Source organism: Ascaphus truei, chromosome 3 (genome assembly GCF_040206685.1).
Source record: "Ascaphus truei isolate aAscTru1 chromosome 3, aAscTru1.hap1, whole genome shotgun sequence".
In the NCBI taxonomy this organism is placed as follows: Eukaryota; Metazoa; Chordata; class Amphibia; order Anura; family Ascaphidae; genus Ascaphus; species Ascaphus truei.
The window spans coordinates 76,087,471-77,007,470 of record NC_134485.1 but is presented as its reverse complement, the minus strand read 5'-3'; the positions used below and the strand labels follow the sequence as shown (position 1 = coordinate 77,007,470).

Here is a 920,000-nt window from a genome sequence, read left to right as displayed (position 1 = left end):
TTCATAGCTATGAATGTCTATTCTATTACACTGAGATAAGTTGATTTTGGCAAATTTCTGGAAATTAACTTTTGATTCATGTTTAGTGAAGTCGTTGATACTAGAATGTAATCACTATAACTGATATTGTGTCATAATTACAGAAATAGTAATTGTGGAAACTTGTGCTACAAACCAGTTTGGTTGGATTGTCACGTATATTAGGGTCATTAGTTTGTAGCCGCGGTGTATCCAGTAATCTAATTATAGAGATGGGAGTAGAACACTGCAAAGTTTCTGCCTGACGAAATGAGATTGCTTTAAATTATATTATTTCCGTCCATCTTAAACTCTATTTTCACACAACTTTTCCATCCAACATGCACGTATATTATTATACCTTAGCTGTTATCAAGAGGTAGCAGCTACCACAATTAATGATCCCCCTTGGTGTTCTTGTGAATGAAGAGAGGGTGTCAACTTTGAAAAACACATGGAGACCAAGATACAAAAATAAATACCGTACCAATAACCAAAGTGTAATAGAAATATGTATTCATCACATATCATTAAACCAATAGCTCTTAGTAAACAATGGTCTGCTGGCTTTACTGATATACATACTGTAAATAATATAAATACACAAAATAGTGTTTTCCAATATTGAAGGCCCTATCATGTTGTCTAGTTTACAGTCTTTTAACTATTCCAGAATATTAAGCACTGTGCAATCCAGAATAATACTGGCACGATAGATTCATTGATCCAGTCTACTGTCTTACAAATGCTTACAATGTTGTTACATGACTCATGAAGCAAATATGCATATGTTTAGAAATGGTGATTTATGTTATCATACACACATACAGTACATACAGCTCTATGAAATCCTCAGGAGGAATAATTCTTGGCTGTGGCTGAGCAATTTGTCAGAAATGTTGTTAGCTCCGCCTATGTGATACAAGTCCCTACCTACAGCATTTTGTACATGGGTTGTGGGTCCTTAATTTGAAGCAGTGTTAAACATATCGTTAATTATGGAAAGGAAGTTAGAATGTTAGATAAGGTGATAGATGGCGTCACCTTACTGTAAATTGAGGGGCCTCTGCTGCTTAGTTAAATATAACTAAAACTATATATTTTTAAAAAAAATTGTGCATCAGAATTTCAGTGCTAAAAAGTAATACAAACCTTTATAAAATGTGGGTTTAATGCATGAAGACTTTGTACTGTTAAAAGGGAATACAGTATTCTGTTATAGCAGCTACAAGGTTTAAACATGCACATTTTATTTCCGGGCCATTATTTTTGATTTATAATAATATTCATGTAAACGTTTCCTTTTGCTCACTCTTTCTGTTTCATTTGTATTGTCCCAAGCACTACGAAGTATTAGAACTGAGTTTTCATAGGGTGATGATAACATTCCAGTTTTTTTTTTCTTCTGGTGATTGCAATGATAAAAAAAAACCAAGTAGGAATGAGACAGTGTTCATAGTCCCACCTGTGCTACTGAGTCAACAGGCTGGGTACAGAGACTGGACTCTTTGACAGCTACAGCATCTTGTGTCCTACTCTGTACAGGGATATGGAAACTTCCAACCTAACTGAGGGCTACATTTGAAAAGAAATAACAAAGATAATTTTCCTCTTAGATTTCCAAATATTTGCAAGTGTTGCCACTCTAAAAAGTATAAATTACGACAAGACAATGGAGTAGATTAATGAAGCATTTTCGACCACTCATCATGGAAACTTACGAGTTGTCATTATATTTTTTTAGGAGGACAAGTTAAAGGGTATTGTTCTTCTGCATCAACTGAACTATTGCTTCCTTATTCCTGCAACTGATTGATTCACCAGGGAAATCATTTTCAAAGCGTCCACTGACTTGGCAGCTTGAGAGAAAAAAAATTAAGGTGGGTCATTAGTGACTTGATATCTTCCTCTGGCTAGGGTGGGCTTTTTAGGTTCTTTCCAGAAGCAATGCACTGTTATTCAGTCTGGATATCTTATTGTAATTAATTATATTAATGGAATGTAAGCAGTTAAGTTGTCTTAGCTGGAGTAAAGGGCGTAGCATATTGCAAATATGGTTTTAGAAAATTATGAACAAAGAAAGGGGTTTGAAGATTTGATACAGAAAAAAAACTACATTTTGGGCTCAATTTAGATATTTTCAACCAAAATGAATAATACCTTTCCTTAACATGCATATTACTTATACAATATACTTAATGTTAGGTATACAAAGGTTCGAATTTCCACAGGTATTACATATTATGTAGTTTCATAGTCCCTTATTCTGAAATTTCCCCCCAAAAGCAAGTTTCTGATTGTATTATTAGATCACTCTTATAACCTGAGGTGTTATTATATTGTAGCAGGATTTTTCTGAACCTCACACGTACTTTACAGTATATACTGTAGCTAAAATAACATGATAGGTGTTTAGAATTATTCCAGAGGGTCTGTTATAAAAATGCTGCATACTAATCCTGCAGTTCTTAAGCTAGTTATTAAAATAGAAATGAAACCAACAATAAGTCTGTATAGATTGCTGTGCATAGGGGGATACAGTACATTGAAGTTGAATTGATTAAAATTTCATTGGAGGCATTTTTAGGGACTGGAAAACAATGAATGCACAAACTTTCCCCTCTCACTAAATACACTTATGTAGGGGCTAAGATTTCTCTCAAACTGTTGTCTTATTTAACATGATAATGTTTAATTCTATTTTACAAATAATTGTGGCATAACAGAACTGGGGGGACAGTTTTTCAATACCAAAATGTACGAAGGCCATTTTTTATGTGGAGCCAGTTAAAATATTTTTCTTGAACACGTATAAGATTTAGAACTAACAATTGATTGTCTATAGTAAGATTGTCCCCAGTTTGCAGATGTCTTCAACATTCCAGGCAGCACATCAAACGCTGAACTCTTGCAGTCAAGTTAGAAACACTGGCCCCTATTTACTGAGTGCTGTTCTATGAAACACCTTCCAGTACCAAAACAAACCTTAAGGTGTCCTCAGGCACAAGAAAGTGCTGTGAGCAATAGTACCACTAAAGAAATATGGGCCATTTTTTCACAATGCATATAAGTATCTGTCAAGCTTCTTAAAGTATGCTATCCTGGTGACCTAAGAATGACAATTGAATGAAATGGGCTCACTGTAGTCTCTGAAATGACAAATGCTGGGAAAGAACAACTGATTCACTATACCTGAGACCCCATCCAAATGAGGGAAACCTGAGGCTGTACTGCTTTTGGTTTGTTAGTGCATTAAGAAGCAGTGGGGGGTTGGTTACTAAAGTGTCCCAGCTGCAAAAGAAATGCACCAGATTATCAAACAAAATCTCCTCATGGCTTTTAATTGGATTACTTTGTATATGATGAATATGGTGGTATATGCCCAAGCTTTGCAGCTCACAGACTTTATGAAATAGACTCCAGTGTGTTCATTTCCACTGCAAGATGACGAGCTTCATCAGCTGCTTTTAATAGTATGATATAACACTACAAATTGTCAGACCAGACTCTACCGGAGGTCGTGTGCACTATTTTAAGTAAACACAGAGAGGATGTTTCTCTGCTAATAATGTGAGAACCAACCTTTTCCTGAACTAAACCCAGAGCGGGCGTTGGTTTTTATATATTCTCAGCTACGCTCATCACTGACCAGGGTTTATTTTTATCCAGTAGGCCAGCCCTTTCGAAGATTATCATTGCACCTACAGTCTCAGAAAAGAAAACACTTGAAAAATGATCTGCCCATGGAAGATGTTCATGAAATCGACAACCTTCAAAGACAAATCTTTTCACAATGAAATGGACCTAAACAATAACCTGCCCATGGAGAAGGAAGACACATACAGGTAATACGATGCACCTGTACTGTCGTGCCTCTTGTACTGTGTTCATGGAGTTTTCTTTCCAGGGGCGGGTCTAGGTATAAGCAATGTAATAAAATACATGTCCTATTCCCAGATATTTTATACTATTCATTACGATTGATCATACTTTTTTTTACATTTCTCTATTTATTTATTTATTGAAACAGTTTATTTACATGTAATGATAATCATTGCCAATTTTTTTAAATTTTTTTATTATAAACTCAAATTTGACTTTCTATGGGAAAAAGTTGAATCAAATCATTCACATGACTATAGAGGACACTGTCCTTTTTCTTTACGTGTACAATAAATGAAAACATACATATTTAATCACACAGGCCTCACTTTTATGATGTATTAATTCAATATTCTGTGAAGCCATCTTCCAGTTGTCTAGAAGGATTTCAGATTTTAATGAATGGAGCTATAATCTTTTTGATTGAGGAAGGAGGTTTTAGAGCATATAAACATGTTAGGCTTCTTTCAGAGAAAAAAAAGCATAGGTAACAACTTAAAAGTTAGCAAGAAAAAGATTGCTACAGTAGGTCTTTTTTAGAACACGTGTGAATGACTGAGCAATAAGCAAACATATTCACTGGCATTTCATTAGAATCAGATATAACTTGGTAAACATAAATGGGAGCAAAAAACTACAGTATCATTGCTGCCTTTTTCATATACATAGTGGCCTTTGTAACTGATTAGTTTGAGAAATACTATTATGGGGAAGATGTATTAACATAAAGAAAGTGATACGTCACACTATGTTCATGGGGGCAATAGGATCAGCTACATCTGTAAGTGATGTAAAGTAGGAAATGAGAGACACAACATATGGTGGGAGATGTTTCAAGCTCAATTCTGCTCTAAAATTGACTATGAGAGATGCACTTTAAATGTGTCTCTTAGCACAGGTGCAATATCGTTCCCCCCTCAGTTCCAGAGGTGTATTGAAAGCATGAACTCCAATCCTTTAGATTTAAAATGAAGTCTTAGATTTCAGTGAAATATCCCCAGACATTGAGTGAAACACGGGGTACTGTATCTGCCCAATTTATAGTCTCGGCATTAAGCTAATCTATTTATTCTTTGGTGAATCAATTGCGAACTCTGACTAGGCCGTAAAATGTTTCTCAAGGAAAAAACAAGAGTTACAGTACACAAGACATTGTCCCCAAACATATTTATTTAGAAAAATATATATTTTGTACAATGATAATTTTGGCAATGTTGTGAATTACAACTAAAGGATAGAAAAATTCAATGCATAGTTTTTTCGACTATGTGATCATAGTTTGGCCTTAGCCTCTTCGGTTAATGATAATAATAATAATAATATTTGTTCTTAGTTAATATAATGCTAATAATGTACGCAATGCAGAACATAAAATTTCTCAGGCACATTGTGTCCAAGCACGATAGATCTTACAATCTGATTATTTTTGGTGCCTGGAGCACATAGAGGTGAAATGAGGTTTCCAAGGTCACAAAGAGTTGGCACTGAGATTTCACCCGAGTCACCACCTTCAAAAACAGTGATGTCACCACTATTCCAGCCCTACTCCTCCCTGAGAAGTAAAAGAGTCATTAGCTGTATCTTATATTGTGAAACAAATGGGAAAATTGAAGATTAGAGTAGAGTGAGTCAGTGCTTTCTCTTTACTTTTTATATTTCAGATTAACACAACATCAACATCAACAAAAAGACATGTCTTACAAGTGGGCCGGTACAACACAAGTTGCACTGTCTTCTTGAATCTGAATGTATCAACTTTCAGACATAAATTGACATACAGTAATAAATATCTACACTCCTCTGTTTGTGTTCATGTTTAACACAGGAAATTAGTAAGAAATTGCTTTGGTACATAACTCAGTTCAATACATTTTATTCATCATGTTTAGCTCAGTTCTTAATAGCACGGCCTGACTTTATCTTAGGTGTCTGTCGTTATTTGCTGATGCTGTTGGAGCTTTTTGCTCTATTAGTATTTGTTAAAAGTCTCTGGCAACCACAGAAAATATTTATATACCGTATAGCAGGGGTTCTGAACTCCAGTCCTCAAGACCCCCAAACAGGTCAGGCTTTCAGGATATCCCTGCATCTGGAAGACACCTTGGGGCTCATTTACCAGTATTGGCTTTAAGGCATCTTTTGGCACTGGAAGGTGTCTTAGGGAATAGCACTGCTTAGTAAATATGGCCCAAAGTGTCACAATAAGAGATGCAAATGGAAGATGCAGATGCAAATTTGCATGCTGTACAGTAAGTCTAATCTGATATCACTTTACCAATAAAATTGCATTTTTGGACATACTGTATAGACTCCACTGAGTATGTAGTATATTTAGTTGAAAACTTTCCAGCATACAGTTTATCAAAGAATTTACCCGTTTGTCTCCCTTGTTTTTTTTAAAGGTCCTTAAAACCAGAACTCACCAAGTTCAATGGCAAGAAAGAGGGGGCCACTGAAAAGGTCACTGAAATGGCTAAGATTAAAACAACCTCTGAGGTGAGTGAATCAAAAGCAGGAGACCACAACCTGTAGCAGTAAGTTATTTACAAGACTGGATAACACATCTAGAATTTGATGATCAAGATATTCAAGAAGAGTCAAAGAAAAAGAGCCATCAGTAATCCAATTGCTTCTTGGAGTTATTTTCTTTCTGCATTCAATGTTAGATTGACTTTTTGGTGTTGTTGTTGTTCCCCTTAGGTTATTCCAGAAAATCCCAAAACTGTATATAAAGCTCCAGCTTGCCCAAAGTATTTGAAGCTGAAGAACTATGAAAATGGACATATCTTACAAGACACTTTACACCAGCAAGCAACTAAGGTTAGAATTTATTACGTAATAATACAAATACACTGAATACCTCTCAGTGTACCATCTTTATACCAATGTTAATGTTGAGTTTCCATTTGCTTATAGTTTAAAGTGTGTCCTTTCTAATTTTATCAGGGAGAGGGAGGCTAATTTGCTAACATGTCCTTGTAGGTTGGCCCATATCAATTCACCAACCAGTATTCTTTTTATTGAATTCACAATCATGTTTTATATCACTATATATTATATCCTAAAATAATTGCGTTCTATTGTAGATCTTAAAGTTAAGGTGTTGAAACACAGCTCCTGGGACTTTCCCACAATTGCAAGCTAAGGTTTCATTATCAGTGCTGCCAAATAACCAAACTACAAAGGTCTATATCAGGCACAGTTTATCAATAACCACAATAACATTGTTTCATGCATGTAACCAATTGTTCAACATTTCTGTTAATGTCCTGTCTACGTATACTTTTCAGAACCTCAGCTGCAAAGCCAAATTGTGTCAAGGATCAATCATGAACCCCAAAAGTTTGCTGAGAGGTCCCAGGGAGGAACCATTACCAATGGATGAAGTTTTACCCTTAGCGATTGACTTCCTAAACCAATACCATAATTCCCTAAAAGAGTAAGTTTAAGTTACTTTCATCTTTATGCACCCCCCCCCCCCCCCCCCGGCATTTGTTATGCGGTTACAGCCTCAGTTGTTAGGTTTTAGTATCATGGATAAATGAAAAGAAGCTTGAAGTTACAACAGGTTTGCAATTCTCTTAATACCTCATTTGTTATGTAGAATACTGATTGTTTAAAGCAACAGTACTTGATCATGTTCATAATACTGTATATTGGTTGCTTGACCTACAGTCAGCCACATAATTCTCATTCACATTATTATTAGAATTGTTATTGTTATTTATATTGCCCTGTTACCACAGCAAAGTTTAATGGGTGTGAAAGATAAAATAACAATATTTTATTAATATGTACTGGCATGTTTAGACAAGTCTCAACCCCCAAGCTTGCAAATCTAAAAGTTACAATACTCCACTACAGAAAAGCATTATCACTCATGCAATTTGGACAGATAATATAACAGATAACATGTACAGTACTATAGGTCAACGGGAGTGAATTACATTTTTGTGACTAGGCCTCTGGAGTTTTCTGACCTTGTTTTTACAATTGTTTCAGACCACAAATAGAGACCCACCTTAACAGGTTGGAGACAATAACCAAAGAGATTGAATCTACTGGAACTTATCAACTAACTCTAGAGGAACTCACCTACGCAGCCAAGCAGGCGTGGAGGAATGCTCCAAGATGCATAGGAAGAATACAATGGTCTAATTTACAGGTGAGAACTCCATAACACTTTGTTCTATAATAAACAATTGTGGTGACCGTACTGCTCAGCCTAATACTTAGGTAAGTATGAAATCTATACAACAGGGTGCAATAGGAAACAAATAGATCATTTTTAACAAGGTAGGTTCCAGACGGAACCTGAAAAAAGGTGTGTTCCATCTATGATTTTTAATGCCATGCTTTAATAGTCTTTCCTTTGCACATACACCTTTGTATTAGATCTAACCAAGCAGTCCTTATATACTGACCCCTTGCTAGGCAGTTATATTAATATTCCTATTGCCCTACTGTGACTGTCTATGGTGTATATGTGAGAGATATTCACTGTAGTTTCATTCACATTATTTATGGATACTATGGTGATATGTGTATGTGTATTGTGGACATATGCATTCATTTAGATGAATTAATGACTGTATATAATATATATTTGACTATTGAGCCTGCGGGTTACCTACTGCACTGCTGCACCAATTAGATATGTATGTGTGTTATCCTATATTATATCATATACCTCCTATCATATATACCTTATCAGGTGACCTTCTTATATGGTATTGAGGTATATGCAAGTTTCCATCAATTATATACACACCTAGGCGTTGGCCTCTTTTTGAGGAATTTTAATTACACTGTGGATTATATGTTCACTTGTTTATTCATTTACTATAATAAAAATGTTATTATTTTGTTGACCTTTTAGTCCTATATGGACATATATTTTATATATGACAGTTTCTGGCTAGCCTTTGGTCTAACGACCCCCTTGCGGAGACATTTGGTATCTCACGGACTATGAGTCCACGTATCTCTTTCCACAGCGAGTGCTAGATATAGGATCTTTTCAGATTCCGTCTGGAACCTACCTTGTTAAAGATGACACATTGTTTTATATAAAGACCTACAGTATCTGTAGGCCCTCAAATCTCACTATTACATCATCTTACTGTTACCTTTATAAAGGTTACTTTACATTAATTACAAAAATAACATATGTTTTGCATTCCAGATGTTTGATGCCCGTAACTGTAAGACAACTAAAGAAATGTTTGATCTCATGTGTCGTCACCTCAAGTACGCCACCAATGGTGGAAATATAAGGTAATTGAATTGAGATGGTTCCTGGTAAATGTATTGCATGCAAAATGAGCTATGGTCAAAAAGGCAAATGAAAATACACATAATACCATATTTCTGTGCAACAAATGCCCTCTTGGGTGTATGAATGATCTCATACAATTGCTGCTATGGGCTATTGTTAATGGTCGCAGAGCCACCACATTTGGAGGAAGCCCTGCATTTCTTACCTCGGTTTATCGCGTTCATTTTCATTTAGTAATGTAAGACCTGAAGCCCTACACCAGAACATTTTCCAAGGCTCACGAAACTCAACCACATTCTAACAGAGATTATAACAATGAAACAGGTTGTATTCATGTTCAGACTGATAAGGCAATCAATTAACAAATACCCATTAACTGTAAAACAATGGCCAGTTTCTCAGCAGTGCCTACAAATGAATGTGACTGATGATCATACTTGCAAAAGATTCATAAAAGCAAAGAACGAGATTGACTCAAGCCTTTGATCACAATAGTGTGCGGTTGTTCATACAATATGTTGTGCTGGGCCAGCATTCTGGAATCACCATGGTGTACAGTGTTAAAAATGTTTGTGTTCAGCCAGTGATGTTTAGTGATCTAAACTAATTATTCACTGACTAACTTAAATCAGGAGAGTTCTGACACATACAGTAGCAGTCACCAACCCCTGCTTATAATGTTCCCAATATGGAAAGATGTTCAGTACAAGCTATTTTGAATGTTAAAATCACAACAACAAAAAACCTAACTCTAAAATCCCCAGAAAATCAGTACATATCTAAAAGTTATTGGGACAAGTCCATTGTTGCCATATGTGATTTTATTTCCAATTTTCCAATTTATGCCAACAAATCTTCAAAAACCTTTGTTGTCCCTGGAGCCTCCAATGTCTCATCAGATTTGTTTAGTGTTCTTCAGATCAATTTTTATTGTGCTTAAGAATAAATAGAATTTCAAAGAGAAACAATTGCATCCCTTTTTGCTTTCAGATGTGTATTGAGTCTTCTGTATTGTTCTGTTCTCAGGTCTGCAATTACAATATTTCCCCAGCGGACTGACGGGAAACATGATTTCAGAGTGTGGAACAGTCAGCTGATTCGTTATGCTGGTTTCCAAATGGCAGATGGATCAATCCTTGGAGACCCGTCCGGTGTGGAGTTTACAGAGGTATATCTACAATGATGGCTTTCTAAAATTGGGATATCACTTAATGTGCCTGATTTAATTATTGTGACATAAAGTTAACAGTAAGCAGCAGTTCTGGGGAAAAAAAGGACTTTTTTTTTTTTTTTTAACATAATTGAAACCAGGTGCTAAACTTTGATATATTTAGCACCAGTGTCCCCGCAATTCCAGAGATAATTACCATTTTTAGTTCCGGGGCTCTTCTTGAGAATCCAACATAGGCACCAGTGTCGACCAATAGGAAGCCACACTTGTGATGTTGCAGGTCCCTATTGACCTGCAAAAATGTGTCAGTCATATTGTTTCCCCAGGAGGGAGTACTGCCACTGGTGAGTGCACCGGTAATGATCTTGGGAATCGTTAGGTCCCCTGCGCTGACAATAGCAAGGTTCAGCATGGGAGGACACCCAGGATTGCTGCCTTAAAATACAAAATAAAAATAGCACACGAGATTCCTATTACCAGCATACCACTGACTTTCAGTAGCCACAAGTTCTAGCACACAGAACTGTTTGTAAATAAATAAGACAGTAGGCAGCACTACATTTCCAGTACATTTTCCAATAACACTATTCATTGTTTAAGAAAGCTTCAGCATTTCAAAAGTAATTCATTTATATCATGGGGGGATTGTGTGTGCTTTCCTTATATGTCATTACACACTGATTGGAGGTAAGAAAGGTTTTTTGTTTTTGTAAAGAGGTTAGTGGCAAGCTTTAAAATAAACATATCATTTCAGTTGTGCATGCAGCTTGGATGGAAGCCAAGATATGAGCGTTTTGAAACCGTTCCTTGGGTGCTACAAGCAAATGGTCAGGACCCAGAATTGTTTGAAATACCACCGGAACTGATCGCAGAAGTGTCATTCGAACATCCCAAGTAAGTAGGGAGCAAGTTTGTATAATCTGTGAGTCAGGAGGAGAAGGGTATATCTTCTGATAATTCCTGATATACGCCTTTTATTTAGGCTGGGGGAGTGATGGCATTGAAACATCCATACATTGTACAATCCTTACATTCATTTTGGTAGTATACCTCTATAATACTTTCTGCTGCTGAATTTGCTCAATCTTACCTACAGGTCCCCAAACAATACATGGGATGTAATAAACCTGAGGGGCGGGAATCATGCACAATCCGAATCATGGAAGTAACAATTCCCCTGTACAAAGCATTAGATAACAATGCATTGTACAGAAGTCAATTCCATTCATACAGTATGTACTATAGCTGCAAACACTGTACAATCAGAAAACTTCTTTCTAACTCCAAAGTACTCAATGTTTTACAGTTCCCCTGAAGAACATGCATTAGGCATTATTATGAGAAGACTTCCATGTCTTAAAATAAAATGTAGTAGTTATTCAGAAAAATGGTGCTATTCAACTAAAGAACACCTACAGTTTGTGAAAGGTTTAGAAGACCAGTTCTAAGATTTTATCTGGTTGTGTTTTAAAGGTACGAGTGGTTTAAAGAACTCAATCTGAAGTGGTATACAGTGCCTGCAGTTGCCAATATGCTTCTTGAAGTCGGAGGTATTGAGTTCTGTGCATGTCCATTCAATGGCTGGTACATGGGCACAGAGATTGGAGTTCGGGATTTTTGTGATGTTCAGCGCTACAACGTGCTTGAGGTAAGTTCTTTGTAGATACATTTGGCATTCATTTGTAACTTTCCATGGCCTCGTCAGGATTCCAGGTTTCATTGCGTCCCTTTATAAATAAGCCAAATTAGCTCTACAATCCTTTGTATCAATTGTGGAAGCTATAAAAGAACTTTAATCTGCTTTTGTCAATGACAATGAGCGATTTGGTGTGTGGTTACAATAGCAATTAGGGGAGGAGTTCCTCAGAGGTATATATATGGGCTTCATGTTTGTACAATATATGTAACTAGCACTGTTTTCATTTTTTGTTTTCTTGAATCAATGAAATCAGCCATCAGAGGTTGTATTAACCTCTGTGCCCAAGTAATTTGTGTCAGATGTAAGAAATGTAAATAATAAGTTTGCCAGCGCAAATTGATGCAAAGAAAAATCTTGCTTTGTATCAGGGAGGGAACGCAACCATCTCGCATCTTGATACATCTCCCTTTTAATGTATTAATGTTGTTTATGTTGTGCTCAACAGGAAGTAGGAAAAAGAATGGGGTTGGAAACAACCAAACTCGCATCACTGTGGAAAGACCAAGCCGTTGTTGAAATAAATGTGGCAGTTCTATATAGTTTTCAGGTAGGTGATACTGTAATCTCTGACTCATGCTAAAAACGATATAATAATGCTTCAGAACAAATATTATGATTGTATAAAGAGTAGTACTATGGCACTACTAATCAACTAAGTACAGCATACAGTATTGTATTTATTCATATATATATTTTTTTTTTTAAATGACCATGTCTTCATGGTCAGTTGAATTTACCTGTCCAATACATGACTGTGTCCTGCATCCGAATACATACTACTTGCTTTACAGAACATAGGGGGAGATTCAGTGTAGAGTGTCACACTGCAATGCTGCTTTAGCTGCCATTCAAGTCAATGGCAGTTCATGCAGGATCACAGTGTCATACTCCACATTAGTGCTTAGTGAATCCCGGCACAAGATCTATATAGTGTCATTAATAACTTACTATTTCCTGCTATTACCTTTCCCTACACAACAAAGCATCTTGCTGGCTTTCCCCCTTCCTTTGTTACATTATTTTCCTGTGTTTAAATTATTACTACAGTAGCTGGCAGCTGCCACTTTATGTGATAAAATAAATTAGTACTCGAACTATAGATGTCATTTCACATGGGGTTTATGTTACCAATACAAGCTCGGTAGAATTACGACTTGCATTTATTTATTAATTTCCTTTTTTAATTTATGATGTATCTTTAATAAAAGCAACATTGCATAACATACAAAGATTATCGACATCAAAGGTATCTTTTTTGACAATTACTTTTATTGTTGTTCAGAAACAAAATGTGACCATCATGGATCACCATTCGGCAGCAGAGTCCTTCATGAAGCATTTGCAGAACGAATACCGGCTGAGAGGAGGCTGTCCAGCGGATTGGGTTTGGCTCGTCCCTCCAATCTCAGGCAGCATCACCCCAGTGTATCATCAGGAAATGCTGAATTATATTCTCAGCCCTTTTTACTATTATCAGGTGAGATGATGTTACAATACCTCCAACTTTTCCTCCTGCGTATGTTGAATGAAACATAGGACAACTGTTCCTACTTTAAGATATATAGGCCCATATTTACTAAGTAGGGCTATTCCATGAGACACCTTATGGAGAAACGTGAAGGGGGCTATAAGCTGTTTTCCATTGCTGGAAGGTGTCCTATGGCAGTACACCTCTTAGTAAATAGAAGCTAAAATGTAAAAGATTCTGGGTAGTCACAAGTGAATAAACTGTATGTAATGTAATAATCTTTTCCCATGAAGAATCAATATTCAATAATTAGCACAAGCATGGAACATGCTGTATTAATACTTCCAGTGTTTTTAGATGTTAAATTATTCCAATGCATCATACTGTACATCAACATATATCCTGCTAAATGCTCTTAATTGTTCTTGAAAATAAAAATGAACACGCATGTTTTGTAGAAATATAGAGAAAATATATTTCACTTCATTATGGATTGTAACGGCATTTTTAACTAACACACCATCTCCTAGAAAAAGGCGTAAAAATGAAGCACAACCTGTTTCTCTCTTAGGTCTTTCTGAAGCTTTGAGGAAGAAACATGTTTTGTATTGTGGATTTATTTCTGGGTTTGGTTTTGCATTACACTTTTTCCTTTTCTTTGATATATATTATATATATATATATATATATATATATATATTTTTCCTTATGAAAAATGCTCTGTGTTTTGCCCATTTTGCATTGGTGGTGACACTCTGTAAACCTTATGTTTTAGCTGGATGCCTGGAAAACTCACGTCTGGCAGGATGAGAATCGTAGACCGAAGAAGAAGGAGTTGGTGAAGTTTAGTGTTCTGGCAAAGTAAGAGACAACTATTTTTCAAATTCTTTTCATTCTGAATATTCCCAATGGAGTCAAAGTTTTCTGCATTTCACACTTGTTACATTTGATAGACCATTAGGAATGCTTAGGGAGTTTGTTGACATAACGATAAAGGAAAAAGTGGACTGTTGTATTAGATATATAGTATCTCAATATCCACTTTGCTGCCAAAGAGGCATTGTGGAGGATTGCATTGCTGTACCCTCATGGAACACAAGGGGTAAAAAAATTGCAAAATTACAGCTTTTTTACTTTATACTTTTTCAGTGTCTGGCAAGTTTAACGTAAATATTTACTATTTCAGGGCTGTTCTTTTTGCTTCAACACTTATGGTGAAATCCATGGCAGCCAGAACCAAGGCAACCATCCTCTATGCCACAGAAACAGGAAAATCTGAAACCTTTGCAAAAAAACTGCACACTCTGTTTAATTGTGCCTTCAACACTAAGGTAAGATGGTCTTTATCAGGCTGGCAGCAGAGGGCTTTAATCCACATATTATGGATGCAAGCAATAGCGCCCTCGTAGCAGTCAGGAACAAGAATCGTTCAGTCAAACTGACATAATAAAAATCCTTTTATTGCAGAAACAATGCATTCTATCTGCAATACAAAGTGTTTTGTAATGTCAGTTTGACTATTGCAGCCTGTCTTTCTACTACTGTATGTAGTACTGACATATTTGATCAACTTCCCTCTTCACTAGTTCTCGAAACTGATATATTAATATTGCAGGTTCTCTGTATGGATGAATATAACATCAGCAAAGTGGAGGAAGAAACCCTTCTGTTGGTGGTGACAAGCACCTTTGGAAATGGAGATTGTCCTGGCAATGGAGAGGTACAGTGGGGTTTCTTATTTCATTGTTTGGAAACTATTCTGAGAGAGTCATCAATAAGAGAACAACCCCAACACACTTGAGCATTTGCAAGGCACTAACATTGCGTGGGCACTGCATGCTTTGAGAAACACTAAGGTTAAAGGAATATGACTGTTTACTAATTGAGGGAAGAAACTCTGGCCATTCGTTTGTCCTTTCATCTCCTGAGCTTGCAGTGCAGTTACACCCAGAGATGTTCCCACTCTCGGCTGCTATTGTAATGTAGTCGAAATTGTCAGTTGTGAGTTATGACTGCGAAACTTGTATGCAAATCAAAGAGAAATAGCTAGTTATGCCTTCAACCCCTTAAGCCTGTTGCACGTGCTGTAGAGTACGATACTAACAGGATGTAACATGCTAACCTAGTTTATCACCTATACATATTAATAAGTAAAGCAGTTCAATCAGATTGTAGTGATTATGACTTGTTTGGATCTATTTACATATAAGTTAACATTAGTGATGTATGAGGGTATTTAATAGCAAATTGGATTGTGTTAATGCTTTGTATTAACAAACGGATATATTTTCTCTCTACCATAGAAATTCAAAAGATCCCTGTTTACCCTGAAACAACTGAAACACCAACTGAGGTAACTATGACTGCATTTATCAGAAGGGAATGTTTGTGTGGTTATAAATATCTTCTGAAATTGATGAAAACATGGAACAGTTCTGGAGCTGAAGTAATTGAATGCTAACCGCACGGATTCTAAGAATTGTAATTAGAGTTCTGAATGTTTTAGTTATTAGCATTCCCATCCTTTAAATACATTATTTATGGATCTTGTCATTCATTTTCAAACAATATAACCTCTGGGAATCTGTATATGATAGAAGCTTAAACTTTTTAGTGAACAATAAATGTTGTAGGACTACAATACTTATTATTATTATTATTATTATTATTATTATTATTATTATATTTTACTTGTATGACACCAAGGTATTCTGCAGCGCAGTGCAATGTAATAGGGAGGACAATGACATTGTATACCAAAAAAAGTACATACTGTACAAGTTAAGACAAACTGTGACAAGAGGAAGGAGGTCCCACTCCCTGCTTATAACATATCCTTATTAAAAATGTGTCTAATTTCATGTAAAAACATCCCAGGAACCATTGGCACATCAAAATGAACCTTTCAGGGCTTCCTAATTCATTCTTCCTATGGTTTACCTTATCTAATAATGATCTGTTTAATCCTGTTATTACACATTTTGTTGAGTACTTTTGAGGTGAAAGGTACACTTACCTTCAGGCTGCAGGGAAGGTATTAGTGGACATGTCCCTTGTTTGTATTTTATATATTTATACTTCTTATCACTTCATCCCATTTTTGCACTGTATTATTGGTTGATTTGGGCAGGGTTTCCAAATAGAACGAGCCTTGCTCCGGGAAGCGCTGTTTCCATATATGTAGTTCATAAGATGTACCAAGAATATTCGCAAGTTTTCCTTCGTCGGTATCATCATTCTTTTGTGTGTGATGGTACAGTATGTCTCACAGTGCCTCTTCTTTTTACTATAGGTATGCTGTTTTTGGTCTTGGGTCCACTATGTACCCACAGTTCTGTGCATTTGCTCACACGATTGACCAGAAGTTGGCACAACTTGGTGCCTCACAGATCAGCCTAACAGGTGAAGGTGATGAACTCAATGGACAGGAAGAAGCTTTTCTAACTTGGGCAGTTCATACATTTAAGGTAAATATTCCATATTCCTAACAAATAATATATTGTTACATACACAGATACAGTCATCGCAATAGTCCACAGACATATTATAGGAGGGGTGGGGTGGGGGGAGGGGTGGGGTGAGGGGAGGGGGTCTAACAGCGTGGAGCGGAGATGTTCACTTTGATTCACCCTCATACAAAAGTCAAATCACTTTGATTTTAAAGCAGATACAGGTCAGCTTGCTGTGTATATTGTAGTTTCTTGTAGTCTGTGATAACTCAGTTCTGTAATGTTACCAACAATCTTCTAAGAGTTAAAAGTATTTACAAACAGCCAGCAAACTTAACAGTTATGTTATATTTTGATATGAATCTTTTACATACATACAGTATGAAGCAAACTTTATTTTACCAACTGAAAATGCAGAATATGACAGAGTCTTCATTGGAATGAATGGCAGTGTTAACACAGAATATCACAACTTACTGTAGGCCACCCTAACTGTAACTCATCATTGGAAGCAATAACCCTTACAACATCCTTACATATGAATTATTCAATCACAAACATGCTGTACTCTGGCATATGTCATAGAAATGCATGATTAGCACAAGTGGAACGGAATCCAGAGCAACTTATAAATATCCAAGTTTCTTGTTAGAGTGTAATTAATTTCTTCCAAAATTGGGTGGCGCAGTCTCAACTCAGTTTATGAAACAAACAATAAAGAACATACATAGTGTAATATATCTTAGAAATGTAAAGATCTCAAAGTTACAAGTGTTTCTTGTAAGAAATATTGAGCAATGTCTGAGTCATCTGTGCAGAATTTCATGGAACTTTGGGTTCTTCACATTTCTGAGAATATATTACACTGTATATGCTATTTACTGTTTGTTTCATGAACTTGAGACTGTGCTCCCCAATTTTGAAAGAAGCAATCTACTAAGAACTAAACACATAGACCATAGTTTGGTTGGAGCAGCAACAATCCTGAGAAGTGCAACCTTCTTTTTATAAATGTATTCACTTTATTTATTGATTCTATTCTTACAATTCACACCGTTCATGTATTCACTGGTGATAGCACCTCTAAACCTATTCATATCTAGAGTGTATCTACAACACAACCGTAAACGAGTTATGATATAAGATTACAAAACATTCTTCCTATTTCTTTTCTAGGCTGCATGTCAAACATTTAAAATTCGGGATCGGAAAGAGATTGTACTGCCAAAAGGCTACACCTTAATGGAAACCTGGGATCCTAGCAATTACCGCCTTGTGGTCGAAGCGCAACCATTTGACCATATCAAAGGTATCTTGAATATTTTAATAAGTAGAACCAAGATAAATATTCCCAGGAAATGTATTTGCCATGATAATTTCCCACATGACTCCGCAGATTATATAGGGGATATGTAGTGAACCCCAAAACAGAAGATTTCATTTTGTGGGGCAACTCAATGCATCCAGCTAGTAATAACAGGAAAGGGGAAGAGCATACAAAGTATACTGGGCCCTTTCCTTTAATAAGTCACAGCCACCAGGACCACTCGTTCTTCATTAAAGTGAAGCAGTAGAGAAAGAGAAATGTGATAAGGATTATTGGCAGCTCATATTTCTTAAGGTGTTGCACCTGCTGGGTTAACATTCAAATTCACCATTAGCCCTAATTCTTTAAGTGACAGGCCTGCCACACTATGGGGGAATAGCAGAACTCTGATGAGATGATTCTAGGAAAACTAGCTTTGATGTGTTGCAAAGTTTCCAATTAGCACAACTTCCCCAGTTACTACACCGCTTGCATCAAACCTTCCTCATTGTCACGTACAGCTGTCTAATTGTGAAAATCAGGAAAAGGTGTAGGCTCTATGTACCAAGGAAGTTGGAGAATAACATGATGTGCCCATGAAAGGAAGCACTTAATGCCCATTCACGGAATGTCTGTAAGGTTTCTTCTGGCATTGGAAGATGTCTTATGTAGTTAAAAGCTAAGATGTCAAAATGTGGCATTTAACCTAACACTGTAAAAACAACAAAAATATAGTATTTTAATCGATGTCAATTTTGCAGGGAATTAGTTATCATCAAAGCAAAGGAATGTACTTAAAGCTCTCGTACGAGTAGATTAAGTAAAACACATTACGTAACTGTTTGAGTTATATTTTCATACGTTCTGTTTATTTCTTACAGCACTCGCCAAACTGCACTCTAAGAATATCCTTCCAATGAAACTAACATCCAAACAGAATCTGCTGAATCCAAAATCCAGGTAATTCACCCACAATAGCAATACATGTTTTCAATTAGCAGAAGGTATTGTCTAAAACAAGATTTATGGCTTCACTGTGTATCTCAAACAGTCACATAAAGAGTAGCATGCTACAAAGTTGTTTGTATGAAAGGCGTAGTCACATGTCAACTTCCTTTGTAGTCCATGATTTTACTTTTCATGCAAATAGTCTATTTTATGAGGCTGGCAAAATGTAATAATACCTCAGATTTGGATGTGCCGTTCAACTCCTCGCTAACTCCTCCTGTTGACACTTGCAAATTTGCAAGACACACGAAGCAGCAATCGGTGCAAAGTATCTTGTTAAATTGACACAAACAGACGCAAGATGACAATGATGAAACTGTATTTGGATCAATTTTGCTCCGCAATTGTCATGATACTTCACCGAATGCTTCAACATAACAGTGTCAGAGTACAGTAAATCTGGCTGCAAGTTGTTTCAATTATTTTGTTTGCTTCTTCTATCTTGAAGGCTTTGCTAAATGATCATGTTTCATTCGGTGAACTGTTTCAGTTTGAGCTACAGTACTTCGATCTTGGTCTTAATTGTCCAACTACTAATAGTTTAAGACAAAGATAAATACATTACTAAGTATCTTTGTCCCTGAAAATCTTCAAGTCCCTTCTTACGCCGTTGTTTATTCTGTTCAGAAACGGGAAATCCTGTCTACGTAATTAAGCCTATAATGGGGTTTTTCTTTTTTGTTTTTCAGCCGTGCCACTCTGCTAGTCAAACTGTCCTGCGAGAATAGCAAGGAAGTGCAGTATCTGCCAGGGGAACATGTTGGTGTGTTTCCTGGGAATCAGCCACAGTTAGTTGCGAGCATAATTAAACATCTGAAGGACGCCCCTCCCAGCAATCAGGACATCCGACTGGAGACTCGCAGTGAACAATGTAAGAATCTGTTCTATTTTTTTTTTTTCTCCGGTTAACGCCTTTACTTCCCTGCGACTATAGCCATAGCGCTCTTGCGTTAGTGCAGTCAAATGTAACTGGATATTAGAGAGTTTAGAATTAAAAGTTCATGTTTTTACTCAAAAAAACGACAGCATAATTCAGCACGCCATTTCTATGGACCCCGGCAAAGTCTAATTACTAAAGTGTTCTGGCTGTAAAACTGAGGCAAGAGCAGAGTAAAAAAAAAAAACCAGCTCCGTATTTACCAAAGAGAAGGAATCCCATTGAAAGCAACTGGAGTTTTTTCTTTGACAAATCTCGTGCAAATCTTTTTCACCAATTTTGCTCAAGTTTTGCAGGTGGGAGACTCTAGTAACTAACTCCATTAGTTGGATTAATGCCTTTAAAATGTAATTGGAGTATGGTTGGTTATTTTTCATCTTGACCATGACAATTGTGGGTCTATAGTCAGTAAAGGGCATGGCTGCTATATGGCAATAAGGTGTAAGAAACACAGCCACTGCTTGTACAGTGAAAAGGGTGTCATTAACTCAGCATTAACATACTGTATGTAAGAGTATAATGCAAACATTAATTACCTGTTCAGGAATCCAAATGTCATTGAACAATGGGATCTAAAAAGAAATGGAAGCCATTTATTAAGTAGCAATAAATATTGCCATGCATTATCAGCAAATCAAATAATTATTTTAAAACAGACTTTTCCATGCACCTTGCACTATCATAGCTAAAAATCAGGTCAAATAAGTAGTCTGGTAAGCTCCTGTGTAGCTCTTAAGATTACATTGACTCATCAAGTGGTCATAATACCTAGAGCAGTGGAAACTGCAAGAACAGGTGACATGAGTGGCTCAGTGAGTAAAGACACTGACTGGCACTGAGAGTTTGAAGCAGGGGAGTCTGGTTCAATTCCCGGTGTCGGCTCCTTGTGACCTTGGGCAAGTCACTTTATCTCCCTGTGCCTCAGGTACCAAAAATATAGATTGTAAGCTCCACGGGGCAGGGACCTGTGCCTGCAAAATGTCTCTGTAAAGCGCTACGTAAAACTAGCAGCGCTATACAAGAACATGCTGTTATTATTATTATATATTATTAAATGCTGCAGGCAGCATGCAGGGCTGTAGCTGTAAGACAAATTGCAATTCATTTCAAAAGACTTATTTCTATGATATTTTTTGAAACTGAGAATGACTTTTTAATTATCTGCAAAATAGAATACTGCATGTCAATTACATAGCACATATGGTCCAATGTCTTTTACCTATAGAAAATGCTGTATGGACCCAATATATTACATCTTACATCCAAATATCACAGAATACGTTTGTTATGAATATAAAAATGTCCATGCACATTTAAAGGGCGCTGCACAGCAAAGCAGGATCTATAAGAAGTGAAAGGAAAACAAGCTCTTACCCTGCATCATGCCAGTAACTAGAACTATCAGAACCTATTTATTCCCTTTTAAAAAAAATCCCAAACACACTGCAAGAACCAGTAAAGAAGTAAGGCGCTATTACAGGAACACTTTGGAACATATTCTGACAGATTTCCTCTTCTTCCTGTATTTTCAGGTAACTACTGGACAATCAGCGAGAAAATCCCCTCCTGTTCTCTGACACAAGCGCTGACATACTTCCTAGACATAACTACACCGCCTACACAGCTGCTTCTGAAAAAATTGTCTCTGCTGGCGACTGATGCTGGAGATAAAGACACGTTAGAAGGCTTGTGCAATGTACGCATTACAATAATTCATTCTGTACCTGGCATTGTTAACCTGTTTCTAACAAAAGGTCATCCTTTTGAGCACTGCTGCATATACTTCCTAACTGCTTCTTTTTAAATGTATTGGGTTTCTCCTGAACTGTATGTGGGTTAGAGTTAAATGAAATCAGCATACCAAAAACCCTTAGTCTAAGCTCACTTATACTTGCCCGTTAACATTACATATGTAGAGCCCATGCATTTTCATGTAACCTCTCAAAAAATCTTTAATTTGAAAGATCGAATTTCTGCATTCAAATGTGCAGTGAAAGTGAGCATCCAACCCTAAGTTACATCAATATTGTGCAGATTAAGGCACTATTGCTTAAAATCTAATATTAATTTGAATGGGAGTTCAAGTGCAATAGTGCCCCGAACGGCACTATTGCAGTTTAGTTACTAACCCTCAATGTCTGTAAATGAACTTTAGGACATATGGGTTGGGACAGAGCAGGGAATGTGTGTGCTGGTCTTTAGAGCTGCATTGGTCCCTATACTATTCTGTAGTGGTCCCTGAAAATAGTCTTGCTCTAATTCAATTTCTCTGGGGGATATAATTCTACTCCTGAAATGTTATTATGTGACTCAATACTAGGAATTAGGGGTGTTTTTCCAAACGGTGAATTCTTTCATTCATTGAGTCAATTACTTTCCAGAGTGCAGACAAATACAAAGCCTGGAAGGCCTACAACTATCCAACATTGCTTGAGGTGCTGGAAGAGTTTTCATCGCTGCAAGTGCCAACTACATTTCTGCTAACTCAGCTGCCACCTCTTAAAGCAAGATACTACTCCATCAGCTCCTCAATGGACATGGCACCTGGAGAGATCCACCTGACGCTTGCTGTTGTGAACTTCAAGACAAAAGGTATCTATTGGTCATTCGGTTCCACTGACAACTTTTTACTTGAATGTTAGTTAACATTGATGGAGCCATTGACTTGAATGGCAGTTAACACTGATCGAGGTACGATATCCATTATCTGAGCTTTTCACCCCCCTTTAGTTGACTGCAGTTTTCAGAATATGAAATGTCATTTTTTTATAGCCTACATTGAGCATGTTTTGATAAAATGAGTATGGCTTCCAACCAATAACAAGTAGTGCTAGTGCATTGCAATGAGTTGCAGGACAGTCATAGAAGCAAAGGATATGCCTTGTAGCACTGGTTGAAATACACAAATACTGTATGTACATGACTAATGTACAACCAGCTATCTATGAGCCATTGGAAAGGTTGTTGAGTCAACGCTTGGCATCTTGTAAGAACATATTTATAGACTTGATTTCCTCACTTGAAGTGGATTTGTGTGTTATTTTGTACTGACCTGTGCTGGTATCACCAACATAATACTTTTTTTTAAAGCACATATTTCACAACTACGTTGCAATTACCAAGATTCTCCTTTATTGCCATTGTGTATCGATGTGTTTGTATTTATGTTATAACATTTTAATGAAGGTTTTTCTTCTTACCAGATGGCCTGGGTACATTACATCACGGGGTGTGCACCACATGGCTGAACAATATGAATCTCAATGATACAGTCCCCTGCTTTATACGGAGGTGAGTACAGAAATGCCACAGCTAAGAACTGCTCAGTGTCTAACACCTCATAGCACAGTTGTTAGTATTTTGTAGCCTATGTACTAAGTTCATGAGAAATACAATTTTCCTTAGTATACCGTATACTGTTATATATATATATATATATGCTTAAGATGCACATTTAGAAAAATAAGTTTAGTACATAGGTGCACACAATTACATTTGAGATTTCTGTGCATCAATTTTAAGCCGAAAGGCCATGTGCAACATTTACTACATAAGCCCTTTGTGTTTGTTGTACTTCCTAGTTCATTACAATATAAAGCCCTATTCGGAATGGTGTAACTGATAAGAAACGTGTAGGGAAATAGTCAAGTAAAGTTAGAGGGTGAAAATAATGTGACAGAAAACACAAGGAACGATGGAGAAGGGAGGTGGTAAAAGTGATTATACTGTTGTTCACAGCAATGGCCCTCATTACATGTAAATATCATTATTTTCTGTAGCACCAACACCTTCCACCTCCCAGAGAACGCATCAACGCCATGCATGCTGATTGGCCCAGGAACTGGAATTTCTCCATTCAGAGGATTTTGGCAACAGCGACTCCATGACCTAGAAAAGAAAGGTATTGAGGCTAGAAATCTGAATGAACATAAAAAGCCTAATTTTTAATGGTGATGACGAGGGAAATAAGTGGGTCTTTCTCTTATTTATATGAAAATACCAAAGAAGATTTGGGTGACAACAGAACCATGGGACATTAGTGTATGTGTATTTTGTAATATGTCTGGAAGAGTATCCAGAAGATAAAAATGAATCAAACAAAAACACATTCTTATTAACAAACATTCTGTTAATTCCAGGAATAAAGGCTCGTGCTATGACATTATTGTCTGGTTGCCAGCAATCGGGACTGGATGACATCTATAAAGAAGAGACAGCATACATGAAGAGCAAAGGAGTTCTGAAAGAGGTGTACACTGCGTATTCCAGGCAGCCTGGCCAACCAAAGGTAAGAAGTATATCCATGTATTGCAATTTTTCACATCAATCCTCTGCACTAGCTTTTTTTTGCTGAAATTATTGCCAAGATAAGGTAACAAGCATATTAACACACCCTCTTGTGACACAACTAGACTTACATTTCCAAATGCCAAGTAGCAAAGCGCAGCCAGCGATTCAGATGGAAATCTAACATAATTATTCTTTGTTTTCCCCCCCCCAAGACCTATGTTCAAGACCTTCTACAAAACAGACTTGAGGATGAAGTGTGCAAAATAATGCTTGAAGAGGAAGGCCACCTGTATGTGTGTGGGAACATCGAAATGGCAAGAGATGTGGCCAAGACACTGAAATCTATGATTGCGAAGAAAATGGGACTGAGTGAAGAGGAGACAGAGACTTATTTCTCTCAGCTAAAGGTACATATTTTAACAGAAATGCTACCTGTATAATTATTTAGTCTTTTTGTGCTTCGGAGACCAGCAATATGCTGCTTTTTAGGTCCAACAAGTACTCTAGTAAAATGGTTTACTGTTAGTATTGTACTAGCAAATGGGGGGGGGGGGGGTGGGATAGGCTTACGGTAGAGAAAACACTTGGTCATCAAGCACAGTTCTACAGTATATAGAGTTCCTGTTAAGAAGCCAGAAAGAGTTAAATGTTACCCTTTAGAATGAATACATTTGTTTAAGGAAGCCCATTACACATCACAGAAAAAAAGAGGGCATGTCTGTACAGCATTCTCATTGTTTCCTTTGTGTTTCAGAGTCAAATGAGGTACCATGAAGATATCTTTGGAGCTGTCTATAAATCTCTCTAGTCTACAGATGGCCTCGGCCACCCAACAGACAGAGTCCCTTTGAACTGCTAACAAGTGTTTGGATCTGTTGACAGCATGTTCCAAGAAAACCATTGTAGACTTTTTTAAGCCGTTTCCATGTGCAATCAGATAGTATGTCTCTTAATAGTCAAACGGTACCACAAGAGGGAAGTAATAGAATGCAACACAAATCCTCCTAAAGTCACTTACCGTATGTTATAATTATAAGTGTGGTGGAAGGATAGAGCATTTACATTAATCCTTTCTATCTACGTTTAATGAAGTTTACAAAGTATTAATAATACGATTTCAGATGACCATACCCGAGTACCACATTAAAACTGTTGTATACATGTAGAGATATGTCATATAAATATTTTAGCGAGAAGGCACAGTTTAAATGATGGCTTTTATGTTCCTGCTTTATTTATATAAGTTAGATTTTAGTAGAATTGTTAGAAAATAATGTACATATTATTATGCAATGTATTTTTGTTATGTAGATTCACTTCAGAGGTGTCTTGTGAAAGGCAATATGTTTGCATTCAGTATATATGTATAAGGACATAACCCAAATGACATTACTGATATCCTTGAGTGCTGTCGACCAGTGTAACATGCCAGCATGCTTTTCCATGTAGGTAACATCACAGTACAATATACTGGCCATCAAAAAGGTTATTTGTCAATGAGCACTGTAAGTTGGAAAACCAAAATGAGTGCGGTGCTTCTGCTCCTTATTTACACCCAGTATTGTAGGACCAGACTCATGCATTTGTAATGTAGCAAACAATTCTAATTTACTCAGATGAAAAATATTTATTTGCCATTTATTTGCATACACCCAAAATGTTCTTTTTCAGTTTGGTGTGAAGCTGTTTCACAGTGCTGAAAAAGATTGAAAAAAACCCCCAAACATTCAGGTCCATTCAAATAAATGGGATTACCGAGTACAGGCCCAGAGTTTAGTTCAGTATCTAATACTATGCATAAGCAAGTTGCTCTTACAGTAAGTGCATTTTTTGGTGGAGGATTTGTGAAATGTATTTAATGGCCATCTTAAGTGAAAAATATTGCTTCTCTCTCTCTGTATATATATATAAAAAAATTTTTTTATATATATATATATATCAAATAAAAAGATCACTTGTGAGCACATTCACGTCTTAGACAGGTCTGCAACCTGCTTTTCACCATTATCCCCAGCATACAGTGGGGGATTCTGGGAAATGACATGACATGTGTATATATATATATATATATATATATATATATATATATATATATATATATATATATATATATAAATAAAAAACTTCAAATGTAATTTTTATTCATTCTAATAACAACAATGACGTGATACTATTAGTAATACGTTATACCAATTTTGATACCTTTGATTATAAAAGACTGAACAAGTGCAATACTATGTTATTTATTTGTAACTGCAATAACAGCTGTGCATATTTATTGGTGTTCAGGATAACAGCACACGTTACTTCTCTCCCCTGCTTCTATGACCACAGAGAAAAGACTAGGTGCAGTCATTTAACCCATTGGTATTTAATACTGTAGGAGTGAGGTGGACTTCCGTAAATTAATATTATTTATTCACTGCTGGAAGAATGATAAAGCATTGCAGACATTTTCCACATTATTTAATGTATGTCCCTACCCCCATTTACCTAGCTACAGTTATGTCGGAAAACAACCATACATACAAATAAGAAAACAATGTATTGGTGTCCATGTACTCTTCAAAAGAGAAACTGCTGATTTAGAAATGGGTGTAACTATGTTAATATTTTATTAGATTTAGTAAGGCTTAATATTTAATAACTATAATGTTTCATATTTTCTGTATACTGTAGAGTCACATTCCTAATGGTAGAGCTCTGGCTGGACTCCAGGTGCCCTGCTGCTAACCCTGTAAATGACTGTTCGTAAAATAGAAGGATATCTTTGTTATTTGATACAATTCTATTCAATGATGTAACTGAATTTCCTCAGACTATATTATTTGTATATTATTAGAATATGAATGCTGGAATTCTAGTCTAAATATATGTCAATAAATACTCTTAACAAATGATCTTTGCATTGGATATTATTATTATTATTATTATTATCATCATCGTATATTTGTAAAGCGCCAACATATTCCACAGGGCGGCACAATGGGGAGGTACAGAGTGACATTACCGACATAAACAGAATGACATAAAAATAAGGACAGAGAAGCACAAACAGATACACAATGTAATGGGGGCCCTGCTCCTGAGAGCTTACAATCTAGAGGGAATAAGGGGCAACGTTAAAATAAACTGCAGAATAGCTGCTCATTGTGGGATGGAGTGTGCCTCAAGATGGGGTATGTTTCAATATGCTATGTTAAATCACATAACATTTTACTTTCACCCTAAATTAGACTTTAAATAAATAAACAACAAACGTGTCGACTGGAATTCAACTTTCTTTCATTTTGGCCAGATCAAAGCTCTCAACAGTTAGATTAAAAAGCATTGAAGTTTATTTCTTTTATAAACTAGTTTACCATGAAAAAATACATTGAAAGTTTGCTCTCAAGTACGTCCTGGGTACAAAATAATAAGTTGACAACATTATAACAAGTGTTATGTTTAATGACCTTGTCTAATTGTACACATATTCTGAAATGAAACTTCATTCCGAGTCAAACATGTTTCTAATTCAGAGTTCGATGTAACCCATGGATGTGGTACCCACCACTGCTTGTAGCTCAAATGCTGAAATGCAGATATGGCCAGTGGTTGATGGTGTGTGATAGTACCAGTGGGTATGGAGTATTTACAGTACAACCTCAGGGTATCATTACTTTTCTACCGACTAAACTTCTAGATCCACTTTTTATGTGCAGCATGCCTCTCTTTTAACTTCCCCAGCAAAAATAATGTGTCCTAAAATATGGTTAAAATAGCTTTTTCACAATATTAAATAAAAAAATGGTTGAAGACAAATACATAGATTCACCAGAGAATAGAATGGCAATGCTAGCACAGTGTTGCTATTGGCTCACCTTGCATCTGTAACTGTACTTACATAGTAAATCAATATCAGATTGACAGGTATCTTTGAAGCTTGTCACCAGCCATGCATGTGGGGGGGAGGGGGGGAGGGCGGGGTGTTGAGTTCATAACCTACAGTATTTATAGTCCTCATAAACATCGACTAGTTTCATAATAAATATATATTTTTACATTTTCTTCCCGATATAGTGTAGCAAAATGGCTGCAGGTAGTCTCCCCCATAAAAAAAAAACACCTACAAGGAAATATTTCACATACCTTCTAGCTAATGAAATGTGATGAATTAGACATAGATACACAACAGTATATTGGAAAGCTTGTACTCTCTGATGTCTCCAGACGGCTGCATATTTGCACCTGGCCACATATTGTGCACCTGTGACTTGCTGGCACTTCTACTTTTTCTAAGATTCTTGAAAGCTAGTTTTGTGCCTTCCTATTCAGATTTAATTTTTCTTCCCCCTTCAAATATTTGTCTAGCAATACAGTACATTCCCAAACCCTGGCATAATAAATCTGCGATGCACTTTGGGTCCACTGCTTTGAAGAGGTTAATTATGTCATTTCCACTTCCATTCCCTTAATCCTTTTGAATCTCACTACTTAACGGCTCAGGCTATTATCTAGTCTATTTAGTAGGGAACTCACACTGCTAATGTGACAGTTGATATCATATTAATGCTAAAACGCCTAAATTATGGGGCGATCAAAATTACTGTGAAATGCACCTACAGTATTTGGGAGGTTTAATTCAGCACCCTAGCAGGCCAACACTGTTACTTTGATGTAAAACAAGATCTAGGGGCACATGAAAGACACATCCCAAAATATTTTGAACTTTACATGACTTGTTGGTGTATGAAACACTGGGTCACTGCTGTTAATGAAGATTTAAAGAAGCCAACAGCATTTACATCCCATCTCCCATGAGGTTAAAATTGGGGAATGATCCCTGCCAATGTCCCTGACAGGGAGTACAACCACTTATGCCAGTGGTGCTCAACTCCAGTCCTCAAGACCCTCCAACAGGTCAACTTTTAAGGATATCTCTGCTTCAGCACAGGTGGATCAGTCGATTGAGCCACCTGTGCTGAAGCTGGTATATCCTTAAACCCTGATCTGTTGGGGGGGGGGGGTGTCTTGAGGACTGGAGTCGAGCGCTACTGACTTATGCTATGTCAGGCTGTGTCCCTAGCCACCTGTACAAGATGTAATCAGGGACACGGTAACAGCAAGGTGGATCTCCTGTGTTATAAATGCAACTACTGCCATGGCTTACAGACTCCATTTTGACCCATCAAAGCAATTTCACGAATTAACTTTTCAAGTTAAACAGACTATCCTTTCACATCATAGTATCTTTCATATACTTTTATTTCACTTGTTGTGTAAACACACACTTTATTGTTTTAAAAATACACCTGAAAGACAGAAACTGAATCGTTCTTTGGGTAATCCTGGTTACAACATCCAGCTATTGAAGGCAACATGTAGGGGGGGACATTGCTCAGTGTTCAATTTCCTCCATCTCCTGCATTATAATAATGCTATTAATCTACTTCTCCTTTGCCCATCCTCTTATCCACATCTCCCGTTCACTCACTTTCTTCTTATTACCTCCCTTCTGCATTGTGACATCTCCACCCTAAGGCATGAGGGCACTTAAAGAGCTGAAAAAGGTTGAACAGGGGGAGGACTGTTACATAAGGAGACCTTGTGGGGCTGGAGCCTGCTGCCAAATATTTAAGAAAAGATAAGTTGTCTGTGTGCTTGCAGGTGTACAAATGGAAACAATGTATGTATTAGTGAAGATTGCTTTGGCACTACTCAGATAGTGACTTCGTATCTAGAAAGTAAGGCTCCGTCCCAGGCAAGGTGCCTGAGGAGGCAGTACCACAAAAAAGTAGCCTTGAGCCCTAAACGGCATGACCGCCAGGACTAGGATCCCCTTCCTCCCTCTTACCGGCAGGCTATGCTCTTAGGGGGGGAAGTGGGGCGACCTCAGGAAAGATATAACAGGCATGTGCAGGGGCGGGAAATGTTTCCATGCCCTGACAAAAGTTATGTTGGTCCCCGTAGTGCAGGTATTGATTCGAGGCTGCAAACTGAGGCACTCTCGCATGATGAAGGACAAGTCCAACTGTCCAACACTGGCTTGGATTCATCCAATATTAATGCTTACTCATGAGCCGATAAGCACTGAAGTATTGTACTATATGTTGTGTCATTTTGTATGATTCGCTGGCCTTTCTTTTTTTGTTTGTAATTTTTGCCACGCTCAGAAGCACTGTTTTTTGACACTAATATATATGCTGTATATATGATTTGATGGTGGGTTTTGGGGTTCTGGAGCTTGATGGGTTATGCAGCTGTTGTTGCTTGGAGGTGTGGCCCCTCCTCCCCATGGTTTAAAGCTCACCCCACCCCACTTCCAATTAGCAGTTTTTATCATGATCCTGTGTATCACAGACCCAGTATGGTCTTTCTCCCTCCAGCAGAAAAGAGAGGTACATGAGAGTTGTGCCAGGTAGTGTTAGGACCTGCAGATTGGTCATGCCGTGACGTGGCTGCAGGCTTATAACCTTTTGGCCAAAGGGTATAACTAAATGACCCTTTTTCATGAGCAGATAAGCACTGAGGTATTGCACTATATGTTGTGTCATTTTGTATGTTGTGCTGGCCTGTTTTTGTTCATCCAATATTAATATTCAGGACGGGGCTCTGTGGTGCGGTAGGTTGAAGCACAGTGGCAGATTTCATTGATGAGTGGGCAAGGCTCATTGTGCTTGGGTTCCTGGGGCCAATTCTCAAAACTGACAATGAATACTTTAAGCGTCCAGCCTGTGTGGTGTCTGGCTTGGTGGGTTTTGCGGACCGTGGTGGAATATCATTGTCTTACCCTTGGTTAGAGCACTCTGGCAGGGTTGGCACTAATCATGTTCTGTTGTATTCAATAAAAGTCGTGGCCTTTGAACCTCCACACTTTGTGTGTCTTTGTAATACAGGTATTTGCAGGGGTCAGGGAGCATTATCGCAGGCTCTAAGTTCAGGAAAAAGAGCAGGTACTGTAAGAAGAGTCTCATGAGTAAAACGTGGGAGGTAGATCCTGCTCACAGATCCAAAATTGTGGGGTTTAGCCCAGAAAATTGGATCACTATGCCCAAAGATGTGGGTAATGGAAGGCAAGCAGCTTATTCCAAGTATGTGTAAAGGGGATCCAGGTTGTCCAAAGGATGTTGGTTAAGCAGCAATGCACACAACGAAGTAAATAATCTACTGCAGCGTTCTCTAGGATTATTCTCTTACTCAGGGCACCATTCACAAACTAGCAATAGCCCATGCCATAGAGATATCGTTACTGTAACTTTGTGAAATACCCCTAAAGATTTCTTCCATCTAAATGTAAAATGTAATTTCTCTCCAGAAGGACTTGGAGAGACTGGAAAGGTGGGCAGGTAAATGGTAGATGAGGTTTAATACAGATAAATGAAAGGTTATGCATTTGGAAAGCAAGAATAAACAGGCGACTTACAAATGAAATGGGGATAAATTAGGGGAATCCTTGATGGAGAAGGATTTAGGAGTGCTTGTAGCAATAGTGCCCAAAGTCATGCAATAGCTGCAAAGCCAAACAAGATCTCATCTTGCATTAAACAAGAATGGATGGAAGGGAAGTAAACATAATTATGTCCCTTTATACAGCATTAGTAAGACCACTACTTGAATATGGAGTATAATTTGGGGCACCACCCTTAGAAAATACATTATGGAACTAGAGAGAGTGCAGAGAAGAGCCACCAAATTAATAAAGGGGATGGACAATCTAACTTATGAGGAGAGGCTAGCTAAATTAGATTTATTTACATAAGAAAAGAGGCGTTTAAGAGGGGATATGATAACTATATACAAATATATTCGGGGACAGTACAAGGAGCTTTCAAAAGAACTATTCATCCCACGGGCAGTACAAAGGACTCAGGGCCATCCCTTAAGGTTGGAGGCAAGGAGATTTCCCCAGCAACAAAGGAAAGGGGTTATTTACAGTAAGGGCAGTTAAAATGTGGAATTCATTACCCATGGAGACTGTGATGGCAGGTACAATAGATTTGTTAAAAAAAAAAAAAAGGTTGGACATCTTTTTAGAGGGAACGGTATACACGTTTATACAAAATAAGTAAACATGGGAAGGATGTTGAACCAGGGAGTAATCCGATTGCCAATTCTTGGAGTCAGGAAGGAATTAATTTTTCCCCTTAAGCGATATCGTTGGATGATATTTCACTGGTGTTTTAGTTTGGCTTCCTTTGGATCAATACACTGCAAGTACAGATATAGGACAAATAATCTGTCGTCTAAATTTAGCATAGGTTGAACTTGATGGACGCATGCCTTTTTTCAACCTCATCTACTATGTAACGATGTAAATGCAAAAGCAGCATCACGCACCACGGGATACCATAGGCCAGGGAAAGCTCTTTATACTCTTTAAAGTCTTTGAGCTTTTGCAGAAGCAAAGACTTCTCTTTTTAAATCCATTACAATGTAGATTCACCCTGGCTTGCGATACCTCTTGGGCAACAATTCTCCACTGACATACTGTATGCACTTTCAAAACTTCAGAAATTTCCTCTTCAATTGTATGGACGTGTAAAGTCTCACAAATACATATTCAATTTGTATACGTAATGAAACTACACTTCGCCAACATACATACTGTACAAGAACTCTGCAGTGTCTAATACTCTGGATGTGTTGGGTCTCCATACTTAATCATATCAGTTAATCAGTCTTTAAGACTAATTTAAAGGAACTCTGATTTTCTTCCAGATTCAAGGAAATTATTGCAATCAAATATAAAAATAAATGCAGCTCACCAGTGCTCGTTACAAATGAGTTCAAACATTCACCTAGTCCTGAGTGATAAATAAAATTGTTAGTATGACATGCATACTGTATGACAAAACACATTAGGGACAGTGCATATTTTGGAATCTGTTGTTGCTGATCTGCCATAGAAAGTAACTAAAATGGCTACTGCTAATATTAAGAATTACATATTAGATCAAAAGTGGAGCAAAATACCTGCACCATTGGTATCGAAGAAATAAAAGTTTTAAATAAAAATAGGTTTTTTTTCTGTGATACATATTGTGTAGTATTTGTTTGCCCCAGAACTGATGCACTTTCGCATTGATACATACAGGTACGCCTCATTAGATCCTCTGATGTCAAATTCTGTAGCTTGTCTGTTTCTCAGTACATGGGTCTGAAACACAACGAGACATTTATTAAATGGTATTAAAAAAAACATTTAATAATGTGTCTTTTGGCATTGGAAGATGTCTTACGAATAACACTATTTAGTGAACATGGCGCAACAGGTTGTAGAAGCCTGCTGGTAGTGAGGCTGTTTTTTCCCAATTACAATTAGTTTTTAAATGTTTAAAACGTTTATAGAATGAGTCTCATGTTTCACTCATTAAGACTGTGCACATATACTTTATTTTAATGAATGCAAGATTATCTACAGTACGCCTGGTGAGGAGAGGTTAGCACCTAAAAGCTTGCCAGTAGTAAAGGTTGGTAGAAAGAAGGTTATCTTTTGAATTGGCTCTGTATAAACATTTATACATTTATTCGAATGCAATAAAACATACAAGATAAGTAGTAAGTAATGTTTCTTTTATTAAAAACATAGCATCACAAATATATTAACATTGAGCTTCATATGCTACCGTTTTACTGTAAAATAGTCATTTTTAAATATTTCTATGTCAAAAACACATGAAAACATTAATATTTTTGTAAAATATAGTGCTTGTTCTGAAATGGTTTTTAACAGCTTGTCTGTTCTTTAAGTCATTTGCACCAGAAATGTAACTAAACCACCTGTTCAATTTGAAGTGGTCTCCCCCTTGCTCCGGAAGATTTCAGTAGCATTAAAAAGAATGGAGCTGAAATCTTTAACAGTAAGGGTACGATGGCTCCACAGCATATTGAATAGGGAGCCCAAGAACCAAATGCATGTCATTCATTAAAAAAAAGGTTATTCAGTCATTTAGTATTATTTATACTGACCAACAACCTCTGATATGCATGTTCTTAACAATTGACCACTGTTTTTGTAACAGAAAACATTTGTTGTTTATAAGCCAAGGGATCACAAATGCTCTAATACAGGCCTGCACAACATACGGCCCGCCTGGCCTCTCTGTGCGGCCCGCGATGACTCTGGCCGGGCGCCAGTTAATTAATTAAATAAATAAATAAAAAGTTTTAAAAAATGGCGGCGATTCATCCCCCCCTCCTCCTCTTCCCTCCCTAATCCCCGCCCCCGGGTTTTGCGGTGCGCGGGGGCAGCAGCAGCATGAGGAGGATGCGGCAGCTGTGAGTAATTTTTTTTTCAATAGCAGGATGCCGGGGGGGCGGGTTGGAGGTCAGAGCATGCCGGGGGCGGGGCTTAGTACCGGGGAGAGGATGTGCTGATCTAAGGTGTGTGTGTGTGTGAGAAAAACAGGCTGGTGGGGGGGTGCCTGTGAAAAACGGGCTGGTGGGGGGGGGTGTGAAAAACGGGCTGGTGGGGTGGTGGGCTGCTGACATGTGAGGGGGGGGGTGCTGATATGTGAGGGGGGGTGCTGACATGTGAGGGGGGGTGCTGACATGTGAGGGGGGGGGTGCTGACATGTGAGGGGGGGGGTGCTGACATGTGAGGGGGGGTGCTGCTGACATGTGAGGGGGTGCTGCTGACATGTGAGGGGGGTGCTGACATGTGAGGGGGGGCTGCTAGCATGTGAGGCGGGTGGGCTGCTGACATGCGAGGGGGGGGCTGCTGACATGTGAGGTGCAGGGTGGGGGAAGTGATGTGAGGTGCAGGGGGGGAGAGTGATGTGAGTTGCAGGGGGACGGTGTGATGTGAGTTGCAGGGGGGGAGAGAGTGTCATATTGAGGGGAGGGGGAAAGAGTGTCATATTGAGAGGAGGGGGAGAGTGTCATATTGAGGGGAGGGGGAAAGAGTGTTATATTGAGAGGAGGGGGAGAGTGTCATATTGAGGGGAGGGGGAGAGCGTGTCATTTAGGGGAGGGGGAGAGTATCATATTGAGGGGAGGGAGAGAGTGTCATATTGAGGGGAGGGAGCGAGAGTGTAATATTTAGGGGAGGGAGCGAGAGTGTCATATTGAGGGGAGGGGGAGAGTGTGTCATATTGAGGGGAGGGGGATAGTCATATTGAGGGGAGGGAGCGAGAGTATCATATTGAGGGGAGGGAGTGTCATATTGAGGGGAGGGAGAGGGAGTGTCATATTGAGGGGAGGCAGAGAGTGTGTCATATTGAGGGGAGGGGGAGTGTGTGTCATATTGAGGGGAGGGGAAGAGTGTCATATTGAGGGGAGGGTCAGAGAGTGTCATATTGAGGGGAGGGGAGAGTGTCATTTAGGGGAGGGGGAGTGTCATATTGATGGGAGGGAGAGAGTGTCATATTGAGGGGAGTGGGAGAGTGTGTCATATTGAGGGGAGGGGGAGAGTGTGTCATATTGAGGGGAGGGAGAGGGAGTGTCATATTGAGGGGAGGGTGTGTCATATTGAGGGGAGGCGGAGAGTGTGTCATATTGAGGGGAGGGGGAGTGTGTCATATTGAGGGGAGGGGGAGAGTGTCATATTGAGGGGAGGGGGAGAGAGTGTCATATTGAGGGGAGGGGGAGAGAGTGTCATATTGAGGGGAGGGGGAGAGAGTGTCATATTGAGGGGAGGGGGAGTGTCATTTAGGGGAGGGGGAGAGTGTCATATTGAGGGGAGGGAGAGAGAGTGTCATATTGAGGGGAGGGAGACAGTGTCATATTGAGGGGAGGGAGAGAGAGTCATATTGAGGGGAGGGGGAGAGTGTGTCATATTGAGGGGAGGGGCAGAGTGTGTCATATTGAGAGGAGGGGAGAGAGTGTCATATTGAGGGGAGGGGGAGAGCGTGTCATTTAGGGGAGGGGGAGAGTGTCATATTGAGGGGAGGGAGAGTGTCATATTGAGGGGAGGGAGCGAGAGTGTAATATTTAGGGGAGGGAGCGAGAGTGTCATATCGAGGGGAGGGGGAAGAGTGTGTCATATTGAGGGGAGGGGGATAGTCATATTGAGAGGAGGGGGAGAGAGTGTCATTTAGGGGAGGGGGACAGAGTGTCATATTGAAGGAAGAGAGACATGGGGGGGATGCTGACTTGTGGGTGGGGATGCTGACATGGGATGCTGACTTGGGGGGGCTGCTGACATGGAATGGGCTGGGGGGATGTGGAGGGGGTATTGTGTGGGTGAGGGGGAGAGATGGGGGTATGAGAGATAGATGGGGAGTATCGTAAAGGTTGATAGTGAGGGGTTCTGGGGGAGATATGAGGATGATGATGATTTAACCCGTGCGGCCCAATTTTTTTTTCCTTGGAGCAGTTTGGCCCTTCTCACTTTACGAGTTGGGCAGGCCTGCTCTAAAATATCTATTGCATTACACAACGATCTGGATTGTAGATTACAGCAAGCTAAGCAGTTATTTCCTTTTTGTTTTTAACCTTGACTTTTTTTTGGGTGGCCATCAAAAACATGTCATGTAAATAGTACAATAGTATTCTTCCTTACAATCAATGTACACCTTGAATCCTTAAGTCCAGGTTTGGGAGTGGGGAAAAGGAACTCACAACCACAAGGCATAAACAACTCATTGCATAGCTTAGCATTTGTGTGATTTTATATGATAAAAGACATCTCCTCCCGGTCTCTGCTCTCAGACAGCAAGTTCACTATGCCTCGGAGGTACTTTGTAAATTCCATCTTAACATCCTCAGGGTCTTCTTCTAGATTGGAATGTACGAGCGGCAGCTTAGCTAGTGCAGGGGCTGTAAAACAAAGCAGAGAAATAGGGGGAGATGATATTGATGTTAATTTTAGATGTAAGGGGAGCCAGCAAAAAATTGCAGCACAATGTTTTGGGGGAACTTCTAGAAGCAAAAGGTTTGATATTCTTGGATTGTTATTATACCTTTGAAGAATGTTATCTTTATAGCACAAGTTATCACTTGGCAAGAATTAGTGTGCCAAATGAAAGACGATAAACTCTTTATCGGAAGTTCCAGGAGTTAATTGGGTTTACATATTTATTTTCAGCACCAACATTTATTGTGATTTTTAAATGTTTGTTTGGAGAACATGATAAACCTCTAACAGAGAAAAAGTCTACCCTTGCATGGTGATCTTACCCATGGTGAACTGGAGTTTTCGTAACCTTTTTTTTGGTTACGGAACCCTAAAATTATATTGTAAAATTCTGCGGAACCCCAACCCTCTCTAATAGCGTGTCTGAGATTAGATGCATAGTAAAGGAACACCAACCCTCTCTAATTGCGTGTCTGAGATCAGATGCATGGTAAATTCTTCTGTATTTGGGACAATTTTCAAATGACCTGAAAATTGCAGCAAACGCTTTAGGGATGCTCGTGGGATCCCGGTTGAAAAACACTGAGTTAGCCAGTGAGTAGCAGATTAAGAGGTTAAATCTATATTGACTGAAGCGGGCGTTCAGGTCCTATTTGGATGAAAATCCCCATTTATTTAAACCTCTAAGTCAACAAACAGGATGTGAAAGAATATGCTTGACGTGCTGCACCTTACTTTCGTGCTGTGATGTAGTTTCAAACTTATTAACAAGTGCCATGTAATGGATAAGAGTACCACAAAACGAGTACTATTTTATACTTATAACAACACCATGCTTTGGATGTTGTACATTTGAGATTTTACATATAAATTCATTTTTTACAGCTAAAAACAAAATACAAATACTTTGAGATACAGTAGTTTCCAGAGAATACGGCTACCTACCCTTCTATGCCCAGTAGTTTCCAGAGAAAACACTGCTGGAGTTTAACAAATAGTTATGTTATACTTCCACCTAGTGGTAATATAATAAATCATATAGATGTAAAATGCACTTGAGGAAGAGGGTGTGTAACTGTACCAAAATCTTTATTTAGTTGGAGTATGCGGCGATATATGTTTGTTGATCAAATGAAGGCAATTCATTCCTTTAATAACATATGAATTTATCATCATGTATATATTAAAAGCCACTTCGGTACTGAAGTGGGTAAAATATCAGTGTTGATTTGCTACATGAGTGTAATCTGGTTTAGAATTTTGCATGCAGAGTAGGGAAAGCTCATTTTGATGGGTTGCATGTGATGGTGATCTGAAGGTTACTCCAAGCTGAGATTTACAGATTAGTCAACTAAAGTGGCTTCAGAAAGGCAAATTTATCTGCTAATAAAATCTGCTATTGTGTCAAGTTTTACTCTTCAGAGACAGAAATCTAGACAACTGGAACATTTGACTCCAACTCAAATGGGTGTATTTATCAAAGTCTCATTGCTGCAATAGTTGGGCATGGTGAGTACAAAAAAAACTGCACCTGTTTTATAGAAAACAAATACCATTGCTTTTCATTACTTACATAAATCTGGACGCTCTCGATCATCCCCTGACCCGGGCTTGTGATGTGCAATTAGAAGACACCGATTCTCCTGTAATCTCTGCTGCTGGATAAAGCTGCTATGCCACATTTCTATTTCTTTTAGGTGACTTGGAATGTCCAGGTTAAAAACAATTATAACCCCATGCGAGTCTTTAATCATGGCTGGCCAGCAACTTTCAAACCTTTCCAAAGGACAGAGTATAAAGTGTGGTCAGAAAGAGAGGAACATATTTTTTTATGCATGACAAGGTCAAAACACAAGAAAAAACAAACTAACTAAGGGACAAGATTATAGGTCAGAAATTGGAAATTAGTATGACTGAGCCACTAATTGAGCCAGCTGTGCTGAAGTAGGGATATCCTGAAAACCTGGCCTGGTTGCGGCCCTCGAGGACTGGAGTTGGACAGGCCTGCCCTAGCACATCTAAACTTGCATACTGTATAAACCTAACGTATAGCACTAATCATATCCTTGTTGTAGAATATCAAAGCTCTGTATGATGTAGATGTATCTTATAGAGCTCAATGTTAAAATGGATTTGAAGCAAAAGGTTACCGTGTGTGCCCATTTGAAAGTAATTTCCCAGAATCTCTGGCTGCAGTGGAAGAACTGTATGCTAAGAGATAATGGTGAAGAGCAACGTTGCAGACCTGTCTGACATGTGAATGTGCTCACAAGTGATATTTTTATTTTTGCTGTATGATAAAAACAAATCTTAATAGCAATCTTCCCTTGCAGTTGCATAAAGTAGAGTCCGGTACGGAGGTTCTCACTATGTGCAAAATAGCAGACATTCTTGCTAGCCTAATATTTGCAACACATTTTATAGAGTTGCATGAAATTCAAACCAAGAAGGATTTTATCCCCCAAAACTGCACAACTTTTGCCTTGACACATGTAAGCCAAAGTTTGGGCAAACTTAGGCGCAAATTATCCATTATTCTGCACAATGCAAAAGTTTTATTATGCAACTCAAATGTGTGATCGTTTGTCTGCATAAAAGATATATTAAATTTAAGTTTAATTGATTTATTTACTAAATGTAACGTACTTTTATATTAGCTGCATTGATCATTTCTACTTCTTATTCTAAATGGGGAGAGATGCGCTGTGTTGTGAGCCACGTCCTTTCCCTAACTCTGTACTGACGTCAGTAACAGGCAAAGCACACTGACGTACGTGTCACGTAAGTAAACACTTCTTCATGGGTGGCCACAACGTCGCGCGTCTCGCCCCGTTTAGAACAGTAACTAGATTAACTTTACAACAGTAGTATCAATACAGTAATGAGTTCATGTTTATATTGTATCTACTGGTAACAAATTGTTTGGTTAAGGGTTCGGTATTGGGGCTGGTATACTAACTACCAAGTACAATTATGACATCCATCCTCTACAGCCACCCGGCAGCTCTTCTGTGTCTAGCCAGACAAAAAGCGGTTACTAAATCTGCTGCTCTCAATTAACAGTTGAACTTCGATTAACTACTTCTTAAAGCTGCAATTCAAGCAATATCCTACATGTGTTTTTTTTTAAATAAATTAGTTCTGTTCTATGAAAAAAATTTTTTTAAAAAGGAATTTTTTTTTATGTATTCTAATGTAACTAGCATTTTTTGTTACTTAAGTTATTAATCATTTTTCAAAATTTGGGGAAGGGGATACATAAAAAAAAAAAAAGGGGGGGGGGGGAATACATTGATACATATAATCTGGTAAAATGACAATTGAGGAATTAGGAGAAAAGGGAAGGATACAGCATTTGTACATATAGAATATAATGAAAATAAGTTTAGATACAGCATAAATCACAATGTTCAGAATGTTTTAATCTAAATATGGCGATATACCTGCATGTCGGAACCAAGGGGGCCAAATCTAATTAAATATGCATATTAAGGATAACTTACTCATATTAAAGAAAGTAAAATACTCTACAGTGAATAGCAGATAGCACGTAGATGAAAATAAAACATATTCAAATTATACATATACACATTATGTGTAACTATCACAATCACACATAGCAGTTCACCCACTTTAATAATCATTTATGTATTGTATTCACATTAATATTATAATTCATCACATTTATCACTATTCAGCATTTAAAATATGCAACTATTCATTTCATTAATGTTTTTTTCCCCTCACCAGTTTATTCACTTTCACATTATAATTGGTAGTAATTGCTATTTTATCTATGTATTTTTAAAATGTTTACATATATGTACTCATACTGTATATAATGGATGTATAACATGTATTATTGTTATCATCGTATTTGCTATTCACTGTATAGTAATTTCCTTTCATTAAGAGGAGTAGGTTATCCTTAATATGCATATTTAATTAGAAGCTATTTATTCCTTATATTGTTTTGCTTCATTTATTGCCAGCTGTTGTATGTTATCCCCTGTATGTGAGCAGTGTCCTCTCTTGTAGCCATATGCAATCAACTTATTCCACTCACTTTGGGTACTAATAGATCAATTTGGACTATATAAAAAGGTATGAGTATGTACTCATCCCTTTCCTCTGATGAAGTTGCCGGTATATTTGCGACGAAATACGAAAGGGCTCTACTGACTACACCAAGTATCCAGCTCACTGAGCTTTTGCTGAATTTGAAGGGAACTGTTGTGCTGCGGAACCAAAGAAGCGTGTGCTATTCAGCCGGGGGGCCATTGAGTGGACGCACAATACGGAGGTACCCGGCTGTAGGAAGAAATTCACATGAATGCAGCTACAAGATCAAAGCTCCTGACCGACAGAGAAACCACGGATGACGGGTGATTTTGTTCGATGTGCATATCCTACCTCATTGCTGTGAGTGTACTGATTTTGGCTTGTGATAATTAAACCTTAACTATTTACACTATGGAGCCTGCACTGTCCCTTTTTATTAATATATATCCCCAGGATCCCATATATTAGGGCAAACACTTTCCTCCATAGTGGTTAGATTTTAGGGCATGACCAAATACGTGCAGTATATTCCCCATTTCACCACAATTACGCCAACATAATGGTGAGATACCTGGGGGGGGGGGGGTAGGGGGAGAAAGTGTAACCTAGTAGGAGTCATGAACCATCTGAATATTAGTTTGTAGATATTCTCCTTGATAACAATGAACAATGGATGTTTGGAGGTGGCCTCCGATATATCTTTCCATATATCGAGATCTAAATTGGTATTTAAATCCTACCAGGAGATCAGATATTTATCAGGAGTTTGGTTACTTTCAATGGGAGTCAGGTTATGTCGGGGGCGTGGCCTGGAGCCTGAACAAGATGGACGTATGAGGCTGCAGCTCCATAAAAAAAGGAACATCAATCCAGACTAATCCAGGCTCATACCTATTCACAGCAAACAATACTATTCAAATCCGAAAAGCCAATAAAGAAGAGTATTTAGAGGCCAAAAACTTGAATTTTGGACATAATCTGGATATAATATTAATACAATTGAGATTTGGGGCCTAGCTGGTGAAACCACATTTTGCAGGCCTGGGAAGAGAACATATCCAGGATCTGGGGCCGCTGATCCCCCCCCCCCCCCCCTTGTTTGCCCTGGCGGGTTCACTTGGGCAAAATACTATAAGGGTGAGCCCACAAAAAGAAAAAAAAAGTGAATAACGGCTTCCCTACAACATAAACCTTGCCCCAACTAAATTGGGCCCAATAGTCTGCCAGAAAGGCCATCTTGAAATAATTCTCAGTCCCTGGCCAACTATCTAGCAATGGAAACTTATATACATACACTTATCATAAAACTATTGTAATCCTGTTTCCCCCCCACCCAATCTCACATAGTGTCTCCTAGGGGGAAATGCTACTCTGGTTACATGGCTTTGTGTTGTGCATACCAGCTGGTAACAGGGGGGCCTGGGTCTCCCTCGCATGATGGTAAAGGGGAATAACAGGACAGGCTTCTGGGGTCTTGCCCAAATTCTACTCACAGGTGCAGCGCCTCCATCTCGTGCAGCCCCCAGCTGTATGGGGTGAAGTCTCTGCAAAATAATTCTCGTCCCCCTCCTCCTAATAGACTTCAGTCTTAGGCCAGGAAGGTATAGGTAAAAACACAGGATCTTTATTTGGTCTTCTGTATTCAGCAGCAGTTGATAGATAACAGCAATAGAAGGGTCTTCACCCTCAGGATGTCCCTGGATCCTACTCCCAACCAAAAGGGCACAGAGAGTGGTCCTTGCTCTTCCCCTATCCCCTTGTGGGATAGGAGGTATGGTTCCCCACCTCTCCCTGGAGGGAGGGCCTCAAGCCTGCCAGAGCCCTGACAGCTTAGTACGGGTGAACCTGCCTCTCTTAAAAGGTAGAGACCAACTGGCTAAATCAGGAAGTGCAACACACTAAAACAGTTCCAGTGAGAACCAGCCCTCTGTCACTGATTGGACAGAAGGCCTGATTGCCCACCTTCTCTGACCCACTGAGCTGCATGTGTGGGAAAAACCCATGAATACTCCTGGCAAACCTACCCTTACTAGGCTTTACTGCCAGGAGGACAGAATAATAGCCCCAAAACTACCCAGGGCTACACTATTAAAGTGCCGGAGTCTGAGAGGCATCCCGAGGATATCTCTTCCCGCCTAAAAACATATATACCTGAGTGAGGACGGAATAGGGGAACAGCCATTTTGCCGTGGCGCGCCGTAGTTTACCTGCCCCATCAGTCCAGTGACCACATCCTCCAAGGTCCCCGGCCGCCGCAAGTGAGCAGTACCGGCGAGGGCTCACCCGACTTGAGCCTCGACGCTGCAGCAGGAGGTCCGCCGCCACTGGTAGACAGGAGGAAAGAGGAGTGGCGGCCATTTCAGTTCGGCGCTCCGCTGTATTACTGCCGGAGCGCTTGTGTCTAACCCGACCCCATAGACTGCCAGTCTGAGCCTCCCGCAGGTGCCAGATTGCCAAGTCTTGCCTGCCCCGTTGGTCTGGCGATCGCCGGTGGCTGGCTGAGGTAGGCGGGGACCTCACCTGTCGGAGTATCAACGCGTGAGACCAGGGCGGCAACTTCCGACTCAAGACCCAGCACTGCAGAGAGGTCAGCCGGTGGGGCTGCATCGAGGAGAGCGGCAGCCATCTTTGTTCAGCGCTCCGCTGTAGTGCTGCTGGAGCGCGCAGCCTTGCGTCTTCTCCTTCCCCAAGACTGCCGATTGGGGCCCCCCACGGGTAGAGGGGAACCTGCGGCGACCTCCCCTGTCGGTGGGAACTGTTGCTTGCGGGCAGTGGCGGTGTGTAATCGGATCGCCCGACTTTCCCCTCTTCTCCAAAATGGCTGTGGTGGGCCTGTGAAGCAGTGAGAGGGAGGTGGGGTGCAGCTACAGGCCGGGGAGGAGAGAATTCCAGAGCAGGCAACAGCCTTGTCCCCATGCAACCACCCGAAGATTGCTAGGGCTCAGATCTTGATCTGTCCGATCCTGCTGCGGGAAGGTCTGCAAAGAAAAGTGGCGGAAGGAAGCAAGCCCCAAAACAGCTGTCCTGCTCCTGAGTGCCCCATCAGAGGAGAGAGCTGGTAAGCTTTGATCGGGGGAAGGTGGTACGCACACAGAGCAGGGGAAACTGGTCCCTGGAGTCTATCTGTAGAGAGGAGATTAGCTGCAGGATCGGTTCAACATAGAGAGGAGAGACACTGACAACAAAGAACACCCCCTAAGTGGGCAAAAAAAAAAACCCACTCTTCCTCCCCTCACAGACTTTCCTGTACCTTTCCCTGAGCCCCAACATCTATTTAACACAGGTTATTGGGCTTCGTGCATTCCCTAAGATAGTCCTGCAGGGAGGAGGGGGGTTGGAGACACCAGGGAGTCAAAAGCTCAATCAAAAAAACAAGTGAATAATTGTAAGCAATGTGTGAATGAGCGAGATACCTCGGTAATGAGGGGGCTTAACTCAACTTAAAGTATACTGTACATCATCTAAATAAGTTCAACTCTCACTATAAATAAAAACTTGCCAATCAACAACACCCATGCAAAAAAAAAAAAAAACCTACAGTACGCAGGAGGCCTCCCTTTTCTTTAAAAAAAAGCCGCACTATTAGGGCTAAAGATCAAGAAGCGTCTGTCGCAGGCGAAGATGCAGATCCAGAACGAAATTCTGAGGACGAAGTATATTCCGCACTCACTCGGAAATAAATGTTGATATTTGTTCAAGACATGAAAAATTCTTTTCATTCTGAAATACAGAGTATCCATCACAGCCTCAAAGACAAGATAGCATCTATTGGGGACCATATTGCTGACTTGGAGGAAAGGGTGGATACCATTGCCCTTGCTCAGGAGTCCCAGACCCAAGAAAGTCACAAATTAAAGACAAGTTAAAATAATTTCTGAAAATTGGAGGATACGAGAACAGGTCAAGATGTAATAATCTGCGGATTAGAGGAATACCGGAAGAAGTTGACAACGCCCAACTTGACATATCTTACCCGGCTTTTTAACGTCACTCCTACAAGAAACAAATCGGGAGATAAAATCCAGATGGACAGAGCACACAGGCTCCCTTGACCTAAAAATCTTGATCTCCCCCTTGAAATTCCCCATTCCCCTGGCAAAACTGCGAGATGTGATCACACGTCTACATTATTTCCGTACTAAAGAGGAGATATTGAGAGCTGCTAGATCCATCCAAAAGATTGAACAAGATAACGTCCAACTTATCTTCCCTGATTTGGCCCGAATCACGCTGAATAAGCGGAAAATGTAAGCGCAGATTACCAATATTTTGCGAAACAATAAAATTCACTATCTCTAGGGATTTCCGTGCAAGCTGCTGTTCACTTACCATGAAACAATGCATGCTCTTCTTTCACCAGAAGAAGGTGAAGAAAAATTGAAATCACTAGGTTTACTGTACTTGAACCAGAAGACCTGGAGGCCCCCCCAGCAGGCCTGTCTTCTACCTAAACCACAGCGCCCGGCATGGGTGAAGGCTTTAATTCCAAGACGAGCGAAAATTAAGCCTATTTAAAAAAAATCAGGGCTGATTGCACCTTAAGCATCAACCTAAGACAATATCTCAAGATGAGATATGTTCTGGACATAAGTTACAGGTTGATAATAAATTGTAAACTCCAGAAACGTTTTTCAAAGTCCAGTGGCTGACTTAATATTATATATTAAAGGTTATTTTCTATATATGTTTTTTATTCTGTTCCCCCCCCCCCCCCCCACAGGTTGAATATAGGTTTTGCGATATCTGGAGAGGGACTGTCAGCTTGAACTACCGTACTTAATATTTTTTTAAAAAGTGATGTCAATAATTACAATGTTTATTTTCCCTCCTCCTACCCCTTGTTCTGATGTGTATGACTACCCATACAATGCACCCCCCCCCCCCATGCTTATTTATCCTGTGAATGGTTGGTCCCCTTAAAGTTTGGAAACTGGGGTCCTCTGTTTATCCCACCCTACCTTGTCTACACTTTCCCCATGTCCTGTCCCACAAGCATTTGTCATCATTGTGCTCTAACTTGTGTATTTTTTGGTACATATGTTCTTGCACCAAAATGTTTATAAAGTTTGATGAACTGATTTTTCTAATATGTACAGGCAGTCCTCGTTTTACAACGCTTCGCTTTACAACGAATGGCTTATCCAACGCTATGCAATGCATACCTATATTCATTTTTACAACGCCAAAATGGCTTATCCAACGCTCTTACGACGCTTTGCAACGTTGTGTATGTGTGTATATATATACAAATTCACATAAACAACGTTGCAAAGCATCGTAAGAGCGTATATATATAATATTATACTATATAATATTATATTATACTATATAATATATTATTTATTATGTTATATTATATATATAATACAGTATATACACTATATAATTTATGTGTGTGCTGCATATCTTATTGCCGGCATAAAATATTTGGTGTATTTTAGTGTTAAAAATGTCTTCAGGAACGGAACCTTTCATTTAAACAGTGTTCCTATGGGAAAACGTGTTTCGCTTTACAACGCCATTTTGAGTAACGCATTGTGTCGGATAACCGAGGACTGCCTGTATATGCTATCACTGTTCATCCACATTATATACCATTGGCATATTATCTTGCCAATTAATATAATTTTAATACAATTTCTCAAAAAACCAAGGGCCTAAACACCCCCCGAAAAAGACAAATAGCTCCGTCAGAGGCCAAAAGACTAGGGGGAGATAAAATGTATGTTACAAGAAACCCATTAGAAAAAAAGGAGACCAGTCATTGCTATTGAGTAATGATTATCCGTTAATCTACCATTACATCCCCTATGAAACAAAATGGAGTGGCTACACTCTTCCATAAAAACTTAAATGTCAAAGTAGATAAAATCAAAACTGATCTCGCTGGAAGAATTCCGTGGGTCCCCGTGGGTCTCCGCCGGCCTCTAGTATCAATCATGTGCAGTAAAACGAAAAGAAAATGCTTTTATCCATCTTGCAATATCTTTAGCTGGCGCCAAAATATTGCAAGTTCTTAAAGTACGATATGCTTATCACTGCTTAGTGAATAGTAGTTTCTGGCTAGAAAATTCGATTTGGGGCATTTTCTGGCTAATCGTACGGCTTTTTTTGCCAAAGTTTTATAGTACAATAAAAAGTTGTTTCAATGCGATATTGCCCCGTTATCGGAGCTTTGTGAATAGCAACACAGGCAATATCGCACTATATGGGCATTTATAGTTCTAAAAGCCACTTATTGAAGTTTAGTAAATGAGACAGACACACGATGGCTGACCCGTGGTGTCGGATCCAAAGCACCCCAAGTCCTGCGTGGGGATGTCGCCGGGTCTCCTGATTGCGGCAGCCATTTTTTTCTCTGTGATCCCTGTTATAACACGGACGGATTATGTGGACCCCAAGCACCGCGTTATAACGGGGTCCAGCTGTATTGTTTACAGAAATTATACATAGATTAACTTAAAGGAGCAATCCAAGCAATATCCTACATGTGGTTGTTGGGTTTTTTTGTTTTTGTTTTGAAATAAGTCAGTTTGGTAGCATTAGATAATACTTACAACTTTTTTTATTTAAAAATTCAACACTTAATGCCATTCTTAATGCATTTTAATACACTGAGCATCTTTTGATTTCAATAGCAGGTTTTAGCTACTCCCCAACAAGTTCAAGTCTTTGTAACACTTTCCTGTTTGTAATCATTTGTTGCCAATATTCCCAGTAGTTTGGATGTAATTGTAACAATAGATAATGCTACCTCCGTAATATAAGAATACATTGTAGCTGCTGAGTTACACTAACTAAAGCATTGATTTGAAACTGAAAGGCAGCCATTTAATGAACCCTGGGAAGACGGATTTTGACGATTGATCACTGGAGAACTAAAATCGATCGCCATCTTAGGTAATTAAAGGTAACTAAAGGCAGTATAGATTAAAACAATAAAATATATTATTTTTTATTTGTTTTAAGCTGCTTGGATTGCCTCTTTAAGGATTTACTTGAGGTTGCCACATTTAAGTTTTTATATTACGGAACGCCGAAATCCAGAATGAAAGTGGTGACGTCATAACGAGCGATTAATAATTTGCTCTCGGCAGGGCAGAGAAAGGTGTAGTAGCAGTGGGAGAAAAGTACCGCACATAGGGGTGGGTGTCATGGTATTATGAGATGATCAGGCAGTGTCCCAACTTTATTATTTTAATAAGTTAGCAAGGAGACATCTATCACAAAGGGTAACTATTACACAAGAAGAAAGGTATTACGTTTTTAGGACTGATTTTATTACAGTAATGTTACGTTCAGGCATTTCATGTCAAGGCACTAAAATACAGGACAATTATGCGTCCCAACAGACCTTTCCATGACAACGGAAGACATCAATGAAATAAGGGACAATCCTGTATATATGGGATGTCTGGCAACCCTAAATGTACTTTTAAATGTGTTCATTGAAAGCAATCTGTAGATATATTTCTTTAAAGACAGTACTAATCCTTCACCACTAGAGGGATATGAATGACACTTCTGGCAGAGCTGTTAGCAGCTGTTGTGAACATAAAACAATTTCCTTCCATCTAATGGATGTGAATAAGCCGTGCAGTGCTTGGCACTGCTTAGTAAATGTCGTCATGTGTTTTAGAAACAGTATCACTCATTCTCAGACTATTTCAACTTCCAATATTTTACTTACTTATTATCTCCTCCACAGTCCCAAAGCTCAACTTCACATGCAGAACCTTTATTGCCATTCACATTTGGGCCCTCAAATTCTAGGATCCTATGAATACAAAATAACTGTTATCCTACTGTATGTATCAAAGCAAATTCATATCAATGATTCAAGGTAATTGCTCCAAGTTTAGAGCACTTGTGTCAGCTTGTGATTTAGGGAATGTCAGTACGAGGAGTTACATAACGCACAGATTCTAGTGAGACGTATCAAATCCTGCATCTCTCATTGTCTTGTATTTGCGTCCAAAAAGTCTGAGGTGGCGTAAACTTTATTTCGCTAACGATTTGCGTCTCAATTAGGAAACCCTTTCTTACAATTGACACACACAAGCAGAACATGGAACAATGCATGAAAACAGACCCGTGTTAATACATCTCCGTTCATGTATTTTTTCTAAATGTTTTCTATACAAATCCATAAGAGATCAAACACAGATTTGCGTAAACAAACCTCTTTAAACAGAATGAATATGGTTACCTTGGATTTGGGGTGCTGGTCAACCAGAAATCAATACCCACCTAATGTTGTTGTAAAAAAAATGCTATATATATATATATATATATTAACTGTGTGACTGAATATTATAAGATGATTTGATAGGTAAAATTCTAAATGGATATGTTATTTCTTCTGTCTTTATTTTTTGTACCCTTTCCCCCCTCCCCCCCCCCACATCTTTTATTTTCTTCATTTCCCCCTCTCCCTAAAAATGTTAATAAAAATTAAATTAAAAAAAACAAAAAACAAAAACAGAATGAAGAGATATTTCCCTTATCTTTGTGTATACAGCACCTTGTTGTACATTTATATTTGCCCTCCTGACTAACTCTTTTGCTGCCAGAAGGGTATAAATATTAATTCAAATAATCGCCATGGCTGTTTTTCAAATCATAAAAAGACATGCCAAATGTTTCTATTTTCTGTGTTTTTCTCCAAATCTGCTACACACCTCCATATACTGGAATAAGGACCTGGATGAGACTGTGCTAAGAAACTGTGACTGCAGAGATGTTGCTATGGCGTTTATTTATTTGATGTTGTTGTTGTTGCAGGAATTAGCTGGCTTGTTGCACCTTGAGTCTTGTAAGAACTGGAGTGAGCGGATGACTTCATATCTAAAATAGTTTTAGATATATGAAAGAGGTTGCCACAGCACTCCCATCCAGGTTTCCAAACATACTTTTTTCTAAGTAGTGTAAAAATAGAAGTTCAATAAGATCTTATTTTTCTTAATCCTGTGTAGACTTTTTTTTTTTTTTTTTTTTTTAAACCATGTAAAAAAAGAAAGTATATTTTTGGAAAACCTGGATAGCGCTGTGGCCACCCTCTTTCATATCAACATTCCTGGGTCGTATTGTCTGTAGAGCACAGGCACCCTGATCCCAGGACTTCTAAAAACCATATTAGATATTAGCGCTAAGTAATAACACTCGAAGTCTATTTATATCTCCATATAAAGAATAATACACAACAAATGGTGGATGAGTAACTTAATGCAATACCAAGGAGTGAGGTGAGACATAAACCCTGAAGGTGAAAAAGTCACACGGCGGGTATTATTTACTAAAGTCTCCCAGCAGCAAATCTGGGGTAAAAGCAGCGCAAGAAAATTGCACCTGATTTATCAAAGAAAAAAACCAATTGCTTTCAATAAGATTAAATCTCCTTAGATAAATATGGTGCTATTATTTGCACTCGTTTTGCAGCAAGGAAACTTTAGTAAATAGACCATAAAGGTGCAGAATTTTTCCTTTCCTGTATTTGCATTTAACAGTCATGTTTTGTCTGGATAATTGCTGGGAAACAATGACATAACATTAGAGGACACCAATGCTGTCTTCTATACCGGCTCTAAAGTATCTTGTTCCTAGCGCCATTATTACCCAAAATTCCCTCATTCATCTGCTTCGCTTTCCACTTGGCGAGTCAACGTTCAATGGCCACACCAACAAGATCGTAAGAGATCCCCAAATAAATCCTGCGTTAACAATACATTACCACAGAGAATTACAAACCGGATTTGAATAGAGAAGTATTAGTCTGTTTATCAAATCTTTTTTTATAATATTGGCAATAAGACACACACACATTAAATTATGCCATTATGGTGACTGTGAAGCATTCACCAGTTGATAAAAATAGAAAATGGCCTTCCAAAGTAAAACCGGACAATAGTTCTTTAAAACATGAGGATAGAAGGAAAAAAAAAAAAAGGAGAAATAGGGAGGCAAAACGACTCCAAAAAGATTATGATTTGACGTGTTTAGGACATTACCTCACACCCTGAGTTGGGTTGTATTCTCCACCTACAGGCTCGGTGGTATCTGACAAAAAATTGGCTAAAACGGTTTTTCCACACTGCAAAAAACAAAGAAACGTTATAACTTACAGTGCACTGAAAAAGGGAAATGTACAGATGTTCACATCAAAGAAAACCATTACAAAAATTGCATTAAAAAATGTTAACATAAATATTAATAAAAACATTTTTCAACTGTACCATATTTTACAATAATTTTTATAAAGCACTAAGTTCACCAAATCAATTAACTTAAAAAATTAATTGAATAAAGGCCAGCCTAAGGACAGTGTTGATTTCTTTTGTATGCTGCATGCAATGGATGGTGCTATGCAAAATAAAATAATAATTGGTTACATTATTATATTGGAGGATCGCCTAAGCAGGACATATCTATGTACTGTATTAGATTAGAATATGTGTCATATCACCATCTATTTTACTGCTCTGTGGGATATGTCTCACAAATAAGTTATAATGAAAATATGTCAGCCAAGTCCATACCTCGCTGGGTCCAACAATTAGCACTTTCGCCTTGAACATTTTGGGAGTGCAGTAAAAACCTTTTGGATTTAAAAATGTAGAAATCTAAATGTATGGCGTTTGGGGATCTCTCATACAGAGGATGATATACAGGGTCTCTTCCAGAGGCGACGAGATTAAAAAGAAACTCGGCTAAATTGGGTGAGATTGAGGATCTCTGTTAAAAAGGGTGAGCTAGAGCGAGTGAGGGTCTCTCCCGGAGGGGGTGAGATTGAGGGTCTATCCGGAGGGGGTGAGATAGAGGGTCTATCCCGGAGGGGGTGAGATTGAGGGTCTATCCCGGAGGGGGTGAGATTGAGGGTCAATCCCGGAGGGGGTGAGATTGAGGGTCTATCCCGGAGGGGGTGAGATTGGGGGTCGATCCCGGAGGGGGTGGGATTGAGGGTCTCTCCGGAAGACGGTGGGTTGGGGGTCTCTCCTGACCTATACGATCCCTATCTGCTGACTGAGCGTCTCTGCTGTGAGAGCCGTCACTCTGTTGTTCCTAACGCTGCTTTAACATTTGATCCCGGGTCTCCTATGCCCGTCGCTCCGCCCGTGAACTCCAGGCCGTGTGCTTCTCTGCGGCCTCTAACTGCGTCTCCAGTGTTACCATGGCAAATACATTCCGGTATGCTGATTGGTTGCAGCCGTTTCCAGAGGTGAGTAGACTTCACTTTCAGACCTCCCTCGCACTTTCGACAAATTGTCCCGCTTAGACCTACATTCCCTGAAGAGTTTTGGACAATATGCTGTATAAAACCTACAGTGGCTCAAAATATACGAGTTCATTAGTAAAATTAATAATTAATGGGTATATATCTTTATTTATAATGACCAATACACAGCACTTTACATTGATCAAGGGGATTGGTCCAAGCCACCAACAGGCCATGTTTTCTAAAGTTCACCATTTAATACATAATTAATCCAGTGTTTGTAGTGAGCGGTATTAAAGATTTGGTTTACCACTACTTTTTCATTTTCACCCTCGGGGTACCCCTACTTTTTTGTATTTACGATCTAAGGCCGAGGTCATGGTGGGCGCAATGCTATGTGCGCGCACTTTCGGGACACTTACCTGATTTGCTATTGCAGTTCCTCAAGTGCCACGGCGCTGCACGCGCCGACGCTGCTTCATTTTGCAGAGACAAGTTCATTTGAGATTTGGGGCTGCAGTCGCGTGACGTCAGCGTCACTTGAGCTGGTTCAGCCAATGTGGGCGAACCAGTTCCGTGACGCGTTCGCTACGCCCACGATCGCCTCTCCAGTCTCCTGCAGCCTAGTGCACACATCACTGGGGCTGCAGGAGTGCGCGCGGTTAAGGTTGCCAGGTGTCTGGTATTGAACCGGACAGTTACTTGGTTACTCTGTCCAGTAAAAAATGAGAGATAATACTGTATGTGTATGCCGGTGTAGCCCTTGGTCCCCTGTGGCTCCACGCTTCTCTCCCCCCCCCCCTCACCTCCGTGCCGTGGGGAATGTTGCAGGTGGCGGCAGACTCGCCGGCAGCGCTCTGTGCCATGTTGGAGTGCGCGCGCACGCGCAGAGGGTTGCGCATGCGCAGGACAAGTTCCGGCGGCCATTACCCAGTCAAGCATGCGCAGAAGGTTCTCCGCGATGGCCATTACAGTGGCGCATGCGCAGTATGCTAGGCGAATGCGGTGTCTGATAGGGATAGGCTCCGCAGGGACTACATGCCCCAAGGTGCATAGGGGCAAAGCACCACTTGACCCACAGCAGCCAATAGGGCTCGAGGATTCCCCTGCAGGGATAGATACATTTGGCGCGGTCAGCCCAGATAGTCAGTCGGAGCTGGGACACAGATAGGGGAGGGTGTATGTGTGCAGGGGTCAGTGACCCTCTGCACTAGGCCAGATTCCCCCTAGGCCACGACTCACTTGGTAAGCTTGTATCAGCTATAGAGACAGGCCCTTAGGTACGGACCCTACCCCATTAGCTGTTTGATGAGTTCAGGGACACAGCTGCAATGCTGCGCAGCCCTGATAATTGCGGTCTGGGACCAGACCACCCTACAAGATACAGAGACTATCTTCACGGTGGGACACTCCAACGGGATACCAACCCACATGGAGGTCGGACTCGTCGCGGATGACATCGCTGGATCGGCGGATTCCCTCTGTCTTCCAATCGGTGCGCCCGGGTGCTGGAGCACCCGGCCGGTACCTATACACCAAGTGCACCAACAAGTACACCTCACCTAGTGGGCAGCGCTGTCTCACACATTGGGGTTTGGACACCCTGTGGACACGGTGTGGGAGAACACGGTGGTAGGTTATGGCCGTGCCAAGCTTGGTGGGTAGTTGTACCTATTAGTGACCATTAGAGTGTTAAGAGTTATTCCTGTGCCAGTAAATGTTATTGTTTTATACACAGTGTGTGCTTATGTTATTGGGTCCTGTGAGGGGCTCCTCCCACTACGCTGGGATCCCTCACAGGTGGAGGCGCTGCACCGAGAGTATTGTATTATATCACCCCCGGCTCCCCGTGGCAGAGGCTTAGGCTAAGGCCCCGGTAACGCCGCTGTAACGCTCGCCCGCGAGATTGGCGGCGCGTTCAGCAGATTCCCCGGTCTGCAGCTCACTGCAGGCAGAGAGACCGGGGGGTCGTGGCGGGGGAGTGACGGGGGTGCGGCCATGACGTCACCCGGCAGGTTCGCCATCATTGGCTGAACCGCCAGGGGGCGTGCCTAATCGCTCGAAGCGAGTCCTGCTCTCAATTGTATTGAGAGCAGGAGCAACTCTCGCCCGAGCGCTGCGGTCCCCCCTCGCAGAGGGCCCGGCGCCATTGAGGGGAGGGCTCTCGTCCGTGCTGTAGTAGGCAGCGGGGGCAGGCCTTAGGCCCCAGTGTGTAAACAGGTAAAGGCAGTACCAGTAGCATCCTTACAGTATACCCCAATCTCACTTAGGGGGGCGGGGGGGGGGGGGTACATGGGCTACACCGGTATTACCTCTCCGGGCTTAGTAACCAATCGCTGGATTTCCCCTGAGAAAGGAGAGAGCTGGGCTGCTGCTAGGGGACTGGGAAGCTTCCTCCATCCTAATTGGCTGCTGCTATTTAATGCAGCCAATCAGGAGGAGGTGGCAGGAGCCTGGGGGTGGGGCCAAAGAGTAGAGGAAAAGCACGAAGCAGAGAGAGGTGAGGCTGTGTCCTGTATCTATTTCGTTGTGTGTGTGTGTATTTGTACTTGTATTGTTTTGTGTGCGTGTGTGTGTGTGTTTTCTCTGGCTGTCCTATGAGGGGGATAATGAGAGGGATGGAGTGAGAGAGGATTAAAGGAGGGGGGATGAGAGAGGATGAAGGGGGGGTGAGAGGATTAAAGGAGGGGGGACGAGAGAGGATGAAGGGAGGGGGGACGAGAGAGGATGAAGGGAGGGGGGACGAGAGAGAGTGAAGGGAGGGGGGGACGAGAGAGGGTGAAGGGAGGCGAGATGAGAGAGGATGAAGGGAGGGGGGGATGAGAGAGGATGAAGGGAGGGGGGATGAGAGAGGATGAAGGGAGGGGCGTGAGAGGATTAAAGGAGGGGATGAGTGAGGATGAAGGGAGGGGGGTGAGAGAGGATGAGGGGGGATGAATGGACGAGGGGGTGGGAGGGTGAGAGAATAAGGGGAGAGAGAGAGAGGATATGGAGTGGTGCAACAATCTTGGAATTATGGGAGGAGGATTAAGATTAGTATTGCTAACCATGTACAGTATGACTGCAGGTCAGTTATTTATAAATTATCTGATCATTAAGTCATTTGTTATAAATTTCACTCCAAGCATGCACCAATTTGCACTATTTCATATTCTATTTCCGAAAACAAATCCTGGGAAGGGCGCTCCCTCCCAAGACCCCTCCCCAGATTTTTTACGAAACAGAAAATAAATTGGTGCAAATTGGTGAATACTTGGCGTGAAATGTAGAAAAAATGACGTAACAGACAGGTCATTTATAAATAACATTCTTCCTCACCAACGATTCTCGTCCGCGTCGCACCTTTTCACCATTATGTCCAGTATTTTTGGACAAGCCACTTGGCAACCGGCGCCCACACCGCCACCATGAGCTCGGCCTTAGGATTCACCTTGTGAAAAAAGGGTGTGTTTTGAAAAGCTCCCTCCCTTTCAATTTGTCAGACAAACATAACTTCCTTGTCCTAAAATACTAAGCTTAATGTAAAGCAGCAGTCCTGGCTGCTCGTTTATTTTTTTGGGGGGGGGCTTTTTTTCTACAATTTAATATTTGAACAGGATTCAAACCAGGGGGCTTATGATTATTTTCAGCTCCAGCCTGGGACCCCCCAGTTCCCGACATATATACAGTTTTTCTCTTTAATCCTGTTAAACAGTGTTTTCATGTTTGGGTGGATTGCGGCTCTAAAGGAGCCGTTTCCCCTACCAGGGCCCTCTTCTTCTTTTTTTTTTTACCAGGTTGGGAAAATGTATAATAGTGTAACCCCTGTTTAGGATTACCATGGCCTAAAGGGGTTTACAGTGTGTGCACCCACACAGACTAACTCCCCATTCCCATTACATGGTACTGGGGTGACTTGGCAGATGTTAAGCTCCGCCCACTTCTGGCTTGAAACAGTGACATCACGATATATACCGTATTGGCCTGAATATAGTGCTATGTTTATTTCCTAAAAATGTCCTTTCGAAAACTGTACTCGTATTATATGCGCAGCCTAACACCTTTTATTTTTCATGTAGAACACCTTCAAAACTTTAGGGACGTTTTATGTGCGAGGCCATACTATATTCAGGCCAATACCGTATACAGGGAGAAGCTTCTGGCAGCCAGATCCCTGGAGAAGGGGAAGTAGTCGGATCTCACTTTGAAAAGTGTAAGTACGTTTGTATGATAGTATAGGGTAAGGATCCCTTGTTATTCCTTTATAGAGAGGGACAGGACCCCGGTTAGGTAGCATCCCATAGAGATTGCTCCCTTCATCGTTGGGGGTTCATGGACAGCCAGCCTAGGCCCAGAGGGGACTCAACAGACCGTAGTCCCGATGCATTGTTGGACCAACCCATCAGAGGGTTCATAGCTGCCCTCACTCAAAGCTCGCTTGAGGGCAAGTAGTGCTCAGCAGAGAGAGAGATAAGCACCAGGACCATCAGGGGCCCATATGGAATAGAGTTCTACCGAAGTCACCCTGATGTGGGCTTCCGTAGGTAATGAATGGGATCAAGCCTCAGTACCTCCCTAGTGGGACGAGATAGGGGCAGCTAGGGAAGTAGGTTCAGACTGCACAAGGGAGAATGCAGTTATGTCTATCACAAGTTCCCAATGTACGTATATGTCTGTAACCAATAAAGCTGCTGTTGAATGGATAAAGTTCCTCGTGCCCATCATTGCTATATCATAGCCCAGTCACACTAATCCAGCACCATAAAAATGTAATCCCATCTGAGATAGCCAATATAAGAGACATTGATGTTAACTCTAGGAGCTGGACAGGGAGGGTTACAATAGAAAGTTAAATATGTAATAACAAGTTCTTGGGGTTTATTATAGAACACTCAAGCACCATACTGTGTATTGTTTTGTGATACTTGTCATTGTGATTTCTACTGTTGGGCTCTCTGGTTTAAATTTCACAGCTACTGACATGTTGACTGCTACACCCCCCGATTTAAACACCTTCAATTATGAAATTGTTTTTAAAATGGTAGACTGAACGATGCCTTGCATTATGCCTGCTTTCTACCTAAACGATAATGTGGATGTAGTTTGTTCGACATGTTTTTACATGATTAGTAATTTCATTTAATATTCTCTCCATTTTTTTATCAGCTCATTTGCCCGATTATCGGGCGACCCTGACTATAAGGCGACCCCCTCAATTCCAGCCTCTGATAACTTTAACTAGGTAATGCCAGCTGATGTGTTGCTGCCTTCGGTCCTATGTAAGCTATGAACACGTAGCCGTCTGCGCATGTGCAAATTCTCGTGCCTGCGCAGATGGCTAGAGTGTTAATAGCTTACACAGAACTGAAAGGACCTTTTTGGTCCTGTGTAAGCTATGAACACAGTATGCGCAGACCGTCAGCAGCAGAGCCGGAATTATAAGGAAAATATGGACTTTTCAATCTACTGTAACTTTATTTTAAAAAACCTCACCCTATAATCGGGAAAAAACGGTGCTTTTTGTAAACTTTTTCTATTCTTCCATAATTGTATTCTATGCATTCATACTTGTTAGATTTTGTATATTATAATCCATAAATTGCTTTCGATACATATTTATAAACTGTATTAGATTTGTTTATTTATAATGATGTATATATTTGAGTTTCTATTAGTTAGAACCATTATGGGACTGGCTATTTGGATTTTGAGCTTTATAGCTCTATTTTTTATGTTTCTCCCACTGATGGGGTTGTTGATGTTTCAGCTTATTTCTATTGCTTAGCAACTAATCAACTGTCCTCCGGTGGCGTGGTCGACATCTGTGTGCCACTGAGAGGGTTTTTCCGCCACAACGCTTGATGATGTCACGTGCCCTCAGGAGACACCACCACTGATGTTTTGTAGTTAGTATGCCTTGATGAAGGTCTGACTTGTGGACCGAAACATCGGTGTTATGGCTGTCTTCTATTGACATTGCATTTATTTATAGAGTGCCCAGCCTCGTTGCAGGTTCTATTCTTTAAAATAGTAGAGACAGTGTTGGAAGATTTGATTTTAATTGTAGCCTTTGTAGCCCTTGTAGCCCTTGTACCCTTGTACCCCCATACCCCCCCCCCCCCCGACCCCCCCCCCGCAGTGAGATTGGGGTCATCTGTTTCTCTGCTAGTCCATTTAGGTTATGTGCTGTACCTGTTTGGCAACAGGAGGGCTGAGTCCTCCGCGGTGTTGTGGGGAGAACCGGACAGATTTACAGGTTACCTTAGTTCTTTGGTGCAGCGCCTCCAGTCAGCATGGATCCTCTGGATAGCAGTAGGATGGCCCATACTGACACCTTTCTTTCAGCAGCAAGACATAGAAACACACTGATGAGGGTTCCATGGTATTTATTGCAATCAGAGCAGATGTACAAAGCAGGTGCATTCTTCTCCCAGCTTCCCCTATTGAAAGTACACTGGTTAAGGCTTGAGGCCCAGACCAGGCCTTCTGGACTTCTCCTCACATCCCCTAGTGAGATGGAGGGTAGATGGTGCTCACTCCACATGAGGAGGAAAGAGAGACACCCACTTTAGGAAAGTGCCAGTATTTATAGCCTGGGTTGTGACTGTAACTGACTCATAACAAATCAGATCTGGATACTGATTGGACCACAAACTGGATGTGAGGGCCTATCAATACCCACCCCTCAGGCTTGCACTCTCTGGCTCTTGCTAAGGTCCGGCCTTGGATACATCTAATGAATCCAAGGCTGCAAAAGCACATAGAGCCTTTAAGAAGGAATTATCTGGTAGGGCCCAGGAAAAGAAGTAGGGACCGGAAGCTAGGCTACGTCATGTATTGCAACTTCTGTTTGTAGACTGCTGCTTTACCTGAGTTTTTAAGCCAATGGGGGAAGACTGAGGAAAGTACAATGCTGAACTTTGAGTTGTGGACCAGGGAATGGTTATCTTCCTGTGGCCCAGATGCCCAAAAGGGTGCTATGTTTTAGCACACCTCTACGAATGGTAGTAGAGGCGTGCTAAAGCTTCGCACCATTTTATAGATCTGGACCTTTGTCTTAGCTCTCAACGCACCTGATTAATCATCCCCTTTGTTGTGCTACTCAGGGGAGTAACAGACTTAGGGGGATATTCTAGTAACTGTGAGTTATGTCCGTCTGTGTCAAAAGAGCCCTTTCTGATCAGATTGGCATAGTGTGCTATTCTGTCAGCCCTTCTCGCATGTCCAAATCATGCAGAAAATGATTTTTTAGCAGCGGTTTCTGGCTGTGCAAATCCGGGCAGAATTACCTGAGGTGGTGCTAACTCCATCCAAATGCTGACATATGGGCTTTGCTGAGATATGGGTTTTGCTCTCTCTTAGCGAAACCCATATTTCAGGCGCGCAATGGAACTCTCAAAACCAATCTCGCCACTTTGAAGGAGGTGAGAATGAAATGCAAGTTATTAGAAGCGTTTTACATTTTGCACTTAATGGCACTACTAGAATTCAGCTAGTTGACTAAAAATGCGACTTTGAGACTTTTTGCTCATTCCGATTCAAAAGTAAGTACAATTAGGGCGTTTTTTCATTTTTTTTTTCTACCTGTTGCTTTTTATAGACGTGGTTTAAACTGTGCGAGTTGCAATACAGAATATAGATTTTTGGTTAGTTTTAATCTGCTACTTATGACCATATCAAATCGTGCGGTTTGGCAATGACAAATTCGCAGTTACAATAATATCCCCCAAAGAGGCTTAGGAACCTCTATCTTATCGACCATGGTCATGACCACAATAGGGCACCAAATTGATGACATTGAACATACTGTAGGCATCCAAGTGTGGATACTATAATGTTGATAAACTTGTCGGACATCATCACTTAGATTCTTAAATACCACTCACTGCTATAGTCCTTGCTTCAGATCAGGTTTTCTTGGGCTTTTTCTCTCCTAAGAAAAAACCCATATGTAACCCCCCTCTGGGGATACTATATGGGTTCAAAGGGTTAACAAGGACTTTAGGAGTTAACTGAGTGATGTCCCATCTGACAGTGTGTTGAGTAATAACCAGACAGGGGCCTGGTTACACCCTGTATCTAGAACATACTATGTTGGTCACCTGGTCTAGGGTAACTCAGCAGGGTTTTAGCTCCGCCCTTTTTCTGCCTGGAGACTGGGAGTTAGAGACAGGTTATAAATAAGAGGGGAGAAGAGCTTCACCCTCAGATCTCCGGAGGAGAGAAGCAGAGGGGTGTTACAATGTATATAGCAATTTAAATAGTTAGGAAAAGGGAAGATGGCCCTGTTCTTATTTTCTTATATAGGAAAGTACCCTTATAGTTAGTCTCCCTAGAAGTATGTGGAAGAGATATGAGCCTCCCTGTAGGGAGGCCTGTGTTCCCTAGGGCAGGGATGCGCAATCATTCACCCCCCCTGCCTGCTTCCCTCCTTGCTCGCGCCCCCCCTCCCTTACGTTGTCTCCAGCTTTCCAGGGTCACGCGACCCCGAGGCGTCATTTGATGCTGCGTGCCGAAGACAAGATAAGGATAGTTGCAGAGGCCTCACGCAATCCCCTGGCATTTAATTTAAATGCAATGCAACAGATGATAAGATAGCAACAGTTGTTCAAATTTATCAGTATTTTATCGGAAACTATGACTTTTACAAATTTTCACCAGATGCTCATGTGTGGAAGCGTGCAATAAGGAAAAAGTTATGTATCGATCCGTGTTTTTTTCGTATTGATCCCGGTGTTATTGGAGGGTATTGGTGTGTATCACCGGATTTCTCCCGTATCTATGATCATGGAGACGTCAAAAGGCGAAAGGTCATGTTAAAACTAACTAAGAAACGTCAGTCGCAGGCAAGCAATGCGCCAGCACCGGCACCGGCTTCCAATAACGGTCCGACCGACAGTGAAAACCTGGTGACCGACAACCCTTGCTGTCTGTCCCCGCCCGGATACCTGCAGCCAGAGACGGATTTCGCGTACACATTCCAGCAAGCTTGCATGTACCTAAGCGATTTCCAGCCTTATCAGCTGTCTACAGGTGTAGTAGTCTCGCTGTCACCTGTCAACTACGTGTATAATGAAGAATACGGGACTGGCAGTGGCTCGGCGCCGGCTGATTGGCAAAGTCTATGGTGAGTAATGTTGCCGTATTTTATTCTGTTTTTGAAATATCAATTCAATGCACAGTCAAGCGATTCTCCTGTAAGCAATATCTCCTGTAAGCAATATCATTGGCTGAGCAGCTTCTACAGTAGATAATGAACAATTGGTGGAACGCTAGGCACAAGCGCATTGGAACCTTCTTGAAACGCATATGCGTGTCATCACATCGACAGTAGGCGCATGTGCATGTGAACAGGAGACGCCCCCCAAGAAAATTACTGGTGTGACTGACTGTGGGAACTTAGGGGACTGACTGACCATTACAGTAAAACTTGTACTTTTGTTTTTCCTCAGAAAAGAAAACTTTGTCATCTCATGCGGAAAACGGCAAATGGAGGGATTTCGATGGATAATATCGCTTTGTGTTACAATGCTTGCACATTGCTGAATCGGATTTAAAAAACCACGTACCGGAGTCTACAGTTTAGTGGCCGTTGTTATTGATTAGGATAGAATACTCTAACTGAGAGCTTCATAGAAAACCTGAAACAGTGTGCTGTTTTCAGACCGTATACAATACTTTTTGATAATAAATCCGAAAAATAAAAAGCATGCATTTATTCTACATGTATTCCAGTACATATGTGTATTCTATACCCGTACAGCATGTATTGTTTTAATAGTCTTGTGATGTACAGTACTGAGCATGCCTACAGTATACAGTACAGTACTGTACAGTATGCCTGGACAGTACTGTATGTTCTAGAAACACTGTATTTTGTTACAGTATTAAAGGAGACAATGGAACAATTTAAAACAAATCAACATTTTCTTTTATTGGTGGAGTAAGTACAAAAACATTTATTTACAAATACAATTTAAAAATATTTAAAGTTTACAGCAATTCAAAACATTTACAGGTGTATTGTATACTGCTAGTAAAAATATTTATGTACAGAAAGTCAAAACATTTACAGGTGTACTGTATGTTGTACTGCTAGTAAAAACATTTATGTACAGAAAGTCAAAACATTTACAGTAGGATGGTGTACAGAACAGTCAGTCAGGCCTGCACAACTCCAGTCAGTCCTCGAGGGCCGCAAACAGGCCCATCCTGAAAACCGGGCCTGTTTGCGGCCCTAGAGGACTGGAATTGTGCAGGTCTTGTGTAAGTAAAAACATTTCTTTATTAATACAAGTTAAAACATGCAACATCTCCTTTATTAAAGTACAGAAAGTCAAGACATTTACAGCACAACAGTACAGTATGGTGTTAGTAAAAAAATTATTTATTCATAAAATTTAAAACACGCAACATCTCCTTTATTAAAGTACAGAAAGTCAAAACATTTACAGTAGGATGGTGTACAGTACAGTAAGTCAGGCCTGCACAACTCAGTCCTCGAGGGCCGCAAATAGGCCCGGTTTTCAGGATAACCTTGAAAAACGGGCATGTTGTGGCCCTCGAGGACTGGAATTGTGCAGGTCTTGTTTAAGTAAAAACATTTCTTTATTAATACGAGTTAAAACAAGCAACAAGTCAAAAAATAAACAACAGTCGAACAGTCACACAAATTCGATCCCCACCAGATTGTCCTTCCAGGGCCGATGCCTTGTATGGCGCAAAATGCCATTAATGGAGTCTCGAACGATTTTCATTAAAGGATCTGTAATTCCTCCACAATAGTCCTCCTTAAATTTTCAGGAAGCGCCCTTTTTTCGCGATTTCCTTCGTAGTTTACATTTTTGGCCCACCCGCAGTACACCAAGTAGGACACGTGGTGCTTAAAAATTAACATGCCATACTTCTGGGGTAAACCAGCACTCATCACCCTTTACTTCTCCCTGAGTGCCGGTGGCAGCTCGCGCAGGATGATGTCGGGCACCGTATCGATGCAAGCGTATGTAGGTTGGGTTCTGGGAGCGGGTGTGCTTGTGGCGGCGGGCGAGGGTAGGTTTTCTGGGAGGAAGCTTTCCTCCTGTCTTGGTCGCCGTGTTGTTTCCTGGCGTGGTCTTGACGGGGTTGTCATGTTATCCTCCTCCTCAACGGCATACATGTACACAAATTCTTCTGGTAGAGGTGGTGTGCTTGGTGTTGGAAGGCGGTCGAAGGTCCCATTCATCCCATCCATGCCACCCTCCTCCTGCTCCGGCGTCGGGGATACAGGGGCATGAACACTGAGCAAATTATGTATCCCCACTATGTCAGTCTCTATCTTCTCCATCCGTCGATCCATCTTCTCCATCTGTTGATCCATCATCTCCATCCGTTGATCCATATTTAGCATGGTCTCTAAAAGCAGATCTATCTTTACCAGCATAGTAGAGTTCCCGGGGATATCCACACTTAACCCATTCAGCATGCGGTCTAACGAGCTGGTTCTTGTGCATGGTGTGCTGTGGACTTCTGGGTGGATGTGTGCTATGGAGGATGTGATGGGGGTTCCCTGGAGAGAAGCGGCAGCGTCATCGAAGAAGGATGGAGATAGCGACCTGTGGATTTCCGGGCGAGATGTGGCAGAGTCGTCTAAGCATAATGGAGAAAGTGACCCGTGGATTTCCGGGAGACTAGCAGCAGCGTCGTCGAAGAGCAGTGGAGAAGATGGGCTGTGGATTTCCGGGAGAGAAGCGGCAGTGTCGTTGAAGAGGGATGGAGATAGCGACCTGTGGATTTCCGGGCGAGCTGCGGCAGAGTCGTCTAAGCATAATGGAGAAAGTGACCCGTGGATTTCCGGGAGACTAGCAGCAGCATCGTCGAAGAGCAGTGGAGAAGATGGGCTGTGGATTTCAGGGAGAGCAGCGGCAGAGTCGTTGAAGCGTAATTGAGGAAGTGGCCTGCGGGTTCGATGGGTTGGCTGCCATTTGTTTTGCCTTGAGTGTACATCACTGAATTTCTTCTGTACATAATAAGGCTTACGTGTATTAAAACCCTTAGCCTTTGGGGTCAGCAGAAGGTTTTTTCTTTATTAGCCTTAGCCTGTCGCTTTGGCCTTGGCCTGAAAACGGCTGCTGTCTTTTGCTTTTTCTCTGTGATAGGCACGGCAGAGGCGAGTGGCTTCTTGCGTCCGTAGAATCGGGGTTGATCCATGGAAGCAGATGGCACAATGCAGTATCTGGACAAGGGCAAGTTCAGATACAGATCATCGAGTGGGAGGCTATGCAAAGTGTGTAACCTTTTATGCATGGCGACGAGGTACAGGTGTTAAAAGTGGGCGTACTCTAATGTGAGTCTGAGAAAACAATACAGACCGGCGCCTTAAAGTCCAAATGGGAGATATAAAAGTTCAATGGATGATTGGGATATCCAATGGATGTTGATCTGGTCCAGTGGACAGCAAGTTCCTCAGCAGCACAAATGATATGACATGCAGGGGAGACAAGAGGACAAGATCATAGTGTAACACAGTATGGTTATGACAAAAAACACATAGACACACAGACACACACAACACTAAACAGTAGGCTGACTAATATAAAGATGATTTAATAAACACAATAAAATGCAGCTGGCTGGTGATGAGCAGGTCTAGGATCCGGTGTGTAAAAACCGGAATCCTACTTACAGCAAGTCCCTAGGACAGGCGCAGGTGAGGGTAGTATAAGTTGTCCGACGGATGGTGTTGGTGGACGCGTGCCACGTGTAGATGCCTACAGGAGCTTCCTTGGATGGCTGCCGATGATGGCGACGCTTCCTTCTGCTACACGTGACGTCCTCCGTTGGCGCCCGGAAATGCGTCACAACGGGCGGGACGACACACCAGATCTCACTGCCGATACCAGCTCCTATACACTGCGACTCCAGGGACTGCTTCAAGGGTCTGCTCTTCTACCAGTACAGCTGATGAATGAATCTCAATGGCCCAACGCGTTTCGTGCGCATGCGCACTTCTTCAGGGGTCTCCTAGGGACTTGCTGTAAGTAGGATTCCGGTTTTTACACACCGGATCCTAGACCTGCTCGTCACCAGCCAGCTGCATTTTATTGTGTTTATTAAATCATCTTTATATTAGTCAGCCTACTGTTTAGTGTTGTGTGTGTCTGTGTGTCTATGTCTATGTGTTTTTTGTCATAACCATACTGTGTTACACTATGATCTTGTCCTCTTGTCTCCCCTGCATGTCATATCATTTGTGCTGCTGAGGAACTTGCTGTCCACTGGACCAGATCAACATCCATTGGATATCCCAATCATCCATTGAACTTTTATATCTCCCATTTGGACTTTAAGGCGCCGGTCTGTATTGTTTTCTTTGTCTATCACTAACTGTGTTTGGGTTAGTTTTTCCTGGCGGCCTTGCCTTATTGTATTATCTTATTATTCACCACGTTGTTGTCAAATTTTGCATTGCATTTGTATACACTTTTATTTTTATTTTTAGCGCTAAACACACCATCCTTTTTTCCGTCTAATGTGAGTCTGTGACAGGGTAAATAAAAGCCACCAGCTATATGCCTGGCAGACATATGTTTAGTCTGCAGTGCAGCAGTGATGAGGTTAACTTCAGCTGGGAAGCTCATGGCAATTAGTTGAATCCCAGCTGCCTAATCAAGATGTGTTAAAAACCCCAGGATGTGCACACATGCCTGGCTGCTCAGGAGAGGAGTGAATTACTGAAGAGATTACTGCTAGAATGTCTGTCTTTTTGTATGCTGTCTGAAGCAGGGAAACCCCTGAAACTCTGGAGAGAGAACAGCTTGATTTAAGGTCTGTTTTGCAAAGTACATGTTTTATGGACTGTTGTGTTTACCATGCTGAAGCGAAGCTATTATGTTTGTCATGCTGAAGACAAGGAATTTTGTTTTATCTGCTGAAGAAAAGCTATTTTTATTTTGTGTGCTGTATAATTTAAGGCTAAATAAATAAGCCTTATCAAGAAAACCCTGCGTGTGTAGTTGCATGTACCTGCAACAGAGTCATTAACGTATAAATACACCATCCATTTTGTGGATTCACTGCACATTGAATACACATCGACTAAACATCGAATATACATTCTAGTGCTTGTATTTCTTTCTACTCGCTGCAATGCCAGTTAAAAAGATTTCAAAGGCTCTCAGCATGAGAATTAAGGAGATGTAAACGAGCGGACAACGAATTGCAGATAGAAGGGGGTAGGATGGTCCGTGGTTCACAGCAACTTCAGCAGCCAACGCATGGATGTCTAAAAAAACTTTATTGATCGCTAGCAGCAAACATCAGGCAACCACTCTAACATGTTTCGTCCAGGCTATGGACTTTTTCAAAGAGTGCTGATAGTGTATGGCAGCCAAATAGATATAGGGAGTGGTGAGTGTATGCCACCAATAGAAACAGGGAACGTATTTAAACCTCACCTGTGGTAGATTACTCATTAAAGTGGATAACTATCTCCACAACAATCCCCATAGCAATGGCTGCACAACAAGGTTTTTACAACATACACATGAAAAATCTTAAAAACAAAACAGAACATATAATGGATAAATTTAAAAACACAACTACTGATGTTTTAAGTTACCAGCATCATTATTATTATATAAAGCTATATCAATTAATGGAAGTATACAGATGTATAACAAAGGATTTCATATATCTAGTACTTATAAAATCTTTTCAGTACTTATAAAGCATTTTCAGTATCAAGATTCACTTTAAAGGGATATAAACATTTTATCAATTTATTCACATAATTCATATCCATGAATACAGTGGCAACCGCATGACAGACAGTAACTTAATATGTCACCTCCCAGATCACAATGTAATTGGGTGAACACTGTGAACCTACCCCAAAACTTAGCCATTACCCCATCAGGAAGTGTTTCAGTTCCCACTCCTGATTGATGCCGGCCGGATGGAGTGTGTTCAGAGTGTACACCCAATACATTTCCTGTTTATTTAATACCCCCTCTCTATGGCCTCCTCTAGCGTTACAAGGGATATGTTCAATTGCCATATAGGAAAAGTTGGCTATTCCCCCTTTAGGGCATCTGGAGAAGTGTCTGGGAACTGGATGAGATACATCATTCTTTTTAATAAGCCTGACATGCTCGGCAATGCGGGTCTTGACTGGCCGAATGGTTCGTCCCATATACAATTTTTTGCAACCACATCTCAAAAGATAAATGGTGTAGGATGTATTACAATTCAAAAATTCTTTAATAAAATATTTTTTTCCATTGATGTCAGTTTGGACAAATTTTGTACTATGAACATATTTACACATGGAACAATTTCCACATGCATAAAAACCTTTAGGAATACTACCAATTCTTTTAAGATCAGTTTTAGTTTGAAAGTGACTTGGCGAGAGGTGTGATGCTAGTGTCTTAGCCCTACGGAATGAAAATTTTGGTCCCTTCAAGGTAAACTCAGCAATATCCTTATCAAGGCACAGGGTGTGCCAATGTTTATGCACAATGTCGCATATAAGCTTGGATTGGCGACTATAAGTCGTGATGAATAATGGACTCATATCACTATACTTGCTCTTAGATTGTATGTACCCCTTATGATGTTTGTCTTTTTTCTTTTTATCGAGGATTCCAGGGCGATCCAAAGTCATAGCGTACTCGTATGCTGTCTGGATATCTGTATATTTGTAACCCCTGACTTGGAATCTCTCAAATAGTGCTTGTGACTGCAAAGAGAAATTCTCGTCATCAGAACATATCCGTCTCAACCTTACAAATTGGGCCCTCGGAATACTTTGATTAAAGATTGTGGATGACAACTTTTGGCTGACAGTAGTGTGTTTCGGGAGTTTGGCTTGCGAAATATGTCAGTTTGGATTAGCATGTCATGGTCTATGTAAAGGAGCAGGTCCAGATAATTGATGCAATTTATATTTTGTTCATAAGTGAATTTGATATTAACATTATTGATATTAAGTGTGTTTATAAATGCTACAAGTGATGATTCATCGCCGTCCCATATAATAATGAGATCGTCGATGAATCTTTTATAGTAAATAATTTGTGAACGATAAGAATTATTACTGTGATATATATATTGTGCTTCCCATAACCCCATGAATAAGTTTGCATATGATGGTGCAAAACTTGTGCCCATTGCAGTGCCTAATAATTGTAAATAAAAACGTGAATCAAATAAGAAATAATTGTGAGTTAATAAAAATTTAATAGATTCTAATAGAAAAGTGCAAAGTGAAGTGGACAGATGTGATAAATTTAAAAAGTGCGTGATAGCTAATAACCCGTGATCGTGATTAATGATGGAATACAGAGAGATCACGTCAAGGGTGACCCATCTGTATTCTTTTTTCCAGACCAGATCCTTTACATCTACCATGAGGTCCGTGGAATCCTTAATGAATGACAGTAATGCCAGTACCAATGGTTTGAGATAAGAGTCCACATACCGCGATAACCCATCTCCCAAAGATCCAATACCTGCCACTATAGGACGACCAGGAGGGTTGACCAGTGACTTATGGATCTTTGGGAGATGGTGGAATACCGGAATCACGGGATGTGGACTTCTCAAAAATTCAATCTCATGTTTGTCTAATGTACAAAGTATCTTTCCAAATTCAATAATTTCATCTAGTTGACTAATAAAGTCCTGTGTTGGATCCTTTTTAAGAAGTTTATACTGATCCGGATTCCCTAGCTGCCGTAATGCCTCCTGTTTGTATTGTAGGGTGGATAAAACCACAAGGGCTCCACCTTTATCAGCATTTCTAAACATGATGTCTTTGTTATGTTTCAAGGTGTCTAGTTCATGAATCTCCGTGTATGTCAGGTTATTGGCATGCATAGATGAGCAGGAGAAACCTTTAGATAAAATTTGAAGGTCTCTTTCTACCAACCTTTCAAATGCCGTAATGAAAGGCCCCCTATTGGCATTGGGGCAGAAGATAGACTTCTTTTTAAATCCTGAGGAGTGGGTGCCAAAGAAAGGTTGGGAGAAAGCATTGATTTCTTCGCCTTGCTGCTCAAGTAATGCGTCCAAGTCTGATAATACACAGGTTTCCTGAAAGGTATCAAGAGAAATATTAGTTAATGCATCATTAGTAACAATATTAGGTAGTTCATCATCAATATTGGGTAATACAACATCATTATCAGAGTCAGACAAGTTATTAGTTTGAAAATGTCCTCTTGATATAAAAAACTTTTTTAAGGATAATTTGCGAGTAAACCTTTGGAGGTCAATCACAGTCTGGAACAAGTGGAAGTCCTGAACCGGGGCAAAACCCAATCCCAAACGCAGCTTCGGTATACTGGGTAATTCCATATTCTCTAACGAATTGCAGATATCCAACGCTGGTTAGCTGCTTCTGGCCTCGTTGTGCCATAAATCATCGTGTGCTATCATGCACATAGAAAAACCAAACAACGTACGAGGACAGCAATGGTAACTAACGCGTAAGTATATTTATATAACATTTTTTATTTATATAACTATAACTATATAAAACTATATAATAGTATATAACTATATAATACAGTATATCTATTATTGTTTATATTGCTGCATATTAATAGAACTATATAGTATAGATGTATCTAATTTTATAGTTATTTCGGTATATTTATATAACTTTTTTTATTTATATAACTATTACTATATAAAACGATATAATACTATATAATACAGTATATCTATTATTGTTTATATTGCTATATTGCTATTGCTATATAGTATAGATGTATCTAATTTTATACTATTTTTACTGTAAATGATGTGCTGTACTTGTGGCCTACTGCACTGTAACTTACCGGATTGTTGTTTTTCTGTATACTGTAGGGAGACAACTCTTCTGGTCAACAAAATAAGTGAAGAGAATGATGAGAAGAGTGTCTTAAGGGTCAAATACACTCTGCAGCAAAATCACAATCTCACTGTATCCGCATAAAGAAGATGAGACGCAGAATTGGATGGAAATATGGAAGTGTGAGGTTAGTACTGGACAGTACAGGAGGTTAAAGTGTTGTTTAAGAAACTGTACTGTACCTATAAAATTATTCCTTGGCATTACAGAGCGTACCCTATGATAAGGGATGTTAACAAGATTAAGAGAGTGGTCCAGGCCCAGGCATGGATTGACAGTGGAGAAACTTTCCAGGATTGCATCTTCACTGACGAGTCTACTGTATCGCTGGATAGATTTGCCACCTTTGCATTCCACAAATAAGGTTGCATATCTATGAAGCCGCGTCCAAAACACCCAGTGAAGATGCATGTGTGGGGTGCCATCTCTAGGCGTGGACCAGGATGCATTGTCATCTTTGAAGGTAAAATAAGTCATACGCTTTTGCCTTATGCACTGTACTGTACTAGTGTGCAGTTTTTTGAGCTTTTTTCTTTTCTTGTTATAGGAATCATGAATAAAGCTTTTTTCCAAGAGCAAATTGTGCCTGAGATTGTGGAATACATCACACATGAGTTCCAAGATGGTCACTGTTTCTACCAGGACAACGATCCGAAGCACACCACGTAAACAGCGCATATTCTTGAGCGCGGTATCAACTGGGTGAAGACGCCAGCAGAGTAAGTGCGGTAACCGTGTCTCAATTTTTCCCATTAATTTTACTGTGTACTGTATCTCTTTAACTAATTGTCCTTTTTTTCCCCCTCCAATGACAGATCGCCAGACTTCAATCCTATCAAAATGGTCTGGCATCAGCTGAAGGACCATATCCGAAAAGTCATGAAACCCTCCAAAAAGGATGAGTTGGCGCAAGGCATAATGAGTTTTTGGAACGATGTACTCACCGTGGAACGATGCAATAAATATATTGACCATATTGCGACTGTGTTACCCATTGTGATCGCGCGTAATGGGCAAGCATTAGGAAGGTAGTATGGTATGGTATGGTGTACTGTAGTATTGTAAGTACAGTATGATACGGGTAAGTATGGCACAGATTTTTTCTTTCCTGAGAGAGCAGCACTAGCCATCAGGTTACAAAGTATGTAACAGTAGTCACAGTATAGACTAGTAGTTCCAGTATAGACTAGTTTGACAGTACTAACTGCATACTGTAGTCCAATCTGGAGTAGCTATACAGTGCACAATGCCATAATATGCACCTAACTGCACAATTTTTTTCTTTCCTGGGAGAGCAGCACGAGCCATCTGGTTGCAAACTACTTAACAGAAGTTACAGTATACAGTAGTTCCAGTATTGACTAGTTTGACAGTACTATACAGCACACAATGCCATAATACTGTACAGTATGCACATAACTGCACTAATTTTTTGTTTTCTTGTCTTTTCAGAAAAAAAGGATGAACTGGGGGAGAGGGGGGTATCATGTGTACAGTTTGTGAACTGTTTGTACAGTTAAGTGTATCTAAACTGCAGTCTTGATGTACACAAAACCTCCCCTCTCTCAATGAACTACTGTACACAGAACGAGGAAGAAGATAAAGAAGGAAAAATGTATATTATTATATATATATTATTATATATTATATATTATTAATTAATATTATTATCAATGTGCATTATTCATGATTATCCACCGGCCCTCAATTTTCAACTGACAGAAGAACTGAATTAAGACTGCATTTTGTATTATTCATGATTATTTGTATATTTGTATTTTTTGTTCCTGATAAAATAAAATAAATATTTCTTTACATTCAGGCTAATCATAATCATTGACCCCCCCCCTACACCAAAGAAAAAGAAAGAATGACAAAAAGTGGTAATTTACTGCATCAAATTTTAATTCTCAATTTCACAGTGCTGTGCAAATCAGATTTACATATCAAATTCAAGTAGGGATTATCACAAGCGTTACCGTAAACAAAGCCTCAAAGGGTTGTGGGGGTGGATGGTTGAGTCATGCACAGTAATCATCAGCTATCTCCCTTCCCAAAGAGGATTACAGAGACTCAAAGCCAACAATAGGACAATTAATGAATGGTAGACACGCAGGCGCAGAGAGGTGATGCTCGGCTAGGGACGGACGATTAAAAACACAATGACAAGCTTTAGAAACGGAATGGCTCTGTAGAGGTGTGGATAAGAAAGAGGTTCAAATCCTTGAGCGAGCCTTGTGTGTGCGCGTGGGGGAGGGGGGTACAGGGTACAGCTGCATGAAGGATTAGCTCTACTGTAGTTGAAAGACATGACATATTTTCAACAGACAGGTCATCATAATAATTTGATCTCCACATCCCCAAATACATAAAAACCAACCATGTGCAGTCAAACACACAGTGTTGTAGTAAAAAGCTACAGAACAGATTGAATATCGTAATGTCAAGATGGTTTAGGCAGGCTTGTGGAGAAAATAAAAATAAAAAATGAGGAGAAAAAAAAAATATTTTTTTTTGGTCACTCACTTTTGAACTTCGCAAGCAAGCAGTGGTGAAGTTATAGACGCATGCATAGTAATCATCAGCTATGCACTGTAGCTCCCATCCCAAAGAGGATTACACGCAGGCGCAGAGAGGTGATGCTCGGCTAGGGACGGACGATTAAAAACACAATGACAACCTTTAGAAACGGAATGGCTCTGTAGAGGTGTGGATAACAAAGAGGTTCAAATCCTTGAGCGAGCTTTGTGTGTGTGTGGGGCGGGGAGGGGGGTACAGGGTACAGCTGCATGAAGGATTAGCTGTACTGTAGTTGAAAGACATGACATATTTTCAACAGACAGGCCATCATAATAATTTGATCCCCACACCCCCAAATACATAAAAACCAACCATGTGCAGTCAAACTCACAGTGTCGCAGTCAAAAGCTACAGCACAGATTGAATATCGTAATGTCAAGATGGTTTAGGCAGGCTTGTGGAGAAAATAAAAATAAAAAATGAAGAGAAAAAAAAAAATATATTTTTTTTGGTCACTCACTCTTGAACTTCGCAAGCAAGCAGTGGTGAAGTTATAGACGCATGCGCAGTAATCATCAGCTAGCAAGCAGGAATGTGATTGAAACCAGAAAGACACACATTCAAAGGAATGGTGTGGGAGAGGTGTACTGTAGATAAGATAAGAAGTTGAAATGTATAAATATGCAAATTTACAATTACTGCGCGCGCACACGCAGACTGACGTACTGTAGGTTGAACTGCTAAAGTATTAGACTTTGAAGACAACAACTCGCAAACGCCCCTCTGAGTTTTTAGACGGCATTGCAGTATTGCAGACAGCGTTAATAAAATGCTAATATTACGAGCGCTAAAATACCGCAACATATTCCGGAAAAAAAAAACATACTGCACCTGCCCGCTGTTATCAGAGTTGCGCCGATGCGGCCACACTAGGGTAAAGGCGGCCGCCACTGTAAGGTCTCTGACCAAAGATATAAAGGGGTAGCCCAAGCAGCGACCCAAAAGGTATTATGAGAGTAGGTACCATGAGGAATGAGCTATCTCATATGTCTAAGCCACTACTGCACATGTTCCAAGATTGTGCCTCTCCAGGACTGCAGTGATGCAGCTGGAAAAGTTGTGTTTCTAACGACATGCAAATAAATTTAAATCTTGATCAAAACTATAAAGTTCCTTGCACCCATCCTTTCTCCATCACCACTCAGCTGCACGGACCCAGCACCCTGATAAGTTAATACACTGAGTAAGCCAAATTCAAAGACTATCTGATGTAAATTCGATAGGAGCCGGGCAGGGAGTGTTACACATCTTTAACTGATCCAAATATTGAGGGATAACAACAATAGTTAAGTTAATTAAGGTTAACATTAAACTGGCTATAAATTGAAAATGTCATATTTAAATCATGACAAAATCTTACATTTGCAGTGTTTGTAAATTTACTTGTAAAATCCTATTTTTTTTCCCGGCTATTTTAAATATAAAGCATAATCTTTTATGAACAATAAACTAAAAAAAACTAAATCATTTGTTTTCTATTGGGGAACCCTTCAGTTTAGCTTGAGACAGTTGTTGATTAGGCAGTGATACACACTTTTAGTTCCCCAATTCTAGAACACATCAGTACGGTGTTAGTAAACTACAGTACTGTACAATGCAAAGTGAAATGTCAACTCTCACTGATTGTTAATGAGTCTCTCTGATTTGTAATGTCTCATTGATTTTTTTTTTTAGCATCAGCAGTCTCTCTTCAGTGGAGTTGCACTGATAAAATCAGCATTTTGTCATTAAAATGCTTTTTTTTGTCCAGTAAGACCAAATGTCCCTAATTCTGCTCCTCGTGGTAGACAATGCTTCATGTCTGATACAGCAGGGTGAGAGAGTAAAGCACAAGAATGTAGTATAACTTGACAAGGTGGAGAAGAGTGATCATAATTTCCTTATGTTTGGAACAGAGTCAACACAACAGCTAACTAAACAGTGGGAATTTAGGGATGGTACTGTATATGTGTGAGACATACTAAGCAAAATCAGATGTGGGAGGCAAATAAAGAAAGAGAGAGGAGCTAAATGTTGCACAGCATGTGCTAAAAGCGAGTCAGGTAATAAATATGTTAAGGTAATAAAACAGCTGAACGTTCAGAGCGATAAATCATGTGTGTATTTCAAACAATTGTTTGGAAGGAGGATGGCAACACAAGTTTTAAGGTTGAAGCACATAAAAAAGGGCAGAACAATAAAGTTATAACTAGATAATATTTACCATGCAATGTTAAATAGGATTACAAACATTGCATTCCTTTACTAAGAGCACCCGTGGGACCAGCAGCGAGAAAAATGCTTTATTCAGCAGAAGGCTTGTATAGAAATTGTTTCCATAAGTAAGTCTGTAGACATGGTTTCTAAGTGTTTTGTGACCCGCAACACTGAACCCAGACTAGCGGTGGCTAAAAGAATACATGAATTATGTATCATACAGTAAATGAATGGGAAGAAACAAATCTCAATAAGTGCACACAAACCCAATAATGAAAAAAAACACCATAACCTTTATTAATTGTAATAATAGCACACAATGGAAATTAAAATGTCCCTGTGAACTACTGTATAAATGTGAACAGTCTGTAACTGTTACATACGCGCATAATCATATTTTATCTCTAACTGTCCAAGAAAAGCGGTAAATTGAATGTATGATCTCTGTTCATTTAATGTAACCATGTAGTATCATCATAACTCTGTGCCCAGGAAATACTTGAAAACGAGAGGTAACTCTCAATGTACTATCTCCTTGTAAATAAATTACGGGGGACTACCAGTTTACTAGGTGCTGGGCGGTGCCAAGACTAGCTTACCGAGAATGTCTGAACAATCCGTCCATCCCAGAATATCCCTGTGACTCGGGATAATCGCCTCTCGGTTCTTTGTCCGTATTTCTGGATAGTCTCTGACACGAGACTAACCATGAAAAACTATGGGGCTTCCATAGTTTCCTGGCCTCCATCTGAAAACATGAAAAAATGGTGGCCGCCAATCAGCGAAAAGATTGGTTCAGCAAAGGTAATGAGAGGCAGAGGGGTCGTCCGAGACGGAACAATCTGGGCTGTGGGTAGTGACAATGCTTTAGGACAGCCCACCGGAGTGGGAAATTAAAACTGACTAATGGGAATTGCGCTGACGAGGCTAGGACCCAGGCTTCAGTTCCCAGTTTTAGCTTGATACCTGCCGCACTCTTGGAGTATGTGCTCCCCGACGAGTCTACGCTGTTCCCCAGTGTTCCCAAGCACTGCACCTATATCCGAACAAAAGACTAGCCCAAGGATTCACTGTCTGCTGGCCTTGCTAAGTGAATTACGCACCCAACACTTAAAGAAGCCTACTGAAATACACACAGTAAAACATACATGGAAAAAAACGGTTTTCACAGGAGGGACAAAGAACAACGTGATGGGCAGCCATTTTGGCTACATGAGATGGCCAACTTGACCAGTACCTTGGTCACCATTTTTGAAAGTTAGGTGCAACCAGCAGGTTTAACCTTTTTTATAAACTGCCGGGCTGCCCCTACCGTCAGAGTGGGAAGCGGGATAATGCACAGCTAACAGTTGTTTTTAATGTGTACACGGGAACGGGCATTGCCAGTTTGTTAACTGTGTGTTAACTCGCTTCTTACTATATTACATTGTGGGGATAGAGTCGGTTGGAAAAAAATTCCCTCTGCATCAATGTACACTGGCGTCACAGTTTATTCTAACGTTGCCCGCATGGCTGGATGCGTGCGGGCCGCGTGGTGTGCCCGGCTTCCCCGGCTTCCCCGGCTTCCTCGACACCCCTGAAGTTGAAGTGAGGTAAGCGGGGGTGCGGGGAAGCAGAGGGGCAAAGGCAGGAGCAGCTAGGGGGTCGGGAAGGGGAAAAAAATGCGCGCGGAGTGGAGGGGGCGCACGGAGGGGATGCGGCTGGCGCGCTGTTTAGTCACGGCGCCAGCCGGAGTAAACCCCCCCGGCCAATTAGTGGCAAATGTTAGAATAAAGGCTGCCGCAGCAGTATCACATTATTTTGTTCCCATTTTGAAAGGGATTAAGAGAATGCTTAGAGACAGCAATAGGAAGAGTCATAGGCAGCTAAAGCAGCACTACACACTGTTTGCAACTTTTTTTATCTGTCCTTAATTTGGAGCTGATTTATGGGCTCCTGAATTCCTGCCCCCCCTATGGTTCCCGGCCGCCGAGCATGTTTGTCCACCAGAAAGAATATTTGCCTGGTGAACACAAAATGGCTGTAAGGTCTGGGCTCATTCTGGTGACCAATAGAAAGTCACGGTATCATAGGGAGATGATGTTGAGATTTTCTCTCCATGACCCTGTGGCCATACAGTAGTTGTCGTGTTTTTTAAATAGAAAGTACAGTACAACAGGAGACTATAATGTTGTTTATGTTGCAGAAACTTCCATGTACAGATGTTACAAGACTTACTGTCCTCGGTGTCGCGATTAACACTGTCCAAGTGTGTCTGCACCCAAGAATACAGCAGTAAGCGGTCCAGGAGGATTAATCATGCGGGGTTCCACATTTCTGAATGCGACCTCACAGCGTTAATCCTTTTGGGCAATCTGCAGGGAGAGAAAGACCGATACTCACCTGCCAGATGAGCTGCGCGGTCATCTGCAGCCATCTACAGCTGGGTCCCCGCCTCTCTGCCTGGATATGTGTGTCCGCAGTGCAGGTAATATGCAGAGGAAGTTCCCAAATGGAGAGAAAAATGGAGCACAGCAAATGCCAAATAGTCTGGGGCTAAGCAGAGGTGGTAATAGAATTGAGTTTTTATTGACAGTGAACAGCATGGAGGAGTATGGATATACCTCTATAGTGAATAATTCAACTATTAAAATAACAAGTGGTGGTGCTGCTGTCTCAATGATTATCTGCTGGGAGAGATACATCTCTAATAGGGTGATTGAAAGATGGTGCCTACCCTAAAACCTTACTCAGGTGGGGTAGTGTTTGTATTCCCATCTTCCCCATACTTTACTGGTATATGATATAAACATTAATTGACAATTGTCATACTAATGTGAAGCGTATCACAAATCACAATCAATTATGGCTAAACATTTGTTTCTCCATTAATCTACTGGGAGCTCAACATTTGGGCAATAATAAAGCTGCACATGTATAATAAACTCTTGTAAAGCGTATAGACAAGGATGGCTGTGCAGGGTAGTCCTCACTATCCAACGTTTCACTTTACAACGAATTGCATATCCAACGCTTTACAATGCCTCCCTACGGGCCGTTTTTCGATGCCGGAATGCGTTATCCGACACCGGAATGCATTATCCGACACCGGAATGCCTTATCCAACACTCACCGCCACTGATTAACATGGGACTCACTTTACAACGGTTTCACTATCCAACCCTACTTCCAGAACAGATTCTGTTGGATAACTGAGGACTGCCTGTATAATATCAGCTGCAGCAAACTGCCTGCAAATAAGCCCACTCACTAGGATGCAAATGGTATTTGCTTTCCTTCCTACAATAGTACTAACACATGTGTGGATGGGATTAAATATATGGCTGTTGCCCCAGATGTAAGTGGGTGTGGGATAACAGTTTGGTAGCTAAACTGCTTTATAAATGCTATGTTCTAAACAGCGCAGCTCTATCAGGCAGCATCATTTTACCATGACCCTCAACAAGCTATCCCCAAATTGTTAACATGAGTCTCCTATGAGTTACTGTCAGAACAGCAGTATACTTAGCTACAATGTAGCTTCTGGCGATTTTCAGCAGTGAAGTCTTCATCCATCAGCAGACTGGATCAGCATGCACAACATAATGTGACGTCACCACGTCACTACACCCTACTCCTCCAGAGATCATGTAGTGGCAATCCATACACATCTAAATAATTAAAAACAATATTTTCTTGTTTGTTTTCCTTTTTAAGCATTTTAAAGCCTGCATTCCTCTTGATTGTGATTCTTGCACTGACTGAAGATACCTATCCAATACAGAGAGACCCAACTACATACTACTATGTCTGATACTATATTGAAAATAAATAAAGAGCACTTTTGTTGGTATAACATAATTAGTTTTTCCATATAATGACTAAAGGCATTAGATATTTGAAAAGAGCAACTCATAATGTATGATGACACGACATGATATAAAGTGATGAAATGATAGCCACTGGATCTTGGTCAAAGTAATGCTCAGAGGGGAATTATAAGTATAAAATGTTTGGATGGAATTAAAGCCCTCATTGAAGGGGAGCCTCACGTGAGTATTCACTGCATCCTTCCTTATTGTCTGTCAATGTATCCTGTGTTTGTCTTGTGTCTGTCCCTGTCCTGGTGTATATTTGTGTGAGTGAGTCCCAACCTCATCCCCCCTCTAACTTCTTTCCCATTTTCCACTACTCCCCCCATCCCACCCTGGTCTATACTCCTCCCCCTCTGTCACCATAATACCCCAGTTCCCCGGGCCATAAGTGCCTAATCTGTGGCCCTGTAGGGCCCTCTGCGTCAGCCCTCTGTATTATTTTAGTAGGGCCCCTCCATGGAACTCCACAGGCCCACGACCCCCTCCAGGCCCATACCAACCCCCCCCCCATATATGTTCCCCCTCTCCCCCTCCGGAACCATACATTTTCTCCCCCTCCAGACCCATACTCACTTCCCACCTCTCCAAGACCAACCATAGGAGATCCCGGGGGTCCATGCTCCTTACATTTGTGCTGGGCCCAATGATTTCTGTTTGTGTCATGCATAGTTATCAAGGTTCTGATGTTTTCCCCCTCAAGTGAATCAATAACTGTAACGATGCGTGGAACACGCCCCCTGCGGCATGTTCCTTCCTTACCTGTTTACTTCTGATCGCCGCCCTCTAGCTGCGAGTCAAGATCCTGTGTCTTTAAGGATTCTGAAGCAAGCAACGCCATCTTGCTTCCTGGAAAACCCTGCCCTCTTCCTCCTGACAGGAAGTAAGCCTCTTTTTGACTTTCTCTTTGCTATTTAGTCAGTGCTGCCTGCCCTGGTGCCTGCTAGTACCATCATTGCATGCTGTTCCTGCCTGGACCGCCTTGGGATCTTTACTCTTCTCCTTTGGATTCCGGAAGACTGGGACAGCCACTCATATACTGTACTACTGAGGTTAGTTTACTGTTGGATAGTGTAGGTACCTGCTTAGTAGGGTTCACCTTGACGTGGTAGCAGGCTTATAATTCCTTGGCCAATGGACTAGACTAAGAACCCTTATGTTATATTTAGTTTCGCTGCACCTTGCTGTTTCTTGCACTATGCCTTTAAGGAGGCTGGACGTCCTCCATGAAGCAATTCCCTTGTGGATGTTACCTTATGCTCTGGACTCTACCTCCCCGGCTCCTTCCATGTTCCTGTTCATGTTCCTAGTTCCATGTTCATGGTTCCCGTTCCAGACTCCCGTGCTGAAGCGTTGGCTTCCCTCTACCCCCGCGTTGGTGCCTGAAAGCGCGCCCACCCCCGCTCTACTGTCAGAGCATGTGCGCACGTGCAGCTGAATCACACGTGTCTCTGAGCCAGGCACCGCACCTCCAGACGCGTCGCGCATTATCCTGCACGTGGCACAGTCACGTGACTACGTGCGCCGATCCCCAGCTGCACGGCAACTTACTCCCTTCGTATCCCCTGCGGATTCTCCACCTCGCTAACGGGTCCTTTCCTTCCCCTGCGCTTGTTTGGGGAGCACAAGCGTGACAATAACCTTTTTTAAGGTCTATGGGGCTTTTTAAAAATAAAATATGAAAGTGCAGATTCGACACTACTGCACCAAAACTCCTATTGACTTGAATGTGAGTTTCTGTGTGGTAATGTCAAAAAAGTATGAGGTGGTATGGCACCAGACAGAGCAGCAGCAGAAGACTAAGCTCTGTGAAGGCTCCGCCAGATCGCAGCCTAAAAGGCAATAATCTGCACACACAAAAAAAAATGCACCAGAGGAGAAGGGAAAGCTAGTGGAGAGGCTCCTTAGCATTTTAAAGTCAAATTACCCGTAAAATTACCTGTAAAAGTAAGATAACATACATTTAATTTATATCCTTACCTTTAGATGACTTCACCCTCCGAATCCCGGGAACACCGCCTGCTCCCAAACCAATCCACGCACAGGAACCAGGTAAAAAAAAATCCCAAGTCCTTATCTTCTTCTGTAAATTTGTAATTCTATTTGTCAGTCTTCTGGGGTCTTTGCAGTCTTTATCTGTATCGTCTTCTTCATCTGTATCTTCTTCCAGCATGCTCTGGTCCTTTTCTTGCTGGAGGAGGTCCGTCCTCCTCGGCTTCTTGGTCTAAAATGAGGCGACATAGGCTTTTATAGGCCTTTGATGTCACATTTCCATCAAATGGTTCCCACGGCCTTTATTGGGCAGTGAAAATCATGTGATTTTTTTTTAATTTAATTTTTTTTTTGGTGACGTCATAAAAAGGACATGAATCCAGCCAATCAGAATGGCTGTGCTTCCTTTTGCTTTGACATGATGTCATCAAAAGCAAGATGGCCGCCGTCACTTGCTACTTGAGCCAATCAGATCGTGGGAATTATATCCCCAATCTGATTGGCTGTAGTAGACCATAATGTTACAATGGTAAAGGATATACCCCCTCTAATGGAGATGCTAAACAAATATCTAACACAATTAATCATGTTAGATAAAATGGAAGCCGAAACCAATAAAGAGCTAAAAACTGAAACACTATTTAAAAAATGGGATCCCTTTATTGAAATTTTACCAGACAGGGACAATGAGGTTGTAATGCTGCCTTTGACCAAATGTCATGTTATTTACTAAGAAGTCTGGTACGTGAGAGGCACAGAAGGTGATGAGGGGGGAAATAATAAAATATTTAATGTCTGTTATCCCTAGATAAGGTTAGGACCTATAGCAAAGAAACAACAAAAGGAACTGTGGGTGAGGAGGGAAAAGGTACAGAGGGAAATGATGCAATGCAGATAGAACTGACTCATCGATTTAAAATTTAATTTAATTTTTTGTTTGTCATTGTCTAATGTATATGTAATGTTAATATGTTGTTTACTGGTTTAGTGCACTGTTAAATGTAAAGGAATATTGTAATCACTGTAAACTGGAATTTTGTGGAAATGTATTATGTTTGTTATGGAAAATGCAATTAAAACAACGATAAAACAAAAAGTATGAGGGAGTGAGGAGTTTAAACTGTTCCAGCCATAGGAGACCACACTCTAAGCTCCATGTCTGCTAGGTTCTTCCAATCAACTCCTGATTGGAAATTGGAGTTTAATAGACAGGCAGCAGACTCCTTGTTCAGTGCTACACAGGCCAGCAAGGTAGCAGGTTCCCAGAGTGCTTGCCTGGGAATACCTGGGACACTTACCTGGCAAGTAAACTAGAGAGCTTCACTACCTGCAAGTGAGCAGGTCCCCAGAGATTCCCAAGCCTGCAAGGAAGTTGGGCTTCATTACTAGCAGCTCCCCTAGCCGCCAAGGCCATGACCAGGGGCAAGGCCTTCCTCACCACTGGGGGTGGACTCTGGTTGCGGACGCGGCGGGGGTGGGAGGGGGAGGAGCCAGGGGAGGGGCGAGAGGAATTTCTCATTCTGCTCCTGGCTGTTGCGAGTTTTCCACCCACACATCCCTTATGGATGAGAGTATAGCATGTAATCAGTGTTTGGACACTCGTATAGACAACGAGTAGAGGTGAATGTTATCATAGTAGCTACTGAACTATATTGCCTGTGAATATTGTTAACATGTATCTGTTATTTTTTACAGTGTGAAGTCGACATACTTTCCAAAGAAATGAAAAGGACTGAAGTTCCTAAAGGAAGGGTCAGTTTGACCAGTTTTCCTCTGTCGCGGCGGCAGTTGGGGGGTAAGTGCTTGTCCTTGCCAGATGGGGCTCTGGGCTGATAAAGCCCGGGGATAGAAGCGAATGGGAGGGGTCACTGGACGTGACTTCTGGGAGCCCACTCGTGACAATGGCCGGCTCATGTGGGCATGGCTATGGTTTACGGGGGCAGCGGGTCAAGGCCGAGCTGACCCTTCACCTAACCCAGGGGTGAGCAAACTTTTTATGCCGAGCCCCCGTTTTCATCCATAAAATGTCTCGGGCCCCCCCTGCCTGATGTAATCAAAATCACATGAAAAAAAAAAAAACCTTTATTAAACGGTATACAATATAAATCTAAATATGTTTAAATACATATTTCAACAGCTCGCGCTTGCAAAATTAGGCTGCGTCCACGCTGCCACTGAGAGCGGTGACATCACCAACTCTCCAAGCATGAGCACAGGGTGTCCTGCATAATTTTGCAAGCGTGGATCGGGGCTATTTGTGTGTGTCTGTGGGTGGCAGTGTGTGTGTGTGTGTGTATTGACTGCTGCTTAGCGCACATCTAAGTCAATTTTGTTTGTCTCCCCAAGCGCCAAGCTTGGGAGAGCGTACGTGCACAAAGGCAATCCTTTGGGGGGGCATTCATCCACCTCTTTGCTACCCCCTCCCCCCCTTTTTTTTTCTTCCTTCCCCTCCATGCTTTTTGTCTTGCTATCCCCATTGTCATCCAAACTCCTACCTACAGTATTATTTTTTTTTTTCCGTTTTCAATTTTGTGTTTTCACTTTCTTTTTTATTATTTCTGTACATTCATAGTATGATTGATATAGTGCAGCCTACCCTCTCACTTGCAGAGGATCGCAGCAAAGCAGGTTGCCAGCGGAGGAGAGCAGGAACACAGCGCTATTGCAGGGCAGACACCGAAGGAGGGGCGTTTGACTTCACCGTGCTCGGGCGTGCTCCTCCCCGTACCTCCGAAGCCCCTGCGCGTGCGCTCACACACCATCACGTTGCCGCCACCTGCACTATCCTGTTCAGCCACCCGCACACATCTTCGGCTGCCTGCCCGTGTACATCTTCTTGGCCGCCCCTCGCGCACAGCGTCTGCCGGCCCACGCACCCAGTTTTTGTCGCACGCCGCCTGTGCCCCCCTAAATAATCTTGCGCTTCATTGCCCCCCCAGTTTGTGCACCACTGCATTACAACACACTCAATCTATCACCACACACACACACACACTCAATCCCCACACACACACTCAATCCCCCCCCCACACACACACACTCAATCCCCCCCCCCACACACACACACACTCAATCCCCCCCCCACACACACACCACACACTCAATCCCCACACACTCACACACTCAATCCCCCCCCCCCCACACACACACACACACACACTCAATCCCCCCCCACACACACACACAATTCCCCCCCCACACACACACACAATCAATCCCCCCCCACACACACACACACAATCAATCCCCCCACACACACACACACTCAATCCCCCCACACACACTCAATCCCCCCACACACACACTCAATCCCCCCCCCACACACACACACACTCAATCCCCCCCTCACACACACACACACACACACACTCAATCCCCACACACACACACTCAATCCCCCCCCCCACACACACACACACTCAATCCCCCCCCACACACACACTCCCCACACACACACACACACACACTCCCCCCCCCTACACACACACACACACAATCCCCCCACACACACACAATCCCCCCACACACACACACAATCCCCCCCCCACACACACACAATCCCCCCCCACACACACACACACACACAATCCCCCCCCCACACACACAATCCCCCCCCACACACACACACAATCCCCCCACACACACACAATCCCCCCCCACACACACACAATCCCCCCCCACACACACACAATCCCCCCACACACACACATTCCCCACACACACACACAATCCCCCCACACACACACAATCCCCCCCACACACACACAATCCCCCCCCACACAGACACACAATCCCCACACACACACTCAATCCCCCCCCCCCCCACACACACACACACTCAATCCCCCCCACACACACACTCAATCCCACCCCACACACACACACACACACACACTCAATCCCCACACACACACACTCCCCACACACACACACACTCCCCCCCCCCCACACACACACACACACAATCCCCCCACACACACACACAATCCCCCCACACACACACACAATCCCCCCCCCACACACACACAATCCCCACACACACACTCAATCCCCACACACACACACACACTCAATCCCCCGCACACACACACTCAATCCCCACACACTCAATCCCCACACACACTCAATCCCCCCCCACACACACACACACACACAATCCCCACACACACACACAACCCCCCCCCACACACAATCCCCCCCCCCACACACACACAAACTCAATACACACACACACACACACACACTCAATCCCCACACACACACAATCCCCCCCCACACACACAATCCCCCGCACACACACACACACACACACACACACACACACACACACACACACACACACACACACACACACACACACACACACACACACACACACACACACACTCAATCCCCACACACACACACACAATCCCCCCCCCCCCGCACACACACACACACAAACTCAATCCCCCCCCCACACACACACAAACTCAATCCCCCCCCCCACACACACACAATCCCCACACACACACAAACTCAATCCCCACACACAATCCCCCCCCCACACACACAAATCCCCCCCCACACACAAACTCAATCCCCCCCCCCCCACACACAAACTCAATACACACACACACTTTCTCCCGGGGGGGGTGACATGCTCCGATCCCCCAACCCCCAATGCTGATAAACTGGTGCGGGAAGCAGACAGGAAGAGAAGGAGGGTCTGTCTGTGTGCAGAGAGAAGCCCCGCCCCCTCTGCAAGACACAGACACATAGAAGCAGCAGCACGGGGCTTCTGGCCGCCCGTGCACAGCTCTGCCCGCCCCCAGGTTTCCCTGCAAGCAGCCCGCGCCCCCCCTACATAATCATGCGCCCCCCCAAGGGGGCGCGCCCCACAGTTTGCGCACCGCTGACCTAACCTATTAAGCAAGCATTATGGCAGGGTCTAGCATTCCGCTATTATTATTTAATAAACAAAGCTGCTGCCTTTTATACCTCCAGACTGAGTTTGTCGTTATTTGTATGTGTTTATGTTGGTAATAGTTAACAAGGGGTGGTGGGCTCCCTCTCAGCCCCTGGTCAAGCAAGTGAGTTCCCAAGCCTGCAAGGAAGCAGGGCTTCACTACCTGCAAGTGTACGGGTTCCCAGAGGGCTGATCTGGGGAATAGCTGAGACTCTCCCCCTGTGTCAAAGCTAAGAATGTTTTGTGTTCTTTCCAGATGTATGCTGTTTTTGTTTGATCTTTTGCACTATTGACCTAAAGTGTATTGTAACTTGTTTTAAAAATCTGGGAAATAAACGACTTGGTTTTGGACAGAAACTGTTGTGTGGACTCCTCACTCAAGACCAATCTGTCACACAGTGCTATAAAAACTTTATTGAATAAGCACCATGGCCTAATTCAGTGAATTTGTAAATCACGGGTTTTCATGCTTGATGTACATCTTTCACACAACTTCAAATCTGGTTGTGTTAATAAATGCATGAAAAAGGAACAAAAGTGGGCAATAAATAAATAAAGTCTGCTCAGAAAAATAGATTCACTTAAAATGTAAAACTGTACTATATCTGCCAACTAACTAATCCTTGTTTTCTATTCCCATTTGCTGGTCTGTTAGCAACTGATAATATAGGTATGGTCAGCACCACCAACAGCTTTCTTGGGCCACGGGACTAGAGTTTTCACATGAGCCCGCCATGTTGGCAGCTCTGTGAGTCCCCCCTCTCTTTATCTCTTGTATACCCCCTCACACACACCCCCTTCTCTTTCTTCCTCTCCCTCTATTTCTCACCCCCTTCTCTCTCACACCCTGTGACGGTTCAGGGGATTCGTGCTTCCCAATGTCTCCCCGTCACCCCTGCTCCCTCTGCCTCTGACCTTCCTCCCTCGCCTCCTCGTCCTTCTGTCCCTTCTTCCTCCCGCACCCATTCCTATGCGGCGTGCCCGGACGCGCGTCCAGCTGTCACGCGCTTTCCCTGCGAGGTGCGCACACCTCTCCAGGCACCCGATCCCCTCCGCGGCACTCACAGCTCGCGGCGTCCCTCTATTTCCCCACCTGCCACATTACCTCCTTCTTTTGTCTCTTCTCTTGCTTTCTCGCCTTCCTTGACGAGCACCCCCGCGGCGCTACGCTCCTCGCGCTCCCTGGCACACACTGTGCGCGCGCATCCAACCTTTACAGAGGGCGCGCGCACACGCTTCAGGTATAGGCCTTCCCAGAGCCCTGGCTCCGCCTCCCATAGCGTACAAGCCATATCCCTGTGTGATTCACCTGTCTCCTCCCTTGCTCCTTCTGACCTATCCCTGCAACCACTCACTCAACCCTCAACCCTGCTCCTCCTTCCTCTCCCATTGGTGCTCCCTCCTTTATAATCCCCGTCTGTCCTCTAGCTCATTGCTCTGCATAGCTTCTTGTGACCCCTGTGTGCAGTCTCTATGCTTGGCTCTTCTGTCTCTTTCAGTGCTGGTTCCTGTCCCTGCTTACCTTTGGATTTCCCTGGCTTGATCTCTGCTTTGAATTGGATTACCCTGCTTTCTCCTGCCCTTGAACCCTGCATTCGGATATTACTACGCTGCCTTCTCCAATCCTTGAACACTGGCTTACGGACATCACCACGCTGCTCTCTATAACCCCTGAACTCTGGCACACGGACATTACTATCCAAACTCTGGCATCCTGGACGTTGCAAGTATATGTTAACCTTTTCTCAACAGGCCCGGCAACGCATTACCACACTCCGGGCACGCCCTCACTGCTGTGGGTGTGTGTTATAATATTACCCACCTCAGTACTGGGGACTGGCCAGGTCTGCGGGCATACGGGCGTTACACACCCCCTTCCACCTCTCTCTCGTTCTCACTCTCCTCCCTCTATCTCTCGTCCTCTCTTCCCCCATCTCTCTCACACTCCCTCTTTCTACTCAATCTCCCTCCTCCCTTATCACTCCCCCTCCTCCTCTCTCCTCTTTCACTCCCTCTTCTCTCTCACTGAGTGTATTGCACTGTTGTCTTAGCATTCTTTTTTGCAATACATTCTTTGAATTATTTTCTGGTTTGACAGATTTGCTATATATCCACATGGAGGCACACTTTCTGAAATCCTGTATCTTTTTGCCACACATGCATGCTGCATTCCTGCACTTATTCCTCTGAATGCCTCTGGAAGAAATCTCATATTCTCGCAGACTTCCTTAACTACAAATGTATCCTATCCTGTTTCAACTCTGCCCTCTCCCAGGCTAGACAAACCTATTTTTCTTCACTAATCAACACGCAGAAGTGTAACCCATCCGACTCTTCTCTGTCTTTTACATTCTTCCCAGACCACCATCTGCTACCAGTTTTTCTTCCTCCATTTCACCTCAGGACTTTGCTGTCTATTTCAAGAAAAAGGTAGAATCCATATGTCAAGACATCCCCCTCTGTATCCTCCTCCTATCCTTCACCTCTTCCTAACTCTCCTCCTGCCTTCTGCCATTCTTTTTCCTCTGTCACAGAGGAGTATGTATCACTACGGATCTCCTCTTCTCCCTCTACCACTTGCCCTCTTGACCTCATTCCCTCCCATCTCCTAAAACCTCCTGCACCTACTCTAATCCTTACACACACATTTTTAACTCCTCCCTCTACTATGGTACCTTTCCCTCCTACTTAAAAAATGCAACAGTTATACCATTACTCAAAAACAGGAAGTTTGACCCTACCTGTCTCCCTCCTGCCTTTTGCCTTGAAACTCCTTGAACACCTTGTATTCTCTCGCTTGCTCCATTTTCTCACCACCTATTCTCTCCTAAAACCTGACTTCTGCACAGCTCACTCCACTGAAACAGCCCTCACTAAAATAACTATTGACCTCCATGCTGCCAAAGACAAAGGTCACTACACTCTGCTCATAGTGCTAGACCTCTCTGCAGCCTTTGATACTGTGGACCAGCCTCTTCAACTTCACATTCTCCATACTCTTGGTATCCATAACAAAGCTCTATCCTAGATTTCCTCGTGCTTCTCCCATCGTACTTTCAGTGTCTCGATTGCTAGCACCTCCTCCTCTATTGAACTCTGTGGGGGTACCCCAGGGCTCTGTACTGGGACCTCTTCTCTTTTCTCGTTACACTCTCTCTCTAGGTGCTCTTAACACTTCCCAAAGATGGTCCTACTATCTCCTTCATTAGTGTTGGAAGTACTATCATACACCCAGTATCACAAGCACGCTGCCTAGGGGTCACATTTGATTCCTCCCTCAAATTCTCCTCTAACATTCAAAAGGTAGCTAAAATCAGTCATTTTTTTCCTCCACAATATTGCAAAGATATTCCTTTTCCTCAGTTACTCTACTGCTTAAACTCTAATGCAGGCCCTCATACTCTCCCATCTCGACTACTGTAACCTTCTGCTGCCTGGTCTTCCTGCCTCTCACTTGTTTTCCCTTCAATGTATTCTTAAAGCTGTTGCTAGAATCACTTTATTCTCTCCTAAATCTGTCTCCACATCTCCCCTGCTGGAACCCCTCTCCTGGCTTCCTATCAAATCCCATATCACACACTCAATTCTCCTCCTCACTTTTAAAGCTTTTCACTTCTGCCCCTCCTTACATCTCATCCCTAATTTTTCGCTGTACACCATCCCGACTCTTGCGTTCTGCTCAATGATGTATTCTCTCTACCCCATTTGTATCTAAAGCCCTCTCCCGCCTTAAACCTTTTCTCACTGACTGTCCCACACATCTGGAATGCCCTTTCCCTCAATATCCGACCAGCACCATTTCTATTCACCTTTAAGACCTATCTTAAAACCCACCTCCTTAGCGAAGCATATGAGTAGCTCCATGGCTGATATTATACACTTCACTTGAGCCATTTGCACTGACTAGCTGCAGACTCCTGATTATATTCTTTGAAATTTACATTTTTATCCAAATACACTTCACTTGTGTCATATCTTTGACATTATTTCTGACACAATCTTTATATGTATGTTGTCACATTGTATCTAGTGATTATCACGTTATTAGTATTTTAATATATATCAGTTGATAGTAATCAACCAATTGTTTGAATTAATATTGTATCACAATATAGTGTGCGGATATATTCTTATATTGTCACTATCTTAAAACCCACCTCCTTAATGAAGCATATGAGTAGCTCCGTGGCTGATATTATACACTTCACACATCGACCTTGGCCCCTTGCAGATGCACTTACCAGAACACCTTCCTACTTCCTCTGTACGTTCTTCCTACTTTCCAATTAGATTGTGTGCTCTTCGGGGCACCGACTCCTTTTCCTAATGTTACTTTTATGTCTGAATCACTTATTCCTGTTATGTGTTGTTTTTATTATTTGTTATTTATATTATTATGTTACTTGTATTACTGCTGGGAAGTGCTATGTACAGGAATGGCGCTATATAAGTAAAGATATACATATATATATATATATATATTTTTTTTTGGGTACAGTAGTTCTGCTAAAACGAGGCAGAAAAAGGAGTCTCATACAGGTGACAATATGTATTCCACATCTTGCACTTTTAAACATATTTTCAGCTGTGGTGGGAATATAACGTTGCTGACTGCAAAACAGAATACAAGGTAGGGAGTAGTACACTGACCTTGGCCTTGGATCAGAGGCCTGGGATGCAGGGGTAGTCAGGTCCAGTTCCGTCGTCAAGGCAGGTGGCAGGTAGGGGTAGAAAGGTCCAAGCAGAAATTCAAACACAGACAGGCAATCACAGGAGCAAAGGCAGAGCTCAAGCAGGAACAAGTAACAGATTACTTTGCACGAGCAGAGACAGAGAGCAACTGCTTGCTATTTAAAGGCCAGAACCAGCTGCAGGCAATATATGACATGGTCCATCTGCCATCTTGGTATCCAGACAGATCTCTTATACTGACTTCCTGTCAGCAGCCATCCTAGGTGACGCAAAATATGACATGGTCCATTTGCCATCTTGGTATCCAGACAGATCCCTTATAGAATAGACTTGTAATTTATTGCTGTAAATAATTTATTTTCCATGTACTGTATGTTAACTTAGCTCCTTCACTCCTAGAAGTGCTTCACAATGCATTTCTGGCACCTTTTGACAGCAAAAACATTAACTAAGACATACTATTCAGTTGGGAAGCACAGAGCACACCGGGTATTCCCTAAAGTGTGTTAGTGCCAATGGAGCACTAATGTATGGAAACTCCCATTCAAGCAAAATGGAGTTTCCATGCCTTAGTGCAGGGGAGCACAATCTTTTTCCCCTGCTGGCTTTCCCCCTCTCCTCACACCCCTCCACCCCCTCTTACCTTGATTCAGACATTACATAGAAAACATCCAGAGATGATAAATCCAATATTAACTCCACAGGCACTTCATTTGTGACACTTAAGATATCGTTTCCAATGGTTTCTAGGCCTCTAGAGTTGTCTAAACAATACATCAATATTCTTTTAAGCATAAAGCTGCTTGAAGTTTGTTACTCATCTGTTCAATTAAGTACATTAATAACATTATTAAATTCACATATAATCTCATACAGTACATAGTAGAAGCTCTTGTTCTGTAATATACCAGGACATACATAATCTTTTTGATGAGTTCAGAACTTCCGGTGTAAGGTCTGAGTGAGTGCTAATGTACAATGCCACATTGTGCTTCAACAAAATATTACACATTCCAAACCTTCTACACAATTTCTGCATTTGAACTGACACCTCTCACTTTCAAAAACCACCAGAGGAGAATGCAGATGCTTACATATACAGTATAAGTTAGATAGATTAAAGGATCTCTGCACATATAAATATCCCCATGGCTCAAAAATTCTCTTGATGTTCTGTCTTAAACTTGTTTTTCTATGTAGCGTCTAGTCATATTTAACATAAAATCCTTATATGACCATCATATTTTATTAAATCGAGGCCAATGTTTATGTTCCTTTCTTTCTTGGTTGATGCCTCTGTTTTCTCTTCAGATATTGAGGCAGTAAAGAAAGTTGAAGCATAACATTGTTTATTTTTTATCTTCCTTGTTGGCTTAAAGGGATGGAGTGCTTTTTCTGTCCTCCTTAGTGTGTGTCTGGGTGGGCTCTGCCCTTTCTGGCCTATCTGGGGTTCTTTCTCTGAGAATTCAGATTTTGTACAAAGTATTTCAACTCTTAAAGGGAGAATGAGACATCTTGCTCTTGGTAGGCTGCCCTAAACAGATACATACACACATACATATTAGAATGTTAACAGCTCCGTTTGGAATAATAATAATAATAATAATAATAATAATAATAATAAAAAATAATTGTTTAGTAACACTGCCAAAAAATTTCAAGATACTGTTAGGATTGTCTTTATTGCAGGCAGTTTTATGTTACAGGCGGCCTGCCATGGGAATCTTTGTGAAATTACTGGCTAAGCCAATCCACAGGAGTTTACCTGATAACTGTATGGCAATGAACCTAATAATTCATGCTTCATTTTCACAATTCATTCGTCCTTCATGCTCTGTTAGTTGTGTGGAAACAAGCAAGTTACACAAGAACAGAGCAGTAGCAGCAAAAAACAAATAGAACTTCGGGCTGCTCATAAATTGAGTATATACATTCATCAAATATACAGTCCTACAAAAATCAAAGAACTGAAAAATGAAGGCCCATATTTACTAAGTAGTCTTATTGCCATAAGACATCTTCCTGTGTCGGAAGGCACCTCTCAGACCATTCAAGTGAATAGGCTGTAAGGTGTCTTCCAACATTTAGAAAAAATAAATAAGTGCGCACTAAAATATATACTTAATACAAAGTGTTAATTGTGATGTCAATTTAAATTAAAAAAACACACCCCACCATGTGGAAAAGGTAAATAAATATATACCAATGTAGATGAGCGTCTGCTGCTGTGTAAAGGGTAGCCCAAGACCCTAGAATCTAGTAACAAAAAAACAAACAAAGCGCACAACACTCATCGTGAAAAATGTAATAAACTATGTTTAGATATAAGGTGTTTCAAGGTTCTGCGTACATCAAGGTAGATTAATCAAGCATAGAGCCACAGAGTGGCAGTTACCAGCGTCTGTAACCAGGAACCACCAGAGCTTCACTCTCCTTTCCACCTACAGGTAGGTGAAATGCCAGATAATTGATGACTCTGCCACAGTCTCAATGTCCTGTAAATAGCGTCAATACGCTTAGTGGATCCTGGGGAGTGGTTGTCCTTTGCTCGCAAGTAGTACACAGGTTCCTCTGCAGACCTCACTGTGTTTCCCGATCAGTCAGGCAGCGTGACGGCGTGGTCCCGCAGGCCCTTTTGTGACGTCAGAGCGCCCGCTCTGCTTTGAGTAACAGCGTCTGCCAGTAATGATTCAGACCTCGCTTGGCAACCACAGAGGCAGGCAACAGCGCGGCACATGCGCAGAAGAGGAAATCAACTCGATGTTCAGCAAACCGTTTGACAATAAAATACACCTTGGAATATGAATAATAAAAGTATATAGGTTGAATGGTATCTCTCCTACGCGGCGTTTCGTAGCTCAACAGGCCACTTCTTCAGGGAATAAACGGTGAAGCTCTGGTGGTTCCTGGTTGCAGACGCTGGTAACTGCCACTCTGTGGCTCTATGCTTGATTAATCTACCTTGATGTACGCATAACCTTGAAACACCTTATATATAAACATAGTTTATTACATTTTTCACGATGAGTGTTGTGCGCTTTGTTTGTTTTTTTGTCTTCCAGCATTGTAGGGTGCCTTATGGCAGAAGACTGCTTAGTAAATATGTCTCTATGGGGCACATACATCAAGGCAATACAAAGATACCTGACCGCTCACCTTAAGTTTTAAGCAATATATGATATAAAGAATTTACATTGAGGGGCATATAGGGAAAACATGATATATGTACATAATATTGATCCCCAATGGGGTCAAGCAAAGTTTCCTAATAATCTGCACACTCTGAGGAGTGGGAATACGACTCTATTTGTGAAGGAGTACAGTATGAATGTCCCCTATAAAAAGCCCAGTAGAAAAGCCCAGTAGCAAAGTCTCCACAGTGACCAATAAGAAAAAATTAAAAAGTTTATTACATCAGAAAAAACATATACATGACTGTAAGAGATGTGTGCAGAGGTATGCAATGGAGACCGTTTTTAAGGTGAAATTAAAATAAGGCTTTATTGCGCCTGTCCCTTTTAACACAGCAAAACATATGAAAACAACAAACGCCTATCCCTGTTTAAGGGCTAACTTACTTCCCCAGTCCCTTTTTCCAGGGCTGGAGGAATAATCCCATTACCACCCTATTCCCCAAAGTCTCAAGAGATACCTTATAGCAGGTGGCCCTTCATGTCAGTCTCTGGTAGGTTCCTGGGTCCCCTGTGGCTAGGAATATAGGTATTTGGGTGTCTTGATCTCAGCAGAGCCTTTCTGCTCAAGACCTCTTTCCTCTTGTCAGCACCCTTGTGTACTGAGGAAAATCTCTCTTCCTGTCTCAGAGGCAGGCTTTTTGACACCTGTAATCAGCCAGGTGGTGTTGTTTAATTGTCCACCAGCAGTTAACCATCACACTGCTGGATTAGAGGCAAATTTTTGAGCAGGGATAAGTCCCCTGTTACAATGACTATATACAATGAAGGATAGTCCCATAAAATCTCCATTGGTAAGGTGGCGTGTGGACTCAATCTGGAGCGTAACTATAATATTCCACATACAAATAAGGTTAAATGACTGCCTCAATGTATGGCTATGGATATCGCCATGCTATATGATGAACATACCAGAGGAGAGTATAACCCAAATAAAGATCTCTAAAGCATCCTTCTTACACACACACACATACATATATATATATATATATATATATATATATATATATATATATATATATATATATATAATCCACAAAAGCAGCCTGCACTCCACTTGCAAGTAGAAAAAATTGGGTGCTTGTCCCATAAAGCAATAATAAACCACACGATACCGTTTGAAGCACGAGATCAGGAGACAGCACTCTGGTACATTTGATCACAAGTTTTTGTATTGAAAAAGACACATAAACCATATATATATATATATATATATATATATATATATATATATAGATATAGACATGTAATGACCAGGGGATCCTGCTAACAAAAGACAGCACACCGCGGTGTGCGGTCTTTTGTTATCAGGATCCCCTGGTCACTACATGTCTATATGCTCATTATGGGATAAGCATCTGCCTTCTGACTAAACGTGAGTGCAATCTCCATACCAATGACTATATATATATATATATATATATTTTTTTTAGCCTATGTATAAATTGGTGAATATGGTTCCCATGCAGCGTTACATCTATAGGAGGGTAGCAGTCGAATATGTGGACTGAAGGAAACCACACACAAAATATAGTCTGTATCCGCACATACATCAAGAACTGGTTATCACATCTGTTCTGGTGTTTAATCCCATTGACTTGAATTGGAGTTAACGCCGGAACAGGTGCGATAGCTCGTATCGGCACTATATGTCTTTGCAATATGAGTATGAAGCTTTCATTGAAAATGTATGTTGAACATGTGGCACACCTAAACCGTTATAAACTATTTAATTATATTCAAAAGGAATAAGAACTTTGTTTTTATTATATGGCTGGGTTAATCTCCCTTCTCATTCTCCTCCGCATGCTCCATTTGATATATTCCTGTTTCACTAAATCCTGATTCTTTCTTTACTCACATTACTCTACACACTAAACATTTAACTTTGTATTGTTTCTGCCATCTGACCTGTGAGAGGGAAATGAAAGCAAATAATTCTTCTGTGCTTCATCTTTACCTAGTCTCCTCCTGATTTACAAGGAGGTAATATACAGTACAGTACAGACATGCTGACTCCAAAAGACTGTTCATGGTCCCAAGGTTCAACAAAGTATCCGGCCGCTTCTCCTTCTCTTTCCGTGCACCACACAACTGGAACAGTCTACCGGAGACTCTCACTTCCACCACTTGTCAAAGTTCTTTCAAAACTAAAGCTGTATCACATTTTAATCTGGTCTGTAACTGTTATATACGTCTATAATATATATTATCTTTAACTGTGCATACAATGTATTGTATATTAAGTATTGTATAACCCATTTCACTCATTGTAACCATGTATTTGTCATTATAACTCTGTGCCCAGGACATACTTGAAAACGAGAGGTAACTTTCAATGTATTACTTCCTGGTAAAACATTTTTATAAATAAATAAATAAATACATGTAAGTCTCCCAGAAATTGCAGGAGACATTAGTTGTATTCTGTCAGAAGTTGACTCTTTATATTTAACTAAAAAAAAAACAATGGCAGCCACATGTTACAGATAATGTAACACAGATAAACATTTCTTCAGAGTGCAAAAACATTCCAGTCTAATAACCACATGAACTTTTTCATTTTCCTTGTCCTCCTTGGCTACTCAAAAGTAAAGTTGACTCCATCAGCTGAACATGTTTCTCTACGTAATTTTGTAGAGAAACTTTCCCTTCCAAAACGACATGAAAATACTAACCAACTTTATGAAGTGAAATTCTGACATTGGATGCAATGCAAATTAGGAGATGGTACACTGGCGACACACTTTATTCGAGCTCGGCTAGTCCCACGAATTCGGGTATACCCGGGTGTATTGAGGTTTGTGACTGTTTTCTGCCCGAGTGCATTGAGTTATTTTCCAGGCAGGGATTGAAGCATTTTATTCCCGCTGGCTGCAATACTGCACAGTATATATATATATACTGCATTACAATTCATGAATTTATGCCATCTGGTAGACACGCGAAGCATTGCAGCCTATTAAATCCTAATCATTATCATTTAACAGATCAGCCGCCCATCAGCCAGGCATGAACCCAGGCTGGGAAGGCAAATGCAACGGGGCTTGTCAGAGGTGAGGAGCGGCGCATTCCAGGTATCTGCCAGGTACATACCGGGTATTTGCTCGAATAAAGTGTGTCGGTGCAGTAGTTTGCATAATTTTAAGTGTCTTACTGCATTACCTTTTTGAAAGGGCATTCCTTCTTTGGCATGGGTCTGCAGTCCATCTTTTACTCTGGAATTGGTTACTATAGCTACCTTTGTTGTAACTTATGCACCCTGCAGCTTCCTGCTACTCTCTGCATGCGGCTTTTCAGCGCATGACAGCAGCTGCGCAGCATCTCTGGATTGCTTCCTGTCCTATCATGTGTCTTCCAAAATGTACATAAATTGAATTAGCATAAGTTACAGCAAAGTTTGTATGTTGATTCAATCCCTGATGAGACTACGATTGTGGTAGACGTGGTCAGTATATTGGGAGCCCGGGGGACTACCCACTGCCCGGAGGCCATTTTGGAGGTCTCCCAGCCATTCCGGTATGACGTAACCTTTTTGCTATCGATGTGGTATGGAGGAAAGATGAAGCACAGCAGTAAGAAAAATAGAGGGCTGGAGGCAGGTATAAAAATAAAACTATTTAATGGGCATAATAGCCAAAAAACACAAATGACAGGGGTCCTCTGATGCGTTTCTCCCCGTGGAGAGAAACGCGTCAGAAGACCCCTGTCTTTTTTTTATGTGTGGCTATTATGCCCATTAAATAGTTTTATTATTATACCTGCATCCAGCCCTCTATTTTTCTTACTGCTGTGCTTCTTCTTTCCTTTATATCACATCGATTTACTTACCTCAAGACGGAAGCACGCTCAATGGAACCAGCGGGAGCAACTCACTGTGAGTACAGCTGCTTTCATTATATATAGCTGACTTATACATCTTGCAGCCAGTGTGCTCATGGCACCTCCTTCACATCACAGAGCAGGGGGGAGAGTGTTCTGTCACTCACCGGAGGAGTCTCCCCTACACATGGGGATAACTCAAGAGGTCACTGAACCAGCATTTCCTCCCTCCGTAAGTTATACATACTCCGTAGTTCATATCTGTTCAGCAGGTTGCCCCATCATCCCACACTCACTCGACTGATATATACTCTACCTCCTACCACCTGATTACTCAAGGTTCCTTCATTTTCTTATTATTATTGGACTTTATTGCTACATATATATGATTGCTGTTATGCATTAATTATTGTATCCACAATTTTTTTTGTAGCACCACTGGGGACCCGTGTCCCATTTTTTTCTAACCTTTTTGTTAATTTAGAAACAAAAGTCTCCTTTTTGATTTCCTCCTCTTAAAACTCTTGTACGTGTCCTTAATCGTTTCAACTCCTGTAACATCCAACAAATTGGACTACATTCTTCTGAACTGATACTTCTAATTTATTCCACACAGCTATTGTACTTAAAGGAAAATATTTAATTATTTTCCTGAATAATGACCTTTGCCAATTTACATCTAAATCCTGCAATTTATTTTCCAGGTTCTTCTATTCTTCAGTGAATTATTAATCCAATCCCCCTTTCTGTATCGTACAGTATGTCCAATCTCTTCCTATACAGTACCAATACTCATCTCTACCCCAGGATGCCTCCTCTCTACTGTATAACACATTTGAAACTGAAGTGGAACACCCTCTACTTCAATTTACGTAAGGGGGTTGTGGCGGTGATGTGATTGCAGATGAAGCGATGAATGACCTCAAATGGTGAAATGCCTCTGGACCTTCAACACTTAAAAGGTCTTTACTTAGTCTGAGTGTAGTGTGTTGGTCTGTCTGACTAAGAGCAGTTTCCTAAAATGCCTCATAACAACAGATCTGTGAACAACATTGATTTCCTGAGAGTTACCCGAATTTCTCCCCTCTCCATGCCTAGTCACAGGCAGTCCTACATCTCTAATAGAGAATTGGAGCAACAGAGGTCGTCAGCTTCTCTCTGACCCTCCATCCAAGCACACTGTGGACCAGATCCACAGAGCTCTGTTATTGATTTAATGAGGCATTAATTTAAGGAGGTGACCTTCCTTCAGGACCCACCTGCCATGGCACCCCAGGTTCAGGGGGGCAGTTTTCACCCCAGATTTTCAATCCAACTCAATGTTGCCTCTTGGCCAATATGGCTGAGTCCTGGGCCCTGGAACCCCTCTTCCCCTCTACTCAATAACTCATAGGGACCCTGAACCAGGAAACGGGTGTTATTGAATTGGTAATATCAAACAATGTAGAAGTAATAACAAATATTCAAGTTAGAGAATATTTGTGAAACAGTGATCATAACATGGTCTCATTTGAAATATATTTTCTAAAACTATATTATACGGGTTCAACAAAACCTTTACATTTTACAAAGGCAGATTTTAACAAACTGAGGAATAATTTACAAATAATTAACTGGGATGAGATTTGTGCAGGAAAAATATGAAAGATAAATGGGTTGTCTTTAAAACACTGTTAGATAAGTATACTTACTAATGTATACCCCTGTGTAATAAATATAAAATAAACAAGTCCAAACTCATGTGGCTAAAAAAACAGGCAGGGGAGTAAATGGAAAGGAAGAGGCTGGCATTTAGATTGTTAAAGTCAGAAGGGATGGAGGCATCATATCAGATATATAAGGAATCTAACAAAAATTGCAAAAGGGCAATCAGATTAGCAAAAATTGAAAACGAAAAAAGGATTGCAATAGAAAGTAAGATCAACCCTAAAAAATTCTTCAAGCACCTTAATAACAAAATTATTAGAAAAAGAAAATATACAGTAGGACACTTTCAGTGTGAGATGGACAGGCAAATCATTGGAGATAAGGAAAAAGTGGAGGTATTAAATACATTATTTGCCTCTGTATTTACCAAGGAGGAGCAATAGGGGAGCCCCTGCTACTGCCACTGACAAGTGACTAGTGAATGGTGCTTTGGGTATATGCACAGTCATTTGACGCCGCAATGCTGCAGGAGGAGGCAACCTAGGCGGAAAAAGGTAAGTGTCTATGGGCAGCAACATTTTTAATCCGCCACTGAGTGCCACATAAGAGATTAGTGTACAAAATAAAGGCAATTGTCCTCGATAAAAATATTTGCACCTGGATTGAAAACTGGTTGAAGGCTAAACAACAACGAGTTGTCATAAATAGAATCTTTTAGGTTGGCCTAAATTTGTAAGTGGAGTACCTCCAGGTTTGGTACTAGGGCCACTGCTTTTTAACTTGTTTATTAATGTCCTTGAGGTTGACATAGAGAGAAAAGTTTCCATCTTTGCTAATCACATTAATTTGTGTAAGGTAGTAAAATCAGAGCAGAATGTAATTTCTCTCCAGAAGGACTTTGATAGACTATAAACTTGGACAGGTAAATGGCAGATGAGGTTTAATACATATAAGTGTAAGATTATGCATTTAGGAAACAAGAATAAAGAGGCTACTTACAAATGAAATGGAGAAAAATAGGTGAATTCTTGATGGAGAAGGATTTAGGAGTGCTTGTAGACAACAGGCTTAGCAATAGTGCCCAATGTCTGGTAGTAGCTGCAAAGCAAATAAGATCTAATCTTGCATTAAACAGGGTATGGATGGAAGGGAAGTAAACATAATGATGCCTCTGTATAAAGCATTAGTAAGACCACACCTTGAATATGGAGTACAGTTTTGGGCACCACTATAAAAAATACATTATGGAACTAGAAAGAGTCCAGAGAAAAGCCACCGAATTAATACAGGGTATGTCAAATCTGACTTATGAGGAGAGGCCAGCTAAATTAGATTGGTTTACATTAGAAAAGATGCATGTAAGAGGGGATATGATAACTATAAATATATGTGGGTCAATAAAAGGAGCTTTCAAAATACATATTCATCCCAGGGGCTCAGGAGTGGCTCACTGAGTAAAGACACTAACTCTGTTAACAATGACACTGAGTCTGAATCAAGGGAACCTGGTTCAATTCTCATTGTCATCTCCTTGTGACCTTGGGCAAGTCACCTTATTCCTCTGTGGCACCAAAAAATAGATTGTAAGCTCATCAGGACAGGGGCTGAATCTGTAAAAATTCCTGTGTGCTGCATTCCGCGCACTGTACTTTAATTGTAAAGCACTTTTTTGGGCTGATGGAGCGGCTCAGTGAGTAAAAACACTGACTCTGAAAAACAATGACACTGAGTTTGAAGTAGGGAAGCCTGGTTCATTTCCTGGTATCAGCTCCTTTGACCATGTCACAAGGTAAGTCACTTTATCTCCATGTGCCGCATATTGTAAGCTCTACAGGGCAGGGACCCGTGTCTGCAAAAATTCTATGGACAGTTCTGCATACACTTTCAGCGCTATACAAGAAAAACATTATTATATTATTAAGGTACAATAAAAGTGAATACAGCATTCTATTTATAGTCCCAGAACCCAAGTGCAGTTAAAAAGGTGACCCATGTTGTCTGTGATCAGTGCAGTGCCATGAAACAATCAAACAATTAAAAGACTTTGCCTGAGTCTATATGCAATGAAACAATAATTAGTCATATGAACGTGTGTTACAAACCAAGCAAAGTATGTAATTTAGCTAGCACAGTCAGGTCAGTTATGCAATAAAAGACTAAAGTAAATATGAGCAATACATGTCCCTCTATAATGCTGGGATCCTCCTGTTTAAACAAGAGTGCAGTCATGCTGTCCTACAGGGAGTAGCCCCATATACTGTATGGTAAGGTACGTAATAGATTCAGTCCAAACAAGGGCATATGCATCATAGGGTTTTAGTCATGTATCCATATATGGGCATCAGCATCAGCAAAGTGTCTACAGTCGTCAGGAGACAACGATGTGGCAAGTAGAAGAAAACTAGTTTAGCAAGATGTAGCCACCACCAGGCTGCAATGTTTCACTCAGACACAGTCTTTTAATTGTTTGTTTTATTGCACTGCACTATTCAGACAACACTGGTCACCTGTTTTACTTGGGTTCTGGGGCTATAAATAGAATGCTGAATTCACTAGTATTATATCATGACACGGGGACCGAAACGTTGATCACCGTCTAAATAAATTACAGTTATTGAGAAAGTCCAAGTGTGCGAGATCAGTTAGCTCTTATACAGTAGATATGTACAAAAATGAGAAGTGCACTCTCCATAGTGTGATAAAGTTCAAAGATGTAATTTTAATTAAAAAAAAGGTTAGACAAATGCCACTCACATGGTCGACAATAAAAACTTGCATTCTGTAGTATGTTGAACAGGCAGATGTTACCGGACATCAGTCTCGTGTATAGCGGTCTCTGGTCTCAGCAATGTGTGGGAACAAAAGTTTGAAATAGGAATCGTTGGTATCAATGGAGATAATCCAATTTCTGTGCGAAAAGAAATTCTGATTAGTAGCCAGATCACACTTATATACAAACGATTAACTGCTGACCAAGGTGCATAGGGACATAAATGATATATATAGACAAGTAAGTAGGAAAGAATCCCTAAAAAAGAGCCCCTTTCACTTGCACTCAAAGTACATATTTCAGATATGAAGATGTTCAAGTTATCTTGCAAAATACCAATATTTTAACCAGAGAATGTATATTATGATATAAATATCCTCTTTATGTACCACTAATCCAAAATAATAAAATTTTATTAACATATGATGTTGACGCCTCGTTTAAGTACAAATGCAGCAACGAGTATCCGAACACTTGCCTTTGAAAATCTGGGGCAATCTCCCAGTAATGCTGCAACATTTCTGTGACATTTCTGCAAACAGACTAATGGCCCAAAGGATTAACACAGCGGGGGGTCCTTGGCAGTATCATTCAGTTTAATGCTGTTGGTGGCACTGTTGATGTTTGCCTTGCTCCTCCTCATGTACAGGGTCCCCATCCAGAAGTAGAAGGATGTGCTGTGTCCTTCATAGCTAATTCCAGAGATTCTGAAGTCATTGGGGTTAACCTCTTCTTGCCTGCATGGAGCTGCTCTACTAAAATGCTGCACATCTCACTTAAAGTGGCAGCAGTTTTTCCTGTTGCTGAGGTCTGTCTCTCCTGTGCGGTCAGCTGTTTAAAAAAAAAATCTTCATTGATCAAATATAGGGCACCATTGGTGTTATGTTAACTTTGTCGTTAACAATGCATGAGAGGCAGCTTGAGTGTAGCACACTTGACTCAAGAACCACCCTGTTAGAAAGTCAACTTTGTTATCTGAAGTATGTTTGCATGGTCATTCTTCATATGTAGACAAGTCTTAATTGGTACTTGAGTTAAGATTCTGAAAACAATCACTGATGTGTCATGGGTTAATACTGCAATAAATAACTAGAATGTGTAATGCACCTTAATTGACAATTTATTTTTGGTCTTTGATAGAATAGAAACCATGTGGCTCCTGAAAAGTGATGCACTACAGTATTTACTAATAATTAATAATAATTGTTTGTTCTTGTATAGCGCAGCTAGTTTTTATGCAGCGCTTTACAGAGACATTTTTTGCAGATATATTCCCTGCCCCATAGAGCTCACAATCTATGTTTTTAGTGCATGAGGCACAGGGAGATAAAGTGACTTGCCCTAGGTCACAAGGAGGCAACACCGGGAATTGAACCAGGTTCCCCTGCTTCAAACTCAGTGCCAGAGTCAGTGTCTTTACTCACTGAGCCTCTCCTTCTGTCACAGAGTGCTCACCACAAACAAGGCGGGACTGTGGGGCCGAGGTGAGGATTAGATAAACACCAACCCACAGTCACGTGGGCACGTCTGGAGTGTAGATTGGTCGAGGTAGCCGGATCGGGGTTAGAGAGTTACAGATAGTCAAGGTACTTGCCGTGGTCTGGGTTGGAGAGGAACGGATCGTTGCAGGTACTATTAACCGAGGTCAGGATTGGAGAGATGAGAATAGTCATGGTACGTATGCCGAGGTCTGGGTTGGAGAGATGCGGATCGTTGATGGTAGCCGGGGTCAGAAGTACGAAAGAGCGGAGTCCAAGGAATAGCCGGGTCAGGAACAGAGATCTAGGAACAAGAACACTAGGCAAGACAATAGGAACAAGGAGAGCGGTGAACACTTTGAAGGACAAAGGTTTATGCTCAGCCGATGAGCCAGTGGGCCGGCTGAGCATATAACAGGGAGAAGAACCAATGAGTGTGGAGCAGAGCGGAGGCGCGCTGTCAGTGCAGGCTGTGGTTGGTTGCAGTCATGCAGGAGACAGGTGAGAGCCGTATAGCAGCTGCGGGTTGATGACACAGAGCGGGAGTTTGTTGAGGGCACATCACGTGCGCGTGTGGCGCACCGATGACACCCCCGCACGGCCGCAACCTAGAGGCGGGACCAGGGGGTCGGTCCTGATAATGCACTGCAGGGGGAGGGGGCAGCGGAGACCCCGATCGCGAGGCGGGCGGGAGACGCGCCGAGGGTGGTGAGTTTCATGGATCCTCACACCTTCACCTCTTGGAATTGGAATACAGACATGAATAAATTATTAAAAAGAGGGGCCATCATGATGTGATATGTAACTGCTCCTGACATACGACATGATAGTGTATAATATCTACTGACAGGACATCACTTTAATTGCACGATTGAAGTTTTTATTAATTTTATTTTTATGAGAGTCTTGGGTCATCCACATTATAATTTAATAAAGATGTATTATTTTCTAGAAAATTTTGGCTTAAAGTAGCATCTGTCCTACCACAGTGATGGGAGCAGTTGCTAATCGTGATTGATGCCATATGGTCACCTACAATTTGTGTATTTGGGTATTTACACCGCACCAATAAGGTGGATATATACTGAGTGCAGTAAGTAGGGTACTTGGGGAGTTGTCAGCTTTTGACCCCTCCCTTTTCACATATTAGATAATAAACTGTGCATTATTTGGTTTTGTACTCATTGAGCACCACAGCATCATCCTCCAGCCTTTGCGTAGCATTTTTTTTAACATTCTTTATTCCTTACGCTTCAAACTAAAACAAAGTACAATCCACATTGACTGGAAGTTTATCCGCTTGTATTCTGAATCTTAATAGATGCGATGTAAACATTGCGATTTGTGTTACAGAATAAGGCATGTTGTCAAATTACATTCCGCGACTTATGACCATGTCAAATCGCACAATTAAGAGAATACCCACCTTAGTCTTGTAATATCATTGATACACAGTTTTAACAAGTGTTGCACTTCACTGAGGACAATTCTTACTGTGTTAGCACGTTATAAGAATAAACAATATGAATTATTTGCTGATGACTCCTTTAGAATGTGGGTTTGCGAAATGCGTTTCTCAAAAGTGGCAGGAGAGGTGGTCCTTGAATTTCAAAGGGGCCCCGGAGACCATCAGGGAAAATTTGTTGTGCTTTTGTTTGCAACAGTTCATACAACAGCTTGAGCAACAGCAGTAAAAGCAGAAGAACCACGTGCAGAGGTGATAAAGGACTACAGATCAAGGCAGAAAAAAACTACACTGGCCTTTATAAAGCCACAAATGCCACAGTTTGACTCGGGGGGGGGGGCTGCTATAGATGGTGGCCCACACAAGGTACTGATCCTGTGACCAAAGTCTACTCCATCACGTGTCCCCCCCTCCCCTAAAAAAACTGTTTTTAAAATGACCCTTCAGCAAAAATAAAAAAATGAAAAGTCTACAGAGCTCCAAACTGTGCAAGTTAAGTCTGCCCCACCTTTATGACTACCAATGGTGGTTCTAGCATATACAGATAATATTGATGCAATAGCGCCTTCTGAGGTCAGTGTGAAGATTACACCTGAAAGTGCCAAAATGGAGGGCAAAATGTTTTTGGCCTGCAATGAACCTGGCCACATGAATGAGTGTCGCTTCAGGCCTTTTGATAGTGATGAGGATGTCTCTTATGTGGTCCCAGAAACGAGACGTACCAGAGAATCACCCCTAGAATGTTGGAGAGGCCTGTACCCTAGGCACACAGAAGAGTAATATCCTTACTGCTGCGGCAGCTTTTATTCTTACTAATCACCGGCTTTTACCTGGCATGTTCCTGGAATGCCACGCTGTTCACCTGGAGCATGCCGGGCTCCTTTTGCCTTCCCAGCCAGGCGCATGCCCGGCTGACGCGCGGTTGATGTGTTAATTGATAATGGTTCAGGATTTACTAGGCTGCAATGCTTCGCGTGTCCGCCAGATGGCATAAATTCATGACTTGTAATGCGCCGAATCAGTAATGTGTTGGCTTGCAGGTGTTTCGTTTAAAAAAGATACTGTACCTACCACAGAGTGCCATTGTAACTTGGCCTTGGCCTTGAGACTGAAAGAAGAGTTGCCAAAATGTATCAATTTAGGCTTTTCATATTAAAGAAAGACAAAGACCAGTTTCAGTTTGTGTTACACTATTCTGCAGAGACCCACCATGAGTGTTCAAGTGCAGCCTGCTTTCCAAAAACCTGACAGAAGTTACGCGTATTTGATATGGGCCGCGATTAATGCAAAAGAGGATAAGATATCAACAGTTGCTCAAATTTATCAGTATTTTATCGAAAAATATTACTTTTACAAATTTTCGCCAACTTCTCATACGTGGAAGCGTGCAGTAAGGAAAAGGTTATGTAGTGACCCCTGTTTTCACCGTATTGAGCCCCAATTTGTTGGAGGATATTGGTGTGTGTCACCGGATTTTTCCCGTATCTATGATCATGGAGGCGGCAAAAGGCGAAGGGTCGTGTTAAAACCAAACTAAGAAGCAACAGTCGCTGCCAAGCAATGCACCAGCAACAGAGCCAGCACCGGCTTCCAATGACGGTCCCACTGTCAGTGACAACCCTGAGCCTGAGCCTGAGGCTGAGCTGGATTTGGCGTGCAGTTTTGATGAAGCTTGCATGTACCTAAGCGATTTCCAGCCTCACCTGCTGACTACAGGTGGACAAGTCCCGCTGCCAACTATCGACGTGGATGATGAAGAAAGCTGGACTGGCAGTGGACCGGCGCCGGCGCAAGCTGAATGGGAAATTCAATGGTAATACTGTCTTGTTGCCGTATTATTTTGGTGGGGCTGGCTGGGTACTTCTTTAGGGGGCTGACCATTACTGTACTGTACATTAAAACTTTTCTTTTTGTTTTTTCTCAGAAAAGAAAACGGCTAATGGGGGGATTTCGATGGATAATATTGTACTGTATGCTGATGTTTTCCGGCCGTACAGTATACTGTGTAATAAACCCCGAATAAATAAAACTATGCATTTATTCTACATATTCAGTATCGTTTCATTATGTGTCTTCCACAGTATACTGTACAGTGGTATACAGTGCCTAACATCTATGGGCAAAAAGAATTTTATTCCTAGGTGCCCTAGAACAGAAGTTCCCACGCCAATTGCGTGACCAGCCAGTTAAAAAACAGTGCAGCAAGCCTCTACAGTACATTTGTTATACTGGCAAAGGAGCAAATGGAAACAATGTGAGGCAATTCAACATGGTCTTTTATTGGTGGAGTCAGTACAAAAACATTTATTTACAATATTGAAACATTTAAAGTGCACAGCAATTCTAACCATCAACACACAATAATACATTCTGCAGCCTTTATTAAATTCTTCTGCCACAAAACATTTTTGGTGCATGGGGCAAAGGGAGTTAAAGTGACTTGCTTTTTATGTACTGTATTTGGGGGTTGTCTTTGGGGGTTTATTCATCCAATTATTATGATGAACTGCCTTTTGAAATGACACTGCTGTTAACTATTTCAGCCACACACCTCCAGAGTTTTTAATCCCTCCCTAGCCAAGCGTCAATCGGCTGAGTCACCCTAGCCTACAGTACCATCCCCCTCTCTCCACTGGGTCGTTGATCTTCTGCATATTGCCATTGTGTTCTTAATCCGCCCATAGCCGAGCTACAAACACTCAACTCAGCACACCTGCATCTAATCACACCATCCCCCTCCCCCAACCCTTAGAGGCCTGTTGTTTGAACGGTAATGCTTTGAAAAATCCCCTCTCGAATTTGAAATGTAAATCTGATGTGCACAGCACTGTGAGAATTGAGAGTACACTGATACAGTATTTCATCAGGGTGTGAAAATATTTGTCAGTCACTATGGTTTACAGTTACATGTTTTTAATACAATACAGTACATTCTTTAATATCTTTAAAATAAAAATATATAAATCCTGTAAATCCTGTATATATTATCCAATTTCAAGCTGCCAAAATAACTTAATAAAGACTGCATTATTCCTGATTATTTTTATATTTGTATTTTTTGGTTCCTGATAAAATAAAATAAATATTTATTCACTTTCCTGCGAATCATAATCATTGACAGCCACCCCTACAGTGCACCAATGAATATTTTATTTATTTATTTATAAAATATTTTACCAGGATTTATATATTTTTATTTTAAAGATATTAAAGAATGTATTGTATTGTATTAAAAACATGTGACTGTAAACCATAGTGACTGACAAATATTTTCACACCCTGATGAAATACTGTATCAGTGTACTCTCAATTCTCACAGTGCTGTGCACATCAGATTTACATTTCAAATTCGAGAGGGGATTTTTCAAAGCATTACCGTTCAAACAACAGGCCTCTAAGGGTTGGGGGAGGGGGATGGTGTGATTAGACGCAGGCGTGCTGAGTTGAGTGTTTGTAGCTCGGCTATGGGCGGATTAAGAACACAATGGCAATATGCAGAAGATCAACGACCCAGTGGAGAGAGGGGGATGGTACTGTAGGCTAGGGTGACTCAGCCGATTGACGCTTGGCTAGGGAGGGATTAAAAACTCTGGAGGTGTGTGGCTGAAATAGTTAACAGCAGTGTCATTTCAAAAGGCAGTTCATCATAATAATTGGATGAATAAACCCCCAAAGACAACCCCCAAATACAGTACATAAAAATCAAGTCACTTTAACTCCCTTTGCCTCATGCACCAAAAATGTTTTGTGGCAGAAGAATTTAATCAAGGCTGCAGAATGTATTATTGTGTGTTGATGGTTAGAATTGCTGTGCACTTTAAATGTTTCAATATTGTAAATAAATGTTTTTGTACTGACTCCACCAATAAAAGACCATGTTGAATTGCCTCACATTGTTTCCATTTGCTCCTTTGCCAGTGTAACAAATGTACTGTAGAGGCTTGCTGCACTGTTTTTTAACTGGCTGGACACGCAATAGGTGTAGGAACTAGGTCAATTGGCGTGGGAACTAGGTCAATTGGCATGGGAACTTCTGTTCTAGGGCACCTAGAAATAAAATTCATTTTGCCGCTAGATGTTAGGAACCCCCTCACTTGACCCCAACAGTGTCCGAGCAGTAATGGTGGCGAGAAAGGGTCACGCCGGTGAGGAGGGTCCTACCATTGAGCGCAAATGGCGGAGAAAGCTTTGAACCGGCTAAGTTAGAATGAGCAGAAACCTGGAACCCACAACTCCGGTTCTGTTCGACCTAGAGGGCTCATATTCGGTGACCATGTAGTCCTAGTTGCGGCAGGATTGCATGGCAAATTGCGACCCTCTCGTGGCAACAGAACGGAGTCAGGGTGATGTCAAAGTTCAGGTTTCTGCCATTGACTTGCATGGCAGAAAAAAAGCCACTTTGGTAATGTGCTTTTAAACTGTCTTTTTGTATCTCCGGTTCCGGGGGTCGTGCAAGGCTGATATTTTGCTACTGTGGCAAGGGTCCTCCCGCATGAGGACCAGGTAAATTTCAACCCGCTCAGACCCACACAACGGGTAATTTTACATTATATTCGCGCAATTGGCGTGGGAACTACTTAGGGCCGCGGTCAAGTTCACGGGCAATTGGCGTGGGAACTTCTGTTCTAGGGCACCTAGGAATAAAATTATTTTTGCCCCCAGATGTTAGGCACTGTATACCACTGTACAGTATACTGTAGAAGACAAATAATGAAACGATACTGAACATGTAGAATAAATGCATAGTTTTATTTATTCGGGTTTATTACACAGTATACTGTACGGCCGGAAAACATCAGCATACAGTACAATATTATCAATCGAAATCCCCCCATTAGCCATTTTCTTTTCTGAGAAAAAACAAAAAGAAAAGTTTTAATGTACAGTAATGGTCAGCCCCCTAAAGAAGTACCCAGCCAGGCCCACCAAAATAATACGGCAACAAAACAGTACTCACCATAGAATTAAAATTCATTTTCCCCCAGATGTTAGGAACCTCCTCACTTCACCCCAACAGGGTCCGAGCATGTACAGTACTGTACTTTAAAATAAATTAAATATGCAATTTTACTATTACTGCGCGCGCACGCACAGACTGTGTACTGTAGGTTGAACCGTGAAGGTATTGTATTAGACATCAGAGACAACAGCTCGCAAACGCCCCCATGCGTTTTTACACGGCATTGCAGTATTGCAGACAGCGGGAATAAAATGCTAAATCACAGCCGCGAAAATAACGCTATACACCTCGGGAGAAAACTACACAAAACCGCACATCACCGGGATCTTCTGAAATTCGCGGAGCTACCCTAGTAAGAATAAAGTTGGTCGCCAGTGTACATCCTTGAACAGGAACATCGGTAGCAAGGGCAGGACCCGCTGAACACCTGTAACAGATCGGGGGACTCGCAGTTCCCAGCGTGTCCCCGTCACCCCAGGTTCCACAGTGCCTAGTCCCTCCGCTCCCCTACGTCCCCAATCTCTACCTTCCTCCCTCAGCCGTTCCTCCATGGCACGGTCCGCACGCCCTGGCTCACACTCTGTGCACGCGCGCGGTCCCCTCACCCAGCGTGCGCGTTCACGATCGCGGGTTCCCTATCGTGGGTCACGCGCTCCTCGGCGTGCCTCTGTCATCCCTGTCTGTTCCCTACCTGGTTCCTCCATTCCTCCTTCCCCTCTGTCTCCTCTCCTGTGCACCTCCTCCGCTGGTCTTCCCCCACGCTCTGGTGCATGCGCAGTGCGCGCGCATAGCAGGGTTACAGAGGGCACGCGCACCCGCTCCAGTTACTTGCCGACCCCATGCTCTGGCTCCGCCCCCCGTCGGTTGCAAGCTATAACTCTTGATTACCTCCCTGTTTCCTCCCCTGATCTCTCTGACCTATCCCTGCAAGTACCCACTCAAACCTCTGTTCCTCCCTGCATCCCTATTGGCCTTCCTTCCCATATAACCCCACTCTGTCCTCTCAGTCCTTGCTCTGCATAGTTTTCCTGTGTGTGCAGTGTCTATGCCTAGCTCCCTTGTCTGTTTCAGCTCTGGTTCCTTTCCCTGCCCATGTTTGGAGTCCTTTGGCTTGAACTTGAACTCTGCTTTGGACTTGACTACGCTGCTTTCTCCTGCCCTTGAACCCTGGCTTTCGGACATCACTACGCTGCTCTCTCCAACCCCTGAACTTTGGCACTTGGACATTACCCTCCGACCTCTCTACCATGGACTCAGCAAGTATTACGTTAACCCTTACTCTCCAGGCCCGGCAACGCTACTACCACACTCCGTGCATGCCCTCATTGCTGTGGGTGCGTGTTATACCCTTACCCACCTCAGTACTGGGGACTGGCCAGGTCTGCGAGCATACAGGCGTTACAACACCGAATATGTCCGTCTGCTACTGAAATTGCAAGAAACGCATGGTGAGTGCAGTGAAACTATAGAAGTTTCAAGCAAAGAAGGGGACCTCAGTATCCCTGATGCACCAGAGTCTTCCAAAATAAAGAAGAGAAAGATAAAGAATAGAGTCTGTCAGCTTACCATGAAAGTTGTAGACATGTCCGCAGAAGACCCTGTGACATAAAAAGGGGGCCGGCATGACCTACAGCCTAGAGTAACTGGCGGATTCGTGCCGGGAATGACTGAATCTCCAGAGGGCCCGAGGCAGAAGTCGTGTCCCCCGAAGAAGTGTCTGTCCGGTTCGGACAGTGAGAAACCCTCAAACAGTACCAGGGAAGTGGAGCTGGAACAAATAAGTGACAATCCCTGGACCATCCCTGAAGAGGCACTGCAAACTGCCAGGCATGATTGTGATCTCTTCCGTGAACAATTGAAAAAGAACTGAGAAACTAACGCCAAGCTACATATTACAATAAAGCAACATGCTCACCACAAAAAAGGCATGACCGCGGGGCCGAGGGGGGATTTGGTAAATGCTAACCCACAGCCACGAGGGCACGTCTGGAGTGTAGATTGGTCAGGATAGGAGAGGTCAGGATGGTCAGTGATACTTGCCGAGGTCTCAATAGGAGAGGTACGGATCGTTGCAGGTACTTTGCCAAGGTCGGGATTGGAGAGGTGCGGATCATCGTGGGTAAGCTGGGGTCAGGTGCGGAGAGGTGCGGATGATCGATGGTAAGCCGGGTCAGGAGCAGAGAAGAGCGGAATCCAAAAACAGGCATCAGAGATCAAGACATGCTAGGCTCAGACAGGGGGCAAAACTGTGATGAATACAACGCACATAAACCAAGTTTATGCTCAGCCAAAAAGTGAATGGAGAGCAGGGTACAAGTAGGAGAGTAGCACCAATGAGAAGGCTGCAGGTAGGGGAGTTACCAGTAAGGTGTGTTGTGAGTGGTGGAGGAGGAGTCCAGTGCAGGTGTAGAATGCATAGTAGAAGCCAGGTTAAGAGAAGAAGTGTGCGCGTGCCCCGCGCCTGTGACATCACATCGTGGGCGGAGTCTGAGGACAGAACCAGTGGAGCTGGTTCTAAAGTCAGCGTGGGGCTGATGCGCATGTCTGGGCTGGCAGGTGGAGTTCTCACCGCCACGAGTTTGTGCGCGCCGTGTCTCCGCGACGCTACACTGTGGGTGGAACCTGGGAAAGGGAGCAGTGGGACCGTCACCCATGTCAGCGCTGGATCTGAGCGCGTTCCTGGGCGGATGAATGGCATCAGCACCACCATGAGAGGTGGAGCGGGCCGAGACTCCCTGGGTGGGAACTGGTGAGTAGTTGCGCCGGCGATTGTCACGGATCCTCACAGGAGGATTATGAGGACAGCGGACCCAGGAAAAAAGCATCAACAACTCACCGGGTAAGTGAAAATATAAAAAAGGTTTATTAAGCTACATGTTAAAAAAACCTAGAATATACTGGGGACAAAACAAAAATCTCCTCCCACGCGTTTCATGCTAAAAGCGCTTTTTCAAGGAGTATCATATATATACCACACTACAGGACTTTGTTTGTTCCAGTATTATTGTGCAGTTCCTCGAGCTAAGGGTGGCTTTTTCTGTTCAACAGCCAAGCTGCAGATGTCTCTTTTCCCAGCCCTCCTGGAGTATGCAAATTGTGAAATAACAGAGTGTCATTTGCGTAGTGACTTGGACATCCTAATGACTGAGCTGAAGATGCAAACGCTGCTATTACGACCAAGGATAAGAAATAGAGCCGCTCTAACGAAGTAATTGCTGACTGGAACGGTACAGTATGAAGAAGCTCAGGCAGAGCTGAAAGTCTCTTGGAAGAAGACCCTCAGTCTTAGTATAGAGCTTGTACTCTCTCAGAAGGAGTCTCGCAGTCTCAACACAGAACTACACTGGCGACACACTTTATTCGAGCTCGGCTAGTCCCACGAATTCGGGTATACTCGGGTGTATTGAGGTTTGTGACTGTTTTTTGCCCGAGTGCATTGCGTTATTTTCCAGGCAGGGATTGAAGCATTTTATTCCCGCTGGCTGCAATACTGCACAGTATATATATATACTGCATTACAATTCATGAATTTATGCCATATTTATGCCATCTGGTAGACACGCGAAGCATTGCAGCCTATTAAATCCTAATCATTATCATTTAACAGATCAGCCGCCCGTCAGCCAGGCATGAACCATGCCTGGGAAGGCAAACGCAACGGGGCTTGTCTGAGGTGAGGAGCGGCGCATTCCAGGTATCTGCCAGGTACATACTGGGTATTTGCTCGAATAAAGTGTGTTGCAGCAGTAGAAATCTCTAAAAAGCAATTTCACAGCCTCTGTGGAAAGCTCGGAGTCTCTCAAAAAGAGATTTGCAGTTTCGGTACAGAGCTGTAAGTGTCTCAAACAGAGGTTTGTAGTCTGAGTACTGATCTGGAAGTCTCTCAGAAGGAGCTTCACACTCTCAACACAGAGCTTGAAGTCTTGAACCAGGAAATCCAAAGTCTCAACACAGAAGTGTGTAAATGGAAGGATGACTACGAAAGGGTCCTGAGTGTAAAAAGAGAGAACAGAAATCTGAAAGAGGAGGTTTCATATCTGACTGAGTAAGTCAGTGAAGGAAATGAGAAGCTGCACGGAGAAAAAAGGTGGAGAAACAAATCCAACAAGACAAGTTGGAAGTGCAGTTGGCGCTGAAATAAGCAGAGGGCGCTTTTACACTGGAAAAGAACAAATCCCTAAGTCTTCAATTAGAACTTTCTCAGATCAGAGCAGACTCTGAAACAAAAAAGAGAAGCATTCTAACACTTCAGAAATATTGCAGAGCTCTTATCCAAGGAATATTGGAGAGAGAAAGTTATCTGCACAACCACTCTTCAGTGGTCGTCATACAGGCAGCCTATTGAGGAACAAAAGCTTGCCAGCTTCATCATCAGAATAAAGTATCCTGCCTTCTCCAGTCAATATGGAGAATGCAACGACAATAAAAGAAATATGAACATTTGAAACAATGTGTAATTGTGATCCAGTCAAATGTTAGGAAGTATCTGCAGCAAAGATGCTGCAGGAAAATGAAGGAAGTGGCTATATGATTCAGTACAGATATACTGTAGGTCCTACGTTACAACCAAGCAAGCTGTGTATTGCTATAAGCACACCTGCAATGTATGTTTGTCTTTATGTCTTTAATGCCGCCTCAGTGCTACAATTGACTTTCCATAAAATTTAGAAAAGAAGAACCGAATTACAACTGAGAAGCGCAATACAAATCCAGGCATACTACCATTTCCACATGGCCCGAACCAGATTCCTTATGATGAAAGTGTCACGCCTGTATGCCCGCAGACCAAGCTAGACCCCAGTACTGAGGTGGGAACGGTATGATACCACACACCCACAGCAGTGGGAGCAAGCCCGGAGTGTGGTATAGCGTTGCTGGGCCTGTTGGAAGAGTTGTTAGTGTATACTTGCAATGCTTGGGGAATGTCCGTGAGAATAGTCGTGTCCGTTTGCCAATGTTCAGGGATCCGGAGGGTAGAGTCGTCAGAGGGCAAGCCAGGTCTTAGGAAGCCAGAGGTCAGCGGAGTCGTATGTGTAGCAGGGTTCAAAGGGATACCAGAGAGCAGAGTAGTCCAGGGTAAGCAGGGGTCAAAGCCAGGGAAATCCAAAGTAACGCAGGAGCAGGTAATCACAGGAGCACAGAGGGAGCACAGCATAGGTCAGGTACTGTTACGCCGGTGCTGCTCGCAGACCAGACCCGTCCCTTCTACTGAGGTGAGGAACGTATATGGGCACGCACCCGCAGCAAAAGGAGCGTGTCCGGAGTGTGGTATTTAGGCGTTACCAGGCCAGGTGATGTTTGCTACCAATACTTGCCGGTACCGGTGAAGAAGTGCCGTCGTCGTTGCCGTTTTAGCCAAGGTCAGGGATTGGAGAATTCTGGAAGGTCGTTGTCCAAGCAGGGGTCGGGAGCCAGAGAAGGACGTCTGCCAAGCCAAGTCGTAACCTGAGAGAATGAGAGAGAGAATGCCAGAGAAGTAATCCAAGTGGAAACTATGTCGAGCAATGAGTGAGTGGGAGGACAGGCATTATAAAGTGCGGCTGACCAATCAGAGGTGGAGGCAGGCCTGGAGGAGTGCGTGGAGCTATCCTGGATAGGTCCACTTGATTGGCAGGCAGGTGAGGACTCTTATTCTGGCAGGAGGTCCTACTAGTCTGCTGGGGGCGTGGTTTCACTGCTAGAGCAGTGAATAAATTATCTTCACCCGGCGCACGCTGTAAACGCGCGCGGCCGGGACACATGGCAGCTGCATGGGAGAGAGAAGAGCCAGCCGGAATGGGAGACCGCCGGGGACGGCGAGGAACCTCCAGGACAGCAGGAGGTAAGTGGCGCCATCGAGGGGCACGCACCACGGCAGCAGGGGTTAAAGAAGGTGAGGAGTGGCAAGGGCACGGGCGCCGGGATCCCAAACTTCTCACAGTACCCCCCTCTCTCAGGATCGGCCTCAGGACGATCCTTCCATGGTTTTGATGGAAACTTCTTCGAGAAACGTTTGAGGAGTCCGGGGGCATGAATGTCTTTAAGGGGTACCCACGACCTCTCTTCGGGTCCAAAACCCTTCCAATGGACCAAGAAGTGGACCTTACCTCTCGAAAGACGGGAATCTAGTAAACCTGGATCTCCTACTCTTCGTTACCCTGTACCATCACAGGGTCTGGTTTAGAAGTGTGATCCGGAAAGAGGCTACTGGAGATGAAGGGCTTGAGAAGCGAGGTGTGAAAGACATTCGGGATTCTCATGCTTTGAGGTAGTTGAAGTCGGAAGGAAACCGGGTTTACCTGCTCCATGATGGAAAAGGGACCCAGAAACCTCGGTGCCAATTTGGGGGAAGGACTCTTGAGATGGATGTTCTTGGAAGATAGCCAAACCTTGTCCCCAGGTTTGTAGTTGGGTGCCGGATGGCGGTGACGATCGGCCTGGGTTTTAGATGTCAAGGAGGCTTTTTGCAGTGCAGATTGAATTCTGGACCAAGAGTCCTGTAAGAGGGCGATATGCTTGTCCACGGCTGGTACTCCAGAGGAGTTTTTTAGAAATGGGTAGGCGAGCCGGATGGAATCCGTAGTTGATAAAGAAGGGAGTCTCACGGGTTGACTCATTCCTAGAGGAATTAAAGGCATACAGTACTCAGCCCAGATAAGTAATTTTGCCCAGTCATCCTGAGAGTTAGAAACGAAGCACCTTAAGTATTTCTAGAGGGATTGATTAACCCTCTCGGTCTGTCCGTTAGATTGAGGATGATATCCAGAAGAAAAGGAAGATGAGATGCCCAGTCTCTTGGTGAAATTCCTCCAGAACTTGGAGACGAATTGAGATCCCCGATCAGATACGATGAATGTGGGAATCCCATGGATACGGAAAATCTCTTTGGAGAAAATATCAGCTAGGGCGGGTGAGGAGGGTAATCCTTTGAGAGGGATAAAGTGTGCCATCTTGGAAAACCGGTCAACTACTACAAGAATGGTGTTCATGCCATTCAACCTAGGTAACTCCACAATAAAATCCATCGATATGTGTGACCAGGGATGCTCCGGAATAGGTAAGGGTAAGAGAAGAATAAAACAAAAATTGTGAGGCGCTTCCGATAAAGGTGTGATAAAAATATAATGATATTAATATATATAAATATAAATATATAGTGATAATTAAATATAAATATATAACCAGTGTTCAAAATTATAATAGTAAAATTCGCTGCTCAACCCTCCTAGGAGAAGATCCAGTTCCTCCTCTCTTGACTGTTTGGAAGAAGCTTGTGGGGAGCGTAGAGTTTCACCATGTAAATGGAATGAAATATACAATAGTGTAATATATCCTAAACACCTATAACAATGTGCATGGGGATCGAGATAAAGAACTCACATTCTCCCAGACAAATAACAGCATTGGAAAACAGTGTGTAGACTCTGTAGTTTGCAGGGGGGGGTCTTGCTTAGAATCCTCTCCCTGGTATCAGTGGAACTGAACCCTCGATGAAAACAGAAACAACTCTAGTGCAACATTGTATGTTCACTAATGATGTATTCAATAAAAACAGTGGTAATCCACACTTACATAAGCACCATGTGCATAGACACGTAACAATCAAAGCGCAGCAGCAGTATACACCATCTACCCCACTCCCAGGATCGCGTCGCGTCACTTCCGGTCCGGCCCGTCGCGTCACTTCCGGTTTCGCGATCGATCTTGAAATGGATCAACACTGGTTCAGGGGCATGGGGGGCACACTCTGGGTTGCTGCTAGTCCACTCTACGCGTTTCGTACTCACAGTGATAGGATATCTCAGAACCCCTGTGACCATTACAGTTGAATGGGGGTAAAGGCAGTTGAATGTATTTGTCTTCTGCGGTGCCCCTGTGGTAAAGAATACATTGGGAGAACAACAGGATATCCTCACGGAAGAAAACGGAGCACAGCAATGCAGCAATAAGGGGTCTAGATACCGGTATAAAAGTCCTTTATTCCATGGTAGACATCATGGCATGGGATAGGTTAAAAATCTCGAACGCGTTTCGTTGACAAAGGGCGACGGCCCGAAACGCGTTCGAGATTTTTAACCGCGTAGAGTGGACTAGCAGCAAACCAGAGTGTGCCCCCCATGCCCCTGAACCAGTGTTGATCCATTTCAAGATCGATCGCGAAACCGGAAGTGACGCGACGGGCCGGACCGGAAGTGACGCGACGCGATCCTGGGAGTGGGGTAGATGGTGTATACTGCTGCTGCGCTTTGATTGTTACGTGTCTATGCACATGGTGCTTATGTAAGTGTGGATTACCACTGTTTTTATTAAATACATCATTAGTGAACATACAATGTTGCACTAGAGTTGTTTCTGTTTTCATCGAGGGTTCAGTTCCACTGATACCAGGGAGAGGATTCTAAGCAAGACCCCCCCTGCAAACTAGAGTCTACACACTGTTTTCCAATGCTGTTATTTGTCTGGGAGAATGTGAGTTCTTTATCTCGATCCCCATGCACATTGTTATAGGTGTTTAGGATATATTACACTATTGTATATTTCATTCCATTTACATGGTGAAACTCTGCGCTCCCCACAAGCTTCTTCCAAACAGGGTAAGAGAAGACCCTGAGGTTTCTGACGAGGAATCTTGTTACGTGCACATACCGGACAGGACCGTGTAAATTTGAGAATGGTTTTGGCCATATTGGGCCACCAGAAAGTGCGACGGATGAGATCCAATGTCTTCTTGAATCCTGGATGCCCTGCTGAACGGGCAGCATGTCCCCAGTCCAGTATCTCAGGAACGAATTTGGGTTCTACGTACAAGGTGTTTTTCGGAACCATAAGACCGGTCGGAAGATGTTTTTGTGATTTGATGATCTTCTCAAGATTCTTGAACGCCGCAGCCGCTATGATCCTTTGTTTAGGAAGGATGGACTCGGTGGTCTTCTCCGGTCTCTCTTCAGAAGAGTATTGCCTGGAGAGGGCATCCGCCTTCACGTTTTTTGTGCTGGGAATATAAGAAAGAACAAAATTAAATCTGGAGAAAAATAACGACCAGCGGGCTTGGCGATGACCTAAACGACGGGCATTCTCAATGTACGTGTGTAGGTGGTCAGCGCAAAATTGTTGAACTCAAGAGATAATAAAAGATAATAGAATACACAATATTAGTGCATGTGAGGTGTTTGTGCAAGGAAGGGAGAGGGGAAGGGGGAGGGGGAAGGGAGAAGGTGTCAAAATAAACAAATGAATATACAATTGATGTCACTGAATAAACAAAATATGAAACATAAAGCATAAGTTTCAACGACTCACACGGGCATGTGTGAGACTTCACCCTCAGAGAAGAATGCAGTGGGTAAATCAAACCCCCAAAATCAGAGGATGGGTGGTAGAAAGAAAAAAAAACTCACACGGCCATGTGTGAGCCCCTTCCCTCAGTGGTTGTTGTCATCAGTCTCAAATGGAGCAGATGCGTCTTTATATTCTGTCCCAATGGGTGTAGTGCATGAGTAGCTCCTCTCCCAGGTGCCCATGTGCCAAGAAATGGGCAAAGCCTGGATTAGTCGCTAATAAAGTTTATTTAACACAGTAAAATAAAAGCAGTAGAATAACTCACACACAAGTAAAACTGCCCAGCGTCAGCCGTGAGGCTATCCGGCAGACCCTCTTCTTCCGCTGGTGCTCCCGCTAACGCGTCCGACAGCGGGACCGGGAGGGAGGATCTGAACCGGAAGTCCGGCGGCTGCCCAGGTCCTTCTCACAATGAGCTCCGGCAGGGAACTACGCGTTTCGCAGGTTCCTGACGAAGCATCACTAAGTATTCGTAGTGCCCACTACGGGTGTTGAAGGCAGTTTTCCATTCATCGCCCTCTCGGATACGGATGAGGTTGTATGCCCCACAGAGGTCAAGTTTGGTAAAGAGGTTGGCCCCCTGAAGTCTGTTGAAGAGTTCGGAGATGAGTGGGAGTGGATAACGATTTTTCACCGTAATATGGTTCAGACCCCGGTAATCAATACACGGTCTGAGAGTACCATCCTTCTTCTTGACGAAGAAGAATCCGGCCCCCGTGGGAGAGTTGGAATGACGTATAAAGCCCCGCTTTAGGTTCTCACGAATATATTCATCCATGTCTTCCGTCTCGGGCAATGAGAGAGGATAAGATTTGACCTTTGGCAAGGTGTATCCAGGTACCAGGTCAATCGGACAGTCGTACTGCTGCGGCCGAGTTTATTCGAGCATTTGCCCGGTCTCGGCCGCAGCAGTAACCAGGCGCGCGCCGGGATCTGCCTGGCGCACGCCGAAGCCGCTCAGGAGCGCCCTCCGATCGGGGCTTTCTCCCTCCCGCTGCCGGGTCCGCCGGGTCCCCCGGAACCCCCTGCCGCCGTCCCCCACATCGCGGGACACCAGGGCTCCCTCAGGGAGCCCTGGACGCGCGTGCAGGGGGCGCAGGCACCCGATGACGCGTGACCGCGCATCGATGATGCGCGGCACGCCGAGGGAGTGCGGCTAGCATGCTGGGGCATCCCCAGGCTTGCGGAGCTAGCCGCACTCAAATAAATCTGGTCACCTCTGTAGGAACGATGATGCGGTAAGAGCTCAGATAGCGTCTTGCTAAAAACATCCAAAAATTCTGCGTAAGGGAAGGTAACTTCCTCTGAGGATTGGATGTGTTAGCTAGTAAATGGGACGGACGTTCCGTAGACAAAGAACATTCTTCTGACCTTGACCTCCAGTCAATGGGATTAGAGGATATCCAATCGATGCGCGGATTGTGCTTCTGCAACCAGGGCAAGCCAAGCGTGACCGGTGTACCTGGGGCATGAATCACGTCAAAGCCCAGGGTCTCTTTGTGAGAGTGGGAAGAAAGGGTGATCGGTACGGTCTCCAAGGAGATATATGCCGGAGTGAGGGGCCGATTATCAATCCCGACCAAGGCAACGGGGGACTTCTTCTTGGAAAGTAGAATCTGATTTTGTTCAGAAAAGGTCTGATCCATGAAGTTCCCTCCTGCGCCGGAATCGATAAATACTGCTGTTGAGGTGCGGAAGGTAGGGCCAGACAACGAAACGGGAATGGTCAATTTTTTAGGGAGTTACCTTCTGGATATGGGGCAAGGAGTTTTAGCACCCAGAAAGCACCCCTGCGTACTCACTGGGTTTGGTCGTTTCCCGGAGATGGTGGATTGTCATGGGTACGCTGCTGAGAAGATCCGCAATGATGGCACGACTCTCCGGATGAGCGAAATTGTCGGAAGGGTGCCTGAGGTTGCTGGAGTCCGAGTTGCATCGGCTCTGGGGCTTCCAGCGCAGGCAGCGGGGAGAAGACAGGTCTCGAGGTCATAGAGAACCTGGAGAAGGGAGCACGGAAAGGCGTAGACCGGGGTTGCTGATGCTGAGCGCGGCGTACCTGAAGACGCTGGTCCATTCGAGTGGCCAGGGTGATGAGGTCCTCCAGCAGTCCTGGCCTGGGTTGAGAAGCAAGTTCATCCTTCAGGGTGTCCGATAGGCCTTTCCAGAAGATGGAGACTAAGGCCTCCTGACCCCAACGAGTCTCAGCTGCTATGGTCCTGAATTCCAAGGCGTATTGGGTCACAGGCCGACGTCCCTGTGTAAGCTGCAGCAGGGAATCAGAAGCAGTCTCTTGTCGTGCGGGGGTATCGAAGACCTGTCGAAAGTCTCGTCTGAAGGCTGCGTAATCTCGGGTAATATCAGGACGCAGTTACCAGATCGGGGAGGCCCATGCCACAGCATTACCTGTGAGCAGACTATATACATAAGCTACCTTTTTCCAACCAGTAGAATACAGCTGCGGAGCCATCTCGAACTGGATCTCACACTGGTTGAGAAAGCCACGACAAGCGTGGGGGTCCCCTGCGTAGGGCTTCGGAGCCGGAATCTTAGGAGCTGAGGATAAAGTGGATGTTGAATCGGACTGCGCTGGCGGCGCAGGTGCAGGTGGTGCCTGTAGAGAAAGGTCCTGTACCTGTTGAGAGAGGAGAGCCACTTGATCCGTTAAGGCCTGGATTTGTTGGTACATGGCTGTCATCACCTCAGTCTGCGGGCAGCACTGGCGTAACATTATGTCGAGCCCACAAGATGCAGACCAGACCCGTCCCTTCTACTGAGGTGAGGAACGTATATGGGCACGCACCCGCAGCAAAAGGAGCGTGTCCGGAGTGTGGTATTTAGGCGTTACCAGGCCAGGTGATGTTTGCTACCAATACTTTCCGGTACCGGTGAAGAAGTGCCGTCGTTGTTGCCGTTTTAGCCAAGGTCAGGGATTGGAGAATTCCGGAAGGTCGTTGTCCAAGCAGGGGTCGAGAGCCAGAGAAGGACGTCCGCCAAGCCAAGTCGTAACCTGAGAGAATGAGAGAGAGAATGCCAGAGAATTAATCCAAGTGGAAACTATGTGGAGCAATGAATGAGTGGGAGGACAGGCATTATAAAGTGCGGTTGACCAATCAGAGGTGGAGGCAGGCCTGGAGGAGTGCGTGGAGCTATCCTGGATAGGTCCACTTGATTGGCAGGCAGGTGAGGACTCTTATTCTGGCAGGAGGTCCTATTAGTCTGCTGGGGGCGTGGTTTCACTGCTAGAGCAGTGAATAAATTATTTTCACCCGGCGCGCGCTGTACACGCGCGCGGCCGGGACACATGGCAGCCGCATGGGAGAGAGAAGAGCCAGCCGGAACGGGAGACCGCGAGGGATGGCGAGGAACCTCCAGGACAGCAGGAGGTAAGTGGCGCCATCGAGGGGCACGCACCACGGCAGCGGGGGTTGAAGAAGGTGAGGAGGGGCCAGGGCACGGGCGCCGGGATCCCAAACTCCTCACAGGTACGCACAGGAACTATGCAGAGTGAGGAAGAGGTGGACAGACAGGGATTATAAAGGAAGGTGCACCAATGACAGAGAGGGGAGGAGTAGAGAGAGAAGTGGGAGAAGCAGGAGATAGGTCAGGGGAGAAGAGGAGGAGACAGAAGGGGCAGTCAGGGGAATGACTAGATAAGAAAAGTCTGATAATAAAAGTCTGTGCGTGTGCCCCCTGTAAGCTGGGGATGCGCGCGCACAGGTTGCAACACAGGCGCGGCCCACACGGAGCAGGGGAAGACCGCAGGAGGGGGACGGAGCCAAGAGGAGGGGAACGCACGCGAGGCCTGTGCCCGCGCGATGGCCAGCAAAGGCAGGGAGGAGTACGCACGTGCGTCCTCCGTAGGCTAAGGAGGTGCACGCACCGGACGCGTCACCAGGCACGCGGAACGCCGCTGGCACCACGCGAGGAGGAGGCAACGGAACGGATGGCACCACAGGGGAAGTTAAAGGAGCTACCGCGGGGGAGAGGGAGCGGGGAGGATCAAGGCAGGGGTTAAGGGAGCGCGTGGGTATGCGGGACCTGCGGGGAACGCGCTGCGGCAAGGGGAGAGAGGTAGAAGGTGAAGGAGAGGAGTGGGAAGGCGTAGAAAGGGTGACAGGAGATGGGAGAGAGGGACAAGGAGAGGAAGGAATCTCCTGAGTCGTCACAGAAAGTAACTATTATAAAGATTCAGTCTTTGGCTAGAATGAGACAGAACGGTATCTCTGATCACTCTCCTAAAGATGCAACTCTAGTTGGCCACTCGTTTTTGAAAAGGGAAAAGGCACAAGAATACAGGTTTGCCAACTGCAAAAAAGAGAGGCCACAGTTATTGGTTATGTGTGAGAAGAACTACAACAAGATTAAAGTACTGGAGTTTTGGGATCCCGGACCAAGCGCAAATTACCTATGTACTGAAAAGGGGGTTGTGCTTTTTGCGGGGTAAGCCTGTGTTGGATAAGGTAGCTGTAGGCCAGGATTCCCTGGTATTGAATGAGCTTCAAGACAGTGCTACTGTAGTAGAGATTCTCTACCCTTTGGGCAGCTCAATAGTTAATTGACTGGCTGAGCCAGACAAGGGTTATCACCCTAGTGACAACGAAGCGTGAAACTTGTTGCCAAGGGAGTCAAAGAAGAGTTGGCAAAATGGAAAAAAAGAGCTTAAGCAAGAAGTCCTCCATGGGGTTGAAGAAGCTAAGCACATTGTGGAAAAGCTGTGCTTTGGAAAAGTTCTCCATGAACGACTAAAGCATACTGAATTAAAGTGCCTACTTAAGGAGACACTGTTTATGTACACCGGCTAGAAGGACTTTGTTATCGGTGTCCTTTTTAACAGCGGTCACGTATCTTGGTCATTAACCGATGGAGAGGTAGCAAGCCTCTTGCTGCCTCATCTCCTAACTACCAAATAACAGGCCCAAAGGCAAAAAGCAAGGTTGTTGGTAGGAGTGAGGATCGTCTAAAGAGAAGACTTTGCCCTGGGGAAAATCCAACACTAAATATGTGGTCACTCTTTCTTAGCCATTCTCCCTCGACCTAGGGCAAGGGCTCAAGAAAGAGTAGAGGGGCAGTGCTTCCACCGTTGTTAGGCCTAGCTACACACAAACAGGGGAGTAATGGAACAGGGTGCCTTCCCTGTTTAAGCAGCTGTACAGGAAAAGCTATGTAGCGAACTGGAGTCCAGCACTGAGCAGGTTCATTCAGAGTAGACGGTGCTAATTAACTGACTCAGCTAGCTGCTCTTTTAAAAGCCCTGCAGCATTGACTGCAGGGAGATCTCTAGTCCAGGGAAAAACCCTGTACTATTTGAGAGATCAGAGGGAAACTGGGTCTCTCTGGTTCCAGACACACACTGGACCACTGTGGAGAGAAGCCTGCTTAAGGTTTTCCAGACCCCTACCCCAGCCAAAGGTAACTGACCTCCACTCTGTGATGTATTTTTGTTGTTGGTAAGGGGCCTAGCCCCCCAACCTGTAGACAGAGACAATGCTGTCTAGTCAGCGCTCCCGATAGGAGATAGGTTGTTCGGTTTCCCTGTATCACTGTTTTTGTTGGTAAATGCAATTTTATGTTCTGTAAATTGTGACAAATAAAAGGCTATTTTATTTTCCTTTTAAAAACATCTCCTGTTCTAAAAACATCTGCACATCTCCTACAAGGGGGATATGTCATCTTATTTTAATATTGTACTGTACATGGATTCTTTTTTGTATAAGTCCAGTCTGTCCTTCCCCTTCAGGATGTAGCTGCCTCAATCTGGGTATCTATGTCATGAGGAGGAATACTATAGAACCACATTAACATGATTTAAATGGCCCGATCAATCCCCTTGATGACGTAGATAACCGAATATGGTCCTAGAGTATACCATCTCATGACGTATATATTCGGGCAGCTACATCATCAAGAGGCAGGACAGGCCGGACTGACTGCTTCTCACCTTCTGAGCTGCTCAGGGAGACACGGAGAGAGACTGCTTCTGTCCCTCTGCGCACCTCTTCCAGACTGGTGGTTGGTCCGGGAGGATTAACGATGCGTGGGTTCCATTCAGAAGATTACTAGCTTATATGGTCATAGACCACTTACTGGGACCTTGCCTTGATCACGTGCGGCTGCAGTGCAGTCCGGTGGCCGCATGTGATAGATGCACCGAGAACAGTATGTCTTACTACATTTGTATTCAAGGAACCTCAATTTTCCTTCGTGCCTTATATGCACTAAATTACTATACATAGATTATCCACTAGATGGTGCTGGTAATATACTGTGTTTTTAACATACAGGCTACAGCCCCCTTTTCAATGACTGGAACAAACCTCACCAAATTTAAAGGGCTTTAGTGCAGAATTACTTGAGCAACCAGTTTCTGTCTGCTCAGTTCAACTCTGCAGTGTGTTTGGGCTCCTGCATTTTAGGACCCTTTAACTTGTAACTGGATTTGTTCATTGGTCTTCACATCTGCATTGTTTCTCCATTCATCAACATGAAAATTCCTTTTGTCTTGCTCTGGTACTTCAGTTTCTTTGGATTTACCTGTGGAACTGGGTTCATGTATCAATTCCCAGCATCCAACCTGCAGCACAACTACCCTGATCAGAATTCAGCATCTGCCAGTGGCAGCTTCTCAAATCGCCGGTGAGTAAAACCATTATTAAATCATTTGGATGTTAACAAGCGTTATGCTTTTAAACTAATTTAGAGGGTTACTTATCAAACTCTTTATATATATATATATATATATATATATATATATATATATATAATAAAAAAATAAATAGATGATACCGTTCTGTGGCTAACGAAATGCTTTTATTTGTGCGAGCTTTCGAGATACACTGATCTCTTCTTCCGGCGATGTTACAACATGTTGTAACATCGCCGGAAGAAGAGATCAGTGTATCTCGAAAGCACGCACAAATAAAAGCATTTCGTTAGCCACAGAACGGTATCATCTATTTATTTTTAGATTATTGAAGCTCGGCTAACACGGTACTGATACCTCTACATGTGTATATATATATATATATATATATATATATATATATATATATATATATATATATATATATATATATATATTTTTTTTACAATTGACCCTGTGATTGTGCACCAGAATTGTCCCCTTAGTGACGATCTCTTGGCCTCTGGAATTGGAACAGTTAAAGGATTATATACATTTTTGTTCATAAAGCCTGCTGCATCTTCATTTTTTTTGATTGCATAGAAATGGGATTACAATGAGCAATAATCATATCATTTATTGTTTGCAGAAATGTTTTTCATTTAACACTATTATTTGTTCTTAGCTCATTAACGTGCAATAGTAAAATCTGCCTTTTGCTGCTGTATTAAATATGACGGCTTTTTGTAGTTTAAATATTTTTTTGCTCTTTAGCTCTGTACCTTTAAAAGTGTTCTTTTTACCTTTATGATTGCATGCAAGACTAGAAAGCAATGGTAAGAAACCCAATGGGGATTCCTACATGAAACAGAAAGCTACAAGCAACATCTATGGGCTGGCTCAGTCAGGGTGCTACGTCTGCTTGCTAGCGTTCGCGCCCCCGCTGCTTGCTCCTGCAGCCCAGCGATCTCTGCTCAAACTGCAGGAGTCAGGTCGCAGAATTTGGGGGCGTGGGGGGAGCGTGTAACGAACGCGTCACGGAGCTGGTTCGCCTTTATTGGCTGAACCAGCTCGCATCATGCGACTGTAGCCCCAAATTTCAATTTGGGTTGTGCCGGCAAAATGTCGCAGCAACAACACTGCACTTTGATGCCGGTGGAGTTTTCAGTTTGAAAACTCCCACCGCACAACCCAAATTTGCGACAGAAGTGTCGCATCACGTTCTGTCTGAGCTCAGCCGGATACAGAGTTAACTAATCACCCAGCTTTAGATTATATTATCTTTCTCATTGTATTGCGTGCAGAGATGCTTCCTACATTGGGCCAGATATGCTAAGCTACATCCAATCAGGGTAAAAAAAAGTCAGGTTACTTACATGGGTAACGGACATTATTGCCATGAGTTTAACGGGTATCCACTAAGCTAATTATATGCAAAAGCAATGGCCGTTGTTTAACTCATTAGCATAGGGTAAACGTTAGGTTATTTGCTTTAGTGGATAGGTGTTATGAGTAACCTAGCATTAATTTAGCTTAACCTTATCTTAAAATAGACTAATGGAGCTTAATGTATTTGGCACATTGTGGGTTATGCTGATGCAGAACAACTCAAAATACACCAGTACCAGCAACTGGAGGCAGCAGACAATGTGGGACATGGGTGAGGACAGGAGCCCATGTGAACTTCATTGTCCAAAAATCCCTTGTTGATATTTCTGAGAAGACAGCACTCACCAGCTGGTTAATTTACTGGTTCACTTATGTGAAATCTTAAAAACTCCCTGTAGAGGGCAGCCTTGGTCCAGAGTGGGCCACTGGCTTATCTTATACTTGACATCATGCACTAATTAATGTTTAGGTCCATATCTTTTTCTTGATTAGAGGGTTCATTGACATTAGTGTGTAGGTCATTTAATGTACGCAGTAGTCTTTTTTTTTTTAAATACATAACGCCAATATATATTATTACAAAAATGTAAGGTAACTTTTGATTTCGCAGGTAATCGCAGTAAAAGTCTGGAAATAACCAGGTTTTAGTTTGGTTAGGTGTACTTTGCAGATATGTGCAGAGGTGTCAACCTAGACGTACTAAAATAAGTGAGACAGAGTGACGCGGGGTAATGGGAAAGTTCCTTACTGGGGCTGTCTATGGAAGGATATTTGCGGAAAGGGCAGCTAAAAAGGAGTTGGGGAGGCATGGAGAGCTGTAGAGGGGGGGGGGCGCAATGGAAGAGGGACGGGGAGCAGCAGAGAGGGGCGGGGAGCAGCAGAGAGGGGCGGGGAGCAGCAGAGGGGGGTGGGGAGCAGCAGAGGAGGGATGGAGAACAGCGGAGGGAGGATGGGCAGCAGTGGAGAGGGGTTGGGCAGCAGCGGAGGGGGAATGGGAAGCAGCAGAGGGGGGGATGGGAAGCAGCAGAGGGGGATGGGAAGCAGCAGGGAGGGGGAGATGGGAGCAGCAGAGGGGGGGGGAGCAGCAGAGGGTGGGGAGCAGCAGAGGGGGGGGGGAGCAGCAGAGGGGGGGGGGAAGCAGCAGAGGGATGTGGAGAACACCGGAGAGGGGATGGGGAGCAGCAGAGGGGGGGTGGGGAGCAGCAGAGGGGGGGTGGGGAGCAGCAGAGGGGAGGGTGGAGAACAGCAGAGGGGGGATGGAGAGGGGAGATGGAGAACAGCAGAGGGGGGATGGGAAGCAGCAGGGGGGGGATGGGCAGCAGCAGAGTGAGGATGGGCAGCAGCAGAGGGGAGGATGGAGAACAGCAGAGGGGGGATCGAGAAGGGGGTGGTGGTGGAGAAGAGCAGAGGGGTATGGGGAGCTGCAGAGGGGTATGGAGAACAGCGGAGGAGGGATGGGGAGCAGCGGAGGATAAGAGGAAGACGCAGCAGAGGATCGATAACAGGGTATGAGAAGGTAGAGGATGACGTGGGGACAGGCGGGGGTGGATGGGCAGAGCAGGGGGGGGCCTTACTTCAACCAGGGCCCTAATTATGCTCAGCCTCTCCCCCGCATACTGCACTGTGCACTGCCCACGGCTCTACGCTGAGTGACAGGTGCCAAGCCCTGCCGGCGAGGGGGTGCGCTGCCGGTGAGGGTGTGTGGGAGGGGGTGCGCTGCCGGTGAGGGTGTGTGGGAGGGGGTGCGCTGCCGGTGAGGGAGTGCCCTCCCGTGAGAGGTTGTGCTGCCGGTGAGGGTATGTGGAAGGGGGTGCGCTGTCGGTGAGGGTGTGTGGGAGGGGGTGCGCTGCCGGTGAGGGTGTGTGGGAGGGGGTGCGCTGCCGGTGAGGGTGTGTGGGAGGGGGTGCGCTGCCGGTGAGGGAGTGCCCTCCCGTGAGAGGTTGTGCTGCCGGTGAGGGTATGTGGAAGGGGGTGCGCTGTCGGTGAGGGTGTGTGGGAGGGGGTGCGCTGCCGGTGAGGGTGTGTGGGAGGGGGTGCGCTGCCGGTGAGGGAGTGCCCTCCCGGTGAGAGGTTGTGCTGCCGGTGAGGGTATGTGGAAGGGGGTGCGCTGCCGGTGAGGGGGTGCGCTGCCGGTGAGGGGGTGCGCTGCCGCTGAGGGGGTGCGCTGCCTGCATGACAGGTATAGCTCTCCCCCCTGAGGCTGCAAATCCACGTGCTCGTGTAAAATCCGTGATAGTTGACGGGTCTGTATTTTGTATAGAATATCATCTATTGATTAAGCAAAAGCACCAACACGCTGAATCTGATTATCAAAGTGTTTTTTTGGCTACAGTAGACCTCAATTCTGTGAATGTTGTGTTTACTAAGCCGTATTTGGGTAAGGGCATGAGTTCCTATGGGATACTTTGAGATATTCACATGGATTGCACCCACTGATTATTTTTCTGTTCAGTTTCGTCTTCTCTTTCCTCATTTCCCCCTTTCTTTGGAGTGTTTACATATAGCCAGCACCATGGGGGGTTAATAGGGTCAGGTTTCCAATGGCAACGCGTAAACAGCAGTAATGGAATAATAACACATACGTAGTGACGCAGTCACGCCGGTCTGACGTTACGCTGGGAACGCGCAGCTTTTTTAAGTGGCGTGACAGCCAACGTACCGCGTGCCTGACAAAGTGGCAAGAGGCCTCAAAATGTAGCTGCACGTCTGGAATGTGATGTGTGCAATATTACTGAAATTATATCAGTGTTTGAATAAAGCTGGATAACTTTTTGCACTAACAAGGGAGTTTCCTCAAAGTTGTGTGTGCCAGTCACTATGAACTTCTTTAATTACCAGTTTTGATGCATTTACCCCCAGTTCTCGGACCGATGACTACAGAACCTTTTTTTTTCTTTGCAGATTACATCACAAATACTGTAACTTTACACAGTAATGGGTTAGGTTGTAGTCATTGTAGTAACAATATTAATAATAATCACAGACTAACTAGGAAAGTCAATATGATGCTGCGATAAAGCAGAAGGGTTAAGCTTGTTGGATCTATGTTACCATTTCCAGTAGCAGTTACCTTTGAGTGAGTGAGTCAAGATTACATGTGGCTCACTGATGCAATATCTCCTTTTGATTCCATAACAAATAATACTATATTAAGACAAAAAGAGAGAAGAGACCTAGTATGGACACTCATCTGATTGGTGTAAATAAGTTAGTTTAAAATAAATTTTATTATGTCAACAAGGATAAAATATTGGGTTTTAAAACAACTATGATGCAGCTGTGATCCTAGTGGGAGTTTTGAATCGAATTCTGGATCCAGTACCGATATGTATGTTGGCCTGAGTATATCAAAAGAAAAAGTGGATCCAGCGCTGTACGGATTTCATAATAAAGATATTTTATTCGCGCCACACAACGTTTCAACCAAAACAGATCTTTATCAAGTGACTAGGCATGACTATATCAGTCACCACAGATTGGTATAATAAAAAAGGAGATCAAGGGTGATCAATCTGTTCCCAACACGTATTGGGGAACATATAGTAGGCTCACCGGGTATCTAGAGAGCCGTTCTCTAGAATCATATGTAACGGGTGTTCCACCCCACCCAATCGCATATATATATATATGAATGTAAGGGGGAACATATATGTTACCAGGTGTGGTGCGTTATACCTGTCAGGCTCACAGGAGGGCTGAGCCTCCGCCAGTGAGAGCCTGGGGTGAATCTTCTGGGTCGTTCTTGATTTCAGCGCCTCCACCTGTGTAGGGTTCTAGGGATATATAGAAGTTTGTCTACACAGGACCCACATATACAATAACCACGTACTCAGGAATATATATAACCAGTTTACTGTAACGCAGAACATATATATGCAAGCAATAACACACTCTTATTGCGTACACTAATAACACTCCCCCTCTAGGGGTTATCTCCCCCCAGGTAACTCAGTCCTCTCAATGTCTCTTACTCCACTAGGAGTATACCCGCCCACCACCGTGTATCCCCACACCGTGTCCACAGCCTACCCCCCTTTTGTCCCGTGGTCAGCGCTGCCACTATGTGAATAGGTAATGTGAGAATGGTATAGGTTGGTGCACTTATGAAGGTACCTGCCGAGCGCTCCTGCACTCAGGCCAGCAAATAACTTCGCAAAGGATCAGTCGCTCCCTGATGATTCTTTCTGATCTGGAATCTCCTTGCACGGGGTCTGCCAGGGGCGATCCCACCCTGGAGATAGTCTCTGTCTCTGGGTGTAGGCCTGAGCCCAAGCCTCCGTTCAGGGAGCGCAGCGTCCGCTGTGTCCCTATCTATCTTTAATACTAATGGGATAGTCCCTAACTTAGGGCCAGTCCCTAAGCACCACAAGCTGGAGGAGTTCAGGACCTATCTGGGGCCTAAGGGTGTTCTGGCCTATTGCAGTGGGTCACTGACCCCTGCACTCACCTCCTTCCCCTAGCTCTCCCGGTCCTGCACTGCCTTGCTCCTCGCGCGCGAAATGTATCTAATTCCCTGCAAGCAGGGAGCTCCTGCAGCCTTATTGGCTCCCTGGCGTCACATGGGGTCCCCTAAGGCTCATGGGATCTGTAGTCCCTGGCTATTACCTTCCCTGGTAGGCTAGGGCTTTGCGCGCTTATCCTGCGCATGCGCGAACTCTGCCGGGCCTCCGGGACTTACTGCACATGCTCGATATATCACAAGATGGCGGCGCCCTGCTCGGGAGCCGCCGGGAACCGCCGGAACGCTAACCCGCTCCCTGCGCTGGCCCTCACCCTCCAGAAATGCCGGCGGGTCTATCGAGTGATCCCCGGCAGCGGAGAAAACGAGGGGAAGGTCGCGGGGCAGCAACACGCAGAGGGGACCTGGCTCCACATACAAATAATAATATCAGGTAATACTGGTAGTATGAAACTCAAAATCCACCGTTATCAGTCACCTTATACAGCGACTAGCTAGTGCCAAACACTTTGTAGCTAGTGGTGTATACAGTACGTGATAGCACAAAGGACAATTGTGGGTGATCTGTTTCCCACTTTGCTGGAGCAGTCCAATTGTCCGTGAGACAGGCTTTAATAAGGCATAGGTGAGTAAAGCAGAACACCACAGGTAGTGATGGTATAATGCAGCGATTCCCAAACTTTTTTTCCCGTGGCCCGGTTATTTTTACACTTCTTCTTCGTGACCCACTAAAATTTTTATCGCCTATAGGTAAAATAAAACAGATATGAATGTCCATACAGTTTTCAGATATTATAATAAAAAAGCATTTACTCTTACAAAAATGCAAGCAGTAAGTGAGACCAGAAATGAAAAGATTACAGCTCCGTTTGCGTAACCAGTTGTACAAGTGTCTAGACTCAGTTTTTGGGATAGTGAGCGCCCGTCCCACGCGCTGCTACACACTGACACCACAACGCGACTGCGTGACTTCCGGGTGTTGCGTGTTCTCGCGATACCCGGATCCTACAGTCTCCCACGTCACCGCACCTCAGAATGTTTCCCAATGAAACTGACTGAATGTACAGTACTACTACAGAGCTTCAACTGGCAACCAGATCGCAAGTCGCGTGTCTCTCCCGCCGCCGCGCAGCCTCACCGTTGGTTGGGCTACTTTGCCGCGAACGAGACTCTGAAATGGCGTAGTGAGACGCGGACGGAGTGCGTCGTTCGTCTCGATTAATTGAATTATTTATTCAATAGTCCCGATTCAACGTTATTTACTCGGATTTTAGAGTTTTGTGAAAAAACGAAAACCCAAGAACGAAACACCTAGGTTTTCGAGAGTTTTTTTAGGCGACCCGGCATTTTGCTTTCATGGCCCGGTGTCGTGTCGCGACCCACCATCTGGGAAACGCTGGTATAATGGATAAAACGGTTGGATACTAGATCCTTGACTGGGAGTTCTACAGAGAACTGACAGCTAGGTGCAGAAGAAGTCACCTCGGGTCATAACCTGCTAGTGGTAGTGGCAACGACCCGGATTGACCAGTAATTAGGTAATAAGTCAACACAGTGTCCCCGAGTGAGTTCAAAAAAGAGAACTGACTGCGAAGGTCATAGAATAATGGTCAGGGATAGTACCCATTGTGTAGGATAGACCAGGGAAGCGCAATCTTTTTCCCCTGCGCCCCCTGCTGGCTTTCCCCTCTCCTCGTGCCCCCCCCCCCCTTTCCCTTACCTTGATTCAGACATCCTGGCATCATGACGTCACGTTGTCATGGCAACGTGATGTCAAATGACCCCGCCGCGTTGCCATGGCGACGCGTCACCAGGAGCATCTGAATCAAGGTAAGTAAGGTGTGCAGAGGACCTGCAGCTCCCCTGGCATTAATTTAAATGCCTTCGGGAAGCGCGCAGGGCCTCTGTAAGCCCTGCACCCCCGCAGCGAATCTCGCGCCCCCAACTTTGCGCACCACTGGGATAGACCAATGAGATTATTTGTAAGAATTGTAACAAAAATATTGAGTCAGCCACAAAGTCCCCACATGAATTCTCAATATGAACTGCCAGAGCGGTAGCTGCTCTAAGTGTACCAAATAATACTATATCAGGATAAGGTAAAGCACTGCTGTAAAAAAATGTCCAGAATAGAAAGGAAAGCGGAGAAATCAATTTGTATAATGGTGTTGTATATTTATCCTTCCCCCACTCTATTTTCCTTTTCCAATTTATTCTTAGGCAATAGTGGTTGATAGCTCTGGTCACATAATTGCACTACCACATAGAAACCTGGATTGTAAATTAGGAGGTGTCAATAAATGTAGATTGTATGTATGTGTGTGTATATATATATGTGTGTGTGTATGTGTCCTACTTCCAGGACATCGTCTGCTATGTGGAGAGGTCTCTGCGGGCATCATCCTCCACCCTGAGGACCACTTCCTGTTCCGCAGAGACTCTGGTTAGACCGTTACTTTCTTCTCCCGGTGTGAGTATGTCGTCTGGGCAGCCGCCCACAATGAGAAGAAGCTCCGGTGGGCTTCAGCTGCGACATCAAAGGCGACCCGCCTGAGCGGAGGGAATCTGCGGCTGCGGCGGGAATCTGCGGCTGCGGAGGAACTTTGCCAGAAGACGGTGATGCCTTCTCCTGGCCGGGGGGTCATTGTGGGTGCATCAGCCCAGCAGCTCACCGAGGGTGCATCAGCCCACCTGCTCACTGAGGGTGCCTCAGCCCAGAAGAGCGTCCCGGGTGCATCAACTTCAGAGGAACAGGCCGGTACCTCCTTTCACTGCCGCTACCACGACTCCTTTGGCGCTGCCGGTGGGAGTTACAAGAGATTCATCCACCAGGGTGGATCCGAGGATCGGTGCTCTGGTGAGCACTGACCCAGTCAACCAGTTTCTACTGCGGTGTCGAGAGCGGGAGATAGCCAGGGAGGTTATGATGGCTGATGCAGTAGAAGAGGTTCCTGAGCTCAATGGCCTTCCTGAGCACGAGATGGCCTATGTGATGGCGGTGATTGGCTGCGGTCGGCGCAAGGTAAATGGGGAAACCGGGGTAAACCTATGGACATGTCACTAAGGCGAGACTTACTCGGACACTCTAATTGCCCCAGAGACTGAAATAAAAGTTCTTCCCCAAAGAGGGACAATGTAGTGCCGAGCCATCCTTGTAAAGATATCTTTTAATAATGATGAGCCTGGAATATTGCTGTTTAGTTCTATTTCACCTTTAGAAGGTGGGGGTTGCCGGCCGTTAACGCCCAAACCACCCTCTCCTATAGGACTGTGAAAACTAAATGTACTGATATAATGCCTAGTTCTGATGCGGGGAAAATTGTACACTGGTGGGATCCTATGTTCTAGGAGTATGTTCCGCACATGAATAGAACCAGGTTTGTGCTAGTACAAAAAGATGCGGTAGATCAGTGGTTGGAAGAGGGAGAGTTCACACCAGAAACAGGCCACAGAAATTATCAGGAACTGCAGCAAGGATATACTGTAGCTATGGGGCTAATTTAACCTTCAGGCCAAGAGGTGGTTAAGTATGAGGCCATATCGGAGGAGCCTTTATTCTGGGTATTGCCAAAGCAGGCTTGCAGGCAAAAACCTCATAAAAAACAGTATAGCTGGCAGAATAGTGATCCAGTATTACCGGAAATCCCATGGGCATGACTACCTCTATGTACCTGAGCCTCTAATGAGGAAAGTAGAGGACCGTAGGGAGGAATGGGTCAGGGATGCAGTCCTGGACTATGTCTTCCCGCTGCAGCAGCCGGGCTCATTACTATGAGGACAGGGTCTCTTATCTCAAAGTGTGGAAAGTAGGTAGAAACATCTACATAGACTGTGTAGAGTATATATCTGAAAAGGGTCAGAAGGGATGCTATTCGGTCACAGTACTGGACAGGGATGGCAAATTGGTTTGCAAACCTGATCCCACTCACTACTACTGAAGAGTATTATTATAGAGCAGGAACTGTACTGCAAATTGATAATGTGTGATGATTACAGAGCAGGATATGTGCTGCAAGGGTTATGGGTTCTCCTGTATAGGAGTGCCCGGTTATCCAATTATACACTTTGATGTTAATGTTATGTTGTGTTTCACACATTTATCAGTGGTACATAAATTGTGTGCCACATGCGCGGCATGAGGGATTTCACCATGTGGAGCGTGTAACCTAGTGCCCCTGACTTTGTGTTTCCTGGCCCTAGCATTGTAAGTCCTGGTAAGGTGCAGGCAGTGTTAAATCCCTGTCACATGGGCCAGCATGTGAGCTCCTTTAGTCAGGAGTTAATTTGTGCTAGTGCTAGTCTGGAAGCCGTTGGAGCATGTGCCGGCAGGGGGGTGGGGGGGTTCCAGTCTAACCTGCTCCTTAGAGAGTTGGGCAATATTTCTACCTTGCTTCATCAGGGGGTAAGGGGGTTGAGACTAGCTTCAGGGGCCTCAAGCCCCAGGGGGGCCCAGTCAGGGGAACTGTGAGAGAAGTGTTTCATGTATACTGTGTGTAAAGTGCCTCTCTGGCATGAGAAGGAAGGATCAGGACTGGCCTGCCAATAAATGGTGAACTGTTCCTTGCCTTGTATTACTGGAAGGGGTTCCTGTAGGGACTACTCCCTGCCTCTGGAGGCACTGTACCAACGAACCCAAAAGTCTGTCCTGTTGCTGCTTCCTCTACCATCTGCGGACACTCAGGCCTCCTGGATGACCACAGGTGAGCTACACAGCACCACAACCATACTATGTAGCTCCAGATCTCTCTTAGGGGGTGGGTGGGGGGGGGGGGAGAGAAGAGTGTATTACACTAGTTATGGGCCTATATCCCTTCTTAACACACACATTACGTTGTATGCCAATTTAAATGTAATAGATAATCCATCTTGACCAGGTAGACTTAGATAATACTAAGTGTTAGGTGTATCATCAATTTTATTCATATGGCAAAACACTTGAAAATCCGTTATTTTCTGTTGCCCTGTTTAATTAGACATAATCGAAATATCTCTGGTATTCAAATGGGAAAACAAAATCTGAAAATTGCCCTTTTTTCTTATGTGATTCTATCAATTTCCAAACCAGTAACCTCCCACACTTAATTCAAACTTTAGATACATTTGGTTGTCTATCTGGCTACAAAATAAACAATTCTAAATCAGTTGCCTTTATTGTAATAAATCTAACTACACCCCACTCGAAACAAATTTCTAAAGGCTTTGCCAAATGTGATCCAGATGCAAATTCCTGTTTTGGCAGAATAATATCAGTTAATTATAAAGGATTACCTCATCGCTTTACCAAGCTTCGACGTCCGATTCTGCTGATGTTAAAAAAGATACTTGCATGATATCACACCTGTTTGGACGCCGACGGCTGGTAAAATGTCTGAGAGTGGGTGGGTCATAATTAAAGTCCACGGGTCATTAGTAAAGAAAATATTTGTTTAATTATGCATACAGTAGGTGGCATGTTACCCCTGTCAAACTGTATGCTATGTTTCCTGAAGCTTACCCTCTTTGTTGACTGTTGTGTAATATCTTGGGCTCCATTTTACACATCTGGTGGAATTATCCCAAAATGTAGCCTTTATGGCAGGGTGTGTAAACCCCCAGGGGGACCGGGAGATTTTGCTGGGTTCCTATAGTATATGCACTTTTTTTTATCTGTGACTGAAACCTAACACCACCCCGTGTAGTGTCGATTTATGACGTGAGGTGTTAAATAGTCCCTGAATGTTCGTAATGTAAGAGTGTGTGTGTGTGTGTGTGTGTGTGTGTGTGTGTGTGTGTGTGTGTGTGTGTGTGTGTGTGTGTATGTATGTATGTAAATATAAATTGGTAAAGAGCCCACAGTGTATACAGCGCTTTACAAAAGGTGTGTGTGTGGAGTGGGAGTGTATATCAATAGTGTGGGTAGGTGTGGAAATGTAAGTGGCTGTATTACTAGAAGTGTGTGTAGATATTATGTGGTACCTATTGGTATACAGGGATGGAATTACATAGAGTATTTGTATGTGTAAGAGACAGCTGTGTGTGCGTATATATATATTTAGCGCAGTATGTATCGACATGGCCTTTAGCACTCATGGGAAGAGAGTTCTCTCATGTCAGAGTAGTGACTCATAAAACTTCGGTCTCGGTTTAGGCCATGGCTAAGTGTCCCGAGCAGTTGCATATATGTGTATTCATGCAACCGTTTCTCGGTGTTCTAAGATTACCTTTGAGTATGGCCACCTTAAGATCGTTCATTTTGTGGCCAGAGTCAGAGAAATGTTCGCCGACAGGACTGTCTCTTGTTCCGCATGTGATGCAGATTCATTCTCTTGTTTAGCCCCTGTTCCATCTCACCTATGTAGTAGCAGCCCCCTGGGCATTTCATGCATATGATGAGGTTCACGACATTGCTGGAGGAACAGGTGAACTTTCCTCTGCTTTTATACTCCAGATTCCTATGTGGTGTGTATATATGTGAAAAAAATGGCATAAGTGCAAACAACAAAGAGAAAAATATACTACCTAAATCGACTATGAAAGGGAAGACAATAATCTACAAAATTCCTGTTGGGTTAAATCGATAAAAGTCCAGTTCCATAGGTAGGAATGAAAAAGAAAAACAGATATGAAAATGAATGAAAGCACAATATGGTGACGTACTGTAAAAAAGGGTTTACTGCGCAAAAATTAAATGCCACTTACAATCTGGCGCAGTTAAAGCGCATTTTGGGAAACATCCCGGTTCAGCAATGGACTTGATGTGCTGTGTCTGTGGTTGTAGCCGGATACTCAGCCTCGCCTGTCTTAGTGTTCAATCTTCACAGAGCTCAGCAGGGAACACAACATTAACCCTACACATTTCGCTTTAAAAAGCTTCCTCAGGGGTATGTATGTCTTTATTTATATAGTGCCATTAAAGTACATAGCGCTTCACAGCAGTAATACACGTGACAATCATAAATAACAAAAAGTACAAATAACACATAATGGGAAGAACTGCTTCAGACATAAAAGTAACATGAAGGAAAAGTAGCCCCTGCTCTGAAGAGCTTACAATCTAATTGGTAGATAGGAAGAACGTACAAAGACAGTAGGAGGGCGTTCTGGTAAGTGCGTCTGCAAGGGACCAAGGTATATGTATGAGGTGTAAAATATCAGCCATGGAGCTACTCATATGCTTCCTTAAGCAGGTGTGTTTTAAGGTGGGTCTTAAAGGTGGATAGAGAGGGTGTTAGTCAGATATTGAGGGGGAGGGCATTCCAGAGGTGTGGGGCAGTCAGTGATAAAGGTTTAAGGCAGGAGAGGGCTTTAGGTACAAAAGAGGTAGAGAGGACATCCTTGGGCACAATGCAAGAGTCGGGATGGTGTACAGCGAGAAATTAGGGCTGAGATGTAAGGAGGAGCAGAAGAGTGTAAAGCTTTAGAAGTGAGGAGGAGAATTGAGTATATGATACAGGATTTGATAGGAAGCCAGGAAAGGTATTTCAGCAGATGAGACGCCAAGACAGATTTAGGAAAGAGTAGAGGGATTCTGGCATCAGCGTTTAGGATAGATTGTAGGGGAGACAGGTGAGAGGCAGGAAGGCCGAACAGTAGGAGGTCACAGTACTCTGTGACGAGAGAGAATGAGGGTCAGAGGGGTGATCACGACTCCCCACATTTTTCTCTGCAGATACAAGGACAGTTAGTCTTGCCACATCTGTAGGTAAGAACCCCGAGCAGCTGAGCAGCCAGGCGAAGGAGAGCACAGCTCACGAAAATATGGGAACCAGAATGAAGTTAAAAAAAATAGGTAAGATAAAAAATGGTAAGGTTTGATCTTTTCAGGAATTCATCAACGGCACAGGCATAGATCAGGAGTGATTCTCTTACGCGTTTTGCGCTGTTCAAGCTCTTGAACAGCGCAAAACGTATAAGAGGATCACTCCTGGTCTATGCCTGTGCAGTTGATGAATTCCTGAAAAGAATAAATCTTACCTTTTTTTATTGGCACTTCATTCTGGTTCCCTGTTTTTCGTGAGCTGTGGTCTCCTTCGCCTGGCTGCTCGGCTGCTCGGGGTTCTTACCTGCTTCGTATACCAAAACGGAGACGCGCGCATCTTTCTGGTACTTTGGATCGTTCATAGTGCTGTGAGTAGTGACTTTCTTCAATGCTGTTGTTATCATCATCTAACTACACACAGAGGGGGCTGTACAAACATGCCTGTGAGTGGGTTTACTGGCTTTGCATCTCATCCCAGCCTCTGTCTAAAAGCTGTGTTTAAAGCAGTATGCATTGGCTTAAAGATTTGCTTGTGTAATACGAGCTTGAGACAAAAGGTGGCAGTGTGTGCTCATTTGCATGTCATTTCCCAGAATCCCTTGCTGCAGTGGAAGCGCTGTGTGCTGGGCGATAATGGTGAAAGACAGGGTTGCAGTCCTGTCTAAGACATGCAAATGAACATACAGTAATATTTACAGTTGCTATATGCTTTACTGTGGAGGGTTTTTGTCACTTTTTTTTACCCACCATAACCTTAATAATTGTGATATATATATATATATATATATATTAGCATTGCAAACAATAATGTCATTAACAATTATCATAACAAAGTTTTATTTACTATACGAGTCCATCAAAACAATGTTTGGCTTTACAATTTCCATTAGGGCCCTATAATACTGATGTTTTATGTCATTGTGTTCCAGCAAATCCCCCTATAACTTATTCCATGTTAGTTTCAGAAAGTGTCACTGGTAGGCTATAAAACCTCACTGTAATCTTCTTTATTCTGGAATAAATATGTCCAGTCACTAACCATTGTAGATAAATCTTAAAATATACTGGACACCTAACAAGCTCCTATTGAACCCCCAAAATAACCACAACATATATATAAGCATATGAGTGTCACAGAGGAGTGCTACTGAGCATGGTAATATATATTTAAAACCAGAGACAGCACATAAAACACAGACAAAGCTCAGTTTTAGCACATCCAGTGAAAATCATACACGGTACAGTGCCTAAATATATATGTATAATTATCTATTAAGTAAAATGGTCTTTTAGTTTGACATTTTTGGCCAAAATTGTTGTAAGCCCCTGAGCCAACGTCAAATGGAGACTGTTATGAGAAAAATGTGTCAAGCAAACACATAACCGTATCACTTCACCTCAGACGCTTTAAGAAACAACACTCGAGTCGCAGCAAAGGCAGCCCTGTAAGAAAGCTTCCCCAATATGCATCACCTTCACTGCTCCTGTCCACTAAGCCAGTGTGGACAGGGTTAACTTCATGAGGAAACGACAGACGCAACTTCAAAGACCTGGATATCATCAGCACTTCCCCCCCTAGAATCTTTACTATGGGAGTCTGTTTGCTGCTCAGCTGTTTTCACTTCACCTCGGACACTCTTAGGCCGTACTTATTGTCCCGGCTACGGCAAAGCGACACGACTGCATGATATCATCCGTCACTGTTGTAGTAACGATTTCAGCTTAGTGCAGGAGACAAGAGATAGTGACCGGGGGGCGTGGTGGGGGCATGGCCGTGAGCGATTCGCCCTCATTGGCTGAACTGCTCACGTGCTGCTGACGTCACACGGTGGTCGCCGAAAAAAAAAAAAATTCATTGACTTCAGCGATTTAGGTCTCTGTGTTTTGCCGTCGCATCCATTATAGGCGCACACGACAGATTAAATCAACTTTGTTTTGGCACGACGTTGCCTTGCCATCGCCGTAGCCAGGACTATAAGCACGGCCTTAGAAACAACACCCACGTCACAGCAAATGAGGCTGTAACGCTCGGCCTGCCCACAAGCCAGACGAGACCCTGGGACTGAGGTGGAAAGGGATAATACCACACACCTAACAGTAAACGGGGGCGCAGCCGGAGTGTGGAAGTAGCGTAGATGGTCCGGGTAACAACAATAGAAAGAGTACCGTACTTGCCAACTCCAGCGGTGGTAGGTATAGTCCATAAGCCAATGGTCGTGGAGTGGAGAAAGCAGCGAAGTACATTGTCCGTAAGCCGTGTCCAAGGGATATAGAAGTCTGCAAGGTAAAGAGTCCAACGCCAAGTCCAAGGGTACCAGGGAGCAGCATAAACGAAGTCCAAAGCCAAAGGTCAATATCCAGGGAGGTCAGCAGAATATCCAGGAACAGGGACTGAAAGACAAAAGGGGCCAGGCAAAAGCAGACAGCACCAAGGTACATAAGCTATGCAGAGCAAGGAGGTAATGGTGAGGGGAGACTAAATAGGGGGGTTGGGACCTATCAGAGGAAGGGGAGGAACGGAGGAGTGGTCTGAGGAAAGACCTGATAGGAGGGAAGTGTTTGGGAAGCTGGGGCCTATCAGAGCAAGGGGAGGAATGGAGGAGCGGCTCGGGGGAGGACCTGATAGGGGAAAGGTGTCTGGGTAGCTGGGGCCTGTCACAGCGAGGGGAGGAGCGGCCCGGGGAAGAGTCTGATGGGAGAGAAGGGCCTGGGGGGCAGACCAGACGGGGAAGAGGCAGGGAAGTGAGTGGAGTGTGCGCCGCGTCATCGGGGGCGGAGTCAGGCGCCCGGCGCCCGTAAATGGCAGCCTGGGTCCGCGCGCGCGCCCCGGAAGTGTGGGGGCAGCGGGAGAGGGAGCCGCAAGGAGCGAAGTATGTTGCCGGGGAGCCTGGGCGGCATGTAGGAGAGGTAAGGAGGCGCTGGCAGCGGGTATGCCCGCAGCGCGGATCCTTACAGCAGCAGTCTTTGGTGGCAGCCAAAGGGTGTCAGCCATTTGCTGCCGATATTACAGCTGCTCTTTTATTTGTCTTCGGTAAAATATTTCTGATGTATATTAAAGCATTTCCATCTTCAAACTATATCCTGCTTTCACAGTTCTACCTCTGCACAATCCCACTTACTTCTTCCCCAACACCAACTCCTTCAATTAAAAAGGAGCAGCTATCTGAAACACATCCACATTCTTATCCCCCTGTATCTTATGTTTCCACTTAGCCTTCCTTTATAGATTGTAAGCTCCTTGGGGCAAGGACCTCCTTACCTTCTTCCATACTCTAGCAATGTATGTTAATGTTTGATATGTTATTGTTTTCGTCCTACAACCCTATTGTACTGCGCTACAGAATACCTTGGTGCGTTATAAATACAGTAAATGATCATAATAATAACAATGACAGTTACTATAATAAAACAGTGACCTTTTGTGTACTTATTGTAAATAGATACTTTGCATAAGAACTGGAAGTCTTTGACATCATTAGGAAATGACCCTGTCAGGAATGTTTGCTTTCCTTTTTCTTCTTACATTATCAGGAATACATTCAAGATGCAAGAAGTGCACAGTTTCTGTAAACTGTGTGTGATAAGAAGCAAACATGAGTGGTTTGTGAAGACAATGATCCAGCTGTACCTCTAGCACAGTTATTTCTCCTCTTTAGTCCTGAAAGATTCATTTGTACTGTGATATGGGTGTCTACCATTATGGAGTGAGCTGTAGCAGCACTTGGGTACACCATATATTGAAAACTGCACCCCGTGTAATTTCAATTTCAATGCCTCAGTGGCCTAATCCACAAAGCAGTTGCATAATTATTGCTGAAAGAGTAGTGGAATAGAGAGGGGGGAAAAGTCTACATAATTTGGTTACAAGATTGATTCTGCTCTCTTGCCAATTCATTTTATATTTCATATTTGATAGCTCCTTGGGATAGGCATTCACAGTCCTTTGTGCAGGTGCTTGTGAAATGCATCTGTTTTGAATCCTTTGTTAAAAACAGTGGCAGCGTTTGATTTTAATGGACATATTCTAAGAACTACAATAGTGCCCATCTGGTGCTACAGCATGGAAAGCCCCTATGAAGTGAATGGGGCTTTACGCGCGGTAGGGTCGAATCAGCGCTAATGCACTTGATAGAATGAGAATGTAGTAAATGGAAATATACTTTATTTTATCTTGTACCGTGGTATTGGGTAAGCTATGTGAGAATCTATGGGGTGATTCAATAAGGTTTGTTGCAGGATAACACACCCCATCCAGCTTTAACAGCCATTGACTTGAATTACAGTTAACAGTGGATCTGGTACGTTAACCAGCAACAGACCTTGGTAAATCTCCCCCTAAGTACGCAGTTACCAACCTTTTTTTTTTTAATATCATTACGGCAAAAAAATTCCAAAAATCAGCAAGCCTTCTACAAGAGTATGACATGATATACAGTGTACCTACAGTATATTTCTGCTTCTGTCTATTTTTTCCCTTTGTTTTAATTAATTAAGTATTGCATTTTAACTCTAAAATGTCTTAAGTGTTAATATTGTACTTGTTTTCATTTTGTATCGGTTTTCCTCTCCCCAACAGTATAATATTTAATAATTTTATATATGTATATACACATATATATATATAGATACATTTATCTATACAGTACTATAAACAAATGTGTTTTGAGTCTGACTGCAGACGTGGTGCAAAAGTGTTACATAAAACAGCAACAGATGTACGAAAGAAACAAAAACCATTTGGACGTATAACATTCTTTCTTCTTTGATAAATCTGGCAGTTTCTTTTTTTTTTTGCATCACTACTGCAGCTGGGATTACACCATTAAACAACCACATCAGAGAACTCATTGGGCTATCACTTTATAGACTCTTGTCCACTATTAGTTATACTCATATCACACGTTAGGAACCTCTGATCTTGGTAAGTTCTAATTGACGCTTTTATTGTTCATTTACATCAAATCACAAAGGCACAGTAATAAATTGGGCTATATTTCACCACGTTAAGTATAGATATGGGGGCAGTTGCCTGGATAATTGCCCACATGTGGACGCTGGCTTTCAGCCTCCTCTCTCTTTTTTTAATCTTTTTTTTCATGTTCAATCACCAAAATAGGAATATTTTATTACACCGTTTCTCATCTGGAAAGCACTTCCGTAGTGATATACTGTACTGTAAGTGCAATTACTGTAGGATGATAGAGAGTATCTACACTATGGCTCTTTTTCCTCTAGTGTTCTGACGTGACGGGTTGATGAACTCCCAGCATGACCATAAAGCAGCTTTCCATGCTTTCCCAATACTTATGTGTTTTTGTTTTTACTACATTTATCTTTGAAAAGATTAGACATGTTCTTGAATTTATAGAACATGATTTTTATGACTAACTTTGTTTCCTAAAGTAAATGCGGCCAAATGTGATTCAAGGACCTCTCCATCAATATATTAAAAGGGCTGCTTGGTGCATAGGCACAACTGGAGGTTGGGGGAAATTTCCTCTATGGGTTTTTATAATGTCGTAATCTCCACATATAGGACTGAGACTATTACCTATGTTTAATGTGGCTTGACATTAAGAAGTAGTGTCAGGGGCTTAAGACATTAAAGTAGCAAAAAAGGATGTTTAGGGTTGATAGAATGGAATGACAGATGGTGTTAAAGAGAGAAGTAGTGAGTGGACTCATTAACTTCAGGCAATGCAGTAAAATGTATATGATCTCTTTACCCAATAAGAAGTTTCGAATCTGTGTTCAAATATCTAAACTTGTATTATAGCAACATTTTATCACACTGTTGCCTGACTAATTCAAACTGATTACACATTGTATTTGTACCTATCACATATATTGTCTTTTCTTTCATATTTTTGGTGAATATAGATTGATAAAATTGATACTTTAGGTATACAGTATGTGAGGTGCTCAACAAAGATAGTAAATAAAAATATGGTAGATTTTGTGCACTAGTATTATATGATGTTTTCCAAAAGAGTGGGACTTTGTGTGCCGTTTTATAAAATAATAATAATAATAATCTTTTAATTCCTAATACAATAAAAATAGAAAACTCACGTAATTTGACATTTTCAGTTATTTTCTAAGATATTGTGAATGAAAGGATGCCATTAAGTGCCAGAGATATATAAAAATTGGCATATCCTACAGTAACTTAACTGGCCACTGTAACAAATCTTGAGACGTTGTTATTATGATGCATTCTAAGCTGGTGTTTCTCTACACTAGAGATTTTCTTCAGGTACAGAAAAGTCACGTTGTTTGTGACTAAGTGGTCGAAAGTTTAATCTAAAGATGCATAAGGTGTTGGAGATGTCGGAACAAATATACGGTGTTAATTGGGTGTATTAGATAAACTCAGAGTAGGCCAGCAGCCAAGGGTTTAAAAAGACAAAAAAATAGAAGGTTGGATCTTATAACTTTTAAGATCCAACCTTCTATTTTTTTTTTTTTTGTCCTTTTAAAATCCTTGGCTGCTGGCCTACTCTGAGTTATAAGTTATAATCAATACGCCTTATGTGATGTTTTTGTATTTTTAGAAAGCATGCTACATACAAATAGCTCTGACAAATCTCATTCCATGTCTCCTTTTAACACTGCCATGAACATTTGAACTCTTCAGAAATGGCTACTCTTATGTGAACTTTCACCCAAATATTACTTTACATTTTCAACAATTTCTGTTCCGCGGCATAGAAAATACGTTCCTTTGACAGCTTTACTATTTCCGTTTTGGTTTTACTGGAATAAGAAGCTGTTCTTCCCTCTTAGGCAAACATTTGTGTACAATGGAAGAGTGGTCACATTTTTTTTTCTGCTGTTATGTCCTGTCTCATCTGGATTCCAGCCTAGCTCCCCTGGGGCAACAGAGATTATTTTTTTTTTTTGGTCTAAAAGTATGACTTGAAGAATCTTTAGACTGCTTTTCAATCACACATGAAACGACACACAGCCTTCAATTATGTATATATTTCTTTTAAACCAGTGTTGCTTACATACGGTACATTTTCCTTCATTTAAAAAAAATTGGTTACAGAGCAAAAACACCTTGGCCTGTGACACAATAGGTAATCCGATTAGTTATTAGTAAAACGAACACACATTTTCTTAATGTATTGTGGAAACATTGACATTTACATTATAACACCTTAGAGGAAAAGTGTCGCTGGCAGTATCGCACAGAAATTTCCCATTAAGAATATATCCGATAAAACGTGGAGGGAATTTATGTTCTGAAAAATAAGCTATTTACTGTAAATTTGAAGCTCAATAAGATCTCAATAATCCCATCATCTAGTAACATCTCTACTTCCTTTGGATATTTCAAATACTATTTTTTGTCATACTTTTTGCCAGTTTTCTGCAACAAAAAACCCCATATTTTTTTAGAGTGTACGCTCTCCGGGGCAGAGATTTCTTTTACAATTGTCTGATTTTGTTTGTTTCACTTATTGTATACAGGCATACCCCGGTTTAAGGAGACTCACTTTAAGTACACTCTCGAGTAAGCACATATCGCCCAATAGGCAAACAGCAGCTCACGCATGCGCCTGTCAGCACGTCCTGAACAGCAGTACCGGCTCCCTACCTGTACCGTAGCTGTGCGCAAGCGGGGAGATTATAGAGCCTGTTACACATGCGTTATTTACATCAGTTATGCACGTATATGATGATTGCAGTGCAGTACATGCATCAATAAGTGGAAGAAAGGCAGTGCTTCACTTTAAGTACATTTTCACTTTACATACATGCTCCGGTCCCATTGAGTACGTTAATGCGGGGTATGCCTGTATAATGTATTGTCTATGGTGTATTGTGCTGTGTTCATTGTGCTGCTATGCACTGTAAATAACAACACACATACAGTACTGTACAGGTACATATTTTCCTCTAAACAAGAGACTGTATGAAATACCTTTTTAGTGTATATTTTCAAACTCAATGGGTAATGTGGCATACTGTACATGTTTTCATTGACGTTCTACAAGCCTAGAGCAGTCCAAGCTAGAACTTGTATTCTTTCACTTAGCAATATCACAGTTACTGTAGTTAATTGCTTTGGCATAGATTTTTTTTATTTTCTCTATCAAAAGGCAGCTGGCTGAGACAAAGGTTCAAATTCAGCCTAACTAACACACCTCTAAAATCCATAGTGCATTGATTATTCATCTGTGGTCCTCAAAGATTTAGTAAATATATAACTACATTTTGAAAATTCCGGATCTTTAGCAGTGATATAAAATGCACAGACTAGAAGAGAGACTGATGTGAATAAAAGCCTTAGGGTAGAGAATGGAAGCAGGCACACGGTCTTATGCAAAAAGAATATTTAATGTGCCACCAAAAGGTCCAACGTTTCGGCAGGGAACTGCCTTTATCAAGGAGAGAGCTACAATAACTGATCAAGGCAGTTCCCTGCCGAAACATTGGACCTTTTGGTGGCACATTAAATATTCTTTTTGCATAAGACCGTGTGCCTGCTTCCATTCTCTACCCTCTTCTCATCCGGACCTCCCTGGATCGTGTGCACCGGCAAATAAGTACCCCCCTCCAGCACCATTTTGCAGAGTGCATGTACTTTCCTCTATGACAACAAAAGCCTTAGCCCTGAAGCCTTTTAAAATTCACATCAGTCTCTCTTCTAGTCTGTGCATTTTATATCACTGCTAAAAATTCAGAATTTTTTAAATATATGTTATACTTTATATTTTTGGGGGGACTCAAATGTTATTAACATGTTTCGTAGAATAAACAACATAAAATCAGGACGGTAGATACAGAAAAGAAAACGGGCTGGGAAAGGTGAGGGGGGCACGTTCAAGTACATACAGCATGGATACAGAGTTACATAAAGAGTAACTAAAGTTTCATCCTGTTACACACCTAAATATGGAGCGATGTCATCAGGAACACCCAGAAAAAAACACATAAGATATCATAGTGCAGTAGGTTGAATAAACGTGATTATAAATAGGATAACTTGGCTCTTATAGATGACCTACTTACAAAAAGTATGGTAAAAAACAGCAAGTGGTTTAAAGATGGATCTTTGGACACTTCAGCTTGTAGTGGCAGATGGATGTGACCGCAGCACGCAACAGTGAACACTGGTAGCAGGCTGGATGGTGTATTCAGGAAGACTTCAGCTCCCAGTCACATTCACGCAGTCATACAGGAATAGAGGGAAACCATAGTGTTTTACCAGATAACACCAAACTTTATAAATGAAAAGTATAAGACATGTACTCACAATGTGATATACGGACACAATCACTTAAGGTTTTTCTTGAGGCAGTAGGTATGGTGAATCGGCAGATGGAAAACTCCACTCTTTTCAGTATCCCTCCTCGAGGGTGCCCCCTCGTCCGGTCTCGAATGGGAAGCGTCTGTCGTCACGTCCGGGCCTGGGGGTGACGACTTCCGGTTGGAGCGGATGGATGAAGGGATGATGGGATCGCCGCATTGCAACTGTGCCTCCGGGGATGAAACAGGTAGCCAGACTGCCAGACTGCAATTCAGCTGTACTCTGCTAACTCTGCTTACTCGGCTCAACGCGTTTCGCTGCGTACCACAGCTTCCTCAGGAGCAATAATTACATACCCAGTGGGTGTTGTTTAAGTAGTATACACAATCAGGTGGATAATTAAAAAACACTCAAATAATTAAATAATTAATTACACACAGGTTCTCCCCATAAAGGGTACATAATCTCTGTGGTCCAAAAATACGGCGCATAAAATACATTACATAAATTTATTTATTAACTCCATTAAGAAATATATAATAAAATGATAAAAATATAAAAATATTCTTTTTATAAAACTCAGTTGATGAGGGGGTATCGACGGAGAGAGATTTGGGGATTGAAGGGGGAGAAAGAGAAAACATGGATTAGTGAAGGGGATATGGATCAGGAATCACAAACTTGGAACAGCATATAAACTTAAAATATATAAAATTTATAAATATATAAAATATTAGTATAAAGCTGACATATACTTAGACAGAAAGTGCAATTACAGTGACTAAAGGAATGGTGTAATTTCAAAGTCTACATTCAGACCATTAGGCATTAGAGTATTGAGTCTATGTACCCAATACATCTCTCTTTTGCTCAAGTCTAAGGCTCTATCCCGCCCTCTCCAATGCTGTGCTACATGCTCTATAGCAGTAAATTTCAGCCCTTCTGTGTTGGAGTTATGGAAATTAGAAAAGTGCTTAGAAACATTATGTGTCTGGACACCGCGTCTAATATTACTTAGATGTTCTAAGATGCGTGTCTTGATAGCTCTTGTTGTCTTTCCCACATATTGTAGCCCACACGGGCATTCTAGAAGATAAATTATATAATTAGAGTTACAATTCATATATTGTTTTATTTTGTATTCCTCATTTCTATTATTGCACTTAAATCCCTTTTTATCTTGTTGTTTATATTCACAGGCTTTGCAAGAAGCGCAGCCATAGAATCCTTCCAGTTTCTGGAGCCATCCATTCTTTTTTGTTTCTAGTTTTTTTATTGCACTGGGGGCTATCATACCTTTCAAGTTTCTCGCTTTTTTGAAAATCACCTTAGGGTGTTTTGGGATTTTGTCCTTTAGAATTGGGTCATTCAGCAGAACATGCCAGTGTTTATTTATTATTTTACTAATATTGTTTGATTCTTTATTAAAAGACGTTAAAAATGCTGTATCAAAGTTTGTGTTTGTATTTTTATCTTTATTCCTAGGCACTATTAGATCCTTTCTATTCAAACTATTGGCTTTTTCAAGTGCTGTATCCAGAAGGTCTGTCTTATAATGTTTTTCTTTAAAGCGTTCCTTTAGGATATCACACTGGTCATTGAAAACTGCTTCATCAGTACAGTTTCTACGCATCCTTCTAAATTGATTATAAGGAACGTTATCCATCCATAAGTGATGGTGACAGCTAGTGCGTAGGATGTAATTATTGCTGTCAACTTCCTTAAAATAGGACCTTGTTTTTAGAGTGCCATTCTCTATATATATATTTAGATCTAAATAGTTTAGAGAGGTTTTGCTTGTTATTGAGGTGAATTGTAAATTATACGTGTTAATATTCATACTTGATAGAAATGAATCTAAATTCTCCTGGCTGCCTTGCCAAATTAAAATAATATCGTCGATGTAGCGCCGCCATAGGACAAAGTCCGCCCCCAGAACGCCACCGGGCCAAATGTGTTGTTCCTCCCAGAGTCCCATAAAGAGATTGGCGTATCTCTTTATGGGACTCTGGGAGGAACAACACATTTGGCCCGGTGGCGTTCTGGGGGCGGACTTTGTCCTATGGCGGCGCTACATCGACGATATTATTTTAATTTGGCAAGGCAGCCAGGAGAATTTAGATTCATTTCTATCAAGTATGAATATTAACACGTATAATTTACAATTCACCTCAATAACAAGCAAAACCTCTCTAAACTATTTAGATCTAAATATATATATAGAGAATGGCACTCTAAAAACAAGGTCCTATTTTAAGGAAGTTGACAGCAATAATTACATCCTACGCACTAGCTGTCACCATCACTTATGGATGGATAACGTTCCTTATAATCAATTTAGAAGGATGCGTAGAAACTGTACTGATGAAGCAGTTTTCAATGACCAGTGTGATATCCTAAAGGAACGCTTTAAAGAAAAACATTATAAGACAGACCTTCTGGATACAGCACTTGAAAAAGCCAATAGTTTGAATAGAAAGGATCTAATAGTGCCTAGGAATAAAGATAAAAATACAAACACAAACTTTGATACAGCATTTTTAACGTCTTTTAATAAAGAATCAAACAATATTAGTAAAATAATAAATAAACACTGGCATGTTCTGCTGAATGACCCAATTCTAAAGGACAAAATCCCAAAACACCCTAAGGTGATTTTCAAAAAAGCGAGAAACTTGAAAGGTATGATAGCCCCCAGTGCAATAAAAAAACTAGAAACAAAAAAGAATGGATGGCTCCAGAAACTGGAAGGATTCTATGGCTGCGCTTCTTGCAAAGCCTGTGAATATAAACAACAAGATAAAAAGGGATTTAAGTGCAATAATAGAAATGAGGAATACAAAATAAAACAATATATGAATTGTAACTCTAATTATATAATTTATCTTCTAGAATGCCCGTGTGGGCTACAATATGTGGGAAAGACAACAAGAGCTATCAAGACACGCATCTTAGAACATCTAAGTAATATTAGACGCGGTGTCCAGACACATAATGTTTCTAAGCACTTTTCTAATTTCCATAACTCCAACACAGAAGGGCTGAAATTTACTGCTATAGAGCATGTAGCACAGCATTGGAGAGGGCGGGATAGAGACTTAGACTTGAGCAAAAGAGAGATGTATTGGGTACATAGACTCAATACTCTAATGCCTAATGGTCTGAATGTAGACTTTGAAATTACACCATTCCTTTAGTCACTGTAATTGCACTTTCTGTCTAAGTATATGTCAGCTTTATACTAATATTTTATATATTTATAAATTTTATATATTTTAAGTTTATATGCTGTTCCAAGTTTGTGATTCCTGATCCATATCCCCTTCACTAATCCATGTTTTCTCTTTCTCCCCCTTCAATCCCCAAATCTCTCTCCGTCGATACCCCCTCATCAACTGAGTTTTATAAAAAGAATATTTTTATATTTTTATCATTTTATTATATATTTCTTAATGGAGTTAATAAATAAATTTATGTAATGTATTTTATGCGCCGTATTTTTGGACCACAGAGATTATGTACCCTTTATGGGGAGAACCTGTGTGTAATTAATTATTTAATTATTTGAGTGTTTTTTAATTATCCACCTGATTGTGTATACTACTTAAACAACACCCACTGGGTATGTAATTATTGCTCCTGAGGAAGCTGTGGTACGCAGCGAAACGCGTTGAGCCGAGTAAGCAGAGTTAGCAGAGTACAGCTGAATTGCAGTCTGGCAGTCTGGCTACCTGTTTCATCCCCGGAGGCACAGTTGCGGTGCGGCGATTCCATCATCCCTTCATCCATCCGCTCCAACCGGAAGTCGTCACCCCAGGCCCGGACGTGACGACAGACGCTTCCCATCCGAGACCGGACGAGGGGGCACCCTCGAGGAGGGATACTGAAGGGAGTGGAGTTTTCCATCTGCCGATTCACCATACCTACTGCCTCAAGAAAAACCTTAAGTGATTGTGTCCGTATATCACATTGTGAGTACATGTCTTATACTTTTCATTTATAAAGTTTGGTGTTATCTGGTAAAACACTATGGTTTCCCTCTATTCCTGTATGATTGCGTGTATCTGACTGGGAGCTGAAGTCTTCCTGAATACACCATCCAGCCTGCTATCAGTGTTCACTGTTGCGTGCTGCGGTCACATCCATCTGCCACTACAAGCTGAAGTGTCCAAAGATCCATCTTTAAATCACTTGCTGTTTTTTACCTTACTTTTTGTAAGTAGGTCATCTATAAGAGCCAAGTTATCCTATTTTATAATCACGTTTATTCAACCTACTGCACTATGATATCTTATGTGTTTTTTTCTGGGTGTTCCTGATGACATCGCTCCCTTCCTGCCCTGGATCCTAACTACTTGTAAGGGAATCAGTGCATATTCCCTGGAAGGTTGAGAATATTTCAGCAACACCTTATAATTTATTCTTATTTATTTGTTCACATTAACTGTTGTTTTAGCGCCGTTCCAAGTCACTGGGTTTCACACACCTAAATAGACAAGTATTGTAAGCAATTTGGAGTGGGGGGATTCAACAAATAGGGGTGTCTCAGATAAAACCTAGGGAACAACTCAACACACTTGGAAGGGTGGACATACTTCACGATTAGGTAGAGCACACGTGTCTGTTATGGTCCTGACATAAGGCCTCATGGGGTGACATGAGTGGGCAGAGACTTGGGAGCTGTAGAGTGGTGGAGTTCAGGCCAGGGATGCCCATGTACAGTAAGTGAGAAAGGGCTGCCCGACCCTCTTGACTTTATGGCATGAGTCATTCAAGAAACTTGTCATCTTTTCTATTTGGCATATAAACCATATTTTATGACTAAAGCTGGGAAGGGATGGGATCTTCCTCTGTTTCCAGAGGGGCAGCTAATTCACATCAAGTTGCTGTGGCAATATGTGTGAGTAATTTGCTCTCAGCTCTGGTTGAGCCTTGTATGGGTCTGTTAGGAAGAAATAGCCAGGGATCAAATGGGAGATCCACATTCGGTATCAGCTGTGCCCAGGCCTTTATCTTTTTCCAAAGGTGAGATATCATTGGACAGGACCACTACATGTGTATAAAGGAAGCTCTCTTTGCACAATCTTTGGAGTACAGCCGTGAGCAGCCAGGGATATACTTGGACATTGCCAAGGGGGTTTTATACCTCCTCAACATGACTTTGTACACATTCTCTTTCATAGTTGTGCAAATAGAGCTGCTAGCTACCACCTCAAATATTTCCTTTCAATCATCCTCGTCTAGGTCCTTGTTGAACTCTTCTTCCCATTGCCTTATGGAGCCTAGCTTATCCTGGGAGTCTATTTGTGGGCATTAGAAGTAACAATAGAGTTGCAATTAGGTATTAGTCCTTGATATCCAGATTAAAAAGTTCAAGTCCCAATTATGCAATCTTATAATCAAGGGATGACCAGATGTGATATTCTCCATTTGATATGGAACATGGAATGAAAAAAACAGAATTTAGTGCAACACAGCTAACAAAAAATCACAGACATAGATTCACAAATCAGCACAGACAAGACTCACAAACGCAAAGCTGAAAATAAAAATTGTTTAATACAACTATAAAATAATAAAATGTGGGATGATGCAACATTAATCGAGCCAATCCGGTAGAGTAAAACTGGAAAGCTACTCACAAGACGGCTCTAGAACACAGGCAATGAGCGCCGAATAGGCGAATGTAATCTGTCCTTCCTGGGCTGAGAAGTTTAATTAACCGCAACGTTCCTCCAAACGCCGTGCTCCTCGAAACCGGAAGTGACGTCACCTGATGCCAAATACCGGATACTCCGTCACAGGTAGGCGGGACTCTCGGCGGGATTTTCGAGCGGAGGTTCTTCTTAATTCTGCTCCAGGGAATCAGCACTCAGCTCTCTCTGCTCTCTTCACGTACAAACGTCCAACAGTAATGCAAAAACCCTACGCATTTCGTGCGCTTGCGCACACTTCCTCATATCCCCTGAGGAAGTGTGCGCAAGCGCACGAAACGCGTTTTTATGTGTAAAATTTTGGGTAAAGCTTCCTGCTTTGCAATTTGAGCTGAGTTATGAAGCCATAGACACCTATCCAATCCTACTGGATGTGTTTAGGAGGCCTCCGGGGCTACCCACCTGCTTTGGTCGAGCCTCGCATGCCAGTCTACTAATTGGTTCATCTGGGCTGCCGTGTAGTAGGAGAATAGGCAAGGAAGGACCAACCAACCAGCTCTCTTGTGGGAAGAGTGAGCATATGTCTGTAAATTCTAGGCCTCTTGTTCCATTCACATGTTTTAATTAGAGATTATGAATGTCTTTATTTTTAGTTTACCCAAGAACAAGAACCCGGCTGATAGAGCACTCGGATACCCCTAGATCAAGTATGTAAATGATGTGTAAATTAAAAATAAATTTTTTATTGGTAATCTTAGTTAAAATAAAAGTGGTATACAGTATAGGTGAACGACGAATATTATACTAAAGAATAAAAAGTTGCCAGGGTCTGTAAAGTGTCAAGGTAGCTGACAATTATTATGATCGAGGGTAATTACCTCAGTAAATGTGTGCTATTATATATATATATAGGGATATATCTGTCTTTATTTTTAATTGGAATGGGAAGGGTTTTAAATAGATAGAGTAGGCATGGCAGCAGATTCATCTATACAGATTGATTCTTCCTGTCCAGGAGATGTTGAAACTCATCCAGATCGGTAAATCACCTTGGATAGTCTTCAACAGTTTTGGATAATTAGTTTGGTAACGTGTGTTATATTCTGTGGTAAGGAAGACACCTAAATACTTAATGGCCTTGGGCTGCCACTTAAAGTTAAAGTTTAGCTGTAATGGGCCTCTATCACATGTACGTGCACCAGAGATAAAGACAGTACGGCTATGAATTGACATGATTTATTTTAAGGATAACATAATCAGAATCGTTGATATTACAATGTATTTTTGATGTTATGATTATGATCTCCTAATAATGCATAAATAATTGTAACAGCTGTGTGCGTTTTAAGTAATTACAGTTTTAGTATGTTGTTAAAGACATCCTATGCAATAAGAGTATGTATGTATCTATGTATATATATATACATTTTAAGTTATGGTGGGTGAAAAAGGCGACAGAAAACCTCCACCGTTAGCATATAGCCAATAAAGAATATCACTTGTGAATATCACCTGTCTTAGATCATTATCACTACATCACGTTGCCATGGCAACGTGGCGTCACATGACCTCGCCACGTTGCCATGGCGACGCATGTAAAAAGCTGCCGGAGCCAAGGTAAGTGCAGTTTAGAGAGGCCTTTGCCGTTCTCCCGGCACTTAATTTAAGTGCCTTCGGGAAGCGCGCGGGGCCTCCGTAAACCTCGCGCCCCCGCAGACAGTCTCCCCAGTTTGCGCACTGCTGTAATAAGGGACAATCCCGTATATACAGTACGGGACGTTTGGCAACCCTACTATAGTATGATCACAAATTACTTCTCTTCACTTTTTTTATTGATAGTTGTGGCGAGGGGAAAAGCCACTTGAAAGTAAAATTATTTTGAGATCCTATTCCTTTACGAAATAGCATGTTATTCTACTTTGTGAGCCTCATTTTTTATATCTACCTCATGTCAGGCAATATTTATTATCATTTAGACATGTGTCCTTTCTTTATCTCAGAAATTGGGCAGTAGCGAGATATACAGGTTAGCAACAATACATGCAAAATATAATTATGCTGTATTATGTTCCTGTGTACACAAACAAGTTACTTACCAGATGTTGAAAACTCGCTTCATGTGTTATACTCTATCCCGATTCTCAACATGAAAAGTGAAGTAGATTTAGTAGAGCAGGAAGGAAGTAGTTTGGAGAAGAAGAGGTAACATGTGTACAGTGATATATTGCCAATCTAAAAATAGTTTTGTATAACATCAAGCACATTTCTCCCGATGGTACAAAAAAAACCCAAACAAATATGAGTGTATATCATTTAAAGATACAGTAACAAGCAGAAATTACACAACCTTGGATTCTGTTTTGTTTTTTTTTGCTTGCGCTACCACTAACTTTTTGTTGTTTAAGTTTCTATTAAATGAAATGAAACTGTATTGTCTTGTTGACAGCATAATGCTTCTTTTACCAGAAAAACTGACACGTTTAGTGTAAATATATACAGTATATGTTTTGTGCCACAAATTAAAATAGTAAGTGTAATGGTACATTAACAAACAGTGGCCTGTCGCTCTTGGTAATGTAGTTATTGCATCACTAAATCTGTATTATGTGGATTTATATTTGAGTGCATATGGTTTTTTGCTCTGGTACTATTGATGTCAAGTGTGAATGAAATAGTTTTTTTTTTTGTCTCAAATGCTCTATGCATGTTTATGTTTTCTATCTGCTCTGATTGTCTTTTGCGTTCTAATGACCAGCTGTCTTAACCTCATTCTTAATGGTTCAGTAAACAAAATACATGAACGATTCCATGTTTGGTCTAAGAAGCAAAATACAGCAAGCTTTAATGAAACATGCAAAGTAGATGATGCGCATGATATACTGTAGAAGGAAAAAATAAACTAATTAATTTGCCATAGCCAAGAAAGTTAAAAAAAAAAAATGTTTTAGTAGTTTTGCTTTAACCCCTTTGCTGTAAGAGTAGTTTGCATCTCTGACTGGCTGAAATATCTACAGCACATTGCAACATAGCATATCGTGTCAGTGTTTTCTGTCCCTACCCAGAATGCTAATTTATTTTACACACAATAATTGCTATTTCTGACCAATTCCTCCTGGAGAATTCAGGAGGTCGCAGAAGGTCAGGATTCCGCAGGTGTGGCCACATTTTCAGTCCTCGCCTTATGGCCACAGACAGTTGGCAACTATCTATTTAAACCACAGTGGCTGGTCAGTGTCTTTACTATATAATGTTCAAGATTGGGGTTAAGTACAAACAGGCAAATGTGATTTTACCACTTTATAGATGTCAATCAATAGACAGCATTAGCCATTCGTGCTTGTTAATGGGCAATTACCACAAGTGGAATTAAAAAGTGTTAATGGCTTAGACGTCAGTAAATTACTTTCATAAAAGTGCTCAAATATTATTGCAATTTGTGCATCTAGATCTTGAAAATTCTGTACAGCAGAAAGGGGGGTTGACCGCCAATGTACTTGGTTTAACTTCTTTTTTCGTTTGCAAACCCTCTATTTTTACAACATGTTAAACATCCCCCCTGCCCCCTTCAGTAAACTAATATGCCAAGTTTCCCTCACCTTCGTGGTGGCATCACATTAAGAACTCACCAGCTCTCTGCCTAGAGCTCATTTTGCTCTTTTGCTTTTCTGGTCGTTGAACAAGTATAGGTGATACTATTGATGCTGTACAGAAATAGGTCCCCTCATGACACCACCAGATGTGTCCTGGAAAGCAGCCAGGATGACGTTTGTTTAATGTCTGGCAGTGGCGGAGGGCCTGTAGAGAGGAGTGGAGGTCTGTTCCTGTCTGACACTTACAAAACACTTGGCACTTAGTGCAGGAAAGTAAACAAAAACAAAAAATTCCTGCAGAGTGCTGGCCACATGCTGCTGTCTTCCAATCATATGGATATATCTTAGCTGGGTGGGTGCATTCCCACTTAGGTCCAAAGTGAAGTGATATATCTAGCTAATGGGTTAAATCGTAGACTTCTATTCATTATGCTGTGAAGCCATTTTCTCATTGCTAGGGAAGATTCAAATGAATGGTGCTTAAATTATCCCTAGCAAGGAAAAGTCAGCTTTAAACATGTTAAATAGATGCCTTAGGGATTCATTCTTTAAGATATTAGACAAGAACACCAATTTTAGATACATTTTAGAAGGTATCATTTACACAGTGTAATCATATTTGTGGATGTCCCATGCCTCTCACATTAAGAGAGGAGAAGGCGAACATTAGGATACTGAAAGAGAATCAATAGGCCGAGAATAAAGGTACCAAAACAACTCCTAAATCTCAATGGGCCTTGTTTCCAAAAACTGCTATAACATATCATGTCAAAATACAGTCAGTGTTTTATTGTGTTCAATGCTTTAATCATGCAGATTTAACTCACTACTACGTATATAATGTGCATTATATCAATGCATTGCCAATGCTATACTGATTTCTGATGGGCTACCATTTTTGGCAGCATGTACAAATGCAGCGGCTATTAATCGAACATTTCACGGCGGCGTATTCGTGTGCTCGGCTGTATTCCACGTGGCATTAACGCCGCCAATCACACCTGGCACATGTGTTTTTCTCGGTTGCTTTGTTTGAATTTCATGGATTCTGTTTCTTTGGGTGCAATTCTTCGCGTATTCATGGAAGAAATGAATGAATTGTAATATGTACAGTACTGTGCTACTGTGTCAATTTCAGGTGTTTAAAAACCAGAACACTAAAATGCCATTTTATGCACTCGCGTCTTAAGGCGGGAAGGTTGGAAGAAATCATGCGCCATGACGTCGGTATTCCGAGGTATACAACGCGTGAAGTGTTCGAATAACAGCCACTGCGTCTGTATAGTGGTTTCCAGAGAGAGAGAGCTGCTTCTTCTACTGTAAAAGGAACTTGTTTTATTCAGGTACAAGATAAAACGTTTAAGTATGTGGTTGTTTATCAAAGATACATATTAGTTTGATTGAAAGCGCTTGAGGACAGGGACTTGTTTCCTCAAATGCTTACTTTTATGTATTATGCTCGTATTCCTTTGTAAGGCACAGCATACATTGGCTGGCGTTATATAGATACTTTACAAATCCACTATGATACAGCATAATACAATAATACAATACTCACTATGTGAAGACCTATTTAGCGACATAGAGGGTGGTTCTAAGATAATTCTGCTTTTGTCTTGTTTCAGCATTGGTTATTCTTAGTTTATTCATATTTCTTACATTTGATGTCCTGCACTAGCCTTGGCTAATCAAAATGCTTATTAATATAATATTCTCTGTATCTTCATACATGTACAAATATTGAGAAATGTCACCACTTCCTTTCATTCTTTCAGGCACATGCTTTATACCAAGTTACATAATAGAGGAGGTTGAAAAAAAGACATGTCCATCGAGTTCAACCAATGTTAAATTCAGATGACCGGATACTCCTAAGGGGAAAAATAAATACCGTGTACACCCTGTATACCTTTCCTTTAAAAAAAAGAGAGGTCTATCCTTTTTTCTTAAAGATAGCTTTCGTATTTGCCACCAGCCTTTCAAAAGAGCAAAAATAAAAACTGTGATGTACTGTAAGATTTAAGGTTAAATGAATAGGCTATTAACCTATCAGTTTTGAGAGGAGGAGCTCTGAATATATCCAGTAATATGTGGAATGAAAGAAAACAAGATAGTGCAGATGGTATATGCCAATAGTTAAATAAATAATAAGGCTTTGATGAGGTTGCACTCACAAAACATATATAATATATATACTAATATAATACCAAATATATTCAAAGGTTTGTATCGGCGGTTCTCTCCAATGAATTTTATATTATGGAAAATGTGAGTTTGCTACTTTTTATCTTAAACCTTTAAATATATTTGGTGAAACATTACACACTATTGTGGCATCTTTCTCTCATTGTATATTTGATGACTACAAACCATACATATTGAGGGATATCCTGTGACTACACTATCTCTCTACAAAAGGGCTCCAGTCAGAGAGAGAAGAATCTCTGACATAAATTTTATACCTGGAAGTTTTGTGAGTGCAACCTCATCAGAGCCTTATTATTTATTTAACTATTGGCATATACCATCTGCACTATCTTGTTTTCTTTCATTCCACATATTATTGGATATATTCAGCGCTCCTCCTCACAAAGAAAAAAACTGTTACCATTGGGACAAAGAACAGTCCCACCTGGATGTTGAGCAGCTTCATTTCACATTGTATATATTGTTTCATTATTATTCTTCACTATGGGCTGGTGAAAGATATTGGTTGATCACATATCTAAAGTTTATTCACTTTGCACTTTGTATTTCATTACATTTATCTATTATCACTATAATATCACTTTTGAAGCGCCCAGTCCACTCCCCCCCTTCTTTGTGCATATTAACCCATCAAGCATATGCTTTAGGCTACGCTTATAGTGCCGGCAACGGCGACGCGACCGTCAGGCGATGGTTGCTGGAAAATCAAATAGAGGTGACTTCCAGCGATCGCGACCGCTCCGTCGCTCCGTCGCTCCGTCGCGCTAACTATAAGCGCAGGCGACGGCAACAATGCATTTGTTTTGCCGCGACATCGCGTCGCTGTCGCCGGCACTATAAGTGCTGCCTTAGATAGCAAGATAAGTGCCACTTGTAGTTTGTCAGGGTAGTGTTACTGCTTTAAACTGCAACAGGATGGTCACAGTAATAGAGGCAATGAGGTTGATTTAATAGGCTAACTAGCCTGTATTTGGCTTTGAAAAAGCTTGTAAGGTGCCACTTTAGCTGCTATAATAGAAACAAACAAGGCTTAGGCTGCGCTTATAGTGACGGCGACATCAGGCTGCGGTCGCTGGAAAAATCAAATAGAGATGACTTCCAGAGATCGCGACCAAGCCGTCACCGCCGTCGCGTGCGCTTACTATAAGTGCACGCGACGGCGGCAATGCATTTGTTTTGATGCGATGTCGCATCGCTGTCGCCATCGCCGGCACTATAAGCACAGCCTTAGTAAGCAATGTATCAACTTGGATTGTAGGCACTCCATATATTTGCCACCAAATAGCCTATTTAGTGAGTACTGCCAATAGTAACTGAATAGTAGCTAATGTAACTACTCAACTAAACGAGGTGCTATCAAAGATAGTAGGATGCAGCAGACACCTGCAAAGTGCAATTGTGATTGAAATCATAATTGCAAATAGGTGTACTTGGGGCAATTAAGACTGTATCTGTATCACAGTAGTTCTACCTCCATTAGAATACACTTGTTGGACAGAGTGCAGTTATTTCACTCTAAGAAACCACTTATTGGCCCTGTTTTTACCTTCTAATGCATATGGCGGTGAGATGGAGTAGGAGAGACGCAAATTGATGTAGCTGGGGCGAGGACCGGCTAATTGATGGAGGTGCCGGCGTGTAAAACAGCTAGGTGGATATTGAACCTCTGGGCCTCTGTAACCACTCACCGCTCTTTGATTGAGCCACCTGTATGGCAGCTGGGATTTCCTGAAAACCTGACCTATTGGGGGTGGGGTTGGGCCTTGAAGACTGGAGTTGAGCCCCCCTGGCCTAGATCAACACTAAAATCCTCAAAAATAAAGCACCCTGGGGTGCAGGTGAGCACAAGCAGGATCCTAACATTAATGTAAAATATGATTAGCAGGGAAAGCCACTGGCAGATGGCCGACTGGGGGAAAGACGCCAAGCAGTGATGTCAGAAAAACCCGACATACGTTTCGCTGTCTAAAATAGCTTGTTCCGGGGTTGGGCGTGATAAGTCTCTGGCTGCCCCTTTGTAGTGTTTAATTTCCTTGATAACCGGAGACGCTAGGTTAGAAGTGACTAAATTAGCAAAGCTAAAAGCATGTACCAAGTCAAAGTAGAATAGATACATCTATGTAGTCGAGTTTGACTATAAAGGTCCTGATACTGTATTTTCAAGTCTTTGGTTCAGGAAACTTTAATAGATATTCCATTTTTTTTCTTTGTGTTGCCCCGCAGTACATTGAAATACTGTTGTTATTATTATTAGAACCCTAACAAATTTAAGGAGAGTAAACCAATAATAAAAATGTGTCAGGGACTGAGAATAAAATGAGATGAAATGAAATAAAAAAAATGTATATATGTATGTATAACTTTATTTATATAGCGCTATTCATGTATATACATAGCTCTTCACAACAGTAATATATGTGATAATCATATAAATGTAACACATGTTCTCCCCCCCGGGAGATTTCACTGCTACATTGTGTGGTGTGGTGCATAGCTGCTCGCTCACAGTAGATCTGAGTCTCCTGCGGTGTTGTGGAGGAGATCAGAACAGGCTTCTGGGGTAATAACTGATTCGTACTCATGGTGGCAGCGCCTCCATCTCTTGCAGACCCCAGGGATATGGGGGACAATCCCTGCAGGAGAACTTCTTTACCCTTCCCCTGATAGATTGCAGTCTCAGGCAGGATGGTACAGTAAAACACTGGAACACTTTATTAACACACTGCAGATCTTACAGCTTCACGACAGCAGGCAATTCTTAGGGCCTTCAACCTCAGGATGTACCCTGGACCATGGGCGTCCGCAGAAATGTTTTCAGGGGGGGGGGGGCATAATGTTAACTAGACAGAGAGAGAGAGTGGTTGTGGGGGGGGGGACTGACACTTTGACTGACTGACTCGTGTGTGACTGACACTTGGGTGACTGACTGACTGTGGGTTGGTGTCTGTATTCATTCACAGACAGACAGACACAAACACACACCCTCCCTCTCTCAGACTCTCCCCCTCTCAGACTCTCCCCCTCTCAAACTCTCCCCCTCTCAGACTCTCCCCCTCTCAGACTCTCCCCCTCTCAGACTCTCCCTCTCAGACTCTCCCTCTCAGACTCTCCCTCTCCCCCTCTCCCTCTCAGACTCTCCCTCTCAGACTCTCTCTCTCCGACTCTCCCTCTCCCACTCTCCCTCTCCCTCTCAGACTCTCCCTCTCAGACTCTCCCTCTCAGACTCTCCCTCTCAAACTCTCCCTCTCCCTTTCAGACTCTCCCTCTCAGACTCTCCCTCTCACTCTCACTCTCCCTCTCAGACTCTCTCTCCCTCTCAGACACTCCCTCTCCCTCTCAGACTCTCACTCTCCCTCTCAGACTCTCACTCTCCCTCAGACTCTCCCTCTCAGACTCTCACTCTCCCTCTCAGACTCTCCCTCTCAGACTCTCACTCTCCCTCTCAGACTCTCACTCTCCCTCTCAGACTCTCACTCTCCCTCTCAGACTCTCACTCTCCCTCTCAGACTCTCTCTCTCCCCCTCAGACTCTCTCTCTCCCCCTCAGACTCTCTCCCCCTCAGACTCTCTCAGACTCCCCCCCTCAGACTCCCTCCCCTTCAGAATCCCTCGCTCACTCAGACTCTCTCTCTCTCACTCAGACTCTCTCTCTCACTCAGACTCAGACACACACACACCCCACACACCACACACCCCACTCTAATGCAGATAGTCCCAAGGTGTAGCCCCATCTCTTTCTTACCCCCTCTCTTCTTCATTCACTCTCTCCCCTCACCCCTCTCTTCCTCACTTCCTCTATTACACCCCCTGTCTCCTCACTCTCCCCCCTCCATCAATTATGCCCCTCTGACTCAAACCCACTCCCTGAATCCGTCCTCCTCACATTCATTCCCTCCCCCCCTGATCTCACACACACACAGACACACACTCAGACACAAACTCAGACACTCGCAACAAGGGGGAATCGGAGCAGGGGGGGGGGAATCGGAACGGGAAGGGGGGACCCGGAGCAGGGGGGGAATCGGAACGGGAAGGGGGGACCGGAGCAGGGGGGGGGGGGGAAATCAGAGCAGGAGGACAAGGGGGAAGCGAGAGTGGCATGGAGCAGTAGTCACCTGACTTGCTCCATGCAGGAAAGGGCGGGCCTCGCTATGCAAGGTCAGATAGACTCGCAGGGGTGAGCAAACTTTTTATGCCGAGCCCCCCTTTTCATCCATTTAATTTCTCGGGCCCCCCCTGCCTGACGTAATCAAAATCACATGAACCCCCCCCCCCTTTATTAAACGATATACAATGTAAATACAAATATGTTTCAACAGCTCGCGCTTGCAAAATTAGGCTGCGTCTACGCTGCCGCCGAGAGTGGTGACATCACCAACTCTCCAAGCATGAGCACAGGGTGTCCTGCATAATTTTGCAAGCACGAGTGGGGGGTATGGATCAGGGCTATTTCTGTGTTTGTGTGTGGGTGTGGGGTTGTGCGCATTGACTGCTGCTGAGCATGCTTCAATGTCAATTTTGTTTGTCTCGCCAAGCACACAATCAATCACAACACAAACAACACCCCCCACACCACACACAATCACAGCACACATTCAATCACAAAACACACACATCACTACACATTATATATATATATATATATATATATATATATATATATATATATATATATATATATACATACACACACACACACACACACACACACACACACACACACACACACACACATCACTATACATATATATACACACACACACACACACACACATCACTATACATATACACACACACACATCACTACACATATATATATACACACACACACACACACATCATTATACATATATATATACACACACACACATCACTATACATATATACACACACACACACACACACATCACTATACATATATACACACACATAAACACATCACTATACATATATATATACACACACACACACACACACACACACCACTATACATATACACACACACACACACACACAGTGACATCACTATACATATATATATACACACACAGTGACATCACTATACATATATATATACACACACACACACACACATCACCACACACACACACACACACACACACAGTGACATCACTATACATATATATACACACACACACACACACACAGTGACATCACTATACATATATATACACACACACAGACACACACACAGACACACACACAGACACACACACACACACACACACACACACACACACACACACACACACACACACACACACACACACACACCTGTACTGCTTACTCGGCTCCCCACTCAAGTAAAGCTAGGAAGAGAAGGGCTTGTGTCTGTGTGCAGAGGGACGCCCCGCCCCCTCTCCAAGCACAGGGAAACACAGCACGGATCTTCTGCTCTGCCCCTGCTCTGCCCCCAGGTTTCGCCGCACAGGCTGCGCCCCCCCCTAAATAATTTGGCGCCCCCCCAGTTTTGCGCACCGCTGAGATAGAGCTTGCGAGGGACAAAAAAATAAATAATCCTGGCAGCGTGCCAACACGCGCCAGCCAATCAGGAGACAAGGGAGGTTTTTGTTTTTTTGCAGAAGAGCGCGCTAAATCCTGTCACGCCAGTGCCCTCTGTTCCCCGCTGTTGGCGGCCCAGGATCCAGGGGGGGGCAAGCGCCCCCCCTTGCCCCCCCCTGCGGACGCCCATGCCCTGGACCTTCACTCCAAGCCAAGGGCACCTGAAGCAGTCCTAACTCTTCCTTTACTCCCTGGTGAAGTAAGAGGTATAGTCTCCCACTCCCCTACAGAGCCCTGCACAGTTGTTGGGGTAGACCAGCCACTCTCAAGGGTAGAGGTAACTTTGAATAACTTTGGTAATGCAGCCCCTTAAGTACAGGAAAAGCAGGAACCAGTCCTGAGTACCTGATTTGATACACAGGCCTAGTTGCACCACCTCCCCTGTGACTCACTGAAGCTGCTGGGGGTGGGGAAAACCCAAGATTAGTCCTGACAGGCCTGCTCTTACCAGGGCTTACTGCCAGGAGAAGGGCAGACTGGTAGCCAGAAACCAGCCATGGCTACATAAATAACAAACAACACAAATAACATATGTAACGGGTATTCCACCCCACCCAATCGCATATATATAGTGTGGGTGAGTAGAACATGCGATGTTACCGGTGTGGTGCGTATACCTGCAGGCTCACAGGAGGTCTGAGCCTCCGCTAGTGAGAGCCTGGGGTGAATCCTCTGGAACGAATCTTCTTTCAGCGCCTCCACCTGTGTAGGATTCTATGGAAGTGTAGAATGACCCTACATAGGAACCCAATCAGAAACCACACACACAGTGATTATATAACTAAGGACTTTACTAACGAATAATAATGATAACCTGTGTCTCTCTCACGGTGAGACACTAACAGTGACGTCTCGCAGGACGATTCCCAAACACTAGGTGATCCCACCCAGTGTCCCAAGAACCCCACCCAATGTCCCGTACTCCTACAGAGATAGTCAATGGGTGACTGCGCAGTCACTAAGAACCTCTAGGCCTGTTGGTGCACATGTGATGGTATAATACCTGCCGAGCACTCCGGTGCTCGGGTCAGCAACAATCTTCTCAAAGGGTCAGACGTGTGATGAGTCCGTCTGATCCTCCAACCGAACTCCTTGCACGTGCGGACCGCTAGGGCGGTCCCACTCTGGAATCGTCTCTGTGGACCCCAACGTGGGTCCAACCGCTTCCACAGGAACAGCAGCAGCCGCTGTGTCCCTATCTATATAAATGGTACTAACGTGACAGGAACCCTAACCTAGGGCCTGTCCCTGTAGTACAGCAACCTGTAGTGGCTTGGGGAACTCCTAGGGCCTGCAGGGGTAATGACCTGTCCCACTCCCCCAACTACCCAAGTCCCTTCGGTAAGTGATCTGGAATGGACTAGAGTACTCTTCCATGCAGTACTTGGGCGTCTACCTACTGTTGGCTAGCCTAGTGCAGATCCTCTCCAGAATTCCTGACCTCGTTAACAGGCTATCCCTTCAGGCATCCTACCCCTAGCGCTACCTCAAGGTGACTAGAACAGCTATAGCCCTTCTCCAGACCCACTACTCTCTGACTAGTCCCAGCGCCTACCGCAGCAAGCTGTAACTCACTGGAGGCTGCAGCCAACGTGCTGCGCAACAAGGTGCCTGCCTATCAGACCTCACAGCAGTGCTCGCTGTGACCCTGACAAGGCAGCACTCTAACAACACTAAGGGCAGCGTCCCTATCTTGGGCCTCCCTCAGTACTTAACCCACTACACTAGTGGGGGGTTGGGGCCTACCTGGGGTGTGGGTACCTATGGGGTGCAGAAGCTGCACTCGCTCCCTACACCCTACTTCCCTAACAGCTCCCTGACTCCAACTCTCTAACTGCAGACTTCCTTCTCTCAGCTCCCACTAATGTAAGTGGCAGGGTCCCTAACCTGAGGGCTGCCCCTGGCAACACTCACCTTACTGGGGAGCTGAACTATCCTGGACCAAGGGGGTGCTGGCCTAATACAGGGGAGTCCCTCTCTCCTGTACCCTACCTCCTTCCTCCACAGGGTCCCTCCGCTGACTGACTAGCGTGGTGCAAGCCCGCGAAATGTATCCTTTCCTCCAGGGCAGTCCTGCAGCCCTATTGGCTCCTATGAAGCACCTGATGTGCTTGGCCCTAAGCCTCATGGGAATTGTAGTCCCGTGGAGGCTGTACTTACATTGGGGCCGCGTGCGCGCCTTTCCTGCACCTACACTAACCCCTAATGGCCGCCACAACCTCTCACTATCTATCCCTACTCTCGCGCGACTCTCCTGCGCCTTCCCTGCCCTCACGCAACTGTTCCCTGCCCTCGCGCGATCTTCTGCGCATGCGCGACTATCTCGGCTTACTCCTACACTCGCGCGATCACTGCGCATGCGCGAGTGGTTGCGTAATGGCGGCGCTCTCCTCGCCGGCCGCCGGGACCTTAGAGACGCGACCGCGGCCTTAGCAACGGCCCGATCGCGTCCCCGGCAACCGGCCTGCTCGCGGAGACAGCGCACCGCTCCCTGCAACGGCCCCCACCCTTGGGATGGCCGTCGGGTCTGCCGCTGGCCTCCGGCAGTACCCGGAATCGCTTGTGCCCACGGAGGCTCCCGAGGGGGTCGCAGGGGGCAAAGGGTGACCTGGCTACACATATAATTTGAAGAAGTGCTTTCAGACATAGAGGTGACATTTAGGAAAAGGAGTCCCTGCCCCGAAGAGCTTACAATCGAATTGGTAAGTAGGAGGAACGTACAGAGACAGTAGGAGGGTATTCTGGCAAGTGCGTCTGCAAGGGGCCAAGGTTGATGAATGAGGTGTATACTGTAGTATCAGCCATGGAGCTACTCATATGCTTTGTTAAGGAGGTGTGTTATTTAGGGGGGCGCAGGCTGCGTGCGGAGAAACCTGGGGGCGGGCAGAGCTGTGCACGGGCGGCCAAGAAGCTCAGGCTCCGAGCTGCTGCTGCTTCTTGCTGCGGGGGCAGGGGGCCTTGTTGCAGGAGCGGGGCTTCTCTCTGCACACAGATATCCCCTCTCCCTCCAGTGTTACCCACCCCAGTTTTCAGCAGCACGAGGGACCGGAGCATGCTTAAAGTAGTACTTCCTCCCCCGGGTGAAAGTCTGTGACTTATGATTGTGTGTTATGTCTGTGTTGTGCTTGTGATTTGTGTGTGTTGTGATTTGTGTGTGTTGTGATAAGAGTGTGTGGTGTGTGTTGTGATTGAGTGTGTGTGTTGTCTGTGCTGGTTGTGATTGTGTGTGTGTGTGTTGTGATTGCATGTGTGTTGTCTGTTGGTAGTGATTGAGTGTGTGTTGTGTGTGTTGTGATTGATTGAGTGTGTGTGTTGTGTGTGTGTGTTGTGTCTGTGTTGGTTGTGATTGCTTCAGGTTGTTTGTATTGTGTGTGTTGTGAGTGTGTGTGTGTTGTGTGTGTGTGCTGGTTGTGATTGAGTGTGTGTTGTCTGTGTGTGTTGTGATTGAGTATGTGTGCTGTGTCTGTGTTGTGATTGTGTGTTGTGATTGAATGCAGCGGTGCGCAAACTGGGGGGCCTACGCTCTCTCAAGCTTGGCGCTTGGGGAAACAAACAAAATTGACTTTGAAGGTGCTCAGCAGCAGTCAATGCACACACACTCAGCCACACAAACACACACAAAAAAGCCCCTATCCATGACCCTCCTCCCCCCCCCCCCCCCGCTCGTGCTTACAAAATTATGCAGGACACCCTGTGCTCATGCATGGAGAGTTGGTGATGTCACCGCTCTCAGCGGCAGCGTGGACGCAGCCTAATTTTGCAAGCGGGAGCTGGTTAAATAATAAGTATTTAGACATATTTGTATTTACATTGTATACCTTTTAATAAAGGTTTTTTTTTTCTCATGTGATTGAATACATCAGACAGGGGGGGCCCGAGAAATTTCATAGATGAAAAGGGGGGCTCGGCATAAAAAGTTTGCTCACCACTGCAGTAAGTAATGGTTCTAAGGTATCTGTCTTGTGATTCAGAGATAGTTAGGTCAAAAATATTGATGGATGTGTCACTGATACTGTATCTATAGTTCATTTCAAATTCTAGCTGTTTGAATTAAGGATCTGTGTAAAGGCGTTAAGTACTTGCCTGCTACCCTTCCAGAAAAGCAGACTATAATCGATATAGCAGATCCAACCATCAATATGTTGTGTGTATTGCTGCGTAGCTTCTGAAAGTCCATTTATTTCCTCCCACCAGCCTAAATAGAGGTTGGCATAGTTGGGGGCACATGGCTGTCCCCTGGATCTGGTAAAATAATGTGTTATTGAATAGGAAATAGTTACATTTTAAAATGAAGCTGAGTTTGCAAATCAATTTATTCTTTTTATTGTACTGCAGGCTTCTAGATTATAAAAAGTGTTTAACTACTAGTATACCTACTGTATATCATGTTGGATACTTGTGTACAGGGATTCCACGTCAAAACTGACTAGGATGTAGTTTCCTAAATGATAATGTCATCTATGCATTTAAGGACGACTTGGCATCTTTGACGTATGAGGGTAGAGAGGCAACAAAGCCTCTGAGAACTTTATCTACATAAACACTATCCTTCTCGGTTAGGCTACAATTTCCTAATACAATTGGTCTTCCTTGTGGTTTTAAAGGGTTTTTGTGTATTTTTGGGATACTGTATAAAGTTGCTAGAGTAGGAATTTTAACACCAATAAACTTCAGTTCTTGTTTAGATATTACTCTGTTCTCCAGGCTTTTTTTTTAGTATTGTATTTAGATCAGAGCTGAAAATTGGGATCCATACGGGTGTTAAGGTTTTCTAATTCTTGGGGGTCCACTTCATTCATGTGATTCATATGATTCATACTGTAGTTGTCCTGAAGGTTCCTTGTATTGACCCCTCATATATTTATAAATAGTTATCATATCCCCTCTTGGTCGCCTCTTTTCTAGTAAACAATTCTAATTTTACTGCAACAGAAACAATTCTATGGCTTGAGCAACCATTTTATCATCTGTTCTGTATTGTTCCTCCCAAATACAGTACTATAACAGTTTACTCTAGCATATACTGAATAAAGAATATACTTTATTTGTAAATCAGTTATTATACAAACAACTATAGGCCATTGTAGGAGATGTGCGCAGAGGGTAAAACACCGGAGACGTTTTTAGGAGAAATAAACATAGGCTTTATTAGACAGGAGCTTTAAACAGAAAACAGCTTCATATCAGCAAACAAAGTTAGAGCAGCAAATAACAACCAGGCCTAACCCTATGTTGGAGACTGACTAACACTTCAGCAGTCCCTGTCTTAGAGTTGGAAGGCTAAGCCTCTTGCCAACCTTTGACACAAGTCTAAAGACAGGTACCTGTAGGGAGGGTGCTCTCCAAATCCGTCAAGGGTCTATAGTGGTGTCTGTGGGGTCATCACTCTTGCAGGTTGCAGGGACCGATGCTGCCTAGACCAGAGAGTCTCTCTTCCCCTGGGATCTCTCTAGCAGCACAAGCTTTTAAGCATGCTTGATGTGCCAAGTGGAGACTGGTTAATTAACTTTTGCTGAAATTAACCAGATCCCTGCTGGACTCATCAGCTAAAAACAGGCTTTATTATTCAAGCCTTTTAGATGGGGAAAGGCCCTGTCACAGCCATATTTACAATGCACTTTAATAGTCCACATGGGGCTTGATGGCTGGGCACTGCTTAGTAAATATGGGCCTATATGTGTTAGAAATATAGGAATAAAAGTTATCATATAAACCAAAAAAAATGCAATTGTTTTGAGAACTTGTGATATTACCTTTTAGTAGCATAAAATATCAGTGAAGCATGTAGGGCCAGATACACTACGCTCCATTAAATCAGTGTAAATAACATCAAGTTACTTACATACGGTAGGTAACAGACATCATTTGCCTTGGTTTTAACGGATATCCACTAAGATAATTATATGAAAAAACAATGGCCATCATTTCACTCATTAGCATCGGGTTAACGTTAGGTTAATTTAGCACTTCCTTGAAACAACTCGTGGAAAGACACCTGTGCTCTAAAAGAAGCACGACTGAGACACCTGGGAGAAATGATATCAGTCTTTAAAATATACTTTGCATATCCGATTAGCATATATCCCTGGTATTTCAGGTGTTCTCAATTTTGAGGGCAGCTGTCACTTCACAAGTCGTTTTAAGGTGAGTATGAGCTCCCTCTCTCTCTCTTTCTCTCGTTCTCGTTCTCTCTCTTGTTCTCTCTCTCTCTCGTTCTCTCTCTCATTCTCTCTCTCTCTCGTTCTCTCATTATGATTAACCAAACGTTAATTTAGGTAAAATAGCCTAACAGGGCTTAGTGTGTCTGGCCCATAATGCAGCGGTGCGCAAACTGTGGGGCGCGCCCCCTTGGGGGGGAGCAAGATTATGTAGGGGGGGCGCGAGCTGCTTGCAGGGAAACCTGGGGGTGGGCAGAGCTGTGCACGGGCGGCCAGAAGCTCCGTGCTGCTGCTTCTATGAGTCTGTGTCTTGCAGAGGGGCGGGGCCAGAAGCTCCGTGCTGCTGCTTTTATGTGTCTTGCAGAGGGGACGGGGCTTCTCTCTGCACACAGACAGCCCCTCCTTCTCTTCCTGTCTGCTTCCCGCACCAGATTTCAGCAGCATGGGGGGTTGGGGGATCGGAGCATGTCGCCCCCCCAGGAGAAAGTGTGTGTGTGTGTGTATTGAGTTTGTGTGTGTGTGGGGGGGGGATTGTGTGTGTGTGTGTGTGGGGGGATTGTGTGTGTGTGTGGGGGGGGATTGTGTGTGTGGGGGGGATTGAGTGTGTGTGGGGGGGGATTGTGTGTGTGTGTGGGGGGGGGGTTGTGTGTGTGTGGGGATTGAGTGTGTGTGTGTGGGGGGGATTGTGTGTGTGGGGGGGATTGAGTGTGTGGGGGGGGTTGTGTGTGTGTGTGTGGGGATTGAGTGTGTGTGTGGTGATTTGAGTGTGTGTGGGGATTGAGTTTGTGTGTGGGGGGGGTGGTGTGAATGTGGGGGATTGAGTGTGTGTGGGGGGGATGTGTGTGTGTGTGTGGGGGGGGGGGAGGGGATTGAGTGTGTATGGGGATTGAGTGTGTGTGGGGATTGAGTGTGTGTGTGTGGGGGGGGGGATTGTGTGTGTGTGTGTGTGTGTGTGTGTGTGGAAAGGGGATTGAGTGTGTGTGTGTGTGTGGGGGGGGGGGGGATTGTGTGTGTGTGTGTGTGTGGGGGACTGAGTGTGTGAGTGTGTGGGGATTGAGTGTGTGGTGTGTGTGTGTGTGTGTGTGGGGGGGGAATTGAGTGTGTGTGTGTGTGGGGGGGATTGAGTGTGTGTGTGTGTGGTGATTGATTGAGTGTATGTGGTGAGTGTGTGTATGTGGTGATTGATTGAGAGAGTGTGTGTTGTAATGCAGTGGTGTGCAAACTGGGGGGGCAATGAGGAGCAAGATTATTTAGGGGGTGTAGGCGGCGTGAGCCGAAAACTGGGTGCGCGGGCCGGCAGATGCTGTGCGCGAGGGGCGGCCAAGAAGATGTGCACGGGCGGGCAGCCGAAGATGTGTGCGGGTGGCTGAACAGGATAGTGCAGGTGGCGGCAACGTAATGGTGTGTGAGCGCACGCGCAGGGGCTTCGGAGGTACGGGGAGGAGCACGCCCGAGCACGGTGAAGTCAAACGCCCCTCCTTCGGTGTCTGCCCTGCAATAGCGCTGTGTTCCTGCTCTCCTCCGCTGGCAACCTGCTTCGCTGCGATCCTCTGCAAGTGAAAGGGTAGGCTTCTACTATATCACTCATACTATGAATGGACAGAAATAATGTAAAAAAAAAAGTGAAAATACAACATTGAAAACGGGAAAAAATAAATAATACTGTAGGTAGGAGTTTGGATGACAATGGGGATAGCAAGACAAAAAGCATGGAGGGGAAGGAAGAAAAAAAAGAGGGGGGAGAGGGAAGGGAGGTAGCAAAGAGGTGGATGAATGCCCCCCCAAAGGATTGCCTTTGTGCACATACGCTCATACGCTCTCCCAAGCTTGGCGCTTGGGGAGACAAACAAATGTGCGCTCAGCAGCAGATGTGCGCTCAGCAGCAGTCAATACACACACACACACAGCCACACACACAAATAGCCCCGATCCACGCTTGCAAAATTATGCAGGACACCCTGTGCTCATGCTTGGAGAGTTGGTGATGTCACCGCTCTCAGCGGCAGCGTGGACGCAGCCTAATTTTGCAAGCGCGAGCTGTTGAAATATGTAAGTATTTAAACATATTTGGATTTATATTGTATACCGTTTAATAAAGGTTTTTTTTTTTTTTTCATGTGATTTTGATTACATCAGGCAGGGGGGGCCCGAGAAATTTTATGGATGAAAAGGGGGGCTCGGCATAAAAAGTTTGCTCACCCCTGCAATGTGTTCTTTTGCAGTACAGTAAGTCAACGGTGCGCAAACTTTGGGGCGGGAGAATTTCTAGGGGGGGTGCGGGCGATTACAGAGACCCGCACTCTTCCCAACGGCATTTAAATTAAATGCATGAGGCCTCTGTAATCACTTAACTGTTGCCAGCCGGGTCTTCAGCGACGTGTTGCCATGGCAACGCGCGTCAAATGACGCGGTGGAGTCACGTGACGTGACATGACCCGAGACATCATTTGACGCCCAGCCATTCGGAGAGGGGGGGGGGGGGGGCGCGAACGCTGCGGTTCCCAGGAAGGGGGCAGGAGCTCAAAAAATTTGCGCACTGCTGCAGTAAGTCACAGGGAGATGCAATTCACAGATTGTTTAGTTACCCCGAGTCATGTTTTAAATCAACATGCTGTAACTATGTGTTGTGCACTTTGCATGTTTGAACCATTAAATTATTATAACAGATAGTTAGAAATCACCAAATGTGACTCCATTCTCTGAGCAAACTGACTTCTGTGCTTCCATGAAGCACGTTATTGTAATGTATCTAAAAGAAAGTCGTTGTCAATAACCTGAAAAAAACTACACAGATAAACTCTTTGAGGAGCAACTTGGGCTGTGAAACAAGCTGGAGCGCATTCTTTGAGAAGACAAGCAAAGAAGTTGACAAGAGCAGACGTGTGGTTTGGAATGATGCATATCAGTTTCTTTTTCATTATAAAGTTTGACAGGCAGATGTTTGGAGATAGAAAATCAAGTGAATAATGACACATGGAAGAGACGTATAGAGAACTGGAGCAGTTTAGTTGGTTATGGATTATATATTACACGTAGATAAGAGGATATCCAAGCATCCCATTGCACAATGAAAGCTTTCAGCCCATGATGCACTGGGAATGAGATCCTTGATGGACCATCAGATTGTCTTGTATTACATGTTTTCATGGGCGTGATTCGTAAAAGGGGGGGGGGGAAATCATTTTATTGAATTACATTTATAATGCTTTAGTTATTATAATGCAGTCTGTGTGCAAAAATATATTAAATACTAAGTTTAGTATTTTTTTTTGCTAAGCTGTTATGTTCAACGAACCTGTCAATTTAAACTATGAACTAGCATGAGTAAATTAGTTACACTAAACAGAGCTAACCTAAACAAACAACCATTTTTCTATTTAAATTATTAGTAGTTTTCTAATGTACAAATATCTTCCCAACAATATTATGTAGAAATGGACTATATCAGTTGTAGTCTTTAAAAACAATTGTGTGGTCTTGTTTATACAAGTTTGTTACTTTGTAACCCAATGATTCCCAACCTTTTTTGTTTGGAGGAACCCCTGAAGTGTTTTGAAAAATCTCGGGGGAACCCCTACATATTAGGTTAATTTCACACCTCACAAGCCCCCTCTATTTCCCACCCTCTACCCATGTATTTCTCTCCCCTCCATCTCACTCACTCTCCCCCATCCCGCCTCACATGTATTTCTCCCCTGCTTCTCACTCTTACTCCCTCTTTTCCTCACTCCCTCCCCCTCTCTCCTCTCACTCGCCCCTACCTTTCGTCAATTACCCCACTCTCACTCAATCCCCCCCAGAAAATACATATCAAAAAAAACCACCCCCCCTAAATACATATAACCCCACATGCAATACATAATAAAAATACCCCACCCCCACCAATACATAATAAAAAGGCCCCAGCCAATACATTTTAAAAAGACTCCCACCGCCCCAATACATATTTAAAAAATCAGGCTTCATGGGTAAAATCATCATCCTCATATCTCTCCCAGCACCCCCCATCATCATCATCCCCATATCTCCCTCAGCCCTCCTCATCAACATCATCCTCATATCTCCCCCAGCACTCCTCATCATCATCAACATCCTCATCTCCCCCAGCACCCTCATCATCATCATTCTCATATACCCACCCCCCTGCATCTCACATCCCCCTTTTTTTTGTCCGCTGTGCTGGGGACAGTAAGTTTTGCTACATCTGTATATGTAAATGGTATGACTGTACAATCACGTTTGGTTCAGATATAGAAGCTCAATAGATAGATATTTGATTCCATGTACACAAAATCTGATTCTCCTGACTTTTCAGGACTTAAGTGAAGGGACTCCCAAATGGGTTTTCCACCTTCTCTTTGGTTTAGAGAAAAAAGAAATGTCACACAAAACATTGATATGTGCATGGCAGATTTCTTAATTGCTCTTTTGCCTTATGGTTCAAAGCGAGGGAAGCAAAAAACGGCACTTCAGAAGACTTTGTTAAAAAATCAAAAGTGTAGCTTTGTTGCAAGATTGAGATTTCGGTCCTGCCTTGGACCTTTGCCAAGATGGCCGTATCTCCCAATGTTTCATTGCTACACACAAAACACCAAGACTTAATTGTGGATGGAAACTGCCACAGCATTTTATTCATAATCTTATACATAATATAAGAGGACCCTGACAGCATCACATACATGTAGAATTTCAAACGCACATGTACACCAGCCACTAGCTGTACCTACAGATGCAGCCACCAGTATTAGATCACTTGCCTTGGAAAATTTGCCGCAATCTCACTGTTAAAATCTCAACATGCCTCAACATTTCTGTGAGATTCCTAATGGCCCATCGGATTAACACAACGGGCGGTCCCTGCAATCCCATTCAAACTGAATAGGACTGCAGGGACCCCTGCTGTGTTAATCTGATTGGCCATTAGGAATTTCACAGAAATGTTGAGGCACTTACTGTGAGATACCTTAGTTTTTACCCAGGCAAGTGATCGGATACTGGTGGCTGCATCTGTAGGCACAGACTGGCCCCAGCAGTTAATCCAGGACATTTTTGGTGGTCCCACAGCCGTCCAGCTCCCCATGTGGAGAAATTTGTCCCTGTCTCTGATTTTTAGGTCTGCCTGGCCAGGCCTCCTATGAACCACAAGGCTCTCTCTGCCTCCCCCCCTCCTTTCAACAACCATGGGGCATCACTTCCTCAATAACTGCAGGTTCTCAACCCCTATCGCCACGCTCGACAACCTCAAACCCTCCCCACTTGATCCGCCAGTTGGACCTAAATGCCCCATTCCGACACTGACTGTACCAGCCAAGATGGCTGGCCAAATTCCATAACCAATATTCTATGAGAGAACATCACCATGCTCTGCTGTTCACCATTGAGTATTAGTGCTGCCTTGTCTTGTTTATCTAATTGAGTTATTGTGACCTGAAGGAGTCTACTCTCTTCAAGGAACAACTTGATTTATCTGCGGGTGCTTTCCTGTTTCGGAGTTTTATTGCCATCAGAGTTTAGAGTAAATTATGGAATTTCTCTTGTGTGCTTGGAGTTGTGTTATGATACGATGGTCTAATTTAAGTGCATGAATATGAGTCATATTTTATCTACTCCTAAATTTGTTTGCTAGTAGGGTGCCAGGCTTGTGGCCTTTCTCATAAAATGTTTGCCCTGTCCAGCACAGAGCTTTCTCCGTTTGTTCGGCTAGGCATAAGGAGGGTATTATTTTTAACATTTACAAAAAAAACCAGCACTTTTCCAGATGAACATACAGTAGGTTCAGAGGCAAAAAGCTATTAAGAAATCCAATTATTTTGAAGTAGAAAAAAATGTATCCACCGCAGTGGTGGCCCTCGTACAGTGTGATTGACCGCCTTACAGTCATACTGTATGGTACCTGCTCAGACTAGCCTCATGTATATCTGACACCTTATAATGCATTGCACTGATGGAATGCCACCTCAAAATCACAAGTAGGAAATAGTAATGCTAATGAGTCATGGCTTGTCGCTCTGGGAACACCTCTTCCAAATTAAATGTTTAGCTTTCCAATAAGTTTTATAGCTTTAAACTGCTGCCCATGACTCCACGTCACCTAAGAATTCAAATAGAACCCCGTTTCTTTAAATTAAAAGCTGAATCATTGGCCTGGCTACACTACTGTATGTCCATATCCTGTCCAACCATGAGCTTGGGTGGGAAACTGAACAGACTGTCAACAGTTTCACAGTTGCTCAGTTCATGGTAGAAAACACTGGCAAAAAAAGGATATTTACTTTTACAGTTAACATCTTTGCACAGTGTACACAAGTCATAGAATTACTTTGTCGAGAAAGGTGTTGTACATAAAGTCTGCATCTCGAGCGGCGGGAGTTTTGAATCCAAGGAGAAAACCAAGCAATGTAAAATTAAAAAGACTGACATATTTATATTCAGTTCCCTTTAAACAAGAAGCAGCCATCTTTTTATTGCTAATATTATTTAAGATACTGGAAATATCAGTAAGATAGAAGTGGACAGTAATGTATTTCTAATATTCTTAACTCCTAGAACCCCACTAAAACACCAAGTACAAAAGGAGGATGTATAGGTTTGTGTTATGTTGTGTTCCAGAGGCAATAGGGATTAGAAATTACCATAATGTCAATTATCTACCTCCTACAACCATATTAAATCACAAATTGAAGATGCTGCCTATAAATAAGGACATCTTGTAACGACGAACTCACCACAAACAAGGCGTGACCGCGTGGCCAATGTGGGGATTTGATAAACGCCAACCCGCAGCCGCAAGGGCGCGTCTGTAGTGTAGATAGGTTGAAGTAGCCGGGTCGGGGTAGGAGAGGTAAACTATGGTCACTGATACTTGCCGAGGTCTGGATTGGAGAGGTATGGATCATTGCAGGTACTTTTGCCAAGGTCGGGATTGGAGAGGTGCGGATCATTGCAGGTACTTTTGCCAAGGTCGGGATTGGAGAGGTGCGGATCATCGTTGGTAAGCCAGGGTCAGGAACGGAGAGATATGGATCGTCGTTGGTAAGCCGGGTCAGGAGCGGAGAAGTGCAGAATCCAGAAAGCAAACAAGGTCAGGCAACACAGGACAAAACAGGCAAGGCTCGGACAGGAGGCAGGACTGCAGTGAACAAAGTGCACATAAACAAGGTTATGCTCAGCCAATGTGCCAGAGGGCAGGCTGAGCATATATAGGAAGGACAGACCAATGAGGAGGAAGACTACTCCCTAGTATGCATGGCTGTGGTTGGCTGATGGAGACAAGGCAGGTGAATCCTATTACACAGGAGTGAGGAAGCTTCTGCGCGCGTGCGCTGGTGCTGCGCATAGCGGGTGCGCGCTGCGTGGCAATGACATCACTGCACAAGCGAATCCTAGAGGCGGGACCAGCGGGGACGGCAATTAGTGCCGAGTGCGGTCCGCACGCAGCGCTAGAAGGAACGCTGGCATCCGCGGGCCCGCGAGATGCGTTGCAGAAGGCAGAAGAGACAGGAGTCCCGATCCCAGGTAGGGAGCACGCCGGGGAAATCGCGAATGACAGATCCTTACACATCTGTTATTTTGTTCCAGATTTCCTTTTGTAAAATATTTTTTTTTAACATTTTGATGGTACAGTATATAAGAAAGAGTTAAGAGAGTTAACATAATATAGTTTAGAAAGGAGAAAGGAGATAAGAAGTACAGAGTTAAAAGAAACAGGTAAGAGAACCACTTGTACATTTTCACGTACATTTCAGCACTGATATTCATTTAAAATAAGTTTTAACACAATGAAAAAAAAAAAATTATGATCAAGTGTCCAAACTATACACACAACAAAATCACACACACACACAACATATCCTTACATCCGACGCGCATTTGAGAGGAACTAGGCTGTTGCACTTGATATGTATTGTACACAACATGACTCTCAAATGGATTACAGCTAAACATTAACGTTCCTTCCAAAGTAAACAGCTAAAAGTGAAGAGAAACATTTACCTGTCCCTGTTTAGATCTGGGGCACAGCTGTGCTGGCATCACTTGCAGACACCCTAGAGCCTCAAAGGAGAAATGCTGTCAACATGCGTTTTATATTTATTAAATAACCCCTTTGCTATTGAAGCATGCACTGCAGCACCAGAAAAGTTTATATGGCTTTACGTTGTGTTTGTACAAATGGAAATTCAAAAAATTGCAAATGCTTAAAAAAAAATTGCTTTCTGTCATTAAGAGCAAAAATAAAATGTTCACTGTTTAACAAATTAACAGTTCTTATTGTTACAGTAATTTAAAAAAATATTAATTTGTTCCTAATTTTAAATGCCTACTGTATGTATGACTTACAGGCATTATTCAGTACTTATTTCTGTATTTTTTTTTTTTTTTAAATATTGGTACAGTTTTATTTTGTAAAGAAAGATCACACTGTATATTTGATGCGAACATACTGTATTTCTATGCAGAATTTTACTTTTGTAACAGTATATGACCCTTGTACCCTCAAATCTTGCCCAATCCATTAGAGATGGGTGAACCAGTCCAAATCCGTTTCCTGCAATTCCGTGGATTGTTTTGACCAAATCCGTCCCCCCTCACCAAAATCCGCCTGCGGATTGGGTACTAAAAAAAACAAGCGGATTCACACAAAGACACAACAAAGGGATAGGCACACCAAAAATATGCAAAAAAAATGTATTTTATTTGCCCAACATTTTGGCTACCATCTGGAGCCTTTATAAAGAAATGTTAGGCCAATAATTGTTTTTTTTGCATGCCTATCTGTAAGAAATCCAATTCAGCTCTAATAATTATATTGTAATGTGTGAATTCGTTATCAAGACAGAATGTCAAGTTATACAGTAAATTGTCTGACGGTTCTTTCTTTCATACATATCTCTGATTTGCAAAGGTTCTTTCTTCATTTGGTATATATTCTGATTGTATATGCAGTTACATTGGAGAGTTATAATGAGGATGCAGCTGGTCTGCAATCTCTATAGAGAAACTCTGTTTAAGTTGACACGAGTGATTATTGACAACTGTGGCTTTAGTTGAGGGAAGAGGCTATGACGGAAGCTCTGAGAATCTTCCAGTACATATGCCATATATGCTTAGTCTCTGTATGGAGGTGTGGGCAGTTTCTTATAATTAGATATAGCAAGAGCTGACCCAAGGAATAAATATGTAACACAGAGTGTGCTCAGAGAAGCACAGTGCTGTCATGTTGTTTGAATACAATCTTTTTGCTATATACCACCGAGTGCTGTTTCTTTGCTTTCCCTGCTGGGAAGGCAATCTGTTGCACATATATATTGTGATGCCCACATCACGTTGCAGTATCTTTAAGTCCCAGTATAAGGCGGGAAACATCATATTTCTCTACACATGGTTTATTTACAGGGTTAAATTATACACCAACAGGCTCACCGTTCCTTTAAGTCAAAACAAAACATAAAAATAACACCTATTCCCTTTAGGGGGAATTAACTATACCGAAGCTCTAGCCCTTTCTAATGACTGGTCAACTAAACTGGTCCCCAGCTTAAAACGTGCCCTATCATATGCACAGTCTTAGGTACATTAATGTTTTACTTAGCTATCGGTCTGTTACTGTTGGGGCTCCAGGTAATTCCCTCTGGACCCTGCGAGAGTTCAGAGAATCCCTCCTGTGTAGTTCCAAGGTTATGGACCGGATGTCCCTGCTTCAGTGCGGTCTCGTGTCCTTCATTCTTAGGAGAGATCAGCCCCACGAGAGCTCAGAGAATCTCTCCTCTGTAGTTCCATTACTATGGACAAGACATTCCCACTTCAGCGCAGTGTCGCGTCCTTCATTCTTCTTTCTCTGGGATTAAGACCCAGTCAGTCCCAGAAGACTCCACGACCACCGTCCAGTGGGTCTAGGGGACTGTCCAAGCTTCCTTAGCTGGGGAGATCTTTCTCTCTCTCCCCTTCCTCTGGGGAAAAGCAGTATCTCTCAGAATGGCAGCTCTTTGTGTCTGCCTTAAAACACTTATTCAGGAGTCCAGCCTGATTAGCTGCAGCTGAAACTAGTTTCTCAAGGGGAGATTATCTCCCTGTAGGCTGGAAAACACGCTAGCTGCAACACTCCAGCCTATACAGTGACAGTGATTGTATCACAATATATATTTAGGGGCTAAACAAGAGAATGAACCTGCACCGCCACAGCATCACACGCAGAACAAGAGACAGTCCTGTTGGCGAACATTTCTCTGACTCTGTCCATAAGATGAACGATCTGAGGGTTGCCATACTCAAAGGTAATCTTAAAACACCGAAAGAGAGACGGTTGCATGAATACAAATTTATGCAATTGTTCGGGACACTTAGCAGTGGCCTAAACAGAGATCGAAATTTTATGAGTCATTACTGACACAAGTGAACTCTCTTCCCATGAGCGCTACAGGCCATGTCTGTACATAGTGTGCTATATGTATGCACACACAGCTGTCTCTCACACATAGTTATACTCCTTGTTTTTCCATCCCCATACACCAATAGGGACCACATAGTATCCACACACACTTTTAGTTATGCTACTAACTCTCACATTTCCACACCCACCCACACCATTTATATCCGCTCCCACTCCACACACACCTTTTGTAAAGCACTGTATATACTGTGGGCTCTACATTCATGTTAATTCACACTGATACACATACACACTCTTTCATCACTTGCTTTCAGCAACCTTTTGACACCTCCAGCCATAAAACACATCCACACCGGGGGAAGGACCAGCACAGATAACATTCCAATAGACACTATAGTATAGCTTTTGCTTGCTTCATTCATTGTAACATCGCCGGAAGAAGAGATCAGTGTATCTCGAAAGCTCGCACAAATAAAAGCATTTCGTTAGCCACAGAACGGTATCATCTATTTATTTATTTTTTGATTATTGAAGCTCGGCTAACACGGTACTGATACCTCTAAATGTATATATATTTGCATGTCATTTCCCAGAATCCCCTGCTGCAGTGGACGTGCTGTATGCTGGGTGATGATGGGGAAAGGCGGGATTGCAGACCTGCCTAAGACATGCAGATGAGCATACAGTTATATTTGCATGTGATGGTGATATTAAGCTAAACTAAAACATATACTAAAGCGCTCAACCTATTAACCTAACTTAACTACCTACTTGTGATATATAAGTCTCTAATTATTAATTCCTCTATAAATGAATTTATAATGAATATGAACTGAATCCTGCAATCTAATTATTAAACTGAGGAAGTGGCTGCCTATGGACGAGAATGGCACACCTATCCACAAGGAATGCACAATCAATACTGAACAAACACTACAAAACATACAATAAACATAAATGTCCTTGGCGCACTATCTGGTGAATAACCTGACAGTTAGGGAAGTCCAATTGGTCCTTGATGATAGGGATATTAAATCCGGAATCCAATCTTTTCTGGAGGTCCTTAGAGGTAGTTGAATCAAATCTGTATTGATATAAAAGACAGAACAACCATTGCGCAGTACTTCTGGTCAAACTTCAACTCCCCCACCGTTGCCAGCTACTTACATAAAAATGATTATAAAAGGGCCTCAAAAGGTATCTTTCACTTCTTCCCCGTCACCTTAATTCTGCTATGTTGCCAGGTGGGATGACTCCTCTGTTAAGAGGGAGGCCTCTCTCCAGCGTGATACCGGAAAATAAGGGAATAGGGCCTGTGGCTCGCTTGGTCTGACTTTTTTCTCTTTCCTCCTTCCTCCTCTTTTTCCTCTGAATCCTCTATTCTTTTGCGTCTCGCAGTTCGTGGGGTATCTTTTCTCCCTGTTGGATTGTCTGTCTCGCTGTTTCTCCTCGGGGGGAAGTCGTAATCCCTGTCGTGATCTAAAGGGCTGCAGACAGCTGTGGAGCGGCCTTCACAAGTCACGTGGGGTCCTTGGACGGCTTTGGTACCACCAGCCCTGCAAGAGAGGCTACTCCAAGGAAGAAGCGGCCGGCAGTGGAGAGTGTCACGGGAGACCAATGCTTTTAACACCTTAATTACCCGGATCCTTGGCCCACCGGAGCATGTGAGCTCTCCACAGAGTGACACGCACCTTGCTTGGTTGCTTCTGCCTCTATGATCTCTCTCAGAGGAGTCATCCCACCTGGCAACATAGCAGAATTAAGGTGACGGGGAAGAAGTGAAAGATACCTTTTGAGGCCCTTTTATAATCATTTTTATGTAAGTAGCTGGCAACGGTGGGGGAGTTGAAGTTTGACCAGAAGTACTGCGCAATGGTTGTTCTGTCTTTTATATCAATACAGATTTGATTCAACTACCTCTAAGGACCTCCAGAAAAGATTGGATTCCGGATTTAATATCCCTATCATCAAGGACCAATTGGACTTCCCTAACTGTCAGGTTATTCACCAGATAGTGCGCCAAGGACATTTATGTTTATTGTATGTTTTGTAGTGTTTGTTCAGTTATATTTGCATATTTGCTTTCCTGTGGAGGGTTTTTGTCACTTTTTTTCTCACCATAACTTAACTCAGTATTATGGTTTAGCCTATCCCATAGCCTCTCTTGCATTCCCAGTAAAATCAACCCCACACTGATGAGACCCATCAAGGTCGAAACAGCTGTCTGTGGGTGGTTTTCTGGGTATGCACCTTAACCCTGGCTGTGCTCAAAGCTGTGACCATGCAGCAAGCTTAAGCCTATAGGGAACCATGTTAAAAATGGTTATTGAGGCAAAAAGTGACACTGTGTGCTCATTTGCATGTCATTTCCCAGAATCCCCTGCTGCAGTGGAAGTGCTGTATGCTGGGTGATGATGGGGAAAGGCGGGGTTGCAGACCTGCCTAAGACATGCAGATGAGCATACAGTTATATTTGCATATATATATATATATATATATATATATATATATATATATATATATATATATATATATATATATATGTATGTATGTATGTGCACTTTGCCTGGAGGGCTAATCTAGTTGTTTGCTGCCAAACTTGTCACTATTGCCTGGTGGAGATCAATAATATTACCATAACCATGAATTCCATTTTAAAATAAATCTGTGTGAATTGGTGTTGATGAACATGTGACATTCACAATCTTCTTTCAATTTGCAAACATTATGTTGAATGTCATTGTGACAGTAGGGGCAGCCTGGCAACATATATTAAGGTTAAGCCCATTGGCTGCCACTACCCATCAAGATCGTGACCCATGTATAGGCTCAGAATGGCCATCTGAGTACAGCCAAAATGTCTGTCAGCCCTGTTAAAATGTGGCATTCAGTTAGCCATGTGTAACAACAAATGTATTCATGTTTGTGCTTACTATGTGTATTCTGTGGGATTCATTGTGTGCCGAGTCCATGATTCACTTAGCGAGGCTAGCATACAATGAATTCAAGCACTATCCATTGTAGAGGCCCAGGTGCAGTGTTGTGAGACAAATGGGAGCTGGGCTGAGACGTGCCCACCTGCTGGGAGAGTACACACTCCAAGGCCAGAGTATTGTTCTCTCCCTGGCAGTGAGGTGTCTCACCCGGTGAGAGGTATGGAACTGGAACCGAGGAGTGATGCTTGTGACCTAACCCCATCAGCCCGTTCCCTATTAGCCAGTTTATATTTCCCTTTCCCTGAGGCTGTCCTACAGCTCTGTACCAGTACCCAGTCTTGATTGATCCATCTGTTTGGCTCAACGAAGACAATCTCTTGATTGGTCGGCACCCGGTTTTCCATGCTTTCAGATAGAGGCTGGTGTTTTATGTAAGCCGATGATCATCAAAGTTCCACAATTATTTCTGGACAGTCTCGGTGACTAGAAACTGACTGGAAATACAAACTGTAACCCAAGAGGTGTTGATCCCAGGTTACTGGGATATCCTGAGATGGGTGGATTGGGGAGGCATCCTGGGTGAGTTAATTCTGGCAGCGCCCAGCACCTAGTGTGCTTGGAGTCCTCGGTAACCTACTGTCTTGGTAAGTTGAACCGTATTTCTGCATTTGTGTTGCTCCCTGTGGGCTTTGGCCAGATTAAACCTTGTTTATTTAACATTCTCCTTCCATCTGGTGTTTGCGATCGATCAGTGTGGTAGTCTGGTCTCCCGTGACACTCATTATTCAGATAATTATGCACATGAGTTCATTCAAAACTTACAGTAGTATGAAACCTGAAAAGATTTCATATTGGTATTAGATTTTGTATTCATGCTAAATTTGTTATTACTCAATTATTTCCATTGTTTAAATAAACAGAATATACCTAAAAATAGTTGTGAATGCACAGGTACTGTATTTATAGACCGACCTTTTAATGTAGCATGTTCATTGTTAGGCCGCGGGCATGGTCAGTGCTTAGCCACTGACCCGCGCTCACGCTTGCCAGTGAGCCCCTGCAGCCGCAATGAGAGCAGCTTTAGCAGGGGCGTAGCAGTCCAATTTTTTTTAGTTTGCGTGCTGAGGGAAGCGGAGGGCCGGTCACGTGAGCGGTTCACCCAATGAGGGCGAACCAGCTCCGTGACGTCACTGGCCCGCCCATAGACGCCCCCGGACGGCGCTCATAGTAAGGCCAGGGAAAGCACCCGCTCTCCCTCAGCCTCCGCGCGCCTCCGCGCGGAAGAAAGGTCTATGGACTCAGCCTTTGAGTCGTTACTGAGCATGAACTTGATCTTTAAATGCCAATACTTTTGAACGCTACCTGTAAGTTTCTATGAGGAATTGAAATGGTAATATTTCATCTGATCATAGACCCCATGATCATTAGTGCAAAGTTCCTCATTCAACCAGATTTTAACAGATGTGTGCTACAGTTTATTTTCTGTCAATCCCTAATTATGAACAACACCTCCCCAGTTTCCTTTACTCCAGACTGAACATGTGTAGCCCTGTTAAGCCTCCCTCAAAGCTACCACACTACAACTCATCTATCATGTTGACTGGTCCATGCTGAACAGTTCTTATTTCCTCAATAGAAAACATAATTCTACAAATAGAACCTGACAAGGCTTTGTATAAACACAATAATCATTTCCTGTGACTGATTTTCCATTCCACACGACTCTAGTACATTATATTTTTCCTGACAGCTTCAAAATAGTATTGTGGTTCCTTTTGTATGAATGTTTATCTTTATTTATATAGCGCCCACAATGGTACTTGGTGTTTTACAGGACACGAAGTGCAACAAACAAGATTAGACAATAGGAAATTAAATCCCTGCCCTGGAGATCTTCCAATCTAAGTGGTATGCTGGGAGATTTACAGAGATAGCAGGTGAAGGAATAAGTGCAGTAGATAGCGTTGCTTTGCCACAATGGTTGGTAGATTGTAGGCCCTCACAAGCAGGGCCCTCATTACATTTATGTATCTGTATGTCCGAATTCATTTGTATGTTGCTGTTTAGGTAATATACATAACTCTGTAGCCCACTGTACCGGCCCCCGAATGTTGGTGCTTTACAAATAAACAATAATAATAATAGGAGAGACTGTGGGTGTGGGACAGTAGCCATGAGCCTATGCCAGTGATTCCCAACTTTTTCTGTTTGGAGGAACCCTTTAAGAATTTCGTAAAATCTTGGGGAACCCCTATCTGTCTGACACATTTTAGATTCGACAGTGGTAAATCACAAAATCGGGGTGCTGGGAGTCAAGACCGTGCGGCTGTTGACCTGTCAGCTGGAGCACGCACCACAGGGGACTACCCATCAATTTGATTCATTCGGTGGATAACTCCGGAGGTTTTCCAGGAATGTGCATTATATTGGTTTATGTGTTATATATCTTACACATCTCCGGGAACCCACAGGCTAGTGGGAGAGTTTCAGGACTTTGGAGTGGTCAAAGGGGGGTTTGTTCTGCTTGCAATTGGGCTCACAAGCGGGGTTTTAGCAGTGTGTCTTCCCCCCTCATTCCGTACCCCTCCCAACCGATTGCCTTTACAGGAAGCGGATACTTTAGTTCTCCTTATTCATTCCTCCTACTGTACAGCACTTTCATTGTTACAAGTCTTTATCAGCAGTCCTATCTCTGTACCTGATTGGAGCATCGGCTCCGGGCTCATACCCCCTTTTCACTGCAGTTCCAGCTACAGATCTGGGGCAATAATTGCCAGAGAAATTCACACAATAAGGGCATTTCCTAAGTGTACATTAGTACACCTTTTAAATATTTGTGCAGATTGGATTAGCAATCTTTTTATTGTATCCATATGGAATATTACATTGTATACTGTACCTCTGCCAAGTTATCCCTGATCATTAGCAGAGTTCTTTCATAAATTTTAGACATTGGATGTGGAAATATATAAAGAGATCTCGTGTATCTGGAGAAGATGAAGAGAAGAGTGCCAGTAATAATGTTGAAAGTGAGGTTACTAAGAATATTGATAAGCCAAGTTCAAGTACTGAAGGACGGGAAATGACAAATACAAAGAAATATCGTCTCTACAGGGAAAGTTATTTAGCGATGGGTTTTACATGGACTGGAGAAGAACACTATCCAACTCTGTTGTGCATTGTTAGCGGGAAAAAGCTAACAAATACTGCTATGGTCCAGGCTAAATTAAATCGACATTTTTCTACTAATCACAGTAATTTGGCAAATAAATCTGCTGACTACTTTAAACGGCTTTTGGAGTACATTTTTTAAGAAAAAAGTAACTTTTAGTGAGAAGCTCAAGAAGTCAACTACTTATTAGCTAAGTTTGTTGCACAAAAAATGAAAAGTCACACTACCATTGAGAATCTAATCATGCCTGCCTGTAAAATCATAGCAGAAACAATGTTAGTCAAAGAAGCTGAAATTGAAGTAGAGAAGATTCCCGTATCTAATAATACTATTAGTAGGCGTGTAGATGATCCCACGATAAACCCAGAGACTCTAAATAAGAAGACAACAGGTTGCACACATCTTGCCCACGACAAGTTTGTTCTAGTTCCTTGCAATGAAGAAAGTTCATAATACATTGGCCTCCACAACGCCAGTTGCCTAAAATGGGTTTATGAGTAATATTATCTGCAGTGTGTGTCAGCTTTTTTAGCCTAGATGGTGCTAGTGAATTTTTAACGGTATTCGCACGTCTAAATCCTATTTTAGTCTTAGTGCATACATTTTTAGCTAAAAGAGGATCACACTGCAACACATTCCAGTGTTTGTTAATAATTTGGCTAATTTGTCTCGACGCAGTATTAAACTGGGTAATAAATAGAACCTCCTCCATGTTCTTAAACAGATTTCTAGTACTTCCTTTGAGAGTACACTGGCGACACACTTTATTCGAGCTCGGCTAGTCCCACGAATTCGGGTATACCCGGGTGTATTGAGGTTTGTGACTGTTTTCTGCCCGAGTGCATTGAGTTATTTTCCGGCAGGGATTGAAGCATTTTATTCCCACTGGCTGCAATACTGCACAGTACATATATATATACTGCATTACAATTCATGAATTTATGCCATCTGGTAGACACGCGAAGCATTGCAGCCTATTAAATCCTAATCATTATCATTTAACAGATCAGCCGCCCGTCAGCCAGGCATGAACCCAGGCTGGGAAGGCAAATGCAACGGGGCTTGTCAGAGGTGAGGAGCGGCGCATTCCAGGTATCTGCCAGGTACATACCGGGTATTTGCTCGAATAAAGTGTGTCGGTGCAGTAACCTCCCTTTCCATATTAAGGGCCTTATTAAACGCTTTATTAATGTTGTTAATGTTATGTCCTTTATTAATTAATTTCTCTTTTAATACTTTAGATTGGCTACAAAAATCCACCTCGTCAGTACAATTACGTATTAATCTAAGAAACTGGCTAAAAGCAATTTTGGACACCCACCTGGGGTGGTGATTGCTTCTTGCATCAAGGAACTTGTTACAGTCCAACTCCTTATAGTGTGTTTTAGTCACAATTGTATTACTATTATTAATCGAAATCGCTAAATCTAAAAAAGTAATACTGGCTTGACTATACACATGGGTAAATTTACGGTTAAAAGGATTAAGATTAATATAATCAATAAAATCCATGCGTTCACTTACGTCACCATCCCATATTATTAAAATATCATCAATAAATCTCTTGTAAAATTAAATTTTTAAAAGATGTGGGTTATTGTTCCATATATAAAAAAATTCCCAATAGCCCATCATAAGGTTAGCGTAACTAGGGGCAAAGGTTGTACCCATAGCGGTTCCCCTCTTCTGCAAATAAAAAACTTCTTGGAATCTAAAATAGTTGTAACAAATCTACGTAAGTACCAGCACTCACTGTCTAATGGCTAAATGATGAAAACAGTTGTAATGCAAAATAAACATTTAATAATAAAACAAACCAGAAATAAATCAAATGTGTTTGCAGAAACCAGTATCACAAATGGGCATGTCACAAAGTGAGGGGTGGGGGGGGGGGGGGGGAAGGAAAAGGGGGAAAAAACATGAAACACAAGGAATATACACAAAAAACGGAGAACGGCAAGTATGTTAGGGGGGCAACGTTTCGAGGGACTACCTCTTCATCTGGCCCATTCCCTCTGGTCCAAAAAGGTCCCAGAGGTACTTCCCTAAGCCTCCCCCTATAACTGGTCAAATCAGACACCCCTCAAAATAGATAGCAAACATACAGTGTAGGCTAAATACAGCTAAACAGCTAATAGCAGGGCAGCAAGAATCCACTACAGTCAATGCCAGTAGTTCAAGTACTACAAGAAACTGTGGGCAATGGTACAGTAAAGGCTGAACACAGCTTGCAAGAAAGCAGCTTGCAAAGAAGCACCAGGAGTCCACAACAGTCAATGGCAATAGCAAATGCAGACAGTAATCAAAACCTGTATGAAGACATCAAACCCTGTGGCTCTGCTCCTTGTGCTCGTGTGGAGTGCTGAGGAGTGAGATAGCAGTCTCAGCTGTTATATGTAGTAGCTCTGGCCGCCGCTCCGCAGTGTCCCGTGGATGACGTCACGTAATGGAACTTTTCTTGCAGGCTAGCATCTGCCAGCGTGGCATTTCCTAACTGCGCGTGCGTCAGCTGTTATCCCCTCTGATCGTGAGGGGACTTTTTTTGTGTATATTCCTTGTGTTTCATGTTTTTTTCCCCTTTTCCTTTCCCCCCCCCCCCAACCCCTCACTTTGTGACATGCCCATTTGTGATACTAGTTTCTGCAAACACATTTGATTTATTTCTGGTTTGTTTTATTATTAAATGTTTATTTTGCATTACAACTGTTTTCATCATTTAGCCATTAGACAGTGAGTGCTGGTACTTACGTAGATTTGTTAGTACTATACAGGGGAATAAGGGTCCCCTTTGGTTCCGTGCACCCTGCAATTGCATTAATTTAACATCATCAGAGTGCTGTCTATCGTCCCCCTTTTACCCTAAAATAGTTGTGTATCAAAATAAAATGAACACAATTTAAAATAAATTCCCTCTGTTGAGATGTCATATTAATATCTTTTTGAAGATAATACTCAATCACTCTTAGCCCTTCTGTGTGCATAATGTTAGTGAATAATGACTCTACGTCACAAGATACACAGATGTATCCTTCCTTCCACTGAGTATCTTAAAGTAAATTAAGCACATGAGTAGTATCCTTCAGATGAGAGGGGAGTACCACCACATATTTTTGAAGGAATATATCCATATATTTAGATAAATTAGCAGTTAAACTATCTATGCCCGCAAAATGGGTCTGCCGGAAGGATTAACAATATATTTGTGTATTTTGGGGAGGTGATAGATATGGAGAATTAGTGGGTGTTGTACATCTAAGAAACTAAACTCTTTCTGATTTAAAATCCCAATACTTAATGCCTCAGTTAATATATCATGTAAGTCTATTTTAAAATCACCTGTCGGTCCCTTCTTAAAGTTTCATATGAACATTCATCATTGACTAAACGTAGACCCTCTTTAATGTAGTCCTCTCTGCTTTGAACTACTATACCTCCACCCTTATCGGCCTGTTTAATAACTATTGATGAGTCTTGTTGAAGATCTTTGACTGCATTGGTTTCCGAACATTCTAAATTATTAGTACTATTTTGAAATTTTTTATAACCTGCACATAATAGTTTAAAATCACGATAAACCAAAGCGTAAAAAGTATCAATAAAAGTTCCCTTAGATTGTGCAGGATAACAGACTGACTTAGGTTTAAAATGAGTATGAACAATATTGGCTTCTGTGTTCTCTGAAGATTTATTCACCCTAGGCTCTAAACTATGGTCATGTATAGTAAGATCCACAGCATTGATTGATACATTACCCTCATCGTTTTCATTTAATAGAGAGATCATATTATTTAAAAGATCTGGATCGATCATAGATACTACCTCATCATTGCCACTAATAAATTCAGTTGTAATTTTCGTAGAATGCCTTTTGAGGGTCATCTTCCTAACAAATTTGTTAAGATCTATAAAGAGATCGAATAATTTGGGCCCACTATTAGGGGTAAATGAGAGTCCTTTGTTGAGGATGCACATATGCTGATTGTGTAATTTTTTCGTAGATAAATTAAATATCCCTACTTTTTTTAAAGATTCGTTGGTGGGAAACCATTTGCCTATTTTCTTTTTGTATTTCGTGCCCCCTCTCTTTCCTCTTCGGGTCACCCGTCTGGCATTCTGTTCTGGCGTGGTTGGAAAAATCCAACCTTCTTAGATCTTGTTCTATTCTCTCTTTTTCTTTTCTCTGATAGGTATTTTTTGTTTTTAATCTTGTAGCTCTTTCTAAAAATGATTCCTTAGGGGTTGAGGCTTTGTGGATATTGCTCATTGTGGTATTTGGTTTCAAGTGATTATCTTTAGGTCTCAGCCCCAACCCTAAACTTTTATTGGACCCTAGTTCTCTTCTAGGTGCAGGTGATCTTACATCCTTAATTGGGGAATATCTATGATTTAGGGGAATTACCTCTATATTAGGTGCCCTAAAATTCCCCTGAGTAGGTAATCCCACAGGATCTTTTCTTATTAGAGGCCTAGGGCTATCAACTCTAGAACCCCTTGGTGTCTGTCCACTAAGGTGAAGTGAAGGGACATGTGTGTCTGGCTGAATAAGTTTGTTGCTAATAAAATTCATGTTTCTATCAGGAGGTCTATCATTGGTTTTCTTAAGGTTTTTATTACTATTATCCTTACCCCAATTACGTTGCTTGTTGTCCTTATAATCCTTTTTATCTCTAAGAATTTTTTTGTGTTTAGTATCCTTAATGTCATTTTCAAAATGCTCTATTCCTTTATTTAAAATAACACAAAAAGTAGAAAATGTATCATCCTCCTCATATTTAGCATTTCTTTGATGAGTGTCTGAATTTGGTTTTCAAAATTAGTAACTTGATTATCCCTATATGAAATAAGTAATTTCATTAGAGCAAAAGAACTTTTATCCAAAATCTCATTCCAGTTATCAGAAAAATGCTTATCCTCAAATGTGGGAACTTTAAGTATCCGTAACCCATGAGGAATTCTTTGATTCTCAATATACTGGATTAGACTAGTCATATCCCAAAAAGCAAAGATCTCATTTTTGAGCAATTGCTCTAATGACCTAAAATCACTTTTAATGTCACTAGTTGTATTCTCATTTATTATTCCCTTTTCGGTGTCTAAAAAAAAATGGTGTTAATATTTTTACGTCTAGATTGTCTTTCATCTAAAATATTGGTTTTGATTGTAACAGTGTGACTGGTAGTGGCCTCCATAATGGATAGTGCAGCTGTAAAGAAGGGGTTCAAAATGGGAATAATCTAAGATTATTTCCACTTGAAAAAATATCTAAACAAAAAAAATCACAAAATAAGAGAAAACAGCAATTTTTTATTTAAAATGCCTTCGAAGTATCGATACCTTTACTGTAAATATCGGAAAAAAAGTATCGGTGCCAAATATCGCTAGTATCGAAAGAAACAAGCAAACGATGAAATTAGCATAAAAATGAGTACAAATATCGGACACACAGGCCTCTAGAAATAAAAGTGCCTAGGGTCTACGAAGGTCTTAAAACGGCCCTGGGTAGAATGCAGGAGACGAGCAGGAGCATAGTGAGAGATGAGTCTCGTCCTCCTTTTACTGTGTACTGTATGTATGTATATCTTTATTTATATAGCGTCATCCAGGTACACAGCTCTTTATAATACATCTACCATAATATTATAATACAGTTGGAATAAGTGGTTCAGACATAAAACAATAGGAAAAGGAGTCCCTGCCCCGAAGAGCTTACAATCTAAGTAGTAAGAACTTACAGAGACAGAAGAAGGGTGTTCTGGTAAGTGCGTCTGCAAATGGCCAAGGTCAGTACACTTAGAGTGTATGCTCTTCAGAGGAGACTCTTTCCTATTGTTACTTTCATGTATGAAGCGCTTATTCCCATTATGTGTTATAATGTTTTGTCACGTGTATTACTGCTGTGAGGCGCTATATACCTGGATGGCACCATATAAATAAAGATATACATACATATATACATATGAAATGTATAATAGCCAGTGGAGCTACCCATATGCTTTTTTAAAGATGTGTGTTTTAAGAAATGTCCTAAAGGTGGATAGATAGGGTGCTAGTCGGGTATTGAGGGGAAGGGCATTCAAGAGGTGTGGGGGCAGTGAGTGAGAGGTTTTAGGTGGGAGAGGGCTTTAGATACAAAAGGGGTAGAGAAAAGACATCCTTGAGCAGAACGCAAGAGTTGTGCAGTGTATAAACGAGATGTAAGGAGGGGCAGAAGAGGGTACAGCTTTTAAAGAGAGGAGGAGAATTTTGTGAGTAATACAGGATTTAATAGGAAGCCAGGAGGGGGATTTCAGCTGGAGAAATGCTGAGACAGATTTAGGAGAGAGTGAAGTGATTCTAGCAGCAGCATTTAGGATAGATTGTAGGGGTTACAGGTGAGAGGCAGAAAGGCCAGACTGTAGAAGGTTACAATAGTTGAGATGGGAGAGAATGAGGGCCGGCATTAGTGTTTAAGCAGTAGAGCACCAGAGGAAAGGACATATGTTTGCAATGTTACGGAGGGAAAAAACGACAGGTTTTAGCTAGATTCTGAATGTGAGAGGAGAATGCAAGGGAGGAGTCAAATGTGACACCTACAGTAGGCAAGGTGCCTGTGATACTGGGTATATGATAGTGCTGCCAACAGTAATGTAGAAGGGGCAGTAGGGCCAGGCTTGGGAGGAAGTATGAGGGGCTCCATTTTTGACATGTTAAATTTGTTAAGTACTATATGTAACGGTGTTTGTGAACCGGTCTGACCCACCCAATCTCACATTGGCCCCTGTGGTCTAACCGGTCCCCATTACAGTGTGGTAGTGTCTGGTGGTGCACCTGTTGGCAACAGGACTCCTGAGTCTCCCCCATGATGGTGTGTGGGGAGGACCCGTCCAGACAGGCAGCTGAGGTAGTGTGCTGAGTCCTACCTAGTTCCAGTGCAGCGCCTCCACCTCATCAGGGTCCCTTCGGTCACTTGGGGATGGTCCTGGCGAGGAACTCCTCTGTGGTGCTCCTCTCTGTACATTCACTCCACACATGTACACGAGAGGGTTTGTGATTAAGAGCATCTTTATTGGTTGAGGTGGGCTAGCTGCCCCTCGCAGTAGCTTCTCTAGCCACTCATTGTCCCTCAGTGCTTCCCTTTGAAAGGTGTAATTCTCCTTTAATAAGGATTCCCTATCCCAGTTGGGATGTCTTTACCCTGTGCCAGGTCCCTGGACACAGTCTTCCTGTTCAGCTACTAGAACATAACTCTTGCAGACTATTCAGAACTCCTGCAGAACTCAGGACTCAGATAGAACTCACTTTTAGACACAGTGCTGTGCCTTATGTACACTCTGGAACTGACACACCTCTGACATCACTAACCATGGAGTCAGAGCATGTGACCACTCCCATCCATACACAGGGCACCCCACCAGGGTGTGAGGGCAAACCTCCATAATTACTGCTGGCATGCCCACAACTTACCAGGCCTTACTGTCAGCAGGAGAGATGACTGTAGCCATTTTACATGACCGCTACATATATATTTACTGAACACTTTTTCATGAAGCATAATGTAGCTAAAATCTTTATATACAATAATGAAAAATAATAATACATACGCATTTTCTCTTATTTCTGTCCGTCACCCTCTTCAGTAGAGGGTGAAGTTCAGACTGATACTGTGTATTACACCTTTTTGCTAATTGGAGAATTGGCAAGGAACTCAAAACCTGGAAACCTCAAAACCTGAAAGGAGGGGCCAGACACCCCCGAGAAACGATTTAACAAAGCAGAATTAGGTTGGTTGAGACATACCGGAATGTACAGTACCACGTTAAACATGGCAGATATTTGACCCACAGAAGGACATAATATAATACACTGGCGACACACTTTATTCGAGCTCGGCTAGTCCCACGAATTCGGGTATACCCGGGTGTATTGAGGTTTGTGACTGTTTTCTGCCCGAGTGCATTGAGGTATTTTCCAAGCAGGGATTGAAGCATTTTATTCCCGCTGGCTGCAATACTGCACAGTATATATATATATACTGCATTACAATTCATGAATTTATGCCATCTGGTAGACACGCGAAGCATTGCAGCCTATTAAATCCTAATCATTATCATTTAACAGATCAGCCGCCCGTCAGCCAGGCATGAACCCAGGCTGGGAAGGCAAACACAACGGGGCTTGTTAGAGGTGAGGAGCGGCGCATTCCAGGTATCTGCCAGGTACATACTGGGTATTTGCTCGAATAAAGTGTGTCGGTGCAGTACATCTCTTTATAATCTGTGCATCATTGACACTCCCCAAATGGGAACCGACACAAGTGGATCAAAATTTTGTACAAAGAGCTTTATACATGGAGGTGGGGGATTCCCAAATCTCAAATAATGGGTACTAGAGCTCGATCGATGTTAACTGCCTTTCAAATCAATGTCCGTTAATGCTGATCAAGCTTTGATAATAGTTATCAGAGCTTCATGAATCTCATTGACACAAAGACCCACAAGCGATTCTGCTGCATTTTTGTATATTTTAAAATGTAGGGAGTTAAGTAAATATTTTCTTTTTATCTTCAGAACTGTCCCTTACAGGAAATAATTATCGATTCAATCACTTTTTTGTTTTCACTTGAAATGTGATCATGTGGCTCTGCTGGTTGTTGGCCAAATTATTGTCTGGTTGCAGGATTTTTATTGTCCTATAGTAATCCTATTAAACTTGACCCGATCTTGAAAGAAAGTCTGGTTACATATGCTCCAGACGGTTTGTAGTTTGCCAGTAAAACTTCCGTCACCCCCCAAAAAAACCATACCCACTGTCCGTGCAAGCTCAAAACCCGCTACATGACATATTATATAAAATGGAGGGAAGTCAGAATAAAAAGCCCTACTTTTTAATTATAAGGTAGGATTCAACACGAGGTGTGTTTTCGGATCAGACACGTGAGTTCTCATCTTTCTTACACCAATGACCTTTCTGGGAAAAGCCTATGGCATGGTAAAGTATAAGAATTTCTATGTATGTTTTATTTTTTTATTTAAAAAAACTGTTCTGCATTTATTGTAATTGTATGTTCTTGTAATAAACTTTTTCTGTAATCTAAAGCGCTGTATTGTTATATACAGTATATTAAAACAATTTTTAATAAGTGATGCTTTGGGGCTCTGAATGAACTGCTGGCACGCTTTGTAGAGAGTATTTACATTTTTGGATACATTTTGCTACAACAGATTTTTGTGTGTTAAGTGCATAGTTATTTCTATAATAAACAGGGACCTGAGACCCTGGCAGATATTAATGACATTTTTGCATATTGCTTACGTGGTAACATTGGATAGATATGATTGCAATTGAGTAACAGATTAATATTAAGTCATTAGTACCATGCGCAGGAGAAAGGTAAGGCCTCGGCAATAGTGGAACAACCTTGCTTCTGCGCTCATCTGTGCAGCGCACGCTCGCCTGCAGCAGGAAATATTTCCTGTCCTGCAGGCAGAGGCGACAGGGAGGCGTGTTGTGGGGCCGCGGCCGTGACATCATGGAGCTGGTTCACCTTCGTTGGGCGAACTGCTCATGTGACCCGGCCATCGGGTCTACTTGTTTGTAGCGCAAAGCGCCGTTCTCCCCGTAGCACATGTGCACGTGCTAGAGCGCGCGCACTATGCACAAATACATTGTCGTCCTAGTGTTGGTTTTCGGCACGAGTAACATAGCTCGCGCCATCTCCTGCACTATGGACTTAGCCTAAGTTGTGTGTATTAACCCTGGTTGCATATCTAAATCACGTGCTGACTTGTGTGCTGTCCGTGGCAGATGGTATATTGGAACGGATTGAAGGGAGATATTATTGATTTGAGGAACCTTTGCTGAAGTGAAAAGTGGGCCAGCTAGTTTATTAACTGTGTATTAACTCTTGTCCCATATGCAGGTCACGTGCTCACAGGTGTGCTGTACGTGACAATACCCAGGATTGGGTGGCTACTACACCACTGGCACCAACTCACACCCGCACAGCACTATTTGAGGATTGTGTTGAAAGTGTGTACAATGTGTAGTGATCGTATGCTGATTATCACATGGTGCCCGAGCTATTAAGTGTGTAGTAAACTAGTTGAATTACCCATACTGTAGTTGTATTTTTCCTGCCACCTGACCATAGGTCACATGTGGCCCAGTAAGTGACAAGGGACTAAGGACCCAGCCTCCGCGATAGTTGTAATACAGAGAGCTAACAGTAGAGGGGTTACACCCGTATAATGGAATGGAGCCTGCACTAAAGGGGTACTATCAGGGCTAATAACTGAATCAATCTATATACACAAGATCCATAATGATGAACTCAAAGAAGCCTCTAACAAAAATAAAACAACGTTTAATGAATGAGCATCTAAAATATGAAAGGAAATAAGCTGAAGAATTATTTAATAGATACTGTATCTATATATCGCTTATATATTTGTTGAGTTGGTTTCCTTTACTACTTTAGATGCTCATTCATTAAATGTTAGGTTTTTGTATTTTATTGTATGTCTTTATTTATATAGCGCCATTAATGTTCATAGCGCTTCACAGTAGTAATACACGTGGTAATCAAATAAATAACAGATAATATAAATAACAGATCATGGGAATAAGTGCTTTAGACATAAAAGTAACATTAAGTAAGAGGAGTCCCTGCCCCGAGGAGCTTACTGTCTAATTGGTAGGTAGGGAGAACGTACAGAGACAGTAGGAGGGAGTTCTGGTAAGTGCGTCTGCAGGCGGCCAAACTTTGTATCATGTGTTCAGAATATCCACAGTGCTATTCATATGCTTCTTTAAGCAAGTGTGTCTTAAGTTGGGTCTTAAAGGTAGATAGAGAGGGTGCTAGTCGGGTACTGAGGGGAAGGGCATTCCAGAGGTGTGGGGCAGTCAGTGAAAAAGGTTTAAGGCAGGAGAGGGCTTTAGATACAAAGGGGGTAGAAAGAAGACATCCATGAGAAGAACTCAAGAGTCTGGATGGTGCATAACGAGTTTTACTTTTGTTAGATGCTTGTTTGAGTTCATCAATGGGGATCTTGTGTATATAGATTATTCCAAGAAAAGCCACCATACAACAACTGTCTTGGTTCGATATAATTGATATCGTTTCATTTTTTACTAGCTATTTTCTTGCATTAGAGGTAGAATTGAGGCCTTGCGTCAACTATTCTGCAACTACTCTACAGAAAGAAAGCAAAAATGATGAGCAGTGAAAGGGGAAGCAGGAACTAGATAGGGATAGAAGTGGGTCATAGGTTCAGGATGTTATGACAATATGGACGAGAAGCCACACTTACGGTACTGTAAAATACTTCAGCCACTAGTAATGGCTAGATAGCTTCAACACCTTTTTATTTGTGAGGAACATATAGAGAGCATATGCAGTGTTTCGGGCTCCACCAAGCCTTTTCTCAAGCATTTCTGACTGAACTATTTACGGCATTGTAGGTGTTGGTACTTGTCCATGTTGTCATATTATGATTGCAGCATCTGGGAACACCCTGGAAGACTTAAGCTAAAGTTTTTTTTAGAAAAATTTGCAGTATATCAATTGACTTCTTCCTATGTTTTCTCTTTTGGTTCAAGATATAGTTATGTGAAGTACTACACACTAGGGGTGATATATCAAAACAAATGTGGGGCAAAATGATAGCAAATGCCATTTATTTGAATTTTGCATCTATTTGCAGCAATGTATCTTTGCTCCAAAGTTTATTAGGAACGTCCGGGTACACCCCCCTTTTTCTGCAGGTTTGAGGTGATGAAAACTTTTCTGACTCACAATTTGCATCAAATGTAAAAGATGACACGTTGTGCTCATTTGCATGTCATTTCCCAGAGTCCCTGGTTGCAGTGGAAGCATTCTATGCTATGCAATACTGGTGAAAAGCAGGTTACAGACCTGTCTGAGACATGTGAATGTGCTCACAAGTGATATTTTTATTTGCTGCATCAAATGTAATAAACGTTTTTATGCTGTGTAATACGGCAGGCATAAGCTTATAGGGCTCGATGTTAAAGTGGATAAGAAGCAAAAGATGACACTGTGCTCATTTGCATGTCATATCCCAGAATCCCTGGCTGCAGTGGAAGCAGCTAAGAGATAACGGTGAACGGCATGTTTGAGACGTGAATGTGCTCACAAGTGATCTTTTTATTTACTGTATGGTGGATTGTTTTTATTACTTTTTTACCACCATAACTTATTTAAAGCTGCAAAACGTGTAAAATCCTATTTTTTTTTTTTTTTTTAAATAAAGCAGTTCTGTGGTACTAGATAATACTATCTGCAGTCTTTTTTTTAACTCCTGGCATTTAACTCCTGGCATTTAACTCCTGCAATGGCATTTTTAATGATTTTTTATAAATGTACTGATCATTCTTTGGTAGCTACTGTACAGCAACCATTTAGAAAGTCATATCCACTTACTCTTTTCAAACAGGCTCTGACGCACACCTTTTTGATCTCTGCCCTTTGTCAAGGTCCCACGGGATGAAACGCGTTGGTGCGTTTGTTTCTTTCATTCTTTGTGAGCTGAAGCTGATGAATTAAATTCCTTTTATTTTTATCCTGGAGTTGCCATCTATTTTTTGTTGCTGTGTTCCTTTGCTCTACATTGTCTGCTGTTACCTCTACTCTATAGGACTGCATGTGAATACGGAACACTGCAAAATTGGATTCTATCCGGATACCCCCAGGGACAGGTAACGGGCCCTAGCCCTCATATGTTTACCTTGTGTCCTGTTATAGGGGATGTTTTATGCTTAGGAGGGGTTTATATACAAAGACCACTGGTTGTGGTAGTCTCTGGGACACCAGTAGGTAATTTTGTCCCCCTGCATATACTTATGGACATTAACGTTTCATGGATGGATGCAGTGTACTAATCGTTGTTTAAAGGACATTATGAATAATACTATTGGCAGTGCACACACATATCTGAGCACCATTGTTTCTCATATTTGTCTACTGTTTCTATATCAAAACATGTTTGCTATAATACAACTGAGTTTTGTTCAGTTGCACATCATTCAAAGGAGGTGTCATATTATAATATGGTTGTACTCCTGAGATATGCACCATTTTAAAACTCAAATACCTGGGCAGCGACACGAAACCATCATATATGCCATATAACCGAGATAAAATACTTTAAAATGAGTTTTTCCAAGATAATAAATATAGCTATGATACTTTGACATTTTGAATGTACACGAACTGGCAAGAGAAGAGAAAGCTATTTATATAGCAGGGGGCACGGTTCATTTTGCTAGAGAGACAGATCAGAATCTTTTCCCACTAGAATTTGGTGACCTTTTGAGTCTGAAATTCCTCCACACTATAACATGGAAACTGATAGCCCCAGCTGAAGAGCACTTATTGGGAAACTCAGGGAAATCCATCTGCCTATCAAAACAGTCCTACTGTTTCCAGTGCCCTAAATGCTGATCTCAACTAACTATAACATACAATCCATTATCCTTGTGAAAACAAAAAGATAATTTGGTACAGTTGTTTACACAGCTAAAAGGTTTAGGGCTAGAAAGAAATGCCATCCTGGGAAGGAAGGCTTTATATTATTCCCTGTGGTGAAATACAATTTGTCTAAATTCCCCCAGGCAGGTGCTGCTAATAGTCACACTAATAAGCTAGAGAGAATTCAGGGTAAAATTGCTCTTTTCCTGGGGGAGATTTTTAGTTGCAAGAGGGAAATGGAGGCTGAAGGTGCTGTAGGGTAAGAAAGGGGTCTTGTTGCAAAGAATGCTTCCCCCAAACATTTATTTTCCTGTCACTTGAGAATATATTTATTTCCAGGGTATTTAAAAGTAATGGAATAAAGATACTTGTTAGATTCTGTTGGTCTTTTATTTGAAAGCATCACGACCATGTTAAGTTCATTATTCAGTGGCTGAATGCTCGGTGTGTGTACAGTGAGCTTTCTTAAACTAAATTCATTCTCGTGTCCTCCAGTTACCACAAAATCTTCACATGGAGGATTTAACTCGGAGACTATAATTGCTTGTGTCCTTTGAGAAATGAGTTGCCCCAACTTAAATTTGCAATCCTGTCTGGTGAACCCCATCCCTGTTTGGTGAGTGTCGGGAGCCAGGGGATGCAACTGGGCGGTGCAATGCCTACCTTTATTTATGTATAAAATGTTTTACCAGGAAGTAATTCTGTACATTGAGAGTTACCTCTAGTTTTCAAGTACAGCAGGGCCCCGGGTATACGGTGGGTTCCGTTCCAGAGGCCCTCAGTATAGTGAAAATCGCCGGAAAGCGGATCCGGCAATTTTCAGTGCTGCGCATGCGCAAACCAGCATTTTTGCCATTCTGCGCATGTGCGACCTGCGGTCTGCGCGCGCAACCTGCGGTCGGCGCATGCGCGTCGGGCACAACCGCCCGTTTTGCACATGCGCGATTACAAATTCAACATGGCGGCCCCCTTCTCGGTGCCGCCGTATCAACGGATTGCCGAAAAGCGGAGCGCCGAGAAGCGGGGCCCTGCTGTATGTCCTGGGCACAGAGTTATGATGACAAATATATGGTTACAAATACATAGTTACATTAAGTGAACCTGGTTATACTTTATATAAAAGACATTGCATGCTTAATATATGTTATAGATGTATATAACAGCTACAGACCAGATTAAAATGTGAGACAGCTTTACTTTTGAAAGAAATTAGACTGGTGGCGGCTGTGAGAGTCTCCGGTAGATTGTTCCAGTTGTGGGGTGCACGGTGAGAGAAGCGTGGGAGCGGCCCTATGGTTCCAGAGATATTTAATTACAGTATGCACATGTAGTGCGTTTGCACTTATACAATATGGCAGCTGGGCAGCATCCTACTGCAGAGTCAGAAGGAGTGGCCTCAAAGATCACATTACTGATTGATTCACTGACATTTTTTATTCTGCAGATATTTAAAAAATGGTGGGTTGTCAGAGGTTAATATTACATAAACTGTGATGGTCTCTGGAGGTAAGACAGCTCTGGATGTCCCTTGGTTCAAACAAATTAAAAAAAAGATGGATTGGCACAGATTTGATGTTTTATTTATGTGCTTAAACATCCATTCTACAGCAGACGGATTTAATGTGGCAATTTAACGTTTCCAGAACAAGTACAGGATTTAGGAATATACATATGAAATTTAAAGTATGCCCTATATTCACAGAAACATAGTAAAAAAAAAATGATACGCACAGGTCGTTTAATTCAATTTTAATGAGAGGTAGAAAACAACAAGTGACCACTTTGTGAAATTCTATTTTCACAGTATCAGCTGCTGCTGTTTTAATTGAGTTTACTTCTATTTATATTCCCAAATGAATTAACTTTTAAATATGGAATGGCACAGTTCCACATCTGTCCGCAACCGTCATCCAATGTGTCCTCTAAAGACCTTTCTTGGGTATTGGATGATTAGTAAAACTTGTATATAAATGAGAGCTTTTGAGTGACAGCAGCGCTATGAGAAACTGATATATATATATATATATATATATATATATATATATATATATATATATAAAAAAAAAGAAAAGAAGCGCCCGATCCTTGTGTAAAATCAGATAACAATTTTAATACATCACGGACAAGACAAATGCACACTTACAATTTGTCTGATAAAATCAAGCATATTATGGGACCAGCCCATGCACCAACAGAAGACTCCACGATCACCTCCGTGCGTACTGCAATCCTTCAGAATGCTGGATCCTGTGTCTGCTTCTGCCGTTGTCCCAGAGAGTAAGGGGATCTAATTGCCTTTTCGACTGCTTAGTTGTAACCTGCAGCCGCCGTTCACCTCTCTCGTGGAGCACTGGGACCCGGAAGGGACTTGGCACACGTCACCACGTCTTCACGTTGGTAGCTGGGAGCTGCTCGACCACCGTAGGTTTCACTGCCACATATCCCTACGCGTTTCTTCCGTCCTTGCGGATTTTCATATATGAAAAACAAATAAAGTAGCGCCAAAGTATTGGTAAATATGAACCCTAATGGTGTCTAAAGTATAAAATAGTGAAGTTATACTACTGCTGCGGCAGAGTTTATTCGAGCATTTGCCCGTTCTCTGCCGCAGCAGTAGCCTGGCGCGCGCCCGAGAGTGACGGGCGCGCGCCGAAGCAGCGGAAGAGCGCCCTCCGATCGGGGCGCTCTCCCTACCGCTGCCGGGTCCGCCGGGTCCCCCGGAACCCCCTGCCGCTGTCCCGCGATCGCGGGACACCAGGGCTCCCTCGGGGAGCCCCTGGACGCGCGTGCAGGGGGCGCACGCTCCCGAAGACGCGTGACCGCGCGTCTATGACGCGCGGCACGCCGAGGGGCGGCCACTAGCAAGCCGGGAGATTTCCCGGCTTGCGGTACCGACCACACTCGAATAAAGTGTGTCGGTACTGTATGTTAAATGCATATAAAAATATACAGGTTTTAAATAATGTGCAATAATAAAGTAATATATAAACATACAACACAGTGAATTCCACAAAAGTATGTGCACTAATGTGAGAAAAATGTGCATAAGAAAAAGAATAAAGTCCAACCAGTCCTTTTAGATCAGTCCATAAATAGTAGACAATTGGTGCTGATATGGGGGTCTCCGGCTGCTCTCAAAATGGATGAACCACATCCAAAAGAAATCTAAAAGAAAAAAAGAGGAGAGAGCGCACGCCCCATAGCGTAAAATGGTACATTTAATTGTAAAAAGGAGGGAGGGGGGGGGAAGAATTACACTCACAAAAGTAAAAACAATTAAGGCAATTTGTGATTAAATCACCACTATCCGGTTTTTCTGCAACAGGAGTCCACCGATCGAAGCTCCCTCAGCGCTGTAGGGCGGCTACCAGGAAACCGGAGATGTCATCACAGGAAAAATTCATCTGTATAAGTCCCAGAGATTGCCTCCAACACTTCAATGGCCGCAATACTGACTCGCGCTCAAAGCGGCCTCCTCGTGCGCATGCGTAGAGTCGTAATGACGCAATGACGCGATGACGTTCCCTGACGCGTTTCGTCACCAGACGGCGACTTTCTCAAAGGGCTAGTCATATATATAGCATACATCTGTGCTGATTTATTTAATATCACATAAAAGGTATAAAAAGTATCACACACAAGTTTAGCAAGAACATGTGCATTTGAAATAGATTATCGTAAATGTGGTTCATCCCTCCAGACGCTGCGGATCCGTCACAGTATACTATATACTTTATGCACTATTAATTGGAACTTTATCACATGGACTTTTTTCATATTAGTTTTACATATATTCACTTTATTGAATGGTTTATCACACTGCACTAAGTTACTTTGTCTAAATCACGATCAATGTTTTGAGTGTGTATGTGGTCATTCACTTGCACATCTTTTTAATTTTGTATTGTTCACTTATAATTAATTTGTCACTATTGGGTATATCTTAGCAAGCGCTAATTTTGTGTGTTATAGTAAAAGCTGTGTTTCTTGCTGCCTTTTTCACCCACCATAACTTAAAATGTGATGGTAAATCCTACATCCTACAGCCTTGAAAAATGCAAAGCCAGCAGTACATCCAACCTCACACTGATGAGACCCATTAAGGTCGAAACATGTCTGTGAGTGCTTTCTCTGGCTTTGCATCTGATTCCCATGCTGTGTTTAAAAGCTGTATTAACAGCGAGCATTAGCTTATAAGGGTTCCATGTAAAAATGGATTTCAAGCAAAAGGTTACCCGTGTGCTCATTTGCATGTAATTTCACCAAATCCTTTGCTGCAGTGGAAGCACTGTATGCTAGGTGATAATGGTGAAAGGTAGGGTTGCAGACCTGTCTAAGATATGTGAATGTGCTCACAAGTGATCTTTTTATTATCTTTATCTCGCAATATTACCTGTAGGCAATGAAGAGACAGCACTCAAGGTAAGTGAAAAAACATGTATTAATTATATAGATACACAGATCCTACTTTCCTCAGGGAAGTGTAGACAGACAATGGTGTTGGCAGACAACTACCACAATCCCATAAATCCCATGTGCACCCAATCTGTAAAATCAATCAAACAATTAAAAATCACGAGTCAAGGACTGTAGGGAGTTTCTGATGACGTCCTACGGCCATTAGAGATCACGGAGAGAGGTCGACCATCTTACTTGAAACCCTGCGCATGGGCAGTGAGAAGCTTTCCCCGTAATAAACGAAATCAAACGTCCTCCATTGCTATGCAACCCCAGAGGGGGTACTGAGGACGTGATGCGCATGCGTTTAAAGCAGGGAGCCAAAGCCTTATCTGGCATAAGACATTGCGCATGCGCAGTGAGAACACCTCTGTAGTGCACAGAGTAAAGTGTCCTCTGTTGCTGAGCAACCCAACGGAAGGTACTGAGGGCATAATGCGCGTGTGTGCTGAGCAGGGAACCAAAGCCTCTACTTGCATAAAGCCCAGCGCATGAGCAGAGAGACATATTCCCATAGTACACAAAATAAAGTGTCCTCCGTTGCTAAGCAACCCCCCAGAGGGCACTGAGGACGTGACGCGAATGCATGTGAAACAGGGAGCCGAACCCTTCAATGGCATAGCGATCAGGAACACAAATGACAAGTGTTAACAATACAAACATGAACCATAGTGAGGGGGCAAGTGCAAATACAATAAAAGTGCACACATGAGGTTACGGGCAAAATTGAAGCAAAGCACCAGGAGAATAATACCCCCTGATGCAAAGTGGCAGCAGCAAAAATAATGAATACACAAAGGTTATAAATGGCACACAGTTTCAAGTAAAGCGTTATTACCATTTTTAAACAGGTATAGCATGCCAGATCAAGCAGATTTATAAAAAACAACTGAATGAAAAGTCCTCATTGAGTCCCTTGGGAGATAATGTATTAAGGATGAAGGTCATCTTGCCCTCCATCTGCAGGAGTAACTTATTTCTGTCACCACTCCTTGCTGGGGGATGCACTTGCAGGATAGGCATACAACGAAATGTTGCCAAACTGTGTTTATGACTCTTGAAGTGTCTATCCACAGGCTGATGTCTGAAGTCATCGCTGTTGCTACTGTCCAAAAGTGCCTTCCTGATGGTGGACCTATGAAGACACATACGCTCCTTAAATATGTGAGTGGTCTTGCCCACATAGTAAAGTCCACAAGGACAGCAAATAAAGTAGACCGTAAATTTGGATTCCCAATTAAAATAATCTCTAATCGTTATCCGGTTTCCATTGTGTGGATGGGCTAATGTCTTGCCTAATAAAAGATGCTGGCAATTTATGCAGCCATGGCATTTATGTACAGTACACCCGGTGGCCTGGACAGCCAGGAAGTGCCAGAAGCATATTTAGACACGGGGTCTGCTTGAGTCAATGAGTCACCAAGCTTCCTAGCCCTATATAGCAATATAGAGGCGGTGCACTGAAAAATCGGCCAATTTGACTGTAATTGGCTAATATACTGTATGCCAGTGTCTTAGGATACTAGTTTTGATAAGACCGGATGACGTGCTGTATGAACTGCTAAGGTTGCAGCAGGTATCCTTTCTGGTGCTAGAGGTGGATTTAAGAGTTAAAATTTTCATTCTTGTTGGTATCTTAGCTCTAGTGAGGGCCGTTTGGACTTTTGTGGGGTTATAGCCTCTGTCCCAGAAGTGTACTGCCATACTGTGCAGAGCTTGGTCTATCTCATCAGGGTTACTAGTAACTCTCCAAATCCTCAAAAATTGGGAGTATGGTAGACTGATGAAAGTGATCCCTGATGAAACCACATTAAGTGGGGAAACATGTAGGAGGAAGTTGCGTTTTGTGTTATGTTTTATTTATATGATAATGATTTTATAATAATTAATAATAATAATTGTTTGTTCTTGTATAGCGCTGCTAGTTTTACGTAGCGCTTTACAGAGATATTTTCCAGTCACAGTCCCTGCCTCGTAGAGCTTAAAACCTATGTTTTTGGTGCCTGAGGCACAAGGAGCTAAAGTGACTTGCCCAAGGTCACAAGGAGCCGACCCCGGGAAGGGAACCAGGTGTCAAACTCCGTGCCAGTCAGTGTCTTTACTCACTGAGCCGCTCCTTCTCCCTTTTGCATGTATGAATGAAAATGAGATATTAATACATATTTTTCACCCAGGTGATTTGATACTGTGATGAATAAGGAATTTGATCTTATAACTATGAGGACTTATATGATGACCAAATGCAGAATTAATTCAAAACAGATGACATACTCTACACTTGGCACAATATTACCTGGGTTTTTTTTGTAAAGCACTCAATGTGCTGGTAAGAAAAATATCATCATTACTAATCTAACAATCACATAATCATAGATGCAAATTGAACATATTTTGGTATAGTTATAAAATACCTTTAAAGTCCCGAGAGTAGAGTTGTAAAGCCTTGTGAGAGCACTGTCTATAAATCCATTGATTAAGGCATCAAGGAGTAATAGAAACTATTTAGTTTACTATAATATATTTTACAAAATATGAACCAGCGCTATTTTTAGCTCCAGGGTTTCTTTTTAGTTGCCAGCGACGCTGGGGTCAGCCAATAGTAATCTGCAACACCATCCCTCAACAATGTTGCAGCTTGTCTTGGCCCCTGGAACCAAGGCCGATTTGGCAGCCATTTTGATTTCCCTAATGGGAAGCAGATTTCTTGTAACTATTTTTTAAAATATCTGTTGACCCAGGGCATCCCCAGAGCAACAAATAGTCCGGTTCAGAGAACCCCTGGTAGACTGTTAAAAATAAATAATAATAAATTGGGGTGGGGTGGGAAGTACAGTTGATTGTAGTCTTATTAGAATATACTGATGTAACAGTATTAAGATTGCTAAAAAGTTTTTAGCAAGGAAGTGATTATTGAAACAAAATTGAAGCATGATTTAATTTGCTCCCAGTGTGTGTCAGCTCCCAGTTTGTGAGTGTCTGAAGGAGTTAACTAGAAGATGGTGCAGGTATTGTAAAGCAATGTATTAAATCTTGTGTGCTTCTCTGTCTCAATATTTCCGTGTTAAATTATCTGCCAAAGCTGAGTTGGTGTAAACCTCCTTATTTATGAATCTGAACCCGATGTATAAATCTTCAACAAATTTGTTACAGTACCTGTGACACAGATTGGTGCCAAACATGGGGCAGTGTCACAACAAACTTGGGCACATACTGTATAGTAAGATTATATTTTACATTTGTTTGTGTATCAACATTTCAGTGCTACAAAGTGTGTGCTCACAAACCTTCACAAAATGTGCATCATATGTATGAAGACTTCTTACATGTGACACACATGTTGTTGTTTTCAATGATTATTGATCCATCCGGTCATGTTGAATATCATTTTAATTAAAACAGAAGGGTGTGTATTTTTAAAATGTATGACTAGTATTCGTAAATATAAACTACTAGACTAATATTATTTATAATAGCCATACTGTAAAAAGCACACATTTTTACCTACATAATAAAACATCCATGCAGCGTCAAATAATTTTTGGCGTCAATCCATTGCAACTCTAATCTGCGCTAACACCATTACCAGTTTTTTTTAGAGTTTATGTCAAACTGAACTTGGTGGACAGTTTTGTCACACTATCACCTTCTGTTTATGCACAGAAACATTATTTAATAGAACATACCATTAACTATAAACCCAGCACAGTCTATTTATATCCACCGAATTTTTTTTTTGATAATTCCGGTGTCAAATTGAGAAATGTGAGGTTAGTACATAGACACACATAAGTGTAATTACTAATTAAATTTCTGTGCGCCAATTTTTGCAACACATAGGGAGAGGCCTTTAGCCACACATACCTCAAAACTACTTTTTCAATTCTCTATCTTTTTTTCTCTTCTCCACAATGTTGTGTCCATGGGGAGCCAAGATCTCTGGGTGAGCATTGAATACCTTATTTTTTATTTCCATATAAAATATCATACCACACAGATTTGCACAGGCACAGCCAAATCATGGCCTAAAATGCCATGTTAAATGGTGTCGACATGCAATAACTGTTTAATTAATACAGTGGGATGTGTTTTGTTCAAAATTATGTGTATTTACAGGGAAGCACCATTCTCACAGTTTAATATATAGACCCAATAGAGTCCATCATTTTGACAAAACTGCAGAATTCTATCAATGCAATATGTGTGAATAGTCAATATGTAAGTTCTAGGGTTGCCAGGAGTCCAGTATTGAACCGGACTGTACTGTATTTTGACACTTTGTCCAGTAACAAGTGAGAGATAATACTGGACATGTATGTGTATACCGGTTTTACTGAACCTCTCTGGACATGTATGTGTATACCGGTATTAACTCTATGGATATATTGACCTGACTGGCTTGGGGCTGTGGGATTTCCCGAAGCAGGGGGAGAGCATGGCTGTGCTAAGGGGTTGGGCAGCTTCCTCTCTCCTGATTGGCTGCATTAACCAGCAGCAGCCAATCAGGAGGAGGTGTCAGTAGCCTGGGGGTGGGGCTAAGGTGAGGAGGAAACAGCATGGAGCGCGTCACACTTTCCACTATTGTGTCCAGTATTTTTGGAGAAGCCACCTGGCAACCCTATATATAACCTCATATAAAGTCTACTAAAGGGTGAAACAGATTTAGAAATTGTGTTCTTTAATTGCTGAAAGGAGAATATTATAATTGGTAGATCCTTGATGTGTGAAATTCTAGATACAATTGTAAAAATAAAATAAAAAATGCAGTTTTCAGGCATGAGTGTTAAAGAGCTTGGGTAAGTGATTCAGTTCATGGTGATTTTCATATGGAATAATGAAGAAACGTTGAGAGGTCAAGGACACTCACATTTCTGCTAAAACATTTTTAAAGAATTGCTTCTTTTGTGTTTGTTTTGAGGCGTATTCTCAGAGTTAGTACAAACATTACAGTACAGAGGCCTAGGAATGGTAATAGTTGTTGAAATGTACAGGTTTGTTTCAGGTTTTGATGTTTACCTTTCAAAGGACCAACATAATAGTTCTTGTGACCTTATAATTCTCTTGTACAGATGTACTGTAAAATGTTTCTATTTATACCATATGTGATATTGCTATCCGAGTGTTGTCTGGATGAGCCATATTACACATTGTGTAGATAATTGCATTGTCTATTTTTATAAAAAAAACAAATCTTTTATCTTTCTCATAAACACCAATCTGCACTGCTCATTTTATTTTAAATATCCTAAGCTGAACCAAGCGCTTTTTGCCAGCAGTATTCTTACATGATGGAGATGACATTGTGGCTTTGTATTGGTGATCTTACAGCCATATTTGTAGTTTTTTGGGGTTCTTGGAATCTAACCCATCCCAATGGATTTACCCGATTGTGAAGATATTGGGGGTGACAAGGTGATAGTGTAAAGAAGGCGCTGAAACAATACTAGTGTTCACCAATAAGTGAATAATTAATAAAGTGTAAAAATACTTATAATAACTTACAGTAAGTGCATAAAATATATAAGTGACTGATAATAGTGAAAAACCGTATATAAATGGTTGTAACCCCTGCTCAAACCCTCTGGAAGGGACTGTCTTCACTGGTCCCAGATGATCGATATATGTTCTCACAACCCAGGGGGAGCATAAAGGAAAAAACAACGAAAAACACAAACTAAGTGCAGACTGTATACTTCAATATAGCAGTATGTGAGGAAACTTGGCTCTTCTGTAAAGCCTACTCACAGGATGGCAGATGAATAAGGGCAATAACTGGATCTGTTGAATCTGTGATGTCGTCTGGATAGAAAGGACAGCTCTCACACATATGCATCAGGTAGATAGGAACATGGAAGAATAAAAAGAAATCTCCATGGTGCAGATCAGTATAAAAAGGATAACTTTATGGTGTAGTTTAAAAATGTGCACTTACAATAACAAAGACAATATCAAGCATTTAGCACTTATACCAAGTGACTCAGGAGTGTCTGGATGTGGCCACCGCTCACCGCTCACCGCACCGCAGCTGCTTGTCCTCTCCACGCAGCAGTGATACTGGAATTGCCTCCAGGAACAGGCGTGACCGCCACACCTCTAAGGTATCCCCTCTGTGCCCCGAGAAGGCAGGCTCGATCACCGCGCTGCTGTATCTGTCCCCTGGATGCCGGGTGAATCACCTCCCTTGGGGGTGTCAGGGCACGAATGGCAAGGCTGGGGGAGACTCATTCTTCTAGCAACCAGAGAATAGTTGCTCCGGCACAGAGGGGACTCAGGTTACACAGAGACCAAGAATGGTTGTGCTGGTAGGGGTCTCCATTATTAGGAGGGTACAAAAGACAATATATTGCTGTGGCCGCATAAACCTTAGTTTGTTATCTCCGGTTGTTCAGGTTTGGCACATTGCAGATTGTGTAGACAGATTGTTGGGTGGAGTTGGGACTGAACCAGTGGTCTTGGTACAAGCCCACCATCTTTTGAAATCCTAGTTGGCAAAATCTGCCTACCCTTTTCTAAGCCCGTCCTGATTGCTGGCATCTACCACCCCCCTAAAGTCCCTCTACAGTCCCTGACTGATATTACCCAGTTTCTTGGCTCCATTTCCTCTCTGAATGAGAAGAGTGAGCTGCTAGTTCTTGGGGATTTCAACTTCAGTTGGTTCGACCCTAAAAACCACAAAATCCAGATACAACTCAAGTCACTTAACCTAACGCAACTCATTTCCCAACCCACACGGACAAACCTGAAATCTCACAACCATTCCTTGCTAGACTGGATTCTCTCTTCAAATGCCAGCATAATTCAATCCTCTGGCATCCTTCCAGACATTTTCAGTGACCATACAATAGTGTACTGTGAAAGGAAAATTAAACCACACCAATCAAGCCCTAAAATTCTCCTCATTAGAACATTTAGAAACTTTAACCCACAACAGTTTCTGGCTGACCTTACCAACTGCCCGTGGTACATAATCGGCTTAATTCCCGACTCTGATTCTGCGCTCGACTATTTCTAATCCGAGTTCTCAAAACTCTATGATACCCATGCAACACTACGCAGAATAAGAGTATGGTGGGCCCACCTTCCTTGGGTTACAACTCACCTTATAGCACTCTACCATTTCAGGGATGCCGTGTGGAAAAGCTACAAAGTAACTGGCACTACCAAGGATTTTAATCACTACAGATGCCTGCGGAATAGCCGCACAAGGCAAACAAGCACAATATTACTCTGTCAATATTCATCAGAATACATCAAATCAAGCTAACTTCTGGAAGGTTATCAACAATATATTCCAGCTTTCTAGCCATCAACAACCAAGTAATATCACTAAGGAGGATATTCCTCTCACAAACCCCACTGACATTGCAAATGCATTCAATGATTACTTTGTGGGGTGTGCTACTAAATTATTAGCGAAACGCAACCCTAACCACAAACATGAACCTCATTCTGTGAGTACCCCTACAGCCCACTCTCTCCCAACACTGCTCACAATTTTCAAATTGTCCCAGTATCCGAAAAGGAGATTACACAAGCGCTACTCAAATTAAAACTAAGCAGCCAATGTGGACCTGATTTACAGCAATCTAAGTTCCTAAGACTTGGTGCCCAAGCCATTGCCAATCCAATTGCTTCCATAGTCAACTCTATTCTGTCTGCAGGCCATATCCCTAAGACCTGAAAAACTGCCAGAGTTGTCCCAATCTTCAAAAGTGGGGACAAAAACACTGTCTCAAACTACAGGCCAATCTCACTTCTCCCAATTCTATCCAAAGTAATGGAAAAATGTATCCACTCCCAATTAAGCGATTACTACTGTATGCCAAGACAAATTTCCCTAGCCATTTCCAATCTGGCTTTTGCCCCAAACACTCCACGGTAACTACCCTGCTAAAAGTTTGCAATGAAATCCAGTGTGGAATGGAACGTGGACAACTCACTGGTGCAATATTCCTAGATTTTGCAAAGGCTTTTGATACTGTTGATCATGTTATCTTTCTTAACAAACTCCAGAGCTCTGGAATAGGAAAGTATGCTTTAAACTGGTTTCATTCCAATCTATCAGGTAGATCCCAACATGTGTCCATCTCAGGCTCTAACTCCAACCCCTTGGATATCACTTGTGGTTTCCCGCAAGGCTCTGTTCTGGGGCCCCTACTCTTTTCAGTGTTCATCAATGATCTTCCTACAGCTTGTAAGTGTGACGGTGCTCGTCTCGAATCAGGAGGTGGACCTGCAGGGCTGAGGTAGGAATGCAGAATAACCAACCAGAGCTCGGTGACAGAGTCCTGTAAGAGTATTCGTAGTCGGTAAGCAGGCAGGGGTCAGGGCTGGCGGCAGTGGTGCAGAGTCCTGGCGGAAGGCAAAGGTCAGGGCAGACAGAAGGCATGGGAGGTCGGGGGCATGGTCCAGGGTCAGCAACAGGAATTCCAAATAGGCAAAAAGGTAATGCGTGACAGCGAAGATCAAACGGAGCTGCAGCAAACAGAACTTTGCTCGGCGACTCCCACCAGGAACTGCAGCCTTATAAAGCAGACTGCCAGTACCCAAAATGGCCACAGTGAGCAGAAAGGGCAGGAGAGACAGAAAACCTGGACCGTAGTGAAAATCCGGCACGGATCGAGTAGAATCCTTAAAGTAAAGGAGCTACACATGTATGCAGATGACACAATCTTATATGCACACAGCCCTAGCCTCTCCGACCTTGAACACATACTTCAATCTGACTTTTTGAGACTTGAAAATTGGATTTTACAAAACAAATTGTTTTTAAACATTGACAAGACTGTAAAAATGGTATTTGGTACCAAGGCTACATTTTTAAAGCTTCCAATGACTGAGCTCGAGATCAGAACCAACGCTAAAATCACCCTAACTCCTGTTAATAGTTTTAAATACTTGGGCATCTGGTTTGACTCCCATTTAACATTCGAGGTGCACATTAATACCCGGACATCCAAAACCTTTGCCAAAATAGGTGTACTTTACAGGAACAAATCCTCCCTAAGTCTGCTGGTCAGAAAGCGAATTGCACAGCAGATGCTGATGCCAATTATAGACTATGGGGACATAGTATACGGCGTGCCACCCCAAACCCACCTTAGAAATCTTGACACCCTCTACAATTCAATAGGCCATTTTGTTCTCCAATGCAACTACAACACACATCACTGCAAAATGCTCAAAGAACTAGACTGGTCATTACTTGAGTCTAGGCGCAAAGTTCATCTTTCCTGTCGTGCCATCAAATATTTTCTGGGCAAGCTACCCATCTATCTGAACAAGCTCCTTACCTCTACCACATGCAGCACTTATCATCTGAGATCTGACTCCAAAAGACTGTTCATGGTCCCAAGGTTCAGCAAAGTCTCCGGCCGCTCTCCTTCTCTTACTGTGCACCCCAAAACTGGAACAATCTACCGGAGACTCTCACATTTTAATCTGGTCTGTAACTGTTACATAGGCCTATAATATATATTATCTCTAACAGGGTTACTTGGAAGAGACTATGCCATGCCCACTTTCTGCCTGTTGATATAGTAGTAAAATCACAATAGTGTATATATACTAAGGAGAAGATTCACAAACTCAGGTTCCTAGAAGAGTAATAGGTGGAGGAGCCTTAATGTATATATGGTATATATGTTTGCGAGGTATATAAGTGAAGAGGGATCTGTCCCCATTTGGGTTGTAGCTAGGGCAATGACCCCTTCATATAGAGCCCCTAAAGATGGCCAAGGTGAACGCAGTTGTTTACCTCAGTGGTGCATATACCATACAGATGTTCCCAAGAGAGGTTTATTCATATCGGCCTCAATACCAGTCTGCCTAGTAGTGGCAGTTAGGATACAAAACCGGGACATGGATCACTGGATAGTCATGAGTTGGCCAGAGCCCGCAAGGGGCACCTTAGTGACAGAGCATAATAGACGTAATGTAGAACTGGGACGGGCCAACTAAATCAAGTCAAATGTCAGTTCCTTCCTGGGGTATTAAGCTAAGGGCACATAGGGAAGCAGAAGGTAATAGTACAAGCAATGCAACAGTGTGAAGCAATCTGTAAATAAGCTGTATGTGACAGAAGAGAAGAGCAGTGTCAAAGGATGTTAATAAAATCTCATAGTTTGTACTAATAAAGTTCCTGGCGCCCATCATTATTCCACCCGAAAACATGCCCAGCCTATGCGGATTGAGCACCCTGAAAGGTAACAGAGACTGAGCTAAGATATGTAAATAGTCAGTTCATGTAATCTCCTTTAGAGCTGGGTAAGAAGGATTATACTTATTTATTTTTTGTTTCAAATATTTTTATTGGGTGAACATAAGATACACACCATCTCAAAACATTGATTGAAAACAGAACACCAATTTTTTTTCAGTAAATATAGAGAAATAGAGAAAACAGTGAATAATATTAAATAACACCTGATCAACATCCTAGTTTTGTTTGTCAAAGGATGAGTTACGTGCCCTGAAGAAGCGTTCCTACGTGAAACGCGCGCATTGGCCATACTCCCACACACACGCGGGATGCTATCATTGTGACCGCAACACTCACTGACACTGATTCAAAGTTGCGGAGTCCCAGCGTTCTATATCATTACAATACGATCCTGCGTGCAGCAATATAGTATCGCAGGATCTCTTCATACAAGGGACCTCTATTCATTACTGCTGTCACTATTTAGGCATGCCCTCGAGCACATCAGCATTGATATATTATGATCAGTGCTGATGTAGGGGACAGTGCATGTAAGAGATAGTGTTTAACAACATAATATGGTTATCTACCCTGTTGTTTCTGGATGCGCCCGAGAAACACTTTACCCAGTGATTCCCTTATGCCACCTATGCATATTTTATCTATTCCCTCTGTAAATATCTTGGGTGGTTGTTGCGGGAAGCCGTTAAGTGTATACATTCACTCTACGGATCCATTCACGGCACTATCTATCTGCCGTGGATCCGCTTCAACTGCCAGCTGGGATTTGTCGGGAGATTGGATGTAATCCTCAGTTACCTTCCAGCACAGCCGCTCACTTACATTGGGCTACTGTGCTGCTGTTACATGCAGCAGGCATTTAACCTATCCTACATACAAGGACATTATTCTCTGTTAGACACCTTTTGCCTCCCTGATTCCTACATATGATTTTTACATTACTTTCATATGTAAATTACTGCCTCCTCATACTTACCCTCCGCAGCAGTGATTATATTTCAATCCCTGCTGACGGTATAGCAGCGGTGTGCTCCCACGGAGGGAGACATTCTCTGCTCGGCAGTGCCCAAATACTATTTGGACACTGCACATCTGCCGGTCTTATATCTTCTTACACTTTGAGGTATATCTGCATTTACCATATAGTTGTAGCAGGTTAGCTGTGGTATTGTAGCCCATACCCATTTAGCTACATTTACCTTAATTACATGAATTGATACCACTGGCTGTTGAGGCAGTTACCATACAGCAGTTTCAATACTGGCCCCTTAACTCTATTTCACAATAGGCTGTTAATTTACAGCATGAGATTCTGACTACTTGTCATGAATCTCCCATATGTATAATCAACAGAGCTGTTACAGCAATGTTACTTTGATTACAGTCACAGTCTATGCTGTTTGATTTGATTTTAAACCCCTATATTTTATATTCGTTGATGACAATAAAGAATATTTTTAATATTACCACATTACAGGCATACCCCGCATTAACGTACGCAATGGGACCGGAGCATGTATGTAAAGCGAAAATGTACTTAAAGTGAAGCACTACCTTTTCCCCACTTATCGATGCACGTACTGTACTGCAATCGTCATATACGTGCATAACTGATGTAAATAACGCATTTGTAACAGGCTCTATAGTCTCCCCGCTTGTGCACAGCTTCGGTACAGGTAGGGAGCCGGTATTGCTGTTCAGGACGTGATGACAGGCGCATGCGTGAGCTGCCGTTTGACTATTGGGCGATATGTACTTACTCGCGAGTGTACTTAAAGTGAGTGTCCTTAAAGCGGGGTATGCCTGTACTCTTAATGTGATTGAGTGCTCATCTACTAGGTTTCCTTTTTCTTCTAGTGTATGCCTCCCAGGCAACAAACATCGGAAGCTATCACTTCCAGTCAGACCGCTGGGACAGGCTCCGCCCTCTCCATCCTCCTCAGCAGCCAGCCGCCCGCTGCCCTACCTTCTACCACCATCACCCTACACCACTCAAATCCTTCTGTGCTCGCACTGCTCTACCTTCCACTGCCATCACCTTACGTCGCTACCCAAAATGCTCTGCCCTTGATGACGGCTTAGTTTGCCTAGGCCTAGCATCAGCCCTAGGCCTGTGGGCTGTTGCCACCGTGATCTCCATTATCAAAGACATAGGGCTCTATGCAGTAAGCGCCGAAAAAGTCCTCTCGCCAAGTGTTCCTTATCAGCATGATTGTACCAATTTTCCCTCGCCGTATGCAATAAGTGCCGAATCCCTTCCGAATCAAGCCAAAAACATTTGTTCCCACTCTGCCGATGATTTGCCGATCACACACGTGTAACGGCGTGCATGGCGAGGTGGTGTTAGGTTCGCCAATGAAACTTCTTGCTGAATCTGCCGAAGCAAGCATGTTTTTGATTGAGCGGCCCATTTAAAGGCAGCGTGTATTTTTATTCATTCTCTGTGTTGTTGGGAGAGACAGAGAGAGAGAGAGACACACACAGAGCTGGGCAATTTACATATTTCATATTGACAGAGAGTTGTTGTGTATTGTGAGAGGTTTGTCTTGTGTTGTTTTGTTAACATCTTTGTCTTGTTTTCACTTTGTAAGTGTTCAGTGCGATTGTCTTTAAATTTCTTTTCAGTTCTTTGTGAGTGCTATAGGTATGGGAGGAGTGATTCTGGTGTGAGTGGTACTGGTAGTCATGGTGGTTGGTGGTGGGCCGCTTTTGGAGTCTCTTCCATTGGAAGAAGGAGAGTCCAGTCAGCCAAGCTCTGTGGCTGCATGTGGTCGGAGGAAACGTGTGGAGCGGCCACGTAATCCTCGTTTCAATGAAGAGGAAAACAGAGTTCTTGTCACAGGGATTTTGGAGCACTATGACTCTCTGTATGGGCATTTACTAGGTAAGTCTATCTTTGCATTGATTGTTCAAAGACATGTTATCCTATCTCATGTGAGATGTCTTAATATCAAACTATTATTCTCTAATATCTATCAATTAAAGTTAATTGTTACACACATAATCCTTCATGCTTTATAACGACCATAACAATCAGTCTAAAAAGGTTGCCAAAGGTCATACAATATTCATGCAAGCTTCCTTAGATTTGTATGTTTACACGTAAATGCTCATGTGGTACACATATTCAACCTAAACCAGCATGTTTGGTATCTCTTGGAACAGGTAGCACTTTCGAAAACTGCTCGTTTTTCTAATAATATTTACCGTCATATATTTTGTATGTATTTCAAGGACGGACAAGTTCAGCCTCCAGAAAAGAAATGTGGGATCAAATAACATTGGCTGTGTCTGCGTGTGGGAATCATGTCAGGGACCGGGCGAATTGTCGGAAGAGATTCGATGATATCAGGGCAAACTTAAAGAAAAAAATCCAAGCACAACGGATGCATGCTTCTGGCACTGGAGGTGGGCCGCCAGCACAAGCTCTAATGTTAACTCCATTGAAGGAGCAGATGCAGGAAAAATGTCTTCCTGTCGTCGTGGAGGGTTTGCCAGGGGACAGAGATATCGGAATTTATTTGGCTCAATTTCCACCAGGTGACAAATGTTACTGTACTACGCGTGTCGTATGTTACAGTTCTTATCTATGTTTCCGCTGAAACTTATAGTTTCTTCCCAATATAAGCATACCTACATATATATCTGTATATATGTCTCTCTCTCTCTCTCTATCTATCTATCTATCTATCTATCTATCTATCTATCTATCTATCTATCTATCTATATATATATATATAATACATGAAGCGTAAAAAGAGCTTTAATAAAACATAACGAAATTTGGTTGTGCAAATTATTTATGTTCGCCTTTGAATGCTCAATATTCCATGCAAGACTTGATTAAGCAGTAATGGCCTGTTTATAGGTGTAACATAGATTATCATTAATATATATTTATATATATATATATATATATATATATATGTATATATATATATATATATGTATATATGTATCGACACATACATGAAATAGGGAATTATGCATTTGTGTGGACAGACAGTATAACGAAGTTATACATTACTGTGACAAAGAATGAGTGCGGGTGTGCTTTGTGGTTATGCATGTTAACCCATTGTAGGGTCAAGTCTTGTGGGACGGCTTACAGGTGGTAGAAGCACATAAAAGATCAGGGTGGTGTCACGTCTTGGGGGAGGGACTACAGTTGTTAGAAGCTGACAAGGTGAACAGAAGTTCATCACATTCATTTGAAATGGTAATTATCTGAATACTTTTACCCACCAGTCCACTATATATTAAAACGTACGTTAATCATTCGTTCACTCATATATTCTTTTAACGTTATAGATACGCCACCTTATCACACCAGTATCATCTGTGAGCGACACACTGCATGTGTTGCTGAGTGTCAGCCACATTGAGCGCTACACCTGCTTCTCTTAAATGTTCGGACAGATCTCTAAACACATTCATACACATTTCCACAATTAGGTGCTGAATTCTAAGCAGTCAACTTTGCTTTCATGGTAGTGATTTACATTATTCTAGTTAGATTACTACACAACATATGCAGTGTATGTACAACAGAACACTTAATTTTACAACGCATTCCTGCATGAACATTGTATGTTGTATGGTGTTTAAAATAAATGTGCCGATTAGGTTCACATGTACATTTATGTTAAGATGGATAATATACAGATTGCCCCAACCATATCATTGTGATTTCGTTATGTGATGCTGATATTTAGCCATAACTACTCACACTACAGATACTTCATGTTAATAATGTACACATGACAATTACATTCTGATGTTATTCTTCTATATAGTTGCTCCTGCAGCTCCTGTGTCACTTGTGTCACGTGACACTGAACATGTCTCATCACCTGTCATCAAGGTCATCATCAAGAATGGAAGGTGAGTGTATGAGGTGCAGCCCATATAATGTGTACATTTGAAGAATTTCATTTGCCTTGCAAAATAAATGCCTTTCACATGTAATGAACTTCACATCAGTTATTGTCACAGGAGATGTAGTGTTTCCTGACAACATGTATTGTGTGTGTTTTAAAGTATCAGCTAGGAGTTGTGATGTTACAGCAACCTTTAATTCATTCTTCTTTCACACTGAGTCGAAACATCATTGTTACTTCAAGCATCATCTTTTAATTGAACACAAATAAAAAATGATGGAAACATGTTATGTGTTCCACTATGAGAACAACTATCATTATAGTGAAAACAAAGTGAAAGTTCCATGGCAGTTCATAATGTCTTTCTTTATTTGTATAACCAGATGTTGCCGCTCAAGGACAAATTCACTCAAGTGACCATGAAGATGTTGACACTCCTGGATTAGCACAGCATTCAAGTCCTCCTGCTCGTGACACATACTCAGCTATTGCAGCTTCTAAAGAACGAATCTTGGGTGAAGAAAATCGTCGCCATTCAGAAATGATGTCAATGCTTGAAAGGATGATGTCACTGCATGAAAGGATGCATGAAAGGTCAATATCAGAAATGTCACAAATTAAAAAAGTCATCATCCAAGTTCCTAAAGAAATCCAAAATGTAAACAGGACATTACAAGCACTAGTTCTGAATGTAAGCCAAGCAAATCAGTTTCGGAGTACAGCAAGAGAACAACAATTCCACTTTACCCCATCAGAGGATGGATCTTTACATGCTGCTACTTTTTCTCCAGAGTCATCAGTTCTTCATTCCCCAGTTCTGGATGATACCGGTACACTAGGTGCACGTTCTGTGCAGGTCCCTGTCAACATCCAACTGCTTACATCTGTTCAAAATATGGAACCGACACCTACAAATGAGACACGCAAAAGAAAGTTAGGGCAACAATTACTAATAACTAGCTTTTGGAAGAAGATTAAAACACAAAAACAAGAAAGTGCTCCACCATCACTCTTGCAATGTTTATCAAGTGTTTCACAACTGCCACAGACCACACCCAGTGCCCCTGAACTGCCACAGCCCACACCCAGTGCCCCTGAACTGCCACAGCCCACACCCAGTGCCCCTGAACTGCCACAGCCCACACCCAGTGCCCCTGAACTGCCACAGCCCACACTTAGTGCCCCTGAAGTGCAGCAGCCCACACCCAGTGCCACTGAACTGCCACAGGCCAGTACAAGTGGTACAGTTAAGGCCAGAGTACTTGGCAGAGGGAAAAGGCAAACACAACAGCCAACAAGCAGGCCTGTGACTCGCTCTCAAAAGGATAAAAAAAAAAATAATCACATTCACTAAATGTTTTCGTGTACTGGTGTTGTTTACTGCGGACTATTTCATGCATAGTGTATGTATGATCATGTACAGATGCTTGATAACATTCAAGTATATCCTTTTACACATGAATGTTTATAAATGCTCACTGACTGAATGAAGGCATATTTTATAACATATGAATATCTATTAATCATCAGTTGATTCATGGTATAACATTATTACACACTTGCCATGTTAATGGAAGATGACATTCACTTAGCTCTTGTTCAAGATGAGATGTATCTGGGTTATTTTTGTAATGTGCATAGTCATTTCATGCTAATATTATTGACATACAACTTTAAGTAAGTACCCATATAACAGCATACATTTGAATGTTATGTTTTCTTGTGTCTTAACTCTGTAAGACATTATTTACCTTAATCTTCTTTCATAGTTCATAATGTTGGCATGTGGTCATGTATGATTTTTGGTTACAATAACAGATCTGTAAGGCTGTATGAATATATCTGTAGTTTCTCTGTTTCTCTATCTATATATGTATACACACACACACACACACACACACACACACACACACACACACACACACACACACACACACACACACACACACACACACACACACACACACACACACACACACACACACACACACATTGTGTGTGTGTGTGTGTGTGTGTGTGTGTGTATATATATATATATATATATATATATATACCATGTTAAAAATGGTTATTGAGGCAAAAAGTGACACTGTGTGCTCATTTGCATGTCATTTCCCAGAATCCCTTGCTGCAGTGGAAGTGCTGTATGCTGGGTGATAATGGGGAAAGGCGGGGTTGCAGACCTGCCTAAGACATGCAGATGAGCATACAGCTATATTTATTTATATATATATATATATATATATATATATATATATATATATATATTAACTGATATATAGATATATATATATCTGCCAGTGTTGTCAGCAAACAGGCCTTGTGTTAATGAGATATAAATGTTAGGACACTTGCTACAATTATGGTATCAGTATGAGTGAGCCCCTAATTCACTCAGCTGTATTTAACTTTGAATATGATTACAACAAGGCCTGCTTACACACATCTATGCCTTTAGTTTTGCACTCTATATATAATATATATATAATCAGAATGAACAGTACAGGCCTTCATGGCTGTAAAGAGGCCTTGTTTGCTGTTAAATACAACTTCTACACAGCTGACTCAATTAGGCCCTCAAACATACTCACCCAGTAATGTTAAAAACTTTAATGAACTGTTAAGATAATTACAACAAGGCCTGTTTGCACACAACAAGGCCTTCAATGTAGCAAAATATATATATATATATATATATATATATATATATATATATATATATATCTAGCAACTGTAAATATTACTGTATGTTCATTTGCATGTCTTATACACACACACACACACACACACACACACACACATATATACACATACACATATATATACATACTATATATATACACACAATATATAGTTAAATATATATAGATATTTAAATATATATATATATAATTATATATATATATATATATATATATATATATATATATATTTATTTATATATCTATATATATCTATATATCAAGAGAGACAAACAGAGAGAGTCAAAGAGAGAGAGAGAGAGAAACAGAGAGAGAAACAGAGAGAGAAAGAGAGAGAGAGAAAAACAGAAAAAGAGACAAAAAGAGAGATGTGTGTGTACTGCTGCGGCCAAGTTTATTCGAGCATTTGCCCGTTCTTGGCCGCAGCAGTATCCTGGCGCGCACCGGAGGGTGACGGGCGCGCGCCGAAGCAGCGGAAGAGCGCCCTCCGATCGGGGCGCTCTCCCTACCGCTGCCGGGTCCGCCGGGTCCCCCGGAACCCCCTGCCGCCGTCCCGCGATCGCGGGACACCAGGGCTCCCTCGGGGAGCCCTGGACGCGCGTGCAGGGGGCGCAGGCTCCCGATGACGCGTGACCGCGCGTCGGTGACGCGCGGCACGCCGAGGGGCGGCCACTAGCAAGCCGGGAAATCTCCCGGCTTGCGGTACCGGCCACACTTTAATAAAGTGTGTCGGTAGTGTATGGTTAATTTTAGCTAAGTGTAAGTAGAAATCTGTTCATCATAGCACTGTAGATGATTTCACACACATTGTTATTGTAATTAAAAGAGTAAACTTGTTTTGCACATTTTGATTGGCTAAGCCGAAAGTAAAGTTTCGATTCCTGTGAAAAGAGGGTATCTTAGACAAAGAATCTCAGCCAATTATTGTAACAAATTTCTTGTGGGAGAAAACCTAGGCGTATAACTGTTAGGTTGTATTATAACCTTGGAACAAACCGCGAAGATAACATGCAACTATTCACACATTCAGCAGACATCCGTATGCATCCAACTTAGACACTGTACACTTGAAGAGAGAAGAAATGGCAGTAGCTTCCACATTGCACAGCCATCCACGTAAATCATACAAATTTTTGATTTATGAAGCAATCGAGTCAACGCCACAGAAAAAGGCAACCGTGGGGAAATCTATGACTTGATCCAAAACAAATATCCATACTACCAAGAACCAGCCAAACAAAGACATTTTAAAACTTCTGTACTTTTCACTTTATCCGCAAATGAATGTTTTGAGCGTGTCCATGATTGTCAAGATCAACGATATGGATGCTGGCATGTTGCTTCATCATTTAAACTTACCATGGAACATGGAACATATCTTCTGTTAAATAGCATATTTTTGCCGAATACCAGTTACATTGAAGCCGCACAGACTGTCGCGTCTGCTGATATACCTGCACCGTCCATTCATCAAGACCAGATGCAAGATGGACATAACTACTCTATGTATCCAAACTTATATGGCCAATACCAATGTGGATGTGAAAACAACCAACAACTGTACGTACCTCCGGACGTCTTGTTTGAAGAAACCACTGCAGATCCATATGACAGCCTCACGGAGATGTGTCTGATTCATGATTCAACGGTTACCTCAACCATGGATGATACTGTTGTGCCTTCCTGGAGCGAGTTGTTGCAGCCAAATCAGTTTTGACTTCTACAAGAATAGTAAATACAAATTTCGTTATGCCTTTACTCAAATTATATATGTGTACATTAATAATATACACAATTTTTTAGCCAAATGAGTGGATACAGCTTAACATTGCAGACAGCTTTACATGTAGCGTGCACAAAGACATTATTTCCTATAACAATATACTACATGACGAACCATTAGTACACATTGGTGACGGAGTCCTAAATCATAGATTATTATCGCTTTTAAAGTATCATTTCAACATGTTACACTAACTGTAACACACACACACACCTCATTGTTTAGCATTCAACATATAAAAACAATGTGTCGCCCACATATGACGTGGGAACGTGGTCATGTCCCAAGGCGTCCTTAAAAAGGTTACCAATGCAAGGCCCACCCCCAACCGACGTGTGCGCGTGAAACAGTATTGACTGTGCCCGTAGCTTATTGTTACGGTCAGTGCAGTGTGTCATGCGCGCGCGTCGGTGGGGCGTTGCGTGCGCAGTGCTGGAGGCCAATGTTCATTCAGTGGGAGGGGTGTTTGCGTGCATTTCACGGTGCCTTAACATGACGTCACACGTATTTTGTTTGCTCATTGGCTGATCGTCCGTTTTGGCCGTGGGCACACGTCCGTTTACAAAGTTTAGATATGTACGTATGTAGAAGTGAATTTGTTTCGCTTCCATATCATAACTTTCAGCCATGATATGCGTACTGCTAGCAGCACCATGGAGGGACATGTATAGAACGCACAGCGTACACATCGTTTTGCGCATGCGCTAAGACTTAGTCCACACATTCGTGACGTGCGCGCCCAACAGACGTTGTGCGCGCACATTATTATGTATGCAGGCACCGGAACAAACATATCAGTGGTAATGCCAGCAACGCCATTTGAAAAATGAGATAGTTCTGTATCTTTAGTTTTATCCTTGCAGTTTAAATATCTACGTAACTTATGCGTGAATATCCACAATCATATAGAGATGTGTTAAGCGTTGTCATGCTGAAACATAGATAAATGTGCCATCTTTGAACATCATGTGTTTGCTATATTTCACAGATGTCGAGGATGAATACATGGGACCAATGTATGATTTCAGATGGGACAATCGTTATATTCGATGATTGTGACGACTAGCGAACAACTATTATAATAAATATATAACAATGCTTTCAATGATTGGTGAACAGATTAACAATCACTACATAATGTTATCCTATTGTGCAAATATTTACTATGCACTTAATTATCATAATGATGTTGCTAAGCACTGAAGTTAGATCTTATATTCATAAATTTTAAATTTCTACTAACATTATATGTATTGTCATGTGATATATGCTACCCACATTATTACTCAGCAAACACATTAATCTACTATATATTATATTCTCACGTGTGACTTGTCAAAGAATGTAAATGCTACATAACAACTTGTAGACATTGTATCTGAACGTACACAATAACAATAGGGAGGTGATAGAAACTTTTTAGTCATGTGAATGTTATATTATCACCTAGGTTGTAGTGGTAACCTAACATGCATGAGCTAATGAATGTTAGGTACAGATTATTACACCATGAACATTTGTGTGTACATTTAATTCACACGAGTAACTATAGTTTAGTGTTATTAGTAAACGTTCAACACATACATAGCTAAGTGACGCCGATGATAAAAACAACATTATTATGTAGGTTTATATTATTTCTGGTAGAAATACATGCATCACACAAAAACTAAAACACACACACACACACTATGTTGCTGAAATGTGTGCGTATGTAAATGTCTAATTCATTTATGTTCATATGTTGACAGTAGTTATAAAGGATCATGATCATTATGAATAACTAATGTGAATGAAATAAATTTTTTATTAACTACTTTGTCATTATGTTGAAGGATTTAGGAAAAGTTGAGAATCCAAAGAACTATACTTTGGAATGGTGTTAACATTTTGACAAATGTTAGATGTACGTCAAATCAACACACATCTTTCACTTATACATACACATGTGACAATGTAGTAATCAACATGAACATGAAGTGAGAGAATAAATAATCACATACATTGCAATGTTAATGATGTTTACCACATTTGGGTCATTTCATACAAACATGCATTGAGTGTTAACATCGCTCGTGTGCATGAATGGATGTTGTTACGTTGTCAAAATTACATGTTATATAATGTACGTAATGATTTGAAAACACACTGTACAATAACCACCAAGTGTAGATAAACGCACGGACACAATTCAGAAACGACATTTTTCAATTGTCACATCTTTTTCATTATGTTCTCTTTATACATCCTTTAACTATACCTGTATCGAGGTTTTCACATCTTATTACAGATGTGAATTCAAATACATACCATGAGCAGTCCTTGGAGTGATATACCTTGAAAAAGAAAACATGAATGATTATAAATCATTGTTATGACATTTTCATTAAGGTAAGCAACACACATAAGTGACACTTTTGTATGTGATATGAAACAAAATCTAGAATACGTCAAATATGATCTTAAATACACAATAGTCTACACATCATTGTGACACACATGTCACACTCCAAAAGAAAAATTGTATGTAACCATATGGCACTAGCTATTGGCTATCGACATAATAGGTTTATTGTGTATGCATAACCAAAAAGAGCATGTACAGAAAATATAGATTTAGTACACATTATTTCCTCACGTACACCCAACACCTTTTAGTGGTAAGAAGTATAATACAACCTGTTGATGAATGACCTACCGGTGCCACATGCAATTGTCCACACAGCAGAGAACAGAAAGGTGGGAGAACCATATTCATCTGTTTCCTAAGTGAATGGTATTTGGACACATGTATTTATCATTACAATGAATTAATACATCTATGTAGTACTATGAACATATATGTATTTGCTTACATGAAAATTTGTGTTTATGACATTCCGACGTGTCTCCACACCACAAGCTGTTTGCTCAGTGTCAGCTGGTAAATTTATGGGATGCTCCTCCTCCAAGCCCTGACATATGTCGGTTTCTAAATTATTGCGGAGTGCCAGATTGTGCAAAATGCAACATGCAATTATAATATCTGACACTTTAGCAGGCTTATATTGAAGTGCCCCACCAGTTCTATCTAAACACCTGAATCGTGTTTTCAGAAGCCCAAATGACCTCTCTATGACGGATCGTGTAGATATATGTGCCACATACCTCTCCTCTGCTTCACATTGAGGGTTTGCCACCGGGGTCAACAGCCATGGCCTAATTCCATATCCTGAGTCACCTATAATCCATCGTGCACAAATATGAAACAATTAGTGTTAACATTATTACATTCAACAGTTCATAGAAAACCAAGAGTTGTTTGTTAACACATCATAATATGTACTCACCCAAAAGCCAACTAGGTCCAAAATAGCCTTCTTCGAAAGCATGGAAGACTGATGAGTTTCTCAGGATAGAGGAATCGTGACTGGAACCAGGGAATTTGGCTACCACATGCATAATCTTCATCGTGGCATCGCATACCACCCGTACATTCAGGGAATGGTAGTGCTTACGATTGCTGTAAGCATGCTCACTCTGACTAGGCGGGATCAAAGCAACATGGGTGCAATCTATTGCACCCATCACACATGGTATCCCGGCTATGGCATAAAAGCCATACCTCACTTCCAGCCACTCTGTGTGCTCTGTAGGAAAATGAATATAATTCCTAGCGCGTCTATTCAGTGCACATAGAAACTGGGTAAAGGCCCGCAAGAATGTAGATTGCGAGACCCCGCCCACTATACCCACAGTTGTCTGGAATGACGCGGAAGCAAGATAATGTAATGAGCATAGCATTTTAACAAGCCCAGGGACTGCACGACCTCTGGCTGTCACAAAATCTAAATCTCCCTGTATCTCTTCATAAAGAGCTAAGATTGCTGCTGAACTCAAACGATACTGACTTATAATCTCCTCCTCACTCATCCCATCTAACATGGTTCTCTCCCTGTACAAACGAGGACGAGGCACAACTTCTCTCCTCTCTCTTCTCCTCTCATCTCCTTTCCCTCGCCCTCTCCTCTCCCTGTCTCTGTCCCTGTCCCTTCCTTGGCCTGTGACATCCTGTCCCTCAGCTAGCCTCTCCTCCAATAGAATCTTCCTCCGTCTCATGAACATTCGTATCATTTTCAGGTCTGTACTGCACCGACACACTTTATTCGAGCAAATACCCAGTATGTACCTGGCAGATACCTGGAATGCGCCGCTCCTCACCTCTGACAAGCCCCGTTGCGTTTGCCTTCCCAGCCTGGGTTCATGCCTGGCTGACGGGCGGCTGATCTGTTAAATGATAATGATTAGGATTTAATAGGCTGCAATGCTTCGCGTGTCTACCAGATGGCATAAATTCATGAATTGTAATGCAGTATATATATATATACTGTGCAGTATTGCAGCCAGGGGGAATAAAATGCTTCAATCCCTGCCTGGAAAATACCTCAATGCACTCGGGCAGAAAACAGTCACAAACCTCAATACACCCGGGTATACCCGAATTCGTGGGACTAGCCGAGCTCGAATAAAGTGTGTCACCAGTGTAGCTGTCAATGCGCAGGTAATTGGCCTCCTTTAAATACCTATGTGATGATGTCAGGTGACTTGATGAAGTGCAAGGTGTTACATTAACATATCCAAGTAGTTAACTCCATACGTGTATCTAGTACGAATTAAAAGGATTATTTTTGTGTGTTCACCAGGCAATCATGATATTTGACAATGATGTAACGTTAAGCTTTGTACAACAATTTATTCGCAAGTATTTATGGAATGTGTAATGCATGTACCACTTCTGAACGCAACACTCAGTCATCTCATTAGGATACAACCATGACATTGACGTTGAAAAACTAAGTTGCAACATGTCTAATTTCGCATGTTATTGTCACATGTTCACATGAACTAATTGTAATGTGCATATGCATAATTTAATGCCATCAGGATACTTGCTAATGATTATGTTTCAGTCGTGTAAAAATGAGTAACTATTATAGATCTGTGTATACAGTAACTTAACATGAAGTGATTCTAATGCATCGTGTACAATGTAAACATGCAATGTTATTGAGTGTCCAATTGCGGACGTCATCAAAAGAGGGAGGTCACAAAGTACATGTAAACATGAAAACAAACAGCTACATTTACATTTGATCACGCGTTACACATTCAAAGCATTCTCTAATGTATACCAACATTACTATAGGCTGGATCTGTTAGATGTGTGAAATCTGTTACATCATATAATAATTTAAAGCACACTTAAGTAACATGTTTCATATTATGTGACCTCTTCCTTTAAAAGTTTACTATAGGAGTTTACCTTGACACATCATAACATTAAGACTAATGTGACACGCAAATCATCATAACATAGAAAAGTACAATGTTCTGCCAATAATAAATGTAATCGGTGACACGATGAAGTGAATCACATCGACACTGTAATGCCAAGCACATTTTTATTATGAGCAATAGAACATAAACACTCCTATAAAGTTATAAGTCCCCGCTCCATTGACTCCATTGATGTAGAGATGAGCTATTTTTTCTAAGTGCCGTCCCGGCAACCTTGCCGATCCTTCTCCCCTCCAACTTGCCAACTTTAGTTGGCGGGACAAATTGCCGTAGAAATCTCAATTTTTGAGTGCCGAACAGCACCGATAAGCTGATCGGGGCTACTAGAATACAGCCGATTTTAAAAAGTGCCGATAAGTGGGTTATCGGTAGCCACATGCTGATAAATTTTGATCGGGAAGAAAAAATGCCGATTTTGACCACTTATCGGCGCTTACTGAATCTCAAATGCAATTTTGGCGGCAAAATGCCGATAAAAGCCTTATCGCCGCTTACTGCATGAGGCCCATAGAGATATAACATTTTAAATTACTTTGTGTGCTTTGAAAATATCAGATAACATGAAAAAACTTTCATATGAAGAGGTAAAAGTAAAAATAACCATGCCAGCTGTACAACAGAGGGTGATTAAATTCCTGTGATAATAAAAGGATTAGTATATAATTACTATATGCATTAAATATGCACAATTAGAGTCCAAAATGCCATGCACAGTATTAATGTTGAGCTAAAGTTCACCTTTCTAAAGGTTTTACCACATTGCTATTCCTTCCAATATAAAAATTACGTTTTTAGTTCTTTATCCTAATATGCTGTACAGTACCATAGAAAATCCATAACAAACCAATTCACTTCAATTGTCTAATAGCTGTGTAACTGAAAAACAGGCTTTGCTCAGTACATGATCTTTACTTATATAGCGCCATTTATGTACATAAATATACATTTATGTATAGCGCTTCACAGCAGTACACGTAACATACTGTAATAGAACACATAATGGAAATAAGCGCTCCAGATATAAAATTAACATTAGGAAAAGGAGTCCTTGCCCCAAAGAGCTTACAATCCAAGTGGTAAGTAGGAAGAACGTACAGAGACAGTAGGAGGGGGTTCTGGTAAGTGTGTCTGCAGGGGGCCGAGGTCGATGTATGAAATGTATAGTATTAGTCAAGGAGCTACTCATATGCTTGGTTAGGGAGGTGTGTTTTAAGATGGATCTTAAAGGTGGATGGAGAGGGTGCTAGTTGATTATGATCAACAAACAAGAAATGTTTTGGATTTTTAGCTTAGACACATTAGACCCCTTAAGCATTAATATAGATTGGGAGTTGAAACATTTCCTAAGAATATCCTGCATAAATATGTTTTTTCCTTAGGGATCAACAGATGTATGCGAGTCTCCGTCGCCACTCACCTGGTCTCAGATAATCAGTGGGGACAGGTGTTGCTGGTGGGAACTTCCTTTCCTCGTAGAGACTGCTATTTAAGGATCGGTTAGTCAAAGCACAGGTAACTCTCTGAAATAGCGCCTTCACAGTGAGAAGCGCCTCAGAGGACCTATTTTGTTTTGTTTGGCGATTATGTCCATTAAATAATTCTATTTTTAACTGCCTCCAGCCCTCCATCTTATTTGCTGTGCTCATTATTTTGTCCCAACGTCATACTTTTAAATGTGTGGCTATAGAACATGTTTGGCCACCATTTCAGGTGGAGGGAGGTTGGATAAAGCCAATTTATTATATCACAGAGACGCTTTCTGGATATTCACATTGGACACTAATTAATACCAATGGAGTTAAACACTGAATGGAACCTGAAATACTGTCTGAGATTAGTTATGGTACTTTTTAATATCTTTGAGCTCTGTTTTTGGTTACAGGGGTCTCTTATAGAAGTGATGGGCTGAGCTCTTTATATGGCATTAGTATACAATGTTCCAGTGAAACAATGCGGTTAGCTTGGGCCAAAGACAGTAGATGAAAGTTATAGAATTGATACTTTGAGTACCTATGTTACCTTTTATAATATTAAGCACACCATGGATGTTGGACGTATAATATTATTTTTTAATGGGAGATCTTCAGTGTATGAAAAACAAATACAGTATGTCCTCATAGTTGTATTTGGAAATTAATTGTTACTATAGCAGTACATTTTCCACTCAATATCTCTACAACAGTAGTTATGTACCACAGGGGTTGGGATGTTGGTTTGGCAAATGCATCACTATGACATTGTTTATTGTACTGTTGATTGTACTGTAGATACGTCATACATTTATGTGTCTAGAAAATTGTAATATGAGCTATTGGTGGATACATTCTATATAATATATATATATGCATTTATAATTTGTGTGATAATGTATGGTATTCTAATAAAACATTTTAACACATTATTTGTTACACTATACTATTACATGCAGTTATATTATGCAACAAGAATGACTATATCCATATGATGTTTCATATATATGTTGATATAGACCTTTTCAGACATTTATATGTTCCAATAGAAGGGATCATTACTTAATATTTAATTCGCTGAGCAGTTTCTAATTATGATATCATGAGTTTGAGGTATATAATATGGCCTCTGAATAAATCTCAGTACTCTTTAAGAAAGTGCTTTATTGGTGTGAACCGTTTGGAAGTTTTTTCCTGGACCTTTTTATTTTTTGTATGTGATCCAATAAACAAACGTTATATTTATTTAAATAATCGGGTTCCCGTGCTATTTCCGGCGTGCCATGCCTGTGGAGTGGAACAGTGGAGGAGTTTAATAACTTCGTGAGAGTTATGAACCAGAATGATCATAATCTGCAACTCACCAGCGAAATTAACCAGGACAGAATTACATTTCTAGACTTGGAAATTTTCAAAGATGAACAGGGTATGCTGCAATCTACGGTTCACACCAAAGCCACTGGTACCAACAATTTACTACTCTTCACAAGCCACCATCCAAAACCACAAGTTGAGGGAATACCTGTGGGACAATTTTTAAGGGTAAAAAGAAATTGTTCTACCACAAAAGATTTTGAGAAACAATCTGAGGTAATGAGCAAACAATTCCTGAATAGGGGCTATAGTAAAAGCTGCATAAACAAGGCATATAAACGTGCAAAGAAGTCTGACAGAAACGAGTTACTGTATGCTAAAAAGGAAATCAATGAGAACCAACCAAGTCCAACTAGAATTATTGGCACATACAGTAAACAACGGAGGGAAATCAGACGAGTGATTAACAAGCACTGGCATATCCTCTTAGAGGATGAAGTATATAGGAAAGTGCTTTCAGATACTCCCTCAATCACTTATAGAACACCAAAAAATCTCTCAGATTCTTTGGTTCACAGCCAATATAAAACACCGACAATGACAACATTGCTGACCAACACGACGGTAGGCACCTTTAAATGTGGGGCCTGTAAAGCTTGCAGATTTATTAGCCCCAATAAAACTTTTCAAAATGTAAACCGTACCAAAACATATACAATTAAAGATTTCTTTGATTGCAAAAAAAGGGGAGTTGTCTATCTAGCTACTTGCCAACGCGGTATGATGTATGTTGGCAAAACGTCACGCCAACTGCACCGCTGCATTTTAGAGCACACCAGCACTATTAGGAACAGTGTAGATACACTTCTAGCACGACATGTAAATCTGTTACATCAAGGCGAGATTACATGTGTTCAATTTCAGGGTATTGAACATGTCACCTTAGGACTCTGTGGAGGTGACCTAGACAATGCCTTATTGAAAAAGTAGGCAAGGTGGATCTTCAACCTGGGAACACAATCCCCAAATGGTCTAAATGAAGATTTCAACTACTCGGCATTCCTATAGTAATGTCACCAGTGTCATTATTTTGTGACTTTAGAACACTATATTTACCCTCTACATAATGGTATTGGTGTCCTATATATGTGTTATATAACAATATGGTATTTTGATCATATGCTCTGTCAGTATAACCTGTGATCTAGCACTGACATTGCGTTATCATACCCAACACCACATAAGATGCCAATATGTTCTATTGTCGAACACAGCAATAGCTATAAATGATATCAAGATGAGTCATTAGCTGTTTTATAAATTTTATTTTTACACTTACCTTATTTTTAGATTCAAAAACATACAGGACACCTACAAGCTCATAGTGAACCCCCAAAATAATCACCCTTGAGATGTGGTCTGCTGTGCAGTGGCTCAGGGGCTTAAAATTGTTAGGGACCCTTGAGATGTGGTCTGCCGTGGAGTGGCTCAGGGGCTTATACATGTATATTTAGGCACTGTACCGTGTATAAGTTTTACTGGATGTGCACTGAGCTCTGTCTGTGTTTTATGTTATGTCTCTGGTTTTAAATACCTTATTTTTGGATTAACAGGTTTCCCTTTTCTAGGAGGCAATGCAAGCATTGTATAAGCCTGGGTAGCCTGACAGTCTCGCGCCGGGTGAAAGACACACTCCCACTACCATGACAACCGCAGGCAATAAAAGGCAGCCCTCTGCAGGGAACCTCCCACCCCCGAAGAAGTTCCACTTCCCAGGAACAAAACGCGCGTCGGGATGACGTCAGAGTGACGTCTGGTGAGCGACCAACACACAGGTGTTTGGTCCTTGTCTGCAGGAGTACAGCAGTTCTAGCAAAGATTTAACAAAGATGTGGGCCACATATGTGGATCCCACTAGCTAGAGAGAGGGTTATGAGAGTTCAACATATTCTGCTGAGACTGTTCAGTGACCGCGAGTGAACGTGGGTTTGCATATACTGTATTGCCCATGTATTGCTCTGTAAGTAGATCCTTTAAGATATATTCTAGATAAGGATTCCACTGATATATGACTACTACCCTTTATAATTGGGATATCACTGATATTGATACCAGTCACAGTCAATCAGTTTACAATGGGGTGTTTCTAACTACATCCTTTGTCAACTGCTTATTTGGAAGATCTCTTATGCAGTGATACACTTAATATGTATGATATCACACAGTACAACTGAGTACAACGGCTATACCAAGCAGGAATACCCTCTATCCACCTCTAGACGTTAGCCCCATTGGGGTTTATTTTTGCTATACATTTAAACTGTACTCACGCTTGGATATTTTTGTAAGATTCGCCCAGCATACTTGGCTTTCTGGGGTTAATAGACCCAAGCCATTTGACAATAGAGATACCTTGTATTTGATCTCTCACAGCGCACTCCTTTAGGTTTTAATCTATTCATATGTTTACTTATTTTGAATAAAGATTTATTATTTTGATTAGTAGAATAGAGTGCATCACTTAGGGATTTTCCCTGATTTAACTGAGCTTCGTGCATCTGGGCCTAAGTATTTTTACATTGAAGTACTGTTTTGTCCGATAGTTCACATTACAGGGAAAAATGTGGGACATGTTTCTTTATTTTATCTTATTGATCACTGTCATTTGATAGGTGTATCTGAAAGTTGAGGTGGGTAGGATTGTACCTTAACTATTACTGTATATTCAGACTCAATGTACGATATATCCTATTGTAGCACTTGTAGCCCCACCCTCTAGGAGATACGTGTTGCGGCTACAGGTGTTGTGGTGTGGCGTACCTGTGAGGGTTCAGGAGACCTGAGTTGTCTGCGGTGACATGGAGACCAGGACAGGCTTATGATGTCATCTGAGATTCCTTGGTTGTTCAGCACTTCTAGTTGTGGTGGGCTCCAGAGCCCAGAGTCAGCCCCCACCAAAACACAGATCTCCCCCCCTGCTCAAATGGACTGAACACTCAAGCAGGAGTATATAAAAGCAAAAGGGTTTATTGTTGCGGCAGTCACTGCAGTTGATCTTCTACAGCGGTGCATGATGGACAGAGGATCCAAGGCCTCTGGATGGTGTGTGCTCACTGAGTCTGGAGCCTAAGATCTTTCATGGCCAGTCAGCTATGAGGGCTGACTGGCCTCTCCCACTCCCAGTTAGGAGGAGAGGGCATTCACATCCACTCCTTAGAAGGAGTGAAACAGACTGACTAACCAATTTGCACTTCCTCCCTGAGGACCAGAAGGGGAGTGCACAGGATCCGTACCATGATAGGCTACACACAGATTCCTATGTCACCACCACCTCCGTCACTCAGGGTGCCAGAATGAGGGGGTCAAAAGCCCACAGGATTGCTTGCCACAGCCTGTAGCTATTAGGCTTACATGACAGGAGGCGGAGGGGCAACCTGGACCAGCCCTGTTACACTATTAATAGCTCTCTGTGACAAATACTTTGTAGAATACATTTATTCCACAAGGCCCATTATCAGCATGCCACAAATCCTGGTCCATGAAAAATTATGCCGGTTCTGAAATAACCCATTTAATGCCTGTTCGATATGTTTCAAGACTGCCTGTGTAAAATGTGCATCTTGTGCATGGGTAGCATATGCTTTCATTTAATGCCTTCAGTGCCATATGACAGGGTTTCGCAAACCTCTTGAGCTGTGCCCCCTGCCCAGGAGCCACAGCATTCGAGTCCCCCCTCTCCAATAACTCGGCGTCAAATGACGTTGCGGGTCATGTGACGTCACGTGACCCCGGCGCGTAATTTGATGTCATGTTGCCATGGCGACGTGTCGCCGGAGACCCGGCAGGGAGCAGATAAGTGAGTTACAGAAGCCTCACGCCTCCCGCGGCATTTAATTTAAATACTGTGGGGTAGAGCGCAGGGCCTCTGTAACCGCCCGCGCCCATCCTGCCCTATGACATAGTGACGATCCCCCATCACGAAATGCATAGGGAGGAGCCAAAGGAGGTGCCGGACTGGTGATCCGCCTGACACAGGGACAGTGACGTCATCGCTGTGCGCCAGAACAACGTGGGATGCACGCGGAGTATCCGGTACACCAGAGACTGTCAAAGACTGTGCAGTGGCATCAAGCCTGTTGAGGCACTTCTATTCATTGCTTTTAACTTACAGAAACATTGTGAGTACGTTTCTGTTCATGTGAGGTTGTGTTATTAAAGTTTAGACGATATTGCGCATTCCCCCCTTTCTTTTTATCCCATGTTATAGTGATCTACATATAGGAGCACTGAAGCAGATCCTGAAAACACTCTATCTGTGAAAGATGGCCTTTCTTGATATCCATCTGAACCAGGGTACCACGTGGGGTTCGTGTCACCCTGGAAAAGATTGGATTCAGAGGGCTCACCAAACAGTTTCTCTCCACTGCACGCTATCTTCCTATTTCTAGTAAGTAGGCAATCTTTTGGGACATCCACATAGGAGGGCTTCATTGCTAAAACGTTACTGCGCGATGTTTTGTCCCCGTTTTTTGTCTCATTGAATAGGATAGCTGTTGCTGCAAAGAAGAACTTACATTACATATTGAGGACTGAGACTATTTCAGCTCTGTCATCACTAAGAAGAAAGGACATTTTTCCTTCAACAACCACCATTGATATATCCTTTGAGGACATATTGTTTATCAGTTGTATATTTTTGTATATTCACTTAACACATGCGCCAGGGTTTCTTCCTATTATTTGTATCCGCTATATGCTATTTGATAGTTTTCTAGGGGAGATCACATTTTGCTGTGCTGTGCTGTGCAATCTGGCCGGCTGAAGAACAGAAGAGGAGGACTCTCCTTTCTATGATCAGTGCACCATGATCACAGAGTGCTGGGGCACTATAAAGCCATGGCCCCTGCAGCACTCAAAAGGTTAATATGTCACATGGGCTATGTTGTCAATTTTATTACTATACTGTATATAATATCATTCATCTACAGTATGTGCTATACACGTATTACATTGTTTGTGAACTATTCACATTTTTAGGTCAAATAGAAAATCTTGGCAACATCACTGAGCATGGGGAAAGGTTCTACTGCTTCATTTCTGTCTAATATAAAAGCAGCAACGGAAACATAATCTGACAAGACATTTTTCTGGTCAGGATTCTGATCTTTTAACATTGTGCTTTATAGCAGCGTAGAGAACTTTTTTTTAATGTGAATTTTTTTTTTTAAATCTAGATTAGAAAATCACTGTGGAAACATCTGTCTCCCTTTTGTGCTTTTTGGTTCTAAAATTATTTTCGTGTTTTGGTACTAAAAATATTTTTCATTTTGCCAAAACTTGATTTGTTTGGTTTTGGGTCTTTACGAAATTACGAATGTTAAAAAAAAAAAGATAAGCAAGAAAAGCAGCATAGTTAATGCTTAAAATAAGCATAAACTCACAAAAACAATACAGTAAACCAAACACAAAATTAAAATATAACTGAAAAACTTAAAATAATAATAAAAAAAAGAGATGGCTATTTTGTTTCTAAACAATTTAGTTTTTTTTGTTTGGGTTCTACAAAGATAAGGATTTTGTATTTGGAATGTAAGGTTCTGATTTCACATTACCGGTTTTGCTCATGTATTCTAAGAATGCATGTAAAACAACAGACATGAGTGGAGAATACTTACAGACCATAACATGTAGTGCACTTACATTTGCCTACTGCATGTTTCATAGGTAATAAATCATTTGGAGTTCTGAGATATGGTTAATAACTCCGCTTGGGGGCAATGACTGGGGCATCCCTTAAGGTTGGAGGAAAGGAGATTTCACCAGCAACAAAGGAAAGGGTTCTTTACAGTAAGGACAGTTAAATTGTGGAATTCATTACCCATGACTGTGACGGCAGATACAATAGATTTGTTCAAAAAAAGGTTGGACATCTTTTTAGAAAGGAATGGTATACAGGGATATACCAAATAAGTATACATGGGAAGGATGTTGATCCAGGGATTAATCCGATTGCTAATTCTTGGAGTCAGGAAAAAAGGAGACCAAAAGCGCACCAGCACAAACGGAGCAGGAAGGACCCAAACGAAAAATAATTAAAAGGGCACTTTAATGTGACAAAAGACCCATCCAATGCATTTCGAACGTCACAGCGTTCTTTTTCAAGGAAAAAAACACAATGTGATAACATCCATTATATACCGTCTTACCTGTGGGCCGTTTCGCGCCAAAAATCGGAACCTGATGACGTCATGACGCTGCGCGCGTCATCGCGCATGCGCAGAGCGACTCAGTGCCGATCTAAGGGCAAAAGGAAGTCCCACAAGCAGTGTGGCCATTTTGGATAAGGGCAGTATGAGTATTTGGATCAATATACCTGCATTTGAGCGCTTCAGCTATTTTTCTAATTCTTGGTGTCAGGAAGGAATTTATTTTTCCCCTTATGAGATATCATTGGATGATATGACTCTGGGGTTTTTTGTTTGCCTTCCTCTGGATCAATAAGTAAGTATAGATATAGGATAAAGTATCTGCTGTCTAAATTTAGCATAGGTTGAACTTGATAGACGTACGATTTTTTCAACCTCATCTACTATGTAACTATCTAACTATGTAGCTGGGGTTACCCAGTAATAAAAAGCTGTAATTTCCAATGCTTTGTATTGTGTTGATGTTTCAATCCAAACGTGGATCACTATTAAGACTGGACACAAAAAACTAATTTGTACTGTGAAAACTACCTTTCATTACTATGATTAAAGGAGAACCGTGGAAAGGATCCTGTTATCCGACCAAACAAAGCAGCAATCATTAGGTCACAGGTTAATCAGCAAATGCTGGGTTAATCTCAAAAACTTAAATAATAGGATGGGAGACGCAAAAGTGCATAAAACATTGTTGTTGATAATGCCAAAAGAATCCCATTAGTCATGTCATTAGTATCTTCTTTTTCGGACTCTGGTCATAAAATGCGGTGCATGATTTCTCACAAATTCTGAACACAAAATAGTCCCTTTGCCTTGTTGGAAACTCGTCAAAAATAATTGCGTCCGCTTCAACAGTCTCTGAGGTTGACATGCACTTAAGCACTAAGTAATTGGAGCTATTCCTGTTGAAATCAGCTGTGCAATAAATATGAGCACATTATTTTGCGATCTTTAACCAAAACGTGTCTTTAATTTCACCCGGAGGAAATACACCATTATAGATCTTACCATGTTAATAGATAATGAAGTAAATAAATGAAGGCAAAAGTGGAGCAAATCTATGGGCAATTTTTTTTCCGCAAGATGTATCCAAGAGAAAAATCCTATTGCTTTCCATTGGATTTTGTCTTTGATACATTTGGAGTAATATTTTTGCCTTGCTCTATGAATATGCAGCAGACCCATTGCCACTGTTATCATGCAGTTATCGCTCAATGTTCTAACTCACGGCTCTGTTTAAACACAGAGCCGTGAGATTCAACACTACGGCAAATAACACAATAACACTTGCAGCTGTGATAATGTGTTATCGTGAGATAATGGAAGCAATAACGTTGTCCCTAGGCTGTAAGTAGGTAGGTCACCGAATTGGGGCGGCAGGACTCAGGGAGCGGCAAGAGGGAAAGTGTATCAGCACTGCTGCCTTCATTTTTATTTTTTACTCAGCTGAGGTTTAAAGCCCCCGGTCGTGTGGGTTAATAGGAAGCCGCCTATGACATCACTGCTTCCTATTGGCCCACGTGATGGGACAGCTAAACCTGAGCTGAGATACCGGCACCCCCTAAGGAGGTAAGTATCTCAGGAAGCAAGTGGTCCCGGAGATGAAATTATGCAGTTTAGCTCTGGAGACCCCAGCTTCCTACCTGGGGGGGCAGGGGTTCGAAGATTTTTTTTTGGGGGGGGGGAGAGTCTTCACATGAGCAGCAAGAATGCATTTGCAAGAAGGGTTGACAAATTGTTGTCAGTCTAGAAATACAGCTTAACCCCGTTATAACGCGATCCGTTACAACGCGGATTCCCTTATAAAGCGATGCAAGCGTGGCTCCCAATTTGCGTATTTATGAAAACTTTACAACACGATTATTGGTATCTTAAATACTTTATTGTACAATGCATACAATTGTACATTATTTCTAACGCGATCTGCTTATATCGCGATATGATTCTTTGGAGCCCAAGTACAGTGTTATAAGGGGGTTGAGCTGTACCTTTTTTTTTTTAAGTTAACTGGTACGTGGTTATAATGTGGACAAATAATGGTTATGCGTGTATGTCAGACGTTATTGCACTCGCTGGCGCATTGCTGCAGGACATACACAATGCCCCGGAACTTAAGTCGCCATTCACTTGAATTAGCCGCCTGCAAAAAAGAGTCGTGGCCAACACTACTTCACCTGCGGGAGAACACCAACGGATGCAATAATGTCTGCTACATTACCTCTGTATATAAAGAAAGGTAAGTGACTCGTTGATTAGATTCAAGCACATTTAATGTTTAGTGAAGTCAGTATGTGTACATTATTAGTCTTATACACAGTCTTTGAATGTTTACCATGCCATTATAAGTTAAAGTCTCTTGTTTCTCTTTTTATTGTCTTTATTAATTTTCTGTTTAACGTCACATTGTAACCAAATTAAAAGCTAATCAGTGGAGTACAGTACTTAAAATAAGAGGACAGCATAGTGCTACAAATACTATTAAAAAAGGTACAGTAATTTGCAAAGATTCTACCTTTCTTTGTTTATCGTTGCACACATGATTTGTGAACCACATAGAAGCAAAAGCATTTGGTGTGTAACCACTTACATCCTCTCACTATCTTCCTTACAGATTAAACTACTGTACCTAGACTTTTCACTGTGATAAAGTTCAGAACATCTAATTGGCTGAGTGTACGTTCTGTAGACATATTGTAGAGTCAAGCTTCCTACTGTATCAGAAACCTCCCATTGCTATTCATTATCACTCAGTTATCAAATGGCATTTGATTGCAGTTGAGTGGAAAGATGGCATTCATGATCTGGCACAGTTGTTTTTGTCTTCCTTATCTGTTTTTTCCTTTTTAATGCTCATTACGTCCACTACATTGTCACTTCAGCTTTCCTTTTTTATAAATGGTCTTAATTTTTTATTAAACGTTATATTTGTTCCTTAATCTTGCCACCAGATTTTTTTTGCCCCAAAAAATATTATTATCACATCGGGGTTTTTTTTTGCCACCATCCATGTACTGTAGCATTTGAAGAAGAGTTTGAATGTGAGCTAAACTACATGCAGTTTAGACTTATGTGCAGTACAGTGCCTTCATTGAGGGTTTTACTTTAAAAATGAATTATACTGAAAAGTTATGACTAACTAAATTATTTACAATGTGTTTGTTTAAAATAAAATAGTTTAGTGTTTCATAACCACGAGATTCCTATGGTCTAATTCTTGGGCAAACAGTTTGGCACATATACATTAATTGGATCTAATTTCTCTCTTTTATTGTGTTGCATTAAAGCACTCTTTCCTGACTTCTTTGAACCTTTCTAAATAAAAGAGTACTTGAAATGACAGGCAGTTTGCAAGTACATTTAATTACAACTCAAAAAGGTCCATGCTGCTTGCATACTGTATATATGAAGTGTACTTTTCTAGGAAATTCATGGGTGAGCAGATGTTTTGTAAAGCATCAGGATTTTAACTTTATCTGGGAAAACCCCACATTGCACTTTTGATAAATGAACAAAGGTCGGTCAATTCAGCTCCTTTCTTTAAAAGGAACACATGAAGTGGTGAGTAACTGGTTTATCACATGCAGATGCTAGGGTTTCTTAGCCTTTCATTCTTCTTCCTGCTCTCTTTTTTAACTTGTCCCTTTCATCCCAGTTCTTCCACTCCCATGGTCTTCCTGGCAACCGAGACAACAACTGGGGGTCCATGACTTTAATATTCATCATAATGTTTCCCACAGTGGATTACTGGAGATGCAGCCATAACCCAGTGTCTAGCAGGAGCGCAATGGGATGAGGTCACATGAAGAGCCGTTTTTATTAAACCTTAAGGCTGTGCATATGCTGTGAAAGAGTGTTACCCTACAAATACAGTCGTCTTGAAGCTCTCTCTCCTTTAGAGCTTTTATATTGTTTCATTAAATATCTAATTTGCAAAGGGCTATGGTTATTCTTTACATCCGGAACATTACAGCCTTCATTTTAATCATTGAAAAGATAACAGAGTAGTAGACGTTATTACATTAAATGACTCCATTGCAGTATATCTTAATTACGGACGTGTAAATACTGTATTCATGTCAAACATTAGAAAGAGGAGTCACTTTTAGAAAGAAGTTAGGGAAATAATATTAATTTTGCTGATCACTCCCCTGACATTTTTGTGCACAGGAATTCTATAATAGAATAAAAGGTGCACAGAAGACCAGTTGGTTGATGGAGATATCTTGGTGCTCCTTGTCTTCTCTTACAAGGGGCGATGAATGGGGTATCATGTGCACCGTTGAGGCCTGTTTATGAGTTGAGTAATAAGTTCATGTTTTGTTGCCCATATAATTTGTACACGTCCTCCCAGACGACCATCAAGTGACCCTATGCAGATTAGTATATGTTTTATTACTACCAATGCTCACTAGAGCATGTCGTTACATCAGCGTTTCCCAAATGGGGTTCTGCGGAACCCTGCGGTTCCGTGGAGCAGTCCCAGGGGTTCCGCCGATGGATGGGCTACCCGCACTTACTGTGCCGGATTTCCCCCTCAAAAAAGCAGTCTGTCTGTAGCTGCAATTTCTCCTTCAGACATTAGGTGGCGCTGTGCTGCACAGCTCATGCAGCACCTCGTTTGCCTTGCTGCACGCATGCGTGATAAGGAAAGTGTGAGAGTGTATCATGGGGAAGGGGGTGAAAGAGACATGGAGAGGTGGGAGGTGGGTGAAAGAGACATGGTGAGGTGGGGAGGGAGTGAAAGAGACATGGAGAGGTGGGGTGGGGGTGAAAGAGAGACGTGGGGAAGGGGGTGAAAGTGACATGGGAAGGGAAGGGTGAAAGAGACATGGGGAAGGGAGGGTGAAAGACATGGGGAAGGGAGGGTGAAATAGATACATGGGGAAGGGAGGGTGAAATAGAGACATGGGGAAGGGAGGGTGAAATAGAGACATGGGGAAGGGAGGGTGAAATAGAGACATGGGGAAGGGAGGATGAAATAGAGACATGGGGAAGGGAGGGTGAAATAGAGACATGGGGGTGTGATACATATTTGGGTGGAGGGGAAGAGATACACTGGGTGGAAGGGGAGACACTGTTAGAAGGTGAGAGAGACACTGGAGGGAAGGGAGAAACACACATTGGCTGGAGGGAGGGAGAGAGAGAGACACTGGGGAGGGAGATTGAGAGAGACTGGGGAGGGAGATAGAGACACTATGGGGAGAAAGTGATACACTGGCTGGAGGGAGAGAGAGACATTGCGGTGAGGGAGAGACACTGGCTGGAGGGAGAGACACTGGGGGAGGGAGAGAGACACTGGGGGGAGGGGGTCTTTTAAAAATGTATTGGGGCGGTGGGGGTCTTTTAAAAATAATTTTGGACCAAGAAAATGTTTCGTCTGCGGCGCATTTCTTTTTTTTTCCATGTGGTACGCTAACATTTTTTAAGGGGTTCCATTCTTTTTTACAAAATATAAAAGGGTTCCACGACAAAATTTAATTGGGAAACATTGCGTTACATGATCACATGTTTGAATAAGGAGGACATATTTTTCCTACCACAGAGAAATCAGATTAACATCCAGCTGTACTGTACTGTAAAGGTTGAAGCAGAATCAAGTGGCAGCAGTCCTTGTTAGCACACCATATGGGTTTTTCTAAAGAAGTGGTTCCCAACCCTTTTTAGACTGTGCACCCCCTGTTAGCAAATATTTGTTCTGCGAACCCCTAATTAATACATCTTATACTTATAACAGGATGTGTCCCCCCCCCCCCCCCCGGCTCCCCGGTTCCCTCACTTACCTCCGCTGCTGCGGGGAAACGTGTAGAGTGCGTGGCAGGCTAGCGCATCGCCGGAGACTACCGGCAGCTCCCTTCGCAGGGCATTGCCATTTTGAATATGTCCGCGCATGCGGAGTACAGTAGCACATGCTCAGAGAGTTGCTGCAGGCGGCCAGGACACAAGATGCTCCGCATAGGGAACTACAGTCCCCAGAAGGCTATGGGGCAAGGCACCTCATGATCCACGGCAGCCAATAGGGTGCGCAGAATCTCCCACAGGGAGATGGACACATTGTGCATGTTAGGAAGCACGCCAGTCGGAGCTGGGACATCAGAGGGTGAGGGTGTAGGTGCAGGGAGTCAGTAGGTCCCTGTACTAGGCCAGAGACCCCAATTAGGCCCCAGCTAGGCACTGAATCACCATAGTTTGTGGTTGCTTCAGGGAAGGCCCCTTAGATAGAGACACTTCCCCTATTACTGTCTGGTCTCCCCTAGGTGATAATGGTTGAAAGGCAGGGTTGCAGACGTGTCTAAGACGTGAATGTGCTTACAAGGGATATTCTTTATTGCACATATACAGTTAGGTCCGGAAATAATTGGACACTGATACAAGTTTTGTTATTTCGGCTGTGTACCAAAATAAATTCAAGTTACAGTTAAATAATGAATATGGGCTTAAAGTCTATCAGCTTTAATTTGGGAGTATTCACATCCAAATTGGAGGAAGGGTTTAGGAATTACCTCTCTTTAATATGTAGCCCCTTCTTTTTCAAGGGACCAAAAGTAATTTGACAATTGACTCAAAAGCTGTTTCATGGATAGGTGTGGGCTATTCCTTCGTTATTTCATCATCAATTAAGCAGGTAAAAGGTCTGGAGTTGATTCCAGGTGTGGCATTCGCATTTGGAAGCTGTTGCTGTGAACCACAACATGCGGTCAAATGAGCTCTCAATGCAAGTGAAACAGGGCATCCTTAGGCTGCAAAAAAAAAAGAAAATCCATCAGAGATATAGCAGGAACATTAGGAGTGGCAAAATCAACAGTTTGCTACATTCTGAGAAAAAAAAGTATCGCACTGGTGAGCTCTGCACCACAAAAAGGCCTGGACGTCCACGGAAGACAACAGTGGTGGATGATCATAGGATCCTTTCCATGGTAAAGAAAAACCCCTTCACAACATCCAGCCAAGTGAAGAACACTCTCCAGGAGGTAGGCATATCATTATCCAAGTCTACCATAAAGAGAAGACTTCACGAGAGCAAATACAGAGGGTTCACCACAAACAAATATCTAAAAAGCTCACACAGCGGATGTGACGTCAGACGCCATCTTCCACCCGGTCTGCTGTGAGCCAAGGAGAAGATCACCTGTGAGCTGTTCCACACTGGGCCGGCACTCCTTTTGCCTCAAGTAAAAACTTACGTGAACATTGAATATGTACCTATTGTGAGTACGATTCCTAAAGTTCTTTGTTGTTTTTTATATATAAATTGTATGTGTGATCTGCACCATGGTCTGCCTTTGTTTTGCATGCCTTTGATTCTACTACATCTCCTGACGTTTGAGCTGATTTGCCTACATCCCATGCTGTAAACCACGGCTGTTATTGAAGATCCTGACACCTTTCTACCAGTTGTGTAGATCAATGCGATTTATTATCTGACCTGCTGTAAGTAGGCACTGCTACAGAGCCAAGATTCATATGCTCTATCCAGATTGTGTAAATTTGCTGCACTATTATATGTTCTTTATTTTTTATGGTGTATCCCTGCTATCTTCGCTCCCTTCCCACCCCGGACAAGCTACCATTAAGAAGATAAATTAACATGAAGCTTGTTAGTAGCAAATTACGTTTGCTGTAATTTTGTGCATTTTGTTTATGTAGAAGTATTGTTTATTTAGAAAACGAATAAGTGTACAAATATTGTGAAAATGTTTTTGTAAATATTTGTAAATATTTATATTATTGCTCAACATTTCAAAGATATAAGCAAAATTGTTTGTAATGCATATGCCTGCTCTTTGGGTCTACACTATGCTGTGTAGATGAATTCACAGGCATGCGATTTTCAGATGTATCTAAACAATGCATGTTTAAAATATAATTTAGATATTAGAAAATGTTTTTTAAATTAATTGCAGGACTGCCTTGTTCTGGAAAATAAGATCTGATGCTGTGACTGAGACATCACAATTGGTGCAGAATGCAGGCAGTCCAAAAAGGCACTGAGAAGCGGAAACTGTGGGTTTGAAAATAAATGCAGGGATTTAATATGGCCGCCCAACTGAAGTGAAAAAACTAATTCTGCAAGTAAAGTCTGTCCCACTGTGTATGACTAGTTGTGCTAACAGGATACACAGGGAAACATATGAAGAATTGAGGAAATACCGCCCCCAAGAGGACAAGATGAAGAATACGCCTGGAAGGAAAAATGGCGGATATAATGTGTTTTCTGTATAATATGCCTGCCCACATGAAGCAGTGCCCCTTTGAGGAAGGAGCAACCCTGCGTTGTCCCGCAAAAGAAACCGCAGATGTGTTCATGGTGTAAAGCAGCAGTGCGTAAAGTGGGGGGCGCAAGATATTTTGTGGGGGGTGTGGGCAGTTGCAAATAACCGCGCTCTACCCCGAGACATTTAAATTAAATGTTGGGGGATCATATGAGGCCTCTGCAACTCCCTTACCGGGGTTCAGATGTGTTGCTGTGACGTGTCACCATGACGCTGCGGTGTCATGCCGAGCGATGTCACATGTCCGTCCCCATGGCAATGGAGTCATGGGATATCACGTCACGTGACCCGTGGCATCATTTGACGCAGCCAAACCAGGTAGGGGAGCGCGAGAGTGAGGGGGAGCAGGCAGGGGGGCGTGGGCACCAAATGTTTGCGCTCCCCTGGTGTAAAGAGCTTGGTCACACCAAACACTGCCCCTTCAGGTCGTGTGATGACCTGAGGAGGTGGAGGACTCATATGGGGCACGAAAAGGACAGCATCCATTTGCAGCAGAAGCTGCAGAAATTTTTTACCCTGTGTGGTCAGGAAGACGGGGATTAGAAAAGACCAGAGTGTCTGTTGCAATCTTCACGGGAATGACAACTAGCCTTGGGATGACAAAAGCCACAGTTACTGTCATGAATGGAAATCCGAGCGAGTCCGAGAAAACGAGTAATGACTGGAAATGTACTATGAGATATCCCAGAAACAAATTTAAAACTTCCGCACTGAGGTCTGTGAATTAAAAGATGCTGAGGAAAGGATCCTAATTCGTTTAGAGACTATATAAAGAGCAAATACAAGTCTGAGACAGAAAAATTCAGACTTGACTGACCAGGTCAGTGAAGGAAATAAGAAGCTTCACTAAGCAGAAAAAGTGAAGAAGCAATTGGCCCAGGAAAAGTTAGAAGTGCAGGAAGCACTACAGAATGCAGAGATAGGGCTGCAAGAAGAACGTGTCTTCCTGGAGCAGCGCACACGAGCAGCACATCTACTGCAGAGCCAGGTGCAAGTGCTGCATGTGTCTGCAGGAGGCCAGGGTGAAACAAGCGGATGTTGAGGAGATGTGGTGAGTGCTACAGAATTGGTCAAGGCTGCTAACCAAGTACAAGTGCTAGGACCATGTACAGGACCGGCTCAGTACCCAGTATGTCCCCACAGAGCAGCATGAGGAGCTGAAGGCCACGCTGAGCGTCAGCAGAACATCACTAGAGGCGGAGCTTAGATGCAGGTGACTCTGTATGAGAGGGAGCGGGAGAAGGTCCAGAAACTGGAGCAAGAGTTGGAGAAGTGGAGAGGCTGCTCCATCGCCAGGTGTCAATGCACCCAGGAGAAAGAGGCATGGAAAACAGGAGCAGCGGCAATCCTAGCAACAAAAACTGCAGCGCTCCAAAATATGAAGGAGGCGGTGATGCAAACCAAGAGCAAGCACCAGGAAGAGATGAAGGCCCTGAGAGGAGATTGCAGGCTCAATTTGCTCTGCTCAAGATACAGCTCACCAAAATGGAAGAGCGGGAGGAGGTGTCCATCAGGTGACCTGCCTGACACTGCACTATGAGACCGAGATTGCCGATACCCGCAAGCTTCTGGACTACACAGCCAATGAGAGGGCCTGGCTGCCGCGGGAGTTGGTCAAGGTCCGGGAGGAGCACCGGCAGCTGCAGGTCAGAAATAAAGAAGAGGAAATAGAGTTAAGCCTTGCTCTGAATCAGCTGACAGATGTGGAATGCAACTCAACACCAAAGAAGCTGAACTAGCAGCTGTACTGAGTGGAAAAAGAAATACAAAAGGGCAGCTTCAAGGCCTGAGGAAGGACGTGGAGTCTGAGTGTGCTGGCCGCAAGATGGCAGAGAAACAAAAGCGTGACCTGGGTGAGGAGCTCGAGGTTCTGAAGACTGAGCATTGGACTCTACTGCTGCAGAGCAGGAGGTTTCTCAGATGAAGGTGGAGAAAAAGGTTACAAACCTAAACCAGACAGAGGTCACAGAAGCAGCCCATGGTAAAGATGGCGGTAGAGTTAAAACAGAATGAGGCTCCACAGAACAGTAATGCACAGGTGTCTCCACTACAGGATAAGGTTTTGGCCTGGCCCAAACGTCTATATCCCACAGAAACTAATGCCTGTGAAGACAAGGGTATAGTGAGAGCTGGGGACACCGCTCAACTGCAAAACAAAAATGCAAAGTTTGAAGCGCCTGAGCAAAGTTGTATGCGCTGATAAGTGTGACTGCAATGCCTTTGCACTACCACAGTCTACTTTCCACAAGGCATGAAATGGAAGGACCAAGTTGCGATGGAGTAGCACAGTAAGAATCCAATTGTACTGCTGTGCCCATGGGGTTCAAAGTGGATTCTTTGCCATAAGGGCAGCTGCTCAGATGAGAATGGGAAAGAAGTGTGTCCGTGAATGTAAAATGAGAAAGACCTCACAGATTATCCAGCACCACTTCCACCAGAGTAAGTTAAGGAATCAAGAAAGAAAGGCCCAAGCCTACGTCTGCCGACTGTAATAGAGAGGCGCCATGGGATGCACTTTCAAGTTGAAGTACTGAAGCTAAATGGTGTGGAACCAAACACAGAACTTGTGGTGAATGACCCGTCTCTAGTCTAGTCTCAAACGCTGAAGGTACATTGATGGAGAAAGGTCAAAAAGCCATCACCACTAAAGCGGAGTTACCATCTTCACAAGAGAAAGCCAAACAGTCACTGGTGAATGAATGCAATGGGCTGACCAATGAGGTCAAGGCTCTTCTGCCATGTGTGGGAGACTCTGAGGACAAGAGGAAAAAGATGGTGATGCATCTTCAGGATAGGCAGACCAAGGTCACAGAGCGGGATAAAGTCTGGGCTGAACTGGCAGAGAGAGCCAACAGACTGCAGGATGCTCAGGAAATGTTCCAAAAAGTAACACGCCAAAAGCTGAGCTTCAACGCTAAAATCAAATAACTGAAAGACAAAAAAGTAGCGAAGTACCAGTCTGCAGGCCCAAAAGGCCTAGTACTTCCCCAGAAGGAAAAACTGGAAGGCAATGTAAAAGAAGAGATGGATGTCAGGTGTCTTTGAGAAAGGACAATGTTATGTTGGGGAGGCGGATATGTGATACCATCACTGTCCTCTGGGTACTGGGATAGGGCAACTATGGGACTTTCCAACACACAGAGAGTTAATCTCCCTAGAGAAGCCAGTAGCAGCTGCTGGCTAATTGAGCAGGTTGAACTCCTGATTGCTCATGGAGTTTTAAAAGTCAGGAAGTGACTATACACAATGAGAGACTGCTTTCCCTCAGAGAAGGGAGGAAAGAGTGACTGCTGTTCCCAGAGAAGGGGGACATAGAAGAGTTCTCCCCAGCAAGGAAAGCTTGCATAGTCCCCTAGGCCCACTGGCCGCGGAGCCTGCTGGGACTGACTGGGTTGTTAATCCCAGGAAGAAGGAAGGATGCGAGACCATGCCAAAGCGGGGATGTTCTGTCTTTAACATTGGACTTACAAAGGAGAGATTCTTTGAGCTTTTGTGGGGCTGAGCTCCCCTGGGAAGGAAAGACGGGATGCAGCGCTGAAGCGGGACATCTGCTCCAAACTCTGGAATAACAGATAAGAGAACCACTATATTGTTGTGTGCAGAGACTGTATATGGTTAGCTATAATAGTACCTGTTTTGGGGTGGTAACCAGCTTAGCGGTCCAGCTAGGTAGTAAGGGTTGAAGCTCAATGTGTAGTTAGTCTCCTAAGAGAAATAGGAGTTTATTTTATGATTTTGTTTGGACTTAAAGGGACGGTGGGCCTGAGTGTATTATTTATCCATGTAAATAAACCCCATAAAGAGAAATACTAAATTTCCTGCTTTAATCTGGGACATAAGATCCGACGCTGTGACTGAGACATCACAATATATATACTGTATAAACTTTTCAATTGATAGAGAGAAGTTTGGAGGCTTTTGGTGCTTTCATGGCGGGAAAACATAATTGTATATTTTAATCTATGGGAATTATTTATCTTAAATTGTGTTGGTTTAGTGTGGGTTTGCGTTTATATTTATATACTTGAGTTGTATATTAACTTAATATCTGCTTTTCATTTATGAACTACTCAGATCATTAGCCAGCATTTCCCCTGTGAATTCACAATATTAGTTTTTATAATCAGCTTTCTATAGGACAGAGACATATGAAAAACAGTTTTGACCTTACTTCTTAGTTCTGAGCAGTAGGAATGACTCATTTGGATTCAAATGAAACTTCAAGTGTTTAGACCATTATAAATAATGCTAATTCTTCAACACTGCTCCTTACACAATGAAATAAAGAAAAGTCCATACATACTGTAAGTATTTGTGGCTGGGAATTAAAAGATTTTGAATGTGAGCCCAGTGATCCTCACAGAATCACACAGCATCTCCCCAGTCTGGTTTGGAAACAAATGAAAAGATTATCTATGCTACTAGTCTCCCCTTCTTAGCAATACATGCACAGTATATCCACAATGTGGGGTAGCCAGAAATCAGTATTTGAAGAGGTGTTAGAAAAGGGTTGGGGAATTTTGGCATACAGAACTTGTAGGAAATGTGGTATGTGATTATCACAAGCTTCACATACATATAGCACATTCTATATATGCAGTTTGTCAATAATTGTACTTCTAGTCTGAAAATAAAAAACAGACCATAGAAGTAAGGATACTTATTACTTTATGTACTTATTGTGTTTCCTGGAACCAGGGTCACGAATGATGTGTGAATGATTCCAGTAAGCTCAACTCATGTCCTCCCTCTTCCAAAGCATGACAAGTCCTTAATGTCTTTCTTAATTTTATTGCTGGATTAGAAAACACAGGAACTTGTGGGTGTAGTGTAGGCAGAGAGTGCTTCTCTATGTGGGGTGCTTCTATGGGGTTAGACTATGGTAAGAGAGAAAGGCCTTACCAGGGGTGGATGCAGACAGGTCTGTACTCACTGTAATCTAGGGTGGAAAAGAAAGTGAGGGGCAGGGTTCACACTAAAGGTTGAGTGGGACTGCACTAACTGTCAGCAAAAGACAGGGGAGAACATGGGAAAGTCCATTAACTGGGAGGACTGGAGAAGCTGCAGTAGCAGTTCACTGATTATGTGCTCAGAGGCAAAAAATGCAACGTTGTTGCATGTTACACAGGCACAGTGTGTGTATGTGGAGCCAATGCCTGCAGCTGAACTTAAGGAGCTGACAAGCAGAAGGGGGGTCGGGCAGGAATGTGATTCTTGTTCCATGACACTCCCCGTCTGGTATCTGGAGATACCACTATATAATTGGAATATGTGGAACATATGTGCAATGCATGACAAAGATAACATCACATTCTCAAACAATGCAAGAGTCCATGTCCACATAGCGATGTGACACCGGCCGGTATCACTGGTATCAAGGTCCCTTGGCCAAGGTTCTTTGGCAAAGGATGCAGGGTGGATGCACAGCTCCAGGTTTGCTGGTTGCACCACAATGTCTTTGTATAAAAGTCTCTGGCACTGTTTCCTTTTAGTCTTGTGAGAGAACAGTCCTTTTGTCTCTGTAGTTTCACCCACAGAGTGTATCCCCTTGTAGGTATACCAGCCGTGGTAGCCTGTCGCTCTATCACCTGGCGTTTGGCAGAAGGAGAGGGCTTTTGGCTCCTTGTGGGAGCGGATTACTGTCCCTGGAAAACTGGTTGTCGAATGTAATCCAATAAAGGGGGCGTCGTTCAGGGAGACTCCCTGAAGCTGAGCGCTGGGGTTGAACATTACCCGGATTTGATCGGGTTCCTGAGGGTGGTAGGCCCCAGGTGATTGGAGGTACCGACATTCTTTGCCTTCCTCCATTAGAGGTGCTGGCTTTGCGTGGCCGGTAAAGAATATCTTCTGGATGAAGACCACAAAGTTGTTTTTGGTCTCTGGTTCCCTTTGTGGGCCGCAGAGGTGCGAGGTGAACCTAGAGATGGCATGTTCTCCATTGTTTGGGAAGCGCCTCCTTGGTGAACGGAATGGTAGCGGAGTCACCCGACTGCTTAGTCCGTCTTTAGAGAGCTCCTTGACAGTTAACCTCGGGAATCCTCTATCTTCCCTCGAGGGTGTTTGTTTGTCATCGTTCCTTGTTGTCTGGAACGCTGTGCACCGTAGTTCATCGGTACATTTCTCTTGCACGAGAACATCTCCGCGTAGTTTGGTGAAACGCTTTTGTGTTTCTTTGTTGACTGCCATCGGGAGGTTGTTTTCTCCCTGGACATAACGAAGAACAGTCTCTTTTGTCCTTGTAAACCCTTTTGGGAAATGTCTCTGCAACTGTCCCCTCTTGTGTGTTTGAACGAACAGTCTTTTTGACACTGTGGCTTCGCCTGTGGGGCGCAATCTTTTGCGGCTATGCCAGCCGTGGCAATTGGTTGCTCTGTTGCTTGATACTCTGTGGAGAGGAACAACTGTACGTCTTAATTGTGCCCTTGCTCGCGGGAGTATTGTCTGATTGTTTGTTGTTTTTAGGACGATCCTTTTGTCGGTCACCTTTGGGAGGTTACTCTCTTCCTTCGGTGGAGTCGACTCATCATCCTTGGCTGTCTGGACTGCTGAGCATCCTAAGCCATTGTCGCATCCCATCGGCGTGGGGATGTCTTTGTTGGTCTCAGGGGTATGACCTTGTCTTTTCTCTTCACTTGGCCCTTCGGTCACTTGGAAATGGCCAAGACATGGTTCGGAGAAGGATGTGTGTCCACATTCTGTCACCTCCGTCCTGCGGGCATCGACGTAGTCTTGCCCGTGCTCTTTGTTAGTGCACGAGTTGCCCACTATCACCCATCCTAGGTCGAGTCTTTGGGCGTATGGCGCGTTGTGGGGTCCGTTGTGCTGTTTACGGACTTTATGTACTCTCATGATGTCCCTACCGAGCAGCAGCAGGATCTTGGCGTCTTGTTCCACCGGCCGGATGTGGTTGGCTATTCCTTTGAGGTGGGGGTAATGGAGTGCCACGTCTGGTGTGGGTATCTCGTCCCTGTTTGTGGCCATGTGGTTGCACTCGATGAGTGTGGGAAGGGGCATGTTCACTTTGCCGTCTATTGAGCATATGGTGTAGCCATTCACTCTTCTCCCTGTGGTCTCCATTTGCCCTGCGCACGTTCTGAGAGTGTAAGGAGAAGCACCATCTTGTATGTTAAACATGTCGAAGAACTCTGACCTGACCAGTGATCGGTTGCTCTGGAAAAGAAAGTGAGGGGCAGGGTTCACACTAAAGGTTGAGTGGGACTGCACTAACTGTCAGCAAAAGACAGGGGAGAACATGGGAAAGTCCATTAACTGGGAGGACTGGAGAAGCTGCAGTAGCAGTTCACTGATTATGTGCTCAGAGGCAAAAAATGCAACGTTGTTGCATGTTACACAGGCACAGTGTGTGTATGTGGAGCCAATGCCTGCAGCTGAACTTAAGGAGCTGACAAGCAGAAGGGGGGTCGGGCAGGAATGTGATTCTTTTTCCATGACATTGTGTACTTAATGAAAATTGCATTATTTGCCATCCATTATGAAATCCTTTATACTACTATGTGTGATTTGATAACTCTACAGGGTTTCCTGGTGCAGCTGAGCATGGTATTGTGAAAGAGAAGCATATGGGGGCACCCGTGTGCCTTTGCGGGTTGTTTCATTAGCCCCATATTGATGCAATGAGCATCAGAGGAGCAGGGCAGGAAGGTTGGCAGCTGAAAGAAGGCTGGAGGCGGCCCAACTCCACAATAAGATGAATGTTGGACACTGAACTTTGCTGTTCATGGTTTTCTTGAAAGATATACCAAACATAGAGCGACTTGTATTAGTAAGAAGCAATATGCTGCAAATCACAGAGCAATAATTTTAATTGGAGCCAATTTGTGCCAGCACCATATGGTTGAGGTTTGTTAATCATCCTACATTTTACACAGGTATCATTAATGATTTTTTTCTGACCGAGCAAAATGATAAATGGACCTGTATGTGGCTTCTATCCATGTTTTCATGGAGAATGGCTGAGAAATGTAACTTCTATAACACTTATGACATAATGGGCCATATTTACTAAGCAGTTCTGTTCCATAATAGAACTTTCAGCATCGGAAGACACCTTGGAGTATGCACCGACATAGCACCGCTTAGTAAACATGGTCCAATATATTCCCAACATTAACTTTTAGCCATGTACTATTGAAAATGCTATGTGTTTCTTACGACTTGTTTTTAAGACAAATGCAGGACTCCGTGCTTAGCATTTGTTTTTGAAAAATGTGAAATGTTTTTTGGATATACGGTATGGGCTGGTATTACCCTTGGCAATGATGTGGCTAAACCAAAGTGCATGTCATTAGTTAAACACTTATTATGGGCCAATGCGAAGAAGAAATACTACTCCAGTTCCCCTTACGGCTCTATTCTTGTGAATGGGTTATAGAAGGTCCTATTTACTATGCAGTATTACTTTACTCCATACGACACTTGAATAGTGAATGGGCTCTAAAGGGACATATTGAATAAGTTGTGCTGGAAGGTGTCTTATGGAGTAGCACTGCTTAATAACTATGGGTCATTGTCTAGTATTTCCTTACCAACAAGACATGAATGAAGTGTCTGGGCTGCAAAACTAATGTAAAGCAAGTGTGAAATCATTAAATTAATATAAATAAAAAGTCAATTTGTGTTTAGTGGGATTCTTTTTTCCCCATATAAATCCGGTGCTTTTTGCAGTGATCTTGCCTTATTTTTGCAACATGGAGACATTAGTAAATAGATCCCCTAGTAAATATTAAAGCGGCAGTTCCAACCCAAATGCATTCAGCTCTAAATTCATATTAAGATTTAGATTTGTTTTCCAAGCATACACACCTTATTTATCTTATCTTCTTAAAGGAAAAATCCCACCCATTTTGTATACAGATTTATTTTACAGAACCTTAACCAGAAAGTCCTTTGGAGCTGGGTCGCATGGACAACGCAAGGATACATGGGTTATCTGAATAGTTTGTTTATTCAGCCACCATAACGTGGAACACAAAAAGAACTTCATTCAGCATATGTGAAAAGTAACAAAAACAGCTTAGAACAGTCCAGTTAAATAGTCCAGGACAGGGGTATTCCCTTTTCCCATAAAGGGGAGATTCAAGTCCAAGAAAAACTCATAGAACAAGGGTATGTGTCCCAATGTAACAAACCTTGCTGTGAAGGCTTGTCTCCCTCAAGCGTTTCAGAATGTGTCTGTTTGCTTTAGACAGGAAACAGAAACAAGAGGGAACTATGGGTTTCTAAAGCCCCTTAATGTGACAGCTGGGACCTGGTTAATTAACTCAGCCTTTTCTCAAGCTGGGATTAACTAGGTCACTGCTGGACTCCAGGCCTATAAATTGGTCTCCCAGGCACCGTATAGGATAGTGAATTCACACTGTAATAAGCTGCTTATCTTTAACTGTTGGATACTCTGGTTCCCGAGAAATGTACTGGTTTAGTTGCCGGTGTCCTTCCTGGACATTTAAAGATGGCTGCTACTGTCATCCAATAGGAAGCTGCAATGCCATCCTACTGATGACATTGTGGCGTCGTATTGGCCCATGAGATTTGGCAGACATTTTTTGATTTCTGTAAAGGGAGAGAAAACACCTGCAACTAAACCAATAAGTATTTTGGGAACTGTTGGGGAGGGGAGGGTCCATAGCTAGAAATAGTGTGGTACAGCTCTTGAAGGCCCCCAGTTTCGGATTTAAAGTGCTACTTTAAAAACTGTAACTTTGACGCCTACTTTTGGGTCAAGGAAAAAAGTACTGGTAAAGATCTTACATCCTTATTATTGTTTTAGATTGGTTGTTGCCTAATGCACATTTGAAACACATACTGGGAACATATGAAAGATCCTATCAGGTAAATGTGGAATGGTATTGGGAAGATTTTGTATTTTTAGGGATACAGTAAAAAAAAATCATAATTATTGGGAAGAGAGAAATGTTAGCAGCCCGACATGAGTAACAAAATGAATTATACACTACTGTACTGTATATAGACATCTATATCTAGATGAAGGTCCTCCTGGGGACCGAAACGCCGGGTTTGGGTATGATTCATGTAGTAATAAAGTAACTATTTTTTGTTCTACTTTTTGATCTGGTGCTGGTAATCATTTCATGAATGTGATGAATCATTTGCTGTATCTATCTATATACCATCCACAGACTGGTCCTTAGGGCACTGCTTTGTATCTGTTGTGAGGTGTGTATGTATATTATAATATATATATATATATATATATATATATATATATATATATATATATATATATATATATATATATATATATATATATATATATATATATATATATATATATTGTGTGTACATTATATTTTATTGGATTGTTGAAAACACTTACTCTTGTTTTATAGTTCAGATTTCAGAACATGTACTTTAATACATTTCTGTTCTTTCTTTACCAGAAACTGGTGTCAATTCACAGTAACAAGAACAGTTTCCTGCCAAGTACAAAATGGATCTGAGACAGTGGTCCAGAGGGTTTATCAGAGCTGCCGATGGCCAGGACCTTGTGCAAATCTTGTGAGGTAAACATTTGATAGTTTTACATGATTTCGTCCACACAATTTGATAACTGTATTTTCATATATGTACAGTATGTATATAATGAACGTCTTGTATTCTCTCGCTTGCTCCATTTTCTCAACACCTATTCTCTCCTAGACCTTCTACAATCTGGCTCCCGCACTGCTCACTCGACTGAAACAGCCCTCACTAAAATAACTAATGACCTCCATGCTGACAAAGACAGAGGTCATTACACTCTGCTCATATTACTCAACCTCTCTGCAGCATTTGACACCGTGGACCACCTTCTTCTCCTTCATATTCTCCATACTCTTGGTATTCGTAACAAAGCTCTATCCTGGATCTCTTCTTACCTCTCCCATCGTACTTTCAGTGTCTCTTCTGCTAACATCTCTTCTATCAATCTCTCTGTGGGGGTACCCCAGGGCTCTGTCCTGGGACCTCTTCTCTTTTCTCTGTACACACTTTCTCTAGGTGACCTAATCACATCCCTTGGGTTTAAATATCACCTCTATGCTGATAACACACAAATCTACTTTTCAACCCCCGACCTTACACCTGCTGTACAAACGAAACTTTCTTAATGTCTCTCTGTGATATCATCCTGGATGGCCCTCCGCCGCCTTAAACTTGACATGGCAAAAACAAAGCTCATCATACTTCCTCCCAAACCTAGCCCTACTACCTCCATCCACATTACTTTTGGACGTACGATCATTCACCCAGTAGCCCAAGAACGCTGCCGAGGGGTCACACTCAACTCCTCTCTCACATTCAAAATGTTTCTAAAACCTGTTGCTTTTTCCTCCGCAATATTACAAAGATACACCCTTTCCTCTGTTGCTCGACTGCTAAAACTCTGACTCAGGCTCTTATTCTCTCCCGTCTTGATAACTGTAACCGCCTGCTGTCCGGCCTTCCTGCCTCTCACCTGTCTCCCCTACAATCTATCCTAAACGCTGCTACCAGAATCACTCTACTCTTTCCTAAATCTGTCTCAGCACCTCACCTGCTGAAAACTCTCTCCTGGCTTCCGATCAAATCCCGCATCTCGCACTCAATACACCTCCTCACTTTTAAAGCTGTAAACTCTTCTGCTCCTCCTTACATCTCAGCCCTAATTTCTCGCTATGCACCATCCAGACTCTTGCGTTCTTCTCAAGGCTGTCTTCACTCTACCCCCTTGTATCTAAAGCCGCCATAATCCATTCTCACTGACTGCCCCGCACCTCTGTAATGCCCTTCCCCTCAATACCCGACTAGCACCCTCTCTATCCACCTTTAAGACCCACCTTAAGAAACACTTGCTTAAAGAAGCATATGAGTAGCACCGTGGTTAATACTATACGCATGATACATCAAGCTTGGTCACCTGCAGATGCACTTACCAGAACACCCTCTTACTGTCTCTGTATGTTCTTCCTACCTACCTATTAGATTATTAGCTACCCGGAGCAGGGACTCCGCTTCCTAAATTTTAGTTTTATGTCTGAAGTACTTATTCCCATGACCTGTTATTTATATTATTTGTTATTTATTATTGTCGCGTATTACTACTGTTAAGTGCTATGTATATTAATGGCGCTATATAAATAAAGACATACAATACGAAGTAATTACGTCTTAAAAATTGTCCTACTCGGTGCTGTCCTTCCTTTATTCAGTACACAGTACAAAAATTGAAAATAGAAGAAAAACAGTGTATAGTATCATACAGTATAATTATTCAATGACATTTCCGTGGATAGATTTCCCAATGAATTAACAAGGGGATACACAGTGGATGATGGATGTGAGTCAGACAATCACTGTTAATGACACCATATATTGTGACATAAACCGTTGGTATAAGATTTAGCTGATAGCCCTTAGTATATGGGGATTTGATTTCCACCTTAACCCTTCATGCGGTGCAATGTAATACACAATTGGGATGTAATAATTGAACTCATAGAGCCCTTTTGAGGTTTCTGAGAAAGAAAAAGTTCCTTTTTTGAAGATGGGGTGTACTCCAATGTTGAAGGAGTCACCTCATTAAAGTGGGATACATAGAAAAATGCCAATAGTGCAATACGTTTTTTAAATTTTAATAAAATATACAACACAAACTTGTGAAATAAAACTCATGGATTCCTCCGTTCTTTAAGCGCCTTAATTGAACAAAGGGGTGATATTCAGCTCTTATCTCTGTCTGCTGGGTCGACCGGTGTCCATCTGCTGCTGTATAGCAGCCTGTCTGCAGCTCCTTGTGTGGCTGGTACTTCCAGGTTCCTGCCCCAGCAGTTGATCTGTGCCTTCTGTGCTGTAGTGCAGGCACCGCTACGGATCTCCCGGCCGTTGTTAGTTCCCTCTCTGCAGTGGCTTACCGCGTAGAGTGACTGTTTTTATGAAGCGCTGAAGGCGAGGAGGTGATTTGAGCACTACAGCTACTTGGAGGAAGTCCACAGACCGAACTGGAGTGGCAGAGTACAACTGCATCAGAGAGGGAACTAACAACGGCTGGGAGATCCGCAGCGGTGTCTGCACTATAGCACAGAAGGCACAATATATTGAGTCATCTGTGCTGAAGCTGGGATATCTGTAAAACCTGACCAGTTGGGGTGTCTTCAGGACTGGAGTTGAGCAACCTTGCTCTAAGGCAGGCCTGCACAACACGCGGCCCCCGGCACTCACTGTGCGGCCTGAGGCGGCGGCAGCGGCTTTCCCCCCCTCCTCCTCCCGAGTCCGCTCTCCCTCCCCCGAGTCCGCTCTCCCTCCCCCGAGCCCCCTCACCCGAACTCCCTCTGCCTCCCCCCGCGAGCCTAGCCCCCTCTCCCTCCCCCCGCGAGTTGAGCCCCCTCTCCCTCCCCCTGCGAGCCGAGCCCCCTCTCCCCTTCCTCCCCCCAAGCCCGCTCTCAAGACTGCACGCTCTTGCAGTGCAGCACTTCCGGTGCCCGCTGCTTGCGATCGCGCGCAGTGCCGCCGTGATCTGATGTGAGGGGAGGTGTAGGGGAGGTGGGGAGGTGAGGAGGTGCAGAGGGTGATGTGAGGTGCAGGGGGATATGTGCAGGGGGGATATGTGCAGGGGGGATATGTGCAGGAGGGGATATGTGCAGGGGGGGTGAGGTGAGGTACAGGGGGTTGATGTGCAAGGGGTGATGTGCAGGGGGGTGATGTGCAGGGGGGGTGATGTGAAGAGGTGGTGATGTGAAGGGGGGGGGTGATGTGAAGGGGGGGTGATGTGAAGGGGGGGGTGATGTGAAGGGGGGGTGATGTGATGGGGGGGGTGATGTGAAGAGGGGGGTGTTGTGAAGGGGGGGTGATGTGAAGGGGGAGGTGATGTGAAGGGGGAGGTGATGTGCAGGGGAGGTGATGTGCAGGGGAGGTGATGTGCAGGAGGAGTGATGTGAGGTGCAGGGGATGATGTGAGGTGCAGGGGAGTGAGGTGCAGGGGGTGAGGTGCAGCGGAGTTTATGTGCAGGGGGGGTTGTGAAGGGGGGGTGATGTTAAGGGGGGGTGATGTGAAGGGGGGGTGATGTGAAGGGGGGGTGTGATGTGCAGGGGAGGTGATGTGAAGTGCATGGGGTGATGTGAGGTGCAGGGGGTGAGGTGCAGGGGGGTGATTGGAGGTACAGGGGGGGTGATTGGAGGTGCAGGAGGGGTGATTGGAGGTGCAGGGGGGTGATTGGAGGTGCAGGGGGGTGATTGGAGGTGCAGAGGGGGGTGATTGGAGGTGCGGGGGGGGTCATTGGAGGTGCAGAGGAGGGTCATTGGAGGTGTAGGGGGGGGAATTGGAGGTGTAGGGGGGTGATTGGAGGTGCAGGGGGGGTGATTGGAGGTGCAAGGGGGGAGAATGATGTGAGGTGCAGGGGGGGAGAGTGATGTGAGGTGCAGGGGGGAGAGTGATGTGAGGTGCAGGGGGTTGATGTGCAAGGGGTGATGTGCAGGGGGGTGATGTGCAGGGGGGGTGATGTGAAGAGGTGGTGATGTGAAGGGGGGGGTGATGTGAAGGGGGGGTGATGTGAAGGGGGGGTGATGTGATGGGGGGGTGATGTGAAGAGGGGGGTGTTGTGAAGGGGGGTGATGTGAAGGGGGAGGTGATGTGAAGGGGGAGGTGATGTGCAGGGGAGGTGATGTGCAGGGGAGGTGATGTGCAGGAGGAGTGATGTGAGGTGCAGGGGATGATGTGAGGTGCAGGGGAGTGAGGTGCAGGGGGTGAGGTGCAGCGGAGTTTATGTGCAGGGGGGGTTGTGAAGGGGGGGTGATGTTAAGGGGGGGTGATGTGAAGGGGGGGTGATGTGAAGGGGGGGTGTGATGTGCAGGGGAGGTGATGTGAAGTGCATGGGGTGATGTGAGGTGCAGGGGGTGAGGTGCAGGGGGGTGATTGGAGGTACAGGGGGGGTGATTGGAGGTGCAGGAGGGGTGATTGGAGGTGCAGGGGGTGATTGGAGGTGCAGGGGGGTGATTGGAGGTGCAGAGGGGGGTCATTGGAGGTGCGGGGGGGGTCATTGGAGGTGCAGAGGAGGGTCATTGGAGGTGTAGGGGGGGAATTGGAGGTGTAGGGGGGTGATTGGAGGTGCAGGGGGGGTGATTGGAGGTGCAAGGGGGGAGAATGATGTGAGGTGCAGGGGGGGAGAGTGATGTGAGGTGCAGGGGGGAGAGTGATGTGAGGTGCAGGGGGGGAGAATTATGTGAGGTGCAGGGGGGAGAATGATGTGAGGTGCACGGGGGGAGAAGGATGTGAGGTGCAGTGGGGGTGGGATGTGTGTGGTGTGCAGGGGGGTATTGTGTGTTTGATGTGGAGGGGTAGTATTATGTGTGTGGGTGAGGGGGAGAGATGGGGGAATGAGAGATACATGGGGAGTATCGCAAAGGTTGATAGTGAGGGGTTCTGGGGGAGATATGAGGATGATGATGAGGGGTGCTGGGGGAGATATATGAGGATGATGATGATGAGAGGTGCTGGACGAGAGATGATGATGATGATGATGATGATGATGATGATGATGATGATGATGATGATGATGATGATGATGATGATGATGATGATGATGATTTTACCCATGCGGTCCAATTTTTTTTTCCTTGGAGCAGTTCGGCCCTTCTCGCTTTACGAGATGTGCAGGCCTGCTCTAAGGGCTCATCCTCCATAAAGGTTAATAGATTTGTTTTTTTTAGTTCTGATAGTGTACACTGCTATATACTTAATATAATTATACAGCCACTATAGAGCAAGCAATCTACAGTATGTTTAAGTTTACAGAAGTATAAGGAGGAATTTTTCAGATACCAGTTTTATAAAATAATAGTCTTTAACTAGGACCTACTATTTCCATTTTGTTTGTATGGGGACATTCTGTACCAAACATACAGATGTGGCTATTTTAACTGTTCCCTTTTATGGGGTATGCCTAGGCATACTGCAGTATTCTGGGGCAACATTAGCATTGAATACAATGGAAACTGGGATATGTTGAGGCATGCCTTGATATCTTGAGGTATCTGGGGGAGCACTGGGGCTTGCTACATTTGTACATATTATGCATTCATGTTCCTTTTTGTCTTCCACAAGACTGCTTAGCAGAGCTGGTTTTAGGCAGGAACAGGGGCGAAAGAATATATACAGGGCTAGAGGGACTCATAACCATATACTGTATACATGTACTGTATTATATATATACTCATGTGTGAGGCAAGGACTCAGATTCATGGGCCTATTCTTCCAATTGGACTTGATTGTCAGCATAATCACCTTCAAGACTCCTTTCTTTGGCCCTAGATATTCAGCTGCATGCCCCAGGCCCGAGAGATTTATTTTGGTGGTTAAGCATTATTGTGTTCATATAAAAGATGTCATAAACTCAGACCTGCCTCCCAAACTCCTTGAAATGTGTCTTACTCACAGGAATGCAGCCCTTACTTAGTCTCAACTTCACCATGTCACAGAATGCAATGTACAATAGTGTCACTAAATGAAATCACAATTCTTTCATTGAAAAGGCAATTTTCTTATGCAAACTCTGTTCATCTCACTCATTTGGATCAGAAGATATTCCTAAAATATTTTAACCCATTCAGTGCTAAAAAGGCTAGTAATCGCTATGAACATAAATTTACCCAAACCCCTGGAGAAGCTGATCACCCTCAACTTCAATTTCAACTGGCAGCAGAAGCAAATCAAATACCTATGCGTTAATGTAACCAAGGTGTCCAAATTGCTGTATCAAGCAAACTACCCCAAATTGATGCATACCCTGAGAGGGGACATTAGGGGATGGGCCACTTACAAAATTTCTTGAATAGGGAAGATCCACTGCGTCAAGATGAATCTGCTCCCGTGCCTTCTCTACCTTTACCAAACCCTCCCGGTGCCTTTAAGGTTGAAGGAAACCCTCTCGCTCCAATCTGAGATAGATACATTTATCTGGGGAGGGAAGAAGGCGAAAGTGGGAAAACAGATAATGCGCAGGCAGACAGGGGCAGGTGGGCTAGCGGTACCTTGCTTGTTGTCCTATTACAAGGCGGCCCAATTATGCCAAATTGTGCAATGGCACACTAATCCGGACTCGAAAAGATGGGTCGCTTTGGAAGGGGATCTATGCTCCCCTGTAGAGCTGGAACATTTAATTTGGCTCCCCAAAAAGGTGTGGTTAGGCGCCAAAATGCCGCTATCCTAAATTGACCAACTCGCTCTCGGTGTGGGAGGCCACCAGGCTCAAATGCAAATTGACCCATAAATTATCAGGAATTACCCCACTGTGGGGAAACCCATTATTTGCTCCAGGTCTGTCATGGGCGGAATTTTCTATCTGGAAACACAAACACATTAATAGACTAGTGGATCTGGAGGGCAGAAGAGGCATACAAACTTTTGATCTACTTAAATCTAGCAAAAATATCCCCAATGCCGAGTTCTTTAGATACCTCCAGATCAGAGCATTTTATCAGACATATCAGCCCCAAACCCAATTAACGAACTTTGAAAAGCCCTGTCGATCAGGGATATCCACAAAGGGACTTACAGCGCTGATGTACAAGGAGGTGACCGGTTCTGGCTCAACCATGATGGAAAAGTCAGGGTATATGACTAAATGGGATACTGACCTAGGGGAGGAATTGGATTTAGAGGAGTGGACAAAAATTGTCTTGGCAGCTTCCAAAAGCTCCTATGCACGACCTTAAGGGAGAACGCATATAAAGTTATGATGCGGTGGATCCACACCCCCATAAAATTGGCCAAATTTCTGCCAAGTTACTCCCCATTGTGTCCAAGACAATGCGGACAGCAAGCAGACCTGTTGCACATGCTGTGGTCTTGCCCCAAAATCGCCCCGGTCTGAGACTCAGTTAAAGATTGGCTAAACAGAATCCTAGACACGCACATCACGTTAGATCCATGGTTGTTTCTCCTCAACAGGCCGCATCCGGGCCTCTCCAAAAAGAAGAATAAGTTAGTGGCGCACTTTGCGAAGGCGGTACGCTGGGAGCTCGCAGCACGCTGGAAACAGAATGAGATTCCCCTAATTGCTAAAATTCGGAATAGAATTTGGACAGTTTGCCAGATGGAGAAATTGACAAGTTTGGTCAATGACACTGGTGCAAATTACCTAAAAGTCTGGTCGCCATGGTTGGCCCAGACAGATATACTGGGGGTGGAAAGGTCCACGATATGGCAATAATAAGAGCAAGTGCGTTGTCCCTTGATGAAGTTGCGCTGGGACGAATTGACTGGACAGGTTAGGGAGCCGCAGACACAGTTAGACAAAACCATACGGACGAGACACCTGGAGGGAATCCGACCGCCTCAGAAGCAGTGACTCAGTGGACACGGAGCATCCAACGGAACCACGGCAAGAGGACACCCCCTTTCACCACCCCCCCACCACACATTTTTCTCCCCTGGTTTGGTGGTTTGTGTTTTTGTCTGTTTGTCTGTCTGTCTACCCTGTTTGTCTTGTATTCACCCGTTGAGAGCGTTTATGCATGGATAACTACTACCAGGTTGTAACTGTCCTTTAATGCAAGTGTATGCTATGTATGTACACGATGCAAGTAATTAATAAAATTCAAGTTGGAAAAAAAAAGGCTAGTAATGCATTACTGATGTCTACAGAACTGAAAGCGTTAAAATCCTTACAGATGCATTATCAAAGAAGGAATCAATTTAACCTTGTTTGCAAAAGTCATCCAAATTCAATACATTCTTAATTGTTGCCATCCTGTATGAAAAGTTGCTGACACTCACATCTGTCAAGCCACTGCTGACTCGATATTCTGCCAGGAGACCATCAATTTGATAACAGAATTTCTTCTGATAAACAGATGTGGCTTTTCCTATCAGTCTCATGTTTTCATCTGTTTCCCGTCAATAGCCTTATACTGTAGTTATGTTCTTTTCATTGCACAATAATCTGATCAGTGCCATATGCATGAATGTGAGACACTAATTATGCCCACAACACATGAATACAAATCAAGTGTAGAAATTAGCATTGCAGCTCCTGAATGCTAATTATTATTAGATGTTAATAGGTTGTCTAAATTAGCGATGAAGAAAAATAGTTTTGGCCTCAAAAACACGTGTGTAATTCATAAAAAGTGCGGAAACTATTATTTTAACTTTTCTTGGTGACTACGGTTCTGATAAGTCAGTCTGCGTACATTGTAAGCTTAATGGAACATGATGACAGACCTGCAATAGGCATTAAAGAGTTGGTATTTTAAAGAAAAATGTACAATACGTTTGTAATGGAATGTACCACAACAAAAGAGAAAACATGCTCCCAAATGCCAGTTTCGTTAGTAGTCTTTGTGTCAATCAATACATGGTTTACTGAGGCTTAACAATTTGCAAAGAAGTCGTTTTATTGATTAAGATAATTTCAACATTTCCCAACACCTAGTACATCAACAACTAGCAGCAGTATTGTAATAAGGTTGAATCTACTTGAATATTATTATTCATTGTCAGTTGATAAGGATGGGCAGTTTGGTTATGCTGTAATCGAAACTTACCCAAACAGGGGATGTGTCAAAATTAATTAAACGAAAACCTGAGAACACTCACTTTGGGGCCTATGCAGAGAGCAGCGAATTTTAAAATTGGCGAATTTATTAAAAAGTAGCTTTTTTGGAGAGTTTTATTCTCCATATGCAGAAAAGTGCGAATTCTGCTATGTTTAACATGGATGCGTGTGGCGAGTTTAAATTGGCGAGATGCGCGCTTCAGAAACGTGTAAAAACAAATTCGCGCCTTTTTTTTCCCTTTGCAATGGCCGCGAGCGGCAGCTTCTTGCCAGTTTTTTCTGGCGAGGCAAAAAGGAGACAATCGCGCCATTTTATTGGCGCGAACAGCCGCTAGATGCCGTTCGCGCCTCTCTGCATACGGATATTTTTAAAACTGGCGAGATTGAGGTTCTCGCCAGCCGCGAGGCGAGTTTTACAAATAGAAAAGAAAAATTGGCGCGTTTTTCGGAACTCGCCATTTTCTGCTGCTTTCTGCGCGATTTTCTCCAAAAAATGGCGAATTTCGAAATAGCGCTGCTCTCTGCATAGGCCCCTTTGTGTGTTATTTCATACCGCGTGACTGGATCTACGTAAGCAAACCGTGACAAAATTGAAAACAGTACAGCAGGCCTGCACAACTCCAGTCCTCGAGGGCCGCAAACAGGCCAGGTTTTTAGGATATCCCTACTTCAGCACAGCTGGCTCAATTAGTGGCTCAGTATGACTGAGCCACTAATTGAGTCAGCTGTGCTGATTTAGGGATATCCTGAAAACCTGGGCTGTTTGCGGCCCTCGAGGACTGGAGTTATGCAGGCCTGCAGTAGAGGGTCAGAAAGAGAAAGAGACACAGCAGTTATTCAGTCAATCATTGCCAGTTGGTTCAACCCCATTATATTACACCAGTGCCAGGCAAATTACAACATTCTTGGGTATATTGGTTGGCATACAGACATCACAATATGACCCGACTAATTTTAACTACTTAACTACCCTTATGGAGCTAGGAAGCACCAGAATTGAGGTAAAGTAAGGTGATCAGGATTGTGCTGCTGAAGCACGATACTAGTGTATTTTGTTTTGTATACCCTGACTCGGACAACAGAAGCGTGGCTGTTTCAAGCATCTACAAGAAAAAGTCAACAGAGGCAGGAACCTCGATAACCTTGGAACCGTGATACTGTACCACATGTCATTCTCTGTCAGACCAAAAGTGCTAGAAAGAGAGAGTGGGCGCAATTTAAAATTACCTTTCACCATCTTGAAGGATAGACAGCAGAGAGTTGTCATAAATTGAACCTTTTTCAGGTTTGGCTAAAGTTGTAAGTGGAGTACCTCAAGGTTCCGTACTGGCCAAAGTCTCTATCTTTGCTGATAACGCTAAATTGTGTAAGGTAGTACAATCAGAGCAGGATGTAGTTTCCTAACAGGAGGACTTATAAAAACTGGAAACTTGGGCAGATAAATGGTAGATAAGGTTTAATACAGATAAATGTAAGGTTATGAATTTGGGAAGCAAGAATACGTAGGCTATTTACAAATTAAATGGGACAACATTAGGTTAATTCTTGATGGAGAAGAATTCAGGAGTGATTGTAGACAGTGGGCTTTAGGTATATATGTACTACAGTTTTGGGCACTACTCCATTAAGACGACAATATGATACTAGAAAAACTGCAAAGAAAAGAGCCACCAAATTAATAAAGGGGATAACTTTTATGAGTAGAGGCTAGCTAAATTAAATTTGTATACATTAGAAAATAGGTGTCAAAGAGGGGATATGATAACTATATACAAATATATTCGGGGACAGTACAAGGAGCTTTCAAAAGAACTATTCATCCCAAGGGCAGTACAAAGGACACAGAGTCATGCGTTAAGGTTGGAGGAAAGGAGAGTTCACCAGCAACAAAAAGAAAGGGTTTATTTTACAGTATGGACAGTTAAAATGTGGAATTCATTACCCATGGAGACTGTGATGGCAGATGCAATATACTGTATATCTTTTTTTTTTTTTTTAAAGTTGGACATCTTTTTAGAAAGGAAAGGTATACAGAGATATACCAAATAAGTAAACATGAGAAGGATGTTGATCCAGGCAGAAATCTGATTGCTGTAATTTGGAGTCAGGAAGGAATTTAATTTTCCCCTTATCAGACAGCATTGGATGATGTTTCACTATGGTTTTTTGTTTGCCTTCCTCTGGATTAAAATACTGTAAATACAAATATAGGACAAGTATATGTCGTCTAAATGTAGCATAGGTTAGTAAGTATAGATATGGGATAAAGTATCTGCTAGATGTAGCATATGTTAGTAAGTATATATATAGGATAAAGTATCTGCTGTTTAAATTTAGCATAGGTTGAACTTGATGGACGTACGTCTTTTTGTTCAATCTCATCTACTTTGTAACTATGTAACTACAATGAAATGTCTGAGAATAAAATTGTATACTGAATGTTTACCACTAGAATTAATGAGTTCAGCTAGTACAGAACAGAAGGGAAGCTGAGCACACCAAAAGAAATGCAATAATTTATAAAAAAAAGTTCATTTTATTGACTGATTACAGTCACAAACCACAGTCTGGTTTGTGACTGTAATCAGTCAATAAAATGAACTTTTTTTTAAAATAAATTATTGCATTTCTGTTGGTCTGCTCAGTTTCCCTTCTGTTCTACATGCAGTTACCCTGACTAGGTTTTTTCTGCTTGTAGCACCCACCACTAATCCTGTTTGTTGCTCTTGTCCCCATAGAGTTGGGGCATCCCAAGTTGCATTTATCTTGGCTCTTGTGTGTTTAGCTTTTATTCAGCTAGTACAGGACATGGCTTGGCGTTGGCTAAATCAGTTCCTTTGTTAGTTACAGGACTCTTCTGCGACCAATGTATAAAGTGAGCTACAGAACAGTGACCACTCTGGAGTGGAGATGCTGCCCTGGTTTCACTGGCAGTAACTGCGAGGAAGGTAAGTCACCTGAAAACCACTTGTTTTTGGCTTACACAAATTCAACCAATAAAAGTTGTTAAGTTAATGTAGTTTCTTATTCAAAAGTACATGCATTCTTAGAACAACTTAATGTTATCATCACTTATTCTTTCAAATAAAGTGTCTACAATTTCACTGCAAAATAGTCGGGTTTGAGGCTTCTCTCGCTTTCTGTCTCCGTATGCTGTTGCATTTTCTCATTCTACATGTCCATTAATTCCACCTTGAAACCAGGGCAGGGGTGGACTGTATTTATTTATGATGGTGATGAGTCAAATAATTAAAAAATGTTGCCATCCATCTTTATTGTAACGAACAATCTTTGCACAACAACGAATGCATTTTTTTTAATGTGGTGCTTGTAGCGTGTCATCACAACACAGGTTTCAGTAGATCAGCAATGGTTTGTGTTAATAAGTTCTTAAATTAATATGTTGTTTTTTAACGAGTTGATAATGTAACAATGACAGGATGTTGGAATAAACAAAGGATAGGATTGGAAAGTGAGATACTGAATGATGAAATACAATTAAATGAAGAAAGAAGTGCAAAACAATGCACAATATAAAAATATGATGTCTCATCGGCAATGATTACTGTCTAATACAGGTGCTATGGTCCTTTAAATCAAAGCGGAGGAAAACAGTGAGAAGTTAGTAGAGAGTTGAAAGGAATTGTATATTTTTTTTTTTTTTTACAAGTATTGTGTTCAAAAGACAAATAATGAGTTATTACCCTTTCCAGGGATCTTTATGGTATTTTCAAGGTGATATTTGCTTGGGGGATTAGTTTGTTTCATTATATAGTAACAAATGTGTGATTCCATGCCCAAAAAATGTAATATTATGACACGCCAAGAAAAAAAGTACTGTGTGTCACGGTTTGTATATCATGGTGAACATTACGTGTTAGCATAGTTTTGATATTTTGCAAAAGATTAAATCATAGACCATATATCAGACATTGTTGAAGGAGATTAAGGAGCATAATTCTTAAGATTTATCATTGTGTGCTTGTTATAGAACAGGCACAGATTAAAATTGTTGCAGATTCAACTCCTACCACATACACAAATTTTGATCTCAAAGATAAATGAGGTATTCTGCTGAAAAAGAGCAAAAATAAATATTATAGGTACAGTAATTAGGATACAGTAAATATCTATTTAATGTCATCAGCAAATGTGGACTAGAATTTTAAAACCCCCTGGGGATATTTATATTTGTCATATTGTATGTACTGAAAGCTATTCACAGGCAACAAACATTTAGGGGCTGACGTGGCTTCAAAAAAGTTACATTGACCGAAATGATAAAATGATAAAAATTTGGGCAAAGTCTTTTGGATGCGTTTTCCAGATAGGATTCTGTATTATTTCTACGATGAAAATCTAAAAGGAGATAGACCTTTTTTTTTTTTAAAATGACATACATTATTCATTTGAAATAAAGAGGAACGGTGAGTTTGTAAATATAAAAGTACTGTACTCTGGGTCTGCAAATAAAAAAGTAGTGGCACTCTGTACACCTTAGTGCCACACTTTAACGGCTGGTTATATGATATGCAAACCTGCTGGGGGAAAAAAAATCTAGTTTTATGTGTCTTTTATTTATTCCAAAATGTGCATTATGATGTGGATTATTTAGGGGGGAGAAAAGCATGTCCCCATTGGACTGACTGTTGTAGTTTTTGAAAAATTGTAAGCGTAGAATACTTGCTTCCCAGTATAAAACTGCATCAGGTTTAAAACTGAATGTATTGCTGCCAGTCTTTAAATATTTAATTTGCTAGGTTTAAAATGGATATTATGCAGTGAATCAGCAGTAAAAGTTTTTGTCCTGTTATTTAACAATTTCTTAAATAGCAGGATTTAAAGTTAATATGATGGGTAATAGTATTTTATTAAGCATTTGGCTTTGTAAGTAATGGTAATATTCCAGTTCTACATGTGGCTTATGAGAGTTGGACGAGCAAGATATTTCCCATTGGGCATGTTAAAATGTCTTAATTTGTAGAAAACTATTTCACTTGCGTTGAAATTGGGCTTTCCTGCTGCCAAATAAACCATACAACAGGCAGAACTGAAACCCGGCTTAATGGTAATAGTTACAATGTATGTTGGCTGGAGCAGGGTGACAAGTACAAAGGAACATGCAGGAAACAAGGTCAGGGACATAGCTGGGCTTGGGACCAACAATGAGTGGAATGAATGAGCTGAAAGAGAACAGAATCTGTTATGCTTTTTTTTTTTAATGAATGCTTAAATGGTGGTTTGCATGGACAATGCACAGCACTAACATTTGATTATGCAGTCTGACAATGGAACAGGCTTAATTCGACCAAGTGTTTTGAAATGGGGTTAAATGTAATTTTTATTTTCATTGAATGTAGGGTAAAAGAGCAGGCGGGAAAGTGAGGCCAAAAAGCTAATCGGTAACTTAATCAAGTTTAGATTGCACAACCAACAAGCGTTTTAGTGCTGGAAAAGAATAATGGCTCAGTGGTGGTTTGTAGTATTAGGCTTTGTTCATAGTGAAAGCGAGCGAGAGCGCTACAGTGCTACTTACCTCGTGCGAGCTTTCCTCTCCGGCGATGTGTGGACTGTAGGTTTTTGGAAAGCGAGCGAGGGAGTGGGCGTGGTCACGATGTGGGGGGGGGGGCGTGTCATGGAAGTGTCATGCATGAGAACACGTCTTTAGCAAATAATAAAATGCATAATGCCATGCAATTTACAGAAGTATTCTGCAAATATATATATATATATATATATATATATATATATATATATATATATATATATATATATATATATATACCTACTCTTAGTCTCAAACCAGCATAGCCAGCACAACCAACCTCACACTGATGATACCCATCAAGATTGAAACATGTCTGTGAGTGGGTTTACTGGCTTTGCATCTCACCCCAGCCTATGCTTAAAAGCTGTGTTTAAAGCAGCATGCATTGGCTGAAGGGTTGCTCGTGTAATATGAGCTTGAGACAAAAGGTGGCACTGTGTGCTCATTTGCATGTCATTTCCCAGAATCCCTTGCTGCAGTGGAAGTGCTTTGTGCTGGGCGATAATGGTGAAAGACAGGGTTGCAGACCTGTCTAAGACATGCAAATGAGCATACAGTAATATTTCCATTTGCTATATACTATACTGTGGATGGTTTTTGTCACTTTTTTTGACCCACCATAACCTTAATAAGTGTGGTACACACACACACACACACACACACACACACACACACACACACACACACACACACACACACACACACACACACACACACACACACACACACACACACACACACACACACACACACACACACCTTTTAAAAATGTTTTTATAAAATGTGATGCATTGAAATAAGCATTGTACACTACAAAAAAAAACTGAAGGATTCCTTTGCATAGGCATTCCTCCTTTTTGTATATCTTTTGATACTGATTTCATAATAGTTGAGAGCACTTGCCTCGAAAAGTTGCCCCCCTTTTCCCCCTGTTTTATTCCCCTCCCCCACCTTTCCTCTTGTCTCCCCTTACCCTGTCTCCCTTTTTCTAGTACATTTTTTCTACCTTATATGTCTATATACTTTGTGACATAGTATTTTATATTTCTGTAATATTATTTAGCCCACTTCGGTATCTTGGATATACGTATGTTTGCTCCATGAAACGTTCAATATATAAGTAAAGACTATATATTTTTAAATAACCTTTTTGATAATTTATTACAATCGTATTCTCGTTGTGTGCTGGGAACACCCCATGTTCTACATTGTAATTTTGGAGGGAATAAGGGTTCCTCCTTGTTCTCGTGCACCACTTCTGTATTTACCTGTTTATATGCTTCATTTTAGGTGCTGCTAAAAACCATATATATATATATATATATATATATATATATATATATATATATATATATATATATATATATATAATACTCTTAGGAATTTGACCAATCCATGATGTTTACCAGTTTCCTCGAAGGTGAGGAAATATCAGACAATTCTAAGGTTAAATCCCTGTGATAGTTGACATGGCCGTTGGCAGCTCCCACAATTACTTTAAATACCCTCCTATACAGATGCAACTGCTGGTTGTAGACTGCTTGCCTAAGAAACTCTGTGACCATCTCGCAGAAACTCCTGAGATGGTCCACAGCAGGCGTTAATGGCCCATCGGAGTAATACAGTGGTGGTCCCTGCATTTGAATGGGACTCGTAGTCCGGTAGGATTCACACAACGTGAGTCCCATTCAAATGCAGGGACCTCCCGCTCTGTTAATCTGATAGGCCATTAGTCTGGCTGCAGGAATCTTGCATCTTGGGATGGGTTTAAGTGCAGAATTCTCAAGGCAAGCAGTCTACAACCGGCGGTTGTAGCTGAACCTCATCTCACTCTGTTTGTTGCTTCAGTGTCATACACCCGCCCCTCCTCTATTTTCTTCCGTCTCTACCCTAGGGTGGGTCATCATTCTGGCCTAACCCCAGGCCAAAGTCTATTCCCATCCTCTCCTTCTTCCTCTGTCAAACCTAGGTCGTACACACAATACAATTTTGTAAGACAATGCAAATATTTGTGCAGTATTTAGTATTTATAATATAGTATAATATTTACAGTAGTATAATATTTATGCAGTATTTAAATCAGATAAATTGACAAGATTCTGATTAAGGTAAGGGACTGCCTCAGGAAGTCAGCATCCCTACAGTAGTTCATATCCAAGAGGAAACTGACTACACAACCTCCTTTGGGGTAGATCCTCAGAAGTCTGTTAATTACTTAAAGAGACTTGCTAACAGGGACCTTAAAAGGCTATTTTCAGCCGTAGCGAGCCCTTGTGTTACTATAACAGATGTTTGTGCTAATGATATGCAAAGTGGCGTTCCCACTAACAATACCTGTCCTCAGAGCTCCGTTATAGTTAACATAGGGATTTAACTTGACGTTAGATAGATCAGAGCTAAAGGTAGTATTACTAGCATCCAGCCCACGAAATAGGTTTTTCCCAGGGTTTGGATAAGTATAAGACCACAGTTAGGTATGAATTAATGATTGTACTGTTATTTACAGGGTTATTTTCCTCTCCTGTCTCCTCTTTTTTTACTCCTCTTTTACCTCTATTCAGAGACCTGATAGAAGTAACGCCACCCTTTTTTATATGCTGCCAGGCTTGTAACGAATCCTGAGCTGGCATGTCCTGATCTATGTGATTAAATTACTGTTTGATGTAAAGTGCTGTTTGTATTAGGTGTGAAGTTAGAACCAAAAAGAGTGCTGCTTGTATTACAGTAAATGTGGAGTAAGAACCAGATGGAGTGCTGTTTGTATTAAGCGTGGAGCTAGAATCAGGAATTGAAACAAGGTATACTATATTGAAGTGCAGTAAATTGACTTATTAGCACTTATAAGTCCTTAGTTGCAACAATGACCAGGATTGAGAATGCCACTTAATGCACATCTTGCCACATGTATGTGCAATTGAGGCAGCTGTTCCAGGGAGCATACTGCGGTGGGATGTATGAGCAGGTGGTCACTTTGGAGTCTCAGATTGCTGATCTGAAGAGGCAACTTGCAATTTTGAAGGACATTGACAATCTCGAAAGGAGTATAGTGCACACTGAGCAGGCCCTGGCTGGGACTAGTGGTGCAGAGGGTGGAGCTGTGAGTGAGAAATAGGAACAGGAAGGTAGCTCGGTAACAGTTAGAAGGGGAAGCAGGGAAAGAAGAAGAAGAGAGAGGCCAGTTCGGAGTTGACCCATCCCAATAGATTTGCCAGATTGAGTGAAGATATTAGGAGTATCAGGGTGGGAAGGGCAAGACTGGGGACACTAATTCTCCCAGCAGCCAGGGGAATAGTTTCTCCAATACAGAGGGGACTCAGGATACTCAGAAACCAAGAAAGATTGTATGGGTAGGGGACTCCATTATTAGGTAGGTAGATAGGACAATCTGTTGCCATGACTGCATGAACTGAACAGTTTGTTATCTCTCGGGGGATCGAGTTTGGCACATTGCGGATCAGATAGATTGACTGATCCAGCGGTCTTGGTACATGTTTGCACCAATGACAAGTTAATGAAAGATGAAGGGTCCTAAAAAATTATTTCAGGGATCTAGGCTGCAAGCTTAAGGCAAGGAACTCCATGGTAGTATTTGCTGAAATTCTACCAGTGCCATGTCATATCACAGGAAGAAAGTTAGATTTTAGGTTAATGCATTGGTAAGAAAGCGGTTTAGGAAGGAGGGTTTTTTTTTTTACAGCACTGGGATTCCTTTTGTGAGAGGTGCTATGTTTATGATGCATCTCAATCAAGAGGGATCTTCTGTGCTAGGGGGGAGGATGTTAAAAAGGTTGGAGGCATTTTTAAAGTAGGGGGTTGGGGGGAAGGACAAGAAACAGATAAGGTCATTATTAGACTAGATAGTAATAGGGAAATAGTAAGGGGTCATTGAGGTTGAATTCTGGCAAGTGGGAATTTGGCAAGTAGGGACACACGCATATTAAATACAGATAATACTAGAAAACTTCTAAAGACTAAATCCAATTGGAGTAGAAAAGCGGGAACAGATAAAATAATAATACAGACTGGCAAAACCTTAAATGCATGCTTGCTAATGCAAGAGACCTGACAGATAAAATGGGTGATCTTGCGCACTGACAACACGTGCATGTCCTTGACCCCTAAGGATACTAGGGCATGCCGACCATATACCCATGTCTATGGGCAGCCGGCGCTTCAAAAACCAGAAAGAACCTTGATAAAGGGCACACGGCCCGAAACGCGTAGGTATGGTGCTTTTGGAGATATCTGGGGGCTTTTTTTGTTTGATCCTATCATGAAATAAAAGTTTTTTTTCTTTTTGAACCCGTGAGCCTCCTCCTGCTTTTTTGGCAGTGCGCTGCCTGCTTTCTCTTTTTCATATACTGTACCCATGTCATTGATGTCAAGGGACACCAGATCTACATAGACGTCTATAGGTACTGTATATATTGTCTTCCATACTCTGGGGATACTGAACTTTGGCCAGGGAAAGCCCTATCCTTTATAATAAGCTGTCTTTTGCTCCACCTTTGCTGAGGAAAAGCCTGTGTTTTTGTTTCTTGCACTTTGGCGAAATAAAAGCCTACATTTATTTTCCCAAAGCAAGTCCCCTGTCTTCACCTCTGCGCGCATCTCCTACAGTGATACTTACAGTATAGAAGAGTTTCTTTTTCTCCTTAGAAAAAGTTCATAAAAAGTGATTTGGCTTTTTGGACTTTGCTGTAATGAAGGTGGTAGTGGGGGTTCAAACAGGCTTCAAATGAAAAATGGACCCAGTTAAAAACATTTTAGAGACCACAACAGTTAGCCAAAGCAAACTAATTTAAGTTTATCACCTAAATACTGCAATACATGACCCACAAGAAATAGCATAGATTATTTGAGCCAAATAACTACTTATATAAAGGATATAAATACACTTGGACAATTATCCAAGACCTTTAGTTTCTTATAACCTTTAAGTGCATCACATTAACACATTGGTTATGTGTGAATTATATTATCTATAATTAATGCATGTGCGAACTTTCAACATCAAATGTTGGCCACCAACATTGTTCAAGAATTGGACGAATATAAATGCTTCAGTCCAACTGTATGCGTAACATAATGAGTGTTAACTTGTATGCTAGTGGGCCGGGTATGAGAGAAGTACCTCCCTGATACTGCTGTCCCAGGCTCCTTCACACACCAGGCATGACTCCACACCTGGTTGTCCCACCCCCTCAGCAAACCTGCATACATAGAGCTAGCTATTTTGAAAGCATAGGCGTATATTGACTAATATGTGGCAGACACTTACTCTCTTCATGCCTATTGAAGTCATTAGAACAGTGTTTTTCAACCAGGGTTCCTTGGAACTCTTGGGTTCCCCGGGCATCCCTAAAGGGTTACCTGCAATTTTCTGGTCATTTGAAAATTGCATCAAATACAGAAGAATTTACAATGCATCTGATCACAGAGTTGCTATTAGAGATGGTTGGGGGTTCCTCAGAATTTCACTTAGGGTTCCTTAACCAAAAAAAGGTTGTAAACCACTGCATTAGATGTTAACAAGTGATAATGGTGATCCCACTCAGGGCCGCAGACAGCTTTCCCGGGCCCAGGACTAGAGTTTCCTCTAAGCCTCCCCGCCCTCTCTCCTGTGTCAGTGGGTCATCTCTCACATCCCATCTCTCGCATCCCCATCTCACGCCTCCACGTCTCTTTCTCTCCCTCCCTTGTGCCCACCTCTCTTGCCCAACCTCTTTCTCTTGCCCCCACTTTTCCCTTTTTCTCCCGCAACTACAATGCTAACACAATAATCCCCCTCCAATCCTAACGCAATAACCGCCCTCCAATCCTAACGCAATAACCCCCGTTATCCTAACGCAATAACCCCCGTTATCCTAACACAATAACCCCTGTTATCCTGACAACATAACCTCCCCCCATCCTAACACAATAACCCCTGTTATCCTGACAACATAACCTCCCCCCATCCTAACACAATAACCCCTGTTATCCTGAAAACATAACCTCCCCCCATCCTAACACAATAACCCATGGGTGCGCAAAGTTTTTAACCTGCGCCCTTGGCTGCTTAACTCCAGGCTCGCGCCCTCCCTCCTCTTCGACTCTGGCGTCAAATGACGTTGCAGGGTCATGTGACATCACGTTGCAATGGCAACGCGATGTCACATGACCCGCGGCATCATTTGATGCCGGTTACCATGGCAACGGATCCCCGAAGACCAGGTAGGAGAAGCTGCAGAGGCTTTGCGTGGTCCCCCCGGCAATTAATTTAAATGCCTTGGGGGAGAGCGTGGGAACTTTGTGGCCGCTGCGCCCCCCTGGAAATTCTCCCGCCCCCCACTTTGCGCAACCCTGCAATAACCAACCCATCCTAACACAGTAAACCCTCCATCCTAACACAATAACCCCCTCATCCCAACACAATAAGCACCCCATTACACACATATAATCGTTTAAAAGTAAATGCTATTTAGAAATACTTCACCCAGTCTGAATGTTTCGAAGAATGGTGTACTGTAAATCCTACAGATTGATCCCATTACACATGCGAGACTCAGGTTGGGTCCAACTTCTAGCAGTGGTCGACTGTCCGGATCCCCCTCGGCTGCCGGGCTTCCCTGTCATGATCACACTTAAGTGAGCGTATTCCAAAGAGTGACAGATGCAAGTTAATTATTTGATACCCCAGTTTTTATATTCATAACATCTTAAAATTACAGCATCAATACCAACAGCATTAAACCATATGTGTAATGTGTTAGCAATAAAAAAATAAAACAAGAAAACTAATGTTTATTCAGGAATATCTGTTCTTTTTCCTCGCTGGATCCTTTCAGTAATAGTTGAGTTATGGATATTAACCAGCGCACAAGAAGGGAAGCAAGACAACATGACAAATTTGAATGCATCCCTGCGGGTATCTACTGTAGATGGTATCAGGATATACAGTTGCATATTAAATCCCAGGCTACGTTTTTTCCACTGATGTGCATGCAAAATAAGTTATGCATTTTTTCATTTTTTGGGAACTTTCTGTCTTGTAGATAAAGTGTAATTTAGTCATTATAGAAAATGGAACATTAGCAAGCTTTTGTTGAAACAAAACCACTGTTTACCAGTATCTTGCACATTTGATCTTTAATGTACAAGAAAAAAAAATCTCTATAAACCACAGTAACTGATGTATGTTATTTTTAATAGAATTTATTTTTGTTAAATCATGACACGGTGTAATATGTCATGTGTTGTTGTTCATCTGAGGTTGTATTTACCTAATTTTTAGACCTGCTAAGGAACAGATGATTGTTATTATGTCATGATATGTAAAACCATAGAATTCAAAGAGGTTGTATTTTCTTTTTCACACAACTGTAATATATTTATTATTATTATTATTTTTGGGGCATAATTCTCGGGTGGTGGCAGTGGATAGATATGATTGCAATCGAGTAAGGGGTTAATATTAACTCATTGAACGTACATTGCAGAGGAGAAAGGTGAGTTGGCTAAAGTAGCCATGTGTATTAACCCTGGTTGCATATCGAAGTCACGTGATCACAAGGGTGCTGCCTGTGACAGATGGTATATGGGGACGAATTGAGGGGAGATATTGTTCATTTGAGGGACCTTTGCGAAGGTGAAAAGTGGGCCAGCTAGAGAGCTGTTTATTAACCTTTGTCTCGTATGCAGGTCACATGCTCACAGTAGTGGAAAAATATCAATGCAACTTTAATTCGCATTAGATTACTTTGGAGGATTACTTTGATCCTTTTACTGAATAAAGGGAAGAGATTTATCTTAAAAATAGATTTTTTTTTAACACAAATTACTTTGCACTGCATTGAATATGGACGAATCATCGTGTATTTTTTGTCATTACTTCTGTCAATTGACCTTGATGTATTGATTCCCATATGTTCATAATTCAGAAAATCCAAAAATAATTTTACATCAAGCAGGAAGTTTGCACTAGTGGTATGAGTCATCTTTCAGTTCAGTCCTTTTTTTCATTTCCTATTGTCTTTTGTACTGTATAATTTGAAAAATGATCATTGTTTCCAGTGTATTTTACGATCTTTGTGAGTTTTAAACATAAGAGAACAAAGAAGAGGTTAAACAAACCGTTCCCAAAATCACTGCTTGTATAAATTTGTTATGGCTTTAAAGCAACAATCCCTCAAAAAAGTTTCAGGAAAAACAAAGCACATCAAAGCATTCTCAAATAGAACAAGCACTTTGAGTTGATTTTATTTCCATTTAGAAACAATGCAGATGTAACCAGTAGACAGTAAGAAACATTTAATGTGAGAAGTAGCTTTAACCATTTTACCCACTCCCCCAAAACAAAAACAAAATTAATAGGTGGGAAAAAATGGTCAGTTGCCTCTCCCTGTTACATAGTTACATACTGTAGTTACATAGTAGATGAGGTTGAAAAAAGACATACGTCCATCAAGTTCAACTTATGCTAAATTCAGACAACAGATGCATTATCTTATATTTGTACTTACAGTACAGTATATTGATCCAGAGGAAGGCAAACATAAAACTCCATTGAAACATCATCCAATGATATCTCGTAAAAAGAAACATAAATTCCTTCCTGATTCAAAGAATTGGCAATCATATTATTCCCTGGATCAACATCCTTCCCATGTTTACTTATTAGGTATATCCCTGAGAAGGGAGAAGGAGCAGCTCAGTGACTAAAGACCAGGGGAACCTGGTTCAATTCCCAATGTCGGCTCCTTGTGACCTTGTGCAAATCACTTTATTTCCCTGTGCCTCAGGCACCAAAAACATAGATTGGGGCATGGACCTGTGCCTGCAAAATGTCTCTGTAAAGCACTATGTAAAACTAGCAGCGCTATACAAGAACATGCTATTATTATCCCTGTAAACCTTTCCTTTCTAAAAAGATGTCCAACCTTTTTTTTTAACATGTCTATTGTATCTGCCATCACAGTCTCCATGGGTAATGAATTCCACATTTTAACTCCCCTTACTATAAAGAACCCTTTCATTTGTTGCTGGTGAAATCTTTTTTCCTCAAACCTTAAGTGATGATCGTGTGTCATTTGTACTGCCTTTGGGATGAATAGTTCTTTTAAAAGCTCCTTGTATTGTCCCTGAATATATTTGTATATAGTTATCATATCCCCTCTTAGACGCCTCTTTTCTAATGTAAAAAATCTAATTTAGCTAGCCTCTCCTCATAAATGAGATTATCCATCCCCTTATTAATTTGGTGGCTCTTTTCTGCACTCTCTAGTTCCATAATGTCTTTTCTAATGAGAAGTGCCCAAAATTGTACTCCATATTCAAGGTGTGGTCTTACTAATTCTTTATTAAGGGGCATAATTATGTTTATTTCCCTTCCATCCATCGCCCGTTTAATGCAAGATAAGATCTTGTTTGCCTTTGCAGATACTGCATGATTTGGGGCACTATTCTAAGCCTGCTGTGTACAAGCACTCCTAAATCCATCTCCATCAAGGATTCTCCTAATTTATCCCCATCTCATGTGTAAGTTGCCTGTTTATTCTTGTTTCCCAAATGCATAACTTTACATTTATCTGTATTAAATCTCAACTGTCCAAGTTTCCAGTCTATCCAAGTCCTTCTGTTGAGAAATTACATCCTGCTCTGATTCTACTACCTTACACAATTTAGTGCCATCAGAAAAGATGTAGACTTTGCGCTCTAATCAATCAACTTCAAGGTCAATAATTAACAAGTTATAAAGCAGCGGTCCCATAACAGAACCTTGAGGTACTCCACTCACAACTTTAGCCCAACCTGAAAATGTTCAATTTATTACAACTCTCTATTGTCTATGCTGTATCCAGCTTTCAATCCAGGTGCAAATATTTCAAAAGCCTTTGCAAAATCTTAGTAGACCATATCAACTGCATTACCCTGGTCTAAATTCCTACTTACCACCTCAAATAAACTAATCAGGTTAGTTTGGCATGACCTATCCTTCATAAATCCATGCTGACTATTACTAATAATTTTGTTTTCCATTAGGTATTCTTGAATATTATCCCATATTAAACATTCAAGTAATGTAGGTTCCCCACTATTGATGTCAGGCTTACAGGTCTGTAATTTCCTGGTTGTTATCCAGTAGTTCCCTTTTAAAATATAGGCACCACATCTGCTTTACGCCAATCTTGTGGAACTGAGCCTGCGGAAATGGACTCCTTCTGGCTTTCCTTCTGGTTCTGGAACAACTGTCAAAGAGTAATTCCAAGCCTTTTTAACCCTGCTGTAATCAGGAGTGGACTAGAAACCCACTAGTAGACCAGACAGCTAGTATGTGGTCTTCCGATACTGGCAGAGTGAGGGAGTTACCACCCCTTTCAGAGTGTTGTCCTACATGCACTCATCAAAACACACCCCCTCCCCCTTCCGGGGACAAGATTCATCTTGAAGGGAAGCCTCCTTTGGTGAGGTTTTCCTGGAGGTTGTAGTCGGCTCACCTTCAGCTGAAATCTACCAAGGACGTCCCTTACTCACTGTACATCCCCAAGTGGCTGGTGCATCGTGATTGTTTTCCTAGCATTTTGATGGGAGTCATTTTCTTCCTACATCTTACACATGCAATGGACAACTTCACATTCAGCTCCATCTTTGTCAGTAGTTGTCACATCAATCTTTTGATTATAATCGTCACCGATCCAAAGCAAACAGTACAGTAGTTCATGTGGTCTCGTGTCTTCTTTTGGCTGTATCCACGATCAAAGCTCCTTAAGGACACGCTTTTCAGGAAACATAAAGATTTTTAGTCACCTTTACACTTCGACATATGTGTTATTTTTGGCGACAGCTCCCCAGCCACATAAATGCAGTTTTCGCTGCAGGAGAACACAGAGTTTAATTTATTTTTCCTTCTTTTTTTGATTTTCATTCCATCAAGCCTCCAAACTTCTCTTCAGTCTTTTCTGTGTCTTTCTCACAGTCCGACATCCGATGCGACCCAATGGTTTGGTTCTCTATTGCTATCCCAAAGCAATGAGCGGCGACAATGGAACTGTTCAAAGCTGGTGCTGAATTATGTTGCTTTTCATTTCCAATATTTGAACATTCTGTCTCTGAATTTTCACAGTTTTCCTAAGTGTAATGTCTTTTCTCAAGACCATCTTCGCTTCTATCAGTAACTGTGGTTGTCCCCTTTGGTGCAATTATCTGGTACTCGAGACATGAAGCACAGAAATTCGCTACCTCTTTATCAGTTCACCGCCACAACGTTTAGTAATGGTGAAGAGGACATCGGTGACAGTTTACTCAAACAGTGTCTCCAAGTATTAACGGTAGCTCGGCACATTTTGCCTGTTCTTCTTCCTCTTTTGCTTTTTGTGCAGTTAGCTTAGCCAGCCTTTGTTGCTCGAGTTCTTTGAACCACTGCTTTTCCATAATGCACTTAGCTACCTCAACTCTGCGGAGAACTTCTCGCTCAAACTTCCCTTTCTGTTTTTCCAACTCTTCTTCTACTCGTTTGGCAACCAGCTTTTCCAGGCACCGTGCTTTCTCCTCCTCCATGTCACGGGCAATATCATCTGAGACCAGTTCAGCATTATTGAACTTCAGCACTTCAACATTGGTGCCGTTCTCATCAACTCTGACTGTAACCCGTGGCATCTCTTTTTTGCAGCCGGCAAATTCATAGTCTTGTGCTTCTCTTTTTAGATGCATTAATCTATTCGCACGAATCCACCATTGGAAAAATAGTGACGCCTCTCGCAGCGTGCGATAACGGATACATTTATGCCTCATTCTAAAGATATCAATGTAAAGGGGGGTTAAGGCTGCACACCACAATATATAAACAAATACATACAGTTTACCGGTGCTGCTGGTTCAAAGAAGTACCTGCCAGGAATTTCCAAAGTACACTGAGGAAAAAGGAGAGAGATCCAGCGCTACACGGATTTCAAAATAATGAATTTATTGTGCCACACGACGTTTCGACCAACAGGTCTTTTTCAAGTGCCTTGTCACTTGAAAAAGACCTGTTGGTCGAAACGTCGTGTGGCACAATAAATTCATTATTTTGAAATCCGTGTAGCGCTGGATCTCTCTCCTTTTTCCTCATTCTAAAGATAGACTGAATATTTATGGCGGCTGATTTCATGGTTAGGAACATGTTCTGGGCAACATGGGCACGGTAGCATGACTGGATTTGGATCACACTTCTTAGACGCAACTTGGTTGTTCTATTCTGAATTTTGTGGAAAGCAGATTGCAGCACTAGAACAGCATTGTACAGTAGATGCGCTTATAGGAACGCAGTGCTTGCTTGGTTTCAAGTACTATACAGAATTGATCCAAGTGGGATTGAAAGAATCCCCAATTACTGCACTCAAAAAGTAAATATATAGGACAGCAGTGGTCCACCACATAGTTTATCTGTGAGGGCAGTTGAAGTGACCGTAAGGATCATAATATTAAAAACAAAAATAATAAAAATTTTATCACATCTTAATATAAACACATAATAGTAAGCTAAATACAATGAATGGTAATAAAAGTACATAAAATTCCCCGTAGAGGAGTAAGTGTAAATAGGGGTATTAGTGTCTATCTAACATCTCATAGGTGTAACGAGCGCTCACCACAAACAATGCTGGACCGCAAAGCTGAGGTGGGGATATTGATAGCCACCGACCTGCAACCGAGCAGCCACGTCCGGAGTGCAGAGTGGTAGTCGTGTAGCTGGTTCAGGGAAGGAGAAGTCAGATTGGTCGAGGTAGTTGCCGTGGTCTAGGATTGGAGAGATCGGGTTGTCGTTGTGCGGTGCCGGGGTCCAGGGTTATAGAATGTAGAATAGTCGTATCCATAGCCTTGGTCCAGGGGTCAGAGAAGGCAGGAGTCAGGGTGTAAGCTGAGGTCAATATACAGGGAGCAAGTCAAGGCAAAGGCAGGACAGAAAAAGCTAGAGGTAAGCACAAGTCACAAGAACAGAGTTTATGCTCAGCCAGTTTGCAAGAGGACTGGCTGAGCCTATAAGGAACAAGCAGCCAATGGAGAAGCAGCAGGGAGCTGTGAGCAATAAGTAATCACAGGTATACTGTGTACTTAGGTGGGTGTGGAGTGAGTAGCAGCTGTGGAATAGTTGGGTGACTTAACCCCATGCTTGCCTGTGTCCGCGCGGTGTCTGTGCGTAGCTAGCGTGCGCCGTGTGCTGCCCATGTCGTCACGGGAATGGAGTCTGGAGATGGTCCCTTCGGTGTTTCCCTTCCTAGCAGCCGGCGCCTGCACGGAGGTTGCAGCTGACGCGCGTCACTTGTGACGTCGCGAGGTAAGTCACGGGGATGGGGCCTAAGCCCAATCTTGACAATAGGACCACAAATTTTTTTGGTCCAGATGTATATAATAGTCCCCAATAGATCTACTGCGACATCCAATACAGGATGGCTGTAAAAAGAGCAAATAGGAGCACAGCTGATGTGTAACCCCTACAGTGCAGTATCTCAACTTGTGGGTAAATACACTGCAGATAACGGATATCTAATACATTAAGTAAAAAGTTAATAAGTAAACAGTCAAAGGTGTGTAGAGCCAGACATAATGTTGTATATATTGTCACAAATCGTATGGGTGTACACAATATGACTATTAGTACCCCAGTAGGTATTATAGTAGAGCTACGGACATGGAAAAATTGCCATGTTGTAGATGCCATTTGTCTAGCCTAATGCAAATACAGACTAAGTCAGACAATGCTATACTCCACTATTGATATCTGTATCTCAGTCATGTCAAATGGTGGTGCATAGACATGACTGCCAGGTACTCATCTTGGAAATATGGATCTGTTCTCTCCTATCGAACAGTGTTTGGTCACGGCGGACCATCACAGACAAGAGGAAAGAAAACACCAGCATACAGGCCGTAGTGTGTGGAAGGATGTCGCTACTCCGATGACGTCACTACTTTTTACTTCTGTAACCTTGCAAAGATACACCCTTTCCTCTGTCCCTCTTCTGCTAAAATTCTAATCCAGACCCTCATACTCTTTTGTCTTGACTATTGTAACCTTCTACTGCCCGGCCTTTCTGCCTCTCACCTGTCTCCCCTACAATCTATCCTAAATGCTGCTGCTAGAATTACTTTCTCCTAATTCTGTCTCCGCATCTCTGCTGCTGAAATCCCTCTCCTGGCTTCTAATTAAACTCTGTATGCCTTTCACAATTCTCCTCCTCGCTTTTAGTATACACTCTTCTGCCCCTCCTTACATCTTAGCCCTAATTTGTCGCTATGCACCTGCCCAACTGTTGCCTTCTGCTCAAGGATATCTTTTGTTTAACCCTTTTGTATCTAAAGCCCTCTCCCACCTAAAACCTCTTACTACCCAACACCTCTGGAATGCCTTCCCCTCAATATCCGACTGGCACCCTCTCTCTCCACCTTTAAGACCTGTCTAAAATCACACTCTTTAACAAAGCATATGGGTGGCCTCCCTGGCTGATACTATACATCTTGGATGCACTGACCCTAACCCCTTGCAGACTCACTTACCATAACACCCTTCTACTGTCTCTGTAAATTCTCCCTAATTACCACATAGATTGTAAGCTCTTTGGGGCAGGGACTCCCTTTCTTATTGTTACTATCATGTCTGAAGTGCTTATTCCCATTATATGTTATATCATTACGTCGCATGTATTACTGCTGTGAAGCGCTATGTAATTGGATGTCGCTATATAAATAAAAGTTATACATACATACATCAACGTAGGAACTATATTGGGAATGAATCACACAGGCAGCCTTCTTCCCGTTCCATCTTTGTGGCTTCTAACATTGGACTGAAATATAACCACACATTGCTTCAATTATTCATACCCCTTTCTTTGCTTTTGGGAAGCATTTACGCAAATAGCTTTCTTGCTGTATTCTTCCTCGGTTATGTGGTATTTCTGACGTGTCAGAATGCTTCCCTTCTTTCTTTCACAGTCAGCTCTGCTCTGAGAAAATTGTACTTAAATTAATCCGAAGCAACAAAACTACTGTACTGTAAGTACCTTAATTCGTTTTGCGCTAACAATCAGTGCTTTATCAGTGGGAGACGTGTCTAGATTCTTGATTTGGTTATGCACCACTGTCGGCATGTTATTATTATTTTTGTTTATATAAAATAGACTATATTTTTGTGAGACAGGTGTACTGTAGCAGCCATTATTTCTCCCACTTCCAGGTGGCAGTGGGACACACACAACGTGCCTGTGAGAGCAGACACTGTTATGTATTTATTAGGCGTGTGAAAAAGAGGCGAAGCCAATGAGCTATTGCACCTAATAGGCGCGTGCGATAACGCCTGCTACATCAGGCATGTTTGCTAACAAAATGACTGGTATAACTAGAGAGACAAGATAGAAGAATATGAAAGATCAGTGTGTCATAGACATATGAACAAAAGAAGGAATGCAGTACCTCATGCAAATTCTGTAATTCGCCCCCACACATTAATTAAAAGCAATTTGTAGTAAATATGGGGCGTTTATTATTAATTTTGCTTGTTTGGACTTATTTTTGTTACCACTGGGTAGTAAAGGAGCTTTGCCATAAAAAATAAAAATCTTCCCATAGGTTTGAAGCACAGTGGCTCCAGAGCTGAACCACATTGAGTTCAACTGTGGGGACTACCTGTTCCCTGAGATTCTTATATTGGAAGGGGAAGGTGATGTGGGTATCTCTGTCATGTTTAAAGGTCTTGTGGGATACGGGCAAATAGGAAGATGCAAGGGATGATGTTGTGGCTTCCTATTGGCCAACAGGATAGATATATAGACATTTTCTGTGTCCAGCCAGAGCTTCTACTGGTAGCATCTTTAGAGGTAAGTACATGTATCTCAGGAAGCAGAGGGTCTCTGGAGCTGAAATCAATATGGTTCTGCTCTGGAGGCCCCCTGCTTCAAACCTACTTTAGTGAAAAAAATAACAACCCTTCCCCCCAAAAGGTATAGTCACTTTAAGTGACCCACAAAGCAGCACAAATTTGTCAAGTTCTTTCATCTACAATTAGGATGGTAAATGTAAGTCTTCCTAAAACTAAAGCAACCATGACATTCAATTAGCAAGAAAAAAAATGGGTGTTGGTAATTGACCCCAATGTCTCTACAGTTTTCAATAGCAGCACAACATCTAATAAAAACCAGATCGTAATATTATTTATGTTGCCCATTTTTTTTTGCTTGAGAAAGATAAGTCATTTGAAAAATAAATTGTTTAAAGCTTGGCTTGAGTGATTATTCATACCTGTTGACCTTTTGTATTCAAACGTCTTGCTGCCAGATTTTTTAGAGCATTGGAAATCATTTCACTATGCACAACTCCACTACACATGCTTGCAGAGAGAACAATTGTTAAGCTCTGTGCACATTCTACAGATATCTCGACCCTTTCTAATAGATTCAGTTTGAGAAAGTAACTGCTTAACCACCACCAGCTGCTGGGCATCTACTTAGCGCCCCTGGCTGCAGATTGTTTTGATTAAAAGTGACTAAGGAATGTAACTCTTGTGTGGCAGCAGACAGTTGAAACTACCAACATTATTTAATCATTTGAACTACTTTATTTGACATGCTGGTTTAGATTTTTGTGAGGAAATATGCTTTTAAGAAAAAAAAAATCACACTGTAGAGTCCTAAAAAATATTTTCATTCATGTTTTCACTGATTATTTATATTTAATGTACAGTAACACATTTTGGCTTGTACTCGTTAACTGGTTTACTTAGAAAATCGCCTAGGTTTCACACCTGGCTTCTCAACATTATAAGAGGTTTATGCATGTTGGGCTTTCAGATAGTTCTGACTGATTGAATACCCAAAGGGAAGGAATCTTCTTTGAAATTGTCTTTTCACAACTTCAGTCAGTTTTGGAATATACAGTATCAATCACCACAATTTCAAATGCAGATATGAGTTGACACCTCAGTGTGCAAGAAAGTAGCATCTCAACTTCTACTACCTACAGTAAGTAGAAAAAAGGTTGTTAGGGACAGACTCAATTGTGTGCTTGATTTGCCATTCCAATTCCTTATATAGCTTAATACTCTATTGCTATTGGTCAATGTCACATACGGCACACCTGTGAGCATGTGACCTGCATATGGGACAAGGGTTAATACACAGGTACCTAGCTGACCCACTTTTCACCTTCTGCAAAGGTCCCTCAAATGAGCAATATCCCCCTCACTCCGTCCCAATATACCATCTATCACAAACAGCACACTTGTGAGCATGTGACTTATATCTGCAATGACGCTTAATACACACGGCTACTCTAGCCAACTCACCTTTCGCCTCCACAAGGTACTTTCCATGAGTTAATATTTACCCTTTACTCTATTGCAATCATATCTACAATATGCGCTGCTAACACACAAGAAATATCAAATATGAAATTTGCAGAGTCTCAGGTCCCTGTTTATTAAAGAAAACTATGCAGTTAACACAACAAATTTGTTGCAGCAAAATGTGTACAAAAATGTACTTTATACAAAGCATGCAAATAGTTTATTCAGAGCCTAAAGCATCACTTATTAAAGTTTTGTTTGAGCATATATAAAAATATAGTGTTTAAGTTGCAAAAAAAAAGGCAAGGAAATACAGTTATGATAAAAGCAGAGCAGTTTCTTAAAATAAAAGGATAAAACAAAAACAGAAATTTCTGTACAGTAGGGCCCCATTTTTTGGTGCTCCGCTTCTCGGCGTTCCGCTAATATGGCGGTTTTGAATTATATCCATGTTCCTTCTTTTCTGCGCTTGTTCCGCTTTTTCGGTGGTTTTCGCCATGACGCGTTCAGCAGCTGTGTCCGGAAAGGGCGTCAGGCACCATTTTATTGTCGGTGATTATTGTGTTTACAGCATTTGTGCTCTGCGTCTCTCTGCATTCTGGCAATTTTTCAAACGTTCAAAAACAAAGGCTATATTCCACTTTTCGGCAATTTTCACTTTTCGGCAGGGGTCTGGAACTTAGTAGTGGGGCCCTACTGTACAGTATGTTACCATATGTCAACGGTTTTTCCCAGAGAGGTCCCTGGCGGAGGAAGATGAGAACTCGGATGTCTGATCCCAAAACACACCTCTTCTAACTCTAATTCTAACAAGCTGCAGTGAGCCACACGGCCCTCGTCCACGGTCAGCCAGAATTATTTGTGCCGTTATTTATGTTGTTGCAGTACAGTGCATGGCCGGCAGGTGGCACACTGGATATCTTCGCCTATGATACGCCGAATGCTCCAGTACAGTTTAGTAGTAACCTCACAGGTGTCTGAATACAAGATAAAATGTACACGTCTCTTTGTCTAATGACCTTGTACATCTCTACTGTTGCAGTTTCACACTTTATTAAAAAACTCTATGCATTAACTAAATCTGTCTCATAACGTTTGTGCGATACTGTACATGGCATGGGACATGTCGCTTTCTCCGTGCCACACAAGATCGGCTTGCAGGTATGCCTATATGATATATTGAGCAATTCAAGTCGGGACAGATAAGAGTGCGTCTCAATCTGATATCTACCCATTCTACACAAAAACACCAAGCCACAAAGGCTGGAGGAATTCTATTCAACACAACTTAAGCATTAATGATTGCGTTATTAGAACACCGTGCCCTGACAAGAGGGGTGGGTGCTGGGCACTGCCTGCATCATGGATGGGTATGTTCGATGATGGCAACTTTAAAAGGAGAAAGAGACTGAATAATAGACCTTCCCGAGGCGATTACTCCAATCTGCCCCCCACCCGAGTACCTGCTCCAACCCAAGTATCTGTCCCAATACCATTACCAGTACCTTTGACAGTAGGGGTAAATGTGACTGCTTTTAATAAAGGTAAAGCCTGCCATTATCCTACCTGTCAGTAATACATTTGTATTATGTTATTTGTGTATATGTATTCTGTAGCCTGGTTCCAGCACTTCATGGACCAGGGGTTGATTTTTGTTTTCAGATGGACTGTTACAAGCGGGCTGTGATCTTCCCAAGTAAGGCTCTTCATGTAACTGAGTTTGTGTTGCCTTTCCCACCACCAATCAGGGTCTGGGGTCATATTGCACACTCCTAGCTAGAGGAGATAAGATCTCTGTTAGCTGTGAGCTCAGATTTTTTAGTTATGGAAGAGATTCTTAAGAAGAAGCAGCTTGGCAAGGAGCTGTAATGGGGAGACGCTGCAGAGAATTTTGCAGGGAAGGGAGCACAGGATAACTCTTGATGTAGATCCCTGCATCTAGGTTTATAGGGTACCCCAGTTCCCAGTTCTAAGTGTGTGTGTTGTTTTGCTGTAAATAGCTGTGGATATTTCTTTTCCCAATAAATTAATTTGATAAACCCTGTGCTTCTGTCTGGCGAATTGATCCCTGGTGTGTTAGTCCTGGTCTTTCGTGACAGTACCAACCAACCAACTCCAAAAACTCGATGAATCTACATCCCAACTACATGATCAACTTGAACAACAACGTACAGCACACCCCTTGCATCAACAATGGGTTGCTGCCACCCAATTTTCAGCCTGTGTTGAAATCAAGGTAAATATAAGATTACACAAGTTTGCATTCAGTAGAACTGTCATTCCAAATGACCCACATATGCATTCCATAGACCATGCATGTGCCTACTTTACATTCAAAGACCTGCATGCACCTAGTGTGGACAGTGTACTTGAAGCATGTATTATTTCTGTTTATTAATAGGTACAATCTCCAATTTTACAGAATGACACTGACAAACTGACAGCCAGAAGAAGATGTCGATTAAAGTCTAAAAACTATTAAAATATTTTCAACTTTTTTAATACTCTTGAGATTTTATTTTGATCGGAGTGGGCACATATAGACATACAGTATACATTATTAGACTTTTATACTCAGGTAGTTTCACTGAAACTTTTTTTTTTAACTTGTTCACAAAGAAGTCTCCCAATCCCACTTAGACTCTATCAAATGAACATCCACCCCCCTCCCCACCCCACCCTGGCCAAATACCAGTGGCCAATGTTGCTTCTCACTTATCAGCCTTTCCCTCATGTGTAGAGAAACTCACGCCCCGCCACTAGCCCACCTCCTCTGAAATTTCCCCCCCCAATTTAATGACATGCATATGCATTCCATACACACACATGCGCATAGACAAAGCATACATACACCCCCTGTAGCCTTTATTTCTGTAAATATAGGAAGTATAGGCAAAGTTACTAAGTAATATTTTCTACTTTTTTATATATTTTCATCTGAGTGGGCACACAAATGTACTGTATACATTATTACATTTTTATACTACAGTAGTTTCACTGAAATAAAAACGTGGTAACTGCAAAACATTGTAAATGCAATGCACAGTGACCCATTGTAAAACAGTGTTTTCTACTTTTTTAACTTTTCAATCGGAGTGGTCACTGTGAGACATACTGTACACTGTTCTACTTTTATACTACTCTATGGGAGTCTCACTGAAATAAAAACATTGTAACGGAAAAACATTTAAAATGCAAACAGACTAATTTCTTCTGTAATATTTACATGTATTCAGTGTTCACAGAAGAGATGTGGGATTTGGCCACACTATCGCCTGGATGGATGCATAGACAAAGCAGCCCCCCATGCCCCATTTATATTCTAGCAAGCAAATCCCGCCTGCCCCTTCCACACTGGGTGGCATCAGAGGACTGTGGGCTGGTGGAGTCTTCCGAGTGAAGAAGACAAATTTATGAACAGAATAAATACAGTTTTAAAAAAAAAATGTTTTAATCTAATACTGTAAATACAGTTTTACAGATTTTTTTTAAATTAATTACTTTATTGTAGTCATCGTTTAATTCTTGTCTTCATTCATGTTTTTTTAGGTTTGGTGGGCTGATGGAAACACATCCAGCGATACTGCTAGGTAATGTAGTGTAATTCATGCATCTACAGTATTTTCTTCTCTAAAAAACATTATCGCAATTATTTAACATTTGAACATGTACAATAAAAGAGATATCAAGAAGAAGTCAGTTGAAGATTGTATTATTTCAAAAAGTCATATTTTAGTCATTGTTTAATTCTTGTTTTGTAGGTTTGGCAGGCTGATGAGCATCAATACCGTGAAGAAGCCAAACTGGAGAAATGCGTTGAATTGAACCTGTGTGGCCACCGTACTTTCTCAGTTCAGAGCGGGGAGTTTCAATGAGATGCAGAAACAGCTGAGACTCCAAGACGTCATGAATCCTCCAGCTGATTACCGCTGACAAGCCCAACACTGATAAGATTTCCTGTCCTGTCTTGGATAAACTCCATTGGAGCAGGTAAATAGAGGAACAGACGAAACAAAGAGGCACATTGTCACAGAAAACACGTTTTTTTTCTATTCAAAGCGTAGGAAAAGATCCCAAACATGTGTTGCTAAAATATCAAGGCAGGAACAGCTTAATAGCTAAGATGCTAGGAATCTCTCTACTGCATCAACTGCCACATATCGATGGTCTAGGCATGGTTAAGATTTCCCTTCTTTGTGTCCCATATGATCTTACAAGAACAAGTGGACAGAGGGATAACCGGAACACCAAATGTATTAGCATTCACAACAGCTGACCCGCACACAGGAACAGCTCAAATACAGCTGAAACACCAAGGTATTTAAACTAATGGCTGAGAGTTAAATAGCTCTAAAGAAATGCTGCATAACTGAAACTCTCCCTCTTACAATTATCAGAGAAATTACATTTGGAATACTCTATAACCTCCCTCGAGACTTCTAAGGACTGTTTTGTAAATGTCAAACCTGTTTTGAAATGATGATTTTTTTTATTAAATACCTTTCATTCTCTTTTGGTGTCCCCTTATCTGAAAGGCACCTAACCACAGAATATATTTATACCTGTGAAACTTTTGCAAGAAAGGAAACCAATCATCTTATTTGACTTTAAAATCTGTAAAGAAATATGTGTATGTGAGGTAAATACTCACCATGTGAATTTCTCTCTGTCCCACATGTTGTAGCATTTCTCATTTTATTACAAATCTTTTTCTTTTCCTCGCTATAAGCGTCACAAGATATTCTTTTCACTATAAAATTGAAGAAATTGGAATTCCTTTGTCTTTGGCTTCTATAATCACAGGAAATAAGACCATTTGCACTTTTGATATCGCACTTTGAATTGCACTTTATATTGCAAGATATCTTGTATACAAGATATTGCAACTTGCACAAATTGATATTGTTGTTTTAAATATCAATATCCTCAAATGATTGTTAGCGCCTACAATTCTCTATATTTAGTAAAAGAGACAGCAAGAAGAAGATGTCAGCTGAAGATTGTACTATTTCAAAAAGTCATATTTTAGTAATTCTTTCATTCTTGTTTTCATTTTTGTTTTGCAGGTTTGGCAGGCTGATGAGCATCAGCACTGTGTTCGTGCAGGAAACACATACAGCGATACTGTCAAGTAATGTTATGCATCTGTCTTTTTGTCAATACCCGTACTGTGCATGCATTCAATACAGTTCTTACATACTGTACAGTTCGCATGTGCAGACAATCAATGACACGCATATGCGTTTCAACCAGGCTCTATATAAACTCACATGCATAGAAATTCAATGACATGCATGTGTGTTACAACCAGGTTCCATAGAAAATCACATTTGCGCAGAAATTCAATGACATGTATATGCGTTTCAACCAGGTTCTATAGAAACATGCATGCACATACAAGTTTATCGGTAGTGTGCGTATCACATAATGTAATGTCATCTTCTAGATTATTAATATTTAACATTCTCATTTTAAGTTGAAAGTGTCCAAGAGCTAGTCCGAAGAAGTTGTCAGTCAAAGAAGATTTGGAAGAACATTTGGAAGAAGATCGAAGAACATTGTATTATTGTATTTTCACTAAGTGTTTGTGCATTATCTCTAAACTGTCATTAACAGTAATTTAATTTTAAAAAAAATCATATTTTCTAAATACTTCGTAGTCATCTGAAGTTTTACGGGGAATAAGTGGGTTACATTTAAATATATGGGATATCATATCATATGAAATGAACAGGAATAAGGGACAGGTTACATTGCATTTAGATTTGAAGACACACTAGCGCCACCTATGATTACTGCAGAGTATTGCAACCAACGCTAAAACATAAACATTATGCGAGCAACCGACAAAACATCGGGAGATCAGACGCACTCCGCGAGACCCCAGCAAAAGTAAACGGCGTTACATCTGTATGTACTCTTTTGTCAAAAAATTTTTTTTTGTCTAACCTCCCACATTGTACAGCACTGCATAATATGTTGGCGCAATACAAATAAAAGATTATAACAATATTTGTTGTTCCCAAAAACTGGTGGGGAATACTGAAGAAGAAAGATGAATATTAAGGGTCCCTCCTATTGTTCCCGTGCACCTATCATTTTATAACTATATTCTACTTAGGAATGCTGTCTGTAACACCGTACTTTTTGTCCCAGATAATACATTCAGTTCAATAGTTCACGCGAGTGTTCAGAGGTCGCTATGATAAGAATATATAACTTATCAGCTGCGTGGAGGTCTTTAGTGCTGCTCCAATGCTGAGTCGACCATTCTCACCCAAGGATACGTGAGGAAAGAACAAAGCGCAAAAAAGAAAAGGAAAAAAAGTACTTCATAGCGATGTAAGAAAAATATTGTATACAGAAATAAACAAGTAATCAAACTAATAAACTTCACTGTTTAAAATAGCACGCAGAATGTGTATCTGTGGCTTGCTTCCGTGTCTCGCGTTCTCGACTCCGAGTTCCGTGTCACGTGGGGGCTCTGCCATTACGGTACCAGTTTTCACTCATCTGGGATACTACCAAACTATGATACCGTTCCCTACGTGTTTCTTAAACTCAGTTCTCTTAATCAGGGGGTCTATGGACACTTCTGCTCTTATATACTCTATAGATGTAACCATGGAAACTGCTATAATACCAAACAAAGCCTAACCATATCTAATATATGAATAAACTTATAAAGCATATTTAAAGAAAATTGAAACTAAAATACAATAATATTAAAGCAAACAAAATATGCCAATCTATGTAAATGCAGACACTGTATGTACAAGAACTTCAATTCTGCAAGAAATTGGACTAGAGATAATAAAAGCACATATATAAATATATATATATATATATATATATATATATATATATATATATATATATATAATCAAAGCAAAGTTACGTTGATGACCAAACGCATTGGGGCATAACATACGTGGTGACGTCACAGCCTAGTTGAGTCCTGAGATTCAGCTTTTCCTGCATACAGCCAATCGCGGATACCAGCACTGGGCTGTCTCTACACACAGATATACAGCAGGACAGAGTGAATTGCTCCCACAGCTCTAATTTGATACAGACGGCACCCTGGATAAGGAGATTCACCCTATGGATGGTACCAGTAAAGCCTCTCAAAGTACCTAGCTGTGCGGTTCTGGACCGGGACTACCATTTGGTGACAGTATTCACCCCTGCCCCCCTCCCCTCCTCCCGTTTTTCCCCACAGAGATCATCTCTCTCACATCCCCAATTGTAGTACTTGTTGGACTCTCAAATACTCATTGGTGCCAGGATTGCCTATCATTGTCATGCAACATCAAGGCCCAAGATATGTATTAATCTGCTGAGATAATTTATCTCTACATGCGCTATTTCTAGCTACACTTGTGAGTGTGCTATTTAAGATTCTTCTATTTTGATATTAAATGTCTGCACAGATTTATGCTATGCAATTAAAAAATGAAATAGGACAATTAAATAACAGCTGCTATAGTTCTTGACATTGGAGCCTGTGGTGGAGCTCTCCCCCCTGTCCCAGTGTATATCTATAAACCCGTAATATAGTAAATGAACACAAACAAAGGACTGGAGGTACAAAGGCTGCAGCTTTTATTAAAGAAATAACATAACTTGTTAAGTGCCAACAATGCTAGAGTGCTCTCCCACTGGGTAGAGGCCAATGGTACTCAAACCATGGCCCGTAACACCCCAAAGATGGGGACTGCACAGGCATGGCCATTCAGGCAAGTGGGCCCCAGGAACCCAATGCACAAAGAGCCCTGCCCACTCGCGAATCACAGCTGCCATGGGCTTTACCATACCACAGGTCCCCGTCAGGCAAGGTTAACCCGTGCCTAACCCCCAACAGTCGCCGAAACCCGTGAGAAAAACAACACTCCCCAAAATGCACACCTCACAAGATTAAAACAGACATCAGTCTTTTACTTTTATGTTGGCTTCTTTAAAAAAAAAAAAAACTCAACAAGTACTGTACATGCATCAACACAGTTCCATCATGTACAGTAACAAAGGGAAGGCTAAGTTGGAACTTTCCTGGCAGAGCGCGGAATGATTTCCCGCACCTGCTCAGGTGTAATAAAACCTCCCCTTCGAAGCCCTCCTCCTTACCCATATGTCACGAGCCGGCCGATAGGAGAGAAGAATGGGGGGGGGGGGAGGGGGAGGAAAGTGGTAATCGGGGAAGGAGAGGAGAGCCTACCGCTGGTGCTCAAGACTATTTCATTAAGTAAAATGGGAATCACTGTTTTTTTCCCTATTTATGGTTTTCTTGTACTGCTCATAAGCACTTTTCGTTTACTACTGTACCTCAGGAGGGAAGTTTATCCCGTCCTCCAATACTGCACCTCCACATACATCCTCACAAATTACTATTTTAAAATACAAAATGGCCCAAAAATTCACACCTCTACATTTATGATGTAAACCACGTGTCTGTGCTCTGTCAGTTATATTACTCTATACAGTACATACGTTTTTTAGTTTGATGTTAATTATCCATGAAATGTTTTTTCTTGTTCACAGGGGTATCTTCATCTTGAATCTACTTATTTTATTAATAAAATGGCTATATTGGCAACAATTCCCAGATTTACAGTGTGTAGTGACACAATCACAGTTACTGTGTTTTTGTATCGTAATATGGTCACTCTACATTGTTTATTTTACATTATGGTGTCTTCCTGTCTAGCCTAATCTTTTATTTATCCCATAGGGCACTATAATATGGTCTGAGAACGGCTTGCATTGAACATTGCATTAAGCATTACCACTGCGCACAGAACGAATGAGTTATAGGTCCCATGCTAAGAAAAACACATAACCTAATTTAACAGTACAGGATATCGAAGTTTGGTGTTTTTTGATTCTCATGTTCCCTTTCTTGACAAAGTGCCCCTCTCACACAATAAGTGGAAGTGCTTATAGGTTTTCATATGGGATAACCCTTTCACTGCTAGAGGAGGGGCATTAGTGAGCAATGGCTGCTGTTCCTGCTGACAGTAAAGGGGGTTCAAACTGGTGGTCATATCAACACTCTGCTAACATTACATACAAATATCATTGTAGTTGGATTTGCAATAGGATGGGATATATTGCTTTTTTATTTCCCAAAAATGTTAACCTGTAGTTTCGAGTCTCCCGGTCTGCAGTGAGCTGCAGGGGGGAAGACAGTGGGGGGCGTGACGGGGGAGGGATGGGGGTGCGACCGTGACATCACCTGGCAGGTTCGCACTCATTGGCTGAACCGACGGGGGTCGTGGCCTAGCGCTTCGTCGCCTGTGGCCAGCTCAATTTTCAGGTATCCCTGAAAAACTCGGCACGCGGCGCGGTGGCTCACCCCTCGCAGCGGGCCTGGCCCCATTGAGGGGCGGCTCTTGTTGCTGCAGCATCTGCCACAGCGGGTGCTGCAGTAGCCAGCGGGACCTGGCCTTATCTACAGTGAAGAGTTTTGCTCAGTTTCACAATGTAACCAATCTCAAGCTGATCAGGCGTTTTAATGGGCAAAAAGTGGGTGTTACAGTAGCTTAATGTTTCTTTAGCCCAGGTTTGGCTTTAATGCAACAGCCTGTTTAAAGCAGCAGAACAGGCTGCATTTTTTTAGAATTTACGGATTGAAGAAGGAGTCTCTGGAGCTGAACTGTGTTAATTTCAGCTCCGGGGAACCCCTGCGTTCAGGGATACTTACCTCTGTAAGGGGTGCTGGTATCCCTGTGCAGTTTAAATGTACCGCTCACGCTAGCCAATAGGATTCCGCAATGGATGATGTCATGGCTTGCTATTGACTCGAGTGACATTTATGCCTCCATTATGTTTTTACATATTAAAGTGAGTGAGTGTCTCATATACTATATATATATACCGTTTCACCTATCCCTCCTTACTATACTGTAAGTGTGGTTCCGCTAGGCACTATTCTGTCAGTGCACTTACAGAGGAATTTATCCGAATATCTCCTCTAAACTGATTAGCAACAGACGGAACACATTCTAGGCAGTGGTGCGCAAACTGGGGGCGTGACCCCCAGGGGGGGTGCGAGACTCAGTGCGGAGGAGTGCGGGGTTTACAGTTTACAGTGGCCAAAGTACCAATGACTTTAATTGCCATATTGTACTATCACTAACAGCAATCCTACTACACTGCAGCCTGAGGCATGTACACAGCTTATTTATGCTTCTGTTGTGTATAGGGAACTCATTTGGTTCAGAATAGCATCTCAGGGTGCTCTATGCAAGGTTCCTAATTGCCTTTTCCCTTTCCCTGACTCCCAGACTGATACTAGTATTTGAGCTCACACATTGTGTTAAGCTTTAGGTATCAACTATGATTTAGACTGAATTATTTCTTTAGACTAGTGCTGCTATATACTGGGTTATATTCATTATATCCAGTAAGGAGTAAGGAGACACATGGTCTGCACGTGGGACTATCGCTTTATGTTAGAATAATAACACCAATAGCAGACCAATATAATCGCATCCAAACAGCAATCAGTGTTAATTTATTTTTATTAATATCCCTGGATAATCCCGGAAGAAGTTTTAACGAAACACGTAGTATATTAGATATTGTGTTTCTATATGGGGTATATACCTCTATGTGTTTGTGAGCACATCTACTGTATATCTACATCTGCGTGTTACTGGCGCAAGCGGGACTTTGTTTATCTTCTGCTGTTTTCGCCGCTGAAGATCCCTGACGCACTTGATGACGTGGGTCGGATGACGCGGACCAGGAAGTGAGACCCCGGTGCCTTAGCTGGTGACGAACACCGATCACGGATGGACAAACCGGAGGGCAATAGTCATTCATAGCAGCTGCTGCTTTGCATTAAGCAGAGGACTTGAACCCTCCTCCAATTTTGGAACTAAGATTATGTCCTGTGTTAAAGACGGCATTTGCAGCTGTGACGGGTCATCTTTACTGAGGTGGATCCTGACTGCTGTTGCGGACTGGGTGAACACTGACTCCAGTTGGTAACGTGCCAAAATTCATGTATTGCCTAAACTAATGACCTTTTTGCACGTGCATTTGATACCACCTTCACTTTATTTCAATATATTTTTATTGATTTCACTATGAGTTGTGCGCTGTGTTTTATTTTCTTTGTTTGTTAGCTTTGTCGGATGCTGAGCCATCCGAAGTTATACAGCAGCAGACTCAAATATTATTATTAAGGTTTGTCCTTATCTTATTTTCACTTATTCACGTATGGTTGTTTATATTAGTAATTCACTTGTATAACACTTTATGTTATAGGTTACAATAAGTAACCGTATACACCTATTTGTTTGGGTGAAGGTTCCACACTTTATTTCACTTTATACAATTAGTAGTGCTCTTTTTTTCACTTTTTTATTTGTACACATACTGTACAAGCCTCAAGTTTTTGCATTTTTTGCATATGAGTATTCCACAACTGAGCACCATTTTGACTTTGGACTTTCATGTTTTATTATTATAGACAGCTAAAGTGCCCGGCTCCGCATGGGTTTTAGTACTATGGAGTCATAAAGCCCGGCTTCACACGGGTCTCCCTCTCTCCCTTCCCCCCTCTCTCCCTTCCTCCCACCATTTCTCTCTCTGTCGCCTCCATCTCTCTCCCATATCTCTCTCTCCTATCACTTTCCTTTAATACCTTATGATGTCTCCAACTCTTTCCGCCTCACTCTCCTTCTCTGTCATTTTTGCTTTCTCCTCATGTGTCTACTGACTTCCTCTCCTTTCTTTATCTGATTTCTGTGTAAACTTTGCAGCTATCTGACTCTCCTTATCTGCCACCAGGCTATGTGCATTACGATGTCACGTGCCACATACATAGCTTACCAGGTACAACAGCTACTGGCTGACTTGCTAGCCAGAGAAATTTTAATCACTCATAGAATTAATTTGCTTAAATAAAAATAAAAAGAACACAGAGGTGCACACCCCATGGTTCCTCTTACTATCCCTGCAAAGTTTCAAGTGTCTAGGTTTCATGGTCTTTAAGCTATGGCCCTGACAGTGAGACAGGCCGACACATTTATTATTATAGAAGATGATACGTTTTATTTGTATGACGCCAACATATTCAGCAGTGGAGTACAAGTGGGAAGGAGGACAATAACATTGTATGACAAAAGAGCACATATAAGGTATGTTTCGACAAACTGAGACAATAGTAAGGAGGTCCTTTCCCAAAGGAGCTTAGACTGCTAGAATGAGGGGAGTGGAGACAAAATGAATAGTGTGTGAGTTTCTTAACAAGGATTTTGCTATCAAAATCAGAATGCAATTCTAGGATGAAAATAAAATAAAGAAGCCAGGAGAGTGTTGGACAGGTGTCCTTAAAAAACTGTGTTGTTAAGGAACTTTTAAATGTATGCATGGTTGAGGAGAGTCTAATTGTGCGTGATAGAGAATTCCAGAGTTGAAGTGCAGAACAGGAAAATAGTAAGGGAGGTGGAGAGACTCTGATCATGAGCATAGCATGAACTGCACTTGGGAAAGTACTAGGAGATTAGCTCAGAACGGAGTGGTGTTACAGTATGTATAGCTTTCTAGGTGAGCATGTATCTTAAAATGGTGGGGTGTGGGTAGCCAATGTAGCCACTGGCATAGCAGTGCAGCCGAAGAAGGTATATGGGTGAGGTAGATAAGCTTGGCAGCAGCATTTGGAATTTACTGTTGAAAAGACAGGGAGCAGAGGGTGGCAGTCGTCCAGTTGGGATATAATGAATGCATAAATTAGAATTTTGGTGGATAGTTCAGTGAGGAAGGGGTGTATTTTGGCAATCTTGTGGAGGTAGAAACAACAGGATTTGGAATGCGTGGAATGAAAGAGAGGGAGGAGTCAAGAATGACACTGTATGCATCAAACTTTGGGTATCGGGATTATGGTGGAGTCATCTATTGCAATTGGGAATTCTGGTATTCAGTAGGTGTAGTTAGAAAGAGGGAAAAATGATAATTTCAGTTTTCTACATTACAGTAAATTTAAGATAGTAATTAGACATCCATGAGGAGATACTGTAGCAGAAAGACAGTTTCAGTAGTGACGACTGGAGAGAGGTCCAGAGAGGAGAGGTACAGTAGATTTGGGAATCAGCAGCATAGATGTGGTAGTGAAAACTGAATGACTGTATTTGTTTCCCATGGGAAGAGTTATAAATGGGGAAGAGGTAATATACCAGAACACTGGTGTATTTGTAGCCATCTATATGTGTACTACTTATATATATTTATTTAATATCTTTCTTTCTTTTATTTGCCCTTAGTTATTATTTCACAGTTTAATTAGTAACTTTTTTTAAGCTTCCCTTATACATCAAACAAGAGTATTACTGATAATTTGGGGTTACCGTACTGTAATTCCTCCACCAGTTGTTCTATGGTTTTATTTCCTGGAAAGAGATGCATATATGTAACCCCTTTTCCCTATGCCTAAGGGAAACCGCGGGCGATTACGAGTGCTGCTGTTACATGAACCCTCACAGAAGGCCTGAGCCTCCGCTTCTGGGAGCCTGGGGGGGGCTCTCTCTCGTAGTGCAGCGCCTCCACCAATGAGGGATCCCAGCGTTGGTGGGATGACTCCTCGTAGGAACCAATACAAACAGTAATAAACAGTATCGCTCCAGATATATATAACTTGTCTTTACTATAACGGCATAAAACAATATCATATCACTAATGCAACAATACCCACACTCAGCGTGGTTTTCCTGCAAAGTACTGAGGAGGATGCTGGGTCAAGTCCCATGCCGCAGGGCCTCCAACACAACTCCCCTCACACCTTATCCAGGCCACGGTCCGTGGTGCAATCTCCAGCCGGGTGATCCTTCTCCTGTGCTGCCACATGCAGCCTGGTCCCAGGCCGCAGTCTGCCGCGTGGACGTCCATCCACCGGCACGGTAGTGCAGCTGCTATTCTAATGTAGGGAGGATCCCTACCTGGGGCTTTCCCTACAATACTGTACTAGAAATTGGTTCAGGGCCTAACTGGGGTGGGCGGAGAAGTCTGGCCTAGTCCAGGGGCTTACTAGCTCCCTGGACACTACCTCTTCCCTTGCCACCTCCGTCAGACTGACTCGCAGGCTCTCCGCAGGATATCCTGTTCCTCCTCAAGGCTGCATTCTATGGGCTGGATCAGCCCATGTAATGAACTCTTCTCCCGAGGATTCTGGGACTCATAGTCCCGCTTCCATCTGTGTGGAACCATCCAAAATGACCACTGCGCTGGCAATACTGCGCATGCGTGCCTTTCTACAAGATGGCTGCCTCCTGCTAACTCCCCGATCGTGCGGAACTCCGCAGATCAGCTGAGCAGCAGAGCAGCTACCCCATCACCGGAGGTAAGGAGGGTGGACCCGGCTACATCTATATAGCATTGAACCCAGTCTACATTATCTTTCAAGTTACATGTGTACAGAAAAGAGTACTACTGTACATTTACTGATTTAATTGCTTCCCCAAAGAGAGATAGATAAATAAGATATTTTATTAAACACAACCTGTGTCATCTTTCAAGCTACAAGGGTAGATACAAGAATACAATATATATATATATATATATATATATATATATATATATATATATATATATATATATACTACTGATAATTTGGGGTGACCCTAATTCATCCAGCACTTGTGTTTCTGTTTGTATACCAAAGTGGGATAACAGATATTAATATAAATATTCTATACTTGACCACAGTTTGCCCTATTTCAAGTCACAAGTGTAGAGGCCTATTCTCGTAGCTCCAAAAAGTGTCAAACCCCTAAAGAGCCCTTTCCCATCAGTTTGCCATACTTTGCTATAAGCCCTTCTCGCATGTCCAATCCAAGTTAGGCTTTTTTACTGTAGAAGCGGTTTGACTCCGGTTCTGCCAGTCCGATCAGTTTGTCACAAAAAGACTCCAACTCAAATTGATTTATGACAACTGCAATTTTGGTGAGATTGGTATTGTGAATTTGGAGCCTGAAATATGAGTTTGGCTAAGAGCTCAAAATCCGGGCATTTTGGGTGTTAAACCATGCCGTTTGTCACTTTTGATTGGCGCGGTTTAGAAGATGTGATTTGCAATAAAGAATAGGGTTTTTTTCTCACATTTCATTCTGCAACTTCTGAACATGCCAAACCACATGGTTTGGCAACGACAACTTCAGAGCTATGAGAATAGGCCCTGTAGAGTACCTGTACATACGAAAAGAAGACAGCCCTCCTTGTTGCTGACTGGCAGCAGTGGAGTGGAAAAGTTGGTGTTTCTCAGCATACCTGTTTGAATGATTTTATTTTAATAAATATCATTATTGTTTTTATGATTGTATAGTTATTTTAAGCATTTCTTCTGGCATTATGATGTTATTCTAGCATTTTCATGATTTCGATTTTTTCCCCATCAGTTTAAAAAAAATCCATAACCAAAACACCACTGAAAGTGCCCACCCACAGCGACATGTTTAAGAGGTTAAATATAGGCAATTTATTTATTTTATATCACCTATTGGTATTGGAAAAAATATTCAACTTAGGCGAGGTATACCCCCCCTTTTTTTTAAAGTCAGTATATTTAACAAAACCTGCTCTTCCCTTCCACAGGCAAAGTTCTAATGTCTACTTCATGGTCCTCTGCCAGGGTGAACATTGGCAAAGGTTGGTGAAAAAATGAATGTAAATGCATTCTGCTTTTTCTGTGAGCTTAGTGTGTCTGTCCCATTAATTACGTCCCTTTTTATTTGAAAATATAAAGAAAATCTTATTGTAATGAGATTAACCAATGCAAAACTTTGTAGCTGCTGAGCCTTCTGCTCAGACAAAAGAGAATTAGCTGTATAGACATTTTCTACTTCCAGCTCTGTTAAATTCCAGAGGATGGTGGGCAATATCATCTGTTGATGAATGGAAGATGGGAGTCAAGCCGATAAGTAGAATGAACTGTGTAAAGAAAACCATGTGTGGGAAATGCTTAACGTTGCTCTGCTTGAGAACTTCTACAAGATAAATATTAGGGATAAGTTGTCACCTGGTCCTTTGATGGTGCATGTGATGAATAGTTTGAGACATCATTTCAACAAATTATATTTGAACAAGAACTTCTTATAATGTTAGACATGTTCTTACAGAAGGAATTCAATACCTTGTTCCAAATGACAGTACAAAACATTAAACCTTCTGTTCCTTTGCTCTGGTGAGAAATGCTATGCAGAGCTTTGTCTTCCATGAACACAATTGGAACATATTTTGCTGATAAACTCTCCATAGAGCTGCATGTTTTGTTAGAGAAAAAGGTTCATGGTGAGGTGGATCAGCATACAATATTTTTAAAAGAAAAGAAAACAAGATGCGTAGACGAGAATCCCAAAGCATCCATAATGATAACGATTATTTATGATATTTAATTCTAAATATAATTTCCAACAAGACACCTATAGCTGTAGCCAGACCTAATGTTCACACTTGGGGAGCGAACCCAGAAAATCCTGACCATGGCATCCCGAGGCAGCAGGAAATCTCAGAGTGAGGGGTCCCATTCAGGAGAACGGACCCCTGCAACTTTTACGGTCCCCAGTGTCGCAGCATTTTGCTTTTTGCCCGCTAATACGGGAGCAGTAAATCTAGCAACATCTGTACTGTATCATTAACAGTTAACGTCATCACCTCTATACTAAATAAGCCTCTATAACTATTGTTTTATATTTTCAGACAATTGCCTTATATTTGTCATACTGTAGGTATTTTTTCAGGCTACCAATAATTCTGAATACAAAATGCTGAGCCACTTCCAGCTTTGTTTGGATCTTCTCCAATTGGCACAAAAGTACTTTTAATGCATAGTGGGCATACCTGCACCATGTCTAATGTTGTAAATGTGGGGTTTGGATATGTACAGCTGCAACTGCCGGTTGTATCCAAAAGCCAGGGTGTGCAGCGCACAGCAGTAATGAAAAGAGCAGGTCTTGCAAAAAATAAGTCCTTTATTGATAATTCATAGTGATGTGGGACAGCAGCAAAACTTCTACGCGTTTCGTTCAAAAGAACTTTATCAAGAAGTGCTGTGTGTACTAAAACTGACAATTTAAATACAGCTGATTTGCCTGATTTCGCGCCAAAGGTGACGTCACTGGACGTCTCTAACCAATGAAATTCATGATCTCCGCGCATGCGCGCGGCGCCAGAGTGCTAGGAATTCCCTGCTCATACCAGCCGAGCTGGACGTCTCTACCAATGAAGTTCATGATTTCCGCGCATGCGCGCGGCGCCAGAGTGCTAGGGATTCCCTGCTCATACCAGCCGTGCTCAATCACTGGATGTACGCCCCTCCGGGCAGTTCCACCGATGAGAGCACGCCTCTGACAATCACAGGGGAACACCCACTCCTCTCCGCTCAGCGCATGCGCTGATAGATCACCCTTCCCCTATTTCTTCACAACACAACATAACGACCATAAGGGAGGTTACAAGATGGTATTAGAGATCGGTGTAATATCAGAATGCATATAGAAGAATGAATAAGCTAGGGGATATAAGGCAATCAGCTGTAATATATAAAAATAACACTGTTAAGTATAGGCAAAATATGAATATACACACATACAAGAAAACATATGTACATATATATAATAACAAAAGAATTATATAATTATTAGTTAGAAAAATACATATAACAAGACAATTTATTGATTAAAAATTATATTAAACAAAACAATTTATTAATTAAAAAATGCTAAGAAAGCAATAAAAACATGTAAAAAAAATGCAAATGTGTCTTGTGCCTGTACATAAGCAACAGCAAATTGCATGCCCCAATGGATGAAAATAGAGGTCATATTGTTTAAACATACAATACATTTCTATATAATGTGAAGTGCCGTATAGAAGATATATACATATATATAAATAGACTGTCATTAATCTGTCTATAACGTGGTTTGGATGAATACATAGTAGACAATACTGTGGCAGCATTAGTGATATTCAAAATACCTCAAGTACATTTTATTTAGACAAATTGGAAACACTTTAACTAAAATGGAAAAGACAGAGAAAGCTCAGAGAAAGCTCTTATGTGATGTAGATCTTATGTCACGGAGATGTGTATTAATTCACTTAAGACAATGTTTATGCTTTGTAAAAATACGAATAAATCCCAATAGAGTGTTACTAATAATATCTTTGGATTTTTTTTATATAAAAATACAATGAGCAAGAATATATAGTTTTTAGAAAACAAATAGTTCTTATTTAAGAAAGTGGTTAATGTTCCATTCTACATTCATTCCATCAGGGAACCTTGTTTTTAATGTAAATATCCAGTAGGACTCTCTACAATCTAATATTTTTTACAGTGTTACCCCCTCTTTCTTTTTTGGTTATCTTCTCAATGCCCACAAATGAAAAGCTGTTAATGCCCCCCTGCCCACATTCCGAAAAATGCTTGGACACAGGATGCTCCATATCTTTTTTACGTATCAATCTACAATGTTCCTGCATCCTTATTTGTAATGCCCTTGTGATCCTGCCGACATATCTCTTCCCACAGCCACAAGTGATGAGATAAACTACAAAGGTAGTGTTACAATTGATGAAATTGTGTATAGTGTAACGTTTGTGTGGACTGTGGGAAAAGACATGCCGAGCGGGTTTCATGAATTGACACATGTTGCAATGATTGCATCTGAAGGATCCTTTGGTCAAAAAACGGTCTGAGTCTTTAACTGGCGTTGATACCACACTAGGGGATAGGAATGTAGCCAATGTCTTGGCTCTTCTGTATACAAATTTTGGACCCTTATCTGTATATTCCCGAAGAATTGGATCCATCCTTAATAATTCCCAAGTTTATTCACAATTCTATTTACTTGTTTGCTAGATTTACTATATTGTGAAATAAACAAAGGACAGGTCCCATCATCCTTGGTGTCTCTTTTTGTACCCTTCAGAGATTCAGTGTGTATGCCGCCCCTCACTCTGGACACAGACAGCAATACAGTTGCTCGCTCAATTTCTTTGACTTCCTGTAGTGTAGTCTGGAGGGTCTCCCGATCATATCCTCTCTCAACAAATTTGTTTGTCAGCTCCTCAGACTGGGTCAGGAAATCGCCAAGGGTTGAGCAATTTCGCCTCAGCCTGAGGTACTGACCCTTGGGTATTCCCTTAATCACAGATCTGGGGTGACAGCTGTCCGCTCTCAAAAATGAATTCCTAGAATTTGGTTTCTTGTAAATATCAGATTGTATTTTTTGATTGATGTCTATGTAAAATAGAATGTCCAGGTAGCTAATGTGATGAGAATGATAATTAATGGTGAGGTGAATATCCAAAGTGTTATTATTTAAATATTCTATGAATTCTAATAAAGTGTCAGTGTTCCCGTGCCAAATGAAAATAAGATCATCAATGAAGCGTTTGTAAAAAATAATATTGTGCCTATAAGAGTTGGTGCTACTAAAGATGAAATTATTCTCCCACCACCCCATAAAAAGATTGGCATAGGAGGGGGCAAAACTTGTCCCCATTGCCGTTCCCCGAAGTTGCAAATAAAATTTGTGATCAAAAAGAAAATAATTGTGAGTGAGTAAAAAAAGTATTGATTCCATAATGAATGTGGTTGTAAGTATTGAGCTTCCTGGACATTCTATAAAATGGCGGACAGCCGTCATGCCCAAATCATGTTGAATGATCGAGTATAGGGAGACCACATCCATAGTTACTCACAGGTAATCCTGATTCCAACTGATCTTTTGTAATTTTGTGAGCAAGTCCCCTGAATCCAGAATGAAGGAAGGCAAGGTCCTAACAAAAGGTTGTAAGTATGCATTCACATATTGAGACAGACCATCTCCCAAAGATCCAATGCTAGAGACTATTGGCCGACAAGGAGGGTCGACCAAAGTCTTATGGATCTTTGGGAGATGGTGGTATATGGGAATGACAGGATTGAGATTAATAATAAAGTCTAGTTCATGTTTTGTCAATACATGTGTAGCTGTCCCCAGATCCACCAACTCAAGGAGTTCCCTCAAAAAACAGTCAGTGGGGTCCCGCGGTAGTACAGAGTAGGAGGACACATCTCCAAGTTGGCGAAATGCCTCCTTGAAGTAGTCAGTCCTACTCTGCACCACTACAGCACCCCCTTTGTCTGCATTCTTATTAACTAACATGGAGTTATCCTGCAATGACTTGATGGCAATTCTTTCTTCTTTACTAAGATTAACATACCCTGAATGGGAAAAGGAAAAGCCCTGAGCTAACAATCTGAGGTCACGAACCACAAGGTTCTCGAACATACTAAGATATGGGCCTTTAGCAAAAGTGGGGTAAAACACTGACTTCTCCTTGAGTTTGGAATCCCAGTCTCCTAGGATGTATGTTTGTGTGTCTTCTAGAGTATTGCCCTCTATAAAAAGATCTTCCATATCCCTGAGTATACAATCTTCTCTAAAGAGTCAAGAGTTTCTATATGGGGGGAGGAGGAGGAGGAGCAAAAAGGATGAGTTGTTTTACAAATGGGTAAATTACGTACTTCACAAGGCACTTCACTTGGAGTTGTCACAGTCTGAGACCCACCTCCACTGTTTGGTTGATGAAAGAATTTTTTTAATGTAAGTTTACGCACAAACTTATGGACATCAACCACTACACCAAAGAGGTCGATGTCCATAGTGGGAGCATATTTTAATCCTTTATTAAGTAGTAAGATCTCTGCATGTGACAACTCCATACCTGAGATGTTGATAACATTGTTAGTGTAATTTAGTAATTATTTTTCCTTTTGTTTGCCCTCTTTCCTCCCGTGTCTTTTCTTCCCCCCCCCCCTCCTGCCGGTTGTAGACTGCTTGCCTTGAGAATTCTGCACTTAAACCCATCCTACACTGCGAGATTTCTGCAGCACGCTGCGAGATAACTGCAGACAGACTAATAGCTCATCGGATTAACACAGCGGGGGTCCCTGCATTTGAACGGGACTCACGCTGTGTGAATCCTACTGGGCTGCGAGTCCCATTCAAACGCAGGAACCCCCACTGAGTTAATCCAATGGGCCAATACACAGCCTGCTGTGGACCATCTCACGAGTTACTGCAAGATGGTCACAGATTTTCCTTGGCAAGCAGTCTAAAACTGGCATGCTGCATCTGTACCATGTCAGAAGATTTTTGAAGTGTGAGTTCAGATGTAACATAAAGCAGAGGTTACTCTGTAGAGAAGTACCAGTCGGATAATATACAGTAATAGCATGTTATATACAGTATTTAACATGGGATTCAATAACCATGACTCCACATGTCATATCATGATATATTCACATTTCTATTTCAGTAAATGTGTAAGTCTCATACGTGCAAACTTTACTGAGTCAGGTGTCAAATCAATGCTCTTCTCTTTCAGAACTGCCACCACGTTACTAAAGTTTGTTTTTGTCAACATATTTTAGTAGCTCCACTCAGACATACTTGGATTAACCTGATTTACATTGTTATGGCTTCCTAGAAATATGATTTCAGCTGATATGTAAGAGCATAATATTTCTCTTTTAATGCAGCCGTGAAACTGTCTAGCATAAACTGGGTCATGACAGCATTTTAACCATAACAACCCTAGGCTTCCACTGACATGGAATAATAAATGGAAGAGTTTTCAGGATGATGCAGTGTGATTTCTGTTGGCCGCTAATGACAACATCGTTGAGGTAGCCTGGTTTTCATTAAAGACAGAATCTCAGGGACTTTGCTGACATTGTAAAAGAACCTCTTAGATTGATGTTGTAATATGACCAGCCAGACCATTCCATAATTCCTGCAGATTGATAAAACATAAATAGGCTTATAGTGTTTCTCACTTCTTGGAAAGTCACTTTAGGACAATGATATGCTTCCTTTCTCCATATGTCACAGGTCTATTTCCAGATTGGTTCCCTTTCTTCTCTCTACATTATTATTATTATTATTATTTTGCTGACAGTGCCTTAAACGCGAACAGTAATGTCAGGCAAGTAAAATATTTTGTGTCTCTAAATACAGTATCATTTAAAGTAGGGTTGACAACCTTTCCATTTATGAAATGTACTTGTATTTAATTGGTGTCTATTCCCAAACATTTTAGGCTGTAAATTCTGCAATCCTTCAGCAGTGCCAAAGAAATTCATGTCTGTTTGAGAGTCATTGTTTTAATGCTGCAAGCTCTATGCACCATAGAAAAGAAGGAGACAAATAGCCACACACTTCTTTCAAAAGATCTTTAGATAATTTATTGCAATTCAGGGAGACAAAAGATAGCACGACATTTCAGGGACCAGTGTTAACCCTTCCCCAGGTGCATGATGAATTAGTGTTAACACCGGTCCCTGAAACGTCGTGCTATCTTTTGTCTCGCTGATCTGCACTAAATGATCTAAATATCGTTTGAAGGAAAAGTGCGAATATTTTTCTCCTTTTCTACTGTGAATCCCACAGGAATCCCACAGGAATCCCACCACGGGGAAGCCATCCACCTAAAATTAACTGGACAAAAAACAACCCATAGGAACATCAGGAGTACAGGGCATGCACCTTTCTACTATTCTGACAGCTCCATGCAATTCACATGCCTTATTTAGCCAGTCTTTAAAAGTGTCAAAAATTCTACGTACACCTCTACCAATATCATTTTTATGTTGGCACAAATAATCCAGCTTTTACAAGTATGCCCAATATAACTATGCCCTGCAAATCTGTGTGTCCATTTATTTTTACAAATCAGACAAGTGTAAGTAGTTTGGGAAGTTAACTCAGACAACATTGTAACCTGAAGTTGAAGGTGCTTAGTGCCCATGTGTCTGCCTTATAGGTCCCTGTTCATCACCCCTATACCCAACTGGCCCTTGCACATGGAGTTGATGTCCGTAAATCCCCTAATAACTGAGGTGCAGCAAATAATATTAACAATCACCCCCTGATTCGATAGCTCAATGTAAATAAAAAACATTTGAAAAACTTTTCAAACTTGATTAAAAAATTATAAATACAAATATTATTATTATTATTATAAAAATAATGAGCCACGATTGATTATTTAAAAAAAAAAATGTAGTTCACCTACTTGTAAACTTATAAACTTTTTTTTTTTTATATGTTGTAATTGCTTGTTTTCATACAGTATATTAAAGGGGTCCCAGCCACTAAGTGGGACTGCACTTTTAGTATTGGACAATTGGTATCTCGGTTACTAGTTGGCCATTTGAAGACTGAATCATTAGTTGAAGTGCTGAGCAGGTTTTAATGTCTGATGGAAATGCTCTTGAAAGTTCAATATGGTCCATTTTGCACCCAATCTCACTTGTTAATATACAGCAAAGGCGTCAATGCCTTATAAGTCAGACAGAACTTCCTTTCACTTTCAAAACCAACAAAGCATTAATGACTTTCCAATAACATGTTTAAGAAACATACTGTATGAGATATTATTTACTGTCTTCGAAGGCAAACATTCCATACAGCAATGCAATGTTCACACAACATGAGTCCATGGAGATTCTATTTGTTTATTAACAATCTTTGCAGCTTTACATTGTGCATTGACAGAGCTGTGAACAGCACCTAACCATGTCAAGGGAGAGACTATGAGTCGCTTGCAAAGATCAACTTTACCTTGTACATTGGGAAAAAACAATTTGAGTATGCTTGTGTAACCCATGTCCCCACCCCCCCCCCCCCCTCTGAGAGAAGGACTGAATTACTATCTAGTGTGTTGCTGAGGCATAGCTGCTAGTACAGAAGAGTTGAGTCTGCCGCGGTGGTAAGGGGCAACAGGACAGGCTTTTGGGTGGTCTCTGGGTTCTGGTTCATGGTGTCAGCGCCTCCAGCTGTGATGGGATCCTTGGTATATGGATGTCAGTCCCCACCACTGCACTCCTTACCCCTCCTGCCCAGGAACTGACACACAGGCAGAGGTATAATGAACTGGTTGCTTTATTGGACATGCTGCACAGCTCTTCATACAGCATAGATGATACTGTCCAACATCCCAGGACTTCCGATGGTGCTCACCCCGATAGTATGGGGCCTTGAGTCTTGATGTTCTTTAGGCCCTTAGGCCTAAAGTGGGCCAGCTCATCCACGCCATGGGAGAGTCTGACAGTCCATGCTCCTACCTTGGAAGGCAGAGCAAGACTCCGCAAACTTTGGGCCACTCCTCTGCTTAGGATTCTTCCAGAAGGGGCAGGATCATGATCTGTACCTATCATGATAGGCTTACATAGGTCATGAGTCACCACCTCACTTCTATCCATCACAGAGGAGGCTGCAGGGTGTGTAATACCCACATAATTATCCGGTTACTGCCCTGAATTTACTGGGGCTTACGTAACAGTGGGAGAGACAGGTAGAATTGACTTACCATGTTACACTTGCATCATAACCAAGGTCAGCTTTGATCCATACTAGGTGCTTATTTTGAAATCAATCAATAGAAAAACTCTCTAAATAATAGAGATGAAAGAAGATCTCACATACTGTATCACATCATTATAATATTTGTGTGTTATCTTCTGATATAACTGCAATAACAGAAAACTTTCCAGTTTATTGCTATATCTACATTGGAACTATTCCTAATGACTTTTGCATTGTAATAGTATTTCATTTGCAAACAGATGCGGAGGGCTTGTGAAAATAACACAGCTTTCCAATTGTTAGCATATACAGTATATCCTGTGTTGCCTCTTTTGTCCTCAAGAGCCACTGACCATTACATAAACCTCCAGCTGTATGTTTAGCTTGTAGTCCGTTATGAATATACAGTACCGTATGTGTTGGCAACTTTTTCAATGTAGATATATTTAATTAGAACGATGAGGTATGTTACTTTATTTTGATCACTTAAACAGTTACAGAATAGTTATTGGTACGGTAAAAACATAAAATGCCTGTTCACCTAATTCCTTGAAAGAAAACATACTGTATTGTGCTGTATTTACAGTGTTAAGCTGCCAGCATTGAATTGTGTTACTTAAGAAAGAACACCTGATGTTACAGTAGTAATACTGTCCCTAACATGGTACCCTTATATACTGTATCACTATAGCAATATTCAGTTCAATTCATAATCCTTCTCTGTGGAGTGTACTTTGTATTAGCAGTACTATGTCTAAATATAGATAAAAGGTTTACCAAATGTCCATGTGTTTTGAAAATGGACAGTTCCTTTTAGCCCTGCAGTTGCTTCAATTCTACCTTGATTTCAGATTAAATTAATCTCTGGCATGTTTTATTGATTACATTAATGTTTAAGTTACAGACATTGCCATGGTTCTTAATACATATATACATTGAAACAACAATGGAAAACAAATGCACATGATAGTAATGAAAATGTGATTGATTTGTACAGTCGCATTGCTTGTTTCCCAAAAAGAAAGTTGGAAAACAAGGAACAGATGGCTATGCTTATTGTTTCTTGTTTATGAAAGTACCCTGGGTTGATCTCACTTAATAAATTGACGGGCAAAGCAGCTAAATTAGCCATTAAATTAACTAAATGAACCATTGCAAGGTGAAGCAATACATTTTTGTAGACGTTCTCTGTGTTGGGTGCTGGTTTTGCAAAAAGGACATACTGTATGGAAAAAGTAATAAGTAAAAGAACTATCCACAGTCTGATTCATGGATTAGTCACTGTGTCTTCATTTCTTCCACGTCACCTTGAGTTCCCTAAAAATGACAAAAGTGATCGAAGGACAGTGGCATGTCAACTTCAATGGCTACAAAATTAGACAAGTACTGTATTGTTAAATATTTTAGTTTTTTTACTTTTAAATTTTACGTTTTAAATTTTCTTGGTAAACAACAGCTTTGGATGTTTTTTGCATACCCCTTCCCCTTGTAGTCCATGGGCAATGAGAAATGCCTTCAGCATGTACCATACAAGAAAATTGGAAACATGCCGCAAGGGTGATTACAAAGTTTCAACACCAACTCTTCTATTGGTGAGGAGCATGAAAAAAAACGTTTGTTTTTAATGAGTAGGTGCGACCGCCTCATTATGAACATATGGATCATTTTATTTATATAGCGTCAGCAATGTACGCAGCGCTTTATAACATTATAGCACAAGGTAACTTCATTTGCAAACAACAGGTAAATGAAAACATAAGGCAGAAGAAAACCCTGTCCCCAAGAGGTCACCAAGTGCATCTGGAGTTCGTGGAACGTTCAATGAAATGCTTCTTTTCAGAGGTGGCTTTTCAGCTAGGCTTTCAATGGGGAAAGCAAAGGTTCTTGACGAATATTGCGTGGAAGAGCGTTCCATAAGTAAAGAAAGATGAGTGAAAAAGGTTTAAGATGAGAATGGGATGTAGTGGTAAAAGGTGCAAATATAGGACAACCTTGGGTTGAGGGTAAGAGGCGACTACGGGTGTAACGAGAAATCAGAGTTGAGATATATGTAGGTGCAGAGGAGTTTAGAGCCTTAAAAGTAAGGTGGAGAATGTTGTAGTTTATAGGGATATTAATAGGAAGCCAACAGAGAAAGTTCAGGATCTTGGAAGCAGATACGCACCTAGAAGAGCATTTTTGAATGGACTGTAAAGGAGGGAGGTGTGAGGCAGGGAGGTCACATAGTACAGTAATCCATATGGGAGAGAACAAGGGCATGCATTAGTGTGTTAGTGGAACATAGGAAGTGGCGTATCAGTGCAATGTTGCGAAGGAAAAAGCGGCAATATTTTGTTTCCGCATGTATATGTGGGCGAAGGAAAGGGAGGAGTTGAATATAACCCCTAGGCAGCATCTTGGCACGACTGGGTAAATAGTAGTCTTATGGACTGTAATGGAGAAGGGAAAATGGGACCTGGTTTTTTAGGGAATAGGAGAAGTTCTGTCTTAGCCATGTTAAGCTTGAGGCAAAGAAGGGGCATCCAGGCAGACATTGCTAATAGGCAGTCTGTAATTTTCGACTGGACTGCAGGTGAAATGTCAGGTGTAGATAAATATAATTGTGTATCATCAGCAAAGAGATTATAGGTGAACCCAAAGTAGTCAATGAGGTCATCCATCGAGAGGGTATATACTGTAGAAAGAAGAATAAGGGGCCTAAAGCTAAGCCTTGAGGTACAGTAACCTACAGAGAGTTCTAACCAGGAGAGGGCTGTGCCATGGATGCCAAGAGAGTGAAGAATGTGTAGGAGAAGTGGGTGGTCAACAGTATCGAAAGCTGAGGCAAGGTCAGGAATCAGAATGGATTAGTTTCCTTCAGATTTGGCAATGTGAATGTCATTAGCTACTTTGAGTGCGGTTTCTATAGAGTATGCAGACCCTTTAATGGAAGACTGAAAAATCCAAAATACCCCAAACTTTATCTACACACAAGTTTTAATAAACAGATTGACATAATGCAGGGGGGGGGGAGAATATGCTATGAGGCAAGGAAGATCACTAAATGACAATATTTCTCATAGAATTGTGCTAAAGGTGTCCCAGGATTTTTTCCATAACCAAATGTGGGCATCATCCTATAATACTCAACTGCTCACCTTACATTATGCGGCCCTGTCCTTTGGCTGGTATTCCGAGCACAGAGACAGTACATGCCACTGTCCCCTAGGTGAATGTTGTATTTATTTTTTTAATGGTGTGGGATGTCTTGTAGTAGTCTCCCTAACAGGTCTGTGAATAGTTCATGTTGTACTTCAATCACCCTTCTTCTCAATGCCCAGTTTACTCATCACCCCAAAGAATATGTCACAAGGGTAGGGTAAACTTTACTGTCGTCAATCATAATGCTTTACAGATCCCTCAGCAAATATATTAACAATTCCTTTTTAGCTCCCCTGTAGTTGCAGTGCAAAATGTCTATGGGTTACAAGAAATGGGATGAAATTGGACAGAATCATAAATAATTTTTTATTGAAGTTGTGCAACTCTGGATCTGCATTATAGTACAGTTATCCTGTTGGAGTTCCAAAACAACAATCCTAGAGTAATTCCTTATGTTTGTGCATATTTCTGAGTCAAGCATAAAATGGATATGTAATAAATTTATGGTGGGTCATATTTGTGGGCATGCTTAGTAAACTAAAGCGTGCGGTAGGTCCTGCCACCAGATGGGAGAATCTCCTCTTGTTTGACACCATTTTATGGAGGGTTAATGTAAGTTGTTTATCAATTATATTCTTATGCAGCGTGATATTTTTATTGGACCAACATAAACGTTCTTTACAGATGTTGTTATACAAGAACTTTTAAGTTCCTTAAAGCGGCAATTCAAGCTGGCTGTTTCTTTTCCTTTTATTTATTTTTATATAGGATTGAAGCAGGGGGTCTCCGGAGCTGAACACCATTAATTTCAGCTATGGGGACACCCTGCTTTCAGAGATACTTACCTGCAAAGGGGTTGACGGTAACTGCTTGGCTAGCAGGGTTTGCATAATGGCGGAGTTTCAAAGCTCCCACACCCTGCAGACCAATAGGAAGCCGTGACGTCATCCGGTTCGGCTTCCTATGGGCCAGCGTTACGCAGGAGCTTCAAACTTTGCTGAGATACTGGCACCCCCTTTGCAGGCTTATCGGGAAGCAGGGGGTCCTCGGAGCTGAAATGAATAGGCTTCAACTCTGGAGACCCCCTGCTTCATACCCACATTTAAAAAAAAATAATAATAAAAATAAAAAATGCCTGAATTGCTCCGTTAAGAGACATTTCATACAGGACACTTCAGTATATACGGTTTACAGAAACACTTGTACAAACTTTTTCATGGTGGTGACAAATGACATGTTTTAAAAGCTTCATGCTGAAATCTTTCCAAGCAAGGGAAAGACAGCTTAACATAATAATGAATAGGAGTAAATCAATTATTGTATAATCTGATCTGTGCCAGTCAATCTGTGTCCTCTACAACGGTTCTCAGAGTTACTATTCTAGACTAATGAAAAGCACCGCTAGTATGAAAATAATTAAAAAAACAAAACATGTTGTACATTTTTAACAATCACGAGTAGAAGTATTATTATTTTTTATGTTTTCTCACGTATAAACATATTATATGGGGAATGACTTACATGCGGACATAAATATTGTTGTATGCATTACATTTCCATTGGATCTGTGATTTCTCTTTGTTTAGCAAGAAACTGCTCTTAAAATAAATACATATGTTCTTTATTAAATGCTAGAAAGGTTGTTTGTTTCAGCACTTTACAGTAATCCCCAGTGTAATACTCTATTTCATTCATGAGTAAGGTGGCACAATTTGTCAATTTGTAACATCAACATATGTACTTAGACCATATTTAACTAATCTGAAATGTGCCTATTTTTATGAATCACATACAGTATGAATACATTTTCGACAGCTTGCCCCCGACCGTCCGCATAACCCCACACAAACCAGGTTTCATTTTGGCATCTTGGCCCCTGGCAACCCTCTCAGCTTCTCTACCTCCATTGTCCTGAAATAGGACAATTATTATATTATTCAGAAATCTTTATTTGTTCCATTAACCACTAATTATTTAAAAGTACATTATTTTGGTTTTAGTACAGTAGTGACACTGCTCCAGCAGTAGGGGCAGCAGAAACATGAAGTACTGTACAGTACAGCAAGAAAAGATGGAGGCACACACCCGCCACGGGTTGCATTATATGAAGAAGGGGCTGCATCCCTGAAACATAATTATTCTGTCTGCTTGAAGCATGGAGTAAACCTTTTGCATCTTTTTTGCAACATAATCTGTGTGCCTCCATATTATCTTGCTGTACTGTAATCATAGAAAGACACTCCAACTCAAAATCGTACAGAAACCAACAGCGGAGGGTCGGGCCATTACTGTTAGGAGTCCGTGAGTAAGAACTTTGCACACACTGTTACCAGCATAGATACCCCCAAAATATCCTGTATGCAGCATTAACATTGCCAATAATCAATTATTACAGCTTCTGGTAGAGAACCATTCTACATATCACAGCACATCAATATCTTTGTTGGTGCAACACTTCAAACTGAATCTACAAATATCTTTAAGAGGATAATACACAGAAAATTCCAGGCTAACAGTTTACAGCCACATTTGGCGTAAACAATCCACGTGGACTAATATATATCCCTCTGGATAAAAAGAGATTTATATACAAAGAGGTGTTCATTGTGTTCAATACCAACTCAAATTGCAATCCAACCTTGGAGATATTACTGAAGTCAGACAGTTTCTCATTATAAAGGGTCCAACCAATGTTTTTCAGACCCAGTCCATTTTATGGATACACTGTATGACTTGATATATTTTTTTAATGTAATTATGCGGGTTTGATTAAGCTTAATCAAGTTACAGGGTTCCATAATACACTTCCATATATGGAAGTTTTTTTCTGTGCTTATTTTAGTATATTTTAAATAAATGTTATTTGTTTTAATATCAGCACATTGTTTAATCTGTTTATTCTGAAGAAAACATGGCACACCATAACACGTCTAGATTGCATCAGCAATATTTAAGCGCCTGAGTATCTTTTTTTCTTCTAGCAACATTTTGTGGAGGTGTGAGATCCTTCACTTCACTTAGGCAGGCAAATATTTCACATATATTACTATATATATATATATTTTTACTACACAAATTTAGCACCTGATTCACATTTTCTGTACTGTATACGTGCCTCTACTTGGAACATAATGGGTTTGATGGGCTTGAACCAGGAACAAACTCTAATTAATACGCATAAGGATTGTTGGATATTAAATCCCCAATTTTGAAGCAGTTACATATGAAACATTTGCTGGCCAGATTTCAAGTGCGATGTTCAAGCAAGTGGCAGAAATCCATAATGAAGAAATACCATTTCTTCTACGTGTTTAATTTATGAGGTGATGACTTGCTAAATAGTTTATATTTTATTTTTAATGAGTGTACTCCAAAGTCATTTTATTCATAGGATTATTTTTAAAGGAAGTTGCTATAGTTAGAGAAAACCTTTGGGCAGGATTGGGATCTTCAAAGAGATTTCATCTCGGAACGCGTGAGAGGAACTTTGCAGGCTCCAATATTTTCATTAGCAAAGTATCGCAGGCATATTTCGTGTAGTTGAAAAACTTAACAGTAGCATATTTATAATGAGCAGAATTCCTGAATTAAAGAAGAAATGTGTTACACCATGGTACTCATCAATTCTATTATATTTTTTTTTTAATAGCAGAAGCTGAAAATCTTTCTGTTTTAGCTTTTAGGGGTCATCATATTTCAAGTTTGATTAGAGAAGTGGCTCATTCTAAAAATCCTGCTAGTGACATATGATATCAGGGCATATTTATTTTACTTTTGTTCCTAAATGAAATCTAGATAACATAAATATAGATTATACATAAGTAACAATTCCTGTAATGTATTAAGGGTGGGCGTATTAAGGGTGGGCCCTGGTGTGACTGACTGACACACACACGGTGGGGGTGGGAGAAGTGTGGGAGAGACATTGGGTAACATTAGAGGGCATGGGGGAAGAGAGCAAGGTGGGGGAAATATTAATACTGGATAAAGGTACAATCCCTATATATAGCACCCACTCTTTATTATTATTGTTATTTCTTTTTTATAACTTATGATATACACATTCACTCATCATTAAGTGTTCTGTCCTCCTGACACATGTGCTCATCAAAGGAGTGCACCTGAAGGCAACTGGGAGATATTCCGAGATATGCAAAGATATGGTCGTCAGGCCCAACAGGATCAGAACCCACAACAACCTCTTCTTTTCTGGGCTGCAACTTTAGCATTGAACTACAGTAAACCAGATGCTGGTCACTCTCTCCCCACTCTCCCCCCACCCCTCCCCCTCTCCTCCCCACCCCCCTCCCCTCCCCTCTCCACCCCCCTCCCCTCTTCTCCCCTTCTAAAAAAGCCTGTTCGTCACGGTTTATAAATGCGAGGGCCTGCGGAATAGTAAATCCGATCCGGAATGGCTCTTTCCACACAGATTTGCCCAAATGCAGCTTCTAGAACATGCCCCTTATAGTGTCTCTACTGGCTGCATTGAATACTGTTTGGAAGAAGAATGTCTTTGGTTTAAACGGCAATCTTTGGTAGGGGGGCGAAGTAGAAAATAATAGATGAGATCAAGAAAAACAAGGAAAATAATGAGCGAGAAAGTGAGAGAAAATATGGTGTCTATCCTCGTAGGTCCCACAAAATGATTGTATCTATGTTACAAAGTTGCACTCATATAACCTCATGAACGAGAACTAAATATATTGACCAAATTGATTTTGGATCAAAATAGTTACATTAAAAAAAAAGCTATTTTGAAACAGCAAAATATATGATTTTTTTAATATTGCTATCAGATATTACCACACCTAGTAATGACAAAGCTTGGCTACAAAACAGTACTCACATTAACTCTCCCTGATGTCTTATTGTGTAAATGATCCACAAGAGATGATAATAAAAACCTATATAAACAAGGGCACACATGGAATATGTTAGACATGCTGTATACTGTATGCCCAAATGTATTCAATCCATATTTATATAAAAAACGGTGGAAACATACTTAACATCTTAAAAAATAGCAAAGCACACTGCTAGAACCACGAGGTAGATATTAAACATATCATTCTAAGGGCCTCATGCAGAGAGCATCGTTATTTCGAAATTCGCCATTTTTTGTACAATTTCGCGCAGAAACCGGCAGAAAATGGCGAGTTCCGAAAAATGCGCCATTTTGTTTTTTCTATTGCTAAAACTCGCCTCGCGGCTGGCGAGAACCTCCATCTCGCCATTTTTAAAACTCTCCGAATGCAGAGAGGTGCGAACGGCATGTAGCGGCTGTTCGCGCCAAGAAAATGGCGCGATTCTCGCATTTTTGCCGCGCCAGGAAAAGATGGCAAGATGGCGCTCGCCGCCTATAGTAAAGGGGAAAAAAAAGGCGCAAATTTGTTTTTACACGTTTCTGAAGCGCGCATCTCGCCAATTTAAACTCGCCACACGCATCCATGTTAAACATAGCAGAATTCGCACTTTTCTGCATATGGAGAATAAAACTCTCCAAAAAAGCTACTTTTTATGAAATTCGCCAATTTTTAAATTCTATGCTCTCTGCATGAGGCCCTAAAGGTCTACTAATAGTGATACAGTGTCAGTAAAGCAAAAACAAATTAGTCTGGGTTCCAAACAGATTCTGTAAATGAAAGATATATCTGGGTACAATATATAGTAAATGTGTGTTGTATATAAGTGTTGTAACGTATATACTCCTCATACCCCGCATTCTAACAGAATTTTGCCCAGTACACATCCTTGTCATCAGAACAGTTTCGCCTATTGTGCAGAAACTGCCCCACTGGTAAATTCTGAACCAGATGAGGTGGATGGTGCATGCTGGCTAGAAGGAGGTTATTTGTAGCCGTTTCCTTCCGATACATAGTTGTTACCACTTGTACTTTTCATTATGGTGATATCCAGAAAATGCAGTCTCTCTGACTGGATGTCAGATGTCAGATGTCAGACGTATGTTCAGTCTGTTGAAGTTTAATGCCCCCAATGAACTGTACAGACGACTCTCTGGTGCCGCCAGTGGGGCAGTTTCTACGCATCAGGCGAAACTGTTCTGATGACAAGGATTTTGAAGAACAGGCTACACAGATGACAATTCGGTTTCAACAAAGGGGCTTTAGCAATAGCTGTATTAAAAAAGCTTACACAAGAGCAAAGCACTCTAAACGTACGGCTTTATTACATGGGACACGAAAAAAGACATCAGAACCCAAACTTATACGATTTGTGGGCACATATAACAACAAGTGGGACAGTGCCAACAATATCCTGAAACGCCATTGGCATTTGCTTATGGAGGATGACGATCTTTGGCAAGTTCTGCGCGATTACCCTACATTGGTCAGCAGGAGGGCACCAAACCTTAAAGATTGGTTGGTGCATAGTCACCTTGCCAGGTCGGTTAATCAAACATGGATCCGACAACTCCCGATGGGTTCATTCAATTGTGGGACCTGTAAGGCGTGGAAATTCATTGTGCCTACTAAATCATTTTCTAACTGGGATGGTTCACGTCAGTATAACATCAAGCATTTTACGAACTGCAAGAGCACAGGGGTTATTTATAGAGCCACATGTGTCTGTGGCCGTAAATATGTGGGCAAGACCCGTTGGGAATTTAGGCATTGGGTCCTGGAGCATATTGGCTCCATACGGAACCATCTTGATACGCCTAGGGCATGTCACATGAACGAGGCACATAGTGGTGACACCAGTGGCCTTCATTTTTGTGGAACTGATCGTGTCTTTATTGGACCTAGAAAGTGGGATCTGGACAAACTTGTATTGCAAAAAGAGAGCCGCTGGATATTTGAGCTAAACACCCTAACACCTAATGGCCTCAATGAAGGTTTTGTATTCTCATGCTTTTTGTAATCAGTTGGCATTACCCCTTTAAGTAGATCTTACTTACTTGTGAAAATTACCATATTACCATACCCTGATGTCTCCCTTAAGTGTCCCATAACCATCCTTTTTTTAATCATTGTTGCTAATCCATTGACTCCTTTTATACATGTTTTAGCACACAGTCATGTTCTGTGTATCTAGATAGGGACTGACAGGGTATAGTGATCAATTGCACTCCATTTAGGCTCCACCCCCACCCTTTGGCTCCTCCCACACAGCGGAGCATACAAATAGTGGTCTCTGAATGATGGGAGGTCCTACCCCTCTCAGGAAGAAGCCTATGCGAAACGTGCGTCAGAGGGGAGCACCATGACGTCATGCATCACGCGACTGCCTACCGAGTGAATGCCAGCCTAAATGAGCATTGCGCATTGCAGCCACGCAGCAAACACTGATCGTCACACAGCCTTCTTGGAATGCTATCCACACGGTCAGCATCTATAAGCATTTACTGCTACTATTTGAAGCTGCAGTTCAGTCTTTTTTTTTTTTTTTTTACTTCAATAGTTTCATGTGGGCAATCTCTAATTACCTAAAGAACTGTAAAGCTGCCAGTCAATTCTTTCTCCATGTATTGATAGGCGAAATTTGGTGACATAATTAGAGCTGGCATATGTTTTTATTTGCTTCTGTCACTCAGTGGAAGCTCATGAATATTCATGAGCACTCCTGCCCTGACATGTGCAAGAGGGAGGGCAGAGCTGACAAAGGGGTGTGCCAGGGCTTGTGACAGGACACGAAGGGGCAGTGCCTTAGCAAATGGCTGTTAAAATAGAATACAAGAAAATTGGTCTTTCAAAGTTGTTTTTTTAAAAACAGAAAATGCTAAAAGTATTTTTTCTTACTACAGAACTGATTTATTAAAAAAAAACACACATGCAGGATATTGACTGAACTGCAGCTTTAATATGATTTTATTGTTCTCACTCATTCAATCTGGCCCTATTATTTTAATGCAGTATAATAAATAGTGTTTTAACTTTACAACTATACAATACATATCGGACCAGTATCACTACACTCTTCGGTTGCCTCTAATCATATGTAGGTACTTCCCCCACACAAACATCGAGTGCACGCCCTAGGGACTTATCTGGCAGTTAGTGCCTTTACTCCGCCGGTGTTCTCTCTTTCTTCTGTATATGCGTCATTGCCCTAGTGCACTTGTCTGGATCTTTGACCCGTCATACTCGGTAGAGCGGGTTCCACCCACCCTTTGTTGTCTCCTTCAGCTATAACTGCTTCGGCCAAATAATGATGTGGCCCTTAATCAGAGGGTTTAAACAATATGTAATTCCATTAATACATTTTTGAAGAGCAACATTTGCAAGGTTATTATTCCTTATTTTAGGGTTTTTTTTAAATATAAAATATCAGGTTTGGGAAGGCAAAAAATGTTTACATGAGTTGAATGGATGGAATATATTGTGATTTAGGTCTAAATTTAGGTTGGACATACTGCACCCCACGTCTGAATTAGTTGATTCAATATAATCCAGTAATTATACCAAATCACTCAATTTTAGATTTGTTTTAAGCAATAGCCTTGTGCAAAATAAAAACAAATTCTTTACATCCAAATTTGTTAATGAGGCAAAAACTATATTTTTATTTCTCTGTATCATTTTAATACTTTAATACAGTACTTGTGTTTTTCAAAGAACATTAGTGCCTAAAAAAATCTACAGAATATTTGATTTGTTTTCTAATTGTATTTAGGAAATACTAGCCGATCTGACAGCCAAAAGGTTTCTTTTCAATGAGAATGAAATCAATAACATATGAAAATATCACAATACTTGCAGAATCAACATACAGTATGGGAACTTTACGAAACATGTGCACTGCAGAACATTTTTAATCAATCCTCTAAAACAAACAATATCCCATTACATGTGGCCGAGCTAGCAGGCTATTGAAGTAACAATCCCCTGAACATGTTATTACCTGGCCATTCATGCCCGCATTGGTGGCTAGGTAAGAGCCCTGTTTTGAGAGAATTATTACTACTATAGACAATTATAATTAGTGTATATTATTTTAATGTTAACATTATTTTGATGTTTACGTTTCTGGCAATTCTTTAAATATTAATGCTCAAGTTGACATTTGAGAAAGCTTGGATTGTAAGAGGTCTAAAGGTTTAGCCTGTACTTAGTTTCACTGCTGAGACAACACTCATTGTTATTTTCCAAAATGTAACAGACAAAATAATCATAATGGCACGCACGTTTCAGAAAGAATGTATCATCTGTACTCGGAACTGATATGAATTGAGAGGCTATTAGATCAAGATCCTGGCCTACATAGCTATTATCCATGATTTGTGCTGTTATTTCCACAATTGTTATAATAATAATAATAATAATAATAATAATAATAGCATGTTCTTGTATAGCATTGCTAATTTTACGTAGTGCTTTACAGAGAGACATTTTGCAGGCACAGGTCCCTGCCCCGGAGAGCTTAACATCTATGTTTTGGTGCCTGAGACACAGCGAGATAAAGTGACTTGCCCAAGGTCACAAGGAGCCGACACTGGGAATTGAACCAGGTTCCCCTGCCTCAAACTCAGTGCCAGTCATTGTCTTTAATCACTGAGCCACTCCTTATGTGATTTATCATATCTTCTACAAAGGTATTACCCTCAGGGTGTCTGCTGTAACTCAAGGTACAAAAAGAACGAAATACAACAAAATGTCAAAGTCAATCACTCTGCTACTATTCAACAGGCCCTGTTTTGAGAAAATTATTACTACTATAGACTATTTATTATAATTAGTGTTTATTATTTTAATGTTAACATTAATTTGATATTTACCTTTCTGGCAATTCTTTAGATATTTATGCTCGGAATTTTGACTAGTCAAACGCTTCCAACAGTTCTTACAATTTTGAATTTGTCCCATCATCTGAATAAGAAGAGATTTCACAAGCGCTTCTCAAATTAAGACTAAGCAGCCAATCTGGACCTGACCTAGTGTAATCAAAATTCCTACAACTAGTGCCCCAGCCATTGCCAAACCGCTTGCCTCCCTAATCAACTCTATTTCATCTACAAGCCATATCCCAAAGACGTGGAAAACTGTCTGAGTTGTTCCAATCTTCAGAAGTGAGGATACTACCTCCAACTACAAGCCAATCTCTCTTCCCAATATTTTCCTAAGTCAGGGGACAATGTGTCCACTCCCAATTAAGCGATTACTTTACTATAGACAAATTTCCTTAGCCAACTCCAATCTGATTGTTTCCCCAAAACACTCCACGGTAACTACCCTCCTAAAAGTTTGCCTGAGATCCAGTGTGGAAGGGAACTGGGACAACTTATTGTTAAAATAGTTCTGTACAAGCTATCCGTCTATCTGGAGAAACTTCTCACCCCTACCACATCCAGCACTTATCACCTGAGATCTGACTCCAAAATACTATTCATGGTCCCAAGGTTCAAAGAGTCTGGTTGCTCCTCCGCTTCCTGTGCACCCCACAACTGGAACAATCTACCAGAAACTCTCAAAGTCGCCACCAGTCTACATTTTTTAAGCTGTCTCACATTTTAATCTGTTCTGTAACTATTACTGTACATACAGTACACCTATAACATATGTTATCTTTCACTGTTCATGAAATGTCTTCAAATATAATTTACTATCCTGTTCACTTAATGTAACTATGTTTTGTTAACATTACTGTGCCCAGGACATACTTTTTTTGGCAATCCGGAACAATAATCACCGCCAGCTTGCTATGATTGTGCCATCTCATGGTATTGTACTTTTTAATGGAGATCTTATAAACTGAAGCTGCTTTGGTGCTGTTGATTAGCTATGCTTCTCATCACTTTCCTGATGTGTTGCTGGCCTAGCATCCAAAGGGTACATGTGTGTTAATTTTTAAGTTGACTTTAGCATTTGTTCGACCCTATCAACATGACAGACAAAAGCAAGCTAAAACGATTACCCAGTGCAGCTGCTTGGAAGACTTTTTATTTTCACTGACGATAGCAATTATAAGTTCTGGTTATTGTAAACTTACTGTACCACAAAACATAAGGCATACCTTAAAATGATGTCATGTCTAGACATGCGATTCAGGTAGAAAGTTGCTTGTTTAGTAGATACAGTAGATAAAAAATATAGCTAACTACATTTAATGCTCTGGCTTTGTTAGAAAACGGTATATTTTGTTTTGCCTGTTTATTCCTATTAGATGAGTGGGTTTGTGTTTTGTTAGCAAGCTAGATTTTTTTCTATGTAATCTTGTGTTAAACTCATCAATGCTGTGATTGATGATTACTTGACTGAAACAACCTTAAGAAGGAAGCTGCTTGCTGGGATCCTCAGTCTGATTACAGTAAAAACAAGTGACTAACTAATTCAGCCTTTAGGAACAAGAAGTTTGCAGGGGGCTAGAACAATATGTTAGGTTGCGTTCAAGCCAGGATATGATGTTGTTTGCAAAAATCTATACTTTTAATAAAGTCCAGTTCAAATGAAGACCAGTGAGATGAGCCATCTGATTGATAAATAATTCATCTTATATGTAATGTGCATCTTAGGCTGCGTCCGTAGAGGGGGGGAGCAGTGCCGAACAGCGCTGACGCTGAGGCTCGCCTGCTGAAGCTGTGCGATTTCATGCGAACCAGCGGGCGCGATCGGGAGGTGGGGGGAGGTGGGGGGAGGCAGGGCAGTGACGTCGCTGGACCAATCGCCCGCGACGCACTAATGTCAATGCGCCGACGTCACGGCGCCGTGATGTTGACGCTGCTTCGCGCTGATTGGATGTTTTCACCCGACAGCGCGCTGAAAAACAGCTTGGCTGTCGGCTGAAAAATCCAACTCCTCAGCACGCCTGCGGACGCTCGCGTGAGCCCCCTCTAAAGACATCCTCATTGAGGATGCCGGGGCTCAGCGCGGAGCGTTCGCACGGCTCAGCGCTGCTTGTCCTTCTATGGACGCAGCCTTAGTCATATGGGAATTCATGAAAGCTCTAGCCCATTTTTGGAATGTCAAATATTTATATTTTAGGGCACCCACATCTAGAACAAATGGACTAAATACAAATGACTCTCTTTTACTTTCTATTGAATTGCAGTTTTAGCAATCCACTAAATGTTAAAATGCTTTTACAATGAATACAGATTGATCTACATCATGAGCGCAGCTTGTGTAACTGTCCTCGTTATGCTGACATGCAGCAAGAGATCAGAGGGATTTCCCCTGCCGCCCCTGCATGCTGACTAATGTGTTGTTACATACAGTAAGGCTAGGTTTGTTGACTATTACAAAAGTTACAATGCCTCTTATTCACTGGAGAGTGGGGAAACTAAGCAAAGAGCAACAATCAATTCAAACATTGCATATGTCCGATGATTTTTAGTCTGCTCGCTGCCACACCTCATTTGTCTCTTTTCATTTAATTGTATATACAGGTAGTTATACACATTATATACCTGGAGATGTTATATCAAATGAAAGCACATTTTGAAGGAACCAAACTTCCTTTGGTTTATTACAACTCCCTGAAAAATGCTTTGTTTGCAGAACGACCAGCCTAATCGCCACCTCTTTTATGAGTAGTGGAAAAACGGTTGAGTTATGGAAGCAAACAACAAGTGGGGTGCTGTCTGTTCCCTGTGCTGCCATTGTAGGACAAATGTACCATGTATGCATTAAATTAAACTACATGTACTATATAGGAGATATAAATATTTATCTTTCAGGATTAATTTTCCTTTTGAAATTCTTACAGTTCATCATCACCCACATTCCTATTTGCACCACGAACACTAGAGAAATATAGGAAAAAGCATAATGGTTTCTCATCGGTGATATTAGAAGTGTAGGGCGGTCACAGACAAAGCAGATCATTGCAAACCAAAAGAAGTTGAAATATTTGAGATCATAGTGCTATCAACCTTTGCTTTAAAACTGCATCTCTACCAGATTAAAATGATGGAGCATAGTGATTTTGTTGTAGCTGGTGAAGCCAAGATATTAAAGCTTATCGGGGGAAACTCGTAAATTAAATGTTAATACAAGGCCAAAGAATAGGGGAGGACAAAATGATCTTGATATGGCCATGTGGTTGTTGTTGATTAATCCCTAAGGATATATCTAGAGGCAGAAATGGAGGACTCAGGGGTAAGATTATTTTACAAAATGTTTTGATGACGACATCATTTCAAAATGCTATTATGTGTAGCCACATGGTTAGCTGATGAGATAATGGTTATCACTTGTGGGTATACTGTAGATAAGCCACATTCAACATTTCATTACCTCTTCATTGCTTGCATTGGAGTAGATGTGCCTTTTATGAACTGTTCTTACAATATTGGCAAAGGATTGCATCCCCCATCTAAGTATTTGAATACATGCAGCATGAGTATTTCATTGTAATTCTTGATGATGTTCTTGATTGATGATGTTAACATCTTTTCCAACTCATTTAGCCATTCCTTGGCAGTGCATTATTGAGAAAGATTGCGGACTCAATTGTACATTTCCCTGGATAATATACCCCCAGTCTACAATAATAAGGATGTACAGTATCAGCATTATGTGTGTTAGGTGACCTATGTTGTTTGTTAAGTACGTGGGAATGCTTCTCCTAATTCACATGCTGAGGTGGTCCATTGAAATTTTATAGGTTACACCAGATAACTTTTAAAAAGTGTTAAACATATGCACTAATATTAGAAGATAGTCTGTAGATAAAGGGGTAAATTCTATAGACTCCAAAGCGGCCCTTTGGGCCATTTTCAACTGCAAATTCCCTTTATAGTTAATGTGGATTTTTATCTTAAAATTACTTGAACGGCTCACTAGTTTCTTGTAATTTGTGAGAAATCTGAGAGTAAACTTTTACAGTATGAAGAAGCATTTACTCTCACTTTTACTTCCCTGCTTAACGTCAGACTATGTCTTTCCATTTCTCCAAAGGCCACCTTAGAGGAGAACAAAAGCTCTCTTTTTAAATAATTATATTGCCATATTTACTAAGCGCTGCTATGCTACAAGACACCTTTCTGGCATCAGAAAACACCTTCTATGCATGTTCACTTGTATAGGCCATACAGTGTCTTCTGGTATTGGAAGGTGTCCAATGGCATAGGACCACTTTGTAAATATAGGCCCTAAATGTCTCTGGAATGGTGGGCCTTTGACTTTAGTGTTAGAAGACTTAAAGTCTACATAACCCCCAGAACACAAATTAATCAAGTGATAAAAACTATATACAGGCAGTCCTCGGTTATCTAACGGAATTCGTTCTGGAAAGTAGTGTTTGATAGGTTAAGTGTTGTAAAGTGAGTCCCATGTTTATCAGCTATGGTAAGCGTTGGATATGGCATTCGGGCATCGGAAAATGTCCCCAAAGGATGGCATTGTGATGCGTCGGATATGCCGTACATCATGAAGTGAAACAGCGGATAACGAGGACCGCCTGTACTGTAAATAGGTGCAAAGGTTATCTATAGTATATTGCTATGGAGAGTAATGTGCGTGAAACTGTTGCCAAGGTTTGCCAACTTCCTATTTTTTTTTCATCATGTGCTTAAATTCACAGCAAATGCGCCTTGCGCTAAAAGTCAATGTGCATGCATTTTCACATAATTTTGCTTTCCTGCGAAACGCTTTAAATGAGCTAAAGTCCATTAATATGGATTCTATAAATAGGGCACACCCACCATGTGCTTGTGCATTTGGGGAGCGAGTGTAGACAGATATATGAATGTTTGTGCTTTGGGTGGGCATGTATCAATTAAAACACACAATAGATCACTAAATTAATGATGTCTAATTTTATTGGAAAAAGAGGGGGGTTGGGAATGAGGCGTAGTGCTGGTTGTCATCGTGGCGGTGGCTATGATGGCAGCAGAAAAAGCCTATTAATGAGTGGGAGTGGGACCCCAGACAAAAGACTAGTAACTGCTAAGTAGCTGTTCTTGGTTCCCAGTAGCAGCCTTGAAGAATGAAAATAAATAGAACAAAAAGGGAGGGTTTACCAAAATTAACTAAAACATGATTTTTTAGCTCATTGTACTCCTCAAGTGAGAACACACAGGACACTACTACCAGGGTGGAAGAGGTTTTCAGAAAAGAAGTAGAAGTTACTGGTAGCACTCTAAGTACGGTATCTTAGAGAGTAGCTATCCATGCCAAACTAAGCACATATTCTGCATAGTGTGAGTTAGAGGGCAAACTGAAGAAGGTCTCAAGCTCTTGGTGTGCCAGGGCACCAACAGACCTACCTTTGAAGGAAGAGTCTGAGTCTCATACAATGTACATCCTCAGGGAGGAGGATGGATGTTAAACAACTCTTAGGAGGTAGAGGGACGAGGGATGGACTAGGGAGGGATAAAGGCAAAAATGGGGTAGGTATGTGATGATTAGGAAGATGATGTTGATAGTGTGTGGGGTATACAAAGTGCACAAACAAGGGAAAGAAATGCGTCTGATATAACTAGTAGTTTGGGAACTAATTATGTGATCCTTGGGGCTACTGGTAATGGTGTTCGTGGTAGCAGCAGTGAAGGTGATGAATCGTAATTGATGATGGTTAATTATTCTGTGAGTAGCAGACAGCATTGACAACAACAACTAGCAGCACTAGTGCTCCTCTTATTAGCAGTGCATCGGTGGCCCCCCCTTCCATCCATCCCCCAGTCAATCCCAGTCCAGCTCAGATAGATGGCTTATTTCATTCTGGTTACGTTTTATCTTATTTGATTCAGGGTATGGGAGGAGAGGAGCTTCTATTCTGGCGCACCTGTGTCTGACACAGCCTTCCACATCTCGTCTAATTAAATCTAATTCTTTAAGACAAATCTCGCTCGTCCCGACTTATTTTTCAAGCCATGTTTCCCATGTTCTATAAAAATTATCCGTAGATTGGTTCATAAAGGCTGTTATTTTTTCCATAGTCATCACCTCGTTTATTAATTTCTCTACTGTACGTCTAGAGGGAGGGGCAAGTTTCTTCCATGCGGCCACTATTGAGCATCTAGCTGCTGTTAATATGAATGAGATCAGCTGTCTCAGGGGGTGACTAATATCCTCTACTGGTTTTGCTAATAGATATATAGGGGTCTACTGGAATCGCCATTTCCGTTGTATCCCTAATAGTTTTTGGACCATAAGCCAACATTTTTGTATTGCGGGGCAAGTCCATCATATGTGAGTCATATCCCCTTTCTGTCCACAACCCCTCCAGCACAGATCTGGGACTTCCGGGTAGAACTGCCTCAATCTGTCTGGCTTTAGGTACCAGTGGAATACGATTTTATATATATGTTTTCTTTTGTCGTGGTGCAAATTAAGGTCTTGGCTGCATACTCCCAGATATCTTCCCAGTCATCGCTATCGATAGTGATATTTAAATCCTCAGCCCATTTGAGCATATACTGTACATTGTAGTTATGATCTGGGGTGTTTATCGATGCTTCTATTTCTAGGTATATTCTCGTAATCAGCCCCTTCTGATAGATTCCTTTTTGACAATATGATTCAAAGTTAGAGATTTCAGGAAAGGCAAGGTTGCGAGATATTTTATACAGAAAATGTCTTGATTGAATATATAGAAATAAGTGGAGGTCTGGAGCCTCATATTTGTTATGGAGTTCTTGGAAGCTAAGAAGCTTCCCCTTCTTCAAAAGATCTGCTACAATCTTAATATTTTTAGAAAGGAATTGGTCAAATTGTTTTGGTTCGCAACCTGGGTGGAAATATGGGTTATTGAAAAAAGGGGTGAGTTGGGACAGGGGCGATGTGAGTTTGTATTTTTCTTAAGTTCTATTCCAGATGTTCCAGGTGCATCCCATTGGGCCCAATTTGAACATTTTAGTACTTGTATCCTGTCTCTCAAGGGACCATAGAGACTTTGCTAGTGAGGTATCCCTCGAATAGTGAGATTCGGTACCCAGCCAGCAAAATAACTTTGGGTCAGAGTTCCAGATCACAACTTGCCGTAATTGGGCTGCCTCATCCCCATACCCCCTCTTGCTCTTGAGGTCAACATAACTGATCTCGCCGTCCTAGGCCTTTTGCCCTGCCAAATGAATTGGAAAATTTTACTTAGCAAATTTTTTAACTCCAAAATTGGTATCAAAACCGGGAGGGTTTGAAAATAATATAACAGTCTAGGGAGTATATTCATCTTGACTGATACTATCCTCCCAAGCCAAGATATCTGGTACTTATCCAATGCTGAGCTTATCAAATGGGGGGGAAGGTCATTGTATTGGAAAAGAGAGCCATAGTATCTGGCAATTTTGACTCCCAAGTACTGAATATGGGAGGAACTCTACTTGTATTTGAAGTTCAGTTGTAACAGTTTAATTTCTTGAGGTGGGAGGGTCAAATTTAGGGCTTCTGAATTGTCGTTATTAATTTTATAGCCCGATATTTTGCCGAATTCTGTTAGGATTGATTGGAGACTGGGCAGAGTTGTTTGGTGAAGAGGGTATAAAGACCCTCAGTTTAACAACATAGACATTTTCCATTTAACATATAAATACCATTTGAGGAGATATAGACCAGAATAACATTGATCATGCTTAATTTTAGATATAGATGATTGTCTGTTCAGGACAGGTGCGTTCAGAGTCTGACTACATCCGCATAGACTAGTGGTTTAGGTTGGGATAATTCTATTTGTGCCGACATTATACCTTGCGGGGGGAACAAGGGAGGGGAAAGTAGGAGAGGAGGGGGAGGAGAGAGGAGGGGGGGGAAGGAGGAGGGAAGGGGGGCAAGGGGGAGAGGAAGGGGGGGGTGTTCTATTTCAAGGCCCAGAACATTTCTTTTTCTATGGAGATACAGATTTTAACTTATTTTCAACTTTGAAGGGCAGACACATCACAGTCCGAAGCCAGTGATTACATATAGGCACATATCTGAACAAACTAAGAAGCATATTTGTCTTGGGATTTGTTCCGCTTGCAATTAGGCATCAGCTGGCCCCCAATGGATAGCAGAAATAGAGAAGGTGGGAGGGCATGAGAAAGAGATAGGGATAGGAGTGGAGGGGGGATGGAAGGGGGGAGGGTGGAGGGGAGAGGGTGTGGAGAGGGTGTGGGGGTGTGTGAAGTGGGGTATGCGTAGTTTCAACGGGCGCATCTCAGTTTGTTGACAAATTATTTATTTATTATTTATTTATAAAATATTTTACCAGGAAGTAATACATTGAGAGTTACCTCTCATTTTCAAGTATGTCCTGGGCAGAGAGTTAAGACAAATAATACATGTTTACAAATACAGTTACATAATGAGCAGGGTATACATTATATACAAGCAAAGGAATGGAAGCAGGCACACTGTCTTTCTAAAGGTGCAGTTTATTGTGCCACCATACATTATATACAAGACATTGCATGTACAGTTAAAGATAATCTATATTATGGGCGTATGAAACAGTTACAGACCAGATTAAAATGTGTGACAGCCTTAGAATTGAAAGATCTTAGACTGGTGGTGGATGTAAGAGTCTCTGTTAGGTTGTTCCAGTTTTGGGATGCACGGTAAGAGGAGGAGCGGACGGATACTTTGTTGAGCCTTGGGACCATGAACAGTCTTTTGGAGTCTGATCTCAGGTGATAGGTGCTGCATGTGGTAGGGGTGAGGAGCTTGTTCAGGTAGCTGGGTAGCTTGCCCATAAAGAATTTGAAGGCAAGACAGGAAAGGTGAATTTTGCGCCTAGACTCGAGTGATGACCAATCTAGTTCTTTGAGCATTTCGCAGTGATGTGTGTTATAGTTGCATTGGAGAACAAAACGACAAATTGAGTTGTAGAGGGTGTTAAGTTTGCTAAGGTGGGTTTGAGGTGCAGAGCCATATACTATGTCTCCATAGTCAATAATCAGCATTAGCATCTGCTGTGTGATACGTTTTCTGACCAGGAGACTTAGAGAGGATTTGTTCCTGTAAAGTACCCCTAGTTTGGCATAGGTCTTGTTTGTCAGGGTATCAATGTGCATCCCGAATGTTAAGTGGGAGTCAAACTATATGCCCAGGTATTTAAAACTAGTAACAGGAGTTAGGGTGGTGTTAGTGTTGGTTCTAATCTGGAGCTCAGTCGCTGGAAGCTTTAAAAATTTAGTCTTGGTCCCAAACACCATTGTTACAGTCTTGTCAGTGTTTAAAAACAGTTTGTTTTTGGAAATCCAGTTTTTGAGTCTCAAAAAGTCAGACTGAAGTATGTGTTGAAGGTCAGAGAGGCTATGGCTGTGTGCATATACGATTGTGTCATCTGCATGTATTGAGGCTACCTGACAAGCTGTGGGAAGATCATTGATGAACACTGAGACGAGTAGGGGCCCCAGAACAGAGCCTTGCGGGACGCCACAGGTGATATACAGGGGGTTAGAGTTAGAGCCAAAGACGGACACATGTTGGGATCTTCCTGATAGGTAGGACTGAAACCAGTTTAAAGCATGCTTCCCTATTCCAGAGCTCTGGAGTTTATTGAGCAGGATAGTATGATCAACAGTATCAAAAGTCTTTGCAAAATCTAGGAATACTGCACCAGTGAGTTGACCCCGTTCCATTCCACACTGGAATTCATTGCAAACTTTTAGCAGGGTTGTTACGGTAGAGTGTTTGGGGCGAAAGCCAGATTGGAATTGGCTAGGGAAATTTGTCTTGTTATAGTAATCGCTTAATTGGGAGTGGACACATTTTTCCATGACTTTGGATAGGATTGGGAGAAGGGAGATTGGTCTGTAGTTTGAGACAGTGTTTTTGTCCCCACTTTTGAAGATTGGGACAACTCTGGCAACTTTCCAGGTCTTAGGGATATGGCCAGCAGACAGGATAGAGTTGACTATGGAAGCAATTGGTTTGGCAATTGCTGGGACACTAAGTCTTAGGAACCTAGATTGTAGTAAATCAGGTCCACCTTGGCTGCTTAGTTTTTATTTGAGAAGCGCTTGTGTAATCTCCTCTTCGGATACTGGGCCAAATTGAAAATTATGGGCAATGTTGGGAGGGGGTGGGGCTATAGGGGTACTCCCAGGATGAGATTCAGGTTTGTGGTTTGGGTTGCGTTTTGCTAATAAGTTAGTAGCACACCCCACAAAGTAATCATTGAATGCATTTGCAATGTCGGTGGGGTTTGTCAGAGTAATATCGCCCTAAGTGATATTACTTGGCTGTTGATGGTTAGAAGGCTGGAATATGTTGTTGATAACCTTCCAGAAGTTAGCTGGGTTTGATGTGTTCTGGAGGAGATTGTCAGAGTAATATTGTGCTTTTGCATACCTTGTTTGCCTTAGCACATGTTCCGCAGGCATCTGTAGTGATTGAGATCCTTGGTAGTGCCAGTTATTTTGTGGCTTTTCCACAAGGCATCCCGGAACTGGTAGAGTGCTATAAGGTCAGGTGTAACCCATGGAAGGTGGGCACCCCGTACCCTTATTCTGCATAGTGGAGCATGGGTATCACAGAGTTTTAAGAACTCGGATTGGAAATAGTCGAGCGCAGAATCAGGGTCAGGAATTAAATCAATTCTGTGCCAAGGGCAGTTGGTAAGGTCAGCCAGAAACTGTTGTGGGTTAAAGTTTCTAAATGTTCTAGTGAGGAGAACTTTAGGGCTTGATTGGGGCGGTTTAATTTTCCTTACACAGTACACTATTGCATGGTCACTGAAAATGTCAGGAAGGATGCCAGAGGATTGGATTCTGCTGGGATTTGAGGAGAGAATCCAGTCAAGCAAGGAATGGTTGTGCGATTTCAGGTTTGTTCATGTGGGTTGGGAAATGAGTTGCGATAGGTTAAGCGACTTGATTTGTGTGTGGATTTTGTGGTTTTTTGGGTCAAGCCAATTGAAGTTGAAATCCCCAAGAACTAGCAGCTCACTCTTCTCATTCAGAGAGGAAATGGAGCCAAAAACTGGGTGATATCAGTCAGAGATTGTGGGCGGGCTTTAGGGGGCGGTAGATGGCAGCAATCAGGACGGGCTTAGAGAAGGGGAGGCGATTCTGCCAACAAGGATTTCAAAAGAGGTTAGTCTTGGGGGGCAATTTAACAGTGTAAATTGTAAGGTGTCTGCAATATAAAATAACACCCCTCCTCCTCTCTTTGACCTATCTCTCCTAAAAATGGAGTATCTCTGAATGGCAATATGTGCATATGGTCCAGGGTCTATCTTTTGCAATCAAGATACAAACAATAACTTTTTTTTCAGCACAGTAGTTAAACGGTACACTAACTAGAATTTATATTGGAATATATCAAAACATATCTAAACGGGGGGAGAATTTTATATAACTTATAATTTGTTCAGTTTATAAACAGGCACTAACTGGTTATAATGGGGGGGGGGAGAAGGATCAACCTTCCCCCCCCAACCCACAATCCCGAGCAGAGACAGATTGATTGCAGATATTTCAGTGTTTTCCCCCCTGTCTGCTTTAAGCGTTCCCTCCGCTCCAAAACATTTCTTTGGACCAATGCCTCCTCATCTAAACACTCACCCACTGTTACTGTATAAAACCAAATCAGACCTGATGTTGGGAATCGTGTCCTATTTCTATACATACTCCACTGCTTGCCGCAGGTCCTGATGTCGTCCAGGGATGAGCCTCCGCGATCAAAAACGGCTCCTCCATCTTCCTCATCCCCTCCCCCCAGAAAAAAAAACAACTGGAACCCAACCCGGGCCGCCCCTCTGGCCGAACACGGTCAGGGCCGGTCTCCCTCTCTGCCATCAGGAGGAAAGAACCAGGCCAAGTCCAGCCGCTAGATGTGCGTGGAGCTTCTCAAGGGGCCTTCAGGTATATGAATCGGCTCCAATAATGGTTCATTCCTCCTCGCATCCTCCGGTCAGATGAGTAGTTCCACAGTCTGTAGCCCTTCCTCTCCTCGAGTTCCAAAGCTCACTGGACACGCAGAAGGGTCACTAGTCGTGCTATTCTGTGGGCTCCCGGCCGGGTCTATATAGGGTCTGAACCCTATTTCATCCCTCCTCCAGTCTTCCCCTCCACAGAGGGATGGGGTCGGGGTTGGGGTTGGAAAGCTGAGACCAGTGTCACTCAAGACCCAGCGGGGGACCAAAGAATCAGGTAAGTGGGACGGAGCTCCGGGCTCCATGGGTCGCAGGGGAGGGTAGTGCCATGGGGGCAGAGGGATATATACAGGGAAGGTGCACCTAGTGAGGGCCCCTGGGCGGTGTCAGTTTATAGGGCAGATGGCCTCAATGTAGGGGAGGGTCCGAATCCTCTACTCACCCACCCTAGAGGAATTTTGGCCCGCCAATCTCTCTGAGGCCCTTGGGGGAGCTGGGTTGCGGTCGGTACTTTGGGTCCTCGTGGGTTTTTGTTGCTGATAAGTAGCCGAGATCCCCAGGGATCTGAGGAACAGATTGATTTCTTTTGGGTACCTCATGGTTAGGTGTTTTCCATCTTGAACTGCGATCAATTTGAATGGGAACCCCCACCGGTATCGAATGCCGTTGTCTTTCAGGAGTACGGTCAGGGGTCTCAGCTCACATCTTCTAGCTATCGTTACTCTTGATAGGTCATTGAAAATTTGAAAAGACTAATTCTCAAATGAGATAATGCCTTTCTCCCTACATGCAGCCATGATTTTATATTTGGTTGCATAATAGTGCTGTCTTACTATAATATCCCTTCTTCTCTTGGGATCTTAAGACCTAGGGCCAAGAGCTTGATGGGCACGGTCAATGATCAGCTCACTCTCCTGAAGGTCTGGGATAATTGAGGTGAAAAGCTTTGTGAGGTACAGGTGAAGGTTTTCGGGTGTGATGACCTCTGGGATGTTTCTAATTCTTACATTTTGCATCCTGTCTCTGTTTTCTTGGTCTTCTAGGCCATCTTTTAGGTAGTTTGCCTCATGTCCTAGCTGAACTATCTCATCGTCGGCTGCTGACTGAAGCTGGATAGGTTCCCTCCATTTTGGCTTCTAGGTCTGTTGTTCTCTGAGTTAGAACGTCTATTTCTAACTTGAGGCCACTGGCAGCAATTTTAGATCTTCTTGGAAGGATAAGCGCATCTTTAGGAACAAATCTTCCATGTATTGTTTTGTGACTTCATCCCCTTCTATGATTGCGGGTGTCTGATCCAGAGAGTCCATCCAAATGAAGAAGATAATCTAAAATCATAAGAGCATAAAAGATGATCTTGCCAGAGATGGATTTAATATTGAAGAAAAGTTGTTGGTCAAAGAAGTGCGTATATTTATATATGTATTAGCATATACCAGTGCTACAGTGGAACCTCTAACTTTCCCTGAGACAAATGTTTCCCTAAATCTAAAGTAATGTTTTGTAAGTGGGAAGTTGAGCAGATCAATAAAGTAGTCAACAGGTCTGCCAGTATAAGCAGGATTGTCAGTGAGCAGAGCTCGGGCAGGAGCATTATATATTATATATTATACCTCGGTGTGCGGTATAACCTTATAAAACTGCAGAGTCATCAAAGCGTAACCCACTGGATCTCACCTGAAACTGGCGATATCCTCCATTTACTTAAATGACAGATATTGCCAATTTGAGCATGATATGGTGTCACTTGAAAGGAGTCTAGAGGGATATGTTGCAGAGACTGAAGTTTAAGTTAAAAAAATCAGTGGTGCTTTTAAGGTATGATGGCATCTGTTGTATGCGTGGCTGTAGGAAATTGTCAAGATATTGGGCAATTGGTTGTACTAATGAGTTACGTGCAGAAGTAATTGGCTGCCCTAGAGGGTTAGTTAGGGATTGGTGGATCTTATGGAGAGAGCGTGTAATTGGGCAAACAGGAAAATCTTGTGTTAAAAATTGCAAGTTGGCTCAGAAAACCGCATGTACTCTAGTCCTAAAAGAAGAGTACCTAGGTGTTAATAAGTGGTCAAATCATTACGTTGTGACAGAATTTCCGTGCAATAGTCACTGTAGTCAAGAATCTCAGGTTGTGATAGATTAGGGAAAATATTTCTAGATCAATCCATGGATTGATCTTTTTTCGTCTAATCAATGAATTAATTTTATTTATAAAATGTTTTTCCAGGAAGTAATACATTGGGAGTTACCTCTCGTTTTCAAGTATGACCTGGGCACAGAGTTATAATGACAAATACATGGTTACAAATAGATAGTTTGGTAATAATTAAGGTTTGAATGGATGTATTGTTGGACTGTGGGTCACAGGACCCTTTTATCTGAAGGGCAAACTTTCAGTAATGGAAGAACTGTTGTTGAGAAAGTAATCTTTAGGTTTAAGGTTTCTACTGTATGTAGTCTGGCATACAAAGCAGCCAAAAAAGGCAAAGAAGAAAGGTCTACAAATCTGCAACCTCCATATGATACAGATTAACTGTTGTAAAACTTCCCTTTTATTACTACTGTAAATCCGTTACAAATTTTGTTTTCAATCTACAAAGTACATAAGTGTTACTAACACACTGTATAAGTGAGACAAGCAATAATAATCAACTTTCAAAGGAAATAAAATGTCATTACTGCATAAGCGTTTGTCTAGTCAATTAACACAATTCTCAGCAACTTCACTGTCTGTTTCTAAATATAAACCTCTGTTATCAACGAGTCCCTACTTTTAGGTAATAATTCCTGCTGTGCCCAAAATACCCTCAAATAGAATATAGAAGCAAAGAGAGTTGGGAGATGTTGGGATAGGGTAGTACTGTTGAGAATGACCTAGATAGAGATTAGGCTATTTATGCTTCTAGCAGTTAGTGTTAGTCAACATTGTCTCCTTCTTGCTAATAATATTCAGTGGGCAACTGTTACTAAGTCTACTCAAATAATGATAAACATTTTACAAGAATAGTTAACGGCACCCTGCAGGTCCGCAGACTACTTACCTCACAGACGGATCACAGACTACGTAGTCTGAAAAGATCCACGTTGTTCTGAAATAAGACAGACCTTTAGATAGAGGGGGGGGGAAGGGAGCAGGATCGTCAGGAACACCCAGAAAAAAACATATACATACAAATCATGGTGTGGTATGAAAATAAATGTGAGTCAGAACTCTGGAAAAACTTGGCTCTTATGAATAACCTACTTACAAGAAGTAGGATTTAAACCAGCGTTTGTATAGGTAAAGATGAGTATATTGGCTCTTCTACTTGAGATCGCAGACTACAGCAGACTAGTAGATTAGATGGTATGCCTGCTGGGACTTTAACTTTCACAGTACAGCAGCCGCATTCGTTCAGAGAAGAGAGGAAAACATAGTGTTTTACCAGGTAACACCAAATTTTATCGTAGTAGCATAAAAGATATGTACTCACAATATATCATGTGAACACAGTCACATAAAGGTATCTTTAGGGCAACAGCGGCTCGGCAGATGGAAAAAACGAAAGCGTCCTCCACTCCACTCAAACTTCCCTCCTCGAGGGTGCCCCCTCGTCCGGTGCCGATGGATGGCGTCTGTCGTCACTTCCTGGCCTGGTGGTGACGACTTCCGGTACGGGCGGGAAGATCGGAAGGTTGGAGGGCTCGCCTGACCGCAGCTGTGCCTCTGGGGTAGGAGCAGGTTATCAGACTGCTTCCTTCCTTGACTCGGCTCAACGCGTTTCACTGCATCCGCAGCTTCCTCAGCCGAGTCAAAGAAGGAAGCAGTCTGATAACCTGCTCCTACCCCAGAGGCACAGCTGCGGTCAGGCGAGCCCTCCAACCTTCCGATCTTCCCGCCCGTACCGGAAGTCGTCACCACCAGGCCAGGAAGTGACGACAGACGCCATCCATCGGCACCGGACGAGGGGGCACCCTCGAGGAGGGAAGTTTGAGTGGAGTGGAGGATGCTTTCGTTTTTTCTATCTGCCGAGCCGCTGTTGCCCTAAAGATACCTTTATGTGACTGTGTTCACATGATATATTGTGAGTACATATCTTTTATGCTACTACGATAAAATTTGGTGTTACCTGGTAAAACACTATGTTTTCCTCTCTTCTCTGAACGAATGCGGCTGCTGTACTGTGAAAGTTAAAGTCCCAGCAGGCATACCATCTAATCTACTAGTCTGCTGTAGTCTGCGATCTCAAGTAGAAGAGCCAATATACTCATCTTTACCTATACAAACGCTGGTTTAAATCCTACTTCTTGTAAGTAGGTTATTCATAAGAGCCAAGTTTTTCCAGAGTTCTGACTCACATTTATTTTCATACCACACCATGATTTGTATGTATATGTTTTTTTCTGGGTATTCCTGACGATCCTGCTCCCTTCCCCCCCCCCCTGGATCCATACGTTTTGCGAGGGAATCAGTGTATATTCCCTGGAAGGTTGAGAGTTTTTTCAGTTTCACCACTTGTATTTATATCTTTTAGATCACATGCACTGTGTTAAAGCGCCACTCTAAATCACTGGGTTTCACAAGACCTTTAGATAGTACTGATCATTTGGTTGTGTTCAAAGGATAATCCTATAAATTACAAATGTAATTCTCTGAAACCAGGTTGGGGGGGCGGGGGAGAGGGGAGTGGGGATTCTGTCATCTGTTTTTCTTACCGCCCTTTCTTATATGTCTCCTGTGTCTCTTGTATGTGAAAATTCTCTGGAGGGACTCATTACCCATTAAAAATATATATATAAAAGTACTGTATGTGAAGTGGTTGGATTATTAGGAACTACTGTAAGTGAGAAACCACTGGAGTCAAACAATCTCTACCTGCGAGATTAGTGATAACAGGGTGTCTGGGATGAAGTGGGGGTTAGTTGGGTCACCGAAGCCTAATATTCAACAATAGATGCAGTGCTCTTTGTAATCTAGGACAACTTTGTTACTGAATATTTGTCACGCTTATATTTAAGTAAATTGTCCTCTAGCTATTAATTTGAGTCTCTAACTTAGGTAAACAGTCCTGGGAATTGTCAGTAATCAAGACATCTCTTTTAGTAGTCACAAATTGTAGAATGTCACGTCCTACAGAAGCTACTGTAGTTCATGGACTACTTCATCAACAAGTAAAATTAATTCTAGTGAACATTTGTGGAGTGTGCTCACCCACTTTCTGCAGAAGTTTGTGTTTGTGCACCCGATCGTCAGTTTCTAACGCAGAAGCCTCTGGGGAATGCACTTATCATTATAATACTCTGACAATGAAATGTATTTATTTGTTTAGAAAATGTTTTACCAGGAAGTAATACATTGAGAGTTACCTCTCATTTTCAAGTATGTCCTGGGCATAGAGTTATGATGACAAATACATGGTTACATTAAGTGACCAGGATTATACATTATATAAAAGACATTGCATACACAGTTAATGATAATATATATTATGGGCGTATGTAACAGTTACAGACCAGATTAAAATGTGAGACAGCCTTAGTTTTGAAAGAACACAGACTGGTGGTGGCTATGAGAGTCTCCGGTAGATTGTTCCAGTTGTGAGGTGCATTTAAGAGAAGGAGAAGCGGCAGGACACTTTGTTGAGCCTTGGGACCATGAACAGTCTTTTGGAGTCAGATCTCAGATGATAAGTGTTGCCTGTGGTATGGGTGAGGAGCTTGTTCAGATAGATGGGTAGCTTGCCCAGAAAGTATTTGAAGACAAGACAGGAAAAATTAACTTTGTGTCTAGACTCCAGTGATGACCAATCTAGCTCTTTGAGTCTTTCGCAGTGATGTGTGTTGAAGTTGCATGAAATGGCGTGCAGATAGAGATTACTTCCCTTATTTTGAGTCTCAACAGTTCATGGTATAGTTGTGGTCTCATTTGACCAAATGGAGTAGAAAATTAGTCCTTAAAGAGAATGTTCCCAGCATTTGTATCAGAGTATGAGAGTGTTAAGGCCGCACTAAGCATTAACGTAGATCTTCAAAGTTCTATAAGTCAGCGTTAAGGCCTGTTTTCAGATGGAAAGGGAATTGCATACAGTATAACAGACGTTTGTGCTAATGATTTGCCAAAGTGGCATCCCCTTAACAATACATATCCACTGAGGTCCATTAAACTTAATGCAGGGATTTAAGCTGACGTTGGTTAAGTCATACCATAAGGTGTTGTTTCTCACATCCAGGCCCAATATGGATTTTCGAGCAGAGACAGAGAGATGGTAATTTAAATCATTTTCTTATACACTGCATGCCCAAAGTAGCATATTTCCCAGGTATTTTAGGTGTGCCCATTTGTGTGCACAGGTATCTCTCCCTGTGTTATATAAAGGTGTGTTTGGGGAGATATACAAGTCACTTTGAAACATTAGAAAAGTAGGACTTTTTCTTGCCTCTAAAACACACATTTCTGTGTCTAGATGAGAGAAATGGCCACCTTTAGATAAGACATGTTGTACTATGATATTTTAATTTAATACAAGGCAGTGCTATCTTAATATGGCATTAAACCTATGCTAACGAGATATACAATTGCCATTGTTTTTGCATATAATTATCTTTATGGATATGCTTTACGTAAACCTTAGGGAAAATAACGTCAGTTAATGATTTTGACAATGGTCTGTTCTTATCACTGAGTTACCGAACCTCTATGGATCCTTGCCGTAGGCTCGACCTCTAGTGGCCCCAATTGACTCTCTACATTGTACACATCTACAACTCTACATTGTAAAGGTGAAAGACCCAGTTACAGAAAGTTCTTCCTGAGACAGTGCTTTTGAAGAGAATAGCTAAGGAGCCCACAGTGTTATTAAACATGAACCCCAGGCTTGTTTTTTTCGTTCCTGTTACTTCCTTGGAATTTGGCAGGGCTGGATAATTAGAAGGGGGATGGGTTTGCATTTACAGAATTTCTTGTCTGCAACAGCAACACAGTTGTTTTAGATTAACGTACAAATAGACGTTAGTGTAATACATCTGTTGTTAATCCACATTCTAGTAGAAAGGAGATGCCAACACGTCATTTATTAGGGCTGTCGATTCTCTAATGTTTTTTTTCTTGCTTCTTTTGTCTCCTACAGTACATGAGCATGCAAAGGGTTCCAGGAAGTCTTTCATTTCACTACAGGACACATTTCCTCCTGTCTAATGTATCAGGACATAATGAATTCCAGCATATCTTTTATGTGATTTTGGAATCAGAATGTATACTATTAATCCTGCTGATATCTGACCATCTGTAGGGAGTATGTTTCCTTGCTCTTCATCTCAGTATACTTGGGACCCATCTGACTTGCTGTAGAAAGAGTAAAACTAGTAGGAATAAAACAAACATATTGTCAGTTGTCTGCTGGACAAAATCTCATTCAAAGTAACTGCAATGTACAGTAAAAGAAGAACTTAAAGCAGCAGTAGTAATAAAACCTTTTCTGTAATTTGTTTAGTATGGTATACAGTAGTAATTGGTTTTGAAATTCTATGCCACTTAATACCATGACAATGGTATACTTGGTATATGGAAATGGTATACATGGTATATGGTAACGGTAAATGTACTTGGTATATGGTAATGGTATACTTGGTATATGGAAATGGTATACATGGTATATGGTAATGATAAATGTACTTGGTATATGGTAATGGTATACTTGGTATATGGTAATGGTACTGTATACTTGGCATATGGTAATGGTATATACTTGGTATATGGTAATGGTATATACTTGGTATATGGTAATGGTATATACTTGGTATATGGTAATGGTATACTCGTGCCAAATGTTGTTATTTCTACTCATTGCTAGAATATCAGGTCAAAAAAGTTTATTCTGTTCTCATGCAGTACTCACACATTGTAGCAATGTCAGTAATGAGGCACTGTACAGAATTATTGCATGGAGAGAACAATGTGGGGAAAATGAAAAACAAACACAAATAACAAAACAAAGGGATATATGTTAGATTAAAAGATTTGTTATCCTTAAAGAGGAAGAGTATTGGACCCAAAACCAACAAACTCCTGCGAACCATAAATCAAGCTGGTAAAAGTTTTGTATTGTTCTTTTTTTTCTCTTTTATTCTTACATTCTTCAAAAATGATCTTGTTGAATAGCTAATAAAAAATAAGGGATTCCCTGGTCACACGGAAATGAACATGAAATGTCACAAAACGTTCCAATTAATAGCCAAAGGAGACAAATATTTCCAGTATGAAAACATACCAAGTTCTAAATGATAACGGAACATAGTTTCATTGGGATGAAGAAATACAATGTGGCCTTAAACAACTTGTGTAAATATTATTTATTTATGAAATGATTTACCAGGAAGTAACACATTGAAAGTTACCTCTCGTTTTCAAGTATGTCCTGGGCACAGAGTTATGATGACAGATACGTGGTTACAAATACATAGTTACATTAAGTGAACAGGGTTATACATTATATACAAGACATTGCATGCACAGTAAGATGGGGTATGGGGTGGAATGTCCCAGTCCTAAAGACTCTCTACATTGGTCCTGGGTGTATACTTTCCTTGATCAAAGAGTTCTCAGACTTCTGTAATCCAGGCTTTTAACCCCTGCTAAAGAGCCAGGTGAAAGCTGGTCAATTACCTCAGCCGCATTGAGGCTGAGATTAATCAGCTCTCCGCTGAACTCAGTAGCTACACATACAGTATATGTTCCCTGTCAAGCTATTAGGCAGGGAAACCATCATGTCACAGTCCCATAGGGAACAATGGCACATTTTGTTTAGAAAGATATGGTGCCGTCTTTGGCTGCAGTTTTGCAGCTGGGAAACATAGCCCCCCATTGAGGGTGGCATGAGACACTGACATTGGCATGGTTTCATAGAAGATTAAGATGAGCCTTTTCTTCTCTACTCACTTGTTAAATTCAAGCAGCAATCCTCCCTAGGATTTTCTTTTAAATTTACGTTTTTTTGCAAGATTGGAAAAATTTACAGTATGCTAACCTGTGCTAATTTCAGCGCCGGAGACTCCTGGTTCCCGAGATAATTACCATGGTTGTTGCCATACCGGGGTTCCTTCTGGTGAAAAAACATGGCCGTTCAAATCTTGCCGGAGCCACGGGCCAATGGGAAGCTGCATTGTCAATGGAATTGTTGCAATTTTGTGCACATTCTTTGATATTTTGACATACCAGGATACACTGTTTGTTGTATACATATAACTTGTGATATACCGCTCATCACAATATCAGAAAAAATCATAAACATCGTAATTACAGTCGGTGCAAAAGGGATAAGGATAACAGACAAAAACATACAAGGAGACAGAGATTCTCCAGCAAGAGATCCCAGTTAGCTGCACAACAGGACTGAAAATATGTTAAGGGTTCAAATACCCCACCAACATATAGGTAATTAGGCTCTAGAGGGTACCGTTAAGTAACCGCTCCCAACACTGTGGGAGGACAATTACCACTAAAACTGCCCATAGGCAGAAAATAATAAATACTTTATTGTTAAACAAAATACGACGCAGTAACACATACTCAAGACTAATAAAAACACTTAAAACTTGTATACCGGGTGGATATGGGTTCAGGGATCTCTAGGGTAAATCCACTGTTTGTTGCACTATGAATGTAAGACAATACAGAACGTTCTTTTCAACATACGGGTCCCAGCACTAGCGATAAAACCTGCCTGACGTCATCGGCTGACACGGAAACCCTGTCACGTGCAACCGACATTTTCCAACAGTGTGGAGGGACTACCCAACAGCGCACACAACGCGGTGAAGCCTAGTAGACCGGGACCGAGACTGCCAGCAGAAGTTGGTGTTTCGTGGACAAGGGATCCTGGATACTTCATCTGGCACAGCCCGTTGGATCGGACGATCGATGTGGGAGTTGCTGTTTGTGGTAACATGTCCCTAAAATGTCTTGCTCTTATATCTTTATCCTGATGTACTACTGTACATGTAATAATTACCTGCTGATTGATTATATCAATATATTTTTACATACTGTACTGCACTATAAGATCTTGCACTGTTTTTCTTTTTTCTTTGTAATCCCAAGAATGTTGTGGTCTGTCTCTCCTCTCTCTTCTGCCTCCTCTTTTGACTTTGCCTTGCCGCTCTTTTCTGATTTTGGGTGCTCCTTGTAACCCGGCAAGATGTTTACATATCCCCTCCTTTTTTTTTTCTCTAGCCACATGAATATAAACATCCCTAAAACTTGTCTCACCTTGTGGATGCCACTTTTACCCATATCTTGCGATGCTAACGATGTTTCTGATCCCCACCACAAGAGCCATCATCTGACTTTCTGCTGGAGCCAGGGTCATGCCCCCTCCCTCACCTACCATCCCTGGTACTTACTGACCATTACACTGCTCCCAATATATTTTGGGTTGAGACAACCTTTTTTTTATATATCTGCTGGTATGTAACATACTGCATTATATTTTTCTGACAGACATATACAAAAATAATCACAGACAAGCTCACAGACACACATGCACAGACTTCCCCACCCTTCCCGTCCTTCACTTCCACTCCCACTCCTCCTCACTCTAGCCCAGATCAACAAAGCTCCGTTATTGACTTAATGAGGTGTTAACTTGAGTTACCACATAATTATGTGCTAACGGGTATCTTCAAAAGCTCACTGACGCAGTGTTAAGTGCCGTTTTCAGCTGTAACAGACCCATGAGTTGCTATAACGGACATTAGTGCTTATGATATGCAAAAGAGGTGCTACCTCTAGCAACGCCTGTCCACAGAGCTTCATTATTGTGAACACAGGGATTTAACGTTACGTTAGTTAGGTTATATATAAAGACGGCAGTATCCCTCTCCAGACCCTGAAATATCGGTTTTGCTGAAGAGGAGATAGGGAGGGGAGGAGGAGGACCAATGCAGTAGAGGGCTCCAATTCCAAAGCAAGGACCCCCCGCAGCACTGTCGCGGCAGGCTCTGTCTGCGGAGCCGCAGATTTTTCTTTAGACAAAGAGTCTGGCTGCATCTGCATTATACAAACAAGTTAATATCGATAATCTCTCATAAATAGTCTGCATGCTGCAATATTTTACAAATATAACTAATATGAAGGCAATTTGGGAACGCTCTTATGTGAATATTAGTGCAAACGAATTCTCTATGCCAAATGTAATTCATACATTGCAATGAGTTTGTAAATGACACTTGGCATTCCAGAAATGATGTCAATGCGATTGAGAGGCGGGGTAACTTTCAGTAAGTGCTGTTATTCTTGAAACAGTATAGGAAAAACAGCAATTTTAATCCATCGTTTGTAAAGTTTCATTTACTTTGGAAGTAATGTGAAAGTCATTATTGTGTCCTTGGAATCATAAATTAGAGAGCATGATTGAAAAAACATCAAACAGGGTTTAAAATGTTCTTTTTTTTCAATCCTGTAAAACAGCAATTAAGTGATGCACAATAAAAAAAAATTCTAGTGTTCCTACCACTACTGAGATTATAAAATGCCAGCTGTAGTTTTAGGATAAACTAATATCTAATCTATTCATGAAAAAGTTGATGGGTAAGTATTTTGATTGTTAGAAATGTGTAAGGAACCTTTCTCACAAACCAATACGACTCCTGCACAGTCGCAGAGATCCTTCTAATGAAGCAGGAGGAGGCATGGTTAATTGCAAGCTGTAGATTTAGCTTGAATATTCTCATTGAAAAGACCATTGTGGATCTAGAAATGTTTTCACGCGAATAATTCTGAGATAAGGAGCCTATTCATGAAACTACAAGATTTACATTGGAAATAAACTGAAAATGGAAGACAATTTTGTGCAATAAAACATGGGAATTTATGCATTATAATCAAGGTCAAATAATTTGTTTAGGTATTAAGCGGAGGTTAAAAGAGTAATATGAAATATGCATCTGCTGGCATCTATACAGTATATCAAAATACCTTACATTAATTCTCCCCAGGGACAGATTTCCCGTAAGGATGAGAAGGCTATAGCCTACTGCGGCATTTTTTTGGGGAGATAATTTGTGTCTGTGTCTTTCCTTTTCCAGAGCAGGCCCACTACTGTAGCGTCGCGTCATCATGACAACGCAGGGTCACATGCCATTGTGGCATGACTTTGCCATGACAACGTGTCATCGTGGGATGCTGCGTTGCCATGACAACACTACATCACATGACACCATGACATCGTGCGCTGCATTGGAGGGCCATCCCCGAACCTACAGGGGAGTTTGGGGAATGATTAGAGATCTAAGGTCTGAGAAAATGGTATTTTATCGCAATTTCGACATTTTGCTAATTTGTCTGAGTTAGAAAAAAGTCTCCTCAATATATATATATACAGGTGTGCCGACGAGTATTCTAAAACTTGCCTTAAACTTGCCTTGGAAAATCTGGGGCAAATCTGGGGCTATCACTCGGGTATCAGCTGGGTACATGCTGCAACATTTAAGTGACATTTCTGCAGAGACTAATGGACCATCGGATTAACACAGCAGGGGTCTCTGGCAGTCCCATTCAGTTTGATCCATTAAAATAGCTATATTTTTTATTTTGGGAACGCATCCTTGTACTTTTTTCTGGCTTTGGCAGCACTGGACATAGTGCTCCGTTTTTCTCTCTTCCTCGTTCATTATGTTCACACTTAACCCTTGGATCGCTGGATACATTTGGACTTGCTGTTTATTGTGGACATTCATCCCATGTGAGTTTATTCCAGTTGACCCATACATGTTTTGGACATTGTTTATAACATTTTGTTCCATAGAACTAGATGTTCACCACACTGGTCACCGGCAGGTGTCTACTATAATTATATCCTTACTACCGTGCTGCGTGGGATTATAGTTAACCAGTTATACATCTATTGGAACCATCTGTTATTGGGCATCTATTTATTGGGTTAATTCCATCTACAAGAAGTTCATTACTTTTTCTAGTATTGCTTTTTGTATTGAGCACTATACAACATATTTTTTTTAAACTTGCCTTAAACTTGCCTTGGAAAATCTGGGGCTATCACTCGGGTATCAGCTGGGTACATGCTGCAACACTTAGGTGATATTTCTGCAGAGACTAATGGACCATCGGATTAACACAGCAGGGGTCTCTGGCAGTCCCATTCAGTTTGAATGGGACTGCCAGGGACCCCCGCTGTTAATCCGATGGGCCATTAGTCTGTCTGCAGAAATGCCAGGGAAATGTTGCAGCATGTACCCAGCATGTACCCAGCATGTACCCAGCATGTATCCAGCATGTACCAGGATGTACCCAGGATGTACCTGGGTCTTGTTGGTGATTGCCCCAGGTTTGTTTTAGAATACTCGTCGGCACTGCAGTATTTCCCAGCTACCTCAGGTGTGTTTCCTTTTTGGGCACAATTGTCTCTCCACATGTTGTATAAAGATATGTTTGGGAGGGGGGGGGGAGGGAGGTATATAAGTGGGACGCTACTAAATTAGGAGACACTTGATCACCATAAAGTCTCTAAACTTTTTGTGCATCAGTAAAACCCACCAGCCCTAAACTGCTTTACACAGCTTCCTTAAGAAACCTAAGAAACCTGGTAATCCAGTTAATTTTTCTTTGATGCAGATATTAAGGACAGAATCATCCTCCACTGATGTGCTAATGTATATCGGGTTAAGTCGTTTTTTTTATACATACTTTAGGTCTGAGAATGTTTAAAGCGAATATGTAATAGCACATATAGTGCTTCTAAATTTTAACTCCGTAAGCAACAATACATGTCACACACCCCATGTTGTTGACTATATCATTGTTTTGTCTTCTCTTTTCTCCACCCAGTGGAGGAAATACAAAATACAAGTATACAATTGGCAGTGTAGGACCTGCTCATATGGTTTTGACATGGTTGCAGGCTTGATATGTTTTGACCAAAGGATTGAACTGAACAACCTATACTTATGAGAAGAAATAACATATACAGGTACAAATTAATCAAATCATTTGTCACATTGGATATGCATTGTGGCTTCTTTGTTTAAAGATGTAATAGTCTCTAAAGAGTCAATTTCTAAAACTATATTTAAAGAAATCCACTTTGTTTCTTTCTAATTGTTTTATTTTCCCTATTTTTAGGAAGACTTGACTTAAAACAGCAGTCATCTAATGATTAAAGGACTCCAGCCCTCAAGTCCCACCAACAGGTCAGGTTTGAAGGATATCCCTACGTAAGAACAAGTGGCTCGATCAGTGGCTCAGTCATTTTGATTGATCTACCTGTGCTGAAGCAGGGATATCCTTAAAACCTGACCTGTCAGTGGGACTTGAGGACTGGAGTTGAGAACCATTGCTCTAATCAACTACCCCTTTTTAAGTACCTGTGTGGGAAGCAAGGGGTCAGACCCAGGACCCCCTACTTCCTGACTCCCGCGATACTCACTGGTAAATATGGATTGTAGATGAGGGATGTTATCCCAATGTTAGAGGCTCAGCTGTCCTATGAACATGTACAAACAGCAGGATAGCAGGATTGTATACCCAAGGTGTCAGAGCATATATATAAATGCTGCTGGAGACTCACACACAATAAAGACTTCCAGGTGTACTAGTAATACTGAAGAACAGACACAGATATCCATATATACCATAAAAGTCTAGTGTGTATTCCCAGTAAAACAAAGGTACATTGTCATGATGTGAAATCACAGTGAGAACTCACTTGGACACAGCAGCTCAGTCCTTGGTGAATGCGTGCCTCATGCTCAGCATGCAAGTAGGAGTAGTGGTCCCGTGGGGTCCAATGGCGGAGCACAGCAACAAAAACAATGGGGGCTGCAAACCAGTAGTGAATGCTAAAACATATTTATTAGGTGGTCAAACAAGGTACATATTCACTCTGACGCGTTTCGGGACCTGCGTCCCTTTATCAAATATTTATCAAATGATAAAGGGACGCAGGTCCCGAAACGCGTCAGAGTGAATATGTACCTTGTTTGACCACCTAATAAATATGTTTTAGCATTCACTACTGGTTTGCAGCCCCCATTGTTTTTGTTGCTGTGCTCCGCCATTGGACCCCACGGGACCATTACTCCTACTCACTGGTAAAAGCAGCACTGGTACTTCCTAGTATTTAAATTTCTTTGTCGCGGGGGCCAACTGGAAGCAATAACAGTTGATGTTACGGCGTCCTTTTGGCCTGCACGATGTAGTAGATTTAAACAGCCATTCTGTGTCTCCTGGAGAGGAAAGGAACACTCTACTTTTACTGGTAAGTGGCCATGGAACTAGGGGGGGAGAGTCAGACAGGAAACTACCACTTTTCCATCAAGATTTTGAATGAAGCAACTTACTCTGTTTGCTGCGTGCAGGGAGGACCACTACCATTTACAATATGCATAAAACTCACCATATTTTCTTACACACTATGTATTATAAGATGATTGGCTGCGGCACTCCGGTAACATCTGTAACTTGCCGTGCCCACTGTAGAACATGGGAAACCACAAAAGCATCAAACAGGCACTCACTGTGATCCCGTACAAAGGGAAAGCAGGTTTATTAGTCGTGTTGGTCCTTTGAGGATATTTGTTTGTTTTGGAAGATTGAGCAGGATTTGTATATCCATAAAACATCTTAAATAACACACACACAGCGCTTGCCTATAAAATGAGGTAGGAGGCAAACTCCAATGCATGAGTTGAGCTAATCTTATCAAGTACCTACAGCTGTAGCTATTTAGTAATATTACTATTTTCCCTTCATTTCACTTGATTGAAATAACATGGTGTGGCTCCCCAGACTGAAATTAGAACATAACTTCCTGGCAGCCGTAACATCTGTATCTGTATTTATAGCTTTTTTTCCCCCTCAGGTATGCGTCCTGTTCTCTGGTTTATTTGATCAGTGCAGAGAAGATAAGACTAAGTTCTGTTAAAATGACTTGGGCGCTTTGCTATATCCTCAATTGCTCTACTTCAAATAGGTATTAGATATATTCTAAGGCAGATTTATGGTATCTGGGGCTGAATGTAAAGATGTCAAGGGAATATGTAGAAGAGTAAATCAGGGAAGGTAAGAAATTGTTATCCACATGCTTTATGTAAAGTAACCCTTGTGAAAACTTTCCTACTGTACCCCAGCCAACATGCTGTATCTTATTTAAATGTAAGAATGTTACAAGCACTACAAGACTGTACTGTAAGTAAACGTAGGGTAATACATTTTAGAAGTAGATTCAATCTTACAAAGATATACTAATACAAATAGGTTCCATTCATTAGTTCCATATATACTGATTTCATTTGTTTCCACTCTGTGTTCTCTTTATCATTTGTAAACGTTGTAATAATTAGTGTTGTAACATTGAGGCATCTCAATAGCCGCCTCCCTTCTTCTCTATCTTTAATTTTCTTTTTTAATTCTACTCTACAAAGCGTTCAGTTACACAAATCCATGGCTAATGAACCTGTGATGGGCATTTGCTGAAGGACAAAAGAAAAACATTAAATATGGCCCATGCAAAATGCATACAAGTTGTTATTTTTTTCACTCTGCGATCGTTACTAAAAGACAAAGGGATTAATTGCAGTACTGTACATCTATGATCTACAACCTGGGCCGCTGACATGGGAGAGCCAGGACAAGTGTCCCGGGCCCAGTGACAGCGGGGGGCTTGGCCGGCTGGCGCTGGAAGTTGGGCCCGACCAGAGATCATATACAGTATGAACCTTTTGTGAATCTAGCCCTGTCAAGCTATTTGTCTTTACTAGTAGCGCTCAATGCAAAATTCATTATGAATCGAGGTGTGTTTCCATGAACAAAATAGGGGTGTACGTTCTATGTGATGTTAAAGTAGCAAAACATGGGAAATCTTATATAGGTATTTTTAAAATAAATCAGTTTTGTAGTATTAGACAATTCTTACATTATTATTATTATTCAACTTAATGCCATTTTTAATGAGTTTTACAGCATCCTTGGTTTTCTATAGCAGGTTTTAGCCCACCTCCCCCAGCAGTGTAAAATATTTGCAACACTTTCCTGTTTGTGATAATTTGTGACCCATATTCCAGCAGTTTGAGATGTAAACTGTACCAATAGATAATGTTACCTTTGTAATATAAGAATATATTGTAGCTGCTGCGTCACACTGACTGAAGCAGCCATTATGTTAGTCACACCATTTGACAGATTTATAACAGGAGCGCACAAACGATTGTCAGCTTAGATAAGAATGTAGAATTCTACATTGTCACATGGTTTACATATAAAAATAAGAATAAAAGGGGAAAAAAGGTTGAGGGTGGGGTGGGGATGGGGGTTTGGTTTAGTTGGGGGCTGTGTGTGTATGTGTGTGGGGGGGGGTTGTGTGTTTGGGGGGGCTGTGTGTGTGTGGGGGGGTTGTGAAGCGGTGGGGTGTGTGGTGTGGTGTGGGTGGTGGGTGTGGGGGGTTGATGCGTGGGGGGTTGATGCGTTGGGCGTTGTGGGAGGCTGTGTGTAGGGGGGTGAAAGGGGGGGTTGTGTTGGTGTGAAGGGGTGGTTGTGTTGGTGTTGGTGCCTCTGCACATGCACGTAGCCCACTGGCCGCCTCTGCTTATGCGCCGCACCCGGCGTACACCTCTGCGCATGCGTGAGTTACAGAGTATGTAGCATGCATGGAAGGCTTCAGCCGTTTATGCGCATGCGCGATTGATATTTAGATTATCCAGGGGAGCAGCGATGTTTCTGCGCATGCACAGCACCTGTGTGGTCATGCGCAATACCTTACTTCCGCAACAATTTTCGCTCCCGTGAAGGAGATTTGCGCCAATGCTTTTTCTGAATGTGTCAGTGACAGGTAGGACGTTTCACCTCAAAAAGGTAACATTCTTAGAGAGAGGGAATGAGTGAGAGAGGGGGAGGGGAATTGAGTAAGAGAAGCAGGGGGGAGGATGGAGTGAGAGAGGAGTGTAATTGAGTGAGAGGAGGAGGAGGGAGGGATTGAGTGAGAGGAGATGGGTGGGAGTTGAGTGAGTAAGGAGGAGGGAGGCAGTAGGACAGTACCCCGCCAAAAAATGTGTGCCCATTTATTGGCTCGCCTGAAAAAAAAGGCTGGCCACCCCTGGTTTATAAGCACAATTGATAGCATCATAAGCCACTGACTTTAACCTCTTTCAGAATCCTGAAGTAAAGATGCAAACGTTTCACATTCCTACAGTAAGTGAACTGTGCCTATGTCACCCTTTTTAATTCGCTGACAAAGTTCACTTCGAGCCAAGTTCACCTAATGCTAAAATGTCAACGGGCGTGGCATGTTCTAATAACTTGGATTACTTTCGCTTTCTAAATTCCATGCAAACGTAAAAAAAATCTATGCAAAAGGACTGCTATTTCGCTATTTTCAAGACGCAAAATTGGTAAATTTTTAACAGTTTTCGGGCCATTTTGATTGAATATTTGGTTTCCAAAAGTTAAAAAAAAGGTTTCGTTGACAATTTTTAGAAAGTTCACACGAAACTGCAGTGATGCGGATCTCTGCAGGTTTACTGATCTCTAGCCCGAAGGAACAGTCTAGTCATAGCAGATGAGCAAAGAGTCATTCTAGTAATGCTGCTTTCTGCTGTTTGAACAACTTACTAATTGCTACCAGGTTATAAATAGACTAATTTCTATTCCCCCCCTCCCCACAACCCCACTAATTATAGGCTGACTTGTGGCTATGTTGCAGAGCAGGGGTGCACAACTTGGGGGTGGGAGATTTTTCTGGGGGGGCGCGGGCTGTTGCTGTGGCCTCACGCTCTTCCCCAAGGCATTTAAATTGAATGCAACTCTATACTTACCATGATTCAGACGCTCTGTAAACCGTCGCAAAGGCAACGCGGAGTCAAATGATGCCGCAGGGTCATGTGACGTGACACGCGTCAAATGACGCCACAAGTGACGGGATGTCACATGATCCTGCAGCGTCATTTGACGCAGCTCTAAGGTAGGGAAGGTGGGCGCGAGCATCGAGGCGGCAGCATCAAAAGTTTGCGCTCCCCTGCGTGTAGACTGAAATCAACTTCATAGTTGTGATTCACATTGCCAGATAAGTATTAATAGATAGGACCAAGAATTAGTTACAGCACTTGTAATACTTAACGGTATGTTAACATAATGTAATGGTTAACTTCTCACAACCACTGGACTATTAAGAAGATTCCTCCCCAAAATGTACATTTATATTTCAATGCGCTGGATATATTTTCACCTTCAAAGTTTTATGCTTCAAAGCAAAAACATTCATTTTCCGTGTCCTAGAATAAAGGTATTGCAAGCATGACCATTCTCATGGAGAAATAGCAGTGCTTGCTGTAAATTAACCCTTTCACCACCAGATCAGCTTTCAGTCTGTGACTTGTTCTGCAAAGCACGATAGGTTTCTAGGACACTGAATCGGTGAAACAATTTCCCACTGATAATGTTATTTTATGAGGTTATTAAAGGAGGTCGAGGAAAATTCTGTCATATCCAAACCACTCGACTCATCATACATTTCAATTTGCAGTTAATACTTGCTGTTACTTTGTATTATACAGTACTTTGTTGAGATTGCTTCAGTAGATTAATGATGTGAGAGGAACCAAAGAGTAGCTGTCGCTTTCAATGAAGCTGATGGATATTGAGCAGATCTACAATCCAGCTCAGCGCACTGGGAAAGCCTAATTCTCTGAACTATATTATTGTGAGGGGAAATTTGGCATTTTATCCATTACAAATGATTGAACACCAGGAGGAAAGCACGGGAAATTTTCTCTGCTAATACTGTATGTGATTTCTCTTTGCATGTAATGTAGGGAGTTTATTTATTTATAAAATGTTTTAGCAGGAGGTAATACATTGAGAGTTACCTCTCATCTTCCAGTATGTCCTGGTCACAGAGTTATGGTTACAAATTGTCACGGTGTGCTCACCACAAACAAGGCGGGACCACGGGGCCGAGGTGGGAATGGATAGAAACGCCACCCACAGCCACGAGGGCTCGTCTGGAGTGTAGGTTGGTCGAGGTCGGGGTTGGAGAGGTACGGATAGTCGGTATACTTGCCAGGGTCTGGGTTGGAGAGGTACGGATCGTTGCAGGTACTATTAGCCGAGGTCTTGGTTGGAGAGGTGACAATAGTCGTTGTCCGAGTGCCGAGGTCAGAGTTGGAGAGGTGTGGATTGTCGTAGATAGCCGGGGTCAGGAGTCCAAAAGCGAAGCCAGGTCAGTACACAGAGCGAGGAACAGCAAGACTGTGGACGCAGAGAAGAGGTAAACACAATGCAACTATGATTATGCCAGCCAATGTGCCAGTGGCACAGCTGAGCATATATGACGGAGAGGCACCAATGAGAGGAGAGGCGGACCAGAGGTGCATCCTCAGCGTAAGCGGAGATTGAGTAGTGGTGCAGGAGGCAGGTGCTGGCTAAACTGTTTGATGAGGTAGTTGACGCGGAGCTTGTGTGCGGTGTGCACGTGTGCCGACGCTGACTGTGCGCGAGCGCAACCTGGAGGCGGGACCCTCCGCCTCTGTCCTAGGCAGAGAGCTAGATGAGCACTGCTGAGGGCAGATGTGGGTCCCGAAAACGTGCCGCAGGGAGTGGGGGCCGTGGTGTTAGATGGAGGTAAGGCGGGAGCGTGCCAGGGGCGGCGTGACTCCTGGATCCTTACACAAATACATTAAGTGAACAGGGTTATACATTATGCATAGAGATATTGCATGAACAGTTTATTATGTTTGATGTTTTAGGCGTATGAAACAGTTACAGACAACATTAAAATGTGAGACGGCTTTAGTTTTGAAAGAACTAAGACTGGTGGCGGCTTTGAGAGTCTCGGGTAGATTGTTCCAGGCGTGAGGTATTGTAGGGAGTTCTCAGGAACTGCATGATTAGTCAAAAGACACCTTCCTTTAGATCACCATTATTTTGTTATCTCTAATAGAAACAATTTGATCTCATTTAAGGGTCAGAATGTTTGAAGTTCAGTAGAATTTTGCTCTTATGCAAAGTTTTTCATACAGTAAAGAATATATAAGCTATTTAACCCCAGTGCAATGTTAGACTACAATGTGGCAGCACAACTTAATTGTTTCTGCCAGCAAACTTTAAACAAGCTATTCTACTTCTTCACAAACCGGACGAAACGTTTTATTATTATTAAAAAAAACACGTGCAAAAGCTTGCAATTCTGTCAAAGTCTCTATGTCGACGTTTTTTTCGCTGCAAGTTTTCACTTTTCTTTTTGTACAATCAAACTTTTTAAGTTCACTTTTTTGCGAAATATCACTTTCACTTAGTTCAATATTCGGCAGATGGAAGAGAGCCACTCCTGGCTTGAAGCATCAATGAATAAAATTGTAGTGTGGGGTGTCCCTATTCTTTTTCCTCTGCGGTGATCCCCGCGGGTTTTTTCCAACGGTGTCCCTCTCTGTATGGCGTGTCGTACATTCTGGTGGTCCTTCCAGGCCGGTATGCGCAGTTGCAAAGGCGTCAAGAGGAATGCGTGATCTCCACATTGAGACGTGTATTACTATGTGTTTCAAAGATGACGGTCATCTGCTTCCTCAGGGAAATTACGCAAAAGTGATGTAGTAATCCAAAAGCAATACAGGACAGGCCAATATCCCATAGTCAAAAATAAATCATGGACGGCACACTTTTGGATCAGATTCATGATCTTTCTGTTATGGGAGGTGGAGGGGGGTTCTTTGGAGCATGGCCACAGATCCATCAGATATTGGAATACTGGTCCACATGTGGTATACACAGGGAACTTGTCTTGTGCTACTTGCTGATGGCATTCACCAGTTCACAACTTTACCAAGTCTCACCTGTCCCTCTCGCACTCTGCTGCAAGTTGCAGTCAAGCCACAGGTGACCAGCACCAGACACGCAATTTAAAACTTGATAACAGCAGTGAAATGTGTAGGCAGACACGGCATCCCTTGTGACGTTATTGCAACCACTCGTACCAGCCTAGAAGAACCTCTGGAGTGCACAGGATGCCATGCAGAGAGGGTCAGGGACGGAAAGGAACACGGGGCCACTGCAGACGGAAGAGAGGTGGGACGCCTCACACTGATTCATTGATGCTTCAAGCCGAGTGGCTTTGTAAGTGTGTTTTTACTTCTACTTTAGATCACATAAATCCTTGACTCTGCACCATAGGAGTTCTGTTGTTGGGCTCTTTTATAGGTCTTTTCATATTTATATGAGCTGGACATTGTGAAGGGAATTGTAATCAGAAAAATTACAGACATCTCTTATTCCCTCTCAATGATTTTCATTCAGTTTAGTATGATTTAGTGCATGAAAATATAGATTAATAACAGTATAGCGACATTTCATATTAACGTGTTGATTACACAAGAAATAACAGGGGACAGCATTGTTTTATTCAGATTTTGTCATACAGTATATGTAAGAATACGTTGTCATGGTTATGCACTATGAAATCTGCAGGCCTAATTGCTGCTCCCTTATTTTTCCTTCCTTTTAATAATCAATAAGGTAAAGGTTTTGGAAAAGATGGCATGATGGAATACAATAAGAATGGAGAAAAAGGGGGTTTCTTGTCCCAAAACCTAGGAGGCCATTTGAATTACAGGATGATTAGAACTACAGCATATTTGTTGGCAATTGTTTGGCTAAACTGAGATTAAAGCAGCACTCCCAGCTTTAATAATAGCATGTTCTTGTATAGCACTGCTAGTTTTACGTAGTGCTTTACAGAGACATTTTGCAGGCACAGGCCCTACCCGGTGGAGCTTACAATCTATGTTTTTGGTGCCTGAGGCACATGGAGGTAAAGTGACTTGCCCAAGGTCACAAGGAGCCGACACCGGCAATTGAACCAGGTTCCCCTGCTTCAAACTAAGTGCCAGTCAGTGTCTTTTACTCACTCAGCCACTCCTTCTTCGAGTAGTGTTTTATACCTTTGGTTTTTGTTGTTTTTTACAGAATTAGAAGTTACTGGTGTTTTAACTCCCTCCTGGGGAGACATCGTGGCAGTAAAAATGCAGTCCAGTAGGATTCCACAACATCATAGTCCCTCCTCACCGTGACACCAGCAAAAAATGAAACTGGAAATCACATCTCCAAATGCCCTAGTGCGTTTCATGCTATCATGCTTCGTCAGAGGGATAGTGGGAAACGCGTTGACGAATGTGCATTTAGGTGGTGAGTAGGATGGTGTCTTCCAAGCACCTCAGTGAACTCTTCCTTTGAAGAATAGAGGGAAATTCTCCATCATCATCCTGGCGCTATGAACAACCTTTATATTTATCGAATTGTAAGTGTGGATATTATTTGCACTTTATTGCCTAATACATTTTTTGCCAATTTCTATGCGCTCCATCTATTTTTCTTTTTCTGTTATGATGTCCTGGTATCTACCTGGGGCTGGGGTCACCTTTTAAAAAGTTGCTGCAAGAGGGATGGTTCCTAGAATGGATTATTTTGCAGAGAGGTGTCATTTTCACTGCATTGGCAAACTACTGCACCATACGAATATAACTCTTGCATTAGGTACTGTATATAAAGGAGTTTGTCAGAAAATCTTATAAGGATCCTGGCTGGATAAAAACATTTCAGCCACAGGAATTTCCTTTGGGCCCTGCCATCACATTACAGCTGTATGTCTGTCAACATTTACGATTCAGAAAAATGGTCATTTATATATTTCTAAGAGTTTTGAAGGGTAATGCTGCACTCCTCAACAGGAAATTCAAAAAAGGATATAAATACCAGTGCTCTTGGTTCAGGAATCTATGCGTGGTACCCCTAATATCATGGATGAAAGGAAGAACCTAGGCACTACGGATTTCTGCTATAAAAGGTGATTTTAATGAAAGGCAATAGTTGATGTTTTGGCCTCAAGGGCCTTTCTCAAAACAAATGGCATAGTGAATAAATAACACATAAAAAGTCCCATATATAGACCTCCACCACAGGTGTCCTTAATTGTCCCTGATAGGTGTAATTAAGCATATCTCCATCGCTTCATAGTGATTTTTTAGGGTAAACAAGTCTCCTTCCTCATTCAATCATTGGCCTCTCGAAGAGCCCATTATATTTCTAAGAGCCCATTTTTTTTGACACACATAAGAAGTACAGTATGCTGTGTTTTACAACAACCACAGCACATTAAAAACTAAATATGACATACTTTTGTTTTGACTTATGTTACCATCTTTGTCATTGTTTACCAATGTACCCTTCAATCCCTAACACATTAACAGCAGCCATTTTATGCTTGTGTGACATTCAGATGTAACCCACACCCTTGGCCATAAAGATAACATGATATATTATACCACAAACAAAATACTGTACAGTACCTCATAATAGCTCATATTTCCCGTTTGATTTACTGGTAATGCTGGCACATAATGAAGTAAAGTCTTTGGTCATCTGATTTATGACAAGAGTATGTTCATTGTAAGCGGCCCCCTAGCCATCAGCAGGGGGGTGTTCTCCTGACCGGGGGCTGACCTCCTCCTCTCTGGCCTGCCCCCACACCTCCCTCCCCTAACCAGGGGAGGGGCTACATAAGGCCTATTTAAGGCCCTGCTTGCGGGAAGCACAGCCTGTTCGCTGCCCGCCAGCTATTTAAAATCCAATTAAAATCATTGACTTTTTTTATACACCAGGTGCAGTTTGTTTTGCCTCAGAATTGCACCCCTTCTGTCTTGATACATACTGTAGACGCCATAGTTTGCACTATATTCTAACTTTACTTGTTTTTATTGTGATAAAAACATGAATTGATTTACCATTATAAAACATTTTCCGTATTAGCATCAGACAGTATCTACAGTACAGAGAGCCCCCACTATCATGTCACCGTTCTCTGAATATCTAGCTTCTAGCTTACATTTTCTGGACTGCTGCTGGGACATTTCCCCATTCTCCGTTCACATGCACATACTGTAGGAGTCTGTAACATTGTTCTCTAGTGATTTTCCAGTTAAATTACCTAACACTTTTTTTTTAATGTTTCTGAAAAAAGCAGAGTATGCAAGAATTCAAGATGATCAATTATCACTGAAAAAACTATTCTACACATTGCTATGTAATTCTCAGATGTGTATTAAAAATGTACAGGTATACTGTACATTAAATACAAGAAAACATACAAAGGCTTGTACAGAAAGAAAAACAATTGATTTGTCCTTATAAAGCGTTTTTTGTGCCCGCAACATCTCCATGCCAGGGTTTCAGCCACTTCTATACGTACACTCATTTTTATATTGGTAAAATATGGACACCTTCTAAAATGAACAGTTGTGACTTAAAAATCCAGGCTGCTAAACATATTGCAAGCATATGTTTTATTTTTAGTAAATCACTCAACAATAAACATAATTCTAAAAACCACAGGAAAAAAAAAATCTTGCTTTGTTAATGTTTCCAAGTTTAAAAAAAAGTCTGGAGTAGACTAGCTTGTGTATACCAATAAAATAAATTATACAGAATGCTCAAACACAAATATATATATATATATATATATATATATATATATATATATATATATATATATATATATATATATATATATATATATATATATGCAAATATAGCTGTATGATGCTCATCTGCATGTCTTAGGCAGGTCTGCAACCCCGCCTTTCCCCATTATCACCCAGCATACAGCACTTCCACTGCAGCAAGGGATTCTGGGAAATGACATGCAAATGAGCACAAAGTGTCACTTTTTGCCTCAATAACCATTTTTAACATGGTTCCCTATAGGCTTAAGCTTGCTGCATGGTCACAGCTTTGAGCACAACCAGGGTTAAGGTGCATACCCAGAAAACCACCCACAGACAGCTGTTTCGACCTTGATGGGTCTCATCAGTGTGGGGTTGATTTTACTGGGAATGCAAGAGAGGCTATATATATATATATATATATATATATATATATATATATATATATATATATATATATATATATATATATATATATATATACATACATACATACATACATACATATATATATATACATACATACATACATACATATATATATATATATATATATATATATATATATATATATATATATATATATATATATATTCCTTCATACTGGAAAGCAAGAGGCACTTACTGGACTTTTAGAACATGCAGACAATATTTATTTACAGAATACACTTAAACATACATTTACGTGAATAATAAATGTAAATATACAGTTAAATACGTTTAAAATGCAAAAATTTATTTCAATTTAGAATAAATACATTTTAGTCTTCACTTTGGACTTTCCATTTTCAATATGAAATGGATATTAAAAAAAGAGGAGCACATTGTAAGAAGAAATTTGGTTAGTGGATTATGATGAAATAATTACGACCTTTACAAATAAGAAGGTTTTGTGATGAAGTATTAACAAAGGAACCATAACTAAGTAGTCAATGTATAGAATTTTAAGCTAGTATACTAAGGGAATGCCCTTTCCCTAGTGTTAGGATTCTAAAAATGTTTGGGTTTTAATTTTCTCGTAACACGATTGGTTTTAGATTTGGAGAAATAAACTCAAAATAAGCAGAATTTTTTTCTTCAAAATGTGATCTTTTGTGCAGTCATTTTATTTTCATTTTGTCAGATCTACTAGAAATAATCAGATTATATTTGTTGCTTTATATTCAGCATTTACATAATCGTCTTGCACAAAATAGTAGATGTGACTATGTGCACGTTACTTAGAAAGGGTCTAATGTTCACGTACTTTGATTCATTGCCCCATTTGCCTTAGGGCTGGACCCCGCTGGCTACTGCAGCGCCCGCTGTGGCGGACGCTGCACGCACGAGAGCCCTCCCTTCAATGGCGCCAGGCCCGCTGCGAGGGGGGGCCGCAGCGCTGTGGCGCGAGTTGCTCCTGCTCTCAATAGAATTGAGAGCAGGACTCGCTATGGAGCGCTAAGCCACGCCCCCCGGTGGTTCAGCCAATGAGGGCGACCCTGCCGGGTGACGTCATGGTTGCACCCCCGTCACTCCCTTGCCACGCCCCCCCCCCGGTCTTTTGGCTTGCAGCTCCCTGCAGACCGGGGAATCGGCTGCACGCGCCACCAGTCTCGCGGGCGCGCGTGCAGCGGAGGTACTGGGGCCTCAGCTTTACTGGGCTTTACTTGTAAAGACCAGGAGGACAAAGCCTAACTGTGTTTAGAGGAAACAGATATGGAAAACAAAATTATGCCAGTTCACGAGGATATATTGCAAAATAGTACAGCAGAGTGTAATCTGAAAGTCTTTAAACCCCCACAATACATGAATTCTCTTCTATTAGTAACATATTTCTCTAAAGCTGCCCAAAATGATATGCAAGCAATTCAGAGAAAGTTATACTAACGTGAACATACAGTATTCAGATGTCTCTTAGGGTGATTTTTGATGAACCCATTGCACTTTGGCAAAGGGCTGACCCCATCCAGACTTAAAATAAAGCATCATGCTAACCACTTATTCTAAACATTTATACAGTATGGGTATTCTAATAACATCGCGGTTTCCTGGAAAACACAGTTGTATCAGATTAATGTAACCAGTATTTTTTGGGGGGGTTCCCCACCAGTATCTTAATGATGTTCAATAACATTGTGGCCAAATATTGTCTCAAACTCACTGGATATCCACATGATCATGTACCTTTTTGACAGACTCACCGCATTCTGGCTTACAGGGATGTTACAAGTTACACCACATAACCAAATAATATCTGCATGTGCCAGAGACACACCATCTCTAGATACCTGTGGTTGGCTTAAAACTCAAGCTCATTGCCAAATGTAATTTTGTGTGTCTCTGTAGATGATTATTTTTCCATTTTAGACCTTACACTTGGCTGTAAAGCAAATGATCTTCTTCTAAAGGTATTTTGTATCTCCCTTAACCTGTTACGGTTTTTTTACTTTTGCAGCATAAATGTAATACATTTCAGTAATTACAATACAGACAACTTCTTTGAAGAAAGTGATGCTCTCTGCTAGTACTTTCTCCTTATCTTCCCCTTCTGTTATATTGTAGCATTTGATATTCCTTAAATGAAATACTGACTCCATTCAGCTTCCAAGGTGGAAATCTCTATTGCAGGCAGTGTGACTTTCTGTGTGAGTGCCAGATTGGTGTCACTGCACCTTATAGAATAAGGGCAGAAGAACTCAAAAATTACCCACATCTTGATCCCGCTGCCTTGTCTCCTCCAATGTAATCCTTTATACTTTCCCTGCTCCAATCAGCCCTTTACTTTTGATGCAAGTTGCTTCACAGAGGGACATCTTTAGGTTTTATTTCTATCATGCTATTTTGTACTTCCTTTTATGCTGCATATGTTAATTGATGTTACTGTCTTCCATCTCCCAAGGTAATGTGTTGTTGAATATGTTGATGCCTTTTACATATGCAGTACAATGGATTTGGGGTATGGACTTACAATTGACTTTTGTAGGATAAGGATTTTATTTCTGTAATATTTAGCATTCATTTATTGATCACGATTTTAAACTAAAGCAGTCAACTCCAGTTATACCGTTTAAAACAATGGAATCGTAAACCCTTGGGCATTCCTTCTTAACCAACCAATCCAGGACGAACCAAAACACACTAATAAGCTGATAACTCACATTGTCACAGCTGCAAGATGTGCCGTAGCCCAATTCTGGAATAAAAAGCAATTGCCTATCATATCATCAATTATAGACAAAATCTGGTACATCTACCTAATGGATTAACTAACAGGTATTCTCAATAATACTTGTACTAAATTCCCAAAAATTTGGGAAGCATGGAGAGCGTATATTACGACCCCAGATTCCCTCCACCACTCATCTTCATATATTATGATAGATAGCCCATGCTCACATAACACTGTTTTCCCACCATCTTGAAGATACCTACTCATGGTCTTAGGGTCTCTACATCCCACCGGAAACTGTTGTCTACTGTGCAGATCTGATACCATCAGTCCCGCGACTGATCACTATTAACCCCGTATTTTGTGCAATAACTGCTGTACCATACCTAATGTATATCTGGTATGCCTCCCCTCCCCCCATTCCCCTTCCTTCTGTATCTCTAACCCCCCCCCCCCATGTGAATTGAAAACTCAATAAACTTTTAAGTAAAAAAACAAAAACAAAAAAAAACAATGAATCATAATGATAATATAGTGTACAGTATGTCTCTTACACTGCACAAGCACAGCAGAGGCTTTTCAGGAGTTCTTTTATAGCAGCAATTGCCCTCTATAACAGTTTAACTTTTATAGCTGCAATTGCCCTTTACCAGTTTAACTCATATGGTGTTAGTATCTTGTCCTGCTTGTTTTTTCCCCCTAAATGTTGTTTTAGTGTTAAAATAATTTTGTTTATCTATTGCATCTGAGGTTATAATGGTAACAGTTAGAATGCACTATGCTCTGGGGAGACCTCCCGGACACTTCTTATTTCAACTTCATATATAAAATCCTGAAGAAGCATCAGGTTGTTAAAATGAAAACAGTGTTGGAAAGGGGAAGAAGAGAGTAACAAAAATAAATGCAAAAGGAAGTGTGATCAGCCTGGACAGATGCTTTAAGTACAATATGCAATTTTTATTTTACGTCTAAATTAAGAATTGACAAAACAATAACTATGTTGATGACTTCAAGGTTATATTAATTTTTTCTAGGCCCTGGGCACTCTCCTAATCGCATGCCCCCAAGATAGATCTATAGATAAATATTTGCATTGTATACAATGTATAGGTCCCATAATATAATCATACATCTATATAATACAGTATATGACTATGATACTTTGATACTATGACTATGATATTTTGTCTATAATACTGTTAGCGGTATTGCATTACATGTAACTGGCTGCCTCTAATGATCGGAGGGCCATGAGTTAGTGGGGAGAAGAATGCTGGAGAAGATGTCTGAGTATGCGTGAGAGCTTTGTCATGATATGTGTGTGTTACAATCAGTGTGCGGATATTGAGAGACAATCTTCACTTGCATTCTCAATTGAGAATTAGCTTTTGTAAAAATTTAAATTGGAAGATGTAGTCCATGATTTGGTTAACAAAAGAGCAGCAAAGTTAATGTTTAATGTACATTTACTTAAGTCAGAGCTAATATTATTAAACATTTTTATTTAACGTTGCATGCATGTGTATTTATACTTCAACATTTGTAGATGTAGTATTATAATAAAAAGGTTTTGTAAAGTACTTCAATTAAAACAAATTATTAGGTTTGATTTTAGCAGTTTTCGTTTCTCATTTGTGAGTAATCTGAGATTGTTTTGGTCCTAAAACTTTTTCATAGGCCCTTGGGAGCTTCGTAGGCTCTGGGCACTGTACCCATTGGACCCAATGGATAATCCAGGCCTGGATGAGTTGGTAATTACTTCTTGCATTTTTGAATGTTCAGTTCTTAAACTGCTTAATCCTGCGAATGACTCCTGAAATCTCAGTTCTGATTTGAAGCAACAAATGCGACTTTCTTGGGATCTTTAGCAAATACTATATCCACCTGTGTCTCAGACATTAAATATTAGCAGCTACATATTGTGGCAGGAATTAATTGTCATTGTGTGTAAAATGTATGTACAGTACAGTGCACAGACAGTATTTGTACATTGCCAGCATTCTATTAAAAAAATACTTAATTGATGTGTAGAAATTAACTTGGTAAAATTAAGATGTTCGTGTCTAACCACCATACTGAATCCAAGGTTGTGTACATGATGGTCAACACAGAGGTGAGAAGAGTGACAGAGTCTATTGTAGCTGCCCTATATCCCTTATTGTCGTACACTGTACGTCATGAAGGTCGGCACCCTGGAGGCCCTTATGATGTAAACCATACATAATGCCTTTTAGCTCATTTTCTAGGTGTGATCACATTCTGCGCTCCGCAGGACTTTCTAGATGAAGCGTGTGTCACAGGGGACAGGTATGTACACATTTAAAACCGGGATCATATCATTGAGTAAAGCCAATAAGTAAAATAAATTGTAATTTATTCCATAGAAACAGCCAAACACACATTGAATTACAATAGGCAGAAGAAAATACACTTACTGGGGATTTGGGGTTGACAAACTGACTTTCCTCGTTGAAATAAAGTCTTTAAAACAGTGAAGTGCTGAAGTGAGGACTTAGAAAATATTCAGGTTTAAAAATTCCTGCAGCCTTTTTCCTTGCAATCTCAGCAAGGCGTTTCTGGGTCCAGTTCAACCCGTTCTTGCCCTTATGGCAAATTGGACTTCTGGAATCACTTGGGAACACATAGAACCACACAGGAACACATGAAACACAAAAGAGAGAACAGCAGCAGAGAGAGTTCTAGGATGGTGACTAGCTGTCTTATACACTTTGGGACAGGCAGTCCCATAGCTTGTCCTCCAACCCATGGCGTGGGAATTCTCCTGCCAGCCAATCTCCGATTTTCTGGTATTTTAAAGCCGGTTGGGCACCTTTTCTCATTCTGCAAGGGGGCATGGGCTAACCTGGCCCCTCTGCCTCTTTGCATACTGAGCCCACTCACTGTCCAGGCTCCACAGAGTCTGGGCTCTGGCAAATAGTGGCTGGATAGCCCTGTGTTAGCCCAGGATGTGGGTACTCAAGCAGAACTGCAGTACCCCTCCTGTTCCAGCACCTTCTCATCCCTGAGGCTTTCAAGTCCTGACTCCACACAGACCCATAGGCACCAAGCTTGGTTGCCATCTGGTCTGCCTGGAATCCATGACTTGGAAATCCCACAGTTCATTTGCAGGTTACCAGTACATACACCTATTAATTATAATTCTTTAATAATATATACTGTGTCCTGTCTTATGTGTGGTAAAATATATAAGTCTCTGTTCTGGTGTCAGGGATGGAGTGAGTGTGTATATTTCCTATACTCACTAGCCTCATACTTGGCACACTTTAGAACTGACTTAAAAAACTTTTACACACAAGAAAGTGCTCTCAGCTTTATCAGATGGCTGGAGTTGCCCCTGCACCCCTATACCAGGTCCAGGATACCTGGGCATGTATCTGGGGTACCCCTCCTTATACTAGGGACCCTCTTTATACTAGGGAATCCGTGTATAGCTGCAGGTATACATTAACCCCTTCATGCCTGTTTACCTTGTCTGGAAGATGCTGCAGCAGGAATCCTGGCGGTGAGTCGTGATAGTGCTTTCAGAGTCAGAGTTTTGACCGGAGTAATGTGCTTGGCTGTATCTGAGAATCTCACTCGATTCCCGGATCCAATTCCTGGGGTATCCCATAACTCCGGAACCCTGATACATAGCCACATTCAGGGTACGCAGCGTTGTACACAGATTTGCTGCAGGCACAATTCCCTGCCCTGTAGAGCTTACAATCTATTTGTTGGTGCCTGGGGCACAGGGAGATAACATGACGCCCAAGGTCATAGGGAGCCGACACCTGGATTTAAACCAGACTCCCTTACTTCAAACTCAGTGTCACGTTTTTCAGTCAGGGCCTCTACTCGCTGAGCCACTCCTTCATAGGAAAAATGGTAATGGACACAGCTCTTCAGTATCAGCAGGGGGATAAGCTCAACCTTGAAACAAGAATGGTTGCAGTGACACTAAGGAAATTACTTGTTCATTAGCAGCAAACTGCATCAACTTGACAAATGTTACGGTTCAGTTAATGGAATTCCAACTCTTGCCTGAACAATAATGTCTACACTAGGTAAATGCAACTATGAATAGGCTGCCCTCGCATGGTACTTCACTAGCTTTAGTAATTATAGACATAAATCACTAAAGTGGGTAGAGAGAAAATGTCTAAGTGTTAGCAGTGAGTATGCACTACTGGAATGTAGCAGCCTCTTGGGGGTCTGGAAAAGGAAAACATTCTCAGCTATACATAGAGGGGGAGTATTTGACAATTTTACAGCTTTGTCCTTGATCGTGGAGCAACTTCCAAGTAACACTAGTTTCAGTTTTCAAGCAGATTGGATTTCGTAAGAGAACTCTTGCTGTGTCTGTGCTCCGTCTTTAGCATATTTCAGAGGCTTTTGCATTGAGTTTACTTTCATCTGTGCTGTAATACCCACACGTATCTGCTGAATGTTGCTATTGTATTACATATTATATTACTAGTATGATGTCAACATTATAGAGAAGGGTGCAGAGAACAAATAAACAATATCACTTACCTGCTGAGACCTATGACTGGAACATATTCTTGCAGACATCTGCATAAGAAAAAATATCTAATTTTTAAGTTAATGTATTAAAATGGAAAAACGTGAAAGCTTATGTTTTTTTAAATAAATTAAATCAGTTCTGTAGTATTAGATAATAGTATCTGTATTTTTTTTAATCAACTCTTTCCTCTATTTTTGATGAGTTTTAATATACTGAGCATCTTTTGATTTCTATAACAGGCTTTAGCCCACCTCCCCAGCAGTGCAAAATATGTGTAACACTTTCTGGTTTATGATAATTTGTTGGCAATATTACCAGCAGTTTGAGCTGTAAACTGTAACAATAGTCAATGTTACCGTAGTAATATCAGGATACATTGTAGCTGCTGAGTTACACTGACTGAAGGATTGATTGAAACTGAAAGGTGGCCATTTCATTAGGCACACAATCAGGATTTTTACAGATTTATAACAGGAGCCCGATTGCCAGCTTAGGTAAGAATGTAGAAGTATACATTATCACATGCTTACATACATAGAATTGGGAGTCCTGGTTTTATTATGATGCATTTGTTTGCAAAGCTCAAGGAAATTACACTGTATTCTATATTTAACCTTTTGAGAAACATCTCTACAAAGTAACACAGATCCATGTGTGAAATTGTTCTAATTACAGCCCAATGTGAGGAGACCTTGTTGAATATTTAGATGGAGAGAGTGTACATTATATAAATTTGGACATTATATACTAAACTTTTCATAAGCGTTTCCCTTTTGCAACAAATAGGGAAAGGGTTGGCTTATAGCAACTCAGAGTTTTTGTAAGTCCTGGCAACGTTCATATACAGTGAAAGCAAAGCTTGGAATATCAATCTACAGTGGGACATACCTTATGTCTCTGGTCACTGCTGCAATAAATAAGATTGAGTTTAGATTGACCCTACAGTAAATACATAACCTGATGTATCAAAGTCTACTGGCTGCAAAACTGTGGCAACAAAACTGCGCCAGATTTACTGTATCAAAGAAATGTAATCTCATATATAAAAAAAAAAGGGATTGTTTTTCTTTGGTAAATTTGATGCAATTGTTTGTACCAGTTTTGCTGCCCGGGCAGTGATTAATATAGACCTTGTAAAGGTCTCTGTTCACTAAGGTGCACTAGCCATTATTGAAAGGATACGAGGGGTCATACTGTATGAATCCTTTGATACATATGGTGCAGTTTACTTTGCTAACTTGATTTGTCCTAACATTCCCTGTTATACTCTTGTTCCTTTAGCTACAGTATTCATTGTTTAAAAAAACCACAACATATTACTATTGATTTCCTCTAACATAAATGTCCTCTCCAAATTACTTTCCCCCCCCAAAAAAAACCCTTGCCTGCTTTCCCTATTTCACCAACTTCCCCTGAGATTTCCTCACCCACTCATGCCCTGCTCCTGGTATCTCTTCACATACAATATACAGTTTGCTTACAATTCCAAGCAGCTGGAAGCTGTTCCAACCATGTACCTCTATTATACAGTATAACATCATGCAGGTTCTATAGCTGGAGAGGTCCAGTGATAACTGCACTAACTGTGCAGGGAGAAAACCTGGTCCATATTGCATATTCTGCTTGACCTTCAGCATAAACAATGAAGGGATTCCTGGGGCTGCGACACATTATGTCTACAGAATTTTAAGTATCGTGTTCAGTGCTTTAAAACAAAGATGTATAAATGCGACAATTTTTTTTAATTTACACACAGTACATTCATGTGTTTGCAGATGTGCTAATCTAAATGAATGTTTACAACTAGATGAGGACCAGGGCTTATTTACTATCAGACTGAGGCCCATATTTACTAAGTGGGCTAATCCATAATACATTTTCCGGCATTGCAAGACACCGTACAGCCCATTCAACTGGATGTACTGTACCAGAAGGTATCTTCTGCCACTAGAAGGTGTTTAAAGGAATAGCACTACTTAGTAAATATGTATGCATAAATATCAATTTTGGTAACTGCCTGTGGGGAATATGTTGTTCGAATTTCATGAATTAAGGGTTCTATTTAGTAAGATGAACTACTCCATAAGACACATTCCACCTTCAAGATGAATAGTCTATGTTGTGTCTGCTGGAAGGTGGCTTTTGGCGTAACACTGCCAACTCCAATCTAGATTTCGCCAAAAAACTCCATGGTATCTATCCTCTTAAAAGTTTGCAATGAGATCCAGTGTGGAATGGAACTGGGACAACTTCCTGGTGCAATATTCCTAGATTTTGCAAAGGCTTTTGATACTGTTGATCATGTTATCTTGCTAAGGCCGCGCGTATAGTGCCGGCGACGCGACGGGATGGGTGACGTCAGCCGTCGTTGCTAGCAAAAGTTAAATTTTGCTTTGCGGCGGCGTCGCGGGCTTCCGGGCATTTGATTTGTTATGGGGCTGTCACATGAGGCGACAGCCCTTGAAAAATCAAATATTCCCGGCTTACAAATTTGGCGACGCGATGTTGATCCGTTGCATTGCTGCTGTCGCGCTTACTATAAGCGCATGAGGCGGCGACAATATATTTGTTTTTGGGTGCCGTCGCCCGTCGCGGACAATATACGAGCGGCCTAAGCAAGCTTCAGTGCTCTGGAATAGGCGAACACACTTTAAACTGGTTTCATTCCTACCTATCAGGTAGATCCCAATGTGTGTCTATCTCGGGCCCTAACTCCAACCCCTTGGATGTCACCTGGGGGACCCACAAGGCTCTGTTCTGGGTCTCCTACTCATTTCAGTTTTCATTAATGAACTACCTCAGCTTGTAAGGGAGCTTCAACGCACATGAATATGGATGACACAATCTTATATGTACACAGCTCTAGCCTCTCTGACCTTGGAGACGTACTTTAATCTGATTGTTCAAGACTTGAAAACGAGATTTCCCAAAACAAACTGTTTTTAAATACTAACAAGACTGTAACAATGGTACTTGGGACCAAGGCTAAATTTCTAAAGCTACCAATGACGGAGCTACAGATCAGAATGAACTCTAATACCATTCTAGCCCCCTGTCAATAGTTTTGAATACCTGGGCATATGGTTTGACTCCCATTTAACATTTGGATTGCACATTGATAACCTGACACCCAAAATCTATGCCAAACTATGTGTACTTTATAGGAAGAAATACTCCCTAAGCCGGCTTGTCAGAAAGCACATCGCACAGGAGATGATAATGCAATTTATAGCCCATGGGGATATAGTATATGGTACAGCACCCAAACACACCTTAGAAAACTAGACACCCTCTACAACTCAATATGTCGCTTTGTTCTCCAATGTAAATAAAACACACATCACTGTGAAATACACAAAGAACTAGATTGACTATCACTTGAGTCTAGGCGCAAAGTAAATTTTTCCTGTCTTGTCTTCAAATACTTTCTGGACAAGCTACCCTCTTATCAGAACATGCTCCACACCCCTACCGCATTCAGCTATTATCACCCCAGATCTAACTCAAAAGGACAGTTCACAGTCCCAAGGTTCAAAAAGAATCTGGCCGCTCCTCCTTCCCCTACCATGCACCTAACAACTAGAACAATCTACCTGAGACTCTCAAAGGCGCCACCAATCTAAGTTCTTTCAAAACTAATGCAGTCTCACATTTTAATCTGGTCTGTAACTATTACATATACATATAACATATTATCTTTAGTTGTTCTTTAAAAATAATGTACAGTATATCCTCTGTTAATTTAATGTAACAGTGTATTATTATCATAACTCTGTGCCCAGGATATACTTGAAAACGAGAGGTAACTCTCAATGTATTACTTCCTGGTAAAAAAAAATGTTATAAATAAATTAATTATTCTCCTGAAATGTTACGTAGAAAAGAATAATTCATTAAATTTTTTTAATTGTGTGACATTCGGCATATCTTGGCAGAGTTGACCTGCCACACTGGGGCTCAATTATTTGGTGTGTTGAATTGTAATGGTATACCAGGGGAAATACTCCTTCGGAAGCTATTCAATTTGCGGAGTGTTCCCCATTATCAATAACACATCTGCTGGTCCGGAGATCTAGCAGCAGTGCTCTTAAAGAGCTGTGGCACTGCCGTGAGATCATGATTACTCAAAGGAATCCTGGCATGGTCATCTGATTGCTAATATCATTTATTCAAGGGGCCCAAAGTTTGGGCTTTGTTTTCCCAAAGAAGCATTGTGTGACTATATTATTCATAGTGAGCAGAGGGGTGCACTAAAGCCGGCACAGGTCAAGATAGAAAAAAATACACCAATCCAATTTGTGGTAATGAATAGTTTAGACTTTATTTAAAAATATCACCAATTTATTGGAGGTTTCTCTTGTTGTTTTAATTGTTGTTGTTATTATTTGAGTGTTTGAATGTTCTTCACTTATGACTCTAAGATGATTTCTTCCTCGCTTATGTTCTGTGGCCAACAACCCAACATCCCTCTTTGATTCACGTGGTACAGACAAGACCACGACTATTCTAAAGCGTGCCTTAAACTAGCCCTGTTACATTCTGGGTATGTGCTGGGTATGTGCTGGGCTAGTTTAATGAGGAAAAAAGAGAGATCCAGCGCTCCACGGATTTCAAGATAATGAATTTATTGTGCCACACGACGTTTCGACCAACAGGTCTTTTTCAAGTGACAAGGCATGCCTTGTCACTTGAAAAAGACCTGTTGGTCGAAACGTCGTGTGGCACAATAAATTCATTATCTTGAAATCCGTGGAGCGCTGGATCTCTCTTTTTTCCTCAGTGTACTTTGGAATTTCCTGGCAGGTACTTCCTTGAACCAGCAGCACCGGTAAACTGTATGTATTTATATATTGTGGTGTGCAGCCTTAACCCCCCTTTACACTGGGCTAGTTTAAGGCATTTCTGCATTTACTAATGACCCATAGGATTAACACAGCAGGGGTCCCCGGCAGTCCCATTCAGTTTGAATGGGACTGCCAGGGACCCCCGATGTTAATCTGATGGGCCATTAATCAATGCAGAAATGCTGGGGCTAGTTTAAGGCAAGTTTAAGGCATGTATCCAGCATGTACCTGGGTCTTTTTGGCGATTGCCACTGGTTTGTGTTAGAATAGTCGCAGTCTCTGCTGTATATACATAATCTATTCATGAGCATAGGAAAAGCACTGCACATTGTATGTAAATGTTTACATGACTTGCACCACAGAGGCACCTACAACTGCACCGGGGTACAGTACTCACATCTCCACACACTCCTCGCTTCTTGAGATATTGGATCTGCCGGTGGAAAAAAAGACAAGATGGCTAACCGCGGTTACCAATAGAAAGTCACAATGTTGCATCATTTTATTGACCACCATAACGAGGCTGACGATAGTGGCAATAATTATATATAGAAGGTTTAAGTGGTTATTTTAATAGCTTGGGAACTGGGAGTACTGTTTAAACTCATTAATACTTCCCAGAGCTGGGAGTACTGTCCTACGATTTAGCACGAGAGGACTTCCCTGCTCAGGTGTATGTAATAAATATACATATCTGTGGAATTAAGCGGGAATTCATGGTTTAACTAAAAAAACATAATGACCTATGTGTCAACATCCCCAAGGGGACTGAAACACAGATTCAGTTAATACACATTTATGTTGCAAGAGGATATTTTTCTATGATGAATATAGTGCGATTTTTTTTTTTGCTCCGAGATTGTAGTTTTTTTTTTACTTAATGCTTATCTTATTACTTAACTCTATCTTATTTTTATTATGAAATTAAATATTGTAAAAAGAAAAATGTATAGGAAGCAGGTGGTTCAGTGGACCTGGACTGCATTAATTTCCCGCCAGTTCCTGAGGTACTGACATGGGTGGTGTCCTTTCCAGGTGAAGCAAAATGGAGTGTTAAATCTCCTGCAACACATCAAAATTTTACATTGTAAAGACCCTAAAACCGAATTGTAATTGGTATCTTATTTGGTGGCTTGAGTTAAAGGGGAAAAAACAAAAAACGGTTGTTTGAATATTTGTTAATGTTGGATCTTGTGTCTGAACAATCCCAATACAAAAAAAAGGACCAAAACAGCTAAAAGATCACCTTGAATTGCAATTTTATAAAATATTGGTTTGTAAATTGTCCTTAAATGTGATATTATTAATTAAATATCTTCTTTTTTTTACTATTTTTATGTGCACTTATGTGATCAGGCTCAACAGGTCAGAAGTCTTTCCAAAACTGATGATCACCAGGGAAACCAAAATCACTCATCTCCTAAACAGGATTATACCAGTCCTGTCCGCAATATATATTCTGTGTCTCACAGATTTAGTCAGTCTCACATCATTTTTTAGTCTTCAATAGGGTTTCACTTATAAAAATTAATACGTTTCTATTAAAATGCCATGTTTTGGCCCTGAACACTCAAATCTCACTTACGAACGGAGATGAATGCATGTGGCAGAGATGTTGAGCATGGAGGGTTCCAACTAACCCACAAGTGTGTGTGTGCCGATCATCGAGCAGGAGCTGTCTGGGCATGAATGGCCTTCTAACACTATTAATTCAATAATAAACAATAGCCTTAATAACAACAGCCTGTAATAATCAACGGCAAGAACTAGTTATGAAGGGTTAGACCAGAGGAAGTGGCACTCTGTGGAGGCAAGTTATTTACTCATACACTGTAGGAACATTTGGAGTGCATAAGTGAAGTGATCTTTCCGGACTTTAAAGACCTGGTAAACATTGTGTTTCCCTTACTCATTTTTTATGGTATATAAGCATACAATTGGCTTGCTAAAAGTATGTTTTTTTTCCCTCTGATTTCCTGGCTCTTCTCATGCACCAGGGAGGTGGTCGCAAATATTTACTCAAGTGCTGAATATTACAAATCAGGCTCTTTTTTTTGAACATACAGTGCTGTAGAACAATGGTGCCTGGAGGGATTTAGATCATTTAGGACTATACAAGTTTCCATGTTTCTACTTGGAGAAAGCTTTCAAGTTGGAAAATCTTGAATAAACAATGTAGTTTATATGCATGTGTTACTTGTTTGATATATGTAAATATAAATGTACATGTAATCTAATATAAATGTATATCTATATATATACATACACACATGTGTATGTCTAAATGTGTGTCTGTATATATATATATATAGCTTTTTGTGTAATTTGTCAAGTCCTGTAAATACACACATACACATAATCTTAAGAAGCTCAATACCAGTCCCACAGTGTGTGTGTATGTGTGTATATATATATATAATATATACACACACAAAAACACAATGGCGAGAAAAAGTTTGTGAACCCCAATGATAATTGCAGAAATTCCATAGTTTTTCCATGATAACCTTCTTGAATCAAAACCAGACTTTTCTTAAAAATCCAATAGAGTTTATATTAACCAATCCCATGTCTTTTGAAGCAAAATGATGTACTGTATGAATTAAACAAACAATGAGAAATTAAGAGTCAGGGTATGTGCAACAGTAATTGAGACCCTGGTTTTACCAGCTAAATTAAAGGGAATAATTAGAAACAAGTGTTTAAATAATTAGGTAGATCTTCAGGTGAGAGTTTGGGAAGCCCCACCATATTTAAAATAATCTCTCCAAGAACAAACAGGTAAATCATCTAGGAAGTCACAAAGAACCCCAGAGTAACATCCAAGAATCTGCAGGCCACTCTCGCCTTGGCTAATTTGAGTGTTCATGACTCAACTATCAGAAAATGACTGCACAAGAATGGTGTTCATGAAAGGATAGCCAGGAGGAAACCACTGCTCTCTAAAAAGAACATTGCTGCCTGTCTGAAGTTCGCCAACGAGAACATAGATGATCCACAAGACTAATGGAACAATGTTCTCTGGACAAACAAGTCAAAGGTAGAACTTTTTGGCCTCAATGAGAAACATTATATTTGGCGAAAACCAAACACTTGCGTTCGAACAGAAGAACCTCATCCCATCCGTCAAGCGTGGTGGTGGGAGTGTTATGGATTGGGGCAGCTTTGCTGTCTCAGGACATAGACGGCTTGCCATCATTGACACAACTGTGAATTCTGCATTGTATCAGAAGATTCTAGAGGAGAATGTCAGGGAATCCGTCCATGAACTGAAGCTGAAACGAAAGTGGGTCATGCAGCAAGCCAATGATCCTAAACATACAAGCAGATCTTCAAAAGAATGGCTACAGAAGGAGAAATTCCGCATTTTAGAATGGCCTTGTCAAAATTCAGACCTAAGCCCCAGCAAAATGTTGTGACAAGACCTAAAGCGAACTGTCCATGCAAGGAAACCCTGAAATGTCACTGAGTTAAAGCAGTTCTGTAAGGAGGAAAGGTCAAACATTCCTCAAAACCAATGTGAGAGAAGCACTTAGTTGAAGTCATTGCTGCTCAAGGGAGTGCCATCAGCTACTGAATCTAAAGGTTCATATACCTTTTCACTCATGGATATTGAATGTTGAATCATTTATGGATAAATAAAAGCACAATCTTTTTGTGTAATTTGTTTGATCGGGCTATCTTTATCTATTATTAGGATCTAATAACATTTTAGGTTTGAAATATGTGAAACTCCTAAGGGGTTCACAAACTTTTTCTCACCACTGTGTGTGTGTGTGCGTGTGCGTGTGCGTGTGTGCATGTGTGCGTGTGTGCATGTGTGTGTGTGTGTGTGTGGTGAGTTGGGTGTGTCTCCATATTCCATCACCGGCTGGTGATTTCAGACTCCTAAAGATACCTTTATGTGAACACTGTTTTTATATTTCTTGTAAGTGTGCATGGCTTTCCACTTCTTTAATAATAAATTAATTATCTTCCATACCGTGAAGATAATGCACTAGGGGGTGCGCTTTTTCTTTTCTTTCTCATATATATGCTCTAAAATCGAACGAGTGAACAAACATTTGGATACGAGCAGGAGGGGATGAGATGCTGTGGCAATTGTGGTTTCATGCCTCAATTCTGAGTTAAACAAATGCAAAAGTTTTAGCCTTAAGTGGTGTAGTTAAGCATTCTATGCATTGTTGTTCAATAGGGATATATAAAAAAAATCAAGAGCAGCAAATCATCAAAGATGTACAACATTTTGAATAAATGCACAAAAAAATCTTTTTAAATAATAGCTGGTAAATAAAGTTCCAGTGTAATCCCTCCTGAGAGTTAAAAATCATTGTGGTCATTCTGTTTCCTGTACAGTGATGCCATGTATTGAACTTATTTTTCCATACTGCAGAACTCATCTCCTTGCACTTGAGTGTTTGAGCTTGCAGTAACCCACTTGAAGTTGTTGGTAGAGAGCTCAGAAGCAGTAATGTGAATATCATCCAAGCATGCCGGGAGGAAATTATTTATTTATTTTATTTATAAAATATTTTACCAGGAAGTAATACAGTGAGAGTTACCTCTCGTTTTCAAGTATGTCCTGGGCACAGAGTAAAACAAATAATACATGGTTACAAGTACAGTTACATAAATGAACAGGGTATACATTATATACAAGACATTGCGTGCACAGTTAAAGAAAATATATATTATGAGCGTATGAAACAGTTACAGACCAGGTTAAAATGTGAGACAGCCTTAGATTTGAAAGAACTTAAACTGGTGGTGGATGTGAGAGTCTCTGGTAGGTTGTTCCAGTTTTGGGGTGCACGGAAGGAGAAGGAGGCACTCAAACTATGGAATAGCATTGAATGTGGTCCTATTTTGACTGGATAACTCCCTGATTGTGCGGATACCTGACTTTTACATTTTAACATTCAACATTTCAAGCTGGATACTGTATATGTCTTTCTGGATTGTTTTGCTTTGGTGGTTTCATACCCCCTGACACACCACACGTGATGCTATCACTTCCAGGAGACGTATACATACTTGTAGCTCTCTTGAGGGAATGGTCTCTTCTCATTATGGGTTTGCTACACTAGAAGCCTGTTCATAACTATATTCAGACTTCAGTAAGAAACACTTGTGTTTTAAGTAGAAGCAGTGAAAAGAAGTCTGTAGGTGGCATTTCAGTGAATACAGTACTTTTGATATTGTATTTGGAATACAAATGTGCAAGAACAAAGCATTTCAATCCCTTTGGGCAACATTAAAATTAAGTGAATGAAACTGAAAACCTGACCTGTAGCTGGAGTTACTATTCCTGTTGCGAGAGATCATATGTAGATAATTTTTAGCTCCCACTTAGTTTTGCTGAATAATAACTCATTTCTCTTAGTAGAGACGAGCCCCAAGAGAGTCTACTAGGCTTGTAAATGTCTGAAATCCTGCTGAAACGAATATCAAGTTTTATGATTGGCCCGGAAAATGAATACAAGGCCGAAGAACATGTAACTATAAAGAGTAAACAAGAGTGCATTTTTATTTGTTTGTGGAAGCATGCAATAAAAATGAATATAGTTCATAATCCGATTTAGTGAAAGCATAATACTTCTGTTGCTATTTTTATGAAATTTAAATCTATTAGGAAGCTGCTTAAAAGTTCTGCTCACAGTAACTATTAATCCTTAGGCTGCCTTTATGATGTACCCTGTATGTCATGATGACTGAAACGCTAGGGCCCTTATGATGTACAGGGTACGACATACTATTTTTGAAAATTTTCTTGGTGCAGCTCACGTTCACTACTCCATTGGGCTCCATTTCCGCTCTCACATTTAGGGGCCTGTCCGTGACCACATGGATGAATACCCAAGTGATCACATGGTCACAATTCCAGAGGTCCGGCGGTACTGTCTACATTTGACATTTTAGTATTTCAATGGAACAGTTACGTAAAGACAAGTTGTGCATTTAAGACATTGGCTGAGGTTCGGAGCTTGGTAAATATAGAGGTGATAGTGACTACAATGTCATTGCTATTGGCCAACTTTACCTATTTTCCAGAACCATAATTATTTCAGATGACTTTTTACGTACTAATTTTGCAACTCCCTAATTAATACGTCCTTAATTATATCAAAAGGAGGGAATACTAAAAGGCCTAATTGTCATCCAGAAATAGTTTTCCAAAAAAAGTAGGAAAGAACACAGCCTCAAACTGTATTTGCGCATCACATAATATTGCATACACTGTGCAAACGTATGTCTCCTCCTGCTGAATGCATCTCATGAAATGTTTGTTTTCTATGGTCTGACTGAAATCAGTAATATATTTAGGTGCACTCTGTTCACTGTGAAATGAAACATATCAAGTATTTATTGTTAAAGCTATTTCACCCCTGAGAGCCAGAAAGGCAGTAAGGTTTATGCATTATCTAGAACAGTAATGTGCTTTTACGAGATGCTGAAATGTAACATACAGCTATAATATTAATGAAGCCCATATGCCAAATAGGCATAAAAACATAGCAGATGTACAGTATACAGCAAAAGTGAATAGTCATCTAATTCTAATTCAGGGTATTTTTTTTATATGTACAATGACCTGACTGCGAACTAGCAATGCTATAAAAAAACAGGGGTGTATACAAGGCAAAGGTGTTTTCTCTATCTATCTATCTATCTATCTATCTATCTATCTATCTATCTATCTATCTATCTATCTATCTATCTATCTATCTATCTATCTATCTATCTATCTATCAATCTATCATTCATAGAGTATGTGCAAAAATACATATATATATATAACCCTACCTTTCTGACTTCCTAGGGAGATTACATCGCATGTAGTTGTGTGTTTAACATCAACAAAGATTTACCTTGTCTCTGGGTGCTGTGTTCGGCTGGGCAATGGAAAAGATGGGCGCCAGGAGTTTTTATAGTACAAGTTCAATCCTTAGTCATGTTCTCAGGCTTGGGAACACTGCATCCACATTTACATAAGATTGACATGGTTATACCTTGTTTCATCCATACTTTTATCACTGTATACATAGTTCTTTCCTGGGTGCCTTCTACTAACACTCCTGGGAGGTGCATACACTTGTTACTGACAGGTTTCCCTGTATTAGACTATGCCCCCCCTGTTGTGCTTGCTTAGCTCTGTCTATGTCATCATTCTTTTTTGGGCCCCTTCGGACATCCTGTCCTGCTGTGGGAAAGTTATCACCCTCCTTTCTCCTGCAGGAAACTGCCACTTTCTCAGGGGCTATTATCTCTGTATATGGAGATCCTCTTGTGAGGTTGATCTCCTGACATCCCAGAGCTCTATCGAGGCAGCTCTCTGTGGCATGTCTGCATTCCCTTTCTGGGACCTGCATATATCTTCTGTGCATTGTTGTAGGGATCCTAACTTAAGGCACTTGTCCCTAACTAAAACACAATACAAAGGGGGGGCCTACTCTCTCCGTTACTCCTTTTCCACCAGCCTCTACTCCTCGAGACTCCTACTCTCCTCTCCTTCTGGAACCTAACCATTAGAACATTTCCTCTGACTCATATATACCCTATCACGCACGGTGATGTGTCATCACAGAGTGGAGCCTACTGTCCACTGCTTTCTATTAACAACTTAGAATATATTAGTAACCAATACAAGGAGGGGGGTTACATTTATATATATACAGCTAAACCCCGTTATAACGCGGTCCTCGGGGTCCACCCCGAGACCACCGCGTTACTAACGGGGTCGCGCTAATTTAAAAAAAAAAAAAAATGGCCGCCGCATCAGTGCATATTTTCCCCGCGTGACAGGAGATGGGAGGGGGGATTCCCCTCCGGCTTCAGCTTCCCCTGTCACCGCGGGACAGGAGATGGGAGGGGGGATTCCCCTCCGGCTTCAGCTTCCCCTGTCACCGCGGGACAGGAGATGGGAGGGGGGATTCCCCTCCGGCTTCAGCTTCCCCTGTCACCGCGTGACAGGAGATGGGAGGGGGGATTCCCCTCCGGCTTCAGCTTCCCCTGTCACCGCGTGACAGGAGATGGGAGGGGGGATGCCCCTCCGGCTTCAGCTTCCCCTGTCACCGCGTGGCAGGAGATGGGAGGGGGGATGCCCCTCCGGCTTCCGCTTCCCCTGTCACCGCGTGACAGGAGATGGGAGGGGGGATTCCCCTCTGGTTCGGCTCCCCCCCGCCGCAGCACAGGGCCCTCGCGCCGCAATACAGGGCCCCCTGGCCCTGCCGTAGCGCAGGGTCGTCCTGCCCCCCCCCCCCCATGACCCCCGCGCTGCACCGTGCCATCCCACCAGCCCCCGCAGCATCGGGGGCCTCCGCAGCCATCATCCCCCTCCACCACAGCACCACCCCCACCGGCACGCCCCCCCCCCTGCAGCCAAGGTAAGGCTGCTTTATGTATATGTGTAGTGTGTGTGTGTGTGTGTGTGTAGTGTGTGTCAGTGTGAGCAGTGTGTGTGCAGTGTGTGTGCAGTGTGTCAGTGTGTGCAATGAGCAGTGTGTCAGTGTGTGCAGTGTGAGAAATGAGCAGTGTGTGTGCAGAGTGCAGTGTGTCAGTGTGAGCAGTGTGTGTGCAGTGTGAGCAATGAGCAGTGTGTCAGTGTGAGCAATGAGCAGTGTGTGTGCAGTGTGCAGTGTGTGTCAGTGTGAGCAGTGTGTGTGCAGTGTGAGCAATGAGCAGTGTGTGTGCAGTGTGCAGTGTGTGTGCAGTGTGTGTGCAGTGTGTCAGTGTGTGCAATGAGCAGTGTGTGTGCAGTGTGCAGTGTGTGTGCAGTGTGAGCAATGAGCAGTGTGTGCAGTAAGTGTGTGCAGTAAGTGTGTGCAGAGTGTGTAGTGTGCAAAAAAAAAAAAAATTTAAATTTAAATTTTTTTTTTTTTTTTAAACGGGAGCCACGGGAAAACCGCGTTATAACCGAATCGCGGTATAGCGAGGCGCGTTATAACGGGGTTTAGCTGTATATACACACATCTATATAATTATTTTTTTTACTATTGTGTTGTGAAATCTCTGTTGTCTGTAGAGATCCAAAGCTTTTTAAATTCCATAGTTACACTGCGGAGGTATCATTGTATAAAAAATGTCTACACTAGGAGCCTAATAATGGCCTGTGCCAACATAATGCAAACAGATTTGCACGCATGCCAGTGGGGGAAAAAAAACAAATAGGTGAAAACCCAGCAGAAATATAATTTTAGAACAACAAGTAGAGGACAAAACATCTTATCACAGAATCCACCTTCTAGTTATTTCAATGTAATCGTGGGATGTATTGCTAATATGCTACTGTGCTTTCTAAAGATGTCGATTGTGCCAGCACAAATAAGTTCACATTATGTGGGTTATTTACTGAAGTCTTCCTGCTGCAATTCCAGAGCCCAGTGCAAAGTAAATGCACCAGTGTATCAAAGGAAAACCCCCAATTGCTTTTAGAGGGATTCCTTTTTGCTCTGGGTTTTCCCCCATTTTGTAGCTTTAGGCACTTAGGGCCTCATGCAGTAAGCGTCGATTATGTGAAATCGGCAATCTTACCGATTAGTCATGTTATTGGCGATTTTTCCTCTCCGTATGCAGTAAGTGCCGAATACATTCAAAATCAAGCCGAAAACAAATCCGCCCACTCTCACGATGATTAGCCGATCACACACAGGTGTATCGGCGTGCGTGGCGCGGTGCTGTTACGTTGCCCAATCACAAATCTTGCTGAATCAGGCGAAACAAGCATGTTTTGGATTGCGCGCCATATTTAAAGGCAACGTGTACTGCTAATCATTCTCTGTGTTGTTGGGAGTGAGAGAGAGAGAGACGCACAGAGCTGGCTGTTTGAACATTTGCATATTGACTGAGAGACTTGTTGTGTATTGGGTGAGCTTTGTCCATTGTTGTTTTGTTTACATCTTTGTCTTGTTTTATATGTGGAAGTGTTTCGTGTGATTGCCTGTACATTTCTTGTCTGTTTTTTGTGAGTGCTGGAAGTATGCCCGCAAAGCGTGGGAAGAGTGATGCTGGTGGGAGTGGGAGTGCTACTTGTGCGAGTACGCGTCGGAGTGAACGTACTGTTCAGGGGAGTGATGTTGCTGAGAGTGAGAGTGGTGTTGCAGGGAGTGGGAGTGCTGGTGCTGCGAGTGGTGTTGCTGGGAGTGGGAGTGCTGTTGCTGGGAGTGGGAGTGCTGTTGCTGGGAGTGGGAGTGCTGTTGCTGGGAGTGGGAGTGCTGTTGCTGGGAGTGGGAGTGCTGGTGCTGGGAGTGCTGGTGCTAGGAGTGTGAGTGCTGTTGCTAGGAGTGTGAGTGCTGGTGCTAGGAGTGGGAGTGCTGGTGCTAGGAGTGGGAGTGCTGGTGCTAGGAGTGGGAGTGCTGGTGCTGGGAGTGCTGCTGGTGGCGCAGTTGCTGATGGGGTGGATGGTGGTGGCGTGCTTGCTGGTGGCCAGCTTTTGGAGGCTCTTCCATTGGAAGAAGGAGAGTCCAGTCAGCACCAGCCAAGCTCTGACCCTAAACCTGCTCGGAAGAAACGTGTGGAGAAGCCACGTAATCCTCGCTTCAATGACCAGGAAAATACAGCTCTTGTCACTGGCATTCTGGAGCACTATGACAGTATATATGGACATTTACTAGGTAAGTGTACCTTTACATTTATTATTCAAATACATGTGATCCTAGGTCATCTGAGTTTTGTTCATATGCAAATATGGGTTCACAATATCTTTCTATGTTAATTAGTCTGGAAACACAGCTTTTTATCATGCGTTACAAGGACAACTAAACACAGGCGGTCAATTTGCCATAACTGCATACAATATGAATGCAAGCTTGCTTACATGTATAGGTTTAGTAGTGAATGCTCATGTGCTTCACATATTACACCTAAAACAGCATGTTTGCTATCTCTTGGAACAGCTAGCAGTGTAGGAAACTGGTGCTTCTATTATTATTAATTTACCTCATATATTTTATATGTTTTTCAAGGGCGGACAAGTTCAGCAAGCAGAAAAGAAATGTGGGACACAATAGTCATTGGTGTCAATGCGTGTGGGAATCATGTGAGGGACAAGCGGAGTTGTCACAAGAGATTTGATGATATTAGGTCCAAATTGAAAAAGAAAATACAACACCAACGCGTGCATGCTACTGGCACTGGAGGTGGCCCGACACCACAACGTCTCATATTAAGTCCATTGGAGGAGCTGCTTCGGGGAAAATTACTTCCCGTCGTCGTGGAAGGCTTACCTGGTGACCGTGATATTGGAATTAATCCCTCACAATTTCCACCAGGTGAGAAATATTAATGTACTAGGCGTGTCGTTGCTTACAGTTATTTTGCATATTTACACTGCTTTTTATACTGTCTTCACAATATAAGCATACCTGCATCTATATATGTATATGTCTGATTCTGTATATATATATATATCTAAATAGACATATATGTTGTAGTCCTACTAAAAGCAGTAACTAATATAGCACGTGCCATTGCGTGCTCATTTACATGTGAATTCCCAAAATGCATTGCTGCAGTGGAATCAATTGATGGTGGGCGAAGATGGGGAACAACAGGGTAGTACACATGTGTAACACATGTTAAAGAGAAATTATTACTAGCTACAGGTACAGAACATCAATATGTAGAATATTATTGTGTATTTTATTTATTTTACTCCGACAAACATGACATTACTGCCTATTTTAAGCATGCATCAAATATATTGCATGCAACGGCCTACAAACATCACTTGCACTAACACATCTATAGTTGTTCATGAAAAGGTCCATTTTTGATTTAAGTCATATACAGACAGCATAATGAGGCACACGTATCATATGTTATGTCATTGTTTTCATAACTTAAAAACTGCACACGACTATTTAGCTCATCTACCATTGTGTTAAAGCAGCTGCAATTAATATCTCATCACAGCATACACTTCAACAGAGGGGGTGGGGTTCAGCACACACACTAATTACAGCCTCATTTTAGGGTCAACTTAGTTCACACCATTTTCACCTGTTTCAAGTAATTGAAAGGTGTGGCTCATTAGGCTTTTTGGGGAAGGGAATACCGTTCTTACAACCTGACTAGCACAACTGAAGTTAATCACACTCATTTGAAAGCTTCACTTTAGCTACTAAATGCCCCAACAACTCATTACTTATCAAAGCGTACGTCCCACATTAGTTCACTCATATCTATAGTTGAACTACTATCAACGACACATTATCACACACTGCATGTCTTGTCTTGTTGAGTCACAGCCACATTCAGGTGTGCCACATCTTATATTAATGTACCACACATATCCTGTACCAAAAACAAAACTTTTTCCAATATGACCACCTTCATGATAACCATTGTGAATGGTCATCTCATGATAGTTATGTACATTATGATACTGATATCACTACACAACATATGATTTTTATGTACAAATTTAATCTATTTATCCTCACGCATTACTGCAGAAACATAGTATGTTGTATGTTAGGGAACTCAAAACTTCTAAGTACACAGGCATGTACATTGTTATTACAACTATTTATGTTCACTTTCACACACACATTTTGGGTAAAGGAACTGATGCTGTTAGGTACTCATAAATACAGAACATACAATAACTGTTTGTTCAATATTTACACATGTAATTGTAAAACTAATGTTATTGTTAAATATAGTTGCCCCTGGAGGACATGTGTCACCTGAGACGGAACAAGTGTCTTCACCTGGGTCAGCCAGCTCAACACACCTAGAAGGTGAGTGTATCAGTTGGTGGCCATATAATATGTGCTCTTCTATATGTTATGTTGTCATGTTCATTATTTGTTTAGCACATCTTCTTTAAATAGGATTACTTAGTGTATGTGAAAATGAAGTGTAAGGCAACATGTATTGTGTTACTGATGTTAACTATCGTGTAGGAGTTGTGAGTTTAGAGCAAGTTTTCATTCATTCATATTTCATACTGAGTCCAAACATTATTCTTAAGTCAAGGTAGTTTTTAATGTGAGGTTATAAAACTTATGGAAACACGTTAGTTGTTACTTATGACACAGTAGAATTACATAGTAACACAGCAGAGATTAACATTACATTTAATAATGTGTACATTTATTTGTAGAACATGATGAAGAGGATTATGATGATGATGATGATGATGATGACGCCACCGCCATAGACACACAAATAGAAGCAAGTGACCATGAAGACGTTCCAATTGAAACTGTTTTACCGCCAAATCGTCCAGCAAATACGACATACGATGCAATTGTAGCTTCTGAGGGAAAAATTGTGGAAGCAGAAAATCGTCGCCATTCTGACCTCATGACAGTGCTGGAAAGGATGATTGCACTGCAGGAAGAAACAGTTTCACAATTGGCACATCTCCACAGAGTCTTCATTGAAGTGCCGAAACAGTTGCAAAAAATCAACACCTCATTCGAAGCATTAGTAGTTCAGCAAACACAAGCTAATTACTTGAGAATGACGAATGTAGCACAATTCAACTTGAACAGCTCACAGGCAGGATCTGTTCATGCTGGTCAGTTTTCACCACATGCTTCTGATCTTCATTCACCAGGTCCAAATGTTACCGGTCAAGTAGCAGACATTGCTGTGCAGGTTCCTGACGACATACTACCGCTGCCATCTGTACAAAATCAGCAGCTGACACCTACAAAGGAGCCCACAAAAACAAAACACAAGCAGTTACTACTGACCAGTTTTTGGTCAAAAACAACAAAAGACACACATGAAACAGACCAACCATCACTTGTGCAGTGTCTACCAACTTGCTCACATGTGTCAGTGGGCACAAGCCCTGTCGGTGAGTCACTGGCCACAAGCCCTGTAGGGGAATCACTGCCCAAAAGCCCTGTAGGTGAATCACTGCCCAAAAGCCCTGTAGGTGAATCACTGGCCAAATGCCCTGTAGGTGAATCACTGCCCAAAAGCCCTGTAGGTGAATCACTGCCCAAAAGCCCTGTAGGTGAATCACTGCCCAAAAGCCCTGTAGGTGAATCACTGCCCAAAAGCCCTGTAGGTGAGTCACTGGCCACAAGCCCTGCCCGAGAAGTGCCAGAGGCCACTCAAAGTGGCTCTGTTGTAGCTAAAGTTGGTGGCAAACGAAAAAGGAAAATTCAAGAGACAACAAGCAGGCCTGTTACTCGGTCTCAAAAGGAACAAAAAAAATAAATGTTCTAATACACAAAATATGTCTTTGGCCTTGTTTTGTTGACTTCAGATTATCTAATTAATATTGTATGTATGCTGAAGAGTGTGTTGTTTCCAAACTTTCAAATATGTTCTTGTACACATGAAGTTTTGGAAATGTTAACACTCCTAATTAATGAATAGTGTTCTAAATAATTATGTTTTAATCGTCTGTTCAGTAATGGTCCACCAGGAGCCAGTTGCTAAGTTTAGAGAAGCTGTCATTGACTTTGCAGCAAAACATTGCATTTGGGTGTGTTACTTGATGTAATCATTGCATCTGCATATTATTCACATGCAATTATAAAAGTACCTATTTAACTGCAAACATCTTTCTTGTACGTGTACAGCAGGATTTTGTGTTAAATATTACTTACCTTTGCTGCCCATTGTAATGTTGTCCTTTAATCATTTATGTGTTCTTGTTTCAAGAACATCTCTGAATTTATACTAATATATATGTAGTATGTATGCATATATGCACACACACACACACACACTGTGTGTGTGTGTGTGTGTGTGTATGTATATATATAGTACTATCTAAACTGGTATAGATGTATTTACAAAAAACATACACTTCATGCTTCCTTGTGAAAACACAGTATTTAAATAATACAGGCCTAATGTTTGAGAACTATACTAAGTGTGAGCCTCTAACATTATTGGGCGCAAACAAATGTTTATTACTTAATTCACTCATATTTATCACCATTTAAATAGGTTTCATACAAGGCCTACTTACTGCCATCAATATGTTGTGTGTACTCCAGCAATATTTAAAAAAAAAAAAATAATAATAATTTTTTATATATATATATAATATATATATAAAAAAAAAAAATTAATTTTTTATATATATAATATATATATATATATATATATACACATACACATACACATACACATACACATACACACAATATACATATAGTACAATATACACTTTATATATATATATATTTATGAGAGAGATATATTTATATATATATAGATACACACGTATTTAAACTCATGCAGACAGGGACTTAACCAGACTTTCAAATACACACAGAAATGTATGTGGGAAAAAAACATTTCATTTTGCAGGTGTGTGTATTTACTGATATGGCTGTCTAAGCACTATTTTCACACAGTGCTCTTTGTTATTTTGCAAGAAAACTCAATGCTACTGAATGAAAAGTGTAGTAATGTTTTCAGAAACGAGATAAAAAAAGGATACATGTTTGTCCCACATGCGGCTATCACAATCCACAAATGTTCAAGCAATTAAAACTAGAAATCCAATTGGCGTTTGAAATAAGGAGTTACAGTTTATACTTTTGTTGACCTTGAAAAGGAAACACAGCAATTTGTTAGCCATTGAGCAGTTTCATTTTGATGAGCAAAGAACAGATACCTGCACACATCTTTTGTGCTACTCTGCAATGGCTGATGAATTGGTGAAAATTATGAATCCGAATTTAGGTTATAAATACATGGTATCAGAAGCAATTTTATCAACTTGCGGACACCAAGCAAGCACACGCCAAATCTATGATTTGATTCGAGCAAAATATCCTTATTACCAAAACCGTCGGCATGCGCGCAATTTTAATTCCTCAATAAGATTCACTTTATCAACTAATGACTTTTTTGAACGTGTGCAGGATAAGCTAGAACACAACTATGGTTTCTGGAAGATTGCCAAAGAAAAACATTTCACCGTGAAAGAAGGCACATATATTGTGGTTAAAGGCATATTTATTCCTAATGCCAATAGCAATGGATCCGCTACTACTGTTCCGTGTGAATCGATACCTGCTGCAATATCTGCACCCTCCATTCCTGAAACCCACATTGTACAAGAACATAACTACTATGATTATGTACCAAGCCTTTCAGCTGAAAATGCATTGGAATGGGTACCCGAAGAAATGAACATACCTCCCGACCAATTGTTTGAAGAAAGCAGTGGCGATTCCTATGAGCGCTTCATGGAGGAGATGTGTGTCATACTGGATTCAGCGGGTGGGTCAAGCGTGGATGAAAAAGCCTTGCATTTCTGGAGCGACCAGTTGCAGCCAGACGAAGAGTTAATTCTAGAAGAATGGTAAATATAACAACCGTTATGAGTTGACTCTGCGTTTAAAATTTTTTTTTTTTCTAACCACCATTTTCCCTTTCAATGCGTGGATACAGCGTAACATAGCAGACTGCATAACATGTAGCGATCACAAACAAATTCTTTCCGAATACAATATAGTAGAACCTGAAAGAGTAGTACACATTGCTGACGGAATAAATATACGTACTTTCCTATCACTTTAAACATATTAGCAACATTTTACCATAACTCTAACACATACCTGTTTTGTTATCATGCTACATCTACAACATTTAAAAGCGGGTCCACCACGTATGACGTGGGACCCTTGTCATGGCCCAAGGCGTCCTTAAAAAGGATTACGGATGTAAGTCCCGCCCCCAAGCGACGTGCGCGCCTCAAAGCCTATTGGCTGTCATGTTTTGTTATAGTAACGGTAACTGCAGTGTGTCATGTGTGCGGCTCAGTGTTTGTAGGCGTCAACTGGGCGTTAGCCGAATGTTAATTGAGTGGGAGGAGTGTTAGCGTGCGTTTCACGCTGGCTTAACATGACGTCACACGTATTGCATTTGCGCATTGTGTTATCGGCCGTCCTTTCTGTCCAAACACGTCTGTTTAAAAAGAATACAGATGTACTCGTTTAGAACGAATGTAGTTTCGTATTCATTGTATTTGAAATAAAGATTTTATGTTTAATGATATTTTCAAGATGTATTGAATGCACAACGTACGCTTTGTTTTGCGCATGCGCAAACAGTTAGTGCAGCCAAGCGTGAAGTGCGTGCGCACACTAAGATGTGCGCGCACATTTTTCAGTATACAGGCAACGTTCACATCATATACATAGTTATGCCTGCTACAAATTTAAAGAAACATTACATACTGATGTACACTTGTAGTTCTAACATATAAGTGAGTGACGTGTGTATGTACACAATCATATAGAGCTGTGTAACGCGTTGTCACGGATACATATATAGTAAGGTGCCATCTTTGACCATCATGTGTTTGCTGTATTTCAGAGATGTCGGGGAAGATACAATCAGATCAATGTATGATTTCTGAAGAGTCTACCTTTATATGAGATGATTGTGAGGAGGAGCCACCGACTACTATACTACATATGGAACTAATTTTATATTGCTTGCAGCGCTTATTAACAAACAATTAAAAATGTGATACACTTATGCCTATATTGCATAAGCACTTAATTAACATAATGATGTTGCAAAATAGTGCCTCATGAATTTTTATTGAGTGTTCTTTAATGACTACTATCATTTTATGGCATGGTGTGTTTTATATATAACAACCATTCCCACTCTGCTAACACATTTGTGTATTCTATTGTGTAATGGAACGTATGACTGTCGAAACTATGTAACAATAATAATAAGAATATTAATAATAATTATAATATGAGCATGTTCATGTATAGCACTGCTAGTTGTACACAGCGCTTTACAGACACATTTTTCAGGCTCAGGTCCCTGGCCCGTGGAACTTACAATTTATTTTTGGCCGCCTGAGGCACAGGGAGATAAAGTGATTTGGCCAAGATCACAAGGAGCCGACACCGGGAATTGAACCAGACTCCCCTGCTTCAAACTCTCAGTGCCAGTGTGTGTCTTTACTCACTGAGCCACTCCTTCTCCCAATGTAAAGGACACTTACAACCAACTAGCCCTTTATTGTTAAAAATCTCTTGTTACATGGGTATGTTGATAAAATGGTTTGGGACTGTAGCAAATAATGTTATTGGCTAGATGTTGTGGTCCCCTACAATGCATGATGTTCTGAATATGACATCAACATCATGTAATGAAGTACGTTTCTGTGTATATTTCATTAACCTAACTAACTATAGTTTACTGTGTTTATTAAACGTTCTAAAAATACATAGTATAGTCAATATGATGATATAAGCTACCATAATAAAGCTGGTGTTATCATTTGTCGGTGTTATACATGGATCCTACACAAATTGATACAGACACAAACAGTTGTCTTAAAAAGTGTGTCTATGCTAATGTGCACGTGATTGATGTTACAATTGTGAGAATACTTGATAATTATCATCATGATAATGATGAAGTGACGTGATTTATATAGCAAAAATATTACCAACATTGTCATATAGGTAAATTAGAAATGCTAAATGACAGTAACATTTACAACAAAATTGTGTTTTCTGTTAACAGTTTTACACTTGGTACATGTAGGACACATCCACACACGTGTGACTTATACATACACATGTCACAAATTTTAATTAATGTTGACGATTAATTCCTAGCATTAAAAAACACCTACATTGCTAAATATAAGATGTAGTACGCATTGTTGTGATTACAGGCATTCATGCATGGAGTGTTATGATCAGTCAATTTCATCCGTGATGAATGAGCTCCCGTAAGTAAACAAATAAGTACAGTTATCCCCTTGTCTCCAAACAGCTCTATATTACATTAATGGAATTTATAAGGAAACATACATAAAATGTGATGAAATGGGAGTAATCATTTTCTAATACAATGCACATGAAAGCTCAAGAGTAGCTAAATGCATATACATGATACAGAAAGTACATGTATGTTACATTTGACTTTAAACCAATATGTTGGGATTTTACTTCAAATAATTATAGGAAGATTGAGGTAGGCACATCTTATGAGAGATGTCAGCAAATATACATACCATGATCAGTCATACAGGAGATATACCTATAATGCAAAGGAACAATATATAAATTGCAAACATTGACATGCCATCTTCAGTACCGTAAACAACACAGCAAAGTGTGTATTTGGTGTTAAATGTGCAACACCATGTATATTTAATCACATTCAAAATGTAAATCAGCCTGGTGTACACATCATATGGATGTACATGTTACACTGCACCAATAACATTGTATGTAAGCATACTAGAAGCATGAATGAGTATGGGCATAATATGTGTATTGTGTTAGCATAAGGAACAACACAATGCTAAAATATTAGTGCTTTGTTACCCCAGTTGTATTCACATACACACAACTAAAGTACAATTGAAGAGGGATTATATAACCTGTGCAACAATAACATACCGGTGCCACATCCCTTTGTGCACACAGCAGAGAAAAGAAAGGTGTGCAACCCATATTCATCTGTGTCCTAACAGAAGGTTATATAAAAAAACATTATTGTTAATATAACATAATAAAACTATAAAAGTAGAACTTGGAACATATATGTTTTTACTTACAAGAAAAAAATGAATTGATGAGATTCTGGCGTGTCTGGCCACCACTGGCTGTTTGTTCATTTTCAGCAGCTACATGGGTGGGATGCTCGTCTACCAAAGGCTCAGCTAGGTCTGATTGTACATTGTGCCTGAGTGCAACATTGTGCAAAATGCAACAGGCAAGGATAATATCAGACACTTTTTGAGGCTTGTATAGAAGAGCCCCACCAGTTCTGTCCAGACACCTAAATCTGGTCTTGAGTAGGCCAAATGTCCTCTCTATAACAGATCTTGTAGATATATGGGCTGCATTGTACCTCTCCTCTGCTTCAGTTTGAGGGTTTAGCACCGGAGTCAAGAGCCACGGCCTAATTCCGTATCCTGAGTCACCTATAATGAATGGAGCACACATAAGCTGACATTAGTGATCAAATTGTACAATGCCAACATTCCTAAAGAAAAATGTGTTTTGTGTTAGAACATGTAAATGTGTACTCACCCAGCAGCCAACCATGTTCAAAATGTCCCTCTTCGAACGCATGGAAGACTGAAGAGTTCCTCAGGATAGAGGAATCGTGACTGGAATCAGGGAATTTGGGTACCACATGCATTATCCTCATCGTCGCATCACATACCACCTGTACATTGAGTGAATGGTAGTGCTTACGATTGCGGTACACATGCTCACTCTGACTAGGTGCAATCAAAGCAACATGTGTGCAATCGATTGCACCCAGCACACATGGTATCCCTGCTATATTATAAAAGCCAGTCCTGACTTCCAGCCACTCTGTCGCCTCTGTAGGAAAATGAATATAATTCCTAGCGCGTCTATTGAGTGCATAGAGAAACTGGGTCAAGGCCCGCGAGAATGTAGATTGCGAGACCCCGCCCACTATACCCACAGTTGTCTGGTATGACGCGGAAGCAAGATAATGTAATGAGCACAGCATTTTAACAAGCCCAGGGACTGCACGACCTCTGGCTGTGAAAAAATCTAAATCTCCCCTTATCTCCTGATAAAGAGATAAGATTGCTGCTGAACTCAAACGATAGCGACTTACAATCTCCTCCTCACTCATCCCATCTAACAGGGTTCTCTCCCTGTACAGACGCGGACGAGGCACAACTTGTCTCCTCTGTCTTCTCCTCTGATCTCCTGTCCCTCTCCCTGTCCCTCGGCCTGTCCCTCTCCCTGTCCCTGTCGTATCCGCGTGACTGTCCCTGTCACTGTCCCTCGGTGTGTCCCTCCCTTGCCCTAAGTCATTCTCTTCATCAGCAAGCATGTCATAGAAAAGAATGTTCCTCCGTCTCCTAAACAATCTCAACATTTTGAAATGAGTAGCTGTGAATGAGCAGGTAATGGGCGTCCTTTAAATAGGTATGTGATGATGTCAGGTGACATAGTAAAATGCAAGGTGTTACATTAACATAATAAAGTACTTGTGTGGCAAGCTGTGTGCAGTTGTTGTTATAAGTATTTGTTGTGTGTATTCTGCAGGGAATGATGATATTTGCCAATGATGTGACGTGATGCTTTGTACAAACATTGCTTGCAAATAAATAGTTGCATGTGCAATGCATGTAAAACTTCTGAACGCAAGAGTCAGTCATGTAATGAGACAAAAAGGCTGAGATTGATGTGGGAAAAGTTTTGTGTAACATGTGTAATTAGCCATGTTATTGTGACATGTTGCCAACAATGAATAGTCGTGTGCATATGCATGCATTTCTGTAATGAGGATAGTTGCTATAGAATGAGTTTACAAGGTGTCCCAATGATGAATTACTGTACATGTGTGTATAAGTTAGGTTGAAGTGCTTGTAATGCTACGGTTACAATGTAAACATGCAATGTGATTCAGCGTCCAATAAGTGACGTCATGAAAATAGGGAGGACCCAAACGTAGATGTAAACATGAGAATTTAGATGTACATGAACGTTTAAAGATGCGTGACACATTACAAGCATTGTGTAATGTAAAGGAACATGAATATACTGTGTATGTGTGACATGTGTGACATGTGGAACATCATGTAAATAATTGTCGCTCAGTTCAGTAAAATGTGTGATATGATGTGAGGTTCTCCTTTAAGAGTTGAGTATAGTATTTTCCCTTGCCACACCATCACATGATGAGTAATGTGACCCGCAAATGCTGAAAACATGTAAAAGTAGAATGTTATGCAAATAATACACGTCAGCTGTGACACAATGCAGGGAATGCCCCCCACACTGTAATGCAAATGACGTTTGTATTGTGAGCAATGAAACGTAAACAGTACTATACTGTTATACGTCCCCACTCCATTGATGTACAGAAGATTTTTTTTTTCTAAGTGCCGTTCCGGCAGCCTTAGCGATCGTTCTCCCGTCCAAACTGCCAACTTTAGTTGGCGGGAGAAATCGGCCATAACATCTCAATTTCGTAGTGCCGATCAGCCCCGATAAGCTGATTTTTTTTGTTGAATCCAGCCGATTTAAAAAAATGGCGATCAGTGGCGAAAACAGGCTTATCGGCAGGCGACTGGCCATAACAAAATAATCGGCTCCGAAACCTGGCGAAATCAAGCACTTATCGGCGCTTACTGAATCTCAAACCCAATTTTGGCTATAAAATGGTGATAATTCCCTTATCAACGCTTACTGCATGAGGCCCATAGTTATTAGCTGGAATGCGGATGACGTTATTTATATAAAAGGTAGCACTTATTTTGTTCTCTCGAGCATGTGTTACTTGAATTTCCTGCAGCAGACATCCAGTCCAGCATACCACACGTATAGTTAAGCTGTTTAAGAATGCTTGAGAGGACAGAATAAGTGCTGCCTTTTATATAAATAACCATCCGTATTCCAGCTAACAGTTAGGGGCCTAAGGCTATAAAACTGGGGCACTTTGGTCCTAGAAGGGATTGGCCATTTAAATAGCTGCATGTGAGGTCACACCTGCCAAGTTACAGTACTACATGCCACAGGAGTGATAGCAATTCAGTCCGGTCTTTAACTGGTCTGTTAGCAACTGATAACAGATACAACCAGTTCCTCTGTTTTTTAATGACATTTGTTTATAAGTGAAATACTCAAGCAAAGTCTATCCGTCAATTTGCAGGGTAAAAAAAATGTTCTTTTCTCTCAGCTGGAATGCAGATTGAAGGGCTCCAGTACTTCCTCTGAGGATTATGTTATTTATATAAAAGGTAGCACTTATACTGTCCTCTCAAGTATTCTTGAACAGAAGAGATTTTACCAGCAACAAAGGAAAGGGTTATTTGCAGGAAGGGCAGTTAAAAATGTGGAATTCATTACCCATGGAGAATGGATATATTCAATAAAGGTTGGAAGTCTTTTTAGAAAGGAAAGGTATACAGGGATATACCACATAAGTAAATACTGGAATGATGTTGATTCTGGGAGCAATCTGATTACTGGAGTCAGGAATTAAATATATTTTTTCCCGTATTGAGACATCATTGGATAATGTTTCAATTGTTTTTTTTGGTTTGCCTTCCTCTGGATCAATATACTATAAATGCAAATATAAGATAAGTATTTGCTGTCTAAATTTAACATGGGTTGAACTCGATGGATAGATGTCTTTTGTCGACCTCATCTACTAAGTAGCTATGTGTAGCCCCTGCTACAAATATATGTTTACTGTGAACAATACTGAATTAATCTGCTCCACCTATCACATGGTGTGATAAGGAATATGAGACACTATCCCTGATCTGCCTGGCAACACATAACAAGAGATATGGGATTGGATAAGAAGAAAACCAGATAGAATGTTGAAACAAACCGTCAGTTTGATAGAGGGAGTCCAGCTGCCAGTCTGAGACCAAACACACAGATACTGTAGGTGGTACCAGTGTGAGAGGCACACAGAGAGACAGCCAAGGTGACATTGAGAAGGGCTTAAGAGACTGAGACTGAGACTTAAGAGCCTGAGAGTTATTCATGGGGTCCAATGATGGTGTACTAAGGGAGGAAGGACTCCAGCCCTGCCACAACACATATAGACTGTGAAAATAGAGAAAATAGAGGGGTTACAAATGTAACAGCTTAAATTGACTAAAGAGGGCTCAATCTATGTCCCTTTCTTGATTCAACCTTAACCATTCCCCCTACCCCAAATACATATGTGACACAAATCATGGGTGAATGGCCACAGCTTCTATTAGAATTGCAACATCACCAATAATCCCTGATCAGATTGCCCTTCCACAGGGGTCCTTGACTCTTGAAACAACCATCAACCACCACTTAAACCCACTAGCCATGCCTGCTTAGCAGGACACCTCGTAACCGACCACGCCCAACTAGAAGAACACAGACTGGTCCACCACCCTAGCCAGTGCCTGCCACAGCCTTCACCACCATTTAAACCCCCAAATGCATGCTGTATTCAGCTAAGGTGCAATCTGATCAAACCCACCATCGCCAACTGTGACAAACAATATACCATTTGCATCCCACAATTTTTTGCTTATTACTATATTACATCATGCCCCCAATTAATCATACCCTACCAAAGACGGGCTGCAACTTCTTTCTTTCTGGAATCAGTATGTGAGAACCCTCACCTGACCCTCTTTTAAAACCCTTTAACTCTCTTACCTCTACCCTCTCTTGCCTTCCCTAATTTACTAATCCCCCACATTCTTTTAAAGGGACCTCGCTGCCCCATTAGGTCTCCCTTTCTTAACTGGCCTGGGGGTTCTATACATCTGGTATGGTGGGCTGGATGTTTACTGTGGGAAATTTGAGTAACACATGCCAACATGTGGAGTATAAAAAAAATAATTGAAAGTAGCCCTAAACATGCGACACCTACTCTGTGTTTTTTATGTTCGTTTTGCATGATACCCAACATTGTCCCTCAAAGCAGCACAGCAAGAGATTGTAAAGCAGTGGTAGTGTCAATCAACTACTATAGAGTTAATAATGTTAGTCAGTGTTCAGTATAAAATCATCAGAGGTTTACCATGTATTGTAAGTGAAAGTCATGCCGTTTAGTAATGCCATTTAATGTACTTGTATAAGATGAATTATTAGGATAGTTATGCAAATACAGTAGCAGAACATGTCCCATAACTCATGTTATAACAGTCGGCGTACTTCACATAAATGGCTTACATTTTGTACGAATTTAACAAACCTGTCCAGTTTATGCGCAGTAAAATTATGATAGAATATGAATTTTGCTTATGAAAATTATTTCTGTGAAACACAAATGTTTCAGTCGCATACATGATTTATTTTCTGGAGTCCATCTATATATGTACAGTGATCAGTTAATGCTGAATCGTGGGAGTACAGGATAGAGGAACCTCAGAGAAAGATACTGCGTGCTATTATAGCCTTTGTGGGACATACATCTCTGAGTCTTGTATGTAATGCTTGTTAAGCATGAAAATGTCATCAACCAATGGCTAAAAATACGGCAAATGTATATTTAGCAAAACACTACTTCAAAATCACTTTCAAAAACAATTTTGGCATTGGTGCTTAAAGCAAAAAGTGTATTATTGAATACATAAGTAGTAAAACAGAACTGGATGAGGAGTCAATGCCGAGGTGGATTATACTGTATACTGCAACAGCTGGGGCATTGTGTACAGATGGTTGAACTAAGAAAGAAGAAAAAGTCTAAGCATTTCCAAGTACAGGATGCAGTTGGGACAAAACCAGGTGGAAAGTTCAGACCTTAAGACGAGTTATGGTTTATTTTGAAAACAATTTAACCACCATCAATAAATAATTCCAGACCTAAGTTTAGAATGCAGAATCATATTTATACTAGATGCTAACAATACATTTGTTTTCATTTTCTTTCTTGTTACAACCACATGTTCTTTATGGAAATACAGTGGTTGTTTAATGAGTTATTTTGTATTTCTCTCTATTATATATATGTAGCTTCCCTCTGGAAGCTGCTATAGTAATTAAGGGGTTCACGTTCTTAAATGATTATCTGTGTGGGTTCATGCAGGGTAATGCCTCTCGCCCATCACATCTCATTGAGGGACTTGGCCGAAAATAAGCCACGCCCACCTTTTATATGGTGACTAGTGACATCATCATCAGAGTATATATAGGGAGTCCGAAGGTTCTAGAATTCAGGTTGCTGGGAGTAACAGTTGGAGGAGCCTCACTGTTAATAATGTAAATATGTTCGTGTGTGTGTATATATACTGTAAATGTACAACAAATACAATGCTGCCTTGTCCACTACAAAAGCAAAAAATGGTATATAAGGGCTATAAAATGTGGGGGGCCAGCAAAAAGACTGGGATCCCAAACCAGTCCAAAACAATATAGAAAAGAGAAAAATCTGCAGCACTAACCAAGATGATGTTGTCAAAAAAGGTATTTATTCCCACCATGTGGAGTAAACGAACACAGCAGTTTCAGCAATGTTTCGGACCACTATGGGTCCTTTTTCAAGCTTGAAATTGTTATGCAAGCCCATGTCGATAACCGAAAAATTATTATTATTTTTGTTTTTAAACTTCAACTTCTAATTGAATGGGAAGTCATACACGCATGCGCAGAAATGTGATGACACCCTCGGGAAGATTCAAGACAGAAAGCCAACCATTACAAATGAATGGTTTGGGAGAGGTGTCGATAAGAAGTTGAAAAACTTTAGCCTAGTGTGAGGGGTGGAGGGGGAGAGCGCTGTATGCTGGATTATCAGTTCAAATAAATATTTTCAACAGGTCATCATAATGATTTTAACCCCACACACCCAAATAAAAATCACAGTACTATGCCACCCACCTCATAAAGTACGTACATAACTAGTGTAGAATTAAAAAGCTACAGCAGTGATTGATTCTCAGAATATCAAGAATTGTTATGCAAGCCCATGTCGATAACCGAATTTGTTTTTTTTTTTAAACTTGAACTTCTAATTGAATGGGAAGTCATACACGCATGCGTAGAAATGTGATGCCACGCTCAGGAAGATTCAAGACAGAAAGCCATCCATTACAAATGAAAGGTGTGGGAGAGGTGTACTGTACTGATAAGAAGTTGAAATACTTTAGTCTTGTGTGTGTGCAGGGGCGAGGGGGAAAGCGCTGTATGCTGGATTATCAGTTCAAAGAAATATTTTCAAAAGGCATCATAATGTTTAATGCGCAGAAATGTGATACTGTAACATGCCTATGCATTTCAACAATGTTCCAATGAGACATACACGCATGCGCATAAAATAAAAACAGTATGAAAAGAAGAGCAAGCCTAGCAAAAGTATTGATTAATAAATAATACATATAGAAATGTGATCATTTTATATTCGGAAGAAGACGCAACATTATATTTTTGTAATACTGTACTTCTTTTCCCTAAGGAGCCTCATACTACTGTATACAATATGAACTCGGAACGTTAATTAATCTCTGCTTCAAACATAAATCTTCAAATTTACAATTACTGCGCGCGCACACACAGACTTGCAGAAATATACGGCTGTACTGTAGGTTGAATTGCTATTAGACTTTTAAGACAATAGCTCGCGATCGCCCACTTGAGTTTCTAGACGGTATTGCAGTAAACGCTAAAAAAAACAAACGCTAAGATATCGAAAACCACACGGGAAAAATGAAAACAGAGAGCGTCTGGCCGCGGTTATCAGAGCGGCTCGGCTTCGGACGCTTCAGAATAAAGGCTAGCGCAGCTGTATATTTCCCTATTGACGGTTAGTTGATTTCATTAGCAATTAAAATGTTACCTTTCCTTTTGTAAGGAGATTGTTACCTTATTCCCCTTTTTTGAGGAAAGGTTTTTTGGATAGGCGGCGTTCAAATAGGGAAGTACCACAGGCTGCTCCAGTCTGTGGGAACGGGTATGATAAGGGACGATTTAGGCCCCGAAATGTTGCCCCCCTAATATTGTTATCACCCCATCCATAACGTGTTTTTGTGCGTATTTTTCCCGCTCCCTTTGTTCCATTGTGTTTCCTCATTCTCCCTCCCATTCCTCCCTCTCCCACCCAGACTGTCTCACACTTTAATCTGGTCTGTAACTGTTTCATACGCTCATAATATATATTTTCTTTAACTGTGCATGCAATGTCTTGTATATAATGTATACCCTGTTCATTTATGTAACTGTATTTGTAACCATGTATTATTTTGTTTTACTCTGTGCCCAGGACATACATGAAAACGAGAGGTAACTCTCAATGTATTACTTCCTGGTAAAATATTTTATAAATAAATAAATAAATAAATAAATAAATTCTTATATATAGTTCTGGTCCGTTAGGATTTCCCTCCAGACCTGCATTTAGAATGGCTCTTTATTTTGCATCTATATCTCAATAGAAAATCATTATTTTTCTAAATTGACAATTTGTCTGACTCTGATTGTGTGCTGGGAACCACTGTATATCTTTGGGGTATTCAGTGAGTGTATCATTCTGTTTACTTCAACCTCCTATAAAAAAAACTAGGTTTCCTGGAGACATAATAACATTTGGGTCATTGGTGTTTTCTGCACATGAAGTGATGTGAAATTAATTTCGGGATTTCTCATGATAATATGGATGCTTTAAAATGTACTATAGATATTTTTGGGCCACAACTTATCAATGTATACTGGAAATGCAATAAAGCACTCAGGCATTTAACACTATTTCTAACATTGTAATGCTTGCTCCATAGGTTCAAATATATTTGACATACATATTTGACATACATATTTGACATACAGTATTTTCAAAAGTGCTATCCATCAACATACTGTATAACTGCGTTCAGTTGACTCTAGTCCTAGAACCAGGCAAAAGGTGACACATTGTGTGCTCATTTGCATGTTATTTCCCATAATTTCCCATAATCCCTTGCTGCAGTGGGAGCACTGTACACTAGGTGATAATGGCTGAAAGGCAGGGTTGCAGACCTGTGTAAGACATGTGCATGTGCTCACAAGTGATATTCTTTATTGGCTGTATGGTAACGGTGGAGGTTTTTTGTTGCCTTTTTCACCCACCATAACTTAAAATGTGATATGGTAAACCTACCCAGCCTAGAAATATTTCAAAGCAAGTATAAACCAACCTCACACTGATGATACCCATCAAGGTTGAAACATGTCTGTGAGTGGTTTGACTTGCTTTGCTAGTCCCATGCTGTGCTTAAAAGCTGTGTGAACGGTGAAGTATTAGCTTAAATGGGCTCCATGTGAATAGATATTCCAGGCAAAAGGTGACACATTGTGTGCTCATTTGCATGTCATTTTCCAGAATCCCTTGCTGCAGTGGGAGCACTGTATGATAGGCGATAATGGTTGAAAGGCAGGGTTTCATGTGTAATACATGTGAATGTGCTCACAAGTGATATTCTTTAATGGCTATATGCTAACGGTGGAGGTAAAATAATTAAACAATTGTTCAGTGAAAAAGGGGAACAAACCATTCCAAATGATGGAAAAAATGGATGAAAGAAAAGAGTCCAGAAAAATAGATGATAAATAAATGTCAGTCACAATATGGAGTAGGCTTAGCTTCTTGATTGATCTAGCTAGATCAAGGAAATCTAAGAGAAAAGACAAAAAGAAGTGCCAGCTCCATGGCATAATATTATATGGCTCGGGACCTCAAACCCACCTTAGCAAACTTGACATCCTCTACAATTCAATTTGTCGTTTTGTTCTCCAATGCAACTACAACACACATCACTGCGAAATGCTCAAAGAACTAGATTGGTCATCACCCGAGTCTAGGCGCAAAGTTCACCTTTCCTTTCTTGCCCTTAAATTCTTTATGGGCAAGCCACCCAGCTATCTGAACAAGCTCCTCACCCCTACAACATGCAGCACTTATCATCTGAGATCTGACTCCAAAAGACTGTTCATGGTCCCAAGGCTCAACAAAGTATCCGACCTTTCCTCCTTCTCTTACTGTGCACCCCAAAACTGGAACAACCTACCGGAGTCTCTCACATCCACCACCAGTTTAAGTTCTTTCAAATCTAAGGCTGTCTCACATTTTAATCTGGTCTGTAACTGCTTCATACGCCCATCATATATATTTTGTTTAACTGTGCATGCAATGTCTTGGATATAATGTATACCCTGTTCATTTATGTAACTGTATTTGCAACCATGTATTATTTGTCTTAACTCTGGGCCCAGGACATACTTGAAAACGAGAGGTAACTCTCAATGTATTACTTCCTGGTAAAATATTTTATAAATAAATAAATAATATTGTATGTATAAAGACGATTTATTTAAAAAAAGAGAGTGGCCGCCAGGACATTCACTCACTTCAATATATAAAATAGCATTCATGGGAGACAATCTGTAAGCCGTAAGAAACTGCAGGAGGGTTTAGAGCCAGGCAGTGTGGTGTAAAAATATGCAGGTGGTAAGTAGCAGATACTTATCCGTGGCTGAATAGCAGGTGTTCAGAGCGACCCCTCTGTGTCCACAAGGGAGATGGTAACGTCCCCGGATAGCTGGTATATCATCCAGTGCTCCACGAAAGTGTCCAAATATAGGCTATTACACTCCGTGTGTACAAGGACATAGGAACAAGATCACAGCAGCCCGTCACCTGAGCGCCTTGCTCCGCTCCACTGAACTCTGTTTGGCCCGGAAGTGTTGTCTGCTTAACCACCTAGTATGAAGTACAACCTGGCAACCTAGAGGCAGCTCTCAACCGGCGTGATGACGTGAGTGACTTCTTCAAGGGATGAGTGTGTGTATATATATATATACTAGCTGATATACCCGGGGTTGCCCGGGATGTAATTTTGGGGGGGCGGGCGACAGGGTTGGGCTTCCCCCCCCTTGACAGGTAGGTGGGTGACTCAGTTGACTGAGTGTGTGGGTGGATGGGTGACTTGTGGGTGGGTGGGTCGGTGACTGAGTGGGTGGGTGGGTGGGTCGGTGACTGAGTGGGTGGGTGGGTCGGTGACTGAGTGGGTGGGTGACTTTGGGTCAGTTTGACTTTGGGTTGCTGGGTGGGTGGGTGACTTTGGGTCGCTGGGTGGGTGGGTGACTTTGGGTCACTGGGTGGGTGGGTGACTTTGGGTCGCTGGGTGACTTTGGGTCGCTGGGTGGGTGGGTGACTTTGGGTCGGTGAGTGGGTGGGTGAGTGAGTGGGTGGGTGAGTGAGTGAGTGGGTGGGTGACTGTTTGAAAGTGGGTGACTGGGTGAAAGTGGGTGACTGGGGGAAAGTGGATGACTGGGGGAAAGTGGGTGACTGGGGGAAAGTGGGTGAGTGAGTGAAAGTGGGTGAGTGGGTGACTGGGTGGGTGACTTTGACTGGGTGACAGTGGGTGGGTGGGAGACGGTGGGTAACTGGGTGACAGTGCGTGGGTGGGATACGGTGGGTGACTTACCTTGACCGGGTGGTGTTTCCGGGCGGCAGACGGTTCCCCTCCTGGCACGGATATCCCCGTGGCATCAGGCTGGGGCAGGAGGTGGGTTCGGAAGCTGGCGGGGGGGCAAGAGTGGCAGGCTGGGGCAGGAGACCCTCGCCATGTGAGGGTGAGTACAGGAAGCCCGGCCCGCGCTTCCCCTCCGTCCGGGAGCGCATGTGATAGTGCGTGCAGGAGGCCGGGGGAGTGCAGGAGGCCGGGGGAGTGCAGGAGGCCGGGGGAGTGCAGGAGGGCCGGCGCGCACTTCCCCTCCGTCCGGGAGCGCACGTGATAGTGCGTGCAGGAGGCCGGGGGAGTGCAGGAGGCCGGGGGAGTGGAGGAGGCCGGGGGAGTGCAGGAGGCCGGGGGAGTGCAGGAGGGCCGGCGCGCACTTCCCCTCCGTCCGGGAGCGCACGTGATAGTGCGTGCAGGAGGCCAGGGGAGTGCAGGAGGCCGGGGGAGTGCAGGAGGCCGGGGGAGTGCAGGAGGCCCGGCCCACGCTTCCCCTCGTCCGGGAGCGCATGTGATAGTGCGGCTGGGGATGTTGCGGAGCGTGCGGGTTTGGGGGAGGTGGGGGAGAGAGTGAGGGGCGCCGGGAGAGGGGAGGGGGGGGGGGAAGGTGAGCTGCGGTCGACGGAGGAGAGTGAGGCCAAGCAACAGAGTGTGTGTGTGTGTGTGTGTGTGTCCCCTTTGGCCCGTCACTCCACCTCAGGCCAATGAGAGGTGTGCGGGGGCAGGCGGGCGGGCCAAGAGACCAATGAGATTTCCCCTAGCTACACAGGACATCCAGACAGGCATACAGTGCTTTCACTAATATAGTATAAGATATATATATAATATATATATATATATATGTGTGTGTGTGTGTGTGTGTGTGTCAAAAGGAATGCTACTGGGCGTGGACAAATGTATACAACAAAAGATAAATAGCCCAATGCTACATCCAATATGACAAAAATGCACAGTGAAATACCTATATATTCTCTTGAAAAAGGGTCATTTAGTTAAACCCTTTAACTAACCTGTTAAAACTGTTTGGAGGTTAGTGGCCACCTCCCCCCCAGGGTTTAAGCTCGCCCCTCCCCACTGTCCAAGGTAGCTGTCTTTTTTATGTTACTGGGTTTGGACAGATCCAGCTTGATCATTCTCCCTCCAAATATAGAGGTAAATTAGAATCAGGTAGTGCCTGCTAGTGGGCATGCCTTGATGTAGCTTGCAGGCTTATAATGCTTTGGCCAAAGGGTTTAACTAAATTACCCTTGTCAAGAGAATATATAGGTATTTCACTTCGTATTTTTTATCATATTGGATGTAGCATTGGGCTTTTGTGTGTTTTGTTGTTTACAGAATAGCAGTAGGCATTTTGGCCGAAAAGGCCTCGATAAGTGGGTTATTGAGGCTTATAGAATAGGCCCCTAAGACTCCTGGGTTTATTATACTTCCTAACAAAGAAGTGACGGTCAAAAGTGGATTGTTGTTTTTAGCTTTAACATTTTATATTTTCCAATAAATAAGGAAATGAAAATGTAGTTAGTATATTTGATACGTTTGACAATGATGCTGAATATTTCTGCATACACTACACCTCAAAGAGGGCAGATTAGGGTAGACACAGGCCAACATGTTTGAGTCTTTATTCTTGAAGTACAGTAGAAGAATATTTAGCCAGATCACTTGCTTTTATTGTATCCCTACATTGCTTTTGTTTAAGCCAAATTATGCTGGCACATTACTCTGTCTGGTTAATGGATGAGGCAACAGAAGAAATGTCTTCTCTGGGAATATTATTTTTTCACCACAAATCAGGTCATTGGAAACCAAGCTCAAGCCTACCATCTACATGGAGCAAACCTTTCATCGTTTGGCTACAAAAAAAACACTGTTTTGGTTTCCATCACGTTCCCTCAGGTTCTTCTTGGGAGAGGGTTTACATGTGAAATTTCAGCTGCTGGCTCGGGTTTCGCTCTTGGCTGCCAAATAAAGAAACATCAAGAAAAAAGTCAATTTTGCCACGGATAATAAAATTAGCTGCTCAGAATAGGGCAGATGTAATTTTTTTATTTAAGGGGTAGGACACTCGTTAGATCTCCAGAGATGTCTGGGAATGTGCATCACATTATTTTCAATCTGTGAAATAAGGATCATAACTTATTCCAAAGGAAATGTAACCCAATATCTAAGACAGGCCTTTGCACTCAGTAACAACAATACAAGCCATTATCAGGCTGAGTATTACCAAATGAGCCATATTTTATATACTAAAAGGGATCCACTGAGAAAAATGAATTTCTATTTTCTATGACTTTCCTGATTCTGACAACCTGTTACATCAATTCAAGTGAAATAATGTTGCCAGTGCAGCCAAATGCTTCTTATGAAAAAGCATACAGTATATGAGTAGAGTTTGCAGTTTATGTTCAAATTCCTATTCCAAAATATCACTGATAAATATACCATAATAGTTGACATGGGTGTTTTGCAACATCAGCATCATTTAGATGTCCAAACTCTGGTCATGCAACTAGCAAGTGCTAGTTACCATTAGATTATCTATCCCATTAAGGGCCAGATGCTCAAAGCTCTGTTAATGGAAAGTATAAGAAACAGGGCTCCACGGAATTTTCAAGATAAATTTATTGCCAACAAATTGACTGATGTTTCGGCCACAATTGGCCTTTCTCAAAGCAGAATGCCATTCCGTGGAACCCTGTTTCTTATACTTTCCATTGTAAGCTGGATCATCACAGAAACTCCTGAACCAGGAGCACCGGTAGTTGTATCTTTTTTATTATTGTCACGTGGTGTGCAGCTTTTTCCCTTCAAAGTTCTGTTAAACCACATAACATTACGTTGTTATTAGTACAATCTATTTTTAAAGCTTCAACATATTCCGTAGCGCTGTACAATGGGGGAACATAATGACATAAATTACATAAACAGAATTACATACCAAAGAAGAATAAACAGAAATGTATAAGTAAGGAGCACGCAAAAAATATAAAGAAAATATCAAACCACTTACTGTATCGGTCTGGGCCGCCAGTGGATACATTACGAATATCTATCCCATCCGAAAACAATCCAGAGTCCAAGAATCCACTGCTCTCGCCAAGTATAAAAGATATAAATGTTATCCATCAAAATACTAAAAGGTAAAAGAAAACTGTGACGTTTCAAGCCTATCTGGCTCTTTGTCAAACATACAAAACATCGAAACATCACAGTTTCAGTATGCAGACTCTTTGCTGGGGCATTTATACTGGGTAACTTTTTGTATAAATTGATCAGGAATTATATTGATATTCACAAAAAAAAGGGAGGGGGGTGCGTGCCGAGCACACACGTATGAGATGAAACTTCTTTGCATTTTGTCGCTCTCAAAAGTCTTTCATACACGCAAAATGACAAAAATTAAATAACAAGTTATGTGGAAACAATGAAACGCAATGTCACTTATAACGTGTGTGTTGCTGTGTGTGGGTATATATATATATATATATATATATACACATACACAGTCAGGGCCGTCAAGAGTGGGGGACAAAGGGCACTGGCGTCCCGGGGCCCCGTGGGTCAGGGGGCCCCTGCGCGGCCAGGCACCAGTTAATGAAATAAATAAATAAATTAAAAAGTTTTAAAAAATGGCGACGATACCCCACGGTCCCGGTGCGCATGCGCAGGGCCCGCTCCCCCCCGCTCCCAACGTGGGACGGAGGGGGAAGTACCTGCCAGCTCCTCCTGCGGCCTCTCCCCCCCCTGCTCCCAACGTGGGACGGAGGGGGAAGTACCAGCCAGCTCCTCCTGCGGCCTGCTCCCCCCCCACTATCTCCCAGTCACCCAGTCACTGTCACCCAGTCACTATCTCCCACCCACCCACTGTCATTCACCCACCCATCCACATTCACCCACACACCCACCCACCGTCATTCACCCACCCACTGTCATTCACCCACCCACTGTCATTCACCCACCCACCCACCCACTGTCATTCACCCACCCATCCACATTCAACCACACACCCACCCACTGTCATTCACCCACCCACACACCCACTGTCATTCAAACCACCCACCCACCAACCCACCCACTGTCATTCAACTGTCCTTCACCCACCCACTGTCATTCAACTGTCATTCACTCACCCAACCATCATTCAACCGTCATTCACCCACCCACACACCCACCCACTGTCATTCACCCACCCACCCACTGTCATTCAACTGTCATTCACCCACACACCCACTGTCATTCACCCACCCACCCACCCACTGTCATTCAACTGTCATTCACTCACCCAACCGTCATTCATCCACCCACTGTCATTCATACACCCACCCACCACCCACTGTCATTCACCCACCATCATTCACCCACCCCCCACTGTCATTCACCCACCCACTGTCATTCACCCACCATCATTCACCCACGCACACACTGTCATTCACCCACCCACTGTCATTCACCCACCCACCCACCACCCACTGTCATTCACCCACCCACTGTCATTCACCCACCATCATTCACCGACCCTATGGGCTGTTGCTCATCTCGGCGCCTTTCTGACGCATGTCCTGACAGCGCAGGTTCAAGTGGCTCGGTCACTTCCCCTGTGACTTGAGGAACAGTTTTCTTTCTTTTTGCTTTATTAGCTCCAGAGATATCAGTGGTACTGGGCACACACTCAATGGTATCAGCTTCCACATCTTGCTTGCACTCACAGGGCGTTGCTTGCTTTTGCAGCTGTTTGTCTTTGAAAATTTTGGAGCACACATCTTCCATGTGACCTACTTCACGACAGGCCCAGCATACTAAATTCATCTGTGGGTACGGCTCTCCTCCAGGGTCGTGATCATAGTATGGCCTGAAGGGACACTGTTTTGTATGGTTATGTACATTACACAACAAACATTTCACGTCGGCCATTTTAGAAACCCGGCAGGGACAATTTGCTAGCTGCAATTTCACTCACTTCAGCAGCTTACATACAGCACTTGCTAGCTGCAAATTCACTCACTTCAGCAAAAGGGATTAGCTTTACAAACAGCACTTGCTAGATGCAATTTTTTTTTTTTTTTCAGCAAAACATTTTGGTTTTCTGTTTGGGTTCAGGGTGCTATTGCATCCACACTTCGCACCTCCTCTGTGTATGCTAGAAGCACAACTGATATACACAGTGGGACAGACTTCACTCATAGCATCTGTACTTTAGTTCAGCTAGGCGGCCATTTTAAACCCCCGCATTTATTTGCAAACCCATAGACTTTTTAGTGTCGACCCGCATTCTCCACCATATGTGACAAACGCCCCTCTTTTGTAGTGCTGACGTCTGTCTGGGTTCTTCCCGACACAGTCTTCTAGGGTTAATTATACAACAAACAGGATCATGCAAAGTATTATGCTGCTTAACTCAGGCTTCTGCCTGCTTTATTTTCATCCAAGTAAGGTACTGCAGCTTTAACATGTGTAGGTTAGAGGTACTCAGATACTTTCATTCAGCAGTTCACATATTTCAGTGTTACAGTATTTCCCACACTGTTATTTTTAAGAAATAAAACCAAAATCATATAAACAAAATCCTATCCCTTTCAGGGATCTAACTACACATCAGAATCAGTCTCTCTAACAGCTGCTGGCCAACTAACCTGGTTCCCCAGCTTAAAACAATGCTCTCTCATTTAGGGTCACTAGATACAGCACAGTCTTTTAGCAACAGCAATAACCATTTGTTTTGTCTTATCTGTTCGTGGTGGGAACTCGGTCCCAAGTGTCCAGGCAAATCCTCTGGTACAGTGATACTTGGAGGGGCCGTCCACCCCGAACTGGATTCCGGGGAGCAGCGATACCCCCAGCCTCCAGGCTCTAAGGAGAGAGGGTGAAATGCAAAACCTCTCTGCTCTAAATACATGTGCATGTGATTAGAAGAGCAGGTGAGGGAGAACTAGAGCCATTGTAATCTGTGGTCTGGATTTTCCATCCAGCTGCCTGAGTTAATGGGAAGCTGTGGAACGGATCATTTTTAACTATTCCTGCACTTTCTGACCTAAAATGGGGCAGAAAGCTGCCTAACATCTTTGGACTATGTCACAGTGTGTATATGTATATGTGTTTATACTGTATGTATATGTGTGTTTATGTATATGTGTGTATATGTGTGTATATGTATATGTGTGTATATATATATATATATATATATATATGTGGTTGGAGGGGGGTGTGTGAGAGTGAATGTGGCTGTTTGGTCATTCAGAACAGAAGTGGGTGGAGGGATGTAAACAGTTGGTCAGAGGAACCTACAGTAGCAGTCAGCTGGAGGCAGGGAGCACGACACAATGGCCTTGGTGCAATGAGCGTGTGGAGCGCCAGACCGCAATGGCCATGGTCCAATGAGCGCATTACATTGTTGCATTGAATGTGTGAATTAGCAGACAGGGGGTGGGCCGTGCGCCTGCTTAGTTGTGCCTGCTTAGTTGTGTGGGCCGTGCACGAGCCTGCTTAGTTGTGTGGGCCGTGCAGGCGCGTGCTTAGTTGTGTGTGTGTTGTAGAAGAGTTTGAATGTGGTTATAAGGCTACGGCCCTGGGGCCTGCGCTGCACGCTCTCCTGCGAGGCTGGTGGTGCGTGCAGCCCAATTCCCCGGTCTGCAGTCAGCTGCAGGGGGAAGACAGGGCAGGGGGTCATGATGGGGGAGTGACGTGGGCGCGTCTGCATTGAGAGGCGTCTCTTGTCCCCATAGCACCCGCCATAGCGAGCACTGCAGTAGCCAGTGGGGACCAAAACTAAGGCCGTGCCTATAGTGCCGTCGATGGCGACAGCGAGACGATGGGTGACGTCACCCGTTGCCACGGGCAAATGTTATGTTTCACCGGACGGCGGCGGCGCGGGATTCTGGCAATTTGATTTGTTCAAGGGTCGTCACGTGACGCGACAGCCCTTGAAAAATCAAATTTTGCCGGCTTCCAGTTTTCGTGACGGCGACGTCGCTCCGTCGCTTTGTCGCCGTCGATTGCACTTGGCGGCAATGTATTTGTTTTCAGGCAACGTCGCCGGCACCATAAGCACGGCCTAAGTGGTAGCCAGTAGGGGTGTAGGAGCTGGCTGAATTGTGCATGTGAGTAGAGCGTGCACACGCATTTTGGTAACGTTTTTTCGTCTCCATCCAACACTTTTAGTCCTATGAGAATTTGCTTTGTTCTACCTGCCAGCAAAGAAGTTTCACTTCAATAATATCAAATGATCCATGCACAGAAGTGTACTCAATCAAGACAGATTTAGAACTTCGCAAACACACTCCACGATGTACAATCATCCAACAAAAAACTATCACTGCAAACTAAATCTGTCACAACAGTTTTAACAATTCTGCCACAGAATCCTAGCCTCAGAATTCGACAAGCACTCAACTGTATCGAACCTGTTTCCAGAGCATACAACATATTTTAAGCTACTGGTAGTTGCCTTTCACAGATGAGAAGTATTTGGAAGGTGAAAGTGCTGTCAATTGTGTTACTGTGTGTAGAGGGGAAAATACATTTAAATTGAGGTAAATCAAGAAAAAAATGCTAACCTATATTGGCGCTGCGGGGTCTGCAGGGATCTATCGCTTTCCAAATTTGAATCCAAAAGCCTCAAACCACAAAAATAAGTGTTATAGAATTAACGTTCCGGGGCAGCTATGGCAGTTATTCCTTTAACAGTGATTAATGCCACTATTGCACAGAAACGCTCATTGAAAGGAACAAATACAGACATAATTAGGGTGACCAGATTTTGAAAATGAAAAACCGGGATACATAAAAAAATTATTAATACAACAAATTACTAAAAAAATTAATATTATAATGATATCTAATAGTGTCACCATTGATGCTGTATTATTCATTCTACCTTTTCCCATTCTCTCTCTACCTTCTCCCCCATTCCCTCTATCCCTCTCCTCCCCCATTTTTTCTCACCCTCCCCTCCGTTTTCTCTCACCCCACCAGTCTCTCTCCCTTCCCTTCCCTGCCGTTTCTCTCCCTTCCTCCCCCATTCTCTCTCCCTTCCTCCCCCCATTCTCTCTCTCCCTTCCGTACCCCATTCTTTCCTCTTCCTACCCCTTCCCACCCAATCTCTCCCTCCCCTCATTCCCTCCCCATTCCCCATTCTCTCTCTCTTCCTCTGCTCCTCCATTTTCTCTCTCTCAATCCCCTCCTCTATTCTCTCTCTCCCCCCCTCATTCTCTCTCCTCCCTCGTCCATTCTCTCTCTCCACCCTACTCCATTCTCCATTCTCTCTACCCACCATTCTCTCTCTGACCTGCACAGACACACAACCACTGACCTGTGCAGACACTCACAGAGGCACTGACCTGCACAGACACACAGCCACTGACCTGTGCAGACACTCACAGTGGCACTGACCTGCACAGACAGACATGCACAGACCCACACAGTTACTGACCTGCACAGACACTGACACTGACCTGCACAGACACTGACCTGCACAGACACTGACACTGACCTGCACAGACACTGACACTGACCCTGCACTGATACTGACCTGCACAGAGGCACTGACCTGCACAGACCCACACAGCCACTGACCTGCATAGACACTGACACTGACCTTCACAGACACAGACCTGCATAGACACTGACACTGACCTGCACAGACACTGACCCTGCACAGACACTGACCCTGCACAGACACAGACACTGACCTGCACTGACACTAACACCAGCTCTGAAGAGCAGCTGCAGGGAGGGGGTGTGTGTGTGTGTCCTACCTTTCACTGTGGAGCACGATTGGGGGGGGAAGCCACCTTGGGCCCTGGCAGCAGCCACCTAAATTCTGGGTCTCATTGCTGAGGCTCCGCTGACACTAACCTCGACCCCACCCTCTGCAGCTAACCCCACCCCCACCCTCTGCAGCTAACCTCGCCCCCACCCTCTGCAGCTAACCCCACCCCCACCCTCTGCAGCTAACCTCGCCCCCACCCTCTGCAGCTAACCTCACCCCCACCCTCTGCAGCTAACCCCTCCCCCACCCTCTGCAGTTAACCTCACCCCCACCCTCTGCAGATCAGCTTCCGCTCTCCTCCTGCTCTCCTCCCTGCATTCTTGCTCTCTGCTGCCCCCGCTGCTCTGATGGTCAAAACCGGGACAGCCACAAATAAACGGGACATTTTGAAGTAAGTCGGGCAGTCGGGACAGACCTTAAAAATACGGGACATCTGGTCACCCTTATTATAATCCTTATTATTTAAAAAAAAAACATTTTTAGAAATCAGCACTGTAGTATTATGTAATGAGGTCCCTTCCAGGTCCCTTATTGTCCCAATATGCTAGACATACTGTACTGTACCTGTGGGCCAGATAGTGTGTGAAACTCCATGTCTCAGTTCATCCCTCTGCTCCAGGCAAATGAATAAAGTTATGCTGGAGTGTTATAAATGAGTGTGTGGATGTTGGGGAAGAATCTAAATGTAGTCCCAGGCTTTGGGCCTACCTATTTTCAGCCAATCCCATTCCAGTGCATAAAGTCTAAGTACTCAGTGCTAAAAGCTCTGTGATAGGTGGACGGTTGCCTGGGAATAGAAGAGGGTAGGTAATATAGGTCCTTGCTAAGAAAGGAGGAGTTCTCTTGGGGAGTAGCCATTGAATAAGCAGCACACAGATAGAGAGTGAGAGCTGTAGGCGACCCATGAGGTATTTCTGCAGCCACGTAATGTACAGAAAAGCCCGGGCGCTACCTTGGAGTGAATATTAATGGGGTGATGTAATCTTTGTAATTGAACAATACAACCTTAAAGAGTACTTAAAGGTCCCCTCTACTTCCGAAACTCTTCCTGCTGCTCAAAACCCCAAAAAGGACCTATCCAGGATCCTTGGTACATAAAAAACAGACAAAAAATGGGGGAGCACAGGTTGAGGGACTATACAGACGTGTGATATGCTACAATAGTGTGAAACTTAGATGTGAAATGAGGTGTAAAATAACATAAACACTTACACGGCCTTGTGTAAATGCTTGCACATCAAGGTATCTTTGCTCTAGGTGTTTTCTCTTCTGTCTTCTTTCTTCTTGTGCTTTTCTTCTCCTCTGGTGTGCTGTAAAGCGTCTCTGGTCTTTTCCACCGGGATGGGTTGTGATGTTGTCCTCAGAGTTAAATGAAATAAAAACAGATGGATAAGGGACAAGACAGAATATATGAAATATACGTCTGGGGTAGACAACTGAATCTAAATTAAACAAGCAGAGGAATACTGCATCCACTCACACGGGCAAGCGTGAGTAATCTCTGGAGGGAGGTATCTTTGATAGCACCTCACTGCAGGGCTCCCACGTGCCCCACCGGTTCTTTGCACCAAACAATAGGGGTGAAGGGGCCAAGGTGGGTTAAAATGTATCCCCGTAAGGTCAACAATAAACTCACACGGCCAAGTGTGAGTATGGACTCAAATTGGTATCTCTTCTCCCCTCTCTGGAGCATCAAATTCAAACCTTCAACTGGTGTTGTAAGAATCACTCAAATAGTGCCTGGTTTACACGATAGTACACAAGGGTACAAGGGTGAAAAAACGTGATATTTATTGACACCAACAGGACAAAGTCCCAACAAAACGTTTAAAAAGCACTTAGTCAAAATGACTTAAGAGCTGAATTAAGCAGCCAGTCTATCAGAAAATGTTCGTGCAGGATACTCAAGTGCGCAGCTAACTCTCCGCGTCCGGGTGGTAGGCTTTGCTCCTTCTTCCTGCTTCTGACGGTGGCTGGAGTGGTAAAAAAGTACTCAGGGATAGTAGCAACGCGTTTCGCCCTTCTTGGGCTTCCTCAGGGCGTCTGAAGCTGTGCTCTATCTACACCAACCACCCTCTTGGACTCCTCATTTGATGGACTGCACGCTACTGATCCGGAGAGTGCCCCCTGGACGAGCAGGTAAAGTGCCAATGTGCCTTATCCAAATCCTGCTACTCAATGGACATAGTTCCTTTCTTATTATACTGTTAGGGTGATTATTGTGTACATCATGGTGGCTGTCCCAACTGACTCCACTTGTCACTTCCCCTACAGTCATCACGCATTTATTGCATTATTGAGGGGCACTCCGTCATCGTCAGACCACCAAGCTTATGGTCTTATTAATAATATGTACATGAAGTTACCGGTTCGATTCTGAGCACCACATATACCACATCTCTTTGAATATTGCAAACCCAGGAAGCAGAATCTTTGCCGATCGATCACAGGAGAATGGATCGATCGGCAGCTTACGTCATTATTTTTCTTTAAAGGTAATCAAATGCTGCATATAATAAAACAACAAATAATATAACCTGGAGTTATCCTTGAAGTCAACGTGAGTGTCTGTGTGCTTGTGCCCCAACCAGCATTATTGCCGTTTAATGAATAACCCCCTATGCATAACTGCAACGAATAGAAGGGAAATAATACAGTAGTATCAACGCAAATAATACATTTGAAATTAATGGCATTTTTTTTTCTTTAATAAATCTGGTGCTTGCCTTTTGTTCCACTTTTGCAGCCAAGAGACTTTGATGCAAAGAGTAGCCCCAGTGCCTGGTTTAGGGACTACTGTAGTTAAGAGTATACACCTAATTTGAAAGCAGATGTAATTCTAATACTTGTGTTGTACTATACTGTATATCAAAGTTTAGAGAATCACGGATGTGGCCATTTTATTAAACACTTTTTGATCATTTGACAAGGAGGTGTATCATAAGTTTGAGAGAGAGACCAAATGTAATTTTGGACCGGGAAATGAAACTCTTCCTTTAAAAATTTCTGTGCAGCAGTAAATTCCCACACGGAGATACTTTCCTGTATTCAATTGCTGTTCTCTAATGGCATACATTAAAATCTGTTCACTGCTCTGTTCAGTAATTAAAAGTACATTGTTTAAGTGAATAATAATAGATGGTGTAAGTAGAGATGGGCGAATCCTCCCAAATCCGTTGCACTGATCTTCGCTGATGTTACCCCCAACATTTTCGCGGTCTAAAATCCGCAAACGGATTTGGGTGGTTTAAATCCACACGGATTCATCAAAATCCGCTATTGTATACAACCCCTGGCCGGATTTGTAGAATACAGTCCATGGATTCAGCAATCAGTTAGCAGAGTCTCAAGAATCCAGTGTATTGGTAATAATAATGTAAAAAATCTGCAAAAAGCGAATTGCCCTGTTTGACATTTCCCCTGAAATTTGCGGACCAAAGAAACTGGTTGATCCGCTGCGGATTCAAATCCGCCCCCAAAAATATGCCCATCTTTAGGTGTAAGACTATGTTTTTTTCTGGGGCGTGTCTTATAAATCCTTCACTTTTATAGATCTTACAGTTTTCACAGCCTGGATAAGAAGTAGTCACGATACACTACTCTTTGTTTTACAACATTGATGTTCTTGCATACTGGAATTCAAATAAATCACATCATGATACTCCAAGTAAAAACAGAAGCAAGTCAATTGTATACATTTTTATCATGGCAGAAGCCCAGTACAAGGACTTCTTCATAAATTACGTTTTATAAAAGTTTAATTAATGTAACAGCTGTCAGCCAGTCTCTACAGAAGATAAAATTGAAGAGTGGCGAGACAAACAAAGAATTAAAGATGAGTGGATGTGAGCATAAACCCTTAATCTCCACTATACTATCCAGTGTCATTAACAGCTTCTCGGTCCCTCAGAGATGAAAGCAGTAGGGTTATTTATCAAAGTCTCTCAACTAGTACTGCACCAGATTTATCAACGCAGAAAATTGGTTTCCATAGATTTTTTTTTTCTCTTCTTGATAAATCTGGTGGAGGTTTTGTAGCCAGGAGTCTTTGATAAATAACCGTAAACAAAGAAACCCCAAAGCACATGCAATATGGCAAATTATCTAATTCATTTCTATATGGTTTTTTTTCTGCTCCAAAGTATAGGTCATTTAGTTCAATCTTTTGACCAAAACATCTTAAGCTGGCAACCACGTCAATGTAGACCCCTGTTTTTCAGACTTAACATATTTTGGCCAAAAGATTGAACTAATACTTTTTATAAATAAAAAAAATAAAAAAATTCTCATATTTTTAAATTGGACCAATAAGATATTTAACACGAGGGATGCGTAATTTTTTTTTATTTCAAACAAATGATGCATTAATTGTACTGTATTAGGTCTTCATACTGTATATAGGACGCACATTTGTTGATGGTTTGTATTACTATTTTACACTGAAATGTTAACCCCCCCCCCCAAAAAATGGCAACTAGAATCTTCGTATATATAGGCCCCTAAATGTCTTTGTTTTCTTACATTAATTTAACACCAAAAATTACATTTGGGTTATTACATAGCTCTCATTGAAACAATGGTCTATATGTGTCAAAGTAAAAGTGGTGCAAGAACTGTGCTAGATGTATCAAATAAATGTTTTCCCCAAATCAATAGGATTATTTCTTTGATACATCTGGAGCAGTATATTTGCCCCAGAATTGCACTGACTTTGCCTTGATGCATATCTCCAGAGAGGTGAAAATAGTACATTTCTATATTTCCTGCATTTTGCTCCATACACACGCGGCTAAACTAAATCTCAGGCGACCTGCACCGCGGGTAATTTAAAACCCCGTGCAGACGCGGCTGGTTTTTTTTTTTCCTGATGCGTGCCGCGCGTCACTGGTGCCTCAGTTGGTGAGCCGGTCACGCGTGCCAGGGTTCCGCCGGCATCCCGAAGATGGAGGTCGAAGGCGGGGTAAGGCCCAGTGACGCGTTGGGTACTGTCCCTTCGTTGTGCATCACTGGGATCAGGAGAAGCAGAGGCGGGGCAGCCAGGGGGTCGCGCGTCATAGACCGGAGGAAGGGAAGATGCGGCTGGCGCGCGGCCAAGTTCGGCGCCAGCCGAAAAAAGTTCCGGATAATTACGGGTAAATGTAAGAATTAAGCTGGCCGCAGCAGTAATTGCCTCTTCTACATCCACCCCAATATGCCCCAGATTGGAAAAAGTGAAAGAATGAACTGCATGCTCCTCTCCTTTTACACTCCTATTTATGTTACTAATAGGTGAATATTTTAAAACCCAGACAGTTTGAATGTGAGTTTTGTCTCTTTCTGGGTTTTAGCTTAATGTGTTTGCATAAACCTAGTTATTGGTGATGCATCGTCGTTCTATAATGTAACTAACAACCCCACGTGTTTTTAGTATGTGTACTGACTATCTTGCTTGCTTCTCAAACGTACAAAGTCACTGACTGATTTAGCCGGATAAAACATAATATTAGTAAAAATACTACTACTGTATAAGCAGATAGAAGACTATTTGCCATTATCGTCTAAGGCTGTGTTTTTCCCTGGGCTTCTCTAAAGGGTTCCCTGTAGTTTTCAGGCAATTGCAAAATTGTACCAAAAAGAGAAGAATTTATAATGCATCTGATCTCAAGATGCGCTGTTAGAAAGGGTTGGGGTTCCTTAGAATTTCACATAGGGTTCTGTAACAGGGACTTATCACTGTTTGAGAGAAACTGCCTCTAAATCCAGCAGCGAGCTGGTTAATTGCACACAGGCAATCAACCTGACTCCACCTGGCTGATTAGGACTCTGAGAAAAGCCTGCTGTGAGAAACAGGAGGGAAATTCCTTAGCTCACATTTGGGCTGACAGAAGGAGAGCAGAGAAACCTGCACACAGACAAGTGTCTTGAGCACAAAGGCTGTGCTGAGATCAAGACATCCAGACACCTAGAGACCTATATTTCCTGGACACAGAGGACCCAGGAACCTGCCAGAGACTAACATGGAGGGCCACCTGCTTAAGGTACTTCCTGAGACTTTGGGGTGATAGGCTGGTAATTGGACTATCCCACCAGTCCTGCAGATAGGGTCTGGGGTAACAAGTTAGCCCTTACAAAAAGGATAGGGGTTTGTTATTTTGTTGTTTTTGTATGTTATGCCTAGATAAAGGAACAGGCTCGATAAAGCCAAGATGTAATGTCACCCTAAAACAGTCTCCATTTGCACTCGCTCTGCACACATCTCATACAGGTTCCTTAACCAAAAAAAGGTTGGAAACCACTGGTCTAAGGGAACATGAAGAAATAGTGTCATGACCTTTAGACTCACATTACACTGTATAAGGTAGGGTTGGGTGATATCAACCTTTTCACCACGATAACGATATTAAGAAATGTATCGCGATAACGATATAGATCTCAATAACTTTGTTAAAATAAAAGTCTGAAAATGTTCTAGTAAATCAAACTAAAATGTCTTCTCGAAATAAATACATTTTCTTTAAATCCCCCTCATCCAATCACTCTCACCCGAGAGACTCCCTCCATTTATAAACATATTTAATTTATAAAATGTTAAAAATATACTGTATTAAACAGATTTTTTGACACTTAAGAATTGTCAGAAAATCTGTTTTAACACATTTTTTAATTTTTTTTATAAAGGGTGAGAGTGATGGGATGGGGGGGATGTTAGGGTGATGGAAGCAGTGTAGGTGATAAATGGTGAAGTGCAGGCATGGCAGGGGGGAATTAAGGGTCCCAGGGGGGACAGAGGAAGTGCTTAAGTACCTGGAGGGAGGGTAGGGTTAAGTGCCAGAGGAGGAGGGTGGGTGAGTTGTTAAGTGCCCCAGGGGGAGGTTGGGGGATGTAAGGCTTAACAAAAGGAAAGAGAGCAGTTCCTAACTTTCCCTACTGCAGCGCACTGTTCTGACATGCCCTTTCTCACTATGCTGCCTGAAGCTCCTCCCCCTCCCTCCGAGTCAGCATTCAGAAGCAGGAAGGCAGGGGGACTTGGGGAGATGGAGGCAGAGTGAGATAGCCCAGCGCAACTTCAAAGCTGAAACTCTGACCACTGGCATCCAGTAATATTGCAATAATAGCTAATCACTCCAGGAGATTATGTTATCGCGATATAAATAAATATTGGTGTTGCCCAACCCTAATATAACGTGGATTGTAAAATTAGACACAGTAGATGTATAGGGATACTCTTATTCCCTGGAAGACAAGCTACGCACACAATGTTCCTTCATAGAATAAGCTTACTCTACCACTGTATATACCGTGGGAAAGGAGGGGGAAGGTAGGTGGACCCCTGCTCAGCTAGAGTTAAAGTACTTAGTAATGTGGATAAGGTGCTGGACTGAGAGTTGTATAGTCAATAAACCAAAAGAAGAAAAGAACTCAGTTAAGTATAGCACTCAATTATCGCTAGTTAAGAATGTCAATATTAAAATAACCTTTATTCAAATTAGCTATTTAAAATAAATGGTGCATAGAATGGGATAAAAATGAATCATGACTAAGTATGTCAGAAAACTGGAATTATGATAGTGGTAGCGGGTCGCTACTAGTAAATAGACCCCTATTGTCTGTCTATAGGAGTGGCAGTGTCTAGTTACTCAATTTGTGTGTATAAATATTTGTAGTCCCCCCTGGCCAGGGAGGGGAGTAAGGTGGTGTACTGGCCGCAGACCATATATCTCGTCTAGTGCTATGTAATATAGCCTAGAACAGCAGTAAGTGCTGTGGTAATAGGTATTTGTATTAACCTCCGGATCAAAGTTGCATAGCTTTGCTAAAGAAATGGGGAGCAGATCACCTACAGCTGTGCTGCTGATCCTCCCGGTACAAGTATGTGGCTGACGTTTGCTGTATTAGCAGTAATGCTCAAGCCTTAGAATATGGAGCTATGAACTTCCGTAGTCACAGCTAGAGTATAAAGTATACTCTGGTAGCAGCGTACTAAACAGCATATGTTCTCTTGTTAATATGCAAATAGTGGTAAATATATTGAATGCCTGTCACCCCCGATGTGCCAGCTGTATGTCTCTCTTAAACAGAGTTGTACACGGAAGTGAATCCTTTATTGGCGCTGCTAACCTCCTCAGTCTGTGTCAGAGGTACGTGCTGTATAGCTGTAGGACTATATCGATGGCGTTCAAAGCCATTCACCTCAAAATCGCAGCCTTATAGTATGTATACAACCACCGCTTATCAAATGAAGGAAAGCTGACACTGCCACATTTAAAAAGCCCCGTCGACGATCGTTTCGCGTTTTTCGCTTTGTCAAGACTCCAGAGCAGCTACCGGCACCCTCTGCAGAGGTCTATATCTCCGGAAGCAGGGGCTCCCAGAGCTGAAATTAATGTGATTCAGCCTTGGAGACCCCCTGCTTCAATCCTGTAGTGTAAAAGAATTTAAATATTCTCTCCTGCCCCTGGTGATGTATATCACACTTCGGGGTCATGTGACATCATGTTGCCATGATGACGCATTGCTGGAAGGCAAGGTAAGAGAAGTTACAGAGGCCTCATGTGATCCTCGGCATTTAATTTGAACCGCGCGGGGAAGCGCGGGGCCTCTGTAACCGCCGTGCTCCCCCCCCCCCAGAAAGGCCGAAGTCATCTTATAGTCCTCTAATTTAAAAAATACATTGTATTGCTGCGAGAGCTGGTCTAGGGAGACACAGAGAGAGACTGCTTTTCTCTTGCACTCCTCTCCGCAGCTCTTACAGACTTAAGGCTGTAGCGGTCCAAATTCAGAAGCAGGACTCTCACTGAGTTAATCCTCCCTGGCCACTTTCTGTTTTCTTGGCCACAATCGAGTGCGGCTGCACTGCGGACCAGCGGCCCATGTAAGATACCTTAACCTGTAAAACTGTACAGGCAGTCCTCGTTTTACAAAGCTTTGCTTTACAACGAATAGCTTATCCAACGCTATGCAATGCATACCTATGTTCATTTTTACAACGCCAAAACGGCTTATCCAACACTCTTACGACGCTTTGCAAAGTTGTTTATGTGTATATATATATATATATATATATATATATATATATATATATATATATAAATATATATATATATTATACTATATAATATATTATATTTTTATATTATATATTATGTTATAATATATATATAATACAGTATATGCACTATATAATTTATGTGTGTGCTGCGTATCTTATTGTCTGCGTAAAATATTTTGTGTATTTTAGCATTAAAAATGCCTTCAGGAACGGAACCTTTCATTTAAACAGTGTTCCTATGGGAAAACGTGTTTCGCTTTACAACGTTTCGCTATCCAACGCCATTTTGAGTAACGCATTGTGTCGGATAACCGAGGACTGCCTGTATGTCTTTTCGTGAAACATAATGCAGGGGTGCGCAAACTTCTTGAGCTGCGCCCCCCCCCCAGCCCGCCAGCCGCAGCGTTCACGCCTCCTCTCTCCAAGGACTCGGCGTCAAAGGACGTTGTGGGTCATGTGATGTCACGTGACCCGTCACATCATTTGACGCTCGTTGCCATGGTGACGCATCATCGAAGACCCGCCAGAGAGCAGGTAAGTGAGTTACAGAGGCCTCACGTGTCCCCTGTCATCTAATGTAAGTGCCATGGGGAAGAACGCGGGGCCTCTGTAACCACCACGCCCCCCCTAGAAATTCTCGCGCCCCTGCATTATGCAATACTATCTGTATACTTATAATAGTGAGTTTTGATCATCTAAGAATATATATATTATCAATATATTAACGGGTATATAGAAGAAGGACCTACAGTATATTAAAATTGAGTTTATTTAAAAGGTTCTACCTTTTAAAGAGAATGGTCAAAGCTACTGTATTTAACGAATAAACATACATACCATGTTTTTCCTTATTTGTCTGCCTAGGTGCTCACATGATAAATTGAAGGTGGCAATTTAAATTAATTATGTAAAGGTGTCACCCAGAGAAGTAAACAGGGACCAACATTGATTCGATTTAGAGATTTTGGGAACAAAATATGGCATTATAATGTAACAGTTTTCACTTCAATCGGTGATACTACAGTATTAAAGTCTATAAAACTGGTGATTGATAATACAAATCAGTGAGAAGTGACAGGTCTGGTAGTCCTTCCAGAACACTTACTTAAATTCGTAGCACTGTGTCTATTAACACTGCTTCTGCCTTTTATCTTTTTGTGGCTGATTTACAACTCCTTCACTGGCACTCTTCACTTGCAGAACTTTGTACAAGTATCCTTGTAGTTATTGGTAAAATAAAGACAATGCTGTTTAACTGATGTACCCGTTACTTTGTCTGTCTGGCTACTTTTTGCAGAGTTCTAGTGGCTGTATTAGTCTTGAAGAAATCTAAATTCATTGTAGGTTGTGAATACTAAATTTACCGGCCTATCAAAAGAGTTCCTAATATATGTACTGTATTATCGTGTTGAGAACGTTCAAAACCACAGACATCTTTTCTGTGTGAAGTGCATGTGAAGATGGGACCTATAAAGTTAATAGTAAATGACGCATATCAAACATACAGTATGTGAAGCAGCGCCTCAGTGAGTAAAGATACTGACTCAAAAACAATGACACTGAGTTTGCAACAGAGGAACCTTGTTCAATTCCCAGTGTTGGCTCTTTGTGACCTTGTGCAAGTCACTTTATCTCCCTCAGGCACCAAAATCATAGATTGTAAGCTCTTCTGAGCTGTGTAAAATTCCTACATGCTGCTTACTGCGCACTATACTGTAATTGTGAAGCGCTGTGAGTCATATTGGGACAAAAGCGCTATATAAAATAACTGTATTATTATAGATAACTATTAAATTAAAATACTTGTAAAAATGTCACGGTACTGACATGGGATGGTTCTAAGACACTAATCACCAAATATTCCTTTAAATGTTGGTAATTGTTGGTAGATCACAAGTGATAGCCCCATGACGTTGCTACCACGTCATGAGGTCTGACACTCCTGGGCACCAATAACCCAGGACGTTCATGGACTTTTTGTACCGTTTTCTAGGGGAGATTTCATTTTGCATTCTTGTGGCACCCTAAACACGATCTGACCAAACATTGAGGGGAACAGGAAACTCCTCTGGAGGAGCGATCGCAATGTGCTGAATGGGTTGTGGTACTCAATTGCCTCTGGCATTTAACGGACAGCGCTGCTGCTTTTACAAAAGCACCACTTTGCTGCTGCTAAAGGCAGAATTTTCTATGCACTATATTATGAGCAGCACAACAGTAAGAGAATGTAAGATGAAGATAAGGTGCAAAAGGGCACAAAGGCTAACAGAAAGAGGGCTCTTTGCAGAATTAATATCCAGTATTTGCTTTCAAAGGAACTGTAAGAGTGTGGTGTTGATCTCACAAAGGAGGATCATATGTCACGATACAGATGTTATCCAGAATCGGCAATGCGCAAGTAGAGCTCAAAATAGTGTGATGGTATTTGCCAGCTGTTCTGAAACATGTTAATGCAGCAAGCAAGCGACCCATATTACCTGTTAAAGTTGTACTTCCAGGAAATGTCCCACTTGGCAACTTAAATTGGGATTGATGAAATGAGTGCCGTATAACCTGTGCAATTTCTATTTGTTTCGTAATTAAAGATATGCTTAATAGCTTTCCAAATGTAGATCAGAAAGCATCTGAACTGCGGTTAAACAAATATCACAGACTATAAAATACGTACTGCTGCTGTTCGGTAGGTACTAATAACCGAAGTGAAGAAAATATGTTAGACATAATTCCAAACTTGCAGTGGCGGTTGCTTTGCATAGTATTGCTGGTACTTCTTGCATGGAAAGGGTTACGTTTGTGTTTACCTTAAACTACTGCTGCGGCCAAGCTTAATCTAAAGCTTCACCGCATTTTTTCTCACCTTTTTTTTTTCTCCGCCGAGATTGGCCGCGCGCCAGCTGCATCTCACGGCCACGCGCCAGCTGCATCTCACGGCAGCGCGCCAAAAAAACAAGCCCGCATCTGAACGGGGTTTTAAATTACCCGCAGTGGCGGCCGCATTAGACTAAAGTGCGCCGCCACTGTATCTGATTGTCTAAGGCCGTGATTATACCAAAATCTCCGGCGGCGTTGTGCGCGCGCGCGCGGCGGAAAAACAAATTGCTGTAGGCAAATTAAAGTAAATGTACCTCGTGCGCCGCGCATACTGCGAAGCGCTGCCGCAGGAAGAGACTTTCAAAATAGTTTTCTTGAGGCGACGGCCGCGTCACGTGAGCGGTTCAGCCAATGAGGGCGAACCGCTCAGAACCACGCCTCCGCCACGCCTCCTTGCCTCCTCTGCTACTCTTCTCTTCTGTGTCCCCTGTATAATGAAGATGCCGCTCGGCGGCAGCACAGGGTGACGTCACCGGATCCCGCTGCCGCTCAGCGGCATCTGGTATAATCAAGGCCTAAGACTGCCTGTCAATCTTTTCAGTAAAAGCATTGTATTTATGTCTCATCCATGCACATCAGAGTCACGTGCACAGTATCACGTGCACAATATCCCACAGACCTCCTATGTGAAAAAACTAAAACATGGCTTGTATTTTTTAATATTCTGCATCACCACTGTATAACAGAAAGCTTTTAAAGCAGCAACTCCACCCGCACCAGAAGCATATGTGGGTTTAACTCAAATGCTTGTAATTTTGCTTCTGAGCGTTCTGCTCTATTCGGGTTTTTTATACGTTTTTGAGTGTCAGAAATCACAATTTTCTTCTGAGATGACCATGGTACACTTTGCGCTGGGATCTGAGAAGAGCTCCATTATTACCTCCCACACTTTTAATATTTTTGTTAAAAACTTATATGTTCTGAACGGAGCATCAGATTTAAAAAAAAAGCAAAACAAGAAGAAATGTATTAAAGTGAATAAAAAATATGGCACTCAGGGGAAGTTGTTGCTTTAAATGGTTTTGCATCTGCAGTGTTATTTTGTAAATACTTGAAGAAGAGCAACAAATTGAGTTAACTGATGACACCGATATTTAATGTTTCATGGGTTAAAGGTGACTGAAGCCTTCAAATATAAAAAACAAACAGGGAAGTATAAGTATTTTAACTGTTACAGTGCCGGGGGCCTGACTGCACAAGAGGGCTACTGCACCCCTGGTACTTATGCATCATGTGATGCAAGCGATGATGCGGCTGGCGCAAGTGCCCAGAGCCAAGCATTGCAGGTCAGTCTTGCAACAAAGTGGTTAAGCTGTTTAATAAATGTTCAAGAGTTGAAAGTTGGCCAAAGCTAAAGGTAGTGAGTGACTTATGGCAGCAATATGTAAGTCTAAGATAAGAGATTTTAACTGAAAATAAAGTTATTGTTAAAAAAAAATTGCATTTCTCTCTGCTATATATTATGCTTGGATATTCAATGGCATCCTCAGCAAGTAAAATAGTAATGCTGCATTGACAGTGATAATATAATACCTAGTAAGGGGAAATATACTGTATATTACATTTGCTAGAGGTAGCAATGGTTCCTATGATACAGCAATATGAGTAGATTTACAGTATACTGTATTGCACTAGGTAGCTCTGGAAAATTCTCTTAAAGGTACAAAATTACAAAGTATATAATTAGGGTAAGGAAGACAAAAAATGGCACTGGTGTTTTACCCCAGAACTTTCGGTCTATAGTATCTCGAAAATATTAAGGGGCTATAAAGAACCTTCAAAGATATTTATATCGGGATTCTCAAACTCAGTCCTCAAGAGCCACCAACAGGCCATTGTCATGAACAGCACACCTGTGAGCACGTGACTTGTATACAGTATGTGACAAGGGGTAATGGACGCAGCTATTTAGCTGACCCACTTTTTTCCCCTTTGGAGTCCCTCAAATGAGTAATATATCCCCTCAATCCATCACAAGTATAACCTTAAAACGCTTCCAGCACCAAAAATAGTATCAAGTTCTGCTTGCAGAGTTTTTGGCCTCTGTTTACTAATAAAAAAAAAGTAATTAACAAAATCTATTGTAGCAAAATGTGGCCCAAAATACATTTACGCTCTTCAAAGTTCAATTAGAGCACAAAGACAATACTTATTACATTTTCGAGTTAATATACAAAAGTAGTACAATGCTTAGTTTACAGGAAAAAAATGTTACAAGAAACATACAGTACAATATACAGTGACGGCCGAGCTGACTCTAATGCGGCCGCCACCGCAGTTTGAAAAATAGCGCGGGCGGCGCGCGGGCTGTCTCCAGGGCCATTTTTGATGGATAAATGAGTATCTCACATATGCAGCTTAACATCTTTGGACTCAATTGAAACAGCTGCACGTGCTGGTTAGAAATATGTTTCTTGTGCATCACATAAGATTCAAGACTGTGAACATTAAGTATCTCTAGATCGATAATGTCTAGAGTGCATGAATCTACACCAAGCTCCATGCGCCAATGTGCATATTCAGAATGCATTCTGAAGGTTAGGTGAACAGTAAAGAGCACGAACTACAGTAATACAATCAATCAATATATGCATATGCTTTGTAATTCAAGAATACATTTAGATCTATTGATCGGCTATGTCTAGAATGCCTAAATGCACAACTACCTCAGCCCTCAGCCTCTATCCATCAGTCTTTGGTTATTATGATTGGTGAAATATATATATTAACTAGCTTTTGTACCCGGGGAGCTGTCGGCACATTTCCCAGCGCTACTGCGCATCTCCCCTCGCTGCCGGCACATCTCCCCTCGCTGCCGGCACATCTACCGGTGCTCCTGCCACATCTCCCCTCGCTGCCGGCACATCTCCCCGCGCTGCTGCCACATCTCCCCTCGCTTCCGGCACATCTCCCCGCCCCCACACACCCCGCTGGTACTTCTCCCCGTCTCCCTCCCTCCCCCCCCCACACTGGAACATCTCCCCCCCACTGGAACATCTCCCCCACACATCTCCCCCACACATCTCACATCACACAAACACACAGACACACACACACATACAGCCCCGATCCAATCAAGGACATGCCCCCTCAATTAGTAGCCATGCCCTCCCCCCCCACTCCTGCTCTAACATTTTTGCAGGACACCTGATGGAAACTTAGAATGTCCATAATTTGGGAGGTGAGAGTCATATTGGAAGCTCAAAATAGTTGCAGCTGAATGTCCAGTAAAAGTTTAGTTGTGCTATGTCGTGCGGTTTGTGAGATTTCGATGCTTCGGACATACAAACAAACAAACGGAATAACAAACGTAGAAATATATTATAGATTAGAATGTATACTTATCATTTGTAGTTCACATAAGCACCCAGTATGACATAAATAGTTAACCAATACATACTATACATTAATAAGTAGCTTATACAGAGGAATAGTCAACTACTGGCTGGGGTACTCTTTCTAGAACGTTATAATAAACTATATCTCTATGGTGAGAGTTAGAAAAACAAGCGATACTGGTTCCCATTTATACTGTACATACAGTAGAGCACTACCCTCATGATGTAGAGACGCATATTTGGGCATCTACGTTACACACAGACAGCTGTGCAGCGCCTCTAAAAGGTTAGTATCGGTTTTTAAAATGTATCAATTTCTTGATGGCCGGGGTGGATTAACAGTGCGGGTCCCATTCCGAAGCATGGACCCTGCAGGGTTAATCCGAAAACTCTAAGTCTGGTTACATCTGTACAAAGGGTGTCTTTTTAGGTGTTGTCCTAATTAACACTTTCTATACCAGAGAAAGGGTTAAGCTTTTATAGCTGCGCCATAGTACTGAATACAAAATCAATGTCAGCAATATACTGTATCTCATTAGCATAGTCTTAACTTCACATTATTGTAGGATAACGTTGCGCTATCTCCCAATAACGTGACGTATGTCAGCCTTGCCGTTATACTTATCCTATCCAGACCTTAAGCTCAAGTAGACAAGAGAGGGAAATAATGCTGCAAAGTAATGTTTTCTTAGGCTGCGGTCCCAGTGGCTGCTACAGCGCACGCCTCGGCGTGCGCTGTGCGTTCAACCTCCGCCCCCCTGTCAGGCCGGTCCTAGTTAGTACCCTGTCGCGCACCTTTCCCCTGCGGTGCGCAACAGGTTTTCTGGCTGGCTGTCAAATTTAAACTCAAAGTTTGCGATGGAGGTGTGGCCACGCCCCCGCCGGCGGTTCAGCCAATGAGGGCGAACCAACCACAGGACGTCATGGCTACGCCCCGCAAACCCACCGCCACGCCCCCTCCCGTCGCAAACGTTCCCTCTCTCCTCAGACCGCAGATTGCGGTGCAGCGCTGTACACGTGCCGCCCCCCACCCCCCGCAGGGCGCGCGGGCCACAGTGCTGACTGGGGACTCACCCTTATGGAACGCAAGCCTAACTGTAGTGTTACACCCATTCAGACACAGCAAAAGCCTTATTTCAGGAGCTGGATGGGAGTAATGTCAAGTTTAGCTACAGTATGACTTAAATAACAAAGTTACGTCCCCACGTTAACATTTACAGACTTTTGAAAATAGGGGATGCTGTGACCCTGCTTTATTTGCATATCATTTTGATCTCATATTACTAACGTTCATTCTAGTTAATGGTAAAAAAAAAAAATTATGGTAAAAAAACCAGGAATAAACACGAAGTTATTGTCTTGTGAGGACACAGCATGACTATTAACGTGACAGTAACTTAGATTACTGTCACATTAAGTGGCATAACAGAGTTTAGAGCATCCTTAGTATTTCCTTTATTGGTCTTTTACATCCACCTACTGTAAGATTACAGGAACTAGGAAGTGAGGCTCCTAATTTGTATTATCTTAAATAGAGAGTTTTGGGGCACAGCATTGAATAAATACTTTAAATAATGATATGTGTACCGTGTAACTATTCCCCGGCTCCTCCTTTGAATCTGTATGACTTTTTAATTAATTGCTCACTAATGCAAACATGGAGGAATACGTTAATATACTAAAAGTGTAAGACCAAAATCTCAATCAATGTCATTATAACCCCCAAAAAATGAAGCTTCTTCCCTATTAATACAAAACTTGTACACAGGTATTTCTGTCAAGCCTCGAACAACTCCTTTATTTAAACTAAAAGGTGCATAAAAAATCATTTTATCTTATTAATGATACCTTTTATTGGATCAACAAACTCAACAGTATACAAGCTTTCAAATCTCACAGGGTTCAGGGTAACTGTGAGGCTTGAAAACGTATACACAGTTAACTTTTGTTGGCCCAATAAAAGGTATCATACTACTGAACATCCTTTTCCTTTTTGTACACTGAAAGGTACAGTGAGGTTTTAGAATTTTACTAGGCTGCCACCTAGTGGATCAGTTTAGTTGTATACTGAGAACTTGTAAGGTACAAGCCTGTTGTGCAGCCTGTTCAATGTTGTAGAGGGAAGGTGCTCAGCTTGGATAATACATGTGAGAACAACAAAATAAGAGAAAGAAATCCCAGTTAGTTGGCACTCAATAACCCCAAAAACGATTGTGATTTAAAAAAAAATATGCAATACATAAAAAAAAATATTTTATTTCCAATATCTAATAAAACAAATGAATGGTGTGGGGACTCACAACAACCAACTGCAAATATCTGCCTATTGAGTTAATAATATGCTGTTTATTATCTCGCATATAGAACCATCCTCATGCACTTTGCATTGATCCCATACTGTATATTCAATTGCAGCAGTATCAGTGATGGCAATTCCAATATGAACTGTACTACTTTATCTCAGGATGAATGTGCTCTTTCAATCACAAGCTTACGAGAAAATCAATTACTAAGTCAATATATATTCCCTTTGAAAATTCTATTACAGGGGGCGCGCGCGTGACGTCAACGCGGATGCACGCAGGCTGAGAAAGCTCTGTGCACTCCGCCGACATCTATTCTATCCCCGGATCGCCGCACGATCGGTCCCGCAGACACGCTACCAGTCGGGGGAACCAGCGGGGATGCCCCGGAAGAAAACCCCCGAAGCCGGGGACCCCAGATCTCTCCCGCTTCAGCCGCGGGCAGCCAGCGGTACTGCCGAGCTGAGCACACTGGTGTGCGCGTCTACAATGGTAAAATAAAGGAGAGAGGCAAGCTGCGGGACATGAGGGGGATATCCCTGATAGAAAGGCAACTTTGAGAAACTCGGCAAAGAAGGCCAGAGCAGGGGAGGAGGCAGTGGGGAGAGCTGCTTCTAACAGAGTGCTGAGTATTGGCAGAGGGAGACAGGACCTTCAGAACATGCTTAAAGAAATGCAAGCGGGGTTTCAGTCCGCGCTAGATAGAGCTGTAAAGGAATTTAAAACAGAAATTTCTTTACAGGCTAAAAGAACTACGGAAAATAAGATGGACATTTTCCTTCAAAACCAGGTAAATACTGACAATGAGGTCCTGTGTCTCAATGAAGAGATACAAGCTATGAGGGGTGGCATAGACGATCTGGAGAACAGGGAGCGGAGGCAGAATCTACGAATCGGTCATGTCCCTGAGTCGGTGTCCGCAGAAGCCCTGCAGCCATATCTTAAGAGACCTTTTTACTTCAATTGACCCCAGCTACAAGATGATGATCTTTTGATGGATAGAGCTCATAGAGTCTTGGGTAGAAAAATTTGATGACCCCAAAAGAAGCAGAGATGTGGGCCTAAGACTCCACCAATATGCAACCAAGGAAAGGATTATAGAAGGCTGCAGAAACAGAGGCTCAATTGAATTTGAAAACAACGCCATCCAGATTTTCTAGGATCTGTCCAGGATGACAATTGAGAGGAGGAGAGGGCTGCGACCTGTAACGGCGGTACTCCAGGAAAAGGGTAATCGCTACCGGTGGGCCTTTCCATTCCACCTTGTAGTCAACCATGAAGGCAGACAGATCTCGCTCCGTTACCCCGAGGAATCAGCATCTTTTCTGTCGGCATTAAATCTGACCCCTAGGGATGGATCGGGTCAGCACCAAAGACATCGGGACGACAACACAGATGAAGATCGATCGGCTGAGGGTGTTTCCGGGGTCTTCTGATAGATGCTGGAGGGGTTGTGGACAGATTGGGGATCTAGCGCATATTTGGTGGTTTTGTCCAGTAATGCAGATATGTTAGAGGACAGTTCTGAAATTGATAGAAGGTGTGATGGCGAACAAGATGCCGCTAGATCCAGTGTTAATTATTCTAGCTATGCCCATGGATGATGTGAATCATTATACAGTTAAATTGATTTTGCATATTCAAACAGCGGCTAGATGCACTATAGCAGCAGCGTGGAAGAAGACACTTTCGCCCTCCAGAAGAGAGGTTGTTAGAAGGGTTAATGATGTCCAACTAATGGAGAGACTCACCTCATTTCTGAACCATACCACAAGAAAGTTTGATAGAGTTTGGGAACCCTGGGATGTGGGTTAGGGAGATGATTTTAATAGAGAAGAGGATCTGGGAGTGAGGAGAGTATGATATGTTGTTTATAAAATGTCGTACGCGATGTAATGTGACTGTAGAAGACTGTAAGAATTTTGTTACAAAATGGTTGTTCCCCCCCACCCCCCGCTTTTTCTTTCTTTCTGTACCCCTCCCCTTCCCATTTATTTTAGATTATTTAGATTGAAAAATCTTAATAAAAATCTAAGTTTAAAAAAAAAGAAAATCCTATTACAATACTATCTTGAATAGTTTGGAGTAGTTTTGCCCCTGAATTGGTGACACCAGTCAGTTACCAATAGAACACTGTCAATGTCCTTGCACCAGCGCCGTGTCTTCAGCAAAGAGGTTTTGAGCAGAGCAGAAAGGTGATAAGTAACCTCCGTTTATAGAGTTGTCGGCAGTCTAAGACGTCCTTTGATTTATTAGATATTGGAACTAAAAGTAATGTTTTTATGTATTGCATATTTTTGAAAAATCCCTTAAATCTTTATTGGGATTATTGAGTGCCAACTAACGGGGATTTATCTCTCTTATTTTGTTGTTGTTGTTGTATACTGAATGACAAAAATGTTGCTGATGCTGAATATTTCCGTATTAGTCCACAACGCCTTATTTAACTCCTCCACTTCGAGGTGGGGGGCAGCAAGGCAGGGGTAGACTAGCAGTGAAGGCGTTAACACTATGAATGATAATTTTGACGCGCGTTGCAGTGTAACGTACTGGAGACTCCCACGCACTTTTAATTGAGTTTCTATTCGATACCAACCCAATTGGCACCATCGCCGTTTAATCAATGACGAATTTGAAGAGGTTAAATGGTGACTTTCCCAATATATTACCAGCAAATGTCGGCCAAAATTATGACATCACGCAAATTCATGCAAGCATGGAAACTCACCGTGATGATTCAATCCCGATGGTTATTTGGCACTGTTTTATAACAAAACTTTCCAAAATCCTTTTGCAAACTTTTTTTTTCATTTATTTTTTTATACAAAATCAATTCCTGGCCAACCAGGTCGCAGAACGTTTAAGGGCTAAAACTTTTTCAGCAATCACACGTTTCCACCACAAATTCGCTATTTCGCCAATGAATGGCAGCTCGGTCACAATTCTCAAGTGATTTGCCCAGCATTTTCTTCTTTCCTCGGCCATCAAAACGCATATATTTTAGGGCCCTGCATAGCGTTTTTAAGACCTTCATTGAAATGCTCGGCGAATTTTGACCGTGCTCGGACTTATTAACGACTTGTTTAGCTAAAACAAACGGCCACTTTCACATGGCTCACAAACTCAGTTGTAAACTTCACACTTCTACTTCATACAGTGATGTATACAGTGCCAGCACTATGTAGAAACACAATATAATTATTTATTATTCATAGGAAAAATTGGCCATCACCTTATTGCATGTAAGTATCCACATTATATGTACTACAATGTACTTTTATTATGACACCCTGATAACTCCTGAGTTTATTTGTTTCCACGATACATACTCAACTTGAGCTAACAGTCTGCAGTGACTCTTCTCTATAAGCAAGATGTTTCATATAAATGTTGACAGACTGGGGATTTGTTTAGTCAAGTTGTCTAATGATCAATGCTGCTCTCAGTTTGTGCTTCAATATCTGTGATTACAAGATCATAGGAAATAGTATTGTGACAGGACAAAATAGCATTTTTACAGTGAGCCAAAGCATACCGAGTGTTTAATATTATCAAGGCTCGTAAAAGAAAGATGACTGATAGGGTTAGATTATAAAAAAAGATGACTAGAATATGGGTCTATTTTAGATCTACTTAGGATTTGGTATGTTACATTTCCAAATAAGTGACAAGCACAGCTGTTAGATATTTAGTACTTATTCTATCGAGATTTACTTGTCAAATGACTCTAAATTGTTATTTTATTAACATAACCATATTGTCTTGGGTATTACTTATTTTGTATAATTATTTACAGGTCCAGACATAACTACAGCCTTCCAAGGCCAAACTGTAAGATGATGGCCCTTTAATTTTAGTGGCTTGAACTCTATCCAAAACAAGCAGCAGCTTATACCTAAAATAACCTCTTCTGTTGTTAAGCTCAGTGAAACAATACTTACTATGTGTATGTTCTCATTTACTGTAAATGACTCACAACCCAAACACAGTTGTTGTATTTAATCACAATAGCAGTTGATACCAACAATGTAATAGTAGTCATCACTAACTGGACAACTGTGGGAAATGGAATATCCTGCTCCCCTATGATTTTTCCAAATTCATCGGTAACGTACCAGTAGAAAGGGTGTCATTAAAGTGTAAGAAAAGGGCCTCGATTATAATGGAGGAAAAAGGCATATTAGTCATCTTGCTGGGTAAGACCTGTAAAGTATGGCTACAAAATGTTTTTATTCGCCTACCTTAAAAAGGTCTTTACATATGTGAATGTATGCCATTATGTCCGTGGCCACTATTCGCACATTCGATTCGACCTAAGCATTCCATTCAAGAGAGTATATGCCAATAGGATATGCAAATTACGCGTATTGGCAAATTTCCCAGATATCACTGGAGTGCCCATGTTTTATCACAGGTATGTCTTCACGTGATGTCAAAAGGTGTGTTTGAGGGGATATGTATAGAAATTGGGACACTAATAAGGTGTGTGAATAATGGCCACTGGCAGGCTTGCATACATTATTTTAATCAAAAAACTTTGTATACCAATGTTAGTTGATGAATCGAATATTTATTTTTGATTAATTTTCCCATCTCTAAATAGGACCCCTCTCTCGTTCTGTCTCTTTGTTTATCCCTCTACCCAATTCCCAAAAGCCGTATCTCACGGTCTATATTTCTTAGTATTGTGTCATTTTGGCTAAATGAAACCTTGTTCGTGAATAAATTAGCCAACTTATCAATTTCGGACTTGCGGCAAAATCTTTACACATCTTGACTGATTTAAATACCACTTCCTGAACATGTACAGATGGTTTTTTTTTTGTGTGTGCAGCAGCGGCGGCTGTGTTATAAATTTTTATGAAAGGCTGTTTTTCTGTTAACTTGAACATACAATAGGTGTGTCAATTTTATTTGACGTTTCTTGGCATCAATGTATTACTACTTTTTGCTCTAATTTAGCCTCCCTTACATAATTGGGCCATTTGGAAAGTGGTTGCAGGTGGAATTATGGGAAGAGTTACTGGGCACAATAGTATAGTGAGATGTACAGTATCAAAGTTTGTACCTGTAATTAGTACTGTTCTTGTTTTTCTTTAAATTGATTAACCCCACTTGTTTTCAGTGGTGTCATTCATCTCCGTTGAGGAGACCGCATCAAATGTAAAAATATGCTATTAACACGTTTCATGAATTTGACCCCAATGTACATTGAAGTGGAAAAAAATGATTGCACTGCCTCAAGGCGCATATATCATTAGCTTGCATAGTTCAAACGGTGTATTGTATAGCGCTAGAATAGCATGAAGATAAATCGTTCAAAAAGGATCACGCTTACAATGCTGTAGTATTTTTAAATGAATGGAAGTAATTTGATATAACTTTACCAAAACTGGAAAGGCTGTTTTTTTTACTAGCACTTAACCCAAATGTTTGAGTCACTGAAATATAATTGATTGCTCTATAGCAGAGGTGGTCAACTCCTGTCCTCAAGCCCCCCCACACAGGTCAGGTTAAGCCTCAGCACAGGTGGCTCATTCAGTTGCTCAGTCCAAGACTGAGCAACTGATTAATTAATTGATTTATTAATTCTCTCAACACTAATGTCACGGAACAGGATTCCATATTTCTCTGTCTCCTTTTGCAGTTCATGGGATTCATTTCTCTCTAGTTCAGCTGCCTGTTATTTCCCCTGTCCCTGTGCTCGCTGCATGTGAAAGGGCAACATTTTGCTACACATGTTGTTTACTCAGACATAGTGAGTGAGTTGCTATAGCAACCTCAGCCTTTCTCACAGAATGGGCTAGTCTGCTCTCTCCCCCTCTGCCTTGCTCACAGATGGTCTGTCCCCAGGCTATCTTGTTACCCAGAATATACCCACACTTCCTTTTCCACCTTAGATCACAGTGAGTGATCACCTGTCTGCATCCATCCCTGGTAAGGCCTTTCTGTCTTACCGTAGTCCACCTCATAGAAGCATCCAGATAGAGAAGCACTCTCTACTCACACTACACCTACAAGTACCCGTTGTTTTCTACTTCTGCAATAAAGTTAAAAAAGACGTTAAGGACTTGTGATGCTTTGGAAGAGGGAAGACATGAGTTAAAGCTAACTGGAGCTATTCATACTTCAAACGTGACCCTAGTTTCAGGATAGTAAGACAGAGACCGTGTGCTGGAGGTCTATACAGAAGCTGTCACTCACAGCCTTCATGCTAGAAAAGTGCAGCATTACACAGCTATACAGCAAACAGCTACAGCTTTCTGCAAAAACAAGCAGCAGTTTAAACAGCACAGCACAGTAAAACGGATTCTATATACCTTGAATTCAGCATAAAAGCCACTGCTTACAGCCTTTAGACAGAAGCCTGCAGCAGTACAAGCAAGCAGCTTACACTGCACACAGCCTGCAGCTCACACAAAAGGCAGCAGCACTGCAGTCAGACTGAAATATACACAGAACTTTGATTGCTCTTCTCTGTTTTTGAGTCCACCCTCTGCACAGTTTCTCAGTGAGGAGCTACCATCTCACCTAACCCTGCGCACGTTCCACGGCTAGCGCCACCAAGGGCCACACCCCGGACACCGCCAGGACACGGGTCAGAGCCACCGGACACCTGTATGTACAGCTACCCCTACGCTTACCGCTGCAGGACACCTACCGGCACTATCTGAGACAGTCATCCATTCTGACGCAGGTAAAAGACCGCACGCCACACCCACTGGCTAAAGGCCTACACACACCTACAGCATGGCAGAACTCAGAGCCTCACCAGACATCACGCAGGAGAGTGACCACTCAGACACAGAGAACGCTGCGTAAATGCAAAAGGCGCAGGCAGACGCAAGGCCTAAACGGACAGTTACACTGACACAAAAGGCCTGTGAAAAATATGAGAATGACATTGAAGCGCACCGCGCTAAACTAGAGTTGGCCTGGGAAACAACCATGCTTGCCATACGCAATGTCGCCGGCGCTGGCAATTCTGTACAACAGCTCAAGCAGGCAATAACTCAATTAAAGATAGATCACTCATGCTACCAAGGGCTGTCAGAGGCATACGTCACTTACTTGGCCAGGGCTAACACCGGCGAAAGCCTGCAAGAAAGGGACTTACAGCACAATATTGATTTGACACGTGACAGCCGCGTGCGAACTGCCATCGCGGACGCCCTAAGCGAGAGAAAAGAGCTCCTCCTGGAGACCGCATCACAGCTCTCCAGCGCAACCAGGCACTCATCAAGGTCAGCAAGATCAGCGCAATCTAACGTGTCTAGCGCAAGCTCAAACGCTATCAAGGCGCGAGCCACCGCAGAGGCCGCACGTGCCAGGGCCGAATGTTGTCGGAGAGAGGCAGCCGTAAGGGCAGAAAGAGCGCACATAGAAGAGGAGGAGCAGAATGCCGCCACCACTGCCGCCGCTGCCGCCGCTGCCACCGCTGCCAGTGGCGCCGCCAGTGCCGCCGCTGCGCATAGAAAGGCCGAATTGGACGCGGATCTAGAAGCTCTAAGTAAAGAAGAGGACGCCGCTGCTGCCATAGCCCAAGCCGAAGTTTTAGAAGCAGCCGCAAGACAGGATGGCGGGGAGCAACCGTACAGACGGATAGCCTCAGAGGATCCGGTCCGACACACTGAAGACTACGTAAGGAGCCTCTTCAGCATAAACACCAGCGCACCATCTCAACACGGAAGGAGTGACTCCACAGACACCGAAGACTTGCTAGGTCCACGAGGAGAAGACGCTGTTCCTTCAATGGTAAACGCTGCCTAGGATAGCCACAGCCGCAACAGTGATCCACACGCCAGCGCGCACATGGATGAACTACAACAGGCTCGCAATCCAGGTACACCCACACGGGAGAACACAGCCCCTCACACTGACCAGCAGTAATCACGCGTCCACGCCAAGGAAGAGGCGACCGCATGGACCCTCCCAGCAATTACCTCAGAATGTGACCAACACGCCGATGCCTCAGGCCTGACAGACATGGCCAAGTACATGATCCGGCGTGACCTGGTGCAAACAGGACTTACCAAATTTGACGACCGTCCCGAGAACTACTGTATGTGGAAGTTCGCGTTCTAGGATGCAATCAAGAGCCTGGACTTCTCAACTAGGGAAGAACTCGGGCTGCTAGCCAAATGGCTGGGGAAAGAATCCATGGAACACGCAAAGAGACTCGGGGCAGCAAATGCAAACCACCCCCAAGTAGGTTTTGACCTAATATGGGAAAGGCTAGAAGAATGTTACGGCAGCCCCGAAGCAATCGAAGATGCGCTCTTCAAAAGAGTCGACAGCTTTCCCAAGATCACAGCTAAAGACTACTCGAAGTTACTAGAACTCGGGGACCTGCTACAGGAGCTGCAGTCTGCGAGAACAGACCATTCCTTGACAGGTCTCAACGTCCTAGACTCGGCTCGCGGAGTGCGACCCATCTTGGAGAAGCTACCTTACAACCTCCAAAAAAGATGGATTTCACAAGGCTCCAAATACAAAAGGGAGAAGCAAGTCGCCTTCCCCCCATTCTCGTTCTTCTTGAGCTTCATCCGCATAGCGGCAAGGACAAGGAACGATCCCAGCTTCATCTTGGGTGCGCAAACCACACACAGTGCAAGCAACCTGAGGAATGAGAGACCAGTGGCGAGATACGGCAACACTCAAACACCCATCTCAGTCCACAGGACAGACATTTCCCCCATGACCCAAACTACTCCCAATCAGTCGGTCGCCGGAGACGAGGAACCAAGGGACCAAAGCAGGGAATGTCCCATACACAAGAAGCCACACCCACTTAACAGGTGCTTTGGGTTCAGGATGAAGTCCCTAGAGGAACGCAAGAAGTTACTCTGAGAATTCAGAGTTTGCTTCAGGTGCTGCAATTCCACGACTCACCTAGCCAGAGACTGTAAAGAAGACATCAAATGTGTAGTGTGCAAAAGTGACAAGCACGTAACATCTCTACATCCAAAGGCGCTGACACTCCACCAACTCAACAACCCATCCTCCATAGCGGAGCATGGCGGGGAGGAAGGAGAAGGAGAGCCAACATCTGTCATGTCTCAGTGCACCAAGGTTTGCGGAAAAGGAAGCAACAAAATGTCCTGCTCCAAAATATGCCTTGTCGCAGTGCACTCCCAGGGACAACCTGAGAAGACTATTCGGATGTATGCAATCCTCGACGACCAAAGTAACAGATCATTGGCGAAAACGGAATTCTTCAACTCATTCAACTCACAAATGCCTCACCCTACACCCTCAGAACCTGTGCAGGGTCAACTGAGACAACAGGGAGAAGAGCAAGCGGTTACGTCATACGTTCAGTGGATAACAGAGTGAAGATAGCTCTCCCCACACTCATCGAGTGCAACCACATGGCCACAAACAGGGACGAGATTCCCACACCAGACATGGCACATCATCACCCGCACCTCAGAGGAATAGCCAACTACATCCCGCCGGTAGAACAAGGTGCAAAGATCTTGCTGCTGCTCGGTAGGGACATCTTGAGGGTACATAAAGTCCGTAAACAGTGTAACGGACCCCACAACGCACCATACGCCCAAAGACTTGACCTAGGATGGGTGATAGTGGGCAACGTGTGCACTGACAAAGGGCACGGACAAGACTATGTTGACGCCCGCAGAACGGTGATAACAGAATATGGACACACATCCCTCTCTGAACCATGTCTTGGCTATCTCCAAGTGACAGGAGGGCTAAGTGAAGAGAAGAGACAAACAAAGGAAGAAAATAACCTACTGATGGTGACCGACAAAGGGATCGTCCAAAAGTCAATAAACAATCGGACGGTCCTCCCGCGAGCAATGGTACGGCTAAGACGTACAGTCATTCCTCTCCGCAGAATACCAAGTGGCAAAGCAGCCAGCTGCCACGGCTGGCATAGCCGCAAAAGATTGTGCCCTGCAGGTGAAGCCATAGTGGCAAAAAGACTGTCATCTCACACGTCAAAAAAGAAACAGGAAACAGTCGCAGAGACAGTTCACAAAGTGATTTACAAGGACAAAAGAGACTGTTCTTCGTCATGTCCAGGGAGAAAACAACCTCCTGACGGAAGTTAACAAAGAGACACAAAGGAGTATCATCAAAATACGTGGAGACGTTCTCGTGCAAGAGAAACGTTCCGATGACCTAGGGTGTACAGCGTTCAAGACAACAAGGGACGGTAACAAACAAGTACCATCGGTGGAAGATGGAGAATTCCAGAAGATAATGGATAAGGAGCTCTTCAAGGACAGATCGGGCAATTGGGTGACCCCACTACCATTCCATTCACCAAGAAGACGCCTCCCAAACAACAAGGAACGTGCCATCTCTAGGCTCACTTCGCTCCGCTGCGACCTACAAAGGAAACCGGAGACCAAACATAACTTTGTGGCCTTTTCCCAGAAGATATTCCTTAGCGGCCACGCAAAGCCAGCACCTTCACTGAAGGAAGGCGAAAAACGCTGGTACCTCCAATCAGCTGGGGTCTACCACCCTCAGGAACCCGATCAAATCCGGGTAGTGTTCAGCTCCAGCGCTCAGCACCAGGGAGTCTCCCTGAACGACGCCCTCTTCACTGGACCAGACTTGACAACCAGTCTTCCAGTGTTGATCCGCTTCCGCAAGGAGCCAAAAGCAATCTCCTTCTGCCAAACGCCAGGTGATAGAGTGACAGGCTACCACGACTGGCATACCTACAAGGGGATGAAACTACAGAGACAAAATGACTGTTCTTCCATAAGTTTAACAAGAAACAGTGCCAGAGACTTTCACCAAGAGAGACACTGTGGTGCACCCAGCTAAACTGGAGCGGTGCATCCATTTTGCATCCTTTGCCCAAGAACCTTGGCCAAGGGACTTTGAAGCCAGTGATGCTAGCCGGTATCACATCGCTACATGGACATGGACTTTTGCATTGTTATATTATGTCTGCATTGCATATATGTTCCACATACTTTATTATAGTGGTATCTCCAGATACCAGACGGGGAGTGTCATGGAACAGGATTCCATATTTCTCTGTCTCCTTTTGCAGTTCATGGGATTAATTTCTCTCTAGTTCAGCTGCCTGTTATTTCCCCTGTCCCAGCAGCTTGCTGCATGTGAAAGGGCAACATTTTGCTACACATGTTGTTTACTCAGACATAGTCAGTGAGGCAACCTCAGCCTTTCTCTCAGAATTGGCTAGTCTGCTCTCTGCCCCTCTGCCTTGCTCACAGATGGTCTGTCCCCAGGCTATCTTGTTACCCAACTGATTAATTAATTGATTTATTAATTCTCTCAACACTAATGTCACGGAACAGGATTCCATATTTCTCTGTCTCCTTTTGCAGTTCATGGGATTCATTTCTCTCTAGTTCAGCTGCCTGTTATTTCCCCTGTCCCTGTGCTCGCTGCATGTGAAAGGGCAACATTTTGCTACACATGTTGTTTACTCAGACATAGTGAGTGAGTTGCTATAGCAACCTCAGCCTTTCTCACAGAATGGGCTAGTCGGCTCTCTCCCCCTCTGCCTTGCTCACAGATGGTCTGTCCCCAGGCTATCTTGTTACCCAGAATATACCCACACTTCCTTTTCCACCTTAGATCACAGTGAGTGATCACCTGTCTGCATCCACCCCTGGTAAGGCCTTTCTGTCTTACCGTAGTCCACCTCATAGAAGCATCCAGATAGAGAAGCACTCTCTACTCACACTACACCTACAAGTACCCGTTGTTTTCTACTTCTACAATAAAGTTAAAAAAGACATTAAGGACTTGTGATGCTTTGGAAGAGGGAAGACATGAGTTAAAGCTAACTGGAGTTATTCATACTTCAAACGTGACCCTAGTTTCAGGATAACTAATAATTAGAATATCAAGTTCACACATACTTACCATCATCATCATCACATCCAGGATTTGTTTTTTCATATAGACATGTTGTCATCTATACAGACACTTATCGCAAAGCCAACTCACAGAACACTTTTTTTTAAGGGTGAACAGCAGCCACCCCAACTCATTGATAAAAGGTATTCCCAAAGGACAATTTCTCAAGCCTAAGAGAAATTGTTCTAGTCAGGAGACTTTCTTCGCACAATCGAAAGATTTGAAAAAACAGATTCATCCAGAGATTATACAAATCTTCAGACATTGAAGAAGTATTCAAGTGTGCACAGTGGACAGGTAGCTCCGATTTATTAATCCCTAAAAAAGATTCAAGACAACATTCTACTAATGCGCATATGCAGAATACTGAGACACCTTTATTTACTGTATATCCCAATATAGAGCAGTCAGGCATACTAGATCAAATCTATAATTCAGAAGCAATGGGAGGTATTGAGACTTGATTGGTCTCTCAAACTCTTTATTGATCTAGGCCCCCAGATTTGTTTTAAAAGAAGCAAAAACGCTAGCTACTCATCTTCTCCTAGTCTTTTTCATCCACACAATAACCAGACTAATATATTCACGATTCCAAAAGGCTTCGATAAATGAGGATATTGTAGTGCAGGGGTGTGCAAACTGGGGGTGAATTTCTAGGGGGGGCGGGAGCGGTTACAGAGGTCCCGCGCTCTGCCCCACGGCATTTAAATGAAATGCCGGAAGAGGCGTGAGGTCTCTGTAACTCCCTTACCTGCTCTCAGCCTGGTCTGCGGTGACACGTCCCTATGGCAATGCGACATCAAATGATGCGGCGGGGTCATGTGACGTGACGCGTCGCCATGGCATCGCTCGTCAAATGACGCGGCGAGGTCACGTGATGTCGCATAACCCACAATGTCATTTGACGCCAAGTCCTTGAAGGGGGGGGGTGCGAATGCTGCGGCTGCTGGGCAGGGGGGCACAGCTCAAGAAGTTTGCGCACCCCTGTTGTACTGTATGCTCCTTTGCAGTTGCCATCAAGATAATTAAGAGTAGTAGGATGAGCTCTCCTCTCAATATAAGAACTTTTATTAATTGTAATTCCATCTACACTGTTTATGTTCTTAGATGTGCCTACGGTACAGGTTAAATTGGGAGGACAATTAGATCTTTAAAGACAAGTATTATGTAACATCTGCGGTCTATTAGGAATGCGGATAGCAGGTATCCGGTCTCAAGACACTTCATGACGTGCCCGCAGGGCAAAATTGAAAACCTCAAGTTCTCTGGCATTTAAGTGATACTGACTTCTGTCAGGGGAGGGGACAGACTTCTATTATTAGATCAAGAAATGTTTTGGATTTTTAGTTTTAATACACTCTTTCCACTACAGTAGGTATCAATGTAGACTGGGAACTTTGTCATTTTTTTTCATTTATGTTTTGCATTTATATGATAATTACTGTATGTATATTGTTCATTATGGGGGAGATACCATATGCATAGATTCCTATGCTTTGAGAGTTTACCCACTACATATTTTCTCAGTGAATAATACACTAGATTATTATGTTTTATGGTCCATTTTCTGTTTCTATACATATAGGTGCCTGTGTATTTCTCTCTGGTCCTCTAGATTGTCATTTATTTATATATTTATTTACTTATAAAATATTTTACCAGGAAGTAATACATTGAGAGTTACCTCTCGTTTTCAAGTATGTCCTGGGCACAGAGTTAAGACAAATAATACATGGTTACAAATACAGTTACATAAATGAACAGGGTATACATTATATACAAGACATTGCATGCATAGTTAAAGATAATATATATTATGGGCGTATGAAACAGTTACAGGCCAGATTAAAATGTGTGACAGCCTTAGATTTGAAAGAACTTAAACTGGTGGTGAATGTGAGAGTGTCTGGTAGGTTGTTCCAGTTTTGGGGTGCACGGTAAAAGAAGGAGGAACGTCCGGATACTTTGATGAACCTTGGGACAATGAACAGTCTTTTGGAGTCTGATCTCAGATGATAGGTGCTGCATGTGGTAGGGGTGAGGAGCTTGTTCAGGTAGCTGGGTAGCTTGCCCATAAAGAATTTAAGGGCAAGACAGGAAAGGTGAACTTTGCGCCTAGACTCGGGTGATGACCAATCTAGTTCTTTGAGCATTTCGCAGTGTTGTGTGATGTAGTTGCATTGGAGAACAAAACGACAAATTGAATTGTAGAGGGTGTCAAGTTTGCTAAGGTGGGTTTGAGGTGCCGAGCCATATACTATGTCTCCATAGTCAATAATTGGCATTAGCATCTGCTGTGCAGTACGCTTTCTGACCAGGAGACTTAGGGAGGATTTGTTCCTGTAAAGTACCCCTAGTTTGGCATAGGTCTTAGTTGTCAGGGTATCAATGTGCGTCCCGAATGTTAAGTGGGAGTCAAACCATATGCCCAGGTATTTAAAACTAGTGACATGGGTTAGGGTGGTGTTAGCGTTGGTTCTAATCTGGAGCTCAATCCTAATCTGAAGCTTTAAAAATTTAGTCTTGGTCCCAAATACCATTGTTACAGTCTTGTCAGTGTTTAAAAACAGTTTGTTTTGGGAAATCCAGTTTTCGAGTCTCAAAAAGTCAGACTGAAGTATGTGTTGAAGGTCAGAGAGGCTATGGCTGTGTGCATATAGGATTGTGTCATCTGCATACATGTGTATTGAGGCTTCCTGACAAGCTGTGGGAAGATCATTGATGAACACTGAGAAGAGTAGGGGCCCTAGAACAGAGCCTTGTGGGACACCACAGGTGATATCCAGGGGGTTGGAGTTAGAGCCTGAGATGGACACATGTTGGGATCTACCTGATAGGTAGGACTGAACCCAGTTTAAAGCATGCTTCCCTATTCCAGAGCTCTGGAGTTTGTTAAGCAGGATAGCATGATCAAAAGTATCAAAAGCCTTTGCAAAATCTAGGAATACTGCACCAGTGAGTTGTCCCCGTTCCATTCCACACTGGATTTCATTGCAAACTTTTAGCAGGGTAGTTACGGTGTAGTGTTTGGGGCGAAAGCCAGATTGGAATTGGCTAGGGAAATTTGTCTTGATATAGTAATCGCTTAATTGGGACATTTAAAAAGTTTTTACACAGGACGCCGTTTTCTGTGTTTATTTCCTTTCATCTGCACAGTCATACGTTCTATATGATTCATTTACTATTTGGTGTTATTACGTGTTCTGAGCATAGAATTTTTCATTATTATATAATAGCAATGTTTTTGTACGATATGCATTTATATGCGCAAGTACAGAGGTCATTTTATATGTTTATTATTGTTGTATGAGACGTGTTTCAGTATTCTATGTCTATTCTTGCTACATCAGTGTAAGGACTTTGTTTTATTTTTTTTCTTGTTTGTTTGCACTATTTTCTTACTCCAATTTTGTAGGGATTTTGCACATACACCAGAGCTTCATGTTTCATTGTTGAGTTACTCAGTGGCATGTTTTCCGGGATCACTGGCTATTATGAATGGTTGATGCTGTTTTTCAACGGAGTGCCTGATCTTGTCACATTGGTTACATCTGATTGTTAGTACGGGCGGGACTTCCAGTAATAAACACTATAAAACATCCGTCATTTGTGTTTTATCTTTACTCTTTGATAAAGTGCCCGTGGTTGGTGCTAAACGCGCCAGAGGATTGTCAGAGGATTGTTTTGTCCTTTTTACCTTATAGCATTGGCCAAATAAATCATTTTTTATGTTACGCGCAGTCTGGCCGTGATTTGTTCTCCTTTTTGCTGTGCACCGTTTTTTCATCGTTCTCTGTTCATGCCTTTTCTCCTTTGGAAGCACGCCAGCGAAGCTGCATGTGGATGGTTATCTGTGAATAGACTTTCTATTGCCAGTCATACTGTGTTATTTCCCGCAGCACAAGATGCCCACTCCTTAAGGCCTATTATCTGAGGTGGGGAGGGGTTCACCTGCACCTGGGGATGCGGAGTGATTGACGCCAGCCGGGGGGATGGTTGTTTCCCTGTACCCTCAGTAGGCTGTGCTTTAGAGATACATCTATGCATTGTCACCAGTGTAAAGGCACTCATTGCGAACACAGACATTTAATACACTGTATATGAATTTACCTACTCACCACTTCAATCAAGGAATGTGCATACAGATTCTTTATTATTGATTTCATTTGTATAATTTCCTTCTTGGTTGATACATTATCTTTGAAAGAGTCATTGAATACGAGACCAGGAATATTCTGATGTACTGAGGAGTGATTGTTTTTTTAACTTTGACTTACTATCTAACAATAGTTTATTAACCTTTGGGGGGAAATCTGACACAATCACAAGAAACCTGCCAAGTCTCATGCAGATCTGAGATATATTTTGCCTAACTGCTGATTGAGCCACCTGTGCTGAAGCAGGGATATCTTTAAAACCTTACCTCTTTGGGGTTCTTGAAGACTGGAGTTGAGATCTGCTGCTCTAGGCCATAAGAGCCATGGCAGTGCAAACTTACTGGAATTCTCAAATAAACTGGAGATATGATTGTACATGCTTTTACCCTGATACATATATTCTGGTGGGCTGTGTGGGGACTTCTCTGATCCTGGCGTATATTGCTGTGCTAAATTAGCTGAAAACCCCGTCCAGTAATTATTATTTTTAATCCATGGGTTCACAAACTTTTATGCCAAGTGAGCATATTACATTGTAGAATCAAGGTACAATAATTAAGAGCGAGGATTGTGAAATCAATTTATTTTGACTTATGATGGGACATACTGTATTATATCTCTAAGTATGGACAATGTGTTCATCTTAAATCCTCTCCAAAATCAAGTATTTTCTTTTTAACCTTTCCCAAACCTGGGAGGTCCTCCGGTCTGGACCTTAGCACTCAAAGCAACTCCGACGCCAAGATATACTGTGTGTGTGTGTGTGTGTCTGTGTGTGTGTCTGTGTATATGTGTGTATGTATGTATGTATGTATGTATATATATATATTTGTTTTGCTTATAATTACAGGGGGGAGATGGCTGCAGGGTCACCTAATGGAAAAGGAAAAAAGAACAGCGCACATGCAATAACAATAAACACACCAAATAAAGTGGTAACAACTAAATAACTATACTTTCCCTGCAGCTGAGGTTTGGATCTCTCACCCAGAGAGAAAGAAGGCAAACGTCCAGAAAAACAAACCTATAGCACAAAGGAAAAGAAAAACATAGTGTAATATTATATGTAATGGAAAGGGACAATTCCCACTTTGATGGTCCACACTTAAAAGAAATATTCTTGGTCAGGGAAATATAGAGAGATATCAGGCATCAATCCTATACAGTAGGTCAACTCGGTATGATGTGAAGAGGGCAGAGACCCGAAACTGCAGGCTTTAAATACCTTCAGATTGATGTTGTCTCAGAGGTAGAGGTTATTGAAAGTTAGCAGAGGCAAAAATCATAGTGTAACCTGATTTAATACATTTAAAAGAACATATAAAATGCGCATATCACTCACAATATATATGAAGCTATTGCGCATAGAGGGTAATTCCAAAATTCCCCTTTGCATGACATATTACACTATGTTTTTCTTTTCCGCGATAGGTTTGTTTTTAAGGACGTTGACCTAATTGTAAGCTGTAATGTCATCTCAAGATCACATAGCTTTCTATTGGCCGCCAGAGTGAGTTTAACTACATGAAGCCATATTGTTTCTCCTGGACAAAATCTCTTTAAAAGGGATTTCAAAATTAAATTTCTATAACCAGGGGGGCCCCATAGCTTGTAGTGCCGCTGTTCAGCTCGAGGAGACCTCTTCTTGTATCTTTATCTTATTTTAAACAACAAACAAACGAGAGGCACAGATTTCTGCTTTAATATGCAAAAAAAAAACGAAAAGCTCAGTCCCATGTGGGGGCAAAATATCTTAATTATGTTTTTCATAGGATAACTAACAATTTTGTATTAAGTAAACTAGATACAGTAAGCAGTATTATATAATTTATTCAAGTTTTTCTAGAAATGTGTCCAAACATTGTATTCGGACATACAGTCCACCATTGCTTCTTTATTATACTGTACTTTCTAGTAAGTTATTTGACATGTCTGGTGTGTGAGTAAATATGTTACATTATGACAGAAATTAAGTAAACAATCATTCCCTGAACCCTTCAGCGTCCCAGTGTCACGAACAGATGTTTAAAAAAGCATCGGTCGCCTAGAGTAAATCATTAAAATATACCGTTGTCATAACATTAGTTCAGCTTGGGTCTATGTGCGACTGCATCATTAGTATAGGGACAAAATAAACATAGGACAAGCCAAGCACAGCAAGACAAGACTTCATTAACTTGTGCATGAGACATTCAGTACAGAGTCATGTTTATTAAGTGGTAAAATTCCATAAGATACAGTAACTTCTATCACTGTAAGGTGCAGTCCATTCCATTTAATGGTCATACCGGGTCTTCTGGGGTCGGCAGATGTCTTATAAAATAACACAACTTCGTAACTATGGGCCACAAGTCGTTTATTGATGTCATAGTGTATTGCACAATATCATAATATATTGTATCATGATATATAATATTCTTTGCACAATTACATTATTGCTTGCACACAATCACAACATATCACAATCTAACATGCCATAATAGTCAGTGGCACTTGTCACATCTGCGGTGTAAATTGCAGTCGGAGGGATTGAAAGACCACTCCTAAAAGCTGCTATGTTTCTCCTGTATCTTCTTTATTTCTCTGAAAGTGAAAAATTACAAAACCAGAGATAATCTTGTTGCAGTTTGTGATAGAATTTAATACACCATGATAGTTGTGGCCTAGACGTATAAATATACAGTAAGCATCTTTTTGGATTTGAAAGAGATAAAGGGTCTGTGGGGGATGGTATAGGTCACCGACTTAAGAATGTGTTGGTAAGAACAATCCATGTCATTGGTAAACTGACTCCCTCCTTTCTTGTTAACTTCCTTCCCTTTGAGGAAGTGGCTATTAGCTACAAATAATCAGGAGTAACTATTTAAAGATGCTGTGGCCTACGGTATATTATTTTGACATAAAAGTTATGCCTGATGTATTATCTGAAATGAAATAATTAGCCGTATTCTTATTTTTCAGTCTGTAAACATGGATCAGTAGTGAAAGTCCCCTCACCTAACCATAATCATAAAGAGATATAAAAATCCCTTGCTACTAGATGCTTTGGAAGATAAATCACTGGACCAATATATTATGCACTGTAATTTGTGCTATTCCATATGGCACGTTCTGGCATAATTTAAGTCAATGGGCCGTAACTGGTGTCTTCTGGCGCCAGATGGTACCATATGGACTACGAATGCGTAGTAAATATGGTGCATGGTCCCTTCCTAGCTAGAGGGTCATGTTATGTATTGTTTTGGGAATAAAGGCTAATGATAATAATTATTACATTTGTACTGCCCCTTTCACTCAGCTGAGACTGAATGTCTTTCCTATAAAGCATCCTACTTTTGCAAGGAAATCCCCTCCAGAAAAATAAGGTGAAGCAAAAAATGTTTGCGCAGACATCTGTGCACATGTGTTAGACAGCTTAATAATTACTTCAGCCACTACTACCTTCTGACTGCTGCGCTGAGACCACCTCGGACCCTGAAGGCTTAGCGTTCTGCTTTTCAAAAGACTTGTCTTTCTACAGGAGAGAGTAAGAACTGTAGAACTATGGAAAGCTGCCACAGAAAAAAATATTTTTGGCATTAAGGCTCCACACTACAAAATGTCATGTTACACACTTGCAGATTCCGTTTCTGTTTTTTGGCTTGGTCTTATAACTCAGGTTTGCGTGATTTCTCGTCTTTCTCATATAACTTACACAATATATTGTCTGGGGCTTATCAAATTGCCTATTTAACAGCTTTCATATTATAGGGGTTATTCTAGGAGACTTTTAGTGCAAAAAACAACACTATATTCGTTAAACAAAAAAGCAATCCAATTGAAAGCAACCGTTTATATTTATATAGTGATAGCAAATAGCTATTCCATTGAATTAACAAATGCACATGCATATAGATGTGAGACATGACACTGACCATGCTGAAATACTACAGCATGCAGTGATATATCTTTCTGTTTTGTTCACGCTTTGCCATTGAACTGTGTTGGAAAATCTGATACAGATGATGTAGCCTGTGTTATTGCAGCCAGTAGCGCGCTGCAGCGGGACGTACACAACGTGTCAGCGGGAGAAGCAGTTACTATCGGCCATTTCACCCATGGGAGCATGCCACCGGTAGCAATAACTTTGGCTACATCTGTATGTTGTGCTGTATCCCACTATGCTGAGGGGGGGACACCCATGTGTTTAACCTTATTACAATTTTAGAAATAAACATTGGGGGGAGGGAAACTTTGCTCTAGCAGCACTGATAAACGAGTATATCAGCTGAAGGGTGCTACCTGATGATAAGGGTAGTTTAAACAATAGGAGGTAGCTGAGAGCAAATGCAAATCCTCTTGATTGGTGCACAAACTAGTTAATTGATTGATTAATCGGTTGAGTGTAGGTAGTTTGGAGGTGAATGTACCTTTTATTAGGGCAATTAAAATGTTTCAGCTACTTCAGAACAAATACACCCTGATGTGAAATGAGGTGAGAAATTGCAGTTGTTACTGCATCTTTTATAACCAATTGCTTGGTGTGGTGATAAAGGTGTTGTCTGAATTACCTGTAATATCTCAGACAAGCTAAGAACATACACATGTAATGATATAGTGTTGTTATTAGTAAAAATTGTGTACCTACATATATATTCAGTGCACCTTATAGTGTACTATGTTAAAAAATCTGCCATTGCACGGAACTGTGAATTAAAAAATACGTAAGAGATTATCTGGCATGCTTGGTTTTGGCTGAATGTTTCTTCAGCATGTAGCAAATAAGAATATAAATGGACTGGTTTCCTGAGAGATGTAGGCTACAATGATTACCTGGGAGTACAGGTGCTTTATCCCTCCTCTACGCCTGTCTGATATTTAGTGTCTAATATAGTGGGCTAATTAATATTACCCGAGCTTGACACTGACAAGGTGCCTGTGAGGGTCGGTGAGCTGAATGAGGTAGAGTAGCCTTAGTATGGTGAAAGGAAACTACTGGGTGTCCAGGGTCAGAGAGTATGAGTAGTGCTTCAATATTGAATCAGTGCGTTGCACCTTTTCATATACCTGATCTGATTGGCTGAGGAATATGGCTTCTACATATAGCTGGTAATCCAGTAAATAACCGCCTCATAGGAGCCTGTCTGGTGTGTCTACAATCAAATGTTTAATTGAGTCTTGCACAGGCCTGACACCGACAAAGACTCTGTATGCTGAGGTTAGCAGGTGGCCCTGATATAATTTGGTACGTTCCTAAAACGACACCACAACATCAGGTACACCAATGAGTGCTGTATAAGCTTTCTTTCAGAGCTAACAGCTGGGCAGCCTTCTGGCACACACTGAGTATAAAGCTGCGCTCATAGTTAGGGCTACGGCGACACGACCGCGTGACATCAGCCGTTGCCGTTGTAGTAGTAATTCCTGCTTATAGTGCAGGAGACAAGAGAGGGCGACTAGGGGGCGGGGCGGAGGCGTGGACATGATCGGTTCGCCCTCATTGGCTGAACTGCTCACGTGCTGCTGATGTCACGCACCGCTCACTGAAGAATTAAAAAATCTTTGACTTTCATTGATCGCTACCGTGTGACGTCAGCCGCGACGGACTGCATGCACTTGCCACGGCGCTGTGCAACGTCGCTGTCGCCCTAACTATAAGCGCAGCCTAATGTGACTGCTGGTGTGTTGTGAAACTCGACATACGTTTTGCCACCTAGTGGCTTCTTTTGGAGTCAGACAGGCGTAGAGAAGGTATAGAGCACATGTACTCCCAGGTAATCATGGTAGCCTACATCTCTCAGGAAACAAGTCCATTTATATACTTATTTTCTGCATCCTTATTAAAATGCATGGGAAATTCTTTACTAAAAATACCATAAATAGGGCACGGACACAGAAAATGGCTATTAGCATATTGGAGTTCGAGTTTGAAATGAGTACAGTATTTGATATGAATGATATGGACAGAGCAGCGATAAAATGACAATTCTGTCAAGTGACAATTATACAAACAGACTTTAAACCGTGACAACGTAAGGATTAGGACTACCCTTTTCTGAAGGTCAATTTAGGAGTATTCTATGCCCGAGTGTAACTGATGTACAGTGTATAGCCCCCTTTCTTTAGCCTACTAGTTAACACCTTAGATTAACAGCCTTCATGGATTAACTGTGTGGGATCATGCAGGTTACTCCCCTTCCCATCATGTGGACTGACACTCCCTTGTGTGTTTTGTAACCAGTGAGGCCACTATAGGGAGATAGAAAGTTATATATATATATATATATATATATATATATATATATATATATATATATATATATATATATATATATAGCTCCATCCATTGATCTAGAAGCAGGTTCATCTGAGTTCAGGTAGAGGAACTCACCATGAGTCCTGTATATATGTTTAAGTGTATAGTTATGTGTATTAAGGATGTCCTTTCACCATGTATTGTGTTCAGATAAGGGAGGGGTGCACAAAGTTCCTGAGCCGCGCCCCCCTGCTTGGAAGCCCCAGTGCTCGCACGCCCCCCCGCCCCTTCTCCAAGGACCCACCGTCAAATCACACCGCAGGTCATGTGACGTCACGTGACCCCGCAGCGTTATTTGATGCACGTTGCCATGGCAACGCGTCGCTGAAGAGCAGATAAGGGAGTTACAGAGGCCTCATGCCTCCCCCGGCATTTAATTTAAATGCCTTGGGGAAGAGCGCGGGGCCTCCGTAACCGCTGTGCCCCCCCTTTGAAAATCTTCCCAATTTGCGCACCCCTGAGTTAAGGAACGTCCCCTACTGTATATAGTTAGCGCTCATAGTAATGGCCCAAGATTGGTCTCATGCAGGAAGAGGAGTGAGCATGTGCTTAGCAATAGTTCTCAGAGTAGTAGCTACGGAACATAATCGGATCAGCCTCACTGTAAGGTCCAGAGTAAACTCCCAATACAATATGTATGAACAAGGTATACTGTACATAAGAACAGGATACTGATCCCAGAGAGAGCAGTGTGTATCCCCAACATGGGCACACCTGAGATGGGGCATTATTGATACAATGCAAGAGATTGCCAATCTAACCCATGCTAATATAAACAAACATAAGTACCTCCCCACCGTAGGAGTGGGAGCCACCAGGGGAAGAAGCACAGAGTAACCATATTGTTTGCCACCAGTTAATGTCTGAAGTGAAATATGTGTTTTGTATGGTGAGCATTATAAAGGTGTGTGAATAAAGCTCTTGTTCGTTCTATAAAAGTTCTTGGCGACTGTAATGAACATGGCAGAAAGTATTAATTATTTTAATCCATCTGACACACGAGAGGTTAATGTTAACTTGCAAATTGTCTTAAATGTACAATAATTGTTTTTATGCCTGTAAAACCACTGACCGGGCCTAATAGTACGGGTTTTATAGGACTGAGGGTATCTGGGGTTACCACCTGTGTTTGCAAGTGGGGGGATGGAAATAGCATTGCAACGCTTTCCTGAGAGGGAATAAACAAAAGACTTTTAAATGTACCTTGAAAGTCATTCTTTTGGTGTTCGGTAGAATATCAGGGGTGTGTGGCCAAGACGACACTTCAAAAATGTGTACGTTTAGTAAATGTGAAATATCCTGGGTCTGACAGCGATTCGCAAGAATAACAAATAGATATTTGTAACAGTTGCGATTACCCAAATCAAATGATGCCAAACACTTCAGGGTTAGGAGGTGCCATGGACATATATCATTTATCATGCAAAAGTAGAAGTTAAGGTATCATAATTCACATCCATGCATGCATATTATGTCCAAAGATGCAACAGTGAAGATGGTGTTTGTCTAAGTATTATAGAAACAAAGTTTTGAACTCTTTTATATATTGAGGCAAAGAAGAAAGTTTTTTTCCTTCAGTCGCAAAACTGTCATGGGACTGATTGATGAAAATGGTTGAGGACACACCCAGAAAGTATGTCTCAATGTGTTTCAATGAACAAGGTTTAAAAATATAAACCCAACATCTGGGATTATGAATTACATTTCAACTAAGGGAGTAACACATGAAATCTCAATTTCTACTCAAGACCCATTGGGAAAAAATCTGATCAATGTTATATGATAACGTAAGTTAGATACTGTTTGTTTGATGCTTTTATTTTAAGAAACTGTATGTTTTTGTAGCAATCTTTTTGTTTTTTGTAACCTATGCACTGTACTTTTTGAATATTGATTGAACTGTTGCACGCTTTGTAGAGAGTAAATAACATTTTCTTACACATTTTGTGACAACATATGTGTGTGCATAATTTTCACAGTAAAACAGAGACCAAAGGCTCTGTAAGAATTTTTTTTAACCCTTGGTGGTGTCAGCAAGTTAAGATATATATTGTGACGGATTGAGGGTAGATATTACTCATTTGAGGTACCTTGTGTTGGTGAAAACTGTGTCAGCAAGTTAGCTGTGTGTATTAACCCTTGTCACATATGTCACGTGCTCACAGGTGTGCCGTTATTGACAAATGTGACGGATTGAGGGGAGATATTATTCATTTTAAGAACCTTGCGAGGTGAAGATAGGATCAGCTAGATACAGCAGCTGTGTGTATTAGCCCTTGTCCCATATACAAGTCAGGTGTGCTGTACATCGGGGGGGGGGCAATCTTTTTTCCCTGCGCCCCCCTGCTAGCTTTCCCCTTCTCCTCGCGCCCCCCTCTTACTTTCATTCAGATGTCCTGGCGTCATGACTTCACGTTGTCATGGCAACGTGAGGTCACATGACCCCGCGTCATCATTGCGACGCATCACCAGGAGCGTCTGAATCAAGGTAAGTAAGGTTTACAGAGGCCCTGCAGCTCCCCCGACATTAATTTAAATGTATTCGGAAAGCGTGCAGGGGCATCTGTAAACCCCGCGCCCCCTGCAGCAAATTGGGGGGCGCGCCCCCCACTTTACTCACCGCTGCTCTACGTGACACATTATTCTGTCTGCATATCCAAGCCCAGCCTGCACCGAACCAGCATCCTGAACAAGTATGAGGCTGAGCACAGCCATGTGTATATATCTAACCAGACGTAAACTCCTTTAGAGCCAGCAAAGGAGGGTTACAAGTGTGTAAGTGCAATACAGTGTGGTGTTAGGGCATTAGTGCTGGGAACAACCTGTTATAGTCTCTGTGTGAGAACTATCAGATTCCTTAGGACTAGAGGGAATGGATGCTGAACTGGCTTAGTACAGTGGAATATAAATGAAACAGAACACTCAATCACTTACCATCTCTAAATAAAAGCAATATGACATCTTAAAAATGTATGATAACCTTGAATGTAGGGTAAATATGCTAATATGTGACAATATATTTGAAATAGTGTATGGGTGCTTATACACAACACGCTTGTATATGATTTTGTCTGTTGAGAGTTTAAGTTACCAGTTTTATAGATATCATGAACCATGCACAATCAATCCATGTTACTATATCAATTACCGTACGTCAAAAACTGGGTTCGTAATGGTGCGTTTAAGAGAGTGAATGAACTAGAAAAGGAGTACTCGTGGTATTGTCGATCTGCCAGGGGTGCCAAATAAGAGCAAGAGAGAACTCCTGTACGGTAAGCAGGAAAAAATCTTGACAAAGGTCCAAGGTGGGACCAAAATGTCGATCCTCATTTAATTAATGCATTTTATATTTCCCTAAGACTACTGGAGTGCCTGGATAATTTCACATTAAAAAGTGAAATCTGAACTAGATCTAAACTGATCTAAAATTAATTTATCACAATTTCCTAGCTTCAAAACCAGCGAAAAACAGCGTAAATACGTTACTTGGCACCTGATTTATCAAAGATAAAAAATACCATTGTTTTTTTAATGTTATTCATTTTATTTGATAAATCTGGTGTGTTTGTTTGCTCCAGTTTTTCCAGCCTGAAGACTTTAATAAATAGACCCCACAATTTCACACACCTGAGCTGTAGAATTGTAGAGGTCGTTTATTAAAACATCGTGTCTGTACCAAAATAAACCAGTACAAGGAATGTTGCAGGTGTATACTGTACTACCATTGCTACCAATTGTGAAAGTATTTACTTTTCATAGTATATAAAAAATACTGGTTTTCCATATTTAACATTTGTTCTGTTGAACAAATTCTATTGAAAAAAATTCTGTAGTATAAAATAGTAAGAGGCAGCTGAGAGGTACAAAACTAACCCCAGTATAAAAACTTTTTCAAGTTAAACGGATACTAAAAAAACAAATTTTGAATGTACTTTTAAAGACAAATGATAGTACTTTTAACATGTTGGATATATTTGTTAGTGTTAAAATTGTATGTCTAAACAAATAACTTGATGGCGCTCTGACACTCCCCAGTGAAGGTGTAGTGCAGATATATCTTTAGATATAGTGATAATAGTTAGTGAAAAAGTGAATTATAATGTGGATAACCCAGTGAATATAAATAAGCCTCTACTCACCTTCATTAGACTGTTTCCACAGGTCTTATCACACATATGACTCCAAGGACTGAGGGGAGCGGTGGCCGTATACATTGAAAAAATAAAGACTACATACTGTAGAGTAGTAACGTTGTGACTGTATTAATACAGTAGATCTATCTTCAAAGGTCCTACTCACACTTTGGATGTTCATATAGGCATATTCAAAACTGTGTTTATATAATAGAATGTCCATGTGGATATCAATATGTGGGAAAGACGACAAGACCCATCAAAGTACGGATTCTAGAACATTTGGGCAACATTAGAAGAAAGGTCACAGTACACAATCTCTCCAAACATTTTTTAATACACCACCAGGGGGATCCGAATGGCTTGAAATTTCAAGGAATAGAACACGTAAAACCACATTGTAGAGGGGGAGATTGAAACGTAGAATGAACTAAAAGGGAAACATTCTGGATCCACAAACTTAAAACGCTGATCCCCCAAGGACTCAATGTGGATATTGATCTAGATGTGTTTCTGTCATAATCTATTCTTCATCTATTTTTATCTGGCAACTACAACCATCAGACCATGAACACGTTTGGAATGACAATAGGTTTTTGTAAAATAATTGGCATTTTTATAAATTAATAAATATATATTAATTCTGGTACAATTTTAATTGAACTTAAAAAACTTTATAGAAAAAAACTTTTAATAAAACTTTTAATAAAACTTTTTATATTATATACCTATTGGTCTGATGAGTGCTCCTAAATGTCTAAGATTTTCTAAACTTAAGTTTAAAAGACTTATTTTAAAGAACTAAGTCTACTACAATATAGTAATACTAATAGTAGTATAGTAACTAATGGTACTACACATTTTAACTCTGATTTCTAATTCATATGGGAATTTCAGTCCTTTTATAAATACCATTTTCTTTTTTGAATTCTCTTCATGTGTCGTTGTCACTTCTAGTGCTATATAAGATAAATGCAAAATGATGTGTACCATTTTTAATTCTGCTTCTGTTTCTGTTACATGCAACTGGAGTTTAATCTCATGAATCACTCTCCGTTGCTACCTAGAAACAAACTACTTTTGGTACTAACTGTATAAAGTATATAGGTAGATGTGAGTGTAGGAGAACTTACTTCCTGTATACAGCTATATGTAATTTGGTCATTTAAAACTTTGCATTCTATTTTTTAATGTTTAATAAGTGTGTATAACCAAATTGGTCCTTTTAAAATTCTGTGTAATATTTTATAACTGACACAACGAAAAAACAAAACACCAGCACTCCTAAATGAACAATTATGTAGATAATGTGAATGGTGCAATAGGGAATGGAGTGAAAGGCTACACTAAGAACTGATAGAACAAACGTCCCAGATGGGGCGATTGGATCAGTGAAAAAAAACCCTATTTAACAGCACTCAATCACATAATGTAAGTGTAAAAGTATATTGTAAGGTTAGAGCTAAAATATCCATAATGTGATATGATGATAATACTAAAAACACTTTTAATAGTACAAAAAATAAAACACAGGGTGTTAAAAATACCCAAACAGGCAATTAAGCTACAACTAATTGAAGCTTAAAGTGATCAACCTAAAAAGTTATGGATGTTGACTGAGGCAGGTAAGCCTATCAAAAATAGAACTTGAGCCTACTAGGAGGAAACTATATTAAATTGTAAACAGGAACATAAATAGTGTATAAATATACTACCTATGCGAAATGTCCGTCGGGGCTGCTGTTACTATACCCATGGGCACCTATGTGTAATTATATACACACTTTCCAGGACAGACTGAGCCTTTTCCTATTTTCACTTATGGGCACTACATAGGGAGAATGTGTAAGAGCTTCTTTGAAAGATCACCATAACGCAAGTATTGTACTTTGTTAATGCCTATATATGGATCTCTCTTTTCCTGGTTATCTATTCAGGGATATCACACTAGCATTATCATTGTTTTTGTGTGCTTAGAGTTCACTACATCTTGGACACTATTTGCCCTATAAGTATACAGATTTTGGCATTACTGATTACAACTATCAGTCCCCACCTATTCATATGTCAAGTATCTGGTGGGTTGGTCTGTATATGTGCAGCACGTGCTGTGCACTCGTTTGCAGTGACCCATAGTTACTATGTACTGATCTATATAAACTATTTATGTTCCTGTTTACAATGTAATATAGTTCCAATTGTAGAGTGGTCGTGGGAGGGGGGAGTTTGCTTAGGAACTCTCTTCCTCCTGGTATGCTCAAGTTTTATTTTTGATAGGCTTACCTGCCTCAGTCATCATCCTACCTTTTTAGGTTGATCACTTTAAGCTTCAATTAGTTGTAGCTTAATTGCCTGTTTGGGTATTTTTAACACCCTGTGTTTTATTTTTTGTACTATTAAAAGTGATTTTAGTATTATCATCATATCACATTATGGACATCTTAGCTCTAACCTTATAATATACTTTTACACTTACATTATGTGATTAGTGCTGTTAAATAGGGTTTTTTTCACTGATCCAATCGCCCCATCTGGGACATTTGTTCTATCAGTTCTTAGTGTAATATTTTATAACATATTTATGTAATATCATGTGTTTGTATTCTTTGATATCACTGTAGTAACTATTTAGACCACACAAAAGTTTCAAAGTGCAGAGAGATTAAAAGGCGAATGATTGGCTCTAATTAAAATGAAGGGTATAAAAACCCTTCAGATGCGAGTAGCAACAAACACTCCCTATGAAGCGAATCTAGCTAAATGCGTTGAGTGAGTTGGAGCCCATCAGTGAATGCCTAAAGAGTCCAGTGAGCATCAGATCCCCAGCCTCCCCCGCAGGACGGTCATAACCAGAACCAGAAGTGACGCGACAGGAAGCGGGAGCGTGCGAAGGAGGACGTGGACGCTCCTGATGCAGTGAGAGCGAGTGGTGAGACCCGGCTCTCGGGACATTAACTCTAAATGCATGTGAACTTTCTACCTAATGTAAGCCTTGAATCAGGGTTTTTTTGAGACTACTGCACCGACACACTTTATTCGAGCATGATAATGATTAGGATTTAATAGGCTGCAATGCTTCGCGTGTCTACCAGATGGCATAAATTCATGAATTGTAATGCAGTATATATATATATATACTGTGCAGTATTGCAGCCAGCGGGAATAAAATGCTTCAATCCCTGCCTGGAAAATAACCCAATGCACTCGGGCAGGAAACAGTCACAAACCTCAATACACCCGGGTATACCCGAATTCGTGGGACTAGCCGAGCTCGAATAAAGTGTGTCGCCAGTGTAAATAGTTTGTACTATCTACACTATTGTCTTCTTTTTTCTTTGAGCACACTGTACACCCACATCGTTCACTTGTCATCACTGCCGCAGTTTTGGATATGCCTACTGTATATGAACATCCAAAGTGTGAGTAGGACCTTTGAAGATCAGATCTACAGTATTAATACAGTCACAACGTTACTACTCTACAGTATGTAGTCTTTATTTTTTCATTGTATACAGCCACCGCTCCCCTCAGTGTTTGGAATTAAAATTGTATGTGTCAGTTTTAACATGTTGCCTTTTTTAACTTATTTATTTATCAGTGAAACAGTCACGTTTGACCTGTCATTTTTACCATGTTTATCTAAGGAGTGTACATAATATGAAGAAAAATATAATACTTGAAGTAAAACTTTCATTCATTTGAAGTGATGATGAGAGCATATTTTTGACAGTTCGTGCAATACTAATCTAAATGTGAATTTAGCTCCAGTATCATCAAAGAAAAAGCTAAGTTGTCACATTACTTGAAGGGCAGTTAATACCGGATTGGGATGTGATACCCATGTTCTGGGTTGGCTAACCTTTATCCAATGTTTATTCTGCCTCTGAAAACTTTTTGCAAACTTTCCTCTCGGAACCAAACATGACGATGTGGAAAACTGATTACATCTTGACTTCCGGAAAATCCTTTTTACATATCAAAACTGGATTGATGCTAATTGTAATGCAGAATAGAAAATAAGCCTTCCCTTCAAAGTAGACATACTTATTTATTTCTTCATTATTGATTTTCTGGTAACAGAAAAAAAAATGACTTCTAAAAGATTAGTTCTTTTATGTAAAGTTAAAAATGGTGCAAATGCAGGAATTGCCGCCATCCAATGGCATTATACTGTATAACAATGAAACTATGTATTGAATTAAACAATGATATCTAAACATCTGGACATATTTAATTAATTATCACTCTCTGCTGCCTTATGTTTAGACTATATTGTCAATCCAGATGCAAATGTTGCCAGTCAGGTTACTTCCCTTCCTGTTATACATCCACCTTCTGTGTAAAGCTATGTTACAGGCAGGACCGCCGACAGCTTTTAAAGGACCCAGGATTGAGTGTTGACCTGAACTTCTTATCTGTTGAGGGAGGGGGTGGAGAAAGATGCTGAAGGATTGCAACGGAGGATAAGGGGGTGCCCTTGGATCCAACCGTGAAAGAGGGTCCAGTCATTCCAACGATAATAACTTTTATAATAATAACCTTATTTATATAGCGGTTTTCTCCCGATGGGACTCAAAGCACTTCAGTTACTAAAAGGAAAAAGAAGAAAACATTTAAGTTATAAAAAAAAAAAGAGACCAAACACAAGGAAAGATACATTACAGGATGGGACAGTACTGTAGCGATCAGGGAAGGCATGACATTTCTCCCCTGAAAACATTTTCCTAAAGGTGGTCTGAATCTGATCTCTTAATAAACATTCAAGTATCTTCCCTTCTATTTATATTGAGCTTACAAAACTATAATTCCCCGGCTGTGATTTAGCCCCCAATTTATAAAAATATTTTATTACAATTTACTCCATATTCATATTTTAGTTTATTGCATAATACAGTATATGTGCACCCTCTTTTGGCTGCACTCATGGCACTGGATGTTGCAGAAATACGATTTTATCCAACCTTTTACAATTTCGGATGAGAAACACCTCCTAATTATATCAACTGCAAATCAAAAGCCTATTTGCTCTTTGTTACATTTGTCTGCATTATATGGGATTGCCAATTACATTTACAAATGTTCAATTTGTTATGTTCTGTAAAGGATGCCAGAGTGACTAGTTCCCAGTCTTTATCTCCAAAGAAAATACAGTAGTATAATTCCTTCTACTTTTGTCATTTAAGCAAGGTCGGCCAAAGAACCCCCACTATGATGTTTTCTTTTCACTGAAAATTAGGAGGATTCTTGTCTAATCTGTAACCCTCATTTGCCTCTCTCTGCAATTCCTTATTCCCAGAGAGGGATGAATATCTGTATACCTATCAGATTTTGACAGACTCTAAATTCTCAAGCTGTGACAAATCGGGGAGTGTTTAAGCAAACAGTACGTTTTAACTGTGTGAATGTCCATTTTTTCATCCAACTTTGTAATGTTCAAAAAGGACTGTTACATAGGAAGCTTCTTGGGGTATCTGTTATCATGGTGGTCCAGGTGCTCTGATAGATTGGGTACCCATAGCTGTACTGTATGAGCTAAAGGAATTATATAACACCTACTAAAAGATTAAATCACATGATTTTTAATCAGGGCAATAAACAAAGGGAAAATTGAACTGCCAGGAGGATTGAACTAACCCTCTTTCCTGTGCTAGTGGCATTCTCATTATACTGATGGGTGTATTATGTGCTAAATATTAGGTTTGGGTTAACACATGCATAAAATATTGCACAGGAAAACAGGATCTGAATGAAATATATGTAGCCATGGCTGGGAGTGACTACTATTCTACCGTGTGTGTGTGTGTGTGTGTGTGTGTGTGTATGTGTATAACATATCAGTCCTGGTAACAGCAGGCAGTGTTGGGATCAATCATGGGTTTCCCCACTCAAGGCAGTACCTTTGAGTGACAGGGGAGGAGGGGGGATTAGGTCTGAGGTTGCCCAATCCTGGGTTCAGACCTGGTACCTTCCCCCTACTGTACTTAAGGGGGTTGCATCTCCAAATTGTTAGTTGGTCTCTACCCTTGAGAGAGACAAGGTAACACAACCAAGCTGCTGTGTACTGGCAGGCCCGGGTTTCCTTCCCTTCAGGGAAGTGAGTGATTACCTATACCTCTGGTTCTGCTAGGGGATCACCGAAGAGCTAGAACTTCTGTGGGGGGTCCTTGACCCATAGTGCAGATCCAGGGACCATCTGAAGTGTGAGAGACCAGAGCTGAGACTGCCTTGGGCAGAGTTGCCAAGTGACTGCGCTGGGAGAAGAAGAGAATAAAACCGTTCCTGTTATATATACCACCTGCCTGGTGTGTAATCTTTCCTAAGGGAAAGGAGTCTGTCTTCTGTGGGAGATTACCTTCATACATCTGGAGCCTACAGCAGATGGAGGCACTGAGTACCATGGAGTAAATGTTGGGTATGTACCGCAGAAGCCTGTTCTGCAGTCCCCACTACCATCGGCAGACACCACAACCTCTTGTGTACCAGCAGGTATGCACCAACCTACACTGTGTAATGGCAGAATCTCCCATAGGGTGGGGGAACAAGTGTTACATATTTAAATTAAAAGATATCAAGTTCCATGGCCACTGATTGACTTTTGAGCCTACAAGCACCACCCCACCCTCAAGCACCAGCTGTCCCCTCCATCTACCACCAAACCCTACATAAACAACCTGACATATGGAGAAAAATGGCCACAGATTATCTTAATGATCCCACAATAGTTTTTGCCAGATTTGGAATCACTCCTCATGCCCATGACACACCCCTTTTCATGGCTCTTACGCCTAACGGTTGCCATCCAGCACCCCGGTGAACAATATATCATCAATAAAACACCTAGGCTCACCACACTTGACCCAATTTAGGTGAGCTAAAGTCCCAACAAACACAGGTTTGTGGCCTTCAACCACTTTATCAACCAACCCAATCTGGTAACAGAAATTAACTCTTACTCCAGAACCCGCTAAATTGAGGTAATTTAACATTGCCTTTTCACCCTAGAATCTTAACCATCAATAACATAGCATCCTGCAGTCCTGAATTGAATGTCAATGGCGACCTCTGATAATTGCACCCCATTAACACGGTATAACTCCAGATCAGCACCCTCCACCTTGGTGAGCCTCAAAGACCTAAATCCATTATAAACCTAGACATAGCACAATTAAGATTCAGCCTTGAACTATCTATGGCCTTCCAATGCCTTTACACCAGCCTTTGATGTTACTTCAACAACAATTGTGCTACATCTCTGTGTATAGCATAAAATAGGTTGATAGACTCCACCATGGCTACAGTAAATCATGCCGACGAGTATTCAGGACAAAAAGTGAAGGAGAACTCAACCCTTATGAACCACAACAATTTGGGAAGGACCTTGTCCTATTTCATAGCACAACAACCCAGCCAAACGACATCCACCAAGTCCCACTATAAGCCTAAGTTCTTTCCATTAGGATGACAAGTCACTCCACTCCACCCAGTGTAAATGAGTCTGTGCAAATCCAGACTTGCAACTCATGTTCCCCTAAACAAACAAAGACATAATTAGGCAAACATAAAAAATGCCCCCAAACATGAAAAACAAATTTAACCGGGCATATACTTGACCCTTAAACTTGCTAGTGAATCCCAACATCCATTTGATTTGTCTTCAAACTCCTGGTTCTAATCTAAACCATGCCTCACTATCTCCTAACAAGTAGTCCTCCCACTGAAAACCACCTAAACGTCTTCTGAACCCACAAACTAGCTCACCCATCCTTCAACGTTCTGGCGATGATATAGAAATAACAATGAAATGTTGACCTTTTTTTAATTTTACTACTACTACTGTAGTCTGGAGCATTATCATACAAATTTTTATCGTTATACTTGCCACACACATACTGTAGATCATCCCTAAGCCTCATAGATATCTGTATAAAATGATGTGGTCTTGGAGTCCGAGCCGTGGTCACTGCTAACTGCTGGCAAAAACCCTACTCTTGGCATGACCTTTGCCATGAAGACCAGATAGCACAAGGCTTACATTTGTCTCCAATTTCCCTTTTTTTATAGGTCCTAAATTATGCCACCAACTACGTAAGTTCCTCAAGCTTCTTGGAAGGATGCTTATATAACATATCCACCACATCAATTTGTATGTCAAGGAAGCTAAGAACCTCGGCAGAACACTAACTTCTTCTTAGCAAGCATAAAGTAACTCAAAACTCTGATGCCAACCTGAAGCTCCTGTAGCAATCACCAGCATGCAACAAAGGTTTCTGGACCATCAAACAGGAAACAAATAAAGGATAACTCCCTGCATGCCCATACAGTACATTCCCTAAACTCCCATTCCAAAAAGGTGCTGAAAGTCTCCAAGTACAATCATGATAAGCTGCACCCGATCGGTAAACATGCCAACATATATTTCCCTAATCCAATTCACACCCCAACAGGTTAATACAGGTGGGATGAATCGGAAGGTTGAACGCAGACTCAATATCTATCCTAATTAAGCAAACCGGCCTCCAAACAAGTTCCACCACCTTCTCAAATGATGCATAGGTCACCTTGCAGGGTTCCATATTGATCCAATGATTACGAGAATCTCCATCAGAATATGATAGATGGATCCTTATGAACACCTCCGATTCCTCCTTGGGAACCACTCCCAGGAATGAAATCCTTAAATCCTCAAGGGGAGGGGACCATAAGGGTCCGCCATTTTTGTCAAAACCACCTCCATGCTAATCTTCATCCTTGCTACCCCCATGCATTCTTTCACTGACTTAAGAAATCCCTGCCCTTCTGCCATTTTTTGAACGGGAGGCAAAACCACCCTGTTAATGCCTTCCCCGTTGCTCCTAAACCCACTTCCAATCCTACTAGCCCCTCTTCATCCCTAAGGCCGCACCTATAGTGCCGTCGATGGCGACAGTGACACGACGGGTGACATCACCCGTCACCGTCGCCACAGGCAAAAGTTATATTTCGCTGGGCGTCGGCAGCGCGGGTTTCCTGACATTTGATTGGTTCAAGGGCTGTCACAGTTTTCGGGACGGCGATGTCGCTCCGTCGCATTGTCGCCATCGTGCTTACGCTTTGTTTTCGGGCGACGTCGCGTCGCTGTCTCCATCGCCAGCACTATAAGCATGGCCTAAGCCATCATGGGAGGACTGTCGTCAAAAGGTCATGCCCACCTCCCCTAAATGGTCAGTGGTTCCTCAACAAAAATGTGCAATTTAATAACAGAGTTCAATTGGCTAAATTAAAATAGTTCACAAGTAGGCATTTCTTAATGTTTGTGACAGTACCATTTTACATAAAGTTTATTGGATAAACAACTTTGGCCCTACTGGAAAGTACAGCTGCGGCCCCCTTTATCCTAATGCGGCCGTAGAGGCGTAACTCTGATAACCGCGGGCAGATGCAGTATATTTTCTTTTTTTCCGGAATATGTTCCGGTATTTTAGCGCTCGTATTATTAGCATATTATTAGCGCTGTCTGCAATACTTCAATGCCGTCTTAAAACTCAGGTGGATGTCGTGAGCTGTTGTCTTCAAAGTCTAATACTGTAGCAGTTCAACCTACGTCAGTACACAGTCTGTGTGTGCGCGCGCAGTAATTGTAAATTTGCATATTTATACATGCATGTACAGTACTGTATGTCTCATTTGAACATTGTTGAAATGCATAGGCGTGTACTGTAACAGTATCACATTTCGGCGTACACAGCGCTCTCCCCTCGCTCGCCCCTGCACAGACACAGGCTTATGTACTGCACTGCTGTATTTCAACTTCTTATCTTATCTACAGTACACCTCTCCCACACCATTCCTTTGAATGGATGGCTTTCTGTCTTCAATCACATTCCTGTCATCACATTCCTGCGTGTATAACGTACAGTGCAGTGCAGTGCAGAGCCTGGTTTGATTTATTTTTCTGTGTTGATTATTAATGCTCATTGGGGGAAAAAAGGTTCAAGACTGACCCAAAAAACAATTCTCGTCATTTTTTATTTTTATTTTCTCAATATGTGCCCGCCTAAACCATCTTGATATGACGATATTCAATCGGTGCTGTAGCTTTTGACTGCGACACTGCGTTTGACTGCACATGATTTGTGTGATTTTTATGTATTTGGGGGTGTGGGGATCAAATCATTATGATGACCTGTTGAAAATATGTCATGACTTTGAACTACAGTACAGCTAATCCTTCATGCAGCTTTACCCCCGTCTCCCCCGCAGACACACACAAGGCTCGCTCAAGGATGTCAACCTGTCAACCAGCCTTGTTGGCTTTGTGTAATCCTCTTTGGGAAGGGAGCCAATTGATGATTAATGCGCATGCGTGTATAACTTCACATTCGTTTTCAAATGCTTGGCTAATCCCTTATGTTAATCTGATTATGTAACCAATTACTAAAAATGTAACCAATTAATAAAACTGTATGTCTTCTTGAAGAATCCCCCCCACACACATTCACAGTGAATTTAAAGTTCAAAGAAAAATAATCTGAATGTAATTAAATATGTATTTTATTTTATCAGGAAAGAAAAATGCAAATAATCATTGAGAGGGGGGGGGGTTGTGTAAATCATGATTGGAGGTGCACTATTGAAGTATGCAAAAGAGAAATAACAAAATAGTACAGCACAGTTGAAAATTGAGGGTCGGTGGATAATCATGAATAATGCACATTGATAATAATAAAAACAGTAATACAATTTTTTCATCTTTATCTTCTTCCTCATTCTGTGTAGTTCATTGACAGAGGGGAGGTTTTGTGTAAATCATGACTGCACTTTAGATACACTTTACTGTACACACAGTTCACACAATTTACACATGATACCCCCCTCCCCCTTTCCATCCTTTTTTCTCTGAAAAGACAAGAAAAGAAAAAATTAGTGCAGTTATGTGCATACAGTATTATGGCATTGTGTACTGTATAGCTACTCCATATTGGACTACCGTATGCAGTTAGTACTGTCAAACTAGTCTATACTGGAACTACTGTATACTGTAACTACTGTTAAATACTTTGTAACCAGATGGCTAGTGCTGCTATCTCAGGAAAGAAAAAAATTGTGCAGTTAGGTGCATGCTGTAAAACAATCTGTGCCATACTTACCTGTATCATACTGTACTTGGTGTGCCTGTACTTACTATACTACTGTACAGTACTGTACCATAAAAAGAAAAAGAAGGTGTATAAATAGCGCTAATGACTGAATGAATGGTAACACCTCTATAGGGATTAACCCCCTAGTGGCGGGCTAGGCTGCCTGGTACAAGCTGATTCGTACAAATCAGAATGGAACATAGAAACAAAAAGAAATACCGGTGCCTTACGAGTCCAATATGTTTAATGTCCTGGAAGTCCAATAAGTGAGGAGAAATGTCCAAAGGAGCAACCCTTCTGTTCTTAGACTGTCAGATGGTCAGATGCGATTTTCTCCGTGCGTTGCGTAATATGTAACGAAACAGAGAGAAATATAGTGCAACATAGCCAACACAAAAATAATATAAATCAAATGATAAAAATTAGTTCTTCCTGCTTCTGATATCCCTTGAGGAAGTGTGCGCAAGCGCACGAAACGCGTAGGGTAATCTTTAGAAGCTTATGCTGACGAATTGACGAGAGTAACGCGACAGACATGGATCAGAAGCAGGAGCAACTTTTCCCCTCAAGGCCCACCCCCCAGTGACGCAACATCCGCCTGACGAACGCGGGGAAGCACAGGAGTACGCCTACAAGCGCTCCAGTATGACCGGAGGAGGATTTACATCTCTCTACAGCTGACATCCACTGCCTGTATACCATTCTGTGAGTATTGCTCCGGTTTTACTCCACCGGACCAGCGGTCTTTCTGTCACTCGCATATCATCAATTTTATATTGTTTTATTTTTGTATTAAATTAGCTTTCTATTCTCAGCCTTGCTATTGTGTGTCACATGTTTGTTTTGTTTGTACTGTATTGTCATGTAGGTGTGTTAGTCATCGTTTTATGATTTTTATCATTTGATTTTTATTTCTTATGTTGGTTATGTTGCACTATATTTCTCTCTGTTTAGTTTCATATTACGCAACGCACGGAGAAAATCGCATCTGACCATCTGACAGTCTAAGAATAGAAGGGTTGCTCCTTTGGACATTTCTCCTCACTTATTGGACTTCAAGGACATTAACCATATTGGACTCGTAAGGCGCTGGTATTTCTTTTTGTTTCACAGTACTGTACCATACTACCTTCCTGATGCTTGCCCATTACGATCTATCACAATGGGCAACACAGTCGCAATATGGTCAATATATTTATTACGTCGTTCCACGGTGAGTACATCGTTCCAAAAACTCATTATGCCTTGCGCCAACTCATCCTTTTTGGAGGGTTTCACGACTTTTCGGATATAATCCTTCAGCTGATGCCAGACCATTTCGATTGGATTGAAGTCTGGCGATCTGTCATTGGAGGGGGAAAAAAAGGAGAATTAATTAAAGAGATACACAGTAAACAATGGGAAAAAATGAGACACGGTTACCGCACTTACTCCGCTGGCATCTTCACCCAGTTGATACCGTGCTCAAGAATATGCGCTGTTGACGCGGTGTGCTTCGGATCGGTGTCCTGATAGAAACGGTGACCATCTGGGAACTCACGCTTGATGTATTCCACAATCTCAGGCACAATTTGCTCTTGGAAAAAAAGCTTTATTCATGATTCCTATAACAAGAAAAGTCACCCGCCGCCACAAGCACACCCGCTCCCAGAAGAACACCCGCTCCCAGAATCCAACCCACATACGCCTGCATTGAGACGGTGCCCGACATCATCCTGCGCGAGCTGCCCCAGCCACTCAGGGAGAAGTATAGGGTAATAAGTGCTGGTTTACCCCAGAAGTATGGCATGTTAATTTTCAAACACCACGTGTCCTACTTGGTGTACTGCGGGTGGGCCAACAATGTAAACTACGAAGGAAATCGCGAAAAAGGGGCGCTTCCTGAAAATTTAAGAAGGACTATTGTGGAGGAATTGCGGCGCTATTTTTCAATTACATATCCTGTAATGAAAATCGTGAGAGACTCCATTAATGGCATTTTGCGTCATACAAGACATCGGCCCTTGAAGGACAATCTGGTGGTGATCGAATTCGCGTGACTGTTCAAATGTTGTTTAATTTTTGACTTGTTGCTTGTTTTAAATTGTATTAATAAAGAAATGTTTTTAATTACACAAGACCTGCACAACTCCAGTCCTCAAGGGCCGCAAACAGGCCCGGTTTTCAAGGTTATCCTGAAAACTGGGCCTGTTTGCGGCCCTCGAGGACTGGAGTTGTGCAGGCCTGACTTACTGTTCAGTACACCATCCTTGTTTTAAATTGTATTAATAAAGAAATGTTTTTACTAACACCATACTGTACACCTGTGCTGTAAATGTGTTGACTTTCTGTACTTCAATAGAGGAGATGTTGCTTGTTTTAAATTGTATTAATAAAGAAATGTTTTTACTTACACAAGACCTGCACAACTCCAGTACTCGAGGATATACTGAAAACCGGGCCTGTTTGCGGCCCTCGAGGACTGGAGTTGTGCAGGCCTGACTTGCTGTTCAGTACACCATCCTACTGTAAATGTTTTGACTTTCTGCACTTCAATAAAGGAAATGTTGCTAGTTTGAAATTGTATTCATACTGTACATAAATGTTTTTACTAGCAGTACACCACACACCTGTAAATGTTTTGAATTGCTGTACACTTTAAATGTTTTTAAATTGTATTTTTAAATAAATGTTTTTACTTACTCCATAAATGTTTTTGTACTTACTCCACCAATAAAAGAAAACGTTGATTTGTTTAAAATTGTTCCATTGTCTCCTTTTATACTATAACAACATACAGTGTTTCTAGAACATACAGTACAGTACTGTCCAGGCATACTGTACAGTACTGTACTGTATACTATAGGCATGCTCAGTACCTCACAAGACTATTAAAACAATACATGCTGTACGGGTATAGAATACATATATGTACTGGAATACATTTAGAATAAATGCATACTTTTTATTTTTCGGGTTTATTATACAGTATGTATATAAAAAAGTATTGTATACTGTCTGAAAACAACAGCATACTGTTTCAGGTTTTCTATGAAGCTCTCAGTTATTCTATCATAATCAATAACAACAGCCACTAAACTGTTGACTCCGGTACGTGGTTTTTTAAATCCAATTCAGTAATGTGCAGGCATCGTTACACAAAGCGATATTATCCATCGAAATCCCTCCATTTGCCGTTTTCCGCATGAGATGACAAAGTTTTATTTTCTGAGGAAAAATAAAAGTACAAGTTTTACTGTAATGGTCAGTCAGTCCCCTAAAGAAGTTCCCACAGTCAGTCCCACCAATAATTTTCTCGGGGGGCTTCTCCTGTTCACATGCGCATGCGCCTACTGTAGATGTGATGACACGCATATGCGTTTCAAGAAGGTTCCAATGCGCATGCGCCTAGCTTTCCACCAATTGTTCAGTATCTACTGCAGAAGCTGTTCAGCCAATGATATTGCTTACAGGAGAATCGCTTGACTGTGCATTGCTATTGATATTTCAAAAAAAGAATAAAATACGGCAACATTACTCACCATAGACTTTGCCAATCAGCTGGCGCCAAGCCACTGCCAGTCCCGTATTCTTGATTATACACGTAGTTGACAGGTGAAGCGGGACTACTACACCTGTAGTTGACAGCTGATGAGGCTGGAAATCGCTTTGGTACATGCAAGCTTTCTGGAATCTGTACACGAAATCCGGCTCAGGTTGCAGGTATCCGGGCGGGGACAGACAGCAAGTGTTGCCGGTCACCAGGTTTTCACTGACGGTTGGACCGTTATTGGAACCTGGCGCTGTCGCTGGCGCATTGCTTGCCAGGGACTGACGTTTCTTAGTTGGTTTTAACATGACCTTTCGCCTTTTGAAGTCTCCATGATCAAAGATACAGGAAAAATCTGGTGCTACACACCAATACCCTCCTTTAACACCGGGATCAATACGAAAAAAACATGGATCAATACATAACTTTTCCTTATTGCACGCTTCCACACATGAGCATCTGGTGAAAATTTGTAAAAGTCATAGTTTTCGATAAAATACAGATAAATTTGACCAACTGTTGCCATCTTTCATCTGTTGCATTAATCGTGGCCCATATTAAATAAGCGTACGTTATGTCGGGTTTTTGGAACACGGACTGCAGTGGTGCACTGATGTCGGGACTCTCAGGACAATAAAACAACACCAGACACTGCATTTATTTTTTAATATGAAAAGCATAAATTGATACATTATTGTAACTTCTTCAGTACCAAGGTCAATTTACAATGGACCACTGTGGTATTCTTTTAAACACCTGCAAGTCGACACATTACTGAAGCGCATGCGCATTACAATTCATGAATATCTGCCACCTGGCGGGTACGCGAAGAATTGCAACCAATTAAATCCGAACCATTATCAATAAACACATCAATAAACACATCAACAGCGGGTGGCGCCGGCATGAATGCAACATGAACGCGGTGAAGTGCGTGGCATTCGGAAAAAATCCCCGAAAAAATCGGAGATGTTGGAGAATAAAAGGGGCCGCGGCTATACCACCGGACCTTTTTTTCTTGTGGTCTATGCTACAAACCTTGGAATGAGTCCATCTTTCATCTGGCAAGAAAGCAAATCCCATTTGTGTTTTTTCCAAACACCACAGCACATCTGCGACCTCGAACTAGCTTTACAACATGTATACTGTCCAAATTTGTACTCTGAAACCTATGCAAAATATCCCTAAACTGTTGTATACTGTAATCTAATTTAAAAAATGTCATACTTTAAAAATACTCTTTAGTCATCTGAAAGTTTTAGGGTAATAAGTGGTGGATTACAAGGATATCACATGAAATGAACGGGAATAAGGGGTGGGTTACATTGCATTCAGATTAAAGACACAGCACACTAGCACCACTTATAATTACTGCGACGAACGCTAAAACAATTTTTTTACGGTCAAGTCGCACTCGCGCGTCAGTAGCGATCAACCTGCAGTAATTCTTACTACATCTGAAGTTACTTGAATCGATTTCTTATACATATTAAGAGACAGAAAATGGATAAACACAGGAGATAGATAATAACAGAAATAATAATGCATTGTTTTTGGAGATATTGTTCTTAACTTTGTAGAAGCCGTAAACATAAACAATGAAAATATCCAACAGAAAATAACATTACCATAGGTGATTCGACAAAAGTCTTGCCTTCTAAGGCTGCGTCCATAGAAGGGGGAACCGCGCTCCTCCGCGCTGATGCTGAGGCTCGTCTGCGCAATCAGGAGCGATTGCATGAACTAACGAGCCAGCGTACGCGATCGGAAGCGGGGGGAGGCGGGGCACTGACGTCACTGGGCCAATAGCCCGCAAAGCGTCAACGTCACGGTGCCGACGTCACGGTGCTGTGACGTTGACGCTGCTTTGCTCTGATTGGAGGTTTTCAGCCGACAGCGCGCTCAGAAACAGGTTCTGCTGTCAGCTGAAAATCCCTGCGCCCCAGCGCGGGACCCCCCTCTCAAGTCATCCTCACTGAGGATGACGGGGCTCATCGCGGAGCGTCCGCACGGCTAAGCGCTGACTGTCCTTCTATGGACGCAGCCTTAAGATCATGTTTCTTTTCCTAGTGTTTACATAAAACCATATTATTTGAAAGTATACAAAGCAGCAATTTAAAGAATGTTTAGTGGCTCATACAGATACCCTGCATGTTCATAGATGGGTCAACTTGCATTCAAGTCAATGGGGCTTTTCAGCCAATTACACTGCTTCAGACAATAAACGGTAGAATTACCCCCTAAGAGCACAATTATGGTAATAGTAGCTTTAACCCCCTTAAATTTAAAAGGAACACCAGGAATAATAGCTCACAATGTGCACGTACTGTATAGTATATAAATCAGTAGTCTACTGGCATCCTAAGCCTATGATTAAAAGAAGCTTTGAATTTCACCTTAATTGTTAAGCAATAGAAAAAACATGTGTCTCAATTTAGGAAATATTTTTTGTTAAAATCTGACACAATGTAAGATGATAAAATGCAGCTGTGTTGAAACTTTCAATTTAGGTCTTGGTAACTTTCCAAAATGTTTCATCCATATGGCACCACTTCACCCAAAACAAAGAAACTGGAATAGTTAGGTTTTGCTGAGCAGTTTGAGTGCTAATATGTTTTATACAATTACATTGCTGGTGCATTCTGTAATGGGATAAAAGTTTTACAGTTGTCGAATTAAGAACAGGAATAAATGTATCCAATTTATAAGATTAGCCAGAAATCTCATAGTCCAATATTTCTCCATTTCGAAGTAAGCATTTACATTACAGTACATTTACTGTACTACTGTCTATTTCAGATAAAGTGTACATGATACACACAGTTGTTGTAAGCATTGTACAAAGTAGAATTGAAGGACAGAAGCAGTCCCTATCCTAAAGAGTTTATAATCTATCCTGTTATTTCAGGCACACTGGGGATTAAGTCACTTGCCTGATTAAAATGCAGTTGTCATTGGGTCAACAACTCTTGTCACTTCCCACCTCGTAATCCACATGTTAATGCCTATTACTCTTTGCGACATTGCAACATCTTTTATTGGATCAGCCTGATCAATCAGATTATCAAAGCAGAGGTGAAGGTTAGTAATGCTATATCAGATCATCTTGAATATAATGTATACATTACAAATTAAGTATTCCAACCAACACATTTCTTGACAACAAGCTAGCATATACTGTATGTGTGAGTCCATCACAGAAAGATCTTAGGAGTTTGTGGAAGCTCAAATGGTGACAGAGGATGAAGGGAGGGGGGTGAGAGAGGATGAAGAGAGGGGGGGGGGGTGAGAGAGGATGAAGAGAGGGGGGATGAGTGAGGATGAAGGGAAGGGGTGAGAGGATGAAGGGAGGGGGTGAGAGGATGAAGGGAGGGGGTGAGAGAATATGGGGGGTGAGAGGAGGGAGGGTGAGGGGTGAGAGGAGGGAGGGGGTGAAAGAAGATGAAGGAGGGGGGGTGAGAGGATGAAGGGAGGGGTGAGAGGATGAAGGGAGGGGTGAGAGTATATGGGGGGTGAGATAGGATGAGGGGAGGGGGGTGAGAGGATATGGGGGGTGAGAGATGATGCAGGGAGGGGGTGAGAGAGAATGGAGGGGGGTGAATGGATGAGGGGGTGAGAGAGGAGGGAAGGGTTAGAGGATGAGGGGAGGGGGATGAGAGAGGAGGGAGGTGGGGTGAGAGGATGAATGTAAGGGGGTGAGAGGAGGAGGGGAGGAGGGTGAGAGAGGAGGAAGGGGGGGTGAGAGAGGATGAGGGGAGGGAGGTGAGAGAGGATGAATGGAGGGGGGGTGAGAGGAGGAGGGTGAGAAAGGAGGAAGTGGGGGGGGGCAGTGAGAGGGGAGGAGGGTGAGAGAGAACCAGTTACTAAAATTTCTGAATCCTACCACTGAAGATAACACAATGGGTAGCATGATCTTTGCCTTGCTGACCTCTTGAGACATAAGTAAAAGCAAGTGCTTTTGTCACATTGGATGTTGCTCTGGACTTCTTTGTTTCTTGTTTTATCCAAGAATTGGCAATCAGATTACTCCCTGGATCAACATCCTTCCCACGTTTACTTATTTGGTATATCCCTGAATACCTTTCCTTTCTATGAAGAGGTCCAGCCAGTTTTTGAACAAATCTATTGTATCTGCCATCACAGTCTCCATGGATAATGAATTCCACATTTGAACTGCCCTTGCTGTAAAGAACCCTTTCCTTTGTTGCTGGTGAAATCTCCTTTCCTCCAACCTTAAATGGGATGACCCCGTGTCCTTTGTACTGCTCTTGGGAAGAATAATTCTTTTAATAGCTCATTGTACTGTCCCCGAATATATTTGTATATAGTTATCATATCCCCTCTTAGACGCCTCTTTTCTAATATAAATAAATCTAATATAGCTAGCCTCTCCTCATAAATTAGATTGTCCATCCCCTTTATTAATTTGGTGGCACTTCTCTGCACTCTCTCTAGTTCCAGAATGTCTTTTCGAAGGAGTGGTGCCCAAAATTGTACTCCATTCTCAAGGTGTGGTCTTACTAATGCTTTATAAAGGGGCATCATTATGTTTACTTCCTTTACATCCATTGCCCGTTTAATGCAAGATGAGATCTTGTTTGCCTTTGCCGCTACTGCATGACATTGGGCACTATTGCTATGCCTGCTGCGTACAAGCACTACTAAATCCTTCTCCATCAAGGATTCCCCTAATTTATCCCCATTTAATTTGTAAGTCACCAGGTTATTCTTGCTTCCCAAATGCATAACCTTACATGTATCTGTATTAAACCTCACCTGCCATTTACTTGCCCAAGATTCCAGTCTCTCCATGTCCTTCTGGAGACCTGTCAATGGAACCTGCTTATATGGAAGTTAGACTTTTACATTCCATTTGCATTGGTGAGTTTAAAAAAGGAGCCAGTAGCGAATACAAATACACATCTTGGTATCTTTCTTAGTTGATGAACATTGCTTATAAGAATTTCTTTGTGCTGCCCAGAACAAAGAGCAGACACACACACACGTGTTTGAATCCTATATAAATTATGTCATATTCTGCGTTACAATGATGTACTGTTGTTACTGATGTTACAATGATGTACTGTGTTTTCTAGAGGACAATGACATCTACTACAGTACATCTATGTGTGTGTATATACTGTATGTAAAGTACATGTATGAGTTTTGTTGGCCATGGTAAAAACATGATTAATTGTGGGTTACAGTATGCATGTTTCAGGAGTGGGAGCGTAAAAAATTAATTCATACAGTACCTGAAAAACTTAAAGGCTATTTCCACCCATCATTATTCTTCTTTATTTCTATGACCACAACATATTCACCAACAGTGCAGTACAATGTGGGGTAAAGACAAGACACAAACATAAAATACTTACAACTTAAAACATAATAAAATAGGTAATGAGGTCCCTGCTCTGAGAAACAGTCTAAATGGAATAGTGGGGTAAGAAGTTCCACAGTCGAGAGGTGACCTACTGTAGCCAAGAAAAATGAATCTGGAGATATCTGACAACACTCTTGTCAGGGAAGACAAGGATTAAGAACCAGTTTGGGCAAAAAAGAAGGCTGTATTAAGATCCTATGAAATAAAAATATAACAGTCTATTTTAACAAGTTGTCAGCAGTGCCGGTTGAAAATAACTTAAGTTAAAATCACTTACTGTACATTGTCGTGTTTTAATTCAAAGTTTCTGTTGCTAACCACTGCCAGAGACACAAAACAGAGATACCCTCGCTCTGCCTGTGTAATATTAGAGAAATCTATAGTATAGAAGGGGTGGTGCTCTGCTGGGATAATGTATAACACATGATTGCTAAATAGCGCTCTCACAAACCCAAAACGATAAAAAGAATTCTTAAATACAAAGGTCTTGGTAATAACAAACTATTACTGACCCTATTTGAGGATATCGCCTGTGTCTTCCGCTAGGCTGAATATTTACATACACAGTGTGGCCTTATACACACACCGCTGGCTACAGCTGAGAGGGCTGACATTGAACCACTCACAATCTGTCATATACAGACTTTAGTTTAGCAGCCTTGACTTAACTGATACTATGAACTCAGCAGTGTCATTTATAGTCCTTCTTTTTTGGATAACTTTAGGCATAACAATACACCCTAATTGTTACAATAACTTTATTTGCCCATAACATATTACTCTTGATACTACAGTAGTTACTAAGTACTCTTAAAGGGCATAGGAGTTCTATTGACAACCCATTTTTTAATCTACCGCCTGATGTAGTTCATCGTAGTTATAGTGAGTCTTTTTATCCAATGTATTTTAAATATATGGTAGCCACAAATGCAAGTGATGCAGTGCACAGCAAAGAAACAGGATACACCGGAACAGCAGCAGTAAAATAAAAGTCCTTTATTGTATCTTCATGGTGCAGACAGGGATGGGTGCAAAAAGCCTCCTTCTCTGTCTGCACCATGAAGATACAATAAAGTCCTTTATTGTATCTGCTGCTGTTCCGGTGTATCCTGTTTCTTTGCTGTGCACTGCATCACTTGCATTTGTGGCTACCATATCCTCTCCTACCTGCAGAAGCACGCATCCTGGAAGGCTACAAGGGCATGGTCACGTGAGTTGGTACTTTATCTGTACTTTGGGGTATTTTATTGGTGTTATCAGGCAGTTGTCAGACCCAGTCCACATTGGCAGTGAGGGGGTGGGGCTCAAATATCTCCATCACCCACACTCACCAGGACATTATATTTGGGCACAGACACTCATGCTCACCCATATATACCTCATGACTCACCTTTATACCTGCACCTAGCCATTACCAATCTTCAATCAAGCATTCATTGCATCACTAGATGTACAACCATCACGGTCATTAGAGCACTATCACTGAACTTTGTTCACTTACCCTATTTTAAATATATGATTAATAAAGTTGTTATTATACAGTAGTAATTTCACATTCTGCATGTTACTACTAAGCAGTCCGAGTGACTGGGATGTTTTTCTCTATTTTGTTATACGCTATCCACCGCCAGTAATGTCAATATCTCAAAATGCCTTTTTTGAAGACTGTATTTTAAAATTAGGTTGACAATGCTATTCGTATTGCCGTCTGAAACTGGGGGATAATAAGGATCAATAAATGTTCTGCACAATCTCCCAATATTTGTAATGCAAGACATCTGCATTACTTGTTTCATGCTAACTAAACACTCAGTGATTATAATTGCTTAGAGGCCAGTACAATTGAAACAGGTCTTTTGGCCAACAAGCATAAGCAAGAAGTCAGTTTTGGGACTGCAAGTAGTTAGGAACTTGGTCCCCTGGTTAGCTATGTTTTGTTGGCTGACAGATCTCATTCTGGATATACAGTATAAGCTTATGTTACTAGCGTAAATTTTTTATACAATCTGCCAACTCAACTAGTATTGTGCCAAAAAAATATATGTTTGACATATTTAACCACTTTTCTGACTTTTTTCCAGAAGAATAGAAAGCAATTCTATAAAAAAAAAATTAGAACAGAATGCAAGCTGAATTGCTTTGGTTCCCTAGCCTAAGCTATATGAAAAAGACGGCTAGATATTTTTTTTTATAAAGGATTCTCGAAAGGTCAGATAACCCTCCAAAAGCCAGCAAGATGAGTAGTCTGCATGTGCATAAGGCCTGAGTATCCTACTTGCAGTGCTTATCATAATTGTCACTAGTCAGCCTGAATGTTGCCAGCATAAAACCATGTGCTTATGATACTGTACTGCAGCCCAGGATGTCCTAGTCTCCATTTTCCATTGAAATGCAGGACTCTAATGAACCAGAATGTACTTTTTCTACATTTTGTCCTTCTTCCCCAGTCCACTTTTCTGGTCACTTTGGAGTGTTTCTATCAAGCTCATGAAACTCCATGTGAGACAAAAAAAATTGCTAATTGTTCAAATGATGGGCAGGGCCCTGCTCAGCCTAGGGTAAGTGTTTTTATCTTCTTACTAGAGTGGTGCTATCAGGGCAAAAGCATATGTTCAACACGAGAAAGAAAGAACCATGACATTCGCGCCCCACATGTAGGTGTAACTTATCTAATGGTGTGTCGCCATGACAACCACGGGGGTTTAAATGACCAGAGATAGCAGAGCACCGCCCTTCCCTGAAGAAGTTCTGAGTCCAGAACGAAATGCACCTCGGGATGTGACATCACTATTATATCAGGAGTGTACCTGAAACGGACGTCTCTATGAAATAGGGCAGTGACTTGACTGTGTATATACTATTCCTATACAATAAATGAACAAGCTAAACAAAGTTGAGGGCCATACAAGCTAACCAGTAGTTGAGATAGACTCATGTTATGATTGCTTTCTCCCGTCTGGATAAATTCTCAATACATAGTGTAGCTGCATGAGAAGCATCCGGAACTTAGTCACACAAAACGGCTTGAGTTACCTCCGTTCGAGTGGGAGGTCTGCTGCCAAGAGATGTGGCAATTTTGTTCCCACTCTGTATTCTCCTAACTGAGTAACATTGTTTCTGCTATCTGAAGCAGTGTGGTCTCAGTGAACAGTAAGTGCAGACACTAAGTGCTATTCTGATCCGGTATGCGAAGGGTTTCGATGGGTATCAGTATATAACACAGTGTGTTTACGTGTCCTTCAGTGCTCCTTGCAGCGTGTAGCAGGGAGAAATAGTCCTGGCTATATGGAAACAGTCGCCAAATTTGCCTATACTTTGATCTGCACCACAGCAAGGTCACTCACATAGGTACTTACTTTGAAATACAACTGGAACAATAGAACATGTTGTGGTGAACAGATACTGACTCTATAAGGGCCAAATCTGATGTGAAGTCTCTAAGGCAATGATTCCCAACCAGGGTTCTGTGGAACCCTGGGGCTCCTTGAAGCAGTCTCAGGGGTTCCTCCTATGGACCACAGAACCTATACATCAATAACTAGGAGTGTGTATATTATAGAGATAAGTAATATCTATATAAAAACTCAGTAAATGACCACACGGGACCAGACAACACACTTTATTGTGACATCCAAGCGCAATTTGTATTGAATAATGTGATTGTCACAAGTACAGTATTAGCTCAACAATAAGTTTGATGGTTGTTTTGCATCTTTCTTTTATCTTCCAACTTATGGATCTAAACACCTGCAGGATAATCTAACTCAGACAGTCCTGTAAGACACTGCTCATTTGTGATTAGGATTGCATTATGTTATCAGGGACACACACATCACAGTGGTTCTTATTCAGAAGCTCGTGACATATATAAAAAAGATCAAATCTGTGACCAGATTATAACATATATCATTTAGTAGCTGTATCTTAAATATCAAGTCAGATAGACGTATTTGTTTAATACACTACATATGAGTATAATAACTCCCTTCTAGGGATCGTATAAGGCGCTATAAACTACCTATCAACTCATTTATAAGCCAGTCTGTTCTCATTACAACATTGAGAAATACCAAAAGTCACTAGACATTTCAGCGCTCCAATATAGATTTTAATCGTCGCTATTTTGTTGTTAAAGTTCCATTTCAAATAAAATGTATTTATTTTGTTGTACTAGTAGAGTAGTGTGCATCTCGAATGGGTTCTTTCTTTCTCGTGTTGAACAAAAAAATGGCCATGCTGCTAATTAATGTTTTTTTCAAATATGGGAGAATTGTCAAGTTTCTTGCATCTGATGTAAATATGTTATCTACTTAGGCATGGTGGGGTGGGGCTTAGCACAAAAAAGAATGGTAACAATTATATAAATGAGTCATATAATTCTTCCCTTATTCTCTTATTTCCCCATATAAAACACTGCCAAATAGGTCACTGAACTATGTACAGATGTAGCATCTTCTATCAGTAGATGAAGGAGATGTGCTGGTGAACCGAGAACCAAGAGTTGAGTATTCGTGACTGAAATTAATGCAGTTCAGCTCCAGAGACCTCATGCTTCAATCCTGTTATTAAAATAAAAGCAGCTTCATTACCTTAGTGGCTAGTCGCTAAAGTAATGAAGGGGTTAAACCAGAGTGCCTGGTTTATTGGGGGGTAGAGGGGTAGTTGCACCAGGGTGGGTGGTTAGGCCTACCGGGATGGTTGCAGGAGGGATTAACCCCTTCGTTTCCTTAGCAGTAGTAACTCACACACTTCAGCAATAAAAATGGAAGCCATCACATGGTAATCCACCAATCGGACATGCTTCAAGTCCTACTTCTCATGGACTAATGCCAGGAACCTGTAAACATGCTTTATGAGTAAAAAGATCCCACCTGACATTATACACTAGTCTGTTAGAATTATTTTATTATTGTAAAAATAACATAGGTGGAGTGTTTCTGCACTCAGTGAGTTTTACATGTCGTTATGGAACTTGAAATGTGGAAAGTAAACATATTTTGCTAGATTGGGGATTATTTTCTCCTTGTGTCAGTGCTTAAAGCAGTCATTTCCCAGAGGTGAGCCACTGCACTCTGACTTCTAGGACTCCTAGTTCCTAAGCAATCAGGAATGACAGGAAAATCCATGGGGAGAATCTGTTGGTACCTGGGGTCCTTGACGTTAGGCGGAACTGGAGCCTGGAATTCGATTCCAAAGAGAAGACAGGTGGCTGAGAGTCCAGGGATGTAGCAGGCAGGTGGAGTGGCGGTAGGCAGGAGAATGGTTAGTCAGGCAAGGGTCAGGGAGCAGGCAGAAGAGTAAACAGAGAAGCCGGAATCGGTACCAGGGTTTATCGGGAGCTGGGAATTAGCTAAAGAGTTTTACTAGTAGCAGGGGAGCAACACAAGCTGTCTCCATGGAAGCAAAGGTGTTGTGAAGCATAGGTAAAAGGGACAGGTGCCTTCTTATAGGCCGTGGGGAAGCCAGGTGTTGCAGTCAGCATACAGTAGCTGTCTACTGAGGGCCTGCACAGAGTGATGTAGTCTCCATACCTGGGTCCTTACACCAAGTTATTGGGGCTTTTTTTCCAATATGGCTACCAGGGTCTCCAAATAGGAAGCCGTAACATCATCTTCTAATGACATATCAGTTTTCTATTGGTCACTGGAACAATATAGAATGTAAATGTGTGGTGCTAAGGACCGATAACAGAAAATTATATTGAGTGAATAAAGAATACTTGTAGAAGGACCCCCAAGATAAATACTTGATTGAAGACAACAGGTATTGGGAGTAAAATCCTGGATAGTGAACTCACCACATAGTGAGAAATTGACACACATTAACACCAGGAGTCATAAGCATATAACTCACCCTAGATAATACCAAAATGTCATAGAAATCATAGCCAGGAAAACATGTAGCAAGCAAGTGACTCACTTTTGAAGCTGCAACGTCCATGCAATACAGCAGTGGGGGTCCTTAGGTGTGCCTCCGTCCAGTAGATATGGCAAGAGAAAACGGGAGAATGGTGGAGCACTACAACAAATGTCCATAGAAAAATAAACAGGAGAGTGCACAACTTTGACAAAGCGCTCTGAGAAGCATGAAACATTGGTGGGGCTTTTTGCCCTGTTCTTGTCCTCATGACCATTAAATAATTATTTTTTTTCATGGGAAACGCACTCTCCTGTTTGTTTTTCTATGGACATTTGTTGTAGTGCTCCACCATTCTCCCTTTTTCTCTGGTCACTGGAACAAGACCGAGCCTGGAAGCAATAATGTTTGCACTGAACATGTATCCATGTCTGGTATTTGCAATTACTAATATTTTGGGGGCTCAGAGTACTGCGATTTTACTCCGAGGGACCTCTCAGTCCAGGCAATGGGAACAGCATGGATTATTGTATTCATCCAGTGTTACAGTGAATAAAGATACAGTATATATAATTCATGTTCTGCTTGGGGGGGCTGCAGAGCAATCATTTTACTGCCAGTAGGGCCAGCAATAGACTAGCCTTTCTGGCAGTGAAGGGAGTCAAGCAGTACAGGTAGTCCTCTTTATCCAACGTTTCACTTTACAATGAATGGCATATCCAACGCTTTACAATGCAACCCTTTGGGTCGTTTTTCGACGCCGGAATGCGTTATCCAATGCTCACTGCCACTGATTAACATGGGACTCACTTTACAACGGTTTCACTATCCAACGCTACTTCCAGAACGGATTTCGTTAAATAACCGAGGACTGCCTGTATTTTCATGTGTGATGTAAGCATTTATTTACCTTTTTACTACTTTGAGAAAGAACTTCATTTTTTTAATGAACCCTCTTTTTACCCTTTCAACCTCCTGAAGTTCCATAGTATTAGATGTATTTATTTTATTACCTATCGCCTCATTTTTATCAGAAATGTTAGAAGCACAATTGATGCAGAGATTAACTTTCTACCTGTGCCAGTTTGTCAGGTAGTTTACACTTATTTTGTCCCATCTGCAATTTGTGATTTGGGGAGTATCAATAGAAGAGGTTTCCTGGCTCCAGGAGTAGGGGAGGGGTATGTAGAGAAACGATCATTGTATGAGGTGGAGGTTTGCTGAAGGTACAATCCTGTGGAGCAGCAAGGGGAAGGGTACGCCAGTGGGTCCAATTGTTGAGCAGGAGATGCATGTTTGAGTGGAGACAGTAATTCATGAGATGATCTGAAGTTACAGAAGTGTGAAAATGTGAAGTTATGCTCTCTATGGCGGCTTAGAACAACATTTTCAATTTCAAGGATTTCTCTTCAAACATCTCTCAAATCCCTGAGCCGAGTTGCATGTTCAGTTTGGTTTAAGAACGAGAAATAGCTACTTGGGATATTGTACAGTACGTAACCCTTTCAGCAGCAAAATAAACCATGCAGACTTTTCTGTGAACAGTATATCAGGAAGAATTCCTGAACATTAAATACAGAATATAGCATGTTCATTACTTTGTCCCTGCAAAAATAAGTTATCTACAGTACATAATATTTATCAGTGCAACGTGATCACCCTCATTTCCCTCCCAAATCTGAAAAATGGAAGCAGTTGAATATTGATGCATGACCCTCTGACAGTAATAGTAAGTTGTTGCTTTACCCTTTCAATGGCCTTTTTTTGATATACAGATACTTTACATGAGTTATGTAATTACTAATGTAAATAGAATCTGTTATTACTCTCAAATGGGAAGTAAATTGTGTGTTGCTTTAATGTAGTTCTGCTAACATTAAATTGCCCAGTCGATATTAAGTAATAAAAGATGAGATCTGCACTCTTGTGGACACTTCCAAAGAACAGTTTATTAAAGCTGATCGGTGATTCCATCTCCCACAAGGACCCTCTTTACATCTTGAGAAAAGTCTTTGCGGGGGATGGAAGCGTCGATCAAATTTAATACACTACTCTTTTCAAGTATCTATTAGAGTGCAGACCTCATCTTCTTTTACATACTGTACCTGAAATTTACAGATCCACCCATGGCAGATTAACTTTGTACCCATAAGTGCTCCAGCCTTCTATGTTACAGTTACAGCATGCCATTTGCCTTGAAAAAGGTTGTGTTACAGCAGAAACACTGTACCATTTGGATAGCTCAATAAAAAACACTGAAGCAAGACTTAAGCAGGGAGCACTCTGAGATGAAAAGCACCATTGTGATAAGTGATATACCAGCACTACAGGCAGAGCCACCACCAAGGGAGAGCTGGGACCAGTGTTACGGGCATGGCTGGCGCTGGAAGTTCAGTGCAGCCAAAGTTTGGGCCCACCTTCCACGTCCAGCTGCCTTGGTCTCTGTGTATGACGGGGTCCCATCTCTCCTCTGGTGTGGGACGCTCGGTCTCATGCCAATCCTCCCTCCTGCCAGTGTACCCAGTGGGCACCCAGAAGTTGGTCCCAACTTCCGCATCCACCCATGGGGCCCCAGCTCCACCACTGGACCAGAGGCCCCAGCATTCGAAATTGAGGGAGAGAAGAGGGGCGATTGAGGAAGTGAAGAATGGGAGATACATGGGGGAGGGGAATGGGAGTGAAATGACGGGGAAGAGTGAGAAAGGTGGGAGAGACAGAGGGGGGAGAGAGGGGGTCATTGAATGGGGGGAGAGAAATACATGGGGGTAGGGAGTGTGAAGAGAGAACTAGAGGGAGGGAGCGTGAGAATGATACGCGGGTAAGAGAACAAGACGGGCTGCCAACACGATGGGTGGGGGGGGTGCTCAAGTGGAAACTCTAGTACTGTGCCCCGGGAAACAGCCCAAACTACAGGCAAGGAAAGATTTTGCTAGCTACGGTAATATAGTGTGTATCAACTTTATTTGAATTACTTTTTCATGAAGCATTCTGGAAATGCCTCTTGTATGTTTATACAGTACATGTTATTTAAACTGTGTCTAAAGTACTTAAAGTAGAGTTGTTAATCAAAGCCTACCATCAGTGAAGCTGTTAGAAAAATCTGAGAAAAAACTATTTATCAAATGTAAAACTGTATCCCATTGAAAGCAATGGCTTTAGTTTACATTAACATCATCCCACTGTTGAAGCAATAATCCCAGTATGTGAAACATCAATAGAAATATGACTGCTTTAAAATGCTTAACATCCAGATGGGTGAACATAAGAATGTATTTGTCATGCTGCATGTCAGTATTCTACTCTTCTGTCAATTATGTATGATGAAAATAATGGTTGGGTGACAAAACTGCATCAAAATATAAACTTGACTCTAGAGACCATATAAAGTTGAATTAAACTAATCAAAAATAATGGAGATGTACTGTAATAGGGCTTGAAGATGGAGACAGACGACATCTGGCAAATGATGATGGTGAGGTAAGAGTTCAAGATACAGCAAGGATTACAGGGAGAGATTAGATCTGTGAGTTATTTAAGGATGGAATACTGTAAGGAGGTAATTCATTAAAATGAGAGTGCCCCAATTAGAATTTTGACATGGAAACTCAATTTTTTGCCATCTTGGCCTATTGGACATCACTGTCTGTGACATTTTTTTCCCCTGTAACAACTAGGGATGGTAGGGTTGGATCGATATTACAGTATAATAGGTATGATGTTCTTGTATGTAGCATATTCTCACAGCCCTGCTGGACGCCATGGTCAGGAAATTGGAAAGGAGATGCTGGATCAGGTATAATATTCTCGCAGGTAGTACTGTTTCATGGATCTACCTGTTAAACCTGTGACATTTACCTACCCTGGACCAGGTAGGGACATGAGTTCCAGGAGATACTTAAACATGCTCTCACATGTAGCATTTTCTCCCAGTTCTGCCAGTTAGACATCACTGCCTGTGACATTTTCCAATAGTACCATGGACGAGACAGGAAATTAAGGAGTCAGAACATGCCGAGCCGGGAATGACATGGATAGCATTTTCTTACAACCCTGCCTGTTTTTATAGTTAGCATGTTATCACAGCTTAGTTTGTGAAAAATACCTACCGGTAGAAAAATGTCACAGGGTAGCAATTGTTGATACTACTGGCTCCTTTTCCTGCAAAAACACCACTTCTAAGAAGCTCATGAGTGTGATAATCTTAATCAAGCATTAATGATCATTCAATGTAATGCCAATTAACAATCAATGTAGATGTATTTAGAAAATACTGTGCGCGCTGTCCCTCTGAATTTCTCCCTTAAATTTCTGGTAGAATCCTGCTCTTCCCTGCTGCTCCCAATCTCCCGTGATCAGCGGGGCATACTCAGTTACAAAAAACACAAAAGAACACAAAAAAACACAGAAAGAGTCCAATGTACAGTAGATGGCATAAAAAACTGGAACTCCAAAAAAATCTCTGTCTGTGTTCTCGTGGTGTCCCTGGACTGCAGGGGGTGAAGAAGTGTCGATCAAGAACACGAAACGCGTATCGGTAATGTCATACGCAGCGACGTGATGTTCGTGATGACGGACATCCGGGCTGCAGTCCAGGGACACCACGAGTACGCTGACAGAGTTTTTTTGGGATTTCCAGTTTTTATGCCATCTACAGTACATTGGACTCTTTCTCAGCATGATCATGGGGTTCTGGTTAACGGAGCCCGACCATCTGTGTGTATCATGGACCATAGGATCAATGTGATCAACTTTTTATGTAAGTGTATGTTTTCCATATGTTTTCTATCTTGAAACATATAAATATTTTGTGCATTAATTTGGGGGTTTTCTGTTTCTTTCCATGCACTTCTATTTTTGTGTTTTTTGCAATTAACAATCAATAATGGCTATCATGAGTAGACTACTGAGAATTACGATTTTATTGAAATTCTATGCAATGTGTCCTCAATTTGTTCTCTCAGGCATTTTCCCACCATATGCAGGATTTCAACATCAGCAAAGAAAATTAGGTTTGCCATCCCAAGTGTCAGGGAACAAATGCCACATTTTCTCTGTGAGAGCACCTACATGGATATTTGTCTGTAAAAGTCTGTTTCCTCACAATGACATGTACAGATGTGGCAGAGGAAGCTGACATATGGGATTCATCAGAGGATAGTATTGCTTTGTGTTTGACAAACCGTGAAGAAAATTATATGAAAAAACAAAATGTTCTGAAGCATTTTCCATTGTTTTTCTTCTATTATGGCTTACAGTGAATATGTTTCAATGTGTGTTTTAAATGAAGAGGAACAAAGACATTTGGAAAATACTTCTGATTTAAAACAGTGAAAGCAGTGTGTGTAAGGCTTCTTTTTTTAGAAGTAGTAAATTGTGTAGTTTGCATTGTCGGGCCTCCACTCACATCAGACAAATCCAGAATTACTAAGCATCGATATACATTTTAGGCCTCACAAGCTAATGTTTCTGAAGTTTCTTCTTTTGAACCATTCCTTCTAGTAGAATTGTTTTTTTTTTTTTCAGGTAGCTACAAATTGTGATTTTAAACAGGATTAATTTTGACCCTTATTGTTCACTGGCCAACTATTCCTATTTGGTTGGGAGTCTCCTGTGCGTTTCAGAGAGATTGCAATGTGTGCTGTTATGTAGTACTGTCTTATGTCTTTGTGGCAGTGAATGAGAGGTTAACACTATTGGGCCTATTATAGTACGTTTGATAACTTTGCTGCCATCTCGACCGATGTGGCATGACCCCACTGAATGGTCTGTCATTTGTGTTATCACGATATTCAGAAACAATTTGAAATCATTTCCACAAGTCTCAAACCATGAGGTAGGAAAATGCCAATACCAATCGGGACAGCAGCGATGGTATCTCAGCCTCCCTCAAAGTTCTCTCCCATGTGATCTGGCTGCAGTATGTAAGAGCTTCACAGAGAGATGCACAGAGAGAGCCACATCTCCCTACACAGCTCTCACAGGCGATCACATTACTTTTATTTACATTTTAATAACAGTGTACTGTAGCAGGGGGTCTCCAGAGCAGAACTGGATTAATTTCAGGTCCAGGGCCCCCCCCTGCTTCCCCAATTACAGGTCCCCATATGGGGTGTCGGTATCTCCTGCGCGTTTAAATCTCCCGGTCACGTGATGTAGGAGATTTCAAAATTGGGGGTCCCCAAAACTGAAATCAATACGGTTCAGCTCCGGAGACCCCCTGCTCCTGTACAATAGTATTAAAATGTAAATAAAAAAGCTTAATTACTTTAACGGATAGCCGCGTAGGCAATGAAGGGGTTAAACCTGAGTACCCGGTTTGTTGGGGGTGCAGGGGTTGGATTAAGGGGATAGTTGCCCCAGGGTGGGTGGTTAGGCCTGCCGGGAAATTTGTGGGAGGAGTTAACCCCTTTACTACCATCGCTGTGGTAACCACTATAGTAATAAAGGGGTTAACCACTCCCGCTACCCACCTGAGAGGCCTAACTACCCACCCTTGGGGAAAATACCCCTTTCACCCAATCCCTCTACCCACAAGAAACATTAAACTACAACCCTACTTTTTTTTTTTTAAAGGATGTGTAAGGAGGGGCAGAAGATTGTATAGCCTTAAAAGTGAGGAGGAGAATTGTGTGTGTAATATGGGATTTGATAGGCAGCCAGGGGAGGGAATTCAGCAGGACAGATGCTGAGACAGATTTAGGAGAGAGTAAAATTATTCTAGCAGCAGCGTTTAGGATAATATTGAAGAGGAGACAGGTGAGAGGCAGGAAGGCCAGACAGCAGAAGGTTACAATAGTCAACATGGGAGACAATGAGGGTCTGAGTTTTAGCAGTGGAGCAACAGAGGAAAAGACATATCTTTGCAATGTTACGGAAGAAAAAAGACAGGTTATAGCTATGTTGTGAATACGAAAGGAGAATGTGAAGGAGGACTCAAACATGACCCTTAGGCAGCATGCTTGTTATACTGGGTGCATGATAGTACTGCTAACAGTAATGTAGAAGGGGGCACTAGGCCAGGCTTGGGAGGAAGTATGGGGTGCTTGGTCTTTGACATGTTAAGTTTGAGTCGGCAGAGGGCCAACCATAATGTTGTAGTCGAGAGACATTTAGAGACTTTGGTCTGTACATAAGGTGTAAGGTCAGGGGTTGAAAAGTACATTTGTTTGTCATAGAGGTAACATTTGAACCCAAGAGATGGGATAATGTCACCTAGACAGTGTGTAAAGATCAAAGAGAAGAGGTCCGAGGACAGACCACTGGGGTACACCCACAGAGAGATCGAAAGAGGAGGCGGTGTTGGCAAACGAGAAATTGAATGTATGATGGGAGAGGTAAGATGAAATTCAGGATAGCGCTCTGTTATGGATACCAAGAGTATAGAGAATGTGAAGGATAAAAGGGTGGCCCTCAGTATCAAAGGCTGCAGAGAGGGTGGTCTGAGTAGACAGTCAAAGACAGAGAAGAGGTGGCATGTGGTAGATCCACAATGCTCCATTAAATTAGGTGTCCTCAAAATCCCTAACGGACGTTATTTTCCCTGAGCTGAATTTTAATCCACAAAGTAAATTTTATGCAGAAACAATGTCCGTTAGTAATTGCGTTAGGAATGGCACAACCGTATGTTTAGAGGCTTTTGTGTTTATGTGCGTTAAACATGTTAGTGCAGATGCACATAAATATCTACTAACGCACATACAGTATGCCTTAAATCACATCCGCACATGCATGGTAATATCTAATACAGCCTATGCACAATGAAAATAGTAGCTTTCACGCATGTTAGCTTTCTTTGATGCACATTTGCATTACGTCACAATTAAGCAGTGCTAATTACAGTAAGTATAGATAGAAGTTAGAAACGTCTGTTACCTACAGTATGTTTGGTCTACAAAATGATACGGGCAAGAGCTAGTAGTCCCATGGAGCTGACTAGGTCGGATAAGGATGCAGAGGTTCACAGCAGAGGAGCTGGATAGTCTCATGAATGGTATAGTTAATAACTATGCAAAGCTTTTGGGAATACTGTGCTATCGCACCAGTATCTTTGAAAAAAATGGCATAGAGAGAAATAATAAAAACAAAAAACAAAACTGTGCGCTACTACCTAACTACCTATAAAGTTTAAATGTATAAATATATACAGTGCAGTGACTATACCATCAATTTAGTGATAAAAAATTTATAAAAAATTAAACCACAACTCCCACAGTGAGATAATTATACATTAAATAATAAGTGCCACATAACCGTGTTGGGGATAATGGCGTCTGCAGCTGTAAACGCAGGGTGGCTCAGCACCCCACACACACTAAGAGAATGGAAACAAAAGAAAACAGCGCACAACGCCAAATAGTGAAGCAAATTCAACAATATATTATAGAATTAAAAAGGGGGTAATATATCTGCGTACATGAAAAAAGTTGGTAAAAGGCATGTAGTGTGTATCACACTGTTTACCATTCGGCAGCTGTTAACTGTAGAATCGGGTGCTTGCTTCCCTCTGCTGCTGCAGCTCAGTTGATTCTGGGGCAGGACGTCAGTCTTTTCACTCCCAAGGGGATTTCCCTTCATGCAGCCAGGTTCAGCAGCTGGTACTGGGGCTCGGTGAAATCGCTCCTGCTTCCTGGCCGATATGAAGCTGCTCCTGTACCTCGGCAGGTGTATCCTCTGCACAGAGGTTAAAACGCAGCTTGCTGGGGTGCCCTCAGCGTGCCACGATGCCGCTCCGTCGCGGGACGCTGTGTAATGACGTCACTGTCTACACAGCAGTGGTGGATTCAATAGGGAAGTTTGAACAGTCTTACAAAGTCTCTCACAAGTGTCCAAAACAGCACACAGGATGAAATAAAAACAGGACAGGCCAATACATAGACAAAGGCCAATGTAAGCAGATATAAGGCAATAGAATGTTACATCCAACTAGTTTCGTAGAATTAACTACTTCTTCATAGAGAGAAATACCCTGGAAACAATCAATTCTCTGGGCATGAGGTGAGAACAACCAATATGCTCAAGAGGAGATGTGACGACAGCAAGAGGAAGTTTAACTATGATAGAACCATAATATTTACACGTGGACCCCCCAACACTCGGCCCCTGCGTCAAATGACGTGCGGGGTCGTGTGACGTCTCATGACCCCACAGCATCACTTGACACTGGGTTGCCATGATGACGTGCCGCTGGAAGTGTGTTATAGCAGTCCCCCGGCATTTAATTTAAATGCCATGGGGGAGAGCGCGGGTCCTCTATAACTGCTGCCCCCCACCCCCAGAAAATCATGCGCCAATGTTACCCATTATACTTAGATTTTTATTTGAGGAGTATTAATAGAAAGGCTTATAGAGGAGTTAAATAACCTTCATAACATATTCAATTCAGTGTCTCTGTGAGCTTTTTCCCCCTCCATTTAATCTCCTTTAAACATCTGCTAAATGTCAAGTGAATCAAAGCGCCCTTTCTCAGAATCTGTATCAAACGTATTAAAATATGTCTTCCTTTTGCAACCGATCAAAGCAGAAAATGATGCTATGTGAGAACGAATGTTCTGGTCGTGTTGATGCATATGCAAAGCTGAGTTACTTTTACTTTACTAGTGAACATTTAGTGCATGACATGGGTCACAAAAATATCCCCCAAACATTATATCACAACATACCAGCCTTCGCTCTCTACTGTAGGTGTGATTGGGCAGATTAGTTTTTCTCTACATGGCGCCTTTCAATATGCTTTAAAGCTGTCTTCCCAGGGCTAGAAAAGTTTTTTGTGTCATGTATTTGAATGGAGCTGAACGCTTCAGCACAGGGAAAATTTCTGCAGAGCATTTGCAGATGATTAAAGGCCTTGTGGGCCTGAAACGTTGCGTTTATTGGGGTGTTTGCCTGATTCCTGGTCAGCAAAGTCAATTATTTATCACAATGGGAGTCTTGTGCTTTTTCTTCACATGCAGTAAGGAATCTGAAACGGCGAGTCTGTGAATTTTGAGTGTGCGGTCCCCTCTACATTTTTGTTTTCCCGATTGTTTAGAAGCACGGTTACGCTTCTTGGGGAACATGTACCTTATATCAAGATATGATTGAATATTTTTTGCTCTTAATTACTATATCTGGATTCATTTCCTATTGACTGCACATGTAGATGTTGCAACACTGTCTCCAGCTCTGCGGCTGGTGGGGATAGTGTCTGCCGTTATCACGCTGCAGAGAGTCAATGCTTCTGATTTCGGAACCCGCACAGCGTTGATCCACCCGGGCCGCGATCGTTGAAGGATTGCGAGCAGCTGGGGAAACACAAACAAAATTCTTGCTACATCTCTATAACAGGGGCTGAGAGGATTCCTAGGGCCCCAGTCTCTTTCTCACACAGTTGTTGATCAAGGCAGGCTGTCTTGATCTTGTTGAGAGGGAGGAGGACCAGTGGACTAACTGTGCAGGGGAGGTCACAGCAGGCTCCAGAAGGTACAAGCCAGACAGAGCTCCTTCCTTCACATGGCCACCAGGTACATTACAAATGATGACGCTACCCTCACATCCAAAGTCAATGCTACAGCTAAAGCATCAGCCAATACCCTGAGAATTATAGAGGCTTGCCCATCTCCTGACAAAAAAAGGTCTCACCAACTACAGTCACCCTGGTCCTTTCTCAGCTGGACAGTAATAACTCTCCCTATGTATGAATGCCAACATACCTTTTTTCTACTCTCCATGCGATCCAGAACTCTGCATCCAGACTTATTAGTGGCACCAGGAAGTTTGACCATATGATCTCTCAATTGAGAAGACGTCACTTCCCTAGTTGCCCACCAAGAAAAGAGCAACATTTAATCTCCACACTATGGTACGCTGGGCGCTCCATGACACAGTACCTCTCTACCTTTAAACAAAATTTAAGTTACACAGACCCACCTTGAATCTATGATCCCAAAGCCTTCAACTTATTAAAGTCCCCAGATTCAAACGTACTACAGTAGATGAACTGGCCGTGCCCCTTCGGTACAGGGAGCCAAGGAATATAATGCCCTTTCCATATCCATCAGAAACAAAGACCATCCCACTTTCAGAAAAGGCTTAAGACTTGACTCTTTGAAATCGCCTTTCCGTACCCCGATTAATTCTTTGCTCCACCTTTGGAGTTTTTAAAAAGCGTATAGGAGCAGGGTTCACTCTGTGTATATGCTATACTGTAATTGAGATAGATAGATGGCGATATACACATTGAAAATATATACTAATATATACTTATGATTTTAATGAATACTTTTTGGGGGCTTTATCTGTACTTTACCACTCAACCACTGCAATGGTCAAGGCACAGGCTTCCTCTCAGCATTTTCCCCCCTATTGAATGGTACTCACCAGGGTTGTCCCCTCTCCCCCTTGATATTTGCATTGGTCATTGAACCCCTAGCTATAAGTATAAGGAAGAATCCACACATTTCAGGAATTAAATTGGGGAAAACAGAATATAAATTGAGCTGATGACGTTCTTTTAAAATTAACTAATCCATAGATTTCTTTACCAAATTTGCAAAAACAAAACCTCTACAGTACATACCTTCAGTATAATATCAGATTTTAAAATGAATTCTACTAAATTAGAGGCACTTTCTTTAGGTGTGCACCAAGTTATGGAAGCAACTCAAGACCTTGTTTTATACCGCTGAAAAAATCGCTCTATCAAATGCTTGAATATTCATATTACAAAGGACCCAGCTGATTTATATCTGGAAAATGTTCCCCCATTATTTAAGAGTCTTCTAAATAGAAAACAGGACATTTTGTTGTTAGGAAGAATTGCCACAATTAAAATTAATATAATTCCTAGGGTTTTCAGCCCCTCCCTCCCCCCTTGGTTTCTGTCCCACAGGGGAATATGAACACTTTGCAGTCGAAAATAAATACATTCATATGGATGGGGAATAAACCAAGAGCCTCTATATCCGTTTTAGAGATAACAACTGCCAAACAAGGTTTGACTCCTAACTTTAACTTATATCTAGCAGCTGCACAACTCTTAGCTCTCATTGACTGGCATGCCACCTCTGCTGTCAAACAGTGGGTGGAAGTTGAATACTCACTATCCTCTACTCCATTTAAACTTACAGTACTTTGGATACCTAAGTCAAAACGCCCTAGAGAAATCTATGATATTCCATCCAATTTTTGCTCTCTTTTTTTTACTGGGATAAATGGACCATGAGCACTGGGTTGATTTAATGTCCATCCTCTATGAACCATTTTTTTCCAATCCACAGTTTCCAGCTGGTTGTGAAGCTTGGCAGTAAGCAGGATTCGTAAGACTAACACTTTTTAAAATCTGGATCATTACAATCTTTCATTCAATTGAAAACAAAATATGGTCTTCAAACTCTGAGTTTTTGTGCTTTCTCCATTTAAGTCATTGTACATACTCTTTACTTCTGCCTAGGGGAAGGTTGGTGGGGACCAGTTGTTTCCAAAGGTTGGGTCTGGATTCTTGCGGAGAGAGGTCGTATTTCTAGTGTATATAATACTTTACAGAAAATGTACAAAGATACTAAGCTCTCATATATGCTAATTTGGGAAAAAGAGTATGAGTATACCACTGGAGAAATGGCAAGCCATCTCTATTGCTACATCTAAAAGTGAAATCTGCACAAATATAAATGAAAATGGGTATAAAGTTATTTTTAGTTCGTTCCTACACCCAGATAGAGTCCATTAAATATTTTCAAAGTCTTCCAACAAATGCTGGAGAAGCTGTGGTGAGATTGGTACAATGTCTCATATCTGGTCTTGTGCCAGAATTTCCAAAACTTGGTCTCAGATCTTAATGTGATTTAAATTGAAGAACTAACTGGTTGGGCGGTATCAAGAGATCCCATTATGGCGTTATTTCATAAATGATCCTAGGACATGCCTAAACGGTCTCAAATATTGACCTCACGTATTATAACTGCCATTTTGTTGGAAAGGCTTCACCCATCTCTTTGTAATGACCTTACTCTTATATTTTGGATGATGCCAAATATAATCTTGTATAATGACTGTACTGAATATTATGTACTTATCAACTGTATTGTACCAACATGATTAATGAAATGGTACTTGAACTGTACCATGCCCCTCCCCCCACCCCCAACTCCACCCCCCTTCCTTCCCATTTCCCCTCTATATTTTCTGGGAATTGTTATAAATAAAAAGTAAATTTTTTAAAAATAATAATCATACCAACTTGTATTTTATTATGGCATAAACCTTTTAAAAACCTATACAATATCTTTCCTTATTTATCGCTATTGTACATTTCTGACGTCAATTGCAGCATCACTGTTTTCTTTTACTGCAGAGCATTCGATAAATATACTAAATACACGTTATATTTAATTCAATTATTTCACATGAGAAAGAAATGAATTTTGTAGGGATCACACAGTCTCTCTTTTATATTATTAGAAACAATTCTGTCTTGTGCTTGATTAAATAAATAAGCCCTGCATGGTGTTTGATCTTCCACTATAATTCAGTATATTGTACAATTTTTATAGCACAACCAGATGAAGATAGTTTGAGAGGAAGCTTCAGGAGGAAAATCTTTTTTTTATTTCTAGGCTTTGATATGTACATTTCTTTTGCAGGGTCCTAACACAGACCTTTGATGTACTCTATTATTTCAATCGATTTTCTCAATAATTGTTTTTGCTCTGGGAAAAAAAGACTCAAGTTTCAGCAATAGCTGCTTTCAAAAGTAAGGATTCAGGATATGAGAATTGCCAATTGCTGTAGCTTCAGTGATCAGATGTGTTTTCTAAAATGCACCAAGCCCCAAAACTGAGGAGAGTGTATTTGATAGTATCCGTGAGAAATAGAGCACATTAGCATAAATGTAACTGGGAATGGCATCAAAGTGACTGATTTTAGCTTTAGTTTGGTCAATAGACCATATGGATAATCTTACGCCTTATATTATGCATCGGACAAAATTGTAGTAAATGTATTAGATGAATGTGACAAAACAAAAACTATTTGTGGAATAGAACCAACCCTGATTGACATGTATCCTTGTCTAAGGAATATCCTATAAATGACTTTATCGTCATAAAATATTTGTTACATTTGAGGCACTCAAAAAGTGATGGCAAAAAAAATGATTTTTGCTTTCCTCATCACCCCCCCTTACATCCCCCCATCCTTCCCGGCGCACCCCTTCAAAAGTGATTTGCTGCTGTGTCCTCTGCATCTGGTAGATCAATACATAAGTGTAGCACTGCTACCCTCCCCTCCTCTGGGAGATCCCACCTAGGCTACTACAGGTCCGTGTGGTGCTGTTATCTGTGAGGTTCCAGGAGAGATGAGCTTCCGCGATGTTTTGGGGAACAGGACAGGCTTTGGGTGATCCTCAGGTTCTTTTCATTGGTGACAGCGTCTCCAGTCACAGTAGGCTCCAACAGGGCTGGAGGTAGTCCCTACTGTCTTTTCTCCTATAATTCTGTCCAATAGACTGCGACTTAGTCAGAAGTATATAAAAAGGATCTTTATTTGGTGCAGCCACTGCAGGTGGTATTACAGCGTTTGCATCCTTGTGGAGAATGGGTTCCAGGCCCCTGGATTGTGCGGGCCAGCAGATAATGTTGAGGCCTTGTGCTATGCACAGATCTTGAGCTCCTCAGCCTTCCCCTGGCAGGGATGGGACTCTAACTCAGACTGACTCTATAATTTGGAATGCATCCTCCCTAATGCAGAAAGGGGAGGGCATAGGGTCTGCACCATGATTGGCTGCAGCACAGACCCAGTATCACCTCCTCTCCTGACACTCAGGGAGGCTGCGTGAGGGGAGGGGAGGGGGGGTGTAAACCCCACAGGGTAGCCTGTCACGGTCTGTAGCTATCAGAACTTACGTGACTGGAAGGCAGAAAGATAGTCTGGACCAGCCATGGCTATATAAGCGTTCAGCAATTAACCTTGCTCGCCCCCATCTCTTGCTATAGCTTCTGAGCTAAATACAGTATGCTGCTCCTGCTGCTGATCAACATTCAAAATATTCCATTATCTACTGAATGATTATGATGTTAGGGCAGTAGGTAAATGATTTTGTAATATTCTTCATGGATTACAATTTCAGTATAAGTGCAAGGGCTCTCTGTACATCATTATATAGATGCAATCAAATAATTTAGCGACATTCTGTTATTTCAAGTAAATGGTCATGGGTGGTATACAGTAGCTTGTTGCAATATCATTGTGCCACCCAATAAGTCCTTCAGAATAGCAGAATACAGAGTGCAAAACGCTATTAACCTACTAAATAAACTAAAGGGTGAGTTTGACAGTTTTGTAATTTACAGTAGTCTGTTCATACTTTGTTTTACTAAGAAGATCTTAAACTTGTATCCTAAATTATGCAGGGGTTACATTAAAATCAAGCACAAGAAATGGATTAGAACATATCCAATTATTTATTTGTATACTTGTTAACAAACATATGTGCTCTCTAAACTAACTTTAAAGCCTTAAAGCTATTAAGTCTGGAATCAGAGAATTACAGTAATCAGATGTACATGACACCATACTATGTACAGACAAGGATCTTGACATCTGGGGAAAGTCTTTGAGCTTTGAATGTATAATCAGAACTCCAGTAACCATCTTTGACATGGTAAGTGGGTATCTATGAAAAGTCCTTCAAAGTTAAAGAACATCGTTTCTAATCTAATCAAAAAAATATATTCCCTGTATAGGGAAAAGTGCCCCTAGCCTTGTATAATAATGCTATTACATCATGGTGTGGTTATTATGGAGATAAAAGTTCTGATGCACAATTTATTACAGCTAAATAGAAGGGTCTCCCATTATTAAATGCTATTTTGATTTTTATTTTTTTTAATGACATACAGTACAAAATGATATACCTTGGACCGGCAGAAGCAATTGCAGTGAACAATTATAGATGAAAAATGGTCAGTACACAGACTAAGGTGACGCATTGAGTATTGTGCTGATATTTCACTGCTGTCTGTATCAGCTCCATCAAAACACCATGCTCACCTAATATTATGTCACATATCTGTAAATTCACATCTTTAAGATCAATTAATCTACAATCTTAGGGCTTTTAGTAGAGTATGTGAAATGCTTTTTCCATTATCTGACCCAAAATTACTCTTCCTGGTGGGAAACAAATGAGGCAAACTTTGTTACACAATTCACCAACCATAACTAAATTTTGGTTCGGTTTTCTCTCATATTGATTTTCTAATCCTTGCTTGTTATGTTTCTGTGTGTTTGAATATATGTATATATATATATATATATATATATATATATATATATATATATACAGTGGTCGACAAATCACCAAAAAATCTACTCGCCGAACAAAAAAATCTACTTGCCACCTAGTACCAAACGTGTGCTGCTTGGGCCAATAGGAGCTCGCCACGATGTTAAATCCACTCGCCCGGGGCGAGCAAATGTATAGGTTTGTCGAACACTGTATATATATATATATATATATATATATATATATATATATATATATATATATATATATACTGTGTATAATATGTATGTATGTATGTGTGACAAAAAAGAAATCGGTGGACGCTCAAATTACTATATAGGGACAGCCAATGGATCAGAGTAGATAAGGTGCAGTATCCCAAAAATGGGAGGGATATGTGGTAAAACCAGATATCAAGGTACAAGCACAGGGGAAAAACAATTAATCACTTGGAATGTGGGGAAAAAAACAAATAAATGATATAAAAAAGAATACATTGGTGTAAGGAAAATGGTGGGGAATGTTATGTATTTAAATCAATCTGGTCCTTCAGGGGTTAATGTGGTTACTGTTTGTTTTAAAAGAAAATGCAATATATTGGGTTTATGATAGGTCAAAACACTTTCTGCATCTGCTCAGAGCTTCAAAAGAGAGGCCCCGTTCCCAGGCTCCTGACACCTCCTCTTGATTGTCTGCATTGCCCAGCAGAAGCCAATCAGGATGGAGGAAACTGTCCGGCGTCCTAGCAACAGCCCAGCTCTCTCCCGGCTCGGGGAAATTTTGCGCCCCCCCCCCCCCCAAGCCTGTCAGGTCACTATGTCCAAAGAGGTAATACCAGCCACAAACATGTCCAGTATTACCTCTAGTTTTTTACTGGACAGTGTCCAAATTCAGGACAGACCAGTGCAATACTGGACACCTGGCAACCCTATACGGTAACATCATAATGCACATAGCCTGGTGGAAGATATGGAGAGTCAGATAGCTATCAATTTTAGACAGAAAGCAGACGAAAATAGAGTGTAAGTTGAAGTGAGGAGAAAGCAAGAATGCTGGAGGAGAGAGGTGGAAAGAATTGATGACATCATAAGGTATTAAATGAAAGATGCAGTGATGAGAGAGAAGGGAGGGGGAGTTTGGGGGAAGATAGAGAAATTGGGGGAGAGAGAAAAGGAGGGAAGAGAGAGAAACGGTGGGGAAAGAAAAAAGCCAAATCCGTCATTATTTTGCGAAGTTCGGGGTTGAGCCATAGTATATAAAAAAATATATGCCTCAAGTTTCCTGAGTGACTGGCTGGTAGCCGGGTAGCTTGGTGGGGGGTGGCTGGCTACTCTCCCCACCTCCATTCTGATGTCATCTGGCTACATGGATAATGCTGGGACAAACGTGCTCATACTACTTAACACGTTTCATTGCTACTGCAGATGTTTAACTTTGATAAGTATGTCTTGGTAAGGAGAAGTACCAGAGAGAGAGGAGGGGAGGGAGAGAGAGAGGAGGGGAGGGAGAGAGAGATGGGAGGGGGGGGAGAGAGAGATTGGAATGGGATGGGGAGAGAGATAGGATAAGGGGGAGAGAGAGGAGGGAGAGAGATTTGGGATAGAGAGGGAGATGGTAGAGGGGGGAGAGAGTGAGATGGGGATGGGATGGGGAGAGAGATGGGATGGGGGGAGAGAGGAGAGAGATTTGGGGGAGGAGAGAGATGGGAGGGGTGAGAGAGAGATGGGAGCGGAGAGAGAGATGGGGGGGATGAGAGATGGGGGAAGAGAGAAGGGCAGGGGTGAAGGAAGGAGGGAGGGAAAGAGAGAGACGGAGGAGACAGAGAGAAGGAAGGGGAGAGAGAGAAAGAAGAGGAGAGAAGGAGGGGGAGATAAGTATGGGAGAGAGAATATCAGAAGAGTATGACTGATAGAGAAGGAGAGAGCGCATGTGAGAAGAGTATGAAAATGACTGCTGTCTCTTATTTTCTGTCTTATGAAATAAAATGAAATTGTCAGGTTGGACATACAAAAATATCTGCAATTATTTGGTACATTTGTATCAAAACATTACCAAAAATAACCAAAATTATATTAAATAAACTACAAAAGAAGTTTAAAAAGTGCTATGTAATTATGCCACTTTGCTTTTGCCATTTCTATAAGTTCTTGCAATGAGAATGACAAAGCAATGATACTTTCACAAAAGGCAGCAAAACTCTTCTGCTCTTTTAGGTTTGATGTACAGTAGTATTTGAAGTGCAGGTATACAATAGGGTATTGTGTAGCTGCAATAAATACTGATGTTCACAATTCTATTAAATTAAAAACTACAATAGTGCATAAGGAGTCCATTCGGATCTGTATAATTTGGAAAATGCATTAGCAACTTATTTCTTTTTTTTATCGTTTAATTTTGTTTTTGTTTTTCTGGCTGGCAATAATGTAATTTCCACGAATTTAGGTGTAGCCCCCTTTCCCCCGTGTCTAAGGGAAACTACATGTGTTGCTTTATCTGAGTGGCTCACAGGAGGCCTGATCCTGCGATGCAGGAAGCCGGGGATGGTCGTGATATATATGATGACAGCGCCTCCACCTGGGAGGGATCCAAGCGCAATTGGATAACCCCTTCCCAGGAACACACAGTAAAGAATAAATATACACATGGTGATATAACAGCTTATTTTTACTGGCAACACAGAACTTGTAACGCAATACTATACAGGCCTCGCATGGCTGTACCCACACAGTGCCCCACTGTCCAACCACCAACTTGTCCACACCCTGATGAGGTTCTCCCAAAGTACTGAGGTGCCCATGGCACCTAACTACCCGGTGTCCACAGAGCCAAGCCCACCTCAAAGTGTGTGGAGTAGCGCTACCCAGAGAGTGTGTGTGTGTGGTCATTGGTGCACTTGTAGAGGATGATACCTTCCTGGGCACTCCAGCAACCGGGTGCCACCGGCTGAAAAAAGGATCCATCTGATCCAATGAAGACGTCCGCCTCTGCGTGGGGTGAACTCCGTTGTCCCGTTGGAGTGTATCACCTTTAAGAGTCTCTCAGTATAGATGGTGGTCTGGTCCCACAGCACAGGCCGTAAGTCACCGCGCGGCGTCTTCACTGTGTCCCTGACACTCTTCTTTAATGGGGAAGCATCCCTATCTATGGCCCTTCCCTGAAGCAACTACAATCTTTGGTGAGTCGGGGCCTAGCTGGGACCTGGGGTGACTCTAGGCCTAGTCTCAGGGCCACTGGCACCCAAGAGACTATCTCACCCTTCTCTGTCCTGCTCCACTTGGCGTGGTCTTGCAAGCGCGCCAAATTTATCTTCTTCTTCTTCGTGTTGGGGATACCGCAACCCTATTGGCTGTATTCCCTCACCTGATGCACAGCCCCTGGGGCTGCTGGGGACTGTAGTCCTTTGCGGAGCTATTCTAATGGCCGCCACAACTCCTGTTTCAATGCGCATGTGCGAGATACTTACTGTGCATGCACGAGGAGTACCAACATGACCACCACCTGTGCCACGGAGCTCTGGCGGTCTGGCAACTTCGACGCACCCAGCAACTCACCCGCAGCACCGCTGTAGACCCCCCTGCTTTGCTCCCACAATGGCGGTAAGGGAGGGGGGGACCTGACTACATAGGTATTCTCACCCCGTTATTCATGATCTTCCATTCTTCCAAGTTGCCAAATATCAAAGAAGCTGGTTCTTTAACCACAGGTTTTTTTTTTTTAACATTCTGCTGTATATAATCCAGCACTTAGTCCCAAAAATGTGCAATCTTGGGGCAGTCCCATAAGCAGTGTTTTAGGTCTGCTTTAGGTCGTTGGCACTTTGGACATCTTTTCCTGGATGTGTCTGTATTCTTGTAACTTATGTTAAAAGCACAATATGCCCTGTGTGTCAGTTTTAGTTGCATCTCTCTCCACGTTTCTGATATAAGTTTTCTAGTTCTATCTAAACCAGTAAGTATTACATCAAGTTCCATTATTTCCTTGAAATCTTTGTTCCAGGCCACAAAAACCTTTTGCAAAATCCACTCATAATTTTTGTCTCTTACTAAAATATATATATATATATATATATCTGATATAGTGTATCTATTCTCTCTGGAAAGACTAAAAAAATTATCAAATATATTATATGACAATACAGTACTTTCCTTTTTTTATTGTTCTCCAGTGATTTACAATAATGTGTCACCTGCGCATACGAATAACCATGTGATCTATGTATCTCCCTCTTTTCCTTTAACTCCTCAAAGGTAAGGAGTCTTTCCTGGTCTTCCTTTATCAGATATCCTATACACCTTAAGGTTCTGCCACCCTTCCAGTTCCTTTATTACCTTCTGAAAAATACTTTTACAATTGTCTACATATAGTTTTCCCAGGTCCGCTGCAATATTAATACCTAGATATTGTATAGATGTAGGGTGACCAGATTTTGAAAATGAAAAACCGGGACACATTTTTTTTTTACATAACAGTTTATTTATTGTAGTACACTTATACTTTACTACCATTAGTCCTTGTTACGTGCGTGTGTGCACGTGCATCGGATGACCTCACTAATCGGAAAAAAAAAACAGATGTGAATGATTCTGAACCCATTAACCAGTGTCAGGATGCCCCCTCTTCACAATTTCTAAAGCAGCAATCCCGCCTGGGATCTTACCTGATCTGCAGTCCCTCAAGGTACTATACTGGAGGGGAGGTGTTCCCTACCTGTCTTCCGATGTCTCCCGTGTGAAACTTGAGTTCGATCTGGAAGAAAGAAGGGTAGGTTACTTCAATGTAGGTATAAGGCAGTTAAGATAAGACATAGAGGGTGAGGGAGACGGAGAGAGAGGGAGACAGGGAGGGAGACGGAGAGAGAGGGAGACAGTGAGGGAGACAGAGAGAGAAGGAGACAGGGGGAGAGAGAGAGGGAGACAGGGGGAGAGAGAGAGGGAGACAGGGGGAGAGAGAGAGAGAGAGAGAGAGAGGGAGACAGGGGGGAGAGAGAGAGAGGGAGACAGGGGGAGAGAGAGAGAGAGGGAGACAGGGGGAGAGAGAGAGAGAGAGGGAGACAGGGGGAGAGAGAGAGGGAGACAGGGGAGAGAGAGAGGGAGACAGGGGGAGAGAGAGAGAGAGGGAGACAGGGGGAGAGAGAGAGAGAGAGAGGGAGACAGGGGGAGAGAGAGAGAGAGAGAGAGGGGGAGACAGGGGGAGAGAGAGAGAGGGAGACAGGGAGAGAGAGAGAGGGAGACAGGGGGAGAGAGAGAGAGAGGGAGACAGGGGGAGAGAGAGAGAGGGAGACAGGGGGAGAGAGAGATAGGGAGACAGGGGGAGACAGGGAGACAGGGGGAGAGAGAGAGAGGGAGACAGGGGGGAGAGAGAGAGGGAGACGGGGAAAGAGAGAGAGGGAGACAGGGGGAGAGACAGAGGGAGACAGGGGGAGAGAGAGAGAGGGAGACAGGGGGAGCGAGAGAGGGAGACAGGGGGAGAGAGAGAGAGGGAGACAGGGGGAGGGAGAGAGAGAGAGACAGGGAGGGAGGGAGGGAGGGAGAGAGAGAGAGAGACAGGGAGGGAGAGAGAGAGACAGGGGGAGAGAGGGAGACAGGGGGAGAGAGGGAGAGAGGGAGACAGGGGGAGAGAGGGAGACAGGGGGAGAGAGGGAGACAGGGGGAGAGAGGGAGACAGGGGGAGAGAGGGAGACAGGGGGAGAGAGGGAGACAGGGGGAGAGGGGGAGACAGGGGGAGAGGGGGAGAGAGGGAGACAGGGGGAGAGAGAGAGGGAGAGGGGGAGCGAGAGAGAGGGAGACAGAGGGGAAGAGAGAGAGAAAGGGAGACAGAGGGGAAGAGAGGGAGACAGGGGGAGAGAGGGAGACAGGGGGAGAGGGGGAGAGAGGGAGACAGGGAGAGAGAGAGAGGGAGAGGGGGAGCAAGAGAGAGGGGGAGCGAGAGAGGGAGACAGAGGGGGAGAGAGAGAGGGAGACAGAGGGGGAGAGAGAGAGAGAGAGAGAGGGGGAGAGAGAGAGAGGGAGACAGGGGGAGAGAGAGGGAGACAGGGGGAGAGAGAGAGAGAGGGAGACAGGGAGAGAGAGAGGGAGACAGGGGGAGAGAGGGAGACAGGGGGAGAGAGGGAGAGAGGGAGAGGGGGACAGGGGGAGAGAGGGAGACAGGGGGAGAGAGGGGGAGATGGGGAGAGAAGGAGACAGGGGAGAGAGGGAGACAGGGGAGAGAGGGAGACAGGGGGAGAGAGGCAGACAGGGGGAGAGGAAAAGGGGGAGCGAGAGAGGGAGAGGGGGAGTGAGAGAGAGGGAGACAGAGGGGGAGCGAGAGAGAGGGAGACAGAGGGGGAGCGAGAGAGAGAGGGAGACAGAGGGGGAGCGAGAGAGAGAGGGAGACAGAGGGGGAGCAAGAGAGAGAGGGAGACAGAGGGGGAGCGAAAGAGAGATGGAGACAGAGGGGGAGAGAGAGAGAGGGAGACAGAGGGGGAGAGAGAGAGAGAGAGAGAGAGGGAGACAGGGGAGAGAGAGAGAGGAAGACAGGGGGAGAGAGAGAGAGGGAGACAGGGGGAGAGAGAGGGAGAGGGTGACAGGGGGAGAGAGAGAGAGAGAGAGAGAGAGAGAGAGAGAGAGAGAGAGAGAGAGAGGGAGACAGGGGGAGAGAAAGAGAGGGAGACAGGGGGAGAGAAAGAGAGGGAGACAGGGGGTAAGAGAGAGAGAGAGAGAGAGAGAGAGAGAGAGAGAGAGAGAGAGAGAGAGAGAGAGAGAGAGAGAGAGAGGGAGACAGGGGGAGACAGGGGGAGAGAGAGAGAGAGAGAGAGAGAGAGAGAGAGAGAGAGAGAGAGAGAGAGAGAGAGAGAGAGAGAGAGAGACAGGGGAGAGAGAGAGAGAGGGGGAGACAGGGGGAGAGAGAGAGGGAGACAGGGGGAGAGAGAGAGGGAGACAGGGAGAGAGAGAGAGACAGGGGAGAGAGAGACAGGGAGGGAGGGAGAGGGAGAGGGAGGGAGAGGGAGGGAGAGGGAAGGAGAGGGAGAGGGAGGGAGAGATAGGGAGGGAGGGAAAGGGAGAGACAGGGATGGAGGGAGAGGGAGAGACAGGGAGGGAGGGGAGAAACAGGGAGGGAGGGAGAGACAGGGAGGGAGGGAGGGAGGGACAGGGAGGGAGGGACAGGGAGGGAGAGACAGGGAGGGAGGGAGAGGGAGAGACAGGGAGGGAGAGGGAGAGACAGGGAGGGAGGGAGGGAGGGAGAGGGAGAGACAGGGAGGGACAGGGAGGGAGGGAGTGGGAGAGAGAGACAGGGAGGGAGAGAGAAAGGGAGGGGAGAGAAAGGGAGGGGAGAGAAAGGGAGGGGAGAGAAAGGGAGGGGAGAGAAAGGGAGGGTGAGGGAGACACACACCCACTGATATAAATACACACACTGACACACCCACCCAACCCACTGATACACACACACCCCCACCCACTGATACCCACACCCACTGATACCCACACCCACTGATACCCACACCCACTGATACCCACCCACTCATACTCACACCCACCCACTGACACCCACTGATACACACCCACCCAACCCACTGATACACACACACCCCCACCCACTGATACCCACACCCACTCACACACCCCCACCCACTGATACCCACACCCACTGATAACCACACCCACTGATACCCACACCCACAGATACCCACACCCACTGATACCCACACCCACCGATACACACCTACACACCCACTGATACACACACACACGCACTGATACACACTGATACACACACACACACACCCACTGATACACACACCCACCGATACACACCCACTGATACACACCCACACACCCACTGATACACACACACATACACACACACATGATACACACACACACCCACTGATATACACACACATGATACACACACACCCACTGATACACACACACCCACTGATACACACACACCCACTGAGACACACACACACCCACTGATACATGCACACCCACTGATACACGCACACCCACTGATACACACACACCCACTGATACACACACACCCACTGATACACACACACACACCCTGATACACACACACCCTGATACACACCCTGATACACACACACACCCTGATACACACCCACCCACTGATACACACACACACCCACACACCCACTGATACACACACACTGATACACACACACACACACACCCACTGATACACACACACACACCCACTGATACACACACACACCCACTGATACACACACACACACTGATACACACACACACACCCACACACACCACTGATACACACACACCCACATACACCCCGCCAGCCCCTGCACCGCCCGCACAACGCGCAGCCACCACTGCCCGCCCCCGAGCCTATCTCCCACACCAAGTGGACGGGGGGGGAAGTGAGCGCCGGGGGGCAAAGGCAGGCGCGCGCCGGGGGGCAAAGGCAGGCGCGCGCGCCAGGGGGCAGGGGCAGGCGCGCGCACGGGCAAGGGCAGGCGCACCCCCGCTAACACCTCCTATTGCGCACCCCCGCTACCACCTCCTGTTGCGCCCCCCCCCCCCCCTGGCTGGGACCCGGGACAGAAGGGGGACACTCACCGCACACAGAGGAGCCGGGAGCGGGAAGGCAATCACAGTCACGTGTGCGCTTCACAAAGCGGAAGCCCCGCCACCGGCTTCCTCTGACATGCCTGCGACCAATCCCCTGCGGGCCGGCCGGCATTCTAAGTCCCGCCCCCGGCATCATCATTCATCCAATCCCCTATGGGCCGGCCGGCATTCTAAGTCCCGCCCCCAGCATTCTCCTTCATTCAGTCCCCCCGGCAGCGTTCACACACACATAGAAAATACTTACCGGCCGCCGCATTCTCCTCACCACCGCTGCCCCGCAATACCGGGACCAGGGACAAAAACCGGGACAAAAACCGGGACAGACTTAAACCGGGACAGGCCATAAAAAAAACGGGACTGTACCGGTAAAACCGGTACGAATGGTCACCCTATATAGATGTCCTTGTCCTTTTTAAAGGGTAACTTCTCATCCCACGTTACATCATTCTTATTTGTGAGGATTAATATTTCTGTTTTTGTATCATTAACTTTGAACCCTGAGAATGTACCAAATTCCAGCAACTTATTTCTGATCAAACTATCAAAGATGACGCTTCCAAAATGACTGCGCTTCAGAAATGTGCTTTTTAGTAAACATAAACCAGACAAGTTCGTCCACTGTGGATACATAGCAGCATAAGCTGAAATATTCAGGCAATCACTTATCTACCGTCTCAAATAACTCTAAAATGTAATGTGCAATGTGATATTGAGCAGGTTAATCAGTGTGGCCTGCATGCCAACCATTTACAAAAAGGTTTTTTTATTTCTATTGAACTCTTTATGATTAGGATCAGGCCAGTATAGGGTTGTTCCTCATCAAGTCCAATGGATGAAAGGTAAAATAGTTAAAGGCCTTCACACTGTCAATAGCTACTATTATTTACCCTTCAGTGCTGAAGGGGCCTGCAAAACACTACTCACCACAGGACACGTCTAGCAAGGTGCAATCTCTTTAATACACATTTCTTTAAAGAAACATACTTGAAAGTGAAATCTATTTAACTGCCCATGTAAATATGTTTTATATATGAGAGTATAGAGAATTCTCAGCAAAAATATTGAAAATGTTCCTGTTTTAGAGACAACATTGGGGAGGTTTTCCACAGTTATCCCCACCGGAAGTTGAGGACCATGGGTGGGGGTTTGCCCCACAGATATTTATTATCGCTGCTACTGGGGGTGTAGCCAATGAGAAGGTGCTATAAAGTTACATCGCTTTGGAGATAACTGAACGTCACTGCCTTCTTATTTTTGCTAAATATATGCATGTGAAGTTGTTCTCGTTGTTTATACTTATATAATAAATCTGCAGTTATAGTACATTAGTTCAGTGTCATTATGATCAAATCTAGTTAGCGTGTGTGTAACAGGGACTTATCTCTGTTAAAGCAACTTGCCTCTAATTCAGCAGTGTGCTGGTTAATTGCTGGTGTGCAATCAACCAACTCCACCTGGCTGATTAGAGCTCTCTCAGAAATAGCCTGTTCTGAGACAGGAAGGGAGGATTCCTTAGTCTCACAATTGGGGGCTGAACCAAGGAAGGACAGACAGATTTTTACCTTAGTCCACACTGGACTGACCAGATGAACAGGTGTCTTGAGCTGCAGAAGGACTGGACTGTATGCTGATAGCAAGACAAGGGGACCAGACCTCTACACCTGGACAGACATTGCCTTAGCACACTAGGGTGCTGACCCAGGAGAACAGAGAGGCTTCCCCTACAGCTACAAGAGACAGATAAGACTTTCTTTTGGGACTTATATATCTGTATAAATGTATATATATTTGGGGCTGTAATTAGCTCAGCTAACCACCCAGTTAGAGAGGGCTGGACTACATGTGTAGATATTCTCCAAAGTGGAGTAGGTTTTCTTTTTGCTATGTTAAAGGGACAGGCGCAATAAAGCCTAATTTTAGTTTCACTTTAAACGGTCTCCACTGTGTACCTCTGAACACGTCTCTTACAGTGTGCCTTGTCTTTCTGCAGAAAATTCCCATTTGAGGAAAAGTTAAGTAAATAAATAAAACAAACTACAGGGGTGATTGTTGTTTTAACATATATTTCATACAGTGGGCACTTAAACACATTCAGGGATATGTATCAAGATAGTACACATTTAATTTGTGTCAATTACACTAGTAACATATGTGTGAAACTTGTTTTGTTAAATATCATTATAACATGGCGTCCGCCGTCTACCCAACTATTTTAACAACTCTATAAAATGTTTAGTGGAGCAAAATTGGAACAAAGAACATCAAACAATGACAAAGTGACACCAGTTTTATGCAGGAATCTCCAATTTAATACACTTGAGATATATATATGTGCCTGGGTTCCCCTTTCAGTCCCCTCTACTGTACCTCTGCTGCAGGTCAGGAGAAAGGTGGTTGCTGCGTGGGGGGGTGGTGCCGGACGAGCGCATTGCTTGAGACTACCGGCGGCTCCTGAGTAGGGCGCCGCCATCTTGAATTGCGTTGCGCATGCGCAAGATGCCGTGCATGCGCAGTACCGGCGCGCGAGACAGGATAGGCATAGGAGACTCCGTGAGGAAATACAAGCCCCATTAGGCATAGGGGCATGGACCACATGACGCCAGGGAGCCAATTACGTGGCTGGATTCCCCTGCACCAGGATTAGATACATTTTGCGAGCTCAGTCCACGCTAGTTAGTCAGTGCTGGGACAAGGACAGAGTAGGAGGTAGGTGCAGGGGTCTGTGACCCTCTGCATTAGGCCAGATCCCTCCCTAGGCCCCAGTTAGGCACCAACTCATGCACTAAGATTGTGGCTGCTACATGGACAGGCCCTTAGGTAGGGACCTTGCCCCATTAAGTATTTGATAAGCCAGGGACACTGCTGCGAGCTGTGTGGCCCTGACTAGTGTGGTCTGGGACCAGATTACCAGAGCAAGAGAGAGAGACTATCTGCATATGGGATCACTCTGCAGGATACCACCCCACGTGGAGGCGGACTCGTCGCGGAGGACATCGCTGGATCGGCGGATCCCCCTGTTGTCTATTCAGCGCACCTGGGTGCTGGAGCACCCGGCAGGTACCCATATCCTAAGTACACCAACCAGTACCTACACCATAGTGGCAACACTTACCAGAACTCCCTCCTACTGTCTCTGTACGTTCTCCCTACCTACCAATTAGACTGTAAGCTCCTCAGGGCAGGGACTCCTCTTCCGAAATGTTACTTTTATGTCTAAAGCACTTATTCCCATGATCTGTTATTTATATTATCTGTTATTTATTTGATTACCACATGTATTACTACTGTGAAGCGCTATGTACACTAATGGCGCTATATAAATAAAGACATACAATACAATACAATAGGGGTGGGGGCTGTTATCCTTGTGGACACCAGGGTGGTTGGGTGCCCGAGGGCCCCTCAGGTACGGTGGACACGGTGTGGGTTACACGGTGGTGGGATAAAGCCCTGCGAGGCGAAGGGGTAGCTGTAACCAGTAGAGTATTATCCGGCTATCACTGTTTATTATATGTTCTGCAGTTAAGGTTATTCTTATCACATACTGTGTGTGGAAATCAGTGTTGTGGTTCCTGTGAGTGGCTACTCCCACTACGTTGGGATCCCTCCCAGGTGGAGGCGCTGTACCAAGTTGTATTGCTGTATTACCCCGGGCTCCCAGCGGCGGAGGTTTGGGATCCTTGCGAGCCAACAGGTAAAGTCAGCACCTGTAGACTCCTTACCCTAGGGGGAAAGAGGGATATATATATATATATATATATATATATATATATATATATATAGTGACAAAAACCCTCCACAGGAAAGCAAATATGCAAATATAGCTGTATGCTCATCTGCATGTCTTAGGCAGGTCTGCAACCCCGCCTTTCCCCATTATCACCCAGCATACAGCACTTCCACTGCAGCAAGGGATTCTGGGAAATGACATGCAAATGAGCACACAGTGTCACTTTTTGCCTCAATAACCATTTTTAACATGGTTCCCTATAGGCTTAAGCTTGCTGCATGGTCACAGCTTTGAGCACAGCCAGGGTTAAGGTGCATACCCAGAAAACCACCCACAGACAGCTGTTTCGACCTTGATGGGTCTCATCAGTGTGGGGTTGATTTTACTGGGAATGCAAGAGAGGCTTATGGGATAGGCCAAACCATACTACTGAGTTAAGTTATGGTGAGTAAAAAAAGTGACAAAAACCCTCCACAGGAAAGCAAATATGCAAATATAGCTGTATGCTCATCTGCATGTCTTAGGCAGGTCTGCAACCCCGCCTTTCCCCATTATCACCCAGCATACAGCACTTCCACTGCAGCAAGGGATTCTGGGAAATGACATGCAAATGAGCACACAGTGTCACTTTTTGCCTCAATAACCATTTTTAACATGGTTCCCTATAGGCTTAAGCTTGCTGCATGGTCACAGCTTTGAGCACAGCCAGGGTTAAGGTGCATACCCAGAAAACCACCCACAGACAGCTGTTTCGACCTTGATGGGTCTCATCAGTGTGGGGTTGATTTTACTGGGAATGCAAGAGAGGCTATGGGATAGGCTAAACCATAATACTGAGTTAAGTTATGGTGAGTAAAAAAAGTGACAAAAACCCTCCACAGGAAAGCAAATATGCAAATATAACTGTATGGTCATCTGCATGTCTTAGGCAGGTCTGCAACCCCGCCTTTCTCCATTATCACCCAGCATACAGCACTTCCACTGCAGCAAGGGATTCTGGGAAATGACATGCAAATGAGCACAGTGTCACTTTTTGCCTCAATAACCATTTTTAACATGGTTCCCTATAGGCTTAAGCTTGCTGCATGGTCACAGCTTTGAGCACAGCCAGGGTTAAGGTGCATACCCAGAAAACTTGCTGCAGTGGAAGTGCTGTATGCTGGGTGATAATGGGGAAAGGTGGGGTTGCAGACCTGCCTAAGACATGCAGATGAGCATACAGCTATATTTGCATATTTGCTTTCCTGTGGAGGGTTTTTGTCACTTTTTTTACTCACCATAACTTAACTCAGTAGTATGGTTTGGCCTATCCCATAAGCCTCTCTTGCATTCCCAGTAAAATCAACCCCACACTGATGAGACCCATCAAGGTCGAAACAGCTGTCTGTGGGTGGTTTTCTGGGTATGCACCTTAACCCTGGCTGTGCTCAAAGCTGTGACCATGCAGCAAGCTTAAGCCTATAGGGAACCATGTTAAAAATGGTTATTGAGGCAAAAAGTGACACTGTGTGCTCATTTGCATGTCATTTCCCAGAATCCCTTGCTGCAGTGGAAGTGCTGTATGCTGGGTGATAATGGGGAAAGGCGGGGTTGCAGACCTGCCTAAGACATGCAGATGAGCATACAGCTATATTTGCATATTTGCTTTCCTGTGGAGGGTTTTTGTCACTTTTTTTACTCACCATAACTTAACTCAGTAGTATGGTTTGGCCTATCCCATAAGCCTCTCTTGCATTCCCAGTAAAATTAACCCCACACTGATGAGACCCATCAAGGTCAAAACAGCTGTCTGTGGGTGGTTTTCTGGGTATGCACCTTAACCCTGGCTGTGCTCAAAGCTGTGACCATGCAGCAAGCTTAAGCCTATAGGGAACCATGTTAAAAATGGTTATTGAGGCAAAAAGTGACACTGTGTGCTCATTTGCATGTCATTTCCCAGAATCCCTTGCTGCAGTGGAAGTGCTGTATGCTGGGTGATAATGGGGAAAGGCGGGGTTGCAGACCTGCCTAAGACATGCAGATGAGCATACAGCTATATTTGCATATATATACATATATATATATATATATATATATATATATATATATATATATATGCCAGAGAAGCTACAGTACAGTACAAACTCATTTCTAGCAGAGATAGCCTTGTATTCACTAGCTTGTGTGTAAGACTCCAGTTTCATTGTCCCTGATCTATGGTAAATTGCATGTCCCTCTACTTAACCTTTCATTTGGTAATAATGATATCTTTGTACAGTACCATTTGTCACCTTGGAGACTATCATGCTGGCTTGGGTGCCCGTAATGTTCTGCCAGGATTCCATCGCAGTTGTGGCTAAATGTAGAGAGGGCTTTGGAATTGTACGCCGCTAGAAAAATACAAGCTACTATTAAATTACCTTACTCCATGGAAACATAGTTGTAAAACATGTGTCCCTAAATTTGCATTCTGGAAAGTTTCATGTGGTTCTTCATTATGAGAAGCCTTTGTAATTGGGGATGGATAAAATGTTATACATGTACCAATAAAATGTGCAATTGATTTTTGAAGGACTGTGGATGAAAACAATTTAATTTAAAAGCTGTAAGTTTACATTAGTTCTGTAATTTCTTGGCATAATCTTTTAGATCTTGAGAATGATGAAGAGATGAAGTAGATTTTTGTTGGCACTGCTAGGTGTGTCCTGGCATGTAAGGAGGTATTAGAAGGAAAAGAGTCATTATTGTGAGCAAGGTTATGGCTTTACCAATTACCCTAGGCCAAAGATATTACCCAATCTACTAATACTACAGGGACACATTTGTACTCTTTGCCAGGGATTAAATTAATCATATTAAAAACACAGAAGTTCAATGTCTCATATGATAGATATTTTATGATCCAATAGGGCATTCATTACTAACCTTAGTTTTCCTAATTTTGGGTGAAAAAAAATCAGATTGATATGAAACAGCAGTCTTGAAGTAATTCAGTGTAAGAATGATATCCTAATTTTTAATAAAATCTATTGTACTGAGATATTGAGCAACATTTTTCATAAGAACATTTATGTGTGTGTGTGTGTGTGTGTGTGTGTGTGTGTGTGTGTGTGTGTGTGTGTGTGTGTGTGTGTGTGTGTGTGTGTGTGTGTGTGTGTGTGTGTGTGTGTGTGTGTGTGTGTGTGTGTGTACTATAATTCAAAAATGTTGCATAATGCTGTATCATATATTGTGGATTCATGTTTTTGGATCATTTTCAAGATATTTGGGATTGAAATTTGCCATCTCAGTGCATTTTTCCACTGAGGCATCATTGTTATTCTTTCTTAATTCCCCATTCCAAATGTACTTTTCTAGTAGGATCCTGTAGTTGAGCCCCATAAAATCACTTATATAGTGATATATTTACAGTACTGCAGTGTTTTATGGATTAGGAAAAATGTTTTAATGTATACTGTAGCTTTATTTTGCATTTGATGGATCCAGCATCTGTAGTAAATTATTATATACAAGAAGAACTGATCCCACTACAGAAGAACATGTATTATATTGGGATCAATGTCACCCATAAAATGGCTGCATTTCAATACCTCTCGAACAGTAAAAGTAACAATAAGAAAGCTGACGATGCTAACATAGAAATTAGAATTATAATGCAAAATTGAAATCCACTCTTAGGGGGCGTGGTGGGAAAGCACACAAGCAAAACGCACATGGGGTGACATCAGTATTCATAATGTCACATCATTTGACCTTGGGCACAGTCATTGGCGTCTCTTGAGGCACATTGTCCAGACGCTGACTCTCTCTCACTCCCGCTACCTTTGTTTTTATATGTTATGTCTGCTTAATATGAGTGTGTTCATTTGCTGTGTATAACTGGTAGGTTATGTAAGGACACATCCCTTTTGGGGGATAAGATTATGGAGGTCTTCATTGTTTGTGTACCTAAACAATCAACTGTCCTGTCTATACTTAATCCTCCAGGCGCTGTATTGAGCTCAAGTTTGATGCTCTACTATGTCCGATGTTGCATACACTACTTTGAACTTTTTTATCTTTGATATAAACTATGTACGTCTAGATTTTATGCATGCAAAAATTGTGGTCACATAAATATATATATATACACACACACACACACACACACGAAGACTGTGTAATAGACTGGACTCAAAGTATGTATCTAGTTCTAAACAACCTCAACTCCATATAAATTCCTATAGCAATGAGTACGTACATGTATAGTTGGCAGTATTATTCAACGAATATCTCCAAACATATGTGGTATATTCCAAATATTAAGAACTAAAACCCAATAAGACAATCATGCAATAATTTACTTGCTCGTGGTAGGCACCCAACCTCTTAGTCCAGTCTCTCGTAATGTAGGATTCCGGCCCCTATACAGTATCCACATTATTTACTGTATTATAGAAAAAAGATTGGTACTGTCAGAAAAAGCAGGACACAATACACACCCACACATCCAGCATGATCAATGAGGACCAGCATATTAGCAGTAATCTGTTACCTATAATTTTATCATCTAGAGTCCAAACATAGGGGCCTGGCATATTGTCCACACTTTCCATGTAAGGGCCAACTTAACGTGCACTCCATGTGGCAAGCTAATGAGTGGTTATAGCATAATACTACTCAGCCAAAGACATACTTAGCAACAAGGGAAAACAAAAGGGGAGAGATACTGTATAGTGCAACAAGTCCAGCATGCTTCACAAAGGTAGAAACCCTACGATGGATACAAACATAAACACAATAAATAGTGAGCAGTAAGCACACTTCAACTCTCGCTAGTCACCACTATGAGAAGTTCTTGTACCATCCATTGGCCATTGTAAACCATAGTCCGTATATCCACCTTGTAAAAGAACTAAAGGACATTAGTCAAATCGTACTCCCTATTCAGGCCACACGGATGTAGCGTGCCCAATTTGTGAATCCAATACACCTCCCTTTTCTTAAAGAGATGATTTCAATGAGTTGGAAGCGTAGTTGACTGATGTTGCGTCCCGCTTGTAAGAAATGTGCGGACACCAGTTGATCCAACACTTTATGCCTAATGGGGGATTTGTGTTGGCTAAAACGCTTTTTGGCCTACCGGGTTGTCTCCCCTCCATATGCAAGGCCACAAGGACATTTAATCAGGTAGGCTACAATGTCCGAGTTACAGGTCCTATAGTCCCTCATCTCGTATTTCTGTCCTGTATGCAGGGCCGCTTTATACATTAGGCCGACTAGGCACAGTGCCTAGGGCCTACAAACCTTTTAGGGCCTATAATATTTCACTTGAAACAATACCTAAACAAAAAAAATCACAAAATAAGAGAAAACTGCAAATTTTTCTTTAAAATGCCTCCTAAGTATCGATACCTTTAAATATCGAAATAAAAGTATCGATGCCAAATATCGCTAGTATCGAAAGAAACAAGCAAACAATGAAATTAGCATAAATATGAGTAAAAATATCGGACACACAGGCCTCTAGAAATAAAAGTGCCTAGGGCTTATGAAGGTCTTAAAACGGCCCTGCCTGTATGTGGGTGTGTAAATGTAGAACTTTTTTGGACAGTCCCAAATTCGGCACATGATAGACAAGGGAGGTACTATTCACAATCGTGCCTCTAAAGAAAAGACCTGAAGGTTTAGTGGGACCCATAACGGCCCGTACCATGGCATCCTTCATAGTGAGAGCCCTTTTGTATGCCATTAGGAGAGGAGCTGGTCGGCCTAGCTGTACTGAAGGTGGTAACAAATGTAATCCATTTAGGTTGGGGAGCTATCTCTTTGGTTGATAGTGTCCCTATTCATAGTTTTCATTCTGTCCTTTTCCATTTCAAGCTTGGCTAACATATAACCCCTGGATTTGAATGTATCGGTCACCTGCTGAAGTTTGTTCTTGATATTCCCAGGCTCGCTGACTTTTCTCTTAACCCTATATAACAGGGTATGTCCCATTATAACTTTCTTTCCCCCTGCAAGTCCTGTTAGCTGCAGGCAGTAACAGGTTAAATCTATGGGCTCTTTACCCCCTTATTCCCCTCTTATGAGTGATAGAAGTAAGGTGGTGTCTCATGGCCTGTGTAAGCCTATCAGGGATAGGTATAGACCATGAGCCCACCCCTTCTTGAGTCTCCTAGGAGGGTGTGACCAAGTTAGTGAGAGCCCTGCTTGAGCTCTTGAAGAGAGAAGCAGAGAGATGTGAGTCTCTCCTAAGGCAGGATCAAGATTACAAAGTTTGAACCGCCTGAGCAAGTGAGGCGCTCCAGGAAGCGTGACTACAATACCATTGCAGTACGAAACAGCAATCTAAGTGCAGACAGAAAACTTGTGTGTGAATCAATTCACAAGATGTCTTGGCTCATATGTGCAGCCTACTCACAAGATGCCTTGGCTCATATGTGCAGCCTACTCACAAGATGAAGGTGGTATATGGGCAAGAACAGGTGACTGGAATATGTACGATCTTCTATACCCAGGTTTTGTCAGGAGAGCATGTTTTGGCTTGGGAACCAGCTTAGCTAGCCATGCAGTTAGTGAGGGCGAAAGTTAGGGTGTAGTTAGCTTTCCCTAAAGGGAATAGGAGTTATTTTTATGTGTTGTTTTGATTTAAAGGGGCTGTGGGCCTGGTATATGATTTAATCCCTATAAATAAAACCTCTGCAGTTAAAATTTATACAGTGTTTCCGGCCTTAAATTGGGACAAAAGAGACTGCAACGTGGTCTGGGCTGGGCACCAAATATATATATATATATATATATTTTTTTTTTTATATATATACAGTATATACACACACACACACAGTAGCATATCTGGTTCTGTCTGGTGCACTACTGACTATACTTCTACTGTATACTTTGTCAGATTTTTGTGCATCCAGTAGTGGTTAGTAGTGTTTTGTGTTGCAATACCCCCCCCCCCCCCCCCCTTCGCCCCTCCCCATACACCACTTGCTTCATATAGAGTTTTCCTTTTCAGAGAACATTACAGTTAAATACTGTAGCAACAAAGAGCAATGTAAAAACAATCAAGCACAACATGTTAATTTTGTGTAGCCCCATCAGTGTGTTGTCCTATACAGTAGTTCACAGTAATAAGTGATAGGAAATTCATTACCCATTGCAGAGTTTTTATTTTGTTTGGTGGTGGGTGGAGGGCATATTGGGACAAGTTTACCAAGCATCTTTTGCATCCAAAGGATGTATTATGGCTGAAGCCATGTTTACTAAAAAAAAAAACCTCTGTAAAAATGTCTTATGGCAGCTGGTATGGATTCCCAATGCAAATGTGTAATTCAGGCTTCCCAATAGTTGTAGCTATTTGTTTCCAGCTTTTGACCATTAATGCTGGACAAAGCATACTGAAACACATGCCAGACAAAACAAGCTTCACTCCTTCCTTTCTATGAGGGGAGAATGCACTTGCATATGCATGATGTTAGCCGCATGCCAAGACGTATTGTCCATGACTTATTGTGGTGAGAAGAAAATCAAAGTATTTCCTGTTTACAAAAAAAATGACACTCTCAATAATTTAGAGCTTAATGCAATCAATTTGCTAAAACATTAGCTCAGTCATTATCGTTTCTATGGAAATAATCATCACTGTTTGTTCTGTAAATACATTACCAGATGCATCCAACTCATTGAGACAACTTAAGTTGGATGCTCCAAATGACCAGACAGTACTTGGTCTCCTTATGCATAGCTGACTTTAAAGGTATAGTCCTGCAACATGTAATAGTTTTGATAAAGGGACACCTCACAGAGAGATAAGGCTATGTCCATAGAGGGGGGAGCCGCGCTGAGCTGTGCGAACGCTCCACGATGAGCCCCGTCATCCTCTATGAGGATGTTTTGAGAGGGGGTTCTCGAGGGCGTTCGCAGGCATGCTGAGGCACAGGGATTTTCCGCCGACAGCAGAACCTGTTTCTGAGCGCGCTGTCGGCTAAAAACCTCTGAAAACCTCCAATCAGAGCGACGCAGCGTCAATGTCATGGCGCCATGACATCAGCGCTGTGACGTTGACAGTGCTTCACGGGCTATTGGCCCAGTTACATCAGTGCCCCATCTCCCCCCGCCTCCCGATTGCGCACGCTGGCTCATCTGCTAGTTCATGCAATCGCTCCTGATTGCGCAAACGAGCCTTAGCGTTAGCGCGGCTTCCCCTCTATGGACGCAGCCTAACACATTCTCAAACAGTTTATAGTTCATTTAATATTGTAATATATGTTAAAAAAATTTTTTCTAATTTTGACTAAAAGCCCCCCCAGATATTTCACACAAAAGTCCAGTGAATTAAAAACAAACCTCCACCTTGCATGGTGCAGCAATGACAACAAAAACAAATATGGCTCCTTCTATATTTGTTCAAAAGGTCCTCAAAACCAGCTTCATTCATTCCATTGTCACATATCACACAGTAATCGAACTGCAGACATGGATTCTTGGTAATAACCTGCAAATGAGTAGACATACATGTCACTTTTAGCCTCCTCTTCACTTCAAACATGGATGTTTCCTTGACATGTCACATGATAATAGTCGAGAATGTAGCATTTTTTTCCGGCGACTGGTGGAAGACAAACAAATCCATAAATTTCCAGGATATATGTCAAATTCAGCTTTAACCTGGAGTCATAGTGGTCAGTGACTTGGGTGAACATGAACTGGGCTGTCCCTGTACTACATCTCAATGTATATATGGCAGGCAAAATGTAGTTTGTATGTATTTAGTGTGTATATTTTTATGTATAAATAGTGCCAGCAATGTATGCAGTACTTCACACATAAACAATAGTACAGTATAAAGGGAATTCTAATACTAGAAGTGCAACAAATATGATGTTACAGTACATTGATAATAACATGAGGGATAAACTCCACTTTTAAGCCTCAAACCCATCCCTTCCCCTTTTATCCTTTTAGTTGCTGTAAAAAAATGACTGTTTTGCACATAGTTATTCACAACTTCTGTGCTTTGACATATTTGGGACACACTTCAATATGGCTGTATGATGTACTGTGTATTATCGTGTTTCCAACTCTTTACTGTGCCTCTACTTTTTTTTTACCTTTTGGAGTGTATTTTTTAATAAAACATCAGTACAATCTGTGTTGGGCATTATAGCACAGGGTGACCTCTGCTTACTCTGAGGCGGCATTTGTACATTACGTATGTGATTACAGGAAGACGGAATTCACATAAATCAATAGGATGTGATGATGCCTGTTTGTGACATAATGAACTACAGAACTGCTCAACCCCTGTGACAGGGCTTTAAAACCGAGGGATGAAAGGGTTAGCTGCAGGACTGGACCTTCACATTCACTGTGCCTCTGAGTATTTGATTTGTTCCAGAAGGTAGAGATCTGGGATGTAACGAGATCAAGGCATATATCAGTCTTGTCAAAATGTGTGCGAAACTGGCTAGCTGATGAACTCATTGGTTAATAATGTATCCTTTCTCTTGTCATTATGTCATAAAACTATTAGTGTGGAAAAACATAGAGATGGGGTCATATATCGTGTTTATATCAATGCCATGTAGCCTTGAAACTATCTGAAGCTATGTTTGTAATGCTAACACAGAAAATAAATACTCAGCTTACATGGTGAGAATCTGTGTCCTTGTATGCTTCCAGTGTTGTGTTGCATGAGCTGTTATTTTCTATTCACAGTCAAAATCATTGCTTCTCAGGCTGCGTCCCTGCTGTCGCTGAGCGAGCAGTGTTTGCCGCTTTTACTTACATAAATCTATATGTGTAAGTCTCCGCTTACGCGGTGCGCACGCGCTCAGGCACGCACGCTCACTCAAAGCTTGGCGCTTGAGTAAACAATAAAATTTAACTTTCATGCGCGCTCAACTTGCCCGCAACGCCCCCGCGCGCGCTTGCGAAATAGCCATTTCACTTGGAGCTCATGCCTGGAGACCTGGTGATGTCACCGCTCTCAAGCAGGAGCGCGGTTAGCGCCAGCTGGGGACACAGCCTAAGTCGGTGGTGCTTGTATCACTGCTAGGGCTTTAAAGGTTTTCAAATGGCTTTTCTTAAATTGTTATTTGGCAAGACAGATTTAAAATCATTGTCTCAAATGCTCCGGAATGTAGTTTTGTATAAATAGTTCCTTGGCAGTAAGCCTAGATTTATATGTAAGAGGTTGGCATAAGGATGGGGTTCATATTATGGTTATGTTATCATGTCATGGTGCACTCATCTCTAATTGACTACACCACTATAGAGCATCTTGTTAGCAGTCTGTCTTTAATTTTTTATTGCGCCAGATTGAGAATCAGATGTCCTATAATAACATACAACGTGTGTTTTGAATTCTTCTTCGCCTGCACTTGTAAAATAGTAAGTTAGCACTTAAATAGTTTGTCATACCTCTTACTGAACTAGCTAAATATAATTAAGAGGAGCTTTTTGTAGTGAACCCTCTTTTGCAAGACCAAGAGACAATCATTAGCCCAAGTGTTTCTCAATGTGTAGGCAGAAAACCGGAACACTGCCCATTTTGTGTAACTGGAACATTATAGGCGTTAATCATGCAATTAAACAGCAACTTTTCCCATTTCAGACCAAGTTCTCCTCTCCCATTGACCTTTTTTTTGCCTGTTGCAGTTTTAAAGCGCTCTCTCTCTCCAGTACCCCAGCTCAGGATAGGCATCTTCTATTCATCTACTGATCTACCAGGGGGGACAAGCAAGACCAAAAACCTTCTTTACAATAAAGCATACTTCCTTTGTCTTCCACACAGCAATAGCACCCATAATTAGTATTTATTATACAGTAGCTTTTAGAAATGGGTGAGAGGAGTGGAAGGGTTAATAGTGATTAAAAAAAATAAACTGTAATAATGTGAAAATGGAAAGGAAGAGGCCGGCTTTTAGAGTCTTAGAGGCCTATTCTATAAGTCTTCATAAAAAGAAAATAGTGGTTTTATTTTTTAAATTGATTTGTTGGATAGTAGTTTTATTTCTTGAATTGGTTGAATAGATGTTTATTTAATTTAATTCTTGTGTCACTCTCCTTTGGATCCTATTGTATGTGCGTCATTTGTTATTTTTAATGCCCTATATTTTATATCCATGTTCTCAATAAAATATAACTTTTAAACGTACCACTATAATCTTCCAGAGGGGTGACAGAGTGCTACCATTTTGGTTTCTTTATCTTATCTAGTTTGGATTGGAGATTTCACCAGCAACAAAGGAAAGGGTTCTTTACAGTAAGGGCAGTTCAAGTGTGGAATTCAATACCCATGGAGACTGTGACGGTAGATACAATAGATATCTTCAAGAAAAGGTCAGCTATGATTTTAGAAAGGAAAGGTATACAGGGATATACCTAATAAGTAAACATGGGAAGGATGTTGACCTTTGGAGAAATCAGATTGCCATTATCTGTAGTCAGGAAGGATTTTAATTGCCCGCTTATGAGACAGCATTGGATGATGTTTCACTGTTTTTTTTTGTTTGCCTTCCAAATCTATCTATATATTTCTCAAACCGTTGTATGCGTGTCTGTTTGTCCTGTGTCTCCCTGTGTCTAGGGGCAATCGCATTGGACCTTTGGCCCGCCTGTCACTCCGCCTCAGGCCAATGAGATGGCTCCCTTGGCCCGCCCGCCCCCGCACACCTCTCATTGGCCGGAGTCGGTTAGCAGTGTCTCACACACACCCTGTGCCCCCCCTCACCGCAAACCCCAGCCTCCCCTTACCGCAAACCCCAGCCTTCCCTCACCGCAAAACCCCCACCCCACCTCACCGCAAACCCCAGCCTCCCCTCACCCCAAACCCCCCACCCCCCCTCATCGCAAACCCCCCACCCCCCCTCACCGCAAACCCCAGCCCCCCCTTCGTCAAGCCTCCTCCACCTCACCTCTCTACACGCCGCCAGCAAAACTCACGCCACCTCTCACACGCCGCCACCTGCCCACTCGGCTCTTCTCCTCGGGCCCCGTATTACCGCTGGGAGCGCCAGCAAGCAGCTAACATCCCCCCCCCCCCCCGCGGCCGAGCCGGGAGCACCGGGTGGCGCAAGGAGGTAACTTCCCCCCCCACAACATCCCCCCGCGGCCGGGAGCACCGGGTGGTGCAAGGAGGTAACCTCCCCCCACAACCCTCCCCCCCGCGGCCTGGAGCACCGGGTGGCGCAAGGAGGTAACCTTCCCCCCCCCCCCCCGCGGCCGGGATCACCGGCTGGCGCAAGCAGGTACCACCATCATTCCCCCCTTCACCTCCCCTCACCCCCCCCCCCTTTGCAGCAGGGCAGAGGAAAAAGCAGAGAGGGGGTGGGGGGGCACACAACAACAACAAACTGACTGACACACGAACTGCCTGTCTGAAACACACACAGACTGACTGACTGATACACACACACTGACTGACACACACACACACACCACACCACACCACACACTGACTGACACACACACTGACACACACACACACTGACTGACACACCCACACCACACACTGACTGACACACACACTGACTGACGCGCGCACACACACTGACTGACGCGCGCACACACACTGATTGACGCGCGCACACACACTGACTGACGCGCGCACACTCACTGACTGACGCGCGCACACACACTGACGCGCGCACACACACTGACACGCGCACACACACTGATTGACGCGCGCACACACACTGACTGACGCGCGCACACACAGAGTGCCTGAGACACACATACTGACTGACGCACACTGACGCACACTGACTGCCTGACACGCACACACACACACACACACTGACTGACGCACACATACACTGCCTGCCACGCGCACACACACACACTGACTGTCTGACACACTGAATGGCGCACGCACACACACTGACTGATGTGCGTACACACACCCTGACTAACGCACACACCTGAGACACACATACTGACTGACACACACACACACACTGACTGACGCACACACAAGCACTGACTGACTGCCACGCGCACACACACAACCACTTACTGACGCGCACACACACACAGGGTGACTGACGTGCACACACACACACCGACTGCTTGCCACGCACACGCACACACCCCCTGACTGACGCACGCACACACACCCTGACTGACGCACGCACACACACACCCTGACTGACGCACACACACACTGACTGACGCACACACACACACTGAGTGACACACACACACACACTGACTGACGCACGCACACACCGACACACACACACAAACACACACGCACACACACACACACACACACACTGACTGACGCACACACACACACACACACACACTGACTGACGCGCACACACACACTGACTGGCGCACACACACACACACTGACACACACACTGACACACACACACACACTGACTGACACACACACACTGACTGACACACACACACTGACTGACACACACACTGACTGACACACACACATGGACTGACACCACACACACACACACACTGACTGACACACACACACTGACTGACACACACACACAAACTGACTGACACACACACACTGACTGACACACACACTCACATACACACTGACTGACACACACACACACACACACACACACACACTGACTGACTAACTGACTGCCGCACGCACGCACACACCGACTGACTGACGCGCACGCACACACTGACTGACTGCCCCATGCATGCACACACCGACTGACTGACGCACACGCACACACTGACTGACGCGCACGTACACACTGACTGAGGCGCACAAGCATGCACACACTGATTGAGGCGCACACGCACGCACACAATGACTGAGGCGCACACACACGCACACACTGACTGTGTGTGTGTGCGTCAGTCAGTCACTGTGTGTTTGTGTTTGTGCGTCAGACTGACTGACGCACGCGCACACACACACAGTGACTGACTGACGCACACACAATGACTGACGCACACACACACTGCATGAAGCTGTAAAGGGGGGGAACGGAGCTGTAAAGGAGGGAGGGGGACTGGATTGATGTGAATGGGGGACAAACAGAGAGGGGGGAGACAGGGGAATAGAGAGAGGAGCGCAAACATTACATCCCGGGCAACGCCGGGTCTCTCAGCTAGTACTATAAATATAAATATAGGCTAAGTATCAGTCATCTAAATTTAGCATAGGCTGACCTTGGACAAATATCTTTTTTCATCATCATTTATGGTAACTATTTGTAAGGTAATGTGCTAAGGAAACAAACTCTGCCTATGCTTCATATTCAAAATGCTTCCTCTTGCCAAGATGAATGGAGTTTACATAACTGATCAAATTTGATTGTCCTGTTTGTGACCAACCCCCAAGTGCCACACCCCAATAAAATACTCCCCAATTTCTTTTTAGCTTAAATTGGCCACAACATTTAATGACGACTTAATTCAAATATTCCAAAACTGGACATGGCAGCCTACATATATTAATCAACTAATGCCACCCAGCCACCATTCCAGCTCACTGGGCGCGTTCACCCATTTCCACCACACTAGTTAATCCCAAGTGACTGACCCATGCAGTGACGTGTCACCAACACTACACCTGACTACACCAGGCCATTGCACTCTGCTTCCTCTCCAGATGCTGCCCTACTGCCAGGTCCACCTTCCAGTGCCATTGTTGGGACAAGTTAATTAAAAAAAAAAAAAACATAACTTAATAACCTATCACGACAAAGTACACAATGGCTTCAACCACTCTAATTCACAATTCCTTCTCTTTTTATTACTTTTTTATTTTTATTTTAAAAATATAAACGAAAAGCTAACAACATTACCAATAACATTAAAATTGTTCTTGCCAATGTGATTTTTCTCTCCCAAACCGTCTGTCGCTGTTTGAAAACGCTAGCCACGCACCCTCTTTCCTGCCCTCCAATCCATGCCCATCACAGTTACCGTATTATTAAAATGACTCCCTACCAACCAAACCAGACCTTTCTGTACAGGTCATTCACCCTCTTTGCCCCAAGTTGCAAGGGAGGCATGCTGCAGGCATACTTTTTCCTGAGCAAGTGGAAGAGTACACTGTATATTGAATACAGCCTATATATCACATTCCAAGATTTGTTTTTCATTTTGCAACTTCTATTTTTACAAAAAGAAAAATGATGCACTGCTGACCTCTATGGCAGCAAAGGTGGATGAAAAATCTCAGACACAATTACAGCAAGTTGGAAAATTGGTTGATTGTCTCCTTGAAGTGGACTGAGTGAGTTTTCTAAGGATAGAGCTGAGAATTACAGCTCTAGTACAGCAGTTCTTAAACATTTCCTCTGGGACAACCAACCATGTCAGGCCACAGGAATAATGCACTTAATTGTCTTATGTTGTACACTACTTATAGCTCAGGTGAGGCCCCATAGAGAGGTACAGTATAAGAAATACAGAGCAATGAATACAGAAATACTTGTTATTATTAGCTTAATGTTAAAATCAACTTCTAAAATCTGCCATTATTTTCCTGTAATTTAGGTGAAATGTGTCTCAAAGTGAATGTTCACAACAAGTATTTTCTTTACATTTGAAGTAGTGAGCAGTGATGTTTCATTCTATTACCACTATGAATAAATCTCTAGTTTAGTGTTTTTCAATAGGGTTGTCAACAGGGGTTCCTAGGAATCCTTGGGTTCCCAAGGCATCCCCAAAGGTTTCTCTGCAATTTTCAGGTAATTTGACAATTTTACCAAATACAGAAGAATTTACAATCTGTCTGATCTCAGACTCGCTATTAGAGAGGGTTCGGGTTCCTCTGAATTTCACATAGGGTTCCTTCACCAAAAAAAGGTTAGAAACCACTGGTGTAGTTGTTCTTCTAAAAGGTTTCACAACAAATCTCAATGTTTCCAGGATCAATAGAGCTACAGTACCAGAACATTGCATAGTAAATCTAGTGACAAATACATTTTAAACACATAAAATTGTCAAGACCTGTGCACTCCCAGCCATCATGAGCAATCTGAAAATTCTTGAATATCTGTTTTGATGTGTAAATACTACACGAAATGTACAATTCCCAGATGTTAAACAAAATTAGAGACCATTTTAAGAAATTATTGCTTCTGGTTTCACTTTATTTCAATTACAAAGATTTAAAAAAATATATATATATATATATATATTACAAGTACATGTACACATGTAAAAGCTTTTATAGCAGAGAACTTCTCTCGCTGGTAATATTCAATTTACACTTTTTTTCTTTCCAGAATGCATGAACTGCACACGACTTGCTGCAATGACAGACAGGATAAATACTCTTGAAGCCAAGGTAAATGCTGTCCTCTTACTAAAGCAAATGTAAAAGTATTTTGTGGAATTAATACCAAAGTGAGTAACTTTGGATTTAGTTTGGTTTTCACTCATCTCCATTTTAAAATTAGGGCCAGGTATGTAAAAAAAAAAAAAAAAAGGTCCCATTTTATGGGAGAAAAATCCCTGGAAGAGGTGGGAGGAGACTGTGGAAGGTGGATTTAACACGTCTGTTTAAATGTAACTTTACATAGGAAATGGGAATAACTAATCTTTTCCTCAACAAAAGTAACTGACGTCTTCCTGCCAGAGGAGGGATACTAAATAGTTTTAATATTCTTAGTAATTTCCACACTTCTGCTAGGATTATAATGTTGGATTCTCTCATTGTCTAATGTAATCTGGACAAAGGGCTGAAGTACAGCTAATATGTTCTTATACACTCGCCACCCCAGTCAACCAATGTAATTTGGTTGTCCATTGACTTTAAAAACGAATGCTGATTGAGGAATCAATCACCAGTGGTATCTGTGCTGAATTGGCCAGAGGAGTCAGGCTACTTCCTTAATGTCCAGAATAGAAATGATTCAGCGTGCAGCCAATAAAGTGGGCCCCAAACAAAATAAGTAAAAATAATCTTTATTGGTCCATGGTTAAAAAACGGAGGTAGGTAGCCTCCTATGCGTTTCGTGCCTAAATGGCACTTTAGGAGTCCTTGATAAAGTGCCATTTGGGCCCGAAATGCGTGGGAGGGTACTTACCTTCGTTTTTTAACCATGGACCAATAAAGATTATTTTTACTTATTTTGTTTGGGACCCAATCTATTGGCTGCGCGCTGAATCATTTCTATTCTGGACTTCTACTACTTCTTCTGGCTGCACACCTACCAAGACACACTGGACTGGAGTACATCTATGTGAGTACAACTATCTTATTCTACCTATCCTAAGCTGTGAGCCTAGGACTGTCCCAATGAGGCTCTTGACTGTGTTTTTACCCCCAGCCCTGACCTTCATGGTTTAATATTAACCTTTACTAACTCCACATCTAGCAAGATCAATGTTGTCATACCTCACTAGCCCCGGTATTCAGTGTTTGTGTCTACATTATCATGTCAATTATATGAAAGAAGAACCCAGCGCTGGAGCGCATGAATCACTAATTTGCTCTGTCTACTTCCTTAATGTAGCTGCCATTATTGTCTGAGATACAGTTATGCTTTACAAATTACAGTATAATATAGTACAACATATAGCACCTTAAGTGGCACTGCTGCTTTAAGAAATAGTGTACTGACAATATTGTTGTAACAATAGCAGTACAGCGTTTAGCAGTGCAATGCTCCCTTTGACAATTATGTGCAGTATGTGCCATAAAAATGTTATATCTGATGTTTTTAGAGAAGATTTATGACACTTGGATCATTTGATATCCATAGTGGAATAGAAATTACCAATTAAAATCTGAACATTATACAGTCTACCTTGGGCCATATTTCACCACAAATAAATAAGAAAGCCAGAGAAGGAATCTTTCTTCTGGCTCAGACACAAAGAAAAGCAAATGATAAATCTTGCTGCATGACACAGGACAGTTTTGTTCCATAATGAGGAAGCTCAGCTGTTGTACTTTTTGCTTGCTTCTCATTCATCAATACTTGTTCTTCTGCTATATTTTACGCTTTGCTTGTTCAGTGCCTGTATCACAAACATATTACTGTGCTGTGCATTCTTTGTCCTATTAAGAGACATTTTGGCACATAGCCAAATCTTCTCAAATAACTTTAAATGTTCATTTACCCCATATATATATATATATATATATATATATATATATATATATATATATATATATATATATATATATATATATACCTACTATATATTTTTGAAAGCATTGTATGTATGTATGTTTCACTGTGTTCCCTGTCCCTAGCGGCAATCTCATTGGTCCCTTGGCCCGCCCGCCCCCGCACACCTCTCATTGGCCTCACACACTCACACTACCCCCTTGGGCCGCCCCCCCACACCTCTCATTGGCCTGAGGCAGAGTGACGGGCCAAAGGTCCAAAAAACACACACACACACACACACCACTCTCTCTGTCCTCTCCCCCCCATCACACTCACCTCCCCCCCTCCCCTCTGCTCCACTCACCTCCGCTCCACTCCCTCCTGCTCCACTTACCTCCCTCCGGCTCCACTCACCTCCCTCTCCACTCACCTCCCTCCCACTGCACTCCCTCTCCACTCACCTCCCTCTCCACTCACCTCCCTCCCGCTCCACTCCCTCCTGCTCCACTCACCTCCCACCCCGATGCTCCACTCACCTCCCCCCCCGATGCTCCACTCACCTCCCCCCCGATGCTCCACTCACGTCCCACCCCCGATACTCCACTCACCTCCCCCCCCAGATGCTCCACTCACCTCCCCCCCGATGCTCCACTCACATACCCACCCTGATGCTCTACTCACCCCACCCCCCCCGATGCTCCACTCACCTCCCCCCCGATGCTCCACTCACCTCCCCCCCGATGCTCCACTCACCTCCCCCCCCGATGCTCCACTCACCTCCCCCCCGATGCTCCACTCACCCCCCCGATGCTCCACTGACCCCCCCGATGCTTCACTCAGCCCCCCCCGATGCTCCACTCCCCCCCCCCCCGATGCTCCAATCACCTCCCCCCCGATGCTCCACTCACCCCCCCCCCGATGCTCCACTCACCTCCCCCCCCCCGATGCTCCACTCACCTCCCCCCCTCCCCGGCGGGGGGACAGGCAGCTGACACACGGCACCTAAGATTGCGGCGGCCGGAAGGACCCCCTTCCTCCCTCGCGGAGTACCTAAGATGGCGACGGCAGAGGTGATGTGTGTGTGTGTGTGTGTGTCACTGTGTGTGTGTGTGTGACACTGTGTGTGTGTGTGTGTGTGTGTGTGTGTGTGTGTGTGTGTGTGTGTGTGTGTGTGTGTGTGTGTGTGTGTGTGTGTGTGTGTGTGTGTGTGACACTGTGTGTGTGTGTGACAGTGTGTGTGTGTGTGTGTGTGTGTGTGTGTGTGTGTGTGTGTGTGTGTGTGTGTGTGTGTGTGTGTGTGTGTGTGTGTGTGTGTGTGTGTGTGTGTGACACTGTGTGTGACACTGTGTGTGTGTGTGTGACACTGTGTGTGTGTGTGACACTGTGTGTGTGTGTGTGTGTGACACTGTGTGTGTGTGTCAGGCACTGTAAGGTGGGGACCGGAGCTACGGGGGGGGGGGTCAGGAGCGTAGAGAGAGGGGGGAGCCGAGAAACATACAGGGGGAGTGGAGAGGAGGGACCCGGAAATTTTAAGCAACCCACCCCCCCTCCTGTCCACTGCCCCCACTCCTGTCCACTGCCCCCCCTCCTGTCCACTGTCCACTCCCCCTCCTGTCCACTGTCACCCCCTCCTGTCCACTGTCCCCCCCCTCCTTTCCACTGTCACCCCCCCTCCTGTCCACTATCACCCCTCTCCTGTCCACTGTCACCCCCCCTCCTGTCCACTGTCACCCCCCCTCCTGTCCACTGTCACCCCCCTCCTGTCCACTGTCACCCCCCTCCTGTCCACTGTCACCCCCCTCCTGTCCACTGTCCCATCCCCCTCCTGTCCACTGTCCCGTCCCCCTCCTGTCCACTGTCCCGTCCGCCTCCTGTCCACTGTCGTCCCGTCCCCTCCTGTCCACTGTCGTCCCGTCCCCTCCTGTCCACTGTCGTTCCGTCCCCTCCTGTCCAGTGTCGTCCCCTCCCCTCCTGTCCACTGTCGTCCCCCCGTCCCCTCCTGTCCACTATCCACTCCTGTCCACTGTCATCCCGTCCACTCCTGTCCACTGTCCCGTCCACTCCTGTCCACTGTCCCATCCCCCTCCTGTCCACTGTCCCATCACCCTCCTGTCCACTGTCCCGTCACCCTCCTGTCCACTGTCCCGTCCCCCTCCTGTCCACTGTCCCGTCCCCCTCCCGTCCACTGTCCCGTCCCCCTCCTGTCAACTGTCCCGTCCCCCTCCTATCCACTGTCGTCCCGTCCCCCTCCTGTCCACTGTCATCCCATCCCCTCCTGTCCACTTTACCCATCCCCTCCTGTCCACTGTCCCCGTCCCCTCCTGTCCACTGCCCCCCCTTCTGTCCCCTGTCCCCCCCTCCTGTCCACTGTCGTCCCCCTCCTGTCCACTGTCGTCCCCCTCCTGTCCACTGTCCCATCCCCCTCCTGTCCACTGTCCCATCCCCCTCCTGTCCACTCTAATGTCCCCCTCCTGTCCACTGTCCCGTCCCCCTCCTGTCCACTGTCCCGCCCCCAACCTGTCCACTGTCCCGTCCCCTCCTCTCCACTGTCCCGTCCCCTCCTCTCCACTGTCCCGTCCCCTCCTGTCCACTGTCCTGTCCCCTCCTGTCCACTGTCCCCATCCCCTCCTGTCCACTGTCCCCATCCCCTCTTTTCCCCATCCCCTCCTGTCCACTGTCCCCTGTCCCTGTACCCTCCTGTCCACTGTCCCCATCCCCTCCTGTCCACTGTCCCCGTCCACTCCTGTCCACTGTCCCGTCCACTCCTGTCCACTGTCCCGTCCCCCTCCTGTCCACTGTCGTCCCGTCCCCTCCTGTCCAGTGTCATCCCCTCCCCTCCTGTCCATTGTCGTCCCCTCCCCCTCCTGTCCACTGTCCTGTCCCCTCCTGTCCACTGTCCCATCCCCTCCTGTCCACTGTCCCATCCCCCTCCTGTCCACTGTCCCGTCGCCCTCCTGTCCACTGTCCCGTCCCCCTCCTGTCCACTGTCCCGTCCCCTCCTGTCCACTGTCCCATCCCCCTCCTGTCCACTGTCCCGTCCCCCTCCTGTCCACTGTCCCGTCCCCCTCCTGTCCACTGTCCCGTCCCCCTCCTGTCCACTGTCCCGTCCCCCTCCTGTCCACTGTCCCATCCCCCTCCTGTCCATTGTCGTCCCGTCCCCCTCCTGTCCACTGTCGTCCCGTCCCCTCCTGTCCACTGTCCCCCCCCCCTCCTGTCCACTGTCCCCATTCCCTCCTGTCCACTGCCCCCCCTCCTGTCCCCTGTCCCCCCCTCCTGTCCACTATCCCCTGTCCCCCCCCTCCTGTCCACTGTCGTCCCCCTCCTGTCCACTGTCGTCCCCCTCCTGTCCACTGTCCCCTCCTGTCCACTGTCCCCTCCTGTCCACTGTCTCCCCCCCTCCTGTCCACTGTCTTCCCCCCTCCTGTCCACTGTCTCCCCCCCTCCTGTCCACTGTCTCCCCCCCACCCTCCTGTCCACTGCCCCCCCCATCCACTGTTCCCCCCTCCTGTCCACTGTCCCCCTCCCCTCCTGTCCACTGTCCCGTCCCCCTCCTGTCCACTGTCCCGTCGCCTCCTCTCCACTGTCCCGGCCCCTCCTTTCCACTGTCCCGTCCCCTCCTGTCCACTGTCCCGTCTCCTCCTGTCCACTGTCCCCATCCCCTCCTGTTCCCTGTCCCCGTCCCCTCCTGTCCACTGTCCCTGTCCCCTCCTGTCCACTGTCCCCGTCCCCTCCTGTCCACTGTCCCGTCCCCTCCTGTCCACTGTCCCGTCCCCTCCTGTCCACTGTCCCGTCCCCTCCTGTCCACTGTCCCCTCCTGTCCACTGTCCACTCCTGTCCACTGTCTCCCCCCCTCCTGTCCACTGTCTCCCCCCCTCCTGTCCACTGTCTCCCCCCCCTCCTGTCCACTGTCTCCCCCCCTCCTGTCCACTGTCTCCCCCCCACCCTCATGTCCACTGTCCCCCCCCATCCACTGTTCCCCCCTCCTGTCCACTGTCCCCCTCCCCTCCTGTCCACTGTCCCCCCCCCCCTTTCCCCCCCCCTTTCCTAGTGGGAAATGTAACTCACGGGCAACGCCGGGTCTCTCAGCTAGTGTATGTATATATATGTAGCGGTCATGTAAAATGCCTACAGTCATCTCTCCTGCTGGCAGCAAGGCCTGGTAAGTGTGGGCATGCCAGCAGTAATCATGGAGGTTTTCCCTCACACCCTGGTGGGGTGCCCTGTGTATGGATGGGACTTGTCACATGCTCTGACTCCATGGTTAGTGATGTCAGAGGTGTGTCAGCCTCAGAAGTTACATAAGGCACAGCACGGTGACAAACAGTTAGTTCAAGGCTAGTACAGTTCAAGGCTAGTACAGTTGAGGAAGGAGTTCAAGTTCCTGCAAGGTGTTTGCAGAGTTCAGAGACTAGTGGATGATAATGTTATAGTAGCTGATATAGGAGTCTGTGTCCAGGGACCTGGCACAGAGCAGTGAATCCCTGATCAAGGAGGCATACCTGTCAAAGGGAAGCACGGGCACGATGACTGGCTAAAGATACCCCATTGTGGAGGGCAGCTATGCCCACCGTGACAATAAAGATGGAGCTAATCAGAAAGACCCCTGTGTGTGAGAGTCAAATGATTACACAGGAGGTTGCACCACGGAGGAGTTCCTCAACAGGACCATCCCCTTGCGGACGCAGGGACCCTGATGAGGTGGAGGCGCTGCACTGGAACTAGGTGAGACTCAGCACACTACCTCAGCTGCCTGTCTGGACGGGTCCTCCCCACACACCATCATGCGGGAGAATCAGGAGTCCTGTTGCCAACAGGTGCACCACCCGACACTACCACACTGTAATGGGGGCCGGTTAGACCACAGGGGCCAATGTGAGATTGGGTGGGTCAGGCCGGGCCAGAAATACCGTTACATATATATATATATATATATATATATATATATATATATATATACACATACATATATACATACATACATACTGTACATACATATTACATACATAGTATTTTGCTGCTTTTGTACACTGTGATTACATATCTGACTTTGAACTTATCTGCCTTTGTGTTGCATGGCTGATTGCTTTGTTGTTTTGCAACTCCAGTGCATGTTACTGATTTTCGTACTGATTGTCACCTGAATATTTCTGAGAGACTTTTGCAAGGCAAAGCGGGTCCGTCCAGCCCAGAGGAGGTACAGACACCAAAGCTACCTGATGATGCTTCTCTGTTCCCTGTTCCCTGACCACATTAACAAACCATTTGAGGTCTGGAAAGACTCATGGGAATCAATTTAAGTTTGTATAATCAGAGTTGTTAGAAATTAAATTTACTGCAAATAGCAATAGGGTTCAACAATATTTTTAAATAGTGGGGGAAAAAAACCAAGGTGCTGATACGGCTATAGCCACACTGTAGGCAATATTGCATTACAATAAAATACCCATAATTCTTTTTCCTATATTTAGTGAATTGTTGCTCTATGAGTGCCATAGGACATCCTTAACACTCATGAAGGAACTGTAAAATATGATCAGAGGTGAACCCAGCAATAGTAGCCACCACAGTGAAGGAATAAACTAATTGAATGCAAGTTTTTCTAGTGTCAAGGTTCTAGTAGGAATGTTTTCATATATGTTCTAGCTATATGGATAAGGCCATTATATTTGTGAAGAGAAAGTAGCCCTGTCGTGCGTCGTGCGCTCCGGAGCGCACTGATTCCGTTGAGGGAAGGTAAGTTTGGACCGGGGGGTGAAATGGTGGGAGGTCCGCTGGGGAAAGATATGGGGTCCTAGAGGCTGCAATGTGCTCCTGACCTCCGAGTGAGGACACAAGTAAAATCCCGTCAATTGAGAAAATCCAATCCAAGCCGTCAGGAGACTAAGTGAGGGGTTGGAGGTAAAAGAAGTCTTTGAGTCCCGCTGTGTGTGGAAATCCAAACCGCTCGTCCACGGCAACATAGGAACCTCCTCCTCCCCACTCTGTTTGCCGCTGAAAGTAGGAAGTAACAGTAAATCTGTAACAGAGTTTCAGGGCACCAACGAAAAGACCAAAAACAACAAAAAGTACTCCTGGAGAAAGCGCAACTTTTGCGTGAAACGCGTGGGAGGACACACTCTGTTCTGAGTACCACTTCTTAACGCTCTAAATAAAGCCTCTACAAATTTTTCACTACCTGGGTTCCCTGCTTTTTGTTCTTTTTGGGCTTTTCGTTGGTGCCCTGAAACTCTGTTACAGATTTACCATTATATTTGTGAATTTAGCTCACTTAGCAATGTCATTCAGCTCTTTGTGATGTCTGTGAGCTGCATGACATATCTGATGTCTTATGAGGATTTGGAATGTCCTTGTATTGAGGGAAATACAAGGAGAGAGAAAAATCTACTACATACAATGACCCCCATCAGCAGTGTTTTGAGCCACATTTCACACCTCGCTACCCCCCCCCCCCCATTTCACACCTCATGGGACCCATCTATCTCCCTCCCTCTTCCCATGTATTTCTCTCCCCTAAATCTCACCTCTCACTCTCCCCCACCCATCAATTACCCCACTCTCACTCAATCCCTGCCCCCTGCCTCACATGTATATCTCTCCCCTACGTCTCACTCTTACTCCCTCTCTCCTCTCACTCACCCCCTCTCTCCTCTCACTCAGCCTCTCTCTCCTCTCACTCACCCCCACTCTGTCACTTACCCTACTCTCACTCATTCCCTCCCCCTCACACAATATATACCCAAAAACACCCCCAATGCAAAAAAATTCCCACGCCCAAGAACATATTAAAAAAATCCCCAACCCCCCCAATACATACAAAAAAAAACAATACATCTAAAACCAACCAATACAGTAAAAAGACTCTAAAAAAAATGACAGCCATGACCCCAATGCATCTAAAAATAAAAAAGTGTGTGCAGAACACGCACATTTTAAGTGAAACTTTTGTCTTTTGTCACTGTTTTGTCACAGAAATTGTATTTGTGATGGTGATGTATTTAATTAAAAATCAGTGTCAAAACGCAAATAAGTTTGACTTAGAACGCTTATTTTAGCTATTTGCACTTCTGTATTTATAGTAACTGTGAATTCCTCGTGTGTCACTGTGTGTGTGCGCGCGTCACTGTGTGTGCGCGCATCAGTTAGTTTGTGTATGTGTGCGGACCAGTCGGTGTGTGTGCGTGCACATCAGTCAGTGTGTGTGCGTCAGTTAGTGTGTGTGTGTGCGTGCGTTTGCGCGTCAGTCAGTGTGTGTGCGTCAGTCAGTGTATGTGTGCGAGTCTGTCACTGTATGTACATCAGTCAGAGTGTGTGTGTCAGTCAGTGTGTGCGTCACTATGTGTGTGACAGTGTGTGTATCATTATGTGTATGTGTCAGCCAGTGTGTGAATATCACTGTGTGTGTCTATGTGTGTCAGTGTGTGTGTCACTGTTTGTGTCTTCCAAGTGTGGCACTGGGGAGGAGGGTGCGCTCAGCATGTCCTGCAGGCTCTCCCAGTGCTCTCCCCCCATCTGATCTACAGGGGCCCGACGTGCTCAGCACTTCCCCTTCCCTCCGGCGGTGCTGTGGCGGGGACACGGTGCGCTTTCCCCCTCTCCTCCTCGTTACCGGACATGAGCTTTCCGAATCCCCTGGCCCAGAGCAGGCCCCCCTCTCTCTTCCCCCCAGCGGAGCTGCGGGGACACAGCGCCCAGATCTCGCAGCCCCTATCCGAAGAGGAGATCTCGGGGGAGCCAGGGAACAGAAGTTTAGTACAGGGGGGGGGGGGTATTGGTCGTCTGCCTCCTCTAATTGATGGGAGCTGGCAACACTGACGTCACTGATGGCCTCTTCTGCCAGCAGTGACGTTTCTTCATGCACTGTACTTTTGTCACCATGAAGGAAATTTTCATGTGGTAGGTGCCGCTAAAGAAGTTTCACTTCAAAAATGACAGCAAAGACCCCAATGCATCTAGAAAAAACTACAGCATAGAACCCAATGTATCTTTAAAAAAAGACAGCAAAGACCCCAATACATCTAAAAAAAAAAAAACAATACATAAAAAAACAAAAACAAATACATCTAAGAAAAATACGTCTACAAAAAGACCCTGATACATATAAAAAAGCCGCAATACCTATTAAACAAAAAACGAATACATATAAAAAAGTTAGTGAATCTACAGTTCGTGTAATGTTATTAAATTATCACAACAAATGAACTCAATCTTAGATGCTTTATTAATGAATATTGTTTTTCACCCTTCGTTGTCTGACTAAGTGACCCTATAATGGCTTGATATTAAATGTTAGAGCAGGGGTGCGCAAACTGGGGGTGTGCAACATTTTCGGGGGGGGGGTGCTTACAGAGGCCACCCCCTCTTCCCCACAACATTTAAATAAAATGGAGGACTTTTTCAGTTACTCTCAGACTGTACAAAAATATAAATTTTATGGAAAAGGACATTGTCAGTGAAGATAAAAAATTAGAACAGGATTGATTGGATTATGAGTGCAATCAGGTCTATATCTGGCAAAATATCTGGTGTTTTACTACTGTGCTTTCTGAGAACCCTGTGAACTCTGCATTAGCTGAGGTCTCATTGTCCCCAGAAACCACAAGTTAAGAGTAATCAACGGGAATATCCCCTTTGGCATAACGATGGGTGCTTGCAGTCATGCACAGTCTGAGTGTGGCAAGGCTTTGAAGCCTTTGTGTGCTGCTTCAGTATGCCAGCAGGCACCTGGCAACAGCCTGGCCCCGTGACCCTCTCCCTGGTGCAGGTTTTCCCGGGTTAGAAGAGGCATCTTTGTTTGAAAAAGTGGCCATCTGATTGGTCAGTCCATAGACTTTGGTGTGACGAGGCTAGACCTAGAAATCAGTGCCCCTTCCGATTGGTCCAGATCCTCTGCCATCAGTTCCCTGAATAGCCCTAGTCTCAGCCCCATAGGGAGTAATGGGGAATACATTTTTTAAAGTGCCAGAGAGACTTATGGCAGAGTGCCAATATACTTTCTTGACATAATTTAACTGATGGTAAGTCTCTCTTTTGAGCATCTGGACCCTGCAATTCTCCTACTCCCCCCCCACTCAACTATACCTGACACCAAGGACCACTTACAAACCCCACAGACCTATAACTCTTATCCAGGGACACTAAACTGATTACAATGTGCTTTCTGGTAATCCCTTGCATTGGCTTAAGGCCCATTGTCCCCAGAAACAACAAGGTAAGTGTAATCAACGGAAAGGGCTTTTTCTGTGTTTAGTATACTGCAAGTGTTTTGTTGGTGTATTCCCTTGGAGCTCTCTGACCCCTGAATTTATCAGATGTGCCTTTGCCCCCCAGACACCAACAGGGAATAGTATATGGGTTGTGGCTCTGTGGCAGGACGGGCTCATAGTGGGGTCAGGAAGAGTCACAAAAAGTGGGTAAGGTTTTAACTTCAGTGGTTTATTTTCCACAATCAGACAATAAATAGACACACCATCCCTTAAGGAAAACAAACCAGAAAATAAAACTCTACTCCCCTTGGAAGACTAACTATGCAGTAGGCCCCTAGCTATCCTACTGGGTAGCTAGCCTACTTCCAGTTCCAACAATATTATGCAAACATCTGGCATGAAAATAGAAAAGTTCTGATCTGTGTTTGGGGAACTCTGCCCCAAGGGAGGCCAAGTAATCACTTCTGGATACTGCAACAGCGGCTTTAATCCCTCTGCAGGGTTGGAAGGCTGGTTCCTCATAGACAGGACTGTGTCCAGCAGGCTTGTCTCCGCTCTTGACAATCCTCTGTCTGGGGGACCAGAGCCTCCGGCATCCTTCCTGGTTTGGAAAAGTCTTTCTTACTTCCTTATACAGCTGCCTGATAGCTGCCTTAACTCAGCTCTTATTGCTCAGGTATCTCTAACTGGGTTAACCCGCTGACTGCTGGTTTCAGCTGTCAGAGGTATGTTTCCAAGGCATAATTATCAGATATCACTTCACCTTGTCACAGGCTCTCTATGAGAGCCTGTGGTTACCGGGAGTGGGTGGAAGGTACCCCAGGTATGAGTTTAACTCTTGGGTCGTCACCCAACTTGCTTAGTAGGTTGAGGTTAGGATTACTTTTGTAAATTTGGGCAACATTTTGCCATAGCTTGGCGGGTGATTTCCTTGTGCTCAGTAGGATGAAGATGCTATCCCAATAGGTGAAGTCTGGCAAGATCTTTTTCTTTTTGGATACTGCTGGTCTGAGGTTACATCACAATACTTATACAAGAAAGAGTTTATGGTGGGAATTACCGCTTTATATGCTGACACCTACAGAATCTATACTCTCTGACATGGGTTGTTGCCCTTGTCCATTTTGACAACTAAACTGTATAAAAAATATATAGTTTTCAATGTTTAGACTGTAAGATTTCTTGGAAAAAAGACCACGAATCCTGCTGCTTGCCAAGAGAGATCTCATGTTTTCCCAGATTACACAGTATTCCCATTTGTTTACCATGCTGTACTAACATGAGCTTAACACAGACCAATCATATTTCCTACCAGGCATATTTCTTTAGAAACACAGTGCTAGTAACTAGATTTGTGGTTTTAAAGGTATACTTGCTACTTAAAAAACAAAATCTCTTTGGGGAATATGTATTTTTTGTATTGGAATCTGTACTAATAACTGCAGGACGTAATGACGTACTGTATGTACACAGTTTGTTAGTTATACAATTATATCCATGATTTATCATGTTATCTCTTTGCACAAACTGGATTCAAATATCCTGAACCTTTCATCTAATTTTCAGATATACTATAATAAATAATAATGCTAAGTTTCCTTTCTCACCCCTCCTCTTCTACATCTGTTTTTCCCCTTTTTTCTTTTCTTTTCAATCTCTGTTTAAAACATACTGATGAATCTTTTGTAAATCAGTATTGCTGACCTGAGGAAGAGAGAAAAACTCTTGAAAGCTTGTCTTACTACATCAATTGTTAGTCCAAATAAAAAAGGTATCACCTAATACTGAAGAACTAATTTATTCTGCACTATATATATATATATATATATATATATATATATATATATATATATAATATTTATATACACCAGCTCAACCCTGATATAGCGTGATCCGCTACAACGCGGATCCACTTATAACGCAGTCTGAGCGTGGCTCCCGTTTTCCCCCCTTAGCCCAGAGCAAAGCAAAACAAACAAACGAGGTTGCCTCTCCTATCTGGGATCGTATATATATATATGTATATATATATATATATATATATATATATATATATATACATATATAATGGAGATTTTACCAGATTGGAGTCCAGTAATGAGGAGACAGCACACCAGGAATGATATTCAAAATGATTCTGTATTGTAGAAAAATACAAGCACCCCAGCTAACGTTTCGGTCTGCAGAGAGCAACCTTCTTCAGGGCCTGGACCTCTGCGCTGAGATTATAATTAGTTTAAGGTGTTGTCTGAGCATGTGTATATATACATATGGGACTGATCTGTTTTTGATGCGCCGGCCACCCACATAAGAACACAATCAAGTGGAAAAAAAAGAGAACGGTATTGTAATTATTATGGAATGGTAAGCCAAAAATAAGTGTAAGAGCACAGCCTATGAAAAAGGTGAACCCACTTTAAATCCCATGGTCAGCTCTAGTTATTATCTTTCGCAGGTCACTTTATTTCCCTGTGCCTAGGTCACCAAGCTCATTAGACAAGGTACCCATTGTGCCTGCAAGATTCTATGTACAGCACTGTCTACATAAGCAGTACTATACACGTACTATTATGATTTTGTTTTATTGAAATACAGGCACAATAGCTACTGTACATCAACTTTGTCTGAATTGGGGAAAGTGGTAAATATTGGAGGAAAGGAATTAAGTTAAAACAGAATGTTTGAGAGGGGAGTCAAATACAGACCAGAGACATGAAATGGCAACAGCACTTTAGTCAATCATTAACAGACATTCATATGAAAAAGCAGAGGAAATATTAATGCAAAGAATGATAGCCTCCAAGAATAAAACACAGTGAAGAGTGGCTGGAGTCCTAGGTGAATAGAAGACCAGTGAGACCAAAGAAACAGTGTGAAACAGACAAAATGATGAGGAGGCGCGAGAATCTACGGATGAAGATCTAAAGAGGATGAACAAGCGATAAGTTAGAGCCAGTGGAACCATCAATATATGTTACAATTCTCTCCCCTAACTACAGTATATTTCAATTCCTTCTGTTGGATTGTGATATGTGAGAGGGAATTCCACTTCAGGAGACAGCTTTCTGAGAAGGGTTCAAACTAGATAATTGAATTAGAGATAATTAATGGGAAAAGGGAAGAAGGGGCAGTGATAGATGGAGCTTGTTGGAGATGAAATCTGCATTCCAGATGTTACAAGTTAAAGGAGGACAGGTAATGCAAATTGGGCTTGCAGATCTGGATCCTCAAACAAGAGGGCAGGAAGAATAAAGCAACCAAAAGCAAATGCAGGTGAGAATTTGGTTAGAAATCTGTATTTTAAGCATATGTGATAGAGAGGAGATGGGGATTCTGCCCATGGAAATATTTATTTTTGGGAAATAGGGATCTACAGTTTGTGTGAATGAATATTTGTAGGATGGCAGAAGTGTGCAATCCTCTCCCAATCCACCATAGCCACAACTTTACAGTCTAAATATCCTCACACTACTGTCATTTTTTAATACAGTAACTATAGGTGTAGCCCAATAAGAAAATGTAACAGGTTCAATTATGCCAGGGATTCCAGTTACTGATTCACTTAAGGCACATTGCACAGAGCACTGCGGGTGATTGGAAGAAACGTAGCTTATCACCTGCATCTCCATAAAATGTACCCTTACCCCCCTTTAGCAGTTCAAGTCCTTACTTGAACAACTGCGAATGCTTCACAAGTAACTTTAAATGACAGCATCTGTACTTGGTTGATTGAAATCCAATTTAAATGCAATTGCTTTAGTCAATTTCAGCCAAACAGACTTTCACTACTGCCAAGGCTAGGTTCACCTTCCGATCCTGGTAGGTTACCTCAAATCCAAATGTCCCCAATAATAGAACTTGTTCCCCCATGTACATGAGCAGTGCTACTCGTGTGCCTTGCAACTGGGGAAGCTATTTGTTCTCACTAATGATGGAGCCAGCAGCTCCTGAGTCAAATCTTTAAGGGAAATTATTGCAATACAGTAAATGGACCATCCGTGCCCTTAGAAATTAACTGCAGATTTATTGGCCTTGCAGATTACATGCAATATAAAGAGTTTCCTCTGCCTGTTATGCCTCAGCTGCTGCCATCAAGTAAACCTCAGTTATTCTCAGCCTCTTTTCATTGTATGCCTGTCTTTATTAAAAACCCATTTTGGTGAGATGGTCATGCCTGTGACAGACCCAGCGGACCTTCAATGGACACAGTACATTGCCCCACATTTAAAACATTGCTATGTCACATTAAGGTGAAACCCTTGCTTACAAGTGTGTTCTTTTGCTTTTAGGAACACTATTGAAAATGTGTGTATGTTTCTGTTGCTGGTGGACCGTATTTATACTTCTTTGTAACGTCCATCCCCTATTCAAGGACTGGCCGGCAGTGCAGGAGAATCAGGGCAGTTGACAATGTCTAGGCAGGGATTATGTTGGCCATTTAATGAAGACGAATGTAAGTGGAGGGCGTCATGTCGATTAAAACACAAGTGCTTCTTGTGCAGAGTGGAAGAGCACAACACATTAGGAAGGAGAAGACTACTAAGGGAAGGAGTCTGCTTGGAAGGGCGATGACTCCCACGAGGATGGACGAGAGGTCCCATTGGCTTGACCATTAGACAGACAAGGCAGTGAACTGACGAGTAGGCAGATGGAGGCCCTGAATATTTGACTCCTGCACCTGCAGAGGAATAATCTGGGCCAGATGTAGCAGGGGAAGTCAATGATCCTGATCCTTTGGAATGTGGCCCAGTTCATCAGAACATTCCAGACGTTGGTTTTGTCTGAAATGGTGCCTCGGCTATGCCGCAGGTACTGGTCTGGATTGAGAGATTGACGTTCCCCTCTTCAAAATAATATTGGTTAGTTTATATATCTGGTTGCAGGTTTATTTGAAATAGATTGTACTGCTCTTGAGGGGTCAAACTGCCTCGACATTGGAGAGGTGCAGACTGGTCAGTTTTGCTCAGGTGATTAATTTGGTGGAATGTTAGGGATGCTTTTGGGTCAGAGACAGGTGCAACCAGCCTAAGAATGTGCTCCTAAGAGGGACCTCAGGTGGTACGAACCATGAATGCTCACTAGTTCATGTAGCGGCAGTGAGTATAAGCAGGTTCACTGGTTGGGGCTACTTGCTGACAAGGTCCAGGCAATTGCTGTTTATGTTTTATTAAAATGCTGTAGCTATTTATTCCAAACCAAGTATTGTCTGTATTTATTTCCTTGGGGTATTGAAGGGAATGGGCAAAAGTCGAGCGTACAAAGGTCATGCACAGGGCTCTGATAAGCGTTTCAGTTCGGCAAAACTCTACTGACATGTCTGAGGCACGGAAACAGCTATTAAAGTTAAACAGCTACACAATTAGTAAAGCAACAACCAATTGAACTTTCACTGGATTTCTGTGGCGTCAGTAAACATCTGATGAGAGTATATGATTTTGCTACACAAACGCTGCGCATAGTCATATGAACACTGGTTTGCTGCATATTTTATGAGAAGCAATGTTGTACTGTTATGTGTATGGAGTAAACAAACACACAAATACCCAGCAAGCTCTCAGAACCCCCCCAAAATTACCACAATATGTGTGTGTGTGTGTGTGTGTGTGTGTGTGTGTGTGTGTGTGTGTGTGTGTGTGTGTGTGTGTGTGTGTGTGTGTGTGTGTGTGTGTGTGTGTGTGTGTGTCACAAGGAGTGCTACTGGGCGTGGCTAATTGTATAAAAACAAGAAATAAAGAAGTCCTGGCAAACATCCAATGTGACAAAAATACACAGTGAAGTACCTATATATCTCTTGAAAAAAAGGGAAATTAGTTAACCCTTTGGCCAAAGCGTATAAACCTGCGAGTCACTTTCAAGACATGACCATAATATCGCATGTATATGTAATCCTGCTTCCCCCCCATCCCCCAGACTCTACGGTGGTGTCTAGGGTGCATGAGGGCAGATTACATGCTGTAAGGAATCCGCTTCACGGTTTACTGGTTACCTTACCTTGCAGACCGGTGCAGTTCTGGAACAGCTTTCCTGAGGTTTGCTGCAGCCTGGATTCACTCAAAGCAATACACACTCCCTCTGGTATCTACTGCAGCTGTGCAGCCTTTCATTGCAAACTATACTTGCATTCACTCATTAGGGGCAGTACCTTCACACCCCCGCCGGGGATTGGCCCGCTGGCCTTTAAGTATTGCTTGCCCATAATGCTCCTTGCCGAGCATAGTCCTTACTGGATGTCAACTGTTTTGCCATAAGCTCTCGCTTGTTCCCCTTTGCTGATACCAGGTCACGTCCTGCGTCCTTCAGCTTCCTTCAAGCCGTTTGTTCTCTTATGCTGATTCCAGGTTTCGTCCTGCATCCTTCAGCTCCCTTCAAGCCGCTTGTTCCCCTGTGCTGAAGCAGAGATTCGTTCCTGCGTCCTTCAGCCTCCTGGATTCCTGCACTAAGTAGTGGTTTCGTCCCTGCGTTCTGCAGTCTCCTGGATTCCTGCACTGAAGCGGAAGTTTCCCTGTATCTACAGCTTCCTGGTTCCTGGGGCCTACTCTTTCCCTAATATAGAGAGGCCGTGTCCTGGTTCCTGCGCTGAAACAGTGGATTCCCTTGCCCGCTCAGGACTTTTGCGCTGTAGCACTGGTGCACCCGTGCAGCAAGACGGTGTGCTATTCTGGTCTGCCTACCATCTCCTGTGACCAGCACCATGGGCCATGGTCGTCGCTCGCGCAAAGGCCAACCCCGCGCTCCTAAGCTGAAGCGGGTTTCTCCTATCTCCTTATTGCCGAACTCTTGCATGGACAATGTTTATCCTGACGTCTCCTGTTCTGATCCTGGCTTGTACAACGACGACGCTGTCTTCTCCAATCCTGATCCTGCGACATATGACTACGAACTGCGCAATCCGGATCAGCCTGCGCGGTCTCAGGTCGGTGCTTTTACAACCCCACCTCAGCCTCGCGGTCCGACCCTGGTTTGTGGCGAGCAGAACCCTGACAGTATGCTCGGCCCTACAAACTCGGACCCCGCTGAGGTGTGGGTTGGTAAGTTTTTTCCTAAAAACCTGTCCCAGCCTGTAGACCAGTCCCAGTTTGAGGATAATTATTTGTGCGATATAATACCTCTGATGGAAGATCCGTTTATGTTGGAGGGCTTGACTCCCTTGCAAAAGAAATGCCGTAATAATCTGGTTTATAAGGCTTACTGCCTCAGAGACTTAAAACAGTATTTGGCCCGTCTTTTGGCCATTGCTAACATTGCTTGCTCCCCTGATTCCCCTTTAACTGGGGAGGAGCTGTGTCCTGTGGAACTGGTCAACGCCTGTAGTACACTCAATGCCCTGACTTTATCCTTGGACATTCCTATAGTATTCCCGGAACCTTCCGTCATGGTGGCTCTCGCTCACGAGACGCTGCATGTACTTTCCCGTGCATTGGATGATTGCTTGTTAAAACAGGATCGTCTCTTAGCCGCTCACGCCGTCGTTTGGCGGTATCCCTCGGCTACCAGTCCTGTTGCTAAACCGGGGGACGTATCTCTCTCTCCGGGAGATGACCAAACAGAACTATTACCAATATCTCCCAACGTAGTAACTGCCACAATCCCAAGCTCTGATTGTATGCCCGGGTTCACTTACACTAATGATATGTCTACATTAACCCCTGCCGATCAGTCCTGTGAGGTCCCCTTGGAGAACACATATGTGTCACTAACTAACACTAAGGTTCTTGTATCAGAGAATAAGTCCCTTAGTTCTCCTATTTCTAGCTTTGAATCCCTCTCTCTAGGTCTTGAGGGTTTTCCAGCTTTAAACTCTGCTAGACAGTTCTGTGCGCTTTCCCTGTCAGAGAAAGAATCCCTAAGTTCTATTCCCAGGGTTATTTCTGTATTAACCTCTGTGGGGCAGCTCTCTGAGTTTCCTTTGGTAAATCCCTGTTCTCTGTCAGCCACGGTCACGCCCCTAGCTTCAGACGAGAGATTCCTGCGCTCTTCTAATACAGAGAAAAGGTTACCTATGTATTACTCTCAGGCATTGTCTGCATTAACCCCTGTAAATTCTTGCTGCCTCCAAGTTAATGCCTTCGTTGTAGCCTCAGAGAATGAGTCCACAAGTCAGACAGCAGAGGTTGCATTGAGGGATTCCCATAACCGTACGGAGTCTCTAGATATTCTTTGCTATAAATCCCCTGCTTCAGCTCAAGTTTCCGCAGTTTTGTCTCCGGAGACTTCGGCTAAAGTTCTGGTTCCTGTTAAATGTATTCAGGAGTCAGGTTTTTCCCTAAGCTTAGTCGCAGAGTTCCTTCTCCCGGGTATTTCACTGAACCAGCCTGTCGCCCACATAGCAGTGATCCCTGCTTCAGCGCATAGTTCCCACATTATGGAGTCTGCAGTAAGTTCTGGTTTCCCAGACATTCCTTACCAAATACCTACTTCAGAGACCAGTGCAGTTATGATTAACCCCAATGTACTGTCTGAGTTCTCCTCCTCTTTAAGCTTAGGGTTAAAGGCATACAGTAGTCTGTATGTCTCTCCTGGGGTTCATATTATGTTCCCAGGAATGTTTGCTGACGCACGGTTTTCTCCCAAAAGTGACGCTTTTCCATATAGATTAGTAAAAAGCTTGCACACTCTTTCCCTTTTCGCTGAATTGTGTCTTTCTAGTTTTGAGACTCTGAGAGGTAATGATTCTCCTTCTGATTCTGAAGCTCTTCCTACAAGGAGTATCCTGTCTGGGGGTCCCCCTGATTTCTCTCTCCAGGCTAATTCTCCAGGGATCAGCATATCTGTGGTCACTCCCTTAGTACTGTCTGAGGTCACCATGCATATATTACAAGTCCTGGGGTTTAACTCTGAGCTGTTTAGCTGTCCTGCCTTTGCTGAAACCCAGTCCCTCAGTACTGTGTCTAAATATGCCCCAGCAAACATGGGGTTACTCTGGGAAGAAATTAAAGCTCCTGTCTTAAAGGGTATTTTTTCTCACATGTCCAGCAAATTTAGAATCTCAGTAAGTGTTTCTATGTCACTTATCAATACATCTGATTTTTTCTCTAATCAAACCCAGATACCCTCACTATCGGTTAGGAGTCCTGTGATCAGAGATTTTGCACTAGAAAACACACCAATTCATGTTTTTGTCAGGTTAGGTACCCCTGTGGTTAGGGCCATTGCAGTTTTAGAGAAGACTCTTTGTACTCCTAAGGTGCATGTCATTAAGAGTTTTCATAGTTCATACTTGCTGCTTGTTGATTCTCAGGGCCCTGTCATTGAGGTACAGACTTCAGCTTCTGATGTTAGCTTCCCTCCCACCACTACCCTGGCTCTGCCTTTTTCTCAAGCTACTGATTTGAAGATCCCAAGGACTATCCCTGATTCACTGACAATATTATCTCCCAATGAAGATTTCCCAGTATTGGAGAGCTCTACTGTTGTTTGCTTCTCTGCTCCTGCTAAACCATGGTATTGTCCCTCGGAATTTTCGGTTGCCCCTGTTATTCCCTCTCAGTTGGAAATACTCTGTACGTATCCCAAGATTTCGGTCCCTATGCCTGGTTTACTGCTTGCCTTGTCACCTTCCATACCAATACCGGGAGATGCTTCTAACCAGCCTATACCTTTACTAACCATTACTTGGGAGCCTTCTAGAGGAAAAATTCCTCGCAAATTCCAACATGCAGTGGTCAGCCAAGACTTTTTCTGTTACAAAGTTTCTCCTGGTGTATTCGATCAACTATCAGGGCCGCTGATCCTAGATTCAGGTTTCTTTATTAAGGACTGGGCTTTCAGTGGGGGTTCTTCTACCGTTTTTGCTCTGGAACTCTCTGGTTCTTCACAGCCCTGGATTTCCAAGACATTTTGCGAGGCAAGCCATGTACCAAGGATGTTTCCTCCATCAATCTTATATCCTAGAACTGTACTCACCAAAGAACTGCTCGTTTACGGAGGCCCTTTCTACCTAAAGAATTTTAGGAACAACTCAATGTCCCCAAGGCCCATGGATGGTCCTGTCTGGCCACAGTTCTCACCGGGGGGTGGGGGCACACTAAGGACTAATCATGAGTCTCTGGAGTACGACTCTAGCCCCAATCCTAGATGGTTCAGCAACAATTCCCGGGCCCCCAACTCTATGAGTGCTCATGTTCGCCCGGAGGTCTCGCGTGAAGGGGGGGGTACTGTAAGGAATCCGCTCCACGGTTTACTGGTTACCTTACCTTGCAGACCGGTGCAGTTCTGGAACAGCTTTCCTGAGGTTTGCTGCAGCCTGGATTCACTCAAAGCAATACACACTCCCTCTGGTATCTACTGCAGCTGTGCAGCCTTTCATTGCAAACTATACTTGCATTCACTCATTAGGGGCAGTACCTTCACACCCCCGCCAGGGATTGGCCCGCTGGCCTTTAAGTATTGCTTGCCCATAATGCTCCTTGCCGAGCATAGTCCTTACTGGATGTCAACTGTTTTGCCACAAGCTCTCGCTTGTTCCCCTTTGCTGATACCAGGTCACGTCCTGCGTCCTTCAGCTTCCTTCAAGCCGTTTGTTCTCTTATGCTGATTCCAGGTTTCGTCCTGCATCCTTCAGCTCCCTTCAAGCCGCTTGTTCCCCTGTGCTGAAGCAGAGATTCGTTCCTGCGTCCTTCAGCCTCCTGGATTCCTGCACTAAGTAGTGGTTTCGTCCCTGCGTTCTGCAGTCTCCTGGATTCCTGCACTGAAGCGGAGGTTTCCCTGTATCTACAGCTTCCTGGTTCCTGGGGCCTACTCTTTCCCTAATATAGAGAGGCCGTGTCCTGGTTCCTGCGCTGAAACAGTGGATTCCCTTGCCCGCTCAGGACTTTTGCGCTGTAGCACTGGTTCACCCGTGCAGCAAGACGGTGTGCTATTCTGGTCTGCCTACCATCTCCTGTGACCAGCACCATGGGCCATGGTCGTCGCTCGCGCAAAGGCCAACCCCGCGCTCCTAAGCTGAAGCGGGTTTCTCCTATCTGCTTATTGCCGAACTCTTGCATGGACAATGTTTATCCTGACGTCTCCTGTTCTGACCCTGGCTTGTACAACGACGACGCTGTCTTCTCCAATCCTGATCCTGCGACATATGACTACGAACTGCGCAATCCGGATCAGCCTGCGCGGTCTCAGGTCGGTGCTTTTACAACCCCACCTCAGCCTCGCGGTCCGACCCTGGTTTGTGGCGAGCAGAACCCTGACACATGCGGTGTGGTGCATACCTGTGAGGAACAGGAGGGCCTGAGCTTCCTGCGATGTTGTGGGGGAGCCAGGACCGGATTCTGGGGTGATAGCCTCCATCTTCTCTTAGTGGTGCAGCGCCTCCATCTTCTCCCAGGAATATGGGACAGGACCTGTATAGAAGAACCCCTTGGGTCCCAGGGTAATACCTTCCAATTCACACACAGTCTTTGGTAATAACGAATAATCTCTTTTATTGACAGATCCGCAATCTCCAAACGGTAGTGGCTTCCAATAGCCGCAACAACACAGCAAAGACTTGTTATTACGCCGCTCTCCTTCCACACAGATAATTCCTCCTCTCCTTCCCTCCAAGTCTCTCCTCCGACTGGATGGTCTGGGCTAGGGCTTCAATACCCCGTGGCCCACCCCCGAGGTTATCCTCGCGGTGGGGCTTGGATTCTCCCCATCACCCCTGGCAGTGGGGTGAGGGCATTGGTCCACCAAGTCGATAATTCTATCAGCTCTACTAAAGGAAGCTGAATCTTTCCACTCCTCTCTCTCTGCTCCTGCACTCTGCGCAGGGGAGACCGCGGTCTCCTCCAACTCCTCGGACCGATCCGCAGGATTCTTCGACTCACGGCATACTAACTGAACTGCATACTCCCGGCATAACTAACCGGCAACTCCAGACTCTCAATATAACTATCCACTAACTCTACTCACAGGAGTTGGCTGCTAAATATAGAGCTAGCCCCGCCCCTCGTGATGTCAGCAGAACCACCCCTCTTGCTCACGCCTGCAGCAGAGTCCAGGCCTGCATCTACCACTTAGGATAGGGCTATGAAGGGGGGAAACCCATGATGATTACTGGTGCCTGATCTTAACAGGACTTACCACAGTAGAAGAAAGATAGGTATAGCCTGTGCTGTTTACAGGGGGCTACATATATATGTATGGAGTACTCTATTAAATATGCTGTGAATCTGCTTCTCCGTGTCAGGATGCTCTGATCTCCATTCAAGTAAATGCAATTGAGAAATTGCCTGATGTGGAGAAGGGGCTTCAATTGAGTAGTGACCTTGAAGAAACACGTTAACAAGGAATAATGTTTGTTGATCTCTCTCTTTCTAGAACATTGGAAAAGTGCATTCCCAAGGTCAATAAACCGCTCCAACTTTCTGTTTTTAGCTGAGCTCTGCTGGGAGTTTAAAATCACCAAGAGAAATTAAAAATACATTCCACACGAGATTTTTACATCAGAAATAGCATGTGTGTGATGGTAATAGGCGTTACTGATGTGAAATAGATAATTGGAAGTAAATTGCCTGTGGGGGGCGGGGGGAGGGGAAAGACTAAATTGTATATGTAACTCACAATGAAGGTGTTCTTACTCATTCATCAATAATTAGTTTTGTTCTCACTGGCAGGAGCTCAGTTTTATTTTGGTAGAATGGGTATAACAAATTCTGTTCGTGCATAAAAATATTTGATAATTAAAATCACATTGTTGACTATTTTATTGCTGCAAAAAAATCTGCATGCTTCAAAAGAAAGAAAAAATAGACAGCATTGTTTAGACCTGAGAGAGTAAGATAAGAGTTTAAAAGCCAATAAAACATTTATATCTGTAGCCAGGTCCTCCATTCCCCCCCTTCTCCGGTCAAAGCAGGGACCCCCGTTGTGTGCCGGGGAACTGCGGGGGCAGCCGAGTCGCTGGGGGCTCTCGTTGGTAGCTGCTACAGGGCGCCGCCATGTTGCTCGGAGATCTCACGCATGCACGGTGAGTGCGGGAGTTGCGGCGGTCCCCAGGCAGCTTGCGCGTGCGCAGAGTTAAGCGCGCGAAGCTGGGCCAATCAGAGGAGGCTATAAGAAGGGACTACATGTCCCATAAGCCTCAGAATAGGTCACATGTCATCAGATAGCCAAATAGAGATCCCTGCTGACAGGATAGGGATGTGAGAGACGGAGACCACGCTAGTCAGAGGTGCCAAGAGAGGATAGGGGAAGGAGGTGAAGGTGTAGAGAGGCAAGTAGCCTCTGCACTAGGCCAGTAAACCCCCTAGGCCCCAGATAGGCCCTGAGTTCATACTATAGTTTGTGGCTGCTATAGAGACAGGCCCTAGGATAGGGTTACTGTTACAATTAATTTCGAGTTATTTTAATAATTAATTGGTTTGATTGGTTACCTTTTGAAATAATTCCATGTTGTTTTATTAATTGCTTTGATTGGTCAATGGTTTAATTAATTCATTGTTGATCTGGTTATTGCTTGTATTAATTGGATTAGCTGGCTAGTGTTTTTATTTAGTGAATTGTGTTTTTTTTTTTTGTTTTGCAATGTTTTATTATTGTGTGTTTGGAGCATTAATTTATTTTGATTAGGGTGTCCATTGAGTGCTATAGTGGCTTATCATGCCCATATTACTATATGGGTATGATGTACCACTATGCTATTCAATGGGTACAGGGTGGGTATAGTAGGTCTGGGGTGGGTGCTTAGGCCTCCCGGGTGGGTAGCGGGGCAGGATGGATTAACCCCTTAATGACTATAGCGGTTATTAACCACTATGGTGATTAAGGGGTTAAGGGCCATTAGATTGGATTTATTATGTATATATGCTTTCTGCCAACGGAGGACAGGGACCTGCTGTATCATGACGAGGACACCCATCATATTGCTGTTGTAAGTAGAACTTTATTTATTTACTTTATTTATGCTGGTTAATATGTTTAATTATGGGCAAATAATCTATTATCCATATCTGCTTAATAGTTATTTTGCCCATTACTGTACTGTATGTGTTTGGTGGGGGGTGGGGGGATTGATTGAAATGTAGGCCATGTTTTATTTGTTGACATACAGGGTTGGTACCTTAGGTATGCGGAGACCTTTGGAGACCACCTGAGGACCACCAGACGTCCACGGGCACCACCTGTGGACTCACAGGGGACACCTGCGGGGAAGAACCGGGGGCCCCACAGCTGTAGGCTGTAGGCACCACCGAGGGCCCCAGACCCCTATGGGAACCACCCAAGGGCTCTCAGACACCTGTGGGGATGTCCCAGGGACCCCCAGACACCCACGGGCCCACCCATGGACCCACTGAGACCACCTGGAGGCCCACGGCCCCTAGCATGGACCACCCAGAGACCCCCAGACACATGTGGGCACCCCCCTCTGATGCACTGTGCGGCCTGCGGACCCCTGTCGGGTCCATCGGACCCCTGTCTGGGGTATGAATCTTGTATGTTAAAAAGTGGGTGGTGTATTGATGCTTAGTAAATATTTTTCAATATACATTTTATTCCTAGTGTATATGTGTAAGCGGTCTCCGTAGTAGAACCGTGTTTGTTTTATGTCCGGCGACCCCCTGCTTCCCAAGATACAGGCCCCATTATGGGGTGCCGGTATCTCCTATGCATGGAAATGTACCGCGTCACGGTCGGGATATCTCCATACATAGGAGATACCAGCACTCCATAAAGGGGCCTGTATCTCGGGAAGCAGGGGTTCCCCGGACCTCAAACCAACGCGGTTCTGCTCTGGAGACCCCCTGCACATCTACACTAGTAATAAAATGTATATTAAAAAACATCATTTTCGGGCGAGATTTACGCTGGGAGAGGCGGCTCTCACTGAACCGCTCTCTCTGCAGCAGAAATGAATCACCGGGTTAGGCCTTTTCAGAGGGTCAATCCTATCGCTAGCAGCAACTCACTCATTTTGGGAATTTTGCTATGACAGATAATGAAGGCTTTCTGAATACCGTGATAACAACGCTCTAAAAACGGCAATATAAATGGCCTGGCGATATTTTTTTTGAACCTTTAATGCATAGGCCCCACAATGTCTACGTAATGTCCAAAAATAATAAAACGCACAATTAGACAAAGAAATAAAGGAAACACAAACAAACCTCCATATTAAAATCACAGGATACCTCAATGAATATATAATGGAATACATAAGAATTAAACATATTCAACATAATCAATATTCCAAAAAGATAAAATATGAAAAAGACTTGTTTTTATTATGCATAAAAGTATATATAATTGATAATCCCTAGATGACTAACTTCAATAATCAATCTTCAATATACTGTATGGGTACAGAAAAATAAGTATAACCAGAATATCTGTCAATGATCTAGTCAAATGGAAATAATGACTTATTAGATCCTAAATAACATATATACAAATAATGAATAAATGTTCTGCCTCTTTACAGTAGATAGCCCAGTAGAAACACAAAAGTGGATATTATGGATATTGTGGATATCATAATACTGTAGTTCACAACGTGACCAAGAATCCACTCAGTGTTTAAACCTGTAGAAGAAGGGGTCATTAACACAAAGATCCAATATGGTTCCCTACTATCCAATAGGTTAATTCTATCTCCACCCCGGACCTGGTCATTCTTCCCACATACCGCATCAAACATGCACAGGATAGCAAATATATAACAAACTCAGTATTGCAATTTATGCATGAGTTGATTTTGTAAGATCTCTTGGGAAGTTCTGAAGAGAAACAGATTGAGTGTTTCATAAAGGAACAGGCTTTACTGTAACATTCATTTGTTGGGAAAGTAGGAGATTTGGTGGGAAGAGAGCACACACACACACACACACACACACACACACACACACACACACACACACACACACACACACACACACACACACACACACACACAGTAACTTGGAGAAATATAATTCACAGTGGTTTTTAGATCATATAAATACAACTCTTGGGCCAGATTCAACATATTTTCACAAATTGGGATCTAAACACAATAAATTCCAATGTTTGTAAACAATTGACTTAACTTGATGACTATATCTATTACATTGGGAGATAAACAAGGGAGACTCATCCCTCCTTTTTGCTCCCTATCCCCCCTGTTATACCTCTGTCCTTTGTTATGTTTTCTACTTTTTATCTTGTTATTCCTATTGTCACGATCGGAAAAAAAAAGGATCTTGAAATAATGAAGATATCTATATGGATAGAACATCAGGCTTTTTGTAAATCCCAGTTATTATGTCCTGTCTCCAAGAGACATTCAAATAGAGCTTGTCACTAGTCGAACATTTTCTCTTCAGTCTTAGGAATGGTCTTTTGGTTATGCCTCAAATAACAGTCTAGGGGTGACAGCGGTTCACTCTCAAGAATATATTTCTAGAGTTCATTTTATGAAAAGTATTGAAATCAAGATCCACATGCAGTAATAGATCTAAACAGTGAATATGGTGATTAAAATGGTGAAAACAAATTTAAAGTGTTATCATTAAGATATTAAAAGATAAGTGTACCTGGACCTCCATTATAAATAAATATAAAATCATCTATAAAAAAATTATAGTTTCCCTAAAATAAAAAAAAATAAAAAAATTGTCACCAAAAATGTGAGTTTCCACCGACCGCCCCATGAAGAGTTTGGCATATAAAGGGGAAAATCTAGTGCCCATTGCCGTGCCTCGTGTTTGTAAATAAAATTTGGGATCAAACCAAAAATAATTGTGTGTAAGCAAAAAAGAAATTGTATCTAGATTATATTTTTTATGTGAAAGTGAAACATCAAAATGGTCCAAAAAAATTATGGACAGCTGTCAGTACCAGACTATGTTTAATCACAGTGTAAAGTGTAACCTTTGTGTGTCTATCCAATCTGATACTTTTTTTTCTTTCTTTTAACTCAAATTTTATTGAAGTTTTTCAAAGGGGGGAGGGATAGGATAAAAAAAAAGAAGGTGGGTACAGAAAATAAAACCAGGGGGGAGGGTGGGTACAGTTCCAGAGCAAAACACCTAGTCACAAATATTCACATTACAAAGAGAGATCACAACCTTTTAATTGAGCCAATAAATCACCATAATCTAAAATATAAGGAAATAGTAATTTTCTCACAAAAGGCTGCAAAAAACATGTCAACATAATGAGACTGCCCATCTTCCAAAGATCCAATACTCAAAGTAATAGGTCTCCCTGGTGGGCAAATAAGTATCTTATGGATCTTTGGGAGATGGTGAAAAATGGGCATTACAGGATTAGTACGGTATTAACTATTGGATAATGTTTCACTGGGGTTTTTTATTTGCTTTCCTCTGAATCAAAGTACTGTAAATACAAATATAGGATAAGTATACGTTGACTAAATGTAGCATCGTTTGAACTTGATCGAGATACAGTATATCTTTTTTCAACCTCATCTACTATTTAACTTTAACTATATATTAGCATTATACACACACACACACATTCATATTTACAATGACGTGCTACTTGATCAAACACCTTTGTTCTGGAAGACAACTTTCATTCCCATCCACGTGAATAGCCACTACATGGTTCTATATTTACTGTACTAAGCAGTGCTGGGTGTCTTATGAAGTAAATATGACTCACAGTCTGATCGTTTGCATTTTGCAGAACAATTCTAAGAACCTATGTCACGGTAACTTATGACAAGATATAACAAATCTTTAGTCCCAGGAACTCGTAATTCCCTTCGAGTTCCCACTATATTACAGGGTCCCGCAGTACACTGTAATACAGGTTCAGTTCAGTCCCGCCGCTGCCACCAGTTAATTATATGCTTGTCACGGTAACTTATGACAAGATATAACAAACACCAAATATCTGGGTTGTACTGAACGAGGCTTAGATATAATAAAATATATTTATTCCTTAAAAAGGTGAACACAGCAATATAGTACAATTAACAGGCAAGAAGGTAACACTTACTTAGGGTTGGGGAATGGAGAAGTATCAGCTAGCAATTCTCCAGCAATCCGGTGACATTCAAGGTGAAATCAGAAGAACAACAAAAACTGTAGGGTTGACACAGTTTATATACCTTTGTAACCCTATTCTTAACATTGAATACAGACTATCGGTGAACAATTATCTGAATCCAATCCCTAACGTGGAAACACAGTTTAACCCATGCCCCCCAGCTAGTTAGCCCATGCGTACTGGGACTCTGAGGGTCTTATTTCTGTAGCCCCATAATTAAATCAGGGGCGACGACCAGTCTACCAGATGAATTATCTGGCAGGATCTTCATTGTTTGTAGGTGTAGATATAACACCTACAAATCACTCCAGTTTGATGCTTCTCCGCCCTCAGGTAAACAGTTAGAGTGGCAGAGTCTTTTGATCAGTACTTGGTTCCTAGTGTAAACAATCAGGGCAGTTAACTTTTGATCACAGGGCTTATGCTAAATCATCCGGCTGCCCTTCCTGACCTATTAGCATAGCAGATGGAGTCTGCATTTTCAGAGCAGATCCAAAATACCATATACACTTTAATATCTTCACATATTAATAAGTTCCGTTCAGGTGGGCCCAGTGGGTCGAAATGTGATAGTTTTTAATGCCTATAGTGACTCTACATATTGGCCAAATTTCAACTCTCTGCGACCTCCAGAACCGGAGATACAGAAATGCACTTTAAAACATTTTTAAAATACAGGATTATAATAAAACATGGGAACAGGGGAACATACATTTTCCTGACATGACAAGGTGTAAGCCACATTCCTGGACCGCAGTCCAGTTAACCCCTTGCCTCCCTGGTGAGGTTTTCACTACCCTTTTTGTGCTGAATAGTAAACTCAAACTCTTGCAAGGCCAAGCTCCACCTTAGCAACTTGGCATTCTCCCCTGATGCTCTCTGCAGCCAACTCAGGGGTTTGTGGTCTGTGAGGACCATGAAACCCTTCCATACACATAGGGCTGGAGTTTTTTGAGTGCCCACACAATGGCCAAGCACTCTTTCTCAATGGTGGCATAGGCCACTTCTCTGGGGAGTAGTTTTTGGCTGAGGTACACCACAGGGTGCTCTCTGCCGTCGTCCCCACTTGGCTCAACACAGCCCCAATGCCATAGTCCGAGGCATCAGTCTGTATAAGGAAATGTTTGGTATAGTCCGGGGCAGCCAGTATGGGGGCCCCAGCAAGCGCAATTTTCAGTGCCTGGAAAGCAGTTTCACAGGCAGGAGTCCAGGTGATAAGCACAGGCTGTTGCTTCTTAGTCAAATCAGTCAGGGATTTGGCCATGGCGCTGTACTGTGGGACAAACTTCCTATAGTACCCTGCGGTGCCCAAAAATGCCATGACCTGTTTCTTGGTTTTTGGAACAGGCCACTGAACTATGGCTTCTACCTTGGCTAGCTCTGGTTTGAGATGCCCTCCACCCACCCTGTGCCCTAAGTAGAGGACCTCTTAGATCCATCGCTACTTTCTGGAAGGGTTCCCCTATTATCGGTAGGGGTTTCAGGGGTGCCTTCCCACAGTCGCCCGCCTTACCCACTCGCTGGCAGGCATCACAAGAGCGGCAGAAATTGCTCACATCTCGAGATGCCCCCGGCCAGTAGTAATGCTGTAATAACCAGGCTCGCGTTCTGTTGACCCCCTGATGTCCCGCTAACGGAATAGAATGAGCTACCTGTAACAGTTGTTGTTGGTACCCATGGGGCACTACTAGCAGTCGCTTACTGGTCAATCCCTCCTCTATCCCTGGGTACCCTTCTTCTCTATACAGGAGTCCCTTATACCATAGGCAGTGCTCAGTGCCTTCCCCTGCCTGAGATTCGGATGCCCGAAGTCTCACGCCGGCCAGGGTAGGGTCTGTCTTCACTGCCTCCCTAAACTGGGCTCCTAATTCTGGCCACCCCCCAGTTATGTCATTGTCCGGAGAATGGGGAAGGGTGAGGGGAAACAGTAAGTCAGTCTGTGGTTGCAACTGATCCTGGCTTACCTCCCCGGGCTCCTCTGCGCCCTCCGCTAACGTTGGTCCCAAAGGCTGGGGGACTGGCGCCGCCGCCATTGCCGCTGTCTGGCTCCAGGTAACCGCTGCCAATGCAGCGGGTTTGGGCACTCGGTCGTAGGTGCAGGTCATCGGACCCAGATCGTTGCCAAGAAGAACTTCAGCATCCAAACCGGGTAAAAACCCCACTTCCCACACACCCTGGCCCTCCCCCCAATCCAAAAAGATTCTGGCCACTTGCAGGAAACATAGCTCGCCGTCGGCCACAGTGATCTGTATCCCAGGGCCTGGGAGTAATTCCTCTGGCCGGACCATATCAGGTCGGACCAGGGTCAATGCAGCTCCTGAATCCTTCAAGCCGACTGCTTGCCGGTCACCGACTGTGACCGGGGTGAGATGTCTGCTCAGGCCGTCCGTCTGCTGCAGGTCCGCGCTGAGATGTCCTCCGCTCCTGGCTGTAGGCACTTATGAAACCGGGACAGGTGTGGCATGGGACGTCTCGCTGGGAGTTGGTTCCATGACCGGTCTGGAGTCTTTGGTGGAAGCCACCCGCACGCGGGCTACCGACTTCACAGCTGGGGTGCGTTGCCCCTGATGGGGTCCGCCGGAACGCAGGGGTTCTGGGCAATCTGGTCTGATGTGACCAGGGCGGATGCAGTTGTAGAACCGGCGCTCGTGCCGGAGCTCCCACGCCTTCGGTGGACTGTTGCCCGCAGGCGGCCTCTGAGTCCATTGGGGGTATTGGCAGACTTTTTGGCCGGTGCCGCAGCCACCGCCGCCTTGGCTACTGCTTTGGTGGGCATCAGGGCTCAGCTGGCCACATAGTCGTCTGCAAGCCTCACCGCCTCCTGGTAAGTCTTGGGCTTCTTGTCGTACACCCAAGCCCTCACCGTCGGCGGGCACTGCTGCATGAGCTGCTCCTGAAAGATGAGGTCCAGCAGGCGTTGGTAAGTCCGGGCCTCATAGCCCTCCACCCAGCGTATCCCGTACAAAGCCATGCGGGTCACGTAGGTGACATAGGACTCCAGGGGCTGCCTCTCTTCCTGCCGGAATTTACCCCGGTAGGCTTCAGGGGTAAAACCGTACTGAAACAATAACAGTTCTTTCAGGTGTTCATAGTCATCAGCATACTCATCTGGAAGTGCTATCATCGTCTGCTTAGCCAAGCCGGACAGTAGGGGGTCCAAACGTGCAACCCGATGCTGGGGAAGCACTTTGTACCGCCGACACTTTGTTTCAAAGTTCTTTAGAAAACTGTCGATCTGATCGGTACCTTCCACGAACTTGATGAGACTGTGCTGATCTTTGTTCTTTTACCCTGATCCAGTTTGAGTTCATCTTTGTTGGGTTGGACAGGGGGGCAATAAGCGGGTCTGTTCACTGCCATAGTGATAAACTGCAGCCGCTCCTCCTGTGTCCCTCTGTCACCCCACGCAGTAATCAGTGCCAACATTTCAGGGGTGAACGGACTGGTAGCCGCAGCAACCAGTACCCCTCCTGTTGCACTGCTCCCGGGAGGTGTACTCGTTCCCTCCCCGAGATTCCGCCGCCCCGGCACTGGGTTCCTTCTCTGATCTCCAGGTGGCTGTATAAGGGCAAGATGAGCCGTATCCTGAGGCTCTGCAAGCCGGGCTTCATAGTCACCGATTGCGTCAACCATGTCTGCGACCTCCTGGTTCTCATAGGGCAGTCCAAATTCACAGCACTTGTCCTTCAGCTGAGCTCGGGTCCTCATGTTGGATGAGCCTTCAGCCTCGCTCATGGTTCACGGTCGCAGCAGTGAGGTGGTGTTACAACTTGTGTTAACTGTTGCACTACTGTGTGTTCAATATCTTTAGTCCCAGGAACCCGCAATTCCCTTCGAGTTCCCACTATATTACAAGGTCCCACAGTACACTGTAATACAGGTTCAGTTCAATCCCACCGCTGCCACCAGTTAATTATATGCTTGTCACGGTAACTTATGACAAGATATAACAAACACCAAATATCTGGGTTGAACTGAACGAGGCTTAGATATAATAAAATTTATTTATTCCTTAAAAAGGTGAACACAGCAATATAGTACAATTAACAGGCAAGAAGGTAACACTTACTTAGGGTTGGGGAATGGAGAAGTATCAGCTAGCAATTCTCCAGCAATCCGGTGACATTCAATGTGAAATCAGAAGAACAACAAACTGTAGGGTTGACACAGTTTATATACCTTTGTAACCCTATTCTTAACATTGAATACAGACTATCGGTGAACAATTATCTGTATCCAATCCCTAACGTGGAAACACAGTTTAACCCATGCCCCCCAGCTAGTTAGCCCATGCGTACTGGGACTCTGAGGGTCTTATTTCTGTAGCCCCATAATTAAATCAGGGGCGACGACCAGTCTATCAGATGAAGTATCTGGCAGGATCTTCATTGTTTGTAGGTGTAGATATAACACCTACAAACCACTCCAGTTTGATGCTTCTCCGCCCTCAGGTAAACAATTAGAGTGGCAGAGTCTTTTGATCAGTACTTGGTTCCTAGTGTAAACAATCAGGGCAGTTAACTTTTGATCACGGGGCTTATGCTAAATCATCCGGCTGCCCTTCCTGACCTATTAGCATAGCAGATGGAGTCTGCATTTTCAGAGCAGATCCAAAATACCATATACACTTTAATATCTTCACATATTAATAAGTTCCGTTCTGGTGGGCCCAGTGGGTCGAAATTTGCCAGTTTTTAATGCCTACAGTGACTCTACATATTTGCCAAATTTCAACTCTCTGCGACCTCCAGAACCGGAGATACAGCAATGCACTTTAAAACATTTTTAAAATACAGGATTATAATGAAACATGGGAACAGGGGAACATAAATTTTCCTGACATGACAAGGTGTAAGCCACATTCCTGGACCACAGTCCAGTTAACCCTTTGCATCCCTGGTGAGGTCAGGGGGTGGCCATTTGGGGTGCAACCCCTTTAATACCGGGCCAACCCCCCTCTCCCTCTACAACCTACAAAATACCATAAAACAAGAATATTGGAATATATAGCGTTATGGGTGTTTGTACTGTCGTGCGCTCTGGATCTGCGCTGACAGAGTCTTATCTTTGTTATGATAAAAACACCCTTGCGGCATGAAACGCGTAGGAGGTGTAGCATGGAGACTCCTGTTTTCTTTTTGTAGCATTGAAGCCTATTTTACCTGACATTTGGGTTGCCCTTCACTCCGCTTTTGCCTCACGATTGCTGCTCCGGATACCTTCCCCTCTTCTATATAACATTTTGGGTCTCCTTACCATTCATCAGAAAAATCTCAGATGAGCTTAATGAGCATTCATTTTAAGTTAAGACATCCAAAACTGTCCAAAAACCTAAATGCTAAAAAAAAAAAAAAAAATCCCCGACTCGATTCCCTGTGAAACAAAATATCGCCAGATGGTGAGCGTAACATGGTGTATCTGTTTTATTTATGGTCTCAGCATTGTGCAAATCTAGCGTTATTAGAGAATTTCACAAATTAGCATATTAAATGAAATTGCAGTGCACATTGACTAAATACATGGTCAATCATCTGCAACCCTTGACTGAGCAGCATCTTTTGTGACTAAAAAAAGACCAATTACTCATGGTTCACAAACTCTTTGTAAGAGGCTCGTAAGGGCACTAAAAATGAAATTGTACATTTGAGGCAGGGACTATTTTTTTTTATTAATTCAATTCTATGTGCAATGTTTCTTACATTCTATATAAGAAAAGTATTGCCAATTGCGGTACAGTACATGTCATCATTAGATTGTAGTCTATTCCAGGTTTTAATTTACAGTTTAGATGCACAAAGCCATACTGGATTGGAATTTCGAAAATGAGAACTAAATGAAAATTCCATAAGGACATGGGGTAAAGGGGGAAATAATGGTATTAAAAGGTGTTCTGAATTTTGAGTCCCTGCAGTATATGAGTATTTTCTGGTGTTTATATTTTAGTTAAATTATGTAAATTCTTTCATCTATTTTATAAAATGTGTGGTTTTAGGAAGGTTTTTGTTAAATTCATTTAATACAGGCATACCCCGCATTAACGAACGCAATGGGTCCAGAGAGGGTATGTAAAGCGAAAATGTACTTAAAGTGAAGTACTACCTTTTCCTCACTTATCGATGCTTCGGTACATTTAGGAAGCCGTATTGCTGTTCAGGACGTGATGACAGGCGCATGCGTGCGCTGCCGTTTGCCTATTGGACGAGGGGAATCAACACGTCACTACTACGGCGGTCTGTAGGGCAGAATAAGTGTCCGTACTCGCGAAGTGAACGTACGGACACAGGGGTATGGTGCTATAGAAAATATGTCCTTACTTGCGAGTGTACTTAAAGTGAGTGTCTTTAAACCGGGGTATGCCTGTAGTGATGCAATAAAAATACAACAGTCTTCTAATGTTGTTTTTATTACATAATGTTATTGACATGCAACTAGGTATCATTTATATTCAGCGATTTGAAGTAGCCTAAAAACAGAAGTAGTACTATACCGGTGTAAGAATAAATTAAAAAAAGAAGGGTTGTATGTTTTGAGCATTGCTCTTTAGTTGTTCAAAGCTCTTTGGAGTGTGGGGGTTACATTTTACATCTTTGTTTCTTAAACTTAAAAGTGGAATTGTACATTTGGAAACAAATCATTAGTGGTACTCTGCACCCCTTAGCAGTATCACACAGCAACCACTGTTTACAATACCCTATTTTGGGCACCTCACTAGTACAGGTGATGATATCGTCGTCGTCGTATTATATCCAGTGCAGACAAAATAGAGTGTGATTTGTCTTTTTAGATTGTCATCTTGGAAACTGCTGAGAAAACGTCAGAAAATGACCTGCCTAACACAAGAACAACAGCAACGTGGAATGAGGATTTCCTACCCGATGCCATTCCCCTCCTGAGCCCAGGAGCAATATTTAGGAAATCAGGTAAACCTCCATCAGGTTAGCATAGGAAAAATACATGCAAGTCACAACCGACGCCTTCTGGAATTTTTGTTCCCTTGTGTTGATCTGTCTGGTCAATTTCAGTTTTTACATTTGCTGACTGATATCTAGGAGAAAAGTTAGAAAACAATGTTGTCTTCTGTTTCCTTTGAAGTGACCATGTTATTGACAGTAAGAATACAAAGGACTGAGCAAAAAAATCACATTTACTGTCAGTATGTTGTTCCTTAGAGGGGAAAAGATGCCTTTATGTGTACAGTATATTACATTTCCATTTGTAGCACAAGTTATTTTTTGGGTGAAAATTTACCTGACACCCATAAAGAAACTCCAAAGTAAAAACGATCTCACTACTACAGTACACACAAAACATTTAATAGATATTAAAAATTCAAAGGTAAATGGTAAAATACCAGCATATCATAAGTTAAAAGAGTAAAACCACATTTCACACAGTGTACTTTGGAATAATGATACCAACATACGGTCATTTTAATTTACATTACAATAAAACCACTAAAAGCTTTTTAAACATTTAACTAAGGACTAAAAAATACTGCTTTGAACAGCAGGGCTTGACCAGCTGTTACTCAAAAACAAAATGGCTGTGCTAATATTTAAGTAGAACTCACCTATCATTCTTCCAATGTGTGTTGCAATCCTATGATTCAATTCATATGAGCGATGATGTTATGTATATCCGACTCCCTCACTCACCCTTGACCAGCAAGCCAAATATGTTTGCTAAACAGCTCGCGATGAAGTATGTGTCGGACATAGATTACATCACTAGGCAGCAACGTCAATCAGACCCAAGGGTGGAGCAGCGTTCATTGGACGATGATGTGTTTATTTACTTCCATTTAAATGTATTTTGGAACTGAAAAAAATGGCCATTGCCATATAATGGAGCTGTTGCCCCAAAACAACGTATTGTCTGTCCTCATCTATAAAACTTTTGTTAAAGGTCTTTTAAGTTCTATATAAAACATGCTGGGTGCTACCTCCTTCCCGTTTGTTTACCTACAGTATAACCAAGTACTTACAGTAAGTAATAATCCTAGAAGAACAGGGCAGTATTAGCCAGTAATTCCCTGTTCTGAGGGGAATATTACAAGGATAGGCTAATTGTATGCTTTTTTTATGAATAATATTTACACTTTTGTATACTTATATATATATATATATATATATATACACAGAGAGGGTGAGAGAAAGAGAGAAAAAGAGAAAGGAAGAGAAAGAAAGAAAAAGAGGGGAAGAGAAAGGAAAAGAGAGAGAAAGAAAAAGAGGGGAAGAGAGAGAGATTTCATGTGTGTTTAAAGGTATCACAGGTATTTCTCCATGTGTTGTATAGATTGTTTAGCTGAGGTATGTAAGTCAATGGGTAATGTGGTAAAATAGGACACGGTTTATTGTTTTTTTAACCAGGTAAAGCTTGGCGAAGTGTCTCGCTAAACAGCAGGGGGAAAAATGCAAAAAAATTTTATCAAACACTGTTGGGACAGCTCAACAAATTACTACTGTATAAAGGCTTGCCGTCACCAAAAAACAGTATACAGTGTTCACCAAAAGCGGCACAATAGGGGCCTATTTATTAAAGTGCGAGAATGTAGCTTCAGAAACTAAACCGGCAAAATCACTCAGAAACACAGTTTGCTGTATTCTTTAAACCGTTATCGCATGTCCAAACCATGCAAAAAATGCATATTTAGTTAGCATTTTGTTCCTCACTGTGCAATTCCATGGGGTGTGCATAGAAAGATATCTCACCAAATGTAGTATTCATGTTATTAAATAATGGAAGGGAGAGAAGTGATCTCTGCTTATTTATCACAGACAATAGTTATCCTATTCAATTTATGGTGACAAGTATTTAAATCAGAATTTTATATGCAACATTATGCAAACAACATTTGCATGCCAAAACTATTCTGTTTTTTACATACGAGGGGCCCCATAAAAGGCCAAAACTTCTAGTTCTTTGTGTTTTAATCTGTTGCATTTATATGTTATGAAACACAGAATGTAACAATATATGTGTTTCAATTTAGTGTAGGGGCTCATGTACTTTGTATTTATTTAAAACAAATACTGTATATAATCGCCGCGCTTCTCCATGTAAGGAGCATGCAGCTGGCGAAGGGATTGGCCATACAAATGTGAAAAACAGACAGTGAATCCCTGCGCTTCTCCCTTTGGGATAGCAATAATTGGGGAATATATATATATATATATATATATATATATATATATATATATATATATATATATATATATATATATATATATATATATACAGTGTTCGACAAACCTATACATTTGCGCGCCCCGGGCGAGAGGATTTAACCCCCGGGCGAGTAAATATTGGCCCAAGCAGCACATGTTTGGTACTAGGTGGCGAGTAGATTTTTTTGTGTGGCGAGTAGATTTTTTGGTGATTTGTCAACCACTGTGTATATATATATATATATATATATATATATATATATATATATATATATATATATATATATATATATATATATATATATATATATATATATATATATATATATATATGGTGTAAAAATCTATATGATAAAGGAGACTTTTGGTTTACATCCTTTGATCAAATAATGCAAAGCCTGCTAACCAGGTCAAGGTAAGTCTCTATAGCAGGTCCCTACGCTAAATGCATACTAATGTTATGTGAAATAAACCTGGAAGGGGTTAATATATCCAAGCATTTGCTTATATAACATAGTGCAGTTAAAAACTGGTATATACCAGTGAAGATACTCACATGTCTGCAAGTAAAGTGAATAGTGAAATACAGGGACCTTGCTGGGAGATTATATACCTAGAAGAAGGAGGGGCTGGCCTCCCACAGACTGCTCAATAAGCACTTGTAGGGGATTGGCTAAATATATTAATTACACCCTAATAGTGGTGCCCTCTAGGAGCATGCTGCTAGGGATTATAATCAGCCTAACTTTGTATTTATTTGCCATTTTTGTTTAAGATTTAGCACAAGCACCAAACCTTTACTACTGCATTGGTCCCTATCAGGATCTATTCATACTGTAGGTACACTGTATAAAACCATTTTGCTCTCACCACAAGTTGAGTAGGGTAACTAGTGTATAGTGTAGATGTTGACATTATTTTATTCTCAATGGAATAGATTTCACAAATGTATGTCTCTTTCCAGTCGTTTCTACATCACAAATAAGCTCCTAAAAAAGTGGCATTAGAGGATTCAACTGATTTTCAGCTGTTGTATAATGAGCATCAAGGATAACTTACTGTAAATACTTAAAAATCTCCTCTTACCAGTTAAAAAAAGTTGGTAATGTTGTTTGAAGCATGATTGGTGCTTTTCTTGCTTTCAGTCTTTCGAGCAATTTTACTTTACCATAACTTTTTAATATGAAACACATTATAATTTACAGTAAGTCTTTACCAAATAAAATAAGGGTGTGATAGTGAACATGCTTTCTGAATCTTTTCCTAATTATGTTAGGTGCAACACATGCGTTTAAAAGTCTTACTTTAGAACTGTGTTAATTCAATTTCATGACTTTTATAGGATTACCAGGAATACCTGGGTCAATTGGACCAATTGGTTTGCCAGGAGCCAAAGGGGAACGTGGACAAGTTGGTGAAGTAGGACCACCAGGTTCACCAGGTTAGCAGCAAACATAACTTTGGTGCATACTTATTTTATCTCTTCATACCCTAAGCTTATTTGACTTCAGAGGAGTTATTAATATCTCTCAGTGCAAGCCAAATCCTCTTCTCCTTCTTCTGTATTTTACACCAGTAGACAGTGTCAATGTATGCATAGTGACTTTATGTTCTACGAGAGTCCCTCTTCACTGCCAAAGGAGTGGGCAGTGCAACTGGCAGTGAAAGGCTTACCGTACATTTTGATTATATATGTGAATACAGAAATGCGTCCCTGACTTTAACGGAGATCCAAAAGGTAAATATATGAAAAAACAATGTCCGGTAGAACCCTCAATTTGCATATGACTAACACTGCGTTAGCAGTTATCGTCAGGATAAGACACCCCGTCGGTAGCCGCCAGTAACACTGCCTCACGTTAGCCGTATGCTAAGGAAGATGCCAGGTATATGTCGCAATGCAATGTCATGGTCAATATGGTCTCCAAGGGGTTAATACAAAGGTCTTGGCTACATTTTGTGGCTTAGTCTATGGTATTCACTTTGGCTTCCTATATTGCTAAAGCAATATAGGAAATCAAAGTGGGCCACTGCAGAACCCTAGACAAGGCCAAAAAAGTGTCTGCTACGCAGCATTAGGTGCTACAGTAGAATCACCTAGCGCCAGGTATACCCATGACCTAAAACAACGTAGCGTTAAGTCCCATGTTAACTTTAATGACCTGCTGTGGATATGTGTTAGGGTGGTCCTCACCCCTTTCGCATATCATTAATACTAACGGCCATTAAAGTTAACGGCAGCCCATCTTGACATTAAGACTGCACTTAAGGAGCTCTGAAGACTCTCGTTAGCATGTAACGAGACATTAACTAATGGAATTTTATGGATCTACCCTGTATCTAAAACATTCTCATTGACTGTTACAAAATAGGATGGGCCAGTGGAAGTAGAGAAATGTTGTCAACAAGGTGGGCAAAGTGGCTTCTCTATACACACAATATCCAGTTGAACCTACATATTAGTAAATGCCTTTCTGAATACTATTCTCATATATTCACTCCCCACATGTGCAGCACTATTTTACTATCTAAGAGGTGCTGAGAGACACTTATGGCTCCCTGTCTTATGGAGTAACACACTATGCAAATATGGCCTAACAGGCTTCATTGTGCCCTTTTGGTGGGATATGTTGTGATAGTCTCCTCCAACACTTCAATTGAAACAGTGTGATTGTCTGCATTAGAATGGAATGTGTTGCGTTTTCTGAGGCTGAAGCCTGCATGCTAACGTACCATAATTGTTAATGGTGGAGACTTGTGCGTCCAATTTGTATTAATTAATTATGCTTAACTCAGTGCTGTAGAAGTTGTTGTGTGCTGTAATCCTTGCAGTAGATATACAGTAGGGATTTACTAATTTATGCATACACTTCAAATAGTCTCATTGATTAAATGCTTTAAGGCCTAACTTGACTGTACACCTCTTGTAAACTCTAAGAAATATATTATTGTTTTGTTTATTCTATGTCAGGGCCTATGGGATCACAAGGTCCAAGAGGAACTCCTGGAGAAACCGGGCTTCCAGGACCCCATGGTCCTCCAGGACCTCCTGGTCCACCAGGCATACCACTCTCCCTTCCGCGGGGAGTTTTGTACTCACTGCAACCTAATGTTGAAAGGGGAAGTAAGTAGTTGATGCACTATTTTATTAATGCTATTTATTTTGTGTGGGTATAGCATGTATAGAGATTCCGGTTTTAGATTTGAAACAAAAAACACCACCATCTTGCACTTTTGGTAAAAACCAACAGCGGAAATGAAACAACCTTTCTATTAAATTCCACCTCTTGTGGCAGGCCGTCTGCAGTTAGGAGACAAAGGTATCACAAGGGAGTATTGAAACTAAACAAATGTGCCCGATAAACACCAATTCAAACGCATGTCAATGTTTTTTCTTTGTTAACACTGAATAACACTGATTTTTTTACCAAAATGAAAACAGGGGGAAGAAAAAAAAATAAACACTGATTTTATGGCGTCCGGACACCGCTAAGCATGTCTACAGTAACTGCAAAAACAAACCTCCATAGACATGGAATTATTTTTAATTATTAGTCTCTCGTTTTGGCTTACCATACTACTTTGGGATCACAATTACAAGGCAGAAAACAGAGGTTAATAAATAGGAGTTTCTTTGGCCGCAGCCTACAGTAGGCAACAAGCACGAAACAGAGCAATATACCAGAACACAGTGACTTACCGGGGGACTCCTAGCTTGCTAGGTGCAGAGCGCTGCCTTACGAACTTACCCTTGATGCCGGCTCTAAAGTTTGTCAATTCCCAGTAACAAGTTTCTTTACCACTCTAGGGTCTGCAAATTCCAGGGATAGGATGGGCTATAGTCACTGAGACCATCCTGCAACTTCTGCAGAGCTCGGATCAGCGTCGGTTTGTATAGTTTCCCGGCCTCCATTCAGAATCATGGAGAACCAGATGCTGACCAATCATCATTGTCCCTTTAACCACTCAACCAATCCCGAGCAAGAAGGGTGTCTATAGTGGGCCAATCTGGATAGGAGGTGGAGCCATGTGTCAAAGGATGGCCCGAGGGGCAAAGTGGGCTGAAAGGGCAAGGACCCAAATGGCGGCCCAAGATTAGTTCCAGGCACCACACAGGGTTAGATGCATTGCTGCCGTGTAGAGAACAATGCTCCGGTCTTGTAGTTTGTACTCTCCAAGTAGGTGGGTACAACCCTCCCTGGTCTCCCATTTTCCCTGGACACAGTACCTGGCCCACACAATGACAAGACCCCTGACTCAATGTAGACCTGATACAGTCATTGTCTCAGGCATACAATTAGTCAGACAGAAACCTATCTAAACTTTACACAAAATACACTGAAAAATATGTAACTTATAACAAGGTTTGTGTATTCTTCAACCCCAGATTGGCATGTTAACCCTTAACTCAGGGTTGCCCTATTGTCAGGCAGAGGCAGCAGCATTTTGATTATGATTGAGTAGGGCTGGATAGTAATATCCATTTAAATGTGGAAGAAATGCCCGACAAGTGGAATTTCAGGAAGCCAAGGTGAAGAGGAGCGGAAACGGAGATACATATGTGCTGTGACTTACCACAGAAATGTAGGTTTATGCTTTATACATTTTATTGCAACTGGAACATCTTTTACTTTATAAGTGACTTGTGGAAGCTCATGTACTGTATGACAAAAGTCGATGCTAGTCATATAAAAAAAAGTAAGCAAAATTACATCTTGTTAATTGAGGCAGGTGATCATTTCCTTCTGATAAACTATTTTCAGACATTATGATTTAAATCCACTTCTAGTAAGTGCATAAACAGATATTTATAATAAAGAATACCTTCTACAATAATATTACGCATTCATAATAAAATATATTTTGTATATATAGCTGATATTGCTGTACATATACATTTGCAGGCATAATGAGCCACTGCCCTGTGAAGCTTACAATCTAATTATAATACCTGAAGCAAAGGTGACTTGCCCAGGGTCACAACGAAAGCCAACACTGGAATTTGAACCAAGTTCACCCGATTAAAAAGCAGTGATATTGCCACTGAGTTACTCCGTCATCCCATTAATTACCTCTGTCTCCCATTCTTTTCATTTTTTGTATTTTAGTTAACAAACACTGTGAAGGTTGGGGATCCTAATTACTGCCTAAAACGTTAATAGTAATTCTCAACCATCCTCTACCCACTTCACATTTTAAGTATTTCTAGCCTCTCCTCCATTACTTATTGTTCTGAAACTTTGCAGATTCCACATTTCAGATAATAGCATCAGGAGACAGGCTTCTTTAGACCCTCTACCAACAGAACTACTGTGGCCAAACATCATTGTTTTCACAGGTCTGTAGAGAAGCACAAATGGGTCAAGGATATTAGTAGACAACATAAATGGCTTGATCAAATCCCCAAATGTATGATTTCTGTAAATTATAGCTTGGCTTTATGTTATGATGGATTAGCATCCTACTTTATCCTCAAAAAATCATCCCGGTTGAGCCTTCCAGAAATTTAGCAGGTTTCCACAGACATACGTAACCTTGAACAATAGTGGTAGATTTCAGTATGGTCAAAGAACCAAAAGGCATTATTCACTTTGCAAATTACTGTACAGCAATAGTATATTGATGGATTTACGTCAATTTATGTCAATTTATTTTCCTTTATCACCTAGAGATCAACAACTTTATTGACAGCACTCTTTACCATAACCAATTTGTCTACCAACAAATTACCCTTTCCTGTCAAAATTAAGACTAACAGGCAACATTTTGGATGCTCAAGGCCAGTTCATTAATTGACACGAGTAATGTAAATTATGGAGTAAATTAATAGTTAACACACAACACATTATTTGTCTGTGTTATATTTGTGCTACAGAAAACTAGCTGCTCTTTTTACAGAAACAAGATCTTGAACACATCATTGAAACATAGAGATTATCCACACATACTGTAGACATTACTTGGCTAATATACTATACACATTTTACAAAGTTAATGTAATGGTGCCACGTGACAGGGACATTTAAACAGTGTCAAGATGCCGGGATCCCATACGGAAGTATGTATCTCGGGAAGCAGGGGATCCCCGGATCTGAAATTAATAGGGTTCAGCTCCGGAGACCCCCTACTTCAAACCTACAGTATGTACAATAAAAAAAATGATTAAGCTTTATTACCTTAGCGGCTAATTGTTAAGGTATTGAAGAGGTTAACCCCTCCTACCAACCACTCGCCCTACCCCCCAAACATACCCCTTCCCACTCTGGACTAATTTACAATATTCCTAATTGCCAAATGTGGCTAATACTGGTTTTAGGCATTAACCAAAATAAAATCTACTTACAGGTGTATTCACACAAAAAAAACAAGAACATTCAAAATACATTTTAAACATAACATCATTGATTGTCACTGTGGATAATTAGACCCTCTCAAAGGAGAGTCTAGATATCTACATTGGCAATCAATATTAGCTACAATGAACCATCTGGGTGGCTTGCTCTATCCAGCACTCAAGATCATCCTCTCTACCTCGGTTGGGCCTTACACCTGAGAAAGTCCTGAGCTGCCGATAGTTATTGTCGCCTTCAGGGATTGCATGGACTTCTCCACTAGTTTCCACATGGCTATCATGAGGACCTCAAGAGATGTTGGGGGATTATCCGTTGCGGGCATTGGGGCAGCAGGGCACATCTCACTTTGAAATTCTTTCATTGTTTTCCCCTCTCTCGCTAGGAATTCTTTGACCCTATCTACTATAGTGACATCATTGAGGTCTCTAGGGCCAGTGGGTGAACTGTGCAGGGTGTATTGTATTGTATGTCTTTATTTATATAGCGCCACTAATGTACATAGCGCTTCACATTAGTAATACATGTGGTAATCAAATAAATAACAGATAATATAAATAACAGATCATGGGCATAAGTGCTTCAGACATAAAAGTAACATTAAGGAAGAGGAGTCCCTGCCCCGGGGAGCTTACAGTCTAATTGGTAGGTAGGGAGAACGTACAGAGACAGTAGGAGGGAGTTCTGGTAAGTGCGTCTGCAGGGGGCCAAGCTTTATGTATCATGTGTTCAGAATATCCACAGTGCTATTCATATGCTTATTTAAGCAAGTGTGTCTTAAGGTGGGTCTTAAAGGTGGATAGAGAGGGTGCTAGTTGGGTATTGAGGGTAAGGGCATTCCAGAGGTGAGGGGCAGTCAGTGAGAAAGGTTTAAGGCAGGAGATGATATTCTGCACTGCATCCCCTCCGATCCCTGTTCTATCTTCGGGTACCCAGGCAGGATAAATGATTTCAGAACGCACACAGAATACAAATACATTGTAACACTTTCCCCTTTATTTGTGCACTTCCCCATAGTTCACCTGTTGCAAGTACCTCATGATGGCTGTGTCATCGACTGTGTCAGAGTTCCAAGTGACTAAAAACGTTATCACAATCTAGGCCCTCCCTGGTACACCAGTCACTCAAAATGGTTGCACTCACCGTGGCTAGATATTTTATATAAGCAGCATGGGGTGCTGGGGTGACGTTTCAGAACAATCTGGTGCTGAGCAGGGAAAAATGTGTATCTTGTACACTTTACTGCTAATCAGGGGAGGGTTAGTGTATTATCTACAAAAATATCTCTGCAGTGTCTCCAATGTAACCCCTCTTTATTTTCCTATATGTAGTAAAATGTGTATACAAGGGCAGGGCATGAGACCATCTCCCCTGCAGTTGAAAGAGAATATTCAGCCTGCTGCCCCAATGCCCGCAACGGATAATCCCCCAACATCTCTTGAGGTCCTCATGATAGCCATGTGGAAACTAGTGGAGAAGTCCATGCAATCCCTGAAGGCGCACTGCTAGTTCGAGATCCAGGGGAGCGTCGCCGAATGCCCAAAAAAGAAGAAATGTGGATAGTGTAATACAGTATAAACCGTGATTAATAAACAAAATAAGGCCTCCAATTACCTACTCACAAGTGAAGTAGAAAAAGGAGCGTGTGTGCCAGTCTTTGACTATAAACGTCCCAGTCTGGATGGTGGGGTATATGCGGTCAGCAATCTCAGACAAAAGAGAAAAAACCATAGTGCAGATCAAATAACAAATTTATCAGTGAAGAGCTCACAAATGGAGGCTTACATTGGTCCAGAAAGTAAAAGCAGTGAACAGCTGGGCACCTCGGTGTGTCGCAACTTTTACCACCTTACACACTGCTGCAACTCTCGCGTGCGTCTGGTCCCGTGGCGTCACTTCCGGATTGTGTCGTCACAGCTACCCGGAACGGAGGACACCAACAGGGATCCCTCTGCTTCTCTCTCTCCTCCAAGATGGCTAACGAGCCAAACTCAACGTGTTTTCGACGTGATGACGTCTTCCTCAGGAATCAACCGCTTTTGTTTTTGCATATAATTGGATTTGCTGCAATGTTTACTGTTTTAGGTAACATCACATTATAAGCCCTGTGGATCTAGCCCTTAGAGCCATGCAACCTTGCAACCTGCAAAATATCACGTATTTTATGAGTAGCCATACTTTATAGTGGGGAACAAGGAATCGCATGCGATGGCTCTCTAAATTAGGAGACACTTAAAGTATGACAGCCCCACATATAATACCTGGGTATACCTCGCTGCGCCAATGTCCCAAAGAGTCACTTATTCAGCCCGCCTGCTAAATAATGGGCCACGGTGCCGGCACTGCGTTGGAGCTTGGGTAGAGTCATGTGTGTTAAACTGTTGCAGGCCTCTGATACTTTACAAAGGATGTCATTAGCTGAGTACTTAGAAAGGATACTGATGCATTGTAGGGGAGCTCCCCTAGATGTGTTCTCACTTTGTTTACCCACAGTTTCAAATCGTGCCTTACAAAGGCTACCTTTCTCTGGTGATGTATCACTCCTGACTCTTATCTACCGTCTCCTGCAAAGTGCTATCCTCCTGGCTTAGAAGCTCTGCAACTGCGTCTTAGTTGCCGGGCTCCTCGGAACAGGTCCTCTCATTGCAGGTTGCATGGCTCTAAGGGCTAGATCCACAGGGCTTATAATGTGATGTTACCTAAAACAGTAAACAGTGCAGCAAATCTAATTATATGCAAAGCTGTTGTGTATCTCATTAGCCTAACATCACGTTATTGCAGCGCAACTTTGCGTTGGCTTCCAACAATATGATATCAAGTATATCTTAGCATTACTCCCATCCAGACCCAGAAAAATAGCTGAAATGGTGGTGGAGGAGATGGGGGTGAAGAGCACCCATTTATTTATATATACCTCTTAAAGCACACCTCTATACAACACGTGGACAAATATCTGTGAACACCTGAGATACCTGGGAAATATGCAAAGTATATTCAAATGAGTTAAACGAGTATATTTCCCAGGAATCTCGTGTGTTCCCAGGTATCTCCACCACTACCACATTGTTTGCTCTTCTCTGGAATCTCGGTGGGAGTAGCACCACGTTTAAATCCGACGTAACTAACCTAACGTTAAGCCCCTGCACTAACCTTAAGTGGCTTTAGTAGAGTTGTGCGGTTTGGGGGAGCACCTCTCTCGCATCTAGTCATCACCTGCGGGCATTAAAGTTAGCGCAATGCGCTCTGTGGGAGAAAATGTAACGTTCCATTCACCTTTGAAGATATGCAGTAACTATGCTTACCGAGGCACTCATTTCGGGTAACGCTATGCTAAGTCATTTTACGGAGCTTTATGGATCTGGCCTTAAGTCTTTCAAAATGAAACAAGCAGGGGGAGCTACGTCTTTAATTTGGAGTGAAAATTCACCAAAGGAATAGTTGCCAAAATACAACTTTAAGAAAAACTTGAATGATCAGAATCTCAAAAATATACAGCAGGGGGAGCAATAAGACAAGCATTACTGGAAATGTGAGAAACCGGCACTGGATTATATACTGGTAGTTTAATAGGTAATGTCAGTGTCTTATGAAACCTGAACAAATTATAGCTAGCATTTTTATCTAAATCCCAAATGGTGCTACTGTACAGTATTAGAATGTTCTTACTATTTTTTTTTTTTTTTTAATTTGTGGTAAAACAAAATACTGTAGTCCCAGTTGAGTCTCTGTGGATCAAGTAGCAGAAAAAATAAAAATTAAGAAATAACCTTGTTTATCCAGTATTTATATGTACTTATATATTATACATATGTTTGTTTGGGTCCAAATATTTTCTGGGGGGGCGTGACGGTTACAGAGGCCCCGCTCTCTTCCCCAAGGCATTTAAATGAAATGCCGAGAAGGACGCGCGAGGCCTCTGTAACTTCCCTTCCCTGGTCTCCGGCGTTAAATGACTCTGCGGGGTAACATGATGTCACATTGCCATGACAACACGATGTTGTGACATTAGAAGACATCGGACACCAGGTAAGGGTGTCGGGGGGGGGAGGAAGAGCAGGCGGAGGAGAACAGGCAGGGGGGCGCAGACTGAAAAATTTGCAATCCCCTGGTCTACATTGCTTCAAATCTGGAAACAAATGTTAATTAGACTTGATTTAAATCACACTCCCAATAGGAAAAACCAGGACTATGATCCCGATATTATTTCATAAACAAAAACAGGCCTAGATCTCCTTTTTTCTCTGAGTACTGCAGGAGTTATATTATTTTGTAATGCAGCCCATATAAATGAATGTTCACTTGGTCATAAAGCGGACAGTTTTGCCAAACCTCCTAAAAAGATACAACAGATAGCTGAATTTAGGATCAACCTATTTACTAATTTATGTGATTTGCCATAGTACTGTGGCTTAGATTATCAGTGTTTAATGGCAATTTTGTTTATCAGTTTATTTATTCAAGCCATATCATCAACGGTAAAGGGGTAAACCAGCGATAAAGCTAGCTGGCTATAAAGGGCATAATATATTCTTACCACTACACTACATACTCCCCTGTGCGAACCAGAGGTAAGTGCAGCATTGCTTTGGCAATGCCTTACTATTGCATATGGCAAACAAGGTGAAACAATTCACCCAGAGAACCTTCTCCCATCACCCAACCCCACTACCCACATCCAAACACACCCTAACAACCCCTGGCTAACAGGGTTATAAGGAGAAAATAAAAAACAATGGTGGTGCACCGGAAAAAATCATGAGGGTCAGACTGCAGGAGTCAAAATCACTCTTTTTAACAGACGCTATGGAACAAAAAGTAGGAGGCAAAAATCCTCTAATTCATTTTTCACACCTAGATGGGCACTTTGACAGGAGTTCTATGTGGTTTGGATCGTGTGAGTACAGTTATTATTGCAATTGCCTCTTAGTCACTGCATTCATCATTGATGGAAAGCTTTTGTGGATCCATATATTTACAAATAACAAATGTATTATTTTATTTAAAATTGCCTGTTGGTTTGGGGGGAGGGGATTTGTTTGTGTTCCACTGACTTTATATATATATATATATATATATATATAAATGCAAATGAACATACAGTAATATTTACAGTTGCTTTATGCTTTACTGTGGAGGGTTTTTGTCACTTTTTTCACCCACCATAACCTTAATAATTGTGGTGAATACCTAGTCTAGTCTCAAACCAGCTTAGCCATTACAACCAACCTCACACTGATGATACCCATCAAGGTTGAAACATGTCTGTGAGTGGGTTTAATGGCTTTGCATCTCATCCCAGCCTCAGTCTAAAAGCTGTGTTTAAAACAGCATGCATTGACTTGAGGATTTGCTTGTGTAATACGAGCTTGAGACAAAAGGTTGCACTGAGTGCTCATTTGCATGTCATTTCCCAGAATCCCTTGCTGCAGTGGAAGCGCTGTATGCTGGGCGATAATGGGGAAAGACAGGGTTGCAGACCTGTCTAAAACATGCAAATGAACATACAGTAATATTTACAGTTGCTTTATGCTTTACTGTGGAGGGTTTTTGTCACTTTCTTTACCTACCATAACCTTAATAATTGTGTGTATATATATATATATATAACTTAACTTATTAAATGTAACACATTTGTGTAGCACAGGCACAATATCATGCTTTAAGGTTTATACTACACATTGTATACTGAAGGTGTTGTACTTTCCACATGTTTTCACTGTCCAGTTTGGATCTTGGATGTGTTGTTAATGAAAAAAAATGTCATTATGAGTACTATAGTTGCATTTTTTTTAGGGAGTCGTAATCACCCCGATAAGATTTTTCGACTAATTGAGTGCTGAGGACAATTGTTTCATTTAATTCCTGTATTTAACCTTACACATGTTATTTGTTTTTTAATCCGCAATCTCAGATGATTAAGCGCACGGTAAGATGAATCATTCATTTGATGTCCATGTTATAAGTTTTACAGCTCAACCACGTTATAACACGATCCGTTACAACGCGAATCCGCTTATAACGCGATGCAGGCGTGGCTCCCAATTTGCGTCTTTATGAATACTTTACAACACGATTATTGGTATATTAAATACTTTATTGTACAATGCATACAATTGTACATTATTTCTAATGCAATCCGCTTATAGCGCGATGTGATTCTTTGGACCCCATGCACAGTTTTATAAGGGGGTTAAGCTGTATATAGAGAGCACTCTATTAACGTCAGGCATCTGTGTTGCAGGGTACATGCAACCACACACGCGGGTTCTCTTGATAAGGCTTATTTATTGAGCCTTAAAAACATACAGCACACAAAAACAAAATAGCTTCTCTTCAGCAGACAAAAACAAAATAGCTTCCCTTCTGCTTAGAAAACAAGGCAGCTTCTCTTCAGCATGCAGGACACAGACAGTTATCACACATGTACTTTGAAAAACAGACCTTATAGCAGTAATCTCTTCAGTATCAGTCCTGTCTCCTGACCAGCTAGCTTTCATGTGTGTACAGCCTGGGGGTTTTAAAACACCTTGATTATGCAGCTGGGGTCAGACTAATTAAGCAGCCCTTCTCAACTGAAACTTAACCTCGTCACTGCTGCACTGCAAGCCTAAACATAGGTTTGCCAGGTATATGGCTGGTGACGTTCATTCACCCTGTCACAGTCTGCCACACGTGCTCCATAAAAAAATCTTTCTTAAGTGATAATACTAGGAGAAATACCTCCCAAAATAGGCACAACCAGTGGACTTGTGCAAAAGGTGAATTTGTTTTTCGAAATATTTGACGTTTCGACCCCAACACAGGCCTTTGTCAAGAACAGTAAAAATAAATAAACAAAGGCCTGTGTGTGGTGCCCAAATATTTAATATTTAGAAATATTCAATATTATCACTCATGTTAAAAATTTGCCTTATTTACCATTGTTTGTGATGTATGTCTCAATGAGCCAACATTTAAGTTTTTATAACTACAGGACGCCACAATACAGTAGGAAATAAAATTGAAATACAGACATTTCCTACAGTATATGTTTTCATGTCAGAAACACACAGCATTTCTCTCCCCCCATTCTCGCCCCCCCTCCATCAATCTCTCCCTCCCCATTCTCCCTCCTCACAGATCCCCCTTCTCCCTCCTCACAGATCCCCCTTCTTCCTCCTCACAGATCCCCCTTCTTCCTCCTCACAGATCCCCCTTCATTTCCTCACAGCTCCCTTTCACCTCCTCACAGCTCCCCCAACTTACCTGGCAGAGAAGGCCGGCCGGCAAGAGAAGGATGGTGGCGGTGTGGGGGCAGGAGGCGGGGCGTGGCAGCTGCGGAGGAGAACTATGGCGGCAGCAGCAAAGGGCAGTGGTGGAGCCCACCCTAGCAGACAACGGAAGTTGTAATTGTCTTCCGGGTCATAATGCTGGGGTGGGCTCCACCACTGCTCTCTGCTGCCACCGCCACGGTTCTCCTCCGTAGCCATCATCCCCCTCCTTCTGCCACAGCACCGCTGCCATCCTTCTCCTCCCGTCGCCGCCAGACTGACTTTTGTCCCTGAACTGTCCCGTTGCCCCTGAAATACGGGACTATAATGCGTCCCAACAGACCTTTCAGGGTCAACGGGACAATTCATTGAAATAGGGAACAATCCCATATATACTGTACAGGACATCTGGAAACCTAATATAGATGCAAATAGTAAATAGATGCAGGCCCTGCTTTTTACATCACCAGGATATACAAAAGTTCATGTTTCCTAAAGTACACGTTTCAAAATCTTTCAAGATTTAAGGAAAATAATTGTAAAACATAGTATCAGTGTATACATTATGGAAGTAATTCAATAGAGTTTTGCTCTTCTTTTTTTTTAATGTAAAGATATGACCAACTTCCATGTAATAAGGAATTTTCTTTAGCAAATGCAATTTTTTCTCCCTAGTGCAATGCAATTTCTTTTTTAAAATGATCCCTTCCTAGTCCCCAATTTAATACAGTTTTGTTTGACTTTAATCATATTTTTCTAACACAGATGGAGAACCACATGTGGTGTCTACCATTACCGACACAATAATGTCTGGAGTCCCTGGTACTCGTGGGCCAGCAGGTCCCATCGGACCCCCAGGTAAGTCAAGTGAATGTAGCTCCCATCTACACGTTTCTGTTAACACAGATAATACATTCTATAAAATACTAGTGTAAATGGGTGCTGTAGCACTGCTGGAGAATTACCTGTATAATCCACAAAATAAAAAAAAAAGCAGATACCCTTTTAAATATATTTTTTAGATTTATTATTGATATTTATAATAGATCCATTACTGTTGTACTGTACATGAGAACAAATACTGTATAGTTACTGTTATAATGATGATTGTGCTTCCCTTTTATATTGTGTGAATGTGAAAATGACCACAATAGATTACAGGTTTTTTATGGCAGATCCATTGTGGACAGGATATATGCTTTGCTTTTTAATACGAAGAAGGTGTATATGTGTATACTGTATGTGTGTATACTCTCTGTGTCTATACTATATGTATATATATATATAAATATATACACTTTGTAGAGTTTAAAAAGTAATAAAGCTATGTCAAATTGCATTGTCTATATCTTTCCATGAGTTTGCAAGTATACAAATACGGAATAAGTTAAAAAAAAAATATCGCCTTTACACAACTAACAGTTCTGACATTTACTTATGAAATAATTGGTATAATTGATGTTTTATTCCTTGTACCATATTCACCAGCCCTCATGTTCAACAAAAGCCAGAAAATACATGCTATATGAAGACTCTATTTGATCTTATTTTTTTTCAGCGTGGTCATTTGCATATAATTTCCCAGAATCCTTAGCTGCAATGGAAGCATTTTATGCCAAGAGATAGGGTGAAAAGCAGGGAAGTAGACGTGAATATGCTCACAAGTGATAATTTTATTTGCTGTATCTTATTTTTTTTTAAACCAATAAGATCATTTTTGTAACTTTTATAACGTAGGTGCAAGAAACTAAAATATGCCAATATACCCTCCCCTTTCTTCAAAAATATCACATTAACACAGCCAATGGCATAATCGCAGCTATTCTGTTTAAATGAAAACATCTTTCATAAGTGTATTGACCTCCTTAACAGTGAATATATAGCACAATATAATTAATATATGGTTATTATGCTGGGTATAGTAATGTGAGAGAACAGAGACCCAACTAATAGCACTCAACCTCCTAAACTGAATGATTAATGAATTAGTTAAAAAATATATATACAGTATATATATTTTATGGTCATAAATACAAAAATAATGGTTTGTTAAAAAGACGTACAATAGGCACACATTGAAGATCCTATGTCGGATGCAGTATAAGACCATGGATCAATAGTATAGAGAGATAATTGAGCTGTATTAAATCAATTATCAGGTAGGAAATCTGTGAATAGAGTACTCCCCTAATTAATGATGTTTAATGGGCTAAAGTAGAGTAGATGATGTTACTGAGTGGACACTAGTATGATGTTGCCTAGGGCACACTTAATTGGTAGATTAATCAATTACAGGGTGTGACACACGTGTGATTGCAATCTGCATGCTGGACAAACAAGAGACAGGTATCTTCCCTCTGCCTAAGGCTGGGGCCATTTTGCCGCAGATGCGTCCGCATGCTGAACGATCAGACTGACTTAAGGCAGTGATCGCGTCCATGCGGCGTGCGGGCGCGTGGCACGAAAGCGGGAGGGGGCACGCGGCGCGAAAGTGGGATGGGGCACGCGTTGCGCAAGAAATCAGTTGAAACTGATTTCTTGGTGCGACAGGCCGGTCACGTGAGCGGTTCGCCCAATGAGGGCGAACCAGCTTCGTGACACCCCTAGGCACGTCCCCAGGCACGCCCCCCACGGTCCGTCCACAATGGCAAGGGAAAGCACCCGCTTCACGCAGGTCACTTCCCAGCTTCCGCTCACCTCCACGCGGGCGAAGGCACCATGGCCCCAGCCTAAGAAGTCCGCAGCTGAATATAAAGTGGTGGAAATGGTAACGTGAAAGAAACACAGTATCTGTAATATGAACACCCTGCTGCTACAAATGCTACTCAACTCAAGTAACAAAATGATACACATAGCACTAAAGTAACTAATGCTCACGCTGAAGCTCTGAGAACAGTGTTTATGAGTATGATCTAGGATTGGGGGGCGCGGGAGATTTTTCTGGGGGGGCGCGGGCAGTGGCAGAGGCCTCGCGCTTTTCCCAAAGGCATTTAATTGAATGTCGGGGGATCGCGTGAGGCCCCTGCAACACTCCACTTACCTTGTTTCATGACTCGTCGCCATGGCAACACGGGTCACTTGACATGATGTCACATGACCCCGCAGCATCATTTGGCACGGATGCAAGGTAGGACGTGGGGCACCTTACCGGGGTAAGCTAGACAGGGGGGTGCAGCAGGAAAAGTTTGCGCGCCCCTGATCTAGGGAATTAATAATAGGCTGTAGACTTATAAGCCCATATAGCTGAGGACTAGACACGATAGAGCTAATAAATAAAAGTAGCTCAGAATACCTCAAATAAGAGTTACTACTGCCCGTGAAAGTAAGTGAGCTTGAGCAACTAAAAAAGCAGTAAGCACACTTGCCACTAAGCAGATGACAAGCTGTAAGCACACTTGCCACTAACAGTGGTTACCAATAGCACCTAGAGCCCATATTCATGAATGAGCTAGAATAGAACCAGGTGCCCTTAATAGTAAATGGGCTGTGGCTGTGGGACAGATATAAGCACAGATGCCCTTTCAACACCAGTAGTGGAGATATAACTTAGTCCGTGTGGTCACGGATCAGCCCTCCCTCGAGCAGGAGCAGGAACCGGCAGCTAGTCACAGTGTGAGCTACAGTAAGGGCTGCGGTCTGACAGTCTTTCCTGCTCGTGAGTGATCTCACCGACGCGCGTGTTTTGCGTAAGGAAACACTTTCTCAAGGCTAAGTCAGTAGAGAGGGGGATGTCCCATGGCAGTAGGGCAGATTAAATAGCGGCGGCGCGCAATCCTATTGGTCAGAACAACCCTTTGTGTTCCACACTGGGTGTATGTAAGTTGGACTCAAAGGTGTGAGACATAGCCTTTGTTAATACACTTATTAACACAGGTGGCTGACAACAAATACACTCATGAATATGCATAAGAATAAAAACAGACTCAGATTATTATGTGTTGCTGTTTTATTGTGATAACCTCTCAGTATGCCTGTTTAATTTTAAAGACACTGAGTAAATTATGTATGTATGTAAAAGTACCCCAAGTAAAAGAGATTGGGCACAAGAGGGACGTGACTCCCTCAGACTAGAGTGACAGGATAAGTATATGAGATATTCCAGTGATTCATGATCATAGTATCCCAAATTGAAGGTGAATAAACAAGAAAAGGGGTGACTGTAAGAACAACTTCTTTAGTGGATACAGAACTACCACTGCTTATTCAAATTCTCTTCTTTTTGGAGAAGCACAGTATCCCAATCACCCTGTCTTGGACCAATTGGGACTTTTTTCAATGCCCAAGAAATTAATCACATCGAGGTCACCTTGGTGGCAGTTGTTAATGTGCCCAGCAAGAGGTTTATCCATTTTGTTCTGGATAGTGCCAATGTGTTCCAGAACCCGTGTTTTCAGTAGGCGCTTGATTTTACCTAAATAAATCTTGCCACAGGTGCACCTCCTTGGTAGATAACACTGGAGCTGAGGCAGTTAATGAACTTGCGGATCTGATAGGGCTTAGACTTATCCCACTTTGTAAATTCCTTCATTACTTTAATATATTGACAGGCTTTGCACCTATTACACGTAAATGATCCCAGAGGTTTAGGTGGTAGCCATGTTCTGGTGTGTACTTCATTAAAGTGGCTATGGACTAACAAATATCTGATGTTCTGGGCTCATCGACTTACCATTGATGGGTAAGCAAGTAACACATCACTGATTAGAGGGTCAGCTTTCAGGATGTGCCAGTGTTTTTGGAGTATAGCCCTAGCCTGCTGCCACTGCTTATTAAACGTCCCCACATACCGTACACTCTGTCACTAAGTGTAGGTGCTCTGTCTGTCAATAATTCCCTATGGGATGTATTGGCAAACAAACAATAATAAGCCCTCTAAAAAGCGCTGACCTACAGAAAAATAAAATAGTGATAACTATGATAACAAATTAAGGTGACTAACCATAAAGTGATCAAAAATTAATCAAAAGATAAAAACAGCCTAAGGAACAAAAAATCAACAGACTATTCCAAATCTGTATAAACCAAATAAACATACAAATAAATTGTCCCAGGCGCTGTGAATAAAGTCCAATGAACCCAAATACCGTGAACCAATTGGGCAGTCTTTAGTATAGGCTTCCTATGCCAGATAGATGATCTTGATAGTTGTTGGACAGGCAGGGGTGTTGTCTGATATGATGTGCTGATGTCTCTGAAATCATAGAAAAAAACAGCAGGGCACGCACATAGCGTGGTATGTTTTTTCAATTACCCCCCTGCCTAGAACCCTGAAATCCTACTTACAGGATGAGGGCTCTCAAGTACAGTTGAGAGAATCTGTGCCTCACGTCTCTGTTCCTCAGAACGTCTCACGGATCCACGTGGTCTGGTCTGCAGGGGTCCCCTCACTCAGCGATGGTGGTAGTAGGGATGATTTACTCCAACGCTCCCACAGATGAATGCGTGTGGGGGGGGGGGGGTTGAGACGGGGAAGATATGGAAATGTACTAGTGTGATAATGTACAAGGTATTTATTGACATACAACAACAATAAAATCACACTTACAATGTGGAAAGTTGGCGAGCTCCGCTCACAATGCCGTCCGCAGCCTGTGTAGCTCCTAATGCTGCCAAGGGGAAGGTCGCCACGCGCTGCACTCGATTCCGGAAATCAGAGTGACGTCAGCAGTGGGGCAGACCGGAACTCTCCTCACACCAGGAACTACAGGTGCCCGGGCAGCTCAATTCACTAGGCTCCTCCTCCCCACGCGTTTCGTGACGAGTTGTCACTTCCTCAGGGGATAATGGAGCCTAGTGGATAGGCTATTTATGCTAATCTTAAGTGGAGAGCCCTCCTACAAGTGGGATGGACTGGGCGTGAATAGCTATGCATTACATTCAACTGCGATCATGGTAAAAGCAGACTGGGATCAATGTTACAACATACCTTATCAACTAGGACCCTTTCATAGCATATAAATTAAAAACAGCCTAAATTTCTAGTGAATTGATTGATAAATAGGGCATAGTACATCTTACATGATCAACTATTAAAGAATCATCTTGATGTTTAAAAGACACCTATAGTATATACGAATATTTTTAAAATTACATATCATTTAAAAATACACTTATACGATAATACATTTATATTCTATAAAAATGCATATAAATCTAGATACATATATATTAAGAATGTCAGAAGCAAATACAAAAACAACTATACAAAAACTAGTGCACTGATATAAAATGAACATTAAAAGCCTGTTAATCACTCAGGCAAAATAAAATGATCAGAGCCATAACACATTCACTGATCTTTTAAAAAGGTCGAAATCGATATTGAGGCCGAGGGGGGACAGTGTCTTAAGTACATAGATCCAATAACTTTCCCTTTTAGATACTAAATTAAGTCTGTCGCCCCCCCGCCAACTACTTTTTGGGTTATCGATTCCTACACATATCAGACCCTCTGGGTTCTGGCCATGATGTGTTTTAAAATGATTTGAGACGCTATGAGTCTCGAGGCCCCTCTTAATATTATAGACGTGTTCAGCGAACCGTCTTTTGAGGGGTCTCCCAGTGCGGCCTACATATTGCAGGCCGCATGGACATTCTAATAAATAAACACAGAAGTTGGTCCTGCAATTAATAAGACTGCCCAATTGGTTCACGGTATTTGGGTTCATTGGACTTTATTCACAGCGCCTGGGACAATTTATTTGTATGTTCCTATGGGATGTATATTTAGCCCTTTTATACGCTTGTTTTATGACGCTCCTGCTGTAGCCCCCGTCATAAAAATGTCTGGACATATTCAGAGCTTGTTTTTCGAACTCTTCATTTGTACTGCAGTTTCTTTTGAGCCTGAGAAACTGACCAATAGGTATACCATTGATCCGTGACTTTGGGTGGTGGCTACGTGCTTTCCTCGTAAGAACTAATTCAAGTAGGTACGTCACAAATTGATTGTGTGTTTAGTGTAGACGGCCACTGGTCTTGAGAAAGTGAGAAACCGCATCTATACTAGCTCTATGATTGATGATGGTATATAGCCCCTCCATATACCGCTGTGCTAGAGGATGACTCCCTAAAGCTTCTATTTTTGCCTTGTGTTTGTACCATCACTGTCTCTATATGATAAAGTGTTTCTGGACTGTGCTCAATAAACCCGCTTTAGTTTTATAAAAGTTCATGGCGCCCATTACTATTCCTACATTGATTCATGCCGAGCGTGCACCAACCCAGCACCATCTACTTGGCCTGAGAGACTGAATTTATGTATATATTCAGGAACTACCAGATGTTACATGCTTCAGAGCTAGGGAATGAGGGTTATATACTGTATACACAGTACATATGTATATTAATATGAATATAGTATTGTTCTTTCCAATATATTTTTTAAAACCAGGTTTTATATTTGTCAAACAAACTATTTAAGGGGTGCTTAATGAAAGCATTAAACAAGTGGTGTTCTTTTTCATAGGGCCCCCAGGATCAAATGGGCCTGCTGGACCTATGGGAGCTTCTGGACCTCAGGTGAGTAGATTTGAGAAAGGTGGTTATATGCATACAGTACTTCTCAATGAACTACAGCATCAGGCTGCTAAGTGGGTTTTGTACTTTTAGAGCAAAAACATGGCATCTATAGCTTCCCGGAAAACTTTGCTCTTCCTTCTCTGAAATGAAAACCTAGAAACATCATTAGGCTTAGGCAGATTTTCACAAATATCTTGTAGTAGTGGGACATTTTCCAACTTTACCAGTAGAATGCAAACTATAAATATATGAGATCTTGCTGGGTTAGAAATAATACAAATATTGACTACTTATATTCAGATCCTAATTTTTGTGTCTGCACTGTCAAGGTGTTTTTCTAAAGTTATTATTAGCATCACATTATTTGAGACGCACAAGTACAAATTACATAGGCACAAACCTGGAGATACCCCAGTTGAAGGCAAAGCATGCCAGAAGTTAAAAATACTCAAGAAAACTTCACAAGGCTCATTCCATTGTCAGCTGATAAAACAGGTGACTGACCTACACTGATAACATAAGAAAGAACAGTAGTACCATTTATTTAAAAGTTTAAATTTAAATTTATTTAAAAGAATAGTTATTGAAAAGAAAATTAGAGTGAAATTATACTGTCTGCAGTATCTCACAGGGACAACTTTCTTAGAAGCCAACCTGAGATTCTCCTGAACTACCATATAATAGTAAACATCAATATGATATTACCAATCATATCTTGCATTTCATTTCTGCCTGTCCATTCCAAAGTGCACTACAGCCATACTGCTCAAAAAAACATGCACCACCTGTTAGGTGGATTTGAACAAATAGCCAGCAAAGACCTTTAACTGGTAGGGAAACGTAAATGCATGTAATGTAGCTAAGCATAAGCCGTTACCGCAACAAACCTGTAGGTGTCTATTAATCAAGATTTCCCCCAGAAAAAGAACTGGGGCAAAAACCAGCACCACGTTTATCAAAGAAAATGAATCCTATTTCAATGGTATTTTCTCCTTTAATTAATTGGGTACAGCTTATTGCACTGATTTTACTCCCTTTGTGCAGATGAAGACTTTTACAAATACAGTAGGCTCTAAAACGTCCATAACATTATTTTCCCTTCATTCACAAATAGTCTATAATTTTGCACTTTCAAGACTTGACCAATTTATTTCAGTTAGATTCCTTTTATTTGATCTATATGATCCTGTTTATTGCACACATTTTGTAACTGAGAGACTTTAGTAAATAGACCCGAGGTGCTGGTCACTGCCGTAGCTAGCTTTCCCGGGATCTATTCCATTTCCATGATCCGTCCGCCTCAGAATATCCCAGTGACTCGGGATAATCGCCTCTCGGTTTTCCGTTCGTACTTCCAGTTTGTCTCTGACACTGAGACTAACCACAAACAACTTTGAAGCTCTGGTCAGCGTTGGCTTACATACTTTTCCAGCCTCAGTCTGAAAACATGGAAAACCAGGTACCAACCAATCAGTGAAGAGATTATTTTCACTGAGTCAATCAGAGGCCGAGTGCTCGTCTGAGATGGACCAAACAGAGCCAAAAGTGATGACAGTGCTTTAGGACAGTATACAAGTGCGAGAAATTCAAACTGACTAATGGGAATCGAGCTGATTGGGCTAGGATCCAAGCCTCGACTCCCAGTTTCAGCTTGATACCTCCTGCAGAGATACTGTAGATGCCTCACTGTCCGGAATCAGCAAAGCTTCCGCTTTTGGAAAACTTGCTCCACCGACATGAGTCCATGCTCTCCCCCAGTTCCCCAGCGTTCCCAAGCACCACATCTAGCCCCGCACAAAAGATAGCTGAGGGTTTCATTGTGTGCTGGCCTGGCTGAGTGAATTACCAGGCCTCCATACAATGAAGCCTAACAAAATATATACAAGCAAATATAAATGGGGAATAAACTGTTTACAGCTTGACCGGTACATTGGATGCCATCTTAAAGTGTAAGAGCAACCAGTGGGCTAAACCCTTAATATGCATGCCAGGTTGCTGCTACCATTACAAACATACATTTTGATTTTTTTATTAGATACATATGGTGCAGTTGGGTTTGCTCCAGTTTTGCAACCAGGAGACTATGAGGAACATTACTTGAATGACAGCAAATGCCGGATCGGGTGCACAAGCCCACAGCAGACATTAGTGAATCTCCCCCTTTAGAACATAACTCCCAAAGCAGTCTATTAATATCCCAGCTGCAAAATAGAGTAAAAAAGCTGCAACCTATTTATCAAAGGCAAAACCCCTGCTGCTTTCAGCGTGTTTCCTTTGCTTCGATAACTGTAATTCTGTTTTTTATTCTAATTGTGCCCCAGTTTTGCAGCGGGAAGACTTTAATAAGTAGACCCCATAGTGATTACATAGTTTTGTGGTAGCTCCCTTTCTTTATTTTCTTAAAGGAAAAGGTGACGGACTGAATGAGCTACTGTACACAAGTTGTTTATTAGAGTTTGCCTGATTACTGTACCTGTTTCATAGGGAAAGCCAGGACATTCAGGACAACCAGGAGTTAAGGGCCAAAAAGGAGACCAAGTAAGTATTATGCAGTTCTTAGGAGGAGCATTACACCACGGATTCAAAATGCTTCGTCTATGGGCTTGGCTGCAAGCACTGTAATTGTGTGTTACTGTTTATGTATGTATTTTAAATTAAACTATTAAAGGTGTCTGCACCATAGAATAATATTTGTGCTCTTCTATCCAAATACATTATGCAGTTGTTAACCTTTTATTTATTTCTCTTATTAGTACAATGAAAGATCTATACTGTTTCATGATTAATACACATTACAAATAAATATATAAATATATACAGTGGTCGACAAATCACCAAAAAATCTACTCGCCGAACAAAAAAATCTACTTGCCACCTAGTACCACACGTGTGCTGCTTGGGCCAATAGGAGCTCGCCACGGTGTTAGATCCACTCGCCCGGGCGTGCAAATGTATAGGTTTGTCGAACACTGAATATATATATATATAAATATATTCACACACACACACACACACACACACACACACACACACACACACACACACACACACACACACACACACACACACACACACACACACACACATATAATAGGAACGTTCTGGCGTTCATTTATTAAACACTTTTGGTGGCAAAACTGTACCACATTTCTCAAAGGCAAAAAAAATACATTGATTTAATTTGGAATGTTTTTCCTCTGGGGAAATATTTTTGCAGCCAGGAGACTGTAATCAAGTAGTAAAATTGCAACTAACCCAAATATGTTGCCCTCCTAATGTATATAATTAATTCGTTACTTATTTACATGACAGCAATTTTTATTTCAACAGGGTGAACTGGGTATGACAGGAGAGCAGGGTGTTAAAGGTCCTCCTGTAAGTATCCATTCAGCTTCTCTTTGGGAATATAGCACACAGAGTTTTACCAGATAGCCTCCCATCTGCAAAACCCTTACACACAAAATAATCATTATTATCATTATTTATCTATAAGGAGCCAACATACTCCATAAAGCATTACGTCAGATGAAAGACAATCACAATAAATTACATTTACGTACACCAGTATAGTCGGTAAGGAGGGGCCTGCGCCCAGGAAATTACAGCCTAAATGTCAGTGTATAATCTATAATGCAAATGTATCATAATTTAAAGCAATTGGGGTATTTTCTGTGTTAAATCTGGTGCTCTTTTCATCAATATTTGCCAATAATTGTTATTATCTCAACTACATTAACCAAAAATAAAACAGCCATGCACCTGTCATAATGTAGAGTTGTGAATTATTCAGAAACTCCTTTGTCGGTGTGGTTCTTTGCAAACAGTGTGGAATCAGATTGTTTAGAATCTGATAATAATGAGTTTGACAGAAAAGGGTTGTGCATACATCTTGTTTTGTTAACTAGTGCCACTTAATTGTTAAATCTTATTTCTGTTTCTTTTATTAGGGAGAACCCGGTAATAAAGGGGAAGATGGGCACAAAGGAGAAGAAGTAAGAGCCTTGTTCTATTCACATGTGGAAAGTGTTTGCATTTGAGCAATGTATTTGGTCCATTCATTCTTAACAATCTTTAGGCTGAGGGATTCGCTGGCCACAGAACTGCTTCAAAGGTCATGTGATCCCTATTGTAGATGTCTTCCCTTGTTCTGGTGGTCCAAAGCTGGAGATACTGGTGCCCATTCACAGCATGTCACATGTGCCCTTAGAGTGGCTGTGACATTCCATTAGCTTCCATAGGACACGGAAGAGGGCAAAATGCACTGTATAAGGAACATTTATTCTTAATAGATGCAAATATCTCTATAAAGGTATACTGTATACGAGTCTTTCAAAAAAGTACAAAGACACAGCATTTGTTTTTACTGAGTGAATTACAATTACCTGGTTTTGCTTTGATAGGAAGCCCATTGACCTTGTGATGTTATTAGTCAAACAGTTTTAACGTGAAAACTGTATTTAAACACATTAGAACAAACTGATACACTCTGTTATTGCAACAAAAAAATGACAATCTTCAGAACTGGAGATGTACAAATTGTGCTTTGCTACATTTGTGGTGGAATTTCTCTTAAAATTTGTCAGTGCTCAAAAGTTGTGCTAAAGGCAAACATGACCGTATAAAAGAGTTATGTGGCCTGTAAATTGAAGGTTAATGTTTTGTAGGCACATTTTTGTATAAAGAGCAAATTTTGCCTACCCCATGAATTTGAGTAAAAATTGTGCACATCTCTATTCAGAACATAGGAATGATGGGGTCTTACTCTTAAAATTATGATATGGTGCCCAGTTATTGACGGCTCAAGGGACAAAAGACCTGTAGTAGGTATTTGCATTAATAAGCTCCTATGTGAACTAGGTGTGATTAATTTAATCACTTGCCGTGTCTAAAAATCTGACAAATATTTCCTAATTGAAACTTAGGGGAAATGTTAAACAGATCTGTTTTTAAACACCCATGTATAACACAATGCATTGGATTAATAGCCATAGCTTTCTTAATACAAAAAGAAAAATAAGTAGAATAAAAAATGTCCAGAATTACCATTGAAGCAGATATATTGAATAGATCACTAAAAGACCTAACTTGACAGCCAAAAGGCTACAAGCAACTTTGGTGATACTGTTTTAATACATTATTTTTAATTGGGGAAACAAGGTAACAAATTCAGAATGCTTGGAGATGGTAGTAAAAAAATGCAGAACATCATCAGTTTCTCCCAGTGCGCCGGAGCTATTTATAGTGTAACCTCACACACTGTTAATGGCAGAGGGTTTGTCTGGTGGACTATGAAATAGATTTTCTTTGGACTCAAAAAAAACCCATATACCTGTACATACAGTATGTATTGCGATCCATATGAAATATAATATCTCAGCATTTAAAAACACTAATAAATCTGTCTAATGCACTTCAAAAATGTTTTCTACAGTATTTTAGGTCTTTGGAATAAACAATGCATGCCAGTTACATGCTTCTCAAACTTTAAGTTGTACAGTATATTGAAGAGAAGGTTGGAAAGCTCAATGTTCCCTCAGCCAGTCACCATGTGAGATTTAACTCACCCCCGAATGAGTAGAATAAGAGTTTGTTCGGAATCCCTCATACTTCAGCCTAAGCCAATGAAGGTTCAAATTGCTCTTTCTGGATGGTCCAATCAAATAATTTTTAGTTGATAAAACAATATAACATTTACCTTGAATGCTCTTATCTTACGCTATAAGTAGAGATAGCAAAACAATGATCTGCTCATTAACAGAGATGTCAACTTCTAAGGTCCAAAAAATTGCATTTTAATGGAAAAGTGCTGACTTTTATCATTGAGACTCCACTGAAGTCTATGAGATGCTAATGCTAAGATTCAGTGAGACCGTCTCCAAATCAGGGAGAGTTACAGAAAAATGATTGCATAGGCATGTCTGCAATCTCACACAGAGCTAATAGTGTCTGCATTTTGTTCCACAGGGAGAAGGTGTCCAACAGCTTAGAGAGGCCCTGAAAATTTTAGCAGAGAGAGTGTTGATTCTGGAGCACATGATGGGGATCCATGGTTAGTACAGTCTATTTGTGTATTATAAATTGACCCAAATAAATAAAAAAATAAAAAAAGTTTTCAGGTTTATCCCTTCTTGAGTTTATGTTTTTATTCCTCTATCGCAGGGGCGTGGAAACTTTTTGCCTTGCGCCCTACTGCTCACCCCCACTGCTCGCACTCCCTTTACCTTCTGAAGCATCAAATGACGCCATGGGGTCATGTGAAGTCACATCACGTGACCCTGCTGCGTAATTTGATGCTATGTTGCCATGGCGACGCGTTGCCCAAGCCGACTGAGTCACAGTAAGTGAAGTTGCAGAGGCATCGCGCGGTCCCCCTGGCATTTAATTTAAATGCCTTGGGAAAGAGCGTGTGGCCTCTGTAACCACCGTTCCACCCAAAAAAAATCTCGCGCCCCCAGTTTGCGCACCCCTGCTCTATCGGATACCGAATGCAGGTTTGCCCTTTTGTCTTGTAGATTTACATTTGTGGTTACCGGGATTTACCATTATGTGGACCCTAAACAACGTTATAACCCAACTTCTCTTGTACTTATTTGTAATAAATGTAACACATGTTCCTCCACCCTAAGGGAGATTCACTGCTGTTTCCTGGTGTTGGTGCTACCTGTATGGCTCACAGGAGGCTCTGACTACATAAATATGGCTACAGTTCCCCATCATATAAACTAGTGCTCTTAGTGCGCCTATCTAAAGCATTGACATTAGTTTGGCCATTAAAAGTTAGGGGTTGAAGACAGCAGAATATAATGTAGTCTTTTTGAAAATGTAATTATTACTGATTTTACAGCAGAACAGAGTTCTGTGATAGACTGCTTTTATTATTTATACATTTACATTGTTAATTCGAGTAATAAAGAGGCCCACTTGGTACTAAAAGTAATAAAGCACTAGAGCCCATATTAACTAAGTAGTGCTACAGTATGTCACACGACTCCTATGACTCATTCAAACGCCACCAACTTAGCCACATTTTGATGGATGTCGGAATAACATGAGTGGACACTCATTTTGCTTTTAAAAACAGTCTAAAATAGTATGGTGCACTAAAAGGTCACCAAGTTTACGAGCAGGAGTTAGTAGTGCGTTTTCTATTGAGATTTCAGGCGTTATTTGAAGCAAAGGTGCTCCCTTTCTATACAACTGTAAAAGTGAAAGATAACTTTGGATGTATTTCTCTAATGAACACTTTCTCATTTCAGACACAGTATCTTCTATTGAGCCAGGTTCTGGCCAGGACGTTTTGGGCTCTGTCTTTCCTAATAGCATAAAACTCAAACGTGAACAACAGCAGAGGTACCAATCATTCGACTTCCTTTTATCACTGTTGGATGACAGTGAATCTAGTCGCAAATAATAGCGTGGAGCTTCCGTCCTCTTCGTGAAGCCAGAAAGAGCCAACACATCGATTAAAGCCAAAGTCTTCTTATTGCAGAAATGTCAGAAGTTTCTTAACTCTAACAAACATTTGCAAGGATATTCAATATTAAAGTTTGTTGGGCCCAGAATTCCTAATAGGAAATGGAAAGGGCTTCTTTGAATTTAATTCTTCTCCTCAATATATTGTACATATCAGAAGCTGTTTCCTGTTCAAATATACTTTTTCGTCTTCCTTTTAAAGGGTGCACTACTTTTTTACACAGATGTACCGTCTTTCCTGGCTGATATTGATCCATACAAAGAGCCACCTGCAATGCAAGTCTTTTGCCTTAGGTAATATCTCACCAAGGCCCAAATCAATAAACCTCAGTTGTCACTTAACGTGGCGCTAACCTAACTTAACACCACGTTAAGACTAACAGGGTATCGTCAAAGGACAATAAATGATGTTAAGCCATGTTTTCTCCCGTAAAGAGGACAGCATTTACTTTCATGGCTGCTAGTGTTAATGACATCCAAATGATATATGTAAATTAAGCGTCATCATAGTATAGCCTTTCCACTAAAGTCCTTGAAGGTTAACGCAGGGACATACACTAACAAGTCATAGCTAAAGCTGGGGTTACTCCCGTCCATGGTAGATGTGTGAAGAAGGCGCTACTGCGCATGACAGAAGTCCAAACAGGTCCCGGATGATACAAAAAGCTTTATTGGCAACACACTAGGGGGCTACACCACGATCTCCTCCTCTACGCGTTTCACCCTTGGAGATAGGGCTTCGTCTTACCTTGAAATAAGACTTTGACATGGTCTGAATGGGCGTAAAACCACAGTCATGCAAGGTTTAACCAACAGTGTTATTTCTAATAGTTATTTCCCTCCCCTCTTTTTCTGAACTCGAGCGAAAGACCTATTATAGGGTCTGGGTCAGAGTAACGCTAAGATGTAGTTAGCACCACATTATTGAAAGATAACGCAACATTATGTTACAATAACGTGATGTTACGCCTATGCTAATGTATGTAGTTTGGACGTTGTTTTTGCATATAATTGGCTTTGCGGATACCATGGTAACTCAGGGAACATAACGCCTATTCCTGTTTTAGGTAACATCACTTTATGAGCCCTGATTTAACACACCTTTGTAGGTGTAGGCCCAAGATGCCAAAGTATTAGGTGGTCTCCCAGCAGCAAAACTATGGTGAAACGAATGCAAAACATAATATCATATTTATCACGGAAAAGGAATCCCATTGAATGCAATACATTGTTTTCCATTTTGACAAATCTGGTGCTCTCATGAGACTTTCGTCACCTCAGTTTTGCAGGTGAGAGACCATAGTAAATAACACGTAGGGCCTTATTCTACATATTCTGAAGTGGCCATTTGGGATGTTTTTCGGACGATAATTTCCATTGAAGTCAATAAGGATTTTCGACCACAAATATCCCTGACAGCTGCATTGGACTGTATAGGATTAGTCCCATAGTCCTGTAATTTAGCCTTTTTTGATGAAAAGAGTCAGCCATCCTTCATGAGAAATATAGAAAACCGTGTGCACACTGTAGGTCATGTGTACAAGAAGCAAACCTTCCTGTGATTCCATATTTCCCCTGTCTATTTTCTATGTTACTATTTTGTTTCTTTAGACATAATCACCACTTGGGGACTAATTTCTCCTTATGCCTCAGATATGGGAATACAATAGCAATTAAGACTCCGAGGCAGAAATGTACAGTTCTAGAAGGCTACTGTTTTAAATCACTGAGTCACACATCCATCTAAATATAGCCTTACTGTGGTTACGTGCATATTCATTATTCAAAGTAAGAGCACTGTTCTTTTTCTGAACTCGGAAGTGAAGCAAGAGAAGAAAAATCATAAGGGGCATAACAATTTATTCACATTTCTGAAAAAAAGAAAGTGTTTTTTGAAGTTGGAAGGCCCATATTCTATTGCCTTCACAAAATGCCATATAATATGCCCTGTGTAAATATGTTTTGGATTTTCCATTTTCTCTGTAAGGGTTACACTTCGTTATGGTGAAGCGATGAACAACAATGAAGGGATTACAATCTCTCTGAATTTAAGGAAATCATAAATAATTTTTATGATTAGGGGAAATTTGACCTTTAAACCATTTTAACAAAGATTTTTAATCAACTAATTGTCAGACATGAAATCCGATTTTTCAAATTACACACACATATATATATATGTAACCCTCCCTGCCCGGCTTCTAGGGAGACTACATCGGTGTACCGTGTGTGGCTACTCCGCGTGTGTTACCTTGACTCAGAGTGCTGAATTCAAGTGACTGGGTGATGAGGTAGTAAGGTTGTAGAGTGGGCGCCAGGAACTTTTGTCATACAACAGTCAGATCCCTCAGGCACGGGACGGTTCACATTTCCAGATGATTTTATATTAAACATGCAGGATTACGGTTTCTTCCATCAGTGCCCATTCTTAAAACTATAATAGAGGAATATTAACTTAGTTTCTTTTCTGTGTTGGACCCGGCACCCCCTTGTTGCTTTAGGATAATCTTTGCTAGAACCCCTTTTATACTGGGCCCCTACTGGAAACCTGGTGGGTCCTTTGTAAGTGACCGCTAGATATTTGGCCTGTTTGGGAATGGCCACTTCCTTACAGACAGAGAGGGATGTTAATGCAGATCCGAGGTTATACCTGATCCACTGACATCCGGGAGCCCTCTTGACTTGAGGCCCTCTGGCATGCCGGTTTCTTATTCGTTAGCTATATTGGACTCCCTTAGCCTTCTGCTGGGATCCTAACTAACAGGGGTACTGTCCTTATCTACAACACAATAAAATAGGGGGGCCTGGTCAGTAATATCACTTTAAGAACATAGCTACCATCTACTCTCCTCAAGGCTCCACTCCTCTTGTCTTCCAGGTACCTAATCTTATCAAACCTTCCTCTCCTCTAATATACTCTCCGGGACATCATGATCCCATGGCAACACAGAGTAAGGCCTGATATACTCCAACCTTAGGTTAACCCCTTTAGGAGGGGCATTTATATATATATATATATATATATATATATATATATATATATATATATATATATATATATATATATATATATATATATATATATATATATAGTAATCCAAGTGACTCTCCCAGCTGAATCGTGCTATTCTCTCCTTTTGCTGATGTTTTTACCAACCACATCCTTTTAAAATTCTATAAATTGAACTCTGGAGATATCAGTTGCTGAAAATGTGCCACCCTGGGAGATATAAATGGCCATTGTCATTCCCACTCATTAAGGCAACAGAGGTTGCAATGGTAAAAACTGATGCCAGTGAAAAAAATAAAAAGGCCGAAAACTCAGCAAAAATGGAGATACAGTAAAATGAAAAGTTAGACATAGATCAGTACAACATGAACTATCAAGTTATTTTATGACTTCATTGTTGTCATTTGGGGCATTGTTGCTTTCCAGAAAAATCCAATAAGGCTACTGGGGTTACCCAACAAAAAGCCACAGTGTTAGTGTATGTCCTAAAATGTTCTATTGTTACTGTATGTTGCAGTTTACTATTGGCTGCTGGAGGGAAGCTTACCTCTGAGACTATATTATTGATATATTAATTCCCCTTGACCAACAATTCAACTCACAGGAAAATCATAGTCCCCAGAGTAGAGCAGCGTTAGTTTGAGCTCTGCTTCCTGAGATACATAATGGGAAATGTGGCCCTGGTTACTTCCTAGTTATTTAAATTCCCCGCTTCACACCTGCCAGTAGGAAGTGATGGATGGACCCATGTAATGCCAAGTTTTAACCCACCATTCTTTTGCCACAGGAGGGGATGAAGCACATTACCTGGTAAGTTTCTTGGGGACCAGGTAGTCTCCGGAGCTCAAATTAACGTGGTTTAGCTCCATGGCTCCCCTGCTTCCAATATAATTTAAAAAAAAGGGTGTTAGGGTAAAAACAAATACCAACAAGCAGGGTGGAGTGCACCTTTGGATCATTTCATTTTTGTAAAATATCAGAATACATTGATAAATTGTTAAAAATGTAACTTTTATCCACAGTGTATGTCTGCTCCTTTAACTCTTTGAGTGCTGAATGACTGGTGGCACTCAAAGGAGTACCCCTAGAAAACCTGCTGTATAGCTTGACGTACCCTGTAGGTCATAGGGCTCCTAGAGTACAGTACCCCATGTGGCACCCAAAAAGTTCAATATTGCTTTGGCCTAAAGCCTGCATTTCTGGTGTTATCTTATTTTAACCTAGAGTTTAAAACTACGGTAGAACATTTTCTTCCCAAATCATTAACAGAGTTTCTGTACAACTGTACGTAGGTGTTAACAAAGTAATATTGCTAAAATGAAGATACTGTTGATATATTTTTTTTAATGGACTGGTGGGGGGTCTCTGGAGATGGATTGAAAGTGATCTGCAGTTTCCATTTTGTGTAATCTGTTGTTTTCAGTATCCATTTTGTGTGAAAGAATGTATCTGGTGTAAATGAGAGATTTCGCTCCTAAATTGATTTACGAATGTGTCTAAAGTAACGCCCACATTACTAGTGAGACCTGGTACCAGGAACCTATTAATAGTTGTTTTGAGGCTAGTTTTAACCGGTTTAATGAGCTGTAATATGATTGGTTTAAGAATTAAGGAGTGGTTAGTGTAATCTGCCTAGTAACTGTTTTAGACAAAGGAACCAAGAATGTATAAAGAGGCTGTCTGGACACTCTCTGGCAGAGCGAGTCTTGTAGACTTTTGAATGAGTATGATCATACTATACTATGAATTAAAATAAACTACTTATTATCAACTGAACCCCGTTTGTCAATTTTGGAACATTGACAATGTATATGAGGCAAGTTTGTAAAAGCCACTGCCTTGACATCTGAACTTTACCCTGAATGCCATTATATAAATGGATCCAAGAAGATTATGGCGGGGAGTGATTAAAGCGCTATTGAACCCGAACCAGCTATACTGCCATTAAAGTCAAAGGCAGATATTGCCGATTCAGGTGTGATAGCACAGATCACACTTTAATGTCTCCCGGCCTTTGAGGCTTACTTATCAGGCTTTGTATCCACGCAGGGGCCTAAAAGTTCAAGTTATGTAAAAGTGCAACTGAAAAAGTGAAAAGTAAAACATACTGTACCATTTTTAATGGTTGTTTCATTATGATTCTTTTAATAACTTTGCAAATTTAGACCTACGAGTCTAATCAACATAACAAAATATGTAGTAAACATTACTTAGTTGGGGAATCATCTCTATTTAAATGGAACAGGAAAAGGCCCAATCAGCCAAAAGCATTAAGTAAAGGTACAGTAATGTCCTCTGTTGCAACAGGTCAAAAGGCCATTCTTTGCAGTACTCAGATTTACGGTTGCCGTAGTGAATATGTTATATGCTTTAAATAACTCCTTTGCCGGAGAGGCCTACAATGCATTTAAACTAGGACAGGGAATAATTGAAGCTCATGTTGTAACTCAGTGGTGCTCAACTCCAGTCCTCAAGCCCCCCTCCCCCCAACAGGTCAGGTTTTCAGGATATCCCTGCGTCAGCACAGGGGGATCAATCAGTTCCTGCTTTCGCACAGGAGGCTCAATCATCGGCTCTGTCTTCCAATGAGTCTCTGATTGAACAACCTGTGCCGAAGCTGGGGAAATCCTGAAACCTGACCTGTTTGGGGGGGGGGGGGTCCTTGAAGTTTGGAGTGTTGAGCAACCCTTGTAACTAAATGTAACACTGCTCTGCTGAACCAACACAATCCTAAAATGCTGATTCCGAGGAAAGTCAATGCTAATTATAGTAAAGGGAAATAAAGCCACTCTTCCCTAACTTGTTACCAAAACTGCAAATATGAATGTGTTGAGTATTTAGAACTGACATACATTGGTATTTTGGCAAGGCAAGTGATTGTAACTTTGAGGCATGTCCTCAATTTTCTGCACAGATCACGGAATTGAAACTCAAGTTTTCTCCACAGGCTACCAGTTAAAAAATGTGGTGCACATTTTTGGTTTTAATCCCTTCATGCCGAATAGGTACAGTAAGCAACATCTTGAGGGTAGGAGTGGTTTACGGTCCATAGATTGTGAGGAAGCATACTTTGGTTCAAGATTGTCTCCACATGACCCAAGTGAGGTCAGATTACCATATTGTCCGTCAATTGCCCAACTGAGATTGTAATTTCTCAGGAACAGAGATTCATCTTAATAAAATTATGTGTTCAAAGGTAGATTAATGTACATATACATTGTAGGGGTAAAAAAAATAAAGGGTAACACCTATTTAATCTTAACACTCAGGGTGCCAATATAACGTTTCCTGAACATCAAAAAGAGCAGCACCTTTAAGACTTTCAGGAAATGTCATGTCGTTTGTGCCCAGTGTTTACGGGGAGGACGTTTCACTTCTGTTTACATCACTAGGGGCCTGGCCGTGACCACCAGGGTGCCGTGGTCTTCCAGCAGCAAAAGATTAATGTGAATGTAACTTGCATGGTATCACGAGGAGTGTGACATCATATCAAATCACTGGCTTTAAACATTTATTTTCAGTGTCAGTCTTTTCTCACCCAAAGGTGGCAGTCAGGAAGCACATGTTGAATCGAGTGATTACAATTCTATTCATACTGTACTCCTAATCCTATGATGCCTACCCCAGTGTGATGTAAACCATTACTATATGTGATACTCTGACTTTAATCTGTGCAACAATGGCTATATATATGTAATATGCTCAATATTCTTGATCAAGCCACAATTTAGACAATAGCTTCAGGCTGATAAATGTACAATACAAATGACCTTGATGGTCTCCATTAACTTTACAGCTAAACTGATCTTCTAATGCACCCTGTTGTTACATATGAATATGGTCAAAGGGTTCTGGTACCCTCTCTACTCGGGAATATAATACTGTACATATAACAGCAAATACCAAAACACAGTACTCAAACTATTAGTCTTTCTTAGGCAGGATACTAAGATTGATATCAACATGGACCCCCACACACACAATCATTACTATATACTGTATGTTGAGAATGGTTGTACTTTGATGGTGTTTTCATTGTTAGAAAGCTGTGTTCATTGAAATATATTGTTATATCTTATATGCATTAATGATGTGCAATATCATGGTGTTAACTCCATTTGCTTTTGCAAGACAGTAATGGCAGTCCTTACATACTGTATCTGACATTTGAAATTGCTTGGTTTTTTTTCATGTCGTAAGTGTGAAAATTTAGTAGACTTATCAGTAACCAGCCTTCAATCCTGCATAAATAGAGGTTACTGTACATCACCAAAACTCAAACAACAAATATACGAATCATGAGGATAATACACTCAATACTGTAAAATGTCGCTCCCCATTTTTATATTTTCTTCACAGTCTAGAATTAGAGTTCTTATGAAGCTATACTGTGCTAGTGTTTCTGAGTTTCAGGATCCCCTAAGTTCCAAATAAAGTAATATTTTTGGAGCAAAATAAAATGCAGGAACACAGAGGGAGTCAACCCTTAAAAAGTGGTGATATCATGGTCCCCAATGGCATTGTGATCTGTTAGTGTATGCATCTGGTACCCTCAGTTCTAGATATAAAAAAAGACAAAATAAACAGGTGATTTCTTCTTTAACTAGGATACAATGATTGCTATAAAAAATATTAAACTACTTGTTTATATCTACTAGAAATAACACACTCTTCTCAATTGTGTAACCCCACTTATCAGGTTGTGTGATCGTTTCAATGTAGTAAAAGAATTAAGACATGTAACAACTTTGCCATTTAAACATATGGTATTGTTTCTTAATTAATTCACTTGAATGGGCTATAAAGTGCCTTAATGCAGAAGACTGCTTAGTTAGTATGGCTCGTTATATTTAATTGCCTAGCCAATTAAATTGAAAAGCCCATTAAAAAAAAATATCACAAAGTTCACAATAAAATCTCTGAAAAAAAATATTTGACATCAATAGTTATTCAAAACAGAAACCTGCTGAACATTTTTACAGTAAAGTGTGCAATCAAGTTGGAAAGGGTAACATGAAGGCCCTATACTGTACTGTATATTGGTGTACATTGGGATACCTTTAATTATACCACCGTTGGCATTAGAAAATCAAGCAATTGGTGTTGGTGTGATGTCATTAGGGCAAGGAGGAAATGTGTGTGTGATAATCATGTTCCTATTGTGCAAATGTACAATTCATAGCTGTTCATGTTATTGCTTTTCTATGAAAATATTACGTTATACAAAAGGTGCTAAAGTTGCCCAGGGAGCACATTCCATTGTTAGTATAACTCACTAGTTAACATTGGTCTTATTTATATTCCTGTGTTCTGTGTGTGTAAACTTGTTTAGGCTTTACTCGTTATTGCATTTTTTACAGTTACAGTATATGGCTCTCCATGGTAAAGGCAAACAGGTATACTGCCCTCATGTAACGCTAGTTTATGCTTATTAAGTGAGAGCAATATTAAACTCTCCCTTGTTAAACTTCACATCTGAAAGCCATTTGAGTGGTAGTGTTAATACATGAGGCATGATGGTAACTCCCTGTTATTTCATGTTCTCTTTAGATGTCACAGGGGCTAAATTAGGAATTATTTTAATAGCCTATTGCAGTAGTTGAATTAATTTAGCAAAATACACAATTAGTGTGATAACAGTCCCATCCTTAGACATGAAAAGTTAAACAAGCATCAGAAATGCAAGAATAGTTTTGGATTGTTCAATACTTATGATCCAAATGTTCATTATAAAAGAGAGATTCTTTGTTAGCAAAACAGTTGTGTATCATGATTTTGATCTCTGTATTCTGTTTTCAGTCAGCGTATCATATTTGCTCAATTTGCTTGAGGTATCGTTACTATATAAACACTGTTGTGTGTTTGAATTGTTTTTTTTTTAATCAAGTGAGTGGGTACATTTACCTACAATCCACACTTACCAAGGATATTTTTTGTAATGCACTGAAAAATAAACATACTGGAAATAAAAATGTCACGCTACTGTCATTTTTCAAAATTGTATGTTGTTAAAGTGAATTTAGAAATAATAGCTTAAGTCTTTCAGTGCTGGAACAGAAGCACAGTGTCTGTCCCTCAGGTCATGATAATCTGGGAAATGTAAACAAATAAAAAATAGTATAATTAAAAAATGAATCAAAGTGTGAACCAGGATGAAAACCAGAAATAAAATACAATCAAATATTTTATTTAAGTTGAAATTAAAAGTTTATTAATAGTATCATAAAGTAATTTGGAGACTTATTGGCCTGAAATGGCAACTATAAACTATAGGTGGACATAGGCACACCTTCAATGGTGCAATATTCTTTATTTAAATCCTTTATTTAAATCCTTAAATACTTTCATCTGGTCCTCCTATATTTTGTCTCTCCTGTAGTAGTGTCCTGGTTGACCCTTGGTGGTTGCTCCCCTTTCTTGCCGGTACTTGTTGGTCCCAATCTTCTGTGCCGGTGCAAGATGACCAATGTATTGGCGTGAGGTTGTGGTTGGGATGACATCATACCTTGGTTGGGATGTGGTTGGGATGACATCATACCTTGGTTGGGATGTGATTGGGTTGACATCATACCTACGCGCCTGTAGACGAACCCCACTGCTGCTCACAGATCACTGCGAAATAGAGTATTTGCTATAATTTTGCAGAGAGGAGACCTTAAAAAACTCTGAAAGGGGGAAATATTTCTCCAAGCTAAATAAACTGGGGGAAACTACCCTAAATCTATCAAATAAAAATATCCCATTGTATCTTGAGGGACATTTTTTTTTATTGGGCAATGTTTTTGCTCATGTTTTTCAGCTGGGATACTTTTATACATAAAAAAATGTTTATACTCCTCTAGAATAAAAAGCAAGCATAAAAACAAACGTAATGAAAAGCACAGAAAACCACAATAAATATGATCTTCAAGCACATTGTGCAGCGTCTCACAGCACAATTGTGAAATAAATATTTAACACGCTGTGGCAAAGATCATTGAACTTAAATGCTGAGGGAAAGTATTTATTGAATGACACTAATGAGATAAGTGTTGGGAAAAGGTAAAAGTACAGTCTACGGTAAATAGAATATGATAAAGGACAGTAAAACTGAGTTACTAGCTACTATTTGGCTACTGTGCTTGTCATAGTCTGGTAAGTTTATTATCTTGTCATTCAAGCAATGCTTTGTTTGTTAGATTCATGTCTGTTCATATTCTTTCATCATTAGATTTAGCACAAGGGTACACCTCCCAAATGGAACTTGGGGATTAATGTGTTTAAATAATATAGTGTAAAGAAGTTGTTTCTTCTGTATTTAGAACACTTAACACTGTAACTAGAACACTTCTATCATTTAAAAATGATTTTAAAAAAAATAGGTGTTCAGTTACAGTGGTCAAATGCCTACACATTTACAAGTACAGTAAATATATTCAGAGTGCTACAGCATAGAAACCTAAATAAATAATTACTGTATAAAGCATGAAAATGTTTGTTTAAGGGCAACGTCAACAACAAATGTGCAATTTAAGTTTAAGTAGGAGAACTACTGTAAGACTTTAAGTTATCTGAATTGTACATTTACATGGTATCATTATGAAGCAGATTCATTACAAGCAACCGTGACAACACAGGGATAAACAAATACTATATATGTATAATATATTATTAATGTAAATAATTCCCTTTTTTAATAGTTCATTTTTTTTTTTTTTAAACATGCGATGGGGAGGTAATTATATCATCAAACTATAAAGGGTTAACATGCACATGTAGAAGTAGTAGAGTTGGAGTATCAGGCTATACCAGCTTGGCTAGAAACTGGGCATTATATTTTGATGGAGAAAACATAATAACATAATATCCTATCAGGTGGATTGATTACTAACTCGCTCCGTTGACGTGAATAGAAAAGGAGGGTTCTCTTCCGTTCAGATCGCATTCATGAAAAAGCCCTAATGTACAGGGTACGTAATAAGGGCCGCGAGAGTGCTAGCCTGCAGGATGTGCAACCTAAGGGCACGTAAAACAGACAAACATAATGCTTCTTCATAGATATTGTTGTACGCAAGATTTGACGACCTCACAAGTCTCAACATCAGATATGCACAGACGTCTAAAGTCTTTTTGAGGTATACACCTGTGAACTCTTTAAAGTCATTCAAAAGCATAATGACCTGCAACAAAACTTAATCTAAAACATGGTTTTATTTAAATAAGTGAATGTGCAATACACATGTTGAAGGCTTGTACTGTGTGAGACCTGAAACATATTTCTGTCTCTGAACTCCCTAAATCAGAGATGACATACACTACCTGTGGCATGTGTACTGAGTCTGGCAATTAGCAGCATCTGAGCCACCTTCTCCTAGATCCTGGGGACTGTGAGGCTAAGTTAAAGGGAGTGGGTACTGGTGATCTTAGAACTACATGCTATATATGTACCCACAATAATAAAAATACTGTTGCCACTGAATTCAAAGATTTATAAAATCATCACCCTTCAAAAAATTGGTTGCCACAATACTTATGTAATTGTATACTGTACATACTGTACATACTCAGTAGCTGCTAAAGTTTAACAACCTCACTTCTACCAAAGATCTTCCCTGTGACCACAGTACATAGAAAGTCCTGTCTACTTTCCTTACTGACATGAGTTCTGAAAACTTCCCGCCATCCTGCTACCAGCAGCCTAGCAACTGTCATAGAAGTTTCTTTTCTACAAATACTGTTCCTTTTGTGTACTCTGACCACTATGGATCTCAGTTCAACACATTGGGGGCATTTACGTGCATTGTCGTACAGAGTGAGAACATCATCACCCTACAGTTCCTGATATAAAGATTGTCTTCACACCGTGTAATATAAAGACTTGGTCAGGTTGAACTTTTGTCCAAGAACTTGGAGATACAAAATGAATACTGTAATTAGAAAATTATGTTTATGTAATTTTTCTGTTCATGTTTCATAGTTTGAACAACACTGCATCAGTTTTTACAGACATGGCTCAGAATCTGGTGTACCTGGTCACAGGAGGATGTGGTTACATAGGGGAGCGTATTGTGGCACTCTTGGTCAAGGAAGAATATGTGAAGGAGGTGAGGGTTGTTGACATTGTGGAAACTGAACTCATACAGCATTTCAGTACAGGTAACTATTACCATAAACAAAATGAGGTTCAAAACTCTTCTAAGAGTGGGCACGAGGGTCCAGTATCAAGACCTGAATCAACACAGTGAATTATGCATGTGAAATCCCACCTTTTCAATGACACCTTCAAATCAAGACCGCATTACATAGTTACATAGTAGTTGAAAAAAGACATCAAGTTCAACCTACGTTAAGTGCAGATGACAGAAACTTATTCTATATTTGATTTGTATTTTACAGTATTTTGATCCAGAGGAAGGCAAACAGAAAAACTCCAGTGAAACATCCTTCAATGATGTCTCATAAGGGGACTACAAATAGCGGCCATCAGATTTCTCTCTGGATCAACATCCTTCCCATGTTTACTTATTTGGTATATCCCTATATACCTTTCTAAAAAAATATGTCCAACCTTTTTTTAAGATATTTATTGTATTTGCCATCACAGTCTCCATGGGTAATTATTTCCACATTTTAACTGCCCTTACTGTAAAGAACCATTTCCTTTGGTGCTGGTGAATCTCCTTTCCTCCAAACTTAAGGGATGACCCTGTGTCGTTGGTACTGCCCTTGGGATGAATAGTTATTTTGAAAGCTCCTTGTATTGACCCCGCATTTATTTATATATAGTTATTATATCCCCTCTTAGACGCCTTTTTTCAATGTAAACAAATCTAATTTAGCTAGTCTCTCGTCATAAATCAGATTCTCCATCTCCTTTATTAATTTGGTGGCTCTTCTCTTCACGTTTTCTAATTCCATAATGTATTTTTTATGGAGTGGTGCCCAAAACTGTACTCATATTCAAGATGTGGTCTTACTAATGCTTTATACAGTGGCATAATTATGCTTACTTCCCTTCCATCCATACCCCGTTTAATACAAGATAAGAGTATGATGGTAGGGGTAGCTGGGGGACCTAATAAAGAGAAATCCCAGCTATTTAACCCTAAATCCATGTAAGAAAAAAATGGGAGAGAAGCCCCCACACTGATGCTGCAATACTGCGAAGCCCAAAAATTATAAATAATCAGTACAAAATATGTCGGTGTGAATAAAAATTACATCCGTGGCTCCTCCAGTGAAGCCAAAAAAGCGTAAAGTCAGTGCCGTCACCACCTCACCTGTACCCCGTCGGGAGGACCCTCACGTCTCCTAGCTGGCTGTCTCCCCTGCACGAACAGCAACTGAGGGAGCCTAGCTCCCACCTCGGTACTGTGACCGAGGGAGCCGAATCTCCCACCTCGGAGTGGTAAACTGAGGGAGTTGGAACCTCCCACCTCCGACTGCAGGGATGGCAACCCGGGCAGCTCAAACTGAGATGAGGGCAGGGACCTGGAAGATGAGCCTCCTATTGTCCCACCGAGAGCCGTAGTATCACCCGCGCGATATGACCCGATGCCGTGCAGGGGGTGGGGGCTGAAGGGTGACCGGCAACCATCCACAACTAAATGCAGGTCTTCTCGGTCAGATCTTGACTCCCGCTGATGTGAAGGCGAAGGGATGGAGCACCGACACCGCGCCGGCTACACGAGCACCACAATGCAGCTCTGGAGGAAATCCTCCTGATTGAACAGCTGTACAATAACCGGACAAGCGTGCTACAATACCATAGTAGATGCAGAGAAAATGGGGGAGAAGGTAGAGCACTGCAAAAGGCCTGGAGGCAAAAATAAAAATAAACTACTTTATTGAGCAAATATGCCATGAGAACTGACAGACACAGTTAAAAAAACTCTGACGCGTTTCCCACCGTGGAATTGGTGGAAAGGGATCTAAAAAGTTTGGATGAAACATCTATACATGATTCACAATGACATAACAATCTTACCCCTCTGGAAATGAGAGAACTGCATACTCTCAAACAAGATAAATCAATCATTATAAAAACCGCCGATAAAGGGGGAGCGATTGTTATACAGTCTGCCGATAATTACAAAAAAGAAGCCATGAGACAGCTTTCTGATACTATGGCCTATCGGAAGCTAAACACAGATCCTACCACCAATTTTTCAAAACAGCTGCATGCATTGCTTGATATGGGTAGAGAACTTTATGTGTTGAGTAAAAAAGAATATGACTTTCTATGTTCCCCGAATCCAGTGGTGCCCATCTTTCACCATCTCCCAAAGATCCATAAATCGCTTACTGACCCTCCAGGACGCCCAATTGTGGCAAGCATTGGATCTTTGGGAGATGGGCTCTCGCGTTTCATTGATGTTTATTTACAACAACTGGTACAATCTCTGCCTTCCTTTTTAAAGGATTCTAATCAATTATTATTCACATCAAGAGTATCAAAGGCGCAAGAGTTACAGATGGGTAACCATGGATGTTACATCTTTATATAATATTATCAACCACGAGCAGGGTATCTCCGCAGTACAGCATTTTCTTAGGTTATCACACATCACCAGCACTTTGCACATTTTTGCTAGACTCAATCAGTTTCTTACTCACACATAATTATTTTTCTTTTGATGCACAATTCTATCTTCAACTTAGGGGCACCTCTATGGGCACATCTTTCGCACCCTCATATGCTAATCTTTTTATGGGGTTGTGGGAGTCTATTTTTATTTTTAGTGATCACAATATTTTTAGAAACCAAATCTTATTTTATAAACGCTATATAGATGATCTCTTATTCATTTGGGATGGGGATCTTCTTTCACTTCACACATTTATTCACCAACTTAATGTTAATATGTATAACTTAAAATTTACCTTTCAAGATAATATAAATCACATTTACTTTTTAGATCTTATGCTGTATGTGGACATACAGGGAAACATACAGATCGATATATACAGAAAGCCTAATGCCCGTAACTCTTATTTAAGAGCTGATAGTAACCATCCAAATTTTCTAAAGAAAGGTATTCTAAAGGGACAATTTATCAGATTAAAAAGATTGTGTTCCACAGATGAGGCCTTTGAAACACAGTCTATGGATTTAATCTCTAGATTTAGGGCCAGAGGCTATCAAGAGTCTCATATCAAAGATGCTTTTGATTCAGTCAAACTTTTGGACAGAAGGGATTTTCAGTTGAAACGTAAGGAATATTCTAAACAGAAATTATCATGTAACGAGGTGATAACTCCTTTATTCATCACACAACAAAGTAAACAATCTGACCAAATAAGATCTATCATATACAAACACTGGAATACTCTAAAATTGGACAGTGATCTCAAAATTATTCTTGACAGTAAACTTAAATTTGTTTTTAGAAAAGCAAAATCCCTGGGGTTGTTTCTTTCTCCAAGTTTATTTAATTCTGGAACATATCAAAGGGGAATAAAGAACATTCCTAAAGGGTTTTATACATGTGGTCACTGTGTAATATGTAAATATGCCAATCCCATTAAACAAGTGACCTGTGTTTTCCCCAAAACTTTACGTACAATCAAGAATTTTATGAATTGTAATTCAAGCTATACAATTTATCTCTTGAGATGTGGATGTGATAGGGGCTATGTTGGCCGAACCATCAGACCACTTAAACAAAGGATTATGGAACATGTTCGTGCCATTAAAATATAAGACCTATAACATCCAGTCTCAAGGCATTTCTCCACATGCCCACAAGGTACCATTAAGAATTTTTCTTTCTCTGGCATAGATCAGATCAATCCCCCAGTTTGGGGAGGTGATAGATTACATATGTTGAACAAAAAAGAGATGTACTTGATTTATACCTTGGACACTTTGTACCCTTCAGGTATTAACATAGATTTGGAGTTTAAGCATTTTTTATGAGTATAGATATATTATTTATTATTCATTTATAAATTGTTTAGGTATACATAAATTTATCCTGATCCATTTGACCCCAAGATATGTTTTCTTTTTATCCAGTACATTTGATCTATGTTTTATAATCTTTTTCCTTTGGTTTAATCTGTTGAGGAAAATTATTAATTTGTTATATTTAATTATACTATGACTTTTCCTTCATATCATTTATGGTGAATCAATATGATGGTGATTTATTTATGTGTCATTTTGTAGACTTTATGCATTATATATTTATCATTATTATAAATGTATTTTCTTTATATCAAATATGTTATTGTATATTGTAGATTTTTCTAATTGTTCTTTATCTATTTGTACATTTTCAATTTTGATATAGACCAAGATGACATCATTGTTATATATTTCCAAGAAGGGTTTTTTTAACATTTCATTATTATTATTTTTTATTATTTCAAATTTGTATTGCTTTTTAAGTTCACATACACTTTTTATTTATTATTTTTTTTTATTTATGTTACATATATATATTTTATTTTTATTTTTTCACATGTATGATTTATTAAGGTTATCATTTCTTAATTTGATTTATTATATTATAGTTTTGTTTATTTTTTCATTTTTCCATGAGATGTTACTTTCTTTTGAATATACATGGTGTATGTGTTTGGTTTATTTTACAAATGTCTATTTCTGTTATGCTTTGTGTTTTTAAACATAGTTAATTTCTAACCTGGTTAGTGATCAGCTGTGATAAGGAAACCTTGTGCTCTATAACTTTGTTCATGAGCTGTTCAATTAATTATGTTTTTGACCTCTTGATTACCTAATTGAAATCATTTGGTTAGAAGGTGTGCACTCACATCAGACCACTATATTACCAGGCATTGAATGAACACTAGTACTCTTTGATAAAGTGCCTCCACGGCGGGAAACGCGTCAGAGTTTTTTAACTGTGTCTGTCAGTTCTCATGGCATATTTGCCCAATAAAGTAATTTATTTTTATTTTTGCCTCCAGCCCTTTTGCTTTTGCAATGCTCTACCTTCACCCCTATTTTCTATAAATCCATGTAACTTGGCCAGCTATGTAAGGCTTATTTCAGCCAAATGTAATTTAATATCTGGGGGAGAACAGGGAATGTATTTCAAATACACAAAAGACACAGCGCACAACGCTCATAGTGCATTAAAAGTATATTATATCAATAAATCAATAGGGTAAGTATTGTGCGTACATCAATAAAATTCAAATAGGCATGTTAGGGGTGAGTTACCCATACACCAACACTGTGGACCGGATCAGATGTCATCAGCAGGTACTGAAGCTGTTTTGTGATTCCAGGTTCCAAATCGATCGATGGAGGGTCTTTTAAAGTAACCACTACGTGGCTAAACAGTGTCCAGCATCCGCAGTTCACATAAAGACAGTCCTGTCCCACGGATACACACGGTGGTTTGTAGTACTCTCTCTAACCTCCGTCGCGGCACTTCCGGGTTATGACGTCATCGCTCAAAGGCAGCGCTGCTCGCGTGACAGTTTCTCTCCGGTGGCACGATCAACCAGCATAGACGGGGTAGATAAAGTCTCAGAACACTCGTCCTTCCAACGCGTTTCAAAACCGTATAGGTTTCTTCATCAGGGAATAAAAAATGGTAAAACAGCCTGCAGACCACAGCTGCAGACGCTCCATCTTGCTTAAACACTAGGTCATGTATTATACTTTTTTAATTTCACTGAAATATCACTTCACGTGTGTGATTTTGTTTAATAGCTGCGCACTTTTTTTCTTTCACAATGTATTTCAAAGCCTGTATTCTTTATTTCCTGTAAATGCAATCCCCCAGTGAATCAACATTGTTCTGTGATGTGATTTGGGCTAGCTGTAATTGTAAATCCTGACTTTTACATAATTACCTTATGTCTGTATTTATGCCTGTGTTAGCAATTCCTCCCAGATTAGATACCTGGTATTGTGTGGTGATGGAATTAACATGCAAGAAAGTAAATGTACTGTAAATGTTCCACTGTTACTGTCATTTCTATGGAGAAAGGCTAAGTAATTCACTCAGTTGAAGCTCTCCATAGAAATAGATCAGAACAAAGGTAGGGGATTAGTTAAATGAATCAGTTATACGGTCTGAGCCTCAGGCACTGTTTCTCTTGGCTGGCTGCCTTGATCAATGTTAAAGGATAGCCACCAAGGGTTATATAAGGAACACTGCTGATCAGTCCATCTCTGGGAAGGATTGTGGAGACCATCTGAGAGACACTCTGGGAAGGAGTGTGGAGTTGGACAGTGACCAGCTGGAGGTACATGTCAGAGTGGCTGCTGTGTGCATCACTCTTAAATCCTGAAGCAGAGAAGCAGAAAGAGTAAACCCATTTGAAGTGGGTCCCTGCACCTAGGAAAGGTAGATCTCATTCCCCAAACCTCCGTAAGTGTGTATATTTTTGTATTTCTGTGTGTTTCTGAGGATTTATCCAAAATAAACCTCATTTTATTTCACTGTCATGTTTTGCCCTGTGATTTATCCCTTAAATATAAATGGTGTTAAAAGACCTGGTCTACCGTGACAAAGAGCTTATTTGCTTTTGCAGCTATTGCATGACTTTGGGCACTATTGCTAAGCCTGCTGTCTATAAGCATTCATAAATCTTTCTTCATCAAGGATTGACCTAATTTTACCACAGGGGCAGACTGACCAGGGGGCAATAGCCCCCCGGGCCAGTCAGATATGAAAAAAATGGGGTGACAGGCAGCAGTGACACACACACCATACAAAGATGTACGCACCATACACAGACACATGCACCATACACAGACGCATGTACCAGATACACGGACCATACACAGATGCACAAACGCCAGATTGATTATCAATAAACCTTCAAGTAGCTTCCCCACTATTGATGTCTGGCCTGTACAGGTCTGTAATTTCCCGGTAGTGAGCTAGCTCCCTTTTAAAATATAGGCACCATGTCTCTTTATGTCAATCTTGTGGTACTGAGCCTGTGGAAATGGAGACCTTGAACCATTAAATGTAATGGTTTGGCTATTACTGAACTTAACTCCTTAAGAACTCTTGGCTATATGCCATCGGGGCCAGGTGCCTTATTTACTTTCATTTTATCAAGTTGCCTATGCACTTTTTCCTCAGTTAACTAATTGTTCATTAATATAGAGGTTGTGGCTACCTCCTGGAGCACTATTTTTGCAATTGATTCTCCCCAGGTAAATACAGATGCATATAATAATAATTTGCTGTATTGAAATGTCTTTGATGTAGAGCACTATGGACATGGTGGGCAGAAGGAAAATAAAAACATATAAACATACATGCATTGTAAGGATGGAGTCTGGAAAGAGATGTATGGGAAACAGACTTGGGTTAGTGTACAGGAGTAGCATACTTCATTGCCTCCTGCTGACAACACAACATATTGCGTTACAAGTTATAACAGAGAATACCACAGAGTTTCCATGGGATTCAATGGCAGTGATAATGCAGAATATCACAACATATCCCACAATGTTTGATATAGATTTACTTTTGATAAGTTGTGATATATTTTAGCGCACCAACATTAAAATGCTATAACAGTGATGGTGAGCAACATTGGTATTGTTAATAAAGGGCTATGAACTGAAAATGCTAATGTTTCAGATGCTCTCTTATGCTCTTAATGAATTAATGTTTATTTTTATTAGTGGTCAGGATGAGAACAGGACAGTTCAGAATTTTGGATATTGGGGTGGTAGTGGCATGATTCCATCCCTCAAAAGTTAAACATATTGCTGTTAGAGGGAACAGCAAATAAATTGTGTTGAATGGCAGATGAGAGATTATACAGTAATGCACAAACATTTTAAATAAGTTAATGTGTAGTACATATGCAACATGCTAAAGGACTCGTTATATATTCTCACTGCCCTCCTTCTAGACTGTCAGGTTAAGTGAGAGAAAGCTACAGTATATATAGATGCAGAATCAAGAGCTCATCGGGCAAGACCTGCAACAAATGGCTTAAGTTTGAGGCTACACTACTATTTATACTCCTCCTCGTCCTTCACCTATTACAATACAGTTTTTGAGAATGCAGATCGCGGATTATATTTTCAGGAGTAAATTATTAATCCACCATGCGGATTGTCATTGATAGAAACAAACATGTAGATTTCACTTAATGTGACTGATCTGTCGAAATCCCCGGTTCAAAGGCACCAGCCGTGTCGGATTCAAACTCTACTTACTCATTATTTTCACTTGCTTTCATGCTCAGAGTGGGAACTCATAGCTTTCTCCTACCCCGTTGCTGTTCAATATTCTCATTGAACCGCTCGCTATCGATATACTGTATTGGGAGTAGTTTTGCAAGTTTTAGAGTGGACACACACAATGTAAAAATATCACTACATGTTGATGACCTCTTGTCAGCAAACCACACCATCAACTACCCAAACTAACTTCCATAATAGAATTTTTGAGCTCCGTTATCTGCCACACTCCCTTTCCAAATTGTTGGGGCCAAGTTTAAATACGTGGGGATCATTATCCCCCACGGATCTATCAAAGCTATACAGTTTAAACTTCAATCCAATTCTCTAAATTATCTGCTGAACTAAAAGGCTAGACAAACCTACCGGTTCCATTGTTTGGCCGGGCAGCTATTATTAAGATGATTTCATACCCCGAGCTAATCTGCACCTTACACTACACCTTACACATACTACTTCTCCTGAAATGCTCTGATATTTTGCGTATACACAGATCATCTTGTACTTCCTATGGAACGATGGCAGACACAGGATTGCCCTTGCTAAATTACAAGTTAAGTATTATTGAAAGGACCTCGCTCAAACCTAATACAGTATATGTGTTTTATTCACACATGAGGACTGATGCATGCTACCGGGAAAAAGTTGTCCCACAGCAAACCAGACATCACGATTAGACAAATAGTTCAAAAGCAAATACTATGTTTATTGCAACTAACATAATAAATGAACTTACATATAATGCTTAGCTATGATAGCAACAGTGCTCCTCCGGTTCACTGGTGAACCGCCATGCCCCCGCTACCGCGTCCGGTATCACTTGCTTGAGTGCAGCTGAGACACAGCTCTGCCGGTGGAGTCTGGTTTGCTGTGTCAGTCCTCGTGAGTGGGGACCGACGTCAGGAGAAACTAAAGGCATCATCCAAAACCCATAGACAAGAAAAGTGCAAAGAAACTAGTATCTATACACATGGCCGTGTGAGTATTCCTACATATTTTTAGTGTATACACTTCTCCCATCAACAGTTTTAATTCATGTTTGTATTGTTTGAAGCAGTTAGTGCTTCATTGCTTAGTGCTACATTTTGTCAGAGATATCTCTTACATGGGGACTAAAGAACCTTGTCCTTGATCCATGGTACATGATCTGCCCTAGAAGGTCTGTAAGCAATTTGCTGGCTTTCACCGACATCTTCTCCACTGACAGAGCTGCATATGGTCGGAGACTCCTCTTATTTTGGGGGTCAACTGACTTTTTCGTAAAGTTCTGGGAATTAAATAACCCTAGGAAGTCCTTTAGGAATTTGAATCTCACTATAAGTATCCAGGTAATAAGCCTATTAAACTGTTCTGGCTTAAAAAAATCTCCTTACAACCACCACATACTATACATTATGGCAAACTAAGTTGCAATCTGTTTTAAACACCGCTGAGTGGGTTGCAGTGAACTGGAGACTCAATTAATATATCTAGTTACATCTGTCTGCCACACTGTATACATTTAGTAACTATATAGTTCTCTATTCCACAAACTAATCTTGCGTTTGGCTAAGTGCCTGGGGCCTCAACAGGGCTGCGTTATTACCATACCTATGCACCATTTTGGTGTTCTCCTTGATTTTAAATATTCGTGTTTGTCTATGCCTTTCTTTTAAAAGATTATACTAACTAAAAAATATATTTTTAAAATAATTTCATAAATTATTGCTGGGCACCTTTAAGGGGATTCTCTCTCTTGGTACCCCTGAGTACTTCGTTTTCTTAATGACAAATTAGCATACATTCAAGGGGATTAACTTCCCTAAAGCCAAAGACTTGAAATTAGCACACAAGGGTAAATACATCAGGAATTGGGCCATTGATCTTAACATGTACATAAACTCTACTCTAGACTTTGAATTTACCAGACATATGTACTTGACGTATTTGCTGCATAAAACGCTGCATACAATTGCACCTCAATTTAGGCAAAAGAAAATCTCTTTTCAGAGACATCATGGAGTAGAACATCTGTTTTAGGGGTCATGCACGTGTAGAAGGTAGAGATGAACAACTCCAGACCAGGTGAAATACAAACTGTACAACCCCCAAATACAGACGGGCGAATTTTTGGTTTTCCATGCAAATATTATAGTCTATCCCCCTTCCTATCAACTCAAAATTGGGACCATTCCTCATTTTGGGCAGATTTTCACAACAGGTTTTGTTAAAATGGCAAAAACATTTTGTCCAATTTTAGAATAACTGTAGCTTTCATGAAATGGTAACATTACCATTCAATAAAATTAATGAAACAAACTGTGAAGTACAATTGGCAACAACTCTAGGCATATATATATTGGCTTTAATTCCCAGAAGTTTATATATACATGATGGGTTGCCCAATCCAGGAACAGTATAGGATAGATACTATATGTGACCTCTTTAGAAACAATATAGAAATGGGGAATTAAAAACACTGACGTAAGAGAGAACTGTAACCTACCTGTTACTGTATATAAATATATAAATAGTTTATTGAAATGCTACAAGGGAATCCTGTGTATTGTGAATGATAGTGAATATAAGGCGCTAACAACTTAAAATAAAAAAGTGGTTGCGTGCAAGTTAATATTGCATTATACAATAAAATATGTGCTCAAATAATATATCCCTGCTCAAACCCTCTGGTAGAACCTGTTTCCCAGGAGGAGCAAAATATGGGGAAATAAGAAACAAAAACAAAAACAGTGCAAATTTAAGTGCAGATGTTGAGACTATATTCTGATAAGATGATAATATCTTGGCTCTACCGGTCTATCTACTCACAAGATGTTAGTGGTATATGCGCAATTGGCAGATAGGGCTGCCACCCCAGGTGGATGCTGTATGCTGTGGAACTCCCTCCAGGCTCGTCTCATCAGTGTGGCAATGATACATAAAGAGGAAAGAACAGAACTACATAGCGCGATCTGTCTTGAAATAGACTTTATAAAAAGTATATAGGCATATAAAATGTGCACTTACAATGTGCTAAAATTAAAATCGCATTTATCACATTAAGAGTGAATCTAGGGGGTACTCCGCCGTTCTCACCGCCTCCTCTCTGACTCAGGATCTCCTTCGTCTGCAACCTGGGACTCCAAATTCCGTGTCTCCTCCGGTGCGTGTGATGTCACTGCTCAGTAGGACGGTGCAGCTACGGCTCCCTCACTAGACCAAAACACCACTCAACGCGTTTCGCCCAGCTCTTGCAAGCTGTCTATGGCTTCGTCAGGACGATAAATGCGATTTTAATTTTAGCACATTGTAAGTGCACATTTTATATGCCTATATACTTTTTATAAAGTCTATTTCAAGACAGATCGCACTATGTAGTTCTGTTCTTTCCTCTTTATGTATCATTGCCACACTGATGAGACGAGCCTGGAGGGAGTTCCACAGCATACAGCATCCACCTGGGGTGGCAGCCCTATCTGCCAATTGCGCATATACCACTAACATCTTGTGAGTAGATAGACCGGTAGAGCCAAGATATTATCATCTTATCAGAATATAGTCTCAACGTCTGCACTTAAATTTGCACTGTTTTTGTTTTTGTTTCTTATTTCCCCATATTTTGCGCCTCCTGGATTGTCTGAATTATACAAGGGAATCCTGTCCATTACGTGCTTTATTGTAGCATATTGCAGATTGAACCAAAAGGGTTTATAATTTCTAGCACACAACTGTAGAGTAAATGAGTACTTCAGTAATAGTCACGAAAGACAGGAACAGATACCTCAAAACCCTGACTGAATCATTAAGACAGAGGCGATACAAGCCAAAGACTATTGCCAAAACATTTACAACCTCACTAAAAGCTAGAGATGGGCACATTTTTGGGGCTGATTTGGATCCGCAGTGGATCCGCTGGTTTCTTTGGTCCACGGATTGCTGCAGATCAATCTCATAAAGGGCGGATCGCATTTTGAGGATTATTTATTATTATTGCTAATATAATCAGCGGATTCCGCAATCCGTTGCTGGATTTGTACAGTCCAATCTGTGGATTCAGCAATCTGTTGGTGGATTTTTAAGAATCTGCCAACTGATTGCTGAATCCACGGATTGGATTCTACAAATCCGTCAACGTATTGTATCCAATCGCGGTTTTATATGAATCCACGTGGACTAAAACTATCCACATCCGTTTGCGTATTTTATACCGCAAAACGGATTAGGGGGGAACATGCGAGAAAATCCGGGAAACAGATTTGGGCTGATTTGGCCAACTCTACTTAAAGACCCACGAGAACATCTGCTCCAATACAAAAAGCAAAAAACAACCAACACGCATACGACTAGTGGCCACATAAAACCGTGCAATAGAGGAATGTGAAAAATAATCAAAGTCCTGCAACCTATGCTGACAGAGGATGAAACGTTAAAATATATCTTCCCCAAACCTCCCATCCTTGCATTCCGGCAACTGCCAAACCTCAGACAGAAGTTAGTAAACAGAAAACTTCATAACCAACTCAAGGACGCTGAGAATGGTACAAGACCGTGCAACATTACGTGGTGCAAACTTTGTAAACATATATGCCAAGATCCCACAGCCAGTCACAAACAGAGAACATTTAATGTTAGAGGGTCATACCGCTGCACATCCAGGAATGTGGTATACAGTATGTGATTGAATGCAGCAAATGTGACCAATGGTGCTACATTGGGGAAACTAGCCAAAAACGTCAAACCAGAATGAACCTACACAGACACACAATAACACACCATGAAGAAGGAAGATAATGCACTCTAGAGGGACACCACTTCTCACAGACAGATCATTTATAAATTATTTAAACATCAAAATTCTCAAAGGAATGTTTAAAAGCACTCAAGAACAGAAAACATCTAAAAGATAATACTCTTTGACACTAAAACAAGATGACTTAATCCTGATATTGATTTTATTGCACACTATCAGAATGTGTAATATTTCTCCCTACCTCTTTTTTAATTTTGATCTCAAACCATTCTCCCCCGCTGCACACCTCCTTCACACTGCTGATGGATATATGGTCCTACTGTACATGATCCACAAATTTCAAAGTAATCCTTTCATCCATTTTTGGCCTTGTGTATTTATTTACCATTTGCAATGAATTCTTCACCTCTCATGTCTTAGATTCGTATCTTGTTTTTTTTCACATCTGTGTTAAACTCATGGGATCTTTGTGAATCAGAATTGCTTGACCCGAAGAAGAGAGAGAATACTCGAAAGCTTGTCTTATAATATTATTTGTTAGTTAAAATAAAAAAAAGTATCACTTATTACTGAAGTACTCATTTACTCTGCACTATCGCAACTGGACTAACACGGCTATTTCCACTTAGCACATACCTGTAAATAATTTTGATGTATGGGACAATCACATACTGAGCATGTGAAACAGGTCCTGCTGTGGCCTTGGCATGTCCTATAATCATTTAGAATTCTGGGATTTGCAGTCATGTACATCATTATTAGAAAGGCAGGACTAAAAATGCCAGAAAACATATAGGTTTGATACGTAAGCTGGGAGTGAAATAAACTATCCAAAGGGGATAACGGCCTAAACGGCTGCTTTGGACATTATAGAATAATGCCCTAGGACATGCAAGGGGAAATGCCTCGTTTTGCATCAGCTTTGCCCCCTCAATTGCCTTGATACCAAGACTAAATATGGGTATTTATAGCAAAGATGAAATGCTTCAGAAAGAGATGGGCAGAATTTGTACTAAACACCATTTATTATGTCTGCCTATTTGTGATATGTCATGATGGGTACCTTTAAATATTCTAACCTTTAATTTTGTCTTTGTGTCTCCAGCTTCCACCAGCGTAATATTAATTAAAGCAGATATTACAGAATATAAGCATACTCTTATCTTGAGTGATGCTGCACATTCAACATTCTGTGGTTACAGTACAGCTATAATTTCTTTAAATAAATCCTCACCTGAAAAACCTATAATGGCTAATGCTGTCCAGACATACTGTGACAAACAGATGCTGCCAGTATTACCTCTAATGATAGTGAAGTTAAAGCCAGATCATAAAACGGAAAAAACAATCTTTTAAAATGAATGTTGAGGAGATAATGAAGGTAAGGCCTTCTGCATAGAAGCAGGGACGTCATGGAGAGGGCCCACCAACCCACCACCAAACCCACACTGCAGCATCATTCTTACCTGCTGTCTTGAGCAAGGTCTCGTGCAGGGGAATGTGTCACGTCGGCTAGGAGGAGGCACACAAGGCAGCGCAGAGGTTTGAATTTATCAGTTCTTACCATTGGGCATCCTACCTTCACCACCTGCCCCTCTCCTAGCTGGTGATCCCCATTCCCCGACCTTAACAAGGCCAGCAGGTAAGAAGGATGCTGTAGTGTGGTGTTCGCTCCCCATTCTTCTTAGCCATGACATCTAGAATCAATGAAGCAGGCTACCTTACCTTCTTACCTTCTCATCTTTAGGTTTAAAACGTTGTTTTCGCAGTGTTACGATCTGATTTTAATTTAATTATCATAAGATCTGGGGATAGATCAGGGGAGAAGTTAGTTTGTAAGGAGAATTTGGAAATAACAGCAGGGTAAGGCTGGTTCTATAGTGCGTGCGCGTGCTACTCCGTGCGCACGCGCGGCAGTTTTAGTTGGCTGAGGATAGCCAGATATTCTATAATTAGGGCTGCGCGCGCACAGTAGGGAGCTTGGAGCAGACTGACGAGGGAGAAGATGAGGAAATGAATAATTTTGCGCCGCTACCGGTGCTGTAATGTGTGTGTGTGTGTGTGTGTGTGTGTGTGTGTGTGTGTGTGTGTGTGTGTGTGTGTGTGTGTGTGTGTGTGTGTGTGTGTGTGTGTGTGTGTGTGTGTGTGTGTGTGTGTGTGTGTGTGTGTGTGTCAAAGTTAAATATATAAAAATTATTTTTATTACATTTTTTTTATTTTAAAATTATTATTTAATACATATCTCACAATCTCTACATACACGCACACATACACACACATACACACACACATACACACACATACACACACACATACACACACACAGTACCTTCACTCCTGCAGATAGCTGTTGGTGGAACATCGGTACAGAGCAATCAAAAATGAGATGTTATTTATACTCAATATTTATATCTGTGCCTATCAAGTACTTTAGTTATGTCTTTGCTTTTAGTCCTTAAAGAAAAAAATTAGAATGCTGAATACTGTATGTAAATATATGGTCTTTATTAACTGATCAAGATACAATACAGTAGTTAAAACAAAAAAGTTTTGGACAAAAGGAGGCGTCATGGGGAAAGTGTCATAATGCAATGGGTTTTGGTAACTGGCTTCAAGGTTTCTCTTTTTTAACTAGCATTATAGGGGAGAAGGGGCAAAATAAATATTCCTCATTATTTATGTACATAGACCATGTGGTTAGCAGTAGGACCTCAGAGGCGTAGGGTTTTCATGGGTTGGTTGGTGGCCAAAAGTAGATGGGGCTATAACTGTAGGTTCAGGCACAAATATAGGCACTTCATGGGGGGACATGAAAGAGTTATATGTATGCAACGTATTAAGGGTCTTCTAAACAAGGAACCGCTCAGAGATATTGGTTAGAAGAGCACAATCACTGGTGATAGGAAGCACGATGGAGCCTTGGTTAGAGGGCTACGGTAATAGGCTGCGAAAACAATTTGTGCTGGTTTCAGTGTTTGTTTTAAGATAACCAGTTTGGTTCATCATAATATTGTTTGTAAAACAAATCTTACAGTAAGTCAGTTTATGATTATAAACACATAGTAAAAGAAAAGCACCTGAAAGAAATTACTGCGGATCTTTGTATTTCTCCGCTTGGCTTAGTCCCAAAGACTAACTAGGCTCTAGTATTATTTAGGAGATGGGGTTCTGTTTCTCTTTTGGCAAATAAAAAAACAGAAAAAGGGGCACTCCACTGGTCTTCCAAAAATTATAACATTTATTGCACAAGCATCAACGTTTCAGTCCGCTTGCGAACCTTTGTCTCGTTTGGCAAAAACAAATATTACGCCGGCTTTCTTTTTAATGGAGCTGTACTCCAATCTGTACTCCAGACTCAAGATGTGGTCTTACTAATGCTTTATGCTGTGGCATAATTATGCTTTCTTCCCTTCCATCCATACTGCTTTTAATGCAAAATAAGATATGACTTCATGGATATCGTGAAAAAAAACATGTTGGGCAGTGAATAATTATCGCTGTCACCTCCATGTCAAAGTAAATCTAGAGTTTGTTGCTTGTTAATGTGGTTACCAATTTATTTCCATTTTAAATATTTAATTTCTCTAAAATGTTCCAAGCACATTGTCTGTAAATTTAGTACAAATGACAAAATAATACATTTAATTTTTTTTTTTTTTAGCAACAATCTGGTCAAAAACAAATTTCACTTCAAAAGCAAAACAATAATTCCCTGATAGGAAATGCACCGATTTGATGACAACGTCTGGCAGATCTAAGTTAGGATGGTGTAAAGGTCCCCTCAGAGCTTCATCAGAATTGGTGAAAGTGTTTCGCCTGTGGAGAGAAAACAGACAAACGAAAAAAACAGACAAACAGCCAAAGTGGCCCCAAAGTCTAGTTGAAGTCTCTCATCAAATAATGGAGAAAGGCAGGGTTGTGGACCTGTCTGAGGCATGTGAATGTGCTCTCAAGTGGTATTTTTATTTAATGAAAATCTGAAATTTGAATAAAAAAAACTATAAACATTTTTTTTTAGAAAAATCACTAGCCAATAGGAAGCTGCATTGCCATTGTTTGTGGCTTCCTTTCGGAAGGTCATTCAAATTCCCTCAGGAAAACATTATTTGTTTATTTATAAAATATTTTACCAGGAAGTAATACATTGAGAGTTACTTCTCGTTTTCAAGTATGTCCTGGGCACAGAGTTAAGACAAATAATACATGGTTACAAATACAGTTACATAAATGAACAGGGTATACATTATATACCAGACATTGCATGCAAAGTTAAAGATAATATATATTATAGGCGTATGAAACAGTTACATGTAACATGATAACTTAACCCGGTAAATATCTTGGTAATTGGGGATCAGGAGCTAAAAAATAGCTCTGTTCAGCTGCTGAGAACCCCCAGATCGAATGCGGTAATAAAAATAATAATAATTAAGCAGGATTATTCCTTTAAATAATATCCGTGCAGGTATTTATAATAATATATATTTTTAAAAACTTGAAAGTGTCCCTGGCAATGTTTTTAAACATTATAACCTTAGGTTTAGGTTGTGCTTTACTGCTTTCCTCTCCTGTCTTTCTAGTTGGGTACTTGACATGCAGGGAGTGTGAATACATTTGATTACATTGCGGTGAAACAGACAACATTGCAAAATCTACATCCCTTTTGCGATTTCTCATTGTAAGCAAAAACAATAGGAAATATTCATGTAACCCCGTGTGTGATGAGATCCACAGACTTGCACTGCCCCCTGGCAGGTTCCTCTCCAATGTGGTATGGACAAGTGACTGTCAATGGACATGATAGCAGACAATGATAAAGGTTGCGGAAGAGGTTGGGACTAAGAGGGAGAGGAGTCTTTAAAGAGGGGGCGGCCATGATAGAGAGGGCCAAGTCAGGTCCTGACAGGGAGTTCAAGCACCACCAAATACAATGGTACATAAGCACCCTTTTCGAAGTACAGGCCTGCAACACGTTAGTACACTACGAGCTCCCACAGTGTGCCGGCACCAACACAAAGCCAACATACCCAGGGTTGGGTGGCTAGTTCCCTACTGAAACTGATTTACCCCCATGCAGCGTTACTGTTAAATGTAATGTTTTATGACTGTTTATGATCTGTGTAGGGGTCCCCTGCTAAGGATGACAGGGTATTGAGGTTAACTCAGGGCGTACATAAAGCCATTATACCACCCATACACTGTGTCCTTATTTCCCGCCGTCGGACCGTAGGCCACATGTGGCACCTTAAGTATTATTAGGGACTCAGGCCCCATCTCAGCAAGGAGAGAAGGAGAAAAACTGGAAGAGCACTACTGTACAGTAGGTATCAAAAAAGTAGAAAGGAGGGTGCGTATCCCATAAAAAGATTATTTATTGGTCATGGAAAACAGTTCAATGGAGAGCCCTACCAACATTTCACGCTTCACAGAGCGCTTTCTCAAGGTATACATATCACAACTTTATTAACATACTGTATATATAGACACAAAATGACATAACCAGAAAATACTCACAGCTCACATGCGATCCACCCACTTTGATTGCTAATGGTCTTCTGATGTGTATACACCTAATCAGTATATTCAGACACAAAGACGACAGTGACTAACTCCGCCCCCAACTACCAATCCAGAGACATGCGTGGTCTAACAACCCCCAGTAGTACGCGCTTGTGCAGTAACCAACTGAGGGAGAGTCCTCAATGTCAATGGAGGCCGTGGGGCATGGGGAGAGCGCCTCATCAAATGACCCTGACTGTATACCTCACTGGGGCTCTAAGTGCGTGCGCAACTACGCTCTGCAAGACACTAGTCCCTCGCCGCAGTGGGAGCAGACACAGTGAGCTCCGGACCATCGGCGGAGTGCGCTTGCGCAATACCAACCGTCGCGTCAGAGGCTCACAGAATTCCCCAAGTGCGGGGTGGGAGAATGAAAAGCTAGAGCGCAGAATTATGCGCAGCACAGAGGGTGAACACATAGTGTGCTGTGAAATAAAACCACATAACACTATTCAAATCAATAAACTTAAAATATACATTAACAAAGAAAACATATTTGTAGAACCCCCCTGTCTTAATCTCTTCTAAATGATGTTAATCGACCAGAAGGGGTAAATAAAAACTATCACTTGGCATATGTATAGTCAAACCAACATCCTGATTTGTTTAGGGAGCTGATGATGGTGAATAAATAGAGTGGATATAGAATCGCAAGCAAAGAACATGAAATTGAGTGGAGAAACCTAATATAATGTGATGATAAGATGTTATTTGTCTAGAAAGGTTCCCCCATACATATATGCCCATGGTTGCTTAGCACATATATCCACTATATAACCTTAGCCAGTACATCCAGCTGTTGAAACATAACAAAGTGTATAACAGATATACGTATAATTGACAGGAAAAAATACTCTATCATAGCTTCCAAGATCATTTTGAAGTTTATTAGAGATTAAGACAGGGGGGTTCTACAAATATGTTTTCTTTGTTAATGTATATTTTAAGTTTATTGATTTGTGTTTGTATTTCACAGCACACTATGTGTTCACCCTCTGTGCTGTGCATAATTCTGCGCTCTGGCTTTTCATTCTCCCACCCCACACTTGGGGTATTCTGTGAGCCTCTGACGTGACGGTTGGTATTGCGCAAGCGCACTCCGCCGATGGTCCGAAACTCACTGTGTCTGCTCCCACAGCGGGGAGGGACTAGTGTCTTGCAAAGCACAGTTGCGCGCGCAATTAGAGCCCCAGTGAGGTATACAGTCAGGGCCATTTGATGACGCACTCTCCCCACGCCCCATGGCCTCCATTGACATTGAGGCCTCTTCCCTCAGTTGGTTACTGCGCAAGCGCGTACTACTGGGGGCTGCTAGACCACGCATGTCTCCGGATTGGTAGTTGGGGGCGGAGTTAGTCACTGTCGTCTTTGTGTCTGAATATACTGATTAGGTGTTTACACATCAGAAGACCATTAGCAATCAAAGTGGGTGGATCGCATGTGAGCTGTGAGTATTGGCTGGTTATGTCATTTTGTGTCTATATATATGTTAATAAAGTTGTGATATGTATTGTGACGGGGAGGAAAGGGTTAATACCTTATTTGCTATGCATTACTGTTGTTGCCCTATCCCCGCCATTTTTATTCCCCATGAGCAGGCCATTCCCTGTCTGCGAGGATAAAAGACAAGATGCATTGCTTGCCATACCCTCTAACCAACACATGATAGCAGATCTTAAATATAAGGCAGGAGATATTTTTTTGTAAGTCCAAGCAGGAATTACTTGGACATCCAGCTGTGATTATGGGTGAATGAGCTTCGGTATTTTTATGACCAAGCCTCAAAGGGTTGTAATTATTTTTTATGGTGGAGCCTCAAAAGGCTCCCACAGATTTAGAGTCCCCCTGTCTAAAAGAGTGTCAATTATGACAAGACCCAGAGACCCATAATGTATACAAAACTGACATACTGATGCACAGCAGATGTCAGGCTAGTGACCCCTCCGGGTCAAAAATCAGACTTAGTGGCCCCTAAGTTATGGGTGTAGCCCAGGTATGCTAAGTGGCATGGGCGTCAACCTGACCCATGCGCCCTGCCCACCGGACAGCCCTTTTGACCGGTCTTATGAACTGTGGGTCACTTGGCTATTTGTGGGGTTTTTTTGTTCCCACGAGGGGATTGGATCCACATGTTAAAGATAGCTTTGGCCAGTCTATAACTGTGGCTTCCCATTTATTCCCAGTGTGATTCTTGAATTTTAATCCATGATGTAAAGATGCAAGACTTTGTTCCAGTACAGCAGCAACCAGTCCAGGAGTGAAGGGGTTAACAACCACATAACCACAGGACTTTTAAAACCAAGGCTGCATTTCTTGCACTGGCAAGCAAATGACAATTTCTTTCGTTCAAAGGACAATTTCTTTTATTTTGTTATCCCAGTGAGTGTTTTTTTAAGTGTATTCTGCAGATGTCGTGTGTTTGTCTATTAAGGAAATAAATCACAATTTATTTTGCAACTTGATAAAAGTTGATGTCATCGTGACAGGTATACCTTGAGAAAGCGCTCTGTGAAGCGTGAAACGTTGGTAGGACTCTCCATTGCCCTGTTTTTCCATGACCAATAAATAATCTTTTTATGGGATACGCACCCTCCTTTCTACTTTTTTGATACCTACAGTAGTGCCCTTCCAGTTTTTCTCCTTCTCTACTAGCCTACCCCTTGGACGGAAGCACACCTGGGGACCCCTCACCTTTGGATCGCATGGACTGTGCAGCACTCAGAGTGAGTCAATCGCTTGCTACATGTTTTCCTGTTCAGGACTTTATTTAGACAATTGGTACATTATAGGGTGTTATTATGCTCAATCTTCCAGGTGTTATTGTTAACAACAGCGTCACTTATTAGTGAGCTTACCATCCGGGACTGCAACCCAGTACCTGTCTTCTATTAAGTTTATGTTTAGGGGTCCCCCCTACAAGTATCTGGTTATTCATTCATTCATTTATCTTACTGTTGGGGTCTTTAGCATTACGCAGTCACGTGGCCCATCTCAGCAAAGCTATGTCTGAGGGCTAAAAGTGGAGGTGTTACTTGAAAAAAAATGTAGTTATTAAAACATACAATTTAAAAAATAATTTAAATTTTAACCTATTCAGAAATCTTTGGCAATAGTTTAATCTGGTTTTAGGACTGTAGGATAGCTTTAAAATGCATTGCTGATTAGCTTGAAGGGGTTTGCGTGCTTGAGACTATATGTTCATGTACTGTATCAATATAATTGTGCAGTGTTTTGTTTGCATGTCTTGGGCAAGCTCATTGAACTCAGTCTCATTTTACCAGTAATATATTCATATTGCAGCTGTAAAAAAATCAAGCAGGTTCTATGTGGCCAAAAACGTGGTAACTGTGGTGCTCAACAATTGTGACCAATTCCATATGCAAATTATAAAAACATCATAATTCCATAATTGATAGTCCAAGTAACGATGGAGTGCCCCCAATGTAATAGAACAAAACTAGAAGGGATAAGTGACTAGTGGAGTCGGCCTGACATCCACAACTATGTACACTATAATGAGTACCCAACCAGCTATATTATGTATAAAGGACAATGTCCATGGTAAACAGGAAATGATAAGGCACTGGGGCTCTTTACCTGTGTTACCCATGGGGCACTTTTGTCATCATTGGCGTGCAATCCATCCGTAGTAGATAAGAAGATAGTAGGTGTAGATGAAGCACAGCCGAGGAAATCCTTCTTCCAGTATCCAAAGATGGAAAAAAGGCCAGGCCACTCCAAAACTGACAAACGGGGTAATTTATTGCAAGCTAAACATACAGTGAAAAAAGGGACTAAATGAACGCACCTAAGCGTTTCGTACACAGAGGACTTTATCCCTTTTAAGTACATTTATCAGATGGACATAATAAAGTTTAATATGCTGTCAGACGTGTACAGTAAGTGGAAGTTACACCAAGGAGATCCAAGGCATCTCTATATGATCATAAATCTGGACTACTTTTTTCCCCTAATGTCTATAGTCATTTCCTCTCTTGCTTGTCACTTGTGAATGTTCTAACCTACTATACAATGTTAGAAAATACCATGGGAATACAGTACAAGTCTAAGTGTAATACACAATATATGTGTAAATACAGATCTCTCCAAAGATAGCAGTTTAGATTGGTTATATGCTAGTGTAGCCATGTCTAGGATTGGTGTACATATCTCTTTCTCATGTTGGCAGTAACCCTGGTAAGTGTGCAGGAGTGCCAGCAACAATCAATGGAGGTTTGCCCTCACACTCTGGTGAGGTGTCATATGTCCCCAAAGGAAGTGACAACATGCAGTGTGTTCCCACTTAGGATACAGGGCATGTTTGTTCTCCGGGGGGGTGATATAAGACACAGCACTGCCTAAAGTTAGAAGTTCAGTTTCCTGTTGTTGTGCTGTTCAGTTCAGTGAGAGGCACGTGAAGGTCTGCAACAATGTTGCAGTGTCTCCTGCTAGCTGTGAGTCAGTGAGCATACGCAGCAGAGTTAGAGGAGCTGAGAGAGACAAAGCAGCTCAAGAGAGGAGCTTACAGCAGCCAGAGAAGCTGGGGAATCTCTTTAAGAGTAGAGGTGGAAAGCAGATCTATTAGAGAAGGGACCTTCCTAATGGAATGCTGCAAGGAGATGAGTGGCTGAGCTGTTATCTGTGAGGGGCAGCTTGCCCATACCAACCATCAATAAAGATGCCCTGTTTGAATATACCTCCACTGTGTGAGTGTGGAGTTACTCAGCAGTGGATGGCACCACCAAGAAGGAGTTCCTCACCAGGACCATCTCCCTGCGGAAGCACAGATCCTGATGAGGTGGAGGCGCTGCACTGGATATAGGTAGGACTCGCACCCACTACCTCAGCTACCTGTCCTGATGACATCCCCTAATACCATCAAGCGGGAGACTCAGGAGTCCTGTTACTTGCAGGTGCACCACCATACACGATCACGTAATGGGGATTGGTTAGATTACCCGGGCCAATGTGAGATTGGGGGGGGGGGGGAAACCCGTTACACTAGCAAAATACAATTTCTGTTTACAAACATTTCAGAAATTCATATAATGAGTTGTCATACTTAACTAAAATAAACACAAAAAGCCTCTTTTTTTTGTTTTGTTATTATTATTTTGAAACTCAGGGGTGATCTCCCCTGGAGCATGAAATTCTTGGATTCTGATTCTTTTAGTATGATGGGATTTTAAAACCTTATGCAAATCTAATAGCTCTCAGGGGGCAGAAGATTAAAGAGTACCCACTTACAAAATATGAGTTTGTTTCTATGTTGTGTAAATATTACAACAAGTCATGCAAACTTTCTCCGTTATGTACTGTACCTACAGTAGTGTAATTTTTCAAATTGATTTTGCACATTGATCATCATCTAAGTATAGGAAATAGAATGTATTACAAATTTGGGATATCATGAACTAGAGTCAATAGATGCCGGGGCCATGTATCAACTCTGGTTGACCTTCTTGTTCAGGTGATTAAAAAAACTCTCCCCTGCCACCCACATTATAAATGTTTAAGGTAAAGGAATGTACCTATTAACTTTCCCTGTGCATCCGCAGAAGCAAAAGTTGTAGCTTAGGTTAGTGAACTCAGCTGAATATACCCTTACAGATATTGTAATAACATTGTGTAAAACCTAGACTGGAACGAGCTTAGAAATGTTGAATTCATATACAGTAACATGCGAAATTGGCAATATAAACATTTTTCCAAGACAATTCTTGTCACTACCTTTTTGTATGAGGATAATTCTGGCAGTTTTGTCGTAAAAAAAAAAAAATTCCTAGTGGAAAGTACTACATTTACCGAGCTATAATCAGACATTTCAACTCTCACTGATTTACTGTGAAACGAACTGATTTTGAGTAAGTCTTGCTGATTTTTAGCATCAGAAGTATCATAAACTTCAATATAGTCTCTGATAAATGTATTTATTAATAAAATGTTTTACCAGGAAGTAATACAGAGAGCGTTATGATGACAGATACATGGTTACAAATACATGGGTATGTTAGGTGAACAAGGTTATACATTATATATAAAGACATCGCATTACATTAGGTGAACAGGGTTCTACATTAAATATGAAGACATTGCAAGAAAAGTTAAAGATAAAATAAGTTATAGGTGTATGTAATAGTTACAGGCCACATTAAAATTTGAGACAGCTTTAGTTTTGAAAGAACCTAGACTGGTGGTGGTTTTGAGAGTCTTAGGTAGATTGTTCCAGTTTTGGGGTGCACGGTAAGAGAAGGCGGAGCGGTCAGATACTTTGTTAAACCTTGGGACCATGAAAAGTCCTTTGGAGTCAGATCTCAGGTGATAAGTGCTGCATGTGGTATGGATGAAGTGCTTGTTCAGATACGGGGGTAGCTTATCCAAGATGTATTTGAAGACAAGACAGGAAAGATTAAATTTGCGCCTCGACACAAGTGATGGCTAACCTAGTTCTTTGAGCATTTCGCAGTGTTGTGTGTTGTAGTTACTTTGGAGAACAAAGAGAACAAAAGTCCTTTTTTCCTCCTTGCGCATTGTCAGGATGCCGGGGAGCGCTGGCACACTCACTCAGCGTTCTCTTCCTGACTGTGACATCACGGAGTCTCGCGTCTCGCGAGATTTCAGGTTGCAGGAACAAAAACGTCTGGAAATGGCTGTGTGAATCTCCTTGTGCCGAGTGTCGCAACGCGCGAGGCGGAAAAAAGGACTTTCAACAATGTGGCTGGGACTAGGACCTCCAGATAAGACCCCCCAAGTATATATGTACTAAATGTGATGCAATTGTTCTTTTAACTCACGATACATAAACCTGTTTATACTATCTACACCAGTCCTGCACAACATACGGCCCACGGGCCGCATGCGGCCCGCCTGGTCTCTCTGTGCGGCCCGCGATGACTCCGGCCGGGCGCCAGTTAATTAATTAAATAAATAAATAAAAAAAAGTTTTAAAAAATGGCTGTGATTCATCCCCCCCCCTCCACCACCCCCCCCCCCTCATTCATTTGGTTGTGTATTGTCTATTCATTGTTATTTATTCAAATCTGTCAAATTTGATCTTAAATATTTTCAATTATAATATTTTTGGGGTGTTCATAAAATATGTACCTCTAGTGCAAACAGCAGCAGCATCTGGTTGCACTGCAGGAGTAGCATCACACTGTCCTCTGTCAGGCAATGTTGATCTGTCCATTCCGGGCGGTGAACATGACATTGGAGGTCTCAAGCTGACCCCCTCTATGCCTTAGCACCCTACCCCTTTTACCCAATCAACACGGACAACTAAATAGGGTCAAGTGGCCACAGCTTTTATTAGCAAAACCAATGGCCAATTATTATCAGCATCAGATTGCGCCGAAACCTGTGTTAATCAAATTCTCTTCCCACCGGAAATAACCCCAAAGCCTACCAGCCATACTGGCCTAGAAGGAGATATATTTTAATACCACCAGCCAACTCAAAAGGACATCACCAGATTGGCTGCCATAGCCACAGCCCTGCACCGCCTTCCCCACCTTATTTCCAACTGGATAACTGATCCATCCTTACCATCTGATGCAATTAGAACATTGCCCGGCACCGTCAGCTGTGACAATTACAACAGTGAACACTCAGTTTCTCTTCTTTTTTTTTTACATTTGCTCTCTTATCCTTTATGTTTCTCTATCTTTTTAAAACAAATCACAAAAGACAATTTAACCATACATTAACAAGCAGAAAGAGGGCGAGTCACTTCCTCCCCCTCCTTCATACACCCCCTCTTCGTCTGGCCACTACCCCAGCCTTAACCCTTGACCTACTTTCCCCTCTGGGTCTCAACATCATCATGACCCCTTGTTTGCTAGAGAAATAGTAAAAGGTTGCTAATCCATAAATGGAACACTACTGCAACTACTTTGACATGCTGTAAAGCCATCTGCTTGGGAAGAGTTTTAGCTCAATTAATGTGAAAAGGGCCAAAAACTTCCAGAGCAAGGCAAATACCTGTATTACTTCCCAGCATGTTAAATAGGGACCATGGTTATTTGGCATTCAAAAGTACGTACATGTGTACAACTCTTAATATCCATCAGGTTTATACATAAAGGGGTATATTCAATAAAGTGCGACTGCTATTGACTTGAATAGGAGTTTGAGTGCATTACTGCCGAAACGGCACTGTCGCACTTTATTGAGAAAGCCACAAAGCAGCTCACTTCAATAAAATTTTAGCAGCCTGATCTTTCATATATGTCAATTTTTTCCCCCATTACTTTTCAGATGAGCCAAGGAAATAAATTAGTCACCTGTGCTATTCGACCAAGTAACGTTTATGGTGGAAAATGCAAGAGTTTAATAGAAAGCTATTTCTCTGCAAAATTTCAAAAAGGAATCATAAACTACATTGAACCTGAAAATTCAGACCATAACTATACGTATGTTGGTAAGAGACAGTGCTACATATAAATATCACTGCTAACTTCTGACGGGTTTGGTGGGCTGTCACGTTTTGACATGTACAGTGTTAGAGAAGTTTGTAATAGCCGCCACCCATAAATGAGGTTTTATTCCAACAATGTTTTTCCTTTATTTATTTACAAATTATATTTATGCAACTCATTTCCTGGATTATCTAGTAAATAATATTGTCTAGCTCACCATGCAGGCAAATAAAGATGACAATTTGGCGTGTTAATTTATTAAAGCAACCATTGCCTCAGCTGCAATTGTCTTGACCGGAATAGTGTGAACAGCTACAAAATAAACAATCCCCATTGAAATTAAAGGTGTTTTTTTTTCACGGCCTTATAGCTTTTTTGTATCCTATTGTAACACCTCCCAATGTGTGTTTAATAATATACCATGAAGATCAGGAAGTTTATCTAAATGAAATCTAAATCTAAATTAAAGCAGCAGCTCATTCTGCTTGTTGCTCGGTAATATATTTTTAACATAATAGAAATACACAATATTATCAAGCTAAAAAAAATGGATGACTACTGGGAATGGAACCTAAGATACACACCCGAAAACAAAGAAGCCCCAAATGCACATCCAATATGACTTACATTATATATTCATTTACATATTTTCTTCTAAAAAAATAAGAGTAATTTAGCTTCCCCTGGGGCTCGAATACTTGCCTGGTGGTCAGATACAAAATTGCCACTGGGGCCAGTCTCGCTCTGGCCACCAACAAATAGCTGCAGTGTCACCGGGGACGCCAGGGAACACTGGGTGGCTGCTCAATGGTGACTCTGATATTTGCAGTTCTTGGGTCATCGGCACAAACAATTCAAATGTTACAGGAACCGGGGATCCCGAGAGATTGGGGGACCAAGAATTAGCTCAGGTGAACCCCCCCCCCCCCAATTTAGATACTATTCAAAAATATATATACAACAACATGTGTACTGTTGCTTTAAAGGAAATGCCCTATGAATGAGCAAAACGTCTATTCACTGTTGCTGTTGCCAAATAACAGGCAGTAATGCGCTTTTGACCACCTTGATGTCTATTTTTTGGATAAATCTAAACAAATGCAGCATAAATAGTACATTGTAACCTTAAATCAATACATTGCATGCTTCTCTGGCAGGGGTTGATGCTGTTGATAAAATTCTCAGAAATTATTAATACTGTTAACACACAATTAAAGCAGCAATGCAGGTTTCATTATTATTATTATTATTATCATCACAGGACTGAAGCAGGGATCTCCGCAGCTGAACTGTGTTAATTTCAGCTCCGGGGACCTCCTGCATCTAGAGACTTACCTCTGTAGGGGGTGCCAGTATCTGCAGCCAGGGAGATAGTGTGTCTAACATAATGGCGACTTTTTAATGTCCCACGAAATTCGGGCCAATAGAAAGCCGTGACGTCATCTGGTGCAGCTTCCAATTGGTCCACGTGACCGGGACATTTAAACTTCACAGAGATACCTGCACCCCCTAAGGAAGTAAGTATTTCTAAAAGCAGAGGGTCCCGGGGCTGAAATTAACACAGTTCAGCTCTGGAGACCCCCTACTTCAGTCCTGTAATAATAATACAATTTAAAAAAACCAGGAAACCTGTATTGCTGCTTTAATGTGTAATGTAGTGAAATAGCTGTGCATATTGTGCCATCTGCTGACCAAATTGAGAACAGTATCAACTGAGCTTTGCATGACATCCCAGCAAATGTTAATAATAAACATGATCCAATAAAGTGCATGGAAGAGATGAGTCCATGTATTAGTTCCTCTAAGGCTTCCATCAGAACTAGCAATTATTTAAAAGCCCAGTGACTGTGGTGAATAGTTTCCAGGGTTACCAAATTTCTTGTACTTCAACATACAGTATAAAGCCTGTTCTGTAAGGTCGGGTTTCATATTAAAACTATAATATTCAAACCTTCAAGATCTTGCTTTTAATGGCTCTCCACTCTATGCAAATACTGCACTGCTGAGTCTTAGTAGCTGTATTGGTTCTAAAGAAGTGTCATTTTTTTTGTAGGCTGCTATACTTTTTAGTGGAGCAACATGAGAGTTTTCCATAGATGTACCTTGTACTTGAGCTTTCAAGGCTGCATGATGCTCCTATCCAGATGTTCAGAATAGAGCTGCGAGGTCTTGAAAGCTTGTGCATACCTTCATCTATGAAGAACACCCCTATTGTTCCAGTGAAAGGTAATTTACTACCTGGAATGAACTTTAAAATACTGTACTGTTTTGCTTAATACCTAAAACACGATTGATACAAGTACAAAACACAACTACAGCATGCGTGCTATTGTATACAAAGTAAATAATGGAATGGAAGAATGATGAAGGTCTATGAAGCAACACATTAGTATTGTGCAAGGACACAAGTTTTTTTCAATCAAGCTTTTGTGGGATAAACATCAGGAACATGATACATGATGAACCTGCTTATTTAACTTTACAGTCATGGAAGGTCCACTGCATCCATGTGCCAAAAGAGTAGTGCCACAGAACTTCAAGCATTGCAACCATATTACACGGTTGCAGCTTGCCCTCGATGCCACCCACGGCCGTCTTAACAGCATTATAGGCCCCCGAGCAAAGCAGTGCACTGGGCCCTGCCAACTCTCCGCTACAAGTCGTAATTTTTCTCCTTCTACCGAGTTAGCGGGAGTTTTGAATGTTGAGGCGGGTGATCGGAAAATTAGTGTTAAATTCTGGTCTGTGCATAGATTAACATGGGGCCCCTATGCTCGTGGGGCCCCCGGGCAACTGCCCAGCATGCCCATGCGTTAAGACGGCACTGATGCCACCACCAGAACAGACAGTCCTTTGTACTCTGTTCAGACAGCGTTCACAACCGCTATAGACTCGTGAACACTATTTCACCTGGAAACAAGCAAACAAGTGAACATGCCGGTCCTAAGGGAACCCACAGGATTATAGAGTAGTATTTTGAGAAAGACAACGCAATAAAAATGATGGTTGAAACACATGCACGTAAAAGCGATAGCCACAAACATGACTTTTTATATTACAGGTAACGTAGCCTGGATGCACGTGCTTGCTGCTCGAAACCTGCAGTTGAAACCAGATCTCCTTGGAGGACAAGTGTATTATGCCTACGATGACACGCCAATGAGACAAAGATATAAGCTAATTAAAGAGTTGTACTCTGAAATCGATCTCTCTGTGCAGTTAGGCACACGCATTCCTTACTGGAAGATGTGGTTAATTGTGCAGATTCACAGCATAATCAGATTCCTTGTGAGACCATTTTGGAATTTAAAGCCTTTCCTTACTTTACCGATTTTGAAATTAGTTGTAAGTACATTCTCCTATGAGACAGACAAGGCATTCAGACACTTTGCATATCAGCCCCTATACAGCTGGTTGGAGAGTAAATACAGAACGTGTAAATGGTTACAATTGGCAAAACTGAACTTGAAAGGGCCAAGAAAAACATAAGCAAAATTTGTTCCTAATGTCATTTTATATTATAGAAAATATCAAATGTTCTGGTCAGGTTATAAATGAATGTTGGATAACTAGATTACGGTAGTGCTAAACCTTAATAAGCCACTTAAAGCAAACCCCCCAGGAAACGAAATAAGGTTAAAATTAGAAGGAGAGGTGTGTTTAACACCTATACCTTCTAGCTAGAAGCTCATTTGTTGTAGCACTCCTGGGACAGTTAAAATATAACATTTATTAAGTCTCACATAAAATAAAGTCTACATATATAGAAAATCAAGAATACAATATTCATATAAAAATGAATATAAAAAAGGTTGTAGCAGTGGGGGTGGAATGGACATACCAATGAGCGTTATCCTTGATTATGTAAATGGATGCACGCTTAGGACAACCCAAAACCCCAAACACAAGTTGGTAAATTATCTCTATGTTGTCTGGGAGTGTGATGCTAAAATGTGCAGTATAACGAGATGCAATCACTGACACAGCATACCGATCAAACCAACCTATGATCGCTATAAAGTGGAGTCCACCACTAATGCCTATACTAATGGATACAAAGAGCAATGAAACATGACCTGTTGAGATCACAATGATAGTGTTACGCCGGTGCTGCCCGCAGACCAGACCCGTCCCTTCTACGGAGGCGAGGAACGTATATGGGCACGCACCCGCAGCAAAAGGAGCGTGTCCGGAGTGTGGTGTTTTAGGCGTTGCCAGGCCAGGTGTTAGCTAGCAATACTTGCCGGTATCGGTGAAGAAGTGCCGTCGTCGTTGCCGTTTAGCCAAGGTCAGGGATTGGAGAATTCCGGAAGGTCGTTGTCCAAGCAGGGGTCGAGAGCCAGAGATAGACGTCCGCCAAGCCAAGTCGTAACCTGAGAGAATAAGAGAGAGAATGCCAGAGTAGTAATCCTAGTGGAAACTATGTCAAGCAATGAGTGAGTGGGAGGACAGGCAATATAAAGTGCGGCTGACCAATCAGAAGTGGAGGCAGGCCTAGAGGAGTGCGTGGAGCTATCTTGGATAGGTCCACTTGATTGGCAGGCAGGTGAGGACTCTTATTTTGGCAGGAGGTCCTGTTCGTCTGCTGGGGGTGTGGTTTCACTGCTAAAGCAGTGAATAAATTATCTTCACCCGGCACGCGCTGTTCACGCGCGCGGCCGGGACACACGGCAGCCGCATGGGAGAGGGAAGCGCAAGCATGAGAGAGAGACCACCGGGGACGACGGGGAACCCCCAGAGCAGCAGGAGGTAAGTGGTGCCAGCGAGGGGCACGCACCTCAGCAGCAGGAGGTAAAGAAGAAGATGAGGAGGGGCCGGGCCGCAGGCGCAGCGATCCCTGACTCCTCACAGATAGGTATATAACTGTCTATGTCAATTAATATAGGGTGGGAACTCACTCACTTAAATTAGTGTGGATAACCACAATCATAGGTTGGTGGTATGTGGATTAATCCTGTGTGTGACAACAAATATGCAAAGAGAAATAATACAACATTATACAATTGTAGGTGTATTTAACCTGTAACTAGGCAAATAAAGCACACAAGAAATGCTAATGTGAGAATGCTACTGTGAACCATATATATAACTCAGACAGATATGGCCCTTAGTAAAAGGGACCACTCAATATGCAAGGAGTAATGTATCAGTGCTGATGCATGAACCAGACAAACAACAGATTTCCTGTAAATAGGTCCTCTGTTACAATGTGAGTCTTGAACAACAGCAATCACAATAAATGGTAAGCATACAGTATGTCTGAATTTCAAATGCACACGGAGGTGCCTGATATAGATACAACAGACAGCCCACAGCAGCTAACAAACACATTACCCGGACAGCATATGAGATATCAATGCAGACGGCAGTGATTGGCACGCCGAAGGTAACTAATGTGTTGCCAAGATCAGCAGGGATACATGTTACCAGCTTGTAGCACTGCACGGCACCTTCCAAACGACGTCACTACGCCGAACGCCCTACGCGTTTCCCTCCTACACGGAGGTTCGTCAGGGGCTACACTTGTGTTAAGGTTAAATAGTATGCCAACATTTCCTGGGGTTTCGCTCAACCTATTGTCCTTTTTTCTAGAAACTGTTACAAAAGCTATAAAAGTGTTTGCAACAAAAACATTGATAAATAGTTTAGACAGTACATAAACATGCATTGTTTTTCTTCTAAATGATTAGTTAAATGCATTTTCGATTTTTAAGGCTTTCACACAGGCAATTTAACTCAGCCACTAAAATAATTTGATCTACTGAAATTTGCAGGGCCACCAACAGAAATCATTGGGCCCATCCTACCAGGCTGCACCGTGAGAGCAGAGAGAAGCTGTCCTTCTCCGTGCACAGCTCTAATAGGCTATTGCAATGTTTTCATTTTATTTGAATTACATAGTATTGAAGCAGGGGTTATCTGGAGCTGAACCACATTCATTTCAGTCCTGTGGACCCCCTTCTTCCCGAGATACAAGCCCCGGTTTCGGGTGCCGATATCTCCAGCAAGTTTAAATGTCCCAGTCACGTGGGTTGTGACGCGGGAGAATTCAACTTGCAGGAGAAGCAGGCACCCCATACCGGGGCCTGTATCTCAGGAAGTAAAGGATGCCCAGGGCTGAAATGAAGTCTGGCCTTGGGGAATCTGCGGTCTGGCAGTGGTCAGGCAGCTTTCAACTGCAGTTTCCTTGCGGAGTATTGCTTAATACATCTGACTGCATCTGTATCTGGGTCAGTAGGGGGGTCCTGCTAGAGTGAAGATGGCCGGTGAACTGCAGGGCCTGGGGAAGGGGGGAGCCAGATGGGTGGCAACCAGAAAAGGGGAGGGCACTTCTTATCCAACGATGGTCCTGCAGGGGGGGGAGTGCAGGTCATTAACTGTGGAGTCGCCGCAGGGGGCCGGGCTCCTTGACTGACCTGGCCTGGGACAGCAGTCCCGGCTGTCCTCCCCTGTCAGCAGCCCTGGTTATTTGCATCAGTTTGGTTCCTAAGTATTGTGCTCTGAAGACAACATCCTCTTGCTTGAAAACAATGCAGTTTAATTCAGGTGAATAGAGCTGTAATCATTACAGAGGAAGGGGAAGACGACTCCACAGCATACTGAATGGGGACATTTGCTCTTCATCATATTGTACAGGGATTTCACACTAAAGTTAGCAGCATGCAATCATTTGATGTAATTATAATCCATTTCATTTTTAATTCCAGTTGAGTAATCACATCAATTGAAAGGACAAATAAACATACTGTACTTAACAAAAACAACCATTCAGAATGATTAAACCAAAATGTACTGTACATATTCACTGAGTAAATTAAACTTCAAGATAAAATAACAATCTGTCAATTTTCTTTTTAGTAATGTACTGTCTTGTGAAAAAGAAAATACACCCTCTTTGAATTCTATGGTTTTACATATCAGGACATAATAACAATCATCTGTTCCTTAGCAGGTCTTAAAATTAGGTAAATACAACCTCAGATGAACAACAAGACATGACATATTACACCGTGTCATGATTTATTTAACAAAAATAAAGCCAAAATGGAGAAGCCATGTGTGAAAAACTAAGTATACCTTATGATTCAATAGCTTGTAGAACCACCTTTAGCAGCAATAACTTGAAGTAATTGTTTTCTGTATGACTTTATCAGTCGCTCACATCGTTGTGGAGGAATTTTGGCCCACTCTTCTTTACAACTTGCTTCAGTTCATTGAGATTTGTGGGCATTTGTTTATGCTCAGCTCTCTTAAGGTCCAGCCACAGCATTTCAATCAGGTTGAGGTCTGGACTTTGACTGGGCCATTGCAACACCTTGATTCTTTTCTTTTTCAGCCATTCTGTTTAGATTTGCTGGTGTGCTTTGGATCATTGTCCTGTTGCATGACCCAATTTCGGCCAAGCTTTAGCTGTCGAACAAATGGCCTCATATTTGACTTTAGAATACTTTGGTATACAGAGGAGTTCATGGTCGACTCAATGACTGCAAGGTTCCCAGGTCCAGTGGCTGCAAAACAAGCCCAAAACATCACCCCTCCACCACCGTGCTTGACAGTTGGTATGAGGTGTTTGTGCCGATATGCTGTATTTGGTTTTCGCCAAACGTGGTGCCGTGCATTATAGCCAAACACCTCCACTTTGGTCTCGTCTGTCCAAAGAACATTGTTCCAGAAGCCTTGTGGTTTGTTCATATGCCACTTTTCAAACCTTAGCCGTGCTGCCATGTTCTGTTTAGAGAGAAGAGGCTTTCTCCTGGCAACCCTTCCAAACAAACCATGCTTGTTCAGTCGTTTTCTAATTGTATTGTCATGAACTTTAACATTTAACATGCTAACTGGGGCCTGTAGAGTCTGAGATGTAACTCTTGTTTTTTTTTGCAATTTCTCTGAGCATTGCACGGTCTGACCTTGGGGTGAATTTGCTGGGACGTCCACTCCTGGGAAGATTGGCAACTGTCTTGAATGTTTTCCACTTTTGAATAATCTTTCTCACTGTAGAATGATGGACTTTAAATTGTTTGGAAATGGCCTTATAACCCTTCCTAGATTGATGGGCAGCAACAATTGCTTCTCTAAGATCATTGCTGATGTCTTTCCTTCTTGGCATTGTGTTAACACACACCTGAATGCTCCAGACCAGCAAACTGCTAAAACTTCGGCTTTTATAGAGGTGGTCACACGTGCTGATGATCAATTAATTAATCAAGGGCATTTGATTAGCAGCACCTGTCTGCTACTTAGCATCTTAATTTCAATGGAAGCAGTAAGGGTGTACTTAGTTTTTCACACATAGCTTCTCCATTTTGGCTTTATTTTTGTTAAATAAATCATGACAGTGTAATATGTCATGTGTTGTTGTTCATCGGAGGTTGTATTTACCTAATTTTTAGACCTGCTAAGGAACAGATGATTGTTATGTCCGGATATGTAAAACCATAGAATTCAAAGAGGGTGTACTTTCTTTCTGGGGTTAGAGTTTGCTTGGGTTGTGTGTTTGTTAATTTCAATTTTCAACTGGCGTCAGATGTTTGGAGGTTAGTGCACCCTCCTCCCAGGGTTTAAGATCACCCCTTCCCACTTTTTAAAGTAAAGAAGGTTTTTTCCTTTTGCTGTATGGACAGACTCACTGCAGTCATTCTCCCTCCAACAGAGGTAAAATAGCGGTTTCACAGTTTAGTGTTAGGACTTGCAAATTTGGGTATGCTTTGACGCGGCTTGCAGGCTTATAACGCTTTGGCCCTTACTCATGAGAATATTTTTATTGGTGTTTAATTATACTATTTACTATATATTTTGTCACATTGGATGTAGCATTGGGCTTTTCTGTCTTTCGTTGCATACATTTGGCCACGCTCCGTAGCACTCCTTTTGACATAAATATATATATACACACACATTGTGAGGAAAATGATAAGTCTGCAGTTATCAAAGTTGAACAATGGTAACTTATTATTGCTTAATTTCCTGTGTGATTGAACATGTTAACTAAATATATTTATTTCTAACAACATTTATATAGCGCCCTTATCCAGGGCGCTGTACATTAGTTAGTAAAACAATGGTGGGGTTATATATTGAACATTTTATGTGATAAGTAATTGTTAATATATCTCTGTGGTGGGCAGGGGTGGGAACATTATGGTCAGGCTGTGGTTAGGTGCATTGAGAGCTTGCTTGGTTGGTGGGCAGGGGTCAGGTCTCTGACTTAGTCTTGTCGGTGGCATGGTGATGGGTCTGACAGTGGGGACAATAGAGGCGATAAATAGTGATGTATCACATACTGATGTTTCATACGAACAACGCGTTTTGTAACATGCAGAAATGAATTATAAATAGCGCTGCCACTCTACGCCTTTAAAAAAAAATACACAAGAACAGAAAACAGTGATATGGTACAACTGCATTACTTTTTTTTAATTAAGTTTAATATAACATTGAACGTAAAAACAGGCCCGTAAAAACGATTACTTATTTTACACTCGCTGTTACACGTAAAAAAATACAAACTGTGCAACGTCACAATAAAAAAAACGGGAATATTAAATAAAACCAGTTGACGCATTATTACAGGAATAAATATATTACACATTTCATGTACAACAAATATATATATACTGTATTCACCGTGCTTCTCCGTGTAAGGAGCATGCTGCTGGTGAAAAGATTGGCCATACATATGAGAAAAAACAGAAAGTGAATCCCTGCGCTTATCCCATTGGGCTAACAATAAAAGGGAAAATAAATATACATGGTGAAACCTACGTCTGTAAGACAAAGGAGACTTTTGGTTACATCCCTTGATCAAATTATTTCTGTCATTATTTGATCAAAGGATGTAACCAAAAGTCTCCTTTGTCTTACAGACTTAGGTTTCACTATGTATATTTATTTCCCCATTTATTGTTAGCCCAATGGGAGAAGCTCAAGGAGTCACTTTCTGTTTTTTCACATTTCATGAACAATTGAAAATCCAACAGGAATGAATAATAAGTACCTTGTTCACATTTGGTCACAGGAACGTACTGTAATAGAAAGGAAAGGGAATACACATTGGCCAAACTGGACATGGATTGACTATAACTAGAGATGTGCAAATGTCTTTACTGCTCATTTTTCGGCATTTTTGCACAGTTTTCATGAACGGTTTAAATTGGTAAAAATGTTGTCAATTTGAAGAGAATGCCACCCCTTTTTGCCAGACATTTGTAATAATAGCAGTATATAAAGGGTCATGTAACTTGAATTTGGGGTCGGCTGACTTGCACATTGACCTATAATGCGTTTATATTGGTGAATCTTTCCAATTTTTGCAAAAAGAAAAGGGCAAATTTCTTCACATTTAGAAGACTTACCAAATATTTTGCACGTGTCTAGCTGTTATTATGGGATAGGGCAATTGAATGCAACAAGATCACATACAGTAGCGTGAAATGGACCATCACTAAGATCACACGCAATACCTGAGGGAATTTATGAAAGTTTAGTCCAGTTTTCCTGAAGTATGAAAAATTACATTTACTGTCACCTCATAAACTGGTCAAGCAAGAACAAGTATAGTGTTGTTTTGATTTTAAAAGTGTCTTTCTTAAATGTTAGCTTTCTGTTTTAAAAATCCTTCATTCGTTTTGTTAACTTATACCAATATAGCCTCTCTTGTGGAAACACAAGTCCCTTTAAATCCTTTTGTATGCCTACATTTTCTAATACTACCATTCATGTTTATATTCTTTTTTAATCCTAATAGAGGTATACTGTATTAGTATTTTATCTGGTAGTGTTAGGACCTGTGAACAGGGTCTGCCTTGTCGTGGCTCACAGGCTTACAATGCTTTGACCAAAGGGTTAAACTAAATGACCCTTTTTCAAGAGAATATATAAGTATTTTACTGTGTATTTTGGTCATATTGGATGTAGCATTGGGCTTCTCTCTCGCTTGTTGTATACATTTGCCATGCTCATTAGCTCTCCTTTTTGACACTTATATACATACTGTATATATTTTGTGGGGGCTCAGGGGTTCCCAAAAAGAGCTTGCTAGGGTTCTGTGTGTTTGTTATATTCATTTGTGCAAAGTTTTTCATAGATAAGTGTTCTGCTCTGCACAATTCTGTACCCCAGAATTTATCTCGCCAAGGTTTTGTAAAACATAGAAGCATTTCCCTTCTTATATTGAAAATAACTGATTCATTATATTTAAAAAAAAATCTGTTTACCCCAAAGGAAAACTTTAATAAACTCCCACAATGTTTTTGGGTAGCAAGAAAAGCTGCAATGAAAAATAAAAATAAAATAAGTACACAAAAATGCATCAAAATATTATTCTACATACAAATAGTTATTGTGCACTATGTGAGAGGTCAATCCATTGGTGAATTAATATATTTCAAATCTCTAAATGTCAGATAGCAGGATAATGGAAATGATTTTTTAACAATCTCTCACATTTCAATAACCAAAATAAAATAAGAACTAGCTCAAAATATGAATATACCGGTTTTTTTGCATGTTTCTTGTATCCTAAACTAATATGCCAAATAAAAACAGACGCGAAAAATATGTAAACAGAACAAAAAACGGAATAAAACGTCTATAAAAAAGTGTTGCACAACCTGCTCACTGAAAAACAGAGGACTCCACGCCCACTCACATACTGTACAGTAGTTACAAAGATCCACTCAGGTTGAGTGACAAGAGTCAACATACAGAAGTAAAGCATTTTAGACCTTCAAACACATCTAGCAAAATACATGCTATGTTCAATATTGCAAATACCAAAAGATATACAAGCAGCGCTTAGATCTAGATATTACAAAATGAATAATAAATAGGTACTTTCCCTATTTAATATCCTTCGTGCAACTGTTTCTGACAAAGACATGTTCTCAATGAAAAAAAAGTGTAAACCACGTGGAGGGAAAATATATATATATATATATATATATATATATATATATATATATATTGTAGTACTTTAGTGCTCAAAATAAATAAAATCTCTATAGTATGCACTTACATTTTGTTTTAAGATTCAAAGCCTGTAGTGCTCTCATATACGGGCAGATCATATTCGAGAGCACTACTACTAAAACACAATGTGATTTATTTATTTTGCAGACTGAAGCAGTAAAGTACCACACTATATACAGTTCAACCCCGTTATAACGTGATCCATTACAACGCGAATCCGCTTATAACGCGGTGCAAGTGTGGCTCCCAATTTCCGTATTTATGAATACTTTACAACACGATTACTGGTATCTTAAATAGTTTATTGTACAATGCACACAATTGTACATTATTTCTAACGCGATCCGCTTATAGCGCGATGTGACTCTTTGGACCCCAAGCACAGCGTTATAAGGGGATTGAGCTGTATATATATATATTATTTTTTTTCCAAACATGGCTTGTGCGTTAACATTTGGAGATTTTTATTATTAATATTGCACTACATTTGTAAAGACTAACAAAACTAAAACTATGAGAATTGTACCTCATTGTCAACATTTAGATCATGAGCGAGCCCTGCTCCTTTGTTATGCGTAACAGGGTAAAACTGTTCAAATGTACATTTAAAAGTAAAAACCAAGTTGAACAGATGATACCAACTGAGTCAGTTAGATCACATTGCTATTAAGGAGGTGAGAACGCCACCGTAAACCTTTCACAGTCTTGTAACATATTTAGGGGGACAACATTCTATTTGTTTTCCAAGATGGGAACTTCGGGCAGAGTCTTACAATGAAGGAGTCCTGACTGACAAGACATAGTACATAAAGTTAGTATTAAAAATGCTAACACATTCAAGGAAAGAGTTTCTGATCGCATAAATGAAAATAGGCAACTGAGATGTCATCATTTAAAGATGTAACCCAGTGTCCTTGTTTACTCACTTGGGATAAAGGAGGCACGTCAATTCCAAATGGCACTATCCAGATGTAGCCAAGCTGGGGTGCTGTGGGGGATAATATGTGATGTTCTGCGTTATCACTGCCTTTGACTGCTATAGAAAATGTTATAACGCTGTATTCTGTCTTATGAGCAGGCTAAATAACATTCTGTAATGTAAATGCCATATCTGCTTTTTCTAATGGGTTCTAGTAGACAAAAACAAACCAGAAATATCCCATTATCTTAATAACAACGCAGCTGGTTTTGGGAGAACTGTACTGTGCTTGGGCTCCTTTACCATAGGGAGAGAAAAACATACTGTAACACATAGTAAATATGGGTCATCATTTGACTCTTAATTGCAAAGTGGTACTATTCCAAATGACACCTTCCATCCAACTCAAGTGAATGCGCCATAAGGTATTTCATGCTGGAATTTGTCTTATGAAATACCACCACTTAGTAAATATGGCCCTATACCTATAACATAGAACATAAAGTGCTGCATATGGTGAAGTGATACACATGTATTAAAGCACATAGGGATTCAAGTGAACAGACCCGTAAGGTGTCATCTGGCAGTGAAAGGTGTGTCAAGGAATAGTAACACTAGTAAATATGGTCCTAAACCATTCAAATATAACACAAAGTTATTGATATGCATATGGTAGAGTGATACACATGTATTTAAGCACACAGGAATATAACACATACAAAGCATCCAGTCCCGTATGCCCTTACCTTCATACATATCATGCACATTGTATTAAGATTTGTACCTCCTTTTTAGCACTACAATTTTACGGCAATAAAGAATTTCAAAGATCATGTTAGTGCATAAGCTCCCATGACTATTCAGTGTATCGCTTATTAATCTTCAAATGTCATTATCACTGTGAAAATACTCAAATGCATATGGCCAAACATTTCATAAAGCTTCTTCTACCTATATATGATTTTTGGGGCCCTTCAAAATGGTACAACGGGCCCCCTTTTATGCCCTCTAATCCTATTCTCGATTCAGTGTAAAAAAATAATAATCCCGTTAGTTATAACAGTGGATTAAAAGACATATACGTTGGGTGTATATATATATACTCACTATTATTATACAAGGCACCATGTTCATTTTAAGGAGATTTCAAAAGTCTCCCACAAGTCCCTCAAACACATAATCACCTTTTAAGATGCAAGTGTTTTAAAAAGATAATTTATTACCTGTGGTTCACGTAATTTACTTAACCCTACAGTATATACTATACACAACTTGCTTTAGTGAGACAAAAATCATTCAAATGAGTTATTTTAGAGATACTGTACCTATACGTGACCAAAAGAAATGATTTAGCAAACACTGCATGAGGAAAACATAAGGTGGAAGGTCATTTACCCTCTCAATCGTTATTCCCTTTTCAACGTATAGAAGAGGGCTAACATTAAACCAGAATTCTTGCAACTGGCACCTAAAACACAGCTCATTCTTGCATCTAATCTGTAACATTAGCAGACTGTAGAGTTGTCTGAAAAGGCTTCTGGAGCTCCTGCTGCATCACACCACGTTTATGTCTCGGTCATGTCCGTCAAGCTGGACTTTCAATCTGTGGAGTTCTTCGATCTCTCGGTGGTGACGTTCTGTTTTATGCCTCACTAGGGTGCGATAAAAATGAATGGTGAAAATCACAAAGATGATGCCCACTGGCACCATGATTATGGTGGAAATTAGTGCCGAGTGCCACCCGGCATTCCCAAGTGGTTTACGCACTTGGCCTGTTTCGTTCCGTACGGCTACAGAGTCTATGGGTAGAAATTTTATCCAGCACAGCAGTACAACCTCTGCAAGGAAAAGAAGGATCCCAAGAGCGGTGGAGAAGCCCCACGCGAGTTCGATGTAAGGGTGCATGCGATCATGTGGTGACTCATTGACAGAATTCAGGTTGTGGATGTTACTCACAGCCTCTACGTTGGGCAGTATACATGTGCTGATCAGAAGTGCAAATAGATGAACTGCCACTAGCACTGTAGTACAAGCACTAAAAGCTATAAGCAACAGCTGTGGATACTCATACTTCATCTCCAGTTGGACCTCTACCATTGCGACCTGGACAACAACAGAAAGGAGACAAAGGCAAGAGAATTGATCAGAATGTTTTGTACAGTATTTAATAATCAATATATTGTATTATATAGTCCTGGGGTTATCTGTTTGCTTGACACCACTGTGGGTACAGTAAAGAATACTGGTGAAATGAAAATATACAATTGAAGAAGTGTTATTTGCTCCAACAGAATCAAGCAAACCAAAGATTTTTTTACAGTAAAAAGAAATGATCTGTCATGCTCCATACTTTTGGAGCAATAACACATTCACGGTGACTCCCGGCCCTTAGAGCTGCAGACCAAGCAATATCCTACATGTGTTTGTTTTCTTAGATAAATCAGTTCTGTACTATGAGAAAATGTAGCATGTTTTAAAAAAAAACATCTCTGAATTACATTTTTTATGTATTATAATGTAACATGCCTTTTTTGTTTCTATAGCAACCATTTACAAAGTGAAATCCCCTTCCTATTCTGAAACAAGCTATGCCACGCACCTTTTTGAGCCCTGCGCTCTTTCTAGCAGTGCACAAGCTCAATTGTATCTAGTGACTGCCTGGTCAACTTAGCTAATTACTTATCATTATGTGGATTGTAGTGATGCACATATTAAAGGGGGAAAAATGGCAGCTTGGACTGTTGCTTTAAAAGCTTAGATAGATCACAGCTTTTAGTGTCCGACTCCTAAATTGATTAAGCTCTGTTATGAGTTAACGCACCCGAAACGGGCGCGAAGTCCCATTGATTTGAATGGGAGTTAATGCATGTTAGCATCCGTTAACCCAGGGGTGCGCAAACTTTGAGCTGCGCCCCCCTGCCTGCTCCCCACAGTGCTCGCGCCCCCCTTACCTTTTTTGCCGGCGTCATGTGACGACGCTGCATTGCCATGGCGACGCGTCACACCAAGCTTCTGAATCTCGGTAAATTGAGTTGCAGAGGCCTCGCGCGGCCCCCCGGTATTTCATTTAAATGCCTTGGGGAAGAGCGCGGGGCCTCAGTAACTGCTGCGTCCCCCCAGAAAAATCTCACGCCCCCCCCGTTTGTGCACCCTTGTGTTATCCCATAATAAAGCTTGATGAATAACCCCCTCAGTCTCAAGGACTTTACAAAAGTCACGAGGAGCTGACAAAGCAAATCAGACTAGATTTTCCAACTCCAGAGCCAGTTTCTTCATTTCTCCAGGAAGTGGAGTCAAAAGATAGTCAGCAAAAATGTCAGGAGATTTACGACAGGGGTGGGTCTTATGTGTGTTTCAATGCAAGAAGGTCTGGGCATAAATGTTGGCATTTTTTATAGAAAATTTGAACTAAACAAGAAGTGTGTTTTGGGATCAGAACACTTCTACTCCAGTGACCTCTCTGGTACAGGACCTATGACATATAGTAACGTACTGTATACGGATTTCTGTTTGTTTAATCCTTTCATTTTACGAAACTGGTCTGCATTTATTGTAACTGTATATACTATACTATAATAATCTTTTTTCTGTAATCTAAGCCCTGTCCTTTTGTATATTAACGACAAACTTTAATAAGTGATGCTTTGGGCTCTGATTGAACGGGTTGCACACTTTGTAGAGAGTAAAGTACATTTTTGGACACATTTCGCTACAACAGATTTTTGTGTGTTTAGTGTATAGTTTTTTGTTAATAAACAAGGACCTGAGACCCTGGCAGATATATATAATTACATATTTTGGGATATTTCTTGGGTGGTGTAATCGTATAGATATGATTGCAATCGAGTAAGGGGTAAATATTGACTCATTGAAAGTACCTTGTGCAGGAGAAAGGTAACTTGGCTAGAGTAGCCGTGCTCACTAGTGTGCTGTTCGTGACAGATGTTATATGGAGGCGGATTCAGGGGAGATATTAGTGATTTGAGGGACCATGCTTGGAGAATGCTCACAGATGTGCCGTACATGACAATTATATTTTGTATTTTAGGTTACCAGAAAACACTGTATTTCACAAGTTTCTATTTATGATAAAAAGGGTGTAATTGTTTTTAAGACTGTGATCACATGTAATTGGTTAAAGTATCTATCATCCTAGAAATTTGAGACCAATGAATATTGATTAAAAAACGCGTGGTATTCCACCATGTGCTCATTAATATAATTAGAAAATGTTTGCAAGTCACTAAATAATGGCTGAAATATCAAAATGGTATCTGTGCATGTAAACAAATGACTTATTATTTGTGTTTTGGTTCAAAAAAACAAATATTTTGTGTTAACCTTTTAATTTTCTTTTCTTTGGATTTTTTAAAGTCATATTCCAGGAATATTAGAGTGGTGCTGCAGGGGGAAGTCAACCCTCCTTTCTTCTTGTCTTTATCTTGTTACACAAGAAGTTTAACATTTCAGTGTTATCTGGAGAACTAGGCACTGCAGCAGCTGACATTTTCACTCACACGTTCTTTTCTTTCCGTTATACAGTACTTTTAACTTAAACAGTTTATGATACTTGTACGTTAATATTGGGTTTCAATTGAATTGGGTAAATAAATTATCCGTTTTTGTTGAGGAGTAAAATGTGAATATTATCATTCAAGCACATTGAGTGATTTAAGGTAGAATTTAACTAACAATTGTTTATTTTCTTCCCTTTTAAAATTACATTTATAAGTTAATGTCAGAGTTTAAACTAGCATACTCGACAGAAAACGTGATAAGGTGTTTAGCAGTAGGAGCATACTATACTAAGTTTGAATGTATTTTCTGTACAAACAAACACCTGCTTAGATAGGCAAAAATCTGCTGATAATAATTTAGGTATTTTTAAAAAGGGTTGAGTCCATTACTTTGAGAAAGGCTGATGCAAAATCTAAATTCAAAGTCTTAGGTTATGTCAAGTACCTTTAAAAGGTACATACAGGGGACAAAGAGGGGATTACAATTTACATTGATCATTCATATTGCTGATTAAAAATGCTGAGTTAAAATTTGTAGTGAGATTTCCACTAAACTGGGAGAACAAGTCACGTAAAATGGACAATATTATTGACATAATGTAACTGCTAAGAATTGATGCTGCATTTGGTTGTTTTTTAAGATGTATGGACGCTGGAGTGATGTCACAATGGGATCAAGAATGAAAAAGATTACTGAATCGGCTGATGCTACCAATCCTATTTTGTTTTATTTAAAAATATATATATTTGTAACCTTTGGAAACACAGAATGGGTTCTATGGGTGGAGGATAAGGGTAATAGCGCACTATACATTTGTTTTATATTTTGACATTTCTTTGGTACAATGGGCTTGGGGCTGGAAAACCAGCTGGTCCTGGAAACCGGAGTGGCATACCCTTCCGGACATTGGTAATTTGGGTGGAGTGGTTTACTCTGGAGTTTGTATCAAAGAATGCTGTATATTGATTAATAGTGTCTACCATAATTGTACAAAGCAAGCTAAAACAATTTAACATTTAAGAGTCGTGGGAAGTGTATGAGAAAAATAAATGAGGCACTCTTTTGGGTGGTTATTTCATATAACTAATGTGGGAATATAAATGATTCTGCTTTAGAGACTAGGAAGGAATGATTAAAACTAAAACTAATATTAGGCAGAAGAATCAATGCAATGTGAAAGCAGTGGTGGAAATTGATGCATGATGTGTTTACTGCAACTACTGTATGTAGAGAATAAGCATGGCATTGCTTGTCCCAAAAGACAGAGAGTGACGTACAGTCGTTAACCGATAACCTAATAAATATACCTGTTATCTGTAAGAAAGCAATTGACTCTTACCATAGCAAATCCTGAAAGCAAAGCCGATGTTCGACTGGATGCCTTTAGCTTGGCTCTGCTTAGGTACAACTTCCTCCACGAAAGAGCCTGGACAGAGTGATGATTGGATGTGACTAGTTCAAGGTAGCTGCGCCTGACCCAGTCTCTGTAGTCCATGCCTTTGTTTCCACGCTCTGAGACCGCAGGGGTGGAGGGATCTACTGGGATATTCAGTTCCCTACTCATGATAGCGCAAAACTCTAGCGATAAGGAGAATATTAAAAAAACATATTAATGGTCGGAAAACTTTGTCAATCTAAAGAAGAATTAACAATGGTCTGTTAACTTTATGGATCCACCTAACAATTCAGGCCTTTTTCAATGCTTTTTCTTTTCTCCTGTATGTAGCAGGAAATGGAAAGACTGATAGAAATGTACTCTGTTAGTGAAAACAGAGATATGGGATAGTAAAAGAGACAGCATATAGACCTGAAGAGTCAGCATGCACTGTATGCAGCACAAATGCATGTACAGCTATTTCAATCCGCACTATGAATCCCCGGAGTATTCAAGATGTCTTTATTCTCCAAAACATCTTAAAATGTCTAAGTAGAAAACCAAAAATGTCCCCTGTGTCTTTTTAATACTACAATTTACAGGTCAAATAATCTAGAATTCCCCTTTTAAATAGCTAGACATACAGTGCCTCAGAATATTACTAACACAAATGTTAAACCAAGTGGTTAATTAAAGCCCTTTGTGGTAGAATAGGAAATGCAGTTGTGTGTCTATGGCCCCTATTTATTATAATGTGAAGCCTTTCTTCCCTTGCTCAAAAAATATATAATACCATGGTACTGTACAGTATATATATATTATACCATGTGTGTTTTGCTTTTCTTATAGCAACTTTCCCACGGAGTTAATCCAAAAATGTAAATGTATTTTCCTTGCCTTAATCACATGAACATATAATTTATTTAAAAAAAAATCAAAAATGAACTAGTTCCACTGCACTAATAATAAAAACAGATGTACATACATTTTTCTGACAACCACTCTACAATTTCCCAGAATATCTTCTTTAATTTCCTCTTTACAAATTGCTGCAGGCTTTTTGTTCTTGATGTCTGCTGTCGGCTATTATGTAAATGTATACAGTATATGTATATATACATATGTTGATAACCAGCCTCACACTGATGAGACCCAAAAGGTCGAAACAGCTGTCTGTGGGTAGGTTTACTGGCTATGCATCTTAACCCAGACTGTGCTGAAAAGCTGTGCAATGCAGTAAGCATAAGCTTATAGGGGTTCATGTCCAGCATCAGCAGAGTCAGACAGGGCAAATATTTTGTAACAGAAATAGAGAGGTGACACCTGCTCAACCAATATAGAAGGGTAGGTGTACTAGGGGTAGGAACGAGAAATAGCAAACAGAGTCCTAACCAGGAAAATCTCGGAGGCGCTGGATAGGGAGGACTGGATATGACTGGATAGGGAGATTCCAACAGTCTGCACTCTGATACCCAAATGTAGCAGTAATCTCTAATTGAGATAGAATGAAGAGTTCACTAACCCTACACATGTGCCAATAGTTACCAGTGTACACAGGTGCCAGGGGCATCAGTGTAACATGGATGCAGATGAGAGAAGTCCCCTAGTAATAACTGTTAGAGCAGTATGAATAGAACATAAAAATATCTCTTTATTGTAACAACAAATAGTATGAGGACACAGGATACTGAGGTGAATAGTATCTATAGTGATCTATAAAAGTACATTCCCACGAGATATACTGATCTATCTATACAAGCTGATGTCAGCTTGTTTGCCAGTGCTATGAGGTAACTGAAATCTGCAAGAGATAAGGAGTGACCCTGCAGCCACTATGTCGGGCTGCATACGGTACCAAACGGTTGCTAGATATTGAGTACTACAGCCTGAAGGGTTTGTATAACACCAGAGCAGTGGTGCATTATTGGTTTTGATTAATGGACTAATTGATAGGTAGAATGAATGTTCATTACTAGCCCAGGAATAGGCGTGCACTACACTGAACAGACACAGGCCTCATAAGTAGCGGAGGTCCTGTTTAAAGCTGCAGTTCCGGCAATATCCTGCATATGTGTTTTTTTTTTAATAAATCAGTTCTGTAGTAAGAAAAAATACTTTTAGCATTTTCTGTTTAAAAAAACAACAACTTTGAAAGACCAATTTTCTTGTATTCTATTTTAACAAGCATGCTTGATCCTATAGCAACGATTTACATTCCCCATATTTAAAGATGTCGCCAAACTTTGCCGATCAATAGACAGAAAACGAATTGACCGGCAGCTATGCAGTTCTTTAGGTAATTAGAGATTGCCCACATGAAATTATTGAAGTAAAAAAAAATAATAAAAAAAAAAAGACTGAACTGCAGCTTTAAGACTGCTTGGGGTACCTGGAGGATATATACCGGGCAAACACAGTTTACCTCCGTGCGATGCAGTTTCACAGGGTATAGTGCATCAAGTGGCGTGCAGCCACAGTCAGCAGGCTGCAAAAGGTGACTGGGGGATATATACCAGCAACAAACAAGGAGATAAAGAACCCCTATATTGGGAGCACTCAGTGGCTATATAGGGGTTCTTTATCTCCTTGTTTGTTGTTGCATCTTTCCCCTGGTCGCAGCACCTTTGTCACGGGCAGTAGCGAGGGTTTCCTCCATCCATTTGCCCTCCCCTTACCCTGGTGGATATATACCAGACAAGAGGAGATTTCCTGTTTGTGGTGCAATTTTAAAGTGTGTAGTGCACCGTGTCGCGTGCAGCCACAATCAGCTGTGAGTGAGTAACATCAGTGTAAGTGGCAGATGACAGAAATCGACCAAGGGTGGATAGTACAGTACCTTCCCTATACATACATAAGTGAGTGTACACTGTTGGGGTCTCTCTATCCAGTCCTCCACCTCCGGAGATCTCCCTGGTTAGGACTCTGTTATTTCAGATATTTTTTTATAGTGTCCACTGTCATTTATAGCTGCAGATTCCTAATGACATTACCAGATGCTCTTTAAACCCACTGTGCAATTTCACTACCATACACTGATACACACACAGATACATGTATACACACACAGTACACACAAATTAACACAAAGACACACAAGGGAACGGATACACAGTCTAAACACAGATCAACTGATATATGCAATAGATAACTCAGATTTGCATATGTAAAGTCACATATGTACAAAGATACACACAGACTCACAGAAGCGTATATACTATTACTAGCTAAAGTCCCCGGTATCGCACTGGTTGCTTTACTCTCGCGTAATATTTTCCATTGCAGACATGAAACTGTGAATCTATTGTACATAGCGCCTTCTTTAACCCGATCAATAATTCCACCTTGCAGTGAGTGAGGCTGCACCCCCAGTCACTGAGACATCCACCCCAAATTATAGCGACATCCCCCTTCTTCACTGACACACTCCCTCAGTGACACACACCCCATCAGTGACCTTTCTCTCTTACACCCCCACCTCTCCCCCTCCTCTTACACCCATACCTTCCCCCCAAGCCCCACTTCTCCCTCTCTTACACCCTCCACCTCTCCCCACTCCCTCTTACACCCGCACGTCTCTCCCTCCTCTTACACCCCCACCTCTTCCTCCTTCTCTTACACCCCCACGTCTCTCCCTCCTTCTCTTACACCCCCACGTCTCTCCATCCTTCTCTTACACCCCCACGTCTCTCCCTCCTTCTCTTACACCCCCACGTCTCTCCCTCCTTCTCTTACACCCCCACGTCTCTCCCTCCTTCTCTTACACCCCCACGTCTCTCCCTCCTTCTCTTACACCCGCACGTCTCTCCCTCCTCTTACACCCCCACGTCTCTCCCTCCTTCTCTTACACCCCCACGTCTCCCCCTCCTTCTCTTACACCCATACCTTCCCCCCAAGCCCCACTTCTCACTGTTACACCCTCCACCTCCCCCCACTCCCTCTTACACCCCCACGTCTCTCCCTCCTTCTTACACCCCCACGTCTCTCCCTCCTCTTACACCCCCACCTCTCCCCCACCTTCTCTTACACCCATACCATCCCCCACCCCCAACTTCTCCCTCTCTTACACCCTCCACCTCTCCCCATTCCCTCTTACATCCCCAAGTCTCTCCCTCCTTCTCTTATACCCCCACGTCTCTCCCTCCTCTTACACCCCCACCTCTCCCCACCTTCTCTTACACCCATACCTTCCCTCCACTTCTCCCTCTCTTACATCCCCCACCTCTCCCCACTCCCTCTTACACACCCACATCTCTCCCTCTTCTTACACCCCCACCTCTCCCCCTCCTCTTACACCCCCACGTCTCTCCCTCCTTTTACACCCCAACCTCTCCCCCTCCTTCTTACACCCATACCTTCCCCACAGCCCCTTCTCCCTTACACTCTCCACCTCTCCCCACTACCTCTTACACTCTGACGTCTCTCCCTCCTCCTCTTACACCCCCACCTCTCACCCTCTCTTACACCCCCACCTCTTCCTCCAACCTCTCTTACACCCCCACTCCACGGACTAAACTCTCGCCCTAAAGAATGTCTGGAAGGCCGCCCGCTCAGCGCGGTGACCAATCACTTACCTCCCAGCAAACCAATGGCCAATCAGTGGCCTCACACCGAGAAACCGACTAAAACCTAACCAATGTTAGGGCAACGCCTTGCTATTTTTTTTTTTCTACTATGACCAATAAATGATTATTTTTTATGGAAAACGCACCTTCCCCTCTCAAAATCTTTTTTCAAGTTCGGATACCCCTGGTTGGGCTCGGTTATTCTCTCTCATTCTTTGTATCCTATGAATTATTATGTGCATGGCCTGCAGGAAAAGGATTGGATCAAGTACCTGTCGTCCTTGCTGAGTTGACGTGCTGCGGGATGCCTATCGCAAGGCACCCAGGACTGAGTCAAAAAACTACCCCATTCATCGAGCAAGTGCTCCTTAAAAGGTATAACCCCTGAAACATACCGTAGGAGGTACCGAGAGCTCAGACAGACCCCGCATGACATATGTGGAGTACCTGCCTAAATTGGAGCACCTACAGTTGCAGTGGGTCGAGGAGTGCAGGGTAACCACTCTGGAGGGCATACCCGAGCTGTGTGCAGCCACCTCAGTCAGGCAGATTCTGCAGATCACCTGACAGTTAGAAGCTCAATCAGTCCTTGCTTCAGCACAGGTGGCTTCGGCTGAGCCTCTGATTGAACCACCTGTGCTGAAGCAAGGGATATCCTGAAAATCTGACCTGTTGGGGGAGCTTGAGGACTGGAGTTGAGCGCCCCTGTTTTATTCTGTACAAAGCATGTAAAAAAAGCTAAGGTTACATTAACCACATACTTTAACAGCTATATATAGATGTGATACGGTTTCAGTTTTTTTTTTTTTTACGTTCATGCAAATGCCTCAGGAAATGTCATTTTTCAACATAGTGTGAGCAAACTTTGCTGCCTGCGTTCATTAATTTCGCCATGACTTTCGTGCAGGTTGCAAAATGCTTACAACTGTCCCTCAGTTCCCTTTCACCTAAATCAAATCTGCAAATTCAGATGCAAAATGCAATTTCCAAGTAAGATAACCCTGTTTGCCGCATTTATTTTATTTATAAAATGTTTTACCAGGAAGAAATACATTGAGAGTTACCTCTCGTTTTCAAGTATGTCCTGGCATTTGGTGAAGTTTGCCTTATTCTGCACTTGTTCGGCAATCGCAAACGTCCAAAATGTGTGCAAAATGTTTAACCCGGAGGGCTGGAGAAAGCAATGCCTACAAAGCCCTTCTGCAATACCTAATAAATACATTTATTATGATTATCATCGTTTATTCGTCAAGCTCCTACCTATTCCGCAGCGGGGTACATGGGGGCACAGAGATTTGATCATTCTAGAAACAGAGTTTACATACAAATAAAGACAAACAAATATTGCTGCTTTTGCTTTTTTCTACCTTTTTCCCGTGCTTGTTATACTGCATTTAATGGATTTTTATGCTGGTATTTTTGTAGCGTGTACGTTTATTTTTCTTTCATTCTGGAACATCGCCTGTGCAATCTATTGCTTTAAATGCCAACAGCATGATTTCCTCGGAGAAATGTAAAAAAAAAAAATTATTGAGCATTTACCAGAGTAAACAAAATATGTTTGCTCTTCTTAAATCGTGTGGGTTTTTATTTTTTATTTTTAGGATCACTAAACTTCTTGGCTGCAAGAGGGGTCTGCAATGCGCCCATAGCAGAAACATATGGGCAAGATATGACAAGCTGTGACTTACCCGCCCCAGGCACTAATCAGCAGCGTCCTCGCAGTGCGGGACTTGCTCCACGGTCCCTGGCTTGTATTCCTAGAGATGGTCCTGTTTGCAGGCCCTATGCGTGTCAGCCATCTCAGCCAGGCAGATGCTGCAGGTCACCTGACGGCCAGAAGCACGAACAGGCAGAGCATGCAAACAAAACACAGGCATAGTAGCTGCCTTCCAGCTGTGCGAACCAGTGTCTGATGTTGGAAATGTAAAGCAGATTATGATTGGTTAGTGTAGGTCCTTCCTCACTGGTGACTGCATCCTTTACTCTGATTAGTCAGTAGGATTTTCAAGTCACGTAAGTTCTCTCTCAGCTATTGATCATGGACAAGTCAAAACGCTTCCTCCTGGTTACAGTGCTGCCTCTCATGTGAGTGCATTGAAATGCAAACAGTATCACGTTACATCCATTGTTCACAGCGCCACTGGCATAGAGGTACAATTCAAGCAGCCCGAGCAAGGATTGGCAACGTGCTTTTTATTTTATTTTTTAAATACCACTGTTACAAGAGTATCTTGTATATGGCTGCTATAGGTACAGAAAGAATACACTATTCTTTACATAAAGAAGTAGAGGTTTTACATTTGGTAATAAAGCAGTGGTACTCTGTACAAACATACACCATCATATTACTGCTGATGACATCTTTTGCGCTGGCATAGTTGAAAAATAGGTATCACGGATTTTTGAGGGTAGATCCACAAGTTAGAGCGGAAGAATAGTAAAAATGTTAATGTTGAGATTGGTGTGGCACACAGTATGTTAAGGGAGGTGACATGCAGGGTTGCCGTCTTCTGTTGAATGCTAACCCCGGAGCCTTTTTCAAATTCAATTTCAAGACATTTAATCACATATTCATAGACAAGGACTTGAATAAATTCTATGATAATGCTGCACACCTGAGGTACCCTGTGAGATATGCTAATGACTGACTATGAAAAGTATATTTAAATGAATCCCATCCCACACATCCTTAAAGGATTTGCATACCAACTGAATAGAGTTGATAAGCCTAAGGCCTCGGTCCCGCTGCGCTCGTTGGCGCGGGCGGCGGGTCGCAAGTTCCCCACCAGCAGGGGAATCCTCGCGAGCTGGTCCCGGTCCCCACTGGCTGCACAGAGCACTACACGCTGTAGCGCGTCAGCCGCTGGAGACACCAGAGAATGGTGTTTTCTAGCTTTGACGCGTGACGTGTGTGGCTGTGAGCCAATGGGGAGGGGAGGCTGCGGGAGGAGGAGAGGCTTCGGGGAGCGGGGAGGAGTGTGGAGTGAAAGCAGGTGAGTGCCTTTCTCTGTGTGTGTGTCTGAGTGCCTGTGTGTGTGTGTGTGTGTGTATGTGTCTGAGTGCGTGAGTGCCTGTCTGTGTGTGTGTGTGCCCGAGTGCCTGCCTCTGTCTGTGTGTGTGTGTGTGTATGAGTGCGTGAGTGCCTGCCTGTGTGTGCGCGCGCGTGTGTGTGTATGAGTGCGTGAGTGCCTGCCTGTGTGTGTGTGTGTGTGCGCGTGTATGAATGAGTGCCTGCGTGTGTGTGTTTAAACTTACCTTCCAGCTCCAGCCCGAGTCCGTGGAGGGAGGGGGGGAGAGTAGCGGGTCCCTCCGCTCAAGCCACGCCCCCCCTCCCTGTCAAACCGCCCACCTCCCGATCAAACCTCCCACCTCCCGCCCACCTCCCGATCAAACCTCCCACCTCCCGCCCACCTCCCGCTCCGGCTCCCGCTCCGGCTCCCGCTCCCTACAGACCGCAGATCGCGGTCTGTGTATCTCAGCGCACCGCCTGTCAGCAGCGCAGGTGCGCTGACTCTGGGAGCGGGGCCTTAGCCTCAGGCACCAATTTAATGACTGGAATGGTCCTATACCCAATAGGACTAGAATATACAGCCACTGCTTTTTCTAGGCAGCATTTTGTTAAACTTGTGTTTTCGTAGACTGAGAATTTTGCATAGTATGCACTAATTCTATCCAAAAAGTTTATTCATTTTGTCAGATCTGGTATGAAAAACAAATGATTGTCAGCGCTGTGCACTGTACTTTGTATTTCTAGTAAACCTTTATTTCAGTTTCTATACAAAAGCAGTGAACGCAAACACAGTTGCAGTTCTTTTCAAAATAACCTTTTCTCTCCCTCTGTCCTTTGAACATGTGTAAGACTGAAGTAAACATAAGGTTTTCTTAAGGCAACAGTTAATTTTCGTCTCTTCCTTGAGAAAATAACATGCTATAATATACTCGGCATTGCACAGGTGCAGATACTCGCTAGATGCTGCGTGTTTGTTTCTCTTACGAGGGAGATGTATGAGCTCTCTCAGACCTAGCTGATTTTATAACATTAGTACAGATGTAACCGTAGTTATTGTACCTGGCTTGGTCCAGCTTTAATCACATTATAACCTTGGAAACTAAGCTATAACCATAGTTACATAGTTACATAGTAGATGAGGTTGAAAAAAGACGTACGTCCATCAAGTTCAACCTATGCTAAATTTAGACAACAGATACTTTATCCTATATCTATACTTACTTATTGATCCAGAGGAAGGCAAACAAAAAACCCCATTAAGGGGAAAAATTAATTCCTTCCTGACTCCAAGAATTGGCAATCGGATTAATCCCTGGATCACATCCTTCCCATGTATACTTATTTGGTATATCCCTGTATACCTTTCCCATCTAAAAAGATGTCCAACCTTTTTTTGAACAAATCTATTGTATCTGCCATCACAGTCTCCATGGGTAATGAATTCCACATTTTAACTGCCCTTACTGTAAAGAACCCTTTCCTTTGTTGCTGGTGAAATTTCCTTTCCTCCAACCTTAAGGGATGGCCCTGAGTCCTTTGTACTGCCCGTGGGATGAATAGTTCTTTTGAAAGCTCCTTGTATTGTCCCTGAATATATTTGTATATAGTTATCATATCCCCTCTTAGACGCCTCTTTTCTAATGTAAATAAATCTAATTTAGCTAGCATCTCCTCATAAGTTAGAATGTCCATCCCCTTTATTAATTTGGTGGCTCTTCTCTGCACTCTCTCTAGTTCCATAATGTCTTTTCTTAGGATTGGTGCCCAAAATTGTACTCCATATTCAAGGTGTGGTCTTACTAATGCTTTGTAAAGGGGCATAATTATGTTTACTTCCCTTCCATCCATTGCCCGTTTGATGCAAGATAAGATCTTGTTTGCCTTTGCAGCTACTGCATGACACTGGGCACTATTGCTAAGCCTGCTGTCTACAAGCACTCCTAAATCCTTCTCCATCAAGGATTCCCCCAATATATCTCCATTTAATTTGTAAGTCGCCTTTTTATTCTTGCATCCCAAATGCATAACCTTACATTTATCTGTATTAAACCTCATTTGCCATTTACCTGCCCACGTTTCCAGTCTCTCCAAGTCCTTCTGAAGATAAATTACATCCTGCTCTGATTCTGTTACCTTACACAATTTAGTATCATCAGCAAAGATGGAGACTTTGCTCTCGATCCCAACCTCAAGGTCATTAATAAACAAGTTAAAAAGCAGGGGTCCCAGTACCGATCCTTGAGGTACTCCACTCACTACTTTAGCCCAACCTAAAAAAGTTCCATTTATGACAACCCTCTGTTGTCTGTCCTTTAACCAGTTTTCAATCCAGGTGCACATATTATTACTGAGTCCAATTTTCTTTATTTTGTACACCAACCTCTTGTGTGAAACCGTATCAAAAGCCTTTGCAAAATCTAAGTAGACCACATCAACTGCATTACCCTGGTCTAGATTCCTACTTTCCTCCTCAAAGAAACAAATAAGGTTAGTTTGGCAAGATCTATCCTTCATAAATCTATGCTGACTATTACTAATAATTTTGTTTTCCATTAGGTATTCCTGAATATTATCCCGTATTAAACCTTCAAGTAGTTTCCCTACTATTGAAGTCAGGCTTACAGGTCTGTAATTCCCCGGGTGTGATCTAGCTCCCTTTTTAAATATAGGCACCACATCTGCTTTACGCCAATCTTGTGGTACTGAGCCTGTGGAAATGGAGTCCTTGAATATTAAATATAATGGTTTTGCTATTACTGAGCTTAACTCCTTGAGAACTCTTGGATGTATGCCATCGGGGCCAGGTGCCTTATTTACTTTAATTTTTTCAAGTCGCTTATGAACTTCTTCCTCAGTTAACCAATTGGTCATTAATATGGAGGTTGTGGCTTCCTCCTGTGGTGCTACTATTGAACTTGATTCTTCCCTGGTAAACACAGAGGCAAATAATTTGTTTAATACCTCTGCTTTTTCCTTATCTCCAATAATCTGCCTACCCATCTCACACTGAAAGGGTCCTATATTTTCTTTTCTCATTTTTTTGTTATTAAGGTACTTAAAGAACTTTTTAGAGTTGACCTTACTTTCTATTGCAATCCTTTTTTCATTATCCATTTTTGCTAATTTAATTGCCCTTTTGCAATTTTTGTTACATTCCTTATAATTCTGATATGATGTCTCTGTCCCTTCTGACTTAAAGAATCTAAACGCCTTCCTCTTCTTGTCCATTTCCTCCCCTACCTGTTTATTTAGCCACATTGGTTTTGACTTATTTCTTTTATACTTATTACCCAAGGGTATACACTGATAAGTGTGCTTTTCTAACAATAAAGAGAAGCAGTATTCCATAGCTATAGTTTAAACTTTCATTGTAAGTCTAAGGCTGCGCTTATAGTGCCTGGCGACGAGACGTCGCTCCAAAACAAATCAATTGAATCTGACACATGCGCTTATAGTAAGCGCGACGAAGCGACCAATAATGTTGAAGCCAGTTAAATGTGATTTTTTTAGGGAGTCGCCACATGTGACTGTCTCTAAATCAATCACAGAGCGCTGCCCTCCTCCTTGGTGACGTCACTGGCCTTGTCGCCAGCGACGTCACTGATAAAAGCTCTGTGAAATAACAACACAAGCCTGAGGTTATATTTTGCAGAATAGACAAATAAGTTTATTGCTTGTGCGGTGCACACGCAGAGGAGAGTTTCAAAATAAAACCCTCCCAAAGACATGGTAGCATACAGGGCTTATTTATACACAAAATACTAAACCCACGCCCCCTCTACAAGGTTGCGTGTCGTCTCTACGTAAGCGTAAAAGGTAAACAAATTATGCACACGAATACATTGAGTTGATGACATTATGGGATGTCTAAATGAGATGATTCAGCAATAATACTTTATTAAGCTGGTGACCTTTTCTCTACATACAGAAACCATACCTATCAGTCTGGCCTTTTTCATAACATTGGCACTTTGCTCAAGGTTTTTCAGTTAGCTGCTTGGTTTATTCTCACTTGAAAGTTGAAAGCAAAAACCTCATTCAAAAACGTCCATCTCATAACCCGTTCACTCAGACAAAACCTAAGATGGATGCTGACTTAAAATGGTTGCATAGATCCCAGTGCTGTTATGTCAGACCCCCCCCTTACGTCAAATTCTCACTTTGTCACTCCCTCCTTTTTATTCTTAAAACATAGCTTTTGAGAATCAAGTTAATGATGATAGTCCAGGGATAACTCAGAGGACAAGGGCGCGTGCCCTTCACTGTCATAGTCTCGTAAGGCGCTGCGGCCAATATGTCTTTTGATGAATTGAATAACTGTGGTCGGCATCTTCTTTCTTCACGGTACTGCTGTTTTCTGGCATCTGTAAAGAGTGGCATCCGAATGGGGGAGGGGGTCGCACACCTGTGGATCATACCTTTGCAACACGTGACACACACATATAACAAGTAACACTCCCACACATCCAAGCATTCAAAACTTTTTGCTCCAAGTGATCTAAGCCATTCACCTAACCCCAAGGGTGATAATCTGTCACTTCCCTTTGTAACCCTCTTTTGAATCTCTTGTATTTCATCTAGTTCATGCTGCACATTGCTACAATGATCTGAAATAAAAACACAACATTGTCTTTAATCAAACACATACCCCTCCTTTTGAAGCTAAAACATAGTCTAAAGCAATTCTGTTTTGTAAGGCCATAAGCCTAATCTGAACCTGTTCTTGGTTTAATGATAAAATTAAAACTGCAAAATTAAGGCCACATCCTTCCTGTAAATTGTTTTCTGATTAAACATACATTTTTACACAGGTTTCATTGGTTGGTGGAGACACTTGACCCATAAATTGATTCTTGTTCCTAGTGTGTGATACACCCTTTAAAGAGGTTCCCTTAAAAAATTGGAAAAACACAGAAATTATACACATAATACTAAAAACCTTATTTTTTGCAAGCAACCTTTCTTTGGATATGCAGTTGCTAGATAAAAGAAATTGATATGCAGTTGCTAGATAAAAGAAATTGCATCTATCTCTATCATCATATATTTTCAGAATCATCACAACATTCTATTACTGAGAATTGAGGGGGTTTGGTATCTGTGGAAGCTAAATGCATGATCCTCACCCTGCACGCATTGTATACATCATTCACTCAGAATATCAGAACAGACGATGTCTGCGATGGGTCAACATGGCTGACTTATGATCCTTTCCTTGTGGCTGACACACGCCCCTGGGTGACCCCCTCCTTTCGGTGGATCAAAGTTTTGCTGCACATGACACATACATAGAGAGTGATGAGTACTGCCAAAACACATACAAGAGCTTTCAAAAGCCCTATGGTCCAGTTGTCCATTCGGAGCGGATTTGGTCCTGTGGCGGCGCTACATAGATGATATTATTTTTATATGGTCTGGCACTTTAGAGCACTTAGAAGAATTAAAAAATTATATGAATCAAAACACATATAATTTAACATTCACCTTTAATATTAGTTCAACATCTATAGAATATTTAGATTTACTCATTTCGGCCGATCATGATCAAATAGCAACTTGCACCTATTTTAAGCCCGTACAGGCAAACAATTATCTCCATGCACGCAGTCACCACAATCCCTCTTGGGTTAAAAATATACCCAAGGGACAATTTATCAGACTTAAAAGGAATAGTTCATGTGTCAAAACATTTCAAAGTCAAGCTAAAGATCTAAAGCAAAAATTTCTGGATAGAGAGTATTCTTCGAAAGATCTTGACAATACGATAACAGAAGTGGCAGCGATGGAAAGATCTAATCTTTTACAGTATAAGAACAAAGATAAAAACAAAAATGCTAATATTAGTTTTATAACACAATACAATCAGATGGCACCAAATATAAGGAAAATATTTAAAAAATATTGGCCTATCCTCAAAAAAGATAAAGAACTTGAAGGGATATTGCCAGAACATCCTCAGATAGTATTCACTAGAGCTCCAAATATCGGACGCAAATTAGCCCCCAGCTGCCCATCTTTAGAACCAAAGTTACGTAATAATGTCACAAATAAAGGCTACTTCCCATGCAATAGGTGTACTGCGTGCAAATATAGTACTAAAACATCTCAATACACATCTAATAAGACATCTAAAAATTATATTATTCAACAACACATCACTTGTAAAAGTTCATTTGTAATATATCTCTTGGAGTGTCCATGTGGTCTGCAATATGTGGGTATGACCACCAGACCCGTCCAAAGACGCATATATGAACATATATATAACATCAAGAGAGGTTAATAACGCACAACGTATCCCATCATTTTCAACAAGTGCACAACCAAGATCCCACTGGTTTGAAATGTACGGCAATTGAGACCATCACCCCAAACTGGAGAGGAGGAAACGCTGTAGGCCAATTGGGGAGACGGGAGTCTTATTGGATTTACGAGCTAAAGACCCTATCCCCACTTGGCCTCAACGTTGACTTCGATTTGAAACCTTTTTTGGTTAAGTAATTCAAATAGTAGATTGTCCATTCTGTTTGTATTCTTGATTCTTACATTAAAGGGTGTAATAAAGATGGTATTAATGTACAAATATTGTATTGCATACAATTAGTATAAAGATGATAAATATTATTGTATAAATATTGTATTGCATACATTTTTTATTAATTGGTGTAATTTTTATTGATTGGTGTAATTTTTTATTATGTAAAACATTGGAAGAAACACTATGTTTTTACATTATATTGATAAACATTGTCACTTTATAAGCACATATATTTACTTAAAAAAAAATTTTTTATATAATTTTTTAACTTGGAGTTTATGTACACTATATATATATATTCATTTCTTTGTTATATAGTTATAAATCACTACACATATATTTTTACACAAATATTATATGATATATAATTTATTGTCTATTAACACATATTTTTTAATCACAAATCGTATAGGAGATTATTATTTAAATCACATAGTACATTATATATGTTCTATAACACATTATTTCACAGCTTAATTCAAAAGTTTCCTTCACAGCACTGTTTTCAGTGCTATCATTTACACAGCACTCACTATAATATATTGCACAAATACACACTTCACTGTTTGGTCTATATTTTCATTTATTATACCAATTTAGTGCTATAATTCATCATATACATATCATAATATGTTTATATATATATATACAGCTGAGATCGTTATTTTTAACATGTTTATATTTGTTTTTTCCATCATTGAGAACCACTGCGCATGTGTGAGTAAAGGGACATTGATTTCCACACACTGTTGATTGCGCATGTGCAACAATTAAATTAGGGTGTAATTTGAACTTAATTGGACACCTATATAAGAGGACACTGTGGGACACATCGCTAGAACCCCTGAGGAAGAGAGCAGCTCGCTCTCGAAACGCGTAGGGTTAATTTGTGGGGACCTGAACCAGTGCATTGCAATTGCCTGCAAGTTCCGTGACGAATCTGCTGTTGACAATCATCGGATCCGCTCGAATCTGCTGCTTGGAGAGTACCAACTACCGCGAGGAGAGAGCGCCAGTGCGGAGGGAGTCCCACGCTGTCTAGCGTGTGTAGCTTTTCCTTTTGGCCCAAAACTCGGCGCAGCAGCGGTGGAAGCTGCACAAATCCACTGTGCTGAACCTGCCAAGCTGCGGGGAGACGAGGATCCAGAGAGGCACACACAGTCTGGCGTGCTGCAACCATCTCCCTGGCCCTGATGCTGATGCGGTAGCAGTGGTAGCTGGAAAGAGAGAGGGGATACTCTCAGATATATCCACTGCTTGTATATATCTTTCGTCCGGTGAGTGGGCAATCCACCCAGTGCAGCTGTACATGGTCCCATATTTATTGTCCTTAATTGTTACCCATTGTAATTTTCATTTGTATATGTTTTGTATGTCCAGTGTTTTAATTATTTTATTAAATGTTGTTATTTTCAATTCACCCTTGATCTCAGCTGATATATAATTAGTAATAGTATATGTTGTTTGTTTTAACAGTATTACACTATGTTCTGTGTTTTTTTACTCTTTTTTTAAGCACATCTTTATCACCTGGAATCCTCATCGGTCTCCTCCTGGTGGTGATTATATCCTTTCATGTTGGCGCCTTTTACAATACTAATCCTTTTTTTCCTGACTTTACATCTGCCATACAAACCTAAGTTTCTGAGTGTCCTTCTGTTATCTCATCCTGGAAGACCTTCTTTCGCCTTAAATTTAACATGGCAAAAACAGAGTTCCTCATACTTCCTCCCAAACCTGACCCTATTATCTAGTTTCACATTACTCTTGAATCTTCCATGCAGTAGCTCAAGCACGCTGCTTAGGGATCACTCCCAACTTCTCTCTCATATTCTCCTCTTTCATTCAAAACATTTCTATAACTGTCGCTTTTTCCTCCACAATATCACAAAGATACACCTGTTCCTCTGTTGCTCAACTGTTAAAACTCTGATTCAGACCCTCATTCTCTCCCATCTTGCTAACTGTAATTCCCTGCTATCCCAGCTTCCTGACCTTCACCTGTCTTCCCTACTATCTCTCCCAAACGCTGCTGCCAGAATCACTCTACTCTTTAAACTCTGATTCTGCGTTTCCCCTCCTGAAATTCCTCTCCTGGCTTCTAATCAAATCCTACTGTTTCTGTACGCTCTCCCTACCTACCAATTACATTGTAAGTTCCTCAGAGCAGGGACTTCTCTTCCTTAATGTTACTTTTATGTCTGGATCACTTATTTCATGACCTCTTACCTTTACCCTTTGCTAACTATATGATTACGACGTGCACCACTTCTGTGAAGCGCTGTGCATATTAATGGCGTTATATACATGAAAACATACAATACAATATATACTTCAAACAATGCTTATGATCTTTTACCCACATTTTTGAACACAAAATATTCCCAAACATCTTAATCCTCTAGAAATAAAATTAAAATGTGTTTTTACTCGTTAAACACAATACAGAACACACACAATACAAAAAACTTCTCTCACACACAGCCACACAACATCACAAAAATAACAAACAAATAAAAGAAAGACATTTCTCCCCTATTACCACACAATTTCACCCTGCAACTATTAATAAAAGTTCCCTTCTCTTTCTTTACTCTCATAAATAACCTGACTTTAAAACTACTCTGATGCTCCGGAGCTTTTTGAGTTAAACTTTCGTATCTTAGCACATTCCTCGCGCTGGAGAAAAAAGTGGGGGCACGCTCTGTGCTGCTGCGATTTTGATTCTCTTTCTTGCAGACATTTGATTTCATTGTGAGCAAAAAATATTCATGTTTTCGTACGTACTTGCAAGTTTTTGGATGGTGATTTGTGCACACATGTGATACTTAGCATGGTTTATCTTTCACACAGGTAATCATTCAGGAAAAATTCATTAGGGTATCAAATCCATCTAACCACTCTCCATTAAGGGCGCAACAATTTTACTTGCCGGCACCGAAACTTGAGTTTATATCAGGAAATGATTTATAACCACTTATTGCATGTGGGAAATGGAAGGAAAAGCTTATACGTTCACAACTGATTTCTGCGGTGTCCGCCAGCCGGGCTTGCCATGCTTGACTTTTGCCACAAAAACCTCATAAAATCCAAAGATTTATACTACCACAGACACACAGGGATCACTGAAAGTTAGAAGGTTCCACTATGAGCCCTTGCGTTCGCATTCTTACGAATAAGAAAACTGGTGCGGCTGCTCATAGGTTCACGCTTCCTTCTATAGTAATTTATTGCAAACAAACTTTTTTCATTGGGGTGGCCTGTTTTTCACTGGGACTTGCATGTGTATTTTCATTGAACTTGCATGTATTTTTCATTGGCCAACAAAACATATTTATATTGTCTCTTCTTGTTCTCTGTATCCATTCTTTATAATCTTTGTCTGCAGACACACAACCTCTAACGGCAAATTTTGAGAACTTTGGTTTCCCATTATTCTCCTGTTACAGTAATCAAATTTAATTGACCTGTACAATACTTCTTCGGTTACAGAAATCAAATTTAATTGACCTGTACAATACTCCTGATACAATAATCAGCACAAGCTGATCACGTACAACTCTTTTGGCATGTTATTGTTCTGATTTTTTTCACCATAACTATACCCAAGAAAACACTTGAATTACTTCAGCGGGTCCAACCCAGTCCTGATAAACCTTATACTTCTATAACATGGATACAGATAAGACCTTCTAAACAGATATCCATAAATAACCTCATTTGGTATGTTAATGACAAAACAGAGCAAATGTGCAATCAGGGACCCTTCCTGCTCAGACAACAAAAATATTTATCACAACCCAGGACAGTCTGAAAAACAATCCCTTAAGCATACAAACACTCACCTTCATCACCAAAACACCAAAAAATTTAATGGGACTCTCACCTTAATCCCAATAAAACTTAAAACTTAAAACTTTAAAATGGATACAGGAACAGACAAATACACTTATTTGACACTGCTAGGTTAACCCGTCAACACAGATTGAGACACCCTTCAAAACACATCTCTCTACACATCACTCAAAACAACTTTTTAAACTCAGGCTTTCCTCAAAAGGTGCCTTTTACCTTGATTATTATGAGCGCTCAGATTTGAGTGACCGAGGAGTGGTTTTTCCAGGTGCTCAGCTTCCGGTGTTTTTTGGGTTTCTATTCGGTGCGCCATCTGATAAAAGCTCTGTGAAATAACAACACAAGTCTGAGGTTATATTTTGCAGAATAGACAAATAAGTTTATTGCTTGTGCGGTGCACACGCAGAGGAGAGTTTCAAAATAAAACCCTCCCAAAGACATGGTAGCATACAGGGCTTATTTATACACAAAATACTAAACCCACGCCCCCTCTACAAGGTTGCGTGTCGTCACTACGTAAGCGTAAAAGGTAAACAAATTATGCACACTAATACATTGAGTTGATGACATTATGGGATGTCTAAATGAGATGATTCAGCAATAATACTTTATTAAGCTGGTGACCTTTTCTCTACATACAGAAACCATCCCTATCAGTCTGGCCTTTTTCATAACATTGGCACTTTGCTCAAGGTTTTTCAGTTAGCTGCTTGGTTTATTCTCACTTGAAAGTTGAAAGCAAAAACCTCATTCAAAAACATCCATCTCATAACCCGTTCACTCAGACAAAACTTAAGATGGATGCTGACTTAAAATGGTTGCATAGATCCCAGTGCTGTTATGTCAGACCCCCCCTTACGTCAAATTCTCACTTTGTCATCACTTAAAACTAAAGTTTAACTTTCGCCAGTGGCGATGGGTGACGTCATTGGTCGCGTCTCACATCGTCGAGACATCTATGGGGCCTTTTTAAGCAGACACATCATGCGTTTGGTGCACCATCCCAGGGAAACCGCATCCAGCCCCTGGGATGTCAGAGACCTTGCAGGTATTGTGCCTGTTGACACTCGGCATCCGATTCAACCATTAACCCTTCACTACAACATATTCAGACATCTGTAGGGCTATTTCATTCTGTATGTCTACTGATATAATAGTAGGAGTCTAAATTATGGGCAACCATCTATGACTAACATCTATGTCTATTCATAGGCTCATACGTATTGCATATGCCTCTGCTGACACTTGCAACTAAGTAGCTTATAGGAGGTCAAACTTCCAGCACTTGCAAATTCCCTTCTGCCTATTCAGCTAAGACATCAGTGTGCGAAGTGGGGGGTGCGCCCCTGAGATTTTTGTGGGGGGACACGGCTTTGCAGGGGCCCCGCGCTCTTCCCCCAAGGCATTTTAATTAAATGTCGGGGATCGCGTGAGGCCCCTGCAACTCAAAATTGACCTTCACTCTGCCGGTGTCAGGACTTATGTCCATGGCAACACGGCGTCAAATAACTCTGCGTGGTCATGTGACGTCACACGAGTCAAATGACATTGCGAGTCACGTGACATGTCACATGACCCGCAGCGTCATTTGATGCCGCACAAGGTAAGGGGGGCGCACCACTGGAGCACAACAGGCAGAGGGGGCGCAGCAAAAAATGTTTGCACGCCCCGGCAGTAAGGGATATTACCTGGAGGACCGCGGGAGAGGAGGACCGCGGGAGTGAACTGTGGAGCCGAGCTTTGGCAGAGGACAGTGGCTGGAGAAGGGGATCACGGCCTGCCAGAGCAGCAGGGCGGCAGATGAGTTGGTCGGCGGGAGAAAATTTGAAGCAGAGAAGCAGAGGAAGATGGGCGGGGAGGTCAGTGAAGACTTCCGTGTCGGAGCGTTGGGACGTCATCTATTGCCCTGCTTCAAGTTAGCTCCCGCTGTCCAACTCCTCTGCCACCATTCGCTGGGAGATTTGAAATCTAAACCCGTAGCCTGGAGATACGTACCCGAAACCCGAAATCTCCGGGTAAAACCCGGAGTGGTGGCAACCCTGCGGACATTCCAATTTTGAACAGGTTCCTTCCTTAAGAAATTATTTTAGTGTTGCGCACTGTGGATATAGAATAAGTCCCTTCGAGTGGAGCGACGCAGTAACACTGCTGCGCATTGGCGCAGGTCAGGGCTGCATTCACCCATAGAAGACAACTTTTGGAAATGATTGAAGGCACAGAACGGGACAGGATACCCACACATCAATCAACCTCCCCTTTTATGTAATTTCACATTACCAGATTTGGGGGTGATATGGAAATACAGAGACAGGGATGAGGCTATATACCATTTATGTGTGTGTGGGCCTCACTCATGGCGGTGCGTGCAACGACATGAGAGCGAGACCCTGCGCGGGGCAGTGAGGGAGGCCCGCAGCTTGGGAGAGCCGGACAAAGCAATTGGTCCCGACCTCTAGCTGGGCCAAACTTCTTTGCCCGGCTGACGGTCCTCTCATTGCTGCCGGGACCTGGCTCTCCCCAGCTTCTGGCCTCTCTTACTGGCACTGTCTCATGCCGAGCCTCTGACGTTGGCCCGCACCGGGCCTCTCTGACGTCGGCGCGTGTGTATGTATTTGGGGGGTTCGGAGAGGTAATGTATATATTAGGGAGTGTTTAAAAAATGTATTTGGGGGGGTTGTATGTTTTAGGGGGGTAGTTTTTTATATGTTTTTAGGGGGGTTGTATATATTTAGGAGGTGAGGGTTTTTTTCTTTTTGGGGTGTGGGAAAGTTTGTTGTATTTGGGGGGTGGGGGCGTTTGTATGTATTTGGAGTGTGGTTTTTTAAAATGTATTTGGGGGTTTGTATGTATTTTGAGGTGTTTTATGTATTTGATTGGTGGGGTTTATTTGTATGTATTTGGGGGCGGTTTTATATGTATTTGGGGGGTGGGGAGGTTTTTTGTATTTGCGGGAGGGGAGGTTGTATTTGGGGCAGTGGTGGGGATTTTGTATGTATTTGGTGTTGTTTTTTTTTGGTATGTATTTTGTGGGGGGTAATTATTGTGGGGGATTTGTATGTATTTGGCGGTGTTTTTTTTGTATGTATTTGAGAGATTAGGATTTTTTTGTATTTGGGGGTGTGGGTGAAGGTGTATGTATTATAGGAATAGAGGCGGGGGCTCGCAAAGACCGCCGACACAGAAGGGGGCCCTGTCGAAACTCTATTCCTGGGGCCCAGGAAATCTGTCTGTGGCGCTGGGTGTATGGTTATCTCTGCAAACACTACTCTGCTAACAGAATCCAAACGTCATGTTTAATACAATATCACAAACTGCAAAACACTTACATGTAACAATGACAATCTGATTCGCAACAAGTGAACAATAGAGAAAACGATCCCAAACATCAGTACATCTCAGTTAGGGATAACAACACCATAGATAAATGAAAGTCTCAAGTGGATAAAGGACAAGTATATATAGAACACACCAGTGAGTATAACTTGGTAGACTTGATAGAAGAACTCATTGATGGGTTAAATAAAGCCTGTAAATAAAGCCTGTAAGTGGAGCACTGCCAGAATCAACCACTGTTGTGTTGGAACAGTAGTGATTCAGCAAGCCCCTATAATAGGCAAGTACCCTAGAGTATAATTCTCATCACTCCAATCTTCATGAAGAAAAAGATTGTACTCACGTTGTTGGCGTGTACCGTCCTTGGATGCGTGCGTCCAGCCGAAATGTTAACAGAGAAGGTTTCCACGTGGAGAGAAAAACGGAGCACAGGTATATCCGCCCTCCTCCATATTGTTCACCATCAATAAATATTAATTTTATTACTACCTTTGCTTAGCCCCAGACTATTTTGGCATTTGCTGTGCTCTGTATTTCAACCACGTGGAAACCTTCTCTGATTCGCAACAAACTGTCCAAAAGCTGAAAAATAAAAAAAACACACAAAATCCTCAAGAAGGCCGTGATGTATTAACTGTTATACTGACATATCGTGAAAAAACTATCAAAAACCTATTGTGCAGTGAATAATTATCACTGCCACCTAGGTCAAAGTAAATCTACAGGTTGTTGTTATTTTTTTGTAGTGTTGTTTGTTACCGTGGTTACCAATTTATTTTCATTTGACATATTTAACTTCTCGGAAACAGTTCCATCAAATTCTCTGAATTTTGTACAAGTTGCAAAAAAATCCATTTAATGGTTTGTTTCAAGAATCCAATCGATGAGATGGACCGTTTAATCTTCTTCTTTTTTTTTTATCACTTCGAGAAAACAAAAAAATAATTCCAAGATGGGGGCTGCACCGATATGGTTGAAACTTCTTGCAGGACTAAGGTAGGATGGCAGAAAGGTACCCTGAAAATTACATCAGAATTGGCAAGGCGTTTGGCCTGTGGAGAGAGAACACAAACTAAAAACACAAACACACCCAAAGTGGCCACACAGTCTAGTTGATGTCTTCGTTTTGCTAGCTGCTGTATTCCAATTAGAGGATTCTCTCCATTGTATGTTATTTACCCTCTAGGTGTGGAAATATCAGAAAAGGATGTATATACTGTATGTACAGGATGTATATAATCTTGCTTTAAAATCGTTATATACAACACTGTATACGTAAATCTGAACCAAGTGAAACATGGACAATATATAAAAACAGCTGTTTGCAAATTTCATGCAGGACACATAATCAAGAAAGATTCCAAAAAACGTGGAGAAACAAATTCAGCTTGGCCAGGAGTTTTGTATACGTATGAATGCGACATACATCAGTGTACATACTAAATTTCAATGTTTATGGGGAAGATTTGCACGCGTGTAATAATAAATCTCACACTTATAATAAGGTGTAGCGGTCATGTAAAATGCCTACAGTCATCTCTCCTGTTGGCAGTAAGGCCTGGTAAGTGTGGGCATGCCAGCAGTAATTATGGAGGTTTTCCCTCACACCCTGGTGGGGTGCCCTGTGTATGGCTGGGACTGGTCACATGCTCTGACTCCATGGTTAGTGATGTCAGAGGTGTGTCAGCCTCAGAAGCTTACATAAGGCACAGCACTGTGTCTAAAAGTGGGTTGCTAGTTGTTCTGCTGAGAGGAGAAAGGAGTTCCAGCTCTTGTCAGAGCTGAGGAAGGAGTTCCAGTTCTTGTCAGAGTGTCAGTTATGTTATAGTAACTCCATGGGAGGCTGTGTCCAGGGACCTGGCACAGGACAGTGATTCCTGCGGGAATAGTGAATCCCTGATCTAGGTGACATACCTAACTAAAGGGAGCACTGGCGAGATGAGCGGCTGAAGATACTCCTTGTGGAGGGCAGCTGCCCTGCCGTGTCAATAAAGATGAGTTCAGCCAGAAACCCTCTCGTGTATCTATCTGGAATGAGTGTACAGAGAGGAGCACCACGGAGGAGTTCCTCGCCAGGATCATCCCCTTGCGGACGCAGGGACCCTGGTGAGGTGGAGGCGCTGCACTGGAACTAGGTGAGACTCAGCACACTACCTCAGCTGCCTGTCTGACGGGTCCTCCCCACACACCATCATGCGGGAGACTCAGGAGTCCTGTAGCCAGCAGGTGCACCATCAGGCATATTCACACTGTAATGGGGTCCGGTTAGACCACAGGGGCCAATGTGAGATTGGGTGGGTCAGGCCGGGCCAGAAATACCGTTACAAAGGCTTTAAACAAGTCTCTCATAATTGGCTCCGTTAAGTACGGTGAGGAATATCAATGGAACGTTTTTATGCTTCTTCCAGTGATGTGGTCCTTTTTACCACACAGGATTCAAATAGATAGTTGCAAAAAAACAAGCGCAAGAAAAACGCCCAAGAATATAGTTCAGAAAGCAAAGAGTGGCACTCCAATCATCTTTCGAAACATAGAAAATGTAGTATAATAGGATCAATGTTTTGGTCCACTGACGAAACTTTGTCAAGATGTTCGCCAATGGACCGAAACATTGATCGTATTATAATACATTTTCTATTTTTGAAAGAGCACTGGAATGTCTCTCTCTTCGCTTTTTGTACCATTGGTGGTTGTGTGAGCTAGCGGGACTACTTTTGCAGAACACCTGTGGCATTTACATCTGGCCCTGTGAGGGCACCTTTACTTCGACTACAAGAACATAGTGCAACAGGTTTAATAATTAGAAGCAAAATTGAAGAAATAAAATATTTGTAAGTTTAATAGTAAGCCTTAAAAGAAATCATTAAATAGATATCTAGAGGTTGCAAACTCATATTTTTACATGTATAATATACGTACATATTTCTATCATGTGATTTGTGTTTTCATTATGTGATCTGTATTTTTTGTATTGAGTTTGCAGATGCATGAAGCTGAACACTTAGTAATGTTTCTATATGGTTTTAATTATAGCAGTAATAATTAGGTTAATGTGAGAGATTTGTTGTGGTAACTATGGCAACAAGAGGCTTCTCCTAGTAGAGCAGATCTGCCTCTCGTTTACCCTTGATGAAGCAGTCATAGGAACGGAGAAACGCGTGGGGCGCCATCTTGGATCTGGATGAGACGTGTGACGTCACACACCTAGCCTTGCTATACCACCCAGCCCCCTCTATTGATTCCTAAGGATGGAAGTGCCATTCCCCCATTTTTCTCTTCCACACCCAGTCTCTTTCCCAACCCTCTCTCCCCATTCTCTCTTCCTCCCATTCTCTCTCATCCCCCTCATCCTCTCACTTTTCCTCCTCATGCTCTCACCCCCCTCCTCATCCTCTCTCACCGCCCTCCTCAACGCCACCAGTAGGAGCCAATAATGGCTGCTACATCTGTACATTGTTGGTCATTGTGGCTACTAGTGTTATCTTTACACATGTAGAAGTAGAACAATTGGTAGTATGACCAGAGACATGGACCATTCCTGGTTCAAATTTAGGGGGTGGGGGCAAAACTAAAGTTTGGATTTAAAGACACATAACTTCTTTTCTGGACTCTATTATCTGCTCTGAGTTAGTCATTTGCATGTACATTGTGGTTTTTGTAAGGTGATTAAGCAACAAATGATTGCTGGGAATAGAATTCATCAAGATTTATAGTCATATTAATAAAGCTCTGATAATTTTGCCTAGACAGCACTACCACAAACAGCAACTGGAAAATGTACGGCTTGCTTTGCAGCGTATATTTAGCAATATTCAAATTTATTTAAAAGGTCATTACTGAAATGTGGTGCTCACGTTTTCTAATTTAAACCTTTTTCTACCGCAAACTGGCTTTCTAGTCCCAGAGTTTACAGTACAGATTGTATTAACACCCCCTCCGCCCCCCACACACATCCCACCCCCACACACACACACATCCCTCCCCCCCCCCCACACACACTCACCCCACCCCCTTCCCCTATCCCTTATGGTGAATTTGAAGAATTTACTATCATGACTGGTAAATGAGATAGGCTAATGTTAATATTTTTCTTTCATTATATTAGAAACTGGCTGAATGATGAAGTACTATATATTCCTCCCCATACTAATATACAAATGATACAGATCAACAGAGCAATGTTTACTTATGGGGCAGGAAATTATGATTAAAGTGAAGGGTTATAAACTACAACATCTACTGTAATGCAGCCTGCAGTGTACCAAGATTATGTGACAGATTTACTAAACAGAGAGAAACACTCTTTAATATGATATATTCTTTATAGCATTACAATAAAACATATTGTAGTAAACTCTTGTAAGTTCTTAAATAAATATATGCAGAAAAAATTCAGTATTATTGAATTTTTGTGGTGGAACCCTTGAAGTCTTTCATGGAGTAACATTGAGCACAGGTGGAAAACCACAATTTGAGAGCAGATGTCAACACTGCTTGATTATTTTTTGGGGGGAGGGGATTTGTTTTCTTCAATTACCTGAACTGTGGGGTCTCCTGTGAGATGATGGGGCGAGGTGCCTGGTGGACACAAAGTGACCCTGACATCAGGCCCTCTCTGGCAGCAAATAGAAACTTGCAATATCATCAGTAGATGACGTTGCAATATTCTATTGGTGACCCATGGTCAGTTAACGATCAGGATTTTATTCACGTTTAAGTTCATATATCATTTATCTCCTCAAATATCCTTGTGGATTAATCTATATAGAGAAAACCATACGCTTCATCAAAGAAAGAATAGGTGAACACAAAACAACTATTCGTAATCCTAATTCCGACATACAAGTGAGCCGGTATTTTAACCAATATGGCTACACCGTAGCACAAGGATTAACCCCTGGGAAAGCCGCATTGGAGAAACGCATAGAGTGGGTTAGAGAGAGTGAGTTTGAGAGAGTGGGTTAGTCGTGATACTTGTCAAGGTCGTGAGTATGTGCCAGGAAGATAGTCTGTAGTGCCGTGGTCTAGGGTTGGAGCCGTGAGAGTAGTAAGTGATCCGTTTGCCGTGGTCAGAAATGGAGAAGGTCGGATGGTCTGAGGCAAGCTGGGGTCAATAATCCAGAGCAGGGTCCATAGTCTAGCCGGGTCAGTACATAGGGAAGCAAGCGGCAACAGGTTAACAAGGAGAGTAGGCACACGGCAGAGACAGATACGTGGGAACACAAGGCTACCAATAACTATGCTCAGCCAAAGAGGAAGTGACAGAGCTGAGTATATATGGAGGCAGGAGTCCAATGAGAGAAGGGGGTGGAGCGGAGGAGCGGCCTCTGCGGAGGCAGGGTTAGGCTGTGAGAGGCAGGAGACAGCTGAGGACGATATTAGAGTTGAAGCACAGCTGGGGAGCGTGACACCAGACACCACTGATCACATTTGATCAACATACGTTTTTTGGGGGGAAATTCGTGAGTGAGATTCCAAGTCTTCCCATTTTTCTGTTTTATTAAATTGTTCATGCGTTATTGTACCATGAGATTTTTTTTCTCTCTTTCTTATGTAACGGTTTTCTGACCCACCCAATCTCACATTGGCCCCTGTGGTCTACTGGCCCTATTACATGTCTGTATGTCGTGTGGTGCACCTGCTGACTTACAGGACTCCTGAGTCTCCCGCTGGGTGTTAGTGGGGATATCAGCACGACAGGCATCTAAGGTAGTGTGATCTGAGTCTTACTCACATACGATGCAGCGCCTCCACCCCATTAGGATCTCTGCAGCTGCAGGGAGAAGTGTCTGAGGGGACCTCCTTCTGGGTGCCTCCTTCTTTGTAATAACTTCACTCTCACACAGCAAGGATCTTGTGAAACTGGGCATCTTTATTGCATGTTCAGGCAGACTGCCCCTCATAGCGGTCGTCCTAGCCGCTCATTTTGGTGGAGTGCATCCCTCTCCAAAGTTCCTCCTCTCACAAAAGAGTTGGATCACCTCTCCCCTAAGGGAGATCACCATCTGTGTCAGGTCCCTGAACACAGTGTATGCTGTGCTAACAATTGAATCTGACAGCCTTAACTGCTGCAGACACTCCTTGAACTTGAACCCAGACTTAACACTTGCACTTAGTCTAACACACTAACTTTTTGGCAGTGCAGTGTCTTATATAGAATCAGAAAACAGCCACACCTCTTGTGTCACTAACAGTGGACACAGAGCATGTTACCACTCCCCTTGTATACATATGACACCTCACCAGGGTGTGAGGGCAAACCTCCATGATTGTTGCTGGCAACCCTGCATACTTACCAGGTTTACTGCCAGCATGAGAAAGAACTGTATACCATTTTTATACATGGCTACATTTAAAGTATGTACATGCCATTTCCCCATGTTAATGGGCATCTCCCACAACCCTTATTGGAGCTAAGTATTCATCATTCTCCATGTTGTAATTATTTTGGAAAGGATCTACAGGGTACTGTACATAGTTCCCATCAGTGTTTATTTAGTGCTGTAATATACCATTATTCATGCACAAGTGGTGATATCGACTCAGTAGATTTAATAGAAGGTTTGCACTGATTTTATTTTTGTTATTTCCTTATCACTGTTCAACACATCACACTGAGGACCAGCACCAAGGAGAACTTTTTCTTCAGCTCATCCCATTAATACTAGCTGCAATTTTTTTTATCCCTCCTCCTCCTCACCATCACCAGCTCTCTCTCTCCCCCTCCTCCTCACCATCACCAGCTCTCTCTCCCCCACACCCTTTCTCCCCCTCCTCCTCACCAGCTCTCTCTCCCCCTCCTCACCATCACCAGCTCTCTCTGTCACGGTAACTTGTGAAGGGATATAATATACACCAAATCTCTGGGTTGAATTGAACACGACTTAGCTATAATTAAGATAGCTTATTCCTTAAAGAAGGTGAACACACAGGATTATACAAATAACATATAAGAATATAACACTTACTTAGGGGATTGGGCAATGAAGCAATCAGGTACAGGATTGGCAATTCATTCAGTCATCAGGAATCAAGTAGATATAATAACGAAGACCCTGGGTACAGGGCTAACACTGGTTTATATGGGATTCCAGTCCTATACCCTGGCATTGGGTGCTGGCCATTGGGTGACAATTATCTGCACCCAATCCCTCTTTGCCAGCTAACGTGGGAAGCATTGTTTGATCATGCCCCCAGTTAGTTGGCACATGCGCACATCTGACCCTGGGGGTCTCATTTCTCTAGCCCCACACTAAAGTCAGGGCGCCTAAAAGTCTACCAGACTTGTATCTGGAAACCCTTTGTCTGTAAGTGTGAATTATGGCACTTACAGACCACTCAGGCTCTGCGTTTCTCCGCCCTATTGTACACAATCAGAGTGGTCAAGTCTTTGATCAGGGGGCTGTTGTAGATAAAGGGTCGCCCTCCTGAACAATAACATAAAGCAGAGCCAGTAACTTTCCCGGGCTTTTATACCAGCCTTGCAAAACAGTATATTCTTTAATATCTACACATATTAAAATAATCCGTTCAGCTGGGCTGAGAGGGTTGAAACTTGCCAGACCCTCATGCCGGAGGGGACTCTCCATGGTGGCCAAGTTTCAGCTCGCTGTGACCCACCGAACCGGAGATACACAATTACAGTTTTAAAAGCACATTTTCCAAAGAGGCTTTTTTCCGCCATTCAAGTCAATGGCAGAAATCCAAACTTTACGATTACCCTGACTCCGTTCTGTTTGCCATGCAATCCTGCCGGAACTAGGACTACATGGTACCCGAATCACAGCCCTCTAGGTTGAACAGAACCGGAGTTATGGGTTCCAGGTTTCTGCTCACTCTGACTTAGCCGTTTTTACTTGAGGCTTTTACCTCCGCCATTGGAGTCTATGGTGCGACCCTTATAACGAGCGCGACCCTTTACCGGGGTCATCGACTGTCGGACCCGGTCGGGGTCGAGTGAGTGGGTTCCTAGGATCTAGGGGCAAAAATAATTTTATTTCAGGGTGCCCTAGAACCTAAGTTTCCCACGCCAATTGAACATGAACTTGACCGGGGAGTGATCAAAGCTCTCTTCAAGATATTGTATCTGCTTTTGCGGTCTGCGGTTTGGATGGCTGCCAACCCGTTCCTGGAGGTCTGAGTCAAGGAATCCCCATTGAAATGTATGGCTCCATTGACTTTCAATGGGAAACCGCCGCTCCTCCTCTCGGGCGCCACCTGAAGGTCTTCTACGAGAACGGGCCCAAATCGACGGAATCGCCATAGGATTATATGGAGCTGCAATGGCGACCAATGGAGAACCTGCAAAATGGAGCCTGCAAAAGCGGGAAAAAGGAACAAAGGGCTATAATCACTAAACTAATATTAACCCTTTCCCTCCCGGATGGATCCCAGTGTGACTGTTGGTGCAGACACTGGAATGGGGAAAATACATAGTCACAGGGGAATACACATTTGGTGCTGAAGCAGGGGCATGAACACAGTCCTGGACCTCAGCCCAGTTAACCCCTTGCCTTCCAGGTGAGGGCAGGGGGTGGCCAAATGGGGTGCAACCCCTGTAATACCGGGCCAAACCCCCTCTCCCACGACACTCTCCCCCTCATAATTTCTCTCCCTCCTCCTCACCATCACCAGATCTCTCTCTGTAACGATCGTGCTTGCCACAAACTGGTACCGGACCACGGGGCGGGTGGGGATGTATATGCACCGACCTTAGGCCACGGAGTCAGGTACAGAGTGCGGATTCCGTGGTCAGACACAGCCGGTTCAGGGTTGGAGAAAGCAGCATTAACATTATTTAGGCTGGGGTCAAGGCAGTCGGCATAGGAGTGATGGTCGCGGTCACAAGCTAGGGTCGTCATCAGGAAATCTTCAGCAGGACGCTTCAGCAAGGAAAGCAGGAACTTCAGCGGAGCAGCTTCAGCATAGGAAAAGGGCCCCTGTAAGGAGAACAGGGGTAGGACAGCATGAAGGCCTCTGCAAGGGAAATATGCAGCAGGCCACAGGAACTAGAAGCTTAGCACTGGGGAACCAGTGCTTCACACAGGAACAGAATGGCCAGACAGGCGTGCTTGTAGCAAGCACCATTACATCCAAACAGACTTGGATTATGCTTAGCCACTTCCTGGGGGAAGGGCTAACCCTAAATAGCATGGGCAGCCAATAGGGACAGAGCTGCATAGCAAGCAGCATGAAGGAGACTGCAGAGTGAGTCCAGAACAGGTGGTTCTTGATTGCAGCAGCAAAGAGGGGTTGGCTGGAAACTCCACAGCTATGCAAGGATGAGTTCCAGCCAAAACCCAGGAGCGGATTCCTCACACTCTCTCCCTCATTGCTCACCATCACCAGCTCTCTCCCACAGCAGCTCTCCCTCTACCCCCTCAGCTCTCCCTCTACCCCCTCAGCTCTCTTTCTCTACCCCCCTCAGCTCTATCTCTCTCCCTCAGCTCTTTCTCTCCCCCTCAGCTCTCTTTCTCCCCCTCTGCTCTCTCTCCCCCCTCAGCTCTCCCTCTCTCTCCCCCCTCAGCTCTCTCTCCCACCCCCTCAGCTCTCTCTCCCTCCCCCTCAGCTCCCCTCTCTCTCCCCCTCAGCTCTCTCTCTCCACCTCAGATCTCTCTCCCTCCCTCAACTCCCCCCCCCCCCTTAGCTCTCCCCCCAGCACTCTCTCTCCCATGCCTACCTTTGGCGGGGAGATGATGGCACGTGGCGGTGGGCAGATGATGGTAGCGTTGATTAGAAGAGCAGCCGGAAGAGGAGGTAGGAGTTCTACTGAGGCAAGCAGGACAGCACAAGATGAGGAGCATGCAGTGGCAGCAGACACCGGAAGTACGAAAGGCTTCCAGGACAGATGGCCGGGGCTCGCTCTTCCCCGACTATGCTGCCTGCCTCAGTACAACTCCTACCTCCTCTGCCGGCTAGTCTTCTGATAATCACTGGCGGACCGCCGCCGCCGCCGCATACCATTATCTCCACGCCACCACGTACCATCATCTCCCCGTCGCCGCCACCCAGTACCATCATATCTTCCCGCCTGCCTCTGCTGACAGGCGGGGAGAGCGGGCTATAGCTACGTCCCTGGGTTAACCCTTTCATTACCTTAGCAGTTACCACTAAGCTAATGAATGGGGATTTTTAATGTATTTTAATATTGGTTATGACATTTTTTGTATAATAGCTGAACATTTATTGCCAATGTGGGTATCTAAGCTCCCTATTGAGAGGGCCTACTTATCCACAATGACAATCAATGGTTTTATGTGTAAAATGTGCTTTTAACGTGTGTATTTTTTTTATACTTGATGCCCAAAACCACTATTAGCCACATTTGGCTAACAGGGATCTTGGCCATTAGTCTAGAGGGGAGGGTTATATTTGTTGTGGATATAGGGGGTAGTTTCCCAGAGGAGGGTGGTTAGGCCTCTGGGGGGTGAGGGGGCAGGGTGGCAGACGGGTTAACCCTTTCATTACCTTAGCAGTTAGTAAAATATTACATCACAATGCTTTACTAGCCACTAAAGTGTGTATGTTGTGTCGTTTTATGCTTATACAGCTGCAGCGGCCGTTATTCAAACAAATCACGCGTTGTGTACATCGGAATACCGATGTCATGATGCGGGATGTCTTCCAACCTTACCGCCTTAAGACACGAGTGCGGCGAGTGCAGAAAATGGCATTTTAGAGTTCTGGTTTTTAAACACCTTAACTTGACACAGTAGCACAGTACTGTACACATTGCAATTCATTCATTTCATTGCACCCAAAGAAACAGAATCCATGAAATTCAACAAAGCAATCGCGATAAGCGCGAGTACCTGGGGCGATTGGCCACGTTCATGCTGCGTGGAGTACAGCAGAGCACACGAAATCGGCGCCGTGATTTGTTTGAATAACAGCCGCTGCAGCTGTATTAACTCCTTTATAGTTGACTCGTGGGCTACTAAGGGGTTAATATGTACAGTAATATAAGTGTCGTCACAGAATTGTTGGGGCCCATTACAAATTTGAAGAATGGGGCCGCTGCACATTGTACGACAATCACATTCGGTCCACTTTGCCCCATAATGTCCCTTTGTCCCCCCCCCCCCTTCGTCTTCGTCTTCGTCGTCTTTCCTTTCCCCCCCTAATGTCTCTCACACCAATTATATAATTCCATTTCCCCCCTTCTGTATCTCAGTTCTCCCCTCATGTTTTTCTCCTTTTCCCCCCTCGTGTCTTTCTCTTCTCTCTCCAGCATCTCTCTCCTATCCCCCCTCCAGCATGCCTCTCTCCTATCCCCCTCCAGCATGCCTCTCTCCTATCCCCCCTCCAGCATGCCTCTCTCCTATCCCCCTCCAGCATGCCTCTCTCCTATCCCCCCTCCAGCATGCCTCTCTCCTATCCCCCTCCAGCATGCCTCTCTCCTATCCCCCCTCCAGCATGCCTCTCTCCTATCCCCCCTCCAGCATGCCTCTCTCCTATCCCCCCTCCAGCATGCCTCTCTCCTATTCCCCTCCAGCATGCCTCTCTCCTATCCCCCTCCAGCATGTCTCTCTCCTATCCCCCTCCAGCATGTCTCTCTCCTATCCCCCTCCAGCATGTCTCTCTCCTATCCCCCTCCAGCATGTCTCTCTCCTATCCCCCTCCAGCATGTCTCTCTCCTATCCCCCTCCAACATGCCTCTCTCCTATCCCCCTCCAGCATGTCTCCCCTCCAGCATTTCTTTCTCTCTCCCATGCCCCAGCATGTATCTCTCTCTCCTCTACACCCACATCATCTATTTCTCTGCCCCCCTCCCCCTTCCCAGCATGTCTCTCCTCTTCCTCTCCCCCACAGTCTGTCAATGCATCAAAGCAGGTACAAAATCAACAGCGATGTTTCAGACCACGCAAGATCTGGAGCAGGAGCTGTACAGTAGATAGATCTCTGTGTGATCTGAAACGCTGGTGATTTCTTTGGTGCACAGGACAGCATTTTTTTCTCGTTGTCTATATAAATACAGGCTGCGGGACAGTGGGGGTCATGCTGCGGTAGGGGCAACCCATTGGGATGAGGACAAGTGGCATCCCTCTCCCACAACGTAAGGTCCCCATTCCTGGAACAGGTGCTATCTTAGAGGGGCATCTTAGAGGGGCACGTCACTAAGTGAAAACAACAAAGGGTGACAGAACACATCTTAATTTATCTATTCACAGGACTCACAGTGAGGAACCCAGTAAGAACTCGAACAAAAGCTACCGTATATATATACCCTTGGATTTTCATCATACATCACATGATGGGGAGGGGACTAACCTGAGTGAGCACACAGTTAACCCCTTAAGGCAATAAACCCTTTTACAGAATGAGTAGTTCCCAAAGAGGGGCCTACACACAAAATACAAACATTTTGCCACAATATTATAGTAGGATGCCCTTCTAATTTAGCTTGGCAAAGTAATATCAGTCATAATCTCATTGCTAATTCATAAAAGTCATGTTCAGAATATCTCTTAAAAGTTAGTTTCCTCATAAAACAAGTTAGACTGCCAAGCCCTATTGAATGAAGCATGTAAAATTAGCCTGAAACCACAATTCTCCAGATGGTTGTAATATCTAAATTAAAAACATTCCTTACATTTAAGATCAATGTCGCACCACCTCATTTCCTTTACTTTCAGAAAGGTCTTTTAGATAATATATTTTCCAATAAAATATGTCGGCATAAGGTAATCATCAGCTATAACATAGAACAGAACTCCGTTCTTAGTACAAAGTCAACAGTACTATTTCGGTCAGACACAAAAATGGTTGAGTACTTTTTTAAAGTGTGTAGATGGTGCTGTAAATTGGCTATTTAAATGAATGATCCATAGCCCCACTCTCTTTACCCACCCTTACACAATCATATAAATCTATCTTCAGAAGGCTCTATACTAACTTTGTTAGTAAAACTAGACTGGTCCATGCTTCTTCATCTGTTAAACAATATGCCTTTACAATTTTCACAAAGAGAGATAACACTAAAGAGCTCTACTATGGCCCATATTTACTCAGCGATACTAGCCTAGGTCAGGGGAGCGCAATCGTTTTCCCCTGCCGGCTGTTCCCCTCTCCGCGTGCCCGCCTCCCCCCGCCTCTTACCTTGCCTCCGGCGTCATGACATCATGTTGCCATGGCAACGTGGCGTCACATGACCTCGCAGCGTCATTTGACTACAGAAGCAAGGTAAGTGCAGTTTACAGAGGCCTTCGCCGCTTCCCCGACACTTAACTTAAGTGCCTTCGGGAAGCGCGCGGGGCCTCTAAACCCTGTGCCCCCGCGCGCCAACCCCCCCCAGATTGCGCAACGCTGGCCTAGGTCATAAGATGCCTTCCGGCAACAGAAGACTCCTTCTTGTAAATGAGCCATAAGGTGTCTCACACAGGCTCCCTAGGTCAATTCCAGTATCTAAAAGATTAGAACCCGGGTAATTTGATTGTAACAATGTATTATAATAACTCTATGCCATGGACATACTTGAGAATGAGAAGTAACTCTCAATGTATTACTTCCGGGTAAAACATTTGATAAATAAATAATATGTCCTCAGTGGTGCCCATATGGCCACACATTTTGGTGCTGGAACACACTTCACTTCAATAAGTCATAAGGTGCTGGAAGATGTTTTATGACACAGCATCACTAAGTAAATATGGGGATAGATTTTAACAGCATATACACATATTCCAGGCATACAAACAAGCACACGGAGTGTATCATTTCCAAATTAGTTTGCACATTTTGAACACTTACAATAGCATTACACATTACTATTCTTTTGTTCTCTTTTATAATGTCCCCGCTCTTGTGAACATGTATCACTGTGGCAGGTGAGCCAGGTGCTTCAGAACCTTAAAGGAGATTATATGACCCACCTAAGGCTGCGGTCCCAGTCACTGCCACAGCGCACGGCGTGCGCTGTGTGTGTAAGCACCGCCCCTCAATGGGGAAGGGCCCAGTACGCACCGTCACGCTGAAGGTGCAGCCGCGCCTTACTGCAAGATTTTTTAAACTCAATGAAATTGAGTATAAAACTTGCGACAGAGGCGTGGCCACGCCCCCACCGGCGGTTCACCCAATGAGGGCGAACCAGCCGCGTGACGTAATGGGCACGCCCCCGCAAATCCCCGACCACGCCCCCTCCCGTCGCAAGCTCCCTCTCTCCCCTCAGACCGCAGATCGTGGTTAGCGCTGTGCACGCGCCGCCCCCCCCACCCCCGCCGGGCGCTTGTCACAGACATGACTGGGACCGCAGCCTTAGTGTGTCAAAAGGCAGGGGGGTCACATGAGGGTTGTATCAGTTTGTGGATGAGGAGTTGGGAGCGAGTACAGATGTAATAATCCTTGCCAGTTTGCTGTGCAGTTTAATTGGTAATTTAAAAATGTAAAATGAATAAAATATCACGTAAAATCCACGTTTTATTTCCCTCGCCAATTTCTAGGTTTCTGATTATAGACAGAGCTGGGCAATTTTTTTTAATGAATAAGGTTCTAATACCAATGTCCACTTATAGTGATCTCAAGCGCTCTTTAATCCCTAGTGCTGTAGACACCAACATTAGTGCCAGGATTTATCATTGCTCTACATTACGGTGCATGGTGTTCTGAATATTGTATGTGTTATATGAGAAAAATATAATATTTGAATGATCACTTGGGTTAAATGAATATGAAAGAGGACAATTTTTCAGTCATTTTTTTCCAAATGTGCAATTTCATTGCTTATAGTAAAATGGCAAGAGCTGCATGATTGTAGTTAATTAGTAAATTATTCAGTCTTGCAGCTAAATATTTCAACAGTTTAAAGCAGAAGAGAAAAAGAAGAGAAAGAGTAGAGGCAGGTCAGCTTCAGGGACCCCCTACTTCCTGATATACAGGCCCCGTTATGGTGTGCCGGTATTCCTCTGCTTTGTTTAGATCCAACGGTCACGTGACCCACAGGATTTTTTTAACATGAAGATACCGGCACCCCATAAGGGGGCCTGTATCTCGGGAAGTCCCCAGACCTGAAATCAATGCGGTTCAGCTCCGAAGACACTCTGCAACAATACTATAGTGTGTAAAATGCCATAAAACCCCCGCGATTGCCCGTTAGAGGCGCGCAATTACTGTAGAGTGACTGATACAGCCTATCTCTTACTGCGTGTCTCTTACAGACAGGTAGACCCCAGCTGCGTTAATCCGATGGGCCATTAGTCTGCCGCTGCAGCACATTTTGAAAGGATTTCGGGGAGATCTCGAACACCAATCCGAGAAATGGTCGGATAACGGCCGCTGCATCTGTAACTACGTTTTCCAACGGGTCCTTTGCACTAACCACTAAAGTGAGCAGTAGCAGCAGCATTACTCACTCTTGCAAAGTCAGAACACACCAGTGTCACATTTAGACAGGCAATCAAATAGTTTTGGGGGTGTTGCAAGTGACTCAAGTTGTGTCATTTATCTGCGGTCAGTTTATCAGGATCTTCGTCTCAATGTCTTTGCAATGTGTCAGCATGGGATTAAGGGAGTTTCAATAGGACGAGATATAGGTGAGGTACATGCCGCACAGATTATACTGTATACTATTCTGCGTCTGTATAATATTCTGCGTCTGTATACTATTCTGCATCACTTGTTTATCTTTATTTGCTTCAAAAAAATCTGCAAACTTTGAAGGGAAGTATATTTCTCTGGCTAACAATTTGCATCATGGAACAGCGTATCTAAACACACTTTACTTTGTTTCCCCTAAAATTGGTCTTTTGCTGGTCTGGATGGGTGTAATACCACAGGTAGGTATGATTTAATTCTCTGTCCTTTACTCCTATGTGGTATTGTTTTTATAGTTTTTTTCTGTTGATCTCACCATTTCTCCTGTGCTACCACATAGCCCCCTCTCTCTTCTGTGCCCCCTTACTCATGTGCCCCTACATGCTTCGATCCCTCTCTCTCTCTCTTTCTTCCTTCCACACTGTCCCCTATCACACCCTCACACCTCTATGCTTTCCATCTGGCACGTACGGAACACCTGTGAGAATGTGACCTGCATACGGGACAAGGGTTAATATACAGCTCGCAAGCTGGTCCACTTTTCACCTCTGCAAAGATCCTTCAAATGGACACTATCTCCCCTCAATCGGTCACCATATACCATCTGTCATGAACAGCACACAAGTGAGCATGTGACTTTGATATGCAACCAGGATTAATACACATAGCTACTGTAATCAACTCAACTTTCTTCTATGCAAGGTACTTTCAATTAGTTAATATTAACCCCTTACTCAATTGCAATCATATGTATATGCTTCCACCACCAGAGAAATTATGCAAAACATGTAAATTAATATGCTGTAGCTGCCAGGGTCTCAGGTCCCTGTTTATTATAGAAAAAACTATGCACTTATCACAAAAAAATCTGTTGTGGCAAAATGTGTCCAAAAATGTAAGTACTTATTTATAAAAAATGTTTTATACATGTACTGTAATACATTGAGTTACCTCTCGTTTTCAAGTATGTCCTGGGCACAGAGTTATAACAATACATGGTTACATTAAAAAAACATAGGTTATACAGACATTTCATGGACAGATAGAGTTGGAAAACTGGGTACAGGGGATAAAAGGGCTGGTGAGTTTCAGATTGAAATAGAGAAGCTTTAACATCACCAAACGCCTCACACCCTTTGGCTACCATTTTGCTGCTCCAAAGGCTGTCCACCTTTGGGTTGACATAGATGTATACTGAAGGGGTTCAGATTAAATGTAGCTGTGAATACAAAGTTCTTTGTGTCCTCTTGGCTCATTAACTTTCCAGTGGATGGGGTTACGTTCCACAAAGTACAACCAAATGTTAACCCTTAGCACGCTGGTCCTGTACAAAGGGGAGCTCTTTGGGAGACCCATCAGGCATCTGCCTTGGGGGCAATGCAGATGTACACACTCCCCAGAGCATGCAACAGTTCACTCGGAGCCCCAAAACATTACTTATTAAACAATTGTTTAATATATATATATATATACAAATACAATTCTTCAGATTACAGAAAAAGATTATTACAAGAACATAAAATTACTGTAAATGCAAAAGTTTGTTAAAATAACAGGATAAAACATAAACAAAAATCCCTACACAATACTTTACCACATGCCATAGGTTTTCCCCAGGTCGTCACTGGTGTAGACATATGAGAATTCATGTGTTTGGTCCAATACACCACTGTTGAATTCAGGTTTCATAACGCCAGGGCAAGCCCTATATACCATTATTTTCCCATTGAAAACTACATAAGCCCACCCCTGTCGTAAATCAGCTGCTAGGTTGACTGTTTTATGATTTACAAAAAAACATGCTCTAAAAAGGCGTTTAAAATCCTGACTCAATATATAAACACTTACTGTATAACTTAATTTCCCCAATACTTAGATACACGTGAGTCATATTAACAGATTCAGCAACTATGACTGATGTAACGAGACAAATTATGGCCATCCTGCTCCTAAATTTCAGTGACACATGGATATCTGTCCTTGGCACCTCTTACCCATGTTATTTGTGTGGTCTCATTGCATGTGTCTCCTTGTAACGATTACACATATCTGAACGTTATACTTTAGAATCGAGGTTATCACTGGATAGTCTTATTTTTAATAAATTCACTCTTTGCTGGAGTACTTTCTTAGCCCCGCCTCCTGAACCTTGCCTCCAGAGAATGCCTTTGAAGTCGCTCTAAAAGGATCCTGTTTATAAAGTTCTCACGAGAGCAATATTTTAATCCCATCTCTGGAAAAACAACTGCCCTTATCTCGAGACTCTATCAGCTTCATATGGTACATCTTGCACTTTTAGTGAGCAATGTGATAACACACCAGATAAGTCTTCTTTGAAGCTCTAGACAGACCCACGAAGAGTCTTGACATGTCATAAATCCAATATATTGTATTTATAAGATTAAACTGTAGCGACATTAACTCCCGAAGCATCAGATTGATTAAAAGACTTAAGACTCTTCTTGCCCCAATAAGTATCTTACCCTATCACCTCTCTCCCGTATCTCTCTTATGTCACTCTTCTACCTTACGCATTTCAATTCCTTCTTCAAGCCCCTTGTTTATTTTCACATTGAAATCTCACTTCTAGTCTCAAGTTTTGCCATTTTCCTTCCTGGTACATTTTGCCCATAACACTTTATATTCCTATACCTGTCATATTTTTATGTACAAGATATTTCCTCTGCTAAAATCTTAAGCCACAGAGCAAATGTTTCAGCAGAAACCTTACATGTTGGTGATTACCAGTTTGTATAATTAAAATCCCATTCACGATTGAAAAACTAGTTTATAAAGTAACTACAACTTGTTTGTTTTATAATTGTGTGTGTAATTAATAACCGAAATGTTTTGGATCCTAGTCGAGACTGGGGCACAATATTGACTAGATCCACAAAGCTCAGTGTAAATCAGGGCTCATAAGTAAATTACATTACCTAAAACAGGAATGTTCCCTGAGGTTAACATGCATCCTTAAAGCTAATTGTATGTACTGTATGTATGTATGTATCATTTTATTTATATAGCGCCAATGATGTACGCAGCACGTAACACAATTACAATACAAAGCAAATACATTACAAAAAATGGGGAGAAGTGACTCAGGTAAATGGCAACCTAAGGCAAAGGGAGACCTTGTCCCAAAGAGCTTACAATCTAAGAGATATGTTAGGAGGCATACAGACACAATAGGGTAAAGGTGCATTATTAAAAGTGTGGTCAGGGGAGGTCAAGTGCATCTGAAGTTTGTAGTAGAGGCATATAAAATGTAATGTAGGCATGACAAAAATCCACGTAGGCTCGAATTGTTGCAGATTTTTATTCTAAATTGTACTATTTGATGTATTAAATTTAAATTTTGTTTTATTGGCGAGTGCTGTGGATTCTTGGACATTGTATAAAATGTAATGATGCTTCCTTTAACCTTTTGGGTGCCCTAAGATGTAGCTACCACATCCTGGAGTCTGGCACCCTGGTGCCCCTTGACATAGTAGCTACGTCCCCCTAAAAAAGCTTGTTTTGTTATGGGAGATCGCAACCCGCACTCCTATGGAGCTATGGACACGATCTGCACTAATGACAAACGGAAGTGGGATGACTGCTCCCATTTCTTTCTGTCATCGGTGATGGACAATCACGTGACCATTTCAGTGAAGCGGTCTAATAATCGCCAGATAGGCCGCAACACTCTAGCCCCATGGCCCCCCGGCACTCAAAGGGTAAAGAGGTGAATTTTCAGCTGGGCTTTGAATGTGGAAAGTGAAGGTGGTTGACGAATATTGATTGGAAGAGAGTTCCATTGGAATGGATAAATGGGGGAAAAAGGTTTAAGATGGGAGAGGGTTATAGACTTTAAAAGATCCAAAATGAGACAACCGTGCGTTGAGCGTAAGTGATGAGTAGGGGTGAAACGAGAGTTCAGATTTATAGAGGTTCAGAGGCACGTACAGCAATTAAAGAAAAGAGGAGAATTTAGTAGTTCATAAGGAAATTATTAGAAAGCCAGCAGAGAGAGTTCAGGAGGTCAGAAGCAGATACACGCCTAGAAGAGCAGGTGATGATTCAGGCAGCAGCATTTTGAATGGATTTTAAATGAGAAAGGTATGAGGCAGTGAATCCAGATTAAAGAATGTTGCAGTAATAATCCAGGAGAGGGGTTGCATTTAGTGGTAGTGAAACATAAGAAGTGGCTGTCATGGGAGAGGGGGTTTGGCCCGGTATTAAAGTGGTTACACCCCATTTGGCCACCCCCTGCTCTTACCTGAGAAGCGAGGGGTTAACTGGAATGATGTCCAGTACTGTAGTTATGCCCCTGCTTCAGCACCAACGGTGTATCCCCCGGTAAATATGTATTGTTCCCATTCCAGTGTCTGCACCAACACATACACTGGTATCGATGCGGGAGGGAAAGGGTTAATAGTTAAGGAGTGATTATAGCCCTTTGTTCCATTTTCCCGCCTTTGCAGGCTCCATTTTCCAGCTCCCCATAGGTCGCCGTTGCAGCTCCATACGATCCTATGGGGAAACTGGCGATTTGGGCCCATTTTCATCAGAAGACCTGCAGGTGGCGCCGGAGAGGAGGAGCGGCGGTTCCCCATTGTAAGTCAATGAAGCCATTCATTTCAATGGGGATTCCTCAATGCCGACCTCCAGGAACGGGTTGGCAGCCATCCAAACCGCATACCGCAGAAGCGGATACATTGTCTAAAAAAGAGCATTGATCACATTAGATCAAGTTCAATCACAATTGGCGTGGGAAACTTAGGTTCTAGGGCACCCAGGAATAAAATTCTTTTTGCCCCTAGACCCTAGGAACCCCCACACTCGACCACCACCGGGTCCGAGAATAAAGGACCCCCGTAAAGGGTCGCGCTCGCCACGAGGGTCACGCCATTGACTCTAATGGGAGCGGAAGTCCCATTGAATCCTATGGCGGCGCCGGCCCATGCATTTCCTATGGAGGCGCCGGCCATATTGATTCTAATGGAGTTAAGCCGCGTGGCTTTGAAACAGCTAAGTCCGAAAGTGTGAAAAATGTAAGCCTATATCTCCAGTTTTTTGCTCAGGGGGGAGACAAGTGGTCTACAATAAACCCCCTGATCAAAGGCTCCCCCACCCTACTTGTGTATGCTAGCACAAAGGAAAGCAGGACGTGGGTACTTTATGATAAGTGTTGTGTTTCACACCTTGGGACAAAGATTTTCTTGTCCCAAGCAGACTTTCAGACACCAGTCTTGTGGGAGGGGGGCTAGGGAAATAAGCCCCTGATTAGAATAATATCCACCCAGTGGGCAGGTATTACTTTGCCTCTCAAGTGAGGTGGCAAGGAGGGATTGGGTGCAGATAATTGTCCTCCAATGACTTGCACTCAATGCCAGGGTATAGGAGTGAAACTCCATATAAACGAGTGTAAGCTCTATGCCCAGGGTCTTTCGTGTCTTTTGTGATGTCTTCATTTTAACCTGTATTGCGGAATGAATTGCCAATCCTGTACCTGATTGCTTCATTGTCCAACCCTTAAGTAAGTGTCAATTTCTTGTCTGTTATTTGTATCATCTTGTGTGTTATCCTTCTTTAAGGAATAAACTATATTTATTATATCTAAGTCGTGTTCAATTCAACCCAGATATTTGGTGTATATTATACCCTGTCACTAGCTACCGTGACAGGCGCGTATCTTGGCAATGTTGCAAAAGAAGAAACAAGATTTAGTAGCAGCATTTATATGTGGGGAGAAGGAAAGGGAGGAGCTGAATGTAAGCCCTAGGCAGTATTATTGTGAGACTGGGTTGATAGCAGTGATGTTGACTAAATAAGAAGGGAGCAATGGGACCTGGTTTGTTAGGGAATATGAGAAGCTCTGTTTTAGCCATGTTAAGCTTGAGGCGATGAAGGGTCATCCAGGCAGAGATTGCTGATAGGTACAGTACTGTGTAATTGTTTTCCTGACTGCAGGTGTATGTTTAGGTTTAGATTAATATAATTGTGTATCATCAGCATAGAGATAAGTGAATTCAAAGGAATCAATGAGGTCATCCAGCGAGAGTGTAAATAGAGAGAAGAGTAAGGGCCCTAAAGGAGAGGTACACCTACAGAAGGTTTCATAGAAATCGAGGAGGAGTTGGCATAAGATGCACTGAAGGAATAGTGAGAAAGGAAGGAGGGAAACCAGAAGAAGGTAGTACCACGGTATCGGAAACTGAAGACCGGTCAAGAAGAATCAGAATGGAGTAGTTTCCTTGAGATTTGGCAAAAGGGAGGTCATTAGTTTCCCTGGTCAATGCATTTTCTGCTGAGTATGCTGTTTGGAAGCCTGATTGGAGAGGGTGAAATAGTTTATGGAAGTTAAGAAAGTATACATAAGGAAACGATTTGTTCCAGAACTTTAGAAGCAAAAGGCAAGTTGGAGACATGGCAATAATTAGAAGGGAAGGTAGGTTCTTGGGTGTTGTTCCTTACAATAAGTTGATGGAAAAGTACCAGAACAAAGAGATGAGTTAAATATATTAGTGAGGATGGAGACTGTAGGAAAAGTGGGCAGAGGTTTAAACCAGGAGACTGCTTTTTGAAATAAATGAAAGCTTTTTTTCGCCCCAAAGTCATGGACCCACATGCTGAAATCTTGATTTGTTTAATGCTACGTTTGATAGACAAATGGATATCTGACCTTTACATTCTCACAATTGTTGTGCATTTAGCATGATTCAATTAGTCTAATTGCAAATGTTACAAAGATGTATTCATTATTCTCACGAATCGTTATCAGACCAATGATATTTCATATTTTGTACATTCAAACCCTTCTGTGTAATGTCTTCCTAGTCCCGTCCTCTGGTATTTACAGAACTCTAAAAATGGTCTGCACCACCTGCATACCCTCTAACTGTACCTATTTACCAGGTACTGTACCTGTTTTTATGTTCTATACATATTAAAACCAACTGTACCTATTACACCCATTTCTGACAGTGGCGGACTTACGGAATTTTTAGCTAATAAAAGTAGCTGTGAAATTGATGACTGGTCTAAAAAAGGTTAGCTTGTTAAGGGATATGTAACACCCCTTCTATTGTGTGTGTATATTATATATAAATATTTACAAATACACCTATTTTATCTTTAGGAGCTGTACGGTTACCTGCTTGGAAAATCCTATATTCCACCTTAATGTAGCAAATAAACGGAACCTATTTTAATGTGCCAGAAAGAAATCCAGTTAAAACGTGCAAATATATAATATATTTTATCCCGACATGCTAGGTAAGCAATTTTTCTGGTGCAGAAGTACAATATACATATAGTAGTTTATCACACAGTCTGTAACAGCTTCTCAGCATTCTCCGAGAAGAATACAGGAATTACTTCCAGTAAAATCAACACAACTCCCGGATACATCAAACTGCGGTAAACAAAACACGAGGTATTATCGCCCCAAAAAAGTGCATTATTTTTATAGTGCAATACATCAACGTTGCACCGCCCCAAATAACAGACTTTTATCCATTAAAAATATCGGATCCAATTTTTTTTAAAAGGCTCAAAACCGTATTTTTTGGTATTAACGGCTATTCATCCCATTCTGATATTTATCGGAATGGGATTAACGCTAGAAAGACTGCAAATATTTTATTACCTTCTCCAGGCTGGAGTTAGCCCTATCCTGCCTATGAGCAGTATGAAGCTGCAGAAACGAGGAGGTGCAGAAACGAGCAATGTGAAAACCCAAGGGCTGGAACCGGCAATGTTTGAAAAATGTATTGGCACATCTCTAAAACAGGGTAAGAAAATTACTCTGATGATTACATCCAATTTTTGACAAAACGCGTTTGGTTACGTGATCATGTTACGTTGCACGTTGCGGAACGTGCACAAGTGATTCCTAGTGCAGGTTAGCGGTCTGAGGGCCCTTAAATCTGCTGGAGCAGGATTCTCCCGGCGAATAAAGAGAGGACGTTGAGCTGGAATTTCCAGCGTCTCCCCTATTTACAGTTTCAGCACACCAGAGAAGGTAGCATTGGCTTCATTTACATGCCGCTGGAAGAAATCTGAGGGGAGAAGTCTTCTTTCTGACCCTAATGCCGATGACTACACACTGTATTCTTCAAGCTGGTTCCGGTAACCTGATGTCTCCTAATTTCATTCCAATGCTTGTTTTTCTCTCATACCATATCTTTCCTGGATGTGGTCCATCTTTGAGAAGTAGCCCTTGTCTCCAGTTTGCATTTCTACAATACTTTTTTGCTACTATTTACATGCAAGATTTTTTATTTCTTCATATTTTATGGATTCCCGTAATGGGCTTTGAACTTTACATATATATTTACATATGTTCTATTTTCACTTTATATGTATATTTAGATGCTCTTGAGCACTTTGTGATTTCTTTATCATTTCCATTTAACAAATTTCACTTTTGCTGCCACTGTACCCGGTGGATACACACTTATCCAATTGACTCACGGTTGCGGTCATGTCCTTTTACACAGGCTCTCACTGCGGTTACAGTATCCGGTGACTATACACTGACCCGATTGATTCATTCTGGTAGTCACGATATTTATGCTTACAACAACAGCTGTGTGTGTCTGTAGGACATTTTAAACTCCTGTTTCATATCATATATACACCCCCACTATGGGGATGTGGATCTGTTTACCTTTAGATATACAGGATTTTAGCGAGTAACCACTGCAACACCTAATAATCCTTAATGGTAACTGTTACAATTAGTGACTGGATGAACTGCTATTTATTACACTATCTATATGTTCGTTACCAACATTGAGCATTACACTTACCATTCTTGCCTGTCTCCTGAACCATGGCACTAGGTTGCGTAGTGGCTCACTGATAACTGTTCCTACCATGGCCCATCGCTCCGGTCCATTGTAACCATTACCACCATGGTATAGGACACCTGACACTCGGATGAGTGTTCACTCCTCTGAAATCTGTCCCTACTACGGTATATCTTGCTCCGGCTCGCCAAAGCCGTTCTTACCACGGGAAAGCAGAGCCTTTATATATTATACTAATCGTAATGTGGTCGTAGAAGGGGGGGTCTCTACTAGAAGGCTTGTTCCAGTCGCCTCTGACTTCGTTCCCTCTGCTCCCTACCTGAGGATCAAGACTCTTCCTTTGTTGTCTTATCACCTGGGACCTCCATTGTGCTAGATCTTTGATTGAGTCGAAGCACATTGCGGTAGGCATATCCCAGTTACACCACCATAATAGACCATACGATGGTGTAGCCACAATGGTGATACTCGGTTAACCTTAGACCATCCACAGGGAGCAGAAGGCTGTATATCTGCTATACTACTGTCCACCACATATGTATCCTACTATCACTGACTACTGTTGATTCAGCAACTTTCGCCTCAAATGGAAAACTATATATACACCCATTTTATTTTAACTATTATATATAATTAAAGTATTTTAACAAATACAATACCTCTCACTTGTTTTTATTATTCACGGGGTCTCAGCTCTAGCATTTAGAATTATTTAGTTATAACACTTATACACTATAAACATTACTTGTATGGTTGCGAATGCACGTAATCTGGGAATTTACTGACCCACCACTTCCTGCTGGTCTTGGTGTTCAACATCAGTTTATCTTGTCTCTTCCCCCTAGTGCACCCCCATATTCCTACACCATTTTGTGTGCTGGTATCTACCCCTTTTTTTTGTGCTTTATTTTGAATATAAACTTATGTAATAATAAACCATACAATACTGTTTGAAGCACGAGATCAGGAGACAGCACTCTGCTTCAAACGGTATCGTATGGTTTATTATTGCTTTATGGGACAAGCACCCAATTTTTTCCACTTGCAAGTGGAGTGCCGACTGCTCCTTTGGACTTATGCAATAATAAATATTATAGAAGCCTATGATAGAAATATTATCGCGAAGCAGTAATTTAACAGATTATTATCGTGTTAATTCCCACTTCGTGAGTTTCACCTGAATATTGGACCCAGTATACTATTAACACAATGTTGGTGAATGCCATCTTAAAATTGCAGTAATAATGCCCGGGTTCGTTTACATTTTTATCATCATTATTATTTTTTTACCAGTTGCGATATTAACTTCACTTTAAAGTGGCCTACATCCAAGAGTTCTCAAGGAGTTAAGCTCAGTAATAGCCAAACCATTATATTTAATATTCAAGGACTCCATTTCCACAGGCTCAGTACCACAAGATTGGCGTAAAGCAGATGTGGTGCCTATATTTAAAAAGGGAGCTAGATCACAACCAGGAAATTGCAGACCTGTAAGCCTGACTTCAATAGTAGGGAAACTACTTGAAGGTTTAATACGGGATAATATTCAGGAATAGAAAGAAAATGGGTGTAGATAGAGCACCGCTCCAGACGTCCTGTAATAAGTCTCCAGGGAAAAAGGACCAGGCCACTCCAAGAATAACAAAAAAAGAAGTAATTTATTGCGGGCTAAACATACAGCGAAAAAGGGACTGAATGAATGCACCTAATAGTCAGCATGGATTTATGAAGGATAGATCTTGCCAAACTAACCTTATTTGTTTCTTTGAGGAGGTAAGTAGGAATTTAGACCAGGGTAATGCAGTTGATGTGGTCTACTTAGATTTTGCAAAGGCTTTTGATACGGTTTCACACAAGAGGTTGGTGTACAAAATAAAGAAAATTGGACTCAGTAATAATATGCATCTGGATTGAAAACTGGTTAAAGGACAGACAACAGAGGGTTGTCATAAATGGAACTTTTTCAGGTTGGGCTAAAGTCGTGAGTGGAGTACCTCAGGGATCGGTACTGGGACCCCTGCTTTTTAACTTGTTTATTAATGACCTTGAGGTTGGGATCGAGAGCAAAGTCTCCATCTTTGCTGATGATACTAAATTGTGTAAGGTAATAGAATCAGAGCAGGATGTAATTTCTCTTCAGAAGGACTTGGAGAGACTGGAAACGTGGGCAGGTAAATGACAGATGAGGTTTAATACAGATAAATGTAAGGTTATGCATTTGGGATGCAAGAATAAAAAAACCACATACAAATTAAATGGAGATATATTGGGGGAATCCTTGATGAAGAAGGATTTGTAGACTGCAGGCTTAGCAATAGTGCCCAATGTCATGCAGTAGCTGCAAAGGCAAACAAGATCTTATCTTGCATCAAACGGGCAATGGATGGAAGGGAAGTAAACATAATTATGCCCCTTTACAAAGCTTTAGTAAGACCACACCTTGAATATGGAGTACAATTTTGGGCACCAATTCTAAGAAAAGACATTATGGAACTAGAGAGATTGCAGAGAAGAGCCACCAAATTAATAAAGGGGATGGACATTCTAACTTATGAGGAGAGGCTAGCTAAATTAGATTTATTTACATTAGAAAAGAGGCGTCTAAGAGGGGATATGATAACTATATACAAATATATTCAGGGACAATACAAGGAGCTTTCAAAATTACTATTCAGCCCACGGGCAGTACAAAGGACTCTGGGCCATCCCTTAAGGTTGGAGGAAAGGAAATTTCACCAGCAACAAATGAAAGGGTTCTTTACAGTAAGGGCAGTTAAAATGTGGAATTCATTACCCATGGAGACTGTGATGGCAGATACAATAGATTTGTTCAAAAAAAGGTTGGACATCTTTTTACAGTAGATGGGAAAGGTATACAGGGATATACCAAATAAGTATACATGGGAAGGATGTTGATCCAGGGATTCATCCGATTGCCAATTCTTGGAGTCAGGAAGGAATTAATTTTTCCCCTTAATGGGGTTTTTTGTTTGCCTTCCTCTACCTTTTTTCAACCTCATCTACTATGTATATGTAACTATGTAACTATGTAACTTTAACGGAGTTTGATGTATCTGAGCCAACATGTTCCATGTGGTCATCTTTATTAGTACAGCAGGGCCCCGGGTATTCGGCGGGTTCCGTTCCAGAGGCCCGCCGTAAAGTGAAAATCGCCGGAAAGCGGATCCGGCGATTTGCAGTGCTGCGCATGCGCAAACCGGCATTTTCGCCGTTCTGCGAATGTGCGATCTATACGCTGCGCGCGCAACCTGCGGTCTGCACATGCGCACCGGGCGCACCCACCCGTTCTGCGCATGCGCGATTTCAAATTCAACATGGCGGCCCCCTTCTCGGTGCCGCCGTATCAGCGGATCGCCGAAAAGCGGAGCGCCGAGAAGCTGCTGTATTTATCTTTTAGGCAGTAATATATAAACATTCCACAAGGTGGCAGTGCCACCTACTTAACACTACATCTTCCTTGTCAGACTCATTTGTCTAAAAGAACAGCTTTTTGTTTTCAAAGCAAATTTTCTTACTTTAAATTGAACATTTTTGTAATAAAATTACAATGTTCAAATATGTGATTTACTGAACATAGATACTTAGCTGACTAACCTCATCTAGTCCGTGGTTCTAACCTGTTGTTCTGTGGAACTTTTTGAGCTTTACATTTCCTGATGTGTGAACTGCATACTCCAAAAGAACATCGGTAAGAAAAAACTAATGATACGTTTGTTGGTTTTCGTCTTCCCCTTTTGTTAAAATCGCCATTGCTTATCTTTTTTTTCACCCCAATCACAAATGTAATTGTTTACCCTTTGAATGAAGACGGGGCCATGGCACCAGAGGCTGATCTGATCCGATGGCCGCTCTGGCCCTCGAGATCATGTTCTCGCCCTGCCACTGATGACGGAGTGTAAGGGGAGGAGTAATCCGCCTTCAGATCCTCATCAAAGTAGATCATGTCCTGTGCTCCTGATGCGTTTTGTCTTAGCAAAATAAGCTTCTTTTTTTACGTAGCTACTATGTCATGAGACCTTCTGAGTGACAGACCCCATGACATAGTAGCTACACTGGCGACACACTTTATTCGAGCTCGGCTAGTCCCACGAATTCGGGTATACCCGGGTGTATTGAGGTTTGTGACTGTTTTCTGCCCGAGTGCATTGGGTTATTTTCCAGGCAGGGATTGAAGCATTTTATTCCCGCTGGCTGCAATACTGCACAGTATATATATATATACTGCATTACAATTCATGAATTTATGCCATCTGGTAGACACGCGAAGCATTGCAGCCTATTAAATCCTAATCATTATCATTTAACAGATCAGCCGCCCGTCAGCCAGGCACGAACCCAGGCTGGGAAGGCAAACGCAACGGGGCTTGTCAGAGGTGAGGAGCGGCGCATTCCAGGTATCTGCCAGGTACATACTGGGTATTTGCTCGAATAAAGTGTGTCGGTGCAGTACATCTTGGGGCACTCAAAGGGTTAAATACTTCAAACAATTGTTTTGAGGTTGCACACAAATTGTTGCTATTCAGATTTGCTAATAAGCATAAGCTGGGGCCTTAATGAAGGTGACTCCCCCCACCATATACACAAATATTCACACACAAAACGTAAATGGCACCTTGCACCATCCTTCCATTGAGATACTCTTTATAAGAGATCAACTGAGTATTTCTTTGTCCATATCAAGAAACTCATGGGGATCATGTGTCCCAGGGGATTTTTGTCCCGGACAATAACCTGGGATGTGGTCTGCGAGCATGTGGTGCATATGCGACGGGAGGAGAGACTGGAGCTCATTGGCCGGCATGGAGGCTCGCGTGACCTTTACATGAAACGTGATCTCTCTGGGAGCTCTGTGGTCATGGGTAGGGCCACCAAAGGATTTCCCGTGGGCTCAGGACTAGAGTTTTGATCGGGCCACTCCCTCGCCCTCGTGGTGGTGGCCTTGCAAACCCCCGCACCTCCCTTTCATACCTCCTCGCTCTCCCCCACCTTTATTCCTCCCGCTCTCCCATGTATTTCTCCCCCCTCTCTCGTACTCTTCCCCCTCTCTTCCTCACTCCCTCTCTTACACCACTCTCTCCACTCACACTCTCCCACCCTCCGCTATCAATTACCCCCCTTTCACTCAATGCCGCTCCCTCAATCCCCCATTCCCCCCTAGTCACACACAATTGCCTCCCCACACATATACACCATTCCCCCCACACACAATCCTCCCCGATACCCATACAATTCCACCCCCCCACAATATCTATACAATTCCCCACATGACACAAACAACACTACCCCCCCACAAAATACAAATCCTACCCCCCAAATACAAACAACAGTACCCCCCCAAATACAAACAACACTACCCCCCAAATACAAACACTACCCTCCGAAAATACAAACAACACTACCACCCACTCCTCAAATACAAACAACACACACACCCTGGGGGTGGTCGCAGGCCTCTGTTGCCCCTGCTATTCCCAGCTGCTGCAGGCCTCTCAACCACACCGGGCCTCCTGCCTGGCCTGCCTCTCTGCACACCGGGCCTTCTGCCCGGTGTGCCTCTCTCACACGCTGGACCTCTCTCTCCTGCCATTTAGGGTTGCCAGGTGTCCGGTATTGAATTGGACTGTCCTGTATTTGGATACTTTGTCCAGTAAAAAATGAGAGGTACTGTAATACTGGACATGTATGTGTCTGGTATTTTCCTCCCTGGACATAGTGACCTGACGCACCTTTCACCATTGAGTCCAGTATTTTTGGAGAAGCCACCAGCTGCCAGTGGTGCATGCCGGATGCTGGGTCCTCCTAGAAGTTGGGTCCAGCTTCCGGTGGGAGATATGCAGGCCTGGCGTGGGAAAGAGGCTTAGGTAGGCCCGGCAGGAGGCCAGGTGTAGGAAAGAGGCAGGAAGCCCGCATGGAAGAGAGGCAGGCCCGGCAGCAAACAGTCCCAGCAGAAGTTGGTCCAGACCTCTGGCCAGGCCCAATTTCCAGCGCTGGACGTCTGGCTTCCCCCACAGCCACCGTGCCCAGTACACTTCCCCCCCCTGTCAACAGCCCTGTTCATGTGGCATATACAGTTGCTTGGATGACTAGCGGCAGCTGCTGGAAAAGACGCTTTGCTTGCTCCGAGTGTGGAAAGAAGAACAGTTGAGGCTGGACGGGGGACGAAAAGTGCAATGGAGGAGGGAGAGGCTTGTCCTGCAGGTTCACAGCCAGAAGCAGTTTTCCTAAGTGCACGTCTGTTTTGGGTTGTCTCATCTGACACCTGGCGTTAAATTCAGGGTTAATTGACAACCGAAATTCCACTCCCGGTGGTTAGACATAATTAGACACATGGAAATGGATATAAAATCGAGAAATTCCCAAGTGGTACCTATTTTAAAGCAAAACTAAAATTATAATATTTTTAAAAAAAATTAAAATATGTGTAAATATTTAAGATGCCTTTATGATCTATTGAAGAGCCCATAGAGGTGTTTTCTTGTAGCTGCTTTATATATGTGAATCATCTGTATGACTACAATTGTCTTTCCCCTTTTATTCGAGAGCTCAATCAGAGGGATTTTATAAATTGTATATTCCAGATATGTGCCCTTTTGAGCCTGGCATTTGCAGTCTAAAACTGAAACAGTGGCATGGCTGTTACAAAAATGTAGATAATGTTGGTAGCGAAATTCCAGTATGGAAAAAAAAACCCACGAGATGGAAGTGTGCAGCTGTAAGACCTCAGCATATAAGCATTAAACTACATGGTTACATGGCCCTTCTGACCCTCTTCCCTCCTTCTCCTCTCTTTCCCTGTGTAGTCCTAATCTCTCTCTGGTTCTGTATTTGCAATGCATGCTGGTCTCTATAGTCCTAATCTCTCTCTGGTTCTGTATTTGCAATGCATGCTGGTCTCAATACTCCTAATCTCTCTCTGATTCTGTATTTGCAATGCATGCTGGTCTCAATACTCCTAATCTGTCTCTGCCTCAGTATTTGTTGAAGGGTGTAAAATATTGTTTTTTATTAACTTTTTCTATTTATCATTTAATCTAGCAAAGCACTCATTCTTGCCGGGGGAGTATGGCATTGCGAGCACCTAAGTTTTTTCCGGCGCAAACTCTCAACTACCGTATGTTTGTCTGTTTGCAGTCACTTACGTTTTAACATTTTGGATGTCCTAGCAATTAGTGCTGTATGTGGAACATTTACTCGTCAGTTTGAGTTTTCAATGATCAGTGACCCAATTCCTGTTGTACTTCTTCTGTAAAGGTGACTGAAAAAAATATTACACATCCAAATACCAATGCCAAGGGTTCCTTCTCAATTTGTGCATGGTTTATTTGATCTGAGCTGTGTAATAGTGAAGGAAGGGCGCTAGCTCTACTAGTGTTCACTAATAATATACAGTGAATAAATTCAAATCAAGTGATATATAAACATAATTCAGTGAAAACGTGATAAATAACGTGGATAAATGAATTAAAACCCCCTGCTAAAACCCAGCTGGTAGGGACTGGTTCCACTGGTCCCCCAATTCGTAGAAATCCGTTTGCAATCCAGGGGGAGCATATAAGGGAGATAAAACAAAATGCAATCTAAGTGTAGACAGTTTAATAATCTATGGGTCAATTCAGTGATGTGTCTTGGCTCGTATGTGTAGCCTACTCACAAGATGCAGATCAAATACGGGCAATAAAGCACAGTGGTCTTTGCGGGAAGGGCATCTATTCCAATGTGTAGTGGAGACCTCCAATCTCAGCAAGACAGCGGTGTATATAGGGGAGAAAAGATATCCATAGTGCAGACCAATCATAAAAAACGTAACTTTTATGGGGTTTTTTAAAATGGACACTTACAATAAAAACATTGAAACAATGCATATATCACAATGCTGTGATAGAAGAGAGTGCTGTTGACTTCTGGCTCACCCACCACCTCCGGTCTGTGAACACCGCGTGGGACGCTGCTACGCTGGACTCTCCACCTCCTGTGTTCCCTCTGGCTCCGGTCCTTGAGTTGGACGCCGCTCTGTTGTGTCTCTGGAGCTCCCTCTGAGGCGTGCTGTCCCGTCCCCTCCGGTTGACTCCGATACGTCACTTCCGGTTTGGTTGCGATCCGTCACTTCCGGTTGTGGGTCTGCAATCTCTGTCGCTGCTTCTCTCCTCCTGTGGGCGGCTACCACTCTACGTGTTTCGCCAATACGGTGCGTGGCTTCCTCAGGAGTGCCGCCCACAGGAGGAGAGAAGCAGCGACAGAGATTGCAGACCCACAACCGGAAGTGACGGATCGCAACCAAACCGGAAGTGACGTATCGGAGTCAACCGGAGAGGACGGGACAGCACGCCTCAGAGGGAGCTCCAGAGACACAACAGAGCGGCGTCCAACTCAAGGACCGGAGCCAGAGGGAACACAGGAGGTGGAGAGTCCAGCGTAGCAGCGTCCCACGCGGTGTTCACAGACCGGAGGTGGTGGGTGAGCCAGAAGTCAACAGCACTCTCTTCTATCACAGCATTGTGATATTTGCATTGTTTCAATGTTTTTATTGTAAGTGTCCATTTTTAAAAACCCCATAAAAGTTACGTTTTTTATGATTGGTCTGCACTATGGATATCTTTTCTCCCCTATATACACCGCTGTCTTGCTGAGATTGGAGGTCTCCACTACACATTGGAATAGATGCCCTTCCCGCAAAGACCACTGTGCTTTATTGCCCGTATTTGATCTGCATCTTGTGAGTAGGCTACACATACGAGCCAAGACACATCACTGAATTGACCCATAGATTATTAAACTGTCTACACTTAGATTGCATTTTGTTTTATCTCCCTTATATGCTCCCCCTGGATTGCAAACGGATTTATTTGATCTGAGTACATAATTGGGATGTATACACTAATGGTGTTTCTGCTTGCATTAGACCTGTGCCCATCACACCCTTGGATGCATCTACATGCAATAACACTACATGCATACACTTAAGAACTGTCATGTCAGCTGTGGGGTAACTACAGTTTTTGGGATGCAACATTTTTTATTTTTTTTGTAACTTACATTTTATTGGGTTCTTGCAGAGATATAACAATACATAGTTAACAGTACCATTCTGTTGACAGCTTGCTAAACATCTTCGCACATATATTCCATGCTAAGTTAATACATCAAAATAAATTTGGATGCAACAACGTTTTAAAGGCTGCCTGTCATGGGGGACCACAACTTTTAACACTGAAACCACCGGGATCACTATCACCAGACAGGACACAATAATTGAATAAACGAACATTTATTCTGGCAAGCCAGCAAACACACAAAAATACACAAACACAGTGAAACACTCACCAACCGGGGGCCTGGGGGCAAGAAACTAGCCTCACCTTCGTGCAGGGGCCTGCTTCAGAAGGCTTGCCCTGAACGTTGTCTTCCCTGGCTTCTCAGTGCTCTTACACAAAGAACTTTTGAATCTCCCGCCAGCTGCATCTCCGATCAGCTCACGGCTCCGGCGCTTCTCCGTCCAGTACTCTGCTATTTCACACAGACCACTTTTGAAAAGCCCGCCAGCCGAGTCTTCGATCGACTGCAGGGATGTTCCGGTTCTCTGCTCCGGGCTTACATAGCCCCCGCAGCTGCACCTGTACAATATCTACAGAAAAGAGTTTCATGAACATCAGTCTCGCTCAATGTCTGTTTTGTTTTATGCTACCTAAGATCATACAACCCCTTATCCTTATTTCTTATCAATGGTTAAAACTCTTTTAAAATTGAAGTGGCTCTGCCGGCATTTCAGTCACGCGCTCCCAGGCTGAAAAACAAAATCCCATCCACCCCTCCCTGTTGGACAGAAGCAGATTTGTCTAAGTACTAAAAAAAATGTAAATGAAAATTAAGAAGAATTTTATAAGGCTTTGAATGGTTTTATATTGTATTTACCACAGCGACGGCAATGTTAGTATATTTTGTGGAATAAAACCCTGTCAGGGTGGGTGGCATTAAAATACAGGGCCTATGATAAGATATAAGGGAGAGAGAGTTGTATCCGCAAGGGGGGTGTGGGGGTTATGTACAGGGAGTTTCCTCAGCCAATTTCGGAGGAGCCAGAGTGCTGAGCGGTACCTGGCTGGTTTGATGTAGCCATGGTGGTGCGCCAATGGCTGTGACAGGTTGGATACTCTGGCAAGGTAAAGTTGGTTGCAAAATTTTAAATGTATAACTATGGTTAATAAATGCTGTGGCTGTTTAACCTCCATCTTGGTTTTATGTGATATGTTACTACATGTGGGGTTTCGCGTGGGTTGGTATATTGGGAGAGGGGGGAAGTTTGAAGGTTACAAAGTCAAGTCTATTGGCTAGAATTTGTGAAAAGAGGAGTCTCTGTGGAAGGGGAAAGGAGAGGAAGAAGACAACAAATATGGTGAATTGTGAGGTTTCTCGGTCAGCTGAAGCTCATTTCCAATGTTAGCCTATTAGTCCACGAGAGATAGATAAATAGGGTAGCAAGGATACTGCGAGTCAGTGTATTTGGAGTGATTTGCAATATACCTGTGTGTGACTATGTTTCTAGAGAGCTATGTATAATACATAGAATTCACCATCAATTACATATGCTAGAGAGGATATTTCATTTCATTGCTCATATTGCAACCAAACCAATTGTTAAATTTCGATATTAATTTGGGTCTGTAAAGAAACTCAGATATGTGTGCATCTGGAAATAACTTATAATATACTGTAGGTTGTATAGGAAAAAGGGAAAACATTCACTGGATGTTGTTTTCTTTGCTTCTCTTTAATCGGTAGTCGGGTGCCCATAGACTGACCATCAGCCACTTATATGGTCCAAAACATGATATCCAAAGAAAAGTTAGTCACAGGACTCCTTCAACTTCTATCCACAAAATGTAATTCCTTTATTATGTCATTATAGCCTTCACAAATAGATTAATCAATCTAATAAACACTGTAACATACCAAGTTGCAGTACATACTTTTGGAAGACAAGTGCCTCAAGCCTACTCGGCCCGTCTTCTGGTCCAGGAGTCCCGAGACACTGAGTCTGTCAAATTTATATAGCTTAGCTAGGTATAAATAGATGTATCACAAATATGTTGTGTAAAACTGTGCGTAAGTTTGCTGCTATAAAGTGAAAATGATACATTCACACAGTAGCAATGTAGAAATTGTTACCATTTTAATTTTGTACTTTATTTGTGACTTTTTCTGCTGAAATCTTAGATGAACAATTTTTATTAACGACAAGAGGGGGCAGCAACAGAAAAGAAGAGCAAAGAAAAACAAATGTATGTACATTGTAAGCAGGGAAGCTCGTGACCAGAACAGGGAATCAGAACTGTAAAGAGACACTGCACTTCAAACTGAGATCACAGGAAACACGTTACAACAGTTCTTTTTAATAAAGGGCAGGGCTTTTATATCTGTATTTATGTTTTATAAACCCCAACACTGCCGATTCTTCTATCACTACTGTAAATCAATTTACAAAAGTCCAACACAGGTGTGTGAAATCAGAACAGTACATTCCAAAATCAGTCCAAATCCAAAACCCTTTAGATCTTTAGAACTAAACCCCCCAAATTATTTAGAACCAAAACCAGAACAGCATGCCAAGTGCCCATATCTAGGTGTTTCTCGACATATCTTTTGACATTACTTTAAGTTTTTCAGTTATATTATTGTGGTTTCCTAATAGTTTTTTCTTTTATACTTATTTTAAGCATTTTTCATGCTTTATTATTCTTTGTTAGCATTTCCATGCTTATTTAGAATTTTTTTACATAATTTGATAAAACTCTAAAACCAAAACCAAACAGATAGAGTTTTGGCGAAACTAGAATAGAAGCAAAATCAAAGCATGAAAATGTTTTAGAGCCAAAACTAAATCACAAGTAAAAATGCCCACACTTAAATTAGTCACTAACTGTACACAATGTCCATCCTTGTACTTGACTAAATGTAGAGATGGAAAAAAGGCAGGTTGTCAGAATTGTCTTTTCTTGTCCTGGTACAACAGTGTATGATTGATAAACTATCATTGGTACCAGCAAATATCAACCCCTGCATTTGTACCGTACAGTACTGTACTTTTCTAATGGCACGGCAGACATTAAATTGCACTAAGAAAGGCTGGTTTTAAGCAGTTATTTAAAAAAACAACAACAGTGACCATTTATTAGGAGTGTCTGATTAAAATAGGTTAACATCAATAGCTTCTAAAATATTAAAAACTACTGTATAATTAGAAAGCAAACTGAGGTAGGAATGTGGTTTTAAGCTGTAGAAACATGTTTAACCCATCCCTATAGAGGGCTCACTATCACATTGGCACATTGAAATGATTATATTTTAAGTGGGTTTCAACTGCTGTACATAACAGCAAATTGATAAGGGTACTATAGTTGGAACTGCTTTGCAGTAAAGGAGCCAATAGTGTGAAAAATGTTGAAAACAGCCGTTGCCAATTATTCAGCAATAGAGTTACACTGCCAAGTAGATCTCTCCCGATGTATAAGGAATTTTATATACTTGAGAATGGGAGTTATAATAATAACAACGTTATTTCATCCCCAATGGGACTCAAAGCGCTTCACAATTACAGTACAGTGCGCAGTAAGCAGCACAGAGGAATTTTGCAGACACAGTACCTGCCCAGATGAGCTTACAATCTATGTTTTTGGTACCTGAGACACAGGGAGATAATGGGACTTGGCCAAGGTCACAAGGAGCTAACACCGAGATTTAACGCCGGTTACATTTATAGCAATACAATACTTTAGTACGGCTTCTGTTCCATTTGTAGGTTGGGCTTGGCAGCGGCAGCAACAGCATCATTCCATTGACACTGTATATATCTATACAGTATGTGCGTGTGTGTATATCTTATACTATATTAGTGAAAGCACTGTATGCCTGTCTGGATGTCCGGTGTCCCTAGGGGAAATCTCATTGGTCCCTTGGGCCGCCCGCCCCCGCACACCTCTCATTGGCCTGAGGCGGAGTGACGGGCCAAAACACACACACACACACACACACACACTCTCTCACTCTCTCTCTCTCTAGGGGGGCCCCTTGGGGGGCGCATGATTATGTAGGGAGGGCGCGAGCAGCTTGCAGGGAAACCTGGGGGTGGCCAGAGCTGTGCACGGGCACTCCGTGCTGCTGCTTCTATGTCTGTGTCTTGCAGATGGGGCGGGGCCAGAAGATCCGTGCTGCTGCTTCTATGTCTGTGTCTTGCAGTGGGGGCGGGGCCAGAAGATCCGTGCTGCTGCTTCTATGTCTGTGTCTTGCAGATGGGGCGGGGCCAGAAGATCCCTGCTGCTGCTTCTATGTCTGTGTCTTGCAGAGGGGGCGGGGCTTCTCTCTGCACACAGACAGCCCCTCCTTCTCTTCCTGTCTGCTTCCCGTTTTCAGCAGCATGAGGGGTTGGGGGATCGGAGCATGTTGCCCCCCCAGGTGAAATTGTGGACTGATTAAGTGTGTGTTGGTGGTGGTGGGGGGGGGAGTGATTGAGTGTGTGTGGGGGGGGATTGAGTGTGTGTGTGTGTGTGTGTGTGTGTGTGTATTGTGTGTGTGTGTGTGGGGGGGATTGTGTGTGTGTGTGGGGGGGGGGATTGAGTGTGGGGATTGTGTGATGGTGTGTGGGGGGGGGATTGTGTGGGGGGGGGGATTGTGTGGGGGGGGATTGTGTGTCTGTGGGGGGGGGATTGTGTGTGGGGGGGATTGAGTCCCCTCCCTGCCCTTTGCCCCCCCCTCCCTGCCCTTTGCCCCCCCCTGCCCTTTGCCCCCCTCCCTGCCCTTTGCCCCCGCCCCTTCCACTCCATGCCCCCTGCCCTTCCACGCCCGGGCAACGCCGGGTATATCAGCTAGTATATATATATATATATATATATATATATATATATATATATATATATGTATCAGTACCGTGTTAGCCGAGCTTCAATAATCAAAAAATAAATAGATGATACAGTTCTGTGGCTAACGAAATGCTTTTATTTGTGCGAGCTTTCGAGGTACACTGATCTCTTCTTCCGGCGATCGCCGGAAGAAGAGATCAGTGTATCTCGAAAACTCACACAAATAAAAGCATTTCGTTAGGCACAGAACGGTATCATCTATTTATTTTTTGATCCACACCAGGGGAAGGACCAGCACAGATAACATTCCTAGAGACACTGTTTATAAGTATACCTTTTGCTTGCTTCATTCATTGTAACATCGCCGGAAGAAGAGATCAGTGTATCTCGAAATCTCGCACAAATAAAAGCATTTCGTTAGCCACAGAACGGTATCATCTATTTATTTTTTGATTTTATATATATATATATATATATATATATATATATATATATATATATATATATAATCATAAGAAAGAAAAAATAAAGCGCACGCTCCTAGTGTAAAATCATAAGGACCATTTAATAAAAAAGGTGAATCTGTAATCATCAAATTTACAAACGCCAGCAGGTTATAGGCATGTATTACTCCGTCTCAGCTGCAGAGGTGGTACAGTATGGATGTCCGTTGTGCTCCACTCTGTTCGCCACCATTCCAGACGCCACTGGTGTTTCCCAGCACCGTGCTACTGTCAGCTTCCTCCTAGGTCAAAACAATGAAATTTGCTCCCCATAGCTACTGTAGGGTCTAGAGTTAGTGTGCAAAATATATTTCTCCTTAGTTTTACATCTGGATCATTTCTCAGGTAGTCGAGCATAGCCTCTACCAGTGTCAAACTCTGACCCTTCTCTCACAGGTAGGTCTGCTGGTGCCCTTCCACACCAAGCGTTTGAGGCCTGTCCAGTCAGAAAAATACTCCTCCATCTCAGAGTTCTTGTCCCTCTCACTCACATTACCAACAACATGCGTGCTTAGTTTGGCATGGATGTCTTCTCTCTGTTAGCCACTTCTAGTCTTTCTTAAAGCCTCTGTTTATTTCTGGCAACCTGCTCCCGCTGCTGGGGATGCTGACCTTATGAGGAAGATAATGGTGTTGATAGAGATGGAGGTATATCTCTGGTGCCTAACACTAACAAAAATATATAAATATAATATACAACCAGGACTGGCAGATGACTCAATTCTCGGATCTGGCTTCAGTCGATGCATATGGTGTTCATGTAATATAAACAAACAGAGTACATAGCATAATACTGTGGCGCTAAATTACGTATAGCACACATTAAACAAAACATATAAACAAACAAAAATATGCTAATGGAAGCTGAGACGAATAACAGGTGGACTGAATAATTATAAAAACATTTAGTAAATGACACAATGTAAAACACTAATGAGATATGATAAGTCCTACTGGAACCTCTATATCGGATGAACTGCCCACTTACCAGCTGGGAAGTGGCATAACGCAGTGGAGATATCTGAGAGTCTCCCCTCTCGTCTATGGCACAGCAGTTTTAGACCCCGGTCTCCGACATAGGCTGTGTCCTGTCCTCCCGTAACTCCTGGTCTCGCGAGGTCTGATGGAGGCTGGTGTAGAGCACCGTAGTAGCCAACCGCAACTGCAGATTCGCCGTAGAATGGCCAAAGGCTTGAGGGGGTGATAATGTCAGAATCAGCAGGACCACCCTACGCGTTTCGAAAGCGACTGCTTTCTTCCTCAGGGGTGTAGGCAAATGGTGTTGGCAAAACCTGCTTTTTTGTTTTATGCAAGAAGGCTGCTGGGGGCTAAGTACAACTGCTGCAGTTTTTGTTGCCACAGTTACTACTCTTTTCTCATTAGTCCCACTCATTAATGTTTTCTTCAGGATGCCACAATGGCCAAAGCCACGAGGACCACCACCACGATACCTTCCCAACCCCCTCTTTTGCAAATATAACTACTATATATAATTTTCAAAAGTGTGGTGTATAGTCAGCACTAGAAAAATTATAATAGGAATATTGTGTGGTAGGTGCATGGGAAAAAGGAGGGACCCTGAGGCCTCACAAATGTAATACCCAATAATACTGTACGGATGTTCCCAGCACACTGGACAAATGAAAATGCAACACTGGGTAAATGCCAAATAGAATTGAATTAAAAAATAAAGAAGTACTTAGGATCGTGCGAGCAAGGTGTATATACAAGTACTAACTGTGTAGGGTGGGGAGGGAGGAGTGTGGGGGAAAATAAGGGGATGACACAAAGGAGAAGGGGAAATTGGAATATGGTATAAGACAACACTGGGAGAAGACGGTATGGTAGATTAAGGGGGGCAACGTTTCAGGGTGGAATGCCCCTTCTTCAGATCCCAAAAGGGCCTGTGGTACTTCCCTTCAGTCCTAACCACGTCCTCCTCCCTCTGTTAGAATAATATGGTATATAACGCACCAGAATGTCTACAGTCAAATAGTGCTTATACTAAAGAGCAAGAGCATCACTTAATGTGTTTAAATAGACTAGTACAGCACCAGAGGCACCAAGTCACAAATGGATATTGCAGGTTAGAAATATAATGTATCTGTGTTTTTAGTTTTCAATGTAGAAGTAATACAATTTTATTATTTTTTATTTCTCCGGTGATTCTGGGTCAACTGATCCAAAATGCAGTAATTTACTGAAGGGCTATTAAGTCCATTGATGGGTACTACATATGAAATTGAGTGCTTACCATAGGGGGAAACTTTCTGATCATTCTTTTGATCAACACTGTTATTAGGTTAGAAAGATAACCATATGAATACCAAGCCAAAGTATATGTGTCTCTGTATCCAGCACAAGTGGATATGTATGAAACAAGTAGCTGGGGATCCCATTAGAAATCAATGCAATCAGTAAGAATACCCCTATGGGAAGCAGGGTTCAGGGAGGTAATTGCTATATAGCACTGTGTGTCAAAATGTAAACAGATATGAAATCTCCCCAGTAATTATACATGTCCCTGGATCAAGACTGGATCAAGGCTGGATCTCAGTCTCTGGTGCCGCCTGTGACACCTATCTGCTGTTGTATCTCTTGTAGCAAGGAGAGTTGCCACACGTCTTGAGAGGGCAGAGTCCGGGATCAGTGCATTTGATGTCAAACGTTGGCGCTGTCCCCAAGGGAGGTTCCCACTCCCATTCGCGATGTCATCATGGTTGCCGTGTTGTGATTGGCTGGCCGACTTCTCCATGCCCCTGACATCAGACGTCGACGCTGCCCCAATGGGAGGTTCCCAGTCTTCTCCGTGATGCAGAGAAAAGCTGCTGATCTATACAGGAACCCGGCAAAGGCATCTGTACTCCGCATCCTGCGTAGCCATGGTTGCCATGGCAACTCATGTCCACAGACGGCATCCAGCAGAGTGGAAGAGAGGATGAGATACAGTAGATACAAAAAATGATTAAAGTACTAAGAGTGGCCAGTCAATGCAGTCCCCCTACAGTATTAAAGTAATGCAATAAACAAGAGGTGGTGGGCAGACATATGTGCACATAACTGGATATATAGTGTTACATGCATGTCACTGACTTATTGCCACAACTACCTGTTTGAGATGTGTTAACAACTACAGATAAGTGGGGAGAAGAGCAATCTGCCTAAGCGTTACAGACGCAGTACCCAAATAGTAGTGTATCATGCCAACATCATATTCCTGTGTGTCATGTGTGGGGCAAGCAGGTGTCCCTGCACCCCCACACTGATTCCTGAGAACAGGTGCTGAAATCCAGCAGATAAGATAATGCAATGTTGTTCCCAGTAAGGGTGGATGGGGCAGTGGTGGGTGATGACCACAAAGGACAAGATGGATCCCTGGCATGAAACGATTAAAGAACGGAGGAACGCTCTTGGACAGCATCGGGAGCACCCCTCGACGGTCGCGGACAATGGCACAACGTCTGTTTCGTATATTCTGTGAAGAAGATGGGACAACTGGTCAATGGTGGGCTACAGTGGATGGCTGGACATTGCTGTAGGGAAATCCCGGGATATTGCCAGATGTAAAGGGAGGACCTGAAACTCAAAAGCGACAGCTCAAGTCCAGTTCCTTATTTATCCCTCCTGGGGTCAAAGTACCAAGGGTCCTATACATAATTGTTTTAATATAATTCATTGAGTGTGATCAGATCACCCTCCAAAGAGTGTATTAATACTCCCGTTCCCACCCTGAGCTCCCTCATAAATACACAAGCACATGGTGTATGTGCCTTATTTAAAGTCTCAGCATTAAGCGAATCAAGCTATTTTAGAGAATTTAGCAAGTCAACAAAATCGCAATGCGCATTGACTTAATGCTTGGAGAATTGCTTGTGACTTCGGATGAGGCTGCCCATTTTCTTCAGCTGAAACATAAAGGCAAATTTTACATGTTTCACAAACTCCTGCAAAAGTTTTGTACATCCCTATGCAATAAAGAACTGACTGCTTGATTGAGTTCTGGTTTAAACTGGAAAGTCTTTTTATCCAAATTATGCCTCTTGTGTTATGCAAAAAAAAGTCTGACTCTTTAGAGAAACAAACTGTGTACATATGCATGTTCATTAGAAGAAATCTGAAATCAGGGGTTTCACAAACCATCTTTAATACAGACCCTAAAATATGTTTTTTGTGGGAGGGGGAAAGAGTGAGAGGGAGGACAAACTCTACCTTCCTAAGCAATAACGGAGGAGACGACAAAAAATAAAGCCATTTCAAGAAACAAGAGCCAATCTTAAATATGCAGAGTTGTGCAAGGTAATCCACAAAAATATAACCGAAGATCTAAGAAAATGTAACAGTGATATGGTGAAGAAGACTATCAAAGATAACAAAAGCTTCCAAAGAAGCAAATAATTGCACTCAAACAAGACGATGGATCAATAATTAAAGACTGTACGCTTATCATAAAGAGAGTTGAGGACTTCTGCGTGAAATTGTACGAGAACACAGATAACACGGCATAATCCAGCAACGGATGAGCGAAAAGGAACCACAAATGAAGAATGGGAAGGCTCCTGGGGTAGATGGAATAACAACTGAAATCTTGGAAGAAGCTAGGGAAGAAATAGAGAAAACTCTTTCAAAACTATTTACATGCTGCGTGCAGAACAGGAAAATTCCAGAACAATGGAGCAATGCTATAATTATCCTCATCCACAAGAAAGGAGACAAAGAATACCTCAAGAACTACAGACCAATCAGTCTAATTCCAATTATTTACAAAAAAAATTACGAAGATACTCACTGATCGGCTGCAAGAGATCATGGACTTTGCCCAGCCTAGAGAACAAGCAGGATTTTGCAGTGGATACAACACAATGGACCACATCCAGGTCATACAAAAAGTGATTACCCAAAGTAATGAACACGATCTACCACTCATCTTAGAATTTATGGATTACAAAAAAGCATTTGATTCTGTCTACACCTCAGAAGTTCTAAATGCATTAAGAAGACAAAGTGTTGAAGAAGCCTACATTGATATTTGAAAGAACATTTATGAAAGTGCAACATAAACCATTAGATTACATAAAGAAACAATACAATAAAGATAAAGATCAGCAATGGGGTGCAGGGAGATACCATGTCATCAAAGCTTTCACAGCAACACCTGAAGAATTGTTAAAACATTGGATTGGGAAGAAAAAGGAATAAAAATGACCAGTGAATACTTAACTCACCTACGGTACCATTTGCAGAAGACATTGTTCTTTTTGCCACATCGAGAAGACTTCCAACAACAAATCAGAGATCTCGCCGAAGCAAGTAAGGAAAAGGGCCTCCATATGAATCTCAGCAAGACCATAGTGTTGTTCAATAAATGTGTCAATCTTGGCCAGCAAGTAACAACAGATGGAAACCTTTAATATGAAATCAACAGGAGAATGAAGATGAAATTATGCACATTTGGAAGAAACACGACTATCTTTCAAGGGAACCTTCCACTATGCCACAAGAGGAATGTTTTCGACCAGTATATTCTACCCTGTGATCCCGTGTGGATATGAATCTTGAACCCTAAATGTGACGATAATTAAGAAGCTTCAGACAACTCCAAGAAGTATGGAGAGATGTATACTGGGTTTTACCCGTAGAGACAGAAAAAGAAAGAATGAATTCTAAACCTGTTTGTGCTGCAGTTCCTATCAAACCATCCCTTGATTATGTACTTCAATCCCTTGCCTTAAATCTCACAGGGGCTGCCATGGTGGGCAAGCATAAAAAAAAAAACTCTCTCACACTGCCAGAGAGGAGACAGATCAAAGTGGTGTTCAATATATGATCTAGGATACGGAGAAACAAGCTTCCTGCTTGATCCTGATCTCCAGAGATTCTACACTGAATGGACAAAATACTATCTCAGGCCCCCCGATATATCCTATTAGAACTATCTTATGTAATGCCAGATCTATTAGGAACAAGACAAATATTATACTTGACCTTATTGAATTATCAGACCTACCGTGTATCACAAATACTTGGCTAGATGAAAATGCAGCCCCCATTTTAGAAGCTGCTGACTGTTGCAGGGTACATGCAACTACACACGTGGGTTTCTTGCCAAGGCTTATTTATTTAGCCTTAACAGATATACAACACACAAAACAAAAATAGCTTTTCTTCAGCAAAAACAAAACGAAACAGTTTCTCTTTAGCAGACAGTGTGTAACTCAGGCAGCAATCCCTTTTCTAAGCAGGAGACAGACAGTTTATAATTCAGTTACTTTGTTTATCAGACCTTGTATCAGGAAATCTCTTTAGCAGCAGCTTACTCCTCTCTCATCAACACCAACCCTCCATGTGTCTACAGCCTGGGTTTTAACACACCTTGATTAGGCAGCTGGGACCCAACTAATTGTCCTGAGGTTCCCAGCTGAAGTTAACCTAGTCAGTGCTGCACTGCAGACTAGACAAAGGTTTTCCAGGCATATAACTGGTGGCTTTTATTTACCAAGTCACACTGACCAACAACTTATTCTGTGATTCACTACTCAAAACAAGAGCATAGGGGAGGAGGTGTGGCAATCTGTTTTAAAACTGTGAAACTTACGGTCCTCCCAGTGGGCCAAACTCAATAATTTGATTGTATTGCTTCCTGGAGGCATATCTTGTGGTATTTCAATGCCCGGGTCGATGATAATCTCTTACAATTTGGTCAAGACCTTCTCCACACATTGAATGCTCTGGGCTTCACACAACTTGTTTGCTCTGCTACTCATAAATGTGGACACACACTTGATCTTGTTTTCTAGACCAGTTTAGAAATCTCTGACCTAATAATAGACCCAGTTGTCTGGTAAGACCCCCACTCCATTTAGTTCTCAATCACAGCACCCCCCAAATAGACCCTCTCCCATGGAGGTGACCAGTTATTGACCGTTGAGGGTTCTGACATCCCCAGGGCCTTATGGCAAACCTGGATTTTTCTGACATATTGAGAGTCTGTGTGGATACTATCGCTCCTATTTGCATATGACCCATCACAGCACCACACGCCTTGGTTTGACAGTTCTATTAGGGAATTGAAGAAAAATGGTCACAGACTTGAACAGTGCCGTGGAGGTCTCACATGGTTGAGTACAAGCTGAAATTGATTGACCACATCAGGAAATACCATCCACAATTACTCGTAAAAAGTCAAAGTTCCTGTCAGGTGAGATCATGGCAGCGGACAATAGACCAGCTTTGCTTTTCTGCACCATGGAGGCACTCTGCAAACCAGCATGTCTGCAGTTTTGTGAAGCCTTCTCACAGTCCCGTTGTGATTACTTTTCTCGTCTCTGATAAAGTAACCTCCATCCGGGCTGGGGTTATGACTGGGTTATCTAACAAGTGTCAGGGATCCAGGCATGAAAATGCAGGTTCTGTGTCTTATGGACTAGCTCTGACCATCTGTATGTAGAATACATTGTGTAAACAATCCAGGGGTTGCGTCCCACTACCTGTGATTTGCACCCAGCCCCAAAACACCTTCTCTTAGGCTGTGTTGATGTAATCGGCCCAGTATTTGCCAAAATAGTCCTGTGCTTTTTGCAGACTGGGATCTTTTCAGAACAGTGGAAGGGAGCAGTCATCAAACTTCTTCAAAAAAGCCTTCATTAGACCCGAACTGCATTGCTAATTACAGGTCTGTATCAAACCTTCTTTTTCATGGGAAGGTTATTGAGAAAGTAGTTGCAACCCAACTGTAAACCCGTCTTTCAACCCATTCCAGTCAGGATTCAGAATACAGCATAGTACTGAAAAAGCTCTGGTGTCTGTTCGAGCGCCTGAAGTATTTCTGTGGATTGGGTGGCACAGTTCTCAGCTGGTTCAGATCTTTTCTCACTGGCATGTCCCAGAGAGTATCTTCAGGAGTATACTCCTCTGCACCAGTGCCCCCTGTCAAGTACCACCGAGTTCTATCTTATCTTCTATGTTGTTTGCAGTGTAAATGCTGCCACTGAGTGGCATAATAAGATGGCATGGCCTGGGTTATCACAGATATGCAGATGACACTGAACTCTATTTTTCCTTTGCACTGGGTAATTAACCCATTATTAGTCATCAATAGATGTTTACCTAAGCTCCTAGAGTGGATGAGTGCAAGTTGGTTGAGGTTGAATCCGTATAAGACATAAGTGCTTGTGGTGGATTCTCTCCGTTGTAAGACAACAAGACTGCAGGTCAATCAACTGGTCTTAAGCTTGGGGATTCCCAGTAAACTGTTTGTGTGCGGAACCCTGGTGTTGTCCTTGACTGAGACTTGACCCTTAAACATCAGGTGTCAGCTGTGATAAAATCTTAATTCTTCCACCTAAGGAACATATGACACCTGTTCTCCATTCCCTGCACTGACTGCCTGTAAAATGGCACTTTTATTTCAAGATTAGCTTGTTGACATTCAAAGCACTACATGACCAGGGTCCCACCTATTTGAAAGAGCTTCTTGTTCCCTACACTCCCATTTGCTCACTTCGATCTGCAGGTGAAGGATTCCTAACAGTTCCCAGAATCTCCTTGACTTCCTTTGGGGCCTGAGCTTTTAGCCATGCTGCTTCTACTCTTTGCAACAGTCTGCCTTGTACAGTTTGAGAGGCCCCCGCTGTGAAAATCTATAAAAACAGGCTCATGATCTACGTATTTACCCAGTTATTAAATTAATGAACCACAACCTGTTCGGTATTTTAATAACTACAGCATCTTGTATTGTATCTTTCCTTGTGTTTGTTCTCTTCTATAACCTTAAATGTTTTCTTCTTTTTTTACTTTTTGCAACTGTGAAGTGCTTTGAGTTCCATTGGGAGAAAAGCGCTACATAAATAAAGTTGTTGTTTTTATTATTATTGTTATTATTATTATCATCAGATAATATAAAATATAGAGCAATGAGATATCTAATACTTTGCCAAAGCTATACTGTAGTGTAGCACACCTCTTGACCTACCAAACACAAGCAACTTTTCAACACTCCAGATATCTACTCAATGACAGAGGTGGAGATAGGGGGAGAGAGATGAAGGGGCAGGAAGATAGACTGAATTAGGAGGAGGCATTGACTTATATACCTTTGTAACATGGCTGGTCCAGATTGCCTCTCTGCCCCTTGTCACATATGTCCTGATAGCGCTGCAGGATGTGACAAGCTATTCCAAGCTATTGCATTGAACTCCCCTCATGCTACTCTCTGAGTGACAGGAGAGGGGGTGACATGGTGTTTGTGTACAACAAATAGTGGTGCAGACACTATGCCCTCCCCTTCCAGATCTCAGAGAGGAAGTGCCAATGTTTGCCAGTTCTAGTCTGGAGTCTGAAGAGACTGGAATGGCTGTGAGTCTCTCACATCAGGGATGAGCGAGTCCTCCAGCCCCTATGGGGCTGGGAGACATCTAAATTTTACAGAGGCCTCAATACTACCAGAGGTCCAGCATCATCCAGGGGCCTGGGATCCTCAGACATCCATCTGCAGTGACTGCATGCAATAAAGCCATTTGATTTATATACTCCTGTCTGAGATTGCAGTGTATTGGGCAGGGGTATGGAAGTACTGTGCTTTGGGGGGATCTATCTCTGGGCATCCAGTAGCTCCCTGAAGCTGGAGGCGCTGACACCCTGAGCGGAGCATCATGAAATACAAAGCCTGTCCTGGTCCCCATACCAACGCGGACATCTCAGCTCTCCGGGACCCTCACAGGTATTCCATGTGGTGAGACACCTGTGAACACAACTGAGATACCTGGGAAATATGCTCATTTAAATTTGCATATTTTCCAGGTATCGTTTTTTTTTTACAAATCTCTCTCATGCAAAAGCTCAATTTCAGGTTCTGTCTGGAAGTAATGACAAGACTTTAAAAATGCTGTGTTATCTTGAAATAATGTGACATACATTATCCCTATGCTAATGAGGGATTATCAATTACGGGCATTGTTTTTGCCTACAATTACCTTAGTGAATTAGGTCATTAACTCGGGGAAAATAACAGCCATTCCTGTTTTTGGCAACGTCACATTATTTGCCCTGAATTAATTAGCTTAGTGAATCATGGCCTATATGGAATAGGGACCTAGGATTCATGGCCAGTCAGCAGAGAGACTCTAATGGTGACATCTATGAGGGAGAAAGTTGTGCTTATTACTGACTATACTGCAGTACTATTTAGGTCTTCATTGTGTGTTTTTCTTAAAGGGTGGGCCGCTTTTACATATAAAGGAAGGGAGTTGCTAAAACTTAGGGCCGTCTTTCTTTCAATGGTGGCACATTTTAGCCAGGGAGGCTAAGGAAAGAATATCTATCTATCTATCTATCTATCTATCTATCTATATATATATATATATATATATATATATATATATATACAGTGTTCGACAAACCTATACATTTGCTCGCCCCGGGCGAGTGGATTTAACCCCCGGGCGAGTAAATATTGGCCCAAGCAGCACACGTTTGGTACTAGGTGGCGAGTAGATTTTTTTGTGTGGCGAGTAGATTTTTTGGTGATTTGTCAACCACTGTGTATATATATATATATATATATATATATATATATATATATATATATATACAAACATACAAATTCATACATGCCATTATAGAGTAATTGGTGTTTCTGAACTCCTCCCTAAAAAAGTCTCTCTGTTGACACATTGAGCTGATGCACATGGACGGAAATGCTAGTTTTTGCAAGTTTAAAAAAAAAAAAACTTTTTTATATCATCTTTTTTTAAATTTCAAAACAAATCTAGTTGTGGCAAAAATAAAACACTTTTTCTACTTCACTAAAATGCCCTTTTTTGTCAGCTGGACACATACAGTATACACATTCACTTCATTGGCCATACAGACTTCTTTATTTTTATGTCTCATATCCTTTTTCCCTACAAAAAATGTTTACATAATTGTGTAATTATCAGGCATATCCTTTGAAACTTTTTAAAGTATTTTTTCTAAATTTAACTAGAATATGAGTTACACTTACAGTACTGGGGGGGTGGGGGATCATTTATCTACGTGGCTGCTTTAGTGGAGCAAAAATCTGCACCAGTCTTATCAAATAAAACATTTCTATTGCTTTCAGTGGGAATTCTTGTGTTGTATAAATCTGGTGCAGTTTTTTGCCTCAGTTGCACTGTTGCTTACCTGTTGCCTATAAAGTTTACAGATGTCTGGCTCTGCCAATTATCTCCTCCAGCAGTGAAGGATTAAGACTTAGATGTTAGCATTTTACATTTATATAATCACAATGTTATTGACAGTAAATGTTTCCATCCTTAGATGCTGCCTATTAAAAGTATATACTTTAAATCCTCATCCTTGGCTTCTCCCTTTTTCCGAAGCATTAAAGCAATGGCATATAATTATGGGAGGTAACTCTTGCTAAATCTGGAGTATGTCTGTTGGAGACCTGAAGTTAGTGGTGACATTGCTAAATCTGGGACACATCAATTCAGTTTTTATGATTAGAGTTTTTCTGCAACAGATCCTTGCATGTTTAATTAGTAGATTTACTAGCTTCAGAAGTCACTGAAGATGGAATCCCTTTGCCACGCCTCAGCCACATATATCCCTGGGAGGAATAATATGTTTTCTTGCAGTTTCAAAACCTTATGTTGGGCTACTCAAAAGAAACCATTGAATGCTTTGCCTGGACAATTCCTAGTGGTCATCGCGTGATGGAATGACTGCCACTCCTTTTCACAACCACCATTTTCTCTTTGCTTAAAGCATAAATAAAGCCGTTTGAAAATAGAATTAAGTTAATGCTTGGATTCTCCTGGAAATAAGCAAAGTTCCTCTACATTTTTTCAATTGACTATAGTGTAGATTCCACCTCTGCACAAATGTAACCTCATATATCGCAGCACTTGGGTACTGTAAAATGTCGGTCAGACGTCACATTCTATGACTACCCTAGAAAAGGTGATGAAGCTAAAAGGGAGGATGGAGTCAAAAAAACTGACCATTTATATTAACTGCAGATGTTTTCATTATCCAGTGATAGGTCAAAGGGAGGAAGGCATAGAATGTTAAGCAAAGTAATTAGGGAAGTGTCAGTCACATGGCAATGATCCACCACTAACCATACCATTCTAACTCCTTTTTTCCACTGGTAATGTCCACGGGAACTATACTCATACGTCCAGCACACTGATTCCACTAAACTCATGCTAGGAGCCCACTATTCCACCAACCAAAAGATGACAGACACTCCATGTGGGGAAGAACAAGGCCACAGCTTTATTTGTAATCTTAAATATACAACCTTTTTACAAAGGCAGCCGGAAAGTAGTTCAGAGCCCAATTGCATAGCTGTGGCTCATGACTCCTGTTGCTACTCATATAAGGGATCACTCCACCAGCTCCAATGAGGACACCATAATCCCTGGTATTTCCTTACATGTCTTGGGCTCTCCCAGCGTTACAAGAAAACTCCTTGCTGACAGCTGTGACAAATGCCTATACTAACAATATATATATATATTAGTATTACCACTTTAATATCTTTTAAAATTATTTTTTTTATTAAAACCAGTAACATTTTAACGCATGCAGTACATACAAACATGGAGGACTGGCGAGCATCTTGATGCTCTGGAGGTGTTGTGTGGGAAGTGGCCCTTCCTGCAACTCTCAGTCCCTATATCCTCCCCACCTCCACCAAACATTACCTAAACTGCTGGGGAAGGAGAGGGGAGAGGGGGAGGAATAGATATGGGGCAGGAGGGGCTTCCGCCATGAGACCCCACCAGAATACAGGGGCTGACCTTCTCTCTTCTAATTTCTTCTCCACATTGATCAGACGCTTTCCAAGCAGACATCTGGTATACCTGCCTTGGTGGTGTGTCTCTCATGATTAATCCCCACCCAGTGGCTGTAGCATCCCATTAGACCAGTGTTTCCCAACTCCAGTCCTCAGGGAACCCCAATAGGTCAGGTCTTAAGGATATCCCTGCTCCAGCACAGGTGGGTCAATCAGCGGCTCAGTCATTTTGACTGAGCCACCTGTGCTGGAGCAGGGATATCCTTAAGACCTGACCTGTTGGGGTTCCCTGAGGACTGGAGTTGGGAAACACTGCATTAGACCAAGAGAAGAGACTAGTTACCTGTGTTTCAGACATGTAGTCAGACCTTTAAAAATTCCCTCTCCTAATCAGGATGAGACAGTACCTATTACTTAACAAGGAGCACAATTGCAACCCACAATGAGTGCAGATTAGAAAACAAGCAGATGCTTTAAATTAAAAAAAAAGGGAGATGCTGCACCAGCTGCTTTCAGATTTGCTGCTACAGTCCAGAGACTGCTGTGCCAGACCCCAATTCAGTATTTCTAGGAAAGTAGGCCATGCAACTCTGCTAGTAGCTATTAATCAACCTACGAGGCATGACATGAGATCAGGCCATTAGGGGTATTTCTCTGCTACATTAAAAGCACAATTATTAACATATTGGTGGCTTACAAAAATGATTTTTCTTTGATGCAGAAAAATATGCCAAAGCAATGCTGACTTTATTGATGTTGTGACGCATTAAGCATAATTATTAGTTCATAAAAAGGAAATGTGGTTAAAGAGTTATAGAAAGTGCATGCACGTACATTTAGTTGCCTCTGGGATATGTGCTGCTCTGCATATTTCATGGTCAATAAAAATATACATTAAAGGATAGAAAATATTATGTACTCTTAGCTAAAGGCACAGAAGGTCCACACAAGAAATGGGAGACTTAAACAATTGAAAAGCAAAGAATTCTAGTAACCTTCAAACTAAAATTGTGAAAATATATATTTTTTCCCAAAAATTAATATATATAAAAAAAAAAAAACATTTCCACTTACAACCGCTGCAGCCACTTTCAGTTTTTGTTGGACTTATTGTTGCACTTTCTTTATAGAAGTGTACCTTATTCTTATTTCAAGTCCCAAAAATGGAGAACAGCTACTCCCACTACAGGTATGTACACCCAGCGTGACACTATACTGTACCAATGAACCAAGTTATAAATTGTGAGTTTTTGTCTTATCTAAATTTGGTAATTACAGGTGCTTCCCTGTGCTTATTTATGCCAGGTTTCATTCACGACAGGACTAATAAGTGGAACCACAGCTTCACTAAAACTTGTACAGATTTCATGTACCAACTAATGCTACTAGCGGAGTGCATATCTATATCTACTGTGACCAAGTGAAGAGGAGGTCCTCATTCGTGGTCTGGGTTTCTAGGTTGCTGCCTGCTTCACTCCTGTTGTTCTCTTGTTATGTGTTTTTTTTTCCTATGGACCTTTTCTCCCCAGACACTGCCCTTGTGCTATTCTGTTCTTTTGTTTAATACATTTTGATAATTTTTCTAATATGTGTGTAACACACTTCCACCCTTACGGGAGATTTGTGTGTTACAGGTGTTTTGGTACTAACCTGTAGGTCCCCATGAAGCTGAGTCTCCGCAGATGTTGTAGGGAGCTTGGGGTGCAAGGGTCTTTTCCTCAGGTTGGTGCAGCGCCTCCATCCTTCAAATACTTTCTGGGCAAGCTAGCCACCTGTCTGAACAAGCTCCTCACCCCTACCACATGCAGCACTTATCATCTGAGATCTGACTCCAAAAGACTGTTCATGGTCCCAAGGCTCAACAAAGTATCCGGCCTCTCCTCCTTCTCTTACCGTGCACCCCAAAACTGGAACAGCCTACCGGAGACTCTCACATCCACCACCAGTTTAAGTTCTTTCAAAACTAAGGCTGTTACATAAGCCTATGATATACATCTTCTCTAACTGTGCATGCAATGTATTGTATATAATGTATACCCTGTTCATTTATGTAACTGTATTTGTAACCATGTATTATTTGTCATTAACTATGCCCAGGACATACTTGAAAACGAGAGGTACTCTCAATGTACTGTATTACTTCCTGGTAAAACATTTTATAAATAAATAAATAAATCCTGCAGGGCCCTGCCAGGGGCAGAGATTCATCCCTACATGAACTTTCCTTCTAGCAAGAAGCCCTCTGTAGTACCAGCAACAATGCAACTTGTCTTTTATTCGGGGTCTCACAGCACAGATACATCCTCACAGCACACAGTACATAGTCCTTCTCCTCATAAGGCATCCTGGCCCAGGGGTATCCTTCCCTCTCTCCTACGGGGAAAGTCAGAGCAGCCTGAGCCCTGGCTACTCTCTGTACTCAGACACACCTCACCCCCAGAGGGGAGAAAACAGGACAGGAATCACTCAGAACTCTCTTCCCTCAGAGGGGAGAGAGCAGACCAGAACAGAACCCACTAGGGAGGGGGCTCTCAACCTTTATACCTGGGGAGGGTTTAATCCCTCTCCCCCAAATCTGGGCAGGCCCAGCTGACATCACAGGCCAAGCCTGCAGCCTCCCCCCCCCCCCCTACATGTGACTCCAACTGCCAGGCTCCTGCACCTGCACTTGGTTACATAGGCTGAGTTCAGACAGGATGCGATGTGACGTGCACGCGCACGTTCGCCACTCTTTCGCTTTGGTGCGTGGGAGTTTTCAAACTGAAAACGACACCCGGCGGTGAAGTACAGCGTTGATGCTTCCGCACTTGAAGGAGACAACAAAAGTTGTAATTTCAAGCGGTGGCCGCGTCACGGGTACTTCGCCAGCCAATCACAAACACACACACTTTGTTTCTTTTTTTAAACTAAATGGCTGAATGTGGTCCCGCCTCCAATCACGTCAATCTGTCTGCTGGGGATGAGCACACCTCGGCCAGCAGACAGAGGTGGGGACGCGTGGACACGCGAACGTGCATACGCGCAAACGTGCTGTAGCCTGTCTGAACTCAGCCTTAGTGCCTCTCTGGTCAGCCATCTCACATACAGGCCCATGTGTAATAGACTTAACCCTAGCACTGCTGGATGATACTAACAGACAGTACCTAGGGCAAATAATTTTAGTAGCCATGGGCTAAATGGCTACAATCTCCCTCTTGAAGATCTCGTTCTCCTGGATGAGACACATTATATAAATCCCCATACCATCAACATTTATATAATGAAACAAGCAAAAAGGTGGTGGTTGAGCGCTCAGAAATTATACCCTTAGGTGATCAGTGTAAATGCACAGTGATTAGACAAAAGTGAACCCAATGGAGGGGAGCAGCAGGGATGGGGGGGGGGGGGGGGGGAATATTGGAGCCAGGAGTATGTATTCTACCTTGTAGGTATACTGAATTTTCGTACTTGATATAGGGTATTAACACTGAAATAACTATACCACAGTGTATGACATGAACCACATAATGAAACCTTAATCAAGGCAGGCGATATAAATATCTGATGGAAAGTCAACACCTAAGAATATTGTCTAATAGTACAAAACAAATTATTGTATGGTGTCTCAAGTGGTAGAGACAAAATAGTAAGTGCAGATTTCAGACTAGTGGTCTCCTGAGATGAACCGCTTGATTTTAGCCTCGGGGACCCCTGCTCCCGAGTTACAGGCCCAGATATGGGGTGCCGGTATGTCCTTCATTATTTAAATCACCCGGTCACGTGACGTGGATGATTTTAAAATGGCGGCGATACTGGCACCTGATGCCCCATACCGGGGCCTATAACTCAGGAAGCAGGGGGTCCCTGAGGCAGAAATCAATGCGGTTCAGCTCAGGAAAGCCCCTGATCCCACACACTATTAAAAAAAAATTACATTAAAGCAGCTTCATTACCTTAGCGGCTATCCGGTAAGACAATGAAGGGGTTAAGGCACAATAGCAGGTTTATTGGGAGCAATTTCCCCCAATAAACATTGCAATATGTACTACATACCAATACACAACCCACCCCCTGTGCCGCCAACAACCCCTATACCCCCCTAACACACATGAAAACATTTTATTTATGCACAGGAATGATACTGGAGGCCAGCAGGGTCCCCGGGTGGTCACCGCAGGTGTCTTGGGGTCCCAGCTGACCTGCAGTACCAATCTTGTGCCCAATTTTTTTCCCCTATACTTTGAAATAAATACACCCCCTCCCCTTCCCTCTAAGGCTATGCTCAATAGAGATGACATCCAGCGATCGCGACCAATCCGCCAATTACTTATAGTAAGTGTGGCGCGACGGCAATGCATTTGTTTTGCCACGACGTCACGTCGTTGTCGATGTCGCCGGCACTATAAGCACAGCCTTAGACGTACAGTACAGTAATGGCAAAATTACTATTATCCAGATATGGATAATAGTGCATTTGCCCATTTGAAATAAAACTTTCGCCAGCAGAAATTAATTAAATAAAACTTGCACTTACCCCTGCCAGCCTGCCACGATGAAGGCCATCCTCATCCTCATCACCGCCCATGTCCCCCGTTGCAAGAAACAACACAATAAAATATATTATAGGCTAAAGCAGTAAAATTCAGGGCATTATTGAAAACCCTGCTCTCTGATTGGTTAAAATTCAGGGCTTTATCCACAGTAATGCCCTGAATTTCAGAAGTTTGCAAAATGCAGTTTTCAATCTGTTTATTTCCAGCCAATCAGCTTTCAGAACAGCTGAGACAGGGCAGGGGATTGGTTTGAATTAAGTAAAAGCTCTGAGACATGGCAGGGGATTGGTCAAAACGTATCAGCCACAGTTTGACTCCTCCCCCTCCCGAGCTGACTGAGATTTTCTGAGCAGATTCAGTTGAATTGGGGGGGAGGGGAGAGAGACTGCAAAGAAGTAAGTGTGTTGTGTATAGAGGTGCAGTGTTGTGTGTGTGTGTGTGTGTGTGGGGGGGGGGGGGTAGAGGTGCTTTGTTGTGTGTAGAGCTGGGGGGGAGTCTGCAAAGTTTAGTAAGTAGCTGCATTTTTTATTGTGGCTGCAGTGTGTGTGTGTTGTGCTGTTGTATGTGTAGCAGCAGTTTGTGTAAGTGTAGAGCTGATGTGTGTGTATAGAGTTGTGTGTGTGTGTGTGTGTGTGTGTGTGTGTGTGTGTGTGTGTGTGTGTGTGTGTGTGTGTGTGTGTGTGTGTGTATATAGAGCTCCAGTGTGTGTGTGTGTCAGTATCAGTGTTTATGGGTGTAGCATGTGTGTGTAGCAGCAGAGTTTGTGTGTGTGTAGAGCTGCTGTGTGTGTAGAGCTGCTGCTGTGTGTGTAGAGCTGCTGCTGTGTGTGTAGAGCTGCTGCTGTGTGTGTAGAGCTGCTGCTGTGTGTGTAGAGGTGCTGTGTAGTGAGTGTAGAGGAGGTGCTGTGTTGTGTGTCTAGAGCTCCAGTGTGTGTGTGTGTAGAGGCACTGTGTTGTGTGTGGTGTGCTGTTTTGTGTGTGTGTGTAGCAGCAATTTGTGTGTGAGCTGCTGTGTGTGTGTGTACACAGAGGAGGCGGCAGTGTGTGGATATAGATAGCTGCAGTGTGAGTGTATATAGAGGTGGTTTCATGTATTTACCATTTTATTTTAATAAAAAAATCTATATAACTATACAAAAGTGTCTATTATTTATGAAATAAGCCTATATTTAGGCTATAATAGTAATAATCCCCTCAGAACAGGGCATTACTGGCCAATAATGCCCTGGCTGGGTTAAAGTCCCTCGGCTTCGCCTCGGGCCTTCAACTCTTCCAGCCAGGGCATTATTGGCCAATAATGCCCTGTTCTTCAGGGATTATTACTTAATTAATAAATTCAATTTAGCATTTTATAATCGTCTAAATAAGTATATAGAAAGGTAAAAAACATTAAAACAGCGGAAGATGGAAAGAATATCATAGAAATGATGCGATATCTATATCAGCATTGAGACCTTTTGGAATCATAGACTTCATCCTATGAATCCAGAAAGTTTCCCTTTGTGCCAGGGCTGGAGATCTATTCCCACCTCTCCAATGTGATATTACATGTTCTACCCCTCTGAAGGTGAGGAAACCTGGATCAGAATTATGAAAAATCTCAAAGTGTTTGGTAACACTATGTGTTTGCTTCCGTTGTTTTAATGTTTTTTACCTTTGTATATACTTATTTAGACGATTATAAAATGCAAAGTTGAATTTATTAATATATTTTATTGTGTTCGTTCATGATTGTGTTACTAATATTTATTTCCTCTTCCCCCCCCATCCCATGCGTCGAGTTCCTTGATGCTCCCCGAGCTTCCTCTATGCTTTAGTGGTTAAAGTTTTAATGATAGTATTGCATTATTTTATTTGTATAGAGCTTATTCCATCTTTACCTTGTGTGTTATCTTAGATATCGGCCGAATTTGGCAGATTTGGGATGATGCCTTATCTGATTATCACTGCTGAACACAATAGGCTAGAAGACTAGCCAATCAGATTGCGTGTTAGGGTATAAAATAATAGACAGCGGTGCAGTTTCCATGACTCCTGACGAAGCTACACACCCAGTGAAACGCTCTAGAGTCGTTTGCGTGATGCTCCCAGGGGACACCTGACCCGCCTCCATTGAAGCAACGCTTGCAGCAAAGAACCTCCTCCTATCGGTGCAACCATCCGGGTACCGGTGCGCGCCCCAACCCGGAAGTGACGTGCCGCGATCAAGAGGTCTGAGACGGAGGCAGCGGGGAGTAACCGAGCTGGTGATACATCACATTTTATGTGTCTTATTTCATATGACACTGTGTAAGTGTTTCATTTTTATTGTTCTTATAAAATTGTGATATTTTAACTGGATTACACTATGGTTGTCTATTTCTCTCTACCCCTATACTGATGACATCGCCCGAGTACTATTACACATACCAGATTGGTCCTAGTGGGGATTTGCATTTATCAACCAGAGTCAAGCAATTTGCCACTGATCTCTGAGATGCCTTTCTTTGACTGAAACCATGTGAGTCTTCACCTGAAAGAATTTCTCCAAACATATTCTGATGCTTAAAAAACTTTATTTGCACTATGTTGTGTTTTTATTTGTTTCCTATTATATATTGACACCTGCGCTCCCCTATCTTCCGAGAACACATCGATTGAAGTGGAGTCTGCAGACCATCCACTTAAAAGGATTTATTTGAGCAGCACTTTTATGTATTTTTATATATATATATACTTATTTTTCACTTGATTAAGTAATATTAAATATTATCACCAGTTTCTGCACAATTTTATTCACTTAAGACACTTTATGAGTAGTGTTTTTTTGAAGGCACTTTGGTCGCACTAAGTAGTGCTCTTTATTACTGAAGCACCCACCCTTGTACTTTATATAATATGGGTATGACTTACCACTTTAGCAATAAATGGTGAAGTTAAAACAAAACAGGCCCAAAATAAAACACATTACATAGAAAACTAAACACATATTACAAATGCCAATAAACCAATTGATTGGCACAGTGGGTACATCATGCCAATATAATATGGGAATGATTTAACACTATGGCATTCAATGGTCAACCTACAAAATAAACAACCACCAACAATATCAAATGCAATCAAAACAATCACCAAACAACAATAAACAAGTAAACAATAAAATTACTACCAATCAATTAAGCAAATTAAGCAAATGCCAAATAAACACCAGAATTAAAAATTAAAACACCATCATTCAAAATCAAAAGACAAAAAATAAACCACTATTAAAAAGCAAAAAACAAAAAACCCCAGAAATAAACAATTGAAAACACCACAGAAATGCCACAATACTACAGCAAAACACAAAATAAATTGCATAAAAATATAAAAACAAACAAACAAATTATGTTTAAAATACAGCTCAACCCCTTTATAACGCAGTGTTTGGGGTCCAAACAATCACATCGCGTTATAAACGGACCGTGTTATAAATAATGTACAATTGTATGCATTGCACAATAATGTATTTAAGATACCAATAATTGTGTTGTAAAGTATTCATAAATATGAAAATTGGGGGCCACGCTTGCATCGCGTTTAAGCGGATTCGCATTGTAACGGATCGCGTTATAACGGGGTTGAGCTGTACATAAAAGCAAACATTTGCCAAAACAACCATTGCTTGTCACTATTTGTATGTATAATCCTAAAGGGTATACATAAATACATTTGCAATCAATGGGCAATAAATGAAAAGGCCTGTAAAAGAGAATTCAATGTTTTTTCTTACCTTTAGATGTCTTCACCCTCCGATTCCCGTGGTCTCAGCAAGCTCTTGAACAAACCCACAATCCAAAACAGCAACGGGCCACATGTAAAGTCCAAAGTCCTTTTCTTCTTTCTTTATCTTCATCTGTTAATTGTAATTTCCACAACCTGGTAGCTATGACTATACAATCCACCGAGCAGCAAGTCTTTGCCTCTAAGTTAACGATACCTGTGATGTCATCTGAATCTTCACGGGACACTATTCATGGAGAGCTGTCCTTGGTGTCCAAAAAAAATCAGAATATTACTAACCACTCAATTCTCCTTATCGATTCTGTGTTTCACGATTTACAGAACTAATGTTTTCTGTCCTAGAGGGGTCAGCTGACCATTTTCATTTTTTGTTTGATCAGCTTCATCTGTCTGACTTAACTGATGAATCAGACACTACTTCACTACAGAACTCGTCCTTTATTGCCTTAATTTCTAGAACTGTCTGAGGTTACAGTCACAAGGGAAAGGTCATGTTTCAAGTCCGCTCCCCATCCGAGACGGTTACATTTGAAGCCTGCTACAAATGACTCATGATATATACTCCCTCAGGGGATCCCCTGAGGAAGTAACACTCTAAGTCAGGAAACACGTAGGGTGGAGCTTAATTCCATCTGCAGGTATTGAGGAGGAGTTTCTGACGAGGTGGTGACGTCATCGGGGGAGGTGTTTGAAGGGGTCGTGACCGTGAGGAGAGGAGAAAGACGCCAACCCCTGCTGCCAAAGTCATGCTCCAGTAACGCAAGCTGTGGACGGCAATTGTTACCTGGCTCATGTAAGTGTTAAATTGGTCTTAAGTTTTTTATTAAAGTTGTCCCCACTGTACCACGCTATGTTTATTTTATTATTTTGGGGTAATACTCGCTGGTGACTGGTAATACTCGCTAGTGACTATTTCATGGACTCTTGGGACTGCTAATACAGTATCTTTTTGCGCCGGGGATCTGCTTTGTTGTGTATCAGTTGTTGTAACAAGTTTGGGAATACTTGTACAGTATATCATTTCCCCTTGGCTGCCATTCCTATTAATAGTTTCACACCACTTCAGGGAATCATAACTGTATTGATATTTTCACTTTATTAGTGGTTAATATTATTAATTGAATGCACATTCATTGCAATTAGTAGTGCAGTAAGCACACTTAACTCACAGTTTTTTTTTTAGGTTAAAGCGCTTTTTTGTATGCAATTTAGGTAGTAGTGTTGTTATGTATTTTATTTCCCCTTAAAGAATCGGGTCCTGTGCTTCAAACCTCGGCACACATCGCGTACAATTACGATAATGTTTTTTTGGAGGCCATTTTTTATTGTGTTTATATACTGTACTAAAAGTTAAGTTCTATGTTATTTAGAACATCACTCTCATGGAGGATGCTTCATCCCTCTTCAAGTGCTCACTTCTATGAAAGAGTTGCTTTTCTGTCTCTCCTTATTTGTGTAGCCCTTGTTTCCCCGTACCTGGGAAGGAACTACCAATGCTGCTATTACCTGTCTGGCAACCAGGAGGCCTGAGCCTCCGCCACTGGGAACCTGGGGTGTAGAATGAGTACAACAACAGCACCTCCACCTGAGAAGGATCATCACACAGTAGGATAGCCCCTCCCAAGAACATACATGAGTATTTGTAACAGTATTTACTGGACAGTACCTTATAGTACTAACATTGCAACACAATGCCATACAGTATGTAAGAACACCAACCTCAAGTGGATCCCCACAGTACTTGGGTACAGGGGAACCAGTGTCCCAGTGTCCAGGCTGCAATTGCCTATCCCAACCCCAAGTGTGAGACAGCGCTGCCCCACGTGAATGGTTGGTGCACTTATAGAAATACCTGCCCGGAGCTCAAGCCCCGGGGGTCACTGAGTGAGGCCAAGTAAACTGTCAGTCTGTTCCACCGAAGATCCGCCTCCATGTGGTGTGGTATCCTGTTGGAGTGTCCCACCTTAGGATAGTCTCTGACTTGGTGCCTGGTCTGGTCCCAGATGCAGGCTGCGCACACCATGTGCGTCCATCACGGCGGTTCTGATTAACATTAATGCGCTAAGGGAAGCGTCCCTGCCTTAGGGCCTGCCCTACAACACACAAGCTAATGGTGAGGGGTCTATCTGGGACCTAATGGGGTATTCTGGCTTAGTCCAGTGGAGCACTTCTCCCTGGACCTTACCTATCCCCTTGCTGTCCTGCTTCCGACTAGTGTGGTCCCTGCATTTGCGCCAAATGCCTCTCCCTTGGCTTTGAATCCAACAGCCCTATTGGCCCCCTTATCCCATGTGACTAGCAGCCCCTAGGGCTGTTGGGGATTGTAATTACCCTTGCGGAGCTCTAGGAGTAATGGCCGCCACTCTGTAGTGTACTGCGCATGCGCAGGGTGTACAAAGATGGCCGCCGCAACCTGGGAGCTCACTGCACATGCGCAAGTGCAGCTAATTCTAACATGATGGTGCCCTTCCCGGCGTCCCGCCGAGGCGCTCCGGTGACTGGGTCGCCCCTACATCCTCCCTGACTGCCCAACAAGTTCCCCACTTGAAGCGGAGGTAAGAAGGCCTAAAGGGAGGACCGGGCTACATTTGCATTATGTACCAAGCTTCTCTGGAAGCCAAATCCTGAGGTACAGTTGTACCCTGTTTTCCCTTTTTATTCAGTTTGAGTGAGTTTGTTCTATGCTTTTTGTTTCTATCTTTGATATATATTTAGTCTTATCATATTCTCTCATCTCTGCATCATATCAAGTTGAGGGTTCAGTCTTGCATAATTTACCCGTATTGCAAACTAGATACATTTAGAAATGTTAAATATTTCAGCTTTGACATGTATCACACTTTTCCTTTTTAAGGACCTGTAAAAAAACAAAAAAAAAAAACAGATAATAACTTCACAATACCCATAACTTGCCTCTAAAGACTTTAAATTGCATGGGATGTTTGTATTCACTGTTTAAAAAACTACACAAAGGTGACTGCGCCTCTGAACACATACATGAAATCAGTCACTTCCAGATGACATCCACCTTTACCAATCTTGTCACACAGTAATGTTAACAGAATAGCTGCCGAATCATTCATACAAGAGTAAAAATGCGATTCACAAATGCTTTGTTTTCCAGACACGCTCCTGCAAGGCAGTCATTATTTTACCATCCACAACAGACAAGCTTGAATAAATATATCAACAAAGTTCACTTGCCCCATCAGCCTGATTTTCCTCATGAAAGGCAAAAGGCAGAGTTCTGCAGGCACACGTCTCATAGATCTTCAAAAGGCAAATAGCCGGTGCTCACGGAGGTAGGGAAAATCCTGCAATTCCCAGAGAGTCACAGAGCAATAGGAGGATATCCAGGCACATGGACTTAAGCAAAAATAACAATTTATTGCAACAAAAAAAACAACCTTTCGACTGCCTCACAGTCTTTATCAAGGTGAAAGCTTTGTTATTTTTGCTTAAGTCTGTATGCTTAGATATCTTCCTATTGCTCTTTCGTCATGAAAGGAACAGCCACCGGTATGAGCCCCCAATCTGTAGGAAATATATGCTTGCCTCTTAGCAATAATCAATCAATTGCCAATCTGGATGCTGATACACTCAGTTCACTAGGGGTTTGTAGAAGGAGTACGTCCATTTTAATGTCATTAAAGGTTCGACTAATGCAATTAGGTTCTTTCTCAAATTAGAACTTTATTACTGCACTAAAGTGCATGATACAAAGAAATGCATGAAAGCAGTCACATTATTACTCTTTACTTTCCAAACTATTCATTACTACGTGATTCACATCATAGTAGTCATGCATATCGGCTGAAACCTCTAATCAATATTGATATTTTCAGTCAATTAAAGTTCAGCCCTGAAACATTCTCTGAAAAATGTTTTTTTTTCTGTTACAAAATAATTGGTCTGTTATTGTGCTCATCTCCTCATTACAGGCCCAACCAAAATATATTACCCATCTTGACCTTGCATTACTAGCCTTCCTTTTTCTGTACACGGCCCTGTTATTTTTACATTCTAGCGTTCTACTTAAATATATTGATACAGACCAATTAAAGGATCCTCTAAAGTAAAAATATTATATTAATAGTGTCAGTTGTTTAGTAAGCATTAACCTAGTGTTGCCCTGGCTGGTTTTGGGCTACCAGTCTGCCCTCCTCCTGGCTGTAGAGCAGGCCTGCCAGGATTAATCATGGGTTTTTCCCCACTCCTATGCATCTTCAGTGAGTCACAAGGGAGGCGGTGCAACCAGGCCTTGTGTCCAATCAGGGACCCAGGACTAGTTCCTGTTTTCCTTTACTTAATGAGCTGCACTTCCTGATTTAGTTCAGTTGTCTCTATCCTTGATAGAGGTCACTCTACCCAAACCAGTTGTGCAGGGCACTGCCAATCTGTGGGCCCTCCCTTAGGGGAGTGGCGGGAGACTATTCCTCTTCTCCACCAGGGAGTAAGAGAAGAGCTAGGACTGCTTCTGGTGCTCTAGGCTGGGAGTGCAGGTCCAGGAACATCCTGAGGGTGAAGGCCCTAAGCTCTACTGTTGCTGTGTTTGCTGTGGAAACTACAGTGTGAATAAAGTGTTCTAGTGTTTTACCATACCTTCTTGCCTAAGACAGAAATCTATGAGGAAGAAGAGCAAAGAAACTCTCCTGCAGGGATTTCTCCCCTCATCCCTGGGGCCTGGAAGAGATGGAGGCGCTGTCACTGTGAGTACGAATCACTTTATACCCCAGAAGCCTGTTCTGACATCCCCTACCACCATGCGGGAGACTCAGATCTACTGTAAGCCAGCAGGTATGCACCACCACACTCCATGTAGCAGCAGAATCTCCCAGGGTGGGAGGGGGGGTCTTGTGGGAGGGTGATATGGGCTACATTAATTACATGTTTTGTCTCTACCCTCTACTAACTAAAGCTCCCCCTTCCTCCTCTCCTCCTCTCCTCTCCTCCTCTCCTCCTCCCTTCCCTCCAAGTGCATTTTTCCTTTTTTCATTTATGGTCATTTCCAGAGGGTTTAGTAGATCTGGCTAAATCATTAGTGTAGAGGGATCCGTATCAGATGAAGCTGAAATGGAGGATGAGAAAGTAAGAAGATTAGATCTAACTATTTAAAGCTAAGGTTACCTTCCAAGTAAAGCAAAAGGGCAAGCCAATAACATTACACCTGTCAGAGAAATCTTTGTGAAAGTGAGTGAAAATAGTTAGAAGAATAGTTCATCGTTGAGTTTGAGAGCTACAAAATGCAAATTTTCTTAAAACATCTTCATACTGAAGGGTAATATGCAACAATTCTCAGTTACTCACAGGGCACCAAAGTGTTGTTCCCATATCCATAGCATTGCTTAGTGAGTTTGGCATGAATATAACTGGGTCACTCATTTGCATCCCTTTTCACAAACGTAATGTTCTCTGGACCTAAGAATCATATTGTTCTGCTCTGGATAATTCCCTCAGTTCTGATCATGAAAATAAAACAAAAACAAAATTTAATACCTCATGCTTTAATGCTATTTTATTTGCTTTGGTGAATATTGGGTACATTAGTTAATAATAGTTTGAGCATTATCATAGGTTATCTCTGAAGATGTTTACATGTTTGCACTGTTTTGTGAATCTGGGCTTAGGTTTCTTTAGACAGCTAGGGGAGATATGATATAATTGTAAAATTATAAATGGTGTAGAGGGAATAATTGGAACAGTTATTCCGTAAATCACGTAGAGGTGATACAAGCCCCAAGTGCACAAACTATATCCAATTAGGCTATCATATATATAAAAGATGAAACACTGTTATTCAGCACACAAGTCATCTATAGGAGTCTCTTCCACTGGTTGTGGTGACAGCAAATAGCATTCATAGCTTTAAAATAGGAATTGACCTACAGTACACATGGAGACAAATTCCAGAAGTGGCTGCTAGCAAGATTAATGCAATTTCAGGTTGTATGTTTTAAGCATCCGTTCCAGGCACCATTGGAAACAGGATACTGAGATTGGTGAACTATTGGTCTCACCTAGTGCTGCCAGTTCTTATACTATGGAAATATCGGAGGTAAATCCTATAAACCTTTGTGCCCCGCGAAAACATATAGCTGTAGACAACGTTATTGCAATTCATAGCGCTCTCGTAGCTGGTGACATGAAGCAATAGACCTGTCCCCTTCTCACACATGACTGACTCAAAACAACGGCCGCCTCTTTCACTGGCACATTGTGTCTTTCCTCCTGCAGTTAGCCAAGGTTTGCAATAACATTGGCTACATCTGTAGGGAGTTATTTATTTAAGTATCATCGCCGAAAAGCTGAAGAAAGTACAAATGAATTGCACCAGTTTAATAAAATGGAACGAAATTGCTTTCAATGGGACTCATTTTCTTTGATAAATAGGGTGCTGTTTTTGCCCTAGTTTTGTAGCCAGGAAACTTTAGTAAGCAGACCGACTAATGTTAACGAATTTAGCAGAGATAGCCATATTCCATCTGTACAGTACGTCTCTGTATTTGAATTTTTTTTAATGCTATTTTTTTCACTGTTTTTAAGGATATAATTGACATTGTAATCAGGTCACAATTTCCAGAACTTAACAGTCACTCACAGCCACAGGTGCAGATGGGCGATACGGTTCAAAGATGCTGAACAGATCAAATTTTCCATCTAAAAGGGCAGAGTAATTATAAGCAATTAGAGATACCTAAGCCAAAAAAAGGCCTTAGTAAAATAAAATCAATGGTGTAAATCCACTTACTGCACACATTTTTAAACCAAGTGTAATGACTCCATAAAGCTAAATGCTAAAAAATGAATACATAGTGTAGTTTGGAGACCCATTAAATGTTGCTGTAATTATCATATTTTAAAATGAAATAGTCATAGATGATTGATTTCCACATTTTGCTCATTAGGTTTTATGCCTCTCTCAGTGCATTGCTGGTCCCTCTGGCACTTAAAGGGTTTAGTTGTTTAATTCCATGACACTTGTACCCTAGCCTGTACCAGAATTAAAGGTATTTGCCGACACTCATTGGAAGTTCAGAATTGAGAAAGGGGGATTTGTTTGGTTGCTGAAAATGGGGAATAGTGGGAAGGTTGTGGGTATTCCTAACGACGAGTCTCATCCAACCATATCATTGGGTCAGAGTTTATGCCATGTTGAAGTACTTAAAATGATATATATCATGTACCATTTGTAGTTTTCCTATTTATACTTCGATATATATTTGTTACTGCATTTTATTGAGTCAAACAATACCAGAAAGGAATATGGTTTCAATGGTACCCACCACTGAGTTCTTATAAGCAAGGAATGTTAAAGCAAAAACTCGAACATAATATCGAAAAGCAAAGAAATGTTAGCATGCTTTTATCAGGTGTGGCTGCTACTGCTGCTTCTCCTTTAGCTGAATATTCTCAATATTTACTCGCCTTTTATTGGAAAATGCTATTTACCATGAGCATCTTTATAGATTTCAAAGGACTCAGTGATAAAAGTCAGAACTTTTCCATTACAATGCTATTGTTTGCTCCAGAACCCCTAGATATTACTGATATATGTACAGTATGTCATGGTTGATCTCTCTATGAGTTATCCCTTATAAAGTTGTTGGCTGGGCAATGCGATGTCTAGCGATGGACAAATTAGGTGTTTGTTCAGGGTTTCATGAACATATGGTACACATCAACATTGTGGTAATAATTTACCAGGTGCGATATTGAACCCAAAGTCGCAATACAGCAATTAACGCAACCTTTAATAATGCGTTAATTACTGCATCGCCATAATAATTCTATCATAGGCTTCTGTAATATCCATTACAGAAGCCTTTGATCTAAATAACATTAACCTTTTTGATGCCTGTGGTTACCAAGGTATACCACCACCACTAGGTGTTCATACATAAAATAATGCACTACCTAACCCCCTTTGCTACCTTAGTGGTTAGTAAAGCATTGCCATGCTTCACTAACCACTAAGGTAACCAAGTGGTTAACCCCTCCGGCCACCTCCCTGGCGGCATAACTGCCCTCTCTGGGCAAACTACCCCCATCACCCAACTCTCAATCAAACCCACCCCTGCCCCCTAGACTAATGGCCAATAGCCCTATTAGCCACATGTGGCTAGATGTGTTTTTGGCAATTCCCCTCAAAAATACACGTCTAAAAAAATATGCTATTAAAAATACCTTTAAAGTTCATTTTAACCATAAATCCATTGTCACTGTGGCTACCGAGGCCCTCAATGGGGGATTATGAGCAATTTAATGTTGACCCTAAATAAATGTATTACTTACCCCAGCTGGAATGAAGGCCGTCCTCCTCAGATAAAAGTGAGGGACCATATGGTACATCAGCCAATGGGATGGGTTGTGTACCATGTGACTGGTCTTCTGTGCCAAGCCCTGTATAATGCTTGAGATGTCTCATAAGGCCAGAAGAAGCTTAAGAGTCCACATCCTATGGCTGAATAAAGAAGAGAAGAAAGAAGACAGTTTTCAACTAAAGAAGCAAAGAAAATAAGAAATACTCACTGGGGACTGCTGTTCTAACAACAGATGATCGAGCGCTCTGGGTCAAGTTGATACTCCAACGTCCTAAAGCCAGGAAGGACATTGATTATGAATAGGCCACCGGGCCTGGATTGATTTTCTACTTTGATTTTTTTCTTGACATCTGGCTTGGATCCATTTTTACTGTTTTTCTGTTTTGTACACTTTGCCACCGGAGGTCTGTTGGGGGTCCCCAGAACTGAAATTAATGGGGTTCAGCTCCGGGACCCCCCGGCTTCAAACCTATTTTTTTTTAAAAAGCAGATATTTGATCACCTACAGTACTCCAGGCTGGCAATAGCCCTGTATTTCCTATGTACATCCTTAAATACACATAACTACTCACAACATACATTTTCTTTTCCTTTTACAAATTGTCTTTAATTTCTTTTTTTATGTACATGCTGATAAAATTAGCTTTTTACTTCAGAGAACTTTGGAAGCAGTGAAAGCTGCTGTTTTTCCCCCCATTATTTTAATTATTTTTTTAATATGTGCATCAATACAATCCACACAATGATAAGTACAGTAATTAGCTAAGTTGCCGATTGATCCGTTTTCCTGTTACCGATCAGTGAAGATTTGGCTCGGGGGTTCACTAAATGACTGCAGAGGAGTATTGAGTATTGACTCAGTATCTGTGACTTTGTAAATGGTTGCTGTAGAAACAAAAAGGCTTGTTAAATTATAATACATTAAAAATGGCATTCAGAGTTTTTGTTGTTGTTTTTTTTAAACGGAACAAGTATTTTCTAACAGTACAGAACTGATTTATTTAAAAAAGAAAACATAGGATATTGCTTGGTCTGCAGCTTTAAATGAGAAAAAAGGCAATTGATATTCTGTGACAGTGGGCAATCCACAGATTTAGGGTCTTATTCTATATGCCCTGAAGCAACCGATCAGGCTGTTTTCAGCCTAAATTCCACAATAGGACATTTAGGGCCTCATTCTATTAGCTTCGATGAGTTTGCTGCTATCTCGCAAGGTTTGGCATGTTCCTGCCGAACGTTTTGTCATTTGGGTTAAAGAATCTAAAACCCTCTCAAACCGTGAGGTAGGAAAATTCAAAAACCGTACCGCGTAGCAGCGATGAGATCTCAGCCTCTCCCAAAGTTTTCCCCGTACGATCTGGCTGCAGCTGCATAGAGAGCTGCACAGAGAACTGCACAGAGAGAGCCGCCTCTCCCTGCACAGCTCTCACAGGCGATCGCAGTGTTTTTATTTAAATTTTGATACTATTGTGTGGGAGCAGGGGGTCTCTGGAGCTGAACCGCATTAATTTCAGCCTCAGGGAACCCCTGCTTCCCGAGGTGCCGGTATCTCCTATCCGTTTAAAAGTCTCGGTCACATGATGCGGGAGATTTAAACATTGCATGGGGATATCGGCACCCCATAACAGGGTCTGTAACTCGGAAAGCAGGGGGTCCCCGGATCTGAAATCAATGTGGTTCAGCTCCGGAGACCCTCTGCACCTGCACACTAGTATTAAAATTAAAATAAAAACAGCTAGCCGCTAAGGCAATGAAGGGGTTAAACCTGAATAGCCTGTTTATTGGAGGCAAGGAGGGGTGGATGAAGGTAGTAGTTGCGCCAGGGTGGGTGGTTAGGCCTTCCAGGAAGGTTGCGGTAGGAGTTAATCCCTTCACTACCATAACGGTGGGAACTGCTATGGTAATGAAGGGGTTAAACACCCCGCTACCCACCCAGTAGGCCTAACTTCCCACCCTTGGGGAAACTACCCCTTCACCCAATCCCTCTACCCCAACAAACCTTAAAAACACAAAATCCCTACTACCCACCTTCTCTACCCCCAACCCATCCCCCTCCTCAACACATACAGTACAGTAATGGGCAAAATTATTATTATCCAGATCTGGATAATAGATCATTTGCCCATTCAAAATAAAACATTATCCGGACAGCATAAAGTAAATACAACTTCTACTTACCCCTGCCAGGATGAAGGCCATCCTCGTCACTGTCCTCCACGTCCATGTCCACCATGGGCAGCAACAGTACAATAAAAATACAAACTAATGGCCCCTAACCCCTTAATCACCTTAGCAATTAGTAACCACTAAAGTAATTAAGAGGTTGACCCCCCTCTCCCACTACCCACCCAGAAGGCCTAACCACTCTCACCGGGGCAACTACTCCCACCCTCTACCCATTGATTGGCACAGTGGTACATCATGCCCATATAATATGGGCATGCTTAGTCACTATAGCAATGTAAAGGGGGGTTAAGGCTGCACACCACAATATATAAACAAATACATACAGTTTACCGGTGCTGCTGGTTCAAGGAAGTACCTGCCAGGAATTTCCAAAGTACACTGAGGAAAAAGGAGAGAGATCCAGCGCTACACGGATTAGAAAATTATGAAGTTATTGTGCCACACGACGTTTCGACCAACAGGTCTTTTTCAAGTGACAAGGCACATGCCTTGTCACTTGAAAAAGACCTGTTGGTCGAAACGTCGTGTGGCACAATAAATTCATTATTTTGAAATCCGTGTAGCGCTGGATCTTTCTCCTTTTTCCAATAGTCACTATAGCAGCCATTGGGCAACCTAAAAAAAACAACAGCACCTAAACAACACAACAATAACAAAACCCAAGCAAAGGTAAAGAAGAGGTTAACTCCTCCCGCAACCCCGTGCAAGGCCTAAACACCCACTATCTGTCAAATACCACCTTCACCCACCCCTGTCACAATGAACCGGGCACTGGTAGTTAACCTGCGTTAGCCACTAAGGTAATGAAGCTGCCTGTAAATGGATTTTTATTTCATAGGATTGAAGCTGGGGTCTCCGGAGCTGGTATTAATGTGTATCAGCTGCGGAGACTCCCGGCTTCAATCCGATGCAGGATCCCATCTCGCCACCCTCGGGCTGGAGAGATGAAATCTTTGATAAACTCGCAATTCCAGAGCTCTGGTTATCTCATCGGAGCTACTAGAATAGCCGAAATGTATAAAAATGGTGCTATTTGGATTTTTGCAGCTCTCACTCAATGTGTTTTATCAGGAGAGAGAAATCGCGAAAAAATGCCTTCCCCGTATGATTTGGCCAACTCATCTAGGCTTTCTGAATAGCTACCCAGCAAAATGTTGCCATAACTGCTCAAAATCCTCGATGTGTTGGTTATCAAAGCTACTAGAATAGCCTGAAAACAGCTCTATTGGGGGCCTCAGCAGATGTAGTGCATACAAGTTATTATAATTTCTCAAGCAATCTTCCCAGGCAGTCCATGTTATATAGACTTTATCAAACTAAGCTCATTTGAGAAAAAAACCCATTGTGCCACAATTTTAAAGACCAGTCTGGAATCAGCCAATATCATTCTCTCTGCACAAAACCTGTGTGTTCAAATAGCAAAGGACCCTTACATATTCTTTATACTGTATTCGGTTGCAAATATGAGCACAAATGTGTGGGAGTTTTCCTTTCATAGAGGTTTTTTTTTTTAAACACAAGAGTAAAATGTCTGTGGCCATTTAAAGAAACCATTTGCTCAGTCTCGTAAGACAAGAAATTATTCCCCCACCATCACCCCAACCCCAATTGGAAAACATTTGAAATAAGTGGGAATCAATAACGTTTGATTTTGTAAAATCATGAAATCCAACACCTTTCGTTATCCCAATTTGACACAATGTACTGATCTCACAGTATTCATTTGACACTTCTTGCATGTCTAACCCCTGGGATAAGTGTTTGTTAGGAAGAAATTAGGTTTTGGCTTTTCAAATCTGCGTGATATGCAAATTGGGTGTGTAAATGAGCAAATCTTACAAAATTAAGTATTTAAATGCTATTCAATAATCTCCATGACAAGACATGACAGCTAAAATCTAACACGCTTTTATCACCTACTGCAGGAAGGCGAGATTGATACTTTGCTAATATAAATATGGAACCAAAATATTGCACACAAGGGGTTAAATGTGTGTCTCACAAATGAACACATTGAACAAATGTCAGTCATAAACTTCACAGACTAACAGTAGGTGATAACTTTTTTTAATACATTTCTGACATTTGAAATGTGTTTTTCATTTACACTGGGGGCTCTAAAATTTAAATGTAACCGACTATTAACTTTGTGTTAATTCCTACCAATGTTTACAAGTTACACTTTCAAAAATGAATCTTACCCTCTGAACTGCAACTTGGTGAGCATGTAACTTTCAGACTAAGGCTGAGTCCCCTTAGCTTCCCTAGTCCTGAATTTTAGAAATTATCTTATCTCAGCATTCTGTACTGTTGTCACAAAAATTGGATGTAAATTGGTTTTTTTTTGTACCCCTTTTTTTGCATAATTATAATTCTTTTAAATATGGAAAGAACTCCAGATTATTACTGCTGCTGTTTCACTCTCCTTTTACAGCGTGATTTTGCACTTATCTTTTCACAGTTTAATCAATAAGACTCAGTGAGTGACGTATAGTTATCCTTAATAATTACTGCAATACGGTACTTTTTGCAGATGCAAGTATTTTGTGTTATGATCGCATTGCAAGTGCGGTACGCTTTTTTTGTATGCTCATGCGATAGAGATGTTCTTTATTTTTCTCAAGATACCCTTTGCTGATGACCTTGAAATGAAAAGGAATGAGGTTGGATATTAACTTGAGCTACAATCATTGGAGCAAGAATCTCTTTATGCTGTCCTATATTTTATACCATACACCTTCAGTGCTTCTTCGTATGATGTTAACACTTGGAAGAAAAATAGATATGAAAAAACGTAATACCTACCATTATTAAATAGTCTATTCCTAACTCTCTTAACTCCCTTTAGTGTTCATATAACCATTCATGTGGCACAAATGACACTAAACAAATAATGGTAATACATGTGCCATGATGTCAGGTGACACATATCCCAAATGATGCTCTTAAAGTTGACATTACATCCAGTCTTGGAGCTGAAAGAATTTGAATTACTTCAATCTTTCAAAAAATAAAAAGATTACTGGTGAGCACATTCATATGTCTCAGACAGGTCTGCAACCCGGCTTTTCACCATTATCTCTTAGCATACAGTGCTTCCACTGCAGCCAGGGATTCTGGGAAATGACATGCAAATGAGCACACAGTGTCATCTTTTGCTTCTAATACACTTTAACATGAACCCCTATAAGCTTATGCCGGCCATATTACATGGTTTTTAAGCACAGACTGGGTTAAGTAATTGCATGGCCATTAATCCTACTCACAGACAGCTGTTTTATACCTTTGGACCTCATCGGTGTGAAAATACTTATACCGGCTTTGCAATACTGTATGAGCTGAGGTTTCAGCCACACATTAAATAAGTTATGGTGGGTAAAAAAGTGACACAAACCCTCCACAATATAGTGTACAGCAGGTGTCCTAAACGCACCGTGGTGCCCGCCGAGCCTTGTGTGCTACTGATTTTGTGAGAAGTTATGTTCTACTGTTGCAGCCGCCTTTATTCTCCTACTTACCCGACTAAATGCGGGGAGTTTCTCCTTTTTTATCGGAGTTTCCCGCGCAGCGGCCGCATCATCAGATAAGCGCTAATGGCGCTTATCATTGAAAGCGCCCGTGGCGCAGGAAACCCTGAGGAAAAAAAGCCGCACGCCGCCGCGTTTTTAAAAATCCCGCGGTGGCGGCCGCAGGAGGATAAAGGCGGCCACCACTGTAGGTATGGCATTTAAAAGATAAACCGACACTCGTAGACTGTGCCATGTTTACATCTCTGACTTGGATCTCTGTCTTTTTTTGACAGGGTTGATAAAGTAATCTCAATTCAGATATGCTGAGTTTTTTCTCAGAGACCAACATAAACCACTAGAGGGCAGCACGTGAAAAAAAGTGAAACGTCTCTTTCGCATCTGGCACGGCATTGGAGGCCTCACCCCAAGGTTAGTGTCTTGTGTGTGCATGCGTGTTAATTGTTTGGTGCCGCCATTCTCTCCTGAACTCTTAAGTGTGCCCTTGGGCACAAAAGGTTGGAGATCCCTGGTGTACAACAAATTAAATAAATATCACCTGTGAGCATATTCACGTCTCAGCCATGTAGCCAGGGATTCTGGGAAAGAACAAGCACACCTTTGCTTCTAATCCATTTTAACATGGAGCCCTATAAGCATATGCCTGCCATTATACTCAGCTTTTCAGCACAGCCTGGGTTAAAGCTTTGCATAGCCAGTAAAACCCACTCACAGACATCTGTTTCTATATTTTGGGGCTCATCAATCTTTCAAAACAAATGAAAATGATCATCAAGACCATTGTTAACATGGTAGATATTGTAATCATTTGAAAGTATCTAATATGTGACATAAGTGTAAGCAGAAAAGCAAGTGATTGAAGAAACACCTCAACTGGCAACAAGACAAATGCAGTCACTTACTAAAGTGCAATAGATGGTACAACATATATAATGGTCTCTCACTTGAGCCAGCTTTCTGTTTTAATTCCAGACATTGGCTGAAGCATGCTCAAGAGTCAAGACCACCGAATAACATCATAATCTTCCCAAAGGCCATTCATCCAAAACCCAAAAATACACTGACATCAATTTGGATAAATAACGGCCACAGCTTTTAACATTTTCCAATTCTTGCCAGCAATTTAACACATTAACATATAACATATTTAGCATAACCATAAACCATATGCCAGTCACTGACATTACTGCCAAGTGGGCACGTTCACCAAAATAAACTAAAGGTTAAAGCTGAACACACTGTAAGCTAATATGTTGCTATTCCCTTCCCAGACCCCACTGCGGCCAAACCACATGTCCATTGCTTAAGATTCGGTTCCAGCTGGCAAGGAATCCTGCTACTGTGACAAATCATCCATTATATAAATACAATATATAATAAATACATAATAGAACATATAATATAAACTTGCATTCTTATATTAATCTTTAAAAATAAATGTAATTAGGGAGGGAGGGTGGGAAACCTGTCTTGCAAACGTTTACACAAAATGCTTGCTTTGACAATCTCCTCACTAGCCTAAATGTCATACAATATTTGTTCTGCTCCTTATTTAAATTTGGCCAGATCAAAATCGAGATCAGATTAGATTCGTACACAAACTTAATTGCTATATCTCTCCAATCATGGCGAGGTAGGCGGCACCTCTGTCATGATACCTATTCCAATCACGTAACGTCTAAGCACAAACTCTTTTGTAACATTCTTCCAACCCCTTAGCTTGAAGAAGAAAGCTAAATCTCCTAACCCTATCTACACTGGAACCAGACACACCATCATTCCTCTGTTGATACAAAAATAAAAGTAAAACCCTAAGTCTTGACTCACTATCGCCTAAACCCTCCATCTGCTGTGCTAAACTAAACCACTCGCCCCATACCTTTGAGTGTACAGCCCAAGTTGCCGGTGATAGTGATCCTTTAACCAGACCTACAATACCTCTGAAACAAGGTTCCATAAGATATCTGGGCATTTTCGACCCTCTGTGGATACTTCCGGAACCAACTTCCGAATCTCTGCCCACTGGAAATGAGAAAGCGTCGGCAATACAATTCTGAACTCCTGGCACATGACGAGCTCTGAAACATATATTCATTTCTAAATACCGGAGCACCAAATGACACAAGAGCTTAACAACAACCAAACAACTCACTGACAACTTGTTCACTACCTGCACCACACTCGTTGTCTGACCAGAAAATCACTCTTATTTTTCTTAAATATTTTCCCCAAATCTCTACTGCCGACAATATTGGAAATCATTCCAAAAGAGTTAAGTTTTTTGTTAAACCTTTTCCCCCCAATTGCTGACATTTTTCCGCATAACATTCTCCAGCCAAGAAGGCTCCAAACCCAACCAAACCGACTGCATCGGTCAAAAACTGTAAATCCCCATTTTGCATCTCCTCATATTGCCATCATGATCCCCAGGTATAGTTGTTCAAAAGTTATTGCCATACAGTAGAGGCAACGTTTATTCTAACATTTGCCGTAAACTAGCTGGGTTACATTCTGGGTATGTGCTGGGTATGTGCTGGGTATGTTCTGGGCTAGTTTGAGGCACGTTTAAGGTATTTCTGCATTGACTAACGACCCATAGGATTAACACAGCAGGGATCCCTGGCAGTCCAATTCAGTTTGAATGGGACTGCCAGGGACCCCCGCTGTTAATCTGATAGGCCATTAATCAATGCAGAAATGCTGGGGCTAGTTTAAGGAAAGTTTAAGGCATGTATTCAGAATGTACCTGGGTGTTTCCTGGGTATTGCCACTGGTTTTTGTTCGAATAAGAGTTGCCTCTACTGTACCTCCAAATCATCCTTCATTGGCTTTGTTATTCTAACAAAATGATGAGGACTCTTAACTCCTCTTGTTGCCATAGCTAATCTTCTGCAGAAAACTCTTCCCATCGAAATTATTCTACCAACAAAAGCCAAATGAACCAACAATGATTGCAATTGCTTTAACTGTACCTTTTTACAGCTCCTCACCTTCGCTACCAGCAGCGATAACCTTGATCATTTTTCTTGTGGCAATCTAAACACCATCTCATGGGTATCAATTTCTATTCCCAAAAATATATCACATTCAATGGACCTTCTGTATTTTCTTTTGCTAAAGGTACCCTAAAGTTTTCAGCCACACTCTTGAATGTACCTAACAACTGAGAACATAGATTACAATCCACTGGCCCCACAAACAAAAAATTATCCAGATAATATAAAATTGAATCACATCCTGCTTCCTGTCCCAATACCCATTCCAAGAATGTACTAAACATTTCCAAATAATAACATAAAATCGAACATCCCATTGGAAAACACATGTCAACAAAGAATAACTTGTTAAACAAACAACCTAACAGAAAAAAGAACAAAACAAAGAAGATAACCCCTCCAAAAGCGCTAACCTACACTAATACAGTAAATAGGTGCTAACAATAATGTGCTAAAACAATGATAAGTGCTCGTGCAACATCAAAGTAAATAACAAAGTGCTGTGGAAAAATCAGCTAGGTGACAATAATGACAGGTTATTCCAAACCTTATATACACATGCCGCCCAGGATCCCCGCATCTTATCGTATGTCCGCTATCCAGAACCTCCAATCCTCCGTGTTTTAGAAAATAAAGGTCACTTCATACTACACTATCTTGTGCCTATTCCTGTCACATATCGGTGGAGGTGCCGTAACGAAATCATCCCTGACGCCATTGAGGATAGAGGTTGCCTCCAGTAAGCTGTCTCCACGTGGGGTTCGTGTGAGGAGCGGAGTAGAAGGGGAGTAAGCACAGATCCTCTCCACTGAACATATTGGCATTTATTATGTGAGTAGGATTCTTCACAGTCTCAGATAGGGCTCTGATTGCTGAAATACGCTGCGCAATCAGGTGTGTCTGTTATCTGTTATTTCAGACGGTGTATCCATCTACATCAAGGACATCATCCCATCTGGAGCATCTATACCAGAGCCCAACTACCATCTTAAAGACCAGAGACTGCCTAAAAGATCACGGTATCTTGGACTTTAGCGCAGGGGACTTTATTATTGTTTGTTCAAACAACCTAACAGATGGTAACAAAAAGGGTGAACAGGTAACAAATTAAATGCTGACTCGATATCTGTCTTTGCAAGGAAGGACCCTTTACCTGCGTCCCTCACTAATTCCAAAGCCTTATTAAAAGACATATCAGATACTTTATAATCCTCTTTATCTATGTCATAATTCACCGAATCCCTTTTGGGATATACAATAAAGGATAATGGAGTGGCGCCAGCCCTTTTGGGATATGACAAATGGTGAAGTAACTTAAATTTCCCTGACTTTTTTTTAGGAACAAGACACTCTACAATTTTCATAAAAGGGGCCTGCCATCCTTCCTAAAACCACCTCATTTGTCAATTTAACTACTTCATTATTTTGAAAAACTGATTTATAATTATTAGCCAGATAACTTTGCTGCTTTAGCTCAAATGGTATTCAATAACTCTCAGAAAACCCTTTATCAATATTTTCCTGGGGTACCTGTCTAGCCACGGGGCCATCTCTTGAACGCTCACTGACTTCATCCCTCTTTCCTTGAATCTCTCTAGGCCCTGCTCTAAAATGTTCCATTAATTATTTTCTAAAGCGCAGCAGTGCTGAATGAGGACCTCTGCAATATGAACATTCATGTCTAAACTTGTATGTGCTATATCACTTGGAGTGACTTTCCTTAATAAACCAGCATACTCCTGCTCTTCATCCTTCCGTCCCCTCCTTGACCTGAGATGCTGGCTACAACTGGAAAGAGTGAAGTCTATTAGGTGTCATTAATTTGAACCATTAATCAATTTCCTTCACATCCCAACTAACATTCTCCCTCATCGCCTTCTTTTGATGAAACTGCTCATCATATCTCCACCATGCCATACCACCATAAACCATATATGCACCTTATTTCCATATAACAAAACATAGCGGAACAATATTGGGGCGTCTTCTCTCCAATAACACTAGTTAATAATGCAAAACACTGAAGCCAATTCCCAAATGTTCTAGCCAACTGTCTCTTAATTTGCCTTATTCTACCGGCAATAAAGTTAATAAATCTATAAACTCATCGTTCCCTATCTTCTTATTTGTCTGTAGAGGTAAGTGCATACCTTACAGACTAGCAGAACACATAGAAGGCACCCTACATGACACCGAAGAGTCCTTTGACGTAACTTTTGATATCACTGACTACGCTAGGATGTCTGTATTTAGTTTACCAACAAGTGCTTTTAATACTCCCACAAGCTCCCCAAACTCACTACCATCCCCCTACTGCTCTGCACCTTAAACCCCAACCCGTACCTCACTTTGTCCCCCTCTGCGGGCCTCTCCATGCTCTAGCTAAATCATAATATCTGCTATCCCTCTCCTGCTACATCTGGGCCTTGGCTCTTCCTCATGCAACTTCTGCTCTCTTCCTCAGCTCTCACTCTTCTGTCTTCTTTCCTCTGCTCCATGCTGCATCACCAGATCGCCGTAGTGATCCAGCACAACTGACATGCGTCCCGTCAGCCATCCTCTTCCTGCAGACCCTGTTTCTTCAGCACGTCCCATCAACCTGGCACTCCTCCCCTTGCTCCGTGCCAACTCTGCACTCACTCTCCCTGGGTAGGCCCGTGGCAGACCTGCCACCTGCTCTGCAGATTTCTCCCTTGCTTCCTCCTCCTGGGTAAGCCTGAGGTAAGCCTGACGCACGCGCTGCATGTGGGCCGGCCCTGCTAAGCCTGATCTTACATGTGCTCTGCTCCACGAACCAGTGCATCGTGGACCAGTGGCTCCCACCTCGGATAGGCTTCTTCTCTTTGCAGGGTCTACAAACGCACTGGGATACAACCTTGACAGTGGTCTGGATCTCCTGGCTCGGACTTCTATGCTCTCTTGGGGAATCATTTCCATTTCTTCTCATCTTACCCATCATCTTCTGTAATTGCCGCCAAAACTCTGCGTAGCCATGCTATTTCTCGCTTTCCCTGAGGAAGTCACTCACGTGACAAAATGCGCCGTGACATAGTGACGCACAGCGCGGAGGTGCGGACCAAGTGCCTAGAGTTTGCTCTGTTTGTATACCAACCACAGTACATCTGTGGCACCGGTCAGGCAAGATTAATATCGTTGGTACCGGGGAGAATCAGGAGCCTTGCTTAGGACTTCCATTGCCCCAGATGAGTATTTCCTGAAGCCCGAGCACAACTGGCATTAACTGTTTATGTACTACTACTAGATCCGCCCTCCAGCTGGGGACGTCAGCTTACCATCTTGCAAAAGGTTTACACAAAATTATATATATATATATATATATATATATATATATATATTTTATTTATTTTTTAAATTAGGGAGGGAGTGTGAGAGACCTGTCTGTCAAAGCAACCATTTTGTGTAAACCATTTTGCCAATCTCCTCACTAGCCTAAATGTAATTTTTGCTCTGCCCCTTATTTAAATTTGACCAATCAGACTCGTACACAAACTTCATAACTATATCTCTCCAATCATGGTAAGGTAAGTGTGATGGTGGGGGTAGCCAGCCTTCATAATAAAGGGGAAGCCCGGCTAGCTACCCCAAAACCGTGGGTGTGTTTTGACCATCTAGTTTTAGGTGCAAAACTGGGACTTCGAGAGCGTGACTGTAATGGTTGGTACTGGGGGGGTAAAAAGGGTTTAAATGTATATAAAATGTTCCAGGACAAAGTTACTGGTTGTCCCCTTATTTTACCCACGAATCGCGACTGATTTGCGGGAACGCGTATGCATTGTTATCCCGTTATATTTCCCTATTAATATTGCCCAGCCAGCAAGTTATTGAAACTTCGTATTAAAACTTGTTTTATCATCAAACTCACCGAGCCGAAGTTAGAGAAAGAAATGTGTTTTAAAATGTGTATTCATCTCTATGGAGGCAGTCCTGGTAATTCGATTAGCCGGGATGCCTGCATGGAGATGGCGGATCAAAGGGGAGGATGGGAGTAGTGTCGGGCCATCTGGTTGAGTGGGGAAGGGCAGAGAACAAGGTCCAGAGACAAAGGCTCCCGCAGGGGAGACTCTTTGTTCTCTTAGACACTGTGGAGCCTACCCAGTGTTAGGTATGGGACTGGCAAGGGGAAGCCATTGCTCATCGGCATGGTTTCCATTGGCCAGTTCAAATTTCCCACTCACCGGCTACCTGAGTCCATTGATACGCCCCCTCCCCAGATGAGTGCAACATGCCAAGCCTCCCGCTTGTGAGTAGTGGTTGTACTACAATCCGTGCGCTGGTTCGTCAGCAGTCGCTGTTTCATGTTAGACATAGCACACCGAGGTCTATCTAAGGAGACAAGACTATCTTGACTATTCCTAGGCTTGGTCCGGTGAAGCAGAGGCGGGCTATTCAAAGGTGCTTTGATCGCAATAGCAAAGCACAAGGCATTGAGGTGCCGGAGAAGCCTAGCCAAGCTGAGGACAAGTTCTAGGGACACGGCCAAGTTCTCATTTCGATCGGAGCCCCGGTCGGAGGGGTAAGCCATGTATCTATCTATAAGATAGTACTGTGGCATTCTTGGATGTGGAGCGGACAGGGTAAGCCTTTCTGAAGCAGGCGACCTGCACCTAGTGAGGCTAGATACTCCCCCAAGACCCCAGTTACATGTGTATTCCCTTTATTTTGTGTTCCATTGTATGTCTGCTGGTTTTACCAGAATAAACCCCATTTTATTCCACTACTGTGTCCTGCCTAGTGAATTGATCCCGGAAGGTAAAGGTGTTAAAAGTACTGGTCTCCCGTGACAGTAGGCGTCACCTCTGTAATGATACCCATTGCTAAGAGGTACATGTTTTTTTTCTGAAGATGCTTACAACATTATCAGTGTAAGCGTTCCACCTTGAATGTGCTGTGCTGTGCTGTGCAAGCCACAGGGAACCAGCAGCAGATTTCCTCAGCTTATATTCTCTTCTGAAAAACATTGTTGAATTACCTGGATTGTAATCAGAAATACTCTGTGGAGGAGGCGAGAACAGCAGCAGAACAAAGATTCAAAGATGCTTTAAGTAGATGTGAGTATCTGAGCCATGTACCACTCCTGATAGATCACAGCTTCTTCCTGTTGGTACAGTATTTCTGGCTCTCCCAAATTCAACAATTCTGTCGAGAGCTGCTGTCTACTTTTTGCACCTTGAATTCACTTCCCCAAGATAGGTAAGGGATACAGTGGCATCATAGCTCTGAACATTACAAACGCACAAGATCAATGAAAACAAATTAGCCTATAATAGTAATGCCCAGTATAATGCAGTGAGCTGTCCATGCTGCATGGAAATGAGGTCATTAAAATGTGCAAGTAAGCTACTGTAAATATACAGATATGATTATTTCAGGTGTGTTTCACATATATAAGTCAATGTGTTCTCTACCAAATAGGAATTTTCCTCCCCTTCTCTGCCCCCTTCCTCGTTTCCATTCCTCTTTCTCTCCTCCTCTCTTTCCCTCTCCCATTTACTCACTGTCCCCCTCTCTCTTTCTTCCAACCTCTCTCTTTATCCCTCCCCCTTTACTTCCCCCTCCTTCCTCTCAGTATTTCAGAGTGTTTTCTTACCTGGTCAAATTCAACCGTTTTGATAGAAAATGCCAAAGCTCGACTGAAATTGTCAAATTTGACTTAGACTGACAATTTCACCAGCCCCTTTTCTGCTAAAAAGTTATAGCAAAGGTTATGTGAATATTTGAACTTTTGTGCAGCTTCGAGTCAAACATTAGTGAACTGAATCTGGGCAAGTTTGCATATCTCCATCAATAAATATTTCTTCTGATGTGTGCACGCAAATCCCCCCCCTTTTTTTATCATGTCTTTCGTGACATAAATGTGGAACTTTTTCACTTGGTAGCATATAAAGTAGCAGCGCAGCAGTAAAAACGCCCTTTGCCTGTATTGTATCAAAACACCCCTCTTAATTGTTTTTGTACTTTATTTTTATTATAAGTAAGTAGCATTAAAAAAAAAAAAGAATATGAGGCAATTTTTTGCTGGTGAGAACAACTGTATTCAATGCTCATGTGGTAATTAGGAACTGAGGCTGCCATATGCGATATAAAGCAACTGACAAGTAGTGTGTTACAATTGATTTGCCTGCTCCTCCCACAAGTGATAACCATTAAAAGACATGTTGTAATGAGAACGGAGTGGGATGTGCATTTCCCAGACAGAAAGTCACCAATCAGCAGTTCTGATTTTGCAACAGAGATTTCAGGATTAGACACTCCTCAGAGCATTCTTCCACACTGGGATGGTCTCTTGGGATGGTTTAGATCATTTTGGGGTATTAAGTGACATGTCTGTTCCATTTCTTTTCCAGGCACATTCATAGTATATGAAGCTATTAGAATGCAGTGCTAAATCTTCCATGCTGAGTACTCCTCCAGAAAACTGCTGGAATAATCACTTTTGGGTCTCTGCCATCTTGGCAGATATGGATAAGCCTCAGGCATTCAGCTGAGTATCAAACAAAAAAAATGAATGTGTTTAAACAGCAATTGGAAGCAATATCCAGGCAATAAATCCTGTTTAGAATTTCCTCTGACATGTTACACAATCTTTGTTCTTTTGGTTTCCAAGTGCGAATTTTAAAAAAGAAACAGGAAAAATCATTACCGTAATTGCATGTTACACCTGGTGTTTAACGCCTATTTAGTTATTTAGACTAATGTTTTATAGCCATCGTCTCTAAAAACAAAACATTTTGTTCTCATTGACTCACATACTATAGAATGTTTATGAATCAAAACTAAGATAATTACATAGTATAGCCTCGTTTTAAGATCCAGCTACCACTTTTATTGAAGATGAAACAAGTGAAGGAATAAAACCATGTAATACTTTCTATATATTATATATATATATATATATATATATATATATATATATTATATATATTATTATTTTATGATTATATGTATAAAGAATGTATGTATGTTTTACTATGCTTATGTCAGGATCCGTGATCCGCGATGCGCTCGGCGCACTCGTCACTTACCCCAACCGTGATTGGGTCCCCCGCTCCATCCGTCAGCCATGACGCTTCTCTTCCGTCTCCTGGGACCAGCCGCCATGCTAGGCGCACGAGCGCATCCCGCACAGAGGTTAATACTACCATCTCTGGTCCTGCCTCAAGACTCAGCCCATGCGGCGTCATCAGTGCGCACTGCGCATACGCGATGCGCGGTCAGCGCACGCACGAGCCACGTCATCTCTCTGCCTCTGGGATTCTCCCCACACCTGTCTCCTGCACCATATCCTCCTATCACACTCACGCTCTCTGACGCACCTCCTCCAGTCTGTTACCTCATTGGTCCCTGTGTCCTATATATACTCAGCCGGCCCACTGGCAAATCGGCTGAGCATAATCCTTTCTATGTGCGAAGTGTTCACTGCTACCCTTGCCTCCACAGTCGTGTCTTGCATTCCGGTTCCTAGTTCCTCTGTTTCAGACCTTGGCTATTCTTCTGGGCTCCGTTCTTCTAAACTCCTGACCTCGGCTACCAACGACGATCCGCACCTCTCCAACCCGACCTCGGCAAAGTACCACGACGATCTGCACCTCTCCAATCCTGACCACGGCTCAGTACCTTCAACGATCCATACCTCTTGTATATATATATATAGTGGTTAAGTGAGAACAAGGCACTCCGTCAGGTAGATATTGGTGGGTGCAAATCCTATATAAAACAGATAAGCTATACGATACCGTTTGACCGAATATCAGAGGCAGCACTCCAGGAGATAGTCAAAAAGAATTGTATTTAATGTGACATATAAACCAACGTTTCGGTCCTCCACACGAGACCTTTCTCATCACCTTGTGGAGGACCGAAACGTTGGTTTATATGTCACATTAAATACAATTCTTTTTGACTATCTCCTGGAGTGCTGCCTCTGATATTCGGTCAAACGGTATCGTATAGCTTATATATATATACACATAGGTGAATTGATCTACATATAACCACTTATATAAAATTCTTTGTCTAAATAAATATCCAACTTTGCTATCCCCTATCTTTTGGGGTTAATAATTGATTGATAAAAGGACTGAAAGTGGTCTATATGTTTAATGGATAGTCCATATAGGGATATAGCAGTTGTTGAAATTGATTAGCTAATCATTGAGTGTATATTAGAAGACAAGAGGAATAGGGCACCATCCCTGACAAGCCCTGTGTGCGAAACGCATAGGGTTGTTGAGTGGCCATTGTGTGGTAACAAAGCAGAGTTACACTAAGCATGTCATCCCCCTCGAGCGGCAGCCATCAGATCCGAAAGGAAACAGTGCTGTAGGAGAACAGCAGGACTTGGTGCCAAAATCAAAGTGCAGGCAAAATCTTGCGTGACGGCATCTCCTTGCTTCTGGGACTGAGTGCAAGGCGCAGGGACCGGAGGCATAACCGCCGGAGACCTGCCTGGACTGCCAGCTGACATCACCGTGATCTGCTGGTTTTTTTGCCCGTGCTATCCCACACCCGCCGGTGTTAACTTACATGTGAGTGAGCTATATTATTTTTATCTGTGTTTTATTATATTTTCTTAAGATAGATGTGCTTGTCTGTTTTTCCTTCTCTCTACTTTCTATATTTGTATGTATGTATGTATGTATTTATATTTTTATTTATATAGCACCATTAATGTACATAGCGCTTCACAGCTTTATGGTATAATGTCATATAAACTATGTTTAATTCTTTTTTTGTTAATTTACAACTGAAAGCCTAACTGTAAAAAGCACATTAGCATATATTACTTAAAATGTCACACTACTGCTTTCATTAAAAGCTATATGGTACTCAAAAAAAATTGACAAAACAAACAGCTACAAGAGTTCTGTGCAATATATTATTATACCAGATAATTTGTGTCAAATTTGTATGTTGTACATGTAACACAGTTCCCCCCCCCCCCCCCCCTCTGCAAGATGCACTGCTGGTTACTGCTGTTTGTGGTGCGGTCATACCTGTGAGGGTCCAGGAGAGCTGAGTGGTCCACGTTGGTGTGGGGAACAGGACAGGCTTTTGTAGATCTTCAATGTTCACTCAGGGTGTCAGCGCCTCCAGCTCCAGTGGGCTCCAGGATTTCCAGAGTCAGCCCCCCCACTAGGGCAGATTCCGTCCATACCCCTACCCAATAGACAGAGAGCTCAGGCAGGGGTATATAAAAAGGGATGATTTATTGGTAGCAGCCATTGCTAGCAGTACAGCAAATGCATGAGGATTGATCTGGGTCCCCAGACCTTTGGATGATGCTTTGGCTCTCTGGTAGACTTGAGGCCTATAATCTCTCTTGCTCAGTCAGCCCCTGAGGGACTTACCGCATGTCTCAATCCCAGCCGGGAGGAGCTGAGCTTCTTACTTCCTCACTACAGGAGGGTGGGAGCTGGACAGCTATAATGTCGCACTTCCTCTCTGATGCACCAGAAGGGGAGGGCACAAGATCTGCACTATGATTGGTTATACACAGACCCTTGTGGCACTACCTCTTCAGTCACTCAGAGGGTCAGCATGAGCGTGCGGAAGCGTAGGTCTTAGGAAAATTTTAAATTCGCGCGCTCACGGGAGCGCATGGCTGGTCACGTGAGCGGTTCGCCCAATGAGGGCGAACCATCTCCGTGACGTCACTGGCCCGCCCCCCCGACACGCTCCCGGATGGCGCGCTAACCAAGGCCAGGGAAAGCACCCACTTTCCCTCAGTGCGCCTCCACACGGGCTGAGTCACCATGGACTCACACTGGGAGAGAGAAAGAACCCCAATGGAGAGCACTCAAACAGAAGCGCAATACACAGTGAATGGAAGGGGAATAGTTACAGTAATGTGAGGAGTGAATGTATTAAAAATATTTTATTTGGAGTCTTGACTCAACTAAAATGAATGGAACGCTAAGTTGCCAGAGTAGATTAGACTCATAGTGAGCCAAAAGCGCAGCGAAAATAAAATGTACCAGGTCTCATGTGTGAAGTGTTCGCTAGTACCCTTGATCATATATGCAGGGTAAAGCCAGATGACTCATTCAACCACTGGGGTCTGTGTCAGCTATTGTAAAGCTACAGATATTGCAACCTGTCACAAGTATAATATCACAGAGACAGGTGAGTGTATGTATTGCCTGCTCATAAAGGATAACAAGATAAATAATCAAGGTAAGTATCCGCAGTGGTATACAACACAAGACCATAAATCAATCAATATTGTCAGTAGCCAGTAGTAAGGCAAAACAGGTAGGTTGGTCACTGCTAGTAGAGAGGGGACTGCTGCTGTGGAAGGACACTGTTACAGCGGTGAACTGGTTACACACATTCAATCAGCATGGCAGTACAGTAGAAATCCTGGAGGGGTATGTCTACTCTGCATGCACAGATCAAGCGTCTACTAATCCAGTGGGTTGCAAAAATAGGACAGTAGTACACAAGTAGTGTCTACTTACACTTGAAAAAATGATAAAAACAGCATGAAACTCTGGTAGGATAAAAATGGCAGGAACCGTGGTGGTGCTTAATAGCCCTACACCTACTTGCTAGTGCCTGGTGTAACAGGTATTGACACAGTTGCTGCTTGAGATACAAATAGCAAGCTTAATGCTTGTGTCTAGCTCCGTGTAAGGTAGCTAGTGTGGGCTTGGACGCGCTCCGATCGCGAGCGTTGGTCCCGCCCCCTTGACGTGATGACGTCACTGCCGACGTACGTTTCGCTATGGCAAAGCTTTCTCAAGGCTGGGCGGGGCATGTGTACTGCCCCCACCTTTTATGGAGGAGCGTGAGCTCTGATAGGTTAGTCAGTTCCCTATTCTGGTACTCTGGTTAAGTGATTAGCGTGCGTGTGGTATAGGATACGATCACAATGTTAGGTAAAGGCGTGCCTGAGCCCCTGGTGTCCAATCTAAGTGCTGTCATTTGTCAAAATGAGTACAAGCCACAGTGGACTTGGTGCACAGCACATAGGAATGGCACAGCACTGGTAATGATGCACAGTAGGAAATTGGCAGCTAGTATGTATACCCATCTCAGTACTGCAATAGGTCTACTTAAATACTTTAATTGCATTGGACTGCATAAATAGCGCCTATAGATGGCAAGGCACTGGTAGTGAGTGCACACTAGGAATGATCATACAAAGAGGAGAAATGTATCCCTGTAGGACAGTTCCTACGGATTAAACGGAACTGCACAGACAATACAGAAGGGTATCCCGGTGGATATATACACTGCAAACCCCGAGCCCAAAGGGTCTGAATGAAGGCTTTGTCTTCAGTCCCTTTATTTAGCTTGCTATTGTAGCACTATAACTTATCTCAGTTAAGCATCCATCTCATTTTGGGTTCACCCACTCCATGTACAGTTATTTACATTTCTCCTCTTTGTATGATCATTCCTAGTGTGCACTCACTACCAGTGCCTTGCCATCTATAGGCGCTATTTATGCAGTCCAATGCAATTAAAGTATTTAAGTAGACCTATTGCAGCACTGAGATGGGTATACATACTAGCTGCCAATTTCCTACTGTGCATCATTACCAGTGCTGTGCCATTCCTATGTGCTGTGCACGAAGTCCACTGTGGCTTGTACTTATTTTGACAAATGACAGCACTTAGATTGGACACCAGGGGCTCAGGCACGCCTTTACCTAGCATTGTGATCGTATCCTATACCACACGCACGCTAATCACTTAACCAGAGTACCAGAATAGGGAACTGACTAACCTATCAGAGCTCACGCTCCTCCATAAAAGGTGGGGGCAGTACACATGCCCCGCCCAGCCTTGAGAAAGCTTTGCCATAGCGAAACGTACGTCGGCAGTGACGTCATCACGTCAAGGGGGCAGGACCAACGCTCGTGATCGGAGCGCGTCCAAGCCCACACTAGCTACCTTACATGGAGCTAGACACAAGCATTAAGCTTGCTATTTGTGCATTTATCTGTGCATGCAGAGTAGACATACCCCTCCAGGATATCTACTGTACTGCCATGCTGATTGAATGTGTGTAACCTGTTCACTGCTGTAACGGTGTCCTTCCACAGCAGCAGTCCCCTCTCCACTGGGGATACTAGCAGTGACCAACCTACCTGTTTTGCCTTACTACTGGCTACTGACAATATTGATTGATTTATGGTCTTGTGTTGGTATACCACTGCGGATACTTACCTTGATTATTTATCTTGTTATCCTTTATGAGCAGGCAATACATACACTCACCTGTCTCTGTGATATTATACTTGTGACAGGTTGCAATATCTGTAGCTTTACAATAGCTGACACAGACCCCAGTGGTTGAATGAGTCATCTGGCTTTACCCTGCATATATCATCAAGGGTACTAGCGAACACTTCACACATGAGACCTGGTACATTTTATTTTCGCTGCGCTTTTGGCTCACTATGAGTCTAATCTACTCTGGCAACTTAGCGTTCCATTCATTTTAGTTGAGTCAAGACTCCAAATAAAATATTTTTAATACATTCACTCCTCACATTACTGTAACTATTCCCCTTCCATTCACTGTGTATTGCGCATCTGTTTGAGTGCTCTCCATTGGGGTTCTTTCTCTCTCCCAGTGTTAGTTCTTGCTCACCCCTGATAGCAGCACCACAGTACTTATTGCACAGCAGTCGCGAGGGTACATTCCTTCCCTTCCCCCTCCCCCTCCTTCCCCCCTTCCCTGTTTTCCCTTGAGTTCGTTGTCACCATGGACTCAGCCTTAGAGGGGCCATGTCCTGTGCTTATAGCAGACACAGGTGGGTTACATACATATAATGTTGTTGGCTTTTACCTGACTCTGAATGCATCATGATTACTTCGGTATATCATATTCTAACTGTGGTCTTGTTACGGGGTTATTAACGACCCCAGTCAAATTTAAGACCACATTTTTGAGAGACAAGTGTTATGTCTATGTCATGTGTATATTTATAATTACAATACAAAGAAACCATGAGCAATAATGCATGTTCATACTACTAAGTAGATATCTCTTTAGCAGTTACTTTTAAAAGTGAAGAGCCCTAACAACCAGGTGGAGGAGAACACAGCTCGTGTGCAAAGACTGGAATACCAGCGAAAAAAATGCAGATAAAAGGGTAGGTTTTATTTATCAAAAGGAATCATCCTTAACACAGGCGTAATACTGGGACAGTCCTCTTACGCGTTTCGCGCTGCCAAGCACTTTATCAAAGAGTGACTATCCTTAGAACAGAATGCCTATAAGTACGCTCAGGAACTGCCCTCCCCACATCCCACGACAGAGTGTACCGAAGAGTCCGAGCAGGAGAGCGGAGTCATACCGACATGTTGGGACATGAGTTTATCTCATAAAACGCCTGAATACGTCTGATGTTTGTGAGTTTTTAATTGTGATTGTTGGAAAACATTACATTTTTACCAGTGATAATGCACTAGGATCGGGCACTTTTCTTTTTGTTTTTTTTCTATGCAGGTCTATGAAGGGAGGTCGTTGTACCCATAAATAAGGCTGCCAAAATCCTAACATTTGCATCAAGACTCAGCAAGTGTGAACATATTCATACAGTAGTGGACATTTTTTATGGTTTTCTAGTCTTGGACTCTTTTTTTATAAATATTATTTATATATTTTTCAACAATAAGATATATTTATATATATTTTTACAGATTAATCATTTGTATTTTGTATTCAGCAACACATTGCATTTTATGTTTTTTTATATAGTTTTATTTGCTTTGTTAGTTAAATAGTGCACACCTTTTTATTACAATATAGATTAACTTTTGGATTGAGTTCCTATAAGGGGCCATACAATTAGATATTTATTATGTGTATTTTACCACTCATTACCAGGAGCAGTCTCTTGTTTTTTTGTATATGGTATATTGTTATATATGTTCAAGTGTATAGTTATATGCACTAAGGATGTCTTGTCATCTTTAGTGTTTTCAGTTAAGGAACGTGTCCCATTCAGTTAGCACCTATAATAATGACCCAAGATTGTTCTCAATCGGGAAGAGGAGTGAGCATTGCTTAATAGGAGTTCTAAGAGTAGTAGCTTCTGAGTATAATTGGATCGGCCCAACCGGCAGGTCCTTTGTGAACATCCAATCCAATATGCACGGACGAGGTAGGCAGTACACAGAGTGACAGGATACTGATCCCTAAAAATTAGAATGTACTCCCACCACCACTCCCATACTATTGATGCAATACAGGAGATTGCTAATCTAACCCAGACTAAGGGACACAAGTACCCCCGTAATGTAGGAGTGAGGGGAAGAAGCAGAGTAATCATATTATTTGCCACCAGTTAATGTCTGAAGTGAAGTCTGTTTTGTACTGTATGTGCATTATCAACGGCTGTGAATAAAGCCCGTTTGTACTATATACCGTTCCTGGTGCCCATCATTATTCTCCAAAAATAAGGGGAGCGGTGGACTGTACCAAATGAAAACAGAAATAACTACATCTAGCAATACAGTTTGGGACACATGTTCATAAAAAATAACCCTCCAATGATCCTAATCACACTTTGGAAGGAATAATAAGGCAGTAATCCAAATCTGTGGCACTGATAATTCAAGGTAGTGATGATGTGGGTGATTCCGATGTGCTCAGGGAAGAGAAAGACAATAGTGTAGATAGAAAATTCAAATATTTAACTCTAACAGAAAACCTCTGAATTCAAGGCTTACATCAATTCCAGTAAAAACAAGCATGTAAGTAGTACAGATGTCCCAAGAACTGGGTAGACTGCAGTCTCTCCGCCACCTCTGTGTGCCCCAGTCGCATCCGCATTCGTGACCTCTCATATCCTAATTTCTCTAATACTTAGACAGACGTGTGTCATATCAATAGATTCAGGAGAGTCTGCTGAATGTAACACTACAAATGTTGACCGGCTTACCTCTAAATTTGAGTGACAAATGTATATTCAAGAATGTCAAGGTTTTCTTTGAGGCTGACAGCCCAGGATCTGGCTATCGTCCACAGGCTTCTAACTATACATATTTCACTTTTAGTGGGCCATCAGTGATAGCACCCCAATTAAGCCCTCTCTGTAGATCAGCACTGACATAGGAAGGGTCTTGACCTATCATAAAAAAACAATTATTGTATTGTTAACAACATTGCTAACCAATGTTAACCCCTGATTAAAAAAATTAATATCCTTCACCATTTTTATTAGTGTCAATATATCAATGTCCTTCGGTTCAATTGCTCTACACAGTGGTGGTGTCACGCTGCGCTCACCACAAACAGGACGGAAGACCGCGGGGCTGAGGTGGGGTTGTATAGGCACCGACCCACAACCACGCAGTCCTGTCCGGAATGCGTAGTCCTAGTCGTACCGTGTCGTAGGGTTGGAGAGGTCAGGGTAGTCAGAGTACTTGCCGTGTTCCAGGGTTGGAGAGTCCGGGTAGGTAGAGTTTCATAGCCACGGTCCAGGGTAATAGAAGGTAGAGTAGTCGAGGAACGAAGCCGGGGTCAAAGCGCTGGAGAGTGTAGAAATCCAAGGAACAGGCAGGGTCAAACAGGACAGACAAAGTTCAAGACAAAACTAGACAGCAGCGGTGAGCACAATGCATAAACAGGAGTTTATGCTCAGCAATGAAGGACAGACAGAAGCAGGTATATATGTGGGAAGGGTCCAATTACCTTGCAGGGGTGTGCTCTGGTCCACCAATGGTGTCAGTGAGACACTAATCCAAAACAGCTTGTAATTAGGTTTTCTTGATGATAGGTCTGGTTGCCGAGCAACCCGCGCGCGTGCGCGATGCGCGTCGCGACGTGATGACGTCATGCGGCTTATTCTGCAAGTCTCCGCCTGTGGGAGGCTCTAGTAGCTCCTTCGCGTCTTCCTGCCTCCTGGTTGCCGAGCAACCCGTGCGCGTGCGCGATGCGTCTCGCGGAGCTCCGACATCACGCTGCTGCGCCTGCACTGCCCTGGCAGTGCGTGGCCGCATGACTCTGCCCCGTGGTGCTTCCCCGGGTCGGTCTCCGCGCGGAGTAGAGGTAAGTGTGACAGTATCCCCCCCTTGAGGGGAGACCTCCGGGCGACCCAGAGATGGTTTCTCAGGATGCCTACGGTGGAAGGCATAGATGAGGCGGTTGGCATGTACCTGATGATGAGGCATCCACTCTCTCTCCTCTGGACCATAGCCTTTCCAGTGTACAAGATATTGTAATCCTCCTCTGGATATTCTGGAGTTGAGAATGGTTTGAACCTCATATTCTTGTTGGCCCTCTACCAGTATGGTTTGCGGAGGTTTAGATTGTCCTTTGGAGGATGAGTCTTGTAGATAAGGTTTGAGAAGGGATGAGTGAAATACAGAAGGAATCCTCATATTTCTAGGCAGTTCAAGACGATAGGCTACTGGGTTGATCCTTTTGGTGATGCGGAAAGGACCGATAAAACGTGGTGCCAGTTTGGGTGAGGCTACCTTTAGCCGAATGTTTTTGGTAGATAACCAAACCCTTTGTCCTACAGAGTACCCTGGGACCTCTCTTCGGTGACGATCCGCTTGTCTCTTGTGTAATATACCAGCGTGCTGTATGTTCCGATGGATCTTCTGCCATAGGTCTTGTAAGTGGCGAATCCTGTCCTCTGCGGCCGGGACTCCAGACTTGGAGATGAGGGAAGGAAGTGCAGACGGATGGAAGCCATAGTTGACCATAAATGGTGACTGTTGGGATGATTCGTTCTGCAGATTATTATGGGAGAATTCTGCCCACGGGAGAAGTTCCGCCCAGTCGTCCTGAGTGTCAGCGATAAAGCACCTCAAAAACTGTTCCAGGGACTGATTGGTGCGTTCCGTCTGTCCATTGGTCTGGGGGTGATATCCTGTCGAAAAGTGTAGAGTAACGTCCAGATTTTTACAAAACGCCCTCCAGAACCGGGAGATGACACTATGTCGGACACTATGACCAGAGGGGACCCATGTAACCTGAAGATCTCCCTGATGAAAACTTCGGATAACATTGGTGCAGTGGGTAGACCCTTCATAGGGATGAAGTGTGCCTGTTTGGAAAATCTGTCCACCACCACAAGTATGGTGTCCATGCCTCTAGATTTAGGCAACTCAACGATGAAGTCCATCGATATATGTGTCCATGGACGTACTGGGATGGGTAGTGGTTGAAGGAGACCCGCTGGTCTGTTGTGTGGCGTCTTGCTTCGAGCACAAGTAGCGCATGTAGCTACGAAGGCTTGTATGTCTCTCCGCATATATGGCCAACAGAATGTGCGTTCGATGAACTCAGTAGTTCTTTTGGTACCAGGATGGCCTGCAGTCTTGGATGAATGTCCCCACTCCATGACTCTCCTCTGGAATTTACGGGGAGTGAACAACCGGTCCTCCGGAACGTTGAGTCCTGCCGGGATGTTGTTCTGAGCCTTGGTAATGTCCGTTAAGGCACTAAAAGTATTTGCAGCCAAAATACAAGTGGAAGGGAGAATGGTCTCCTGTTGTTCCACCTTGTTATCCTCTACCAGGAACTGTCGTGACAAGGCGTCGGCTTTAAGGTTTTTAGACCCAGGGATGTAGGAAATGAGGAAGTTAAAGCGAGTAAAGAATAAGGACCATCTTGCCTGGCGAGATCCTAGTCGCCGTGCTCCCTCAATGTACAGTAGATTCTTATGGTCAGTAAGTATCGTGACTGGTGACTCTGTGCCTTCCAGTAAGTGCCTCCACTCTTCTAAGGCCAGTTTGATAGCGAGGAGCTCCCGGTTACCTACATCGTAATTCCTTTGGGCGGAGGAAATTTTTTTAGAAAAATACGCACAAGGATGAAGTGGGGCTTGAGGATTCTTTCTCTGGGAAAGTATAGCACCTGCTCCTACATCGGAGGCGTCGACCTCCAAAAAAAAAGGTAACGAGGGATCTGGATGGGTTAAGATGGGTGCTGAGGCGAATGCCGTCTTTATCCTCTCGAAAGCCTGAAGAGCCTTCTCAGTCCACCTCGTAGGATCAGCTCCCTTTTGCGTGAGTGCCGTGATGGGTGCTACTACCGATGAGAATGAACAAAAAAGTAATAGTGCGCAAAAACTAAATCATGACGTAATAAAGTGAAGGATAAGTGAAATAAATAAATAAATAACTTAACCTAAAATTGAGCGTCTGCAGCTGTGATGGAATGGGGGGGCTCAGGATTCCCCTGGAGCTAGCAAATGGATACAAACAAGACACAGCGCACAACGCTCATAGTGCATTACAAGGTATTATTGACATATATAATAAATGGGTGAGTAATGTGCGTACATCAAATGCAATAATTACGAGCAGTTTCGGGATATTTTACCCAACGCCTCCGGAGACCAGAATAGATGTCCTTGCAGGAGTGATGCTGCTGTCCTCGATATTGCAGGGTCCTATTGAAATTGGTGTACAACCTCTGCTGTTCCTTGCTCCCCTAAGCACAGGTAGGCTGGGAGATGCTGATTCCTGCAGTGCTTCAGCAGGGCAGTCTTTTGGCATCAGCTGGGCGCCAGCACTCTCCTCCGTGTGAAGCGCTTCCTGGATCGTGACGTCACCACGGGGGTTTCGGCGCCGCTCACAAACAGTCAAAGTCGCGTACTGGGGTGCTAGTATGAGGCTAGAACACTGGTAAACCTTGTCCTACGCGTTTTGAAACGGAACGTTTCTTCTTCAGGGACTAATATTGAGTGGATTCAGATAGAAGCTATATATCCCGCGATCGTGCCTCATTGGCTAAACCCTTAGTTCTATTTTCCAATTGGGAACCAGCGGGGGCGGGGTTAAAGTCCCGAAAACATACGTCACTAGCTATGATTAACAAATGCAAAAAAACTCTGAACAAACTTTATTAACAAAAACACTGTTAACCAAGACGCAGTTGATGGGCTAAAACAAAGAAAAAAGTGTTAATTACATAATAAATACACATAAAATCAATAATATCATTGCCCTAGGGACCTAAATAATAGGTAGTGAAGTTTAGGATATATAAGAAGCATAAAGGTATTCGGAAGGTGAACAGCAGAATAAAATGTAATTAAAATGGTAGAAGTGATTACAAAGTCTAGAGGCATATTATAAAGTGTAATAAAAGGACATAATATGATATAAAATATTTATTTTAACTTAAAAAAGTTACTTATAATAAATGATTAATACAGAGACCAAATATCTATGTCCTCATTTAAACCTCCTGGATACAAGGTGTTTAATTTATGTATCCAGAAGGTTTCTTGCCTGGATAATTCCTTAACCCTGTCCCCCCCTCTCCTATTCTTTGGAATATGTTTAATCCCTTTAAAAAGGAGGGTTGAGGGATCACTGTTATGGCATGTTGCATAGTGTTTAGAGAGACTGTGTTTCATGAACCCCAGTTTAATGTTCCTCAAATGTTCTAAAATACGTACTTTTAGAGCACGTTTTGTACGTCCCACATAGAAAAGACCACAGGGGCATTCTAATAAATACACTACATGGTCAGTGTTACAAAGAATAAAATCATTAATATTAATAGTATCACCGTTTGGGCATTTAAAAGTTTTTTTATCAGGATGCATGTGTTTGCAAACAGAGCATCTCCCACATTTGAAATTCCCAGTTGGTTTATTATTCAACCATTGCCTTTCCCCACTGGATTGTTCTTTTAATTTAATATCACTAGGGGATAGCATATTTTTTTAATTCTTAGCCTTCCTATAAATAAATTTAGGGAATTTCGAAAGGTGGGTGCCCAAAAACGGATCGTTTGAAAGGATTGACCAATGTTTTTGTATAGTTTTCTCAATCCTATCTGTCATTGCAAACCCCTTTAAAACGAACATCATTGTGTGGCGTAGATTCATAGATGATATTCTGTGCATCTGGGATGGTGACCAGTGTTCAGTTAATCTATTCATACAATACATAAATAACAACGACAGGAACCTGACCTTTACCCATGTACAGAATATCAGCGAAATACACTTCTTAGATCTTAATCTTAAGGCATCACCAGATGGGACTGTGGTAACAAAAACCCATTTTAAGGAGGTTGATTCTAACAACCTCCTCATGGCCACAAGTAACCACAAAAAAACGTGGATATCCAACATCCCCAGTGGCCAGTATTATAGATTAAAGAAAAACTGTAGCACTGTAGAAGATTTTGAGGATCAGGCCAAAGATTTAACATCCAAATTCTTGGAGAGGGGATACCGTCTGGAAAAATTAAAAGGGGATCTGGAGAAAATAAGAAAAATAGATAGGAAATCCATGCTAATAAAAAGAGATAAAAAAGCTAAAAAATCCTTAGATGAGGGCAAGTGCAATGTATCTTTTATTACAAATTTTAACTCAATGACAGATAGGATTGAGAAAACTATACAAAAACATTGGTCAATCCTTTCAAACGATCCGTTTTTGGGCACCCACCTTTCGAAATTCCCTAAATTTATTTATAGGAAGGCTAAGAATTAAAAAAATATGCTATCCCCTAGTGATATTAAATTAAAAGAACAATCCAGTGGGGAAAGGCAATGGTTGAATAATAAACCAACTGGGAATTTCAAATGTGGGAGATGCTCTGTTTGCAAACACATGCATCCTGATAAAAAAACTTTTAAATGCCCAAACGGTGATACTATTAATATTAATGATTTTATTCTTTGTAACACTGACCATGTAGTGTATTTATTAGAATGCCCCTGTGGTCTTTTCTATGTGGGACGTACAAAACGTGCTCTAAAAGTACGTATTTTAGAACATTTGAGGAACATTAAACTGGGGTTCATGAAACACAGTCTCTCTAAACACTATGCAACATGCCATAACAGTGATCCCTCAACCCTCCTTTTTAAAGGGATTAAACATATTCCAAAGAATAGGAGAGGGGGGGACAGGGTTAAGGAATTATCCAGGCAAGAAACCTTCTGGATACATAAATTAAACACCTTGTATCCAGGAGGTTTAAATGAGGACATAGATATTTGGTCTCTGTATTAATCATTTATTATAAGTAACTTTTTTAAGTTAAAATAAATATTTTATATCATATTATGTCCTTTTATTACACTTTATAATATGCCTCTAGACTTTGTAATCACTTCTACCATTTTAATTACATTTTATTCTGCTGTTCACCTTCCGAATACCTTTATGCTTCTTATATATCCTAAACTTCACTACCTATTATTTAGGTCCCTAGGGCAATGATATTATTGATTTTATGTGTATTTATTATGTAATTAACACTTTTTTCTTTGTTTTAGCCCATCAACTGCGTCTTGGTTAACAGTGTTTTTGTTAATAAAGTTTGTTCAGAGTTTTTTTGCATTTGTTAATCATAGCTAGTGACGTATGTTTTCGGGACTTTAACCCCGCCCCCGCTGGTTCCCAATTGGAAAATAGAACTAAGGGTTTAGCCAATGAGGCACGATCGCGGGATATATAGCTTCTATCTGAATCCACTCAATATTAGTCCCTGAAGAAGAAACGTTCCGTTTCGAAACGCGTAGGACAAGGTTTACCAGTGTTCTAGCCTCATACTAGCACCCCAGTACGCGACTTTGACTGTTTGTGAGCGGCGCCGAAACCCCCGTGGTGACGTCACGATCCAGGAAGCGCTTCACACGGAGGAGAGTGCTGGCGCCCAGCTGATGCCAAAAGACTGCCCTGCTGAAGCACTGCAGGAATCAGCATCTCCCAGCCTACCTGTGCTTAGGGGAGCAAGGAACAGCAGAGGTTGTACACCAATTTCAATAGGACCCTGCAATATCGAGGACAGCAGCATCACTCCTGCAAGGACATCTATTCTGGTCTCCGGAGGCGTTGGGTAAAATATCCCGAAACTGCTCGTAATTATTGCATTTGATGTACGCACATTACTCACCCATTTATTATATATGTCAATAATACCTTGTAATGCACTATGAGCGTTGTGCGCTGTGTCTTTTTTGTACCGATGAGAATCCCTGAATGAACCTCCGGTAGTAGTTAGCGAAGCCGAGGAACCTTTGGATGGCCTTGAGGGAGAGGGGACAGGGCCATTCGAGTACCGCCTTGACCTTGGTAGGATCCATAGCAAGGCCGGTGTCCGATATGATGTAGCCGAGAAAGGAGATGGATGTTTGATGGAAATGGCATTTCTCGAGCTTGGCATACAAGTGGTTCTCTCTTAAACGCTGCAGGACTTGTTTGACATGCATAGTATGTTCCGGCATGAATCTGGAAAATATTAATATATCGTCCAGGTATACTATAACATGATGGTCCAGAAGGTCTCTGAAAATGTCGTTGACAAAGTCTTGGAAGACCGCAGCAGCATTACACAATCCAAATGGCATGACCAGATACTCGTAATGCCCGTCGCGAGTATTGAATGCTGTCTTCCATTCGTCTCCTTGTCTGATTCTAACCAGATTATAGGCTCCTCTGAGGTCCAGTTTGGTGAAGATCCTGGCTCCTTGGAGTTTGTCGAATAATTCGGCTATAAACGGAAGGGGGTAGCGGTTCTTTATGGTGAGTTTGTTGAGACGGCGGTAGTCAATGCAGGGTCTGAGGGTTCCGTCCTTTTTTTTGACGAAAAAAAATCCTGCCCCAGCAGGTGATGAAGATTTCTTAATGAACCCCCTCTGGAGATTCTCCTGAATATATGTTCTCATGGCCTGGGTCTCAGGAATAGAGAGTGGGTATGACCCTCCTCTGGGAGGTATGGCCCCGGGTAGAAGATCAATAGGACAGTCATACGTCCGATGTGGCGGAAGTACTGTACTTCTGCTTGGCGTTTGTCAAAGACATCGCGGAAATCCTCGTATATTCCCGGCAGCTGTACCCGTCAGGATCCGTGACCTCCAGTCCTGCCACTGCCTTAGGAGCAGACATGCAATGCTCCAAGCAAAAAGAACTCCAACGAATTGGCGTGGCCTCTGTCCAGTCAATGACTGGATTGTGGATCCGGAGCCACGGAAGTCCCAGAATGATGTCCGAGGAGGGGGTGTGAATGACATCCAAGGTTATGGTCTCGGAGTGGAAGTCGCTAGTCACGATCTTAAGGGGTGTGGTTTGTAAGGAAATGATCGCGGGCTGCAAGGGTCGTCCGTCAATGGCTTCAAGACCTACCGGTCGATCTTTGAGTACCAACGGTATTTTATTCTTGATAGCGAACTTTTGGTCCACGAAGTTTCCCCCTGACCCCGAATCCAGAAAGGCCCGTGCCTGTACTGTGAAGGTCTCACCGGATAGGGAGATAGGTAGATAAATCCTCGTAGAGGGTTGAGGAGGGGGAAGAGTTGCAGTGCCCAGCGTGATCCTCCTTATACTCACTGGGCTTTGGCGTTTCCCGGCTTCAGTGGACAGTTGAATACCAGGTGTCCGTTATTGCCACAGTAGAGGCATAGTCCCGCTCGTCTTCTTCGTTGCCTCTCGATAGGCGACAGGCTAGTCCCTCCCAGCTGCATGGGTTCATCTAGGGCAGGAGCTGTGGAGAGTAGAGGGCCTATGGTGGAAAAAGAAGACGATTGTATACCTCGGGGGTGTTTGTTTTTTTCCAACATTCTCTCTTGGAGGCGCTGATCCATCCGGATGCACAGGTCTATCAGGTCCTCAAGTCCAGCGGGACGATCCAGAGCTGCTAATTCGTCCTTCAACCGTTCGGACAGACCCTGCCAGAAGACTGCAGATAGAGCCACATCGTTCCAGCCGGTCTCGGAAGCCACCGTCCGGAAGTCCAGGGCATAACGAGCCACAGTACGGTCTCCCTGAGAAATATTAAGCAGAGAGGATGCAGCCGTAACCTTATGCCCTGGGGTGTCAAACACCTTTCTGAATTCGGTGATGAAGAGAGTGAGGTCAGAGGTCAAATCTGGGCGTTGCTCCCAGATAGGAGATGCCCATGCTAGAGCGGCGTCAGTCAGCAAGGAGATTATGTATGCGACCTTTGTTCGTGAAACCGGAAAGTGAGAGGGCATTAGCTCAAACTGTATGAAGCACTGGTTCAGAAACCCCCGACAACCGCTGGGATCTCCTGCATATCGGTTGGGCGCAGGTAGTCGTGGTTCGGAGGTAGGTGTGATGGGAGCAGGAGTGGCTGCGAGTGGAACGGTGTTGGTGGTAGATACTGTTAAACGTCTAACTTGTTCAGTCAGGGTATCAACGTCTTGTTTAAGTTGGGAAACTAGTTGTTCTTTTAGTGTAAATGATCCGGTAAGTTGCCGGAAGCATTCCTCATGGGTGTCTAGGCGTCGGGCCACCTCAGCGGCGTACATGTTTGTTGGGCTGAGCATATTGTCACGCTGCGCTCACCACAAACAGGACGGAAGACCGCGGGGCTGAGGTGGGGTTGTATAGGCACCGACCCACAACCACGCAGTCCTGTCCGGAATGCGTAGTCCTAGTCGTACCGCGTCGTAGGGTTGGAAAGGTCAAGGTAGTCAGGGTACTTGCCATGTTCCAGGGTTGGAGAGTCCGGGTAGGTAGAGTTTCGTAGCCAAGGTCCAGGGTAATAGAAGGTAGAGTAGTCGAGGAACGAAGCCGGGGTCAAAGCGCTGGAGAGTGTAGAAATCCAAGGAACAGGCAGGGTCAAACAGGACAGACAAAGTTCAAGACAAAACTAGACAGCAGCGGTGAGCACAATGCATAAACAGGAGTTTATGCTCAGCAATGAAGGACAGACAGAAGCAGGTATATATGTGGGAAGGGTCCAATTACCTTGCAGGGGTGTGCTCTGGTCCACCAATGGTGTCAGTGAGACACTAATCCAAAACAGCTTGTAATTAGGTTTTCTTGATGATAGGTCTGGTTGCCGAGCAACCCGCGCGCGTGCGCGATGCGCGTCGCGACGTGATGACGTCATGCGGCTTATTCTGCAAGTCTCCGCCTGTGGGAGGCTCTAGTAGCTCCTTCGCGTCTTCCTGCCTCCTGGTTGCCGAGCAACCCGTGCGCGTGCGCGATGCGTCTCGCGGAGCTCCGACATCACGCTGCTGCGCCTGCACTGCCCTGGCAGTGCGTGGCCGCATGACTCTGCCCCGTGGTGCTTCCCCGGGTCGGTCTCCGCGCGGAGTAGAGGTAAGTGTGACAGGTGGTTGATTTAACCAGTGATTATAGTTAGAAGAGCTTTAGCAACATTTGAGTATAAAGAAGTTATTTATTAAACTGCACTAGTGCTATTAAAGTCTATGAGAGTTTCCCTGTGATTTCCCCTGATCAGCACTCTCTCAGTTAAATTAATAACCCACTCCACTTGGTACTCTTTTTCCTTTATTTTTGCGTTAATTAAGTAGCATTCATTTCTGATTTATAAGAAATTTATGTCAAAGAAACAAGATTAACAAGTTAAATGCCTACAGTACACAGCTGTCAAACAAATTGTTACGAAAAGAAAATGTTTCCATAGATAACCGCCCCACCAAAAAAAGAATAAAGAGCAAAATATTAAGATAATTCAAAACAATAATGCAATGATGTGCTAGCTAGTAAAGTAGGGGACCACTAACCCAAAACAAACACACACAAGCGCACCACAGATTAGTAAAAAGTGTATCACAAAATGTATTAAAGGTCACTATGACCAAAAGACAATAATCAATAAGAATCCTAATTGTGACTGACCATTAACCCATTAACCATTAACGCCGCCTTAAGAAGACAAAGTAAAAGGCAAGAAAGACACTGCATACTCAAATTATATCAAATATCTAAAAATATACGAATAATACATTTTTACATACCAAAATACAAAGAAGATGCAACAAATACAAAAACAACAGTTAGAGTGGCATCCTACCAAACGCAATTAGGAGGTAACATGACATTTTGGGGTAACATCCCCTTTATCAAATGAGGCCATTTCACAACATGTCTCCATTTGATCCTCCAAAGGAGAACTACAGGAACAGGGAAGAAATTATCTTTAACATACCACATTTTAAAATAAACAATATTAAGAAACCCCCAAGGCATCATACAATTGCTTTTGCATTCTATTTTATTCTATTATTAAAGAATTGTTTTGCTATACTAGGGGCATGTTCTTGCTGGAATAATTATCTTGTATACACAGAAAAACATCAGCAAAAATATTAAAGCAGATAGATACTAATTTAAGCAATTATAGATTCTGAAGAGCACTGTGATGGACATGTCCTTAATCTGTCATCATTTATGTATTGTGTTCATTTAAGTAAATTGTATGATAGCTCTTGTTTGATGCCTACTGATATTGGGCTCTGGTATTTTCATTGTGAAATGCCCGTAGTGTTGTTATTCACCCAAATTATAGTGCAACAACACATGCGCAGATTTTAAAAAGTATTTAGATTCATTGCAGTGTGTTATTCCATTTAATATACCAACCAGGGATGTGTTTACAGAGATTACACTGTGTATATTATTTCATTGCGATTTAATGTCAGCTTGTAAGCTCCAGATCCACTTAGACAATCAATTGGTATGACATGGCATGGCATATACTGATAGATGCTGTGCCAACCTTATGATATGTACAGTAGCTGAAGAAATGGAGAGGCGGTGCACAGCAATGTGATAAAATTAAGGGCTAGAACCGGCAATCTTTGAAAAATGTATTGGCACATCTCTAAACAGGGTAAAAAACCACTTGCGCGTTTCGCACCTTACGGGCACTTTAGTACCAGGACTTGTTTTCCCATCAGGTTTCCTCAGCGGTAGACCCCAGCCTCCTTCTTGTATATCCCATATGCATATGGATATATTATATTAATCCAATCAAGGATCTACTTTGTTTGTAGGACCTTTTTTCTAAATACTTATGGACTTTCACATTTAAAATTGGTCCGAAGCCACATGGAAAACTTCACAAAATCAAGTTATTACATGTAACAGGATTCATCCTTTATGCAGAATTTATTGCTTACGAGTAAGAGTGGATTCATTTTTCACTCCACATGTATATTTTATTTACTACAGGTGAACACTGTTTGAGTCATGCACATATGGTTTTTTTTATGCACTGTGTCTTTGGGTCATTCCCATATACTATGTGATATGTACAGTAGCTGTATATTATATTTGATACTGCCCTGTGCTCTTACTGTGTTTGATGCACGTCTTATATCATAACACACAGGTGTCTCTCCATGTGTTAGTTGAAGTTCTCTCTCTTGCTTTCATCTGTGGCTGTGAAGAAACACCATAATCACTATGAAAGATTCGCCCCTCTCTAATTCTAATGTATATTCTGTGATGCGCGATATTCATGTTCAATGTCTATCCATGGAAGCACTGTGTACTGTACATGGTTACCGCTAAATTCGGGACAGTTGGCAATCCAACATCTCACTAAATCGGTGACATAAAAAATGAACTATAACCCAAGTCTCCCGGCTACAAAACTAGTTTAATACTGGAGCAAAAATAGCAACCTATTCATCAAAGGAAAAATAATACCTTTTAAAGGATGTTTTTGTTTGTTTTTGTTTGATAAATGGGGTGCATTATGTTCTAGCATTGTGCCCGTTTTGCACGAGGGAAATTGATGAATCCTCATTGAAAGGAAAAAAAGTCCATACCAGAATTCATAAATAAGCAGTGTAGGAGAAATGTATTTGATGTACTGTAAGAATAGTGTGCAAAAATGAGCAAACTTCAAAATAACATATAAACAAATAAAAATAAAAAAGCTTAATTAAGTCAAGAAAGGCACACATCACACATTTTTTGTGCAAAGCTGATTTTGCTACAGAAAAAAAAGAAACAAAACACACACCCAGTTATAAATTAATGTTATGTTATTAGCACACAGGTAGATAAATTGAAAATGGCAAAACTAAATTTGGTAATGCAATTAAAGGAGTACCCACGTGGTTACTGACATATCCACTTTCAATAAATGAATGATCATGTGTGCATTAAAATTGAACATTTGTGTTAATTTCTATTTTATTGAAAATGGAATGTGCAGTGATCGCTTGTAGTATCAACTGCTCTGAAAGTGTTTCAAGGACATAAAAATGTAGAACCATTGGTTATTAAACTAAGACAAGCTTTTCTCCATGTTTATAGGTGAGGATGTGTAACTGGTAAAAAAAAAAAGATTTTGCAGATCTTTGGTTAGCTATAGATCTATTGTTACAATACATATTTATGCCAATAAGGTTTAAACACATCAGATTAGACCATAGACACATAATTTCATGTCAGCAGACTCATCGTTTCATGGCAACATACTGTAGAGTATAATCCACCAAAATGAAGATACCATAATCAATCCTCTATAATAAACTACAGTGAGGTAGATACTCAAAGCTCTGCAAAATGTTGCTTACTAAAGTGATGTTACCTAATTAGCTATCAGTTAGTTTTCTTCAATTTGGGCTAGATCCTCAGAAGTCCATAAAATTTTTATCGATATGTTAAATGGGGGTACCGTCACGATAAGTCATAACGCATATCCACAAAGGTAATCATCAAAGTTGCGATGCCCTCAACTTTAACCTGAAAAAGATTGAATCGCGAACTTTTAATGTACATCTGGTTTACTCATATGCAAATCATTTGCTAGCGAGTCGTTAATCTAACAACGCAGATCGACAAAGCTCCATTCATATTAGCGCATGGAAATAACGCTACGATAATTAAGTCCCATCAAAACCTGCCATTACTCATATCCAGACCATGATTATCATAGCGTTATTTCTGGGTATAGCCTACTAGGAAAAAGGGCAGGTCTTAAGTGCTACCCCAATGATTGTACTGAATATAGGACTTAACCCTTTCATTACATGTCATAAAAAGATATATATTATGGAACATATTAATGTCTGTAACAGATCAACAGATGCATCTGCTATTGCATACAGTTTTTATAGTTAACCTGTGTTTCATGTAGTACGACATTAAAATAACCTTTTTGAACACATAAGTACATTGTAACATGTAGCTTAATATCTGTTCCCGTTCTGTTACAGGTGATTCAGGATATGAGACTCGGCCGTGGCTCCTTACCCCACTGGGTAACACTCGAACCCCTGCAGAGGAACGTTATAATGCGGCACACATATCCACATGCTCAGTTATTGAGAGGGCGTTTGAACAGTTGAAAGATTGACAGATATTTCTCATGTAAGAATGTTTGTTGATTCTATATAAATGTACAGTTTCCTTCCTCATGATGTTTGTCTATGTCTACTTTGTGATCATAGGAGAGACAGGTTGCATGGGCTTCATCTGCTGTGTCCCATGCACACTAGCTGCCCATCAGCCAGTGGTATGTGAGGGGTTAATCCCTTCGTCTTCCCCATAACAATTAACCCCCCCCCCCTTACCCAACTCTTCTCTATTATGTGTGTATGAGAGAGGGGTAAGTGTTGTGCATGTAGATAACGGGCATGTCTATGCTTTTGTTCCTTACTAGTTTCATTGGTGTGATATTTGTGATAATAAATGAGTTCTATAGTGTTAATATAATACTAAAAGATTGTTCATGGACAGTGTAACATTGTACACTATATTTAAAGGCTATATCCTGGACTACAATAACTAATGTTAACTTGTAATTCAAGCTTTGGATATGAATGTGGGTATATTGTTAGTGTCAATGACTGAATGTGCTAATGCTAATTTCCTTTACAATACTAAACGCAGGTGTTGTTGGTGGACCTGCGGGAGCAGCAGCTGGTGACCTGTCATGTACTGATGAATGAGGGCACAGGCACAATGTCACAGGTATTTTTGTTTGATGCCTACTTGATCCGGTTGTATACTTATATAGTTTATGCAGATGCTTACTAAAATATTAGACAAGTCAAAATTAATACATAGAGGTTGTGGGAGGGAGTTGAATAAGATTTGGGATGTGGGAGAGGAGGAAGAGAGAGGGGGGAAAGAGGGAGCAACAAAATATTTTTTTAAACATTTGTGTGTTTGAAAATATATATTTAATTGATAGCAGGGTGTTAATAATTTTGACAATTTGACTGTCATTGGCTACAATATTTTGAATTTTGATTTAGTATTGTTCAAGGTACTTTTCAAATCTATTAAAGTTGAAATGTTAGACTCAAAGTGTACTACTTATAGGATATATTGTGGTTTATTTAGTATCATAAAATTAAGTTAAAGATGTAGTTCTATAAATTGCGAATGTGTGTGAAAAATTATTACTGGTAACTAGTGTTAACATTAGAATTTAGTGTTATCTTATTAGTAAACGCTACACTAAACTCAAATTTTGCATATACATTGTTAAACACAATTTTAATATTGCTTTGTCTTCGCAGATTCAAAACCATTGTGAAATCATTACAATGTATGCACTGACTTCATACAATACCATGTGAAAACATAACTATTAAGAATGTTGAACGCTCAGTGTAGACACAACATGAAAAATGATTAGTTATAAATGTGGATAATTAGTATTGGCAAATGTGTTTCTTATTTTGAATATGAAACATGATAGAAAATGTACATAATTGTTACCCACAAATGAGTGAAGCAACGTTTATATTCTTTACAACTGTTACTTCAAGATATTTTTTGTAACGCTTGATGAGGAGATTTATGCTTTACAAACAAAAGGTGAGATACTCATGTTTAGTGTAATTTACAGAAGCCCACATCCCAGCTACAGTAGGAACGCTGTAAATGGCTTATGTTAAACAGCATAACACAGTTTAACAATCCCCTGTTCATATTTTTCACGTAGGGCAGAGGGGTGAGGGGTTGAGATTTTCTCTACATATTAGTAAAATCCAGAGAATGTGAGAACTGACCTTGGCCAGTTGCGTTTCGTCAGCGGCTGAGTTTTCCGTATCATATAAGCAAAGTGGGGGAGGGCCGGGGGGGTGGGGGGTGGTGGCTTTGTCTATTCTACACATCCATCTAGTTGAAAGTGGGGGCAATTCACCCAGCACTAATCTGAACTCTGAATAATGTCATTTTACAAAATAAACTAGTTACTTTGCATATGCAATATTTTGTGTGTAATTTTTTTTTAATGTTAAACAGACACACACAGCAGTATTATAATGAATACAGTATATCTCTATGTGCCCACTACAAATAAAATATACTTAAAACATTTTTAAATCATGTACACAGTATACCGCAACTGCATGAAAAACTGCTAAAATTATGATGGTTTTGACACATCCTTTATGGCTGTAGATTTGAAGTGTCAAAATCTGTAAAATAATGGAGAGAACTTACTGTACCCTATTATTAAACAATAAAGAATTACATGCTTAAAGCAGTGGTGGTCTAACTGTGGGGCACAAACATTTTCTAAGGGGTGCGCCGAACCGAGGCCTCTCTCTCTTCGTTAACATTTAAATAGATTGCTGGGGAAGAGCACATCTTCTCTGTAACTGTCTCTTCCCTTCTCTCCAGCTTCTCCTCCTGCATCTTCTGATAGGGGTGCCACAATGTCAAATGGCGTTGTGTTGCCATAAAAAGGCAACATAGAGACGTCACATGATGCCGTGACCTCGGTAGAGATGAAGAGATGCTGAATAGCACGTGAGAAAGTAGAGGGAGGCGCCACTTAAAATGTTGCTAAACCCCTTCTCTTTAGTACACATATCTCTATTTTAGCGCATGCGTAGTGTATGGAACGCATATGCAGCTCATTTAAAAATTACAATTCTACTCTACACTACTGTATGTAAACTTGTGTAAATTTATATTTACCTTGATTAGATATGTTACAAATTTGGTGGCGATGACCCATTGTTTATACAAGGGGTGTGCTGTACGTAGATGGTCGAGTAGATCATATAGTTGTCATTTAGGTTAATTTTGTTTTCATAGCTGGCTGGTCCATACTGGTAATGGTATTGGGTCATGTACAGAGATGGGCAAATCCACCCAAATCTCTTTCCTGGATTTTTGCTAATGTTGCCCCCAAAATCCGTTTTGCGGTGTAAACAAAATAACACAATAATGTAGTATCCTTAATTTATTATGAGATTACAGATGAATAAAAATGAATACAAATTGTCATAAAAAATATATCATATTGTATGAAAAAACAATCACATAAAAGGCAATATCAAAAAAGGTGTCAGCAAATCTAACAAGGTAATAAAAGACTTCAAAGTAAGGAAAGGGCAACAAAAAAAATGGGGTGAAAAGATGAAGGTTCACTGACCAACACCTATAGTTCAATTACCAGATAACGTCTGGAAGTCAGCTTGTGAGCTCAGGGTCCCTTCCATGTAGAAGCCTGCAGTATGCAGGGTTCTCTGCTCTCCACACTGCTCCAGCCTCCCACTCCATGTGGTCTGATGATGTTACTCGGCTTGGGGCTCAGGACCACTCCGCTTCACTCTGCTTGGCTACTGCTGTATCAAACAGGATCAGCTGTTTGCAGCAGGTCTTTTGCTTTCTTGGCACTGCTGTATGTAACAGGATCATCTGTTGGCAGCAGCTCTGTTGTTTTCTCTATGTGTTTCGTGAGACCTGAGCCCACTTCCTAAGGAGTGTTGATAGTCTGTCCTTCTGAGGTTTTTTTTAAAGGGCTTCCAATTAACCCTATTACATTAGCCAATAAGCACTTAACACATGATAAGAGGAACACTTAAAGAGTTGACATATACCTAATTCTATGCTGATAATGCATTACATATTTGCTGAATGGATGCAATTAAAGCTTACAATATTTAGGCAAAATAATAATAATAATTTAGTAATATATATAGATAAGTTAGTAATATATATAGATAATAGATTATTTGCCCATTATTAATCACAACATTAGCCAGCATAAATAAAGTAAATAAAACCGTTCTACTTACCCCTGGCAATATGAAGGGAGTCCTCGACAGCTTACTGCAGGGCAATGTCCCACGTTGCCAGTACAATACATAGCAAAATACATTCAGATGTCCCTTAGCCCCTTAATCACCGTAGCAGTTAATAATCGCTATAGTAATTAAGGGGTTAACCAACCCTCTGCCACTACCCACCCAGGAAACCTAACCACCCTCCCCAGGCAACCACCCCACCCTTCACCCATTCATTGGTACAGTGGGTACATCATGCCCATATAATATGTGCATGATTTACCAATATACCAAGAAATGGGGAAGGATTAAAAAACAGGCTCAAATAAAACATATTACATTGCCAAATAAAACACTGCACATATCAAATAAAACACAGCACATATCATAATTAAACACAGCACATACCGTAGCAAAATAAAATACAGCACATAGCAAAATAAAATACGGGACAAAGCCAATTAACAAGATAACAAATGCCATTAAAACAAGTGAATGACACAGTGGGTACATGAAGCCATATAATCTGTGCATCATTTAACACAATGCCAGTCAATGGTCAAAATAAAATAAACAATCACAAACAATGTTCTATGCCATCCAAACAATCAGAAAATAAAAACAAATCAAGAAGTAAATTACCACCAATCATTTAATCCAAATAAAGACCACAATCACTCGTGGACCCCATTGGGGCCCGCAGGGACCACCTGGATGCCATGGAGCCTAGCGGGGACCGCCCAGAGGCCCCCATACCTCCATGGGTACCCCCCGGGGTGCACTTTGGGGCCTGCGTACACCTGTCGGAACCACCTGGGGACCCCCGCCGGCCTGGGGTATTAACCTTGTGTGTAAAATAAATAAATAATGGTTTTATGTGGGGGCACAGGGTGGATGGGTTGTGTATTGTTTATTAAATATTGTAATAGTTATTGGTGGCCTAGGAGGTGGGAAGTGGGGTTGTTGTGTATTTTTTTATTGTTGGTAGCGGGGGCGGGTGAAGGGGGTATTATCCCCAAGGATGGGTGGTTAGGCCTACCGGGTGAGTAGTGGGTGAGGGTGGGTTAACCGTTAAGGTGATTAAGGGGCTAGGGGTTATTAGATTGTATTTTTTTTATTCTTCTGTATTGTTTGTAGCAACAGAGGACATGGCCAGAGATGAGGATGAGGACGGCCTTCATTGTGGCAGCCTGGCAGGGGTGAGTGCAAGATTTATTTACTTTATTTATGCTGCTTATTGTTGTATTTTAAATGGGCAAATGCACTATTATCCATATCTGGATAATAGTAATTTTGACCATTATAGTTCTGTATGTGTTAGGGGGCAGTGGGAGGGAGGGAGGGGGTGTACTTATTTTAAAGTATTTATTTATGTATTTTTGGGGGGGGCGCAGGATGGGTACTGCAGGCAAGTGTGGACCCCTGGACACCTGCAGGGACCACTCGGGGACCCCTGTGGGGCCCCCAGGGACCACCCAAGGGCTAATGCCGGCCTATAGTAACCTGTGCATAATTTTTTCCCTCAATATTTTATGTATGTTAAGGGGTGTGACAGGGTAAATAAAAGCCACCAGTTATATGCCTGGAAAACCTATGTCTAGTCTGCAGTGCAGCACTGACTAGGTTAAACTTCAGCTGGGAACCTCAGGACAATTAGTTGGATCCCAGCTGCCTAATCAAGGTGTGTTAAAACCCAGGTTGTAGACAGATGGAGTTTGCTGTTGATGAGAGAGGAGTAAGATGCTAAAGTGATTCCTGAAAACAAGGTCTGAGTAGCAAAGTAGTAAAACTGTGAACTGTCTGTCCCCTGCATAGAAAAAGGGTAGCTGCATATATATATATATATATATAAACTGTCTGCTAAAGAGAAACTGTTTTGTTCGGTTTGCTGATCGAAAAGCCATTTTCGTTTGTTGCTGAAAAAGAGCTATTTTTGTTTTGTGTGCTGTATATTTTTCAAGGCAAAATAAAACAGCCTTGTCAAGAAACCCACGTGTGTAGTTGCATGTACCCTGCAACATATGATTGTCAAGAAGTGAGATTTGATTTTTTTTCAAAAGGCTCCTGCAGTTAAAGGGCCACACACACACACACAAGAATGGAAGAAATGTTGAAAGCGTTTCTGTGCGAGCAGGCCCGGCTGCAAGCGGAGAGAGATGAAAGACTACAGACAGAAAAGGATGAGCGGATTGCCAAGCTGCTGACCCAATTCCAAGGGTCTGCCGGTGCAGAACTGGCCAGCAGTCCCCAGATACTCCTGAGGAAAATGGCTCCGAATGAGGATCCAGAGGCTTTTTTACTAACATTTGAAAGAGTCGCCGAAGCTCAGGGCTGGGCTGCAGATCGCTGGGCAATGGCTTTGGCCCCGCTCCTCATAGGTGAAGCCCAGGCCTCATATCAGGGCCTCCCTACAGATCAGGCAATGGACTACCGCCAAGTAAAAGCCGCCATACTGGATCGCATAGGTCTGACCCCAGAGACCTACTGGCAGCAGTTCCGGAACATGAAGTACACCGCTAAGATGAGACCCCGGGTCCTCGCTCAGCGATTATTAGACTTGTGTGCGCGCTGGATACAACCCGAAGAGTGCACTAAGGAGGCAATTCTTGAGCAGGTGGTTTTGGAACAATTTCTACAAGTAATACCCCCTCCCGCACGCTCGTGGGTAAAACACCACGCTGCTGAAACCCTAGCTTTGGCGGTCCGACTCGTGGAGAACTTCCTTGGGGCTGAGCAGCAGGAGAGTGTCCTGGACCAGACTCCACCGGCACTTGCGGACACCCAAAGAGGGAGGTCGGATTAACGGGGAACCTACGGCCCGTCACGGAACCGCCAAGTCCAAAGGAAGGAGCAGTCGTTCCAGCAAGGGCGGGGTCCAAATGCTGGTCCCCGCAGGGACCCTCATCTCCTTCCGGATGTCGGCTCGTCGCAAAGTGAGAGGAACTTCCGAGGACGTCGCCCACAGGACCCACCAGATGCCTGGTCTCCAGTAACCGGTCCAGCGGAGCGCTATCCACAGCCCCCTCCTGCGAGGGAACCCTCTCCATGTTCTGCCTGCGGAGAACAAGGCCACCGGTATGTGGACTGTCCACTGATGGATTGTTCATTCAGCAGAACCGTCGCCTCGGCTTTTTCTGGGGAAAATTACAAGCCCTGGCTACTACCAGCCCTGATTGGGGGAAAAACCATCCAGGCCCTTGTAGATTCAGGCTCTGGGAAAACTCTGGTCCTCCAGGAACTGTTACCGCTCAACGTGTGTTCTTTTGACTCCCCATGGAGCATAGAATGTATACACGGCGATGTAAAACCTTATCCGATGGCCAAAATCCAGCTACAGGTAAAAGGTCAGGAGGCTTACCTCGAAGTAGGAGTCGCTCCTTGGCTACCTGCGCCCGTTGAGCTCGGTCGGGACTGGCCTTTCTTTGCGGACCTAATGGCCCCAGTCTTTCACGAGGAACCTCCTTCTGGGGCTCAGGAGAACCCTGGCAAACTGTTCCCCTTCTCGGCAGACCTTTTTCCCAGTAGACACCGGGATCAAAAGACTCTGAAGCAAAGACGCTTGGACAAACAGGACTGGTTGCAGAAATCTGGGTCTCAAGGTGACCATTCTAGTAGTCAGAGGTCACAAGTGATGGCTGAGGATGGCCAAAGGGAGGGGGATATGGGCCCTGGAGATTTACCAGACCTATACCTCCCTGACTTTCGCCAGAAGCAAAGGGAAGACCCAGTCCTTGCGAGACAGTATGACAAGGTGGTGAAAATTGATGAACAGATTTTAGATGCACAGAGGGTGATAGTATTCCCCCATTTTGAGCTATCAAAGGATATCCTATATAGGGTGAATAGGCAGACAGAAACAGTGGAGGTCACCAGACAGATATTGGTTCCCAAGGCGTTTGTTAAATCTGTGTTCACTCTAGCCCATACTGTCCCTTGGGGTGGTCGCCTGGGCAGGGATAAAACATTGAACCGTATTTCATCCCGATTCTATTGGCCAGGGATGCATTGTGATATTGCTAAGCTATGTGCAGCATGTCCGGAGTGCCAGCTAACTAGTCCAAAAGGACAAAAACCAGCCCCTTTGGTTCCTCTACCCTTGGTGTCAGTTCCCTTTGAGAGGATTGGGGTAGACTTGGTAGGACCTCTAGAACCTTCTGCGAAAGGACACAGGTTTATCCTTGTAATAGTGGACTATGCAACAAGGTATCCTGAGGCATTCCCCCTGAGAACAGCAACGGCGAAGCAAGTAGCCAACACGTTGTTGGAACTGTTCTCACGGATTGGACTTCCCCAGGTTATGTTGACAGACCAAGGTACAAATTTCATGGCTAAACTGATGCAGGATGTCTTAAAGTTACTAGAGGTCAAGTCTGTTCGGACATCGGTCTACCATCCACAGACTGACGGATTGGTGGAAAGATTTAACCGAACTCTAAAAGGGATGCTGAGTAAATTTGTAGACTCAGAAAAGAGAGCCTGGGATGAACTTCTCCCTTTTCTGCTGTTTGCAGTGCGGGAAGTTCCCCAGGCCTCCACGGGATTCTCTCCATTTGAATTGCTCTATGGCCGCCAACCGCGGGGTATCCTAGACCTCCTAAAGGAGTCCTGGGAGGAACAGCAGTCCCCTTCTAAGAATACCCTGCAATATGTACTAGACCTTAGGGAGCGCCTAGATGTGGTCGGCCATTTTGCCAGGGAGAATCTTAGATCAGCACAGGACAGTCAGGAGAGACATTACAATCAGAATGCTCGCATGAGAGTGTTTCACCCAGGAGACCAGGTGATGTTATTGTTACCCAGTTGCGAGAGTAAACTCCTGGCCAAATGGCAGGGCCCATTCGAAGTACTCCGCCGTACGGATGATGTGGATTACGAGATCGCTCAACCAGGGTCCAGGAAGGGTAAACAAATTTACCATGTGAACTTGCTGAAACCCTGGAAGATGCAGCGGTCTCTATTCATCCACCCGGTGGAGGAGGAAACAGACTTGGGTCCTCAGCCTCCACGGGAGAACATCGTGAGTGACGATAAAACCCCAATGGGTAAACAGTTGTCCTCTGAACAAAAAGGGGACTTGTTAGCAATAATTACACAATTCCAGGATGTTTTTTCTGACTTATCAGGACAAACTAACTTAATTTCCCATGCAATCGAGACAGCGTCTGGGGTAAAAGTACGTTCCCGTCCTTATAGGTTGCCTGAAAGTCGTAGGGCTCTGGTAGAGAAGGAGATACAAGAAATGTTACACTTAGGAGTGATTGAGGAATCATGCAGTGAGTGGTGTAGTCCCGATGGGAAGGTAAGATTTTGTGTGGACCTCCGAAAGGTCAATGCGGTATCCAAGTTTGACGCATATCCGATGCCAAGGGTGGACGAATTAATTGATGCCCTTGGTAACACGGAACCACGTTGGACTTGACAAAAGGATACTGGCAAATACCCTTAGAGGAAAAGTCCAAATGCAAAACAGCCTTTCCCACTCCCATGGGTTTATACCAGTTTGTGACAATGCCATTTGGACTGCATGGAGCCCCAGCCACATTTCAGAGACTCGTGGATAAGGTACTAAGGCCCCATAGGACTTATGCCGCAGCCTACCTAGATGACATTGTCATTTATAGTAAACACTGGCGGGCCCATCTAAATAGGCTAAAAGCGGTCCTCAAATCTCTAAGAGAGGCAGGGCTCACAGCCAACCCTAAGAAATGTGCCTTGGGTAAAGCGGAAACCAAATATTTAGGGTATGCAGTGGGAGGTGGAAAAGTAAGGCCACTAGCCGACAAGGTAGCTGCCCTGAAAGAAGTTCCGACCCCCCAAACAAAAACGCAGGTACGTTCTCTGCTGGGTTTAGCAGGGTACTACCTGTGGTTCATCCCCAACTATTCGGAAGTGGCAGCCCCTTTAACGGACCTCACAAAAAAGTGTGCCCCTACACAAGTGGTGTGGTCAATGGATTGTCAGAGAGCCTTTAAAAAGGTGTCTATCAGAGGGTCCCATCCTTAGAAGCCCAGACTTCAATAGCCCTTTTATAGTGCAAACAGATGCATCAGAGATAGGGCTAGGGGCAGTGTTGTCACAACAGTTTGAGGGAGTTGAACATCCTATCCTTTTCCTGAGTAGGAAATTGTTCACAAGGGAAAAAAATTACTCAGTGATTGAGAAAGAGTGCCTCTCAGTAAAGTGGGCAATCGAGGCTTTGAGGCATTACCTGGCAGGAGTCCATTTTACTTTGGTGACGGATCATGAAATGGTTAAATAGCATGAAGGATTCCAATGCTAGATTGACTAGGTGGTATATGGCCCTCCAACCCTTCTCATTTGAGATTCAGCAAATGCTGACTTCTTTTCTAGAGAAGGGGTGGCTGGTCGGGCTTCAGCCGTGCGTAGCCCCAGCCACACACTAACAGGGGAGGAATGTGACAGGGTAAATAAAAGCCACCAGTTATATGCCTGGAAAACCTATGTCTAGTCTGCAGTGCAGCACTGACTAGGTTAAACTTCAGCTGGGAACCTCAGGACAATTAGTTGGATCCCAGCTGCCTAATCAATGTGTGTTAAAACCCAGGTTGTAGTCAGATGGAGTTTGCTGTTGATGAGAGAGGAGTAAGCTGCTAAAGTGATTCCTGAAAACAAGGTCTGAGTAGCAAAGTAGTGAAACGGTGAACTGTCTGTCCCCTGCATAGAAAAAGGGTAGCTGCATATATATATAAACTGTCTGCTAAAGAGAAACTGTTTTGTTCGGTTTGCTGAAGGAAAAGCCATTTTCGTTTGTTGTTGAAAAAGAGCTATTTTTGTTTTGTGTGATGTATATTTTTCAAGGCAAAATAAAACAGCCTTGTCAAGAAACCCACGTGTGTAGTTGCATGTACCCTGCAACAAGGGGGTATTGGGGTTGTTTAAGGCCCACGGGGTGGGTGTATTGTGTATTGCAATGTTTATTGGGGACAGTTGTCCCCAATAAACATGCTATTGTGCCTTAACCCCTTCATTGCCCTAGCGGATAGCCACTAAGGTAATGATGCTGCTTTAATATCTTTTTTTTAATAGTGTGTTGGAGCAGGGGGTCACACATCACAATAAAAAAAAATTAATTACGTAGCGGCTAGCCGCTATGGTAATGAAGCTGCTTTATTGCGAGATGAACCGCATTGATTTCAGCCTCGGGGAGCCCCTGCTTTCCGAGTTACAGGCCCAGATATGGGGTGCCGGTATCTCCTCCATAATTTAAATGTTGCACGCCACTTTGACGTGGACGCTTTAAAAATGGCGGCAACACTGGCATCCGATGCCCCAAACCGGGGCCTGTATCTCATGAAGTACGGGATCCCCGAGGCTGAAACCAATGCTGTTCAGCTCAGGAGACCCCCTGCACATGTACACCAGTATTATAATTTATATTTATACAGTACGATCGCCTGTAAGAGCCATGCATGGAGATGCAGCGTCTCCATGCAGTTTTTACAGGCTTTTTTTTTCTTTCAGCTATCGTGCTTTACAAGTTTAAGCGTGATAGCTGGGGGGGGGGGAAGCTCGCGCGATTGGCCAGATTTTTGTTTGGCCGGAACAAAATGCCCTGAACTTGTTAGTGAAACCCGCGTTTGGCTTCACTTTTTATCGGCCAAGCAAAATTTTTCCAATCGGGCGCAAAAATGCAGAGCTAAGTGCATAGCCACCTATGTCTCCATTTATGAGGATTTATTTCACAGCCAACTCTATAGATCTTCATTCACTTAACAGGGTATAGCAATAGGTGTTTCTGGGATTTTGGTATACAGTTAGAGTTATAAACTCTATTGGACCCGTTTTGACTATTAGAGGCTGGCCTGTTTAAATCCTATGTCACTCCTACACCGATACCCAGATATCTCATATGTAGGCATTTGGGGTCACTTGATTTATTTTTATACATTATGTTATGCACCATGTCTATCATCTTTATTCACGATCACACACAATTATAACACTTTTAGGTTTTAGTAGTGTTTTATTCACATCTCATACACCTTTTATTTTCCCTAATGGTTATTGGGGTTCACATAACTCTTTTGGGGTATGGCTACAGAGTCACAATCATCCATTTTACCAGGACCCGCTCTGATGATAAGGAGTGGTTACACTTTTTGTTACCCTCACATCGGTAATGTAACACCTTTTTCTTATAATAGGTGTCACTTAGAATCCTGAATCGAGTAAAACACTCGTAGACTGACTCAGCATATACTACGGTTCCCTTTACGGAACCCCCCTTCTGTAGGGACACCATACTCCAAATGTATCCAGAGTATAACGATTCTATATCCAGCTTTGGGATGTGATAGATGTTGGTGTTCCAGTTTGGAATCCTGCTAAACAATAGAGTATACTTACCCCTGCAGATCCAGCTGGGGATGCAAAATTACTAGTCTGGATTTGTGCTGTTATGGACTCCCCTATATCTGCCCCTGAGATGAAGCGGGGCTGGTTTTCAAACCTGCAGACCTGTTAAAAGCAAAAAGAAATGATGATTGTTAATATACTATTTTAATTATCCTAATGGATCAAAACTGAGGTTGTATATTTGCAACATGCAGATTATGTATCTATCCATCTATCTGAACAAGCTCCTCACCCCTACCACATGCATCACTTATCATCGGAGATCAGACTCCAAAAGACTGTTCATGGTCCCAAGGCTCAACAAAGTATCCGGCCGCTCCTCCTTCTCTTACCGTGCACCCCAAAACTGGAACAACCTACCCGAGACTCTCACATCCGCCATCAGTTTAAGTTCTTTCAAAACTAAGGCTGTCTCACATTTTAATCAGGTCTGTAACTGTTACATAAGCCTATAATATATATTATCTCTAACTGTGCACGCAATGTCTTGTATATAATGTGTACCCTGTTCATTTATGTAACTGTATTTGTAACCATGTATTATTTGTCTTAGCTCTATGCCCAGGACATACTTGAAAGTAACTCTCAACGTATTACTTCCTGGTAAAACATTTGATAAATAAATAAAATAAATAAATAAATGTACGGGAATGCTTTCCTGACAAGACACTGAAATATGAAATAAACTGTTCCACAGAATATATCTCTAGCACAGAAGGGGGATTTATACACAGCTCCCTTAACAGAGGATTTAAGGGGAAGAAAGACTACCATGAAGACTACAGTGAACTCTGTATACTATCCGTCAAAGTGAAATCAAACTAAATTACACAGTGATTATAATTAGAAAATAGGACTGGACAGAAACCTGATGATGACATATAGCTAACTTGGCACTCTTGCAAGAAATGGCGAGTGTTGGTTTTCAATAGATTTATGGCCGCATTTTAAGCAGCAATGGATTTTGCAAATGGTAAGTAGTTTGCAGTTGAGGACAGGACATCCCTGATAATCTTTACATAGAATGACTCCATTGCACAGGATCGCGCAACAAAGTCAGCCCTGACAATAGAGATTCATGTTTGAATAATAATTATTTACTGTGCCAGGTTTGCATTACAGAGAAGGTAACAATAGCCTTATGATTTCTAAACTCCCCGGAGAGCCTAATATTTTATGTCAAATATATTCACGCACACGAACATTCATAAACTATCCGGATTTTACTTGGGACCATAATAGTTACACTACAGCAAATGGGTTGCTACCAGTTGATCCTCCTAATGTAAGGTTCTCTTACTCCCAAGGAATGGGTAAGCAGTTGTTGCATAATCAAGTATTAATGAAAAATGAGTACATTGTGTTTCTTTATAATATAAAAGCTTATAGCCGAGTTATACAGGAACTGTCTAATTAAATCTTTTCCTATATCTGATATGCTAGACAGGAGTGGAAATTTGCTCCCTCCCTCTAATTCAGAGAGGCCCGTACTTTCGCAGCCAACTGGGATGGAGTCCAGGCAGAGTGCATAGTAGAAAGAGTGAACCCACGTACTGCAATGACAGCTGGACACAATATTCATGAGATCAAGACAGTCTGCCATGGAGACAGGTGTCCGACATCTAAGTTTAGCCCCAAAGATTAAATTGGCATCTATAAAGAATGCATTTATCATAATCCTCTTTGTTAAAAAAAAAAAACACATGCACTGCAGATGAGCACATATTTGAAAAATGCAAGACGTGTTATTTCTGCCTTTTAAGGGCTTTCTCCATGCAAGCTTATTCGGTTTAAAAATTAGTTACCTGAATAAGAAAAGCATTTTATGCAAATTGATAATTAATGTTCCGGCATAAAGACATGCTTTAATTAATAGCATAATTACTAACTTCATCGCCTTCGTGTGTTAGAGAAATTAGCTAAAACACTTCCAATTTTATGAACCTCTTAAATGACAACCTTTGCTTACTGAATGACTAAATTGCAGTGTCTGGTTTCTCTAATAATCAAATCTGAGATCTCCAGAAGTTTTCAAAATATAATACTGGGTGCTATTTTTACAGTTTAGAGCAACGCGTCTCATCGCAACTCATTAACAATGCAAATAATATTTGGCATCAAATCAAAACGAACTAATTTCTAGAACAAATTGTAACATTTGCACAGGGTCTTGAAACGTTTATCATTTTACTGTGATAACAGTGGCTGTCTGCCGATTAAGCCCTCTTGATTTTTGTTTTTTTCTGTATATTAAAGAAAAAACTTTGTTGATATCAAAAGGAACACTTGAGTGTATTTTTCTCTCTATACTGATCCAACCAGGTATTTTGTTGTTACACGCGCCCTGCGGTATGGTGCCCTGCGGTATGGTGCCCTGCGGTATGGTGCCCTGCGGTATGGTGCCCTGCGGTAAGGTGCCCTGCGGTATGGTGCCCTGCGGTATGGACACAAGATCATAGCGCCTGTTGATGTTGCCATATCACAAACCGGTGAGTACAAATTCAACCATTTTTGTTTACATTTGCAACAAAACATCTGCAGCAGGATTATTAGTGCAATCAGAAAGACATACTCCTATAAATTCTAATGCCAAATCCTAAGGTATATTAGTATAAACGGACTCTATAATAAACAGTACGCAAATAGGCACCCTCTGATATTACATATGGTTTTAAAATCTGTAATATCTGTCATTGGCTCGGATTTGAAAATGTGTCCCGAAGTTCGACTCGAACTTCGAAGTTTGCAAAGTGGGCAAATAGTCGCGACTAGTTTCCACGACTAGCTGACCGCAAAGGGCTACAAATGGGTTAATATCAACATTAAACTACACTACCTACCACCCTTAGTGACAATATATGGTTACATTAAATAAACAGAGGTTATACCTTCAATTTACAGACATTTCATGGAAAGTTAGAAATAATATATGATTATGGACATACAGTATGTAACAGTTACAGACAAAATGAAAATGAGACATCTGAAGTCTTGAAATCACTTAAACTGGAGATAGTTTTGAGTCTCTGGTATGTTTTTCCAGTCATGAGGTGCACGGTATGGCCGCGCTTATAGTCCCAGCAACGCAACGTCGCATGAAAACAAATGTTTTGAAGTGCTTATAGTAGGAGCGACGCGACGGCTTGGTCGTGATCGCTGGAAGTCACTTCAATTTGATTTTTTAGGCGACTGCAGCGTGACGTCAGCGTTGCCATTGCGCCACCGTTGCCAGGACTATAAGCACGGCCTAAGAGAAGAAGGAGGGACCGGATTCCTTGTTGAACCTTAAGACCGTGAACAGTCTTTTGTAGCCGGATCTCAGGTGATAAGTGCTGTATGTGGTAGGGGTGAGGAGCTTGTTTAGTTAGCCGGGTAGCTTGCCCAGAAAGTATTTGAAGGCAAGACAGGAAAAATGTACTTTGCATTTGGACTCGAGTGGTAGCCAATTTACAGTAGTTATTGAAGTATTTCGACGTGATGTGTGTTGTAGTTACAGTGTAGGACAAAGTAGCATATTGAGTTGTAGAGGGTGTCTAGTTAACCAAGGTGAGTTTGGGGTGCTGTACCATATACTATGTCCCCATAGCCTATAATTGGCATTAACATCTGCTGTCTGACTAGTGGGGTTAGGGAGGATTTGTTCCTATAAAGTACACCTAGTTTGGCATAGGCTTTGGATGGATGGAGTATTAATAAGCAACCAAATGTTAAATGGGAGTCAAGCCATATGCCCAGATAGTTAGAACTAATAACAGAGGCTAAAATGGTGTCAGAGCTGTTTCTGATCTGTAGCTCTGCCATTGGTAGCTTTAGAAATGTAGTCTTAATCCCAAATATCATTGTTACACTTTTCTCATGGTTTAAAACGTTTTATTTTGGGAAATCCAGCATTCAGTATTCATACATGTGCACTGAAGCTGCCTTACAAGATGTAGATATAACATAAATGAAGACTGAAAAGAGTAGGAGCTCCAGAAGAGAGCTTCACGGGACCCCACAGGCGATATACAAGGGGTTAGAGTTAGAGCCCGAGATAGACACATATTGAGATTTCCTCGATAGGTATGACTGAAACCAGTTTAAAGCATGTTCCCCATTCCAGAGCACGGGAGCTTGTTTAACAAGATAACATGATCGACAGTATCAAGAGCCTTTGCATTGGGGAGATGGGGAGAGAGAGAAGGTTGGAAGGGAGAGAGAGAAGGGTGGTAGGGAGAGGGAAGGGTGGGGGAGAGAGAGGGAGGAGTGGGGGGAGAGAAAAGGAGGGATGGGTGGATAGGGAGGGAGGGCTAGGTGGAGGAGAGAGGGCTGGGTGGAGGGAGAATATGTAGGGGAGACTCTGGTGAGCAGGGGAATGAGAGGGAGTAGTGGGGGGATGAGTGGAGCATTTGGGAGAGAAGCTGGTGAGGATGTGAGCATGTGGGGGAGATGGTGAGGAGGGGAGTGTGAGGAGGGGAGCAAAGAGGGCAGAGTGGATGGGGAACATGTGGGGGAGTAGCTGGTAAGGAAGGGGGTATGTTGGGGAGTAGCTGGCGAGGAGGGGAGGGTGAGGAGGAGAGCAGGTGGGGAGAAGCTGGTGAGGTGAGGAAAGGAGGATGTGGGGAGAAGCTGATGAGAAGTGGAGCATGTGGGGAGAAGCTAGTGAGGAGAATCTGGTGAGTAAGGGAGGTTGTGGGGAGAAGCTGGTGAGGACAGGAGCTTGTGGGGGAGAATCTGGTGAGGAGAAAAGCTTGTGGGGGAGAAGCTGGTGAGGAGGGGAGTATATGAGTATATGAGGAGAAGCTGGTGAGGAGGCAGTGCCAGTGCAAGCACTAGGCGACCTAGGGTGGCACATATTGGGGGGCAGTGGAGGGTGAGGCGTTGATGGCAGCAGTGCGACTTGTGGGAAGCCGGGAGCAGAGCAGTCGCAGAGCAGAAGAGGAAGCGTCCAACCAACATACAAATGATTCGGAAATATTTTGAGGTTTTTTGGGGGGGCGGAGGGTGGGGTGGGGGGCACACGGCTGACGGTTCAACTAGGGCGCCAAATACCGTTGCACCGGCCCTAGTTATTTGGGAAGTGTGGTTTGCAGCATGACACCAAACAATGTGTAGCATTTAGGAAGCACTGTCATAAATGTGGTTAAATTGTACTTTTGCAGATGCTGTAAATCACAGCTGCAGAAAAGTTAAGTGCATGCATATGTCCATAATCTGTCTTAGAAATCGTATGTAGATATGCTGCTAACCAGTGCGGCTGATAAAGGGGACTGGATACTACAGTACAATGAACACTAAATCAAACATTAATTTATGGACACGGTCAGGTTCACATTCTGCCTGAAAATTAATATTGGAGACTGAAAACAAAGCCAAAACTGGAACCAACAAAAATAAAAGTAGCATGTTATATTGGAACAGATGTACAAGTGAAAGAAAGTTACAATGTGAGAATTAATCATAAAACACCATATAAAAGTGTAGCCTAGTCCCCTGGCTATCCTCTTTTCTGTGGCCCTAAGTCCTGTTAGACACAGGCGCTGTGGGGGATAAGCTCTCTTATGGAGGCCTAGTTTGTTGTTGCAGCCTGGATACCCTATTGCTATATCCAGGGGCTAGCCTAACAACAACCAGAGAGTGTCATCCCTGGGGAGGATACCGGCTGGGTCACATGCCCATGATGTGATGCCTGTCAGTATCGGACCTGCCCTGTTATGGGGCAGGGTTACAAGCCCCTCCTCTGCGGTACATAAGCTGACACTCTCCCAGAAGTCAGGAGGCTCTCTTCCCTCCCCCTGTGGAGTGGAAGCACTTACCCTTTATCCCATCAGGGGGTAAAGGAGCTGAGAAGGGGCCTACAGGGCCTCAAAACCTGTGGGTACTACTTCAGGGAATGTGCCTGTTATAACTACATGTATGCTGTAAATAAAGACCCGGTTGAATCCATCTGTTATGGCTACTTGACTGGGCCACTACCTCAGTTGTCAGTGCGGACCATCCTGGCTGCACCAGGTTCCTCACCGGATGGAGGCTCTGCGCTATAAGAATCATCACTGAGAGCCTGTCCTGATGCCCCCCATAGCATCGTGGAGTTCTCCGGGCCTTCCGTTCTACCAAACAGGTATGCACCGCAACACAATACACCAGTGGCTATATGATCTCACTTAGGGTTGCGGAAAAAGGTGCTACACAAGCTTTCTTTTATTGTGGCACCTACTGTCAGAATGTTACCCCAATCAAACTTAGGCCTGCTTGCCTGTGAGAAACTCAATTTTATAAAACGAGTACTTTCAATATAAGATTGCATGAAACCTAACTATGAGTTTAAAAATTCCAGGATTTATTCTAAGCGTTTGGATGCTTGCCAAATGAGCATACAATGCAGATAAACAGGCAAGTCCTGCCAGTCATTCACCCATGTCAAGAGGTACCCTTTGGTCTACGTCATTTTAAAATACAGTTATGAAGGATGGGAGCAACTATAAGTGATAAAAAAAACATTGAGAAACCGACAGACTGCTTGAACTCTTGTCGGTGGAAAAAAACAATGGCCTGTTATACATAGATCTAGATTCTAGAGATCTTAATATACTTATAGAAAGTCGTTATTCAGAATGCTCCGATCCAGTGCTATCGCAGTGGTATCGCACTGAAAGCACCATTGACTTTAATGAGGGCCTACAGCTCCGTTTTCAAATGCAGTTTTCAGTAAATTACTGTAGATGCTTCTTCTGCATTTTGACAGCTGATACTAACAGAAGAAAGCTCTAACCCTTTTCATTCACTGCCATCTTTGGAAGATACTGATTTCTACGCATACCTTTTGTCATAGCTTCAGCATCAGAGGTAAAGCACAAAACTTGACATACTGTATGATCTCTGAATATATAATGTGTCAACACCGCCATGGGTGATAGTTATTTGGGGTTCAGCTAAATAAGAGCATCGTTTTGAAAGCTCTTAGGCCTCGGCCAGGGTTCCCGCTGGCGTGCTGAGGTGCGCTGAGGCTCAGGGAAAGCGGGTGCTTTCCCTGGCCTTGCGGTTGCTTTCCCTGTGCCCCGTCAGGGGACGGGCCAGGGGCGGGCCGGGGGTGGGCTTGGGGCGGGCCGGGAGCGGGCCAGTGACGTCACGGAGCTGGTTCGCCCTCATTGGGCGAACCGCTCACGTGACCGGCCCTGCGCGCCGGCAAGCAGGGAATTTTTAAATTTCCCTAAGACCTACGCTTCCGCGTGCTTGCGGAAGCGTAGGCGAGCCCCTACTAAAGCCGCTCTAATTGCGGCTGTAGGGGCTCAGTGCTGAGCGGGAGCGAGCGTCAGCACAGTTCAGCGAGTAAGCGCTTACCATGGCTGAGGCCTTAGAAGCCACTACAGCTGCAAACTAGAAGTAAAATAAGGAGAAGTGCATTTGGAGGTTAAAAATAAACATTTATTGGTGAAATTACATAGTTACATAGTAGATGAGGTTGAAAAAAGACATATGTTCATTGAGTTCAACCTAAGTTAAATGTAAACAACAGATTCTTATCCTATATTTGTATTTACAGTACATTGATCCAGAGGAAGGCAAACAAAAAACTCCAGGAAAACATCATCCAATGATGTCTCATAAGGGAATAAATAAATTCCTTCCTTATTCCAGTAATGGCAATTCGATTTATCCCTGTATCAACATCCTTCCTATGTTTACTTATTTGGTATACCTTGCCTTTCTAAAAATATGCCTAACCTTTTCTTTCTATTGCATCTGCTATCACAGTCTCCATGGGTAATGAATTCCACATTTTAACGGTCCTTACTGTAAAGAACCCTTTCCTTTGTTGCTTGTGAAATACCCTTTCCTCCAAACTTAAGGTATGACCCTGTGTCGTTTGTACTGCCCTTTGAATGAATAGCTATTTTGAACGTTCCTTGTATTGACCCAGAATATATTTGTATATAGTTATCTATCCCCTCTTACATGCCTCTATTCTAATATAAACAAATCTAAATAAGTAAGCCTCTCCTCATAAGTAGGATTTTCCACCTTCTGTATTAATTTGGAGGCTCTTCTCTGCGCATTTTCCAGTTTCAAAATGTATTTTTAAGAGTAGTTCCCCAAACTGTACTCCATATTCAAGGTGTGATCTTACCAAATATGGACAGTATACAATGGTACAGTAGCATTAAGTTGTTTCCCATGAAGGTGTAAAACCAGACAATGGGTGCAGTTGTCACACTTCAGAAGCACAACTTGTGTTGCATGCTTTCAGATCATTGCCCGATGCGGAAAACAGGTACACAGAAATTGAGACGGAGCTTTTAAGAGCATTTCTTGTGAACAATTTAAAAAACATATCTACAGTATGCCCAGGTGGTAGAAAAAGAAACAGATCGTAAGCCACTATTAGCCTTCTCTGTAAAACCACAAAATGACTGCACTTTAAGAATGCAAAGAATGATGATAAAATTGCATATTATAAGTATGATTTAGTTGAAACTTATATGTCAGAGTTATGTTAAAAATACTAAACTAGATGTCTGTCTAAACAGGGGTGCGCAAACTTTTGGCCTTGCGCCCCCCTGCCTGCTCTCCCCCTCTGCTCTCACCCCCCTTACCTGGTCTGAATCGTCAAATGACTCCACAGGGTCATGTGACGGCACGTGACCTATGGCGTTATTTGATGCCGTGTTGCCATGGCGAAGCATTGCCGAAGCCAACTGAGTCAAGGTAAGTGAGGTTGCAGAGGCCTCACGCGGTCCCCCGGCATTTAATTTAAATGCCTTGAGGAAGTGCATGGGGCCTCTGTAACCGCCTCGCCCCCCAAAAAATTCTCATGTCCCCCAAGTTTGTGTACCACTTGTCTAAGCTGAGGCTGCTACTGCTCTCCTGTGTCTCTGCTCTCTTATCTGAATTTAAGAGGCAGGGTATGGCACTCTTTGCAATGAGAGTAGGAGATATGGAATTATGCCGCCTCCCACACATACACACACATTCTGTAAATGCATTTAATGACACCTAAGACTGTTATGATGTCTCTTAGACCTCTGCATGAGAAAGAGGAATCCAATAATGGATATATTTAAAAATTTGGGAGGAAAAATCCAGTGTAAGCCATAGAAAAGCTTCTTAGGAACTCTAGACCACTTAGGTCCCCAATGATTAGACCTCAGAAAGATAGAGAAAATAATGCTCACACGCTGTAGTAAGATAAGCCATGGAGGTCACATTGGGATCAAACAGGCAAAAAAAGTATGCGTTCCTTTTTGTTTAGAATAAGATGAGGGGGCGGGTAAAAAAAAAAAAAGAATCGGTACTGAAGGATGCTTTCAAAAGTTGAACTCCATCCCCCCGCCCACCTTCTTAACTTCCGTCCTTTGGTCTGGAGAGTGCTGACTCCCACGGGTTCCACCAGTGTCTACTACACCTCTATGTGGTCAATTAAACCCATGGCAGGTGGTGTGGAGATGTGAAAGAACCATAATCTTGCCCTGTTTAAGAAGTACAGTCGTTGGCAGTAGTCGAGCATGCAGACCTGCGTCAGCGGATGTTTTACCGAATCTGACATTGCACGCCACCGTAACTGGTGTACTCCCCATTAGTTCCGGACTGGAAGCCAGGACTGACACGGACCCTGTTTTCATTACTGGCGGGCCGTGCGGCCCAGGTGAAAGGAGATCAGAAGTTTGTCCATGGAGTGCATGAGATCAAAGGCTGTGAGGGAGCTAAGCGGAGGGGACTATCTGAACTTTAAAGGTGTGAATAAAGGACACTTAAGACGGAGGATAAAGGCACTAACATTGATAAGTGATGTTGATATTACACCTACTGTAACAGTGACTATGTGGGTAGGCTTATTTACTGGGGTTATCACTAAGATGTTTATACTGTATTTGTGCCGGATAACAAGGATGGCATAAATTATACTGGTGAAGGGAGAGGCCCAAAGGGAGAATCCATCTGTCCCCTATCAGACCTGCCCCTCAATCAATATTGAATACCCAAACTACTAAAGAATTAATCTCAGGAACGTGAGTAGTGAAAGACCGGAGGGTCACTTGGTCTAAATTTGGAACACATCATAGTCAAGTTAAACAGCTTTAGACATCAAAGGTGGGGGTCATTCCCTAAGCGGTCAGATGGCAACAAGTGGTAGCTTCTACATTTGCCCAGAAATAATTGTTTACAGGGGTAACACTAATCTTACTAGGCTGGCCATGAAAAAGAAAAGTGTAGCGAGGCCCCAGAGTATTTGCAATATATTATTTCAACACAGTACCAAACATATGTTTCCAAACCACAATAGATTGCAAGTCTGGTGGTAGGCCTAAATCAGAAATCATCCTGCATTTAATCCAATAAGAGATTAGAGCAGAAGTATAAATAGGTCTGGAAAAAGTAACAGACTTCATTACACAATCAATCAATTTGTTTTTTTCTGTCAGTTCAGGAGTTGGGAACAAAAATGTAAAACATTTCCAAGTGCACTGACACAGAAGCTATAAAAGGCTGCCTGGAGGAAGAGCTAAATTCAGCCTAACATGCCAGTTGCCAGTAAGCAACTCTACAGAATAGAGTCACGGATCAGGAAGGCGGGGCATGGTGCAAAAATCTGAGATTACTAAAGATTCCAGAAGAGCAGGAGGAATCCGGAGACAGCCTCCTTTTTTGATAAAATATTTACAGGTCTTTAAATGAAATACCCAGAGGAGAGGCTGGTTCACGATAAGGCCCATTGAATTAGTAGGTTTAACTCAAACAATCTTACCCCATGACCAGTGAAGGTCAGATTCCATTACTATCTAGATAGAGAGCAGTTTTGGAGGCATGCTAGAATACAATAAGAGACTGCAGACTTCTAACACTGCGTTCTACGCCTTTCCTAATTTTAGCCCTGATACAACTAGAACAAGGAAGAGTTTCAAGGAGGTTGTGAAAAAAACTTAATGAGGCGCGAATAAAACATACATTCAATTATACGGCTACATTAGATTTCCTGCTAAAAGGTAAATTAACATAGATCTCCGGGAGAAACTCTGGAGGCATAAGAAGCGTGCAATTGAGTAGGGAAGATAGATGGAACCGAATAATGGAATATCGTTTACCATATCTCTTCCTTTCTATTTTAAATGCACTAATTAATATAATTTAAACTGGACCTGCAGGATTTATATTGCATTCTGAGGAATAGGGGACGGAGACTGCAGGGGGCGTAACAAAGTCATGGCTATCAAAAATCTTTAAGAGTACGGTGGGGGCTATGGGTTAGGCCCATGTTTGCCTTATGGCACGAGTGGCCAACTCCAGTCCTCAAGGGCCACCAACAGGTCAGGTTTTAAGGATACCCTGCTTCGGCACAGGTGGCTCCATCAGTGGCTCAGTCAACGACTGGCATGATTTGAGAGGTGAACTTTTATGTATTTTATTATTTCATTTGTAAAACAAAATAACTTCAGCACTGGGAAATATATTTAGAAAAATGTATTGTATTATCTTCTTTATTGCTGCAAAAGAGAAAAGTAATACATATTCCCCAACTTCACACTATGTCACAGCTAAAGATAAAAGCAGATACAGCAGCAATACCATACATGTGAGACTCGCGCCCCGGGTCTCAATCGACCCTTCAATTGGTCCTGATAGAAGGGTCTGTTGAGACCTGAAGCACCATAGGATTAACACGGTGGGGGGTCCGATCCGGAAGCATGAACCCCTCGCAGCACGACGGTGTCAGACTGTCTCTGGAACCAGACTAAATAGTGTATTGTATGTATTGTATGTACTGTATTTATTGTATGTATTGTATGTATATATTGTTTTGTAATGTTGGAGAATGTTTATAAGTTTGTTTTCTTTTCCAACAATAAAGAAGATTTTTCTGAATATATTTCCCAGTGGTTTACAGTGCTGAAGCTATTTTGTTTGATATATACTATTTTTTTTTGTCCGTGATAATGGCTAACGGACACTTTTCGGCACCCGGTGAGAAGCCGACATAATATGAGAACTACAAACCGTGAGTGCTGTTTCCTCCCATTTCCATATTATTTAATTGATACTTTTTATACATGCTGTATTAAACAATGTCTTAAATTAAATATCTGCCAGTTGTGCTACAGACCAAAATAGCAGTAAAGAGGTTATATACTGTAGCATTACATTTTTATTATTCATGCTGATAACTTCAAATACCTAATCAGTAACTCATAAATGCAGAAAGACCAATTCTAATTTAATCTTTTACTGCCTTTCAAACAAAAATTATTTACTGCAGGCGCTCATGACCAAACATTTTTCAAAAACATGAACCAGGGACTACGCAATTTATTACTATACTGATTTAGTGCCACAGAGTAATTTCCACATGATTGTTCTTCTCATAACTATGGGTCATTTAGTTCAATCTTGTAGCGAAAACATGTTAAGTCTGCAACCAGGTCAAGACAATAATATAGTCAATGGCATGGGATGTATGTATGGAATAAGGGAGACAAATTAAGGAGTGCTATGTGTGAGCTACAGTGGAGTTAAAACAAAGTGCCCTATATATATATATTTCACTATTTGTTAGTGCCTTTGTTTAGGGCACTTTGTTTTAACTCCACTGTAGCTCACACATAGCACTCCTTAATTTGTCTCCCTTATTCCATACATACATCCCATGCCATTGACTATATTATTGTCTTGACCTGGTTGCAGACTTAACATGTTTCATGTTAACATAAAAAAGGTATCACCGAATACTGAAGAACTCATTTATTCTGCACTATCGCAACTGGACTAACACGGCTATTTTCTGCTATATATATATATATATATATATATATATATATATATATATAAAAAGCAGAAAATAGCTGTGTTAGTCCAGTTGCGATAGTGCAGAATAAATGAGTTCTTCAGTATTCGGTGATACCTTTTTTATTGGACTAACAATTTATGTCATAGGACAAGCTTTCAAGAGTTCTCCTCTCTTCTTCAGGTCCAGCAATACTGGTATACAAAGGAATCTATGGCTAAAACAGTGTGGAGAGAGGGGGAAAAAAAATACAACAGATATTTACTGTAGATAAGGTAGGGTGTTAAGTGTTTGAAGCCAGGGGACTGTGTCAAAGAAAGGTGGGGAGGGGAAGGGATTGTGGGGGGGGGGAGAGAAGTGTGGATAAGAGTGGAGGCAAGCAGGATAATTACAGACAATTTTGGTAGGGTGTGAGAAAACCCATGTCCACATTAAGTCCTTTGGTTTTGGTGTCAAAGAGTCTTATCATTCTGAGTTCAAATATTTTCCGTTCTTGGGTGCTTTTAAACATTCCATTGAGGATTTTGATTTTTAGATCATTTATGGAATGATCTGGTTGTGAGAAGTGATGTCCCACAGGTGAGCAGTATCTTCCTTCTTCGTGATGGAGTATAGAGTGTCTGTGCATATTCATTCTTCCTTGTAGTTTTTGGCTGGTTTCCCAAATGTAGCAACCTTGGTCACATTTGTTGCACTGAATCATGCACACTAAATTCCTGGATGTGCAGCTGTATGATCCTTTAACATTGAATGTTCTATGGTTGTCACTGGCTGTGGGATCTTGGCATATATGTTTGCAGAGTTTGCAGCGTTTGTTGCTGCACGGTTTTGAGCCCGTATCCATGTCTTTAAAATCGTTGTGAAGTTTTCTGCTGACTAATTTCTGTTTGAGGTTTGGTGGTTGCCGGAATGCAAGAATGGGAGGTTTGGGAAAGATTTCTTTTAATGTCGCATCCTCTGTCAGCATGGGTTGCAGATCTTTGATTATTTTTCGTATACCCTCTAGGGTAGGGTTGTATGTGGTCACTAGTGGTATGCGTGTGGTAGGTTCTTTCTGTCTGTATTGTAGCAGGTGTTCTCGTGGGGCTTTTATTGCAGATGTAATAGTTTTGGCAATGATCTTTGGTGTGTATCCCTTCTGCCTGAACGATTCAGTCAGGGTTGTGAGATGCCTGTTTCTGTCTTCAGTGTCAGAGCATATGCGGTGGTATCTTATAGCCTGGCTGTGTATGATACCTTGTTTTGTATGAGTGGGATGGAAGCTGGAGTTGTGGAGGTAACTGCATCTGTCAGTAGGTTTCTTGTATACAGATGTGTGCAGTTTGCCATCTTTCAGTGTTACCGTAGTATCTAGAAAGTTCACTAGGTTTGCCGAATAATCCATTTTGAGTTTAATTGATGGATGGAATGAGTTCAGGGACTCATGGAATTGTTTTAGGTTTTCTTCACCCTCTGTCCATATTATAAACAGGTCATCAATGTATCTGTAGTATTTGTAGGGTTTGTGGAGGCATTTAGTTAGGAATCTTTGTTCAAGATTTGCCATGAAAAGATTGGCATATTGCGGTGCCATCTTGGTACCCATTGCAGTCCCCATTAGTTGTAGGTACATTTCCTTGTTGAAGCTGAAGTAGTTGTGTGTGAGGATGTATTCTATCAGTTTGGTAATTACATCAGCTGCTCACACACAACTACTTCAGCTTCAACAAGGAAATGTAATTATCCTGCTTGCCTCCACTCTTATCCACACTTCTCTCCCCCCCCCCCCCCCCACAATCCCTTCCCCTCCCCACCTTTCTTTGACACTGTCCCCTGGCTTCAAACACTTAACACCCTACCTTATCTACAGTAAATATCTGTTGTATTTTTTTTTCCCCTCTCTCCACACTGTTTTAGCCATAGATTCCTTTGTATATCAGTATTGCTTGACCTGAAGAAGAGAGGAGAACTCTCGAAAGCTTGTCCTATGACATAAATTGTTAGTCCAATAAAAAAGGTATCACCGAATACTAAAGAACTCATTTATTCTGCACTATATATATATATATATCTATATATATATATATCTATCTAGATATAAAAAGTGCAAGAAACATTATATATATATATATATATATATATATATATATATTTATTTATATATATATATATATATATATATATATATATACATATACTGCATGGGTGCAATGGGTACCAAGATGGCACCGCAATATGCCAATCTTTTCATGGCAAATCTTGAACAAAGATTCCTAACTACATGCCTCCACAAACCCTACAAATACTACAGATACATTGATGACCTGTTTATAATATGGACAGAGGGTGAAGAAAACCTAAAACAATTCCATGAGTCCCTGAACTCATTCCATCCATCAATTAAACTCAAAATGGATTATTCGGCAAACCTAGTGAACTTTCTAGATACTACGGTAACACTGAAAGATGGCAAACTGCACACATCTGTATACAAGAAACCTACTGACAGATGCAGTTACCTGCACAACTCCAGCTTCCATCCCACTCATACAAAACAAGGTATCATACACAGCCAGGCTATAAGATACCACCGCATATGCTCTGACACTGAAGACAGAAACAGGCATCTCACAACCCTGACTGAATCGTTCAGGCAGAAGGGATACACACCAAAGATCATTGCCAAAACTATTACATCTGCAATAAAAGCCCCACGAGAACACCTGCTACAATACAGACAGAAAGAACCTATATATATATATATACTTACCAATCTTACGGCTGCATCAAAGTTTACAGTATCTCCAGCTTTCTGCTGGGTGGAAGAAATCTCTCAATGATTACATGTCACAGTATGTACTTGGACCTACTGATTAAATAGGGGTGGGATGGATGAGCTTAAGGTAAGAGGACTTCACAACAATTTTTAATTAGACATACACAATATTTAGAGTAGATTGTATATGTGTGTGTATATATATACAGTATATACATAAAAACATACGAAAAAAATTACTATACTGTATAATAAAGATCATCAAAAAACACATAATACTGCTAGATAATGCAGGTGATGGTGCTAGGGTGGGGGGAATATATCAAAACACAGAGAGAGAAGACAACAAGCACTCTGATTGATCAAAAGTAGCTGAACAAATACATTTATTAAACCAATATACAAAGAATACACTAAAATGATAGATTAAGATCAAGCCAGGACCTAAAGAGAAACCTCAAAAAAATATGTAAATGCCCACCTAATCTAAAAAAGCCTTACTAACAGGAAAAATATATTTAAACCCTGAGTAAAGTTCTAAAAAGCACAGAGAAACAGCCAAGTAAATGAACACAATAAATCAGAATACCTTGATAAACAGTGGGAGCTAAAAGTTCCCACTGATAATCATGACCGGCCGGTCTAATAGACACAAAATGCAAAGCTGTGAAACAGGCACTTGAAGTAACAGAACTACCACAGCAGCAAAAAAAAGTTGCCAAGGTACTAAGGTAGAGTACTAAACTGAAATGAACATGGGTCCAAGGATATTGAACAGATTCCTATGATTACATTTTCCAGTCCATGAATAGAGCCCAAATTATCAGTATACTGTACATCAGCATGCTATAGCTAGAAATAAGAGAAAATACTGTATGCAATGGTGAGTCAAAGGGAATGAGTCCTGAAAAGTGGCCTGGAAAAAATGGCATAGTAACTAATACTTCTCCAATTTCCCATATGGCTTTGATGGGTGGCGGAATTTCAGCAGCAGCGGGCAGATGACAGGGAGTCTTGATCCAACCCAAGGTTATAAGGAGCCAATACCGGGAATTATTTACCGGCAATACCAGGTTCCCACTACTTTAAACTCAGTGCCAGTCAGTGTCCTTACTCACTGAGCTGTTCCTTTTTTCTAATGCCCACTGAGATGGATGGATCAGTGATGTTTAAGAAGAAACTATCTAGCGACAGTTGATATTTTTTTGCATTACTCTAAGTCTCGCAGGGCATTCTTGATATTCCTGGTATGTTCCAAGATACAAAATCTAATTTCTCGCTCTGCCACGCCAACATATATGAGGTGGCATGGGCAAGTCAGATAATAGACAACCCCTTGGATCCTTGGATTTACAGTTTAAAAACTGTAATATATTAAACTCCTTGCTCCCTGAGATATTTTTAAAGGAGGAACCACATTTAAAGAAGCCTTTTTTCACATTTGTGCCAAGAAAGGTGGTTCATAATGGCTTCTAACCAATTTATTTACTCTTAGGTTAGGTGACCTCCTATTGGTTAGATTGACTTTATCTCCAAGTATCGACCTTAAATCTGTGTCCGTCAGAAGGACACCTCAAAATTTGTTGATAATATTTCTCAGTTGGGCCCACTGATTATTAAAAGTTCCAATGAACCTAATAATGGGTCCCTTAGCTGTTTAACCAGAGGTATCAGAAGAAAGGCTCTATCACTCTTCAGACTCTGTCTGAATCCACGATTGATAATGTTATTGCTATAGCCACGACAGTGAAAACATTGTTTAAGGTCAGTTGCTCTCTCCTGGAAAATCACAAGTGTGGAGCAGTTGTGCCTAAGGCATAAAAACTCTCCACCAGGTATACCCTTGATCTAGTGGAGTGGGTGGAAGCTTGAAGCATGTAACACAGTATTAGAAGCCATCTCTTTGCAGTGGATATCAGTGGTGACAAACCAATTTGGATCAATACTAATCCGGAGATCTAAAAATTCCACATGAAAGGTAGTCCAGTGAAAAGTTAATTTGATATTGTGTTCGTTGTGGTTTGAGGACATTGACAAACCGCTGTAAATCATCGGCCGACCCTTACCAGAGAATGAAAATGTCGTCGATGTACCTCAACCACAAAAGAACATGTCCTGTAAGTTCCTGATAACTCTCAATAAACACAACCTCTATCTCCCAAAACCCCAGGAAAAGGTTGGCATGCTTTTTACGCCCTTCTGTTGAGACCCTTCCTTACCTGGCTCTAAAGAAGTTTACATCAAGTTGGATATATATACATGGCTGTGCTCATTCTCTCATATCTTTTCAGAGTGTTAGGTCTGTGCAGGCTTGGATATGTAGATAGAATAATGATGGGCCAGGAACTTTTATAGTACAAACAAGAGCTTAATTTACAGTCGTTGACAATGCTCTACATACAAACATACTTAATTTCGGATATTAACTGGTGGCAAATAATATGCTTACTCTGTGCTTCTTCATCTGGTAGCTCTCGCTTCTACACCAGGGAGGTACATATTGTAGGCTTATAGACATAATTCCCTTGGTAGCTCTGACTCAAACGCTAATTAGATACTTATACTTGTGTCCCTTAGTATTACACTCTACTTCTCAGGGGTCAGTATCCCGTCACTCTGTGCCCACCTCATTCATGCATATTGGATCAGGAGTTAACTAAGAACGAGCCGGTGGGGCCAATCCGATTATGCTAAGGAGCTATTACTCCTGCTAAGTACATGCTCACTCCTCTTCCTGAATGAGATAAATATTGGGCCATTATTATAGGCACTAACTGAATGGGGCACATTCCCCAAGTGAAAACAATAACACAGCCCTATAAATCCTCATCACACATCCGCTTTCTTTCCATGCCTCTCCTCCTTGCTTCTGGACATATCTCTCCCAATCCCTACCTCTCCATGGTCCCTATCTTATTTCTATATGCTCTTGTCCTCACCTCTCACGTACAACTTCACCTCCTTGTGGTGTAAACACCTCTAACCTCATACCCATGCCCTATCAACCTCCCTCCCCTCTCCCTTTCTCCTGTGCCCTTTGGAAAGCATGCTTCCTTTCTAACAAATACTTTTCTGTACATGGCTTCTTTTTCTCTCATTCTCTGCTCCTCTTTGCTATAACCGAGAGTTAGCTCACTCAGCCTGGCTCTGCACTGGAAGCTGCCCTCTCTTATGGTGGCCTTTCCTTCTCCCACACTCTGAGCTCTGATGGCAAGGGTGGAGGCGTGGGGCTCCCCCTCTCCTCATTCTGTCGTTACTGAACCCTTCTTATCCCTCTCTTCCCTTTCCTTCCTTTGAGGATCACACTGTCCAGCTTTTTTCTCCTCTCCCTTTTCACGTTGCGGCCATCTATCGCCCAAATACCTCTACACACCCCCCTCGGGTTTTCTCTCATTTTAAATCCTGTCTTGCCTTCTTTCTCTCCTCCGACTCTCCTGTTCTCCTTGGGGACTTAAACTACCATATTGATGACACATATCTCTCTTGGGCTTCCCATTTTCTCTCTCTAACCTCTTCTTTTGACCTAAACCAATAGACTGCAGCAAGCACTCACAAGGACGGCTACTCCCTGGAACTGGTTTTCACTAAACCTTTCACCATTTCTCCCTTTTCTCTGACCATAATCTTATCTCATTTTCTCTCTCCCTTCTTCCTGACTCCACCTCCATCTAACCCTAGTTTCTTCAGAAACCTGCGTTTCAATAACCTCCCGGCTCTTGACATCTCCTCTCTATCATCCTTTCATTCTACACGTCTTCTTAACTTTTCAACTGCCTTCCTCAACTCCTTTTCCTCTGTCACCGAGCTGATCTCTTCTTCTTCTACCACTTGCTCTCTTGACTCGATTCCCTCCCATATCCTCTAACCTCTTGCTCCTACTCTAATCCCCCCGCTAACACATATTTTCAATTCCTCCCTCTACTCTAGTAACTTTCCTACCTCCTTCAAGCATGCAACTTTTATACTCTTATTAAAAAACAAAACAACAAGCTTGACCATACCTGTTTTTCTAATTATCACCCTGTCTCACTCCTGCCTTTTGCCTCTAAACTCCTTGAACGCCTTGTGTTTGCTCGCTTCCTCAATTTTCACACCATCTACTCTCTTCTAGACCCTCTACAATCTTACAATCTGGCATCCACACTGCTCACTCCACTAAAGCAGCCCTTACCAGAATAACTAATGACCTCCATTCTGCAAAAGACAAAGGTCATTGCACTTAATATTACTTGACCTCTTTGCAACCTTTGATACTGTGGACAACCCTCTTTTTCACATTCTCCATACTCTTTGTATCCGTAAGGACTCGTTCAGGGTGCCGGCTATGGAGGGAGGGCGTGCTTACGTGCGGGCGGCCGTCCGAAACAATGTATTGAAAGTGAATTGTGGTTGTCAGGGTAGCAGCTGCCCTGTCTCCGAAGTACGGAGTTGACGCTGGCTACAGTTTCAATAACAATCCAAGTTGTTTTTTGAAGCTGCAGCAGCGTCACTGGTACCTCGGCAGCCAATGAAATCATTCTTGAGAATGATTTCAAGACAGCAACACCGATCCCTAAGCTGCTGTCTGTAGCCCCGCCTCCTCAACTCTTGAAAAAGTCTGCTGGGGATGATGTGCACACATCGCCCAGCAGACTACCGCTCGCACACGCGAACGCCCGCCCTCCAACTCCTGCCTCTGACACCCTGAAAGAGGCCTAATAGAGCTCTCTCCTTTATTTCCTCTTACTGCTCCCATCATACTTTCGGTGTCTTGTTTGCTCCTCCTTGGCCTCTGTTGATCTCTCTGTGATGTACCCCAGGGCTCTGTCCTGGAATCTCTTCTCTTTGCACACTCTCTAGGTGACCTTATCACATCTGTAGGATTCAAAATTCACCTCTATGCTGATGACACACAAATTTACATTTCAACCCTTGACCTTACACACCTGCTGTATGTGACGAGTGCTCACCACAAACTAGACAGGACTGCAGGATTGAGGTGGGGATGTTGATAGCCACCGACCTACCACCACGTAAGAGTGGTAGTCATGTAGCTGGGTCAGGGTAGGAGTGGACAGATTGGTCGTAATACCCGCTGTGATCTAGAATAGGAGAAATCGAATAGTCGTTGCGTGGTGCCAGCAGGCCAGAAGTATAAAAAGTAGAATCGTTGTTATCCGTAGCCGTGGTCAAGGGGTCAGAGAAAGCAAGAGTCCGGGTACAAGCTGAGGTAAAAAATACAAGACGCAAGACAAGGCAAAGGTAGGGCAGCAGGATACTGGAGGCAAGCACAAGTACGTCAACAGAGTTTATTCTCAGCCAGTTTGTAGCAGGGCTGGCTGAGTAAGTAAAGGACAGGCAGCCAATGATAGGAGTGCACACAGCTGCAGAGTAATTAACGAAAACCACCCCTAGACATATTTAGTCCACTGGTAGGCAGGGGCGGGGAGGAGTGCAGGTGTGGAATAATTGCTGATGGAGTTACCCCCTCATGTGCCCATGGTAGCACGGTGCCTGCATGCAGCTTGTGTGTGGTGCGCCTCACCTGTGACATCACAGGAGCGGAGCCACAGGGAGATCCATGCGGTGTCCCCAACCTGGTAGAGCAGCACGTGTCAGCCGCTTCGTCACGGGACGCGTCACGGGGGTGGGACCTAAGCACGGGACGTGCAGTGTCCCCCAGCCTGGTAGCATGGCGCGTGTCCCCCGTCCCATCACAGGGTGCGTCATGGGGGCAGAGCCGATGGGCAATCCTCACACTTTACAGACCAAAGTCTCAAAATGTCTCTGCTATATCATTCTTGATGGGCCTCCACAGAGTCAAACTTTACATGTCCAAAACAGAGCTCATCATACTTCCTCCCAAGCCTGGCCCAACTTCCCCCTTCTACATCACTGTTGGCAGTACTATCATACTGTACACCCAGTATCACAAGCATTCTCCTCTCACATTCACAATGTAGCTAAAACATGTCATTTTTACCTCCATAACATTGCAAAGATATGCCCTTTCCTACTGTATGTTGTTCTACTGCCTAACTCTAACGCAGGCCCTCATTCTCTCCCATCTCGACTATTGTAACCTTCTACTGTCCATCCTTCCTGCCTCTCACCTGTCTCCCATACAATCTATCCAAAATGCTTCTGCTAGAATCACTTTACTCTCTCCTAAATCTGTCTCAGCGTCACTCCTGCTGAAATCCCTCTCCTGGCTTCTAATTAAACTCTGTATCAATTACAAAATTCTCCTCCTCACTTTTAAGGCTATACCCTCTTCTGCCCCTCTTTACATCTCAGCCCTAATTTCTCGCTATACACCTGCCCGACTCTTGCGTGCTGCTCAAGGATGTCTTCTCTCTAACCCTTTTGTACCTAAAGCCCTCTCCCACCTAAAATCTTTCTCACTCACTGCCCCACACCTCTCGAATGCCCTTCCCCTCAATATCCGACTAAACCTGGGGTCTCCAAACTCAGTCCTCAAGAGCCACCAACAGGCCAGGTTTTATGGATATCCCTGCTTTAGCACAGGTGGCTCAATCAGTGGCTCAGTCTTCAATTGAGCCATTGATTAAGCCACCTGTGCTGAAGCAAGGATATTCTGAAAAGCTGGCCTGTTGGTGGCTCTTGAGGACTGAGTTTGGAGACCCCTGGACTAAACCCTCTCTATCCACCTTTAAGACCCATCTTAAAACACACCTCCTTAACTAAGCATATGAGTAGCTCCGTGGCTGATACTATACACCATACAGTACATCAACCCTGGCCCCTTGCAGACGCACTTACCAGAACACCTTCCTGCTGTCTCTGTACGTTCTTCCTACTTACCAATTAGATTGTACGCTCTTCAGGGGAGGAACTCCTTTTCCTAAATGACTTTTATGTCTGAAGCACTTCTTCCAATTATGTGCTATTTGTATTATTTGTTATTTATATGATTGTGTCACGTGTATTACTGCTGTGAAGCACTATGTACATTCATGGCGCTATATAAATAAAGATATACATACATGCATACATTAAATGTACGAAAAGTTTAATTTTATTGGGCTTTGGACTAAGGTGGTTATTCAGTACACTGTGATAGTGCCGATCAGAGCACTATAACAGCAGTCAGTTGTGCACTTACCATAACACTCTCCCACTGTCACTGTAAATCTCCCTACTTACCACTTAGATTGTAAGCTCTTCAGTCTGGGACTCTTTCCTATTGTAACTTTCGTGTCTGAAGCACTTATTCCCACTGTGTTATTATATTATTATTATTTTATTATGTCATGTTTATTATGGGAGAGGGAGTGGCTCAGTGAGTAAAGACATAGATTGTAAGCTCCACGGGGCAGGGACTTGTGCCTGCAAAATGTCTCTATAAAGCGCTATGTAAAACTAGCAGCGCTATACAAGAACATGCTATTATTATTATTACTGCTGTGAAGTGCTATGTACTTTGATGGCGCTATATATAAAAAAGTTATACATATACAATAAAAGTGACAAGACATCCTTAGTACTGTACAGATATCCTTAAACATATTTAAATTACTCACAGTGAAGCCCTCTGTAACTGCCACTCCAAAGGAACCGGTTCTAGAACATTTGGGGGAGCTGTATATAAACCCTCCCATCAATTTATGATGACATCACTGGTCACGAGACCTACTGGGGAGTGGCTATCTATTCTGCATGGTCATCCTACATCACATGATGGGGAAGGGATTAACCTGAGTGAGCCCACACAATTAACATATTAACACTGTTAACCCCTTATACTAACTAGTAGTCTTCAAAGGGGAGGCGATAGCGAGATAATTTTTTAACACGGCTCTTATCCCATAAGTATGAAGCTGCTGGGAAGGTAATATGGTAATATGATAAAATAAAGGCACATTATGGGGCCTATGCAGAGAGCAGCGCTATTTCGAAATTCGCCATTTTTTGGAGAAAATCGCGCAGAAAGCAGCAGAAAATGGCGAGTTCCGAAAAATGCGCCAATTTTTCTTTTCTAGTTATAAAACTCGCCTCGCGGCTGGCGAGAACCTCAATCTCGCCAGTTTTAAAAATATCCGTATGCAGAGAGGCGCGAACGGCATTTAGCGGCTGTTCGCGCCAATAAAATGGCGCGATTGTCTCAGTTTTAACTCGCCAGAAAAAATTGGCAAGAAGCTGCCGCTCGCGGCCATTGCAAAGGGAAAAAAAAAGGCGCAAATTTGTTTTAACACATTTCTGAAGCGTGCATCTCGCCAATTTAAACTCGCCACACGCATCCATGTTAAACATAGCAGAATTCGCACTTTTCTGCATATGGAGAATAAAACTCTCCAAAAAAGCTACTTTTTAATAAATTCGCCAATTTTAAAATTCGCTGCTCTCTGCATAGGCCCCTATATCTTTTGGAGGGGATAACAGGTTTTTGATTCCACTCCTACACTGAAGGTTTGAAGCTATACCGATCAACCTACACACAATATACAAATAATGACTGTCTTCGAAAAAATGACCAGGCTGCTCCTAGTTAGAAATGTGCAAAGTTAGGCAATTGTAGTTCTCAAAATATTTCATGAATTTGTTGCAAAGTTCTCCATTTTTTTTCAAAATCAGTTTAGTAAATGCTGCAATTGCTAAAAAAAATCAGCTATATGTTGTAATTTTTTTGTTTAAATATATATATATTTCAATATAGGTCACATAAACAATGTCGCCTGCACACTTGTTAATGTGACCTTACTCATTTTGTTCATAGGACCTGCAAACTTGTTTGGGTAAATGTTGCCATTCAAAACTTATTTTTTACAGCAATGTTGAACCATGATATGTTAGAGTTTATAGCGAGAGGTACAGTATTTCAGCATAAAGAAGAAAGTCGCTATATAAGTTTACAGATCATTATTGAGACCACACAGACAACAAGATTTACTAAGCGGATCTATTGAAGGGCCCAGAATTAATGTACATAAAACTGTCTGTACCACGCAATACGTTTCACAGTTCCTTAGAACACATTTCCAGAAGGATATAGGCAAAGTGGATGGGGTCCAAAGAAGGCAAACAATGTAATGCTAGGTTTATATATCTAAAAACATATACATTTCAACATGTACACACGTTATGGTAGCAGGAAAAGGGTATTTGGAAGTGACATTAAAATATACTATGAGCATAGAGTAGATATACATTATAATGTATTTTTTAGAGTAAACTGAATACCATTACATGAGCTCTGAAACTATTCAGTGGTAGACTCTACTAAAAGTAGTGGATACATGGAAATGCTCCCTACAGAAAAACAGTAGGAGGGGAAATAAGTAGGCACAAGGAAACCTATGGTGTTAGAAAGTCCAGAGTAAAAGCATTGGGACAAGCCGAGCCTATTATCTAACGTAAGTAGGAAACCAGACAGCCTACATGTTACAATGGTCCTTGCGTGGCATAATTTTCTATAAGCAAAGAATGCCCCAATGTACATGCAATATGACAAATTATTTAGTTCATTTCCATATTTTTTCTTCTCATTAGTATGGATCGTTTAGTTCAATATTTTGACCAAAACATGTTCAGCCTGCAACCACGTCAAGGTAGTACCCTTTCAGCAGGTACCTACACTACCATTTTATACTGTGTCCTTTGTATTTCCTCTACTACACGCATCCACATAATTTTCTGTGTTTCAACCCTCTTAAGCAGATTTTCTGGGGTCCAGGACTAGAGCTTCCCCTTCCCCCTGTGTCAGTGCCCCCCCCACCCCCCTCACCATGTTGGCACTGCCCCCCCTCCCCGGGTCAGCGGCCTTGAGAGCCTTCCCCTTTCATACTTTACATTTTCTCCCTCCTCTGTCTCTCACTCTTCCCCCTCTCTTCCTCACTCAATCTCCCCACTCCCTCTCTTATGCCCCCTCTCTCCTCTCTCTCCCCCCACTCTCAGCTATCATTCAATTACCCCTTCTCACTCAATCCCGCTCCCTCAATCCCCACCTCCTCACACTCATTTCCCCCTCATCCCCTGGACACACACACAATTTCCACCCATGCCCATGTAATTCCCCCTCCCACACTGCCCACACAACCCCCCAATACTCATACAATACTCCCTCCCAATACAAAATTACCCCTCCAAATACAGACACCACTACACCCCCCATACACAGACACCACTACACCCCCCCCCAGATACAGACACCCCTACACACACCCCCAGATGCAAATCCTCCCAGATGCAAACACCCCCCCACAAGATACAATTACCACTAATGCCGCCCCAGATACAATTACCACTACTACCTCACCCCAGATACAATTATCAGTACTCCCCCAGATAAAAATGCTGAAAAGGCTGGTGTCCAACTCCCTAATTTATGAATAGGCACATGTTAGGCTATCTGATGAGGAGCTAAGCACAGTACACAGACTGCACAGATCGCAGTGAGAGCTCTCAGCATTAGCTGGGAGGACGGACAAGGAGATCGGACGCCCGGCCCGCAGATGTCACAGCGGGAAGAGCCTGGGGAAAACAGTGCGCAGATAGCAATTAGACGGCATCTGCAGAGGAAAACTACAGCCCCCGCATTTTTCTTGTAAGGCATAACATTGAATTTGTTGTCCTTTGTCACCACAGGTTACATAAAGTTTAAAATGTTACATTACACCCTTCACATTGTTTTTCTTTCTATCTGACGAACAGAGAAAAAATGCAGTGAGAAAAACAGATCACTCTTGCCTTGTTCTCTTGAGCTCCATGGCTCTGTCAAAAAGTAACATGAGTGACAGATGGAGAAGACTGCAAACACTGGAACAAGGATGGGTAATGGAGCTTGCACTTCACGTTGTTGAAAAATTGCCTAAAGTATATTTGTAACAATTTTTTTACAAAGTACTCTAACATTAATCATGATACTATGACAATGGTCTCATGTTAACCATGGGGAGTACTAACCATACAAACCAAATATTTCAGGTTGGTCCTATTAATCAATATATCAAATGTAGCATGGCTGTCCCATGGCTGGTCCTCTCTACCCCCTGTCACGTAAGCCCTTAGTACAGTAGCTACAGGCTTTGACAGGCTATACTAGCGGTATTGACCCCCGCTCATGCTGACTCTCTGAGTGACAGAGTGGTGGTGCCACAATGGTCTGTGTACAGCCAATAGTGGTACAGACCTTGTGCCCTCCCCTTCTGGAGTCTCAGAGAGGAAGTGCCAAATTACAGTTCAGTTGTTGGGCACCCCTTCTAGAGAGAGGAGGTGTGTGCTGCTCCTCCCGGCTGGGAGTGAGCCAGGCCAGTCAGTCCATCCTGGGCTGACTGGGCCAGAGAGATCAGAGGCCTCAAGACTACCAGAGAGCCCAGCACCATCCAGAGCCTGGGATCCTCTGTGACATATCTGCATCCGCTGTGTAATATCTGCTGTGACTGCCAAATAAAGCATCCCTTTTCATATACCCCTGCCTGAGCTCTCAGTCTATTGGGTAGGGGTATGGATGAAATCTGTCCTAGCGGGGGAATGACTCTGGAAATCCTGGAGCCCACTGAAGCTGGAGGCGCTGACACCCTGAGTTGAACATCAAGATCATCAAAAGCCTGTCCTGTTCCCCACACCATCACAGACCACTCAGCTCTCCTGGACCCTCACAGGTATGTACGCACCATAAACAGCAGTAACCAGTAGCAATATCTTCCAGAGAGGGGGAGAAACTGTGTTACACATATATGATAAAATATATTTGCAACTAAAGCTACAAAAGATTAGCTTTACATAGAGCATCGCTTGTATGTTTCTGCCTTTGGATATTTGATGTAGGAGTCAAAACTAATATACTTGAAATTCATGCATGAAACTTCAGTTATGTTTCTACATTAAGAAGGAGCGGCTCAGTGAGTAAAGACACTGACTGTAAACAATGACACTGACTTTTAATCAGGGAACCTGCTTCAATTCCTTGTGCCAGCTCCTTGGGTACTTCACTTTATCTCCCTCAGGCACCAAAATCATAGATTGCAAGCTCTTCTGGGCAAGGAATGTGTCTGTAAAAATCATATGTGCTGCTTACCACACAGTACAGTGTAATGGTGAAGAGCTTTGAGTCCCATTGAGGGAAAAATGCAATATGAAATAAAGTTATTATTATTAAATCTTTCGTTTAGGTTAAATGTCATCTTCCAGCAGAAAAAGAGATCCATATCATGCAATGGAAAATCAAAGACACGATTGGTTTGGTTTGTGTTTGTTGTTCTTTGTCCTTGAGTTCAATGACTCCCATGTGTAGTAAGGGTACATACTGTACCGTTTTAAGCCTCACTATCATTACACGGCAACATTATACTTGGAGAGAACATTGCTATTTGATGTGGTGATCTTGTAGTTTAATTGAAAAATCAAAACCTTCCAGTTATGTTTCTTTAAGTATGTCTGACTTAAAAGTTGTTTTCTTTTGAATAAAAATAAGTGAATAAATATATCCAGCAAGATGGAAAAAGTAGCGTTGACATCTCTATATATTAGTTTATGCCTTTATCATTTATAGTTTAGTACACCTCATATTTTCCTTTTTCGTTAGGAGTAAAAAAAAAAAAACGTTGAATGGGGCTGAAAATCTGTACGTGATTAATAACAGTATTGAATTCCCTTAAGCTAATACTACCACAATTGTTTTCTCAAACATTTAATCAAAAGCCAATACAACAAGCACACCAGGCATGTGTATACAAACACTCGTTGACAAAGCGCTGTAGCGCAAAACGCGTCCGAGTAGTACATCTTTTCTCCTGATGTCGTCAGAATAATAAAAGGTATTTTTTTAACCCATCCAAGGTTCGTGGGCCCCCCTTTTTGTTATGCACGTACTCTCACAGTGCTCCGCTAATTTTTTCCACTTGGATCCACTACTAGCAAGTCTTCCCAGCGTGATGCACGTGGATCAACAGGACAGTCTGCAGAGTGTACCGGTCGTGAGTAACCATACTCTTTCCTGACCTGGTAAACCATGTGTATACATTGTGTGTAGCTCTAAGGAGTTCTCCAGGGTAACTGATAGGAGAGATTGTTTGTTACAGACTTCCTTGTCTGCAGCCCTTGGTATCTATATAATCCTTCTCTATGAGCTCAGTTATACACCAACACATTGGCATACACTTTGATTATATGGTCCTGTTTCTACATAAGTGATTCATCTATCTATGTTATATTTGGAGCTTGAGCACTGACACAAAGAAGTCTGGTTTCTTGTTACCATGTGTATACAAAGGCAGATGTAGTCAATGTTATTGGCCAAAGTTATTAACCGGATGTGTTAATGCTACTGCGTTATTACCACAAGTATTACAGCGAGCACCATTGAAAATAATGATAAAGCGTGTGTTCTCCTTATGCATTCTATATTTACGGTGTTATTTCGTGTTAACAGGGGTAATAACGTTGACTGCATCTGTAAAACTAAAGCCCAAATTCAGTAGAGACCGATCAATTCTCACTGATTTTCTGAGTCTCATTGATTTTCTGTGAGTCTCACTGATTTTGAGTCTGTATCACTGATTTTTAGCATCAGCAGTCTCAGAGATTTCAGTTCAATAATCACAGATAAAATGATAATGCCCCAAACGGGGACTCCAAATCCTGCACTGTTTACGTGACAAGCTGTCCTTAGCTGACACTCTCTGGGGTTCCAGTGCAGTCCAGTGTTGACTAGGTGCTTGGGTTCACTGCCATTAGTGTTTGGATACACTATCCATTGCAGCTGGAAAACCCCAAATCCTTTTGGGATTACCTTGCTTTATAGACTCAGCGAGGACTGTTACAATATGATTCATTTTAAGTGAATCTTGCTAGTTTTTGAAATCTTGACTAAAATCTGCCTTTGATTGATATATGAGCCTTGTTCAATAAAAGGCGGTAAGTAACTTTGGATACAGAAAACGCAAACCCTGAGCCATATTCTTACAGTGCATGACAATCTTACTGATATAGGTGGGAGAGTCATGACATTTGTGATGGTCTTCAGCCTCTCTGTCCTACATGCTGTTTTTCCATTCTACAGTACAATTCCCTTCTCCTTCTCCTCTCCTGAGTTTTCTTTGATCCTAGGGCCCAGATCCTCAGAGGTCTGTTATTTACTTAATCATTAAGCATTAACATGGACATTATCTTCATAGCTTACTAACTTCAGGTTAAATCACATTTTTGGTCCAGAAAGAACATTGCGTTAAATAGAAAGGCCTTTAGTGCTATTGATATGTAAAAGAGGCAATTCCTCTAAGGCCTCGGCCATGTTAGTTGCTTGCTGGCGGAAGCGTGCTGACGCGCTTTCCCACTCAGCACTGAGCACCTACAGCCGCAATTAGAGCGGCTTTAGTAGGGGCTCACCTGCGATTCCGTGCGCTTGCGGAAGCGCAGGTCTTAGGGGAATTTAAAATTCCCCCGCTTGCTGGCGAGACAGGCCGGTCACGTGAGTGGTTCGCCCAATGAGGGCGAACCAGCTTCGTGATGTCACTGGCCCGCCCCCGGCCAGTGACGCGCCCGCCCCCGGCTCGCCCCCTGCAGGGTAAGAAATGATAGTGTTTGAAAAGCTTGCTTTGCACTAAGTTAAATGATTTTGGCTATGCTGCTATGCATAGATGTGTGTTCAATGTTTTTTATAATTAGATAGATGTCATTTTTGGGCTTCTATGCTGTACTTTAGGTCATGGTGAGGATTGCTTTTGTATATTTAAATTTTTGATGTCCTATTTTGTATGATGGTAACTTGTTCTCTTTAATAGTTGCTATAGTTAATTGTGTAATTGGTATGGATGCTATTTTAATTGTTTTGGGATGTAATTAATGTATGCAAATTGATTAATGGCGAATTTATTGGATTACATAGTATACTTCTTTTGATGTAATGGTATTTTCTTTGGAATATTGTATTGTTAACATTGATTTGCAGCTTCTACATGTTGCTTACATTTTATGCAGCATGTATACATTGTAAATGCAATGTTTTAAGTGGCATTTGAGGTTTTGGATTGGAATTTGATGCTTTAGATTGGATGATTACATTTGATTTGTTTAGGAAATAGCATTGTATTTCATTGAGGATGTTATGGATAAGTGGTATTTATATTGGAGCATGTTTTTGTTAACCCTGAGACATTTATTTGTATATTGGTTCATCATGTGTGTATATATATATATATATATATATATATATATATATATATATATATATATATATATATATAGGGAACCATGTTAAAATGGTTTTTGAAGCAAAAAGTGGCACTGTGTGCTCCTTTGCATGTCATTTCCCAGAATCCCTTACTGCAGTGGAAGTGCTGTGTGCTGGGTGATAATGGGGAAAGGCGGGGTTGCAGACCTGCCTAAGACATGCAGATGAGCATACAGTTGTATTTACATTTGCATATTTGCTTTGCTGTGGAGGGTTTTTGTCACTTTTTTTACTCACCATAACTTAACTCAGTATTATGGCTGGCCTATCCTTTAGCTTCTTTGCATACCCAGTTAATCAACCCCACACTGATGAGACCCATTAAGGTCGAAACAGCTGTCTGTGGGTGGTTTTCTGGGTATGCACCTTAACCCTGGCTGTGCTCAAAGCTGTGACCATGCAGCAAGCTTAAGCCTATAGGGAACCATGTTAAAAATGGTTTTTGAAGCAAAAAGTAGCACTGTGTGCTCATTTGCATGTCATTTCCCAGAATCCCTTGCTGCAGTGGAAGTGCTGTGTGCTGGGTGATAATGGGGAAAGGCGGGGTTGCAGACCTGCCTAAGACATGCAGATGAGCATACAGTTGTATTTACATTTATATATATATATATATATATATATATATATATATATATATATATATATATATATATATATATATAAATGTAAATACAACTGTATGCTCATCTGCATGTCTTAGGCAGGTCTGCAACCCCGCCTTTCCCCATTATCACCCAGCACACAGCACTTCCACTGCAAAATTACAATAAAATATAAAATTATATATATATATATATATATATATATATATATATATATATATATATATATATATTATTTTATATTTTATTGTAATTTTTTTTTTCATGATGAAGCCACTGTACAAAGGAATGCGTGAAGGGTGGTTATGTGGCCATGATGGCTTAACCCCTTAATTACCTTTGCGGTTAGTATCCCATAAGGTGATTAAGGGGTTCATTGATATGTGAATGTCATTGCAATGTATTGGCTATGTATTATTTTGGCAACGGACCACAAGGATGATGCTGGCGACGGGGCCTTCTTATTGATGAGGTCAGTAGAATTTTCTTTATTTTACTATGCTAGTTAATGTGTTTAATAATGGCCAAATAATGTATTATCCCTATCTGCACAATAGTTATTTGGCACATTATTGTACTGTATGTGTTGGGGTGGAGGGAGGGGGTATTGGCCCCAAGGGTATGTGGGTAGGCCTCCCATGTGGGTAGTGGGTGAGGGTGGTTAGGCCTCACGGGGTGGGGGGGTAGTGGGGTAGGGTATGTGGGTGAGGGTGGGTTAACCCCTCACGGTTAATAACCGCTACGGTGATTAAGGGGTTAGGGGACATTACATTGGATGTTTTTATTCTTGTTTCTGTTTTGCAGAAGCGGATGGGGCATGGGCAGGATGAAGATGAGGATGGCCTTCATCGTGGCTGCCGGACATGGGTGAGTGCTATATGTATTTAATGTATTTATTGTTCTTTATGTATTTTAAATGGACAACTGCACTATTATCCATTTGTGGATAATAGTAATTTTGCCCATTACTGTATTGTATGTTGTGTATTGCAATGTTTATTGGGGGCAATTGTCCCCAATAAACATGCTATTATGCGTTAACCCCTTCATTGCCTTAGCGGCTATCCGCTATGGTAATGAAGCAGCATTAAAGTATTTTAATAATATTGTGTGGGAGCAGGGGGTCCCCTGAGCTGAACCGCATTGATTTCTGGTTCAGAGACCCCTGTTTCCCGAGTTACAGGCCCCGGTTTGGGGCATCAGTTACAGTGTCAACGCCATCTTTATTGCGGGCACGTAGCGTATGGGACGCTATAAACATGGCGGCGACACTGCCCACCCGATGACACATACCGAGGCCTGTAACTCGGGAAGCAGGGGGTCCCTTGTCCACAAAGCAATGCGGTTCAGCTCAAGGGACCCCCTGCTCACTGTACAGTTTTATTAAAAATATATTCATGCTGCTTCGTTACCATAGCAGATAGCCGCAAAGGTAAGGAATGATTGTGTATTGATATGGGTGTTTTTTTCATACTGTACATGTGCAGAGGGTCTCCGGAGCTGAACCGCTTTGGTTTTAGGTCCAGGGACCCCTGCTTCCCGAGATACAGGCCCCTTTATGGGGTGCCGGTATCCCTCTGCTTTGTTTACACTCCGCGGTCACGTGATCGGGACCTTTAAATGCAGAGGGATACCGGCACCTTATAAAGGGGTCTGTATCTCGGGAAGCAGGGGGCCCCCGGACCTGAAACCAATGCGGTTCAGTTCCGGAGACCCCCTGCACATGTACACTATGAATAAAGTTGTATATAAAATAATTTTTAATATGCCGATGTTTGCGCCGAGAGAGCAACGGATCTCTCTCTGCTGCAAACATATCTCGGCAGGGGACGGCTTCTCGGCAGCTTCTCGCCAGGCAGCCGTCTCGCCACCGGTTACTCGCCATTATATCAAATGGTGGTGGCGCATTCATTCGCCAGGGATTCGGCCCTTACAGCATACAGCGATTTTAACACGCCAAAAACATGGCTAGTTCCAAAACTGGCGAATGGGTTTGTTTTGCTGCTTACTGCATAGACCCCTTAGTGTTCAAAGAGTCCTCAGATCATTTATTTGTATTCAGATGAGAACAGTGGAAGCACAAAGTTTCAGAGCTCAAAGTTAACCCTTCCTACAGGGGGGAACCAACTAGCCATTTTATGGTTGTTGGGGAATCCACGCACCACAGTAAACTGAATTGAAACCTATATCGGAACAGGAGTGCAGGACAAGTACTTTTTAATTTGATAGTATTAGATAATACTTACTGTCTTTTTTTTTTTAAAAGTTTCACTCCTTATGTCATTTTTAATGGGTTTTTTTAATGTGTTATGCTACCCTGGGTTGCTATTGCAACTATTTAGGAATCCATGCCATTTCCTCTTTTTTAAATCGATGGCTGGAGAGTGGAGAACAGAGAATGGATCGAGCGGCAGCTAAGATAATTGCATTGCCTTCAACGTAAGGAAAATGCTGCATTTCTTTCTTATTTTTTAAACAGGGCAAGAGGAAATGCTGCTTTAAGCATATGTGGATGTATCCAAAGAGAGGAAACCTGTTTTAATCTTTGCTAAATGGATACTTACAGTATGTTCTAAAAAAATGACCTTGCTTGGTGTGTACGGAGATGATTTTAGATGCCATAAGCACTAAGAGATATTTCTCTGAAGAGATTAACCTAAAACTGTCTATCTAAAAAAGGCTATCTATTTATATTTTGTTTTGATTAAACATAATCATGCCAGTGTACAAGAAAAAACGGGGGGGGGGGGATAACACTTTATGGAATTAAGCAACGATCTTAAAGGCAAGATTAGAAAGGTATATCCCAGTTGTTTGAATTTCAGGGGTAATGTAGATGTAGATGTTTTACAGGGAATTTAGAGCACAAAGTTAAGAGGGCATAATTGAGAGATGAGCAGTTATGTCTGGACTTGATTTTGGATATCAGGGACATTAAAATGTCTGTGCTTCTCCAAATATGTTTTGTCTGAAACCATATACATATCTTTAATTGTACAGCACCATCAATATATAGCGCTTCACAGCAGTAATAGTGGCCACAACATTATATATATTCACAATGTAAGTTAAAAAAAAATATATATATATATATATATATATATTATATATATAGATATATATACATATATATATATATCTATATATATGAACAACAAAAAAAGAAAGCGCCCGATCCTAGTGCAATATGAAAAAAAACACTTTTAATACAATCGATTAGGTCCAACAAAAATACACTCACAAACAAATAAAAGGTAAAAGCATGTTATGAGTATACTCATTCGCCTCCACGTGCTGCTGTAACTCCGTTTGTAGACTGCTCTCTCTTGGGTGAAGTGTCTGCTTCTCCAGTAGCCCTTATCGGTGCAGGAACTGTGAGAGTCTCTGGAACCGTGACCCGGAAGTAGGATCAAATGCCAGGATGGTGGGTATATGACCCTGAGGTTTGGTGTAGACTGGCAAGGTGTTATTTCCCTATAATGTCCACTTGTATGAAGTACCCGGTTCCTGTACCTCTACTGGCAAACCGCTCCCTTCAAGGATAGAGCTCCGGTCTTTCCCGTAGTCCTCCGGTGGGTATAGGGGTTGGAACTGTAACCCGGAAGTGTAATCGCCCCCTCTGTGTAAACCGGATGCGGAGCAACGGATGTGCGACCCCGCTATTGAGGTCTTATTATACCGGCAAAGTTCCAAAGTCCTGACACAACTGTGCAATGATAAAAGGCAGCAAGACGGCAGCGAACGAGTAATAATAAAAACTGGTCTAGATACCAATAAAAAATCCTCGCGGTTAACTTTGTCATTCGCCTGCGTGCTCCAATATCAGGGAAATACCATTGTAGAATAAACAGGGCACTGCATAAGACTTCTTGCAAGTTAAATATTGATTATTTTTATTCAAATACTATCAACGTTTCCGTTAAAAACACAGGCCTTTTTAAATACATACATATGTTTGGAATATGTTTTATATATTTCATTGGAAGAGTATCTTGATTTGAAGATTTCATTACCTGAAGTGGGCTGCATTTGGATTTAGGGATATGTTACTACTGTTTCTCTTTTTGTACGATGCAGGTTATACATGAGCTATCTGTTGTGGGAAAGGATCATAGGGAATACATTGTGCCAACCTGGTTCTTCCGGTTTCTTTGTTAATTGTGACTAGGAAAAGGGGGGGGAAGGAGAACACAAATTGGATGTGTCTCCTAAAAGAATTCACTATAATGCACTCCTACTTAATTTAAAATTTAACTTTTAATATATTTACATAAAACATATGTTACCAAACCGTCGTGTATTGTGCATTAAAAATAAATTAAATTACCAGAACCAAGCATCCGTGTCAGTGAATGTGCGTTGGAATAGTCTCAAACAATTAATTGTAGTTGAGACTGCAAGACACAGGACGCTAATAGTCAGGGTATAAACCCCTCTGGGGCGCCTATGAGACCAGGTAGATGTATATACATATATATAACCAACTCAGTGGATGATTGTATCGTGAAAATTCAGCAGTCCTGCTTAAACTTATAAACCACAGAGCACTTAGGGATGTAAGTTAAAAGTGTATTACCATCCAGTGGGTATGGAAGTGCAGCTGATAGTGTGGTAATGGAGGGTAAATGATTCACAGCATAGTGAAGCAATTGTTCACAGCATTTTAGTCAGTGAGTCATTATACAGCACACTCCAAATAAACATATCATACAAAGAGCAGGAATGCTTGCACACTGAGTGTTAGTAATAGTATCCAATTTAAGGTCTACATAGATAGAGCCAGGAGACTACAGAACACTACATAAAAGCAGCTCCAAGTAGGAGACTGACAACATTGCGCGTCCAACGTGCGTTTCCCTCCAGCAAAGGAGCTTCCTCAGGGACAAATTTGCTAGGGGGAGGAAGACTGAGCCCTTATATACCCAAACGGTACCTTGATTGCGGATTGAACAATTGCCAGCTGTTGCACATGCGCAGTTGGTCAGTTACCAAACTAAACCCATCAAACTACAAAAATGCTAAATAGAACATCTGGGTCAGTTCCCACACATTCAACAACAATAGTACATGAATTTGTGTGTTAAATCGAGCGTTTTTTGGGGTTCTATAATAGCGTGGCGTTGATCGGCGAAATTAGAGTACAATGCGCATGCGCGTGGACTCAGAAAATCCAACACATCGAAATAGAACATATTGCGCATGCGTGGGCACTTAGAGTAAAAGTTGCTGGATCAGAGTCAGCGTAGTGCGCATGCGTGAAGACTTAGAGACTTTAGCCTAATGCCCGTGCGACTGCGCATGCACGGAGACTCCAAAGTAACCCGTATGAACGCGCATGTGCTAGAGCCTGAGGCAACAGTACTGCCATAGTCCAGGCATATTGCGCATGCGTTCGGACTCCAAAATTACGTGGCTTGCTGCCATCTGAGGCCGCACGCAATGCGCATGTGTCAGGCTTGGAGGTAGTGATCGGATAAATGAAGAAAATAAAAAAACAATTAATGTATATGTATATAGTAATTTTGCGTGGTATTCTCATTGTGTAATTACTGTTCTACACACATATAGCATACATAACGACTAAGCCCAATGCTGGGTTTAGAACTTTGGTAATATAGTCATTAATATAGTGATAATTTTATAATATCTTTCAATACCAATTGCTGGGAAACAACACAATGGGCATGGAGAATGGTATGGCTGCTCGTATATAGAAATATATATAGCATATGAGTAAACCATTTAAACACACCAGGAGAACACGGGATAAATAACAGAATCTGACCAGGAGAACCTTCTTGATCAAATAAAGGGTGTATAAGTGAACCCCTCATTGAGTCCATTGGGACTCCTGGTTTTTAATTTGAAAATCCATTCTGCTTCAATCCGAAGCAGGGATTGGTCAATGTTGCCCCCTCTCATGGGACATTTCAGCTGGTAAATGCCCATGAACTTGATGGCATTAGTATCGCCATTGTGGTATTGTGTCACATGTCTGGCAACAGATGTTTCAGCCGAGTGTTTAATGGAATTAATATGTTCCAAAATACGTCTGCGTAGTTGTCTAGTTGTTTTTCCAACGTATCTCTTACCACATTCGCATGTGATAAGATAGATAACGTTGGGAGTCCGACAGTTGATGAAACTGTCCACAGAGAAATGTGATGTGTTGTCATGATTTGCGAATACTTTGCCCACATTTATGTGTCTGCATGCTTTGCATCCTTGACAGCGGTACATACCCTTCACAGGGCTCAACCAAGTTGTGGTTCTGGAGCGTTGAAAATGCCTGTTCACTAATGAGTCCCGTAGGTTTTTGGACCGTCTGCTGGTAATCATGGGTCTAGGGCCTATAACCTGTGCCAAATCATCATCGGCCTGCAAGAGATGCCAATGTCTGGCGAATATCTTTTTAATGGCCCACCAACGTTTGTTAAAGGTGCCAATGACTCTAATTGTTCTGTCCTTAGATTTTGTCTTGTTACTAGACAGAAGGGAACCCCTATCGCTATATTGTGCCCGATGGTAAGCTTTATTCAATGTTTTGATGTGATAGCCACGGTTGAGGAATCTAGACCGAAGTTCTTTGGATTGTACTATAAATTCTTCAGTCGTAGAGCAATTCCTCCGAAGTCGGAGATACTGACCTATGGGGATGCCACTTATGAGGCTTCTAGGGTGCTGGCTCTGAGCTAGTAACAGACTAGTTAGTCGCTGTGCTTTTCCTATACACCTTTGTCTGGATGTTACGTTCACCATCAATATATATGTTCAGATCTAAGAATGTTATTGAGGTGGTACTTAGCACGGTCGTGAGCCTCAAATTCAGAGTATTAGTATTTAGTTTCTCCACAAATTCATGGAGTAGTTGAGTGGAACCTTCCCATAGGAGCAGAATGTCATCTATGTACCTGATCCACATAGAAATGTGGTCAGTGTACACAGAGAAGTCCTCATTGAAAACGTGGATACGCTCCCACCAGCCCAGGTATAAGTTGGCATACGTAGGGGCACAAGCAGTGCCCATAGCGGTACCCTGGGTCTGGTGGTAATAAAGCCCATCAAAAACGAACCCACTTTTTTGATTACCATATATTCACTTATTACTTTGTTTCAATTGGTGTGGTTTTGTGATCACTCCCAACCCTAGTGTTTTCTCTTAATTGTGACTATCCATGTTTGTGCATAAAGTTATGATAATCTATTTATGAGATTTTTCAGAGCAAACGATTTTGGAGCCTAAAGTATGACCCCAGTAACAAAAAATCTCCTTTTTTTTAATAGAGTGCTTTTTTTCCCAAGTTTCTTTTCTTTGTATAGATTTATAGATATACATATGTAGCCATGCTGTAAAATGGCTGCAGTCATCTCTCCTGCTGACAGTAAGGCCTGGTAAGTTATGGGCATGCCAGCAGTAATTATGGAGGTTTGCCCTCACACCCTGGTGAGGTGCCCTATGTATGGATGGGAGTGGTCACAGGCCCTGACTCCATGGTTAGTGATGTCAGAGTTGTGTCAGCCCCCAGAGGATACATAAGGCACAGCACTGATCAAAAGTTAGGAGTTCAGAGGTTGTTGCTAGGCTGTAAGAGTAATTACGTTACAAGCTGCGGAATTATGAGACTGTGACCAGGGACCTGGCACAGGGTAGATATCCCTACGGGGATAGGGAATCCCTAATCAAGGAGGAATATACCTTTCAGAGGGAAGCCGCTGGACAATCATGTGTGGCTAAATACACCCATTGTGGAGGGCAGCTAGCCACATCCAACAATAAAGATGTTCCTGTTGAAAGATACCCTCGTGTGTAAGTGTGGAGTGATTACGCAGGGGGCTGCACCACAGAGGAGTTCCTCACCAGGACCATCCACAAGCTCACGCTGGGATCCTGATGAGGTGGAGGCGCTGCACTGGATATAGGTAGGACTCAAGCACACTACCTCAGCTGCCTGTCTGGGTTGGCAAATCCCCACACACCATCATGCGGGAGACTCAGGAGTCCTGTTGCCAACAGGTGCACCACCCAGACATCACACTGTAATGGGGACTGGTTAGACCACAGGGGCCAATATGAAATTGGGTGGGTCAGGCCAGTCCAGAAAACCCGTTACACATATAATAGTTGAATACTAAAGATGATCAGTAATATTATACAATTGGCATCCATGATGGTTTGTTATTATGTGGACGGATCCAGTTACAGATAATGTATACCACTGGAGAAATAGACACCTGATTGTTTACAGTATATTGTGTTTTGTTGTGAAGAGTAGAGATGGGTGAATTTTTTTGGCCGGATTTGAATCCGCCTCGATTCGTCTGGTTCCCTTGGTCTGCGGATTTCCGCGAATCAGTCTCAAAAAGGGCAATTTGTCTTTTTGGGATTTTTTTGTATCCAATGTATCCAATGGCGGTTTTGGAATAATCCGCACGATTTAAAATTGGACTAATCTGTAGACGGATTTTACACCGCGGAACGGATTTTGAATGGAAAGTTCGGGAAATTCCAGGAAACAGATTTTGACAGTGTTGCCCGTCTCTAGTGAAGAGAGATGTGTTTTACATGAAAAACATATGTTAACTATATGATTTATGTTGAACTATAGTGGTCAGATCATGCAAAACTCTGATAACACAGAGAATGACAAATATTGATTGAGGATATTTGTTTTAATATTTAGAAAGTTAAAACATTTTCAATTAGTTTGATCATCACAGTAACTTAAAGTAAGTAAAAGTTCTAAAAGTTCAGTTGCTATGCTGTGATTTATTTCCTCGTTTCTTTTTCTTGTTTTCTAGAACCTCTTGTATCATTTTGGGATCTTCTTAGTCCTAGTCTTTCTCCTCGCCATGGGTGATAACATAACATAGATTCTTATAATCAAGGTTACCAGCAACATCTGGGGGGAAAGCATTGAACATCTGGCTGATCTATAAAAGAAACACAAAACAAGCTTACATCAAAGTTCAATCAAATAAAATCATGTTAATATTTGTTTTCGTGATTTAAACACATTTTCTTGCGCAATACAATGTGGGACACATGTGTAACAATTGTACTGTTCAAATCATTTTAAATCTGGCAACTGATCTATGAGCAAGCAATCAATGTTACCATTCAGTTAGTTTAGCTTGTGAGAACAAAAGTAATCCATTTGGGCCTTCAAATAAAAGCAGGTCTGGAAGTGTGTGGTATGCAAGTCCAGAACATACTGTAAAACTCAACCCCTTACATGGAACTAGATGTTGACCTATTATTACTTTGCTGCCCAGAGTAGACTACGAATCTAAAAAGAGGAATTCTACACTTGGAAGGCATAATGTTGATTCCCTAGAATAGACCTACTAATGTGAGTATCTTGACCAAAATGGCTAACAGGTGGGACACAGTTACTCCATTTGTTCCATACCCGTCTTGGATGAAGAGGCCTTTATTTTAAAGACAGGAAACACAAACCCATTACATATGTTGGGATAAACTAATGACGGAGACGATCGTGTGGGTATGTTCTTAATGGGACAATCCCTTCTAGGACCAAAGTGAATGAATGCCAGTGACATACAGTAGCTGTAGAAGAATGGCTATTAGAGAAAGAGAACACTGGACACCGATATGAACTTCATGCAGCTTTATTTAATCTAAGATGGCTGCCTCAGCCCACACCCAGTAAACAAGGAACTGCTCAGTGAGCTTGCAGTTATTCAGTAAACCAACTCTTCTCAGTAAGCAACATTACAGTATCTTTTTAAAAATAAACATAACCCTACATTAGCAGAGGTGGAATAGATTGAAATATATATTACAAACAAGCAGAACAACTAATAAACTGGCTGTTAATTTATCAAGTGATATATCCGTTCATTCTTTGTGGGGGTCTATGAAATCTTCCTGACCTTTCAACAAACCTTCTGAACCTTCAGTGAGAGGGTTTTCTTCTTTTAGCTCCTACTGACCAGAAGGTTGCAGGTGAAAGCACTTGCATCACACCAGCCCTCCTTGCTGTCTGAACGAGGCTACTTTGGAGTCTCTGCTTCATGTACCACTGAACTAGGAAATTGTTCTATAGTCATCCAAACTCTCTAGCCTGTCTAAGTTCTGGCAATGATGCGGTTAACCGTAATTTATATATTTATAAAAATGTTTTACCAGGAAGTAATACATTGAGAGTTACCTCTCGTTTTCAAGTATGTCCTGGGCACAGAGTTATAATGACAAATACATGGTTACAAATACATAGTTACATTAAGTGAAAAGGGTTATACAGTACATTATATACAAGACGTTGCATGCACAGTTAAAGATAATATATATTATAGGCGAATATAACAGTTGCAAACCAGATAAAAATGTGAGACAACTTCAACTTGAAAGAATTCTTGACACCTTCAACTTCTCTTCGGAATGCTTTGAAGTTTGGCCATTTTGGGTTAAAAAAGATGTTACCTATGGGATAGGGGTGCTTAGTTGTCAACCCATTAATAGTTGTGCAGGTGACAAGCCATGCTGTAAAAGTTTTAATCAATAAGTCAGTAGCACCTTACAGGGATCTGCTGCCTTTGTCCACAGACTCTTCATTGTTGCCACCACTCACTAAACTTAACTCAGTGGTTTGCAACCTTTCTTTGGTTAAGGAACCCTATGTGAAATTCTGAGGAACCCCCACTCTCTCTAACATCGCGTCTGAGATCAGATGCATTGTAAATTCTTCTGTATTTGGTACAATTTTAAAATGACCTGAAAATTGCAGGAAACCCTTTAGAGATGTCCGGGGAACCCAAGATTTCGTAGGAAACCCTGGTTGAAAAATACTGGCATAATTATTAGCTTGTTGGTATCGTGTTGATTTCAGTACCGTAGCATCATACCACATGCACCTTTGTTGAAACTGTCTCTGGTGAGTGGTTCATTATCAGGTTTCCTTTGCGAACTTTTTTCCTGGTATTGCAAATCCTTCTAAATCATTTTACAGCGTCCATATTGTCTACTGCTGTCTCTGGACATAGGCTTCTACGTAAAAGGGACTGCTGTTTCCTGACTTATCTTATACTGTACCAATAAGAATTCTATCTCTTAGTAACTGCTTAACCTGAGGAAGAAAGAAAACTCTTGAAAGCTGGTCTTATAATATCAATTGTTGGTTCAAATAAAAACGGTATCACCTAATACTGAAGAATTCTTTAACTCTTCCCTGGAAGAACCAAAATTGCAGCATTCTGACAAACTGCCTACTGTTGTGATGAATGGTTCCATACTTTCATCTTGTTGTTGTTTCATATTAAATCTGGTACGTCCATAAATCACATGCTACTTTCCCATAAAATGCTGATTGAAGGCTTATTTGATGTTATTATACTGTTTTTTCTGCCTCCTCCCTCAGAGGAAGGACATCTAAGATGTCACCGGCCTCATGTCCCATGGCATACAACAGAGAATTGACTTAATGTTCCTGACTTTTAGCCTCATCGCCTGATATAATTCGAAAGCGCCTGATCCATTTTAGCCAATCACCAGTGGATTTAACATCCAACTGATCTAGGGCTGTGATCTGAAGTGCTGCTGGCTCTCCTTTGTGCACCTGTTGAAGGCTAACCCCAAAACATTGTGCTTCTGTTTTCTGTTCAACATCTCTCTGCATAATACATTTATTTTTTATTAATTAGCAATTTTTGCTGTTTGTTGTTTTGAGTGCTGCATGTTTCGGTTTTCTTTAGTATATCTAGATAGGCTCAGGGATCACCATCCAACCTGTGCTAGCTGTGCTGCGCTGATTATAAACTCTAGTTTTACCTACTAGCTGAGTGCTCACCATCTCAATTTTTCCAGTGCTGCTGGCAGCATGTGGGGCTATACGAGTTCTCTGCTGATTCAGGCACACACTGACCTCGGTCTGCTTTCTAACTCTGCTGCTGAGAGTTAAATCTTTGATTTATCCTTCTTCCCGATCATGTTTTCAGACGTTTTTGATCAGTTTCTAATGGGGTGAAACTATTAGGCAGGCTCGGTCATTATATATTTAAGATTCCTTTTATGGTTGTTTTCTTTTGTCCTTATGGTATGTCTGATGTTAATGATTCACATTACAAGCAACCTAATTGTTTTGTATACCTATTCTTTCCCATTCCTGCGGTATTGGTCATATAAAAAAAAAATGTTTTAGGAATCCTACCTCTTCCTGATTGAATCGGTCTGCCTGAGTCATAAGCATTTCCTTGATGCTGTAATAAAAACAGAAAGAGATTAATTGTCAATGAATATGACACAGTTAAGACAATCCTGAATGATCCAAAAACATCTTGTCGGCATATAATACGAATTGTTGGCATATAAAAGGAATCATCTGTATGGTTTCCTCAAGGGAACTAAAATCATGACTTGAGCAGACATACAATAATTAAAATCATGACTTGAAAAGACAGTTTTAGCTGAAGAGGATTGATACGATATGTCGATGTACCAGATGTATAACTTTCCCTGTGATCTTAAAGTCATGCAAACTCGACACTGGAAATTATCGCAGATAAGGAAAAGTGCTCTGGGTCCACTTGCTTTGCCACTTTTATTATGCTGTTCTAAAACATCAGACACTTTCAGTCCCAGGTTTAATTCAGATATTTATAATAGTCTTGTGTTTATCCCAAAGATTTTAACATTTCTTTGTGATGCCTTTTCCATCTCTGCTTGGAGAGACCATTAATAAACCCAATTTACTGGTTGTTTTTCATCTCTGCTGCTGAATCGCTTGAAAATACTTGAAAATAAGAAGTATCTTAAGACTTCTCCATCCTAAAACCTCTCACTCACTGCCCCACACCTCTGGAATACCTTTCAGTCAATATCCGACTAGCACCCTCTCTATCCACCTTTAAGACCTTTCTTAAAAGACACATCTTTAACAAAGCATATGAGTAGTTCCGCTGGCTGATACTATACATCTCATGTTCATTGACCTTGGTCCCTTGCAGATGCACTTACCAGAACACCCTCCTTCTGTCTCTGTAAGTTCTCTCCATTTACCCTATAGATTGTAAGCTCTTTGGGGCAGGGACACCTTTTTCTATTCTTTTATGCCTGAAGCGTTTATTCCCATTATGTGTTATAATATTATGTCACGTGTATTACTGCTATACAGTGTTATGGTTGACGCTATATAAATAAAGATATACATTTTGTTCCATTGAAGACAAAGCATCAATGTTGCAATAGGATGGGTGACTTCCTAACTGCAGGTACTGTATTATATAATATCATTTGTGTTGAAGGATACTGTAGTATGCTGCGGATTGTGGACAAACTAATTATTAAAGCTGTGGGCGCATGATAAAAAACAGTCTTCCCCTTGCTTGGGAATTTTTAACCTCCATTCAGATAAATGGAGCTTAAATCTTCCTGAGAATACAGCTTTATAGCATATTAAATTATTTTGAGAGAATTAAAAGAAAGATTGATTAGGCACCACTAAGTAATTCATTGAGCTAATACAATAAAAATGATGAACTTACTAATCTGCTTTTATATGGCCTTTTGCATCGGGGTCGAAAATCTTGAAAGCATTCAGAATGGTTTCTTCTGGGTCTGTGCCTAAAATAAATAGATTGTTACTCATATAACATCTGTCTTATTTCCTGTTAATTCAAATATAAGACAACTAATTTCCATATTTAACTTTATCTGCCTAGTTGTCTCAATAAATGCTGTGCTATCTTTAATGGTGTATTTATTTTCCTCTTTCTTTTGCAAGAATCCCTCAGCCGCAAAACTATTTTAACCCCTCACAAACTTTGTTACTTAAACAACAGCAGAGTCTGGAGAAGACCCGTTACTGTAAATCATTAAAAATTAAGCTACTCATTAGAACACAGTGATTTTTAGCATTAGTGGTCTCCTACACTTCACTGACATCTCACTTTCCACAATATTTTCATTAAAATACTGTTTTTGTGCCCAGAATGAAAAAAAAATCACAATTTGCTTTACTGGACACTGATAAATCTGCTGGAGGTCACATGGACACAAATGTTCTTGTGTGATGATCATACTAAAAATAACCAAATACTGTAATGTGCAAGATTCTTTCTCCCTAGACAGGTTCATGCTGCGTATGTCCCAGGTTATTTTTACCTACATTTTTTAGTGCTTCACCAAAATGTTTTTTTCAGTACTGTATGTGTAGGTCAAGCTAATTAGGGCCACTATAAACACCATTTTATTGGATAATCTCATCATGCCTGTAGAGCTAAAGTCAAATAGTTATACATACGTTGATCATACATAGTGGGAATGCTGCTGGGACAGATATAATAATGTTATTGGAAAAAAGAAAGTATAAAAAATATCCTGCACTGCACAAGATACAGCAAACCCATAAGTGCATCTACCTTTACTGAATAGGGCAAAGGGTTTTTTTTGTGCCGGAAAATGTTAATTTAAACCTGCAAAAGTGCCACTTTATTGAATAGGCCCCAAAGTTGAGTACATTGGAGAGGTTGTGAGGCTGTTTGTAGGCTATTGAAGATGACTCCTGGAATATATATTTTCAGTGTTTTAGGCACGTGTGGCATAAGTTGAATATCTTCAATTCCCCCTTTCAGTTATGTGATAAAGATGTTTTAGGTTATGAAAAGGAGTACCTAGTCAGTGTTCCTTTTGTTCTCTGCACAGTAGCAGACTTTCTCTGTGTATCCGACTACTTGGCAGGGTGAGTGGCCTTGTGCAATGAAGCTATCACAAAGTACTGTAAATGGTGGTGTTTGTATTTAATCACATTTTGTCGTATGTGAGAGTTTGGCTGAAGATTTTTTTTTTTTTTTTGCATGGCTGGAGTAACAACCAACATCTGTATCCAAGATACTACAAAATTTCCGAGGAAATTGAATGGTATCAAGTGACACACGGAGAAGAGACCTGTAAGATTTCAGAACCTCTGTGCAATATCTTTTCATCTATAAAAAAAAAGTGTCATGTTGAGATCCATTGAAAGGTACGACAAACCGGTAAAACAAAATCTACACTTCTCCAGGATCAATATGGCCAATTGTCCACTAGCGGTTTAAAATACTCCATGGTCTCATCTTAAAAAGTGAAATTATATATTAGTTTGTATTAAGTATTAATGGACATATTCAAGAAGAAGTTTACACAGATTAAACTCTTAAATGAGGAACTATGTAAACTTAAATAGAGGGAACAGTTTCTCTAGGTTTTATTTCATTATGAAGAGCCCCTAGTGACACGTACATGAATCTGTGATCTTTTCTGAGTAGAGAAATCTCACAGCCAACACTCAGATTGCTCTCTCTTTTCCTTCTGTAGAACTGTACCCAGCAGTATATATAGCATTTGATCTCAGGTGCTCTTTCCACTACAGTAAACCCAGAAACAGGCCAACTTAAATGTAACTTTAATCTTAAAGATGATCCCCTTAAAATGATCCATTAACCCACATTGTGCAAATAACAGAGCGAAATGAGGTTTTGAATTTTAGGCTTTAAACCCAGTTCTCTTTGGTAAATCTTGCCTACGCTTAGTATATTAACACAGTAATCTTAATAATATAAGGATAGACATTGTTATGATTCTCTAGTTCATACTACTAAATGTAATTATTTTGGGGACATATTTAATTCTAAAACACCCTCTACCCAACTACAATATATTTGAATCTGATTTTTAGTAAAAGTAAAATAAAGGTAATATTTCTCTTGAAATTATCTGATGAAACATGAGCTCCTGCAGAACTATACAAACGTAGCTCATGAAAAGTCTTTGCGGTTTCAGGTCATACCGAAACTTTGTTTTATTATCGAGTCAATTTACAAAATGCATTTGCCTCGGTTTCACTTGTTCAATGGTCATGTCCATCACTTAAGTTTCACTTGAGCAGACTGTCGATAAAGAAAATAAAAATCTCATGAAACATACTTAAGGGCAAAAAGATACATTATTGTTTTTTTGAAAAATGCATTCGCCTTGCCTTTAAGGGATCACTGAGCGTCCTCTCTTCTCAATCAATATCTCTTTACACTTACATTTCTATTGTCAATCATGCTGCCACTGGCAAATATAGGGCACTTTCACAGAGCTTGGACTGCACATGTAACCATTTCAAAGTGTGTTCTACATTTGTTTCTTGCTATTTCCTTGGGCTTTGTCTGAAGCAAAGTCGTGCATTAGCCATCCTTTATTGATTAGTTGGTAAATAAAGCGTTGCTTTGATGTGTATCATATTTGTTTTCTAAACAAATTGCAAATGCATTTTTCTACCCCTCAAGAGGGAAAATGGCATATGGTTTGTATTACATAAATATTGTTATTTAGATGTGCATCTGGCAAACCACAGTTCTCATGTGTAAAGCTCAGTTTCTAGTGGACCCCATCTCTTCTTCAGGGCCCAATTTAAAGGTCGTTTTCATTACTTTCATATCCTTAACCTTTTCTCTGTGTGGATTTAGTGTGTGATGAGTTGATAGGTATATTTGTCAAATTAGTTGGTACCTATCCTGTTCTCACATTGGAATCGAAAGGCCAAAGTAAAATCCAAGGGCATAGAAAAGGTATGGCCTGATCAGACAAGGCCCAATAAAAAATAATCGATGCCAGTTCTCGATCCCTTTAGGATCCTCGATAAAAAGTTGCAACATTAACTTATGGGGCTCTGGTTTCCCCAGTTTAGTGGTAATTGACAGTGCTGAAAACTTCCAATCACCGAGGACCTAGAGAAATTCAGAATCAGTACAACAGCATGACTCCCAGCACCTGTGTGCTTTTCCTACTAAAACTATCTGGAAATAATTTTCATACGTTGGTTTGCACCCCTCCCACCCCCTCTGATTTTCTGTAGAGGGGCAACAGGACAATTCTATCCTATGCTACAATATAGAATAGCTGTGCCCAGCAGCAAGAGTGATTCGAACGGAGCAGCAACTCTAAGGAAGCATGTTAAAGAACTTTTTTTTCACAGCCTCAACAGATTCAATCTCAACCACCCCAGTGTACGTCTGCGCGGCACCAAAGGCTGACAGCCTGATGGGGCTCTCCAAGAACTGCTCCCCTCTGCACAGGACCAGCATGCTAAGGGTTAACATGAGCTTGTACTTTGTGGAACGTCAACCCCACCCACTGGAATGTTAAAGAGCCAAAGAGGACACACAGAACTTTTTGTTCATAGCTGCAACAGATTCAATCTCAACCACCCCAGTGTACATCTGCGTTGCCCCAATGGTGGACAGCCTGATGGGCAGCCAATGGGTGTGAGCTGTTTGCTGCCATTTGGTGATGTTAACGCTGCTCTATTTCAATCTGAAACTCACAAGCCCTTTATCCCCTGTACCCAATTTTCCAACTCTATCTGTCCATGAAATGTCTGTGAATTCACTGTATAACCCTGTTCTTTTAATGTAACCATGTATTTTTTATAACTCTGTTCCCAGGACATACTTGAAAACGAGAGGTAACTCTCAATGTATTACTTCCTGGTAAAACATTTTTATAAATAAATAAATAGTACTTCTTGCTCTGCCCCTTGTGAAGTCTACCTCAAAGTGGTAAGAGTTCATTAGACCAGCGGTGCGCAAAGTGGGGGGCGCGACCCCCAGGGGGGGCGGGAGATTGTGCTGGGGGGGCGCGGGCAGTTGCAGAGGCCCCGCGCTCTTCCCCCAGGCATTTAAATTAAATGCCGGGGGATCGCGTGAGGCCCCTGCAACTGTTTACTTACCGGGATTCAGCCGTCTGTGTTGCGTCACCATGGCAACGCGGCGTCAATAGACGCCGCGGCACCATGTGACCTGACGTCACACGCCCACGCAGCGTCATCTGACGCAGCTGAAGGAAGGCAGGGGGGCGCGAGAGCCGGGGCAGAGAGACAGGGGGGCGCAGCTCAAAAAGTTTGCGCTCCCCTGCATTAGACGGAATATCTCAAGAATAAGGAAGTGTGAGTCTGCAAAAATGCCATTTACAAAATACAACACAATCCTTTAAACTGCAGACTTTCAGAGCAATGCATTGCAAGCCTCTCTGGCACTGAAAAGGGGTTAAGAAAAATAATGAATTTGTCATTGAGAAAAAAATAAATAAAAAAAAAACAGCTAGGATTACAACATGGCTCCAGATTACAGGAACATACAGTACCCACACAGATCAGATTTTTAAACTGGGACTGGAAATATAAGACATTAATCCCAGTGAAGCTGTGCATGGAACGTTCTCAAGTTTAAATCTCACATTCTCATTCAAAAACCTAGAGTGGCTGAATTGCTTGATTGATTTAAAGGGGGGAGGAGCATTCACGAAGCTCCAATAGGTGCATTAACTCCCATTTAAGTCAATGACAGTTAATGCCAATTGAACTAATGAACCCCCCCTCAATGTATCAAGACAATTTTAGCAATTAAAATTCTGTATCACTTGGCATAATCATTTCAGAGTTGCCCTGTGTGCATCATCTAACACTTTGGGTAGTATTAACATGTAGCGTGAGGGAGCAAGCTTTTTATAATAAGATATATCAGTTTCTTCATCTTTTATCCCACAATTCTAATTAACAAATCTCTGCTAATTTCGAGGTAGCATAAACCTCCCCGATAAAGATGTGAGAATGTTTTAAAAGGTGCACATTTTGCATTACTCCAAATGTTGCCAATTTCACCAGAATTTCGCTACGTTTCACCGGGATTTTTTTTTTTTTGCCAGTATATAAAGTGCCATGGGATCTTAATTTGGCTTTATAACCCGTACCTCAGGGCATACTCTAGTCTATTGTCTCTGAGTTGTGCCAGTCCATGTGGAAAGAGCCGTTTTTGGTGGGATTTGCAGGGTTTTGCTATTCTCTAAAATGCTTTTTTAGAAGTGGTTTCATTCTGGGTCTGCAAATCCAGGAAGAATGACTAAAAAGCCTCAAACTTGCATTTCATTTTACAACTAGCTGAATTCTAGGACTGTAGCTCCGTTAAATGCAAAAGGCTAAACCATGTCAAACAAGTGGCATTTTTTTTCTGGAGGAGGAGGACTTCCATTTAGAAAAGTCTCAAGTTGTATATAGATCCCCTAAAACCTCCAAATAAGGTGTGGGGTGTGACTGATTTAAATATACTTTGCTTGTCTCATTTGCATATATCCCAATTACCTCAGAGGTGCTCTTTTATCAGCACAGGTGCTTCTCCCTTTGTTATATGGAGGAAGGTTTCAGGAGAATATATACACAACTTGAGACACTATGAAATGTAACTCTTCCCCTCCTTCCTCCTCACCCCCTCTTTCACTTCCTCCTCTCCCCCCCTCCATCTCTCTCCCCCCCTCCATCTCTCTCCCCCCTCCATCTCTCTCCCCCCCTCCGTCTCTCCCCCCCCTCCATCTCTCTCCCCCCCTCCATCTCTCTCCCCCCCCTCCATCTCTCTCCCTCCTTCCCCCTCCTCCCCGTTCTTTCCCCACTCTCCCCTTCTTCCTGTTCTTCCCTCCCTCCTTAAAGGAGATTTAGGATGAAAATAAACAAGGTTTCTAAAACTTAAATTGACTTCCTTTGGAAAATAATGCTAAAAATGAGGGGTAAAAAATAATGTCTATCAGTGTTAACAATAACACAAAACAGACACATTTGAATAGCGTGCACTTTTTTTTAGTTTCCGTATTATCCTTGTGTTGTCTTTGTCTCCTACCTGTGGCCGAGCAAGAGGGGGAACTCAATAGGAAATAATGCTTCATTTCCGTTTTTTTATTGCTTTTAACCAGAAGTGCAAGATGATCAGCCAATTGTGGTTTTCTGTTATTTTCCTGTTTAAGAGCTAAACACAGAATCCCTACTCCTAGATACGGAGAGTTGGTCAGTATGTTTAATACCCTTAAGGGCATACTGAAGGCATTGCTGAAAAACAAGTGAAAGAATATTCTCATGCCGAATTTTCCAAGTACATCAGCTCTTTGCCCACTTTTTCATTCCTGATTAAGTTCTCTAGCGCTTTTTTGTGTCCGAGCGATATTGATACTGTTTCCTATACCCACAATATTTGTACAACGGGTTGCTACTGTGAATTGTAAGAACTAGTTTAGAACTCACTGCAAACTTGGATTCCCTACAGCAGGGGTGCGCAAAGTTGGGGTCACACCCCCTAGGAGGAGCGGAGCGCAAAATTTTACGGGGGGGGGGCATGGCATTGCAGAGGCCCCGTGCTCTTCCCCACAGCATTAACTTAATGCCGGGGGATCGCGTGAGGCCTCTACAAGGTCTCCTACATTGTCTTCGGCAACGCGGCCAGGCTCACGTGACACCACGTTGCCATGCCAACGTAATGTCACGGGACCCCACTGCGTAATTTGATGTCAAGGACAAGGAAGGAGGGGGGGGGGTGTAGAGCCGGTAAGGAGAGCAGGCAAGGGTGCGCAGGGGGAAAAGTTTGCGCACCCCTTCCCTACAGCATTCCTTGTTAATTAGGAGGCCTTCAAAATACCTTAATGAAAGAAATATGCATTTCTTTGTGAAACAAATGTAAAAAAAAACTGTAGCATGACATAAAGCTTCCTCTTTATTTCAAATCTAATATATGTTGCTAAGTGTGGCTGCACGTTTATACAATCAGACACTTTCTTTCCTGCTTTCTAAAACCAAAACAGATCCTGTAATTAATAACTTATCCCACACAAAAAAAAAAAAAAATAAGCTTCAGGGAAATAATACTTTAGTAGTTATTATGAAAGGGATTAATACTATAACGCCCGCTCTGTGTAAGGGGTCTGCAAAACATTACCAACTCTGAGAAGTCCTGACTTAGATGCTGTCCAGTATCTACAGTATTTGTCAGGATTACTGTAATTTATACAGGATTAGTACAAACTAAATAATACCCTACATTTCCATTGTTAATTCCAAAGCAAAATGTTTCCTCATAGCAGTGTTTAGGGGGGATATCAATGAACCCCAATTAAGCCATGGAATCATTTATTTATAAGTCATGTGGGTGGTCGGGATTGTTTTTCAGTTCTGTTTACTTGATCAGACATACCTTTGAGTTTTTCTCCAAACATAGTAAGAAAGACAGTGAAGTTAATCGGTCCTGGTGCCTCCTTGGCCATGTCGTCAAGCTCTTCACTCTTCACATTAATGCGACCTGAACAAGGAATCATAAAAAAAAAAACCATCATTTTAACCCATTTAATCTTGACAATCAAACTTCTGACAGCAATTCTAGTATACATGGTGCATACTGTTTAGCACTGATTTTTCAAAGCTTAAAGAAGTAATATGATGCTGAAATGGTAATGTTACCATTATAGGAAATTTAATGGAGATGGGATCACGAAGTGTATTATTGTACTCTACTACAGCATTGCACTACACCATTATACCACAGCATTGCACTATACCATTATACCGCAGCATTGTACTATACCATTATACCGCAGCATTGCACTGACTACACCATTGTACTACATTGCACTACACCATTGTACTACTGTTCACCATTGCACTACACCATTGTACACCAGCATTGTCAGGATCTATTAAGTATGAGATGAGATGTGCAAATTTGTACAAATGTGGTTCGCAAATTGTTTTACATGTTTTTTTGATTTTGTAAATATTCGCAAAAGTTTGCAATGCTCAAAATTGAACAAAAATTACACATTTCCATAAATAATTTGCAGTTTCGCCAACCTTTTTAAAGACCAGACCATGAAACAGGGTTTCTAGGAAGAAAAAAAAGAGAGAGACCCAGATCCACAAAAAGTACTAAGCATTAGCATGCCTCAGCTCCCATTCATACTGTATGCAGTCCAGGTATCTCTCCATGTTGTATAGAGGCGTGTTTTGGGGGATGTTTAAGTAAAAAGGGCACTCTACTAAATCACAATGAAGTCTGTGTCAGCGATGGGTAAAGTAAGGTAGCATATTTACATTTATTGCATGGAACGAATAAAAACTATCGCCAGTGAATTTATCAGACACAATGATCTGAGTTACAATGCTACGGGTAGAATTGGGAATGGGGGAGAAACACGTTTTCTGTAGAGAAGCCGCTGTTAATGTTTCCTAACTCCAGTAGGAGTCTACTTAGTTGAAAAAGTTTTGCCCGTGTGTGTTGCCCTTGTGTGTTGCCCTTGTGTGTTGCCCTTGTGTGTTGCCCTTGTGTGTTGCCCTTGTGTGTTGCCCTTGTGTGTTGCCCGTGTGTGTTGCCCGTGTGTGTTGCCCGTGTGTGTTGTCTGTGTGTGTTGTCTGTGTGTGTTGCTCTTGTGTGTTGCCCTTCATGCACAGCATGTGACTGATATTTATGCAATGCTGACATTGCTATCCAAACTTTAAGCATTACATAAGCATCAAGCTGTCTGCAATTATGTCATTGTTGTATTAATAGAAGACAGGTATAAGCCATGTTCTTATGTCTAGTCAGCGCATGCATTCATATCAGGTTCCAAGAAAATTGTCTGTTTGCTTGCAGAGATCATTAAAGGAACACAATCAAAGCTTGGGCTAAGTGGAAAACAGAGAAAGCAAACAGCGTACTAGGGATCAGTATGACATATAAAGTATATTTACATAAAGAAGAACAAACAATTAATGCATATAGAACAATACATATAAACCTTACAATATAGTAACAAGTTTAAAAGCATCCAGCATGTCGCGCGGGGAACATGGGAAAGATGGCCGAAGTACAGTAGTTGCAGATTTGCATTTGCTATTTTCCGGAGAGGATCACTGTCAGCATATGGTGTATATGGATATTGTATTGTATGTCTTTATTTGATTAGCGCCATTAATGTACATAGTGCTGCACAGTAGTAATACACATGGTAATCATATAAATAACAGGTCATGGGAATAAGTGCTTCAGACATAAACGTAACATTTAGGAAGAGCCCTGTTCCGAGGAGCTTACAAGCTAATTGGTATGTAGGAGGAACGTACAGAGACAGGGGGGGTGGGGGGTATGATGATCCTCTCCGGAGAATAACATTGGCGGATCTGCAACTATGTCGGCCATCTTTTCCATGTTCCATGTGCAACCTACTGGATGCTTTAAAACGTGTTGCTATATTGCACATTTTAGATGTATTGTTCTATATGCATGAATTGTTTTTCATTTTAAATTAAATATACCTTATATTTCATATGGATCCCTAGTGCACTATTTGCTTTTTGTTTTCTGTTTCTTTGAGACCTCCTGTTGGAGGTGTCTATAGGAGGTATTTGGAGTACGCCTGCAACCAATGGCGAAGGAGCAGCTCAGTGAGTAAAGACACTGACTCTGTAAACAATGAAACTGAGTTTGAATCACTGGAGCTTGGTTCAGTTCCCAGTGTCAGCTCATTGTGACTTTAGGGAAGTTACTTTATCTCCCTGTGCCTCAGGCGCCAAAAATGTAGAGTATAATCTTATCTGGGCCAGGAGTGTGTCCGTATACTGCGCACTGTACTGTAATTGTGAGGGGCTTAGAGTCCCATTTGGAGAAAAGTGCTGTTTGAAATAAACTTGTTAAACAAACAGCAAGGGGAGAGCATGGGAGAGCATGAGTGCCGTATCATATGTTTCTGTTTGGGCTAAGTGAAATTCAGGCACAGTGTACCATATACAAGCCAATTTTCTTTAACTTAGCAAGGTACAACAGCATTTTCCAATCTGGTTGAACAATGAAGTACAGTATTGTGGCTTCAATGCACAGGATTGGTAATTTGACATGGCAAATACATGTCAATTAAATTCTGTAGTTCTGTGACTTCAGTTCTTGGGTTTCATTTTTAGTAGGAATCCAGGTTTTAGGGGGGGTTTCCCAATATATGTACTGGAGGCGTTAAAATTAACAATAGGTTGTCAAATCACTGTCAAAGATGTTTTCTCCATATTTGATATTTTCAGAAAAGTATGATGTAATTTTTTTTTTAGTTCTAGCAGCTCAAATTATTATTCAATGAAAAATAGCTGAAAATCCAAGGAAACATTACTATACTAGTCTCCCAGTTTTAATGATGAAGCGGGGGTGATAAGCAGGTTATAGAATACAATTGATACCACTAACTGCAAATCAACTTTTATATATTATCCTGTGATTTGAGTTTGCCGCAGCCACATTACTAAAAATGCAACTTTATGAGCTTATCAAATCTTTAATGTACTGTATGTACCGTAAAGACACATTACCACGCATATAACACATATGTTTATGTGTGATCTGACACTGTCTATTAAGGTTTTTGATGTCGTTTTAAAATGTCTGGACAGAGCAATGACTTGACTAAAAGGTTCCTTAACATTGATTAACTAAAGTAGACTGTAAGCTCTTTGGTATCAGAGCTCACTGCGCCTCTACTGTTTTTCCCATTGGTTCATTTGCATGCTTGAAGACCATAAAGAATTACATAAAGATAATGCATTGCGGTATATAGAGAAAAGTCCCAAGCCCATAAACAAGAGGATCAGGTTAAATCACGCTGGCAGACTTCCCTTTTGGCTCACTGAGTTTGACATATCTTATTTGACTCACGCAGCTTTGGTTTAAGTATAATAGTTTCCTACATACTTGAGCATGTGAATTTGATTTAGATATCACTTTTTACCCAGAGCAGCAAATGTGTCTCGCAGGTCTCCTTTATCAATGAAGCCATCTCTATTCTGGTCCATGATGGTAAAAGCCTAGTGACAGAAAAACAGCACAGCATTAGTTCTTCAGGACTGCCAGTTCCTCCATCCTCTCTGATCGCCTCTTACAGTCCATGACACATTTCACTTTCAGTTAGAAATAAGCAACAAACAAAGCCACTGCGAATTACACACTTTCCACGTGCTAATATATCCTGACAAGAGGTTTAATTAAAACACAATTAACCAACCCAAAGCTCCCTCCACTAAATTAATACCCGGCACAGTATGCTGCTGGATGGAAGCCAGCACTATCGAATCCAGCCAACATTAACCCATAGGGGCATGAAATACAGTAAGTAATCCCGGATGGTTGCAACAGAATTTCCGTGAACCAATAGCGACTCACTGCAGCATGAATTAAAAACCTAACGTTTGGCACCACTTACTGAGCACTGTGTGCTCGTTTGTATGTCATTTCCCAGAATCCCCTGCTGCAGTGGAAGCACTGTATGCTATGAGATAATGGTGACAAGCCGGGTTGCAGACCTGTCGGAAACATGTGAATGCCTCACAAGTGATATTTTCATTTGCTTTATTATTACTAATATCATATTATATCAATTGTCATCACGCCGGTACTCCAGTAACGAGAGTAATGCTAGTGTTTGGTATGCATATTCATTTGATTGTTAATGACACATTAATGCTCACCATTCTACACGGAAGTTGTTTTTGGTTATTTTTTGTTTTGCTTAAAGGAGAGCCACACAAATAAAGTTATAAACCCTGCAATCGGAGCAACATTTATCAAGCAAAGAGGGGGAATTTTACCTTTAACTCTTTCTCCTGGTCTCTGCCATTATGATCTGAAAACCCTTACTGCTATTATAAGCTACGGACTTGCCACTTGAGAGTTGGCCTGTGGTGGCACAGTATAACAATTTGGCAATATCCAATAGCGTTTGAAGGTAGTAATGGATTGCTACAGTGTAAAATCAGGAAATATTTTGTAAAGTCTGATAATGAGCACCAATGAATAAAATAGGGAAACAATGAGTATATGTTTGACGTTATTTAGGCTTACTAAGAAGCTTCACTTAATTCAAAAGGACTACATAGCACAAGCAACATTTTATGTTACACAATGAGTCTAGGTTCATATTTTGAGAAATGTTCTCAGCTAGTGAAATAAAAACTATGTTACCTCTTTAAATTCCTGAATCTGGCTTTGATCAAACATAGAGAATACGTTGGAGCTGGTGCCTTCTGCCTTCTTTTTTGCCTTCTTTGGAGACTAAAAAGCAAAACAGACACCACTTGCACCATAGTATTCATATGTGTTAGTTTTCTTTATTGTTAGAAATAGATTGCATGCTATAAACATATTAGGTACACATAAGAGATATATTTTTAGTAACGTATGTTGTTTTGCTTTTTACAAGATAAAGTCAGTGTATATGGCAATGTGTATGAACAATGGATCCTGTTCAATATGCTGTGCAGCTGTCCTCACAGTCCTGTAGAAGAGTTTACCTTACATTCTAACAAATGACAATAAAGTCTGCACAGCATATTCATTAGAGGCCAATGGATCGATGAAGCCAAATACAGCTCACAGTCTCATTTCATTTAAATATCCGAGAGGCAAGAAGCAAACTTCCTTGACCGAGTGCATGAAAAGCTTTATATTAACCCATTTTAATATTCAAGGGCAGGCATGAAAACTCAATGCCACACTAAATTAGTTTGTCAAAATCTTAAAAAAAAAAACCTTTATCACTGTTTTTTTAGCAGGTCCGCTTATTCTGTATCTACCTTGACTCAGGCTCAGCTGTTTACAACAGCTCTAGGGTATCCATGCAATAAAGTGGATAAGTAAATACAAGTGACATGCACACTCATTCATGACTGAATTTCATGAGCAAGGGGCAGGATCCTATCCACTTTCTTACCCAGGGTGGTCCACATGCCTGCACCTCTAGCACATTTGAATTATTGTTGATAAAACTATCTATACTATCTGTGTCCTCTCTATTTTGTTCGCATATGGGAATTACTTATACTTCCTCCCAAATCTGGCCCTACTACCTCCTTCCACATTACTGTTGGAAATACGATCATTCACCCAGTAGCCCAAGCACGCTGCCTAGGGGTTACACTCAATTCCTCTCTCACATTCTCCTCTCACATTCACAATGTATCTAAAACTTTTCCTCCGCAATATCACAAAGATACGCCCTTTCCTCTGTTACTCGACTGCTAAAACTTTGACTCAGGCCCTCATTCGCTCCCGTCTCGATTACTGTAACCTCCTGCTGTCCGGCCTTCCTGCCTCTCACCTGTCTCCCCTACAATCTATCCTAAACGCTGCTGCCAGAATCACTCTACTCTTTCCTAAATCTGTCTCCGCGTCTCCCCTCCTGAAATCCCTCTGCTGGCTTCCGATCAAATCCCGCATCTCGCACTCAATTCTCCTCCTCACTTTTAAAGCTTTACACTCTTCTGCCCCTCCTTACATCTCAGCCCTAATTTCTCGCTATGCACCATCCTGACTTCCGTTCTTCTCAATGATGTCTTCTTTCTACCCCCTTTGTATCTAGAGCCCTCTCCCGCCTTAAACCTTTCTCACTTTCTGCCCCGCACCTCTGGAATGCCCTTCCCCTCAATACCCGACTAGAACCCTCTCTATCCACCTTTAAGTCCCACCTTAGGACACATTTGCTTAAAGATGCATATGAATAGCACTGTGGATAATCCTGGATAAGCTTGGCCCCCTGCAGACGCACTTACTAGAATTCCCTCCTACTGTCTCTATACGTTCCCCTACCTACCATTTAGATTGTAAGCTCCTCGGAGCAGGGACTCCTCTTCCTTAATGTTACTTTTATGTCTGAAGCACTTATTCCCATGACCTGTTATTTATATTATTTGTTATTTATATGATTACAACATGTATTACTACTGTGAAGTGCTATGTACGTTTATGGCGCTATATAAATAAAGGCATACAATACAATACAATACAATACAATACAATTACCTCATCCCCTGTTCCTGGGGAATATCCACTAGCACGTATTGGAAGAAATTCTCTATGAGTTGGTGACTCTGAATAACCACAACGTCTATATTATACTTCACAATTGTGAGTGAGATACCTCCTATTCCCAACCCCGCATTTATTTATTGATACGTTATTGCACTATTGTGTTTCTCTTTTTTCCCCCCACATATTTGGGGAATATTTACGCTTCTGATCCCTTGCTTCAGTGTACCTGTTTTGGATGCTGGTTTGAGTCCTTTTTCTGGAGCTGCACTACCTCCATATGTACTATATTTATTTTTGGTATCACAAGTGTGTTCACTATTTATATTGTTAAACGGCATTTGCGCTTGATTTTCTTTTCTTCCTCCTTTGAATAGCAGTGACAGGAAAGGCCAACAATTTAGTTAAGTGAAAAACTCAGTTATGCACCATGTGGGTTATTTCTGAAAGACTTTTTGCTACAAAATGGGCGAGTGAGCGGCTCAGTGAGTAAAGACACTGACTCTGGCACTGTGTTTGAAGCAGGGGAACCTGGTTCAATTCCCGGTTTCAGCTCCTTGTGACCTTGGGTAAGTCATTATCTCCCTGTGCCTCAGGCACCAAAAACATACAGTAGCGACAAAGTTTATTCGAGCAAATGCCGCTCGGCAGGATGCGTGGCGGCAGCGTGGAGAAGCGTTGGGAAGCGGCTCGTTCGCGTGACGTCGGTGACGTCACAGTCAAGCGAGCGCCCGGCTTCCCCGGCTTCCCCGGCTTCCCCGACTCCCCTGAAGGTTTGAAGTGAGGTAAGCGGGGGAGCGGGGAAGCAGAGGGGCACAGCAGGCGCAGCTAGAGGGTCGGGAAGATGTTTAAATTGCGCGCGGATTGGAGGGGGGGGGGAACGGAGGGGACGCGGCTGGATGCGGCTGATGTGCTGACTTTCCTCAGCACCAGCCGGAGTAAATCCCAGTGAACCGGCGGCATTTGCTGCAATAAACTTTGTCGGTGCTGTATATTGTAAGCTCTTTTCGGGGCAGGGACCTGTGCCTGCAAAATGTCTCTGTAAAGCACTTCGCAAAACAAGCAGCGCTATACAAGAACAAACTATTATTGTTACAATAGGGTAGGGGGGCAAAGCACCAGATTTCACATCTCATTGCTCTTGGTCTGATTTCTGTTTTCAGATAAATGCTGTTTTTTGAACCAGTACTGCACTTGTATGGAAGCTGGAAGACTTTGATTTCCATGTGGCTATTACATTTATTTTCATATGAAAGCTGGTGCAAAACTGTTGATCTGCATGATAATCAACTCTTCGATAGGACAGTACCGCCAGTAACCCAGTCAGAACCAAATTCAGTTATGAGAAAAGCATCACAAGAAAGCTCTGCGCGTCTCACTAATTTGGAGTGAATCACATTAGACGATCCAAATTTAATTTCCTTCAATACACATCAATTTAGTGTCACTTCTTAAAGTTCAGAATTGTCTCATGAAAATGCCAAATCTGACTTATTTGGACTGTTGGACCTTTAGAGTCCAGATAATGACACCACCCTGCAGAGCACACACACGTTTTGTGATTTCAGCTGACCCCGTTAATGCGTGGTTCATCATATCTTAAACATAAATAAGTAATTGCACAGTAAGGCAACGTTAAATACAAAGATATAGTATTTTGGTTCCATGGCTGCGTTATAAAGAACCCTAATTAAACCTTGTATTTGCAGTAATAATTATTTTGCCAAAGACCAAACTATAAATGAGGCAGGATTTAAAATACTGTAAGTGAACATGATGTACAGCTGTTACCATAGGACAAGGCATCTCTGTGTCCACCATTTGTTTCGTAATGACTAAAATAAAATCAATATTTGGAGTCACAAGATAACACTCTGTAACTGTATGGGTTTTAGTAAATTAAATAGATTAGGCATGGGAACTTCAAAGGGGTATCAAGTTAAGAAGAAGAAGAAAAAAAGGGATTGATGAGGGGTGTGGAAGCTTCTTCTCATGGAAAACCAGCAGCCTGGCTGTCTTCTCTTGTTACTTTTAAGCTCTATGAGAGGGAGTATGAGACGGGTGAGAGTGGTTTATGTTTTATGGGTTATTGTGTTCCTGAAATATGTTATGGCTAATACCTTTTAATTGTTCAGCGTCTACGGGAGGAGTTTTGGCTTGAAAGCTGCTTATACGTAAAATGTTATAGATATTATGGCCTTGCAAGGAAGGGTGGGAGGGGAGGTCTATTAACATTTTTACTTCTGCAAATGCGTATAAAACTTATTGTTTACATTTCAGTTTTAAAAAAAGAAAGCTGATTTAAAAGAAAAATGACAACATTATAAACGTAATGTTTCTGACCCCCACATTTTTTTTTTTAGATATTGGATTACGAAGGTTGTTCTCCAACATATTTTGCAAGACAATTCACAATTCTTCTGACTTTTTCTGATCTCAGAAAATAAAGTACTATGGGGTAGATCCTAAATAAGGGCAAATAATGTTACATACCTAGCTAAATAACCGCAGCCTAAAAAAAACACACTGGACATGCGCATTAGGAAAGAGCATTATTAGGGAATGTTAGCCCACCACAGCTGTAACTACAAGCATTGCCCAGTTGACGGGATCTTCTAGTGTCCTGACCTGGGCAATGCAGGAGAGCATGGACACATTGTCCGACACCTCATTCCCAACCACACCAGGCGTACTTTGTAACTATGTTAATATATGTTTCTGATTGTCTGTAATATATATATATATATATATATATATATATATATATATATATATATATATATATATATATATATATATATATATATATATATATATGTTTGTTGAATAAATGTTTTCAAAAAATGTTTTTTTTTTACATACACTGCCTGAACTGTGTGTAATTATATATTATGTTAGTTACTTCAGTCTCCTTGAAAATCATTTTCTCATACTGTATATAGATTAATTCCAGGAAACTCATACTTTAAACCAGCGGTGCGCAAACTGGGGGGCGGGAGAATTTTGCTGGGGGGGCGCGGGCTGTTACAGGGGCCACGCGCTCTTCCCCCAGGCCTTTAATTTAATGCCAGGGGAGGCGTGAGGCCTCTGTGACCTCACTTACCTACTGACAGCCAGGTCTTCGGCGACGCTTCGCCATGGCAACGCGCGTCAAATGACGCGGTGGGGGTCACGTGACTCGCAACATCATTTGAAGCCGTGCCTTTGGGGGAGGGGGGCGCACTGATGGCAGGGGTGGAGGCGTGGGGCTCCTGCTCTCCTCTCTCTGTCGTTACCGAACCCTTCCTATTCCTCCCTCTCTTGCTTTTCCCTCATTTGAGGCTCACACTGTCCAGATTTTCTCTCCTTTCCCTGTCCATGTGGCGGTCATCTATCGCCCACCTACCTCTACTCATCCCCCTTCTGCCTTTCTCTCTCACTTTGAATCCTGGCTCTCCTTCTTCCTCTCCTCAGACTCCCCTGTTCTTCTCCTTGGGGACTTCAATTGCCACATTGATGACCCCTCTCTCCCTTGGGCTTCCCGCTTTCTTTCTCTAACCTCTTCTTTTGGCCTTCAACAGTGGACTGCAGCCAGCACCCACAAGGATGGCCACTACTTAGACCTGGTTTTCACTAAGAACTTCTCTCTCTCCGATTTCTCCATTTCCCCTTTTCCTCTCTCTGACCATCATCTCATCTCATTCTCTCTATCTCGCTTCTCCCCTTCTCCATCTCCATCTACCCCCCGGTTCTGCAGAAACCTGCGCTCTATTCACTTACCTGACTTTGAGTCCACTTTACGCTCCTCCCTCTCCTCTCTCAGTTCTGCTACAGACCCCGAAAACCTGGTAAGGAACTACAACTCTGTCTTGTCCTCGTCTCTTGATCTACATGCCCCGCTTTCTCTCTGCCGCACTCACCCTTCTAACCCTAGACCCTGGCTAAATTCCCACACACGCATGCTGCGTTCCTCCACTCGTTCCTCTGAACGCCTCTGGAGGAAGTCTCACACTCTCGCAGATTTCCTTCACTACAAATTTATGCTATCCTGTTTAAACTCTGCCCTCTCGCAAGCTAAACAAGCCTACTTTTCTGCACTAATCAACATGCACAAGTCTAACCCACGCCGACTGTTCTCTGTCTTTGATACTCTACTCAAACCACCCTCAGCTGCCTCTCCCTCCTCCATCCCCGCTCAGGACTTTGCTGACTATTTTAAGGAAAAGGCGGAGTCCATATGGCAGAACATCCCCTCTGTTTCTTCCTCCCATCCCACACCTCTTCCTAACTCTCCTCCTGCCTTCCTTGACTCTTTTTCCACTGTCTCAGAGGAGGATGTGTCGCTGTTGATCACCTCTTCTCCCTCTACCACTTGCCCTCTTGACCCCATTCCCTCCCATCTCCTAAAACCTCTTGCTCCTACTATAGTCCCTACGCTCACACAAATTTTTAACTCCTCCCTCTGCTCTGGAACCTTTCCATCCTCCTTCAAACATGCAACAGTCATACCATTACTCAAAAACAGCAAGCTTGACCCTACCTGTCTTTCTAACTATCGACCTGTCTTCCTCCTGCCTTTTGCCTCTAAACTCCTTGAAAGTCTTGTATTCTCTCGCTTGCTCCATTTTCTCAACACCTATTCTCTCCTAGACCCTCTACAATCTGGCTTCCGCACTGCTCACTCCACGGAAACAGGCCTCACTAAAATAACTGACGACCTCCAGGCTGCCAAAGACAGAGGTCATTACACTCTGCTCATATTACTCGACCTCTCTGCAGCATTTGTTTCCGTGGACCACCCTCTTCTCCTTCATATTCTCCATACTCTTGGTATTCGGAACAAAGCTCTATCCTGGATCTCATCCTACCTCACCCATCGTACTTTCAGTGTCTCTTCTGCTAACACCTCCTCCTCCTCTATTGATCTCTCTGTGGGGGTACCCCAGGGCTCTGTCCTGGGACCTCTTCTCTTTTCTCTGTATACACTCTCTGTAGGTGACCTAATAACATCTTTTGTGTTTAAATATCAACTCTATGCTGACGACACACAAATATACTTTTCAACACCCAGCCTTACACCTGCTGTACAAACCAAAGTTTCTGAATGTCTCTCTGCTATTTCATCCTGGATGGCCCTCCGCCGCCTTAAACTCAACATGGCTAAAACAGAGCTCCTCATACTTCCTCCCAAACCTGGCCCTACTACCTCTGTCCACATTACTGTTGGAACTACGATCATTCACCCAGTTGCCCAAGCACGCTGCCTAGGGGTCACACGCGACTCCTCTATCACATTCGCCCCTCACATTCAAAACATTTCTAAAACTTGTCGCTTTTTCCTCCACAATATAACAAAGATACGCCCTTTCCTCTGTTGCTCGACTGCTAAAACTCTGACTCAGGCCCTCATTCTCTCCCGTCTTGATTACTGTAACCTCCTGCTGTCCGGCCTTCTGCCTCTCACCTGTCTCCCCTACAATCTATCCTAAATGCTGCTGCCAGAATCACTCTACTCTTTCCTAGATCTGTCTCAGCATCTCCCCTCATGAAATCCCTCTCCTGGCTTCCGATCAAATCCCGCATCTCACACTCCATTCTTCTCCTCACTTTTAAAGCTTTACACTCTTCTGCCCCTCCTTACATCTCAGCCCTAATTTCTCGCTATGCACCATCCCGACTCTTGCGTTCTGCTCAAGGATGTCTTCTTTCTACCCCCTTTGTATCTAAAGCCCTCCCCCGCCTTAAACCTTTTTCACAGACTGCCCCACACCTCTGGAATGCCCTTCCCCTCAGTACCCGACTAGCACCCTCTCTGTCCACCTTTAAGACCCACCTTAAGACACACTTGCTTAAAGAAGCATATGAATAGCACTGTGAATATTCTGAACACATGATACATAAAGCTTGGCCCCCTGCAGACGCACTTACTAGAACTCCCTCCTACTGTCTCTGTACGTTCTCCCTACCTACCAATTAGACTGTAAGCGCCTCGGGGCAGGGACTCCTCTTCCTTAATGTTACGTTTATGTCTAAAGCACTTATTCCCATGATCTGTTATTTGTATTATCTGTTATTTATTTGATTACCACATGTATTACTACTGTGAAGCGCTATGTACATAAATGGTGCTATATAAATAAAGACATACAATACAATACAATACAATTAATACCGTATTACTTTGTTGATGTGTTTCAGCCATTTATATGTTCCACCATATACTGTATCTGTTTGTATAACACATAATGAAAGGATTAATTCCTACACTCAGTCCATTCATATGGGTACCACTTAAGACCTTCCCTTTACCCTTGTAGGTAATTCGTAGAAAAAACGCAACGCTCCTCAGGGGTTAAAAGTAAGGGCAGATTTTAGCATGCACTAAATAGGGTTAAGGAAGTAGCATACAGATGCAGCCACCAGCATCGGATGACTTACCTGGGAAAATACTGTACTATCTGTACTATCTCACAGTAAATGCTGCAACATTTCTGTGAGATTCTGCAGCCAGACTAATGGCCCATCAGATTAACACAGCAGGGGTCCCTGCAGTCCCATTTAGTTTGAATGGGACCTTCAGGGACACCTACTGTGTTAATTCCATAGGCCATTAGTCTGGCTGCAGAAATCTCACAGAAATGTTGCAGCATTACTGGGAGATTGCCCCAGATTTTCCAAGGCAACTCATTGGATACTGGTGGCTGCATCTGTAACATTAACAGTAACAGAGATATGAGGATCTCCGCTGGTAGGTAAAGTGCTCTTTGCCATATAATTTGCATATGAAGAAGCCTAAGGTCTGTAAAAATTTTAGGTTCCCTTATTTTTAAGGGAAATGGCTGAGCAACATAGCGTTAAGCAGCTTTGGGGATATGCGTTACAGATCTGGATACGTTAAAATGAGATTACATCACCTTAAAAAATGATCGACCTTCTGAGGATCTACCCCTACAAATGAACATTGTACACCATGGGGGCTGTATATCAAAGTATCCCGGTTCCTGGGACCTGATTCTGTTATAAACCTATTTGCTCCATTATGCACCTGCCCCGCAGGTGGCAGCCATTGACAAAAGCCCCATAATCATTTAAGGAAACAGAGAAAAAGAAACATGTTTAACCCATTAGCTGACAGGGGATCACGCAACACATACTGACATGTTAAGTGGTATGCTCTTTCTTTAAATAAGTCAGGGGTCCAGCAAGTACATTGTCAACTAATACACTTTAAATATGTGTGCTGCAAAACAATGTCACAGATGTGAACCCCTTTTCTTAAAATGGAACCAGATTATGTGATTTTAAATAAACAATGATTCAAAGTACAGTATATAGGTAGGAAAACGTATATCAGTATGAATACACATTAATTTCTAACATCTCAAATCATTGCTATAAATGTAGAGTAAATCATTTATGTGCGTGGGGTCTCCTGCTAATTCTTGCGTGACTATCCTTGCTACTTCATGGGACGGGGTTATTATTATATGGGTGGGAAAATGAGCAGGCGAGTGTGGTGTCTTCCAGCAAACCACATAAGCATTGATGTAAGGGAGGACATATCACTATACGTACAGATGTAACCGATGTTATTACTCCTGTTAACGTGATTCAACACCTCAAATAACGCATTGCTATCTTCTTTACAATTGTTTTCCATAGCACTACAGGTGCAAAAACATCTGCTACGTCTGTACGGGGTCCAATATAGGTCAGGAGTAATGTTATAAGTAAATCCATAAATCTTTTTATTTCAGCATAGGGTAGAAGTATCAACAACAAAAACAAAAATAAGAATCGGCACACCCCAAAGAAAGAGAACTAGATAAAGTAAGTATGTACAGTAAAGGGGCTTGGGAACCAAAGGGACCCCTAAGTCCCTTACAATAAACACTAGGGGAAATGGTGGTAATGGGCCTAAAGATGAGGTCTTCCCCGAAAATGTTGCCCCCCTTGTTTTGTTTTTGTTGTACATTTTCCTGTTTTTTTGTGAGACTTTTCTTTCTTGATTTCCTTTTTTCTGTTGAACAATTGTTGATGCTTTTCTTAGTCTGCTCTTGTATCACTGCTCTTATTACCAGATTTGTATATTTCTGTGCGTGCCAGTTTGGAGCTTTAGATTCTTTATCTGTTATGATTTTTCATTTGTTTATTTGAGCTGCATTTTCTATTTACTCTTTTTCAACCTATTGTATATATTATACTAGGAGTAAAATCTGGATCTCATATGGTATTTTCTCATTTGAATGCAGGTTCCCACCATTTCCCCTGGTAAAGGTAGCAATGTTTTACTCTAGTGCAATGCTACACTTACATTTTCTTTCAGACTGAAGCCTGCTTATTTTTCATTGAGAATACTAGGGCTTCCTAATTGCCAACATTGTAATTCTTGCTAAATGTTTCAGATTTGTGTTAAATTTGTTACGATATGTGCTACAGTATTTACATTTATTTAACCAATTTATATCGGAAAATCACTTTTGCATTTATTTATCCTACTCAGTAACCCCGTCAAAAGAGAAACAGGGTACATTAAAAGTTGGCTTTCCTTATTTTGAGGTGGTGACCCAACTCTACAGGGGCTTCTGGGTTTCTGCTAACAAGGGTGCACATTGTGAGATGAACAATGAAAGAAACAAATAAATAAGATAGATTATCATTATTGAAAGATCCTGTTTTATTCAATGCTCTATAGCAGGAGTGGCCCACTCCAGGCCTCAGGGGCCTCCAACAGATCCGGATTTTAAGGATATCCCTGCTTCAGCACAGCCATAGACTGAGCCACTGATTGAGCCACCTGTGTTGAAGCAGGGATATCCTTAAAACCTCTCACTGGCGAGAGAGAAGAAACAGCGGGCACTGCTCGGCAATTATTGAGGCTGGACTGCGCTGGAGTAAAAAGTTATTTATTAACCATATGCAAAATGGATAAAAAGGGAAGGTCCCCCGCAGTAACTCTAACGCGTTTCACCCCTATGGGGCTTTGACATAGACCCGTAGGGGTGAAACGCGTTAGAGTTACTGCGGGGGACCTTCCCTTTTTATCCATTTTGCATATGGTTAATAAATAACTTTTTACTCCAGCGCAGTCCAGCCTCAATAACAAGGAAACATCCTTACTCTGTAGCACACGTTTTTGAGGGGGTCATTCACCTCATTCATCTCTAATATCCTTAAAACCTGACCTCTTGGTGGCCCTTGAGGACCACTCATTGACTGAGCCACTGATTGAGGCACCTGTGCTGAAGCAGGGATATCCTTAAAACCTGGCCTCTTGGTGGCCCTTGAGGACTGGAGTGTGCTTCTCCTGCTCTATAAGGAAATATCCCTGTGTAACTCAGATTTTCAGTGTATGCCTAGAATTTGTTTTGGCGCGGTGCACGTTTTTCTGTATAATCGCAGCCTATATACCGTATAGATTCTATACGGTATATAGCCTGTCACGGGAGACCAGGCAATTTACGCCTTTTTATCTGGATCATACATTGAGCAAAACAAGTTTAATGAAACTACTGTATACCGTTTAATAAAGGTTTTGTTTTTTTCATGTGATTTTGATTACATCGGCCAGGGGGGGCCCGACAAATTTCATGGATGAAAAGGGGGGCTCGGCATAAAAAGTTTACTCACCCCTGCCTTACGGCATACTCCGGCCCCTCAAGACTTCAAGCATGATGATTACAATAAAAAGCATTTTAGATTTAAATTGCAACGAGTAATTAAAAACTCAGGGGAGAAAAGTAGCTATAGATATGTTTATATCGTAAGTGTAGCCTGTTTGACACTTTACCCTGTTTTTTGTGTGTTCTTGCTTGTCATATTTGGAAAGTATCGGGCCGTTCTGTATCAGGAGAACTTTGCAAGGGTGATATTTATTGCCAGACTGGAGCCGATCTGCTTTTCTCTTCAAAATAGGGCATTTTTGTTGCTGTAAATAGTTGGTAATCACTGTTCTACATGGAGGATCTGGTTAGTATCTTTATGAAAACAAAAATGATTGATATGACAAAACATCACAAATCCCTGGTGTTTACAGGGAATTCAATTACTTTACACCCTTGACCTGTGAAGAAAGGGGAATTTATAAGTATTACTATTGCTTAGTATTTATCATGTATGATCAAGGATAAAGGATCATAGAAACGCAGCACCACTTAGTAAATAAGGCTCAGCTCCATTTAGTTAATGTGGGCCTTTTTCTTACACAGACTATGGTAAAATTGTTGAATGGATTCTTCTTTAGTGTTGATCCTATGGGATATACTGTATGGCCCACACTATCTGATGCTCACATGCGGCCATTAATGTTTGACATGTCGTAACTTTAACACCCACTGCATCAAATGGAGGACACAAAATGATGTCTGCAATTCTGATTGTGAACAAAAATGTAAATTACATATATCATTTTTTGTTACTATGGCTACAGGTCGGTGTGGTGCTAGATACCTGTTTGATTCAGGAGAGGCTAAGCTTCCGCGATGTTGTAGGGAAACAGGACAGGCTTTAGGCAGTTTCAGGCAGTAGTTGTTCTCCTTGTGCTGCGCCTCCAGTCACAGTAGGCTCCAGAGTTCTGGAGACAGTCCCTCCCGTGACAGTCCTCTGAACATACCCCTACCCAATAGACTGTAGACTCAGTCACGGGTATATAAAATGGGATCCTTTATTGAGACAGCCACTGCAGTTCTTGTTACAGCGGATGCATGATGTTACTAGCAGGATCCAGGTCTTAGGATGGCCCTAGGCCACACTGGTAGGCAGGAGGCCCAGCCAGTTGCCTCAATTCTTCCCCAGCCCTTAAGGGTCTGCAGGCATAGGTCTCTAACCCCTGAAGGGTGAACTGGGACTAACTAACTTTATATGTGTAACACTCTCCCCCTCCCCCCTCCCCACTCCCCCAATTGCAGATAGGGACCATGTGGGAATATACCTGTGTTACCGTGTGTGGTGCAATACCTGATAGGCTCACAGGAGGCCTGAATCTCCGCCACTAGGAGCCTGGTGTGTTTCCTGAAACGATGTTTACAAAGTCCTCCACCAGTACAGAATCCTGTAGTGTAGAATAACCCCTGACACAGGACCCACATACAGTAACCACATACACCAGAGTATATATAAACAGTTTACTGTATGCAGAATAAGAATAGAGCTCAATATACCAACATTACATTAGTGTCACCCTGTAACACTGACCCCACTGGGCCGTAACCTCATACCCTATCCCCAAGTGTCCAAAGAGTCCACCACCCACCCCAGTGTGAGACAGCGCTGCCCACTATGTCGAGATGAGGGTTGGTGCACTTGGTGTATGGTGAAGGTACCTGCCGGGTGTGTCCACACCCAGGCGTGCAGTTGAGCTGTACTTGGAAATTATCCCTTGATCCAGAAGATGATCAAGGATGCCTCAGCTTCAACGATGGGAGGCTCCCGCCTGGAGTGATCTACCATTAAAATGTCTCTGCCTCTGAGGCTATAGAGGGTAATTCACAAACACAACAGTGGCCAGGATATTCGCTCTTCCTGGCTGAACCCTCACTTAAGCTGCTCTACAGGACCCTGTCCCTATCCTAGGGGGGTCCCTGTAGCAGCCACAAGCTGAGTTGGGCCTAGATGGGGCCTAAGTGGAGATCTCTGGTCAGTGCAGGGGCTACTTGCCTCCCTGCACATACACACCCTCCCCTCTCTGTGTCCCAGCTCCAACTGATCTGCACGCCTCAGCGCGCAAAATGTATCTTTCTCCTCAGGGGAAGCTCTGGCACGCGATTGGCTGCTGAGAGTCACATGGATAGCAACCCCAGGGGCTGCTGGGTGTTGTAGTTCCCCAAGGAGCACTATTCTATTGAGGCTGTGTAAGCTATCTCTCCTGTGCATGCGCGAGTTTGTAATGACCGCCGCCGCCGCTCTGCTGCGCATGCGCAAACATGTAATGGTCGCTGCGGTTCCTCCTGCACTTGCTGCGCGTGCGCACCCTCGTGTCAACCTCAACATGGCCGCTGGGTCGCTTCTGCGCATGCGCAAGCTGGCGCGCATGCACGATTACATTAAACATGGCGGTGCCCTGCAATGGGAGCCAGCCCGTCGCCGCCCGCAACTATGTCGCGTGGAGGGAGAAACGGAGTACCGGGGAGCCAGAGGGGATCTGGCTACATTCTCCCTCTGATGGAAATACCAACCTCCGCGCTTGGAGTACAGCGTCATACAGCATGAAGTTATATAATAAAACTGCAGTGCATAGTATATACACCTTATCATAACTACTGTATCATAATTGGTACATGCCTCAATGGCCACATGGATAAACGAGACCAGCTGAGACTCATAGTGGGGTGCCCCTAACTGGTTGAGTGAGGGCTGCTCACTTTGACTCCTCTGAGTCTCTGCTTTGGTAGTCTCTTGGAGATCATGATCGGGTGCCACAGTCTCTAGTCCCAAGCCACTTCTTCCCCCTGGTGGAAGGAATAGCAAGGAGGTCCTGACCTTTTCCTCGGTCCACCACATGGTGATTTAGAACACGTCAGGTGACGCCTGGAGGAGGCAATAATTACCAGAGCGGTAACTGCACAGTCCTGGTTCGCTCCAGCAATCACTTCAGAAGTGACATCTTCAGGGGGCATCATGAGATCAACGTGCAGGTCCATGTATTGAGACGGCAGTGCGTAGGGATCCTTTGCGATGAAGTAACCACCGAGCAGGGCCTCTTTACTGGATACCTACATTGCAGCCTGCAGGGATTAAAGGGTTGGTGCCTCACCACTCCGCTGGCTTCTGACGGCTGTCAGGTCTTCTGGAACGCTGTCAGGTACCTCTTCCCCTTCACTGGACACCGCGATGGGGCTAAAGTTTCTTTCCGCTTGGCAGGTAGGATGTGGGCAATGATCCACACGTACAGCCTGGTAGCAATCTTCAAGGGGGGACACCTCTGCCAGGATGCGATACCGGGATGAGCCATTCGCCCGGGTGGCCATGCTTAAGGAGCTACCGTGCTCTGGGGTCACCTGGGGACTCATAACCGACACCCCTGGGGCAGTCAACTCACCCCTGTTGTCGGTAGGTACTGGCCCCAAGCCTGGGATCAATGGTACCACCGTTGTAGGCCGGACCGGCTGTTGTAGGGCACACAGGCACACAGCAGGGTCCGCAGCTTCACTTGGTTCTTTGCCATCAGCTTCACTTGGTTCTTTGCCATCAGCTTCACTTGGATGGTCCGCCGGCTAGCGCATCACCACGGCTGGTTGGCTACTGTCATTGGTAGAAGATGATGAGGGTAGGGACACCTCCACAGGGGAACAGCGTCGGGGCCCCTCGCATTCACAGGTGCGGTCCCGCTCCTGCACCACTAGTGGAAGTGCACCCAACTTTTCCTGGGCAGTCAACTTACCCTGGGTTCCGACATCTGTGGGTCCGGCTCTGGAACCGTATCTGGAACCGAGTCTGGAACCGAATATGGAACCGCGGTTAGGGCGCACGGACCCTCCGAAGCTTCCTCAGGGGAATCCTTTCTGGACCGAAACATTGGACTAAGTGTCCTTGTGTATTGCCTAAATACATGGGTTTTTTTCTATGCATCTTACACTGAGTGCTGTTCTTTATTTGCTCTTTTGCGTTAACAATCTTTTCAATTTATGTCAATAGAACATGCACCGAACCATATTTGTGCCAGCTGTCTGTCTCTCTCTGTCTCTCTCTCTCTCTCTCTCATTGTTATGTTAAGTGATGTGGGTTATTTATCATTCAATCTGGGTAATAAAACAAGGGAAAATACTGGTGAAAAAAAACACCACCTCAAGACTGCAGGAGGCAGCAAAATCTTCCTCAAAAGCGTGGTCGACCGTTACACAACTTTTTTACTCTCTTGCCTGATGTTATTACAAGGACATGGTGATTTCTTAGCTCAGGTGGTAAATTCTAGCCACTTTAGCAGACTGCCTTTATCAGAAGAGCATCTATTTTCATCCATATGAATCACTGCCCTAAAATCCTTTTGCATACAAAACTCAACTCCGAAGAGTCGCCAAGCTCAATAAACCCTCCCAGGACTCACTGGAATATAAAAATAGAGGAACACTTTTATGTCATTCTTTGTTACATTCCAGCGCTCTTGTTAAAGCAACACAACCTCCGCACATTAGCCTCTCCAGTAAATTTGTGTGGTCTCTCATTGCACACGTCATTCCTGTATGTCAGTATCCTGCAGCCTGAGCTAAACATGTAATTATTTTCACTTTGCTGCTTTTGTCTGGCCTAATCCTTTGAAAGTAGATTTACCAAGCATTTGAAATATTACGATGCCTACAACATTTCTGTAATATTCAAGAATCTCTTCAGACATCAGAAAGAACAAATTCCCAACAGAGTTCAGCTGACATAATTACTACTTGAACATTTCTAGAGGATTAAAAAAACAATTATCAGCTTTTTCCACATCCTTCTGCTGCTAAGACAAATACACCTTTTTCATACTTTTAGCATTTTGATCCGTTCCAATCCATCTGTGTGTCATGGGCTGTAAAAAGATTACAAAAAAAAAACCATCCAGAATACAAAACAACTCTTTAAGTTCTGAACTGTACAGCAAAATCAGATTTGGCCACTGAAACTTTATAAAATGTCAGTTGGTGGTTTGTAGGCTCCAGACTTTCTTCAATGATTAATTACCACTTTCCTGCCCCAGACATACACCCCAAGTCTGGCAAAAAAAAAACAGAAGATGGTATTAATTGTGAAAAGTCTGAAAAAGATGTTTAAAAAAATAAAAAGGTACACGGACAATTTATTAGAGATGGGCAAATGGCTTTTAAACATTTTTTTTTGTAAATCACTTAAATTCCGTTTTCTTTGCAAACAGCAGAAGGAGCGGCTCAGTGAGTAAAGACACAGACTCTGTAAACCATGACACAAAGTTTGAATCAGCGGGACCTGGATCAATTTCTTGTGTCAGCTCCTTGTGAATTTGGGCAGGTCATTTTATTTCCCTGTGCCTCAAAACCACAGATTGTAAACTCATCTGAGAACTGACTGTGTTTGTAAAATTACTATGTGCTGCTTACCGCGCACTACCATGCAATTGTGAAGCAATTTGAGTCCCATTGGGGAAAAGCGCTATATGAAATAAAGTTATATAAACATTCTGCAAAAGTTAACATTGCTCAGAATTGTACCAATTTTGCTAGACTTTCTCCACTTTTTGCTTCAATTTACCAGAAAATTGCTGTAAATTGTATATAAAGGGCCCTGTGACCTTGCATGTTGACCTTTCATGCTTGGCAAAACATTTTTGGAAAGCTTACCATTTTTGCTAAATTCTTTGTGGGGAAAAAGGTCAAGTTATGCCTGATTTGCACACTTCAGTGAAAACTGTGTGCATCTCTACAATTTATCTTAACAATAGTTTGTATTACCAAAAAGTTAAGGAATAATACTTCCCTACAATTTGCTGAGACCAACCAGAAATTACTCCTAAGAGAATTTAGCTGTCAAATGGGAATTAGCTACAGAAATATAAAGAAAAGGGCAGTTAGCTAATAAAAATGATGCATACCTGGCACATAACACTAAAACAAAGTACATATTCAAAGTCCTAAGGGCACTGTCGTTCTTATAAGTGGTGCATGGGAATAAAACAGCACACTCCGTTGAAAAAGGTAGCAAATTCATCACAAAAACCACTGTTAGGCACTTGATGAGTTTCAGCCATAGCTTTACATGTTTGGAAATGACTGGATATTCCTCACTGACTGACAGTTATGGGTGATGCCTGTGATTGAAATCTAGAACAAAGCAGTCCACTCACCTGGTAAGTGGTAAATAGTAAGTTGTGTTTAAAGGTTATGCTTCAACAGGTTGCATTGTGGCCTATAATACCAACAGAAGCTAAGGATAGAGATCAGCGTTTCAAGGTTATAGCCTTCGGGGGACAATAAAACCTGTTGAAGCGTAACTGTATTGTGTGCAGCCGACTTTATTTTATAGTATTTCTGATCCATATGAAAAATCCCCCAAGCACCCAGCAGCATCTGAGAGATAAATACGTTTATTAACTCTTCATTTATAGTTATAGGCTAAGCATGGTCACAAAGTTAACATTCTGATTAGTCTAAATTGCTGGCGTTTACGGCCTAGACATGTCCAGAAAACTCTTGAAAGCGCCATTACAAATCATGGCCCATATTTACTGCGCATTTACGACACCTTCGGGTGTTGCGAGATAGGTCACTGCCCATTCACTTGGATGGGATGGAAGGTGTCTTAAGGCAAAGCACCACTTAATAAAAATGGGTCTGATGCACCAAGCTCCTACCGGGAAAAACTGCTGCTGCTGTGAACCACGAGCTGCTTGACAAGGCCCAGGGATACACTTAAGAACGGTTGGTAAAAAAAATAATGAAAATGAATTACTATACTTAGTACAAAGGCATAACCCACATTAACGTACGCAATGGGAACGGAGCATGTATGTAAAGCGTAAATGTACTTAAAGTGAAGCACTATCTTTTCCCAACTTATCGATGCATGTACTGCACTGCAATCGTCCTATACGTGCATAACTGATGTACTGTAAATAACGCATGTGTAACAGGCTCTATAGTCTCCCCGCTTGTGCACAGCTTCGGTACAGATAGGGAGCTGGTATAGCTGTTCAGGACGTGCTGACAGGCGCATGCGCGAGCTGTCGTTTGCCTTTTGGGCGATATGTCCTTACTCGCGAGTGTCCTTAAAGTGTGTGTCTTTTAATAGTATGCCTGTACTATACTACAGAAATTTGCAAACCCGATGAATTTTCGCCATTTTTGACCAGATTAAAAAAGAGAAAAATGTCACCACAGATTCGCCAAGTATTTTTCCAGACCCTAAAATCTTGCTTTTGATGAAGAGGAGTCACATAGAGAGAGATACTAAGTTACTAACTAAGCTCATTTACATTTGCTAAATATATGCAAAGTGTGTAAATGTGCTTTTTTTCAGGAGTGTTCACAGGTGTCTTGCCATGTGGAATATAAATGACTCAATTTGAAGGTATTTAAGTGAATGGGCACTCTACTAAATACGCTCCCCTCTCGCTCTACAGCAAAGGCCAATCATATTTCAGGGTCTGGGTGTTGTTTGAATATAAAGTCTCTCTTTAAATTTTGCATTTCGCTATAACTATTATGGCTAAAACGTTCACGTATCCGTTTTGCTCATTTTTTCACTGTTTTTGAAAGTTCGAGGAAAAAAATTACAAACTGCATTTTTTTATAATTTTGCATATCTCTCTGGATTATCATGGTAGCAAACTCTCCCTATTTATTGCTCTCTCCATCATTAATGTTCAAGATGAGATCTTACTGAGCTTGAATACAAAACAGGGTTGTACGTGTGACTCAGCTTAGAAGAGGGCAGCAAAGCTTCATTTTGACTCAATGTGGTGGCATGCAAGAAAGTAGAGGAACATTAAAAACATCATCTAGATGAGCAGATGGAGCATTAGGCCGCACTTATAGTGCTCGCGACGGCGATGCGACCGATGACGTCACCTGTCGCCGTTGCCATCAGCGAAAGTTGCAATTTGATTTTTAGCGACATGGCTGGCGACAAGGCCAGTGACGTCACTAAAGGGGGCGGGCTGCGCAATTTGATTGTTTTAGAGACAATAACATGTGGCGAATATCTCTAAAAAATCTAATTTACCCAGCTTCCAAATTTTTAGTCGCGACGTCGCGCTTACTATAAGAGCTTGCGACGGAGTCAATGGATTTGTTTCGGAGCGATGTCGCAGCCTTAAGTGAACAAAGACAAGTTTTGCATGAAGAAAGAGGAGGAGCTAGAAACAGTTGCAACTGTGTAAGACATGGGGTAGTCTTGACATCAGCTAAGGGAGAAGTGCAGTTAAGCTTAAGGGCAATCTTATGAGATGGGCAGCAACTTAAACTCAGCTCCAGATAATTACTGTACAGCAGAGGTGGACTACAACAGGTAAGGATGGACAGTGCAGAGAATGTCCTACAGAAGTCACAATACAATCAGTTTGTGTATGTGCACTGGCTGCCTACTGCCGCTCGCAGTGCAGTTTCCCACTGGTGTCCTGCAAGCACCCTCTTATACAGAACAGGTTCAGTACTATAGTAAACATAAACACACATGGGAATTGTGGTGCCAGAACAAGCTCAGATGCTTACTTTTATTACATCATTGGTGCAGATCTAATAAAGTACGCATCTGAGCTTGTTCTGGCACCACAAAGTCCTGTGTGTGGTTGCCGTTTAATGCTGAACCAGTGGATTGAAAGCAGCATCTTCAACAAACATTTCCGCTTAGACTGAGGGAAAAAGGTACAAGTCACCAGAAATTGATGAAACTCAACAGCAGCGGTTTCAGCAGAGAGTGGTGAACCGGCAGTTATGCAGCTGATCTATAGCTTGAGTCAGCTCTGGTTAATGCCCTGAGATTGCAATGCATCATTGTCAATCTGAGCACAAAAGGTGACAAAAGCTGGGGTGTTTTCTAGGAGAGAACGACTGTTTGCCTTACAAAATATGTATACAAAGTTTGGCCTTTAGCTTGTATAAAAAACTAGTGTAAAAAAAAAGTACCGCAAAGAAAACATAAAGAGGTTTAGCTGTGGCTGAATAAAGATTTCCTCTGCGTTCCGGGAGGGGCCCCATGGTGTTTGGGACGGCCCCCGCTTTTATTACCTACCCCTCCCACTATGACGGGCTCCCCACACTCACTCCTAGAAGAGGAGATCATGAGTACGTGGCATAACCTGGCTCACTCATACTTAAAAAGTACGTTTCTACATGGGAGATTTAAAAGAGCAATATTCCAAAATTCTTGACACATTTTGAAACAATGTCTTCTAAAAATGTTCAAGGTCGCTGTAGCAAATGAGACTGTGAGACGGCTTTTTACTTCTGATCACTCAACCAAATAGCCTATAGACAAACCTGATAAGTCTCTGTCTTTACAATGATTTTAAAATGAAAACAACATTCTTCTTTTATACCCAGAGGTATCTAAGCCACAAGTGGTAGATATAAGATTTTGTATATATTGTTCTTTTTTTTGTTTTGTTTTCTGTTTTTTTATTTGATTCATTTGTTCCACTTGTGCTTAATAAGATTATTTAGAATATATATTTGACATAATAAATGTTCATATTTATATAAGATATGCATCTCATTATACTTTATATCATGTAAATGATACTGTACTTATTGATAAATATATACTGTTTGAAGATATTTATTGACCTGAAGTGCAACCCTAACCCTATAATTTTCTTTTCTCTTTGTGTAAAGAAAATACAATGAAGAAGTTTAGCTGTAGGCCTGAGCTCATGTTAAGGAGCTTATTTTTCCTACCTGTCCGACATTGACTGGCTAGTTACTCTCACCCATGCAATGGATGTTATTAAGGTGAATTTCTGTGTGATTGGGCACATTTTGGAGGGGCATATAATAGGTGTGGAGGCAGCAGGGACCTCTTTTCAACATGACCACCCTCCCACACTGTTTGTGAATAATGTTGGCTGTTTAATTTGCAATGTTTCCCCGTAGAAAAAAAGGGTTAAAAAAGGGAAAGTTTTATACTATTGAGTATTTACTTTGCATACATTTGTTGCTTGTTTTCCACGTCACAGTTTTCCGGCTGTGCGGGCCCAAGAGGCCGAAAAGGTTTTTACCACTTCAGAGTCCTAATAACATACAGTGCACAAAAGTGCCACCCCAGGGGCTCTTTGGCATACGCTGGACGCCATTGCCCTTTGCTTGTTTTTTAGGGGCTGTACACAATCAACACCAATTGCATACCATGACCACAATGAGGGAAGGGGAGGGGGGAGCTCCTGCCTCTCCCCAGTCACATTTGTCCAGAACCGTTAACTGATCACAGGATCACACAGAAGAGCAGTCACGTGATCAGGAAGTGCCAGAGGTTCACAGAGGTGGCATGACCCTTTGGCACTGAAGGAGTTAAGAAAAGTCCTGGGTAAGATTGAGCCCTATGTTGGGGCTGATTGAGTGATTCTTGTATCCCCTTTTGGTTAGCAGCTGGAGTCACCAGATATGTCGTTGGGCTCTGAACTACTAATGGGCTGGCTGCAGGGACTATTTTTGGAGAATTTCATATTTGGATAAAGCTGTGGTCTTGTTGTTCCCCATATTGCGTGGCTGGCGTATTCTTGATTAGGAGGAGGGAAGGTGGCCTCATAGCGTTACATGGACTCTACTGTAGGCTCCATTTGGCAGTCATTTCAATGTGAACATGTATTACCACATGCTTCAGAAAAAGAAAAGTGCTTCAGTATATTTGCAGTGTTATCTTGTCCATGTCTGTCACATTGTAATAGATTAGTATCCAGTGATGCTAATGAATATATTGGGTCAAATTACTTTGGCAGTCTTCTGCTATAAGACACCTTCCGGCTCTAAGGACAACTTGCAGTCTACTGAAATGTTATGGCAGAAAGCGGCTTAGTAAATATTGTCCAGTGGGTCTTCTCACATAGAGAGATATGACCAGTGCCACGGACCAGAATGAAAACATTAAATATCACAATGTAATTAACATACTTACTTAAATTGGATTTATTGCTGGCATGGTAAATTACAATATGTCTTAATGTGTCATGCAGTATTGCCAAACTAACTAGTATTGTGAGAGGTTTATCAAGTCCATGGTCAACTAAAAACCCCAGTGTATTTTGGTTGAGAAATTCAAATAGGACTGTAATTCTATGGGATGTGGATTATAATCTTACGATTACATGGATTTATGTTGGCCATAGTTTATGATAGACAATGGAGCAGGTTATATGAGTAGTTTAAGTATGTACTCTTACAGCAATAGTATCTTTGTGGCTGCAGGTATTTTTACAGACCTTTGAGCTAAATGTTATTAGATTATAAAATACTACAAGCAGAAACATCATCCCCTTTTGCATCAGTAAATGTTATTGTGTTTTATGTAAAATACCATGTCCCAGACATAAATATAATGTATTTCAACCTTCCTGAACAGTGCTGGGAAATATAGTATTGTCTTATAAATAAACAACAAAACACATCTTTTGTACAACATCTAGTGTTTCGACCTGTTATTATTAATCATCATGTTGTCTGTCTAGGGACAGGTCGAAAATGCCTTTGGATCTTAGTTGTGAAGTGGTTCATGGTAAAGGGACACGCTTTGGAGTTAAATGACAAGATGGGCGCCCCGATTTGTGCCAACTCATCTCAGCCTTGGAAAAATCATATTATCTCATTGCAGGGCAGATTCACTAAGGTCCGTTGTGGGTTAATACACCCAGAAGGTGTTAAATGTGATTGATTTGGATGGGCGTTAACATCCATTCAATTGTGTTAACCCATAATGGCCCTAATAAATAGCCCCCTGATACTCAGGTACCAAATAGTAGCTTGTGAACTTTTTTAATTAAATGTATTTTCTGCTTTCAGTGCCAGACATGAATTTTACAGTAATGCACTGCGGAAGCATCCTATTATTAAGTAGTATTATCTATTGATTTCACCTCTCAATCTATCATTTCTAGTGCAGCGTAGTGTATACAGTACTGTTATAGAAAGAAAAATGTCATGATTCCTGCATGTGGCGAGATTGTGTACCAATGAGTGGTGTAGAGTAGATACTAATAAATGGATGTCAAGAATAATGCTATACAAGCATAAGATTCTTTTCCAAACCTTAAAGGTGGAAACCCAAGGTAAATTGTCATTTGAGATTAAAAACTAGTGAGAGAAAGCAAGTGCTTAGCAGTGTCATCGTCTTAACAAGTCATGGCCCAAGAGAGCAATCCAGTTATATTAAATACAGACGAGCCAACGAGTATTCTAAAACTTGCATTAAACTTGCCTTAAACTAGCCAGGTACATGCTGGGTACATTTCAGTGACATTTCTGTAGAGGCTAATGGCCCATCGGATTAACACAGCAGTTTGCATGGGACTGCCCGGGACCCCCGCTGTCAATCCGATGGGCCATTAGTCTGTCTGCAGAAATGTGTGAAATGTTGCAGCATGTACCCAGTATATACCCAGCACATACCCAGCATGTACCTGGGTCATCTTGGAGATTGCCCCAGGTTTGTTTTAGAATAATCGTCGGCACTACAGTACATACAATACAAACCCATTCTTTATGCAACACATAGAAGGAATTTGGAGCATTCACAACAGCATTAATAGAAAATACACACACATTTTGAGAAGCCCTGTTAATATTGATCATTAAATTTCGTGAAATGGACAAACCCCTTAAGAACATACTAGTTCGTAGTAGGTTACCCCAGACAAAAAGGAAGAGAGGGAACAGGCAAAACAAGGGGATACTACAAACAAATGGAGTGTTGGTTAGAGAAAATCATACCATGGTGCTGCTGTTCCCTCTGCCCTCTCAGTGCCAACAATCAAGTCAACACACACAATACGGATTGTCTTTTTATAGTGTCACTCGGGATTACACTGTGCTTGTTCCAAGTTTAGACAATAGATGTAAGGTTGGAAAAGTTCAGTAATTGGATCCCAGAATTATCCCTAGCATCTGTTCGATGCCGGCCTTTGTTTTTTCAGAGAAATATTAGTTCGTTGCAGGACAGCCCTTTAAAGTTGACTTGAAATGCTCCAGGGTTTGCAAATGTTGCATGGAATGCAGGCAACAAGTCAAAGACACTGTGGAATTCAATCAATATTCCATACATAATAAAAATTAGAAGGGGGCTCTGGTATTGCAGCTATAGCAGATCAGCCCTGACAGAAAAGTTAGCAACCTGCCTGACATTGTCCTGTTCTGTTATCATCTTTACATCACTGTTTCTGTCAACTTTGCAATGACAAGTTGGTATTAGGCCAACACAATGAAGGACATATGGTTAGTCCATTATGGCTCTCCATCCAAATGTTGTGGCTTTTTCTTGGAAAACTATTTTGAGATCACAGATGCAAAATGTACTAAATAACTAAGAGACAGAATGAACCTCTAACACTATGTGATGGTAAATCAGTTAAGCCCCACTGTTTATTGATTGGAAACCACAATGTTATCCGTTGTTACCACTGTTTCCATGGCTAACTATATATATATATATATATATATATATATATATATATATATATATATATATATATATATATATATATATAGACAATGCAACATAGTGAGTAGGAACTTCCCCTGTTCTTTGAACACAGATAGATGGTTTTGCACTATTATGCATCCAAACAGTTCTATGTGATTTCTGAGGTCATACCATCTACTGACAGGTAGCGACCAGGTAGCTACAGAAACAGTCATCCCCCATGGACATGGAGACTAGGATCCACTCCTAGTTGCACAGAGGATCCATGCTTTACATGGATAAATACTATCTCAAGTGTATGAGAGATGACCGACCAGCCTAATAAAAGAGAGACAGGGGACTGCTCCATGTACATATAAGTGAAGTATCCTATGTCTTTGTTCATCCGTGTATAAGTAATGCTATTCATTATTTCTACTGTACCTTCTTACATTTTTGACTGATGGAAAGTTCTCTGTGAAAAAGATTTCTTAGGACTTGTGGTTTTGCTTCAGACTATATATAACACCAATCAATGTTTATGTATATTTTGGGACTATAGCTGCTTTATAAAAGTAGCCACGTTTAAAGATGTTAGATTCATCAAATAGCTATTTGGTAGAAAAGTGCTAGAGTCTTCAAAAGTGCTTCACAAAATGCTGTCATTTTGTCTTAAACTTCTTGTTTTTACTACTATTTTCTACGAAAGGTCACACTGCTTAAAATTTTCACCAAACTTGTAAAGTTTGCCACTTTTCACCCAAATGTAGCAAAATTGGCAAAAAGGGGCATTATACCACGTGATCTGAATTTAGCGACATGTGACCAGCACACGGATTTTAATGCTTGCCACAAATATAAATTGTAAACTTTGACAAAAGGGCACATTTCTCCTGGTTTGTGATTTTGCAAAAATGTGGCACAGCTGTGCTATTTGTAAATGAGTAGCTCTCTCAAGTGCAAGGAAAGAATTCACTCCAAAAACTGAATTGAAAGTAATAGACTTCATAAATGTAGTGTTACAAAGAATAATTTCCTATGGCCTGCAAAAGAATTATATTATATTTTAATACCCGTCGGCGCCTGCGCCCGCTTCTGTCTGTCCCTGGGGCCGCCCCCCTCTCGCTACCTACCAGAGCGAGCACGGAGGTTCAAAGCTCGAAACCGGGCAGTGGGCTGGACAACGGAGGCAGTGAAGCCCAAGTGAACCGGGGCAGAGGGCACAGAGGGGAGTCCCACTCCTGTCCATAGATCAAGACCGGGAGGTGGACCGGACAGTGGGACCGGTGCTGTCGGTGATGGCCATGGTCCCAGGAGCTCTGTGGGGCCAGCAGGAGGGTCTGAGGTGACATCGGCCGAGTTCCAGGGCAGACAGGCCTAAACAAATTGCCCTTCATATTGGGCCTATCCAAGATGGCCGATGGGTCCAGGCAGCAGTGAGGAGGAATCTCCATTGCCAGGTGCTGGGGGGGGGGGTCCAGAGTCTACCCCCAATATGGATTCACACCTCCTAAGACTATTTCGGTCCCTGGCTCCGGACCTGGATAAAACCGCCTTCAACTCGACAGGGCGCATAGGGCCTTGAGGGCGAGACCCACGATACCGGATAGCCCGAGAGATATAATTATCAGGCTACATTACTTCCAGTCAAAAGACATCATAATGGCGGCCGTGAGGAATCACCCATCCATCGAGTTTGGGGCTCATGCATTCAAATCTATGCATATATATCCCCAAAAATCTTAAGCAGGCTTAGGGATCAACGTAAAGTCACAGAGCTACTACAGAAACATGAGATCAAATATAAATAGGGATTCCCGTTTAGACTGATTATCTTATAAAAAGGATCACAAATATCCATTAAAGATCTGGCAGAAGGTGACGCTCTACTAAAAACGTGGGGCATCGACGTACAAACGGATACAATCAATACATCAACAAGGCCCATCTCGCCCAAGGAACAGAGACCAATTTGGAGTAAGGTGAGCTCCAAAACTCCAAACAAGTTTTCACAATAAGGAGCTCAAGGATGTGACCACATCTAAAACAGGTCAAAATAGTAATTCACAGGACTTCAGTTAAAGCTCCAGAGGTTTTTCCGTAGGCAGGTCCGCGGATCTCCTGAGACCAACTGGTGCTTCGGCAATATGTAAGGGACAACTGGACAGATGCATAGATCAGTCCGGAATACATCCCAAACAAGGTTGGGCTGAATTTGAACTGAAATGAATCGCACATCCAGTGGTTCAGACTGTCAAAGATTATATTGACTTAATTCGGTATTGTATTACCAAGTTAACAAGCTCCAATAAGTTAATGAATATACATGATGGATGGTCATTAACCGGTTTGAAAATGTTGAATATTTAGATATAAAAATATGTTTGCCCCCCCCCCCCCCCGACTCAAGATAACACGTTATCGCATGGCCCGGAGACGTGCAAGAATATACTTTGCCCTCCCACTCCCTGCTGAAATGTTAGTTTATTGACCTACTGCCCCCCTTCACTCACTTCAATTCCTACTACTGTAGTGAGGAAGAAATACCACTTCTGGGACAGGGGGACATCCCAGGTCCATCCTCCCGGATCCCCCCAACCCCTCACCCCCCATTCACAATAACAAGTTAAATTCCCAATATATGTGGTTCATGTCTTGGCTATATGTTGGTAAATGTTTGTTTATTTCTTGGAAGAATATTTGTGCACAGGTTGAGCGACAGGGGTCCGAAAAGTCTCATACACAAGAAGGAATCCTCTCAACAGTATAGGGAACTCATATCAGGTCTGGAAGAGAGGTCTTGTCCAGGTGGGATCCAAATCGAGCAAGGTACGCGATGTCCTCCGATCACACATATCTCAAAGATACCTAACATCAGAACACCACAGAGTATAATTCACCATATAGATTCCCCAGGGCCAACATAAAATGCATTACACATAACGTGAAAGAGCTAAACAGCCCCAACAAATAGAGGACTTCGCACTCCACAACACGCGATTATACAGATTATTCTGCCCCCATCGCTCGTACTCGAGGAAAGACTTTATTTATGCTCATCATTGGTCTCACAAGCGTCAAAGGCTGTTATACACAACATAATATGGTCAGATCATGCGGGGACCTGAAAGGGGTTAGGTAAAGCTAGATCACCGCCTACCTGGCGACTTAATAATGCCCTCCTGTCTGTCCCAGAAATTATAGAGGAGGTACACTGGCGACACACTTTATTCGAGCTCGGCTAGTCCCACGAATTCGGGTATACCCGGGTGTATTGAGGTTTGTGACTGTTTTCTGCCCGAGTGCATTGAGTTATTTTCCAGGCAGGGATTGAAGCATTTTATTCCCGCTGGCTGCAATACTGCACAGTATATATATATATATATATATATATATATATATATATACTGCATTACAATTCATGAATTTATGCCATCTGGTAGACACGCGAAGCATTGCAGCCTATTAAATCCTAATCATTATCATTTAACAGATCAGCCGCCCATCAGCCAGGCATGAACCCAGGCTGGGAAGGCAAATGCAACGGGGCTTGTCAGAGGTGAGGAGCGGCGCATTCCAGGTATCTGCCAGGTACATACTGGGTATTTGCTCGAATAAAGTGTGTCGCAGCAGTAGGGGGGGGGGAGATTTTGGCTTGTTTTGAAACCAATATAAGTCAACAAATATCTCTGTCACTACTATGGGTGGCTCACAAAGCAGTAATAAAAGGATTAGCACATAATCCAAAGTGGAGCATACTCAAAAATCCAGTTTGAGGCAATGGGAGGCAGACATGGGCGAGGTCCTGGGGATGGAGGTATGGGAAAAGATTTGGGACGAGTTGGCAACAGCCTTGATCAATGTGATAACCGAAGAAAAAGGTTACAAGGTTTTGTACAGGAGATAACTTTGCCCCTCGCGGTTAAATAAAATATATAAAATAACATCCCTATGCTATAGAGGCTGCGGGGGTGAGGGTTCAATGTACCATATATGGCGGGGAAGCCCCAAGGTGGAGACCCTTTGGAGAAAGACCTATGACCTCATATATGACTTGGTGGGCCTAAAAATTGTTCCAAACCCTAGGCAAGCCCTCCGTAATAAACCCCAAGAGGATATACCAAAAACAGCCCTTAAGCTAATCAAACATATCCTAACAACAACTATATGTTATATTGCAGCCTCTTGGCGACTAAAATGCCCAACTATATTAGAGGTAAAAAAAGGCTATGGAGGACCCTCCTGCTGGAAAAACTAACAGCCATTCTTAATAAATAAGTGGCGAAGTTTGAGGCGGTCTGGGGACCTTGAATGGTAAGAAACGATCCCCATGGCTCTAATTATGAAGTGCTTACAGTATAGGTATCCGTAAATCCCTCACAGTAAATATCAAACTGTGGCTGACTTATATTCAGAAAGAGTGTGATCGTGATAATGCAAAGTACCAACCTTTCAATGAAATATGTTTACAAGAAGTTGCTCCTGAACTGTACCTAACCCTTTTTGTTTTGATTTTTTGTCCCTGGATCTTCATTATGATATGTATTAATGTCTTTAAATGTCCCCATACCCGCCCCTCCCCGTCTTCCTTTTTGTATCCTCTTCCCAAGAAATGTACCTAACCCCTTTTGTTTTGATTATTTTTGTCATTCTGTATCTTTATTATGATATATATTACTGTCTTTAAATGTCCCCATACCGCCCCTTCCCGTCTTCCTTTCTGTTCCCCCTCCCCATAAAATCTGATTAATAAAAAATAAAGTTCAAAAAAAATAAATATATATATATATATATATATCAGTGATACTGCTGCTCAAACCCTGAATAGAACTGTATCTTTAGTTCTTCTACGTTATGGATCAGCTTTGTGAATATCTGGGAAACCAGCGGTCACGTGGGACGCGGAGACGCGTACGTGTGCAGCAGAGCGGAGGCGTGAGATTCGAAAACGGATCTGCTGCGATCTCCTGCAATATGTTTGCTTTAACATGCTTAAAAGAATGGCCAGCATTTGAGTGTGCATCCTATAAGATTTTATCTATTTTACTCTAGCAAATCCATTTTGCACATACTGCCTGCACTATTGTATTCTCTCTCTCTGTTGTCCCTAAGTTTAGCACCCCTAAAGAATATTCCTGTCGTTGTTGCCATTGTATGGAATTTGCCTGTTTATTTGAAGGAAAATGTAAGTCGTTTCTACTACTAATTTACGGATCAGACCCCCGACTGAAGACGTTACTACACTGGGTATGTTTTCTTGTCTTTCTCCTTTGGCTGATACCGAGCTCCCCTTTGCTAAAGCTGACCCTCCCGTAGCTAACAGAAAGGTTATCGGGAGATGACTGCAACGTTCTATTTATAACCCTGTGGCCATATACAGTAGGTGGTTTTTTTTGTGTCACCTAAAACTCAAATAGCTCGAGAACTCAAAAAATAATGTATTCATGGGCTACTCATTAAGCTGAGAGTTTGCAGATTTCTACCTTTCATGCATTAAAAGTTGCTTCTTTCCCGTATCTCTCCATTATGTGCATTTGGAGATAGCTGTGCCGATTCCTGCAATATAGTCTTTCCTTAGCTCAATTTATCCCGTTAGAGCTTCACTCCAGTTACATACCATCCTGGTTTAGTTAACCTTTTTTCTTTGTTGTTATAGTTTTGCGGATTTTGTATTATTACCAAAAAACCTGTTTACCCAGGCATTTAATTGATGAACCACAACTTGTCTGACATTTAATAACTACAGTACCGTTCTATCCTGGATCCATTGTATCTTTCCTTGTGTTTGGTCTCCTTTATAACCTTAAATGCTTTATTATGCTTTATTATGCTTTATTATTTATTTATTTATTTATTTTTTATTATTTTTTTCCTTTTCTGTAACTATGAAGTGCTTTGAGCCCTATGAAACTCATATAGGCTTTTGGGTGAGTTCCTGCTTTAAGGCAGTCACTGGATAATCAAAGCAGGAATCAATAATGGAGAATTTTAGAGTTTTAGATGCAGAACAATACAGATAGGTATATGCAATATTCATTGCTGTATTATGGAGGAACAAGTTACAATACTGTGCAGGAAAGTTACTTGTGGAATGGCAGATAATGTGGCATCAAGGCAAGATTATGTGTGGACTTTGGGATTGTGGTGCCAGTGGTGTTAATGAGATCTGAGATTCGACACTTACTGTAACAACAATAAATGTGAGAAGGAAAAGTAACACACATTGGAGTATTATCTGTAAGCAGTTAATGTGTGAACAATGTGTAGGTGAATAGAAGAAATCAGCCCAAATGTTGTGCTTTGCAATTTGCAAATAGCCATGGAGAATCACCAAAAAAGTCAAATTCCTCAGCAGCTCCCCCCAAGAATCACTTCATATGATTTCCATAAAAATAGCAGGAAATCATTAAAATGTTTTAAGGGCCCTTCTGTCCATTTGATAGGGTATTCCGACGAGCAATGTCATTCTCTCAAACCTTGTAAATGGCTTCCTGTCCACTTCAGCTTTTTGTCTGACACCATAGTGTCCTCTCCTACATTACTGTCATTCTTTAGTTTACCAGTAACTTTCTGCCACTGCCACGTATACCCTCCCTGAACATCCCACCAATCCAGGAAAATGTTCATTGACCTGTGCTCCTCAGTCGTGGTTCCTCGCAAGTTTACTCAGCCTTGTTGCTCGTCTGAGCAGAAATTACTATCCACCCCTCTTTCTCCAGCACAATGCTCGCTTCTGCATGGGTTTTCAAATACCAGCCCCACACATACTATGTGAGTAAAAGAAAGACCAAGGCTAGCAAAATGAATTAACTGTTTATAAAACTTCTCCCTTTGTCTCACCTACATACACAGACAGCAATTGAAAAGTACGAAGAGTCATGTATTTAGTAGTGTTAGTTAAAAGGGTTCATTTATAATCTCCCTCTCAAACCCCTTACTTGATGGTCTAGAGAAGAGTATTGCCAACATCAGTTACTTAACATCCCTGTGTTAACTATAACAGACCTCTCTGGATATGCGTTGCTAGGGGGAACACCTATTTTGTATAACATTAGCACTAATCGCCATTATACTTAACTTGCCCTTTTCCTCCAAAAGCTGCAATTAACACTGCGTTATTATGCTTTGAAGGTACGTGTTAGATTTAACGAGGTGTTAAATTAGGTTAAGTCCTTGTTAAGTCATCAAGGGACCTCTGTGGATCTGGGCTTTAAACAGAGGATTGCTTATGGGAAAGTCCACTTGTGTCTAATTCAAAAGAATCCTCTTCCTCCTGCTCATTGCCTTATTTTCATTATTATTAGCATCTAAATTAGGCTGCTGACTGTATTACTGCCACTTCCACTACTACATAAAATAGGAGATGCATACATCTTATGTAAAATAAGCAGTAAGTATTAATACTGGGTACTAAAAATGGCCAAACGCTTATTGAAAAATCATATGGAGCACACAAGAAGATTTATCATATCAGAAATTAATTTACTGCAGAAACTTTGCATTATTCAACAAATCTCTTTACAACTGAACGTGCTGATGCAAATGATTCTTGAAATGCTGGGCAAGATTGCAACCCACTAGCATATCTGGTCAAATACCTAAATAAGTACTCTTCAATTGGGGGCCTGGGGGGCCAAATCCAACCCATGATAGGCCCCTGGAGTGGCCATTCCACTGCCTGCTTATGCTAATATTGTAATTTATTATTTCCATCTTAACATACCCTGGCCCTGTCTAAGGTGGCAAGCCCTGAGAGAAGAGCACTCCAAGTTTTGCACCCCGTCTGCGCAGGACCAGCGTGCAAAGGGTTAAAGGCTCAGCAAAGACACACAGGCTGCTGGAACTCATCATCCTCTTAGCCAGCAGGTTTATTGCTCTCTGGATGTTACAGCAGAATTCCAGCACAGCTGAATCTCATTTCATCTCCAGCCTCTCTCTCTGTCTTAACACACACTAGCTCTGCCTAATGTAGCAAGCCTTTGGCAGCAGCCAAAGGGTGCATGCTGTGTGCTGCTGCTTGAACACAGCACCTGCCAACACCCCGAACTGGAGACACTAGATTCATGTAAAATAATTATTTCATCCCCTTCTCAGTTTTGGACTGCTGTTATCTTGCTCTCCCTTATTTACCCCATCTCTCTCACTTGTACTGTTGCCTCTCCCCCTAGCTCCCACACTTTCTCTCCTAAACCTTCCTTCTTAATTTCTAATTCTCGTGCCCTCATTTTGCAGACATCAACTAAATCTGCTTCTCAAATCCCATCCCCATCCTTCAAAAGAATTCAGTAACTCCCTCTCCTACTCTCTCTTCCTCTCCTTACTATTACTCCTACTCTGTGGTGACACACCGCCTAATCCTGGCCCTATGCACGTACTGTAGCAATCCTCTCACGCCCCAACACCCTACCCCAAAGTCTCCTCTTCACCATGCTTTGCCAATCACTCCAACCTTATCCCCATTAACCCGATCCCTTCCCTTTTCCTGTGCTCTATGGAATGCACTGTTATCTGTTTGCCATTACAGAAACCTGTCTCACCTCCTCAGACACTGCCTTCCCTGCTGCTCTCTTCTATGGTGTTATTTCACTTAGCCACACCCCAGACCAGGGAATAGACAGGGCAAAGGAGTAGGCATACTACTTTCCCCATGCTGCACATTTCCAATCATACCCCCCCTGCGCCTCCCTCTCTCATTTTTTGAAGTTTACGCTGTCCATCTCTTTTCCCCCCTTTCCCTTCATGTTGCCATTGGCCTCCGTGATGCATCCTTCTCCTCATTCATATCCTACCTATTCAACTGCTCTTTCAATGTTTCCTTCTCTTGTGTCTTCTCCTCTTCACTCACTCTTCCGTTGGGATCCCACAAGACTTTGTCCTTTGACCTCTGATAATCTCACTCTACACTTCTTCTCTTGATTAAGTAATACAACCTCTCCTCCCCTGACCTCTCCCCCTCTCTTGTCCCGTGTGACCAACTGTCTCTCTGCAATTTGCTCCTGGATGTCCCACCTGAAGCTTAACATACACAGAATACTCTTTCCATCTTCCACTGCCACCCCAACTCTCCCTCATTGTCAATAATATCACAATCTCATCAACACCCCAAGCCCGCTGCTCAGTGGCCATCTTTGACTCTGCCCTTTCCTTCATTCCTCAAAGATCCATGGTCGTAGGGAAGCGCAAACGTATGTGAAAAGAAAGAATAAATATCTAATAGTGCAGTATTGTCAAATGCATATATGGGTGTATTCTTCTTAGTTCTTATGAGTTGGATACTCACAAGTGTGAGGAGATCTAGGTACACATAAAGGTATCTTTGGATGGTAAATCATAGACCGCAATCAGGTTGAAGATGGCACCGGAATATGTACATCCACTTGTACCTTTCATATAATGAGAAAGAGGACCGGACATAGGGCAGACTATAATACTTTACATTGGTAAGTACAGGATGGTATACACTCGCATGGTATAAGTATGGTACAGGCAATTTGATCAACGCGATCGACACCGGCTGCTATGACGTGGAGCAGTTTTCGTCTTCCTTGGTACGATTTTCCCACCAAACACACACCTTGCGCTCCGTCTAAGGGTGTCCCATAATTTCTTTCTCTTCACTTTCCTTCATTCCTAACATTGAATACCTCTCTAAGTCCTGCTATCTCCAGCTCTGAAATATAGCTTGGATATGCCCTTTTCTCACTCATGACACAACTAAAATCCTAATTAATTCACTCATCTTGTCCCACCTTGACTACTGCAACCTTCTCTTACCTATTGTTCCCCTTCTCTGCCTGTCCCAACTCAAATTCATCCAAAATGCTGCTGCCAGACTCATCTACCTCACTCACCACTCCACTTCTGCTGTACCACTAGGCAAATCCTTACACTGGCTTTCTATTTATTTATTTATAAAATATTTTACCAGGAAGTAATACATTGAGAGTTACCTCTCGTTTTCAAGTATGTCCAGGGCACAGAGTTAAGACAAATAATACATGGTTACAAATACAGTTACATAAATGAACAGGGTATACATTATATACAAGACATTGCATGCACAGTTAAAGATAATATATATTATGGGCGTATGAAACAGTTACAGACCAGATTAAAACGTGTGACAGCCTTAGATTTGAAAGAACTTAAACTGGTGGTGGATGTGAGAGTCTCTGGTAGGTTGTTACAGTTTTGGGGTGCACGATAAGAGAAGGAGGAAAGTCCGGATACTTTGTTGAGCCGTGGGACAATGAACAGTCTTTTGGAGTCTGATCTCAGATGATAGGTGCTGCATGTGGTAGAGGTGAGGAGCTTGTTCAGATAGGTAGGTAGCTTGCCCATAAAGAATTTGAAGGCAAGACAGGAAAGGTGAACTTTGCGCCTAGACTCGAGTGATGACCAATCTAGTTCTTTGAGCATTTCGCAGTGATGTGTGTTATAGTTGCATTGGAGAACAAAATGACAAATTGAATTGTAGAGGGTGTCAAGTTTGCCAAGGTGGGTTTGAGGTGCCGAGCCATATACTATGTCTCCATAGTCAATAATTGGCATTAGCATCTGCTGTGCGATACGCTTTCTGACCAGGAAACTTAGGGAGGGTTTGTGCCTGTAAAGTACCCCTAGTTTGGCATAGGTCTTGGTTGTCAGGGTATCAATGTGCATCACGAATGTTAAGTGGGAGTCAAACCATATGCCCAGGTATTTAAAACTAGTGACAGGGGTTAGGGTGGTGTTAACGTTGGTTCTGATCTGGAGCTCAGTCGCTGGAAGCTTTAAAAATTTAGTCTTGGTCCCAAATACCATTGTTACGGTCTTGTCAGTGTTTAAAAACAGTTTGTTTTGGGAAATCCAGTTTTCGAGTCTCAAAAAGTCAGACTGAATTATGTGGTGAAGGTCACAGAGGCTATGGCTGTGTGCATATAGGATTGTGTCATCTGTATACATGTGTATTGAGGCTTCCTGACAAGCTGTGGGAAGATCATTGATGAACACTGAGAAGAGTATGGGCCCCAGAACAGAGCCTTGCGGGACGCCACAGGTGATAGCCAGGGGGTTAGAGTTAGCGCCAGAGATGGACACATGTTGGGATCTACCTGATAGGTAGGACTGAAACCAGTTTAAAGCATGCTTCCCTATTCCAGAGCTCTAGAGTTTGTTGAGCAAGATAGCATGATCAACAGTATCAAAAGCCTTTGCAAAATCTAGGAATACTGCACCAGTGAGTTGTCCCCGTTCCATTCCACACTGGATTTCATTGCAAACTTTTAGCAGGGTAGTTACGGTGGAGTGTTTGGGGCGAAAGCCAGATTGGAATTGGCTAGGGAAATTTGTCTTGGTATAGTAATTGCTTAATTGGGAGTGGACACATTTTTCCATTACTTTGGATAGAATTGGGAGAAGTGAGATTGGCCTGTAGTTTGAGACACATTTTTCCATTACTTTGGATAGAATTGGGAGAAGTGAGATTGGCCTGTAATTTGAGACAGCCTGTAGTTGGCCTGTAGTTTGAGAAGTGAAGATTGGGACAACTCTGGCAGTTTTGCAGATCTTAGGGATATGGCCTGCAGACATCATAGAGTTGACTATGGAAGCAATTGGTTTGGCAATGGCTGGGGCACCATATACCCTTCTATACCCTCTTGAATCTAATTTAAAACCTTAGCTCTTAATTACAAAACTCTCAATGATGCTGCCCCCTTAAATCTCAGCTTGCATCCCCAAATATTTCCCTAAACACCCTGTACATTCTGCACATGACACCCGCCTTTCCTCCTGAATTATTACCTCCCCTCAGTTTTGCCTAAAATACTTCTCCTGTGCTGCCTGCTCTCTCTGGAATTCCCTACCACATATCATCAGACTCTCCCCCAGCTTATAGACATTTTAAAACTCACCTTTTCAATGAAGCCTATCTGGCATACCTCTAACATCCGACTCCCCTCCCTCCAACCCTATTTGTTTTAGTGTTTTGGCCCCTTTGAAGAGACCTGACCTAAATGCTCCTATAGAAATACTAGGGCAAAAATGTCATTGACACAGCTGACTCATTAGTCATCAGGATCTGAGAGAGGCGTACCATTTAAATTTGGTTTCAAAAGTAAATAATTACTTTATTATAATGTTATTTTTATATCTGAAGATATATACCCAGCCCTAAAACAAGTTTAGCAAATGCTACATTAGACAATGGCAAATACTGCAGGGTTATCACTAGGAATCTATTGTGCAGAGCTTTTCATACTCTTCAGCTGTGTCTATAGGAAAATTCCCCAATTAAATGTTAATATCATGGTAATGTGAACTGTTATGGTGCACATTACTTAGTTAATGGCATGTGGATTGTTCATAATACTAAACACCTAGAGGCAAGGCGGAAGCAGGAGCATAAAAATGTACAAGATACATAAATAATCACACTGCAGAATTGTACAATTCCAGTATTACTTTCTTTTTGCGTAAACAAGGAATGTTATGCTGAAAACGATTACTCTTCTTTCAGATAGTTTAACACATAAAACATTATTTAAAATAGAAGGTAAATAATGTCATTGAGCTAGTGTAACTGAATGTGATATTAAATTATTTCGTTCTGAGAGGTTTAATGTGCTTTAAGAACTGCCTGTATGCCCCTAAGGACGCCTTTCAGAAATTCTAGGGAGAAAACCTGTTACAAAACAACAGTTCCACTCAATTGTGGCAAAACATTCTGTGGTACAGGTATACCCCGGTTTAAGTACACTCGCGAGTAAGTACATATCGCTCAATAGGAAAACGGCAGCTCACGCATGCGCCTGTCAGCATGTCCTGAACAGCAATACCGACTCCCTACCTGTACCAAAGCGGGGAGATTATAGAGCCTTACACATGTGTTATTTACATCAGTTATGCACGTATATGACATTGCAGTACAGTACATGCATCGATAAGTGGAAAAAAGGGAGTGCTTCACTTTAAGTACATTTTCGCTTTACATACATGCTCCGGTCCCATTGCGTACGTTAATGCGGGGTATGCCTGTACTGTGTAAAATATTGTTCACTGGAGTAATCTGACCCACGCAGCAGGTATATAATGCATGCACTCATCGCCACTATGGCTTCCAAGGGGGTCTGGGAGGGAGTGGGGGGGGGGAGTGCGGTGGAGACTGATGCCAGGTATACATTGCATTGCAATATATACCTAGCATCTTCCTTTGCATATGGCCAACCCGAGCCAGCGTTACTGCCAGCTGGCACCGGGAAATCCCAACGTTAGCTATATGCAGATGAGCGGCCGTTGTTTTTGCAATGATGATCAAGATGAGGAAAATTAACCATAATACATCAAACAAGACTGTGCCCCTTGTTGATGATTGACACAAATAATCACTCACAATATCCTTGTATACTTTTTTTTTTATATATATATATAATAATCAACCACATTGCTTTTATTATAATTATATTTGCTAAATAGTTTGTAAATGACATACGTAAATACTTATACAGGAAGTTAAAAAAACAGCTCAAATTACATGAAAGTATGATTTTTTTTGTTTAATCAAATTCACATTCTTTCCATAAACCCAAACCAACTCCAGAACCAAAACCCAAACCAAGAGACTTTAGCTAAATCCAGAAACAAGAAGAAGAGTAAGGGCTGTTATATACAGTATGCGGCCGTGCGGCCGTGCAGCCGCGCATACACGTGCCGCATGCTTTTCGTAAGTATACAGTGTTGAGTGTGTTTATGTGTGTATGTATGTGTGTATGTGTATGTATGTGTGTGTGTGTGTGTGTATGTGTGTGTGTGTGTATGTGTATGTGTATGTATGTGTGTATGTATGTGTGTGTGTGTATGTGTGTGTGTGTGTGTGTATGTGTGTGTGTGTGTGTGTGTGTGTATGTGTATGTATGTGTGTATGTATGTGTGTGTGTGTGTGTGTGTATGTGTATGTGTGTGTGTGTGTGTGTGTGTGTATGTGTGTGTGTGCATGTATGTGTGTGTATGTATGTGTATGTATGTGTGTGTGTGTGTGTGTGTGTGTGTGTATATGTGTCTGTGTGTGTTTATGTGTAATTTATTATTTATTAAAAAAAAAAACATTGTTAAAAATAAAAAAATTATTAGATTTGTGCAGACACACAAATACATATACACACACAGTAGAGGCAGCAATTATTCTAACAAAAACCAGTGGCAATTCCCCAAAAGACCCAGGTACATGCTGGGTACATGCCTTAAACTTTCCTTAAACTAGCCCCAGCATTTCTGCATTGATTAATGGCCTATCAGATTAACAGCGGGGGTCCCTGGCAGTCCCATTCAAACTGAATTGGACTGCCAGGGATCCCTGCTGTGTAAATCCTATGGGTCGTTAGTGAATGCAGAAATGCCTTAAACGTGCCTCAAACTAGCCCAGAACATACCCAGCACATAACCAGCACATACCCAGCACATACCCAGAATGTAACCCAGCTAGTTTACAGCAAATGTTAGAATAAACGTTGCCTCTACTGTACACACACATATACATACATACACATGCATACATTTACATACATATACAGTGGCGGCCGCCTTTAGCCTCCGGTGGCCTTTTCCCCGCGATTTTTACAATCGCGGGCAGATCGCTGCAAGATGCGGGCCGTTTTCACCAGTTTTGGGCGCCTGCGGGCACTTTCATTGTCTAGCGCTAAGTGCTTTCATTGTCTAGCACTATTAGCGCTATCTGGTGATTTCGGGCCGCGCGGAAAAGTCCGTGACAGACGGGTGAGAGACGGAAAACATCCCCGAATTTTTTCGGGGATGTTGGAGGTTAAAAGGGGCCGCGACAGTATACACACACACATATACATACATTCAGCACCGGTAGCGGCGCGATAAGATGATTTTCCTCATCTTCGCCGCTGTCTGTCGGCTCCCCTCTCCCTGCCGTGTGCGCGCGCGTGGCCCTTGTATAGAAAGGCTGACTAACGTCAGCCAACTAAAATTCTGCGCACGCGCATGGCATAGCACGCGCCCGGCACTATAGAACGTGCCTAACACTTTATTCATTTAAATATTACTTATATCTCTCACAGCTATGAGAATACAGCTTCTCAGCATACTGTATTGAATAGAAGACATCCCTTACTGCATTGAGCACAGTATTGCCTAATAGTGTCGTCCTTACTACACAGTACATTTCTTTAGTTATGCTTGGAGGTGTTTAGAATGTGTCAGCACTGGACAATAAAAGTCATCCATTATAATTATTTAGCTGGAGCCAGTAATGTTTTTGAGTCTACGCTCTCCAAACACAATCAACTCCAGAAGATTGGCAGTGTGTATTTATACTCATTATCATATACCTATGATTGCTTTATAATGACAGATGTTACTTGTGAAATCCCCTTTTAGGGCTCTCTAAGCATTACAGACATGGCTACATCTGATTAACAACATTCTTCAAGCAAACAGCAATGCAATGCAGCCTTTATTTATTCAGTTTTACTCAAGAGTAATTCATTCCGATTAATACTTTACTGTTTATATTGTTAAATAAGTTATGATGGGTAAAAAAGTGACAAAAACCCTCCCCCGTACAGTGCACAGCAAATAAAAACGCCATTTGTGAGCACGTTCACATCTCAGACAGGTCTGCAAAGCTGCTTTTCACGATTATCTCTGATCATACAATGCTTCCACTCTGGTCAGGAATTCTGGGAAATTACATGCAAATGAGAATATAATGGTTAAAGGTGACACTGTGTACTCATTTGCATCTCATTTCCCAGAATCCCTGGCTGCAGTGGAAGCAATGTATGCTAAGAGATAATGGTGACAAGCAGGTTGCAGACCTGTCTGAGACATGTGACTGTGCTCACCAGTGATATTTTTTTATTTGCTATTATATTCTTGAAATCCCCTGCATTATATTAGGGTGAAAGTGGATAATTATGGAGATGATGTTCTTCTGTGGTCTGGAATTCCCCTTCTAGCAAAAGTGTTAAATAAAATAGGATGACATCAGATGTTAGAGATTTTACAGGCAGCAGGTCTGTGATCCTTCATGATGCGACCATGTTAGGAGCTAGATTAAGGCCTGATCATATTATGGGATCGCAGTTAAGGTCAAGGACTAAAGAGCAAATGAGCTCTTTCATTCTTCTAATAACAATGCAGACTGAAGGCAAGCCAAATACCACATCATTTTTTGATTCTCACATTAGAACGCTGCCTGGGCTCGGAGATCTGATTTCACCGGTTTCCTTTAATAAACCACATTCCCAGAGGAAACGACTAGATGCTATTAGTCAATTTACATTTCAGTTTTAGACAGTAAGCACAATATTTACTCTGGGAAAGGTCTGTTAGAATGGATGCCGGTGAGGCCTGTATTGCGTGCGCACCATCGCCATGGAGCCCTGAAATGTGCTCGCAGATTGTTTAAAAATAGGAAATAAACAAAAACACTAAAACTTCTAGAAATGATTAGAGGGTGATAATTTAAGTGCCTTCGGAAAGCGCGCGGGGCCTCTGTAAACCCCGCGCCCCCCCGCCGGCAGTCTCGCCCCCCCCCCTGGGGGTCGCGCCCCCCAGTTTGCGCACAGCTGCTCTACATGACAAATGCATTGAGTTTACACAGCAAAAGAAAATAGAAGCATAACATTTTTTTCTTCAATAAATGATTGTGGGGCATACTGTTTCAAAAACCTGATTATGCCCCAAAATATTGTATATCTCTTTACATTTGTTTGTGTTGGTAATTACACAGATCATTCTTAAACTCCTCACATGTGCACACATGCCTGTTTCCTGGGCTACAGTGAATTGTCATGCATCCCCTTCAAATCTCTTGGACACGAGGGCATGCTTCAAATAGTCTTGTGCCACCTCCCATCCCCTGAGCACCTTGCTGCTTCCACAGATCACCTGTCACCCGCCACCATTCAACAAGTTAATCTAGTTTCACTTTTAACCCCTTTAGTGTCCTGTAGGCATACAGGGTATGTCATGAAGGGCGGCACCCTGGGGATCTTATGACGCTGTACGGCATGGGTTTCTGCTTGTTTTCTAGGGGGCTTTTGTGATCGTCCACAAACTAAACAGAAGGGGGGAGCGATCACATGATTGCTAATGCCAGAGAGCCCATTGTCACAGAGGACCTTCCAGCACTGAATGGGATTAACCATTCCTACATTTTAGCTGCGCTGTAGTTACTGATTACAGCCGGTCTTCAAAATGCAGTGGAGGAATGCACAACTCTAGAACAAATGTTTTCACACACAATCATCCTGCGAGCTCAGAATGAAAAGAAAAACTGCCGCCCACATAAGAAAATAATGCAAAGGAAAATGGGGTATCGCCAAACTCGAAATGAAAAAAAAATGGATATCATGGATCAGCTGTCATTAGTTGACTTTGACTTTGGCCCTAAGTGAGACTCTCTTTTTAACACTAACAGCGATTGGTTTTGCACTAATTCTACAAGCTACTGTGCTTTACAACAGTGTATTTGATTATTTTAATTATTTAAAAGTTTCTTAACTTTTGTCATACGTTCGAAATGACCCAGTCACTTCTTAATCTTTAACCAATGTCCATTTGTAATGCCAAACATTGCTGTGAGTTATCAAGCTTTATCATCAGTTTATCAGTTCCAGTTGTTACATACAGTGTTCTATACATGATTTTATACATTGAATTGGACATGTATGCAGTTTTAATATGTGTGATTACACATTAGCTTTCAGGACATCACAAATTCACTTATCAAGATATTTTTATAAATAAAAAATGTAACATTGTAAATAAAATAATTATTGTTTACTGAATTAACTTGCTACCTTAAAAATTCCACCTCTCATTGGACCCCTATCATCTTATTTGTTCCATTATATTTTGCTTTTTATACTGGATTCTTTGTTCTAATTCTTCACCATCCATAATTTGTCTCCTCTTATATGGAGTATATGGAAGGAAATTGTTTATGTGACAAATAGGTTAAAAACTACTGAGACCCCAGAGGTGAGTTCACCTGTTTATCAAGGAGAAAATGTATACACTGAATAGAAAGTAAACGTGGGAATGGAAAGAAAGTGAGATGGAATCTACAGTAATATGAAGAGAAGCCAAACTTGTAATGAGGGGGTAATTACAGCTTTCATGCAGTGTAACAGGTATGCATTAGAAACACACACTATAGCTTTCTTCAAATTACACACATTCACTGGTTCTCCTTACATCTTACACATACAGTAAGCAAAAAGGGTCCTATTTCATTAAGTACTGCTAAGCCATAAGGTCCCTTACAACCCATTCCTTGGAATGGGCTATAAGGTGTTAAAAGGCTTATCACCACATTGCAAATCAAAAAAAATGACAAATAATGCCAAAGGAATACATTTCTGTGAGAAGATTACCATCTATATTAACTAATGGATATCAAGGAAACAGACGTGGAAGGGATTACAAATCCAAATAAGACAAAGCTTGAGTGATAATAAAGATAAATATCCTCTTCAATGCCTATTGACGTACACAGTACGTCATGGCCTTTTGTTCATTTTCTAGGCGGCGTTCGCAATCATCATAGTAGCAATGACCTTGAACTAAACTGAAGGGGAGAACCCTTTCGTTCTAGTCACTGCAACTATGATCACTTGATCTGTAGCGTCATATGGTGCTTGGCCACGGAGGTGGGAGAACCCTCCAGCACAGGAAGGGTTCTTAGGACATTCCTTGCAAAACGGAGAAGAATGTTATGATGAAAGAAGTAAGTAAGTGGCATTGAGGACACTTTTGGGGAGGTTAATGCATATTTTGGAAGATGGATATACAGTATATAACGGTAGGGGGTATATAACATTAATCTGTTTGCGTGAAATAAATGAGCCACGAGGGCAAGTTTTGGAGAAGTTCTAATATCTGGAAATAAGAAACAGGTTAACCAGAAATGTATACACGATTAGGCATTAAACAGACATCCCATACTTATTAGAAACACGTCAATGAAAACTTTGCTACATCATGCGTGATAGAACTGAAGAAGATTATCAAGGAGAAATTGCTTGCAATAATTAAATCGGATGTGTGAAGATGAATGATTTACAGATTTAGCCTGGGTAACTGGCCTTAGGACTGTGGCAAAGAAAGCATTTCCTGTCTCCTGATCCTAGTGCAGTGGGCTTACCATTGAAAAGTTTACATTTGTTATGAATTGCCAGGCCTAAAAGCAGTCTCCAAAAATGTTAAACAGGCTACATCTGTAATTTTCACAATGGGAATTAAAGAAACGGAAATAAACGATTTACATAGTGTAGTGCAGAATTCCATGGGGATCTTGGGAAAGTGAGTAAATATGTGTACAAAGGAGAATGTTACAAGGACAGAACCTACAGATAACCGATAGACAGGAAGTAGGCAATAGAAGAGAAAGCCCCTCACCTCCCCTAGCCAGGGATGGGCTACAGGTGGGCTACTTAAAGCCCAGCTGGTGGGAGCACAGCCTGTTTGCTGCCCGCCAGCCATTGGGGGAGTCTAGCAAGGGGGGCGGTGTGGTCCCATAGCTGGGACTTTTACCTGCGGGCTCCTGCGCAGTTTTGATTTGGCCTGGCGGCTGTTTCCTCCCGCACACAGAGGTCCTGCCATCCCCCCTCCCGACACTCCCCATTCTGTCTCGCTGCTGGCTTCCTCCCAGCAGTGCCCACTCGAGTCAGCGCTCAGGGGTAGGGGCGGAGACCCTCCCAGCCAGCTAGTCCAGCAGCCGGTGGCAGGAGGGGGAGAATAGCTCAAAGGTGCTACTACGGGGAACGGCAGGATGTATTTAGCAAAGATGCAATGACTAAGAAGAGCATTATTGCCGGGGCTGGGATTGTGATTTATGAAATTGGGTTAACGCAGGGTTAACTAGGAGAAGTGCTTTGGTAGGGTATGCAATGTATTCACGTTAACTAATGCATTGAATGCATTTCACGGTTAATCTGCTGTAAAGTTGATTATAATTGTTGAATATTTCTTGTTTATTTCAGCTGGGATTTCTCATTGAGCAATCGGCCAATTTCCCCTCTTCTGGTTTCATTGCACACACACACGTGACGAAAGTAGTCACATGGCATCATGCATGACTTCATTTCATCTATGAAAACTGATAACTGGGGTGAGTGGACAATGCCCCCCCTCCCCCACCCCCCGCTGGGGTGGGAGGCTAGACAAGGGCCTCCTATGGGCTGAGGGGCTGCACATGGGCCCCCACTGTGGTTTTGGGTGACACTTGGGCCCCCACTGGGGTGAGGGGTGGCACATGGGCCCCCGCTGCATGGGGGGCTGCCGTCTGTGCATAATGAAGACATTTCACTTGGGGTCAGGTGATTCACGCATTCTTGCAGGGGTGGTAATCACTTGACATCATACACATAGTATATCTGATTCCATTGTCATGTTATCTCATGGTGTGAAACATCAGTCAGGAACAATGAAGTATCAGGGGTGTTGCACCAAATCAATATCGTGAGATCCCTGGAAGGGCTGCAGGAATATAACTGCAGTTGCGGGGAGGGCGGTGTGTCTGCCTAATGGAGAAATCTCAATTGGGGTTATGTGATTCAGGCACAGAGCAAGGCAAGCTCCTTACAAGGCTGGCAAGCACATGGCATTATACATGAGTCCATGTCAGCTAATGAAACTGATAACTGGGGTGAGGGGGCAAGGCGTAAATATATATAACTGTAAATATAATCTCACAACACCGGGTTTACATCTTATTGACTACACATCTTAGATTCTCAACTCGGCGAATAAATGCTTTAGTAAGCCAAGCATATGTTACATTGGCATTCGCTAATATATAGTTGGCGGAAGTGTGATTTGGAATAGAAGGCACGCCTGGGCTTGTGGAAACATATTATGGCCGATTTTTACCTACATTTTCCAAGGGGAATTATTCCAGATTAAGAAACCCAGAAAGCTAGAGGCTAGTTTGCTGCAATACAAAACCTAATACCTTTACCTCATTCAGTTTTCGATATACACACGATCTGTGCCATTGGCGAGCCTGTTATGATAACATAATGAAGTACATTACAGCTTGACACAGACCTTCTCATAATTATTGTAGCAGGGCCCAGCCGGAGTGGCGGCCGTCTGCAGATGGTGCAGGCGGTGGGCGACACGGTGCAGCATAGCGGGCAGCGTGGCAGGCTGGATGGCCGGGAATGCATCTTGTGCACCTGTCCAGAGCGGGTGAGGCTAGACTAACCTCGCTAAATGACTGCCTGCAGTGGCGGGTGAGGAAACGGCCGCCCACTGCGGTCATAGGCGGTGTACCGGCTAGAAAGCCATCTGCAGCGATTGCAGGCAGCGGGTGAAGAAACGGCCGCCCACTGCGGTCGCGGGTGGTGTACAGCTAGATGGCCGTCTGCAGCGATTGCAGGCGGCGGGCGAAGAAACGGCCACCGGCTGCGGTCGCGGGCAGTGTACTGGTGAGATGGCTGCCTGCAGTGGTGGCAGGACGGCGCCGCAGGCTTTGCAGCATCTGGGAAGGCCACCACACGGTGGCGGGAGGTTCAGTTCATTTGGTCAGGTAATCTACAGAAAGGTGTGGAAGGTTGTGCGACTGCTGAGGTTAACAGATTGCATTATAAGGGGAATAGGGCAGTGGAAAAGTTCATAGCTCATTGCAGGGGCTGGGAGATTAGACACCCTGATTTCGATTCCAGCTCGGGCAATTTGTTTAGGGTGATGGGGTGCACATGGACATTGAGGGGAGAGGGTCCTTGCGGATCTGGCAGTATGGGCCTAGTTTAAGTCGGGTTAAATAGGCCCATCGGTGGCGGATTTTGGGGGGTAGGTGCTTGTTCATGCCAGACTGGGAGCTGGGCTACTTAAGCCCGGGGGAAGAACGAGTGGTCTGTGTCATTTAGACATGACTTCCGGGAGCCCGCTCGTGACAACGGCCGGGTCACAGGGGCCCGGCCGTAAAGGGGGCACAGGGTCACCGGTTCAAGGACCAGCTGACCGTGCCCTCCCCCTCCTGTTAAAGGAGCACTCTGGCAGGGAGTGGCATTTACCCCATTAGTTATAAAATAAATAGTCACAGCCTTTTATAGCTCCAGTCTGCCGTTATTTGTACGTTTCATGTGAGTTCGGGGCGGGGTGGGAGAGGGGCGCTATCTCGCAGCCTCCCTGGTCAGGTGTAGTCCAACAAAGCAGCTGGAATGAACAATGCAAATGGAAAATACTATGAAAAACAAGACTGTCAAACATTTAAAAAAACTGACATCAGAAGGAGCATTGTGTTAAGAACAGTGTTGAAAGTAGATTACAAGGCAGAGACATGCAAATGAATAACTGGTTGATCAGGGAAAGATTGATCAGAACATTTAGCTGAATGTCTATAAGAGTTGAAAGAAAGGAACGAGGGCAAGAAAAAAAATTGGAGCACCTAAAACCCATTGAAAGTGCTTGAAAATTACAAATACAGGAAAATGTTGGTATTCTGAGTGGTAAGGGCATTCAGACAGGTGTTTTGTTTCATGATGCCTGACAGGTTACGAAAAACTGGATGGATGCACAGAAAAATGGGAAGAATCGAGAATAAAGGAAGTGGATAGAAATATGCGCCTATGTTCACATTAAGAGACGGTGGAACCACTAAAGTTGGTCAAAGTTATAAATGAGAGAAATCAGGTAAATAATGTTTAACTATATTTACAGAGTCTCAGGGTAAGAGGTGCAGAAAAGGAAGTTGAGAGGATTATGGTAATCTTCAATCATCACAGAATGAAAAGTAACTGTAATCATAGAATTATTAAAAACTCCTCATTCTAATCCACATACTGTAAAATGAAGATGGTGACAGGTGGATAGTCTGATAGATAAGGTGATAGGACTTGGTGAAGAACAAAGTGTTTTAGAGATAAAGCTGTGGTATCCTAACCTGACAAACAGGGGTAGGCTGACCAGGAAGGAAGAAGGGCCATTGTCCCGTGTACAGTCCAACGTGAATTATCCATACCATAAGGAGTATATATTCTAGAAACCCTTGTCCAATTGTCACTGAGGTCAGTCCACCAACATTTTTTTTAAAAGTTTAAATATATTAAATAGGTGTATTAATTATTAGATCTACAGTGAAAGATCTGTTGTCTCTTTTTACATAAATGTATCCTGGGGTTTTAAAAAAAGTAAATTCTGCCACTTACTGTACACTGTTCCTCCTCAGCGCTCAGGCTGAATGGCAACAGGATGGACCATACAAAGGTAATGAAGCTGAAGACTGCATAATAACTGGGCAAATAGGTTGTGATGACTACCGTGCTATGAATTTGCTAACCAACCTCCACTGACAAAAAAGAGATGTGACATAGAGTACCGTACACGAAAAAGAAAAGTTACCATGCGAACAGAATGGTACCGTATATGCAGTTGCTGAAAAAGACAAGGAATGCACACGTCACCAACACAAATACATAGAAAGAAAATCCACACGAGTTGCAACATTAGGCAACTTTCATTGGGACTTTGACATAATTCATTAGACTCTTTGTAAAACACAGCAAATGTGAAAACATGTCAATGGTGCCGGTGAATTTTGGAAAGAAAATAGCCAAATTATTCACTTGAACGTATTTGAAGTGGGCCAGCGTTACAAATCTCTAGTAGAAGGCAGTGCAAGTAAAGGGGAAACATTGACAGGGAAGTGAGCAGAGAGCAGTTTAGAAAAAAATACCAACTATCACGGACACACAATTAAAGTCCCAGGCCTCAATTCTCGTCAGGGTGTGTAGAGGTAAAAAGAACAAAAAAAGGGGGTGGGGTTATTTTCTTTATTTGAAAAAACATGTATCTTTCCTCTTGTATCCATACAACATGCTTAATTGGGAAATAAATAGAATAACAATTGACGTAAAATCAGTTTTATGGGGGACCTGGGAATGTTTTAAGAAGTGATATTGCTTGTAAACTGGAATTGCTGCTGCTCTGTTCCCACAATTACATTTATAAGGAGTATAATTCGCATGTTCCCTTGTGTTTAACTTGTGTTATGTAGCATATGCTTTGCAGCCTAAAGTAAACATATGGCATTTTGAAACGTACTTTGAAAATGACAGTAGTGTTATAGTACTTTGACTTGATTGCATCTATAATATTCTTTTTTTTTAAATAAATGAGGCACGGTACCCCAGCATTTAAGACTGGAAGAATAAGTGCAAATCCCTGTGTTCTTTTTAAACTTGACTAATATTATGGCTGCAGCTGTCAGAGTGAAAGTATTAAGTAAGCTCTAAAATAGCATGTGATACTTTTCATTGGGCCAACTAAACATATAAAGATATATTTAGCCTGTCTAAGATATAAAAGCTATCACTTACTATTTAACGGCTCTCTTATTTGTTTCACATTTCTAACCTGACTAGGATTGATGGCTACCATACAAGCCGTCAAAAGGAAATGGATAACTGGTCTAAAACATACATTGAAAGAGTGCTAACAACGAATTGTTTGACCTTTGACATCATGATCTCTCCTTGTGTCTAGTAATGTAAGATGAGTCTTTCTGAGGCCTGATTTAAGCCGTCATAGGCTGCAGACCATAACTCACGTTAGAAAGATTCTGATTCCAAATCAAAACATGGATCTCCCTCATATTCGGCACACTATTGCACTAGTTATTAATAGAGATTTAACTGTGCGTTCCAAGTTGAATGTATACCTTTTTATTACATAGGTGGGTTTCAGGGGGTCTCTGGAGCTGAACTATGTTAATTTCAGCTGCAGGGACCCCCTGGCTCCTAAGATAATAGTAGGGAAATGTGCCACCAATACTTTCTGGCTATTTAAATCCCCACGTCACATAGGCACAGGATGGGAGGAACCAATGGCACCTTCTCCAGTAAGTGTTTCGGGAAGCAGGGGGTCCCCAAAGCTGAAATTAACGCAGTTCCACTCTGGAGACCCCGGCATCCCACCCATAAAAAGACTGTATGGGAACTGCTTCTTTAAAAGCCAATTTTTTGCTTTACTGATGTTGAACAAGTTTGGAGTGCTGTATTACAATCATGCTTGTATACTTTGAATCTAGGCTTCCCTGTAAAGAGAAGGGGGCCTATCACGTCACAATTACTAAGAAGCTAATTGACACTTGAATGTTCTCCTTGGTGGAAGATAATGAATATTATATATTACACAAAACATCAATGCTCAAAAAAGTCTTTAAATATATATTACCGGGAAAAAAAGGTATCACCTATTATTAAATTGCTCACTTATTTTGCACAATTGAAACTAGACAAACATGTCTATCACAATCTAATATATGATGGCAATTTAAATAGGAACAAAAAGACACAATGAAACAGAACCCCCCCCCCAAAAAATAAATATATATATATATATATATATATATATATATATATATATATATATATATATATATATAATTGTTTTTCATTATTATTATTTTATTTTTTTTATGACCCAAAAACCTACTGAAAGCTGATTTGCATTTGTCTAATTGTTAAGACAGAATGATACGCCACTGTATATTTTACAATACTTTGGTGAATTATTAGTATAAAAATGCAAGAAATTATCATTTTGAATGTCAAGTGCCTCCATTGGAGAACAGAAGTGCTCTCTCTTTCTATAGTAGAATACAAAGTAAGCATATTAATTTAGTCACAGGTTAAATATTGAAATTTGTCTCCACTAATAGCCTGCAGGCTTTTTCTGCAATGAGCTCACATATGTTTCCACCATATTAATAATAACACACTGCTATGAACAAAAATGTATGAGAACTGTGGTCGAAACGCTACCATCATTGTACATTGGCAAGTTTCTCATTAAAAAATGTATGTACGATGATATAGCTGAGCTGCAATAATTTCTTAAGCATTATGTACAATGTATTATTGTTATTATATTATTTGATGATATATGTGTGATCAAACAGTGGCACCCCTCTAAATACCCACAGGAAATGTGGTACTGGTGAATATATCTGAGTAAATAATAAAATGCTTGGAATATGAATAGGGGGAGACATTAACAAGAAACCTCTAGAGATCAGATACGCTCTAAGGTTTTACACTAACTGAAAATGAGCAGACAAGGTGAGAAAACTGACCATTGTCTACCATCAAAATGTACTATTTCAATGTTTCTAATATAAGTGTAACCCCCTGTGGGGCTTACTAGAAGTAATGCCATGGGTTAATAAGAGTGTAGATGCTAGCACTGCCCAGTAGTGATATAGAGGTGCTATGCCATAAGGGATATATAAAGCAGAGAGGCTGCTGGGGGGTTCAGGTTTCAGCATGACAGGAGAGTTGGGACCTCGGGAGTGGATCTCGGACATGTGCTTCCCCAAGTATAGTGTAGGTCAGGCCTCCCGTTAATATGTTCCAGTCAGGGACAGTACCAAACTAGTCAGAGTCCTATATTATGGTCCATAGAGAGAGAAGCATATTCCACAGAGAAGGAATGCAGACATACCACCGAGAGAGAGGCATAAAAGGCCCCAGGATATCAGAGGATCTGCCTGGCAGTCAGATCCCCATGTTTCAGTAGTGGATTCCCCTGTGGGAGTGGCAGTTCCACGACAGGGGAAGTCTGTGTCAAGTATCACGGAGGAAGTGTCAGTTCCCCAGCAAGGAAGGATAGTGACAAGCAGAGTTTACTACAGGATAGGATCATACAGGAAGCTAAATGGAATTATCATACAAAAGGGGGCCCTAATCTTCAGGGGTCATGCACAATGTCATTGAAGGAAGATATGTTAACAGACACCATTCCTATACAGAGTCAGAGGGAATGATAACAGAGACCATTCCTATACAGAGTCAGAAGGGAGGTTAACAGAGGCCATTCCTATACAGAGTCCTATACAGAGTCCGATGGAATATTAACAGAAGCATTCCTATACAGAGTCAGAGGGAAGGATAACAGAGACCCTTCCTATACAGAGTTACAGGGAATGTTGCCAAGAGTCATTCCTATGCAAAGTGAGGAGTGCGGCCTAGTGAACTATACAGAAGAGGAGTATTGTTATGTTGATGAATGAGAGAAATGTAAAAGGTATAACAAGGCTGTATTTATATTACTTTATGAAAATGTTCCCTTGCAAGGGAACCTTTAATAAAAATTAAAAAAATGTCCTGTTGTATCACCCAAAAGCTTCTCGTGCCCAACTTATCATCGCCCAGCCGACCACAATAGCCCCTGAGATAAGGTAAACTATTGCTGAGTTGGACATTACACCATAACACTGATGAGACCTCCTTAGGGAACGGACAAGGAGGGTTACATACTGTAAGAAATGTACACATGTTTAAAAAGTATGATTTAATGTGTTGGTCAAGAACGTGTCATGTAGAGGTGACATTTAGCCCTGTTTTACTGTTCACAACGAGTCATTAAATAAACAAATCTGATATTTCAAGATTAGTGTGCCAGTACCAGTGCCACATTGTTCTCTTGCTTCGGATTATCTACAGTTGCAGTGACTGTGACTAGCACCTAGCAATTTACACATCAGCCTTGTATGGCCATAGAAGCCAGGTAAGGTGTGTATTTCTTCTATCCATATGAAGTTACTGTACACGTCCCCAGTGTTACCTTAGTATTTTCTTCACTGGGTTCCCTTGCTTTTCTTATTATATGCTTAACATTAATCTATGGCTCAGCAGAATAATGTGTGTACTTTACAAATAAATAGTGATAATAATACTGATTGTTACAAATTCATTTTGATTCTCTGTCATAAATATACATTTAATTCCTTATTCTCTCCAACATGACCTATGTTTTCCCATAGTCCTGTGCTCAGCCCCCTGTAAAAATTAAAGGGTGAGCCCTTTCACTGGTGGTTTGGTTTCGGTTCTAAAAACAAATTCTGTTTTGGTTTTCGTTTTGCCAAAACATTAAAAAAAAATGTGATTTTGTGATGGAAAACAATGTTCACATTTTGGTTAAAAAAATGTTAACGTTAGACCATTTTGTAGAAAAAAAGCACACAAATAAAAAAAAAAAAAAAAAACAACAACAAAACAAGGACCTTGTTCTGAAGCTCGACACAGAGTTCGAATTCTCAATGTGCTCGTCTCGGAATTCTAATAGAACATCGAATTTACAACTCTCGCATTTCAAATCCACAAAAGTGCCCATTCTTAAAAAATATAAAGACATTTGGTTTTTCTGTCTCTGATTACTTAGGCTACGGCCCCGCTGTCTGCGCTGCACACGCGCCTGCCGGGCTGGCGACGCGTGCAGCCAAGTTCCCCGGTCTGCAGTGAGCTGCAGGGGGAAAGACAGGGGGGGAGTGACAGGGGGTGCGGCCGTGACGTCACCCAGCAGGTTCACCCTCATTGGCTGAACCGCCAGGGGCGTGGCTTAGCGCTCCGTCGCTAGTACTGAGCACAATTTTCAAGTCTGCTGGAAAAACTCACGTTGCTGCTCGGCGGCCCCCCCCTTGCAGTGGGCCCGGCCCCGTTGAGGGGCGGCTCTTTTCCCGGCAGCGGGGACCAAGCCTTAGCCCTTTCACTGGCAGAGAGAGCATTGTATTGCTACTGTAGTCTCCCTTGCAGTAAAAGGATTAAATAATTTGTTTAAACAGGTGGTGACCCTGTGTCTCTCTAAAAAGCCTCAAGCTCATGAGAAGAAGAAAACAAATCTCTGCAGCATATGAATTCATTTTAATTAGAACGAACAAACACGGTTATTCTGCTCCTATGCAGAGTGACTGTATCATGTCAAACCTCCTTTCTTAGATGCCTTTTGACAAAGAAATGGGTTCATTCTGGCATTTTTGATAAAAGTGCAGGTTGTATTTTATTTGCCAAATTTGGTGAAAATGGAAAGAAATGCATTTTGAGGACAGAATTTGAAATTAACAGTTTTTTGGGGTGGCTGGCCTCAGACCCTCCAACATACTACACCTGAAAATAGGTACACTTTTGTTCCTCTATCAGTGAGGTATAGAGGGGATTTCAAGCAGGTTATAGTAATTCAGAAACAGCCCTAAAAATGGTGATTGGGTAGAAACTTGATGATATGTTAGCATATTTAAAACAGTATTTAATAAGAAACGCTGGACACCAGTGAGTTCATACTTTATTCTGCAGAAGACCCCCATACTATTTCTTGCACTGTCTGAATGTGTTGCTCCCTGATGATCTGCAGGTCTCTGTAACAGCGAAGCGGTTAATTTTCTGAAATGTATCCATGTGCTAAGTGATTACATTTTTCCCTAAAGGAAACTTCAGTTAATTTAGTTAGTGACTCATATGCCAGCCTGCCAATTACAACACACATGATTACAAACACATTCAAACTGCTTGCAGTTTGTACAGTAACTTGCCGTCTGGAGTAGAAACACACTCTTTACTTTTTCGTTTCTTCATAATCCCCTTGTCTCAGATCAGCTAGCGGAAGATCGCACAAAGCAAATACATTGACCATTTTGTGCTCAAAATGCAAGATGTCCAAACAGTGGCGTATTGAATAGAAGCTCCACGGTGAAATATATTTGTTCCAAGTTCTTTAATCAGACAAAACAAAAAAGATAGTCTTGCCTCAGCCGAATTCGTTTGGGAGGGGTGCAAAAAAACAAGATATTTAATCAACTTAATTGCCCGAAAGTGACTTGCCATGCACCGCAGTCCTACAGTACCTATCAACAAAGGGGTTAAATAACAATTTTAAGAGTGTGTATTATACATTTCAACTAAAGATCTTGTTTTCTGGCTTTGGTTATTTATCTCCTCTTCTAATAAACTATTGTTCACCGTACCACCTCAATTGCAGACCTGTTATATGATCCACTTCAAGCATGGCCTTGTTGCAGGGCAGAAAACAGCAAATGGGAATTCAGAGGAAAGAATCCCCTTAATTTGCAACTCTAAACACTAGGTGGCAACCCTTTTACAAAGCAATGACCTCTGAAAGCAGAACTGGACATGAGCCTGTTGAATGTCACACAATGCAGGCATTCCAGTTTCAGCTGATTTCAACATGCTAATAATAATGCATGTGAGTTTCCAATGATAAACTTAGCAAATCACGGTATCACTTACACTGAAGCAATGTTTCTCCTTGCGCCTCAGAATTACTAACACAAACACAAGCAGCCTTATTCACATACTGGCCTCTTTCCGCCAGTTGCGATTAGTTGCATTAAAGCTGAAGCGTTATTTAACAGTAGCGCTATTGAATACAATTCTTAAGGAGATAATATGTGTTATTTATCGCATTATTTTGGTTACCGGTATGTTGGATTAATGGGGCTAATAACACCTGCTACATCTGTACTAACATTATTTATTAAAAACTGTCAATCGATTGTTTTTTTTTATTGTTAATACAAAATATTTTCTGACAAATAATATGAATATGCTTAAGTAAAAACACATAGAGTATCTCAGGGATCGATACTGGGACCCCTGCTTTTTAACTTGTTTATTAATGACCTTGAGGTTGGCATGGAGAACAAAGTCTCTATCTTTGCTGATGATACTAAATTGTGTAAGGTAGTGGAATCAGAGCAGGATGTAATTTCTCTCCAGAAGGACTTGGAGAGACTGGAAATGTGGGCAGGTAATTAACATTTGGGAAATAAGAACAGGCAACTTACAAATTAAATGGGGATAAATTAGGGGAAACCTTGATAGAGATGGATTTAGGAGGGATTGTAGAGAGCAGGCTTAGCAATATTGTCCAAAGTCATACAGTAGCTGCAAAACAAACAATATCTTATCTTGCATTAAACGGGCAATGGGTGGAAGGGAAGTAAACATAATTATGCCCCTTTATAAAGCGATAGTAATACTGTACCACACACACCTTGAATATGGAGTACAATTTTGGGCACCACTCATTAGAAAAGACATTATGGAACGGGAGAAAGTGCAGAGAAGAGCCACCAAATTAATAAAGGGGATGGATAATCTGATTTATGAGGAGAGGCTAAAAAAAATTAGATTTGTTTACATTAGAAAAGAGACATCGGAGAGGGGATATGATAACTGTATACAAATATATATTCAGGCACAGTACAAGGAGCTTTCAAAAGAACTATTCATCCCAAGGGCAATACAAAGGACACGAGGTCATCCCTTAAGGTTGGAGGAAAGGAGATTTCACCAGCAACAAAGGAAAGGGTTCTTTACAGCAAGGGTAGTTAAAATGTGGAATTCATTACCCATGGAGACTGTGATTGCAGATACAATAGATATGTTCAAAAAAAGGTTGGACATTTTTGGAAAGGAAAGGTTTACAGGGATATACCAAATAAGTAAACATGGGAAGGATGTTGATCCAGGGAGTAATGTGATTGGAAATTCTTACAGTCAGGAAGGAATTTATTTTTCCCATTATAAGATACTGTATCATTGGATGATATGTCCCTGGGGTTTTATGTTTCCCTTCTTCTGGATCATTATTCTGTAAGTACGGGCATAGGATAAAGTATCTGTCGTCTAAATTTAGCATAGGTTGAACTTGATGGCATATGTCTTTTATAAACCTCATCTACTATGTAACTCTGTAACATGGCCTGTAGAATACCATTTGCAACCGCTTACCCCCAAAAAATGCTTAATATGCTAATTAATGAAATTCTCTAAAATCTCCAGACTCACTTAATTCAGTGTGTAAATAGGGCACCATACACCATGTTTCGCTCACGATATTTTGCCGGGGGGTGGGGGAGTAAAAATGTTGTGCCTGCATTTTGAATAGTTTCACACATCTCTAATTCTAACATTGATAGCCATAGATACAAAGCAAGAACGATCATTGTGTGTACTCGTATTTCTGGTTTGTCCTTCCAATAGTCCCACATGGGAGGTGGTAGATAAGGGAAGAGCTTGTTTGTTCCCAGCAGCATCTAAAAAGCAATGGCCCCAGACACAAGCAACAGTCAGAGAAGGTATATTCTGTGTAAATTGGCCAACAATTTGATGTTGCATTTATGCTTAAAGGGATCATCTAAATCTCTTTTTTTAAATTCTGTTTGGCAGTATTTTTGGCATGTTCTGTACTGTGAAACCTTTATTTGGAATAAATGTAAATGATACATTGCTTTTGTATGAATATGAGCTTCCAAAACCATTCCCTCTTGAATGGTAAAAATGTGACCCTTATACTAGGCAAGACAAAAGCACAAAAACACTTTGTGAATGAAGACAGGATTGGATAACATTTCATGTTACGTTGTATTTTAAATGCCAAGTGCTCTGAATTCAGGTCATGTTTCAGAGTAGTGTCACAGTGTCAATTAGCACTAATAGTAAAATAGTAATAATATAAGTTCAATTTGGCAGCTTCGTGGTTGACACTTAGTATCAAGTGGAAGAATTAACTTTGATTCCATGTCAGACATCTGTTCTCTAGTGTGCTTCCTCTAAAGTGCTTCAAAAATAACTATTACATAACTGAAGAGTCGGGCCTAAGTCAAATGCAGCTTATACTATCCATTCCAAGAAGTTTATCATCACATGTATCAGACTGGGCATGGACCTACACTGTAATTTAACATCTTCATTTACTATAATGGACAATTTATTATGCCATGGTTATGTGAAATGTATATTCTGTTAAATGCCGTTTTAGCCACTGCCTTTGTTATATCACCCTTGAGTTAGTCTAGGCCAGTGGTTTTTCAACCTTTTTTTTCTCGAGGGCCCCCTAATCACAGTGCTCAGTTACTGAGGCACCATTACGACAGGACAGATAGTCACAGACAGGGTTGCCAATGCTCTGGGTTTAACCCGGAGACTATGGGTTTCGGCATGTATCTCCAGGCTACGGGTTTACCTGGTAAATTGCTAGGTAAATTGCATCACATTGCCATGACAATCTGGCATCACATGACGCCTTGGCGCCATAAGGCATCCTGTTGTCAAGGCTACGTGACATCGTGTGACGCCGTGACATCACGTAGCGTCCCATTGTCATGGCATCGCGGAAACATTTAACTTTGTGCAGCAATGTTGACGGGATTTTCAGGGGAGGATGCCGGGAGATGCCAGAAAGAGTTATACGTATATAAAGAAGATAAATGTAAAATATGTATCTCCAGTTAGCCTTCAATAGAAGGTGGTAACCCTGGTAACAGAAGACATATGGCAGAGATAGAGTCAGAGAAGACAGAGGGTCCTGGAGTCACAGGAAACAGAGGGGACAGAGAGTTAGAGAGGGCACACTCACAGGAGACAGAGGGGGCTGAGACAGACACAGGAGACACACACACACACAACAGGACAGAACAAATACACATACACGACAGAAAAAATACACACACACACACACAACAGTACACAACCAAGACACACACAACAAACACACACACAACAGGACAAAGACACACAGTGTCACCACTCTCCTGCCCATGCTGCTTCCATACATCCTCCTCTGCTTGACCACACTCCTTATTCTCCTGACACCACCTCCTGATTGGCTGTAATACCCCGCAGCAGCCATTCAGGATGTAGGAAACTTCCCAACCCCCCATGGTAGCAACTGCCCTACTTTCTCCATGCTCTGGGAGATCGGGGAAATACTGCGTCACCCTTATGATCCTCCCACGGAAGGAACCCCAGGGTGCCGAGGAACCCCCGTTGGGAAACACTGGACTAGACCTTGAGTTCATGGGTTAACGCTTTGTTATGAGAAGCTAATTGTTAGTAGCGATATCCAAAGGTGTTTCTCGGTTTGCTTCATGATCTATTTCATCAATTTGGAAAGAAGGACACAAAATTGCAAATTATTATTTATTAGTATGAGAAAGTCTACACCTTTTTATAAATATCGAGGAAGTAGCACACACTCTGCTGAAAGCCGCCTACAATCCTGCAGCTGCGATAATACACAAAATCCTTAAGCAGTGCCCTTTAGTGTGTCCTGTTTAAAGAATTTTAAGTAGACGATAAGACCGGCAAATTTGGGGGCAAATTGGAATGATAATTTAAATAAAATAGATTATTTAAAATAAATACTTACATTTTTTTTCTTCAAAATCTATGAAGTGCATGAATGTCCAATAATGTAATGAAGTGAGTCAGATTCATTAAGGTAAAAGGAGACTTCCCAGTGCTAAAAGTAACACCAACAAAATTAAAATGTATGATTGTCATACAGTTGGGAAGTTAGGAGTTGAGTTAAGTCTGTGTGTTAACTGAAAATCTTTATGTAGGCCCTTTTCCCTGTAACTAAAGGAACCACCAGTACTGCTGTTACCTGTTTGGCTACCAGAAGGCCTGAGCCTCTGCCACTGGGAGCCTAGGGTGTTGCTTGGTCGCCTCGGTGCAGCACCTCCACCTGCGAGGGATCCCAGTGTAGTGGGATGAGCCCCTCACAGGAACCAACATTAATAGTAAACACACACATGGGTGTATAATAACGGGTTTCACTGAACATATAATACGCCACCTGCACCCCACAATATATAGTACCCACAATCCCAATACACCAACTGAGTGTCCCAAAAGTACAGAGGGTTCATGGCACCAATATCCCTTATGTTTTTCCCGCAATGTCAGGGCCCACCCAAAAGTGTATGGAATAGCGCTATCCCGTGAACTGTTGGTGCACTTGGTGTGGTACCTGCCCAGGCACTCCAGGACCCGGGTACTGCCGAACAACAAACAGGGATCCGCTGATCCAATGATGTCATCCCTTTCTGAATCTTGGCTCCAACTGCCAGCGTGAGCTGCTTTGTGCCAAAACTGCCTCTCTCCTCACCGTGAATCTTGCTCTCCTATTCGCAAACCCTGCCCACGTGATTGGGCCACCCCAGAGCACTCTGGGTAGTGTAGTTCCCCTGCAGAGCAATAGAGAACATGGCCGCCTCTACTATCGCACCAGTGCGCATGCGCACCTCCCTCAAATGGCCGCTGCTGCACAGGGCTCTTCTACACATGCACAAGATGCTCCTGCACATGCATGGCACATTCCAAAATGGCGGCACCCTTACCGGCGTCCTGCTGAGGAGCTTTGGAGCATCGGAGCAGCCTCCCTGACCACTCACAAACCCCCACTGGATTCCACCCCCCACCGGAGCAGCCCCGGTAGCCTTCCCCTCCCCCCCCCCCGCAAGCCAAGAGGTAAGAGGGGGGATTCGGCTACATCTAGGTCCAAAGTTATTCTTACTGAAGCCAACACTTTATATCTACTGCCCTCTTCCCTTATTATACAGATAAAACCATACTTGTTTTTTTAAGGGAACACTTTATTTTTGTTTTCACACTTAACAGCTTCAAGTAGTGTACATTTTTTTTGCCCTTTAATATGTGCATCAATGTAATCCACACAATGATAAGTAATTAGCTAAATTGCCGATCGATCCGTTCTCCTTTGATCGGTCACGAAGATTTGGCTCGGGGGTTCACTAAATGGCTGTCAGTGCAGCAAAAGAGGACCAAAGATGCAAAGTTCTGTGGGGAAGATCATGTGACCAGGCAGTGAGTGGATACAATTGGTGAACTGCTAAAGAGAGGGCAGGGCTTAAAAAGGGGTGTGTCTGAGCCTGTTTCAGAAGAGGAAGGGGATGTGATTTTGTAAATAGTTGCTAAAGAAATAAACCATGCTTGTCACGTTATTATACATTAAAATTTTAATTTAGAGTTGAATAAAAAAAATGCAACAAGTATTTTCTACAGACCTGATTTATTAAAAAAGCACACGTCGGATATAATAATAATATAATAATAGCATGTTCTTTTATAGCACTGCTAGTTTTACATAGCGCTTTACAGAGACATTTTGCAGGCACAGGTCCCTGCCCCGTGGAGCTTACAATCTATGTTTTTGGTGCCTGAGGCACAAGGAGATAAAGGTTTTTCTGTCTCTTTGTTAAATGTGTATTCAATTATTACTGGGGTACTGCAACTTTAAGTGGTACTGTTTGGTGACCCATGACCATAGCAATACTTTTAGCATATTCATGGCTCATTGCAACCACTGATTTCATATTACTCCAGTGTGCCAAATAAATGTAACTGAGTACACACAAGATCCTTGTTCCCTATGCAGCATTACTTATGTGCATTTCATAGCGTCCCAAAGGGTAATAAAACATGCTCGCTATTATTTTCTATTGGCTTGACTAGTTACTGAACCAATAAAACTTAATTTTCCTCTGTGATATTCCTTGTATGAATGGTTTACTGTTCTGATGTCCTACAGGCCTATATTAATTATTTTCCCACTATATATCTGTCAGAAGGTTAGGGTTTTAACAAGCAGAGTGAAATTAGCTGTGATGGTGATAGGTGGCCATTGTGAAGGAGAATGTGAAGTATGTATTGATATTGATGTAATTGATATAGATTGAAATGATTAATTGATTTAAGTTTTTACGGTATTACATGCATATTCCTTTAAATTATTCACTAGACATATGGATCTGTGCATCAAGGTATTGTTTTGACTTTATAATAATGTTAACACATGTATTTTTCCTATATTTCTCTGAAAGTCACTTTCCACTTTTATTGCCTTTTATATGTGAGCTTGCTAACTGTGGAATATTGATAGCAGGGAGAAGTTATAGATTATTTATGTAGTATAGAATTTATAGGCACAATAGATCTCTACCCCAATGATCTTACAATGTATTTTTTCGGTGACAGAGGCCCACCAAGGGGACAGTGATATATGCTCAGATCACATAAAAGGATAGCTTCTGTAGCGCAAAGATGCAGATGAGGATTCTACATCCATCCCATAACAATTCTCTTATTGCAGCTGTATATTCACTATCCATATGGCATCTGCCTTTCTGTAGAATTGGTCATCTCATTGGGTGCTAGTGCAGGAAATATAATTAATTTGCAAATTTGAAACCATGGTGCAAAAAAAAAAAAATTACCAGATTATTAAAATGTTGTTGCCTAACACAATTAACTAATGGTATTCCCTTTGTACTGCTCTGCATCTAGAGCTTCCTATTTTTATGTAGAAGACCAACTGGAGGTGAGTTGGATGCTCATTAAGATGCCCTCTATGGCTTTACAATTAAATTCAACATATAGTAAATAAATGGTGAGAGAGCAGTTTTGACTATTTTTTTAAGACCAGACAGATTGTTAATTTTTTTGTGTGCTACTGTTATAGCCACAGAAACCCCTGGGTCAGAGGCAAAATTCTCTATCCAATATAGATCTCAATCTAATCACATGAAATGTAATCCTGAAAGTGATATAATTAGCAAATTTGGCCCAAAAAAAACAAATTGACAATTTATTTTCAGAATATTAGTAAATTACCACTTATGCCAACTTTATGTTGTGATATCTGCAGTTTTTTCCCACAACACTAATCCTGACCATTGCATTTTGTCAGTAATCCTATAAATCTTCCAATATCTTGTTTGTTTTTTGCTTACATTTTTATGTGGTTCGAGGTTTGCATAAAAAAACTAAACATAAGATGAATATATGTGTTTGTATATATATATGTATATATATATATATATATATATATATATATATATATATATATAAAAATATATGTGTGTATATATATATATATATATATATATATATATATATATATGTAGAGGTATCAGTCATCGCCGGAAGAAGAGATCAGTGTATCTCGAAAGCTCACACAAATAAAAGCATTTCGTTAGCCACAGAACGGTATCATCTATTTATTTTTTGATTATATATAGATATATATTGTGACAAACGGCTTACTCCGGGGCTCCGTCGTTTGTCCGGGACTGTTTAGAACACGGTCTTTTAGGGTAGGTTAAATGATGAGGCGTCACGTACTGTTCCTTTAAACAGGCTATGCCTGGTTTATTCAGTCCCAGGCACTGAGACTGCCACAGTGCATACAACAGAAAACAGATCAAAACAAAAGCTGCTCACCTGAGCGATAACTTAACTTAGATATCCCTGACTCAGGGTTGGAAGTGGCTTTTCCACTTCCAACATCAAAACACGGTACTTTTGCAGTCTTACACAAATGAACAGAAAGATTGAACCTGTTTGGGGAAGAGGCTTCTCCCCTCTGTAGTTCAGCAGCCTTCCAGCCTCCTGGCTCTTGTGGGGAGACCAGAGCAAACAGGAAATCAGTCTTTCATACCTGATTCCTAATTAGCATGACAGGTGACAGAAATCAGGCAGCAGACAAACTCTGGTCTGGATCTCTCATCCCTCAGTTCCAGCGCTTGCCAAACTGTGGGATGGAGTGTATGTATTATAAGGCTGCACTCCCAGGCCAAACAGGATAGAAACTGTCTAGTATCCTGGGAGCCCTATATACGGAATTTATTACCATCCCCTGGTTTCTGTCACATATCCTCCCCCCCAGCTCAGACCTCGAGGGATGAGCGACCATGGATATTAGGGAGTGCATCCTTGACAACCCGTCAGCATTGCCATGTTTGTGCCCTGACCTGTGTTCCACAGAAAATTTAAAGGGTTGTAGGCTTAGGAACCACCTGGTCACTCTAGCATTCTTTTCCCTGTTTTGACACATCCAGGTAAGGGGTGCATGATCTGTGACCAACCGGAATTTTCTCCCCAACAGGTAGTATTTGAGCGTCTCTACAGCCCACTTTATTGCGAGACACTCTTTCTCTACTATGGAGTAATTTTTCTCCTGGGGATTTAGTTTCCTACTTAAATAAAGGATGGGGTGCTCCTCACCTTGAGACTCCTGGGAGAGTACCGCCCCCAGCCCTACCTCAGATGCGTCGGTTTGGACTACGAACTCTTTGGAGAAGTCAGGTGTGACCAACACTGGTTGGGCACAGAGAGCTTCTTTCAGGCTTCTAAAGGCCTGTTCGGTTTCGGGGGACCACTTTACCATTAGCGGTCCTCTTGCTTTTGTGAGGTCAGTTAGTGGGGTTGCCTTAGTTGCAAAATTGGGAATAAACCTTCTATAGTACCCAATTAAGCCCAAAAAGGTCCTTACTTGTTTTTTTGTAACTGGCCTTGGCCAATTTTGTATCGCCTCCACTTTGAGTGTTTGGGGTTTGAGTAAACCTCTGCCAATAGAATATCCCAGATACTTGGCCTCCTCCAGACCAATAGTGCATTTAGCGGGGTTAGCAGTTAGTCCAGCAGACCGGACTGCGTCAAGCACAGCTTGGACCTTTGGAAGGTGGGATTGCCAATCTTCACTATGGATTACCACATCATCCAGGTAGGCGGCAGCATACCGAGCATGTGGTTTTAAAATTTTATCCATCATTCTTTGGAATGTGGCGGGAGCTCCATGTAAGCCAAAAGGCAACACCTTATACTGAAAGAGGCCGTCTGGGGTTGAGAAGGCTGTCTTTTCTTTTGCCCTTTCTGTGAGGGGAACCTGCCAGTACCCTTTTGTTAGGTCTAGGGTTGTGAGATATCGGGCTTTGCCCAGTCTCTCTACAAGTTCATCTACCCTGGGCATAGGATAAGTATCAAACTTTGACACCGCGTTTAGTTTCCGGTAGTCATTACAAAACCTTGTTGTACCATCTGGCTTTGGGACTAAGACTATAGGGCTGTTCCACCCACTTTGGGATTCCTCAATTACACCTAGTTTTAGCATTTTTTTAACCTCTAAACTTATAGCCTTTCTTTTGGCCTCTGGGATTCGGTACGGTTTAAGGTTAACTCGGACCCCCGGTTCAGAGACTAGGTCATGTTCAATTACGCTAGTTCTACCTGGCCGTATAGAGAAGATTTCTTTGTTTCTTTTCACTAAATTCTGAACCTCTCGTTTCTGATGAACAGACAGGGTTTCAGCTATGCTAACCTCTGGGTCAGTTTCTTGATTCTCTGACGGACCTGGGGGTACTAGGGTTAACAAGACTTCTCTATCTTTCCAGGGCTTGAGTAGGTTTATATGGTAAATTTGCTCAGGTTTCCTCCTACCTGGCTGTCTTACCTTATAATTTACTTCTCCCACTCTTTCCAAGACCTCATATGGCCCATGCCATTTAGCAAGGAATTTACTCTCCACGGTGGGAACCAGAACTAGTACCCTATCACCTGGAGAAAAAATTCTGACCCTAGCACCCTTATTATATGTATTCCTCTGTGCTTCTTGAGCTTTCTCCATGTGTTCCCTCACTATGGGTAGGACTGCAGCAATGCGGTCCTGCATCTGGGCAACATGCTCTATTACACTTCTGTAAGGGGTAACCTCGTGTTCCCAAGTCTCTTTGGCTATATCCAGTAAGCCCCTTGGGTGTCGGCCATACAATAGTTCAAACGGGGAGAAGCCAGTGGATGATTGGGGAACTTCCCTAATGGCAAATAACAGGTACGGTAACAAACAATCCCAGTTTTTCCCATCTTTATCAACCGCCCGCCGTAACATGCTCTTTAAGGTTTTATTGAACCTTTCCACTAAACCATCTGTTTGTGGATGATAGACTGAGGTTCTGAGATGCTTGATTTTTAGGAGTTTACATAGCTCTTTCGTTACTTGGGACATAAATGGTGTTCCCTGGTCAGATAGAATCTCTTTAGGAATCCCGACCCGGGAAAACAGAACTACTAACTCTTTTGCTATGTTTTTAGCTGAGGTGCTACGTAGGGGAACTGCCTCCGGATATCGGGTGGCATAATCTAATATTACCAATATATGCTGATGTCCCCTAGCAGACTTTATTAGGGGTCCTACTAGATCCATAGCAATCCGGTCAAATGGTACCTCTATTATGGGAAGGGGTACCAATGGGCTGCGGTACGCCTTGAACGGGGCGGTGATCTGACATTCTGGGCATGAGGAACAATAATTCGTAATTTCTGCCAGAACCCCAGGCCAATAGAAGCTTCGGAGAACCTTTTCTTTTGTTTTTTCCACCCCTAGGTGTCCCCCCAATGGATGACTATGTGCGAGGTGTAATACTACGTTACGGAATGTCCGTGGTACCAACAATTGTTTAGTGGTAACTGATTTCCTTTTATCAACCCGATATACTAGGTCGTTCTCTACTTCGAAGTAGGGGTAAGCAAGTGACCTATCTGGTTGGCCAGGAGTACTATTCTGGTCCCGTATATTTCCCCTTGCTACCGCTAATGTGGGGTCCTCCCACTGGGCCTTCTTAAAACTCCCAGGACTGACCTCTAGGTCAGCGAGGGTCTTATCCGGTTCTGGGGTGGTAAGTGTCTGCTCAACATCTTGATTTGGGGTATTCCCTACCAACGTAGTGATGGGGAAGGGAATTTTACAGCACTCCTCCTTTTCCCCCTTCTTATTTGGGCCCTCGTCAACCTCCATTTCTGAAAAAGGGAAAGGATTTGTTTCTTCTAATACTTCGTTATGGTCCGCTATTGAACTCTGGGCGCTATTCTGAGCGGGGGACCACATTTTTAGAAAATGGGGAAAGTCGGTCCCTATTAACACATCATGTGCCAGTTTGGGTACAATACCCACCTTGAAATCTAAAGAACCAAACTCTGTTTCAAAAAAAACATCAACAGTGGAATATTCATGATTATCCCCATGTATACAACAAATTGCCACTCTTTGTGAACTGTTTCCCTGTTTCTTCTTAATGGGCAAGAGGTATTCGGACACTAGTGTGACCATGCTCCCAGAGTCAAGAAGTGCCCGAACCCTCTTACCATTAACCTTTACAAATGCCCACAGATGGTTATTCAAGGGGTCCTCTGGGCTAGGGCCCATACATTGGGACAACAGCGAATAAGGTTCCACGCTGTTGCATTGCATGGGCTCATCATTTAGTGGGCAGATTTTTGCTGTGTGGCCCCTCTCATGACAATTTACACATTTAGGTACATAGTCTGTGTCCCACTTAGAGCCTTTTCCCGGCTTCCCATGTTGGCTATTGCCCTTAGTGTGCGAACCACTGTTGCTGGTGCTGCGTGAAGGTGGTCGCCGCTCTTCAGCGCCCCTTAACCCCGGTACCCTTTTACCGTCTCTGGAAGAGTCCTGGAACCTCGGGTAGTGGGGTTGCTCCACGACTGTGGGTTGCGGGTGCTCTTCTGCTGCATTGTACCTTTCTACGAGGGCCACAAGCTCATCCGCATTGTGGGG

General features: G+C 42.0%; 6 protein-coding genes and 1 long non-coding RNA gene across 14 annotated transcripts in view; 4 read left to right on the top strand and 3 right to left on the bottom strand.

The window, feature by feature from the left end:
• The window catches only part of NOS2 (nitric oxide synthase 2), a 27,947-nt gene extending 543 nt beyond the window's left edge, over nt 1–27,404 (top strand). The window contains exons 2-28 of one of the 2 annotated variants that reach the window (XM_075594345.1): nt 1,763–1,898; nt 3,691–3,863; nt 6,303–6,396; nt 6,601–6,720; nt 7,191–7,339; nt 7,903–8,065; nt 9,086–9,177; nt 10,205–10,346; nt 11,104–11,243; nt 11,823–11,997; nt 12,494–12,595; nt 13,331–13,525; nt 14,292–14,377; nt 14,703–14,847; nt 15,132–15,236; nt 15,820–15,869; nt 16,809–16,983; nt 18,142–18,274; nt 19,153–19,231; nt 19,969–20,150; nt 21,749–21,912; nt 22,598–22,808; nt 23,420–23,507; nt 23,996–24,117; nt 24,356–24,504; nt 24,719–24,913; nt 25,261–27,404. In XM_075594345.1, the coding sequence (XP_075450460.1) occupies nt 3,751–3,863; nt 6,303–6,396; nt 6,601–6,720; nt 7,191–7,339; nt 7,903–8,065; nt 9,086–9,177; nt 10,205–10,346; nt 11,104–11,243; nt 11,823–11,997; nt 12,494–12,595; nt 13,331–13,525; nt 14,292–14,377; nt 14,703–14,847; nt 15,132–15,236; nt 15,820–15,869; nt 16,809–16,983; nt 18,142–18,274; nt 19,153–19,231; nt 19,969–20,150; nt 21,749–21,912; nt 22,598–22,808; nt 23,420–23,507; nt 23,996–24,117; nt 24,356–24,504; nt 24,719–24,913; nt 25,261–25,314 (3,423 nt within the window). In that variant the 5' untranslated portion in view covers nt 1,763–1,898; nt 3,691–3,750 and the 3' untranslated portion in view covers nt 25,315–27,404. Of the gene's footprint in view, nt 1–1,762; nt 1,899–3,687; nt 3,864–6,302; nt 6,397–6,600; nt 6,721–7,190; nt 7,340–7,902; nt 8,066–9,085; nt 9,178–10,204; nt 10,347–11,103; nt 11,244–11,822; nt 11,998–12,493; nt 12,596–13,330; nt 13,526–14,291; nt 14,378–14,702; nt 14,848–15,131; nt 15,237–15,819; nt 15,870–16,808; nt 16,984–18,141; nt 18,275–19,152; nt 19,232–19,968; nt 20,151–21,748; nt 21,913–22,597; nt 22,809–23,419; nt 23,508–23,995; nt 24,118–24,355; nt 24,505–24,718; nt 24,914–25,260 lie in introns of both variants that reach the window. The other variant, XM_075594344.1, reaches the window with a different exon arrangement.
• A 6,661-nt stretch (nt 27,405–34,065) lies between these two features.
• On the bottom strand, nt 34,066–52,529 carry IFT22 (intraflagellar transport 22). Of its 2 annotated transcripts, none has more exons than XM_075594343.1 (5): nt 52,344–52,529; nt 51,354–51,436; nt 49,037–49,123; nt 38,858–39,060; nt 34,066–37,247 (listed from the first exon to the last, which is right to left on the bottom strand). In XM_075594343.1, the coding sequence occupies exons 4-5, from the start codon at nt 39,036–39,038 to the stop codon at nt 37,099–37,101; spliced, it is 330 nt and encodes a 109-aa protein (XP_075450458.1). In that variant the 5' UTR covers nt 39,039–39,060; nt 49,037–49,123; nt 51,354–51,436; nt 52,344–52,529; the 3' UTR covers nt 34,066–37,098. The 2 variants fall into 2 exon arrangements, with proteins under 2 accessions (XP_075450458.1, XP_075450457.1); XM_075594342.1 differs by having other exon boundaries at nt 35,063–37,247; nt 51,882–52,529.
• Nucleotides 52,530–125,646: 73,117 nt separating this feature from the next.
• Nucleotides 125,647–602,222, top strand: COL26A1 (collagen type XXVI alpha 1 chain). Of its 2 annotated transcripts, none has more exons than XM_075594341.1 (14): nt 125,647–125,955; nt 258,995–259,117; nt 270,974–271,071; nt 532,469–532,530; nt 568,262–568,397; nt 571,987–572,085; nt 573,616–573,768; nt 585,010–585,102; nt 591,713–591,765; nt 594,250–594,303; nt 595,096–595,140; nt 595,713–595,757; nt 597,730–597,814; nt 599,022–602,222. In XM_075594341.1, the coding sequence occupies exons 1-14, from the start codon at nt 125,804–125,806 to the stop codon at nt 599,174–599,176; spliced, it is 1,353 nt and encodes a 450-aa protein (XP_075450456.1). In that variant the 5' UTR covers nt 125,647–125,803; the 3' UTR covers nt 599,177–602,222. The 2 variants fall into 2 exon arrangements, with proteins under 2 accessions (XP_075450456.1, XP_075450455.1); XM_075594340.1 differs by having other exon boundaries at nt 270,968–271,071.
• Nucleotides 602,223–611,235: 9,013 nt separating this feature from the next.
• Nucleotides 611,236–641,615, top strand: LOC142490651 (3 beta-hydroxysteroid dehydrogenase/Delta 5-->4-isomerase-like). The gene is made up of 5 exons (XM_075593067.1): nt 611,236–611,383; nt 614,146–614,595; nt 625,256–625,443; nt 637,966–638,128; nt 641,188–641,615. Exons 1-5 carry the CDS (start codon nt 611,236–611,238, stop codon nt 641,613–641,615), a joined length of 1,377 nt encoding a protein of 458 aa, XP_075449182.1.
• Nucleotides 641,616–647,506: 5,891 nt separating this feature from the next.
• On the bottom strand, nt 647,507–663,399 carry ORAI2 (ORAI calcium release-activated calcium modulator 2). 2 transcript variants are annotated; one of them, XM_075594339.1, is made up of 4 exons: nt 663,159–663,399; nt 662,835–662,969; nt 656,870–657,108; nt 647,507–653,115 (listed from the first exon to the last, which is right to left on the bottom strand). In XM_075594339.1, the coding sequence occupies exons 3-4, from the start codon at nt 657,092–657,094 to the stop codon at nt 652,567–652,569; spliced, it is 774 nt and encodes a 257-aa protein (XP_075450454.1). In that variant the 5' UTR covers nt 657,095–657,108; nt 662,835–662,969; nt 663,159–663,399; the 3' UTR covers nt 647,507–652,566. The 2 variants fall into 2 exon arrangements, with proteins under 2 accessions (XP_075450454.1, XP_075450452.1); XM_075594337.1 differs by lacking the exon at nt 662,835–662,969.
• Nucleotides 663,400–734,554: 71,155 nt separating this feature from the next.
• Nucleotides 734,555–786,462, top strand: LOC142490931 (uncharacterized). 4 transcript variants are annotated; one of them, XR_012800159.1, is made up of 10 exons: nt 734,555–734,614; nt 736,116–736,507; nt 737,979–738,776; nt 741,108–741,285; nt 742,603–742,692; nt 750,417–750,541; nt 752,294–752,429; nt 783,925–784,078; nt 784,601–784,681; nt 786,347–786,462. It is a non-coding gene; the product is annotated as an uncharacterized LOC142490931 (long non-coding RNA). The 4 variants fall into 4 exon arrangements; XR_012800157.1 differs by lacking the exon at nt 786,347–786,462 and adding an exon at nt 785,236–785,774; XR_012800158.1 differs by lacking the exons at nt 737,979–738,776; nt 786,347–786,462 and adding an exon at nt 785,236–785,774.
• Nucleotides 786,463–836,047: 49,585 nt separating this feature from the next.
• MYL10 (myosin light chain 10) lies at nt 836,048–877,502 on the bottom strand. Its single transcript, XM_075594336.1, has 7 exons — nt 877,346–877,502; nt 853,164–853,253; nt 851,935–852,010; nt 848,385–848,489; nt 840,897–840,975; nt 839,564–839,612; nt 836,048–836,327 (listed from the first exon to the last, which is right to left on the bottom strand). The coding sequence occupies exons 1-7, from the start codon at nt 877,346–877,348 to the stop codon at nt 836,229–836,231; spliced, it is 501 nt and encodes a 166-aa protein (XP_075450451.1). The 5' UTR covers nt 877,349–877,502; the 3' UTR covers nt 836,048–836,228.
• Between the last annotated feature and the right edge of the window lie 42,498 nt (nt 877,503–920,000).

What these genes read in the sequence shown, in the direction of transcription:
- IFT22 (XM_075594342.1), bottom strand. Translation starts at nt 51,920, where the DNA reads ATGTTCAAGGCGAAAGTGCTAATTGTTGGACCCAGCGAG. An exon ending in TAATTGTTGGACCCAGCGAG is followed by an intron (nt 51,437 to 51,881) that starts GTATGGACTTGG and finishes TGTTTTTTGCAG; the next exon opens with TGTGGAAAAACCGTTTTAGC. An exon ending in AACCCAACTCAGGGTGTGAG is followed by an intron (nt 49,124 to 51,353) that starts GTAATGTCCTAA and finishes TTGTATTCATAG; the next exon opens with GATCCTAGAATTTGAGGGCC.
- COL26A1 (XM_075594340.1), top strand. Translation starts at nt 125,804, where the DNA reads ATGAAAATTCCTTTTGTCTTGCTCTGGTACTTCAGTTTCTTTGGATTT. An exon ending in CCTTGTGCAAATCTTGTGAG is followed by an intron (nt 259,118 to 270,967) that starts GTAAACATTTGA and finishes TTCCTTTGTTAG; the next exon opens with TTACAGGACTCTTCTGCGAC. An exon ending in AGGACCACCAGGTTCACCAG is followed by an intron (nt 572,086 to 573,615) that starts GTTAGCAGCAAA and finishes ATTCTATGTCAG; the next exon opens with GGCCTATGGGATCACAAGGT.
- LOC142490651 (XM_075593067.1), top strand. Translation starts at nt 611,236, where the DNA reads ATGGCTCAGAATCTGGTGTACCTGGTCACAGGAGGATGTGGTTACATA. An exon ending in CATACAGCATTTCAGTACAG is followed by an intron (nt 611,384 to 614,145) that starts GTAACTATTACC and finishes TTTACTTTTTAG; the next exon opens with ATCTTATGCTGTATGTGGAC. An exon ending in TCTCAAAATTATTCTTGACA is followed by an intron (nt 614,596 to 625,255) that starts GTAAACTTAAAT and finishes TTGTGTCTCCAG; the next exon opens with CTTCCACCAGCGTAATATTA.
- ORAI2 (XM_075594339.1), bottom strand. Translation starts at nt 657,094, where the DNA reads ATGAGTAGGGAACTGAATATCCCAGTAGATCCCTCCACCCCTGCGGTC. An exon ending in TGCTTTCAGGATTTGCTATG is followed by an intron (nt 653,116 to 656,869) that starts GTAAGAGTCAAT and finishes GTTGTTGTCCAG; the next exon opens with GTCGCAATGGTAGAGGTCCA.
- MYL10 (XM_075594336.1), bottom strand. An exon ending in AGACACATTTGCTGCTCTGG is followed by an intron (nt 848,490 to 851,934) that starts GTAAAAAGTGAT and finishes TTCCTTGTTCAG; the next exon opens with GTCGCATTAATGTGAAGAGT. An exon ending in ACCGATTCAATCAGGAAGAG is followed by an intron (nt 836,328 to 839,563) that starts GTAGGATTCCTA and finishes TTTCTTTTATAG; the next exon opens with ATCAGCCAGATGTTCAATGC.